This window comes from Marmota monax, unplaced genomic scaffold (assembly GCF_021218885.2).
Source record: "Marmota monax isolate L192 unplaced genomic scaffold, Marmota_monax_Labrador192_F-V1.1 WCK01_AAM20220418_F8-fsc00014, whole genome shotgun sequence".
In the NCBI taxonomy this organism is placed as follows: domain Eukaryota; kingdom Metazoa; phylum Chordata; class Mammalia; order Rodentia; family Sciuridae; genus Marmota; species Marmota monax.
The window spans coordinates 4,869,840-6,023,272 of record NW_026695222.1 but is presented as its reverse complement, the minus strand read 5'-3'; the positions used below and the strand labels follow the sequence as shown (position 1 = coordinate 6,023,272).

Here is a 1,153,433-nt window from a genome sequence, read left to right as displayed (position 1 = left end):
AGCCCCCATCTTGAAAATTATGGTGCCTGCCATTTTTTAAATATTCTTTTACCTATCTGTGGGCAGATCATTTTTAAAATACAACTACAATTCTAGACATTTGGGGATTTTATGTGGTTTTCTCACTAGCCACAAACCACATTTTTTTCAAAAATTCTTGAGACTTTTACTGTCACTGATTTGGCGAGACATTTAACAAATTGTTTCAGAACATTGACGTCAATAAAGTACGGTATGCTGGTGATGAGATATTTCTCTTGTGAGGAGCATCCCACGTATTGCTCACTCCACAGTCAGAATCGATCAACATTTTTTGCTGTTTTTTTAACAAAGGAAATGTGAACACAATTTTAAAAATCAGGATTTTCAATATAATTATGGGCTTTAACATTTCTCGTTCATTGAAGAATTTAAAAGGAGGATATAAAATATTGTGTCCTGAGTAGCTACAGAACACAGACCTGTCTAAATGATTTCAAATCATTAAAGTATCCCTTAGAAGACATTAAGTTTTTAGATTTAAACTATTTTTTGTTGAATCCATAGTTGTGTGATATTAAGAAATTTGTTTTCACTTTTCTTATTCCATCTGAAATTTCACCTTTTTGTAGGTGTGTTATTACATCCATGTAAATAAGAAAACAATGTTAGAGAAATACATACATAAGAACAGTGGTTTCCAAACTCACCGACTTATTGGAATTATTTGGAGTGCTTTAAAAATACTTATGCCTCAGTGCTAACCACATAAATAGTACTTTATTTGGTCTACAATATAATTTGGGCTTTGGAATTATTAAGCAATCTTTAAGTGATTTAAATGTGAACACAAATTTGAAGACCCCCTTGGTGACAAGCAAGAACTATGGATTCTTTTATATGGAAGATCTTAGAAATTGTTGGAATTCTGAATATCAATGTTGGGATATTAATCATAACATTATAAAAATTGAATACTATTCTCAATGCCATGCTTTCATAAGAAGGACATACATATTTTTTCTTCTGTTTGAGGGATCACCTTAATTCCTAAAAGTATTGCCATTACATATAATGAACACAGTGTCTAAATTCAATGAACACCTTCTTACCTCCTCTGTGGCAGGTTTGGCTTTACATATCTTTTTGCATGTAATAATTGTTATAAGCACAATTATAAATTTGACCAATGCCCAAAAGTCATGCTTGGATGGAAGAAAACATACTGCTTAAAAATTAACTAATGGTACTATCCAGTTTTATATTGATGAAAGCAGCCTAGTTCCTTCATTAGGACTGAGGAAAGGGAAAGAAATGAAGGTATTCTAAACTTCTCTAGTTTTTTCAGATACAGTAAATCAATTTTCTTTCATCAATAATGTTTATTGATTAATTTTCCCATTTAGAAAATAGTTGTTTGGCATCTTCACAGTGCAAAAATCTAGCTCAATGCTGGTACGGCAGAGTAAAAGGGCAGGACTAAGTCCTTACATCACTGTGTGGACAATCTCATTAGTAGCATAGATTTTAATATACATATTTTTATCAGTGCATTGTAGTTATGCATACTGGTTGGATTTGTTGTTACATATTTATACATACAAACAATATAACAGTTTAATTTGACCAATATTATTCCCCAGTATTTCCCATTTTCTTTCCCCAACCCCCCAGTCCCTTTACTCTACCGATCTTTCTTTGATTTTCATGAGATCCCCCCGGTGACAAACATACCATTTTTTCCCCTTTTATCTCTTTAGCTCCCACATAGTAGAGAAAGCACAAGACCCTTCATTTTCTGAGTATGTCTTATTTCACTTAACAAAATGTTCTCAAGTCCCATGCACTGTCTTGCAAATGACACAATTTTATTCTTCTTTATAGCTGAATAAAACTCCATTGTGGGTATATATCACAATTTCTTTATCCATTCATGCATTGATGGATAGCTAGGATTTTTTAAAATGTGGAAATAAAGGGAGTAAATCTAATACTCTCATGCTCAACATAGTGACATTATGATCAATAACAGACCACACATGTAAAGGTGGTCCCATAAGATCATAAAGAGGGCTAAAAAAGTCCTGTCCCTATAGCCATCATGCATCATAGCACATGTGTTACAAGTTTATGGTGATGATGATGTCAATACTGTACCCTATGCAATTATGAACAGTACATAATAGTTGATAATGATTATAAATGACTATGTTTCTGGTTTATATACTTACTGAGCTATGCTTCAACTTATTATTTTAGAGTATCTTCAACTTGTAAAATGGTCACTGTAAGTCACTGTCCTGCGTTTCTCTGGCAATAGTCTCTTGCATCTCACTTTTGCAACATCTCTGGATTGCGTCAGGAGGCCACCTCCAGGGATTGACCTAGATCATCTAGGTTTGTGCAAATACATCCTGTGATGTTCACACAATGACAAAATCATCTATTGTCATGTTTCTCAGAATATGACCCACCTAAAGTGACTCATGACTGCATACGTAAGTTAAAATTACCATAGAGAGAAAAAGGTTAAAATATTTAGGCTCTATTTAAAAAATAAGGCTGGTGCTATAGTAGAAATAAAGATAAAATATGAAACCACAAGGGACTAATGCATACAAAAATCATAGAAATAAAATTAATTAGTAACCTTGGTAAACTTTTATAGATTTAGCATTCATTTAAAGAAAGGAATATAGAGTGTTATATATATAACATATCTGTATATATATTTTATATATGTGTCTATATAATATATATACAGATGAAATGCAATGACACAAATTCAGAAAGACACATGGATAAACAAACTGTCAAGAAACTACAGACAAAAGGGAAGGCTGTGATTAGGAATATAAGCATAAGTAGAATTCTAGTTCAAATTATTAAAATTGGATAAAGAGAAACATTTTATATTGAAAAAGATATAATTCAAGTGAAGAAGTTAATAGACAAACTATTAAGCATTGTATAACATTCAAAACATGTTAAAACTAAAAGGTTATATGTTTAAGTAATACTAAAATTGCATTGAAATGAATACAATTAAGAGATTTGGCACAGTTGGTAGCTATAGAAGGCCAAAATTACACAGGAAAGTCATATAAATTGAGTACTTTAAAAAAATGAATTGATTATATGCTATATATGCACATACCATACACATGTTCATGGAACATATATAAACACCAATTCTACTCTAGTTAAAATCATTTATTGTTATAGTTGGAAATGCAGAACTTAAGCCACATGCTCTAATCATATTGAAATGAAACTAGAACATAATAACAAATAAATGACATTTAAAAAACTAGTTGTAATGTGAATAAAGTTTTTCTAAGTACTATCTGGAAAAATAAAAATCAGAGTCAAAACTTGAGAATATTTAGAAAATAGTGATCATGATAAAGGTATAATTCAAGTGAAGAAGGAAGAATATTATGAAGTACATCTAAAACAGTGTATGGAGAATGAACAATAGGTTACTGAATGATCAATGGGTTATAGAAGACATCAAGGAGGAAATTTAAAAATTCTTAGAAATAAATGAAAACACAGACACAACATATCGGAATCTATGGGACACACTGAAAGCAGTTCTAAGAGGAAAATTCATTGCTTTGGAGTTCCTTCCTTAAAAAAAGAAAAAACCAACAAATAAATGATCTCATACTTCATCTCAAAATCCTAGAAAAAGAAGAGCAAAACAACAGCAAAAGAAGTAGAAGGCAAGAAATAATTAAAATCAGAGCTGAAATTAATGAAATCGAAACAAAAGAAACAATTGAAAAAATTGACAAAACTAAAAGTTGGTTCTTTGAAAAAATAAATAAGATCGACAGACCCTTAGCCATGATAACGAAGAGAAGAAGAGAGAGAACTTAAATTACTAGCATATGGGATGCAAAAGGCAATATCACAACAGACACTTCAGAAATACAAAAGATAACCAGAAATTATTTTGAATCCTTATACTCCAATAAATTAGAAGATAGTGAAGGCATCGATAAATTTCTTAAATCATATGATCTGCCCAGATTGAGTCAGGAGGATATAGACAACCTAAACAGACCAATATCAATTGAGGAAATAGAAGAAACCATCAAAAGACTACCAACTAAGAAAAGCCCAGGACCGGATGGGTATACAGCAGAGTTTTACAAAAGCTTTAAAGAGGAACTAATACCAATACTTTTCAAGCTATTTCAGGAAATAGAAAAAGAGGGAGAACTTCCAAATTCATTCTACGAGGCCAACATCACCCTGATACCTAAACCAGACAAAGACACTTCAAAGAAAGAAAACTACAGACCAATATCTCTAATGAACCTAGATGCAAAAATCCTCAATAAAATTCTGGCGAATCGGATACAAAAACATATCAAAAAAATTGTGCACCATGATCAATAGGATTCATCCCTGGGATGCAAGGCTGGTTCAATATACGGAAATCAATAAATGTTATTCACCACATCAATAGACTTAAAAATAAGAACCATATGATCATCTCGATAGATGCGGAAAAAGCATTCGACAAAGTACAGCATCCCTTTATGTTCAAAACTCTAGAAAAACTAGGGATAACAGGAACATACCTCAATATTGTAAAAGCAATCTATGCTAAGCCTCAGGCTAGCATCATTCTGAATGGAGAAAAATTGAAGGCATTCCCTCTAAAATCTGGAACAAGACAGGGATGCCCTCTATCACCACTTCTGTTCAACATAGTTCTCAAAACACTGGCCAGAGCAATTAGACAGACGAAAGAAATTAAAGGCATAAAAATAGGAAAAGAAGAACTTAAATTATCACTATTTGCAGGTGACATGATTCTATACCTAGCAGACCCAAAATGGTCTACAAAGAAACTATTAGAGCTAATAAATGAATTCAGCAAAGTGGCAGGATATAAAATCAACACGCATAAATCAAAGGCATTCCTGTATATCAGCGACAAATCCTCTGAAATGGAAATGAGGACAAACACTCCATTCACAATATCCTCAAAAAAAAAAAAAGTACTTGGGAATCAACCTAACAAAAGAGGTGAAAGACTTATACAATGAAAACTACAGAACCCTAAAGAGAGAAATAGAAGAAGATCTTAGAAGATGGAAAAATATACCCTGTTCATGGATAGGCAGAACTAACATCATCAAAATGGCGATATTACCAAAAGTTCTCTATAGGTTTAATGCAATGCCAATCAAAATCCCAATGGCATTTCTTGTAGAAATAGAGAAAGCAATCATGAAATTCATATGGAAAAATAAAAGACCCAGAATAGCAAAAACAATGCTAAGCAGGAAGTGTGAATCAGGCGGTATATCGATACCACACTTCAAACTATACTACAGAGCAATAGTAACAAAAACAGCATGGTACTGGTACCAAAACAGGCGGGTGGACCAATGGTACAGAATAGAGGACACATAAACCAATCCACAAAACTACAACTATCTTATATTTGATAAAGGGGCTAAAAGCATGCAATGGAGGAAGGATAGCATCTTCAACAAATGGTGCTGGGAAAACTGGAAATCCATATGCAACAAAATGAAACTGAATCCCTTTCTCTCACCATGCACAAAAGTTAATTCAAAATGGATCAAGGAGCTTGATATCAAATCAGACACACCGTCTGATAGAAGAAAAAGTTGGCTACGATCTACATACAGTGGGGTCGGGCTCCAAATTCCTCACTAGGACACCCATAAGACAAAACTTAATAACTAGAATCAACAAATGGGACTTACTCAAACTAAAAAGTTTTTTCTCAGCAAAAGAAACAATAAGAGAGGTAAATAGGGAGCCTACACCCTGGGAACAAATCTTTACTCCTCACACTTCAGATAGAGCCCTAATATCCAGAGTATACAAAGAACTCAAAAAATTAGACAATAAGATAACAAGTAACCCAATCAACAAATGGGCCAAGGACCTGAACAGACACTTCTCAGAGGAGGACATACAATCAATCAATAAGTACATGAAAAAATGCTCACCATCTCTAGCAGTCAGAGAAATGCAAATCAAAACCACCCTAAGATACCATCTCACTCCAGTAAGATTGGCAGCCATTATGAAGTCAAACAATAACAAGTGCTGGCGAGGATGTGGGAAAAAGGGTACACTTGTACATTGCTGGTGGGACTGCAAATTGGTGCAGCCAATTTGGATAGCAGTATGGAGATTTCTTGGAAACCTGGGAATGGAACCACCATTTGACCCAGCTATTCCCCTTCTTGGTCTATTCCCTAAAGACCTAAAAAGAGCATGCTACAGGGACACTGCTACATCGATGTTCACAGCAGCACAATTCACAATAGCAAGACTGTGGAACCAACCTAGATGCCCTTCAATAGATGAATGGATAAAAAAAAATGTGGCATTTATACACAATGGAGTATTACTCTGCATTAAAAAATGACAAAATCATAGAATTTGCAGGGAAATGGATGGCATTAGAGCAGATTATGCTAAGTGAAGCTAGCCAATCCCTAAAAAACAAATGCCAAATGTCTTCTTTGATATAAGGAGAGTAACTAAGAACAGAGTAGGGACGAAGAGCATGAGAAGAAGATTAACATTAAACAGGGATGAGAGGTGGGAGGGAAAGGGAGAGAGAAGGGAAATTGCATGGAAATGGAAGGAGACCCTCAGGGTTATACAAAATTACATACAAGAGGAAGTGAGGGGAAAGGGAAAAATAATACAAGGGGGAGAAATGAATGACAGTAGAGGGGGTAGAGAGAGAAGAGGGGAGAAGAGGGGAGGGGAGGGGAGGGGGGATAGTAGAGGATAGGAAAGGCAGCAGAATACAACAGACACTAGTATTGCAACATGTAAATCAATGGATGTGTAACAGATGTGATTCTGCAATCTGTATACGGGGTAAAAATGGGAGTTCATAACCCACTTGAATCAAAGTGTGAAATATGATATATCAAGAACTATGTAATGTTTTGAACAACCAACAATAAAAAATTAAAAAAAAAATTAAATAAAACAGTGTAAATTTTCTAAATCTAAATTCAGTAGGAAATAATATTTTAATGATAGCTAGTATTAAAATAAGAAAGTATTTGAGAAACTAGAAAATGAAAATTTGATACCACAAAATGCAGTACTTATATAATCTTGAAAAAATAATAAACTACATAATATATAGTGATAAGTTACAATGTTTTAAAACCTAAGCCTTTATAGGTAATCAGTCAAAGAGGAAGCAGGCATTTCAACAGTGGCTTTCAAATACTAAAAACAAATAATGTGGTTCTTTTTCAGTTCAGTTGCAAGGAAATATTTTTATTTCTTTCCTTCAAATCTGTAGATTTATGACTTTTAAATCAAATTTCTCTTTCACTTTTTGCACTTAATTTGCAACTTACTTTAGTTTACTACCTATTATTCTTCAACTCACCATTTTATTTTGCACCATATTTAATGCTTAAACTAACCCTAAATGGAATCTGTGGTATGATAGTGCTGGGCAAGTAAGTATTAAACATACAGCTAACTGTGTGTTGGGGATCGGGAGGTGGAAGGCAGAGGGGGAGATGCTGACTTTTAGCATTTGCTACTTTCTATGATGTAAACAGACTCACCAAATCCAATTTTAGGCTACCACCTTGGGGCCACTGAATATAGAATTAATAAAAGATGCACACAATCAGCTCTTATTATATGATTCAAGCTGGCTCCAAGCACACCATTCCACCATTCTATGTGCTAGTAATGAAATATACAACTACCTCATTATGGATGAATGGTTGGATGAATAGATGGGTGGATGGATGGAACAAATAAATTGCTGCTTGGTAGGTATACCAAATTGATTATCTAGTATGATTTTTTGATTTTTAAAAATTCTTTAGCTTTATTTTAAAAAATAAGTAGGAAGAAACATGATGGTAGGGAAATATTCGTCTCTCAGTGTCATTTCTGAGAGATATAGTCTCTTGTTGAAAATCTCTAAAAATAACTAATGGGAACCAAAAATATTAGATCAAAGATAAACAGAATAAGAATTAGGTTAAGACTAGATATGAATTTGAAATATATTAGGAAGTTTTTCTTAACAGTACTCTTCAGTACTCTGCTTCTTGGTCAGAAGCTACAATTTACTATACTCTGATTTTATGAACAAAGTTTGTATGCTTGTGTGACCTTGTCCAAGGATCCAAGGATCCCATAAGAGAGGCATACCTTCATGTAGAATCATTTGGGTTCTTTAAATTGGTTACAGAAAGAATTGCAAGATGTGTCAGTAAGCAAAGGACAGGTAAAGAGTTGTTTAAGGATAACAAAGGGATTCACACTCACAGTGGGTGTTGGTGACCTTCACCTCTCAGAAAAGAGAAGAGGAGTAAAGGATTCAGGTATCTGATTATAGGTTATGACTTTCAGGGAAAAGGTGTGGAATCCTTATTAGGTGAACCATTGTTAGATCTTGCTGATTCATAAAATATTTATAAGAATATATGGTAAATAGATCATTATTTCATTATCATCTTATGCATGCTTACTTCCATTTAATCACGCCAAAGAAACTTGCTGCTAAATGAACATGTTGCTAATATATGGAATATCATCTTCATGTTCTGCAAAAGAGGAATGCAAAATTCATTTGATGGATAAATCTTCCATGTTTCCATGTATATTTAAATGAAAATTGATACTACCAGTGAAATAAAGTGACAGAATAAAAAACAAAAACAAGTAAAAACAAGAACAAAAATAAGTATCATGGGGAGTAACAAGACTTCAGAATGTTCCCAGTGGGAGGGCATTAAAAATTACTGAAAGAGCAATTCAATTATTTATACACATGGATAGATTATATAATCGCTCCATATTTATTTCATACAAATACATTAATATAGTAATGGTCTATATTAATAACATAATTAAGCATTAAAAATGATATTTACTTGATACAAAATACATAAAATGTATGTTTATGCTTATTACAGAGTGGGGGAATAAATGGCACATTGTAAATTATTGAATAAAAAATAGGAAGTGCTTAAATATTGGTGGAGGTCATGTCCTAGGTGCAATAGTTCATGAATAGTATATTAATCACATAAATAAATAAAATCCTGCAAGATGCAATTCACCATGCCATGGAGGGCTTTGCAAAGATTTTCAGAGAGATTCCCAGTTAATAGAATTTTAAGAAAGTCCAGGATGGGAGTGAAGCACATTCCTGGGTTAGGAAAAGGCCTATTCAATGGAACAAAATAGGAAGGAACAGGTGCACAGGAGCACCTGCCATAGACTGAGAGCTCAGTAAATGGTACTTTTGTGATGAGAACAGTTATTACTTTCCCTATCCAGAGTGCTCCCTTAAAGAGTACTTTCCTTAGTTCAGGACAGAGATAGTTATACTGAGATATTTTAATTTTCTGTAAATAAATGCTGGCAAATTATTTTTTTTCCTTCTCTACCCCAAGTACACCGCCCTCCACTCCACTATGGGAAAGCAAGTAAAAATAAAAATAAAAAAAGTAAAAATCCCTCATTAAGTATGCATTGATCCATATAGAAAAGAGGTAAAAGCTGTGATTTGCAGCATAATCTGTTGGTCAGGTGAGTCCTCAGGCAGAAGTTTGGATGTGTTCTGGCCCCTGTTTCTTCTTCCACTTGAATTTATAGCAGAATGGAACATAACTTTTCCCTGTTTCTTTCTCTCTTCTCCCTCCATTCCCTTTGCCACAAGTTCCTGCTCAGGCTCATAGAACTACTGCAGACAGCAGAGGAAAATACATTTTTAAGGGTAAGTGAAGGCACTTTGGAAATTTGACTCATATTTTGATGAACTTCCTTGAAGTTTATGCTTGAACCTCAGATTATGCATTCAGAACTTCTCAAGCAGGGGCTGGGGCTCAGCAGTGGTGCACTTGCCCGGCATGTGTGAGGGACTGGGTTCGATTTTCAGCAGCACATATAAATACATATATTAAAAAATAAAGGTCTATCAACAACTAAAAACAAATTTTTAAAAAACCCTTCTCAAGCAATTGAAGTAGGTGATGTTCTAAACACATAAGTACTTAGAAATGTCAGTTATCATTTTGAGACAGCATTCCCTTTATTTCAGGATTCAGTCTGGATTAGATTTGTTTTGCTATGAGATTGCATCTTGCCTGCCTATGACCTCCAGGCACCCTAAATACTGGCCCCAAATAAATCCAGACCCACAGCCCCAGGAAAAAAAAAATCAACATTTTCAGAGGGCACAACAAGATACATGTTTGCTTAGGACTTTTGCCTTCTTGATTAAATATTTTTTATTCCCTGTCTCCAAAATTGGAGAGCACAATTGAAATACTGCAAGACATAGTATTCCAAGCAGATCTGTGGAGTGGAAACTCAAGGACAGAAGATAATACTGCAGTTATTCCTAGATAACTTTCCAAGATACTCTTTGAGAACACAAACAATAGACCCAGTGTCCACAGAATTGATTTTATGAAACAAAAACAATTGTGTCACATTTCCTAAAAGTGATATTATCATCATTACTCCTCACAGATAATAATAGATGGGTGGACTACTTTAATGTATTTTTAATAAAAGGGTGGTCAGTCCTGGTTTAATGCGGGATGTATTGAATACCAGGCTGACTCACTCCTGTCCTTTGTTGTGCCACTCATGCCCATGCCTAACCCAAGAACACTGCCAGAGGAAGGGATACTGGTCACTCCCACTGTCCTGGAATTTCTCAAAGGGTTTTGTAGAGCTACACTTTTAAAAGCTGGATGGTTTTAGAAAGTGATCAACAAGCTGCTTTCTGAATGACAGCAGAATCTATCTTCTATTAAGCATGAAGTCAAAATAGAAGCCTTCATGGGATGTTAGTGAAACCTGGAAATTGAATCAAAGGCACCAAAATGTGGGATTATGTCACACAAAAGACTTTTTTATTAATCCTCCCAAAAAACTAATTGGATATGTGATTCTACTAAGTGATAGTGCTAATCATAGATTCACTCAAGGTCTAAACTCAGTTCAAGACAAGCTAAATTGCATTTTTGTTGTTGTTGTTGTTGTTTTTTGGTACCGGGGATTGAACTCAGGAGCACTCCACCACTGAGCCACATCCCCAGCTCTATTTTGTATTTTATTTAGTAACAGGGTCTCACCGAGTTGCTGACCAACTCACTTTTGGTGAGGCTAGCTTTGAATTCATGATCCTCCTGCCTCAGTCTCCAGAGCCACTAGGATTACAGGCATGTGCCACTGTACCTGGAAAAATTGCATTTTAAAACATTATTTATTGACTTACACTTTCTGATTTAATTCCTCAATTGTGTTTCCTTTGCAATGGTTAAAAAATAAGTTTGTTTTTTTTCTCCTGGAATACCAATAGAATCCCTTGAGAAATACTGTACTACTTGAAATGAATCAGGGTTAACTAAGAGCAGAAAGGTAGGGGCGTATACTCTAAGGAGTAGGCTGATAGTAGGGAGATGCCTCCTAGTCTTGTCCCAGAAAAAGCCATATATTCTGTTGATTTCTAGTTAGGACATGTTCCATTTGCCTCTACCTGAGTTGATTCAAAATCGAGCAGTCAGTTGGTGACTGAGATCTACTTTTACATCTGAATGACATATATTGCACTGACTATGCTTCTCATACTTGGGATTTAATACATAATTTTGAGTTCAACCCAATGATTATACAGCTTTGTTGCATTAGTGTTATTTATGACTTCAGAGTGTGTTAGAATCTTTCCACTACTAGATCACCATACAGCACAACAGTTCAGAAAACTGGAATCTAGCTGCCTGGGTTCAGATCACCTCCTGTGTAACTTTGAATACATTCCTTGACACCAGAAATTCTGTGTCTTTATCTATAAAACAAAAATCAATAAACATTGATTAAATATAGGCACTCTGATGCAAAAATGGCAAATTTTAATGCTACTCTTTCTTATTTATATTTTGTGGGGTCTAAGACAAATAATTTCTCTATACTTCAAGTTCCTCATTTATGAAATGGCAATGACAATAGTACCCTACCCAAACAGTTCTTTAGTAGACTGCAGTCTAAATTACATACTATGTCAAATTGCTTCTCCAAACTATCATAACACTTTCTACTAGCCCTAAGTATTATAGTTTTGTTTTTGAAAATCTGATAAGAAAACAATGAACTTAAAATATAAAACCCTAACTAGGCAAATTTCTTTTCACTTTAACTTCTATTCATATTCCTTGAAAATTTTTTTTATTGTTAGCTAACTTCTTTGTAATTTTTGAAAGCTTATGTATTACAAATAGTTGCTTTGTCTGATTCAGTCACTCATTCATTTGCTCATCCTACAGACATGTACTGGCGAACACCCGTAATCCCAGCATCTCTGGAGGCTGAGGCAGGAAGAGCACCAGTTTAAGGCCAGACTTATTAATTTAGCAAGAGAATCAGCAACTTAGTGAGATGCTATCTCAAAATTAAAAAAAATTTAAAAAAGAGCTGGGGATGTAGCTCAGTTGTAAAGCATCCCTGGGTTCAATCCCTAGTACCACCCAAACAAAACAATATCACAAGAACAACAACAAATCTGTAGCACATATTTACTGAAAACTTGAATCAATTTAAAAAAAAAGCACTAATCAATAAGTCCATATTCTGGAGAAAAATAAGACAAGCAAACATTTGGAGAGGAATTGTAGTTTTAACAAGGTTGGTCAGGTAGGCATCATTGAGAAATAACATTTGAGCAAAGATCTAAGGCAGTGAGGAGGCATTCAGATCACTGGGAAAAGAACACATGGAGCATAACAACTAACAAGTAGAAACAAGACAGATAAACCTCATATGCTCAGGAACTGCTAGTAGGCAAGAGATTCAAGTAATGAAAGATGGAGTCCAAGAAGAAATGATGCTCCTGTAGGATATTGTAAAACCTTTGACTTTGAGTAAAATGGGAAGCAATCAGAAAGTTTGCAGCAGATTTGCATGATCTGACTTTTATTTAACAGGACCACCCTGTCTGCTCTATGGAATGCAGACTATTAGGGTCAAAGACAAAAGCACTCAGGCCAAGTGAGAGTTTAATAATTCAGGTAAGAGTTTGCAATATCGACAGTGGTAGCAGTGAGAATATTTCAATGCAAGATATTACAGTAGAGTCATCAGAATTTACTGACAGATTGCATACAGAGTAGTATGAGAATGTACAAGAGGAATTGGGGATGACTCCACAGAGTTTGGCTTGATTATTTGAAAAGATGGGAGTTTACATTTACTTTTATGGTAAAGAAGATGAGAGGCATGGAGTTGAGAGAAAATATGAGGAGTTCAGTTTTGGACAAGATGTTTGAGATGTTTATTTAAGATGTCAATTTTTTTATTATGTATTTAAATAGAAATACTGTGTCAGAAATTAGGTATAAGAAACCAGATTTCAGTGCAGAGGTCCAGACTAGAAATGTACTTGTAGGAGTCAGTCAAATGAGGGTGCACTTAACTTTGGATGAGAATTCCAGGGGAGCAGGTGTTAGTAAAGATATTTTGAGGATGAAGCCCTGCACCAATTCAGTACTAAAAGTTCAAGGAAATAAGTAAACAACAAGCAGAGGCCATGGAGAAAGAGAGGCCAGTGAATTAGATGAACTTTCAGGAGAAAGCAGAGATGTGGGAGCCAAGTTAAGAAGTGATTCAAGAAAAGAATGTCTAGGCTGGTGTTAGGTCAAGTGAGCTGAGCTCTTAGTACCAATGGCTGAATTTTGTAAGATTAGATAGAAGTCACAGTGAATACAACAAGAGAATGTCAGCAGTGAAATCAAAGGCTTGATTAGAGAAAATTCAAGACAGAAGGAAGAAGAAACAATAGGTTAACAACCATTGCTAAAGATTTTGCTGTAATGAAGAGCAAGTGATGTTACACTAGCTTGAGGGTGTTTGGAATCCATAGGGGATTTTTTTTTTTAAATGAGAGAAATTAGAGCACATATGTATTTTAGAGGGAAAATTAATGATGTTGGATATAGAAGGAAAACTGGAATTCCTCTTTTAAAGGTTGAAAGAGAATACAATATACTAAAGGTTTGCTTTGGATGCACAGAAAGAAAATTATTAGAAATAGGAGAATAAAAAGGCACTGATGTTGATAGGTGGGTACTTATGAAAGTGGGAAATTCTGCAATTTCCCATGTAATCAGTTCTGTTCCTACAAGGAAATAGAAAGCAAAGATTGTCAGTTGAATGTGTATAGAGTCTGAAAATAAAAGAAAAATTGCAAGGAGAGAGCCAGGAGAGTGAGAGAGTAAATGAAAATGCAAAGTGACTGTTGAGTAAAATTAAGACCCATTTGAAGCCAGTGGCCATGAACATGAACAAAACCTATAGGTATAGGTTGAATATTTTCTTTTTCAGCATTCATGTGCATAGGCACACAGGTGTGTGATGTGGGAAAAGGTGGATTTAACACAAATTGGGGTTCTGAATAACAAAGAAAGAGGTCAAGGAAGTTAAAGGTGAATGACAACATGCAGTGGTTGACCATGGAATTTATCTGGCAAAGGAAGGAATTGAGATTTTTTTTAATGGCAATAATGATAAATTATAGTTCCTAGGAGTAGTCAAAGATGATTAGAGTTTGAGTATTTTGCAGACGTGGACTGAAAGAAAAAATGTAATGATTAGTGAGTCATGCATAAAAACAGGTCAGTAATGGTTAACATAAGATAAAAGGAAATAAAAGAAATACATTTTCCCTGATTTATTAATATATTTGTCAGCATTAAAATGGATAAGTGTTACTAAGTGATATCTCAGGTTCCAACAGCTTGTGTTTGGTCATCAAACACAAAGGAGTGGTGGCATGTAATGAGAAGAATAGAAATTGAGTGGAGAATAATTTTCTTTGTTGATTGAGTAATTAACCCTTTTAAAGACTTTACTGCATATATTTTGGCAGGTACAGAAATTTCTCATGTATCCCTGAATAACTTCTCACGTATCCCTGAATAACTTCTCACATCGCACAATTGTTACAATTGATTTAGCCACATTGGTACATTCAGTTCATTGACACATCTTTAACATGCAACCTCCATAATTTACCTTAGAATTTATTCTCAGCATTGTAGGTTCTGCAGGCTTGGTCAAATATATAACATGTATTCATCATTATGGTATCATAAAGAGTATTTCCACTGCTTTTAAAAAAAAAGATGCACTCTTTCTTTATCAATGCAGTTTTATCAGCCCTTCAATTCCATGGGTTAAGAATTCAGAGATCTTCAAATTCAAACAACTGATGATCAAATAATTCATCATTATGGTATCATAAAGAGTATTTCCACTGCTTTTAAAAAAAAGATGCACTCTTTCTTTATCAATGCAGTTTTATCAGCCCTTCAATTCCATGGGTTAAGAATTCAGAGATCTTCAAATTCAAACAACTGATGATCAAAATATTAGAGAAAAAAAGAGTAGAATAGAAAAAAGACAAATTACTCCTATCTTGAACAAGTATAGACATTTTCCTTGTCATTTTCTCTAAACAATACAGCACAACAACCTATTTCCATATATACTGTAATAGGTTCTATGAGTAATCTAGAAATAATTTAAATATACAAAGGGATATTCATAGGTTATATGCATATACTACATAATTTGTAAATAAGATACTTGAGAGAATATGGTATTTGCAGAATGGGAACAAGGAATTACCTGGGAATCAATCCCTCTTGATATCAAGGGATAACTGTATTCTCTCTTGAAAACTTGCCATTAGAGAATATGCACTGGAAAACACTATACTTGTTGAAACTTTCCCTGTCTGTATATCCACCCATTAACTGTGCTTTATCATCTACCTATACTTGGTTATTATTGTATTTTATTATGCTTCATTTTGATCTTATATAAAATTCTTATATATAGTTTAATGCATTAGTAGCATGCCTTCAGACATCCATATAGGCATTTTTGAAAGCTGGAAAGAAACATTTCTACAAGTTGACATTCTTAAACTTTTAAATGTGATGTCAAACCTGTCATTGGTATGAACTTCAAAACAGAGACATTCAAAAAAGACCAGTGTTAAGAATGAATCTTGGGGCTGGGGATTTGGCTCAAGCGGTATCCCATTCGCCTGGCATGCATGCGGCCCGGGTTCCATCCTCAGCACCACATACAAACAAAGATGTTGTGTCTGCCGAAAACTAAAAAAATAAATATTAAAAACTCTAACTCACACTCTCTCTCTCTCTCTCTCTCTCTCTCTCTCTCTCTCTCTCTCTCTCTCTAAAAAAAAAAAAAAAAGAATGAGTCTTGATTTGGTTGTTAAAAATTATACATAGTATTTCTTTGGTTTGAGTAACAGATTATCACGCCCATTCTTACTCTTTTATAGAAATATTAATCTCTTGACTTAGTTACTTCTTGAATAAATGTCTAAAAAATTTGAAGTGTATCCATTTCTTTTTACCTTTCTATGTGGTTGATGGAAAACAGTTTACATCTTTGTGCACATAATTCTTGGCTTTCTTTCCATTCTAATCAATGATCAATAAAATTTCTATTCTTTTTTATTTTATTTTTTTATTATTAGTTGTTCAAAACATTACAAAGCTCTTGACATATCATATTTCATACATTTGATTCAAGCGGATTATGAACTCCCATTTTTACCCTGTGTACAGATTGCAGAATCACATCGGTTACAAATCCACTTTTTAACACACTGCCATTCTAGTGTATGTAAAATTTCTATTCTTAAGATGAAATTAATCAATTATTCACACAGGTCATCTCAGAACTGATCTATTACATGTTTTCCAAAAGCAGAATGACAAAAAATGGGTCATAGTTAGTATTAGGAAATAAATATCATTTTTCACTGCCTAGAACCTGTGCCAGTCAACCCTCTGCATGGAGCAGCAACCCGAAAGACCAAGAATTGGCTTAGAGCCAGGGGTAGGAGGTGGCTCAGCAGTGGGTGATGGCTGCTATCCAACCACTTCAGCCAAGAAGCCCTGTGAAAGCTTAAGAGAGGATGATGAAGAAGAGGGAAATTGACAGAGGATGGGGCTTACTTGACTGCCACTATCCTGGTTTATCTATGACTGGTGAATGACACTTGTGGGTACTGGCATGATTATGTTCTAGAGGATGCCTTCATGATCCCATTACATGCAAATGCCTTGACCTCATTAAATGAACCTCTCCCTCCCTCCCCCCCCACACAAAATAATAATAATAATAATAATAATAATAATTATTATTATTATTATTATTAATTTGCTGGTCCCTTCTTTCTTGGAGATGGGATTCTTTTTGTTGTTGTTGTTGTTGGGGAAGCAAAATTCAATTTTTACTTTTTAATTGGTTATTTTTAGGTATACAATAACAATAGGATTCATTTTGACATAATTATAAAAGCATGGAATATAATTTGTTCTAATTCAGTCTCCAGTATGGGAACCCTTTCCTTCCCTTTCTCCCTCACCCTGTTTCCTTCTCTCTACTCTCCTGATCTTTCTGCTATTTACTTCTGTTTTGTTTTTTCAGTGTCATGTATATGTACACGATGGTGAAATTTACTGTAGTATATTCATATATGTACACAGTAAATTTGGGTCAGATTCAATCCACTATCTTTCCTATCTCATCCTTCTTGCTTTCCCTTCTTTCTTCCTTGGTCTACTACACTGATTTTACTTCTATTCTTTTTTATTTATCCCCTACTCCCTTATTTTGGATTAGCTTCCACATATCAGAAAACATTCAAACTTTGATCTTTTGGGACTAGCTTATGTCACTTAGCATGATAGTCTCCAGTTTCATTCATTTACAGCAAATGTCATGAAGTCATTATCTATGGATGAGTAAAACACACACACCATTTTCTTTATCTACTCATCTGTTGAAAGACATCTCAGTTGGCCCCATAGCATGGCTATAGTGAATTGTGCTGCTATAAACTTTGATGTGGCTGGATCTGTAGTATGCTGATTTTAAATCTTTTGAATATACATCAAGGAGTAGAATAGAGAGGTAATATTGCTTTTCCATTCCTAGATTTTTGAAGAATCTCCATACTGCTTTCCAGAGTGGTTGCACTAACTTGTAGTCCCACCAACTACATACAAATGTACCTTTTCCCCCACATCCTCGCCAACATTGTTTCTTGTATTCTTGGTAACTGCCATTTTGACTGGAGTGAAATGGAATCTTAGAAAAAATGGAGATTGAAATTATAGTAATTGCTAGAGATGATGAACATGTTTTCATATATTGCTGACCATCTGTATTTTTTCATTTGAGAAGTGTCTGTTCAGTTCTTTTGTCCACTTATTTATTGGGGTTTTTTGTTTGTTAAGTTTTTTATAATTATTTGTATATCCTGCTTATTAATGCCCTATCTGAGGAACAGGATTTTCTCCCACTTTATTGACTCTTCAATTCTTAATTATTTTCTTTGCTGTAAAGAAGATTTTTAATTTGATTCCACCCACCTATTAATTTTTATTTTATTTCTTGCACTTTAGGGGTCTTGTTGAAAGTCTTGTTCCTGAGCTGACATGTTGGAATGTTGGGCCTATATTTTCTTCTAGCAGTTGCAGGGCTTCTGGTCAAATTCCTAGATTTTTGATCCACTTTGACTTAACTTTTGTGCAGGGTAACAGATAGGGGTTAAATTTCATTCTATGACATATGTATTTCCAGTTTTCTCAGCACCATTTGTTAAAAAGGAGTTTTCCAATGTGTTTTTGGCACCTTTGTTTAGTATCAGGTAGCTGTATTTATGTGGGCATGTCTCTAATTATTTTATTCCTTTGGTCTTAGTGACTGTTTTGGGCCAATACCATGCTGTTTTTTCTGTAGTATAATTTGAGATCCTAGAGGTAAAATTCTTGATGATAACGTTTTCTTGTATTGATTGTTATTATCTAAAGCCATAAATGGAAGGATAATTTTTTTATATTATTTGATGTATTAAAATCAGTAGAAGAGAAATACAAAAGTGTGGGTCCATTGTCATCATCTAAAAAAAATATTTCAAAAGATTCTCTACAACAGTATTCTTTAATGTGTGTTTCAGATATATAACTGCCTGGGAGAGTTCTTGATTATTCTTACCCATCAGAGTTGACAGTGGGGGAGAGGTAGCACTGAGAGCTTTGGATTATTAGAAAAGATGAAGAATACTGGAACACATAAAATAAGTAAACAGGAAAATAAAATAGAACATTTGGAATCAAAATGTAGTACTGAAGATTTAAAGTAGAACAGTGTGACAAGGTGAGAGGGAAGAAAGGAAAGCATAAATAATCCATAAATTCACCTGAATCTTTTGAGGAAAAAAAATGAAGAATTTCCCAACTGGTAGCTATTACACAATCGAAAGCAGATCCAGTAAAATAATGGATTTCTTTCAAGCAATGTTGTTTTACAAAAGACAGAGAAGAATTGATGGTTTAACTCTAAAAATCTGTAACATCAAAATTATATTATTGCAATAAAGCTAAATAGACAAAAGAGATCTACTGTAGTCATACAAAATGTGGGGAAATTATCTATTGCTCATACAAAAACATTTCTAAATTTTACCTTAATGCCAAATAGAAAATTGACCTTTTTAATTATTTTTATTCACTGGTATCATTTTATGAAGATGGATAAGAAGTATTAGAGGGTTCCCAGAAGTCAAATTTCTTAACAACTAATATAACTTATATGTATTCCATTAGGCAGAAAATGTTAGTCTAAGGGAAACCAATGTTAGTCTAAAAGGGAAACCAATAGATTAAAGGAAAGGGTTCCAGAGAGAGGAAAAGGGTGAGGGCATGGGAAAATAGCAGTGAATACAATCTAACAAAGTATGCTATGTCCATGTAAAAATATACCAACATGGATCTCATCTCACATATAATAATAATTTACTAGTTACAATAATAATAACAACAACAACAATAATAAAAGAGATTAGCAGAATGGGCAATCAGGCTAGATGGAGCGAGGAGGGGCAGGAAAAGGAAGGGAAAGGGGAATGAGATTGATCAAATTATGTATGTGCATGTACAAATGTAGCATAATGGATAAAACAATTATGTACAATTATAATGCACCAATAAAACAAGAAAATGTCAGCCTACTGAAAAATAAATGAATTTATGTTGTCATTAATGTATGAAAAAAAGGGATGGACAATGATTAAGGCAATCAATGTGACTAGAATGTGAGGCTTCTCATTAATCATAGCCTAGCCAGATTTCGACATGAACAAATGCATCATCTTTAATTTCATAGTTACCTTCCAATCCAAACAGAGCAAAACACACCAGTAAGCCATTTAAAATAGTTGGATTAGGTCACTGCATTTTTTGGTCAAACCCTTTCCTTTGAAGACAATGGATTTCTTCATAGGAAACTCCTGTTGGCAGGCCTACTTTTGAATACTGCCCACTGGTTTTTGGATCTTCCCTAAAGGGAAAAATGCCCAACTACCCTAAAATAGTCCTTTCTTTTTGAGGTAGCATTATTAGAATATAAAATACAATATTTTCCACTGTTTCTGACCTTAGAGGGAAAGCCTTCAACATTTTGTTACAGCATGTTTGCTACTAGATTTTTAGAGATACACTTTATCAGATTAAAGGAATTCCTTTTTATTCCTAGTTGGCTAAGAATTTTATGTAAAATTTTGAACGTATTCACATGTTTAATCATCAAAGTCTCATATGGTTTTTCTTTTTTATTCTGTTAATGTGGTGAATTACATTGATTGATTTTTTTTATAAATCTTAAATCACTTGTGTATTATTGCAATTAACCCAATTTGGACATGATGTCTTTTCATTGCTATAAAACACTGAATGATCATTTTTAATATTTAATTTAGGATTTTTGAATCAGAGAGATTGGCCAGTGGTATCCTTATGTGCATTTTCCTTATCAACTCTTGGTAATGAGAGGATGCTGGCCTCAGGAAGAAAGCTGAGAAGTGAGACATGTTTTATATTCTCTGGAAGTTTATCTAAGGTTACTGTTATTTTTATCATTAACTATTAAGTAAAAACTCACTAATGAATTTCATTTCTTGAGAAAGCTTGGTAAATGATACACAGGATTCTATGATGTTTTTGTAATTTCCTGTATGTCTATAATAACTTAATATATTTTAAAAATTCACTAGGGAAAACATCTGTGTTTTGGAGTTGTCCCCTATCTCTCCAATGGTATTGAGTTGCATATTCAATTCCTTTATAGGTAGGGGAATTTTCAAATTTTCTATTCCTTCTGTATCAATTTTGCACAATTTTTTTCATTTTTACATACTTTTGCATAGTGTTGTCCATAATACCAATTTTCTCTTACCAATGTCTGCGAGACCCATGATAATGCTTCCATTCAACCCTGATGCTGTGGTGTTTGCTTTTGCACTGCCCTTTCTCTTTACTGGTCTTGCCATTTGGGCATCATTTTATTTGTCTTCACTGAAAATGACATTTTGCTTTACTGATACCTTACATTAAAATTTTATTCCATTGATTTTAGCTCAAGTATTCCTTTCATTGTTGTATTTTAATTATTTTTTTATATTGGTTTAATTGCTCTTTTTTCCTTATCATTAGATTCTGCTCAAGTGTTTCATCATATCTAACAAATAAATATAAATTTCTGTTATGTTTTAGCTGGATCTCACATGTTTGTGATGTTTTCAATATAATTCAGTTAAAAATATTTTCCAAATTTCATTGGAGTTATTTTTAACACCTGGGTTAGTTAAGGAATATTTTCTAATACTTGATTAGTTTTTGGTTAAATCATGCTGTGGTGAGAATATACTCTGTATGATTGCATTATTTGAAATGTTTTGAAACTTGTTTAATGATCAGTGTTTGACTTAATTGGTGAATTTTCAACATGAGTGAGAAACATGTCCATCTATCAATTGCTGATATAGTATTCTATATTGATTTAGTTGACACTAGGATTAATTAATTGTGTGGATGTATCCTTAATCAATTGTTTTCCTTTGTTACTCAGAGAGACAAGTGGTAAAATCTGCAACTATAGTTATGTATGTTTCTATGATTTCTACCAGTTCTATCCATTTTTGCATTAGATAGTTTGATACATGTTTAATTTAATTTTTCACTGCTGTGACCAAAATACCTGATATAAACAACTTAAAGGAAGAAAGATTTATTTTGGTTACAGTTTAAGAGCTTTTAATACATGGTCATTCCTTTGGGCTTGAGGTTGGGCAGAAAATAATGGCTGAAGTGTGTAATACAGATGAACTGCTCACTTCATGGCAACTGGGAAGCAAAAACAGAGAGAGGAAGGAACCAGGAACAAAATGTAGTACCCAAGGGAACACCCTCAAGGACCTACAACCTTCAACTGGTTCCCACAGTCTTCACCACCTCCCAATTGTCCATTCAGCTATCAAAGAATTAATCCATTGATGAGGTCAGAGAGCTCATGATCTAATCACTTCCCAATAATTCTAGCTCTGAATATGACTGCTCTCTAGAGATGGAGCCTTCAACACGTGACTTCTGGAGGATATTTCAAATGCAAACTACACCAATAATATGATACTTTGTAGTTACAAACTTTAAATTAGTATGTGGCTTATTACAGGTGACCTCACTAGTCACTATTAAATATCTCCCTTTATTTGTATTAAAGCTTGCCTTATCTAATCCTAGTATATCTATACTAACTATATTTTAATTAAATGTATGATATACATTTTTCCAGAGGTTTTCTTTTATCCTTTATGCATTTTTATATTTAATATTTGTCCTTTTCTAAGAGCCATATTTATATTTAAATGGGGGCATTTAGGATATTAACATTTATTGTAATATCTAATGTACTTTAAATTTGCATCTTACTATTTGTCATCAAAATGTGTCCCTTGTGTTACTTTTATTTTTTTCCAAGTTCCTTTATTTATCAATTTTTATGCTGATGATTTTTAAATATAAACACATAAAACAGCAAAATTAGAACTTACCAAAACTGACTCAAAAGTAAATCTAAATAGATCTATAACCATTAAAGTAAATGAAACGGTTGTTTAAAAGAAACCACAAAAATAAACACCTTTTCAGAGAGTTTACAACAAATTTTACCTACCTTGCCTTAAAAAACAAAAAATGAGAGACTCTATACCACGTTTTTATTATAACACTAATGTTCAAACCATAAAATAAATTATGAGGAAGGAAAAATACAGGTCAATTATTACTTATGAGTACAAATGCAAAATCATAATAAAATATTATCCAAAAAATTTGTCAAAATACACTCAACTATCATGTAAAAATATATAAAAATTGATCCAATTAATAAAAAAGGAAAAATGACACTAATTTGTTATTAAAATCCAAGAGATGATCATTAAATTACTTTTTAAATTAAATGAATTTTAATCTATTTTAGTACTTTGACATTAACTTTGAAAATATTGTTTACTCCATTCACAAAATAATTAATGATGAAAAATTGAAATATTCTCCATATATTCACATAATGCATATAATTATATCTAATACCCAGTTATATTCAGATGTTTATGTTACTACAACAAAATACCTTAAATTACATAATTTATAAAGAGCCAACATTTATGTCTCACACTTCTGGAGACTAGAAAGTAACAAGACCAAGCACCAGCAAGTTTAGTGTCTGGTGAGTCTCTAGTCCATGATGGTGCTTGAACATTGTGTCCTCACATATTGGGGTGAAGGGAAGAGCCTAACCCAGTCTTTTACAAGGCACTAATCTATCCATGAGGATGAGCCCACATGATTTCATCACTTCAATAATGCCCCCCCAATACCAATACAATGATATTAAGTTTTAATAGTCACTTTCCTTAACACGATAAACAATAAAACTGATCACAGGTAATATTAAAACATTAAAACCATTCCTCAGAAAATAAAAACAAGACAAAGATGCATGCTACCATCAATCCTACCATTGTTTGAAGACCTCAGGCAGTTCAGGAAGAAAAGAAAAAGAAATGGAAGGTAAGAGAGTTAGAACTGATAAAATAAAACTCATCAAGTATGGTCTATATGAAAATTCAGATAATTTATTATCAAACTATAACTAGTGAAAAAGATTGGCAGAAATCAATGCCTTACCAACATTTAGAAAATATAACTTAAAAACATATTATCCCAATACCAACAAAATGTAAAATGTGTATGAACCATTATAACAAATGTGTAAAAACCTGAAATATTTATAAAGTTCTATCAAACAACTTTTTTTAAGTGCTTTATGAACAGAAAAATACTGCAATTTCCTGGACTGAGAGACTTGACATCACAAATAAGGCAATTCCACTCAAAATTAATACAATTTATATTCAAATTCTAACTGAATTTTTGGTGGGTGGGATTTTTAGGTGGACCCTTGTACTCATATGGAAGAAAAAAGTCTAGCTATAGAAGGAAATTTTTTTAAAAAAAAATTGATTTACAAATACAGGAATGGTTGCAGATTAGCATGAGACAGCATTTCTCTTAGCTTAGCTACCAGGAACTCAAACAGTGGGAATACCATGTCTTCCCCAGGTTGAGAGTAAAACTCCTGAGCCTAGCTAAAACAGAGATAGTTCAATCAGATATTCAAAAGAAAGAAAAAAACAAAAACCTCTCCATGGTGTTTATCAATCATCCATGATCCAGGAGCCATTTGGGGACTGAGCTTGGCAGAGCCTAAGGAAACTGGACACTCATATCCATGAGTTTTCACCCAGGATTACACAGGTTAGAAAGGCTGGAAAGAGCTGGGCTCTCCCCAGCTCCATGAGCCCAGAGGCTTTGCGGGATCTGATGGGACTGGTGACAGTGGGTAGGATTCAGAAGGTTGGAAGAGCATGTGAGGGCATTTTTCTCTCAGCTTTCCCAGCCACCTTTCCAGCACCCACTGGTTTCCTGTCCTGGCACCAGCCTGGTCTCTGACCCTCTCCCCCTTAGTTTGGCATCTATCAGTTCTCAAGTCCCACTAGTTCCAGCATCAGTCTGACATTCAATGGGGTACTCTTACTTCCCAGTCTCCCAACACCTCCCTAGCCTTGTCCCTGCCCATTGCTCATAGCTTTGCAATCCAGCATGCACTACACAGTGCCCGGCCTTGATCCACTCAGCATGAGACAACAGGGTCCCCATTGTGTGGTGTTCTAAATCGCTCCACACTCCAAATAGCTGCTGGACCCACCAGTCAAGTGCACAGTTTTGTTGCTGACTGCAGGTCCAGGTGCCCACCTGCATGTTCTGGTGTCCAGCTTTGATTCTCCCTAGGCAGAACAGCTGGACCCCAGATGTAGCCAGGCCCCAACTGACACCACAAGCAGCTCAGCCACTGGACCTGCCCAATCCATTATGCAGGCTTGTGACCAACTAGCAGGTCCCAGCCCCCAGCCCTCAGTACCAGCTGGGAGAGAATTGCCTACCCACAAATTGGAAAGGGCAGAGGCTGGAGAGATTTGAGTTCGAAAACTGAATCAGAGACCAGAAATCGTGAGGTTCATAGGTGATATAGTGGACTAAGAACAGGCTCCTACACCACATGAGTGGAACCTAAAGATGATTCCTGGGGTTCAATTTTCCAACATAGACCAGAAATTCCTGGGCCTTGAAGGTATACTGACTTAAAATCTTCAGAACAATTGGCATTCATCAAAGGACTAGAACATGCCCAAGCCTACAACCCATCTCCAGGAATTCCACTTCCAGGATTAAGACTCTCACCCTAACAACCTCACTCACCCTGAGGGCAGAGCAAATATAAAACTCCAGACAATCCCACCTAATTGATGAGAAGGGAAACTAAGAAAGTTTTGAACTCCAACAGAAGAAAAATTTTTCACTTTTTCATCAAGAACTTACTTATTCTTTTTTTAACCTCAGATTTTTACCATTTTTAAAACCAACTATTTTTCATGCATCAGTTTATTGAGGACTCCGATATCCAAATAGTATATTTAGCCATGTTTTACATTCTTTTATTTATACCTTTTTCTTTCTATTTTTAATTTTTAAAATTTTATCGTAATATATACACATTATAATACATATAATATATATATATATATATATATATATATATATATATGAGCACTTATCTTGATTCTCTTTCTTTTCTCCTAATAACCAATCTTGATAATTCCCTCTTTCACTCTTTCTATAATTTTTTACTTCTATCTGCTCTCCTCCTCCTTCATAAACATTATATCCTACAACACTTCTGTTCTTTGTCTACCATCTAAAATTATAAACCCTTTTTCAAAATACTGTTTTTATTGTAGGCAATATCTGAACACATCATTTCTGTTTACTGAAACAAAACTGTAGAGGTCACAGTAGAGGCTGTTTGATTTAAGGCTATATATTTTTTTGCATTTGTTGCTATTATTATCTCTCTTCCCCTTAAAGGCAAAATACTGGAAACTTTCAAGGACACTATAAGTCTACAGGGTAGAAAATGTATTGCCTCAGATCCACCTGGTAGATACACAAACAGTATGAAAAAACAAGAGAACAAATCACTCCAAACAAACCAAGATGTGCCAATAATAAAATCCAATGTCAGAGAAGGCGTTCAGAATGTAGTTATGTAGTTAAACTGATCTGTGAGGTAAATGACAATGTATGGAGTAAAATCAGAGATAAAGTGATATTTTACCTCCTGAATTTTAATAAAGAAATAGAGGTTCTGAAAAGACATTAAGCAGTAATCTGGAAATGAAAGAATCAATATACCAAATTAAAAATTCAAAAGAAAGCATCACCAATGGACTAGACAACTTGGAAGACAGACCCTCAGGCAATGAGACAAAATATATAATCTGAAAATAAAGTTAAAAGAGATGTTAAGAAGGGCTGGGGATGTGGCTCAAGCAGTAGCGCGCTCGCCTGGCATGTGTGCGGCCCGGGTTCGATCCTCAGCACCACATACCAACAAAGATGTTGTGTCCGCCGAGAACTAAAAAATAAATATTAAAAAAAAATCTCTCTCTCTCTCTCTCTTTAAAAAAAAAGAGAGATGTTAAGAAACCATGAACAGAACTTCTAAGAAGTATGGAATAACATAAAAAGACCAAATTTAAGATTTATCTGGATAGATGAAGATGTGGAGATACAAACCAAAGGAATGCACAATCAATAACATCAGAAAATTTTCCAACAAAAAGAATGAAATGAAAAATAAAATACAAAAGGCTTACAGGAACCCAAATGTTCAAAACTATAAGACTCACATCAAGGTACATTATAATGAAAATGCCTGACATAAAGAATAAGGATAGAATTTTAAAGCCTCCAAGAGAAAAATATCAGATTATGTACAGGGGGAAACCTATTTAGATCTCAGCTGATTTTTCAACCCAGACCCTCAAACCTAGGAGGTGCTAGAATAATATATACCAAGCTCTGAAAGAAAATGAATGCCAAACACAAGTCCTATATCCAGTAAAATTAAGCTTCAGATTTGAAGATGAAATAAACATTCTATGACTATCAAAAGTTAAAAGAATTCACAAAAAGAAGGCCTGCACTACAGAACATTTTCTGCAAAATATTCCATGAAGATTAAATGAAAACCAAAGAGTGAAAACCAGCAAAGGGAGGAACTACACTGAAGGAATAGTCAATCAAAGGAGAAACTAAGTAAAATTAAAAACCAGAAATAAACCAAAACGACTGGGAATACTAATCACATCTCAATATAACCTTGAATGTTAATGGCCTAAACTCATCAATGAGAAGACATAGACTAGTAGATTAGATTTTTTTAAAAAAGGACCCAATAATATGCTGTCTCCAAGAGACTTACCTCATTGGCAAAGACATCCACAGACTGAAGGTGAAAGGATGGGAAAACACAAATCACTCACATGGATCACCTAAACAAGCAGGGTTTTCTATCCTCATATCTGATAAAGTGGACTTCAAGCCAAAGTTAATCAAAGAGGACAAAGAAGGACATTTCCTACTGCTTAAGGGAATTATTCATCAACAAGACATAACAATCGGAATTATTTATGCCCCCCAAAATGGAGCATCTATGTACATCAAACAAATCCTTCTCAATTTCAAGAATCAAATAGACCAAAACACAATAATAGTGGGTTACTAACACACCTCTCTCACTATTGGGTAGATTTTCAAAAAAAAAAAAAATTAAGCAGATATAGAAATTAAGAAGATATAGAATTAAATAATACAATCAATGATTTAGACCTATATAGAATATTTCATCTATCAACAAGCAAATACTCTTTCTTCTAAGCAGCACATGTATTCTTCTCTAAAATAGATCATATCTTATTCCACAAAACAACTCTTAGCAAATACAAAAAAAAAATAGATATAGTACCATGTATTCTATCAGATGATAATGAAATGCAATAAGAAATTTATAGACTAAGAAATAGAAGCTTCTCTATCATTTGGTGACTAAATAATACGCTGCTGAACAACAAATAGATAGCAGAAGAAATTGAGGATGAAATAAATAGAGATAAATGAAAATGGCTATAAATCACATCAAAATCTCTTGGACACTATGAGAGTAGGGCTAAGAGGAAACTTCACTACATTGATCTCACTCATTAAAAGAACAGAATGTCAATGAATAAATTACCTAACATTATATCTGAAAACCTTAGAAAAAGAAGAACAAATCAACACCAATAGCAGTAGAAGACATCATTAAAATCAGAGATGAATCAATAAAATTGAAACAAAAGAAACAATTGAAAAAATTGACAAAAGTTGTTTACTTGAAAAATATAAATAAAATTGATAAAACCTTAGCTACACTAATGAAGAGAAAGAGAAAATTCCAATTATTTAACTTCATGATATAAAAGGAAATATCATGACAGACACTACTGAAATACATAAGAGGATTAGAAAATATTTTGAAAATTTATATTCTAACAAAATAGAAAATTCTGAAGACATTGACAAATTTGTAGAGATACATGACTTACCCAAACTGAATCATGGAAGACATACATGATTTAAACAGATCAATTTCAAATAATGAAATAGAAGACGCCATCAAAAGCCTACCAATTAAGAAAAGCCCAGGACCAGATGGATTCTCAGCTGACCTTCAAATAAGAATTAACACCAATACTCTTCAAATTATTCCATGAAATAGAAAAGGAGGGGACCCTTCTAAACTCATTATATGCAGCTAGTATCACCCTGAAAACAAAACCAGACAAAGATACATCAATAAAAGAAAATACATCAATGAAAGAAATACAAGGATGGTTTACCATACAGAAATGTATAAACATAATTCATCACATCAATAAACTTAAAGACAAAAGTTATGTGATCATCTCAATATATACAGAAAAGGCACTTGACAAAATATAGCATCTTTTCATGCTCAATTTTTTTTTAGAACACTAGAAAAATTAGGGTTAGTAGAAACATACTTAAATACTATAAAAGATATTACTATTTAGATGTAAGGTTCCCCAAAAGCCCATGTGTGAGACATTGCAAGAAGGTTCAGAGAAGAAATGATTGGGTTTTGAGAGCCTTAACCCAATAAGTGATTCAACCCCCTGCTAGGGATTACCTGAGTGGTATCTAAAGGCTGTTAGGGTCTGGATGGAGGTGGTGGGTCACTGAGCCATGGCTTTGGGGTAGATATTTTATATCTTGGAGTCTCTCTCTGCTTACTGTTCATCATGAGAGCTGCTTCCCTCTGCCAAACTCTTCCACCATAATGTCCTGCCTCACCTTGAGCCTTGAGGAATGGATCCTACTGTCTATAGATTAAGACCTCGAAACCGAGAGCCCTAAATAAACTTTTCCTCCTCTACAATTCTGCTGGTTGGCTCACAACAGAGAAAAAGCCGAGTAAAATAGCTATATATGTAAACCCAAGGCCAAAATCATTCTAAATGGAGAAAAAAAATGAAAGAATTCCCTCTGAGAACTGGAAAAAGACAAGGATGTCCTCTTTCACAACTTTTATTCAACATTGTCCTTGAAACTCTAGCCAGAGCAATTAGAGAGGAGAAAGAAATTAAAAGGATATGGATAGAAAAAGAAGAACTCAAAATATCACTATTTAGAGATAACATGATTCTATATTTATAAGATCCAAAAATTTCACCAGAAAACTTATAGAACTAATAAATGAATTCAGCAAAGTAGCAGGATATAAAATTAACACCCATGAATCAACTGTGTTCCTATGCATCAGTGATGAACCAAGTGAAAGAGAAATTAGAAAAATTTCAAAATAGCCTCAAAAAAAAACAAAATATTTGGAAATCAATCTAACAAAAGAGCTGAAAGACCTCTACAATGACAATTACAGAACTCAAAGAAAGAAATTGAAGATGGCCTTAGAAGATGGAAAGATCTCCCAAGCTCTTGGATAGGTAGCATTAATGAACATTGTCAAAATTGCCATCCTACAAAAATCTTTATACAGATTTAATGAAATTCCTATTAAAATACCAATGGCATTCTTCATAGAGTTAGAAAAAGCAATCATGAATTTCACTGGGATAAATAAGAGACCCAGAATAGCCAAAGCAATTCTTAGCAAGAAAAGTGAAACAGGAAGCATCACAATACTACCAGACTTTAATTTATACTACAAAGCCATAGTAAAAAAAAAAAAAAAATCATGGTATTGGCACCAAAACAGATGTGTAGACCAATGGTACAGAATAGAGGACACAGAGGCAAACCTATATAAATACAGTTATCTCATACTAGACAAAGGTGTCCACAACATACATTGGAGAAAAGATAGTCTCTTCAACAAATGGTGTTGGAAAAATTGAAAATCCATATGTAGCAAAATGAATTTAAAGCCCTGTCTCTCACCCTACATGAAACCCAACTCAAAATGGATCAAAGACTTAAGCACCAGAACAGAGACCCTGCAGCTAACAGAAGAAAAAGCAGGCCCAAATCTTCACCATGTTGAGTTAACAAGATGCCTAAAGTACAAGAAGTAAAATCAAGAATCAATAAATGTAATGAAATCAAACTAAAATGCTTCTTCTCAGCAAAAGAAACAATAACATAAGGAGAGAGCCTACAGAATGGAAAAAAAATCTTTACCATATGCACCTCTGATAGAGCTTTCATATCCAGGATATATAAAGAAATCAAAAAACTTAACACCAAAAAAAAAAAAAAAAACCAAATTGCCCAATCAATAAATGGGCTAAGGAACTAATCAGACACTTCATAGAAGTAATACAATTTATGTACAAATATATGAAACACTGTCAACATCTCTAGCAATTAGAGAAATGCAAATCAAAACTACACTGAGATTCCATGTCAATCCAGTCAGAATGGCAATCATCAAGAATACAAGCAACAATAAGTGTTGGTGAGGATGTGGGAGGAAAGGTACACTCAGACATCGCTGGTGAGTACAAATTGGTGCAACCACTCTGGAAAGCAATATGGAGATTCCTCAGAATCTTGGAATGGAACAACTGTTTGACCATGTTATCATCCTCTCGGTTTATACTCAAAGGACTTAAATACTACAGGGATTAAATACTACATACTACAGGGATGCAGCCATATCAATGTTTATAGCAACTCAATTCACAATAGCTAAATGGAACCAACCAAGGTGCCCTTCAACAGATGAATGGATAAAGAAGTTGTGGTGTATATATATATACAATTAAATATTACTCAGCCTTAAAGAAGATGAAATTATGGCATTTGCCATAAATGAATGGTGCTGAAGAATAGCATGCCAAGCAAAATAAGCCAATCCCCAAGAACAAAAGGTTGAATGTTTTTTCTGATATGCAAATGCTAATTTACAATAATGGGTGGGGGTCAATGGAAGAATAGAGGTACTTTTGATGAGACAAAAGGGAGTGAAGGTAGGGGAGAGGTTATGGGGATGGGAAAGACAATGAAATGAATCAGACATTAATACCCTATGTGCATATATGATTATATGACTGGTGTAATTCTAAATCATGAACAACCAGAAGAATGAGAAATTGTACTCCATTTATGTGTATAATGTCAAAATATAAAGAATTCTACTTTCATTTATGACTAATTCAAGTAAAAAAATTGATCTGCCTCAAAAAAAAACTTAATTTTAGACATACTAAATTTCTGCAGTATCTTACACAATAGATGACAAGAATAATAATTTCTGAGGGGATGTTGATAGAATAAATACCAATATTTTCCTCTTTTGGAAACAATAAGGTTTTTCTCTATATATAATATATTCAGGATACCTCTTAACTTTTATTCTTTCTTCTATTAGTTGTAAGACAACATAAGTTTTGGAGCAAGATTTATACCTTTGTAGTCTTCAATCAACAAGACATCTCTTGGCAATTTAGTCATATTTTAATATCTCTAAAATCAATATTTTCTATTATAATTTGTAGGCTTTGTTTAATTCACAGCATTTTTCTTTCTTTCTGATACTCAAAATAATTGATCATCTTGAAAAGGATGACTCCTGAGATATAACAAAACATGGACATCAAAATGATGGGATATAGCCACGGAGACAAACTGACTAACAGACCATAGGAGAATCTTGAAGCAGACACTTTGGTAGCATGCTATTCAAGAAGAAGGTAAAATAGTAAGTGATATACAACTTATTAAATAAATCATGTACACACAATTGATCATACAGTTGGAGAAAAAGAAAATCACGTTTGTACCTCACAAACTAGTATCATACTTATAAAATAAAATTCAAAGCATTCTAAACAATACATATGAGGCTATGTATATACAATCTTAGAGAAAGGATTTATTAAACAAGACATATAAAACAAAAAAGAATTATTTCCAGTGCTAAGATAAACTTGATACCTTACAATTTAAAACTTTCATGTGATAAAAACACTAAAAATAGTCACACCAAAGATTCAGAAAAGTAATTACAATGCATATGACCAATGAGGTATTAAGTCCAAAATGCATATTCACATAGAATAAATGTTACTTAAATAAGAAAAAAATCAATATAGAATAATAAATAAAATATGTAGCCAAGTAATTAATATATGAGAAAGTAAATTACTAATGTACTAGATGAAAATATGTCATTTTTATCAAGATTATATAAAGCACAAAAATCTCATCTTCCTGATTATGAATATCATCTTCCCAGCCTAAATGCAAGTGTAATAACTATCAAGCAATATTTTAATGAAATTGAGACCACAATTCTGTATTTATTTAGGGATACAGGTAAATGAAAAGATAAACTTTTTAAGAAAAAAATGAAGAGAATTAATGGCGCTCAATCCATCACATGTTACAATATAAAATAAATCAATACCCCGTTAACTTATGAATAGACCTAAAAATAAGACACTGGTATTAAAAAAAACCCTATAAAATATTTTTCAAGATAATTGGGGAAATTGGTTAAATATTTGGATTTATCATAAGTTAAAACTTCACTGCACACTAAGAAAGAATATTCTGTTGTTCAGAGAAATTCACCAAAATCTGCAAATGGATAAAAAGAAGGTTTCACGTTCCTTATTTAATAATTCATCCAATGATTATTTCATTCTTTAGACCAGAGACAAGAAACATTTTCAATAGGTCAGATGGTACATATTTTAGGCCTTGAGGACCACATACTGCTGTAATGATGATTCAGCTTTTTGTAGCACAAAAGCAGCCACAGGCAACACATAAGCAAGTGGATACTGCTCTGCTTGCAAGAAACTTTGCTTACAAAAGACAAATAGTCAGTGGATTTTGGTCCACTGTAATTTAGCAACCTTCACTCTTCTCTAGAAAAATAAATGAACCTTATCTGATTATCTATTTGCACATGTTGTGGGCTCACCCTTAGTGAGTTTACCAGTTAATATAGTTAAGATACTGAATCTATAGAGTTGAAAATTATTTTTTTCATATAAAATAGGCAACCCCAAAGGTTATCATATTATTGAACAGTAGGTCTTTAATCTGTTGGGGCTTTAATTTACTAAGTAAAATGTTTTTCCTTATTCCCTTCCTGATGGATTATATACACTTAATCCTCAAAGGCTCTTTGAACCAGGTTTGCCATATTTCTAGGTGAGTGAATTATACAAGTGAACTATTTTTAATTCTATCTTATATTGAATATATAAGTATTCCACCTTTATATTATATACATGTATGCTAAAATATTCTATATTGATATGAGGACCATATTTTTATGTTTCTGAAAACTGAACATTGACAATTTGATTTGAGGCAGACACACCAACATTTATATTTAATACCAATGACAACCAGCAGGGAGCGAGACAGGCAAGTGTGACCTATGAGGCCCCACCCTTTATTTATCAGACAGGTCCACAAGTTTCCCATGATATTTCTGTGTCCTGATGTAGATTCCTAATGCCACCACCTAGAACTCCCTCTTCCAGTCACTGAACCACGGAACACCATCTTTATATTTGTAAAATAAGACAATTCACCAATATAAAGGCCTGAGGTCTTTACCAGTTCCGCTCTACTTCAGACTAGTTTTCTTCAACACAGATTTCCTTATGTTTCCCCTCTCTATCCCTAATCAGAAAGTGCTGTTTTCTATTACCAGGCAAATAAAATCCAACCCAAGAGCTCAACTCACATACCAACACTTCCATTCTGCTTCATTCGAGGTCTTTTCAAGTCCTCATTGGCTCTTTTTAGTTCCCCTGAAACACAATTTATTATAGTCTTCTTTTGAAGTACTGTTTGCATAGTTCCCAACCATGGTGAAGGTCTTCCCAGTCCCAACAAAAGAAATTTTTCCACCTTAGACACCTATCACCTCTCCCACTTTTCTCTTTCATATGAACATTCTCAACATGCTTAGGAATTAGTAGACAAGAATGTTTATGGTCTGTTTCATTCTACTATTTTTCTTATCCCCACATACCCTGACTTCCCCTCCTTTCACTTCCATCTACCTATAAGTGCATTCTACTGTCATGTATAACTAATTAAAACAAATTTAAAAAAAAAAAACAAGAATGTATATGGTGACATTCTGATGGTTTGTGGGTTTACCCCAGCATTACCATTTGTTACCACTGTGATCTTTGCCAACCAATCAAGTGACTCGATTTTAGTTCCCACAATACTTTTTAAAAGTTAAAAAGTTTATCTTTCCAAGCTATTTGAGTTATGAATTACTAAAATTGGATCATATAAAAAATGATTTCTGGGGACTGAGGTGTAGCTCAGTTGTAGAATGCTTGCCTAGCATTCACAAGACCCTGAGTTCAATTGTTTGATCCCAGCATTATTGAAAAAAATAAAAGTATCATTTCCATGAAATGATTACATCTTGTACATCTGATTCTGTCTTTTCGTTAGTTATTTAACAAGAGCACCCACAAGGATGATTTGGGTTGCTCTGCATCCTTCTTTTGGTAACAGTTTTATGGGAAATTATTTCCCCTCATGAGGTCCAGTCTTTGTGAGACTACAAATCAAAGTGTCTGACCTCCCTCGTCAAACTTATAGGCACTTTATTTAAGTTGGAAAAATTGAGCTTTCTGTCTTGGGACTTTGTACCTTGTAATGAAAAGTTTCAGAAAAAAATATTGAGCATGTTCATTCTAACATTGAAACCAACAAGAGTTGTATAGTTGCTCTCACTGAAATCCCAGAATTATTAGGTTTTGTCCTTTATGACTTTTCTTTTACTCAAAGTGTCATACTTTCCACATTTACTCTCAAATCTCTTCTAATAAATTTCCTTTCTGCCAGAGTTAGTAGAATTGAATTGTGTGCAACCAAAGAAGCCAAACACAGGATTATCAAATCTTTTAATCCCCAATAACCAAAACACAATCTCTAGTATTTAGCACCCTCAGTAAATTTTTGTTAAATTAAAATAAATTTTTAACCCTCATTGGCCTTGTATAGTTTACTTTCACTGTCTTAATTTCATTAGAAAGCAGAATGCTTTCAAATGTATTTGTTTCTACCCTAAATATTAGGGTAGAATATTACAAGTTATGCCCATCTTGTTCCAAAAAATAATTTAAAATTTCTTAAGGTTAACATAGAAAATTAAGGCAGTAGAAGAAAATGTAAAGAATCCCCTGCTATTTTCCCCAAAGTGAGCATTATAAAACACAGAGAAAAGTTCATCATTTTGACTATTATCCTGAGTAATTCATTTCAAATATTTCATCTCTGATATAGCATTTTCGGCCTAGCCTGTTGTTTGGATTCACCTGGGAAGATTCTTTTTATTTTAAGTACATGTGACTAGCTTTCACCAAAGACCAATTTGACCTTAAGTTCTTGGAATGGAACTTGGGATACAATAATTTTAAACGTTTCCAGCTGATTCTAATATGTAATAAGAATTGAGGGCTTAAGACCTATGGATCCCATAAATTATGGGAAATTCTTAAAATGGAATAGTGATCCTCAAATTATACTCGTCAAGCACAGAAATGATTGTCCAGATTTGAGGGGGAAAAATACAAGCATAAAGATTCAGTAAAATAAACTCTCTTGAAAAACACTAATACTCTACAATTATTTTCCCATCAAAATAAAATAGTTCCAAATACACAGTCTCTTCCAGGTAGCATATCTTTAAAACCAAAGTGAAATTTTAAAACCACTCCTTCAAATAGCATCTGTCCAGTCGGCAATTGGTGTGTTTTAGTTCATTTCCCGTTTCCATTTGGTGGAGTTCATGGGATATTTAGAGAATCAATGGGAAATTGGGAATTGGGTGCCAACTTAGGTATTTGATTTGGAAATAGAGTCTCTGAAAACCATCAATTCCAAATACAGGGCAAGCCATCTGTATTATGCCATCCCAGAAACTGGTAAGAAGAATACTCTATAAACATTTACAAATGCCAGATCCAGGTTGTCTGGGCTACAGGTGGAGGCTACACAATTGCCAGGAAAAGTAAGACACCTGCTGTGTCCTTGAATACCCTTTAATGGGTGGGAAAGGAAGACAACAGGGCCTGCTATAGTACAAATATGGGGAATTGATAGTGATTTAAAAATGTGATTACAGAGCAATATTGGGAGACCTTTCCTTAAATACATGCACAGTGGTCTCCAGTGGTAAAAATAATCAAGCCTGATAGCCCTAATTAGTTTTGGTTAAGTGGAAAGGAGTCTTGTAAAAGTCACACACCTGCCCTAACTAGCCATTAACACTTTACAAGTCACTACTTCATCAGATACAGAATAAGCTGCTCTTTCTGGTCTGTTCAGCATATGTCCATGCAAATCTATGGTCTCTGTGACATTGTGCTTGGTTAAGAGGAATCAATCTCAAACCTAAGTGTGAAAAAAAAAAAAAGGATCACTTTAAACTCTTATTAAAATCCTCTTGAAATAAAACAAAACTTTATTATAAAATCTTTGAGATACAAGTCTAAACATTCTAATTAACAAGAACCATAGAGGAATCAAGAATCTGATTTTTTGAAGTCCTTTTTTAACTGGTGCATTGTAATCGTACATAATAGTGGGATTTATTATGCCATATTCATACATGCATACACCATAATTTGATCAACCTCAGCACAGGCATTTTTTATACAAGTTGGTATAAAGACAATACACAGAGAAGCCAAAGAAAATTAATACAAGGATTCCATTGAAGTTATCATAATATAGAGGAGGCTGTATCTACAAAAGACCTGAGTAAAGGTGACCTTGGCAGGAGTTTCTGGCTGAAGTAAAGAAGCTACAAAGAACAGGAATGAGAGGTTGGACTTAAGAGCAAGATATTCTCTAAGTCTATTAATCAGGATTCTCTAGAGGAACAGAATCCACAGGAAGTATAATTATAAAAAGGGAGACTTATTAGGTTGGCTTACGTGACCAGAAGCTGGATAGTCCACAATAGCCGTCTACAGGCTGGAGAGCTGGAAGAACCAGTAGCTGTGCATTCCAAGAGACTGAAGCCCCAGAATAAGAAGGATCAACAGTGCTACCCTAGTCTGAGAATGAAGGCTTCTGGGGAATCACTGGTAGAGTCCGCTTTGGAAGAATGAAGAAGTGAAAGTTAATATCCTCAGACAATTCCAGCAGTAATCAAGATCCCCTTCAAAAAGAATTGAGCTTTCATCTACTGCAACTTCCTTGTTCTTTCAACTTTTTTTTCCATCCAAGCCATCATCTTATTGGATGGTGCTGCCCAAACTTAGGAAGCATCTTCATTTCAGTTGGCTATCCCACATGCCAATCATTCCCACATTGACACACCCATAAACCTTTCAATCCTCAGCACCTCTTAATCCAATCAAGATGACAATTCATAATGACCATTACAGTACATAGGATTGATCCAAAAGAAAGGGAAGAAAAGAAGTTGCTAAGAACAAACCTCCCAACTACAAAACATTGCCAAAGATCATTTTAAAGATAGTAACAGTTTGGGAAATAAAGGAAAATAAGAAAATTCCAGATCATTAAACTGTGATCAAGTGTAATTACCTCCCACATTGCTTCAGGTAATTTGGAATAATGACCTCCACTAGGAGTCAGCTGCAGCCCCTGTCCTTTATTTAGTAGGAGTATGGATTCTGGAGTAGCAGTCCTGAGCCTTAGGTACACCTGAGATCAACTGGGAACTTTGATAGATTCTGATGTCATGGCTCCAGGAAAAGAGTTTATAAAGCAATTGGTCTGGGACAGAGCCTAAGCCTTTATGTTCCTTCCATGTTCTTGCCATATTTAAGAACTAATGCTATTGAAAAGTGTTCTCAAACTTTGGGATGTTTCAGAATCATCTGGAGAATGCATGGGGAATACAGGCCCAAATAACTTGAAGTAGGGAAAGACATGGATGATTTTGTTTGCCAAGTCCTCCAGGTGGTTTTGACACCCAAATCTGAGAACCATTGATCTAGAGTGAGATTGCATGGATTGGAAATGGGTCTCCACACTCAGGACTTGAGCACTTTGGGCCAGTTGCTCATCTTACCTACACTTCACTTTCCACTTTTATAGAGCCAGGTTAGTAGGACATAGCTGATAAGGGATTGATGAGGATGGGCATATATATTCTTCTCTATTTTCAGCTAGCCTAGCAGAAAGCGGGCTCAGCAGCTCTCAGTTATCTCAGTGGACAATCAGACTGATCCCACCTCTGGCATCATCCTATCTACCCTTCACATGACCATTTCCCACAGCAGGGAGCTTTTAAGATTCATAATCTCCTAGATGTCCCTTGCATATTCTCCCCTAATCCCTATTTCCACCACAGTTATGTAGAATAGTTTCTTTTCACACTTTGGTGTGCCTAGACTTGATAAAACAGATTTGTGGGTCCTATCCCTAGAATTTCAGAGTCTGAAGGTGGCTCAAGAATTTGCATTTCTAACATGTTTTCAAGGGATACTGAGTTGACCTGAGATATATTTTGAGAACCATTGATATGGAAAAAAGGGGTTGTTTTTATATAGCTATTGGCCATGTGAAAGCTATGAGATAATGGGAGTCTGAGATCTGTGTACCCTAAAACTTCTCTGGGTTATTTGAGTATAAAGTGTCCCTCAATGATCTCTCTGTTTTATCTGTCCTGCAGATTGGTATGTACCTATGGCTATAATGGGGATTATATATACTATCAAATGTAAAAGTGTCTAGAAATGGAATTAACAAATAATTTGTCTTTTTTTTCCATGCTGATGGTCAAACCCAGGACCTCTCTCATGAAAGGCAAATGCTCTATCATTGATCTACATCTCCAGTCTTTTCTCTTGGGGTCCTCAATGGAAGCCAACATTAGTTTTCATTTGTCAAACCCATCTTGAGTACCTTCTCTGAGCCACACATTTGTCTACATGCTGAAATTACCATGATGAACTGACTGTCAACAAGTAAGAACGATATGACCACAAATAATTATAATGCTATAATAGACACAACATTATATACTGTCTCTAATACGGGCAGGCTCCCATTAAGTTAGTTATTATAAGAAAAGGGAAAAGACCATAATTGGTCTCTTTGCTACCACTCATTTCCATGAGGTGGGGAATAAAAACACATCCTTACACCCACCATATCCCTAACTTCCAAGTCCACTGCAAAGACATGTAGCACATGTATAATGTTAGTCTGTATTGAATTCATCAAAGATTAACATAGTGCAGGAAACAGCATTTGATAAATTTTAGATGTAGTTTTATCATTATTTTTCCTACAGACTGAATAGCCTTGATATTTTTAAATTTCTTACTGTTATCTGATGTTTACAAAGAGCCTTTCTTTAAAAAGCTGTCTTTTGGCACATGCCTATGATCCCAGGGAGTCAGTAGGCCGAGGCAGAAGGATTGTAAGTTCAAGGCCAGTCACAGCAACTTAGCAAGACCCTATCTCAAAATAAAATATAAAAAGGGCTAGAGGTGTGGCTCAGTGGTTAAATGACACTGAGTTCAATCCCCAGTACAAAAACAAAAGGAAAACTATAAAAACTCTCTTTTCTTCACGTATTACCTTCAGCTATTTCATCCCTGAGACATTTCAGATTTATTGGCTCCCTCATTTCATTAGAGGAACACAAGATGGAGAGACATTCAGGGGTTCATCTCAAAGCAGAAGATGAAAAGCAAAATTTCTGTCAGAGAGACCTAGGACTCCATGTTCTGCTGTGTTACAATTAGTAAAAGATGTGTACCACCTAGAGCCATGTACCTCCCCCTACATGAGCAATCTCAGAGCACCTAGAGGGACAAGAATCTGGGGCAAATAATGATAATAAACAAAACCAGAGAAAAGATGTTATTTTTCAGAAATGATGGCATCCTCTGAGAGACACATCTTTTACGCTTCATAGGATCATCAAAAACAAGCTATTTTTGTAATCTTTAAAATTTATTTTTCCTAGATATACCTGACAATAGATGGCATTTTGACATAATTACATTAGCTATAACTTGGATCCCATTCTTGTGGTTGTACATGATGTGGAATTTCACTGGTGGTGTATTCATATATGAATAAATGAAAGTTATGTCTGATTCATAACAAGTTATTTTAAATGAAGATATTTCCATCTATTTTCACACATAGGGTATAACTGCTTCTACTACTTGATCCCTGCTCCTTCCAAGATGTGTTTATCTTCACTCAGTAGCCTTCAAAATTGTTTACCAAATGGTCTAAGATGGATCACCCAGCTGCTGGTAAGAAGAAAGAAACAACCCTTTTCAGGGTCCATATTTTGCTGTGCTGATGATGTGAAGAAAGAATTGTATGTTACATACAATATTAGAACATTCTCATTTAAAATAAATTGTACCCTGACTCTTACAAAATGAATGTTAGTATATCTGAAGAAGATGTGCAGACAATTGGTTGGGTTTTCTCTCTGAGATACTTTGAATCAGCAGCTACCCTATATTTAGCAATATTATATTGCTAAATATAATATTCAATCCCAAGTAAAATAAAGCCTGAGTCAACTATCTTCCGGTTAGAACTTCAAGGAGAATTCAGATCTCTTCCTCAGAGCCCCATTTATCATAAAAACTGCTCCAAATTCAGCATTTCAGCTGTACAAACTAGAACATCTCCTTCCAAATTTGATTACTTCCAGGAAATCCTACAAATATTTACAATTTTAGACACTGATAAAAAAAATACATCTGACTTGATGTGAACCATGTCAATTTCTATGCCTTCACTGTGAGGGCTTATTTTAAAACCCTAAAGTCAGAATCATTGGAAAACTTGGACACAAAGTGGAATTAAAGCCCAATTCCTGGGTAAGTCCAGTTGAGATCTATATGAATTTAGTTGTAGTAAACTGAGATTATGTAAATTTTTTTCAGGCTCATTGTCATTTCATATTTGAATAACTGCTAATACATTGTAAAATTTCTGAATCTGTACACTAAATTTTCTATATAACTCAGGAATAAGGATGTACACCTCTGAAATATGGAACAATCACAGGCAGACAATATCTGCTTACATAAATAACCCCATCACCACCACTTTTATGATTGTAAATGTTTAAAACATTCATTGAATGCCTGTAAGAATATGTGGCCTGCAAAAAAGACTTTGCCCAGATAAATTACAGCTGAAAATTGATGATGACACCTGTCCTGTCACAGTAGATTCTCACCATTAACAAAATTCATTCCACACTCAGAAGACACAAGTCCTCAAGGTGTTTGCAAAGTGATCATTTTGATCCATATTCAAGTAGCTCCCTGAGAAACAAGACTGAGGCATCCTGCAAAGGGCAGGGTAATGGCATTCTTTTTCTCTTATCAGCCCATATCATTAAGCTAAGAATCAGCTTATGACCATTGGGCATGGAGAAGCTAAAAGTTAGGCATTGAGAGTCTTAGGGAACTGAATTGCAGTTATGACGCAGTTGCCAAACTGCTTTTCTTGCAAAATATTAGTAGAATTAATTGCTCCTGGCTTTCTATGGATGATAATGATGCCCCAAAATTATCTCAGCAGACATCTCTGAAAACACCTCATGTAAATTGTAAAACAGATTCTTCCATCATGTTTGTTCACGATCTTTTCTCTTCCCCATTATAACAAGAGATGTTGTCAGGGTAAGGATAAACAGGGCTTAGCAAATTTGTCTTAAATCAGTAGGTCTTAGATAGAAGTTTTTATCATATTGTGAACTCTCAGTGTTTTGTGACTTGAGTATCAATCCATGAACATAAAATGGGCCTTCCTCCACATCCCAAAGTATTCCTGCATGTTTTGGGAGTAGGTATGTTTCCTTTCTCATGATGCTCTGCAAATAAATAGTATCTATAAAGCAAGAGGGTTATGAGAAACAAAACTTTCTAAAGCAAAGGAAACACAAGTTGTTATGCCTGGAGTCTTGGATTAAATCAGGAATTTGAGGAAATAAGTTCTTCAGCATGGTTTCAGCTTGAAGAATGAGATGTGAAACTACAAACATTATTCCTTTGATTAGCCTACATCACAACCTTAAGAGTTAGTTTATGGTCACTCTCAGCCCTCAGCTAAGTAGTACCCCCTGCAAACTTCCCACACCTAGCAGGACCCAGAATTGATTCTCCATTCTAACTGATGCTCCTTATCAAGTCAAATGGCTCCTCACACATTTCATTGAACTGCTTCTATTTTCTTGACTGAAAGGTTTTCTACTGAGCTGGAATAAAAGAGCCACTTTTAATAATCAATGGTCTCTTGCTTTCCGGAGGGACTATGTTTTGGTACCTAGACTCAGATAAAGAAAGAAATGGTATCAAAGACCTATCTCAAAATGCAAAACTATGGTTTCCAGCTCTTATCCAGGGTCCAACTATTAGCAAACTTAGGATGCTCTTTCCTTTGATGCTGCTGAAAGAATGTCTCTTAACCTTGAACCCACATTTGAATCACTTTGGGAGATTTCAAAAATTCCCCAAATCCCTCTTCAGACCATTTCAACAGGAATCCTGGGGTGGAACTCAGCCTCTGTATTTGATGACTCCTTATTTTCTGACTCCTACTTGTGACTCCAATGCAGAGCCAGGATTGAAAAAAACACCTTAAACCAGTCATTCTCAAACATCAACGTGTCTCAGAATCACCTGCAGGACATGCTAAAATAGTTTGCTGAGGCCCTCCCACAGTGTTTCTGGTTCTGTAGATCTTGGGTCAAGCCCCAAATTTGACTTTCTAACAAGCTCTCAAGTGAAGCTGGAGCTGCCACTTGCAGTACAGAGACGACACTTCGAGAACAAATCTCTTACATAAATATGTGATCTGACATTTTAAGCAAAAGAAATAATAACATTATACATGTTTACATTTTAGAGAAATTGGTTTAATACAAGTATCCATTTTTAACAGCATTATATAATCTTTAATTTGACAAACTAATGGAAATACCAGTGACAGTGCCAAAGAGCACGTCTTAATGGTTTCACTGCCCTTTCAGTTATACAAGAAATCCAACTCATAAAATATAACTGAGATGTTTAAACAAACCACTTATGTGGTACTTAGGTAAAACCGTAACCCTTGTAAAGTGGCACAGATTAAAATCAATTTCATGAAGTCTCTGTTTCATTTCAGCAAGTTTGCTTGAAAATTTGAGCAGCTGCAGCATCAGAGAAACAGAATTGCATAATCACACCTTGATTAACTAGAAGGCAGCAATTCAAAATATTTAACTAGTTTTTTTTTCTTCCATCCCTAGGAAACAGCTTCCTTCCAAAGCTCTGAAAATCTCCATACCAGTTGGAGTACATCATATTCATATCCTTATGTGATGAACATAGGTCTTGGTATCACTTAATCAAATCTGTTTCTCCCTTTTTGGAGTTTTTATTTTTTCTAACTAGTTATGTATATATTAATGCCCTTAAAATAATTTTTTTCAAAGTTGTAAGAAGATAATCATATCAACTTTATGTGGAATAGAAAAAAACGAAATTTTATATTTTTATTACTGTATGCATGAAATGTAATTTTCTCCATTTCAGGCTCTACTGCCTCCTCTTTCTATCCTCTTTTCCTTCCATTTTCCTCCTTCCAGTCTACTGGACTTCCTTTTATTCATTTATTTTTAACTGGCACTTTATGAATATACATAAAACTGGAATTCGTGTTGGTATATTTATACATGCAAATGATGTAGTTTTGTCAAATTCATTCCACATTTCCCCCACTTTCTCTGTCCTCCTCAATCTCTCTCTTTCTTCTACTTCACTGTTCTCCCCTCTATCTTTATGATACATAACACCCCTTTTTTCCCTCTTACTTCGTTCTAGTTTATGCATATGAGAAAACATTCAACCTTGACTTTCTGAGTTTGACTTCTTTTACTTAACATGATGTTCTCCAGTTCCATCCATATTCCACAAATTGGCATAATTTCATTTTTATTAATGGCTGTGTAAAACTTCATTGTGTGTGTGTGTGTGTGTGTGTGTGTGTGTGGATTTTTCAAATCCATTCATCTATTGATGGGCACCTGGACTTGTTCCATAGTTTAGCTATTGTGAGTGCTGATATTAGTTCTTTCATTCATATATATATATATATATATATATATATATATATATATATATATTCCAAAGAGAGAGAGCTAGAGATAGGTCAGGTGGTGGTTCCATTCCTTGGTTTTTTGTTTGTTTGTTTGTTTTTGAAGAATCTCTATACTACTTTCCAGAGAAGTTGTACTAATTTCAGTCACACCAATAATGTATAAGTAAAACATTTTCCTACATTCTTGCCAATGGGTATTATCATTTGTGTTTTTGATAATTGACCTTTTGACTAGAGTGAGATGAAATCTCAATGTAGTTTTGATTTGTATTTCCACGATAGCTAGAGATTTTGAAAATTTTTTCAGATAATTGTTGGCCCTTTGTATTTATTGTTTTGAGAAACATCTGTTTAGATCTTTTAAACTTTCACTGATTAGTCTACTTGTTTGTTTTTGTTAAGTTTTTTGAGTTCTTTATGTATTCTATATATAAATCCTCTGTCAGAGAAATAGCTGGCAAAGATCTGCCCCTATTCTGTAGGCTCTCTCTTCACATTCTTAATAATTTCCTTTGCTGTGTAGAAGTTTTTTAATTTAATGGCATTCCAATTATTGATTCTTCATTTTATTTCTTGAGCTTTAAAAGTCTGGCTGAGGAAGAAAGTGCTTGCCCCAATATGATGGAGTGTTGACCCTATGTTTTATTCTGGCAGTTGTGAATATTTTGGTCTAATTTCTAGGTCTTTTATCCACTTTGATTTTACGTCCATGCAGAGTCAGAGAGAGGGATCTAGTTTCATTCTTCTATATGTGGATATCCAGTAGAAAACAATTTTTTCATCAATAGAATAATAAATAAGAGCATATATCATTATGCGGATATATATGTATGTGTGTGTGTGTATACACACACAAACACTTAAGCACCACACAGCAATACAATGTGCAACACACAAAATGCATGATGAAATACCAACTCAAAGAGAAAAGATTCCATTTTATGTGGTTCCTTTTATATGAAGCCTTAGAACAAGTACAACATAAACTTCAGAGGAGGGGTTGTCTTTGAGAGATATATTGACTGCAAGGGAAACACAGCAGGGTCATCTGTAGCGCTAGACAAGTCTACACCTCATTCTGAGTGGTAAAGTAGATTTCTGATTATATAAATACTAATAAAGCTTATGATTCGTACACTTTCTATGGTATAATCCAATCAATAATTTTACTCTCAAAATTTCATTACTATGATGAATTACTTTTTGCCCAATGTTACTCATATCCAAATTCAAACCTGCCTACACTCAAATTTAGTAAGTTTTAATCACAAGCCTAATACAGAAAATAGCCCAAAAGTTTTGCTAATAAAGTGCAATGGAAAAAAGTTTCATCTAGACTAGGAGAGTAAAGGGAGGGAAATAGAGAAAGGAAAAAGAGGAGGAAAAGTGGCAGTATTAAGGATTGAAATTGAGTGAATTACATTCTATACATATGTAATTATGTCAAAATGAACCCAGGTATTGTGTATAACTATAATTCACTAATAAATACTTCTACCATTTGTGTAAAAAATAAAATAAATTAAATTAAACAAAAAAAAAGACTTCCACCTAAAAGTATTTTTTCCTCTTCTTTTAAAGTCCCACTAAATTAAGAGTACAGTATAAAATGTTGCAAATTAAGAACAAAGAGAATGGGAAAGAACAGAAGCTTCACCTACAGACATAAGATTTCAACAAGTTTTGAAGGGCAGAATGCAGATGAAAGATGGTAACTAAGTTCACAGATGCATTAAAATACAACATAAAGTCACCATAAAAGAGGGAAAATGAGAGAGATCACTTTCCCAAGAGAGCTCTAGAAAGACATGATACACAGAGATAACCAATATGGAGGTTAAAGTGGACAGAATAGGCAAGATGTGAAGTTGAAAAATAGAAGGTGGTTATCAACAAAAGTCTGTATGCAGAATGATAGAGATCAAATCCCAGGTAAATCGTAAAATGTTTCCTTTCTGAAGAAATAGAGTGACTCTAGGAAATAATATTGTTTGTACACTAGCACATTATTCCTCAGGGTAAATGTTCTATTCAGTCTTTTCAGTTTTTTCATTATTTCTGTGAGACAGTACAATCACAGAGGTCCTCACTTCATTTCATTAACCTCTAAAATCTTATTTTCTTAAGATTCATGATGTTCATTTGCTAAGAGCCATAGCCAAGTAGTATGATGCATGGCATTTTTGGTTGAAAGGTGACGCCAGCAAGCCATTGAGATGATATGATTATGTTAAGATCTGCATTCATATGGATATTAGACCCCTGCTGCCCACCTAGGCCTGCTATGGGACTCCTGGAGAGTTCCCATTGGTTGGGAAAGTGCGGTAGGAGGGAATTCCGGAGGAGGGATTTCCTGTTGCGGGCCAGGAGAACGCCGCCAGGAGCGTATGGGGCATTGGTGGGGAGTTTCAAAATAAAGTTTGTTCCTATTTGAGTGGCTCGTGATTTTGTGCCCAGTCAGACTGCGGCATTCATTTTTGTGGGAAAATCCACCTGTCTAAAAGTCCCACCATAACATATAAAATTCCTGTTATGACCTAGTTATAGGAGTCCCCTCCAAAGCTCATGTGTGAGCCAATACAAGAATGTTCAGAGGTGAAATGATTATATTATGAGGATTGTAGCCTAAGCAGTGAATTAATCCACTGATATGAATTAACTGAGTGGTAACTGTGGGCAGGTAGGATGTGGCTGGAGGAAGTAGGTGACTGGAGATGTAGCTGTGGAGTTTATATTTTTTCCTTAGTGAGCAGACTCTCTCTATGCTTCCTGGCTGCCGTGTTCTGAGCTGCTTTCCTCTGCCACACCTTTCCACCATGATGTTCTGCCTCACCTTTGGCCCAGAGCTGTGGAGCTGGCCAACCATGAACTGAGCCCCTGAAACTGAGAACCAAAATAAACTTTCCTTAACTAAATAGTTCTTGTTGCATACTTTTTGGCCAGAGCAATTCAAAAGCTGAATAAAACCGTTTCCAATAAGTGTTAGTGCTTTGCTCTTAATATGATATAGAAAACCAAGGACCACCAGATATGGGGTAAGATGCTCCCAATTTATAGGAAGGAGAACCAAATGAATCGGGGGAGAAAACATTTTGAAAAGCTTAGACTTAGAAAGCATCAAACAAATTTTTATAAAAAAAAATTGAGTTACACCATAAAAATAATAAATGATTGTATTTATAAAACAAGAATATCATGTTTTATTAAAATACTCAAAAATAATAGTTTGCAATTAAATATAATTTTTAATTTTTAGATATTAAGAAATTTGAATGATGTTTCAGAAGATAATATTCAGAAACACCAAGAAAGTAGGGAATTATGAGACAAATAATGATATGTTTGGGAAATTAAATATAAGTGGACATTGCAGATAGAGAGAAAAGGGAAAAGACGTAAGAGGAAAGTATTTTTAAAAGCAAATGTGGGCAGGGGTTGTTGCTCAGTGGTAGAGGGCTTGCCTAGCATGTGTGAGGAAAGGGTTGGATTCTCAGCACCACATATTAATAAAAATAAAGTTTCTTGACAACTAAAACAATTTAAAAAAAAATCTTGAAATCATGGGGTTGTGGCAGACATCTGTGCTCCCAGTGATTTGAGAGGCTGAGACAGAAAGACCACAAATTCCAGGCCCAGCACAGCAATTTAGTAAGACCCTGTTTCAAAATAAAAAGGGCTGGGGGTGTAGCTAAGAGGTAAAGCACTCTGGGCTCAATCTCCAGTACCAAAACTAAAAAATTAAAGAAAATAAAATCATATGAGATATGTTACTAAAGTAACAGACATTTGTTTCTTACTTGAAAAATCCCAAGACGATAAAGAATAAAAATATAAAACAAAAGGACCACAACAATGCACAGTATCACAAAGTATAAGAACTCAGGATTAGATAGGTTTATGGAATGTTGGAGTGAGTGAGGTCGTCCCTGAATCTACTCCCTCATGAAAATACTGTAACGCAATTGAAAACAATCACTTCAGAACTCTTGACATAAAACAAAACCATGAAACACACCAAAATATTTGTTGGATGCAAATGAGTGAAACAGTAAGATAGGAGATTGTGTGACATTTGAGGCTGTTCCCACCATGCTCTCCTTCACAGCTCAGTGGCATAAAAATCCAGCAGCCTCACAATAGAGATGGCCAGCATCTACTGACCACCATTAAAGCCCCAACCTCAAAGCACAGTCAATATCCTGTCCAGATTAGTAGCTTTCTAGAAAATTTCCATTTCTAGAACTGAGTGACTTTTAATTTCTATTTATCTGACTCAGAGTTTAGCTCTGGGAAAGAATAGGAAAAAAAAAAAAAAAACCTATCCTTAGGGATTAGTGAAAACAATAGCAACCTGCTAGGAGTATTGCAGATGCCCAAGGCTGTGGTTTGAGTTAGGGGAAGCTAGATCCTGGACAAAAATTTAAAAGGAAGTCCTGGAGAACTATAGAACCAAAGGAAACTTTGAAAAGCTCCAACACATTGCTGGGGATCTAAAAGGGTTTTGCATGCGTGGTGTTGCCAATAGGAAAACCCTGGGAAAAATATAAAAGTTCAGTCTTCACCTCTGGCTGAACTTGAGACTTTCACAAGTAGGAAGTAGAACCTAAAGCAGTCTTATAAACTTCCTGAAACTTCAATATGGAATTTCACACATCAATCCCCTTAGCAAAGGATTAAGAAAAATAAAAGAGAGGTACTTAAGAAAATATTTTGACCAAACTTGGGGTTCTTACTAATTTACACAGAACAAATGATAATCCCAAGCTTAAGAAGTAAAAATTAAAACAAGACCCTTAAAACAGTAAAGCTAACGAAAGAGTCAATGTTCTTATACTGTAAATAATACATAATACATAGGACTAGTTCTCAAAACAGCAATAAGAAAATAGCAAAACAGAATAGCAATAATACCAATAAACCCAATGGCGGGGGGAGGGGGGTGGTTAAGGTGTATGATTCTATTTATACAAATATATCATTTAAAATGTTCACTTTTCAACACATAATGATGTATACAAAGAAATAGAAATAAATGTGAAATGCAAAGAAAAAATATATAAAGAATTGAAAGGAAATACAACAACAGTATCTTGTCAGAGAAAATTTAATGAGACCAAATAGAAATTCTGGAGTAATATATATATATATATATATATATATATATATATAGAGAGAGAGAGAGAGAGAGAGAGAGAGAGAGAGAGAGAGATACAGATATAGATATAAATATATATATATATATATATATATATATATGTATATATAAAACATATAAGTACACACACACACACACAACTCAACCATAAAGAAGAATAAAATTATGACATTTGCTGGTAAATGGATGGAATCATACTGAGTGAAATAAGTCAGACTGAGAAGTAAAAGGTCAAGTGTTTTCTCTTATATGCAGAAGCTTAGGAGAAATAGAAAATTTAAAAGCGGGAGAAATCTCATGAAAAAGAAGAACAGCGCAGTAGAGAAGGGGAATGAGTGGGAGGGAGGAGCAATGGGCGAAAGGAGGAACAACAGAATGAAATTAACTGAACAATATCATGTGCTTGTAAGAAAACATCACAATGAATTCCACTTTTATTCACAACTATAATGCACCAATTAAAAATAAGAAAAATAAATAATTAAAAAATAAAAAAGAAGAAATAATGGTAGGAAAGTTGCCAAATTTAATGAAAACATTAATCTCAATATCCAAGAAGCTCAATAAACTCCTAGACAAAAGGCAAAAACTAAGAGAAACAAAGCCATAAGAAAAATGTGACTTATCACATACAAAAAATACTCAATACAATTAACAATTAATTTAAACTGTGGAGAACAGAAACTCCTGAAATGACATCTTCCAAGTGCTAAAGAGAAAATATCAACAATAATTCTATACCCACCAAAACTCTCATTCAGCAATGAATGAAAATTTTGAATATTCCAAGATAAATTAAAGCTGAGTAAACTTGATAGAGATGCACCTTAAAATAAATACTACAAAGAGATCTTCAAATTGTAATAAATTATGGTATTATAGGCATGCATCGCTGTACCTGTCAAGAAAGATACCTTCTCTCGCCTATCCTAATGGTCATGGCTAACACCTCTATAAGAAAGAAACATATTAACAAGAGAAAAGCATAAAAGGTTTTCTTAATTAAAGTTTTACATGCTATGGGAGACTTCAAAAATGAAAACCCAAAGACCCAGGGGAAATGATCTATTTTCATCTTAGACTAGATAAATAGCGAAAAGTCATGCAGAAATGTGATTGGACAAAAGGTATGACTGCCAAAGAAGATCCAGCAAAGCATGTCTGTCTGTTTTTTTGTTTGTTTGTTTGTTTTCCTGGTGTAGTGTCATTTCCTTCTCAGTTTAGGGACGGGTCTGGTGTGAGATGGGCATCTTATGATCTAGTATTCTATTAGACAGGGTAAGTCAGTCACTTTACTTATGGCTACACAGATAGGCAGAGGAAGTTTAGAGTAATATTCTAATTACTGTGGCTTTGGAAGAGCAATTCTAGTTTCTATGGCTCACTTCGGGGAGAAAGAGGAGCAGGAGAAAGGATAGGAAATGTCAAAGAAAGGTTTGGCTTCTGCAATCCTTCCAATACCCTTCAGTTTAAGTACTTAGCATATCTAAGTGGCATACTTTGGAGGTATTATTTTCTAGACTTCATTGTTGATACCTGAAATCCACCTGAAGAAAGGAAGAACACCAGAGAAGTTAACTACATTAATATAGAAAATAATATATTTGTTTATAAATCTTTTCTTCCCTTATCTAACTTAAAAAAAACACATAAAGCAATAATATAAAATTGTGTTAATGAAATTATGGGAAAATGTGATTTATATGATAATAGCTCAATAGAGATCAGAAGGAATGTGACTGTATTAGAACAAAATTTTATATGATATTAAAATTGTTTGTATAAAGAACTAAATCATCTTAAAATGCTAATTTTAATCCCAGGAGCATCATTAAGGACATACAAATATTATTAATAAAATAGCAGTATAGGAATTAAACTGATATACTATAACACATATAGTCAACAAACAAAAAGATAATAATGTACCAATACAAAAAGTAAAAATATATAACACATAACAATAGCAAACTGCAAATGTAAATCCTATGTATCCATAATTACAGTCAAAGTAAATAGATTAAGTACTCCAATCAAAATGCAGAGATTAGGAGGAAAGTTTTTTTCTTACATTTATTTATCTATTTATTTTGATACTAGGGATTTAACCCACGAAAGCTTTTACAATTGACATACATCATCAGTCCTTTTATTTATTTTTTTTTGAGACAGAGTCTAAGTTGCTTTATTACTTGTTAAGATACTGAAGCTTAACTTAAATTTGTAATTCTACTGTCTCAACTTCCTGAGTTTCTGGGATTACAGGCATGCACCACTGTACCTGTCAAGAAAAGATTTTTTTCCATACATGATTAATATGTGCTAACTACATAATGTCTGTAAGTCCCACACATTAAATCACATGACATAAAGAAGTTGAAAGTATGAAAAATAGTATAACATGTAAGAGAGCCATGTGGCCTATTCTAATAATTGAAAATAAAAACAATAAAACTAAGGTTAATACTGTTATCAGGCACAAAGAAGGACATTTTATAATCATAAATCAGGCAAATATAACAATTTTAAACATATATAATCTTAATAACAGAGTCTCAAAAAACACAAAGTAAAAACTGACAAAACAGAAAAATCTGAGAAGTAAATAATTCAGCAATGATAATTTGAGACTTAAATGTCCCATTTTCAAATAGAAGAACTTGGCAAAAATTCAGAAAAGAAAATAGAATAATTGAACAACACTATAAGCCAAGACCTAACAGATATCCCTGGAATACACATGCTAGGAGTCCTGAACAACGTCATTAGAGAATTAATTACCCCTAGGCATGGCAGTGAAGAAGGTACTGATAGGGAATACAGTCAACAGTCCTTGAGTCATCCCAGCCATGCACCAGACATGAGAATAATTTTGCCCGTGGAGTATTGATTTTCAGTTGTCAAATCATCCCTAGATAATAGTATAAAAATAAGCCTCCCCTGCTAAATCCAGTCTGAATTTCCAACCAAGAAAATTATGAACATTATATAAGTACTTGTTCTAAGTCACAAAGTATTGGGGCAGCTTGTTTTATAGCACTAGTCCTCAGAACAATAATCCCCCAGCATGGACTCACAATGACAGAGCAGCCACTCTGTCATGCTTCTTAGAAGAAAGGATGTCTAACCCATAATTGCAAACCTTTTCCTCATCTATCCCTATCAAAGTTACAATTGAATTAAGCAATTAATTAAACTAGGATAATTGAATATTTAAGTTAAACAATATAAGAATGGCATAATTATCAAGAGCCATCCTTGGGATGTTTGGACTATATTGTGCATCACAGCCTAGAGAATAGGATAATCTGGTGTCTGGGAATTTCCAGGGGACCTTTCCTCTGTGTAAGACTGCCTAGAAACATTGTGAGCACTATTCAGCTCTGCCTGGTCCCACATAGCACCAGAGATGGGGTGATCTGCTACAACCCCACAGCCACACTGCCCCTCTGAGATGGGTGTGACATTCCAAGAGGCCAATCAACCTGATGACTGCAAGACATTATGAAGCAAGACTTCACCCCTGAAACCTTATCCCTGCCTTTTATGTACCCCCTTAAATAAACTACAGGAGCCATTTTCTAATTGTCCAGCTCCAGATCCTGTGTGGACTGGACCTAACAGGGGCTCCAACTTTTTGAAACTATCATTCCAACTTTTTCTTTTGTTCTCTACTAATTATTCTAGACTTTAATTTGTTAGGTGGCTAACACCCTCCTTGGCAAGATGAACCCCCTAAAAAGGCACTGGCTACCTCCCCATAAATAATTATCTATTTTTCAAAACTCTCCCATTTGACTTAACTTCTTTAGTACCCTTTCTCTTCATTAAAAAAAAAAATTTCCCATCACAGAAATTTCTCAATATACTACAAAAAAAGTGAATAAAAACATAAAAACAAAACTGGAGCTGGGATTGTGGCTCAATGGCAGAATGCTTGCCTTGCACATAGAAGGCATTAGGTTCAATCCTCTGTACCACATAAAAATAAATAAATAAAATAAAAGCATTATGTCCATCTGCAACCAAAAAATAAATATAAAAAATTAAAAATAAACAACTTATTAGTCACTACATGGGAACTTTCAAACTAATTTAAAAGTATGTAATTGTTTGGTTTCATGAAGAACTCCAGACTCGACCACATTACCAGACCTTAACCTATACCTCAGAGCCATAGTAACAAAATCATCATGGTATGGGCATCAAAACAGACATGTAGACCAATGACACAGAATGGAGGACACAAATGCAAACCTACATAAATACAGTTATCTCATATTAGACAAAGGTGCCAAAAACATTCACTGGAGAAAAGATAGCCTATTCAACAAATGATGCTTGGAAAATTGGAAATCCACATGTAACAAAATGAAATTAAACCACTATCTCTCAGCCTGCACAAAATTTGACTCAAAGTGGATCAAAGACTTATGCATCAGTACTGAGATCTTGTCTGATGAGGTCCTTGGCCCAAATCTTCACCATGTCAGCTTAGGAACTGACTTCCTCTACAAGACTCCTAAAGCACAAGAAGTAAAATTAAGAATCAATAAATGGGATGGAATCAAACAAAAATGCTTCTTTGCAGCAAAAGAAACAATCAATAACAAAGAGAGAGCCTACAGAATGGGAGAGAATCTTTATCACATGCCCCTCAGATAGAGCACTAATCTTCAGGATATATAAAGAACTCAAAAAACTTACCACCAAAAAACAAATAACCCAACTAAACAGACATTTCACAGAAGAAGAAATACGATTGATCAACAAATACATGAAAAGATATTCAACATCTCTAGAAATTAGAGAAATGCAAATTAAAACAGTACTCAGATTCCATGTCACTCCAGTCAAAATGCCAATCATCAAGAATACAAGCAACAATAACTGTTGGTGAAGATGTGGGGGAAAAGATACACTCATACATTGCTGGTGGGACTGCAAATTTGTACAACCACTATGGAAAGCACTATGGAGATTCCTACGAAAACTTGGAATGGAACCACCATTTGACCCAGTCATCCCACTGCTAGGTTTATACCAAAAGGACTTAAAATCAGCACACTACAATTATGTAGCCACATCAATGTTTATAGCAGCATAATTTATAAGAGCTAAGCTTTAGAACCAGCATAGGTACTCTTCAACAGATGAATGGATAAAGAAATTGTGGTATATACACACACTGGAATATCACTCAGCATTAAAAGAGAATAAAATTATGACATTTGCAGGTAAATGGATGGAGTTGAGAATATTATGCTAAGCAAAATAAGCCAATCCCAAAGAATCAAAGGCCAAATGTTTTCTCTGATATGCAAAAGATAATTCACAAAGGAGGAAGGGAAGAATAGAATATTTTGGACTAGATAGAGGGGAGTGAAAGAAGGGGAGGAGGTGTGGGGTAGGAATGATAATATAATAAATTGGACATTATTACCTTCTATATATATGTTTATATGATCAGTGTAACTCTACATCATATACAACCAGACGAATAAGAAGTTATACTCCATGTACGTATGATATATCAAAATGCATTCTATTGTCATATATAACTAATTAGAACAAATATATATACATATATATGTATGTATGTGTATATATATTTATATCTGTAAAAAAAGACCTTGAGACTCAACCTTATTGTGCCAAATGACAAGGTCTTATTCTTTGAAGCCAGACACAGAAAGAAATATATTACATGATCTAACTTGTATAACATATCTAAAAAAAAAAGACAAAAACATCAAATATATAGAGATATAAAGCAAAATAATGGTTCTCACGGGCAAGAAAGAAGGCAGAGGAAATGGGGAGATGTAGTAGGATACAAAGTATTTGATGTTGGGTGAACAAGTTTATAGATATATAATGTTCAAAATGAGGACTACTATGTTCAAAATGAGATAGTTCTACTGTACATAGAATTCATGCAAAAAAAGTATGTGTTAGCTGCTCTTGCCACAAAAATAAAGACAGAAAAACAATGAAAATGGGTAGCTATGAGATAATAGATATGTTAATTTGCTTGACCATCATGACTTTTTTACCATCTATCTGTATCCCAAGCATTATGTTGCATAACTTAAATATATATCATACTTTTTTAATTTTATTTTTTAAATACATGTCAGCAGAATGCCTCACAATTCTGATTACACATATAGAACAATTTCTCATACCTCTATTTGTTTATAAAGTATGTTCACATCAATTCATGTCTTCATACGTGTACTTTGGATAATGATGTCTATCACATTCGACCATCCTTGCTAATCCCCTGCCCCTTCCTTTTCCCTCCCACCCCTCTTTCCTATCTAGAATTCATCTAATTCTCCCATGCTCCCACTTCCTACCAACTATGAGTCAGCCTCCTTATATCAGAGAAAACATTCAGCATTTGTTTTTAGGGACTTGCTAACTTCACCTAGCATTATCTTCTCCAACGCCATCCATTTACCTGCAAATGCGATGATTTTATTCTCTTTTTTTGCTGAGTAAAATTCCATTGTGTATATGTGCCACATTTTTTTTATCCATTCATCCATTGAAGGGTATCTAGGTTGGCTCCACAGTTTAGCTATTGTGAATTGTGCTGCTATAAACATTGATGTGGCTGTGTCCCAGTAATATGCTGTTTTTAAGTCCTTTGGGTATAGTCTGAGGAGAGGGATAGTTGGGTAAAATGGTGGTTCCATTCCCAGATTTCCAAGGAATCTCCATATTGCTTTCCATATTGGCTGCATCAATTTTGCAGTCCCACCAGCAATGTATGAGTGTGCCTTTTTCCCCACACCCTCACCAACACTTATTCTTGTTTGTCTTCATAATTCTTTCCATTCTAACTAGAGTGAGAAGTTATCTTAGAGTAGTTTTGATTTGCATTTCTCTAATTGCTAGAGATGATGAGCATTTTTTCATATATTTGTTGATTGATTGAATATCCTCTTCTGAGAAGTGTCTGTTGAGGAACTTGGCCCATTTATTGATTGGGCTATTTGATTTTTTTGGTGTTTAGCTTTTTGAGTTCTTTATATACCCTGGAGATTAGTGCTCTATCTGATGTGTGGGATGTAAATATTTAATCCCAAGAGGTAGGCTCTCTATTTACCTCACAGACTGTTTCTTTTGCTGAGAAGAAAGTTTTTAGATTGAGTCTATCCCTTTTATTGATTCTTGGTTTTAATTCTTGCACTATAGAAGTCCTATTAAGGAAGTTGGGGCCTAATCCCACGTGATGGAGATTAGGGCCTACTTTTTCTTCTATTAGATGCAGAGACAAGAATCATATGATCATCTCAATTGATGCAGAAAAAGCATTTGACAAAATACAGCACCCCTTCATGTTCAAAACACTAGAAAAACTAGGGATAACAGGAACATATCTCAACATCGTAAAGGCTATCTACATTAAGCCTCAGGCCAACATCATTCTAAATGGAAAAAAATTGAAGGCATTTCCTCTAAAAACTGGAACAAGACAGGGATGCCCTCTTTTACCACTTCTATTTAATATAGTCCTTGAAACACTGGCCAGAGCAATTAAACAGACAAAATAAATTAAAGGGATACATATAGGAAAAGAAGAACTTAAATTAGCACTATTTGCTTACGATATGATTCTATGCCTAGAAGACCCAAAAAGCTCCACCAGAAAACTTCTAGAATAGTAAACAAATTCAGCAAAGTAGCAGGTTATAAAATCAACACCCATAAGTCAAAGGCATTTCTGTATATCAGTGACAAATCCTCTGAGTCGGAAATGAGGAAAACTACCCCATTTACAATAGCCTAAAAAAATAAAATAAAATACATGGGGCTCAACTAATGAAAGAGGTGAAAGATCTATACAATGAAAACTGCAGAATCCCAAAGAAAGAAATCAGCTGGGGTTGTGGTTCAGTGGTAGAGCGCTGGCCTAGCCCTGGGTTCAAAACTCAGCACCACATACAAATACATAAAATAAAGGTATTGTGTCCAACTGCAACTTAAAAATAAATATTTTTTTTAAAAAAAAAAGAAAGAAAGAAATCAAAGAAGACCTTAGAAGATGGAAAAAATCTACCTTGCTCTTGGAAAGGTAAAATTAATATTACCAAAATGACTAATACTTTCAAAAGCACTATACAGATTTAATGCAATTATGATCAAAATCCCAATGGAATTCCTCATAGAAATAGAAAAAGCAATCATGAAATTCATCTGGAAAAATAAGAGACCAGAATAGCTAAAGCGATCCTTAGCAGGAAGAGTGAAGCAGGTGACATCACTATACCAGACATTAAACTATACTACAGAGCAATAGTAACAAAACGGAATGATATTGGCACCAAAACAGACTGGTAGAGCAATGGTACAGAATAGAGGACACAGAGACTAACCCACAAAATTACAATTATCTTATATTAGACAAAGATGCCTTGTAGAAAAGATAGCCTCTTCAACAATGGTGCTGGGAAAACTGGAAGCCCATACACAAAAAAATGAAATTAAACCCCTATCTCTCACCATGCACAAAACTCATTTCTAAATGGATCAAGGACTTAGGAATACAACCAGAGACGCTGTGTCTAATATATCACAAAATTTGATATAAAATATCCTATTGGCTTTGTGTTTTTATTATAAACTACAAATATGTTCATGATACATAATTGACCTAATCATAGTAATCTGATGTTGAAAAATAGAAAAAAATGCATTGCTTTTCAAAGTTTCTTTTTTTATTTTGTTGTAGTCCCAAATCACAAGCCATTCTACAGAGATTATATTTCATAGGTTGGAGCTAAGAATGGGAAGTACTGTCTTATGTATTTTCAATATTTTACCCTTGTGTAAGTTATAATCCACTGTGATTCTCCAACTTATTTTTAATTGGGGGAAAGTGGCTGAGTTTCTAAAAATGTATAGAATGTGGTCTCTTATGCATCTTATCTGGGAAATGTTTGATGTACAATGATCTAACGAAACAAATTACTAAAATAAAATCTGAATCAGTAACTAGAAAAAAAGCAAAACAAAATATCACCATTATTTACTATTTAACTTCTGGGAGAAAAGCATTAATAGGTTAAAATAGTTCTTCATTATTGCTATGTAGTTTCTTGGTAACATTCACATTTTAAAATATTATCTCAAGTAATGCCATGTATTAGACCAGAGCTTTTGAAGGTTTGTGGAGGCAGTGGAGAGGAACTGATGGGGAATTTAAACACAAACCATCCAATTCAATTGGGAAAATGATGCTAATTATTACTCAGAGGCAAAGACAAATTCATGAGATTAACTTGGTAGGGGTTGAGATTTTCACATAGAAGTTATACAGCAGGAGATACATAAACTTCCTTTAAAATGTGATAAGGCTATCTCTTGTATTTGACTGCATTAATCCCAAATGCTTTTGAAAGCTTCTTGTGGACAGGGACTTCATTCTGTTCACCAAAGTGTTCCTAGTGCCTTTCATATTTGCTGACTTAGATGAATACATAAATAATTAATAGAAAGCAAAAAGTTTGAGTCAATATTATTTTGTAAAAATAAAAAGAGCAAACATCTGTGAATAATCACTTTTGATTATTGCTTAATGCTTTAAAGCATGCAGTGACAGATGCAATCCTTATGGGTTGAAGATTCAAGTTATAAGAAAAATAAATAAATGAAGAGATGAGCTAGTGGATATCCAAATATCCTTTAGGAATTCGAGACATTCATTCCTCTATTTGCTGGCAGTGATTCTAGAATATGATTTCTACCAGCAAACCTCCTTGGGGATTGCTTTTGCTAAAGAAAGGCCTGGTTCAAGATCCTACCCCCTTCCAAACCACCCTACAGCCAATGACTGATCTAAAGGAGATTATAAAGACCCTTCCCCTTCAGCCTCCTGGGCCAACTCTAAAGGGCCATCCTAGCCCCAATGTTTACTGCTTTATTGGAAGTGTATTCTCCCTCTACCATATCCCCAAGGGTTGGCCACTACCTCGCCAGGGAATTCTTGACTGCTCTGAGGAATGAGACTCTGAGGAAGAAATTAAAGTCTAGAAGAACAAAAGACAAGAGTCAGAAAGGATAGTTTTAAAGATGGAGCCCCTGATAGATCTCGTTGTCATAGGAGCAGGAGCTAGACAATCAGAAAACAGCTCCTGTGGTTTATTTAAGGGGGTACATCAAAGGCAGGGGTAAAGTTTCAAGACATCTTGTTTCTTGATGTCTTACAATCAGCAGATTGATTGGCATCTTGGCAGGTCACACCCATCTCAGAGGGGCTGTAGGCTACAGCAGGTCACCCCATCTCTGGTGCAGTGTGGGACCGTTGGAAGAGCTTGAATAGGGCTCTGTGTCTGAGCAGTCTTACACAGAGGAAATGTCCACTGGAAGTTCTCAGACACCAGATTTCCCTACTCATTAGGCTTCAGTGGGCAACAGTCCACACACAACTCATGGAGGGCTCTGAACAGTATCTGGTTCTTTTCCTCTCATTTCCAAATCTTCATCATGAGTGTTACGATTTAGATATGAGGTACCCCCCAATAAAGTTTATATGTTAACAAAGGAGGTGAAATTATTTTATCATGAGAAATTTAACCTAACCAGTGGATTATCCATTTGACATATTAATAATTAAATTGGATTAGTGGGTGGTAACTGTCCACAGGAGGGGTATGCTTGCAGGAGGTGGGTCACTGGAGGTGTGCCCTGTCTCCTTCTTCTTTCTGTCTCTCTGTTTCTTTGCTACCATGAGGTAAGAAGCTTTCCTCCACCATACCCTTCTGCCAAAATATTCTGCTTCACTTTGGGCCCAGAGTGATGGAGTCAGCCAATCATGGGCTGAACCTATAAAATCATGAGCCCCAAAATAAACTTTTCCTGCTCTAAATTATTCCTGTCAGGTCTTTGGGTCACAGTGATGAAAAGCTGACTAATATAATGAAAACATCCTTAAATAATGGGTGCTACATGCTAATCTGTATCTCAGAAAATTAGGAACCACGTCTCCTTATCTATTTCTTCCACTTTATCAAACTGCCTCATGCATGAGCCCACACAAGAAGTTACTTCTTCTTATCTTTTTTATTCCAGCAGAAAGAGTTGCCCTAGTTTTCTATAAGTGTTTGCTTCCTCGTCTTCCATTATTTTGTATGGCCTAATTGAATGAACATTTCTTTGCTTCTCTCAAGACTCAATAAAAATGTAACCTGTCCTCATAAAAATATTAAAGACTATCAATTTTCTATGTCTTTCTATTTTTATTATGTGTCTTTAGAGATTAGAGAGAGTCCGATCATGATTATCCATATGAACAAATCAGTTTCCAATTCCTCTGGCAGATTTCTAAGCAACCTTGCTTGAAAAACACCTGGTAAAACATGCTTTCATTCAACTTCAGACAATTCAAAAGCAGCTGAAAGTCACTTAAGTGGAAACCCAACCATGATGCTGCTTTTCAAATCAAAAGCAAGAACTCTGCTCCACAGGATATGGCAGAGTGCCAGGTGTTTAATATTTGAGGGACAAGCACAGTGTTCAGAGCTTCTTTACATAATTGACAAACCAAAGCCCAACACACCAAGGTTAGCAATTCACTTCTTTGGGGCCACAGAACTGGTATTGTGATATTCCTGCACTGCACATAAATCACTTTTGTAAAACAAGTACAGGTTGTTTTGAGTCCCTAAAAAAACTAGCAACAAGCCTCTGGGTAACTGAGCAATGTCAGAACAAGGTACAGCGAGGATTCAGGGTCACTTTGGAATCACCATCATTTTTCTTCTTTCTTGCTCCTGAAACTGCCAAATTGTTTTTGGCCCAAAAGCTATGCATTTAAATTCTATGCAGATGATAGCACAGATGTACGGTCACTCCACAGGTCTTTGATGGATTGGATTGGGACATCAAACATCAGCACATCTCCAGATGTCACAGAAAGCTTTGCAGAAGGTTTTCAGATTATGTTTTGCCAACCATTTGGGCTCGAAGACAGAAGATGTTATACAAGCTGATCAGCGTGATCACAAATCACTGGTGGTCAGAGTTTGATGTGCCTTATTCTTCCTTGTGTGTGTGGCAAAGGACACGTCATTGATCTGCTATCAGAGGAAGGAAAACATAGAAAACTAACTCGAAAGTATAGAACAGTCTATGTGAAATTTCTAAAGAGAAGACAATTATTACAAGTTGTTTTATACTTTTTTTCTTCTCTTGATGGGAGAAAATAAATCATAAATTGATATTTCTGAATGCCTATCATGTCAGTTCCTCTACAAATTTATATATTGGCATATATTTAACATAAAATTTATATCATTTATGTATATAATTAAATGTCTCATTTGACTCTCACAATCAATGCATGAAAAAAAAAGAGGAAAATGAAGTCCTTAGGATGTCAATAACTTGCCTAGGTTTACACAAAAACTAAAGTGAAATTATCGGCATTTAAAGAAAAGTTGTGATGACTTCCAAAGTATGATACTCTCACCCTTGCACCCCATGTTATATGGATTGTGATCCTAAGCATACAATTTTTTTTTTCTTTTTCCGGATTTTTTTTCTTTTAACTCATAAAACTTGTTGGCCGAGCTGTCTATTCATAAAACGACCCATGCTATGTTCAAGATTCTATTTGTCCAAAGCACAAGTGGGTTCTAACAAAATGAAAAAGACACTGATTCTGCTTTTGATTTATTGTTTAGTGTGGGTTATTGCAACCAATTACAAAAATATCCTACACAGTGAAAGTTCCATGTACTTGTTAATATTTCAGCCAGACATTAAAGGATTAGTGGGGATAGGCGAAAAGAGCACCCTAAGTGGAACAGTATGGACAATCATAGTGCATGTCTAGAAGTGCAAAAATAACTCAACATTGCCAGGAGACAGGCTGCATGGACAGAATTGTAAACAACCCCCCCCCCCAAAAAAAAAGACATTGTGATCATATCAAAGTCTTTCATAAACATAAACAGGAAGTCTAGAGAAGGAGAATCTTGAGATTTGCAGATTATCTCAGTTCTTCACCCCTTTCTCTATCCATGACCTTTGATTTGGAATTTGGCTAGGTCCTCTGCCTGGAAAGGGAGTGTGCCTTGTCCTGTTCTTTTATTTGAATTCAGCCAAACACTCCTACCCCTCTGTCTCCATAACCTACACAACCAGTAAGTACCCCATTCTTCATTACTAAAATTTTGTCATTTCAAGTAACTTATATAAATTTGAATAATATAATACATAACCTTTGAGTTTGGCTTCTGTGTTTTTCCACTCAGCTTAATTCTCTGGAGATTCATTTAGTTGCATATATCAATGTTTTGTACCTTTTTTTTTTTCTGAGTGCTATTCCGTGGTAAAGATGTACCACAGTTAACCATTCACACATCTGGGTTGTTTAAGGTTTGAGGTAATTATGGATAAAACTTCTCATCTGAATACAAGTTTCTGTGTAAATGTAAGTTTTTATTTCTTTGGGATTAAGGCCTAGGTGTGCAATTGTGAGGCCATATAGTAGCTACAAGTTTGATGCTTTAAGGAACTGCCAAACTGTTTCCCAGAGTGGCAGTACTATTTTGTATCCCTGCTAGCAGTGTGGAAGTGATCCAGGACTCTATATTATCCCTATTTTCAATTTTAGCCGATCTAATAGGTGTTTAATGAAATCTTATTGAGGCTTTAGTTTGCATTTCTCTGGTGCCTAATGATGGTAAACACCTTTTCCTGTGATTATTTGTCATCTGTTTATTTTCTTTGATGAAACATCATATGTTATATTTTGCCTATGATTTGGTTGGATTATAAATATATTTCTTTCTGGAGCGATTAAATGTGCAATATTTTTAATTTTACTGTGTTTTCAGAACTAATATACAAACATGTAATTGATTTTTGTTTTTCTTATATTCTGTTAAATTTCTGTACTTACTAACTCTAGAAATTTTTTGGAGATTTCTTGGGATTCTCCACAAAAGATAATTGAGCCATCTGCAAAAGAGAGCCCATTCCTTTCCAATCTGGATGTATTTTATTACCTCTTCTTGCTCTGTTCCACTGGGAAAAACTTCTATCACTATATTTAATTGGAATAGATAAAAGTGGAACACCTTACCTTGATCCTAATGTTATGTTAAAGAATTCAGTCTTTTTATCTTTAAGTATAATGTTACTGTAGGTTTTTCATAGACATTCTTTATAAAACTGAGAAATTTCCCATCTATTCTTATCTTTCTGAGAGGGTTCTTTTTTTAAATCATAAATGAGTAACTTAGTCTGTTAATACAGTGGATACATTGATTTCCAAATTTTGAAACAATTGTGCATCCCTGAAATAAATCCCATTTAGTCATGGAGTATGTATATATTTTCATTTGTTGCTGGATTCTGCTTGGTAATACTTTGTTAAGGACTTTTGCACCTATATGGATGATTACTACTGATTTACATTTTCTGATTTAAATATTTCCCAGTCTGTTTTTTTTTTAATTAGGATAAGATTAGTTTCATAAAGAGGACTATAAACTATTCTTACTCTTTTTATTTTCTTGAAAAATATTATGTAGAATTGATACTCATTTTGGTAAAATTCTCCATTGAAGATATCCACACCTGAAACTTTCTATTGGGGGAAGTTCAAATTATAAATGTAATTTCCTTAATAGTGATAGGGCTCTTTAAATTATGAGTTTTATAGTGGGAGATTTAGAGTAGTTTCTATATCTTGAGTAATAATTATCTAATTATCAAATATGTATGTGTACAGTTGTATTGGTCAGTGTTTTGTCATTGTGTCAAGAACAACTTAAAGGAAGAAGAGTTAATTTTGGCTTATGATTCCAGAAGTTCAATTCATGCTTTTGCAGACTCCATTGCTCTGGACCAAGGTGAGGCAGAACATCATGGTGGAAGGGCCTGGCCGAGGAAAGGGATCAATAAATGATTGTCAGGAAGCAGCAGAGAGCTTGAGTGCAAGGAGCCAGGGATAATATAATTCCCCAGGGCATGCCCCCAGTGTCCTAATTGTTCCAGACATGCCCTATCTGCCTATAGTTACCACCCAGAATCCATTTAAATTATTAAAACATCACATGCATTAATCTACTAATTAAGTACAACTCTCATTATATAATCATATGACCTCTGAACATTGCTTCCTGGTCTCACAGATAACATTTTGGGAAACACTTCATATTCAAACTATAACATTAGGCCCCTGGCCCCCAAAAGCTCATGCCCATCTCACAATGCAAAATGCATTTAGTCCATTTCCAAGAGTTCCCTAGTCTTAACAGTTCTAGTATCGCCCAAAAGTCCAAGTTCAAAATCTCTTCTGAGACTCAAGGGAAACTCATGGCTGTGAGCCATAAAGATTAAAAGCAAATGACCTATATCCAATATATAATGGCACAGAGTAAATATTTTCATTCCAAAAGGAAGAAATTGGGTCATAGAAGGAAGTCATAGGACCCAAACAAGACTGAAATCCAGCTGGGTAAATAAGTCCTATAGCTCCAGCACCTGGGGCACATGGCATTGTGATGTTCTCTCCAAAGGGCTTGTGTAGCTCTGCCCCTGGGACCTCGCTGATTGCAGCTCACATGGCCTCTCTCCCTTGGCTTGTTTCTGCTTGATCCCTGCGACTTTCCTCTGCAGATGTTCCACATTACTGGCAACTCTTAATTGCTTGGGTTTCTACTGCTGCTTCAGCTTCATTCTCACATCTTCACACATGGCCTTCTCAGTGAATGTCTAGAGGGATTCTGTCCCTACTACACTTTGCCTGGCCTTCCAGGCCTTTTTTTGACAGGTTGTTGGAAGCCTTCATGACCTCCTCACTGCAGCATCCAACATTCCTGTAGAGTCAGCACCTCATGAATGATACCAAATTCTGCCACCATCTTGAGCACTACCCAGCCCTCCCAGGACCGTGACTACAGTCGAATCTGAGTGCCACTGCCAATCCACAAAACTACAACTATCTTATATTTGATCAAGGGGCTAAAAGCATGCAATGGAGGAAGGATAGCATCTTCAACAAATGGTGCTGGGAAAACTGGAAATCCATATGCAACAAAATGAAGCTGAATCCCTTTCTCTCGCCATGCACAAAAGTTAACTCAAAATGGATCAAGGAGCTTGATATCAAATCAGAGACTCTGCGTCTGATAGAAGAAAAAGTTGGCTCCGATCTACATATTGTGGGGTCGGGCTCCAAATTCCTTAATAGGATGCCCATAGCCCAAGAGTTAATAACAAGAATAAGCAAATGGGTCTTACTTAAACTAAAAAGTTTTTTCTCAGCAAGAGAAACAATAAGAGAGGTAAATAGGGAGCCTACATCCTGGGAACAAATTTTTACCCCTCACACTTCAGATAGAGCCCTAATATCCAGAATATACAAGGAACTCAAAAAATTAAACAATAAGATAACAAATAACCCAATCAACAAATGGGCCAAGGACCTGAACAGACACTTCTCAGAGGAGGACATACAATTAATCAACAAGTACATGAAAAAATGCTCACCATCTCTAGAAGTCAGAGAAATGCAAATCAAAACCACCCTAAGATACCATCTCACTCCAATAAGATTGGCAGCCATTATGAAGTCAAACAACAATAAGTGCTGGAGAGGATGTGGGGAAAAGGGTACACTTGTACATTGCTGGTGGGACTGCAAATTGGTGCGGCCAATTTGGAAAGCAGTATGGAGATTCCTGGGAAAGCTGGGAATGGATCCACCATTTGACCCAGCTATGGCCCTTCTCGGACTATTCCCTGAGGACCTTAAAAGAGCGTACTATAGGGATACTGCTACATCAATGATCATAGCAGCACAATTCACAATAGCTAGACTGTGGAACCAACCTAGATGCCCTTCAATAGATGAATGGATAAAAAAAAATGTGGCATTTATACACAATGGAGTATTATGCAGCACTAAAAATGACAAAATCATGGAATTTGCAGGGAAATGGATGGCATTAGAGCAGACTATGCTAAGTGAAGCTATCCAATCCTTAAAAAACAAATGCCAAATGTCTTCCTTGATATAAGGAGAGCAACTAAGAACAGAGCAGGGAGGAAGAGCATGAGGAAAAGATTAACATTAAACAGAGACGAGTGGGGGGAGGGAAAGGGAGAGAAAAGGGAAATTGTATGGAAATGAAGGAGACCCTCAATGTTACACAAAATTACATATAAGAGGTTGTGAGGGGAAAGCGGGGGGAAACAAGGGAGAGAATTGAACAATAGCAGATGAGGTAGAGAAGGAAGATGGGAGGGGAGGGAGGGGGGATAGTAGGGGATAGGAAAGGTAGCAGAATACAACAGTCACTAATATGGCATTATGTAAAAATGTGAATGTGTAACCGATGTGATTCTGCAATTTGTATTTGGGGTAAAAATGGGAGTTCATAACCCACTTGAATCAAATGTATGAACGATGATATGGTTTGAGCTTTGTAATGTTTTGAACAACCAATAAAAAAAAAAGATTTCCTAACCTCCTTGTGTCAGATAGGTGCTCCAATAGTCTCATCTCAAAATAATTTTTACTTTTACACCCTTGGTCCTCTGATGGGTGAGGTCCTGCCTATTCCTGAGATGCCCATAAGCCATATTTCCAATTGTCCCTTTGTAATGTACTTAACATCCTTTTATTGGCTGTAATCTATTCAATAATTTCAACTTTCTTTGCTGCCATTTTATATATAGTCTTCTGGCCAAATTAAAAGCTTTAAAAATCTTCCACTCTGCTTTCTGTTCTTGATTATCATAGCAAATTTGGCTAAAAGCCACCAACAATATCCATGCTGCCATGTAAATGCCATGCACCTTGACATTTCCTCCCCCAGGTTAGTCTATCACCTCCACATTCAGCTTCACACAGTCTCATAACATGACCAGAATTTAGACAAGTGTGTTTCCACCATGTAATGCAAATATACTCTAGTCCGATTCCCAACAGAGTCCTCATTTCCACCTGAAATCTCATGAGCACAGTCTACTGTCTACATTTCTATCTGCAACCTTATCTTTGGGGCTCCCATAAGAATTAATTATTAAGCTGTGCTTACAGAATTCTAAGGCCACTCCAGCCTGCATCTCCAAACTTCAAACTCTTCTCACAAACCAGTTCCAAATGCTTCTTTTGAACCACATGATCCAGGTTAGTCACAGAAACAACTCCACTTCTCGGTACTAATTTCTGTGTTAGTCAGAATTTCATCACTGTGACCAAAAAAACCTGACAAGAACAACTTAGAGAAGGAAAAGTTTATTTTGACTCATGATTTCAGAGGTTCAGTCCATGGTTAGCAAACTCTGTTGCTTTGGGTCCAAGATGAGGAAGGTCATGGCAGAGGAAAGCAGCACATGACATGAGAGTCAGGAAACAACAGACAGCTTGAGTGCAAAGATCTAGGGAAATTATAAGTCCCTAAGGGTATACCCACAGTGATCACTTCCTTCAGCCATGCCCTTCCCCCTACAGTTACTGCTCATTAATCTATTTAAATCATTAATCCATCAAATGGATTAATTAATGAAATGGATTAATCTACGGATTGGGTTACAGTCTTCACAATCTAATCATTTCACCTCTGAGCATTCTTCATTGTCTTACACATGAACTTTGGGGGCCACCTCATATTCAAACCATAATAACATTTGTTCCCTAATTATGCCTTTGATTTCTTCAATGACTCCAATGATAACCCTTTCCTGGCCTATTATTGTAACTCATGACTAATTTCTCTTTTCTATTGCTGTGTTGTTAAACATGTGTCTATTTTATTATTCTTGTCAAAAACCATCTTGTCTTTTCTCAGTGTGTGCTTTTCCATTATTTATGGTTTATGATTCATTGATTTCCATTCTTAATTTCCTTTTGTCTCTTGTTTGGGGTTTTTTTTAGTTATTTTCAGAGGTTATTGAGATGGGAGCTTAGGTGACTGATTTGAAGATTTTACCCTTTTCTAAAGTATGCATTTAGTGCTATAAATTTCCTTCTCAAACTGCTTTAGCTATCACCCTCACATTTTGATAGGTCTACTTTACTTTTTATTACACTGAAATTTTTTTGTCCCTTGGAACTTCTTCTTTGACCTAGGTTATTTTGAAAGGCGTGCAAGTTTACTTTCAAGTAAAATTACTGTTATTGATCTATAACTTTATTCACTGTAATTGGTGACTACTCTATGATTTCAAATCTGTTCAGGTATGTTTTCTTTGTTTCTTTGTTGTTGTTGTTGTTGTTGTTGTTGTTGCTCCTAGATATAGTCTATCTGGGTTTATATCCTATGATCTCTTAAAAATAACATATATTTTGAATAAAATGTCCTATGAATGTCAATTACATACCACTTAGTGCTATTTAGTTCTTCTTTATCCTTTCTTAGTTCTCTGTAATTAGTTCTCTAAATTCTTTTTTTTAGATATTTATTTTTAGTTGTAGTTGGACACAATACCTTTATTTTATTTACTTTTATGTGGTGCTGAGGAGCAAACCCAGGGCCTAGTACGTGCTAGGCAAGTGCTCTAGCACTGAGCCACAACCCCAGCCCCGTAGTTCTCTGAATTCTGGAGGGGTAGATGTTGAAACCTTCTACTATAATTGTAGGTTTGATGATTTCTCCTTTTCATTCCTTTTCTTTTTTCTTTTTAACTTCACATATTTTGCAATTTTCTTGTTTAGTGTATGTATATTTAGAATTGCTATGCTATTTTGGTTCACTGACCTTTTATCATATTAGACGCTCCTTTCTGTCTCTATTACTATTTGCCCTAAGGTAGACTTAATCTGATATTGATACAGCTGTTCTTTCTTTCCTTTGGTAATAATGTTTGCATCATTTATCATTTTTGTTCTTTTACCTTCAGTCAGTCTATACAGTTTTATTGGATGTGAGTTTGATTTAGAGAGCATTTAGTTAGTCTTTCTTTTATCTAATGTGTCAGTCTTTGTCCTTTAATTTATATTTAAATATATTGCAGTTAAAGTAAGTATTGATATAATAGAGTTAAAGTTTGTCACTTTTTTTGTTTTGTTTATTTTCTCTTTTCCATTTTTCTGATTTATCCTATGAGTTGCTAGATCATTTACTAAAATTCTAACTTGATACATCTATTGTGCTTTTGAGTATATTTCTCTTTAGATATAGCCATTTTTGTGTCATATTCTATTGTCATTCTCATTTTGACAGTTTACATTAGCATAGACAACTTATCTTTCTTTACATCACTTATCCTTTCCCATTAATAGCATACTTGAAAATATATCCTATACATATATTCAGAACTGTATAAACGATGATGTAAGTGTTCAACTATAAGTCATAATTTAGAAAACCTCAGAGAAGAAGGAAAGCCTAGTATACTTGCTCATTGTTTTGCTCACAGTGTTCTTCCTTCACTCCTACAGCTGCAGGATTGCTTTCTTGACCATCTCCTATTTAAAGAAATACCTTCTTTTGAGATAGATCTTCCAGTGACAAATCTTAGTTTTTCTTCATCTGAAAATGTTTTGGATTTCAAACTCTGTGTACTTGCTGTTGAGATTTCTGCTGTCATCAAGATTCTTTTTCCCTTACCAGAAAAATTTTATCTCTGCTTGCTTTTAATTTGGGGGTTTCTGTTTTGTTTTGTTTTCCTTTCCTTCATTTTTAGTCTCCAGAAGTTTAATTAATCTACGTCTTAGCACAAATTTATTTATAATTATCTATTTGGAATGCATTACATTTCTTGAATCGATAGATCTTTCTCTTGCTCAGCTAGGAAGGGTTTCAGCCATAGTTTCCTCAAGTACTTTTTCACCACTACCCTCTCCCATTTCTCTTTTTGGGTATTGCATGACACAAATTTTAGATTTTGGCCATAACCCCATAGGTCTATGAGTTCTTTCCTTTTATTGCCCATGTTATTTTTTTCCCCTATTATTCAGATTGGGTGATGACTATTGTTCTTTCTTCCATTTTTCTGATTCTTTCATCCCTCCTTCATGCTATTGAACCAAGCATTGAGTTTTTGTTTGGACTATTGTGTTTTCCAGTTCTTACTTGCTCATTTGTTCTTCCTTATATTTCTTTGCTGAGACTTTTCATTTATTCTCTTCTCTTTTTTCCTTTTGTTTCAGTTGTGTTCATAATTGATTGCTTAACCACATTTGAGGTATGCTTTTAAATGTTTGATCATTAATCCTGATGTCTTGTCAACTCATTGTTGGTATCTCTAGATTTTCTTTTTTTGTTTCCCAGCCCCCCTGTGGTTTTGACATAACAAATTATTTCTTTTTTAACTGAAAATTGAAAATTACTATTTTAGGTGAAGCTTGATTTTTATTGAAACCTTCTGTTTTAATTGGCTTCCACTGACATTATTCCAACAGAGAAGGTACCACTTCTTGCCATTGGGTGAAAGGAGAAATACAAGTTTCCTAGTCAGTGTACATTGACAAATGAGGGATGAGGGATGTTCATTATTACTACTGATCAATGGACATCCTAGCCTCATTATTAGAGTTGGGAAGAAAGCATCAGTCTTTATCGTGATGCACAGGAGGAAAAAGCAAGGGAAAAAGACCTGAACCTGTATTCGGCCTCCACTGGTACCCTCACTAGTGGAGAGAGAAACAAGCGTCTTACTACTGCCAGACAAGGGTGGAAATTTAAGCTCTGCACATGGTCTCTATTTATATCCAAGGAGAAGGGAGGGTGCCTCATTATCAACTGCTGGTGATGGAAATCCCAGCTTCTCTCTCATCTTTCTCTACCATCACCCTGGTTAGGGAGCACCTTTTTCAACCTCATGAGGTTTGAATTTTAGGCAACCTAGGCAACCTTTGTTAGGTAGCCATGAGGAGAGCCACTTTATTTCTAGAGTCTTTGGCCCAAATAGAGTTGTAATTGCCTGAAATTTTCTGTCTGGATAGTTGAACTTCTGCCTGATCCTTTGAATATAGAGAAGGATTTTTCTGAGGGTTTCCTCTGTTGGTACTTGTTATAAATTGGGGTTGGCCAGGTTTTCAGCACTAAGTCTTAGAAATACGAGGAAAAAAAAATGAAACCCAAGGGACTCACCACCATGTCCTTCCTCAGATTCTGACATGCCAAACCACACTGCCTTCTCTCCATCTTTCAGAGTACTATTTTGTTTGTTTTGTGTATTATGTCCACAGTTGTTAGTTGTACTTAGCAAAAGAAATAGGGAATATTGATGCCTACTCCGTCTTCCTGAAAGCAACACAAAATAATGTTTTTTATAAAGCATTCCCCATCAAGTAGAAATTACATTAATAATTATGGAAACATTAAAATCTACCTACCCCCTGCCTAAAAGGACTGAGTATATTTCCTAATATATTTGGCCAAGGAAATAAGCCTTACGGAAGGTGCATTATACTATAATATGCAAACTTGATCATGTTCAAACAATCCAATCAGAATTGTTATGGTTAACTTGAAAAACAATGAAGCCTTTTTTTTATGTTCTGAGCATGGATCTTGAAATATCTATAGAAAAGGTAATTGAATATTATGGGTGATTAAAAAGACAATTAAACTCCCCTGAAAAATTGAAGATTTTTTTTCTTATTGTTTTTTTTGTTATCAAATGGCTCTTAAGGCAAAGTTGAAATATATTGCAGAGGAAAACTTTCCCCTTTAATTTACCCCCAGGTAGAATAGAATATCAAAAAGCAAATTTGTTGTTGTCACTGTGAAATAGATCTTAATTTTTTTCTAGAGGTATGGGAGCAGTCAAAAAGGAACTGAATGGATGCTTTTCAGTATTTCAAAACTTAACGAAATAATAGAATAAGTTATACAGTAAGAAAGCAATAGAGGCAGGAAACATCACGTATGTTGCTCCTGGGTTTCCAGGCAGTAAGATATTTTCTCACTTTTTTTTTTCATATCACTGACAGTCTGCAGATGCTTGACTTTGCATTTTTAACCCCATATTTGTTTCCAATGAGGCTTTTGCAGAGGCTCTTCATGTTTCTAAAGAGCCTCATTGCAAAGCATTCATGTGTTCCATCTGGTAGTAGACCTGACTTCTCTTAAGTTCCTTACACTTAATACAAAGCAAGAATACAATCTGTTTCTCAGATCTAACTCATTTGGTGAAGTTGTTCCCCCTGGAAATTTTTCAAAACATCTCTATAACATGCAAGACTATATCCTGAGGGGGGTATAGTCTTCTTGTATCTCCCTATCGCGATTTTCCCCCATCACAATTTTACAGTATCAGGATTTCAGTTGTTTTAAATTTTGCTTCTAAGTTATTCCTTATTAATTTATTTACATTTGTCCATAAGTCAGTCACTAAACTTCAATATTCAGTAGAATTTTTTAAAAATCACAAGAAAAAAAATGTTACATTAAAAAACACAAGAACAGAAGCCAAAAATAGATTCAATTCATAGGAAAAAGCACAAAACGTAATGTTTAGAGAACTCAGTTCTTCAAAACGCACAACTTCAACACATCATCTAGGTTTTCGCAGCCTCATTTCCTGAACAGCCTATCGTATGTGCTTACTTGGTAATCCACTCCAAGTGGTGATGTTTTGATAAAAATGAAGAATTTCATTTTAAAGCACAGTCCTTCAAACTATACTTTGTTATCTTTTTTTTTAAGCTGTGCAATCATTTACTATTCTTTTATTTGTTCTTCTTAGATATACATGACAGAGGAGTGTATTATAATCAAGTATAACTTATTCTAATTAGAATTCCATTCTTTTGCTTTTTTGTACCAGGGATTGAAATCAGGAGCACTTAACCAATGAGCCACATCCCCAGCTCCTTTTTGTGTTTTAATTAGAGTCATGGTCTCACTGAGTTTCTTAGAGCCTCCCAAGGTTGCTAAGTCTGGCTTTGATCTTAAGATCCTCCTGCCTCAGCCTCTCAAGCCTCTAGGATTAAAGGCAAGAGCCACCACACCCAGCAGGACTCCTTTCTTTCAGTTGTACATGATTTGGAGTTTCACTGGTGGTGTCTTCATATAAGAACATAGGAAAGTTATATCTGATTTTAATAAATAAAGTTTTATTGGAGTACTTTCATGTCAAGGCTACTGAAATTCTATGGCAGAATTACTTAGTAGTTGCTCTAGAGATCATGTATACCATAAAGATCAAAATACTGACAACATGCTCTTTCCAGAGAAAGTTTCTTGACATTTATCCTAAAAGATAACACATTGCTAGTAGATCAATGTTCCTGTTCATTCCCAAATTAAAAAGTGTTCAGGGACAGAATTATTCAGATACATATTTAAATATGGTATCACCTGTTTACTGATTGTGTTATGTGAATAACATAAATAATTAAACCTTAAAAATAATTAAACCTTTAACAATCTTCCATGAATATAGAGAAAATTATTTTACATGTGACACACTCAGAACAAAACCAGTAACCCAAATTATGCTAGCTTTCATTTCATACCCAAGGTAAGTTGTGTGTGATCTCAGACTTTCTCAGCAAAAGAAAATAACTTAGCATTTAGCATCATTATCAAAAGCAAAGATTTACTATGTGAAATAAATCCACATCAGCAAATAATATAATAATTTCTGCCACAGTATTCTGTAAAATCAATGCATTTGATATTTATAAAGCATGGGTATGCTAGGCACTATTTTCCATTTTGGAAATAAAGACTGTTCAAAATTTTACTCTCATTGGGCTTGGAGTCCCAGAACTGTAAGAGCTGCTCTTTATTCACAACCACCAAATGGTAAAAGAGTAAATTGGTTAAGAGAAATACATTCATTAGGTCAAAGACAGCTAAGAACTGAATGAGATCGAATAAACAAAATCATGGCATTTGATAAATGAAGTTACTAGTGACCTAGATAAGGATTGTTTCAGGGGAATAGGAAGAATAGAATGAGTAGGAAAGAAGAGATGACAGCTGCTATCAATGATTTTGAGAAATGTTTCTCAAAGAGGAAGAAGAGAAACAGTGTAGAATCAAGAATGAAATTTGTAAAGATAACTTCTAATATGAAAAGTATTTTATTAATTGCAAGTTATTTGCAAAAGTACAAATTTGTAGATACATATGCAAGGTTACTTTCATTTTTACTGGCAAATTAGCATTCCCTAAGTGTTGGTTTCCCTCTCTACTATGAAAATCAAAACTACAAATGTCCTATCAAATGAACAATGAATAAGTAAATTTTCCAAGTGAATTTTACTTTGTGAATAATCTGTCTGATTCTACCAACTTAATAAAAATAATTCTCACAGGGCTTTTAAAAATCAAAGTTTTAAAAGCCTAAAAAATCATTCAGTAAGTTTTACAGCTCAGCATGTAAGCATTTGAGAGTCATCATCCTAACTATCACTCCATCTTAATGACTATCTTCTTAGATTCATCAGAAAAGTGAGGTAAAAGACAAATAGTTGCCCCCAAAATTGAAGAGACAGACAAACACAGAAGACCATAAGTTACTAGGGAAGCAGCCCACAAGCAGAAATAATTTGCAGTAAAGAGTGAGAACCAGAATAGAGAACTTAAAATGTAATAGATGAATTTTTGTAGACTCAATGTGAACAATTCTGGGAGTAAAGAGCTCCATGGTGACCCAACATAGGGATTCCTCCCATATTTGTGAGTTTTTGCTCCAGGAACTTGACCACATTATCACAATGAACACTGGAGATATACCTTGTTGTGTTTTCAGAGAAGGGAAAGCAAAAGTAACCATTTTGAAATATTCCAGACCATCCTGATTTAATCAAGGCCAATCTTCAAGAGAAAATATTTTTACTAGATCCTAACTGATTAATGTGTATTTATTTATTTAGAGCTCACCAACCTGTAAAAGGGAAAGAGACAATTGTGGTCCCTGCTGCCTTTCACATGGGGAGAAGGAAAACCACAACTTCAGACCACTCTAGTCATCCTGTCTCCCTAAGATGTGGGACCAGAGAGAGCTAAGAAGCACTTAGAATAATTGATAGTCAAGAGACACAGTTTTACTAAAAGACTGAGATATAATCATAGAAATACAGATAACTGTAAGAAGAAGAGAACCATGCCTGTTTTGAGACCTCTCTGGGGAATATTTTACAAACTCATCATTCATTCTTGTGTCATTCCAAATCTACCACCATATTATTAAAACCCTGTTGGCCACAGTGGCTTCTACACAGTATCTCATGTCCAATAAGAATTACAAGGTACAATAAAGACAGGAGAAAACCCAGATTCAAGAAGCAGAGCAAGCATCAGAAACAGACTCAGATAAGGCAGGAATATTTGAATCAAACTGGGAAGGTTTGAAAGCACACAAACGAAGCTACAATTAGTATTCTAAGGACTCTAGTGGAGAAAGTAAACAGCATGCAAGAAGAGATGGGCCATATAAACACAGAAATGGACATTCTAAAAGTCAAAAAGAAATGGTAGATAACAAAAAATACTATAATAGTGTCCAGTCTAAAGCTGAAAATTAAAAGGAGAAAAAGTAAACAAACTAGGATATCCAAGAATAGTGGGTAACCACATAAGGTATAACATATGTATGATGGGAATATTAGAAGGAAAAGAGAAAGATGAAGGAACAGAAGACATTGTTGAAATAATAATGAGTGAGAATTTCTTCTATATTTAATTCAGGCACTGAACTACAAATACAAGATACTCAAAAAACATCAGTCAGGACAAATTTTAAAAACAAAAAAACTGTACATGGAGGAATAGTATATTCAAACTGTAGAAAATTAAAGATAAGAAAAAAGATCTTGAAAAAAAAGCTATAGAGGGAAAATTACTTACCTACAGAGGAGTAAGAATTACATCAGATATATCCTAAAAATCAATGCAAACAAAAAGAGAATGGAGAAAGCTCTTAAAGTGCTGAGAGAGAGGCAATGATCATAAACATAGAATTCTGTTGGAAATAATCCTTAAAACCAAAGGCAAAATAAAGAAATAGAGTCATTACAAAAGTTGAGGGGATTTCTTACCAATAAACTTGCTTTGCAAGAAATGAGTTATTTGGAGAAAAAGAATATGATTGAGGTTAGAAATTTATTTATTTATTTATTTATTTTTTATTGGTTGTTCAAAACATTACAAAGCTCTTGACATATCATATTTCATACATTTGATTCAAGTGGGTTTTGAACTCCCAATTTTACCCCAAATACAGATTGCAGAATCACATCGGTTACACATCCACATTTTTACATAATGCCCTATTAGTAACTGTTGTATTCTGCTACCTTTCCTATCCTCTACTATCTCCCCTCCCCTCCCCTCCCATCTTCTCTCTCTACCCCATCTACTGTAATTCATTTCTCTCCTTGTTTATTTTCCCATTCCCCTCACAACCTCTTATATGTAATTTTGTATAACAATGAGGATCTCCCTCCATTACCATGCAATTTCCCTTTTCTCTCCCTTTCCCCCCCACCTCATGTATCTGTTTAATGTTAATCTTTTCTTCCTGCTCTTCCTCCCTGCTTTGTTCTTAGTTGCTCTCATTATATCAAAGAAGACATTTGGTATTTGTTTTTTAGGGATTGGATAGCTTCACTAAGCATAATCTGCTCTAGTGCCATCCATTTCCCTGAAAATTCCATGATTTTGTCATTTTTTAGTGCTGTATAATACTCCATTGTGTATAAATGCCACATTATTTTTGTCCATTCATCTATTGAAGGGCATCTGGGTTGGTTCCACAGTCTAGTGATTGTGAATTGTGCTGCTATGAACATCGATGTAGCAGTATCCCTGTAGTACGCTCTTTTAAGGTCTTCAGGGAATAGTCCGAGAAGGGCAATAGCTGGGTCAAATGGTGGTTCCATTCCCAGCTTTCCGAGGAATCTCCATACTGCTTTCCAAATTGGCCGCACCAGTTTGCAGTCCCACCAGCAATGTACAAGAGTACCCTTTTCCCCACATCCTCTCCAGCACTTGTTGTTGTTTGACTTCATAATGGCTGCCAATCTTACTGGAGTGAGATGGTATCTTAGGGTGGTTTTGATTTGCATTTCTCTGACTGCTAGTGATGGTGAGCATTTTTTCATGTACTTGTTGATTGATTGTATGTCCTCCTCTGAGAAGTGTCTGTTCAGGTCTTTGGCCCATTTGTTGATTGGGTTATTTGTTTTCTTATTGTTTAATTTTTTGAGTTATTTGTATACTCTGGATATTAGGGCTCTATCTGAAGTGTGAGGAGTAAAAATTTGTTCCCATGATGTAGGCTCCCTATTTACCTCTCTTATTGTTTCTCTTGCTGAGAAAAAACTTTTCAGTTTAAGTAAGTCCCATTTGTTGATTCTTGTTATTAACTTTTGTGCTATGGGTGTCCTATTAAGGAATTTGGAGCCCGACCCCACCGTATGTAGATCGGAGCCAACTTTTTCTTCTATCAGACGTAGAGTCTCTGATTTGATATCTAGCTCCTTGATCCACTTTGAGTTAACTTTTGTGCATGGCAAGAGGAGGGGATTCAGTTTCATTTTGTTGCATATGGATTTCCAGTTTTCCCAACACCATTTGTTGAAGATGCTATCCTTCCTCCATTGCATGCTTTTAGCTCCTTTATCAAATATAAGATAGTTGTAGCTTTGCGGATTAGTCTCTGTGTCCTCTATTCTGTACCATTGGTCCACCCGCCTGTTTTGGTACCAGTACCATGCTGTTTTTGTTACTATTGCTCTGTAATATAGTTTTAAATCCAGTATCGCTATACCACCTGATTCACACTTCCTGCTTAGAATTGCTTTTGCTATTCTGGGTCTTTTATTTTTCCATATGAATTTCATGATTGCTTTATGTATTTCTACAAGAAATGCCATTGGGATTTTGATTGGCATTGCATTAAACCTATAGAGAACTTTTGGTAATATCGCCATTTTGATGATGTTAGTTCTGCCTATCCATGAACAGGGTATATTTTTCCATCTTCTAAGATCTTCTTCTACTTCTCTTTTTAGGGTTTTATAGTTTTCATTGTATAAATCCTTCACCTCTTTTGTTAGGTTGATTCCCAAGTATTTTATTTTTTTTGAGGATATTGTGAATGGAGTGTTTTTCCTCATTTCCGTTTCAGAAGTTTTGTCGCTGATATACAGAAATGCCTTTGATTTATGCATGTTGATTTTATATCCTGTCACTTTGCTGAATTCATTTATTAGTTCTAGTAGTTTTTTTGTAGACCCTTTTGGGTCTTCTAGGTATAGAATCATGTCACCTGCAAATAGTGATAATTTAAGTTCTTCCTTTCCTATTTTTATGCCTTTAATTTCTTTCGTCTGTCTAATTGCTCTGGCCAGTGTTTCGAGAACTATATTGAATAGAAGTGGTGATAGAGGGCATCCCTGTCTTGTTCCAGATTTTAGGGGGAATGCCTTCAATTTTTCTCCATTCAGAATGATGCTAGCCTGAGGCTTAGCATAGATAGCTTTTACTATGTCGAGGTAAGTTCCTGTTATTCCTAGTTTTTCTAATGTTTTGAACATAAAGGGATGCTGTACTTTGTCGAATGCTTTTTCTGCATCTATTGAGATGATCATATGGTTCTTATCTTTAAGTCTATTGATGTGGTGAATAACATTTATTGATTTCCGTATATTGAACCATCCTTGCATCCCAGGGATGAATCCTACTTGATCATGGTGCACAATTTTTTTGATGTGCCTTTGTATCCGATTCGCCAGAATTTTATTGAGGATTTTTGCATCTAGGTTCATCAGAGATATTGGTCTGTAGTTTTCTTTCTTTGAGGTGTCTTTGTCTGGTTTCGGAATCAGGTCATGTTGGCCTCATAGAATGAACTTGGCAGAGCTCCCTCTTTTTCTATTTCCTGAAATAGCTTGAAAAGTATTGGTATTAATTCTTCCTTAAAGGTTTTGTAAAACTCCACTGTATACCCATCCGGTCCTGGGCTTTTCTTGGTTGGAAGTCTTTTGATTGCTTCTTCTATTTCATCTATTAATATTGGTCTGTTTAAGTTGTGAGTATCCTCCTGACTCAGTCTGGGCAAATCATATGACTTAAGGAATTTATCGATGTCTTCACTATCTTCTATTTTATTGGAATATAGGTTTTCAAAATAATTTCTAATTGTCTTCTGTATTTCTGTAGCATCTGTTGTGATATTGCCTTTTTCATCCCGTATGTTAGTAATTTGAGTTCTCTCTCTTCTTCTCTTCATTAGCATGGCTAAGGGTCTGTCGATCTTATTTATTTTTTCAAAGAACCAACTTTTAGTTTTGTTAATTTTTTCAATAGTTTCTTTTGTTTCAATTTCGTTGATTTCCGCTCTGATTTTAATTATTTCTTGCCTTCTGCTACATTTGCTGTTGTTTTGCTCTTCCTTTTCTAGGGCTTTGAGATGAAGTGTGAGCTCATTTATTTGTTGGTTTTTCCTTTTTTTGAGGAATGACCTCCAGGTGATGAATTTCCCTCTTAAAACTGCTTTCATTGTGTCCCATAGATTCCAATATGTTGTGTCTATATTTTCATTTATCTCTAAGAATTTTTTGATTTCCTCCTTTATGTCTTCTGTAACCCATTGATCATTCAGTAACATATTGTTCATTTTCCATGTGATGTAGGATTTTTCCTTCCTTCTTTTATCATTTATTTCCAGTTTCATTCCATTATGATCAGATAAAATGCATGGGATTATCTCCACCCATGTATATTTACTGAGGGTTGCCCTATGGCATAATATATGGTCTATTTTTGAGAAGGATCCATGTGCTGCTGAGAAAAAAGTATATCCACTTGATGATGGTTGATATATTCTATATATGTCAGTTAAGTCTAGGTTGTTGATTGTGATATTGAGTTCTATAGTTTCTTTATTCAACTTTTGTTTGGAGGATCTGTCAAATGGTGAGAGAGGTGTGTTGAAGTCACCCATAATTATTGTGTTGTGGTCTATTTGATTCTTGAACTTGAGGAGAATTTGTTTTATGAACGTCACAGCACCATTATTTGGTGCATAAATATTGATAATTGTTATGTCTTGTTGGTGAATGGTTCCTTTTAACAGTATATAATGTCCTTCCTTATCCCTTTTGATTAACTTAGTCTTGAAGTCGATTTTATTCGATATGAGGATGGCCACCCCTGCTTGCTTATGAGGACCGTGTGCGTGGTATACTTTTTCCCAAACTTTCACCTTCAGCCTGTGTATTTCTTTTGCAATCAGATGTGTCTCCTGGAGGAAGCATATTGTTGGATTTGTTTTTTTAATCCATGTTACCAGCCTATGTCGCTTTATTGATCTACATAAAGAAAGAGAATCAAAGAAGGATAGTGCTAATGAAAAAAGAAAACCTTTTTCTCCTTCTTAATGAAACTAATTAATAATACTATTTTCAAAATAATAACAATAACAATGTATTTAATAATATATGCCCTGGTGTTTTTGTTGTTGTTGTTGTTGTTGTTGTTTTTGTGTGTGTGTGTGTGTGTGTGTGTGTGGAGGGAAATGAATGGCAGCAATTATACAAAGGACAAAGGAGAGGAATTGTGATTATTTTCTCACTATAAGGCACTTGTACTACCTGTGAGGTGGTGTAGTTGTTTTTGAAAGTGGATTTTGATTTGTTGTAAATGTATCTGACAAATAACAGGGTAACTACTTAACAAAGTAAAAATCAGCAGAAAATTTAATATTGCTGTTATACTAAGAAAGAAGAGAGGAAATAGAATAATATAAAATGTTCTATTAAAAATATAAAAAGCATAACAGGAGTGGAAACAAAAATTAGAACAAAAGCAATGAATAAAGAACAGACATTTTTATTCACCTCTATTCATAATCACTCTAAAAGTCAATGGTCCAAATACAACAATTAAATCAAAGTGATTAAAAGAGATTATAAAATAGGTTAAAAAACAAGGTTCACTTATGTAGTTTCTATGGAAAACCCACTTCAAATATAAAAATGCATAAAGATTAAAAGTAAACAAATGGAGAAAGTTACACCATACTAACTGTAATCAACAGAAATCCATAGTAGCTATATTACAGGCAAAGCCAACTTGCAAGAAATGTTATTAGGGATTGAGCAGGGAATTAAATAATAATGAAGGATAATTTCTCCAAAAGTACACAACAACCTTAAGGAACACATGCCTAACCAGGGAACATCAAAATACCTGATGTAAAAATTGGCAGAGATACAAAGAGAAATAATTCAATTCGCTATTATAGTTGGAGGCTTCCACTTCCTTCTTTCAGAAAAGAGATAACCAGCAGGCAGAAAATCAGTAAAGACATAGTTGAATTCAACAAAATGAACAATCAACTGAACATAATGAATCTGTAGACAGTTTCATCCAACAGGAGCAGAGTGCACATTCTTCTGAAGCTCAAGTGGAACATTTGTCAAGATAGAACACGTTCTGTACCATAAAACACTACCAAACTGAACAGAAAGGAAAATCACATAATATCTGCTCTCAGAATGCAATGAAATTAAGCTATAAATCATACAAGGAGGATACCTGGAAAAATCTCCCAAATACTTGGAAATTAAACAATACACACTTAAAGTACCCATGAGGTCAAAGAAAAAAATATCAAGAGAAATTTTTAAATATTTTGAACTAAATTAAAAAATAATACAATAGCAAAATTTATAAAATGGAGCTAAATCAATGCTTAATAGGAAATTTGTAACATAAAGTTAATGCATACATTAAAAAAGAAAGATCTGAAATCAATGATGCAAGCTTTTATTTTAGGAAACTGGAGGAGGGGAGTAAATTAATTCCAAGCTAAAAAAAAAAGTGAAGGAAAGAAAAAAATGAGCAGAATTCAATGAAATTGAAAACAGGAAATTGGTAGAGAAATTTTTTTAAAAATCTCATTCTTGGAAAAGATCAGTAAATTCAGGCAGCATCTAGCCAAGTTGCCTAAAATAAAAGAAACAAAACATCTTACTAACATCAGAAATAAAAGTGAGGACCTTGTAACAGACACCATGGCCATAAAAATGACAATAAAAGAATATTATAAACAATTCTATGACCATCATTTGGCTAATCTAGATGCAAGGGACCAATTTCTTAAAACACACAATCTGCCCAAATAGGCAGAAATAATTAAAATATTATATCTATATTTATTAAAGAAATTGAATCAATAATTAATAGCTTTCTTAAATAGAAAGTACCAACCCCAGATGGGTATACTGGTGAATTCTACCAAACATTTAAGGAAGAAACTAAACTACTTTTCTATATCTGTCCAGAAGTTAGAAGCAGAGGAAATACATTCTAAATCATTCTGTGAGGTTAGGTTTACTCTGGTACCAAAATCAGAAAAAAATACATTATAAGAAAAGAAAACTACAGAATAATATCTCTCATATAGATTTTAAAAATCCTTTAAAAAATATGTCAGAAGAAATCCAAAAATACATGAAAAGAATTACACATGACAACCAACTGTGATTTAATCCAGATATGTACAAGTATGGTATTCAAAAGTTAGTCAATGTAATCCATCACATCAACAGGCCAAAGAAAAAGTAATATGATTATATCAACAGATACAGAAAATCTTTGACAAAATCCAAGGTCCATTCATGGTAAAAGAAAAAAAAAAAAAAAAAAACTCCCGCAACTTGATAAATAACTCTATAAAAATCTTCAACTGACATTATTCTTAACAGTGACAAACTAGAAACTTTCCCACCAAAATATCTAAAGGCAAGGATGACCTCTCTTGCCTCTCCTTTTCAATGTAGAACTAAAAGTCCTACAGAAAACAATACGAAAAAAAAAATTAAAGGAGTATCGATTAGGAAGAAATAAAACATTTTGTTCACCTATGACATGATAAGTTATGTAGAAAAGCTGAAAGAATTAGCAAATGATTTCTGAAGTTAATAAGCAATTATAAGTAAAGTTTCAGGATGCAAGTTAATAGAAAATTATATAATTAATGACAAGATATAAATTATATTAACACATTAAAAATGAAATACTTCAGTATAAATCTCAATATATTTACAATGTCAGTGTGAGGAAAGCCACAAAATTGATGAAATAAGTTGAAGAAGGACTAAATAAATGGAGAAGTATTGCATGTTTTTGGATAGGAAAATGCAATATTATCCTGATATCATTTATTCCCATTCTAATGTACAGATTCACTTCAATCACAAAGTCTTAGCATGCTATTTTGTGGATACTGACAAACTGATTCTAAAGTTACGTATAGAGATGAAAGACACTGAGTAGCCAACATATATCAAAGGAGGAGAACAAACTGGAAGGTGGATTTTGAGACATACTCAAAGCTACAGTAATCAAAATAGCACTGTATTGGAAAAAAAGATAGATAAATAGATCAATGGAACAGAATAGAAAGCTCAGACATAGACTCTTGTGAACACTGTCAGCTGAATTTTTTTCCAAAGGAGCAAAGATGACAGAGTAGAGCAGGGACAACCTTTTCAACAAATGGTGCTGAAGTGACTGAATTGAACAAGCCAGAGGAGGAGGATGAAGAGGAGGGGAGGAGGACATAGATCTTCTACCCTTCACAAGAATTAACTCAAAATAGATCATTGACCTAAATGGGAAATCATAAATCTCCCAGATGATAACCTAGATGAAGTCAGGTAAGATAATGACTTCCTGGGAGGACACCAAAGGGACAATTCATGAAAGAAAAAATTGATAAGCTGGACTTCATTGAAACTGAAAACGTCTGCTCTACAAACTCACTGTCAAGAAAATGAGAACAAAAAAAACAGACTGGAGTAAAATATTTGCAAAAGGCATATCAGATATAGGACAGCTGTTTAACATAAGAAAGTCTTGAAACTCAGCAATTAGAAAACAGATTTGAAAATAGGTAAATGAACTGAACAGACATCTTAACCAAGAAAATGCACAAACAATAGCATATAAAAAGACATTCAATAACACATCATCAGGAAACTGTGAAACAATGTGTCAGTGGGCTACCACTGTACACCAGTAGAATGGCCAAGGTCCAAAATGCTGATAACACCGAATGCTGGTGAAGATGTGGAAAATAGGATTTCTTATTCACTTTGGGTAATGCAAAAATGGTATAAACACTTTAGGAGATAATTTGACAGTTTCTTACAAAACTCAATGAACTTTTGCCATACGATGCATCAATTTCACTCCTTAATATCTCCCAAATAAGTTAAAAACATGCTCTCACACAAAACTTTCACATGCATGTATATCAGTTTTTGACATAATTGCCAAAACTTGGAAGCAACCAAGATGCACTTTTGTAGATGGATGAATAAATTAACTGTGGTATATTCAGACATTGAAAGAGTATTCAGCCTTAAAAATAAACAAGCTATTAAACTGAAATGTAAATTGATAAGCGAAAGAAGCCAATCTGAAAGGCCACATGGTCTGTGGTTCCAATCATTTGACATTCTGGAATAGGCATGTTTATGGACAGTAAAATTAAGAGTAGTTGATTTGGGGAGAAGTGATTAGTTGGCAGAGCTTAGAGGAGTTTTAAGACAGTGAAATTATTCTGCAGGATACTGTAATATTGAACACAAACCACTATGCATTTGTCAATAGAATGTGAAACATCATGAGTGAAACCTAATGTAAATATAGACTTTGGGTGATAATAATGTGTCCACGTAGGTTCATGTTTATAACAAATGTACCACTCCAGAATGAGAGAGGCTTTGCCTATGTCAGGGCAACAAATGTGTAGAAACTCTTTGTACCATCTGCTCAATTTTGCTGTGAATCTAAAACTGCTCTGAAAAATAAAATGCATCTTTCAAAAAGACAAACCAAGATGACCTTCATTTTAAGAGAGAATTCAGCCCTTAGAAAACAAAGTGCCACTGGGTAAGACAAGTGTGGTTGGGAGGTCAGGTCTTTCGGGTTTTCTCTCAGATAGTCAGTCAATTCCCCTAGTTCTGCCATTTTTCCTTCATCCAAATTGAACTTGCTGGTGCTGGGTGCAAGAGGAATCTCACATTGACCGACTGTATGGCTGGATTATGACTTAAAGCCCAGGTTTCCATGAGTTATCATGGACAGGATTAGTCTGCAGAACTAAATGATTCAGTTCATCCTAAACCTCACATAAAACAGTCATTGCACCCACCTCTTCCTCCTCCCAAGTATTTTGCCCTAACTAACTGCTTCCTTTGTGAACCACAGTATCAGTTACTAAAATTTCTAAAGGCCTACTACTTATGTCCAACTTCTAAGACTAAGGCAGTACCAACTCACATTTGTGGAGCAATTCATATGGGCCACACATTGGACTAAGCAATTTACCTTAATATACAGTTTTCCATTATCATACAAATGGAACAGTATAAGGTTCATGTTAATGTTTCTACTTTACAGATAAGAAAACTGAAATTCAGTGCTTTATAATTTTGTCTGGATCACACTGCCTGATATTTACATTTCTTATTTCAAAACCCATTCTCCTACTATGATGCCATGAGAGGAACTCAGAAACACTTCTTTGTATTCCTGGCATGATCACACAGACTGAATCTCATGATGAGACAGCATACCTGAACTGGAGGCACTTTGCATGGTGACCACTCTGTGCTCTTCTGAGACATTAGAGTCATGGAAGACTAGGAAGAACTCGAAATAATCCCAGAAAAAACTGTCAGCACAGCAATATGCTAGTATAGGATCCTGAACTGGATCCTGGGCTAGAAAAATAACACCAGGGGCAATTGGCAAGAACTGAAGAGGTCTGTGGATTACATAACCTTGTGGAAATATTGATTTCCTAGATTTGGCTCATTATATTGTAACCCTATAACAGAATGTTCTTGTTTTAGGAAACACAGTGAAATGTTTAGAAGTGAGACAAAATCATGTCTACAACTTACAAACATTTCAGAAAATAAACATGTACATTAACTCTCACATGCACTACACATACACTCATGGTGGAGGAAGGGGGTCATGGTATCTATCTCCTTTGTCTTTAAAGAATCCTAAAATAGGAAGAGTAACACTTAGCCTTCAACTTACATGTTAAAAGTGAAAAATTAAAAAACAGAGTCAGAGAAGTCATCTTTAAAGATCCACTTTATTTACTGTTTATTCAGCACCTTCCAGTATCATATTAGAAGTCTAAAAGGATACAGAACCCTGAAATTCAAAACTTCTAGCCTTGATAAATATTTCTGTCTCTAGACATCTATATATCTATATTGTCTTAATCTTGATTGACTATGACTATGAAACACACAGGATGTGTCCAAGGCTATATGATGCTATAAAACTCGAGTAGGATTAACTACCTTATAGTAAAAGACCAAAATGATAAAATAACAAAGAATTCTAATATGGCCATTTTATTCATAAGTATATTATTTTTCAATGATTCTTAACATTTTACTAACTAAAGCTTACAGTGTTTTTTTGTCACTAGGCCAATTATTTAACTTATAGACACCATCTTCATTTTGAAGTCATGCTCATCTTTTGTGTTCATTGTCATATCCTCAATACCTAACTTAGAAGCCAGAATATAAAAACCTTGAGATAAATACATTGAGTATATATGTGAAGATTGGAACAAGGGACATCTCGTTAGGGCATCCAAACAGGCAAGAGGGTTAATGTTTCTGATCATAGAAAGTCAGTTTGCACTTATTACAGTCCAGAGCCAGTCAATTCTTATTTCCTTCCTCCTGAAGTCATCCTTGGGTAAATGATGTAGGAACAAAGCACTTCCCAACATGATTTCATAGGTCAAGTTTAATTAGGCAGAAATAGCACCTGCCCTCACCCCCCACACACACACACCCATACTTGCCTCCACAGCACTCTGGTAGCATTCAGTCTTTGTTTATTCTTTATGTGAGAATTGACTGCATTCCTTTTGACCTTGAATGAAAGACTACTATTTTAGTTGTAAAGCTTGCCTCAATTATCTTCTAGGATGGATCACAAAATAATTCTATGTTAAATATTTCTCATTTCTGAAATCTCTTTTCTGAACTAAGCAGGCATGGTTGAACTATGGTTTCATCAATCCGCAGTCATCTGGAGGCTGTAAGGATACAGAACCCTGAAATTCAAAACAGGCTGCACTGCCTGTGAAGTAACCCATGAAGAAATCAGTGCCGCAGGTTTATCTTTATGTAAGCAATATTTCCATCACCTGGCATTTCAGATTGTTAGTGTTATGTGATTCTGTTGGTGCTGGAAGGAGGTTTGGAAGCAACTGTGTAGATCCTGTTAGTCATGTGTTTCTATGGTTATTTATAAATATTATGACCAACCTTAGTCAATATACGATGATTATAAATTATTGTTTTTTTTAATTGCCAGGAGCTGTTTCCTTCCAGAGATCATTTAGAAGGACTTTGAAATTCAGTTGACTCTGATGAATGGGACTTACCAGACAGAAAATACTAATGGGGCCAAGATTTTGGCAATTAGGTTGAGATTCAGACACCAGTTTACTGTGAGAATTGAGAAAAGGATGAGTAATAACAAAAAAGCAGCCTTGTTTGACTATGCGTTAGAAGGAGTACTTATTTACAAGCATGGGAATAATAACTTTCAGGGGAAAATCACCTACACCTTGTGGGTCCAGGGAAATACTGCTGTAATATAATTCTGTTTCAGGGGGGTGGGGGCTGAAGCTACATGAGATAGAATTAGAAAGTTTCTTCTGTCCTTACAGACCACATCATTGATAAAGAGCACTCACAGCATAGGTTCAGAAATGGATTATCCCAGATAAAATTCAAACATCAGAGGCTGAGGCTGCAGCTCAGTGGTAAAGCACTTGCCTAGCACAGGTTAAGGTGCAAGGTTCAATCCTCAGCACCACGTAAAAACAAATGAACAAAATAAAAGTTGAATTCTTTTTAAAAAATGCAAACATCAAACGGGAAGGGAATTTAGCAATGAGTATTTAGAAACCCAGCTGATGCTTTGTGTAGAATCTACAAAATGAGGTTAAGATCATTCACCAGGCTCAAATTAAGACAAGACCTTCAGAAAACACATTGGAGCTTTACGGATGCTAACCAATTGGCTAAGTAGTCATGAACCACATTTTACATTTCAGTCAACAGTGGGATATATAGGACCATATATCACCTAAGGATCTCAAAGCCATCTTTGAGTACGCTATATGATGTTTGTTAACAACACATTTCTCAGTACACATTCCTGTATTTCAGTGACATGTGAATGTATTAGGAGTCAGGCTTGTTTGCATCATAAATATCCAGCAGAGAGAAATAGTCAATCAAAAATGAGCCACAGAGTAATTCTCATGTCTATTCTGCATTTATTTGTGAAAACTATCCCCCTTGTCATTAAATATGACAAGTGCAACCCCACTCATGTTAACCACTTTAATAAGCTCCTCTTGTAAATAGCCACAATGACTATGTAGAATTTTAATATTAAATTGTTGCTTTTACACATTAAAGTTTTGATGAATCCCCTTGTTATTTTTGAATATTTTATTTTTTCCCAGTAGGTGTGGTGGGATTTAAGAAAAGAAGGATAGCAGGCAATGAGTTGCTCAATGCTAGGTAAGAAAAAAACCCTAAGAATACAAGAAAGAAGTAAAATTTATTCCAATCTCCCCAACTTGGATTTGAAAGAGCTGGGATTTGAACCCAAGTATTTGACTTTTAAAACATATTTTTCTATTACACTATGGGTTAAAAGAAAAATTACTACTAGAGATACACAAATAAATACTATATTTAATTATATTTTTTAAATTTAAATTCTAAGTATTATCTTGTTCATTTTGTGCTGTTGTAACAGAATACCTGAGACTGGGTAACTAACAATGCACAGAAATTTATTGGCTCACAGTCCTAGAGGCTAGAAAGTCCAATCAATGCACCAGCAACTGGAGAAGACTTCATGCCATATGATCACATGGAGGATGTGAGAGTGTGAAAGAGAGAGAAAGCAGATCAACTCATCATTTTATAAAATCACTACTCCCACCCCTGAGGTCAACCTCTCATGGTCTATCCACCTCTTAAAGGCCCACATCTTATTGCTGTAATATCAGCAGGATTTGCCTGTCACAATTGATCTATAATCTATTTCAATCAGCAGATGCTATATGGTAGAGAACTGATAATAGCCTCTTTAAATGTTTTATTGTCAGCTAAACTCTCCAAAAATTTAGAGAACATATACAATTGAGAATGATTTTCAAAGTAGTCATTTCTGAATATATTCTCCTCCTGTCATGGTCAATAATATATTTATATGTCTTATATGTTGAGGCCCAAGCCCACACATATTTATTTGTGTCTTGAACAAAGACTTATCAAATAATTACCATAAGCCAGGTATTTGTAGAGAGACTGTATATCCCACAAAGAAGACAAAATTCTTGTCTTCTGACAGCTTATTCTCAAGTGAAGGAAACAGGCTCTTCATGATAAATTAATATATAATAACTGACACAGAGCTCAAGTAACACAGGGTATTATGATACAGAATGACAGTAAGGTCCAGTTTCCAGTAGGCAGATGATAGACAGGTCATACTGATGGAGTGAAACTTAATCAGTAGACTGATAGAAGAGAGTGGATCCATGGAAAAACATTCCAGGTAAAGAAAGAGTAGAGAAAGTCCTTGTGGCCAAGTGAGTATGTTTTGAGACTTACAAAGAAATTGGACATCCTAGGAATTAAAACAAAATGGTAGCTGGAGATGAGGAGGAGAATAAGTCAGAGTATGTAAGCATATGTGATCCATGGTAGAAGCATGGTTTGAAATCTATGTGCTAGTTAGCTTCCCATTACTATAACAAACACCTGAGATCATCAATTTATGAGGACAAAGGAGCATGGGGGGCTCACAGTTTTGAGCCATGTTCAATGGGCTGTCTCGTTTTTGAGACTGTAGGAGGCAGTGCATCATGAGAGTAATTTGGGAAAGCAAGCCCCTCACCCCATGTGACCAGGAAACATAAAAAGGAAGAAGAAAAGGTTCAGGTCATGATATCTCCTCTAAGGGCATTGACCTACCAATCAAAAGACCTCCCCCCTAGGTCCCACTTCCTAAAGGTTCTACCAGCTCCCAGTAGCACCATGCACTGGGGACAAGCCTTTACTACATGAGCCTTTGGAGAACATTTGTCCAAGCTATAACATTATAACAACAGTGAGTGTAAATGGAGAAGCAACATAAACTTCATTTGAATTTTTTAAAACTCCCTGTGGCAGCACTCTGGAAAAAAACAGTAGGAGCTATTGTAGGAAATGAAAGAAACAGTCTGGAGAGTATTCCAGAAGTCCAGGTAAACATGGTCATGATTTAGATAGAACAGGGGTTCTCAAAATAAAGAAAAAATAGATGGGCATGAGGTACATGTTGGAGAGAGAATTGACAGGATCTGCTGATGAATTGGATGTGGAATATGAGGGAAAAGAAGAAGTCAAGAATGACTCTCAGGCTTCTGGCTGTGGTAACTAGGTCGATGGTAGTGCCATTTGCAGAGATGGAAAAGGCGGAGGAGAGCCAGGCATAAAGGGGGAAACTAAGGGCTCTGTTTTGGCCATATTAAGCTTTAGCTGTCTCATAAGACATCCAAGTGGGGTGGCTAAATAAATAATTCAGTGTTTGCCTCTCAGATTTATAAGAAACATATGGTCTGAAGCTTCTAGATAGGATTAAATTCTGGGAGACAAGGTAGATATGTCTTTCTGAAGCCATCTCTGTGCATGGGGTTTTCCATTTGATTCTAAGACTTTGGATCATGGACACCTCAACTCTGGTTGTTCTCCACCCATTTACCTCCTGGTTTCCTCTCCGCTGCAGAGTGGTGTCTTGTGAAAATTTCCACTTGTCCTTTCAAGTTGACCAGGAAGTAATCATGCAGGCTCTTCTCATTTTAGGTGTTTTTAACTAGAGTGGAAAAACCCCATTGCAAACAATAATAAAAACCACTAAGTGTAGTTTTCAGTAAAAACTGAAAAGTTTTCCTCTTACTGTAAATGGAGCAACCCTTGAGACTCTTTGTTCCTGATCTGCCTCTTGATGGTTAAAGAGAAGCTTCTTATTTATTCTTCACCTCTAACTCTTATCCCTCTAGGTATTTTTAGACACGTTATATCATGGAATTCATATTGACTCAAAAATCCCCAAAACTACGATCTGGAAAATTTCTGAAATACTTGTCCAACCTACTCATGTTACATGTAATGGAACAAAAATAAAAAAAATAATCAACATTATTCTCTCCATCAGTTATCTTATTCTTTGTAATTATTGCATCTACATATGCTCAACTAAGGAAGTTTTGAAAATTGAAAAAGTATGAAGGAAACAAAAATTTCTTTAATACCATAAATCTTTGATAATCACAATATATATTTTGGTACATCTTACAGATTTTATTATATGTATATAATATGGAATATATGTGTGTGTATATAGATATTGTTTACCAATATTTATGTATGTGTATCTATATGTGTATATATGTATTATATACATGCATGCATATATGTACAGATATATGTTTTATATTATACATCCTCTTATTTCTCTCTCATATATATATATATATATATAGATAGATAGATAGATAGATAGATAAATACAAACATATTCTCTTTGTTATTGATTATTCTTTCTTGTTCCCTAGACTATGTGGATGTGGCTAACTTTCTTAAGTTTGTGAGTTCCTGGACAAGGAAAATGTGTGATTTAATTTTTTTCCCAAATAAACTTTAGAAAGAGCTCAAGGTGCCATGCCAGATGCCCTTCAGTGGGCCAACGTATCAATCCCTTGATCTAAGAGTTAATGACTCAAAGCTCCTTCTTCTGCTAAAGGTTAGAAGCCACACACACACACACACACACTAACACACAGACACACACACCCCACACACTCCCATGGACACCTACATAGGGTAGACAAGTCATTTGCCTCAAAGTGGAACCAACAGTGTGGCACAATTCATGATCGGGAGCTTCCCATAAGATCAGGCAGAAATTCATGTTGAACCAGATAACATATTTGCTTAGCTTCAGTAATTTCATGAAGGTCTTCTTTGAGATTTGGATTACAGAGATCTGCTGGATTTAAACCTAGCCCTACAGTTTTGATTCAGTGTAGTATTAGTATACTTAATATAAGTAATTTTATGTAATGCCAAACAGTAATCTTTTAGTACTTAGGATCAAACCCAGGGCCTCAGGCATGCTAGGCAAACACTATCCCACTGAGCTGCAATCCTGCAAGAAGTTGTATAGGAATAAAAATAATGGCATTGACTTGAGCTTGCACTACTTCAAATAATTGAAGTTTTAAATCCTTGAACATCATGAGTAATTTATGAAATGACAAATTGCAAAAACAAGTTAGTAATAAAAATTAAAGGAAAAAGACATGACAGGCAGAATCACTTCTATGTGGAAGGATAGAGAAAAATTACATGGGATATTAAGCATCTGACTTATGATTTAAATAATGATGTACATTCACTTGGTTATACAAGAAAATTCTCCAACACTCAATGATTTAAAACAATAATGACTCATTAATGTCCTCAAGTTGTTTGGAGACAGTTCTTGTGGTCTCTTACAGGCTCACTCATGCACCTGTTGTCACCTGCAGGCTCTACTGATCTAGGCTGGGTTCTCCCATGGAGAGCTGCAGGCTGAGCTAGGAAACCCTTGGATGAGACAGCTGGGATTCCTCCCACCAGGTATCGCAGTCTCCAGCTGGCTAACCGGGGCTTGTTCACACAGCAGCACAATTCTGAGGGAAATAGCAGAAGAGCCCAATACCTCTGAAACCCTGGGCTTGAAACTGCCACACTGTGGATTCTGCTCCATTCTATTGGAAAAAAAGGCAATAACAAGGCTGGAGGAATAGAGGATCGAATCCCATCTGTTGAACAGAAAAAATCTATAGTATAACATTTCAAATGATCTGAATATAGAGAAGAGTAAAAATTGCAACAATTTTTTATATTAACATTTTAAAATTTTTTTCTAATTTGTTATACATGACAGTAGAATGCATTTTGTTTCATTGTACACAAATAGAGCACAACTTTTCATTTCTCTGGTTGAACACCATGTAGAATCACATCATTTTTGCAATCATACATGTACCTAGGATAATGAAGTCCATCTCATTCTACCATCTTACTTACCCTCATGGCCCCTCCTCTCCCCCCACTTTGCCCAATCCAAAATTCATCCATTCTTCCCATTCTCCCTCCCCCCATTATGGATCAGCATCTACTTATCAGGGAGAACGTTCAGCATTTGGTGTTTTGGGATTGGCTTACTTCACTTAGCCCAATATTGCGTTCAAATGCCATAATTTTATTCTCTTTTAATGCTGAGTAATATTTCATTGTGTATGTATACCACAGTTTCTTTATCCATTCACCTACTGAAGGGCATCTAGGTTGGTTTCACAGTTTATGTACTGGGAATTAAGCTACTATAAACATTGATGTGGCTGTGTCATGGTATTCTGATAGACCAAGGCTTGGGATAGCTGTGTTGAATGGTGGTTTCATTCCAAGCTTTCTAAGCAATCTCCATACTGTTTTCCAGATTAGTTGCACCAATTTGCAGTGCCACCAGCTATGTATGAGTGTGCCTTTCCCCCCACATCCTCACCAATACTTATTGTTGTTTGTATTCTTGGTAATTGCCATTCTGACTGGAGTGAGATGAAATCTTAGAATAGTTTTGATTTGCATTTCTCTAATTGCTGGAGATGCGACATTTTTTTTTACAATGAATCTACCACAAACAGGAAAGATTTCAACAAGCAGAAAAAAAGAGAAGGCAATGCACTTATTTTATGGATTAAAAACACAGCTTTGTTAAGAAACACGGTATAAAGAGATGGACATCATTACCCTAGGTACATGTATGACTACACATATGGTGTGACACTACATAGTGTACAACCAGAGAAATGAAAAGTTGTGCTGTAATTTTGTACAAGGAATCAAAATGTATTCTGCTGTCATATATACCTAATTAGAATAAATAAATAAATATATTTTTAGAAACCCACAGCCTTTTGAATATTTAGGTATTGACAGTGGGAAAGTTACCTTATTTTCTATGTCTCCATGTTCTCATCATTAAAATGTAGGGAGAACAAGACCCACCTGCTAACATTGTTGAGAGATTTAAATTATGTGATTTATATAAGGCCCTTTGCAAAATGCACTTCACATTAGAATCTCCCAGTGGTGCCGACTCTGTTAGTTTTATAAATAAAGGCACAGAGAGGGTGTTTAAGGAGGTAAGGAGTGTTGTCTTTGACCACATTTGAAGGGTGCACACATCAGAGCCAACAGATTTTATCACTGTTAATATTTTGTGCTGGAACTAACAGTGGATCACCATAACGATTAGTGTTTGCATGACCAAAACACCTGAGTGACCACAAACTCAACTATGTTTATACTTCTGCATAGGGAAGGACAGGCGGTGTAGCACATGCCCTCCTGAGTGGCATGGGAAACCCTGCCTAGTTTTCATTCTCACTCTGAAGGCTTAAAAATAATAAAATAATTTGCTTTTCTCCTAACTGCCCTCTTTCTCCAAATAACCACACTTCTCTAAACTCTGACCTTTCTAAAGTTTGCATTTTAGAAATGCTAGGAGTTGTGCTAGAGGTCCGAGGGGGAGTTTATAGAGGTGAGAACATCAGCTTGTGCATAAAGACATCTAATTTCTCATGGGTATTTGGCCTCCAATTAAACTCCTTTTTAAATACTAAAGCTTTGTCTTACAAAACTGTAGTGATGTTCCAGATTTCTGATATATACATACACACACACATACATTCATGTATATATATCTTATATATACACACATATATACACATGAATATTTATATATGCACACATATATACACACATGTGTATATGTATATAATACACATATATACAATATATCTCTGAGATAGATTGATAATCTCAAGAACATGAAAGCATCTGAGACTATTTTGTAAACCAGAGGGGGAAAAAGTTAAAGGGGCTAAATGGCCATGATTATTTGATAATCAGTTTTTGCTCATCTTTACTGGAAGGTAACAGTGAAAGCAGGCTTAGCCTAAAACCTCAGAGAATAGACACAAGAAAGAATTCCTTAATGAGGGCAAGACTCTTGACACAAGAATGAATGATGAGTTTGTGAAATATTCCCCAGAGAGGTCTCAAAACAGGCATGGTTCTCTTCTTCTTTCAGCTGACCAGAGATGTGGCCCCACTCTGCAGTGGAAAGCCAGGATTCACTAGCTGATGCCCAGCTCCTCCAGAACTCTGACTCAGTAAAGCAGACAGCGGTCCATGGACACTGGAAAAACTCAGTAATGTTTCCTGAATCTGTACCTCCCAGAAACTGCATTTGGGGCCAAGATTGTGACAAGTGCCTAGCATTGTCCAGACTGGATACAAACCCATAGATGTTAATTTTTCCAATGCTCCATGTGAGCACTGGACATGCTCACAAATCATCTGTGGGAATTCTCAAAGTATGATGTATGGTGCACCCACACTCCTTGGAAACACTTTACTATACAAACACTAAGCTATGTAAAAACTTTGCAAGTGAGTCTTTAATTCCCTTCTTTTAATTGTATGAAGGAATACATATTCACATTCACAGTCTATATTCAGTATTGCAGTAGGACTTATTTTGACATCAAAATATCCTCACATCACATGAAGATAATTGATATTTCAGGATTCCTTCAATTCACCTACTGGCATTACTGCCATTAAGATGACACCTGATGATCAGGAACAGGAGCCGACATATCTAATCCCAGTAACCGGAGAGGCTGAGGCAGGAGGATCACAAGTTCAAGGTGAGCCTAGGGAACTTAGTGAGACCCTCTCATAAAGTAAAAAGGGCTGGGGTGTAACATGATGATAAAGCTACCCTGAGTTCAATCCCCAGTACTGCCAAAAAAAAAAAAAAAGGATCACACTTAATTCAGAAAAATAAAAATATTCACTGTTAATACAGTTGATATTTTCTTCATAATGGCATACTTGAATCATTTCATTACTTTTCTCTTTGTATGTTTTTATACTGAACAAAAATATGTAATTAACCTTGATATGTACTCATAAGCAGTATTTAGTAATAAATGTTATGCAAAAACCAAATGCACTAGAATTGAAATATTATAAGTAATAACATAAAAACTTGGTGGTATTTAAAAATTAATTAAAAAGTGAATTACTGCCCTAAGATCCACTTATTCAATAAAAATTTGGGACTTAAATGGCCATACACACAAGAGTGATAAAGTAGTTAAAATGCAAAGGTATGCTCAAATTACATTAATGGAAATAGTCTCTTCCACTCAATTCTAAACAAGTTATGTGCATATCATATTACCTAACTTGTTCTTCACATTCAACATTAAATTGTTCAGAATTATTTTACATAATCCTCCCTCTCCACTAAACTACAACTTCCATGAGAGTGGGTCTAACTTCAATTTTTTCAAAGTGTTATCCTGAGAAACACTAACACAGCACATTAGAATGACAGTAAATAATCAATAGAAAGGAAGCTCCTACAAATGCATTTATTAGAGATATGAATCTCAAAGGTAAAGCTTTTGTCACAATGATTTAAAGAACAGATGAGAGCCTGAGAGCCGGGTGTGGTGGCACATACCTATAATTCCAGTGGCTCTCTCTGGAGGCTGAGACAGAAGTATCAAAAGTTCAAAGCCAGCCTCAGCAGTTTGGTGAGGCTCTAAGCAACTCAGTGAGACCCTGTGAAAAGACAAAATAAGGCTGGGATGTGGCTCAGTGGTCGAGTGCCCCTGAGTTTAATCCCCACCACCACCACCCCTCAAAAAAAAAAAAAAAAAAAAGCAGATGAGGAGGGCCAGGAAACAAAATGATCAGGTGAAAACTTTAGGAGATAAGGTGAAAAGGGTCCTTGGAAGTCAATTATCATTATTTGAGGAAATGAGGAGAATGAAACTTAGAACTTATTAACTTGCCAATCTATTCAATTAGAAAGTGGTAGGGAATATACTAGGTCCTCAATAATTATTTGAAAATGAATAGGAATGATTACACATTCACAAATTACCCACTAATTTTTGGGCTTTTCTACTTACAACTATATTTTTCTTTCTCCTTCTCCTTCTCCTTCTCCTGTGTGTGTGTGGTGATGGGGACCAAACCCAGGGCCTTGTGATTGTGAGGCAAGCACTCTCCCAACTGAGCTATATCCCCAGACCTTTTCTTTTATTTTTCACAAAGTCACATTCAGTAAACTCAATATATCAGTCCAAGTTCTTCATTTATGAAACTCAAAAGTGATTCTATTTATTCTGTAATATCTCTTTAATTCTTTATTTCATTCATTCATAGTAAACACTTATTGACTATACCATATGTCATGTTATTTTTCTTCCCATCTTTTTAAAAAATTTTTATTATTCCCATATTTTAATTTGCATATTATAGGTGAACATAAGGGTGGGATTCATTTTTATATATTCACACAGGCACACAATATAATTATATAATATGACAGCTATCATTCCCCAACTTTATCTAGGCCTGCCCATCTTTCCAAAATAATTGTACAGTACGGTCTGTCCACTTGTGTGATATTTCAACTCTTGAGTTCTCTTTTACATTACAATTAGGAATGCTACTGATTGTAAGTTTTGGGGTTTGTTTTTTGTGTATTTGTTTTGTTTTGTTTTTGCAATTTCTAACAAAGCAATGTCCTAATAATCCAAGGGTTCTAATTCAATAGAAGATAATCTCAACATTTTCAAAAAAGGTTAAATATTATAATTATTATTCTAAATGATTGAAATTTTCTTTAACACTATCCAACTAATTATATTCAGGATCTTGTTCAAATGCAAATTCTTGGGGTGGACCCAAGATTTTTCAATTTTAATAAGCTTCCAGGTGATAATTTAGTAGCTCTTTGCTAAACCACATATCAAATAGCAAGATTCTAGATTATCACATAGGTTTAGGATCTTTTATGGATGGTCAGGAGACAGATAAGTGAATATGTATAGCCCCTATTATAGTAACACTAGGAGGTAAACAAGTAAGTTTCCTATAGCACACAGAAATATACATTTGCTTATAATAGAGATATGTATTGTTATCATTTTATTGTTATCACTTTATTATCAGGACAGACAACCTAGTCTGATACAGTTCATTCATTTATTCATTCATCTCGTACGCTTTCTCTAAGTGGCCATCATATGTGAGGAATTATATAGTCCCTTCCTTCAAGTTTTCTACAATGCAGTATGAGATATAAACCAATAAAATCTAGGGTACACTGTGGACTTTCCTCAGATGCTTCACCAGCAGCCCCAATTTAATAGTCCTGACCCAACCTGATTCTTATCCAGGAAGTATTTATTTCTTGCTTCATCTCCATGGAAAAGACTCATCCTGTGGCATTTTTTTTTTCTTTCTGAAGGGAAAAAGCAGGAGTGCAAAAACCTAGTTAGATATTCTGAATCCCACAGTACATTTCAAGTCTCTGTGCTGTCCTGTCTCCTAACAACCCAAAGGCCAGTGCAAATCATTCCACTTACCACCAAGCCAGAACATGATGAAACTAAGCCAAAGATGATAGGAAACTATCTCAGGTAGAGGATGGGGATGGCAGAATAAATATTTTCTAAAAAATAACTTACCTCACTCTGAGTATATTTTTAACTAATACCCCAAAACAATGGTTGGTTGAAGTCAAGAGATACTATATATATATATATATATATATATATATATATATATATATATATATACACATATATAATTATAATAAGAAGATCACACAAATTTTATTAATCATATAAACCTTTCTCAACATGATCAGCACCAAATTGGGATATTGAAATCTTCTAACTAAAATATTTGAAGACTGAAGCAGAATAATGTAATAATGTTAGCTCTTGGGAAATAAATTATTGTAAAGATGTAATATAACAGTGTCTTTATATAATTTATCTTTTAATGTAACATGAATGAAGAAATTATAGAAGTGTTCTTGGTTTGAAAATGGAATGCCAATCCAACTGTCCTTCTGTATACCTTTTAGAAATAAATACAACTTTTAGAAAAACAGACCACCTGATCTCTAATCCAAAATGGTAATATTCTAATCATCAGATCACAAAAGCAGTTTTATAATAAGCAACATAAATTTCAGAATCTGTTCTAATGAACATTTATTCTCTAATAAACCATGATATCCCATCGGTCAACAAATTATGTTCTCTCCTCTCATAGTTTTATAACCATATTTTTTAAATTTTATAATTCTTTAATTCACCTTTTATAAATAAAATGTCTGTAGCTTAAATGGTAGCCTATTATATATTGCATATGAGGATTACTAAAAATTTAAATTTTAAGTAATTTTATAAAATTTGATTAGTAGTACAAGTTACTACTTAAAAGAAATACATCATCAGTGCTGGAGATGTTGTTCAGTGGTAGAGTGCTAACCTAGCATGCTATGAGGCTCTCAGTTCAATCCCCAGCACTGAAAATTTTAAAATCGAGAGAGAGGGACAGGGAGATAGAGAAATACATAATAACCTAATATTGATGCCAATATTTCACAATGCTTTTTGAATATGTAAATGTGACTACACATTTATATGAAGATTATTTTTGCAATCTCAGGACTGCTATAACAGATTACCAAAATTTGGTGGGTTAAAGCAACAGAAACTTCTTCTCTCACAATTCTGGAAGCCAGAAGTCTAAAAGCAAGAAGTCAACAGGGTTAGCTCCTTCCAGAATTTCTAAGGTAGCATCCATTCCCAATTTCTGAGTTTCTGGTAGTCATAGCAATCTTTGATGTTCAATGCAGTCTGTCCTTTTGTCTTCATATAGCTTTCCTCTATGTCTCTTTGTGTATTCTCCTATTTTGTCTGATATCAGTCATGGGATATTTCTGAAAGTTTGGTACTCTATTAGGGTTTTCTAGAGAAACAGAATCAATAGAACCTATCAGTTCTCTCTCTCTCTCTCTCTCTCTCTCTCTCTCTCTCTCTCTCTCAATCTCTTGGAAATTTCTTTTAAGAAATTGGCTGACATGATTAAGATGTTGATAAGTCTGATGGTTGGTAAATCCATTAAGCAACTGGATCGGCTGGAAACTCAGGCAGAATTGCTACTTCAGGCTACAAATAACTTTCCTTCTTCCTGGGGAAACCTCCATCCTGGTCCTTAATGATCACTAATTAGAAGTGACATTGTCTGATACTAAGGAAGAAGAGAGGTTAGGCCTTGAGAAGAGTAGAGATGATTTTAAATGGTCATCATAAAAAGTAAGAGACCACGAGCTGACCATGAACTGGAACCTACTTTATGGAGGGTAATGTGCCACACACAAAGTCAGTGGATTGTCAGTCTTAATCACATCTACAAAATGCTTTTATAGCAACATCTATGCTAATGTTTAATCAAACAACTAATTAGTGTACCCTAGCCAAGTTAACCCATAAAATCAACTCTTGGAAACAGGAAAGGGAAAGAAAGTGATAGGGTTACAGCTAGAGGATAGTGGATTACTTAATTAATATTTAACACAGAAAATTTAAGCCTACTTAAGGACAATGGGGGAAAGCCACAATAAATATTCAAGGGAGAAAGGACTAAAAATTAAATGTTAGTGAGATGAAAGGAAGGGTTAGGATACAAAATACAGGTGGAAGTATGGGACTACTTGGAAGGTACACCATTTGATACTAAGGATGAGGGGAGCTTAGACACTGGAGAATAGTGGACATGTATTTAAATGATGATCATGAATTGTATAACTCTGAGCAGATTATAAACTGAAACAGAAACTATTGAGACTGGTGATCAGAAATGTAAAACTTAAGAGATGATATAGCTACAATGTTATCCTGATGTAAGTACAAAGAAGGTAAGGAAAAGGGCTTAACAAGAACTGAGATATTACCAGGTAAGTCAGAAGAACAAGTAGATTGGCTATATGCAAGAAAAAATTGTAATAATAAACATGAAAATATAAACTATAAATGGAAAGAGATAAAGAAAAAATGGTGGGATTATAAAAAAGAATAGATAGAAGTCTAGGAAGATAGAGAATAATGACAGTGAGTCATGTTTCAGGTTGAACAAAAAAAATCTGAAACTGGACAACATTATGCTTTACTGCATAACTGAGAGGAAAGGAAATCATAGTTGTTCTAGGTTTGGCAACATCCAAAGGGTGACTGCAGGGAGGGGCAGCTAAGGCAATTTGGAAGAAAAGATGTGGATGATGCTGAGGCATAAAATCAGAGCAGGAATTGTGATGAAGACGATATGTCAGGCCAGTTGCCAAGTTCTTTTGGAAGTAGCAAGATGGACACCACTACCAACTCCCAACTCTGAGATACACAGGGCCTGAGAAGAGACTTTCCTGGCATTGGAAGATTCCAGGAAAAGAGATGCTCCCTGAGGATTCTGGGTTACATCCAAGGCAAGTTTTTTTTTTTTTTTTTTTTTTTTTAAAGTGAAAGAAACTTCATGGAGATTGTCCTTCCCTAACAAAGTAATGTTCTTCTCATTGTTCCTAAGAGCCCGTCTTCCTGTTCATCTTTTTCCTATCTACCTTAGTCCTTAGTTACCTTCTCTCACTCAGTCATATATCCACCAATCACACATCAATCTTAATGCATGTATTTCATAATCGCTTTGCCCAATTTTATTTGACATCTTCCTACCATGACCCCATCTGAGGACATTGTCTTCTCTCTTGTCATATTTCCCACCAGCTATGGTATTATGTCTTCAACAAGTGATTTCACTAGAAATGATACTGCTGATTGGACTGCTTTCCACTGACCAATAAAAAAATAAAATAAGTCAAATAAATACTGAGTCCTAATAAAAAGCAAAAAGAAAGCCAGATTCCACTCTGACTTACACAGCTATTAGCATGACTCCCCAAAGGATCTATTTTAACCAAATACCAAAACCCTGACTTCTTTTGCACAGCTTGTAAGCAAATGTTAGCATGTGGACTAGATTTACATCTTACCCACAAAGAAAGAGAAAGGGCTGTGGGGCTGAGGAGAAGGCAACACAAAGGTTGATTTTGTTGCAGTGGAATCCCCACTGCCTGGTTAGAGATGAACTTGAGTGATGTGTTTCCCATGATAGTCTCCCAGCACTTCATCTTAGCCAAATATTAATGTGCTGAATTTATTACAGTTGAGTTCTGAAATTAAAAATGGCCATCTGTGGCACATATGTGTGGTACATGGAACAGTAATATATTGTGGACCAGCCCGACATGAAGCAAAGGATATTGTGATTGTGACAAGGCAGGTGAACTCAAGCATACACCAAGACAGTGAAATGAATCTGCTAAACACTGGTATTGGTCCTCTCCGCAGGTATCTGCTTTCTGACACAATATATAATATATATGAGAGACATTTATTAATAATCCCTCCAACATACCTCTATAACAGACGGTATAGTCAATCTGAAAATGCAGTTAACTGACATAGAGTAATGAATTGAACAAAACCAAATTTTGGAGGGAAAACATCACAAGTATCAGAGAAAAGAATAATATTTCCTTTTGTATGGAGAGCAAGACTGCAATGAGGTTCAATACTGCAAAGGTTGTTCCACTGGGACTGTTAGGTAGATGTCATCATCAAATTAGAAAGGTATGTGCATACACATTTTGTGATCATAAAAGAAAAAAAAACAGCTTTTTTCATTAAGAAATCAAATATACCTGAAATTAACATTCATTATCTATCCAAAGAGAACAGAATATATTTTATAAGGCTGAATATTATCTTTTGTGAATATTTCAGAAGGCCCCCTAATAGAAAGCCAGAATATAAATTGATGAGATATGGGAACCATGGAGCATGGATAAATGAGTTTTTTCACATTTTGAATTGTTTGAGTCCAGAATGTAGAAAACAAATAAGACCAGTTCTTGGAATGTCATGTCATAAATATCATATAGCACAAGATGGGGCCACTCTTTCCATTGCTTTGGTTTGTGCTTACATGACTGAGTTTAGTTAGTTTGGTTAAACCACACCTAAACAAGATGTTTGTATCAGGGTTCTAAGAAATTAGTGACTTAATTATTTTTCTCAACCATAAACCATGCAATGTCCAAATATTGTCCTGTTAGTCACATGGATCTTTTCAGGGATTTCTGAAGACATGATACAGAAGAAAAATTAGTAGAGTAGGAGTCAAAATGTTACCTTATTACTACATTAAATAACATTAATATTCTGAAGTTCAGTGATGTTGGCATTCTGAGAATGTTCTAGAGAGTATCAGAAAAAGACAGAAATCTAGAGAGAAAACACAATATCTATAGGGAAGGACAAACCTTCATTTACCCACTGTTTTAAATCACTCAGTACTTTTTGATTATAAGTAGTAGAAACACAATGCAAATTGAGCAAAGAATATGAATAAGCCACTAGAGATACAAATGTTAAATGAGACAATATAAATATTTTATCCTTTTAGAAGAAGTTAAAAGCAAAACAATGAGCAATGAGATATTTTTGTCTCTAAAATGTGTAAGCTATTGATAAAGAAGAATGGCCACTGTGTCATCACTGTGACCAAAACATCCAACAAGAGCAACTTAAAGGAGGAAAAGTTTATTTTGACTCATGGTTCAGAAGTTTAGTCCATGGTTGGTGGAATCCATTGCTTTTGGCCTGAATTGAGGCAGAATATCATGGCGGAAAAGAGTGGTGGAGGAAAGCTGCTCAGAGCAAAGTTTCTAGAAAACTGAGAAAAAGAGAGAGAGAGACAGAGAGAGAGAGACAGAGACAGACAGACAGACAGACCAGGGAGAACATGGAACCAGTGAGAAAATACAAACCCAAAGGCACACCCCAGTGGCATACTTCCTCCAGCCACAACCCAACTGCCTATAGTTACAAGCCAGATAGTCCATTCTACTTATTAATCCATTAAATGGCTTAATCCTCTGATTAATTACAGCAATTATAATTTGATTATTTATCTCTGGAAACTCCTAGAATAACAGGAACTTTTGGGTTCACCTCATATCCAAACCATAACAGCCACTTTGATGCAAAATGGTAACAGGCTTTTTCAGAGATCAGTGTGGCAAAAAAAATTAGAAAATATGCCTCAACATTTTTTCATTCACTAAACAATTTATTGAGTGCCTGTATGTATGCAGCACTTTACAGATGTCCCTCTCACAGTAGTTACGATCTATAAGATAAGATACAAGTATTTTTTACCTAGAAGACCAAAAAATAGGCAGACTAATAAACAATGTTGTTATAATTTTAGGTATGAGTTATCACCCCAGATCTCATGTGTGAGTCAATACATTAATTCTCAAAAGTGAAATGATTCAGTTATGAGAGTTATAACCTAATCAGTGGATTAATCCTCTGATATGGATTAACTGATTTATAACTATAGGAATATAGAGTGTGAATGGAGGAGGTAGGTCACTGGGTATGTGCCTTTGGGGTTTATATTTTGTCCCTGATGAATAGAAATCTCTCTGCTTCCTGATTGCCATGTCCTGAGCACTTTCTTCCTCCACACCCTTCCACCATAATGTTTTGCCTCATCTTGAGCCCAGAACAATGAAGTTGGCTATCTATGGACTGAGATCTCTGAAATAGTAAGCACCAAATAAATTTTTCTTCCTTTAAAATCGTTCTTGTCAGGTCTTTTGGTCACTGTGTCAAAAAAGCTGACTAAAACAAATGTAAAACTATAATTTTAGTAAGCACCAGGAGTTATTTATATAGAGTTGAAATGCCTGTAGGAGTAAGCTGAATTGTAACAAAATTTTGCCAAAACTTCTTAGGTTGCACTGAGCCCTAAGCAATTGAGTAAGTAAACATTTACAAGTGGGGGGGGGAAGCAAAAAAGACCAAGAAGTGTAATGATGTGTACAGATAACATAATGAAGAAAAGGAATGTAGAAAATAAAGGACAGTGCATCAGTCAGGACAGGCTATGCTATGCTACAGTAACAAGTAATTCTAATATCTCAAAGGTTTAAACCACTGAGTTATTGCTGCCTCACACTTCATAGCCACTTGAGTTGATTTTGCTCCAGATAGTTCTACTGCTATTCTTCTTACTCTGAAACACAGTTAGGTAAAGCAGTCAACTATCTGAAGGTTAACAATTATCATGGTTAGCAAAACAGGGTAAAAGGTCAAAACCAGTCACATGACCTCAAAAAGGAGGCCCAGGAACTATACTCCTACAAGGTGTCCCGATGGAAGAAAGCTGAAATAACAGATTGACTACTCAGCTGAGACATTGGGGGAATTATGAGCTATAGTAAAAACAATCCTATAGGCAATGGGAAATCCTGTAGTTACTTAAAGCTCAATGTATGACCTTGTTTACCAAAGAACTATCCATTAATTTTTTTAAATGGTAGAAAAAATCTAAGTATTTAATAATACATTCTAGCTTAAAATGTAGTCACTGAATATTTAAAATGAAATATCATATAAGTAATAGAAATAATATGCTTAGAAATTTGTAACATGAAAAATAGGTAGAAAAATACATATTAGATACAGTATAAAATGAGATCCATTTAACTTTTTAAAGTAGTATATATTTATTATACTTACATTAAAACTCTTAGAAATAGATACAGATATATTTTATCAGAATTTAATCCAGGACCATGTTTTTCTTCTTCTTTTTTTTTTAACTCTTACTCTTGTTGCTATGTTATTTATTGTGTGCTTTATTCATGTGTTTATTTTCTGGAAAAAAATAAGTACACCCTATCAGCAAAACATTTTTTAATTGACCAAGACTTTGCCACCACTTGAAAATTAACATTTTTCTTTATTTTTTCAAAATAAACATGACTACATTTTTTGCAATCTTCTGTAAAGTGCACAAAAGTTATTGACACACTGTTTTCATCTTTTAAAGTTACTTCTTGTCATGAGCAACCCCATGACTCAGATCTAAATCCATAACTTGCTTCCCTGAGGCAATGAAATGACAAGCTTTGGTCAAGACCAAAATGACCAAATATTTTTCAGGTGGAAATTCTATAGTCTAGTTAAGCACCCCAAACTTATGGAGCTAGAATGATCCATGAGACTCTGCTCTGCATCTTCTTTTGACATCCCCTTGGCTATGGTGGCAGAATGGTCATAACTAGTAGTAATAAGTCAAGAATCATGCAATGATGTATCATTGATGCTGTCCTAAGAGTATACTTTTGGCTGAAAAATAAGACGACCTTATTTTGCTTTCTTCCTTCATCACTGAACATTTGACAACAGAAAAGTCTCCGATTTAAAAAAAAAATGGCACAAAAACTCAAACCTTATTTCAGCTCTGCTTCAGCTTCCAACAAAATAAATAATCTGTTTGGACTTTGCAGACATTGGCCAAATGTTGGCCTAAACTCTGGACTAATACCTGGATGGATTGATACATCTGACACAATTGGGTTACTGCAAACTGGGCCTTATGTGAAAGGCCGGGAAAAGTTTAAAATCAGTCTGGGGTGGAGATCCTCCACAGGGAAGAACTTTGGTGAAGAAGTGGATTTGTACTTCTTGCAGGCATTGTTGTGTAGCATTTTGTGAGTGATTTTTTTTGATGTTGTTTAAAGAGGAGAAAAGAATGAGGAATGAGATATGAGTCTCATTACAAAATCAGAAAACCAGTATTTTGTTTATCCATGTTACCATTTATTGATAGTTTCCACTTTGTACTCTCATGACTCTTCACAGCCCTTGAGATACCAATGGGCAGTCTTGATTGAGCTATTATTTTATGGGAAATGATTTGTTCTGACTTTTGTTTTTTAATGTTGCTGCAGTCAGTGCTTCATGAAGGTCTCCTATTTTGGTTCAGTGAATAAAAGTAGAATCTGAAATGAAAGTGAGGTCAAAATATGAAAACTGTTTACTGAATAGGCAGCAGATTACATGTTTTTAATGAAATTTTCTTTGAAAGTTATGTCTGAGTTCCCTTTGGGAACAACAATCAGGAATTCTGCATAATATTCTGCAAATATCTTTTAAAACCACTAATAGATGAGAAAGAAGATAATGAATTTTTAGAATCAAATGGGGAAAATAAATACTGGAAAAGACAAGTTGTTAATTTCTATTATTCATAGGAAAGGAATAAAAGAAATGGGAAACATCAAGAAAAAATTCAGGTCTAATTCCATCAGAATTTGGTTCCTTAAGGATTGTTCAATGAAAACATACATGCTTTTCCCCAGGGAGGGAAAAAGCTATGAGAAGCAAAGCCCCACACTAAAATTTTGGAAGGATAATTTATGATAGGTGGATCTAAGCAATATGATGAGGGTGGGTAGACCTGTCAGCACCTTCTTGGAATGCAAAAACAAATCCAGGTTGGGTCAAGGGTCAGATACCATTAGAAAATAGGAAAAAATGCTAAAAACTAGTTATAGAAGCAGAAGTCATGCCCAGGGTCAGCTATCAGGAGGACCCAAAGGGCATGATAAATTCTAGTGGACTAATGAAAGCAATAGTTAGACCTAGATCAAGTCCTTTAGAAATTAAGAAAAAGATGAGTAACAAGAGCCAGCTCATATACTCTGTTTTAGTAGTTTCTAGAATAGAGATTCTTCTGAGGGTTAAGTCTCTGTCTAGATGAGCATAACTTCATATGCCTATAAGGCACAACACTCCAAGTTTAATCTGTTACCTAACACAGTAGGCAAATTTAATTTTCAGAAGATATTTCTATCCAACAAGACAAGTGTAGACATCCAAGACTGTCTACACCTGTCAACTGTATGCAAATCGAATCATGGCCTCTCTCCTGGCCTACACCAGATGAATTCTCCTGATTTGTCAAAATGCTTTAGAGTCTTATTTATGCATTTGTAGTCATAATTTTCATTAAGTTACTTGACAGAACTCAATTTTAATTGTGTATTTCTCACAATATCAAATATGTGTTTGTGTGTAAGTCAAACTAAAAATCCTTTTTGATAGTCTCAATAAATAATTTCAAGAAACTCCAGTTATAAATCTCAAATGTTTAAAATGCAGCAAATTCCTAGCCAATAAATTTCATAAAATCAGGGCTGGGGTCGTGGCTCAGCGGTAGAGCGCCTGCCTGACACGTGTGAGACCCTGGGTTCAATCCTCAGCACCACATAAAAATAAATAAACAAAATAAAGATATTGTGCCAATGTATAACTAAAAAAAATATTTAAAAAAATAAATAAATTTCATAAAATCAGAGACTTCAAGTTGGAAGTTACTTAAGAAGTCATCTGTGGTAGCTTTTATAAATGTCCAGAAATTTTGGACATTCCTTCCATCAAAATGGATACGCCTCCCCTAAGCATCTATATGGACACTGATTCACTTGGAAAAGCAATAATATAGAGGAAATGAGTAGCATGGGTTCTAAGGCTATACCATTAGGGTAACACAGCTTCTGCCAGGTGCACTGAGACATATGATTTTAAATCTCTGAGCTGCTATGCAAGAATCCCAGCTACTCTGAAGCAAACATGCTGTAAGGAATTTGAGGGCAAAGAAAGAGGCCACAGGTACACGCCCTAGTTGGCAACACTAACTGAGCTCTCAGCCAACTGCCAGAAAAACCTTTCAGTCAGGTAAGAGAGCCACCTTAGGCATCCAACCCAGTAAATTCTTCATGTGGGTCTAGCTCCATTAGGTATATTACTGCCATTTCTGGAGACACTTCAAATGAAAAAATAATCTGAGGTCCTGAGCCATAACAGCATGAGCAAAATAAAAATGTTTTAACCCTAGAAATTTCAGAGCAATTTTTTAATGTAGGATAGAAAAATGATAAGCTAATTGATCTGAATTTTCACTCTGGATGAATCTTTTGGACTAAAAGATTTTAGTACAAGGGATCCCCTCTCACATGTTAGCCATGTGTTGGCAAACACTACTTTTTTCTTCATGTTAGGGTAAGTATCTCATTCTAACTTCAAACTTATAGTCTAGATGAACCCTCTCTGATTTCTTAAACACCAACAAAGGCACCCTGAAAATATCTGTTTGATCTTTTCTCCTATAGGAAAATAATGTTTTGTATACAGATTTGCCTGAAAAGATAATTTTTTTTTCAGAATTCTGTGTGCCTTCCTCCAAACACATTTCAGTTAGAGAAGTCCTAAAATATAATGCAAGGAATTTGACACTTTATTCCATAAGTCAGCTTACTAGAATAGAATTTGGTGAAATGTTCTTTTCTACTGCTTCCATTGTGCTAGACACAATATTTCACTAATGCAACCTAAGATTGTGCTAGTCTATTTTCCTAACAGCCACATCATACTATTGGCTTATTTTATGGTTGTCATCAAATGGAAATCCCAGAACTTTGCCATCTGTACTATGGCCAAGCCAGCTCACTCTCATGTGGCTGACTTGCTGAACCTAAACAGAACTTGAAACTTGTTTCTGCTTAATCTCATTTCACTGGTTTTGGACCAGTGTGTCTCTGTTAGTTGACATCACCTTTTTGTTGTGTCAATCACTTATCGGTTTGGCTAGGCATCCCACCTAGACATTCTCCCTTTTAAAACTTTATCAAAATTATCAATAGGAATATTGAGCCCAAAGAACTAAAACTATACTCAAATTCCATTAGAAAACTACACAGCTTTTCACTAACACACAGCAAGCATATGTTCAAGTCACTAAAATCAACAGTTCTATCACTCAATTCACTACTTAACCATGAAATTCTCAACAAAGATATTTTCAGATGCATTGATGTAATTAAAATGTGTTTGATCCTTGGGATTTCCTGTTCTCTGGAGGTTATAATGAAATGGAAAATCATGTGAATTTGGCATCATTTGTTTTGAATGAATATATGGAAGCTCCTAGAGATTATCTATAGTATTTTTCAAAGTTGTATAAATTACAAGCATGATAATTCATTCTAGAAAATTGTATTAAACTGAAAAAAAGACAACGATCCTTTTGTTCAATTTTTATCACCATTTTTGAAAGCCAATATATAATATTCATCTTTTAAACTTCTATTAGAAATCATGTGGTTTGATGTTTCTTAGAAATTGGCGTTTAACTATCTTATACTGGTAGGTTATAAATATGCTCTAGAGGAATTAATAAATCAGTTAATAATTAATAAATTATGCAGTTATTCTGTTCTATTTTTCCATACAACAAACTGCTCTACGAGTTCATTGACTGTTCACTTTACTTGCAATTTTCTGTTGTCTCCTGTGTATGAGGCTAGACTTTGCCTACCTTGCTCAAGGTTGTATCTGCAATATCTAAATTCAAGCCAACTACATAGAAATATGTTGAACAAGGAATAAGATTTTTTATTTTACTTTAAAATTGACATATATTTGTACTTATTTATTGAGTTGTAATTTGATACATGTATACAATGTGTAAGGATCAAATTAGTTAATTAACATGTCCATCTCCTGGGATGGTATCATTCCCATGCATTGGGAATCTTCTATCTCTTCTTTTTTAGTATTCTTAAACATATAATTAACTGTCATAGACTATAGTTGCCTTATTTATTATGCCATATAACATTTAGAACTACTTCCCCCACAATGATGTTTTGGCACCCATTATCCACCCAATTACTATGTCCCTTCAAACTTCCCTCCCTGTCTTCTCGTGACCTCTATCTACTCTCTACTTCTATGTGATCAACACTTTTTAACTTCCAAAAATGAGGACGTGTAGCATTGGTATTTCTGTGACTGGTTTATTACATTTAACAAAATGTCCTCTAGTTTCATTCATTTTGCTACAAATGATGACCCCATCCTTTCTATCACTGAATAATATTCCATTATGTGTGTATATATCTCATTTTTACCCATTCCTACATTGATGGACATCTTGATTGATTCTGTATGTTGGTTTTTGGGAAGAGTCCACAATAAATATGAATGTACAGGTAGCTCTTGGACATAATGACTTCAATTCTTTTGAGTATTATATTAGTATTGAGATGAGCATTTTCCTCTTGTGGTTTTGGTTGGCATTTCTTTGACAACTAATGATGTTGGGCATTTTTTCAGATACTTTCTAGCCATTTGTATATCTTCTTTTGCAAAATACGTCCGTTCAGATCATTTGCTTATTTGTTAATTGCATTATTTGGTTAGTTGCTATTCAGTTGTCTGAGTGAGGAATGAGATTTAATTCAGGTAAACCTCAGATCTCAAACTCACTCAATTACTCAACACTTCCTACAGACTAAGTTTATTTGTCCCAGTTTAAAAACAAACAAACAAACAAACTTTTCCATAATAAAGGATACTGACACAATTCTTCAGTTTTCTCTTTGTAAATTGTTAATGTATTTCCAAGAAACACTTATGTTAAATGTCCTTTAAAACTTAAGATTTTAACTTAGATTCCCCCAGAAATAGCATTCAAACACAGTTCATATTGAAGGTGAATCCAGGTAGTAAACAGGGTAGGAGGAATCTGGGAAGTAAGACAAGGAAAAGGAATAAAAAAGAGTTCAGCTCTTCCTCTAGAATCTTTAAGAACACATCCTTCAATCTTCAGAATTAGAATGATCTTCAGACAGACCTCAAGAGGTCGGTGGAATAATGTCTGTTTTATTGACTTTGCATTTCAAACATTATCCTCACTTTTCTAGAGTTACATCTTCTCCTCCAGTGCTCTACAGGAAACTATCTTCTCAGCAGGTTAATGGAGATTTAAATGAAATATCAGTGTACATCTTACTCTTGCTTCAAAAAGAAAGAGATCCTCGTTGAAGTTTTTTTACATCTATCATTTCCCCATTTTTTCATTGTCTCATAATTCTTTGAGGTAAAAGACGTGCTTGTAAGAAGGAGCATATTAAAATTGGAATGTTAATACATTCACAAATATCTATTAAACACTCAAAAAAGCCCTGTTAATTATAAATACATATCCATTTCAAGATTTTATAAAATAACTATAGGATATTTAATCGCATGAAAATATGACTCCTGGTGCTTGGTTTTAAAATAATTGATGCTATAAATAGATGATATTTTTGGTACATAACGTGGAACTCTTGCTGAGATGATTTTGTAGTATGCGATCACGTGATAAGATTGAGCAAACAGAAAAGATGGCGGTTGGCTTGGCCAGATACATTCTGGAAAGCAGCTCATTGGGAACCATGGGGACCACTGGGCTTTCACAACATCTCAAAATCTTTCTCCAATCCTCATACAAGCTTCTTTGATGTTAGAGAATCTTAGTTCAAATACATCTTGGATTTCACACTCCTTTATGATCCATTGCCTTGTGGGCTGAGCATGGTAGCCAACCTCCAAGATGAGATGATTTAACAAAATGTCTAGTTTCATTCATTTTGCTACAAATGACCAGATTCCATCATTCCACTCAAAAGACACATATTTGGTGGTAATATAAGAATGATTTTAATTGACTACATCATAGATAAACTGTTCCCCTTATTTAATTTCTACCGTTTCTCAATTCAAAGCTTACAAAACAGGATATTTTTGTCCTCTCTCTATGCTTCCCAGAAATTGAATAGATCTATCAATATGGTAGACAAAATTTAAAGCTAAATAAAATTTAGAATTCAGTCCTTCAGGTATACTAGGTATAAGTCAAGGACCCAATAGCCAACTATGATTAGTGGCCACCATACTGGACAATGCACATACCGAACATTGTCAAATGCTGTCAAGTTACTTGTTAAGACATAATAAAAAACTAAAGTTTTAAAGACATTACAGTCTTGTCTTGACCTTTAATACTTAGCTTACATGGCAGCCAATGTAATTTAGGGTAGAAACAAATGCAGCTCTCTCACTGTGTTCTAGAATCATCTATAAATATGCCCCAAATTGATTGCTTTACCAAAAAAAAAAAAAAACAAAAAACAGGGTTTAAAAGAGCCCTGCTGTAATAATTGTTACTGTGAACCAAATCATTACAAAATTAAATGTCTTAAAATAAACAATAAGCATTAGTTATCACTTAGAGTTTCTATAGGCCAGGAATTCAAGAGCAACTAACTTGAGTAGTTCTGATTCACAATCTCTCATGAGGTTGTAGTCAGATGTTAGTAGGGGCTAGGGCCATTTGAAAACTCAATCTTATTGATTAATCCATTTTAAAGTTCATGCAAATGACTGGCAGATTGATCCCTCTCCTTGGGAGTGGTTGAGTTTTCCTACCATGAATGGCTGAACTCTGGCAGAATAAGAGATCCAAGATATTAAGGCGAAAGTTGTAATAACTTTATGACCTAGCCTTAAATGTCTCACACTGTCACTTCTACCATATTATATTGGACACCTGGGTGAGCCCTGAATGATTCAGCATGGAGAGAATTATACCAGATCATAAATATTAGAAGAAAGAGTCATTGGGGGCCATTGGAGGCTGGCTACCATATTCAGCCCACAGTGTTTCTTCTAGAGTACAGAGGTTAAGAGGAGTGGAGAACATTATAAACGACTTTAGTCACAGTATCTCAGGTGTCTGCCAAAAATTTGCTTAGTAATTCCTCAAAAAAATCCATGTCCCATCTACCTATTAAACTTAAAAGAATTCTAAAATTTCACTTTCATCACAAAACTCTTTTAACTACATAAAAGATACCAATCTTAAATGACTCAGCATCAAGTGCATTCTATCATTCTTGAAACCATGTTGTGTTAGTATTATTCCAAAATGTTTCCAAATAATATTTCTTTGGATGATTCATGTTTAAATGAGAAGAACAAAATTTACCCAAAAGTTGCCATAAAAGTAGTTTTGTACACTCTGTATCAAAGAAGAAAGAGGAGGAGAAAAGAATGAAAAAATAGGAAAAAATTTAAGACTGTTTCTTTTACCTCCATGGTATCAGCCAGTCTAATCATACAATATTTTCGTTTAGCCCAAAATAAATAAATGTATGAGATGACTTTGCAACTTTGATGCCCAAAGTTCACAAAAGCTTACTTCTTGAGAGGAGTCATCCTTACCGCAATCTTTACCTTGGAGTTACATCTGAAGTGGTTGGGTCAATCCCCTCCAAGAGCATATGTTGAAATTTTAGTCTAACTCCATGGTAACCATGGCACTGTTTATTCTTTACTTAATATTATAATGAACATAAAGAACTTTGAACATAAATATTTGGCCAAAAGAAAGAAATTGCCTAACTCTTGTGCTGATGTTCTATTGGCTCCTAGGAGACCAACATGAAACATAAAAATTAAGTAGCTGAGTTTTCAATTACACTCTAACTAGTTTACAATTACCATGGTTGAATAGGATGACTTTCCTCTGCCTTCGAGTTAAAGGAGGTAGATTACAGCCCTGTTTTATCTCTGATCAATTCTTTGATTTGAATGGGGCAAGTCAACCTTGATGAGCCTTAAATTAGTTATAAAATAAGAAAGGATTTGTTTAATAGATCTGAAGTTTCTTTGATTAACTCAAATATATTTTTAAGTGAATAAAAAAAAACCCTGTGTGTACCTTACCATTTACCTATAGCCCTCTCTCCAACAATTTTATTCTTGACCTGAAACATCGAAAAATTTTAGCCATCAACTCTAAACTCCTGACTACATATCCTGGACAAAGTAAAATACAACTGTCTACAAACATAGTAGACTAATTATTAACCAGCAAATATTTACTGAGAAGCTGCTAGAGACAAAATACTACATAAAATTGATAGGCATCAGAGTCTTGTAAAAAAAAAAAAAAAACCCCACTATGGGCTAGTGGATGGTTCTTCTTATAACTGGGCACCTCATTAAACAGTGAAATTCACCGATAATGAGTTACAGAAGACCTCCCCATATAGGCCTGGCTAGTTCCCAGAAGTTAGTGTGAGTGTCCTAGAGAAGAGAGAGCAGTGTGTCTGCCTTAGAACCTCACAGCTTTAACCTTGAGAACCTCTCTCTAGTACAATTTAGATCCATATGCACCCAATGATAAATGTGCTCAAAAAAGGCACACTCATTCTTTGCTGGTGGAACTGCAAATTGGTGCCACCAATCTAGAAAGCAGTAAGGAGATTCCTTGGAAAACTTGGAATGGAACCACCATTTGATCCAGCTATCCCACTCCTCTGTCTACACCCAAAGGACTTAAAAATAGCATACTACAGGGACACAGCCACATCAATGTTTATAGCAGCACAATTCAAAATAGCTAAGTTGTGGAACCAACACAGATGCCCTTCAGTAGATGAATGGATTGGGAAACTTTGGTATATATATATATATATATATATATATACAATAGAACTTTACTCAGCATTAAAAAAGAATAAAATCATGGCATTTTCAGGTAAATGGATAGAGTTGGAAAATATAATGCTAAGTGAAGTAAGCCTATCCCAAAAAAAACAAAGGCCAAATGTTTTCTTTGATATGAAGATGCTGACTCATAAGGGGGAGGGGGCATGGGAGGAATGAAGGAAATTAGAGATAGGGCAAATTGGAGGGAGGGGAAAGGAGGGAGCAATGGGGTAGGAATGATGGTGGAATGAGTTAGACATCATTACCCTAAGTACATGTATGAAGACATGAATGGTGTGAAATGCTTTGTGTACAATCAGTGACTTGAAAAATTGTGCCCTCTCTATATAATATGAAATGAATTGCATTCTGCCATCGTGTATAACAAATTAGAATAAATAAATAATTTAATAATAAAAAAAGTAAAGTGCCACCTTGCTTGGAGTGGGCAAGGCCAAACACAAATGTAGGATATAACTAGAGATACTTAGCAAATAATAGCAACAAAACACATTTATCCCAGAGCTAAACCATTTATAAACTTATGATATTCATTACATAACTCAGGGACAAGTTTTAGCTACTATAAATAACACTGATATATAACCTTAATATCATTGTACTTCTTTTTAAATAAACCTTAAAAATTTTTTTCTGAAATGGTAAACGGATAGTTAGAGAATATAATGCTAAGTGAAATAAAAATGGAATTCTTCTCTCAGGCAGTATGAAATTTCATAAGGATTTTAAATGTTATACTGTTAAATTTCTCTCCACTAAAGCATAATGTATCTCCTCAAAAACAATTCTGCCATCACTTTTACTGACTGCATAGTATTCTGTCAGCACAAGGTGGAGATATACTTGTGTCAAACTTAAGAAGAAGAAGAAGGAGGAGGAGGAGGAGGAGGAGAAGGAGGATGATAATAATAATAATAATAATAATAATAATAATAATAATAATAATAATGGAGATACAACTATCAGTCTCATCTGTAACCAGCATTTAGTTCTGCAAACTTACCTACATTGCCTTCTATCCATGCCCACTAAATCACCGTCTTATCTGAATTTCACTTCCCAAATAGACATCAGTATAAAAAATATAATCACATTCCAGAATGAAGGTAATATTATTTTTTGACAGCACTTGGTACACTCATAACTCATATTTTGAGCTTCTCAAAATGCAGAAGGGAGGAGGGTATTCATAAAGAACTCCTATGATAATGCTAGACTTTTGTAAGGAACATTAAATCACATTTGAGATTCCTGTCAAACGTCAACACACTTATTTTTCTGTCTTCTTATTCCATCTTAATCTTGTCTTCCTCCTTCTTCTTCTTTTTCCTCCAATAAAGATAATTTATTGACTTGGCCTTGGATTTCAAAAATTGTTGGGCTTTAACAGATGTTAGAAGAAGGATTTAAAATAGAACAGTGATCAGGTTGAATTGGGTGATAAAGTAGATCAGTCCATCCACTGGACAGAGGAGTGATACCAATGAGGTGAGACTAGAGACTTAAGCTGGACCCAGATCAGTAATATTTCCAAAGGGGGTTAAGGTCCTATGCAGTTGACTATGAGAGCCTGTAGGATTTCTTAACATTAGTGACATGGATAAAGTTTAAATTTTAGGAAGATCATGCATATTATATATTCTCATGCATGAAGGAGTTATACTAAATGCCATTTAACCACAATGCTTATAGTACTGTATCAGCCAGCTTCCCATTGCTATTTTAAAAATATGTGACATAAATTAACTTAAAATGAGGGGGGAAAAAAGTTTATTTTGGTTCATCATTTTGGTGGTTCCAGCCCATGATCTATTAATCCTATCATTTGGGGTCTGTGACAAGGCAGCACATCAAGGTAGCAGGATGTGGTGGAGTCAAACTGCTCATCTTATGATAAGGACACAAGAGAGAACAACTGGGGTCCCACAGTCCTCTAAAAGGACACACCTCCAATCCCACTAGGACCCACCTCTAAAATTTCTGTCTCCTCCGAATAGTGCCAAGCAGGACGCTCAAGCCTTTAACATATAGGTCCTTGGACGAAATTTAAGATCTAAACTATAATGAGTACTTTGAACTTCTATCCAAGACACCACACATTCCTTTTCAGTACATGGGGATAAGGCGCTTAGAGGGAAATGACTAATGTTTACTCACAGAAGATAACTGAAAAGAGATGAGGAGGGGTGGGCCTGTCCATGAGTAATGGAAGGAGGAAGGAAATGAAAGACTCGCGATCTCTCCACTCATCCAGGACCTTTCCTCAGGGGTAGAGTTTGGCTTTCAGATGACCAGCAAGTCAACATTGGCAGCGACTCAGCCACCAGAGCAATATCCAGGAAGCTACTGAAACCACAGAGGACTTTGAAACACATGCGTCTGGGTTTCGTGCTATTCCCAAGAAATGTCGGTAGTCTTCCCCGGTCACCTCCCTCTGTGAGAACTGGAAACAAGGCTGACAGGAGGCAAGGAGGGACAACTGGAGACATCAGCTGAATCGTAACATCTGGCGGGGACTTTTCTGCTATCACAGAATGGGAGAGAGGCTTAATAATAATCACACTAGCCTCTCAGAGAAGCTGTTCCTGCAGGAGGGTGAGACAGCCTAGAACTCCAGCTCAGGAAGAAATGTGTGAGTGTGAGCAAGAGGAAAAGGCAGTTTGTGTCTGTGCACAGGTGTGTGTTTTCAGAACAGAGAACAATTACGAAAATCAGAGATCCCTCTGGTGCCAAGGGTTCCCCCGAGTTGAATGTTTCAGTGATGCAGTTTGGCCCCGGAGCCTTCATCTGAGCTGAGGTTCCCTCCCTCTTCTTTTGCTTCAGTACAGTGTTTTGCTTGAATCTGAGTCATAAGCTCCTTAAGCTGGCAGGAAACGGATAGTCGGGCTGGCAGCTCCCTCTCCCTCAAGCAGAGGGAGTGTCTTGGCTGACACCTAAGCAACCTTTTCCATCCCCCGGACTCCTAACTGAACCAATGAACAAGAGCAGAATGGAGGCTGGGCTGCACTCTCAGAGCAGGCGAAAAGAAATGCATCCTGGAACAATTAATTAGCTGAACCCCTGGTTTTGAAAAGTGGTTTACAAAGTTACCCTCAGCCATTCACCAAGTCCTTCAAACATATTGTGTCTGTCACCCCAAACTGGCCTATGAACCCCAAACCTTCTCATCTAGGTCCCACCCCACACCTACAGGTTTTCTTTCTCTGCTTCCAATGGACTCTTCCCTCCAGCAGTCTTCTTCCTCCCCTCTATTTCTCCTAAACCACAGCTACTCTTAATAGCTAAGTTCACACATTCAAGATTGCTCGTTATTCATAAGCAAAGTCATAAACTGCAATTTGAAGGAATCCGGGAAAGAACTCTCTCCTACCCAATGCCACTAGAATCTGCATTTAACTGTGTTAGGAAGAGCACTGATGTGATCAGAGAGGGAGGAAAACCTTATCAGTCATTGATACCCCAGTTCCAATCAGTTGTCAAATTAACACCAGCAAGGATCAAGGGTACCAGCAAAGAGGGAACCAGATTTGGGAAAAGGAGAAAAAAATTGAGAGAGAAAAGTCTGGCCTGTGAAAATTGTGCCATGATCACTACAATGTGGGTGACCTTGCAATTCAGGGGATGGGAGGGTGGTTGTCTCAACACCTGGATGGAGAGAATCTGCCAAAAGAGCTAAGGGGTGTTGAAAAGTAATGGCAGAATGTTGGAAGCAATCCTTACCTTAAAAGTAGTTTTTTTCCTCTAACCAACCTGGTTACTTGAGTTTAAGACTGAGCCTTGGCAGGTTTTCTGCATGCCAGACCCCAAAGAAAAAGTCTGTCTCACTCAAAACAGTTCCAACATTCTTTGTGCCCTCTCCTGATTTCCTCTACCTCCTTCTCAACCTCCTGCCATCATTTGCCTTCCATGGCTCTCATCCATTCACTTCATCCCCAGCCTCCTCAAACTCCACTTCTGACATGCAACAAGACTCCCAAGTCCAGAGCCTCTGGCCTGTTTTCCCACCCAGCATTCCTCTGTCTCCTCCTGTCTGTACCATTGCCTGATACCTTCTGATTGCTCAGACCAGACCTCTGCTGTCAATCAAGTGCTTGACCTCCAGAAGGCAGTCTTCGGCCATTCAATTTCAGGAAAGTAAAAACAAAACAGAAATCTCTAATATATTTGAAACAAGCTCTGTTTGAATAGTTAAATCTGTTGAATGCCGAGTGTGTAAAATAACATCTTCCACTGTCCTAGAGAGAACTTTGCAAAGCAGCTATGTTTCGTATATTAGAAATATAGGCAGTTTTGTTATGAATTGAGCTCTTTCTTTTCACAGACACTAGCTCTTTGTTTATTTCAGATATGAACAGCTACACAGCTGCTCCCCAGCTTAATATTTGCAGCATATTAGTTATGAGAGATAACATTGAATTATTAATATAAATAGCGTGTTAATACTGCCCCACCTGTATGTGTAAGGGCCCTTGGAAAATAGTCTCTATACTTAGTATGAAATGACTTTAAAACCAAATTTCCATGGAGGAGAAGAAAGAACACTCATAACCATCAGGTTAAGCCCATTTCTCTCTTTCTAATGGGTTCAGATGGCCATGTGCCCTCCACTCTTGCTCCAAGTGTCCATTCTGAATGTTCATACAACAACCTTCCTGAAGACAGAATGATAGTAGAGTAGCTCATCCAATCTAAAGAACTTGTGACTTGATGTTCAAGTATTGCAGTTCTAATTTGATAGTTTGGACTTAGGAATATAAAGGGGTTGAAGCAGTCATCCAGCAAATATCTTCACAAATTCTGGTAGGGAAAGAGAGAACTGGAAGAAGAATTTATTAATTCAAAACATGAGGGAAAGTCCAACTTGATGAAATGTGACTTACAATAGAAAGATATAGAGAAAAATCCCCTGAACATCTATGTTTTCCTCATAAATCTCTCTCACCTGAAGCAGAATGAAATGTTTCGAAAGTCCCATCACATGATATACTATATTCCATGGAGGACATACTATCGTATGGACATTTCTGAGTTCATCCTTAGAGAAGTGTTGCAACCAAATGAATATCCTTCATGCAAAAATAAGTACCCATGAACAAATTCTTTATTTGCATTTTTTAACTCTTTGAAGAAGACAGAGAATCTCCAGTAATAGTTTAAAAATTCCTCTCCTGCTGTCATCCACTGACAAGCATGGAAGCCAATCCCCAGGCACTTTCTTGAGAATAACCAAAGAATATTTGCCTCTCGGACTTCTGCCTTTCAAATATTTTCTCCTCATTCTTACTCTTTATCACTTCCTTATGATAATTGATTGTCTTTTCTCTCTCACCTCAGAGGTCCTGTCCTTCTGAAGTCATATTCTAGTTCTTCGTTCAAATACCAGAAGAACTGGCCAAACCCTCCTCAAGTGGCAGAACTGAAGGTCTAGAGTCCTATGTATCCTAAGACATATGTAAGAGACTGGACACACATGTCGTCCCTCTTTTTGACCTAACAATCTGCATACTTTATTGAAGTCACATGAATGAGCCCCAGGATCTCATTTTTTTCTTATTTCTCACATATATTGCACATAGGCAATCTTTTGACACCTCTATTAATGTCCTTGGCATTAAGTGCCCTGTGAAAGGGAAGGTTTTTCTCCACTGAAAATCTCTTTTCAGCTTATCTCACTTCTCTGCATTTTTTATTGTTTCTGAGCTTTTAATGTATCAAAGACACTTATCTGTAGCTACTTTAATAATAGCATCATTGATCTACATTCTCTAACAAAGGAATGGTTCTTATATACTACAAAATGGCTTGAATGTACTCTTAAGTAAAAATGAAAGAAAAACACATAGTGTATTTCAAAGGCTTTCCCGGATAGAAAAGCTAAACTTTAATGAATTACTGTAAGATATGATATACTGCAAAGGAATTCAGTGAAAAATTAATGCACTAGTTCTGTATTCATCAATGTGAATAATCATAATAGTCATATTCTTCTCTTCCCCAGTATGCAACCCTTTTCACACCTGTCTCTTCTACTCAGCATGTCCCTTAAGCTCTGCCTGAGCTCTCCCTCCCTGAATTGCAGCTTGAACATTCTCCAAGGTACTAAGTAATGTGGGGCACCTATTGGGTTCTCCACACTTGTTTTCCATATCTTGGGTATCATTGCCCTGTGTAACCTGACAATTAATGTCTTTAAAAACCCTTTTGCCCATGTATTTTGTCTTATTATTTTTGTTGTCTCAGAGAAGCAGATAAATATAAATTGTCTTAACTCCATTCTTAGCCAGTAGTCCTGCCAGTAGAAGCAATTGAATACTCAATTGTTACTCAATCTGTATTTGGTGAATTCAATTGCTTAAAGTCCACAGCCTCTTGCCACAAAACACAGATGAAAAAAAAATCCAACATACCTCATTATGCTTTGTGGTTGATATCCCAAATTCATAAGGAATTAAAATGACCACACACTAAGGCCATATAATAAAACAAAAAGTTTAAAAATAGTCCTGAATAAATATTTCTCAAAAGATGACATACAAATGACCAATAGGCATATGAAAAATGCTCAGTATCACCAATAATCCAAGGGAACTGCAAATCAAAACCACAACAGGATGCCATCTCCCCCCAGATTTAATGGCTATTGCTTAAAAAATACAAGGAGAACAAATGTAGGCAGGGAGGTGGAACAAAGGGAACCTCTATCCACTGTTGGTGGGAACATAAAATAGTACAGCCAACATTGAGGAAACCAATGTGTAGGATCCTCAAAAATTTAAAAATCAAACCTCCATATAACTCATCAATGCCATGAGAGAGATAGAGACACATTGATCAAAGGATAGATAATTATAGGTAGGAAGAATAAATTTCTAGAGATCTATTATACAGCAAGGTAACTCTAGTTAATGACAATATACAGATGGCCCTCAGTTTTCAATGATTCACCTTGCAATTTCTCAACTTCATGATGGAGCACAAGTGATACAAATTCAGTAGAAACTGTACTTAGATGTATAGTATTCAATAACTTACATGAAATATCACAAAATATTCAACACTTTATTATAAAGCAGGCTTGTATTAGGAAATTTTGCCCAAATGTTGACTGATATAACTATTCTCAGCACATTTAAGGTTGGCTAGGCTAGCTATCATGTTCTATAAGTTAGTATTACCTCCATTTTATGTAAGATTTTATCAACTTACAATTCATTTACCTGGATACAACACTATCCTGTATCATGAAACCACTCTGTCATCTTCCTGAAAAAATTGGTATCTATGTGAGGTTATCATTTGTTAATTAGGTAACTTTAACCACTACATACTCATAATGTGTATGTATTTCAAAAAAATCATGCTGCACAGGGTCAAAACACCCAATTTATCTGTCAATTTAAAAATCCATTAATAAGTAATCTTTACAAACATAAAAATAAAATGGCAAGCAACCTCCCCAGCCTACATTAGTTACTAGGGAGTGCAAGAAAGTACCTCAAATATAGTGGTAAAATAGACCTGTTTCTCTCACAGTTCTGAAGACATGACATTAAAAATTGTGATGTTAATTTGTACTTATGATAGTTAGAATACCTTCCTTTTATTCTAACCATCAGCCCCTAGTATCGTGTATTGCTTTTAAAGTAAACACTGAGGTGTTTGTAGGGCATTTAATTTAATTACAATGGCTAAGATGCTTTTCTATAAAGGTAATTTCAGGCATCAGTTTTAGTTTAGAGATTCCTAAAAATGTTGCCAGGTTAAAAAAAAAGGAAGAAAGAAAAAACAAAAGTGATGCCAGGTATATAATTCTAATAGGCCCACAAGTGACATTTGACTGATGAACCAATACTGTTATTCCCACCTATGCAGAAGTCACTGGAGAGTTTCACTACTTATAAGCCAGAGAAAAAGAAAGAAGGTGCATGTCTGAATCTATAGATAATACTAAGATATCATCACTTATAAAGTGTGTCCTTGACTTAAGACATAATTAAAATGTGAAAGGTGTTTGACTCAAAATCATATAAATGTTGTGGTTTAGTTTGTTTTTGCTTTTGTTTGTTTTGTTGTTTTGTTTTGTTTTTGATATATGAATAAAAAGACATACTTGTGCACAATAAAAGAGATTGTTGTCCTAAAAGTAACCATTTATCTTGGCTAGAGAATTACCCCACCTTCTACCCTATGAAATTGGCCCATCTCTTTAGTCCTCCACCCCCCCCCCATCCAGCCAGACTACAGCCCACTGATCCACATTAGTTAGGGCGCTGATATCTGGAATTAACTCAGAAATATCTGAGGCTAGGAATCTTTGTAGCCAAGTCACATTAATGGCATCATCTGACACATGGCGCTGAGATGTCTCATAGCTTTCATTTAGCTTCCCCTTTCCAAAGACTATGGGGTTTAATCCTGCTTCAGTTCCGCAAAATGCCCCAACGTCTTTCCAGTAAGCTCTTTTTTGTGGCTTAAGTCAGCCGGAGTTTATTTTTGTGGCCTGAAACCAAGAGAACCTTAACTAGCACGATGTCCTAAGAACATTTTCTTTCAGAAAGATATACAAGAAATTAATCTTAATTACCTCCGAGGAGTAAAGGGCCCTATGGGTCCTGAAGCTACATAGGGAACTTTCTTTATTACCTTGTAATATTCTGTACCATTGAACGTTGTGTTGTTATGTTTGGTTTAATTTGGGATGTGCATTTTGGCACCATGAATATCTATCAATTGCATACTTTTCCAGCTAGGTTTAAAGTAGGTTTTTTTTTTCTCATGGCTCACCCTTATTCCTACACTAGTCTGGCCCCCTTATTTCAGGATCATGCAACTGAGTCTAGACCAGTTATGATATGGTCAACGATTTCATAGGTACCAAGAGTTCATTATCTTTGACTAGCTGAGAATTACTCTCATCATAAAGTGAATAATGATTTTATTATTTTGGTGTAGTAGATTGTAAGTGATCAAACATATTTCTGTTAAGTTGCCTATGCTATTGACAATAATACTTCTACTTTTTTTTTTCAATTTGGGAATCATTCTGGTTAACAATCTCCCATTATGAAAAGAACATCAAACTTAGATGACTTAGTTATTAATCATTTCATATATTAAGGCGAATTTTTCTAAATTGGATTATCCAGGAACTTAGGTTAAATAACCCTAACTGAATAAATTGGGTGTTTGAATGGAACTGTGAAAATTAAGACAAGTGGGAGTTACCTAAAAACAGTATCCCAGTTCTTTCTTCTACTTCTCCCCCACCTCTACTACCTAGAAAGAAAAAAACTGATACAGTCAAAAAAAAAAAAAAATCATCCCCTTGGAAAGAAATTAGCACAAAACAAGACAAATGGGCCAAATTAGCCATCTGTGGAATTATCCCATCCTGGGAGGTGATCTGTAAATGCCTTGTCAATGGAAGCAAAGGATTTCCAGTCCAGAGAAGGAGGAGGAAAACTAGACGGGTGTCTCATAATTATAAAGCCATAAACTGTGCAGTTGTATTTTACCTTGCTTCAGATGATGTCATGGTGCTTTAGTAACTGATTTTAAAATAAGAATCAGAGAATACGAATGCACCACTGTTTGTCCAGGACCGTCTGGAAAATCAGAACACCACCCAGGATCACTCTGATGCTACACAAGGGATCACAGTGTTTTACACATGCAACAGGTGTTTCCTGGACCAATGCACTTCATGGAAACGGGGTCATGAAGAGAGAAAGAAAGGAGGGAGGAGGAAAGAAAATAAAGGACAAATAAAGGAAAGAAGAGAAAAGGAAGAGAGTAGGGACAAAGAAAAGGGAAGCCAAGGAGGGAGAAGTGTTTACTTTGAATGTCATAATTTGGCCACTTAAAGTGTTAAAATATCATGGGGGCATGATCCTCTCCCACCCCCCACCCCCCGCCCTGGTCTGTTTTAATGGCATTTTAACTAATTTTCTCGTTAAAGAGTTTACATTGTTTCCTGGTGTGAAGTACGAAAGAAAGTTAAGTACGGAAGTTACTAGCTCATCCCTGCTTAAAATTCAGAATGTAGTCCTCTACCTCCTTTAGCATAATGTGGTTTATAGTTTAGGCTGCATTCCCTACTTCAGGGGCTTCACCTCCCAAATACAATTCTCCCCTGTGCCCTGGATTATGCTGATACTCCAAGTTCCCATAAAAACACCTTGCTTTTTCATATCCTAGAGTTTTTTCATACTCGACTTTATCTCAGCAGAATACAAGCCTGCCTGTCAACTCCCAATCATTGTTCCCTTTGTGTTGCTGGTGGGCTCAACCAGCAAGAAGGGTCCCAGCAAAATTTATTTTCTAGAATGACTCATGACCTTCCATAAGAGAATGATTTATGAAAATCCTATTGATATTTATCAAAAGAAATTTAGTCATCCAAGTACCTTCCTCTTCCCCATCTAAATACTTAGCTCCAAAGAATAGGCAACATCTAACATTCACCTGACTGTTACACTCTCTCATACATGTTCACGATAGACCCTCAAAGTCACTAGAATAAATGAATGAAGCAAGACAAACTACTGTCAGGAGAATTTACCCAAAACTTGAAAATAATACAAAATAGTTACTTTCTTCCCATTTTAGAATTCTGTAGGGATGGCTGTTAATTTACAAAGGATTAGCAGCACTGAGGATGATTCCTGTCCATAGTAACACAAATGAATTATATAAATTTCTATAGGTTGAATTCTCTTTTGAACCACTATTAACATCTTTTCACTTCTCTCTCTTGAATAAAATCATTTACATGTGCTCATTTTATATTTGCATGAGTCATGATTTTACTATTTTTGAAAATTATGCTTCAACACTAGAACATCTTATTGTGTCTGTGCATAAACTATCAAATAGCATAGGTTGAGTGAGTCCCAATAGAATACAGGAAGTATTTTCTGTTAAATAACCTAATGTGACCACTGTATGTTAATACAGAAGTCAAATTAATATAAATGTTAAAATCATAACATAAAACATAATAGAAAAATACAATAGAGTCTTCTGAAGTAGGTAGTTGCCAAGTTCAAATATGTGAAATATATATATATATATATATATATATATATATATATATATAATATAATATAATATAATATATAATATACATACACATATGTTTTAAAATGCAACCTGTACATTGTAGTCAATATATTTTCCTTATAAGTGATTTCAAGTTTATAGGTTTCCACATCACAAGTATGTATCACACTCTATTAAACATGTAGTCATAAAGGCACAATGTTAACTCTGTTACTTAACTCGTTTAATCACTGTTACTCACTCTTGCCTGTTATTTGCTTTTCTATCATTCTTCCTAGCTAAAGCCTATGTATCATCCCCTTGCCAGACTTGGTCCCACTCATTCAAGGGGAAATAAGAAACTTTCCCAATAAAAGCAGCTGAACAGACCACATGAAACAAAACAAAACTCCAAATTTAATGGTCCATTACTCATAGTGAGCTGATGATCCACGGAGATGACTGACCAGGTAACTGGGTTAACTAGCTGAAGGGAGAGGTTTGCTAAGTTGATGAAATATTCCATTGAACCCTTTCTTCCCCCCATACAGACTCAGGCCCAGCCAAGACCTTTGCATTTAGTAGGGCTGCTCATAGTGTTCTCAACAAATCTCACTTTCCCAAAGCCAGTAACCATGGATTCAGCATCTATTCACATGGTCCCTGGAGCCATGTGATTCATTACCTGTACAAGTGTGAGTTTCTCATGGAAACATGGAATTTCAGAGAACTGGGAGTACACACTCCCTAAGATTGAAGTTCAGATTCCCTTTAAGAGAAGGACATTGCAAGGTCACCCATTTGCACACAAGTTTTTTTTTTTTTTAAGCATATCACTTCTTAAAACACATATGTGATTAGAACTTTATCCTATTTTTCTCCCTTTCTTAACTGGCATTCCATATGAATGGGAAAAAAAAATCAAAGTCATTCTCTCACAAAAGTCCACATTGAAGTATATTTAAGTGTCAGATTAAAACTAACAAAAGACAGGAAGCTGGGAGTTAAGACCTTAACTCAGTCCTGAACTCACACTATTGTGCCTAGGTAAGAAGGGGTCAGGAAAGAACTCAGGGTCAGAATTCACTGCTTCTGTTTCCTTTCACTGCTGAGATGTTAAACTTCAAAAAAATATTAAATTGACAAGAAATCCCCAAGTGCCCATAACCCATACAGGGTGGTAATCTGTGCATATCTCTAGCTTTGAAGGGCATGTTTCAACCTTACACCTTCCCAAAATTAGAAAAACATCTGTTACTTTTGGTAAATTCCCTTTTCTATGTGTCTGTTTTCTGGCTGTACTGAGACCTTTCCCTTTCATGAAATTAAATAAATAAGAAACAGGAAACATCTCAGAAATAGAAAAAGCAGGGATTCCTTATCAGATAACAAACAGCAACTTATTTTGTTTTAGCATTCTCTTATAAGGAAACCATTATACACATATTTGAGCTTAATTTTCTAATCTAGCATGACCTCCAATATAAAGTATGATTCTGTTTCCTCTTGGTCATGTTCTAAACTCATCCTTCAGCAACAGTTGCAAATGTCTTTAGGGGATTTGCAGGTAGAGAGTGAACCTCCTCTGCAGAGACAGCCTGCCATTGGGATCCAATGCAAGTTTATCTAGGTTCTTTCACCCAAGTGAGGAGATAGACATTACTTAGGTATATATGTGAATCCTCTGTTTACAAAAAAGAATATATTTTATTTTTTGTACAATGGTAATTGATAGTTGGCTTCTGTGATCCATAATATTGCTAAGGAAATTGGCAACAGTTATTAAGATGCAAGTACCTGACCAGGATAGGGGAATAGCGAATAAAACTTGGTAGTGCAGGGGCTGTGTGGGGGTGGTGACATCTAAATAATATCTCAAGGGTATGGGGTTAATTTCTGAGGTGATGAGAATGTTGTAAATTTGACTCTGGTGATGGTTGCACCTATGTCTGAAATATATAATCAAAACCATTGAGCTGTAAGTTGTATGTTTAAATGAGTAAGTTGTATTATGTGTGAACTTATCTCAATAAAGCGGGTACTTAAAACTTGAGAGAGAGAGAGAGAGAGAGAGAGAGAGAGAGAGAGAGAAAGATTACAAGCACCACATACAAAAAGCAGTGTTATGGGAGAAACTCTCAGAGCTCTGACAACTGGTAGCCCCTAGGATACTCGTAATGTTCCAGACTTAAGCAGATTCCTATTTTCACATATGAGAATCTGTGGTTGACTAACTGTGCCTGCTAGTCCAAATCTTGTGAATTTCAGAGCAAGCCCGCAACCACCCTCAAAGGGGAACCGATCCTCCTTTCACATTGTTTTCTTATGAAATACTGACTTACTTCTTACTGAAACTTTCTGATTATCCTGATATTTGTCATTTTTATCCCACATTGTCACTCCTACTGCTACTATAAAGAAGGGCTTTGCATTACTAGAACCTATTTCAATAAGAAATAAGTTTTGTCTCCCTCAGTGAGATTTAAAAAAAAAAAGAAAAAGAAAAAGAAAACTAGCTCAGTAGATGAAGAGAAAGACAAAGACAAGAAGGAAAAAAGGTATAGAAAGTGATCATTTATCATCCAACTGGTTGAGTTTTAAGAGCAAAAAAAGGACAGGACAAATGAGAAACTGGACTGAGAACAAGGACAAGAAGTGCACACTGGGGCCATCACATGGATGTAGGAGTTTTCCCTTAAGGTAAAGTTATAAAATTTTTTGGCTTGACTTTTAGGCATCTGTATTTAAGGAAGCAGTGGGGATATAGATGGTTTTGAGCTGCATGGTGCCTGGATGCATTGTGCTTTAGAAAGAGCTGTGCAGAATTCAGATGCAGGATGGATTTGAGAAGCCCCAAGGAAACAGATATTTAGATTATTACACTAGATCTTTGAGAGGTGTTTGGGGCTTAGCCTGAAGATAGAACAGAAGGAATGTGAGGATTTATTGATGTACAATGAACAGACTTCTACAACTTAACAGATGTGGGAAACCTCATATTCATAGACAGGGTGAATCAGAGGTGTTTTTTTTTTTAATTTTTTTAGTAACTGATTGATGCTTTTAGAAGTATTTTTAGGGAAATGTGAAGTTAAAAGTTAATGTGTGCAAGTTCATTAACTAATCACAATATATTCTTCAGACCTTCCCTTTAAGAAACAGACAACTATATTTCAATGTAATAACTACCAAAAATGGGATGGGCAAGAAACTGAATCATAAGAATTTCCTCTGATCAGATCTGGATCTGTTTTTGAGTCTTGCTCACTCCATATGTGGCTCTGTTATTCATAGAAAATATCTGACCTTTTATGGGTTACATCATGGATTTTGAGTCTCTGAAATAGGTGTGTTCCTTCCTCACTATGCCCCTTAGTATTTGCAGCTCCCCTAGCATAATGCTCTTCCTGTCCAGTTTACATGAGCAGCTCTTTCTCATTGCCTCTGTAAAGCTCTCTCAGAGAAGAGGCATACCCTACCAATAAGCACTTGTCTGTTTATTCCTTGAAGCAGTAATAACCTTGTCTGTTTATTCCTTTATTCCTTGTCAGCCAAGGTGTAACCATGTATCCTGGTTCATCCAACAACACATAAGCAGAAATTCATTGAAATGGGAATTCAACAAAAGATTTTACATCTCTGGTGTTGTTAAAAAAAAAAACTGACACATTCTTTTTCTGCTTTCTTTTTCAACCCACCTTGAACACCATTATAGTTTTGAAAATGAACAATGAACAAGTCATTTTGCAGCCATGTAGTAACCAATGAGAGAAGGAAAGCCAGCACACTAAGCTGTGAAAGATGTGATAAGTGGGTCATTTTTAGCACTACCTCAGCCCTATAACTAATTTTATCCTTCCTAGCGTAAAAGATAAATAAATGCCTTCTTTCCAAGCCCCTATGACCAAGTTTTTGCAGTTATTGTTTTTGTGTTTTTTTAATGATAAAAGTCACATTGACACATTATCAGTTATCTATTGCTGACTAATAACAATCCTGCAAATCTACAGGTCACCTGGGCAGTTCTGCTACTCAGAGCTGGGCTTCTGCTGGGCTCTGCAGGCATTTTGGGGTCACTGGCAGGCAGATTTGTATCCATGTATTAAAGAATAGACTAGACACGGATACAGCAGAATTTTTTTTTTTAAAGTAGAGGGTATGAGTTTCCAACATCACTTCCACCATGTCTTATAATGCAAAACAAATGACTAGGCCAAATCCAGTATAGAATGGAGTAGAGAACTGGAGTCCTTATTGTGCAAAATCTATCACATAATCATAGAATATGAGAGATGCAAGACGGGGAATATGTGTTTACTTGTACCTCTTATATAGGAAGACTTCTCTAAACTTATTTTTACCTAAATGTTTTCTCTGTTTAATTCACAGGGCTGTTGGAAGAAACTTTTATTTCTAAGTCCACAGTAGATTAAATGGGAGGTCTTTAGAGGTGCAAGAAAACAGATGCTATATCACAAGCTGAATTGATTCTGGTATTACTATATCTTTGGATGCACACGTGTGGGAGCAAAGTTTACACCCATCTTCAGGGACTTTGGAAGAAGACAAGGAAGGAAACTGATTGTGGAAGAGCTTCAATTGCCAGCTGATGTTTGAAAGCTGAATTAACACAAGGTGATCCCTATTCTTGCCACCCAGTAATGGCTGTGTATTCTCAGTGGATAGTACACTGTATTTCAGTCATCTACTTGGGGTAATACTTGTCTTTTCTTGGAAGCAAAGCCTTTCTCCTGATCTGTATAGGATTTTCCAGGACCAATTTAGATAAACCACCTGCATTGTTACACAGAATAATAGTTACAGAAGCTTAGGAAACATGTGAGATGTGAGATGACATGTTACCTTCCCACCCCCCGAAAAAAAAAAAACATTGCTCACATTAAGCAAGTTGGAATTAGACAGCAGTATATCCACTGTCTCAGGAAGAAAAAAAAAAAAAAACAATGAACACTCTACTCCTGATCCATGATGTCAGGGACCTGATAGATGCTCACCAGTTGTTTTTGTTTTATTTTGTCTTGTTTTTTTCTTCTTGGATACACAGCCAAACTAAATCCCTGGGCCACCCGGCATCTAGGGAAAGACAAGTGATAGGGTTTTGCCATTGGAATGTGAATGGAAGACATCCCTTTGGATATTATGCAGAGTTCAGCAAAGCAGAGCCTATAGGTTAAATTTGGCCACAGTTGCCTGACTTTGTAAATACAGTTCTGCTGGACGACAGCCACCCAAATTAATTTATGTATTGTCTATGGCTCCCAGTGCAGTGTAGCAGCAGAACTGAGTAGTTTTAATAGAGCTAAAAATATTTACGATTTTTCCCATTAGAAGTGGTCCAAAAAGCTTAAAATATTTACTACTTGTCCCATTACAGAAAATATGTTGACCTTTGTTTAAGTCATATTAGAATTAGATGGTGCTTCACTTTTTCTTTTCCTTATCTGCCATCTGTCAGACCAATTTTGAAGCCTTGCAGAGGCCTATAATAAAAACACTTAGATTTCTGAAAAAATGTTTGACATAGAGGTCCCCATCCATATATAACAGGCCCGTTTCCAACTCCACATTGACCATGAGATTGGGGAAAAGAAAAAGCAAATAAATAAATAAACACTGTGTTATATTACAGTACTGAGATTTGGGGATTGTTTGTCCGAGTAGTTAACATCACTTACCCTGACAAATATAAATGGGTAAAACAGTATTTTATACAAATTCTAAATTTAAAAATTGAATAACTATAGCCCAGAAACATGACCATCCAAGCCTGGAAGAGACAAAAGTAGGTACCATTTCCTCTGATATTGAGATGAATTGGCAGAGAATTACCAGAGAGAAATTCCATCACCCACTTCAAGGTTCTGTTCATGTGACACGACTTAAGGACAATTAAAATTTTGAGTCCAAAAGGACATTCACTTGAAGACTTGTGACTAATGTCTGCCTGATTGTTTATAATATTAAAGTCTGCCTTTTGTTGATCAAGTGTGAGCATTCTGGATATTCATTAGTTACTCCTCATTAGGAAAGACTTTTTATACCCTTTTCAAAAGAAGACTAGATAAATAAGCCAGAGATGTATTGTTATTCTCTCAAGACAACTAGAATCCCAGGCACCTATAACAGAAGGCTATGAAAAATAAAATAAAGGTAGATAGTTTTTGGAAAAGTGCGCAACTACCTAAATTTGCCCCATCATTGAGTATTTGATATGAAATTGAGATATTCTAATGAAACATTAGGAACCTAGCAATTACCTTGAACACAGAGGGCAAGATATTCTTCCCATCTGTACTGTCCTTTCTCCTTCCTCTGTCTTCTCACTTCCTCTTCACCATGAGTCACTTCCCCTGAGAATCCTTCAGATCCATCCCAGGTCCATCCTTTTGTCTTATGTAACCCCTGTAAGTAATAAATGGCTCAGGAAATCTTTTACTATAGTGCATTGCAAGTATAATTTTACACATCTGTCTCTCTGACCAGGCTTCAGGCCACGGCCATTCCCTGGCACCATTTCTGGAATACAGAACATGCTCACTAAATATTTGTAGAATTAATGGGAAACCGCTCTCTAGGCCAGTGGGCTTCCAAATCTGGTTAAGACTTAAAATGACTTCAGGAACACGTAAAAATATGGATTCCCAGAACTCCTGAATCAGAGTCCCCAAGGGGTAGGACTATGAAACTACATTTTTAACAAACTGATTGTGGAACATTGAGTCCTATGCTCCAGTCATCCTAACCAGGAAATCTTCCCAATCCCGGGGATTTAGTCCAGTGTTGGTCCTTTCTTTTATGCTTCTGCCAGAGTCTCCTGGCTGCCATCAATGGAGCCGTCCTCCTCCCCCATCTCTTCCACCCTGCTCTTCTGCCTCATCTGGGGCCCAGAGCAATGAACTCAGCTGATTATGCATTAACCTCTAGAATCATGAACCAATATATACTATTCCTCCTGAAGTTGTTCTTGTCAGGTATTTTGGTTACAGCAAAACAAAACTGATTTGAACATTCTATGGGTTCTATGCTAAAATTAGATAGAAGTGAGGAAAAGGTTGAAGCAGGGTGCCATGGGAGTGAGGTGGAGAATATCGTTCTTTCGTTCATTTAGTAACAATGATTAAGCAGCTCCATGTATCAAGCATAGCTGTGGGCCTTGGGGGGACTAGGAAAGAATCCAAGGGAAGAGAATTCCTGCCCTCATGGAGTTTGTACTTCAGGAAGTTAAGGAAGATAAATAAGTACACATTATAATGTGTTTTAAATAAGTTCTCACAGGAAAAAAATTCAACCAGGAAAGAAGAGTTAGAAAGAGTTTAGAGAGGGTCCAATTTTGAGTACAGCAGCCAAAGAAGGACATGGTGAGATGACATGGTGGAAAGATCTGAAGGAAATGAACAAGAGAACCAAATCTGGGGAAAAGGCATTTAAGGAAAAGAGGAAGTGAATAGATCCTAAGTTAGGAATGTTCCTGGCAAGTTTGAGAAGCAGGCAATCGATCAGCATAGCTGAGGTGGAATGAGTGAGGACACGAGTGACATAAAAGAGAACCCCAACGGCTAGAGAGATCCCGTCACACAGGGCTTTGGAGGCTATCGTTAGGTCTTTACTCTTCCCTGTATGAGGAACGCCGCTGGAAGTTCCTAGGCAAAGCTTCTGACTCAACTTTTAACATCATCATTGTATGTCATGGTTTGGATATGAAGTGTCCCCCAAAAGTTTCCTGTGTTAATACAGTAATGTTCAGAGGTGAAGTGGGAGAATGAGAGCTATAACCTAAAATCAATCCATCCCAGTTTGGACTTATTCGGTGGTAACTGTAGGCAGGTGGGGACGTAGCTGGAAGAGGTAGGTCACTGGAGGCCCTTCCCTGTGGCCTCTCCCACTTCCCTCTCTCTGCTTCCTGGCTGCCACCAATGGAGCTGTCCTCCTCCCCCATCTCTTCCACCCTGCTCTTCTGCCTCATCTGGGGCCCAGAGCAATGAACTCAGCTGACTATGCATTAACCTCTAGAATCACGAACCAATATATACTATTCCTCCTGAAGTTGTTCTTGTCAGGTATTTTGGTTACAGCAAAGCAAAACTGATTTGAACATTCTATGGGTTCTATGCTAAAATTAGATAGAAGTGAGGAAAAGGTTGAAGCAGGGGAGACTGTTAAGAAACTGTTGTCCTAATTCCCACATGAGATGACAGTGGGTGAGACCAGGTGCTACAAGATCCTAGTTGAAAGGAAGAACCGACCGTTTATGCTTATCATTCAGATATACAGGAATAGAGAAAGGAAGAGAAGAATCAGAGACAACTCTAAAGTTTGCGGCTGAGCCACTAAAAGGATGGCATTGCCATTAATCCAGATATGGAAAATAGAAAATTGAGAAGATAGGGTTGACACACCCAAGGGAAGATCTCATCAATCCATGCATTTCTTCCTCTCTGATCTTCTCTGGTTTTGATCCACAGAGATCTAACTCAAACCTCAGTTTTCTAAGGAAAGGGATAATGGCACATGTTTGTAAAAATTACACACGAAACCATAAGACTATCAAGTGAACATTATCGTTAGGTAAACGTAAAAATCCAGGGATGATGCCCATTGACCCCAAGAAAGGCCTTTCATTAGACCTTGAAAAAGCAAGTGAAAGGAAACATGAGTCCACAGCACCCTTAGGGTTCTTGGACCACAGGAGAACAGGTTAGATATTTTGCAAGTAAATATAGTGCCCTTTCTGGAAAGCTTCTGTTTGCTAAACTTTCGAAAATGAAACATCAGTCATTAAATCATAACTTAAAGGAACATGAAGTAACAACTGACCATGCATACCTACCTATTCTTATCCAGGAAGTAAAAGCATTACGTGCAGCTAGAGAAACTATGGGTTTCAGAATATCTGAAACCAAATAGATTTCCTTTTTAAAGAAACCAGAATCCGTTCTCCCAACCCATCTCCCACTTCCATCCCATCTTGCAACCACCAGCTCTGCCCTCCTTCCCACCGGTCAAATCTTGGTAGAAACAGCTGTCACCACAAAAGTCATACTGGTAGGACAGCCAGCTGGCTCTGTGACTCACAAACAAACTAACCTTTGGACTTTATTTTGAGCAAAGGGGCTTCCTAGCCTGTGTTCTTTGAGGCCATCTATATTTTTGCTCTTGGGTAAATAAACACCAACTCAAATGTCATATTGAATCATATTGTGGGTGTTCAAGGTCATTACCTATCATTGCTTTTTAACATTTTTTCTTTCTTAATCAAAGTCTTTTATCTCTTGATAGCTTTGCTAATGAAGGTGCAGATCTTCATTAAGTTTAAGTAGCCAAACTCCTGTTTGAGATTTTGCTTCTCTTAGAGGAAGAGGTGTGAACACTGTTTTTTTTTTTTCATTAACAATTTAATGACCCTTTCTCAAAGGGTAGGCAGAAGTCACAGAATTAACAGATGACATAATACGGTATTTATAAATTTTAAGAAACCATCAAATATATGTGTTGCAGCATAGCACCATCTACTGACTAAATAGGGAAAGAATGTAAAGAGAGGGAGGGAGACAGGCTGTGAAGGCTATGGGGGAAGGAGACAGGGAAAGGAAAATAAAAAGGAAGAGAAGAAAATGACTTTGGATTTCTTCTAGTTCAATTCCTCATTCCAAAGATAAAGAAACTGATCTCAGAAAGTTTGTTTGAATTCATCAAGAGCACAACAATTCTCAAATCTTCAATTTATAAGAAAAAATCACTATCACATTTACAAAGCTTAAAAATTAAGTAGCCACTGTAATATTTGAGAATAGACATATAGATCAAGGGAACAGAACCAAGACTCCACATATACGTGGAACAGCATGCTAAGTCCATTATTTTTTTAGCAAGGCCCAAAGCCAATTCCATAGAGAAATGATAACTCTCAATAAGTTGTGTTGGGCCAATTATGCAAAACAAATGCAATCTCAATTCATACTTTACACCTTTTTGAAAACAAATATCATAAGCCCAAATAAAAAACATAACTACAAAGTTTCCAGAAGAATACATAGGAGAAATTCTTTGGGACTTGTATTAAAAAAAAAAAAATCGTACACTATTGCTTATAATGCAATATCACCACACTTAGTCCTTGAATAGGCAAATGATAAACTATGGCCTAAAGAATACCACTCAATAATGGACATAAAGAAACTACTGATTCAACTAATGACAAGGATGAATTGAACACAAATGTATCATGCTAAGTGAAAGAAGTCATTCTCAAAGGAGACCTACATTGTGCACTATTCTATTTAATGGCATGTTGGAAAAGTGAAAATCATATCCTAAAGACAGAAAAGATATCAGTGGTTGCTGGGACAGAGGAGATGCTCACAACCAAGGAACAAAGAAGAATGTAGCGGGGAAATAGGAAATGGTTCGGCATTGCGACTGAAATGGTGATTATAGGACTCTCTGCATTTATCTAAACTGTCAGAACTATACAATGGAAAGAGTGGATCTTACTGTACATGAGTATAACAATAAATACTATAAAGTATAATTACCCTGTCCAGAATATAACATACACACACACACACACACACACACATATTTTAAAGATGGGATTAAAAGTTTTCTACATTGGTGCACACCTGTAATTACAGCAGCTCAGGAGCCTGAGGTAGGAGGATCAAAAATAAGCCAGCTTCAGAAACTTAGAGAGGCCCTAAGCAACTTAGTGAGACCTTTTCCCTAAACAAAATATAAAAAGGGCTGGAATGTGCCTCAGTGGTTAATCACTCCTGGGTTCCATCCCTGGTACCAAGTTAAAAAAAAAAAAGCCTAATCTTATACATGATTTGTTTATACTAATCAATGTTCTTAAAAGGAAGTGCTTGCTAAATAAAATGGTCACTGACTTCTGCTTCAAGTATTCCCTATTCCAAAATATTAAACTCTTAACTGGCAAATTTTAGTGCAATAAGAATATTTTTGTTATTTGTGTTTGAATGACCAAAATAGATGGCAAAGAATATATTTAATGCATTTAAATTTATATAAAGTCAACTTTCAATGTGAATTTTCATCTTTATTAAATGTCTTTAGAAATTTTTCTGGTAGCTGATATAATAGAAATAAGTAAATACATATCTCTTTCTTTTGAAGCTACACATTACATTCTCATCTGCCTTTATGGATCCATACACTTGTACTTATACCTCAAGTGACATCTCTTCCCTAAAGAGAAGAAGTCTAATGTCACAACCTATAAGCAGAACATTTATTGTGTTGGGTTTATGATGACAGTGGTAAGGTCAACCTAAGCAAGAGGATGGTAAATATTGAAATATCATTTCTGTACTATCATTTGCCTCTGTCATGATTTGATCACTGCCTCTCCTTAGATCCCACCCAGATCCAGAGGGATATTGGGACATTAAAACTCATTTATCTTAAAAAATATTTCACATATATCTGTCATGTAAGGTATTGTGCTAAAAGAAAACTAAGGACATTGTGGAGAATAAGAAGATCAAGAACCTATCCTACATCAGCTATTTTAGCAGGACAGACTAGATGTATGAAGTTAGAAATGATGAGGAAATAGGATCAGAAATGGGGAGGGAAGCTTCAGGAACATAAGAGGAAAGCAAGGTCACAAAGCAGGTTGGAATGGTACATAAGGGAAACAATTATGAGCACATGAGCATTAAGTTGTTTGATGACTAACCTCTTCTAACCAGGTTGATTGGAGAATGTGAACAATAAAAGAAGATACTAAGACCAAAGCTGTCAAGACTTAGAAGTTTCCAGTTGTACCTGATCCTGTAATTCAAGCTTTACTACATTATAAAAATGACATTTATAGGGAAAAAAACCACCCTGTAAAACTTTTAAAAAATACAAATTTAATTGATTTGTTGATATCCAATGGAAGTAATCTGATTGATACTAAGTAGAGAAAGGAGACAAATCTTATTTAGAGAAAATTGTATCCCTAAATGGTCTAATTCATTTATCTTTATTTACATTATTAAAATGAATTATACTACCCAAATAAATTCTCCCAGAAGGTTGTCAGTTGGAATAAAAGCACAATGTGTTAGTCTCTATCATCTTTTCTGGTTCTGGAACCTGATATATTTGGAGGTGAAACCTGACAATACAGGTTTTTGGTAGAGGTCATTTTGGAAATAGTTACCTCTTACTTCTCATGAATTTTCTGCAATAGAAACACATCTCTTGACCACTGAGTCTTGCTGTTTCTTTCCACAGAACTTTGCCATTCATAGAAAAAGAACATTCATTATGACTCCAAATCCTCATTTGTATTATGCACTTGAGTAATTGCTCTCATCAGTCATATAAAAGTCTGAAGATGTACGTGAAATTACTTAACCAGTAGCTTAAATGGTTAGGTAAGCAATCCCTCAAACCTCAAAACCTACAATAAAACGAGGGCTAAAATGTCTCAAACCTAGCCATATTTTTGATCTGTGCCATTTTTTAAGGTAGAGTTTCAATAAATATTATTCCTTTAACATGCCATAAATTCACTTCTCTGTAGCTGCAATGGCTTAGTCACAGTTTTACAGTGCTCAGTTTTTGTGAATTTGTCTATCTTCAACCATCAGTCTTTGCCCTTCCACCATATTCATAATAAATAATTCAGAAATAGTGTCTCCATTTTTTCTTTGAAATTATTTTCATCATTGTTTTTATTTTTCTCCTCTTTTTTATTTCAGGTCTCCTTTAACCCTCATCATCTAAATATAATTTTGATATTTAACTGTGATACTGACTTAACTAATAAACTAAGAATTCTGGTTTTTTTTGAAGGAGCAGTCTAACAGTTTAAAGTCATGATCAAAAAAGCAACCTGGCTGACATAAAAGGGTTTAAGAATTTTTTTTAAAAAGCCATTATTTTGATTGTTTCCTCAATGAACTGAGAAATAATGGGGGGGGGGTGGAAATGTCTTCTTTGCATGTCCCTATAATATTCTTCCAAATCCTAAAAAGCTAGACACGTCGGGGCCTTATTTCTCCTATGCAGTAATGCACGGGTTGCTCTGAGATACTCTTTCTTGTGAACATTATGTTGCTTCAGGTTGTAGGAAGTACTCTTCTAAGTCCTTGGAGTGGGTCTCCTTCATTAGAGTCTTGAAAAACAGAGCACAACATCCAAAATACCCACAATGCAACATGAAGCAATTATCACTGCTGACATGCAAAGTGAAATACACTCACTCCATTTACCACATGTTCCTGCCCAAGCTAGAAATCAATCAGTATCTCTCTTCCTCTCTTTTATTTTTATAAGCCAACAGAGAAATGCAAGATAAAGTCTTGCCATCTATGTTTATTAGCCAAGTGGTGTGGGAAAAGACAAGAAAAGGGTGAATTTTTTCAGATTATTCAATGTTTGCTTTGGGTCCTTACCAATAGCTCTTGGAAATTAAATCAAAACCATAACAGGTTCTGCCATTCATGAATAGTGCCAGAGAAGGCTCAGCATCATCTTCATAATGGTTGCAATGCACCTTCTACATTAGATATCACAGAATCCTGGTTAGGTTGAAGGAAGCTCACTGATAAAGGGCAAATTCTTCTTACCCTTCCCATGTGGAAGCCATTGTTACTGTGTTCAAGACCACATCTTGTTAATTTTTTACTTTTGGTTTGGTAATCAAGTTCATTCAGGTGCTAATGTCCTCTTCACAAAACTGTTTTGAAGAATTGACTAGTCTTGAACCTGTATGTCACTATCCTTAAGTCCCACTACAACTAGGAACTTCCTGTGGAGGATGAAATGTTCACGTCCCTTGAGATTCCTGTCTTCGACTCCACATCTACAAGTCTCCACTTGCACTATAGTGCTTCTTAGAAAACTGGTCACAAGAAGTGCCTGTTAAAGGAACATGGCTGCATTCCATTCAGAGGCACTTGGATTCCTAGGCATGGCTACAGCCCATCCTCCCACTTTAGTGGGATTTTTATACCTGTGATTCCCTTTAGTAGGATGAACTGGAGTTATTAAAACTACTTTGCTGTCCAAAATGTCAGAAGTGTCCGGAGGTTTCTAGTCTTTAAGGGTGATCAGCTAGCATGGTTTGCTTGATATTGAAGGATTTTTCCAAGATAAAAGATTTTTAGTACTAAACACAGGACAGTCCCTGACAAACCAGGGTGGTTGGTCACCTAGTTTACCCCCAACATTCTTAATAAACAGCCATTAGCCAATAGTGGACTATGAAGCAACATCAAAGCCAGCTCCCTTAAGTTGGGACAAACTCTAAGAAGAAACTGTGCCTGGGGTTTCTTGAGGAATCCAGTTGAGGATGGGATTTCCCTTGCTTATTATTTCCCATTCTGTGTCAGGTTGGGACTCTCACTTCTGTTTCCTGAAAGGACTTCCTTCATAAATTACATGGACCCCCATTGTCATCTGCATAAAGATCTTTTGGGGATCTGCACTAAAGACATCTGCATCTCCATGAGTGTTAGAAAATAGTACTAAAATCTACAAGGCAGTCACATATTTTATTATCACTAAACTTTTAGTTCCTCTCCTGAATCCAAATTGATAATAGAAAAACTGTTGGGTAGAAAAGTTGCTCATCTTAGTGAGTTTCCCTTCCTTGTCTCCATAGCCTGGAGGTGATAAATATGATAGAGATGGAAGAAGACCATGAAGGTTTCACTTATGGGCAAGGAAACAGTAAAAGGAGGAGTATGGAATTTAAATAATAAACCCATGATCAAGACATGATTAGTTTTCAATAGTGTGGATCAAGGAATATTTTTCCTGAAATAAGAATAAATCTCCAGTACATTTTTAAGAAAATATTTTGTTTTGCTCTGATCATAGTAGATTTATATAATGTTTACATATACTTAAAAATATTTTTCTGAAACTGTAACTCAATAAAATATTAACCTGGACTGGAATCATCCCTTTAAAAAAAATATTTTAAAAGATCCTTCACTTACTTGCTCTTTCTTTGAACCACTAAATTACTATACAGTGAGGAGCAATTTGCAATAATTTACCAAAAAAAAAAAAAAAAGTAATAAGGTAGCTGTATACCCTGTGTGTTTGTTTTAAGGAAAAGGGTTTCCCTTTCAGGACCCCACGAATGTACAAGGTTCAAACAAAGTGCGGGGTGCTAATGAACAGACTGTTTTCCTGTGCAGGGCCCCAGCACAGAATGACTTCATTCAGGACTACTGCTCGCGCATGGAAAGTGTTGGTAAAAAATCCCACAGAGTTCAGACGACCTTTTCCTAACTTTCTTTTTTTTTCTTTTTTTTTTTTCCCCTTGTTTGTCTTTCGGGTCTAAGCCAGGGATAACATAAATATTCATCAGCTGATATTTGCAGTAGCTGTGAAGTTATGAATGAGGCCATGCGGCTTCTCTCCTATGCCTTCTACAGAGTGGCAGCCTCTCCACTCAACTTCCAGCCAAACGACACTTTCTGGAATCCCCAGAGTGTACCAGTAGGCTTTTCAAATTCAGTCCTTTTTTTTTTTATTCCCCCCTTTAATGCTCAAAGCAGTAATGCTGTCTGCTTAATGTTTACCCTGGGATTATAGAAGAAGAAAAAGAAAAACATTCTTTTGCCAAGCTTTAAACTTTCAAATGCCTTGACGTAACAGGCAAATGTGTTAGCAGCCGAAAATATTGGTGATATATATCAATGCATATGACTGTTGCAAGGTTACTTTTTTATATCAAACACTACACAGATAACTGGAGCGTGTATTGTGTGAAGAACAGAGAAAAATAACCATACCTTTGATCTTTTTCTTCTGCTTTGTTAATTATCTGGACAGGTGTTGGAGATGTTGCAAAACACTTTAAAACAGGTAACTTCAAACAAGTTCTCAGTGTTCAGACATGAAAGAAAGACAGATGGAAAGTGAGAGAAAAAAAACTTGGGCCAATCCCATAAGGATAGGAAGGAGTTGGTCTTTCTATAATCCAGATTTCCTACAAATCAGGGCTTTAGAATCTGGAAACTTTTTATTTCTCAGGGTCTCACTCAAATAAAACTTAGTAAAAGGTTAGATGTGAATGGAATCAGGGGACTGTGTGGCAATAAATAGCCCACACTAATTCATCCATCCAATCCCCAATGGCTCATAAATATAAATAAAATGTGTTTTCATAGAGGTAGAATAAATGTACACAATATTTTCCTTTTGATTCTGCTCATTAGTGTGTTTTATTCAAAACTTGATGTTTGGTCTTTCCTTGTCTATGCTGTAAGTAAACTGGGTAGATCAAGAACTTGAGGATCATTTATAAAATGTCTTACTACAAGTACCATACTTGGAAGACTTTTCTTGGAAGTGTTCTGTATTTATGAATTTTAAATCACAATTGCAAATCAAGATCTCTTATAATCACTTTTCTGTATTTTTACTGGGTTTAGCCATCTTTCCCATACCTGACAGTGGAAATAATTGTCTAAAACCACCAAACCATAGAGATGGAGAGAAGGTCTCAGGTGTTCAAATAAGGACCAGATCCAGGCCTGGCAAGAAACTGACTGGAACAGATACTCATGGCTGGATTCCTGTGTCTGTCTCCATCCTGGAGTTAAGCTTTGCCAGAGCCAGAATGAAAGCCAGAGGTAAGTGCTCAACTGTGTTCTTCCAGGCTTTACCAGAACGGGGCCTGTTGAAGAGCTAATTGGAGGGAATCAAAGGTAACAAACTTCTGTAAGAAAAAAACTCAAAAGTAGACAGGAATGATGGATTGTCACACATACCCAGAGATATTTGAGAGACCAGCTGAGTTAGTGTAGGCGAGAACACATTTCCTCTCTCCCTTTTCCTTGCCCAATAATGAGCATTCTGACATGGAAGTAGCAGAGAGCAGAATTACTTATTGACCTTCTCTTTGAAACTTGATTTTTTTTGTTTTGTTTTTTGTTTTTCTAAATCACATCAGATCTCAATGTCATAAAGTATTCCAGTTAGATACTTCTTACTCTTATTTTTTTTGTCAGGAAAAAAAAAGTAAGTTGATTCAATAGTGCCCTATACAATCTTGTATACAAATGATTCTATGTTTCAATCTTAGGCACAACCAGGCTGTTTTGTGTGTGTGTGTGTGTGTGTGTGTGTATTTGCTTATTTTTCTTTGTTTTTAAAGGATTACTTACATGTGAAAGACCACTTCCTATGTCCTAGCATTTCTTACATCTTTCTGGCTTCTCTATAAATACTGAATTTTCCTCACAAATACCTCATTTATTCAAGTATGAAGCTAGAATATTAAACAATTCAAGAAGACTGCAGATCTTTTGAGGCATATTTCAAGTAGACTCACACTATTCCATCAACGTGGCCCAAGTAATTTATAGTCTAAATCAGGAGATTTTGAGCATGAATGTGACGTTAATTATTATGGGAGAACAAGTATAAAGCTGGGACTCTTATGGACCAACTGGAGCATACTATCACTGGCAATATGTTGCTTTTCTCTAAGGCAATTTAATGCCATATTACTTGGAGGCTGACAACTGCTATACCCAATCTTCATTGATATGCCCAAATGGCAGTGCATTCTCCTAACGTTACCTAGGAAATATCAACTTCCTTCTCCTTGATAATTTTTTTAAAGCATATCACATAAACAACTTCATGCTCTCTCTTTAATGCAGGACCCATACTATGTCAAGAAAAGTAAAATAATGGGTGATTAGATCAGTTATTTCCATTGCTTCTGAGAAACTTCTCAGTGCATTCTGGGTATCCAAAGTTGGATCTCTATACTTAAGTATGCTCAGCTCCTGATACCAGAATCAAGATGATTGACAAGGTACAAAGGGGGCCTCAGAAAATTCCCCTTAGGCTGATGTTCATAAACATTATAAAAGAGCATCTAGTTAGAACAGCAATTCTCACACATTGGTTTGGGATCTCAGGGTGCCATGGTATCAGTTGATTTCCAACTCCTCTGTGGTGAATTCTTTTCACTGTTTGTTGATCTTCTCCTGCTTCATATCATTTCTTTAGCACTGTAAGAAAACAAAATTATACTATTTTATCAATAATTTTTTGGAGTACTAATTACTTCAAAGTAAAATTAGTACTAATTACTTGAAGCCTACTTGTGCTATTTAAACTGGTTAGGGAAATCATGTTAGGGCTTTGCATTAAAATTTTTTTATAATTTTTGCAACTAAATCTTGCTTTATATCTACTGAAATTTATCAATTATCTCTAACTCTACTATTATTAATTGATTGCTCTTAAGTCAATCATCTTTCTAGATTAGTTCTTTACTAACCTGTCCAATGAATGAAGGGACTGGATTTTTAACATTTCTCACACAACCTTCACTATATTTGGGGGAGGGCACATACACAAAGTATTCAGAATAAATACCTGTTTTAATAAATATTATTTGTTACATAATTATATTTGTAATTATATTTTTAATGTAAGACATAAGATAACTTAACAGCAGAGAGTCTTATAAAGCATAGTACAAGACTCAACTTTAAGTCTACATAATTAATGTAGGCACTTCAAGAATAAAGCAACCTACAAGTTAAATGTGTAAGACTGAACACATTAGCTTTGGAATAACATGTTAAATTTCCATCAAACATTCTGTGGTCTTAAACTGACACTATGGTTCTGGATCACTGATGGGGGTGTTGAAAAAACAAAGTAAAAATCTACTCACAGTGAGACTCCAGGCAATTTCCTGGCAACCATCTCATTTCCTAGTTGTCACATGATGCTGTACCCATAAGGTATTGTAAGATTAAGATCAAAGTACTAAAGCAGTTGTCCCTCAGTATCCACAGGGAGTTGATTCAAGGACCCCGCCCCCCATGCTTAAATCTCTCACACGAAGTGGCCTAGGCATATAACCTAGGCATATCTTCCAATATACTTTCAATTATCTATCCCTAGATTACTATAATACCTAATACAATGTAAATACTGTATAAACAGTTGTTGTACCATATTGTGTATGAAACAATGACCAAAAAAAATCTGTATATATTCAACGCAGATATAGGTTTTTTTCCAAGTATTATTTTGATCTATGGTTGGTTGAATCAACAGATGAAGAACTCACAGATACTGAGGCCTGACTATATGTTTTCTAACTTTCTTTTTATGGCAATATAACCAGAAAATATTAGTTCATTTGTAAGGTGGCTGCTATGGTTTCGATGTGAGGTGTTCCCTCAAAACTCCTGTGTTAATATTCAGAGTTAAAATGATTAGATTATAAGAGTTGGAACCTAATGGGTGGATTAAGACTTTGAAAGGACCACTCCACTGAGTGGTAACTATACCAAGGTTGAGTGTGGCTGGAAGATGTAGGTAACAGGGGATGTGCATTTGGGGTTTATATTTAGTCTCTGGGGACTCAATCTCTCTCTCTGCTTCCTGGCCACCATGAGCTGAGCAAATTTCTTCTGCCACACCCTTAATTCCAGAGTGCTCTGCCTCACCTTGAGCCTGTGCCTTAGAATCACCAAACCATGGACCTGGGGAACCATGAGCTCAAACTAAACTTTTCCTCCTCTAAGTTGTTATTGCCAGATATTGTGTGTCACTGTGACAAAAAGCTAACACAGTTTCACACAGATAGCAGGGTTTAGTACACACATACACATACACACACACACACACACACACACACACACACACATATATATATATATATATATATATATATACAAGGCACCACATTAAATTTGAATTTCAGATAAATAAGTAATTTTTTAGTATATTTCAAACTTACTAAGAAATACTTATATTAAAATTTTGTTGCTTATGCAAGGGACACCTATTGTTTTGTTCCCAGTTAAGCTTTCTTTCTTTTTTTTTTAAGTTATAATTGGACACAATACTTTCATTTTATTTGTTGTACGTGGTGCTGAGGATGGAACCCAGGGCCCTGCACAAGTTAGGCGAGCACTCTACCACTACCACTGAGCCACAACCCCAGCCCCCCAATTAAGCTTTCTTACACTGGGAACAGCAGTAACCTTTCTCTTCCCTCTTCTCTTAGGATAATTATACCTATATTCATTTACTACTCTTTCTTCTTGATCACAAAAGACTGGTCAAGGGACGGATATATGACCCAACTCTAGTTCTGTTCTCAGATCATCTTGAATAGGAGCTAAAACCACAAAGTGATTTTTTTTTCTTTTTTAGAACTTCTGAGAAAATTAATTTTTACTTAAGCATCATAAACAATGTCCAACTGAGATTTTGTAATTCATGATGCTCAGTTGGAAAGAACAAAACACAATTCGAACTATGTCAAGGAAAAGGAGGAGTTAGCATCATAATAAGTCACACAAGTATTGAACAACCAAGCTGTGAAAAGAGCGTGGAATGTGCGTGGTAACAGGACTAGAAGATATGAAGCTGGGGGCGGCAGGCAGCTGTGTTCCCTACATCCTCCCTAAAAGGAGGATGCCAGTTTGCAGTAAAAAATCAGAAGGCCAACATTTTGCAGGCACAAGAGTGGAAAACATCAGAAAAAGTCCTTGTTGCTTTCAAACCAAGCTCCTCAAGACTCCATCAGTCCCCTGCTCTTCCCATAGCTTGGTTATCAGTATTTCCTGTGATGAAGTAAGATGCTAACTTGTACTTTTCCTTGACTTAGTTCAAAGTGTTTTATTCTTTCCAACCCAGTATCATGAGTTACAAAATCTTACAAAATTGTTTCTGATGCTTAAGTAAAAACCAACTTTCTCAGAAGTTCCAAATCAATATTAATTACTCACCACTTTTTAGGAGCTAGCTGTTGCATGATTGAAATGCAGCAAACATCTTCACCCAACTTATTTGAAAAAAGAATTTTTTTTAAAGAGTGGATTATAGGACTGGTTCATAGAATGCATAAGAACAACATCTAACCACATGATCTTAATATTTCAAGCAATTTTTAATATTCTGACTTTTTGAAATTTGAATTGTTCATCAATCTCAATTTGATATTTGCTGAAAAATAGAATAAAAGGAAAATTTAAATAATCAAATCTACTTGCAGGAAGATTATGCTGTTTGATATTCTAATACTCCCTTTTTTATTTCTGTTTTGAATATTAAACAATTTCATAATAGCAATTTGTGGTCATATAATACTAATGCATAAAATCAATATTTTTATTCTCTATCAATATTAACATTTTAAATTTTCTCAGTTGCATAATTTTCAGTACTTGCTTTATTTGTTCCTAAGCACAAAATGTCAGAGTTGGTTCAAAAAAGTCTCTGCAATATCCCTGATAAATGTTGATTAATTTAACAAAGATTTATTGAAAAACTATAATTTTTCATGCAAGGTGTTGCATGAAAAATTATAAACAACAACAACAAAACAACAACAAAAAAAAAAAACAAGACAGAAAAATTGGTCATGCTTATGACATCCTGGTATAAGGCATTATTTCCCCATAATTTTTTTTCACATTATATGTTTTTGTTTTGCTCTTAGGACCACATTGAATAAATTTACCCATGCATCTACTTAACAGCAGATAAGAAAGTAAAGATTATCACATGTCAACCCAAAGACTGTGGCACGTTCTAGAAGCATGACTTGATTTCCGGGCATCTTTACCCTGTGATTTCTTGCCCCTGAATGCATTCAGTGTGAATAGGACTGAAGTCAGTGTCACATGAGTAAACAGCACAAAATTGGGGGGTATTCTTTCTATGGGCCTGGACACTATTTTCCTGTCAATGTGTGAAAGGATTAGTAAGTCAGTTAGTGACCATAGAGCCCACCCTCTCTAGGATAAATAGGCATCAAACAGCAGTGCAGAAAGCAGTGCTTCGTAACAGAAAACGTGATGGCAGCTCAAACTTCAGTATGCATCACCACGGCAGGTCCCTGATGCTCAGAGAGATACGAAATAGCATCTAGCCTGCCTGTAGACAACTAAAGATCATATCCAAAAAAATTAAAGATCATGTCCAAACAATTACATCTGCCTACCCTTCCTCTCACTCTTCACACATGAAACTATTCAAAACTGCTTTTAATTGTATCTTGCTTTAGTAACTGAGATGTCATCATGCGATGGCCAGTGATAGGCCTAGTGACTCCTTTTCCTGAACGGCTTCAATAATGCCAAAAGGGTCTGTGCATAAGTATTTTCAATAGGGTCTGATATTTCTCAGTTTGTTCCCAACTTTTAGACTGAGAGAAGCAAAACTATAAACGAATCATACTGACTCTTATATTGGGTAGGTGATTGAGAATGCCTGAGTTATGCTTTACTTCTGACTGAGCATCAAAAAGTGAACTGGGTCAGGAAAACATAAACCACAATAAAATGGACATGAAGCATTTGATTCCTTCACATTGTGAGCCCCTCTTTGTTGTGACTGTTGCTGCCAATGTTGTTTCTCTCATTTCCCATCCATCAGACAACACAAAAAGCACTGGAACACCATGTGACCTTCATGAGCAGGAAGGTGTGTTATTTATGAAAACTGATAGAGACTAATTAATTCCTTGTATAGCATTTTTTTAGTCAATGGGAAAATGGTATATTGTTACCTGTTACTTACCTGGAGCCTGCAAGAACCTTGGAAGTGGAAGTGTCCACAGACAGGCCATTTTGTTGAGGGGAAGAGATTCTCATTCTTGAGCTCCAGAGAGAGGGGCATTTCAAATCAGGAAGCAGTTTGGACATTAACCTCCCGTGCCCTTCTAACCACTCCCTTCCTGAGAAAGGCCTGACAACTCTGAGGAATGTCTGGCTTCCCAGAGACCTTTCTTTCTATGTTTATTTGCTTGCCTTTACATCATTTTCTCCAGCATTTGCTTGCCCAATAAAGGATGGACGACGAGAGATGGCAAAAGAGTTGAAAACCAATCAAATAATCCTGGTTAAATTGTTAGCAGACCTAGAATAAGATCAGCCAAGAACCATTTCTCTAAAATGAAGTTTTGGGGGGAAAATCTGTGGATTTCATTTAGATTGTGTTTACATGACAACAAAGCATCTGGTGTATTTAATGGAAAGTAGACAAATTGTTTATGCAGTTGTGTGGACAAAACCGCCAGCTGATCCAATGATTGCCTTTTCAAAGTTATGAATTCTGGCTTTAGTAGTTGCAGCTCTGGCCTAAACATGAATATTTAAGAGCTGCATAAATTAAGTTTTTTTTCTTTTTGTTTTGATAGATTGACTGTTTACTAATGCTTGAGTCTTCAAATATTATGTTGCTTTATTGACTGCTGTTTATTGTGTGTGTGTATGTGTGTCTACGTATGTGGGAATGTTGAAAATAGTGAATTTTAACTTTAGTTAATTAATTGAAGAGTTTCTATAAAAGGTTTCTTCCTAGTTTTTGAAGGCATTAAAATTACTTCTTAAAACAGGATCGTCCTAACCTTGACATATATTATATGAGATTACTATTATTCCAAAATTCTCAAAAAGATCTGCAATGCGATCACGTCACATTTAAACTAGATAATATATGTTATGTTTTGGATTTTTTTAAATGTTCCACAAAGACCCATATGCTAAAGGCAATGATCCCAGCCTGCAGCACTACTGAGAGGTGGTGAAGCCTTTAAGGCTTAATTGGAGGAAGTCAGGTCACTGAGGTTGTGACCTTGAAGGAGATATTTGGACCTTAGTCCTTTTCCCTCTTTGCTTCCCTGCCACTGTGAGGAGAACAACCTCCTCCAATGTACACCTCCACCATGATGTCTGCCTCATCAAGACCCAACACAATGGGCCCAATGTCCATGGACCAAAATAAATTTTTGTGATCCAAAATAAATTTTTCCTCCTTATAAGTTCATTATCTCAGGGTTTTTTTGTTTTGCAATGGAAAACTGACTAGGACTGTGTGATTACAATAAAACACAGAAATCTGAAACAAACCATAATGTTGACCAAGGGAAAGTTATTGTCAACTATTTAAAAAAAATTCAGAGAACAATCTGAAAGATTTGCTTACTAACATTAAAACTATATAACACAGTATTAACAAATAAAGAAATATCAGTGCCACTTATGTTCCTGCTATACAAATAACTTTATATGGCAATGAAACTTGCACTCTGAAGTCAAAGAGATGCCAAAATTCCTTAGAGAAAGAGTCTTTACTGGTGCCAGGTTGCTATTGTGGATATAGGGTTTTGTCCTCTCTATTGGTAGGATTTCACTTCATTACAACCTTTACTCATCCTTTTCAGTTTTCCAAAAGGTAAGCCATTACATGTGCCATTTATGCTTATTACTATTATTTTATAATGACTTACACATACATCCTTTCTCAAAGGTTTTGTCACAACTTATTATTACATGCAACTCTTTAGTGATTTTACTGCTCTACCTAAATGATGAAATCTAACATTCAAGATTATTTTTTCAAGATGGTATGTCCACTCAAGATCTCAGCTGGGTAGAGACTCAAAACATTAAATAAAATTCTTGTTTTATTCCTAATAAATCATATCTGAAAAGATGAAGAGGAAAAACACACAAATAAAAAACCTAAAGCTCTTTTAGATCCATAGAGCACTTTCCTTACAAATAGTTTAAAAATATTTTCACATTTATTATTGCAATGTATGTTCCTACTATACAAATAACTTACAAATGATATTATATTTATTATTGCAACATATATGCCTACCATACAGGAAAGAGCTACTATAACATTTTAAATCAGAAAGTTTAGACTGAAAACACTTTAAGTAATTTTCCCAGGGGAACCATGTAACAGAGTTGACCAATTTATATTAGTCTTGAGTCTGTTCAATTAAATTTTTTAGTGATTAAGGTTATTCTCAACATCTGGTTCTGTGCTATTCAAAACACACCCACAAGTTACATATGAGTACATAAATTTAAATCAATTAAAAATAATTAAATCAAGATTTCAATACTTGGCACATTTCAAGGCCCAGTGGCCATAGGTTACTATACAAAACAGCATAGATCTAAAACATTTCCATTATTACAGAACATTCATGGGACAGCACTGGTTTAGATAACTGAAATCTCTATATAGGTTTGTTGTCATGGAATAAATGTCCAACAATTTATAACAACCATTGTTATTAATGTTTCCATAACATTGATGATAAAAGTAATGTAGAAAAATAGAGGACTTCATCATGCCTGTAATTCCAGTGGCTCTGGGTGGTGAGAAAAGAAGATCTAGAGTTCAAGGCATGAGGTGCTAAGCAATTCAGTGTGACCTGTCTCTAAATAAAATACAAAATAGGGCTGGGCATGTGGCTCAGTGGTCCAGTGCCCCTGAATTTAATCCCTGGTACCCCCCCTCAAAAAAAAAAAAAAAAAAACAGAAAAAGAAAAATAGAAGACTTTGTAAAAATGTATGTCAATAAGTGATATGAGACATAAGCTTGTTGTTTTTGTACATTTTTAAATTAATACTTCATTTTTATCCAAACATATATTTTATTTTAATTTTGTATTTTGTATTTATTTATTTATACTGGGGACTGAAGCCAGGGATATTTTATCACTGAGCTACATCCCCAGCCCTTTTTTTTTTTTTTTTTTTTTTTTAACACAGGGCCTTGCTAAGTTGTTGAGGCTGGCCTCAAACTTACAATCCTCCTACCTCAGCTTTCCAAGTCACTTGGATTCCAGGTATGCACCACTGCCCCCACTGTCTTTGTATATTTAAATTTAAAGTAAAACAGAAGGTAGTAGCCATAGTTTTGTTTTAAAAATTGTGGATTGTATGACAGTCAGCCTCATCTTAGCTGAACTTATTGAAATTAAAAGATAAGGAAATACATTTTTAGAAATCAGATGGTGTTGGGGGAGGAGGAGATTGAGTCAACATCAAGGAGGAAATGGTTGGCCAATTTCAATGTCTCCAGATCAAATTTAATGCCAGAAGACAATCCAAAACTTGTGCCAAAGAAAGTGTGACCCCCAAATATATAATACTCATCCAAAGTGTCAATCAAGGATAAAAGCATCCAACAGATTTTACATATTCACAAACTCAGGGAATACAGCTGCTCTTTAAGTTACAGTTGGCCAGTAAAATCCAGGGAATGAAGACATGAATCAAGTTAAAAAGAACAAATAATAGAGAGGATCTTAAATGGATAGTAACTGCTGAACCCATTGAAATGAAAACTATTTGAAAACTATCAACACAGAAGAGGAACTTTGTACCATAACAATATAAAAACAATAACATATTAACAAATATGTTATATATATGGAGAGAGGAGGGGAAGAAAAAAGAAAGGATAATAGGTGTAAGAGACTACTGTCTTTATTTTCTTTACAAGTGAACTGATACTGTTCAAAATTGAAACGTGTATAAATCAAAAATGACTCCAACCACTTAACTTTCTATAAGTTTTAAAATACATTGAACAAGGTCTTTTAAATTACAATCTTTTCATAAAAGAAGCCCATTCCTTAATTTTAGGAAACTTTTCAATTTCACCTTCTATCCTACTAAATTCAATTAAAAATAAATTGAATGTTTTACTTAAATGTAACACTTTTTTAACAAAGTCATGTCTGCCCATCTAGTTGTTATTTACTAAACATACACAGCAATCTCCAAACTGACATAAGTGCTCTCTGTGTGATAAAATCTGAAGATTTTTATTTTCACTCTGATTAATTTCTTGAAATTTTTAACCCTTTTTACAAAACAGTTATTTTGTTCTTAATAAATACTATAAAATAAAATGCATATTGTAACTTATACTATCTCGTTGATAATAAACACCTATTTTTTCCTACTATTTTCATGTTGAACCAATGAAGTAAGTGGATACTACTGTCCTCATCTCAAGCTGAGATCTGAAGGCCCTACGGTGGCCCACAGGGCTAGTCTCTTGGGCCGTTGGGATGCTAATTCAGTGCTTTCAGGCATGTTAGCCTTAGACATTTGTTCAGTGAGGGTAATAAAGAAGTTTTAAACAAACTCAAGGGTTGACTATAATGGGGAACCAGATAACTTTTTTGATTTAGAATTTTTTTATTTGTTCTTTTTAGTTACACATGACAGTAGAATGCATTTTGACATATCATATATACAGGGTGTGTAACTTCTCATTATTGTATGTGATGTGGAGTTGCATAGGTTGTGTATTCATAAATACACATAGGAAAGTTATGTTTGATTCACTTCTACACGTTCCCATTCCCATCCCTCCTCCCTTTCCCTCATTACCCCTGTCCAATCCAGTATCCAATCCCCACCCCCGCAACCCTGCCTATTGTGAGTCAGCATCTGCATATCAAAGAAAACATTAAGACTTTGGTTCTTTGGGATTGGCTTATTTCACTTAGCATGATATTCTCCAGCTCCATCCATTTACCAGCAAATGCCATAATTTCAGTATTCTTTAAGGCTGAGTAATATTCCATTGTACATGTACCACATTTTCTTTAACCATTCATCTATTGAAGGGCACCTAGGTTGGTTCCATAGCTTAGCTATTGTGAATTGAGTTGCTGTGAACATCAATGTGTCTATTGTCACTATTGCATGCTGACTTTAAGACCTTTGGGTATATGCTGAGGATGGGGATAACTAGGTCAAATAGTAGTCATATTCCAAGGGAAAACCAGATAACTTTAAAGATAAATAATCCAGTGGGAGAAGATAGATAGCAAATTATGCCAGGCCTTTTTCCCACTGATGCTAAATCCACAAACAAAATCAGACATGATGCTTACTAAAATCCCAACTCTTGTTCTGACAGCATTCAGGGAGCCACAATTCTTGATTGTTAGAAGATCCTACAAAGTTTTCAGTTAAACCTATGTTCATTGTCTAAGTTTGGAAAAGTATCAGTGGAGAAACAACCAGACAACTGAAATTTTTTAAGTGTCTTTTTACTCCCCCACCTACCACCAACTATGAGCAATTACATTAGGGAAGAAGGGAGATCTTTATTGCTCAAGTTAGCTTTGGGTGAGGACAGGAAATTGCATCGTTTAAAATAGATAAGATTTCTCATCACATAAACATACAATAATGGCCTTCTGTCATTCAGGTTTACATTTATTTTGCTTAAAGTGAGCTCTTACCCTGATGTCCTCCTATAATTGACATATGACCGAGGGCACATTTAAGTAAATATAAGTGCAGAAAGCATCCTCTGTCTTTATAAGAAATCTTCAGACTTTCAAAACAGACAAACTTTACTTTGTTGCTAAGCAACTGTCATGCAACTCAGTCCATCAGACAGTAAATAAATTATGACTTTTACAATGAAGAGAAAACTCTTTTCTCCCTGTTGGTGAACAAGCCACAACTTCCTTTCATGCTATCCTAATCCACCACAGCCCTTTAAAGCTGTTTTACAAACACCAGTGTTTTGGCAAGATAAACAAGCAAATGAATAACACAGCAATGACCCAGATGCCGTTTGCAAACTGCACGCTAAGAAGCATCAGTTCCATTTTCTTCATTCCTACAGGCCTGAGAACCTAAGCCCCCAAGCCTGGTGGAGAGAAGGAAGTTTACTTCACACCCACATTCTTCCAAGTAGCAGAATATAAGCAAGCTTAAACAAAGAAGATTATGGAAGTTTCTGTCAGCAGGCTCACATCATGGCTACAGGGTCAGGCATGATTCTTTAGAAGGGAATAAGGGTGATTTCAGTCATGATAGAAACAGACATCTGAAGGGACAAGATGTTACAAGGGGGTGAGAACTTTGTGGCTCATGAACCAGATGTGGGCCACATCCACACTGAACGTGACCTGCTCAGTGTTTAAAATGTATTTGCTACCGTTTCGACTCTTTGCATGAAAATCTAAGTAGCTGACTTTCCTGGAAATATCATAAAATAACATTGTTGTTGTTGTTTTTGTTTTCAGAGTAATCAGTTAGAAGTTGCTTCCAGCAGGAAAACTGGAAATAATCCAAACATCTAACCATAGAAGAAGTAGATTAATTGTGGTCTAGTCCAGTAATGGATTACTACAGACCAGTAAACAGAGATAACTACTGATATACTCCATAATATGAATGGATTTCACATATGTCGAGCAAAAGAAACCAAATATCAAAGTACATGCTTCCTGGTTCCACATATGTGAAGTTCAAGGCCAGTCTAAACAAGTTGATGGCAATGGAAGTCAGCATAGTTCACTTCTTATGGAAGGGGTTTGGGATGATGAAAATGTTCTGTATCTTGATCTGGGATGGGTACTGTGAATGCATATATAAAACTTATCAACCTATACACTTTTTCTTGAGCACTTTACATAACTCACTATGCATTTTATACCCTAATAAGAAATAAAAATCAGCTAAAAGAATATAATGTCAAAGAGCAGCTGGTATTAGAAGTGGGGCATAGGACTTCCATCTAGCCCATACCCAACTACTGGCTCTTATATCTGGTTGAATCTGAATCTGATTCTGTGGGAGGTGGAGACCCAACAATCTGTTTTAACAGTTCTCTAGCTAGTCTGCTACACTCTGAAGTTTGAAGAAGGAAAAAAAAAAAAAACTGTCCTAGCTTACTATGTACACTAAATGACATGGTAGAAAAGTAGATGTCCTGATTAAACCATCCATGCCCTATTGCCATTCCCCGCAATGTAGTCCAAGAAACTCACCAAGGAGACAGTTAAATGTGTTTTAAACATTGTCTATTCATGTTTCAAAACATCACATGGTACTCTGCTAATATGTTAAATGTTTATGCTTAGATGTATACATTTTAAATTTTTAATTTAAATTAAAAGAAGAAAATAAAGAGTAGAAAAATCGCTTGGCTTGTGAAAAGAACTTCTGTCATGTTTAAGTAATGAAACCCCTGGAATGAAATGAGCAATAAGCACACCTTATTCCTGTTTCAATCACCAGACACCTTTGGTGTTAGTATTAGTACAACTAGATCCAAGTTCCTCTCTTAAAAAAAATGAAAAAACAACTATATCTTTCTGACTATGGGAAAATTACCAAGACATTAAGCATTCATATGCTGTGAAGATATAAATGGAAATCTATATTTGAGGAGGTAGCTTGGCTCTAGAACTCATAAAAATACACAAATTAAGACGAGTAAACCCCATTCCCACTGTAACTTACCTAAAACACCATTGATGGATCTTTGTTTTCTGGGAAGTTATCAACATTTCAAGAAGATATCCCCCAACCACCTACTACGATGTAGCCAAAATGAACACTCTGTGACAAAGGCATTTCTGAATCAGTTCAAAGAGTCAAGGAGGTGCTTACTATATACCTATTCACTGATTAATATCATCTTGAGAAGCAATTGTATAATATGCAAACAACATGGAACAATATTAGAAAATAACCAGTAATAGGACAATAGCATTCTCTTTACATTTAGAGAAAAGAATAAGGAGGAGTAACTATCCCCTTTTATCAGATTGATTATTTTTATCAAATTTAAATATGATTTCAAAGAGAATTTATGTTTGTGCTCATGTTGGCATTTCAGAATGCCCTCTCATTTAGAGAGAGTAGGTCAGGGAGGGAAGGAGATCTGAGAATAACAAAACATAATAATAGAGCAATATAGTGATTGTGTTTTTGGTAGTAAGTCTCTGAAAGGTTTTGCTCGATTTCTTATGGTAGATAATAAGAAATCAACTTCAAAATTACTTTTGACTACTAAACTTACCACACATTTGTCAAATGCTTGGTTTGAAAATAAATCTAAAAATTATATGACCAGGGTTTCACGGGCATGCCACCAGGCACTCACCAAAACACCACACTCACAAGGAGTCCACAAGCTTGGTTGGGGTTTGATATTCTGTGGTGTTTTAGAGTGAAGTTCCATGGGACAATGCACTACAGGCTTAGAGCTTACCATAACACATCATCTGTTCTTCTGCCACCCTACCACATCCCAGGAATAGGTTCTTGGTTCCTGGCTCAGCCATCCTGCTCAGTAATAGTTGTCCTGCACCTGTAGCCAGAACCTGGGCACAGGCAATAAAGGGTCAAAGCAAGGTGCAGGGGAGTACCTCAGATACCTGGGAGGGTCTACAGTTGCCCTGTTGGGCAGCCTCCAATTCTCCATGACCAACTGTCCAAGGACACTTGACATTAACTAGCAAATAAGACACTATGATCAACTAAGAGAAAACCATAGAGAAAATGAAACGTTTTATTTTATTTTTTCTTCTTTCTAAGCAAGGAATCCACATCTTTACTTGGAATCACCCTATAAATTATGTAGTGATTCCCAAATGTGACTATCAGTGAGCAAAAAAGCAAATGAGGAAAGCAACGGATATAGGAGAAATAGAAGAATTAATGGGTATGCATCAGAGGAACAGGGAGATAATTATGGGTCAGAGATTAACTGGTTGAATTCCATATTGTTAACATTGAACCAGATACATTATTTTCAGAATTATTTATTTCTGATTAAGAAAGCGACATACACCATAAAACATTCAGATCTACTCAGATAATAACAATGGGAATAGAAATCTACCTTTGAGGCAGCAGCATAGCTCAGGGTGTTGGAAAGTAACAGTATCTACAAAAATCACAAATTACCACCATCCATTCCAATTCCCAGTACTATTTAGTTTGCGTTGTGATTCCAAATCTCCTGTTTCTCCAAGCATCTCCAGTATGTCAAACCTGAGCACTCAATTTAAGAATTTCCAAACACAATGCAGGTTAATAAAGAGTGAGAACATTATCTTTTTACCTCTGAGTTAGCTACCTCCAGTTTTACCAAAGGATATCTTTTGTTTTCCAGCACTTTTACCTGCCAGAGGATGACGTTGTCTAAACACATTTTCAATGTTTTCTTTTTAACAGTTAATATATTTCCAGGATGCAAGTCCATTTCTTCTAAAAAGTTCCTATGACACCCATTGAAAAGTCAAAAGCAATGAACTAAAAGGGATTGCTATTTTGTTAGAGAAGAACGACACCCTTTGTATTGAAGTGGGGAATTACAGACTGTGGTCACCCTCTGCACAGTGTCTCTTTGTCAAGTAATACATGCTGAAAAAAATAATACAGATGGGAAAATATTGTGCACTGTCAGATCTTGGAAACAGCCAAAGGATTTTTCCTCACCAATGTCTTGTCAATGACTTTCACATTCTGGCACCCTGAAAAAAATAATGCATACATTTAATATGGAATGAATGCAATAATAATCAGGCAGGTAATCGTTTTCCCAAGGAATGTAAAACTTGACAAATGTAAGGTTTATGATTCAAGGTAGGCTTGCCAAATCTTATGTGGCATGAGACCATTTTTATTACCTAAACAGTCCTTAACACAAAATGACTGGCACATATTTTTATTAACACAAAGAGTGTATTCTTTCTGCCACATTTAATAGAGACCCAGTGGCTGAAAGCTCTCTTTTAGGATATATGTCTGTACCAAATTAAAATGCAAAGTGAGGATTCACGGGATGGCATTTTTCTTGGGGATGCTCTGTCTAACAGGCTCAAGAAAGTAGTGAGTAAACAGTTTAATTTCAGGAGTTCTCTCTTTTGAACAATCTGGATCCTTTGGGTCACACACAAAAAAAGAATCCCTCTTTAGCTTTGAAACTGGGGTAGTTGATGATTTATTCAAGGTCATTCTTTGCAGCTAGAGGTTCATTCTGTGCCAAATTCAAAACAGTCGCTAATAATAACATTTATCTATTCTTTCAACAAATATTTATTTGTTGTTATTTGAATGTCAAGTACTGCAGTAGGCATTGAAAAGCTACAGTGAAGACAGCGGACAAAGATCCCTGCTTAACATTTCTTATATCTGAGAGGACATGTAAATTAAAAAGTGAATCATACGAAATATTATATATAGAAGGTAATGGATGCTAAAGAAAAACAATGGCATAAGAACACTGGGAAAGAAAATTGGAAGACAAAGGGATGGGAAATGGATTGTTATTTTAAATAGAGCAGCCAAGGTGGGCCTTTGTGGAAAAAAAAAAAGTATAATTTCTATGTGAAAGCACTGAGAACCCAAGGACGTTCTTCATAGAGATATCTGTGAGGAATCATCCATTAGGAGGAAGCAGCCAATGCAAAATTCCTAGGCCAAGATGTGTCTGACAGAGATAAGGGACATCAAGGAGGCAAGTGTGGCCCAGGAGGAATAACCAAGGGTGACAGTGGAGGAAGCTGTGATCACAAAAGCAACAGAGGTCAAACTGCATATGGCCTTGTGAACCGTGGTAAGGACTTCAGTACTGGGCTCTGAGTAAACCAAGAGCTCTTGGACAGGTCTGATCAGAATATTAATGTGATCTGAATTAAATGATTTGAATTTAAACTGATCATTCAGCTAGGATGATCAATAGAGAACCTCAGAAGGGAGGTCAGATGGAGAGGCAGACCAGCAATACCCACAGGAAGAGAGATGATGATGGCCCTGGCAGTGGAGGTGATGAGTGAGGGCAGATCCTCACTATATTCTGAAGATAGAGCCCTTGTGGATGTGAGGGAATGAGGACAAAAAGAAGACCACTCAGGAATGACCCAATATTTTTGATGTGAGCCACTTAAACTATAGTGCTATCATCTGGATCATAAATGTCCTGGGGTATTCCGTCGGTATGTTACAGGCTTGGTCTCGAGCCTATGGTACTATTGAGGAGGTAGTGAAAGGGTTAGATCCTTGAGGGCATATCTTCAAAGGGTATATCAAGACCCCTGCTCCTTCCTTTCTCTCTTTCTCTTTCTCTGCTTCCCAGCCACCATGAGGAGAAAAGTTTTCCTTCCAAGGTGCTTCCACCATATTTTCTGCCTCATCCCAGACCCAAAGCTATAGGATCCAGCAACCATGGACTGACACTTCTCAAATCATGAGCTAACATGAATCTTTCCACCTTGCAAGTTGATTATCTCAGTTTTTTTTTGTCACAGCAACAGAAAGCTGACTAACACACGTCGTATAAGACTGAGACAAGAGAAACTACAGGTGGAACTGATCTAATGGAGAAAGTTAGCAACTTAGTTTTGAACAAGTGGAATTTGACATGCCACTTAGATAGCCAAGTGGAAGTGTTGACAGGTCAGTGAGATTTATATATTGATATGTTATGAGATGAGAAAAAGCATAATGTAGCATTCACCCTTAAGGTACTCATATCCACCAAAATATCCCTAATAAAACTATCAAGGATAGAATCTAACTGCTCACTATAGAATCCCTCAGTTCAGTGTGCTCTGAACCAAAACTGAAAATAGGAAGTCATCTTCAAATTTAATGTGCACCAAATGATTCCATTTTCTTCCTGCTCAAAACCACTTCTCTCCATCAAGGAGCCTGACTTAAAGTCCACAGAAGAAAAGAAAGTTATAGATGTGAATAAGAGCCTTACCACTCAGAGCCATGGCCAACCGAAATTCTTCCTTGAGTATCTCAAGGACATCTTGGACACCTTTCTCCCCCTAAAGAAGTAAAAGACACAGAACTATTGGGTAAATCAGTTGGACTGGTTTCAGTAACTGGGGGGAAAAAAAAAGCAAATTTGAAATTGAATAGCTTACTTTTCTTTAAAAGTCCAACTATGACACTATTGATTCATCTTGCTTTATATATTTATTTATTTGTCTAATTACCTGGAAGGCCAAGCCCCATATGATGGGTCTCCCCACAAACACAGCCTTGGCACCCAGGGCCAGAGCTTTCAGAACATCAGTGCCTTTCCTTACACCCCCATCCAGGAAGACTTCCACCTTTCCCTCCACGGCCTCCACAATTTCTGGCAGAACGTCAATCTGTGAAGAGATAAGGTCAATAGTTTCATACTATCAATGTTGAATTTTTATTCAATTCCACTTTCAAGGACCACTAGCCCACCCAACCAAGTCTTAAGAGAGAAAGAAGCGGAGTAGGCCTGGGTGAACAATAAAATTATTTCCCCTTGAAAAAAAGAAGTACAACTGTTAGTAACTGAAACAAAACAATGACCAAAAATAAAAAGCAAATTTGAAATTTAGTAGCTTATTCTTCTTTCAAAGTCAAATATTGGCTTGTTTTACTGATATTCAAATTCTAGGGCTATGATAAAAAAATTATAATTTTGAAGCAATTTGATCTTTTATAGCTTTTCTTTTTAAAAAATGTAAATTGATAGGTAGACTGGCATACTCCTGTAATCTAGCAATTTGGGAGATTGAGACAGGAAGGTTGAAAGTTCAAGGCCAGCCTCAGCAATTTAGCAAGGTCCTCAGCAACTTAGTGAGACTCTGTCTCAAATAAAAAATAAAATGGGCTGGAGATGTGGCTCAGGGGTAAACTTCTCCTGGGTTCATTCAATCCTCAATACCAAAAAAAAAAAAAAAAAAAAGGAAAAAGGAAAAAAGAGAAAGAAAACAAAAATTGTAAACAAAATAAACTATCTTGTTTACACATTATTACAAATCAGCTGAAATTCACACTCAGATGATACTGCAAGCTCTGGTGTATAAAAATGCAAATTGGCCAGAAATGAAAAATTTAGTCTTGATTCCCTTGTCTAACATGTTTTGCATACAGAAACATATATTAGAGAATTTTCTGAGAAAATGTTTTCCTTGTTTTTAAAGGGAAAAAATCACATGAGATTTGAAAATCCCCATCTTGATTGACAATAGATGACTGGCTCAGGTTAACACTAGAGAACACAAGATCCTCAGAGATCTGCTGGGTTGCACTATTCTTCCTTATGCTTCATACCTCTCAGAATTCACTTACTTTCCAAGGCAACTTCACTTTCTTTCACTAAAAGAAACAGAATGCACTTGCCCACTCCCTGACTTTGGCCTTGGCCATGCAACCTACTCTGGCCAAATATATGTAAGCAGAGATGGCAAAGGGCCATTTCTGGGCACAGGCTTAAGCAACTTCAGGCTTTTCTACTCACTCTTGTACCTTGGTTATTTGTCCTAAGAAGAACACACCCTCCCCCGCCCCTTTAATATTCCCCACTTAGCTTGGACCCCAGGATGTCTTATTCAGGAAGCAGAGCTATCCCAGCCAAGCCAAGCTGGACCTGAAACTTGGAGCACAGCCAGCTACCAGGCCTAGATCTAAGATCCCTGTTAACACAAAGCTTCAAGGGAATAAATGACTGTCCATGTAAATCACTGAGTTAGAGATCTTTTATTTTATAGCATTAAGTGGCAGTATCTAACTGATACAATTGGCTAATTTGATGAAGATCTTTGCATTTGAAAATTGAAATAGTTCCTGTAGATGAAAATCTGTAAAACTATCCACATCCATCCTCAAATGTTGACTTCTAAAATGAAGCCCAGACTCTACTTAAAATGCATGCTGTAGAAACTACCATACACTCAAGTGCATTTTTTTCCAGAAATAATTGTGCTGAAATCACTAAAAGGCTTTTCTCCTTCTCCTCTAAAATTTTGAGGCTAAACTCAAGTAGATTTTTATGTAAAAGGGTGAAATCCAAACATGGCTACAGAGTTAGAGGAAGCGGAGGCAACTCTTGGCATATGGCCCTTAAATATTTGGCAGGTAATGTGATTTTCCTCTTTTCCTTTGGTTTCTCTGCCTTGCCAAACATGCTTTGGATCCATTTACATATGTGCCCTTACCTATACATAGTCCTCCTTTTACATTCAAGCAAGTTACATCAACATATAAATGCTACAATTTCCAGGCCATGATGCAAGCCATAATTAAGCATATTTCCCCATTTGAAACCAGAACCAAAGAAAAATATTAGCTATCTTAGGTTCAATACACATTTTCAAAGTCACACAAATCAAGTCTGTTTAGGTTATTTCCAATGCCTAGCATGGCCTCAAAGTAAACTAATAAAGATACTTAAAATGTGAATCCTGTATAATGAGAGCAACTAAGAACAGAGCAGGGAGGAAGAGCAGGAAGAAAAGATTAACATTAAACAGATACATGAGGTGGGATGGAAAGGGAGAGAAAAGGGAAATTGCATGGTAATGGAGGGAGACCCTCATTGTTATACAAAATTACATATAAGAGGTGTGAGGGGAATGGGAAAATAAACAAGGAGAGATATGAATTACAGTGGATGGGGTAGAGAGAGAAGATGGGAGGGGAGGGAGGGGGGATGGTAGAGGATAGGAAAGGTAGCAGAATACAACAGTTACTAATAGGGCATTATGTAAAAATGTGGATGTGTAACCGATGTGATTCTGCAATCTGTATTTGGGGTAAAATTGGGAGTTCATAACCAACTTGAATCTAATGTATGAAATATGATATGTCAAGAGCTTTATAATGTTTTGAACAACCAATAAAAAAAAATTAAAAAAAATGTGAATCCTGGGTTATAAAACAGAGCCTATGTTTGAGTTCCTGTGTCTTTGGACAAGAATGTTCTGCCCATTGCTGAGCATCTCCATTCTCCCTTTTTCCTTTCAGTAGTTACAGTTTTATGAGATATAAATTATATAAAATAATTCCAATCATGACAGGTTGAATAAATAAATATAGTAGATAAACCCATTATTTTAAGACCCTGTTTAAATTTTCTTCTTTTCAGTTCACATCCCTATAGCCTCCATTGTTAGTCTTTTGACTTCTAACATTTTAGCAAAACAGCTGAGCATCAAATCAGATAAAACCAGATCTGCTTTAGTTAAAAGCAAAGAAGACCAAGTACAAGTCATTGCCCATAAATCTTCCCCTGATTCTGTACCTGACCCTAGCTATCACACTTTACTACAAATCTGAGGTTCCTACTAAGCACACTTAGGAAAAAAAAAAAAAAAAACTGGTCCATGAGGTTCAGCTTATTGTTTGCAAAATGCAAAAAAAAAAAAAAAAAAAATGGTAGCCATGATTTCCCTCCCTGTCTTCATTTCTTGAAGGATTATAAGGATTATGGTGCAAGGGAATAGGAGCAGGGAGATCAGATCTGGCTTGCTTTCACCAATAGAAGATGAGAAAAGTTGACATTCAGTTCTAAACCTAGATCTTAAAAGACCTAATTAGTTCTAAACCTAGGTCTTTAGGAAATCAGCCACCTCCTGAGAACAAGCCCACAAGAGTGTAGGAAGACATGAGGCAACCAGAGCCACCCATACTGAGCTCATCCTACACCAGCCTGCCCTAGTAGACTGGGCAGCTGACCACAGGCACAGATGAGTAAGCCCAGCCAGAAACACAACTCCACTCCCCAGAAGATCTCAGTCCAAATTGCCAACCCACAAAATTGTGTAATGAATAAATGGCTATTGTTTTTTAGCCAGTAAATTTCAGAATGGTTTGTTACACAGCAGAAGCCAACTGATGATGTCAAGTGTTACTCAAGGATGAAATTACATGGGCCTTTTTGTATTTTCCTTTTATTTATTTACTTTTTTGCTTCTAAACTAGACAAGTGCTGTACCACTGTGCTATAATCCCAGCCCCATAGACCCCATTTCAAAAGAAAAACATGAATCTCAAATCTCACAAAATATGCCCAATAACTCAATTTTAAATCACCAACTTAGCAACCTAAATACTTATTCTACGAAAATGTTTTGCAATTGAGAATTTTCAGTGGAAAAGAATGTCATGTTTGTAAGTTTGAGGTACTTTGGGTCCACTTAGCACCAAAACAAAATGCAGCCAGTATACAGTGGCACACACCTATAATCCCAACAGGTTGAGAGACTGAGGCAGGAGAATCTTGAGTTCAAAGCCAGCCTCAGCAAAAGCCGAGGTGCTAAGCAATTCAGAGAGACCCTGTCTTTAAATAAAATACAAAATAGGGCTGTGGATGTGGCTCAGTGGTTGAGTGCCCCTGAGTTCAATCCCTGGTACCTCCTCCCCCCGCCCCACAAACACACACACACACACACAAAAAACAATGCAAACTGAAAAAAAAAATACTCTTAAGATTCAAACATATGAGAGAATCTGTCTTTAGACCTACATTTGAGATTTTAGAAATCAATCAGATTCTATCATACTATGCTCAAATGGCTTCAAGGTCAACCTGGGCCACATTATTACTGTAATGATAAGGTCCTTGAAGTAAACTGGGTTTCTTGTGTGTGTATTTTTTAAGTTTTTACTATTTTTTATTGATTCTTTTTAGTTATGCATTACAGTAGTATACATTTTAACATAATTATTCAAGCATGGAATATATCTTATTCTAACTCAAACCCTAGTACACCTCCTTCCCCTCCTCTCTCCCCACCTGCTGCTTCCTTCTCTCTATTGATCTTTTTTGCCATTTACCCATAGTTATTTTTTAATTAATTTCTTGTGGATATAAACAACGATGAGATTTGCTATGATATATTCATATGTGTTCATAGGAAAGTTATGTCAGACTCATTCCACTCTCCCTCTCTCTCTCTTTTTTTTAATCCTTTTGGATATAGCAAAGACCTGGAAGCAGTTATCAGAAGCAACGTGTTAAGATGAACTGAAGTTAAATTTCTGGCCGAGGGCTCCTAGTGATAACTATTTCTCCATACTAAGGAACCCTGAGATTATTAGAAATGTAGACATCATATCCTCAGCCACGCAGTAAGAAGAGGCTTACACATAAAAGTATCCTGTTTCCCCATCTCTCATCCCAAAGGAGAGGCAAGACAAAGACTTAATTAACCCAAGACTCCCAGTTCAGTGTTCCTCCCATGACGTCACGTGACCTCTGTTGTTCTGACTTATGATGTAACCAATTCCTCTGGACAATGAGCCCTTCTGTTCATCTGTTGAAAAGTTCAACACCCCAGCCTCCTTCAAGGCTCTTTGCCACTCAACCTCAAAATCCACACACTGAGGGGAAAACCCCAATTTGCCATAAATGAAGTCTTCTCTCTCACATTTCTCTCATCATCACAGGCCTTAAATTTCTTCTAAATTAGGAGGCAAAAAAACTCAAGTATCTCCTGTCATACACACAGCATGCAAAGGGAGGGTTATTGTTTTTTTAAAAACAGTCTCAGAGACCACAACTCAAAAAGCCCTTTTAGATAAGTTTCCATATCCCCTCAGCCAGAGGGAAATAAACCACACCATTTAGATATTTTTCCCCTTAAGATCTAGTTAGATTTGATTTCAGTAGATTTATATTTTATTTTTAGAAAACAAACTTAATTTGGGCCGCACACTGAGTCTATGTCTTCATACACAAGTGAGGCATAAATCTGAGAAAAAGTCTTGAGCGCTGACCAACTTCCCCACCCTGCTCACAGGAAGGCTTCACTTTCCACCTCTATTTACTTACAGGCAATATTTAATATCACCTAAAAAGATGTGTCTCTAGGAGTAAAGCTAAGCTGGAAAAGGTGGAAAACTTACAGTCTTAGTATTCTAAATCTTGGTATAATCCTGCAGTGTATAGACTTGGTTGATTGAAATCAATAGTACTATAGAAAGAACAGTGCCACAAGCACACCCAATATTCCCCACCCAATTTACTCTGCCCTGTGTCACACTCCACTCATCTATCAATTGTAGCTAAATTGACCTGCCTGTTCAATGAAATGATAACCTATGACTACTTGGGTAAATTATTTCTTCTACTCTCTACTTCCAGTTGTTTAAATATAGTCCACTAGTCATCCCAATCACAGCCATCTATATCAGAACTATGATTAAATTGATCTCATAAAAGAGAGAACAATGTATATGCCAATTCAGTTTAGAAAAAATAATGTGGTCTAGAAAGACCATCTACATTATTTAATAAATATGTACATTTTTTAAATTTTTGTTATATGATGCTAGTTTCTTTTGCCTGTGATAAATCAAATTATAATGCATTACAGTTCAAAAGCAACAAAAGAATTACATCTGATGTCTAACTTCAAATGATAAGAAAACCAGGATTCAGAGTAGAAATCCCCTCAGCAGTTCAGGTTCTCCTTTTCTCTTTCCTTGGATGTGATAGTTATGAAGGTCACCTAATTGCTATTCATGCCAAAATCCAATTTGTAACACTCACTGCTGTTAAACCAAGTCTCTTCTGCTGTATATCCAATGACTTAGTATTTAAGAAACTCCTCCTTTGTCTATCCAGGCAGGTATATTTCTCAGGACTCCCTCATTTCCACCAGACACTGCAAACAGAATGAACTACCTCATATTCCCCAAGCATATTCCACTCTTTCTCATTCCACATGAAAGCTTGTAGTTCTAAAGATGGAGGTTCACTCGAGTCCAGGGCAGAGCTGAAAGATACTTGCAACATCATTACCTCATCTATAAAAATCTTAGCCAATTCCACAACTCCACACAACATCATAAGGAAATGACTTTTTAATACCTTATCCAGAGCTTCTGATCCCAATTCTGGATCATTGATCCATGAAATCTATCCAAAGCTATATATCTGTCTCATGGTTTAGATATGAAATGTCTCCTCAAAGCTTATGCATTAGACAATCCAAGAAAATTTGGAGGTGAAATGATTGGGTATTGAGTGCCTTAACCTAGATCAGGACATTAACTCAGTTGAGTGTATTTAACTGGGTGGTAACCTAGGTAGGTGAGGTGTGGCTGGAAGAGGTAAGTCATTGGGATGTGCCTTTGGGGTTTATATTTTGTCCCTGGTATGCAAGACATCTCTCTCTGCTTCCTGTTGTCATGTCCTGAACTGCTTTCCCCACCCACATTCTCCGGCCACAATGTTTTTGCCTTACCTTAGGCCCAGAGAAATGGAGTTGGCTGTCTGTGGACTGAGATCTCTGGAACCTTGAGCCCCAAAGTAAACTTTTCTTCTAATTGTTCTTTTTAGGTCTTTTGGTCACTCTGCTAAAAAAGCTGACTAAAACTGTCTCCACAATTTTTGATCCAGTTCTCATTCCCCAATCTTTGATCCCAAAATCTGCACTAAATAGATTGCTGGTATCCTTGGCTTTGGGTCTCCTTGAGGCTAACTCATTACCACAATTTGCAAGCCAGTTTAGTTTTTTGTTTTATTTTGTTTTGTTTTGGGGGGGCAGTACCAGGGATTGAATTCAGGGGCACTCTACCACTGAGCCACATCCCCAGCCCTATTTTGTATGTTTAATAGAGACAGAGTCTCACTGAGTTGTTCAGCACTTTGCTTTTGCTGGGGCTGGCTTTGAACCTGAGATCCTCCTGCCTCAGCTTCCCAACCTGCTGGGATTACAAGCATGTGCCACTGTGCCCAGCCAGTTTAGTTCATTTTTATATCTAGATTCTGAACTCTGATTTGTCTAGCATGGTATGTAAAGTATATAATAACCACAGATTCACATTGAAATCTCCTGGATAGCTTTAAAATGTATTGGTGTTTATGTGCCTCCAGATGATATGAGATTCTGATGAATGGATCTGCAGAGTAGCCTGGATATCATGATTCTCAAAGTTTTCCAGGTGATACAATATGCAACCAAGATAGTTCATAGCTCAACAGAGCAGCCTGTTTGCTGCTGAATTCTGCTCAACTGGGCCATAGGACTTCTATATTCTTTCCTCTTTACTTTCTTTGTGCAGCTTTTCAACTCCCACCCCTAGGGGGCTGCAGACATAGCTTGGTAATACAGTGCTTGCCTACCATACACCAGGCCCTGGGTTCAACCCCATCACCACAAAACTCATAAATAAACAAATATTTTAAATTCCATTCCCACCTCCTCAGGAAATTCCAATGTATCCCTCTTCCTGACTTCTTGTCATAATTGAGCCTATGATCTCTAACTCCACCAAAGCTTTTTATAATTTCCACAATTTTCTATTAGCTAATCTTTTTTGGATTCTCATTGCTTAATATTTCCTCCCCTTTATGATAACTGCTGAAGTACCTATGATCACAAGGACATCCCTGCTCACAAATGCCTGATTACTTAACAAAGGCTTACTTATGAATTTATGAATAAATGTACTAGATTGATTAAAAATACTCGTATTAGTTGATTTCAATTATTCTGTGCCACTGAAAATCTGTGATGTTGCATATCCACACATAGTTCACCTTGTGTGATGACAAAAATTTGCACATAGAATAAGCAGACACAGAGAGAGTCAAAATTGAGATGGAAGTGGGAGCCAAAGAGAAATCTCAGCACTTGAGGAAACTCACTGTGGCTGGCACTCCATCAAGTTGTCGAGCGCCATGATTGGACACTAAGATCCCATCCAGACCATGCTTAACTGCCTTCCTGGCATCATCGCCTGGGGGGAAAAAAAACAGCCTATGAAAACTAGGATTTAACAGGTTTGGGTTTAGAGGCTGCAACAATCCAATTTTTCTATCCATTTATACTGAGAATTTAGTATATCCTCAAGTTCTTCAAAATTTCCCATTATTCTGTCTAATCTATGTCATTCATCTTATTGTCCTTAGAGGCAACTAACTGCCTAGAGCCCTCTACCTTCTTACTCATTTCTGTATTTGTAATTTTGGGGCCCCATTACCTATCTTCATCCTCTATGACTGCTCCTATTCTATTGGGATTGAAAGTCTTATAGTTCAATACATAATTTTCCCTGTCTCCTCTGTGTTCCCAGAGAGCCCACCTTGAGTTATAATTTTCTATTTTTCTTCAATCAAAATTCTCCATTATTGTTGTTTTTTTTTCCATAAATTCCTGAAAGTTTTTGGCTATTTGTGCTCTTCATCTGTTTAGCCGTGCTGTCATTGATTTATATATGTCAGTAAGAATGAAGTCTTGTGTTTGATAAGAGGGTCCCTGTGTATTTAGTCCAATGCATATCAATTAAAGTGTATTTTCAAAATGGTTCTCTAACGTATGGTCTTAATGCACTGCTGTCCAATTGAATTCTGGGTGAAAATGAAAATATTCTTTATCTGTTCACTTCCATACAGTGACCACCTGCCACATGCAGTAATTGAAATGTGGCACTGTGACTAAGGAACTGGATTTTACATTTATTTTATTTTACTTAATTTAGGCAGTCACGTGTGACTGGTGATTATTATATTGGACAGATGATGTTTATATAAGTTTACCTATCCTAATAAAGATATACAGTAGGGTATTTTTTAAGTTTAGATATAGTCATAAATAACATTAACACGCAATGTAAAATTATGTTCTAAAATGATGTGGTTTGGTCTGGTTATGTACTTGTATGCATGATACCAAATAGAAAAGTCAAATATAAAAAAAAAAACATTGAAATATGTGAATTATGATATTATGTGAACCCCATAATTGAGCACGTATGTATTCCTCCTACTTGTATTTGATTTCTGCCACCATAGAATATTATTAATAAATAGATCCTATACAGAATGAAGAAGGGATTGACTTCTTAGGCTAAGTCATAGGACTATCTGAAATTTTTTATTGGCGTATATTAATTAAGTAGAATGCTGGGTTTCAATGTGACATATTTTCCCATATATAAAAACATAATTTGATTGATTTTACTCCCAGTACCTTTCCCACAATCCCATCCTCCCTCCCCAAGATCCCTTTCCTATACTCTAATGGTTGTTCTTCTACTTTCATTGAATCCCGTTTTTCCTCCTAGTTGTTTTTTTTCCCCCTCTTGCTTCCACGTAAGAAAAAACATACAATAATTTCCTAAGTCTGGCATATTTTGCTCAAAAATATGGTCTCTATTTTCCTGAAAATGCATAATTTCATTCTTGTTTATGGCTGAATAAAAGTCCATTTTGTTTGAATGCTATATTTTCGTTACCCATTCATCTCTTAACATACACCCAGGCTTATTCCATAACTTGGTTATTGTGCATTGTGCTGCAATAAACATGGATATGCCTGTATCTCTTGGATAAATATGAAGGAGTAGTATAGCTGGACCACACTGCAGTTCTGTCTTTAGCTTTTTAAGGAACTTCCATATTGATTTTCAGAGAGACTGCTCTGATTTACATTCATACCAAAAGAGTTCCTTTTTCCCCCACATCTTCATCAACATTTATTGCTATTTACATTCTTGATGTTTGTCATTCTAACTTGAGTGAGATATAATTTCAGTGCAGTTTTGATTTGCAGTTCCCTCACGGCTAAAGATATTGAGGTTTTTTTCATATAATTGTTGATCCTTCATATTTTTTAATGTCTGCTTGATTCAGTTGCCCATTTGTTCATTGGGTATTTGCTTTTTTCAATGTTGTATGTGGGGAGGGGTATTTGTTTGTTTTCATTTTTGTTTTTCACTTCTTCATGCATTCCAGACATTATTAGAAGAGTAACTGGTGAAGATTTCCTCCCATTATGGAGTCACTCACTGTTAATTCTTTCCTCTACTTTGCAGAGCTTCTTAATTTGATGCCATCCCTTTTATTGATTCTTTCTCTTATCTCCTAAGCTATAAGAGTCCTAGTCAGTGGTTTTTGCTGAAGTATATGTATATGTTGAAGTGTTTCCCCTATTTCTTCTTCTAACAGTTGCAAAATTTCTGGTCTTATACTTCTGTCTTTGATCCATTTTGAGGTATCTGTACAGGGTTAGATATAGAAATCTAGTTTCATGTTTTCTATATATGAATGTCCAATTTTCCCAGAACTGCTTGTAAAACGGGCTGTTTTGTCTCCAGTGTATGGTTTTGGTACCCTTTGTCAAAAATCAAATGACTGTTGTGTAGGTTATTCTCTCCTCAGACTGGTTTGCGGAATAAATAAATTGAGTGTTTGGAAAGTGTCTGACACATGTTGAGTACTCAGATGATTATGAAATATTACTAATACAGTCATCTGGTAGTGCAGGGAATATAAACTAAGAAGATGAGTTAGGTAGAGGAAGATTCATTTGCTGGATGCTTTGGGAAATTTATTTGTGTTCTGTTTATAGCAATAAAGTTTCATGCTAGTCTGGAGGATGATTATAAAGCACCCTGCATTTGGAGTAAGTGTTATTTAAGAAATAAATTGGTGTTTTCCATTATTTCAAATGGGTTTCCATGTTCTCCAGGCAGTGTAGGACTATAAGGCCAAACAACAACAGAAAGATTTTCTCAGGGGATAGAAGCAGGAGCTTATAGAGAAGCGAAGACAGTAAGAATAATTCGTGCATGGATATAAGCTCTTTTAATTAGCTGCTTATAAATCTGTCTTTTGCAATTAATTTTTTTTTATTTATAACCTGGACAGAAAAGCAATTTTGCCTTCATGAGAAGGTCAAAATATTCTGACTTAGCAAAATGTTCATGAATCTTTGATATTTTCATCAACCATAATAGTTTACTGGTTTGTCATTCCTTATGTGTTAATTTGCCATTAAATTACACTGATCATTTAAGAAGCGAAATAACTGATAAGTATTCATACTGTTTTCTATCTTATTAATATACTATTTTCATATTTAATCTAAAATATCAAAGTGAAATATAGGTCATCAAGATTTACACTAAAGTCTTCTGAACTCTAGATAACTGGGCAACAATTTTTAATACAATTGAGACAGCCTGAGTAAAATATTATTTAAAGTGTCTTAAATGAGCAAACCAACCATGAAAAGAATTAATTAAACAACACTTCCGTAGATGCAAAAATAAGCCACAGTGGAAGTGAGATAACCTCATTAAAAAAAAAAAACTAAAAAGGATTATGCCTTTGCTCATGAGTCATTTGTTTATTAGTGTGAATTCTGGCAAAGACCAAATCCTGTCTGAAGTACACGTTTGGAGCTTGTGTTGATGTTCTCCAAGGACCAAGTTTAACCACAGCAAGGGATTACATCTTGCATTCCAATGTGCATCCACTAAAATGCAATTCTTAAAATGGTGGTAAGGATGGGATGTTTCACCTAGATCTTTCCAAATGCTCTTGAGTTTATGTTCCAGTGAACATAATCTGCATACTTCTGGTAAAAGGAAAATGAAAGGAAACGGATGACTCTCAGTCAATCCATGTGATTCTGGAAGAAGACTTGTGATGTGAGTACTGGATTTCCCAGAACTCATCCATCTTCCCCTCCTCATCTCCAGATTGTGTATGAGCATTATTTGATGTAGTTGCTGTTATAGAGATGATTGTTGTTTGCTAAATAAATGAAACAAATAGTTACAGAAAAAACTGGACAAATATAAACTTACATTTATAAATAACTAACTTCTTTTCAAATGCCAAATGCTATATTTCTTTATCTTGCTTTTTGAGTTCTAATTATATAGGCTTAGAGTTTTTACCAAGTATTTTATCCAATAAACATTTGGGCTACCTGATATGTGCAAAATATTGTGAAAACATGTAAAAATGAGCCAGATAATCCATATACACAAGAAAAAAGAGAGATGATGATGATGGTGGTGGTGGTGGTAGTAGTCTTGGGCAAAATGATTACAGACTAAAATTCTAGATTCAAAAGTATTTTTCAATGTAACCCATGATAGTAAGTGTAATGTAATGGATTTGCATAATAACCTATTGGGCAAAAAGTAGAAAATGACATAAATTGGGAATCCAGAATTGAAAACTGGGTTCAATAAAATGACCTCATTTTTTATAATTATTTCTTATTTAACTGAGACCATTTGGAAACTAGACTAAAAGTTTGTTCTTCTTTAGTGATTTCAAGCCAGATCTCCCAGGCCATGTCTGAGATTAACCATATTAATCTTCTAATTCAATTTTATCTTCTCATTCCCTTCCCTGACAATCATTTCTTACCTGGACAATCACACTTCCTGAATGTTCTTCCTGGCCACCTCCATCCATTAGGTCAATTTTACAAAACATGATTTTTCTAAGGTGCTGATCTGATGAGGTGGCTTCCCTGATTCAGATGCTTCAGTGATTCTCAACCACCTTAAAGTCTACATTCCCTAAAATGCCTTACATTTTATATAAGTTGTTACCCATAAGTGCTTTATTTCACTACTATTTCAGTCTGTAATACAATCTGTTGACCCATTATCAGAGTGAAATTCAAGTATCTTCATTCTGAAATGAAACCTTTTCTAATCTGCTCTTCTAATGGTCCAACCATTTTAAAGCCACTGCCTTACACTGCCTAGTATATCTTTAGTGTTTTATACTTCAACATTTTAAACAAACCCAAATGCTTTTTTTTATGTTTGTCTCTATAACAACAGGCTCTTCTTTAGGCCAAGCATCTTAAATTATAATCATAAAAACTTTTAGCACAAAATAAGTACAATAAATGTGCATGGAATGAATGAATAAGAAGATGCAAGAATCAATGAATAAATGACACAGAATATCCCTGTGAATGTTCTTTAGAACCTAAGGTTGTGTGGCTACAGAAAGTAAGGAAGGGTTCAAGGTGGTTGCAAATATAAGAAGTGAAACTGTTGTTTAAAGGTATATGTAAATCATAATTTAATCACTATGGTATAAAACCCATAGAAATTTTGAATTCAGATAATGATCAATAGTAAATAGTGTGACAATACATTTTTCAAAAGCAAAGATTAAGCTAGACCCCTGTTTAAACATATCTCCAAAAGCTGCACTGAGCCCATTCTTTCATTTAAATTTTTCTTAGTGCATAGATGACACAAAGTAGGCAGCATGCTTAGAGCTTTATAATTAGAGACCACATGACACACATTCAAGTAAACTCCATGAACAAAGTTTGATTTGTTAGACTCTGAGATAAGTTAATACACTCTCTCATCCCAAAGCCACTTACTCAAACATTTCACTTTTTTTTTTCAAGTGTTTTTTTGTTTTTTTTGTTTTTGTTTTTGTTTTGTTTTAGCTATCTATATAACCATGCTGGGGGTGGAGGGACACAAAATGTTTTCAAAGAAAACATTTTTTTTTTGAGAGAACACTCCAAAACATTGGCACTCCAAAGTCATTATAGTGATTATAAATCCTTGTGGGACTTGTATACATGTGGATTCTGGAGTAAGAATCAACTTCCTTACTATCCATGGGTTGATAATTGAGAATTATCCACCATTCTTCACAGAGAGATAATGGGAATTTCTCCACAGTCAAATATTATCCCTGGCCATTGGTACTTGGAGGTAGCACAGGAAAAAGAGAAAAGACTCTTAAAACAACAGGTCTGGCTGTCCTATTTCCTTCATTTGGGGCGTCTTTGGTCTAAGAGCAACTATTGTATCTTTCAGGTAAAACCATGTACTCGTGATGTTCTACCAAGATTTTGCCAAGTTCCATGACTCAGTAATGGCTCCAGAACAAGTCAATGGCATCACAAACACTTTGAAAAAGGTAACTTCTTACTTATCATCTTTTTCTCTGAATATTACCTAAGAATGAGTAGATATTTACTCACTAACATCAGAAGAGAGAATTGAGAATTGGAATGTGTCTTTTGATTTCCATAATAAGTTCTTCCTGATTGTTTTCCCTTAGGGGGAAAAAAAAAAGGCACAGCCGTATCCACTAAAGTTAGTACAGATTCCAACTGAGAAATAAACAAACCTCTTAAGATGCCCTTTGCAACAATAGGCAGTGATGTCAGTCCCCTCAGCCACTCAATATCTTTCCAACTGATGGATGGGTCTATAGCTTTCGCCACGTATGCAGCAAGTCCACTGTCATCTCCAAAATTTTCCGTAGGAGAAAATGCTAAATCATTGGTTTCAAAATTCTTCAACCTGAAATAGTTACATAAATGTTAGAGTCTGTAAACAAGTCAAAATAACACCTGGCATTTTGCCAGGGGAATGTTAGAGTTCGTAAACAAGTCTGGATGGTGCCTGGCAAAATGCCAGAGGGAGTGGTTTGAGAAGTAACAAAAGCAAGCCATTAAGTGTGAAGATTCCTGATTGGTTGACTGCTGTATCTAGTTTATGTTAATTAGATAAGCTGTGTGGAATGTATAAATACTGCTCCTGTCCTACAATAAAGGGCTCCTACTCCTGCTGTATCAACCTACACAAGTTGTTCCTCACCCCGCCCCACCCCCCGTTATTTTGCTGCAGCCAGACTGCGGCACATAAAATTAAAAAAAATTCCCAAAGTCACAAATATATTTATGATGATTGAGTCAATGAAAAAAATAAAAGTGACTCTTTTCAAATCAATTAGCTATTCATTCCTCAATCACTCACTGAAGGTTACTTGCAGTTATATTTTCCATGTTTTGCTGTAGGACTCTAGGCTAAATGTGACAATTCAGTGGTCTTCATTGATTAACTAAAGAGTATGTGTGTGTGTGTGTGTGTATTGTTAAACATTTGTATATTTATAAGCAATTTCAAAGAAAAATATGTGGCCATGTTCAAACATTTCCTGTTTAGGCCAGTTTATGGATCTAAACAATAGACTTGATGTTATTTTCAGCCAGCAATGCAAATTAATCATAATGAAAAACATTTGCATGATGCTTTATAACTTACAAAGGGTTTTTATATATCTATATTTTCACATTTCTTTAAAAAACTTTTAGAAAGTAAAATTGACTCCTTGTCTCCCATTTTACACACACACACACACACACACACACAAATGAAAACAGAAATGTAGAATGAGTTGCCCCAAGAATAAAGATAGCTAATGACAGCATTTGGGCTCCAACCCAGGTCTCTCCACTGAACTCTTGATTAGGTTCTCTTTGCTTTTATAAGTTGCATCCTGGCTATTACAACTGGCCTCAGGCAACCTGACAATGCCCTAGGGTCCAGACTAAAGAAGGCTGGAACTGCAGTAACATGTGTTAATACTTCCTGTCTGTTCCCCTGTGGACAATTTTACCTGCCGTATTGTTAGGGTAGTAGTGGTGGTGGGTACTGGGTACAAGAGGTCTTTTCTGGTATATAAGTTGTCAGAACTGGCTTTCCATCAATCCTTCATTATTTGTTCCTTCTGAAGCTCTGTACCTGCTGATTCAAACTTCCCTGATCTTCCAGACAACTTGGACAAAATCATGAGCTGTCCAATTATCAACACCTTAACCTGTGGCTTTTTCTTGCTCTGAGGAGCTTAAGTTACTAGCCATACAGAAGACTAGAAGTGTAAATAACCCAGCTCCTACACCACTCCAGAGACTAACTCTGAGATGCAATCTACATACACTCCCAGAGTTTTCCAGCAAGATTAAGCCTCAGTTGCCCTCTGTAACTGCCTTGATAAAGAGTTCTCTGTATGCTGCCTACCCCTCCTTGCCCCACTTCCCTGGCTCTCTAACAATATTTCTTCATATTCCAAACGAACTACCTGCATTCAAACCACTGGCTCACAGTCTGCTGCTCAAGGAACCCAATCAGGTACACCACTGAGTTGCTAACTTCCCGTGTCTAATTGCGTTGACCTAGTGTAGTCCCCAGTTTCTAATTCACCTCTAAGCCTCTGCTGCTGGCTCATCCTAAACCTGAAGTCATTTCATTGGACCTAATATCCTCATATTCTAATTAGACTTTGACAGTTCCCCAAACTAAAGGAAAAGTCCTTTCTGCCTACGGGTCTGACCACTAGGTGAATACATGGTCACCTGGACACAATAGCACCATCCATGTGACTTATCTACCCACAGCCCCAAATCCAGTAGCAATCTTCAGTCCCTGAAAGGCTGCTTATAAATAATGACAATGACTGGGTTCACCTTGATCTTCTGCATATTGTAACTAACCCTGTTAGTCAGTCTCCTTTTCAGGTATAAGTAGAACTATATATTGACCTCTGGCTTAGTTCTAGCTCTCTGCTCCCCTCTGGCACTGAACATAGAAAAGACCTTGGAGCCATGGCTGTAAAAGCCTTTATATAAAACTAGAACTATCTGGGAACATTGTTTTTAAATTATTTTTTAAACAATCCTTTAATACAAAACTCTTTTGATACTTTTTACATTTCAGTATATTTCAGCTCAAATAACAGGTTGTGTAGCTCAAGTGGCATATATTATCATAAGGACATGAACATTCAATTCCATAATCCTTGATTCAAGCCATTAGAAACATTTTCTCAATAAGAATTGACTAGTGCTATAGTTTTATGGACTCAGGTGACCACTAAAAGTAATAGAAAATTCTAGCTCCTTGAGGGTCATAAGAACACTTATCTAGCTGTTGGGCTCTGATAGGGACTTTAACTGGGCTTCTTAAAAAATAAAACCACATAGGATTGTACATTTTATCACAGCCTTTGGTCTTCTGTGGTCACACTAACTTGAATTGAATTTACCTTTCTGGTCAATGACCATACACTTATGGTCAGACCTATTCCACTACTTATAAATTATATTAAAGTTCAAACTTTCAAGTAATGTTGTTAATAAGAAAAAGTGCAGTCTCTCTATCCCAGAGCAATAACAAGAGAAAAAAAATTGCTATGTGCATGGAGTCTAAATGGCACACCACCCCCATCCCAAACAAGCCACAGTGCTTCAGCAGGGGTGGGGTGAAAGGGTGAAATGGATAGGAAAAAACAGAAACATGGATAAAATTATATAAATAACTGTTGTTATTCTTGGATGGTGAATGCAGATCAACACTTGAATGAATGTTGCCTTACAGAAATCTCAGTGCACAATGAAGCCTTGTTGTTGCTCTCAAAATTGTTCAAAGCCAGAAGCCAAGAAAAAGTTTTCAGATATCTTGACAGAGACCCACGATGGAGTGTTTTACCAATGGCTCCAAGAGAAACCGCTATGAATGCTATTTTTATTCAGATTATGACATATATATATATATATATATACACACACACACACACACACACACACACACACCCCACACACATATCACACATATATATCACTTATGGCGCTTCTGATAACCAAAGTATTCCATTTCGTAAAAAAGGAAAAGAGAAATATTGAAATAATAACACAATTGCTTAGGGCTTAGTTTTTAAATACCAGTCTGTTTAATGGCACAAAGGCAAGTACCTTTTTTGTAAAATATTTGTTATGCCTAGAAGCTCTTAATATAATTTAACCTATTATAGAAATGGCTTTAGCTTTTAGTAAGTTAGTATCATGGTAATAGTGACAATTACTAAAGAAGGTTAAATATTATTAGATAACTACTAGCAATGCTATTATTATTGGATAATGTATAATATCTATTATATATATTGTTAATGTAACACTAAAGGTAAAGCCACATCTGTATATTGGAAAACCAAAAATTAAAATGAAATAAAGCTTGCAATATCAACACAGTAAAAATTAAAAGAGAGATTGAGGGAGACATTCAAAATCCACACAGGATTGGTTCACAGACCACCAGCCTTGAATTCTTTGATTACAAAAGTACTTATGTTCAGATGATAGCCCTGGTCATTTGTTTCTCAGTATGCCTGGTAGTTAAAAGACGGGCTAGAGCTATAAATTTCAAGTTCAAATCCATGAGCAACTTCTTCGTAGTAATGTTATATGGAGAAAATCTTATGTTCTACTACATTTTTATTTATTGACTCAACAATTATTATCGAGCAATTACTTATTTAATGTCACCAGTAAATAAGACAGTGCAAACTCCCTATCCATTGTAAAGACTATATGTAAATTATAGAGCATATTGGAACGTAAGTACTAGCAAATAAGAAAAGAAATAAAAATATAAATGGGACAGAATAAAGGGATACGAACCGGCAGAATTTCCCATTGAAGTTTTAGTAAATGGTGACCAGGGATGACCTTGATGAGAAGCTACTTTGAGAAGGAAATAGGTAGTGCTACATAATGTTTATTATAGCTGTAACAAACAACCACTTCTGTGGAAGCATAAGATGCCACACAGATTTATTATATTGAGGTTCTGAAGGTCAGAAATGCAAAATGGGTCTCACTGGATGGAACTCAAGGTGTCCTTTAGCATCATTCCTTCTGGAGCTAAGGAGAATCCATTCCCTTGCCTTTCTCAGCTGTAGGAACCTCCTGCTTCCCCTGCCTGCTGGCCACATCAATCCAGCCTTTGCTCCTGTTATCTCTCTCTCTGGCTCTGACACTCATGCCTCATGTTTCCTTAAACATTAAGTCTTTTAGGCTAAGATAGGATCACCTCCCTATCTCAAGGTCCTTAATCAGATCTGCATGTGAAGTAAGAGGTTCCAGCCATTAGGTATGGACAGCTTTGGCGTACCTCACCAATTAGCGAGGATGTTTTCCTCCATGATGTACCTCAGTCTTAATCAAGTGACCTCTCTTCTCTTGAAACTGCACTGAAAGAGCCAAATCCTAACCCAGTGTAAATTAACCATTCCCATGAGGGTTCAAAGAAATGAAAAGACAGACCATTGTCTCAAAGCCTCAAGAATTAGCATGATGAACCAGCTTCATTCCTTGCTTCATCCAGAGCAGAGGTGAATTTTCCTTACTCTTCTCAGTTTCAGGCACCTCCATGCCATTTATAATGTGCAGACTTACATATGTTTTGCATATAGACCAAGCAGAGATTTCCTACCCCCTGAACTCTGGCTGCTCCCAGATGCCAACAGTCAGGAGCCTCCCCCATCCAGGCAGAGGAAGTAGCAAGGGATGGAAGGAGCCACTGCTTTACAGACTCATTCTCCTCTGGATTTCCTGCCTCCTTCGCCTGCCAAACCTCACTTCTGAAAAGCCAGGCTTCACCTTCTGTTTGTCAGGTCAGTTGTGAAACCGATTTCATATCAAGCTATAACAGATGAGCTTTGGGGGTATAATAGGCTTAAAGCGGAAGCCAGGACCTCCCCTTAATATACTGTGACTTCAAAAGCTGAAATGAGAGCCACTGGGGAGCTGACCGGATGGCAAGAACCTGCCCTGAAGCCCATCCTGACAAGCAAAGTCAGTGTGCACTCTGGGGAAGGGGATACACTCAGCTGCAAGATGGTTCCCATGTTCCCCATAACCTGGATGTGTGGCTTATTATTTGCTCATCTTCAGACCAGTGATGTGACAAGCTGGGGATCCACAGCCACTCCTGTGCACACAGACAGCTGAAAAGAATCTTTGTTTCATGGTCCTTCACGTCATCTGGGCAGAAGCCCAGGAGCAATGGAAAAGGGAGAAAGTAAATCCCCCTCCCCGCTCCTCACTGAGTGGCCCCAGTGTGGAAGGAGTAAGAGGAACCAGCCAGAATTAGTAACCATGTCATCTCACCCACCTAATTAGATACCTCTGCAAAATGCACTTTGCTATGCAAAAAAAAAAGAAAGTATTTAAGTTGCAAAGAACAAACAGAACAATAAAAACAAACCCTGCTCTATTATTATTATTGTTAGCAGGAGTCCTATTGCAGGCAGGAAGAAAAGTAATACCAAATTCCTTTTCAAATGACCAAAGGGAAATAATGAGGAATGTTTCTCAAAAGAAGCCAAGATAGTGGGAAACTAATTATTTTAGAAAGTCTCAAAGAAATTAGGTAGTCAAAATAGAGAAATAATGTAATTACAGGTTGCATGTTAGGGAAGTTTGAGGTCATCTGCTTTCTGACGAGTTTGGCAAGGTGTAGGATTATGTCAGAGGTTTTGTTTTTGTTCTCTTTAAAGACAGGTTGTTTGGGTAATATGTGAAGCAGCTTTATTGGCAAGCCTAAAAAAGGATAGTGCATTCTCTCTCTCGATTGGTCCACTACAGGTACCATACACAGAAATAATATCTTAACCTGCCTGGAAGAATCTGAGCAATAACATCATACTGTTAATTTACACCTGGCTCAACCACAAGATTTTATGGACAATAGTTTATACTTGCATATGTACATACCAAACACAGGTAAATGACAATTATGTGTCACATGTACAAGACTACATAGAGTCTTACAACTTAAATGGTAGTAGAGATACATCCTAATCTGATTATATTATGTATCAAATTATTGGTTTCCAACAATCCTTTTGTCCTTACATAGAATTCTGATTTGATTTTTGAATCTGTTTAGTGTGGGACTCTTAGAAGGGTAGACAGAGTGTGCATGTCTGACTTCTTTTGTCTCCAGTCTTTTATCCTTTTTCAACCTCCCAAACCCAGTTGCTCTAAACACAGTGAAAATACACACAGGGAGGAATGGCTGCTATGGAATGAGGTTAAGTCTCCCAAATCCATCCCTCATCATCTCACACTCTGCTGGCTGCTGTGGAATTCCACCACCAAAAAGTCCTCCTGTAACACTAAGTTAGATCTCTGTTTGGATACTTACAGCCCTAATGATGATCACACATCAGTCACACATTGGTATTAAAAAAAAAATCCAAGGGATGATTTTGCTGGGAACTATAGGAAGGAAAAAGCAATAGGGAATAGAGGTCTAGACTTAGGATAAGTTGGACTCTCAATAAGTTCCACTGAGTTCCCAGCTCCAACTCACTTCTAACCCTAAAATACTGCAAGAAATGGGAAAATACTCAAAGTTAATATAAAGGCTGAATGAACTAATAAAAATCATCCCAGTTCAATTTAAATTATTGGATACATAGTTTTTGCTAAGATGACTGATTGAGTGAATGAATGAATCTTGATCCATGGATGAGCCACATGAAAGCAGAAGATTGCTGAAAGGGGTAGAAGATGAAGGATCAAAGATGTGGTTTCTTTCACTTCAATTCTTTTCAAGTTTTTTTTTTAGCCCTAGCTGCTCCTAATCCAATTAAAAATAATATCTAAAAATGGCTATTTGATTTCAACACACAAGGAATAGGGGACCAAGATCATGGTAACAAATTTTTGCCTATGTTAAATTCATTATCTTTCATCTGTATGGTATTTAGTACATATCAAAGCTCCAATGCGCTCTGGCACATAAACATATTTTAATTTTATAAGTATTTGGCAACTCATGGCCCCGTTATATAGCTCTAATATGTGACACCCACAAAGAAGATGTTATTTGCTAGAGAGTATGTGGACATTTAGCAATGACAGTTACTAGAACCCAGTGTCTATCATTCCTAGACAAGATAGATCCCTTTTTCCATGTGTTATTCTTTAAATATGAGGTGTAGTCCCAAACCTCCTGTTAATGTAGGAATATCCGAGGTGAAATGATTGTATTGTAAGCACTGTACCCTATAAGTCCATCCTAGTTTGAATGGGCTAATGGATGGTAACTGTAGGCAGGCCAGGTTTAGCTGGAGAAAATGTTCACTAATGGGGCCTCCCTACACCCCCACCCCCCCCACCCCCACTTCCTGGCCTTGAAGAGTTGAGCAGCTTTCCTCCCATGATGCACTGCCTCACCTTGGGGCCCAGAGCAATGGAGTCTGCCATCTATGGACTGAGACCTCTGAAACTGTGGGCCCCAAATAAACTTTCCCTTCGCTGAGTTGTTCTTGTCAGGTGTTTTGGTCACAGTGGTGAAAAACCGACTAACACACCACACTTCAAACTTTTTGGAGATCTAATTCCCCAGAGCATCTTCTGAAAACTGGGAAAAGCCTCTGTTGTCAGCTCATGGCAAGCAAAGAAGACTAGCAAATCAGCCCAGGGACCACACCATCATCCTTACCTGAGTTGAGGAGGCAGCTTGAACCTGTTCCGCACATCATCAAAGCGGTTTCCCAGGTAAGGGGTGTCCACGGTCACGAATATGGCCTTGTAGCCCATCTGCTCTGCTCGCTTCACCAGCTGCCTGGTGACCTCACGGTCCTTGTAGATGTACAGCTGCAGCCAACGAAGGGCCTCAGGACCAGCCTTGGCCACTTCTTCAATTGAGGAGGTAGCCCAGGAACTCAGCATCATGCCAGTTCCCAGGGTCTGACAGGCTGAGAAAGAAAGGAGACTATCAAAGCAGGTCAGCTATATCTCCCTCTCCCAAGCCTTTAAGTTGTAGATCAGTGGGCAAAGACCTCCGCAAGAGCAACTTGGCAATAGGAAGCCACATCTTTAAAATATTGGAAATGTATCCTTTTCACGTTGTGTATGTGGCTCCTATGTAACATCAAAGATGTGCCATATACATATGGGAATATTGAGAACAACCTGAATGTCTAGTCTTGGAGAATTGGTTTACCAGTAATTCCCACATAAAATTAAATATGCACCACAACCATTAAAGTAATGTTATTGTGCTGGTTAATTTTATGTATTAACTTGGATAGGCTGTGTTACCCAGATATTTGATCAAACACATCTGTGTATTGCTGTAAGGGTACTTAGATTTGCAGATTATCCACTGTAATGTGGATGGGCCTTGTCTAATCAGTTGAAAGTCTTAACAAAAGACTATTTCCTAATGAAAAAGGAAATCTGCCAGCAGATTTAGATTTTAACTTTAGACTTGAGCAGCAATCTTGACTTTTCCCTAGTTCTCCACTGTGCTGTCTAACCTGCAGGTATGAGATTTATCAGTCTCCATGATCATGTGAGCCAACTCCTTAAGGTAAATCTCTATTTCCTGTGAATAGATAAAGAAACATAGGTAGAGATAGATATTGATATAGATACATATTTATGTGTGTGTGTGTGTGTGTGTGTGTAGAGAGAAAGAGAGAGAGTCATTGGTTCTGTTTCTCTGGATAACCCTATTACAATTATTTTTATAAAATGTTCACAGTCAAAGTTGTTTGAGATATAGATATTTTAAGGAAAAAACATTCTACAAAACATGTATGATTCCATATTTGTTCAAATTATAATTATTGGTATAGGAAACTAAATAAATTTCATGTTAACCGTGGGAAAGATAATTGTCAGTGAGTTTAATTTTTCTACCTTTATTTTTCTTATTTTTTTCTTCCTTAGTTTTTAAAATTTCATTTTAACGATGTATTCTACCACTTATTTTGTTTTACAGTTTTAAAAAGGTGTATATGTTCGAAATCTCAAATAGACTCAACATTTCTTGAGCAAGATAGCAAGAAACAAGAAACAAAATGAAAAATTAGTAAACAAACATTTGTCTTAGAAGACTTTAACAAATATGGATCTTGGGTTTTCCTCCAAAAGTAGTAAAATTGGAGTCAACTTAGTGGAGGAAAAATTGATAGAATGTTTGAATACTATATAGAGAAGGACAGAAGATACATTATAAATATCTAAAACTGACTATATGACTCCAGGTGTTTGGCTGCTCTTAGTGCCTTGTCCTACCACTTGGGAGTAAATGTAGTTACAAAGTGACACTCATAAGATAATGATGATAAGTTAGTGAGATGGTACTTATAAAGTTGCACTTGCAGGTTAAAATGTTTCTGTACTATAGAGCATGGTGGTGCACACCTGTATGTAATCCCAGCTACTCAGAAGGGTAAAGCAGGAGGATTGCAAGTTTGAGGCCAACCTAGACAATTTAGGAAGACCCTATCTCAAAATAAAAAATCAAAAGTGCTGTGGATGCAGCTCAGTGGTAACGTGTTTTTCTATCATGACTAAGGCTCTGGGTTTGATCCCAACCACTGCCAAAATACCAAAAAAAAAAAAAAAAGAAAAAAGAAAAAAAACAATAAATAAATAAAGCTTCTGTTCTTCTCAAACTTTAGCTAACAGCAATAACCAAGTCCTTGGAAGGCTTATGAAAACAGGTTTCTTTGTCCCACCTTCAGTGTCTGACTACACAGGTCCAAGATGGGACCCCAAGTTTTCCTTTCTAACAAGGAAAACTTATTACAATACTGATGCTGCCAGTGCTGAATCATACTCTGACATTTAAGTAGTAGCATCACCACTTGATAGTAAAAGTCCAAGTTCAAACAGTAATAAAATGGATTTGGTTTTTGAAAAATGCTACTTTTCCCATGACTTTGAAGGTGATTTCATCCTTGTTCTCAGGTCATTTGGGCACATTCAGAAGATGTAAGCTGGAGATCATTATGTTTATGGGTCATTAATATGTTGCCCCAAGAGTTCCTCCGAGAATTTCTATCATAGGGTCTTATGACTTGCAAATTGTTGTCCAAGAAAAACCCCATATTTTTCTAAGCAATAACACATATGAACATCTGGACCATTGTCTGATTTTCATTAAGATTTGGAAATATGGAAATAATGCCAGGGGACATTGATTGCTTGGGTCAGAATCTTCTTAACCATCAACTTACCACAAAGAAAGGATGTCCTGGAGAAGATGTGACCTAACTAAGGTCACACAGTGTTTGTTGGACAGCAAAGTAGCATAAAAAACCGAGTACGTCTGATCATTCCTCCAGGGCAAGGATCTTTCTAGAACTCTCAGATGTCCAAAAGACTCTCTGGTACCAAGCATGGATAAATTTATTTCTTCTGTATTTCATAGTCATGATCTCCAAGAGAGTAGGTTTGCCATGTGCCTGAGAGATGCTAGCATACTCACATCTCTGAGGAGGCACAGAATCTTGGAAATCAATGAGAAAATCTGCCATATGTCAGAGGTGCAGTGAGGTGGCACAAAGGAGATCCAGCAAAGAGGACCACTCAGATAAAGGGCATCTTTTTGTAAATAACACTAAAGCATCATGTAGGCTTAGCAGTGGCTCTGCCAACAGTAACATCAAAGTCTGCAAAAATATTTGCTTGATTTCTAAGAAATAGCTGCAGACATTAAACCTTGATTGTCAAAATGCCATACACACAGACATGCGCACACACACACACACACACAAATGCACAGCTAATTCCTAAGGCATTCAAACCATCTAATTTGTGCAAGATGTCAGTCTTCACAAGCATGTTACCCAAGTGGCTTGAATGTGGATGTTCTGGAAAAAGAAGGACAGTCTCTCCATGCCATCTATTTCCAGAGCCTACCTGTTCTGATACAAGCGGCTTCTGGAGCTATTGCTGATCCTTATTTGTTGTTCATGATTCAAACTTAAGAGGCTGAAATTTGGAATCTGGATCCCTCAAATTCCAAGTTACTATTATTTCCAGTTTTAGGCACTCTATAAATATTGGTGATCTAATACATTTATTCAAAAAGAGTCTCCAGGATGCAGGGGGACTATCAGAGGCTGTGCTGACGCATTATCTGTTGAGGCTGTTATTACTCCCAGGAGAAAAAAGAAGGAAAAATTTTATAAGGTCCCATGCCTCTTACACCAAATACTGCCGATCATGGTGTTTCCCATTTACCTGTGATTATTTTCTTGATAAAGGTAAATTATTGATGAATTGCATCCATTGTATTTAACAAAATATAATATTAAAATGAGCTACAAGAGCCTGAGATTTTCCAAGAACCATTCAAAATAACAATTAAAAATTTGTTTATTCAAGCCAGTCCCAAAAAACCAAAGGCCAACTATTCTCTGTGATATGTGAACACTAATCCACATAAGAGGGTGGGAGGGGAAGAATAGAAGTCCATTGGATTAGACAAAGAGAAATGAAGGGAAGGGAGGAATGAGGCGAGTAGGAAGGACAGTAGAATCATTTGGATGTAACTTTCCTACTTTCGCATATGAGTATACCACCAGTGAAATTCCACATTATGTACAACCACAAGAATGGTACCCTAATTAGAATAATCATGCTCCATGTATGCATAATATGTCAAAAGAGACTCTATACTCCCATGCATATCTAAAAAGAGCAAATAAAAATGAATAAAATGTATGCTAAACTACAATACATAAAAATTTAGAGAAAAATTTTTTAAAAATTTGCTCTTTCAACTAAGGACAGATCTAAGATTAAGTTGATACATACCAGTATGGCAAAGAGCCTTGCTAAAATATCAAATTAATTCCATCCCAATTGGTAAGTAACCATGACTTTGAAGTGAATATCACCAATCTTGGTTTCCTTCAATGTGCTTCAACATGTCATCCATTCCTTCCCTCCCCAAGGAAACATCAGACCATTCTACCATCCAACAGCTTAAACATCAATGCCTGAAAGGCCTGGAACATACAAACCTACTGGAAGACTGGAGACCATCATCCAAACACCACTCCTAACTGGTCAGTTGCTAAACTTGTTGTTAAGGATTTCAAATATCAACTTACCTGAGAGATGAAGATTAAATCCTTCTAGCTCACACTTACTTGGGTGGATAAAAATTATAATCTTTCAAATTGTATGAATTGGTTTCATTTCTCATTAGAGATATCCTGGTCTAGGGTTTCAGAGGACTCCTGTGTTTGGTCCTTTTACTCTACCTGTGCATCTCTGAATTTCTCTCCTCCTGCTCTCAATGGTAAGAACAGTTAGATTTCATGCTCCAAAGACTGACTGGCATCAGTTTTTATTTCCATTCCAAACTTCTGGCTTTTTATCAAACGGTACTGAATATTTTCACAACACCTGACAAATGGAGCTTATGGACAAGGGGTTATTACTATAAAGGCAAGTCCTGGCTCATACTGATGATGAAGTTCTCTGTTAGGGTTTAGATATGAGGTATCCCCTAAAAGCTCATGGGTGAGACAAAGCAAGAATTTGTATGGGTGGAATGATTAGATTATGAGCCATATAATAATCAGGGAATTAATCCACTAATATTGATTAATTGAGTAGTAACTCTAGGCAGGTAGGGTGTGATCAGAGGAAGTAGGTCACTGGGGTTGTGCTTTGGGGGTTTATATTTTGTCCCTGGTAAACAGAACTCTCTCCACTTCCTGGTTGCCATATCCTGCGCTGTTTCCTCTGCCCTTTCGCCATGATATTCTGCCTCACCTTGGACCCAGCTAACTGTGGACTGAACCTCTGAAACCAGAAACCAAAATAAACATTTCTTCCTCTAAGCTGTTCTACCAGGCCTTTTTACAACAGTAAAAAGGCTGACTAAACAGTCCCTAATGTTATTCTAAGCCTAAAAATCTGGGCTTTTCTATTAGTACATCCTAGAGATAACATATCCAGGATCCTTCACCATGAACTAAACATCAATTTCATACGAAAACCCAGGATTATAATTCCTTATTTTTAATCCTCTCTTTTATCACCCTTAAGACATATCTTTGAGAATAAACAGCTACACTTTTGATGTTCTCTAAATTTATTCAGACTCTGGTTATATGTTGGCATTTCTTTCTCATCTATATTTAGTAGAAAAATGCATAGGAGTCACATACTATCACCAAAAGAGACATTGGTAAGGTTATCAGCACTCAGGCATCAAACATAAAGCTACATATATGAACTGGGAAATAATATTCATATCTCACAATGAGATATTTGGTTGATTGAAAGTCTAAAGGCCTTGGTTTCAGTGCCAACCTTGAATCCCTGAGGCACATTCCACCTGCAAAACATCTGTAAGCCTAGCTGCCCTGCCCAGTTTATAGCATTGCTGGTTAGTCCATTGACACAGATGTTGGAACATTTTCTGCATAAACTCTGCAACTGAGAGATAGCCTGTCTCAAAATATAAATTTTACAAAGGTCTGGGGATATAGCTCAATGGTAAAGTGCCCCTGGGCTCAATCCCCAGTACCAAAAAATAAAAATAAAAAATAAAAGGCAAATAATAATAAATGTTGTCTAGAATGGGAAAAAGGAACTCTGGTGTACACTTGGCAGGAATATACACTACTACATGCATTTTGGAAAATAGTATGGAAGTTTTCCTGCCATGTTTTTGATGTGCAGGAACACATTCTTCTCTTTCTTTCCTTCCCAAATAGTGTCAAATGCTCACTCCTTTTAAGGGAAAGTTCTTAAAAAGAGAAAAATCTTTTCCATGCCAAGGAATTCCCTATAGGGCCTTGTATAGGAAGCAATATCTAAAGAAATAATTTCTGAATTCTCAAGGCATATATTTCTGGACGGTCAGTGACAAGATAACAGCAAAAAATTCAGGAATTGCAGCAAATCTGGTCTCTCCCCACCTCCATCCACAACTGTTTATAGATTTCCATGAAGAGAACTGTAGAGTAAGTCTAAAGGAGGGTCAGTATTTACATTAACCAATAATACCTGGAAGAATGAAGAAATCCTTTGTATGTATTTTTTTTTCCTTTATTCCACTTGTGATTTAACTGCAAATATAAACTAATGTTTACAGTAGCCCAAATCACAATAGCCAATTTATGGATTAACAGATAAAGAAAATGCACATATTCACAATAGAGTTTCAGTCATAAAGAGGAATATATTTACGTCATTTTTTGGTAAATGGATGGAACTGAAAAACACCTAAGTGAAATTAGAATCAGAAAGTCAAGAGTCAAAAAAGTTTTCTCTCATATGTGGGACTTAGAAAGAAAAAATGGAATCAAGAAAGTTATCCAATGAAAATAGAAGAGAGAACTGGATTCAATAGCCCACACCTATATTCCCAGCTTCTCAGGAGACTGAGGCAGGATTGCAAATTCGAGATCAGCCTCAGCAACTTAGGGGGATCCTTTCTCAAAATAAATAAATAAATAAATAACTGGAGATGTGGTAGTGGTAGAGTGCTTCTGGGTTCAATGCCAAGTAAAATAAATGATAAATAAATAAATAAGCAATTGAGTGGAGAAATGGGATCAAGAGGGAGGAGCCATGGGGAAGTACTAGTGAATAAAATCTAAAATTTTGCTATGTCCATGCACAAAAAAAGAACCCTATTTTCTATATAATTATAAGGCACCAATTAAAATAATACTAATAATAGAAGGAAGACCATAGAGTAGAACAAGAGAATCAAGGGAGGGGAGGTGGGGAGGAAAACAGAAGGTACTGATAAATGAGATTGATCAAATTATATTGTGTGCATATACAAAGATGGCATAATGAATCTCCCTACCATGTTTAATTATAATTCACCAATAATCTTCTTCTATTTTAAAAATAGCACAGCTTACTATCACCCCTATCTGTGTCCCCTCCAAAAAAAAAAATGGACTCTGGACTGATGGAAAGCATTAATGCTTTCAGTTTTATAGAATGAATGATGTCCTCAGACCCAGAAACAATACACGCTCAGATTAATATCAAGTCCCAGCACTAGAAAGACAAAATGCTACAAGGACCTGCAATAGCCTGGTGTAGGGTGTAGTTCTTCCTCCCTAGACCGCCATTGTATAGAGGGCTAGCTGAATTCCATACACTATGGAACCCATATTCAACTAATGAGGTTGACATCGACTTGTACCAGATACGAATGCCATTACCTCTAGGGTTGACACAATCCTGAACACCAAGGGATAGTGATATCCTGGACTAGAACAGGTCAAAAGCTTTGCAAAGCAGCCTGCACTGGGAGCACCTTCCTTAAAGCTAAGGATCGAAGTTATGCTTCTAATGACTGTTAGTTCCCTTTAAATATCAAGCCTTAACAAAAACTTTCATTTCTGGGATCAAGGTAATCTGGATGTGAAGAAGTGAAAATGGGAAACATATTGTGTACTTCAACTTTGGGGACCTGGATACTAAGCCCGCCCATGCCAGGTCTTTAATTGAAAATTTACTGAGTGGCCCTCTTATTTATCTAGTCTGTATCTTACCTCCCACTCACTTCAGAGAGTCAAGACAGAACTTAGATGGTCTTCAGAAGGGAATGTATTTGTACTCCACCTAATATGCTTCATGTTTGAGAATTTCAACTATGCCTCTAACTGGGAACCACCAGGAACTTTCATACCAGGCTTCTCCGCTTCTTCTCCAGCTTTGATGTGCATGGTGATCACATGGGAATGTTGACAAAATTCAGATTCTGACCCATTTGTTCTGTAGTGGGACCTGAGATTGTGCATTTCCTAATAGCTCCCAATTGATGTTTATTCTATTGACTCATAGACCATAATTTGAAAACAATGAGATAGATATTCTCTTTCACGAGTACTCATCTAAGGATATGTGTGGTGGTCCTCCCGTCTTTGAAGAGCCACTCAAGATTTTCCTTATGGAAAACAGGAAAGAAAAACTAAACCATGGTGGTAAGGTGGGCAATAACACGCATGCCAGCATCCAGTCATGACCTGCTGATTACTCAGTCATTACCTGTTAGTAACCTTCCAAATAGAGACACAAATTCTCTTGCCATGGTTTCTCATGTATTCATCCCTTACTTATTTTAATGTCAAGGAATTAAACAGCATTAGAGTGACAACCCCTCAGCACACTTAACCATCATCACTTATATTTTATAAGCCTGCTTATATGTGCTTTGGCCTGCTTCCTAGATTTCAGATTAGAAGGGAAAATAAATAACCGAATAAAAATGAAATGGCAGAAGATGAGAAAGAAAAGAAAGAAGTTACTCAAAGCTAAGAAGACACAATTTACCAATTATAAAATAGCTTCCAAATGTTTAATATCAGGTCCAACAATCTTACCAACAGGGTGCTCAGTCATCAGTTAAAACTAAAGCACATCACAAAGGCTTGACATGGAAGGAAATTATAGTGCATCTGAGAAGGATGCCGATCCACAGCCACCATCACCCTCATGACACCAGAGAAAACATTATTTATCAAGGGGAGTAAAGGTCTATTATTTGGAACATTAATTCATGTGGAATAAATCATGTACCCAGACTGGAGCAGAACAATTAAATAATGTGTTACTTTGGGTACAAATGATTTCTTTGAAAAATACCTCCACTTAATGGGAAAAGGGAATTGATTTTCCCGAATTAAGTTTTTAAAGAAAAAGGAAAAAGTGGAGGGGGTGGAGAAGAGAAAGGGGTAATTTGTTCAAAGGGCCTCAGATTTTTTGAAGGTACATTTGATTAAAAGGCTTCTGCAAAACTTAGTCACCAAAACAGCTGCACTGAACATAATTTTGTTGAGAAAACGAATTTTGTCATCTGCACAGGAAGTCATTGTGTAATGGGGAAAATATGCAATGACAAAGTATCAAGCCGTTGTGTGGTTCTAAACTCAAGGTCTGACATATTGAAGTGTTTGCATAAGTGTGGGCCATAACGTCCACTGTGTGTGTCCGCCTTTCATCATAAGTGCACTTAGGTTACACAGGTTTGCTGAAGACACAATTAACATTGTTGCATAAATATCGCAAATTACAATTGATATTACCCAGAAAATAAAGTTCTGAAGCCTCTGCTCTACAGAAAGAATAAAACTTCCACTACAATTATGATCTAAATTCTTTGACGTGGTCAAACAAATCTTCTTCTACTATTTAGGGAATTGTACTCATTTAAACACTTTCAAGAAAGGCCAGGAAACTACACTTAATTGTTCTAATGCTTCCACGATGCTTCATTGTCTGAATCAGGAGCAGAATAATCCTGAGCGACCACACTGCCACTCTATCTCTAGATTTCTTTTTTACTCTGCAGAAATATTTGCAAGGAACAAATAGTCTCAGTAACATCTTAGATCTCCCTGCCTTGCCTTTGCTTTATATCTGGGACAGAACTCTACAATAGACTAAAACATTAGCTCTACTGCAATGACTTTCAGGTTATTATTCTGTCATCTGATCGAGCTGTCAGGTCCTGGCATAACTGGCAGATCACACAGAGACCACACCACAGTGAGATGCCTTTCTATGATGACTTTGAGCAGTATCAAGTTTGCACCTGACAATTTCAATCAACCTCTCACAGTTTAACAATCTCAGTGTTGGGATACACATGTGAGCCTCTGACTTCTCACTGTCTCATTTTAATGCACACAGGCATACTAATTCAGAGAAGAAACAATCCCATGCTCTCAAGAAAGATGCTCTAGAGGCTAAATTTTGGTAAAAAGTTCTTGATAGTATGGCATTTGATATTAGAATTTAATACTGGTAGGTTTTAATATGTTTTAAACATCGTTAAAAAATTTTATCTGATTGCAAAGTGAACTGAATGCACTTTTGTGAAAACAAAAATGTAATTTTTATGAAAATTTTTAGAAATGAATTACTCACTGTCTAGATACAGACCTTTCTCAACTTACAATAGTGCAATCCCTGGTTTTCAACTCTATGATAGTACAAAAGCAATATGTATGTATTCAGTGGAAACATTTTAAAGTTTGAATTTTGATCTTTTCTTAGACTAACCATATCTCATATTTCATATTTCTCTTGCAATACTGAGCTACAGCTCACTGTAATACTGGCATCATTCAGGCAAATGACGAATGCTCTGCAGTGTACTACGAAGCTAAGCCACAGTAATCATTAGATTATGTATATTAAATGCATTTTCAACTTAATGATATTTCCCATTTTCAAGGAATTTATCAAATTGTAACCCCACTTTTTAGTCAATATATATATATTGACTAAATATATATATATATATATATATAATATAGCATCTATATATAATATAGCATCATAGGCATGTACATATACAAAGGAGGCCAATAATCTTTTAATATATGTGTATATGTACACATGTGTGTTGTGTGTGTGAATGCACATGTACATATAATGCGTATCACATGCACTACTTTTCCGTTCTTAGAAAAGCAGTTCAAAACATGAAATTGAGCTAAAACTGATCGAAATAAGGGTGAACAGAGGCATCAACTAGGATTTTAATTTGTTTGTTTTTACTACAATGACACCAGGAAATATTTGCTTCCAAATGTTTAGTTAATATAGTTTGGGCAAAACTTTAGGGAATCTCTTCCCTTTTGTTCCTCCCTAGTTTTGTTTCTTCTTAATAAAAATGCACAAAATAAACCATGATGTCAGACTTTACAGAGTGAAACAGAACGGGTTCAAGTTCTCTCTCCGCCATTGAATGGTTCTAGTGCCTGCTCAAGGGTTTCCTTCCCTCTACTACTAAAAGCCACTGAAAAGGACCTTAAAGGTCTGTCCTGAAGAGAAATGATAGGAATGTAAAGTCTGAGCATTACACCAAGTGCCTAAAAGCCACTTTACTTCAGAAAGACTAAAAGTTTCCTTTAAAGCAAGTCCGGTGTTTTGCCTGGATTAAATAAAATTGAGAATCATGGGGACATTTCCCTAGTAGTTATGCTGAAATGTATATCTACTCGGTCACATAGTACAACACATAAACACATAAATCAATAAAACTTTCAAAAATAATTGGTCTGAGTTTGGAGCAAAGGAAATGACAATTTTTCCTGTAGATGTTCTTTCACTCAATGTTAAGTTTGATCACTTAATCTCGGAAAATCCAAAAATTCAACAGCTAAAGCTCTCACCTATGCCCTAACTCAGTTCTCTGGGGTCTGTATGGATCTTTGTATTACACTGCAATTTGTTCCACCTGCACCTTATAGGTGGTCAGTGCATAGCTGAGTCCTCAAACTTCACTTTGGAATTTTCTGGCTTTGGGGCTCAAAAAGAAAGTGTTTAGATTTAATGGTTTTATGGTCCATCAAATCCTGTGTAGTAGCCTCTAATTACATTCAGGGGCAGGAATTTCTTTTTAAACTTTTTTTTTTTTTGACAGCTTAATACGAATTTGCTAATATGCTGAGCATTCCTGGAACGCATTAGGTGGATTTTAATTTTCCTCTATATGAGGTCCCAGTGCTCCCTCATGTGGCATTTGTCTATATAACAAGTCAGAAGCCCAAGGATGAATTAATATTTAATCTTCTTAAAATTTCTTTTTCATTACCCATGTTTAAAAGCAGGGGGAAAGGAGGAGCTTATATAACCGTGGAAGGTGAAGTAAAATTTTATTTACAGCCATTGTTCGCAAACCCAGACGATTCCCTTATTTATGTTCATAAAGCATCAAGTGACAGAGAAAGCATTGTATTAATTGGTTCTCTGAGAAATCAGAGATGCTCTACTTATCTTGCAAGATTGAAATTTAGCCTAATGATACTATCTATTGTATATACTGCTGGCACTTACATTTAACATTGCTATTTTCTTAAATATGTTAAATACTTTTAGAATGGATTCTATGCCCTTCCCTAAAGAAAATAATGAACAAAACTTTATAATTAAAATTTTTTTAAATAATCTACCAGAGCCTCAAATGGATGTGCCATTATTGATAGCACCATTTATCAGATTCAAAAATGTTACAATAATTGACAATTATTAAAATGCTAATTAAATAATCTGTAGAAACATCTTTCATGCATAGCACAGCATGTGAGAAATTCCAGTCAATGTTTTGTAGTGATTTTCTTCCTTCAACAGAGATCCAGGAATTTTAATTTTAATTTTTTGATATTTTAAGACCTTTACATATGCTCCCAAATTTTATGGAAAGCTCATATTTTCTGTAATTTTCATTTTCTATGGCTTGCTCCATCTTCTCAAAGTCAAAAGGATAAAATTATAAAAACATAATGTTTTCAATTAATATTCCAAGATTACAGCATAGGGTTTGCCTTAGGCTACAGTTCATGACATCTGAAATATCAGTAACTGACCAGGATATTATAGACACAGCTCCTAAGAGAATGATATAACCTTGAGAAAAGTAATTAACCTCCCCAAGCCTCAGTTTCCATATCCACAGGGGTTGAAGAATAATCAAGGGAAGATTTTTCAGGAAGATAGAGAAAATGAGGAAAATACAGGGAAGAATCCCACAAATATAGATGGGCCATCAGTGGAGTCGAGGGAAGTAATAGAGGGGGAGAAATGGAAGAATAAAAAGGGAGGGACTGAGGATTGAATTGAACGAACTGTACTGTGTACATATGTAAATACACTGCAGTGAATTTTGCCTTTATTTAAAGTGCCAATTTTAAAAATTATAAATAGATATATAAAATAAATATAAAAAAATTATAAATAAACAATAAGAAGAGGATGGGAAACAGGGGGAAGGAGGAGGGGAGAGAAAAAGGAAGCACTAGGGACTAAAGTGGAACAACTTGTGCTCCATACTTGTATGATTATGTTAAAGTAGACCCCAATGTTATGTATAACTATGATGCACTAATAAAAATATTTTCTTAAAAAAATAATAATAATGAACTTTTATTGGGAAAAGGGGAGGGAGGAGTGGGGAAGGGGGCATGGGGCAGGAAAGGTGGTGGAATGAGATGGACATCATTAACCTAGGTACATGTATGACTGCACATATGATATGACGCTACATCATGTACAACCAGAGAAATAGAAAGTTGTTCTGCAATTGTGCACAATGAATCAAAATGCATTCTGCTGTCATATATACCTAATTAAAATAAGTTAATTAATAAATAATTAAAAATACAAAAAAAAATAATGCTCTTACACTTTGGACTCACATATTTTTAACGTGGTAATAAGAAACAAATGAGATTACAAACTCAAATTGCCAGGCACACATTAATTTCTCAACAAATGTTGACTTTGATCATTTTGCATAAGATTCTGAAGTATTACTTTCAGAATTTGCAACATTTATTAAATGTGTTTTTGTGTTTTCAGCAAGATCCAAAGATAAATATGTATCCACTTCCTCTGCTCTATCTCAGGTATATAGTATAAGAAAGAAATCAAGCACATACAAATACTCCCCATTTGAACTCTCCACATTTGGCATAAAATGTGGTAGAAGAGGTAGGATTTCAGGAAAATAAGGAAGGGCAGGTCTGTACTTTGTACAGAGTATTCAGTGAATGTTTAAGTGGGATAAAACCATTTATTTATTTACTAAAAAAATTTGTAAAAAAAAAATCCCCCATTTCTGTTAGGAATTTTCAGGTTTTATTTTTGTAGTTTTCTTATTGAAGAGTTTTTTGTTGCTGTTTGTTTGCTTTGTTTTCTTTTCATCTTAGCAGCAATTTAAAAAAAAATTTTTTTCTCCTAAGATCCAACATGAAACACAAGTACCTGTATGTTTGGTGATACAACTAAGGTCTCTAAGATCCTGGAAACCACCCTAGCACCACTTTCTTGGCTTAAGCCCCTCATTTTATCAGTGAAGAAACCTAATCCTACAGAGTGAAAATGACCTGCCACAAGAAGCAAAACCAGTTAGTGGCAGATTTTCACATAAATCAGATGTCCCAGCTGAGCAGCCCAGGAGACAGTTGTAGCCCACAGAAGTATTTGCTTTGGCCCACATATTGTTTCCTCAAATAGTGTTTTAGAGCATTTTGATTTATTTGCCAACATATAAAAACCAGGAGATTGTACATAAAATCAAGATTTCTGACTTCTCTTAAAATATTTGAAGATTTGGCAACCCCTCATCCTCACTCCTTGGGGGAAGAGTCAGTGAGCCCTAAGATGTGGCTGCCCTCTTTGGGATACAAATACAATCTCAGCAAGGATTGGATGGAACTTGTGATCTCAGGTTTACTACTTTCTCCACCACTTGTGCGGTTGTTTTCTTAATTCCTTCCCTCTTCAGACATTAACTTTACAAGCTTAACCCTTAAAGGCCGTTTTTGAGGCCCCCTTTATAAAGCTTAAGACAAAAATATATTTTAGCTGAGAAAAAGGAATTTTCATTCCCACCAACGTTAAAATGGAGAGGACTTTCTGAAAGTGGGTTTTTACATGTGAAAGAGAAATATTTGGAGGGCTTTGGATTTGGAAGAAGGACAAATAAAAAGTATGCCCCATTTCTGTAAGCACTTACTTCCAGAATCCTCACAAGAATCCCTGAAAGTTCTTATTTATATAGGTTTGCCACATTTAGTAAATATTAGGTTAAAAAAGTGACTTGTTCTTTATCTAAAATTCTCATGTAACTTGTCCCTGTATTTTGTCTGGCCACCTTATATTCATTGCCATTTTATATTTTTAAAAAAGTGTAGCTCTGCTGGTAATTCTGAAGCATAAAACAGCAATCATACTAGGGTTATAAGGTGAGAGGAAAGGCCAAAGTTTCCTTAAAGTTAGATTCTGCGAAAATGTCTGAAGAACCCATTGGGAATTGAAGACTACATTGCCATGGCAACATTCAGAACTTTCTGGAGGCACATACTAATTACTCAGGCCAGATCATTCCCTATAGATTCAAATGGCCTTCTCTCTCACTATGGTGATGGGGACACTTTCTCAAGAGACAGATTGCTAACTACCCTCTGTCCTCTCAACTTGGTACCTACTTCTCTTCCTTGCAAGGGGCTACATCCCTGAAATCTGGAAAATTTAGGGGCCAGATAACTAGGAGGGTGACAGAAAAAAATCTTTTCATAATAACATCCATAGATTTCACAATATTCCCAAGGATTGCGATTACTAGAAAAGATTTCCATTTTCTTTTGGGGGATGATGGAGTAAATCAAATTAGAAGCTTCATAATTGCATGATGATTTTCTGAGTTTCAGAAAAAAAAGTAATCTTTACCAAGTATGAATGTTCTTATACTCTTACTTAAAATTTTCCCATGGCTGCATATAGCCCTCAGTTAACTATCATCCTGGTATTTATTCCTCTGGAAGCCAACGATGACAGGATGATTGAGTGCAAGTTGTTCCAGGTAGGGATGATCACAAGGTGATCACTGGAGGATGGAGGGAGTGAGAGACAGATATAGGAAGGTAGCCAACCAGGAAGACAAGGCTAATGGGCAGGAAACTTTGGTGGACAACTAGGGATCAATTCCATTGGGTGACAGTATTAGTAAATGCTTCAGTTACTCTGAACAAAGAGAATTGAGCTATTTATCCACCAGTTACTATACACCACACATTCATTCATTTACTCCCAACTTAGCCATTCATGGGCTCCTGCTGCCAGAGAAAATGCCAGGCAAAAAGTTGCAGATTCAGAAAAAAAGGAAGAACAACGATGAAATATATCTGGGGCATCAACAGAATCTGCTCCAGGGACACATCCCTCCCTTCCAAATAACCCATCATTCTACAACCAAAACACTGTGACCAAGAATTCCACTTGACTACAAGCCAATAACCACTGGTTTGGGGGGTTAATCTGAATGTTAAACAGACCAAGAACCCATTGATGAAAGCCTTAAAAATTCTGAAGTTCTCCAGGGAGGTTTCTCTCACAAGTCTGGAATATAATCTTTCTGAAACTCAAGAAGTCTGGAATAAACCTCAAGGGAGGTTGATCTTATAAATCTGGTTACTCTTGAGAGCAGTGTAACCATTCATTGACATCACCAAATCCTCTATGACCTCAATGTCACTACATTCCCTTCATTCTGTCTTTTCCACTTTTTCCAAATGTCTATTATATATTTTGTTATCCTGGGAGAACTACTTTGCATGCATCTAAAGTTATAAGTTAATTACTTCCACAGGATTGTGATTGGCAAATAAATGGATTTCTTCTCTTGACACTTCAGAAGATTTTTCCAGACATTCAAGGCCAGGAGGAACTCCAATTCTGGAGACAGAATAGCTGGATCTGAATCTTACCTCTAACCCTCATTATCCATGTAATCCCGAGCAAGTTACTCATCTGGTGTGTAACTTGGTTTCTCATGCGTAAAATGGATTTAACAATATGGCTTGATTCTCCAGGCTGATTTGAAAATTCAATCCTTTAATAATTGTAGTGGCCTTCATAGTGATTTATAAGTGTCCGCTAAATAACTCTAAAGGGATTAGACTCTAATGAGCATTTAATATCCTCTCACAGTTTAGTGCTCAGGAAAATAATGTTAGATAAAATAGTCCTACCTAGGGGTTGTGGTTGTAGCTCTGTGGTAGAGCGCTTGCCTAGCATCTGTGAGTCAATGAGTCTGATACTCAGCAGCATAAATAAATAAATAAATAAATGTCCATCATATATATATATATATATATATATATATATATACACACACACACACACACACTTGTTTTATTGTATATATGTATATATTAGTTATATATGATATATTTAAATATATATAACTAATATATATATATATATATATATATATATTTTTTTTTTTTTTTAAATCCTGACTAGGCTCTGAAGTCATTCATAGTTTCTAAATAGCTTACTTTTCTTCTTTACTGACACCCTATATTCACCAAGAATAAGGAACACTAACCTTGGCACCATTAAAAGTGACCTTACTAACTAAGAAACCTGCTTTCTCTGTAATTATAGCCATTTGGCCAAAATGAGACACTGACACCTGTCAAACATCAAGTAAAGGTATAAAAAGGTATAAAAGCAACTTGTTAGCTCTGGGATGTCTTACCCACTGCTTGTTAATTTCTATACTTCATTCCCTTCATTTCCATTCTCTTTATCGTTTTCCTTTTTTCTCCCCTCTTTTAAATCTAACTTGTGTTGAATTCTTCTTAAGAAATCATCCAAAGAGCAGTTTATAACTACGGACCAAGAGTCAGAAGAACAAAAAGTCAGGAATAATCTCATCACTCACGCATAAACCTTTGTAAACTCTGATAGGCATCCTCATCTTTAAATATATACTTTTAAAAATATTAAATAATAGCGATTTTCTATGTCATTATACTCTATGATATCATTTTTTTTAAATTTCATTACATTTCAATGCATCCTAGTTTTTGCAACTTATGTCCAGTGATTGAGACATTTTTCCAACTTTTTGCTTATTAAATATATAATAGATGTGCTAGAGATTACACTCTTGCCAAGCGTGTATGAAGCCCTGAGTTAGAACCCCAGCACTGCAAAAAAATAAAAATTAAAAAAAATAAATTAAATTAAGAATAAGAAAAATAACAGATGGCAAGGTCCTTGCAGAAGTGTTTTTCCTCAAAGTACTACTTTCTTGGAATTCCTAGAAAATAATGTGTAGCATCACATGGAATTTACATTTTTAGTGCTTTTTACTATGCCAAAATACTTTTAATGCCTAAACATTTTTAGAAAGATTGTTCCACCATAAACTGTTCCTCATCAGCTTTTTAAAATGCACAGTTTACTCCTAACCTCAGCTTACTGTATGATCTGAAAATAACAATTTGATATTTAGAAAATGAGAAATATTGTTATGATTAACATTCCTTTGCCTATCAGTGAAATTAAATATTTTCCATCCATTTATTGGTGGTTTTAATGTTTCCATTTGTTAATTTCCTACTTATATATTTATTTCCACTTATATATATTTTTTGTACCTTTTGGGTGATATGTTATTTTCTTTTTCAAATATATGGGCTTTTTACAGAGAAGGGACATTAACCCATTGCTATCACATTTTATCACTTTTTTTCAGTTTGCCCTTTTCTTTAAATTTTTATAAAAATTTTAGAGCAACAATGTTTTAGTTCTGTATGTTTGTTTTCTTTTCTTTACTGGTTGATTCCTATGGCATCTTATCCCAACTTTAAATAGACATATACCCATTTAGTATTTAGTAACCAGTTTTTCCTTCTCCTTGCCTAATTTTCAGGATTCCCATAAATCAATGCCAGGAATCCCAAGGCCACTTACCTGCATGTGGTCTAGGATTAGAAAGAAAGAAGGAATGAAAGAAAGAAAGAGAGAGAGGGAGGGAGGGAGAGAGAGAGAGAGAGAGAGAGAGAGAGAGAGAGAAGAGAAAAGGAAAGAAAAGAAACGAAACAAACAAAAATAAGTGCCAGCCTCAGTTGCCTAAGTCTGCCCAAAACCCAGAAGAATTCATTCTGACATCCCTGGTAGAATTTTGTGGCAAACATTTCAAAGAGGAAAATGAATCCACAAGATCCTTAATTTTTAGAACTAAAATGCCTTAAAATAGTATTTGGTTCATGCTCATTTGGCCTTCATTTCCAGTTCTACTGAGCATCAAAAGATGTCAAGTAAAATTTATTACCAATTTTTATAGGAATTTTTAAAGCAGAAATTACAGTGATATATGCATAGCCTTTTAAATGCTAATCATTGCTAAGGAACTAGGAAGTTCAAAAATTAGGCACAATAGGAGATTTCTTTACATCATATTTGATTTTCTCTTTGCTGTCTCTTAAGGCAGTTGAAAATGCTCTATTGGGAAAATAACGCATCCATAAAAAAGAATCTTAATCCAAAATCACAGAAGAAAACACAAGCAATCTGATTGCTTCTGTTCTTTTCAGTGTGAAATCACTTTGGCTTGGAGAAAGTAGATCTTTGAAATAGGGTAGCTACCTAGTTGAATCCCACTTCTGCCCCTACATAGCTGTGGCCTTGGAAGAGCCATTTCTCAGACCTTCATTTTTTGAGATGTTGATATTAACACCCGTAACTAACATTTATTGAGCCACTAATCTATGCCAAGAACTTAATATGTGTGAACTTATATTCACAGTAATCCAATGAGGCAGGTATGAATTTTATCTTCATTTTATAGCTGAGGAACCCAAGGTGTAGAGCAGTATGTTGCCCAAAGAGATACAACTAGAAAATAGAAGAGCAGGATATATAGCATTTTGATGATAGAACCAACAAGCTTAATTTTTCTGAGTGCAGGGAAGTGTTTGCTTGATGCATCATAGAAGAGAATTGCTAATCATTTTTCTTCTTCTGTCCCTGTGCTAAGGACATACTTCCTACCTCTCACAGTTGCAAGTTCCCCATCCACATGAGCCATGCGCTGCATGGCAGTAGCCCCAGCACATATTGGCATGCTGACACGCTGTCCTAAAACAGAAGTTGACAAATCGATTTCAGCAACATTCTGGAGCATCCTTGGATATAGCTTCCATCTACAATTAAAAAAGATAAATAGCTTTAGAACTTGAAAATATAACCAATGATTTGACATGGCATTTTATTCAGAAAGAAAAAAAATATTAGATTTTTTTTTTTTTGCATCAAGCAGATGATATCACAAAGCTAAAAGACAAGAAGCAATTTTAATTGTTAGGGCAGAAAGTTAATAATAAGATGATAAGGAATATGATGCAATGTGTACATGTATTGAACAATACATGGCACCCCTCAGCATGTAAAACTTTAATTTTTATGTATGTATCAATCAAAATTCAAACATACAAAAAAGATGACAATGAATTTCCCAAGCTATTTATTTATTTATTTATTATTTCTTACTAGCAATTTTTAATTAAAGTATAAATAGCATACAGTAGAACTTACCAACACTTTTGTACATGTTTGTAGATTGTGAAAAACATATATAGTGGCATAACTGCTAAGAAAATGAAGAGCCTTAATAGCTCAGTTACTCCTAAATTTCCCCATGCCCGCCACCTTTCCTGAATATGCAAAGTGCATTTAATCCATCTTCAAGAGTTCCCAAAGTATTAACTGTTGCCCAAAAGTCCAAGTCCAGAGTCTCATGTTAGATTTAAGACAAATTCTTTACTGTTAGTGTGAGCCACTGTAAAAAGCAAAAGCAAGTTATATATATATATATATATATATATATATATATATATCCAATATATAGTGCCACGAGTAAACATTCTCATTACAAAAGGAAGGAATAGATGCATGTAATGAAGGAATGGGTCTAAAATCCAGCCAGGCAAACAAGTCCTGCATGTGTATAGACACTTGGTAGTGAAATGTGATAACCAAAAGACTTGTGTAATTCCATCCCTGTGGCCTTGTTGGTTACCATCCAATTGGCCTCTCTCTTAGGCAAGCTGTCTGCAGTCAGCAGCTTCCCTTGGCAGGTGTTCTGTTTAATTGGCATCTCTGAATCCCAGGGGTCTTTATTGCAGCTTTGACTTCATTCTGCTGATTTCATGCATTGTCTTCTCAAAGATGCCTGCAAGGATTCCAACCCTGCTACACTTTGCCTGGCCTCCCAGACCTTTTAAATCTAAGTAGAATCTTCCATGACCCCCTAACTCCAGCATCCTGCATTCCTGCAGAACCAGCACCAATGAGATATCAACATCTGCTGCCAGCTCCAACAGTACATGGGACTCCTTGGATCAGAGCCGCACCAGCTTCTGAAAGCCTGGGCAGCTGAGTGCAGTGAAATCAATCCTGGGCAAAGAGATTTCCAGATTCCCCCCATTGGCAGAGTTCCACCAAGGAGTCTTCTCAAAGGAGTTTTCATTTTTACACCCTTGAACCGGCCATGAGTGTGATCTTGCTGATTCCTCTCAAATCTCAAAGCATCTTTCCTATTCTTTCTGTGCAAAGTACTTAACTTCACTTTATTGGTGTAATCTCTTCAGCAACCACATCTTCTTTGGCCCCAGTTTTATTTGTGTTTTTCTGTCCAAACCACAAATTTTTAAAACTTATTTTCTTCTGCATTCTGCTTCTGATTCTCACAGTAAACCTGTGAAAATAATTTAGAGGAAGAAAGATTTATTTGGGGCTCATGGTTTCAGAAGTTCAGGCTATGGTCAACTGATCCCATTGCTTTGGACCTGAGGTGAGACAGAACATCATGGAGCATAACACAGAGAAGCTTCTCAGCTCATGGCAGCTGGGAGGCAAAGAGACAAAGCCCCACTTGCTTTTACAGTAAAACACTCCCCATCTCAATCCTCTGACAACCATAAATGTGTTTTTTGTTGTTGGGTTGCTTTTTTGTTTGTTTGTTTGTTTGGTTGGTTGGTTGGTTTTTGTTTTTTGTTTTCAAAGTTTTGCTTTGCAAGAATATCCTAGAGTCTTTAATAATATTCTTTTTCCTTTGAATATAATGCATTTGAAATCTGTCCATGTTGTTGCATTTTTCAATAGTTGGTGCCTTTTGATTAATGACTAACACTCCACCATACAGGGGTATCACAGTTTGTTTCTCCATTCCCAAACTAAGGGACATTTGAAATGTTTTCAGTTTGAAGTGATTATACATAAAGTCACTATAAACATTGACCTACAGGTTTTTGAGAAAACATAGTTTTTATTTCACTTCCCTCTGGTCATTTTGAAGATGGACAGAGGCTCAGAAGGTAGATTAGAGTTGAAGAAGATATATTACATCACTTTCTCTTCTTTTTTCTGTAATGCATAGTAGCTGCAATTGCTTTTTAAATTATAATTTGCTTTCTTCAGCATGGTTGAGCTGAATGCTGTACTCATTGATATGTGATAATGAGGAAGGATAACCCTTTTTAGATGAGTTGAACATTTTCCTTGAAAATGTTAGTTAACTGAAACCAGAATTTTGGGCTTAAACAGTTTTTGACTCCTGAAAATTATCTTACATGATTTTTTTTTCTGTGATTCTTCCATGTTGGAGTAAAAATTTCCAAAAACAAAACAAACAAAAATTCACTAGTAAAATTTACAGATGCAACAGTTCTCTTTCCTCCAAGCAAAATGTACATCTCTAACTCATTTGGGTTCATTATTTTCCTCATTAATGAACAACTAAAGCTGAAGAAAATTCAGTCTTATTACTAATGGGTATTGGTCTAATGAATTGCTTGCACAGACACACATCTATACCTAACCAACACTTAATTCACACTTCCTTTCCTAGAGAGATTGAAGTTTTTTTTTTTTTCAGTAAATATGGTGAAGTGTGATGTAGTAATGGAGTAATTGAGAAAAAAAGTTCTCATTTGAAGCCGACTTCAATTGAGAAATTCTGCCTTAATATTGCTTGTGAACTAGCTAAGGGTCTGTAATCTAACCCGTCCATTATAAAGTAAAACATCCAGTTCTTAAGAAGCACCATAAAGTAGTTTCACTGTGTGATTTCTATGCTATTCCTTTGAACATCATAATTGTCATTATTTATGTCACACCGCACGCTCTGCTGCTGGAAGTCTTTTCTTCTCCACTGACCTTCACAGCATGATTCTTTGATCTCCATGTTGAAGGGAGAGAGGCAAAAGCCTTGAAGGGAGCTTTTATTACCAACCATGTGTGTTCTTAGAATGAGAGAAAAAGATTTTAATGGCAGCCATTGGCATGCCAGCTAGGAAGGCACTAATATTGACTCAGGGCTGGGGAAACAATGAAAGCCTTTATGGAGAGGATACACAAAGCTGCAGGGTATGGGCGAAGGGTATGTGTGTGTGTGTGTGAAAGGGGAATTTTTCAATGTCTTATTCCTATTTGAAAAGCAAGGCTCTCTCCAGACAGCAGCTTTACACTTCTCCACCTGGTGGCGCAGTCACCTTAACAACTGTGCTGCTGTTGCTGCTTTCACCACAAATGCTATTTTCTGTGCTGAGGATGTTACAGTGAATCATCAGCCAATGAACGAAATCCAATTCTGGGCAAAATCAGATAAAGCCAATGGAGCGGGAAAATGTTCATCCTCTAAGAGTCATCCACGTTTGGACATTTTCCAAAGTTCAAGGACACTGAGTTTGCCAGATGGTTCCCATAGCTTTCCAAACCCTACCCAGCCCACCCCAAATGAAACTGACTGTCCCAGGAATCATGCAAAAATGATGCTCTCATGGGGCCTCAGCTTTGGAAAGTCTTCAAAGATGCATCAAATGGTTGAACCAACTGAAGAATAAGACTTTTTTCAAAAGATAGAAAATAAGATGCCATTAACAGGACTTTTAGCCCAACGAGGCCCTCAAATTTAACTTATCAAAAAATCAACACAGGCACACACTCTCCAAGAGGTGACTGCTCTTGGAAGACATCCAGCTTTAAAGCCTTGTGCTTATTGATCACACCTACCAAGCACAATGAATGACTGTTGCCTAAGTCCTTCAAACACTGTCACCTTGCATTCCAATTTCCTTACCTTAATATTTTACTTTGAGACAGAATGCAAAAAGTGCCTTAACCACCTCTGGTGGCTATTAGTTAATAAATATTGTGATGAACACTAAAATGCTACTGGTGAGTTTATATGGCTTCTGGAATATCAAAGTAAGAACATCATCACTTTTATTCTTCAGTGATTAACAGAAAAAAAGCACACAGTTGTCAGTGTCGTTAGGTGACGTAGTGTGAGAGGGAGGAGCTTCTATTTTTGAAACCAGAGGGCCTCTAAGTACCCAAATTATAGAATGATTTTCTATCAATAATTATTTCGGAAAAAGCCACAAAATATGTGCAGATCATGCTTTAGGAGACTGCTTTGAGAGCATGTAGATGAGAAAAAAAAATATACCGTTCCTTCTCAAATTAACCCTAATCAGATCAGGTCACACAAAATGCAGCAAGCTGACATTCACTCTGTTCTTATCATATTTATATTTGCAATAGGAAATTTCCTTCTTCTGAGTGGTTCCATTTATTCTTCATTATGTTTTTTTGTTGTTGACTGATTGTTTGTTTTTGTTGTTTGTTTTTGGTTACAGTAATACTAAAGCCCCGAGTCTTAATCATAAATGTCTCCAAGCGATAGCTGGGTCACATGAAAGGTTGCCCAGTCCCCAAAACTCCAAAATGTGGTTTTCAGATCTGAGTACAGAGAGATAAACACTGTTACTTTAAATGACTCTTTGTTGTCCTTGTGGTAGGAGGAGACCATTTCACAAATGTCTTTGAAATACCCTGACCTTAGGTTACAACGGGTTATCTGAGGTTTAGGTGTTGCACCCTTTATTTGAATCAGAGTCAAAAAAAAATTTCAGGGTGATTCCTTTCATGTTATCAACCCAAAGCCACCAAAACCCTGGCAGAAAATCTTTTAGTTCCATATGACAGCTAGATAATACAAGACAAAGAATCAAGGGTCACCCAGCAAGTCACACAGCAAAAGAGGAATTGAGATGTGAAATCGGTAACCACGAGTATGTGTTGCAATACAGTCTCAAGTGCTCAATAACAAAAGAGTATCAGCTGCCTTCCAAAGTTGATAATGTCTTTTTTTTTTCTTTAAGGATGAACAAAAATGAATTGTCAAGATTCATGGAAACGGTGGCATTGCAAACTCTTTCCCATTACCTGCCACCCTTCCCTAAATTTCTCAGGGCACACATAGGAAGGCAATAATCTCTGGAGTGCCACATGATTCAAAATAAGCCATAGGATGGTTTTCCAGTTCATAACTTGAAGTGCCTAAGTCTTCTGGTCTCACAAAGTTCTCGAATCTCGAGGGTTGCAGCACCCTTTGGCTCTTTTCTCTGAAGGCTTCTCTGAGCCAACTGTTTGGAGTCCATTTAATATTAATTCAATCCTCCAGAATTATGGGAACCCAAAGTCAATATGCATTCATGGGATTTAAGCTCCTGTGGATGGAATTTGCTCTGGCTCACTGCTCTGTCCTCAGCTGGTAGTACAGAACCTAGCCCCTAGAGACTGCTATAAGCAGAAGTTAACTCATTGGCAAGCATTGGTGGAGGGGCCAAGGAGTGTGGAAAGCTGTATAGAAATGGCCTGGGTGATCACCAGCACCAATGCTGAGACACCAGCTCCCTGCGTCTATCAAGGGCCTGAAATTCCCTTGGTAGTAATGGCCCATTTGGTTTAAGGTGTTGTTTTCAGACCACTCACAGAAGAACCATGTCACCTATTGAATAGAATTGACATGGGGGCAGTTGACGTGACAAGATGTCCAAGAAGGGACATCTTCCAGAAGCAGAAAATTTTGATGGGTCCAACATAGAAAGCAATGATTAGGAAAGATTAGATTATGCAGAAATGTAAGCCCCTCCACTCTTAGGCTATCATGAATTCTCCAGAATTTTCTAGTTCAAATGGGAGAAAACCTGAATCAAGGGTTGCAAGGACTGGGATGGGTCCCACCCTTTATTCCACGGCCAACCTGGGGCATCATGACCTGTGGGTCAATCAGCACTGCCTGCAGGAGATCAGCTGGGTTAGAATGATTTTATTTGTCCTAATTTACATATAGCAAAGTGATTTTGAGTGATTTCACTCTAGATTCAAGAATTCAAAAAGAAGCAGACTCTCCCTCCCTGGATATTTTCTGTCTCTTTTCCTTTAATTTATCACCATAATGAGCACTTACACTATTCATTGCCTTTAGTAAGGACTGTAATGGAAGATGGATGGAACTAACAGTGTATTGCAGCCTCCCCTCCCCTCCTCCAGAAAATAAACCATTTCTGTATCTGCTGAGAGAAAAACACTCCTTTAAAGATATCTTGTTTCTTGTTTTTATTACAAACAGAAAACATAAACCGTGACACTCACCATCTTGTATCTTGAAATATGAAAGTCAAGGGAAAACTAATTTGGGAAGAGAAATGAAGCTTTTTGCAGGAGAGATGAAACAGCGAAGTTGAAAGATGAATGTAACGTAGACAAATTGAAATCTAAAGTGGAAGTTAAAAACAACAGTAATCAAAATGAATGATAACACAGGAAGCCAGCAGGATGGGAATATCTGAGGCAGTAATCCTATCTGGTTCAACCAGATAAGACGGTTATCTTGCAGTTAGTGTTATTTCCTACCTCATGAACATGAGCACTCACTGTCACTCTCACAGAAAAATAAATAAATAAAATTTAAAAACACAAGGCATCAAAATTTATGACTAATGTTATGTGTGGTTAAATTAACTCCATCATACTTTCAAGTGTAGACAGAGGGTTAGCTTTTACAGTCAATTGTTCAAGATTCTCAGCCTTGGAATATTTTAAACAATCCAAGAACTCAAGATTCTTCACATCCCCCCAGAAAGTTCCCCTCTCTATTAAACGCATATCTAGACAAATAATTCCACACCACCAGCACAAACCTGCATCTCGTTTTGATGCTATATCTTAGTGTAATATTAAAGCACAATTTTACATTAAAAAATTTCTTACCTGGAGAATGCTGTAATATTATCAGCCAAGGTCTCCTGATCATTTGCCCCAGATCTATAATAGTCATATATAGACTTTTGAAGCACTGATTTAGCATGTTGTTCATAATCATCAATACAAACTAGCCGGGAGAACATTTTCCTAGCTTATTTCGACCTTGGTTGTTACTGGTTTTTGGTTGTTTATTTTTTGAGTATTGCCTTCTACACCCTGACAATTCCATTATTTGTCAATTATTAATAGACTTTTGTCAAAGTTCATATTTAGTTCTCTGTTGCTTACATCAAGTAAGCAAACATTATATGCTTAGACTTTGAAATTTAATTTGCAAGGTTATCCACCAAAGAACACCTAAGCCATAAGAAGTTGTGATTGAGGAGGCAGAAGGAGGCGATGAAGTGTCTATCACATTGAAAAAGCAGAGAAATGAATAAAAAAATAAGGACTTAGTATTTATGTGAAATCACTTTTGGTTTAGTTGTGCCTATGGCTGATTATTCTACGTTACCTGCCTTTGGTCTTTGCTTTGTTCCCAGAACAGGCCCACTCATTTTCCTTCCACATTTGGATCATGTACATATTATATGAAAATGAAATACACTTCTACCAAATATGAAATTTAGCTATAAACCTTTGGCTTTAACACGGAACATTATGGCCACATTCACAACTAATTCTTAAAAAAATATTTGGAGGGGATATAGGGAAGTGTCATCCCAAAGGACAATGTGATCTCAACCTAAAATTTCACCCAATCACAGAATATGTGATGAAGGTTTGGATCAGCAAGATGTGATTAAGAAAGCAATGCCTTTAACATCATGCCTGTGTTTCAATCTAGGAGCCTTTACTTTGAGTTGTTCCCATCTCTTCAACAGCTGAACTCCAACTGCTTACAACAGTATGAGAATTTTCTTCTAAATTTGGAGCCTGCTTTTCCATCCACATGACTGAAATGCTTAGTGTTATGAAATCAATATCTCATGGAACAGCCTTCAATCATGAACTTATGGGAGATGGTGCATAAATACCATCTCAAATACCTCACTCCTCTGGTGGGATCATTCCTCTGTTCTGATTCTATGACACAGGCTGCAGTTACCCACAGTGAGTTGCTTGAAAACCCAGCGGTAGTGAGTGCTTTCCTTCCAGTCTCACTGCCCTACCCCTTATCAATGCTCTGTCCACCTCCAAAACAAAACCCTTTTATTTGAATGCTTGTCTCACAGTCTTCTTTTGGTGAAACCCAAACTAAGACAAGGATAAATATTAACAACTATTTTGAGGGTTGACTGTCATGAGTGAAGGGCATATCATTATTGAAACACTTAGCATGTGTGAGATATGTAATAGATATTCCCTGCTCTTATTGTCTAGATAGAGTTTGTAAGTATTTTTTTAAAGAGTTTTGCTTAATACCAATTATGTTAAAACAAATCCTTAGCATGCAAGAGAATGAAAAAAGAGATTCTTGGGCTTTTATGACATCATTGCTGTTCTGCAAGTCCATTGGTTCCTGAGTATTTTCTTGTTACATTTGCAATTAGTTCAATTTATTTTCTATGCCCTCAAGAATAATGCCTTCCTGAAGTAATATGGATTTTTATATCTGGATCTTTTGAACAATTGTCTTAACTTGTACTTTATGAAATTCCATAGAGTAAATAGGATAGGACGTAGAATCATAGGGTCACACACTGGGTGAGGGTCTTCTAAGTATTTTGTAGTGCGAAAAGCATCCAAGGTGAAAAGAATTACTAGGATTTGGTATGTAATCTGTAATACAGTTTTGACCTACCTGTGGCCACAGAGCAGAAAGAGTCCAGTCAACTATCATGTAAAACTCCTGCTCTATGCATCACCAAACAGAGAAGAGGCAGGATGTGGACCAAATTCACTTGTACAACTAACAAAGCAACTAGAAACCAAAGATGCTGGTTCGATAGCAGTTCATTGGACAAAGTGGGACTGAAATAAGCACCAAAACTATAAGCATATCTAGGCCTTTCCCAGCTTTAAGGAAAAACATAATTTTTAAATTGATTTTTTTTAAATAAATGACAGTGGAATGCATTATCATTCTTATTACACATATACAGCACAATTTTTCATACCTCTGGTTGTGTATAAAGTATGTTGACACCAATTCATGTCTTCATTCATGTACTTTGGATAATGATATCTATCACATTCCACCATTCTTGCTAATCCCTTGCCTCCTCCCTTTCCCTCCCACCCCTCTGCCCTATCTAGAATTCATCTGTTCTTCCCATGCTCCCCCCCACCCCACTATGAGTCAGCCTCCTTGTATCAGAGAAAACATTCGGCATTTGTGAAAAACATAATTTTAAAAAGGAAATGAGTTTTGATTTAATCAAACACGTTTTGTTTGAATTATTTATTATTTAGTTAGGATTGACGTTAATTATACCTATGTTGATTCTAAAGTTTACAAATGCTTACTTAGTGATAAATAAAATGACATACAAAAATTGCTATTAAAGGGCTCAATTCCCAGCACAAAAAAAGGAAATAAAACATTTTTAATTTAAAATTGCTACTGGGGCCAGGCACCGTGGCACACACCTGTAATCCCACCAGTTCAGGAGGCTGAGACAGGAGAATTGCAAATTCAAGGCCAGCTTCGGAAACTTGGCAAGGCCTTAAGCAATTTAGTGAAACACTGCCTCAAAACTAAAAATTGGAAAAAAAGAGCTGGGGATGTAGCCCAGTGGTTAAGTGCCCCTAGGTTCAATTCCTGGTACCTAATAATAATATTAATAATATAAAACAAAAATAAGAATGTAAAAAACCTGTTGATAAGATAAACAAGTTCTAAATAATTTATTTTGACAATTAATAAAGCCATCATGAAAGCTGATTCAAGGAATCTCAATTGCTATTGAGTATAGATTCAAAATTTGCAAACTAACCATAATCTTTTATTTACATATTCCATCACTACCAATTATTAAAAGTTAATGTTAGCTGTTATTGAAAGTTGCATCTTGCAACTAATATCATTGGGATGAACAGGCAGTTTGGTGTTCTATGGTAAAACTTCAGCAGGCCATGTCCTGGTACTACTGAGGAAGAGAAATAAGGGCCAGCATTTCTCAAAATGATTGGCCTCCCAAGAAGACTGATAGGAACAGGCAGTCTCAGGCACTAGCCTGAAGGAGAAATTATGGCCATTGGTGTGGCAAGAATCATCAGATGATGCTGACATGTAATACTGTTTGAGAGCCAAAATTTGGGCAAAAATGGGGAACCGAGAAGTATATTGAAAGAGGCTTGAATTTAAAAAGAACGAACAAGCCCCCCACTCTTCTTCTATAGGAGGGCATCTCATCAGTTTATTTGGAATAACATCTTAGTAGATGGAAATGCAATCCTCACACTGCTTCACTCATCTCTCAGTGGAAGGACAAAATGAAGTAGTTGGTGTTTAAAACAGATCTTGTTAATTTGTGATGATTACGTTCCGGAAATATCACACATTCTTTTAGAGACAATGCAATCTTGTAAACCTCCTCTGGAGGCTCGGTGAAGTGAGATGCTTAAGCAGGACCCAGGGGACAGCAAGCTCATGTCTTGTTCAGGCTGCTAAGGGCTGCATGTGTCACAATTGTTCCCTCCTCCACTCCCTAATTTGAGAATCAGACAGTAAATTATGCAAATGACGTCTTCTTAGTTCAGGTTCACCCCCTTTCACAGTGGCCAAAAGACTAGGGTTTTTTTTTTTTGTTTGTTTGTTTGTTTTCCTGCACTGGACTGAGTAGAATCTCTACTTCCAACCTTCCTTAGCATCCTAATAAAATCTTAGGCAGAATAATATCCCAACATCTCCACAACTGTGGGATGGTTTCCAAGCCACAGGGCTCTCTTGCAGAACTCTCACCTGATGCTTAAACTCTTAAAGCAAAACTCTTAAAAGAAACACTGAAGCATGAGCTTCACCGAGGAATCACTGAGATCTCTCTATCTTTGTCAGGGCACTCATTGTCACTTAACAGGCAGTTTAGACTGTTGCTTGAAGATGTCTTGTTTCCAGCTTTTATCCTTTTGCAAAGCTTCTTGTCTTAAATGAGAGAGGTTTGGTGGAATCTTAGTCATTTCCACCATCCTACACACTGGAAAAGGCTAAGTTTTACAATTACCCAGCACCACTGACAGGCAGGCATGGGGTACCCTGGATGGCTGGAGAGAGTGCCTCTGACCCGTAGGTGGACCATTTTGTTGTGGTTTAACGTATATTTCCCTGTTGATTTACAATTTTGATCATCTTTTTACTGACCTTTTATTTTCATTGACCTTTTATTTTCCCACTTTAGTGAAATCTTTGGCCATTTTTTAAAATAGAATTCTGGTTGTTATTGATTAGTAGGTTTTCTTTATATATTTTGGCCATAGGTCCTTTGTGGTTATGCCCGGGTAAGTTACACTTTTACTAAGCTCTTGACTTGCCTTTACACACTAATAATGTTAGTGTCAGCCTCAAATCTGCATGATTGTGAGCTTGTGGTTAGAACTTCTGTTTTCTTTCTCTTTATTTTGGCCTCCCTTTTCCCCTTCCTCATTCCCTCCCTTCCTTTCTTCCTCTTTCCTTCATCATTTTTGGTGGTGTGGGGGATACTGGAGACTGAACTCAGGGGCACTCAATCACTGAGCCACATTCCCAGCCCTATTTTGCATTTTAGTTAGAGACAGGGTCTCCCTGAGTTGCTTAGCATCTCACTGTTTCTGAGGCTGGTTTTGAACTCGCGATCCTCCTGCCTCAGCCTCCAGAGCTGCTGGGATGACAGGTGAGCACCCAGCTTTGTCCTCATCTTTGACTTTTTTTTTCTTCTTTTACTTTTTCCCTTTCTTCTTCCTCCTCCTGATTCTCCTTTTATTAATTCTCTCTTTAACTTTCCTTTCTCTCCCTTTCTCCAATCAGAGCGCAGTCCTAGACAGGTAACTTACTTTCAGCTAGTTGAATTTTCTTTTTCTGGTTTATACTCTAAAAGCATTGCCCTTTGAGGTCCTGGCTCTGAGCTGGGATTAAAGGGTATGAGAGTACTTACAGACTTCTGGGAAAGGTTCCCTCTTTTATTCTCTGCAACAATATGACTTGGCAAGCAGTCACCTGAGGTGGATGAAGGCTGATAGGAGGGGTGCAGGGGGTTGACTTGTGTTTCCACTACTGTGAGTTAACAACCCTCTGAGTATTGGTTTATAAAGTGATAAATAGGATTTGCCTGCAGTTCCTCCAAGGTCCAAGAGGCCATTAAAAACAGAGCCCCAATACCATATTGGGTTCAGCACATGTTCCTGAGGTAAAGGTGGCTTCAAGATGCTATTTACTTCTGTGGGCTCTTGCTCTCACAGATTTTGATCTGTTTAGTCCTTATTACTTTAAAGGGATTGATGCCTTTAGAAATGTGTTTGTTATATTTAAAGTAACTTTCCATTATGTTCAGCAGAATGGTTGAATTGGAAGAGTTGAAATCCCTTTATTAGCATGAAAATAAGCAACCAATCATTTGACTACTAACTAGTGCTCACGAATTAGCAGGTTTTTTGTTTGTTTGTTTGTTTGTTTTTATTATCCCACATACAGTATTTCCCATGGACCATCCCTTAAAGCAAGATCTTCCAGAACTCTATTTCCTGGGGGTGCCCTTCAGCATCTCATCTTTGTACAGCATTCTCCATAGCATGCTACTTAAAAGAGGCTCAGCAGATGGGGAATTTTCTGCTTTTTGTCACTTACCAGCTTGTTATTGCTTTTATTATTTTTACTGATTTGTTGTATTTTTTGGCTCCTTGAGAATACCCCTTACTTTGTCATTCCAGTTACACCCTGTAAAGTATGCTTATAACATTTTATCTCACATCTGTAGTTTTGTGAAAGACGTTTTAGTTAAGTGAGTCCATGTATCTCTAATGATGACTCTTTAAATATAAGCCTTCTCTGATACAGAAATGTAAATGCTTTATATAGTCAAACATATCATAGCATTACTGATGAGCTTTTTAGTCTCATTTTTTAAATCTCCCAGAGGCCTTAAAGGCATTCTCCCATGTTTTCTTTCATCTGGAACTGATCTTTGTGCACTGGGGTAGTTGCCATTTTGCTTTGGTAAGTTAAGTGGACCAAATGTATGACTCAGGAAATGTATCAGCTCCTCCCTTTCAAGGCACGGTAGTGAGACCAAATATTCTGGTTCCCTTGTGGACAGGGCCAAGCTGGTTTGAGTTCTCGGCAATGATTTGTCAGTGTATGGGACTTTCAAATTGGGGTTGGAGCACAGGATCCTCAATGCAACGCCTTTCCTAGATGTGTTTTCCTTGGCAGAGTAGCCAACTCTATCCTAATGCTTGCCACAGTATCAGCCTGGGTAATGTCAACCCCAGGCATCACATTGTGTGATCTCAAGTTATATCATTGTCACTATAAGTAACATGACAATATGTACATATATATGCATATATATGTTGCTCTAAGTTACATAATATATGTCAATGTTTTATATATGTATATACATGCACACATATACACACATACATACTCACATACATACATATGGCCTAAGGTAGGAATTAATTTAGTTTTCAAAGCAAATAACCAGTGTCTCACCATCACTTGCTGGATAACCCATCCTTCCCCACTCATTTAATAATAATACTCATTAAAACACAATTGTTCACACTCTGACTATGACCAATAAAACCTAAACCTCTCCTTTTAGTTTACAAAAGACTAACATTATGAGGATATTTCTTGCATAGATATAAAGATATTTGCAAGGTGAATAATGAAAGCAGAAGGGTTATAGATGCTAGACATTATGGGGTTTGTAAGCAGTGAATGGGAAGGTAAATGAACAGTCTCCTAAGGAAGCTATTCTAAAAACACAAGTGTAGTTGGGACCAGTGAGCAAGAGGGGAAAGAGCAATAATGAAAGGTCACACTCTCTGATTTTGGAGATTAGGATTCAGAATCAAAATGACCTTCAATGGTACAATTTTATTTAAACTGTAGTCTTCTGCTTGGAGGAAAAGCCCTCCATATTTAAAAAAAGACAATTTCTTTAGGTTAATCACTTGATTCTAGGGAAGAATCCACAAGACAGGGAAGATAGCTCTGCTGAAAGGCCGTAGTAAAAGGGAATCACTGTGCTTGGATGCACATCTCAGAACAGATGTGCCTTTAGGGTCAGGCACGGTGTTCCATTAGGTTTTTTTTAACTAGTACCTGACCAGTTTTGGAGTGTAATGGATGCCTATTAATAGCATGTTTTTTTTTTGTTTTGTTTTGTTTTTTTTGTTTTGGTAAACTATTCCTGATCACCAAAGGCTAAATTTAAAAGGCTATTTCAAATGAAAATTTTCTTTTAGCATATTTGAAAACCAGAAAATTGTTAAGAATGACTCTTATGAAAGTTTTCAAAATAATATTTTTATGTCAAATGTGTTCAGGAACCAGGCTATTTTTTTCAAAGCAAATGGACTTGAGAAAAGGATCCTTCCCCTCTTCTTGTTGATAGACATAAAAATAATAAGAATATTAACTCAGTTTTTTAAAGATACGTAAAATGCTTTTTTTATATACTGATACTTCAACTCCATTGTTGAAATATCCATTATGGTAAGCAAAGGTAAGTGCCCAACCACAAAGGAGAGTGCATAAGAAGGAAAAAAAAGTTTATCTTCCAATTTATTATCACTGAGGGAATTGTTTACCGGAAATATTCTTTTTCTAATTTTTAACTGTTGATGGCTGTTATGGTTTAGATACAAGGTCCCCCAGAAGCTGATGTATAAGACAATGCAAAAGTTTTCAGGGGTGAAATCATTAGATTATGAAAGGTGTAACCAGATCAGTGGATTAATCCACAGATATAGATTAACTAGGAAGAAACTGTAGGCAGGTGGGGTGTGGCTGAAAGAATTAAGACACTGGAAATATGCCTTTAGAGTATATGTTTTGTCCCTAGTGAGCAGAGTTCTGCTTCTTTGTTGTTAGGTCCTGAGCTGCCACAGTTATACACATCTAACATTATGGTCTCCCTTACTTTTGGCCCAGAGCTATGGAGGAGTCAGCTAACCATGGAATGACACTCTGAAACCATGAGCTGAAATAAACTTTTACTCCTCTAAATTGTTGCTGTCAGGCATTTGGTCACAGTAACAAAAAGATGACTAAAACAGTGGTGAATTGTTCAGTGTGGGAGTTAAGATCAACATATATTAATTATGAGAAAATTGATTGTCCGTTTCTTAAAATCTTAATAGAATTCATGAATTTACACATTATAATTCATAGACTATAATAATATAGCCTCATTGCCTTGTCTTACAAAAAAATCCATTCAATATAATATCATATTGACATATGTGCATATTATGATATGCATATTGCATATCATATTGCATAATATAATGTCATTGTAATATATATAAGCTCACTAACAAAAGTTATATAGACCTTAAGCTAAGACAAAAAAACATGTGGGGTCCAAATGGCATGAAGGGGGATGAAAATAAGAAATAAATTTCTCTTTATTTAGTGGTGCTACATGGGAAATGCCATCTGATTTACATGAAATTGCAATTTAACTTATATATAAGATAAGCTAAAACCATGGCTAAAAGTTAAATGCATAAATATTATAGTATCTATAGAGATAGTAGAAATCATTGAAAGTCTGGGTTAATTCCCCAAAAACCTCCTAAATGGTGATTCGTGTTGTTTTGTTTTCTCTTCCATAAATTTATTGGGATGGCTGTATGGATACATGTTTTTGTATATTCTGTAATGTTGATATTCAAGATTAAAAGAAAATTTTCAATTTAAGGTTAAAATCTCATAAAGGTGGGCTTTTAGCAAATAGAAATTTTTAATATAAGCAAATATTATCTATGAGGACAGGGAGGAAACTAGGAGAATAATATTTACAATGATAAACCATAGTTTCTAATGTCCCAAATGTTGAATGATTCTTCTTGATTTCCCTTGTAAAATATACACAATGATACTCACAGACCTGGGGAAGTAGCTCATTTGTAGAGTATTTTCCTAGCATATGTATGGCCCCAGACTCAAGCCCCAGTACTACAGGGGAATAAAGAAGGAAGACCTCAGACCTTACAGTTTCTTAAGCTGGGAATAAATAAGGTGACTATCAACCTCTAAGCCAAGTAACTTGGCTTTTAGAAATTGCAGAAGTAGTTTTCTATTCTGTTCAAGTGGATGGATACAAGACATTTTCTGATGCTGAAGGCCTACTTCTCTGATGGGATATTAACCTTTGCCACCCTGCCAGGGCAATGCTAACATGATTTTGTCCTGAATAATGGATTTTTTTTTCCTTAAATAAACTCATTCAAAAGTTGTTAGTTTTTTAAAAAGACTCAATCAATTGAATGAGACCATCACTATTTTAGCAATCTCCTGATTATTAAAAACAAATCAAAATGTTCCCAAGTTCTATAGGTTAGTACAAATATACCTTATGCCAACAGCTTCATTATAATCAGGAAAAAAAGCTGCTTTTCAACTTCTATATAGCATTTATGTGAAGTCTATCACTCAGGACACTACAGAAATATAAAAGTAGTAATTTTCCAAGTGTATGATTCTTTATGTCTCCCTAGCCCCAGCAAAAAGGCAAATCACAGGTTTTGCATGGCTGTCTTCCTTTCCAGGTTGAAGTGAGACCATTTTATAATGAAACCTTATAGTTCTTTTCTTTGTTAAGCTCTCCTTTACCTATTGTAGAATAATTTCTGAAAATTAGATATACATGTGCTTAACTTTCCTATTGTACTCCTTGTTTCAGAGAAAGAAAAATCACACACAAAAAGGTAGGTTTTCTGAAAGGTTGAAAAGAATATGGTGAATTTGCAACAGAAAGAAAATTAGAAAAAATATCCACCTTGACATTCTTGGTATCAAATAGTTTTCAAATTATTATTTAAAGCAATGGTCCCCCTTCAACTTCTCATGTTCCTTTTGAAAATATAACTATACATTGTCTCTGGTTTTTTTTCTCCCAAGACCTTAGCCCACCAGCTTCTAACATTTTCTCCTCTCCTAGTCTCCACATTCATCTCCTCAGTGAGACCATAGTTAGACAACTTTAGGAATCAAGCCAACTCACAACTCTGCCCTTTTATCTTAATAGGATTTTCCAGAAATCATGTGGATAAAGATCATACCAATTATTCTGCTTTTTCAGCTCTCAGTAACAGGAAAGTGTCTGTTAATGAGATTTCGGTATTGATAGACATCAACATTTTCCAGAAAGAAAATGGCATCATTTCCAATGTGCAGGAAGCAATTTCTCAATGGATAGTCAGGTTCAAAAAGCACAGGAAATATAAAAATGAAAGACTTAAAAATTATGGTCATGCAGGCAGCTTGTTTATTTTAACCAATATATTTCTAAACAGAAATGAAATGTGTTTTTATGATTCTTGCAGTCTGGAGTCCATACCTACTGGGGCAGAAAATCAACATTTAATAATGTTAAATAATTTCTGCCCATAGAGGATATGTAAGTTCTCAAAATGTTTGGATACATATAAAATGAGCAGTACCTGGAATTCAAGTTCAACCAGTGAGACACATAATCTTTGTGTTGCCTTTTTCCATATCCCTTGATTGGCATGTGTAGGAAGGCAGCAACTCCTAAAGAAACTGGGTTTTGTGGGTCATTAATAAATGTTCTTTCAGAGAAACTAACTACATGTAGGAACAAAAAATAGCTTCAATGAAAAATTATGATTATTGAGACCACAGACTCCAAGCTTATTGGATTCTAGTCTCTCATTGTCTTTGAGCAATTTTACAACTCATAAATTAGAGAGAGATCTGATGGAAATGCAAACTAACGCAAACATTACATCCACAGGAGTAGTTTAACCCAAGAATTTCATCTTGCATGATCACTCACACAGATGCTCATAATGAAAACTAGAAAATATTACTAATTCTTCTCTTTACCTTTCACTGTCCACAACTTGTCCAGTAGCATTAAATTATATGCCAATTCCCCCATTAAATGATACATGTATTTAACCATCCTGGCCCAAGCCATCACCCTATCTCTCTTGAAGTGATAACCAGAGGATAAACTTCAGAACTTAAGTCAAATCATGTTTTGCCCTGCTTTCCACCCTCCAATGCCTTTTCATCACACTGAGAATAAAATCCACCTTTCCTGCAGGTGATTTTTACTTATTAAATAGTCTTTTCCTCTCTCTCTCTCTCTCTCTCACACACACACACACACACACACACACACACACACACGGCATTCATCTCCAACTGTTGTTCTTCTTGCTTATTTTTGCTTGAAGATATCAAACTTATTCTATCTTCAAAGACTTCATGATCACTCTCCCTTCTCCAAGTAACACTTTCTAGAACTTTCCATGGCTGACTCATTACTCAAAATCTATTGAGAGAAGCCATACTGGACCATCCTATTTAAAAGTGTATCTTCCTTCCAGAGCCCTGACCTTTTCCTTCTTTATTTTCTTAATTACACATACGAAAATCTGAAATTATATCACATATCCATGTGTCTATTATTATCATTGCCCCCATACTAAAACATCAACTCCTAGAAATCACAGACTCATCTTTCACAGTTGACTTGTCAATGTCCACAACTGGGTGTGGCTTAAAGGATGCCATTGTGGGCTGAATAAAATCCTCCTCTACCACCATTGGGTCACTTCTCATTCTAGAAACTGTGACTATGTTACCTTAAGTAGCAAAGGGACTTTCCAGATGGGATTAAATTAGTGATCTCAAAATAGGTATATTATCCTTGATTATCTGGAAGGGCCTTAAATGTAATCAAAGATTTTTTATGAGAGGTAACTATATCAATGATGATCTGGTGATGAAACTGAAAATGAGAAGGGAGGAGACAGAATTCTGGCAGCCTCTAGAAGCCGGAAGAGGCAAGGATGCACTCTGCCATCAAGCCTCCAGAAGACAATAACCTCCAGACACTGTGATGTTAGCACCTGTTATGGTTTAGGTGGGAGGTGTCCCCCAAAAAGCTCACAGATGAGACAATGAAAGAAGGTTCAGAGAAGAAATGGTTGGGTTGTAAGCATCTTAACCCAATCAGTGATTTAATCCCGATAGGGATTCACTGAGTGGTAACTGAAACGGTAGGATGTGGTTGGAGGAGGTGGTAATTCCAGTGTGTTTTTGGTGTGTATATTTGTATCTGGAGAGTGGAGTCTCTCTCTCTCTATGCTTCTTGATCACCATGATGTGAGATGTTTCCCTGTGCTATGATGTTCAGCCTCATCTTGAGCCATGAAAAATGGAGCCAGCTTTCTATGGACTAAGACCTCTGAAACCCTAAGCCCTCAAATAAACTTTTTCTGGTCAAATCCTTTAGTCACAGCAACAAAAAAAGCTAAGTTAAACTGCCCCATAAGACCCATCATTTCTGACCCACAATTTTTAGCTAATAAATGTTTGTGTTAAGCCACTAAGTTTGTGGTCAATTTGTTTTAGCAGCAATATCGAACAAATACAGATGCAGTCAATAGGAATTCACTTAATGAGTCCACTTAATAGAGGAATATAATACTTTGGAGGGAGGTTGTATATTAAGAACTTTTAGGTCTTGTCTGTTAGGCTCATGAGAGTGTATGTAGAAAGCACTTTATATAATCACTCAATACTTACCGAATGTTATTATTTTTATGTTTTATAGTTCAAGGGAAGTACAAGCCCTCTGTTCCTTATCTCTCGCTGTACATTAAAACCACTTGAAGAAGTATAAAATGCTCATGCTGTATCTCCTAACAGCAAGGACCAGCTACATAAGTTGCAGGACCTCATGTAAAAAGTATAGGGCTCCTTAAGCACAAATTATTATAAACTTCAAAATAATACCAACAGCCTAGCACTTAAATCAAGCTCTGAGTTCTTGTAGGGATGACTGCACACATCATGTCCCCCACAGAGTTCCCTTTATCCAAAGCATTCTGAAATAAGTTGTATGGGCTTGTTTTAAATGTCAAGTTATTCTAGTGTGAAACCACAGTTGAGTACAACTGATGTAGTTCAACAATAGTTTTCAGTAAGTTGAAAACACTGAGACCCTTTGGTGGTACACCAGAATATCTCTAAAACAAATTTTAATGAGACAAAATCAAGCTTTTTTGCTTACTATGGTATGGCAGAGTGCTACCTCAAAGAAGTCTTTATTGCACCTCAGATGAAGGATGGCAAAACTGAAATATTTATTAAAATTCCAAGTGACTGAAGCCTTGGTTAGTTAGGATTGGGTAAAGATCAGAATGCAATTGTACAAGATCACAAGATTCTTCTATTGAAGAATCTGGTGGGTCTTTTAGAAGGTCCCTGGATAGAACATACAGTTATTTGTCACTTTTATTTTCCTGGGCAAGTGTTTTCTGGAAAAATTATGATGACAAACACAGTATGGAATAATAAAGTCAAGTTAATTTAGACTTTAGGCAGTGTAGACATGCTGGATTTGCTCCAGGAAGGTGAAATGTCTTGTTCAGCATTACACAAGTAGTGAGTGAGTCAAGATGGACCCTGAAGGTTCTGACTCAAAAGTAATGTTCATACCACCTTCCAGGGTGCTTCTGCACTTAGACTTGTGTAGGAGAGAGCAATAAAACAAAAGAAATGTGTGGAGCTTTTAACATATGTTAATCTAGATAACAAAGTAGATTTTACTAAAATTCTTTCCAGAGATAAAAATAATTATTTGTGATTCTGAGTTTTGTTAGCTGGAATTACTGGACCATGTAGGGTCACTAAATTTAGACAGTTTATATTCTGGCAGTGAATCTATAGGTCTTCATATTTGTGATGTGACACTTATCACATCTTGGATTAAATTATTACCCAAATCAATAGTGCATATTTGGTATGAAAGCCAAATGCATGAACAATGGAATAAAGAAGTGGGAACTGAAGAATGGTTTTTTGAAATAACTCCAGAAAGAACAATGTGGTTGAGGCTTTGATAATATGAAAACTGATTTGGTGGTGGGTTGCGGGTAGGGAGATGCATGTTTCCAATTAGAAAATCAGACGGAAGGAGCAAATTTGATGTAGTAAACTTGAGATTCTCTTCAGAAGCAAATCTTCCCTGTGAAATTGCAAACTGTATATTATCTTTGAGACAGCTTCAATAGCCATCTGATTTTTTTAAGACATTATATTACACTCTTAACAAAGAAAAACAGCCTACGTCAATACCACTTGGAACCGTCAAAAGCTGTTGCCTTGCTCCATTGGTGGTGAATGGTTTCATTCCAGGGGGATCTGGCTGCTGCCATGGAAGTCAACTTCAAGCCAACTTTGTAGCAGTCAGAACAGGCTAACAGCTCCCAGAAACTTGAGAAATTTCTGGAAAAATATGCCAATGAAGGTCCAAATAAAAAAGTTTTGAGTTGTGATTAGAGCAGTCCACTAAAGTGATACAAAGGCACAGACACAAAATTAAAGAGGTGCAGCACCTACCATCCTACTCCAAGGATGACTTATGCAGGTAAAACTAAAGAGGCTGAAATTAATGTAATGTTTGGTGGAAAGGATGTGCTCATATATGGCTGGGAGAATTCCTGAGGTGGAATGACTGCAAGATGTGACTCATGAGCCCTGGCCACTCCCCTGGGTGAAGTTGATAGGTGAGTGAGCCACAATTTGCTACATTCTTAATCCAAGAGCAAGAATTTTTAGCATTAAAGTAGCTGACAAACCTGAGGAGGCAATAGAATGGATAGCAACAACCTCAAGAACCATCTCATGGGGCCCATACTACATTCCTTGAGCAGATTTAGGGAACTGGGAGTGATAGCAAGCATAATCCATCTTATTCAGATCTTCTTAGGTAAGCATAAACAAGGTCCAAATTCCTTCAGGATCCCCTACACACACACAATTCTTCTTGAAGAATTGGCACCAATTTGACTGCAGTACAATAGGTTTCCTATGGTGAGGAATCTAAAAGAATCCAACATGGGTGAGTCCATAGGAGGATCACCCCAACCTGCCCAGACAAATCTGGAGGGCTGAAAGTGTCCAACACTTGCTTCTGTTGTAGAGAAGGAACTTCCAGAGTAGTCTCCACCATGAGGGTACTTAAAAGCAATGTAAGCTTTCCTTACACAAGGAACAGGGACTGGAGGAAATTGAAGATTCTCTGAATGGGGAGAGGGTATGAGTGTGATTAAATCCTGAATCTGATAAGTAGGCCTTCAGGAAATTTTCCATTTTCTATCTACACTGTTTGTGGAGAGGACAAAGATGAATTTTGGCAGAGGGAACTAGTCTAAAAGTTCTATGACAAAAGCCTGGCAAGAATTCTGATCTGGCCAGCATAAACTAAATATGTCAGATAAGGGCTGACAGATGGAAAATGTAGTAGGTATACAGGGACAAGTCCTTTGGACACATGGATATGGAAGGCCTCCTACCCTTTTCCTCTCTCAATAAAGGAGAATTCTGGCCATCGTCTTTGATATTTAGTACTTTCCTGGAGATCCACGGTTTTGTTGTACAGCAAGATGAACCTTAGAAACAGAGACAGTATATTTATATCTATGTCAGAAAGGATCTGTGGAAAGAGGATCTTCCTTTAGAGAAAGTAAAGAAGAGAGTTAGTAGTAAAAGGAAAGTGGCTAGGGAGAAGAAAACAATTGGTGCTGATACTTTGGGGGAACACCACAAAGAATTTTTAGGGAGAGAATAAAAAATATAATGAGGCAATACACTAGTTTGGGGAATGAATAGCTTCAGGGAATAAAAAGAGAGAATTATAATAATATTTAGAAAATCATTTATAAATCGAAAGATTTCTGGATTATAGTCCTTTGAATGCAATAATCCACAGATAGGGCTATCTGAGCCTCAGAATTTAATTAGTATCTGGCATCCTACCTCATAGCAAAAAAAAAAAAAAAAAAAAAAAATCATCCAACCTAAGAACACAATCATCACCAATTAGCTTCCTCCCAGTATTTACACTTGCTTCCAAGATCATTTTATTCTGATTTCAGGAGTTGGATAGATAAAGGTTGAGTGTTGATCTCTGATGGATCTGTTTATTTTTGGTTCATCCTTATTCTTAACATTACTTGTTTCAGAGACCCAACCCAAATGAAAGGGTCTCATAAACCCTTCCACTCTTAACCAATCCCTGTCTCCTCAACCACGGGATACTCTCAAAAGCATCCCTAAGCTTATCAACACTCCCCTATTTCTCCTCTTAGAAAGAGCAAATGCCATCAGGAGAAAAATAGCCATGAATGTCAGGATAACCCCTTGCTCTTTGATATCTTGTAGACTCTAATGCCATATAATACAAAATATATACATGCATATTTATATTGCTTCTAAAGCAATTTTTCACGTTGTTCTCATTGAAAGAGCTAGTTAAAATCCTCTGCCTCCTGATTAATGATGTGGAAGTTTCCTATTAATATCATTGTAAATATGAGACACAGAAATTTTAGGTAACATGCTTAAATTCAGATCCATGACAAGCTGTGGACCTAGACTCAACCCCAGGAAGATCTGTTCCAGTGTCTATTCTCAATCATCAGCTACTTGCCTGCTAGGGAAATATATGTTGCTTTCTAGCGTTTCCAAAACAAATCATGGAAAGTCCTGAGGAATATATTTCTAACATTATGGTATTTCTCCCAAAGGTGATGATAATAATCATCATCATCATCATCATCATCATCCAGGGAATGTCTCAGTCAAAATGTTCAAAGGATCAGTTACATAGAAACATTGTATATACCTGACAATAATAGAACTTATGGGTAATATGTTCATATAATAATAAAATTAAAAAGTATTGAACCAATATATACAGAATGAATGAAACTCAAATACATTATTTTGAAAAAAAAAAAAAAGGTACCTTTTTATATTTCATACTCCTTTCAGGTTTCTAAAGTTTTTCCAAAAAAAAAAAAAAAAAAAACCTATGATGTTTCTATAATAATTTTGTCTCAAGAATTTAGACAAGTCTAATCGGCCCTCTGATGAATTGCTTCCTTGTGTGACTTGTAATTGTTATGGTTTGGATATGAAGTGTCCTCAAAGACTCATGTATTGAAGGCTTGGGTCCCCAATGCAGGTATGTTTAGAGGTAGGGCTTTTGAGAACTGATTGAAATGTGAGGGCTGACTTCATCAGTAGATTAATCCACTGATGATCTATGACCACTGGGTGGTGATAAAAACTGTAGGCAGTTGAAAGATATTGGTTCCTGGGGGTATTTCCTTAGGGGGACTGTACCTTGTCCTGGCCTTCTCTCTCTCTCTCTCTCCTTCCTCACCTCAGGTCTAAAATGTTGTAGGCAACCTACAATTGACCAAAACGTCAAAAAAAATTTTTAAATTCTTTCCTCTTCTAAGTTTCTCTTGTCAGCTATTTTGGTCACAGATAAGAAAAGCTAATACAGTAATTTTGGATTGTGAATTCATCTTAAATGGGGTTTTACTTGTGTGAATCTTTAAGCCAGGATGGGGATGTTTTAAAGAGTAGTTTTGTTGCTTTCACCTATATGACCTCACCTGCTGCTCCATTAGCCTTATAATTTCTGTTTTGAGACTATGGAACTATTCTCAAACTGCAAGTTTTATAAGGTCACACCCATGATTATAATTTCTTAGAGAGGCCTATTGTGTATCAACACATACACCAGGCTAAGAAAGGTTTTCTTGTGCTAGTGAACAGACTTGTTTTGCCAAGTATGTAAAATGGGATATTATTTAAATTCCAATATCCCATCTTGAGGCAGCCAACACCTTTTATCCTCTAACCACGTGGCCAATAAAACGTATATTCTGCTATTTCCTAGGGCAACAGCTTTCCACCACCACCATTACCATTATCACCAGCACTGGGAGAATCCTAGTACTAACAGTTTATTTGTTTCATGGTAAATTTTCAGCCTCATGTTCTTTTTGAGATCAACTTTGCCTTTAAAAAGATACCAGTTATAGTTTAGCCAAGATCTCTAGCTTTTGTAGTGAGCTTTCAAATGTTTTCTACCATATTTCTTGAAAAGTGTGTTTTGGAAATGCTAGAGATTAAACTCCTCCTTGAAGATTCACATTATTAGCTCCTTAGAGGACACCAATTTAAAAATTCCTTTGATCAAAAACTCTTTTTGACATACAATGCACAAAAATCTCTTCTTGGGTTGGGCCATAGATCACCACTTTATGCATTTTATAAATGAGACCATTCTGCTAGCCCAAGAAGAGCCATGAACTAGTTTCTTGAAGTCATTTACTTGGACCTACTAATAAGACCATGTTTGAATCACAAGACAAGGGCTTATCTTCCTCTTATAGTATAAGAGCAGAACTACAGTTTTAAAACATGTCAATATCTATGTTAAAAAAAATTACCTTCCTTTATGCCATTTAAAAAGATAATTGCCTCTGTTAGAAGGTAATTCCTACTTTTCCAGGGTCTACAAAACAAATGCTTTGAAAAGAGGGTCAAATGTCTTGATGCCAAAATTATAATCCAATGGCTTGGCCCATGGTGTTATATATGGACTGACCTAAATAAACAAGACATTTGGAAAACTCCATTCTATACCTGGCTCTCTCACCACTATTGCAGTAGTATGCTATTTTCCACCAGTGGAGAGAGCCTTCCCTCTATTGGCAGTCAAGGATATCAAAAGTATTAAAGAATGCATTGTACAATAATGTTAGTGGCCAAAGTAATTACGAGTGTGTGGTCAACTTATAAACTACTGGGTTTTAATGCTATTTATTAGACTAAGATTCATGCTTAGAACTTATACACAGAGAGCTTGTTTGAAGAGCAGTTCCATAGAATAACAGCCCAGTAATTAAGATTGTCCTAGAACACATATATTCTCTGGGTCTATCCTATGGTCTCTACCTAAGCAACAACAAAAAATAATTTTAGAAAAGGTCTCCATAAGTGACAGTAGTACACAATGAATTCTGATGGTGAAGACTTTCCAAAGGATAATATTTAAGTTAACATGATTAGTCAAATGTCTACTAAACAGAATATTTGAGAAATCTATAAATTTCTGATAAGAGTATCAGATATTTATTTTTTTTTTTTTTTTTTTTTTTTTTCTGTTTTAAATTTTTTATTGTTGGCTGTTCAAAACATTACATAGTTCTTGATATATCATATTTCACAATTTGATTCAAGTGGGTTATGAGCTCCCATTTTTACCCCATATACAGATTGCAGAATCACATCAGTTACACAACCATTGATTTACATATTGCCATACTAGTGTCTGTTGTATTCTGCTGCCTTTCCTATAGTATCAGATATTTAAATAGGAGGAAAAGCTCATGCAAAGATTAGAGAGAAAGTGAATTCATAACTTTCTCTTCAAAAAGAAAGTAAGGGCCAGAATTTATCTCGCTGGGTAGGCAAAGAATCTCTACCAAGAATAACCAAGTTTATATAGGCTGAGACAAAGCTAACATACATATTTCTCTGTAGGAGGAAATAAGATTCAGAGTTAGTTACTCTGAGGGAGGGATTTAGAGGCATACCAATTTAATAACTTTCTTACTACATATCCCACTATCATCTTCTAAGAGAAAAATCAAATCTCCCATCACATTAAGGCCTGAAAGTGTTTAAAGAATTGCCTCACCTCCTTTGTGCTATTTTACTGCAATAGTGGCAAGAGAGCCAGGTGTAGAATGGAGTTTTCCAAATGTCTTATTTAGGATACCAGGTCGGTCCACAGTGTCTTGGAGGAATCACAGCATCATTTGCCATAGGTTCCAGTCCTGCCACCCCCAGACCTCAGGACTGGGAGGTGAGTGGAATGATTTTGTAAAGGTAATACAATTGGCTATGTATGATGATGAGGAGCTCTTGAATCATAGAACTCGTCCTTGAGCAGCTAAATGGCACATAATTTGGTCTTTACAGAGTTGGGGTGGGAGAGGTGGGGAATGAACAGACAGATAAAGAGCAAACACAGAAGAAAAAAATTTTTTTAACAAAGTAATATTTTTAACTGCCTAGGCAAATGGTTTTGTGAAAATACTTATATGAAAAGCAATACACTATTTTGCATTTATGTAGTCATCACTATTGGGTTTTGACATAAATGAAAATTTACAATAAAGTGAAACCACACAGGATTAAGGATTATGTACAATTCTGTATCAGATGATCTATAATATAGGCAATGTACTGCTTGAAACAATATCTTGATTTCTCATTTCACTTGCTGAAGATGTACAAAGAATACATGGATAAACAGAACACTAAATGAAACGTCAAAATAATCAATACCATTACAGAAAATATACATAACAAATTTATAATGCATGACAATACAAATAAGCAGTGTCTTTAGTATAACAACTGCATTCCACAAAGAAAGTATCTACTAACAAATATGATCTAACTATACCGAAAACATATCACATATATAAAGCATCACAATCTACATAAATTTTACTGAGAATAAGCCATCTGAAGGCCATATCCTGGGCTGAAGTTTTCAAATAAACCTCCACTTTCAGAAAGCTGTTCACAACAGCCCCATCAGGTTTCATCAGACTTGATAACATTTGGCTTTTGCAAGATAAGCTATAATCTTCTCAAGGGAATCAAAATGTAAGACTGAGGTAAAGAGATACTACAAGAGGGAACTTTTTTGTTGGCACAGAAGATTTACATGAATAACCTCCAAAATGCTGATATATTTGACAGGATGGGTTCACAACACATGTATAATACTGACAGAAATAACACTACAACACTGAGATGAAGGACCTACTGACAAACACTAGCAAAAGCACCAATCCCTCTTCTTTCTCTCACTTCATGCTCAAGATTTTACACTGAAATTTACTCTTCTTTTCTACCTTTTTATTTTAATTTGGACCCTTTAATGTTTCCCATCCTGTAAGCAACAGAGCAGCTAAAGTCCCAAAAGCCTTGCTAACAAAGTTGGATGGCAAGTATTCCCTTAAATAGCATTTTTATCATCCAACCCAAAGGAGGTACAGGATGCAGATCTGCAAACTTACATACACTCAAATCATGAAGCAACCTCCAAACTATCAACAGAGTTTGGGATCATAAAAAATCAAAATACAGCTTTCATAGCTGCAAAAGCCAACCTATTCAAAGCCTGTTTACTTTTTATAGGTAGTTATTTTTAGCTTACAGGGATCATATTCACAAGATGATGTTGCAAGTACGTGCCAAACAGTGCAATGCCCTGTGAATTTAACAGGCACTATCCCTGACCTATTCAATTATACTTCAAAGGGAAAGAAAGTGGAATTGCTTGTGCATTGCTTCAGTGAGATCCCTAACCAAGCAGGCTTCTTTTAGCAGATCTAGCAGAAGATGAATAATAAAAGAAATCAACAATAGGGTAACTAGAAGTTTCACATTCCTTCTAGGAGATGAATAATAAAAGAAATCAACAATAGGGTAACCAGAAGTTTCACATTCCTTCTAATCAGTGACAAGGCACCCTGCTCCCAACTACCTGCACATAAAGTGCTATGTACCCACACTCCACAATCATTACTTTACTTCATTCACCTATTCTGAATTCGCATAAAACACAATTGTATGATTAAACAAACTGATACTGCAATAGAGGGAAGCATGACTTTTTAAAAAAATTTTAAAATCAAAATCACATTTTCCATGCATTTAACCACTGGATTAAATATATTACTATAGAAAAAAACCAATTGAAATGCTGATCTGACTTTAAGTTTAGGTTGATGTTTTTATTTAGTTTTATATTAAGTATTGAAAACAAACCTAGAGGTTCAAGTGGAAAGATAATAAATTAGATGTGTATGAATCATGCCACCTCCTAGAAAAGCTATCTTTTGTTAGGATGATAAAAAAAAAAAAGGAAAAATCAGGAAAAAATGGTTCTTATAGACAGATACTTAAACTTTTACTGGAGCCTCTTCCCAAGATGTTTTTCTTCCCACTCTATATTTTTAAAAAAGAAAATACATTTTTCTTATCATGTAGTTAGGTATTATTTGGGGTCCAACTGTAAATTGGGCTTACACTTAATAAAAAAAATAACAAAAACAACAACAACAAAAACAAAAAAACAAAGTAGAACGTGTTTTCTTTCTCATGCCTTTCCTCTAGTTGAAAACTTCACTTTAAAAAATTCTATTTGCAGGAGGGACGTTATATAGAAAAGCCAATCTATGAAACCTTTCTTATTTCATAACTCTAAACTTGAACTCACTATTCTTTGAAATCTTTGTTTACACAGTTGATTGTAAGAGAAAGAAATCCAGTGACAGGAGGACAGGCACAGCTTAGCTTGAGAGTATCCAGAAAAGCGTCCTGGTGTCAGGGAGTAGAACTGCCCCCATCAGAACCATGGCACTTTGGGTGAAGGTGTGTCAGAGGGGCAGGAACTGGAGGGAGGGGAAGAAACAGGCACAGGTCAGGTCAAAATTCTTCCTCCCAGTCCATCAATTCTGTGATGGTCTGAAGAGCACAATTACTAGCAACTTTAACAAACTTCAGCATATTAGGGAAGAGACTATTAGCTGAGTTGGAAAGATAAAAAATAACTATCTTTGAAAATCAATTCTCCTAGTAAAAATCTCCTTTGTGCAAAGTTGAAAGGAGCTTCAATCAACTACAGGAGGGCAGAGAGTTTCAGAGCCTCCCCTACCAGTGAGCCCCATTGTTAACAGTTAATACAAGGAAAGGGTTATATAAATAGTCAGATAGAAATAGACTGCATTTCCTTTTTAAAGATGACAGAAACTTTCTGAATTTCATAAACCTGTACTCATTATTCTGTCTGGACCCAAGGGGTATAAGCTTGACTTTAAGCATCTTTCATATGCTTGGAATCTAATTTTATGAATTTATTCTACGACATAAATCAGGTAAGAGAAAAGTATATGGATGGATTTTGAAAAGAAATTGGGTTCCCTGGGTACTTATAGTAGATTGAGGAGTGAGAGATTTACAAAGATACAATTCTCTAGAAGTTAAGGAAGATGGAAACAAAATCAAATATTTTACATCCTGATACTGACTTTCATTAATTTTTTCACCAAAAGCACATCAAGTGAAGGAAACTAGAAACAGTTTCCAGTTATTATTAAAGTGTTTCAAGAGCCAGGGAACCCCCTGAGATGGAAACAAAACAACACAGTATTCAAGTTTTCTTCACAAGGCTACCCTGTACTGGGCAAGACTTAGATCACTTCTGGCTTCAAAAAAATATAAAGCATTGCTAAAGAAACTTTCTGAAAAAAGAAAACTACTACAGGTTGGCCAAAAACTTGTTTTAAAATCTGTGCTGTAAAATCCCTACTTCCTTTGAAACTCCAAAGGTTACAACATTTCATTTGAGATAGTTGGCAGTCAGGGCTTCATCAGTTGTGTTACTGATTTTCTAAACCTTCAAATGAGAATAAACATGGTGGAAGCAGACCTGGCTGCTGCATCTCCTAAGTGAGAAACAACTGTGAAGAGTGTGGGTAGTCTACAGGCTCATAGTAGAAAAGTTGGAGAAATAAAAAATAGGAAATAAAACATAACAAAGGAGATTTAGAGCTGGCATATTTCCAAGCTCTTTTCTAAAACTGTATCCAGGGCCCTCTCGATTTCTATCTCTAAACAAATATTTGTGCACTGTGGTGCATGATGTTTCTTACAGTTTCACAAAATAAACAGTTAACACATGAAAAGGAAGCAAGACTTCTGCTATTCTTTGAGGATGCTCAGAAGTAAAGGCTGCTTTGCCTTCATTTTATGGATCTGTAGCTTTTTCTCCAGAGGGTGCTAATGACTGGGGGTTGCCTCCTCTGGTTAAGACTCTCAAGCCCCAATTAAATGAACTTGTTCCCATCCAGATCCCCCAAACAGATCATAACAGCATGTTGTTTTTATCTCTCGATTGTCATGACTGAAAGATTGTCCTTAGGGTACATGAGGCCTGTGCCTATGATACAATGCCACTAGAGATCATCTTTTAAGGGAGAAGCTTTCTCAGTCAGGAAAAATTAAGGATTTGGTTTAAATTGCAGACCAGAGGAAAGCTGACATATTCTTTTGGGCTGCACTGTTGGAAACTGCATCACCGAACCTATCTATGGTCCCTTACTGGCATTCTGACTCTTGCGCTGCCTCAATGCATCTTCTGCCACTTCTGTATCAGGTGAATGGGGCTGTTCTGTGACGTCTTCTTCAGCCTCATCAGGTTCAACTTCTTCCTGGGTCATACTGCCCTCTCTCAGGGGCCCTTGGTCACTGACTTCACTTTTCTCCTCATCCATACCACCTGGCAGATTGTCCTCTTCCTCTTCCTCCTCTGCTTCATCCTCATCACCAAGGTCTTCTTTCTCTTCTTCATCATCAACAAGGCTGTCCTTGTTTTCTTCTTCATTTGAATCATCTTTTTCCTCCTCTGCATCCTGCAACTGTTCAGCCCTGTGAGCTTCCTCAGACTTCTGATTCTGCTCTGTAGAGAGAAGACAGGAAAAACATCCTCCAAATAAATGATGGTAATTCAGTATTCAATTGAGTGTGTTTATCTATGAAATGAAAAAAACAGGTGAATTGACAGTTTTATCCACCTTGAAGCTCTTGGTATTATACAGAACAATTCCTTACTTAGCATCCTAGCCCCCACCTAGGCTTCTCCTTCCCTGAGGGCCTTCAGTTACTATGTTGACTTTGGCAGAACATGTGGGCAGAGAGCAAAGGTTCCTTCATGCTCTGTATTTTGTAGCTTTTAAAAGGGTCAGTGGCTGACTGGTCATAGCAATTGGTTCAGAAATGTGACTTGAGCTGAACCAATCAGAATACTCCCTAGGAGAGTCAGGAAGAAAGGCCATCCTGTTTCTTAGTAACTGGTTAAACTGGTAAGATGTGAGTTTGGACTGCTGACAGCCACTAAATGAGCACCATGGAAACAGAAATCCAACATCACTCAGGCTGGGAATGATGCCAGAACACCCTTGGACTTTTCAGACAAGTAAGCTAATAAATTTTCATGTTCCCCCCTGAAGATGCTTTATACTGGGTTTCTGTTACATTTAAGAATTCTAAGGATCACATATATTATTCAATTATCTATGGAAGTCTCAAAGCCCCCAAAATTTCAAGTATGAAAATTCAAATTTATCTAAACTTCAAATAAAATTCAACAATTACAAAGTCTTTATGCAAAGTCTCAAAAAATAGCCATGAAAAAGACATTCAAATCCAGGGCCACTTAATTCCAGAAGCAGTGTGAAACATTGCTAGGATTCAGGAATACTGCCTTAAAGGACAGTAACACACAGTAGAGACTCAATAAATGTGCACTTCTCTCCCTCCTATTGTTCAATTCAAATGAGGAAAAGCTGTCCACTGATTAATAAAGGGCATAAAACTAAAGAGCAATTACCAATATAAAATATACTCCAACTTAACAGAGGAGAAAAAGGATTTTTTATTTTCAAATATACTCAGAGAACATATTTTAAGAAAATTGTCAAGGTGATATTTTGTTCATTTAAAAAATCAGGGGAAACCCCCTATGTATAAGAAGCACAAAAAGAATTCCAAACCATAGAACACCATAAAATTCTAAACATACTCTCACATATGAGCTTTTCAGACTTACCAGAATGTTCAGATAAATTCCTTGGAAGTGGCACATAGAAACATTCTGATATTATCACCAAGATCTGGAGGAAGAAAAGTGATTTTATAGTAAGTTCACATAACAGTTATTACCAAAGGGTATCAAAATTAGGCCTTGCTTCTATATAAACACATTCTTAGACTAATAATTAATAGCTGATCAAAAGTCTTCAAAAAGATAAAGATATAATTAAGAATTTCCTCCTTTCAAATGTGACGTAACACAGGAAAATACCAATAATTTAGAACAAGGGCCACAAAGTCAAAAGCCTACAGAGAGTCTACTATAAATAGATGAGTGAAACAGGTATAAGAAAACAGGCTCTACAAGCCAAGTCTAAAATGGTCTCCTTAAAAACACTATTTTGAACAAAAAAAACTACTACGTATTTATTTGAGCTGCCCCACACTAATGGGTAACCCTCAATTGAGTGGAAGAACACTTCAGGGTCTGGAATTCTTAAGAATACCATTGAAATTTCTACAGACAAACTGTGAGAAAACTACTCAAAAATGTGAACTAAATCCTATTTGAGGCAGTGATGGATTAGTCTCATCTCTGACCTTGACTGAAGCATAAGTCATTTTCTATTGTAATAACCATGTCTTTTTCCTTGATGAACTCTAAGCTCCTTAAGGATAGGATCCATCTGCCATGGCCAGGGACCAGTAATGAGCCATACTGATGATACTAATGGCTACATCCAATAAGGCACCTGGTGCCAGAACAAAATTAGGATCCACTCTCTTTGTGTACAATTTTCCCTGCCCTTAAAGCACAACACAAACAGATCCAAGAATAAAGAAAGCTGCCCATTTAGAAGGCTATACATTTCTTCTTGTATTTAATGCTTAGATTACAACTTCTTTTTGAATAATTGTCCAGTCTTTAAAAACAGGAATAGTGCTACATATACTAGTGTTTTACATGTGCTCTAAAATTTTAAATAAGTCAATTCATAGTCCTTTTGATTCAATATTATAAGTATCAAATGAGTACTCTACTTTGTGTTCAGGATTACTACTAGGCATATATTCATTTATTACTGTACTTGATATTTGGTTCATTAGGTTCAAGGTACCATGCATGTTAATATCTGGGGCGTGTGTTGCAAAGAGAAAAAAACTAAGTTTATGGAAAATAAGTCTCATACAAAGCACTCTGATACTTAAGAGATAAAGAGCTTACATCCAGGTATGGAGTGGAGAAGGATCAAGGATGGAGAAAGCATTGAGCCAGAACATAGAGTGGACAGCATAGGCAACATTCACTGCGTGGCTGCTCTAAGCTGCAGCCAGTGAGATTCCTGAGGCTCCTGGATCTCGATAAAGTCACAAGTGCCAGGTTCAGGAGACCCATGAAGTAAGGCAGTGCATTTCAGGAAGGCTTTGTGGGTTGGGGAACAACAAGCTCCAAGCCATTAAATCACCCTTACCAGCAAAGAGGAAGCATTTCCATGTGTTAGGACTGAGGTTAAGGATCTTACATTTTTAATGTGATATTCATATGTTTACTAGCTATTTTCAGGACATAATATCTCTTGTGACTTTTTTTCTTTCTTAATTTCACCAGGAAGGACAAAGTCCTAATATATTGCAAGTGAAGAAGAAATATCTTTCAGTGACAATACAAGCATTTCCAACAATGCCCACAAGGGAGAAACTTGCATTTATGATACTAGAGGGCAGGCTGGTACTGGAGAAAAGACTCACAGGGGACCAATCCCACCTTTGTCTTTCTTGCATTAGCTGAATAACCTGAAGTTCCCTTAACTGCTTTCGCTTATGCTCAAAAGGACAGGTTTGAGCTAGCCTACCACCAAGGCCTGTTGTCTTCCTTCTCAGAAACTGGGAGGAAATCCTCTCATCTTTTCATTAGATTCTTTCACTTCAAGGTCTAATTCTGGTCTAGAAAACCTTTCAGAAACAGTCTATAGGAGAATGGTACCTTTCTCTTCATCTTCTACAATGACCATAATAGGTTTTGGCTTCTACCTAGATGCAGATAACCATGCTCCAAAATGAAGAGGTGCACTGAAAGATGGAGTTTTTTCACAGAGTTATGACATTCATGATTCTAACACTGGGGACCTTCCTCTGTGGAAGGCCCCAGGCTAGACATTGGTTATCAGCATCTAGAAAAATAATCTACTTAAGCACCAGAATTTGAATAGTGCCTATATATGGCAACAGAAATAGATATGGCAGAGGAGAAAGCAAGTCAGCCTCTTCTTTTTCCATGAATGAACTATCTGAACTGAAAAGCTTGTAGACCTAAGCTACTTGGATCATAGCCTGTGTTCTGCAGGGCTTTTCTGCTTCTCTAAAACTTTGCTGCCTTTCACCCTTCAGAGTCCAGTTACTGACAGCAGAATGTGATCCTGTCACAGTCATTTGATCTATAGACTATGAACTAAAGATCACTCCAATGTTAGTTAAAAATACAGAATATATACTTGATTCTAAAACTGAGCTCTTTATTTAATGTGAAAAATAACATTTTATAAAATACTTCTACCATTACCAGGCTCAATCAAGAAAACAAACAAAAGTCAAATCAGCAGACTTGTTTTCATTTCCCATATTTTAAAACTGGGGTTGGGGGGAATAGTAAATACAATAGTCAAGCTAAATGAAGAAATAATAGAACATTTCTTATGGAAAACATCTTGCCCTCCTAGCACTATGAAGACACACATAAAAGGAAGGAATGTCTCAAAAGTCATCAGAACCAAGTTCACATGTCTGCAAGCCTGGCCTTGACTTTTAGCCCCAGGTAATGGCAGAGGTGTCACAGAGTGCTGAAACTCACATCTGAAGCTCTGGCCTCTAATCCTGACTGTAAAAAGCAAGTGAGTCACAAAGCCTCTGCTGGCTGCAGCTTCTCTGGGAAGGGGGGTGGTGAAATAGAGTATTTTAAAGGCTGTTTCCTTTGAGTACTCAGGCAATTCCTACTCTTCTATTTTGAGAAACCCTATACTCAGCAGTTTTATCTCAGATTTATTCTATCTGAACTACTCATCTTTACATCCTGGCTTCACAACAGATGTGTCATTCCCCAGGGAATGTGGGCAAGATGTGGGGCAGCTGCTTCTCTGGGCCACTCAGAGCCAGTCTCAGTGATTCTGTTGAGCAGCAGCATCCTTTTCCCTAGTGTGCTACACTCACTCTGTGGCTAAGAGGTGAAAACAATTGAGAAATGCTTCTTCTATAATCCTAGAAGCTAGTGAAAAGGCCATTCTGGAATAGATGATTTCAAAAGAGATAAAAGAATTCAGCTCTTTCAAATTGTACAACTAATTCCTAAAGATAAGATTTAAAACTACAAAAAAATAAAGATTTCTGAAGGCAAAAATTCTACATACTTTACAATTTTACAAAAACGTGATCTTAAAGATGTATTTACTATTTCTGATTAACAGATTATTTTGCTAAATAACATTATCTTCCCATGTTTTTATAAAGGCACAATAGAGTGTTTTCTTTATCACTTGAATCTTCTTTCTTCAAGTCAAGCCTCCAATAACCTTCCTATAATGTTATTTCAATCTAAGTTTCAAAATGAACCTCATGCATAAGCAGGCCTGACTCAATTTCTTAGACTTAAAAGTAACCTCAAAGTCTAAAACTCTTTATGCTGAGAATTTTCACTGGTTTTCCAACAGGTTCATACTCAACCTACATTCCCTTTGTCTCCATCTCTGAATTACCCAGGACCTCATCCTGTTCCCCTACAAAAGCCTCACACTGCTAGAAAAATCTGACATTAAAAATACATGGGAGAAGCACAAACAGTTAATTCTACTTAAATCCAAAGTCAAATCCCTTTAAAACAGGGCAGCGGAGACATGTAAACTAGCAATACAATTAATATAACAGAATATAACACACCAGGGACCTAATTATTAATTTATTCAGGTTGCTAAATTTCATCCCTACCTCTAAAGTTAACACCAGTAGTAAATCTCAAAGATAAGCCATAATGTGAATACAGCATGCTCTTGGAAAAATAAGAACTAAGTGTCCTCCACTCCTTAGAGTTATTACTTTGTCAGACCAAGTTGTGACTTAGTATCAAGTCAATTGCTAAGCATTTAAGCTTATTAAAAAGAAATGTACACAAACTTACCTAAAAGTTTGTTCTTTAATATAAAACTTTTATAATCATTAATTATTCTCACCATGGAGTAGTTAACAGCTATGTCATTACCATACAGTAAAAAGGCTTTTCAGAACTTCTAAGAATTCAACAGGAAATCAAGTTGATCAAGGGCAGGTTAAGAGAAAGACAAAAATAATTTGTATCAAAGAGTAAAATATGCCAGGTGTGGTGGTAAACATTTGTAATCCCAGCAGCTCAGGAGGTTGAGGAGGAAGGGTTGGGAGTTCAAAGCAAGCCTCAGCAAAAGCGAGGCAGTAAACAATTCAGTGAGACCCTGACTCTAAATAAAGTACAAAACAGGGCTGGGGATGTGGCTCAGTGGTCGAGTACCCCTGAGTTCAATCCCCAGTCCCCCCTTCAAAAAAAAAGTAAAATATGCCACACATTTATAGTTGCCTATATAATTAAATAAATAAATTTATTATTTCAACTTTCACCTAAAACACCTAGGGAGAAAATACTGAGATACCTACTGGATACTAATTTTCATGTCCAAGGAGAACATGGTGATTTACGCTGAATCTTTTTTCCCCCCACATTAATGACAGTGTTCTTTCATCCACATTATTTTACAAAATTCACCTCAGGAAAACCAAATATGTATAAGCAACTGTATGTATAAGCAGCTGGTCAGGAGCAGAGGTTCAATTGGAGGATATGAACAGAAAAAAAAAAAAAAAAACTTTGATCTAAGTAAGAAACAAATTCACAACTTTGGCCTTATCACCACCATAGTCTAATCAAGTAGGCAATGTGTAAAAACCATAGTCAACTCAGTTGTCTTGGAAACTATCAAGTCTGGGTCTCTGTTTCTTCGTTCACCAGTGTTTATGTTCTGGGCAATACACATCTTCAGAATAGTTAAGGGATAGGACTAGGGAGCGATAATTTAATGAACTTTCCATTATATCTCATATTACCCTTAAAAGTAACATTAAATAATCAAATGCTATTTAATTACTTGATTATACACAAAAGAATGTTTTGTGTTTTTTTCTTTCTTAGTCCCCTTTAAGTTTTACAGGAAATCCACATTTCTTTAAAGAAGAAAAAAATTGGTTTTCTCTCTTACCAGACCCATAAGGAGGCCAAAAAGCAAAGTGGCAATGACAAAAAAGACATAAGAACACCAGGCAGGAATTCCAAGGGTCACTGTGAAATAGTTGTGAAGATGCTGCAAACAAAAGAAAAAAAAATTACTTGTAATGAGGACCAAAAATATTTTAATCATCTTCTCTAACACCAACCTGCAAATTGTCTATCCATACATTTTTCCACAAAATGACCCCAAATATGTACCCAAATGACTCTTAATGAGCAAGTCAAGTTTTTCAACATTGAAATACTCAGAGTAATTATAAAGGTTGTATCTAAAAAGAGTTATCTTTCCCTAGAGCTCTGGACCTGAACAGAACTCTAGTAAACTGTTTTGCTAGTCCTTTCTTCGATCATGATTTGTTTTGTTTTGGTCCCTCATATAAATAATTATATATATTCAGTATTTATTCATAACATGGCATCTTTTAAAAAAATGAAATTCTTGGTCCTTTAGAAATTTTTATGTAAAGCAAAATGACTACAGAACCAACTATTTAAAATTGTCTCCATATTTACTTTTTCAAATCAGACTTATTATTCTATCCCTTAACAACTTTATTAACTACTACAAGTAATAAAATGCAATACTGAACAGAAGAAATTTTTTGATTAATTTATTTTAAGCAAATGAGATTTTATTAGTCTTTCAGTAGAACATACATTATCTTATGCTTACTATTCTCTGGGACTCTAATGACAAATACTTGAAGAGACACAATCTTAGCTAGGAACTAGTTACCTGCTAACTCACACAGGGTTATAGACATGAACCTGCTCATTTAATGTCAAGGTCCACTTAGATGCGAAGTTGCAGAGCTAATGCTTCCCCATGGTAATTTAGTCATCTGTTTTGATCCTTACATTGCCATCAACTATAATCCAAGCAATTTCTAGACACGGGGTAAAATGGTTCCAAGTTATATAGATATAATCAACAAGCAGAGATAATGATTAAATGATCTGCCTAGAACTGATAAAATAGATGAAAATGAATTCAAGTTTCTGTTTAATTTCATATTTCTCAAAATTTAAATCATTCCCATTGGTTTCCTAGTTTTATTTTGGGCAATTTAATAATACATTTTACTCTGGCTTAATTCTGAATGAAAGACAAGCAAACAAAAAAGTTGGTTAAATGATCTCATATAATCTGATAGATCTAAATGAAGACTCAGCAAACATTTTAAGCACTAACACATGTAATCAAAGTATTCAATCAACACTTGTTGAATAAGGAAAAGATACCAAATGCTTGAACTATTCACATGAAATATAAACAAACAATTTGTAAAGCTGCTGTCTTTCTTCTGTTGATGGCACTTGTCATCAGTCTGTGCTTAGTCAGGACGATTGCTTATGAAGGGTAGTTTAAAACTCTTTCAATGTAAGTTCAAAAGGTATTATACATTTCCTACTTTAGAACATAATGTTTATTGAACAATTTATGCTTTTCTTGATGACTCAGTGCAATCAACACGATTAAGCTCTGAAATGTGCCAAAGAATTAAGATACTAATTAAGATACTAAAAGTCAATCTGCCTCCGTGCTGACTCAGGGATGCATTCTGGAACTTGTTTTGTGTCTTCTGATTTACCTCATTTATGTGATTGGAATAAAAAAACTGAAATTTTTAGATGATTGTGTCTTATGCCCTTTCTGCAAAATAAATGATTGCAACTTTCAAGAAAATATTCTAACTTTTAGATTTTAGTAAGTTATTTGCTTTTGAATCATTGCATTCTGAGTCCAACATTTTTTAGCATTCTCAAAACATTATCTTATTGTAATGAGCTTCACTTCAATTTTTATACCAACCCACTCTTGAAGCAATTTGAGCTTCTTAAAGAAACTCTGCCATCTTGTGGTTTTTTTCAGGTAATTATTACTAAAGACATTAATCAAGTTATGTTTTCACAATCTGTAGATATGAATCTTTATCTGTTTACTTTGAGTTCATAATGGCTTTAGGGACCCTCTGTGAATGTTATAAGTCACAATATTAAGTATCTGGAGTTTTGCTTCAAGATCTGGATAGAACTATGATAAAATTGTTTTGCTCATTTTTTCTTCCATCATCAAAGATTTTTTTGGTCCCCCTTGCCTATGTGTACATGTGTGCATGTGTGTATGTATGTGTGTCCAAAATAATAACTGACTAACACTTATTTGATTTAATTTTAGATTTTCATGTTTGTTTCTTTAGCCATGTTTCTTTAAATACCAGTTTTCACTTGTGTAAAATCCTGGTCCTTGTTCAATATTACATGTTCTCATTACAAGGAAGTACCTGGATATTTACTGAAAATGCACTCAAATGTCACCTGATGGGTATGATAACCTATACCATTATATATTATATTATCTGACTTAGGGCTAATTTCTGGCTAAATATATAACTGAGTTGAAAGACCAAATGAAAAACATCACTACAACAGAGTAAATGAGAACAGACCAATCAGTGGTCAGACTGGATTTAAGGAACCAGGCCAAGGTCCCCATGATCAGAGGCAGAACCTTCCTTCCCCATGAAGGCCAGGACTCCCTCCAGAAGTCTAAACCATTACAGGCTGAATAAAATGCCACCCAGAGCATCCACCCATCCAAACCAATGTTTCACAGTCTCACTCAAAACTGAATTGGCCCTGAAAAACAGAAAGTCTTTGGATTTAGAACTTGCCTGTATCACAGGATATATACTCTGAGGTCAAGGACAGGCTTGATCCCTCACACACACAGATCAGAATTGCCAAAATATTTTCCCTATGTGTGAGCAGGCAGGAAGGACTCCTCGGTGGTAGTGGAGTACTCAATCCTCCTCCATGTTCTACCCCCAATATTTGCAATGAGACACAGACTTGCAATCTCTTGTAGAGTCCATGAAAGGAACCTCGTGAATGGCACAGTCTCACTGTAACATTCTACAAAACATTCTAGACATTTTTATGAGAGAGGAAAAAACACAGTAAGACAAGAGACACTGCTATGTAAATCACAAGGGAATGTTTTCAAGTTCTTTTTAATTTTTTTAGATGTTGATGGACCTTTATTTTATTCATTTATTTATATGTGGTGCTAAGAATCAAAACCAGTGCCTCCCACATGCTAGTCAAGCAGCACTACCACTGAGCCACAACCCCAGCCCTCAAGTTTTAAAATAGTATTATTCTCCAATATAAACATGCAAGACCTTTAATTCTCATCCTTGGATATTTATGAAACACTAAATTTTCTGTTATGATAATCTAATCAAAAGAGAAGGTGATATTCATCAAACAGATTGTCCTCTCCAGGATGTAGCATGCCTTAGTTTAGCTAAAATTTGCCATGCCTATGCCCTTTCATAACAACAGTGACCTTTAGGAGATATAAGTTATATCCTATATTAGTTTTAGTAATTCACAAAATTTGATCAAACAATATTTTAAATACATTTAAACACTAAACCTAGTTATCAAAAGTATGTATGTTGTACAAGTGCCACAGAATTGTGTTTTAAGTTTATAATTAGTCTTGTTTAAAATAAACAAATAAAAACAACAACAAAAAAGTATTCTTGTTGTCTATCACCAGAAGGGGAAAATAAAATAATAAAGATGGCAATGATTAATGATTATAACTACAAAAAGTAGTTATCAAATATAACATAAGTGCCAGATTCTATGCTAAACATTCAAAGAGTTCTGGTAAGAACAGTCTATGTCAGAGAAAGCAAACAGCTTCAGAAACATGAACACAAGGAGGAAAAAGATGGCTTGTGTTTTGAAAGGGAGAAGGATAGTGCCTCTGAAGCATGGTAGCCAATCATAAAGAGAGATAAGAAAACAAAGACTAGAACATCTCTGTCCACACATGTGCCATCAGACAAAAAAATATCTCAGCCTGGAGAACCCTAGTCCTGACTATGAAACCAGAGCCAATGGCAGTGCTTCCTAAAATGCAGTCTTCTTCACATCACCTTCATGACATTCACCTCACCCTATACTGCTTTGAGAGTATTAACATTGCATTAAGTTGAATCATTTTAAGTTTTAATAAAAGTTTAAAAAGTTTTTTATATTGCTACTGCCTTAGAAAATCAGAGTCAATTCTGGACTTTGAAGATGTCTCCTCTCTGAGAAACTTTTCAAGTTGTTCACCTTCTAGACTTCATTGACTCCTTTTATGAGTGAAGCATATGGAATGTCAAGACAATCCATGAGGACAGGATTACTTCTATGAGTTTATACAAAGATATCTAGTATACAGGTGAATGCCCTCATGATTGGATTAGAAAAACAATTTGAATTTGGTGATGGAGAGAACACTGATGATCATTTACTCTTAGCCACATTGTGGTACAAATTACCAATCAAAAATTCCTAGGGTTCCACTGGCCATGGTGGAGTATGCCTATAGTCCTAGCAGCTCAGCAGGCTAAGGCAGGAAGATTGCAGGTTCAAAGCTAGCAACTTAATGAGCTATAAGCAAACTAGTGAATCCCTGTCTCAAAACAAAAAAAATGTAAAAAGTTGGGGATGTGACTCAGTGGTTAATTGCTCTGGGATTCAATCCTTGTTACAAAAAAAAAAAAAAAAAAAAAAAATCCTAGGGTTCAAGGTAACTGCAAAAAGGCTATTCAAGCGACTGCCCTACTTAAGGGTTCACTTCAAATAAGAACATAGGGGAGGCTGATGCAAAATGAAGAAGGACAAATGCAAACCAAATAAAATCTCTTGAGTTCATAGGAATTCAGCTAAGTGGGTATCACAATACCAGGCAACCCTAGAATCCTAAGGTCCAGTTTTTAACTCCAAAATGTCAGACAAGCAAGTTGACTTCACTCCTAAAACAGAAATTCAAGGACTTTAAGGAATCACTAGTTTAGTAGGATCTGATGTTCTAGATATTGACATTTTTTTCCTTTTTTTTTTTTTTTTTTTTCATTACAGAAAAATTAGAGAGTGCCGCAGTCTGGCTGGGCACAATTCAGGAGTCACTTGTTAAAAGAAACGAACTTTATTTTTAGAACCACACACCGCACCACACAGCTCCTCAGGAAAAACCCTCAGAGCCCAACTGCCATCACCGGCTTCTCACAAGCCTCTCAACCTCCCCCAGTCCTCCTGCTCTTGAGGCCCATGGGCAATTGGCTGGGTCGCGTGGGCGGAGCCAAAAAAAGTCCCCCAATGAGAAGCTCCATGGTCTGAAAGGGCGGGGAAACAGCCCAATGAGTATCACCGCAAAGGAGCCAATCAGCTAGAAGTTGCTGGGGCACTGTGAGCCAATCATCAGCTGGCAGCTGGAAGTTTGCTGGGGCCCCTTCAGCTGTGGCTCTCAACAAGAGAGTACAGAAAAAACAGGTCTTTAAAATCAGCCAGAATTCCAGTATTAGAGAATATCATTGTCAAGAATCTATTTGATCTGTCTAGGCATTTTTCTATATAAGTGATACATAATGTTTTGCTATCTTTCCCCCCAATTAATAAGTTGCATCTTTCTTTTCAGAAAAATTTACTTCTAATAGCTAGCCAAGCAGGAAAGTTGACTGCTAAGGAAAAATTGACTTCTATTTGTATACATATCCACAAAATCTCAGTAGGATAAAAGACTATAGACAGACATCACCAATTTTGCTTCTCTAGCTTTAGCTACATTACTTCTTTCTTGCTTACATGTTTTTATCTTCTTTCTCTGAGACTTTCCACACTTTATGTTTTAGCCTCATCCATGATCTCTCTGTCTCTCCCTCCCACACCACGTGCTGTGCTTCTTCTGTTCATTGTTAATACTACAGTTTTACTTCTGTTCACTGTTAATACTACAGTTTTATTTTATCTAGACATAAGTTAAAAACAGATGACATTCCAGACAATTATATATTTAACCCTGACAAGAGATTCCTGGGCAAAAGAAAAAGTCAGATAACTAAGCAGGCAGGACAGTCAGCTAAGACTGCTAAGTAAGGCCGACAAAGCCAGACTATGCCAAGATTTGGAAATGGGGACCAGAAAGACCTGATGGGACATCAAAGACTAGGCCCCATCAGGCCAAATATCATACATCTTGTAAATAAGAAGTCAAGAGCTAGTAGAATGTACTAACTATATATCTTCCCTAATATAGTCTTTGAAAGTAAAACTCTTCTCTAGCATCAATGAAAGTCATGATTTTTTCTCAACCTGGAGGATAAATTCACCTATTATTTTTTACATCATAGGTTCTGTGCTAAGATCTTGCTCTCAGTGCTGTCTGATAACCAACAAATCTACAAGGCTCAGATATCTATTAGACTATATGATAATCAACCTTTAATGTCAACATACTGCAAAAGGCAAAATCCCTTATTCTCAATTTTCGGATTGCAATTCACAGTTCTCAGCTCTTGACTAAACTTCGCACCAATGTTAATAAATCAACAGAAGGAAAACTTATGAAACTTAAAACTATTTAGAAAAAGGAAAAATACTAATTATTGTTGAATGTGATTTTAAAAATGTCCAAAAAAAAAGTTAAATTTAACCAAAAAGACTGAATCCAAGTCTCTGATTAGCTTCTTGTAAAAACACAAAACAAAACAAAAACCCCATGAAATAGATATCTGTCTAACAAGGCAGAATATATAACTAAGAAACTGGTATATGAAAGGTTGTTTTTAAATTTCCCTCACTATATATCAATGTGTATAAGAAACAGAGTCTTCTTGAGTTCTTTAAATGTTAGGTTTCAAATATGATACCATGACCTATGATCATTGTTTAGAAAAAAACATAAACAAGAATTCATGTCTGAAGAATTTTTTAAGTATTTTGAGCTATAATTAATTCCAGAGCACTCTCATTCAATCTTTGAATTTAGCCTCCTCTACAGAAAAGGGAAACAAAAGGTCATAGACATAGCCAAGGTTATATAATGGTTCAACATTTTAACCTGAACAACAGTACACTGAAATGACTAAGTGAAATTTTATAATTACATACAGCAAAGGTCCACAAACAATAAAAGGGTCAGATAAGACATATTTTAGGCTCATGAACTCCTTGTCAGTAACATCTACTCAACTATACCACTATCATATAAAAGCAGTCATAGATAATGAATACTGAATGAAAATGGCTGTGTTCAGATAATGTTTTATTTACAAAAATAGTGGCCTACCCATAGGCTATCGTTTGGTGACCTTTGAAATATACTAATACCTTCATACTTAGATAATCTGATCTGTAGGGAGATTTGTCAATGAGAAAATTAAAATACTATATATGAAATAAAATGATATAAGCCCTTTTGCCTTGATAAGAATTTTAATTTCCAATCAAAAAAAAAAAGATATGACTTAGACAACGTATCGACAAATCCCTGATCAAAATATGCCCTTGTAAACACAATTTGTATAACTTAAGGAGAAAAGCAGAATTTTCCTTTTGCCTAAAAGCTACACATTTATTCTTAAGAACCTCTCTGCAAATATAATTGTGATGGTTTTACTTAAGATTACTCACCCAAATCTTGCCAGAGATGCTAAAAAGACCAGCCATTCCAGACATCCTTAAAAAATAAAGAGAGAAGAGGACAACTGATCATGTATACTAAGAAGAAAAAGAAAAAAAAATGCTCATATCAGAGGGACTACCCTTCACTGATCTCACTACACATTGTTCTCTTTCTTGGATTGACTTCTGTTCTTACACAGTTTACCATCTGTGGTTGTCATTTGAATCTGCCTGAGGTAAATACATTCCAATTTCTTGGCTTTTTCTCCCTTCATTGTATATGTCTGGCAAAAATCCCAAACATAAACATCTGAATGTCTCTGGGGAAAGATTACATGTACAGATGAACCCCAGCCTAAGTGAATACTCAGTTCCACCTAGTCTTAGGGCATTTTTTAAAGACTCTGGGATAATAGCTCATTTCCTCTTCCCTCTCTTTAAACCTTACATGTATCCCCACTCCTAAAATACTCATTGCTAGCAAACACCTTGAAACCAGAAGCCATTATGTGATCTCTCTTATCTTTCTACCACCAAATCTAAGTCTGGTGTATACCTGCATCTACCTTCTCATTTCAACAAGAAATTCTATCTTCCCTACTACGGTCCAATTACTCTTGTGCCTTAGTTCTTTTCACTTTGTCCTATTAATGACTTGGTTCTTTCCGTAATCTCTTCTTCCTGTGTTACTCCATCTCTGCAGGACATCTCTCCTCAGCATGCATATATATTTCCTCCCATCTTTTAAAAAGAGCAACCCTGGACCTCAAGTGTTCCTTCAGTTTCACAGATGAATTTTTCCAAAGAATAGTGCTCACTATTTCTTCTGCATCATATCTTAACATTCAAACCTGCCTCTTACTTGTAAAGCTAATATTACATGATCTTACACTGCTTCATTCTATGCCCATGTCACCATTTGATCTTCCTTAATCTCTTGGTAACAGGGACACAAGTAACTACTCCTTCCTTCTTGAGTACCTGTTATCTGGAAAATGGTACACTCCATTTTTCTTCCTGCCTCTCTGTATTCATTTTCAGTTTTCTCTTGCTGACTTATTCTCTATGCAAATTCTTAATTTGGAAATAGTTCAGGGATCAATACTAAGCAATCCTATTTCTTTCTAGGTGTTTTTTTCCCTTCTGAGACTTTAAACACCATGTAGGCGTGTCCTAGATGGACACCTCTATTTGTGTTCCTGAAATCATGGAGACCCATTTCCATGTAACCAATTTAACAGCTCTACAAAGTCTACATCTCAAATTCAATAAGTCCAACACAGAGTCATTGATCTTCTCTTGCCTAAATAAGTAAGTAATACCAAGATTCATCTGCTATTCAAATGTGAAACCCAGTTTTCACTTGTGAATTCTCCCTCTTTTCACCTTGGCCAAGTCTACCTTCAAAACATACTTTAAATCCATTCATTTCTCCTTCTCCACCACTGTCACTCTCCTACAAGCTATCATCTCAAAGATGGACACTATGAAATACTTCTAACTAGACTCTGATCATTCATTCATTTCTCATTGCATGGACTGATAACTTCCAAGTTTGACTTTAGGGTCACAGGCTCTACAGGATCTAGCTTCAGCCTGCCTCTTACTTGTAAAGTTAATGTTACTCTTCTCCCTTGCACCATGATCCAATCTGGCCACCACTTTGCTCCACATGTACATCAAGGTGTTTCCCAAACTGGGGCTTATGTTCATGCCATACTTGTTGCTGGGAATAGTCTTCCCCTGCTCTTTACCTGGGCTAGTCCTTCTCCCTCAGATCTTACACTTCAAGTTCTTCCCTCCAAGCAATTCCTCCTAAACCCACCCTTCTAAATTAATAGGCCCAGAACCCCACAGTTTTTACCTATCTTAGTAAAGTACAGTTTTGTTTGTTTGGTAGGTTGGTTTTTGTTTTGCAGTGCTGGGGACTGAACCAACTATGCTATTTTTGTTTATCCAGATTATGACTCTTGATATCCCCCGTTTTTTCTAATCTTACTCACTTTGAGTTACCTAAAAATAATAGAGGGATCATGTCTGTCTCATTCACTGATAAATACCTAGCACCCTGAAAAAACATCTGGCATAAAATTAAGGCTTAATTATTTGTAGAAGAAAGGCTAGAGGTAAGCTGCTTTTAGGGTAAGTTATATGTTTCCTGAACATTAATATAGAAGCCACTAGATGATTTATTCCTGAAATATTAAACCATTTGTTCCTACATTAGTTAGGGAAATTATGCCTGCATGTTAAAATAAAATTAATTATAAATATGTCTATTCGAAATTAAAACCAACTATGGAAAAAATTACCATGATCTGGCCTTATCTTTCTTGCCAAGTATTATAAAGTTTATGATCATGGCCAAAAGTTTTTGCCACTAATATTCTGCCAGGCAGTTAAAAACCACATACGCTTTATTTTCACATAAGACACAACAAATAATTTATTCCTTTATAAATTATTTCCTGAATTACTAAATTCAGGAAAGAACTGCTCTCCATCTTACCAATAATATAAAAGAAAGAAAAACAACTGGCATTCAATATGATATTTTATAAAGAGAAAGTGGTCAACAGGCAAAAGCTGGAGGGGAGGCTTTCTGTAACCCACAGAAATCTGGCTACTCAGTTCCCAACAGAATAAAAACTACCTGAAATACAAGTGGATCAGAAAATCAGAAACCCTCCATGAGCCAATTATGGGCATATGTATGTGATATGAGTAACAGAAGTGAATATGAAGAAAAATGTAGGCTTTTAAGCAGGGTAACTTGATACCTAGTATTTTGTTTTTAATACTTTATCATTAAAAAATTTAAAAATTACGTTAGAGAAGCTGGAGATTTCCAGCCAGTCAGAGGTTCAACTGACTGCCATTTCTTCTCTAAGATGTAATTCTGTAGGTCTTCGAAGATTCCTGGACCACGGTAACGGCGGAATATTCCATCCTTTGCACTACAGATTATAAGAACAAGTAGAATAGAAATAAATCAAAATATAACTGGCTATAGATCATAAAAATCAAAATAAATATGGCTATACATGAGAAATTCTAAAACTGAAAGCATTTAACATTTTGCAACTTCAAGCAAAGTTCTCGACAGTGTTTAATTTGCCAAATTATTTTTCATTACTTTTTCTAGAATTATTTTAATTTTTCTGTCCTAAAAGCAAAATAGCCATTATTATCAGATTTAAAAAATTGTATCCACATTTCCAAACTTACGGCATTCAGTCCATCCCCTGGGAATCACAAGAACAAAAAAAAAAAAAAAAAAACTCACAATCGCCTTCAGTCTTCCCTCCCTCTTACCTTCTTACCATGGTCAAGTCTCACCAGGGCAAGTGTCTGCATTTACCATTTTCTTCTCTTCATTACTCATTCCCCACTCAGGGAGACTGTTGTGAGGGAGGGTCCTACTCCTACAACTCCATTGAACTTGACTGGGGTTCTCCAGTGACTCGTAAATGCCACAACAAATGGAGTACTTTTCTGACATTTTTCTTTCACATGATATTGGCACTGTTGACTACTGGACACTCCTTCCTTCTTCCTTTAGCTTGACATTTTTTTTTGAGGGGAGGGGAGTGCCGGGGATCCAACCTATGGCCTTGTGCATGCTAGGTAATTGCTCCATTAATGAGCCACACTCCCAGTTCATTTAGCCTGAATTCCTACTACTCTGACCATCCCTTCTCAGTTTCCTCAATCACTGTCTTCCTTGGCAGATGTCCTATTGGTCAACCCCAGGCTCTACCCTTCACCTGCTTCACATCTCATTATATATGCTCTCCCTACATATATTTCAATTGATATTACCCAAGCCCAAGGAATCCCCAACATGTATTTCCAGTCTAATCTTTCTTCATAGTTCTAGATCCTGACATCAAACTGCCACTGGAACTTCTCCATTTGTAATCAAAATAAGCACTTAACACTATATTCTCCATTCTGGTCTCTACTTTCCAAATCTCATTTTATTTTAAGGGCTTCTGATTTTGTAGGCCAGAAATAGCACATGATAGTTTTAAATGACCTGTTGGTAGTCATCACAGACTGTTCCTTCCTTGGATAATAAGTTACCAAACCCCAATAATCTCATCTATAAGAACCTCTGAAATCCATCCTTTCCTTTCTCTTTCCCCTGCTACTGAGTCTCTCTAGCCTCATCACCCAGCATGATCCAACTGTACCTGTGGGCCAGCCATACAGAAACAGTTAAAATTCTCAGAAGGTGTCTCATTTCTCTGAGCTTATTTATGCTATTTCCTTTATCTGGGAAGATTTTCTTCATCTTGTTGGTTTAATTCATATCTACGTACCCATTAAGAGTTATCACACCTTTATACCATCAGAAAATCTTCTCTGACCCCTACTTATACCTTTTCCCCATCTGATATTAGGTTCTCTTCTCCACAGCACTTCAGGCAACCTGATCTTTTGACATCTATCATTCAGAGCAATACAGGCTTTCCTCTCCTCAAACACTCTGCTAAACTAGTGGCAGTCATGAAAAACTCCTCAGAATATCTGGTATATACTGACTGATTTATAATCTTTGCAAGACCAGAAAAATTATTTCTACTTACTGAAAAAATGCAGGGAGAGTGGTGACAAAGAAACGGCCACTCAAACCTATAAGAAGCATAAACAGAAAGGGTTATAAGTCAAATTCAGAGTAAACTGAGCAACTTAAGTACTAAGAAAAAGTTTCCTCACACTTACCTTTATAATCAATTATTAAAATAATTAAAATTTTTGAATCACATTTATTATTTCTTTTTTTGACTTAAGGAAACATTATTTTTACATATTTTGATTACATAACACTTTATAGTCACTGACATACAATTTGCTTATCCTCCATGTGTACGTTGGAATTTCCTAGCTGTGTGCCATTTGGGAATATAGAGAGGTTGAAAAGATACCTATAAAGTCATACAATCTTAAATACTAACTTCCCTATTTATTAATTTTATGGCTTTAGATCAATTATTTCACTTTTCTCTTTTTTATTGGTTCTTTTTAGTTTTAAATGACAATAGAATATACTTTGTTCTAAGCATGAAATATAATTTGTTCTAATTCAGTCCCCTTCCCCTCCTTTCCTCCTACCCCCAATTCCATTCCCTATACTCAAGTGATCTTTCTGTTCTTTACTTATAGTTTGTTTTTTTTTTTTTTTATTAGTGTCTTGTGGATATACTTGATGGTGAGATTTACTGTGGTATATTCATATATGTACCTTTCTAAATCTCAGTCACTTGCTCCATAAAATGGGTATATTAAAACCTAATTGAGCCAGGCACAGTGGGATATACCTACAAACCCAGTGGTTCAGGAGGCTGAGGCAGGAGAATCGTAAGTTCAAAGCTAGCCTCAGCAACTTACCGAAGCTCTAAGCAACTTAGCAAAACTCTGTCTCAATATAAAAACTAAAAAGGGCTGGGGATGTGGCTCAGTGGTTAATCATCCCTAGGTTAATTTCCCAGTATCAAAAAAATGAAATGAAATAAAATAAACCTAACTGAATTATTCTGAAGTTAGATTACATCAAGGATGTTAAGAGCTTAGTCTGGTGCCTGATAAAAAGTGAGGAACTCAATAAATCACAGGTAATATTATTATCAGTTATCAATTTAAAAAGAAGAATAAAGAATATGAACTATTTAAGATCACATATAATCTTTGTACATTTATAAAATTCCCAAGTACTATAAAAGGAACGTGTGTGTGTGTGTGTGCGCGCACATATAGGGATATATACACACATATTACACATATATCTCATATAGATACATACACACATATATCATACACACATATACACATGTATGTATGTATATTTATGTTTGCATGTACATATATACATATGTATATATTTATGTATACATACATAGATATGTACAAAAGCATGGTTTATATAAACCATGCTTTTCCAATTTGTCTTAGCAAACATTACTGAACACTCAATACAAATCAAATGCTATACTACATATATATAAAGGCAAAGATTTTGAAACGCTTAGTAACTCCAACAAATATTCACTAGAACCTTATTTGTTCCAGAAACTATGATGATTGTTCAAGACAAACAGAGAACTTTGCTCTCATAGAGCTTACAATCTGGAGGCAAAGGCTTTAAAAGAATTTAAGCAAACAGTCAAAATCATGATTATAAACAGAGATAGATGATGTTGAGAAAAAGGGGCATAAAACAAAATATTAATGAGACTAGAAGTAGAGAACAGATCTCTGCCCTTCAAATGTTTATAAAAATGATATTTTATAAATAAATTGTATTAATGAGGGCATCAAAAATGAGTAAAGAGAAGGAATGCAAAAGAACCCAGCATATAAAATTAACAAGAGACATCATTCTAACATTTCTCATTACTTCTACCTCTCCCATTCAAGAATAATCCAAACAAAATGAAATAACTATTAAAAAACTTGCTCAAATTTTAGATCTTGAAAGTCACCTGAACTTTGAAATGCTGAAGTGTTCCTTTTAACAACATGAGAGATTTACTATTAACTCATTTTATAAATTAAATCTATATTCAACATAATACTTTATTGATTAACAATAAGTCTTCTTAAAGGAAGATTCTCTATTTCTTCTCATAACAGAACAAATGGACTCTAATAAAACTCTTTAAGAAAACAGCACTTGAGGGTGTAAAAAATCAATGTCACAAAAAGAAACATTTACTACAAAAATTTTTCACTCTACCCTTTTTTAAAAAGTTGTTTTGTCAGCTATAAATATGCAAGTGACCCAAGGAGAGGTCAAATGAGGATTTTATTTTGACAAGCACTTCTGAGGGCATTTTTACCTCTGACGTTACTTGGAATTCCACCAGAATGAAGAGCAAGGATACCTCTGCTGCACTAAACTTTCAACTCTAAATTGCCATGTGGAAATGTATTGGTATTTCTAAGTATTTAAAAATTATTACATGCTTTGATTTAAAATAATTACAAATAGTGTCATGTTTTACTTCTTTCCTAGCTATTAATTCTTATACCTATCCTGAAATTTTATCTGAGATTTATAGTGTTGGGGAAACACACTTTTCTTACATGGTTTTTTTAGTTGGAATAAAAAATAAACAGTATCTCTCATTTATTCTTAAAGTTTTTTATTTAGATTTTGTCAGAATAAATGGAATTTCTAATAAATGTTATATATCACTGCAATTTTCTTAACCTGCTTTTAAAGTCCTTTATATATGTTTAGTCATCATCAGCTATAGCAATAAATAAGTAAATGCATAAAAGTACAAAAATTTTCTTAAATATTTATTTACACAATACAGAAAATATTTCCAATTTCAGAAGCCAGCATACCTGCGATTTAATCTCACTTCTGCCTTTTTAATCTGGGGTAGATAATTTTAAATTCTTTTATATTTATTTTTTTGTTGTAGTTGAACACAATACCTTTTTATTTTATTCTTATGTGGTGCTGAGGATCGATTATTTTATGTGGTGCTCAGGGTCTCACACATGTGAGGTGAGCACTCTACCGCTGAGCCACCCCCAGCCAGATAATTTTAAATTCTCTGGGCTTCAGTTTTTCTTCTTATACACAGGCACCATATTTTCTATCAATTAGTATTTAGTATTAAATGATTTTATATTTATATTTTAAAAGCATGTAGAATTCAGTACCTGATATATGATAAATACTAATAATTGCTAGCTCTGATATTTTATATTTAAATCTCTGATTAAATAAGATGATGTGATAGGCACAAACTAATTTTGTCTGCAGTTCTTTGTAAACTGCACATTATTTTGGAAAATATAAATTATGTCCATGCAAATAAATGTATCCATGAAAATAAATGAGTACAAAGAAAATAAGAAAACGAAACAAGTAACAGATAGTCTCTAAAATTTTCCTGCATTTTTCTGGTTCAGGCTAGAGGGTTATACTAAAACACTTGTTGCCAAAATTGCTAGATTAAAATGTAGGAAAATTTTATGGCTCTTGATATGAACTGCTGATTTGTTTTCTGTAACCATTGTATCAATTTACAAGGCCATAAAATGATACATTTAAAATAAAGACTACTGCTAATAAATAGTACCATCTCAAGACTGCTTTCATTTATACTTCTTTGTCAATTTGACTTCAAATGACAATACATGTGTGGAATATTAAGAACAGGATTGCAGCATAATAGGACTGTAGATATGAGTTCAGTTTATTCTAGAATAATATATCATCAGTGAGGATGAATTCAGTAAAACCAACAACAAAATCTAGAAGAGCCAAAGTCATCTTTGAAGTATGACACACTACTAAAACCCTTGCAGATGTGACACCATAGGAAATCCATGCCAGTGTTTCAAACATGTTCTAACCTTTTATACTGATGCTATAAAGCAGCAAGAGACATCTTTTCATTATCTGCAAAATTAAAATATGAGCACTCTGTAACATATAGGAACTATCTGAGGTTGGGACTTCAGAATTTAAAACCAGTAAGCCAAGTGTGAATTTTGCAAAGAATTAGAACAGCATGGCAGCAGCCATTTCCAGGAGCACATGATAATTCACTGCAGCAAGCTGCAAAAAGCATGTGGATTCTGAAATTTAGAGTCTGACCAACACTCCCAAAATTTCTGTGTGACTTTTCTATTGTAAGGGTGGCTTCTACTTTAAAGTAAACACTATATATAGCACAATGTATAAAGGGTATAAATCCAGAATACACAAAGTTTTAAATTTCTTATCAGAAAACACATAAAGATTAAAAACTTAGAGGAAAAAAATTATACTGGTATTCAAAAACACAAAAGAAATTAAGGTCAGTATTGAGAAAACTAATAGCTTTTGTTCTACTTTTTATTAGCTGTGATACCTTGGTCATGTTACTAAACCTCCTGAGGCTCAGTTTTCTGAGTAAGATGGAGAATTATTATAAAGCTAAAATGCATATACCTAACACAATTACAAACAAAAGTAAAGGCTTATTAAATTCTAGTTATCACTTAAGAAAGTGAAGGAAAACAACTAAAAAAAAGTAGAACTAACCTAATCTTTGAGATTGAAATAATGTTGCCAATTATAGTAGAATACAAAGTTGTTATATTATAAAATTTAAAATATAACACTAACTGAAGTACAGCAAACTAAACTGACTTCTGCTGCATTAAATTGTGGTTTAAGAACAATGTTTATTCTTAGTTGAGGTAGGGTCTGGTTTCCTTCTAATCCAGTGACATAGCCATCACCCATGGGTGATGTATGAGCAGCTACTGTTTTGTACATACTCATTAAATTCAATTTCAAAAAGAGAACCCAACTGAAATATCACCCTATCTATGCAGTATTAAACAGCCAATGTAATGTAACTTAGAATCTAAAGCTTGTCCTTTCCTTTCTACATCTCAGCTATAAAAACACAATATGTTTATAATGTCTGTTTTCATAATTGTGAAATATCTTTTATTTAGAATACATAAAGGAGAAGAATCATGGGCATGACTAATGCGTTTTCTTATGTATGAACACTTAAAATACTGTTGCTTTCCTGATTATAAATTTTACTCTTAGAGAAAAAGGAAATTACTACTGACTAACACGCCTGTGGCAAGTCAGTCTTGATGAAAGAATATGCAAATGAAGCTCTATAACCAAATAGAAATTTGCATAGAAAAATATCCAGTAGAGAATAAAACAGACACTAGTATTGCTGTATGTATAAACGTGGCTGTATAACCAATGTGATCCTGCAATCTGTACATGTGGACAAATGAGAATTCAGACCCCATTTGAATCAAATGTATGATATGTCAAGATCATTGTATTGTCTTGAGCAACTAATAAAAAAAGAAAAAGAAAAAAGAAAAATATCCAGTAGAGTGCTCAACTTGGGGAAAAGTAATCAATAACATTTCAATGGTTTTCCATTACTCATTCAGGATAATAAATTTTATAAAAATAAATAGTAAAATTGTTTCTAGGCATAGGGACAAGCTGCCACATAGGTTTGCCTGAGAGTTGGTACCAGGTTAGATGCATGCTTACGCCCTCTCTCCCCTCACCCCTCTCCTCTACCTTACTGGCTTCTACTTCTCTGCTGAAAATTCTTATCCTCCAAATGTTGGAGTGCCCAAGTTCTCATTCTCTAGTACACGCCCCATAGGCAATCTCAATTCTTCCTTTCTCTAGCTTCAAACATCTGCACAGATGATCCTCAAATATCTCTCTCTAGCTTCTTTCTAAATGGATGTTTATTTAACACTCTGAACTTAACCCATCCCAAATCTGTTCCTCCTCAGACCTACCTCCTGTCTCCCTACTACATTCTACAAACAATCCATCAGGAAATCCTACTCTCAAATCCAACCACTTAACCATTACTGCTTCTAGGCTAAGCTACCGTCTTCTCAACTCTGAATTACTGCGCTAATTGTTCTCCCTACTTTCCATTTCTGGCTCCCTACAGTCAGCTTTTTCCACATAGCAGCCAAAGGGAATTCTTTTAAAACATAAAATCACATCACATCACTTCCCTACTCAAACCTTCCAGAATCTTTCTTCTTATCATCCTTCATATAAAATCTAAATTCCGTGCCATGGCCAAAAAGATACTACATAACCTGCTGCCTAGCTACCACTCCATTTCCATTCATTCAGAGTACTTTACTGGCCCTCTTATTGCTTTTGCAAATAAGCCAGGAATACTCCTACCTGCACATAGCGTTTGCTCTACCTGCAATGCTCCTGCCCCAAATCTTGTTGAAGTTCACTCTCTTATTATAACAAGATCTCTGGTTTAAAGACTTCTTCCCTGGCCATCCTATTAAAAAAAAAAAAAAAAAAAAAAAGTTTCTCCCATTGGTTTCTACAATTTTTACCTTATTATTTTCTTCTTATCGCCAAACACCATCTGACATTATTTTTTATTTGTATTTATTACTACTTATCTCCTTTACTAGAATGTAAGCTCAATGAAGAACCAGCCTTCTATATTCCTTGTTTACTTTTCAAGTCTGATGCATGGTAGGAATTCAAATATTTGTTGAATGAACATGCTATTTTTAAGTCCTATTAAAGGGTTAATGAAAACATGAGGTTTGAAATTTCAAGTAAAATTATAAACTTAAAACACTATAATCAGAAGCATATAGCCATGCATCATTTAAAGATCAGAACATGTTCTGCCAATGCATCATTATGTAATTTTTTTGTGTGAACATCATAGAATGCACTGACACAAACTACATTCTACACACAATCTACATCATTAGGCAATAAGAATTTATGGTACCAAAGTCATCTATGCAGTTTGTCCTTGTCCAAAACATGATTATGTAGCCCATGATTGTATTCTCTAGGACATTCAAACAGTCATGCATGTATAACTTTGTCTCCTAATTTGTGTTTATGAATTGCAGTCTTCAAGATTTTATCATTTAAAATAATTTTAGAATCTTTGCCTTAAAAAATTGTGCTAATACATAAAATACTTTCATTTCATTGAACTTTATTTTCTTAGTTATTCTTGTAAAATACCAGATGAAAGAGTCATTTTTTTTGTATTTCAAATATAATTAGTTTACATCTACAGAAAACTTTAAGTTAACAATAAATGTTTTAAAAATATTTCTTCAAAGCAATTTCTCTTACTGTATTCTTGATCCACAACAGCCAAAACCAAGAACTAATAATCATAATTGCCCATCCCCAAGTAGAGGATGGACAGAAGCAACTTTGTTCCAATGCTTAAAAGGTGGAAGCTTGAAGACTCATGGCTTACATGGCTTATAATAAAAAATATCTCTCCATGGGTTTGTCCTTATGTCCATATTAACATATATCATCCATTCTTTTTTCCAAGTAAATGGTACTTCATTACTTAGTATAGTTTTTTTTAATTCACAGTTATTATACAAAGGTAAACAGCTACCCTTTCATGCTTAACTTCTTTTTCACTTATAAAGTGATGTCATAGGTAAAAATTGAATTTCTATAAGAAAAGATGACTGATAAACTTTGAAAAATAGGCACATTCAGAGATTTAGATCATAAAAGCCCACAACTTCTCAACTTATATATAATACACAAAGTTATTTTTAAACTACAAATACAAATTTATTGTATATTAGCTTTCCAAAATATAAAGTATTCACTTTTACTCTTTGGTGAAGTGATTCTTTCTCTTAAAAAATTACAGCCCTCAGAGCTTATAAGAATAGATGGAATGACAAAATTAGATACTCACCATTTTGGAACCCACTGAGTCAGGTAAAATCATCATGAATCTTAAAAATCCCAAAGTATCATTTCACTGATTATTTGCTAATAAGCAGGTTGTTTCTAAAATATTTAGATAGATAGTGTTACCACCTTAACCAAATGCACACAATTAACTTCACTAATGGTGATAACATTTGGCTTTTGCTGAGATGCAACATAAAGTCAGAGTACCACCTATGAAGTACTATTGCCATAATGTCTAGCCAGAATTGAACTATACCTCTGGATCAAAATTCCACTTTATAGAAAATGAATAAAATACGAGAGTAAGTTAAATATCACCATAAGGAAACACGTAGGTAAATCCTGGCTTATCTTCATCAAGATATTAATGTCATGAAAGAAAAAAATGGGCTTATTCTAAATTGAGAGAGACTAAAAACACAGAACAAAACAAATGCAGCTTGAAAACCTTCATTCATTCCCCCTCACCCATGGGAAATAATCAGGAAGATTTTACATGATAAAGAAGTGAAGTGTGAAGTGTCATGATGCCTGCAACTTACTGCCAATGTCTCAGAAAATACAAATACATATGCACATACATAGACAGACCCAGATGTGCTAAAATGTAATCTGATGATTTAAAAGGTAGTCCTAGTCTCCCAACTTTTTGATAAACTTTAAAAAATTACAAAATAAAAAGTGATTTTTTTTTGCATATATGTTCAACATTTATAATACCTGGTTCTTGAATGACATCTACTTTCCCCACACTGATTTGAAGTGTTTCACCATTCTTTGCAAAAGTCTCCCATTCAGAATCAGTCTGCTGGCAGGATGGACACCATGGGGCATAACTAGAAGAGAAGAATAGTTAATTAGCACAAATATATGGAAAAAATTATAAGAAAAAATAGAGGAATAGAATATTTGAATGAAAAAATAAATTCTAAACTAAAGAGAAGTATAAAAATCAAGCTTTTCCAAAGTCCTTTAAAATAGAAAAAGAGAAGCATATTTTCCCTCTAGAATTTAATATATGAATATCAATTCTATTGGAAACAATTAGTCAAAGTTTGAGGAATTATTGCTATATATAAAATGTTTAATGCTATTCTTACACTTAAACTGAACTTTGTTACTTTCTAAATATATTTTGATCTCTGAGGATGAATGCACTTTGAGTGCCCCACTAAAGGAAAGTAATTTTCACAAGGTTACCCTTATGATAAACCAGTTTCAGATCCATCAAAGCTGTAGATCTACTAGATAGAGGCCAGAAGTTCTGTCATTAGTGGGTCCTCAAGCATGTTTCCAAACATCTGAGTATCTGTGTTCTGAATCATTCCAAGAAGAAAAGGAAAAGTTCTATACAACACTTTTTTAAATTGAAAAAGAGTTAAAAATACTTGGGCCTTCAAGCAGAAATCCCACTTTTTATATACATTTCTTATTCAATAAAAAATATTAATTTACATTTAATGTTTACATAAAAAAACATTAAGCACTCTACTAAAAGCTGAGGTCACAACAGTGAATGGGATAGATGTGGTGTCTCCTTTCCTTGTGGCTTGTATTATCCAGGGGTGAAGAGAAGATACAGACGGGTAAATACAATCGAAGTGACAAATGCTATGATTGAGAATGCTGAACAGATGCTATAGTGACACTGAGGAGCTTGGGTACCTCAGAAAGAGCCACTAAGAAAGATTTAAAACAGGAGTACCATCAGGGAGGGGTCAAAGAATGTTCAACCCTTAGCAGAGAAACACAAATATGTGTGAAGACTCAGAGCCCTGAGACAATACATTAGTGGCTTCACCTTGCCCTCCCATGTCTGGAAAACACCATAAAGATACACACTACAAAGCTCTAAATTTTTTTCAGGGTTTAATCTGCAATTGTTAAGATGAGAATCCAGAGAAGTTTACTGCTCAGAAAGTGTTGTTGGTTGAATAATATTCCCCCAAAAGATATGTCCAAGTGCTGGCCCTGGTATCCATGAATATGACCTTACTTTAAGTAGGAGTCTCTGTACGTATAATTAAAGATCCCAAGATGAGATCATTCTGACTTAAGATGGGCTCTAAATCCAATAACAGTTGTTTGAAGAGGAAGAAAAGGGAGCTTTGACAAAGATAAATAGGCAGAAGACCATGTGAAGATGGAGGCATAGAAATGAGTAATATAGCTACAAGCCAAGGAACACCCAGGGATGCCAGCAGCCACCTCATAGAGGCACCAAAGGGACACTCCTACAGAGCCTACAGGGGCCCCCAGCCCTGCTGCATTCTGGCCTTCGAAATTTGACCTTCAGAAAGGTGAGAAAATAAATTTGTGTTGTTTAAAATCACCCCGTCTGTAATTTGTGATAGCAGATCAAAGAAACTAATACAGAAAGGAAGACATCCTTTGAAATTAGAAGGAGTTAGATCAAACAAGCTGTATAGAGATTTAACAAAGCTTGCAGGATTATGCTTAATATAAAATATTGTGAACAAACAATACCACATGCTTGAAATACATTCAAAATACTATCATGACAAAATTAAAAGGAAAATTAACATTTTCAGAATAATGGCACAAAAATACATTGGAACAAATGGAGAAACATTTGGTTTTGCTGAATAATTCCCAGAACAATAGAAAATAAAATAATTAGTACTCACAAAATAGAACAGGATACTCCAGGCAAAAATAAATAAATCATTGGGCGCATTTTAAGTAACATTTCAGGATGCCACCAACTAGACATATTTTTTTAATCTACTTAAACTTTTGAAAAAATCTTTAATGTAAGTCAAAATATTGAGGAAATAAATAAAATAGACATAAGAAAAAATTGCTATCCCTAGATTGATCACATGTAATGAGTCTCACAGTATAAAAATTTTACCACCAAAGGATAATGGACAGAAAGTACAGATGAAACAAGACTGACAAGGTATTGATAACTGCTAAACCTGAATGATGGGTAAAATAAGGATTTACTACACACCTATTTTTGTGTAGAAAGATTTTTTAATAATATTTTTTAAAAGACTTGATTGAAGAGATACACCAAGTTTTTGGTAAACATTATAAAATGCTCAATTTATTTTTTATGTTTTCAATTCCTGAATTGTTTTTACAAAATCGTTTTCACAAAAAATATTTCTGCATTAAGAGAGGGAAGAGGCAGGGGAGAAAAAGAAGTAGGAAAAAAATGCCTGCCAAAAAAACAAACACATACACCAAGTCCTAGGAAAGGAAACAGAGTAAAGGGGAAAGGTAGTAAATTGATCCAATTTTTAAATAAGGTTTAGGGTTAAAGGGATGTCAGATCACCTGTGCAAGCAAGTCCTTTTAAAATCTTGAACTCTGCAAAGTTCTATTCAAACAAAGCAATTATACACATGCACTTTGCAGAACAACAACAAAGTAAAAAAAAAAAAAAAAAAAACTGCAATCAGGAAAGATTTTAATATTTCACATTATAAAAAGGTAGGGTGGGGATGTTAAAAAGACAAGACTAGGGGAAAGGATGAATTTATTTTAGGTAAAATACTGGAAATTAAGCAGAAATCAGAAGAAACAGGATGCCCAAACCTCTATCCAATCAGGCCCCAAAAGCAGCAAGACTAGCAAAACTCCCTAATGACATCTCTAGAAAAGACTATTCTAGCTAATCCAAAGATCGCTCTAAAAGACCATTAGTCTTCCCATTACAGAAGATCTAGAAGACATGGGCTAGAGAACATTCCTGTAACATTTTTTTAACATGGATTTTTTTTTTTAATTTTATCTCTATATTTCCAGGGCAAAGTATATTCCCGATACACAGTAAGTGGTCTAGAAATGTATGCTGAATAAGCAAATGTATAAACTTCAGTAAAAATTTCATTTTCATTCTTCATAGAAAAAAACAGTTATTTTCTATATAACTTCTAAATATCCAAAAGGCAGATGAGTCTTAGGCAGTTGGCAAACTTTAAAGAAAAAGGGACACTAAATCATTCAGAATATTTCAATAGGCATTTCAGGATTTTGAATAAGAGCTCTGCTACAGGAATCAGATCAACCATGAATTACCCATGTGATTTTGGGCAGGTTAATAATCTTTCCACGCTTAAGCTTCCTCAACTATAAAATGAGATAGTAACAGGAGCTACCTTACAAGGTTATTGGAAGGTTAAATGATACATACAAAGCAAGCACACAGTAAGAATGATCATTAACACAAACTACATTTGCAATACTCTGCTAGGTTTCCAAGACACGTTTATGATACCTCACCTCAGCTCATCTGAACGTCATATCCTTGCTGACAAAGAGAGAAAGCAGGTTTAGAGAGACTTGCTTAAGTCTTAAGACCACTTAAAGCAAGAACACAGATGGAGGTATCTGTGATTAAAAAAAAAAAAAAATCTTCAAGATACAACAACAACAAAAAGACAACATCACCACCAACATTCAGAGGGAAAGAGGTAGGAGGCATAAGAAAGAATGTACAAAAATAAGGAAAAACCCTTGAAGGACAATTTAATGGATTTTAGATATTCTCTGCTTAATTTCTCTAGGACTCTGTCTTTGCATACATGTGCTACATTACTAATTATTAAACCTTGCAAATTTCACAAATTTTAAAAAATCAAGCCCTTAGTCGCTAGACTGTTATGTAAATTAGATTTTTGGTGAAACTGGTATTCGGATATGCAATTATGATACACCATCAGATAAGCCATTGAAGTAATTTTAGTTATTCCATTTTCTATGTTGCTGCTACCACTGGGCTGTGGATTGTCAAAGCCATTATTTCTGATATTTAGTCAGAGCTGGTTGTGGTGGAATACACCAACATGTTCCTTCAATTGTGGAGATAAGCCAGTTCTGGATTAAGTAAGAGAACTGACCCATTGTTGCCACAGCTTTTTTATGTGTACTCCCGTATTCTTCTGTATATAAGGGATAATAATTTAAACAAGAATTTAAAACCTATTATAAATAAAATATTGCCAGGGGTAAAATGAATGCATAGATATGCCATGTGATCTTCGAGTTTCTCTCTCCCCCCCCACATATATGTATATATAATTTATTTATGTACATGTGCATGTAAGCATAAATAAAACTCGTTGGAAAGAACGAAACATGGTCTTTCTTTACATTGTTTAAAACAAGGAGACAGGCACAGTGGCAGATGTCTGTAATCAAAAGTTCAATCCATCCTGGGAAAACTTTTCTTAAAATTTAAAAAATTATTAAAAGGCTGGGGACACAGGTCAGTGTATAGAGGGCTTGCCTACCATTTTCTAGTCCCTGAGTTCCATTCCCAGTACTGAAAAGAAAAAAAAAAAAAAACCAATTACCTCATAGTAGCAGTCTTTTCTTAAGAACTATAAAAAAATCTTATCTGCCAGTAAGTGTGTCCTTTACACATAATGTAATCCTCTTTGATTTCAGAGTCTCTATGGGGAATTAGTATATCATTGTATTCCTGGAAACTAGGTCAACATATTTTCTATTAAAACATTTTGCAAGTCACAGTGATATGTAAAATTACAAAGCTTCATAAAGACATCTGAAATATATTTCAGATAACCAAAATGCTGCTAAATTACATAACTTGGATATAAGTTTAACGTTTTTAATCATTTCTGGGGAACCAAATTCAACAGCACACCATTGTTATCTATAGTAGTATTCATATACAAAGTACACTGAGGTTCTGCTAGATGCACGGTGATGATACATTTTTTGTATGAAGTCACCAAATTCAATTTCATTAGGTGTACTAAACATTTCAGAGGGAAGACTTAGTTAAATTTATTTTTTGGAATTTTTATTAAAAATAAGTTTTTATTCACCAATAATGGACAATTTTTCTTCTGTCTTCACTCCAATCTCACTAGTATTTCGTACTACATTCATAGAAGTGAGAAGGACAATGAGACATGCAAACATTTGCTAAATGAAATGAATGTAACTTATGCTATTTATTTCCTTCAGAGCATTATAAAATGCCAGTCCCTTAAAATCAAGGTTGTAGCTCATTCACCTCCACCTTCCCAAGTCTTCAACCCTGTAAAGAACCTACAACAAGAATTTAAGCAACTACCTCTTTAACAGTCAATCAATAAAATCAAGACAATCTATAAACTGCAGGAAATGACAACTACTTGACACAGATAAGTTAAGGAAATAATGTTCAATACACCCTCTAGGCATGAGAAGAATACTAGAAAGAAAATTCCAAAATCTAGAGGTCCTAAGCAAATAAATGAGGCTTTACTCCATCACCAGGTGTCTAATCTGTTTTGAAACATGAGCAGCCCAAGAACAAGGTCAGAAAAAGTATTTTATAAAAATCAACCTGATCTGATTTATAGAAGTAATGTGATTTAACTCAAATATTTTTATATTTTTTCATTGCATTTTGGTTTAACGATAAGCAGGTCAAAAATAAGCTACTTGGATATCTGCTTGTTTATCTGCTTTGTTTAGCTATCAAAACAGTATACAGAGTGTATCATATTGCATACTCTTGTGTTTCAAAAGAATAAAAGCGGTATTCTCAAGGACTGACATAATGGAAGCCAAGGAAGATCTTAAAAAAAAAAAAAAAAAAAGCACAGCAAGCCAGTTGTAGTGCCGTGGCAGAAATGGATGAGTGTTATAAAATGATTATATGAAAGCAAACAAAAAGAGAAAACAGAGAATACAGTAAGCCCTTAGCATTAAAGAAAATATAAGCAGTAATAAAATTCTTTTGCAGATTTGTAAAAAGGTTTCAGAATAGAAATGAATTACTGCAAATATATTCTTATCTGATAATTTCTCTTTAACACAGCACTGCTTTTCTAAAACTGGAAATTCAGCTACAAGGATCCCCAAACTTGTCTGTTTGAAAGACACAGAAAATATAACAAATTGAATTTTGTATTTGGATCTTTTCATGTCTCAGAGCCAGGCAAACACTGGTAGGTCCTTAAAACTAAATGAAATTAACAGCACAAATATAACCATAAATTGCATTACAGAGGCTTTATATGACATGAGATATAGAATAGCAGATTCCCAGAAGAAAAGTTCCTTATAAGCAAATGAATAAAGAAAGAACTGTCATTCAAAGTGATGTTAGATTCTCAAACTTTTTTCTTTTCTTAAATTTTTTTAGATGTTGATGAATCTTTATTTTATTCATTTATTTATATATGGTGCTGAGAATCCAACACAGTGCCTCACACATGCCAGGCAAGTGCTCTAACACTAAGCAACAGCCCTACCCCCCTTATCAAATATTTAATACCATGAGAAAGTTTCCCAACATTTCTTCTTTAGGTAGTTCAACACATCAGCAGCAGACTCTAGTTACCTCCAATTATAAAACCAGTTCACTTGAGCACAATGTTGATCTGGGAAGTAGCAAAAACACATTTTGTTTTTCTCTTATGAGAAGAAAAACCTGATAATGTTTGAATCCCTAGAATGTCATAGGCCTATAGTGGTATCAATAATATAATGAATCTTATATTTTTTAAACTGTTGGATTTTTTCAAAGGGAAGAGAAGGAGTATCATCTAATAATACAGAAAAATAAATCAAAAATAGACAAGAGCTATAGTATTTATTCAGAGGAAACATTTCTGAAGAGGTTCTGGTATGCAGAAATTGGAATGTAATTTGGGTGAATCCTTTCCTTTCCTGTCATTTCCTATCCACTAATTCTGCAGAATACTCCATGTAAAGAGAACTCCTACTAAAATGATCTCAATATGTACACAGCTTACTTCCAGGTTACAAGACTCTTTTTGCATCACAGTGCAAGCTTACACAAGACAACTGGACAAATGGCAAGCTTATCGCATATGATCTCTCCCATCTAGGCTTATACATTTATAAAAAGGTACAATGTGAACCATCAACATAACCAAACATAAGAGTTATTGGCTGTCACTCATTTTTAGAAACTTAATGGGGCTTCAACTCACCATTGATTTAGTGTTCTTAGTTCTCTGACTTACCAAAAAAAAGCAATTCCAAAAGAAACCATAAACATAAAGGAGCTGAGGAGTTGGCAACATTAAATATGAGTTTTCTTCTTTGACTGTTATCACCTACATACACAAACTGTTTTAATCAGAAAATTAACATCCAGGAAAAGAACGTGGTGTAAAAATCTACTAGAAAAAAAAAAAAAGACCTTTCCGTAGTATTAGCTGGCAAAATGCAGTTTCTCTAAAGTTCTTACAGTTATTCGAGGGAAACAGGCATTCCTAACATAAAGCTCCACTTAGTTTAAAAGTTTCTCTTAAATAGAATATGATTTCCTCACTTCCTTCCAAAGTAGTTGAGTGGTTTACTTTAATTGTTCGATCCTCTAGCTTTTTTCCAACAGTTTTACTGATTTATTATGATAACAAGGGCATTTGTTTTGAGTTCTAAATATTCCTTTTTTTGTAACCAAAAGCTAAATGCAAATTTGAAGAGATAGTATGCACTATGTTCTTTGAGCAATGTAATTTGTTAAGTGACAACTTCGTCCATCATTTCAACACTGTTTTTACTCTATTAGGCATCTGCTTGCAATCTAAATTGCAGTCTAAGGAATCAAAATTTGGTCTTGGATAAAGACAGATCCAATTTTGAGAGTCTTTTGTGCCGAATGAAAAATTAATTATCAAATATTAGGAAATATATATACACATATATGGCCTGAAACCACAGGCTACAGAGATGTGGTCTCAGCCATTATTTCTCCAGAACTTCATTTTCCCTAAAAGCCCATCATGATGGTCTCTCAAGTCTATTCAAACAACTGTCCTTGGTCAACTTCAAGTCTTCTTTCAAATGATTACTTCCTTACTATTCAGAGTTAATTGAAAGCTACAACCAACAAATCCCCTGCCTTCTCCTAACTAAAAAACAGTTGCCCACCCCTTTCAAGCAAAAGCACTGAAAACATTTTACCTTCTGTTGTTCAAAAGGAACAATTTGTTAATAACCTACTCTTTATAAAGTCAGCACAATTAAATTATTAAATCCACCTAAAAGATCGACCTCTAAAAATTATATAGTATCAGCATTTATTTGTAATCCTGTTTTAAAACTAAAATGCACGCTTGTTAATGTTTTATTCTCACAATGACATCTCAAGGTCTTCAAAAGAAAAACTAAGACATTAGTACAAAGTGGTTTCCCTTCTCTAATCTACTGTAACTTATTCAACACAAATGTTACCTATCCTTTCCTCCGTATTCATACTGTACATGATGTCACTGAATGACTGCCAATTATCCCATACACGTATACTCACTCCTGTGAGGGCACGGTTTTCATGCAGATTTCCTCCCCTCCACCCTCTTTCCCTTGGTAAGCTGCATTCTCTCTCCCTGAAACAACCTCCCCTAAAGCAAGTGAGAAAAATGTGGGGATGCACTTCACCCCTAGCCGTCAGCGCGGAGGGTCTTGCGCGCATGCGCAAAGGAGGTCGGCCCCCGCACCGCCGGTCGCTGGCAGGGTGGGTACCCGGCCCTAGGTCTAGCCAAGCCGGACCACTCTGCGAGCCGACCACGCGGGCTGCGGGAAGGTGGCGCCCGCGAGGATAATGTGGCGAGCGGGGCGGGAGGGCACACTCACAATTTCAGCATCCACTCGCCTTCCATCACCAGTGTCCAGTTGGAGGCGGTCATGGGCTGGACTCGGCTTTGCTCCGCCGGCAGCACAGCCTGGTCGGGGCCCTCGGTCGCCGCCAATGCCACAACCGAGGCGACCAGAAGCGTCGTCAGCAGTGGGCCGCAGCGCCCGCCCGCCATGTTGGGCGCGAAGTAACACTCCCCAGCAGGGAGTGTGGGCCAAGGAAACTACAGGGCCGAGGCCTGGTCGCCTGCCCGCCCGGCGGGGCCTTGCCAGGTAGTCCAGAGGAGATGCCCAGCCGCCCCGCCTCCGCCTGGCAGTGTGTACAGACCCCGCTCCCGACACCGGCGGGCGGCCGGCACCGCCTCTTATCGGCCTGCGTCCGCCGAGGCCACGCCCCCTCCCGCCTCGCCTTGCCGTTGCCCGGGGTGTCGGTTGCCATGGCAACAGCCGCCCTTTCTCCCTGACTGCCACACTGAAAATAAACAGATGACCCAACGTTGTTTAAGTTAGTGCCAGCACCGCTCAGGCCCCTGGAATAGCGGGTTGGAGCGCGTGCGTTTCTCTAAAGAGAAACGTGGCCGGTCATTTAAAATCCATGCTCTTTAAAATAGCAGCAGGGGGCTGTGGAGTAATCTTAAGGTCACTGAAAAATGGAGGGACATGTGGGCTGGCTTCTGGCTGAAAAATTTAAGTGCTTTCTGCATGTATACATTGAAGCATCACCGCGTAATTGGAGATGATGATGAAACTAGACGATTCGATTTTATATAATTTTTACTAAAATATTTTAATTTTATTAAAAATTAAAACATGAGCACTGACAGATGGATGCATCATTTAATAAGAATATGGCCATGGGCAACGCAATGAACTTCACCTTTCTCTCAGCTATAGTTTTGTTAGTGTTTTAAGATAAAAGTAGTCTTCAAGTTCAAAAGCCAACCTCAGAAACTTAGCAAGGCCCTAAGCAACTTAGGGAGACCCTGTATCAAAATAAACCAAATTAAAATAAAAAGGGCTAACGATGTGGCTCAGTGGTAAAGTGCCTCTGGATTCAAACCCCTGTGCTAAAAATAAACAAATAATTAATTAATTTAAAAAATAAAATAAGCTGTAGTCTTAAATGATTTCCAAATCTCTTTGCAGGTAATACATTAGATGAATCTGGGGGACCACCACACCCTGAGTAGGTAAGACTGGTTACAATTAAAGCGTGGGTGAGTGATTTCAAAGTTGCTTTATAAGCGTTTACTAGGTGTACAAAGCATGAAACTCAGTAGTGTAGTTACTAGATCTTGAAAAAGAGGTGGTTGCTTAGACACACTAAGAGTACTTCAAGCACCTGCAATCACTCTCCAATCAGTAATATAAGTAAGAAAGATGAGTTTTACTTGCAGAAAAGAGCTTGTCTGAATTAGGTGTTAATTAGTATTAGATAAAACCTATGTAGACACAGCTCTTATCATCAAAATATAACACTAAAGAGTTTACAAACTATTGTAAATTAGAAAAATGTCTTTGCAATGAATGTTACTAAGACTGTTATACATCAGTCCTGCAGTCAATAGAAAATAGTTTACTGCGTTAACAAGAGGGAGAAATCATCTCAGGCACAAAAGAAACTCACTGCTGGAGCACTTCCTATCTCAACTACAAATTGTGTGTTCAGGAATTGCATTTCTTGGCCTTCAGATGAAGGAGGACAGAGAAGACTGAAGGAAACAATATAGCAGGAATGTGTGGAAAGGACTTTGTCTTGAGGAAGCATAGAGCAGCCTAAAAGGAAGCAGCTGCTGTCAGACTGTGACAGCCTTTCAGTTCTGACACATCCTAGCCAAGTGATTGTGGCTTGTACCAAACTTACATGAAAAAATGATAGAACCTGCTTTAAAAGGTGGCTACGAAGATAATAAAAGTATAATGCCTATGACATGGTATAATCCAGAAGAGGTTATTATTATTTGGAGTCAATAATACCCTATAATACTTTTGAGGCCTTCTAATTTTCCCGAAGTAATGTCCTTCACATTCAGCTTCATTTCTACCGCTTACATTCTACCATTCTCCAATCTCCCTCAATCACGTGCAAGGATGGCCTCCCACAATCTCCCTTGCTCCAGTAACACAAAACTACCCTCCTTTCCCAAAGCACACTGGTACTTGGATGCCTCCTTGCATCTTTATTCTGCTTAAACACTCTTCTTCCCTAGTTGCCTAGTGAGGCATTATTTAACCTCTGTCATGTAGCTCACAGTGTTCCTCCAATAGACCATGCAAAATGTGCTGCTATCTCCTTTCAGATCCAATAACACTTATGTGTAACTCTACCATACTCCTTTTAGATTCAACACATTTACACTTAGTTATCACTCTCTCACCTCAGTTCTCCAATCCATACTAGGTACTCTTCAAAGTTAAGGGTCTTACCTTAGGCATCTTTGTGTCTCCAAAATAGCAGAATTCACTCCTCATAGCAGTACTTGGGGTAAACAATTTTTGACACAGGGCCAAAGATCTTCATCTCTTGGTGTTCAGGCCCTTGTGTAATTCTCTCTTCTTGAGTGTGTACTGGGCCCAGCAACTCATTTTGAATTAGCAAAATATGATGAAAGTGATAGCATTGCTCTTCTATTACAAGCTTACAAAATATCAGAACTTCCTTCTCGCTCAGATACCCCCCTTGCTTGCTCACTCCAAGACACTGTATAGAGAATTTCAAGTGACAAGAAACTTAGGGAGGCCTCTAGCCAATATCTCATGAGGAACTGAGGCCTCAGTCCAACAGTCAGCCAAAACCCAAAACTTGGGAATAATCATGTAAGTAACCCACAAGTGAATCTATCCCCAGTGCACTTGAGATACATGGACCTGAAGAGTGACCCAAAGCCAGAAGACAAGAGTTTAGCAGAGCACTGTACCCACAGAAACTGTGACATAATAAATATTGGTGTATTAATCCATAAAGATTTATGATAATTTGCAATGTACATGATTTTCATATGTGAAATATTTCTTTACATTTTAATGAAGAGTGGTATCTGGTACTAGGAGAAAGCGATTCGGTCCCCAGAATAAGTTTGTAATGGTCGTATTGTGGGGCACTTATGGTTACACAAAAATACATGATTCCTACAAAGAAAAGGAATCTCTTGGACTTTTCCTCCTCTAAGTTGATTTTATAGGGTATTTTGGTCACAGTGATGAGAAGGTAACACACTTCACAAAGGCAAGAAATATTCATTATGATAACCTATTCAACTTAGCTGTTACTACATAACCAACCAACCCAAAACTCATCGCTATGGTTCCAGGGATTGATGATGATGATGATGATGATAATGATGCGATGTGTGTGTGTTCATGTGGTGGCAGATGTTTGGAGCTAAGGCCAGAGTCAAAATCTTTTCATTCACAACTGACACTTGATACAGGATTTGTGGGACAGCAAGAGATGGATCAGACATCTCTCTTATCCTACATCCTCTCCCTGTGTGTATCTTGGACTTCCTTACAGCTTGGCACTTTGGGAGTGTCCTCCTTAAGATCTCTACAGCAAAAGCTCCCATATACAACTAGAAGTTGCACTGCTTCTTAACCTCAACTCAAAGATGTGAAAATGTCACCTGTACCATATTCCAGTGGTCAAACAAAGCACTAAAGGCCAGCCAGAGAAGAGGAATCGGATTTTACCACTTAACAAGAAGCAACAAAATAAATGTTGACCCCCTTTTTGGTATTTACTTATATATTTATTTGTACCAGGGATTGAACCCAGGAGCACTTAACCACTGAGTCATATGACAAGCCCTTTTTTATTTTGAAACAGGATCTCACTAATTTTCTTAGGGTTTCCCTAAGTTGCTGAGCCTGGCTTTGAACTTGTGATCTTCCTGCCTCAGCCTCCTGAGCCATTGGAATTATAGGCATACATCATCACACCCAGCAATTGTGATCATTTTTAATATACCAAAAAGTAAAAAAATTGGAATAGTTTATTATTGAAGCACAATTTATGCAATTCTGATCAACCCTCTGTCTTCCTTTCAATAGTAGGTTGGGTGTTTTGAGGGAAAAGACAGTGGTATTTCTACAAAACAGAATGGGAACTCCCTCTCCCCTTTTATCTTTTGTGGGTAGGTGCCTGTGAGATGCTGATTTGTGCAAAATTGTGAGAATGATTTTTAAGCCTGCTACAGCCAAATGGTTTGATTTAAGTACCCTTAGAAGGTCATAAAATTTTGGTTAAACACATTCCGAAAGATTTTTAAAATGAGAATATTTGTGTAAACAAACCTGTAAAAATCTGATAACTATCTGTATTCTGAAACTGTTTTTGCTTGAATAATGAGTGTAGAAAAACAATTTTTAAGAGAGATAAAATCTTATGTTCTAATGGTACCAAGTTTTAATACAGAGTTACCAATCAAAGACTTCAATAAATATGGCAACTTGGAACTTGATATTAGGCAGATAATCAATGAAAGGTAAGAAGATTGCATTCAGATCACAAAAATCTAAAATGATAAGTTATAGAAATAATGATATGCAATGATTTTCCTGTTGTGAATGGTGAAACTGGTATGGAAATATTAAATAAGCTAAGCAATGCTGTAAAATTAGTCTATAAAGTAATGAGAGTACAGGAATTTAATTACACAAACAGATTTGCTAAATGTCTTACAGGAACAAGAGGTGGATGGAGAATTTAAATAGGACACAGTAATATGTCCTAGAACAGATGGCAGAAGAAACCATGAAGGATGGAAATAAGCTGAAGTGTATGCAGACTAGTGACTAGAAACAAATCCAGAAGGAGACTCAATAAATCTCTAAGAAAGAAGCTTTGGGCCATGTCTTGATGAAAGAAAATCAACGAAGTTTCTACAGAACTAATAAATGAGCCCAGGAAAAGAGCAGCTGCATTTTAGAGAAAGGTAGGCAAATCAGTTCTCTTTCTATGTATCAGTAGGAATTTAATTAAAAATATAATATAGACAAAGATTTTATACAATAGCAACAAAAACTCCTTTTTTAAAAATTAAAAGAAACATATGAGATACAGGGAACATACTAGAGTACTTTTTTGACACAGAAGTAAATTTTCCCAAATTGATTTATAAATATAATGCAATGTGATTCAAAATCCAACCAAGGTCTTTTTTTTTAACAGAATTCTAAAAATCTGTCTTAATACTTATGACCAGTCAAAGGGATTTTGAAAAGAGCAATTATGTGGGTCTTGGTCCTCTTACGTGGTAAAACCTACTGTAAAGTTGCAATAAAATAGTGAAATGGAGAAACTGGCATAAGAAGCAGCAAGAGGATAAATAGTTCATAGTTAAGACCCAAGAAATAAACATACTGTGTGTGTGTGTGTATGTGTGTAATATATATGCAACATATATATTTACATATGCAACATATTAGTCAGGATAAGATAGACTTAAGCTACAATAACAAACACAGAGGCTTAACTCACAAATCTCCATTCTCTGTGATACAAATTCACAATGGACTCAAGAAACTCTCCAAAAAAGCTGTACACCAGCCAGGGTGTACACAATACACACTACACTGCTTCAATCTTATGACTCTGTTCTCTCAACATGAGATTTTCTCCAAGATCACTGCAGGGTGAAAGACATGTAAAAGACTACAAGGAGATTTTTGCTCTAGAAATTGTCCACATAATGAAAAAACAATATTGAAAAAGTAAAGCCAAACAGAGTGAAATGGTCTGAAATCTCCATAGCACACAATGGTTTAATAATTATAAAGTTGAAGTTCTACAAATAATTAAGAAAAGGGATAATAGCAAGATTATACATAACTGCAAGATTACACATATCCAGAGATGAAAAACTAACAAGATTATTACAAAAAGCTGCTCAAGCATACTGCTCATCAGAAAAGTACATTTTGTAATTACTGATAGTTTATTTGATACTTCTCTATGATACTCTATGATACTCCTTAGGGGTCAACCTATTAGGACTAGACATCCCAATACTATAAAATCCTCAGCGGTCTTCAGCCATAATTTTCCCTTTATAAGTACTGTTCACTTTATGATTATTCTCTCTGATTACATGACTTTTGGGAATCTGGCATGTGCATATCAACTTCAAAGTACAACTAAATGGAAACTGGAAAAGAAGGAGAATAAAAATTATTAAATAGCAATCATGTACCTTAAATAGGTCAAATCATATATGAAAGGAAATAAATGTATAATGTGTAAAATTACCTACAATGTTGAGTGTTCTCCAGTAATCACCAGGCCTTGCATATTGGAGCATATAACCTGGTGTCTTCATTTAAAATTTTTAAAAAATATTTATTTTTTAGTTGTAATTGGTTGGATATAATACCTTTATTTTATTTATTTTTATGTGGTGCTGACGATCAAACCCAGGGCCTCGCATGTACTAGACCAGCACTCTACCGCTGAGCCACAACCCCAACCCATGGTATCTTCATTTTATTGAACAAATTTCACAGAAAACAGATGGTACACAGACCTTGTGCTAGGTTTTGTGAGACAAGGAGGTGTGAATCTCTGTTCTAAATGAGACAGAACATTAATCAATAACATGTTAAATAATAATAGTTAAGCAGTGTTTGGAAATTAGTAACCCAAAAGATGCTGTATAAGATATTGAAAAAAAGGCTAATTGAATGGATTCATATTCTAAACTATTCAGTAATCTAGATCATTTCATAATGGAAAGGCTGAGAATATAGCATGCAAGATAGTGAACTTCAGAACTACTCTGACATGTAGGTAGGAAGAGGAAAGATGAAGAAGAGGGGCAAAGAGATTTTCAGACTGGGAAGATGCCATGAGATTAAGAAAGCCAGTTATGGTGGCACATGCCTGTAATCCTAGCGAGTCAGGATGCTGAGACAGGAGGATTGCAAGTTCAAAACAAGTCTCAGCAATTTAGCAAGAGGCCTTAAGCAATTTAGTGAGACACTGTCTCAAAATAAAACATAAAAAGAACTGGTGATGTGGATTAGTGGTTAAGTGCCCCTCGGTTCAATCCCTGGTATCTGAAAAATAAATAAATAAAAAGAATTTATATTGGGTTAAGGATGTAGCTTAATGGTACAGCACTTGTGTAGCATAGGTAAAGCCCTACATTCAATTTCCAGCCCTGCAAAATAAAGAAGAAAACATTTTGAGGTTTAAATTCAACATAAAAACAAATAAAATCTCAACCGCATTTATTATGAAGAAATATCTATTCTTGTGTTTTGGCATTTGAAGGTTGAGAAATCAGGATCTGTATTTCTGCACTTGACACATTTAATCAAGATTTATTTTTATTGAAGAGGAGAAACTGGAAAGGAACAGAGATGTCCGCTGAGTTTACTGCTGTGTTCCAAGGAAATAAAACATGCTAACTGAACCATCAGTTCTTGCATGTCTAGCAAGAATTGACTTTATTCTATAGATCTTATTTTAGGAAATATTTCTTTGTATTTGATCCAAATCTTTCTCAACATATTTAACTCATATTTTTAAATTATTTTTTGTGTTTATATTTCAATAAAGGTAGAAATCAAATATTCACTGGGTAATAAACTTAACTTTACATTTATAATCTATAATCTTTTTTTCTATATTTCAAGCTCTTCTCCAATTGTCTTCATATAAAATTTTTAAAGCCAAAGTTAGATACAGATAAGCATTAGCATATTAGATAATACCTTGCGTTTTACCTAATAAAATATTTTGGAATGGGCAGTGATTTCTATGTTAGTGATATAAGCAGGGAAAATGTTAGATTCTTTAAGTGAAAACCTAACTAAAAAGTCCATTTGTTCATGTGTTTATTTATTTATTTATGTATTTATTGGTATGAGGGATTGAACCCAAGGGCACTTAACCACTGAACCACATACTCAGCCATTTATCTATCTATCTATCTATCTATCTATTTATTTATTTATTTATTTATGAGTCAGGGTCTTGCTAAGTTGCTGAGACTAGCTTTGAACTCACAATCCTCCTACCTCAGCCTCCGGAGTTACTGGGGTTAAAGGTGTGTACCACTGTGCCCAGCAAAAGTTCATATTTTTCATGAATCACTTCTACAATTTACTGCTAAAGCATGTACATAATACTTAATAAATCTAATATAATAAGATAGAGTTCATGTTACAGCACTCAGCCTAAGCACATGTGGTGTGCTAGTATTTAAAAACCCACATTCCAGAGTCCAAGATAACCTCATCTGTTGAGTTTGCCAAATTCTATGACCTAAGAATCCCCCCATGTCTGATTTTAAACTGTCTACTCGATATTCACCAGCTAGCAAAATTTCTACATTTTATCAATTGGTTCTTACAGTTGGGTGCAAGTTTATTCCAGATCCACATCATAAACACTGATAATAGTATACTACGACTTATCAAAATCCTTACCTTCTATTTGTTCTGAGTGTGAATGGTATAAATTAAAATTTATGATTTTTACAGGTGTGTGCTGCATATTTATGAACTTAAAATATTGTAACCTGATTTAATCCTATGCTTTTTTAGCACTTATTATTAAATTACTTTCTTTTAAAGGAGTTTTTAAAACATAACTAAAGAACAAATATATTGTTAAGTGAATTTTTATGTAGGAATATAACTTGTGTTGAGTGACTGCTTGATTTGTGCATGCTCACACACACATGCATGTGCATGCACACATACACACCCACACACACCCACTGCACAAGCACACATTTGAGTATTTAAATGACTTGATTCAGTACAGGTGGTTGGGCTGTGGCAATGATCCTCTTTCTAATATAACTAAATGATGCTTTTCCTATGTTCCATGACAGATTTACAGCATTGCCTAAACCCTAATGAATCACAACATTATTTTTCTCAAATTATACTTATATACAAGACAGCACATACTTTAAAATATCTGTAATATAAAACATGCTCTGTGTTGTCAAGTTTTCACTTTTGCTCTTTTTTAACCATCAAAAATGAAAATAAGTCCAGCTAACTCTTAAAAATACTAGTCTTCCCATGCCAATGGAGCAGAAATAATAAGCTCATTTAAGACATTTATTTTGAACATATAAGCACATTCTCTACTGATCTTATTTTTGTGCCATGCAAATTAAAGTTTTTTCATGAAATCATTCAAGGTAATCAAATATTCTTCTATAAGATAGAGGCCTCTAAAGCTTTCACTGGATAAAGGAACAGAAGCAATCTCATACCCAGTATTATGAGAAACAGCAAAGAATTCCTGAAAGGAGATGTACAATGTCCACCATGTTTTATTTATGTTAAAAAAATGTAGGTTCAAGTTGAAAAGGTGTTGCATATCTTGCTGATGTGCAAGAGTAATAACTAGTCTTGTGTCAGAGATTTTCATTAGAAAACTACTGGACAGATGGTTCTCAACAGAGGGTGATAAATGACTTTGTCCTTCAGGGGACATTTGGCCATGTCTGGAGAACTTTGGGTTTTCAGAAAACGTTGGAAGGAAGGGATGTTAGTGATAGCTAGTGGACTAAGACAAGGGATGTTAGTAAATACCCTATAATGACAGAACAACCCCTCAAAAAAGTCAAATGTTAAAAGAAACCTTGCACAAATGTGAACATTTGCACACATGTAAATCAAACAGGCGAAGAAATGGGATATCTTCAGCACCGTTGAAGTCTCTCACTTGGTCCTCCCTAATCACAAAGCCCTCCATCCCTTTCAGAGGTGATCTCTGTCTCAACTTACGTGGCAATTGTTTGCTTGCCTACCTTCACAGTTGATGTCACAGCTCATGTCACTAAATATCAGAAAAGAATTCTACCTGTCCTGACTATTTTGTGAATAGAATTTTCAAGTGACTTTCATACTTTTAGATAATAGGCAATAGATACTTCTGTTACCCATTATTATGTCTTTAAGGCTTAGTCATTTCAGTGAATGTACCTATACTCTATTAAACTTCTGCACCTGATTGCTTGTATGAACAAAATATGATTTATCCACTTTAAGGTAGATTGATGTTTAAATTGCTTCTAGGTTCAGAGGACCACAGAAAATGCTGGTGGGACCATCTGTGTACACAAACACTAGCACGCTTGTCTACCAGTTGATGGACATCATAGGACTGAATACTGAATCCCAGGGTATGTGTACTTTCAACCTCACCAGATAGTACTAAATTCTTTCCCAAAATAGTTGTATCCATTTATATTTCTACTGGTAGTACACAAAAATCCCTCTTGAATGTTATCTTCTCCAGTATTTTCTTGTCCTTTATTTTGTTAGTACTAAGTATAATGTACTTATTATATATAAAAGAAGTATATTTTAAGAAAAAAAAAAAAAGAAAGGCTCTTCGCCACTGAGCTGCATCTCCAGTCCATTTCATTTTATATTTTGAGGCAGTGTCTTGCTAAGTCGCTGAGGTTTGCCTTATTCATTTCAGTGAATATAGCTATACTCCATTTAAACTACTGTACCTTTTTGCTTGTTTGGAAAAAAATATGATTTATCCACTTTAAGGTGTACATTTGTAAGTCACAAGCTAAGTATAAATATCTCAAAGTTATCACATTGAGCTATTTTGGTCCCTATATTAATACTATCCTGCTTTAATTAGTATATTTTATGACATATTTTGATATTTGGTAGAGAAAATTATCCCCCTTTTTCCATCTTTTTTTAAAAATAAATTTGGTATCCTCCTGCCTCAGTCTTCCAAATAGCTGGAATTACAGATGTGTACCACTACACCCAGCTTCCTCTGTTTTCTACTGTAAGAATCTTCTATATGGTGGATATTTAGTGATATCCTAGAGAGTCTTTACAAATGTTTATTTGCCAATTTCTCCTCTTTAATGAAGGACCAGTTCAGGTATTTTGCTCATTTGTTTCCTGCTGGGTTGTCTGAGACTTTCTTATATATTTGTAGTATTTCTTTTTGTGTTCTTGAAATTAATCTTTTGCCATGACACCTAGATAGTTTTTCACTAATTTCATGGTGAAATTAGTTTTGATGAATAAAGTTTGTAAAAGTTTTTAATACACTTACCTGTGTTTTCTATTTTATTGGTACTTTCACAGTCCTATTCAGGAATTTGTCTTCTAATGTAAGGTCACAAATCTATTTTTCCTATATTATCCTAAAAAAATGTATCCAATTATCCTTTTAATTATTAGGCTTTTACACTCCTTAATTTTTTAATATGATGTAAAGTAGGGATTTAATTCAATTCAATTCAGTTCAATTCAACTCAATTCAATTCAATATGGTTCCTCAGTGGTCCAAGAAATAATATACTACCTTAACTGATCTGATATACTAACCTGTTTGCCATAGAGTACATGAACATTTGTAAGTCATAAGCTAAGTATAAATAGCTCAAAATTATAACATTGAGCTATTTTAGTCCCTATATTAATGATATCCTGCTTTAATTAATATATTTTATGACACATTTTGATATTTGGTAGAGAAAATTATGCCCCTTTTTCTTTTTTTTGTGAGTTCCTTGACTATTCTTGTTTCACTATTTTTCCATATACATTTTAGAATATATTATATTCTGGCCAATCCTAAAACCAACCAAACCAACCAAAAACCAAAACCTGTTGGATTTTTAAAAAAGATTACCCTAGGTATATCAAGTTAGTTTTTCAATCTATCAATAATGTATATCATTACTTTAAAGATGTCCTTTTTAAGCATGGAGGGTGGCACACACCTGTAATCCCAGCCACTCAGGAGACTGAAGCAGGAGAATCACAAGTTCAAGACCAGCCTTGACAATTTAGCAAGACCTTATCTCAACAAATAAAAAGGGCTGGGAATGTAGGTCAGTAGTAAAATGAACCTGGGTTCAATATACAGTAACAAGATAGAAAAAGATAACTTATTTAATATCTTAATAAAGTTTTATATTTTTTCATAGAGATTGCATTTTTTTTTTTTACCCCAGCTGGAGGAGGAGCCCAGCCTCCCGCCTGCATGGTAGGCAGACCACACGGCCCAGAGAGGGGGCACAGCCGCCCGCCCATGCGGTCACCTGACGGAGCTCTGGGCAAACATAAGGTTTCCCCAACACCCCCACCTCATCAAACACCTTATGAGAAAAACTGATGGAACTCATCTTGGAAAATCCCACCAACCCTTAAAACCCACCAACAGGTGGGCGTGGCTACCAGCTCGGTTCTGCAGCAGATCAGGCACCTGGTTTACATCTCAGAGAATAAGAGTAGAGAGGCCACAGATGGAAGCTCATGTCCTCTCACACTGACTACCATCACCACCCTGAGCCCAGAGACTCAAGCTAGGAATAGACAACGCCACCAACTGGAAGAAAAGAAAACAGAGTTCTGAGAGACATTTTTTCTTTCTTTCTTTCTTTTCTCTCTCTCTTTTCATCTATTCATCCAGTCTCCTCTACCCTTCCCCCTCTGGTCCTCGCAACCTCAACATATGTGAAACCAAAAATTGTACATGAAAAAGTCTTTTAACAACTGAATCACCAGAATAATATAATATAGAGGAATTGCATATGCCCCACCTCCCTCCCCCCCTTTTTATTTCTTTTCTTTTTCTCTTATTTTCTTTTTCCCGCTCTCTTTTTTCTCTTTCTTTCCTTGTTATTTGTTTTTCTCCCTCTTACTCCCTCTATCCCACTTGCAACCCCCTAAATTTTACTATTTATAAGTAGAGTAATCTTATAAATATAGATAGGAATTTGAATCTATACATTCTTCCATAAATTACCCATCTATTGGTTAGAGCTTTCCAAAGTTACTAAGTTAGATTAACCCCATACCCTCACTCCTTTCCCCCTAAACATAACATCCTACACCTGAAATTCAGTTTTCTTCAAGCTACCAGAAATGGTATGCCTTTCATGAAACTGATGACTATATTTGTAAACAAAAATCAAAACCAACATTTGTAGACATAAAGTCTAGCTATAAATGTAGTAATAAGGAAAACGTGTGCTTAGATGATGTACTATTGATATTGAGAACTGTTAACATTGTCTTTCTCCACAAAAGGGAGAATTTGTAACTATACAAGAGCAATATAAATATATAGGAGGAAAATAAATAACACAACAGTTTCACAAAGCAGAAAGAAACGTGAGCAGTATGAAAAGACAAGGAAAGAAAGGACCACAAGCAATGCAGGTCAACTCAACTTTAGAAGAGGTAATATCTGCAGCAGATGGAATGTCAGATAAAGAATTCAGGATATACATACTTCAGATGATCTGGAGTCTCAAGGAAGACATTAGACAGCAAAATCAGACAATGAAAGATCACTTTGACAATGAATTACATAAACAAATCCAAGAAGCAAAAGATCAACTATACAGAGAGATAGAGGTTATAAAAAACAAACAAACAGATATCCTAGAAATGCAGGAAGCAATAAACCAAATTAAAAACTCAAATGAGAGTACTATCAGCAGAGTAGAACACTTAGAAGATAGAACATCAGACAATGAAGACAAAGTATTTCAACTTGAAAAGAACATAGACAGCTCAGCGAGACTGTTAAGAAACCATGAGCAGAACATCCAAGAAATATGGGATAACATAAAGAGACCAAATTTAAGAGTTATTGGGATACAGGAAGGTATAGAGGTCTAAACCAAAGGAATGAGCAATCTGTTCAATGAAATAATATGAGAAAACTTCCCAGACTTGAAGAATGAGACAGAATCCCAAATCCTAGAAGCCTACAGGACGCCGAATGTGCAAAATCATAAGAGATCCACACCTAGACACATTATAATGAAGATGCCCAACATACAGAATAAGGAGAGAATTTTAAAAGCTACAAGAGAAAGGAAGCAGATTACATTTAGGGGTAAACCAATCAGGATAACAACTGATCTTTCAACACAGACTCTGAAAGCTAGAAGATCCTGGAACAACATATTTAAAATGCTGAAAGAAAATGGGTTCCAATGAAGAATTGTGTAGCCAGCGAAATTAAGCTTCAGGATGGAAGATGAAACTAAAACCTTCCACGATAAACAAAAGTTAAAAGAATTTGCAGCTAGAAAACCAGCTCTTCAAAACATCCTCGGCAAAACATTACAGGAAGAGGAAATGGAAAATAACAATGAAAACCAACAGCGGGAGGTAGTATATTAAGGGGAAAAAAATAATCAAAGAGGAAAAACAAATCATGTTAAGTAACATAAATAAACAAATATGGCTGGGAGTACAAACCATATTCAATAGTAACCCTACATGTTAATGGCTTAAACTCACCAATCAACACACACAGGCTAGTAGAATGGATCAAAAAAAAAAAAAAAGATCCAACAATATGCTGCCTACAGGAGATGCATTTGATAGGAAAAGACATACATAGACTGAAGCTGAAAGTTTGGGAAAAATCATATCACTCATATGGACCTCGGAAACAAGCAGGAGTGTCCATACTCATATCAAATAAAATAGACTTCAAGCCAAAGTTAATCAAAAGGGATAAAGAAGGATACTACATACTGCTCAAGGGAACCATACAACAACAAGAGATAACAATCATAAATATATATGCCCCAAACAATGGTGCAGCTATGTTCATCAAACAAACTCTTCTCAAGTTCAAGAGTCAAATAGACCACCATACAATAATTATGGGAGAATTCAACACACCTCTCTCACCAGTGGACAGATCTTCCAAACAAAAGTTGAATAAAGAAACTATAGAACTCAATAATACAATTAATAACCTAGACTTAATTGACATATATAGAATATACCACCCAACATCAAGCAGTTACACTTTTTTCTCAGCAGTACATGGATCCTTCTCAAAAATAGATCATATATTATGTCACAGGGCAACTCTTAGACAATATAAAGGAGTAGAGATAATACCATGCATCTTAACTGATCATAATGGAATGAAACTAAAAATCAACGATAAAAGAAGGAAGGAAAAATCATGCATCACTTGGAGAATGAACAATAGGTTACTGAATGATCAATGGGTTATAGAAGATATCAAGGAGGAAATTAAAAAATTCTTAGAGATAAATGAAAACACAGACACAACATATCGGAATCTATGGGACACAATGAAAGCAGTTCTAAGAGGAAAATTCATTGCTTGGAGTTCATTCCTTAAAAAAAGAAAAAAACAACAAAAAATGATCTCACACTTCATCTCAAAACCCTAGAAAAAGAAGAGCAAAACAACAGCAAAAGTAGTAGAAGGCAAGAAATAATTAAAATCAGAGCTGAAATCAATGAAATCGAAACAAAAGAAACAATTGAAAAAATTGACAAAACTAAAAGTTGGTTCTTTGAAAAATAAGATCGACAGACCCTTAGCCATGCTAACGAAGAGAAGAATAGAGAGAACTCAAATTACTAGCATACGGGATGAAAAAGGCAATATCACAACAGACACTTCAGAAATACAGAAGATAATTAGAAATTATTTTGAATCCTTATACTCCAATAAAATAGAAGATAGTGAAGGCATCGATAAATTTCTTAAGTCATATGATCTGCCCAGATTGAGTCAGGAGGATATACACAACCTAAACATACCAATATCAATTGAGGAAATAGCAGAAGCCATCAAAAGACTACCAACTAAGAAAAGCCCAGGACTGGATGGGTATACAGCAGAGTTTTACAAAACCTTTAAAGAAGAACTAGTACCAATACTTTTCAAGCTATTTCAGGAAATAGAAAAAGAGGGAAAACTTCCAAATTCATTCTACAAGGCCAACATCACCCTGATTCCTAAACCAGGCAAAGACACTTCAAAGAAAGAAAACTACAGACCAATATCTCTAATGAACATAGATGCAAAAATCCTCAATAAAATTCTGGCAAATCGGATACAGAAACATATCAAAAAGATCGTGCATCATGATCAAGTAGGATTCATCCCTGGGATGCAAGGCTTGTTCAATATACGGAAATCAATAAATGTTATTCGCCACATCAATAGACTTAAAGATAAGAACCATATGATCATCTCGATAGATGCAGAAAAAGCATTCGACAAAGTACAGCATCACTTTATGTTCAAAACTCTAGAAAAACTAGGGATAACAGGAACATACCTCAATATTGTAAAAGCTATCTATACTAAGCCTCAGGCTAGCATCATTCTGAATGGAGAAAAATTTAAGGAATTCCCTCTAAAATCTGGAACAAGACAAGGATGCCCTCTCTCACCACTTCTGTTTAACATAGTTCTCAAAACACTGGCCAGAGCAATTAGACAGACGAAAGAAATTAAAGGCATAAAAATAGGAAAAGTAGAACTTAAATTATCACTATTTGCTGATGACATGATTCTACACCTAGAACACCCAAAAGGGTCTACAAAGAAACTACTAGAGCTAATAAATGAATTCAGCAAAGTGGCAGGATATAAAATCAACACGCATAAATCAAAGGCATTCCTATATATCAGCGACAAATCTTCTGAAATGGAAATGAGGACAACCACCCCATTCACAATATCCTCAAAAAAATAAAATAAAATACTTGGGAATCAACGTAACAAAAGAGGTGAAAGACTTATACAATGAAAACTACAGAACCCTAAAGAGAGAAATAGAAGAAGATTTTAGAAGATGGAAAAATATACCCTGTTCATGGATAGGCAGAACTAACGTCATCAAAATGGCGATATTACCCAAAGTTCTTTATAGGTTTAATGCAATGTCAATCAAAATCCAAACGGCATTTCTTGTAGAAATAGATAAAGCAATCATGAAATTCATATGGAAAAATAAAGGATCCAGAATAGCAAAAACAACTCTAAGCAGGAAGTGTGAATCAGGCGGTATAGCAATACCAGACTTCAAACTATACTACAGAGCAATAGTAACAAAAACAGCATGGTACTGGCACCAAAACAGGCGGGTAGACCAATGGTACAGAATAGAGGACATAGAAACCAATCCACAAAATTACAACTATCTTATATTTGATAAAGGTACTAAAAGAATGCAATGGAGGAAGGATAGCATCTTCAACAAATGGTGCTGGGAAAACTGGAAATCCATATGCAACACAATGAATCTGAATCCCTTTCTCTCGCCATGCACAAAAGTTAACTCAAAATGGATCAAAGAGCTTGATATTAAATCAGAGACTCTGCATCTGATAGATAGAAGAAAAACTTGGCTCCAATCTACATATTGTGGGGTCGGGCTCCAAATTCCTTAATAAGACACCCATAGCGCAAGAGTTAATAATAAGAATCAACAAATGGGACTTACTCAAACTAAAATGTTTTTTCTAAGCAAAAGAAACAATAAGAGAGGTAAATAGGGAGCCTACATCCTGGGAACAAATTTTTACTCCTCACACTTCAGATAGAGCCCTAATATCCAGAGTGTACAAAGAACTCAAAAAATTAAACAATAAGAAAACAAATAATCCAATCAACAAATGGGCCAAGGACCTGAACAGACACTTCTCAGAGGAGGACATACAATCAATCAACAAGTACATGAAAAAATGCTCACCATCTCTAGCAGTCAGAGAAATGCAAATCAAAACCACCCTAAGATACCATCTCATTCCAGTAAGATTGGCAGCCATTATGAAGTCAAACAACAACAAGTGCTGGCGAGGATGTGGGGAAAAGGGTACACTTGTACATTGCTGGTGGGACTGCAAATTGGTGCAGCCAATTTGGAAAGCACTATGGAGATTTCTTGGAAAGCTGGGAATGGAACCACCATTTGACCCAGCTATTTCCCTTCTCGGACTATTCCCTAAAGACCTTAAAAGAGCGTACTACATGGATACTGCTACAACAATATTCATAGCAGCACAATTCACAATAGCTAGACTGTGGAACCAACCTAGATGCCCTTCAATAGATGAATGGATAAAAAAATGTGGCATTTATACACAATGGATTATTACCCTGTTCTAAAAAATGACAAAATCATGGCATTTGCAGGGAAATGGATGGCATTAGAGCAGATTATGCTAAGTGAAGCTAGCCAATCCCTGAAAAACAAATGCCAAATGTCTTCTTTGATATAAGGAGAACAACTAAGAACAGAGCAGGGAGGAAGAGCATGAGAAGAAGATTAACATTAAACAGGGATGAGAGGTGGGAGGGAAAGGGAGAGAGAAGGGAAATTGCATGGAAATGGAAGGAGACCCCCATCGTTATACAAAATTACATATAAGAGGAAGTGAGGGAAAAGGGAAAGAAAACAAATGGGAGAAATGAATTACAGTAGATGGGGTAGAGAGAGAAGATGGGAGGGGAGGGGAGGGGAGGGGGATAGTAGAGGATAGGAAAGACAACAGAATACAACAGACACTAGTATGGCACTATGTAAAACAGTGGATGTGTAACCAATATGATTTTGCAATCTGTATATGGGGTAAAAATGGGAGTTCATAACCCACTTGAATCAAATGTATGAAATATGATATGTCAAGAACCATGTAATGTTTTGAACAACCAATAATAAAAATTAAAAAAAAGAAAAAAAAAGAGTTTGCATTTTTTGTTGTATCAGCTAATAATTACTTCATTTTAAATGGTATTTTAAATGCTGTCTTTTTAATTTTTTGTTTTTATTACTTAAAATCAAAAACGACTATCTATATAAATTTTGTATACATTTAACTGCCTAAACTCTTACTCATGTGAAAAAAATTGTCTCAACTTCTTCGGCAGGACAAGTTCTAAGATGGTACCTGGGCTTCCTGCCCTCTGGTATCAGGCTGCTAAGTGTGGGTGGGGCCTGTGTAGTGTTGTGGGATATAACCCATGATTAGGTAATGTTATAGGCAAAGGTAAAGGGATTTTGCAGATATCAATAAGGTCTCAAAATGTAGTTTTCTCCAGGTGAGCCCAGCCTGATCATTTAAAAACTAAGAGAGAGATGAGACTCTTCCTAAAGAGACATATGCTCTCCTGCTAACCTTTGGGAAGCAAGTAGGCATAGGTGAAGTGCTTCTGGATGGGGCTGGCCTCAACCTCAAGAAAGTGATTTCTGCCAACAACCTGAGTATGTTTGGAAAAAGTCCCTGAGCACCAGATGGGAACACCTGGGTCAACTGAGAACATGAGTCAAAAACCCTGCTAGGTCGTGATTTATAACCCACAGAATCTATGAATAACAAATATGTGTGTTTTAAACTACCAGATTTGTGCTAATTTGTTACACAATCTGATTTTCTATTTTTCTACATACACAAATTTGTTCTAAAGGAATCAGCATTTCATATCTTCCTTTCCTGTTTTTAAGTAATTTCTTATTCCACTCTCCCTTATTTAAGACCTTCATATAAAGTTGACTAGAAATAGTAGTATTGGCATAATTGTCTAGTTTTGTTATTAGTGGTTTTAGTAAAGGGAAAGTTTTCAATATTTCAGTATTAAGTATGGCATTTACTGCAGTTTTTTCAAAGACACTCTTTAACTGGATTAAGCAACTCTTTTCTATCCCTCATTTGCTAAAAATTTTTGCCAGGAATGAGTGTTGGCTTTTATTAAACACTTTCTGTATCTTTAGAAAATATCATGATTTTTTGCTTGAAATGTATTATGTATGAATTATATTAACTTACATTCTAATATTAAAGCAAGCTTTGATTCTGGGTGAGGACAAGTGGGAGAAGCAGTTTAGTAATAGTACTGGATCAGAATAATTTTTTTGATTCAGTTTGCCAATATTAGCTTAAGATTTTTGCATCACCCTTGTTAGTGACCTATAATGATTCATAATTATCTTTTATTTTTATTCTTAGTGTTTTCATTTCTAGGATATGCTAGTCCTATACAGTGAATTCTCTGAAAGCATTGTATAAGATTGAAATGTTTTTCTCCTCCATGTACTTTAGAAATTAGTGATAAAAATATCTAAGCCCCAAGGACTACTGAAGACGTGAATGTAGTGTCTGGAGGTTGTCAGGATAAATATGGTAACTATGCTAATGATCAAAAACACTCACAGTACAGCAAGCTAAACTTGTTTTCTCAGTTAATGGGCATTGTAAAAACATGTCTGTAGAGATCAAATAAGACTGTAAAACAGTGCTTCCTAAACTTATTTGACCACTGAATGCTTCTTCAATTTTAATTTGTGAAACAGTTATCTTTTGTTATCCCAAAACCTTTTCTTTTATTCGAAGATCCAAGGACAAGGATTCTTTTAGCATAGTGTTTCATAAACTCAAAACTCTGAATGATACGACAATTACATGCCAATTTTAAATATTGACTTGGCATACATCAGTGTGTTGATAAACACCCCTTAGAGATTAAATTTCAGATTTTTTTCATTCATAATGCGTAGAAAAGTATATACCACATGGTTCAGTTATGGAGCAAGAATATAATGCCACATTCAAAAGTAATGCCAAAAGAACCCTGCTTATATTTCTCAAGTCTTATGAAAGGGACATTTAAGCCACAGGGCTTCTTAAAAAAGGGGGAAAAAAAGACAATTAAAAGAAATATAACAATCGGGCTGGGGATGTGGCTCAAGCAGTAACACGCTTGCCTGACATGTGCGGGGCGCTGGGTTCGATCCTCAGCACCACATAAAAATAAAATAAAGATGTTGTATCCACCGAAAACTGAAAAATAATATTAAAAAATTCTCTCTCTCTCTCCTCTCTATCTAAAAAAAAAGAAAAGAAATATAACAATGAAATCTAATTCCTCCCATCCAATAACTAAGGCATCAAGTTCTTCTCAAAACATTCACACACACACACACACACTGAAACACACACATACCTGAGAAAATAATATTTTCCTTGACCTTGGCTTTATTTACCTCTGTTCTTTTAATTAAAACCCCATATGGTTAGCTGTTTAGGGTCACAACCAAGTCAAGATGGCGCCTGGCACTTTGCCAGGAGGAGTGGTTTGTGAGCTAATGCCCCCGAGCCATTAAGATGATGGAGATTCCTTATTGGCTGATTGCTGTATCTAGATGATGTTAATTGAAACAAGCTGTGTATAATCAGTATATATACCTCTGCTGTCCTGCAATAAAGAGGCTCCCACTGTTTCAATCTTCACAAGTTGCTTGTCACCCCCCGGTTATTTTGCCCAGCCAGACTGCGGCAGTTAACAAACTTGAGGACAGGAGAGGAACAGAAAATGGAAGAGACAATCCAGCTTCACTTTGGCAAAAACAACACAAAGTCTAGAAACGCATTGACAAATCATAAGCTTCATCTATTCTGATACACGTCAATAGAGTACACTATCCCTAACATCAAGTTAAGACTTGCTAACAAGAGCAGTTTGGGGTACACATTTGGTCATTTTTACTTATATTTGTAAAAACTTTCTAAGAAAAACTTTTCCTATGACTGTTTTTTTTTCCACTTGTATTCCTATCAGCTTTCTATGGAACACTAAGTTTCCAAGAAACACAAGTCTCAAAATTTGCCATATTTGAAAGCATCACTGTGTTTTTAGATGTCTTTCACAATCATTGCTTTCAGGTCACCATCTTTAAGGTGACATAGAGATGTCCTGTTGAAAGTGTACTAAATAATGCAATTTGCTGCCAGGGTCAATCCTATAAAAAGCTTCTCAGATATTGTGTCCTAAATTTGTTAAATATCATTATGACTTTGGACATGTGAAGTTATGTGGATAAACTTCAGCTTCATGTAGGTTACATCATAAACTCCTCCAAGGCTCAGATCTGTAAATGATCAACTGAGGTTTTAGTAAGAAGACCACGGAAAAGTAAGTTGTAGTTGATTTATTGTCAGGAATGAAAGTCATAATTCACCCTATATTGCTAATGGAAAATATTCTGAAATCTCTAAAATGCAAAATTTAGAATACAGAGAGAGCACTTTCAGTTGTTAAAATGTGATTCTATTACCAACAGAACTGATGAGGAACTCATTAACAAGTCAGAAGACGGTAGGTAGGGATTGCCATGGGTGTTTTGAAATGGGTTTGTTCCCCTTGTGATGACTTATGGTGTTTTACATTTGAGGTTTGCACACTTTTCCAGTGTATGTTACCTTAACCAAAGCATTTAAAATTTTCATCTTGTCAAGGTTTATTAACATGAGATAATGCTGACCATATTGGAATATGTAATTAATTATCTTATAAAATAGTATGTCTAGTATGACATCATCTTGGAAAATACACAACTATATTTGATCACAAGAAAAAAAATCACTTGAAGGATATATACCATCAACTTCCTAGTGGTTAATAAAAAGTATTATGGTGTCTAGCTGAAACTAATAAAAATGGGAGACAATACCATATCAGTACATAAACACAAGCTTTCTCATTTTTAACAGTTTCTGTGTATTTATACATAATACATTATGCATAATGTATTTATGGAGATTTTCACTGATGGAATTCAGTTTATCTCCAAACTTTTGCTCTTGTAAACAATGTTGCGATAAATAATCCTTTGCCTGGACTGTGTTGCATATGTGCAAGTATATCTGTAGAATTGTTTCCTAGAAGCAGAATTTCTGCCTTAAAGGAAATACACATTTGTAACTTTGACAGCCATAGTGCTCCATAGCACCCGTTCTCCATAGAGATTTTCTCAATTTATGTTCCCAGAAGCAATGTATCAAATTGCCAGATTCCACACTTCTGTTAGCATAGTTTGCATTTATTTTTTTCTCTGCAAAGTTTGTTCATTGAACAAATGTAAAAATCACAGATAAGTATTTTGGTGACATTATAAGTGACCCCCTTGCCTTTTTTCCTTTTCTCTTTGCTTGTTTTCTAGATTTTTAAATTAATTGGAAGAGAAATCAAGTTTCAAAACAATGTTTATAGTATATCACCACTGATATAAAAATAAATTAGAAAAGAGATGTATTTATGTATATACATAGAAGTCCTAAAAGCTGAGATAATGCTCATAATGCCAAGAATTAGGAACATATTTCCCCTTGTCAAGCTTTATTAAGAATGACAATCAAAATGCTCAGATGAAATGGAGAGATGTCTGTGAATTCTTGGTGGCTCTGTGGTCCCAACACCTGCAGATGCATTCTCAATGTAAATTTCAAAGGAGGGTGAAGAGGCTTCATGTTGTACTCAGGTGTAGCCTATTTGACAGTTGGTCAGTAAGGAGCCTCAACTTTCCAGGTTCTGATGACTGTGGGCTCTTTATACAGAGGCTGTCTTCCAAGGGCCCTTCAAAGATAATGCCTCTTCCTCTTAAAATCAATAAGTCTATTTACCTGGAGGTCCAAATGACTTGGAGCTTAGATCAGATCCTCTCTCTTTATCCGGAAGGCATGACCCTGATAAAGAAAGTGAATGGTGCCACAGTCTGGCTGGGCACACAATCACGAGCCACCAGCTTGTAGATTCAAACAGCAACTCTTTATTCCCGAACTCACACCAGCCGTCTACAAACACGTTCTGGGGAAATCCACGTTCTCTGCCCAAATCCACGTTCTCTGCCCAAATCCACCTCCACTGGGCTTCTGTCTCCCAAAATATACTGTCTGAATCCCGTGAGAACTCAAGGGGAACTCAGGCAGCAGGATACGCCCTATTCCCAGCAGGAATAATCTTAAACCTTAAACCTGGAACCTAAACCGGGAACGCCCTAATCCGCCTTGGTCCTTGAACAAGGTCACCTACATTCAATGTCACTGCAACATGGGGTACGCTGGCAAGGAAATTGTCATACCTACTTGGCTAATGGCTCCCAGCAGAATGGCTCTCAGAAATGACTTTAACTCCTTCCTTTCAGAAGGCTACTCAGCAGTGTATTAAGGAAGCTGGTATTTTGGAACAGGGTAAGATGGGAAATTCCAACTGAGTATCTTTGTAGTCCATGTGAATCTTTATCTATTATTAAATGATTAAATAAATGCAATTAGCAAAAGTGAAGTTGAAGCATGCAACTTATAATCAGAGAAATGATATTTTTGGATCACATTTGTCCATATTCATGGAAAATGCTTCTCTGCCATACTCGAACACTGCCAATTTAATTTTGATAATGGAGTGTTTGGCATAGGGAATATTGTGACCAAGTTAAAGAATGTGACAATATTAAAGTCACATTTGGCGAAAAACAGCAGAGATCCTTGGAACTCTGCCTAATAAAAGCTTTTTATCCCCTTCCCTAAATATATTTGTAGATTTGATGTACTTTCTGAATATATTAATAACATTGCCCTTTTTAGGTTTGACCATTGTTTTTTATTGTTCTTTCAGAAATGATGGCTGAGCTTCAGGACATTACTCTACTTGTCCCATCTTTGTCACTTCATTGCCTTTAGCAAGACATAACTTCTTGTGTGTGTGTGTGTGTGTGTGTGTGTGTGTGTTTAGTTCAGATGTGCAGATGTAGTATGAGTTAGGCTGGATTTGGCCTGACAGTTGCTATTTATGTGACATCAAAGTTACACAGTTTCCTTGAGTTTCACAAATAAATATCCTCATCTGTAAAAAAGGAATATCAATGCCCAGATTTGAGCCCAGATTCTTGAGAGAGCAAAGCCTGGAGCCAGGTTGAAAGCACCAATACTCATTTGGGGAATGAGAGTGGGAAGGTGAAAATCTGGAGCTGTAAGAGTAAGGAAGAGAGGTGACCTGAGGCTAATGGAGATTCAGAGCCATAGTATCCTGCAAATATGTCCACCTTGCACAAGGTTTCCTAGATTGCTAAAAAGAGAATCCAGCCAAGATCAGTGGTGCACACCTGTAATTCCAGTGTCTCAGAAGGCTGGGGCAGAAGGATCTCAAGTTCAAGGCCAAGCTCAGCAATTTAGCAAGACTCCATCTTAAAATAAAAAGGGTAGCTCAGTGGTAGACTGCCCCTGGATTCAATCCCCAGTACTGCAAGAGAGAGAGAACCCATGCATGAGATCAGTTCTTCTTAGGGAGAAAGAAGGAATATATTAGCTGAGATTTACTTATCATCTCCTCCTTCTCAGGGGGCAAAAGTTTTCTCCAAATTTAAGTTGAAGTGCACTTCCTCATGGGCATCCTTTGGCTCCTTCAGATATCTCTTGGATGGCCACAACCCAATTCTTGTGATACAACATTTTATTGAAGTCCTCAGGTGGCTGGAAGAGTCCAATTCCAGATGGGTGAGTCTTGGGTGCTTTACAGTGGCCTTTGAAGGAAGTTCCAGCATTCATGAGGCAAAGGGAACATGAATCAGAGCAGAGTAAGCATTCCATGAATATCATGAATGCCTAACACTGTCTGATACACAGTCTATTCAAGTTTTTCTAATTTCTTGAATATGTCTTCTAGCTGTTGATATGATCAGATTACATACAAGGTCAATGTATTGCAATTAATTAATGTGTTTTGAAGTTTCTTTTAATCACTAGTAATTCTCCTTCCCACACTTATTACAGATGGTCTTCATTTCCAGTAAGATTATGCCCATTTTAAAAAATATTGAAAGTCAAAAATGTTTTTAATACACCTAACCTTCTGAGCATCATAGCCTAGCAACACAGAGTACTGTACAGTAAGTGTTGTTCACCCTCGAGATCACTCAGCTAAGTGAGAGATAGATGCCCATCAGAGAGAGTAATTTACCACATACTACCAGCCTGGGAAAAGATCAAAATACAAAGTTCAAAGTACAGTTTCTATCAAATGTGTGATCACTTGCCCACATCATAAAGAGGAAAACTTACAAGTCTAACTATTATAAATTGGCAATCATCTAAATCTTACCATTTGTTTTTTGAAGAAACTTAGCCATAGAAGTCCCATAGAAGTCTGCCCTTCCCCTCCTTTTTTTTTTTTGTGTGTGTGTGTATGTGTGTGTGACTGAGGATTGACCCCCCAACCCCTTTTTTTTTTGAGACAGGGTCTCACTAAATTGCAGAGACTGGCCTTGAACTTGAGGTCCTCCTGCCTCAGTCTCCTGAGTTGCTGGGATTACAGGCAGGAGCCATAATGCCCAGCCAAAGTTTTCAATATTTAATTAATGTAGTCAAATTCATTACTATTCTTAATCTTGGAAACCACTGGTCTGCTCTTGGTCCAGTAGTTTATTTTCTAGAAAGTCACATAAATGGAATAATAGACAGCCTTTTAAGTCTGGCTTCTTTTACATAACAGTATTCTTGAAATTCATCCATGTTAATGGGTATGTTGGTAGTGTTTCTATTACTAATTATATTCTGTTGTTTTTATGTATATTTCCTATCTTAGGGATATTTGTGCTATTTCCAGTTTGGGCAATAACACTGAATAAAACTAATACAACTATTTGAGTATAGATTTTGGTAAGAATTTGGGGTTTTATTTGTTTTGAACGGGATTTCTGCATCAAACAGTAAGGGTATGTTCAACTTTACAGTCATCTGCTAAACTCTTTCCCCTAGGGATAGCACCAATTTGCATCCTGATAAGCAATGCACCATAATTAGTGTTGCTTTACATCCTGACCAGCACTTGGACTTATTTTAGTATTCCAATCATTTTAATGGGCACATAAATATATACAATGGAATGTTATTCAAGCACAAAAGGAATGAACTTAGGAGACATGGTATAATATGGATAAACCTTAAACACGGTGTGTATGCTAAGTGATAAACCAAACACAGAGGATAATTATCGTAGGGTTTCACTGTTATGAAATAACTCCTGTTTTTGTCAGCTTTTTCTTGTTGTTGTTGTGACCAAAACACCTGATATGAACAATTTTAGAGGACGAAAAGTTGATCTTGGGGCTCACAGTTTCAGAGGGCTCAGTCCACACATAGATGGCCGACTCCATTTCTCAGGGCCTGAGGTGAAGCAGAACATCATGACGGAAGAATGGGGTGGAAGAAAGTGGCTCAGGATATGGCCAGGAAGAAGAGAGAGAGAGCTCTGCTCAACAAGGACAAAATCTAAACTACAGAGTTTTGCCCCCAGTGACCCACCTCCTCCATCCACACCCTACCTGCCTACAGTTACCACTCAGTTAATCCTTATCAGGGGATTAATTCACTGATTGGTTAAGGCTCTGATAACCCAATAATTTCACCTCTAAACCTTTTTGCATTATCTCACACATGAGTTTTTTGGGGGATACCCCACATCTAAACCATAACACTATGGTAGGCAAATTTATAAAGACAGAAATATCAGGGGTTTCTACAGCTGAGAAAGAAAAAAATGGACTATTGTTTCATGGGTAAAAAGTTTCTACTTGGGATGTCGCAAATGTTTTGGAAATAAATAATAGCGGTATTTACACACCATTGTGGATATAATTAATGGCACTGAATTGTTTACTTAAAAATTTCAAATAGAAGAAAAGGCCCAGTGGCCCGCAGTGGGACAGAGCTTCCAATCACTCCTGCAAGGTAGGCGGGCCTGCAACCCACCGGCAGAAGAGGAGCAGCGGCCTGCTGAGAGGCTGAGCCGCCCCCTCCCCCTGCACCGGCAAGGTAGAGGGAACTGTGACCACGCACAGAGCAGGCCCAGCGGCCTGCTGAGGGGCAGAGCCGCCCCCCACCCCCCGCGCCTGCCAGGTGACCACGGACAGAAAAGGCCCAGTGGCCCGCGGTGGGACAGAGCTTCCAATCACTCCTTCAAGGTAGGCGGGCCTGCGACCCACCGGCAGAAGAGGAGCAGCGGCCTGCTGAGAGGCAGAGCCGCCCCCTCCCCCTGCACCAGCAAGGTAGAGGGAACTGTGACCACGCACAGAGCAGGCCCAGCGGCCTGCTGGGGGGCAGAGCCGCCCCCCACCCCCCGCGCCTGCCAGGTAGGTGGAACTGTGACCACCGACAGAAAAGGCCCAGAGGCCCGCGGCGGGACAGAGCTTCCAATCACTCCTGCAAGGTAGGCGGGCCTGCGACCCACCGGCAGAAGAGGAGCAGCGGCCTGCTGAGAGGCAGAGCCGCCCCCTCCCCCCCGCGCCTGCAAGGTAGACGGAACTGTGACCACCATCAGAACAGGCCAGACCTGCAACCGGGAGACAGAACAGGCCCAGTGGCCTGAGGAAGGGTAGAGCCGCCCCCCCCCGCGCCTGCAAGGTAGGCGGACCTGCGACCCACTGGCAGTACAGCCCCAGAGGCCTGCAGAGGGGCAGTGCCGCTGCCTGCGCCTGCAAAGTAGACAGAACTGTGACCACCGACAGAACAAGCCTAGCAGCCCGCAGAGGGACAGAGCCGCCGCCCGCGCCTGTGAGGGAGACTTTGCAACTATACAAGACCAATATAAATATATAGGGGGAAAATTCAATAGCACAACAGTTTCACCAAGTAGAAAGGAACGCGAACAGTATGAAGAGACAAGGAAAGAAAGGACCACAAGCATTGCAGGTCAACTCAACGTTAGAAGAGGTAATAGCTGCAGCAGATGGAATGTCAGATAAAGAATTCAGGATATACATGCTTCAGATGATCTGGAGTCTCAAGGAAGACATCAGACAGCAAAATCAGACAATGAAAGATCACTTCAACAATGAATTACATAAACAAATCCAAGAAGCAAAATATCAACTATACAGGGAAATAGAGGTTATAAAAAACAAACAAACAGAAATCCTAGAAATGCAGGAAGCAATAAGCCAACTTAAAAACTCAATTGAGAATACTACCAGCAGAGTAGAACACTTAGAAGACAGAACATCAGACAATGAAGATAAAGTATTTCAACTTAAAAAGAACATAGACAGCTCAGCAAGACTGTTAAGAAACCATGAGCAGAACATCCAAGAAATATGGGATAACATCAAGAGACCAAATTTAAGAGTCATTGGGATACAGGAAGGGACAGAGTTTCAAACCAAAGGAATGAGCAATCTATTCAATGAAATAATACGAGAAAACATCCCAGACTTGAAGAATGAGACAGAACCCCAAATCCTAGAAGCCTACAGGACGCCGAATGTGCAAAATCATAAGAGACCCACACCTAGACACATTATAATGAAGATGCCCAACATACAGAATAAGGAGAGAATTTTAAAAGCTACAAGAGAAAGGAAGCAGATCACATTTAGGAGTAAGCCAATCAGGATAACAGCTGATCTTTCAACACAGACTCTGAAAGCTAGAAGATCCTGGAATAACATATTTCAAACACTGAAAGAAAATGGGTTCCAACCAAGAATTGTGTTTCCAGCGAAATTAAGCTTCAGGATGGAAGATGAAATTAAAACCTTCCACGATAAACAAAAGTTAAAAGAATTTGCAGCTAGAAAACCATCTCTTCAAAACATCCTTGGCAAAACATTATAGGAAAAGGAAATGGAAAATAACAATGAAAATCAACAGTGGGAGGTAGGACACTAAAGGGGGGAAAATAATCAAAGAGGAAAACAAACCATGTTTAGTAACATAAATAAACAAATATGGCTGGAAGAACAACCCATATCTCAATAATAACCCTAAATGTTAATGGCTTAAACTCACCAATCAAGAGACACAGGCTAGTAGAATGGATCACAAAACAAGACCCAACAATATGCTGCCTACAGGAGACGCATTTGATAGGAAAAGACATACATAGGCTGAAGGTGAAAGGTTGGGAAAAATCATATCACTCATATGGACCTCGGAAACAAGCAGGAGTATCCATACTCATATCAAATAAAATAGATTTCAAGCCAAAGTTAATCAAAAGGGATAAAGAGGGACACTACATACTCCTCAAGGGAACCATACACCAACAAGACATAACAATCATAAATATATATGCCCCAAACAATGGTGCAGCTATGTTCATCAAACAAACTCTTCTCAAGTTCAAGAGTCTAATAGACCACCATACAATAATCATGGGAGACTTCAACACACCTCTATCACCACTGGACAGATCTTCCAAACAAAAGTTGAATAAGGAAACTATAGAACTCAATAACACAATTAATAACCTAGACTTAATTGACATATATAGAATATACCACCCAACATCAAGCAGTTACACTTTTTTCTCAGCAGCACATGGATCCTTTTCAAAAATAGATCATATATTATGTCACAGGGAAACTCTTAGACAATATAAAGGAGTAGAGATAATACCATGCATCCTATCTGATCATAATGGAATGGAACTGAAAATCAACGATAAAAGAAGGAAGGGAAAAGAATACATCACTTGGAGAATGAACAATAGGTTACTGAATGATCAATGGGTTATAGAAGACATCAAGGAAGAAATTAAAAAATTCTTAGAGATTAATGAAAACACAGACACAACATATCGGAATCTATGGGACACATTGAAAGCAGTTCTAAGAGGAAAATTCATTGCTTGGAGTTCATTCCTTAAAAAAAGAAAAAACCAACAAATAAATGATCTCATACTTCATCTCAAAATCCTAGAAAAAGAAGAGCAAAACAACAGCAAAAGAAGTAGAAGGCAAGAAATAATTAAAATCAGAGCTGAAATTAATGAAATCGAAACAAAAGAAACAATTGAAAAAATTGACAAAACTAAAAGTTGGTTCTTTGAAAAAATAAACAAAATCGACAGACCCTTAGCCATGCTAGCGAAGAGAAGAAGAGAGAGAACTCAAATTACTAACATACGGTTTGAAAGAGGCAATATCACAACAGACACTTCAGAAATACAGAAGATAATCAAAAATTATTTTGAATCCTTATACTCCAATAAATTAGAAGATAGTGAAGGCATCGATAAATTTCTTAAGTCATATGATCTGCCCAGATTGAGTCAGGAGGATATAGACAACCTAAACAGACCAATATCAATTGAGGAAATAGAAGAAACCATCAAAAGACTACCAACTAAGAAAAGCCCAGGACCGGATGGGTATACAGCAGAGTTTTACAAAACCTTTAAAGAGGAACTAATACCAATACTTTTCAAGCTACTTCGGGAAATAGAAAAAGAGGGAGAACTTCCAAATTCATTCTACGAGGCTAACATCACCCTGATACCTAAACCAGACAAAGACACTTCAAAGAAAGAAAACTACAGACCAATATCTCTAATGAACATAGATGCAAAAATCCTCAATAAAATTCTGGCCACTCGGATACAAAAACTTATCAAAAAAATTGTGCACCATGATCAAGTAGGATTCATCCCTGGGATGCAAGGCTGGTTCAATATACGGAAATCAATAAATGTTATTCACCACATCAATAGACTTAAAAATAAGAATCATATGATCATCTCGATAGATGCGGAAAAAGCATTTGACAAAGTACAGCATCCCTTTATTTTCAAAACTCTAGAAAAACTAGGGATAACAGGAACATACCTCAATATTGTAAAAGCAATCTATGCTAAGCCTCAGGCTGGCATCATTCTGAATGGAGAAAAATTGAAGGCATTCCCTCTAAAATCTGGAACAAGACAGGGATGCCCTCTCTCACCACTTCTGTTCAACATAGTTCTTGAAACACTGGCCAGAGCAATTAGACAGCCGAAAGAAATTAAAGGCATCAAAATAGGAAAAGAAGAACTTAAATTATCACTATTTGCAGATGACATGATTCTATACCTAGCAGACCCAAAAGGGTCTACAAAGAAACTATTAGAGCTAATAAATGAATTCAGCAAAGTGGCAGGATATAAAATCAACACGCATAAATCAAAGGCGTTCCTGTATATCAGCGACAAATCCTCTGAAATGGAAATGAGGACAACCACTCCATTCACAATATCTTCAAAAAAAATAAAATACTTGGGAATCAACCTAACAAAAGAGGTGAAAGACTTATACAATGAAAACTACAGAACCCTAAAGAGAGAAATAGAAGAAGATCTTAGAAGATGGAAAAATATACCCTGTTCATGGATAGGCAGAACTAACATCATCAAAATGGCGATATTACCAAAAGTTCTCTATAGGTTTAATGCAATGCCAATCAAAATCCCAACGGTATTTCTTGTAGAAATAGAGAAAGCAATCATGAAATTCATATGGAAAAATAAAAGACCCAGAATAGCAAAAACAATGCTAAGCAGGAAGTGTGAATCAGGCGGTATAGCGATACCAGACTTCAAACTATACTACAGAGCAATAGTAACAAAAACAGCATGGTACTGGTACCAAAACAGGCGGGTGGACCAATGGTACAGAATAGAGGACACAGAAACCAATCCACAAAACTACACCTACCTTATATTTGATAAAGGGGCTAAAAGCATGCAATGGAGGAAGGATAGCATCTTCAACAAATGGTGCTGGGAAAACTGGAAATCCATATGCAACAAAATGAAACTGAATCCCTTTCTCTCGCCATGCACAAAAGTTAATTCAAAATGGATCAAGGAGCTTGATATCAAATCAGAGACACGCCGTCTGATAGAAGAAAAAGTTGGCTTCGATCTACATACTGTGGGGTCGGGCTCCAAATTCCTCAATAGGACACCCATAGCACAAAAGTTAATAACTAGAATCAACAAATGGGACTTACTCAAACTAAAAAGTTTTTTCTCAGCAAAAGAAACAATAAGAGAGGTAAATAGAGAGCCTACATCCTGGGAACAAATCTTTACTCCTCACACTTCAGATAGAGCCCTAATATCCAGAGTATACAAAGAACTCAAAAAATTAGACAATAAGAGAACAAACAACCCAATCAACAAATGGGCCAAGGACCTGAACAGACACTTCTCAGAGGAGGACATACAATCAATCAACAAGTACATGAAAAAATGCTCACCATCTCTAGCAGTCAGAGAAATGCAAATCAAAACCACCCTAAGATACCATCTCACTCCAGTTAGATTGGCAGCCATTATGAAGTCAAACAACAACAAGTGCTGGCGAGGTTGTGGGGAAAAGGGTACACTTGTACATTGCTGGTGGGACTGCAAATTGGTGCAGCCAATTTGGAAAGCAGTATGGAGATTTCTTGGAAAGCTGGGAATGGAGCCACCATTTGACCCAGCTATTCCCCTTCTCGGTCTATTCCCTAAAGACCTAAAAAGAGCATGCTACAGGGACACTGCTACATCGATGTTCATAGCAGCACAATTCACAATAGCTAGACTGTGGAACCAACCTAGATGCCCTTCAATGGATGAATGGATAAAAAAAATGTGGCATTTATACACAATGGAGTATTACTCTGCATTAAAAAATGACAAAATCATAGAATTTACAGGGAAATGGATGGCATTAGAGCAGATTATGCTAAGTGAAGCTAGCCAATCCCTAAAAAACAAATGCCAAATGTCTTCTTTGATATAAGGAGAGTAACTAAGAACAGAGTAGGGACGAAGAGCAGGAGAAGAAGATTAACATTAAACAGGGATGAGAGGGGGGAGGGAAAGGGAGAGAGAAGGGAAAATGCATGGAAATGGAAGGAGACCCTCAGAGTTATACAAAAGTACATACAAGAGGAAGTGAGAGGAAGGGGAAAAATAATATAAGGGGGACAAACGAATGTCAGTAGAGGGAGCAGAGAGAGAAGAGGGGAGGGGAGGGGGGGGAGGGGAGGGGGGATAGTAGAGGATAGGAAAGGCAGCAGAATACAACAGACACTAGTATGGCAATATGTAAATCAATGGATGTGTAACTGATGTGATTCTGCAATCTGTATATGGGGTAAAAATGGGAGCTCATAACCCACTTGAATCAAATTGTGAAATATGATATATCAAGAACTATGTAATGTTTTGAACAGCCAACAATAAAAAATTAAAAAAAAAAATTTCAAATAGAGTCCAGCATGGTGGTACACACCTATAATCTCAGCAACTCCAAAGACAGGAGGATTGCCAAGTTCAAAGCAAGACTCAGCAATTTAGTGAGGCTGAAAGTGACTTAGCAAGACCTTGTCTCAAAATAAAAAATAAAAAGGAGCTGGGGAAGAGAATTAGTGTTTAAGTGCTCCTGGGTTCAATCCCTGGTATGAAAGAAAATCAAAATTCAAATAGAGAGGCCTGGGAGTATCTCAGTGGTAGAGTGCTTGTCCAAGCCTTGGGTTCATTGCCCAGTACAAAGAAAAAGAACAAAAAAACTAAAAACCTTACTAGTTGCCATAGTGCACACTTGTAATACCATGTAATCCCAACTACTATGGAGGCTAAGACACAGAGGATTGTAACTTCAAGATCAATCTGGGCAACATAGAGAGAACCTGTCTCAAAAAGACAAACAAACAACAACAACAAAAACTTACCAATTTTCAACCAACATTTTATGTCATCTATCTATCTCCACAATTAAAGTGATTATTAAAAAGTGATTACTGAGATATTATGATCAATTTCAGGAAGCAAAAGAGAAGATTGATGAGCAGTCCTCTCAGGTATCATACACCGTGAAACCATTTGTACTAAGAACACAGAGCACACACAGCGAGGACAGGGAGAGATTTGTTAGGTTTATAATGACATTGACTTTAAGATGGTTACATACTATTATATGTAATTGGTAATTTGATGCCAAACAGTGGAAATATAGATTTGTGGACCATTAGTATTTAGTGGTAGCTAAAAAAAAATGGTAGAATGATAACAAAAATTCACAATGATTTTAGGGAAATTCAATCTTCTCTTACAGTGTAATAAATTTGACTACATTATACTGAAAAAAAATCAGTCATAAAATAGCTTCTTTCTGACCAGTAGTCCTAATTCTTTTGACTGTTCCCAAAATGGAAAAATTAGAGTGAACATGTTGTGACACTGCATGGCAACAATCTAATTTAGTTTTCTTTTGTTTATTACCACAAATTTAATTAGATACATAATCCAGAGCCATTAATAGTTTGTCTGTTTACTTCAGGGTACAATGGACTTCTCAGAAGCCTGATTCTCAGAATCCATTTACTTGTGTGCCCTGATGCCCTGTGTGGGAGCAAGGATTGCCCTACGTCCCCTAGACACATGAACTTGGATATTCCCAGACAAGATTGACATCCTCTATCCTGGAATGACCTCACTGTGATACATCCTAAGCCAAAGCTCAAATGAGGTAAAATATAAGAAATATCTTGATACAGTTTAAAGCTCTATATAAATAGTACTTACTATTCTTAGTATTATTGTTTGGATACAATAAGCCTGAGAAACTGAATGTGTCACATCATTATCAGCATAAACATGGTGAAAAGGGAAGTTAGTAGTGTGAAAATATATATTGTGGGTAGGTATGTATATGATACTGGAGGTTTTCCCCAAGGACTACAGAACGCTGGTAAAGCTCCTTAACTAGTATCTAAAAAAACTGTTGTTGGAACATTCAGAGATTCTCAATCTCAGCAGAATCAATGTTTTAGACTGGATAATTCTGTTCATTGTAGGATGTTTACTAGTATGGCTGGCTTCTGACCACCAGGTATCATTTCCACCTCCCGAGTCCTGACAACCAAAAACATCTCCAAACTTTGTCAAATGTTCCCTGGGCAGGGGTGAGTTGAAATACCCCATGGTTATTTTACCTAAGTGGACTATGGTACTCAAGAAATGCTGAGGGGGAAATGCCTGCCTACTAGACAGGAGGGGTTTACTCCAAGTGCAGAAGTGGACACCAGAAGACCTATCAGCACAGGGCACAGCCAAATGGAGGTACCAAGTGGGTGGTCAGGTCAAGAGTCTCCCATCCATTGGATGCCTCTGTCTTCTCTGGGCCTAGTGTTTGACTTGCTTAACCCCAACACTTTCCCAGCATAGTAACTGACATAACACCACCACCACATAATAAGAAGTCAGTCACTAGGAAAGGGGTGGAGTTAAATGTTGATAGACATTTAAGGCTACCATAAAATGGAACTTGTTAGTTCTCTGGTATCCGCAAGAAACTGTGCTCCCACACATAGATGATATGAAAGGTAAATAGAAAGTCTCAGTTTTGGTTGTGGTTGCTGTTTCTGCTGTTGCTTTTGAAATACGAAGATGGAGCTCCATTTAAGGTGCAGAAAAAAAATGAGCATCCTGGTGCTGGAATTGTGGCTCAGCGATAGAGTGCTCCCCTAGCACTGGCAAAGCCCTGGGTTCGATCCCCAACACCACATAGAAATAAAGATATTGTGTCCAACTACAAATAAGAAATAAAAAAAAAATGAGCAACCTTTTCTTGGTTGTCAAGTAAAAATAATAAAAGTTAACACCACCATAGAATGTAATTCCAAACCCAAGAGAGAATCAATGTTTAATAAATATGTACATACATATCACACTTTTCTTTTTAAATAATTTTAGATTTACAGAGTTGTTTCAAAAGAAATACATATCCAGGTTTCACTGACTCTGACTTTTTACAATTATCATAACAAAGATATTAGTGTTGGTACAATACTATACGTTGAGCATCCCAAACTCAAAAATCCCTAACTCAAAAATGCTCCAAAATCCAAAACTCTTTGAATGACTATATGATAGATGCCATAAGTGCAAACTCCCACACCTGACTTCGTGTGACAAATGACAGTTAAACTGCAGGTGCACCAAACCGTATTGTATAAAATTACCTTCAGCCTATGTGTATAAGGTAGATAGATATAAAACATAAATTAATTTCACATTTAGATTTGGGTCATTATGTATATGCAAATATTCCAAAATCTGAAAATGTCTGAAAAACATTTCTGGGCCTAAGCATTTTGGATAAGGGATATTCAACTCATTTTAACAAAATCATCTTTGTCCAACTTATTTAGTTTATCCACTAGCATTTGTTTTTCTAGCATTTGCAAGATGGAATCCAAGAGCCTGTGTTGTTATGTCACTTAGTATTCTCCAATGTGCTATAGCTTTCAGTCTTTCTTTGTTTCTTTATGACCTTGGCAGGTAGATTATCCCCTAGTTTGGGCTGATGTGATATTTTCTCATGATTAAATTAAATTCTGTATTTTTGGCATGAACACCACAGACCTGATGCTGTATCCTTCTCAATGCACTCTATCAGGGCATTTGCAATGAAGCTGTGTCTTATGATCAGAGAATTTTACCCTTGCTCCCTTGGTGAAGGTGGTGTCTGCTAGATTTCAGCATTGTAAAATTGCTCTTTTTCCTTTGTGTTCAAGTCCTTTTGTTTGGAAGACATGATAAAACTACGTACATGCACTATTTCTCAAGGTTTTGCCTACTAAATGTAGCACTTATCAGCGGATCTTGTCTGCAACAGGATTTTCTTTGGTGCTTGCTTAATGGTGATTTTCTATTCTCCTTCCACATTTATTAATTAGAGTATTCTCTAGGTGGAGCTTTCCATTCTCCACCCATTTATTTATTTATTCAACTATTCATTCTCAGCATGAATTCAAGGATATTTCTTTTAATCTCTGGGTTATAATCCAAGGCTTATCATTATTTATTTAGTTGCTCAAAGTGTCTTGGCTTTGGCGGTAGGGAGCCTTTTCAAATTGGTGCCCCTGTGTTTTGACGAAACCCACATTCTTTTCCATTACTGTCTGGCACTCTGAGAGCTTTGAGGCTTACCTTGTATTTTTAAAAATGAAACCTCTTGTTAGTTAAAATGTAGAATAAAAAGGATTTTCATGCAGTTAATAAAAAAGGAGTAGGATTTACAAAAGGCAAGTGATTACTGTAAAAGAAAAGAGATTTATCTCTAAAGAAAAGAGAAATGGTAGATTGTGGGAGAAAAGCATGAAAGAACATACCAAAGAGAAAATCAACAGATGCACACAGAAAATGGGGTGAGTTTGAGAAGAGAAAAAATCAAGTGACAGCAGAATGCAATAGTTTTTTAAAAATGTAAATGACATTGAAGCATAACAAATATTTTAAAAAGTAACTGTAAAAGAGAAATGCATTATGATATAAAACAAGAATTTATACTGAGGTGCTTTATCATACTAAAATTGAATACTTTATTCTGCTAGCTGAAACTTTAAAAAAATTGTGAATTTATTAAAATTTTCACCTTTTAGTTCTCAGGGCCTTTTGGTTGTAGAATCATTTAAATTTGTAGATAGTTGGTATCTCTGAGATAGAACATACTACAATTGTTTTTGGCTTTGATTTTTTTTTTTTTTTTTTTTTTTTTAAAGAGAGAGGGAGAGAGAGAAAGAGAGAGAGAGAGAGAGAGAGAGAGAGAGAGAGAATTTTTTAATATTTATTTTTTCAGTTTTTGGCTGACACAACATCTTTGTTTGTATGTGGTGCTGAGGATCGAACCCAGGCCGCACGCATGCCAGGCGAGCGCGCTACCGCTTGAGCCACATCCCCAGCCCGGCTTTGATTTTTTTAAAAAAATGAGATAGTTACATGTTTTATATTCTATTAACATGATTTCCTACCATACCATTCTCTCAGCGACTAAATAAGAAAATATATATCTAGTATGTTAACTCCCTATCTATCACCTGCTCTACTGCATGCCGACCATGAATAATTAGAAACTCTAAAGTTCTGGTATTTGGTTCTTGAGAATAAAGTTACCTGCTCCCAGGCAGGAGGAACTGTTTCGGCTCATTGATTCTGATTTTAAGGTTTCTGCCACTAGATGGCGATGGTGTTCTTAACTGTACCGTGGAGTCTTGGAGGCTATGGAATCTTTGTAACTCTCCATTATTCTTTCATTCATTTGATTTATTTAAAATTATTCTTTATTAAATATAATTATTATATGAATCTGTAAGAGAAAAACTATACTTTTTAAAATGCCTAAGATCAGATGATGCTGAAATGGTTCATGTGATTGCTGAGAAGGCAGGAGCAACTTCTGAATCTGTTTGGCACTTGTGACTTCCCACGTAACTCGTAACTCAGGAAAGTCACTCAAAACCACTAAATTACCATATTATTTTTAAAAGTCTACTTAATTATGTTGGCTTTGTGTAGATTATGTTCAGTTAGCAGCAATATATTTCTCGTACTGTCTTCTCACCCCCAGGGAACAGTTCCTTTCTGACCCAGTCTTGAATTGCAAAATTCACTGTATTATTGCTGTTATAATTGTTAATGCATCTTTATTGCACAAATTAATAGGTTTCAATATGCCATTTCCATACATACATATATTGTGCTTTGAACATATACTTCCCCCTGCTTTCTTCCCCTCCCTTCCCTCCCTATTCCTCTCAGTTTATTCCTGTCCCCTTCCTTAATTCCTCTTCTTCCAGGACATTTTTGTTTTCCAGAGATGAGAAAAATACAAGATAATTTCCTGTTTGTGTTTGGCTTGTTTCTAGTTCTACCCATTTTTTTTCTCTGAATGACATGATTTTAGTTTATTTATTTTGTGGCAGAATAATAGTTTGCATTTATTTGTATATCATATTTTTATCCATTCATTTATTGGTAAGCACTTAATCTTGACTCCAGCATCTTGGCTATTGTGAACAGTGCTGTAATAAGCCTGAGGATATAGGTGTCTATTTTGCTTGCTGACTTCATTTACTTCAGGTGCAAACTCAGTAGTGATATAGCTGGAGCCTATGTTTGTCCTATTTTTAGTTTTTTGAAGAATCTCCATAGTGTTTGGAATTTGCTTTAATATGTACCTATGTTCTTCTCACTCTAGGAGGACTTTACTCTGAGCTCAGAAACACCAACATCAGTTGTTAATACCCCTTTTTCAGTCCCTTGGGGGCTCCTCCTTCAAGCCAATCCCTTTGTAGAGGTCCCTTCTCTATATTTCTCCTTTTAATTAACCCAGTGTCTTGCCTTTGTTACCCCAGCTCTCCAGGTGGTAGTTGTTTCCTTTGGTTCCTAATTCAAGAATACCTTTTTGTGCACTTTATCTTCTCTTGGTAGTTTAGTTCTTTCATATATTAAATTTCTACAAATGACATCAAAACTGGTATGGTTTCTATCTCCCTAGGAAACACTGACTAATAAACTCCTCTGTTTAGCCCCTCAAATCTTCTCTATGAAATCTTGGTATGGGCTGGGCATGGTGGCACATGCTGTGATCCCAGTGGCTCCAGAGGCTGAGACAAGAGGATCACAAGTTGAAAAACCAGCCTCCACAACTTAGTGAGCAACTTAGCAAGACCCTGTCTCAGGAAAAAAAAAAAAAAAAAAGAATAAAGGGCTGGGTGTGTTGCTCCCTGGGTTCAATCCCCACTACCAAAAAAAATTGATATGTTATCTAAGATAATAAGTAGTGAACTAATCCATAGTAAACATTTATCTTTGTTCTAAAAATAAAGCACCTCCTGATGACGAGATAGGAAAAACACAAAGGGAGATCTAACCAACATATCAACAATTTTTGCAAAGTATCTGCCTTGATTCTACAGCAAAAATTTACTTTTATAAATATTATTACTTAAACTTACCAGAAAAAAAAATACATTTCAAGGGCTTTAAAAAGGGAAGATGCTATAACCCTGAAATGGAAAGCATCAGTATCCTATATAATAGTAAAAGAAAATTGGATAATTTTTTAATGAGTCCTATTACATTGTCTATGAAATTAGCAGCAACACACTGTATTTTATATAACTTCTCACTTCTCAGAATTGAAGGAAACCATTTGGACATCACTTTTCATTCTACAGCACACCTTTTTCAAAGATAGCCACAGTTTAATTGGAAAGAAATTCTGTCAGAAAAAATTAAATTAGTTGGGATTAAGAGTAAAAAATTATGATTTATCTATTTTGGTGCCCTCTGTTTATCTGTAACATTTCTTAGACTACTTAACAGAGTTCACTAGACAGCTCAGTTTTAGTTTGTTTTGTTTTGTTTAATGAGATGTCCTATCTTGCTTTTCTTATTACACGGTGTAAGTTGCCATGGCTACCGTACTTTTGAAGATTCAAATGTTTTTTTTTATAATGAACCCACCTTTACTGAGCTTTTGTCCATAATATATAAACAATGCTTGTTTTTTATTTTTAAAAAAAGTAAGAGGTACATCAAATATACGGAAGAAAGTAAAAATTCCTTGAAATCTCACAACACTATATCATGCACACATATTCACTTACATGATTTTCTGTAAAATTTATAATAGAAACTTTTAAAATACACTTTGTAAAACTGCTTGGCATTATCTTGTAAAGATGACCATAAAAATATGTTACAGAGCTGAGGAATTTGGGGAAACTGAGGCAGTGTGAAAATACACCCTTCAAACCCCGATTCTTATAATCAAGTAAGAAAGATTTAAGACAGGTTGTTTAGAGCAACAAGCATGAGTTTTTTGAAGGGATAGAGAAAGGGAAAAGGGACATTCTCAAAGGAGATAGGTCTCTTCAGAGAAAGTGTGCTTCTCCTGCACTCCAGTTTTACTGGGGATCCCAGAGAAGTTTCCAGAGAGTCCCACCCAGGTCCACCTCTTGACTTTTGACTGACAACAGGATAACATAAACTTTCAAGTCCCCACTGCCATGACAATTCTAGGTCATCTTGGCTCATGCTGACCAGTTCTAATTAGATTCTTAATGATAAATTCTTACAGATTTTTTGGTTAGGAAAAATTACTCTTCTCTCCCCGAGTTTTGGAATGGAGTCTATGAAAAATATCACAAAAGTCTCCTCTTCGGGATAGCTTGTATTTCTCTTATCAACATTATTTCAGGCCTGCATCGCTCTTGCAGTTAACAGGTAATTTGCTGAGGAATGGAACATATTCTGTCTACTTAAGCCAGTCAGAGCTGCAGATATATTGCTTCTTGGAAAAGAAAGAATGTGGGGGTCTGCACAATGGGGCCATTTTATAAAATTATTTCTTACCCTCATGTTCCCACCACTTGCATCTGTTTGTCCCCTGTCAGGTATTCTTCAACCTAGCAATTCCACTTGTAGGTAGGAATACTATAGAAACCTTTGTTCACATGCCCCAAGAGAAGTGTACAGGGATATCCCTAAGAACTCTCATGAGAGAAGAACACACTTGTCCATTAACAGGAGTAAAGGGAAATAATCTATGGTATAGTCATAACAAGAAAATAACACAGCTGAGAAAAGGAATAAACTATCTATTGGTGTGGATAATCCTTAGAAACATTTTTGAAGGAAAAAAACAGTTGCATAAAAAATGTGAGTAAAACCACCTATGTTTTTATAAAAATGAGAAATATACTTCATTTTGTTTTGGGTTTTTTTTTTTGTTTGTTTTGTTTTTTGGTACTGGTAATTGAACCCTGGATGCTTAACCATTCAGCCAGATCCCCGGTTCCTTTTATTTATTTATTTTTGAGATACGGTCTCTCTAAATTTCAGAGATTCTTGTTAAATTGATGGAGCTGTCCTTGAACTGGAGATCCTCCTTCCTCACCCTCCTGAGTCTCTGGAATTAGAGGTATGAACCACTTCATCTGTAACACCCCAATTTTACAAGACAAACTGCATTTTAATCCATAAACTAGAGCAATAGAATGATAGAGCACCATTATTTTTCTTCCTTTATTTTGCTACCTGTACTCTACTCCTCTGTCTTAGCTCATATTTTCATTCCTTATAAAATTCTGACAATGCCCTTCCATACTGTGATAGCCATGAAGATGCACTGCTTAAATCTCCCATCAAGAAAGAAATAACCATTCTGCTTCCAGGAGTGCAGTTGGCTGACAGCCTCCAGTGACAAGGCCCTGTGGGTTCCATCTGCGCCTCTGAGCTGATGCTGCATTCTTCCTGGAGCCAAACACAGCTAATGACTGAGCAGAGTGAGGATAGTAAGTGGCCATTTGAGCCCCATATGAGTCTCTTCCAATGGGCAACATTTGCTCCAGTACTTCCCGTTAAGATGCCAAGACTGACAAAATCAGTTTTAATCTCAGGCTCTCTCTATTCTATTCCACTTCCTCCCCTTTCATGTTTATTGAGCACAATCCCTGAAAAAAAATCTTTTGCTCTCCAAAGCTCACTTGAACATCTGCTTTCTAAAGCAGCAGAATGACACACTCCAATTCAAATAATTATATACAAATGCACACATTAGAAAATTTAGCATAGTTTACAAAACTGTGATAATACGTACAATTCTATTCATTTTGGTTTTGACCACTTAACAAGATGGGGTGGAAATGCTTCCCCATTCACTATGGAGTTCTCATTATTTTAATAGCCATGGAACATTGTATGATATTAATATACCTCAATTTGTTAGTTTCCTTTCTGATGGGGATGTGTTTACTACAAGTGTGTTGTAGTAAACACATCTGTATCCACATTCTATGTATCAGTCTTTTTATTTTAGTGGTATAGATTTTCAGAAGTAGGGTTTCAGGCACTAAAATATATGTATTTTGCATTTTACTAAATTATAAATTTTCTTACTAAAATATAAAATATCAGGTGTATACACACTTGTAAATTTTTTTCCACTCGGAGAATGATAAAGGGATGCTACTGCTACCTACATTTCTATTCTCCGAAGACTGGAGAAATTGAGCCCTTTTCCATGTTTATTGTTCATTTTTATTTGATCATCCAAATATTCCTTTTCATATCAGCAATCTATTTTCCTATAAATTTTAACTAACTTACAATGACCCTTTGGATATTATGCAATATAACTACATACACTGCAAATTTTCATACAGTAAGATAAGTTTATCTCCTAGAAATTCTTGGCTTTCTCTCTTAGTTAAAAACTTTTTGCATAACAATCTTCCCCTTTTTTTATTTTCCAAATTATTTCCTAAACTGCTTTCTGTGATGCTTATTGTTTCTTTTTAAATTTCACCTTTGAATTCAACTGGAATTGATTTGGTTATGTGTGGAGATTGAGTTCATTCTGCAGTCTTTCAGATGTGTACATGTTGTGAGAATAAAAAAGTCTGGTGGTCCATTTTCAAAATATAGTATTCAGCCTTAATTGGATCCAATTGTACCCATTTTAGTTAGAGCCCTTCTCTTTGCTTGCCCTAATTTTAAACTTAAGCCAATCCCAAAGATTGTATCTCTGAGTCCTCCAATCAGGGCGAAGGGGTATTAGGTATATAAACCAGTGGACTGCAAGTCCAGGCGAACTTGGTAGCCAGGTTCAGGTTGCATCCCATAAGTAAAGGTTTGCCTTGCCTACCCACTTTTGGGCTCTTGTAGCACCTTGTTATTTCTAAGGATGCTAATGTCCCATGACCACTTTTTTAAAAATGCATGTTAGTGCACCACTGTTTTGCACCTTTGTCACATATCAACTTCTTATGTACATTTTGATATGTTTGGGAGATTAGTCTGTCATTCTATGTGTTCTTTTCATGATAGTGGCTTTAGAATAGGCTTTAGAATTTGAGAAGCTCTGGCTCATTATTCTTTGAAAAGAGTTATTTTCTTGCTTTATTGAATTCACTAGAATCACTGAAGTAATGGTGAACAAAAATGACAATAATGACTTCCCTGTCTTATTGTTTATTTTAATGGAGATGGATTTAGTGCTTCATTAATCCACTGTTGGTCATTAGTTTTTGAAGCTTGAGAATATTAAGTCATTTCTTTTTCTTCCTAATTGCTGAAGTTTCTCAAATTCCTTTTCAATATCTACATTTTGTGGGGGCTTTTTTTCTCTTTAAGTAGTTTGCTTAATGGATTGAAAGATTTTTCTGATCCTGTACCATGTGAGCATTTGTGAAGCCCATCCTCTTTTTTCAGTGTATTATTTTCTTCCTGCTCATATCCCAAAAAGAAGAAGAGTAGTTTTTAAGAATTTTCTCTGCTAGAGATAATGATAAAATTGTTTATTCTGAAAACACTGCAATCAATCATTTGGTTTAGTGCTAAGTTAATGCTTTTAAAAGAATATGTGCTCAATCATATTCTGGTCTCTCTTTTTTTTTTTTAAAAAAAAAACTAATTTGGAGGTAAGTTTTGCAATTTTTATTCTTCTAAGAAAGCATACATCTTTCTAGCTTTTCAAATTTTATGTCAGTTACATGTAATCACTTTCTTTTATTTGTTTAATCTCTTCTCCTATATAGCTTCTTTTAAAAATATTCCTACCACTGAATATTTTTCATTCACTCTTTTATCCATTTTACTATATCTTTGTTTTCTTTCAGTTTTTTTACTTAGTCATTCCTTTTTCCCCACTTTTATTTATATTTTAGAAGTTCTTCCAACTTCTTATAGTGAGTTTTATTGTCAAAGGACATAAACTTTCTGTTACCAAATAAACAAGTTCTAGGTATTTTATGTACAGATTGGTGATGGATGTATAAATTAATTTCCTTGCAGTCATCACTACGCAAAGTAAAAATATATTAAATCATTACACTGTATACCTTGAATGTATGGAATTTGGACAATGTTTTAAAATAAAAAATAATAATGATTAAAAAATTTCTAAAGGATAGTGGTTATAGATACGGAACTCGAATTCTCTGACTTTTAAGTGGCTAGCTGTGTTAACACACTGTTCCATCTCTGTGCCTCAATCTATCTAATAGGGATTAAAATATCTATATAATAGGGATTAAAAATAACAACTTTATACGGTTCTTGTGAGAACTAAATAATGCAATATATATTTATAAAGATGAGAAATATTATCTATCATGTAGCAAACACTGAAGTACTGAAATTTTTTGTAAGGTATTATTCCCTTTCTCTCTTTTTTTAATAATTTTTATTGTTGGTTGTTCAAAACATTACATAGTTCTTGATATATCATATTTCACATTTTGATTCAAGTGGGATATGAACTCCCATTTTTACCCCGTATACAGATTGCAGAATCACATCGGTTACACATCCACTGATTTATATATTGCCATACTAGTGTCTGTTGTATTCTGCTGCCTTTACTATCCTCTACTATCCCCCCTCCCCTCCCCTCCCCTCCCCTCTTCTCTCTCTACCCCATCTACTGTAATTCATTTCTCCCCCTTGTTTTTTTCCCCTTTCCCCTCACTTCCTCTTGTATGCAATTTTGTATAACCCTGAGGGTCTCCTTCCATTTCCATGCAATTTCCCTTCTCTCTCCCTTTCCCTCCCACCTCTCATCCCTGTTTAATGTTAATCTTCTTCTCATGCTCTTCCTCCCTACTCTGTTCTTAGTTACTCTCCTTATATCAAAGAAGACATTTGGCATTTGCTTTTTAGGGATTGGCTAGCTTAACTTAGCATAATCTGCTCTAATGCCATCCATTTCCCTGCAAATTCTATGATTTTGTCATTTTTTAATGCAGAGTAATATTCCATTGTGTATAAATGCCACATTTTTTTTTAATCCATTCGTCTATTGAGGGGCATCTAGGTTGGTTCCACAGTCTTGCTATTGTGAATTGTGCTGCTATGAACATCAATGTAGCAGTGTCCCTGTAGTATGCTCTTTTTAGGTCTTTAGGGAATAGACCGAGAAGGGGAATAGCTGGGTCAAATGGTGGTTCCATTCCCAGTTTTCCAAGGAATCTCCATACTGCTTTCCAAATTGGCCGCACCAATTTGCAGGCCCACCAGCAATGTACAAGTGTACCCTTTTCCCCACATCCTCGCCAGCACTTGTTGTTTGACTTCATAATGGCTGCCAATCTTACTGGAGTGAGATGGTATCTTAGGGTGGTTTTGATTTGCATTTCTCTGACTGCTAGAGATGGTGAGCATTTTTTCATGTACTTGTTGATTGATTGTATGTCGTCCTCTGAGAAGTGTCTGTTCAGGTCCTTGGCCCATTTGTTGATTGGGTTATTTGTTTTCTTATTGTTTAATTTTTTGAGTTCTTTGTGTACTCTGGATATTAGGGCTCTATCTGAAGTGTGAGGAGTAAAGATTTGTTCCCAGGATGTAGGCTCCCTATTTACCTCTCTTATTGTTTCTTTTGCTGAGAAAAAACATTTTAGTTTGAGTAAGTCCCATTTGTTGATTCTAGTTATTAACTCTTGTGCTATGGGTGTCCTATTGAGGAATTTGGAGCCCGACCCCACAGTATGTAGATCGTAGCCAACTTTTTCTTCTATCAGACGCCGTGTCTCTGATTTGATATCAAGCTCCTTGATCCATTTTGAGTTAACTTTTGTGCATGGCGAGAGAAAGGGATTCAGTTTCATTTTGTTGCATATGGATTTCAAGTTTTCCCAGCACCATTTGTTGACGATGCTATCCTTCCTCCATTGCACGCTTTTAGCCCCTTTATCAAATATAAGATAGTTGTAATATTGTGGATTGGTTTCTGTGTCCTCTATTCTGTACCATTGGTCCACCCGCCTGTTTTGGTACCAGTACCATGCTGGTTTTATTACTATTGCTCTGTAGTATAGTTTGAAGTCTGGTATCGCTATACCACCTGATTCACACTTCCTGCTTAGAGTTGTTTTTGCTATTCTGGGTCTTTTATTTTTCCATATGAATTTCATGATTGCTTTATCTATTTCTACAAGAAATGCCGTTGGGATTTTGATTGGCGTTGCATTAAACCTATAGAGAACTTTTGGTAATATCGCCATTTTGATGATGTTAGTTCTGCCTATCCATGAACAGGGTATATTTTTCCATCTTCTAAGGTCTTCTTCTATTTCTCTCTTTAGGGTTCTGTAGTTTTCATTGTATAAGTCTTTCACCTCTTTTGTTAGGTTGATTCCCAAGTATTTTATTTTATTTTATTTTTTTTTTGCAGATATTGTGAATGGAGTGGTTGTCCTCATTTCCATTTCAGAGGATTTGTCGCTGATATACAGGAATGCCTTTGATTTATGCGTGTTGATTTTATATCCTGCCACTTTGCTGAATTCATTTATTAGCTCTAATAGTTTCTTTGTAGACCCTTTTGGGTCTGCTAGATATAGAATCATGTTATCTGCAAATAGTGATAATTTAAGTTCTTCTTTTCCTATTTTTATGCCTTTAATTTCTTTTGTCTGTCTAATTGCTCTGGCCAGTGTTTCGAGAACTATGTTGAACAGAAGTGGTGAGAGAGGGCATCCCTGTCTTGTTCCAGATTTTAGAGGGAATGCCTTCAATTTTTCTCCATTCAGAATGATGCTAGCCTGAGGCTTAGCATAGATAGCTTTCACAATATTGAGGTATGTTCCTGTTATCCCTAGTTTTTCTAGAGTTTTGAACATAAAGGGATGCTGTACTTTGTCGAATGCTTTTTCTGCATCTATCGAGCTGATCATATGGTTGTTATCTTTAAGTCTGTTGATGTGGTGAATAACATTTATTGATTTCCGTATATTGAACCAGCCTTGCATCCCAGGGATGAATCCTACTTGATCATGGCGCACAATTTTTTTGATATGTTTTTGTATCCGATTCGCCAGAATTTTATTGAGGATTTTTGCATCTAGATTCATTAGAGATATTGGTCTGTAGTTTTCTTTCTTTGAAGTATCTTTGTCTGGTTTAGGAATCAGGGTGATGTTGGCCTCGTAGAATGAATTTGGAAGTTCTCCCTCTTTTTCTATTTCCTGGAATAGCTTGAAAAGTATTGGTATTAGTTCTTCTTTAAAGGTTTTGTAAAACTCTGCTGTATACCCATCCGGTCCTGGGCTTTTCATAGTTGGTAGTATTTGATGGCTTCTTCTATTTCCTCAATTGATATTGGTCTGTTTAGGTTGTCTATATCCTCCTGACTCAATCTGGGCAGATCATATGACTTAAGAAATTTATCGATGCCTTCACTATCTTCTATTTTATTGGAGTATAAGGATTCAAAATAATTTCTAATTATCTTCTGTATTTCTGAAGTGTCTGTTGTGATATTGCCTTTTTCATCCCTTATGCTAGTAATTTGAGTTCTCTCTCTTCTTCTCTTCGTTAGCATGGCTAAGGGTCTGTTGATTTTATTTATTTTTTCAAAGAACCAACTTTTAGTTTTGTCAATTTTTTCAATTGTTTCTTTTGTTTCAGTTTCATTAATTTCAGCTCTGATTTTAATTATTTCTTGTCTTCTACTTCTTTTGCTGTTATTTTGCTCTTCTTTTTCTAGGATTTTGAGATGAAGTGTGAGATCATTTATTTGTTGTTTTTTCCTTTTTTTAAGGAATGACCTCCAGGCAATGAATTTTCCTCTTAGAACTGCTTTCATTGTGTCCCATAGATTCCGATATGTTGTGTCTGTGTTTTCATTTATCTCTAAGAATTTTTTAATTTCCTCCTTGATGTCTTCTATAACCCATTGATCATTCAGTAACCTATTGTTCATTCTCCAAGTGATGCATGATTTTTCCTTCCTTCTTTTATTGTTGATTTCCAGTTTCATTCCATTATGACCCTTTCTCTTTTGAAAATGAAAAAATTTCAGCTTTTATGTTCTCACCTGACTACAGCTTTACCTATGTCACATTAGGTAAATTTTCATGTGAACTTTGCTTCTCTGAAAAACCCAAAGTTCATTTTTTTGTATTTCATAATTCTCAGTTTTTGCACATTGTTTATGTTGTTATGATCAAAGGAAATGGGTAATAAATTCTAGTCTTTCAGTTTGGGGGGAGCCAATTATATAATTAACATATTAGAGAACTTCATATTATTCTACACATATGAGAGTTTGCTATTTCATGAAATCAATTTTTGGTGAGTTACTCATTTCCTGTTCAAGCTCCTATTAATAATTAAATATGTGTATTATAATATTTCACTAGATCCTAATTTTTAATTAAATTCTCCCTGTGCTTCTGATCGTTTTTGTTTTGCATATTTAGCTGACATAGAGTCATTGGCTTGTAATCTATTTAAGTTATTCATTATCACACCTTTCATCTTACATAATATTCCTTTGTCCTGTGCTTTCAACATAAATTCTCTCTTGTCTACCACTGATGCTGTAAAACTTGTGTTCTTTTTGTTTCTGGTATCTTTAGACCTACAATGTCATTATGAATATTTCTCCTTTTCTTGAAAAAATATTTTCTTCCTTTCTTAAATCTTCCTCAAATTTATGCTTAAAGTTTAGGATTTCATTAGCTTTCAGGAGCTCATTGTGTCCTTCCACTATGAAGAATCTTTCTTTCTTCCACTTAGGGTAAATTTCTTCTGTTACATAAATATTGTCTTTCCTCCATCTGTTTCTTTTTGTCTCTTTGGAGTCCTTATTAATGGCACAATAGAGTTCCTGGAGTTGCTCTCCAAATTGCCTTTGGTTTACCTTGTGATTTCCAAAGCTCTGAAATTTGTTTTGTGTTTGGAGATACTTATTAGACAGGGTTTTTCTGCCTGATGTATCTAGTCTGCTCTCCCTTTCAATACATCTCTTGAATTATAAAATGTTTAGTTTGTTTCCATCTCCAAAATAACTTTGTGCCTTTTTATTGAATCCCCTTACATCTTTAATTAATTTATTTATCTACTCAGTAAGATAATTAGACAGTTTCCATGTGTTTCCCGGAGAAGTCATTTTTTTGCTAGGAGCCACCTGTGCATCTGTCACTCCCCCTCTGACTTCTGGTTCACCTCTCTTTTATTATTTTCCCACCTGCTTGCTGATGACTCACACTTAAATCATAGCCTTAAGAAGATATTTGGGATCCCTTCCTACCAGCAGACTATTGGGGGAGCCGAGATCCAGCCCAGACCTCCCACATCAGCCCTAGTGGGACCCTTGCTCACAGCAGGCCTGGTCCATCCCACCCCCTGCTGGACAGACATCCACCAGAGCCTAGCTTCTGGTGAAGGACTGCCCCTTCCAACCAGCAGACCACCGATGGAGGTCAAGCCCAGTGGCCCAGATCCACCCACACCAACTTGCACAGGACCTAAATCCAGGATAAAGTAGCATTTATTGAGGGACATCAGCAGGATCTGGAAGCCCAATATCAAGGGGAGGTACAGACAATCTGCATGGGTATTACAAAAATATAGGGAAGTAACTGTAATATCTCAGATCCACACTGAAAGAAAGGAAGACACATAGACAACATGAAAAAACAAGGGAGGAAAGTGTCCCCAAACAAACCAGGACACTATAATAACAGAACCCATGGACAGCGAAGTTGATGAAATGTCAGAGAAGGAGTTCAGAAGGCTCATAATTAAAATGATCTGTGAATTAAAGAAGGACCTAAATGAGCAAATACAGGCAAAAATTTATTACCCCAAAAATGAGATAAGAGAGCAAATACAGGTAGCAAAAGATTATTTCAAGAAAGAGATAGAGACTCTGAAAAAAAAACAGTGAGAAATCCTTGAAATGAAGGATATAAAAAATCAAACAAAAAACTTAATAGAAAGCATAACCAACAGGCTAGATCACTTGGAAAAAAGAACATCAGATAATGAAGACAAAGTATACAACCCTGAAAATAAAGTTGATCACACAGTGAAGATAGTTAGAAACCATGAACAGAACATCCAAGAATTATGGGACAGCATCAAAAGACCAAATCTAAGAGTCATTGGGATAGAGGAAGGTACAGAGTTTCAAACCAAAGGAATGCACAATCTCTTCAATAAGATAATATTAGAAAATTCCCAAGCATGAAGAACGAATTGGAAAACCAAATACAAGAGGCTTACAGGACACCAAATGTACAAAATTACAACAGATCTACACCAAGACACATTATAATGAAAATTCCTAGCATACAGAAGAAGGATAGAATCTTAAAAGCCACAAGAGAGAGGAATCAGATCACATATCAGGGTAGACCAATTTGTATCTCAGCAGATTTTTCAACCCAGACCCTCAAATCCAGGAGATCGTGGAACAACATATACCAAGCTCTGAAAGAAAATGGATGCCAACCAAGAATCTTATATCTAGCAAAATTAAGCTTTAGATTTTATGATGAATTAAAAACCTTCCATGATAAACGTTAAAAGAATTTACAACTAGAAAGTCTGCACTACAGAACATCCTGAGCAAAATATTCCAAGAGAGGAAACGAAAAAGAACAGGGGGAGGGATTACACTAACAGAAAAATCTAATCAGAGGAGAAACCAAGTCACATTAAATACCAAAAATAAACAAAAATGGCTGGGAATTCAAATCATGTCTCAATAATAACTCTGAATTTTTAATGACCTAAACTCACCAATCAAAAGAAAATAGACTAGCAGATTAGATCAGAAGAAAAAAAAGGCCCAACAATATTCTGCCTCCAAGAGACTCATCTCATAGAAAAAGACATCCACAGACTGAAGATGAAGGGTTGGGAAAAATCATACCACTCACATGGACTGCAGAAGCAAGCAGGGGTTTCCATCCTTATATCAAATAAAGTAGACTTCGAACTAAAGTCAATCAAAAAGGATAAAGAAGGATACATCATAATGCTCAAGGGAACCATACACCAATTAGAGTTAACAATTATAAATATATATGCCCCAAACAATGGAGTATCTATGTTCATCAAACTCTTCTCAAGTTCATGAGTCAAACAGACTACAACACAATAATTTTGGGTGACTTTAATACACCTCTTTCATCACTAGATAGATCTTCCAAACAAAAGCTGAACAAAGAAACTATAGAACTCAATTATATAATCAATAACTTAGGCTTAAATGACATATATAGAAATTTCATCCTGCAACAAGAGAATACACTTTCTTCTCAGCAGCACATAGATCCTTCTCTAAAATAGACCATATACTATGCCACAAAGAAACTCTTAGCAAACATAAAAAAGTAAGTATCTCTACATTCTATCAGATCACAATGGAATGACATTAGAAATCAATGATAAAATAAGAAATAAAAGCCACTCCAACACTTGGAGACTAAATAATATGCTACTGAATGAACAATGGGTTACAGAAGACATCAAGGAGGAGATTAAAAGTTTTTAGAGGTGAATGAGAACACAGATATACAACATATCAAAATCTGTGAGACACTATGAAAGTAGTTCTAGGAGGAAAGTTCATTGCATGGAGTTCATTCCTTAAAAGAAGAAAAATTCAATAAGTAAATGACTTAACACTACACCTCAAAGCCATGGGGGGAGGGAGAAGAAGAAGAACAAATCAACTCCCAAAACAGCAGAAAACAGGAAATAATTACAACCAGAGCTGAAATCTATGAAATTGAAACAAAAGAAAAAAATTGAAAAAATTAACAGAACAAAAAGTTGGTTCTTTGAAAAAATAAATAAAATTGACAGACCCTTATTCATGCTAATGAAGAGAAGAAGAGAGAAAACTCAAATCACTAACATACATAATGAAAAAGGAAATGTCACACAGACACTTTAAAGTACAGAAGATAATAAGAAATTATTTTGAAAACCTGTACTACAATAAAATAGAAAATATTGAAGGCACCAACAAATTTCTAGAGTCATATAATTTGACCAAATTGAATTAAGATGATATACAGAGATCAATTAAATCAATTTAAACAGATCAATTTCAAGTGATGGAACAGCAGACACCATCCAATGTCTACCAACCAAGAAAAGCCCAGGACTGGAGGGATAAACAGCTGAGTTCTACAAGACCTTTAAAGAAGAATGAATACCAATACTTTCCAATTTATTTCAGGAAATAGATAAAGAGGCAGTACTTCCAAACTCATTCTATGAGGCCAATATCACTCTGATTCCAAAACCAGGCAAAGACGCATCAAAGAAAGAAAACTTCAGACCACCATCTCTAATGAATATAGATGCAAAAATTCTCAATAAAATTATGGCAAATCAAATATGAAAATATATCAAAAAGATTGTGCCCCATGATCAAGTGGGATTCATCCCAGGGATAAAAGTTTGGTTCAACATACGTAAATCAATAAATGTAATTCATCACATCAATAGACTTAAGAATCATATGATCATCTCAATAGACACAGAAAAAACATTTGACAAAATACAGCACCCCTTTATGTTCAAAACACTAGAAAAACTTGGGATAACAGGAACATATCTCAACATCATAAAGGCTATCTATGCTAAGCCCCAGGCCAATGTCATTCTAAATGGAGAAAAGTTGAAGGCATTCCCTCTATAAACACTGGAACAAGACAGAGATGCCCTCTTTTACCACTTCTATTCAACATAGTTCTTGAAACATGGCCAGAGCAATTAGACAGATGAAAGAAATTAAAGGGATACACATAGGAAAAGAAGAACTAAAATTGGCACTATTTGCTGACAATATGATTGTATACCTAGAGGACCCTAAAAGTTCCACCAGAAAACTTCCAGAACTAGTAAATGAATTCAGGAAAGTAGCAGGATATAAAATCAACACCCATAAATCAAAAGCATTTCTGTTTATCAGTTACAAATCCTCAGAAATGGAAACAAAGAAAACTACATCATTTTCAATAGCCTAAAAAAAATACTTGGGAATCAACTTAAGGAAAGAGGTGGAAGATCTATATAATGAAAATTAAAGAACCCTAAAGAAAGAAACCAAAGAAGACCTTAGAAGATGGAAAGATCTACCTTGCCCTTGGATAGGCAGAATTAATATTATCAAAATGACCATACTTCCAAAAGCAGTATATAGATTTAATGCAATTCCAATCAAAATTCCAATGACATTCCTCATAAAAATAAAAAAAAGCAATCATGAAATTCATCTGGAAAAATAAGAGATCCAGAATAGCTAAAGCAATCCTTAGCAGGAAGAGTGAAGCAGATGGCATCACTATACCAGACCTTAAACTATACTACAGAGCAATAGTAACAAAATCAGCATGGTATTGGCACCAAAATAGACTGGTAGACTAATGGTACAGAATAGAGGACACAGAGACTAACCCACAAAACTACAATTATCTTATATTAGACAAAGGTGCCGAGAACATGCGTTGGAGAAAAGACAGTTTCTTCAACAAATGGTGCTGGAAAAACTGGAAATCCATATCAACAAAATGAAATTATACCCCTATCTCTCACCGTGCACAAAACTCAACTCAAAATGGATCAAGGGAGTAAGAATTAGACCAGAGACCCTGTGTCTAATAGAAGAAAAAGTACGCCCTTTTCTTCATCATGTCGGATTAGGCCTCAACTTCCTTAATAAGACTCCTGTGGCACAAGAATTAAAATCAAAAATCAATAAATGAAATGGACTCAAACTAAAAAGTTTCTTCTCAGCAAAAGAAACAATCTGTGAGGTGAATAGAGAGCCTACATCTTAGGCTCTCATCACACATCAGAGCACTAATCTCTAGGGTATATAAAAAACTCAAAAATCTAAGCACCAAAAAAAAAATAATCCAATCAACAAATGGGCCAAGGACCTGAAGAGACACTTCTCAGTATATTGATATACAATCAGTCAGCAAATATATGAAAAAAATATTCATCATCACTAGCAATTATAGAAATGCAAATCAAAACCACTCTAAGATTTCATCTCACTCCAGTCAGAATGGCAGCTATGAAGAACACAAACAACAATAAGTGTTGGCGAGGATGTGGAGAAAAAGGTACACTCATACACTGCTGTTGGGACTGCAAATTGGTGCAGCCAATATGGAAAGCAGTATGGAGATTTCTTGGAAAATTGGGAATGGAACCACCATTCGACCCATCTGTCCCTCTCCTCGGACTATACCCTAAAGACTTACAAACAGCATACCACAGGGACACAGCCACATCAATGTTTATAGCAGCACAGTTCACAATAGCTAAACTGTGGAACCAACCTAGATGCCCTTCAGTGGATGAATGGATAAAAAAAAATGTGGCATATATACAATGGAATATTACTCAGCAATAAAAGAGAATAAAATCATGGCATTTGCAGGTAAATGGATAAAGTTAGAGAAGATAATGCTAAGTGGAGTTAGCCAATCCCCCAGAAAACAAAAGCTGAATGTTTTCTTTTATATAAGGAGGCTGATTCATAGTGGGATAGGAAGAAGGAGCATGGGAGGAACAGGCCAACTCTAGATAGGGCAAAAGGGTTAGAGGGGAAGGGAGGGGTCATGGGTTAATTAATGATGGTGGAATGTGATGATCATTATTACCCAAAGTACAGGTATGAAGACACAAATTGGTGTGAATATACTTTGTATACAACCAGAGATATGAAAAATTGTGCTCTATATGTGTAATAAGAATTGTAATGCATTCTGCTGTCATACATAAATAAAAAAGGAAGATATTTGGTATCTACCATAAATATGTGGGAAAAGAGCATACTTATTATTGAACTATCTTAGGAATTCCTACAAAAGTCTTTAAAGAAGTTGAGGAAAGCTACCATCAGGGTCAATGTAATAAAACAAGAAAGAAATTAGGTACAGTGTTTAGAAAGGAATTAACCCAAACTGACATTGCTTGCAAATGATATCATCTGACCAGTGAAATCTAGGTGCATAAACCAACATATTGTTGGAACTAACAAGAGAATTTATCAAGATAGTCATATGTAAGATACATAAAATCTGACTATATTTTATAAAAATATAATAAAATATAAGCAGCAATAGATTCTAAAATATCTAGAAAAAAAAACCTACCATGGTACCTGTGGAAGGTATATAAGAAGAAAACTATGAACATTTGTAAATATAAGTAAAAGAAAATGAGCATAGAGAAACATACAAAAATCTTAAGTGAAGAAATTCAATATTGTAAATATTTCAGCTATCCAGAAATTATACTATAAATTTAATGCAATAACAAATAAAGTACACATTGGATTTTTTGAAATATGGACTTGAGAAACTATATTTAAATTTCTTCTGGAAGGGGAAATCCAAACCTAAGCTATACACTTATCACAGAAAACACGAATGATATAGAGTAACTTGTCCGGACTAATATCATCAGAACTTATTCTGTATCTACAGTCATTGAATCAGTGTAGCAAGAAGTTTAGAAAATATAAATAAAGAAATCAGCTATTCCAAATAGGCCAAGTACAGAGCTAGAAGTATAGTTCAGTGGTAGAGTGTTTGCTTAGCCAATGTGAGGCCCTGAGTTCAACCCCCAGTGCTGGAAAGAAAAAAGAAAGAAAGAAAAGAAAAGAAAGAAAGAAAGGAAGGAAGGAAGGAAGGAAGGAAGGAAGGAAGAAAGAAAGAAAGAAAGAAAGAAAGAAAGAAAGAAAGAAAAGACTAACTAGGCCAAACACAAACCTATGTCCAATGGGAAATTGAGTATATGCTATAGGTGGCTTTTTAAAGGGGAAGTAAAAGGGGGATTGTTCAGAAAAATGTACTCAAATTGTGAATTTAGCACTTGGAAGAAAAAAATTCACTTAACCACTGCAAATGTTTTGCAGATCAATATTCCAAAGAAGCAAAAATTAAAAGTAAAATAAATTTTTTTTTTTTTAATTCTCAAGAAGCAATTTTTGAGACAGATTTATTGGCAGGAAGCTTACTGGGGATCTGGTCTTGAGTTAATCTTATGAGGACGATGTGTAGGAAGCAGCACAGGCAGAGGGAGAAGTTGAGCTGTAATTGAGTCAATTGGTTGAAGATTCAGCCAAGCCCTAAGGTAGGTGTGAAGCTGGGGTGTTCCTTTAGCGCTGTCCATCTCTGGGATTAGGGACCATTCATAGGATCAATCATTGGATATTGGTTGCCTGTAGGAAAAGAGTGGGAACTTGGGCAAGGTCACTGTCTCCACCTAAAGGTTTGACACCACATTAATGACATGAATGCCAGATGTGTTCAAAAACAATAATAGGAAGATAAAATATGGGATGTAAATTTAAAAATACAGTGGAATATATTTATCATCTTAGAGTCAGAAGGTATTTTAATGATAGATGAATTTCATGACATAAAATATTGAGAATGTTCTTAAATGTATTATTACATAAAGCCAATGCAGAAAAAAAAATGTTTGCCATGTGTTTTAAACAATGCATGACACATAGAATGTAACAAAAAGTAACTTTACTTTTGGTTACCTAAATATTTACATCCTAAATATGATTGAAGCAGAAGCTTTAATAAGGCCTCATGACTCTTCGGTCCTTGTATTCATGTCAAGTCAGAAATGCATTCTCGTTTTAGCCCAAGAGATCAATCCACACTTCAAACTTCCTTCTAAGACAAAATTTCTCCTCCCCCAGCTCTGTGTTGCATTTGGGGGAAGGGGATGTGGTTGGCTTCCGTTTGTTCTTTTATCTCTTTTCACCTCATGCCTTTTTGGTAGCTGTGGTTTCAGACCCCGCCTCGCTGAAAAGGTTGTGGAGAAGATAGGAGAGGTAAAGGCTCAGAGCTGGAAAGTTTCAACTTAGCTGGGAATGAGTCCGTCACAGTTGACTTTGTATTCTGTGTGTCACTGATGTGTGAAGGCGACTCTCTTCTGAGAAATCTGATGAAGTCTTTGAACATCCTAGTAGTCCTTTCAACCCCAGCCAGAGCATTCATGACTCCCTGGATGATGCTTCCAGTTAGCCGATGGACCACTCCTCAGATTCTTGTGGTAGAGTCACCACCTCTTCCCTGATGGTTTTGGGAACAGTTAGGATTGATTCCCATGCTCCTAGATGGACCATGAATAGGAAATCAGCTATTTCCCAGATGTATCTCTTTTCACTCTTAACTATCCCTCTGTCACCATCTACACATCCTGAGCAGGAGGCAGAGAACAGTGTGCTCTGCTCCTGTTGCAACTCCTTGTAGAATGTACCTCTCTACATGTGAGGCGACAGAGAAGTCATAGATACATGGGGCAAGAGTTAGGAAGGGATGGAACTCACTGAGCAGAGTCATACCCTAAGAAATCCTGTATAAATTTCTGCCTGTCTTCTCAACCCCTTTTGGGGAAGGTTGTTTGCTTGCTTTAATTTCAAATGTGTTCTTTATGAAAACATTCCTTCACTCTGTGTAACAGAAAAGTAATTAATACCAGAGCATATAAAAAGCTGTGAATTAACAGTCAATTTACAGAAGACAAACAATTAAAGAGTGGGTGCTAAAAGTCATTGATGATCACCAGAATAGAACTTAATTGGCACTTGAATTGTCAAAATTAAAGAGATCTAAGGCAAAGAATTTGGGAAGTGAATGTTCTCATTCACTGTAGTGAGTGGAAACTGGCAATTTGACAAGGACTGCTAACATGTTGGGGGGAATGATTTAGCTATCTGATTAAAGATGTAAGTCTCCACATCCATCCTCTAGAAGTGATTATATTATGTTTTCCAATGATGAGTAAAATTGGATCACCTGAGATTAGGAAAGTTTGCACATTTATAAAATGAATTTATGTTCCTGATATCTGATTTGTGACTCTCAAAGTCATATTGAATTTTTGTAAGAATATATTCCTGTAACACTTGTGCACTTAAAATAATTTTAAAAGATCATTCCATTTTATTATAGCTTTGCAATGAATTGTTCCACAAATACAACAATTGTCTCACCAGGCCATTTCTTATATTCTTTTGAAATTACAAATTTTCACTATTAAAATTGTTTCCATGCCCCTGAAAAGAAAATAATTTTCTTTGCTCGGCCATTTCGCATTAGCATCTCCTTGTAATTAAGGAGGTGTCTTCACAGCCCACTCCACCTCTCTTAGGACTGCCTTTCTAAGACAGCTTGGGCCTTAGCAACCATGAGTGTATTATAGAACCTTGTATAAGCTGCTTCTAAAGCTGATTGGATTTGTGTATTCACATGAATCAAGTTCTATTAATCAGCATATCTCTTCTGGTGATTTGGAGTAAGATTGAGAGACTCTAAAGCATCTGAGCTGCTTTACATAGAGAACATGGAAAGAGCCTGGAGAGCCCCCTTGAGACCTGTGCGATCAGGAGATGGAACCATTCTGCACAGAGGGGGAAGGTTAAAGCAGACAAGATGAGAGACCAGGACCAGCTGCTTGGTTTCATGATACTTTTCATTGCTTTCCAAATAATCACAATTAACATAATAACATGTGTTGAATACCTACTATGTGAGGGAGCCATGCTAACCACTTTATATGCATATTCTATCTCTTTTAGTCTCCACGAGAGCCAGACCACTGAGGACTCTTAGCAATCCTGCCTAGGAAGGCATAGCTTAATTTCCTAATGTAATTTGAAGAGCACCAGTTTGCACCCAGGCTGAGTAAGTCTGAAGCCTAGATTTGTTCTTTCCTTTCTCTCTTTGTTAAGTTTTATTTAAATTTTGCTTTTGTGTCCACAAATCTTTATTTGAAAATTCCCTCCTCGATCCCTAGTATTTTCTTTAGAGTTTACCCCCAAATATGCGATCAAGATTAAGTATTGGTTTGTTGTTGTTGTTGTTATTGTTGTTGTCGAATTCCTTAAGCCTTCTTTAAAATAGTCCCTGAGGATTTTGGTTGTTGTTGTTTGTTTTGTTTTTTTAACTGCCTGGGCCTCATCTGTGCTTCATCCCAAATTAGCTTCTTTTTAAAATATTTTTATTAGTGCACTATAGTTAAACATAATAGTTGGGTTCATTTTGACACAATCACACATGATTGGAATTTAATTTCCTCCACTTCAGTCCCCAGTGCCTTCTCTTTCCCTGTCCTCCTTCTTCCCCTGTTCCACTTCCTCTACTCTACTGGTCTTCCTTCTATTTATTTACTTATTCTTAATTGCTGCTTTATACATATACATAAGAGTTGGATTCTCTGTAGTAAATTTATACCTAAATTTGTCTTGTATTGTTTTTGACTTTTTGTTCCATGCCTGTTCAGTTGCAACCTACTGTTGCATAAGTTATACCAAGACTTGGTGATTTAATGCCACTTAAACAACAACCATTTAATAATGGCTAAAATTACTGCAGGTCAGAAGAAGTAGACAGAGTACAGTGGAAGTGGCTTTGCTTTCACTCCATGGTGGCTGATGCCACAGACTTGAAAAGCAGGGGGTCAGAGTCATCTGGATGCTTCCTTATTCACATGCCTGATACCTGGGCTGGGGCAGCGGTAGGGCTGAGTTCAGTAGTGATTATCTGCCACAGAAGGCTGCTCTATGAGGCCTTGTCACACATGGCAGCTTCAGGGTAGTTAGACTTATTATATGTTGGCTTAGGGTTCCATGGCTGAGAATTCTAATACTACTTCATAGAAGCTGATAGGCCTTTAATAATCTAGTGTTGGAAGTCACATGATTCTCCTTTTGCTCTACTAAACTGAACAAAGTAGTCACAGAGGAGGGGACATAGAAGCTCTCCTTCCTTTAATGGGTATACTGTGAGAGAATTTACAACCATGTTTTAAAATCACTACAATATCCTTGATTTCTTTGAAGAATCCAGGCCAGTTAAATAGGTTTTTAACCTTCCTATCATGTTGTTGCCCTGTACAAATTATCCTATTAGCTTTCCAATTTTTCTTTTCTATTACTAGTTTGGAGTACTTTTCTGTTAATTAATATGAAAAAGACTCTAAAAAATAAGGGAGTATATTTCAAAAGTTCCTTTTTTACATTGAACTCTAAGTGTGCTGTGCTGGCAACAAGCAGTTAGATCTTGAACAAACCTACCCCATATTGCTTAAGAGGCTATGACCTTCAGTTCATCCTATTCACATCACCAAATCAAAGCCATACATAACACCTGTAACCCAGAAGGAGCATTGAACCACCGCACCTCACACCATGCATCACAAAATATTCCAAGAAGAAAAGCAAGAATTTTGGCTACTCTTTAAATAAAAATTATAGGGAAAGAGATTTAATCCAAGAACATTTTAAAAACAAGGCTTTTCAATGTATACTTTATACACAGTAAAACTCATCTTTTTGGCAGGCTACTCCATGAATTTAACAAAAAAACAGCATATAGTCATAGTTACATAACCACCATCACCACCACAATTAAGATAAAGAATAATTCCACACACTTCAAATGATTTTCTACTCTGCTTTTTAAAAAATTGTAGATGGACACAATATCTTTATTTTATTTATTTTTATGTGGTGCTGAGGATTGAGCCCAGTGTCTCACACATGTGAGATGAGTGCTCAATCACTGAGTCCCAGCCCCAGCCCTCTACTTTGCTTTTATAATTAGTTATTTTAATCCACCTCCAGCCACTGGCAACTAGAGATCTCATTTTTGCCACTGACAATCTATAATTTTCCAGTAGATCATATGTAAGATCATATATACAGAATCAAACCATATGCAGCTTTTTGCATTCAGAATTTTTCATATCAGAAGGCTCTGGGGACTTACTTATGTTGTTACATTTGTCAATAGCACAATATCTTTTGTTGCTGAGTAGGATTCTGTTTTTTTTTAGGTAACTTTTTGTCACTATTACCAAAAGACTTGACAAGAACAACTTAAGAGAAGAAAAGTTTTATTTTGGCTCAAAGTTTCAGAGGTTCAGTTTCATAGGTAGGCCAACTCCATAACTATGGGCCCAAAGTGAGGCAGAACATGATGGCAGAAGGGCATTGCACAGAAAAGTAGTTCAGGACATAACAGCCAAGAAGCAGAGGGAGCTCTGCTCACCAAGGACAAAATATACACCTCAAAGGCATGCCCCCGATGCCCACCTCTAGCCATACTCTACCTGACTACAGTGAGTACCGTGTTAATCCATATCAGTGGATTAAAACACTGATTGGTTAACACTTTTATTCTATTTGTTTGATCTTGCATTGTTGCGCACATGACTTTTGGGGGACACCTCATATGTAAACCATATTATGTTGTATGATTACACCACAATTTGGTTTGTCCATTTATCTGCCAAACAATATTTGGGTTGATGTCAACACAGAACATTTTTAAAAATAAGTAGAAAATGGTACCAATGAATTTAATCATATAGCCTTGAATTTCTAATCTCTTCATATTTCAAGTCATTCTGATCTTCTTATTAGCAAACTTTGTAAGTCACCAAGTTGACTGGAATTATGCAAGTTAGGGAGGAGCAATGGTTTCTTTCTAATCAACCATCTTCCCACTGAAATCCTTCTGGTTTGGTGCAATTTCTCTTGTTTCTTGATCAACATGTTTATGGAGAGTGTTGAAAGGGGATTATGTTGTAATGGGTGACAGCAGTCCACACAATATTTCGATGACCAAAGGATCATTCAAGTGCATAACTTTAAAAAGTGGAGTTAAGCTTTGGGTCAGAAGATGGAGCACTCTCTTTGGCTGATGTATAAGCCTCAGGTCCTCAAATGAGTGTTGTTTAGGCAGTCACGTGCCTTCTGCAGGATGGAATGTGAACAGGTAAGGATAATAGGAAGCACCCTGAGGGGGGAAAATGCATATTTCTGTTTTTCCCAGTATTCAGCTCCTTCACAATAACTCAAAGCAAGTTACTGCACATGCTGAGCAAGATTTCAGTAGGTTAAAACTAACTTTAATTCCATCAAAATCACCCAGTATCAGCATTGTCTCCATGACCCCTTGCTATAAAACAACTGAGAACAATGTAGCCTTGCTGATTTTCTCATTCTATTGTATCAGTTAGCAAAAAAACAGGTGTGCCACAGACGTTTCAAGTCTGTTGCAGCTCAACTTAATATGCCTGCACAATTCTCTAATTTCACTGTCAATGCAGCAATCTTTTCTCCTTTGTTAAAAGGTTCTCGAAATCCTGTAAGTAATGCCAATGCATACTGAATTTAAGTCAAATAATCCATTTGCCTTTCTCATTATCTTTAACTCTTTAAAAAGAAAGATCTGAAAAATGAGAGATGAGCCCTGGAATGAATCATTCAGTGCTAAATTTCTCTGGTTTTGCAACAGTCAATATTTATAAAAAGAAGAAAAATAATAGAAAAAGAAAATCTGAAGTTTTCTATCACATTTAAAGCCTCAAGGTATTTTTGTTGCTGTTGTTTATTTATTCATATCTTGTCCCTTTCATTTTGTAATAATCCTTTTCTTAATAAAATTGCTATTGAAAAATGAAATGTCATCTTTGATTCACATGTCAATCTCCTGCTTCCCCTTATCCTCTCCACCTTTGCTCCCCACTAATACTAACTTCTTAGTAATTTCCATTGTCAGGATCCTGGTTAACTAGACAAATCAGTATCTCCAGAGTTATTCACAGTTACTTTAATCAGTATCACAAAATGCATACTTATTCATCTACACTGATCATTTATGCACACAAGCTGGGAATGGAGAATGGAAAAAGAAAAAAAAAACATGCATTTTTTCCCTCCTACTATCTTTATCTGTTTGTAGTCACTCCTGCAAAAAGCCAGTGACTGCCTAAACAACAGCATCATTTGAGGACTTGAGGCTTGAAAGTCAGCCAGAGAAGGTGCTCTGTCTTCTGACCCAACCTGTAGGCCAAATTTCTTTATTATTTTCATTACCTATTAAAGTAGTGTGTGCAAATAAACACATACATAATACATATAAATAATAAAATGAATATGCATATAATTTATGAATTGTGTGTCCGATAAATACACATATATACATGTGTACATATATTACATATGTAACTTTAAAATGTGAATGGGCTCACAGAAACTCAAACCTCTGTGGCTTCCCACTCTCAACAGTACCTGCCCCAGATCCTTCACTGCTCTGACCACAACCCTTGCCTTCTTCTCTTGTTTTTTACACTCTGGTTTCATAGTCCTATTAGATTTTAAGGACACTGAACTAATTCCCATATCCACATCTTTGTCCTAGGTGTCCTTTCGACCAGAGGAAACCTCTGTCTCTGTCTGATGTGAGCAACACCAAGTCTCTCTTATCTTGCACATTTCAGCTTAATATTATAATAACTTTTGTCGGCCAATTATAACTTTTGTTGTTACCATAGCTATGCAATCATTCTCACTTTTCTTATGTTGTTCTTGTTTTTTACTTTGTTAATAACTGGCATCCTACATGCCTTCCTGCAGTAGATCTCTGGGTGCCTCTGTAAATACCTCTCGCTCCTCGCTGTTCCCTCTCAAGTTTGTGGCTCCCACTCTTTGCACCTATTATTTCCTGCCTAAGGGCTTTTTCTGGCCACAGGATCACCCTCAGCCTGTAGGAGTGTGCAGGCTAGAGTGCCAGTGAGTTCATGAGGAAGCGCCCTCAACCAATGATGTCCCAAAGTTAATGAACTGTTGCATGGGACCTTTCTGAGGTATCCTTTGTGAAATATCCCAATGATCCACAAATAGCACTAAGACCCAGTTGCCCACAGTAGTAACAATTCTCCAACACATTTTACTTTCTTTCCTTCCATATTTTCTCTTTCTCCTACCCTACCTGCATTATCTATCCCCCCGAAAAAAACACCCATCTGTGCCCTCATAATTATTTCATAGTTTGCTTCTAAAAAAAAAAAAAAATCAACCCAAGACACTCCCTTAAATAAAATGTTAGCTCCACTAAAAGCAGGAAATACCTGTCATACTTATCATTATTTACCCCTTCCCCTTCAGCACTGGGCACATGTTAAACACAGGACACATATGCCTTGAATAAGTAAGTGATAACAGGTGTGCATACATGTGTGGTAGGATATAATTGGGCTATTTTCAGAGATTCTTTCCCTGATATTGCAATTCCCCTATAGGCCTTCCTTCAGGTCTACTTGTCACGTTAGGAGAAGGATCTTCATTCTCTGAGGACTCAAGTATAAAACAGAAAACACAAAAGATACAGAGGTCTTGAAAAAGACAATATGGTAACTTGGAAATTATAAATCTATATTTAAAACTGTGTTTAAATGTTGAGGATTTGAATTCCAAGTGGAGGATTTTTTGAGAGACAAGAGGCTGTTTGAGCATCCATATAGCGAGAGAGGTGCTCAGTGAAACTGCAGAGAGTAAGGAAGGTGTCAGGGGATCCAGGAACTCCCCACATTGCATTTGTTCAGCAATATTTCTTCACTAACCAGAAAAACCAGGGACACACAGATTTCCTGGAGATTGCCAGTGACTATAATAACGTTATATGTTAATATTGTTCAATCAAAAATAGTTATTGGACAACTATCATACATTTCCTGGGACTATGTTAGTATGGAGGTTATTACCATGAATCAGATAGCAAAACTTCTTGTCCTTGTGGAGCTTCTGTTTGGGCCAACAGAGGTACTTTAATGAGCAAAATTTGAAAATGACTTAGGTATTAAAATAAGAAGTGAAAATCAAGGAAGGTAAGGGGAATGATGCTATTTTAATGCGGAGGTAAAGGTAGGTCTCTCTAATATGATGATAAATGAGCAGAAGCCTAAAGGAAATGAGGAAGCCAGCTCTGCAAAATATCTCTGGAGGATGAACAATGGAAGCAGCTAAAGTAGTTCAGGATAGAAATCCTTAAGCTGGAATATGTTCCTGTGTTTGAGCAGCTACAAGGAGACTCAGGCTCAACTTAATGAGGGAGAGAAAGAATGGTGGATGGGACCAGGGACCTTGTGATGCTTTAAGTATATAATTTCCAAATCATCTTTATTTGACTTCAAGTCAATTAATCTGACAATTGTGCATTAATTTAAGTGTCATTTTGTGATTCAATTGCTTCACATTCACAAGATAGCTGCCATGCTCCAGCCTTAGGTCACCATGTTAGGTAAAACAGCAAAGGTTTAATTTCACATATAAAATTTTAATTGAAGAACAACATGCATATTTAAAAGTGCAAAAATCATAAGTGTTCATCTTGATGAAATTTTACAAATGATCATATCCATATAGCCAACATCCAAATCAAGAAATAAAACTTTTTCTCTCTCTCTCCAAAGAAACCACTCTTCTGACTTCTAGTATCACGTGTTACATTTGCTTCTTTTTGAACTCTGTATAAATGAAATCAACATGTATTTTTTGCATCTGGAGTTTTTGCTCAACAATAGATTTAAAAGATCCATCTGTTTTATTGTATGTAGTTGTATTTTGCCAATTGTGTTTGCTAGGTGTGGATTACATTTTCAATATACAACAATGTATTATATCTGTTTTGATGTTGATGAGCATTAGTATTTTTCAGTATGGGCCAACACAAATAGCCTTGTTAAGAACATCATTGTCTTTATATTTTGGTGTGCATATTTAGGAGTCAAATTGCTGGGTTAAAGTACATTGATCTTTTTTAGCTTTACTAAATGCTGAATGGTTTTCTAAAATGATTTACCATTTTTTTCCTATCATTATAGGCCTGAGCCTAAGCAACTCCATTTTAAAAACTCCAATTTGAAACCTGCAGTCTTAGTAGGCACACCTAATGAAGTCCTTCAGTATGGCCTGGGACATAAACAAGTCACTTCACCCTGAGAAGGTGAAGCCTCTGGCAGGCTGTCCTCACCTGATAAGAGGGAAAGGTGAGAAGATCAGCCAGGAGACCACCAGACCAGATGTTTTTGACCCCAGGGTAAATGATATCATGGAGAAATCCGGTGGTAGCTGATAAGGATTGAAAGGGGGGCAGGGTCAAAAAGTCCAAAATGTTGTATAAATAATAGAACTAATGAACAGGAATTCAGCCATCGGAAACAAGGATGCACTCGAGCTGGAGAGCCTGATGAGCCTGATGAGGACCATTACTTGTCATCGTTTTCCTGATCCTCTGCGTGATCCTCACTGCCCTCAAACTCTACCGCCTGTCTAGACCCTGGTGAGAGCCTCAATATCTCCATAAGACCCTCTCCTCAACCAGCCATCCACTCCACACCAGGAAAATCCTGCCTTGGTTCTGGACCTGATCGCCGAGGTCTGAGTGAGTGTGCATCTGCTGGACATATAGCCTAAGGCTTAAGACTTTTGAGTTTAGCATGCAGAGGGAGTGTCTGTCATTAGCCTGTCATGATTAAGTGTGTTTGCAGTGCTTAGAATTAATCTAGAATTGTTTGCTGTGAATTAATTAATCTAGAATTGTTTGCTATGAATTGATTATGTCTACTGCAGTGCCTAGCATTAAGGATTGTCGTTTTCTTGATAAAGAACCTATAGAGTGAAATTGTATGGAGTGATTTGAGTGAATAAAGCATTGAAAAGGGGCAGAAGCTCATGGACATTCTTTATTTCTCCCCCTCGACTGCATACATCGCAACTTTGCCCCCTCGAGACACATGAGTAGAATGTGAGAATTACTACTGGTCCATCTCAGATAAATATTATTGATACCAGTGATGAGAATCAGGACTGAGTCCTGTTTCCAGGATGTGAAGATTGAACACCTGAGAAATGCCAAGGCAAGCTTAGAAAACAAGTTTTATTTCAAGGATAGAACAGAGATAGACCTCTCCCAAGAAAAGGGGCCCAGAGCTGGGTGTCCAAGGAAGTGGGGTGTCCTGCCCTTTTACACATTTTAGATTTCCTTTGTTCTCATGCTCTCTCCCCCATACATCCTATCTACAGACTAGTGACAAAAAGGTGGGCCACAAGGTGGATTGATCCAAGGGCAGGAATGAAGCAGGGGTATAGGCAGGAAAGAAGTCACCCAGGGTTATTCTTTGGCCACTAATTAACAACTCCTTGCAGGGAGCAATAATTCCATGGAGGCAGATAATCTTGTCAACAGGTGGAGGAGGGGAAGGAGCTCCGGAGGTATTAGCATTTTATTTCCTTTTGAATCAACCACCATCTTTCTGACCTAACCATTTGTCACCTACGCTGACTGTCCTTGCCCCTCACCCCCAGCTTCAGTATTTTCTGTCATTTTCATTTAAGCTATTCTGTGTGGAGGCATTAGATGGTAGTTTAAATTTATATTTCCTTGGAGTGAGTTTTGCACCATATTTTTTTCTGGAAATTAAATATTTATACTTGAAAAACAGCTTATAAGTCATTCCAAATTTATGGGAGTTATAAATGGGGATAATACCAGTACCCATATCATGGAATGGGAGATAATTGCATTAAAGCGTCCATGAAAAACACTCAATGTGATGTGCAGTGAAGAGTAAGAGCTCAATTAATATTAGATAGTATTATTTTATGGGTTGAACAAACAAACGCTTCAAAAATATGATAATCTTTGGTGCTAAGTGTCCATTTGAAGAGTGCCATAGTCTGGCTGGGCACAAATCACCGAGCCGCCACAAAGCACTTGTATGTTCAAACAGGAAACTTTATTGCCTGAACTCCAACAGCACTCCACGCACATTCCCCGGGAACTCTCCGGAACGCCACCCACGCAGCCCCTCTCTGGCACACCACACCAACTGGAACTCCCTCCACTGGAACTTCACCAACCAAGGCGAACTCCCCAGGAAATCCCGTAAGAACTCCAAAGTAGGGCGGACAGCAGGGGTCTATATACAATTGAATCAATCCAGCATCATCTTAATGGCTCGCCTCTCAACCATTACTTCTGGAAAAATGCCAGGGGCCATTCTGACTTGGCTGTGGCTCTCAACAGAAGAGGAAATCCAGAGGCACTTCTGAGTACAGACAAAGAAAAGATGAATCATTTTGATAGAACCAATAGAAAAAAAATGACACTGGAACCAGAAATAAAACATCCAAATAACTTCCAAGGCTACATTATTTTCATTTCAAATTAGTCTTAAACATCAAAGCGAAAGTCAAAATAATAACATTGAAAAATATTCATATTTCTCTTGTTCATATACACTTTTGGTAACTATTGACATATCTCATTGAGCAGAATATCTTCATCTTTTATCCATAAAATCATGTTCTTCAAAGATGGATAAAATGCATCTGGTTATAGTCAGTGTATTTTCACAATAATCACCATTACTATCAGTGGAGCCATTAAGTGGATTTTGAACTGAATTAGGCCAATCCCTCAGATAGAGGAAACAGAAATCAACATGGTAGAATGCTAGTACCTGAAATGCACATCCCATTTCAACCTTACAGGATTAGCAGGATTTTTTAGAATCTAAGGCAAGAAGGGCATATTAAGAACTTAAAACAACAACAAAATAACTGAAATTTTTTTTCATATGTTATGTGGAGGAAATGGTGATGTCTGTAAATACAGACAGGCAATAGGTAAGCAAACGCAACATAGGCAACAAAGATAAGAGGAATCTCGATCATGACCATTGTGCTAGACTTGGTTCAGTAGCCTTATGGGACCGTGAAATGATTCTGAATTGAGAAATGAGAAATGACATACCCACATTCTGGGAAGGTAGCTTTAGGAATCTTATCCATTATGGATGAAGTGGTTTTAGAGTCTGAGTGACAAATCCCTAAAGATTTTGCAAGAGTTGTTATGTATAATGAGACCATGAGTGTAGGTGATAGTACAGCAAGGGTAAAAGAGATGATTCATTTGAAATATGTTTTGAAACAGTTTTGACAAAACTTACTATACCTTGAAAAAACTTTTCAGATGAGGAAAATTAAAGCATGGTCAAAGATGGCATTGAGAAGATAATGAGTACTTTTTAATTCTAGAAAATATCATTAGGACTGGATTCAAACCAAATTTAGAAAGACGTCCATGAATTCAATTTGGGACTTTTTCATGTTGATAGTTGAATTTTTTTCACATTCGATAACATAATGCCGATAGTAATTAAAATTAATGGAAAGTCAAAGGTGGAAGCAATTTTGAATATGCCAGAAATTTTTATAGAGGAAAAGATAAATTAGAGGGGAGAATAGAGAGATAAACAGTTACAACTGTGGGGTAAATTTATGAGACAAAAAAAGATTGGCAAGTGAAACAATAAATTGATATTTTTATGGATGATACAATTATGATGAGATCAAAGCAATTTAGTACATAGATTTGATTAAGTATACATATTCTCCTCTAGCCATCTTCATTCCAATTCAACCCAAATGAGAAATCATCAGCACCATAATAAGAGAATAATTAAGAGAAATTATAATAATTAGCTTACATCCATATTTTTAATACTTTTATAATTAGAAAAGAGATCTTCCAAATGGATATTAAGTTACACTTTTGTCAACTCATTGTAGTACTCTAATTCACTCACTCAAAACATGTTTGTTTTTTAATTTCTAACTATTTTCAGGAACTATTCTAAGCCATGGCATTAGCAAAGCACACAACAGACCCCAAATTTCAATCCTTCTCAAAAACTTTTTGGTGGTTATGTAGGAAGTAATGCCCTGCCTTAAACTCATAGTAACTTCTCTGTTTACTCTGTTTTCCCTTCCCTGTCAAACGCAAGTGGAGCTAAACACCGATGAGATGATCATAACAAACAACCTAAATCAGGTTTGGTAATTGCGATCGGCCAAGAGACACCTGTCTAATAGAGATAAGTGGTTTTATGATTTCATTCCAACTCTGCTAACTGTAAAATGCCAAATAAACATTTAATATACCTCCTGTAATTCAGTAAGCCCATGTTTTGAGAAGAGAGATTAAACCACGTGCATAACTGTTCTAATTTTTCACATCCTGAGAGCATTTGCCATTGCAGTTCATTTTCCCAGAAAGGACAGTGAGTCCTTAAAATAATTATTTAGCTAACCTCTGAATGAACCAGCTCCACTGTCACTGTTAAAATTTGGATGTACTCATTGTATTAATAGGTTTTGGCTCATCTCTGCTTCTTATTTCCATTTTTTAAGAATAGATCTTGTTCTCAGTGGTCTACATTGTGCAAAGATAAAAGGCATATTTTAAATAAATCCTACTGTTGCTTTTAACTATTATTTCCCCTTAGAATTTAGATCTGGAATCTCACACAGTTAAATCATCGAATAGAAGACACTGAGGACATGCATCATTATGAAAAACTCCCTTACATAATGTTGGCTCACACTGTTAAAACTGGCTGATATTTTATATTAGTTCCAGAAATTTTCCTAGGATATAAAGTCAAAATGCTTTTCCTCAACTGGTCATTAAAACTGAAAATATTTACTACCAACATATGAGTAAATACTTATTATAAAAAATTATATTTGCACATGGTTTTGATCCTATTTGAAGTATGGCCCCATGTATGTATTATCAATCTTGCTTCGAAAATTCATTGTTATTGCTACGTATTTTTTGCTGCTTTAACTTCATTGAGATAAATTCTTGCTAGAACATCAAGACCCACAGATATATGTTTCCTGAAATTCTAAAATCTCACTAAAACCAAGAAAAACATTTCAAAATAGCCATCTGGAAGAAGTCTGGGATTTAGGAAGATATTCTCACCTCGAGTGGGCATCATTTCTATGCAATAAGGTTCTGTTCTATTGTATTTATAGATTTTACAGATGCTTGGAAATATGTTTTCCCTCTGAGAGAACATGAAGAAAACTAAATATCTACCAGAATTCCCAAGATGGTATGTTTTAAACAAAACCATGTCAAGACAATAAAAGAAAAAGGAACGAATAGATTTTGTTTTTTAATTTTTCTTAACAGTGACTAGTTTCTTTTGAAAACATTCCAGTAGGGGAGATCATAAAATAAGATTACAAATAAGGTAGCTTGCTTAAATTATTATGCATGAAAACTTCCTTTGGCCATGTGTTCCAGATGAAAGGAATTTATATCCATATTTCAATGTTAGTCATACATTCACTACATAATCTGTTCCATTTCATTACATGTCCAATAAATTTCATACTACCTTGCATCTTTTCATATACTACACTTTTTAAGATTTTATTTGTAGTGTTAGCTGAATTTTTCAAAACATAAAGAAGATGGTTTGTAGGCATTTTTCTGTTTCATATCATAAAACATGTATGGCTTATAGGAACACCATGTCTGTAGGTTATGGTTGTACGGCAAACATTCCACGGTCTTTTTTAAAGAAAGGAGTGTTTATTTCTCCCTCTATTGAAGGTCAAAGTTTATTTCTCACTCTACTGTAGTCAAAGTTTATTTCTCACTGTGCCAAAGTTCTAAATTTATTTCTCACTTTACCGAACGCTACAAGACATAAACAAACCTCTTTAAAAATAAACCACCAAGAGATGAACAAGGCTGGTAAGTCTTATAGTGAAACTCAGTCATATGTCTAGAGTTTCCACAGTCTTTTAAAACAAGTTGATTTCATGTGTTGTTTAAAATATCAGAAAAAAACAATGTTGAGGCATGTACCTTTTGCGAATGCCTTTGGATTTTAAGAGTGAACTAAAATGATCGTAGTTATATAAATAATTATGATGTTTGATGGAAGCTATTAGAAGGTTTTCAACACTGTATAACTCCTGTGAGGGTACAATTTTTTAGGGTGCAAGATGTAAGTCAGCAATCATCTGGTTGTTTGTTAAAGCACATATCTGGAGGAGGTCTAGGCTTTCCAGTGGGAGGTGGCTTGGGAAAGCTATATCACTGCCTCTGAGAGCTATAACATTGAATGTTCACCAATATTACGTTAAACAGAGACTTTCAGATTTACTATTTATTGATGTAGAAATCAAAACCATAAAATGATACTATAATTAAAAAATAAGATGTTGGAGGGAGGGAATGCTTTTCTTTCAATGGGATGTAAATCTAAATCTGTAAAGCAAATAGTAAGATTTAAGCATAAATACATTTTCCAATTTTAACAAGAAATAGACACAGGAAAATACAGTGAGTTAATTGCATATGTATTTATATTTAAGAATATAAATTTGTGATTCTTAGATGTTAAACTTTAGAAGCCAACCATTCTCTATTTACAATAAAATATTTTTTTATGGCCACTAATTCTGTTGTTTGATTGTCAAAGTCTATATAGACATTTCTTCACTATAGTGAGAAAATGGATGTAAAATATATGAGTAGTATTTTAAGATAGGCTATGGCTATTGCAATAGCTAGTACAGCAAATAATTACTACACAAAGTTAAAGGAGTAATCTCTTGAGGTCAGGCAGTCAGAAAGGGCTTATGGGAAGCCAGAACTGATATTCTAAAGTGGAAAACAGTCATTTATTCACTCAATAAACCTTTCCTAAGTACCTCAGATATGCTAGGAAATCCACAAAGCACTATGGGAACAATTATAAACAGGTATGGCCATGGCACAAAAATATGTAGAGATAGGTAGGTTCATCAGTTATCCATTGCTACAATAAGACGGCATAAAGCTAATCATGAAACCTCAGTGGTTTCCAACAGTAAACATTTGTTTAGTTCTTGGTTTTGTGATATGGGTTGGATTCGGTTTCTGTTCGTGCATCTGGGGTCAGCTACAGATATTTAAGTATGATCTTGGTGGGGCTCACGCCTGTGAATGGGGGATGGCTTTTGCCTGATGACATTAGCTCATGTTACAGGGGTATATTTCATTCTTTAGCATACCAGCTCAGGCATGTTTTCATACCTTCTCAAGGAACAAGTATGAGGACAAGCCAAAGTTTTTAATTATGTCACTCTAACTAATATCTCATTGATCAAAACAGTCACATGATCAAGCCAGACACACAATAGTAGGGTTCCACAAGATTTCAAGCCAAAGGGCATGGGCCATTGACATAGTCAACTTACCAAAGTGAATGAAATAGAAACTATAGCAACTCCTCTAACCATGGGATCCCCATCCATAAACTCAATCAACCATGAATGAAAACTATTTGCAAAATATATTGTGTCTGTATTGAACATGTATACACACTTTTTTGTGTTTTACTATTCCCTACACACTACAGTGTAACTGTTTACATAGCATTTACATGTATTAGCTAATATATGTAATCCACAGATAACTTAAAATATATAGAGGATGTGCATATATTTCTATGCAAATACTGTGCATTTATACAAATGACTGGAGCATCCATGGATTTTGGAATGGGGGAAGTGGTCCTGCAACCAATCCTCTATGGATATCAAGGGAGCATTATTCAAGATCTGAGTGCATAAGAAATGGGCACACATCTTTGGGAATTAAGAGCAAAAACAAGATAAATTCAAATTATAGTGGACTCAGGAAAATGATTTTGAAGTAAATAGTACTTTAATAGGATCTTGATGCAAAATTTAGATGTGATAGAATTTCAGTTGGAGATTTAGTGGAGCAGAAGCAGGTAGAAGAAAAAGTAGTAAGCAAATTAGAAGAAAAAATGGTCACCAATTTTATTCCAGCACTAGTTTGGGGTAGAGAAACAGTGAGAAAGAGAATTTCCATTATGGACTCATGTGAGGAGGGTGTCCACATTACTTGTAACACTTAGCTAAGGAGTATGAGTTTTATTTTGTAGGCTATAGGAGACTTAAAGTTTACAAGAAGCAGCATGACTTTTCTTATGGTAACTGATATCTGAAGTGGATCTTTGCTCCCCCATATAGATTTGCTATTACCTATGCCAAAATTATTTAATAGACTTAATCCAAGAACTGCCACTACATGAAATTCCTTTAATAAACATGTAAACTGAGGGAGAAAGTGCTAATGTATTTATGGAAAGTAGTATGTACAGTTCTGAAAATGACTTCCAAAGTGAGCTGTGGTTCATTCTTTTTTCAAACACTGGTTTTTGCAAAGCCTTAAACGTTCCTTTAAGGCAAATATGAAAAACAAAGACTACTCCAAATAAGTAGGAATCGTGATTACTAGGGATTTTAGAATAAAATATTCTGTCTTATGAAATAGATTTTATCTAATGGGAAGGAACTGAAGAGAAAACAAATAGTTAAAATGTGTTGTGATAACTTCATGATAGAAGTTATGCAAGAGTTTTGAGATCACTAATAGGAAAGGTCTTGTGGGATTAAAATTTTAATGAACCATTTGTACTTATCGGAGGACAGACACCAGAGGACTCTACTGGGTTATAGAGTCAATGCTACGAGCACTGTCTGTAGCCCTGACCTGATTACTTCCATGTCTGCTGGCCCACCTGTAGTCACCACTCTCTGTGTCAATTCACTGGAGAGCTTTCTCCAAAGATGCTCATGTTCTTTCTACTTAACTGCTCATATACATGGCGGGCCAAAATGAAGAGGAATCAGAAATAGCCCTCAACCGATGACAGAAGGAATTAGTATATAAATCCCCTGATCCTCAAGTAGGGTAATTCGGATGTCAACTCTACACGGTTCTCTAGAATTCCCCTGCAAGGTTAGGCTTCAGTGAACTCACAGTGGTGACCTTCCTCCATTGATACCTCCTGTACCACCTTCCAGATCACCTTCTTACACTCAGGGTCCACTAGTGTAGGGACCTAAACAAAAACAGAGGGGATACATGTAATTATTCTTCATTATCCCCAAATCATATTGGATTATCACTACAAATTATGCACATTTGTGCTTATAAGTTATAGAAATGACAAGAGAAGACCCTGTTGAAATGTGAATGATCACACTTCCATCAGTTTTCTCCTAAGAGGCTGGGGGCTCACTTTATTCTCACCAACAAATCAAGAATATTATATTCTACACTCAGTGATATTCCATTCTCGCACATCGTAATAAAATTGACATAATCTAAAAAGTGATTTTTTAAAAGGAGAAAAAAAATACAGATACAAAAATATCTGAAAAAATATAATTCGCTTGCATGGCTTTTGTTGTTGTTCATATTTTACTAAGCTTATGATGGTATATGATAACTAAAGGAGATATAAATCCTAATTGCTGATGAAAAAGAGCCACTAGTGTGAGTGAAAAACCATTGTCTATGCTTTGGACTCATTTTGTAGTTTTTCATTTTCAGCCACTGAATTTCCAAAATCACAAATTTTGATTTTATAAGAATGTTCACTATTAGTGATGGATACCTCCATGTGTAAAAATATAGTCATTCCTTTACCTCATGTTAAAATTAGGAGAAAGGAAACAAAAATAAAGGCAGAGCTATTATAGGGAAATATCTATGAGAAAAAAGTCTATTGTGCTGGTTGTAGTTAATTATATTCATTGATTTCAGATTACATAACTGGCAGAAAATAGCCTTTTAATCTAAGAATTATAACTTGGCTAATGGTTTTCTCAAAATGAATAACCTTATCTAGAAGAAATACAAGGAATTTAAAAAGTTTACTTGTTTTTCCTAATAAAACTACATTCCTGAGTTATGTTTATTAATGGAATAAACCTTCTACTCTTCTTAAGCCACTTTATTATACCACAAGTACACTCAAGAGTAACAAGTAATAGGCCTTCAAAGTGCTGAAAAAATGGACCACCCATTAAAGGACCAAGATAAATTTATATATATATATATATATATATGTGTGTGTGTGTGTGTGTGTGTGTGTGTGTGTGTGAGCTTGTTCTCAAAAGAGGTAGAGAGTTGACCTATGAAAAAACCACTAACTCCCTTCCTATATCCCGAACATCAAAAGCACTCCTCTCAGAAATTGGATTGGTACCCACCTTAGCTGTGAAATATAATGTCCACATTAAATCAAATTGTGAAGAAACATTTTTTAAATATCAGGAGTTCTTATGCAGCATAATTACATAGTTTCAGGAGTGAGCAGTGTCTCTCAGGGGTCCAATTCTAGTTCCATTTCACAGATAATAAAGTTGAGAAGTTAAAGTCTCCCAAATCTGTTAAGTCTGGATCTAGAAACTGCCTTTTCTCTTCATGCTGTAGCTCAGGAGGAACAGGACCTAGGAAGAATGGGACATCTGCTAATGTGAAAAGGAGATGTTGAGGTTAGGAACATGAGGTACTGCCTTTGTGAGCTGCGACAACTCTTTTGATCAGAGAAGAAACTAGTCTTAATTTCATTAGATTAGCTTCAATTATTCATCATTTATAGACCATTCACTAATTTATGAAAAGAATAAAAATTCGAAGAAAGCACACATTGCCTTTGAAAGTATGAACATATTTTTATGTTATTTGTTGTGTCTTTGTTCTGTGGCCAACTTTATATTTAGAAGGAAACAAAATAAGTGAGGAAAATCTAATTTCAGAAACCCTCTACTCAGTTGCTTTTCAACATTTTTATTACATAAAGTCAATCTTGAACCAAAACATCACTTGATCATATGCAAGTTTTCATGTTAATGAAATGACTGTGATAAAAATCTAATCATTGAAAGGGACAGTAACTCATCTTTTTATACAGTTTCACTATTATTTGGTTTCCATTGTTTATTTGGCAATATCTTTGAAGAATAAATAACTAAGAAAAAATCATTAGCCATAGGGCATTGTAAATCTTTCAATGATATCATTTACTTCCTATGAAGAACAATTTACTACAGTCATGTTGTTCCAAATCTACTGATTAAAACAGTATGAAAATTTTAATAAACTCTGGCAACTTTGTCTAACAGTAAATACATATTCATCAAGGAATAAAAAACACTAACTAAAGTCATTTAAGTTGGGAATTGTTTCATAAGACACTTCTCCAAGTAGCTTTTTAAAAAATGTTTCCTAGTGGTAGAAGACCAGTCACAAGGATAAGAAGCCCATCCAAGATTCAGGCATAGAATCAGCAAATGGCAGAGGGCCTATCAAACAGGCCCGGAGACTGGATCCTATTAGTATCATTTGACCCTATAACATGGGTCTTAGAGTTCTTCAGAAGCAAACCCTGAAACCAAGGAACACATGCAAATGATTTATTAAATGATTTCTCCCAGACAAAACCAGTAAGGATGAGGTAGAGACAATGGGAAAGGGAAGGAAGCGAAGTCAAGACTGAGTTCAAGTGAAGTTCCCTTGTCAGCCTGACTGTGAGGGGAACACTGGTGCACAAATCACACCTTAGGGTTGGTCCTACCTCAAGACAAAGGAAATGGGCTTTTACTCTTGTGACAGTTAATGGCCACAACTTAGCTCTAGAGTAGTAGTCTTTTGAAGAACATTACAGTGTTAAGAATGAAGCTCATAAAAGCAGAGGGATGGGGGCAAAGTACCAATAAAAGGTATTTGAAGCCGACATGGTGGCAAGCCTATAATCCCAGGCTGAAGCAGAAGGATCAAAAGTTCAAAGCCAGCTTCAGCAATGGCGAGGCGCTAAGCAACTCAGTGAGACCCTGTCTCTAAATAAAATACAAAAGAGGGCTGAGGATATGCCCCAGTGGTTAAATGCCCCTGGGTTCAATCTCTGGTACCAAAATAAATAAATAAACTAAATAGGTATTTGAATGCGTCTGGAGGTAGGGGTGGCTATAGTACCTACTATGGACATGTAAGGGGATATGATAGTATTTGTCCTTGTGACAGCTCACATCTGGAGTCAGTTGGACCCATTATCCAGTTGTTGGTTAAATAAGAGACAGAGTGTGGCTGTCTTCTGTCTTATTGCAGAAAGGCCTGAGTTTGGTCCATACTCTGAGTCTCCTGTAGTTTGATGATCGAGAATCAAGATTAAGGGTATAAAATATGCTTTCTACAGGATGGCACCACTGTTAACATTGAAATTCTGGATTTACTGCCTAAGCCCAAACAAGGTAAATCTATTTTACCTCACTGTGGAGTTGTTGCCTGAAGCACCAAAAACAGAAATGAAGTTCATAAAGATCAGAGTAATTTTTTTTTCTTTAAGTAGTTTTCTGTTTCCATTAACTAAGCATTTCTTAACACTTTGAACAGGACAATTTGCAGGAGAAAGACAAAATTTGGGAGTCACACGGAAAGGAAAGCAATAAGATGCACATGTTTCTCTTGTAGACTTTTTACTACTATTAATATATATTTTCTGTCACCAAGAAGGGTGACATGGCATATAAAATGATCATACTGAGATGACCATGTAACCTGTATAGTGTAAGGACATCTTGTAAAATTAATGTTTCATGAACTTACTTTGGCAAATTGTCCTGTGAATGATTAACACTGAAAAATTATGTACCCCCATTTGACTCTTAGTAGATGTAAATATCTTAAACAATATATATGCAAATCGAATCTGTATAAAAATGCTAACAGGTTATAATGAGTTTTAAATACTTATAATCATTTTAATAGTTGTAGGATGAACAAATGGTATTTGGTGGTATTGGGGATTGAACCCAGGGCCTTGTATATGCTAGACAAGCACTGTACCACTGAGCTATACCCCCAGACCAGGATAAAAGATAGCAAAGCCTATATCTATTTTACAAGAGAAATTATGAACTTAGGATGCAGGGTGATGGGAAATTACAGAGAAGGGAGGTAAGGATGGAAAGGGGAAGGGATTATATTTGATAGGTCCCTTCAATATTTTAGTTTCTGTGTTGTCTGGAGAGTAAGGTATTCCATGAAATAACAAACTAAATAACTAAATAAAACCACAAAAATAAGCTATAAATGAGAATATCACAAACCAAGGGTTGTGATATAGATATAAAGCTTATTAAATTAAGAGTAGATGGAAATTTTATGTCTGTCCAAAATTTTAAAAGCTGAAACAAACACCACTAAGAAAAACTTAAAATAACCTTAAAAAATTGATTATAAGGATCTCTACCATCATTACTTTCACTAATGTACTGAAAGTTTGGGTCAGTACAAAAGAAGAAAAAGAAAGGAGACACATAGGATTTGAAATAGGAATTAATATCTCTATTTCCATGGGAGTTTTGCTGACATGGAGAACAAATAATCAAAAAATTCTTAAATGTACTCAAATTTATTAAAGTTTATTAATTTATTAAAGTTATAAGACAAATAATCAAAAGTACTTAACATATTTATGCAATAGTGCAAACACCTATAAATATAATAAAAGAAAAATACTATATACAATATCAAATGCCTGAGGGGAGGGGAGAGGTGGGGAGGGGGGAGGGTGGATGATGGGAAAGGCAGCGGAGCACAACAGACACTAGTATGGCAATTTGTAAATCAATGGATGTGTAACTGATGTGAATCTGCAATCTGTGTATGGGGTGAAGGTGGGAGTTCATAACCCACTTGAATCAAAGTGTGGAATATGATATGTCAAGAAATTTGTAATGTTTTGAACAACCCACAATAAAAAATTAAAAAAAAAAATAAAAAATAAATAAAAAAAATATCAAATGCCTAAGAATAAATATTTTTTAAAAAGATATATCTGATCTCAATGGGGAAAATCATAAAATGGCATTAAGAGATATTAAAGAATATATAAATAAATAGGTTTTTATAATTAAGAAGAGCTAATATTATTACTGACCCTACTTTTCCCCAGTTGATCTGTTGATTCCATGAAACTTCAATCAAACCTCAATAGTTCCTCAGACACTGCTATGATACTACAATTTACATGAAAGTATAGTAAAAGAATAATCAAGACCCCTTTGAAGTCATAAGTAGGGAGGAACAACTTGCTCTACCAGGAATCCAGACAAGCTATAAAACTATGGAATTTAAGACAGGAAGATAATGACATAGCAGGAGAACTATTAAGCACAGAAATTCCACAGAATCACAGACAAGAACTCAGTAAGTAATAAACTTTGATCCATAACAAAAGAGAAATGGATGAGCTGTTCAATAAAGAACTAGGAAAGGTGGTTAGTCACTTGGAAAATAATGAAGTTGGATTTCATGTCCCACACTAAAAACAACTCTTATCAGATTAAAGTCTAAAAAGTTTTAAAAAATTTAAAAAGTTTTGAATACATAAATATCTTTTAGATATTCAATTACAAAAAGAAAACAAGGGAAATTATGAACATAAGGTACAGGATGATGGCTATCTACAGAGACAAGAGGTAAGGATGGAAGGAAAAGGAACCATATTTGATAGGTCTTTTCAACATTTCCTTTTTTGTGTTGGATAGTGAATATGTAAAATATTACAGGAAATAACAACCTAAATAACTAAATAGTACCACAAAGTAAGCTATAAGTCAGAGTATCCATCTATAAAAATAGTAACAATGCCCTTGCCTTGTGTTAGTTCAAGGTTTTAAAATAAGAATCATTGATAGTAATGATTCCCAAATATTTTGCAAAATATTTCAAAATGGAAGAGGGAATTAATAGATATCTTTGGGCTGGGGATGTGGCTCAAGCGGTAGCGCGATCGCCTGGCATGCGTGCGGCCTGGGTTTGATCCTCAGCACCACATACAAAGATGTTGTGTCCGCCGAAAACTAAATAAATATTAAAATTCTCTCTCTCTCTCTCTCTCTCTCTCTCTCTCTCTCTCTCTCTCAAAAAAAAAAAAAAAACTTAATAGATATCTTTGGGGCAAAGCAGATTCAACCTTCCATAAGAAGCTTTCTTTGAACTCTGGTTTCTTGTTTCTGACATTTCATACTATTTATTATTATTAACTCTTCTTTCTAAAATGTTTTAAATAATTTATCATCTGTAGAAACGGGGAACAGTAAAACTTTAACAGACAATGCAGTGACATCAGTTTGTGAACTGGAGTGTGCGCTATAGTAGGAAGATCTCAGTACACTTGACTGTAAGTGAGGAAATGCCAGTCATCAAGAATGGGTACACCATTTGGAAAGGTGAACATATCCTGAGTACATGTAAAGGCAGTCTTGTCCACTGGACCAACAAATCATGTTTTGATATTTGATGGGATTCTAAAGAATTCTTGTAGGACAACAACAACAAACTAAAACAGAAAAAAAGAGTAGTGATATTTTTCCATAATTCATGGAACAGATAGAGAAAGATGTTTAGAGATTTTTAAAAGGTAGACACCTGCAGAGACAGGAACTTAGGAAAGAAGGGCTGGCTACTCTGAATCTTCAGAGACCTAAACCAACTGATCCTATATCTAATCTGAGATCAGACAGAGTGTAGAGTATCAGAATCACAGTATGGATGAGCAAAATCAGGAAAAGAATGCAGACATCTCAAAAAAAATGGGCACATTTTGCATAAAAGAGAAACAACAGTAAAAGTCCAACTAGAGTTTAAGACCACCATTTCTGGGCTGGGGTTGTAGCTCAGTGGTTGAGTGCTTGACCTACGTGTGTGAGGCACTGGGTTCAATCCTCAACACCACATAAAAAATAAATAAATAAATAAACAAACAAAACAAAGTTTTTTTTTTGTTTGTTTTTTGTTTTTTTAAAAAAGACCACTTGATTGATTGCCAAAGTCCCCACAAGTCCCAAAATGCTCAAGGTGGGCAGTGACATGAACCTCAAGAACTTGATATTGGATCACCTTTGTAGAAGACCTAAAACAAATTTCAGTAGTACATTAAAGTGATACTCCTTGCACATACATTTTCATGGAACAATTCATGTCTGTTCCTGTCAAGTTAATATAGGTGAAATAATGTTGAATAAAGTTTTGCCATACCAGAAAATTAGGCAAAACTGAAGAGGGTTTACACACATGCAATGCCTCTTTTCCATTTTTGTAATCCATTAATGTAAAAACCCAGTCTTGCCATATGGAACAATGAAACCAATTATATAGGTAAATATATATGTGTGTATATATATATATATATATATATATATATATATATATGTGTGTATATATATATATATACACACATACACACACATGTGCATATATACATACATACATATGTATATATATGCATATACACACATAAATATATATATGGAAGCAAAAGATGTAATGTATAGCAGTAAATACATATAAATCTATAGGCAAGTACATGTATATGTATATATATATATATATATATATATATATATATATATACACACACACACACACACACACATATACATAAAGCAATATAATTTTTAGTAGTAACAAAAACTACTACCTAAGGATGAATCTGAAAAATAATTTATGTGAGACCTTTGTGGAGAAAAATTGTATGGAAAAGTGTATTAAATGATCAAAATAAAGGCCCAAATAAATAGTAAGATATACATATCCTAAAATAAAAGATGTCATTTTTCTCCATTCCATCCATAATAGGAAATATATTCTTTTTAATGTTTTTACTGGTATTATAATTGTACATAATATTGGGATTCCTTGTGACATATCTATACATACACAAAATATTATTTGATCAATTTTACTCCCCAGTACTTTTCCTTTCCCTCCCCTCTTCCCTCCTCTTTTTCCTGTTCTTCTATTCCACTTGCCTTACTTCTATTTGTTTTTAATTGGTGTATTATAATTATACATAAAATGGGATTTATTGTGATATATTTATATATGCATATATCATAATTTGTTCAATTTAATTAAATTCCAGTAGCCAACAACATTTATCAAAGAACTTGACAAACTCATTCTAAATCTTGTATACAGTACACCTTCTTTACAATCATTTTCCTCTCTATGTCTTGACTTATACATGGTTACCTGTGGTCCAAGAATATTAAAGGGAAGATTCCATAAATAAAAAATTTACAAATTTTGAATCACTTTATTATAGTATATTTACATAATTGTTCTATCATTATTAGTTATTTTTAAAACTTTACTGTGCCTAACACATTAATTGAACTTTGTCATAGGTATGTATGTATTGGAAAGCATAGTCTGTATACACATATATGTGTGTATGTGTATACACACATATACACATACACACACGTTTGGATACCAACTGGGATTCCACTGGGGGCTTTGGAACATATAAATATGGAAAACATATCAAAGAGGAAAAACTAAAATAATACCAAGACTATTTTGGAAAATTGAAAGAATTATTTTCCTACCAGTTATCAAGTTTCATGATAAAGCTATAATAACTAAAAGAATGTCTTGAAAGATAGGATCATAATAATATTGTCCAAATAAAGAAACAGACCAAAAGGGGAAAAGGGGATAAAATGATGCACTGGGCATTGTTATATTAACATAAAAGGATTTCAAATTTGTGGGGGCCAGGTGGTATTGAGAGGTTTGATTTTCCAGATTTAAAAATAAAATATGTAATTCACATTATAAAATGAAACACAACTAAATAAAGACTATATTCAGTTTTTAAAAAGTAAAGCTATGAGATATAAGTGTAGTCCGTTAGCCTTACTATCTCTGAATATAAAAAGATATTTGAACAAAGAAATAAAGGAAAGGGGCTGGGGATGTGGCTCAAGCGGTAGCATGCTCCCCTGGCATTCATGCGGCCCGGGTTCGACCCTCAGCACCACATACAAACAACGATGTTGTGTCCGCCGAAAACTAGAAAATAAATATTAAAAAAATTCTCTTTCTCTCTCTCTCTCTCTCACTCTCTCTTAAAAAAAAGAAATAAAGGAAAGTTTAAAACAATAAACAGAGGGTACTGTCACAAATGAAAAACAAATACATTGAATCACAGCATAATTAAATAAGACTGTACACTGTATTTTATTGTACAAATAAGACGCTGTGATAGGCAGGTTTTAAGATGGTCCACTTTTATTGGGTTCTCTTAAAGTTCATGACTTTGGTTACTCCCCTCCCATGAAGTAACTCATCTACAACCAACAGAATGCCTCAACCTTGACAGCATGTCATTTCCATAACTAGATTTCAAAGGTGCACACTTACCTGCACACTCTCTCTCCCTTGCTTGCTCCAATGAAGCAAGTTGCCAGGTTTTGCCTCTCTAACAGTCAGGAAGTAAAGCCCTTGATTCCTCTCAAAAGGATCTCAATGCTACCCAAACCACATAAATGAGCTCAGCAGCTATCATCTTCAGCTGATCCTTCTAATGAGCCTGTGTCCTGGGTGACATCCTGATTGCATCCTTATGAAAGACCCTGAAGCAGAGGACTCACCAAGCCATCTCCAGATTCTCAACTCACTGAAACTGTGAGATAATACATGTGTGTTGTTTTAGGCTGCTCTGTTTCTGGTAATTTGCTTCACAGCAGTAGATAAACTAATACAGACAATGAGTCAGAGAAAACAACTCATTACCACACATACTACAGTCAAAGGTTTAGCACCAAGATTACATAAGAAACTCCTGCACATGAAGATAAAATGCTATTCTAAAAACATAAGTGGACCAATGAAATGATCAGACAATTCCTAAAACAGAGAATTCCATTGATAATAAACACATGAGAAAGTGGCTAGCCTCACTAGTATTGAAGAAACAAACATTTAAAAAAATAAATATTTTACAACAATTATTTGATTGACAAAACCTTAAACAGTCTGACAAAATCAAATTCAGCCTGGGTGTGAGGGAATGAGAACTGATATCCACTGCTGGTAAAAGTATCAATGGTCACAACTGTTCTGAAAAGCATAGAAATTAAAAGATACATACATTTTCATTTCTAAGTATATGCTCAGGAAAATAGGAGCAGAGATATTTATTCTGGCATTTTTTGCTGTAGTGAAAAATAGGAAATGCCCCTAGTGTTTATCAATGTTGGAATAGTAGAGTCACGCTTTGCTGTTATAAGAAAATAAAATAAATAAGTTAGATCTATAATATTTAGATAGAAGGAACAAAGCCAGGTAAAGTTCATGATACATGGCATAATATTATGTATGAAATTTTAAAGAACCATTCAAAATAACACTGATTAAATAGTATAATATGTAACAATGTTTTAAAATAATACTTATGCAGATTAAATAATCTTTAAATTGTATGTTTAGTTTTAACCAACTTTATAAAAATATTATGAGAATAGCTGCATCCACAAATTTCAACAATATTACCTCTTTTCCCATGTATTTCTTTGTTCTCTTTCCCAAAATAACCTCTTTGAGATAACCATTTTAATTTTGATTGGTTTTATTATTGGTAAAGGGAAAAAAACTCATTGTGATCATCACCTTTGGAAAGGAATAGAATAATGGTCCTGGAGAGAAAATAGGTTTAATTATTTAATTTTTATAGCTGTTTTTATTTTATTCCTTCAAGTTCATGATAATTATCTATACAATATGTAAACATATTTAGATTTTGGATGGTAGTTGTTATCCAGGGCTTTTTTGTGAGGTATTATTTTTCATAATAAAAATAGTATTAGAGGTAAATTCCTTCTATGTAGCACTTATTTTCTTCATTGCAATGATTGATGCAAGCCACTGTGATATTTCCAGGAAAGTGCCTAAAATAATATGTGACAACATTTCTGAGGTCTGTGAGTAAAATCTAATCATATATCACATGTCAGGCTGGAAAGGTGGTACGTGAGTATTTGCTATTTTAACATTAAGTTGGTCATTTTCTTTACACAAACAGATTGAAAGACAAATAATCCTCACCATCAGTTCTCTTTTACTCGAATTCTCACATTGAACTACTATAACCTGATGAAATGCTGTCATCACTTCCAATCTTAGTGTTGTAAACAATAACTGCTTTTTATTTCTCATGGGTATAGGGCTCAGCTTAGTGATTTCTTAGTTCTTGGCCAGGCTTGTTCACCCATGTGACATCAGGTTTTGGGTTGTCTGGAGACTGCATGACCTAACCTGGCTTCAGTGAGACAGTTAGTACCCAGTCTGCATGTGTCTCATTCTCCACAGGTTAATCCAGACACTGTCCTGCAGTAGAGGCAGGGGTATAAGAAACACAATAGATATTCCCAATTGCTATTTCAAAGCTCACAAGAGTTAACTCACCTATTCAAGACCAGAATCAGTGCAGAAGCATACTACTGAAGTGTAGATACCAGGAGGTATGAAAAACTTGAGGCATTTATACAACCAATCTACCTTCGTACTTAAAATCAGTCATGGTTCCACTTGTGGCTCTTATAATGAGATTTCCCCAGGATGGCCAACTTTGTGACATTATTATTAAATTGGTAACTCTATATTATTCATGGTACAAATAACATTCTTCAGTCAGTCCCTAGATTTCTATATTTCATTTCTCATTTGTCAATAACAGAAGTACTTAGGATGAGTTTACTTCTTTCCACCCTTCTTTTCTGCTGCACTAGAGAGCAGGAATCCATAAGTGCTCAAAAATATGACAGCAGTCCAGTCCCATTTTTTATCTTATAGCCTTGGAGGGGAACAAACTGTGATAGAAGTCACCATCCAAAATGTTTTTCCAGGTGCTAGTAGTCCCCAGAATGATGAAGAGGTAGTTTGCTCTTTGGAAGAGATTCAGACTGCAATGTAACAGAGCTTCCAGGGGCTTCTAGACCTTCTGAAAGCTAACCTTCTGAACTATCCTCCAGGCAAGTGAGATGCTATCTATACCAGTAAGAGCATCCTTGCTGGTTGGGGAAAAGCCTGGTGAGGACACCTGCTACCATCAAAGTCATGGCTAAAAACATTCTTGACTTATTAAGATCAACTGAAAAATGACATAAACTCTGGTTATTAGAATTCTCAGTGTCCAGTCCTTCCAGTTCATATGTAGTGATTTCTCCTAGTTCTTCTTGAATAACTCTTATCTCAGAAAGCAAGAGTCCTCCACTGGTCCTCTGCTTTGCTCAAATACTGGAGATGACTTTTGAATCCATTTTTCTTCAGACTTGTAATTTGACTTCAGCTTAACTCATAGTCCTTCCCTGCTACTGGGTCTTAGGGGCTGTCAGAGTAATTCATCCCTATGAATCTAATTTTGAATCTCATTTATCAGAAATCAGTTATATTCCTTCTTCCCAGACAGTCCAGCTCTCCTTATACAAATTGATTTGCCTCCTGCAGGTGAGATTAGCTCTGACAGCAAAGCAATTCCCTTCTTCTTACAACTTCCTTTGAGCATTACAAATATGCCTAAAAGATGAGTATTTTAAACAAACATTTCTATCACTCCAGTCCTTGCATAAGTCAAGGAAATCAAGCAGCAGGCTATTGGAAGGTAAGGGCACAACCTTCAGAGAACTGAAAAGGCTTGATTCAGGATCCTACATTGGTCCCCTTGTAGATATGGCCCCACATTTACACTCATAAATCTCAGTACATACTCTATGCACTAAAAAGCACACATGGTAGACAATAATATGAACACCTGGAAACAATACACAAACACAATCCTTTCATGAACAACCATTTCATCAGTATTTCAGTCTTTAGCTTGTCCTAGACACAGGGTCAGGCACCAGAGGCATGTAAACAAGCATCACATGGTGCTATTCCTGAGCTCTGATAGATTTTTTAGATAGGAATAGCTGTAAAAAAAATTTTGCATTTGCCTTCAATATAACTTTTGTAATTTTGCACAAAATATAAACACTTTTTTTCATTTTCAGAGCTTAGAGTTAAGATGGATAATTTTTGTGGAACTCACAAGGTTAAAGCAGATTTTAGGCCTTCTTGACATTCTTTAAATAAAACTGCAGGACAGAATTTATCAGAAGCAGTCCTCATACATATTTGGAAGAGATAACCAAGGTTAGCTGGTTCCTGACTTTTTCTTTTGATATACCTCAGATGTCTGTGATTTTGCCAAAGTTATAAATGGCCAACAGACTCTTTGCTGAAACACATTTTCCTTATCATGAACTGTAAGTTTTATAACTTCAATGTTGGTAAATTTTATAAATGTCATCTAGACATAGCCATTTTAGAGAAAAAGCAGAACTCAAGTTTAGCAACGATATTTATTTATTTTTAAATCCTCATTTGTTGTGCCTTTTATAAGTTATATTTCTGGAAGTTCTCCAGGTAAATAATTATTAACTGATGGAATGTTCTTTCAAATGACGTCACAGAACTAAAAGTATTATTAAAACTGTCTTCCCCCTTTTTCTTCCTATTGATGACTTAACTTTGAGTGAGGTTTGAAACTATAGAGAAAATTAGGCATCCACATTTCAGTTTCAGTAATTTGAAACATAAAAATGTTACCAATTTCTGTGATTCATACTCAGACCTAAAGAAAGAAAGACAGAGAAATAGAAAGGAGAGAGAGAAAGAAAGAATTGCCTTAGGAGAGTTCATTTGTTCTTTGATGATATTAGAAAACAATAACTTTCCTTCCTACTCACTGGAGTGACTCTTGAAATATGTAAAGAATCCACTATCATTAATTTAAAGTCCTGAGGCACCATTGTCTATTTAAAAGCATATGCCTAACACTTAAAAAGTATGAGGCATTATAAAAGAATGCAAGTCCGAAAGCAGATCCACTTACCAACATTTAAGTAATTGATTTCACACTTACAGATTTGAGAACTAGTATAAATTAGTCACCAATAATTAATACACTTGGTACAATTGATAAAAATGCCTGAACACAGCCAACCATGAGCAACCTTATATGGTCAGTAAGAGCAGTACTATTTATAATGCCAAGCATTAAGTCTGGTCTACATTTTCAGAAAGGGCTTTGAATACATGGTTTAATATATTTCATGTAAAATTCTTTATAAATAAATAGGATTGTTTTCTAGGATGAAAATAAAGCTAATCATTGACTCAATAAACATCCATTTTATGTGGGTTTTTTTTCTAGCAAACAATAGTAATATTGGGAATTGAGTCATTACCAAGAATGAAATTTTTGTCATTGATTGAAGACATTTGTTTATTACACAAATTTTTAAAAAATAGATCTTCAGTTGAAAGGACAGCGTTCCCAGTCTATCTGAAAATGGACAATTTTCATTAATTACTGGACATGACAGATTCTGCTGGGGGCACGCTGGTCATGAATTCCCTTTGACTCTCAGAGAAGTCAAGTGGCTGCATTCCTTTGTCTGTTTCTCCCCATGAAATCACTGAGTGAAGTCAGAATGGTGAACAGACAGTTATCAAGAACCTTAAATGCTAGGAGTGAAAAAAAAACTGGTGTTGTGAGCATCCACATCTTTCCTGCTTTCTATAAATGCCTGACTGATTCCCATGTGCATACATGGAAGGAAAATAAGCAATAGGGATTTTCAAATATATTTGGTAGAAATAATGTTTCCGGTTAATTATTCATTTATATCCCCCCATGGCTTTTAAATTAATTTAATTTTATTTATTTTGTCACATGGATTTATACAGGGATTCTATTGCCACATTTTATTTTTAAAATAGCAAAATTAACTAAGGCCTCTAATACCAGCCCCTTCATACTGTATGTTTCTTTGAATCCTTTTGTGTATGGTAGGCATGCAAGGGTATGTGGTCTATGTGGATGTGTTCATGTACTTCTTAAAACAGAAGTCTAGAGTTTCCACATAGGTTGGCCATGTCCATTACCTCTTCCATGAATTCTCTATCTGGAATTCAAGTGAAGAACATTTGGACTTATAAATATATAGGTATTTTTTAAAATATGAATTGTTTCATATGGTTGTATCATTGTACCAGTCACTTAAAAAAGCTTTAGTGATCCTTTTTTTTGTTAGAACATATAAAGCCACTGATTTTTATTTAACTGCTGGATGGGTGTTCCATAGAGGAGATTTAACAGGTTTTATTTAACTGTTCCCTGTGGGTGCCTCTTTGCACATGAGATTTTTCTAGCATAATCAGAAGTAGAATTGTTCAGTCAAAGAGATACATATTTTAATTCTAATTTCAAAGAAATTCTGCCAAATTCTCCTTCAAAATGCTAAATTATTCCCACCAGCCATGCAGAAAAGTTAATGTATCTCCTGTGCTGGCCAACAATGGAGGTTAACAAGTTCTCAAATTTTTGCCAAACTGATGCAAATTGTTGCATCAAATTTGTTTGAAATTCAGGTCCCTGAGTAGCAAGTGCTATTATACATATGTTCCATACAGTTATTGTCCAGTTGCATTTTCTACCTTGAATTTTCTTTCTATGAAACTCAAATGAAAAAATACAGGGATTATGCTGATGTATATTATAGTATTATTTTTACTTGTCTTCTAGTTATATTTTGTAAAAATATTTTCTTTTTTAATTGAAGCAGTTATATATCTTGAATCTCTATTTAATTTGTGTTATAAGTGGTTCTCCCCATTTTGAAACTTTTAAAACTAATAAGGGCATATTTTATAATATAAAATTTCAAAACCATATGATTTAAATGTATCTGTTTTCATTACAGCACTGCCAGACTTTTTCAAAAGTTATAAACATACTCTTTCATTACTGTTAGGGTTCCTTTTATATATTTAGATGTTAAGTCATCTGGAATAAGTTTTGTGAATGGTAGAGGGGAGACGGGATTCCAACTTTTTTCTCCAGATGGAAAACCTGTTGTCCCCATGTCACTTGGTGAATACTTCATTTCTCCACTAATAGAATATGTCACCTAATAGATACACATGTCCTTAATTTGTCCCATCTAATCATTTAAAAAATGATGCATGCATAAATATCAGGAATTTACTACTGGCAACAATTATGATCTTCAGTCACTTAACAATGTGTCTGTTATGTGTCTATCACACAATTTTAAGACCTGGGAGAGAGCATCAACAAAACAAGCCAAATACCTGCATTTATGCTTTTGTGTTCAACAAAGTGGAGGGGAGAGAATACCACACAGCCAATGGGTATGAAACAACTTATCTGTAAGATGTCAAACTTAAATAGTTTGAACCCAGGGCCTTACAACTGCTAGGAAAGTGCTCTACCACTGGCCTATAATCCCAGCTCACTGGCCCATTTCTAAATATTCTATTAAAGACAATTAATATGCAAACATCTGAAACTACTGAGAAAGTGTTTGTCAAGCCCTTCTCTTACCTCCAAATTTAAAACATATCTGGGGAAAAGAGGCATAAACAATCAAAATGATATGATATAGCTAGACAAAAAGAATAAGAAAGGAAAGGCAAATTTTTTTCAAATAAATTGAATAAAACCATAAAAATCATGCCAACCCGAGGGACCAGGCCACTGGGATGTGGAAAGATTGTGCTGCTCTGACTGTAGTTATGGAAGTATAAATTAGGGGACACACAAATAAGCTTAGCATTTTTTAAATCATTTTTAATGACATTGTTCATTTCCTTATATTGATTTTACAGAAATGGAAAAAAAAAAGAAGACGTGTCATTGGAGGATTGGCTGGAAAAGTAATCTAGACTGAGTTTTAAGAACACTTTAAATGATTAAGAAGTTGATTACATTATATATATATATAAAGGGAAATTAGCAAAAAAATATGTAAGCATAAGGAGGACACGGTTTCAATGAATCAATGGTTTTGGAATCCTTGAGGACAGGACTGCCCGAGACAAAAAACCTGGCTTTAGCTTCAGAGTTTTCTTTTCCCCTGAGGTGCTCAGTGTCTTTGTGCACCCTTATAGTTGTGCTCTTTGATGTTCAGAACTCTCCAGAAATACTAAATACTCTTTTCTACTTCTCAACTTCCATGGACAAACTAAGTAGTTTCTACCATGTGTATTATGATTCTAAGGATAATTAATCAACATTGGATTATCACAGATGGTCTTGTATATATCTCTCCTGTAAAACACATGTGCATTTAACAAATTTGCTGAAGTTGCTTGGGAAATAGAAACCCTTCTTCTCAAAAGTACATGAAAATCTCAGTTACTAGGGTAGCCTGGGAGGAGAGATGCTTTTGTCTCAGGGAGAGCTCCAGTTTCTGTGGTAGCCTTTCAAATGTCTCTCAGCCATCCTACCATCCTACCACTGTTTATGTAATCTCCCTTTCTTAAGTGTGAGCTGGACTTAGTGAGTCATTCATGTCACACAAAGAGGATATGGCAAAGGTGGTGGGATGCCACTTTCAAGATTAAGTTGTGAAAATTGGCTCCCTTTCTTGCTCATCATTAATGTGAGCCAACTACCATGTTTTACTGCTCCATGTTTTACCGCATGAAAAGAACTTCAAGGAGGATCCCAATCAATGAGGGAATCAGTCCTGTGCAGTACCACATGAATGAATTCTCCTCCTGTGAAGCCATAAGCTCACTGCATGGTCACTTGATCACAAACTTGTGAGAAAACAGGAGATAGGTAGAAAACACAGCTAACACACCAGATTCCTGACACATAGACATTTGTGACATAAGAATTAATTTGTTGTTTTGTATCACTTAATTTTGGGTAGTCCTTTCTCCTTCACATACAGTTAATAAAAGCTACCTTGCAGCAAAACATTCTGTGGTTATCATAGGAATCATAGACTCTTGAGATAGAAAGAGACTTTAAAATCAACTAGATCCATAGAAAGAGACTTTAAAATCAACTAGATCCATGCCACATTGGATGCTTGAGACTCTTCTAATACCCTTCTAATGGTGGTCAAGCACACTTGAACACCTCCCATGATGTGAATAGTTTCACAGAATTAATCACAATTAATTTTCACTTGGGTTTGGAAATTTCTCCAGTAATAGTTACTTGATAACGATGAATTTTCATGTCACTCTGATCAACTCCCATTAATGTTTGCTTCTCAGTAAGGAGAATTATATCATTGGTTAAGACTGATGGGAAAGAGAAAGTAGGTTATGTCAGAAAGGGTCATCACGCCTAATCTAATGACTCTTTCCTTTGTCAAGTTTCCTGTATAAAACATGTCATCTCATAAAACTGAAATGGAAAATGTCAACATAATTGTGCTCTGAGGCCATGATAAAGAGTAAAAAATGGATTATCCCTGCAGTTGTAATAAATACCTACAAATAATTTTTTAATGCAAAACACATCTGATGAATTGCATAGACGTGTCAGTGACTTGACTTCTTAAGGAAGAAAAACTTCACAGTGATAATCCAGCTCATAAAATTACTTTATGAACTGCTCTTTGTTAATAGTAATCATGGGACATCTGCAGCACATCTTGAAATTCCACCACATTTCCCAACTACATTAGTAACAAATTGAAGTCATGCACTCAAATGGGATGAAGCAATCCATTCAATAGCAGCTGCAAGAGACTGGTCAGCTTTAACAGAGTCTAATGATAACTCCACTGGCAAGGACAACTGAAAAATGACTGCATTCCTGGATTACTTAAATGTAGCTGAAGCTATTGATATCTCATTCTTATTCCCTTGAGGCTCACCCCTACACTAGGAAGGCTGCTTATTGCAAACACCTGCTGTTCTCTCACTGTGAGATTTAATTCTGACCCACTCTTAGTAAAAATTGGAATTGCCAGAAGGAAGATAATATTCTGGATGGAAGCTTCAATCAATGTTGGAATCGAAATTGAATGAAAGAAAGTACCATCTTTCTTTGCAGCTCTATTGGCAAAACTCCAACCCATCCATGTTCTACACTCTCTCCCAGAAATCCCGCACCATTTTAAATATATATATATATATATGTATATATATATATATATACACACACACACACACACACACACATATGTGTGTGTGTGTGTGTGTATTTTTTAACTATAGATGGAAACAATACCTTTGTTTTATTTATTTATTTTTATGTGGGGTTAAGAATCAAATCCCATGCTTCATGTGTTCTAGGCAAGTGCTCCATCACTGAACCACAACCCCAGCCCTTCCCGCATCATTTTTAAATAGTTCCCCACAGTGGTAACTCCTAGATAGAATAGCATTATGGCCTGATTATCCTTTCTTATTTTCCTACTCCACTACTAGTGTTTCCTTATACTTATCACCAAAATAAAGTACATGGACTGAAGTCTATTTTGCAGGTTCAGTTGGCCCCAACTTACTAGAGTTGCACCTTTAATTTAAGTATAATTTTTTTCATCTATTCCATTAATTTTCAGTATGTATGTTTTTCACTTTTTGTAAAATTCCCTTTGATTTGCCAACTTTTGATTTAGTCGGTTCTTTATTTCCTTATTTTTTAAGGCGGGAACTAAGGTAATAGACTTGATACCTTTCTTGGTTTGTAAAATGGAATATAAATGCTAAAAAATTACCACTAACTACTACATTTGGGAATCTCAAAATTCTTGATTCTTTTTTTTAAATTTTCATTCAAATTAAACCACATTTTAATTTCTATTTTGATTTCTTCTTTAAATCATGGATTGCTGGACATATATTAATTACCAAACATTTGTGGATTTTTTCAGAAACCTTAATGAGTTTTGTTTTTTTCTCTAATTTTGACATAAAATATATTTTGAATGATATCAATCCATTTTAATTCACTGAGACTTGTTTTATGGTCAAGAATATTGTCTATCTGGATAAATGTTCTATATCTACTTGAGAAGAATGTGTATTCTGCTGTTTGTGAGAGGGTTCTATAAATGTCATTTAGGTCAACTCTTCTATATTCTTACTAACTTACTGTCTGCTTTGTTTTATTGTTTTCTGAAAGAAATATGTTGAACTCTCTAACTACAATTGTGAATGTTAAAATTTTTCTGCAATTCTGTCAGTTTTCATTTATGTAAGTTCAAATTCTGTTATTAGGATTGTCATGTTCTCTTGAGTAATGACTCTTTCAATTCCTTCCTCTGAAATACTAATATAGCCTCTTCTGTTTTCTTTTGATTAGGATGAGTATGGCATATTTTTCATACTTTTACTTTTAATTCACATTTTTCATATTAAATTTGTATTTTGTTTCTTTTATGCGGCATACAGTTAAGTCCTGATGAATTTTCAATATGGCACTATTTGCCTATTCTAACACTATTCAAGTATTAGACTCATGTGTGTCTATTGTGATTTCAGTTTTGTTTACATTAAGCCTATTTCCTGTTGAATCTTCTTCACTTTCACACCATCAAAAATTCAAAAAACAGTAAGTGGAATCATCTTCAGAACTGTCAGTATCTTCAAGATGTTACTCCATTGTCTTCCATTTTGCATGGATTCTAAAGAACATCACGTTTTCTTTACTTCTCTATGTGGAATGTCTCTCTTGCTAGTTTTAAGATATTTCTTTAATGATTTTGAGCAATTTGATTATGTGGTATTTAGGCATGTTTTCTTCATTTTCTATATTGGTACTCATTGAACTTCTTATATCTTTGGTTTTTAAATACACTTCTTTGGGGAAAAAATATGAGTTTTGTGTATTTTAAAAAAAAGCCTCCAATTTTGGGAACTCTACTTAAGTGTATGAGTATGTTCCCTGAAGTTTTTCCATAGTTCTTGGCATTTTATTTTGGAAAGTTTTATTGCCACCTTCTTATTTTCTAACAAATTTTCTGCAATGTTCAATCTTCCATTAATTGAACATAGTGTAGTTTTCATTTATAGATGTTTTAATTTTTTTATTTTTTATTTGTTCTTTATAGTTATATATGACAGTAGGGTATATTTTGACATATTATACACACATGGAATATAACTTATTCTAAAGAGGATAGCATTCTTTTGGTTGTACATAACGTGGAGTCACACTGGTCATGAATTAATATATAAACATAGGAAAGTTATATTGGATTCATTCTAGTGTCTTTCCCATTGCCATCCCCACTCCATTCCCTTCATTCCTATTGGGTCTTTAAAAAATGTTCCCTTACCTATTTATCTTTTTTAACGTATGGGAATTTATTAGATGTCTAAGTCAGCTAATCCAAATATCTTTGTTGTTCTAGATTATTTCCACATAATTGATTTTTCTTCTCATCATGAATCTTATTATCTTGTTTTCTTTTATGTCTCATAAAGTTGAGATAGATATCTGGAATTGGCTGGAAACTTCACCATTTTGACTGCTAAATGCTTTTATATTACTATAAATAGGTCTCACTTCTATTCTGGAAGAGAGTTAAACTACTTGGAAACATTTGGTTCTTTAGGGTCTATCATTTATAGTTAATTGGGTGGACGCATAATATATTTAGTTCAGGGGTAACAATTATCCATTCTTGAGCTCCACTACTGAGTACCTTTTGGGCACTATCTAGCTACTGAATTTGAGGTTTCCAGTATAGTTAGTTGATACAGCCATTATCCCTAGCCCTGCATGAGTTCCAGGCAATGTTCATTCTAATCCTTGCCGTGATTCTTTCCCTACACTTGGGTAATTTCCTTACCAGTATGTGCTGATTAGTGCTCTGCTAAATGCTGAAGGAAACCCCTCAGCATATCTCAGGAGTTCTATTTCTATTCAGCCCTCTCCTTTCTAAAGGTTTGTAGTAAGAACTGTAGCAAATTTGTTCTCTCTTCACAGCTCATAGAATCTGCTGGACCCTCCCTAGAAGTCCCTTCTCTGTGACAAGGAAATTCCTCCAGATCATAAGCCGAGGCCATTACAGGGCTTGTAGACTTAACTTTGTATATCTTGGATAATACAATTCATGGGCATTTGATGTAAAGCATCTTAACAACTATAGTTCATGTATTTTGTCCAATTGTTGTATAGTTTCAGATGGAAAGAAAAATCTGGTCCCTATTTCCATCATTGCTGGAATCAGAAGTGCCCTGTAACTCTTTATTAAAATTTAATAAATTGGTAAACCGAAACAGAGAAGTATCTTGCTTAAGGTTACACTATTAAGTGGTGAGATCAGAATTCAAACATAGATTTTCAGATTCCAGAGCACTCATTCTTGACCACTGCTCTCTACTGTTTATGTAAATCACATTCCAGTACTTACTTCCTCATTAGCACTCAATGAATACTATTTATTTGTGTTTTATTGATAATAAGAAAGTTATTTACATGAAGTAAAAATTTATGTAAAATTTTATATAAATAAAAAATATATAAAGAAAACCAAAAGTTTTCTTTTAAAGTCAAATTACACATGGGCAAGGGACTCTAGATCACATAAAATAATTACATTAAAGTCAAAAGTATTTTAGTATAGATATTAAGTAGATGTTTCAAATAGCTAAATTTGAGCAAGAAAATATGACTAGAAATCCACAGTTCATTCAGATTAGGCTTTAAGACATTCTATTCTGGAACAATTTATTTGGGATTTCCAATAATTGTGAATCAGATATGAATGCACACATTGGTAAGAATATTCTCCAATGAGAATTTTCCTAACAGCCATGATTTGGACTTTATCAAGCCTGCTTCGTAGGAAATATTATTAACTCAAGTTCTAAATATCGTGCAAAGGAATAGCCTAGATTATTATGTAAAAGTTGTATCAGCATTTAAGGAAGAAAATGAAGGTTGGTATTACCAATAATAGTCTATTGTCATATTTGTTTTCATTTTTAAAATGGGTATGTTTGGCATTTTTTTATGTTGGGTATTAAAAGTGTGTATGAGTCTTTATACAAACACACACACACTCACACACACACACACACACTCACACACACACACACACAGAGAAAGGCTGACAAACCCAGAAGTGACATCTTAAAATTCCTTCCAAACCTATGATTTTACTAATTAATTCTAACCATTTCTCATGGATTATAGTAGCTGCCTCTTTTGGCAGCTGATGAAGTGATATTTATTGCAAACCTTGAAGTGGGAAAAAATACTCAAATAATTTCTCTTTTTCTGCCCAATCTGCCTCCAAGCAACCCAGAGATTAGAATTAATTTGTGTAAAACACCTGACATTGCTCCTGGTATAGAATAGGCGCCTAATGAAAAGTTCCCTAATTTACTATGAATAGAAATTTGAGGTGGGGGGGTAAAAATAGTTCTGAGAAAAAGAGAAAATAAGTTAGCATGAGAGAAAGGAAAAAAGATGTGTGGTAAAGCACTCAGAATAATTTTGCATCCACTCAGAAATAGGAAATGGGTAGGGGGTATAAATAAAGACTGTAAGCAGCCAATTAATTTGGTCTAGACAAGGTCAAGCTAACAACTTATCCAAAGGCCCTATAAGTGAGGAGGCAAACTACCATCTCAATTCACAGGTAAGCTTAACCACCATCGCAATTGACTCTCATGACAGACTTCATTTTCAAGAGGATTTTGAGGTTACTAAAATCAAGAAGGAAAACACAAAACCAAAGGTTTCAACAGGGTGGGGGAAAAGAAGTTCAGGAGAATTATATTTTAAAGCTAAGTATTTCAGAATAAAAGATAAGCCAAGCTTGGAGGATAAACATCCCTACCATTATCATTTTTCCCCATCCTTGGTGGTTTCAGCTAATTCCAGCAATTTTATATTAATTTACATATTAATATTTTAAATTTTTAAAAAAGTTTGCAATTGAATATTATTGGTAAGAATTGAGTATGTAAAATAATACAACTATTTATTACAGAATAGTCACATTTATTATCAATTTTATACAGTAAACTTAAACTTACCATTGTTTTTTTCTTTTAAAATAATCTACTTCAAATATATCACCATCTCCCATGGGATTTTCCAACTGAGATTTTTTTTTCTATTGCAATTGTTTAGTAGTTTTATTTCAAGCCAAGTGCATTGGAGTGACTCACATCTCAGGTCCTCTTGCTTTTTCTTCACCCTTTCAGACAACAGAAATATGAAGTGATGTGTTTGTTATCTGCAGCTCCCAGGAGACTCAGGTTCTTACATACTCTAAGTATTTCATCCCAGGCCACAGCAATGTAAATTTTGGAAAGAATTGAGTATCCACTTATGCACGATATTTCTGTAGTTGCAAAAATTATTCTAGAGAAATTACATTTTTTCCCTCCTCCTTCTTATCATTTAATAGCATGCTTTGAAGTGTATCCACTTTCTGGGGAGATATGCTCTCTGTCCAATGGCGTTACTGCTAAGAGCTCCCACTGTTCCTTTTCATCAAACTCACATAGACCCTTTTTGTAGACCCATTTTTTTTTATCATGTATGTATTTATCTCTGAATTTAAAAATAAATGGTATACAGGGCTGAGTGATTTAGTGAATAAATGATGCGTGGAAATTGCATAGCCATGTACTCTCTTGAATTGTTTCACAAAATTGGTTTAATGAGATGGAGATGACAATTAACTTTTTCCAATTATCATTTCTCTAATTCAACATTCACTTGCTGAGTGTCAAAGTGAGCTCCACAAATCCTTCAGGGGTCAATAATTAAACAGCATGACCAGAGTTTTAATGATCTCACTTTCTCTTTTTAAAATGAATTTCAACATTTTTTTCTTCCCCTTTCAAAATAATAGGCCAGAGGGCACTGCCTCTTCTTTGCTCCAAAACTGCAAGGGAAACAATACATTTGAGAAATCTGGAGATTTCAAAGAACTTTATTTTAGCCACATGGGAAAGATCAAGACAGTCTAAGACCAGGGCTTTGAGGTCAGGAGAAGTGCAACTAAGTCTCCATTCTTCCCTTCAAACCTATGGGGTATTAGCCATAGCTTTGGCTCTGGTTCATTTTCTATAAAATGGGAGTAATATTAACTATTTTTTTACAGAGTTGTAATGACCAACAAATGGATTAACATGCAATGCCTGACAATAAACACCAATTCCTTCTTTTTTTTCTTTTTGATAAATGTCATTCTGTGAGTTTCATTCTTATTACCTGTAAAAGGTAGAGAAGTCAGAGTTGTATCAGTATTTATCAGGCAGGATGTATGGCTTGGGATGGTGTATGGACTATATCTACCATTATAAGGAGTCTTGTCCTCTCTGAGCAGATTTTTTCCAAGGGACTTTCATAGTTCAACTTATTTTTTCTCAATCCATTACAGTCCTCTGGACAACAAACTGTCCTGGGATATATAAATAAATTAGAGGAATATTTGATAGCGTATCTAAAGCTCAGCAGATTCTTCAACTCTGCTAGCCTACCCTCATACGTAGCAGGCTCTGATTCAACTCTACTTCTGTTTTCTACATGTCCTAAAATCACATCTTATTCCTCCTCTGTGATATCCAACATTTTAATCCACAAGTGATCATCACTAAAAAATAATTTGTGCATGCCATCATTAAGAAGTATGTATTTATAAATGATAGGTATGCACCTCTATACTAATACTGTCCTCATATTTTAAAATATGAATAAAAGTAAATGAAAATAGAAGTTGTAACATATTCTTGACATGTTACAATAGGTCACCTTGCACATTCCTTGGTGTGCATTCCATTTCAGACAGGAAGTTTTTCCTGTTGGAACTTGTGTGGTGGCGGGGAATGCATGAGACAGAGTAGGTGATGCTGCAGACTAGCACTGCTTTGTTAGAACTTTGTTGCAAGGGCTGTAAGTTGGCCATATTTACGGTGTGGCAGATTCTTCTACTCTCATTCTTGGAAGCAGCCAAATCAGGCTTTTTTTCTTTGCCAACAAGAACTGAAGGAAACTGGACTCTTGTCTGAATGCCAGTCTACCCTTTTGCTAGCTTTATGCTTTTGTAACCAAACATTACCCTGTGTCCTTTGAGAAGATAAAACTGGCTTGAATCCTCACATTGAGTTCTGAGCAAATTTTCATATCCTCTTTAAGATTTCTGTAATTTCCATGGAAGGTTTACATCCCCCATGGTTACCTCTTCCTCTGCTTTTTTACCCCTTTGAAATTCTCTATCTTGTTTACTTTGTGCTACTCTTCTGAAATTCTCTCAATCAAATTTTAAAAAGGGCTAGGAGGTAGCTCAGAAGTACAGAGCAGGAGGTCCTGGGTTCAATCACCAATACAAAAAAAAATTATCCTTTCAACATTCGTTCTCCATTCATAACTCAATGTCTTCAGCAAATTTTTCAAAAAGGTGAATTCCAGGATAAGAGATTAATACCAGAGATGTATAATAGTACTTCAATAACAGTTGCTTAACTTTGTGTCATGACACCATGGTATCATTATGAGTTGTGAAGTATGAGGTGAGTTCTTGATTCCCAACAGTATGCACAATATTGGTTGTGTGTTTATTACCATAAAATCATTTTTATTTTTTGAGTTGCAATATAAATTCTAGAATAGAAGAGAAAGTGGTATAATTACAACAAGTGTCTTGGGAATTGTGCATAATTTTTTGGTCCATCCCTGAGGGTGCATCTCATATGTGAACATCAGCTAACCGTAAAGCTTCTGCATGGATATTTTGAGTCTCATTTCTTTAGACCAGAGGATGTCCAGTGTGAGGCACATAATCAAGGAGCAAGCAAGATGATTCAATGAGGCAAAAGAAAGTATTACAATTTATATTTTATTATTATTAATTTATTTGCTGGAGATTGAATCTTAATTTATTATGCTGGAGATTGAATCTTGAGTTATTGAATTATATCCCCAGCCTTTTTTTTCCCTTTATTTTCTATTTTGAGACAGTGTCTTGCTAAGTTTCCCAGGCTAGGCTCAAACTTGTGACCCTCAAAAATATAAATAAATCTAAGTTGGAATTCTAGAAAGAAAAAATAAATCTACAAGAAGGCAGGAAAAAGAAAATGGAGAAACAAATGAACATATTGGGTGAGATTTTGTAGATGCCTAGAAGATTTTGTAGACGTCTTAGAAGAAAGGTATATATAAAATGTCCAAATCAGTAATTTAAGTTCCCACTACAAGACAGACAAAGAATAAAACAAACTATAAAGTGGAAAATAAAAGACCTACTGTATTAATAATCGTACTAACTGTTAATGGTTTAAGTATACCAATTAAAGACAGAAAAGACAGATCACACATTCTATTCATGCACCCATGGGACATACAGCAATATAGACCATACCTTGGGTCTTAACAAAAAGCTCAACAAACTTGAAAGAATGAAATTATGCACAATGTGTTCTCCAAACAAACTGGAATCAAACTAAATGTCATTAGCAGAAAGATAACAGGAAAATTTCTGAACATTTGGAGACTAAGCAGTACATTTTTCACATAGCCTATTGGTCAAAGAGAAAGATGAGATTTTTTTTTAAATACCCTAAGTAAAATGAAAAGGGAAATATAATATATCAAAAATTATGGACGACACCTAATACAGAGCTCAAAGAAAAATTTTAGTACTATATGCATGCCTTAGAAGAAAGGTATGCATAAAATGTCCAAATCAGTAATTTAAGTTCACACTACAAGAATGTAGGTGATGAAGAGTAAATCAAACCTAAATCAAGGAGAAGGAAGAAAATAATAAAGATAAGAAGAGAAATCAATAAAATAGAAAATAGAAAAAGAACAGGAGAACTCAAGGAAACAAAGGGCTAATTTTTTTAAAGGATCCAAAAAAAAAAATTGACAAACCCCTAACAACACTGATGAAGAAAGAAAAAACAAAAAGAAAGCAAACACAAAGGACCAATTTGAATAAACAGGTGATATCACTATAGACCCTGCAGGCATTAAAAGAATAATAAGGGAATTATGAACAATCCTAACACAAAAATGTGAAAACTTAGGTAAAATAAATCAATTCTCAATTCCTAAAAAAAGCTAAAAAATCTCACCCAATATGAAATGGATAATTCTCTACAGTTATAAAGAATATTGAATTCACAATTTTAAAATTCTTATAATAGAAATCTTTAGGCCCAGTAGGCCTTACTACAGAATGCTAGCAAAATTTAACGAATTTACACCAATCCTGTGCAGTCTCTTTCAGAAAATGGAAAGGAACTATTTCCAGTTCATTTATAAGGCTAATATTATCCTTATATCAAAATCAGGTGGAGAATTTTTTGAAAGAGAAAGTTATAGACAAATATCTCTCCTGAATATAGACATAAAACTCCTTAACAAAATATTCATCAATGGATTCAGCAATGTTAAACAAAATCATAAACATGGACAATGCTATTTATTCCAGGGTTGCAAGGGTAGTTCAATGTTTGGAAAAATTTACCTACTAAAGTCCTACAGATAACATTATACTTACTAATAAAAAGACTAAACTCGTCCTTCCAAGATCAGGAACAGGGTATGTGTGTCATCTGCTCTTTTCCTTCTTATTCAACATTGTGCTGGAAATTATAGCCAGTTCAACCCAGCAAGCAAAGTAAATTAAAGACATATAGATATGAAATAATGAGCAAAATTTTCCTTATTTGCAAATGACATAATGGTTCTGTAGAACATCACAAATAACCTATACAAAAGTAGGCTAAAGAAATCAGTAAGGTCATAGATATAAGATAAATACATAAAAATTCATTGTATTTATCTACCACCAAGAAACACATGGCACCAAAATTAAAAATATAATGGCACTTATAATTGCTCAAAAAATGAAATACATGAAAGTGAATAAAACATTCAGGACTCATAAGCTAAAACTTTATGATTATGGAACTTAAGGATCTAACTAAACATCTATATCATTTTCACAAATTGGCAGATTCAATTTAGTAAAGACATCTAAATGTAAATTCTCCTCAAGTTTATATACAAGTTTTGCGCAATTCTTATCAAAATTTTAGCACATTTTTGGAGATATAATCATGACTATTCTACAAAGTATATGGAAAGGCCAAGTAAATATGAGGAATTGGTACCCTTGATTTCAGGAATTTTCATATAATTATAATTGAATTGACCAAGGGATAGACACATAGATCAATGGCACAAAATAGAAAATCCAGAAATAAATCCACACAAATAAAACCAACTTATTTTTCAAAAAACTTGCAAATAATTCAGTGGAGGTAAAAATAGTTTTTTTGACAAATGGCAAAGTGGCATTGAAACAATTGGAGATCCATAAGGCCAAGAGGAAAAAAAGAAAGAAAAAACAAAATAACTCCAACCTAAACCTAACACTTTCCCCTAAAATTAACACGAAATTGATCACAGACTTAAGCATAACATGTAAATCTACAAAATTTTACAATCAAAGGAGAAAATCTTTGGAACCCAGAGCTAGGCAAGGTGTTCTCACAATTGGCATTAAAAAACATGATACAAAAAAGGAAAAATGCCTAAATTGGATTTCATCTAACTTAAAAACTTTTTCCTGTGAAAGATTTCCTTTGAAGAATAGAATAGAGAAAGAAGATTGAGGGAGGCAGATGGGGGATGGAGAGGGAAAGATAATAGGGTATGAAATTGACTAAATTATGTTATGTATATGTGTAAATATATCACAATGGATCCTGATTTTAAGTATCATTATAATGCACCAAGTTTTTTTAAAAAAAATAAATGGAAGGGAGATCAGAAGAACAGAGAAAAGGATTGAGAAAGGGAGGGACGGGGGAGTACTGTGGAATAAAATGCAGCAATTACATTATGTGCATGTATAAATGTCACAATTTACTAAGAATGTTATGATAAAGGCAGAAAAATATTTCTTTTAAAAGAATGAAAAGACAATTGATAGAACAAGATAAAATATTTACAAATCATATATCTGAAAAAGGACTAGTATCTAGAATGTATATCAAGAACAATCAAAACTCAGCAATAAAAGAGGAAGCAATGCAATTGGAACATGGTCAAATGACATGAAGCTCTTTCACCAAAGAGGATATGCAGATGAAACATAGGTTCAGAAGAAAAAAGATGTTCAACATTATAACCCCAATAAGATATCACTACATTTATATACCCTGGAGATTAATGCTATGTCTGAGGTGCACGTTGTAAAGATTTTCTCCCATTCTGTAGGCTCTCTCTTCATGTTGTTGATTGTTTCTTTTGCTGAGAAGAAGCTTGTAAGTTTGACTCCATCACATTTATTGATTCTTTATTTTACTTCTTGCACGATAAGAGTCTTATTAAGGAAATCAGTTTCTAAGCCAACAAGGTGAAGATTTGGGTCTACTTTTTTTTTTTTTTTTTTTTTTTGCTATTAAGGCACAAAATCTCTTTTCGAGTGCCTAAGTCTTAGATCCACTTTGGGTTGAGCTTTGTGCAGGGTAAGAGATATGGGTTTAATTTGTTAAAGAGTCTATCTTTTCTCCAGGGAATGATTTTGACACTTTTGTCTAGCATGAGATAACTACATTTATGTGGGTTTGCTTCTGTATCTTCTATTCTGTATCATTGGTCTACATTATCTGTTTGGTGCCAATACCATGTCATTTTTGTTACTATGGCTCTGTAGTATAGTTTAAGGTCTGGTATTATGATGCTTCACTTTTCTTTACCACATGTACCTCAGACAAAACATTAATCTCCAAGATTATTAAGAACTAAAAAACTCAACACCAAAATCAAATAATCCAATCAATAAATGAGCTAAGGAACCAAGCAGATACTTCACAAAAGACAAAATACAATCAATCAATAAATATATGAAAAAAAGTTCATCATCTCTAGCAATTTGAGAAATGCAAATCAAAACTACTCTAAGATTTCATCTCACTCCAGTCAGAATGGCAATTATCAAGAATACAAGCAACAATAAATGTTGGCAAGGATGTGGGGGGGGATAGTATATTCATACACTGCTGGTGGGACTGTAAATTGATGTAACCATTATGGAAAGCAGCATGAAGATTCTTCAGAAAACTTGGAAGGGAACCACCATCTGACCCACTTATCCCACTTCTTTGTTTATGACCAAAGGACTTAAAATCGACATACTATAGTAACACAGCCACATTAATGTTTATAGCAGCTCCACTCACAATAGCCAAAGTATGGAATCAAACTAGATGCCCCTCAACAGAGGAATGGATAAAGAAAATGTGGTATATATAAACAATGGAGCATGACTCAGTTTTAAAGAAGAATGAAATTATGGTATTTGCAGGTAAATGGATGGAGTTGGAGAATATCATGCTCAGTGAAAAAAGCCATTCCCAAAAAATCAAAGTCTGAGTGTTTTCTCTGATATGCAGATGCTAATTCATAATAAGGGAGGAACTAGGGAAGAATAGAGTTACTCTGGATTAGGTAGAGGGGAGTGAAAGGAGAGTAGGGGAATTGGGGTAGGAAGGATAGTAAAATGAATCAGACAATATTACCCAATGGACATACATGATTACATGACCCTTTTAGTTCTACAACATATACAACTAAAAGAAGAAGTTTTACTCCATTTATATATAATGTGTCAAAATGCATTCTACTGCCATGTATAATTAATTATAACAAACAAAAAATTTTTAAAAAAGATATCACTACATAATAGCTAAAATTTTAAGTGTTGTTAATACCAAATGTTGGCAATGCTATAGAGAAATGGGATCACTCAGATGTTGCTGAATGAAATAAAAATGATACAGCAATCTGGAAAAAAAGTTTGTCAGTTTCTTAAAAATGAAACATGCAACTACCATACAACCTTGCAGTTGTATTTCCAGCCATTTATCCTAGAGAAATGAAGATCTACACATAAGAAAAAAAAGTACATAGTTGTTTATAATATCATTCATAATGCAACAACACAAGAAACAAACTAGATGTTCTTCAATAGATGGAGAGTTAAACACTCTTTAATATGTGCACATCATGGAAGAGTAATAATTAAAAAAATGTGTCAATACATGTAACAACCTAGATGGAGTTCCACTGTGTTACGGTGAGTGAACAAAGCCGTTCCCAAAAGATGATAGTCTATATAATTCCATTTGCATAGTTCTCTTTAAAAAAATGCTGGGAATCAAACCTAGGGGCTTGCACATCCTGAGGCAAACATTCATTCTACTATTGAGCTATATCCCCAGTCCTTATTCCACATTTTTTTCTTGAAATGAAAAATATTATAGAAACAGAAAACACATCAGTGGTTGTCAGAGGTCAGGAGGGAGAGGTCACAAGAGGTAAGTGTTTGGGACTACAAAATGACACCAGGTAGGATTCTTGAGAGGATGAATCTTCTGTGTTTTCATTGTGTCAATGACAATATCCTGGGTGTGATAGCATGTTGTTTTTCTAGATGGTACCCTCGAGGTAAATTGAAAAGTAGATACACCAGCATCCCTCTACACTATTTTTGAAAATTGGATATGAATCTACAATTATCTCGAAAATTTAAAAAATATATAGGTGGGTGGGCTAGGGGTGTACTCAGTGGCAGATCACTTGCCTAACATTCACAAAGCCAAGGGTTTAATCCCTAGAAATTGAAATATACATATTTCATATATACATATACATTCCACATATATGTATATTCATACATGTATATATATACATTTTATATATTTCATATATACATACATACATGTATGTATATAAACATGTATGAGGGTATAACTGACATTTAACTGATATGCTTCAAATTTTGCTATTTTGCTATTTTTTAAAGTTATTTCTTTGGTTTTCTTTATACTTTAAATAATATACTCATTCCTTATTTTTAATATTTATTCTTTCCAGTGTTCTTAATATTCTTAAATTTCTTCTATATTCAGCTGAGTTATATTCTCAAGTAAAATTTTCAGAAAATCTAGTTGAATTTTTATGCATCAGAAAATGTAATCATTCAAACTCAGAAAGTCAAGGGTCATGTTGTTTTCTCATATGTAGAAGCTGGAGAAGAAAAAGGAAACAAAAGGTGGGGGACAATCTCATGAAAATTGAAAGTAGACTAATAAAGTAGAGGAAAGGAACAGTGGGGGAAGGAAAAATATTGAAGGATGATATTAGCCATATTATATTGTTATAGTGTGTGCATACACAAATATATAACAATGAACTACACCACTATGTAGAGTTATAATGCACCAACAAAATATATGAAAAACTATCCAAAAGGTCTGGGTATATAGCTCAGTGGTAGAATGTCCCTGGGTTCAATCCCTAGTACCCTGAAAGAATAAATGAATGAATGAATAAGTACCAATCACAGTGCTGGACACATGGTAGATGATTTTAAAAAAAGAAAATAATTACTTTTCCCTTACATTTATGAAACTGATAGCTAGACTGAATATAGAATTCTTAGTTCCAAACATTTTCTCTTCAAATTTATAAGACATTGCTATTTCATTATTTTTGGCTCTATTGTTACTGATGAGAAGTCTGATATCATTCTCATTCTAATTTCTTAGGAAATCACCATATTAGTGTGTGTTTTTTTCACTTTGAAAGTTTTTAGGCACTTATTTTTAAAAATTGATTTCAGATATGAATTGTTTTAACTTACCAAGATGTCTGTGAGACTTTGGGGCAACAGATTGTTTTAGTTTAGCAATAGATTGCTATGATTTCTATGGTTATTTAAACCAGTCCTAAATCCCCCTATTCCAATTTCTATTTTTTTTTCTGGAACTTCTCTGATGTGACTCTTATGCCTCCTCAAATGACCCTTGATGGTTTAAGCTAAGAAAGGACTTGTTAATTTTTCTTTGTTTCCCTCTTTCTCTGAATATTTGTGATTTAGCCTTGGCATTTCATAGTCTCTCCTCAGTTCAGTAGCCAGAGTGAGCAGGGTTTAACATGTCAGATTATGACATTATTCACTCAAACCCTGCATTACCTGGTTCACTTGAGTACAAAACCCTAAGTCCTAAGAATGGCAGATAAAACCTTGCATAAAACCCAAGAACCTCTTTGGCTTCATCTTCCAGGACACTTGGCCTTGCTCATTCAATTCATCTACAGATTCTCTTTGCTTTTTCTCCATCACACCAGACACACACCTGCCTTATAGATTTTTCAAAAACTATTCTGTACTCCTGGAAAACCCTTTCCCCTTGATACTCCTAACCACGGTCCTTCATGCCTCTCATGTCTTTGCTTGTATCCTTATTTTACAATGGTGCTGACCTGGACAGTCCCATTTAATTCCAAATCCTGCTCCTCTCTATTGTTCATAATGAGCCATATTCATTCCCCTGTGCTCTTATCTGTTGCCTAACATATTCTGATTATCTCTAGTTTAATATGTTTGGATTTATTACTGTCTTCTCCTTCTAAAAGGTCAGCCTTTGAAGGATGGAATTTTGTGGCTACTTTGTTCACTAGTATAGTTCAATCACCTAGTATATAGTACCAGGACCAGACACATAAAAGATATTAAATTAATATTAATGGACTGAATAAATGACTTCATGTCCTGGAAAATTAAATGATTTGTTTTTCTTGCAGCTCTTCAATTAAACATCATATTCTGTGCTTCTATCTAAAATTTACTTGAACTCTTTCTTTTTCTTGAATTGTTTCTTAATTGCTTCCAGTTTCTTACAGTTGCAAAATCATCTCCTATTACTCTTAAAATAATGATTAGATTGTTTCCAAGTTCTTTCTATTTCCTTGAATTTTTCTTAACACAAAAGGTGAATCCTAATTTCTAATTCATTTAATCACTTTCATTTTAAGTTTTATGGCATTGGGCCATAATCAAGACTTGTCAGTGCCAGGTACTTAAATCAAATTATCTTAAGCTAAGAATTTGTTCTCTTCTTGCTGATGTAATTGAAAAGTCCATGGCTACATCTCTCTTTATTTATGGTTGAATCATGGATCTCATTCTCCATCCTTTGGAAAGATACTCGCTTGTAGTTGGCAAAATGGCTATCAGAGTCCAAGATTTCTATTCTGTCAGTTTACCAACCCCATTGGAACATGGAGAGTTTTTCCAACAAAAATGCTGATTGGTCTGGCTTGTGTCACATGACTAATTAAAAAAAAACTTGTGGTCAGGTATTTGGGATTCTCTGTTTTTTTCAGATATGGGTCTCATGTTCCCAAGATGCAAAAAGATGAACAACCTCACCTAACCTACATGGTTTGTTTCCCAAAAGAAAAAGATATTTATTGCAATAAGAAAAAAAGAGGCAAAAATTTTGCCTCATACAATCTCTGTACCTTTAGAGGAAAACAAAAAGTTCTTATTTGTTTTGATCAGACATCTTTAGCTATGATGTTAGATAAAAGTACAAAATAATTTATCTTCAGAGATAGCCACCTGAATACAAATAATTCACTATTTATTAATCATTTTTTAAACTAGTAGAAGTCTCATTAGACTCTTATCTGGGCAGTTATTTATGGCTCCGTGGAGTCATCAGGATTCCATTAACTGTGTGACTCAATTTGCATAGTCTACCATAAATACCACTTGCTGAATGAGATTAAATACATATTATTAGATGTTCAAAACATCAATTCTCATTTCTTTCAACCCATGTGAAGCCAAATTTTTACTGAAAAATCAACAATGTCTACATTGCTAAAAATGCCAGGAAGGAAAAAACACTATAATTAATTCATTTTATAAAGGTGTAGGAGCAAAGCAAGAAACATATAATAATAACATGACAGTAATACTTATCCTAATAATAATTTTGTTGTTGAATATCCTTAAGTATTTCCAAATATTTTCACTTAACATCATAGAATCACTTGGTATTTGAGCTCATAAAATTAGCCAGATATATATGATTATGCCAATTTACAAAATGAGAAAAATGAAGTCATTGTAGGCAAATATGACATTTATATATACAACCACATAGCTTTTATCACATTATATTAAAAATCTCTATTTATGTTAGGATTGGGAATTACATGAGGTCAGATATCTTATATTATTTATTATTATTATTATTTTATTTCCAGGCCCCAGCTAGTGTTTGGACAAACAAACAAACAAAAATCCTCCCAAGTATAATGCAGTTGCCTATGGTCACAAAGCTAAGTCACATATGGTAAAAACCAAGTTCTTGTTCTTTTCAATTGAAATGCTTTTCAGCCATGGATCGAGCAGCAGAGGTTAAGTAGACAGAAGTGATCCCCCTATAGAGGCTATCAGTGACCTTTTTGAGATCCAGTAGGCAGGGAACCTGGAGAACTAATATTCTGACTTTATCCTTTGCTTTCCTCCCATCTCATCCTAATGTACCCTGTGGCTAACTAAGACCAAACAGAAAACTACTCCTATTGATGAATCCATTCTGATTTGTGTTCCAGAGACCAGGTCAGACAGCAGGGAAGAAAAGAATGGGATGGCTCTGGAGGGGTCAAATCCTACCTAGTCCAATCCTTAAGAGACAGTGAAAATCATCTTTCCTACTTAGCCTACACTTGACTGCTGACTGAGGAAGCTGATTTGCTCATAGGAATTGGTATGCTAACAGAACTGCTGCCATTCTTTGGAATAGGAGCTTGTTTTTGTCAAGAAGCATAAACAGATGGGATCCATGGTTTTACTCATCACTTATGCTGTGTGCAGCTGTTAATTATGGCTACTGTCCTGGGTTCCAGAGGGTTGCAGGCAAGAGTTTGTATCCAAGATCTTCCAGAAAACAACTGGCATACTCTTTATACAATCTATCCACACTGCAAGTATCAAAGCATGTTCTTCATTAATTGAATGTGACAGTGCATTTACCCCTTTTTGTGGGGAGAGAACAAAATACTGATTCAAAGATTGTTCTGACTCTGAACTCCAAACAGCGCATACAACAGAAGCCAGTAAATCAGTTGGGTCTATTTCTTTATGAATAGACTCCTCTGTGTGGTGTGTCACAGAAAGTCCTACTTGCAAAGTCTCCACGTTGCTCATACTGGCTAAGCCAGCACTAGTCTTCCCTTTTAACTTAGTTGGCATGGCTTATTCCTCTTGGGCCATAACAATCTCAGCTGAATCATGCAACTGTACACACAGGATATTAAGGAAATGACCTGAATAAGTATTTTGCAAGAAAAGGGCCAGACTCAGGCATCTGGTCTACAAACTGATGAACCACATCTGGTTTTCTATCATTGTCTGACTGTGGTGAGCTCAATAACCCTCTGTAATTTGGTATTTCCATCTAGGTAAGAGGACATTTGGGGCTTTGGGTATAGCTCATTGGTAGAAAATACAGGTAGCATGCATGAGACCCTTGATTTGATACCCAGCACCAAAAAAAAAAAAGAAAAAGAAAGAAAGAGAGAGACATTTAATTTCTCCTCTTCTTCAAAATCTTGAAATCCCTAAGGCACTCCCTAATTATAAAATACTATAATCATATAATATATAACAGTCAAACATATTAAATATCTAGAAAGATATATACTTGCCTTTATTTTCTGCAGAATAGGTCATGAGGTTTGAGAGGGAGCATGTCCTAACTAGAATAGAGAAAAGATGTTTTCATTTCAACCTATTATGAAAAGTAAAGTGAAAATTGAAAAGTCATACACTGAGTTTATGATTCAGATTTCTTGTGTGAGAAATGGGGATGGAGAGATATTTACCTCCAGAGTTTTTTCTGGAATAAAAGAAAAGAATAAGCAATCAAAAAATGTCAAATGTCATAAAAATGAAACTTGCTCCTAAGGTTAGTTTAGGTAGTGAGTCATTATGTTTGCTACATCAATTTATTTTCATATTACATAAATAGTGTTTTGTTAGTCTTGACTAAAGTTAGAGTCAGAATCCCAATCTGTGGAAATGGAATTTTTTAGGGCTTCTCAAGAGAACAAATGAAAGTCATAATTTGAATGACTTTGGTCAAATGGAAGCAAACCCTGGGCTGGAAAGGAAACATGAAAGAATTGATAACAAACAGTAATAAATCTGTTCAAAATATGGTTAGATTTGAGTTTAATAGTTTGGGATCTTTGTACTCATATCATTTATCTATTCCCACAACAATGCTGTGTTGGAAGCTACCCCCAAACTCTGGTTTAGAACATTGATGCTTGTGACTATATGGATCAACAGGAGAAGGCCTTTGGTACTAAATGAACACACCCAGATGTCTGCAATCAGTTGTGGATTGGAAAGCAGCTCTCTTGACCTTGTCTGGCTCTACGCTGGCCTAGGATGGGTTAAGATAGAATGACAGCTTTTTTTTTCATTGGTTTCTGCATCCCTCTATTAAGAATAGCCAGGGCTGATTTCTCATGGTGCCTAGGCATGGTTGATACTTAAGCTTAGAACTGGCACATTTCACTTTGGCACTATTCTGTTAGTCCCAAGACCAGGCCATATTTTTGAAGTAGGCAGAGAGATTCCACTGCTGGATGGGAGAAGCTGCAAAATCACATTGTCAAGGGTGTGAATACTTCTCCCAGAGAATTGCCCCCTGCCCCCATTTTTTTTGCATTCAGTCTAGCACAGAACTCTGTTTGAATTTCCACATGAGCAACTCTGGAAGGCTTATAAACATCTGGGAAGCTTCAGAAATTTGGACATTGCTACACCAGCATGCCACTACAACAGGCAAGCCAAATTTGTACTTAGAGGGCTCTATAAGACATGCCAACTATTTTTATGAATGTACAAGTTTGGCTGACATACATTTTCTAATATCTGAAACATCCCACTTGTGTTACTTGAGCAACCAAATCAAATGTAGTAACTAGTGGTGTGACACGCTCCTCACCCACTCTTTTAACAGCACAATAATAAAGTCGATATTTATCTTACCTATTGGATTTGATTTACAGAATAAACCTATGTCACTTCTTGAAAGCTTCCATCTCACTTGTATTTTTAGAAGGAAGAAATTCTTTACATAACCATATTTGGAAATATGTCTTCCAATTAAAAAAACAGTTAAATAGCACATATACTTGAAGTTCTCAATACAAAAAAGTGTCTGTAGGGGGTAGTTATTTACAATTATTTGCTCTTGAAGCTGTAGAATTTTTTTTTCTTCAAACATGGAGCTCCCAGGAGAAATTCATGTCAATGACAGTAACATCTATTTGTTTAGTCTTTATTAAGAACAAAGAGTTTTTTTTTTTTTTTTTTTTTTGGTTTTAGGATTTCTCAAAAGAAACAATGAAAGTCATAAATCGAATGACTTTAGTCAAATGGAAGGAAACACTGGATCATTTTTATTTGTTTGTCTGTTTGTTTATATAAATACCAAGTATGGAGAAAATAGAATTAAAGAATACTATTGGGAAATAACTAGAAAATATAAAATTATGTAATTAAGAAAACAGTGAATGTAACCCCATTGAAAAGAAAAGAAGAAGCAAAAAAAAGTGACATCATTTATTGTTTTAGATATTTCAGAATACAGCATAGGTAGATGCTTAGCTAATGCTTACTCCTTAGAGAAGGTTTGAATTGAGAAAATACAGCAGGAATGCATGCAGGAGTCCATAGATCTCTAACCAATCATGAAATGAGAAAATAATTCCAAATGTTATCCTGTAATCTGCAATGCTTTTATTAGATATAGTTGGGCTTTAAAACATCAGAGAATTTTACGTGTAGGAGTTACATGGGAAAACTGTGGTTACTTCAGAATTTCATTAAACAAGTTCAAGTTAGAATTTTTCTTCTCTCAAGTTTTCATCTCTTCAGCTTACTGATTTGCTTTGGAATCCAAAAGCCTGTGCCAATCTCCATGCTCAATGTGGACATTAAAATCTTGTGTAACATGAAGGGGGTGCTGTATTTTGTCAAATGCTTTCTCTGCATCTATTGAGATGATCATATGACTTTTATCTTTGAGTCTATTAATGTGATGAATTACATTTATTGATTTCTGTATGTTGAACCAACCTTACATATTTGGGATGAACCTTACTTGATCTTGGTGCACTATCTTTAGGGATATCAGGAACATATCTCAACATTGTAAAGCTATCTATGTTAAGCCCCAGGCTAACATCATTCTAAATGGAGAAAAATTCAAAGCATTCCCTCTAAAAACTGGAACAAGACAGGGATGCCCTCTTTCACCATTTCTATTTAACATAGTTCTTGAAACTCTAGCCAGAGCAATTAGATAGATTAAAGAAATTAAAGGGATACAGATAGGAAAAGAAGAACTCAAATTATCACTATTTGCCAATGATATGATTCTATACCTAGAAGACCCCAAAATTCCACCAGAAATCTTCTAGAACTAATAAATGAATTCAGCAAAGTGGCCATAAATCAAAGGCATTCCTGTACATCAGGGACAAATCCTCAGAAAGAGAAAGTAGGAAAACCACTCCATTTATAATAGCCTAAAAAAAACACCTTGGGAATCAACTTAGTGAAAGAACTCTACAATGAAAACTACAGAATGCTAAAGAAAGACATCAAAGAAGACCTTAGAAGATGAAAAGATCTACCTTGTTCTTGGATAGGCAGAATTAATATTGTCAAGATGACCATACTGCCAAAAGCACTATACATATTCAATGCAATCCCAATCAAAATCCCAATGTTATTCCTCATAGAAACAGAAAAAACAGTCATGAAATTCATCTGGAAAAATAAGAGACCCAGAATAGCCAAAGCAATCCTTAGCAAGAAGATTGATGCTGGGGCATCACTATTCAAGACCTTAAATTATACTACAGAGCAATAGTAACAAAACAGCATGCTATTGGCACCAAAATAGACCTGTAGACCAATGGTACAGAATAGAGGACACAGAGACAAACCTACATAATTACAGTTATGTCATATTAGACAAAGGCATGAAAAACATACATTGGAGAAAAGATAGCCTTTTCAACAAATGGTGTTGGGAAAACTGGAAATCCACATGCAAGAAAATGAAATTAAACCTCTATTTCTCACCATGCACAAAACTCAACCCGAAGTGGATCAAGGACCTAGGTATTAAACCAGAGACCTTGTGCCTAACTGAAGAAAAAGTAGGCCCAAATCTCCATCATGTCAGATTAGGCCCCAGCTTCCTTAGTGAGACTCCTATAGTGTAAGAATTAAAATTAAGAATCAATAAATGAGATGGATTCAAACTAAAAAGCTTCTTCTCAGCAAAAGAAACAATCAGTGAGGTGAATAGAGAGCCTACAGAATGGGAAAAAATCTTTAGCCCTCACACATCAGATAGAGCACTAATCTCTAGGATATATAAAGCATTCAAAAGCCTTAACACCAAAAAACAAATAACCCAATCAATAAATGGGACAAGGAACTGAAGAGACACTTCTCAGAAAAGGGTATACAATCAATCAACACTCATATATAAAAAATTTTCAACATCTCTAGCAATTAGAGAAATGTAAATCAAAACCACTCTAAGATTTCATCTCACTCCAGTCAGAATGGCAGCTATTAAGAATACAAACAATAAGTGTTGGCGAGGATATTGGGAAAAAGTCACACTCATACATTGCTGGTGGGACTGCAAGTTGGTACAGCCAATATGGAAAGCAGTATGGAGATTCCTCAGAAAACTTGGAATGGAACCACCATTTGACCCAGCTATCTCACTCCCTGGTCTATACCCAAAGGACTTAAAAACAGCATACTACAGGGTCACAGACACATCAATGTTTATAGCAGCACAATTCACAATAGCTAAATTTTGGAACCAAACTAGATGCCCTTCAATAGTTGAATGAATAAAGAAACCATGGAACATATACACAATGGAATATTATTCAGCAATAAAAGAGAATAAAATCAGGCCATTTGGAGGTAAATGGATGGAGTTGGAGAATATAATGCTAAGTGAAGTTAGCTAATCTCAAGAAACAAATGCCCAATGTTTTCTCTGATATAAGGAGGCTGATTCATAGTGAGGTTGGGAGGGGAAGCATGAGAGGATTAGATGAACTCTAGATATGGCAATGGGGTGGGAGGGGAAGGGAGGGGGATGGGGGTAGAAAAGATGGTGGAATGAGTTAGACATCATTACCCTAAGTACATGTATGAAGACATAAATGGTGTGAATATACTTTGTATACAACCAGAGATATGAAAAAATGTGCTCTATATATGTAATATGAATTGTAATGCATTCTACTGTCATATATTAACAAATTGGAATAAAACATATTAATTAATTAAAAAATAAAACTTACACTTTACTCTTAAAAAATCTTGTGCAAACTTAAATTTATGATTTCTGCATTGACTTTTATTTTTCTACCATTTCTGACTATCTATCTTAACAACTTGTTCACTAAAATATTCAGTGGAATATTTCTAACATTTAAAATAATAGTCATTTTAACAATCGATGTTAGAGAATGATGAGTTTGGGGTTCAAATTCTGGTTCCCACATTTCTAATTGCATGATATCAATAAGGTGAGGTTCACTCCCCTCAACTTCATTTTTTAAACTTTAAATTGGAGATAATAATGTTACTTGTCTCATAGGGTATTTGTAAATATACAATGAGGTAGTGTGTATAAAATAAACATGTAAAAAGCACTCTATAAATCATGATAGCCTGATGTCACAATTTAAAATGCACCAATATTCTAACTCAGGGGAGTTTTTGCTGAGGTATATGGCCAAGATAAAAGAAAAATCTAAAAGATATTAATACTGAAGTAACCCACTGAATAGCCCACTCTGATTACCATAAGGTATGAACCACAATTTGGAAGCCCTGCTCCTGCACCTATAGTTTTCAATCATTGTTTTCTTTCTTTCTTTTTTTTTCTCTCTCTCTCACTCCACAGGTTAAGATAAACTGGCAGCCAAAGATCATCAGATATTTATGGGAAGTGTCCAGTGTGAAAATGGAGACAAAGCAACCAGGAAATAGTAACCAGATGGAAAAACAGACCAGCTATTAGAAGACTTTAAAAATAAACAAAGTAGATTAACATTATGGAATTGCCAGTGAAACCAGGATGCTATGAAAATGACTGTTCAGCAAGTGAAAAAATGTCTTCAAAAGAAAAAAAAATGATGGGAGAGATGAAAACTGAAACAGAAGTGTTAAGTTAGAAAATTCCACAGAAATTAGAGCAAAAAGATAAAGACATGGAAGACAGTAAAGATAAGACAATTAGAGGACTAATCTACGAGGCTTGATAACCCAAATATGAAGTCTTCCAGAAGGAGAGCATATGAAGAAGTAATCAGAGAAATAATTCTAGAACATTGCCCAGAATTATGAGACATACTTTTCTAAATTAAAAGACCTCACTGAGTGTCCTACATAGTAATTGAATATAACACAAAGTCCAAAAGTCACATAAACTCAGAACACTGGAGGGCAAAGAGGAGGTTCCACAAATTTCCTGAAATAAAACAAAATGAAACGAATAGTTTTCATATGGAGGATCAAAAAAGACAATCAGATTTCTTAAGAGCAATATTGCTAAAAAATAATGAAAGAGAGTAAGCCCTCCAAGTTGCGAGAAAATTTAGTTTCTAAACTAGAAAATTTCAGTTTAGCCAACTTACTAATTAATCACGAAAGGTAGAATAAAGGCATTTTCACACGTGTCAGCTTTCAAACAACTTACTTTCCTGCTTACCTTCTCATGAAGCCACATAGAGATAAAATCCTTGAAAACAAGAGAGTTAAACAAAACAGTTAAGACAAGAATTAAGGGTTCCAACACAGCAACATGGAAAAGTCTGATGGAGTTCTGATGGTGAAGGCGAAACTCCTACAGGCCAGAGTGTGGAACCAGATTGGAGCAGGGCAGAAGTCTCCAAAAAAATACCCCTTGAAGAAGAAAAGGTTCAGAAAACACTCAACAAGTCTGCACACATCACAGGAATTTTCAACAACTGAGAATATTATCTGTCTTGAATTAGTGGTAAGTATAAAAACTAGCTGATGAAATGATAAAACAGGTACTCAGAACAACAACAACAACAAAAAAAAAACTTTGCAGAGAAGATTAAAACTAAATATAGCAGAGTTGCTTAGCTTGCACTCAACCACTAATATATATAGTAGCAATATAAACATGAACTATTGAGTTCACCAGAGTTAAGTTCATATTCCTGGTAGGATAGGTGGGCAAGGGGAAAAACTGGAGGGGACATTGATAAAAGTAATTTACTTATCTTTAGTGCTGAGATATCAACACAATGAATGGAGTGAATCACTAAGTAAAATATAAACACAGTATTTAATGACATGGGGGCTAAATGCTATAAGAATCAATGGAAATAGTTGAAAGTATTTATGAAGAAAATTGGATGAGCAAAGCTTTGTAGTTATTTGATCCTTTAAAACTAAGTGTTTTTATAATTTGATGACAGTAAAATCTAAATGTTAAAAACATTATTTCTATGAAATTACTTACTGGTTCAGTATTTAAAAAGTGAAGACAAATATTGCTGAAAATGAACAGTTTGATTGGAGCTTTTAACTATGAAGACACATATGGGAACAAACACACACAGAGACACACAAGCACATTTGCACACATATTGTCGTCATCACCATCACCAAGCAACTATTTTCTAGATGTGAAGTATATTCCCCCCCCCCCCAGTACTGTAGTTCTTTGTCTAACCTTTATCTACAGATTTTATCACACATTCTTGAGAACCCAAACCTGTTAAGCAACTTTACAGAAAAGGCCAGTCAACAAGAAAGCAGTCACCAAACCTCCTTCTGTCTCCTTCCCCTGAAATCAAGTACAAAATAGAATAAACTTTATTACCTAAAAACAGCACATTTCTAAATATGGAGCATTTTCATTGGTCTCATTAAAAATTTAATGAAAGTTTTGATTAAATTAGAAATCAGAAATTACATATATACAAAGGGTCAAATAATTTTATAAATTATTCATTGCAACAGTTTAAAGCTCAAATATCAAGTATTAGCAACTTATGATCATGCATGGCCCTTTTTCTGAGTAGCACCTGTCATTGTATGATGAGGATGAAAATCAATTTTCTCACTGTTTAGTGACAAAGAGGGAAGGCATTTCTGAGTGTAGCAGAGCTGGGGCCTTCTGAGAAACTGAGGCAGTGTGAAGACCCTCAAATCCCAATTCTTTCGATCAAGTCAGAAAGATTTCAGACATGTCTTTTCAGAATAACAGGAATGAGTTTATTGAAGGGATAGAAAAAGGGAAGGGAGACACTCTCAAGGGAGAGAGTGGGTCCATTCAAAGAGGAAAGAGACGGGGTAGGGGTTATCGCTCAGTGCTCGCCTAGCGCACATGAGGCACTGGGTTTGATCCTCCTGCACCATATAAAAATAAAATAGAGGTATTGTGTCTATCTACAAAATATAAATATAAATGTAAAATATATATATATATATATATATATATATATATATATATATATATATATTAATGTTTGTTTTATTGGGCATCGCAGAGAAGTTTCCAGAGAGTCCTGCCCAGATCCACCTTTTGACTTTTGACCGACAGTAAGATGACATCTGACTTTCATCCTCACTGTCATGACAATACTAGGTCACCTTGGCCCATGCTGACAGGTTCTAATGGAACTCTTAACCATAAGCTTTTACAGATTTTATAGTTAGGAAGAACTATCCTTATCTCCTAGAATTTCAGGATCTGATCACAAGAGTCTCCTGGATTCCTCCCATGAACATGAACTTGGTCCTGCTTTTCTTCTTCAGTTAACAGGTAATTTTGCTGAGGAATGTGACATATCTGTCATTTAGGCCAGTCAAGGCTGCAGGTAAATTGCTTCTTGGAAATTAAAGCATTGGGGTCAGCAGAGTGGGCTCATTTTATAGAATTATTCTGTGTTTCTACAATCCTCACCTGTCTGTTCCCTAACATGAGAATTAAAATTGAGCAATATATTAGCTTTCTGGGGCTGGGGATGTGGCTCAAGTGGCGCACGGCGCTCGCCTACCATGCGTGCGACCCGGGTTCAATCCTCAGCACCACATACAAACAAAGATGTTGTGTCCGCCGAAAACTAAAAAATAAATATTAAAATTCTCTCTCTCTCTCTCTCTCTCTCTCTCTCTCTCTCTTTCTCTCTCTCTCTCTTTAAAATAATATATTAGCTTTCTTATGTGGTTCATTTTTTTAACTATAACACATAAAACCATGTAAGTAACTAAGTGATGAATAAGTGACTCATGGAATATCATACCAACATGGATGGTATTTAACCAAACTTCAACAGTCTCTCAAAACTCAGCATATTTTTTCATGCACAGAAGTGACCTCAGTTATTCTGTAAAGAATAATCATCTTAAGGAGCAAGGCTTCTTTGCATACATGTCTACAAGGTTCTATGATTATATTATGTCAACAACCCATTTGTATTCTTCTCAATGTCAAGATCTTTGATAAGTAATTAGATCCCAAGGAAGTTGAAAGCAGGATTGCAGGACAATAGAGTCACATACCTGACTGCCTCAGTAATAGATTGCCCAGGTTCTACTTCACTCCAAGGTATGTACCAATGCCCTGGCTACTGGCTAAAATGTACTCTCTGTTACTGTAGGTTAGGTATGGAGCCCAGGATTCTCTTACCCAAATAGCTCATAAGCGATGCTGATGCTGGTCTGTGTATCACACATTGAGCAGCAAGGTGCTAAATGATATCAATAGCTTCCTATTTACTAGATTCCTAGGTCATGAAAGAGAGAAATTCAATTATAGACTCCAGTAGATTTCCTGTTACACAGTAGGAACTCAATATATTTAGGGTGACTTTGCTATCTTTGGAAAAGTATGGGGAAAAAGAAACCTCACAAAACAGGTTTTAGCCCTGTAGTCATATTTAATGAGAGCTAGGCAATTATCTATATATGTTTGGTAGTTTTTAAATTTCATTTATGTAAATAATGCTAATAAGAAGTGTTATTTTAATAACTGAGTTTCTCAAGTATTTCTGGAGAAGATTAATTTGCACAGTTACAAATTAGCTCATAGATTTTGGGGGGAATATGTATTTTGGAAGGAGTTTCCTTTAGATTTTTCTTTATGATGGATTTCCTGTTCTTAGGTTGTTTTTGTTGAAGCATCATTGTTATGGGTTTGGTTATGAAGTGTCCCCTAAAACTCCTATTAATGCAAAAATATTCACAGGTGAAATTATTTGATTATGAGAGCTGTGACCTGAGCAGTCCTTCCTAGTTTGAATAGACTGACTGGGTAGTAACTGTAGGCAGGTGGGCATGGCTAGATGAGGTGGGTCACTGGCCTTGGAAAGTTTATCTTCCTGCTGCCCCTTTTCTCTTCTCTCTGTTTCTGTGGCTGCCAAGAATGAAGCAGTACTCCTCCAACACACCCTACTGCCATGATGTTCTGCCTCACCTTGGGCCCAGAGCAATGGAATTTTGGCATTGGTGGACTGAGATCTCTGAAACCCTGAACCCCAAATGAAATTTTCTAAGTTGTTCTTATTGGTATTTTGGTCATAGTGATGCAAAAGCTGACAGGGTCCACATTATATTTACTTACCTTTACCTAGTCAAGTCAGATCTTTGTTTTCATGTATAAAATACATCCTGCTTCAAGTATGCTTTCTTGTTTATATAACAGTGGGATTAATTAAGGCCACCTATTTCATATCACAGAAAAATAAATGACACAATTATAAAGCAATAAATGCTTACTTATTTTAAGGGTGACAGCATAAATTTCAAGAAATTTAGAGGAGATTTCTTCCTATTAATCAGGGACTGGCAGATTACATGGATCAAATAAAGCCTGCCACTTTTTTTTTTGTAAATAAAGCTTTATTGAGATATAGATATACCCTGTCATTGATCTATAGGCTATGCCTGTTTCAGTCTACCATGGTGGAATTGAGCAGTTGTGATAGAAACCATATGATTTACAAAGCCCGAAATACTTACTGTCTGACTTTTGCCAAAAATGTTTACCTATCCTTGCTGTACAATTAGAGATTATGTTCTTCCTAACACATGAATTTTGAAAGTCATCAGGAGCTAGCATCATAAACTATACCTGGTAAATTTAGAATTACACTGTAGAATGTTGTGAATTTTACCTAGTTTCATTCTGGAAGATGCAGTGGCAACACAACTTAAAAATCAGTATAGTTTGTTAGAGAAGGAGGATTTTCTCTTCATTGTTTTTATTTACAATCTTATTTTTCTTTTGTTAATCATGACTACAAAAAAATGACTGCTTGTGTTTAAAGCAGTTTCTTTGTTCTTTCTATACAGGCAAGAAAATGGGGATATTTTGTGAATATTCATATTAATGATTTGAAAAATTTTACCACAATTTTAAGAAAACCATTTTCCAGGTTACTTTTTTTCTATTTGTAACATAATCACTGCCATCTGTTGCTCAGTTTAGTTGTTCTTTCTTGCTCTTTGTACATATTTGTACATGTCCATCTGATATTTACTATGCACTAATGGGGGTAATTTATAGTAGAGAAATGCTCATGTTGTTATAAAATATTTCTATTTACTTAATACAAATGTACAAATTGAATTAATTTCAGTAGATTCAGGAGTTTAGTGCCTTTAAGTGAGAGCTAGTACCTTTTGTTATGTCTGCAAAATCCCAGCTCAACATTATTTTTTTTATCTATAAGAATCAGTTTGGCAGGGGCTGTGTTGTGGGTCCCTGGTAGAATGCTTGCCTAACCTGTGTGAGGCATGAGGTTCAATCCTTAGCACCCCATAAAAAATAAACAAATTTTTTAAAAAAGTCAGTTTGGCATCACGAAACTGGTTCAACAGTGATGTAGGATTATTTGTTTTTTCAGTCTTTAAAATATGAGGGAAATTGGAATGCAGTGCTTTCTTTTGAGTCATGCTATTTAGTTAGATGAAGAATGAAATTATCCAAAGCATATTGTTTCATTAATTCTCTTGTTTACTGTAATATCAACATGAATGTAAAGGATGATATTCAAGTGAGAAAAAGCGAAACTTCGTAGTTAGTCTGTAAATCATCACAGATTGACATAGTGAGATCTGCTCTAATTATGTAGCTGCTACAGTAGCATGGGGACTTGTTTTCAATAAACTGCATCATCTCTGCAGTCTGCCTCTCTAGTTACCCTCACAAAGACTTTGAGTACAATTCCTCCTCAAGGAAGCCAGTGTTTCTTCCAGGGAGACCAGGACAAAGTTATTTACATTTTTGGTAAAATAACAGAGAACCAGTAATTTCTTCAAGAACAGAACCCTGGGAAATATGTGAAAAAAACCCAACCAACCAAAAGACTTTTTCTTAACCTGTTGGCACAGAGTATTCAGAGACAATTAGAGAATCTGTAGGGGTAACGAGCATGAGCAGTTACAAGTGTTTGGTATTTGCTGTTTGCATCTAAATCTGTTAGGATTGGTTGTGGTTGCTTCAGGTAAAAACTCCCAAATTTCAGGAATTCAAACAAGGGAGAAACTTGTTTCTTTCTCTTACAAGAAATGTATATGAGCCAGGTGGGGTGGCACACACCTGTAATCTCAGAAATTTGAGAGGATGAGGTCAGAGGATCTCAAGTTGAAGACCAGCCTGGTAATGAAACCCTGTTCCAAAAAAAAAAAAAAAGAATAAAAAAGGGATGTAACAGTGGTAGAATGCTACTGGGTTCATTCACAGCACTGACAAATAAATGAATAAATAAACTAGCAAAATCTATGTGATCTGGGGTGGTTTGTGGCTGGGACACCCAATAACTTTCATCTTTCTGCTCTTCTATTCTTTCTCGTTGTTTATGTTTTCAATGTCATCCTATGGTTGGCTGAAGCCAACAAGAAAGAGGAAATGTCTGTGGACAAAGAACATTACTACTCTAAATTAAGGTGGAGTCCTACTACTAATGACACTAGGAGACTGTAACCTGGATGGCAACTAGAAATCTCTTAACAGCCTCTTTGCTGTCCTTTGCAGAGGGGCTTTTCTCTACCTCTTCTGTATATTTTAAAGAATTAAATGAATCATTTTAGCTAATGATACAGAGAGTTGGCTCTTTTTCCCTAAAGTAGGATAACAGCAGTGAAATGAGAGAATGCTAATTGGAAGAGAAATTCTAAACTGAAACAAAGTCATGTCAATGTTTATTAACATCCTTGGAAAAATGTTAGTGGATATTTATCTTATTTTATAGGTGTTACCATAGTATTAATGGTGATTGAAATCTTTGCATCAGAAGGGAAGGTACAGAAATGTACAATTTAATTTCAAATTAACCTGGAAGAAGGCAAAAAGGTTTTTTTTTCTTCTTTTTAAATGTGAATCCATTCATAGTGTTCAAAAGCATGAAAATGAAACAAAGAATTCTTTAGATTCTGTTGCCTATAACTATAGATATGACTGGAGACCCAAAGTTTGGTGGTTTAATTTGAAGCAAGACACAGAGCTGTGCTGACATTTATTTTTGTAGAACAGAGAAGATACATATCTGTAAAATATACTGACTCATGAAGATTGTTTTGATACTTGTGTGTCTCCATCTCTATGTGTGAGGGTTCAGAGACAGCAAGGAGGGAAGTAGGATGAGGTAGACCTACCTGATCAACCCTGAAGCACTGTATCTGCAGTCCTCCCTTCCCAACACCAGTGTTTTCTGAAAATCCAGCTTCTGCAGTGAGTACCTCTCTTTAAACATTTTTGCATCTGAGCTTCCAAATTTTCTTTTCAAAATTGTGTTTAAGGCAATCATCCAGATTTCAATGAAAGCATTTGCTTTAAGTGAAGGATAAACTAGAACTCTAATGAATATAAGGTCATTTTTCTTATTCTTCAAGAAGAAAAAAACCCACCATTTTTGTAAGGAAACCAATTTGAGAGCTTTATTTCTTTTGTGTGACAGAATTTAGGGAAATACATTGTGCTGTTAAGAAAGGGTTCAAATAAGAAGGGTATGGCTGTCTTCCATGTGCCAGTGATAATTTTAAGTTGTCTTCTTTTGAGGCTCTGCCTGTCTCCATGTGTCACTGGATAACAAACTTCACTGAGTCAGAACTTGGCCACTTCACAGGATGCATTTTCTTGTTTATAATCTAAGAAGTGTAAACCTTATCTCTTTTATTAATGTGAAATGAAATGATAATCATGATGTTGATGACATTTAATTCTTGGCTCCAAGAGTCTACAAACATGTTTCTTGTTTACAGAATCATCCTGGGTAGGTGCAGAATCTCTGCCTTCTTCAACACGTGGCTCCCAAGGTCACTGTGAAGATCATCTCCATCCCTGCAAGCCAGGCAGCAAAAGAGTGGGCAGCTGCACACACAGAAGGTTTTATGTGCCAAAGACAATTTATTGTAACCCAGATGTATCTGGTTCTGGGTAGTTTTTCTTTATATATCTCCTTTATTTAAAAAAAATATAAAAGAACCTGGTGCTTAGATGCAATCAAACCTCATTTATTCATCATGGAGAAAAGCCTTTCAATTCTAGAAGGTTAGAGAAGAAAATGGATATGATTAAAGTTTACAGAATCAATGGAGGCAAAAAAGAAGTTGACTAAATCACAAATCACAGAAATAGGGTGCTATCTTTGAACACTGAAAGCTTTATTTTAGGGCACATATAGGCAATAGAGTATAATTTTAGAATAATTATAAGTGTTAATTACTATTGATTAACACTAACTACGTGACAGTGACTTACATACATGATTTTATTTGATCTTTATAATCACTCTTCAAGCTAACTTAGTATGGTGATTAAATTTGCAGACTAGAGGGTCGAACTGCCTGGCTTTCACTTCTGGTTCTTTCACTTACTAGCTTGAAAAATTTGGTGCAACCATTTAACACTTTTACTCAGTTTCAGGTATAAAATAAAGATCGATGACAGTAATCAAGTTCATAACATTATTGTGAGGACTAATGAAGTAAGAGTAAAAATTCTTAAAACAGTGCCAAGTACATAATAAGCTTTCTTCCTCATCATCATTATTTCCTCATTTACCTATATCAGCATACTGTATTCCAGAAGTGGTAAAAGACTTCCCCAAGGTCACATAGCTAGTTACAGATAGAACTAGCTATTGGAAAGTACATCAATTCAGATCAAATCACCTGTCCTTCCCAGGGTGGCAGATCTGGAGTAAGTTATGAACTGATAAGACAGTTGTGGGATATATACCACAATCTAAGTTCTAGGGGAATTAGAAATATTTATATTTTATTATAGTAAAATCAGGGAGAAATTATCCAGATCTTATAAGGGACAACCATGATGGTTTAGAGTGAAGGTCATAAATTCATACTTTCTAGGTTTCGATTTCAGTTCCACCTTGTATAACCTTGATATTAATTCACTTCTCCAAGGCTTTATAATCAGTAAAATAAGGAGTAATAATTTCATCCACCAGATCAGCTGAGAGTAACCCTGAGATATAACTGATAAAGATATCTATTATTTTACTTAACAGGAAGTCTAGAGATCCTTCAAAGAGTTAGGGATGTTAGGAAGGAAAAAGGCTATTTGCATTTTTCTACTCAACTGTGCTCTTCACATAAGGAGAGAGGAAGAAGGGGGTGGAGAGAAAAGGAGCAACAGAGAGACAGAGAGACACTCCCATACACATTGGTCAGATCTGGATCCCATATGTACCTTCTACACCAGTGAAAAGCAAAGGAGAATGGAATTACTTTAATTGGTTTAGACCAATCAAGTTCATTTCCTGGACAGAGGAAGGGACCACCTTCCTAAGCAATACTGACTAAACAAAATCAGGGCATGCTTCTAAGAAAAAGTGGGTGAAGAAGGCTGATGAATAGTAAGGGTTACACTGCTGAATGTCTGGGAAGTGCTTAACTTAGTGCACTGACCTCTGGTCAATAGAGGCTAACTTTGCCAACTCCCAGAGGCTGACATTCCCAAAGGCAATTCTGTGCTCTCACAAAACACAGACCTTCTTATTGTTTCAAAAAAGAAAAACAGAACAAAGCACTGAACTGGATGGATCATAAGCCCGATTCACACGATTTTGAATTGTCTTGCAGGTTCCTTTGCATGGCAAAAATCCCCACACTTAAAAAACAAAAGAAACAAGCAAATAAACAAACAAAATATTTCTACATAGTATCCTTTAAAAAAGGTGTACAAAACTAGGGAGTTGAATCAAGCTGCCTCAAGTGTCATCCCGATTTTGAAGGGATTTATTCTGTACTCTTCCTGTATCAAGCTGCATCATTTCCATTATTTTGCTGAAAAAAAAATACAGAAATGAAAACCCCAGAGGCCCACGTTTGTTTTGAAGCCAATCTCTATGCAGATATTACTGCTTTACCCTTCTTTTTACATTCACATTCCCAGCAACAGCTGGGAGGGATAAAGAATGCCTGATGAAATACTCAACCATCCATTCTCATGATAATGGTGCATAACAAATGACCCCCAATTCTGCTGTGTTCAAAGAACATTTATTGTCATGCTCAGGGGTCTGCAGGTTGGCTAGGTTCTGGCAGATCTGGGGTGAATTCTGCTGGGCTTGACTCCAAACTGCAAATTAGGTTTAGGTCTGCTGACACATGTGTCTCCTTGGATCAGAGGCTCCCTGAGACATGGTTGCTTATCTCCTGCCAGTGAACAGAAACCTAAGAGGGCAAACCCCACCTCAGAAGCATATTTCAAGCCTTTGCTCATATCACACCTTCAAACATCCCACTTGTCCAAGCAAGTCACATTGTCTAACAACAGTGGGGTAGATAGATACACTGCATGACTTAGTGAAATCTAAAAGTTCACAAGCGAAATGTAAACATATAGGGAGGGGCACAGAGCAAAGAACAGAGACGCAAGGAACCTATCTACCTTCTAATTTTGCTCAGAGCCCATTTATGACCTTCCAAATTCTTCCTTTAGTGGGCCCATCTTTGATCTGTCTTGACTTCCTAAGCCATTCTGATAGGTGAAAATATATTTCCCCAGTAAACTTTTCAGTGGATTACAAAGTAATTGAAGGGAAAAAAGGAAAGGAATGAAAAAGAAAGGATAGAAACAGAGCAAAACAATCTAGTAGAATCAGTTGTAAGGACAATGAGAAAGCACAGAGCCCTGGAAGCAGGGTTTTATCTCAGTCTTTTAATTGAAGGTAATCAACATAAGAACTTGACAGTGTCTTCTGAGAGGCAACTAGCAGGTCAGCGTCACTTTTTAGAAGGACTATGTATGACAGATTCAGGTTATAGTCTAGAGATGCATGATTAGAATGAAACAGGTTTTTAATGAAATTCTTGGTGGAAAGTGGCTTCCAAGGTCAAGAGAAGACCTCCCAAAGACATGGAATCATGGGTCTTTTTCACCAGGTTGCCCATGGTGATTGAAATAATGCCAAACATGTAGGGGCGATCATTATATTTTTTGAATACATTGCAAAATTATACAGCAAATTCCCCTATTGGATTGTTGATAATCTTTTGATTGAGTTTATAAACCTTGTCTTATAGAGACCCAGGAGGTAGAGAACAGTCTGTTTTCTCCCTTTATTTAAAATAAGATGTAATTTAACTATAAATTCAGTCATTTTATGAATTCAGTTTTATGAGCTTTGACAAATTTAAACACACATGATATAGAATATTTCTTTCACCCTCAAATGTTCCCTGGTCAATCTTTGAGAAAGCTCTCTCTCAGTATAGACTAGCTCTTCTATTCAAGAATGCCTATAAAGGGAATCATGTAGCATGTGGTCTACTGGGTCTGACTTCTTCTACTAAATTTAAAGTTTATAGGATTCACTCATGGCATTGAATGTTCATTCCTTTTTATTGTGGAATAGCGTTCCATTATTTGGACATACCAAATTTGTGTATCTATTCACTAGTTCATTGGCATTCTCAGATTCCAGTTGAGGGTATTATGAAAAACGTTATTAACTTACTGTACAAGTCTGTTTTCATTTCACTTGGACAAAAATCTAGGAGTAGAATTTTTTGATTGTATGATAAATAAACATTTAACTTCACAAGAAACTGTTCTCCAAAGTGTCTTTAAAATTTTATATTCCCTCCAGCAATGGATGAGAGTTCCAGTTGCTCCGCAGTCCTCTCCAACGCTTGGTATAATTAGGCTTTAAACTTTTATCCATGTTTTTCTCCTGTACCTTCCTCCAATGAGACATGTTTGAAAAAATGAGTAAACACAAACATTCCTGGATCTATGTTCCTAAATAAGCCAAGTATCTATTATAAAATCTCTCTCTCTCTCTCTCTCTCTCTCTCTCTCTCTCTCACACACACACACACACACACACACACACACTGACAGAAGAATATGAGGGGACCCCCCCCTGTCTCCCTTGGGAATAAAACCTTTGCTTTCCTAAAGATCGACTTTTAAATCTCAAAAGTACAACTTAACCGTTCGCTGGACTTCAAGACCGATGCTTGCCAATTTCCTTAAGAAGCAGCAAGGTTTCTTCAAAGAACTCTCACTTCAAACCTCTCAACTGCTCTCTTATGTTAATAAATAATAATTCCCTTTTTAAAAAAGCTGGAGAGCTCCTGCTGGAACTGCAAGCTATGGGTTGCCTCTATCTTCGCCCACAACACCTTCCCTTTCTCCCTGCGTTCCTGCCCAAGTTCCCCAGAAAACCCTAAGAATCGCAAATACTCCCGGACACCTCTTGTACCCCTGCTACTAGGGCACGGGGCATGCTCAGAGGGCATTGAGGGAGGCGCAGGCGTTGGCTGCAGTGGGCCTCTGCAGCCGGGAGGTGCCGCTGCGTCCCCGCTTCCAGGCGCCTGACCCAGCGCGCAAAGTTGGGCTGGGAGCGCGGGGCGGGGGGAGGAAAGACCGAGCGCGAGGGTGGCGGAGAAGGTGGGGAGAGGAGGCGAGGGAGGAGGGGAAGGAGAGGGGGGGGGGCGCCGAGCGTGTGTCACTCGCTCTCTCCCTCTGTGTATAGAGGATGTGCTGAATGGTGCGCTTTGAGGCGGCGGCGGAGGAGGAGCAGGATCCGGCGGTCGCTGGCAGCTTTGGCCGCCTGGCTCGGCTTCTCTTCATCTTCCGAGGCTCGGCATCCACCGCGGGCTTCCGACCCCGCGTCCCGCCCGGGGCATGGCCGGGCGCTGCGCCCCCGCGCGCCCCGCCTGCTAAGCGGCGCCTGAGGGAGGTGCGGAGGCCAGGAGGCCAGGGGAGGCCGGCGGGTGAGCAGAGTCGAGCGCCTCTGGAGCAGAGAAAGGAGCCCGCGCCTAGTCCCTGCCGTGCTCGCCCGGGCCACCCGGAGCCCCGATGAGCCCAGATGGCTGGGGCTCAACCCGGAGTGCACGCCTTGCAACTCAAGCCTGTGTGCGTGTCCGACAGCCTCAAGAAGGGCACCAAATTCGTCAAGTGGGATGATGTAAGTATTGGGGCGGCCCGGCTCGGGGCGCTGGCCCGGGCACCCGGCAGGGCGGGCTGCGTGGGGGTGGGGCGAGGGGCGCGTTATGCAATGGGCGCACTGGGAGCGGGCAGGGGCAGCCTCGGGGCGCACAGGTTGTCATCTGCCAAGGCGGACAGCAAAAGGCTGGAGGCTTACGCGCGCTCCTGTGTCCTCCAGGTTTAGAGTTGACATCCTTGTTGGATCTGGTAAACGCCTTCTGAGGGTCTTGTCTGTGGGTTCAGTGGAACAAGAGAAGGAAGCTTTGCCTGGTGACGGGTCCAGAGAGTTTAGAAAGTGGGGAATGTGAAGTTGGGACCAGATGGAACTCGCTGGGTATGGACAAGATGCGCCCCTCTCCTCACAGGCGCATCCCCATTACCTCTTTTGCCCCTTTTGAAGAAGGAATGACCCCCAAGTCCGAAACTGTTTAGTGATTTCTACCCTCTTAGCGCTTTTCTGAGAGACACGCGGCAGAGGACACATCGGTCCAGCCGACAGGTGGTCGTTGATGCCAAACTTTAGCGCCTGGCTCCGGAGTAAGGGCCCCTGCGAAGAGCGGAGGAGGACACACCTGGGAAGGGCTAATGAGCAGTAGGGTGCCTTTAAGGGTTGAAGAGGGCTTAGTGGGCCTGCAGGCGGGTAGGGAGGGCTAATTTTTGAGAAATGACCTGGCTGGAGTCTTCAGTTTGAAGCAGACACGTCAAGATGTTCCATAAGTATTACCTGTATCTTTTGCCAGGATGGGTACACCCTACCCCAGTCCCCGGGATCTCCTGGACTTCACATGTAGTCAGACCCCAGGACTTAAAATGACCTCTCTTCCTTCCACCACAGTGACTTTCAAAATATTTAAATGAACAAATCCAGCTGAAAACATGTGATTGAAGTTGCACATTATGGTATCAATTTTTGTCCTGGGTGTCATTCAAAGGGTTTGATAAGAACAACCGCTGAAGTAAACTCCAGCTGTCAGGATCTAAGGAAATTTAGGTCCAAATGACTAATACATCTCTTAATCAGAAAGAATTATAGGAGAATGAGGCATGGTTCTTGCTGAAAAGATTTTCCACCTAGTAAATTATAGCCTCTTATCCTCCAGGGTATTTTTCTTTAATCTTCTTAAGCCAATTTCCAGTGTCTGAAAACAATTTAAATATTCCAGGTAGCGAATCCAATTACTTAGCTGAGTGCGTCTGTGTCTATATTTTGTCCAGTTGGAAGCGCAAACGGAACTTGCAGTATGAGCCACAGCTTCCTTGAAAGCTTGTGCCAATTATTAAATGCTGTAGGCAAGGATGTAAACATGCATCTTTTACCATGGACGTTAGACTTTTCTCTTTTCTGTTCGAGTTTAATTGTACCAGATATTTTTGTAAAAGAATAGAATCTAAACAATAAATTCAGACACAGGTTAAATGCTTTGTGTCACGGGGAAATAAAAGAAAATGCAATTCTACAAATAAAATAGTCCTGCCCCTCTTGAGATCCTTACAAGGAGAGCTAATGTGATGATTTACTGAGAAGGAGAGAGACAGGCAGAGAAGAAGGGAGGAGTATTTTTCAAGAATAAAACTGGGAGTTTGGGCATAAGCTCTGGATTTCTTTACAGTTTTGACTTTAAGCTATATTTTAAGTAATTCTCCATAATTTCCAGTTTGGGAGAAAAATAACCAATGCTGCTTCAACGATGAAGTCTTTATGAAAATACATTTTGAAATATCCAGGTGGATGATTTGTAATATATGCATTTATGTAACAAATATTCATTGCCAGCCTTGGACTTCATTTCTGGGGTGGTGAAGAGATTAGACAAAATTCTGGCAATTAAGGCACCTTACATACTAGGTAGAAAAGACAAAAATGATTTAAAAAATTGAGAAAGAGAGTGATGCATTGAGACTGTCGGAGGAATCACTAGTGAAAACACCACTGGAAAAAGGGAAAGGTGAAAGAAAGCTCGCCAAGCCTTGCAGCAGTGTTTCTGGGGGAACTATAGGAAGGAGGTAGATACTAAGGAGAGAGCCAGTAGAATCCCAGGTCTTTTTAAAGAGGAAATCTAGAGTGCACCCAGGAGAAAAGTTCTATTTACTGTGATAAATTATTCTGTAGGTGCTTTGATTCCCTTAGTCTCCATGACCTGAGGACTAAGAGGGACCCAGACTTTCTTAAGATTGCCTTTATCCTTCTGTGGTATCTTCTGCTCAACTCTCTGCAGTTCATATTTGGTCTTTTAGAATCAAACCAGTTTAGTCTCTCTGGCTATTCTTATTGCATCTTCATGAGATTGTGCATTGAAGACAAAAGAGAACTAAATCTCGAGTCAAAGTCCTGGGTTTACCTCCTGGTTCTCTTGTCAGTCTGCTGTGTAACTTAAGGTAAATCGCTCATCCTCTCTGAACCCTTGTTGCTTCTTAAGCAAACCTGAGGTAATGGTGCTGTTCCTACCAGTTTCAGGTACTAGTTGGGAGAAACCAAATAGGAGAAAGCAACACTTCTCACACTGAGCATACATCTGAACCATCTGGGAGACTTGGTAATGCTCAGATTGCTGGGTCTCACCCTCTGTTTCTGATTCAGGTGTGGGCTGGGCTTAAAAATCTACCTTTCTCCAAGGGTCTTGGGTGATGCTAATGCTGCTGGTGTGGGAAACCACACTGTGAAAACCACTGGGATAAGGTTTGTGAATGAATTTGGAAAGTATGACAGACATAGCACAGTCTCCTTGGCCTGTGTCAGTTTTGGTTGGCTTGTGGATTTAATTTTATTTCTGTGTGTACTGAGAAATTCATTCAATAGTTAAACAACTTAATAATCTTTCATTTACTTGTTATCACTTAAAAAATGGAGAATCCTTCTTTCTTTTCTATAAAAGGAAGGGTTAGCTTACTCATAAAACAGATTATCGGTATACCGATACAAAGCATCACACATAAAAGGACATTTAAAAATGATGTGTTTGGAGTTATTTAGAATTGCTTAGAGATTACTTCTTATTCCTTAAGTGAAAGCATCATATCCGCTGGTTCTGACCACCATAAAGAGTGGGAGATGTCCCCCAGAGAGTGCCATGCCATACACAATGTTTTGGCTCCCTACCAAAATCCTGGTGAGGCTGTGGATGCTCTCAGGGTGTGAGTGAAAGCTTTCACACAGGCACTGACCAGTCACAACAGCAGGTGGCTAAGAGCAGGAGCCAGAGCCCTGTTGTACTAGGCAGGCATTGACCCTTTTACTGCCTAATCCTAGCAAGGTCTGGTCTTCCTAGGGTTTGGGGTAGGTGGGTGGGGAATTTGGAATGTTTCAGAATTTTAAAACTAGTAATGTAAATGGTGTCAACATTTGAACCTTTGATGCTTCTTAAGCAAACCAGTGTTAATGGTGCCTTTCCTACCAGTTTCATATAGAAGTTGGGAGAAACCAATAGGAGAAAGCAACACTTCTCACACTTGAAGATACATCTGAACCATCTGGAAGACTTGGGAACTAAGTCTGTCCTGAACTTGGCAAGCAGATAAAGAATCAACTTATCACAGCTACCTGTTTCACTAATGATATTAAAGGAAGAAACTTTATGTCCTTGCTTTAATTTTATGTTTTTATATTATTGGGCTTTGGTGGTTGGAAGTGGATATAAAGGACTGTGCACTTTATGGAAAAATGCTAATGAGATAGTGGAAGGAGAGTTACTTTTTCCAACTCGAGTAGAGACCTGGGAGGTAGTGAGACTGGCCCTTTTCTCTCCTGGACCTTGGCTTTACTCTGGATTATTGGACAGGATTTAGAAGAAAAGGGAAAGGACCCCTGCCAACCTTGATTTGTCCCTGTTTCCCATGGCCAGGACCCTGTCTCTTTGTCTCATACCCTGTAGAGAAAGGTTTTCATTTGTTTGTTCTTTCTCTTCTTCATTCTTACTTTCCAAATTTGACTCTCCTTATGGGCAGGTTGCTTCATACATCCCCACCTCAGTTTCCTCAACTGTAATGTGTAGATTGCAGTATTTCCCTCCTCCCCAAACAGTTGTTAAGGCTTCAGCAGTGAAAGCATGTATGTCACTTTGTGTATGGCCTGACACACAGGAAACCCTCAATAAAATGTTCTTTAAAAAAGTTATTGTCTCCTAATGGTAAGAGAATCATGAATTTTTGTCAAGTCAGTGTCAGGTGCTTTTAATATATTCATGGGAAGATCCAGACCTTTCTTTTATTCCCTTTAATTTGTATTTTGATTTGTATAGGTTATAATTTAGAGAAAACCAATCAGTTTTTTTAACCTCCTTTAGAAATTTCAGATGGGTCATGGAAAATGAATCTACATAATTCAAAGGAGGACCCACTCTTTTTTAAGCAAGTCGGTTTGCAAATTATTTAGAAGTTTTATTCCTACTTAAATTATGTATCTCTGTATCTCTCTCTCTTTATATATAAATGTACCCCCCACACATACTTAACCTATATATAACCTTACATCATATTTCCTGTTTCTCAAGGATAATCTAACACTCAAACATCATAATTGCTAGACTAAGTTGTTTGAGAAAAAGTTTGAAGAAGCTCAGAGGTTTGGATTTCCATTAATGCACTGCTTGTTTGAAACAAGAACTCCCTACCCCTAATTAAAACAGAAAAATTGACAAAGGCAGCATTCTACACAAAAGCTTAGTTAGAACTTTTACATTATATGGAATCTGCTGTTCTGGTTTCTAAAACGATTACAAGATAAGATGACAATGACTGAAGACTAAGGAGGGAGCAGAGGGGAAGGGTTCCTGAGGTTGGAATTCCGCAGCATTCCCTTTGGAAAGGTTATGGGAAATAGGGAACGGACAGCTGAGTTGGAAGTGGGTGGATGTAGATTGGGGTACCCACAGAGGAGGAGTTTGACTGGAAGTTAAGCAGGTGCCTTCTAGAGAGCCACATATGTCCATGTTCAAAGAGTTTTGGGAATTTCTCATTGACAGTAATTACTATGATCTAAATGTAAAAATATAACTTTCTCTGAGTCAATAAAGGTGTGTTAAGCCTTTTATCAGAGTGTAACATGTATACAGCCAAAGGCACCAGCTGTGTGTCCCGCTGGATTGGTTTTCACAAAGTGAGCATTCTGCTTCATCAACACAAGATCAAGAAACCAGAAGTCACCTAGGGCTCTTTTCTAGCCCCTGCCCCTCTCCCGGGGTCACCTTTATCCTGATTGCTAACACTAACATCTGTTTTGCCTATTTAGACCTGTTTTGCCTCTAATAGGCCTATTTTTATATTGAATGAAAGCTAAACCAAATCTCTTCATTTTTATTATTGCTGAATTAACCCTCTTGATCACTAACAACAGAAGTGACTTGTTTTTGATTTAGATGGCCCTTGATTAGGTCCTTCTTATCTGTGCTAAGGTGAAGTCTGAGAAGTGTAGCAGGTGCAGTCAATGCCCCAAAGGAGGAAATGGTTAAGCAAAGCTCTAGTGATTTAGCAAGGAATCGTTATGCCTGCAGGCCGTTATTGGCAGGGTACAACAGATTCGCAGATTTGTACAGTGCCACTGCCTGAGTATACTATTCTCCCATGGAGTTTTTTTCTTTCTCTTTTTGGGTGCTGGGGATTTAAGCCAGAGCCTTGTCCATGTTCAGCACATAAGCACATGTTCTACCCCGAGCTGTGTCTCTAGCCCTTTTTATAAAAAAGTCAGTTTAAATACTTTTATTTTTACATTTTAAAAACTGATGTGAAATTCTCCTAACACAAAATTAATCATTTTAATGTAAAACAAAATTCAATAATGGCATCCTGTGTACTTACAATGTTGTACTAACAACATCCCATCCAGCTCCCAAACACCTGATGTAGACGTTGCCAACCTGTGGTGCATTAAGGTAATTTGCTCTGGCTATTAGCATATCTTGAATGTGTCCCTTGAAATTTTAGCCTATCAATAAATAGCTTCAAATTATATTTACCTGCAGTGATATTTAAATGGAACAAGAACATTTTGCTTTTTTTGACAGTGAACTTGGTAACCTGTGGTTAAATGCTTCCTTATCAGAATTGTTTCCTGTTATCATGAGCAATAAGTACCAGCAGAAATGGAATGGGATTGATTGTGAATTGTTAACTAACGCTGTGGGTCTCCACTTAAATAACAAATCCTTGGTAACTGAAAACGTTAGTTTTCCTGTTACCTGACCTTCTGTTAGGTTCATGCAGCCTTTCAGATCCAATCATAAATTCCATATGCTCAGACAGAGCTCACAGTCTATTTCACCTAATCCTTGCTCAGTCTATTCCATGTCTGATCTCCTAATCAGACCCATGTGCCCCTGTCTCAGTAGGCAAGGAACTAGAGACGTATTTCTGGGTTATTTACGCACATGATCCTAAAGTAGCCATCAATTTTTGTAGAAATCTAACTCAAGTAGCATATAAAGGATGGTTAGGCTCTTTAAGACTCTGATTCCCCTCCGATCTCTTTTAAGGTTTAAAATTTGATTTTTTTTTGTTATGTGTTAATTTCAATTTTAGAAATTTTTAATTTCATTTGTACTCTGGAAAGAATGTTTAGGTATATATGTTAATTAATATTGACTAAATCTATGTAGGTATCAAGAAACTAAATTATTATATATTGGGAAGTAGACTACCATATAAAATGAGAAAAAAAAGAAAGGTATGTAGTACCAAAGCAGAATTAAAAACATCCTGCATCTGCTTTTCATTTTGAGGGCTTTTTTAGTTCAGTGTTTTGTTTCTTTTTATTGCACTGAAGTTTTATAAGAAGTTTGTGGAAAAAGGGATTAGTTAGCAAAGGAAGCATTTTTACCTGAACGAGTCATGTTCTCTGTCAATACACAGCACTGATACCTAGAAGATTAAGATATTATTATGCCATTAAAAATCAAATTTTCTTTGGAACTTGTCTATGAAATTAGGTATTAGAAATTTAGTTTTGATTCATTTCATAAAAGAGGTCATATGAACTGGGAGTGCTGGTACATGCCCGTAATTCTAACCACTTGGGAGGCTGAAGCCAGAGGATCACAGGTTTGAGGCCAGACTCAGAAACTTAGTGAGACCCTCAATGACTTGGCAATTCTTTTTCTCAAAGTAAACAATAAAAAGGACTTGGGGTGGGGCTGTAGCTGTAGCTAAGTGGCAGAGTGCTTAGCTAGCACATGTGAGGCACTGAGTTAGATCCTTAACACCACATAAAAGTAAACAAATAAAGGCATGCTGTCCATCTACAACTACAAAAAAAAAAAAATAGGAGATATTGTTCAGTGGTGAAGCTCCCTAGGTTCAATTCCCAATACTAAAAAAAAAAGAAAAAAAAAAAAAAGCCACATGAATTTAAAAGGGAGTTGGTTGGAAGCCCGTAGAATAAGTCCACAAGATTGAAAAAAAATTTAAGGAAGCTTGATCATGATCAATCAATCATGATCTTGGGTGTGCTGTGTTGAATGTGGTTGAATCTTTGCATGTATTCCTACATCTCAGGCCTATTTTTAAAAACAAAGCCTAGACATCTTAAGCTACATTTATCAGAATCCCTTGAGGCTAATATTCTACCTGCAAATTAAATTCTACCAAATGGATGCCTGGGCATAAAATTTGGAGGGCAGAGATGTGAAATAGGCCACTCTCCTCCATCTTTTGGGTTGTTTCTGCAGATATATGAGAGACTGAAGAAGTAGCATCTTCTGTAGTAAATCTCCATTGCTTCCAAGAGCCTCCTGTGACAGTGGCTACTCCCTATTTTCAGGTTACTCTTCCTGTGATTCTTTTGGACCCTCATAGTTCTTTCTTGATTTCTCACATTCCTGAATGTGGTGGAGGCAAGAGCTGTCCTCAAAGGTCAGAGCTGTACTGTTCTGAGGTCATTCATGGAGACCCAACTTGAAGCCCATTTCTAGAACCTTCCCATGATTTGATCAATTGCTTCATTGATTGTTTTAAGTTCCTTTATGTTCAAAATTCAAGAAAGTTTTCTGCTTCCTGCATCTACAGTGTGCTGGATATGGCCTTTTATGGCTCTAGGACTTCATGACTTTTAGTCTTCGCATGGTGGTAATCATCTAAACAACCTATATAATCTCTCCCACAGTACTACATTTGGAGTTTTGCTATAATGTTGGCTCTAGAATTCAGTATCCAGGATGAGTCTTTGTGGCAGGCACTTATCCTTGTAAAAAACTAATTTTTATTAACATTCACTCCATTTAGTCATGGAACCTACCTTGGGTGGTGGGAAAAAGCAATTGTTGCTACCATTTGACACAGTGAGCTATGACTTGCTTCAGGACACAAAATTATCAGAGTCAGAATCAAAATTTAAAAATAGATCTTAGAGTTAAATTCAAGACCCTTTACTATCTACCATGATGTCCCCAAACAGGATCCTTTTGGTAACAGAACATTTTTAAAAGAGTTCAAATGAATGCAAGTTGAAAGATTCATTGACTTTTCTAAAAAATCTCCCTGATTTTAAGATTTATACAAATGAAGCTTAATGGCTATGTACACACCTCTTTTGGCTAGTGCTTTCAAGTAGCTCTTTGCATGGCATATATACACAAAGTCAATTTTTGTGTACACTATGCAGGATTTAGGAATGTGGGAAAACTTCATTGCTGCTTTGAAATACAGAGACCAGTGCATAATCTAGAGTCTTTACAGGTGTTCTATATCCATCAGTCGGTGTGGAAACATTCCTATGGAATGTTGGAGAATGGTGTTAAAACAAAGTTCATTTTTGTTCATTGCTAAATAAGTGACATTTATTGCATATGCTGCAACACTTTATACACTTCCCAACATACGTGGAAATATTCTTTTTGTTGGGTTGTTATTAAGGTTGGTCCCATGGCTTCTTATGGAAATCGTGGATCATGGAAGATGGTAGACCAAAGGAAGTACAGAGGATCAGTCGCTTGCTCCCAGGCAAGGTGCAGAGTGACTTGGAACACAATGTAATGTTCATCTTGGAGAAGATAAAAGAGTTATCTGAGATAACTCAGAGACCAGATCTAGATTGCCAGTGCAGGGAGTGAGTATGCCTTGTCTGCATTACACCTATTCCAGGTCTCCAGGGAGGCTCTAGCGTTGTATTATTTATTGGCTTTCCCCAGGGGAACCACAGGTCTGGCACTTGGTGGGTGCTGGTATTCCCTCTTGTTAGTGGAATGAATGAAAAATGGTTTGGTGTGTCTGGCTCATAGTGGGTGCACATAGGGAGGCACGCAGCCTTGAGGGAGACCTGGAGGATGGGCATATTGACAGGAAACCTTCATGACCTTTGCTGTGTCATGTGATTTTGGTTGTAAAGCATACTTTCTATTCCAAATGAAATCTCCCAGAATCCTGAGGGACTTTATGGGCTTCTTAAATAGAGTTTCTCTGTGTGTCTTTGAGAAACAAAATGTTCATCGGCAACACAAAGTTAACTGTTGTCACAGTGCTGATTTCCTTTAAGGCCTAAATACAGCTTAAGGTTGAATGTGTACTCAATGATGATTCTATATTGATTGAAAATTATGGGGCTTTGTGTATTTACATTTCTTGTAACTCTTACCAGTGACTCCATTTTTCTTTAAAAAAAGATGTTCATACATACATTCGATGAAAATTGTCCTTCAAGAAATTCAGAATTGTTGAGAGCGACATCCAAAGGTTGACCAGAAGGAGAACATTCTATCACAATAATGATTCACAAAAAGAAAAAATGAATGGATCACTCTTATTGATAAAATGAGAAAATTAGCAAGGAAAGGCCTATAGTTTTACAACTTTACTTATAATAAATTTTCCACTGTGGTTTTCCCTCTGTACAGAAGCAATGGAAGCCAGTGGAACAACATTTAACTTCCTCCCATCCCCAGCCCTTGTTCATTGTACTTGGCCCACTCTATCCTTCCACCTGCCCTTTTCCTGAGAGAGCATTTTACCGTATTTATTTATGCTTGGAGCCCATCCTTTCTGGCATCTCTGAATCCTGGCTTTATTATTCTCCACCATTACCTCCCTCTCTTTTGACAGTACTTAAGTTTTCCCTCTGTTGGCACTCTGCAGAGAACATAGCAATATGCCTGCATTAGTCTACTTCCCTCTACTATGACAAACATCTGAGATAACCAATTTATAAAAAGATTTATCTAGACTCACAGTTTTGGAAGTTTCAATCCATCATTGATTGGCCCTATTGTGTAGGGTGAACACTACATCATGGCAGGAGCATGTGGCAGAGCTCCTGACCAGGAAAGGAAAGAAGAGAAGGGAATGGGGTCCCACAGTCCCCTTTGGGAGTATATCCCCAGTGACCAAATGACCTTCCAGTAAGCTTCACCTTCTGAAGGCTTCATCTCCCAACAGAGTCACTCTAGGGATCAAACCTTTAACACATGGGTCTTTGGGAAACTTTTAAGACCCAAATTATAGTGAGATCATTATTCAAAAAAGCCCCAACATAAATCTATCACAATGCTCCCCAGCCCTTCTTCCTCCTTTACTTACTGCCCTCTCTCTCTTCTCTTTCCCTCTACAAGGAAAGGGTAATTTCTATTCATTGTCTCACTTTCTTTGCTACCCACTTTTTACCCCTCCAAGCATTATTTTCCTCTCACCACTGCTTTCAAATTGCTCTTGCCATTTCTTACAATGCCTTCAAAATTTCTCTTGCCATTCCGTGAAATAACTTGCTAGGTGCCAATGGCGACTGATATTTTTCATAGTCCACCTAGCTTCTTTTTTGGCAGTACTCTTCCACTCATCCATTCACCCATTCAGTATTCATACCTTATAAATTTATTGATACCTCTTATGAGATATTATGGTAGTGTTATGGACTTATGATGATAAATGGTTTGGTTCTTGTGCTCATAGAGTTTTTCTTTCACCAAGGGAGATAGATGGTAGACCAATAGAGGTATAAATATTTTATTGTAATTGTGATAAGTGCTACAGAAAAAAATAAAATAAAAAAGAGTGCAAGTGATTATAAGAACCATGGAAAGTTTCCTAGGAGAAATTCTATTTATGAAAAGACCTGACTTGTAAGTAGGACTTGGGCCAATATAAGAGAAATGTGTCCCGCTGAGGGAACATTCCAAGCAGTCAAGGAGCAGAGGACTTTGAAGGCAAAAGCAGGATAAGCAAATGGGGCATGCAGCTCAAGTAATGCTATGTGGATAGCAAGAGAGTGCCTGTGTACTGCCTCAGTCCTAGCAGATTTTTGGACTTATCATAACATTAACAGGAGACCATTAAACTTGTGGTTTCTCAGTTTTGACACTACTGACATTTGGAGCCAGACAATTCTTTGTTGTGTTGTTCTAACTTGTGTATTATGGGATGTTTAGCGACATCCTTGGCTTCTACTCACAAGATGCCAGCAGTAAAACCCCCAGTTGTGACAATCAAAATTGCCTCTAAACATTGCCAAGTTCCCCAAGGTGCAAAATTGCTCCTAGTAATAAAATGATATGATATACTATCAACTGATTTTTAAATATCAGGCTACTTCTCATTCTCACTATCTTGTACTTACACAGAGACCCACAAACACACACACACATGCACACAGGGCCAGTAAGTACATGAAAAGATGTTTAACATCATTAGTCACCAGATGAATGCAAATTATGACCACAATGAGATGTCACTTTATATCCACCAAAGCTATATCTCACTGAAATGACCAGTTTTGTCATCCAGGAACTCATGAGGCAATGAGAAGCTTGACTGATGGGGGATCAGGAATTTCACTTTGTTCCCTGGTTTGGCATCTGGTAGATCTGGCCTGGCACTGGAAGAAGCATACTTCCAACTTTTCCCCATATTCTTTTAAAAGGATTTTTATCCTTTTCAGTAAAAGACAAGCAACTTTTTTGGTGGGGGATTTTATATATATATGATAGCAGAATGCATTACAATTCTTATTATACATATAAAGCACAATTTTTCATGCCTCTGGTTGTATACAAAGTATATTCACCCCAATTTGTGTCTTTGTACAGGTACTTTGGATAATAATGTCCATCACATTCCACAATCTTAATTATACTTCTTTACAATGTTTTACATCCTCTACTTTGGAATTTCTTGCCTCCTCTGCTTTATTTTAGGAAATTTCAGACTAGACACACCCCTAGAGGAAAATGCTCATCAATGTTTATGCATATGGAAATTTCACTTCGCTGATCCTAACTTAGCACTCTAGTTTCATATCTAAGACAGTCCTCATTGTGTTGTTATTTCATAGTCAGTGCCTTATGGCTTATGTTTGATGGACATCCACTTTGATATTCAGTTACCCTTAGACTTCTTCCTTAGATAGCATTTTCCTCTGGTGTATCTATTGCCATATTTTCCTTAATGCTTTCTAATATAAATTTTGGGCAATCCCAAGATTTTTATTTTCCTTGTTAAATCTGTAATATTGATTAGCTTAGAAACACATGTCTATTTATGTAAGTTCTCTTTTAATAGGATAAACATTGCTGGGAATTCAGAATTGTGGTTGACCTTGGTCAACAGACCTCTGACAGTGGTGCTAAGGAATGCACTGTGGGTCCAGGACTGATCCTTGACATTAGATTTGAGGTCTAGGGCTATATTTTGTATCAGTTTATTAGGACTGCCATAACGGACTGGGTGGCTCGCATGATAGGAATTTATTTTCCCATAGTTCTGGAGTCCAGAGTCCAAGATCAAGGTGTCAGCAGGGTTACTTTCTTCTGAGAGCCATGAAGGAAGCATCTGTTCCAGGGTTCTCTTCTTGCTTTGTAGATGGCTGACTTCTCCCTCTTCTTTATTTTAGTTTATTAGAGTTTCAGAGGTCTCAGGAGTACCCTTCTAAGATACATCCCAGTGACTCACCTCCTCCTGCTGAGCCCCACCTGCCTACAGTTACCACAGAGTCCGTCCATTCCAAGTAAGAGTGATCTGAGAATCAGTCCAAAACCCACAGTGCATTCCTTAGTGCCACTGTCAGAGGACTCTTGGCCATCCTTGACCACAGTTCTGACTTTACAGTGATTCTTGTGTCTTTATACGATTACAAGAGAACACAGAGACACATGTGCTTCTGAACTAATCAATGTATGGGTTTCACCAAGAAAATAAAAATAAAATCAAGGATTCCATAATTTAACCTTTGAATATCCCTGTGGAAACACAGGAGCTTTTGGGGATGCCTCATATCCAAACCATAACACCTTATCTTCAAATTAGTACAGTCACACTTTGAAGTTATAACATCTGGACATGTGATTTGGTGGGGGAGGAGGTGAACAATTCAATTCTTAGCATTCCTCTGCCTGGTAAAGTGTGTCTCAGATGGCAGTAACATGATAACTGTTATTAGATGTTTGAAGAATTGAAACTTAAAGTAACTAGATTTATTTTGTAATATTTAGATGTTAAAAATTAGATGATAGCTGTATACACGAGGAGGAAAAAAGCTATCTAGTTGGAATTGTCTGAGGAGAACTAAGTTTGTTTAGTGAGAAAGATTTCTATGTTAAGGAGAGTCCTCAGCAAGGAGGTGTACTGCCTTATAGAAAGATCATGCAAGCCACATAGGGCACTTTTAATGTTTCTAGGGGCTGAAGTTGTGGCTCAGTGGTAGAGTGCTTGTCAGGCATGTGTGGGGCACTGGCTTGATTTATATATAATATAAAAATATTTTCTAGTAGCCACTTAAATCAGTAAGAAAGAAACAGGTGGAATGAATTTTAATAATTTATTCTATTTAATAATGTGTATGTTTTAATGTGCAAAAAATATAAAAAATTATTAATGAGGTGTTTTAAATTCTTCCTTTCATTCTCATTCTTTGAACTCTTACAACACATCTTAGTTCCAGAAGCCACAAATCAAGTGCTCAGTTTCTCCAGGGTTGTCACATGGATTTTGCATTGGAGACTATATTCCCAGTGGGATAGGCAATGTTAGCTTTTTTACTGCTGTGACTAAAAGATCTGACTAGAATATTTTTAAAGGAGGAAAAGTTATTTGAGGGCTCATGGTTTTGAGGTCTTAGTCCATAGAAGGCTGGCTTCATTCCTCGGGGCACAGGGTAAAGCAGAACATCATAGTGGAAGTGAATGACAGGGAGAAGCAGCTCTCATGCTGATCAGAAAGTGTAGAGAGAGAGGGTCTCCAAACGCCAGATACAAATATACACCCCAAAGCCGAAACCCCAATTCCCTATCTACTCCAGCCACATCCCACCTGCCTCCAAATACCACTCAATTAATCCCATCAGGGATTAAGTCATTGATTAAGTTAAGGCTACAACCCAATCATTTCTCCTCTGAATTTTCTTGCATTGTCTCACACGTCAGCTTTTGGGGGACACCTCACATCCAAATCATAACAGGGGGCCAAGAAAATGGTTCTTGGGGGACAAAAAGTATCTTCTCACCTTTTTAAAATAAATCCCAGATATACATGCAACATATAAACAGATATTTAGGATATCTGTAATATTAAAACTTCATGAGGGAGGACCAGGAAAATAAATATATCTAAAAAGACTCCTTGGTGTGGCAATAATGACAATATGTTGAGATGAATTGGTGGAGTGCATGTATTTGTAGGTTTGCTTTCTATCGTAGCTTAGCTAGGTTTCCCTCAGCAAGTTATTTAGCCCAAACCTTGGCCTATTAATATGTAAAATGTGACTTATAAGAACTACCTCTTCAGTTATTATACGTACAGTCATGTATTTAATGGTGGGGATCCATTATTCTTGAGAAATATGTCCTTAGAAATTTTGTTGTTGTGAGAACAACACAGGGTGTATTACACAAACCCAGACAGTATAGCTTAGTACATAGCTAGGCCACATCATGCAGTGGTTTGTTCCTAGGCTACAAACCAGTGCAGCATGTTACTGTAATGAATAGTATAGACAGCTGTAACAAGGGCAAGTATTTTTGGGGTCTAGACACACCTAAACATAAGACAGGTACAGTAAAAATACTAAGGAATAAGACTTTTCCAGCGTCATTATAATCTTACAGGACCTACATATTATACAAGGTCCATTGCTGACCAGATTGTTATGTGACACATGACTAGACACACACAGAGGAGAAAATCCATGGGGTGGTAGAGAGGGAAAAGGAAAAGAAAATTGGGGGATCTCATAAATATTGGAAAATAGTAGAGTAGAGGAAAGGGACCAGGGGAGAGTAGAGGGAAGGGAAAGGGGAAATACTGGGGAATGATATCAGACAAGTTTATATATAAATAAATAAATAAATGGAGTTTATTGAAATTCATGGAGTTGCAGTAAATAGCAGTTGAGACAGTAAGACAGTCTTCTTTCTTCAATTGACTTCATGGAATTTATACTGTTTCGCACAGACAGAATCCAAAGTACTTTCAGAGTGTATTCTTTTTTAAAAATTTTGTTTTATCTGTTCTTTTTAGATATACATGACAGTAGACTGTCTTTTGACATATTACACATACATGGAGTGTAACTTCCCATTCTTGAGGTGGTACACAATATCAGCTAAATCACACTATTATATTGTGTACATGTGTGAATACATAAAAACAGATCCCAACATTATGTATAACTATAATGCTCCAATACAAAATATGGGAAAGAAAGAAAATCCATGGGAAGGTCATACCACAGTGACTAACCTAGAACAAATGTTAAGGATGGGTCCATTGTTATTCTATCAGGGATTTTTGTAAAAAACAAAAAAATATATGCTGGTATTAGGGGGAAGTTTGGGTCACTAATGCCTTTGGTAGTTTTTCTCAGTTTCTTTAGGATTTATCATTGATTTATATCAGCTAATGGATAAGAACATTTTTATTATAATAAAGAGCTACAGGCTTTGGTAATGTTAATGTGATCCTGATGAGTATTTTTCTTGCTGAAATGTTTGTCATTTTTTTGGATGTTAAGGTTTTGTGGAAATTCTTTATTTTCTCTCTCTCTCTCTCTCTCTCTCTCTCTCTCTCTCTCTCTCTCTCTCCCTCCCTCCCTCCCTCCCTCCCTCTCTTTGCTTATAAAAAGAAAAACCTCTATTAACTGGATAAAATGGGAAACTTGAGGGCTGGGGATGTGGCTCAAGCGGTAGCGCACTAGCCTGGCATGCGTGCGGCCCGGGTTGGGTCCTCAGCACCACATAGAAACAAAGATGTTGTGTCCACCGAAAACTGAAAAATAAATATTAAAAAAATGAGAAACTTGAATAGATTAGTAATAAAAAACAAAATTTAAACTTTTGATAAAGATTTTTTTCGACAAAATTCTAGGACAGCACTGTAGTCACCCTTACGTTTTCACATAGAGGTGATATCTTACAGAAATTACAATTTAAAATTAATAGTACTTTTGAAGAATAATTGTAATCATGTAGGAGTTATTACAGGAATATAAGAATACTATTTTAAAATATGTTAATAGATCAAATCAATAATCTAAAAAGTATGAAATTCAGAAATTCCTTTACTTTGTTTCTTGACTGTCCTTTATGGGCCTGAAGACTTTTTGAAGATTGTAAGTAGTAGCTTCTTATCATTATATGAGTCTTTGCTATTGATGATATAGGAATGGTAAATTAGTTCCTTTCAGACAAAAAATAGTAAGTGTAAAATTACTGTACATCATCCACTATTACTAACTTAAGACAGGTGTGTTTATTCCATTCTTTTTCTAAGGCAGACATTGATTGGGAAAATACCGTATAGCTTTAAATAGGCAAAAAGGAGTTCAATTCTGAGAGACAGTGTACTTAAAAGATACTCATTTACCTACATTTTAAGCTAATAGATCCTTGAATCTTAACATTTTTATACTTCAGACCCAAAGTTTCACCCACCGTAGGCCTACATCAACGGTTCTCAAAGTATGGTCCCTGGACCACTAGCATCAGCATCACTTTAGCTTATTAGAAGTGGAGACACTCAGATTCCATCCAAAATATAGTAAATGGAAAATGGGGAAAGGGCCCAGCAACCTGCTTTAATAACAGCTCAGGAAATCTGATTCATCTGAAGATTTTAAAATGGCCATCTTGTGGAATACAGCTCTCATTAATATTAATGGTGAGAAAAAATAAATAAAACATAGACCCTCTGAGGGTTGAGTTCATCCTTCTGTGCTAAGTTACTTCAAGAGTCATTCCCATCTGCAGTTTCCTTGGGAATGAAGGCTGAATTTGTATTTCAAAGGTTATACCTGGGCATAAGTTTTGACAATGTAAAGTATTTGAGATCTTGGTTGAGTGGCTGCTTTGGTATGGAGAAAATATAGATTATTGCAGCTATGTGGGAAGTAGGAAGAAAAGCAGGTGGAATTGAAAATGGAGATTTGTGTATTTCTGGGTCAAATCCTGCCTTGCATGGCAAGAATGCCAAGTTCCAGCTGATCTTGGAATGTTAGAGGTGATTATGGAGGAAGCAGGCAGGGTGCCCAGATAAATGATCATTTAACAGAGGAACTGTGGCCGGAAGAGTGGGGTCATGAAAATATTGAACAAAGGAGCTCTGATTTGGAAGGAGGAGAAGGAATAAGCTAGAAATAGCAGTATCTGAAACAAATGAGGCAGCCTCATACAGTGTTCCAAGATCTAAATTTGAGCAGTTTTGCTGTGCTTACTTAAATATTTGGTTGTCTGGGATCCTAGCAATGAATTGCCACCTAGTTTTGGTTAGAATCCTGTCAGAAGCTCTGATAAGAAAAAGAACTGACCTGAAAATGATAAGTTACACCTACGGGTTCATTCCAGTTGATCTAGAAGTAGATATGTGTGCAGCCTGCCAGAGCTCTTATTTTGCCCACCTGTAGAAGAGTAAGTGATGAAACAGGACCAAAAATATTGCTGCAGTTTATTGGAAATATTGCTGTGAACTGTTTTGCATGCAATCTCATGGAAGAAGCCTAAAATAATCTTTAAATTACCGTTTCATTAGAATATCAGATTTGTTTCCAAATGTCTTTTTTTCTTGACATTTAAAAGTGATCTTGAAAATTAAAAATCCTAGCATAATTGTACTGAATCCTAACAGAACAGTTCTCATAAAAGATATTTTTCAAACTGCATGTTAAGAATATCAGGATAAAACAGGATGGCAATTCCTCGAATTATTAAACATAAAACTGCCATAGGATCCAGCATTTCCACTTTTGGATAGATACTGAGAATAACTGAAAGAGATATTTGCACACCTATGTTCTTAGCAGCATTGTTCACAATTGCCAAAAGGTGGAAACAGTGCAAATGTGCATTGACAGAGAAAGGGATAAATAAAACATGGTGTACACATAAAATGGAATGTGCTTTCAATGTTCTTAATGCTATTGGACTGTGCGCTGAAGCTGATAAATTTTACATTAAAAATGTTTTACCATAAAAATATATCAAGAGATACTTTTATATTTTTAATGCATCTGTTTTTACATATAATCCAATATCATAATAATGAACACCTTTATATGGAAGGCAGTTGTCCAGGTGCTTTACCCCAAATAATCCTGTTTAAATTTCATGCTGTACTTTTTGGTAGGTAATTGTCTCTTATTTTTAGTTATGTAAATTGAGGTGCCAAGAAAGGACAGGCAAGAATCTGAACCCAAGCGGATAGGCTGCAAAGCTGAGTTCTTACAACAAAACTTAATAGACTGGGCATGGTGACTCACATCTGTACTCTCTGCTGCTTGGAAGGCTGAGACAGGATCATAAGTTCAAGGTGAACTGGGCAGGTCAGCAAGACCCTATCTCAAAATAAAAATTTTAAAAGCATTGGGAAGATGGCTCAGTGATAGAGTGTTTGTCTATCATGTGTAAAGCCTTTGATGCCCAGTATTGAGAGAAACTTCATTAAAAAAACTTAATAAGTAGATAAAAAACCATGAGTACTGCTTTACTAATCAGAAAAAAAAAAATCTCACATTCCAAAATTATCTCTCCAAGTCCCAATTTTCATTGCAAGTTCCTTTGAACATATAAAGGCTATGGCATACTATATAGTTATAATATTCATGAAAAATTGCAAAAACTGGCAATTTATATCTATTTAAAAAATACAATTCCTGCAAAGGCCTGAGTATTTCAGCAGAAAAGTCTGTATCTTGTGACACGCATTTTCTTGTGCAGATGGTATGTCTTTCTGAAAATTGCCAGAAGAAAAGAACACATATTTTAGAAATGTTTGATATTGTAATCACAATGCATGCAATTTTTGCTCTATAATATGCATGCATTAAATTCAGGAGACTATTTGTCTGTGATGTTTTAGCATGTGAAATTTACATTTGCAGCAATTTTGTGTGTATCTTTCCAAATATGTAGAAGATGGCCTTATTTACTGTTACCTTGGAAACAGCAATGCCCAACTGCTACGCTTATTCTCTTTAGTACAATTAAAAATCATTTTATGGAGCAAATGTAATTTAAAATATTATCCTCAAGCATAGATTTTAATTAACTTTATTCATATGAAATAGGTAATGATGGTTAGTGTTAAAATTATGTGGAAAACTAAATATAGCTTTTTAATAGAAAACATGTCAATGCCTTTAAAAACTTGTCTTAATCAATAAATGTATCACTGGACTTTTCCTTTACAAGTTATTTACAAATATTCTGATTATTGGTAAAGGATCTTGATTACATGGTTAATAATTCTATGAAATTATAAAAATGCCATGCCTCATTTTTTTTTTTCAAAATTTTGGTGAGCTTGAACTATAATTAGTCTTTCTTCAGTAACTCCTGAATGGGACTTTCCATAGTAATGTATGTTGACATACATGTTTTTTCTTATATTTTTAGGACTCCACTATTGTTACTCCAATTATTTTGAGGACTGACCCTCAGGGATTTTTCTTTTACTGGACAGATCAAAATAAGGTAAGAAATGTCTTTCATAATTTTTCCCATTATTACTGCTTTGCAAAATATCTATTTAATTGAATTATGTAAGTATATCCAGTTCACAGGTGCCTCTTAGGAATTTGTTTATAGATTCTGCTTCCAAGGAACAGCTGAGGTCAAATGTTTTAGGACTTTTCAAGAATACTGATTTGAATCATTAGATTTGTTAAAACCCCAAATAATTGGTAATTTTCAGTTTTGCTTATATTATTCGTTAGGACAAGAATATGCAAATTATGAACTGGATTTGGTGTAGAACATTATTAGGCAGTGTTGCTGGTTGAAGTCCTTGCCCATAAAGAATGAAGAGAAATGATGAGAAAATCACTTTTGACCCAATGACCATAGCCTTGACTTTTCCTTTTCCTTTCTTCTCCCCTGTGTTGTTCATTAAGAATTCTTCCAGCATCAACAGGAATTTGGCCTTGATAATTTACTCATGTTAGAAAATCAAGGATAAGAGTTCTCTAACTTTTTCCTTCAGGTTTCAGAAGTCTTCCCAAATTAGCTTTTTGCCCACAATACCAGGAATTTAATATCTCATTTGTTATGAAACCAATTGATGATCCATACTGAATTATTAAAAAGTAGAATGTCTGAAGATCATAAGATTTATTTGAGGCTTAACAGGCATTTAGATGAGAATATTCATAGAAAGTGGTTATTATTTTAAAAGTTATTGGTGTAATTCTACCCTTGAACCTAAGAGGCACCAAATACAGAATATTTTCGTCCTCTGAGTCCTGAGATTTGGAGAGATGGGTTAGAGTGCCTTTGAAGTGCTAAATACATTTTGAAACCAATAGAATAGGAATAGAATACCTTAGACTATCTGGGAGCTCTAGGATTACTGGAGAAGAGTGTCCAAAATGTTAACTCTTTCAAATCTCCTCATTAGATCTCTGGTATCCAAAGTTCCTGGAATTATCCCTCTCACCTTCCTCCTTTGGGGCAATGTCAGTTACATCTTTGAGCAGTGAGTTGGAATGGCCCTGTGCATTGGCAATTTTGCAGGGCAGTGTGGGCTTTGGGGAAAGGTTTTAGGGTACTGGAAAGTAATGTCTGGCCCCAGGGGCTAGTCCTGAGTGGGCCCATTTACATATTACCCCAAAGGCAGATTTCAGCCTTGTGGTCCTATAGTTATTTTCTAAATACTGTATTGCATCCTGCAACCATCTGTGGCCACAGATGTGGGATTGAACCATAGACTATGCTCATGTCAAAAATTATGTCTGAGTAGGATTTCATATTTAATGTTCACGTTTATTACTGGGTGTGTTAATCACTTTGGCTTAGACATTATGTTTGGTTTCCTGCTGTTATGTATAAAACAATGGCTTGAAAGAGTTTTTTTTTTTTCCTCTCCTCCAAACGCTATTTTTAGAGCTGTTGGAGCTATATTCCTGAAAGATATATTTATAATGCCTAGAGTTTTCTTAAGGTTGGGTATTTGTACAAGAGACCAAACTGTCAGTTTGATTTTTCAACTTGTAAATCAAGCTTCTATAAAAGCAAGAGAAGATATTTTGGGATTTTTAAATAATTCATGGAGACTCAGTTAAGCATCCCTTGAAGACCAATCATAAATATTTCTTTGCTGAAGAGAAAGGGCTTAGGACCAAAGGTTCTTTGATGCACTTCTATTGTTCCATGAACCTGATATTTTGACCCATGCTTATTTTCAAATATGGGAAATTTTCTTTTAGCTTTTTTACACCAGCCTTTTTCTCTTGGTCCTAGTTATGTATTTGACCAATTGAAACAAGTAATGTGGGTAGCAATTCCTTTTATCTCTTTTCATGAATATTAATCTTACAGTTCTAGATAGAGATGGTACATTTCCCTTTTCCTTTTTAGATACCTAATTCATTACTCAGTCATTTTTCAGTTCAGAGGTTTACTTTTTGGTCAATGATTATATATCTTAGAATCTAAAAAATGAGGAGATGTAAGAAAAACAAACTTAATATGCTTTCAAGTTTGTCATTTTCTTTCTAGCTTTATGCCTAGTCCCGGAACCAGGACAAGAGATGCATTCACTCTTAGGAGATGGACTGTTATAGGAATCTGTTCTAGCAAATGTAGATTAGAAGAAATGGTGCACACAACAAACTTTGATACATCAAGCTCATAGTCAGCATTTTTGCATAAGACTATCTAATGGTTCTTGGTGGAATTGTGCAATCATGATGTGACTTAGAGGAGTATTTTCATTATGATATATATATTTTTTCTGGCAAGTATTCTTAAGAATCTATTTCATGTTATTATAGTGATCCTATCTCAGAAAAAAAATATGATGCTTTTGTTTGGCCTTTGATGTTGCACACTCGTTTTCCATTGGTTGGGGACCTTTATTAGTATTTATTGTAATATGCCTCTTTTGACTTCTTCTTTTGACCTTTTTTTGTAACATATTCCCTCTGTGGTTCATGAAGCTTATACCAGAGCATTTTGATTAGCAATCACCTAAGCCTTGCGTGCTTACAAGTGATTTGAGTGGCTTTAAGAAGTTCTTGCTAAAGAGTGTTATTAAAGAGAGCTTTCTTTTTCTAGCTTTGGGAAAAAAAACAAAACAAAACAAACAAACAAACAAACAAAAACAACCTGCCATTTGTACTGTCTAACTCCTGTCCTTCTCTGCTTATGGGTACATTGTACCTCTTACCTGAGCTTCCCCCATTCTAAGCTTTTGGCTTTTCCTCCATAGACAGTGACATGTTGCCTTCCCCAGCCCTTCCTTTGATGCGTCATCATTGAAATGATAGGTGCCAAAGAAGACAGCACAGATGAAAAATTTCAGAATTAAAAACCAGAGCTGGCAAGTCATTTTTAGGTAACTGAAATGGGTTTCAGTGAAACAGTGACAGGATTTGGGGGGTTGGTGGAAACAGATAAATATGAAAATCATTTTTAGGAAGAAATGTTCATACTTTTTACCAGCTCTGGACTTATTTTGACAATTCTTCCCATTTATGGTTGGTTCTGTAAAATCTTATTGAATAAAATTAGCAAATGCAGCTTTCTGAATATAACTATTTTGAGCATGGTGGTTTTTCTAGTGTAAATGTAGATTTATGTGAAGAGGATAAGTTTATTTCTAAGTCATGGGTGAGAAGGGGCTCCTGTCTAGCTGGAGTAGTGAAGGGCTGAATTAGGATATGACTTTTTTTTTTGTTTTGGATCTATGCCATGTGGGTACCAGTACCATATCAGGAAGTGTCAGCCATGAGAAGTATGTGATCAACAAGATTCTGCAGCAGAGTTTTGAAGGAAAGACTGAAGCAGAAAAGAGGGTCAATGTGAAAGAGCTAACACCTTTCTGTAGTCCAAGGAAGGTACTTAACCTTCTCCTTGCAACTCGATGCCCTGCTTGTATGCCAAGGTTGGTGTGAAAATAAAACAAGTTGCTACTAGTTCAGATCAGAAGTTCACTGTAGTTTGGTAAATGCTTCCTTGTATCCATAAAACAGGAGCTCAGGGTAAGGGAGAAGAAATTCATAATAAATTTTAAAATGAAAAACACACATTTTCAATGAAGGATTCTTACTACTTTCTTTGTTATAGATTTTTAATTTTGCAGATAATATAAAGATATCTTTTTGTTCTTGTTGTTTGGAGAGAAAGTATAAAGCAGTGTAAATATTCTCAAGCCATACCATGGTGAACCCCAGTCCTAGTCCTTTATCTGAAGTCTACTGGTAATGGCTCCTTGGTTTCTTCCTGGGTTTCATTATTTAAATTTTTTTTTTTTTTTTTTAGTTTTATTTAGTCTTTTTTTTTTTTTTTTTTTTTGGAACTGGGTATTGAACCCAGAGTTCTCTGCCACTGAGCTACATCCCTAGCCCTTTTATTTTTTATTTTGAGACAAGTTTTTGCTAAGTTGCTGATGTTTGTGATCCTCCTACCTCAGCTTCCAGAATTGCTAGGATTATAGCCATGCACCACCATGCTTGTTTGGGTCTCCTTTTAATGAATCTGTGCAAGCATAAGTATGGAAATGTTTCATTCTGTTTTGTTTGTATTAACTTTTTTTAAATGATTTTTTTTTAGTTGTTGATGGACCTTTATTTTATTTGCTTACTTATATGTGGTGCTGGGAATCGAATGCAGTGCCTCTCACATACGAGGCAAGTGCTCTACCGCTGAGCTACAACTCCAGCCCCTGCATTCACTTTTTTTTTAAATATGTATTTTTTAGTTGTAACTGGACACAATACCTTTATTTTATTTACTCATTTTATGTGGTGCTGAAGATCGAACACAGGGCCTCACGCATGCTAAGCAAGTGCTCTACCGCTGAGCCGCAACCCCAGCCCCTGCATTCATTTTTAATCCAACTTTCATCCTGTTTTTTTTTTTTTTTTTTTTTTTTTTACTATTCCACAACTTGCTTTTTACTTCTCAGTATTTCTTATAGAAATTTTCATATGTGTATTTGACTTATTCTTTTACATTGCTCTATTGTATCCTAAAGAATAGATTGCTAACTTTTATTTGCTAATACAAATGGTGGACCTTTGATGTTTATTTCTAATATGGAGCCATAGCAAGCAATGCTATAATAGAGAGTGATAGCCTTGTCTACATCTTTCTGAGTATATGGTCCAGGGTATCCCTAAGGGATGTGCTTAGAAGTGCAATTGCTGATTGAAGTCTATACATATCCAAAATTCTAGCTATTGGCTGTGCTGTGCCTTGCATAACCCCCCTGTCTTAATATGAGAGAAACAGTGTTCTTAAATCTCACTAGTACTGCTAGGAAACATTCTGATTTTTGCCAATCTGATACAACAATTGTATCTCTTTGTTTTAATCTGCTACAGCCCGATTGGCTAGTCAACAATGTATATTTTCTTGCATGTTTTGGCTGGCCGTTTCTGTTCCTTCTTACATAGATTGCCTGCTTATACCTTCTGCCCTTGTGATGGTAGTTCTCTTTGCATTCTAAATGTTAATTTTGTAACTGTTGTAAATGTTGCAAACTTCTTCCTGTCTGTGGCTTGTTTTGAATTTCTTAACATCAGATTCATGCATGACAAAAGATGGCTCAGAGCCTTAAACCTAATGCAGTCATATTTTAGTGTTCCTTTCCTATTTTTCTACTCATCATATGTGTCACTGTCCTCATTATTAGTCTAGGTTTGTCTGGTTTCGTTTTCTGTGGTGCTAGGAATCCAACCACTGAGCTGCATTCTCAGCCCTTAATCTTGGTTTTTAATCTATGTGTAATATATTTTGGTGGGAGGTAGAGTTCTCTAATTTCTTCAGATTATTAGTCCTGTGGGTTGGTGCTTCCTATAGTTTTTAGTTGTGGCCAGCTGCGGTAGCAACCCATAGCACGCCCCACACATTCTTTTCTTTTTACTACTTGAGATTCAACCCCGGGGCTCTCTGCTGCAGAGTTCCTTTTCTTGTTTTATCTCAAGACAGGGTCTCACTAAGTGTCTAAGTCTGGTCTGTAATTTGCAATCCTACTGCCTCAGCCTTCTGAGTTGATGGGATTACAAGCATGACCACCTTGCCCAGCTAGCACCTCCTTTCTTGTGGCTTTCTTCCTGGCTTAGAGTGTGAAGCGTGGGGGAGGTGGGGTCTGTAGTGGCAAGATGCATCTGAGTCAGTGTTCCTATATGGTTCCTAGTGTGGGCACCTTCACCACTTGGTTTGATGGCCATAGAGTATTTCATGCATTTCAGTGCCTGCAGACTTCTGCATTGTCATTTCCTACTTCATTCCTATTTATCTCCTGCCTTTTATACTTTCTGGTTCAACGAGTGCAAACATTATTGTTTACCCATGATCCTAGATTAAAGACATAAATTTATACCTGTGTATTTAGTCATTTCTAGGGACACAGGACAGGAGGGATTGGCTCTACCATCTGCTCCATCTGCCTGTCCTGTTCTGCTTTATGATTTTGCCTGAGACACCATTTGGGATTATTATACAGAGCGATGATTAAGTTTCTATAAACGGCAACTATAGATCACTTTCTCTTAACCTTAAATTCCTATACAGAGTTCAAAAACAAAGTTTAAAAGTTAAATATTTACCTAAGCCACAGTGACATTTCTCAGCATGAGTCCAGAGTTCAAAAAATATTTTAAATGATGTGTCATGAACCTCTACAAGAAGAGCTAGTGATTTCCTATTTAAAAAAAAAAAAATACCCCATCAAGAACTACTGAGCACACATTTTATGAATGGTCATTTAGCAGAGGAGCTTCCTCTTTAGGACCCCCTTGTCTACTATATTCCAGAAACATCAGTTTTTGTCTTTCTTGTGTGAGACAAATGGAATAGGGGACTCTAGGGTTGACTGAGTGCTTGAAGGCATAATGAGGTAGTTAGAAATGAAGAAGATGAAGTTTATTTATTTTTATTTGTTAGCTATTCCCAAAGGCTGAAACAGTAACTGAAATTACCTTGGAAAGCAGCAAAATTCATGTGAAGGTTGCTTTGTGAGGGCTGCAATTGTTCTTTGGCCTGGAGCACCTGTCTTTGCTGACTACCCAGCAGCATCAATGGATGAAGTCCTTTCCTTCACCTTCCCTGCATTTCCTTTGCAGTATCAATAACTAGAAGAGGCACAGTATCATGTCTGTGCCCTTGACCTTACTGCTGCATAGGACACTAGCTGGACACCAGTGGCCAGCCAGCTCCTGCATTCTTTTGCTCTTTTGGCCACTAGAGCTCACTTTGCCTTCTATGTAGCTGCTCAGAACTTTCTGGCAATTAACACTCAAACAGACCAAGAGGTGGTGCAACTCAGAAGTGTGTGTTTTATGGCATTGCACAGAGCATGCCTGTGGAGTGAAGCCCGTTACCCCTAATGGTAACTGGCTTGATAAGTTACCCTGTATGTTATCCTTCCCTTCCTGTATCACTTCCTCACTACTAACATGTCTGAAAACCACCTCTAAAATAAACTTCTTTTACTAGAATCCTTGTGCAGGAACTTCTTAATGTGGATACATAATGCCTAACAACTTAATACCAATATTTCCTGATTAGGGATGTAAGGGAATTCCTTGGGTAAAAAGCACTGGAACATATTAGGTGAATACTTTGTCCAAAGCCAGGACTGGTTTTCCTAAAACAGTTTTAATTTGGGAAGCCTGAATCTGGTCACAAAAACAAGCTTTGAAGTTGTTGTAGCAGATGTGGGTTTGGGTTCTGGGTTTGCTGTCTACTTAATGAGTCATCTTCAGCAAATCTCCTGGACACTCTAAGCCTCAGTTTCTGCATCTGTAAGACAGGTATTGCTGTCTTAGAGTTGTTGTGAAGGCTGAATATAAAACATGAAGTGCCCAGCATCATGCACACTACCTTCTAAAATCTCCTTCCTCTCTGCTGGCTTTTATGTAACAAATAATTAGTCTCCAACTAAACAGTTGTCCATAATTAATTCTTAGGGACCACAAATGTACTGTTTTGAAAACCAACTGATTGTTTATTTATGTATACATTTCTATTGCTTTTTTTTTCTTCTTCTTCAAGGCAACACTGACCTGTTTTCTGTTTAGACTCTTGTGGTCTTTTGATCCAGAGCACTGAAGCTTAGATCTGTTTGGGCAAACAAGATGTTTATTTATGTATTTCATAATGTTTTGGGAACAGAGCCAGGGAAGGCAAAAGAAGGGTTTTATTGCTTAAAAGACTTTTCCTCTGAGAATAATTTGCTAATAAATTCTCCATCATAGGTGAAAGTTTCTTAGACCACAGGGAACTTGAAACATCTTAAGGAACAAGCTTTAAGATGATTTAAAGAATTTTGATAGGAGAAAATGGTAGTATTCACAAGAATTAAATGCCACCATGGTTGTCTGTGCCTTCTTTTCCTAAGATAACTGTTTCAGTATTATTACAGTTATTATTATAACAGTATTATTACATTGGCATCAGGTAGCTCTTTCTCATTCACACTGATTAGATCCTTAAAAATTAAACGTTTAGTGATTTTTGAGCATAGTTTAAACAGATGTGGGTCAAATTGCTAGGAGCGAGTCTCTATTCCTCAGTTAGTACTTTTTGATACAAAAAATGGTATGAAACATTGAATTGGAAGAATAGGGAATTCATCTATGCATTGTTTATAAGTTTTGTTTCTTGCCACAGGGAAAATCCATTGTCCTTTATAGTGAACAGAATTACCAGATACGTGGGAGTGACATGAAGTTTTTCTCTTTTGTTGGAATTACAGATGTTGTAGATAGAGTATACTAATTTAGTTGCTCTTGGGTTTATTTTCTTGCCAATTTAAGATTATTTGATCCTCCTGATGGGGTCATATGGAGCTCTTTCTATGTTTAATCAGAAGATAAACTTCTTTTTGCCTTTTGGTAAAACAAAGTTTAGATCAATAGTTGAGTTATGTAAACATTTACCCCCCCCCACACACACACACAAAGATTCAAATAATATACTTCATTATTTCATTCTATTTTTTGTATTTTATCATTGCTAATTTTATTTAAATGATTTAAAAAGGCAAAAAGGCAAACCCTGATTAAAGTAAATTATTGGGAAGTCAGTTCTTACACATAAGTAAATTTCTCAAATCTAGGAAGGATTTGACATTTGCTAGTTCAGTTTGCACATACTTTTTCACTATTATTATTGTCATTGTCATTATCATTAGTATCAATAATAGCAAACACAGATATTGTTTTCTGCATGCCAAGCATCATTAATACATATGTGTGCAGTGTATATACATTTTTGGGGGTATATATATCTATATAGTATAGAAATTTGGTATGTAGAGTATATATTTATAGTGTATATGCAATATATATATGCTATATGTATACTTTTATAGTGTACATCTATTCATAAACATAGTATGTATAATAATATACATAAATATTATTATTTATGAACAGAATATACTATAATATACATAACTATCCTGTAATGCATACATACTATTAAATCATTTTCAAAAGCCTCTGAAGGACAACACTATAATTATAAAGTGAATAAGTTGAACTGCACACAGAGGTCATGTTCTGACCCTAAGTCCTATTGTTGGTTAGTGGCAGAGTCAGGAGCAGAATCAACGCAGGTAGCCTGACTGTGTAGACTGGCTCTTACTTAAAAATCTGATTATTGTGTAATTTTGTTTACCTGTAGGATTTTTTCCCCTTAAATTTGTTAAAAAAAAAGCAAGAAACCTCAGTAGGTATAATACATTTGCCTGGATGAGGCAAACTGTATGCAGAAGGGGTTCTCATTAATTCAATAAACTTCCTGAGCGGATGTGCACACTCTGCCTTTCCTGTCCAGGGCATAGCCTATTTTCCTGCTGAAGTAATCCTCCATATGAGTACTCACAGGCTCCGCTAGATTCTGAATTATTTGACAATGATTGCATAATATTCCCTATACTGTATGTAATAAGTCAGGAAATTACTAGAATTTTTTTAGAATGTTTCTCAATATCCAAGAGTGAATCAAAATAGATTTTTCGGTTATATTCAGTTCATTAAAATTCATTTGCTTTCCCATTCCCCGAATGCTCCAGGTATTAGCCATTTGTTCTGTCTTTACTAAACACGTCCTTGGCATTAATGTCCTGTTTGTGAACCTTTATGTTTTATTTTTCTAGATTCTATTAGATCAAGGCACTGTTTAAATTCCATAATTAATTAATTGAATTAGCTACATTTTTGAATAAGGGAATATGGAATTAAGAATAACCTTAAAGGTCTAAGGGTGTAGTTCAATGGTAGAGCACATACTTTTGGTATGCATGAGGTCCTTAGTTCAGTCCCTAGCACATGTGTGAGCATGTGCTTGTGCACACAAACACACATACACACATACACTACTTACAAAATTATTTCATTTTATATCTTAACTTTTATTTATGAATACAAAGCCAGATGTTATCTTAAATCGCCACATCTTGTCATTTCTTATCAGTTTGTAGAAACCCTTCCCTTATTGACACAGGTACCCAATGAGGGAGAATAATAATTTGCAGGTGTGATCGGAAGCTTGCCCTTTAGTAACCTCTACATCATGCATTTGATAAAAGTGAAAGCACATTTCTTTCATTACAGTGTTTGGTTTTCACTCTGTCTTTTGTAGGGAGTGTGGATTGTGATGAGAATGATTTCACATGAGATTTCTCCCTGCTTTTCTGCCCAAACTCCCTCCTTTCTTAGGGACTGTGTCTGTAAACCTTGTTACATCATGACAATCCATGCACCTGTGTGAATGAATGCTTCACTGAAAAGTTTTATGGGGCAGAACTAGTTGCTATACTGAGAAGCTAATGACTGTGCTGCTATACATAATGGATTCTATTTTTAGATGAACATTTGTTCCTTTTACATGGCTTAATTATGCAAGAGGACTGCAGTTCCAGGGCTATATTATGAATATTGAGATATTAGAATCCAGAGTAGATGTGACCTTAGATATGTTGTGACTTTTGCATCAATTTGAGTCATGACGTAGTTTATAACTAAACAGAAAAAAAATTAAAACAAAGCACCAAAACAATTTTTGGTGTTTGTAGGTCGAATTCTTCCAGCAGCTGACGCCCCAAGCTCAAGTGACTTATTCAGGAGATGACCTCAGGAAACATGGAAAGGACAGTGGGGAAGTGAGAGAGTCAAGGGAAGGCAGCCAGTGCAGGATGAGTGACAAAGGTGAGTAGACAAAGGAAGCTTCATCCTGCTGAGAATCTTGGTAGACACTGCAGGGAGTTCCATCAGTTCTCTTTAGTCAGTGACTGAAGGCAGCTCTCTCAGGAGTATTGCTTCAGCTCTTCTGCCAGCTTCTCTTGGTGGCTCAGAGGGTTCCAGGCAAGTGAGGCCCAGGTTCTGAGAAAACCCTCAGACATAGTTACAGTTGGAAGCTGTCAGTTGGCATGTGTGAGAACACATGGGCACCACCAGTGCTGACTACTCTGGGGGCTTTAATTTTCAATGAACCAGATTTCATACATCTATACCTAGGGTGCAAACTAGAGGCTGGACCTGTTCATAAACAGATCTTGCTTAGTTTGCATAATACCTTAAACACATAAACATGAGTTCTCAGCATTTAAAAACCTGGTGATTTAATTTGTAAATCTAGATTTCAAAAACAAAACAAAACAAACAAACAAAAAAACCCAAACAAACAAACAGAAAAAACAGAAGGCATGCCAACCTACAACATCATACCCGCCATGGCCACATTTAATTGGAGTAGAGCAGCAGCTGCCTGCTTTAGACAGAGTTTGGTACCAAATCTACCACATTCCTCACCAAGCTACCCTACCTAATTTATATGACCAACTTAGATGCTTGGGGGTAAGTTTAAGGCTTTTGTGATAATATTCTGTACTGGAAGCGTCAGTAAACTAATGATTACAAAGCTTCATGTGAAATGTAGTTAATTCTGTCACAGCGTGCCTATTGGAGTACTATGGCAGAAAGAACTGAATTTTTTGTAGTGGAAAAACATGGTTGAAGGTTTGAGTATCCAGGTCCTGTTCTTAAGTTCCATAAGCAATTGATGCCCTAAGCCCTCTTCTTCTCTGTGAAATATGGATCTGAAGTATAGGAGCCCTGAGGTCCCTCTCCACTGTAAAAGACTATTATTCCAAAGTGACTTTCACGTGCAATTGTACTAGGTAAGATTTATAAATATAACTCCTTTCAAAAGAATTCAAGTTGAATTGGGCCATTAATCTAAGGGAAATAAGAATAGTGGGCTCTGGGATACCAAGCAGAGTGACTTCATTTAGTGGAACAAAGGGGATTAATTTCAACCCTAGCCCAAGGCAGTGAGTATTGTCTGGTATAGCCAACCAAAGTGGCTACTCCTTTCCTCAGCATAGAGCTGTGCTGTCTGTACCATATCATGAAGACTTGTGGCTTTTTATATGTTCACTTTGATTAAGATAAAATACAATTAAAAACTCAGTTTCTTACTCTTACTAGTCATATTCTCAGTGCTTTAAAGCCATCTGTGGACAGTTACAGTTATACACTTCCATCATGGTGGAAAATTCTTTTGGACATTGCTGCATAGTTTGGATTGGGAATGACTCTTCAGAGCCAGTGCAGTTTCCTTGCAATAAAAAGTTTTCTTGAACTGATGGAGAAAGAACCATTCTGTCTTTTGTGGGATTCTGGTCTACAAGTATGTGATATCTGGACCTGCTTTTGTTATTTTGTTTTTGTGGAAGAATATGGTGGTGTAGGTAGCTGAGACACTACTTTGGGAGCAGAAGAGGGAAGCTTATCCTGCAGAAGACAGGGTAAGCTTAGTCTGTTTTGTGTTTCTGTGGCAAGATACCTGAGGCTGGGTACTATGTAAATTAAAGGGATTTATTTGGCCTTCAACAATTCTGGTGGCTGGTGGATCCAAGAATTGTGGCACCAGTGTCCTGGTGGGGGACACACCTGGCTGCATTACAACATGGTTAAGAAATGAAACTGACAGCATGAAGAAGGGGCCAAGTGCATGGGATGTCCTTGTATTATAACAGTTTTCATGAAAACTCACTCCCTCCTGCTAGAATTATACCAATCCCTTCTGAGGTTGATACCATTAGTGTCCTAATTAATTTGCCTCAGGCCCCTCCTCTTAAAGGTCTAATTACTTCCACATTGTAACACTAGGGACCCAGCTTCTAGCATATGAAATTTTGGGGGACACATAACAACCATATTTAAATCAGAGCACTAGTGACGAACCCAGTAGTTGGTTACATCATGTGAGATGCCAGATTTTCCATTTTAATTCCATAAGCTAATCAATCCCTTCATTTTCTAAGCCAGTTTAAGATGAGCTGTTTGTCACTTTCAAGATTGCAAACTGATATGCTGGACATTTATTTATTTGAAGGAAGACAGGGACTCATATATGAAGGATTCAGCTACATCTGTCCCATGAACATGAAAGACAAATAAAAGAGGGGATAATATTTATGAACAATTTATGTACTCAGTGACTACAATTTCTTGCCTAAGACATTGCTGTCTTATATATTTTTCTAATTTGAGCTTCAGCTATCCATGATAACTTTATCAACTTCTAATTACCACAAGGGAAGGCTATTTCTTGAAAATCATGGAGAAAATTGCACAAATAATATAAGGTTTTGGCAATTTTGTGTATGAACCTAATATTCTGTCTAGATTATACCAGGAAGATTTGTAGGGAAGGAAAGTAGAACTTATTGGTAAACTGTTGTGTTGCAGACCTTGTGCTAGTGTGCTCAATGTGAAATGTTTTATTGGTGCATCATTTGGTTTTTTTTTTTTTTTCCATTTTGCATCAAGGAAAATGAGGCTATGGGTAGGTAGGGTAATTCTTTCCCTGGAAGGCTCTTTTGAACCCTGACAGTTTAGAATGAAGTGCTGTTGTCTGTGTTCAGGAATATCTCTGGCTTTCTTTTACTAAGGTAGAAATTAACACATTGTGTTTATGTTGTCTAACTGCTTTTACTTGCGCAGTAGAGGATGGAGTCCTTAAATACAGGGACATTACCCAATTCATTTGACATTTCTGGTATGCTGCTAGTATACAGTAGTTGCTCAATCAATGTTTGTCAAATGAATTTGAAAGGCTGTGCAGCTTATCTAAAGCTAGGGTTCACTAAGTGGTAGAAAGCTGGATCTGTCCAAAGCCAGTGCTCTCTCTTACCATTGCTCATTTGTTAAAACCTCCCTGATAAATCTCCACTGCCCCACTCTTGGCAATTTGTGTGAACTTCTACTTCCTGTAGAAGAGGGACAGCACTGTAGGGCATCCCCACCTACTTCCTGCTATGTGTCTTGGAGGCACAGCAGCTGCTCAGTCCCTTGTTTGCAACTGTATTTTTTTTCCCCAGCCCATTTCTACCTCTTTGGTCCTGGACCCTAGTTTCTCTGTTATTTTACACTAACATTTATTTCTTTTCCTGTTATTTGTGTTAACAGTATTTGCCCTATAGCCAGATGTGTACCATCAATATTTAACATGACGTGCCACTTGTATATTAAATAGAAACCCTACACCCTCTCTGGACCTTCATGCTTGCTTTCCCTTTTATCATCTTCATCTCAGCAAATTTCTGGAAAGACTTGCTTATGTTCTTCTTTTCACCTGCTCCTCAATTCATATCAACCTGGATTCTGTTCCTGTCCCTTCTCCAAACTCCTTTTCCTAAACCCACCAGTGACTTTCACATTTTGAAACATATTGACTCTTTTTAGCTCTCTTGGTGCTTGACCTTGCATCAGGATTTTATATTATTGACCACCCCATTTCCCTTGAAACATTCTCATTTCTTGACTTATAATCCAGTTTCACATTATCATCCAGTACCCTGTCCCTGACATAACTGAAACCAAGTATTTCCATGATTGGTACCCTGCCTTTCCTACCTTCATGCCTGACCTGGTCCTGCTGCCATACTAGGTACTGCCTTCCTCTGAGTTGTCCAATTCTGGACTCTGGGAGTCTTCCTTAACATCTTCTCTACCCTCCATCAATCTCTTGGGCCCTTCCTTTTGTGCTGTGATCACACAAACTACATTAGTCCTCTTCTGTTTCCCCAGTTGTGGTACATTCTTTTCTGCTTGAAGTCTTCACAGTAATTTCCCTCTGCTTGGAAATATACCATCTTTCCTGCTAAATTACCCCCTCTATTGCTTAGCTATCATTTTTGCAGTTGTAATCAATTATTTTTACATAGTTTTATAACATCTAGCTCCCCTGTTAAGACTGTTAACTCAATGAGATTGGAGTCCAGTATTGTTCTGGTCAGTGTTTAAGAAGTGGTTTTCCTATGAGGGCAAATGATTTGTGGCATTAGCTGATTTCCATGGTGTAAATACCCCTGCTGTGTCTGATTTCATGATACCTGTGCTTTGTGACTGAGCATGGACTTGGGTAAAGAAGGCACAGTTGGCTCTCAAGAGCTTGTACACGCACTCCAGTGCATCAAGGGGACAGATGCACATTTCCTCTTCACTACTGTACTCTCACAATTTGCTTGGCATATTGCAGCTTCTCTGTCACCATTCATTAGAGGGATAAATGTATTTTTTTTTCTGCTTAGCAATGTGGCCAAAAATTGGTAATGTTTCAGATAAAAAATGACATAAAATCTGTCAGCTGAGAATTGGACTAGGCTTTAGAATTTAGTACATCCAATCCCTTCATTTTCTCTGTTAGCATTGAGGGTCAAGAAGTGGAGTCTGCCACAATCAACCAGCTAACTCATAAGAGTTCAAATTAAAATGTACATCCCTTAAGTTCCAACCAAGACTCCACTGTGGCACATTGTCATTAAAAAAACAAAAACAAAAACCTCCAAAAAATAATTTCTCTTAAACTAATGATTTAGTTCAGGAGCTATTATTAGTGATGTAGTTGGTTATTTCTTATCTGTTAAGACAGATTTTGTTTTTTATCTTTTCCCTCTTAATTTCCCAATTCAGTTATTTAAAGAATGAAGATAATCCATCAACTTTTGGTATGTAGTCCTAAAACGACAGCTATGTATTCAGATCACTTTTTTTTTTTGATACTGGGGATTGAACTCAGCGGCACTGGACTACTGAACCATATCCCCAGCCCCATTTTGTATTTTTATCTAGAGACAGGGTCCCACTGAGTTGCTTAGAGCCTCACTAAGTTGCTGAGGCTGGCTTTGAATTGGAGATCCTCCTGTCTCAGCCTCCCCAGCTGCTGGGATTACAGGTGTGTACCACCACACCTGGCTCAGATCACTTTTCCATGGTTTGATGATCTGGCATAGGCTCCGGTGGATCATTTTCTGCTCTCAGCTCCCCTGGCTTCGGCAATTCTGTGTGGCATAGACATGTGGTTCTGCTGATCACACTGGGGTCTCAAGTCTGAGGCTTCAGTTAGCAGGGTTGGCTGGTTGGCTTGTACCTGGTCCATGTGGTCTCTTCTGCTCCAAAAGGCTAGGCCAGCTTGTTCTTGTGGGATACTGGCAGAGTTCCAAGGGAGTAGAAGCAGAAAGGCCCAAGAAACAGAATTGCCATACTGATGTCTCTGCCATATATTATATGCCAAATGAAATCATACATCAAGTGAGGACATAGACCTCTCCTATAAATGAGAAGCCCTGCAGAGTTACATCACACATAGCCTGGATCTTCAAAGGGGAATCATTTATAGCTTGTTTTACAATCAAATACACAAAACAATTTTTTTTCTCTAAAATTAATAGAAGATTCTCTCTCTGCTAGTGGAGTGTTTCCTGGAGCAGAACTGATTAATGGCTTCCTCATCTTTCAGAAATATTGAGGCAATGTGACACCCCATCCGGGAAATTGTGTTAATTTAACATTAGAGTGCTTGAACTTCTCTAAGGTAGGGGGTTTCTCTATACCTTGGATTTAGTTGTTCTCAATTGATGTTCTGAAAGGAAAAAGTACCTTTGAGGTCATGGGGAGGTAAATTTACCTCCTGACCCAGTGTTCAGATGGGATCTTCCAAGGAACAGCTGTTAAAACCAGTTTGTTTGTTTGTTTGTTTGTTTTTTCAAAGTCACTGAGGAATGAGGTGACTTGGGGACCATTGTGACAAGAGAGGGACATCTCTTTGTGGTTTCCTGTTTATTGGTTTGGCCAGCTTTCTGTCACTATAACAAACACTGGAGACAATCAACTTAGAGAAAAAAGTTATTTTGGTTCAGAGTTTGAGAGGTTCCAGTCCATGACCAGGTGGACCCATTGTTTTTAGGTCTCTGGTGGAGGAGCCAGATGGCAATGATTGGAGCATTTGACAGAGAAAAACCCATCACTGCATGACTGGGAAACAACCGAGAAAGAAGAAGGGCCTGGGGTTTATCCCATTGATGACACCCATAATGACCTGAAGAACCCCCACTAGGGACCGCCAAGCCAGGGACCAAGCCTTTAATACGTGGGCCTTTGGGGGCATTAAAGAGCCAAACTGTAGTAGTTGTCAGTAATCTCTTGCTTTGTTGTACTTTTATTCTTCTCTCCTTTAGTGATTTTTCAGTGACTGGAAGTCTTTTTAACTTTTTATATATATATATATATATATATATATATTTTTTTTTTTTTTTTTTTTTGGATCCTGTGCTGGGAACATGGAAATAACTCTAAATCTGCAAGAACACAGGGCAAGTAGATAGTAAACCTCAGAATTCTCCACTGTTGAAAAATGATCACGGGGAAAATTCCATAGCAGAGAGATGGAAATCATTGCAGACCTCTTCTTCTATCCTGGGTCTTCAACATGCATTTTTCTGGGATGGGAAACATATGCGTTTGACTGAGGGCGAATTCAGTAGGTTTTGTCAATGAGGCATGGGAAGGGATCAGTCCTTACTCTGAGCTCATCTTTTTTTAAGCTGAGTGTGCTCTGGGAAGATGCAGGTGTCAGCGTATTTATATCTAATGGAGCCAACAGGGCATGCCGTGACGGGAAGGAAGGCTGTTATCTGGTGGGTGTACATTGGGCTGGGGAGCCACTGAGGTTGAAAAGTTCAGTTTACTGCCATCTCTTCACTTTGTGCTGCGTCGAGTTAGTTCACGACCTCCCTTAATTGTTCTTTTGTAAGGTACCCCATGTAAGATCAGAGACTCTGAAATCCACCTCCCTGGGTTTAAAACCTGGATCAAGCACTGTGTGTCTCTGGGGACAAAATTTAACCAGCCTGTACTCCAGGTTTCTCTTCTGCACAGTGGAAATAACAAATATACTTCATAGAATTCTTGTGAGGATTAAATGAGATAACACATTCCAAACACTCAACAGAGCACACAGTGTAAATGTTCCATGGGTGCTGGCTGATTTTAGTAAAAAGTCTTAATCAATTTGAATACATATTGTGTGAACTTGAACTATGACAGGGGAGGTGGATTTCAGAGTCTCTGATCTTACATGGGGTACCTTACAAAAGAACAATTATGGAGATGGTGAACTAACTCAACACAGCACAAAGTGAAGAGGTGGCAATAAACTGAACTTTTCAACCTCAGTGGCTCCCCAGCCCAATGTACACCCACCAGATAACAGCCTTCCTTCCTGTCGCCGCATGCCCTGTTGAACTATGACAGTTATTCAGATATTTCTAATTCATGTTCTCACCTAGTTGCTTAGGGCCTCACTAGGTTGCTGAAGCTGACCTCAAACTTGCAATCCTCCTGCCTCAGCCTCCTGACCCTCTGGGATTACAGGCATGAGCACCTGGCTCTGTATCTTTTTATACTCAATTTAATTGAAAAATCAGGATCTCAAAGAAATGCCAGTATCTATAGTCGCAGAAATACTCACAAGTTACAGATATGTTCTGTGATTGGAGGACAACCTACGAGTGAGTGTGTCCACCCAGATTCCCAGGACCTCTGGTCATAGATCATAGAGCCTGAACTAAGGCCACACGTGGTTCATGTGACCTGTGTCTAAAGTTGCCTCTGACCAATGAACCTTAAGAATGGAAGGCTGAGTGGAAGGACATAGTTTGTACTCAAACTAACCCTTTGGACAGGGTGGTCCAGATGGTTCTGGAGTATGAGATTGAATATTGATTTACCTTTGTGAAAACAAGTCCCATGTCTGATTTCTTTTGTGCTTCTGGCTGCTTTCAGCAAGACATCTTATATTAAGAGAATGGCATTAGGATCTCAATACAGATGGCCTGAGTCAATCAGGTAGAGGACACAGACTCGGTTTCTCCACTGGTCAATGTCAGTATTCTACCCAGGTTCCTGGGATTATGCACCAACCATTTCACATAGTTTTGAGTGCCAGTATTATGCTCTGACACTGTTGTATTAACTCCATCTAGACATGCCTATTTAAATTAATAAGTTATTTTATTTGTTGTAAGGACAAATAGAAAATCTTATTGACTCTGGGAAAGAATGGCAAATATTTATTGCAGTGTCGAAAGGAGCTACACATGGATGTTTACAAAATACATAATAAAATCTATTTAAAAAATGGAAGTAAAACGAGGGAAGCACTTAGAAGTATATCTTTGAAATGAATCAACTTCATTCAAAATGTAAGTGGAAACATTGGGGTAGGAAAAAAATGTCATTTGCGGAATTATTTTAAATGATATCTAAATTTTAGATTTAAAGTTCCGGATGGGAAAAAAGACAATCATTGCTTTGAACTTCTTAGGAGAAGAAAATTTAAAAATTGGGGAAATAGGCTGAGAAATGGGCATTATTCCTTTTTTGTTTTTTTTGACCTGTTATATTAAACAGCTACATTTGGTGATCCTTAGTCTGTGACTTTATACAAAAAACGAAAAATGGTGGTGATGGTGGTGGGGGCTTGAGCCATATGAAATTGCCGTAATTATAGATAAAAAGTGGTCAAACATGGGCAGTTTCATGTAATCCAGCAAGGCAGTCATTCTGAAAGAGCAACAGTGTTACTTTTGCTAAATTGTCCATCTAATGATAACAGTTTAGAATCTGACATTGAAGTGTGAACATAAATTAGCTTCTCGATTGTTAACAGCTATGATTTTACTCTAAAATAGCAGTATTTGCTGCAACATTTTATGATTAACATTAGAGACACTGTTACTTTCAATCATCTGTATAGTTTCCTCATGTTTAGTTATACACATTTAAGTGAGTACAAATATGACTTTTGCTTAAAGGTCAGCTTCAAATTAGAGGTTGGGGTAATAAGCTTGAAATTAATTTTTCATTGTTTCTCATTTTATTTGTGAGTTATGCTCTATTGTTTTGTTGTTATGAAGGAAAGAAAGTGATTTATTTTGTTTCTTTTGCAGTATAGGATGGTAGTTATAAGTACAGACTTTGTTATTATTTGTTTGAGTTTGGATCTCAGCTCTATTGCTCCTCCAGCTGTGACTTGAGATGGGGAGTTAACCTCTCTGTACCTTGGTTTTCACATGTATAAAAATGGATATGATAGTACTTCATTGAAAGGTTTTGGTAGGGATTACCCGAATGAGTGTAATGTGTTTGGATCTGTACTTATCATGTTGGATGCAAAGAGTATTTATTATCTTTCATTATACTCTCCATTATGAAGCATGTATATGAGCCATCTGGAGAATGACTCCTTGTCTTTGAAAGTGAGAAATTGTACCACTTCTCTTGTAGTACCAGAAGTTCACCTGTGGGAGTGTCCCTTTGTCAACATAAAGTCCACTCCAGCCAGGTGACCCTTCAAGGTGAGGCCTGCTTAATCAGTTCATGCTTTGTGAGGATTGGTTGTTGGAAGTAAACTACCCCTGAGTGTTTATGTGGCTGGGAACCAGCCCATCTGCTGCTACCTTTTATGTGTCTTAGTTCCATTTCTTTTCAGGTGTGTTCTTTCCCAAGAAGCAGTTTGGCATAGCTATTCTAAGCCCCCATAAGTGCTGGATGCATCGGTGGATAGAAATGTACATTCTGTAATCCATTCGTTTTTTTTTTTTTTCAGCATGATTCTTTGAGCACCTACTAAGTGTCAGGCACTCTTCTGAGTCATATATATCACAGATAATATATAACCACATGGCAAGTCAGGTGGGCTGCTGTAGAGAGTGAGAAGAGGATGGGAAGGGCTGGGAGAGTGAGTCAGAGTGGCTATTTTATGTAGGTGTTCAAGGAAGGCCTTTCTGATAAGCTGATCTTTGAGCAGAGATATAAAGGTGCTGGGGAATCGGACATTGTGGCTCTCTGGAGGAAGAATATTCTAGGAAAAAGAATTAGTAAGCGTGAATCCATGAGTCTTCTGGAATGTTTTGATGCACAGCCCAGAGGCCAGGTGGCTGGAGCTGAGTCAAAGGGGGCGGGGAGACATAACATTCAATGACGTCAGAGCCCTGTGGAAGGCAGGGCAAATCATGTAAGAGTTTTTTTCAACCAGTGTAAGGACTGTGGTTTTTCTCTGAATGAAATTTGAAGCCATTATAAGATTTTGAACAAATTTGTGGTGTGCATGGACTCGTATCAAAAAGAAAATAAGAAGGATCACTCAGAGTTCCAATGTGGACAAGATAGCATAGATTTTTTTTTCTCTCTGTTCTTCTTTGCTGGGTACAATGAAAAGTCTTGAAAGTAATGTAAGAGGCACCCGTGTGGAACTCTGAAAGGTGCCAAGAGGAAGGCCAAATGGATTGTGATCTCAGGACTCAAGGAGCAACGTGGTGGCATTGTATGTGTCCCCAGCAAACAGAAGAGGAGCCCTACACCCATCATTTTACAACCCTGACCCCACAAAAGAAAGTGGTCCAGAGGCGCTCCCTCCTTCCGATGTCTCCATGGGAGCCCAGCAACACTGGCGATGTGGTCATTGAGGAGCTTAGCTGGCAGTAAGTGGCCAGGGTCAGTGTTCCATCAGAGGCACACACCATGGGTGGGCAGAAGGGAGCTCATCACAATAAACAGCCCAGCCTGAGAAGCCTCTTGTCCCCATAGGCCTGAGGCTCCTATCTGCTGCCCAGAGACACTGGGACTGGGACACCAGTAAAGAGGATTCAACTGCAACCAGCACTTGACCTAGGAAACCTGTTTGTTCCCATGTGGAGGCCCCAGATTCCCCTCCATCACCAGAGACACAGGAGGGTCAGACTGAAGACACCCCTCTGCCTCTCAGGCTCAGGGACCTGTGGGCATCCCAGAAGCATCATCTAAACTAAAGAGACCAAAATGACATAGCAAAGGCTCTAGAAAATAAACTATCATTGGGATGACGGCCCATAAAAGTAGAACAACTCACATCACCAACTTAGACCAGGGTTGTGGTCTGCTAAAATAAACAATTGAAATAAGATTTGGAGTCTTCTAACATAATAGATGCAAGGTCTAGTATACCAGTGACTGTGGCCCATCAGACCAAGCACCAGGAAAAGCACAGCTGGAGTGAAAAGAGGCAGCTGGAGCCAACTCCAAGACAAATCAGATGTTAGAACTTTTTGAGAAGGGTTTTAAAGCAGCCACCATAAAAACACTTTATTAATTATAACATATTTGAAACAAATGCAATAGTCAAAAACCTTAGCAAATAAATAGAAGTCCTAAGAAAGAACTAAATAGGGTAAAACTGATTTTTTTTTTCCCTGCTGAAAGTCTTAATGGTCAAAATAAAAGAGCTCCACTGGATGGGCTCAATAATAGAGCAAAGTCAACAGAAGATACTGTTAGTGATTTGATCACAGACTGACAGAATGTATTCCATCTGAATGGTAGAAATGAAATCCATTAAAAAATGAACGGATAGCTGGGCACTGTGGTGTACATATGTAATCCCAGTGGCTCATGAGGCTGAGGTCAGAGGATCTCAAGTTCAAAGCCAGCCTCAGCAAAAGTGAGGCTCTAAGCAACTCAGTGAGACCCTGTCTCTAAATAAAATACAAAATAGGGCTGGGGATGTGGCTCAGTGGTTGAGTGCCTCAGAGTTAAATCCCCAGTGCCTCCACCCTCCCCCCCCACCAAAAAAAAAAAAAAAACAGATGCCAAGGATCTATGAAACAATAACAAATTATCTAAAATTCGTGTCATTAGCATTTTAAAAGAGCCCCAAGAATACTGGGCTGAAGCGTACTCAAACCTCGTGTAAGACACAAACCTATAGATTTAAGAATCTGAGCAAACCTCAAACAGGATTTAATCTAAGAAAATCTCAGTCAAGATGTACCAGGTTTAAACTCTGAAGACCTAACACAAAGACAAAAAATAATCTTGAAAGCACAAAAGTGTTGTATTAATTATAAGGAAACACTGATTCAGATAATAGAGGCTTCTCATGGGAAAACACGGAGGCTGTAAGCTAATGGGGAATTTTTCATTGCTGAAAGAAAAGAACTGGAAGAAAGGAAAATAATGGAAGGAGAATAAATGCAAGTGGGCAATCCTTTGCCTTGTCCGTTTTTGCGAATCATATTTGACAGTTGAAACTAAATGATATCAGAGTCTGATATTCAATTCTATTTAATATGGTGGGGGTAGTAAAGGGATCCAAATATAAGTAAAATTATTTCCACACTTTTGTGAATTAATAAAATTTTGATACCTATAGACTGTGGTAATCACATACGTATTATAAGAGCCAGAGAAGCTGCTAGAAAAATTATATAAATACTCATACTTAAAAAAAAAAGAAATCAAGGCAGAATCCTAAAAAAACTTTTCAAATAACCCTCAAAGAATTAAGAAAACTAACAAAAGGTATAAGCAGAAAATCCAGCAAAGATGATACACAGATGGCAAATAAGCCAATGTCATTAGGCATTAGGGAAATGCAAACTGAAACCCCAGTGAGGTACCACTCACATCTATCAAATGGCTACAATTAATCAGTGACATTATTAATTACTGCAAGGATGGGAAGAAACTAGAACCCTGGTACCTTGTTTGTGGGAATGTGAAGTGGAATTGAACTTTGGAGAAAAGTTTGGCAGTTTCTTGGAGTTACTTTATGACACAATAATTCTGTTCTTTTTTTTTTTTTTTTAAAGTACTGAGGATTGAACTCAGGGGCATTGAGCCACATCCCCAGCCCTATTTTGTATTTTATTTAGAGACAGGGTCTCACTGAGTTGCTTAGTTCCCAGCTGAATTCCTGAGGCTGGCTTTGAACTTGTGATCCTCCAGTCTCTGTCTCCTGGGCCACTGGAATTACAGGCATGGGCCACTGCACCTGGCCTATTCTTAAACATATATTCCAGAAAAAAAAATTGAAAAGGATGTTCATACAAAAAAATATCTGTACACAGATGGTCATTGCAGCTTTATATACAACAGCCTCAACCTGAGAACAGCTCACATGTCCTTCACAGATTGTAGGTTAAATAAAGGTGGTGTGTCCATACTATACAATACTAGCCAGCAATTAAAAGGTTAATATCCACAACCTAGATGACTCTCTACAATGTTGAGCTGAAAAAGCCATTCCCAAAAGGTTGAAGTTTGTACAATTCCATGAACATATGAGTTTTGAAATGACAGAACTTTAGAAATGGGAAGATATTTGCAGTTGCTAGCCATTAGGCACAGGTACAGGCAAGGTGGGAGAGTGATGTGGTTTTAAAGGATGATGTGAAGTATCATTGTGGTGGTGATTCTCTTCCATGGCTAGACTGTACAGGGAACACAATAGACCTCCAGTGAGAAATAAATTGGTGTGTGATACACTGTTTGAAATTTGGTGTACATCTCATTAAAAATGTAATTGTTCATTTTCTTATTAATTTACAATGTAGCTCTGAGTTTCCCAGGAGTACATGCAAAGATTTCTCAGTGGTGATTAGAGCAACTAGAATAGCTTTTGCAGAGTAATGGCCACTATAGCTGCTTGTTATGGTTTGGCTGTGAGGTGTACCCCAAAAATCTCACGTGTGAGACAATGCAAGAGGGCTCAGAGGGTAAATGATTGGGTTGTGAGAGTCTTAGTTAGGGAATTAATCCTGTGATAGGGATTAACCGAGTGGTAACTGAAATGGTAGGGTGTGGCTGGAGGAGGTGGGAATTGGGGTATGGCTTTGGGATATATCTTTCTATCTGGCAAGTGAAAATCTCTCTCTGCGTCTTGATCACCATGATGTGAGCTGCTTCCCTCTGCCACACACTTCACTATGATGTTCAGCTTCATCTTGAGTCCTGAGAAATGGAGCCAGCCTTCTATGGACTAACACCTCTTAACCTGGGAGCCCTCAAATAAACTTTCCTTCTCTACAGTTGTTCTGGTCAGATCCTTTAGGCACAGCAGTGAAAAAACTGAATAAAACACTGCTAATATTTACCACCCATGCTGAGACCTAGTAACTTTTTCCATTGTGTCACCATAAAGAAGACAATGCCATGTCTTCCTTGGGTGACCTCTCTATGAGACACAGAAGCAATAGCATTCACAGCGTGTAGCCTCAAATAATTCTGAAACTTAGATAAAAAGCTCTTTTATCACTAGCAAATAAAACCACGTGAGCCAAGTATGCAATGGTGCTCTGGTGTCTGGTATGGAAGGTTGGTGACCTCAGTATTTCCCTTTCCTGTCGCACAACTGTTTGGTTTTGTATATCCTCCCATCAAGAGGTGGAGACTGATTCCTCAACTTTTGAGTCTGGGTAGGTTGTGACTGTCTGTCCAGGAGAAGGTGGTAGAAGTAATGATGAGTCATATTTGAGCCTAGACTTGAAGCAGCCTCATGTGCTTCAGTTTCATCCTGGGAATCCCATCAGTGTCCAGGGAACAGCTCAGGCTTGCTGGAGAGAAGAACCTGTGGAGCAGCCGGAGTCATCCCGCTCCATCCAGCTCCCAGCTCCCACTCGACAGGCAAGCTGATTACAGTATATGAGAGTGCCAAGCTGAGTTCATCTCAATCTAGCCCAGATCAGCAGAGGCATTCATCTGGTCCATATGCTCATGAGCAATGATAAACCTTTATTACATACCACTGAGGTTTTCTGTTATTTGTTACACAGCATTATTATTGTCATAAATAACTGTTATATCTCACTTCATCTACTAGAGAAAAATTGATTGGCTATGTAGCCTGGGTTCCAGTCTTTGTTTTCATTCAACTTGTTTGCATGACTTTCATTTACCTCTCAGCAAGGCATGTGTAAAATGACAAAAACAATTACTTTTTTGTCTAACTCACAAAATTGTTACAGTGAAATGAAATATTTATAAATGTATTTGTTACCCATGAAGCACAATGCAAATTTAGGTTAATGTAAACTGTCCACTTTACAAGAATATATCACATTTCAGTTTTCTCCAATGCACTTGATCTGTCAGCAACTAAATAAAGCAAAGAAAAAAACAAACATAAATATTATTTCAGTGCCAAACTAGTGCCACTAATCCAGGCATGGTTTGATATTCTCTGATATGTTTACAGTGAATTTGAAATTAGCTGAAGAATAACACTTGTTTAGTTCTGGTAAAAATGGGTAAAAGCATGGGTCTTAAAGTAGAACAAATCTTGATTTATTTGGACACACTTTTTAGTTCAAGAATGTGGAGTATAAATACCAGTCTTTAGGTACATCAGGGTGTGAACCACATAATAATCAAAAATTTGAATTTTTATTCTTATATTTTCAAAAGTAAAACGTAAAGGGAAAGTGGTTCTCTTGGCTTGGGTATAAATTGCATTCTTTTCTTTAAAAAATTATGAATATTCCTAGTTTTCAAATAATGGCTCTTTTTAAAAATAATAATATGTAATTGTTATAAAATTTGAAACAGTTAATGGTAGGTAAATAAAATAAAATTTACTACAGAAATTTTTACCTAGAAATATGAACTTAACTTTAAGTAATGTATTTCAGATATCAATCTATGCACAGATGAGCAACTAAGAACAGAGCAGGGAGGAAGAGCAGGAGGAAAAGAATAACATTAAACAGAGACATGAGGTGGGAGGGAAAGAGAGAGAAAAGGGAAATTGCATGGAAATGGAAGGAGACCCTCATTGTTATACAAAATTACATATAAGAGGTTGTGAAGGGAATGGGGAAAAAAACAAGGAGAGAAATGAATTACAGTAGATGGGGTAGAGAGAGAAGATGGGAGGGGAGGGGAGTGGGGATAGTAGAGGATAGGAAAGGTAGCAGAATACAACAGTCACTAATATGGCATTATGTAAAAATGTGGATGTGTAACCGATGTGATTCTGCAATCTGTATTTGGGGTAAAAATGGGAGTTTATAACCCACTTGAATCTAATGTTTGAAATATGATATGTCAAGAGCTTTGTAATGTTTTGAACAACCAATAAAAAAAAAAAGAAAAAAAGTCAGCCTCAGGAACTTAGTGAGGCCCTAAGCAACTTAGCAAGACCCTGTCTCTAGATAATGTATTAAAATGGGCTGGCGATGTGGCTGAGTTATTAAGCACCCATGGGTTCAATCACTAGTTCCAAATAAAAAATTAAAAAGAAAAAAAAAGATACACATACAAAGATAATGTAGAAACAACAATATGCTTATAACAACTGGAACCTATGATATGAAGTTATTTAATTAACATTTTTAGATTTTTTTAAATTTAATTTTTTTAATGTCACTTGAATTAAGCATAAAAATGAAGCTTAATTCAATCTAAATGGTAAGACTCCAGATAACAGTTTCACCATAGGATGTTCTTTTTTAAGGATCCCTCTAAAATTTAATATTAAATGGTCATGGATAATTTGAAGTTTAAATCATTGTTTATGTACCTAAAACTTTATCCATATTCATATCTAATTCTTGCTGTAAAAGATGACGAAAGCAGATTATGTAGGCTTCGTTTTTGACTTTACCATCTCATCTCCTGAATTACTCATTATAATACATTATATGGTTTTAAGCTTTCTACTATCCTATGATGTTCTGTGATGATACTTCTTGAAATGGTTTATAACTATTTTTTCTCAAAAATCAATTAAAACACAAACTGCTGAAACTCCTTAGTTATAGAAAGGCAAAACCAAACGCATTCATAATAGTAGAAATACAAATTATAACCATACTGAGTTTCCACTTCTCTGTCACATTGTCAGTTACCTAAATTTTTTAAAGTATTTTTTTAGTTGTTGATGGACCTTTATTTTATTTATTTATATGTGGTGCTGAGAATCAAACCCAATGCCTCACATATGCTAGACAAGCACTGTGCCCCCAAGCAATAATCCCATCCCCAGTGATCTGAAATTTGACCACACCTTTTAATGGTAAGGCTGGAGAAGCCGGCCTTATCATGCATTGCTGGGAAGAGTGCAATTAGTTCCCTATTATTGAGGGTAATTTAGTAATAACTACCAGGACTATAAACATATGTATCTTTCAACCCAGCAATTTCTCTTCTAGGTGTTTATCCTTTTCATGTATATCTGCACATGTACAAAATGACATAGGTACAAAGTGAATCATCTCACTGTTGCTTATAAAAGCCTAACTTGGAAGCAATGTTCATCACCAGGGAACAGGTTGAAGAAATATGGAATATTCATGCAATTAAATATTTTGCACCTAAGGAAGAACAGGGGGCAAAGAAGGGAAAGGAGAAAGGAGAGCTCTGTGTTGATGTAGAAAGATCTCTAAGACATAATGATCAATAAAATGTTCATGACCAGAAGCGAGTGGTACAGGGAATTAATAAGGATATATTTGTATTTGCATAAAGAAGGACATATATTAAAATAACAGGTGCCTGGGATGGGAGAGGACAGGACAGAAAGGGTACTGGAGATTGTTCACTCCATCTCTTTAAATGGTTTTAATTCGTTAATCATTGGCTGTTACTTATCGCAAAAATAAAGTTAAAACATTAAGGGGATTCAATTCTCAACAGCACCCCTTTTCTCAGACTCCCCATTCATGACTTTAATTTGATTCGCTTTTGGCTAACTGGATTTTGTCATGTAGTTAATGTTAAAGAATTCATGAAAATTCTATTTACCAAATTTCTGCATGAATGAGAATATGTATCACAATTTTGTGTGGGAATCACTTGAAAACCTCTGGATTTTTTTGCTCGCATTTGATCACACCTCAAATTTTTATTAGCATCATTCTCATATCTTCTAGAATGGGATTGTAGCATTTTTACCAAAGTGGAGTTTTTTGTATCTACTTTGGTTTTTTGTTGTTGTTGTTGCTGTTTGTTGATTATTGTTTAAGACGGAAGAGTTCATGACAAATGGTTTGTATTCTCTAATCCTACACTGCAGGTTGGATTTCTTTTTAGTTTATATTTTAACATTGTATTATTTTAGAATTGTTCACTTTATCTCTTACTTTTCTCTGTAGAATATATCCAGAGCAATATTTTAATTCTTGAGAGGTTTAAATGAAACTTTTCTCTATGAAATTATTCATGTCCATATATGAATTATATGTGAGGCCATATATAATCCTCTTTTATATGAATTACATATAAGAATAATCTGAAGTTCTGTGCTTGTTTTAATTGTGTGAACTATGAAATTGGTGTTAGTTTCCTGAGCTCTCTATCATACTGTCTATCTTTTGAAATGTCTGTGTGATCTTTAATAGGGAAGTAGGTGATTTTTAAAATCTGTATTGACTATGATATAAGCCTTGTAGATAAGATGTTCTGTGTGTAGAATGTTCAGAACCTTTTGCCAAACTTCTGTGAGTTTGCCTCAATGATGCTAAAACAATCAAATTGAAACAAAAAAGGGAGGGATATTGTGCAGATGGCCCCGTTTCTCTATATTTCTGATTATCTAAATGTTCTGAGAAGCAGAAACCAAGATGGGATTAAAGATGAAAAGATTTTATTAGGGGAAATACCCATATGAGTTAAGAAACGGGGAGACCTGAGGATATAGCTCCTTGATATTGGTCATTTAGCAAGTATGAAGCCATGAGTTCCATCCCAGCACTGAATAAAAAACAAACAAACAAGGAAATAAGATTCTGGGAGAAGCAGAAGAGCTTCCAGGTAATATAAATTTGACCTCAGTGAAGGAGAGAAGGGGGGAAGACTGGTTGGAAGTGTCCTGGCAGATGACTTAAGCAAATTGAAGGAGTGTCCTTGAGCCAAAGTCAGCTGTCAGAGGAGTCCTGGCTCTCCCCAGAATGGACCAGCCTGACTCTGTCTGGTGGAATTAGTCATTGGCTGGACATTGATAGTGGTCATGGCCTTGGCATAAATATGGTGATGGCTTTTGGACTCAGCAGGATGAACCTCTTTGATCAACTAAGATCTCTTCAGGAACCCTTGACAGTTGGACTTCCAAAGGCTTACACTGAGCCTCTTATTTTATATTTGCTGTTGAATGATCTTATCCACTCCTATGACATGGCCTCTATCTCTTCTCAGTCTATAGTCCTGATTGTTATCTTATCTTCCATGCCAAACCTAGGTTCCCATTGCCTTCTCCTATCCACTCTCAATCCTGCAGATTCTCCCAACTTGACACCTCACCACGAGCTCCTCCCTCACTCTTTACCGTGTCTTCATCGTCTTCCAGTAGTAATAGTCTTGAAGTCATCTGTGCCCCTTCCACCCCTCACCTCAGGTACCCAGCCAATTGGCCTGTCCTTTGGGTATATCTAGAATTTTGGGATCTGGCTCCTTCTCCCATTTCTATTGTGAGAATTCTAATTTGGTTCACAGGTTCTTTTTATAATTACATATTTTTAGATGGAGACTGTGGCTCTGCTGGGGTTTCGTTGATGTAGGCTTCTTCTGCTTCAGGCTCTGGGTGTGAACCAGACTTCTGGTCTTCTCAGCATGTGCTTATTGTGTGACCCAGGCTTATGAGCCACCAGCTGCTTAGAGAAGGCTCCTCTCATGGATGGCTGAAATTCAAGAAAGCAAGACCACCTGCGCAAACACATTTGATGTGTCTGCTTATGTTGTGTTCACTAATGTTCCTTTGGATGAAACAAGTGACACGGTTGAGGCCAATATCAAAGGGTCTACTGAGAAGAATCCCAAAAGAAGTGGATACAGGGAGGGGTGACATATTGGGAACAAAAGTGCAATTGATGATTGCTTTCTATAAAAAGAAAATAATCATAAAAAAATCTTGAGACTCCATTGTATGTGTATATGTGCCTTTCATGCTGTATGTTTCCTTGTAATTGGGGGAGGAGATGGATTTTACTATTGAAATCAAAAGGGAAACTGTAAGAAGGGTAATTTGAATTTATAGAGGAAAGGAGAGTTATGGAGTTGTATGCTGATATGCTGAGTGGTTCCAACTTGTAAACAACTTTCGCAAGTTTTCAGAAACTTACGGGAAATTGTCATTTTCATTCACATTTTTAATCCCTGACCTGTTTAAAGGGTAAAGTGTGTTACATATGATGGTCCATATGTATAATCCCAGGTACTCAAGAGGTTGATGCAGGAGAATGGCAAGTTCAAGGCCACCCTTGGCAACTTAATAAGAACCTGTCTGAAAATAATAAAAAAATGACAGGGGATGTAGCTCAGTAATAGAGCTCTTGCCCAGCTCAGTAATAGTGCAAGAGACCCTGGGCTTAATCCCCAGTACCAGTGACAGGGCAGGGGAGTGAAAAAAGAGCAAAGTCTTGTAATATTTTTTTCATTTTCAAAATTAGTTTTTACTAGCTTTATATGGGCAATATAAAATGTGCAATTTCGCCAAAAATTAACACATAAGCATTGAGTATATTAAGAAATGTAATCCCAGAATATAAATTTATAATTTTAAAGTGTTATATAGTTGACCAGTACTTAGTATATGATTGGTGGTATAGTGATTTGATTGGTAATTCACATTTTATTTTATATCTTACAACATAAGAGAAGAATTTTATGAAGCCAATTGTTGAGAAATCAAATGAGAAGTGAAGTGAATAGCTGTAATTTCAAACAATTGCTGCCTACCTTTCCCTATCCTTACTGTCTTGTTCTCTCTCTTTGTGTATTTTTTTAAATTCCATATATAAATGAGATTGTGCAATAGTTTTATTTCTTTTTCTGCCTTATTTCACTTAACATGATGTCTTCCAGATATAGTACTTAGGATTTTTGCTAAATGAGTAGATTATAGTTCCTCTTTCGAGGAGGAAAAGAGAAATGAATAACTGTGAAACTATTTGTTTCACTGTAATAGCCATCTTACCCTGTATGTATCACATAGCATCATGTTGTGGGCCCTGAATTATACAGTGAAATTTATTTAAAAATAGCATTACCTAAACAAGCATCATGCATGTTTACTAATATTAGGAAGGATTTTACTTGAACACCTAAACATAACACATTTGCATCTAGATTTTATATAGAAGCAAAGATATTACCTAAGGAAAATGGGTCTGTCTCCCTTTCGCATCAAAGATGTTGGGAGACACAGATAATCCAGCCACAAGAAACTCAGTGAACATGTGGTCAAACGTACTGGCATTTTCTATTAAATTGTAAGATTTCTCAAAACTTTAACATATTTATCATCCATATATCAAGATACATGGAAATGACAATGTCTTTAATTTTCAGTCACCCAAATTTTGTACAACTGTTTTATTCACTGTAAAATTCATCACAGAAATTTATCTGGTTCAATTTGTGAGAATCTAAGAACTGTCAACTTCCACCTCTTTGCTCTTTGTCATCTGCAGAATCCCTTTGAAACTTCAACACTTAGGAAATATTTTGCTAGGGAGAACTGCACAGTGTGGAAGAGAAGAAGAAAGAAGAACTATAGTTGAAACAGAATATTCAGGATTCTCAAGGTTGTGATGTTGAGACTAGGCAGCAACTTTTTAGCATGACTTGAATTGATAATGTACATGTGGCTTCACTGGGTTTCTTTTTTTTTCATAGACTAATATATTAAAAAAGTCTGAGAAATAGGGCCAGGGATGTAGTTCATTGGTGAAGTGTTTGCTTATCATGAACGAGGACCTGGATTCAAACCCCAGCACTGCAAAATTAAAATAAATAAATAAATAATGAAAAATTAAAATAAAGAAAATAATAAAGCGAGAAAGATATATAGATTCCTTAGCAACTGCTAAAGTAAAAATTCTGATTTAAATTTCAGTCTCTGAAAACCTAGATTCAAACGGCAGGTGACACCTGTTACTGAAGTATGTTCTTCCTCCATTTCTTTCATTGTATACAGTCCTAATGCTCTTTTGGTGAAACCTGGTTAATCATTAAGAAGGTCGGAGTGTATAAACTACCTGAAATTCTCAGATAAGTAGTTTCTTGATATCTTTTTTTTTTTTTTTTTTTGCTATTTGAAGTACTTAGGTTAGTGTTATTTTTGCTTAACAATGTGAAACTGTTCGATTTTACACTTTAAAAAAACCCTAATTATTCCTATAGACCACAAATGTGATTTGGAAGTTTGAAATGCCTTCACCTTCTCCATTAGAGATAAATTATGTTTTGGAGTTAGGGAGCTTGACACCTGCATATGACATTTGTGTTTATGAGGGCAGAGCAAAGTGAAGATTTCAGACAATTAACTTGGCAGTCGGGTCTCTGGGTGGGCTGGCTGCTGTGTTTACAGGCAAAGCAAGCCGGATGTTGAGATGTCAGCAGACAACCTGATAAGTACATAATGGTCCAGATTGCCTTCTATCCTCAGCACCCAAGTCACTTGCTGGTGTAAGTTGGATATTTAAGGGCGAATATTAACTCTGGTGGGTCACTGGGAACCATTTAATAAGTAACTAGAGGCCTGGAGACGATCACCTCTTCCTCTAATGCCCTGATTTTGTTACTGGTGCGGTTCACTGAAGGTCACTCTATGATTTCAAATATTTAATGTCCTTTCCTGAGTGAGTGAGCCGGGTCCAGTGGGGAAGCAGGCTGACTTCTTATTTGTGATCAGCTAGTATCTAGTAAGCTGATGAAGTCCATGATAATTATAATGTGGCAAGAAAATGCTGATCCACAGATATTCTAGAAGCTCAGAGAAGCCAGAATAAATCCAAGTTATGATAAAACAACTTCATTAGGTATGAGCATATTTATATGCACAAGAGTTTTGAGGGGATCACCTTTTGTGAATTTTATGATAACTTTTAATTTTATATAATGTCATATTTAATGGAAAATAGGTAAGATAAAAATTCAGGAACAACTCTGTATTCTTCACAGAGATTCACTGATTGTTTTTAACTTTCCCAGTCTTTTCTATCAATCTATCTACCAAGAATTTAACTTCTATAACAATTTTTTTCCTTCATCTCTGGATAATTCTGTATTCTAAGATCACAAACTTTTTTTTTAACATTGCTATGGTGAATAATTGTAAAAGTCAGGAAATTTTAAAATGATCCATACTGTTATCTGATTGTTGGTATGCTTTTAATAAATTATATTGTATATAGTGAGACAGAAAAAGGAAAGTAAGTGAATGCAATTCCAAAATAGATTAGTTGCCTCAATATTTGGCCTCTTAGTGTTTTGGATTTCATAATTTGCATACGCAATTCAGTATAAATATAATTAGATAGGATAAAGGCTGACATAATACATCTAAAATAAGGAGAACCATTATCAGACTTTGCATGAATACGTGTAATAATAGAAAATAAAAATAAGGCATACTATTCCGATTTTAGATTCTTTAAAATGTCATCAATTTACTGAGATTTTCTAATGGTACAATGTTGTAGCAAAAACTAAAAAGCTTAAATTTTTCTTCCGGAATACTTTAAAGGGATGCTAGCCCATTAGGGTCATCTGTGGTCATCAATTTCATGATCATTTTTTATAGTTGATGCTTCAAACGGTGGTATGAGGTCAATTGAATTCTGGTGTCCAAGAAGCCAATTAAAAAAAAAAATTCTCAGGGTGGACTGCAGACTGTTGAATGGGGGTTAAGATGAACACTAAAAAGCAACATAAAGGTCAGGGAAGCCAGTAGCATGGCTCTCCTGTGAGGGAGGGTCCCAGCTGTGACAGCAGAGCCCTCCTTCAGCAATACTTCCTGAGAATTTTGGCCTCAAAGCCCCAGTGATAGCTTGGGAAATTTACGAAAGAGAATGTAATGTCACCTTCACCCTCTGGCCAGTTTTGAAAGCAGGTTGCACCTCATTTCTAATCCTTGCAGAGTTCCTTACAAATTTTCTATTACACTCAAAACTATGTCAAAATTAAAATTTACAAAATTCACGAAAGCTATTTGGCTTATTTACAAATGCCAGCTAACTGGCACCAGTGTAACCACCCAAGGATTCAGGAAATGGAAGTCATATTTTTGGAGACAGAACTCAGGAGAAATTGGGAATATAGCCAAGAGTAGGAGAACATTCCAAGAATTGTGTAAATAAAAGTATATAGCTACAATGAAGCAACTAGCTGCAGAATGGTGGCCAGATACAAGCGGGGGGGTGGTGGCGGGGTGGTGGTGGCTATTGTATTTCAGGAATATCCAGTTGGTTGCTAGTTCTCACAAAAATAGGATGCATGCTGTATAAATGGCCTCTACCGTCCATGTGGTAGAACAGGCTGCCCCAATGGGTAGAGGACTTTTAAACCTCCAACTTGCTAAGACATGTTCACATACATCTTATAATAATGAAGTCAAGCTCAGGGATTTCTGCCTTTATATATAGAATTTATGACATGTGTTATAGGATATAATTAGAAGCTGACAAAGAACATCCAATATACAGACGACTGTTAACCTGTCACATATTTTGTAGGAGAGACTGTGGGAAAACAGGCATGTTCATGTATTGCTGATGGGAATATAAATCATTACAACATTCACAGAGGGCAGCCTGATGATATCTATTAAAATTCCAAATTACCCTTTTCCCTGAAAGTGCAGCTTGTATAATCTATCCTATAGATACACTTATGCACAGTGCAATAAAAACAGAAGATTAAAACTCAAACCAAATATTTGAAAATGGAAACGGATCAAATAACTGTAGTAGATCCAGCCATGGAATACTATACAGCTGTAAAAGAGAAAGTTCAAAGAAGAAGAAGAGGAGGAGGAAGAATGTGCTGTATGTGATGATTTGGAAATGTCTTCTAGGGGAAGGCAAGAATAGTCTCTTTTGCATACATTTGCATTAAAGAAACTAGAAAGAGATATAAAAAATGAATAAAAGTGTTTTGTGGTGGGTGGAAACTGGCAGATGGAGACTGGGGTGGGTGTGAACATCTTCACTGGGTAAGTCTTCTGATAGTTTTTTTTTTTTTTCCAGCTGTGTTCATGTACTAGTTAATTAAAAATCTGGAGAAAAGGACTCGTTGTGTTCTTGTAGGAATTGCAAGGAAGGCTGATTTTTCACCCGAACATCTATTCTCCCAGTGGTTTTGATGTTAAACTGGAGTATCTTTCTCTAGACTAAAGTCATATTCCGGCAGCTTCCCTTGCAGCCAAATGTAGCTCTGAGACCAGTGACACAGAATGTGAAGTGTTTTGTGGTACACCATGATATTTTTTAATATATCCAGCCAACCACAAAGGCCTTTCTGCCTTGCTTTCATCTTCCTGAATATGGATTTGATGTCCAGAGCCTCAGCAGATATCTTGGCAAGGAGGGGAACTTGATATTGTAAGACATGGGCTTAAGAGGACAGAGCAGAAAGAGCCATGAGTTCTGAGGCCACTGTGGAGCAAACATAGCGACTCCTCCTTGGTTTCTCTTAGATGAAAGAAAAACAACTTCTCTCCTGTGAATGCCACTCTTTTTTTTTATTGGTTGTTAAAAACATTATAAAGCTCATGACATATCATCTTTCATATATTTGATTCAAGTGGGTTATGAACTCCCATTTTTGCCCCAAATACAAGTTGCAGAATCACTTCGGTTACACATCCACATTTTTACATAATACCATATTAATGACTGTTGTATTCTGCTACCTTTCCTATCCCCTACTATCCCCCCTCCCCTTCCCTCTCATCTTCCCTCTCTACCCCATCTGCTGTTGTTTAATTCTCTCCCTTTTTTTCCCCTTTCCCCTCACAAACTCTTATATGTAATTTTGTGTAACAATGAGTATCTCCTTCCATTTCCATACAGTTTCCCTTCTCTCTCCCTTTCTCTCCCCCCACTCATCTCTGTTTAATGTTAATCTTTTCCTCATGCTCTTCTTCCCTGTTCTATTCTTAGTTGCTCTCTTTATATCAGAGAAGACATTTGGCATTTGTTTTTTAAGGATTGGCTAGCTTCACTTAGCATAATCTGCTCTAATGCCATCCATTTCCCTGCAAAATCCATGATTTTGTCGTTTTTTTAGTGCTGCGTAATACTCCATTGTGTATAAATGCCACATTTTTTTTTTATCCATTCATCTATTGAAGGGCATCTAGGTTGATTCCAGAGTCTAGCTATTGTGAATTGTGCTGCTATGATCATTGATGTGGCAGTATCCCTATAGTATGCTCTTTTAAGGTCATCAGGGAATAGACCGTGAAGGGCGATAGCTGGGTCAAATGGTGGTTCCATTCCCAGCTTTCCCAGGAATCTCCATACTGCTTTCCAAATTGGCCGCACCAATTTGCAGTCCCACCAGCAATGTACAAGTGTACCCTTTTCCCCACATCCTCGCCAGCACTTGTTGTTTGACTTTATAATGGCTGCCAATCTTACTGGAGTGAGATGGTATCTTAGGGTGGTTTTGATTTTGATCTTAGTGGTATTGATTTGATGTGGGAATCCAATCTAGTATTTGCCCCCAATTTGTATCCTGTTTTTCTTTAAGATCTCTCGCTCTTTTTTTTTTTTTTTGTGAACTTTGCTGGACACTGTAGCACTTTTCTAACTTGTTCAAATCTTTGAGTTCTTACGATACCGCTGGTTACCAGTCCTGCTTCCCCACATGTTGAAGTATAACATTAGAGAAGCACACTGAGGCAAGCATATAAAGCAGAGTTTATTTACAAAGGGGTAACACAGACTCCTCCTGGGAGGGAGAAGGGGAGTCATAGCTGCTATCCTGGTATCCCAAGGTGTGAGAGCCTTCTGCCTTTTTTGTATGTCCTAGGCTTCCTTTGATCTCCTGTTCTCTTTCTCTTATCTCTTTCCTTCCTGCCTATATGACTAGGCCCAGGAGATGCTCAGGTGGGATGGCCAAAAGGTGAGGGGACGGGCTAGAGGGGCCAAGGTGGAGTGATCCAGGCAGAAGGGAAGTCCAGGGTGCATTAACAACTTTTATAACTCCCCTTAGGGAGGGACAGTCCCTGTGACAGATTACCTAAGCAACAAATTGGAGCAGGGGCAGGTTATCTTGATAAGGGTGGAGGAAGGGCTCTGAAGGAATTAACACTTGGATCTGTCTGTTCTCTGGATTCAACCCTTGTCTATCTGCCTGTTCAATTCTGGCTTCACTTGTAATCATGATTCACAATAAGTATTCCTAGATTACTTATTAGTAATTATTAGAATTAGTTCTCAAGATTTTTAATCATGAGACATGGCTACTATTAGTTGTTGTGTTTTGCAATTCAAAGTACCACTGTTGGGAAAATTTCCCATGAGTGTCTCCTGTCATTTTTCTTTTTAAGGTAGTTGTACAGCTTAATGTCTAATATTTCATAACCAGTTAAAATAACCATGCTTCTTGTGTCAAAATAAATGTTCAGATTCTCAATCATGGATTTAAAGATGTGTGGAATTAGATTGATTTTAGGAAAGGTGCATGCCACTTTTATTACTACACTTAAAATTCAGTCCAAAAATAAAGGATGATGAGTAATAGGGAAAACAAGATGGAAACATGAATGAAATTTATTTTTTAGATGCATGGGAGGTGGTAGTGGGAGGGCTGATATGCTGATGTATTTCTAGCAAGGATGTCTATTAATGTGGCTAAAATAAACTAGATTTACTAAGAAAACATTAACCTTTATCTCAAAAAGATTTGTTAGTAAAAAGATACGTCATGGTCTCATTGTTGAAAGACTCATACTTCTTCATATTGGAAGGGAAAAGCAATTTCCATCCATGGTTGCACAGTGTATATATCTTTACTTAAATGGGTAAGCCAACTTTGTTCACTGAAAAGCAGTGGAATAACATTAATAAAGCATAATCTTAATAGACTGCAGAAGCGAACGAACTTGTCTGGTGTTGCATAACATGTTTTTGACCTAGGATGACTTCTTTGAGGCCCCTCATACGGATTCTAATTTGGATACCCAATTTAGCAGCCTTTTTCTCTGCCTTAAGTGGAAACAATATTCCAAAGGAAGTTTTTACATAATTATTCTACATTATGGAGATGGACTTTCCCACGCATTATTACTAGGAAATCTTTCAGGAAAGCAAAGAATAAACCACTCCAAAGGAAATAAAAGTTTTTGAGAGCAGCTTAAAAGACAGAACAGGAATTTTTCTTGATATTATTCGAGATAAAATTCTGCTATAGGCTGAATGGTTCTATGTCCCCAAGATTCATTTATTGAAACTACTCTCCAATGCAAAGGGGTTTGCAGTTGGGCCTTCGGGATGCCATTAGGGAGGTGACTGGGAGGATTACACCCTAGTGAATGGAATGAGTGTCTTTAGAAAAGAGGCCTCAATGAGCTCCCTTGGCCATTCTGCCATGGGAACAAAAGATGGCTTTGTGTGAATCAGACAGTGGTTCTCACCAGATACCAAATCTGCCAGGGTGCCTGGATTTTGTACTGCCCAGCCTCCAGAGCTGTGAGAAATAAATTTATGTTCTTAATAAGCCATGCAATCTATTCTGTTTTTGTTTTAGCAACCCAAATGGACTAAGATAAACTTTTCTCTTCCCCATAGATTGAACTAGAAAACATCAATAATTGCAGTGCAGTAATTGACACAGAGAACTTTACACTAAATATATTTTTTAATCCATACATTTTTTGTATTCATTAGTCATTTGTGTTGTGCTAAGGCCACAGAACTGGAGACAGTAGTTGGTCCCTGATGTCAGAGAGCTTTGTAGAAGAGTCTCACGATGAATGATTTCCACAATAGACACTACTGATTAAGAACCAGGATAGGTGTTGTGGAGGGTGACTAGGCCATTTTGGGAGAGTGCAGTTCAAAGGAACCAGATCCAAGCTGTAGGCTCAGAGTCCTGAGCAAGTGGTAACTGAGTTCTAGCAAGGTGTGGGTGCAGGATGCTGCACCTTATTTTTTTGAGTCCTAAAGAGCTTTGCAATGTGAGTCAACTTTAGCTCTCTCACTTTTTAGAACTTTCCCAGCAGGGGGCAGCTTAGAGAGCAAGAGGAAGGGACTGGTGAGATAAAAGGGAGAAGTAGGTTGGGCATGACCATGTCAGGCCTTAAGGATTTCCTTTTTTACCCTCCAGTTGGTGGGAAGCCCTAGAAAGTCTTTGGAGAGAGAGCCTGGAATGGGAGAGACCAGCATCACAGCAGTCAAGCAGAGTAGATGCCAGAAACTGGTAGGGAGCAAAAACAATGAGAGTTGAACTGCTGGGGTTGTGGGGAGTGGCCATAATGGCAAAAATCCCAAAGTATCTGAGAAAAATTTAGGAAGATAAAATGGATAGGAAAGGATGGTGGATTGGATTAAAAAGGTATTTATGACTTAATCTTATGTAGCAATTGAATGAAAAGCTATGATTCCAAGCCAGACAATTGGCTTTGGAATGTATGCTCTTTTGGCTTTATCTTATTACTGATTACCCATCTCTTTATTCTGATTATTAAATCCTTATCCAATAATTTGCATTTCAAGTGTTCCTTCCTCTTGAAAGTCTTTTAGTTTTGTCTATGCTATCTTTTGTTCTACAGAAGTATGCAGTGACCATAAGAATGCAATCAAGTTGCTCAGTTTTTTCCTTCTTCATCATTATTATTTTATTTTTAGTTTGCTTAGGAAATCTATTCTTATTTAGATAGGTGCCAATATTTTCTTTAAAAACCTCAAATTAAAGGGCTGGTGTTGTAGCTCAGAGGTGGAGTGCTTACCTCACACATATGAGGCACTGGATTCCATTCTCAGCAACACATTAAAAAAAAAAAAATCCCAACATCACTGTATGTTGGAATTGGTGTCTATCTTTAGTAAGAGGTAGGAACTTTGTTATACCTATTTTGTTACAAAAATCACAGCCTCAGCAGCATTTATTAATATATCTTTCTTTAGTAAGGCCTTGAACTTCATATTTTTTTTATTTCTAGGTGCTTTTCAAACTTTATTACTACAGAGAATGAAATCATTTTGTTTATTACCTTTTCAGATTGGTATTAAGTTGGTTATTTTCCTGTGTAGGAATGCCTCTGGATCTTAGAATATTGATCTTGTAACCAGTCACCTTGCTTAACTCTTTTTTGTATTTTAACAGTTTTTCTGAGGATTCTCTTAGATTTTCTGCGTGGAAAAGTGTTCTATACATAATCTATAAACAGCCAGATATTCAAAGGTTTTAACCATTTAAATTTTTTTCTTGTGTTTTTAATCATCCAGGGCTTCTGGAAAAAGACTGATTAAAAGCTCAGCGTAGGATCTGTGCATCTCTCTGATTACAGAGAAAATGGTTCTCAAGTTTTGCCATTAAGCATGATATCTGCTTTAGATCTTTAAAAGGTATTCCTGAACAGGTTAAGGAAGCTCTCTTTTATACCTGATTTGCTAGGGGCTTTTGAAAACTCATACATAGGTGTTAAATATTGGCAAATGACTCCTCTGCATGTACTGAAACACACTTTCCTTCTCTCATATGTTAAGATAAATCCTATTTGCTATTGTTAACATCTGCTTGCTAATATTTTATTTCACTTCTATATTTACAAGTGAGGCAGGCCTAGGATTATTCTTTCTTATGCTTTCCTTGTTCAATATCAAAATATATGGCTTCATAAAAGAGTTGGAAAAATATTATTATTTGTTTGTTTCTTTATTGGGTGTTTAATGTTCTATTATGTTCCCAGTTCTTCTCAATTATTTACTTTTAGTCCCTGTCTTGTTTTTTGAAGTTATCAGAAAAAAATGCCACATTCTCAGTATCATAAAAGTAATTATCTCTTTTTTCTAATATTTTAGATATTGTATTTTTTAACCTTTAAATCTTAAATAAATAACTTAGAGTCAGTTCTTCTATATACGTGATTAAGATAGGGTTATGAGATTTTTATTTTAAAACTAGAGAAAAAAAAATCCAAGCTGTTTTTAGCAGAAGTCTCAAATATATCATTCCTGGTACCCGCTGGGATGCCCAGGAGAATTGCTATAGGTTTCAGGCTTAAAATAAACCCAAGTCTCTACCTGATTCAACAATATGATGCCATCCTTAATGCAGAAATAAGCCTTTATCTCCAAATATAATGAGAGAAGGAAATTTAATTTGAGAATCCTTCCAACTCATATATGCTATCATGCAGCCAGAGCTAAGGATTTACTTTAGCAAGCAGGTGGAATTCCCAAGCATACTGAAGCCAGGTACAGAGATCCAACTCCCTGTTCCTCCCAAAAATCAATGTTTTAAAGCAGAATTTGAAGCAAAATTTCTTCTCAGCCTTCCAATCAACAATGCTATTGATGACATGGCTTTTAAAATTAGTACTGAATAAACTTAAAGAGAAAATGTTCAGTTTTTACATGTGCAGAGACATGAAGAGTGCAGTATAGCATGAAGGAAAGAGCACATAGCTTTGCCTGTACTGTGTTTCATAGTTCCTTCTGGATTCCTACTTATATTTGAAACACATGTTAGAATGAAAGTTTCTAAAACAGTTTATCTTACTAGTAATCTTATTCCTCAGTCAATATACTCAGGAACACTGTACTTTTTAGATGGTTGTTCTGTTCTTGGAATTTAATTACTTATCTTTTTATTTTTTATGTCAATATTATGTTGCTTGAACTTCATCCATTGTTTGAATTGTGTGTGTGTGTGTGTGTATGTGTGTGTGTGTGGTTGTGCTTGCATGGGTTACAGAGTCTGTTTAGATAGTATCTGACTGTGGATACCTGTCTGTGAAAACCCATTCAAATGCAGAAGACATTCAGGTAATTATGGACTGGATAATTCTAATGTCACACATCAGAGGTTGCTTATTTTTTTTAATTTAATTCAATAACGTATATTGAGTGTATAGTGAGTGTGAGACCATGCATTATGTTCTGTGGTCTCACACAGGGATAAAGACCTACTAAAAGGAAGAAGATGATGATTTTTCTGTAACAATCACATCAGACAATATAACCATTGATATTCAAGTATCATAAATAACATGGAGAGGGAACATAGAGAAGGAAGAAGTTTGTTTTGCAAGGGATTGGTGGTGAATGTAGGAGGAGAGTTAAGGAAGAGCATATGGAGAATTTAGAATTTGGGCTTACCTTTGGAAGGAAGTATCTTTTAGGGACCAAAGAACTGAACCATAAGGGACCTTTGTTCTTTCAGGAAAGTGCAAATAACATAGCATATGTGGTGAGCAATGGTGATTAAAGAGCAGGATAGGTTGGGATAGAAGTGCTCATCCATTCTCCTTTTAATATAAATTAATCTGGAAGTTGTATGGAGGATCATTCAGAACCTAGGGAAAGTAAAGGTTACATAGTTGAGAATGTAGTTCAGGATCTAAGCAACAGTGGTAGGAATAGAAACATGGGATACAAGGGACAAAAATTGATGACAAATATAATAGAGGCATAAGGAAGAAGAATAAGCAAAGATGACTTGCAATGGTCTGGTTTGCGTAGCTAGATGGAAGTTAACTTGTTAATGGAATGGAGAATTAGGACAGATTTTTTTTTCATTAATTTTAAAATGACTTAGAGTGTGGTGGTTAAGAGAAAATGGTGGTGAATTTGGTTTTGAACACACTGAGTTTGAGGAACCTGCAGAAATATTTAAGTGGAAATGTGAGTCTACATAGGGAAAATGAATTTGTTGCTCTGAAAAGGGTGATAAACAGATGTCATCACAACATGGGTGATAGGTATAGACAAGGGAGAGGATGAGTTTGTCCAGAGAGAGATGCACAGTCTGAAAAGTAGACACTTATAAGAGGTAAGATTGGAAGATCCAGCTTCTCCATCAATGAGATGCAGGAAGAAAACTGGGACACTATTTCCTTGAAAATTGTGGGACACGTGTTCCTAGAAGGAATAGCCAACGAGTATAGTTAGGAATTGTTTAATCAGGGTCCTCACTTCCTTGACCTTCAGTTGTTACAACTCTGAAGTAAACACCACACCTTCATCTAGAGTTCCCTAGCAGGAGTCAGCCACAGATGCCCACAGTGAGTAATTTGTTCATTCTGAAAGCCTGCATTGCCTCCCTTCCCATCTGTCTTACTTCTCAACTCCCTACCCAGTGCTCCCTGAGGTCACCCGAGGAATCCAATCCTTGCATGACAGTCTATTTCTGGGGAGAAACAACCCTAAGACAAAATAAAAGTTTGGTTTTTCCTTCTTAAGAATGTGGGATTGGAGTGAATTAGGAGGAGGATGGAGAGACAAGCCTGAAAGTGGTAGGGTAGAGAAGTAATTGAATAAGAAATAAATACTCAGAAGAACTAAAGAAGATGGAGTTGGAGGATTAGGGGTTATTCACTGCCTGAACCAGAAAGAAGTGAAGACAGTGGAATAAATGTATATAGTATTTGTGATGGAGTGTGGTAATTCTTGATCATTTCTCAAGGAAAGAGAGAGTTGCTGATCCAGAATACACCTCTTAATAAGCACCTTGGGACAGTTCATTCATTCCAACTATGTTGTCATTGTTCATTCAACAAATATTTATAAAGCACATACCATGTGTCACCACTTGTGATTTTCTGTCTTAAATGTTAGGATCCTCTTTTATCATTTTTTCCTTTGTCACTTGATTGTCAGCACTGGTGGCTTCTGATTTTCTGACATTGAACTCAGTTAATTTGACTCTGCCTTTGACATCCCTGATAATAAATTATTATCCTAGAAATGTGTTTTGAATTTAAATTCAATTTCCATCTTGAAATTTCCTTTAATTTTTTTTTGTGGTTAAATCCATTGAGTGTAATAATCAGAAAAGACAAAGGAAAAATATTAAGATAGACTATTTAATAATGTTGCCGGGAAATGTAGCAGACTCTTGAGGAGGTAAATAATGTTCTAAAACTCAAAAACTCGCTGAAAATGGAGCAACATGAATTTTTTTCCTCTCTGATTTTATCTGTTTTTTCTCTTGCTTCTAACTTTATTAGCATGCATATATTAATATAATTTTTCTTCTTGATAGACAGCATATAAAAGAGTCTTGCCCCCACAAAAAAATCAAACCATGAAATTTATCACACCTGTAAATCTAACTATTGACTTATTGAAAAAGTCAATAGAGAAACATGTTACTAAATGATAGAGAATGCCATCATTCTATCTATACTATAGGAAATACGAAAATCTTGAAGATTTTAACTTGTTTTATTTATTGAAAAAATGTAAGAAAAATAAGTGGGAACTATAGTTTAGCATATGTACAGGTCATTTGAATGTACAGCTTTTATTTAGATTGGGATTTAAAAATAATATGACAGAACAATTTTGAATATTTGGTGATATTTAAAAATTATTGTTAATTTTTAAAATTATTTTGGTTATGTTAAATAAAAGGAAACCACACCTTTAGAGATACTTTCTAAATAGCCTATGGATACAATGAAATGATTTTTTTGGGCTTGATTATAATAAAATAGGGGAGCATAAGAAGGAGTGAGGGTGTAAAGGAGGCGAATATTTTTGAGGCTGGATTATGGCTTTGGGTTCTTGTTTTGCTGTTTGGTTTACTCCTAAGCATGTTGAAAATCATCCATGACAAAAACAGGAAAGTTAGCCAGGCACAGTGGTGAACACTTCAAATCCCAGTTACTCAGAAGGCTCTCAATTTGAGGCCAACCTGGGTATCTTAGTGAGACTTTATATCAAAGTAAAAAATAAAAAAGGCCTAAAGATGTAGCTCAATGATAGGGCTCTTGCATAACTTGTGTAAGGCCCTGGGCTCTATGCTCAGTAACACACACACACACACACACACACACACACACTCACACACACATATACACACACACAAAACCCAAAAACAATAACAATTAAAAAAACCCAGAAATGTTAAATTAATAGTATATGGCTAGACTAGATTGCCTTTATTGTTTGGACAGAATATGGTTTATTTTTATGTTAAAAAACCTTTCTTGTGAAATGGTGTGGTTTCTTAAAATTCATCTATTTCATAGAAGGTTAAGCAAGTTTAAGAATCAATTAAAATCTTCTTAGGATAACCTTTATTGCAAATCCACTTTTGACCTTTGCTCAGAGAAGAGAATGTGAAAAGAACACATCTGTGTATATTCTTTTCCTCATCTGTGATTTGTATAGGTGTTTGTTCAGTATTTTTAACTCTTTTGGTTAGGTAAATATTTTTCTATCCTTCTTCCATCTTCCAATTATCCTTCTTGAAATTTTAATCATTAATGAATATTGTGAATATTTTTAGTAAGATGTCTAAGCCTTAGATAGTGACCATTGATTACATTTTCTTATTTCCAGAACTACAGGATTCAAAAGAATGAGGAAGAGAAAAATTAATAAATGGGTATGAATGTATTTTCATCACTGTGACATTTTTAAAGAAAACCTCTTCAATATGACTTGGGAATTATTACATTTTCATATAATACTTTGGAAGAATTAATAAAGTTTATTTTTTGGAGTTGCATCTAGATTTGCTTCTGCCAAAACTACTATGGAGTGTAAAATACTGACTATATTTTAGTTAACATACTGATTTTTTAAATTATTTTTATTCCTAAAATGTTAAGCAGGAAGAGAGAACAGAATTACTATGCTGAATCATATAAACATATCCCAAGAAAATATTTGAAAAGAAGAAAAGTAAATGGGTACAAAGATAGTCACTGTCATATTTCCAGGACTAAAGCACTGAATGATAAAAAATTACAAAAAGTAAATAAGTAAATCATAATATTTTAATAACATGAATTATTGAATTATCATGGGAAATAAAATTTAAGACATGAAGGGATATGGAAATATATAGAAAATTAGGGAAAGTACAAGCAAAATAAAACATTGTGCTTTCACTCTAATAACAACTATGAAAAGCATGTTGGTTTATAGATAAATACTGGAGGAGAATATTTAAAAACGAAGCCAGCTGTTGCACTGTAGTGTTAGTATTAAGAGTGATTTATTTTTTTCTTTAAAATTGCCTTCTGTTGTTATCATTGCTATTTATAAAACTTTTAAAAAGACGCAGAGAACAAAAAAATTAATTCTGTCTTGAAAAACTCTAATTATATTGAAAATGCAGTTCTAAAGGGAAGAAAATGGAAGATTAATTTTGTTAGCCCTAATGAATACAATGAATAAATTGCTATGAACTGCCACCTATTTTAAAGTCTTCTTTGTTTTAGTGGCATCAAGGGCAACTCATGGCTTTGCCCTCCTTCAACAGAAAAGGCGAATGCTGCTATAAATCCTATACTCTTAAAAAATCATTGCTTTCCTATGAAGGTGAGCTTTATTCAGTGTCCATTACAGTGCTGGCCCCAGGTGAGCACTTCCTACAAACTTACAGGAAGTCTGAAGGGAAGCCATTGAATCTCTTTATAGAATATTGGTGATTCTCCAAGGTGATATTTTCTTTTACGGTGTGACATTTTATTTCTGTATCATATTGCATTCTCTTTTCAATACCTGTCTCCTTTCCCCAGCTGTACTGCAACTTTAAATTGCAGATAAATATTTTCAAGTGCTAACAGTGAGTCTTAACTCTCCCTAGGTTCTTTCAGGATGTTTGCATGGGCACGAGGTTGGCTTTTTCTTGGTGGCTATTGCAATGGGATGCATTTTCAGTACATCTCGAGATGTGCTTCCTATTGTCAAAATCACAAAATGTGGATAGGTATTTGGACTAAACCATCAATAACTGTTTTCTGTTTTTTTATCAGAGATACTGTAGAATCCTATTCTAGGATTCTGATGATTTGGTCCATAAACAGACTTTCTTGAATCTGGAGTCAGAAGAAAAAAATCATGTGACTGGATAGAGTGTTTCTTTAGCTTATTATTTTTACTATTTACTATACAATTGAGTTAAAATTAGACAGCATGTAAAGCTGGCTGCTTTTGAAACAGAGAAAATGGACATGACCTTTGATCAGGGCTAGTAGTGGAAGGGAAAAGGAGGAGGTTGTCATTTTTCTATGAGACAATAAACCATAGACCTATTTGGTTCTTTCCACTGCTAGGAAATTGCTCCTGGGGAGTAAACATCACCCTTTCTCCTGTTTATGTGATACATTTTTTCAAGTCAATTAAAGTGCTTAGCAGGCATTGTTTTATTAAACATATAGAAGTCTAATAAAACATAGAGATATATTTAGTATCATTACATCTTTTTCATGGATGTCATGTGGTATGTTATTGGAATATAATAATATAGTTTTTGCCCCAAGGAGTTCATGTGTACTTTTTCAACATTTTTAAAATTGGTGCATTATAGTTGTGCATTATGGTAGGATTTGTTTTTATATATTCATATTCATACATGCACACACACAATATAACAACACATTTTGACTAATATCACTCCCTGGCACTTTCCCTGTCCCTCTGAACCTCCTACCCCATGGTCCCTTTCCTCTATTCTACTATACTACTATTCTACTATTCTGATTTCCATAGTTGTTGTTTATATACACTTTCTGATGCATGTGCATCAGGAAGTTTGTAAATCAAATAATCACATGAAGACTAAAGCAGTGTTTTTCATTTATTTATTGAGATTATTGGAACTACTAAAAACAAACTATTCTTTAAGATAAGATAGTGTGCAGAATAAAGATTTTACTGATGGATTTAAATTATTCTAGTCAAAACTACAGAGTGATTAGTTAAATAAAATAGAGAATGAAGAAATTTTTTTGTCTTGAGCTGTATTAAAATTTTGCTCAGTGTTTCTCTTGGTTCTTTTAGTGAAGAGTCTGATCAGATAATCAAGATGGTATTAATGCGTTTGTTTTGAAAAATGCTTTGCTGGAAGTTCTGTCTGCAGAGAATGATTAATAGGGGTAGAGACAGCATTACAGAATAACTGTAGTCTTCCAGGGACAGCCACACTGACCATTGGAATTCTGGCTGCTCTTTTAATTAAACTTGAGGACAGGAGTAAAGAACTGCTTTTTTTTTCTTTCTAAAATAAGTATTGAGGTTACACAATGTGTTTAACCTTGGGATTTGTCAACATTTGTGGAACAAACCCGTATGCAGTTTTTCAGTTCAGTAACCAAATGACTTTTCCATTGTAAGTGAAAGTAGGAAACTACTTTTCTTAGCAAATGTAGAATTTGTTCTCAGAGGAGCTAGTTATTGTCTTCAAACAATGGGTACACGGAAAATGTAATTTAGGAAAAGAAAGGAGTGTGTAATCTTATGATAATTTTACTGTGGTATATTATGCTGTTTTAAAAGGTTATTTTATTCCCTTAAACTTAAAAGCTTTTTTCTTTTTTTTAATGTTACAAAGTAGTACTTATTATTAAAAGTATTTGATGATTTTTAAAATTCCAGTGTCATAATTTCTGTTGGGAAAGAAGGACCAAAGAATACAAAAATATTTGTAATAAAAATTGTGTTTCTCTCCATTCCTTAACCCATCTGGAGGTCAACCTTGTTATCAGATATGATTTTATCATAAATTGATGCCCGTCCAAACCTTGGATCTGTTGTCTTAACTCATTTAATTTATGGAACATGTTCTTGACATAATCTAATTGGAAAACCCAACCCTCATTGTTAGAAAAAGTCTGATTTCATTCTTCAATTCAGATAAGCATGTTAAATGCACACTGCCATGATCCATATTTTATTTCTGAATTGTGCATATGAGATAGAAGAGGAATAAAGGTCTTCCAGGTGTTGTGCTATGTCAAGATATCGTCCCACTCACTTCCATTTGTCTTCATTGTGCTCTCCCTTGAGATGGATGCCTTCATTTTCAACGGTGAAGAATATAAGAAGCCACTTTGTTAAATAAAAAATTTTAGCTCTTCTGCAGTATAGCTGCACTTGAAACATATATGTTTCAGGGAAGACCCAAAACACCACTATCAGCTGAAAGTGCCTTGAATGAAAAGAGACTCAGTTATACCTCGCCTCTGAGAGAATTCTACTTCCTGAGACAACAACTCTTTGCAAGATTCTGGTTGGATGAGTGTCAGATCTTTCCTTTGTAAAGGTGAGATGGGCAGCAGAGAAAGGAGAAGGAGCAGGTAGCAGCATTGCAGAAGTCTTCCTGTGTTGATCAGATTTGGGAACATTGAAAATCTGCTATAGTTTTATTTCCTTAAAGCTCTCAATATCAGTGTTTCTTTTTTTTTTTTTTTGTAAATAATAAAATAATGAATTTTTATTAATTACATAATCATTTTTCAACTGAAGCTTCACCAATTATTTACTCTACAAAATTGACTCCAGCTCCTTTCAGTGCAGAGAAATAAACAAATTCAGTTGCCAAGTTCTCACCATTTTATCTTTCTTTTTCTTTTTTTTTTTTATTGTTGGTTGTTCAAAGGGAAATTTTGGTGTGTACTTCCATTACCATTTGAATAACACCATTCTAGTTTATTTCAGTGAAACAGTAAATTGGCCACTCTGAGTGAAAATACCAGTGATAGACATTTACAAATGCTACTGAATTTTAACTTTTAGGTTCTTTATATATAATCATGCAATTCTTCCATGAATTAGGATTGCAACAGATTGCAAAATCTCTAGGTATATCATTTGTCCTAAAATAAATCTTTAAAAGCAGTTAATTATCTATCATTCTACCCTGGGTTAAAATAAAAATACACTTTCTAGGTCAATCTTCATTAAGCTATTAATATCTTTTTCATTTATAAGACTTTCAATTTCCTTTATTAGCAACTGCAGGTGGCTTAAACATGATTGTCATTGTTTTGAATATTAACTGACATTTGAATTTTTGGGTGATTTTGCACTGCCTACATCCTGACAAACACAGGCACATGAAATTTCCCAACATATCTGTATCTACTGAACTGTATTTATTTTTTACTTTTCTTCTGGTCATGGATATGTCTGTTTTTTATGATTTCTAGCACAATTCAAGAATTGTCATAGGGACACTCAGTAGTATATTTAGAAAAACCTGAATTTTTTCCTGCTTTATTTTCATGAAAATAAAAATCTTTTCAGTGTAAATAAATGAGAATTCAATTTACTGAGTTCAGAGGGAGCATCTGAATTTTGAGTTCATCAATTATATATAGTTCCTTAAAAACGATATTTACAACATGTATACTCAGAAAAATGAGAAATTATATCCCATCTATGTGTGATATATCAAAGTGCATAAATTATACCCCATCTATGTGTGATATATCAAAGTGCATTATTCTACTGCCATGTATAACTAATTAAAACAAATTAAAAATTAATTTAAAAACCCGATATCTACAGATTTTATATGCATTTATTATAAATAAAGTTTATATCTACAATTTGGCCAAAAGCACTATTTGCTGTTTGCTAATGGTTAAAAGACATACCCTTGCATGAGTATACCTTTGTTTATTTGCTTATTAAAGATATTTGGAGCCCTTGGAAGTTTCAGCTGCAGTCCACATCCAGAGACTCCCAAAGAACATTCATGTACATATTTTAGAATGTATATATGAAAATGTTGCATCAAAGTATGTGAAATTCTACATTTTCATCTTTGCTACCATAAAAATTATATGAAAAATGGATACTGCAGATTTGAAAAAAAAATTCTTTGTTAAGTTTGAATGTTGAAAAACATTTTTTCCTTCTTGGGTCCCTTCTTCCTTTTTTCCCTTCTTGGGCCCTTCCATCTTTGTGAATTTCCACTTAATTAAACCCTCTCCAGGTACCTTTTAGATTGCACTCATGTTTCCTGCTGGGACTCCACAACTTTATTGCCTCCAAACTAGATTGTAATAAAAAGTGTATTTAGTAATTCATCCAAGAATTGTTTTGGCCTGGTATTGCACTGGAGCCTGAGGCTACAGTGGTAAACAAAAGCAATATTTATGGAGCTCGGGATTTAGTCGGTCAGGGCCAAGTTCTTCATTAGACAATGGCAGGGATGCTTGTGCATTGCTGAACCCAAGAGAGCCCTGTGAATACAGAAGAACCTGACAGGGACTGAGGGCGATGGGACAGGGCCTCTAGGAAAGAGCTCGCAGGGAAGTAACATTTACTTCTTAAGATGAGTAAGAATTGCCCAAAGTAATGTGGTAATAATTGTACTGGGGAGAAGAGATTGGACATGCCAAGGTCCTGCAGCAGGAAGTAGCAAAGCAAGTTTGAATTGTTGAAATCAGGCCATGAGGTTGAGCCCAGATCACAAGGAGAAGTTTAATCAAAAGTAAAGCTGGCAGAGGGGCTAAAATAAAGCCTCTCCTATTGGTCTGATTAAATTGCATCTGAAATGCAATAGGAATAATTTAAGGAAAAGTGAAAATAGGGATGCTGATGCTGTGTGTGTGTGTGTGTGTGTGTGTGTGTGTGGTGTGTCTGAGGGAACTATCATGATTGGATGTTTATTAACAAAACTTAAATTAATTAGGAAGAGAATGCTTAAATTTAAAAAATTACAATCTTGTTTATCTTGTACCAGTTACTCATGGAAGAAGGTAACTCATAATTCTTTTGGAGGTGATTCTCTTCAATAATGAAGTTATTTTCTCATATTCAGCAAGGAAATACTAATAAAGTCATTTTCCTACGGGGCAGAGAGTCCCAGTTCAATTTAGCATCTGCGGCTAACAGTTTCTGAATAATTTAATCCTTAACTATTCAACCAAAGCAGGGACAATAGGAAGTGTGTTTTTAAAATCCTCATGAACGTGCCTGTGTCATTCAGCTTTTTGTTGTTGTGACCAAAATACCTGACAAGAACAGCTTAAAGGAGGAAAAGCTTATTTGGGGCTTACAGTTTCCATGGTTGGCCAATTGCCTTGCTTTGGGCCTAAGTAAAGCAGAAGGGTGTAGCAGCATGTATCATGCTCAGCTCATGACAGCCAGAAAGCAGAGTGAAGGAAACCAGGGACAAAATTTAGTCCCTAAAAGCATGCTCCCAGTGACTTATTTCCTTCAACCATGCCCCACTAGCCTGCCATTACCCCCAAGCCAATTAAAACTATTAGCCCATTAAAATTATTAATCCATCAAATGGGGTAATCCATTTGATAAGGTTACCGCTGTCAAATCTAATGATTTCACCTGTGAACACTCCTGGATTGCCTAACGTATGAGATTTTCAGCAGACATTAGAGATGTAAACCACAAAGGTACCTAAATGAGCAAAAGCTAAACAAAGGAGGTTGTAGCACAGAGCAATCTTGGATGTAAGATTTCAACTTTGGGAATGATTTTCAAATAATAGCTTCGTAGAAATGGTCCAGTATATGCTCATGAAAGTAGTTATGTCTTCACACATTAAAAGGCTACTAAAATGTGCCCACTACTGGCACTTGGCATCCTTGCTTTCCTCCCATTTAGGACTGCCATTTTATATATCAAAGACTCACATTGCCTTTTTCCTTCTTTACGTAATAATATGCTCCGATGTGGCCTTTGAATTGCCCATTAAGCAATTACAGGGTTCTGGGGTTCAGGATGGTGTTTGGGGGATTTATGTGCTATTTAACTTTCATTTTTCACTCTCAAATAGGAAAAAAAGATCCAAGCACTCCTTTAGAGTTGTCTGGGGGATTGCTTGTGTTTTCCTGCTTGAGGAGATGTGTCTGTGGGGCAGCCATAATTATAGAAAGGCCAAGCTAACTGGAAAATGGTGTACTTGTTCCTGAAATTGTCTTTTACTGTCTCTTCCTTTTGTATGTTACTGGATTGAAAAAAACAAAATCTTTTTTCCTCCCAGCTCCACATCAGCTTTTTATGGTCCTATTTATGTAGCTGGGCAATGCAGAAGCTCTGTGTTTACCATGTAAGCTGGAAGTCACTTAGAAGATTATTTTGTTTGTCTCACCTTTTGACCTCCTGAAAGCTCCCATCAGCCCTTTCTCCTCCCACCTTCCACACTATAAATAAAAGCCAACCCATGGCACCCACTTGAATATATCACTTCTTAAACTTCTGAATCAACTTGTGAATCTTGAAAGGCCATAAAACCTGAAAACTTAAGTAGCTAACAGGGGGAAAAGAAAGTTTGAGATAAATTCTTGGATGACTTGGAAGAGAAGAGGTTTGGAGAACAATCGTTCTTGTTGAGGGATTAGAGAAAGCAACTGTCATGGTGCCCAGCAAGACCCAGGATAGCTTTGGAAGATAGCCAATTGGGAGCTATGGTGTGTTTTTTAAGGTGATGCAAGTCAAGTTTTTTCCCCCCTTCAAATAGCTTAGAGTTCATACCCTGCCCCCATAGGAATATTACAAGCAGAAATTATGCAATTCTCCCACAAGAATTCTAGTTTGAGGCCAAGACTGGATTGTGAACATTGAGAGTTTGGGGTCTGTCTTGACAAACTTGAAATGGATGGATGCTCTGAGACCATCAACATTATTTTGGTTGTATAGACAAAGTATTTCTGGGCTTGAATGAAATCCTGCACAAGTAGATCAGCCTCAGAAGACAGCCAGAATAACTTCAAAAAGTACTCAAATAGGGTAAAGTATTAGACAATTCACCATATTTTAATTTTTATTTCTTTGTATATATATTTATATAGTATATATACTTATATATATATGTGTGTATATATATATGTGTGTGTATATATATATATATATATATATATATATATATATATATAGTTATATTTAATCCACAGAATGGTACAGTACACACACTATGAATAAGAGAGAAATCTAATTTTATGCAGAGTTAATTTGATAATACTCTACTTTTTATTTTATCTTTCAGGGCTATTTATATGATTTTGAGAAGTTTGTTAAAATTGGATGATATTTTAAGACCCTTTTGACATTTTATGTGATGATAGGACATGGGTACATAAGTTCAAAAAAACTGGACAGCTCTCACAGTTGAAGAGCTGCCATATTTGGGAGTCCTTGGCAAACTTCAATGTAAACTGTATGTTGTTTACTTAGGGAGTCTTTATAACAGAATTACAAGCACCCATTATACTTGGTTCATGGGCTTAAAAATCACAGAATGAATTTTGCAAAACTATTGAGTGATATGGAATTTTAGGTTAGAGAAAAAAATGGAGAGTACAAATACAGACCAAAGGTCACTATCTCTGAATACCAAGCTGGAGGATTTACTCCTGAGGCTGGGCAGAAACTCAAATTTGAAATGGTGCTGGGACTCTGACATTCTCTTTCAAGGAGCTGAGGCACAGTTTGTTGTGTTCTGTTTTGGTGTCCAGTGAGAGGGACTTCTGAAACAGAGGTCAGAGGTGAATTTGACTTTAAAAATACAATTCTAAGTAGAGATTGAAAGTGGGTATTTTTAAGTAGAAATAGAAGTTTGATCATGATTCATAGCATCCACTCAGCTAAAAGGTCATTTCCTGCGAAGTAGAAGATCCTTGTCCTCCAAGAGGTCAGAGAAAGTCCCCACAAATTCTCATATTTAAAGATAAATGACAGAACCTCACACACACAAAAAAGATGTAGCATAAAAGAGAGAAATTCAGATTAGGAATGCAAAAAATATTTGTCATCTACTAATGCTGTGCAGAAACCTATGTACTTAGAGTTGTAAGTCTACTACTTATGAGCATTCAGAACACAGAACAAGCCAAAAAGACCATGTAAGCCAATTTCCCTGGCAGGTTGCAACTAGTAGCAGAGTCCCCTTTTCTCCTGCATGACTAGACATTATCCCAAATGTGTCCTGTGTAGCTTTCACTTACCCAGCCTTCTCTATATGATTTCAGTCTCCCTGCGGGTGAGTAGCTAGCCTTTATTTGCCTCTCCTAACCCTTGTTTTAAATCTACTTTACTGATGGTGACTTGTTTATCAGTGATTCCCAGAACACATCCCATGCACCCATCCCTGTCCAAGAAGTTGGCACCTTGATGCAGACGCAACAGTGCATTGCAGTTCTGAACAAAGAATTCTTTGGATGCGAAGGATCTTGAATTAGGGCTAGGATAGAGTCTCCCTAGAAAGTGTGCAGTTGCTGGGTCAGAATCTGAGGGGATGGTAGAGTTGAAGGAGAGATGGGCAGATGGATTCACTGACAGGGAAGAAAGCTCAAGAAGAAAGAAAGGGATTGACAGAAGAAGGAGAAGGAGAAATGAGAGGTAGATCTATCTCTCCCCAAGAATGGAAGGAGAGAACAGGACAAAGAGTCTTCATGGTAGAGAAAAGGGTAGAGTTATACAGTATGGCAGAAGCTATAGGAAGGAATTTGTGGGAATTTGATATCAATGACCTTGAACTTCTGACTAAAGTAAGAAATGAAGAGATCTGCTCATAGAATGATACAGAGTGGGGGATCATGAGGAGAATTGGAAATGGATTGGCTAACTTTTGAAATGGGTTTTCAATGCACATTCATTCATCTATCTACCTAACAATATTTGTCTTGTGCGAGGGACACATGCAGGCAAATGCAGTCCCTGTTTTCATCAATGAGGAACACAGCAAGGGACCTTGCTGTTCTGAGTCTGGTGCATGAATGAGTAGCATCTAGATTCCCTGGGAGAGTGTTGGAGATAGACATCTTTGTGTGCATAAGAAGTGAGGAGCTTTAGTCCACCTTAGAGGTTAATTCTGGGGCCAGAAAACCTGAGTTCAAATTCCAGCTTCTGCCACTTGCTAGCTTTGTGACTTTGGGAAAATTCTTTAATCTCTCAGATTCCTGTCATGTAAACTGGGAATAAAAATAATAACACCTACTTCACAGAGTTATTTTGAAGATAAAATATTTATAAAATACCTTGGAACATAGTAAATATTCTCTAAGTATTGATAAATAAAAATAAGCAGTTAGAGAGGCCAAATCTAGAATCTGCTAGGGAACAGAGTATGAACTAGTGGGTCTCTGGGTGGGAGTGTGGTGCCACTCCTAGAATATGTTTTAGAATTTCATGGGAAGTTGGTTATTCCACTTTGGGGGGATCATAATCCTGTAGAGGCTTAAAATTCCCTGGCAGACATTCATGTGGGTGACAGAAGAACTTAAAATATCTGAAGCTATATATCACTCCATCTTACATGTAATACGGTGTTTCAGATTTTTATTGGGTTCAGTTAGGTGTTTCTGAGTTCTATTGTACCCTGGATTTCCAGGACTGCAGTAGCCTTGTAAACTTAGGGATGATTACACTTTGTTTTATTGAGAATGTTACCAGGAACTAGTCACCATTTCCGAATGTCACCAGTTCTAGCATTTGAGTCCTGAAGTAATGCAAATGTGCCAGTGTGCAGCACTCACTGTGATCTTTCTTGTTTGTATAAGCCTCTGAAGACTTCGCCTTTCTTCTAGTGCAACTGTACCCAAACGTAATATATTGAGATTCATATGCATTTGGAATAATTTTGCTTTATTTCTTTATATTAACAATGAGAGCTTTATGTTAGTTTTTTAAATTATATAAGTGGTTGTGTAGGTTACTGAATCAGTGAATTTTATCACATAACTTAGTTGCAGAGTGGGACTGAAATGGGCAGGAATAGTGGGTACAAGCAAGGGTCCTGGGGCAGGTGTCAGTCAGAGGTAAGGTGGCTGAGGTTGGGCCATTGACTGATCTTTACAAGGGAGGCAATCATTAGATGGGATCAACCTGTCACCTGAGGGATTTGGTGTAGTCTTAGGTTGCCAAGCTGAGGTTTATTGAGGTATGATATTGACATTTTCCTTTATACCTTTATAAACAAGGTAGAAGTTAATGATGAACATTTGCTATACCTAAACCAGCCACTTGAATTATGTCCAAATCCATTCACATTCTTACAGACTTTTGGAGTGAAGCTCAGTTGCTAATGTGAGTGTTCATTGCATGACACTTTTCCCCGTTTATGACAGTGACATTATTGGGAGGACAGATAAGAGTTTGAAATTTAATTCAATAGTTACAAATTACTTTTTAACTTACAAGTTTTATATGTGTGTGGGGGGGTGGGAATGTTCAAAAGTTACTTCACAGATTTGATACATGTTATTCATATTTAGTATGTGTATAAATCTGTGCACACACACACACACGCACGCGTATATATAGTCCACTTAAGCAATGTGAGAGTTTCATAAATGATTTTTTTTCTAGGTTTCAGACTATTTGCATACAGGTAGTCAGTTTTGAATATCTTTTTAACTGAAAGAGTGCCTGGCAGAATAAAAGCATAACACAGCTTTAATGGATGAAGAAACTCTTATGAGAGAGTGGTGCATCTGGGAAGTAACCTGAGTTGAAATCATACGTCCTTAGGATTCCACTTCTCAATCTGTCATTGACTGAATTTTGACCTTGGGTAAATTATTCAAAGTGTTGGTTTAATCACTCAAAACTCAGATTACTAACACATGCCTAGATTACATATAACATCAATCAAAAGAGAGACAACAGATCAAACCATTTTAAATGTACAAAATGCTAAAGAAATGCAAGATTTAACAGTTTCTACAAAAAATGTAAAATGACATTTTGGCTTATTTAGGAAGAATGGTGCATTCGTTAGGGGTATTGTGGGGAAAATGGTGTGTTGCCAAGTTCACATCCACCTGGAACCTCAGAATGCAACCTTATAGGATATATTGGATGTATCATGATGGATTAGGTTGGGCCCTACATCCTGTGACTGACTGGTATCCTCATCAGAACAGAAGACATGCAAGGAGACATAGAAATGAAGGCTGTGTGCAGATGGAGCCAGGCACTGGTGTTATATAGCTGCAAGCCAAGGGATGCCCAGGATGGCCAGGAACCACTGGAAACTAAGAGGAGGCAAGGAAGGATTCTTCTCTAGAGCCTAGAGAAGCAAAGAGCCTCTGCTGACACCTTCAGACATTGCTTCCAGAATAGTGAGAGAATAAATTTCTGTTGTTTCAGGTCTCCTGGTTTGTTAGGCAGCCCAAGGGAATTCATAAAGGGGTAATAATTTTTACCTCCTGTGAAGAAAGGGTCAGGCTCAGAGGTGAAATATTGCTTTGGAAAATGTGCTTGGTGTCCTGGCATCGTTGGTCAGCACATGACTTGCAGGCACTGGCTTCTGAGGCAGGCATAGATGGGCTTTTTGTTCCACCATTGTCCACACCCTGGGAGGCTGGCCATACCCCAGTTCCTGCCTGCCTACTCCAAGTGATAATAGCTGTATCTAGCCCATTCATTGCTTTGAAGAGTAAATGAGATAATATATGTAGCTTAAGTGTATGTGCACATCTAGCTCAGATTAATGCCTTCTAAAGTTCACTGATTATTACTATAAACTTGGTAATTTGAGGCAACCGTTCTCCAATTCCATTTTATTCTGCCTTACAAGACTATGAGCCAAGAACTTTTAAAACCAAAATGATATTTTCCACCTTGATTCAGGATTCTTAACCACTTCTTCTTATCAGAGTCTGAATTTGCCTTTCTCACAGTGAACCTCACTTGGCTGATTTGGATTCTCAGGGCTAGGTGGCTTTTTATTTATTTCTTTTAACTAACTGCAACGTTTTGCATGTTCTTAGTAAAAACACAGAAGTAGAAAATTATGAAAAAGTCCTTGAGCCCTGAAATTGCTTTACAGACTCTGTATATATTTCAAGATAAACACAAGGTTTTAAATATCAGTTACCCTGGGAAGGTTCCTGACTGGCTCTTTGCCAGCATGAAAGATGAACATGCCGGACTCATACACCATCACTACCCTTTATGAGCTCAGCCTGGGCTGTCCTGTAACTGATCAATAAATGGTTCTTCATAGGTTTAAAATCTCAAATTGTCATCTAAATGCATTAACGAGAAAGGTATTATAAGAAATATTCGGAGAAGGGAAGTTCAAGGTCAAAGGTAAAATCCACAAATAGTATCAATAAATAGATCTAAGGTTTTCATGTTCCATAGACTTCTCTATTTAACTGTACTTCTCAAAAGTCTCCTGGCATAGCTTTTAGAGTTAATTGACACAAAAAGATCAAAATTTCTGGAAACTTAAGTTTAATTGTTCATTTATTTTCTTTTCCAACAATTTATTATGAAATTCTCAAAACAGCATTAATACTGTGTCTCAAGTAAAAATCATTTGCCTGGTCCTTGTTTCCAGAGTAGAGACTGGTTAAATACATCTATGTACATTTGAACCCCCACAAGGCAGTGTTATAATCTTGCTTTAAACAGTAATTATGTATTTTAAAGAAATTAAGAGGAAAATCATCTCTTTATAAAAATGTCCCTATATATTTACCACTTAAAGTGTTTGTTGTCCTGAAAATTTACATTTCATTTTTCTGCAGCCTTAATAACTTCCTTTAGCTTTTGCTACTGTACCAAAGAATGATTTTCCTCATTTTCCTGTTTAAAACATCTCTATCTTACCTTCATTTCTGATGGATACTTTTTTCTGGATGTTGAATTCTGGGTGACGTATCTGTTTTCTTTCAGAACTTTAAAGGTATTTTTCTATTTCTTGTCTTCATTGTTAGTGATCATTCAAATTCTTTGCTCACCTGGAGGTAATACCTTGTTTTGTTCTAATGACTTTTAAGATTTTCATCTTTATCTTTGGTTTTCAGCATTTAGACTATGATGAATCTAGATGCTGCTTTTTTTTTTTTCCTAGGGATTGACCAGGGGCCCTTTACCACTGAGCTACTTCTCTAGTCCCCCACCCCTTCCTTTTCTTTTCTCCCATTTCGAGACAGAGTCTCACTAAATTTCCTGGGCTGGCCTTGAACTTGTGATCCTCTTGCTTTAGCTGAGATAACAAGTTGTTTCAGTCAGCTTTTTCATCTCACTGACCAAAAGATCTGAGCAATACAACTTAGAAGAGGAAAAGTTTATTTGGTGGTAAAGGTTTCAGATCTGCAATCCATAGATGCTCAACTCCATGGCCCTGGGCCAAAGGTGCCATAGAACATCATGGCAGAAGGGCATGATAGAGAAAAGCAGCTCAGTACATAGCAAGAAGGAAGCAGAGAAAGAGTGAGCTCTGTTTACCAGGGACAAAAAATAAACCCTGAAGATATGCCCCCAGTGACCCACCTCCTCCAGCCACACCCCACCTGCCTACAATTACCACCCAGTTGGTCCATCAGTGGACTAATTGACTGATTAGGTTAAGGCTCTTATAACCCAATCATTTCACTTCTGAACTTTCAAGCATTGTCTCATATATGAGCTTTTGGGTAACATCTCATATCTAAATCCTAAAACAGGTATATGTCATTGCACCTGGTATTAGACATAATTTTTAAAAAATTCTGTACTTGGGTTTTGCTGAGTTTTCTCAATACATAAATCTGTGCCTTTAATCAAACTTGGAAAAATTTTGGCCATTTCTTCAAATATCTTTTGTCCACGTCTTTTGGAATTCTAATTGTGTTATACTTATGTTTTGACCAACTTTGAATTATTTTTAATAATTGTATTCAACACACATCTTTGATGATGCAATTAGATATGAATAAATTGACTTTCTCAACCCCTAGCAGACTCTGTGAAACAAATCCAGGTCTTCAGTATATCCATTTCATATGGGTCTTTTTTTTTAAATGAATACTCTTCAACTCTCCAACAAATATATGACTGGCCTTTATATTCGGGTGGAAGTATTAGCATGACTCCTGAAGTTCTTGCTCAAAGGAGAGACAATTATGATCTAGAATATACAAGAGGGATAGAATCACTAGATGAATCATAGCAAGATTTGGCACATGCGAGGTTAATGGAATTTTTCAAAGTAAATCATTGCTTACAGTTTCAAATTGTTTTCATTTTGAGTTATTTTGGTTAAAAACAGAAACCTTCCATAGGTATAGTATTTGGTTAACTATCTTACCATTTTGCTCACGAGTGATAGATATGTCTCCATAAGTCTATTAGCTATCCTAAATCAAACAGTTTTGTCCAGTTATGACAAACAAACTTCCATTGATAGATAAATGTTCTAATCTTTCTGTAACTTTTTGGCAGTGACTCTCTTATGTGGAATTCTATTTCTGCCCCAGTGTCTTTCAGCTGTCCTATCTGTGTCCCATTTAAGGACTTGGTTGCATTTCTATTGTAGAAACCTTAGTGTGGTGCTAAGGAATCTCATCCTTTTAGGGAATTTGTGTTTCAAATCAATTGCTAAAACCCTGGCCTTCTTTGAACATTTACATGGTCTCACAGCTCTGTTTAGAATAGGCTGTAAGGCTTCTCTGTCTCGAGTGAGACTTAAAGACTCATTCTTACCAGCACATTGGCAAATACCCTGGAAGCCAGCCATTTGGAGGAACCAGATTGAACAGCCAAGCCTGAAGGCTCGGGAGAGTCCCAGCCTTGACCTCCCCACTTCCTTTTCTCCTTCTCCTTCTCCCTCTCCCCTTCTCCACTCTCATTTCTCCTCTCCTCCTCTCCCCTCCCTTTTTTCTCTTTTTCTATAGAAGAATTACTGCTTGCTATTGATTGTCATGTCTATCAATGTCTGAAATTCAGCATTTGAACATGAAATTTGTTTTACTGTGCACATTTGCTTTTGTTGAATTAAGTCCAGGTCTCTTCATTTCCCAGGGCATAAAATCTTGGTTAAATTCCATGGGAAAAGATTGTGTTCTGGATATATAAACATCCAGCCAAATACTTGTAGAATTCAGAAAGAGCATATATTCTTAGCAGTGACTGAATTCAGACAGTTGCATGTAGATTAAATGTTTTCTTCAAGGAGGCATCTTACATTATAGCTTTGAAAATGTTGGACTCCCCCCCCCCAATTTGCTGTAAAAACCTCTCATTCATCTGAAGTAGAATATGCTTTATGTTTGGGTGGAAGTATTAGCATGACTCCTGAAGTTCTTGCTCAAAGGAGAGGCAATTATGATCTAGAATATACAAGAGGGATAGAATCACTAAATGAATTATAGCAAGATTTGGCACATGCAAGGTTAATGGAATTTTTCAAAGTAAATCATTGCTTACAGTTTCAAATTGTTTTCATTTTGAGTTATTTTGGTTAAAAACAGAAACCAAAATTTAAACAAAACAATCTGCTTAATGTAAAATAAACATGTAACTTAATTTGCACATTTGTTGGATGCTTGTTTTGGAAATCATTGTGGTAAAATGGAAATAGTCACATAGGCTTCTGAGCCAGGTAAATGTGGATATGAGTCCTGGCTGAATAGCTTTGTGGCTTTCGGTGAGTCGCTAAACTCCCCTGAGCCACATTTTTTTTTTTTTGTCCAAAAAGTAGAAGTGGTAATACCTATCTGCAAGACTGGGTTAGGATTTAACAATTCAGCCAGCACCCAGAGGGTCCTTAATAACTGCTTTGAGAATGGAAGGCCAAAAAAATGGAAGCATTTTGTTTATGACTAATAACTCCTAGGTGATGTTGCTTTCACTCATATGTCGAGATAATTGAGTTTCTACTTTGAAATCTTTGTACTGTGAAAAGTGTACGAGGCATAAACCATAAATGCATAAGTTAATGAACTGAATATTAATAAATATTTATGTAGCCATCAATTAGTTTGTCAGCTTAAAAAAAACTTTTTATGATGCTATAACAGACACAAAGAAAAGTACAAGAAGAATCACAAGTGTGATTCCACAGTAAAGAGGTTTTGAAAAGCGAATGTTACAAATATGGCACAGATCTTCTTTAGAAGCTTCTTCAGATCTGTGCCATATTTGTAACATTCGCTTTTCAAAAACCTCTTTACTGTGGAAATACCTATTGCCCACCAAGGACGTAAAAGTATAGTGAACCTTAATATTTCCATCACCCTTTATTTTTTTTTAACTTTTTTGACATTTTTATTTGTTATGTTTAGATATACATGAAAGTAGAATGTATTTTGACATATCATACATACACGGAGTATAACTTCCTATTTTTGTGGTTGTACATCATAGAAAAGTAATGTTTAATTCATTCTACTATCTTTCCTATACCCTCCTCTTCCCCTTCCATTTCCTTCATTCCTCTTTTCTAATTCAATGAACTTCCATCCCCACTAACCTTATAGAGTGTTAGCATTCACATATTAGAGAAAACATTTGGCCTTTGATTTTTTGGGATTTTTTTTTTTTGATTTTTTGGGATAGCATGATAGTCTTGATTGCATCCATTTACCAGCAAATGCCATAATTTTATTCTTTATTATGGCAGAGTAATATTCCATTGTGTATATATACTACATTTTCTTTATCCATTTCTCTGTTGAAGGACACCTAGGCTAGTTTCATAGTTTAGCTGTTGTGAAATGAGGTACTATAAACATTGATATAGCTACATCTCTATAATATGCTGATTTTGAGTCCTTTGGGTACATATTGAGGAGTGGAATAATGGGGTCAAATGATGTTTCCATTTCAAGTTTTCTGAGGATTCTCTGATTTCCAGAGGGGTTGCACCAACTTGTAGTCCAATCAGCAATGTATGAGTGTACCATTTTCCCCACATCCTTGGCAACCCGTATTGTTGCTTGTATTCTTGATAATTGCCATTCTAACTGGAGTGGTATGAAATCTCAGTGTAGTTTTAATTTGCATTTTTTCTAATTGCTGGAGATGTTGCCATTTTTTCCATATATTTGTTGACTGATTGCATTTCTTATTCTGTTAAGTGTCTGTTCAGTTCCTTTGCCCATTTATTGATTGCATTATTTGTTTTTTTGCTGTTAAGTTTTTTGAGTTCTTAATATAAATATTGGAGATGAATACTCTATCTGAGGTACAGGTGGCAAAGATTTTCTCCCATTCTGTAAGCTCTTTTCTCAGGTTCTTGATTTTTTTTTTTTTTTTTTTTTTTGCTGTGAAGAAGCTTTTTAGTTTGATGCCATCCCATTAATTGATTCTTAATGCTACACTACTTCTTGCGCTTTAGGAATCTTGTTGAAGAACTTGGTTCTTAAGCCAACATGAGAGATTAGCCCTACATTTTCTTCTAGTAGGGTCTCTTTTCTAATGCCTAGGTCCTGATCCACTTTGAGTTGAGTTTTGTGCAGGGTGAGAAATAGGGGTTTAATTTCATTTTGCTACATATGGACTTCCAGTTTTCCCAGCACCATTTGTTGAAGAGACTATCTTTTCTTCAATGTATGTTTCTGGAGCCTTTGTCTAATATGTGATAACTGTATTTATGTTAGTTTGTCTCTGTGTCATTGGTTTATGTAAACCAATGATGCTTTGTTTTGGTGCCAATATCATGCCATTTTTTGTTACTATAGCTCTGTATAATTTAAGGTTTGGTATTGTGATGCCTCCTGTTTTACTTTTCTCCCTGAGGATCCATCACCCTTTTAAACCTTCCTTATTCATAAGTACTTTGTTTCATCTGCACATCTAATTCTCAGCAGTCCCAAGAGCACTGGATGATTTTCCCAAAGCACCTTATCATTTCATCCATTCGTATTTCAGTATTCATCTTAATAAGAAAACGATCCTTTTATCACACTATTTCATGAAAATAGTATCCTGCCAGGGATCCACGTTTCCCCTTTGTCTCTTTAGGGGTTTATTTATTTATTTGCAGTGGGTTGTTCGCTACAGGGTCTGATTAAAGTTTGTAGATAGCTTACTTTTAAATGTTTATTTATGAAGTCCAGGCCTCTGTTGAATTTATGCTGAATATTTAAGTGGGATGGCAATTTATGTGGCTCATTTGAGGAGAGAAAAATGTTGCATATTTTCAAATTAAATCTGCTCTTGGAATTTATAACATTTTGGAATGCTAAAATGAGAGATAATCTTTTTTTTTTAAAGGGAGAGAGAAAGAGAGAATTTTTAAATATTTATTTTTTCAGTTTTTGGTGGAAACAACATCTTTTATTTGTATGTGGTGCTGAGGTTCAAACCCAGCACCCAGCGCATGCCAGGCGAGTGTGTTAGCTATGGCTCTCAGCAGTTACCGCTTGAGCCACATCCCTAGCCCAAGAGAGATAATCTTTTAATTTACTGATACCTTGTGCCTTGGCATACTTCAAATCCCTTTTTGCACTTAATATTTTAGCCTGATTTTTTTCCCTTTGGTGCCATTTGGTATTATAGAGTCTACTGATTCCTACTTGGCTCCTTTGATTTACCTACAAAGTGATGAGCACAATGGGTGTCTTGGTTTAGCTTTTCTGAAGAAATTCATCCCTGACACCTGAGACAGTTTCTAATTCCTTCCTTCAGCCATCAATGGGAAGTGGTCAGGACTTTCATTATTCAATCACTTCCCAAAAGCCCTACCTCTGAACATGTAAGACTCTGGGGGGGCATTCTAGATCCAGACTATAAGGGACAGCAAGGTTAAGGATGTAACAGTAAAGCTGACCACAATCAGATGTTCGTTCAAATGATTTTTCTCTTCTATTTTATTTGATCTTATTTTCAAACAGTTCTTACTCCTGACTACAAAGAGGACTTGATGTTTCCAGTTAAATATTTTTCAAGTCTTTTCTGGTTTAAAACTTCTCTAGTCTTAGATTTCATCTTACTTACCTGTGACCTGGTTAAGAGTTTTCTCCTGTCTCTTCCTTCACAAGCTGGTACCTGGTACATGGGGAGGGAGGACAATTTTTGCCTTTGCAATGGAACTGGTTGATTGAGAGCTCCCATATTACATATATATATATATATATATTTATATTTTTTTTTTTTTTTTTTTTTTTTTTTTTTGATAACAAGCAGAGTCTTCTGTGGTCCTTAAGAATTCTGCTTTGGGGAGGTCAATCCCGAACCCTTGTTGATGAGATTTGCAATGCTCAAGTTCACTTCTGTGTTCTACTCTAAACCCTCCTCCGTCTACCAGTCCTGCAGCTTCCATCAGCATTTATGGCCTTGTGGATGCTTTCTTCTCATTGTAGCGTGCTGCACTCTGACCTTTGCCTGGTCACTTACCCAGCTCTGTTATTCTACTGGGTCTGGACATACTGTGCACACTGTCACAGGAAGGGCTGGGCTGAGCCATACTCACAAGGAGAAGCTGAGGCCAGCCAATCTGAGCCATGGTGCTTTGCCCATCTCTTCTGTGTTTTCCCTGAAGGGGTTACCAGGACCCTTGTCCTGTCTCCTCAATATCATAAACTTCCTTTCTTCTCTGCAATTTGTTTCAATCAGCAGGACTGATTCAGGAATTTCCTTTTCATTGCATAGGAAATGTGAAATATTCTAATTGCCAAAATAAGGAAAAATAAAAGGAAGCCAGTGAAACACATCCAAAATATTACCATTTCAATATGTCATCAACATAAAATTTATTGAGATATTTTACATTCTGTTTCTTTTCTTGTGGGTGGTTATGGGTGGTTACAGAGTCTTTGAATTCCAGTGTTTGTGTTTTATATTTACAGCACTACTCAATTTGGGCCAGCTGCACTGGAGGCTGTGGCTGCTATAGATAGTGTAGGACTAGGTAATCCAAGGTCAGAAATGAAGAAGCCTAAAGATAATTTTAAAGGAAAGCAAAAACATTAAATAAACTGAACTCTTAAGACCTGTGTAGTCTCTAGGTAATTTCAGAGTAAAAGCAATAATAATAAATAAACTGGACTCTTAGACTGGTGCAGCTTTAACTGCCCGTCTTAGCATTTCATTAATTCCAAGATGCCTGATGGCCACCATCGCTTGATGTATGTAGAGTCTGGCGTTCACTGCAATAGCTTTCTGATCATAGGCATCAAGTCTCTGGTTTCTCCTCAGTCTTCCCAAATACCTAGCACAGTGCTGAGCTCACAGTAGATACTCTGCCAATTAATCCTTTGATATAAGAAATGATCACAGACCACTGCTTTGATGTCTTTGATGTCCCAGTAAGAAAAGTTTAGTTGTCTGACAGCCCTGATACTGTCCTTCCTCCTCCCCCACCCACACATTTTCTCACTGCCTTTTGGTTTAAGGTCATTAAAGCCACATTTTAAGAGCAAAAATATAGGGAACTGTGTATTAAAAGTGCAAACTATAGGACCCCAATGAAGCATGTGCCAAAATTTTATTGTATTGATGAGATGACTTAGCAATACAAGGATGGGACTGGAGTGGCTCCCAAATCTTATCTAGAAATGTACCTCATGATATGTAATAATGTATGAAAATGATACTTCTAATTAAGTGCATTCTAATGAGTTGAACAAATTTAGGTAAATCAGCTAGATTCCTTATGAGTCCTCAAAATAAATAAATAATGAATAATGATTGGCACACATTCCTGCACCAGCAAGGGGATGTTGGGTTCAATGACCAGCAGAGACACTGATACAAGCATCCACCCTCCCTACCTACACACAGGCACGTACTCAGTCACCCAACATTATTTAATGGTACTCCTTTAATTCTTCCCAAAGCTGCACTTCCCTTTATGTCCCTACTGTCCCCTGTTGTGTTCCCAGCCCCACAGTCATCCTTTAGTCAGCACTTCCAACTCTCAGTGGAAAATACCAGTTTTTCCCCCTTGAATTCACCAGAGCTCAATATTATTATAAAACATACCACAAATTAGAAAAATTAGAAAAATTAAATGGGGAAAAACCCAGGCACACAAAATAGAAGTCCATTAAAAAAATATTCTTAGATGTGGTCCTGTAGTCCCAGCTACTTGATGCTATGCCAGGAAAATCACATGAGCCTTGGAGTTCAAGGCCAGCCTAAGCAATATAGTGAAACTCTATCTTAGTGAAAGAAAAAAAATATTATTATGTTAGGTAGACCCAAAATTGCTCTCTCAAAATGCTATAAGTTTCCAAATATTTACTCTCAGTTTCTGTACATAGGTTCTCATGAGTTGATAAAAGAGCTTGGTTTATGCACTATAAATTGAGTATTCATGTTATAGATATGTGTACAGTCCACTGTGATGGCCAGTAGCCACTTATAGTTTTTTTTTAAACTTAAAATTTCAATTACTTTAAAGTAAGTCAATAAAAATTCAAATACTCAGTGCTTAGTATTTCAGGTGTTTCCTAGCCTCACGTGGCTAGTGGTTATTATAGTGGACATTTGAGGTATAGAATATTCCAGTCATCACAAAATGTTCTATTGGATAGTGCTTTTGCAGTCCCTTGATACTCAAAGTGTGGTCCGTTGGTCCGTGCAGTTGTTGAACATGGCAGCTTGTTAGACATGTGCAATCTTGGACCTACACCTACTGAAACAGAAACTGACTTTTTAATGGCTTTTCCAGTTGATCCCTATCTACTGAAACTTAGAAGCCCTACTCTAGCATGTTTCCAGGACAAGCTAAAATCCAATTCTGATGAGGCGGATCCACTAATTATTCTATAGCTGTCTAGACAAGCTCTATCCAGAATGATAAGCACCAGCCAGCCACATGTGGCTATTTAAGTTAATGAAAATAAAATAGAATTATCAATTGTTTCCTCTGTCACCTCTGGCACATTTCAAGTACTCTATTGTCATATTTAGCTAATGGCTATCATATTAGACAATGTGGATGTATTTTATCCACTAATAATGTTTGGTTGGACAGTACTGATCTAGACTCTAGTTTACATCAAGAATTCTACATCACTCAGCCCCTAGCTGCCTCTCAACTTGAACTCCCTTGGTGCTCTTTGTTGATCCTTGTCTCTGTCATGAGTGAGTGAAGTAATTTAGTTTCTGTGCACTTACATATCCATTGTTCCTTTGCCTTGAACACTATTTTTCTCTTCCTGATTGAAGAACATCTCCCCATGTTCTTCAATCAGCCTCTCTGTCAAATGACCTCATGAGTTAACTACTACAAGAAGCATTTGTAGAATCATTTCACACATATCACACATGTACACACACACACACACACAAACACACCCCATTTATACAGTCCTTTTTGGTTTCTTGGGTTGAAGCTTGTGTGTGTACATATCACACTTTTTGGTACTGATTTATTCTCTCTCCTAAGGTCAGCATTTCTCAGCCTCAGCCCTGTAACATTTGGCACTAGATAATTCTTCATTGCAAAAGTAGAGTGCTATCCTGTGTGTTACAGGATGTTTAGAGGCTTCTCTGGTCTCTGCCCACTGGATATTGGTAATCCCACAGTTGTGATTACCCCTATTACGTTGTCCAGTGTGCCCCAAGGGACAAATTCACCAGTGGTTGAAAACCACTCCTTTACATCTCATGAGGAGAGTATCCTAAGAATTATGAGACACTTTGAATCCATAGCACTTTGCAAGTTTCTGCATATAGTTGGCACTATTTTGATACAAATGGTGATTGGAAAATTGATAGGAAAATCTGCCATGAGCAGGTGTTTCTTTCATTCATGATTCCTTCCTTCTTTCCTTTTCTTCCTCCCTCTCCTCTTCTCTCTTCTCATTCCTTCCTTCCTTTGTCCCTCCCTACGTACCTTCCTCCCTCCCTCCCTTTCTTTCTTCTTTTCTTCTCTTCTCCTCTCCACTTTCTTCCTTCCTTCCCTTGCAGAGTAAGTAACACATTCTCACATCTAATTTGATTTGTTCAGTGAGTATTCTAACCAGGAAAGAAGACCTACAAGAAGGACAGTTCCTGGTCAGATGTGTCTCCCAGGGTAGTTTGGATGAGCCACAGTAGATAGATGTGTTGTGCTCAGTTTTATCATTTTTACTGTGAGTCAGAATTGCCAAGCCTGTCAACTTCTCAAACAGTTATCATCACGGGATTTCAGAATTTAGAGGAAAACCAAAAGATGGTGTGTTCCAGATTCCTCCTTTTTATCTACACATGGACACTTTTATTAACTTCTACTCCAGCCATCATTAGCATCCGGATGGACATAGATTTTTTGAGGTCCCATAACTTACTACCCATCAGATGCAGAGTTATAGGGTAATGGAACTTGATCGGGAAGTCCCAAACTTTGCAGTATGCCACTCTTTTACCCCAGGCAGTCCCCTGGTACTCGTGTGGTAATGGTATGGTACCCAGCTTAGCTCTGCCATGTTTCTCCAGGTAAGTATAAAGGACTCAGAAATTATCCATCATCCAAGTCCTCAACAGCTTTGGAGTCTACTTTTCTTTCTTTTTTTAAACTGATATTATTTTTTTAAAATACATGACAATGGAATGCATTACAATTCTTATTATACATATAGAACACAGTTTTTCATATCTTTGTATATAGTATGTTCACTCAATTCTTGCCTTTATACATGTACTTTTTTTGCATTACAATTCTTTTTATTTTATTTTATTTTTTAGCTGTAGTCGGGCACAATACCTTGATTTTATATACTTTATTTTTATGTGGTGCTAAGGATCGAACCCAGGGCTTTGCATGTCCTAGGCGAACTCTCTACCACTAAGCCACAACCCTAGCCCTGCATTACAATTCTTATTACACATATATACCACGATTTTTCATATCTCTGTTTATATATAAAGTATGTTGACACCCAGTTCCTGTCTTCATACATGTACTTTGGATAATGATGTCCATCACATTCCACCATCCTTGCTAATCCCCTGCCCCTTCCCTTTCCCTCCCACCCCTCTTCCCCATCTAGAGTTCATCTAATCCTCTCATGCTCCCCCTCCCTACCCCACTATGAGTCAGCCTCCTTATATCAGAGAAAACATTCGACATTTGCTGTTTTGAGATTGGCTAACTTCACTTAGCATTATCTTCTCCAATGCCATCCATTTACCTGCAAATGCCATGATTTTATTCTCTTTTATTGCTGAGTAAAATCCCATTGTGTATATAAGCCATATTTTTTTTTATCCATTCATCCACTGAAGGGCATCTAGGTTGGCTCCACATTTTAGCTATTGTGAATTGTGCTGCTATAAACATGGATGTGGCTGTGTCTTTGTAGTATGCTGTTTTTAAGTCCTTTGGGTATAGACCCAGGAGAGGGATAGCAGGGTCAAATGGTGGTTCCATTTTCAGATTTTCAAGGAATTTCCATTCTGCTTTCCATATTGGCTGCACCAATTTGTAGTCCCACCAGCATTTTCTGAGTGTACCTTTTCCCCCTGTTTCTTCCTAGAATGCTCTCGGAAAACTAATCGCCCACATTTACCCGGAAAACCTGGACCTTATCATATTTATCCTTGCTGTTCTTCATTTCTGCACAGAGGTTCCTCAAGTGTCTTTCTAGACCTGATTTTGCCCATCTCTTGGATTGGACTGGAGGTGGATGATTGTGTCCTCTCTGTTGTTTTGGTCTGGCCTTTTTTTCCAAGGTCTTGCTAGAATTTGATCCACCCTTGATCCCACAGCAGCCACAGCCACACCCTTCCAGCATCTGGTGCTGGCATCTCCCTGTGATGCTGACACTGACACCCCCTGATGTACTGCCTCTGCGTGGAAATGTGCTTGCAGTCATCCGCCATTATCCTTTGGAGATACGTTCCAAGATCCCCCAGTGGATACCAGAAAATTCAGAGAGTCCTGAATCCTTATTTCATTCTTACTGTAGGTGTTAGCAACCTCAGGAAACAATTTACTTTTCACTTTAATGGTCACAGTTTAGGTCTTTTCTTGGATGTATCGAAATTGCCAGCATCCCTTTTCTTATACTTTGGAGCCAATATTGAGTAAAATAAGAGATTCTTGTGCATAAGCAGTGTGGTACCACAACAGTTGATCTGAAAAGTGTCAGGGCTGCTTTGTAATGATCAGGTACTATATGCAGGGGAAAAAAAAGATGATTTATATCCCAGCAGGACACTGTAAGTTTTCATCACACTATTGAGAAACAATTTAAAACTTATTGCTTGTTTACTTCTGGAATTTTCCATTTAATATTCTTGGGTGGCAGATGATTATGGGTACCTGACATCATGGAAGGGGAAGCCACTCCTAAGGGGGACTTCCGGAGGTTTCTTCACTGCACAAGGTCAGCAACTCTCCCCGTCCAAGATGTGCCTGTCTTGATTCTGTTATACTCACAGGCCCGAGAAGCTGCATTCAGCTTCCTTTACAGCTTAAGCACATGGCCAGTTAGATGGACTGGGAGGATGACCAGCCAGGAACCTACTCCTTGTAAAGTCACAAAGCTTTGGGTAAAATCCTTTGCTCCATCTTCTCAAATATTTATCAAATACCCACTCAGGACTCATCCCTGTGGATACGAATAAGATACCATGTCCTTTAGCTGTTGGTCATCCAGGGGGAACAGAAATGAAGCAAAAACATGATTTTGGTGCAGTGAAGAATGAATATTCAAAAGGATACAGTGACACAGATAATGGGGAGTCAGAGAATAATGATAAGAATAACTTTTTGTGGTGACATTTCTGTGTTTTTATGCTAGGCACAAAAATACTGGTCATTTTTTCATATAGCTTTCATATCTGCTAAAGTGTCGTGTCGTGGGTACTTGGTGAGGTACACAGGTGTCTGAGATGGGGGAAACCCCCTTCAGAAGTTGATGCTTGAATCTAATTATTTTTTCTTTGTATTTCTTTCTTTCTTTTCTTTTTTTTAACTTTTTATTGAAGTATAAATTAGAAAATTAGAATAGCACAGTTAGAAATCACTCAGCTCATTGAATTTTCATCACCTGAGCACACCCATGTAACCAGCCTTCTGACATCAGATTAAGAAGCAGGTCATGCCCAACATCCCAGAGTTCTCACAGCACAACCCTTCAATTGCACATTCCACTTTTCTTCTGGATATTGCTTCCCCTCCACCCAGGGGTAATCTTCTGACTTTAACAGCATAGATGAACTGCTAGTTTTGTACTTCGGATCAATGGAAGCATGCGACATGTGCTCTTTTTTGTGTGTGTCTGGGTTTTTACACTCAGCATAGTGTTTATGACATTCATCTGCATTGTCACATACAACAGCAGTTCTCATTGCTGTATAATATTCCCCTAAATGCTTTTCTAACATTTATCTTCCTGTTATAGGCACTTGGTTAGTTTTCAGTTTAGAGTCCTTATTAGTAGCATTGTTACCGATATTACAGATATTATTCTAATGCACATCTTTTCTCGTGCCTTCGTAAGCATGTGTTGAGGAGTAGACAGGAGTTACCCAGAGGGTTAATAATAATAAAAAGAAGCAGCAGGGAAAAATGTTCCAGAACTATGCAGTATCTGATTGACAGCATGGGTGGTTACTCATTTCTCTGTGTGTGTGAATTTGAAATCTTGCCATGAGTTCATTTTGCTTACTCTTTCCTGAACTTTCCAGCCACTAATGGAATGTAACACTTTCCCCTTTTTGAACTTCTTCCTTCTTAACGCAGTACCACATTAAAGGTCAACTGTAAAATTTTCACACCCTATTACATGCATTCCTAAAGCTGGATATAATGCTTCAAAATGCTACTCCTGTTCAAAGACATACGCATAATCATTGTCACGGAAGAATGTAGTGAACATGAAATTCTTTGTTTGAATTTCCAAATTTTTCCCCCTTCTTTGTCTTTGTTTTGACTCTGTGGATCTGGCAACAGTTGATAAATTGTTTTGGAGTAGAGGATTACTAGATTAAAAACAGCATTTGACTAAAAATAGGCCTCTGGTTTTATTATCAGTGTCCCAAGAGACAATGTGAGTGTCTGTTTCTTTTTCTTTCATTTTTTTTTTTATCATGATGTTAAGTATCACCAGAACTTAACACTCACTGGCTGAAGCCATTGTTTTATTTTTTATTTTTTTGGCGACTGGGGATTGAATTCAGGGGCACTCAGCCACTGAACCACATCTCCAGCCCTATTTTGTATTTTATTTAGAGACAGGGTCTCAGTTACTCAGTGCCTCACTTTTGCTGTGGCTGGCTTTAAACTTTGGTCCTCCTGCCTGAGCCTCCTGAGCTGCTGGGATTACGGGCGTGCACCACCATGCCAGGCTGAACCCATTTTTGTTTATAATTGAAATTCATTTTTCCCGTTTTAAGAATCCAGGTTGGTGGGTTCAGAATTGCATAGTGAGTGTACCTGAGCAGTTGTGATGTTGAGGCAAGTATTTTTTTAAAAGTCATTTTAAAGTTAGCAAAGGTGTATCATTTTGCCCAGCTAAATTCATGCAGCTTCATTTTGGGATTAATGTGCTGTTTATTGGGACACTTCTGAATATATGCCTCTGAGATTTGCTCTGTGAGGGGAGGGGCTACTGGGATTGAGATTGAACTCAGAGGTGTTTTATCACTGAGCCACATCTGTAGCCCTTTTTTGAAATTGTTCCTATTAGTTATACATGACAGTAGAATGTATTTTAACACATTTTACATATACGGAGTATAACTTCTCATTATTCTGGTTGAACATGACATGGAATTATACTGGTCGGGTATTCATATATGCATATTGGAAAGTTATGTCCAATTCATTCTACTATGTTTTCTATTATTATTCCTCCTCCACTCCCTTCATTCCCCTTTGTCTAATCCAAAGTATTTCTATCCTTCCCTATTCCTACCCTCTTATTGTGAGTTAGCATGTGCATAACAGATATAACATTTGGCCTCTGGATTTTTGGGATCAGCTTATTCCATTTAACATGATAGTTTCCAGTTTCATTCATTTTCCAGCGAATGCCACAATTTCTTTCTTATTTATGGTTGAGTAATATTCCATTGTGTATAAGTATCACATTTTCTTTATCCATTCTTCTGTTGAAGGGCATTTAGGCCAGTTACATAGTTTAGCTGTTGTGAATTGAGGTGCTATAAACATTGATGTGGCTGCATCTTGTAGTATGCTGATTTTGAGTCCTTTGGGTATATGCTGAGGAGTGGGATGATTGCCTCAGTGATGATTTGATTCTATTCAAAGTTTTCTGAGGATTCTCCATACTTCTTTCCAAAGTGGTTGCACCAATTTGCAGTCCCACCAGCAATATATGAGTGTATTTTTCCCCACATCCTCGTCAACATTTATTGTTGCTTGTATTCTTGATAATTGCCATTCTGACAGGAGTGAGATGAAATCTTACTTTTGATTTGCATTTCTCTAATTGCTAGAGATGTTGAACATTTTTCATTTATTTGGTGACAGATCATCTTACTTATTCTGTGAAGTGTCTTTTCAGTTCCTTTTCCTGTTTATTAATTAGGTTATTTTATCTTTGGGTGTTAAGTGTTTTTGAGTTCTTTGTATGTCCCGGAGATTAATGATCTACCTGAGGTGCAGTTGGCAAAGATTTTCTCCTATTCTGTAGGCTCTCTCTTCACATTCTTGATTCTTTCCTTTTTTTGTGAAGAAGCTTTGATTCCATCCCATTTGTTGATTCTTGATTTTACTTTTTGCCATTTAGGATTCTTATTAAAGAAGTCGATTCCCAAGTAGACATGATGGAGATGGCGATTTGGGCCTATTACTCCTTCTCTTAGACACAGGGGTTCATAAATGAATTCAGCAAAGTAGCAAGATATAAAATTATCACCCATAAATCAATTGGATTTTTTTATACATCAGTGATAAAGCAACTGAGAGATTAGGAAAACTCCCTCATTCACAATAGCCTCAAAAAAATGGGGAATCAATCTGACAAAACAGGTAAAAGACCTCTACAATAAAAACTACAGAACCCTAAAGAAAGAAATTGAAGAAGACCTTAGAGGTTGGAAAGACTCCCCATGTGCCAGGCAGAATTAACATGACCAAAATGGCCATACTACCAAAAGTGCTATACAAATTTAGTACTATTTCTATTAAAATCCCAGTTACTTACTTCACAGAAATAGAAAATGCAGCCATGAAATTAATTTGGAAAAAGGAAACCCCAAATTGCCAAAGCAATCATCAGCATGAAAAGTGAACAAGGAGGCATCACAATACCAGACCTTATACTACAGAACAATACTAACAAAAATGGCATGATATTGGCACCAAAACAGACATGTAGACCAATGGTACAAATGAGAAGACACAAAGACAAACCCACATAAATACAGTTATCTCATATTAGACAAAAGCACCAAAAATATACTTTGGAGAGAAGATAGCCTCTTCAATAAATGGTGCTGGGAAAACTAGAAATCCATATGCAGCAAAACAAAATTAAACTCCTACCTCTCACCCTGCCCAAAACTCAACTCGAAATGGATCAAGGACTTAGGCATTTGACTATAGCCCTTTTTATTTTTTATTTTGAGGCCAGGTCTCACTAAATTGCTTAGGGCCTCACTAAATTGCTGAGGCTGGCCTGGAACTTGTTATCCTCCTGCCTCAGCCTCCTGAATCAGAGTTGCTGGGATTACAGGCATGAGCCACCATGACTGGCTTTGTGATCTTGAAAAAGCATGAATCTGCAATGATTTTCAGAGACTTTGTTCCAGAAATGAAGAAATATAGGTGATGCTTGCAGAGAATGAAATTAGGTGTTACTTATGAGTAACTTATATAACAGTTTCTTCCTGAAACGTGTTTCAGAATTATTCTCTGGGTGGTCAAGGTTGAAGGTGTATATCGATAAAATATAGCACCATAATAAAAATACAACATAATAGAGATTGACCCTGAAATGTAAAGGTATTTTACTTTTAGACAACATACCAATGTGGTTATGTTAATGTCAGCAGATACAAGGAGGGAGAGTGCTTGATCATACTGATAAAATGACAAAAAGATATATGATTCTGTTCTACTCCTAATAATTTTTAAAAGATCTTACAAATGGGAATATTAGAATGCTATTGCAAACAAATGTCCACATCCTACACAATACTAATGTTCTGTGGCTTTCCTGCTAAATGGAGAAGAAATCAAGGTTATTCATTGTCAGTCCTATTATTGAACACTGTTCAGTAAAATGAAGCAAGGAAATATTAGAAAAGAGAAGCTGTTTTATAATTTACATATGCCCTGGTTGTTTACCCTGAAGACACAGATCAACTAAAAATTAATCCTAATGATGAATTCAATAAGGAGTTTCTTTTCAAAGTAAATTTATGAAATGATTTTTCTGATTTGATCATTGAATATTGCCTACGTGTATTGAATTATCATGGTGTACCCCATAAATATGTACAACAAATCATAATAAAAAAGAAGAGAATTCTTTTTTATGTTCAGTAATCAAAAGTTAGGAAAGCTGACACTCAAAACTTCAACCCAAAATATAACATAATAAAATTTTAAAAATCTTAATTAATTTTATAGGATACATTTATTTCAAACTATTTATTTTAAATAGAGACAATATATTTCTGTATTCTTCAAGTCATGTTTCTTTTAAGAATAAAACAATACATATTTTGCCAAAGTTAGAAAGTTATTTTTCAAATTTATAAAATGACTCAAGTGAATCTTAAATTATTTTGAGAAGCTACTGGAGAAATATTGAGTGAACTCTGTCCACCAAAATTTCAGATGTAGTATAAAAAACACTATAACATTTCATTGTTATGGAAATAAACATCAGTAAATTAGAGCACGAAGTTAATAAATTCATCAAGTACTATAAAAATTAACACATGAGAAGAGTACTAAATCACTTGCTTCAGATTATTCAGTATGAGTTCGAATTTGCAAAGGGAAATATAAATTTGACAACATTATTTTAATATACTTCTACATAAAACAATGCAAAAGTTAAAACAAAATGCAAAGGAAAAGATGAACAGACTAGGATTTTTTTTTCCAAAATAGATGACATACAGTATTTAAATCCTTATTCTATAAACTAATCTTTATAATGTACAAGAAAAATGAAAAAAAGTGTAAATAGCAATTAAAGAAGAATGAAATATAAGCATAAATAAGTATACAAAAATCATTACTTTCACTACTAACTAAAGAAATATAAAGGCAATAATTATTTTAACCTTGAAGTTTTCCTCTTTTTCTGAAAACTCAATAACCCTGTGGTTGGCCATGTTGAGGTTAAATATCATTCTATGGTATGTTGACAATATTTTAAATTGGTTCAGTTTTCTGGTAGCCTTTAGCATATTTATCAAAAACATAAAAGTCCTCAGGCCATTCAATTCAACAATTTTAGTTTTAATGCCTTCTTCTAAAGAAATTACTATGAAAGTTGAGAGACATTACAAAGAAATTCCTTGCAGCACTGATCGATATTATGATAAATCAAAAACTAAACTGTAGGTATGCAACAATAGGAAATCACTTAAATAATTATGATAGATGTCTATAGTGAAAAATAATGCTGGCATTAAAATCACTTTATGTGATGTTTGCTTAATTAAACATCACATAATGTCTGCTTGCTCTATTGTCAAGGGAAATATGCAGATTACAAAGTAAAATGAACAATAAGATCTTATTCTTTTTAAATAGAGTAAATGCCTAGAAGCTATATGTATAAGCATCAAAAGAACAGTGGTTTTCTCTGGCTGGTGCATTATGAATGATTTTAATTTACTCATTTGTAATTGCCTCACATTTGCAATTTTTTCTAAAATGAACATACATTACTTTCATCATTTATCATGATAAAGTCATATTTTATAAGCAACGTGTTTTGTGTTCTAAAAACAGAAAACAGAAATGGAATGATTAGTATTACTTATTAATTCAAAGTTTGAAGGAGGGATTCATTGGTTTCTTCATTATGAGTAAATTGAGTAATCTAGTTTTTCATTTACTCTGATGTAGACACAAATAGAATTCACAATATAATCAGGCACTAAACATGGGGTTAATTAACCAAGTAATTACATAAATCAGATTGCAGTTTCACAAACTATACTACTACAGGAATGTCCTTTTCTTAAAATACCAGCTTCAAAAAATTAATTCTGACAATTTGTAAAAAGATTGTATAACATCCTGAGAAAAGATTTAGAATATATAAGTTGAAGAGAAACTCTGAAAGACAGACATATTTGAATCCAATAATGCTTCTATAAGAATTTAAACTTATGCTGGGAAAAGAGAATGAAGGTTTAAAAGTTCCACAAAATCTTTTCCATGACTCCCCAAGAGTTAAACCCGTAAATCATGTAATATTTTTTATTCTCAATAAACTTACTGGAAGGAGAGGTGGTTTGTTGGGGATTGGTGGGTATGGGTTATGTAAGACTGAGATTTTAGGTAAGAGGATTGGAGCAACTGGCAAGGTACCCAGGGATGAAATACCCAGCAGACATTTAGGGGCAAAGAATTGACTCTTGAATCAGATTTTAGAGTAGAAATATGCTGATGTAGCAGTCAGTTATTTCAACTTGACACTGTGGAGGCCTGAATTCCAGGTGAGTTCACAACCCCCTGGTTGCAAGACTACATCCCCAGGGAACACTCTTCTTAGTTCCTTCTCTGGAGTTATACCTAAGGGCAGATCACTCACATTAACTACATTATGAACAACTTCCCCTTCCATTCCTCCATTGTGCAAGGTGGCACCTAGAGATGAAGTCTCTCAGGAGAGTTAAATAGAAAAAAATAAGTACAATAGTTTACACTACTATAGGCATGATGAAATGAAGGTGGGGAGTCAGCAAGTGGTAAAAGCAAGGTGGATGAAGTAAGGTAAACTTGCCAGGTGTGGTGGTGCACGCCTGTAATCCCAGTGACTCTGGAGGCTGAAGCAGTAGTATCGCAAGTTCGAGGCTAGCCTCAGCAACTTAGCAAGGAGTGAAGCAACTTAGGGAAACCCTGTCTCAAAATAAGTAAATAGATAAAGGAAAATAAAGGACTGGAGATGTATCCCAGTGGTGGAGAACCCTTAGGTTCAATTCCCAGTATGGCGGTGTGGGGGAAAAGAAAGGAAGCAAACTCAAGGAAAAATGATACAGGGCGAAATTTCAGGATACATTTGACCTAGACATAAAGTGATATAGACACAACTAAAGCCGTGAGAACTGAGACAGACCAGCAAGCCTAAAAATAGATAGAAATGGATAATCTTGGAGATGGTGCAGTCCCCTGGGTAAATGGGGATGAGGGCTTCAAGGCATCTGGAGTCAGAAGCTGGTACCTGGGGAGGAATGGAGGACGGTGGCTCAGTGTGTGTTATCATTGATAAAAGGACTTTTATTTCTGTTTAGGGAAGCTTGATTATATTTTTGTGTAGAACAAAAGCAATCAGGAGAGAGGGAAATATTTAAAGTACCAGAACAAGATGGGATGGTTGATTAAACAGAAGGGTTTGAGAAAAAGCTGAGTAGGATTGGATCAATATACCAGGGCCAGGATCAACCCTGGAAAAGATGAGGAACACCCACTTCTCAGACCTACCATGAGACTCAAGTGTGGACAAGGAACTAACTCCTTCCAAAGAAGAGATGGATTGTCTGAAAAGTCATGGAATGGAATACTGTCTCCATGATAGATTTCTATTTACACCATTTTCCCAAATTTATAAAGTAAGAAATGAATATATATTAAACTAGATACCATGAACGTTTGCTTTATATTTTTCCCTATTCTTTATCAGCTTTGAAGTCCAGTTCTGCTTGGTCGTTTAAATCAAGGAGTTGGAGAATAACAAACATCTAGTAATTAAATTAGGGGTTATGGGAAACTTTTGAACACAAGATTCTTTACTTGTCTGTTTTAAGTTATTTTTTTCTCAGTTTTGTGATTCTGTGATCTCACATCTGCTAAAATTTTCATGGTTGGGGTATTTCCTAATATAATTGAAATTCTCCTGGTTTAGAAATTTCATTGTCATAAACGTATCGGCAGAATCATCTTTTTGTCTTCACTTGATGTTTTCCCAAATGTAAGAAAATATGCCTAGTGACTTGATTAAAAAATACAAGTTATCTCCTTGAAATAAAGCCTGTACTTTTTAGGAAAAATAATCTTAATGAATTTTGGGTTTTCTTTCATGAGTCCTACCATGTTGTAGGGTCAGGTTGGGTCACATGCTGATGATTTGGACTAACCTCATTTGCTAGTTCGGTGTAGGGAAAGTGGGAAGTTCTTGAGTGGAAGAGCACAATACTCTTGTTTGAAAGCAACAGGGCCCATATCATTTTTAAATAATGTATCTTTGTTGCCATTTAATGTCAGCATGATTTTCAAACAAACTTTCATAGGAATCAAAAAAAAAAAAATAGAAGAAACACAAAGCAATATTCATTGAGCACAGAGCTGGGTGAAGCACTTTTATGTGTTACCTAGTACATGCTCAGAAGAAATCGTGCCGCATGTTTTATTTGACTTGATTTCTGTATCAGGAAATAGGCTGAGAGAGGGAAGAAGAACACAAGTCATCAATGCAGAGTTTCCCTAGCTTCATGTACATCTTCCCACCATCCTTCCACCCACCTTGGCAGAAAGTGAAAGCTGGAGCAAAGAGAGCCTCTTGGAAGAAGTGGAGTTTGAGTCAAGGCCAAAATGGTGGCCAAGATTTAGATGAAGAGGAAGGAGGAGCCAGAGTTTAAGGAGGCTTAGAGTCTATGCAAAGACACTCAGATGAAGAGTGCATGGTGTTCAAATGCTCTTTACCCAGCTTTACCTAAGAGGAAGAAAACTCTATTGAACTCACTTTGGGCTATATCATTTTGGAGAATAAAGGGTTTTGGCAGGAAATCCAGTGGGGCCTCATAAAGAACAGCAGCCAGGAATTAGGATTCAGGAGGTAAGATGACTTCTTGTGTCTGTCTAGAGAACTCCATGTCTCTTCTCTCCTGTTGAACTTACTGTTACATGGCTTTTTTTTTTTCTTTTCTGCAGAATAATATGTTTGCTGTGCTTAGTTTGCCCTGCTATAGAAGAGATGTACTAGAGATATACTAACCTTAGTGAACGTTAATGTCAGGTTCCACTGGCTAGATATCCATCTCCAGCCCAATCACCTGTGATAAGGAGAATGTCTTTGGAGGTCTCACTTACCTTGGTGTGGGAGCAGGCTTTTTGATAGCATGGTACAGAGAGTGTCTCTAAGAAGGAACTGATTGGCACTTGAACCACAAAGAACAAGGGAAGTGAGAGGGCAATGTGGTCGACTTTATGGAATCCCTTGAAGACCAGTGGAACCACTTGCACTTGAGCCTCTAATTGAGAGGTGAAAGCTTGCAAGGGGAAGATATTTGGTAGACTGCAAGTTGAAAGGATGGAGAGATGGAGGGGCAGAGATCAGCTAAGAGATAATGGCAATAACATAGGACCAGGGCATAATGGCTAGACTTAGGGACATGGGAAAGGAATGGCAATTGGTGAGAGGACAAGGAGGTACTTTAAAAGGATAAGCAGAATTTATTGAGTGGTTATAAGGAAAAGACACCTTTCAGCTCCAGGCATAGGGACAGTGTAGTGTGCCTTTGGGAGATAAAGAAAGGAAAATGAGGAGGAACATAATTGTGAGGGGAGAGAGACTATGCCTCGTTTGGGGAATGTTCTCTCAGGCATAATTGCATCAGGAAAATATTAGCCATAAGATTACGAGGGGAATGGTTGAGTGTACAAAGTGAATTGAGTAAAATGGAAGCCCTACTAATTGCAAGTTTGTGAAATAGGGGGTTGGGGGTGCTTTGGAGTAAAACAGGAATTCAATGGCCAATAGCCTTACATCTTAATTTGCATCATTGTGGGACATACCATTTTGGGGTTTGTGACAAAATTTCAATGAGCTATTAGATGATTAGGTCAGGTTATCAGATTTGTGAGACACATGAAAAATATGACCTAGGGTAAAATTTGGGGGCCTGCTGAGGCATAGTGATAATAGATGAGCCCTTCTCCAGGTGGGAAAACTCTGGAAGCAAATCCAACATTCACTGTGAGTTAAGAACAATGCTGGAGGGCTGGGGTTGTGGTTCAGTTTTACAGCTTTTGCCTGGCACAGGTGAGGCCCTGGGTTTGATCCTCAGCACCACATAAAAAATAAATAAATAATAAAATAAAGGTTAAATTCTTTTAGGAAAAAAAATAATAATGTTGGAACTTTTGGATGGCCATTTATTCCTAAGCATGTGTTAAGATGCAGACGCAAATAGGAAAAGGTTAAATTTCCAAACACAAGACAAAATATTTCTTCCTCTTGCACTAACAGGACCTAGCCATTCCCTAATGCAGACAACATTAGTCTGAAAGAATGGTTGTGTTTTGGCCAAACCACGAACTCCTTCTTGAGATCCTGCCAGTTCCTGGTGGAAGCCAGGAAGTATATTTTTAGTCCTCTATAACTCTGGCTAAGGCAACTATGTACCTCCTAATGGTTGTCATCCCATGGATATAAATAGAAGCTTTAAAGAAACAAGCCATATGTTTTGCAATGGTTATTTTATTTAACTCCAGATCTGATTTACAAGCACTTAAATTCCTAAAAACTACTCTATTTTATTCTTTAAGGATATGCAATGCCCACAGGAATGCTTTGTAATTTGGCTGTGGAATCAGAAACCAAAGATACTTTCCTCTCCAAAACTTGTGATAAGGTCAAATGCTAGAGGCCTATAGTAATTGTTTTTGGCTGTTCTCTTAGAATTGAAAACAAATGCTATCTAATACCCCCAAAGTAGTGTGCTGTTGGTAATGTATTTATATAGCTAATGTATATAATTTCAGTTTTTCATCACTTTTATGCATTACCTCAAACTTAAATGTGGTTTTCAAATTTGAAGAATTGGAAGTAGTGATTTAGCCAGTTAAAGTCAGATTGGTATTTTTTTGCATCAGGGAATTGTTGTAGTAAAAATTAATTTAAAAATGCATAATGATGTATAATTTAGACCAGTATAAAGATACACTGCTTGCCTATCAAAATAAAGATAATTGAAAATACTGACTATATCCACATTTGGAAATAATACAGATCGAGATAGCAGTACTCCTGTGCATTGCTGCTGATGGGAGTACAAAGTGGTTAAATTTGAAAACTGTTTACTAAAAGCTATACATGTGTCTCCTGTATGAGGCATAAGAGAGGTGGTAGTATATGTCTTTCCAAAGATGGCTAAATGTATGACCATGCTGCTTTATAGAACCCAAACACAAACAATCCAGTCATCTATCAACAAGAGAGTGGATAAACAAATTTTAATATACTGATAATGTAGAATAACATTCACAATATGTTAAATGAAAGAAATTGGACACAAAGATAAATATGACTCCTATTACATGAAGTTCAAGAAAAGCAAACCAAATCCATGGTGATACACATCAGAATAGTATCCCACTCCTCTGGGGAGTTCAGTGCCTGAAAAGGGGCACTTGTCAATTCAAAGTGACAAGGAAATGTCATAGACCTTGGTCTGGGTGGCATTTTCAGGGTGTATGCATATGTTAAACATTCATCCAATTGTGAACGGGAGGCATGAGTAGTTTACTTTGTGTAAGATATAAGTCAGTAATTGTATTAAATATGTCATATGCCTCAAAATGATTCACAACAAATTTTCTTCTTCTTTCCAATTCCACAGAGAAGGGAGAGGCTAAGTGTAGCACAAAACATTGATTCTGGGCCAAACTGAGGAGGAGATGATGCGATTTAAGTATCTAAGCAAATACAAAGGGACTTTAACTTCCCAGTGTTTATTGCAAGGAAATAAATGTGCTCTACTTGTGAAGATAGTAAAATAGTGTGGCCCATGAAGAGATCTTATTCGAAGTGGCCCTGTATAGATGCTTTTTATGTTTTATGCTATACTACATCAACATTAAAAAATAAAAATAATTTCAACTTTAAGCAGATTTTGTTCTTTAAAATATTTTATATCTATGTTGCCGTATAATTGCCCATGGAAATAAGATCATGTGTATGCTTGTGGGTTGTTTGTTTGTTTGTTTGTTTATCCTGTTTCTTCTTCCCATTACCTATTGTATAACTTACATAATTTTGTTTATGTTCAGATAACAGGGCCAGGTTAGACATTTTGTTGTTGTTGTGACAAATGCCCGAGGAAAACAACTTTTAAAGGAAAAAATATTTATTTTGGCTTACAGTATTGAGGTTGTAGTCCATGGTCAGCTGGCTCCATTGCTAAGGGCCTGTTGGAGGCAGAGCATCATGGCAGATGAAACTGCTTGGCTCATGGCTACCAAAAAGTGGAGGGAAGGGAGAGAAAGACAAGAGTAAGGAGCCGTGGATGGCATGACAAGATATACCCTTTTAGGGAAGGATCCCAGTGACCTACTTCCTCCAATTAGGCCCTCTTGCCTACTATTTTCAAAACTTCCAATAATGCCATCAAATATGAATCTCTCAATGTATTAATCCACAATGAGGGTAGAGCCCTCATGATCCAGTCTTCCCAAAGGTCCCACCTCTTAGACTAGAGACTTTGGGATATGTTTCAGATCCAAACCATAACAAAGGCATGAGCTTATATATGTAAATGTGCACATTTATATATCTCCAACCACTCACATCCATATATGTTTCTTTGTGCTAAAAATATAGTATTTTATTATACACTTTCCTACATCTTGCTTTTTTCCCCCCTAATAAAATTTCGTGGAAATCTCTGAAAGTTAATTAGTGTTATGGTTTAGATGTGAGGTGTCCCCCAAAAGCTCATGTGTGGGACAATGCAAGAAGGTTCAGAGGAGAAATGATTGAGTTGTAAGGATCTTAACCCAATGAGTGAATTAATCCCTGATGGGATTAACTGAGTGGTAACTGGAGGCAGGTGGAGTGTGGCTGGAGGAAGTGGTTAATTGGGGGGTGTGGCTTTGGTGTATATATTTGTATCCAGAAAGTGTAGTCTCTCTGCTTCCTGATCACCATGATGTGAGCTGCTTCCCTCTGCCACCCTCTCCCCCTATTACCTCGAGCCCATAGGAATGGAGCCAGCATTCTATGGACTAAGACCTCTGAAACTGTGAGCCCTCGAATAAATTTTTCCTCTTCCATAATTGTGCTGGTGTGGTTCTTTAGTCACAGCAGCAAAAAAGCTGACTAAAACAATCAGTATGTCATGGTGGCCTCCAGCTCCATATTGGGATATACAACTCCATATTGGTATATACAACTCAACCAATTATTTTTCTCGTGGGTTTTGATTAGGCAAGCTCTTTAGAGTACTGCAGTGAGAGTGTTTTGGACTTAGAATAGCAGTCAAGGTTCTACATGGAATGCCTCAAGGCATCTATCTTTCCTCCATCAAAAGGTGATAAATTTATACTTGTGCACTCAGGAAATGAGGAAATGGTGTTTAAAAGTCTGTGTTTTGGGTGTGATAAGAAGAACTCTGCCATGGCTGACAGTCGTTTGCTTGTGTTATGCTTGCTGTGTTTGAGGCATGATTGTAAGAACTTGTAATGTGTTCGTTTAATCTTTAAAATAAAGCAAAATTAATGCACTATATCTTATTTTTTTCCTATTTGCCCATGAAAGAATGAAGAAAAATTGAGGTAACTTGGCCAGGGTTGGAAGAACATCTCAGGTTCAGTTCCTGGATTTCCAACTGGAGATCCTGTTGTTTTATCACCACACAATGTTACGTCTCAAGTATGATGTTTACTATACCTTTTATCTTATCCATGAGTACTCATTGATAATGTGAAATGACTGGTTCTCAGGAAATTGATGTCATTACCTTGTCAATCATAAACAACACTAAAATTTAAAGATAGAAGGCTACATATGTGTCAGATACGTTTGTTTGTTTGTATTACCAGGAAGTTGATCATTCACACATGTTAGGTAAGTGCTTTACTGTTCAAATAACTAATTTTTTTTTTTTTGCTTCAGAAATTGTCCTAAGCCAAGGAAGGAGTGGTGCACACCTGTAATGCTAGCTACTTGGGAGGTTGAAGTAAATGTATCACAAGTTCGAGACCAGCCTGGGCAACTTAGTGAGACCCAATCTCAAAAGAAAAAATAAATTAAAATTAATTTAAGGAAAAGGATGCAGCTCAGTGGTAGAACACTCGTGGATTTCACCCCCAATACGGGGGCGGGGGAAGAGAAAAGAAAAGAAAAAAGAAATTGTCCTTAAAAGGTAGTGGCTTAAAAAGCAACCATGATTTAGGCTGTGATTCTGTGGATAGGTAGTGGGATCTGGGCTCAGCTGGTGGTTCATCTGTTTGGTCTGGGATCACTCAAGCATCTGTGGTTAGCTACTCAAGTCAGCATGGCAGCTCCGCTCTGGAGATTGACTGTTAGTTGGAATAATAGGGACGATCAAGCTGTGAGGCTTTTATCCTGCAGTAGGTTTCTCCAGGATTGTAAGATAGTGGTGGTATGGTTTCTAGAGGAAGGATGGAAACATACAGAAGTTCTTGAGGCCTACCATCAGAACTGGTATAGCCTGGTTTCCACCATATTCTCTAAGTCCAAATGATCCACAAATCTGGCCTGGACTCAACCACCATTGGACTTAGTGCCCAGTCACATGTCAGAAGGCAAAGACAGAGGATGATGAGTAGTTGTTGCTATTTTATTCAGGATGGAAATCAAACAAAAATAAGTTATTTAATTCATGTGATAGGGTCCTCACCCTTGTATCTTATTGTGTGTGTATGTGTGGGCTTACATGTGTACTTTTTCCTGAGAATGTCTCCTATATTTTTATCCTTCAGTTTGCAAAATAAAACTAATTTTCTTTTTCTTGGGGTATTTCTTTCTAAGATAGTGATATACTTGCTCCAAATGTCTAAGCTGAATTGAATCTCTCCACAATCCGTAGGTGCACTTGTTCTCTTGAAGTCCCTCTGTCTACATCGATTACAATCTCTATTTCTCAGGTAGCCAAAGGGCATGACATGATATTGTGGCTTTTCAAATCAGCAGGACTTTTCATTTTATATAAGGCGGGCATCCAAAACATCCATAACTCAGGTGGCTTAAATGCCTGTAAGTTGGAAATTTTACAGGGAACACTATCATACTTCCCTTCTACACCTTGAGCATTGTCTCTCTGTTCCCAGAATCCCTGTCCCATTGTACTAAAGAAGGGTGCACATTTATCAAATTTGTAAACTGAGGCATAGGAAAATATCAGTTTGATACAGGGTTAATTGAGATGCAAAGGTTTCTCATTTTTTGGTCCACAAATGTATAATTATCTATAATGTTCAGGTTGTTTCATCTTTCTTTCTCTTCTGAAGGCTTAAAATGATATATTGTTTAACTCATCCATTCAATGTGGCATTTCTTCTAGGATGCCTACTGTTGTAGAAATGATGATATCCTTGTATAAGAGAATTTTAGAGAACTGTGTTAAATTAGGAGTGTAGTGACCATTACTTTTTTCATTTTTATTCTCATGGCACAGTAGATGAAAAGCATGGATCCAGGAATTAGCCAGGCTGGGTGGGATTAAAATGTCAATTCTACCATTTTTAACATGTATAATCTTAGTTTAATCAATTTAATACTACACACTCGAATATGTTCACCAGCCTAATACCTAGAACAAAGTTGTAAATGGTCAGTAAATATTTATTATTATTATTGAAAACAAAGGGCAGTGTAGGAATGGCCATCTTCATTCAGATCAGGAATGACTGGTGGATGACAGAGGGTCTCTTGTGCAGATGTCCTTGTGTTTCTCCTCTTTAGTTGAGGCTTTTCTCTCAAGTGTCCAGATGGTGCATGAATTACCCTTGGGTAAGAGCCAATGAGATAATGCATGCACAGTGCCTAGCGCAGGGTCTGGAAAGAGTAAGTGCTCTGCAAATATCAGCTTACTTCCTCTTCCATTGACTCTCCTTGTGGGGAATGGACAGCTTGTGAACTAGCCTTCTGTCTTATGCTGGGTTCCCTAGAACCAGCCCCTGGGAGGAGGAGGATGTGAAGGTGATTTATGAGGGATGAATCCCAGGAGACTCTGGCAGGAGTGGTGGAAGCAGGCCAAGGAAGAGGAAGAAGCCAAATACGGGTTCCATTTTCAGAGATGTTCCAGCCTTCGTATGACCCCATGGGGTGATATGAAACACAGATGGACCTCAGAATATGTCTGCCTGGAGGCAAGGCAGCTTGTATTTCAGACTCCTGTACCGCTGTGGGTGGAATAAGAACTTCTACTGCCAGCTCTTCAAAACATTAGCACACTTGCTACAGCTCCCAGGTGCAAGGGGTTGGAAACAAAACCTGTAGAAGCTGGGGATAGACACACAGAACCAACAAAAGGGATGGACATGGCAGATCTGTTGGCAATAGTAGTGACCACTGAACACTGTTATGGTTCATGAAGTTCAGGTAAACAAATCTCTTATTAAAATGGTGGCCTTCTGGTAGGAAGAAGAAGCCTACTAATTTGGTCAGAGTTATCCATTGTGTTGTGAGCAGCTACTAAAACAATATCAATCAACAGAAATAAGGTCTGTCTTTGAAGAAAATCTGTCTCAAGTTTCAGCCTCCCCAGTTAAACTTCTGCCAGGCCCCATCTGAATGAGTTTTTGGTCAGAGCATCCCTGGGTAAAGTAAGATGGTATGTAGGAATCAGCTTTAACATAATCCCTTGCAGAAGGAAACAACTGATGATTAATAGCTATGCAGGGCTTTTCCTCCAAAAGGGATGATTAAACTGCAGGTTTACTTCGGAAGAAATACTGTCTTTGCATGTTAACTATAGTATTTAACAAAGAGCAAAAAAAGAAAGTAAGCAAAATTTTAGGAAAATTTCAGGATTCAGAAGGAAAGAAATAGAGTTATTAAATAATAAATAGAAAATATTTTAAAAAGCTGTTAATGGTCTTTGACATATTTTTAAAAGTTTGTGAAAGGGGATCTATTTCAAGGTGTCATTATTTGTATTGTGCCTCATTTTGGGGGTATCTTGAGAAATTAAAAATTGCTGATAAGCAAATTTGAATGCTTTGGAGATAAGTGAAAACATTCTATCTGTGATTCATGGCTTGTTATTATTCTTACATTCTTCTTCCCTGGGTTAAGGACCTGTCCATCATTGGAAGTAATTGAAAAGACAACTTTGCCTGAAGCTACTTGAGACTAGAACCAAAATCTTAAATGTTGAGGCAAGATTCCAAAATTAATTATGAAGGCTCTTGTAAAGATGTAGCATATTTTAACCTATTTTGATGGACAGAACGTATCACAAATGGAGAGCTCACTTTCCCTTTGCTCTGTGCTTCCCTGTGATTTTAGGTCATGACCAGTCTGAAATCTGAGCCTCCATCAAAGCCATGTCTTCATATATGTCAGCCAAAAAGAGCAAGACAAGACAAGACAGCCTGTCTCTGTGTCTGGGTGTGTGTGTGACTCCAATGGGTCCCATAAGCAGAAGGCCCTGAGCCACAGTTTGTTTCTTTTGATTATTGGCAGATCACTGTCTGTGCTGTTCTCTGATGTGACTGAACATATTAGCTATGCTCTCCCCTAATGATCCATGCTTCTAGTGTTACCCATTCAGAATTTATGACCATTAAGGACAGTGGATTAGAAGCCTGAAGAACTGAGGCTTAAGTCTGCTGTCAGAGATTTACTGTCATTGTTTTAGGTGCAAAATATTAGCAGGCAGGCCAAGTCTCTTCAATTCCTGGCATAGTACATTTAGTGGGGGAATTATCTGAGAATGAATAGATTTTCTCCAGCACAGCTAAGAAATCAAACACACAGGGAGTTGTTGAAAATTGGAATGTAAGTTTAAGCTTATCATTCCCTATCTGATCGGCATCATCCTGTATTTGAGAGAAATCTGACCTGGAAGATGCGAATGTAGGCTCTTGAACAATGTTTCAAGGAGAGTAGCAAAAGGAGACTTACTCCTTTCTTCTTTCCCTCTTACTAGTTTCAAGTTTAATTAGTTGATTAAAAAGAAAAAAAATAACTTAATAATCATGTAGCATAAATTGCTACTGGAAATACCTATATTTTCTATGTTACAATAGTTTATTTTATTTCATTTTTTGTGATTTGTTGGGTTTTGTGACCTCGTGCTTTAAATCATTTTTCATTTGTAAGATGGTTGATGGTTATTCTTCATCATATAGTTTGCTATCTTTGAGTTGCTTTTTTAAACTACTTGTTTTTATATTGCTTAACCTACAGTTAAGGTGGAAATGACTACCAATAAAGTATACTTACTGAAGTGCCTTTTCAAACTTTTCGTGAACCGATGCATTTAATCTTCCTTTCTGTCTGTCAGCAAATATTTATTGAGCTTCACCAATATATCAGGGACATTGCTGGCTGATGGGTCAGGGAACAAGAGCCATGGTGCATTTCATCTCACTTTGAAGCTGTCAGTCCATAAATATTTATTGAGCCCAAGACTATGCCAGCTTCTTTGCTGGCAGCTGGGGATTCAGATATGGAAACACGTATTTCCTTTTATTCCCAGAATTAATTGAATCTACAAACAACAATGATGTAGTAGACACAGGATGTGTACTCTGTCTTAGTCTATTCAGGATACTGTAACAAAAATACCTTAAACTTGATAATTTTTGAAACTGAATTTATTACTTATAGTTCTGGAGGTTGGAAAGTCCAAGATCAGTGTCTGATGAGGGCCCATTGTTTATAGATGGTACCTTCAAACTGCATCCTCTCACTGGCAGAAGGACAATAAGTCTCTCTCTAACCTGCTTCATAAGATCACGAATCCCATTCATGACACTGGAGCCTTCATGACTCACTTCCGGAAGACCTCTTCTCTTAATAATATCACATTGGGGATTAAGTTTCAACATATGAATGGGGGCTGCCAATATTCAGACCCCACTCTGATGGAGGGCCAGGCCAACTATAGTGGATTTTTAATGAAAATGTCTACTAGCAAGAGTAGGGAGGGTAGCTTGGAGCTGAGCTTTGGTGCACAGAGACACATTTGCTAGACGGAACAAGATCAGGGAACATGGTGCTTTTGAAATAGGGAGAAAACATGAGTACAAGCACAAAGGCCTGCCAGAGATTCGAGAATCTATCAGGGACTCTGAGTTATTGGAAAATGAAGTATAAGGCAAAGCGGTTGCAGCCAAGAGGCATCATATTATAAAGAAACTAGATGTGCTGCTTAAAGTGGTTCCTCTATTTTCTGCCAATCGCTTATTAGAAAGGAATGTGCTCTTCTAGGTGACATCTGTTATGGTTAAGGGAAAAGGAGAGGGAAGTTTCCAACAACGTGGATTACACAGCTGTAAGTGGGATACACATCACTGATGTGCTTGCCCTCAAAGCCTTCAGAGTTGGAGCAGATTACATGATGATAAAAGTTTGTGGTGAAATCATTTGTTTGCTACTATAAAGACCATTGAATGAGAATGCCCATGTAGAAAGTGTATTTATTGCTGTGGACATAGGAACCTGGGTGTTAGTATGTTTTCCCTGGTACTGACAACTTCCCTTGGCAAGCTCTTTGAAAAGGACCCAGTGATGTTACAATTTGGGGACTCAAACCCTTCTCCAGATGGTCAAGACATAAAGATGATTATTAAGAAAATATGGGTCATAAAAGAGTGAGATTGGAGTGGTTTATCCATCACAGACTGGATAAGAAAAAGAAGAAACTCAGGGGAGGAGCTTGGAGACTCTAGATCCAGTTGCCCTACCCTCATGAAGGTCCTTGGCCAAACTTGACTCCTAATGGGCTTTGATAAATGTCAGGCAGCTTCTGGACTCAGATTCTATGAGAGGATAACTCAGTGCTGTCTTCAGTGCACAACTGCTCAGGTCTCTCAGGTGGTCTGAAACTGCTGACTTGGAAAATGCCTACCTATTGGTAAATCCTGTGTTGGAGATGGGGCAGTGTTGCTCTCTCCCTGTGCACCATTACCCATGCAGAGTATCAAGGTGGAGGACATGATGATGATGAAAAGCAGGTTCTAGAAATTGGCAATGGCTCATTCTGTCCCGTGATCTTACGTAACGTTCAAATAAATGTGAGCTTGGTGTGGATGAAAATGTCAATTTTATTCAATAGTGTTCTTCACATCAGCAATACAGCTGGGCCACACTGTTCCTAAGATTGCTTTTAATCTTACCTCAATAGCACACCAAGGCAAATTGAATTCCCACTGATTAGCCCTCCCATGGTCTCTCATTCTTCTGGCCCTCTAGAGCACTGAGTGTAGAATCTCACTGGCCAGTTCACTTAGGATTGAACAGAGGTGTTTGTAAAGGGAGCAGTCTTTATCTACGCCATGTCTTGCTCTCATGGATATGGTTTATTAGTGTCAGTTCATTAGGTTTGAGATAAAATAGTTTCTTCAGTGACATAGCTTTGTTTTGCATTGTTTACATTTAGATGACCACACACAGGTTTATCTGGGACAGTCCAGTTTTATGCCTGTGTTCTCTAGGTTATTCTTATTTATTTATTTATTTATTTTAGTTGTAGGTGAACACAATACCTTTATTTTATTTATTTGTTTTTATGTGGTGCTGAGGATAGAACCCAGCACCTCACACATGCTAGGTGAGTACTCTACCACTGAGCCACAACCCCAGCCCTCTATGTAATTCTTAGTAGTGTCCCTTTTCATTCTCTAAAGTATTCCATCCTGAACAAAAGTTTATGTGGTTTCCTGTAGTAGATGCAGCGAATTCTTTTTTCATATCCATCAGTTCTAACCTGATTGGTATCCTGTTGAAGCTGTTAACGTGTTATGGAATGTTCTCCTGACACTGCAGGAACTCTTGACCCACTCACTTGGTAGACTGAAATTTTGGGGTGTTAACTCCCAACCCAGTCAAAATCATTCCTGATCCTATTACTTATTGATCTTAATTGGTGGTCAGTGTCATTTGCTTGTTCTTATGGATGTCCAGATGCTCCAGCTCTGTCATTTAGAAAATTTACTTTTCCTATTACATTTCATTGGCACCTTTATCAAGAGGTAAGTGGCTTTATATGTGTGAGTCCAGTTTTAGAGCCTCCTGTGATCCATTGGTTTACCCTTATACCAATACCAGACTGCCATAATTACCCCCAGGTGACTGGAGTTTGCCTTCACAATTGAAAATCTTCAGTTTGATGCACTGTTCTTCAAACCATGGCCAAATGCATTGCTAGTTTAAATGGATTTGGGGTTTTATTCATAAGAAGAGATTATATGGAGTTGACAGCCAACAGTGTCTTCCAGACATATATTAAATCATATATGAAGCTATGTTTTTTTATGAATAGTACTTTAACCCTATTCATTTCATAGAGGCATTTTTCTCATCCACAATCTTCATCTAACTCATGGACACATCATCATCATTGGAGCATCTTTTGAAGTCATCTAACCAAGTTTTCCAAAATAAATATTTCAGAACTTATATTTATATTGTTTGACATACTGCATTTTTGAGAATCCCTATGTGATGTGGAAACTGGAAATTTTATCCCAAGCTATAGTACCATTGGAATAAATTAGGATAGTTTGGCTTTTTTTTTTGCCATCAATCCTGCATATTATAGTGTGTCTGAAACTACTTACTGTATTGATTTTTAAAATGATCTTTAAAAAATCTCTTTATATATGTAACATTTGCAATTGTGTGATTACTTGGAATAATTGCTAAATAAGTAGCTGTTTTAAATTTTCTGATACACTAGTTTTATTTAAGTAAACCTCTAAAAGTTTCCAAACTAAGATTAATAGAGGTAATTTGGGGCCAGTGTATCTCATGCAAATATTATTTCATTGCACAAAATAAAATCATTAAGAAAACATTGATAACATGAGTGACTTTTTGAAGTCTTGACTACAAATCTGGCCCATCTTTTCCGATGAATGCTTATGGAGGAAAAATTCTGTACTTCAATACAAACTTATGTAATTGTTCCCTGACTACCAGTCTAGGGATTTGTAATTCCTTTTGACCATGTTTCAAAGTGGTAAATTATAAACAACTTGAAAACTGCAATTTAATATGGTTGAGTTGTTTTATACATCTCTGAGAAGGTTTTTGGCTCAAGTAACATCTACCTTTTCCAGAAGATCCCTGTGTATCATGAATTCTAAACTAACAAAGTTACCAGGGTACAGGAAAATGATGTGATGTGTCTTAGTTGCTGAAGGTTCACTTTATCTTGAATAATAAAATTACTGATCTACCTAGAATTAAGCTTAATTGCACAGTATTGTATTTCCTTTGCCAATTAACCCAGTGCAGGTCCAAAGTAATATATATGAAAAATGCTTTGTAATCTAAAAAACACTAGGCAGCTGTTAATCGTTGTCATTACTATATTGGAAAAACTACCTGTGGACACTCAAAATGGAGAAAAAAGTCTTAACAGTGAGCAAAGAACAGCTCAACCCTTAGGCAAGTACTTTATCATCAAAACATTTCCTAATGACTGTGATTCATAGCAGATGAAAACTAACTCCAGTGTTTTTCAAACTAGAGGTCTTGACCCATGAGTAAGTTGTGAAATCAGTTTATTAGTTGGAAAGAAAGAAAAGAAATGAACAGAATAGGAATATGTGTATAGTGGAAAGTATCAGAGCTAGTAAGGATAAATATTGTTTGGGGAAGATTTCTGGTTGTACTTGTATATACAAATACATATATACTTAAAAGTGTTCTGATTGTGACGCATTATTCAAAAATAAACCAGATTCAATAATGTGTCATTTCCCTGGTCTTTTGTTTAAAAAATGTTTGCGATCATGATAGTCATCCTTATACTTAGCTATTATTATCTAATTTTTCATGTAACACAGAATGTTAAGGCTCAAATGTTGGTCATTCTTGAATCGAAATAGAGCCTAAAGGAATTAAAATTCTTCTTTTAAAGCATTGTCATTAAAGATAACCAGATAGTTTGATTCAACACATTTATTTAGAATTAAGAATATATATAAAACACAGAACAAGAAAAATATATAAATATTATATAATTCTGCTTTATGCTAAATGGCAATTTAGTTTCTTCTATGGGACATAAATATTCTATAAATTATTTTTAAAGGCTGATACAGATTTAGAAATATTATCTGACTTAATTTTACATGTTTTCTGTAACAGAAACAGTTAACTATTGCTGTGTAACTAATCATTAGTCTAAGCTGGGCTTTACTTAGGGACTTTGGTCCCTGTTGACCTCCTTATGGGTCTGGTCAGCTGTGGATTCGCAGAGCCACTCTGGTTGTGAGAGTTGGCAGGCTGTTGGCTGGCTTACTTCAGCTCTCCCCTACCCTGGTCATTTCTCATCCTCAACAGAGTACCTAGGACCAGTTCAGGAGACAGAGCCTGGTCTCTGAGAGAGAGCAGATGTGTGGAAGTCACCTTGAGTCCTAAATTCAGACTGGTATAGTACCACTTTGGATGCATCCTGCTGGCTGTATCAAGTCACATCCATGCCCAGATTTAAGTTCTGGGTGAAGTAGACTCTTCTCTTGATGGAAGAAGTGGCAAAACCACAAGGAAAATGGCAGAGATACAAGGAGACCATTAATTGGGGCCATCAATGCAACCAATCTACCCGCTGCTCTTTTCCTCCCTATAATTTTCACTGGAGCAATATAAAGGAATCTGTTAGACAAATGCACATAAGGACCTTCTTTCCTGCCTCTGGTTTAGCTCATAGTAAAGAGAAGATTAATGTGGAAATTAATCTAATCCATGCATTAATAAGTAGAACAATTACTTAAACTGGGCAATTTTTCTCTCAATTTGATTTTAATAAATATCATGCTTTTAAGAGTCTAATATTGCTAACAGAATGATTGTGTTTGCTCTGAGAACATTCTGAAGCTTGCCTTACTGAACAAATACTTTCCTAAAAGGGTGTGGGAAAATAGAATTATAAATCAAACCAAATTTTGTATATTGAGCCTCCTCATTTTAAAATGATTCCTTTACATGTGTTTTCCTTCCATAGATGTCTCTAAAAGTCCTAGTTTTGAGACAGGCTGTTCACCAAAGCAATCTTTACCTGTAGAACATAATTGCTATATTTAGCTCAAAACTTGGGACAGAAAGGCTAATAACATGTCATTTAAAGCTTGAAGATAAAAATGAATATAATCTGTTGAGAATAGTTTCATCAACTAAGTTTAGAAATAATCAGGTATAAGGGTGATTTTTACATAATCATTCGTCTCTTGTTGAACAAATTAGGATGAAAATTAGAGGAAATTAGAAGGGAAATTAGAAAGGATAGTACGACATCCTACTCATATAGTGATGATTTTATAAGTGAAAGTGAGCTAAAACTGGCATTTGTGTATTCCTACCTGCCTGTGAATTTTATAATCTAAAATAATTATTGAGGTAATATAAAGTAATTAAGGGGGCTGACTCCCAAGACAGACTGCTTGAGTTTGAGTTAATTCTCCATCCTGCATTATCTCTGTATCCCATATGAATGCTTTGTGCACCGTTTATGCAGCATAATACTGGCTCCTACTTTATCAGGTTGTTTGAGGATTGCATGAGTAAGTATGTATGACGTGCACAGGACAGTGACCAGAGCATGGGGGTACAGTAACTCCATTGTCAATGCCACAGTTCGTTTTTATTCCAGCCTTCGTGCATTCTCAATGACTCATTACACACTTGTTTGAATTCATATGCTGTATTCCTGCTCTGGGGTCTGGAAGACAAAGATAAAAGACCAATGCAATAACCCCAACTGACTCCAAGTGTTGGGTGATTACCTTTATCACACCCTTGGCTGCATAGCTGGTGATGTCACCCATAAATGGGATATCAAACCTGAAGATCATTCAGAATGCCTGCAAGAATGGCTTGTTTCTTAGAAAATGCTTGAACATATACATGTTTTTAAAGCTGTTAACTAAAAGTTGTTGAGTTATCTGGATTTACTTAAGTTCACACCCTGTCTTTATGTTTCTCTGAATATAGAAATTTCCCAACATTATATGTGCTTTTAAAAAGGAACTTGTTATGTATAGAGTGCATTAAGTTTAAGGAAAGTAATACATTTTTCACTCTTGTACTATCCAGGCATTTAAATTTTTTTATGTGATGAATTGTTTCATTTTTGTCTTTTTTCCCATATTTTTGTTGATGTGTTATAATTGTATATAATGGTAGAATTCATTATTACATATTCATACATGCACACATTATAATCATATAATTTGGCCAATATCGTTTCCCAAACATTTTGATTTTCATTTGACAGTTTCTAATTGTCCCCTGAAATTGTGCCAACCTTAATACTGACTGAATTCTGCCACAAAGAAAAGGAAGTGATTAGGATTTTTTTTTTCATAGATCGTTGGACCACATGAAAAATATTGGTTGGTTATGGAGCTTACTTGGAGAACAGGGTGTGTCAATACCACACAATTTTTGCTTCTGCCTATTCTTTTTTGTGTGTGTGGTGCTGGGGATTGAACCCAGGGCCTTGTGTATACAAGGCAAGCACTCTACCAACTGAGCTATATCCCTAGCCCCTAATTGTCTACTCTTAATTTGGTCCCATCCCTTGTCCTCTATGGATTTACACTAGCTTAGAAGTAGTGAGTTATATGGTAGGAAAATTTTTGGTATATGAATTTCATTCACTCATTGAAGAAATGGATCTTGAATTCAGCCCTTCCCTTTCAAGTGCAAGATGGATAATCTAATTTTCATAAATTACAATTAACTGATTATAAAGACAAGTGTACCTTAGTTTTAAATTAATAATTTCTGAAGAGAAAATACTTTAAGTATAGAATACTGATTCTGTCAAATGCAAAATGGGCAGGAATTCCAGTTATCAGTAAATATGTGGATTATGTTTCTAAATTTTAATTAAGATAATTTTTGGATTATATTGTAATATGTATATTACTAAGCCAGACATTACTTTTTTCTACCTTTAAAATTTATGTCTGCTTTGCACAGAGTAAAATTTACCTGCATGAGACTGTGGTTGTGCAAGTTTCAACAATTATATGCCTTTGTGTAGAAATTAGAATTGCCTTCATTCATTGGAACACCCACAGTATGAATGGCCATTTTAATTACTTAAGTGCTTGATTTCATTTTTGAATTTTTTTCCTCCCTCACATTTGTGTTTTGTCTTACTTGGCTTCTACAACAAAAGAGCATAGACTATGTGGCTTAAATAATAACACTTTCTACAATCCTGGAGGATGAGAAGTTCAAGATCAAGATGGTGGCAGATTTGATTCCCAGCTAAGGGGTTCTTGACTTGTGTACACAGCCCCTCTTGCTGTGAAAAACAGGCCCACATGACCTTCCCTTAGTATGTGTTTGAGAAGAGAAGAAGTGGTGGCAGGCAGGGGCAATGGAGAGAAAGAGAGAGAGAGAGAGACAGAAAGGGAGGGGAGATTTTCCTCTTCTCAGAAGGGCTCCAATGCCATCTTGATTATCCCAAACTCATGACCTCATCTAAACTTAATTACCACCCAGTGGCCCCACCCCCAAATATCATCACATTGAGGACTAAGGTGTCAACATGAATACTGGATGACACAAACATTCACTCCGTGAGATCTTCTAGTAGGAAATGCTTGGGGATGCATTAGGAGGTTAGGGCAATGATTAACAATGAAGGCTTGAGGCTTGGACCCGGCTTCTCTATCTCTTATCTCAGGAAATTACTCATAAATCCAGGACCTGGCAATGTTGAGAATAACTTGCCATTTGTCTCGCATTGTACATATGCCAGTGTTTGAAATCACAGGCTTTGTTGGCAGGCATGCATGGGTTCAGTCCTAGATTCACCAGTGATACCTGTCATTAGATGTGTGATTTTGGACATTCTCAAGGTTTTTTTTTTTTTTTTTTCATCAATTGAATGGAAATGGCAGTATCTATCCCATAAGGCAATTGTGAAGATTAAATGAGTGAATGTTACGTAAAAACTTTTGGTGCTGCCCTGGCTCATGGTAGCACTGGACTAGTTATTATTGTTGGATTTATCTAATTCAAAGCATTTTCATTCCACAAGGGAATGACAGAGTACCATTTAAGACTTGCCAAAGGGCGGGGAAGCTATTAAATATCTAAATAATGATATCACTGATCATTTCTAAGTGAGTTGAGGTTTTTAGCTAGAAGGAAACTTTGATAGAATTTGGAAACAGCATTTGCATGAATTTTTATTCTGTCATTTAGCTTTGGAAAAAAAAAAGTTTTTGCATCACCTGCTATTATGGTTATATCCCAAGTTTATGTGTCTTTAATGTTGTCTTGTTCTTATTTTTTATTCTGCACCACGTGAAATTCAGTCATTTCTAAAATAGAAAAGTGTGGAGCATAAATGCATGTGTCTAAGTCATAATAATATTATCAACAAATTCATAGTGTTTTTACTGGCAATAGTTACTTAATAAAAAACATGTGTCAGGAGAGCCAAAATAGTATTTAGTGATTTGTGAAACCATTGTTTTATTATTTTTATTTTTTCTGTCATAACCATTAGGCATCACACAATGTCATTATAGAAATAAATCATCAGAGTTTGGTGAATAATTAATATTTTGAGTTAAGAATAACCTTATTGATCTGAAGATGTATTTTAAGATCACCTGTCTTTTTGAGCCCCTTACTTTATTTGGTTAAATTTTGCTGTGTGAATGTACTGCTGAGCCTCTGGATTCTGCTTGGTCAGTCAAAGCCAATATTGAGGCTTTGCTGGTGACAACTTCCAATTGTATATCAGTTAATATTGCCAAAGTAATGCTGTATAAGAAGCTACCTCAAACTTGAGGCTTAAAAGCACTATTTTTTTTTTCTAGCAGTATGATTACATTTCTCCTTCTCTAAGCCTGCCTTAGCAGGGCTTCTTCACATGTCTGTCATTGCTGCAAGTTAGCAAGGTAGTATCATTGAACTTGTACAGGCCCTCCCATAGATGGGGTCTCAGCTTAGGTGACTGAACTCTGTCCCACGTGGTAGCTCATCCTCTAGAAGGCTAACTTAGTCATATTTGCATTGCAATCACAAATCAGCAAAAACAGAAAGCAAAAATGCTCAGCCATATACCTGTATTTTTTGTATCAAGTCAACTAACACACTTTTGCCCAAGGCAAGTCCATGGTGAAACTAAGAGCAGAATAGGAGGGAGCTACAAAGTTACAGGTAAAAGATGTGGCTGTGTAGATGCTGCTAAATGGATTGTTAATAAAATCAGTCTCCCACAGATGGGATGGATCCACTCCACATGGAAACCACCAATTTTCTGAAGGATTTCCCCAATTGGACTGCTTTAATAGCCTCTCTCTCCAGATGACCTGTTTATCATCTAAGTGCCTGGAATGTGTTGTGAGAAATGGTTGTACCTGAGATGATCAGATAACAATGCTGCTACAGCTACCTTAAAGAAAGGGCATGGCCTGTTAGCACTGCAAAGAGCAATCCATGATACTAAAGTATAAGTCACCTGCCTTTATGGAGAAATGCCTCACAATACCTTCTAATGGCTGAGAAGAGGCGACTTATCAATATATAGCAAATGGAAATCATACCTTATGGGATGATGTTGGTGCAGTGCTCAGATGCTCTTGGGCTGATGATTCTTCAGCTGCTTCTAGTACTGGCTGCTGGCTCCCCTCATCTTATCCCCTCTCTCCCACCTTCCCCTTTCCTTAATTATTCTTAGTCCAAGGGTCTGAGGTAACCTCATCCCAATTACTTTGCCTCAAGATGGGACCACCCCTGTGGTACTGTTAATCTCCCAACTTCTTTGGAATTAGACTTGGGGTAAACCACAGCCTTGCTCAGCTCTGTTCCCTTCCCCATCTGTTTCCCTCCCTCCCTTATGCTGACAATCACCATGAATAAATCACATGCCTCCAAATTCCCGTCTCAGTCTCTGGTTTTGGTGAACCCAACCTAAGACATATGTTATGATGTTATATTCTTTATATACTCTTTTTTTGTACCAGGGCTTGAACCCAGGGGTACTTAACTACTGAAACACATACCAGCCCCCCATTTTTTTCTTTTATTTTCTATTTTGAGACAAGGTCTCACTAAGTTACTTAGGGCTCCAGTAGGTTGCTGAGACTGGCTTTGAACTTGTGATCCTCCTCCCTTAACCTCCTGAGCTTTGGGATTACAGGCTTGCAACACCATGCCCTGCCTTTATGTATTTTTTTTTAACTTCACATTGATTTGAAAAGATAGAGTAGACCTCATAGATACAAAATGAGATGGTCTTCATAATATATGTATCCTATCTTTTACCTTGAGTATAAATATCCTCATGTGAAAAAGTGGGAATAATTACTATATCTGAAGGGATAATGTTGAGAATAAGGTTAAATGAGGTAATGTATGTGAAAGGACTTTGTTAGGGGCCTGGACTATAGGTTGTTTTTATTTGTAGATTGTACCTTTCTTTTGTAATTCAGAGACCTTAAAAATATAAAAAAAGTTATTACTGGATGCCAATAAAATAGAGTGAAGCAATAACACTGATGGCATACTCCTTTATTAAAAAATGGTTTTCTTGATTACTGTTTTTTTTTTTCATTTTGTCAAAATTGAAACATAAGTTTTGTATCTCTATCCAGGGGACATGAAGACAGATTTTTGGCTTCCATCACATCACCACAGGAAGATAAAGAATGTTCACTTCATTTTAATATTATATTTTGACTTCCTTTGCAGAATGCTGCTTCAGGCATATGGCAAAATAAACTTTCAAAATTAGTAAGCTTTGAGGAATAAATAATGATTTAAACATTCTTTATTTGTGAAATGGAGATGATTATCTTCTAAAAACCCAGCTAATTTTATTTATTCTGTTGTGTCTTAGCAATTTTGGTATACTATAATTGGCAGATTGTAGATTCAAGCTGGAAATGATACTACTTCTTAGTACCATATCAATCATAAAATTCACCTATATTTTGGGTCAGTCCAGGGTTAAGCAGAAAAGAGTGTTCTTAGCATGGCTGTCAGAATGATTGTCAAACATTTTCGACCAGAACAAGCATTTCTGTTAAATGAAAATCAAACACTTGGGATTTGACCCTCTGTACTGGGATCTAGACTCACACATATGCTTAGGGTACCAATGTATGCAAAAACCCTTCTTGGAATTATTTGTCTAATTACACTGCATTGGCTTGCTTCCTTTCTTTCTCCTCCTGCCCTTCAGCTTGCCAAAACACACTCTGCATTTCCTTCCTTAAAGACTTCTTCTTTGTTTGTTTGTTTTGTTTCTCAAAGATATTTTCTTGAGGAATTTAAAAAATCCAAGGGAAGGGAAAAGAGCAGACTTAAATTCCAGTGAAAGTTGACACTGATTATGATGTAATGTAGGTGTTTAATAAAGGGGAATGAGAAATTAGATTGTTGATGCTGGGTGAGATTTGGAGAATTTTCAGCTTATGTTACAGTATCTTTGTTAATGAGGAAAAAGAAGATGTATTTAGAAAGGTAAGCTGATTGTCGGTCGATATGGAGAAAAATAAGAGGGTGGAATTCTGCAAAGAAAACCCAATTGTGGGAATTCTTAAGGTTCTTCAGTTTCTGGACATTGAATCTTTTGTGTGTGTTGATCCTGATGTTTGTGATTAAAATCCAACTTTTTCTTTTCAGCTTTTTAAAGTGAAAATCAGTGAAGATTCTTGTAGATCTCTGTCAATAGGATGTGCAGTAATCTCACTTTTGATTTAATGCCTCAGGCATATAGCAGCATTTAAAAATTATAGAGTTGCTGTTATATAATTGGCTTCAATCCCATCTTGTACCCTTTTGCTGATATAGCAAAACAAACCTACGCAAATATGGAAGAAATTAGCCACAGCAGTTACCAACCCCCATGCCACTCAGAAGAAAGTATTGTTGTACATAAACTAAAGCTGAAAATACTGAACATTCTTTAGCCAGAGCTGTGTGTTAATTGCCTGTGCTGCTGTGTTTTATTTTTTACTTTAATTTTTTTTTTTTACTATAAGTTTCATTGAAAGTGATAGACATCATCCACTTAGATGTTTCTGGTTTGTCTAGAATAAATATGGGAATAAAATATATAGGGAAAATGACACTCTGATTTCCTTAAATTTTTCATCGTGGGAGTTCATCTCATCTCATTGTGCCTTGTTGATTTTATAATATTGCTATTTAAGGCATTGGTTATATGATGGAAACTATTGGTCCTTTGATTAGGATTGAAATGATTGACTATCTCTGATTTGATGAAGTTTTGTCTATTCTCCTCCCTAGTATAATCACAAAATCCCCTTGTTTCATTAATTAAAGGCCCATGCTTTAAGATGAATGGAAACTTTAAAACCAGATTAAATTAATTTTAGGGAAAACAATTTACATTATATTAAATTCATGATTATTCTTTATTCCTTATGGTATTTTAAGACTGTCTCTTGATCTTAAGTAGCAGAATATCTGCCTTAGTTCATCTAAGAAGTATATCGTATATAATAGCTGGAACATAAGAAGGTGACTTATAAAATGTTTGATGAAGAGAGACAAGAGGCAACCACAGATTCTTGTCAAAGTCAAAGTTTCCCTTAAAAAAACATGTAAAATTAGAGCCTGAAGTTCTGGGAATGAAACAAGCCAGAAATAAAATTAATATTTATGTAGGTATATGGGCTTCAGCATTCTACAACCCAGTTATATAACAGAGACAAAATAAGGTAACTCTGGTTATAACATCTTGTAAAAGAAGAAGCAAGGTTATATAATTAGACTGCATTTATCAAGTAGCACATTCCACCTACACAGGCTCTGAAGAAAGACGGAAGAAGTGGGGAGGGAAGGATTTCTAAGGAATAATGAGTAAGAACAGTTTGATATGTTGTACATTTGTGTCATCCTTTCAAACTTTGTTTTTTTTCTTAGTATCCTGCATAACAACACTTAGGTGCCTAATGACCTGTACAATTCGATCCTTCAAAGACCTTGGTCAAGCCAGTCTTGGAGGCAAAAATGAGATCTCAGTGACTTCGGAAGTAGGGGATGCTTGTGCTTTAAGAACTTGAGTCTCGGGCTGGGGATGTGGCTCAAGCGGTAGCGTGTTCGCCTCGCATGCGTGTGGCCCAGGTTCGATCCTCAGCACCACATACAAACAGAGATGTTGTGTCCGCCGAAAACTAAAAAATAAATATTTTAAAAAAAATTCCTTAAAAAAAAAAAAAAAGAACTTGAGTCTCAGGAAGTCAGCAACAGTTACTTAAGAATATGTTTATTTGGAAAGATCATTTTCAATATTGGTAAGCAAAGTGATCAGGTCTATAGATAGCACATCTTTTGTGCCTTTCAATGTATGAGTCAGAAGATTTGGTCTAATACTGTGTTATCACTGTTAGAGATAATGCAGTATGTTCTGCTAGTCAAACCATGTCATAGGGAGGTACAAAGGAGAGGATGCAGAAGCAAGACAGTAACAAAGATACTCATTATGTTGATCCATGCTTATAGGAGGAACAGTAAATAGATCAGAAATCATTCCTACCACCATGGGTACACTTGTTTCCATTTCACCTGTTCAACAACAGTTTTGACCAGATGCTTGTCACCCTATGCTATTAAATAGCAATTTTTGCTGAAGAAGCATATTTTGCTGAGTACACACAAATTGGAAAATTCAACCCCAAACAAAATTTCTAGAGTGTTTTCTCCAGGGTTAGAGTTTTTTGAGAGAGCCAGGGAAATGTCCCTTTACCAATTTATTAGACCCCAGAAGTTTAGTGCCATTGATTTATCTAAAATTTGGGAGACAACTCATGGATAAAGAAATAAAAGAAATTAAAGTTCCTGCTAAATTAAATGTAGTTTTTGAAACTGCCAGCATTGCATTCAGTGTTGGGTCACTCTGCCACCACTTGCATTTGTGCTTCCGTTGAGTGCCTAACATCTGGTGATGGACCTGCCTTATAGGTCTGTCTTCTCTGTTTTCAGTGGAAATATGCAGTCATGCTAGAATCTTCTAGTGAAGTAGTGACAATAAACACTTAACAACCATTCCCAAGACACTGGCTGCTCCTAGTTAAAGGTGCATAATAAACAGATAACAAAGATTGTCAAAGAGATGAGAAAAATTGCCTCCACTTCCACCCTTTGGAAGCAACCTTCCTGGATATTGGATGAACTAAATTTTAACAGAGGAATCTGGCAGATAACTGAGTCTGTATTTAAGATATTTGGTGGGTAATTTATTCATTTCATAGTATTTCTGATTTGATGACTTGGATTTTCATTTCTAATGAAACTAACAAAGACATACCATTTGGCTCTGGATGGGTTTAAATCTAAATGTATCACAATTGAAATTGGTAAAATGAACTGCTTTTAAAACTCATTTCTGGCTGTTAATTTTACTTGTCTTTAGACAGAGGCTAAGTGTTACCTATACCTCATTTGGCAACCATAATTCACTTGTAAACTTTTATGGTGAAACAATTGCCATTTTGGTGAAATCTAGGCAGGAAACTCATCAGTGACATGATGCTGCCTTGCTGCTTCAAAGCTTTAAGCCTGCGGACTTTTTAAAGCAGGAAACCTAACCTCACTGGCTGAGCTGGTATAAAAAAGTGGTAGCTCATGTACTCCCTTTGATTTGAATTTCAAAACTCAAAAGTATTGGATTTTAGTTGCAGTAACAATTTGCATTTATTTTTAGAAGTTGATTCCCAGTGGACTTCAAAGATCTTACTCTTCTGTATGGATTAGTTTTAAAAAAAAAAAACAGAGGAAAAAAATAAACCTTTCCTAAAATGTTAATAGTGTAAATAATATGGGCTCTGGCTTGAGGTGGATATGCGTTCTGGACTCACCTCTTCCTACTGGGACCAAGCTGTCTACTGCTCCGTAACATTCAGATGATAATAGTTCATGAAGGTAACATCATGGAAGATGCAAATGTTTCCATCTCTGAACACTGTTGAAAATAGTAGAAAGGGAGATAAGGGAGAAATATCATGGTATTGATAAAAATAATTGTAGTGAATGGGGATAAGAGAAACTGGTCAAGTACTTTCAATGTAAGAAATTATTTTAAAGTTGAGTAGCCAGTGCTAGTATCTTTCCATATTTGCTCTCATTCTTTTATTTTACAAGCATGACATTATTTTTGTGGCATGCATATTTATGTATGTAAGTATTTGTGCATGCCATCTACATAAGGAAGAAAGCACAAAAATCAGAGTTTAAAAAAATCACCTTGAACTTTACCACCCAGAAGTATTTATCAATAATATCAGTTTAACATCATTCTAAATACATTTCTAAGTGTTTATACAGGTATTCATATGGATGAAAGAATATAAATGGTGTTATATAATTGAGTTAATTCTGTAGATACTATTTTAACAGGAAGGCTTCACATTCCATTCTTAGTATCGATTGCTTCTTTGTGATCCATGATAACATTCACCACCTACAGAGTTCCCTTCACCCAACTTCAAATCTTGATTTTTCTTATGTGTATCATGCTGTGAATGCTCAGAACATTCATGTTGTTCTAGAACCCTGGTTTCCATATTTGATCACTACCAGTGCCATATTTAATTGTAAGCAGTGTGCTCCATCTACCATTTGCCATGGGTTTTGTTGTTAAATCATTTATCTTGCTTCTTCTCTAAATTGTCCATTTCATTGGCATTGGCTATTTAAAAGAATATGTCTGGGCTCATAGGTGCCCATGAGGTCTCTATGTTTGCCAGTACAACTATGCTTAGGTCACTTGATAGCCTTTGCTCCATGACCTTCTACCACTAAAGAACACTGTGTAGAAATTTCAGAAGACTGTTCTTTCCTTGTGATGAGTTATTTGCTTTTTATGTTGAGATGCTAAATAAATTATTTTCCTCTGAACTAGAATATTTTGCATAGTTGCTTTGCCCTTTTTTCATCTTGCTTGGATGACCTTTTTTAAACATTCTGTATTTTCTAATAAAATATTGGTGACTTCTTGACTTTCTTCCTTTATGAGACCAGAGTGCTCTCTATGCACCGGCTGTAGTGTGAAGAGCTGGTTGTTTCAAGTTCTTTGTTTCCCTTGAGAAGGGAGGTTGAAGCATGTACCAATGCCATATACATTCTTAGATCAGGCTTATTTTTTTTTTCTTCTGACATTTTGTAAAATGTCATGTTCCAGGTTTACATCAGAAAGTAAGAGAGAGGGAGAGAGGAAGAGAATGAATGTGTGTGTAAGAAATGGGTACTTTCCATTCCTACAGAGAACATACTTGGACTTCTACTGTTTTTCTCAATTCATCCTGAAGCTCCAGATGGTTTCATCCTTTTCTTCAAAGAGAATCAGTCTTCTCCATTTCTGATATTTCCTTGACAAGGAAAACTATAATACCTGTTCAACTCTTTTGTCTCCCAATTTGTGAACAGAAAGTTTGGACTTACCCACTGACTTGGAGGAGGCTCCATGGTTAGAGTCAGGGACTCAGCTCTGTTCTGTCTTGGTGGCTTCTGTTATTTTCTTAGCTGTCAGAGTTATTGCATCATGTCAAGTTTTGTTTCTTGTTTTTTTTTTTTTTTTTTTTGTGGTTGTTGTTGTTCTGTCTTCTTTATGATGATTTTGCTCATTTTTAAGTGTAAATGTATTCAGTGAGGCAGTTTTCAACCTCCTTTAGTTTTGAACCTGAAAATCCATACCAGATTTTGACCTAAGCACAGAGAGCTTCTCCTCTTGCCTGTGAAGGTGGTTTGTGGTCCCTGTAGGGAAGTTGTCTAGAAGCATTAAACCCCCTGTGCGAGCTAAGCTTATCAAAAGGGTATTTAACTGAACACCTGCTGGCATATATTTTTTTATTTTTAAAATTTTTTTACTCTTAGCGCTTGTCAGTATCGAGTACCATATTTATCCTTTCTTTTTTGTTACCACTTACAAGCTGAATAAGAAAGAACATTCACACCTCACTGACTTTCTTTTTATTGGGACGTTCTTATTTTTCCTCTTGATTTATTTTCCCTTGCTCTGAGGATGTTTATAAAACTAAAGAGAGAGAGGGAGATAGAGAGAGGAACATTTAGATCAGATATACTAGCTAGATTGTTCCAAAACCCCAACATCTTTTTTAAGTTTTGAAAGCAAAACTTAACAAAAATTAGTTCTTACTATATGAAGGTGTTTTCTATCCAAAATATGTTTCTGTATAAATTCTTAGCAGTTTGAAAAAAGCATTACATCAGTCCACATCATCAGATAAAGAGCTAGCTTTCTGATTTATTTCCAAATGCTTTTGATTGAATAAAATTGAATTTCTTTTTGTGCACACACAGTGCTCACATGTGAGAATAACAAATATGATATTAGACTCTCTCCTGCTGGATCCTTTACTATATAGAGTGCTGCTTGAGAAATCTGCTTCATAATGTGGTAGTGCGCGTTAAATGAGCAAATATAATAAAAGCACTTAGTAACCCTGTAATGAATCTTATCTGTGGCTGCTGCTGGTGGTATTGTTATACCATTCAATGGGCATTTTCTTAGGTGGGTTTCTTAATCATTAAACATTCCCTTTGAAGTCATTAATGCCTTAGATGAAATTTTTACATAATGCATAAATGGCAAACTGTATTGATTTTACATTGAGCTTTGTCCAGGCATGTTGTTGTATTGGTTAATATGTGATATAAGTGAAGCTACTAGTCTCTGATGGAGACAGGCCTCAAGTGCATCCTGCATACGTCTCCACCAATGGTCTCCTCAGCTTGTTTCAGCAGGCCCTGGGCAGGAAGGAAGCCACAAATATAAGAGCAGATCCCTCACCTTCCCATGACAAATATTGGAATCAAGGATTTGGATTGTCATAGCCTTGATCTGCTCCTTGACCCCATCTCTGTGTACCATATCATTTCTTATATTGCACTTCTCCAAGTGTTTGATTTCCTTTGCACAAAGGAAAATCTGTGTGGAGTCATTTTTATAAGAAGATACTATGATACCAAATTACTCATAGTTATTTTACTTGATGATTTGGTTTCAATTTCTTAAGTTGCTGTGAATGTTATCATACCATCCATGCTACTCAAATAAATTCCTTAGACCATCTGCTTTGGCACTGAGAGTTTGTTAGAAGTGGGGATTATCAGACTCCAACCTAGACCCAATGTTAAAATTTGCATTTTACAAATTCTTTGAAGTCATTAATGCCTTACAAGATCCTACAGAAATTCACATACACATTAATGTTTAATGTTACAGTGCTGATGTGGCTGAGATTTGATTGAAATTGAAAGTCATGGCACTCAAGAGAAACATGGATTTAAAAGGCTTTTAAACATGTGAAACAGGTACTCGAAACTCATAATGAAAAAGACAGTCTAAATCCAATAGCTAAATATCAATTTTCTCCTAATAGATTGGTAAAAATTTATAGATACTAATATACTTGTACATTGTCAATAAACAGATAATAGCATTGGTAGAATTTGGAGGAACAATGGATATAATCCCTATGAATTTTTGACCCATCTATCAAAAGTCTACCCTTTAGCTCAGCAAACCTACTTCTGACAAATTATCTTGTAAATATGCATGCAAATTGATAAATGTGTAAAGATATTTATCATTTAAGATATTTATTATTTAAGGTTTATTTGAGGGACTGTCACGATCAACAATGTTATAATCATGCAATGGAATATTATATAGCTGTTCAAAAGAATGTGAGATTTCTTTTTGTGCTAATTAGAAATACTCTTCAAAGAACATTGGTAAGCGAAAAGATCAAGGTGCTGAAAATGTCTATATTTTTGTGTGAACACAGAAACAATATCTATATCTATACATATATACACGTATACATACACACAAATATATATATTTAAATTAGCCTGTCATATATTTAAATTAGCCTGTAGATGCATCTAGGAAAAAACAGCTCTACAATCCACATAAGAGAAACAAAGTAGGTATTTACAATACATGTAATTGAAGAAGAGTTTTTCAAGACATATATTGAGCTAATAAAATTCTGTACAAAAAGGACAGTTTATGCACTGGAATAAAAAAGTAAAGATTATTGAGGAGGCTATTCATTTTTGGACACACTGTTCTTTAAAGAGGATCTTAAACAGCCAATAAATGTATGAAAAGTGTTTAGTGTCATCAATAATGATGCAAATTCATACCAAAAATGTCTATCATTCTACATCTACCAGAAGTAAAAATCTTTAGAATAACAAATGCACCAGAAACTTGGATATGTGCTGATGGGGTGAAAATTAGTCTAAACACTTTGAAAAATTCTTCAACATTTCCCACTAAAATTGAACTTGCACATTTCTTATGACTGAGCAATTTCAATCCCAGGTATGCACCCTCTGGAAATATATTTCCCTATGCACTAGGGAACCAACTCAAGAATGCTCTTGTTGGCATTATTTGCAATAGCCATAGACTGGAAATAACCCAATATCCAGTAACAGTAAAATAAACATGTTTATGTTTTATAAAACAGAAAATCATAAGCATCGGCAAGTATTGGAGGAATTAAAATATTTATACATCGATGGTGAGAATATAAAGTGGTGTAGCTGTTGTGGAAAACAGTTTTGCCATTCATCAAAAAGTTAAAGGTAGAATTATAATATGATTTGACAATTCTATTCACAGATATACTTGCAAAATAATTGAAAGTAGGTTTTGTAGCAGTGTGCCAGTGTGCCTGGATGGATTATGCACTATCGACAAAAGGTGAAAACAGCCAAGTGTCCATTCACAGAGGAAAGTATAATCAAAATGTGTTTTATACATATATAGTGCAGTATTATTCAGCTTTCTAAAAATGAAGTTCTGATATTGTCCAGAACATAGAAGAACATTGAAAACATTATACTAAGTGAAAGAAGCTCGTCACAGACTACCAATATTGTGTGATTCCACTTACATGAGGTACATAGAATGGGAAAATTCACAGAAACAGACAATAGAATAGTGGCTATGAGGAGCTGGGAAGGGAGGTTGTAAGAGGAAGGGAGAATGGAGAATTGTTACTTAATGGGAACAGAGTTTCAGTTTGAGATGATGAAAATGTTCTGAAAATGGATGGTAGTGATGGTTATATAACATTGAAAATGAACTTAATGCCACCAAATTATACATTTAAAATGGTCAAAATGATTAATTTTTAGTTATATATATTGTCATAATAATAAGCAAATTATAGCATGTTCATGCAAAAGAATATTATACAGACACAAAAATAAATACACCAGAAGTACACTCAACATGATGAGTCTCTCAAATGTTAAATGGAGGAAGCTGAATATAAAATAACGCACACCATTAAATGACGGTGAGCTCATCTGTATAAGAGACAAATAGATAAATCTGAACTAGAGTATACAGGGATGAAACTAAAGTACATTAAATTTAAAAAAAAAAAGCAAAGAAAGAATTGCTATAGGTATGTGTCTTTGTCCGTTTTCTCTTGCTGTAACAAAATAGTGGAGGCTCTGTAGATTTTAAAGAAAATAAATATATTTGGCTCACACTTTTAGTGGCTAGAAGGTCTGAACAGCATCACACTGGTTATATGGTGAGGATGTGGTGGGTTTGATCTCAATATCATGCCATTTTAAATTTTCTTTAATTGGAAGTTTTGTTACATTTCATTTTTTGATTCACATTGCTATGCCAGGAAACTATCAAAACGATTCAGATCAGATAACTTCAAGAAGTTTTGATTTTACATGCTCAATCTATATGGATTCCAGGACATCTGAAGGCTTGTGTTATATAAATAGGAAAATGATTATGTTGTAAATGTTAAAATTATATTTGATTTTTCTTCAGAATCCAATATTTTGTATTCTTTTGTGCTTTGAAACCCTGCTTTTTGACTTAGGTCATTAAATCTTAAAGACTTACTTATTACAAGAAAATGGATTTGTTTCTTCCCTTTTGAAATTGAAAAGTAGCCAAGGCCTGAATCAGGGTAGGTGTTCTCCCCACAGGGGCAAAACGAAAGCCTTGCAACAAGCCAATTTAACATCCTAGTTTGGGTCATACATTAAATTTCTGAAAAATACCATTTTCTCAAAAAGGATCAAGAAGCATTAGTGCACGAGAAGATTAGGGTTCCACGTTGAGAACAGCGATTGTCACCCAGGCCATTGGGCGGCTGGCGCTTTTCTGGAACGTGGGTCTTCTTCAAATGGCCTTCTCTGTGGCTCCACAAGGAATTAATAATCTTTCTCAAAGTAAAAGTCTCTTTGGGGTAAAATGGCATTGAGAATTGAATAAGAATGGGAGTAAATGATGTCAGCATGTTTCTTTCAAAGCTGTGCATTTAGAACTCAAAGCAATGCCAATTTGGAGATCTATAAAACAGCTTATCAGACATATTCATGCTGGGAAAGGTAGGATTTGAGAGTTCCTGGTTTTTATATGCACAGCCCTTCTTCAGTTTAAAATCACTGGAGGTTTTTATTTGTGTCAAAAAAGTCATGTAAGTAAACCTAGAATTATTTTAAAGCATTTTTGCCTGTTTTGTCTCTTCTGCTATTGTTTGATTAAATTATTTTTAAAAATCTTTTAAAGGTAGATACCAAGAGTAACCTTTGATAAATAATTCTACAGCAAACATTAGAGGGTGTTTTTTTAATGCAGAGAACACAAAGCTGTTTGTTCAGGTGGTTTCTTTAAACTTTCAAACTCATTTTATTTATACACCCTTATATACAAGCAAACAAAGATCCACTGCACAAACTGTTCAGTTAGGTGGCTTCTTCACTTTTTTCCAGTGAGACTTTATGAGTTTGATCTAAAAAAATGTTCTCAAAAGTATAGATAGCAGGGCTGGGGATATAGCTCAGTTTGGTAGAGTGCTTGCCTTGCATGTGCAAGGCCCTGGGTACAATCCCCAGCACCAAAAAAAACCAAAAAAAAAAAAAAAAAACGAAAGAAAAGAAAAGTATAGATAGCCTTTATAGGAAGATGGGAAGATGTTTCCTAGTGTGTGATTTTCTGTGATCTTCTTGCAATTGTGGTATTTTAATTATCATCTTTTACACTTTCCTGTTAACAGTAAGTGATATGCTTATCATTCAAAAACATGTACTCCCATGTAGAAGTCTTCTTTCTTTATATCCTTTACAGTTCTACAGCAGGAAAATTATAGCACATTTACTATACTAACAGGCATTATTTTCTATGCTGCCTACCTAGTAACTCAGAAATTGAGGGATGTTTGATTTTTCATTTTATTTTTGCAGTATAGTTTTGTATAGTCTAGTATGTTTTTCAGCTTCTTATTCTTTTCATTGAAAGGAAAACTTTGGATAAACTATCATAAAAACTCCTATATGTATTCAGATATGTGTGTGTGTGTATACACACACTATATATATATATATATATACACACACACACACACACATACATATACACATATATAAAACACCTATATATGCATACATATGCATATATATATGCATACATGTATATGTGTGTATATATACATGCATACATATACATGTGCGTGTTTATGTATTCACACACACATACACATACACATATACATCATGTTAGAATGCACAGATTATCCATTTTATATGCCATGCCATATTTGTGATTATTATATATTGCTTTGTGTCTATTTGGGTCACCGCAACCCTGTATTAGAATGTACTCTGTATTTGTATGTGCTGCATTTTCTCCAATGGAATGAGTAATACCTACTGCGGGGATCAGTGATATGTCAAGCATTGGTGTTCTTCTGCCTGTTGATTTTTAGTTCTTAATACAAAGGAGAAGAGCACAGAGATGAATCATGCTTCCTCCCCTTGTGATCTTAATTTTGACTTTTATTGCCTCATTGGGCAACAAGGTTATATAGCCTCACTAATAAACCTGGGCTAGGTCAGATGGCCACGTTCAGTAAAAGGTGGCTCTTTGGCCCTCAGATTTTAAGCCATCTGACATTTTAAATTTGCATTAGGAGGCAAGGAGAGGAAATAACCAATATTCTGTGCTTCTTTAGCTCTTGAGAAGGAAGCTTTTTCAAGTCAAGTCTTTGTTCAGATTTTTTGGTCAGTAATGAAGTAATCTTCATTTTTGTGTTATATCAGCAAAGAAAATGACAGCTGAAATCTGAAGGCAGGATACAAACAGATATTAATGCCTCAAGTCAATTTGTTTAAAAAATAACACATATAAGAAGGGGAAAATAATCAATCAAAAGAGTTATAGAGCTTTTTTTTTTTAATATACCAAGTGCCTCCAAGTTGGGCCTTTTTCCAACAGTTGTCAGTTAAATCCCTATTTCTCCTCAGTTGAATGTTATTTTATTCCATGGAATTAACAAGAGATCATGACTGAACTTTCCTAAAGTGGATGTATTAGTTAGGATATGAGTCTAGCTACAGTAGCAAGAGTCCGAGTATACTGTGATTAGAAATTGTTTCTGGCCTACATTAATTAGATAACAGTCAATGTTAGATTAAGTGCTCCTTGGTACCAAGGGTCTGGACTCTTTCTATGTCAGTGTGCTTCTGTCCTCAAACTTGCTTCCACCTTATGATCTAAGATAACTGCTTCAACTCCAGTCTTCACAGCTACCTTCCACCAAGAAGGAGAAAAGAGAAAATGTATTCTGGATATCCCTACATATTGCCTTCACTTAAATTCCATTAAACTATGTGCAGTTAAACAAAGAGAGACTGGGAAAATGTAATCTTAATGCTAGATAGTTATGTGCTCAACTAAAATTGGTGGTGCTATTACTACAGAAAGAAAGGCAGTCTGGATATTGGAAGATAATTGTCTTGCCATCATATATAAAAAAATGTAAAGAAGAAAATGAGAATTGTCTGTAAACTCACCATCTAAAGATAGTCACTTTTAAGTTTGTCATGTTGACTTTCATTACTTTAATGTAATAAATATTTTTAAAAGAACTATACTATACAATATAATATGCTATATTTTGTTTAATGTAGTAAGACAATTGAAACATTTCTTCCAATGCTTTTTACAATGCTTTACTAACAACCTTTGAAATACTGTTGCAATGATGATAGTTACATACTATCTGTGAAACCTAATATAGTTATCTGAATTTATACTTTTGAGCATTTATATTTTTGTCCAGTTATATTCTAAAGATATCACTGGTTATAAATATTTTAGTATCTATCAGAGATGCCTAATTTAGAGGTAAAATGAATATCTTTAAAGTTTTTAATGTATTTTTTAAAATTGCCCCTTAGAAAATTAGTGCAAAGTTATACTCCCACAGTTGCTTCTAAGAGTACTCATCACATCAAATCTCCTCCATTACAAAGTAATATATAAGATTTAAGATAATTACAAATTTGATAGTTTACAAATAGTCCTTTTGGGTTGGGAGGTACCAGGGATTGAACTCGGAAGCACTCTACCACTGAGCCACATCCCCAGCCCTATTTCGGATTTTTTATTTAGAGACAGGGTCTCACTGTGTTGCTTAGCGCCTCACCATTGTTGAGGCTTTGAACTCGCAAACCTCCTGCCTCAGCCTCCTGAGCCACTGGGATAACAGGTGAGCCACTGTGCCTGGCTACAATTAATCTTTTAAAATTTTATTATTTTAATTTATATTTTTTGTGAACAGCATCAAATATTTTCAAACATTTTTGGTCATCTATGATCTGATTTAAATTTCACCTATATTATCTGTGACTAAATGTCAGAAAAAAAAATAACTTCAAAGGAGAAAAGGTTTATTCTGACCTATGGTTCCAGAAGTTTTAGTCCCTGCTCAGCCCAGTTACTTCAGTCCATCAATCACCCTCCCAAAGACCCCACATCTGAACACTGCTGCAGTGAGGACACATGAGTTTTGGGGGAACACTTCAAACTTTAAACATGACCTTTATATTTTTTCTACTTATGATTTCCAAAGGCTCTAGGATGAGGATAGAATTTATTTTAAAATATGTTCTACTATATTTCTAGCTTGGAATTAGCCTTCTGCTTCAATAAGTATTTACATTCTTGGAGATTTCTTCTGTTAATGTAATTAGAACAAATATTTGTCAATATCTAGTGGGCAATCAATAAATGTTTGTTTAATATGTGATTGGAAAAGTGAATTTTTAGGTTGATCACCACATTTCCCTGTTCTTAATGCTCCCTGGTTTACTTTGCTTCTTTTCTCAGGTCTTTCCCATTCTGAAGCTTTGGGTTTTGATTTGTATCTTGGCTGACTAGAGCATATATTTTCAAAAGAATTTTGAGTGTTCATGCATATTATGCTTGATGTGATCATGCATATGAAAATATTCTGATGACTTTGCCCACTGAATTACTACACAGATTGTATAGCAGTCTTTATTACAGTTATTTCCCTTTAAAACTCTTCCCTTATCTTCTGATTCAAAGTATAAGAATCGTCTAATTCTTATTTTTTTCTGAGATGTTGCTGCTGTTTTACTTTCTGGAATCTCCAAGAACTTTTTTTCTCTCTTTTTTGAAATCTGAAAAAGAAAATATCAACTCAATGTAATATGAATAGACACTGATAACATTTCATAACTTTCCCTTGGAATCTGGGGAAGTACTTTAAATAGATTTGGAAGTGTTTCCTTCACTCTGCCCTTAATTCTCATTTCTCTTGGGTCCGTCTGGTCTCTTCCTCTGGAGCATTAGTTCATACTCTGTGGGTTTGCTTTTCATTTCAATGTTCTTCTTTCCTGTTATTTTTATCCATGTTTTCCTTCATTCTGGTAAAAATGTGGGTTCTTGCAACCAGTGGTTTGATTGTCCTGCTGTAACAAGTTTCTGCCTGCTCTCTAATCAAAATACTGTCTTCTTAGCCTACCCAGCTCGTCTTGTTTCTCAGTGTATCACACCTCCTGTTGCATTTCATTCTCTGGCTTTAGCTCCTCACTATTTCCGGAGTTCTTATTTCAAGGAATTTATCAATTCTATAAAGCAGATGCTCAACTTGTGTCCTTGGTGTTTTGCTCTGATATTTTCCCAATTATGCTCTTGTGTGTGTGCTCGTTCTCTCTCTCTCTTCCTCTCTTCAGCTTTTGAAACCTTTTATTCCCTATACTATTTATTCATCCTAGAACAATGAGGTGTCCATGAAGTATGACTGATATTTTGATCATAAACTTGAAATGTTAGTGGTTGGATTCTTGGATCTTTTTATATACAAGTATTTTCTTTAAGAATCTCCTCCTGCTGGGTGATGTGATGCATGCCTATAATTCTAGCAACTCAGGAAGCTGAGACAGGAGGGTGGCAGGTTGAAGTTCCATCCAGGCAATTTAGAGAGACACTCTCTCAAAAAAAAAATTATAAAGGGCTAGGGATGCTCACTGGTATAGCTCAGTGATAGAGAAACAGTGAGTACAATCTCCAATACTACTACTACTATTAGTACTACACACACACACACACACACACACACACATGCAATCCCCTTTTATTTCATTTTTTAACCAGGAAGAGTGGATATCATATGTCTATCAATAAGCTGGTGAAGACTTATCTCCTCCTTTATTCTATTCACAAATTTTATATTACTAAATATCCCTAATACCTAAAACATAGTGCTAAATAGCCTTATGAATGTATAAATTCACACTTATATTCTATATATCATGCGTAATATGAAACATGTAGCACATTATATTATATAATTATACATAAATGCAAATATATATTAAGCACATACATTTAACATTGAGGTATAATCCTTTGCAATATAAAGTAAACCCTAGAAATATATTTATATTGCTGGCTCAATGACCCAGGTGCTCAAAGGACATGAGCAGTTCTTTGTATTTGACTCTTGGACTGGCCTGAACTTTGGTGTGGCATGGTGTGGCCATGCCTGACCACACGCCTTGAAATGAAACTTCAAGTGAGGAAGATCATCAGAAGTTTTCCTGGGCAGCTACTTCATTGGACTGACTTCTCCATAGGGGCAGGCAAATCCTGTGGCCTTCTCATCTGCATCCACCAACTGGGAGGATTTCCAAAGTCCCTACAATAATTTGTTTTGTTTTATTTTTAATTTGTTGTTTGCAGTACCGAGGTTGAACCTGGGGACTCAAGTATGCTGGGCAAGCACTTTACCACTGAGCTACACCCCAGACCCTTTTAATTTTCACTAAGTTGCCCGAGCTGGCCTCGAACATGTGATTTTGCTACCTCAGTCTCCCAAGTAGCTGGGATTACAGGTTTGCACCACCCCACCCAGATTGCAAGTACTGTTTATATCTATATAATATCTATATTTATTTCTCTATTTCTCAAGGTGGGTACTGGCAAAATCTTGGTGTTTTCCTTCAAATTGTTTCTCTTCTCCAGAATATCTAGCCAAAGTTTTATGTTTCTAAAATGATGTTAGTATTGTTTATAGGCTGATATGTTATTACCTACATGGGGTAGTCCATGGGTCATTTTGGAATGGACCCAAGAGATGTAGCACAAGAGAGTAAGGATTGCTTTCCTAGGCTACTGTCTTCGGTGATGGTGACAGGTTTATATTAGTGCCATTAAATAGATGATATATACTGTTCTGCCTTCTGAATGCTCAGAATAGATAATTGATATTCTGGCAAAAAATAGTTTTAATGATTTCCTACTATTTCACTGTGGAACTATCATATATATATATATGCACATATTTCCATAGCTGCTCATGAGAGTTAGTGATTTGCTGAGTTTGGCCCTGGGCAGGAAAGGTGTGTAGGTTCCTCGGTAGGTTCCTAGGAGTCAGTAGCAGCCAACACTCCCAGGAATGGGAGGATGCTGCATTGGCAGCTGGTAAAGGAGACCTTGGCAGGGTACCAAGAGCATCCAATGTAATAATTCTCTACAGTTCCTGCCATGTGAACTATATGTGTGAGCACTTTTCCATTGCTTTTTCATTAATTTCATTGCTCATTAATTCAACAACTAGGTATTGTCTGTTACATGTTAGAGATCTTAAATCTTTCTAAAAAATATTGGTCAATGAAACTCTGGGATTCATTTGCCAGGTCTTTATTTTAAAGAGAAGATACCATAAAGTAAATATCATTTTGTCTATTTTATTTAATTAAACTCAATACAATACCTTTCTGGTTTCAGCTTCTCCTTATAAGTATATACGAAGGTTTTGGCTTAGAGAAGTTAGAAAGTTTTACTCTTGAAATTACTAGAAGGCTTCCCCCCCCATATTTCCTTTACTTATTGGTATATTAAAAGACTATTCAAGTCATCATAAAGCCTGATACTCAGTTCTATATTTTCATCTCTTATTTTAATATTTTATTTTTAATCCAGTAAGAATTTTTATGATAAGTGAGATTTGAATGAATGTGTTTTCCTTGGAAAACAAGCCAATTTTATGGTGCTGTTAATTAAATAGTTCTTTCCAGTTGATGAGTGGTTTTCTTTATCCTATACCTCAAAGGATTGTACCTCAATGATAAATATATATATGCTTAATAAATATTTTTAATTATGTGTAATTATATAATACTGCATTATAAGTCACATATTATAATATAATATAGCATAACATGTAAATGTAAATGGATACATTTATAAAGATATTGAGCCCAGTATTTCAAGTTTCAGGGATATTTAGTAGTATAAAATGTATGATTAGAATGAAGAACAAGATAAGATGTCACCGGCTTATGGATGATAACTGTCACCCCAAATACCTCATCTTGTCCCCAGGAGACCTGCTGAGGCATGTGGGGGAGGGATGGAGAGCCAGATGGTGCTTGTGGCTGGAAGTCAATGACTCCGGGAGGGATGGAAAGCAATTACTCGGTACCAGTCCCCTGGGAGGCTGCCGACAAGGCAGGCATGTTCTCTGCATTCATCTCTACAAGGTGTGATAATTAAGCCAACAGAATCGTAGCATGTGTCTGATGGGTGTACAAAGACTCAGCATGGACCCTCTTGGCTTGTTCATCACCTCCACATCACCTACATAGACTCGTAATTATTAGGAATTTAGGGCATCTACCTGTGACAAATGTCTGCCTCATTAACACCTCAGATACTTAAGGTACCATGGATAGCCAAAACCTGCTTATCACCAGGGCAGCTGGAGCATTGAGGACTGAGGTAACTGTTGTATCAACCTTAAGAAGAATTTGCTATATGCCAGAGAGAAGAGGACGGAGGTATGCTGGAGTTAGCCATCTTGATGCATATAGTTGGTATCAGCTTATTAAAAGCCTTATGAACTAGAGGTCTTCTCTATTTGACATGTAATTGTCTAATATATCTCCCAGTGACTCAGGGCTAGTTGCCAGAGACTGAGCAGCAAAAGACCCTCCCAGCCTGTATATTGGGAATTCTTGGCAGGTCTTGAAATCTGTTTTAGGGCTGACTCTACTTTTGCTTCCCATTCAAAGGCCAAGGCAAACTTAAGTGGGGTCTTTTGTTATCCAGCTTCTTTTTCTTTAAAAACAAAATTATTTATTTTGCTTTTTGTGATGCTAGGGATCAAACCCAGGGCCTTGTGCATGCTAGATAAGCGCTGTACCACTGAGCTACACACCCTAAACCAGTTTCTTCTTCTTGAGGGACCAAAGGAGGCTACAAAGAAATGAGAAATGCCTATTCATTTTGAGATCTGCAACCCTTGCCCTGGAATGCTGACAGAGAAATTCTCAAGAGAAAAAGAAAAGGGACTATCTTATGTTGGGTTCTCTAGGAGCAGAGCTTGACATGAGAATTCTCATCCAAGTGACTTATTGAGGGCCTGCCGCATGCTTCACACCAGACACCATTAGCTTCCTTGTTCACAGCTGGGGGATCAAGAGTTTTGGGTGTTTCTTCATAGCCAGTTCTTTAGGCATTGATGGATGTAGACATGACTGGGAAGTCCATCTTCTTCTCCTCATGACTGGAAACAGACATCATGTCCATGCCAGAGTTTGCTACAAGATCAGGCTTAGTCTAAGGCCACATCTGAGATCCTGACTTCTTGGCTTCTTTCTCTTCTCTGTCCTTTTCTCCTGCCCCTCTCTCTGTTGTCTTTGTGTTCTTGTATCAATACATCATGTATTTATGTACCTGCATCTCAGGGTCTGCTTCTGGGAAATTGGGTCTGTGACACCATCTAATGCGAAGGATGTGGATCAAGAAACTACAAAATCAAATATGCAAGTATGACTGAGGCTTGTGTGCCAAGAGTTTATCATGAAGTTTATCATGAAGGCAGTATATCATGAAGGCGCTTAGCTGATTCTTGGAGACCACATTCTGGGGGAACCATCCTCTTCAGTGAGAAAGGAATAGTAAAAATTGATGAGGCACTCTCAGCCTTTCCAACTCTGCTTTAAGCAGTCGGCACATACTATGTCTGTGCCTCTCAGGCTTTAATGTGCACCCACACACATTTTGTTAAAAATACACATTCTGTTTCAGTGGGTATGATGAGGGGTATTCTACCCAGGAACCCCTGGGAAAGCTCATAATTCTGGTCTCCACACCAACACTATGAGTAGCAAGGGATTTACTCACCCATCCTCATAATAGTTCTGTGAAGCAGATTGTAGAATTATTTACATTTTTTTTTAGAAGAGAGTGAGGCACAGAGAGACTAAACAGTTTGCTCTAAATTGCATAGCTGGCAAAAAGTAAAACCATAACTTGAACCCAGGTTGCCTGGTTCCTGAAAGTATCATCTGAAATGCTCTGAAGTTAGGTCTCCATTGAAAGTGAAGTTCTAAGAAAGGTTGGCCAGGCCAAAAACTGAAACACAGTGTATCCCTGTTATGGATTGCAAGGAAAATCCAGATGGGACACTGCCCCAGGACACTGAGTGTCAAATAAAGAGAAGCTGTTCCACTGTCAGGTTCTTTTTGAGCCACCCATGCCTCTGGAACATTTGGTGGCAGTTTGACAGTATTGCCCAGTGGCTTGAAAGTAAATGACCAAGTGCCAGAGACTCACAGAGGTGAATGACAGCCGTTTTAATTTCTCCAAGATCACTCGATTTGTCTTTTGTGATATTTCAACATGTTCAGTAAAATAGCAAGCAACTAGAGATCTATAACCTGATTCACTCTAATTGATTTCTTGGCTTCCTTGGGTCTAATTAATTTTAAATATGTGTCCTAAAATGGTGCAGTAGGCTTCCTAAAAGTTGTTAGAAGGCAGCTGTATCACCAGTTGATGAAAAATTGAGAGTCGGTAGGTAAATAGGAATTGATTTTTCTGTTGAGGTCCAGACAGAAAGAAGGAAAATTGACCCCAGAACTCAACAGATGACCCTGGATTACTCTTGTCTTGATTTGAGTTTCCCCAGGATGAGACTGTGAGACAGATTGCCGCACAAATGGTTTTCCTGAAGTCTGGAGAGGAGGACACTTTGGAGAATTGGGAGGGGGAGAGGAAAAGACCACTAGGGGGTGCATCATCGAGGAAGACACTTCTGTGGGTATCTGGGGTTCAGTCTCTGGAGTTCTCTGAGAGACGGTGTAGGTCTTGTATTTCGGAATTATTCCAACCTAGGAGCAAGGTGTCTGGGTCATTTATTCACTTGTACCCATCATTCCTGGGTTACTGGCTGGCCCTGTAAGGCTGTCTCCTTAAAACCCAGAATTTCTGGGCATAGGCCTGGCAGGTGGAGGCAGCAAGAGAGAAGAGCCAGAGTGTGTGCCCTTGGAGCTGTAGAGCTGGGTCCACAGCGGGACAGTAAATGCCACTGAGACGTGGACAGGGCACCTATAGCATCTCTCACCATGGCCAATGTCCACATATAAATCATGTTCCTTTGTCCTCCTTTTGGGCTCCTGTGACTCCTCACCATACCCCAGTTTCCAACCTCTTGCTCCCCACTTGTGTGGAGCCTATAACCTAGATTACCTTCGCCACTGGCTTGGCAACGTTGAACTCAAGCAATCATTCATCCTACATTTTATAATACAATCCTCTACCCCTATTTAGAAGGTTACACACTTGAATTGTAACTCTCAATTATATATTATGACTATAAGTTATAACTATGGATGAGATTACTTAGACTCTGAAGTACTTAGCTTCATAGAGGACCTGCAGAAACCATTTTTTTCTTTTTCTTTCTTTTTCTTTTTTCTTTTTTTTGTGGAGGAAATAAAAAAAAAGCAATGCCCAGCAAAACTGAAAATTGAATAGAAGCTTATGTATGGCAGTAATTTCTAATGGGATTAAAATTTAATCTTAAAAGTGTGACATTTGTGTTTTACATTGTCAGAGGTGAAGGAGGAAAAAAAGTATATTCTAGGCCAATGAGATATAAAATGGGCTCCTCTCCAGGCTCTGTTGCCTGCGGGGTGTCATTACCTAGGTTTCCCGTCTGACACCATGTAGGCCGTCTGGTCACCTTGCAGTCCCAGCTGCTGTTTGATCACCTGTGTGCCTTATTCCTGTCAGAGGGAAGGAAAACAAAACAAAAACAGTGTAGTCATCCAGACTCGCCTTAAGTTCAAAAACAGGCTTTCCCTTTGGGGACTGTTATCCCCATCATGAAGCTTCTCATATTGGTATGGGATAGACCACTCAGTCACCTCTTTCCTTTACCCATTTTTTTTAGAAATCACCTGAATATGGAGATGCTGCAGATCAGGAAGATGATTTCAGTACCTATCCTTGGTTTTCTTTAATATTGGGAAGTATATGAAAGAGTTTGATTTCTGTTACTGTAACAGATGCCTGAGGTAAACTGACTTATAAGATGGAAAGGTTAATTTTGGCTCATAATTTTAGAGGTTTCAATTTATGGTTGTTTGGCTTCATTGCCTGGTAGTGAGGCAGTGCTTCAAGATAGGAGCATGTGGCAGAGAAGGCTGCTTAACTCATGGTAGCCCGGAGGCAAAGAGGTAGAAGGGAGGGGACCTAGGGTCCTAATGTCCCCTTAAAGAACATACTTCCAATGACCTAACTTTCTCCTAATTAGTAAAGTTTCTATCACTTCCCAGTAGATCTACAAGATAGGGACTAAGTCTTCAACATATGGGCCTTTGGAGTGTATTCAAAGTCCAAACCATAACAGTGTTATTGAGTGCCTTGCTATGTCACTCAATGACATTTCCATTTTTTTGTTTTATTTTTTATTAACAAAGCATAGTTCTAATGCACAAGAAAATGTCTAAAGTACTTGGTCAATTAATCTCATTCTTGTCTTCATAAATTTGCATGAATAATAATAATATTTTCACCCTCATTTTACACATGTGAAAACTGAAACACCAAAAAAGTTGTCATGTTGGCATTATCCTGAGGGTGACATGGAGATTGATGGAAATATGTTTAACTAATTTTGACTCTTTGATTAATTCTTGGGCCCCTCTGTCCTATTCCTAAGAGGCTTCTATTTCACTTGACTTTAGGGATGTTTTTCAATATGCATTAAAAGCTTGATCTACATTCTCCCTGGGTTAAGTCAGCACAGCATGGAGAAAATGCCACTGAGCCAAAAATACCATTGAGATTGCTTTCAGGCACTTCCAGAGTCCTGCCTTGTGGGCTTACGTATATAAGCTTCTCTGGTGATTATAAGGATGTTGAAGTTGTAGAGCAACCCAGATTAACAGAAGAAAGGAACTTTCAAATCAGTCAACTCCCCAGGACTGAGGGAGGATTGGGTGAAGGAATCATGCAGTTTGTACTTGCCTGAAAAGTTGATCCTTTCCTATTTTCACATCAATCTTCTTGAATCATAATGCCTTGTAGTAGATTTCTTTATTATCTTGAAAATATTTGCTCACGCACAGTTGTGGGTTTCAAGGAAGTATAGCCTAGTGGTTAAAAAAAAAGAAGCAAGAGGTCTGAGTTGGACTCTGAGCCTCTGCTTGGGTATTCACTGCGGACACATTACATAATACATTGGAACCTCAGTGTTTTATCTATAAAATGGACACATAATCTGTAACAGTTTATATAGAGTCAGTGTAAAGATTGGTTCCTGTGAAGACAACTATAATGTGCTTGTCACTCAGCAAGCATGCTCTGAATGTCAAATACCCTTATTATTCTATAGTCTAATGTGTTCTGGGGTTTTGTATAGCATAGTGCTCCCACCATGAATGGACATGATGAGAGCCTGGTTTTAGTACTTGGAAGCTTGTGACCCTGATCAAGTTATTCAACAACACTGAGGTTCCATTTCCCAACTGCAAAACAAGGTGAATATTACTTTCTTCATAACATTATTATAAGCATTAAGCTAATTAACTTATCCAGAAGTCTTAGGTCTGTGTCTGGGATTTTTGTCTGTTCTTGTCTTTGAACCTAGCACATTATAGATATTCAACAAATATTTTTTTCAAATTGGTGAATAAACTCACAATAGCTACAGTAAGGAAGGACTTTTCACATTAAAATATTGTCTTTTGTTTGATTCTCTTTTTCCATGGACATTTTATTTGGCCACCGTATGAGTGGATGTACAGTGTAGTCGCATTCGTTAATGTCACCACTGATTTCTTCAGAAAGGCCTGCAAGTATTGAGGAGACATCAGTCTCATGGTGGTGGACACACATTTTCCTAAATTCTGACTTAGGCCCAGAAGCTTGAATTTTATCATTGGTGACACGTACTGGCAGTTATTTATCTTGAAGTGGCCCGTTCACTTCATTCATTTTCAATAAAATGTCTGCCATACACCCAAGTCTGAATAAACCCTTTGCCTGTCAGTCATTCTTTTAAGTAAAAATGGGAAGAGTGACTAGATGAGTTCTTAACTCATCCCATAAGTGGGTGAGTAGACTGCAGGAGTATTTTGTGAATACTTCCCATCTTGCACATAGGATATTTTAAAAGCATTCTCTTAGGAGTCAAGATTTAATAAAGTTGATCACTTTTCCTACTTCATTTTATCTATCTATTATTATGTGGTGCTGAGGATCAAACCCAGTGCCTAACATGTGCTAGGCAAGCGCTCTACCACTGAGCTACAACTGCAGCCCAAGAAGGACATTCTTAAGTGTACTTTATCATATTTAGTGTGTGACAATGAATAATTTGATGGCTTCTGGCTGGAAGCCTGGCACCATTTCCTTGATTTGTGTGAGAACACCAACAGTTGTATCCATCATTGCTTTTGTACCGAGTATAAATGTCATCATAGTGTAAAAGGCAATCACCTCAGAGTGTTAATATGAAATAATTTTGACCTTGGGTACACTCTGAAAGGGACTTGGGGAAACCCAGAGATGTGTGGACCATGCTTTTGGAATTGCAGAGTTATGGAAACACACAGAAGGTTCAAGTGGCTGGCTTCTGCCATTTATGAATGAAAGGGAAGGAGAGTAAATGAAGACTTTGTTTCCCATCCAAGAAAATAGGTGGACACAGACTCTATTGAAGAGAAGGAGAAGAATAGGAGAAGAGTAGATTTCTGATAGACAAGAGAGGTTCCATTGTGGAGCATGAGGCGTCTGTCTATACGTTATCCTATTTGAGTTCCTTATTTTAGGACATCTTTACAATTGTTTATTCAAGATTTATCCATCATGTTCTGGGGACAACAGAAATGTATTTGATTCCAGTTTTTTTTTTTTCATGCAATAGTTTTTTCTTAGTGGAGTTATAAGTTCTTTGGAGGATACCCTAAATAATACATTTAGGAAAAAAAAAAGAAAGAACCCAATACAACACAAGACATTATCAAAGCAACCTGGTTTTGAAATATGACATTCTCCTTCCTGCCTCCCCACAATGACATAGTTTTTATTCCATCCTTCAGCTCCGGTAAGACTAAAAAACACAGTCATTCTAACCTTCATCATAAATTAGGGAAATGCAAATATACTACCATAGTGAGATCTTGTACATTCAATAGACTAAATTAGAGAGACTGACAGTTTCAAGGATTGAGGGTGATGTGATTTCTCAACTGTGCTTGACTCTCTTAGGTGGCAAATTAAATGAATTCAACCATTTGGAAAACAATTTCACACTATCCTGTGAGGTTGAACATTATATTCCCTATAATTCAGAAATTTCAATTTTGGGGATATACTCCACTAAAAATCTACTTATGCCAAGAGATAGGTGCAAGAAATACATTGAAAATGGCAGTAATGGAAGGAGAGAGCAACCCAAATAACCACTGGTAGAATGGTGACCTAGTCCCATGCTGGAATACCATGCTTCAGTGAAAAGGAATGGAATTCCACTGCAAGAATTCACATTTTGAAATCATAGAGATACAAGCTTAAGGGAAAACAGAACTCTGGATGAGTATAGAGAGTGCATGACACATTATTTATAAAGTTCAAAGCCAACATGATTTTAAAAAATAGACTTTAATGGGTATATACCTATTTGATAAAATTCTACACAAAAGAAAAACAAAACAAAACAAAAACAAGAATACAATATTAGCCCAGAATTTTAAGAAAGTGTTTTCCCCTGGTGGGTGTGTAGACAAAAGATGTGATACAGGAAGACTATATAAGAGAACATGATGATATGGATGAACTTCTAAGTTTTAAATGAAGAGATCAATAAATTTTTATTATAAAAACTTAGGGTATATACAGGTAGGATACACATATTTTTCTATGCATTATTTTATGATAAAGTTAGAACTATAATGAAAGAAAAAGTTTCCTTGTTAAGTTTTGATCTCAAGATTTAGTAACTTTTGTATCTTTTGTCTGCATTGTAAATGTGTCTCCTGATGAAGAAGACAGCTTTCCTCGCAGACACCTTATTTTAGTCATGTTTATATCTTGTCTTTAAAAATATTCTAGAATATATTCTGTACTAAATCTATGTCTGCTAATTAAAAAAAAACAATCAAAATAAATAAATAAATAGAATCTACTTTCTGGATTGATCTATAACCAATACAATTTACTAAGTTTTCACTTAACATTTTTGACCTGAAGACATTAGATAAAAGTAATTAAGTCAAGATAATTTATTTATAAATTATTTGATTTTTTTATATTTTGGCATTTAGATAAATATTGTGATGATTATCTTTTATACATATGCATACAAAATAAAGAGGAATGTTCTTTTGTATATGGTGTAATATGTTCCTCACTCTAATACAATGAATAAGCTTCTTTTTTTAAATAGGAAAGAGATTACTCAACTAATTTTGACGAAGTTTATTGAGTGAGTTTGCCTCAAAACTCACTTCCATTTTTATGCCTCCCTGTATCTTCACATAATAAACTTACAAGTGTGTTTCATGCAATGCTTTGTCTCAAAGTGTGTGTGTGTGTGTGTGTGTGTGTGTGTGTGTCCGTCTGTCTATCCTCTGAAATTATGTGGCTTCATTTCCCAGAGCCCATCAGTGGTTTTACAGAACTTACACAGATTATCAGAGCTTTCCCTTCCAGATTGTACCCTGCACCATGTAAACCTTTATACAGCAATGACAGTGGGGAAGAGGGACAGGTGTGTTCTCGCCAACACCTGGGAGCTGTCTCTGTTTCTTCCAGCTGAGATTTTAACAAAAATCTGTTGGCCTGGGAAATGTCTTCTATGTTGCTTTCCCCCTTAACTGGGCAGTCCTAACAATTCTCCTGTGGCCCTGGGGAAAGGTGATCCCAGGGAAAGGATGGAGCAAGGCAGGGAGGGTGTGGATGGGCATTTCCTTCCAAGTCAGACCCCTTGCCCTGCTCCCCTCCTCTGGTGTTTTGTTAAGCTGGCCATGAGGGCATCTAGCCTATTTTGGTCCCACTCTCCCACCAGCTCACTGTGGTGCAAATCCAGATCTCTGGAGGAATTGGAAATACTTTAAAAAGGGTGAAGCAGCTCTAGAGAAAGACTCTCAAAACACAGAAGACTTTTCACATGCTGTAGCTTCATTCAGACATCATTTATATGTGGGGAGGTGACCTTTCATCTAGTTGAGCAAACTCTTCCTTGGAAGATGAGTGTTCAAAAAATCATCTCTTATACAAAATAATTTCAACTCAGTATAACCTGTGCTATTTTTAGTATTTATATTTTTTCTCTTCCTTGGAAAAAAAAAACTGGGATAATAGTGAGTATATACATCTTTGTGTCTACAGACATATAGACATACACTATATAAATCTAAATCCAAATATATATATGTATACACATACACACCATATGTGTGCATGTATACATCCACACACATATCTACATGTACACAATACATGCAGATAAGTGTTTCTATATGTGTACACTTATATGTATAAAATTGAGGGAAAAAAAGGCCATGTTATGCAAATATACGACTTGAGTTTCTTCCCTGTAATAAAATCAATTAACCATTCTCCTTTCTGCAGGAAAGATGAATTTGCTCCCTGAAAGAGTGATCAGCCATATTAGTTGTAATAATATTCAATATTCAGAGATTAGCTGTACACTGATGTCCAAAAGGGTCAATCCAAAAACAGAATGGGAAAAGCCTCTAAATCACATGGCCTCTTTAACTGTTTATTGATAAAGTTCTTGAAAGGGAACTGGAGAAACTGGGGAAAGACAATTGAATGTCAAGTAATCATAATTATATCCACTGAGGGATGACTGAGAGTGGACCATATTGATTGTCCAAAGAAAGCTTTCTTGGGACTCTGAGGACGTTGTTCTCATTAATGCACAGCCACCTGGGAAGGGTTTTCAAAGGTGAGGAAGGGACCCCACCATTAGAAATAAAAGTGAGACATTTTTCAGAAGGTTCCTGCTCATTGTGTCAGCCAAAAATGATTAGCTCCAGTGAATCCTGCCTGGGTGATGGACAGCCCCTTTGATGTTAAACCTTAACATTCATTCCTGGTTTTATTAGCTTTGTAGCTCGCTCTTGGATTCTGTTGCCAGTGGCCTCACTGCCTGATTTTGCAGGCTCACGTGCTTCTGGCTTTCCAACACAGTCCCACCAAGTCCAGTTCTGTCTAATAAGATGAAGCAAGAACTTTAATTCAGTTCCTAAATCTCAAACCCCACCAGAGGCATTGAGAGAGTTTACCGTATCCTTTTAAGACTCCTTGTGACTGCAGGTGCTAAGGGAAAAACCAATGCATTGTGCATTCTTATTCCTCAAGCTACCTTTGATTTTAGTGAACATCCTCTGGGTCATATTTCTATTATTTATTTTTAAAGTTTAAAGGGATATCCTTTAAACTCAGTGTACTGAAAAAGTTTTATTCACTGACTTTTGAACAAAGTGTCCCATTTAGAAGTATGCAATCTGACTTTTTTTTCCCCCTTGATAGGGAATCAACCACTGTGGAATACTGATTCTTTAAAAAATATTTAAATCTTGTTGTGTTTTTGGTATAGGTTAATTTCAGAAGTACTTATTCAGAACTTCTTGTATTCAGAGCTCTGATGGTATGTTGCACAACTCCCAGAAATTTAAATGCAGTGGAGCATCCAAAATACAACCAAACAGATGTGTGGGCATGTGTTATGCCAATGGGAAATGCTACCCAGGGCACAACTTTGGCATGTATTGATATATTATAAAGGAACATGATGAATTTATGGGTAGATAGGTAGACTCTAAATAGATAGGTAGGTAAGTAGAATAGATTCAGTCATTTATTCATGGATGTATCTATTACCGAAAACATAGCAAAAGGAAGACTGCAGAACTTTCTAAAAGCCTCTGCAGGCCAAATCCCCTTCATTGTAGCAGCTAATCTTTACTTGCTACATCCCACAGTTAGTGGGATGCTTTCTCCATCTGTTTTCTTTCAGGAAAGTCTCCAGGACTTTTCTAATAGAAATCAAATTAGATTCTTGGACTCTTCTTTCTACCTCATTGCCCTGACTGACCAATAAAGGATTAACAACTACGCAACCCCATAAGCATGCCTTAATACTGTGTCTTTCAATGTCTTGGTTTTGTTTTTGATGAAGTCAGAATAAACCTACATTTTATCATGTGCCTCTATGTGTAAGCTACTTTTAGGCCCCAGCATCTTGCCATTCTTGGTCAGCATTCTTGCTGAAGGGCATATCATTCAGTGTCTTGAATGGAAATATACCTGCCTTCTGAACTCCCAAATCCACATTACCATTCCTTCTGTATGCCCTGTCTGTCCAAGGTGTCTGTCTGACATCTCCACTTACATGTCTCTCCCACTTCCTTGTCCTCATCTACAGTAAATTCTCAGCTTCCTTAGCCTCCTCAAACTGACCCTTTTCCATCCTTCCTTTTAAGAAAATTCCATACCTTTCCACTTATTTGCTCAAACTGGATGCCAAAGTGGCATCTCTGGGTGCCTTATATGACCCATAACTTACCTAGTATCACCATGTTCCATTGTGAAACCATCCACTGTTTTCAATTTCTTACCTTCTCTCAAGGCTCAAGGACTTGACTTTCTTACCTGGCTGACTCTTCCTCAGTGTTGTTCATGTTGCCTTAGGTATCAGTTGTCTCTTGCTACGATAATGCTACATTAACAGCCACAGACACTTCTCTGGTGTACAGCACAACTGCAGGTATTTGTTGTGCACACATTTGGGGGTGAGCTTCCCCTGGTCTTGGCTGAGCTTACTCACACTTCTAGGGAGCAGCAGGCTGTGAGCTGAATTGGGATGGCTTCAGCTTGGAAAACTAGGGTGACTCAGCTGTGTTCCATGTGTCTCATGCTTGGACAGACTAGTTAGAAGTTGTCCTCACAGGTAAGGCATAGAGCACAGATAAGGGAACTAAGTGTTTTCTTTAATATGCTGGTGACTCCCATTCCTTAGCTAGGGACCAAGGGGCAGGGGATTATACTTGGGCTCTGGAGTGGACATCTGATAAATCCATGGATAGGGACATGGAAGATGATGAACTGGGACCACTGAAGCCATCAGTGTACCACCAGTTCAGAAGGGTCCTTCCCCACACATGAGAGTCTCACTTTCATTCACACTCTATCACAGCACCCTCTTTTATTAGTTCGTAGATATTTGTGGGGAGGTGGCTAATTTAATGACTGTGTACTTTACAAAGCTCTAAACCCCCTGAGATCATAGGGAAAGGAGCTCTATTTTGTTTATTCATTTGCAAAGCCTAATACAGTGCCTGCTTCATTGTAAGTGCTCACTAAATGCAGAATACATTACAGGGAGAAGCTGGTAGTGGAGCTTTCAAGGTGCAAGCAATTTGTCTTCACCATACCCCAGGATAAGGTGCTGCTTACAACTTAGACATAAGTACTCTGGTCAATAAATTGGCCCATCCAAAACAAGACCTCTTATATCCCTGAGCCAATCATCATTATTATTATTTATTTTAATTATCATCATTTATTGTATTGTTGGTGATTAAACTCAGGGGTCTCTACATGAGTTACATCCCCATTCCTTTTTATTTTGAGACAGAGTCTCACAAAGTCACTGAGGCTATTCTTAAAATTACAATCCTCCTGCCTCAGCCTCCGGAATTTTGGGGTTGCAGGTGTGCACCAGCATGTATGGCTTCAATGAGCCTTTCAAGAAATGCTGAGTTCCCCTGGCTTTGGCTATGAGGGACCTCTTTCCCTGGACCAGAATTGGGGACAGAAGGCAATACTTCAACATCGGTGTTGAGAGGAGCCTTCCATGTCTATTTTTGATTGTTAGACTCTTGCCTAGAATTATGGGACCCAGTCAAAAAAGCTGGAGGAAACCTACCCTCTCTCTGGAAATTCAACTCTCGTTCAATAAATGAACCTAAAGGGACGTATACCCCGCTTATGGAATTTTCTGCAGTAAAGGGGGCAGCACTATTGTTTGCAAAACTTTCTTGTAGTGCAAAGAAAACAGGCCCTTTTTAAAGAGCTGAGTTTGGCACCTCACAATTCAATAGTCCAATTATCTACTGTCTATTGTAAAAGACATTCAGTATAATTCATTAAAAACTAGGAAGCGCTAAAAAATCCATAATACTTTATTTTTCTACCAAATAACAAATGCAAGCACCATTTAGTGCGATTTAATGCGTTTGCATGGATTCAAGGGGACTATAAATCCTTCGAGATAAAAAGCATCCAGAACATTGATAAGAGAGCCCCACCCACTGCTCCACCAAGACCCACCACTACACAGCCATCCTATTTTCCACATACTAGACAAATGAAGCACCCGCTGCTGCTGGATCACCATTCCCCATTGCCCTTCTGTTCATGCTGCTTGTGCCATCTGGAATCCTCTCCCCTACCTTTCCTGACAGACCAGGTTCTACTCAACATTAGGCACTGGATATAAATTTAAACTGTGCACCTGTTTTGACCCAGTAATTTTGCTTTGAAGAATTTATCCTAAATAAATAATTGGACTTGTGCCTTGAGATTGCACAGCAATACACCAGAATGTTAACAGTATTTATGTCACCTCCAGGAGTTAGAATTTGGGGGTCAGCAGTGGGGCTTTGGTGTCAAACTGCCTGGATTCAAATCATGACTCCATTATGTTCTAGGTGTTTTGATCTGGGACAGATCATTTCATCTTTTTGTTCAATTGCTTCATACCTAAAACTAAACAGTGAATATTATCACTTTCTAGAGTTATTGGGATGATTTAAAAAAATCCTGGTAAATGCAATATACTTAGAAGAGTGCAGTATACACACAAGAATTCAGTGCAGTATATACACAAGAATTCAATAAGAATTCAGTATACACACAAGCACTTGCTTTGCTTTCAGATGTGATTACATTATTTATGTTTTTTTTTCTTTTTCTTGCTGCCATTGCTATTAGTGAAGAAGTTAGACTCTTCTTTTTTCTTTCTTTAAAACCTTGAACCCTAGTGATTTAGCTAGACTCAATGTAAAATGAACAATTGGTGACTTGTCAAGAAAAATGATGAAAATTCCTAAGCTAAATTAGTTTCTTTCATAGAGGAATACATGCCAATTTCTAATTTGGGAAGCTACTCCATTTTCATGATATCATCCCAGATGTCATGATAGCTATTCAAGACCATGGCACTTGATGATATGGCACAAATATATGGTCAACTTAAGTCAGCTACAAGTCCAATTTAAATAGGCTTCACTGGGTCAAAATTAGCCCTTTAATTATACTTTATCTAATGTCAGGAGTCAGTGTTGTGCTTTAGCTATTTAAATCTTTGGCTTTCAATTAGAAATTTAATAGCAAGCCATCAGTGTTCTTCTCATTGCGTGTTTAGAACATGAATATCTAGCTCCCCACCCTTTGATTAAAGATCGTTCCAATCACTGCTGATTGTAGACATTATAAGTTGTGTGCTCTAATTCCCATTTCAGTTTTTAATTTTTTAAAAAATTTTATCTTTTGACTTGCCATTTTATTTAACCACATCAAAGTAGGTCAGGAGATGGGTTGTTTTTCTCTGAATAAAAACTCTTATTTTCCAAGGAATTTTTTTTCACTTATCAAACATTATATCATTAATACAGAATCTGGGCTTTAGGAAGGATCTTTGAAGATGGGGAAGGTAATAGTTTTGATATGATAAGATCAAAAATGAAATGGACAGAATCCTGACAGATTACCTTGGATGCACCTGCTGCTATGCTGTGAGGTAAGGATCAAATTCAAAGCTTGGTTTATTTGCAGTGAGTGGTGATCTCTACCAAAAGGACAGAGAGATGTGAAGAGTTGCCCTTCCTAACAAAGGCAGAATTGATTCCATCTTGGATGTCCTATGTGTGTCCCTGAGATAGATGTTTTGCTGTCTTAAGCAGCTCTTGAAAACATGAGAAGATTCTCTCGGATGAAAGACGACTTCTTGCTTCCTTTTTGTTACTTTACTCTTTGTGGAGATCTGATGTTTCAAAGGTCATGGTACCATCTCCTCAGCTGTTTTGTTTCTGGGCCCCCTTTGCCTTTATGGCAAGAGTTGCTGCTAGTTCTTAACAAGAATACCCAAAGAGCTATACTTATCCTTCCGATCAGATAGAAGCAAGAATGCTGTAGAGACAATATAGATTCCCCCCGCCTCCCCCAAGGGATTTGAGTGAGAAAAGAAATTCAAGGGTGGTAAATAATGACCCAGTGTATAACAGAAAATTCGAGAACTGGATAGTGCATTCTTTTTTTTTTTAATTTTTTTTTAAATTTTTTATTGTTGGTTGTTCAAAACATTACAAATTTCTTGATATATCATATTTCACACTTTGATTCAAGTGGGTTATGAACTCCCATTTTTACCCCATATACAGATTGCAGAATCACATCAGTTACACATCCATTGATTTACATATTGCCATACTAGTGTCTGTTGTGTTCTGCTGCCTTTCCTATCCTCTACTATCCCCCCTCCCCTCCCCTCCCCTCCCCTCTTCTCTCTCTACCCCCTCTACTGTCATTCATAGTTCAGTGACTTGTTGCAAAGTAATTGTGCATTACTTCTTTAATAAAATAACCAGAGAATCACAAAAAAAGGACAATGCTAAAATCTCCAAACAGTGAAAATATTAGTTTTTTTTTCTCCTTTACATTGGCCTTTTATGTCCAGTCCTAGGAATATTTTACAGTTTTTTCCCCCCTTGGTAAAATCAGCAGGAGCTTCCAGGTGGCTGAAATCCACTCTGTGCATTGTTGCCGAGAACATTTATAGCACATTGTTCAGAACAGAATAGACGAGAACAACAGGGGGCTCTTCAAATGTGCCTCATCTAGCCCCAAACTGGAGATGTTTTTTTTCTTGTCATTTCAGAGTTTCAGCAGTAGGGTCTGGGATTCAAAGCAAATACCAGCTCCTACAGAACACAAGCCTTAATTAATTTCCAGCAGGAGATGAGCGATTGCCAATAAGCCATGAATTAAAATGGAACAGTGCACCAAAGGCCAGGTTCTCATCTCAAAATGAATAGCATTTCTTGCTGTTTTCTTGAAAGATCACCTAGGACTGAGAGGTGAGCAAGCTCTCGTGGCAGCTCTCTTGTCTGTAAGGGGGTGAATGGTTTGGGCCAATGCACAGCAGGAAGTGGCCCCGGAGAACACAGGGACCAAATCTGATGAACTCAAAGACATTTTGTCAGTGTGCCCGACACATCGTCTGCAATATTTATGGAGCATCTACTTGTTTAACTGGCTTTATTAATTTCTCCTATAGTCATCAAACCTCAGTCTTGGAAGGACCCTCAGTCAGTGTTTCTTGTGCCTAGGGGCCACTTTGCCAAAGGGATTAGGTGTTATTCAAACTCCTCTTGTACCCACAAACTCCATCTTACAAGATGTAGCCTATTTTATCTCTGAGCAGCTCAACTGATTCCCATTTCTTCTTAAAATTGAGCAAAATTGAATCCCCTGCTGCATTGGTCCTTTGGGGCTGGCTTATCCCTGGGACCAAACACAATGAATCAAAAATGATCTTGTGCTTGATAGCTCCTTAATAAAGAGGGAAGGCAGGTCTCATACACTCTCTGAGGGGCCACTTCTATGGGAAAAAAAAATATCTTTCAACATTCTTCACTGGGCGCTGTGTGTGTATGTGTGTGTGTGTGTGTGTACACACTGGCTCAGTGTAACAATAGTTGTTTTCCTAACAATAAATAGCTAATATGTATCCATTGCTCACAGTGGGGCAGGCAATAATAATAACTGTATCAACTAATTACTAGGATTATCAGGTTTTACAGATGAGGAAAAATGAGGAGGTAGAAGCTTACCCACAGGATCTGAATCTAGAATCCATACTCTTAACCCCAGCTCTCTAATGCATCTCATGCTCTTGCTGAAGATGTTAACCACTTTCCATTTCTTTTGGGAAGCTGCCATTTCTGTCATCTGTTTCACACTGGATATACACTAGGGACATCAGATATGTTGTCCTGACCGATCCAAAATTCAGCAAACTTTGACCCTGTTTTCCTGGTGAGAAATGATAAGCAGCTGAATCGTGATTTGCACCTGAGTAGTTCTGGGTCAAAACCATAGAGTTTCCATTCTACCAGCTCACCTTGAGGGTTGTAACCAGGTGAGTCTCTGTAGGCACCAGCAACTCATGAATGGGAGGCCAATTTCTGTAAAGCATTCCTGCTATCTATAACTAGTGCCCTCTAGTGGTTTGAGAGAAAGGATGAGGTGAGCTCTGGTTTATGGTTTGACTTCCAGCATTCAGAGGCCAAATAGTCAGAAAACCTTGCTATTTGTATCTCTTCCTCAAGTCTGGGACCCTCAACCCACATCTGCTGCAATGTAGATTCAGCCTTAAGGGACCATGAGAATTATGTACCCAGCTGCTCATTTCTGTGCCAATGCAAGGATTAGTTTTGACTTTTATAGATGCATACAAAGGAGGCAGAGTCAAGAGACGAGCTTGACTTGTGGCCTACTAAAGTAAATTGAGTCCATGCATGTGGCACCCCAGGGCAGCCATAGAGGGTGGGCTGGGATGCTACTTGTAATTAGCTCCAGGAGCATAAATGAGGGCCTATTCTTTTACATCTCTTTCCCATGAGGTTGCTAAGGATTTGTTGGGATTAATGCATTCCTCGTTCAGTTTTTAAACACTCAGGATGTTAAGCTGGCAGACTATTCTCATTATAGTAGGAATTGTTTCACTGGGTTGCACTTTACAGAGATTGGCTGCAGGGAATAAATGATTTGTTGGAAAACTAGGAGCAGAAAAGGTTGGAAAGATCAAAGTTTCAATGTTCAGACAAGTCTTCTCTCCACTCTTTTCATTCAATTTGAAATGAATTCATTATGACCGGCAGATCCCAGGGGACTCCAGAGACATTTGAGAGAAGTGCCTCAGAAATGCCCCCTACTTCTTACTGGTGATGTCAAAACATGGAATGTCTACACAAGTCAAATATAAGAAAAGAACTTGTTACTTTGGGCTAAATTTACTCAAGTTTTAGACTAACTCCTAGCTCTGTTTCTAACTTTGACAAACCCCTTGATGTCTGTGATCCTTAAATCTTTTCATCTGTAAGGCAGGGCTAAAAATAGTTTTTAAGACTATTTTAGGAATTGACATCATGTCCTAACAGGGCCAGCCTAGTGCTAACATAGTAGATGCTCATTAAAATGGGATTACATTAAAATTAACTATTATTTTGGTTAGTTGATGAATTTATTGAAAAATGAATGAAGAGCTATCCTCTCATATAATTTCCTTTTCTATTTTTTAGGTTAATAGTTTAAGGAGCCTTAACAGGAATTTTTTTTTTTTTTAATACTTGATTTGGAAGCAGTAAATCTTTAAAAGCTGAACCATGAAATGTTACCATCAGGGAAGAGCTGCTGCTGCAATTTACAAGCATTAACCAAATCCCCAAGAATTAAACTAGAACTGAGTACATTCTTAACGAGGCAGCTTGGAGTTTTCAGACACGTCTTTATTTCTTCAGCTCATTTGCAAATACTTATCTCTGAGTTAAATCATTCAAATGACTTCAGAAACACAATGGAAGCAGAGCAGAACTAAGTGTATCCAACTGTCAGGTCTGGTGAGGGATGATATAAAATGGGACATTTAGCTGGCATCCTACATGGTCTCTAAATAGAGCTAACAAAAGCTTCCAGGTTTCAGTGGCTAAAAATAGTGGTTATTGTGGAGGAAACATGCTTTGGACGTGAGATCAGTGTCGGGGGAGAGTAAGAGAAATGGGTACATGTGGGTGCGGCAGGAACATTTGGAGGGTCAACTAAAAGGCTCTTAGTCTTTGGATTCAGCTTTAATTGGTTCCATAAAAATGAAGCAGAAATGACCTTCCTTCTCTTTGTGGTGTCAGCTTCAAATGACTTATGGACACTGACTCTGCAGAGATAAAACCAGTTGATGAAGTAAGCAATCCATTGATTTAAAACAAATTGCCAATTGGAATAATCTGTCAAAGACCTGCTTGTTCTTCGTTAGCGTTTATGTGGTGTTTCAGTGTTAATGAGGTTTTGGTTTTTCTGTTTTGTTTTGTGTTTGGGGTTTAGAAGTTCTCTCATCCCACTCCCGTGAATCATTAATTTTGTTGTTGAGTTAAGAGCACACGTATTTGACTCATGGTAGTGTATTTCTTCTGTAGATTGTCTATATTATCAGAGACTTTCACTATCAAAGTAGTTAAGCCAGAAACTTTTCACTTGGGTTGAACAGCAAAAACTATTACCATTTTTTTTTTTTTTTACAGCAGAACTTCTCTCAGTAAGGGAAGTTTTTTCATAGCCTGAAACTAAAACTCCATGAGATAGGGAGAACTCACTCAAATTCTTTCTGAGCCAAACACTTGCTATTAATTTATTTTTATTAAATGTGCATATAGCATTTACCATCTACCAGATAATTTATATTCCTTGCCAATATTAACAAATTTAATCCTCATAATGATTTTATGAATAAAATACTACAAATGTTTCCAAATTACAGAGGAAGAATAACTGAAATACAGAGGAGTTATGTAACTTGCCCAAGATCACAGGATTAATAAGTAAATGAGGCAGAATTTGAAACCCAGGTAGTGTACATGAACTTAATCAACATTCTGTCAGTATTTTTTGGTCATATCTCTTAAATGTAATTATAAATAATAATGATAATAAAAGTCTGCCAACATTTGCTTTGTACTTCTTTTGCCTAAAATGTCCAGATATGAACCCATAGATTATTTCTTTTTAATATTACAGTTAGTCTCAAATTTGGTGATTTAAAATGAAAGTCCAGATGGAATATATATGTATGTGTATATAAGAGGCATACATATATAATATACATATATGTTTAATGCACATATATGTGTGTGTGTGTGTGTGTGTATATATATATATATATATATATATCTGGAATTGGGTGTTATTGGGAAAAAAACATTGCAAGTTGTCTCCATGGTCTCATCAATTGTTCATGCTTGGAGGAATGGCATTTTCTTACCCCTTAAGTTTTGGAGGTGAAGAGTCTGAGATGGCAGAGGTTACACCAATGTCACAGGTCCCACTAGTAATGGTGCTCCTGAGTTCCTGGCTCCCAGCTTCTAGGCATCCCTCTCTGCTGGGCCATTTTCCTGAAATAGCTTCAGAAGTTGCAGCCTAGAAGAGGGGCCAAGGACATGCTGGAAGTCTGAAGCCAGCTGCTGTCCTTGGTCTTTTCTGTATTCCCCAGGCAGCTTAAGAGTTTTTTTTCCATAGAACGTGTACACAAGGTGAATTCAGGGTCTATTGGCTTCTTCGACCAGAAGGAGCCATCTGTCTTTTTGATGGATGGTTGATAGGGATTTCCCAGGTTTGTCTCATGCAACTGATGATTGGTTGTTTAGGTGGACCAAGCTCAGAATCCTCATGTATAAAAGATGGTGTTAGATTGAATTCTAGGATGAGCCTAACATAGGCTTACCTTAGAAAAGCAGAGTATAGGACATCCTCAAATGGAACATGATTGACAAATGCACAGATTAGCAGAGAGGTGGGAAAAGCCATTGGAAGCTCTACTGCTATCCTGGTTTAAAATGGATGTCACCTTGCCTTGGCTCATGGGAGGTTTTTACCTCTATCGTGACCTTGCAAAGTATCCAAACATTCCTAAAATCTGTCATGCAGGGTAGTTGGTGGCACAGTGCCTCTTAAGTCTATCTTGGGCTCTGGTTTGAGATTGTCCACATAGTGTATGTTAACTGTATGAGAAGCATGGAGAGATTCTCAGGGTACAAAGAATCCACGAGACTGGGCAATATATGAACATTGGCCTCGACTATGGGTGATGGGTGGCAAATCAAGAGTCCATTTGGTGCTGGGTTGATCTGCCTGCAGTTCTTAGCTACTATTAGTTGATCAGGGATTCATAGCCTCTTTTGAGCTATTATCCTCACTGTCAGGTGAAGCCCATGGAGCCCTTATAATAATAATAATAACTTTTTAGTACTTTAACTTGGTAAATTTACATATAGAAAAATGAAGCAAAACCTTTTGTGTAGCTCAATTAATTGTGACAGATGTATACATCAATGTCACCATTGTTCCAACCAAAAGAACATTTCTGTCACTCCAGAAAGTTTCTTTGTGCTTTTCTCAGTATATCCTCTCTACCCTAGAGCAAATCACAATGATTTCTATTACCATACCTAGCTTTGAACCTCATATATGCATTAGGAGGAAAATTCTCTCTGCCCCCAGAAGAATTTTCAAGACCTAGCTAGCCCACAATGGTCACTCAAATAGAATCAAGACCAAGACATTGCCTAGGATCACATAATGACTGATATAGATAAGCATGTATTTCATTGTTTGAGTGAAAAAGCATACATTTTGAAGTTTTTTAGGAATATATTTCTTATAGCTAGAAATAGTAACTAAAACATTGTCACACGTGGAAGTCTGTATTGTAAATAGCTAAGGGTTTGGTTAGTTTGGGCTATAAATGAGAAATAGAAGCCCCATGGTGATCTAAGCCATTGAAGTGTCAAGTTGAAGTCTCCTAGTTAAGAATTAAAGGAAGCCACAGGGTGAGGAGCACTGTGTCCATAATCCTGTTGACAGTGGTTTTCTTCAGGCTTTGATTCATGGCTCATCTGCTCCCTGCCTATGGCCTGAATTCAGCAAGGCCATGCCGGTTTCCATGGTGCTGGTTTGCATACCAAACCAGGACTTGTATTTTTGTGTTTGCCTCACACATTTCCAGTGCTAAGTGTTCTTCTAAGAAAGGGATTAGCATGCAAGCCAATTAAGGGAGTTTGCCAGAAATAAAGCACCAAGGGAATTCATCTTCAGGTTATATTGCTGCTGCTTTGCCTAAGAACTGACAGCATGGTTGATTGGTTTCCTTAGGCCAGCATGACTCTTAGGATAAAATATCTATGGTGAAATCTGTAGCATATGTTTTTGTGTTCCCCCCCCCCCCGCCGCCCTTTTTTTCTTAATACCTTCTAAGTAGTTCCCAAAAATTGAAATAGAGATTTTTTTTTAATTTTTTATTTTTTTATTTGATAGTTTTTGTTGTGGAGCAAGAATGGGTTTCTGGAACTTTACCTTTGGAGGTTTTGCTTGTTTTTGTTATTGTGGGTCTCTTCAGTGGAAAAAAAATTGCCCCATTCATTTAGGAATATTTTCCTTAAAAATCATGCTTTTGAAAAAGATATTATCTAAAAAACAGGCCTTTTAATCAGCTTTAGCCATCAGAACTAAAGCTTAAAAATGTTTGGTTTCAAATCTCTCCAAGGAGTATGATTTGCAACACACAAGTACAAAGTATTGATAGTCACAACTTCATGGATCAATCTCAAAAACAGATGCTGAGTGAAAGAAGTCTTTTACATCTTCCATTTAGATGAAATTCTAGAAAGGGAAAATTAATATATGGTGTGGAAAAGAACAGTGTTTGCCCCTGGGTGGTGGAGCAGGAATTGATTAGTAAGCGCCTGGGTTGTCTGGGGTGACTTCAAAGGCTTCCTATTTTGAAGGGGATTTGGGTTATGCGAGTGTATTTATCCTAATTTATGAGTGTATGCTTAAGATGTATACATTTTGTTACATATAAATTTTACCGCAAAAGAAAAAAAAAGACTTGTAAAAATGAAGTTCCCTTGCAAAATCTAGGGTGATCCTATGAGATATTTAGACACACAGAAAACTAATGAAAATTGATGATTCATGACAAATCAGTCAGTGGTATTTGGAAATCATGTGTGGCTATATCCATTCTGTGATTTCAGATATTTATCTGAATCTCTAGATTCCTATGGAAGATGTCTGCTTGCAGAAAGCACTATCTTCATCGATAGTTTTAAGTGGTCAGCAAGGGTTTGACTGAGTTGGAAAGCAGATCATTTGTGTCACAGGGCAAAGGCTTCCTGTGGAGCTGAGACCACCTTGGCAATTCTTTCTCACAGATTCTTGGTGATCACACCAGAAAGATCTCAGACATGTCATACAGAGTAGCAGGCATGAGTTTACTAAAAGAGACCAGGAAAAGGAAAAGGGGACACTCTCAAGGGACAGAGTGGGTCTTCTCAATGACAAGAAGGACAGCAGACTCCTCTTACTCTCCAGTTTTACTGGGGTCCCAAGGAAGTGTCCCAGAAAGCCCTGCACAGGTCCACTTTTTGGCTTTTGATGGACATCAGGATCACCTTAGACTTCCAAGTCCCTACTGCACATGAAAACTTCAGTCACTTTGGCCCATGCTGACCATTTCTAATTGGAACCTGTTCTTACAGATTCTAGTTAGGGGAGATTATCCTTGTCTCTCTGAGTTCTAGAACTTGGTCTTAAAAGGTAACCAAAATCCCCCCTTCAGGGTAACTTGTGTTCTTCTGACCAGTATTTTGAGTCTGCATTTCTTCTGCAGATAACAGATTGTTTGCTGAACAATGTAACATATCATATTGACTTAAGCCCTAAAGGGTTGCAGGTAAATTGCTTTTCAAATGAAAGCCTGTGGGCCAAGTTTAAAGGATCATTCCCTTAAATTCACCACCATCTCTGTTTCCTATTCATTTGGACTTCACTTTGATCCCTTTTCCTTTTTGGAGTATTGAGAGAAAAAACATGCATGATCATGTCTTTGATTGGGTAGCATTGGATGATCCTGCTTCTTGAGGCAAGCTTAGGTTTTATCTCTATCAAATGTCTTCATCTTTTGAAAGTTTTCCTTTCAGGATCTGGAAAGCCCTTGGGGTAGCACAGAAATTCTCCTATAATTCTGGAGTGATCTTTGGCCCTTACCAATGCTTTGGTTTTACTCAGTTCCCACTTGAACTTGTTTAGGAAGTGAAAGAGGTGATGCTTGGACAGTCAAATCATGTGGAATGTGGCTGCCAATTCCTTCCCTGATGTTATGGTTGGTTCATATCACACATTTGATAGAAATACACAAATGTGCAGATGTGGAATTCAATTTTGTGCAGTGAAGAAGATCCTAAATATCTTCCTAGGAGGGTAATGAGTTGTTGATCCCTACCTGCTTTGTGAGCTTTCCTCTCCATTGATGTCCCCCTGTCTGCTCACCACTTAGCCTCCAAATCCATATCACTTGCGCTTAAGGATACAGTGCGTTATAGAAGACATTGTCGGTGGTCCATCCAGATTCCTTTAACCTGACCTATAGCATCTGGAGTCCAGCTGCTTTGAGGATTGGTTTTGAAAGTGTACAGCTGCCTCACTAGTCAGAGAAACACCTTAGCTAGTTTAGAAGCTATCCATCCAGGGAGGTTACAGATCTGGCCCCCTGCCCTACACATCCAGCCAACAAGCCTGGAGATGAAAGATGACTCTGTGGTGTGTTGTATGCTCCAGAACTTTCTGTGGGGTCAGCACAAAGACTGCACTCAGATATGTGTCTTCCTGTTTTTCTTCTTTATAAAGATGGTGAACTTCAAAGAGACCAAGGTTGCTCATCTTCAGACAGGATCAATGATTGCCTATGAGAAGAATTTACATATGGGTATCTGAGTACCTGCAATTAAGTAGTGCTATTTCAATGTATGCTCACTCTGAAACCAGGTACATGTTGTGCGTGGAGAATGCAACTCTTCCAATATGCAAGACAACCAAAAGTCATTGCCCTCTAACATATTAATATGGGAGAGGGAATGATGGGGAAAAGCGCATGTGTGTGTGTGTGTGTGTGTGTGTGTGTGTAAGAATCCTCTTTTTTCCTTGTCCTACTTGAAAGGTCATGATTTATACTCATTCTACCTGTAGAACTTTTAACAGAAGGGACACACGGTTGGTTCATATCACACATTTGATAGACATACACAAATGTACAGATGTGGAATTTGATTTTGTGCAGTGAAGAAGATCCTAAATAATATCTTTCATGTAGAATATGCTAGAGATTTTGTACTTCCTGGAAGCCAAGAGCCTCCATGTTTTCTCTCTGAGAGAAAATATAATGGCTTCAACCATAGGTTGGCCATCCTGTGTTTGAATGTGTTACAACTTGAAGAGTGGCTGTTCTCTTCAAAATAGCTGGGATTATAGAGTCACAAAACAGTATAACTCTTTGGGTGCTTACTTATGTTGACAATAATGTTTATGTACATTGATATTTAATGAAATTTGAAGTGAAGGAAAAATTATTTCTTTCTCTGTATGGAAAAATTTTGTTACCCTCAGGGGCATCTCAACCTGCCTACAGCATTATTTTACATAAAACAGAAAGTACCAGCATTTTTTTTTTTAAAAAAAATAAGGGAATAGAAAGAAAAGAACTGTATCAATTATCCATTTGCAAAATAGTGCTCTGTAACAAACCCCCTCAAATTTAATTAACTAACCAAGCAATCTGTGATCCATCAATATAGAGTGGGCTCAACTGGTAGTTCTTCCGCTCCCAACTGAGCGTAGTTAGTCCTATGCCTGGCAGCTAACTGTTGTTCTGGAAAATAGGGTCAGCTGAGCCATATGCCTCCCATTCTCCAACAGGCTATTCTGAGCATGGTCTCAGAGAGGTGACCAACAGTAAAGATTAGAGCAAGCAAGATGAGGTCACTAAACCCTTTCCACGTCCTCACTTGTGTCACATTTGCTAAGATCTCATTGATTGAAGGGTGCCATAGGTAGTCAAGCATCTGGTCATGATAGGACACCACAAAATTAATGTTCACAAGTGTGAATACTGGTGACAACAAAGAATTAAAAACATTGAAACATGTCACCTAGTGCATGTACACACACACACACACACACACAGAGAGAGAGAGAGAGAGAGAGAGAGAGAGAGAGAGAGAGAGAGAATATAGTCATCTGTCAGCATTGGTGAGAGATTAATTCCAGGAAACTTGTGGATAGCAAAACTGAGTATGACGAAGTACCTTATATACAATGGTGTGGTATTTGCTTATAACCTATATAAATCTTCTTATATACATTGAATCATCTCTAAATTTCTCATAATACCTAATACTATTTAAATAGTTGTTAGACTATATTTTTTAGGGAATGGTGACAAAAATTGACTGTATATGTTTGGAACAGACAAAATTCTCTTTCCAGATATTGATATGTGGTTGCTTGTTTGCATGGATGTGGAACCCACTGATATGGAGGGTAAACTGTGTATGAAATGTTATCAAGTAAAACGTGGAACTCAAGAGCTGGAAGCCTAAACCTCCAATTGTAACATCATATTTTCTGTCTTCTCTTTTTAGACTCCTGGCCCTACTCATTGACCTTGACCTGTCTTATTTTGTCATCAGAAATCTTACAAATTATCATTTCTCTTTCTTGGAATATGTTTTTTTTTTCTTTTCTACTCAATTCTAAGAATTTCTTGTAAACCTTTGTCATTTTTCAACACGTCTATGCTACCTTATATTAATGTTTATATGTATGATAGTACCCTGTAACTTTAATCAAATAGGGGCTCTTTCTAATCAGAATCACTTATTTTATTTCCCTATGTTGGCTTATTATATAATAAGAGTTTAATAATATATTGATTAGTGGTTCTGTTCTCCACATTCTGTGCTACTCTTCTCTTTCTTGTCTCTACCTATGTTCTCTTCCTTTTAAATCTGATAAAGTGTCTTGATCTTGAGTGTCATCTTCAGTCCATTAGTAACAGATGCCTGGGAAGATTGTGTTGAGAATAGCTCTGAACTCAGTATCAAAAAGAATTGGCATGGGTGCCATCTTGGATTAGTAATGCCTGCCATGGATGCAGGAGAGGATAGACCATTCATATTTGGCACTAAATAAGTTGTTAATTTTTAAAGAGGCATTCCATCTTCTAAGCTCTGTGGGGAGAGGAGTAGTAGTGATATTCATTGAAGGAAAATGATGGTGATGGCCAATATTATAAGATACGTAAGCAATCAGACATTCAAACAAAATCTCTCAATAAGAGGCAGGAGGACAAAGAATAGGGCTTCTGGGTCAACCCACCTAACTTCAAAATCTGATTCTGCTCATTACTAAACTTGGTGACTTTGGATAAACTAGATAACATTTATTTTCCTTAGCTTCCCCATGTACCAGAAATGGTACCATGGCAGGGTCATTTTTAAGTGTTCAATGAATTAACTTATACAAAATGCACAGCATTATTTTTGACTCATAGTTTGCAGTGAATGAATGCTAGCTACCATTTTATTATAAAGCAGTGGTAAAAATTACAAATAAGTAAAATATATCTTTAAAATAAAATAACAGTGTTTCCATTTGGAAATCTTTGATAAAGTCTGTGGATGACAATAATGGGAGGTTAATGAGCCTGACTGTAACCTGGGATTAGTCTATTCTCAAAATAAGCAGGAACAGTTCTGAGCAATCATTTCACCAACTACTGGCACCTCATTTCATTCAGGATCAATTACAGATGTAGAACCATGAATAAAAATTCATTACAGGGATTTGACCTTTTGCAGTAGTGGGAGCTGTTAAACCATCTTCTGTTAACCAAATCTGTTGTCTTCACCTTTGAGACTGGAGCTTATTGTCTTCAAAGAAGCCAAGATGGACATAAGGTGGGCAGCAAGGACAAGCTAGAACTAGCAGCATGGGCAAGACCCCATAATATCAGTCTGAAACTAGTCAGTTCACTTATATACAACTTGGGCTAAGCAGGTTATCATGCAAGAGAAGTTGGCACCCTTCATCCTGGAGGAGAACAGGTGTCTGACCAGGGAGATGGAAACTCTAAGAAGGTAGTAAATTTTGAACAATTGAATGCCAGGTAAGTGATTCATCAAATAAATGACAGTGGACATCTGCCCAACCTTCAGAGTGTGGAGATCAATGTGACGGCTATTGGCTGTTTCACTTCCTTCTTCCAACTCCTCTGCCAACTGCCTGTTGCCTCCCCCACTCCCACCCCTTGCCTCCCCACCAATCAGACATTCTGGGAAATCTTCTTCAGCCTAGTTAAGCTGACATGTTAAAGGGTCACCACACACTCCTACTGACCATGTGTTGCAACAGGAAAAGAAACCTTCAAATCAAGAGCTTTGGGCTATTTAACCTTAAGCAAAACCAATTAACCTTTCTGGGTTTCAGATTTTAATTTTCCCATGAATGAAATAGGAAAGAAGGATAGTCTTTCTCATCCTTTAGGATCACTTTCAGTTCTTAATCTTTAATTCTGTCCTCTTAACTTCCTATATCCATTCAATTTCTTGTGTCTCCCTTTCTTGCTTACCTATTCCCTGTGCTTCTGTCCCAAGGCAGTCAGCTAAGCCAGAATGAGCACTAGGCAGATGAAAGGAGCCCTGGGTGTTTGCCTAAGCTCTCAGAGCTGCCAAAGGCAAATGCTGGGGCAAAGGGCAACTGTAAGTGATGGAATTAAATATTTACCATGTTAACCATGACCACTCATGGATTTCAGAGAAAGCCGACCATATTGACTGGAATTTTTCCTCCTGTGTTTCTAATGATATGCAATCTTGACTAGATTTGCCAGCTCTCAGAGGGTTGCACACTATTCAGCAACATTAATTTCTTTGCCTACTTCCTGTTACAAGCAATTATAATCTTGGCAGTTTTACTCTCCTTGAATAAGCACTTGTACACTTTATTGATATCTGGCAGAGAGGACTCTCTCCATGTTAAGCCTTACTTAGAGTTTTGACACTGCTAATTCTACAAAGTACTTGAGCTGCAGATCAACATTTGCTGGGCATTCTGTGGGGAGGTTTTATTACTGAATCCTGTGAAATGGAAGATTCCAAGAAAATTTAAGATAATTGATTTTTTTTTTTTTTTGCCCTCACATCTTCTTGTCCACTCTACTCCCCAAATGGTGATTTAACCCGTCCTATAAGGCAGTAGGCACAGGTTCACAACCACTTATTGATAATTCCCTCTCTAGTAGGACTTGACCTTGCCTAAAGAGAGCCATCCTGCCCCCAGTCATGCTCTTCCCTAAAGCATGCATTCAGTGGGTCCTGATTCCAGTATATAAGACCCAGTTCACTCTTTCTAATTCAAGACATCTCTGTAGAACTGGCTCAACTCGGGGCTCCCAGGAGGTTGCCTGAGACCTCTTCAGGAACATTATCACAGCCTGACTTCTTCTCCTGTCCCTACTTTCTTCTTTACTTTCCTCCTTTCTTCTCTAGGTGTTGATCCCACAATGTAAATGCATGTATACAATTTTTTTTTTTTTAATCTCAGAGTCTATTTTTCCAAGGAATCAAAGCTGTAACTGCAGTGACATGGAGTGAGATCAAAGTTTAGGAAGCAGAAAGACCTGTGGTGGAATCTACCTACTAACTCTTTAGATCTTGGACACTTGAGTTTCTTTCTCTCTTCATTTTTTTTTCATTTATAAAATGGTCTTTTTGGGAGGATTAAAGCAGCTCAGTTAGTATAAATCCCCAGGCCCTGTGGGGGATATTCACACTGTTTATGTCCTCCCACTGCTTCTGTCGCCTTCTATCCCATATGATTTGCTCAGCTATTATGTTTTCATGTTTTTTGCTTACTTTTTGTCTGCATCCACCCCACTGCCCACACACCCACAAACAGGAACACAAGCCCTGCAAAGAAAAATATCCTTGTTGTTTTTGTTATGCATTTCAAACACATAGTGAGCATTGATAAGTACTAAACGAACGAACGCATGAAGGAAAGGGAAAATAGAGGCTGGGAGACCAGTTGGGGCAGGGGCTGGGACCCCAGTGTTAACGGGGGCAGTAATAAAGGCTGAGTGACATGGAAGCATGGGAGTGAGAAGCTGATAGATTTTAACAGTTTGGGGAAATTAAATGCATGGAGTATCTTAAAAACACATAAAGTTTTCAAACTTGAAGTTGCATCAGATTCCCTTTGAGGGCTTGTTTAAACACAGATTCCAGGGCCCCATTGTGAGAGTGTCTGATTCTGAAGGTTCATGACCAAAGCCTCATTTGGATAATTATTTCTTTAAGCAATTTTCACCTATTTATCCTTCTCCTTTCAGTTTAATAAGGTTTTTAGTAATTTTGGTCATTGTGGAAGTAAAGAAAAATGTGTTAGTATTCCCCTTGTGACAGTAAAACTTCACAGTTATAAAGACAATGATTAAATAACCCATTCCTCTGTCCTCTTTCAGTTTGTTTAAAACTCTCCTTGTTGTTTCTAATTATTTTCTCTCGGGCACTATTATCATTGTTTGTTTGTTTTTCCATTGAGAGTCTGTTAAGAACTGTTTCTTTACCCCTTGTTTTGAAATTTATCAAGCATCTCCATGTCCATATAAGAATACAAAATATTGAACATCAAATTCTTAAGTAAAATAGCAGTTATCACCAGATTTTAATTTCTCTGAAGCCTTATCTCCATGATACATCCTAGTATCCATGCCAGATCTTTCTTCAAAAGCAGTTCTGTAAATTTTTATACAGCTTATGGTCTCTTATGTCCTGTAGGATTTTTTAAAAGTCCTTTAGAAACATCAGAGATACATATTTTTCTTTCTGATCTTACAGCATTTCAAATTCATTAACTCCTAGTTTGATTTCCTGGGGGGTGGAGATATAAAAGTAGCAACTAATATGATATAGTTAAGTTATGAGCATTTTGACTTGTCAAATATGCAGATTTTTATCTTCTGAAACTTTCATTTCTGAACATTCTTAATATATTAAGCTAAACATTATTTTATAGAAATTGCCCACTCATTTAAAAAAAAAAACATTATCCATGTTATTTCTCAGTTGTACAGATCACCCAGACACCAGCAAAGGGCTGAGACTGATTCATTCATTCCTGGATCATTAGAAGGTAGCAAAATTCTTCCACATAATACTTGCACAATAAGTGTGTGTTCAAGATTGCCATCAACAGAGTTGACTATTATTTTTATTCAAGAAAACTCTTTTTTCTTGTGTTTGTTTTGTGGGTTTGCATGACAATATTATGTTTCTTCAAAACCAGGTGCCTTAGCCAGTTTTGTTTTGTTGTTATAAGAGAATAGTGGGAACGGGGTAATTTATAAAGAAAAGATATTTACTTAACTCATAGTTCTGGAGGCTGGAAAGTCCAGGATCATGAGGCCATGTCTGACAAAAGTCTACTTGTTGGATCATCCCATGGCTATAGGTGGAAGAGCAACAGTGTACTCACAAGAAGGAAGGAGACTGAACTCATATTTTTATAAGGAACCCTCTTCTGTGATAACTAACCTGATTCCTTGACAATCAGCATTAATGCATTCATTCAAACTTTAACACCAGTTAAGAAAACGAACTGGGATGAAAACATTTTCAGTGGATTAAAAAATGCTTACCTTGTGTTTATTTTTATGGTCTGATTTTCACATAGTATGATAATCAGAGTAACTTTCTTTAAAATAATGACTTATAACTCATTATGTGTTAAAAGTAAAAGTAGCACTCCCTTAGTTTTATAAAATCATCACTCTTTGCTGTTTAATAAAGAGATGTATTTTTACCACTTCTTACCACACTTAATTCCCCCAACTTAAAATAGCCTGTTTAGCTGTATTATATCAACACCCACTCCACATACATTTTTATAAAGTGAATATTATATAGGCACACACACATACATCTTCATTTTACAGTGACTTTTTTTACAGCTTCAAAAACGTGAGTCTTGAAGTCACCTAATCACTGTCCAAACCTAGTTTTTAAGTCTTACCTCTATTATTGTATTAATTATCTGTTGCCAAATAATGTTGCATAAAAAAATTTCCCCCAAACTCAGTAGCTTAAGACAATGCATATTTGTTTAGTTTATGTATCTGCAGGTTGGAAATTTAGACTGGTCTCTACTGGGCCATTCATCTGATGTGATTCACCCACATGTTGAGCAGTGGGCTGATTTTAATGACATAGTGATTGGATTGTGTGTTTCTCCTCATCCAATAGGCTATCCCTGGCTAGTTCTCATGATGGCTGGGCAGGGCAAAGAGAGGAGGAGGGAAGAGAGAGAGCGAGAGGGAGGGAGGGAGGGAGGGAGAGAGAGAGAGAGAAGAATAGAGAGAGGGAGAGAGGAAGAACATAAAGTTCTTTGAATCCTAGGCTCAACACAAAACACAACACCAACAATTCTGATGTATTTTCTGGGCCAAAGAAAATTGCAAAGCTAGCCACAATCAAGAAGTGAAGGACTAGATTCCACTTCCTGAAAGCAAAGTATTTTGGTACAGAGAGGGAAGTGAACTGGGGTCATTTATTCAATCTACTACAGCTATTCCTAAGCTGATTTTGAGCAGTTCCCTTCATTTCCCCCTCATCGACCCCAAATAAAGAAACTTTTTCACATTTTCCTTTTCTTACGGTGATTCTAGGGATGGTGTATTACTCTGGTGAAATAAAGATCCTCCTCACTTATAACCAAGACATGGGAGTGAACCAGCATAAATAGTGTCACTGTGCTAACCTATGGTGATACTAGAAGCCACATTGCAGTGTTAGCACCAGATTTGTGGTGAAGAAGGTGACATAGTTGAAGTCTGCAGAGTGGCATGATGGCTTCCTCTGTATCCCAGATATGCCTCAACATGTGAGATTTATTCAATAAGTATATGATGAATGAAGAAATGTGCTTCTCTATGTGTTTTTATTGTGTTGTTATTTATAATTAAGTGTGTCTTTCACAATTAGGACCTGAAAGGTCATATAACATAGACATACATACACCACACATGTTGGTATGCACCCCAAAACATCTCTGAGTTCACATAATAGCAGTCAACATGTACTACTTGTTACACAGCAGATCCTGTCCCAGTAGCTCCTTTCTGTTAGCCATTTAGGCTTTTGAAAACAGGCAGTAAGCCTTATGAACATCTGCATTTTGCAGGTGAGGTAATTCAGGTTCACAGAATTCTTTCTGTTCATTTGCCAAATGTTCTAAATGTCCTGCTCAAAGTCACACAGCTAATACAGAACAATGTCAAGATTTGCCCTCGGGCAAGACATTTTCAGGCTCTGACACCTAAATCACTGCTATACCACCGTGGCTTTAGTTAGAGCTTCCATCTGTGGTCTCCCTTGTAATGTTGGCTTCCATCCTTTAAACTAACTCTCAGGAAAACCAAACCATGACTTGCATATCACCCTGTGAACGTTTTTCATCTAACCCTGACTTGTCCTGACACCCACCTAGTAGACTTCTAATAAGACTTCCCTTTGCTGATAATTTCCACATTGTCAAGGGATGCAAAATAGTTTCAATAAAAAGTTTTAATATTAGCCAATAAGAAAGTATAAAAGAAATAGGAAAAAAGCATAAAAGGAAGGAAGGAGAACAAAAGAAGAGAGAGAAAACTTTTTTAAAAAAGGGAGGATAATGGGGGACTGAGTTTGTAATTCAGTGGTAAAGTGCTTGCCTAGGATATACAAGGTCCTGGGTTCTATCAACAGTACTGCAAGAAGAGGAAGACGGAGAAGGAGCAAGAGAAGGAGAGGAGCAAGAGAAAGAAAAGGAGCAAGAGAAGGAGCAGGAGCAAGAGAAGGAGAAGGAGCAAGAGAAGGAGAAGAAAATGGATTGCAGTATTTTCTGTCAGTCCCAATGTTTGGTTCATCTATCCATCATCCTCTCTGTTAGCAAGTGAAATTGAAATGAGTGGTTTAGGTAATGAACCTAAACTACTGTAGTATTCATTACTAACCACTCTCAAAACTATTCTGCTTGGTGGTTTTTATTTGGATGGATATATACAAGTTTCCTTTTCATAGCTAGATATAAACATATGTGAGAAAAATTCTGACTCAGAACAGATTTTAAACCAGGAGGCCCTTTTGCTTGCTCTGAATTGTTATTCATCACATCCCTTATTGTCATGTTCTAGTCCCTTCAAAACTTTGTTTTTTAGTGCTATGTTTCCTCATAAACTTCCGTGTTCCACTGCCTATGTGTGAATAAAAAGTAACATTTTAAATAAGCATCTTTGCTGCCCTAGAGGTCAGGAGAGACTTTGAAGACACTGGAGGGTTGATCCATGTCCTGAGAGGGCAAGAGTTGTCTTTTGATAGCAAGCCAAAGAGGGCTAAATTTCCTTTAAATAGTTTATCAGTACTCTGTAGTTCTCAGGATCACTTATAAAAATGGAATTGGTATAAAAATCCTCAACAAAGGTAGACTGGCTTAGATAGTAATACATGGTCTCAAACTGTGTTGCAAGGTCACCAAAATGCTTCCAAATAAGAAAACATCCAAACTAAAGGCCACTACTGCATATCTGCTCCATCCTGAGTATGGTGTACAGAAGAGCTTCAGTCTCTGCCACACATATACAATTTCCCTTTGATAGGCCTTCAGTGTCCAATCTGTGGTAAGATTCCTGTTAGAAGTACTGTGGCCTGCTGCCCAAGAGAGATTTCTCTGGCTTCTGAATGTTCTCAGTCATGTGCTTAGTGGACTGAAAGAGAGAGAATCAATGCCCATGGAAGCAGCCCTCCACCCATTACTGAAGGGATTGGGTAGATTTTATTTGGGCTGGATATAAGGCATTTTCTTCCCAGTTTTCTAAGAATTCCCCAACAGGATCAAGCTCCAAGACCAAGAACAATAATCCAATTATTAACCTACCCTATCTTGGCTTCCTACTTTTCACTGCCTTTCATCCCCTGTTACATTTGGATGTGAGGTGTCCCACAAAAACTCACATGTTGAGACAATGTGAGAGGGTTCAGAGGGGAAATGATTGAGTTGTGACAGCCTTAACCCAATCAGTGACTTATCCCTTGATGGGATTAATTGAGTGATAACTGGGGGGCAGGTGAGGTGTGGTTGGAAGAGATGGCATTTGGGGGGCTTGGCTTTGGAGTATATATTTGTATCTGCTAAGTGGAGCTCTCTCTCTCTCTCTCTCTCTCTCTCTCTCTCTCTCTCTCCTTTCTGATTATCATGTGAACTGGTTCCCTTCTGCCACACTTTTCTGCCATGATGTCCTGCCTCACTTTGAGCCCTGAGTAACGGGGCTGTCTATGAACCAAACCTCGGAAACCATAAGCCCCTATGTAAACTTTTCCTCCTCTACAGTTGTTCTGATTGGGTCTTTTAGTCACAGCAGAGAAAAAGCTGACTGAAACACCCTCACTCAACTATTCTGGTTTCCTGGAGTTACTTTTCCTGGACGAATTAGTCATCTACCCCTTACCTCAGGGTGCTTCTGCCAGGACCCTACATTACTAAAGGTGTTCTTATTATTTTATCATATTTTCTTCCTGTACTTTTCCCCCCCTCTGCCTTTCTCCATTTCTCTTTCCCCTGAATTCCAAGGTTATAATGCCCCATCCTACAAGGTCAAGTTCTCAGCACACCAACTAAGGAATAATTTCATAACATTAAAAAATCGATAAGTAGAATTCAACACTAGAATCATAAGGGAAAAAAATCTTATTAAACCCCAAGATAGAAAATGGCTATAAAAATAGAATAAAAAGATAGGAGATACTCTATGGAATTTTTGAAATTAGTATTTTAAGAGCTTTAAATCATCAGGCAGAAAGTAGAAAAGTACTTTATCCAGATCAACAGAGGTATTTCTCAGAGACTAGAAGAATCTCACAATTTACATAATAAGTTTTGAATCGAAAATGACAGAAGAAGTATAAATTTGGAAAACTTTGTCGGAACTCTCCTTCACTTGGGATAGTGGGCAGCTGCCTTGGCCTGTCAGAAAAATAAGTAGCCGTCACTGACTGGACATGTGTTGCCTTGCGTGAGACTGTGCAGCACGTAAAGGTTTGACAGAACTGACATAAAAAATATACCTCAGGTTTTGTTAGCACTGAGAAGGACAGCTCCCGTTCATTAGAAAGAAGGTCTTCACAGAAATGGCCACTGGGGCAGATCTCCCTCTCTCAGGGAAAAAGATTTTCAGTAAAGTCCAGTTAACACATTGTTTCAGAAATACAACCCAACACAGGATGCCAACGTAAACTTTGTTGCCCACACATTTGCAAATTTGGCCACTGTTTTTCTGACATGTTTTATGTATGTCCTTTCTAAAATATAGTCACAGATTCTTTAAGCGATGCATAAGGTTTTCATTTATGAAGTACATAATGCTCTAGTTATCCATTGCTGTGTAATATACCAGCCTCACACTTAGTGGTTTGAAAATAAAAAAAAACAAAACAGTAATAGATATTGTTTGTTATTGTCTATTATGGTTCTCGGGGTCAACTTCGCCTAGTACAGCAGTAATCTCTTGAGGTCCCTCAGGAATCTGCGTGGGGAGTGTGCCTGAGGATAGAATTATCCCTTGTCCTCTCACATATCTATTGTCTTGACTGTAAAGACTCAAACATCTGGGGTCTGGGAGAGCTGGGACTCCTGAGGATCTACCTCCAGAGGTATCTACTCTCCTGTGTGATCTCTCCAGCAGGATGGATTTGGGACAGCTGGATTTCTCATTGGTGGTTCTAGGCTCCAAAGATTCAAGTCCAAAGAGGGAGAATTGGGCAATGACTGCCTTGCCCATTATGGTCTAGGCAAATCACTGAGGCAGCCCCTATTCAAGGAAAAGACATATGACTCCATGTCTTGATGGAAGGATTTTCAAGGACTTTTCACTTCTTTTCTGAAACTGTTACATTTAATAGTGATTCTCTTTCATCATTATGGGGTTTTAAATGTGTTTATAATCCCACTGCACTTACCCTAATACCATGCTCAGTCATTGCAGAAAAGCAAAATTCGGCTAACTTAATGCATCAAACTACAGTACAACAACACTTTTGCTAATTTTTATGTTCTAGCCAACTATTCTTTAAAATGTATTTATCTAGAGAAACAGTTAAGTGAGAGAACTGGAGATTGAGAGGTAAGAGGTTGACTTCTAAATAAGGAAAAACTATGCACTATTTTTTTTTAATTCAACTGGTATCTACAAAATGATAGCTATATGTCTAATATTGTGCTAAGCTACTGTGACAAAGGCAGCTAAGAACAGGAAGTTTTAAAATTAGGGGCACAACTCATCCCATTTCAGGCTGTATAAAGGTATGTATGTGGTTGCACGTGTGTGTGTGAAATTTACTTACAAATATTACCTGCACACCATTATAGAAGTCACACTAATGAAATATAACAAAAATTCATGTCTTGAGTTTTGATATTCTGCAGAAGGGTCAGGCAACAGTACTCAACATTCTGCCAAATCCATAATCAATCCAAATCAATTTTTCAGCAACAGCTTTGTATATAGATAGTTCAAAAGGGGTTGATAGTGTTAGGCAATAATCACATGGGACAGTGTTTTACCATAAATTATGAGTTATGTATCATAAATATTGTGTGAATGTTTGTTGAGTGAATGAGATATTATGAAGCATCACTGGGAAAAATGTACAACCGTGAGGACTTCTCTCATATGGAGACTCCATGTGCAGGAATCTGGAGACTTCTGAACTATTTAAAGTAGAAGCATTAGAGTTGTAAAATGGGAACAAAAACATTAATTTTCCCTCAAATTATTTTATAAATGTGTAAGCTATGAAAAGAGGCATTTTCTCATTGGTCTTTTGTGTTATTTTGGTCTCATGAGTCTGTCTATAAACATCAACATCCCAACCTAATTAAAAAAAAATTACTTGAGCTGAAATCCTTACCACAGTTGCTGCTTCTGGGAAAACTTAAGCCAAGATACCATGACTGGGGTGCTGAACATTTGAAAGAATCATATCGAATAGCCACATGGAAAGAATCTCTAAATAATTTTCAAAGGAAGAAAAGATTTAGTTAAAGGTTTTGATAGTATGGAGGTACCTCTGGGGGACTGGTTCCAGGAACCGTTCAAATAATAAAATCCATGAATGCTCAAATAGAATTGTAGTATTCACATAAACCTATGCACATCATCCTGTATATTTTAAATGCTCTCTAGATCATGTATACTACTTAATACAATGCAAATGCTGTGTAAATAGTCGCTATAATGTTATTTTAAGGGAATAATAACATGAAAATATTCTGTTCAGTGTCAGTACAGATATAGTTATTGTAGGCTTAATTACATTTTCCATCTGTTGCTGGTTGAACCATAATAAGTATTGACATAATAAGGGTACAAATAGAATGTTGGGTACTTTTCTTGTGAAACTTTGCATTTAAATTGACGTTTTCTTCTTGCAATAATCATGGTATCCATTGTTAGAAATCACCCACTATTGATGATATTTGGAATAATGGAAGTTACGGGGTAACTCTGAAAAGAAGCTACATTTTGGAGATTCTTTGTAGCTAAGATAAAGAACATTCAAAAACCAGCATTTCAGATTTCAGGTTCCATATCTTCAAAGAGGAGACTACCTCTCAGAACTAAGATAGATGCATTTTAGACCCAAATATTTCAGAATCTTCCCTGGTGAGATCTAGAGAGAATTTTGTTGATTTGTGATCTCCTTAGTGTTTCATATTTTTATTGGAAATCAAAAACAAATTAAAGCAATACTTATTTGTGAAATTCATGTCATCTGTAAACTTGATCTATTATGTGTTCAGCCAACATTTTGTTAAAAAATGTCATCAGACAGCTATGGAGTCAGAGACTTGGCATTCATGTAGTGCTTACTGTTCTAGGTAGTGGACTGAGAAATTTATCATGTGTTAACTCATGCAATCCTCATAGAGATACGGTTCAGGAAGATAAAGTAACATGCCTAAGGCCACATATGTATGCTTTGGTGGACCCTGGACTTCAACCTTGTCTGTTTTTAGAGTCTACACTCTTGATCATATAAGTGAAGCTCCATCTTCACCTACTCTCATAGAGTTCTTAGAAAGGAGAGGTAGGAAAACTAATGATGACAGGATTAAATGTTTGGTAGAATGTTCAGGAAGTGCCAAAAAGCACAGAGATAAAAGGGCTTCACTTTACCTGGGGAATTTGAAAGCTCTGTAGAAGATACCCTTGACCTCAATTAGGGCATTGCGCTGTGGAAAAGTTGTTATTTCCAGGAAACAAAATATTTTAGAATATTTTGAAACTCTCTAAGAAACTAAAAATACTTCTACCCACTTTTCTCATCTAGGTGAAAGTAATTAGAAGTTTATTCTTTTTTAAAAGAGAATTGCCCTTTAGGATTGTCTAAGTAAATATTTTGCTCTCTGTTAAGTGTTCCTACTTGGAAGTGTAAATATCTGCTAGTGTGTTCACATGGGTCTCGATGACTACAGAAAGATTCCTATTCCTATTTTCTTCCAACTCTTTTTGCAAATATTAATTCTCTGAGAAATTATGTAGTGATATATTGACTTCCAAAAATTATGCTTTTAATGTAAAGTTATCCAAGTGGTTTTAATTTTGTGTTGCTGCTAATTTTTTCTGACTTATCCGTGTTCACCCATGTCCTGAGCCTAAGATTCTGAAGTGGGAAGGCTCATGTTTCAGCCCAGCATTCATAGCGCAGCAGAATAACCCTTCAAGCCAAAGAGTCGGCAAGGTCCAATTGTGTTTGAACTTGTTAGGAATGATAGTTTGACTTTCCTTGCCTATGATTTACCCAGTCTGACAAAAATACATTTTTTTCCTCCTGTCTTGCAAACTTGTTTTTGAGGTAAGAGATCTGCATCTTCCAAAAATTTTCCTGGTGACCTATGAAATCTTTGAAGAAACAGAATGTGTTTCTCAAATTTTATGATCTGTCCAGGTAACCCTTAATATTATCTCCTTTCACTTTTTAAAAGAAAAAAAAACATAAGAAGAAAGTCCTCTCTTTTTAGTCAGAGCCAAATTGCATCTTCATTTTAATTTTATTTCCATGACCTTCTAGAAATTACTCCAAAGTACACTTGCTTATTAAGACTGAAACACAGCTCTGAAAAGCTGATATTCACCATAATATGGGTCTGGCTGCTTTTATAGGATAAAAATGAAAGTGATTTAATCAATATGGAAGGCTTATTGCTTTTTCATGTTCAGGTCTAAACCAGTAGTCAGTTTAAGGTGACCCTTATCCATGTGATTGTCCGGTTATCCAGGTTTGATAGAGTATTCACAAGGCTGAACAGCAACATGTCATCATTCTACATGAGGAAAGGGAGGAGAAAGTGGAGGGAAACAGATTCCTTTTCAGGACAAGATTCAGAACTTTCATAAATCACTGAAGTTCATATACTATTGGCCAGGACCATGCTTAGCTCTGAGGGAGGGTGGGAAATGTCCACTGAGTTCAGTAGACATGAATTCAACCAATATTCAAGAGAAGAAAGAAAATGTGGATAACTGGAGAAGAATGAGCAGTGCCTGGCTAGAAGGCCTAGTCATCCTAATTCAGTTCAGTAGATATTAAGGTCTTTCTAATTTTAGTTTACACCAAGTTTATATTCCAGTGTTTTAATTAACTTGTGGTTCACCGAAACCCCCCAGGGAATTTTCTGATGCTTTTCCGGTTGGTGATTTACTTCATATATTGAAAAATTATTTTATTTTCTGGTTGCCACCATATACAATTAACTATATTTTGGTATGTTTCCCTAATTGTAAATATGCATATGTGTAGGTTATATGTAATACACACATAAATATAGTGTTATATATTCATATGTTGTGAGATACACACACACACATCCCTGTACAGTACAACACATTCATACATGCATGCATGCACATACACATGCCTGAAAATATGACTGGTGTAATTTTTCTTACATTCTTCATTGGATCATTTTTTCTCTCCCTTTTCTTGCTGAACTCTTTTTACCCTAGCTTAAATTTGAATTCTGCTGCTTCTGCAGAGTGCTTAAAATGGGAAGAGGAGGCAGATGCAGGAATTGCTAGTGTCTGCAGCCAGCTTTTCTCATGACTAGTTTGGCTGTTCTTATCTTAATTTTTAAGCACATGACAGGTTTTAATTGTTTTTTTTTTTTTTTTTCTGGTGGATTGTGTGATGGAAGCCCTAACCATTGCATTTTAATTTTAGTAACCCTGCATCATTTCCACTGGGGTGTTTCATTGGTGATTTCTTTATACATGGATGACTAGGACTAGCATATATTTTATGCACTATCTTACATAAGTCACATGAATTTTATAATTTAAATAATCATATGTGCATACAAGACAATAGCTTACTGCTACTCTGATATGCTACTTGGGGCATATCAAAGTTGATGCTGTTTTGAGTTTGCACATGCTCTGATACAGATGACCCAGAACAAGATATCTGAATTCTTTCTGATCTGAGGTTCCTAGAAGACTCTCGGGGATGAGATATAGTTCAGAAAGGAGACATGCACCCTAAGAATAATATTGTGTTATGTCCAACTAATCGAAGACATAGTTAATTGAGGAACTAGGTGTGTGTAAGATACTGTACAGGGTACAGGATCAAGACAAGCTATTAATCTTGAACAGCCCAAATATCTTCAATTATCAATACCTGACACTGACAATATCGTCCAGCATCCAATGGAAATGCAAGGTTCAAATGACTATCCTAACCCACTACTGTTTCTCAACACATTCATTTTGAATCCTGTAACTCTAATTCTGTATTCCTGTATTTATATCCAGTATTCTATAAAGGTAGAAGTTTGGTGAAATGGTTTTACACACATTCCTATGAATTAAAACAAATTTCAGCCTGTTTTAGAAAAGACTTCTGGCCGGGACATGGTGGTACACACTTGTAATTGCTAAGGCAGAAGGATTGCCAAGTTCAAAACCAGTCTCCACAACTTAGTGAGACTGTAAGCAACAGAGAGGCCTGTTTCAGAAAAAGGGACTGGGGATGTGGTTAAGCATCCCTGGTTAAATTTCCAGTACTGGGGACTGGGAGTGCACTTCTAAACCCTTACTTGCTTTTCCACCAGATGTACTGGGAAATGATTAAAAATCTCTCAACTACATTCCTTAGGTCTTTGAGTTTGGGCAATAATTTGACCCTTTGGCCTGAAAGAAAGACTTTTTTTATCCACCACCTTTTCACCCCTGCATGCAGAACACTTAAACATTCCCTTCTTTTACCTGTCAGTAACTTTCACCAATCCCGGTTCATCTCTGAGGCTTCCATAGTTTTATCCCATGTACAATGATAATGCTATGGATGGCATGGTGCCTTCCTCTGGTAGTGGGACCCAAAGCCATGTTTTTGGTAAGGTTTTGCAGCATTGCTCTCACCAATTTTATGATTTGGACTGTGGTTTATTTTTAGAGTTTGCCTTAGAGTCTACCTAGGCAATATTCAAAGATATGGCCCAATAGGTTCTGAAATCAGAGTTGGGCCTCTTTCACTACAGCCTAGCAATTTCAAAAGGACCTTTGATTATGAAATTTATGAAATCTCCTAGAGAAAATGTATGTAAATTAAAATACGCATGTCTTAAATATTTGTAGTGGAGCTACGTTTTTGATTTCCCTCTTTCATTCAATGCTGACATGTTTTACAATTGAAAATTTAAAAATGGGTAAGTAGCAAATAAGTCTTAAGAAATAATTTCTTCCTGGGATAAATATCACTAAGGTAAAGATTCTTTCCCACTTATTCTCAGGAAGAAAAGTAGCATAAAACTATGGGGTCTTAAAATACATGGAGTGCCTTATGTAGTGTGGCTCATGCCTGTAATCCCAGCAATTCGGGATCTCAAGTTTGAGGCTAGCCTTGGCAAATTAGTGAGACCCTGTCTAAATTTAAAAAAACAAGAGGAAAAAATGAATGGAAGCTGTGACATTGGATCACTCATAATATCTACCACTTATTAATTGTTTACCACATGTTGGTCCTTGTTCTTGTTACTTTATAGTATATTAATTTAATCATTATAGAAAATATAGGCATCAGATACTATTTCATTTTCCTTTTTAGAGGGAATGCTGAAGCACAGAGAGGTTACGTAACATCTTCTAAGTCTCACAGCTGTAACTGGTAAAGCTGAGATTTGAACCCAGTTGGTCTGTTTCTAGAATCTGTATGCTTAACTATCACAACAAGGGCATGATTTTGTCAAGTGTTACAAGTCAATGCTCAAGAAACTGCATTTTATAGCCACAGAAGAGCAATGCCACATTTACACCTTTCCTTGGAAGGCTTTCAAATGTCACACTAGCTCACTACATTGACTTACACACACTCCAGTCTGGCAGCACCAGCAATCACGTTCATACCCAGCCACCACTCTCAATTCTGGAAATCTGATGAACGTGTATCACGCTATGGAATGTCTGTGTTTCTGTAAAAGACAATAAAGATTCTGGTTTTCATCTCCTCTCCTTACCTTCCTTCTCATACTTTCTTCTTACACTTCTTCTCTTGTCCTTCCCTCTTCCCTCCTCTCTCTCTCTCTCTCTCTCTCTCTCTCTCTCTCTCTCTCTCTCTCTCTCTCTCTCTCTCTTTCTTTCTTGTGGTTCTGGTGATCAAATCCAGGGCCTTGTGCATTCTAGGCAAGCACCTTACAACAGGGTTGCTCTAGGATTCCTATATTCTTGATTGAATTCAAAGGGTACTGCAAAGTCAGCAGAATGTACTGCCCAACTACTTTAGGACATTGACATATAACAGATTCTGAAAGACTGTGTCTGGACATCTTGATGACATTCCTCACTGGTTAATTTGGAAGTATGTCACTGGCACCCATGACAAGACCATCTGGTTCCTCTGCTGTTATAAAGGATGGATATAAAATAAAATGAACTGTGAAGTAGAGGGGTAGGAAGTATGATGTCATATTTTTTCAGAGCATAAAGTAGGTTTTCAGCGATGACTAGATATTTAATGTGCATTAGGCCCTTCTGGTATATATAAGATTGAACATGAACTACCACTTTTCTAGATAAAAAACTGGGGGAAAATAGAAATGTCATCCACACACACATGCACATGTAAAGATATTCATGCTATCATTGATAAATGGTTAAACAAATAGATGTTAAAACAATAGATGAAGCTCAAAGTTATCCAGTGGAATTTTGCTTGACATTCAGAGGATATTAAAATCTTACATACCTGAAATTAGGAGGTGGCTCTGAGAACCCATTCTCAGGATTCTCTTAGGAAAAGATGTTTTCCAGGCAGAGACTTGCTTTAGAAATATTATACCTGTCACCATATTCTCAAGACAAAAATTACACCTTGAAAGAATGAGACTCAACATGTGGGAATGTTTTTTATATTAAAATTGGAAGAATATTATCTAAGGCTGACATCTTGAGATATGTTTGGCTTTTTTTCTGTTTTGTTATGTTTTGTTTTCGTATTACCCTGCTGAAGGTGAAGGCTGAAGCCTTTGGCAAGGTTTTGTGGCTTGGGGCATGGTTTTGCTGCAGTGATGTGAGTAGTTTTTCAAACGTCATTTTTTTTGACAGAAGTTACCGAAGCGTGGTGTCTGAGTTCACCAAACCATTACATCTTTAGTTATTAGGCACCTGACAGAAATAGGGGCTTTGAGGTCTTTTGATCCTAAGTCGAAGTCTTTTTTGGAGTTAAGAGTTGTTGTTTTGTTGCATTAAAGAGATGAAAGTAAAGTGCTCAGAGAAAGTAGAAACTCACTTTACATTTTGGAGAACTATTTCTTAAAGAGGTTTTTGTGGCCTGGAAAACTGGGCACCTTACAGAAAAGACATTATGTGGTCTTTCTATGTTTGCCTCTTATGGCTGATTATCACTTTACTGTGCAGAATTTAAACATATAAAGCAACACATGTGAAAACAGTGCAGGTAAGATGCTTGGCCCAAGAATTAGTAAATGTGAGTTTTGGACTAATGTCTTTCATTTAGCCAAGGCCTTTCTGGATCTTTGTCTCATCATCTGTAAAACAAGGTTACTCAAGACCATGAACCGGAAGGTTCTGGGTTTCTGTTCTTGGCCCCAGCATTTATGGCCTCTAAACTGGCAGGAGAACACAAGGTATTTGACCTTGCTTCCATCTTTCATACTGTGCCCTGCTGCCCTTGGTATTTAAATGAACATGACTCTCCTGACTTTCTGTCAGTGGGGTTACACTCTGGGCTTCTTTCCAGCTGAGGGAAGGATTTATGCTGATTCATCCACACTTATTTTCCCAGATGTCACCTCTCCCAATTTCTACCATATAATGGAGCAAATTTGCCAAAGTCAATGACAGAGTTTATTTTTTCTTTGTAATCTGGCTTAAGTGCAAAAACCTAAATGGACTTCAAAATAGATAGAACTTAAGTGTGATGTTTATTAGCCAGAAAATTCTGTAAATGAATAGATTATGTGTTAGTTATTTCTTATCCCACAAAATCAATAACCAAAGTGTATTATTAGTCACCGTTCAGTGCTCTACACATATATCACTTAAACTTCATGACAACTCTGATGAAGTGTATGTGATTGTCTCCAAGTGAGAAAATGGTAGCAAATGAGAGACTGAATTACTTGAGTAAGTCACATTCAACCACTCAGTGGCAAAGCCAATGTTTGATCCCAGTCAGACTCGAGCAACAGTGGTTATAACTGCCATGCTGTCTCTCTTCCTGCCTAATGGTACTTGCTGTCTCTTCTGAATATGCCCTGTCCACCTTCTGAGGTAGGAACGCTTAATTGGATAGAGTTCTGGATCCAGGAGGTCAACCCCAAGCCAGAGGAACTCTTCATATCCAAACTTTGTCAGGTATAAAATGGGAAAATAACCCAAGGATGATTGGTATTATATTTGCCTAACTTACGTGGTTTTTATTAGGCTGAAATATTTATGTAGCTGCTTTGAAAGTTGTAGAACTATGGCACAGATGGCTAGAAGATCAATAAAATACACTCTTCCATTGGATTATTACTGGTAAAAATCTTCTCAGTGAAGGTCTATCTAACCAGCTCTCTCCAGCAAAATGTGAGAAGTGATGTGTTACTTCTAAGTTGATGTGGTTACAGAGAGATCCACATTTTTTTACTCTTTTTATACTGCTATAACAGAGTACTTGAAACTGGGTAATTTATAAATAATTTATTTATAATATATAAATGTATTTCTTATACTTCTGAAGGCTGGGAAGTTCAAGATCAAGGGGCTGTCATCTGGTGAGGGCCTTCTGGCTGCATCATATCATGCTAAAAGGTGGAAAGCATCATATGGAAGAAAGAAGAGGAGAGGGAACTGAACTCGCTTTTATAACAAGCACACTCTTGAGATAACAAAAGTACTCCCATGATAACGACATTGATCTGTTCATGAGGGTATAGATCTCTTATGACCTAATCACCTCTTAAAGATCTGACCTCAACACTGTTGCACTGGGGATTAAATTTCTAACATTTGAACTTTGGGAAACATATTCAAACTGTAGCATTGTCGTTTCCTCACCCCTGCCTGAATGGAGGGAATTCCATTCAAGTGTTGAAGATGGTAGAGCCAAAAGCACAGGAGTCTGAGTTCCTAAATGATCAACTTTGACAAAGTCATCTGACCAGGAATACCCACATTGTATTATAACATGAGTAAGGAATGTGCAATGAATTAAGATACAGAGTGAGAGGTTTCTCTGTTGTTAACAGCTAGTGTGACTTAACCTAACTATGACCTAACGCACAATCCAAAGATGTTGTTGCTTTAATCTTGATCTAGAGTAAAGGAACTGAGGATTCTATTATTACCCATCTATTAAATTGCTGAGCAAATCAGTGAACTTAGCAATGCAAAATGCTGCTGTTCAATAAGGAAAAAAAATGATTTTATGGCCTCAGAGCAATGTTTCTCAAGTGGGGGCAATTTTGCCTCCCATCCATAGGAAGTGTTTGGCAATATCTGGAGACATTTGGTCACATCTGGGTTAAAGTGTTACTGGCATTTAGGGGGTAGAGAGCAGGTGTACTACTCAACATCCTACAATGCCTATGACTTCCTGTTACAGTTTGACCCAAAACATTGATAGTGTTGAGGTCTTGAAACCCTGCCCTAGAAACATGTTTAGAGCCACAGATGTGAACACCATTATAGTGTGCTTGTGCCATGTAGCTCTCTTCAAATGGTAGGAGCCTTCTGGCCCTTTCTCTGTATTGGGTACTATATTATTCAGGAGACATGCTCTTGACAGAAAAACTCTTGGTTCTTGGGTATCATATAGTCATGAGATGACCATTGAGTGGAGTAGAAAACATTGGCTTTAAAGTTAGGTCTTTCTGTTAATAGCTGTATGAATTAGTCAAGTTCATAAAGCTTTACTTCCTTCATTTCTAAAGAGAAACAAGGCTGCAACCTCATAGGTTTATAAGTGTTAAATAGAATTATTGATATACATAAAATGTTTAATATAATCTGTTGTATATAGCAGGTACCCAGGCAAATATTCTTTTCCTTCCCAGGAGAACAAAAATATGACAAGGTAACAAGATCTGAATCTGTACAGTACAATAAGTAAGAAAAAAATGTATGGAGTGGTATAATGTATAGTGGTATAATGGCCCATACATTTATATATTTTTGGTTTACTGGTTGAAGAAATAACTGGCTTCCACAAAAGCACAAACAACAATTAAGGTTAAGATTCAGTTCAAAAATCATACATTCCCAGTTTTAATTCCAGTTCTTTCTTGACAATGACTTGGTGAGCCCTCTTCCAGCAGCAACTCAGAAAAATATTATTCTGATTCAGGTCCAAGTTCTTCATTCTGTGGTCCCTCCAGTTCTGTGTGTTCTTTTGTTTCTCACATCTTTGACTAGGTTTGTCCAACACCTACTTTCACTCCATGCTCTTCCATGAATGGCTGCTTATGTCCTTGTGTCAAGGTTGATATGCCATGGAGGAACATTCTCAGATGCTCTTTGCAATAGTTCAAAGTCCAGAAACTGAATGTCATGACCTTCATCCACTTTACCATAGCTATTTTCATACATATGGTTGCTGTATCTATTACTGCAATGCAAAGACTTAATGAATGGTGATTTACCCATCAGTGCCTGTCCTATAAGTGTCTTTTTCTATTGCCCAGGTGTTCTTTTTGCTCCAGGGCTCTGATATGTACAGGTACTTGATGTTGATAGAAGATGTAGATTTTTATGAGTTTTTATAAATTTTTGGGGGTGGCACATCACATATAGGAAAAATATATTGTGTATGCAGATCTCGGCCTGCTGGAGGTGACCAGCTAGGATCCTATACTGCTCAGGCCTCATGTCAAAGGGTAAGTGTCTAGGTAGAGTTTCCTTAACGATACATGATATGCTGACTTGTTGGGCAAATCTGTTCTAGACTGCCTTGGCACTGAATCATAAAAAAATGCAAATTGAATAAAAAGTTGTACCCTCTCTTTCTTACCCTTGACTTCCTAGAAAGTCCCCACTCAAGTCTTACCCTTTATTTTTATTTTAATGATTGTTACATCAATTGTCACCTTACCTTTAAGAGAATGTTTCGTGCTGTGTAATTGTCTCTCTTGGCTACGCTTGATATCTCTGCCTGTGCACGAGTACATCTTTTCTCCCTACATGCTTGTTCTCCTTCTACCTTGGGCACTGTCCAATGTCCCTTCATTGTTTTCAACCAAGCACACACGTTCTCTTCAACTTCAGGAATGAAGATTGAGTTTTGGGAAATTAATGCCATTACAGGGCAGAGACAGGGCTCTTCCTGGCATCTCCAGTACATTTGGACCATTACAGAATAAACAAGTATCATAGTAATTTATGTGATTCAGGAACTAATTTCTTCTATTCTTCTATGATTTTTTTTTCTGATAGTGGGGATTGAACCCAGAGGCTCTTTCTCACTGAATCATATCCTCAGCCCTTTGTATTTTTATTCTGGGACAGTATCATGCTAAGTTGCTAAAAATCTCATTAAGTTAACAAGGCTATCTTTGAACTTGCTATCATCCCGTCTTAGCCTCCGGAGTTGCTGGGATTATAAGCATCTGTCATGGGACTTGGCTCTTCTGTGACTTTAAAAATGACATTTTAAAATGAATATGTTATTGGTCAAGAAGAAATCACTCCTGGAGAACAATTGATTGCTATATAATGCTGGTCAGGAAGAACTGGATTCTGGTGCTGCTTCTTGGAGCTGTTGATAGCATGGAGGGATTCAAAGGGTCAGGGGAGGGTGGCGAGGTGCAGGGACCAGTAGAAACAGCTGGAGCCTGGGACTGGAGAAAAGAAGTTCAAGGGGAGGTAGGAAGCTACTTTCAGCTTTCTAAGAAGGAATTAGTAAAACTGATGCTGAATTCTCCAGTCAACAAGAACTAAGTCTAAAGGGTAAAAATGGTAGCCACAGAAAGAAAGGCAAACAATACCTGTGAAAATTGGTTACTAGTGTAAACAGTCAAAGGTTATTCTTGCAGAAGTTTTTCTATGTAAATCTAAATCTATATATGCTCATATAAACATAAATATTTTATATCATGAATATATGTTTGTTTATAGTTTACATAAGGGGGATAATGGCTTACATGGTTAGTTTGGATTCCATGTATTAAAGACTCTCAAAGAACCAGGGATATTTAGAAGTGGAACAGACTACCTCAGTATTAGTGAACTTGCTATGAGTTCAAGTAATTAGATTACAACAGGCCAGCAAGTCTTCAGATTTAATATTCATGCCTGTCTCCTGGAGATCTTGTTAAAATGCAGGTTCTGAATCAGAAGATCTTGGTGGGGTGTGGGATTCTGTATTTCTAACAAGATACCAGCTGTTGATAGTTCTAGGCCCATTCTGAGGAGCAAGGTTCTGATTGAACTTCACTAGAATCTGTGGGGATGCTTAGGATGAATGCCTTCCTGGGATCAGGGTGAAATACCTCTAAGTTTTCTTATAACATGAAGGTTTTCATTTGTCTGGAATAAATACACACACACATACATATATATGTATACAAATGTATATGTGTATATATGTGCCTTATAATATTATATATAATTATATGTAATATATAATGTTGGATATATATAATGTTGATTCTATATGGCTACCTTCATATGTTGTCTTGTTTGTATTCATCAGTTTTCTTGTTCTGTTTTTTTTTAGTACAGCTTACAGCAATATGATAACTTTTACTATCAACATTTTATATTTTAACACTTAAAACTAATATTCTAATCCTTAACTTCCATTGGTTCCATATATCTTTATTTAGAGAAATATGTATGCATATATTTTAGGATATTTTCTATGTGTCTAAGTTAGTTTCCATGGTAACATAAGGATTACATAGAAGCGTTGTCCCTGATGATTCTAATAGAGGGAACAAGAACAAAAATAATAGTCAGTAATAATGCTTAACAGCAATTAAGCACAGCTTACATGCTGGGCAATACTTTAGGTGCTTTATAGGCATGAAGGTATTTAATCTAATATACAAACCAAGGAAATAGGCACTATTAATATCTCACTTTATAGATAATGGAAGTGTGGCCCTTGTGATTCAGAAAGTATCAAGGGAAGGATTTCATCCATAAGAGGTGTGCTAATTTTTCATGGAGTTTGGACCTTTGTGAGGAGAGTGCAGATATTGTCCTATTCCTCTATAGGAATATATTCTGCATGTGGTGCCCTAATACTTCTTCATTAGTGGCACATGTGTGTTTTTGTTAATGCTTTCTCTCAGGAAACAAGCATTAAAGGGGTCTGGTACCTGTGTGATTGTTGAGTAGCAAGTGCAGCTGGAATGTGAATTCACCTTCATTGCATCTTTGTGTGTCTCGTGATGCCTAGTGATGGATGGGACAGAGTCTAACTAGCAAAACTGAGACAAGGGTGATAAAAGTCATCAGTGAAGAGGTTTTCTTTACCCAGATACCAGAGCAAGGGCAGTTACATAAAATTATTATTTTGTATTCTAATGGTTCTTCTATGCAATATAACTTGTATACACTATATGCATAAATCTCAAGTATATCACATCTTGAATTTAGACACATGTGTATGCCTGTGTCACCATAGTGTACATTAACATAGACAACATTTTTATGCTCCAGAAAGCTTTTATCTTCCCTCTGTCAGTTCCTCTCCCTACTACCCCTGCACACACACAAAGTACCCAGGTACAGCTATTGCTCTGTCACCAAGCTGAATTTTATGTACTTTTGCCCTTCAGCTAAGTGGAATCAGCTGATATATTTTTGTGTGTCGGACACCTGGCTCTGCATAATTATCTGCAACTCAACACAGCAATCCAGAGATTTGTCCAGGCTGCTACACGTGGCATTTATTGTCATGTAGTATTTCCTTTAATGACTTTTCCATGACTTTTATGAGTTTATTCCTTCTGCAGTGGATGATGGTTTGGGTTGTGTCCAGTTTTGAGCTGTTATGGATAAAGCTTGTTCAGGTCTTTTTTTTTTTGTGGGTGTGTGTTTTCATTTCTCTTGGGGGAATTAAGTACCTAGAAGAAGACTTGTTGAGCTATAGGGAGGTGTGTCTGTTTAACTGTATTAGAACCTTGTAGTTTTTTGAAGTGTTGTTTTACTTTATACTCCCACCAGGTGTTTGTGAGACACAGATGATTGTGATCACAGTGCTGGAATGTCACCTACCCTTCGAGTAGACAATTTCTGTGGTATTCCTCTCTCCCACAGGAAAGAGTGGGAGAGAGTAACAGGCTGGGGTTGATGGTGATGGAGTTACAGAGTCAGTGCACTGGAGAGGTAATGGGTCCCTCTCCAGCCAGTGGCACAAGTTCATTTACTCCCTGAACTGCTCCTCAGCTGGCAATGCCTGCCAACCTTCCATTAAGCGTTACACCATGGCCACTGGCTGCGTTACAGAATTAATTCCGGGACTGGCTTTCAGCCCACCTGCACCTTGACCTCATCTCTGCTTGTTCTCTTTGCACACCCACACGGTATTCATCCAGCTTCACAAAAACTCCCTTCTTCTGTTTTTGGTAATTTGCTTGGTTGCGCCTCTTTTCACTGAAGCTTTGTGGTCATGAGTTCTCTCCCTAAATAGGTGCATAACTTTGGGCTAGTTACAGATCTCCAAGCTTCTGTTGCCTTGCCTGTAAAATGAGGAACAGAATGCTGTAAGTATTACAAAGTTAATGCAACCATAATACCTACAAAGACCTTGGCATAGGATCTGGCACATAGCGTGTGCTCAATAAAAGCTAACAGCTGTACTTTTTATAAATGGTTCAATCTCTACCCCACCCTGGTTCCTTTCACAGCTAATTCTATGTAAAAGCCCCTTCTGCGGATTAGTGACTTATAAAAGGACTGGATTTAAGTAGCTTGACCTTGTTTGCCTTTTGCCATGTGCTGAATATAGTATCCATCCCTTCTGGATGACATCATTTAAGGCCTTGTTTTGGAAGTGGAGACCAGGCCCTCACCAGGTACCAAATCTGTTGGCGCCTTACACTTGAACTTCCTAGCCTTCAAGATTGTGAGCAATAGATTTATGCTATTTATAAATTAAAAAAAAGACCCTCCTGGGAATTGTGCTCACATTTTTTTTTTTTTGCCCAGATTCCTCCCTTTCTAAGGCTCAGTTGCTAACTGCTTCATCTTGACTATGTCTTAGCAACAATCACCATTTCTAGTGCAGACTTTAAGTTCCTGCTACTTTGATCTGGGACTCTTTGGATTTCCTTTTCCATACTTCCCAGGATTAATTAAGGATTATATGCTAAAAATAGATCATTATGCATTTTCAAGAGCTTTACTTTATTGTTAGATTTTTACTTTTAACACATGAAGGATATCTCCCCTTTCAAAACAAATTATTACTACATGCTGAGTGCCAGACAATATTATTCTACATTTCTGATATTCCGGTGGCCTCAGGAATTCCCAGGGGTGCCTTTCCTGTTCATCACAGAAAGGACTTTGTATACACTGGTGTTTTAGTCAGCTTTTTGGTCACTGTGACCAAAAGACCTGAAGGTAACCATCAGAGGAGGAAAAGTTTAATTGGCCCATGGTTTCAGAGGTCTCAGTCCATGATTGGCTGACTCCATAGACCTGGATCCAGGGTGAGGCAAAACATCATGGGCTAAGAGCATGGGGGAGGAAAGCAGCTTAGGACGGGGCCACCAGGAAGCAGAAAGAGCACTGCTCACTGGAGACAAAGTGTAAACCCCAAAGGCACAATCTCAATGACTTACCTCCTCAACCACATTCTACCTACCTACAGTTATCACCCTGTTAATCCACATCAGTGGATTAATACAGTGATTAGGTTAAGGCTCTCATAACCCAATCATTTCACCTCTGAACTTTCTTGCATTGTCTCACACGTGAGGTTTTTTTTTTTTTTGGGGGGGGCACCTCATATTCAAACCATAACATCTGGGTAGTGAAAATTCATGGTTTTTGTCTTAAATTGTCTCATCTAAAAGTTGCTCCTTTTCTTCCAAGATCCTCATCTTGCAGTTTTCAGCATGGTGCCCTTGCACTTGGCTGGCTCTTTATGCTCATTCCGGCTGCCTGTTGCTCTCTCATCAGGTTTAGACATTCTCAACCTGCATACGGACCTCCCTTCTTTTCCCTGCCTTCTCCCACATCAATATGACCATCCAAGAGCTTCTTGTGTGTATGCCTTTACTCACTTTACCCCTTTCCCTGGTTAGTAATTCAGTTTTAGCAACTTCAAGTCACTCTGTAGTACTCATTCCCTGACTTTGCTCATTCTTGTCCCCACAAAACTCTTTAAAAATGGTCTTCACTGAGATTCTCAACTTCCTTGTCCTCCACTCACCCTCAACACTCACCCACTCACTCACTCACTCACCCTCCACAGTCTCTATCAGGGCTGCCGCCCCCACCTTCAGCTGAAAGTGGGGCCAGTCAATGTCTAATACCTGGTCATCTGTGTTCATCTCAGGTGAACCCTTTGCATCCCTGACAAACCTACCTCTTTCTTAGTACTTTTCTCCTAGGTTTTAAGGCATTGTACTTGCTGGGTGGGTTTTTATTTTTCTGTTTGAACTTTCTTCTCCTAGGTCTTCATAATGCTGCCCCTCCCTATGAATTTATCTTCCACGCAGAGGTCTTCCAGGTCCTGCACCATTCTGCCCAAAACGGCTCTCTTTAGCACTTGGCCTCAATTTCTAAATACTTTTAATTATTAATATCACTATCCATGTCCAAGATTCTTATATACGTACATATATGTGTATGTGTATATATGTATATATAAAAACATTTCATGGAGTAGTTTGTAACAAATTTCACATTTGATAATAATGAAAACTGGCATTTATTAAAGACCTACTATGTGCTAATTATTGCCATAAACTATTTTTATGCATTAACTCATTTTCATATTTATTGTAACACAATCAGTAGGAACTATTATCTCCTTTTCACATATGTGGAAACTGAGATACAGAGTGGTTAAATAACTTGTCCTTGGTTTCAAGACCAAGCAGAGTCAGGATACTGAACTGCCCATTCTGATGCAGAGATTTGTGGTAGAAATCACCAAGGTAAAAACCACCAAATTAATATGCTTCCCTATGCATTACCAGAGCACAAAGAAAGATGTGGTGAGACAGAGCATCCTCAATGACACCAGCTGGAATGGAGTAACATTTTTGCTTCCTATGAAGCATTGAGAATGTGAAGGTATGGCTTTGTGATGGCTGAAGGAGTCTTACACCATACACTCATATCATTTTGCATTGAGTGTGGCAAGCAGAGCTTCAAATGATACAGAAATGCATTGTGAGCCTTGTCTAAATCTTAGAGTAAGAATGTAAATGTCTGAAAGTTGTAACTTACAGATAACAAGATATGTTAATTTACTCTTTAAACAATCAGTGATCTGGATGAACTAGAATTAGTTCCTAATTAAAAGAAGGAAGATGAGCTGGCCCCTGTTTCCTTCCCTTGGACTCTCCATTGTTGATGCCTCTATCTTTGCAAACTCCTGGCAGGAGAAAGCAGGTTTAAGTGCATTTTTGCAGCTGGAGACAGCAGGTGTTTCCCACCTGTGTGGTTCTGTCTTCTGGGCTGAACTTTGCCTTCCTTCCAGAGTCCCCAGCACACTCTCCCAGCTCATTAGCACTCTTGTCAACTGTTGGTCTGTTGCTGGCAAGCCTGAGTCAACCTGAGTGAAAGCCAGCTGCATAGAACCCTTGAAATTGCATCTAACCTGTTCTTAACACATCCTATATTTGCCTGTCTTAAGATATCCTCATCTCTTGTGTGACTTTGCCAAAAGGGAGACCAAAAACTCAGTGGATGTCATATGTAAATGATTTCATTTGTAGCGCACACACAGAAATGTTTATAATATTTTTTTGGAAGGAGACAGTTAAGAAAGGCAGACATTTAATGCCAAAGGATGAAAAGTCTTTACTGTTCAACAAGAATAGACCCTGGGGACCCTCAAGTTCCAACAGAGCAGTAAATTCAGTCCATGTGGCTATGCAAAGGGTAATTTTATATCACTAGATTATAAATCAAATGTTGGAGGGAGGAGCTGTTCATTAATTGCCTAAAATGCCCCTTTAGTCTGTACTTTCTTCCCATTCCTACAGTTACTCCCTTTTTATGGGCCTTATAATCCATCCTTGAGTCATCTTTTTCAATCTCAATGTTCCTACCAAGCACCTGGAGCTCTGGAAAACCTAGATTCTAACTTGGTGAGTGGGGAATGGGGCCTGAGATTGCACATCTCTGACCAACTCCCAGGGGATGCCCAAGCTGCTGCCATCAGATCACACATTGCATCGCAGAACTCTAGGACAGCCCTTCTCAAACCACAGCTTGTACCCCAATTCCCTGGGGATTAGTTAAAGTACAGATTTCTAGACTGGTTGTGTACCACAGTGGTAAAGTACATGCTTCACATACCCAAGGCCCTGCATTCAATTCTCAGAATCCAAAACAAATCAAAAAACAACAAACGAACAAACAAAAGTCCTCACATATTTCTAGGTCTGATGACAAGAGATTCATATTCAGTAGATGTTAGAAGAGGCTCATTTGTCACAGGTTCCCAGGTGATGCTGCTGCTGCTGGTCTGGGATCCATTCTTTGAGATCCATCATGCTAGACATTTGTAGTAGCTTCCGACTTATTTCTGCCACCTCTACTTGTTTATGTTATTTATTTATATCACTGTCACCAGAATTATTCCTTGAAATTGTAAAAGTGATGATTTTCACAGGCTTTCTTGTTTATGAAACGGGTAATGTTTCTTGGTGCAGCATTGAATACATTTCTAGGCTCTTTGGCAGCTGTGTTAGTCAGCTTTTCGTCATGGTGACCAAAATACCTGACAAGAACAACTTAGAGGAGGAAAAGTTTATTTTGGCTCATGGTCCATGGTCAGCTGCGTCCACTGCTCTGGGCCCAGGGTGAGGCAGAACATGGTGTAAGGGAGGAATCTTGTTCTGTTCATGGCAGCCAGGAAGCAGAGAGGAGAAGGGGGAGGGGCAAAAGGGAAGAGGAAGCCCTCCAGTGACCTACCTCCTCTAGCCATGCCCCACCTGCCTACAGTTACTATCCAATTAGTTCATTCAAACCAGGATGGACTAATTGAGTTACAGCTCTCATAAACCAACCATTTCTCCTCTGAACGTTTCTGAACTATCAAATGCGATTAATGGGAGACACCTTATATACAAATCATAGCAGTGACCTGCCTCTATATCTACCTTAATGATAATTATGAGATATACTTCACATATCTGATTTATCAGTCCTTAAATGATTCCTTATTTCTTGGACTTATTCAGATTATAGGAGCATTTTTTTGAGAATGTGGAAACATAACCATACAATGATATTCACAAAAGTTTTAGAAATCTGTAACTAATATTTAATACCAATTATAAAGTTGTCATGCTGTATATGAGGATCCTGCTATCAAGTCCCAAGTCCAGTGTCTTGAGAGCTTTCCAGTGTCACCCAGGAGAAGCTGCTCCATGATGCTGTGACCTAAGCTGCACTTTGCTCTGCCCTAGTTTTGTTGAGTCTCTTCTATGAGACTCCATGCTATTTTCTTGCAGGCTGCTAGATACAAGAGTTATTTGTTGTTGCCAAAGTTTGTTTTGTTGTGGGGCTCTTGATCCTAATTCTTTTTCATTGAATCTGTAAATACTCCGAGTGCAGTCCATAAAGAGCCTTGACTTCTCTCCAGAATGCACTGCCAGATGCTTGCTTCCAGCTTTACTAACCAACCTGAGAGAGGGATTTTGTGGGTTTGTTTGGTCTTGCAGTTTGTGCCAACTGAGCACCATGTCCCTAGTCCACCTTCTTTATTGCTTGCAAGTATAAAAAGGGAACATTTTATTCCACTCCCTTGGGTGGGAACAATCACTCTATTTATGGGGTCTTAGCTAAAATTAGATTTCTCTACTGCATGATTCTCTGGCTTTATCTATATACAACCATGTCTTTTATTATATTGCTATTTCATGTTTAGGTTCTTCTAGTCTTCTGGTGGTGTTTGAGCCTTTGTAGCCTCAGTCTGCCTTTCCAGGTTCACCTTCTAGCACTGTGGCACATGTACTCCAGCCATCCTCAGAGAAGTCAGAAACCCTTACATCTTGCCTCCTGCCTTCTTTCCTTTCTTCCTTCCTTCCCTCTTGCATTAGTCAGGGGGTTCCAGAGAAACAAAAATATACCCCACCACATACACATGTATTACAAGAGGGGATTTATTAGGTTGGCTTACATGATTAGACGCTGAATAGCTCCATAATGGCCACCTGCAGGCTGGAGGGAGACTGGGGAAACCAATAGCTGCTCAATATCAGAAGCTAGAAGTCTCACAATAAGAGGAACCAAGAATTGAACTTGGAACTGTAGTCCAAGTTCAATGCAGAAGACCTGGAAGCCCCTGGAGAGTCACTGGTGCAAGTTTATTTGCAAAAGCTTAGGAATCTGGAGTCAGATGTCCACTGGCAATGTCAGCACCAAAACCTGCACTTGCTCGAGAAGAATGGATTGTGCATGTGTGTGCTTGCCTCCCACTTGCACTGTTCCAGCTGGGCCCCGGCCTATTGGATGGTGCCACCCCGTTCATAGCAGGTCATCATTTAGTTTTCTGACCTTATACGAATCATTTCTGGGAACACCTTCCCAAAACATCCAGAGGCATATTTTATCAACTTTCTATATGTCTCTCAGTAACATTGAAAACCAAAATTAAGCATCACATCTCTTCTGCACTGTATCCTCTCCTGGTATGTGATCCTAACTAAGTTAAGCCCACACATGCAGGACTCTTCAGATCTTAAACTAAATCTTGTTAAGCCCAATGAAAATCAGGTGCTTTGTCCTCAAATACAGTTGACCTAACTCATTTCAGTTTTTCTTTGGTCTGGTTTCATAGGAATGTTGTGAGGGAGAGGGGAGGTATTTGCTGCAGGCAAATGTTGGAACATTTAGGACAGTTAAGGGAAGAAGGGACCTAAAGCCTGGTAAAAGTTGCACTTGGCATATTGAAAGGAATTTTTGCTCCTTTAATGATCTTTGTTTTCTTTTTGTAAGTTGATCTAAAGCAATTAAAAACAGAAAACTGTTCTACCCAAACTGACCATTATTTTTTACATACTTGGTACATTGTATACTCACCATATTTTGAGAGATTTTGAAAAGTGAAGAAACCTCAAAACTGCCAAAATCTGCTCTTCTTTCACTCATCAGAGTGCCTTAGTAGGACAAATGAAATAACTTGTCTTTGTTGTTCTGGGTCTTCTTCTGTATTGACATCCATGCATTTAAAGGATTTGATATAGGTTGCAGTTGGAAACTTGGGTTTCTCTTATTATTTATTTCCCTTTGTGTTTTCACCCATCTATACCATTGACTGATACTATATATTGCCCAGGCACTGGGGTGTAGGTTAACATGGCTTTAGTATGTACAAGGCCCTATGTTCAATCCCTAGCACCAAATAAATAAAAAAATGGATATTATGGTCTTTATGTTTTAGAACTTTGATATTTTTAGAGAATTCTACTTAAATGACACCCAGACTAAACGAGAGCCAAAAATCCATCAGCATGATATTTAAAAAGAGTTGATGGTTGGGCTGGGGATATAGTTGGTAGAGTGCTTCTTGCATGTACAAGGCCCTAGCACCACATTAAAAAAAAAAAAATCTTCCCCTGGGGTGGACTCAGCAACACATTGAAGGCAATAAATGAAGAAAAAAAAATTAAAAAACAAAAAGAATACATAAGAACTAAAAAAAAAAAAGAGTTGATGGCTGATGAAACAACATATTGGAAGTCACAGTCCCCTTCTTCGGAGCTATGAAATTGAAAGCCTGCAGTCGAGATGATGAGTTGCCTAACCAGACCCCTTTCTGGGTCAGTATAGTGTCTTCTCCATATTACAGGTGCTGTCCTCTAACTACTAGGTGTCAGTAGCATGCACCAGGGTAACAACCAAAATGTGCCAGACTTTGCCAAATGTCTAGGGCTGTGGAAGGAGAAAGGGAGGAAGGGAGAAATGGGTAGCAAGATCCACCACCTCTTCAGATCCACTGGTCTGTAGGGAACCTGTGAAAATCTTAAATCCCTAAGACTTACTCAAAAAGAGAGTATAAATACTCTGCAAATTGAACATGACTTTCTTTTCCTATCACCAGTTTCCCTTTTCCCTATTTTTAGTCCCAAATTTTCATCCATGTATTCTGCAAGCATCTAAGATGGCAGAAGAGTGAAGGGAGTCATGGTTTGTACTTTGAAGAGTCCAATAAGGCTGGAAATGGTCCTGGCATAAATTAGGGAAGTCAAAGATATCCCTTGTTTATGTTAGATCCTGGCAAGATACAAAATGTTAATGCATGCTAGGCAGGTGCTATACTACTGAGACACAAAATTTAAAAAAAATTAAATAAAACTTATTGAATATAACATCATGACTTTATAATGATAGTAAGAGTAAGGATGTTTGAAATATGACCCCCAGACCACAAGCCCAACTAAACTAATTTTATCCTTTTCCTCTGAACATACTGCTCCCTTCCATATTCTTCCCCTCAGTGGCATGGGGTGCCTGCCCTTGCCACTCCATCCTTCATAGCTACACCTGATGGAAAGCCCACCCAGGATCAATATAATTAAGCAAAGCTGATTTCAAAGGCTTGAATCATTAATTGCTGTGATTCTGACATTTAAGAATGTTATGTTGACCTTGGTCTAGTTCAGTCACAAGAAGTCAATGAAGGAGAAGTGCACCACAGCAAGGCCCTTAACTTAATAAAGATTTAATTTATAGTGTTTCCTAACAGTCTCTTCTTTTGAGGTAGCATAGCCCCTTAGGTACCTTTTTTATTATCTGAACTATTAAATACACATCTTCTTTGTTTTGTATTTTGTTGTTTTTGTTCATCAAGGCAGTGACAAGCAAAATTCTGTCCACAGAACATTTTATGTACTTTAAAACAAATATTCACGTTTCAATGAGCCTTTAAATACACCCACTGACATTGAAGGTGAAAAATCTTATATTGTCTCAGAAGATCAAACAGCATTCAGCAGTGGGCCATGAAATCCCAAAGGCCACAGTTCTGTCCCTGGAAGACTGTCTCCATCCAAAAGACAGTTTCCTTTCTTTCCAGAAAAGAACCAAAGAGACAGGAATCACCTGACAGTGAACACAGAAAGTAAACACACAGCTCCGTGACATGGAGGACATGGAACCCCATGGAAAGCTGGCTGGCTCAAGAGACAGAAGGATGTAGAATTCTGAGAGAAATGGGTATTGTTAAGCATTTGTGGGGTGGAAGAGAGACACCATAAACAAAGCCAAGTGCTAAATATAGCAACTATGGAAATAAGTAGCCCAGGCTCCCAGGATAGTCCCTATCTTTGATGCTAAGCAGCTAAGCAGCCCCAAACAGGTTCCTGTGTAAAGCTATAAACAGGAAAGGATTAAGAATATGCTGATTGAAAGAAACAAATGTGTTTTACCTCTGGATTTTGCTATTTATATAATAAAACACAAGAATGTCAGAGCAAGTATTTCGTATAATTAAAGTTCTCCAGTTTAGGGGCTGGGGAGTAGCTCAATGGCAGAGCTCTTGCCTAGCACCTGTGAAGCCCTGGGTTTGATCTGTAGCATCACATAACAAATAAAATAAAGGCACGCTGTCCATCTACAACTACAGGAAAAAAAAAGATTTTTAAAAGAATTTTTCTCCAGTTTATGGTGGGGGAAAAATGACATATGGATCATTGACTTGAAATGTCGATTTCACAATCTTTTGAGAAGGGATTTTTAAAAACAGTAGATGTTTTGTTGTAAAAATGCTAGTTCACTAGGACCAAAAATTGAATACTTAGGATCTGTATGTGTGATACTACAAAAAAACTAAAAACAGAAGTCAAAAAAGATTGAAAGAAATTGGGAGATACCTCACATTTATGGGTAGGAAAGTTTAATATAAAGATGTCAGTTCTTCCCAATTAAACTGTAGATTCAACAGAATCCCAACCAAATCCCAGCAAAATTTGTTTTCAGTGTTCACATACTTGCTTTAAAATTTATGATAATCGATGATGCCAAAAAACGGAGAAGAGCCAACATAATGCCATAATGAAAGAACAAGTTGGAGGAACCACATTATCTGATTTTAAAACGTGGTATACAATTGAAGTAATTCAGAAAGTTTCATGGTATTAGGAAAGGAACATACATGTAGATCAGAAGAGCAAAATAGAAAGCTCCAAACCAGACATCTGTAGGTACAGTTAACAGATTTGTTTCTACAAAGATTTAACAAAAATTCAATGCAGAAGGTGCAGTCTTTTCACACATAGTTCGGAGCAAATTGGTATCTATATGAGACATAGAGCTCATACCTTACACAAAATATTAACTCAAGTCATGATTAAAATGAGTCTTAGACATACATGTAAAATGCAAACCACTAAAACTTCTAATAAAAAAGATTTTTTTTGTGTGTGATCTTGGATTTATAGATGAGTTTCTAAATACAACAACAAAAGTATGATCCATGAAAGAAAAAATTGATAAATTTGACTTCACTGAAATTAAAAGCTTGTGTTATACAAAATACATCATTAAAGGAATCATGGAAAAGACACAAACCAGGAGAAAGATATTAAAAAATCATTTTTCTCATAAATAATTGCATCCAGAATATACAAAGAACACTCAAAATCCAACAATAATAAAACAGCCAATTAATTAAAAACTTGGCAAAATGTCTGAGCAGATATCTCAAAAAGAAAATAAGCAGTTGGACCCTGCTACTATCAGAGCAAACACCAAGCACTAAGAAGCCGAATTCCGGCTCCCAGAACTGAGCCCGCGGGGACTGCTTCTTGGAGCTTACACTTATAGGAGCTTACACCGAGCACGGAGCGGCCGAGTTCCGGCTCCCGGAACCGTCCCGGAACCGCCCTGGCTCAGGGCTGCGGAGTCTGCAGAGGCTGCTTCTTGGACCCTGCTACTATCAGAGCAAACACCAAGCACTAAGAAGCCGAATTCCGGCTCCCGGAACTGAGCCCGCGGGGACTGCTTCTTGGAGCTTACACTTATAGGAGCTTACACCGAGCACAGAGCGGCCGAGTTCCGGCTCCCGGAACTTCCCTGGACCGGGGCTAGGAGCCCGCGGAAACTGCGTCTCGGTCCGGGTCCTGCTGAGGGCCGGTCAGGACTCACCCGTTGCTTGGGTTGCCCGGCAAGGGGAACGAAATGCTGCCATTCGCATAGGATACCAACATGGCAGAGATCTGATGTCAGCAGAAAGCGGTGGAGGAGAGATCTTCATCAATACCAGCGGTGACATAAGCAGTTGGTCTCCTGGTAAGGGGGGTGAGGCTCAGTCACCCGAGTCTCCTCAATTTGTCCTCGAGCCAGAGGGAAGGAGCCGGGCCGCCGCCAGCCCCCGGAGCAGGCCCAGCGGCTCGCCAGCGTGGTGACCGCGTGACCCCAATTGGAGAGGGGGCGGAGCGGAGCCGCCACCCACACCCGCCAGGTGGGCAGACCCACGACCCAGTAGTACATGGGCGTGGTAGGAGGGGCAGGGCAGAGCCGCCCTTCGCGCTTGCAAGGTAAACAGACCTGTGACAGCCTGGCGGGTCAGGCCCAGTGGCCTGCCAGTGTGGTACACACGTCACCCCAACTCGAGTAGGGGCAGAGCAGATCCTTCTCCCACGCCCGGATCAGGCCCTGCCGGTGTGGTGGTCACGTGACCCCAATTGGAGTGGGGGCGGAGCGGAACCGCCACCCGTGCCCGCAGGGTGAGCAGACCAGTGATCAACCTGCAGATCAGGCCCAGGGGTCCGCAGGCGTGGTAGGAGGGGCAGGGCAGATCCGCCGCCCGCGCCTTCAAGGTAGGCAGACCTACAACAGACCGGCGGATCAGGCCCAGGAGCCTGCCGGCGTGGTACAAACACCACCCTAATTGGAGTAGTGACAGAGCAGAGTCGCCTCCCTTGCCAGGAACAGGCCCAGCGTCCTGCAGGCAGGGTAGTCACGACACCCCAATTGGAGTAGAGGCAGAGCAGAGCCTCCACCCGTGACCGAAAGGTGGGCAGATCTGCGACCGACCAGCGGGACAGGCCCAGTGGCCTGCTGGTACGACAGACACGTCACCCCATTTGGAGTAGGGGCAGAGTAGAGCTGCCGCCCGCGCCTGCAGGGTAGGCAAACCTGCAACCGACCGGCGGATCAGGCCCGGTGGCCTGCCGGCGTGGTACACTCGTCACCCCAATTGGAGTAGGGGCAGAACAGAGCCGCCACCAGCTCCCAGAACAGGCCCAGTGACCTGCTGGCGTGGTAGCCACGACACCCCAATTGGAATAAGGAGAGAGCAGAGCCGCCGCCTGCACCTGCAGGAAAGATACGCAAGCAGTATGAAAAGACAAGGAAAGAAAGGACCACAAGCAATGCAGGTCAACGCAACTTTAGAAGAGGTAACAGCTGCAGCAGATGGAATGTCAGATAAAGAATTCAGGATATACATGCTTCAGATGATCTGGAGTATCAAGGAAGACATTAAACAGCAAAATCAGACAATGAAAGATCACTTCGACAACGAATTACGCAAACAAATCCAGGAAGCAAAGGATCAACTATACAGGGAGATAGAGGTTATAAAAAATAAGCAATCAGAAATCCTAGAAATGCAGGAAGCAATAAACCAACTTAAAAACTCAATGGAGAATACTACCAGCAGAGTAGAACACTTAGAAGATAGAACATCAGACAATGAAGACAAAGTATTTCAACTGGAAAAGAACATAGACAGCTCAGCAAGACTGTTAAGAAACCATGAGCAGAACATCCAAGAAATATGGGATAACATTAAGAGACCAAACTTAAGAGTCATTGGGATACAGGAAGGTACAGAGCTCCAAACCAAAGGAATGAGCAGTCTATTCAATGAAATGATACAAGAAAACTTCCCAGACTTGAAGAATGAGACAGAATCCCAAATCCTAGAAGCCTACAGGACGCCGAATGTGCAAAATCATAAGAGATCCACACCTAGACACATTATAATGAAGATGCCCAACATACAGAATAAGGAGAGAATTTTAAAAGCTACAAGAGAAAGGAAGCAGATTACATTTAGGGGTAAGCCAATCAGGATAACAGCTGATCTTTCAACACAGACTCTGAAAGCTAGAAGATCCTGGAATAACATATTTCAAACACTGAAAGAAAATGGGTTCCAACCAAGAATTGTGTATCCAGTGAAATTAAGCTTCAGGATGGAGAATGAAATTAAAACCTTCCACGATAAACAAAAGTTTAAAGAATTCGCAGCTAGAAAACCATCTCTTCAAAACATCCTCGCCAAAGCATTACAGGAAGAAGAAATGGAAAATAACAATGAAAACCAACAGTGGGAGGTAGGACAGTAAAGGGGGGGGGAAATAATCAAAGAGGAAAACAAACAATGTTTAGTAACAGAAATAAACAAATATGGCTGGAAGAACAACCCATATCTCAATAATAACCCTAAATGTTAATGGCTTAAACTCACCAATTAAGAGACACAGGCTAGTAGAATGGATCACAAAACAAGACCCAACAATATGCTGCCTACAGGAGACGCATTTGATAGGAAAAGACATACATAGGCTGAAGGTGAAAGGTTGGGAAAAATCATATCACTCATATGGACTTCGGAAACAAGCAGGCGTGTCCATACTCATATCAAATAAAATAGATTTCAAGCCAAAGTTAATCAAAAGAGATAAAGAGGGACACTACATACTGCTTAAGGGAACCATACACCAACAAGACATAACAATCATAAATATTTATGCCCCAAACAATGGTGCAGCTATGTTTGTCAAACAAACTCTTCTCAAGTTCAAGAGTCTAATAGACCACCACACCATAATCATGGGAGACTTCAACACACCTCTCTCGCCACTGGACAGATCTTCCAAACAAAAGTTGAATAAGGAAACTATAGAACTCAATAACACTATTAATAACCTAGACCTAATTGACATATATAGAGTATACCACCCAACATCAAGCAGTTACACTTTTTTCTCAGCAGCACATGGATCCTTCTCAAAAATAGATCATATATTATGTCACAGGGCAACTCTTAGACAATATAAAGGAGTAGAGATAATACCATGCATCTTATCTGATCATAATGGAATGAAACTGAAAATCAACGATAAAAGAAGGAAGGAAAAAGCATACATCAATTGGAGAATGAACAATAGGTTACTGAATGATCAATGGGTTATAGAAGACATCAAGGAGGAAATTAAAAAATTCTTAGAGATAAATGAAAACACAGACACAACATATCGGAATCTATGGGACACATTGAAAGCAGTTCTAAGAGGAAAATTCATTGCTTGGAGTTCATTCCTTAAAAAAAGAAAAAACCAACAAATAAATGATCTCATACTTCATCTCAAAATCCTTGAAAAAGAAGAGCAAAACAACAGCAAAAGAAGTAGAAGGCAAGAAATAATTAAAATCAGAGCTGAAATTAATGAAATCGAAACAAAAGAAACAATTGAAAAAATTGACAAAACTAAAAGTTGGTTCTTTGAAAAAATAAACAAAATCGACAGACCCTTAGCGATGCTAGTGAAGAGAAGAAGAGAGAGAACTCAAATTACTAGCATACGGGATGAAAAAGGCAATATCACAACAGACACTTCAGAAATACAGAAGATAATCAAAAACTATTTTGAATCCTTATACTCCAATAAATTAGAAGATAGTGAAGGCATAGATAAATTTCTTAAGTCATATGATCTGCCCAGATTGAGTCAGGAGGATATAGAAAACCTAAACAGACCAATATCAATTGAGGAAATAGAAGAAACCATCAAAAGACTACCAACTAAGAAAAGCCCAGGTCCGGATGGGTATACAGCAGAATTTTACAAATCCTTTAAAGAAGAACTAATACCAATACTTTTCAAGCTACTTCAGGAAATAGAAAAGGAGGGAGAACTTCCAAATTCATTCTATGAGGCCAACATCACCCTGATACCTAAACCAGACAAAGACACTTCAAAGAAAGAAAACTACAGACCAATATCTCTAATGAACCTAGATGCAAAAATCCTCAATAAAATTCTGGCGAATCGGATACAAAAACATATCAAAAAAATTGTACACCATGATCAAGTAGGATTCATCCCTGGGATGCAAGGCTGGTTCAATATACGGAAATCAATAAATGTTATTCACCACATCAATAGACTTAAAAATAAGAACCATATGATCATCTCGATAGATGCGGAAAAAGCATTCGACAAAGTACAGCATCCCTTTATGTTCAAAACTCTAGAAAAACTAGGGATAACAGGAACATACCTCAATATTGTAAAAGCAATCTATGCTAAGCCTCAGGCTAGCATCATTCTGAATGGAGAAAAACTGAAGGCATTCCCTCTAAAATCTGGAACAAGACAGGGATGCCCTCTCTCTCCACTTCTCTTCAACATAGTTCTCGAAACACTGGCCAGAGCAATTAGACAGACGAAAGAAATTAAAGGCATAAAAATAGGAAAAGAAGCAATTAAATTATCACTATTTGCAGATGATATGATTCTATATCTAGCAGACCCAAAAGGCTCTACAAAGAAACTATTGGAGCTAATAAATGAATTCAGCAAAGTGGCAGGATTTAAAATCAACACGCATAAATCAAAGGCATTCCTGTATATCAGCGACAAATCCTCTGAAATGGAAATGAGGACAACCACTCCATTCAAAATATCTTCAAAAAAAATAAAATACTTGGGAATCAACCTAACAAAAGAGGTGAAAGACTTATACAATGAAAACTACAGAACCCTAAAGAGAGAAATAGAAGAAGATCTTAGAAGATGGAAAAATATACCCTGTTCATGGATAGGCAGAACTAACATCATCAAAATGGCAATATTACCAAAAGTTCTCTATAGGTTTAATGCAATGCCAATCAAAATCCCAACGGCATTTCTTGTAGAAATAGAGAAAGCAATCATGAAATTCATATGGAAAAATAAAAGACCCAGAATAGCAAAAACAATGCTAAGCAAGAAGTGTGAATCAGGCGGTATAGCGATACCAGACTTCAAACTATACTACAGAGCAATAGTAACAAAAACAGCATGGTACTGGTACCAAAACAGGCGGGTGGACCAATGGTACAGAATAGAGGACACAGAAACCAATCCACAAAACTACAACTATCTTATATTTGATAAAGGGGCTAAAAGCATGCAATGGAGGAAGGACAGCATCTTCAACAAATGGTGCTGGGAAAACTGGAAATCCATATGCAACAAAATGAAACTGAATCCCTTTCTCTCGCCATGCACAAAAGTGAATTCAAAATGGATCAAGGAGCTTGATATCAAATCAGAGACGCGCCGTCTGATAGAAGAAAAAGTTGGCTACGATCTACATACTGTGGGGTCGGGCTCCAAATTCCTCAATAGGACACCCATAGCACAAAAGTTAATAACTAGAATCAACAAATGGGACTTACTCAAACTAAAAAGTTTTTTCTCAGCAAAAGAAACAATAAGAGAGGTAAATAGGGAGCCTACATCCTGGGAACAAATCTTTACTCCTCACACTTCAGATAGAGCCCTAATATCCAGAGTATACAAAGAACTCAAAAAATTAGACAATAAGAGAACAAACAACCCAATCAACAAATGGGCCAAGGACCTGAACAGACACTTCTCAGAGGAGGACATACAGTCAATCAACAAGTACATGAAAAAATGCTCACCATCTCTAGCAGTCAGAGAAATGCAAATCAAAACCACCCTAAGATACCATCTCACTCCAGTAAGATTGGCAGCCATTAGGAAGTCAAACAACAACAAGTGCTGGCGAGGATGTGGGGAAAAGGGTACACTTGTACATTGCTGGTGGGACTGCAGATTGGTGCAGCCAATTTGGAAAGCAGTATGGAGATTTCTTGGAAAGCTGGGAATGGAGCCACCATTTGACCCAGCTATTCCCCTTCTTGGTCTATTCCCTAAAGACCTAAAAAGAGCATGCTACAGGGACACTGCTACATCGATGTTCATAGCAGCACAGTTCACAATAGCAAGACTGTGGAACCAACCTAGATGCCCTTCAATAGACGAATGGATAAAAAAAATGTGGCATTTATACACAATGGAGTATTACTCTGCATTAAAAAATGACAAAATCATAGAATTTACAGGGAAATGGATGGCATTAGAGCAGATTATGCTAAGTGAAGCTAGCCAATCCCTAAAAAACAAATGCCAAATGTCTTCTTTGATATAAGGAAAGTAACTAAGAACAGAGTAGGGACGAAGAACAGGAGAAGAAGATTAACATTTAACAGGGATGAGAGGTGGGAGGGAAATGGAGAGAGAAGGTAAATTGCACGGTAATGGAAGGAGACCCTCAGGGTTATACAGTGGAGGGGGTAGAGAGAGAGGAGGGGAGGGGAGGGGAGAGGTGGGGAGGGGGGAGGGTGGATGATGGGAAAGGCAGCGGAGCACAACAGACACTAGTATGGCAATTTGTAAATCAATGGATGTGTAACTGATGTGAATCTGCAATCTGTGTATGGGGTGAAGGTGGGAGTTCATAACCCACTTGAATCAAAGTGTGGAATATGATATGTCAAGAAATTTGTAATGTTTTGAACAACCCACAATAAAAAATTAAAAAAAAAAAGAAAATAAGCAGAATGAAAATACACATATGAAAAAAGTGTTCAATATCATTTGTCATCGGGAAATGCGAATTAACACCCCAGTGAAATATCACTACACCATCCAAATGAGAAAAAAAGGACAATACCAATGTCTGGCAAGAATACACAGCAATAGTATCTCATTTTCACTAGGGGAAATGCAAAATGGTATAATCATTTTCAAAGAGAGTTTGACCATTTCTTATAAAACTAAACATAATCTTGCCATGTGATCTCACAATTGTGTTCCTGGGTATTTATCCAATTATTTGAAAATTTATGTCCACATAAAATCTTGCAATTCAAGTATTTGCTTTAACCTTGCTTTAAAATTTATGATAATTGATGATGCAAAAAAACGGAGAAGAGCCAACATAATACCATAATGGAAGAACAAAGGAGGAGGAACCATATCATCTGATTTTAAAACTTGCTATACAATTGAATTAATTCAGAAAATTTGGGGGATATTATTATTCATAATATCCCAAAACTATAAACAACCATAGTGTGTTTCAATAGGTGAATGGATAAACAGATTATGGCTTATATAGTGGAATGCTGCTGAGCGATAAAAAAGAATTAGCTCTCAAACCATGCAGATCCATGAATGAACCTCAAATGCATATTTCTAAGTGAAATAAGTCAGTCTGGAAAGGCTATATCTTATATGATTCCATTTGTATTACATTCTGAAAGAAGCAAAGCCACAGAAATGGTAGAGATCAGTTGTTACTAGGTAATAGGGATATGGGGGGAAATTGAAAAGGTGAAGCACAAGAGATACTTTCAAGATGCTGAACTATGCTGCATGACATTGAAATTGTAGACAACAAATACTCTACATTTATAAAAATCCATAGAACTTTGAAGCACCAAGAATGAACCTTAGTGTATTCAGTTAAAGAAAATCTTTTAGGATGTCAAAGAAATTCCAAGATGAAATGCAGATTGTGTTCAAAGAATGAACTTTATCACAAATGTATGAAACAATTTTGCTGAAGGGAGTTGGGGAGAAAGTTACTGACTTAGGTAAATTGGAAATCTGTGGAATCTATGAAACTAAAGCAAACAGAACTGGCTCTAGTGAATAAAGTTGTTTCCCATGGAGGCATGGGTTAACAATCTAATACCCCTGTACTTACATACTGGAATTGAATAATTAGGCAGTTGGTAGAAGTGCGATTTCTCCTTGCTGAAGTCGGGGGTGTTTTGAGCAAGGGAAGGAGGCTAAAATGATTCATGTGGTCATGGACTACAGTTGTAGACATCACTGTGAACTCATTTGTTTTAATACAGATGCAGATGGATAAATATAAAAATAGCTATAGGGGTATGTGAGTATAGGTTCAAATATAAAACAATTTCCACTGAGAGAACCTAGCAGCAATAACACATCAATGTCTATGAGCACACTTCCCTTGAACTAGGTTTCTAATACTACTCTTTAAGGAAAAAATGGCTGATTCTTAATTGAGGAAGGAATCTGTAGCATCTAACTGTGTCCGGAAATAAGTACTCAAAGAACACAACAATGAAGGCATGTCAAAGGGACAGGAAGCCAACTCCAAGAGCTCTCAATGGTGAAAACTGAAACAACTTAAGCAACAAATTGAATAATATAATATTGGATTATAGCCCTAGGTAAAAAATAAGTATCCATAAGACCATAATATTGTTAATCAATGAACGAATAAACAAATAATTTGAAGGAATAATAATTCCTTCATACAGAAGAGTTCAAAATAACTGATGTACCTAGTGCCTTTCAGCGTGGTGAAGTGTAACTGCCATCTGCTCAGGAGAGCTTTGCAAAGGACGACCTTTCAGAAAACAGACCCTGGAAAGTGGAGATATAAAGAGCAGCTCTACTGAGCAGAAGCTGGACAGTCACTACCTGAGCCAGGGGGTCAAGGGAGAATATCATCAGTATTAAGTCAGGCTGATAGTATGTGCCTTTGATAGGATGGGAATGGGATGCAAGTAGCACTTTGGGAGCTGGGGGTGTAGCTCAGGAGTAGAGTGCTTGCCTAGCAGGTGTAAGGCTGTGTTTTCATCCCTAGTGTCCAAAAAAAGTGGTGGCGGGGGGATAACAGTTTATATCTAGTTTCTCTTCCCAAACCCATAACCTCAGTCTAATCATGATAAAAACACCATCTCTCCAAAATACCTGACCAAGCCCTCGTCAAAGTTGTCAAGGCTATCAAAATCAGAGAAAAACCAAGCAATACTCACAATACAGAAAACCTAGCAAGATCTGAGAGCTAAATGTAATATGGCACCCTGGATGGGATCGTGGCCCAAAATAAAGGACAATAGGTCAATTTAAAGATATATGAATAAAGGATACACCTTAGTTAATATAAAGTATCAATGCTGGTTTATGAATTGTATCAAATATACCAATGTATGATGTTAACTTTGAGGTCAAGTGTGGGTGTGTAACATAAATTCTCTGTACAACTTCTGTGTAAATCTAAAATCATTCCAAATTGAAGCATTCTACCTATTTTTGAAAGGACCAAGGTTGAAAGTTAGATGGTGGTTGTCAAGGGCTAGGAGTAGAGAGCGGTTAATGGAAAGTTATTGTTTAATGCATGTAGAATTTTGGTTTGATAGGAAGGAAAAAAGTTCCTGAGATGGATGTAACGATGGGCACACAGTGGAGGGAATGTATTGAATGCCACTGATTTGTGTATTTGCAACTGATTAAAATGGCAAATTGTATGCTACATATATTTTATCACAATAAAAATACTCCAACCCCTCCTAAGACATAGAAAATTAGAGAAGAGAAACATCAGAAGGACTGGAAACAACATTTAAAAATAGAAAACAGAGAAAGCAGTAGGTCGGAAGGCAAGATGGATAAAATCCACAGGGGAAAATACTCCCATCACTAGATCATCAGTGGAAAAAAAAACACCTGCTATGGACCAACAAAATAGTGCCCAGGGAATATACTCCATATTCTTCACTTTTAGATTTTATACCACCCTTTCCCCCAAATCCAATGCAGAAGGCAAGGAAAACAAATTTAGTTAGTAAACTAAATTTGGTATCGAACAGAGAGACAGAACAAAAAGTGGAGTCCCTGATGTACTTTGGCCTCAGATATTGGCCCTCTGGGAAGGGGATGGAGAGAGTAACCAGATGTTGTATTTATGAACTGTCACTCAGGATCCAGGCATTGCACTATCTCTATTTTATACATTGCTGTAATCCTTACAGCAGTGTTAGATACCAGGACCATTATTTCTCACTTTAGAGGTGGCATTTGAGATCATCCTTTCCAATCACTGACTAGCATTAATTAGTGACACTGAAAATTCCCATCTACATTAGGAGTAGAGCTGAATTTTTCAGGGAGACCGTAACATAAGTGAACTTAGCTGATCCTATTTATGTTAGAGGATGCTTGCTATAAATCAAATGGTTTTCTGTCTACCAAGTCAGGAAAATGAGTTAGCAAGGCGTGTGGTCTCTGTCCTACAATGGAACTCTCATTGTTCAGCTCACTAGCTGTGGGATCTTGAGTTATTTTACATTGAGGGGACTTATTTTCACCCTCTAAACAATGGGGATAAAATTTATTCTTTGCTTATAACATCCCTCCCCCCCCCTGCATCCTTCCTTCCTTTCTTCTTCCTCTTTTTCTTTGTCATTCAGGATTAAACCCAGAGGTGCTTTACCACTGAGATACATCCCCACTCAACCCCTCACTTTTTTTTTGTGAGATAGGGTTGAGCAAAGTTGCTGAGTGTTGAGTGTCTCACTAAGTTGCTAAGGCTGGTCTCAAACTTGTGATCACTCGCCTCCACCTCCCTTGTTTCTGAAATTACAGGCATGCAACAGCATCCCCAGCTGTTATTTTTCATGTTATTATGCCTATTATATTTTTAATAACCTGAAATAATAGTATTCGTTCCTTCAAAAAAAGGGTCATAAATTGGGTAGGGGTGTGCCTCAGTGGTACATTGCATATCTATGATGGATACATAAAGCCCTGGTTTTGATCCCAAGCACCAAAAAAGGGGGTGGGGGGACGAGTATCATATAAGCTCTGTATTAATTGAAGTATCCTAGGTTCTATAAAAAAAGATAAACGCCAGGATTTCAGTGGCTTAACACAATCAAAAGTATTTCTCATTAACTCAGGAGTCCAGTGTGGATGATTTTTATATAAAGTTGGCTTTCTTCTACTGATGATTCAGGTAGGTTCTGTTTAAACTAGTAGCTCCAATAACCCTCAGGATCTCTTTGTCCTCTATATACAGGAGGAAGAGGAAAGAAGGCTAGAAAGGACTCTCTCTCTCTCTTTCATTCATGTTCCATTTGTGAGAACCATTCACATACCGTCCATAAATGCCAGGGCTGTCATGAAATATGGATCATGATAGGGAAATTATTTCCCTATAGTTCTCTATAGTATATACAGCAAAGTGCACGTTTGGGCAGAGAGTGGGTCACTTCCACTAAGCTCTGCACAGGCTTGCCAGTTGTGAACCATGAAAACCCACTCACCTGTTTGAGGACATCATAATAAGGCCTAATTCAATGGTTACCAAGTGTAATAATGACAGTTAATCCCTCAATTTTCTCTGACCTTTAAATGGTTTAATAATAATTCTATTGAAAAGTTATTTGAAATGACTTGGAAATGCTTAATATATGATTGAGATAACATTAAAAAAAATCGCTGGAGTTCCAGCATTAAGTGACCTTTAATGTAACAATGAGGCTCTTCACATTATATTTTTTCTTAACTTTCTTTCTTTATTTATTGGTATTAAAGATTGAATCCAGTGATGCTTTATGATTGACCTACATACCCAGTTCCCCAGTTCTATTTATTTATTTATGTTTAGAGATAGGATCTCACTAAGTCACTGGAGGCTGGCCTCAAACTTGCAATACTCCTATTTCAGCCCCACAAGTCTCTGATATCACAGGTGTACCCTACCATGACTGGTGTTTCTTCTTAAATTTAAAGTGAGATTTGCATGCCAGGTGTGGTGGTATATGTCTATAACCCCCAGCTACTCAGGCAGCTGACTCAGATTCCAGGACAGGTTGAGCAACTTAGATCCTTTCTCAAAATTAAAAAAAAAAAAAAGAAAGAAAAGAAAAAGAAAAAAAGAAAGAAAAGATAAAAAGGACTGGGAATGTAGCTCAGCGATAGATCTCTTGCTGAGTATGCCTAAGACCATGGGGTTGACAACCAGGACCACAAAAAATAAAAATGAAAAAGACTTGCAGAAGGGATATGATATACCATGAGACTCTCTTATATATGCAGTTTATTCTTTGTATTTACACTTATCTTTATCTTTCTCTTTCTCTCATTCTCTCTTGCTCTTCCTTAGGTTTATCAATTTTTAGTTACATATTTTGTTTAAAAATAACATCTGATCATTGTATTCATCAAGTATTTTACTTAAATAGGATGACATGCTTTTGTCCAAGTGTTTTCAAGAAAATATGAGTGTTTAAATGTAAGGGAATTACTAAGAACAAGAAACCTTGGTATAGCCACATGATATTTGTTACTAGTGTTCAAGAGTTGCTTCCAGAGGTTCTCAAACTTCAGAGTATAAAGACTTACTTGTAGGTTTGTTAGAACATAGATCATTGGGTTCCACGCACTGTTGTTTTGGATTCAGGAAGTCTCAGATGGGGGCCAGCAATTTGTGTTTCCCATTTGCAGATGATGCCAATACTGCTGCTGTAGGGACTCTATTTTGAGAACCACCTATTTGTCCATCAATTCACACCACAAAACGATAAGAAGAATGTTATCAAATCTATGCAGTTTCTTTGAGGTTGAACTATTTGATGTGCCCCAGGTTTTTAATAAAGAAAAAAAAAAGCCAAAAGACATACAGTGCTTAAGACTCAGGTTAATTTAATTCCATAATCATAAGGCAGAAGAGTACCAATTTTGGTACATGGAGACTTCTGTACTTAATTTTGACTGACCCACATAAAGCAAATGTGATTCATGTGACTTGTGATTGAAAACCCAAATTACCCAGGTTGTGAAATACAAAAGGTTTTTTTTTTTTTGTTTTTTGATGAGGCCTAAACAGAGACAAAAGTGCTAGGAGTGACTGGGTCAAAGGTGCACAGGGGAATAATTTCCCCAAATATTCAGGAAAAGAACAAGAAAATCACAGCAACTTTAAAGAAAAACAAGTAGAATATTTCCACTGAATAAGAGTCCAAAGTCTGAGCTAAATGGCTTTAAAGTTTTTCCCCTAGGCATTTACTTTTTTTTTTTTTTAAGTACAGGGGAAGTAATTCTGAGTAAGATTTATTTTTCAGATTTACTTTCATCTGAGTAAGAAGAAATATATTGTGCAGAAATGAAAAAGTGGTTTGTCCTCTTAGGTATTCAAAGCTTATGTTAAGGATTCATGAGTTATTTATTTAGAAAAATTACACCCAGGGACAATGAAGCTGGTTAATACATAGGGTGCATAAGATATTATGAAATTCAGTTTTTCAAAACCCTAGAGATAAATAATCTATTCATAACATTGTAAATTGTGAAATTAACAAATAAATGTCAAAGTGGGGTCCTGTTTAGAAAGTCTTAGGTGGCCTGGAATGAACATACGGGTCTTACTTCAAAAGGTGAACAAGGATATTAATCAGTAGTGGATTCTTTGAGGAGATGATCTGACCTGAAAAGACATCTCACACAGCAGGAAGGTAATATTTCAGCAGCTGAAGAAGCCAGTGACAAATTCTTACCACTGTCTTGCCCTCGGTGAAAAATTCTAATACAGTTAATATTTTTTTTTCTCAACTATATTTACACAGAAGTGTTATTATAAAAATGATCATGTTTTGATTTAAAGGAAGGAGAGGGTGCGAAGAAATTCTTCCCTGCACCCTGCCATTGGCAATTTTAAGAGAATGATTGTACTGTCAATTGCTTCTTTCTTCACCGCCCAATTTAATATTTCAGAAAAGTCATTCAAGGGCTGTCTTTTTTTTTCCCCCATAGTTGTCTTGTTGGCACCCTTTTATGGTGTCACTGTGCTCAGAGTGCTCATCTGCTTTGACAAGGTGAAGGTCATGCCTAAGCAGAGGCAGAGACCCAAGGTCAAGTGCACCTCCGAGCACCCTTAGAGTGAGTTTTCAGGGGTCCACCTTGCTGCCGAGGCCACCATCATCAGTCAACCCTTCTGTGAGATGTGGCAGTGGGTGTGGGGGGCAGCCCTGTAGACCCTCTCTGTTCCTTTCCCTGGCTTATGCTATGTTTTCCATTGTACCCCGACTCTATCTACCCATGCGTCCTGGTGGGCGCCAATAACATAAGCCAACCATGCCCCAGAGTTCCTCCTCCCTCCTTTCATTCCTTCTTTCCTAAATTTCTTTCCAAAAGTGTTTTTGGTATGTGTAACAGGAAAATATAAAACATAATAGAAGAAAATGCCAACTTCAGCATTTTTCTTTAATATTTTTGCATCGCTCCAAGAACTCATTTCACGCCTGCACCTTTTTCTTCAGGGTGAAAGTGCATTCAGTGTCTTTCATCTCTGTCACTTGTAGGTACATTCCCTTTCTTTAAGTCTGTCTCTCCCTTTTTTTCTCTTTTCCAAGTTTCCATGCTGTCACTTTTGAAAGGTCCCATGCTCCCCAATTTGTTGAAATACATGGCACTGTGTTGCCACTTCCCAAACTTTTTAGTGAAGGAAGCCAATGTAAGAATTGCTCAGAGAATTTCTCCTAAAGGTCAAGTAAAGGATGTGTTGAGAAAAGACAGATGTCTTGTATTAGTTGTTCTTGTTTGTTGTGTTTGGTCTCACTGTTCTGAAGCAGTGAACGCAGAAACACTAGGCCTTATAAAAGATGTTTTACACAATATCATTTCCTTTCTCATTGTTATGGAGGGCAAATGGGAAGCGTTTAGGCAATGGCTCTGCAGTTCCCTATTCATAAATTGAAGAATTTCAACAAAATTATTAACTTCCTCCTCATAAGGACAAATTCACTGTCCGCTTCCCAAATCTATTCCTGCCTGACTCTGATAAACCTAAATTTCTACACATTTTCTTTAAACACTTCTGTTTTTAATTAACTTAAAGAAAGGTCATAAAAATACCCGCCTTTTCACATTAGCTACTAGAGTATTCCTATAAAATTTTAAGCCTCAATTTCATCTCTGTCTTTTAAATCTATGTCATCTGAGTAATTCCGAGATTCCTGGTGGGCAACTTTTCTGTAACAATTTTTCCATTCTTGAATTTTATCCTCAGCAAATATTTAGCTTGATTTCTTAAGGATTATTAGGTCTTTTCTTTTTTACTCTTTTTAGAATGTTTCCCTCTCAAAAACAGTAATTCTTTTTTTTTTGTATTTTTAAGTACAAATAATACTTGTATATATTTATAGGATGCAATGTAAAATTATATGGGTGTGTGTATTGCATTGGCTATGAAATATTTATCCTTATATTGCATATTAATCATCTCTGTGGTCCGAACATTTAAAATCTATTTTTAAACATTTTTTAAATACACAGTGACTTTAATTTCACAGTCTTCCCTGTGTTGGCTTTCAAATCTTCCCTCGTCCCACTATGAATCTCTGAAGTGTTTGTGAAAATGCCTAGAAAAAAAATGTTATTTATATAAAGATTTTTAAAAATCATCTTCATTCATTTTAAGTAATGTTTTGATAAAATGATGGAATGAATAATTTTTATTCCTCTTTGGAATATAATTAGATATGTTCCCTTTTGGACAGATTTCTTTTTCTTTTTCTCTTTATTTCTTTTCTTTTCTTTTTTTAAGGAAGGGAAGCCAGAATAGGTGGTGTAAAATGAATTGTATCTTTACCAAGAAGAAAGTAAAACACAGTATGAAAATATTTATTTTAGCTTTGAATATGACCAAAAATTAAGTCTGAATTGGAAATTATGAAAACTGATTCTTTTTATAGCTTTTAATTCTTTTTAGTAAGAAATATTCCTCCTTTAAAATCAGACATTTTTAGATTGTGATGTGACAACACTTTTGAGAAAACTGTTTGCACATTCGATTAGCTGGTATGTATCTACATATCTATTTCACAGGAAATGGTAAAAATATTTTAAAATCTGGGTAAAGATAATACAAGGTAAAACAGAGTACAGTGACTAAGAATTCACAGCCCTAAAGAATGCTTGTTTAATGGGTATAGTACTAAAAATCCTGAAACACACAGAAATACATGCAAAGCCAAAGAAAATCATCAATAGAACAATGGAGTTGATTTTTAAAAATAGTATGTGTGTGATTCAAAACAGTTTTAACATATTTTCTATGTTGATTGTTTACACAATAATAGATCATGTTTTTGGAACAGAACCAAGGCAAACTTTTATATGCAAGGGATTTAAGCAAGGACCCCCAGGAGAGAAGAGTGAGCCTGCAGGAAGCAGAAGAGCAGAGGGAAGATCCAGACAAGGGGAGACCTTCAGGTGAAGTTCCAGCCTCAGCCTCACCAGCTAAGAGCTCCACAACATAAGTTACACCTGGGAGTTTGTTCTGCCCCAAAGCAGGTTGCTGGGCTTCCCTGCTTTTGAACCTGTCAGTCAACAGCTATGAGCATTCTCAGGGAAGATAGCCTTCCAAGTACATGGTGTCTGCACAGCTGGGTGAAGTGGCTACAGGATGCCAAAGGGAGTCAAGTTGTTAGGAGTAAAGCAAACAGGCTCTGAGAAACAATACCTAACCAATAAAGAGCCAAATAGTGATCCAGTGAGCATCAACTGAGCTTTCTATAGGCACTTCAAGCAAATTTCCTGGATAATTAAAAAATGACCCTAGATTTAATCTACCTTATATAAATCATTTATAGTTCACGGTATGAATAGCTGGCCTCATTTCTTGTACTTGAATTAGCGTTGAGGTTAATGAACGTTGAGTCAAAAAGAGAGTTTTCTTCTGGTAAACTTACAGAAGCTCACGAGGACCTTGGGGTTGATTTATTGATCAACTCAGTGAATGTTCTGGTCAGGAAGATTCATTAAACATCTTACTCCCTATTAGACTCCCAGATCCATAATGCACAAATTAGCATTGGAAAAATCTCAACCGGATTCTCATCTTGTCAGAAAGGCAAAAGTGATCTTAAGAAGCAAGTCTTTGGAAAGAAAAGAAAAATTGCACATATTATCCACTTAAAATATCTTATTTTGGAAACTAGATTAACTCCCTGCACATTCAGAATGTCATATAAGATGAAAAGTTGATCTGAAGCTTGTGGTTGCTGGAACACAGAGAAAGCCTTAGGAACAGGAAAATTAGTTGTATATTTTGGAATAAATAACTTAAGAAGAAAAATGAGGCTATCTATACAAAGTGGCTACTAAGGTAAGGCGAGGATAAATGCCAATTATGTATGCTTTCAAAATTCAGAAATCACCCCATACCATGATTTAGTGAGTAAAGGAAAAAGAGATTACATTGGTTGCCAGCAAAGGGTTGATTTGGAACATCTGGAAATGGGCCAGGTTTGCTTAGAACTTCTCCTTGATTTTGCTTGGCCTCCAAGGGCCCAATTTGGAAATTGCTGCTTTAATTAGTATTGGTGCTTCAGATAAACATACTGGTCTAAAGAAGACCTTTCTTGAACGAATTGATTAGTAGTTCTCTCGTTGTTCATAGAACTCTGATGTAGTTATTTTGTAAATGGATCTAGGTGGCCTGTACAACTATCCCCATATCTTATAACTCCTACTCCTGGTTAATGAATCTTCTTTGTAGGCAGCTTCATCTTTATTTACGATCTAGGGCAGAGGTTCTCAAAGTTCAGATTCCATCTGAATCACACTGAAGCTTATTAAAAAAAAAAAAAAAAGCAGATGTGTGAGCCCTACCCCAAATGTTCTGAATCAATGGATCTAGGGTAGCAACAGAGGATTTGCGTTTTTCTCATGTTTCAAGTGATGTTGATGTCATTGGCAAGGGGCCGCACTTTGAGAACCACTGGAGAAATAAGGGAATTCAAGTCCTCAAAGCAGTAAAGTAGTATATCCAAATATTATATTAAGGTAGGACTGCGGGAATAGGAGGAGCTTGCTCTGCCAGATGAAAACACTTGACTGCCTGTTCAGCCATAGTGAAATAGGTATAGACCAGAGATAGTATCTTAGATGACTCAAAGGGACAATCTGGCTACAATTAAATCATCTGGACTTTTCAAGTGGAAACAGCTTTGTTTTCCTGATGAATCTATATCATTTCCATATTTCTTTTCAAAAGACCTTTTATGGAAATTAGATTCTTTGCTCACCCAAAATATTCATGAAGATGGTTTTCAGCACTTATGAAACTATTTGCAAAATGATGGATGCTATTTCTAGTTAATCTGATTAGTCTAAAATAAGGACTTTTGCTTAGCACAGACAGTAATAGAAAATTGTGAGAATGGATCTTATCATAGTTGAGATCATTTCAATGAAAACTCTAGTCCTTAAAAAACATGGTGTCATCTGTCCTCCAAAGTGTTAATCCCTCCATGACATGGTAGGTAATAAATTAGAATTAGTAAAATAAAATATACTGTTCACAAAGATCTAATATATTCCTGATTTTATCCAACTTTAGAATACATGTAGATATACCACAGCGATTATGGAGGTTTTTTTTTCTCAGTTTTTTTATAATGTCAACCAAAAAAGGTAAAAGTGACATAATTACTATCATGTTAAATGTCACCTGGCTTACATTCATCATTTTGAAAAATTGCCAAAATATATTTTTTATTTTATTTTTCTAGTTTTTTCATGTATTCTAATTTGTTATATGTGAGAGTAGAATGCGTTTCCATTCATAGTACACATATAGAGCACAATGTTTCTTGTCTCTGATTGTACACAAAGTAGAGTCACACCATTCGTGTCTTCATTACTGTACTTAAGGTTATGATATCCATCTCATTCCACCATCTTTCCTACCCCCATGTCTTCTCCTTTCCCTTCCCTCCCCTTTCCCTATCTAAAGTTCCTCCATTCCTCCAATGCTCCCCCACCCCCATTGTGGATCAGCATTCATTTACTGAAAATGCCATGATTTTATTCTTTTTTAATGCTGAATAATATTCCATTGTGTATATACGCCACATTTCTTTATCCATTCATCTACTGAAGGGCATCTAGGTTGGTTCTACAATTTAGCTATTATGAATCATGCTGCTATAAACATTGATGTGGCTGTGTCACTGTATTATTTTTTTTTAACTCTTTGGGTATAAACCTAGGAATGGGATAGCTGAGTCAAATGGTGGTTCCATTTCAAGTTTTCCAAGGAATCTCTATACTGATTTTCCAACTTTCTTAATAAAACTCCCATAGCTCAGGAAATAAAATCAAGAATCCATAAATAAATGGATTCAAACTAAAATGCTGCTTCTTAGCAAAAGAAATAAATAGAGAGCCTACAGAATGGGAGCAAATTTTTACTACATGCACATCAGATACAGCACAAATCTCCAGGATATATAAAGAGAACTCTAAAATCTTAACCCCCAAAATAAACAAATAACTCAATCAATAAATGGGCCAATGAGCCAAAATATATTTTTTAATATAATGTGTTCCAGGATCTACGAAGCATGTATGGCAGTATTCCCTCTCAGAGTCATAGATACATCCCTTTAGCCTATAAATGGTCAGGTTTTATTAATTTTATGTCTTAATAAAGTTTTGGTAGTGAGGATATAGTTTATGTTTTGCTGCATTTAACATATATGAGTATATAAAAATTCCTCAGGTTTCTAAAAAAAGAAATAAGGAGAAAATTTGGCCATTGAACAATGCGGGTCTAAATTATCCCACCTGCTAATTTACAAAGAACACACTTCGTAAATAAGTGCTGTTATATTTCACATTGCTTGTGCCGACATAGCCTCTGAAAAGTAGTGTTTCATTCTTCTTATTTATTATTTTATTTTTTGTCCATGAACAAAGACTGAAGTGGGTTTTCTTTTCCTTTTAATTGCTCAATACTCCTGGTGCATTATCAGTATTGAAAAATAATTTGAGAAAAAAATTAATTTGCAGATATATGGATTCTTTTTTTGACCTGTACCCCATCTCAGTGATCTTGGGCAATTGAAATATTTGCTCTGGGACTTGGCTTCTTCATTTGTGATCTGTTTCAGCTTTATAAGGCTTGGATTCTGTTATTGTAATTGTTTCTAGATGGTTGTATTCAATAATGGTGATGGCATTGCAATCAGTTGTGTGCTTGGTAGGTCCTCAAGATATGTAAATTCATCCACATTCCTTTTTTTAATTAAATGCATTAGAACTTAAAATAATGGAAGTAGTGTATTAGTCAACTATTGCTTAAATACAAATTACTACAAACTTGGTAGCTTAAAACAGCAAACATTTATTATGTTACAGAGGGTCATAGTCTCATCTTCTTAGGGTTTCTTAAATTTGCAATGAAATTGTCTTTGGGATTGTGTGCTTACCTGGTGTTTTAGTTTATGAGAGATTTCAGATCCTTGCTGGAATTCACTTCCATGAATTCTAGGGCTGAGACTCTTATCACATACAGACCTTCTTTTTGTTGTTGTTGTTGTTGTTTTGCTTTGTTTTTGTTTTTGGTAGTGGGTAGTGACCCCAAGGGTGCTTTACTACTGAAAGACATCCCCAGTTTTTGTTTTGTTTTGTTTTTTAAATCTTGAGACAGGGTTGTCTATGGCCTCACTGGGTTGCTGAGATTTTTTTTATTATTATTGGTCGTTCAAAACATTACACAGCTCTTGACATATCATATTTCATACATTTGATTCAAGTGGGTTATGAACTCCCATTTTTACTCCGTATACAGATTGCAGAATCACTGTGAACTTGTGATCCTTCTGCCTCAGCCTCAAAAGTTACTGAGATGATAGACATATACCACAGAAGACTCAGGCCTTCCTTTTCTTATATAGTATACTATAAATCTATCAGATTAGCGTCTTTGCTGCTTCTAGGTCCTTTTCACAAAGACTTACTCAGGATGTGTCTCTCTTGGTTACCTGAAAAATCATTTCCCATTTGCCATATTACCTAACATAATCATAGTACCCATAGCCCATCACCTCTGCCATATGATGTTAGTTGGAAACAAGTTGCAGATCCTGTTTATGTTCAAAGGGAGAGGATTACACAGAGGTACAGATACATTAGGGCAGGAAGAATCTTGGCCATGTTACAATTCTGCCCAGTACAGGTGTGTTTGTAGGTTTTCATCACTGTGACTAAAATACCTGACAATTTTTGAAGCTGGAAAAAGTTTATTTTGGGATCATGGTTTCAGAGGTTCAGTCCATGATTAGCCAACTGCATTGATCTGGGCCTGAGGTGAGACAGAACATCATGATGGGAAGGCATGGCAGAGAAATAGTAGCCAGGAAGCTGAGAGAAGGAGGATGTACTTCCTCCAGCCACACCCCACCTGCCTACAGATACCACCCAATACAATAGTCCTTTCAAGTTATTAACCCATCAAATTGGTTAATCCACTGAAGAGGTTACATTTCTCATCATCTAATCATTTCATTTCTAAAAATTATTACAGGAGCTTTTGGAGGATACCTTACATCTAAAATGTACCATCTTGCCCCTGAGCCCCAAAAGATCATATCCACCTCACAATGAAAGATGCATTTAGTTTATTTTTAAGATTTCCCATAGAATTAACAGTTCCAGCAATTCCCAAAAGTCCAAATTCAGTTTCTTCTGTGACTTAAGGCAAATTCTTTGTTGTGAACCCTTGTGAGACCAAAAGAAGGTTAAATCTACCCAATATACAATGATACAGAGTAAACTTTTCTATTCCAATGGGGAGAAACAGGCATAGAAAGAAGGAATAGGACCAAATTAAGACCAAAGCCCAGTTAGCTAAATATTAAGTTCTTTAGCTCCTGGCATCCTGTGCACATAGTGGCAAGAGTTGATCTTCAAAAGTCTTGTGAAGCCCCACCTCTTGCTGGTTGCAACCCACATGGTCACTCTCTTAGACTAGCTCTTTTCATAGCCAGTAGCTTTCCTTAGCAGAAATTCCACCTCACTGGCATCTTTAAATCGCAGAGCTCTCCTCTCCTTCTCAAGCCTTTATGTATTTCCTTCTCAGAGGCTTCCTGAAGGGATTCTGACCCTGGTACATTTTGCATGACCTCCCAAGACTTCCTTTGAAATCTTGTAGGGAGGTCTCCATAACCTCTTAACTCCAGCATCCTACTTTCCTGCAGAACCAGAACCACATGGATGATGCCAAAGTCTGCCACCAGCTTGAACAGGAGTTGGATCCCTTTGGAGCAGAGTTTCAGTGACCTCTGTACCTGGGGAGCTGAACATGATGAAACAAATCCTGGGGAACCAACTTTCTAGGCTCCCCTGAGTGAGCAGGGTATCCCCAAGTTCTCTTAAAATAATTTTTACTTGTACATTTCTAAGACTGCAAAGGGTATGCTCTTGCAAATTCCTGAGATGGCCTCAAGACACCTTTCCTATTTTCTTTATGCATAGTACTCAACAAATTCTCCTCCTCCTCCTCCTCCTCTTCCTTCTCAGGATTAAACCCAGGCAGCTTAACCACTGAGTCAAATCTTGAGATCTTTTTTTCCTTTTAATGTTTTTTTGAAAGACAGGATCTTGATGTGTTTCTTGGTACCTTGCTATGTTGAAGAGGCTGTCTTTGAACTTGTGATCCTCCTGCTAAACTTCTCTTTAATGGCAATAATATCTACAACTTCCTTGGTCTTCACTTTTCTTGCCAAACTGCAAAATTTTCAAATCTATTCTCTCCACCTTTTCTACTGATTATCACAGTAAAATTGGCTAAAAGTTGTCAGTAATATCCATGCCACTGCCTGAATGATGTGTTGCCTTGAAATTCCCTTCACCAGATTAATAAATTCAACCTCACACAATGTCTCAGGACATGGGGAAAATGCAGACTACTTCTTTGCCAGAATGTAACATGAATGTCAATAGTCAAATTTCTGATAGAGTCCTCATTCCTTTCTGAAACCTCATGAGCACAGTCTTTACTGTCCATATTCCTGTCAGCATTATGGTCTGAGCTACCACTGGAATCATCCATTACACTCTGTTCAAAACACTCTAAGGCATTTTAGCATGTATCTCTAAACATTTCCAAACTCTTCTCACAAAGATTTCTAAACCACATGGTCTGGTTAATCACAGCACCAACATCACTTCTTTGTACCAGTTTCTGTGACAGTCATGTTTTTGTCACTTGACCAAAACACCTGACAAGAACAATTTAAAGGAGGGATGGAAGCATGGCATAAGAATCTTCTGGTTTACCTTCTACCTCCTGGACTGCTTCCTTTCTGAATCCTTACAGTTCATCCTTTTTCACTCCAGATATCTAAAAGGCCACTAAGTATTTATTAGCCATTTAACTTCGTAACTACATCACATCTTCTTACCCCTGAGTTCTGTATTCTCAGATTCAGAAAACTGCAGATCAAAAATATTAGTAAGGAAAGGGACTGTTTCCATACTGAACAGGTACATTACTTTTTTCTTGCCATTATTCCATAGACAATACAATATAGCACCTGTTTACATAACATTTACATTATATTAAGTGTTTTAATGAAACTAGAGATGACTTGCAGTATGTGGAAGGTTGCATGCAAATACTGGGCCATTTACATAAGGGACTTGAGCATCCATAGGCTTTGTAATCCACAGGGTTCCTGGAACCAAACTCACAAGGATACTGAGGGAAACCTGTATATATTCTGATATCAAAGTTTGATTGAAGATCTGGTCATGCCAACCTCCTGCTCAAAATACTACAACAACTTTGATTGCTTGTTGAATACATGCAAAAATCCTTAAATTGGCCATAATGCCCTATATGTCTAGATATCAGTGAGACTGTCTACTCTAGTATGCTGTTCTTTGTTATAGTATCCTGTTTCTTTTTTTCCCAGGGCCCTCACAGAAGACTCTTTTCTCTTCCTGAGTACTTCTGCCCCTTTTACTGCTTCTTTGATGAATCAACTCTGTCATGACTTTCTCAGAGAGATCTCTTTGCCTAGGGCTACTGCTGCAGAACCTGGTACCCAACTCTAAGTACTCGCCCTTTTATAAATTGACACTTGCTGAAGCCATCTCCAAATTGCAATTTTTCTATTCTGTGAGTCCCCTTATTGGGTTTCTTTTTACTCATCATTATATCCCCATTTCTTAACTTAGTGTCTGCTACATTATAGGTGCTCAGTAAAAATTCATTAAAAAAATAGAATAGTGAGGTTTTTCAAGTCCTTAAGTTTTCCACAAACCACATCTGGCCTTTAGATGTTATCTGAATCGTCAGTATAGTTGCCTTCTATTTCTCTAAGCCTCACTGTCTTTTCTGATCTCTGTTTTTTACCCAGTTGACTCATAAAATTTGTACCTGGCTGAGATACCTCTGTGAATTAAAAAATGCATTCAGAAATACTGCCTGGTTTTCTAATCCAGTTTCATCTTGGATATTGATCTTGACACTTGAAGAATGCACAAACTCTGGACCTTGGTGAATTTCTTATATTTGTAGGAAGCATGATGGCAAAATGAAGGAAGAAAGCAAAGAAAAATGACAAATACCCTCCACATTTTCTGCCACACTTGTCATGTACTTACCAATGCCATCAGGATAATGAATTTTGAAATAGGTCCAGAGATACATTTCAGACACAAGTAAAAAGGAAGATAATATACAAAAGCATTGGAAACCCCCACACCCTCTATATTCATTTTTTTCTATTAAATTTAAGAGAATATGAGAATCTGATAAGTACAAGATGTGTTGGCCAACTTTATATGTCCTAGGTTGCTTGTAACAGTAGATATCTAGTTGATTTTCTGAGTAAAGGTGGAATTGACTGATGTTTTTTACATTATGTTCTTCCTAGAGCCAAAGGCAGCAAATACTGTCCTCAGTAGGGTGTCATTCTTTCTGTAAACCAGGACAGAATACACCCTCTGTGCTGGACTTCTTGTTAAGCATTATACCAATGGAGATGAAAAAGCAAGTTCATTTTGTCAAGAGAGTCACAAACAAGTCCAAAGACCCTATGTCAAGATACCGTACAGTACAACCCATAACACATGACCTATCTTGTGCTTTCTTTCCATGCCAAATGTTAGTCTAATTTTGTATTTAATTGAAAACATAAAAGTGAAATCAGTTTTCACTGGAAGGTGCTTCTCTTATTTAGGTTTCAAGTTTTTAAGAAATATCTTTCCAGTACTAGGTTTTCAAACACTTTTTATTTTGTTCATTTGTATTCGACATTTTTCTTCTAGATGCTTTATCTGCCAGCTTTTGCCATTTCCAGTAGGATCTTTTACTTTCACTTGGGATGGGAAATATTGCAAGCATAAGGATTCATGTGAATGCATTGTTCCCTGCGTGCTGAATGGAGATCTTAGTTTAATATCTCAGTTGATTAAGCAGCAGCTCAATAAGGAAGATGTTGCTGGCATCTGCATCTGTGTTTGACAGATAAGGATACCAGGCGAACACAAACATCTGCAGTAATTTGCTTAATATTGCATTGATGACAAGTGATAATGCCAAGCAAGAACTTAGATTTTTCTGCCTCCTAGCTTTAAGAAATTTGCATTATATTAACTTAAGCGTGTTTAAATAAAAGAGATCCAGATGTGTCACCTTTTTTTTGTTCTCTGCTCTGTTGTATTGATGACTGGTGCATCTCATTTCCATTGGTGTTACTTATGCTAAGACTTCATCATAGGTTGTGGATAAAAGACAAAAAAAAAAAAAACATGCATAGGGAACAAAGGAAACAGGAGACCAGGTAGAAGACAAGGCAGAGATTTTTTTTTTTTTTTAAGAGCTATACTGCTTAGATTTTGTACCTCCTCAAAAACAGAATAAAGGAACAAAGCATTTAGTTTAAGTCCATCTGCTTCTTTTAAAATTAAAACCCCTTCATTAAAGGGCTCTAAAATAGGGTTTTTAACTTGTGCTTTGTACGGATATTTGGCAGTCAAAAATATATCAATGTATTCCACTTGTGGTAAATCGAGGTTGAACAACTTAATGAATACACCACATGTAGAGGTATACATAATCACACACACCACACCACACACACCCAACCATTAATATCTTCTGTGTGAAAAGCTCATGACTGTAATTGCTGCTGTGATTATATATTATGTGAACTTGAAGCACGTTATTATATTGGGTGACTAATGGAATTTGGTAACAATGCACAGAAATTTGTATTCTGGAAAGAGTTGAGTTTTAAATTGTATTATTTCCTGATTTTGCAGTGGATTTCATGGCTCATCTACCTCACAGTAAGTTTGAGGCTGATGGATTGAAATTTTTCTGCTGAATGGTAAACATCAGAGACCATTCAGTTTTCCCTTAGCTTGCAAGAATCAGTTTTCTCATCATTCATTCAAAATTTAAAAATAACACACAATCCTCAAAAACCTTTGATCACTGTTAATTTACTTTTATCCATTCTTACAAAGGGAGAAAGCACAATAGTCCAGTACATGCATTAGGGATCCTGGAAGTATGATTCCCAATTTTCGCAGGTGTCATTGTGAGCCTGAAATAAAGGGGTCTGTTACTGCATTTTTCCTTTACTCCTCCAAGCAAGTCACATGACTGTGTACTCAGATCCCTTTTTGGCTGTTGGATGGGCTTAGAGGTTAAAGAAAACCAATTTTCTCCTTCAACTTTTTAAAGACATTTTTAATGTTATGAATAATAGTACAAACGATAAGTAGTAGTTCCTGCCAACATAAAACAATTTCAATGATTGCTTGAATTTCTTAACACTTAAAGACTTGTAGAGAATAAAATTTAATACAAAGAAAAATTTTTAAATAGAAGTTGATGGCATTTTTCTTCAGTTAAATCCAGGCCTAGATTGTTCAAGATCAGGCACACTTTTACATGCAATAGATGTAATATTTTTGACAGTTCCATGTAGAAAGAAATGACAGTTACAGATTCTTCACGTAATGTATAAATACTGTATAGTGTTATCAATCATGTTAACCTAAAAGCCTTATAGCAACAGCCTATGTGTGTGTATCTATCAGTACTTCTCAAAGTGTGGTCCTTGGACAAACAGCATCAGCATTACTGGAAGTTTATTAGAGACAGAGATTCTCAAGTCTGCTGCACACTTACTGAACCAAAACTCTGATGAGAGGTATCCAGCTAATCTATGTTATAGCAACCTTCCAGAAGACTAAGTTTTAAGAGCCACTACTTTGGAAGGTGTTATCATCCTCATTTAGTTGATTATACAATTGATGCTCGGCATGAGAAAATGGTTGGCTGAAGACATGACAATTAATTTCAGGGCCCTTACTTATGCTTATGTTTCCTGTTTGTGTATCAGGTGATCCCCCGCTCTTAAGAAAGGAGCAAAATAGGGTTGGGAGGGGAAGGGAGGGGGCAGGGGGTTAACAAGGATGGTGGAATGTGATGGACATCGTTATCCAAAGTACATGTTCAAAGACACGAATTGGTGTGAACATACTTTATATACAATCAGAGATATGAAAAATTGTGCTCTATATGTGTAACAAGAATTGTAATGCATTCTGCTGTCATTTATTTTTAAAAAATCAATTAAAAAAGAAAGGAGCAAAGTAGTAGTGAATTTTGCAAAGCTAGAAAACAGTAACTCTTAAATGAACTAAGAAAGGGACCATTTCACCATTTTATAATAATGAAAGTGGGTAGTTAAAACTATTAAGGAAAGAAAATTAACCTAGAAAAAGTTTCAGTGACACAAATAACATTGTTGTGGTCCTGTGCATTGAGTTCTTCATTTTCCTCTTAGGGGAGGAGAGAAAAAGATGTAGTTAAGCCTCAGAGGGGTGGCTGTTGCATGTTAATAGAAGGAAGAGATACTATTTTAATGATCACTTTCTCACCGAATGAGTCCATGAAGAGTTTTTCCACCTGGGTCTTTCCCATGCCACATTACCCACATCGATGATGCCCTGCAGTGGTTTTCCAGTACATGCAATTTTACACACACGGGTGAGAGAAATTTCTTAGTCCTCTGGTGTCAGAATGAATCCCTAGGGTAGATGGCATTAACTACCCTTGGTGGCTTGGGAATGGAATGCTTCCTTGGAGCTGAAAGTAGAAAACAGTGTTCATTATCGGTAATATAAAAGTCTATCTAATGCTGCTTGCTACGATGTAGGTTCTTTGTGAACTCAATTTGGGCTTTGTGTATATTATCAAACAAGTAACACTTCAGTCTGTAGTCTGTTCAGCTGGGAGGAACTTCCTTGAATAGAACCAAACATAAATACCATTGCTTTATGATAAGCAGGACAGTCACATTAGGTCCACTAAATCTGAAGGTGATCCCTAGTGTACATCCCAAGTGGGCCGGGGTTTTCTGTACATAGCTCCTTGCTCTGTGCATTTGCACCTACCTTTTATTCTTTCTGAAAACACCTGTCACCCTCTCCCCCATGCAAATTTATAAGACTGACAAACTCCTGAAGGATCTTATCCTGTGGATTGGCTGAAAGGATGCCATAGCTTTCTATAGCCTATTTCTATGCATTTTCAAAGATTTTATCTTTGCATTTTGTCACTTAATCCTTAGTACTGTAGCCTGACACATTGTTGACACGTAATTCATAATGCTTGAGTGACTTAAAGACTGCCATTTGCACTTAGATAAACATCTTAGACCAACGTTTCCAAAATGCACTATCATTTTGTCCAAAATTGCAAGTCCCAGTGAGGAAGATAGAAATCCCATCACTGTTTTTCATTCCTCTCTGGACTTCTGTTCCATTCTACACCATATTGCCTTTCTCATCTCTCTTCATATTATGTATCTTCATCTTGTCTCCTAGATTTCCACTCAGTTCCACCTTTTAGATTAAACTGAATCAGGTCGGTTCCTTTTCTGTTTCCCCTCTTCCAGCATATGGATTGGTTGTCGTTGCTGTGGAGATGAAGAAACTTGAGCCAGATGCTCAACTTCCTCAAGGCTGATTTTCCCATCCTGTCTCCATAAAGAGCTTTATAATGCATTTGCCTAGGGGAAGCATGGAATTCCAGGTTGATACTGTTGTTATCTAACACTGATCAGGTCCCTTCAATATAGTGGATGAAATGGCCTTGGAGAAAACAGTAGCACTTTAGATCTATCCTGCAAGATTCTTACCTGGTTTCCACCTATCATACCACAGGGCTTGGAAGGGCTTCCACAGGGCCATACACAGTGTGAAATGGGCTATGGAATCCTCTAAAATGGGGAAAAGAAGCCTTTCAAAATCGGGGTGAGCACGAGAAGAGACCCAATGTTTTACAGCTTCCTTTATTCCTCAGAAATGTTCTGTTAGACTTGCTGTGTGGGTTGGCATTTCAGGGTAGGGACTCTACCTGTGATTTGACCCCGATTTCATTGCAGCCTTAGGAAAATTATCAGACCATTTTCACCAGACTTGTTTTGGAATTGGTGGTAGCTATTTGAAAAAGCTGCCTGGGAACACAGTGGGCAGGCACTTGGGGATCTTCTTGCAGTCTAGGAGAAGTCAGACATTCCTGTCCTGAGGGACCGTCAGTTAGCCACTGAAATATGACATAGGTTGGACATCTGGAATCTCTTTAAGACAAGTCTATTCATGGCACCCCGGTCCTGTCTGGTGAGTGGCAGAGTCCATTGTATAACTTTATGACATGTGTGTCACAAACCTCATGGATCAGTGTCCTTAGCTGAACTTTCAGGGTTTCCCACCCCCTGACATCATCTGCATGACTTCTCTTCGCATGTTCAACACTCCACCCAAATGGAATACTGAATGACCCCCATGTGAATCCCCTCCCACACCGCCACTGTGTCTGGGGTGTTGTTCTTCTTTACTCCTGTGTGCCTCTTGATCTTCTTCTCTCTACTCCCTTTCCCTTCAATGTTCTACAAGTGTCTGAAGACCATGAGCATCTCAAGATTCAGCCCAAGCCTCTAGTCCATTCTTGTTTGGGTTATTGTGAACCCTGCACCTGGGATGAGCTCTCTGCCTCCCCACTTCTCTTCTCCAAGCTTAATGACCCCTCCATGGAGTTTTCTTCCAGCCTCTAGGGGGCAGACTCTTTTTTCTCTGTTGACCTCCCACAGCAGTTAACGGAATTTGACTTTAAAGCACCCTCTCTTGTCTTACTCATCTACATTTATTTACCTCCCTACTTGATGGTGATCCAGGGAAGCAATCACATCTTATGTATCTTATGCTGAGAGTAACTTCCATATTGGAGATGTTTAATAATGGAAAATGCACAAAAGAAAAATATAGGGTCATGAGGTTTATGTACAAAATGCTGGGGTTGCAGGAGGCAGATCCATATCTTTACCTTGGCTGGATGAGCTAGTAGTAATACCTGTGAGCTTCCATCCTCCTCCCTAATCCTCCATCCCTGCTGACATTTCCTTGTGTCTTTGCCTGTATTCTGTGACTCCCAGGATTGTTTTCAACAGTGGAACAAAAAGGACTGACTCCTCATGATTTAGGAATGGCTTGGAGGATAAATTGGGGACTCAAACCATGCACTTTATGCTTTCCAGATGTGTTACAATATATGTTAAACTGAACAGTTAGCAGTTAGCCATCTTTTTGTTTCCATCCTATTTCAGCTGAGAAGTGATAAAAGAGGGGAAAATAGCCTAACTGCAGAGAAATGTTCAGGCAAGTCTCAAGACAATATTATTTTTTTAAAGGGATGTCAGTGACATAAAACAAAGAAAAAATATCTGTGTGGTTGCTTAACAATTTCACATTTTTGCCTTCCAGGAGACGGAGCTGTTAGATCTCAGCCTTGTCAAGGATGCCAGGTGTGGGAAGCATGCCAAAGCTCCCAAGGTAGGAAGTGGAGCATTGTTCATGTACCAGCTGCGGCCTTATTTATCTGTGTCATGATATCAATTAATTTACCCAATTAAAAGTTTCTTTGTTGTAGCTATTGCAAGACACAACAGCCAGTGTGCCCTAAACACTTCCACTTTCATTAAAATATGAATGAACATATGGGCAGTGCAACCTTGGGGCTTGCTTCAAGCCCTGGACTTTATTTTTGTTTGAGGAAAAAATATAACAATGCCAAAGTTACAGGTTAAGCATTCGTAATCAGAAAATCTGAAATTGGAATAATAAATCTAAATATGAAAATCTGCAATCTCTGGAGCACCAATGCAGTCCATGCCATAAGTAGAAAATTCCACACCTGACCTCATGTGATAACGGATCACAGTCAAAATTTGGGTGCACTAAAAATATTGTATAAAATTACTTTCAGGTTGTGTGTAAGCTGTATTTGAAACATAGATGAATTTTGTGTTTAAATTTGGGTCTCATCCTCAAGGGTCCTTATTATGTATATGCAAATATTCAAAAATCTGAAAAAAAAATCTGAAACCCTGTGTTTCCCAATCATTTCAGACAATGGATACTTAACCTGTACTGGTTAATTCTAAGTGGTTAATGTGTGCCTGAAATAATTTTTAAAAATATCCTTGAAACTTATAACATTTAGATGTGATGAATGGAAATTCTACATAACTAGAACATTCTACAATTAAAATAATTCCACCCATGAGACCCAAAAGATGTAAATTCTTAATTCTGAAAATGTTACTGGAGAAGACCAGCATACTTTGGGATCAGTTGTGTGGGATGACATTTGTTTTGGCATGAAAAACTTGCTGAGAAATAATCAAGGAAGTGTTTTCAGTTCATTTATATTTGGAAGATTATTTTAAACTGTTGGATGAAGAAAATATGTTTTTTTTTTTAAACTTAGATTATTTGGTAAGGAATAGTAGCAGGATGTGTTGACTCACCATCAAAGTCAAAAACTATTCTTTATCATATTTAAAACAGTGCTTTTGAATACTTCATTTTTAGCAGAAAGAGTATTAGCAAAAATAGAAGTACAGTTTCCATTTAGGAGCCCAGAGCTTCTCTGTCTATTTGATATAAAGCTAGAGATTTCCATATGGTTGTGGCGGTGCAGACCTTTAATTCCAGCTATTGGAGGATTGCAAGTTCAAGGTCAGCATGGGCAACTTAAACACTTTCTGATCCTGTCACTAAGTGAAATAAGCAAGCCTCAGAAAATCAAGCGTCGAATGTTTTCTGTCATATGTGGAAGCTAGAGTGAAATAAGGGGAAAAAATGTGGAGAGAATCACATGAAAATATTAGGGAGATCAGTGAAGCCGAGGACAGAGATTTAGAGGGAGAGAAGAATGACCTGAAAAGGGAGGGATTGTGGAATGAAATTGACCAAATTATGCCGTGTGTGTGTGTGTGTGTGTGTGTATAGATCATAGCAAATTCTTTTTTATATGTGTGTATATATGTATATATGTGTGTATATGTGTATATATGTGTGTGTATACATATAAATATATGAATATATATATATTCATATATTTATGAATATATATATATATATATATATATATATATATACACATCTGTGTGTGTGTGTGTATACACACAGATAGATATATATGGAAGACCATAAAGTAGATGAAGGAGAACATGGAGAAGGAAGGAGAGGAAAGAGGAAGGGACTGAAATAGAGCAAATTATATTCCATGCATATGAATATGTCAAAATGAAACCCACTATTATGTATAACTATAATGCACTTACAAAAAATGTTTTTTAAGGACTGGAATGTAGCTCTGTGGCAGAATGCTTGCCTAGCCTAACATGTTCAAGGTCCTGGATTCAATCCCCAGCCCTGAAAAAAAAAAATGATGACTTTCTTTTTGAGAATTTTCCTACAACTTTTGTCTTATCTCTTAAAAGTCAAAATTAGTTTCTTTAACATCCAGGATGACTGATTGCTTCAGATTTGCAGGGGGAAATAAAAAATTACTCCTGTGATGTCTCTCTTTAGAGATATAAAAATGCCTTAGAGCAAATGCAGAGATGAAAGTTTGGAGCTGAAATGGTTAAAGTGGCTCAGTTTAAAATGTGAAAAATGAAAGTTGTAGAAAGAAAAATCAAAACTGTTTTCCTTCAGAAGGCTTCTAAAAGTATTTAGTGTGAAACTAGCTCATTATGTGCATCCATCTCCTAGTAATAGGGAATTTCAATACCTTTGATCTTTCAATTCTATCGAGTTTGTCATAATTAATACTTTGTTGATGATTGAAAATTGTTCACAGTTTTTAGCATAGAAAGAATCTATACTTTTCCTCTTCTCCCAACAACATGTCAGCCAACTTTTATATAAGCCTGTTAGTTCCAACAACTACAGTGTATCAATAACAAAGCTCTGAAGTTGGTCTTCTAATGCAAGCTTATTAGCCTAACTTGAGATTTCAGTATCAACATTGGCTAAAGACAGTTGTCTGAAGAACATCAGAGCCTTCTTTGTCTCAGGCATCAGGAGTCAAAGTCAATTGTATTGGCACATGAAGAGTTCCATGCTGGAATCTGTCTCTCTTATTGCAGTTCACAGCTAGCTTATTAGTTAAGTGTTTCATTTATGGATGCAGTTTGATAAATGTCTATTGAATGTTGATAAATGAACAGAAGTAGCATCTGTGCTCTGATAATCTGATAAACCATTATTAGATCCTAAAATATTTCTCTCCATGATAGACTTTTAACACCCAGAATACCCTGGCTTTGGTGTTTCAGTTAATGCTTTCTTTGAGGGGGGAGGGGGGAGGGGGAAGTGCTTCCTCTGTGCATTATACCTGCCTATGGCTTTCTTACTTTCCTCCTCCTTTCTGGTGTTTAAGAGCCTCACTCTAACATTTTCAGAGCCTGGTTCTGTTGAATATTACCCTTGTGGCTTTGCTGAGCATCAGACTTCTTCCTCATAGGACCAATGATGATGATAATAATAAGTTCTTTATATGATTGCTGTAAGGAACAAAAAATAATTCATTAACAAATCTCTCGCACAGGAGTTCTCAAATTTAATTGCTCATGGAATCACCTGAGAAACTTTAAAAGCTTCTGTTGCCTGTTTCCCACTTCCAAAGTACCACATTAATCTAACTGATACAGATGGGGCATGGATATCAGGGTTTTAGAAAACAAATTTGCAGCAAAATTTGAGCATCCCTACTTAAATTATGGTAGTATTTAATAACCACTCACTAAAAACTCAGTACTAGCAACTATTGTTGATATGGTCATTGTTTTATTTGTTTCTTTTTCTGTGTTGGGGATGGAGCGCAGGGCCTCATACTTTCTAAGCAAGTGCTCTGCCACTGAACTATCCCCTCTCAGCCCCACATCATTATTTTGTTATTATCATTAAAATTTTCAGGTTTGATTTGCAGTAAGTGGATTTTTGTTTCATTCACCCAAGTTAGAAAAGTTTATATTATGGGGCTGAAAGGGGCTATGTCCATTAATAGACAAGACAAAGGCGATTATAAGAATATTAGTTTAAAACTCTTTAACTTGACAGCCAGACGGTGGTGCATAACCTCTGATCCCTCAACTCCTGGAGGCTGAGGTAGAAGAATCACAGATTCAAGATCCACCTGGGAACTTAGACCCTAAATAGAATAAAATATAAAATAAAAGGGCTGGGGCTATAACTTAGAGGGAGAATGCTCTTTGGTTTGATCCCCAGTACTGCAGAATAAATGAATAGAAATCTTTAAGTTGACAATTTGAATTCAAACTGGATAAATAACAACATAATTTATTTAAAATATTTGAAAAGTGTTGCAAATTTCAATGCAAGTGGTGGGTTCCAGGAAAGTCTCATTCAGCTCTTCAATTCATGTCACTAGGGACTAGGCACCTTTTTTTTTTCTCGAAAGTCTGGCTTCCAGTGTTCTGGAAGAGGCCCCTTTTTCATTCTCTGGTACCCCTTGGTGATTGCCCCCTGCAAATCGCCCTTGGTAGCTCCTGACTTGACAGCAGTTCCATGGAGTGTGGGCTAGAAGAGAGACTAGCTGTCCAAGAGCCTTCCAGAATGATTACAGTAGAACACCTTGTCAGAGAAGACATGGTGGAGGAGGACGGCTAAATAAGATACCATTAAGATAGTTGGAACAAAAGCAGCAGAACAGTGAAAAATTAAAAGTGTAAAGATATCAATATAGAGTGAGCAAATCTTGGAAACTTAGGACAAACAGGCAGTGTAACAGGAAGACAGATTGAGTGCAAGACTTTCTCCAGAAGCTTCCAAACCACAAAGGAAGGAAAAAAACATTTGTGGAACATGTATCAAAATACCCAGGCACCCTGCAAATATTTATCTATGTATTCATATTATTTTGTTTTTCACAGCATCTCATTACATAAAAATCCAACATCTCTTTGAAAATGAACTGTTTTCTATGCCTGCTGTGATTTGAAATAGCATTTATAGGAAATGGAAAAGGCTTCCACACGCTGCCTTGTTAATAAATTTAAATGTTGACTCTCGATACAATGCATAGCATTCCAAATCTGCTTTTCTATATGTAGCCTTCGTTCAAGTTGCTAGCTTTTAAATTTCTCACGGGAGAGACATTGGGAGATTAAAAAAAAATTCAAATGTAAAAACCAGAGGAAAACAAATTTGAATCCTTTGAAATCTAAAATGTATTTATATTTTCATTCTTGGTGTCTTCTTCCAACTCTCCATGGTTTATGTAGTACATGTAAGGACAACGTGCTGAGGTTGATACATCTTGTCTGTGCTATACACTTGTGCTCCCTAGATTGTCATTTCAAAGGGATCTTCCTTTTTTAAAAGAGTGTTTATCACTGTGCCTTCTCATCTATTAGTAGTTCTTGACCCAACAGATCAATTTAGTAGCACATGTGTAGCATTCATAAAATGAAGCAGACCTGACTAGAATTAAAAAACAAAAAAAACAAAAAAACAGAATCTTGTGCAAGAGTAACTGGGTTTCTGAAATTTTGCTCATGGTCATGAATCCATATTCTGGATTACAATACAAAGCATATATATTTGTTTTACTGTGTGCCAAATGAGAAAGACTTCAAAGATGCAAATGAAAAGAGATGATTTCTTCATCTTCTGCATTCTTAGGATGTACTTTTCTGTAGGTGTACTGAAAAGTGGATGAACTAGGAAAATGGAGATGTAGGTGCAGATACCACCTCTGCCATTAATGAGCTCAAAGAAGTTGTATTTTCTGCCTGGTCCTTTATTTTGTCCTCTGTGAAATGGGAGTACAGGCTGCATGCCTGGTTTTCGGTGTATAATTCCTGTTAGCCTTTTGATTCCAAATTTTAAATCAGAAAGTGAATCAAGCCAAAACTCTTCCTCTTCTAAAAGTGATGTGGAACAAGTTGAAATGACCTAAAACTTCTTATCTTGGTCATGGCAAACCAGATGAACTAAAAAACAAAAACAAAGCAAATAAAATCAGGTCACAATCGAACCAAAGTAAGATGCTATGCACACAAAAAGGAAGAAAAACATGTCATACTTTGCACATAGCTTTTTGAATGCAATTCTAAGTGCTTTCAGACTCCATAGGGAACAAGCTCACCGTTATGGATGATCCCCCAACTTTAGTGCATGAAAATCGTATGCGGCTGACATGTGCATACAGCAATAACCTTGAGAAATATTTCTACCATTTTACTTTATTTTCAAACTGTTTTTTGTTTGGGTTTTTTTTTTTTTTTTGTATTCTGAGGACACAGATTCACATACTTATTTGATGACCTTTTCATTCTGTGGGTGAAGGGCAGTTTATTTCAGATATGTAATATTAATTTCATTATGACTCCTTGTAAGTATCTAGGTCCCAATTAAATTCTAGATGGTATATAGTATCATCAGAATCCCCAAAGGCAGATTAGAGTAAATTAAATTTTAAAAATTGATTCAGCTTTGCTTTCCTAATCCCTATATAAAAAGAGATTAGTTCATTTTTTTACTGGTTTGACCAAATTGTCATTGAGAGACAATTTGTGACAGGCGCTGTTCTAGGCACAGGGAAAGCAGCTCTTTGTGTGACTTTCTATTTAGGAATGATGGTACTGGTATATTGGTCCTTACAAATAAAAAGCAAAAATGAAAAGAAAACCCTCATTTGTTTGCCAATTTTCCTAGGTAACTGTTTTTCACCTTGGTAGATTTCAAGTCACCAACCTGACATCACTGAATGGAGAGGTGAAAAGCAATGTACATCGAAGCCTAAAGCCCTATATGAATAGGTCCAAGGGTGGGGAAAACAGGTAACAGATGAGACCTACTGAGAAAAGTAGGGCAGGATAGGAGACCATAGACCCGAAATGATGGCGAAGCTAGTTTTCTTCTTCTCTCTCTCTCTCTCTCTCTCTCTCTCTCTCTCTCTCTCTCTCTCTCTCTTAATGAGTCCCACAGGAATAAGTTATCTTGATACAATGCAGTCATGTGAGTAGGGACATGAATTTAGCAAGGGAGAGAACTAGGTTAATGACCACAGGAGGAGCACTCCAGGCAGGGAGCACAGCAAGAGCAGAGGCCCTGAGGTGGGAGCATGCAGAGCTTGTTTGAGGAATAAATAGCAAGGAGGTCAGTGCTATCAGGGGCGTCAGGGCTCATGCACTATGCTGATGACTGGGGTTTTCCTCTGATAGATTTGAGGGGCGTCTGAAAGCTCTGAGGAGGGGGTAACAAGGTTTGAGCTTCTGAAAAGCATTGCTGGTGGCTGTGTTCAATGCATACTATAGAGGACACAGGAAGAAGCGAGGGAAACCAACTAGCTGGCTATTGCAAACATCCTGGGTAGTGGGGATGGTGACTTGTAACCAACATGGTATCTACAGAGCTGGTGAAAAAAAAAAAAAAGACCGAATCTGAATGTGTGCTGAAGATGGAGACGCAGGTCAGTGTGTTGGATGGGAAGTAAAAGAAAAAGAAAGGATTGAAGAATAACTGTTTGTGTTTTGACTTGGGAAATTAGGAGAATTGCGTTGCCATGTCCTAACACAGAAGAAGAACTGAACACACTTGAATTGAAAAAAAACGCAGGTTTTGGATAGGTAAGGTTTGAGATGCCTGTTATACTTCTAATTGATAATGTCAGTAAGAAATGAGATCTGAAATACAGGGTAGTTGTTGGCCCTGTAGGTATAACTTTGAGTATTTTAAATTTGATATTTGGGTGAAATCTCCTAAGGAATGTGGGTTTAGAAGAATGCAGTCTGAAGTCTGAACCATGAAGCCTTCAAGAAATTTAGGCAGAACTAACAAGAGACTGAGAATGGTACATACCCTAAAGAACTGAAAGTAGAAACTCGGTTACTTTTATACTGATGTCAATCAATGGATGAATGGATATGCAATAGGTAGTATATGCTTCAAATGGGATATGATTCAGCCTTAAAAAGGAATAAGATGTTAACACATGTTGCAACATGAATAAACCTTGACAATATTACACTAAGTAAAATAATCCAGACCCATAAATTTATTTGCATGAGGTTTCTAGAGTAGTCAAATGCACAGAGAAAGTAAAATTATAGTTGTCAGGCCCATGGAAGGGGAGGATGGGGGATTATGGTTTAATGGGTACAGAGTTTCTGTTTGAGAAGATGAAAAAATTCTAGATGTGGATGGTGACAGTGGTCATTATTTACTTAATGCTACTGACCTTTACACTTAAAATTATAAATCTTTTGCTGTGTATAAAAAAGGAACAGCCAGTGAGGAGGGAAAAGATAGAACAGATCATATCCTTCATATCTAGAAATGTGTTTTGAGAAAACGGGAGTCCTGGGATGAATTTGGGTCAAATGATTAATTTCATTCTATCCTTTTTCTTTTTTAACTTAACACGTTTTCACACTTTTATTTTATTGAACACACCCCTGTATGTACATATATTTACAGATATGAATATAAACTATATATACACACATGCTTTAATTTTTTTTTCCTATATCAGGAACATTCCTTGCTAATATTCAGAGTAGTTCATTTATTTAAGGGTTGTCGAAACTCAAACAGCTCATCATAGAATCTGGATGCCAGCATATAAATCTCATAATGAGCTGTTATTTGGATGTTATACAACAGCGGTTTCAATGAATCATCTATGAGGACTGGAGTTGAAATGAGTACTTTATTTATTGTCCCCTTTTGTTGATTATAATCTATTTCCCTCACTTTGAACCGTTTACCATTGTATGAAACCGCAAACATAAAATTTGAGTTAGCTATTTTGAGGATTAGAAAAGAAAAAGAAAACTCTTTATACAACAAAATAAAACTTTCTTCCTTTTTCACTTAATCGCTGATGAGATCAACCTTTGGTCCTTATTCTTGACTCCAAATATTTCTTAATTTGCCTAACATGTTGCAATAGGTTTTTTTTTTTTTCCTCCACCTTTGGTTGGTTTGTTTTTTGTCATTCTGACAAAATGTGTTTATTTACGTCTTTACCAAATGGAGAAAAATTGGTCAAAAAATTTACAGAACTCTGTGCCCCTGTGTGTGTTGGTGATTTTGATAGCTATTCAAATTTATCTTCAGATGTAAATTATATGGCATAGTTCCTTTTTTTATGTTCATTAAATTCCATAGATGTCAGTGGTTTCCTTGGAAACTAAAACCTTTATATAACTAGTCAGAGATTTGGTAGCAGAAATATCGGGATGCTGGGGCGTGGTGGTTAGGGAATGGTTCCCTTGGTTAGATATTTGCATTTAAAACTCTTCTGGATTTTTTCCTTTCCCCTTACCCTCATGGCAGTTCAATAGTGAACAGGAAAAGAATTGCAAAGCTACTGTTAAGGTATAGAATATCATTTGTAATAACTAAAAGCTTTTTACTTTTACAAAACAATCTCAGGTAGGCATAGTTTTTCTGGGATGTTGGTGTTATTTTTTATGTTTGAGAAGTGATTGGTATGTCTTTTATCAGCAGTTAAATGAAAGCGTTTGGTCAATGCATACATCACTCAGTATAATAACACATATCCACCAGTAAAATACAATAAACTGAAAATGTGTGTGGTTGAGTCAGGATTCTGTGTTTTTTTTAATAATTGCAAGTAGCATTCTTGGTACCCTGCCCCTAAGAGGTCAAAAAGTTCTTGATGGTGGTATAGAGAGATAAAGGAAGACCTCAGTTCTACTAAGAACATTTTCATTGTGGCCAAACTGGACCCCTTGTTCAAAAGGAGATTAGTAACATTCGTTCACTAAACCCACATCTCTTCAGAATGCTGTAATTCATTTTATGATTGCATGTACCTCATGTAATTTTCCTCTAAATCTGATTGGTTTTACAAGCAATGGTGCAGAGTTACATTTTGGAAACATCTCTCAATTTCAATTTTTTTCAAGTGCAGAAATACGCCATCTTGTGGATATATCTGTTAGCAATTTTAAAATTCTATATAGTGACCCTCTCTCTAAGCCACAGCTTTCAATCTTAGGTTCTAATATAGAGATAAGCAAAACATTGGGGGAGCTGTTAAAATCATGATATTCAGTCCACACCCAGATCAATTAAATTAAAATGTGTGGTGTGGGGCTTAGGCACCATGTTTTCTTTTTTTTTTTTTTTTTTTTTTTTTTTTTTTTTTTAATTTTTTATTGTGGGTTGTTCAAAACATTACAAATTTCTTGACATATCATATTCCACACTTTGATTCTAGTGGGTTATGAACTCCCACCTTCACCCCATACACAGATTGCAGATTCACATCAGTTACACATCCATTGATTTACAAATTGCCATACTAGTGTCTGTTGTGCTCCGCAGGCACCATGTTTTCTTTGTTAGTTCCTTTGAGTTTCTGGTGTTCAATGAGACCAATAACTCTAAGTAAAAAGAATATCAGCTAAAATAAAGGTTGCTCTTTTTTAAAATAGGAATTTTTATTTTTCAGAATGACACTGAGAATTTTTCTACAACATATGCTACTCGAAAGGACTACTAATCAGTCTAGTCTTTTTAAAACCTGGCCACTATACTTAATACAAAGAAGTGTGCATAATACTTACCTTAGTCTCTTCTGCCTGACATAAAAACAAGTGCCACAGACTGGGTGGTGTAAATAAGACAGTTATTTTGTCACAATTTTGAAAGCAAGAAGAGATCAAGGTGTCACCAGGGCTGTTTTCATTGGAGACCCTTCTTTCCCTGTATCTTCACATGGTCTTTCCTCTGGATCTAACTATGTCCTAATTTCCTATGCTGATAAAGAACAAATCATTTTGTATTAGGACCCACTCTAATTACCTCCCTTTACCTTAATTACTTCATTAAAGCCCTCAACACCATTACATTTTAAGTTCCTATGGTTACAACTTCAACCTATGAATTTTGAGGGGATTATAATTCAGTCCACAAAATTATTTCCTCATGATATTACAAAACCAAGTTTATGATTTACTTCTTTCTAAGGAGTATACTATAAGATTATTTCACTCTTGATCTAATAAAGATAAGTGGATTTTTTTTCTTGATAGTCAATGATTGTCAAAATGGATAGAATTTTGTAGTCAGAATAATTTCAGAAATAGACATGGTTGCTTTTTTTGAATTGGTTTTATTGCAGAATATGTTGTTTTCGTCTCTTTATCTCTCATATTTGTATATCCTGGAATGACCAATGTGTGTCTTTGTACATTGTAAGTGCCTAATGGAGAATAGTCATTACAGATGCAAACTCTTGTGTCAGACAATCAAGCCTCAAGGCCAGTCATAAACTGTATAACTCAGTGATTTATTCCATATCTCTGAGACTTAGTTTCCATATCTGAAATATAGGAATAATCTCCATGTCTATCTCATGTTGTTGCTGAAATGACTCAATGATAAAGCGTATGAAAAGGACTAAACACAACTTTCACTACATTTTATGTGCTAAATATATTTTAGCTGTCATTATTAATAGATTTTACTAAACAGATAAAATGGGTAATTGATACTTATTGGATATTTCATAGTGGGCAAAAGGAAATTAAAGTTGCATAATTCACCTGCTTAATAGAATTTTTTGTTCTGCTATAGATTGATTCACAGTGTTAAATATATATTTTTGTAGCTTTAATGTTTAAGCCTACCTATGAGAATATTTTTTATATTAACTATAGAGAAATGAACTTGGAGCATATTTATCTTTTCAGCTGAACACCTACCTCCAGAGAACCATTATAGCAATCCTATTTTATTAAGACTTACAGTTCTTATTTAGAAAACTGCCTAGATTTGCCAACACTTAAGTGGATTTTCCCAACAATCAAAATAATTTTAGAGCAATTCACTTTCAGTTAAGAACATGTTGGTATCTTTTTCTGCACTATGAAGCCATTGATACAAAATCCAAAGCACTGTTTTGAAATAGAATAACAAGGCTTGAGGTCAGAGAGACCCAGATTCAAACCCAAGTGCACATATGACCTGAGAGATCCCAGAAAGTCTTTTTTAGTTCCTCTGTGGATGCTAATACCTGTCTGGATAGCATGGTCTGACAAGTTGTATTTTGACTGGTAACAAGACACAGATCATTTTTTTTTTTTACCATAGGATTTCACAGTTTGCTACTTCTCTTTCAACCTGTTTTAAGCTTATCTTTTGGTTTACCTAGCACCTTGTGATACTGATACATAATTATGCATATGCATTATTTGAACTGCCTCCATTAGGAAGATCAGGTTCTAAGGCATTTTGGTAAGTAATTTGGCACATGATCTAACAGGGGGAAAGTACAGGGATGTAATCTGACACGTAATTTAACAGAGGAATGGGAGTAGGCCTTAGAAATACGAGACATTACATTTCCTTTTCAGCATCAGGACAGAGCAGAATGAATGCCATGTTAGTTTTTGTGGGCTGTGAGTGCTATAGTTTGAATATCTGTGCTTCCTCCAAGATTCATGTGCAAATTTATCCTTGAATGTAATAATATTAAGAGGTGGGTTCTTCAGCTGGTGATTATATCACAAGTGTTCCTCAGGTATGGGATTAAGACCCTCATAAAAGAAGTTTCACAAAGGGACCTCCTTCCCCGCCACCTTTGCTCATCCACCTTCCACTATGGGACATAGCATTCGAGGCACTTTAAGAGACACTGAAACTGGTGCCTTGTTCTTGAATTTCCTGTCCTCTAAAACTGTAAGAAATGAAATTGTAATGGCTTGCGAATTCCTCAGGTATTTTGTTACAGTGGCACAAATGGACAAAGACACTGGGTTTTAGCTTGAGATCTTCCGTTGGTGGAATGATCTTGGAGGAATCTTCTCATCCCTTTTCTGATAATAATGAACAAGATGATCTCTAGACACTGAAGATGATATTTACAGACACATTGATTTATTATGAGGCTTAAATGATGTATATGCCTCAAATAGCTTTGCCAGGAGTATTATGTGGTGGAGTAATATTCACCAGGAAACTTGGTAGCTTGGAAGAAACTTAAGGGTATGTACTAGTTTATTCTGAAAATTGTAAACTTTCTTACATTTACCATAAAAATATGAAATCCTACATCATAGCCTTTGCATGTGATAACTGGCACATAATACGTATTTTCATGGATGAAAGAATTCTTTCTATGTAGTTTTCCTTTCCTGAATGTGAACACAGTTAACAATCTTAGGTTTCTAAACTGAAATTTCAAGTATTCAAAAAAATAGCATTGATATTACCTAAAATGTATCAATTAAGAGTCAAAAGAAAGTAGTGTGATAATTGCTCTTTGAAAAATATCTGGGGCTGGGAGTATAGCTCAATTGGTAGAGTGCTTGCCTTGCATGCATGAAGCCCTGGGTTCAATCCCCAGCACCAAAAACAAAACAAAACAAAACAAAACAAAACAAAAAAAACACTCCTGAAAGATATCTTTAAATGGCACAAATATACTTATCCAAAACTGGTGAAACTACTGTCCACTGAGATTTTGGCAAGACAGTATAGACTAACTAGTTAAGCAACAGTTAGTTCAACAGTGTTTAAACCGTGACATGAAATCATTAGGACGAATAGGTCAGAAAATTCTATTCCCCATACACCTACCCATTTTCTTGGTGTCTTTTAATATTTCCACACCCATATGCTGCTTTATATGTAAATCTGTGCCTGAGCATTTACCTATTTCAGATATGCCCCTGGGGAGTTGGAAGAAGAATTTGCTTGTCACCATCTCCAGGAATAAGCCTGACTCTATGAACAGTCACTCCATTTTTCTCAGGGTCAGAGAATACTTTTTAAAGACCATAACTCAGAAGTTCTCCAGGCAAATTCCTTAGAATACTAATAGGTTTTACAAAAGTGTTTGGGGCTGGAACTGTAAGTTAGTGGTAGAGCACGTGCTTAGCATTTGAGAGACACTGAGTTCAAGCCTCCGGCACCCAAAATAAACAAATAAATAAAAAGTGTTTTCTGGTTGATAAGTGTGGGAAGTGTTGGATTTCTCTATTACAGGATTTCTCACTGCCTTTGATTCGTTAGATGTGGATTTTATGACCTTTTTGTCACAAGTATATCACAGGATTAATATTCTCCTGAATTTGAATTCACATTAGTAAATTGGTTATTGACAGTTATTGTGAAAGTAAGCATTTTGGAACACCAGGTTTTAGGAGGAACGTCTGTTCTCACAGTAGGGCAGACACCCAATGAAAGATGTTTAATGATCAAATTCTTAGGTGACCTAAACTAGAAAGTGTTTCTTGAATCTTCTGATAATACATTGTTGAATTTTTGTCTTGCATTATATCATGGACTGTTTTTAATATTGAACTTTAACAATTACCATTAGTACCATTTATCATTTTTCAAATTGAGATTTTGGTGCATGACAGAAAACCATCAAAATTATTCACAGATTACCACAACACAAAAGTCTTCTTCATTTCCAAGGTACCTAGAATCTAGTTTGGAACTTTAGTGAGCCTACTGCCTGCTCTAACACTAAATGTGAGATTTCATGCCTGCTGACAATTTTTTCTGGAGATCTGTTTTCTGTGGATTTGCATATCATCACTTATATAAAAATGATGTCACTTGGCCTTCCCAGAATGATCTTAAGTCAACATAAAACTTGATTTGAGGTTACATTAAAAGGGAATAGAAATTATTGGGGTAAGAATAGTTTTTAAAATACATAGCTTCTACCTGTTTCTATGTGTATGCGTATGTATGTGTTTGTCTGTCTGAGAAGTAGAGATTTTTGACTCTGTGATTTCATGTGAATTGATTTCAATGCTCTGAAAGTGAAGCTTTGATTCTATAACCTCATGTTGGTGGCATGGGACAGCCTTGCTTAAAGATGCTCCACCAGAATTACCCATGTAACCATGTCAAGTCATAGAATTTCTTCATGTCTTGATTTCCTCATTCATAAAATAAAGCAAATGGAGCTATTTCTAGGGTCATTATGAAGATTATAGGACATAATATATTTCATAGGTAGTAGCTTTGGTTGTGCTTAAAATCAGAGGTCATAGTATATATGTTCAACAGACTTGAAGTCCATTTCATTTTTTAACAATTTAGACTTTTCTATATGGTTATACTGTCTAAGTGTTTTCTTTATATATTTGCATTTTCCATCAGCATTATGGAGGATTCTCACTTATTATCATTTTTTTCCTTTTAATCATTCATTTAACTACCTTTTATTTATTTATTGCCTTGGTATTAGGGATTGAACCTAGTACCACTGAGCTTCATCCTCAGCCCTTTTTATTTTTTATTTTGAAACAGGGTCTTGCCAAGTTGCTCAGGTTATCTTCAACCTTGCCATACTCCTACCTCAGACTTAGAGTCACTGGGGTTATAGGTGCACATCACTATACCTGGCATTAATAACATTGTTTTAAAAAGTTTTGTTCATTACTCATGTTTCAAAAATACTAAGATAATTTTTAAATTTTTTTTTAATTTTTTATTGTTGGTTGTTCAAAACATTACATAGTTCTTGATATATCATATATCACACTTTGATTCAAGTGGGTTATGAACTCCCATTTTTACCCCATATACAGATTGCAGAATCACATCAGTTACACATCCATTGATTTACATATTGCCATACTAAATTTTTACATTAAACATTTCCTTACTAAATTATTTCGGGGTTTGTAATACCTTAGTTAAAAATTGTTGTGAAACACATGTTTTTATAAATGTTATTAAAAGTTACATTTCACTATTTTAGTTGAAATTTTAAAGCAGCTCATTTTGCATCTGATAGGAATTACATTGGCTTAATTCTTATAGAGTACCTTAGTATGCATTTAATAAGAGTTTTTAAAGTTTCATGAGTTGAAACACACACAAATATTCTGGGCAGTTAAACAACTATTGCCCTGATAATTTTTGCCATATCTTTACTTTGTGAAATGAGCCAATGAGAGAGAGTAATTTTGTGGGGCTCTGAAACATGCTTCTCAATTAATCATGCCTTTGCAATATTATCTGAATTCCTTAGAAGGCATTGTTTACACATTTTTCTTATACAAATATGAATACCAGATGGAAATCTAAATAAAATTAATTTAAGAAATATGTTATTATTTCTGTCCCTCACAGATATCAAATGATGTAGCATGGCTGAATAAAGAAAACTAAATTTTATGTTTATATAATTGTAAAAGTCAATAAATTTTTCAAATAAGTTCTCCATACATACTATGAAAAAGAATTGCTCTTAGAATATCAAAATAAAAATAGGTGATTGAGTGGGATAGTTTGCCGCAGTCTGGCTGGGCACAAATGCCGCAGTCTGGCTGGGCACACAATCACGAGCCACCACACAGCTTGTAGATTCAAACAGCAACTCTTTATTCCCGAACTCACACCAGCCGTCTACAAACACGTTCTGGGGAAATCCACGTTCTCTGCCCAAATCCACCTCCACTGGGCTTCTATCTCCAAAATATACTGTCTAAATCCCATGAGAACTCAAGGGGAACTCAGGCAGCAGGATACGCCCTATTCCCAGCAGGAATAATCTTAAACCTTAAACCTGGAACCTAAACCAGGAACGCCCTAAACAGGATTATCTTAAAACCGGGAACACCCTAATCTGCCTTGGTCCTTGAGCAAGGTCACTTACATTCAATGTCACTGCAACATGTCAGCAACATGGGGTACGCTGGCAAGAAAATTGTCATACCTACTTGGCTAATGGCTCCCAGCAATAGTTCATAGAGTTAGTGGTTTATAGAACTTTCAAAAGAATGTGAAAGAGTAAATTGTGCAAGTACTGACAAACTAGACTTGATATTTAATTTTATGGTTAACTGCTCAAAATTTCATAGTTTGAGTAGATAGTTCTTAAGTCAAATAAGGATATTGTAGAGCATTTGAAACACTGGAAGTGTGACGAGAGCCCTATTTTTCCATGTTTAAAAGAAAAAAAAAAGTAAATTGTTAATCTCGTATGCACAATATGGAAAGTCATAGTAGATCGAATCTCTGCTCCGTAAATATTTTTCCCCTGATACTTAACTGTGCCACAATTAGGCCTAAATTCTTTCAAGTAAATTCTTAGAAATGTTCTAAGTATTTAGAAACTCATTAAGCGCTTTTAATCATATCCTTTAAACATTCTGCTTTTAATTTGCCAATATTCACGCTCAGTTCAAGATTTTAAATTGAGAAACTATGAAGTCGGAACAGAAAAACAATATATGGAGCTGAACCTCGTCTTGCTTTTTCTAAACTGAGCTTGTTTCTCTGACAAGATATTAGACAGTAAGTCATGTATCTAGGACCATATAGCTGCAGAGGAAGTAGGGGTGCAGAAAGTTCAGGAGTATTCTCTGACTCTTGTCTGTGACATTCTTGCCCCAGTTAATAAGGTGTGGTACTGCAGACTGAAGGGCAGAAATTCAAGGCTGGGGTGAATCTAAGCCAGTTAAAAATATTTTTTTAGTCCTAACAAAACATGTTTCTTTAGTAGCATTAGGTGGTATTAGTTGCATGCACAATTTTCACACATTATTAATCCTACCACTACATTGGAACTCTACAATTCTGCATCCTTGGCACTAAATAAATTCTTCTGGCTGTATGACTTAGAAGAGAAAAGCTAATTATTTTCATGGCCAGTTCTGAATTTTGCCTTGGTGAAGATTCAGTCTATAAAAATGAGAACTTGTCCAAAGGATAGTTTAAAAACAGGAGGAAAGAATGACAGAACAGGATTCTGTCTTTAATTTCATCAACTTCTGAAGCTACTACAGAAAAATTCTTTTCAGAAAAAAAGTGTAGACTAAATAAATTGCCTAAGAGGTTGAATAATTCCAGATACAACAAGTTATGTGTTTATTTCCCAAAAGATCCAACTGTGTTCAACTGCGTATTTATAAATATGACATATTAAAGTTCTTTTATCTGACCTGACATAGGAAATTTGGCCATAGTTCTAACTATTATTCATATTTATCAGTTTTGTGGCTAAATAAAAATATGTTGATTCAAATTTGTATTTACTTTTCAGTATCCACTTATTATGGAGTGGTTTAAAAATCTCTGCTTTATTTTTGCTACTATTAGTAACTCTAATAGTAATCTATCTTCATTCAGCATTCTTTGATGTGTTTTCTCTAAAACGTAATCCTAGCAATGGGATTATAGACCTAAATAGATCAAATTAAATTCATTGTCTTGAGACTCTAACTTATGACTTCTTTTTCCATGTGGGTAAATATATTATTACATTAATATATTTGCTTGTTTGTTATACTTTGTACAGAATAATTCTAGATAAAAATACAGGTGCTACTTGTAACAAATCAAGTAGAGAAAATTTGTTTCCTTGCAGTTCTCTTTATCTCTTAGCATGTTTCTCACTAAAAATATATGTTCCAAGGATATTAAAATTAATCAGCTATTCAGTTTGATTAAATCATTTAAAATTATATTCAGCTTTGGGGATTGCAATTATTTATTCTTTTTTTAAAAATTTGACATTCTGAAAATATAAAGTATTCCCATAGTTCAAGATTCAAAATTATATACATGAGAATACACAAGAATGCTCATTCCCATCCATGTCCTTTCCATTCGATTTCTACCTTCCTTCTGATGTTTCCCCATCATGTTTTTCTTTGCAAACCTAAGGAAGCGCAGATACACAAATGCATACCAGCTATCTAGGCCATTCATCTCTGATAAAAATAAATCTTCTTTATTCTTTTGTAAACTGCATAGTATTCCATGGCATGTTTATACCCTTGGTCTTGCAATCACTCTCCTGTGGATGAGCATGTTAGGTGCTTCTAATGCCTTATTATGTGATGCATAAGGCTGTAAGTGAAAAAAAAATTATGCCTCCCTTTACAAAGGCAGAGGTCCAGTTTCAGGATAAATTCCTAGGATTGTTGAATTTGTTAATATTTCAGCTTCATGGAATTTTATTGGTGTCTTTTTCTTTTCTTTTTTATTTGTTTGTTTTTACTGTTTTCTACTTCTCCCTGCAACATAGAAGAGGATCTTTATTCCCTCAACCCCAACTTCACCACAAAGTGTATTGTCAAGGTTTTTATGTCTGCAGATTTTGTGAGAAATGTTATGAGTATAGTTTTAACTTGCATTTCTTCTAATATACATGAAAGCAAACATTCCTTCTATTTGAGAGAGAGAGAGAGAGAATATGTGTCATCTGTCTTATTATGCCTGGCACCTGAAACAAAAGCATTTATTGCTCTCAGTTCTGGTTGCCAGGAAGGCCAAGATGAAGGTACTAGAAGATCTGGTGTCTAGCAAAGGCCTGCTTCCTGGTTTGCCAATAGTGACCTTCTCTTTATATCTTCACATGGTAGAGAACAGGGACAGGGAGAGGGGCTCTCAGGTTTCCTGTTCTAAGGACATTAATCCCATTTGTGGATGATCTCATTCCCTCCCAATAGCCCCATCTCCAAATACCATCACATCCGAGATTAGAGGACAGCATATGAATTCTAGAATTTGGCCCATAGCTGAATATTTGTTCATGTATTTTGCATATTTTTCACTTGGGAGTTTTTTACCTTCCCATGATTATTTTAGAAATCTCTGTATATATTTGGAGAATCAACTCTCTCATAGATGTACAAAAGTGTTCTCTTGCTTTGTTTTTGCCTTTTGATTTTGCTTAGGGCATTTTTTGCCATGTAATATTTTGCTTTCATTTTTATGCGATCAATTTTTCAATATCTTCTTTTATTACTTTTGGATTTTTGAAGAGCAGTAAGTTTTTTCCATAGTTAATTTATAAAAAAAAAAATGTACTCAGATTTTTTCTAGCATAGTTTCATCTTTTTACATTTATATCCTAGATCACCTTGATTTTTTCCTGTTGTTTGCTATGAGGTATGCATACAATTTTAGTTTTCTAGTTTATTCCAATGCTATTTTTACATTCATTATTTAATATTGTTGAATTGCATACATGTACAAATATGTAACAAGAAATCTCACCATATATACAATTATAATACATCATAAAAAACAACATGTAAAAAAATCTTGAAAAGAAAAATCCAATTGTATCTTTTAAAATTTCCTTTTTTGTGTGTCCCAATATCATTTATTTAGAATTCTGTGTTTTGCATTCTTTTTGAAGGAGTTGAACTTATGTCCTGTGAATTGAAATACTACCTTTCTCATGTACAATGTTTCCATATGGACCTGGACCTATTTCTTGTTTATTTATGTGTTCTCACAGTTCAATCCATCTATGAACATTTACTATGTTAAATCAAGTGGATTTTTTTTCAGGAGGGACCCAAGAAATCAAATGTCACCATATTTTTTTAATCAATTATATTGACTAATACTGTTCCCTGGTTTGCAGCCTCCATAGAAAAATTGTTTTTCCCATGGCAATTGTTATATGAGATTTTAAAATTGTATATATAAGTTTAAATATTTATGGTTTGGATTATATAAATATTTATGGTTTGGATGTGAGGTTTCCCCTAAAAGCTCATGTGTGAGGTAATGTAAGAAGACATAGAGGAGAAATGATTGGGTTATGAGGTAACCACAAACCTACAATATGTCATTTCTAGTTTGGAAATTTTAATTTTTTTAATTTCATTTTTTCAAATTTCTAGCAAATGAAAAACAAAATACTAATAAATACTAATTAAGGAAATGACATTATCTTATTCATTTAACTGCGAAGTCAAGGAAATCAAAATAAGTCAAGAAAACTTGAGGTTAGTCTGTTTTATAAATTAGACTTTCAGAAATCTATGTTACCATCAAGTTGTTCATTCTATAATTTCTGAGTGCATTTTATGTAAAAATAACTCCTGTGCATTATTCATGTTGACAGACCCTTTAAATAGCCATAAAGCATGTGGGAGCAGAGTAATGCTGCATCTGCCCTGTGCTTTTTAAGTCTATCAATTTTATGAGATGGAAATCCTGCATAATTTCAGAACTTTTCTAATGTTCCCAACTGTGGTGGCATAGGGAAGTACCTTAGCCTCATTATGTGGGTGAAAATGTCATATGTCTTGATAGGGTTTTTATCCAAGGAAGGTGAGAACTGTCAGTTTCACTTCCTAACTGATAAAAATGAAATGTTACAAGTTGAATAAGTTTTACTTTAAATGAAAGTCAGGAGTAGCTACTGTGACTTGCCTGTTTGTGCCAGGGTTCTTCCTGACAGTGGTCACCAGGCACACGGCTACTGTGACATGTAGGACTTTGGGGGTCTGAAAATTAAAACTGATACCCTGAGTTTCCTTAGGGTATCAGTCTGGTTTTATGAATTTAAATAATTGTTTTAAAAAAAGAAACAATCCATCCATCTACTAAAGACTAAATTCTAGGTACTAAAAGTCATTAAAAAGTGTTTGCTTCCGCTGCAGCAACAATTCATTGCAGTTTCCTGTTTTCATTTCCCAGAAAGTCTGTAAATGATATACCACCAAATGCTATTTTAACTTAGTAATATGTCTCAGAAATTATGTCTTATCAATTCACTTCTATCTACTTCATTCCTTTTTTCTGAAATGGTAAGGTACTCTTATTTTATAGTGGTGCCATAATTTACATATTGAGTCACTTCTTAAACATTTTGTGGTTTCCAGGTTTTTTGGTGCTCCTAACAGTGCGTTAATGCACATTCATTAAATATATCTATTATTTTTCTTTTTGGTATTGGAGATTGGACCCATGGATACTTTACCACCAAAGTACATCCTCATCCCTTTGTATTTGTTTATGTATTTTTTAAATTTTGAGACAAGATCTCACTAAGTTGCTTAGCACCTTGCTAAGTTTCTGACACTAGCCTCAAACTTATGATCCTCCTGTCTCAGCTTTCTGAGTTGCTGGGATTAGAGGTGTACCCTACCTTGCCACGCCCAATAAATATATTTTTGACCAAAAATATGAATTTCCTATAAGTGAAATTGCTGGGTCAAATTGCACATTTTAAATTATGAAATATGTTGCCAATTGCTCAACAAAGAGGTTGTGTCAATTATATTTTCATCCACTGAGTTCACGATCACCAGTTTTTTTCACACTTGCACCAATAACATGTTTTTGATTTTTGCAAATGTGATAGATGAAATATTGGTAGTTCTTTGTTATTTAAATTTGCATTTCTTCTATTATAATCTAGAAAGGAATCTTTCATCATGTGTTATCTGTATTTCTAACCATGTTCTTTACCCATTTTCCAATGGGTGGGTTGTTTGCTTACTATTTTTTAGACATTTTGATGCATTAAGAACTGTCATGTGTTACAAGCATAATGTTAAGCTTCTAATTTCAATTTTAATTTATTTAGTTTCTGCTTCCCAGAAATTGTATTTTTTAGTCAAATGTATTAATCCTATTCTTTTATGTTTTTAACTTGGAGTGCTGCATAGTAGATCTGCCTGTTTTAATATCATGAAGACCATTTAAAAAAAATTTTCTTCCAGGGGCCGGGGTTGTGGCTCAGTGGTAGAGTGCTTGCCTAGCATGTCTGAGGCACTGGGTTCGATCCTCAGCACCACATAAAAATAACTAAACAAAATAAAGGTCTATCAACAATTTAAAAAATTTTTTTCTTCTAGAGTTTTCACGTTTCCAGTGTTTATGGCTATATCTTTGAGCCTCTTTGATCTTATTTTATGATAGTCGTAGAGAAGGAATCTTTATTAGAATAGGCTAAGGTAGTTCATCATAACAAACAGCCCTCAGATGTCAAACATCAAAATTGTATCACTTGCTCAGTCTACTGAAGTTCTGAAAATGTTCCAAGATGGCACCCTCAGCAATCTTCATTGTTTTCTATCTTGAGCTCTACCATCTTAACATTGGTAATTGTATTTACTGTAGCAAGAGAAGTAACGGTAAAACCAAGAGGGGCTTGTCAATGCTTCGACCAGCGAGTGGTGCATATTTTTTATTAAGTGAAAAATGTGACATTGATTTTGTTATAAGAATAAAGTGAGTTTTTCTTTCTAAACAATTTTTTTTACTTAAGGAATAATGACAGCCAACTTTCATTAAGAGCAAAGGGTTTTATTATTTCATGGAATAAATACTTTGTGCTGAATTAATTGAGCTAAGTTTTCATTCACAGTTTTGGCCAAATATCTGCATATCTATAGTCAAAAAAAATCAGTTTTCCTCAGTTTCCTTCTAGGTAGAAATCAGTATGTGAGATCACAAAATTCCCAGGTTCCCTTCAATATGAAACTTTTTAAACCAATTCCAATTTTGCCTTGCATGTCAAAAGGGTAGCATTTCTCTGTATTAAACACATCTCCTCTCCTTATACTAAGCCAGAAAATACAAGATTAAAAAGCATCTAGCAAGACAATAAAAGGGACAATTCTGAAGTTTAATATGCTTCTCTTCCTTCCTTTTCCTCTTACTCACCTGAAAAACAGGAAATCATGCTTTTGGGGAAACTAATATTTGTGGTAAATATCAGTTTACTATTGAAGTGCTTCATTTTCTCAAAGTGACATGGGCTAGGAAAGCACTCTGGCACTCTTGGATGCTGAATTTTAAAATATAAAGATCCTTTTAATAATCCTTTGGCAGAAATATTGGGTAGTACTTTTAAGAGATCAAATTTCAATTCTTTATAAGATATATTAGTATTGAATCCACAAAAATGTGGTAAGAATATTTTGGAAACATAACCTTAACTTTTAAAAATGGCAGAATTATTTCTGATAAGGAATTTTGGGGGTCCAAATAATATTTCTAACTATAATTCTTAAAGTTGTATGTGACCAGATTAGAAAAAATAAAAGCAGTATGCATGTCTCATTCCCTATTTCCTACCTGTCCCCTCACTTTATTCTGACATTTGAAGTTTTACTTACTTTTCTGCTTTTCTTCAAATGCTTCACACACCATTCCTTCAAAATTCATCCACCCTGGTCATATTTTCATGATGAAATCAAAAGAATCAGAGAAAGTGTGTAATGGCACAAGGCCTTTAGTGGTCTAGTCTCCAAATAGGACCCCATCAGTTAAACCATTCTTTAGGTCAAAGCAAGTGTCAAGATGAGCCTACATATAAGGGTAGGGAAAGAAACTCTTCCTTAATAGAAAGAAATGCAATGTCACATTTAAAAATGATTGGATACAGGGAAAGTGGAAAATTAGGGTCATTTTTTATAATCAGCCTACCTTACTTTCTTTATAATGGCTGGTGGCTTCACCAAAATTAAAACCATCCGAAACCTGGATAATCTGGTAGCCATAAAGTTTCCCTATATACATCATTGCAGTTGATTTGTACCAGATCATGGAGCCAGTCTTACAAAATAGCTATTAAATTATAAAAACTAAAAACAAAATGCACTATATTTAAATAATATTAAGCCCATCATTTCTAGATAATTTTTTATCTCTGTTCTTAAGGTTGTTTATAACTGTCTTATCTGAGTAGCTGGCAGTGCTGTATAATGATGTGCTGCTATATATCTCTGCCCCAATATGTGCTCAGTGATATTGGGGCTCTGAAAACAAATCTCAAAGTGTGGCATATTGTCATGCTAAGTATTTTCAAATGAAGGACATTGGAAGTCCTCAGAAAGCAAATTCTCTTTTTGGCTTTTCCTTGCTCTCTTTTCTCTATCTCTCCAGCTCTCACTAGGAAGACCACAGAAACTAAGAATTCATTTTTCACATGGTGGACTGTAGAAACTAGAACCCCTTCTTCCAAAGCCAGCCATAAAACCTAAAAAATCACTCTATTTTCCAGAGTAAAAGCTGGTCACAAAGAAATTATCAATCTACCTTATTTGATAGTAGATCATAAAACCATCATTCCAGATGAGGCCCTATCCTGCACCCAGGAGGAAAGAATGCCACACAGAAAGCCAAAAAGAATCTGAACAGGTGGACCTTTCTGATTTCCCCTTCAATCTGTTATCATTAGATCAAATCCTTTTGCCCCATGACTTTTCAGAACACTATCCATTCTAAGCATAAAAATAGACATTTCTCCCTGGGCTTGGGGGTCTTCAATTTGAAGGCTCCCATGTCGTGTAAAACTTGATAAAATACATTTGTTATGCTTTATTCTTGTTAATCTGTCTTTCATTATAGAGATGACAGCCGTGACCCTTATGATGGGGAAAAAAAGCATCACCCATTTCCACCTTCATGATGACATCATGCTAATAGCTTGCCATTAGCTGTAAAAATATTTATACCACTAAAATTAGCAAATGCTAATTGGGGTTCTTTTTGATAGCTACCTATAACTTTCACCCATATGTCACTGACTGTGTGTATCATGCAAGATTTAATGGCTTAAGCCAAGCAATTCCTGTACTTTCAATCCTGACTTCCAGATTTACCTTATTTACTTGTATATAATCTACTGCTTTGATTTAAGGGGGAAAAAAAAAAAAGCATGAATGGAGTAAAGAAACTAAATTGCCTAAACATACATTTTAAAAGCAGTAAGAACTATGATAGCAAAAGCTGTTTTCCTCTTTGTTTAGTAAATACCCTGCTTGGAATGAAACATAAATTTATACTGCCTTGTAGTGTCAATGCACAAATCTAACCTTAAGGGAAAACCGAGGGACAAGGAAGATCAATAGAAGCCACAGTCATTAAAATGTGGTTCATGCATTCAGAAGAAAATTGCCTTACACTAAATGTTTTCAGCACCATAACTTCAGGGTGAGTTTTGTCTTAGGAAGCAACAAAATTCAAGTGATGCACGCTGTTTTATTTCCTTGCTGGTGGAGACCATGACTTATTTATTTTTTCTGAGTCAGATAGGTTGACAATTGCCTTCCAGTATTCCAGTGCTACAAAAGGTCATTCTGGCTACCCAAGAGCTTGTCAAGGAGACAGCCCTTTCAGAAAGAAACCTCACTGTAGAACCAGTAGGAAATGGAGAAAATGCAAAAAGTTACAAAAAAGAAAGGCTACTCAAGTTTTGTTATTCAGTTTTACCATCTTCACAATGGATTCCCAGGAAAAGCAAGAATTGTCACAGTTCTGTGTGGCAGGTCAACTTGTCTGGGCTGTTACTTGTTTCTAAAATTCATTTATTAGTGGTGCTTTGATGAATAGATGAAATGTGGTTTTGCCAAATGAGAATTTAGGATGAATATTTAGGATATGATATTTCTAAGTGAGAAAAAATTAGACTGTTAACTAATTAAAGAATCAGCATTCTACTTCCCAAACTCTGACAGCTCTAAGCAAATTATTTTCTTAACTTACAGTGTAACTTCTGAAGCTTTGGAGTCCATAACCTCTGCATATTTTAATTGTTACATGTAACTTTGAGAGGGGTTTAGGGTGACTCATGTAATATTATAATGAGATATTAGGAAGACTCATGTTTAGATAAAGATGAATAAACATAAAAAAATATAGACATATGTGTATCTTCAGGTTAATGTACATATGTGTATATTCCTAAGCTCTGTTCACTAATGGGACCTAGAAGCATCAACACCCAAGAAGCAAGAATCACACCCTGTGTGTAGAACTTGGTTTCTAAGACCAAGTTCTTGAAATTCAAAACTTCTGGGAGAAATAACTGATTTAAGAACTGTGGCACGGAATATATAAGGTGTGCCTAGACTGGGTTGTAGTTCTAGAAAATAAGCAAGTATTCAGAAGGCACAATTATGGATATATGTTGAAGGGGCACAGGAGTTCCCATAGTGACTACCTTTCCAAGAATACAGAAAAGGGGGAAAGAGCAACTTCACAGTGAAGAAACCTGAAATACACACTACCTCAGCCATGCAATCAATGTTAAAGTCATCAGTGATAAATCTGATTAAAGATAGGGCTTAATAGTATGTACACCTGACATGATGCTATGAGATGGCTGTTTACACTGTGGTTACCTACTGCCAAGCTGACAACTCAAGTCTAACCATGTAACAGACACCAGACAAGCCCAAACATAGGGATATTTTACAGAATACCTGAATAGAGCAGTTCTCCTCAAAACTGTCAGGCTTCAAAAACAAGAAAGATCTAAAAAACACATTGGAGAGGAGCCTTCGGAAATGTGAATGCTTAATATAATCTGGCATCCTGGGTAGAATCCTGAAACAGAAAGAGGACATTGGTCAATGCTAAGGAAATACTAGTAAAGCATGGGATGTTTTTAAAGGAATAATATAAAGATTTTGGTTCATTGGTTGTGAAAAGTGTATCATACCAATTTAAGTGCATCACTAAATAAGAGAATGAGTCTTTATTAAGAAAGGGAAACCAGATGTGGAATAGAGGAGAATATTCTCCTGCAAGTTCCAACTGCAAGTTTTTGTACAGAGAGAAATCAATTTACAAACATCTAAAATAATTGTTGTAATGCTATTCTCGATTTTAAGTTTATTTTTTTAAATATTGAAATGACAAACTATCCTTAGTGAATTCTCTTATATCAGATCTTAATATCTCTTATATCAGATAGTGGGTTATATTATGGTGTTTCATTTTACAATAAATGTTCGTGTAAATATGTCTTTTATAGTGTACAGTTGTAGGCAGTTGAAGGAAGCCCATGCTTAATACAGTGATTTTTAACTTTAGATAGCTTTACACCTTTAAGCACATTAGCATTTTTTGTCTAAGTAGCTAAAATCACACTGTTAAAGAGTCAACAATGCTAGAGTCTATTTCTATCTGTGCCACTACACATATGTGACATCTGAAACAAATTACTTTATCTCACTTTTATCAACCTTTCTGCCCATCCTTGAACATGTTACTGCCAATTCAGGACACTGGAGATATATATATATATATATATATATATATATATATATATATATATATATATATATATATTCAAATTATTGTACATATTTGTAAATATGTACAATATAGCTGTACAAATTCTTCTTCTTCTATTGCTAATAGTTTTGTCATTTCATTACTAATATTCATCTTTCCTGTTTTATTTTAATAAGGGCTCTGAAATACAATGTATAATTTACATAAAAATTGAATTTTTACAATTTTTATGTTGTTGAGCTTGGAAATTTTAATTTTTTTAGAAGACAATAGCATGTTGGTCAGCTTTTCACTTGTGTGTCCAAAATACTTGACAAGAATAATTTGAAGAAAGAAAGGTTTATGTTGGTTCATGGTTTCGGAGATTCAATTCATGATGGACCATCTCCATTGCTCTAGGCCTGAGGTGAGGCAGGACATCATGGCATAAGGGTACATAAGAGGAAAGCTGCTCAGCTCATGGCAGCCAGGAAGCAGAGAGAGAGAAAGGAAGGAAAAAAAAAAAGAGAAGATAAGCCTTTCCAGGACATGCCTCCTCTGACTGACTTTCTCCAATGAGGTTCTACCATTTTGCCATCTGAGAAGGGCAGGGCCCTAATGATCCGAGTTAGTTGGGACCACATGGCAAATGGTTGTGGGTGTATTCTCTCTGCACATTTTAATGAAATTCCACTTGTTATGGTTTGGATCTGGAATGTTCCCCATGTGTTCAGAGGTATGACCTGTGGGAAGTGATTAAATCATTAAATCCCAATATATTTGAAGTCTGAGCTCAGAGAGAGTCAATGCATATTGTGGGGCTTTATCTTGGTAGGGAAAGAACTTTTCTATGGTGGCATGTATGTGTCTGCCGTGACACTCCACAAGTATGGTCCTGACAGAATAAAAGAGCCTAAATGAAACTTGCTATGCTAAAAGAAGGGCTTATATCCCAGGACAAATGAAATTATATTAGCAATCAGAGAGGTCTTCAAACACACTGTTGAACCAAACTTGACTTCTGTGAGGACAGACACGGACATTGTTCATATGAATCTTTTTTATGTTTTTATTGCAGTATTATACAAAATAGCAGAGTTCATTTTGACATATTCCTAAATGCATATAATATAAATTGTTCCATTTCAATTCCTGTGACTTCCCCTCCCCTGCCCCGTGATTCCCTTCCTTTACTCTACTGGTCTTACTTCTATTTATTTTATTGTTGTATTATAGTTATCTATAAAAGTAGATTTCATTATGATACATTCACACATTCACGTAGTATAATTTGGTTGATTTCATTCCACAGCTCTTCCCATTTTCAACCTTTCCTCCTTCCCCCTTAACCCCCTTCTTCTTTGCTCTTTTCCCTTCTATTTTCATAATTTCCCCCTTTTCCATTCTTTTTTTTCCCCCTCTAGCTTCAGCATATGAGAGAAAACATTCAACCCTTGACTTTCTGAGTCTGGCTTGTTTCATTTGGCATTATGTTCTCCAGTTCCATCCATTTACCAGCAAATGCCATAATTTCATTTTTCCTTTTTGACTGAGTAGAACTCTATTGTGTATATTTGCCACATTTTCTTTATCAATTCATCTGTTAATGGACATGTAGGCTGGTTCCATAACTCAGCTATAGTGAATTATACTGAGATAAATATTGGATTGATGATATGAATATAGAATGCTGATTTTAGCTCTTTTGAATAAGTATTAAGGAGTAGAATATCTGTGTCATGGTTGTTCCATCCCTAATCTTTTGAGGAATCTCCGTACTACTTTCATATAGATCTCATATATTATTGTGACTGGGGTGGACAGTAAACAAGTGAACAAATGAATACAATCACTAAGAGAATAGTATGAACTGTGAAGAAGAATTAAACTGTATTAGGAAAGAAGATGATGGGAGATGAAGCCCACTCCTTGAAGCAGATTTAATGCATGTGCCTTGGGGTGGTATTGATAATGAATTGTCAATAAGAAAAATGACCATGAATCCATTCCTCTGAGGCCTAAAAATATTAGAACTAATACAAATTGTAATTTTATGTAAAATCATAGTGTTCATTTTGGGTCTGGCTCTGTTCATTCAGCATTGTATTCTGAGATTCAATCATATTGTCATGCATTATTATAGATTATAGAATAATTACTCATTCTCTTTGCTGTGTGGAATATTCCTTTGTATGAATATACAACAACTTATTTATCTGCTATTTATGTATCCAATAGACAGCTGACAGTCACTTGCATAGTTTCCAGTTGGGGCTCTGTCAAGCAGTTTTGCTCTCACAACATCTTAACAGATGCCTCCTGGTGAACACAGACACATAGGGGTGGAGTTACTGAGATGTGGGGAATGATTATTTGAATTAGGGACAAACATTTTGACAAAGTGTTTGCCCTAATTTTCACTTTCACTAGGTATTTAAGAAAGATCTTGTTTCCTACATCCTGGTCAAAATTTTGTTATGTTCCTTGTTTAAAAAAAAAAATTATGTTTTTCAAGTATATGTGCTGTCGTAACACAAACTGTTTATGCTTTTATTGTTCTTTATTTAATTAAATATAAAAATGTTTAATTATTGTTGAATTTGATGTGTGTCTTATGTATGTCTTATAAATCTTATTTTATGAAACACATGCCCCATTGGTCCATGTAGTTTGCTTTTAATTTATTAGTTTGTTACTTTTAATTGTAGCGGATTTAATGATAATTTCTAGAAAGGTATGTCTATGTCCTAATTTCCAGAATCCTTGAATATTGTATTATTTAGAAAAAAGTTATTTGTGGTATAATTATTTTGATTGTAAAGTTCATCCTTGGATGATCCTGGCTGGACTTAAGTTCAATAACAAGAGTTTTTGGTGAGACAGACACAAGGGGAATTGGCGCAGAAAAGGAAGAGGTGACATGAAGATGGCTGTGCAGGTCAGAATGATGTAGCCAAAAGACAATCAAAGCTAGGAAGCACCAGAACCTGAGGTGATAAGTAACGGAACCCCTCTAGAACCTTCAGAGAAAGCACAACCCAACAGACACCTTAAATATGGCCTTCTGACCTCCAGAACTACAAAACTAAATTTCTGTTGTTTGAAGCCACTGATTGGGTGGCCATTTGTTATAGTACTCCCAGGAAACAAAGATTTTGAAATACACAATTTATCACATTATCCCAAACTACACCATCCAATAGCCGAATTTGAAATTGACTAGTCTGAATTAGATGTGAGTGTAAAATATACTTTGAATTTTGAAATCTTAGCATGAAAAAAAATGCCAAATTTATCATTAGTAGCTTTGTATATTCATATTTTGGAAATATTGGGTTAAATAATCTGTAGTATTAGAGTTAATCTTACCTATGTCTTTTTTACCATTTTGAAAAATGTGGCTCCTAGACAGCCTACAACTGTACATATGGCTCACATTATAATTCTATTAGGTCATGCTGCTCTACAAACAACCCTAAAAACATTTAGAGTGAAAACAGTAATTGTTGTCAGCTCATCATAAATTTATCCTGTTAATCTTTATTCACCCAATAAAGAATAAAGACATTTATTGGGTTGCTGTTTTCAAATCCTATTATGCAGATTGTTTCGGGTACAAATTTGGAGGTCCTGTTTTCCACTTCTATATTTAAAATACCTGAACTTATACTGAAAAACCTTTTGACAAAAGAATACAAGGATTTGTTACCTGACAAACCAGAGGTTTTTGTTTTTGTTTTTGTTTTTCTTTCTGACCTGGTCAAACAGACAATTTCCTCATTAATGAAACTGACATATTCAAATAAGAAAACTAAGAATCAATTTACCCAAGCAGTGCATGCTAATAAATACATTGTAAGATGTATTAGTTACTACTCCAATAAAGCTTAATAAAAAATCCCTCAAATTTAATAATTTATAATAAAATGCATTTACTTTCCTGTTCAGACATTACGCTGTGCTATGTCACCTATGTTAGGGGAATTATGCTGTATGCTGGGTGACTTGGGCTCCAAATTTCAAATTAGATTCAAACTTTCAACTCTGGTCTCCATAATATCCTTGAACTAGCACCTACCTGCAGCTGTTCTTCCCATAATAATGCCAAGAAACCAAAAAGATGTGTAAAACTCTCTCTGCCTGTTAAGGCCCTGGGTTAGATCTGGCATACTCCTACTTAAGCCACTTTTTTTTTTTTTTTTTTTGTACCAAGGATTGATTTCCAGGGGCACTTACCAGTGAACCACAACCCCAGTCCCAAACTCTTTGAAATATATACCTTATTTTGAGACAAGGTCTTATTAAGTTGCTGGGGCTGACTTGAACTTGTGATCTTCTTGCCCCCACCTTCCAAGCTTCTGGGTTCACAGGTATGCACCCACCCTGGCTCTCCTTCAGCCATATTCTATTGTACAAAATCAGTCACCTGGTCAAAGCTGGCGTCAGTGGGATGGTAAAGTACACACCACATACTTATCCCACAGGGGTGTTCCAGAGTAAGGGAGTATAGGATTGAGGCTTAATTCCATTTACTACACAAGAAAACACTATTTTTTTTCTCTTCTAATTGACATAGAAGGTCTACATTCATTAACTGTCTAATATGTCAACAAATTCTGCAGTAGAAGAAGTGGGAGGTCAGAGATGAGTAAATAGCAAGGCTTTGACTTATAAAGGTTATGATAGTCGAATAGAGAACACAGTCCTGTCATTTAACCTTCTTGTGCTTCCTCAATTGTTTGCAGAGATAATATTATTATGTGTTTTCTGTAGTTATCATGAAGATTCATGAGGTAACACATGTGAAGGGTGATGCATAAATATTATGGGGTTACAAAGATTATAACCATTGTATGTATCCAGATGTTCACCCAGCTGTATAGTTGGATTTCAATTTTTAAAAAATCAAAATGCAAATTTATACTTTAACCCAAACTGAAAACAATCTGTGTAATAAGATTTGGTCATATGCATATATATTTATATGTACTTTGCAAAAACAAACTAACATGAAAGAAATACCATATCAGTATTTCCTGTATATGATTTTTTTTGTTGGTATTGAGCTTTGGCAGTATTTTTATATTATTCAATTTTATGTTTTCTCAAATTTCTGCAGTGATCATCTCCTGAGACAAAAATCAATCATAATATATTTTAGAATGTAATTTACCCAGTGAATTAGATTAAATTGAGGAATTTCAGCTCTGATATATATATTTTTTCATTTGTTAGAGACTTTGACCAGATTCTGTAGATAATTACATGGACATTAAAGTTTATTTTGTCTTAAAGCTACTGCCGTAGAATATTCTAGAAAAGGTTGATTTTTAATATATATATGTGTGAATTTGTCTTCTAATAATTGATTTAATTATTATTTTATTTTAATTTTACTTATGTTTAAATTCTGTAAATAGTAAAGTCATCCATTTTCTCCTTTTCTTCCCTTGCCTTGCCCTATTGTTGTTCAAATTTATCTATGATTACTTCATTTCCTCTCATTGAAAAAAGAGGGTGTGCTGCCATAACAAACCCTCATTACATGGAGGGTCTTCCAGGTTTATTTTAATTGTTAAAACTTGTAGTTAACAGCATGAACACCCAAAAGGGAACAGTCTGGATTTTTCTTTTTCAAATTATCAATGACAGTAAGTAAAAACATTTTACAAAACTGTAACATGCTCTGTCTCCAGAAGCAGTTTTGGTAACTAATGTGCACAAGGTTTATCAAACATTCAAAATTGGCCAAGGGTTTACTTGGTTACTTTCTTGAAGTTTACTTAATCACCATTGCTACTTTTCAGAGACCCTTTCAAATACTCTAGCTAAACACAAAAGGACTAACATCAGAAGACTTCCATTACTTGTATTTAACAAGAATAAAGAATACCCAATAAGACTGCTCAATTCTAGATCCTTCTCTATTTGCAGTATCAGAAGGAATCTACTATATTTTAAACCTTCCATTTTTGAAACTATCCCTGACTGCAATTAGATTGAAAAACTCAAGCGCTGATACAGTTTCTGGTGTCTTCTTGTGGTTTGAGTCTGGAATGTCCCTCAATGTCTCATTTGTAGTAGGCCTTGTTCCCAGTGCAGTACCATTCAGAGATGGGGCTTTGGGGAAGTGATTGGATCATGAGGGCTCTCACCTGAATAGTGGATCAATCCATTGATAGCTGAATGGACTCCTGGAAGGTGGGAGGAATGGTAGGTGGTGGGGTGTGGTTGGAATACTGGGGGATTCTTTGGAAGTTTATTTCTTTTCCCTGGCTCTTCCCCTGTGAGCTCCTACTCATTCTGCTCTGCGCCACCATAAGGTGAGTAGCATTTTTCTACCATGCCCTTCTATAAATTTCTGCCTCGGGTCAGGACCAAGCAATGGACCCAGCCAACCATGGACTAAAACCTCTGAAACTATGAGCCAAAATTTAAAAAAAAAAAAATCTTCCTTTAATTTGTATTTCTCAGCTACTTCTCACAGTGACACAAAGCTAACCAACAAGAAACCAATGCCAGGAAACCAAGGGTTTCCTATTCTGTTTTCAGCCACCAATTGTAGTTTTCTAAATCGAATTATATTTAATTATAAGAGATATATTGCATTTGAACTTTGGGTGTATCTTTATTTTCAAGAGGATGGGTATCCTATTACTAGTTCAGATTTCCTGAGAGTCTAACAGATAAATAATCGAGATGGAAATAAGTATTATATTCCCAAGGTATTTTAAACTATTAGAAAGACAGATGACTATATGTGTTAATAAAAAATATCATTTTCATGGAAAGGTGGTTTGAAAGAGTACTATCAGGACTAAAAATATGTTTTTCATTAGAAGAGCCCTGATTTCTCAATCTTGATATTAAGTGGAATTTATATTTTTTAATTCAGTCAAAAAATCAAGAATGATTATTACTACAGCTAGTATACTAGGAAATAGTATTTAACCTGTATCAAATTTAGTGTAATTACCCTAAACCATCTATGCATGAATATTCATAATTTACCAAATTTACTAAAAAAAAAATCCTAGAAACAAGAATCGATGTGAAAGGCACATTGTTTTGATAACCCATAGTGCTTCAGCCAGCTGTATTAGAAGAAATGTATCCCAAGATGCCTTATAGCCCTTCTCCTTTCCCATTTCAGAATCCTATATGAAAGTATAATAAAAGAAGAAGAAAAATCTTCAATAAACATAGTGTGGATTGTTGGAAAAGTGTGAACAATGGGTAAAGCAGGATGGAAAAAAAAGTTTTTTAAATCAGAAATCAAAGAGAAGCAAATATTTGTCTGAGAACATTTCTATAATATTTAAAAACAATTCTATCGGACGAAAATTTCTACTTGCTATAGATGCTTAATCTGTGTTGTCCAGTATGGTAGCCACTAACCACATGTGGCTCTTGAGCACTGGAAATGTGACTAGTGTGACAGAGGACCTGAATTTCTGATTTTACATGAGGCTAGTTGCTGCCTTAGGGTCAGCATATGTTCACAGCTTTACCTCCTGAAGTGTGGTCTTACACCAGCAGCAACCTCGTCATCTGGGAGTTTATTAGTAATGTAGAATCTTGGCTCACACCCAGACCTGCTGCTGCAGAATATGCATTTTAACAAGATCTTTGGGCAAGTGGCATGCTCCTGGAAGTTGGGGAGGCATTTACCCTGTGGCAATTTTCACTTGCTAATTAATCACCCATTCAGAAACACTGATAATTCTCTATTTTTATCATAGGATAGTGAACATTAGCAGTATACTAATTTTATCCACAGAAGAGTATTTGCTGCAACTGGAGTAAGTTGTAATAGTACTTGAACTGCTGACTTTAACTCTTTTCAAATGTGAAAAGAAAAACAAAAAACAAAACCCATTGGTTGATCTGCTGATTCCTTCCTTCATGAAACACATATGTCCTTACATGGTAGGTGTGCTTGATTTGTGAAGCATCTCCTGTTGAATTCAAGGAAGTGCTTTAATTCCCTATGGCAAAGGGAAAGGGAAGGAAGTGAACAGATTTCTGGGTTCACCCTTGAGGCCAGTAGTTAAAAAATCATCATTACAAATTTTGAAAGCAAGGAAATGTCATAAAAGTTAGAACTGTGAAATTATGTTGCTAGAGTATTTTATTACCTTTGGTTATTGTCCTTTATCATGTGTCTTAATTTGGAGTCCTCTGAAAGTCAACTCAGAGATAAGGACTTGTGTACAAGTAATATATTAAAGTCATCCCTGGAACCATGATGAGTTGTGGGAATGAAGGAGAGAAATTAGGAAGATCAATAAAGAGCACTTTGATGGATGAACCAATTATATGGGCTACTGGGTCTTAACTCCTTTAAGGGCCATATAACGGGCTAAAGTGGAAGACACTAGCATGTAAGGAAACTGTCTACTTAAGGTCAGGGTCAAGTGTCTTCCTGGATGATCAATATGGTAGGGGGGCAACTGCAGAATCTCCTCTACTGCAGTAGAAGGTGCTTTTGTAATGAGATACACCCTCTATGTAGGTTAGAAAGCTATCAAGTGCTTTTTGGAAGAGAAAAGAGAGAACCAGGACATCAAGAATTTGGTTGAGTTTTCCTATTGGTTTATTATTGGTGTTAAGTAAATTCCTCAGGGTAACAGGAGCACAATGGAGATATTGCACATTATAATCACAGAAGCTATTCCCTGCTCTAATGCCAGCTTTGTACCCCTCCTCACTAATATCTATATCTTCACTTCATTTTTTTTTCTGAAATTTGTTCTTACTTTCTTAGTTTCTTCCCTGTAGAGTCCACTAAGAATAATAACCTATAAGCTTAGAGTCTCCAAAATGCACAAGTGTGATATGTTTCTGATTCCATTTGTCTTATGTGTGTTTAGCCACATCTAATTGGAAGGTATAGTGAGTACTTGGGTGGCATTTTTAGAGTCACAGTCATGAGAACATACAGTCTAACAAGGGAGATTTTCTCTATTTTGTGTGTATTTTAGTTAGTTTTTTGTTCTTGTGACCAAAAGACCTGAAAGGAACATTTTTAGAGGAGGACAAGTATATTTGGGTGTTCACTGTTTCAGTGGTCTCAGTCCATAGACAAGCTGGCTTTATACCTCTGGGTGAGGCAGAACCTCATGGCAGAAGAGTGGGTAGAAGAAGGCAGCTGAGAACATGGCACCAGGAAGAAGAGAGTGAGAGAGCAGGAGAGAGAGAGAGAGAGAGAGAGAGAGAGAGAGAGAGAGAGAGAGAGAGAGAGAGAGCTCTCCTCACAGAAAAAATGCAGACTCCAAAGGTACAACATTGACCCATCTTTTCCAGCCACACCCTATCTGCCTGCAGTTACCCTTTAATCTCTATCAAGGGATTAGCACACTGATTAGGTCAAGGCCCTCATAACTAAATTATTTCATCTCTAACCCTTGCTTTGTCTCACACACGAAGTTACCATAATAGTATGCATTTATTTATATTTTCTCAGACACAATTTTAAAACAACTTACATATATGCTTAATTCAGAGTCCTCTGGGTAGAGCAAAAATAAGAATAAGAATTTATTCATAGAAAGTCATTTAGATGCAAAAATGTGTTCAATTAGATTTAGTTATAGATGATAAAGTTGTCTTTCCTAGATAAAAAAAAAAATCCTGAAGTCTCTGCTAGAAAATCTATGAGACTTGACCACACAAGCTAGGGAGAGTGTAAAGGTATGTTCACTAACCTTAAGCAACCTAGTGTCCCTTACAATGGCAAGTTATATTCCTCAAAAACAGGTCAAATGAGTTTACAAGGGAGCACAGTCTGTAGAGGGCTTAGGACAGGTCCTGTGGATATTCTGTAGGATGTGTGAGACAGAGCACAAGATTTAACATGGTTAGTAGTGAATTGCTCAGAGAGGGAAGCATTCAAGCCAAGTTTTGAAGCCTGAGGGCTAAGTATACAGACTCTGTCAGGGGCATTTTGTAAACAAAGCTGAACATGAGCATGTTGGGTTTAGGAAACTAGTTGGAGATAGCCTAATTAAAGATTATTTAGACAATAAGAGAGGATATGGTTGCAAATGCCAAGGAAGAACCTGAATGACACTAAACGTAGGACTCAAAAGAAATGTTCCTTGATGGTGTCTCTTACAGTGGAACAGATTGGAATATGTAGATAGAGAAATATGGATATACATATAGACACTGCTTAATGATGGGGGTATAGTCTGAGAAATGCATCATTAGGAAATTTCATCATAGAGTGTGAGCATCATAGAGTGCATTATATACACCAAGATGGTACAAGTCAATCACTCTATGTGGCCTCTTGATATGATCAAGAGACATGGAAACAACACCTGTATGAGGTTGCTGCCAGTGGAACACAGGGTACTGTATATATTACAGTAAACTTTTTTGGGGAAATAATGATGAAGATTATACCAGAAACCAGAACCAGAACCCAGAAACAGTTGTGTAATATCATTGTTAAGTATTATGTGCTGGATAGTTGTATGTGCTATACTTTTACATGACTGGAAGTGGAGTAGATTTTACACCAGCATCACCACAAACATGTAGGAAATGTGTTATGATATGATGTTGTAACAGCAAGTGTGTTACTGGGTGACAGGCATTTTTCTGCCCTGTTATAACAGGCATATATAAGAACTCCACCACTGAATGACTCTTCATTACACACCACACAACCATATGATTTTAGCCTTAGGACTCCATCATCCCCTGTGGTTCATTTACATTGTAGTTATGTTTAAAAATGGTGTCATTGATTTATTATTAATGAATTCTTGCATTTTTACTAAAAGTACATGTTTTCTATTTTAGAGGATCCTACCCTAGAGGTAAACAAATGGATACAATTCAAAACAAGAAGTCTTAATAAAAAAATCCCATGAAATTATATACAGGCTAATTCTAATTAGATTTTCTAATTGACTTGCTATTTACTTCCCAATCTCTATTCTCCATGGAGTCCCATATACTTTGTAAGGAGACAGAATGTCTGAGCAGAAAATCTTAGGGGAGAAATATCCACTCTGTCAAATTCTAGAAGCCCATCTTCTATTTGTGAATAGTAATGCAGTCTAGTAGGATGTCCTTATGCAGACTGAGTGGGCCCATAGACCTGTCTCTAAGATAACCAGACCACTGTCAAGCACTAGGTACAGGGTGGTGCTGATCTGGGTTCACCTGGAGGCTCAGGGTAGCTTCTGCAGTCTTCTAGTTCTGGCTAGAATTCTTAAGCTGGTTGACATTCAAGAACTAGCTTGTGGGAAGTTCCCTGGAGAAGAATATCAGTATCCTCTGCAGGCCAACTGAATTGGTAAGGTTGAAGATAGTGACAGTCAGACTTAGGATCCAGCTTGTCCTTCTCTTCTCTTGCTTGGTGTCCAGTGTTCATTCTCATCTCATGGCCCTAACCTGTAGTCAGTTGAATCCCACCAGTAGATGCTAGAACAACAGTCCTCCATAGACTTCTTAGCTGGTTAAGCTCTCATAGTTTTGTAAGATGTAATGAACTCAGATTTCATGTCTCTGTGATTCCATGTTCCTCTGAGTGTGTCTGCTTTCCTGACCATGTGCCAGCTGCAGTAGAGCCTAATGCCTGGCCCAACCTTCAGGCTACCTCCAAACTAAATCACTAGATGTTGTGTATCCATACTTGAATATCTTTAGAATGTGCAAAAAAAAATTCTGTATAGGCCTCAGAAGTGAATATATAATTGTCTCAGTCCATTTTGTGTTGCTGTAACAAAATTCCTGAAGGCAGGTGATTTATAAAGAACACAAATTTTTTGGCTCATAGTTCCAGAGGCTGGGCAGCATGAAGCCAGCATCTACTCAGCATTGGGTCAGAGTCTTCTTTCTGCATCCTAACCTGGTGGAGGGTATCACATGGTGAGACAGGGCAAACCTGTCCCAGCTTGGGTTTCCTTTTCTCTTCTTATAAAAGCACTAATGCCTTCATGAGGCTAATTCTGATTAGGTCCCAAAAGTCCTACCTTCAAATACCATTAACATCTGTATTGAGGTAATAAGTTTACATTACATAAAGTCTTAGGGAACACAGTCACACCAAAGCAACAATTGCATATGAATTCTTATTTTATTGAAATTTGCTGTGAATAATGGTATTTCTTCATCTAGATACTAATGGAGTTCTTTTCAAATAATTTATTTAGTATGAATTTCTTCTATCTTGCTCTTTATTTTCAAAGGTGATCACTTGGGATTTAAAAATTCATGTTAAAATGAATAAAAATCAAGATATTTGCTTTTTTATAAGAGGACAACCACTGCGTTTAGCCTGTGAATTTCTTATCTAATTATACTCTAACTTTCATTCAATTACTGAGTACCCTAGAGGCCTGAATTGGCTCAGACACATTGATGACTTTGTTTACTGTCACCCAACCATCCTAGAGAGAGACTGGACCTTCTAGATGAAATGGTACCCTTCTCCAATCCCTCTGGAGTCCCATATCATTATCTGTCTACACAGAGAAAGGCAACCACTGAGATTTCTTAGAGTCCCAAGGAATCATTTTTTAAGCTCACTCTATATAAAATACTGTTTGTATGCTTCACCAAAGCTCATTAATGTAATTTTCACATCATTATTGCATCTAATGATTATGTAAGCATCCCTGATCGTGTGGAAAAATTAAAGATGTTAAATTATAATATCACTTGATCTTTTAAAAATCAAAGTTAGTCTGTCTTTGGTGTATAAGATGGAACTCTTTGAACTTCACACAGTGCTTAACAACTGTAATAATATTTTTATGTGACATACATACTTAGAAATGATCTTTTTATTGAGTCTGCTTATGTTTTCAGGCATTTGTTTTTAGTCACAGGCCTACGACTTTGCTTGACTAATGAAAGATTTCCAAAAATGTTAGCCATACTTATGATTTTACATGGAGGCAACAGTAGGAAATGTATAGTTGACTTATAACTTAAATGTTTTTGTATTCAATCTACGTAAAAAGGTATCTATCTTAGTTGTTTTCAGGTTGTGATAGGGTTTCTGTTGTCCTTGAGTTGTAGGCCCCCCATAGGTATAGGAGAAACAGTTTGTATTTGAAATTATTATAAAGGATTCACATGTTATAAATGTGCCTGTCAAAGTTCCATTATTAAGTAAGATCATAGTAGCAATTGTGATTAATAGAGCTGGTTTGGACAGTTCTAAGCATGCATCCAACAGAGAGTTGTTGTACACTTTTGTAAGAGAAAGTCTCATATTCCCTTACCTCTAAAATATGGTTCTTAATTCCTTCTGTAAAGATTGTAATGAAGCTGAAAGAAGCCACGTAGAGAAGGGAGATTCTGGGAGATCTGCAAGCTCTTTTCACTCTTCTAAACAACCCACCAAAGTTTGCAGAGGACAGGGCTCAAATACACTAGGAACCACTGGGCTTATTCGGGATTATTTGAAATCATAAATATTAAATCTAAAAGTAACAAGAATCCACTGAATAGCTATAGAGGCATTTTATTAATATTTTATTTTTCAATAAATACAATTTTGAAATCTTTTGGTGTGTTCAGCAGATGAGTCTATCTAAATAGCTCAGCCAGAATGCCATAACATGAAGAAAGGCCTCACTTGAAAAATTCTGAGTGTGTCTGTGAGAGTAACAGAAAGATACAAATCAGAATGAGAAAATTTGCCATTGCTGCTCAGAATGTCTTATGCTTCCTGGAAATACCTAGTTTTAAAGTCTGTTTTTGTTTTCAATACCCTGGTGGAATAGACCAGTTTGACAGTCTGGAAAGAACTTTAAAAACATAGCTGTCAGACAAATATCATGTCACTAGCAAGAGACATAAAGAGGGAAATATGAAACTCGGAGAAATAAGACACTGGCATCAGCTTTTCTAGTTAGACTAGTGAGAAGAATAAACAGCCTTGTTATTATATAGAGAAAATAAATCAGAACCTTGTAATTATTTCCAAGGTTCATTGATGTAATGAATCGGCTTACATGGTTTACATGTTACAAGGTTTTCTGCCCGCCCATGTCTACCTTTCTTAGGCAATACATTGCCAAAGTAGTGTACAAACTCTGCCTTCTCACTCTGAAATTTTGTGGAACTTGCCATTTTAGAAAGGCACAAACAAAAATAAGGAGTACACAGCCTAAGTTTTCAGTGATTGTTGTTGTAGTTGTGTGTGGGTGTGTGTTGCCAGGGTTCCAAACAGGGTTTTGTGCATGTTAAGAAAGTGCTACTGCTGAGACATACCCCAACCCCTATTTCCTTTTGCTTTAAAGATAATCAAACCATTTAGAGAGCTCCCTTGGGAATAACATTACTTCATTCTGGGAAAATACCTCCATGTTCCCTTTATTCTATTGGAGGAGCACCAGATCTGTCAAGTGCTCTGCAAAGAAGGGTTCCACCATCTAATAAATATGCAAAACCTCATCTACTATAAATGCTCTTGAAGAGCTACTGATGAGGCTAGATCCCTCATAGTCCAATCACTTCCTTAAAGCCTCATCTATGAACATTGTTGCTTTGGGGTTCAAGCCATCATCACATGAGCCTTTGGGGACATTCCAGATCCAAACCATAACAATCCTGCATTAAAGAAATCATTTTAAGTTTAGCCAAGTGACTCCCCCAGTTTTTCACTTTAAATTCTATTTGTGCTCCCAAATCTTTCTTTACTTGTACCAGAATTCATCCTTAGTAACTCCTCACTTGAAATTTGGTCCTTAGTTGAGCAAAATCAGCTTCTTCTGTGGCTTCTTAGAAATAATGGAGTATTGGGCCCAACCCCAAACCTATCAAATCAGAATCTGCATCTTAATAAGATACTCAGGTGATTCATATGCATTTCAAAGTTTGAGAATCATAGGTCTAATAATCATTCTGATTTACCACCTTCACTTCCATGAAGCTAAGAACCTGCTGAGGAAAAATCTCATGCAGAGCATTTAAACAATGTGGGAACAGCAGGCAAGTTGCACCTGCAAAGAGTGTCTGCATGCTCTGCCTCTCTAATTTCTGTGAAGCTGGAGATGTCTTTTGGAGGTTGGAATGAGTTTTTACAACCTGTTCCATTAGTCTAGTGCATTGTGAGTAATGATACTCTATGTTACAAATAGCAGACACACACGCAAATGAGCCTGTGTCTTTTCTCAAATGCAGTGTCAGCTGGCAGAGTTTATAAAGCCAGGTATTTAGCAGAAATCAGAGCATGACTGCCACTTCAAGAAGCTTTGCTTATACACAAAAAGGGCAGGTAAGTCCAGAATGGAAGGCTGCTGTGGAAAAATATGATTGGTGATATTTTCAAACATGATTATTGGTTTGCTCTGGCAGGTGAAATGTTTATGAGGAATCAAAATACTACTCATCATTCAAAAATGCCTGTAGAAATATCTCTATTGGGAGCAACTAAATCAGGTACAATTGACCTAGAAGTACTACATAGAGCCCTCTCCCCTTGGTATTAGATATGGTCTATGTCTTGATAGAAGTTACATAAACATTGCATTCACCAAACCCAATAAATGAACCACTTATGATCTGTATATCTCACTGTATATAAATTATACCTCATTATAAAAGGAAAGTATTTGTCTTGTGAAATTGGAGTACAGCTGATATTAGATGCAGCCATTTGGGCTACCAAGAAGACTTTAATGGAAACATGCATTTGTAAATGCCCTTCACTTAATATATGGACAGGTTTTGATTGGAGGATAGCCATTGCTTTATATGACCTCATAGGCATCCCGGTCAGCAGTGCCAGCGCTCTGGAGAAGCCACATAGCATGGCATAGGGTATTGTAGCATGGGCTGCAGATAAACACTGTCTAGGTTCAAATCTGGCCATAGTTCTTGGGGATACAGAGCATGTGATTTGACCTTTATGCGGCATAGTTTTCTTATCTTTCAAATGTCAGTGATAAAAAATACGTCCTTCACAGGATATTTTGAAGACTAAATTATCTAAAATGTGTAAAGACCTTCGAATAGTCCTGGCATATAAGAAAACACTCTATAAATGTTTATGAAGCAAATATAATTGCTTCAATAAACTAGCTACAACCACCACAATCATATTAGCCGTTTATTTCTTTAACAGTACTTATTACTATTTAAATGGTCCTGTTTTAATTTTTTTCTTTTCATGTGGTATTGTTAGTTTACTATCCATCTAATTCATGAGACCCAAAACATAAAGACTGATCTATCTTGTGCATCATTGCACTCCTGAGGTACTAGAAAAGTGCCTGATACACAATAGATGGATAATAACACATTGAACAGATGAATAAATGAATGGTATTTAAATAAAATCTCTTAAGAAAGCAGGTGTCATGATGTAATGTCACTTTATAAAATACTGATTAAATACTATCAGGTGCACTTAGCAATAGGTAAACATCTTTTGGAGCTAAAGTATCTGCTTTGATAGTATCACAGAAGTCTTTTGAATAATTGGAAGGAGCCAATAAATGGACAATCCAAGTTATGAGTATTACAAGAAGAGGAAACTGCCATTGCAAAGCCCAGAGACTCAGATGATTGGACTGTGTCCCAGGATCTGAAGGTTTCCTATGTCAATATTTATATCATAAACTTTAGACTTTTCAGAGTACTTAAAAGCCCAGCTAAACATCCTTTATACCATCTAAGTATGCTATATTTTCCTTTTAGGATGGTAAATCAAGTAAGATTAAGTGTTTTATATTATGTTTGGGATGTAAGCCAAATTAACAACAGACAAAATTTGATCTTCAAATTTGGCAAATACTGTATTTCCATTAACCCCTGCACCTGGCTTCATACTTCATGAGGTTAAGACCTAATCATGCTCATTTATGCATCTCTCAGAGCTTCCCAGACTACCTTGTATGGAAGATGCACAATAAATATAAAATCCAGCTAAATGGATTTAATTGGAGTGCACACAACTGATGCTCAGAGGATTTAAAGTAAGACTCTGACTCCTACAAGGACAGAGGGGTCATCCACTCAGTTTGGGATCAATCCTTGTATCTTGCAATTCCTTATTAACCTTGCTATACCTGCAAATTATACTTTATCTTCACAAGACACTACACTACACTACACACACACACACACACACACACACACACACCACAGTAATGTAACAAAGGATTTGCTTCAGGTACCATGAGTTATTATAAGATAAATTGCTTGGGGCAAGAGCTTACAACACTGCAAAATATGCTGTGGTGAAGATTCATATTTGATTCATAGGACAGGAATTCAAATGTTTATTTCGAAGGGGCTCAGATACCACAGATTTATATCTGAAAGCCAACACGGTATTTGTGTAACTACACACTGTTATTTTGTTGAGACTAACCGACTTTCTTTCATTTTCATTGCACAGCACTGTTTTTGTATGGAGGGACTTATTTCAGCATTTGGTCAGCTTTTTAATGGAAAAAAAAAATCCTAGATACAAGTCCAAATGAGTGTTTTTATCTATTAGATAACTCCTATGACCTAAGTTCTGAAACTTTTCTAATTTAAAATACATTAAACCTCTTGGCTTCCTTCTACATTTTCTAAGATCATTTTTAAGGAATCAGATGAGCAAGACTGTTCTGCATTACTGTTTAGCTAACTAGTGAACAGATTTTTCACCTTAATTCAATGGTCCTCCCTTATGCTCAGAAGATCATTTCCACTGCCTTCACCTATGGATGTTACTGAACTCTCTGTATTTGTATTGAGATCTTTCACCTTTTCATTCAAAGGTACCCCCTTAAACTTTATAAGGCATATAGCTTATAGCTTATAAGGCTGGCATATCTGAATTGCCAATATCACTACTTGGGTGTTTTGGAGTCATTATTAAGAAAAATAAGGTTAATTAAGCACAAGCATTGCAATACTAGGTTACTCTGATAGCCCAGAAGGCTACCAGTGACTAACAAGAGGGTAACATATAGTAGTGTGTATAGTATGGATATATCGGACTGAAAGATGATTCATTTTCTGGATGGGATGCATTGGGTCAATGTGAGATTTCATCATACAACTCAGTATGGCTTGCAATTTAAAAGGTAGGAATTAATTGTTTATAGAATTTCCATTCAATATTTTTGGGCAGAGCTTAACTAAGAGTACCTGAAACTATAGAAAGTGAACCCTGGGGGTATGGGGGGATTATTGTACTTAACTGTGCTCAGAGATCCCTAATCAGGTCATCTATGACTGGACTTCTCACACTATACTTGCATCCAAATCTCCTGGAAAGCATTTTAAAAAGTCAATTGGATTCTGAAAGTCTATGTGAATCCTAAGATTCTGTGTCTCTAACAAGCCCCCAGGTGATGCCATAGACCATTTCGGCCAATTAATTAAAATAAATTCCATATTTTTTACCTCTAAAGTGGGTGATTATAAATCCCGTAGGCAATGAGGAGATTCTCAGCTATGATGTTCTAAGTGCAGAATATATTATCATTACATACTGTCAGCAGACTACATGATCACTGACCACAAGCAAGGGCTTTGATTTTTTTTTTTTTTTTTGGTTTCTTTTGCAATGGACTGCAATGTTATGTCCACACTGCGTGAAGTTTTATAGAGCGGGAAAAAAAAAAAAGCAGCTTTGAGAAAATTTCTCCAAGAAAGCACTTCTGTGCTGTTTCTAAACTTCTTTCTCATTTTTCTGGTATCTTGCAGCAGGCAGTGGAGAAACCTGCTTAAGCTCACCCTTCCTTCACTTTGAGCTTTATGGTGACACTTTTCTGGCACCCATGTCAGCAGATTCTGCTTTTATGCCGAGTTGAAAGAAACATCGGAAGCACTGCTTCATTTCTGTCTGGAAGAGCCAGGGACATGATGAAATGTGATTTCTTTCCCTGAAATGTGGAAGGATGATTGGCAAGAAATGAAGCAGCTCAGTGATTGTTCTTCACTGAGGGCCAACTCCATGAGCAATGTGATACTTTAGCTCCCAGTAGTTTCTGGACAAGACCTAAAATAAATCACAATTCTAAAGGAAGAAATGTTCTATTTCTTTCCAGTGGTATGTAAGAAAATCTGTTACAATTTGGTTTTTATTCTTGGAAAACCAAATGAGCGAACTAGTTTTGTTTCCACATATATGTGCACGCACATGCACATGCGTAGACAATGGATTTGAATCTACGAGCAAAAGGGAATTTAAAATTATTTTTTTTTGCAGTCTGAGCAAAAAAAAAAAAAAAGAGTTAGATCCAAGGATACAAAGTAGCAAATATGTAGGATGTTCAATTCTAGGGACTCACTGTATAACAGAACTACAATTAATAAAATCATTTTATTTGGGATTTTTGTTAAATTAGTCTTGTCACACACACATACACAAAATTAACTGTGTTAGATGATAGACATGCTACTTTAAGATAATAACCATTTTTCTGTTTATCTGTCTCCCTCTCTCTATATATATGTATATATGCATGTATATGCACATATATATATATATAATACATAGCTATGTACACATATGTTTGTGTGTATATGTATGTATATATATATATATATATATATATATATATATATATCCCCAATAACATCTTGTCATGAACCCCAACTATACACAAAATTTATTTTAAAAATGTCATAGACTGAGATCTTCAGAACACAGGAAAAAAAAATGAATTGGGCGAGGGTAGGAAGGGCCAAAAAGTGAAAGAAGACTATTTATAAAAAAAAAAAAAAAAGACTTTATGACAATGAAGATAACATACCAGATTTATAGCTTCAACTCATGAAAGATGTAGGTCCATTTTGCTCTCTCAGTCAGGATGTCTACAAAGAAACCTGGCTTCTGAGGATTTGAAGATTCAGATGTGATTCTCTAATCTTAAGTGGCCTTCCATCCAATTAAAGTAAAGGCTTCAGGACTGGGGAGGTAGCTTGGTGGTAGAACATTCACCTAGGGTTCCCCAGGACTAGATTCATCTTCTACACCATTAAAAAAAAAACAGACAAATTTAATTAAAAAAAAAAAGAAAATCATCAGATAAGCTTAACTGGGAGGCTGGGACTGCACAGGGAGGTGACTGGTAAGGGAGAGATTTTAAAAGATTGCATTTGAGTAAAACTATGAAAGGAGGATTGAACCAGGATGAGTGGAAACAATCTAGGACATCCTCAGCAAAAATCCCCTATAACTTGAGTTTCAAAGACTAAAAAACTTTTGAGGACCAATGTAGGGGTTTTGAAGCTATGTTTAAATAAAAGAAAATTGCACAGGACAAAAATGTGCTGTATCAATAAATGGGCAGAATTTTTCACCCTTTCCTTGTACTCTCCATCCCCAGAGAAACACCATTGAACTGCAAGGACATATCAAATATCACAAAAAAAAAAAGGAATTGTGACAGATAGAATGGAAAGCCTTGGTCATTTTCTGGTATTGAGGATGAAACCCTGGATCACTCTACCACTGAGCTATATTCCCAGGCCTTTTCATTTTTTTTTTTTTCTTTTGGAACATTGTCTCTCTCTAAATTGCCCAGGCTGGTCTTGTACTAATGATTCTCCTTCCCCAGCCTCCTGAGTCACTGGGATTAGAGGTGTGTGTTATTGTACCCAGCAGCCCTAGTCATTTAAAAGGGACTCCAATAGCCCCAGGAAGGAGGTAGCTGTGGACCCAACTAGTCCAGTTTATCTCTGAGAAATGATGGAAAACAAAAGTGTGGTGAGAAATTTGGATCTTCTGTGGATTCCATCTAGAATTTTGCTTGGCAGCTGTCACAAGTGCTTCTCAGATACGTGAGAATCCAGAGTGTAAAGAGTTTGATTTCTGGTCCTTGGCACTTAATATGGAACTTCTGGTGGATTAGTTAGGAGACTCAGGTTACATTCCTGAAAGAGAAAACCAAAATTACTCCCTGAACGTGTAAAGGAGATTTCCAGTATCTACTTTGTGGATCCCTTTACTAGCTTTTCTCTTATCCTCTTATGCCCCCAAGAACATGCTTCAGGTAGACACAACCTGGTCTCACCTTTCTGCCAGTCTTGGCAGTTAGGTATGTCACTGGGCCAATAAAGTGGCTGCCAGAAGTACAGTATTCTCCCCTTATCTGTGGTTTAGGTTAACTGATTAGTTGTGGTCCTAAACTATTAAATGGAAAATTCCAGAAATAAACAATTTGTAAGTGTTCAATTGAATGTCTTTCTGAAGAGTGTGATGAAATCTCACACTATCCTGCTTTGCCAGCCTGGGACATGAATTCCTCTTAACCTAGTGTGTCCCCAACACATACACTACCTGCCCATTAGTCACTTAGTACCCATCTAGGTTATCAGCTCTGCTATTGTGGTATCATTGTACTTTGTTCAATAATTATCCTTATTTTATGTAATAGTGGCCCCAATGCACAGGAGTGGTGATGTTTTTAATTCGAATACTCAAAGAGAAGCCCTGAGTTGCTTCCTGTAAGAGAAAAGTGAAAGTTCTCATTTTAAGGAAAGAAAAAATTATATATATGCTAAGGTTGCTAAGATCTAAAATAGGAATCAATCTATTCTTGAAATTGTGAAGAAGTAAAAAGAAATTCTTGGTAGTTTTGCTGTTGCACCTTGGACTGCAAAACTTCCAGCCATGGTGTGTGATTATATGTCATTTTATACACACACACACACACACACACACATATGTATATATATACACATATATTTCATATATATAGTATGTATTTCAGAATCATACATATATTAATATATATAATTCTGAAATAATTATATACATAACAAACATATATATATAATTATATATTTCAGAATTATCTAAGGTTTCTGGTGTTCACTGAGGGTCTTGAAATATTCCTCATAGATGAGGAGGGACTATTGCACCAACTCATTTGATTTGGGTTTGTATAGTAAAAACCACTGAGTTGATTTCCTTTTCAAATCTCTACCTATTTAAAAACTGAATGAAACAACTCATGGTAGAAAGACAGGAGAATTTCCCGATAGCCCCTTTGAGCAGGAACTCTTTTCGTTGCCATGGATGGCTAAGGGAATATAACAAGGTTGTTTTGGGTTAGGCTTCTCAGCGACCTATTTGTGGGTTAGGAATTCAATTTTGTGAATTGGGACCTCCAATTTGAGGGGAAAAAATAAAGAAATAGAATATAATAGAATCAAATACAGCACATAAAAATGTCAGGGTTTATTAAATGTAATAAGGTTAAATGCTGTTTGTGAATTAATCTTTGTTGCAGTTACATATATAAAGGTATGTTTGAATGTATTGAATGACACATAAAATACATTTCTTTCTGAGTGACATGATCAGAAAAAATGTAAAACTAGAGATTAACATCAATATATTTCCTTTAGGAATATTTTCTTTTTGGAGGGGGTATCAGGAGTTCAACTCAGGTGTGCTTAACCAGTTAAGTTCAGTCACATCCCTACCCCACCTCCTTTTTTATTATTTTTCTTTAAATTTTGAGACAGGGTCTAACTAACTTGCTTAGAGCCTTGCTACATTGCTGAGGCTGATCTCAAACTTGAAATCCTCCTGCCTCAGCCTCCCAAGTTGCTGAAATTACAGGCAAGTGTCACCATGCTTGGAAAGAATATTTTCAAATACTTTTTTTTTAGTAAAAGGAAGGAAGAACACCGAATTGTTTGAAGATCAACACTGTATAGGCATTTTAATCCTTGTAGCCTCCCACTGAGGCAGACTTTATGTTTTATTATGTTTTTGGATGAACCTTCAGTGGTTTTAAAAGGTGATTTGACTCTCAGGAGTTTTAAGAGATAAACTAACTGGAGGCTTCCTGTTGTTTGTAGGTGTCAGAGCACCAGGATTTGTTTGCCATGGATCTGCCATAGTCATAGTGAGGGAGTATGTTGGTCAAGGTTCCACGGGAAGGTCAGTTTGGGAAAGCAGGAAACATCTATCATACTGTGTGATGAAGGCTGAGGGTCTGGACACTGAAGAGAACCAGGAGTTATTTTGGTTCTGGTGGATTGTGAGTCATAAGACAGACATTAAACTAGACAATAAGTCCACAGGAGAAATGGGAAAATGTGCCATGAATTTGAGTTATGTTTGTGAAACATTAGAGTTGAATCCAAGTTGCAAGAATGTCCACACAATTACAGAGGCTAGAGGTGATCAGCAAAACCCTAGAGGACAGGGAAGAGGCTGCAGGTGATGAAAAACAAGGATATGTTTAGAGTACAGGAGAACAGAAAAGAGGTTCTTCCCAGGCCAGTTTTAAGGTTGAGATATTTCAGGAAAACTGGGTACAAGGCACAGTTGGAGAGACCAGGCTGAGCTGGCATTATTATTTGGATCTGGAAAGTCTCCCAAGGGCTCATGTATGGAAGGCTTGGTTCCCAATGCAGACATGTTCAAAGGTGGGACTTTTGGAAAGTAATTGGAGCATGAGAGCTCTGTTCTTATCAATGGATTAAACCACTGCTGGTTTCATAAGTGAATGGTCTATTTGGAGGTTATGGGAAAAATAGGAAGTGGGGGCTTGTTTTAGGAAGCAGGTCATTGAGAGTGTGCAGTAGAGGGGTGTATCTTGTTCCCATCCTCATCCTCTTTCCCTCTCTCTCTGCTTTCTGGCCTTCATGAGGTGAACAGCCTCTTCCACCATACACTGTCAGCCATGATGTTCTGCCAGACTTCTGGCCCAAAGCAATGGAGCCAGCTGGTCATGGACTGAAACCTCTGAAACTGGGAGCCAAAACAAGTCTTTCAGCCTTTAAGTTGTTTTTCTCAGGTATTGTGTCACAGGAACAAAAAGCAACTAACACAGCTGGTGAATCAGTCCACTACTAGTCTCAGCTTTGCCCTGCTTTGGAACAGGGTGGACACAACTCCTAGCTGAAAATGCAAATCTCAGTGGTGCATGTTTAATGAGTCTAGCTGGGAGGATGTGAGGACTCAGACTGGTTTTCATGCAAGAGCTTCCTTTCAAAAAATAAGGCAACAGAACTACAACAGTACTGATTACGAAGGAAATTTCTTACTGTGTATTTTTTTTGCCTTTTCTCAAAAGAGAAGAACGAATAGAAATTAGAGAGAAAAACTATTTCCTTTTTATTGATTTGTTAGATAAAAAGAATTTTATGATTATTACATGTTATGCATTAATATATCATTATATTAATTATGTACAAGTATATATTAACAACATATTGCCATCTTCTTCAATTAATTCTAAGCTCCAAAGGAAAATAGAACATTTGAAAAATTAGCTTTGGGTACTGTCCACAATGTTGAAGTTCTCTTAGTAAATTAACCAAACCTTTAAAATTAATACAAAGAGACTGTTTTCACTGTTGCCTGCTGGACACAAGCCTTAATTATGGTAGTAATCTGAACAGCCAAGTTATTCTGAATTCCGAGCAGGGGATGATGTATATGATATTGGGTACCTGAATATTATACCTGATAATTCACCTGTGGGTTTCTGTATATGTAACTGTAAAATTCTCCAGATAATTTGGTATGTCAATACATTTTCTTTGAAGTCTGTGTTTTAACATGAAGGTCTTTGAACAAACTGTTAGCTGAAATTGAATTTAAAAATTTGAGTCATAAAGTTTTGATGCTGTATTGGGGTGCGTGTGGTGCTGTAACAAAATATCTTAGACTGAAATAAACACAGAAATTTATTTCTTATGGTTCTGGAAGCTGTGAAGATCAGGGTGCTGGCAAGGTAGGTCTCATTCTTCTCTTGGTTCCTAGGTGACTTTTCTCATTAAGATACTAATCCTATCCTATCCTAGTTCTATCCTATGTGGACTCTGCCCTTATGACCTCATTTAATCTAAATTACCTCTTAATGAGGCTGTCTCCAAATATGGTCACACTGTGGGTTAGGGCTTCAACATATGATTTTTCTTTTTCTTTTCTTTTCTTTTTTTTTTTCAGACAGTGCTATATTCTGTCCCTAGCAGATTTTAAAATTTAGAACTGACTTCCGTTATTTTACTAAATAATTATATAGTGTGGTTCGTTGCAGGGTTTCTTTTCTTTCTTAAGCCACCTTCTTTCAATTCCATGTTTGTTTCTTTTCTGAGAAATTATTCCTTCATGATCAAAGTGACAGAACCTTCGAAGTGGCATTTGAAGTTGCCAGTATCAGACCCTTTGATACATCCAGCCTATTTGCCAGCCCAACAAGGAGGAGCTATATCACTCATCCATCTAACTTCACAACTCTGAGTGCAGAAACCCAGGTGGCATGGAAAACATTTCCTGTCCTGAGTTAAATTTAACACCAAACACACCACGCCTGGATGATTCTCCTGGTGGTGCTCACTGGGGGCAAGAAAACATGAACCCCACTGGCTTTGCTATTTGTAGGTTTCCTATCACACGTGGTAGTCATTCATCAGTCCTGGCTGGAACTGGTTTTCAATAGCAAACAAACTCGGCATCATGGGCACAATCAGCTGAGGTTAACCAAAGTTCTAATTAGACACAGAAAGGTTTGTTACACTAAGCTTTAGGGAGACAGTTGCAACCAGAAACAAATTCCTTGCAGCATCCGGTCCTTTCCTAGCTCCATGTTATGATCAAGAGGAAAACCTCCAACCCCAGAATCAGGGACATAATTGTCAACATCTGGGAATTTAACAATCCAATAATTGTAAAATAAAATTTGACTTTCTAATAACTCTAGGGAAAGAAAGGATTCTAGAAAAAAAAATCTGAGAAATTGTTTTTAGAGTGACGAAGATTTTAAATTTGGATACAAAATGGTTATTTTGATTTGTTATGTTAAAGCTGCTTTTTCTTTCTGAAGATCTTCTGTGAAGAGGTGAACTATGAATGGCAGGGTGCAGGTCAGGCAGTGAAACTGTTGATGTCCTGTTCTGTGTGTGACTTTGGCAAGATTCTGTGCCTTAGTTTCTTCATCTACAAGTGGATGTGCAAAAAGCAGCTGCCTCGCAAAGAAGATGCAAGGACTGAATGAGAAAATGTCAAAAGAACATGAAAGGGGAGCTGGCACAGAGTAAATCATGGGAATGCCATCATCATCACCACCGTCATATGATTGTGATCAATTGGCTTTATCCATCTGATAATGGGAGGAGCCATCTAACATTACACCACTGTGAATTGCCTACAAGAGTGGTGTAAATGAAGTCTGTTTATAAAGAGATGCTGGAAAATGTCTAATTTTATCAGTATGGCATCAAGAACAGTCATGGGTATCACCAGGGGATAAGATCTTTATTTGGAAGAACGCCACACTTCTTTCTATTAAAAAACATGAATTAGTCAGCTTGTCATATTTTTGTTTTTTCCTTTATTATCAGAAGATTACAAGATGATTTTCAGTCACAATGACTATTAGTTTCTGTGACTAACTGCTTATTTCTTTTCCATTCTTACGATTTGATTTTCTACTCTTGAGCTAAATAAAAGCATAATAGGTATGATTGAGGGCACCAGGTTTTCAAATGAGACAGGAAGTTTGCTGACAATTGTTTAAGATGCATATTCATTCTAGTTGTGTCTGCACTTCCTCCTGGATTTTAAATATTTTTGGAGACATTATCTCTGTTGTGTTATTTTTCATTTTTTTATTCATACAAAATTTACTGAGTGCCTCACACTAGACAGTAGGTTATCACAGTAAGTAAAACCTAGTCTCAGTGTCTAGAGGTGTAGCATATAGCAGAAGATACAATTTAAAAATTACAATAATAATATCTGCTATGTATGTAAGCACATAAGATCAGGAGCATGGAAATTTCTTTCTGCTGTGTTCCCTGCTCTATCCCTTCTTATCTAGCACCTGAAACAGATTAGTTGCTCAATTAATATCTATTCAATGAATTATTGCATCAGGCATTTCACATATACTAAAAATCTTAAATCTGTCAAGCATAGTGGTGCATGCCTATAATCCCAGCAACTCAGGAACCAGAGGCAGGACAATTGCAACTTCCAGGCCATCTCAGTGACTTAGTGAGGCCCTAAAAAGGGATGGGGATGTGGCTCAGTGGTAAAGTGGCCCTGGGTTCAATCCCCAATGCCTATATATATAATTTTAAATTTGGACACAATATGGCCATGTATATATGAAATCTTTATTGAGCAACTCCTATCTGTGTTCCAAACACTGTAGACCATTTCAACACCATCAACCAGAAAGAACTGCTAATGTTATGAAATATGTGAACATTGAGATCTAGTTGGTTATGTAATTTGCTTGTGGTTTCACAGTTAGGACGAGCCAAACAGAGGGCTGCCTAGCTCCAGAGCCATGCCCTATAACCAGTCCCTCCATCTATAACACTGTCTTGCCCTAATACTGGTGGGTGATGGAATAGTTTCCCTACTTCATGGATAATGAAAGTGAGATTTTCGAAGACAGGACCAGGTTAGTAAACGCCATGTTCAAACCAATACTCTCAGGACTCCGAACTGTGAACACTTTCAACTAAACCACACTGTCCCTTGTGCATGCACTTGTGGACAATTATCCCATACACATATAAATACATGCTCTAACAGGAGCTTGTATGAATTGCGCAAATGTCATGTATGTTCCTGTGTCCATGGCATAAAATACACCTGCAATGGAATATCTATTGAAATAAATTGAGCTTAATGGTGACCTTCCTACCGAGGATGGGATTGGGCATGACACAAAACACCCAGGGACTTGAGTTTGTCACTCTTCACTACACTATTTATTTCTTACTTAAATACATTGTAAGCATCAAGACAGTTTTTAGCCTTAATGTACAAAACCGTAGATGGGATTCTTAGGTGGCTCCCATGATCTCCACCCACTGGTGTTTGATCCTACCATAATCCCTACTGTTTGGGTCTGGACAAAATCTAGGACTTGCTCTTCACCAATAGAAAGTGACAAAGGTGAAGGAATTGTGTAGATGGATTCAAGTCTTAAGTCAGTTGATTTTGAATAAATCAAAATGGAGACTATTTTATCCTGGGTGGTTCTGACTCAGTGAGGTGAAAGCCTTTAAAAGGGGGACTGAGCCCATCTGAAGGTGACTGTTTTTGCAGAGATGATGAAGCTCCTGGCCCTGTTAGAGAAGTCACATGGCAAGGAAACATGGAATCTCTGGGAACTCAGGAAGCCAGCAAAAAACCAAGGCTCCAGTCAGAGTTTAAGAAATTGAATTCTGCCAACAACCTGAATGAGCTTGCTTGAAAGCAGATAATTCCTCCATCATGCCAGCAGATGTTAACACAACCTAGCTGACACCTTAATTACAGTCCTCTGAGACCCTGACAGATGTCTCAGCAAGGCTGTGCCCAGGCATTTGACCCATGAGAAGAGTGAGGTAATGTGTTGTTGTTGTAAGCCCTTAAAAAGCCCTCGAATTTGTGGCAATTTGTTGCATAGGCATTGAAATTGAATATGTGTACAGTTTAAAGCCTCCCTTGTTAGCCAAACTGGTTAGTTGCCATTCTGGTCCCTAGGGCTCCATTGATGACATTTAAACATTTATTTATTTTTTTCTCAAGCTAATATTCTATTTCTTATACTCAGATACATTGAAAAGTAATTTGTGACTAGTTGAAGCACCATTTGGAATATTATTATTGGGGTTGACTGAGTCCAGATGGGAAGATGAACTATAATGAGATTTCAAACCTCTCTAAGGAGAGATTGGAATGATATTCAGGTGATCCCTTGAAGAGACACACTAACATTCCTCTCTCCACACAGGGCATTTAATCATGTGTGCTACTTCTTTTGGAAATTCCATCATTAAGAATATTGACTATGGTACGGATGTACATTTGTTAATTCTTTTGAGCAATGACTATTTTTTGGGCTTCACTAAATGTAGAATTCTCACTTTGTGTTCAGAAAAACAAACAAGCAGATAAAGACTTCCCATCAATCATTTTACATTTTGATTACACAGTAAGAAATCTGTAATTTAAAAAATCTGTTGTCACATAAGAGCTCCCTTTTCTTGTTCTTCCTCCCTCTCTCGTTTCCCACTACTCTTTCATCATTTCTCGGGTTTGGGTATCTTTTATTTCCTCTCCATGTGCTGCCCCTCTCTGCTTTAGAGTTCTACCTTCTTGCTTCAAATTCAAGGAAGATACCTGTTTTCACATGTTCCAAAGAAGACAATAGTGGGCCTGTCTTGAACCAGCTCAGGGGCCAAGAGCAAAGTCCACATCTCAGAACTGTGTGCAGAGGAGTTGGTTTCAAACAGGGAGACATGGATGAAATTTATCCAATACTGAGAAACTTTCCTAAAAAGGAGTTTTACTGGGGGTTGAAGTCAGGAAACAAAACAGAATCATCCCTAAGTTAGACATACTTTGGCTAGAAGAGAGAACATTTTAAGCTATTATTTAAAATACCATCTTTTAGTACAGGAACAGATAACTGTATCGATGTTAGAGAAGAGATTAGAACATGTTCAGATAGGTATAACTCATTCTGAATGGTGGTATGAAATGCTATCTCATTATAGTGCTATTGTTTTAGAAATGTTTTTTATTATATGACAAAAATATATGAAGATAAATCTATTACTATACTAAGCAGTGCAGTTATTAAGTATTTCTCAAATAACCAGTCATCCAGGAGGGTACAGTGACATTGTATTTATTATTTTTACCATCTATATTTTCCCTTTACTGCAGGGTCTGCTTCTACCTGTATTTTATATTTTCAGGAACATTTTTAGTCCAAGACGGCTATCAAAAATGTGCATGTGTTAGTGTTCTCAAGAGTTGCAAAGAAAAATATCCAATTCTGTGTTAAAATTCCACTTTTACTGGTGTTCTAGGATAAAATAGACATTATTATTGCTGTATATATATACGTGACTGCATGACCAATATGATTCTGCAACCTGTACACTCAGAAAAATGAGAAATTATACCCCATCTGATTCAAATGTATGATATGTCAAGATCATTGTACTGTCATGTGTATCTAATTAAAACAAATTTTTAAAAATCCACTTTTACTGGGATTCTAGGAACTTTCAAGATATGATCAAAGAAATATTAGGTAACATTAACAATTATATAGCTTGTCAGGTACTAGGGGAAATTTTTGTAAACTTAGTGGGCCACATACACATCACTACAGCCTAAGAAGATTTAACAAATAAAGAAAAAAGAAATTTCCAATAAATAGCACTGAGACTTCATTGCCATAAGGATTATACCATTATGAGGCATCCATTCCCTTAATTATTATAAAAATCACTACAATTTATATATTATATACTTTTATATAATTATTAATTTATATTTTATATAAAATTTTATTTTTATTTTGCAGGGTTTTTTCTTGTATTTATACATAATTTCATAAAGATGTGTTTCTTTGGGGTTGTTAAACATGTAATGTATATATGACATTTCCAAGTGATAGGCACATGGTATTTTCTGGAAAGATATTGAGACAATGGATATCCATTTGGACTTAAGTAACATTGGCACCCTACCTCACACCACATAAGCAAATAAGTTTGACATGGAATAAGTATATTAACATTGAGGTACATAAAAATTACTAAAATATACAAAAATACTTTTTTATAACTGTAGAATATAGGAGAAGTCTTTTCTAGAAATGATATAAAACCCTGAAACCATAAAGGAAAATATTGGGAGATGGTCCACTGAGCCCTATTAAATTTCTGGTTTGCAAAAGACACAAGAGACAAAGGGAAAAATAAGTTGCAGGATGGAAGAGAACATTCAAAAGATATGTCAGAAAGCAGGTAAATATATATGATCCCTAATGTAAAAAGTGGCTGACCTAAATCACTAAACAGCAACAATGTTCTCATGCATCTCTGAATGCCAGTCAGAGTTGTCTCCCAGCCAGGTGTCTAGGGTGCTTCAAAAATCAAATGACTTCAGTCCTTGGCCAGTTGCTCCTGGCTCTGTTGGACGAGGGACCTCCCTATGGCTTCTGGACAGCAATAATCTTGTCCAGCTCATTCTCTTCCTTCCTGACCCCAGTATGCTCTAATCATTAGTCCTCATTCTGGGCTTTAAGAAGAATATCTCCTTGGAAACTGGCAACAGGCTGTCTCACCTGGCCCCAAGATGAAGGAATCCATCCACTCAGCTTTTCCATGGTGATCTGGAGCACACCTGACCTAGCACGTGCCCTGCTGGCACTGCCTGTTTGTTCTATGGTTATTGACTTTACTGCAGAAAGGAAATTTGGAGGATAGAGTCAGGGCCATGCTCTCAAAAGGCTAGCCATTTATAATACCCCACACTCCACTTATAATACCCCACTCGACTGTAAGTATCTCATTAGAGCCTTCTACCTTGAAGTTTCCCTCAATCCACCTTTGTACACCCAGCACTTTACAGAGAGTGCACACTCAGTAAAAATTTGTCAAGAGTGTGTGAATGATTGAACACTAGATGGAACACAGATTGCTCAATCCCTGCATCTTTTCCTTCCAAAGAGTTCAGGGTCAGTGGCTAAACCAGTTGTAGTAAAGATGCCAAGGTTTGAGGCATCTAGGGGGCATTAGCACACTGAAATATTTGTTAAGACTGAGAAGCAGGCTCTTTTTTCGGCTGTTTCAAACAGTACCTAAAAAAGCAACTCGTCTTTTTAGATGCTGTAAAGGATGACAGGGTGCATTTTTTCCTAAGACCAATAAAATAAGTAGCATAAACTGTTACTGCTTCTTAAGAAAAACGGAGGTAGAGAAATACTCAGACCCTTAACCAAGGAAGTTGGAATTTACCCGAAATATTTTTGAAGGGCTGTACAGCTCATAATATTCACACCACATCCTAAACAGGCATTTATCACCCTTTAAAGTTGTGTGATATTTAGATATTTAGATTTATGATATTTGGACAGATGATATTTGAATATGTGGATAGCAGATCTATAAATAAAACTTGGATCATTTCTAATATTATTCTTCTACTATATTTTCAAGGCTACCTTATATTTAATGTAATATTTTTTCCTTTTTGACTAGTTCAATTCTTTTTCTTTTTTTACCCCAGGTGATTGGCCTATCCCTTGCCCTTTTAGGAAATTGTTATGACCTCTACTCTCTATTTTATTTTAACTAACAATATCTTAGAATTTGCAGGTTTGTTTCTAGAAACGTGTTTGATCTTGTTAAGTATATTAAAGTAAGTCATATGAAAGATTACACTGCTTTAAAAGAATGCTAAAGGAATAATGAAATATCTAAACAGAATTTTACATAACTACTTTTATAAGAGCATTAAAATATAAACTGATCACATCAACATCAGGGTCATCATCATCAGTTGATCTCATCATGTCACCATGAAATGGGATGGTTTAAATTAGTTTTTTTGGGCAGAAATACCTGGTAGCTTGAAAGCCAGCAATTAATCAATAGTTTGAAAATATATCTCTAAGTCTAAAAACAAAATCATTTTAATGGTAGCCAGAATCTCTCTCTCTCTCTCTCTCTCTCTCTCTCTCTCTCTCTCTCTCTCTCTCTCTCACACACACACACACACACACACACACACACACACACACAGGTAAATTCAAACATGTGCTAATCCTGTATCTAATATAGAAGGTATGAGTAATGTGAAATAACAATATATTCTTTTCATTGTTATGGTTTTATTCTTTAAAAACATTTGGACTTTATTTTTATTGTCTAAGAAAACTGTTTAACCATTATAGATGGATCATTGATGGTAGAAAGATCTATAAATAAAACTTGGATCATTTCTAATATTATTCTTATATTATTATTATAAGGCAACTCAGATCAAATAGATTCCCAGTGATTCAATATGGTGCCTGGATTTTCTACAGAAACAGATTGTTGAGTATTATTTCATCACATATTTTTAATACCTTTAAAAATACTGTCTATATGTCCAATAATTCCACCTCTTTAGATCACCTATAAAGAACAAATTCAAGAGACTTTAATGATGTCATTCAGTGCAGTGAAATTTTACAAAAGATATCATCACAAGAAATCCCTTATATAATTGCAAGCAAGTGGCCATATTTCTTGACAATTTGCCCATTATTTTTATCATATACAATTGAAGTTAAACTATTGTTTCGAACTGGTAACATTCCAGTTAAAGTAAATACCATCATTTACTCATTGGTATCAAGCATCTATGGTCAGTACTACAGAATTTGAGAATTTTACCTATAGCTCAAATTCAATGGTAAAGCACTCACCCAGCATGTGTGTGGCCCTGTTCAATCCACAGCACTGAAAAGAGAGGGGGCGGGGAGGGAGAGAGAGGGAGAATTCGAGAGAACTATATGGTTGAAATATTTTTAAAAGTGACAGTTTACAAACATTACAGATCACAATAGGATACTTAACAAAGATGCTCATAATAAAGACCATACTTCCTGTATATGATATGAATTTCTGAAAGGTAGAGTGGTTTGCTACAGGAAAGAATTGCTTTGGAATATATCTTCCAGTCAAGATGTTTCATGACTATTAACTGGTTGCAAACTAATCTGATCACAAAATAAGTAATTTGATCAATGTAATTCCAATTCATGTCAATAAGAAATAATAAATACTCATTGTTTTGCAGGTTTGCAAGTGACTTAATATTTATCAAGGTAGAGATGGTTTTGTATGGACACCAGGACTGAATGAAATTACTGTTTGATTATGAATGAACTAAGTAGATATGAGTCATGAGCAGTCACTGACCACAACAGAAATTATCTCTGATATTATTTACTCTTCCAACACAAAAATTCTTATGGGAAGACATGGTGAGAAGGCAGTCAGGATTGTCTCATGAATGTCTTTAGAGAGATGATATGTTAGTCAGCTTTCCATTGCTATGACAAAACACCTGAGAAAATTAACTTAACAAGAGGAAATATTTATTTTGACTCCAGGTTTCAGAGGTTTTACTTCATGGAAAGTTCGCCTGTTGCTTTCTGGCCTGTGGCAAGGCAGAATATCATGGTAGGGAGCACATGATGGAGCAAAGCTGCTTGTGTTATGGCCGCTGGGAAGCAAAAAGAGAGAGGAAGGGGATGGTCTCCAATATCCCCTTTATGGGCATACTCCAGTGACCTATCAATATTCCACTAGTCCCACCTCCTAAGGGTTCCACCACCTCCTTGAAGTACTACAGGCTATCAACCAAGCCTTTAAAATATGGATCTTTGGGGAATAGTTAAGATCTGAATCATAATAGAGGATCATCAAGCATGTTTCCTCCAACTATGAACATATTTACTCTGAAAATTTCCTTTTTAATTAAAAATTTCCTTTTAAATATCAATAAAGGAATATTACTAAGCAACAACAAAGAGGCATTTTACCTTAAAATTGTTATATACTTAATATAAGAAAGGATTCTGTTAAGATAAATGAGTACAGAAAACAGGGAATAGGTTTTCAAGGAATATGTTTTATCCTAGTTGTGATTTCAGATAAACAAGAGAAGGCACACTGAATATAGTTTGATCTAGAGTACTTGTAGAAATAAAGTAATTTACTATATTCGGTTTATATTGAGGGCAAATAAGTACAAATATGGTTTAGAATTCTGTAATATTTTTCTTATTTTTGTTTAGAGAATTCTCTAGAAAAATCTATATAGGTTTTAAGTACCTGATTTTCCCATCCTTGTTATCTTTTTTTCCAGAAATTCCTTACTATTAAAAAAAATTAAAGCCCAGTTCAATGAATATCTACACTAAAAATTTAGTGAAGCCCTCATATCCAATTTATTGTCTTTTGAAATTAATTCATGGAGACATTTCTTGACATAGATTATCACATTTTATAATACTGTCTATTTAAATCATTTTTTTTAGTTTAATGATAAAACCCAGGAGGTTAAATTACCTTGGTATTCCACAGAAACTAGTAAAACAGTCAAACATGAAAAACTGCCATGCTGGGAAAACACTAGTTATTTATAAAAGAGTTAAATGATAATAAATACTATTTATTCATTAAAAGTTCATCTTTATTCTCTTGGATACTACTACAACACAAAAAGACAATAACGCTGAGTTTTCTAGAGAGTAGGAAAAAAACCTGCATTTTAATGATAAAAGTATCTTATGAGATCCACTGTAAATGACACCTGAGAGCATGTCTTGACCTTAGGCTTGATTTATTTTTGGTGTGTCGTGGGGGTATTACCAGGGATTGAGCTCTGGGGCACCTGATCACTGAGCCACATCCCCAACCCTATTTGTATTTTATTTAGAGACAGGATCTCACTGAGTTGCTTAGCGCCTCGCTAAATTTCTGAGGTTGGCTTTGAACTCGTGATCCTCCTGTCTCAGCCTCCAGAGCTTCTGGGATTACTGGCATGCGCCATCCCGCCTGGCTATTTTTATCAAATATAACAATGAAAGAGGCCACTTCCTCCATCTTGACAGGATGAGGCCCCTGTTTTGTATAAGGTAAAGAAGAGAATGCTGTTCAAAATCCGTTTAAGAACAACTTAACCCATGTGGAAAGAAATTGGCAGGGAGACCTATTGACCAGTAGCCAATCTCAAGAAGAACTCTAGGCTTTTTATTTTTTCTATTTGTTGCCCCACAGCTCCTTCACTCCCACCCATTCCAGTCTTCACCATTTTCTTACCTGTTTCTTACCCTGGGAAAATGTCTCAGATGATCTGCATTTTTCAAGCTCCATGATCAGCTGACCTCAGTTTAGATTTAGCCAACAAAAGTAGCATCAGGTTACTGGAAGGCAAGCGGAGAGAGCTTATCCCCTGTTCCCCTGCTTCTGCCTCACATATCTGGCAGTAGCTATCTCTCCAGGTACAGCTCCCAACAGGTAATCCGTCTGTGGTCCCAGCTTTCGCCAGTTACAGTAACTATTTCTTGTAACAGGTCCTCCTTCCAACCACTGCCCTACCCTTTTGGGTCCATGGGTCCTAACAGATCCCAGCAGTGGCTCATTCCTGGTCATATGATTTTCTTTTTGGTTCTTGTACAGACTGCCTACACTTCAGAGCTCTCCCTTTGTTAAAGTCTCTTCCCCCTAATTTACATGGTTCAAACCTGTTTGTCTTTGTTCAGTTTTATTTTGTTGTTGAGATCTTAACTGATACAGAATTTTTAAATCCCTGGTTTGGAAGCATTTAGGAAAAAAACATTGTGAGCTTTAGGAGTCAACTGGCGTCAAATGTATTGTCCAGCAAATCCACAGCTCTTTGTCCGGGCATCCCTAATGACAATGTTTATGATGGTTATGTCTCAAGGTTATATACTCCCTCTCCTTCTGACCCTTTATTTTTGTTATGAAATTCTAGGAAGCTATCAGGGAAGATTGTTTTGTAATTTTTTCTGATGCACAATTTGGAGACATAATTAATTCATTGAATAAGATCATCCAGGTTCAAAAAGGTCTCAGTGACTTGAAATTCTTAATGTACACAGTTTGAGTTTCTGAAGCTGAGCACAAATCCTAAGTTTGCAGGCATGTGATTTGCTTTAGTCATAAATCCAGTATAAGGCAATGTGGCAATTTGCCTTTTGGAAATATTAATAGCAATTTTGGCATAGTTAGAGAAAGTCAAAAGCCAACAACACCCTGCACCAGTCAGTCCATATCTGGAGATAATGTGTTCATTTGGAGCATGACCTTGAACAGGTAAATCATCAGGATTGCTGTGTGGCAAATGATTTCATGCTCAGGGTTTTAAGTGCTGGATTTTAATGGCCTGGGTTTGACCCTCATCTCTCTCCCTTACAAGCTCTGAAATGTTGGCAAGCAGAGTATGTTTTGCTCATCGACTCTGAATTGGGGATCCTGAGACTTGGGGATTACGCATTCAGAGAATATACATAAAGTGATGTCTGGCGCATTCCACATCTTCTACAACAATAGCTAGAATTATAGTTATTAGTATTAGGGTGTGATTAGTCCAGAAACCACAGTACCTGAGTAACAACAGTTCAGGGACCTGGGGACAATTTATCTTGTGGGAAAGAAGGTACAGTGAGGGTGGAGAGGCTTCTTTAGAACGTGAAAGATTGTATAATCCAAGGTGGAATTGCCCTAGGAAGTCAGAATGAAATGCTCGATGGAAGTTACAGGGAGATATAATTTGGCATGGTATCAGAAATAACTTTGCAATTTCCAGCACCGTCCAACAAGGAAGGAGGCTGATGAACAATGTCTTTTTTATCCATTCGTCAACAAAGGCTAGGTAGTCACTATGTGGAAGATGATTTTAGCAGGAAATCTTTGAATAAAGGCTGAAGAGGGGAGGGTAAGGATAGGGAGAAAGGTGACAATAAGACCTTTGATTTCCCCTCAGGCTGTGCGATTTGGGACTCTTGTGTGTGTGTTGGACAGAATATCAGGAAAGTGGTTACAACCTTTGTTTATATTCATGTTGCCCTCTTTTGAATCAGCCCTTGGCAATAGTCCTGAGGCATGATGTCCCAACTGGGTACTGATGATCCCATGTATATTTTACTGTTGAGATGGCTTTGCCTGCCAGAGACTGAGTGGTACACAATGGCTTCTGTATTGCCAACCTTGAAGACTTTAATATGCTGTGTTCTGGAATAAATCCCTTTGCAAATGTGTCTTTTCTTGACCAGAATGAAGCATGGATCGTTGGGAGGAAGGAACCTCACAGTTTTTGTGTTTTTCTCTTCACCCAACCAGGTATTTTTACCCTGATCAAGCAGGCTTTGGAAACCTTAAATGCACACCAGTGTTGTGCCTCTGGCAGTTTCTATCACTAGTGGTTGATAATTACAGCTTTTCAAAGATACATAGCATATGCCACGTTTTTAGTGGGAGCAGAGCCTTTGTGTGGCAAAGTGGCTGATACACTTCTAACTAAATCTGTAGATGTGTTATGTTTAGAAGGCAGCGGAAGAAGCCTGAGCTGGCAGAATAATTGCTGTGTTAGGGCGCCACCAAAGACAAATTGTGCACCCAAGATTGTGAAAACCCTGTCTTATAAAAACTTGTTTCAAAATCAGGGCTCCTACTGGGACAGAAATAACAATGCCTACCATTTTGGAGCACATTTGGAGAAAATGTCAATGTAGTATCTCAGGGAAAATTCATTTTTGAAAAATGAGAGTTCTTTCTATTGAATATGACTTTTTGAAGGGATATTTTTAGTTTTTGAAACTGTGTTTTCCTCCTCCATCTGAGCTGTTTGTATGAGCAGCGATAACAAAAGAAATGAATACCAAACGAATCAGCTTCAATTGTTTAAGTCAACACAGATAGTTTCTAGGTTAAGAAAAGAAATTCCATCTGCTGAAAGGCATGGCACTGTCTATTGAATAGATGAACTTGGAGGTCGTTTCCAAGCTCGAGGTTCTATGGTTCTATAATCACAGAAACTATGAGGGAATGTGACAGTTCATAACTCATCCACTGGCTATGTCACATGCCAGCTGAACCAAGAAAGGAAAGAGAACATTATTCAAAGCAAATTCAGACTCACAGAAATTTTATATATATAATATATATATGCATATTATATATATTTATATAGATAGATATAGATGGGCATTGCTTATTTATCAATAAGAAAATGAAAACAATTTATGCTTACTGAATGCTTTTATTAGCCAGGTATTATATCGAGCATTGTGTATGTAATATGCATTTAACTGTTTCATGCATGAGGAAACTGAGCACTGTAGATATGTTCAGGAGTACCATGAAGCTGACACTAAGCAGATACCCTCTCAACTCCATTATGTCTTGCTTCTTTACAGCAAACATAAGCAATTCATCACACCACATCTTTCCAGACCCCAGACTCCAGCACAACTAGCATTGACATTTTATTACATATTTTCAGGGCTTCACTTTCTTCAATTCTATGTGTGAAGAGAAACTGGAAGTCCATTTGGTAAGTAGGTGCCACTTAGAATGAAGAGGTTAACACAATCCAGAAACTAAGGAATGATAGGGGTGGTGTATGGAAAACTCCCAGGCTGACTGTCCGCCAGAAAAGTTTCAAGGCTTATACTGTGTAGTTTCTCAAAGTGTCTCCAGCATGGGGGGAAGGAGACCTCCCACTCAAGAGTAATGATAAGGAGCTCATTCCTGCATGCTTTTTTTGTATATTGCTTCCATCTCTATCTCTTCCCTGATCCTCATTTTTGCTCCTTAGGGTAACCTCCCACAGACATTTCTTGCATACAAGTCCTTGTCTAAGGTGGTGGTTTGGTGAGGGAAGTCAAATTGAGACAGTCCCTAAGAATATGTGACTGCTATCTTTTTTTACTGGCATAATCCCCCTAACTGATTACAATGTCTATCATACTAGGGGACTGACTATTAAAAAACTCAAGTTAATTTGTAAATATCTCTGTGGCATCAAATCTCTAACCACATGATGGAAGTTAATGGTAATATATTGAAATTTGCTTTTTTTAGAATTGAGTTACTCAATAAAATAAAAAAGAAATCATCACTACACAGTGACATGACCCTTTTGAAGTCATCAAAAAGCATAAGGTATTTAGAGAACATTTTCCTAGTCTTCCAGTCTACTCCTGGAAATGATCTGTTGTTAATTTGCCTTGTGGTCTTAGATGAGTCAGAGATTGAGATGTAATGATTGTGTTCACATTCCTTTTGAAAAAAATCTCCCGTCACATCTCTTTCCATCTACTCCAAGACCTTGTATTTAACTTGAATAGGATTAAAATAACTATTTCAATTTAGACAAGGGTTTCACTGAATGCAGGGAACAAAATCATGATATATATTTTTAAATTCTTCTTAATTTCCTAAATGAATAGAAAGATAAAGATATCCACCAGTTGGGACATTGTTAGGTGGTATTTTTCCTGCAAGAACAGTACAGTTCTGGAGTTACTGACAATTTCAAAAAGAATTCTGTTGGTGCACATTTTTTTGTCTTTTTTGTCTTGTTTGTCTCTGATTTCTTCAGTCTCTGTTCTTCAAACAACTGGGTGGCTTTTCCTAGTGCCTTGAACAGAATACTAGAGTTTATATGCCTTTTTTCTGTAGCCATGCAATGAAAGCACAATCCCTTTTTAAGAACTCTGTGTTTAATGCAGCATCCACTACAAATTCCATGCTTTGTAGATTTTTATTTGCAGGACCCTACCATCCCTCATTCATAACATATGATCAACTCAATAATAAAAATAATAAAAATTGGTTCTACAAGCTCATGCTATCCTGGAAAATCATCCAAAATTTTGTGAAAGTGTTATGGAGTTAGAATAGATATCAGCTAAACCTCATTTAGTTGCTAAGTTGTAGAGTGAGCTTGTACTCAAATGAAGACATTTGGTAAATTTGTATGCAGTCCCAAGGGGAGATATGTACCAAGTGGCAAAATAAGACAAGATTCTGCCATGTTCAAAACTCTAAAAGCAGTGGGACAAATGCTCAGTCTTTGCAGTAATATAGAAACTGTGCACTCACTTGTCATTAGTTAGAACATATTTTTCATTTTTGAACCACATAGTGTTCATTCGTTGATGTCCTATCCAGCTATGCCATATATGACTTTGTCAAAAAGTGATTTGCCTATTAAAATTTCATTACTGTTGTGATTTAAAAAAAATAATAATTTGTTCAGAGGGAAAAAATTGACAATTTGCATCTGTATAGAAATTGTAAATGGACTTATTGAATTTCAACTCCTCCTAAGAACTCGTTTCAGATTTCCTTCTCTAAATAGGCATTTTAAATTACCTCTTTTAAGGAATTTCTTCCATCTTTCTCTCCCTCTCTCCCTCTCTCCCTCTTTTCCTCCCTTCCTTTCTTCCTATCTCCTTTCCTCTCTTCCTTTCTTCCCTTTTCTTCTCTTCTTTCCTTCATTTATCTAAAAATTCTTTAATGTAGGTGTTTGAGTGAATTATTCCAGTTATTCACTAAAAAGGTCCCTGGAACCCAGCATGAGAATCATGTCTTATTTTTAAAATTGAAACCAAATATCATAAGAGGTATACTAAGAAAATTTGAAACAACTTTAATTATATTCTCTTAAATAGGTACTCTCCATGAAACAACCAGATTTCAGAGGATTCTCAATTTGTGAAGCATCATTCTGTGCTCCTTTAGAGCTCTCTGTCTAATGTCTCTGATAGGAAATAAGCAATTTTATTCTGGTAAGAAGAAATTACTTTTCCTCCTTTCTTTTCTCTCTTAATTTTTAATCCAACTTTTAGTACTTTTACTAAAACCAATGTTTAAAAGAAAAGTGTTCATAGTACCCCTGGGAATTTTTTAGTCACATGTAAACATATGGGAAAATGAGTTAAAAAGATGCAACATGGTCTACTGGAAGAACACTGAGACTTTTGGGATAAGATTGAGATTAATTTCTCAGCTCTACACTTATTTAGTGGCAGAAGAGGTCAAGGTCCTCCTTTGAAAAGTGAAGTTATGTTTCCAAATGATTGTTGTGCTTCTCCAAAGTGTTGCTGTGCTGGGATGTAAAATGAAGAACATATTGATTGGTGGTGACTTTGGAGAACATCCTAGAAGAGAGGGTAAGGTAAAGCAAGTGATGATTTGTGTGCATGAATCAGGCCAGATTTTACAGGGGGTTGGCTCTGTTAATAAAGCTCAGTGAACCCTGAAAGAGAAACATTTGTTTCTGTCCAGATAGACCATACAGAAAGAACCAAAGAGAAGAAATGATATTTGATTTGGGTTTTGTAAGATGAATAGGATTTTACCAGTGAATACATGAGAAGAAACACATCCTGGTAGGAGAAGCATTAGTCAAACCATTGTAAGACATAGGGAGGACACACACACACACACACACACACATACAAATATATATGTATGTGTATGTGTGTGTGTATATATATATATATATATAATCAAAAATGGAAAATATGTGGGCCTAATTGTGATCTATAATCAACATTTCCTTGTTTGCTTACTTATTTAATTATTTGAGCATACCAGCTGTCACGGAGACCAGGATTCCAACTATGAGAATTCCTTCTCTAGTGACTTCACATCGACATGCAAATCAGCTCTCCTTGGACCATGCTAGACTGGCATCATTTTGAGTTCCACTCCTAACTGGGACGGAGTTATTCCATTTGTGTGTGGGATAGCAGCGTGTTGGGGCACAACACCCTTCCTAAGGTGTTCCTCTCCAGAGCCTTCCTTCAGCTCTAGTTCTTGGGCAGAAAACCCCTGGCCCTCAGATCCAATATGGCCCTCATTGAATCAGCACACTGTGCTGAGGCTTTCAATCAGACCTGAGAGCAACAACAGTAGCATTAGCTTTTATAGCCACTTCCCAGGACTGTTGAAAAGAATAGAGACGATACTAGATGGAACATGTGTTCATTTGGATCTAAACTCAGGTTCAGACTGAGAGAACCAAGTCAATTTATTGAGCTTTTCTGAGGCTCAATTTCCTCATCTGTATTATAGAGCTAATAAGACCTATTTGATAGAATTCCTGGAAATTTTATTACACAAATGTGGATTGTACATTTGCTCCATGCAGGTTACTATTCTAGAGCTTGGAACATTACAGTGTTGTCCCTGTATCCTGAGATTCAGAGAAGAGCAGGTAGGGATTGGGGGCTGGAAGAATAATAAAAGGGACAGGGAAATAATGTTATACTATGACAAAGGACAGCCAACAGGGGCATCGTACCTGCATGAAATGAAGGAGTAAACAATGTATCTGGAAGAAGAGTATTTCAGGCAGAGGAAACAGCACATGGAAGCTCTGCTGTGGACTGAATTGCCCCCCCCACACACACACACACACAAACTTTCATGTATAAACCCTAATGCCAATGTGACTATGTTTGGAAATAAGGCTTTTAAGGGAGTTAATTAAGTTTAAATAAGGTCATAAGTGTCCATTGTACTAGTGTCATAAAACAAAACAAAAGAAAACAAAACAGGAAGAGACCCCAGAGCTCACTTGATCTCTGCATGCACACAGGAAAGCATGTGAGGACACATGGAGGAGGTGGCTATCTACAAGCCAGAAAGAGAGATCTCACCAGAAATCATCCCTGGAGGCACCTTTTAGCCACCAGAACTGTTTGAGAAAATAAATTCTTGCTGTGGAGTCATGCAAACTATGGCATTTTGTTAAAGGAAGCCCAAACCAACCAATTACAAGCTCTGGGGATAAAATGACCTTGACACGTGGCTGCAGAAGAGTTAGTGGTAGGAGAGAGTGCTGGGAAATTATGTGGAGAAGTAGCTAGTAAGGATCCAGAACACCTTAGCCTTGAGGAGGAGTGGAGATTTTATGCCAAAGGGGATGGGTGTTTTAGAGGATTCGCTTCAAGAAGTTTAACATATGGTGTATGGTTTCAAAAGATCAGAGAGACTGACAGGCAGAAAAATTGACTATGGAGCAGAAAACATGGCCTTGAAAGCAGTCAGGTAGATGAGGGCATGAGCCCTATTGAAATGGGGACAAGGGATGGAGAGAGATCTGGGAGATGGAGCTGACAGAATTTGGTGATGGATTGGCTATGAAGTGGGGAGAAACAAGTCAGGATGACTCACAGGTTATTGGACTGAGCCTCCAAGTGAATGATGCCAGTCCATGCTTGCGTCTGGAACAACGCTGCTCTGCAGACACCAGTGTGGCTCATTGTCTCCCCTCCTGCATGTCTTTACTCAAATGTCACCTTTGCATTCAAGCCTTCCCTGACCTGCCTACTTAAATTATGCTTTTGCTCCATTTTCCTTTCCTCTCTAGCATTTTTCCCCACGCAAAATATTCTATATTTTACTACCTATTTATTGGCTTCTAGAGTGTACACCTCATGAAATCATGTGGTTTTGTCTGTGTTGTTCTCTGCTCTTTGGCTCATCATGTCTAGAACACTGTCTAGCACATAAAAGATGATTAATAAATGTTTGATGAATACATAAATAAATGAATGGATGGTTGAAACAGGGACTAGGGCCTCAAGAAGTCTGTCAGGATGCCTACTGAACAGTCAAATGGAAATGGCTAGTAGATCATAGGGTGTATTTTTTTTTTTTTTAAAAAAACTAAGGCATATACTATGCATAACATCTTGCCTTCATTAAGTAGCAGTCATTATTACTGCTACTATATTATTATTCTAAGCCTGCTGTGTCTGCCTTTTACTATATTTTAGGCTAAATCATCTGATACCTGAGATTCCAGTTCTATGTCTGTGCAGGTATGAGATTGGAGAGAAGTGGAAAGAGACTAAAGCCCAACTGTGTCCTTTCATAGCCATTTAGTCACCACTGTCACACAAAAGGTCCTTTATTCAGATTCCCTAGATGCTTCATGGGCTTCTATCTCTGAGCAGAATGTTAATTCCTATCTGAACTCAAAGACCGCAATCAAGCAAGGGCAATAATCAAAATGATGTATATAGCAAAATCAAAGATTTTTTATATCATGATCAAAACCATGTGGTTAATTATAGGAATATATGTTAAGGTTTATTGAATTACTTTGGTCTTTCTAGGATACATGATGTACAGAAAAGCAAAGATTGTTTTAAAAGTGGCCAAAAGGAAGCTTTTTTAAAATAAATATGTTTTTATATAACTTTGCATACTAATGCTTATGTTTTATATAGCAACATTTTGCTGAATGTCTCACTATGCCTGTCTTTCAGCAGATTAAGATTTTAAAAAATCTCTCAGTACTTGTTTTTATGTGGTATCTCAAGGAATGATCTGCCTTCCAAAATTTCTTTACAAGGGAGATGATGTTCACATGAGCAAAATAAGGTAATGCAATTTTGCTCCATAGTGTTAAATAGATTCCTGTCTTTGCTGCTATGAATTGTGAGCTAACAGTTTGGGATGTTTATTTTGTTTCTCATTGAAAAGTAAAATAATTGTCAGTTTATTTTGTGGAGCTGGTTTTGTTTTGTTTTTGTTTGGGACAATATTTTTTTGTTGTTCTTCTTCTTAAATTATAGAGTACTAGTAAGAGAGTTGTTGGTCTTTTTATGAATATTTTCTGCTTTTCATAAACACAAAAGTTTCATAAGGAAAAGTACATAAATTTTAATGTAAAATAAAATAATTTGAATGTCAACAAATATAGACAAGGAAAAAGAATTATTTTACCTTTACTTAGTCTGTTCAGACTGTTATAACAAGATAACATAAACTGGGTAGTTTATAAACACAGAGATTTATTTCTCGTGGATTTGGAGCCTCAAAAGTCCAAGATCAAAGTGCTGGACTATTTGGTGTCTGGAGAGAGCCAATTTCTTCATGCATAGCTGTTTTCTCACTATAACCTCACATGAAGGAAAGAACAAGGGATCTTTCTGAGGACTTTTTTATTTTTTAACATCAGGTCTTCTTGTGTTGTCCAGGTTGATCTTGAACTCCTCAGCTCAAGTGATCCTTCTCCCTAAGCCTCCTTAGTAACTGGGACTATAGACTCACACCAGCATGTCAGGCTTAGTGTCCTCTTTTATAATGTCACTGATGCCATTTATGAGGGCTCTTACCCTCTCAGAGCCTAATCTTCTCCAAAGTCTCACCTCCTAATAAAATTGCCTTGGGTTTTAGGATTTGAGCATAGGGATTTCAGGGGTGGGAACAAATATTCAATCCATGGCAACTGTCTTCACCTAAGCCACATTTTATCCAAAATCATCTTCCTTAAACTTCTACAGAAGTTGTTAGATTTTTTTTACCTACCACTCTTTTATGCAATAACATGGGTTTCCTTGTGCACATAATCTCTGTTATCTAGCCTTCTCATGAAGTTGCTTTCCTTCAGCATCGTCAGAGGCCCCACAGAGAGAGAGTTCAAGAAGGGAACTCTCTATTATTGTGCGGTGTCACTGTCTACCTGAAGTGTGGCATGTGTAGTGGGAATAACATAAGCTTTGCACTTGTCATCCAGGCCTCCTGTTCCACCTGCACCACTTACCCACAGCTGTTATTGTGGTTAATGACTTCCTTACCTATTCTTGGTGAGCAATGCCACCTAGAAACCACCAGTAATTCCCAGCTTTTCTGCTGTCTTCCTCCCATATCACATCAGCCATGTGTCCTTAGCATCTTTCTCATCTCACTCATGTTATTTTTTTTTTGTCCACTACCATCTTTCATCTGGCCCATAGCTATGGTGTCCTCAGAAGACTCACCTCCATCCGTGTTCCACTGGGTGCCAGTGTGAAATTCCAAAATTCCAAGTTTGATCCTCTCAGTCCCCATTCATTTTCCCACTATTGCGTATGACCACTAGAGAACTAACTTGTATGCTCTCAGGTCTGTTGATGAATGATCTTCCTGTCTTCCTTCTTCAGAGTCATCTCATCTTTATACTCCTAATACATGCCCACGTGTGTGCTTACACACACACACACACACACACACTGCCTTCCAGCACACTCAACCTCCTTCATGCACTGCTCCTGACATACTATCTGATACTTGACCTTCAGTGCTTCTGCTTCTTGTGGAATCTTTTCCAGCCTCTTACTGGATCATTTTGTAAAGTTGTTTCTAATCTGTGTTTATGGAAATGTATGGCGATGACTCAAATAAGAACAAATAAAGCAAATAGAGAGGTTCAAACCTTTAGAGTGAAAAGGGATTGGCTTGAAGTGCACTCTGATAGGAGATTGTTGGTCTGAGGAAGCCTGACTGGAGCTGGCTAGAGGTGGGCTTCTGATGAGGTGGGTTTGGGAGGCAGATTTGGCCTTCTCTAGTTGGTCCGTAATTGGAAGGAGGAGGGAAAACAGGGAGGCTAGAAATCAGTGACTAAGCCATGACTGTCTGGGCTGATTGCAGAGATTGCGGTGGGAACTCAGTTGTCATACATTGTCTGGCCATTGTCCATGTGCGTATTCAATCTCTCATGTCCAATCGATATTTGTTGAGTGAGTAAGTGAATATTTCATCTTAGTAATTGTTTATTCTATCCTCTTCCATCTTAATAACAAAATTGCTAATGCCCCAGCCTCTCCATCTCTCAACAAATTATGTTTCCCTTTCTTAATATACGAAAAAAGGTCTTCCACATAGGTCTAGATGTGATATCAAGAGAAAGATTTTTCTGCCCCAAGAAATTTCTTGAGCCTTTCCCCTTAATCACCCGCCTACGTCACTGTTTTCAGAAGAAACAGGTTGGGGGTGTGCGTTCTTTTATTTACCCAGTCCATTTCTATTGCATATCTAATTGGGTCTTCCTACCTTGTTTATAATGCCTTCCTAGGATAAAAGGTCTTTGGGGTTGTCATTCCATACATTTATGTAAGTTCTTCTTTTACAGGTAAAGAAGCTGACCTTCAAACTTTTCCCTTTTAACAGCAATAATAACACACCACCCAGTACAGAAAAGAAATCATTCCAATGAATGAAATAGTGTTTGTACAGGGTTTGACACTCCACAAAATATTCTAATAACATGGTGCCTACTCTTTGAAATGTTCAGATCCTATTTCAATAGAATTAAAAGTCAATGTAAAATAAAATGTGAATTGCTTGTCACACTTGTACATGGAGGCACAGGGCTATATTGATGTCTTTAGACAACTTAAAAGCTAGATTCTGGCAAAGTTTCTGATGAGTAGGATTGGATTGGAAAGAGGAGGTGATGGTGGTATTTTTGCATATCCATCTTTGTAGAAAAACAGTGGGTTGCAACATGAAACCACAAAAACACTAATGTAGCTAAATTCACAGAAATCTTTCTCCTCATCTCTGAGGGAAAGTTTTGGCTAAGCAAGTTAATTTTGTCTTTCTGCATTTGCATAGTAATTGTATTGAATCTGAATATGCATTTGCGTGAAAATCATTCTTTTTCTTTCAGCCCTATTCTTTGTAAAGGGATTAATATGGCTCATGACAAGTCATTAAATAATAAACTATTGATGTTGAATGCTTAATTATTATCTTATGTTTGGGTCTTTTATAACTTGATGCTTGAGTTGTTAGTCTGAAGTTTGTTGCTGCTGTCTTTATTGTTGTTCCCAGATAATAATCACTTGAATTTTATATGTGGACTTGGTTTAGGGCACTACAAATGCTTTCCTATAGTGAAGTACTTCAAATATTATTAAAGAATTATAATTAAATATACTTTATTGAAGAGAGATATAATGTCTAAACTAACAGTTTTGCTGTGTCTATTGTGATGCTCACAAAAATATGTGATCATATAGATTATTTAATGGGATTATTCCAGGTAACTTCAAATGACCTCAGGTCACTGACATCATTGTATGCAGTAATCAGCCATAGAGGTCAGGATATTCTTCACTTGCCAAATGTATCCAGGGTCATTTCACAAATCATTGCTTTGAATGCCACAACAGCAGGGCTTCTAGAAATTAATTGCCTGGGGACGATGAAGTATCTTCACCTGTAGGATTTCCCAGAATTAGTGGAAGAGACGTAATCAAGTTACTGTGTAATATCTTCCACCAAAATGATGAATATCCACATAAGAACACTGAATATGTGCTTCTGTAATGCCAATTTAAGTGGTGATTTGTGGCTCAGAAATCGAAAGCTAATGTTTTATTTTCCTGAAACAGAAATATAGATGGAAGAAACTTATTCATGCAGATTTTAGAACATATTCCTCTTTGTTAATTGAAAACTGATAGAAATAATTCTACAAACTCTATACTGGAATGAGATGCTGATAGAAATATTAGCAAGATGAGATCTGTTTTCTTCAAATCTTTTTAAAAATATTTCCTAGTAATTTATTGTATTTTTCTGTATACATTGACATCTTCTACTCTCTCTCTAACAGGACTACAGGACTACTTTCCCAGCATTTACCTAAAGAGCTGGGAAGCCACCCTTTTACACAGGGCTTAGAATATTCCTTGTAGAATCATGACCATAGGCCTGCTGAGACTCAAGCATGTTGCCTTAAGGCATACTATTTCATGAACTCTTCTTGTAGACTGTGCTGCCTACTTAACCTTTGCTGAAAAACCTATCCTCTTCCATTTATCAAAACATAAGATCAATGCATTATTCACCTAAATTACTCTTCAAATGTCTCTGTCCCAAAGAAGTTTTATTTTAATATCTACAATCTCTATGCATTGCCTGGAATATGGCCATCCATATATGATCTTCATTATTTTTATTACTGACTTCTTAGTATTTATTTTGAATGTAAAGTTCTCTCTATTCTTCTACTCATACCTTTAGATATGAGCTGTCCCCAAAAGTTCATGTATGAGACAATGCAAGAATTTTCAGACTCAGAGCTGGAATGACTAGATTATGAGTGGTACACCCTAATTAACTAGACAGTAATGATAGGCAAGTAGGGTGTTAAGGGAGGGGGTGGGTGGTGGGGGATGCCTTTGGGGTATTGTGCCTCAGGTGAGCAGAGCACTAGCATCTATCTATACCTTCCTGCCTGGTATGTTCTGAACTGCTTTCCTCTGCCATTCCTTCCTGCCATGATGTTCTGCCTCATCTTCGGTTCAAAGCAATGGAGTCTATGGACTGAGACCTCTGAAACTGTGAGCCCCCCCAAAACTTTTTCTCCTCTACAGTTGTTCTTGTCAGATCTTTTGGTCACAGCAAAACTGACTAAAACATCTGTCTAGCAGCCCACACATTTTACTTGGTTGTCAAAGATTTAGGAAAGTTCTAGAAGCTTTTCTCTTATCGCCCCATTTAAGATTTTAAGTAACATGAATCAGTGGAAACTCTTATTTTGAATAACTCCTGGATGAAAAGTGTGATGGTGAGCCTGCACTTTAAGTAGCAAGACTCAAGAGCAGGGATTTCTAATCATAGGTCTGTGGTGCTTGCTGGGCATGTTCCATATTTACACCATCTAAACCAGTGACCCCTTGCTAGGTGTGCCAACTGAATACTTGAAATGTGACCATTGCACCTGAGGAACTGAAATTTAGCTTTTCTTAGTTCAATTATTTTGTAATTAAATGGCTACCTGGCATATGATCTTCATTATTTTTAAAGACTTTGTTACAGTCTTTGTGGCTTGTTGGTTGTTCCCAGTTTTGAGAAGGGGAATCTCCAGATTAAAGGATTATTCTTGCTTATTCTGAATTTCCAGAATCTTTCTTTTTTAATTGACCCAGAAAAAAATTTATACATTGTTTGGAGTAACGTGTGATTTTGTATGCATGTAGACATTGTCTAGGAATGATTGTAACTATCTACAAACATTTTAAATTTCTTTCTACTAAAAACATTCAAGTTTCTTTATCATAGCTAGTTTCAAGCATAATGTACTAACATTATCTCTAGCTATCCAGTTGTGCAATAGAACACCAGAGTTTATTCCCCCTATCTAACTGTAATTTGGTACCCACTGATAAACTGTTTCCCAGACCTCTCTCCCCTCTGCTCTCCAAGTCTCTGGCAACCACTATTCTACTTTCAACTTCTGTAAGATCAAATTTTAGGGGGTGTATTTCTAGCATATTGCATAAGCTCGAACATGATATTTGTGCATTGTAAATGCCTTTCCTATTGAGAGATTAAGTGTACAGTTAAGTGGGCAGATTCATAGAATTGTCTTATAATAAAAAGATTTGACTTTGAAGATACAAAACATGGTGGGTAAGTAATTCTTTCTTTACCAATTATAGGATTATTTCTAACAAGTCACTTAATCCCTTTAAGCATCAATTTTCTCATTTCAAAATAGCAATCATTACTGTGGTAATGTAATACTCACCTCAGATTTGGTATTTTTTTTCCACATGAAACATTTGGCACATGTTTTTTTCAGGTAGAATTTGCTCTATAAATGTAATTTTTGTGATTGCATCAGCATATAATCTCTCCCTCTTCTAAATAGTTACAGTTTTTGTGGAACAATATATAGAAAAATGCTCTACATGGGCACAACTGAAATAAAATTGCATGGTTAAATATCACCCATTACTGTGTGCAGTTATGATGGTCCAGAAGAAGGACTTTAGAAAATTTATTTGATTTCACTACATTTTACTTTATTTTAATTTACATGGAAATAAACATAATATTTTTGGTCTGGGAGTTTAAATTGTTTGATTTAATTTTCTCATAAAAACTTGTCACAGATGAATCTGATTGAAATATTTTAAATTCAGCTCTTCTTGAAAGTTCCTCATTCCAGCCTTTCAGGTACATAATTTCTTCCTTTTATAATGCTAAAACAAAAATATTTTCTTGAGAAGATTTTTGTCTTTCATAGCCTTAAATATATATGCACACACACACACACACAGGCATATACACTCACATACTCACACACACACACACACACATTTTTTTTTAAATATAAATCATTGGCTTACTCATGCAAATAAGAAAAAAAATCACAACAGCTAACATTAGGAATTGTAAAAGCACAATTCTAAACACTTTAAATATATAAATTCATAGAGTTGTCATTGAGGCTGAATAAACCATAAGCTCTTTTGCTCTCTGCTATTACAGTGAGTTCTGAAAATATTGACAGTCCTCTAATTACTAGTAATGGCATGAAGCTGCCATCCAATGACCTTTACACAATCATGATTTATGTATGGGTTGAACTGGGAGCTTCACCATTTAAGAATGATTGATTAAGACAAATCTAGGCATTTTGAAAGAGAATAGATTGATTTTGTATTCCTTAAAGTGTCTACAGTTTATAATGGAGCAGCTATTTTTTTTTATATTCTTAAACAAGCTCCATAGGCCTTACAATATTTTAAATGCTCTGTTTAACAATTGGTGTTCCAGCCAACCCAACTTTCTGTTTGCATTCATTGGTATTTTCTTCACAGAATTTTACCTTTCCTCAGGGTTACTTTTTAAGTCAATCATCCGATCTGGATAGACAGAAGAACCAAAAGGATAGGTTAACAATAACTCATAATTGAATTAGTTTTGTCTTAGTCTTGAGTCTCTATGGCCCAACTGTGGTTCAGGTTGAGACATACACCCTCCTGACCTGAGCTCCTTGCCTCTCTCTTGCCTCCTTCTACAGTAAGACCTGGATGCAAAACACTTGAGTTTTCCTGATCACCTTGCAGGCATAAGAGACAAGGTAACCCAATAGGCAGAAAACAACCAAGGAGAATCTCCTCACATGAATAAAAAGGCTAAGAATTGTGAAAAGAACACCTTTCCACGCTACCTCAACTTTGAGTAAATGAAGAATATTAAAATTTTACTTTGGTTTGTTCATTTATGTCTCATGCACTCTGATTTCTAGGCACCTAATTGTGTTGATCTTTTTCCCCAGATTATGCTTATTTTCTCCGTAAAGTGGGATTTCTACCAATGAATGCATATCCAGGACAATCTGACTTGGCTCAGAACAGCATATTAACACATTTTTAATTGTGTATTGAAGTTAGGCTAAAATATCATGCACGTAAAGATACAAACAATAACAATAAAATAAGAAGGTATGTAACTACCACCAGCTTCTCGGACCTTAGAAACCCAATGTACACCTCTGTCATCCTTTCATTTCCTTCCCTGCCAAAATAATCATTGTTAGAATTCTGTTTACTTACCTATCCTTCTTTAATAGTTGGCCCACATACCAAATAGTTTAAAACATATATATTTAATTGTGCATATTTTAGACATCTTAGCAATCATGTTGAATATAAACATAGAAAATATATGAACGTTATATGTTCCTATAAAACTTGTTTTTTTCTTTCAATGTACTTTTTATTTTTAATTTTTTATTTGTTTTAATTAGTTATACATGACAGTAGAATGCATTTATGCACTTTGATATATCATACATATAATTTCTCATTTTTCTGAGTGTACATGTTGCAGAATCATATTGGTCATGTAGTGACATACATACATACAGTAATAATGTCTGTTTCAGTCTACTATCTTTCCTATCCCCACATCCCCTCTTCCCCCCTCCCGTCACTTCCCTCTACCTAATCTAAGGTAACACTATTCTTCCTTAGTGCCCCCCACACCTTATTGTGAATTAGCATCCACATATTGAAAAAACATTCAGCCTTTGGTTTTGTGGGATTGGCTTATTTCACTTAGCATGATGCTCTCTGACTCTAACCATTTACTGTCAAAGGCCATAATTTTACTCTTCTTTAAAGCAGAGTAATATTCCATCGAGTATATATACCACATTTTCTTTATCCATTCATCTATTAAGGGACACCTAGGTTGGTTCCATAGTCTAGCTATTGTGAATTGAGCTGTTATAAACATTGGTGTAGCTGTGTCACTATAGTATGCTGATTTTAAGTCCTTTGGGTATAAAGCAAGGAGCAAGATAGCTGGGTCAAATGGTGGTTCCATTCCCAGTTTTCTGAGGAATCTCCATACTGCTTTCCATGGCTATTGCTCCAATTTGCAGTCCTGCCAGCAATGTATGAGTGTACCTTTTTCACTACATCCTTGCCAACATGTATTGTTGCTTGTATTCTGACAGAAGTGAGATGAAATCGTACTATTTTGATTTGCATTTCTCTAATTGCTAAAGATGTTGAACATTTTTCATGTATTTGTTGAGCAATCATATTTCTCTTCTGTGAAGTGTCTATTCAGTTCCTTGGCCCATTTATTTGTTTTTTTGGTGTTAAGTTTTTTGAGGTTTTTTTTTTTTTTTTATCATGTAGTAATGCTTCCTGAAATTTACTTATATTTATGTTGTTGGTTATAGTCATTCATTTTTCACTGCTATATATTAATTGCTTGATTACCATAGAAATTCTGACAAGAATATTAACTTTAATCAGAATCATTATGTTTCTTTTGAATGATAACATACGTTTAGCATTTTAGCTTCAGCAGTTGTCATCTATTTTAATTTTATCCTAAACTATATAAATCAGACATTTTTAATACTCTCATTGATTATTTAAATGCACTTGCATATTTACTAGTTTTTGTTTGTTTGTTTGTTTACCTCTTCCTTTTACATGTCAGACTTGATATTTGGGATTTTCCCTTCTATCTGGAATACATTTATAAGCATTCTTCAAATGAGGGTGTATTGTCAAACATTTTCTTATTTTGCTTGAATGAAAATGACCTTCTTTTATTTTTATTTTTTATTATTTTTTAATTAGTTGCTCATGACAATACAATGATCTTGACATATCATTCATTTGACTCAAATAGGGTATAATTTCTCATTTTTCCAAGTGTACAGGTTGCAGAATCACATTGGTTATACAGCCACGTATATACATACAGCAATACTAGTGTCTATTTTATTCTGCTGCCCTTCCTATCCCCCCTTCCTTTTATTTATTTATTTTTTATAAGAAGTGAGATTCATCAAGTTCTTGTTTCAGGTTGACACTTCTTCTCTCCTGGCACATTGGCAAGTGTTCCACAAACTGGTGTCCACTGGTACAGCTGACATGTCAATCCGATTTGTAGTTTCGTGAAGTTACCTTTTCCTCCAGTTGCTTTTAGTATTTTCATGTTGTCTTTGGGGTTTTGTAATTTTGCTGTACAGGATGTCTTTAGTATGACTTTCATTTTAAGTACCCTCCTGTTTCGGACAGCATTTTCACCACTATAGTTTTAGAAGAGGAAATGTTTATTTGGGGCTCATGGTTTCAGAGGGCTCAGTCTGTAGATGGACAACTCTATTGCTCTGTGTCCGAGATAAGGCAGAACATCATGGCTGAAGAGGAAAGCAGTTCAGGACATGAAATCAGGAAGCAGAGAGAGCACTCTGCTCAACAAGGACAACATATATACCCCAAAGACACATCTTCAGGGACTCACCTCATCCAGTAACATCCTACCTGCCTGTAGTTACCACCCAGTTAATTCCTAGCAGGGATTAATGCACTGCTTAGGTCAAGACAGTCATAACCCAATCATTTCACCTCTAAGTTTTCTCTCATTGTCTCACATCTGAGCTTTTTGTGGGCACTTCATATCTAAACCATAACACTTCCTCAAGATTAGTTGGGCATCTTACATCTGAGGGTGGAGAGAATTAGTTCTCAAGCATTTTTTGCCTTATTTCTTCATTGCTTCTCTCCTAGTCATTATTTTCCTCATTCTCAGTTGACCCATTTTTAGTTGAATTTTGTATTCTTTTCTAAATTTGAGTTGTAAAATTTGCATTGATTTTTGTTGTAGCTTTGTTTGTTTGGGTCTTCTTTTGTTTTATCAGCTTGTTGATTAATAGTGGGTAGATCTCTGCTGGTTAAAAATGAGTCATTCCTGAAATAATAATAAAAAAGGGAGGGCTGGGTTAGAGGGAGGGAGAGAGAAAGGGACAGAGAATCAAGTGGTGTGGAATACTTGCAAACATGATAACTAAATGTCACCAGCTATGAGTAAGTTAATATTTGGTTTGCTAGTTCCAAAGTTATGTACAACCCACATATTGGTTCCAATATAATATTTAATTCATAAATTCTATGTAGTATTTTTAATTGCTTTTTCTTCTTCATCTGACTTTCAAATTCCATAGAAAGCTCTGACAGAAGGGCAGGTATGAAAGTCAGATGATGATGGAGCACTTGATAAGTGGCCTGTTACAAGGTCAGAATTAATAAGAGAGGGACCTGAAATTTTACTGAAAGAAAACTTAATATTAATTAAGCAGAAAGAGGAGGGGAAAACTAGGACAATTTGTGGTTCCTCTCAGCTAGCTGGCATGTTTAATTTTTATTAGTGTACATAATTGACCCGCTGCTAGATGAATTGGATTTTGCAGGATTGATTTGTTATGTATTTTGAAAATCTTTAAATTGAACAAATGGGACTCCTTAAGGTGCAGGCTTTGGCCAGCCATCCTTTCAAGGGTGCATTTTAGCTGGATAGGTTTCCCAATCTCCATCAAAGTTCAGGAACATCATTGGCATAGCTGATTTAATTCTAGAGGTCTTCTCATTTATGGAACATATTGAGGAAGCTGCTATCTTCTCACAAATTGTGGAAGAATGGCATTGTTTCTGGAAATAGGAATTTAGAGTTTAATTGTTACTGATTCCTTTCTGCCCTCTTCAGAACCACAAAAATATAGCTTGTGTCAGTTACCATTGCTTTGAAGATACAAAAGATTTTTAAACTATTCCATGTTCAAGGTAATTTTAATCTCCTCCCCAGGGGTAATAATAATGTATCCATTAGGAAATTTAGATCTTAGTTTTTATTTTTAGAGAAGTGGCAGAACTTTCATTTCAATGAAATTAGGCATAGATAACTTGATTATACAGGCATTATGTTTGCAAACCTTTGCAAATCTATTCTGGGTTAAATTAAACCATTGACTCAAAATAATGGTCCTTTTCTTTCATTGTTATTTTATTTCATTTTACTTATCTTCTTTTATTGACTTTATTATTTATTTTAATTTTTGCTCATAATGTTAGCAATAGGATTCTGGTGGTCACATAGTTTATTGTCAGGTAGCCAAGTAGAAGTCATATGATACACAAACCAAGCTTCAATATAATAGTTAAGCCATCTCAATCAGTCAAAGCTGTGTGATAACACTTAGTCTGACCCAAGATATACCATCACTTTATAGAATGACTCTCTCTGGAATAAAAAAGATTCTCTTCATCATTGAGATCCCGTATGGATCACTCAAGTATTTTGGAGAATTGAAGGATCACAGATAAAAGTGCTAGATATAAATATATGATATAAGAGAGGGTCCAGGATAGGGATCATAGTCCTCTCTGCTAGTATATGTTGTAAAAAAAAATCCTCAAATATTAGTAATTTACACTGTAGAACTATGTTTTCTGTTTTACCTAATGTTCTTTCTGGTAGACTTTTCTCTTTTAAGCCATGCTTCACAGATCCAGGATTCTTCCCTTTAATGGGTTAGTTTTCTATAAATAGGGATTTCTAATTTCCTTGCAAAGCTGCATCAAGTTAGAAAGAGAAAGGACATGTATAATCACCAATATGAACACACACTTTACCTCTTTCCCAATGGCTAGATGTCAGTCGCATGTGGTTAGGTGTCACAAGGCACACTCAGACAAGTAGTACAATGTGTGCTTAAGGAAAACTATATGGGGTTTTGTGATCCTGTGTATCTCTGACCTATATAGTTGCATATTTGCTTTTTCATATTTATCATGTTGATATCAATGTGAATAATGTAATGGAGTTAATCGCCTCTAAAGGAAAAAAATACACATGCACATATTGCATATTAATTTTACATTTAAATCTCAGTCTGATAATTAATATATCAACATGTTAGGTAATTTCCTTAATAAGATCTTTTCAAATTAGTTCAAAGATGTTTGGGGCATTACTGAAAGGCAAATTTTATTGAGCGAAGAATATCTTCTCAATTTACAAAACAAATAACCAGCTCATATGTGTATCTCTCAAATCTCCTTTGCACATCAAATTGAGTAGCTTAGCATCATGTATAGCGAAAAAATGGATATTGACAGCCCAGCCTTGTTAGTTTTCATTTCAACAGGTCCTATTAGCATGAAGATCCAGCTGCCTGCTTCAGCTCTAGGACACTAATGGGAAGTAAACATCCATCCAAGTGCCTGGCCACTTTTCTAAAATAGAAAATGACATCATGTAATTGGTTTTGTCTGAAATGCTCAGTGGGCAAAAATGTGATTCAGATGAGTTAAGGCATGATGTCATTTTTCTCGAAGCGTATTCCGGGATTCTCGCAAAGTCTGGGAGATCAGCAGCCTCATTCTTGGAGGCAGTCTGAGTGCACCAACGTAGGGATGAACATAGCTCTCATTTGTATGAGGTGGCTACTCTCTTTTCAAATGGAAACATATTGGGCTATTTTTAAAATCAAGAAATGATCAGAACAAACTCCAGATCATCACTGATGGCTCAAAGAAAACTTCAGATAATTAATGCCTGCTATGGTTTTGCCTTGTCGTCAGTCTGTCACCTGGAATGTGTTGTAAATTAGGCAAGAACATCATCCAACTTTCAGCTCCTTCCAAAGTTCCAGTGGCAAAAAGAGGGGTTGGAACTCTGAGACAGTCTTTTTAAATTTATTGTAAATAATCAGCAAATAGGAATATCATCTAATGCCAGATGGAGCTGAGTACCAGAAAGAAAGATACACAGGGGTAAAGAGCTAGAAAAGGATGAAGAAATGGAATGCCATGGAAAAAGGGGTGTGAGAATCAGACAGTTGAGCAAAAGCATGAATAGATTAAGACAGAAAATCCTGTGGATATTTGGCAGGAAAGTAATACAGGTACAGGGAACAGCAGAGACAAAGACCCTGGATCAGGCCAGGTGCTCACCTGTAATCCCAGTGGTTAGGGAGGCAAGAAGATCACCAGTTCTAAGCCAGCCTCAGCAATTTAGAGAGGCCCTGTGTAACTTAGTGAGACCTTGTCTCAAAATTAACAATCAAATCAGCTGAGGATGTGACTTAGTGGTTAAGCAACCTGGGGTTCTACCCCTGATCCCTGCCCCTTATCACCAAAGACAGACCCTGGATTAGGAGTGTACTGGTCAAATTTGAAGATCAACATTTGCACACTTGGTGGGAATATTAATTAGTACTGCCTTTGTAGGAACACTATGGGGGTTCCTAAAAAGAGTTAAAAGTAGAACTAGTATATGATCCTGCAACCGAACTACTAGTTATTTATCCAAAGGAAATGAAATTAGTATATTGAAAAGACATGTGCATTCCCATGTTTATTGCAGCAGTATTCACAATAGCCAAAAAAAATGGAAACAACCTGTGTTCATCAACTGATGAATGGAAAAAGGAAAAGTGGTACATAAACATAATGGAATGCTATTCAGCCATAAAAAGATGGAATCCTGCCATTTCTAGCAACATGGAAAGAACTGAGATCATTATGTCAGGTGAAATAAGGCAAGCACAGAAAGGCAAATATTTCACAACATAAGTGGAATCTAAAAAAGTTATTCTTATAGAAGTTAAGAGTGCAGTGGTGGTTGCCAGAGGCTAGGAAGGGTATGTAGGGGAGAAAGAGGAAAGTTTGATTAATGGGTACTAAGTTATAGTTAGGTAAAAAAAGTTCTTCAGTGGCTGTATGAAAAAATAGCTCATTAATATCACTATTAATAAAAAATAAAAATCAGCAAACTTGAGTAAGAGGGAGAGTGGTAGAGAATATGATGAAGGTGGCAGGGCTGAGAACAAATTGTACAGGATACTACTATTGACCAGTATATTGTTCTGTCCATGCATCTGTAAAGCCGCCCTTCTTGGGGCTTTCCACCCATGCTTCAGCACCATGAAGGATGAGGCTTTGTAGGTTGTGGGTTCTGCATTGGTGCTGGGAACTCAGGTTTGCCATTTCTGGGCCTTGAACAATTGGCACCAGTTGAGAATGAAGAGGTCCATTGTCTGTAAAGAATTTTAATTTATAAGGGTAACCTTATAATAATCTCAGTTCTATCCAATTATAAGAATAACCAAGATGGACCTATTTTTTTTTATTATGACCAGGCTAAAATTCCAAACAATTTCAGTGATCAGTATTGTTCCCCAAAGGGCCAAACTACCTTCATATATACCCCACCATCATCATCCCTGCATGTCCTCTTGTTTTTGCCTGAAGTTCACCAGGCATAATTAAATATTATCTAATTCAAGCCACATCTTCTATACAGTTGCCAAAAACAATATCACATGCATACATAACTACACACATGCATATAGATATTTTTATACATTTAGCAAGGAATGATAAGTATATGAATTTTAAAATGGGATATTGCCTATTTGCAACCCAAGGTCTTACAGAGAACATATTAAATTATTAAGATAAAACGTGGCACAATTAATATTACTGAATACCCATGTTGAGCCTGGAAGATTTTTTTTCATGCAATCATTTTGTTGTTCAAAAACTATTTTGTGGGGTTTTCTCAGTGCTATGAAAGATATAATCAAAATCTAGAGATATTCTTACAAGAAACCACAATTTGACAAACTAAGAAAACCGAGGCAAGGAGAGGGTTAGCCTTTGCTCAAAGTCATGAAGCTAGCAACACACAGCTAGTCTCAAATGTGATTATTTCCCTTACACCTTGTCTTCTTTAAAAAGAAAATGTTTTTCAGATAATTGGAACATATAAAATAATCCAATCCACATGGCCTATTTAAATGGCTGTATTTCATCCAGGATATAATTAATATCTTGTGCAGAGCAAAAATTGTATGGAATACATAAAAACAGTTAATCAGATAATCTAATTTAAGGTAGAATGTGATAACAGGAGTAATTAATACAGAATGACTGGTAAACACCCTATGCATAATCTTTTCTCTAGAAATAAGTCTTCCTCCCACACTTGGCCATCATATTAATAATTCTGTGACTTTTAATTATGCACATGGCTGCTCCTCCACACCTCCACGAGGACATTATCTAACACTGCATCATATACCACTACTTTTCATCTTACCAAAATGCAGATTCTGATTGATTCATGGTTCTAGGATGAGACCTGAGATTCTACAGATGCTGCAGGTCTGTGAGACAAACTTTGAGTTTAAGGCTATTACAGTCAATTCTGACACCAACCTAGGAGCTGTCATTTGGGCTCCATTCCTACTGTTTGTTACTTTTGCAAGAGTGTTTCCTGAGCCAAGGTCTTAGTCAGCTTTTGTGTCACTGTGACCAATATGCCTGATAAGTACAACTTAGAGGAGGAAAAACTTATTTCTGCTCACAGTTTCAGAGGTTCATTCCATGTTTGTCTGATTCCATATCTCTGGGCTCCAGATGAATATCATGGCCAAAGGGCATGGTGGAGAAAAGCTGCTCAGGGAATAGCAACCAGGAAGCAGAGAGAGACCTGCTCACCAGGGACTAAATATAAACCTCAAAGGCAAGCCCCCAGTCACCTACTTCCTCCAGCCACACACTCCCTGCACACAGTTTCCACCTAGTTAATTCATACTAGGGATGAACCCACCAATTAGGTTATGGCTTTCATAATCCAATCATTTTACCTCTGGTCATTCTTGCCTTATCTCACACATGAATATTGGGAGACACTTCATATCTAAACCATAACCACTGACTTTCTAGTACAGCAGTTGACAGGATTTCAAGAAGATATGGAGTGACTATAGAAGAGATAAAGTATGCACAATAAAAGTTTTAGAGAGTAGATTCTACAGCTCACTCTTCTAGAATCCACAGACCAATCATTCAGTCCTTGTTCAAGTGTATCAGCCTGAATCAGTACAGTTGATCTGATGAAGCATCACGTCATGGGGCAAAGCTGTTGTTCACCTTGAAGAATGGGTATGTTGTTCCTTGGGGGTAACCTCAGTTTCGCCTTGCTTAAAAAAAAAAAAAGAAAGAAAAAAATCAAAAAAGGATCCAATATTCTTCTCCTTATATTATTCATTCTGGCTGGCTGCTAACATTAATTTTCTTGAGTGCTTTGGACAGAATATTGACACTTTCCCTTTTATCAAATGCTTCTGTGTGAAACTTTTGAAAACATGCAAGATAATTCCTTCATTAAAGCATGGATTCTCAAATTTTAGTGAAACCACCAATCACCTTAGAACATTATTAAAAACATAAATTTTGGCTCAATGAGTCTGGGAGTGGGAAATGAAAATCTGCATTTCTTAAAATATACTAGATGAGGTGGATGCAAAGAATTCCTGGAACAAACTTCATAGAGAAGACTTAAAATGTTTGCTCTTGTCTTGAACTACGATGGCTTTTTTTTTTCTTTTTTGTATGTATGAGATGTCCAAAGTATAAAGTATTATATTTACATACCACACAAAGCCCAAAATGATGGAAAGAAAGAACCCACCCCGTAATATAGGCCAGTTATTAAAAAAAAAATCTGCAATCGCATTATTTTCTTTCTGTGAAGGACTATTCAAATGCCAGCTGTGGGAAAGGATTCTTGTCAGAAAGTTGACTGGCCATTACAACTTTTCTGAAATTAAGATCTACTTTAGATTACACAGAAGGTTCTAAAGAGAGCAGATGTTCAAGATCTACCCCAGACCAACTAAATCAGCATCTTTGGCCTAAGTCTAATGAGTAGATTAGACCAGATGTACCAGCAGCACCTGCAGTCTTTAGAGATACATAGAATCTCAGGCCATTCAATCTACTGAATCTGAATCTCCAGTTGATAAAGATCCCCAAGCAGTGTCAGCACATATTCGGTTTTGAGAGACCCTGTTAAGTGGGAGGCAAGTCTTGAAAACCAACAGAGCAACTTAATTATAAGATTTTATCTCCTTTCCTGTCTACTAGTTTGGGGCTCTGCCTCATATTAGGATATTAAGATGAAGAGAAAGGTTAAGGGTATAGCCTAGTGATAAAGCCACTAACTACAATGGATAAGGCACAGGGTTTGAGCCCCACCATTGGAGGCAAACAGGGAGAGACAGACAGACAGACAGAAATATAATGGGTCCACCCCAAACCTGTTATTTTGATTAAACCTGCGTCTTCCAGGATGGTATAAAATAATTGGGAGAAAACATAGGAAATTTATTCAGTTCCATGTAAGTACTGCTTTCTTCCATCTGTCTTTAGCTCCTCTTCATCATGAATTCTTCTCAACTTCTTCCCCGCAAATTCTTATTAGTTGCTTTCTGCTTTAAATCTGTTGAGTAAAAAGTTTGCCTAAAGGAAATTGAATCAATAATTCAACAGAGGAAAGATCACATGATAAGCAAGGGCGTTCCTATTGTTCCTTTGCAGTGATAGCAATTCATACCACTGGGCTAGAACTCCAGTGAAGGAAACAGAAACAAGGGTTAAGTGTTTAGTGAAGAACTACTTAATGCTCGACATCATGCTAAGGAATACGATAATGAATGTAAAGGGTTAGTTGCTGGGCATTTGTTGGAGATGCATGTATTAAATTTACAAACAATATAAACAACTAAGGTGTTACATTCTGAAATACAGAAAACAGAAAATAAGGGCTTAAATATGGAACAGGGTCTGAACAGTAATAAAGTAGTGAAGAGAGGGGTCGGTTTCAGTTGAAGCTTCACAATGAAACTTGAGTAGATTTAGGATGTTGGACATTCTATTTGGAGGCAATGGTTTGAAAATGAAAGAAAGAGAAGCCACAGAGATGACAGGAACAAATAAATGAACTCTTATTCTTCAGTCATAGTGCCAGTTTTCAGTTTGCATTCTTGAATGAACACAGAATTTTTACATATGTTTGGGAAACTGTAGAAAGGAAAACAGTTTTAAAAATAAGCATATTTAAAAAAAAACTTTTTTTAGTTGGAGTTGGACACAATAGCTTTATTTTATTTATTTATTTTTATGTGGTGCTGAGGATCGAACCCAGTGCCTCAAACATGCTAGGCAAGCACTCTACCTCTGAGCCACAATCCCAGGCCCATAAAAATAAGCATTTTTAAAGTGTTATAATTTTCATATTTTTTTCTGGAAGATATGAAGTATAGGAAATGTTTCCTTGGAATTTTGCTAATTTCAAAATGTAAAGCATAACCTTTTATGAAATATTAATTAATGAAACAATATTCCCAGTTATTAATGACCTAAAACCTTGCGAATTTTAGCAGTGTTTTTTCCAGAAATTAAAAATAGTCAAAATTTCATGGATGTTATATATTGGTGTTCCATAAATTTCATTGTATTATACTTGTTAAAAAAAAAAAGAAAGGGAAAATAAAACTTTACTATATGGTTTGCAGAGCCAATTTTATACTGTGGCATTTGTGCATGATTCTTTAGCTAATTACTACTTGGAATTTCTGTTCCTATTAATTTTTCAATGTGGAAAGCTGAATTTACAACCCTAATCAAAATAAGCCTTTTCTATTTTTGAGTATTAATACTCCAAATAATATTCCAAAATAGACATGTATTTTATTTTGAAATAGTTTTTTTCTAAGAATATCTGCATAACATAAGAAGTTCATGCATTCAAAATATGATAGAATGACATGCCTGATAAATTTACATGTTTAATACCCTTAATTTTTATTATCAATCATACTTGTAGATTTAACCTTATCTGTTTTAGAATGCTAATTGATAACAAATTACACCATTGAATTTTAAATTTTATGTGAACATTTATAGATTTATTGTAGAAGGTGTAACCTAAAGATAAATGTAGGACATTGTCAGCAATAAAAGATAAGGCTGAAATATATTTCAGAAGATGCAGTGATTCCAAAACTTATAAGACCTTGTAAAACATTAGCTAACATGAAGTAATCCCCATGTTATGTAAGTTTGAATATTCCATATTCTGGAATCTACCACTATTAATGGACACTAGTAAGTTGTATGGGGAAAATAGTTGTATTCAATATCTCACAATTTTGTTGCTCTCCATCTTTGCCTTGGCAGAGTGTGGGTGAATGTAATAGACTTCTCCATGGATTTAGTGCTATGATATGCTTCAGACAGTCCAAAATGCTAGTGGATGCAGTATTATAGAAATGTCAATGTGCATGTGTCGCATGACTTGTTGTCTGATACTTCTCTGATCCACCCATGTGAAAAACATGCCCAGGTAATCCCTGATCCGAAATGAGAGACACACAGAAAAGTCTGGAACCCAATCTGTAGCTTGACATACATCAATGCAAGAAAGTGCCTGACATGTTTCTTTTCAAATCTTACTTCCGGTGTTTCTTAGTATAGGTATCCCCTGAGCTGAGCTTTAATGTGATGGTTTGCTAAAGGTTTTCTACATGGATGAATGAAGGTGGATAAATCAAGGAGGAATTGGCTAGACCTAAAGCCTTTTTCATCTCCGGAGTCTCCAGGTAGTGGTTCAGATATTCAAAAATGTAGCACTAAGAAATGGATTTATAGCCCGGCAGTGTCAAACGCTTACCAAATGATTCCACAAGTATGACTTGGTGACAAGCCAGGCACCCAAACTGGGCAGAGGTTGAAATCATGGTATAATTAAGCTCATATCTACCACTATAAAATGAACAGGAAATCAAGTTTGGTTAACAACCAGAAGGCCAAGAAATAAAAACATTTTCATTTCACAAAAATGGAATGAAATGGAATGAAAGGGGAGGAAACAAACTTGAAGTGTTAGAAAAAAATATGTCATCAGGACCTGCATGGAGGTGGGAGGAGTAGGAAGGAGGTGTTCCAAAAGGCATCACTGAGAAAGGCATATTTATCTTTGAAGAGGCGTTCTCCAACATGCCTGTAATTTTTAGGTTGTTTTCTTAGTATAGACAGATTATAGTCTTTGGGTGTGGACTGGGTCACAAACTGGGAGGGTCCTGTAGTTGTTGATAGCTTCCACAGAAGTCTGTTTTTCCTATCAAGACCTCTAGATTTTAACTAGGTAATTCCCGGGAATCTGACAGTGGCTTGTTGAAGGATCCTTCTGAAGAATCAAGTTGTATAGTTTGAGAACCACCATAAAGACTGGTTTAAAGATGACTTTAACAAAAATAGGAGGCATAAAACTACTTCTCAACTTAAGGAACTGAAACTGAAAATTTACTATTACATACAAAAATTAATATACTTTTAATTAACAAAATTATGGTTTATCTACCTTTAGTAATAAGTTTTCATAATATGTTATTACCAGACAGAAAACAAAACCATCAGATATTTGTTTTCAAAGTGCCTTAAAATATCTATATTCTGATGTAATTATTAATAGGCAAGACCAATGTTAAATAGTAAGAATTTGATAATTCCAACCATTCTGATTTTTTAAATGAATGACTTTTGATACATATATTTTACTTTAAAATACTTTTTCAGGAATATTAATATTCAATATCCATATATTATTTATTGAAGGTCATTAAGTGTGTTCTTTGTCCTGTAGTTATAAGGTAGAGCCCTAGAAATTCCTGTTGCTACTAGTTTGTGGTTGATTTGATTTTACCAAATTGAATGCTTAATAAACATTTCATGTCCGCTCTTCCTTGCTTATACATTTAATTTGGTTCATTTTAATTAATTTTCTCAAAACTAATTATAGGCTACCTTATATATAATAATTCTTCATTATAATTTTAAGGGGATTTTTTTCATATACTAGTTGTTTTTCTCCCACTAGATTGCATATGCCTTTTTAATTTTTCTCTATCTCCCATCTAAATAACAACACTGAACATCATGAAATAGGCACTGAACTAAGAAATTATTTGAATGATCTGAACTTTCAGGTAAAGAAAGGAACTGAAAGTCAATGCTTTCTGTGACTATGGATTAATTTTTTGTTTTGTTTTTTACTAGGTTGGAGTTAGAACCTACCTAAATATTCTGCTATGAAAAAAATTTAATATCAGGATAACTTTCAGGCTTATAATAAAAAACATTTAATAGTGATTTGATGCAAATTTTCATGAACAGCCACAGCTTAAAGAATTATTTTAACTGTCATTTATTTATAGTTTAATAAAATCTGTGTTCCTCTATAGTTCAATTTGTTTGTGCTTGAAGAAATCATATTAAACTGTTGCTATAACCCCAGGATAAAATTTGTGTACTTTGTCCAGCTTCACAAATTGGCATATCCATTAACTGACATCAATGAACAAAAAGGACATTTTTCAAAAATGTATTTGTAGAACATTCCATAATCTCCCCCTTATGGAATGTAATAATAGCAATATTTTCAAAATTACTTAACTGTCCAGCCAACATTGGATAGTCCCAATTATAGAGAGAAGTGTCCCACTATTTTTGAAAATGCCTCTCATAGTTCTCATTTTCATACAGAAAAATAAAAGGCAATTGAATTACAAAGGACACAATTTTTTATATTGCAAAAATGTCTGTGGGTGTGTGTGTATGTGCATGTAAAATGTAGGCTACTTGGCAGGTGAGATTATGTATAATAGAGTTGTTTTTGCAAACTTATGTACAAAGCATAATCAGAAAGTTGGAGTATGAGTTTCAGTTAAAACAGTGCTGATCAATAGTAATCTAATGCTAACCACATAATTCTACCTGATAATACCATATTATTAAAACTTATTACTAAATGTGCTACAATTTACTTTTAATCAAAAACCATTTAAATTCTTCAGTATACAGTTTTAGTCTCCAGTCCCTCAAGTTTTAAGGTAGTTTTATAAATCTCCTGTTTTACTTTTTTTGAGGCCAACTTCAAAAGCTAAATTTTTATAATTTAAAATTTTTCTAACACTTTTTTTTTCTGTGCTGGAGGCTGAACCCAGGGCCCCAAACATGCTAGGTACATGTTCTGAGATGCACCCCCAGCTAATTAAATTTTCTAAAATATATTGCAAAATGTGGTAGCCCTGAAAGCAAGTAATAGTTTCCTGTTAAAATCATGCAATTCTTCTGCCTATCTTGCTTCATTCTATAAGAGATCAAAGACAGCAGAGACAAAGCTTATTGTACATAGTAAAACAATGGTAGCATAAGAGCAGGAACCCCAAAATAGAAATGAATTAGGAAATCAAGATCAAAGAAAACAAGACACAAATGCACAGAACTAACATCTACACTGCTTCACACATTAGGGCCTTTACACATACCCTTCTCTATGCTTGGGCCACTTTCCCAGGTCTTTGGATAGCTCCCTCTTTGTTGTTGCATGTGTCACTTTTGAGATGTCATTTTTTCAAAGATGCTTTCATTGACCACCTTGTCTAAACTGGCTTTTAATTATCTTCAGTCACCTTAATCTGGTTTGTTTTCTTCAGAGCATTTGTCAAAAAGAGTTTCTCAATCACTCCATGTGTTGAAGCATTGCTATTTCTCTTCCCTGATTCAAACACCAGCTCCAGGAGAGCTTGTTCATGGTAGCATCCTCCAGGTTTGAATATAAGTTCCAGAGAACTCTCGTTAGTTTTAAGTGAATAGGTATTCTGATGAAGTCATTATGTGGCCCTAAGTTTTTTGGAAGTCAAAATGAGGAGAGAGGAATTACAAGGGAAAATGCTTTTACCAGTGTTTGCAGGAAAAACAACAACAACATCAATTGAAAACCTGAACAGAATTAGAATAGAGTTTTATCACAAGGAACTGCATTCAGCAGGTACAGAATGAAAGTAAATCTCATAGGGAAAATGTTGAAAGTATAGTACTTAGACCACTCTACCCCAGATTCACAGATTTGAGGTCTACAGAGATGTTACTAGAATCTTCCCTAGATCTTGAAGGAATGCACCGAGATGCACAAGGTACATAAGTATTTGGGAGAAGCATCCAGTTATCTACTGAACATAAATAAACTATCTCAAGACTTAAAACAGCCGTTTTATTATTGTTATTGCCATGGTCATGGACAGAGCCCTGTGGCAAAACTAATCTCAGATTCATAATAGCTATTTCACACTGATTTGGGGACTTGGAAAGTTGGGGGTAGTCAAGCATTCTCTTGCAGTCTCTGACCTGTCTGAAGGTTGCCCCAATGACCTTTCCAACATGGTGACTTCCATTAAGTTATCTTCCAGAAGTTCAAGGTGTTCAGGGATCCTGAAAGCAAAAGCTGTCAATCACCTAAGGCCTGGGTCCTGGGGCTAGATCAGCATCTTTTCACCTATATTATTGCATTGGTGAAGCACTCCAGAATTGAGGGAGACAGAAACCCTCTTCTCCATGGGAAATGAGTTAAGGAATCTGTGACCATTTTCAGCCTATCATAGTTGTAAAAAAAAAAACAAAAAAAAAACAGAGAAGCCTTAGGAAAAGTTTGCATTAGCAACACTTTTTTTTCTAGCTCACAACATCAAAAGCAAGTTTTGAAAAGTTTTCTAATACAAAAGATTGACTCTATGCTATTAAAGCTGTGTAGGATGATTTGGAAGTACTTCTAAAATTATCCTTCTTCCAAGAGTTTGTTTCCAAGATTTTTTTTGGTAGATGTATATAAAATATGATTGGCAAGATAACCAGTCCTATGTTCATTGACTACTGATTTATTTTTATTTGAATTTGTAATAGAGAAAGTAAAATTTAAATGACAGTGTTTCAGTGTTAGAAAATAGAAATGTTGTTCAAGTAGATCTGTGAAGAGGTTTATATGGTTGTTAAAGTAAAAAGAAATATAGTGTTAGGAAGAAAAATATAAAAATTAAATTTTACTGAATGGAATGCAAATGTCAACATGCCTAATATTTATAAGTGTCAAGCGAAAAGGTAAACTGGGAGGAGTGAGAAAAATTAATTTCATTGTAGACACAAAAATCTCTGGAGCATTTTCTATGGAAAATAAAACTCCTGAAGCATTTCCAGGCCAAGGGTAATGCTATTGTTGCTAGCATTTGGTTTCTGTTCTACTTAGTTCTATAACTACACCTGAAACCTACATTCTCAAGGTTTTTATAGGTTTGAATAATTATCTGTTGTAAATTTTCAAGATACTTTTAATGTAGCAAAACATTGTATTGGGGGTGTTTTCCCCTATGTCAGTACATTTTAGCTAATTGAAAACTAATCCACTTTCCTCACATATCTTATCAGATTGGTCATTAACAATGGATGATTTTGTTCTGAATTTTGTTTTTGATATTTTACTTCTTTCATTAAGAACATAATTTAGAGCATTCTTAAATTCCCAATTAACCGTCTGACTCATCATCTTTATACCTCTCCAGTCTTAAACTTTAGGTGACTTGGGTGGTGTATTATTTTGTTTTATGTTGAATAATAATAGTTTTGTAATTGGCAGCAGCTCACTGCTGGTTTTGAGATTGAAAGCCAGATAGGAAATATTGGAGTGGGTAAGACCAAAACAGTCATTGTTTCCACTGAAAATACAATTAGTTGTAAACTTTATAAGAAATTTCCATTTATATTCTGTTACTTATTTCTTAAAAGTGGCAGTTATAAGTGTTCTTTCCAATATCCACCAGTTAAGTTAAAATGACACTGTATTAGTTGGTAGTGGATATGGATAAGAGGACTTGTCTTGATTTAAGAAAAATGACAATTTCGCATTTGCAGTAAATGGATGGAACCAGAGACGATCATGCTAAGTGAAATAATCCAGTCCCAAAAAGTCAAAGATTGCATGTTTTCTTCAATATGCAAAATCCAAAAAAAGAGGGAGAAGGGGATAAAAAATAGAAGAAAGATCAGTGGAGTATGAGGGAATGAAGGAAATGGGGGTGGAAGGGATAGGGAAAGACCAGGGAATGGATCTGAACTAATTTTCCTATGTAAATATATGAGTTTATCACAGTGCGTCTCACCATCATGTATATCTACAAGACACTAATTCAAGACAAAAACTATAAGTAAATAGCGAAAGAATTCATATAATAGAAGAAAGGAGACGGGGGAGGGAGGTGGGGAGGGAAAGCAGAAGCACTTGAGAGTGAATAAAACAAATTATATCCTATGCTTATATAATTATGTAAAACTGAATTATAATGTTATGTATAACTAAAAACAACCAATACAAAAAAAGCACCCTTGCACACAGTAAGATGATCATAGTTGATATAATGTAATTGAATATTTTTAAAAAGCTAATAGAGAAGATTTTTAATATTTCCAACAGAAAAAAATGATATATATCTGAGCTGATAGATTAATCTGATTAATTAATCAATTAATTAATTAACCTGATCTCATCATTATACATTGTATACATGTATTGAAATCCCACACTATACCCTATAAATGCATACTTTTACATGTAACAGTTATGGATGGATGGATGGATAGATAGATAGATAGATAGATAGATAGAAATTTAACAAAAGAAAAGAGAGGCTGAAAATGTAGCTCAGCCTGCACCTGAAACATACATTCTCAAGGTTTTCATAGGTTTGAATAATCATCTATTGTAAATTTTCAAGATACTTTTAATGCAGCAAAACATTCTATTGGTTTCCCCTATGTCAGTGCATTTTAGCTAATTGAAAACTAATCCATTTTCCTCACATTTTTTATCAGATTGGTCATTAACAATAGGTGATTTTGTTCTGAATTTTGTAAAGTGTATGTTTAGTATGCACAAGGTTTTGTTTGATCCTCAGAACCATATTTAAAAAAGAAAAGAAACATCAGTGTGGACTGACACCTTGGAATAGATGCCAAATACAGTAATATCTTGATTATTCAAATGTAAGTTATTTCTGTTATCTGTAACAAATCCAGCTTTTCTAATGTGTTTCCCTATATTACTCAAACCTTTTATAGCTCCCGTTTACCTATCAATTACTGTATAATAAGCAAATAAGCTTATTTATCATTCACTTTAACAAAATAAACTTTAAAATGTTCTGATGGATGTACCTTTCTCTCCCAAGCCAATGGTAACTAACTGGGAGTACACTTAATTGACTGATCATCAAATCCAGAGCCATGAGTACTTGAAAGACAACTAGACTGTGTTTATTGTTGTCCTACCAAACACATTCTACCTGAAATATTAAAGGAAATCAAGACTTTAAGTCTTAATCTTTGTCAATACTAGCATATCTAGAATGATCTTTCTTTTTTATTTTTTAATTAATTAATTAATTTTAATTAGGTGTATATGACGCAGAATGCATTTTCATTACCCTAGGTACATGTACACATATGGTGCAACGCTACAACCAGAGAAATGAAGAGTTGTGCTGCAATTGTGTACAATAATCTTTCTTTTGATGAATAAAGGAAGTGAAGCCAGGCATGGTGGCACATGCCTGCAATCCCAGCAACTCAGGAGGCTGAGGCAGGAGGATCACAAGTTCAAAGCCAGACTCAGCAAAAGTGAGGCACTAAGCAACTCAGTGAGACCCTGTCTCTAAAACTACAAAATAGGACTGGGTATGTTGCTCAGTGGTTAAATGCCTCTGAGTTCAATCCCCGGTACCATAAATAAATAAATAAATAAATAAATAAATAAATAAATAAAGTGAGACTTCTCCATAGAGATAAAGGTAGGTAGCCTGATGGTGTATATGTATGCTTTGTTTTTAGGTTCTGAATAGTTTTCTAGGAACATGGAAAATGTATTATGGAATTGAATAATATATCTCAATCTTCTTTGAACAAACCACTCTAATATACAAACACTCCATATAAGCCCAGTCTTTTTTGTTCATTATGGTATCCCCATAACCTAAACCAAGGCTACCCAGCACCAGTGGCAAAATCTGAGAATGAATATTCTAACTGATAATTTATCTACCACATGATAAAGTGTGATAAGCTGATCATTCTGTCTCAGTTCACTAAGAAAAATGAATTTTATGCAAAACAGATAACGCAGATTAAAATGCAAACTCTACCAATTGAGTTCCTCATATATCTTTGATTTTAACTCATTCAGATGTAAAAAATTGTCAAATGCCAGTTACTTTCCCCATCTTAAACTTCCAAGTTGGAAAACTTTTCAAAATTCAGAAATGACAAATTATCAGGCATGTATTAAACATGTTTTTCATTTTTTTCCTTTCAATTGCTTTTATCTCCAAAATATTCTTTTAAGAGTTCTGACATTTTGGCAGTAATGCAAGAGTTAGACTATATTTGTTTATTGACATTTTCCATCAGAGTGCCTTCTTCTCTAAGAAGTTTTGTATTTCTGCTGTGAATATATAAATATATCATTGAATCCTAATCAAGTCTTAATGCAGGTGACAAAAGTTGGTATTTCATGCAGACTGAGCCCTTAAATCTCCATCATGGAAAAGAATGTTATTAGATATGGAACAGTCTATACTTTGATAAAAAGATGAATGTTTCAACTGCTTTATGTGAAAAAAATTACTTCTACTATTTGGTGGATTACTCATATTATTGAATATTAGCCATATGTATTTGTATCAAAGTGTGTGTGCTTGTCTCTGTGTGTGAACTAAAAAGCTTATCCAGTTACAAAACAGAATCAGAAGATGAAATGCTTTTCTTGAGTTATTTTTTCTTTGTTCTTATTTTTTTTTACACTTTCTTAAAATATCTCCATAAGACTTCTTGGAAGAGTTTCATAAACAAATTCTAGAATTTGCAAAATAGATGGTGAGTAGTATTTTTTTTCCATGAAGTACTGGTTTGGCCATACCTGATTGGCTTCCTAGAAGAATGGAGTGGATGTTCCCTAATAACACCTGTATCGCCACTTCTGAGGTATATAGAAATAACTCCAAATTTTCCTAAGTGGGGCTTCCTCCAGGAATTTGCTTTCCAAGTATCATCTGTGGTGATTCCCCAGGTTTAGAAGGTACTTTAGATAGACTTTGTAATGCAGGATTAGCTATCCTCTACTTTCCCTGGAATGGTTGCAATTCTTCAACACCAGGATAGACATTAAGTCTTTCTTAATTGGCTTGGGTCGGACAGGGAGGGGATATGTGAAACTTCTAGATCTGATCTGTTCTGGTGCTCCTGAGATCTTCCGTAGTTACCTCAGGTCTGTTTAGAGGAAAGAGTTGCTTCATGAAAAGATCCCTGACAGTCCACTTCTGAAGACTCTGCCTGAGGAAAGCTGAAGAGTTTTGCTCCGCTCACATCCCTGTTTCTAGACTGGGGCAACAGCCCTCTGTGGCTGCTAATGATTCACCTTTGAGATGTCAGAGAATATGTAACATTTCTCCTAATTTAGGAATATGCACACACACAGCTCTCTTGTCTCAAAATGGGATTTTTTGCTCCAGAGCTCTGCAGTGAGCAGCTTCATGTACATTTCAGATATTTGCCTGACTTTTTACCCTGTCCTGTCCTGCCTTCCTCCTGTCACAGGCATATCGTGAGATTCTGCCCTCAATAAATCACAGCCCTGCAAATTTCCATCTCCATGTCTGATTCTAAGAAACTTAAATATTATAAAACAAAATATGTGGAGATATCAGATCTCCGAATACAATGAAGACAACCTTTTAACTCAAAGGTTCATACTTAAAATGACCTGAAATGCTTAGGATAGTCTGTTTTATTACTAATAGAATTTCCTGGAGGGAAACTTTAATGAGCCTAAGCAATGGTTACCATTTGCATTCCTAGACCCACTTACATCATTCTAAATTTATTTATGGGCTAAGGGTGTAGCTCAGCAATAGAGTGCTTACTAGTATGCCCAAGGCCCTGGATTCATACCTAGCAGTTGGTGGGAGGGGACTTAATGCTCTATAAGCAACAAGTAGGCATTTTGAAAATGTTTTTGTTGTCTTATCATAACATAGTATCAAGATTTACTCTAGATTATTTAATATAGTTTATTAAACTGCATTTTGTAGCTGTGTTTTTGCTAATAAACATAGTAAAACTGCAATTAGAGGCGTTTGTTGAATCTGTGTCAATTTGCCAGACTTAAATGACTTTGTCCTAACAGTACTGGCATGGAGATCAACATTTAATTGACAGGTTATATTGTGAAAAATGTAGCACGGCAAAGGTTCATAGACCTGTTTAATCTCAGCAGTGGCATTTTAAAAGACAAATGGAGATTAGGAAACATTTTCCTAAATAAAATACCTTATTTTATGTGGTACTGATAAGCAGAGTTTACAACATTAAGTAATTTATTCCTTCTACATTTATTGACTACCTTAAAAGTATGTGCAACTTTGCTAGGAATTTTCTGGGCACCCAAAATGGTAAAATAAAGGTCCTGCTCCCAAGAGGATACCACAGTTTATTGTGAGAGGATGAATGAGGGATTGTGTTTGAGCCTAGACCAGTAAATGACCCCATGAATAAGCTTCTGTACATCAGTCTCATCTATAGCATGGCAGAATATAGATATATCTTTTGCAGTGAAATGAGCAACATGCTGAGGTTCCAGAGGAAAGTTCCCTGGAAGCTAAATATTATTTTTCTCATCAAAGGTGAGTATTACATAGCTAAAATATTTCAGCTGAATGACCTGGAGAAATAAACAATCTTATGAAATGAAATGCCTTCATATCTTTATATAACTGTTCATTTTGGAGAAAACATAACTTGGCTACACATCTTTTCTCCACTCCCATTCTCACTTCCTCCACTGAATTCTTGGAGTCTGAAAGATATCTTTAATTTAATAGATTTTTCAAAATGCTTACATTGTAGCAAGTTCTGGTTTGGGTTAAGTGGGAGATAAATCATAACTACCTCCAAAACTGAGTTAGGCCCAATCCCTGGAGGTAGCACAGGACTTGGCAGGGTACTCTGGCCAAGCTTTGCCGCTCTACAAGGTTGGCCAGAGTACAGATGCCATGCTGCTGAACCATAGTAGATGATTTTGTAAAGTTCTTACATTTTGAAGGTATTGGTTTGAAAAAGAGCTTTAAAACTTGACCATGTTCACCCTGGAAGCGTGTATATCTTAGTCTAATGGGGAGCTGTAGCCTTCATAAAATTTAAGATTCTCTAGGAAGTTCTGGGCCCCAATGGTTCTATTGGATTAGGTCTCTAGCTCATTTAATTTAAGAACTTTTCCTCTGTGCTGGTATCCGAGGGAATCCTCGTTGTAATCCAATTATTTCTTGGTGCAAGACAGAAAAGAAATGCAGGTAGAATACAACATAAATATATCCTTAGCCAGAGAAGACTCTAGTACTGTGGGAAGTTTTATTATTGTCAAAACATTTGCTGCAGCTCCCACCAATCCTTCCATACAAAAACCCTCCCCTCAAAAAGATAGTTTTCCATACCCCATTGCTGTGTGTCTTGCTTTGAACAATGAATTATAAAGGTAACAATGTAATCTATTTCTAAGAAAACCAGTTAAGAGTCAGTAAAGGGTTCTGCCATGTAATCTCCTAGGTCTTTCAGTCAGTCCAGAGTGAAGATCCAAAACTACCCAATGGATATTGTGTAATCAATAAATAAAGGTTTGTTGTTCATAAACGACAGGAATTTTGTGGTGTTGGTTACAGTGGCATTTGCCTGTTGATGGGAAAAATTTAATTCCAGTTTATGGATTATCATTTAACAACCTGCTATGAACTCTTGTGTAAATACTCATGGGTAGACGTTATGTTTTCATTTTTTTAAATAATTTTTTAGCTGTTGATGGACCTTTTATTTATTCATTTACATGAAGTGCTGAGAATCAAACCCAGTGCCTCACACATACTAGGCAAGCTCTCTACCACTGAGCCACAACCCCAGCCCCATGTTTCATTTCTTATAGATCAGTATCAAGCAGTTGTTCAGCTGGATTATATGGTCGATATATGTTTAGCTTTTTAAGAAACTGCCAAAATGTTTTACAAAGTGGTTATATGATTTTGCATTCAAACCAGTAGTATATGAAATTTTCGGTGACTCTGATTCCTTGCCAAAATTTGTTATGCTTGGAATTTTTTAATTTTAGCCATTCTATTACGTGGGTACTAGAACATCAGTGTGGCTTTTATTTGCATTTCTCTAATGACTAATGATGGAAAGCATTTTTTCTCGTGCTTATTTGCCATCCAGATTCCTTCTGCAGCCAAGTGACTGTCCAAATTAGCCAACTTGGGGAGGAAAATTGGTTTCCTATTTTGAAATTCTGAAAGTTTTTTACTTGTATATATAGTCTGAATACAAATTATCTTTCAGATATATAATTTGCAAGTATTTTCTCTAAGTCTTATCTTTTCATTATTATCACAATGTTTTTCAAAGAACACAAATGTTTAATCTTATGAAGAATAGTTATCAATTTGTTCTTTTATGGGTTATAATTTTAGTGTTGTATATTTGTCTAACTCAAATATTTTATCATCTTTTTTAATAATTTATTTTTTAGTTTATATAGTACACTTAAGATTATGATTAATGAGTTAGTGTTGGTATATGGTGTAAGGTATGGATTGGATTGGATTCTTTTTATTGTATTTTTTAATGGATATCCAATTGTTCCTATATCATTTGCCAAAAGGACTGATTTTTCTTTGAACTGTCTCTTGCCCCATATTGAAAACCATTTGCCTATATAGGTGTGTCTCTTTTTGGACTTTTTCTTTTCTTTTCCATTGATAAATTTTGTCTTTTTTTAATGCCAATCCTGAACTGTCTTGATTACTATAACTTTATGGATATTTTTAAAATCAGGTTGTCTTGGTCTTGCACATTTATTTTCCTGTTTGAAGTTGTGTTGAATCTAGATTCTTTGCATGTCCACATGATTTTTAGAATTAATATAACAGTTTTTATGAAGAATTAGAGATTTTGCTTAATATTGCATTTAATGTTTAAGATTATCTTGGAGAATAATTAATTCTTTTAAAAAAGGATTCATCCTACTCCTGAAAATGGTATATCCCTCTGTTTAAAATTTTTTAATTTTTTTAGCTTTCTTTTTGGTTTTTAAAGTAAAAATTGTTTATATCTTTTCTCAAACTCATCCCTAAATATTTCATATTTCATGCAATTGTTTCTTTTATTTCAATTCCTATGTGTTGTTTTTGTATATAGAAATGGAATTGAGTTTTGTGCATTGATTTTTAAATCCTACAATTTTGCTTCCTTGTATATTAGTTATAAGTTAAATCTTATAGATTTCATTGAACTGTCCACTAAATGATCATATTGTTCTTCCCTTCTAATCTAGCTGGCCAGAACTGCCAGGGCAACTTTGAATAATGGTGACATGATCAGACTCATCTGTCTTGTTTATGATCCAGAGGAAAGCATCCAGCTTTCATCATTTAGTATGATATAGCTGTAGGCTTTCTGCAGATGTCTTTTAACAGGCAGAGAAACTTTTACTTTTCATTTAGTTATTTTTAGGAAGGTATGTTAGATTTCCTAAAATGTTTTTTTTTTCCTGTATCTACTAAGATGCTCATATGATTTTCCTCCTTTGCTTTGCTTTTATGGTAAATTATGTCAATTAACTTTTCAGTGGTAAATTTTTTACCTTCCTGGAGTCAAGCCCTACCTTGACTATGCTGTTTTACTCTTTGTGATATTATTAGATTCTTTTCAGTAAAATTATTTCCAATTCAACACATATGTTAGAAGATATTTAGCTGTAGTTTTCCTTTTCTCTTGATTTTCTGTGGTTTTGGTCAAGGGTTTCATAAAATGAAATGGGTATATTCCCACTTTTTCAATTTTCCAGGACAATTTGTGTAGACTTGCTACTATTTATTCCTTGAATGTTTGGTAGAATTCATCAGTGAAGCAATCTGAGCTTGAAGTTTCTTTGTGAGAAGACTCTTAGCTACTAGTTTGAATTCTTCAATACATATAGTGTTGTCTGGGTTATCTACTCCCTCTTAGGTGATATTTTGGAGTTTATGTCTTTAAAAAAATGTGTCCATTTTTTAATGCCTCCTTTTGTATGGTTGTTCCCATTCATAATATTTCTTTTTCTATTTATTCTTCTAAGATTTTCTCTTTATCACAAATTTGAGCAATTTAATTATCATGTCCCTTACTATAATTTTCTTAGTATTTCTTGTACTTGGGACTAATTGAGCCCCTTATCTCCCCATAAAGAAGTCTCTGGAGAGGCAGAAGATTCTTTTCTGGGACCTTTTAGGCCTTTTATTCATTTGTAGTACTCGAGATTCAACCCCAGGGGAGTTGCTCTACCTGAACTAGACCCCCAGTCTCCTTTACTTTTTGTTTTGCGACAGGATCTTGGTACATTGCTGAGGCTGCTTCCAGGGTCCTGGAGAACACTCCATGGGACCTTGTACAGATATTGAGAATTCTTTCTCTCCAAAGCTGTCCCTTTTCCAGTACTTTCTGTACCTTATGCCTGAGTCTTTCCAGATTCAATACAGGGAATCCCTGGGTTCTTCCTGAGTTCTTCCTGCACTATGCAGTCTCTCAAGATAATAAATCGGGGTGTGCATAAGATTCACCTCAGTTGTTTAGGTTTTGCCCAAGGATCACAATTCTTTGTTACCTGACATTCTGTATCATTAAAAAAATTTTTTTTAATGTATTTTGGCTGTTTTGTTTTTGTTATTTCAGGTGACAGGGTAATTCTGTCCTCTTTCATGCAATGCTGACTGGAAGTGGGAATGACTAAGCTGATATAAAAAATCAATACATATTCTTTGTTCAAGGTGTTTGGGAATAAAGAAGTTGTCCTCAGATCAGGGTATTTGTATTGACTTCATCATTTACTAGCAAACCTGCTCATTTTTAATAAACGGTTACTTTGCCAATCATTTTTTCCCCAACTTGCTCCTCTAAAAAATAAAATCCAATTACCTACTTCCTGTTGACTTACCCAGAGTTCTACTATTAAGCTTTTGCATACAGCTCATCTAGATTGTAGAGAACTTATCTGGCTATATGTGTGAGTCATTCACTTTTATGTAATTTGCATTGCTAACTACATCTTCCAAATGGAATTCTGGTGACAAACTGTTCAAATAGGTCTTTTGTAAGTTTGCATCAAAGAAAGTTTTATGGAAGTATCTGGCATAATTAAATGTCTTTTCACGTGCATGTGTTTTTAAAATAACATGGTAGGAATGCTGAACAGTTTAAACAGGAAATATTTGTTGAGTCAGATTTCCTTCTTCAACTATAGTGCTGAGTAATTTACTAAGTTATAGCTTCAGTGTGATAAAGTGGGGGACAATGACTGTGCTCAAATATAATATAAACATAAGTAAGAAATGAAGAATATCTGTCTTAGAATATATAACATGATTAAACCCAAGCACAAAAATTCCCAGAGGTATATTTTTCTTATTGACTTAGTTTTGAACTTACAAAGTACATGTCTTTATTTCTATACTGCAAAAGTTATTATATATGTATATCAATATAATGACATTATATTTTTAAATGTTTATTTTAATATAATTAATTATATTTATTATTTATAATAATGTTTTAATTAATGATACATTTATCAACATAGTATACATGCTCATTTTAGTATATGCTAATTTTTTCTGTTTCTTAAATTAATTTTAATTCCATACATGCATCAGAAATACATTCTCAATATAAAGAGTCCAAACAATTCAGATAAAATAAAATTTCCTTGCTGTCACTTTCCTGTCTCCAATCTTTATCTCTTTCTGGAGGTAATCACTGAAATGCCTTCAGCATCAATATCCCTCACCTTTTGCACCTCATACCATCCAACTTCAGGGTATGAATGTTAATCTCCAGCTCTCTCCTTTTGCAAAAATCTGTCCCTACAGTATGATTTTCCATTTCAATCAATCCTACATGTCACTCATCTTTCCCTGACTTCTAAATTTCTGATCACCAAGGACACCCCATTTTGGTTTATCATTTGGAAAAGTGGCCAAAATGAACAAACTTATTTTTTTTAATTATTTCCATTAGTTTTCATTTAGAAAAAAGCAAATTTATCATTGGTTAAATCTCTTGTCTGGGTTATACAATTGATTTTATCAAATTCCAAGATGGTGATTATATATTGTTGGGTTTTAGGTAATGGTTTGATTTTATGACAGGTTCCAAAGGATAGATGAAAGACTCTGCTTTGTCTTATGTCTCTGGCAAATTTGTTGAATTTCCAGTTTTCAGAATCTGGCAAACATAAAGATGGTGATACTTTGAGTCTCATGAAGTTTTCAGTGTGTTATGTGCTTTAGCATGATTGACAGCTCTGTCTCAGGTAGCAGTCCTTCCTATGGCTTGTCAAAGTCTGTGTTTCTAAATTAGAAGATTCTGAAAAGGAATCAAAACGTCAAATTTTGAATATCTGAAAAAATGAAAAATTATGAGAAAGCATTCTGGAACATTCTTTTCGTTCTGACTTTTGAAAGTTTTCCATTTTGTTCTTTAGATTTTTCTATAGAAGATCACATTTATTTTAGATTCAATTATTATGTTTTTAAGGAATACTAAGACAACAATTATCAGGAAATTAACCCAAAATGTCATAAGAATGTACTGTAGACAAGATAGGTCTGGTATTGTTGTTGTGGGGAAATGCAATGATCCATCACAATATTTTAAAGGCAGTGATAGATTTAAGTACTTGAGGATTGCAGAAACTAGCTTCCTCTTAAGTCAGAACATAAAAAGCTAGCTACCAAAGTGAATTAAATTCCTTAGCAACTAAAACAAGAGAGAAAACAGTCTTTTCTTGGTCTGTAATTCTGGGTATTCTTTGTAAATATATTAAAATTATCCCTCTGACAGATTTTGGTGTAAGTTTCTACTTTATTCCTCATTTGCTCAGAATGTTCTCTTCCCTTCAAAATAATTAAGTCACTTATTCCTCCATCGTATTGTCCCCATCACCCAACTAGACGCATTTTGCCTACTGTGTGGTATCCCAATAACTGGATATAAGGAGTTAATACTAAAAAAGAGGATTTGTTCACCAGGTATTGATCATGAAGAGGTGGAAGTCCCAAATCTCAAATCCACTTCCTGGAGCCTCAAACTAAGGGTGTTTATGGGATAAAGAAACAGATGGTGGGAGGCCTGGGGAAAAGTGATCAGAGGCAGGGGGAAGTGCTGTAATCAGAGTTTTCACTCATAATTTGACTTCATGGCACTTTCTAAAGTCCATAAAATGGCACATCAGAGTGCCCTGAGGGTGGAGTTTTCCAGCCCTCTGATACCTGTGAAGGCTGAGGAAGGGGTCCTTGGTTTCACTTGGTTGGAGATAGTAAAAAAGTGAACCTCCAAGTTCCTGAAAAACGACTTAGGCAACAGTTACCATGGTGACCTGTACTTCAGAGGTGTTAGGAAGAGCAAAGCTAACAGCAGTACATGGCTCAGCTTGTGACCTCTAAATAGAGATAAAAGCAAGTTACTAAAAGCAAGTAAAGACAGAGAGTTATTCACGCTTTCCCCTGGTTTCTTTTACCTGCCTGTCTCCCTTCTTTTTGTTTTCTCTTCCTTTCTCCAGCACCTCTGGTTTATACTCTAGCTCTACCACTGGATTGATTCTTTTGGAACTTGGTTGTGAACTTAATCTTTGACCTTCAGTTTCATGTTCTGCAAAATGCAGATGCAGGAGATACCCATTTCACAGGGTTCTTGGAGGATAACTGAGCCTCGTGTGTAAGAAGTCCAAATTTCAGGTCTTTAGTGCTCACTACACATTTTATCCCCTTTCCTTCTACCTTTCTCTTCTCTGAGATTTCTTTCCTTCTCCTTTGAGATTTAGTTAAAAGTATCTTTTTTTAAAATTGTAATCATATGGAAATGAGGAAAAGAGGTAAATTATTAGCCGGAAAATAACAACAATGAATTTATAACATCAATATTCATTTAGTGCTAAATATGGCTAGTCATGTTTTAAGATCATCACTTGCATAACTTCATTTAATCTCATCACAATTCCATGAAATATGTCCATTTTCACTTAGAGAAGCAAAGTCTTAGATTAAGGCAAGATCACAGGCACAGTCTGTATGTAACAAAGTCATAATGCAGACCTCAAAATGTTGCCTTCAGTCCCTCAACTGACTCTAAGCTCCAATGCTTGGAACAAGACAAATAGCCAGTCAAGGTGGATTCTGCTCCCCTTGATTCCATTTTACCCAACTTTTTTACTTAATCATGTCACTTACCTGCATTGGCCTCAGTACTCAAACTCCTCCTGCCTCAAGTCATTTTGTATTGGCTATTCCATGTCTCTGCAATTTTTTAATACTTTCCAATCTCAATAAAATGGTCACTTCCTCATAGTGTTTTCTGGGATCATCCTATTCAAAGTAACAGAGTTCTTTCCCCAAAGCCTCTGTAGTATTACCAGAGTTTGTTTTATTCATAATTCTTACAATAATATAATGTTATCTTGTATACTTATTAGGTTTTCTTCCTTTTTTTTCTTATTTACCTTGAAGGATACATACTATAATTAAGTGTGGACATTGCCTTTTAATTTTCAGTATTATCCTCTGTGCTTACTACTGTTCTCCCACATAAGAAATGTTCACTGTGACCTGAATGAGGTGAATGAGTAGTTTAAATTTTACACTCTGGTGAAGCTGTGTCCCAGACTATAACATTTAAAGAATACTTACTCTCTAAAACTGAGGGGTAACTCATTTGTATCTTCACCCTGAAATAATTAATAGTTAGAGATTTTCTCAGGTTTTTTTTTCTCTTTCTTATAGTTCTCTTAAAGGCTTGCTATTGAATGAGATCAACGGATCACTTTTTAAAACCATTTATGGAGGTAGATTTTCTCCCCAGGATCTTTTATCTTTTGTGTGCATGCCCATGCAGGCACACACATTGGGGATTGAAACCAGGGCCTCGTACATGCTATTGTACTCCAGCCCTCTAATGCTATCTTCCACTGGTACAGAAATCACATCAGGGAAAGACTAGTATAAAGACCATAAGTCGTTATATGAATCAAGTTGACCTGTGTTCTGCACAAAATTCAGTCTTCTCACTAATGGTATCATGTAATGTCAAACCTTCATATTCCTAATGATACTTTAAAAATCAGCCTTCCTATTCTTTTTTTTTGGGGGGGGAGGTGGTGAGATGGCTACTGGGGAATGAATTCAAGGGCACTCAAGCACTGAGCCACATCCCCAGCCCTATTTTGTATTTTATTTAGAGACAGGGTGTCACTGAGTTCAGTGCCTCACCCTTGTTGAGGTTGGCTTTGAACTTGTGATCCTCCTGTCTCAGCCTCCCTAGCTGCTGAGATTACAGGTGTAGCCCAGAACACTTGGCTCCTGTTCATTTTTATAATGAAATTTAGGCATCAGATAATATCATTCATGGGTGGAAAAACTGAGTCAAAGAAGTATAGGACATACATGAAGACAAGTCAATATATATGGGGTCTCTGTAGGCTGACTCTTAACTATTTTGATGATAATAGAAGCTTATTTGACAAAATTTTAAAGGAGTATTAGGATTACAGTGAATATCATATGTAATATATGTGTAGTTAAGTAATCTGGTAAATAATCATGTATTACATCTATAATAAGCATAATTGATTTGAAATGAAGAGAAAAATATTACTAATTTTTTGTTTAGTCTCATATATTCTATGTAGGAAAAAACATTCAACTTTGGAAATAAAAAGCAAGTCTGCATCTTTATTTTGGGTATAACTGATGCCTATATATATCCATAGCACAATGTTTAAATTTTTAAAATTTATTAAATGCATTGTGGAACATTTAAAATACCCATCTGATATTTGTTATTGAACTTCAAAATGATATATGAGGATTTAGGTAAATACAGTCTGCCTAATATTAATTTTGGAAAGTAACTCAGAAGACAATATTTTGAAGACAATTCTGCCAACAATTATTAAATATGTTTTGAGAAGAAAATTGCTATCCAAATTACCCATCTCATCCTTGGCATTTTCTGAGAAACAAGACAAATATTTTTTAGTTTGTAAAGGCAGCTCACAACAGTTGCAAGTCAATTAATTATAAAAGATTTAACCATGCATTTGACCATAAAATGAATTGGTTGTGGTTGCTAGATTATAGTTTTAGATGATTTTATGTAGATCAAAGCATGTTTGACATACTGATGATTACAATGATTATCTGTGTGAATGACAAAAAAAATAGTAAGATTAAGAAAATATTTTTCTTGGAAAAGGTACAGAGTATGTTTTGAATAAACAAACAAAGCATGGAAAAATATTTGAATTCCTCATCCATTTTTAAGACCAGTTAATAAATTGAAGACATGCAAGTAGCTCATTATAGAAATCAAGCCTTATTTATTAAGAAGTGTTTATTTTTAATCACTGCATTCATTTGCTGGTCTAATGCATATTTTTCACAAGTACTTAAAATCCTCATCTCTTTTTGTAGATGATAATTACTTTCCAAATACCTTTTTGTTACTTGGTCATTGTTTATCTTTTAGAAAGATAATGATGCCAACAACAAAAATCTGTTCCTAGAGTCTATTAAATAGTCTATGAAATTTGTGTATATGTCATTTTATTTAACCTTCAGAATAATTCTATAAAATAAATTCATTTGTTTAATTCACAGATATTTATTTGGCACCTAATAGCTATGAAATTCTGTAGGAGTTTGAAACACAGTGACAAAATAAAGCTGTCAAAAGTCCTTGTCTTCATAGAGATTACATTCTCAAGGAGAGGATGGTGCAATTAAGAAGTGCATCAGGGACAGGTGATGCTACAGGAGTAGTGACCTAGTTTCTGCTGCATGGAGAACTAGCCCAAACTCATGTTTCAGACAGTTGCCATTTGGGTTCAGGTCAGTGGGGCTGCTGTGCTGATGTAGGTCAGCATAAACTGATCTCTGTTGGAGCAACACTGGGTGTACTGTCAACTTCCAGATCAGTTGGAGGCTGACTGAAGGTGTTCCCAACCAACAAAATTTCCTTCTGCTTCACCTGCAATTGAGCCCAGACTTTTTCACATGGCAGTTGTGGCAGAAGAAATGTTGGGAAGGCAGTCTTGTTGGCCTTTATTTCATTCTTTTGAGTGTATGCTGTATAAGTATTGAACAGATGATCCACTCATACCACTTGTCATGGTTGAAAAACAGAACTCATTCTGCTGCTGCAGTAATATTACAGAGGTGTCTGGAATCTACCCTCATGCCAGATGTATGTTTGTTGAATTTTGAACAGCTGTGTGGTTTCCATTCAAAAAATAACATTTTACAATAACCTCCCTATGAGTAACAACTAGTGTAGCCTATATACTTATGGGATATTTCAAACAAGAGTAAAAACAATATTCTGAGAAAAAAATACAAGTATTGCTTTTCCCATACGATTTTTCTTTGTTTTGTACCTTTTATGGAGGGATGTTTTCTCACATATTCACCTGGACTGTTGAATATCAAAGCAATATTAAATAGAGCACACCATTATGCAGTAGTTACTTTGAGGCAAATCACATAACTATAATTATTTTGTCAATAGGAAGGCTGAAACATACAAAGAATCAGTGCCAAATACTCTTGTATCAGATGTTCAGTGAAAAGCCAACAGATAGAAAATATATAAAAAATGATATTTGTTTTGTGTACTGTGGTCCATAACATTTAGGGAATTTTGGTTACAGAGTGTTCTCCTGAAAGAAGCAATGGCACAGAGTGCCTTCTGCATTGGAAGCAAAGGCCCAGGGCAGCAGGCAGCATGCAGCCCACCTTCATTGCACCTTTCCAGGAGGACTTTCTGAACCTGTTTCACCACGTGAGGACACCTCCCTAGAGGAGCCTTCTGTTGTCCTACAATAAACGGCTCCCACTCCTGCTGTATCAATGTACACAAGTTGCTCGTCGCCCCCTGGTTACTTTGCTGCAGCCGGACTGCGGCAATAATAGTTGTATAAAACCCCAATTCCATATAAATTCTTTTTGCTATTCTACTGATAATCCCTAGAGTGGGATAAATTTGCAAAAATTGTTTAATATTATTTTATTTCTGTCTCAAGCTTTCTCCTTTTGTTTTTTCAAGTTATAAGAAACCTGTAAGCCTGGAACAGAGTTAATCCCCTTTTCTCCTCTATTCTGGCTTATCATCTCGTCATCAATCCTGGGCATGACTAAAGAGAAATACATCATATGTGATCCTTCTACTGACCAGCTATATGTCCTGTAACATTTGAGTACCCAAGTTGACAATCAATGTGGAAGGTCAAATTAGTTATTATAGAAAATGACTGGAAAGTGAACCTCAGAAGCAGCAGAATATTAGGAAATGACTTTTGAAAACACTAATATAATCAAGTGCTTCCTCCAACACCTACAAAATACCTTATCTCATTAGACTGAGATTTAGATCTCTCACCATGTCCTAAAGCTTTATAGACCTGTCATTTCTTGTATTCTTTAGGGACACTGCATATGATTTTTCCTTTCTCTGAAATTGCTGGCAGTATGCTTCTGTTCTGCTACAAGCAATTCAACATCATCTCCTCCTTGACGCTGTCTCTTTCTTCCAATTCTTTCTACTTTTATCTGAAGGGCCAGAAGACACCTTTTCTCTCTGCTAAGTGAGTGTAGGTGACCATGCTCCACAGAATCATACTAAAAAATATCAGCTTTTGTAATTTTTTTTGTACTGAACCCTATGTGGTCACATGTATAATTTTTGAATGAGTTTGGTGAGAACAGAGTGTTATTATATTTCATATTTCACAGATTTTCAATCAAGTTATATTGATTTATTTTCCCCTTTTCTTGGAAAATTCCAGTGATTTAGATTATTATCAAATACTTACAAATAACATTCTTTTAAAAAAGATATTTAAAATATGACAATATAGATAGTATGTTATCATGAAATAAAAGATGTACATTTGTATTTCTTGCATATGCATTTAAAAAAACTCAGGAAACATACATGACTATGCTAAATAAATAATACATAGGAATTGAGGGTTAGGACCTGGGCTGATAGCATCAGGGTTAGGAGGGACACTTTTTATTGTAAAAGATTTTTACTTTTTGAATTTTAAATCATAGGAGTATATTTCTCATCTGTATGTTAAATATTTAAAATTATTTAAATAATAGTAAACTTTTAATATACAATCCTGAGAGTCTAGGAAAGTTGAATATAAAAGTTTCATTCACTCAACTGATATCTAAATTACCTGACTCATGAGCTTGAGGTAGAGAAAAAAATGTGGCTGGTGTGGTCACGGTTTTTACTCTTTGTCCCTTAGTTCCTCTTCTGTTACTCAGCATGACACTTTTGATGTCTCTAAGGTTGAAGCAGAGACAGAGAGAAGAGTCCAGGGGCATAGAGATTTTACTTGAAAGGCATCCCTTTCATTCATTTTTGGCAGATGAGCTTGACAGTAGGAAATGGATTTTACAGTCCAGCTACAGTTGCATTGCGGATTGTGCCCTATATCACCTCCATCCTAAGACTCAGCAATGGAGCAATCCCATTGCCAAATTGCCATTTGCAGTAACAGAAGGAAAAAACAAGTGACAAATCCTACACTGATTCTTCAAATGTCTGCCCAGAAGTGACACAGGCCCCATTAGGTGACATATCCTTGGCCAAAACAAACCTCAAGGCTCCATGTGATTTCAGAGTGAGCAGAGAATTGCAATGGCCCCAACTAGCCAAAAGTACCAAAAATAATGATAGGGACTGGAGTGTAGCTCAGTAGTGATAACCTAACATATATGAGACAGTGGGTTTAATCCCCATCAGCACTGAAATAAGTTAAAAAAAAAAAAAGAGAGAGAGAGAGAGAGAAAAAAAAAGTAGCATTGATTCCTACCCCATCCCCCAAGAAATCTAAGGGTGGAATTTTTTTAATTTTTCAGTTAATTATAATTTGAGCCACAAGATATTTTGGTTGGTTACATGTGATATTCACTTATTAGAAAACAACAGATGAGGAGGATACCTCAACCCTCTGCTTCTTCTTTCTCCTTTCTTTTGTTTTGTTTCTTCTTTTTTTCTGTCTTTCATGTTTTCCTCTGACCTTACCCTAAAAGCATTTTAATCTACAAATTACCAGAAAACCAAATCAAGCCAAAACAATGCACAAAAATACCTGCCTGCTTCTGAAATATTTGGTTGTTAAAAATTACTGAAATATAGGGGACCATGGATTTGTCTAGAATTACCAATCTAGTATGATAAATGGACATTGAGCTCTTTTGTCACTTTCCTCTCAAGAAGGAAGGGGTTGTATAGTTATTATGGTGATAATAACATGCCTTTTCCCAAGAAAGATTACACAATGAAGTGCCCTATACTCCCAACAGTGGTTCCACATGATGGTGTCTTTTCTTTCTTCCTCTCTATTTGAGCAGGAAGCCCCCTTGAGACTCATCGGTTGGCCCAACCCCCCTGTGACTATCAGGGAAACAGACCGGGATGTAGGGAATGCATAATGGATATTGGTTTTCATTACCCTGACATCTTGAATTAATCCCATTGGTGAATAAAGCAACAGTCAAGGTTTATGTCCTCTCATCAGGGGAAGAAATGAGTAGAAAGAATAGCAATGTACAACCTACTAGTCAGTTTGGTGTTTGTTTGAACTCAATAGCAACAACAACAAAAGCTTCGCGGTGACAAATTTCCCCTTACCATGCTATCAAGTGAAATGGTCCATAAACTATATCCTGTTTTGTTAGGTATACTGTAGACAATTTTCTTAAATTGTTAAGTTGCTCAGTGATATTAATTCTTCTTCAAGAGAACGTTGGAAATTTTAGCATTTAGAAGAGAGATGAGGGAGAATAAAGTTGGCTCAGTGGAGGAGCAATCTCTTAGAGCAAGTAATTATGTCCCATCTGTTTGGAGAAATAAGTTGGCCTTTAAGAGAGTGAATGGAGTAACAATTTAATTAAAGGCAGGTTAGATTACATGCAAATTACTTGCTATTATTATTGGAGGGATCTGTCAAAATGGACAACTGGGAAAGCTCTGTTTTCCATGTTTCTTGAGGGAATAGGTCTTGGCATAGCTGGAGAATTTAACTTGATTTTTTGGACTTAAGTTTTAGTGCTGGTGTGTGGAATGAGATCATTACAGAGATCATTACATGTACTTCTGTTCTCTTTTCCTGTTCCTTTCTTACTCAGCTACTATTCATTCATAACTTGGTTTAATATAATACTTGAAACAACATAGTATTATCTGTTTTGAGGTTTCTTTCTTTGCTTTGCAAGAATCTTAGAAACAATCATTTGCTTAAAACAACAGACTTGATGAAAAAAATATTTATTAGCACTTAGTCAGCAATTCTGTGTTGCTTTAGCTCAGTGTACTTGAACTCAACCCACCTGAACATCCTTGTCTGTGAATAGCCCCCAACCAATTTTGTCTATGTCATTGTAGATTTTTTTAAACTTTTTAATTTGCTTTAATTAGTCATACATGACAGTAGAATGCACATTGTAGGTTTTATAAGCAATTCAGTCATTCTCAATACAACTCATTCTTTCTTAATGTGGGTTTATCTGTATCAATCTGATCTTAGTCTAGATTAATATGGAAATTCTACATTTTAAGATGCCAAACCATTCACAAGGAATTATTCTATAAATATTGAACTTGAAAATTACATATTTTATTAAGTCAATTCACATCTCAAGAAAAATCAGAGCTTTAATGAAGCCACAATTGTTGATGTGTTTAAATGGACACCAGGTCCATTACAAATGAGTTTTCATGTGTTGCCTAGTTATTTATAGGGTGGATTTCCACAAAGGATAGACTTGAAGTAATGAATCCATCTAAATCACCACAACTGATCTAAAAATACTTTTGGTAAGCTCAGGTTGCTTATGAAAACAGTGACTTTTTTTTGGTACCAGGGATGGAACCCAGAAGTACTCTACCACTGAGCTACATCCACAGCTCTCTTTATTTTGAAATACAGTTTCTCTAAGTTGTTGAGGCTAGCCTTGAACTTGTGATCCTCCTTCCTCAGCCTCTGAAGTCGCTGGGATTATAGGTGTTTTCCATCATACCTGTCAAGAGTGACTTTAATCCTCAATTTATCTGGTATAATCTCAGGTGACTGTTTTTCAGTTTATCCCTTGTCCCAGTTTTTTTTTTTTTAATAGGCTATGGAATTTTTATTTTTAAAGGTTAACCAGCTAATAATTTTTAAATATAATATGAATGTGTATATATATTTGCATACATACATTAACATGGCATGGGTTATATGCATATAACAATAACACAAAAGAGTATTTTCTCTATGATGCTTGGTTGTGGATATCTGTGGATAATGTAGGGTTTTTTATTTTAATATATTTGCTTTTTCTTCTGGATATGTGAATTTTGATTACATGAATAAAAAACTCATTTTCCATTAGATGAACAGGAAAATATCTTCTGAATGACTTCCATTAGATTAAGTTGAAGCTCACAGTTCTGGAGATGGGAAGTCTAAGATTGAGGTTCTGGCCAATTCATTTTTTAAAATGAGGCCTCTTTGGTTTTTCTTTCCATCCTCATATGGTAGAGACAGTGGAATTTTTATTTTTAAAAATAGTTTCAATAGTACCATTGTGTAGGTCTATTAATTTAATAATAGTAATTTTTAAGTCAAAAATCTTTTAATCTCACAAGTATCATAATTAGGACATAAATTACAGAGTCACATAGGACATGCTCAGTATAAATTTGATTTTAATAAATTGTGGTTGCTATATGGCTGTCAGAATCTGAGAGAGTAACAGAGAAGTAACAATTGGCAAAGATCAAAGTGAACAAAAAGTTATAAATCTTTTTGGATAGTGAAGGTTTTAAGGAGCATGTTTTCCCATGTGCCACACAGGAATGTGAGCAAAGATCAAACTCAGGATGGAGGAGGACTAACAAAGATCAGTATACTTTAACAGGACCAGATCTCACCAACTTAAAATGCAAGCCAAAGAGAGGGCTTCATGGACATTAGGTAGCAAATCTGGAATGCAAGGAACTGAAAACTTGCAACAGGGAGGTTGTATGCCAGAGCTACTTTGTGGGGACAGACATGTGAGCATTTATGTATTTCTTATAAAGGAGGGAATGGAGAGACCAGTGACAGAAAGTTGAATAGAGAGGTTAATAGAGAAATTATACTATTTGAAAATGTGTGTTTTAATTAGATGCATTCATAAATATAATATAAAAGGCATGGAGTAAGAAAAATATAGTATTATGAAATATCAAGTATCAGATTTTTATGTCTCTATTTATAATGTCATGATTCTGCAGTTGATTTTTATCTGGGATTTTTGAGATCTGCCTATTCAAAGTAAACTTGGCAGTTTCTAACATCCTCCCCACTAGCTGCTACTCTGGTTTCTATAATTTTAACAACAATTAATTTCAGAAAGAATAGGATTATAATTATGCTGGATATCTATTCAAAGCTATAGTCTGTGCTATACAAGTCAATTTTAAAGCTTTTGAATCAATTTAGAATAAAAGTATCCCATCGAAAAGAAGTAATTTAGTAAAATATACGATTAACAAATAAAAATCTCTTACATAATTTAGAGGTAGCAAATGATTGGATATTTGCACTCTAGCCCAGGTTGGAAATATCTTCATCTATCAGTGGGTTTACAATAGATTTATGGAAACTACTTTTATATATAAGCTAATTTTTAGAATATTACAAGTGAAATAATATTTGCATTTCAGTTCAAATAACAACCTGATTTGCAACATATACAGTCATATATGAAATAAAAGTTTGTTTTCCCAATACCTTGAAGTTCATACTACTTCATTATTTGAAAATTTAAATACAGACAAAACATCAAATGGTCACATCAAGTGTCAGACTTAAAGCGACTCAAGATTTGGTCCTCCTCTTTATCATCACTATAGTATCTTTGCTTATTTCTAATCTGCTCTTTGAACTCTGGTGTATGTAATATCCCAGAGTCAGAAAATAGGATCTTTGACTAAAGGAAGAAAATTGATATCAAACCTCTTACTTTTTCTAAAAGCAAATATGTGGTATTAAATCTGTATATGTCATCTATATATCAGAAATAAACATTAAGTATGAGTTCTGCAAAAGACTGTGCTTTGGGTTAATTTAAAATAATTAACAAAAGAACTAGGGAAGTAGTTAAGTGGTAGAGCATTTGACTTGCATGCGTGGGGTCCCAGGTTCAATACTCAGCACTATCCCCCCACCAAAAACAATAACAAAATATGCTAATTTGAAGCACATACATGCTTTAATTCACATATATATATTTCCTTATGAATAATGAAAACACAACAATAACACCAGCAATTTTTAAAAAGTGAAACCAACAGAAGATTTTTGGAAGCATTTTATAACTGATATTAAAAGAATTTTCAGAGAAAGGCGATACTTTAAAAAACATATTTCATACATAATTTTTTAAAAAAGCTTTCAGATTATGTATTCCCTTATGAACTGCTCTCAAAGCTTACCAGTCTCCTATCTACCCCTAGTACACATCATTGCCTAAATCATCTTTTAAAATCATATTTTCTTTCTTTTATTATCAATATAAAACTATAATATATTGATCTTTAAAACATAACCTTTCTGAAATACTAGAATTCAACATTTACCCTTGACTGGTATACAATAAGACTTTGGGTCTTGGTGCTATATTATGCAGAGAGATCACCCAGGTCCCTTGCCTATGTCTGGCTGGACCGCAGAAACAGTACCTTGCTTCATGATGCTTTAAGACATTCCACATGAGAGAGCAACAGAAAAATCCTCTTAAGGCAACTGGGAAATGAAGTCATGATTTTCATCAGAATCAGGGAAGGTTATTGAACATAATATCCACATGCTTTGAAAACATGCAAATTCACATGAAAAATCATTCAATGAGATGCCATCAACCTGGGGTAAAAAGTGAAAGCAACCATGATTGCCATTTTGTTTGTATGATAAAAGTAAGCTAGTTATGGTTATTCATCAAAATATATTCTTCCTGATACTTATAAGTTACATTGAAGAGAAAGTAAGATGAGAATATCAGTGGATGAATCCAAAGCTGTTTTAGAATTTAGACTATGACATCCTCTAATAAAGATGCTGGCATAATAAAAAATGAGAGTTGGTTAAAAAAAATAGTTAACACTGTTGACATGACAATAAATTAAGCTTCTTTCTGAAAACTTGGTAATAAAAACTTGGGAATAATTATCTATTTGGCCATTTATAGAAGACCATTATTATCAGCTTTTTTTTTTTAGACTTTGCTTCCATTTTTTATTTCTCTCCAGAGCTACATTATGGAATGCTAGTTTACCACCAGTTCTGGCAATGATTGTATTTTATGACTCAACAGTGGAGGACTGGATAATGTCTTGATTGATTGACTGATTAATGCAGATTTTGTAGAAAACAGGGGATAAAGAGTCTGAAAAGATTTTCTGGAAATGGAAAGGAGTCATATTACTTATTGTGTGTAAGATTTAAAGGTTTTTATATTGATTGTTTTAGAGTGAATCAAGTGCTAAATATAATGAGAAGCTTGTTTATTCCATCAACCAAATGGTTTCCGAACTGGTGATAGGATACCTCTATCATAAAAATTCTTCACTTGCCAAATCCTTTCTCTATGTGCATAACAAAACTAACAGCCCAAGTGTTTTGAGGGGAGGATAATACTGATCTCCTTCAAAAAGCAACTGCAAATTTCCTGTCCTTACAGAAGTGAATTGACTTTTAATTAGTATTCAAAAGAAGTAATTAATCTTCAATGGGCTATTTCTAAAGGAGAAGTTTTTTAACCATATTTCTCATAAATTTTTTCAGATAAGACCATCATTATTTTTAAGTTAAATTTTAACTTTAATTGATAAATAATAACTATATATTTTTATGTGTTGATGTGTGTATATATGTGGAATGATTACATATAGCTGGTTAATATGGCTATCATTTCGCATATCAACCACATTTTTTTTTGCATTGAAAACAGTTTAAATCTGTGCTTTTAGCAATTTTGAAATATAGGACACATTATTATTAACTATGGTCACTATGCTGTATAATAGATCTGAAAAACATTTCTTTCTTCTAACTGAAACTTGATACTCATGTCTGTGTTGGCCTCTGGTAGTCATCATTCTATTCTTCACTTCGGAAGTTTTATTGGTTTTAGTTTCCACATATGAATGAAAGCACATGGTATTTGTCTGTCTGTATGTAGCTTATTTCACTTATCATGATGCATCCACATTGTCAAAAATGGCCAAAATTCCTTCCTTCTTTATTTAAGCAGAATAATATTGCATTGAGTGTGTGTACATATCTCACATTTATATCCATTCATCCATGGATGGACAGACTTTAGGTTGATTCCATATCTTTGCTGTTGTGAATAATGCTACAAGAACAGGAAGTTCACACATCTCCTCAACATACTGAATTAAATTCCTTTTGGTTTTATTCTCAGTAGTGGGATTGCTTTGCCATGTGGTAATTCTACTTTTAATTTTCAAGACACTTCCATACTGGTTTAATAGGCTATACTAATTTACATTTCTACCAACAGCATACAAGAGTTTGCTTTTCTCCAGAACTTGTTCTGTTTTGTCATTTTGGTAATAGCCATTCTAACAGATGTGAAGTAATATCTTACTATGGTTTTAACTTGCATTTCCCAGATGATTAGTGATATTGAGCATTTCTCATAAACCCACTTGTCATTTGTATGTCTTCTTTTCAGAAATGTCTGTGTATAGAGATGTAGATGTGAAAAATTATTAAGCAATATAGTCACTTTTAAAGCCCCCAACTATTCATGTGTTATACAGAAAGGAACAATATATGTGCACTCATTCATTCACACACAGGAAAAGTAATCTGTGGGTTGGGGAGTAGTTCAGTGATATAGTGTGTGTTTAGCCTGTGCAAGGCCCTGGGTTCAATATCAGTTTCTTTGCCCATTTTCAAAACTGGCTATTTTCTTAGTATTAAGTTTTTTGAGATGTGTGGTATGGGTTGGGGGTATGGTTTGCAGATATTTTCTACCACTCTGTGGACTATCTTTAAAGCATAGAGATGCACAGTTTTCAGATTGACTCTTGGACAGCCTTTTTCTTTTGGCATTGCTGCAGATTGAACCCTGGGCCTCATGCATAATAGGCAAGAACCCTACCAGCTATATCTTAAAGAGAAGCAGGAAAAAGTTTTATATTCCCAAAACCCATATGATTGAAAAACTGCCAAACTGAAAATGAAACATGCATTGAACTTGGGACTAAATGATCTGTTCTTTGGGCATTGAAGCAATGATATTGTTTTAACTCAGAGACCTATAAATTTAGGTACACAATCATCACTTCTAGCATATTTTTGAATCCTTGAAGTAGTATGAGAATTCATGGGAAAACCTCAATCTACATAAATGTGCTTCAAATAATACAAAAATCAAATATCAAATATCAGATAGGATTGAAGCACAGGTGCTATATGTAAAATTCTTGGATCATTTAATACATTTTATGTATTTTTTAAATTAGCATTAAAAATTGTTTAGTTTCTTTTCTCTCTTTAAGGGAGGAATACACCTCCCCAAGAGTTCTCTAAAATATTTTTATTTTATTGAAATATAACACATACACATAGTTACAGAGTATATTGTGATGCTTCTACACAGGTGGACAGTGTGGAATGAGCAAATTAGGCTAATTAACATGGCCTTTCCTTCATGTCCTTATCCAATATTTTGTGGTGAGAATATTTCAAATCCACTCTGTAGCAATTTTGAAGTATTCCACATATTACTATTAACTGTAGTTACTTTGCTGTGTGATAGTTCACCAGAACATTCCTGCTCCATAACTGAAACTCTACCCATTGGCCAACATTATCCCTTGCCCCTGTCACCCCATCTGCTAGCTCTGGTAATGAATATTCTTCTACGAATTTGAGTTTTTAGATTCCACATATAAGTGAGATCATACAATATTTGATAATATTCCTAACTTATTTTACTTGGAATAATTGCTTCATTTGCTAAATATTAAAATCAAAGTGTTCATCTATAAATCTTGACACTGGAGTACACCCTGTGTGAATCCATTTATATGAAGTTCAAGAGCAAGCAAAGCTAATCAAAGAAATCTTCAGTGATATTGGGCATATTCTTTTATATGGCTAAAGGTGATATAGAGATGTAAATGTGAAAACAATCATTAAGCAATATAGTCACTTTTAAAGCCCCCAACTATTCCTGTGTTATACAGAAAGGAACAATATATGTACTCTCATTCATTCACACACAGGAAAAGTAATCTGTGGGTTGGGGAGTAGTTCAGTGATATATAGTGTATGTTTAGCCTGTGCAAGGTCCTGGGTTCAATCTCCAGCAACAACAACAAGTAGTCTATCAAGTAACAATAGCACAGTAAACAGACACTATTTTCACCATCAGTTGCAATAAGGCAGATTACATTTTCTTACAATGTAAATTGTTGTGTTCATTTCAGCATCCACGTGTATTGGAAGAGCTTCGACAATTCAAAATGAAGACATATGCTATAAGAAAACAGAGTTACATCCCCACTAAACTATTATAAGAATTCAGTTCCCCTTTTGCCTAGTGGTTATCATGAAATATTTCCTGATATAAGATAGTTATCTCTAAAATTTAGCAACCAAAATATTTACAAAGGAAATGATAAAGGGCTGCCAGAACCCAAGAATAAAAGCATTTTAACCTTATCATTAAGAAGAAAAAAGGTTATCATAAATAAGAGTCCTCATCCCTAAACAACATTGTGTTCCATAGTCTAATGTTCATTCTGTGATCTTATTGTGTCATTCTTACCCTAACAAAGAAAATCATGACTAAAAGGTAAAACAATAGTTTCCCCCCTCCCAGGGTGGGGGTGGTGGTAACCGGGTATCAAACTCAGGGGCACTCAACCATTGAGCCACATCCCCAGCCCTATTTTTTGTATTTTATTTTAGAGACAGGGTCTTACTGAGTTCCTATCACCTAACTATTGTTGAGGCTGGCTTTGGACATGCAATCCTCCTGCCTCAGCCTCCCAAGCTGATAGGATTACAGGCATATGCCACCACTCCTGGCAATAATAGGTTTTTGTTTGCTTGTTAACTTGTTTTTTATTTTTTATTTTTTCAGTCATTGATGGACCTTTATTTTATTTATTTATATGTGATTCTGAGAATCAAACCCAGTGCCTCACATATGCTAGGCAAGGGCTTTGACACTGAGCAACAACCCCAGCCCAGGTTTTTGATAGTATGTTCACATACTATGTATGAGAAAATATTATTATATTATTATTTTTGCTTCATATGTTAAGTAGTTCTCCCAAATGGATATATAAGATCAATGCTTCTCAAACTTTAATATTCTTACAAGTTACTTGAAATCTTAAGATTAATCTTCTACAATCGATCAGGAGACTGAGATTCTGTTTTTTTGTTTTTTTTTTAACAAGCCCAGGTCATGTTGATGCTTTTGGCCTTCGGACTACAATTTGAGCAACAAGCTCCTAGATTAAAAAGTATCTGTACTATGCATTGATTAGCATTTAAGTCAGAAAAAAAAGTCAGTGTTAAAAGTCAAGGCTCAAATATTATTCCATGGAAAGCAGTAGAATTTTCTATATATTTAATCCCAGATGAACAGCTGCATACTTTTAATAGCACTACCACTTATTTACTGTTTCTATTCTAAAGTGACTATAATAATAGCCCTTCAATTAGAGAGCTTTTTCAGTAATAGAATCAGCTTTTCTTATAGTGGTAGTTTTATTAAACTAATAACTGTTAGCATGAAGACACCATTACTGTAAATTATATTTATAATTATGGCACTAAATATACTCAGGCTGCATGCAATTATTAGAAATTTCTAACATAATCATTTACTTCTCCTGTAGCCCTCTTCCTATCACATAGACTCTGTGAACTTGTGTTAGTAGTGTATGCAAGCCTTTATAGGTAGCTATTTTCCTGTATCCCATACAATTATTCAAAATGATGCATGGTCTGTCCAAAAACCAGTGTCACTAGCTGCAAGAATTGTTAATTAGAATTTCCTCCCCATTGTATACTTCCCACAATCTGGGTTGGTTCATTGTGTAATTTACTGTCTAGGTATACATTGGTTTTAAGGGAGGCAGAGAATAAAGAAAAGTTCATATAAGAAATATACACATTAAATATTGATGCATAACTAACACCCTAAATTGCAGTGGCTTCAATGGTAAGCCATCAATTATCACTTCTGTTGGGTCATCAGGGGTGATTAGTTAAGATTTGACAGCTTGGCTGAGGTGGCTTTGCTCCACATGTATATCATGCAACTCCTCTAAGCCCATGCTCTCCCTTGGCAATGGCCTCTTTGAAGCCTCCACTGATCACTTCTGCAGCATTACATTGGCCAAAAAGGAATCATACATACAATCTCTACTCACCCTACTTATGGTAAAACCAAAGCAAGTCACATGGCCAATCTCAACATAAATGCAGCAGAGCAGTTTCACCTCCCATGCAAGTGAAAGGCAATCAGTGATCATTTCAGAATGACAATTGATTTTGCCAAAGACAGATCCTCTTTATGCATATAAATTCAAGTAATATCTAAAATCTGTGTTAGCTATTTTCACAACAAACTAAAATAGCCTCAGCTTTATTTAGCTAAATTAGAAGCATTGAATTGCTTGGTTTCTTTTAGAATCCTAGGGTTTTATAGAAAATGAGAAATTTTGATTCTAATAGTCACCCTAAAGTATTTTTTTCATTTTGATGCTGAATACTACTAGTCACACATAAGGGTTTAAGTTCCAAATTCTTGGTAACTAAAACCTTAGACAAGATGTTTATAGAGGAGTCATGATCACGTTGGGAAGGGCATCCACTCAACCACAAAAACATTCATCAAAGTTTTCCTCATAACTTTTGTTGTGGCTGTGCAGAAAAACATAACATCCTTCCAGCTTTGTAGTTCTTAAAATATTAGCAGAAAAATGAATAATCTCTTCATTACAGGATAGTAGGTCCTATATATCAGTTGTGCCTGTTCTAACAGGGAATGAGTTCAACCATCTGACAGAAGAGGGCATGCTAATCTTGAAGGATGAGGGGTCAAAAAATTAAAAAAAAAACAACACTGGAATAGAAGGATTAGGCATTCTGAGTAGAGATGACACCATGCTGCATCCAGAGAGCCATAAGCAATGGCACAGAAATGTTGCTTATGTCTGGTACCTTCTGTCCAATATCCCATGACCAAAGATACTAGAGGTAAGCCTATAGCCTCATTGAGATGCAAGAAGAAGACAGAATTTACTGAAACTATGAAACTAAGTCAGTATCTTTGAGGGGTGTGCTTTATAGTTGTAATTGGAATCAATGTTGGGTTGAGAATAAAATAGTCATCAGTCAGAGCCACTCAAGCCTGACAACCACCTATGAGCAATGTTAGTCTGATTCACGATGGAAGAAAATGGAGCTACAGAGTCCAAGAATCCCAGTGTAATAGAAACAGTTCCATCAGCTCCATTAATAGACATGTTCTCTCCTCTCCTACCTGGGCACCAAATAGGCTGCATTTCCCAATATCCCTTGTAGTCAGAAGGTCATGTCCTGGTCAAGGGACGATGAACAGAAATGGTATAACCTATCTGTAGTCCCAGTCCAACCACTGATGGAATGAGGAAGATTCCAAAGCCAGGAGGAGAGCAGAAAGGAAAAATAGAAGGAGTTGAGGTCCCTGAATAACTTTGAGAAGAAGAAAACTGTTGGAAATGAGCTTTAATTGTGACAATTTGATCTGGGAGTTGTTTCTTAACATTATATTAATCTACACTGATCCATAAAAGCAGAAATTCTAAGTTCAATTGTCATTCTCTTTCTCCAACTTCAGAAATATTGCAGGGCTATGCATATGGGAATTTCTTATGCTTCTGAGCCTTTCAGAGATGTGGGATATAGAATAGGATTTCAGAGAGAAAACCCAAGTGGAGAGAAAATGGCAGGTGGAGACTGGGGGTCATAAGGTGGCATTTTCACTCTGCAAAGGAAACATTTAATGTACTCATGTGGTTCATATTCATAACCTTGCAGTTTCATCATTCATTGGCTTATTCACATATTTGTTCATTCAGTACTTATTGGATGTTTACTGCAACATGCCGGCAATAGACCTGCTGAGGTTGCAAAGTGAGCAGAAGCAGACACACAAGGTCTTGCCTTCTGATCAGCTCAGAGTTTGGAGAGTGAGATATTATAACTATGGTGAATACTGCAAAGGTGGAATAGAGAATGTGTTAGTGAAATTAGTATAGAGGGAGGAAAATACAGAGGAAGCTCTTCTGAGGAAGAGACTTGGAGCTCCGATCTGATAGAAGAGTAAAAGTAAACTAGATGATTTCTCCATTCTCTATAATTGCCTAGTGATTTATTTTCTAGGGTAGATATACTAGGAGCTAAATACAGAACTCTACAACTCCACCCCAGAAACAAATCAATCACCAAAATGACATGCCAATATTTGTCTTGCTTTCCCCCACCCAAATCCTCATATGAACATTAATTTTATATGCCTATACACTCACATAGCTGAATACCAAGATAATATTAGGACATAATTTAATAAATTCTGAAGAAAACTTAACTTTTACATTTCTGTCTTTTAAATTTTTAATTAATCTTTGATCTGATACATTGTTGGAGATGCCTGAACCATAATGGGTAAAAATATGTGCTATTAGGTCGGAACCATTATTTGATGCATCTTCATTCTGATTTAGTCTATTTAACATAATCTCCTTTTTAAAGCATTAATGCTTCAGGGTCCATGTTTTAGTCAAGAAAGAATTGCATTTTCTCAAACCTGGCACTCACAGAAAAAAGCTACTTAGAAATCACACTTAAGTGTTAGTGATAAGAAAATTCCCTTTAGGGGCCATTAGCACTTTACCCGTGGAAAAACTGTTGGTAGTTCTCAACTTTTTAACTCTACAGAGGCAAAAACTGTTGAAAAGTCCTTGGTGAGACTAAGATTTGGTGAAGCAGAAGCAGTTTATTTTGAAATCCTATTTTAGGAATTTCAGAATATCTTATTGGTTAATTAAAGGTTAGCATTCTTATTACTGCCTTATGATTTATCAACAATTGGATAAATCATATAATTAACTTCTATCTGACTATTTTTCTCCCAGTTACCTAGATCTGACTATTTTTGGTTTTTTCTTTTCTTTCTTTTTTGGAAGTTTACGTAATTTTATTTAAACATACACACACAAAATAAATGCACGCATGACCTGTCTATTCATTTTTTTCACTGCATAGCTGGGCATCAAGATTGATGACTCTGATGGCCAGCGGGCTGCTCTTTCCACAATGGCTTTGCGGTTCTTGGAGGAAACATTGTGAGCAATCTCAACACAGTAAGATTTGTTCCAGCTTCTTGACATTGTGGACCAGGAAGTTCTGGAAGCCACTGGGCAGCATATGCTTTGTTTTCTTATTGCTCCCATAACCAGTGTTGGGCATCAAGATCTGGGCCTTGAATCTTCTCTGCACCCTGTTGTCAATACCTCTGGTTTTATGCCAGTTGTGCTTAATTTTGACATATCGGTCTTACTGGTGCTGGATAAACTTCTTGGTCCTCTTTTTGTTGATTTTGGGCTTCATGGGAGGTCTGAGGGCAGCCGTGATGCCAAATACAGATGATGGCCACTTCCATAGGCAGTGCCAAAGAAGAAGAGCTGTTTTTGGTTTTGTTTTTTCTGTATTAACCTTTTTTGTAAGATTGGATCCATGATCCAAGCAAGAACCTACATATCTCTTCCTAATAATACTTTATTAAGTAACAATCTATCTTCAGTAAAACGCATAAATGTTAAGTGTGAAGACCTCTGACAAATATGTAAATTCATTCAACAACCATCCAGATGAAGGTATGAAATATTATTGTCCCAAGATGTTCAGTCCAGCCCTATTACAGCTAAAGGCAATTACTATCTAATTTCTATGACTATACATAACTTCTTTCTCAAACTTGCTATCACTAGAATCATACAGTAGATAGTCTTTGATGTCTAGTTTCGTTTCATTTAAAATCCATGCATTTTAAATCATTTCTGGAGTACTAAAGATGTCCTAGGACTTCTGTAACTATTGCATGAATGTACAACTTCATCCATCTAAACAGGGGCAGGATTAAGGAATACTTGTTACCCTGAAAGTTTCTAGTTACAACAAAGTATTGCTCTATACAGGTACTATGTAAAGTTAGCTACGGAATTCCTATGAAAACCAGCCTTAGGCAAATTAAAAATAGAAATAAAATTGCAGGCATGAAAGATATGTCTAACCTTATAAACAAGCTCATCATCTTAGCTACTTTTCAATTGTAAAAGGAAAAACCTAATTATAAATGATTCTCATCCATTTATTTAGGCTGCTCCCTGAAGGGCCAATTCTAGGTGATTCTTCATTAACCATGTATCAGTTATTTGTCCTTGAATTTCAAAAATTCTTTTTTTCCATAATTTTTGTTAATCCAATAGGCCCTTCTCATTTGTACAAAATAGTAAGGTGTCAATTAATTTGTGGAATTTTGGATATTCATCTTAAGGCTTATGCAAAGGAAGAAAGAAAAGGTAAAAGCACTGAGGGTTCACTATGGCTTGATGGTCCAAGATACTTTATTTTACATTAATAAATTATATCCTTTCAATGAATAGTGGTCCATAGAATCAAGTACATCCAGAGGAATACTATGCCAGTTCAAATGCATTGGTACTTAAGCATGAACCACAGTGAAAGTTTACTTCTATTATTTTACTACTAAAAGAGATCCATAAAGAGTGTGTGCTTTTACAGAACAGTCCATGTGAGTTTGTTGTATTTCTAATATGCCTTGTTCTGTTAACTTTAAAATTCATTGATTCTAAGTGGCCTCTCTGTTTATGTAGCAAATAATAATGGAGAAAGGCTCACAAATACTAGGGCATGCAGCATTCTAATTTCTGGGATGTTAAAATATGAAAGAATGTGTCTTAGAATGAAGGAAATTTGTTGCTTGTATGATACTGGGAATCCTAGAAATCAGGAATATATCTGAGAATCAATCATTTGAAAGAAGAGAAGCAGCCAGGGCTCAGAATACTTAATATATTCAATCAAAGTCTTTTGCAACAAATTTAGGAAAATAAGATGCTCAAAGACTCAGCTGATCTGGACCAACACTGACAATCAAAAAGAAAGGGAAACCCATAAAATCCTCAAGGAAAGGTTGGCATTGTGTTTTCAGCCACACAGAAACCAGAGTCCAGGAGGCAAAATATGTTCTCTTTTTTCCCTAACACAGATATTCTTAATTGTAGCAGATGTGATTGGTGTCCTGCCTAGATCGCCAACTGCCATAGGTACTGGTATTAAGGTTCCAACCTGAAAATATCTCTAGGAGATTGTCCTTGAGAGATAGGAGTCACCTGTTCCCATATGGTAAGGAGAAACTTATATAAGCAGAGAATCTGATCTGGTGATATAGAACTCAAGCCCCCCACCCCCCACCCCACCACCCCTCCTCAATGCTAGACATTGTGAGATGCAAATTAGATTCCAGAATTCCTCTTGCAATCAAGTGGAGACTGCTGGTCAAGTGAGCCTACATCTTGATTTTCCTTCCTTCCTTACAGATTTCTCCTAAAAACCCTAACTCAATAAATCTATCTGTAAGAATCCCCATCTCCAGCTTTTCTAGGGAGCCAAACATGAGACACCCATTCTATCAATGCTGCCATGCTCACCTTGCTGGCCTGCTGGTCTTCTCCCAGACTCCATCAGGTGGACAAAAACCCTTGCGTATGCACCACCAAAGTCCAAAGCCTGTTCTTATTACAGTGCTTTGTGTTCCATACTTTTTCCACTGGACACATGTGGACAAAGCAGAATGCAAGTCCTTTTCCTTGTAACCTAGAAGAGTCAAATTAAAGAAATTGCTTTTAAAATAATGAAACAATCTCCTGTATATGGAAAGCAGACACTGCCAAATTTTCAGTAGAAGTCTTTGAAAACAGTGACATTAAAATTCTTAACCACATTGAGTAAAATAAAAATAGATTTTAAAAAAATGTTATTTAAACCACAAAAAAGGTAAAAAAAAAAGTCCACCTCTGTACAATATTCTAAACACAAGAATATAATTAAGATTGGAATATGAAATGAAGACTCATGTTTATTTGAGATTGATTGATTGATTGATTGACTTATGTTGATACAGGGAATTGAACCCAGGAGTGCTTTACACACTAAGATATAGCCCTAGTCTATTTTATTTTATTTTGAGACTGAGTCTCACTAAGTTTCTTGGACCTTTGCTCAGTTACTGAGGCTGGTCACTAACTTGTAATCCTCGTGCCTCCGCCTCCTGAGTTGCTGGGATTACAGGCGTACACCATCATGCCTGGTTTATACTCATTTATTGAGGCAAGAAAGTTAGGGGCTTCTGCTTATGTAATGAAGATTGCTCAAATCAAAGCCAATCATGCTGGCATTTTTAAACTGACTGAAATGCATAAGCCAAGCTATCACATGGAATGTTGGCTATAGAGCATGGTTTGTGGTCCTCAAAGGAATAAGCAGTTGAGGATGAAATCACCAAAGAAGCCCTAACAGTTCAGAACTTTAAAAGAGCCATATCCTTGGACATAATGGGGAGGTCTGATTATCTCACTATTGCTCATTCATATCTAATCTGTCTTCCATTCAGTGTTTATACAGAGTGCCTACTCTGTCCCAGGTACTAACAGAGGCACCAGGGATGGTGTGTGGAAGAGGAGAGAGAAGCCTCAAGAAGCTTGGGTTTCAGTGAGAATTCAAAAGAAAGATGAGCAAACCCATGGAACAAAAATTAGATTGAAGAGGAATTTTTGAAAATGATCCCAATCATAGGAAATGTGTATATGCACATTTGCAGGTGGGCATACACACACAGAAAGAAAGAAAAAGAGGGGCCACCCTAAAAGGGGATAGGGGGAGGAAAAGCACACAATCATGAACAAAGAGCATAGAATAATATGAAGGTTTGATTGAAAGTCTCAGGAAAATGTGAGTTGTAGCAAGTGGTGGGCCACAGAGATGATATCAATGGAATATCATTTGGGTGTTAAGCTTACAGTTTTAAATTCACTGAAAGAGGACAAATGGAATTTACTGGGAGTCTAGCACGTCAACACCTTTTTATATTTAGATCAATATACAGTGGCTGGAAGGAGATGCTTGTACCTGAGTGTTTATAGTGCCACCTGGAGCCTCAATGCTAGAGAGGTGCCCCTTGAGACAGAGGAAGCAACTAAGAACCACACCCCCAGTGGCCCACATGTGGAGCACACTTTAGATGGAATCAACAGGGCAGTGTTGGTACTCAGGATTTCCTGATTATTAACTCAATAATAATTTAATTTCCGAATTAATTTTAAAACGTCCAAAATCTTCCAACATGTTTTTCAATGTTTAGTGTCAAAGTTGAAAAATAAAAGTGACAGCAATAAAACAAAATTATAAGGGAAAAAAACCTCTATTCCTTTCAATGCCTTTCATATCCAAAAAAGCAAAACAGTATTGTATTCATATATATCAATCACAACTATAATATTCTATGACCTAATATTAGAGAGTACACTTAATGAAAGATATTTAGATATTTATATGGCTTCCAGCAATTCAGAAAATTCAGTAACTCCATTCTGTTCAGCAGTTATGACTCTTGTTTCCCCTCCTTAAATACAAATCAAGATTAGACTAACACTTCAATGTGGTTTTGTCTTCTCAAGGTCATGTTTGGCCAAGAGTATCTGTCAGGGTTTCTCCCCCTACCCTCCTTTTCAAAGCAGGTACCTGTGATCTGATTAAATATTTATAAGTGTGGGTAAGTAGTTAAACAGAGCAGAAGTAGACCCTTAGCGACAAACTCCAGGGGTCCACTAGATGATACAGGATGTTGGAATCTGAAAACTTTTCTTTGACTGGATTTAAAAGCCAGAGTTGGTTTGTTTGGTCTAAGTCAGTGTTGCTTTCTAAGATTTATTCATTGAGGTTCAGAAGTCATCTAAAAATACTCTGAGTAATTCATGGGTTCTCCCTTTTCTCTAGAGAGAGCTTCACTGTTTGTCCCCTGGGTTTGGAATACAGAAGAGGGAGACACTGACTGGGATGTTTTACTGCTGGGGTTAGGGACATCACAGCAGCTGCTTATTTATTTATTTATATGTATTCATTATAATGTATTTTATTTATTTATTATATGTATTCATTATAATGTATTTTATTTATTTATTTATTATATGTATTCATTAACATTTAGTATTTATAAGCATTGTCTAGGTTGGCCTTTATTGGGGGTTGAAATGTCATAAATATTTGTCTTTATGGTAATATTCAAGTTAATGTGATTTTGGTGTCAAGAAGGCCAAGTTCAGTTAGTAAGTCTCAATTGGGCTGCTTAGTTTCCCAGGCACCTTTGGGGACTTGTTAGGAACATGTAGAGAGGTATGAGCACAGGTTAAATGTCCAACCACTTGCTTTCAGAAGAAAAAAAGTTAAAATATTAAAAGCAATCATGATTGGCAGCCTATATCCCTTCAGTTGCTTTTCCAAAGCCTTCCAATATTCCAAATGAAGCAGTTGACAATGACATTTATGTAAAGGGAGAAAAAAAAGTCATTTTTCAATCTCAGATTGAACGGAGGTGGATGGAGAGGAAAAGATGAATTCATTATAAAATACTATATACACACACAACTATATGAATATATATGTAAATGATAAAAGAAGTTAATTCCTGACCAATTATAGAAGAAGCTTAACCTTGGCAGAAATGCATTCTATTTAATTATAATTAGTACTAAGCATTTGTAAACATTTTCTAGGTTTGCCTTTATTGGAGATTGACGTCATAAATATTTGTCTTCATGGTAATATTCTAGTTAATTTGATTTTGGTGTTGATAAGGCTAAGTTCAGGTAATCGGTCTCAATTAGACAGCTTAGTTTCACACTAAAAAATTATAATGAAGGGACACAATTTACTCCAACTGTAATTGATTGACTCATGCCTTTGGGCACAGAGAGATCTTCAAAAACAGACCTCAGGGAGACCATGCCACATAGACACTAGGAAAATTGATTCCATTTTCACATGTCCCTCCCCAACAATCAGGGGCATTGCTGTCAAATGGACAGTAGAACTTTAAAGGCAAACCACCTCTGTACTATCCATAAATAATTTCTAAATTAAAAGAGTTAAATTCAGAAAATTACATAAAAAATGAGCAAAAATGAACTTGTCATTTTGCATGGGGGCTAGAGAAGAATGCAGAGTTTTCAGTGGATTACTGCCCCCTTTAAGCTGTTAGGATACTTTTCTGCTTCTCATAGGTTGACTATTTCCACTAACTTTTTTTCTGAAGTATCAGTATGTTTACTTGAAGCCTTGTGTTACTATTAATGGTCACCCTGAAAGAAAGCCAACATAGTAGTTACTTTGGAATGAGATAATAACCAGCATAAGGTATCTGAATGCTTCAGAGATACTGTAAATATTTTGTATTGAGATCTGGGTGGAGGTACCCTACTGTGTTACATTTGTAACCCTTTATTGACTTATGATTTATATACATACATTTCTACTTTTGTGGGGATTGTACTCAGGGTCACTCAACCACTGAGCCACATCCCCAGCCCTGTTTTGTATATTATTTAGAGAAAGGGTTTCACAGAGTTGCTTAGCACCTTGCCATTGCTGAGACTGACTTTGAACTTAAAATCCTCCAGTCTCAGGTTCCGGAGCTGCTGGGATTACAGGTGTGCACCACATTGTGGGCCAGTTCTACTTCTTTTATACTTCTTTTTTTTTTAAGTTTAGGAAAGAGGTTTATTAAAAACATTGGATTCCTATACTTATTCCCATAGACCTGAAATTTTATATGAGCACTGACTACCTATAGTATTCCTTTTCCTGATGATGTTTCTTTGATGCATGTTTTTATCAAATGTATCTAATTTGATGTTTCTTTGAAACAGTGTTACCATTTTCCTAGACCTTGTTTCTGCAGTATAAAATCTAGTGTCAACTTCCTATGTCTGAGATGACTTAATGTCTTCCTTCCATTTGGGATTTAAAAAAGAATTTAGATTAAACGGTTTCTATGCTTCTTCCAGCTGTGTTTGACAGTAAGTCCTGGCTTTTACATACCTTTCCATCATCCTTTGCTGGGCAGCAGACATCCCAGTTGCCTTCCAGTAGAATAAAATGTCCAATGTAAGCACTGTCTTTACTCACAAGATACTTTTTGAATCCATGTGGTGTTTCCAGAATTGCCTGCTCCATTTATTACATTCTATACAACTTTGTATTTTAATGTCTTGGGGTATTGATTGCATTTTAATGAAAAAATGGCCCAGATTAGCAGTAATACAGCCAGCTGTGGGCTGCGATGTTAATATACACCTACTGTTTCAATTTGCTGGAAAAGCTGATAATGATGGAAGAGCACCGTTGATTCCGAAAACCATGCCTGGCAATTACATCTGTCATCAAGTCGGCTCTTGACCCTTCAGCTCTAGCAGCTTGCCTTCAGCGTTTATGAAAAAGAGAGAAAGGCAGGGCCAGTACAAGCATCTCCTGCTGCTTATATAGATTTTATCTGGTGATTGAACATTTGAAATCTGAAAGCACTAATATACAGGAGTAGTTAAAGCCTGGGCCATGGTGTCAAACCCAACAAGATGATGTTACCCATAGCAAGAGGATATGAGACAGGGCTGGATGATGTCAGATACACCAGCAAAGAGCATGATGTCAGACATATCTGGATACACATTCTGGTTCATCCATGCCAGTCTTGTGAGATTTGGCAAGGTAAATACATAACTCTCAGTCTGAGATTTCTTATACCAGAAAAGGTATAATTATATCTGTCTTATTGCATTATTAAAGATAATAAATGAGACAATGTATGTAGACACACCTTAAGTCACACCTGGTGTGCTTCCTTGATGGTCATTGTTTCTTATATATCTGCTTCAGTTTATTTTCTTTCCGATCAAACATTAAGATTGGCCAGGCACAGTGGCATACTTCTGTAATCCTAGCGGCTCAGGAGGCTAAGGCAGGAGGATTAGAAATTCAAAGCCAGCCTCAACAAAAAGCAAGGTGCTTATTAACTCAGTGAGACCCTGTCTCTAAATAAAACACAAAATGGGGCTGGGGATGTGGCTCAGTGGCCAAGTGCCCCTGAGTTCAACCCCCAGTACCTCCCCCCCCAAAAAAAAAAGAAAAATTAAGATTGGACATGGAATAAAAGTTTTATTTTGTCTTTTAAAACTTACTCAAGAAAATATGTACGTATATACTATATGATTGTGCTTACATGAAACTTAAATACAAGTATAATCCTTGTACTGGTTCTCTTTGTGAGGCATGATAAAATATGAAATAGACTTGGTGTTTCTACATTTTGAAATTGTTCTTTTTTTGATCTGGGCCATAACTGTTGGATTTGGAATGAGTAAAACTTTATTGAACTGTATATCTAAGATCTATGCACGTTATTGTAACTGTGTTATAACTCAACAAAAAAGACCTTAAAAATAGTAATATTTCTCAAATTTCATAAGGAGATATAAACTAGTACAGGCTTCTATGAAATTGAAAGTCATGATAATATTCAGTAATCCAACCCTTAGTTTCTCAATGAAATAGTCCAACAGCAGAAATATTCCAGTATCAGATAAAAATATTTGCATGAGAGTGCTCATTGCAGCATTTCATATAAAAAGCAACATTGAAAACAATATAAATTGAATGTTGAATAATTACATAGTTGATAATGCATCAATTCCAGAATTATAATGCCACTAAAAATAACTATGCAGAATGGTTTGGCCATTTTAGAAGACTCCTTGGGGATGTTTTATAAAGCCAAATATATATTGGTCCTATGACCCAGCAATTCTGGCTTGGGATTTCTATCTCTATATATGAATTCCCACAAAGATTTGTACATCAGTGCTCACAGCAGCCTTATTCATAACAGCTAAAAACTGGAAGCAATTCAAATGTCTATCAGTAGGAGAGTGGATAAATAAACAGTGGCATATTCATATAATGTGATACTACTGAGCAATTACCACAACATGAATAACTCTCAAGACAACAAATGCAATGAAAGAAGCCAGACACAAAAGCTTATGCATATTGTAAATGATCACATGAACCATGCAGCTCCATTCATGTGAAATTCCAGAAGAGGCAAAATTAGTCTATGGTGATAAATACTAGAGGAGTAATTACCTTTGGTAGGAAAGGAAGAAATTGGTGATGGCAGTTGTCTTCACGTGGTTTGGCAGGATGTACAGCAACCATCTTGTGACATTGAGGATCTGCCCAATTAAACTAAAAATGTCAGTCTTAAAATTGTTGAATCGGTGAACCAATCCCTAGACCCACTACTTCTTTTCTTCTTATGTAAAAGAAGGTAAAGCAGTAAAGAAGGTATGTTCAACTTAACTATAGCTGATAACAGCATTTAAGAGATGATTCAGAGAAAGGCTATTTAGGAGTTACTAAGAAGAGCTGCAGGAATTCCAGAAGCCTCCTTTCCCTTCCACTTGCATTGTCAAAGTGATGGACCTGGAAGGGAGGCTAGCATTCATAGAAAATCACATTAAGCCCAAAGAGGTTATATGTCTAAATCAAGGATATGTGTGATCAAAATTAGATAATATACATTCAATTCCCCGTCTCATTTTATGAGAAATAAAAAAGGATAAAATACTTGTGATGATTCCCAGACAAATAGAAAAAGTTGTCTCTTTTTTAATGCTCAAAGGGCATAAAGTATAGAATGAAAAGATTTGAGGAGAAGCTACTAAGAATAAGATGTTTGGACAGTGACAAGAGAGTGGTACATACCAGTGTCCTAATGATCTCACTGTGGGCAGGGAGGTGGTTTGCTCTGCCAGGCCCTTCAGTATCAGGTGTCAGTCATCTCTCAAAATCACATGCTTGATATTGTTACATTTTATTGAATTTTTAAATTTATTTACACTTGTGCTATATCAATAAGTGTCTATGATACATTTTGGATCAGGTTGTAATAGCTGGGTATCGTGACACATTCCTGTTGTCCCAGTTACTCATAAGGTAGAAGTGGGAGGATCTCTTTTAAACCCCTGACCAGCCTTGACAAAAAAAATGAACCATGTTTAGAGAGAGAGAGAGAGAGAGAGAAATTTATATAAATCTGTATTAATTTCATGGTTGCATATAATTATGCCCATGTATTATTTTCCAAAAGAGTAAATCATGTACAAAATATTTTAATGAAATTATTAATACTTGCATGGATCTACGTGAGGTAGACAATTTTAATTTTCTCCCAAGCTATTTCAGATGTGTTTTACTTCTCCCCCTCAAAGAAGGTATGAACAGCAACACTTCCCCCACAACCAACATATGCCCAAGGAACACTTGTAGGAAATTTAAATAGCTTTGTCACCTCTTGGGATATGTTTTTTTCAAATAAGGAAAAGTTTCATCTTTTAAGGAAATGCCAACCCTATGACATCCAACTAGTTATTGACAGAATTTGTGGTCACTTTCTTACTAGTATCTGAATGAATGAGAACTGGATGGCTATCTTGTTGGTTGTTAATGCTATTTTATTTATTTTATCAATGGTTAACATATGCATTTTATTGCAATCATAGAATTCAAGAGGAACAAATATACCAGTCTACCTCACACACTTCCTGTCCAATTGTCCTGTTCCCTTCCTTGGAAATAACAATTTTATGTGGTTCAACATGAAAATGTTATGAAATGCTAGATAGTGAGAAGCCGCTTCTTATCCATACCTTTCATCCAACCTGTTACTTCCCCTCAAACAATGCTCTTAATTTTGCATTCACTTTAAAATATATTATTTTGAACATATCCACATACTTAATTTAATATTCATTTTTTAAATTTTTTAGATGTCAATGAACCTTTATTTGTATTTATTTATATGCAGTGCTAAGAATCAAACCCAGTGCCTCACACATGCTAGGCAAGTGCTCTACCACTGAGCCACTTCCCAGCCCTAATTTCATATTCTTTATCATGTTTTCATACCAGTGTTACCATGCTGTACATTTATTTTCACAAACAATGTTTTCAAGGCCTTTGCATATCCCTTCATAAAGAACTTCAGGAATCTTTTGTTTGTATAGTTCCATTGAATTCCCACTGCATGGAAGAATCACATAGTGATAGTCCCTTAATGATAAGATTTAAAATGTTTCCACTATTTAACTATGATAAATAGTGCTGCAGTGACTGACCTTCTGTGTATATTATTATGCTTGTGTGGAGCTGTTTTTGCAGTATTCATAGGAAAGATGCTTGGGGAATTGTAGCAGATATTGTCAACTTACTCTCTGTAGAGCAAATCTATGGTAACAAAAGATGTTATCAGAATTCTCAATACTCCCTTTACACCCTTCCCAAAACTCATTTCACCACTGTTCCCCATCCCCAAAAGAAGTAAGCACAATGCTGAAACCTCACTTATGATCTTTTTTCCTTATGATTCCCCTGAATATATATATATCTATATCTATACCTCCAAACTGTGTGTATGTGTGTGTGTGTATATATATATATATATATATATATATATATATATATCATAATATAGATAGAATATATATATATATACATATATAACTGAATATATATACATATATAACTGAATATATATACCTATACCACACACACACACATATCTCCCTAAATAGCATATTATTTTTGAACACTTGGAAGTGGAAACATACTGTATAGATTCTTCTATAATTTACTTCTTCATCAGAGCATCATGTTTTGAGATCATCCATGCTGATGCCTAGAATGGTAGTGTTTTCATTTTCACATGCATGGTGTATTATTGTGAGAAGGCACTGTAATTCCTGGATCCATTCTAGTGATAGGCATTCTTGTGCTAATTATTTTTTTATATTTTCAATAATCTTGTTATGAACATTCTTGTCAATGTCCCCCCAATGCACCTTATTTCAAGAGTTCTGTAACTCCTGGAGTATAACTAAGAATAAAATTTTAGAGTTTTGTGCTATGGGTATTTTCAACCTAGTAATGTAATTATTAAGTGTTTTCTTAAGAAGTAGTACTACTTTATCTCCCCAGGAAAACAGATGATTGTTGTCAGTCCACATCCTTGCTAAGAAATAGAGGTGTCAAGTTTTCAATCAAGTGAATACAAATCATGTATGACTGATTTTTTTTACTTATAATCTGGTTAAAATGTGCACTTGAGTGAGTCTAACAAAGTTGAGCATCTTTGCAGATGTTCATTCAGATCTTTACTTCTTTGCATCATCAATTCAAATGTCTATCCTTTATTTGATTTTACTATTTATCTTTTTATTCTTTCTTATTAACTCAAACAGTGTTCCTTATACTACATTCTGGAACAAGGTGATTCCCAGTTGTATTTATATACCCTGAAATTAGATGCAACCTTCCCAATTTCAAGCCTATTTTACTTCCTAATATAAAGATTCAAGGCCATTTCTTTTTAAGTCTCATTTTAACTTTGTCTTACAAATGTTGGCACTTAGAATGTCTACTATAATTGATACTTAAATATATCCTGATTTCCATAATTTTCTATTTTTTGACCCATGAATCACTTAATAATGTGTGATTTTGTATTTGTAAAATAATGGGGAATGTCTTGTCACTTTTTAATTATTAATTTAAATTCAACTGCAGTGTCATCAGAGACTATTCAGCATAATACCAGTACAGTTAATTTTAAATTCTGATTAGTTTTATTGCTAATATGGGGTCAGATTTTACAAATGTTCACATGTTCAAATATAATATATATTCTCCACTAAATTAGAATAATAAATGGTATTTTTGATTCTTCTAAGCTTCACCATTGAACCCATCAATTAAAAAGAGTATGATTTGTCTATTACTAACATAATTACACCCAGTTTTTATATTCAGAAATGGGAGTATGAAGTTTTATCCAACTGCTTTTCTAGATACCAAGTTCTAGCAATAGCTTTTTCTTTGTTATGGCCATTTTACAACATACCCAATTATTATCTTGTTGTTTACTAGTATCTTTCTATCATATTCCATTGATCTGTCTTTTTATGCAACAACAGAAGTTTTGATTGGGTTATAACCAGTAATGAAAATGAAAACTGAATCCTGATATAACAATATACTGATAGACCCTAGTCAGAAAATTGAAGGAGATCCACAGAGAGAGAATTTAGAAAAATGAATAGGGTTGTGGTCTTTTTGCGTAAAGGAGACATTGCATATAAGAAATGCAAATGTAAATCTCAACAGAGGGAAGTACACATTGTTAGCTATTATTTAAACCCATGTAAGCAAAGACTGTAATGCTTTGCTTTGTAAAAGACATCATATTAAGGAGATAAATGTCATATTAAATTATACTTGCAATGCTTACCCATGTCTCCAGAGAAAAGGGTGAATATAGTTAATTCACATGTTACACTGTTGTTACCATAGCCTAAACCAACTAGATTAAATAGATTTATTTTTTGACTAAAAGTAACAAGACTTAATGATTGCAATTGGAGTGTGCATGTGTGTGTGTGTGTGTGTGTGTGTGTACATGTGCTTAACACACTATCTGCTAATAAATTAAACCAACCTCCTATGTTAGTACACACAAGCTCTTCTCCATGATGTGTGGAGCTCCTATAAATTAAAGCTAATTTATAAAATTTCAGCAGTGCTTCCTCCACCCCTATACTTCCCATCCTATGCATTACAAAAATTAATTCTGGCCACTCCAGATGTAGCAAGGGGAGAGGTATAATACAAGTAATTTACTGAAATTTTATATTTTCCAATATACATATATGAAAAAATATATACATATACTTAAAATATTGTGATGATGTTGTATCAGAAACATATGTTTATATATAGTGAAGTACATTTATGTACTGATGATGTTCTGTATATAACTAAATATGTAAATATATATAATTGAAGATATGTTATATGAGAAGCAAAATCATGCCCACTCATCCAAGATTTTAGGAACTATTAATTATTTAAAACATAAATAATTTTGCTTTACATCTTTTGTTTTTATTTCTCTTGATAATATAAAAACTAGAAGAAGAAAATGGCATAATCAGCAATGTCAAAATAGTAGCAAGTTTAATACTGAAATCTGATCTCCTGAGCTCTGTTTAAGTTAATACCCAAAGCCCAAGTAATAGGTAAGTTAGGTATGAAAAGGGCTATTACCTTTTCTAGGACATTAATATTCTGTTTCCTATCTTGGTCTAAAATTAGAGTCTTATTTGCCAATGCAATATGTTTTATGAGCCAGTTCTATGTTGCCTGCATTTTGAGAGTATTTCTATTTAAATGAAACAAAATGAACATTTAAATGGGAAGCCCATTGAATTCTTCTGAGCTGTTGGAAATATCAAATGCTTCAGCAAGAAAGCAGTTTTATCAGTTACTAAGTGCATAGGCACTGCATAATCTTGCCCATTAAAAGCCAGGTCAGGTACATGTTTGGTTGCTAGGCAGCTGCTGGGGAAGCAGTTCCTTCCAGACCTATGACTTATGTCACCTGCATTTCATGCCAACCTCTCCACACTTCCCAGGTTGTTACTGGAGAGGTTCTCATGTTCTTCTCTTTGTTTTTTTTTTTTATTTCTCAGTCGTAAGCACTGCATTTGTTTGTCAGCTTTTATCAGGGACATTTCTGGAAGCTAAAAAATGATAGACTTATATTAACTGGTTCTGAAGATTCACATTAAACAGACAGAGCAAAGACATAAAGCCATCTGTGGAATTTAAGACATAAAGCCCTTTGTGGAATTTAAGAGTGTGGATGAGAATATATTAGGATTACAGGGCAAGCCCTATTGTACCTCCATTTTCACAGAATTGGTTTAAAACACTTTCAAAGAGAATAAATGGGACAGCTGAGAGGGAGGGAAGAAAAGGAGGAAAATAGGGACCTGGGAAGGAAAAAAAAAAGAAAGCTGGCAGGCAAGAATAAAGAAAGAAAGAGAGGGAGGGATGATGGAATATGGAAAGAGGGAGAAAGAGGTGGATGGAAGGAGGGAATTCACTTTTTGTCATCTTTAAAAAACATTATAGATGGATGTGAACTCTTACTGGATATTCCTTATGTGATAGACATTTTATGAAATGTTTATTTACCTCTTCGGCTACCTGAACTATTTCCCCAGCACGTATAAATCTTACCTGTCTGATGGTTTTTAACTTCAGCCCCTGACCCTGGAGTAGGCTTGGAGTGAGGGGGAAGTCTGTAGGCGGGGCTTGCGGGGCTCTGAAGGGCAAAGCCTGCTGGATTCCCCCTCCCTGACCTTGGACATTATGGAACTGATATAAAACACCAGCAGGTAATGTTTTCACCCATCTGGGAAAGAGGGTCCATAGCTCTCTTTCCAAGAGAGGGCATGTTGACAACAGGCATCAGACAACAAAAAGAAAAAAAGAAAGAAAAAAAAAACATCTTACTTTTATTCTACTGCAAACAAAAAAATTCCTGAGATCTTTGATTCTTTTTGGAAGGTAGAAAGGGGATGAATGAGGCTTTCAAGGAGATGACAAAAGGAACAGAGGACTCCAATTAATTGTCCATCCTGACAGGTTTAGATACAGGCTGGGAAGCCTGGTGTGTCTTCTTCCATATTCATGAACCACAAAAAAGCACAGGAAGCCTGCAGCTTTCTCACACTAGCAAGTGAAGTATGTCGAAACAGTTTTACTTCTAGCTTTCTTAATTCAAATTTAGACCTGCCCTGTGAAGGGCTGAACCATGCAGAAAAACAACAATCTAGAATGATATCTTTAAGTCTCTTCACCTGATCCGTTGAAATAGAGCAATTCTATTCTGAAATTAAATTTTTTAAATAATTTTTAAATTAAACAAAGAAGATAGAATGAATTAGAACTTTATTTCAGACTATTTTATATCAGGGTAGATTCTTAGAAAATAAAGTTCATTACCAAAATAGATTGTTTTAATTATAAGATTCTAAGTATATTATATAACTGAAATATACTCTATTGTTATAATTAAGTCTATTATTTTAATATAGTGAATATATCTGAGCCTACAGTTCATATGTGTTGCCCTACATTTCAGATGACTGCGGGCCTCTTGGGGAAGAAATTTAAGCAGAATATGTCAAAAGCCATGTCAATGCTATTCCCTTTAACATAATAATTCCATTTCTAAAGGAAAAAAATTGAATAAGACCCTAGGCATACAAAATGTGTTTCAATCATAATGATAAAAAGGAAATAATTTGGCAACCAGGAAAGGGGACTGACTAGGCAGTTGCTCTCAGTGTGGGGAGCAATTTTGCACCACCCGCCCCACAATCAGGAGACAAATGGCAAAGTATCTTACAACAAAGAATTATCCAGCCCAAAATGTCAAGAATTCCAAGCTTCAAAAACTTCATTGGAGTTGTTAGCATATACTGATTCAACAAAAAAATGTGCAGTCTTTTTGTTTGTTTGGTTTTGGTGGTGGGATTAAACCTAGGGGTGCTTAGCCACTGAGCAACATTCCGAGTCCTTTTTATTTTTTGTTTTAAGAAAGGATCTCTCAAAGTTGCTTAGGGCCTCTCTAGGTTGCTGAGGCTGGTTTTGAACTTGCAATCCTCCTGTCTCCGCTTCTCAAGCCTCTGGTATTAAAGACATGTGTCATGACACCCAGCTAAAATGTGTAGTCTTTAAAGCTCAATTTATAAAGGCTAGGTTTCAACATGGAAAATTATTTGATACACTTAAAAGAAAATAGCAGGATACAAAATTATATATAGATTTTATATATATATAATTAGATTAGATTGACCCTGAATTTAGTGAAAGTTAATTTGCAGTATCTCTCATTTACACAAGCCCCTTCCAAAGACTCTTCAGGTGTAGCCATTGTTCCTTATCTTTATAGATTTTGTATTTCATATGGGTTTGCTGGGCTCTGCTGGATGGTTCTCATTTGGGACCTTTCACATGGCTGCAGTAAGATAAAGGTTGGAACTGAAGTCATCTAAGACTCACTGGGCCAGACATTATGAATGATCATCACTCACAAGTCTGGTGTCTCAGTGCTCCTGATAGGCCCCGCTGGATAGCAGCATAGCCTGAACACAACAGCTCAGCACTCCAGGAGGCAAGAAACAGAAAGTGCCAGTACACTTAGCAGCTAGATCCCAAACAGGAAGAACATCCCTTTTGCTGTAGGCAATGATTTAATACAGTCCCAAGCCAGCCAAAATGAACCCCCTGGAGGAACAGAACCCTTCTCTACATGGGAGTGCTATGCATTTAGAGCAAAGGAAGGGCTTGTTGGTGGCTGTCTTTAAACATGGACTATGAAAGCAAGAGACATTTGAATTCCAGGACTACTATAAGATAGGTAAGGTCAGAGTTATAAAGCAGGAACCTTTCCTAGAAATTCAGATGTATTGAATCTGCCTCCTTCCAGAAGGACATGGTCATGTTACTGAAAGTCATAGGCCCATGGACAGCAAGTGTGTGGAATTCAAAAGGCCTCTTCCGTAAGTCCAAGTTTCTTCAGGAAAGCACTCAGGATTGGGGATTAACCTCAACCAATACCAAACTTCCATTCCTATTTCTCACTAAGTGTAGATGGTCCATATTCTGAACCATCTTTGTCTTTAGCAATCCTAACCACACACATTTCTCTTTTCTCAAAGTAAGGTCCTTACCACTAGTAAATGACTTCCACAGCCCTTCACCATTTACCCCTCTACTAATCCATTCTGCACTTAAGGCTGGGTTATACTTTCATAGGAGAAAAACTTTGAAAGTTTTTGGGTCTTCAAAAAGGAAGATGGGAGAGCCTTACATAGGAATTCTTTCCTCTAAGTGTTTAGTGGTACAACAGGAGAAGGAATTTTGACTGGTGAATATCATAGATTATGTATGCAGAGTGATATTCTATGTGGGATTGAATGACATGCTTAAACTAATGATGTCAAGACATAGTCATGCCTATGGCATGCAGAACTTCTGGATAAAAAAAAAATGAATATTTCTGACAAGCAGCAGTAGGATATTAAAGGTCATGAGTAGCACTTTGCCAATTAGAATGCTCTAAAAATGGACTACCCTAAAATTCTCTAGTATAATTTTCTATTATGAAAATCAAGAAGATCAGTGACACTTACCTTAAATTTCAAATATTTACTATTGAAAGTATTTTGTGCATTTTTAAAATAGGTAATTACTAGTATCTAGATTGCAATTTTAAAAATTACAAACTACATTATATTGAAAAATGTGCCCCAAGATATTTACCCTTTCAGGATTGTGGAGTGCTTCATAGAGCAAATAAAAAAGCAAATGAAGCAGAACTCCCTAGAGGCCACTGAAATCAGCATTGAATTAATCCGGGTTGTTGACTAGTGTCCTCCTTGGCCAAATATCTAAATTCTTATTCTATTTCTAAATACAAGAGTGAATGACCAAGACTGTTATTTGCATTAGGGGATTAATAATCTGTGGATTTAGTTAATCTTACTTCTGATTGATTAGCAAATAGTCAAGATAATTAATAAGATATGCACATGTGTTATAAAATAGATATTTGCAAATATCAGTTCAGAAGGACATTCTCAAAAAAAATCTACTCCATATGATGCCATTCCACTTATTGATTCTTGGTTTTATTTCTTGAGCTTTAGGAGTCTTATTGAGATAGTTGGTACCAGTTGTTAATATATTGGAGTCTTGATCTTATGTTTTATTTAGCAGTTACAGTGGTTTTGGTCTAATTCCTACATCTTTGATCCACTTTGAGTGGAGTATTATTGTGTGTGTGTGTGTGTGTGTGTGTGTGTGTGTAAAATGGGCAATAGAGATCTAGTCTCATTCTTCTATATTTGAATATCCAGTTCTCCCAGCCTTTGTTTAAAAGGCAATATTTTCTCCAACATATCTTTAAGGTACCTTTGAACAGGATCAGATGACTATGTCTGTGTGGATTGTTCTTCGTGTCTTACTCTATTCTACGTGTCTTCATGTCTGTTTTGATGCCAACACCATGCTATTTTTGTAACTATATCTCAGTACAATTTTGAGATCTGATATTGTGATACCTCCAGCATCACTCTTATTGTTCAGTTTTGCTTTGGCTACTCTGGATCTTTTATTCTTCCATATGAATTTTAGGACCATTTTTTCTAGTTGCGTGAAGAATGTCTTTGATATTTTAATAGGTATTGCATTGAATTTGTAGCTCACTTTTGGTGATGTGGTCATTTTGACAATAATAATTCTGTCTATCTAAGGATAAGTGGGGTGGCTTCAAATTAAAAGGCTGCTATGCAAAAAAAAGGAAACAAGAGCTTGAAGAGAGATTCTACAGAATGGGAGGAAAAATCTTTACCAGCTACTCTTCTGATAGGTGATTAATATCCAGAATATATAAAGAACTAAAAAATATTAACACCAAATAAAACAAATAACCCAATCAATACATGGACAAATTATCTAAACAAGTATTTCTCAACAGAATAAACACAAATGGCCAGTAAATACATGAAAAAATGTTCAACATCCGTAGCAATTGGGGAAATACAAATCAAAACCACACCGAGATTGCATTGCACTCTAGAATGGAAATCCTCAAGAATGCAAATAACAATAAATTCTGGTGAAGATGTGGGAGAAAGGTAACTCATATGTTGTCAGTTTGACTGCAAAGTGGTATGACTACTTCAGAAAGTAGTATGCATATTCTTCAAGATTAAGAATGAAACTACCATATGACCCAGGTATCCCACTCCTTGGTATTTATCCAAGAGATCTAAAAGCAGCATACTCTAGTAATACATGCATACCAACATTTATAACAGCACAATTTACAATAGTCAAGCTATGTGACTAGCCTCAATGCCTGTCAATAATTAAATAGGTAAGAAAAATATGATATATATAATAGAATTTTATTCATTCATAAAGAAGAATGAAATTATTTCATCTGGGGGTACATTTGAGAAACCAGACTTAGAAAGTCAAAAGTGGAATGTTTTCTCATAGGTGGAAGCTAGAGAGAAATAAGGAATTTTTTGAAAGGGGGCTGTCTATGAAAATAGGAGGGAGAACAATGGAGTAGAGAAAGGAGATAGAGAAGGGAGGAGGGATGGGAAAGGTGAGCAACTGTGTAATGAAACTGCCCAAATTATTCTATGTGCATGTGTGAATGGATCACAATGAATTCTACCTTTATGTATCATTATAATGCACCAATTAAAAACCAATAAAAGAAAGAATATCAATAGAGCAGAAGAAGGGAATCAGGGAAAAGAAGGAGGAGAGGGAAAGGAGAAGTACTAGAAGTTGAAGTGGAGCAAATTGTTATATGAATTTATGAATATGTCAAAGTGTGCCCCACTATTATGTATAACTATGATGCAACAATAGAAACGTTTAAAAATACACTCATTGGAAGCATGCCAGGATTCCGTGAGACTTAGCCAGTATTTGTTTAGCATTATTTTATTTTCTTTATGCTAACTTTCTCTGACACATTACCCTTTATGTCAAAGATACCAATCTACCCTATTTCTTGATTATCAAGGTATTATGTTCCAATATCTGTGAATTGAGAATAAGATAATAAATTTCTTCACCATATTTTCTCTAAAATAAGTTATCAAATTCTTTGACCATACCCTTAATTCTCATTTTTAGTTCATTATAGCTAGAGAAGAAGTGGAATTTAGGATTAATATGAACTATTTCTCCATAGCAAATGGGGCCATTTGTAAGAGTGCTAGGACCTGATGTTGTGAAGATTCTAAAGTAAAGAAATGCTCTGGGGAAAATAAAATCATGGCGTTTGCAGGTAAATGGATGGCACTGGAGAAGATAATGCTAACTGAAGTTAGCCAATCCCCCCCAAAACACAAATGCCAAATGTTTTCTCTGATATAAGGAGGCTGACTCATAGTAGGGTAGAGACGGGGAGTATGGGAGGAATAGATGAATTCTAGATAGGGCAGAGGTATGGGGGGAAAGGGAGGGGGCAGGGATTAGCAAGGATGGTGGAATCTGATAGACATCATTATCCAAAGTACATGTATGAAGACACGAATTGGTGTCAACATGCTTTATATACAACCAAAGATAGTGAAACAGGTGGTATCACTATACCAGATCTTAAACTAATACTACAGAGCAATAGTAACAAAAACAGCATTGTACTGGCACCAAAACAAGCTGGTGGACCAATGGTTCAGGATAGAGGACACAGAGACTAACCCGCAAAAATACAACTACCTTATATGAGACAAAGGTGCTAAAAGCATGCACTGGCGAAAGGGTAGCATCTTCAACAAATAGTGTTGGGGAAACTGGAAATCCATATGCAACAAAATGAAATTGAATCCCTATCTCTCACCATGCACAAAAGTTAACTCAAAATGGATCAAGGATCTAGGAATTAAACCAGAGACTCTGCATCTAATAGAAGAAAAAGTAGGCCCTCATCTCCATCACGTGGGGCTAGGCCCCAATTTCCTTAATAAGACACCTATAGCACAAGAATTAAAACCAAGAATCAACAAATGGGATGAATTCAAACTAAAAAGTTTTTTCTCAGCAAGAGAAATAATATGTGAGGTGAATAGGGAGCCTACATCCTGGGAACAAATTTTTACCCCTCACACATCAGATAGATAGCTTTAATCTCTAGGGTATATAAAGAACTCAAAAAGCTAAACACTAAAAAAACAAATAACCCAATCAACAAATGGGCCAAGGACCTGAACAGACACTTCTCAGAAGAGGATATACAATCAATTAACAAATATACAAAAAAATGCTCATCATCCCTAGCTATTAGAGAAATGCAAATTAAAACTACTCTAAGATACCATCTCACTCCAATAAGAATGGCAGCCATGATGAAGACAAACAACAATAAGTGCTGGTGAGGATGTGGGGAAAAAGGCTCACTCATACACTGCTGGTGGGACTGCAAATTGGTGCAGCCAATTTGGAAAGCAGTATGGACATTCCTTGGAAAGCTGGGAATGGAACCACCATTTGACCCAGCTATTCCTCTTCTCAGACTATACTCCAAAAGACCTAAAAACAGCATAGTACAGGGACAGCCACATCAATGTTTATAACAGCACAATTCACAATAGCTAGACTGTGGAGCCAACCTAGATGCTCTTCAATGGATGAGTGAATAAAAACAAAATGTGGCATATATACACAATGGAATATTACTCAGCACTAAAAAATAATAAGATCAAGGCATTTGCAGGGAAATGGATGGCATTAGAGCAGATTATGCTAAGTGAAGTTAGCCAATCCCCAAAAAACAAATGCCGAATGTCTTCTCTGATATAAGGAGGGGACTCAAAATGGGGAAGAGAGGAAGAGCATGGGAAGAAGATTACCTCTACATAGGGAAGAGGGGTGGGAGGGAAAGGGAGGGAGAAAGGGAATTGTATGGATGGTGGAAGGAGACCCTCATTGTTATATAAAATACACGTATGAAGATCTGAGAAAAAAAAAAGAATAGCGCTACCTTAGATTAGGTAGAGAGAAGTGATGGGAGGGGAGGGGAGGATTTGGGGAGATAGGAAGGATAGTAGAATGAAACAGACATTATTATTACTGTGTGTATATATGTGAATGCATGACCAATGTGGTTCTGCAACCTGTATACTCAGAAAAATGAGATATTGTATTCCATGGGATTCAAATGTATGTCAAGGTCTTGTACTGTCACGTGTAACTAATTAAAACAAATTAAAAAAAGAAATATTGTGCAATATATGTGTAATAAGAATTGTAATGCATACCACTGTCATTTATTTTTTAAAAAAATCAATAAAAAAAAGAAATGCTCTGGGGAAAAGAATTTTGTTAAACTAATTGTCTCTGGTTCTGGACACAGTTCGAACAAGCTTATGTAATACATTTTGCCAGTCTGCACATATTTATTCACACTCATTCACTCAAGGACTAGATCAGTCACCCAGTAGATACGTATTTAGGGACTGTTGTATTCATAATGTACAGAATTCAAAAGAATTTGTAAATTAAACTCCTTACCTTAGAGGACAGGGAATCACCCACTTGACATATTTGATGTTAGACTGCTGCATCCCACAGGACCTAAGATTATGTTTGGCACAAATGAGATAAAAGTCCCTACCCTCCCTTCCCTTCCCTTCTGCATCCCTTACTCTCTCCCCTTCTTTCTTTCTCTCCCCACTTTCTTCTTCTTTCCTTCTGTCTCTCCATCTATCTTCCATCCATCTGTTCAGTTTTTGTTTAAATGAGTGGCATTAATAAAGCCTAAAGGCAGTTGAAAGTAAATAGAAGTTAGAAAGTAAAAAGCGTAGCTTACTGAGGTTTAAGCAAATGGCTTTCCACACCATAACAACCCACATGGGTTGGAAGTTCTATTTGTCAGTCTTGTTTCCCACTAAACCTCCAGCATTAGCTCGGTGGTTTGACAAAAGAAATTATCAAGTAATACGAATGCCATAATAAATGCTTCAGTTTACCATAAGAAAGGTGAATGTTTGAAGAGATAGATATGCTTCACCCTAATTTAAATATTACACAACATATAGGTATATCCAAACATCACATGGTGCTAAGCATCCTGGACGTGCATGTAATCCCAGTGACTTGGGAGTCTAAGGGAGGAGGATTTCAAGTTCAAAGCCAACCACAGATATTTAATGAGACCCTGTCTCAAAATAAAAAGGGGACTAGAGATGTAGTGCAATAGTTGAGCACCTCTGAGTTTATGCCCTGGTACCAAAAAAGAAAAGAAAAGAAAAAGAAACAGCACATGGACCCCATAAGTATATATGATTTTTCTGCCTTTTCGTAGCAGTTTCAAAAGTAAATTTAATGCTAGACCCAGTGGCACATATCTGTAATCTCAGTGGCTCAGGAAGCTGAGGCAAGAGGAACAAAAGTTCAAAGCCAGCCTCAGGCAATTCAGCAAAGCCCTGGGTAACTTAGCAAGAGACTGTCTCAAAATAAAAAATAAAAATACCTCGGGATGTGGCTCAGTGGTTAAGCACCACTGGGTTCAATCCCTAGTACCAAAAATATATATAAATAAATAAAAATAAGTAAATAAATGATTTAGTAGATTTTCTACACAATCATTGATGCTTTTAAGAATGTTATCAATTTTGCAAGCAAATGTTAATTAGGCACATTATAGTCTACTAGATGATGGGAAAGGCAGCGGAGCAAAACAGACACTAGTATGGCAATTTGTAAATCAATGGATGTGTAACTGATGTGAATCTGCAATCTGTGTATGGGGTGAAGGTGGGAGTTCATAACCCACTTGAATCAAAGTGTGGAATATGATATGTCAAGAAATTTGTAATGTTTTGAACAACCCACAATAAAAAATTTAAAAAAAAAAAAAAGAAACCAAGAAGGTTTGTAGCTCTTTATTTTTTATTTATTAGGAAAAATTATTTTATGTGAGTCCTCATTTAGCCTTGATGGCTGATGAATAAGCTGTTACTTGATATTCTCTTGCTTTCCCAGTAACCACCTCATCCAGAAACCAGAAAGGGACTTCTCATTTTTCTAGCTTTATTGATGTGGTGAAGCTTCTAGCAAAACATCTTACCTCCCGTTGGTAACTCACTTGAAGTTCGCAGAGCCTCACAGGTGGATGAAACCTAACCCAGTTGTAAATCACAACATGGAACACTTCCTGCATATTTTAGAAGACAGAAAAGAAAATACCCTGTCAGCCAGCAATCAGAGGCACATTATATCTCAGAAGGTCTGCCCCTTAAACCTGTCACCCTGAATGAGCCCTTTCACACAAACCTTCCTACCAATTTATTTGGAACAGCCAGACAACTCCTCCCTCCCATCTTTTACCCCATGTCTTATATTTCCTTTAAAATGTTTCCAAACCACTGGAGCACACCTTTGCATGATTCCCACTGACGAAATGCAGGATTGAGGTTGTGTCAGATATAACTAATGATTAGAATTATTCCCACCTTCGCCTTGTTGACAGACAGCAAATAAAGGCAATGTTGTTATACCTACAATTGATCTATTGAAGTTAGGACTTGGTTTTGACTCATGAAAATATAACCTTTTTCCAGGGCTCTCTGAAGCCAATGATTTAGTGCCCCAATGTCCTATATTTGTTCAGTTTTTTTCCCCCTAAATCTCCCACTGCACACCAATGAGGCGTATTATTATTATTGCAACATGTGGCTATGCCCAGGGTGTGTGTGTGGCATACACACAAAGGCACAGAAAAAAAGGCATACAGAATCCTCCATGAAAGCTGAGAAGGGTAAGACACCATAACTGTTTTTCAACTATCCTTCCTATTTTAAGTAGTGAAACTCTCACCCTGGTTAAGTGTCACTGGATTAAGCATAGATTATATAAGCAGCTGTATGAGTAGAAATGAAAAATTTAGGCTTCAGAGCCAAATCCAACTGGCTTGGTATTTGGGCTTGACCACATAGCAGCTGTATGACTGCTGGTAAGATGTTAGTTAACCTTTCCAAACATTGAGGAAGGCTTTGAATGGCATCTCAGCATATTTTGGCTTTCTTGGGCAGATAGAAGAGATCCTTTGAAGGTCTTGAGACAGAGGGGTAATATGGTGGAAGAAATGCTTCAAGATTCCATGCAAGGGGGACATGTCAATGGAATGGAATCTCTGAGCTGCCTTCTTCTCCTGGGCATGTACAAGAGCTGCATGTGGAGTCTCATAACCAGCCCTGTAAACCAGTCCTGAAGAATTGACTGAAAACCCAGTACACAAAGAAAGATGATGACTGATAGATGAGACAGGTTGACTGATGGATGAGAGTTCACTGGGGTGTATAATTTAATTTTCTTTTGAATAATTTATATTCCTTTTTGAGTGTGACCTGTACAAAATAACTTCCAACATGGGGTTGGAAGTTCTGTAATTTTTATAATACATAACTTGCTTTGTATTTCAGTGAATGGTTTAACAATCAAGGAGTAATGAATCAATACTGACCTTGAAGCAATGTCTGGAATCTAGAAGCCACCAAATGTTCTGAGCTCTAACTTTCCATTCAAACTTCCCTCCCTTTTGCATTTGCATAAGATTTTGAAATAGCAGAACAATTTGAGGAGATAAAGAGGAATGAGGTGGCTTTGGCTAGTTTGCAGAACACAGATGTGACTTCAATACCCAGCTGTGAGTAATTTTCCTCCCAATCGAGGAAGAATTTTAATAGACTGAAACCAGGTCCTATGTGGATGCCCAGATACTTTATCAATTTAGGTGCTCATTTATTTAACTCATATAATGGCCTCAGATGGATGTGCTTCCTCCTCTCCTGCCCCATGCTATGCTGTCTGAATAGCCAGATAAAGGGCCAAGATGTAAACAGTCTTTGGGCTCCCATGTTTCCAAGACCGGTTCTTCCATGGACATGAGTTGATCATGCAGCAATCTACTGGTGCCCTAGCTTCCCCTGTAGCCTTTGTCAAAACAGAAATGACAGAACTTCTTGAACCTCAGCAACTGAAATCCAAAAACAAAGGTCAGTGGCAAGATTGGAGTGGGCTGGTGAAACTGGCAAGTACTTTGGATCGTTTTAAGTAACTGTGCTGCCCCCATGTTCTTCACATTAACTGTCCCTTCTTGTCGAAAGTCTCATTGGATAGTCAACTCATTTAAGATCCTTTGTGGCTGGGAATATGGTCTGGGAGTTTACTTTCCTTTTTATAATTCCCAGCACACAACTGTTCTGAAATCCCATGTTAGGAGCTCTTATCAAGAAATTGTTGAGAGCAGGGTTAAAAACAGAGTGCACTTAAGAAAAAATAGAAAGAGCTTCAGTGACATTTGCACAATTGTTTGTCATTCTCATTTGGTTGGGAAAAAAAATTGTTTTTCAGATTCTAGGGAGTTACTGTTTCTCATCCTCTTCATAGAATATTATGTTTTCAACCACAAAGGACCATAGCAGTGGTATTCAAGGTCCTTTGTGTAGATCAGGAAACTGATACCCAGAGAAGTTAACTGATTTACCCAGGTGGTGTCTTCAAAGTCAACTAGTTGGGAAAACAATTCTCTAGCAAGCCATGCTTGTGTGGCCTTCTATATAAAATCCATTCATAATATGTTCATTTTATAATCAAGTATTTACTGAGCCACTACTATGTGGGAGACACTGTGAATACAGTGGTAAATAGCCCAGATCAAGTCTCTGCCCTTAGTTCCTGGTAAGTACTCTAGTTGCTTATTAGTTAAAATAGACAGTATTATCTACCAATTGAGTAGAAATGCAGAATCTCAGGCCCCACCCCAAACCTATTGAATTAGAATAGCCTATTAATATCTCCTATGATATTGTAGGTATATTGGAGTAGAGAAGACATAGAGAAAATGAAGTTTAAGGGAGAAATAGGAAGGGTTAAAAGTAATGACTTAAGAAAGATACATGGAGACAGGGTACCCAGGCTCCATGGGCCATTTGAAGGACATGAGCTTTTTCTCTGAGTGGGAAGAGAAGTCCTGGAATGGTTTTATCTGACTTACATACAATATATATATATGGCACAGTTTTAAATGCTAGGTAGACATAGAACAGATGGTGGCCTGCAAATATGCAGAGGCTACAAAGAGCACAAGGAACATTGGGAAGTGATAGAAATATTCTGTTTCTTGACTCGGGTGGGATTATACAATGTGTACAGTTGTGTAGAACTCATCTAATGTTGTACTTAGAATGAGTTCATCCTAGTATATGCAAATTACCTAAGAAGTTAAAGAAAAAAGTCAAGCACATTGTAATCTGCATATCACTTCAATTACATAAATGGAAATAAAGCAAGCTCTCGGCAAGGTGGCACACAACCAGAGTCACATCTAGTCAGGTGGCTGGAGACAGAGGGTTGCTTGAGCCCAGGAGTTTGAGACAAGCCTGGGTGACATAATGAGACCGCATCTTAAAAAAAAAGAAAAGAAAAGATGAGAGAATAGGAGTTGCAGAGTGTAATTCTTCCAAACTTCTGACCAGACTAGGGCAGAAGTGTGAATGTGGGCATGTGCACGCTGCAATAAGATCATTCCAAGACCCACAAAGCTTCAGAATTTGTAGAATAAGAGTGGAGAAGTAGAAGTTATACTGAAATGAAAAACATACTGGATCAGTAGTAGCTAGGAGACAGATATGGTTCTCTCTCCATTTCTACTGTTACCTAGCTCTGTGACGTTAGACGAGTCACCTGTCCTTATTGGGATGGCAATGTTCTTTTTCAAGTGGCAATTAGAGCCCGTATGTCCACATTCTTATGTAAGGGTCAAGTGATTTTTGAAAGCTGAGAAAATGTTTTGAAAATTAGAAGGTACTGTTATACCTATAAAGACTGCTAAAACTCCCTTCTCTAAGTTGCATTCCTACCAGTCAGGCCAAGAAGTTGGAGAGGGCTCTAATTACTGGATATTTCTAACACTGTCATAACACACACACACACACACACACACACACAAACAAAGAATGTATCTCAGAGGTAAAGTGCCCCTGGGTTGAATCTCTCAACCCAGGGGCACTTTACCTCTGAGATACATCCCCAGCCCCCCTTTTTTTTCCTTTTTATTTAGAAACAGTGTCTCACTAAGTTGCCCAGGGTCCTACTGAGTAACTGAGGCTGGCCTCCAACTTGCAATCCTTCTACCTCAGCCCCGCAAGCTGCTGGGATTAAAGGCATGCACCACCATGCCCAGCTTGAAACTGTTTTGTAAAGGGAGAGTATCTGTGATAAAATTGAAAGAAACAAATATATATTTGATATATACTTTTGTATTCATTTGTTCAATAACATTGTCTTGAGCATCTGGAACTGATCAAGACATGGAAGGATATGCAAATATGAATAAAACCCAGTTTTCATGTCAATGAGGTGACAATCAAGAAGAAAGGCCATGTCAAAAATAATTTGAATGCAAATCCATATGTGGACAATATTTTTTCAGAAAAATTTTAGGGCAATGGAATGGGAAGAAAGAGTTGAAAAATATTTGTGTCTTGGAAATTGTGAGGAAAGTAGTGTTGGAGGTGACTGTTAAGGAAAGTGTAGGAATCTGCTGAGAACAAGAAGGGCATCCCAGGTTGAAAAAGAGATTGAGCATATTGTGGTATAAAGAAAACACAAGACATTTCTTGAATGGTGTGCTGGCCAGTTTGGCTGGGGTAGAGCTTGTGTTTGAGCAGCAGTGTGAGGTGGGACATCAGACCGACAAAGTTGACTTGAGGACAACTCCGTGGAAGTCTTTTCATGCCAGCCTGTCTTGGCCGAAAATGGAAAACCACTGGAGGTTTCTGAGCAGGAGCATGGTCTGACTCAGAAATTCTATCAATGAAAGATGACTTTGGCAGCTCTGTGGGGTATGTAGTCATATTGGGAGAGTCAATATTGCATCAAAAAAAAAAAAATTGGCTGTGCCAGGCACAGTGGTGCATGCCTGTAATTTCAGCAGTTTGGGAGGCTGAGTCAGGAGGATCGTCACAAGTTGAAGACCAGCCTCAGCAATTTAGTGAGACACTAAGCAACTTGTTAAGACTCTGTCTCAAAAGAAAATAAATAAATAAATAAATAAATAAATAGGGTTGGGGATGTGGTTTAGTGGTAAAGTGATGGACATAAAACTCAGTTGGGTGTTGAAACAGAGAAAGTATCAACAATAACTCCCAGATTTCCAACCAAACTGAAAATTAATGGGTGAAAAATACTATATTTTCTTTTAAGAGACACTGAGTTAGTGAGGCTAGTAGGGTAACTAATATTTTTTGTGTACATCCTCTGTACTATACAAGGTTACCTATATTATCCTATTTAATCTTCAAAACAGTGCTGTGAGGAGAGTAAGGCCATATTGATCTTAGCAAGGCTGAGGCTCAAGAGGTAAAGTAGCTTGTGTAAGGTAGCAGAGTCACTATTCAAAAAGAAATTGAAATACTGTATTCTTTGTATATTACCTTTGCAAAAAATCTACAACTGGAAGGGAGAAACTGAAATGGGAGAGTCAGGAAAAATCCACATAGTGGATTTTTAATATCTAACTGATATTATCAAGAAAATAAATTTGTTTCTTTCTGTGACATATTATGGTACACAATAAAATCTGCACAATATAATATAATAGTCTTGGAAACTCTAAAACATTGGGACAATTTCCTTTCCAGTGATCATTTCTGATGGACACAATGAATCCTTTCAATTAATGTTTCAGTAGAATTGTGCTGATATATGGTACATTCACAAATTAGATCCTAAGCTGTATTTTAGAAGTACAACTTGATTCATAATTTTCTTATATTTCTTACAATGCCACTCTGAGTCTGCATGGAAATGTAAACTATACCTTAACATCTGGGAGAGTAGTAATGTACCACAACCAGTGTTTCAAACATAATCACTCCCCTAAACAGACCTTTCTGCAAAAATAAGTTTATTCAGCACACAACTGATAGACCACAGATCTGCAGCTGAAATTATCAGTTGATGATATCATAATAAACACCATTACCATTGTTGTGTTCTGGCTGTTTCTCATTCAAGTTGTGTGTTTGAAATGGCTAGTAGTATTATCAGCTGTCCTAACCCAGAAAAAAAAATCACACTTCTATTTTCTGAATAACTTTCTTATGCCATAATAAATGAATTCTTTTGAATTCATCTGTGATCTTCTGAATACTATCTCCTAGCTGTGGCTTGGCTTTATCTCTACTCTGCTGTTTCCAGATAGCATTTTTTTTTGCTCTATGTTTCTAAACAGTTATAATTGCCCCCACCTATTCAGAAATCAAGGTTTTGCATTAATTAACGGTAACCTGTGAAATAACCCACTGATAAAACAAATGCATATGCATACATTTTCAGAAAAATAGTTTGAATTCTTTTCTGGAGAATCCAGAGTGGCAGACTGTCACTTCACAGACCTTTCTGATTTCCCCAAAATTGTAATAAAACCAGTTGATTGTTTCTCCAGGCTACTGAGCATCAAGCAATTTGTTTTCTGTGCCCATTCTGTCTGTTCCTGGCTTGCTCTCGTGTTTGTTGAAATCCTACAGCAGATTCCAGGATCTTTTATTTTTTTAAATAAACAATTACTACACCTTCCAATGTGGATATAATCAAAGGAGTGACCTAATTGTCCATCACAGATTTGGAACAGGCAGTTATTCTTTATAATGCCTCTAATTGAGGCTCAGGAAATCCATCTCACATGGGGACCCTTACCAAATGCATTATAAAAGAATTGTCTCCTTGGTCTAAATGGTGTCACCTCCAATGATTGAGTTTACAAGCTGGGAACATGGGAGTCACCCTTTATACCTTCTTCTTCCTTATGCCCATGTCCAACCAAGTCTATGTTCTGAGCCATTTACTTCTGTATGAATTCTGTCCTTTTATTTTCTTGAATTCATCAATTCTTCTCTTTTTCAACTGCCCCCACTTCCTCTGCTATGACATTTCACAGTAGCCTCCTCACTGGTCTCACCCATACTCCCCTTCTTTTTTCTTTTCTTTACCTTACAATGAGTAGTATTTCCCAATTCACCAGTACATCAAGTGCACCCCAGGTTTAGCACCCTTTCATAGTTTCATTGTTTTAAGTGTAACACCCAAGTGACCTCCAAAGCTCTGCATGTTATACATGCCCCATATACTTCTCCAGATCATTTACTGATGTTCTCCTCTTATTTGGGAGGAAGAGGTACCCTCCGTCTAAACTTCTTCTCTTATGTCTTTTCTCTTGGTTATTTTCTTCTGCCTTCAGGTCTCAACTCAAGTGCTGATGCAGCATAGCCTTCCTGACCACCATACGCCCCTGCACCTGGGGTTTTCCTGGGTCTCTCCCTCCCTCCCTTTCTTCCTTCATTCCTTCCTTCCTTCTTCCTTCTTTACCTTTCACTTTCTTTCTCCCTTTCTCTTTCTCCCCTCCCCTCCCCTCCCCTCCTCTTCTCTTCTCTTCTCTTCTCTTCTCTCTCTCTCTCTCTCTCTCTCTCTCTCTCTCTCTCTCTCTCACACACACACACACACACACATTAAAAGATATGCCCATCACCTTGTCAATTTGGGTGGTTTATCTGAAATTGACAAGTATAGTAGATAAAGAACAGACATGATGAAGTTGTATCTACTAAGATCTGAAGCTCATTTTACTTTTTGGCCACAGTATTTTCCACTGATTAGCAGGAATAATTGAGTGTAAATTTTTTAAAATATCAGTGACTATGTTTCACTACAAATCACTCATTAATTCCTGTTTGCTAAATTGTGGGGTTTTAATTTCGTATAACTGAGCATAGAAATTTCACCTTCATCTGGCTGTAACCAAAAGTATAACAAAGAAGAACATTCTACTAGGCATTGCAGGAAGAGATCTTCTCTAAGATTCCTTCCTACAGAACGATTAGAGAAATACAGACTGGTTTGGAGTAAATATTCTCAAGCTTGTATTCTGGTTTATGAGAAATTGTTTCTGCATCATTTCAGTTCATCAATACTTCTACCCCTTGACTTTGGCTAAAATATATACTAAGTTTTCCTTTGTCACAGCCATCTTTTCTTCTAAGTGCATGGAAGAGGAATATTATTTACAGAGTGGCCTTTACCATCCTGTGCACATCTGCTGTCTTTAGCCCCTGTGTCCTTTGCCTAAGTAGTAAACTCTCGTAGATTGTCCTTTGGAATGCTGGGAAGTGAGCAGTCCCATAGAAGTCCTCAAACAATGATCAGTGGGAGTTGATGCACACATGTCCACCTCCATCATGCCAAACTGACAAGCTACCCTGTCTCCAGAGTGCCTGGAAGGCTGAAACCTCAGTTGCCCACAGAGCTAGGTGCTTGACAATTTGCTTCCTCCCATCTCTTCCTTTCCCCTCCTCTACTTTTCCACTCTTCTATTTCCTGTGATCACCTACCATATAAATTGCTTCCTGTGAAATGCATTCCCTAACTCAGTCTCTGGGATCTTTTGCACAGATGTCCTTCTGATACATGGGAGAGTTTTAGGTAGGTGGATGGGTAGAAGAGACAAGAAAAGGAAGAGTAGAGAGAAGCATTTTGGGCTTCAGATTTCTCTGTAAAAGGGAATGACTTTGGGGAAAAGAGTCTGCTTCTGGGAGGAAACCCTGCCCAAGAGAGAAGGCTTTAGTGTTTGTGAAAGGGTGTCCTGGAAGTGATATTTGAGGCTTAAAGTCAGGTGTTTTAGACTGTAATATCTTACCAGTTATAAAATATTGAGTGATTTTATGCTGATTGGTGCAGAGCTTCTCCCCCAAAGCCCCAGAAGGCATGGCCAATTCGCTGGTCACCATTTTTTTCTTCCCATGATTCAGCAACCAAGGGTTAATACTTGCCAACAACAGGGGGCTTTGAAGACACTCCTACAGTGTCTGTGGGCACCCTCTGACTTGAATAATCAGAGTGCCTGCTAGGAAAGTTGTTAAATACTTTTAATATTATTTATGGCTAATTTAGTAACCACTTGACCCAGATTTAAAATAGTGCTCTTCCTTTGATTATTATGCAAAGAAGACCTTTAATTTGCATTTTCTATCTCAGTCTCTGTGATCTTTTGCAAAGATGTCCTTCTGCTACCTGGGAGGTTTATAGGTAAGTGGGTGGGTAGTGGAGACAGGAGAATGAAGAATAGAGAGAACCTCCTCTCCTTGATGATGAACTTCTGGGCATTTCAATTTGAGCTGGCCCCATAGTTGAGCTTGTCCTGTATTGTAGCACCACTGTGTTCTTAACCAAAAGAATGCCTGCAAGGGCACCCTGCATTGGGCTTCCCTGATTGGTGCTTTTTGTTTTTTCTTGATTCAAAATGTTCTAGAGGAAAGAAATATAGAACCAAGAGTTACACACAGACACATTCCTTAATGGGTGTTTGAAGTTTGGGCCAGGGGTGTGTGGAAGCTTAGGTTCCGGGGCCGGTGCCAGCTACCAGGACCCACTACTTCACATTGCAACCTCTTGATATCAGACATTTCACATCCCATGCTCCCAACTTCCCATTCAAGTTTTGTAGCTGGAGAAGCTTTTTCATGCTGATTTCATGGTGATTCTGTGTTAATCACCTCAGGGAGTTATCAAGAATTCAGTAAAAGCTTGGATAACTGAACAAAGAACAGGTGTCCAAATAACAGCAATTCCTGGGCTGTACCCTTGATAGATTTGATGATGCCTAAAAACAGTCCGGTTAACATCCATAACTTCGTGACGAGTTATAACCTGGGTGTTGTTGCAAATGCCAATGTGTAGGCCACAGGTAAATCAGTTGTGAGAATCAGGGTGATTTTATGACCTGTATGTGTTTTATGGTTTTACGTGACACAGTAATCACAAAGTTCAAGAGGCACACTCTTACAAGTGTGAAACAGTCGATTTCAAGGTTACTTTTAGTTTCTGCTGTTGCAAGGCAGGATGAAGATACAGTTTCTCACTGTTCAGATTTGCTATTGAAGTTTTAGTGGAGTGTCAAACTATTTGAGTTAGCAAGGGTCAGTAAATGATGTCATGGGTCTGAGGTACAAGGTGGAATCGTTTCTTAAAATACAGCAAGCATTTGGTGCCCAGAACTTTTAAGATCCACCAATTTCTCAGCTCTTGAAGTCTCTTTATCTTTAAAAAAACAATATTCTTACTTCCTGTTTCTGACATTTGTACACACGTAGAGAAAAAGTTATCTTTAAAAACATAATGTTCCTCTGGGTGACTTCTGATAGCATTTGGAGTTGGACCTTTTACAGGATCAAAAATCAAGTTTAAAAACTCAAGTAAGTGAATCCTAAAAATATATATTTATATGTTATTGGAAGCTTTCAAAAAACTACTTTTTAACTACCAAAAGTTATGGAACCCTGTAATACTAAAATGGCTAAAACTTAAACACACACACACACACACACACACACACAGAAGACCAAGTGTTGGCAAGATTGTAGAATAGCTGAAACTCATACAGGGGTGATATAAAATGGCATACATACTTTAGAAAGTTCTTTGGGAGTGTCTAAAACATTAAAATGTGTACATACCTATTGTATGGCCCAGTGATTCCATTCCTGTGTACTTATTCAAAAGTGATAAGATGTATATCCTTATAATGACTTATAAAAGAATATCCATAGTCACTTCATACATAGTAACCTCAAAGTGAAAGCAACCCAAATATCTACCAACTTGTAAACAAATAACAAATTATGACATATTCATATAATACACCAAACTATCTACTTAGCTATAGACAGGAATGAATTGTTGATACATCCAACCTAATGGATGAGTCTCACAATCAGAATGTTTCTGAAGAAAACTGAAGAGACACAAATGAGAACATTCTCTACAATTCTACTCATTAATGTCAAGGACAGGCAAACACTCTTTAATGACAGAAGCCAGAACAGTAGTTGACTGTAGAGTGCAAGGGAACTGATTGGAAAACAGCACAAGGAGGGCTTTCTTGGCAGATGAAGTGTTTTGTATCTTGGCCTGGGTGCTGTTTACATGGTCATATACAATTACCAAATTGCACTCATGGGTATGCTTAAGATTTGCATTGTCTGTATAAAAGTCATACCTCAATCAAGTGCTGTTAACATAAACAAAAGCTCTTTCCCAGCTTCTGAATTCCTGCTTGACAATATTAATATAATCAGTTGTTTTACTCCATTAGCTCAGAAGCTAAATTCAAATTTATTGTATGACAGGATCTTGTTCATGTGAAATCACTGGGGTATGTACACTTGTACTGAAGGAAATGTTCCAGACACTTGACACTTCCACCTTCAAGTGCCAAACCTTAATAAAAAAGAAAAAAAATTATCAAGGTTTGTGTGAAAAACAACACAAAAACAAAATTAAAAAATCCTTTATTTAGTAGAGTATCATAGTGGTGGTCTCTTCATATAAAATTGACCAAAAAAAATTTTCACATATATTTAGTATTCTTTCAGGGTGGCTAGATAAATATTTTCTAAACTATGAGGTGTGTCATTCTTTAGAAAGATCTTCATCATGTGGAATATCCGACAATTCTCTTCACTTATGTCTTTCTCTAACTCTCTTGCTTAATAGTAACTTGGTGGTGGGAGGGGGTGGGTTGAGAAAATTGAAACACACAGCAGGAAGAACACATGGGTGTGATGGGAAGGTCAGATTGAAGAAAACTGAGGGGCATTCATAATAAGACCCATTAACTGAAGGAATTTGCAAATCCTGGGATTAACCTAGATGCTTTGCTTATTACTGGATAGATCTTTGACCATGTAGATACAAGGTGCCCAGGACATGGACAGACATTCATGCATGATTAAACTTCTCTTCATTTAAAAATCATTGCTGTGACCCAATATTTCTTTCATGCAATTTCTGAGGTCTAAAATGATTTTCAAAATTTCTTTCTGAAAATAATGTGCTTACTTTTATGGAATAGAGAAAATTGGCTCCATCTTTACCGATAAGAATTTTCTAGGTTGTCAGTGACTGAGTGGTTGGGGCAGACATGTAAATTATAGTCTGTTCTCCTCCAACTCAAACAATTTTCAGATGCTTTTGATGCAGCCCTGACAACCAAATAGCTCTTGTACCATTTATGATAAGAGCACACAACAGCATTCTACCCTGACATACACATTGGTCTCTACCTTATCATTAAAACTAATGTATCCACTGGCATTTTATTTGTCCTGTTTAAATGCCACATTTGATAAGAGTTAGAGCCAGAGATTTATAGAAAATAGATGGTGGTGCCTGACCCTTTCTGAAGGACATTTAAGACGAACCAAAAAGTACAAAGTGGGTTTAATCATTAAAACTTGAGCCCACCCCATGTTGACAGGTCTTACTCTGTGAGGTGATGTTTTCCTCAGGCTTCCAGGTTGTATGAGGTGAGCTGAGTGGACCGGGGAAGGAGAGAGAGTATGTGCCTAGGTCATTTCAACTCTTTCACTACAAGGCTCAGATCATAGGTTTAGCATAATGGCCTTCTTTGCCATTTGAAATTGATTCAGTCCCATTAGGGATATAGGGTTTGGGGCCTGGGAGTGTACCTTAGTGTAGAGCACTTGCCTCCCATGGACAAAGCCCTAAGTTTGATCCCCAGCACCTCAGGAAACATTGAAGAAAAGGATATAGGGTTGTATGTCCTAGTAGGATGAGGGTTGGTTGCCAAGTCAGCCAAAATGGCAGAGGTGAAACCTCCAAGGGCACATTCCTCTGCCACAACACTGATAAAACAAGCAAAAACTGGTAAAACCAACCTATGTCAAAAGTCTGGAAAATAGTTAAAGATTTAAGATATCTAAGCAAATACTGAACTTCCCCCATTCCCCCAAAAAGTGATTTTAAAGTGGTAGGAGAGTTCTGTGATCTTTTAACCTACCATTGCCATACCCCGCTCCTCAGCATGGCATCAGACTTTAAGATGACAGCCTATATTCCTACCATGGATACCTGGTTCTAGAAGGAGCAGACTAGACCTTATTACCAAGGAATTCTGATGGCTTGTTTTGACTTGTCTGGGAGTTCCCTAAAGGAATGACAAAAGTTACTTGCCTTTGTTATTCCTAACACAAATCTTTCAGGGAAGAAAGTAGCCATATAGAATACATTCCTAAAAAACACTGAGAGGCAAATGAATAAGATGCTGCCACCAACAGCAAAAGATGACAATTGGTATAAACATTAGACATGCCTAAATCCTGAAAGAAAAGTCTGGGGAGAGAATTTCTTTGGAGGATAGGGCTTTGAAAAATAACTTTTATAATTGGGAATCTAAAAAGTTATACATAATCCCAGGATAGGGCTCATGGTCTGAAAAGATTTTTGGAAGACTAAGTTTTACTTCCAGTTTAAGAATGTAGGCCTCCATGTTAGCAGGAAGTGAAGGCTAAGGCAGAATAGTAAATAACCAAGTTAAGCATTGAAAAAATACCCAGCACACATCCAGGCTACAAAGACCAGATGAGGGGTGTGTGTGTGTGTGTGTGTGTGTGTGTGTGGCTGTGTGTGTTTGCGCGTGTGCGCGCACGGACTCATGTGTTAGCTCCAAGTATTTAAAGAAATCTCTGTCAAACCACTAACTAAAACAGAGTTACCCCACACAGACCACAAAAACATACCATAAAAAATACAACCTTATAAAAATTGTCTAGAAAAAATAAATGAAGGACTGAACAGACATTTCCTCAAAGAAGATATACACGTAGACAAAAAAACACATGAAACAATTCATATTACTAATTGTTAGGGAAGGGAAAATTAAAACCACTAAGACACTTCATACCCATTAAAATGGCTATTACTAAAACATATATATATATATATATATATATATATATATATATACACACACACACACACACACACATATACTAGGCTAGGTGTGGTGGTGCACATCTATAATCCTAGCTACTGAGGAGACTAAAGCAGGAGGATTACAAATTCAAGGACAGAATAGTCAACTTAGGGAGATCCTGTCTCAAAATAAAATTTATTAAAAGACTGGGAAACATCTTAGTAGTAGAGAGCTTGCCTAGTATTTATAAGGCCCTAGGATCAATACCCAGTACACAAATAATAGTAATAATTAATAACAACAAAAACAATAATAATCACCATGAAAATAACACAGAACAATGTTGGTGAGGATGGGAAGTAAGTTGGAAACCTTTGCCTTTCTGGTGGGTAGGTGAAATGTTGCATCTGCCATGTAAAATAATATTGGGTTTTTTCAAATGTTTAAACAAAAATTATTTAGTAACACAGTAAGTCTACTCCTGAGTATATGATTAAAGTAAAAGACTCATATATTTTTACACCCATGTACATAGCAGCGTTTTTCACAATAATCATCAAAAAGCAGAAGTAACCCAAATGTCTATCAAAGGATGAATAGAAAAATTAAATGTGGTATACACATACAATGGACTATTATTCAGCCTTAAAAAGGCAAGAAATTCTTACTTATGTTGCAACATAGATGAACTTTTAAAATATACTGAGTTAAGTGAGCCAGAAACAAAAAGACAGATATTTTTGTGATTCCATTTATTGGAATTCATAGAGAGAAAGAAAATGGCAGTTTCCAGTTAGAGAGAATAGGGTTTAATGAGTACAGAGTTTCAGTTTTTAAGATGAAAATATTACATGTGGGGATGGTGGTAATTATTGTACAACACATCATAGAGACAATTAAAATGGTCAAAATAGTAATATTTCTGTTATTTATCTTTGACCACAATAAAAAATAAAGTTTAAAAAAATGAGTAAACAACTTTAATTTCACAGCAGATAGAAAAAACAAACCCTGAGAGTGGGAAGAATCTGATTTCTATAGTTACCACATGATAAACTGCAAAATGTCTAGTTTTTACCAAAAAATAAAAAATTAAGAGGTGTGAAAATAAACCAGAAAATCTGACCCATTTGCAAGAAAGAAGAGAAAATAACAGAAACTCTCCTTGAGGAAGCACAGACATTGAAGGTAACAGCTGAAACTGTAAATCAACTCCTAAATATGCTGAAAGAGATAAAGGAAACCATAGACAAAAATGGAAGGGCACCAGAAAAATGATGTCCTTCTGGTAGATAGAGTTAAACTATGCCAGGGGAGAATGGGTGATTTAGCAGAGTATGGAAGAAATTATCAGGGTCCCACCTAGAGGACAGAGGATGGAAAAACGATCATAGGTAGATGACCTGAGAGTTGGCAAGGACTGATTCAGATACAGTACTGAATAACATGAGTAGAGAAGATTACTATAGTAGTACATGCTTGTAATCCCAGCTACTTGGGAGGCTGAGACAGGAGGTTGGCGGGTTCAGGGCCAGCTTGAGCAATTTAGAGAGATCCTGTCTCAAAATAAAATAAAAGTCTTCTGGATGTAGCACGGTGGTGGTAAAGTGCCTGTCTAGCATGTATAAGGACCTGAGTTTAAACCTCAGAACTTCAGGCACAAGTGTGCGCGCGCACACACACACACACACACACACAGAAAAAGGTAGGAAGGTACTACTACTCATTTATCTTTGACTTGGAGTTTATGTGCCTGCTTCACAATTTTGTTATGGTTAGTGAATATATCTTCAAGCTTAATGGAATGGAACTAGATAACTATTTTCTATCCTAAAATTTGTGATACTGAATTTAGAATATACCATAATTATGGTTTGTGTAAATAACATTTGTAACTGGAGCATGGGGTGTCATAAAAATCAGGACTTCTCTCCTGGTGCTAGGTTCTAAGGCAACTGGGAAGTGAGCAACCAGTTAAATCAGATGGATGCCATGTCCTAAGCATTGGAGGTTTGAAATTCATTTTGTGGAACATTTCAAACAGAATTCCAAGAATCCATTTCTAGTCTGTCTTGATATATCACAATGAAAGACTTGCTATGGATTAATTCTAAATAAAAGGTTTGGGTTTTTTTTTTTTTTTTGTAATTAGCCCCCTCCTTGTTACCTTTCCTCATTTGTGTTGAACACATTTGTTTAGTTGCCTCAATTTGCAGAAGGATTAAATTTCATTAACAGATGTAATTAGAAAATGCAGTTTATAGACTAGAACTGCTTTATACCCTAACCTAATCAACATGCAGATGATCAATGTAATTGATTTTAAAGAAAGTTAAGCCGACATTAATAGTGCTTTTTTTTTCCCATAAAATTAACAACATTCACTGCAGTCAACAGGTATAGACATAGGTCTAGTTCCCTCCTTCCCCTCACCTAGAGGAAAACTAGGTCCATAATTCTCCCTGGAATAAGTGGGAATGAAGACCAGCCACATGTGCTTGCCTTTTTCCTTTTAGTAAGTCTTTCCTTGGATGAATAAAGATAGTAGGGAGGGAGAGATTTTGGTCAAGTTCCCTAATCTGCTTAGGCACACTCTAGAACTAAATATAGAAGGGCTGCCTGGGTGAGAAGCCGAAATTAAGACTCACTCCTGAACATATCTTACTCACATTTTGAACACTTTACAGCAGTAGTTCTCAGCCTGGGCCACACATTGGAATCACTTGGAGTGTCATAAAAATTCTAATGGCCATGCCCCACTCTAGGATTCTGATACAAGTGGGCTGGGATGCAAACTGGCCCCTAAGAGTGTGCAAAGCTGCTCAGTGATCCTACTGTATGGCCATGACTGAAAGCTGTACAGTGAGTTAGAAGTATCTTACTTTGGGCCAGGTAATGCAAGGATGTACTTGGGGACTTAAGGAAAGAGGAGGACAGCTGTTCTTCCCCAACGCAAGTTGTCTATTCCAGTAGTAACTGTGCAAAGCAATCATATTTGCTCTGGCAACATGCTAAAAATCAATGTTTGTATGAAACTAGGCTTCCTAACAGAATGGCTTGCAGTCTTTCAGCCAACCAATGCACTGACTCTCATATGGACTTAATGGACTTTTGTTCAATGAATGATATTTTTAATAAGCACAATTCCAATTTAAATGTAGCCAACTGAAATCTTAAATAGTGCAACACTGTGACTTCACATGGGGACAATCTTAACATGACTAATACCTGAAATGAAGTAATTGCTAAAATATTTCTAATCTCAAACTACTACCTTTGGATAAACCTTTGGTAACACTTTAAGGGATGTACTATTTTTAGTAACTAGAGCAAATTCTAAAACAGTAAAAGCACATAATGGATGTCTGGCTTTTTGAAGTAAGCAGCCTCCCATGTGTTATGAAGTACATGTGGCTGATCAATCTGTAGATCCTTAATATTATTTCTTCTGTCATTTGCATGAAATTGCACCTTCTTGGTGGTTTATTCAGTGTAACCTTGGAAACTTATAATGTGTAGACCTATAAGATGATACTGAGAGCCAAATAGAAAAAGTATACTTATTATGCTAAATCAAAGATTAGGCAGGTATCCAATTTGTAAATCCAAGGACAAGAAGTCCTTGTTTGAAATTATCAAATAAGGCTTGCATTCATACAACAAACTAAAAAAGTTCACTTAAGAATTGGAAGCAAAAGATTGATTTTTTTTAAAAAAAAATGATGTGGGGGGTTGTGTAGCTTTACCAATTGGGGAAAAAATAACAACAACAGAAAAATTAACCAACTGAGTGAAAAGTTCTCATTTGAAAAAGGTTAGTTCCCTGGATGATTGTCTCCCTACTCCCACCTCACAATTTCCTGTTGTAGCGTTTCATTTCATTGTCTAAGCTTAAGGGGAAGTGAGAGGGTGAAGGCCAGCTGATGCAGTCCATAGAGCCTTCTCTCCTGAGCACCAAACAAGGTGGAGAAGGCTGGAAAATAAACAGAAAAAAATAATGGTATTTTAGCTCAACCAATAGCATGTTTTGTTGTTGTTGTTTTATTTAATTAGAGCTTTATAGTTATACATAGTAATTGGGTTCATCTGTACAAACTCATCCATGCCTGGAATTCCATTTCAGTCATGATCATCCCCTACTTTTCCCTCCTCTTTCCCCTCTCTTCCACCTTCCACTCTCCCATTCTCCTTCCTCTACTGTACTAGACTGCCTTTTGTTGGACTACTTATTTGTATTTCATTATCAACCAATAAATAGCTTTTATTTCCTTTTCCCAGCCATATAACCAGCCAGAAGACTGAGTTTGGCTAATTTCTGTTCAGTAAGATATTAGCAAAAGTGGTAAGGTAGATTTTTTTCCAAGAAGCTATAGACATCTGGGACCTGTGCTTTCTCTTCCCTCCCTTACCCTTCTTGATATCTGTAATGCAGCAACGGAGATTGGAGCTCCAGCTGCCCTTTTGGACCATGAAGCAACCTTGCAGTTGGAAGTATTTGCTAAGAATGTGGGAGTAGAAATTTACAGGAAGCTTGAGACTCGAGTGATGGAAGCCACCACACCAGCCCTGGATTCCTGCTCTGGACTTGTTTCCTATATTAGTCAGATTTTTTTTGTCACAGTGACCAAAATAACTGACAAGAACAACTTAGAGAAGAAAAAGTTCCATAGTTTCAGAGATTTAGTCCATGGTAAGCTGACTCCACTACTCTGGCCAAGATGAGGAAGAACATCATGGTTAATGGGCATGGTCGAGAGAAGCTGCTCCACTCAAGGTGACCAAAAAGCAGAGAGGGCAAGGAGAAGGGGTCTCAGGGAAGATGAACCCTTCCAGAGTATACCCTCAGTAGCCTACCTCTTTCCAGTCATGCCCCACCAGTCTACAGTTGCGACTCAGTTAATCTTTTCAAATTATTATCCATCAAATGGATTAATCCACCTATTAGGCTACATCTCGGGTAATCTAATCATTTCACCAGCATTCCTGCATTGATACAAGAGCCTTGTGGAGGCACTTCATATCCAAACCATAACATTTTCTTGTGAAAGAAAATTAATCTTTATGTATTAAAAAGTCAGTAGTTAAAAAGTTTCATCTGATTATGTATTTGCAATCAATTATATAAAGTATGATCTATGTATTTTTAAATTATTACTTTTAACTTTTTTAATTTAGCCCTAAGCAGCCAACTATTTGGTAAGTTCACAGAATGTATCTAACTACTTACATTGGGCTACAATCTGCTTATGAGCTGTACCCAGTTGAGTTATAACTGTGCCATGTCAAGAAGGAATGCTGCCTAGTGTATCAAGTGAATGGATGGGTGAAACATCCTAAATTATGTTGGTTTTTAGCATGTGAACCAAGTGCACACCTTATCAAAAGGTTGATGATTTCTTCTAAACATGACAACCGATATTCTAACACCTTCAAAGTCAAAGAGAGCTGGGAAATAATGTGTGACTTATCCTCGGGAATGTGAAAGACAACATTTCTTAAAAAATGCATGAGTATGAATGAGATGATGATCATTATTTGCATATGGCCAAATAAACATAACATTTGTGTTGGGCACCTTTTAAGCAGTTAGATTTTCCATGGAATCTATTTCAGCTTTGTTTTGCTTGCTTGGTAATCAGAGGACTGAATTTAATAAATAGACATTATTGAATTTCCCTGGAATGTTCCTAGTGATATAACATAAATTTAGTGCACAATTGGTTATGATACATGGCCATTCATCTATAGGACCTATTGGTGAGGAAGGCAGTTTTAAATTTCTGGACCTCAACTACATAGCTGTAGCTATCTTGTGAATATGTCACTTAAAAAAAAAAACTAACTATATATTTATAAAATGCAATTCTTTCTGCTTATACTATCACATTGCTAGTGTCATTTTAAAATGGGGGGTTCCTCCCATCAGTGTGTAATTGACAACTTAGAACTGTAGGGTGGGAGAAGAAAAATAACAGAACCTGTAATTCTGGCTCCGGGTCAGTTAGCTGGACATCTTGATCAGATTACATCTAGTTTTTTTCTCCACTTGGGCCCTATTGACATTTTGAACCATTGTGTGATGTTGATGTGGGCACTGGTTCCAAAAATATTGGAAAGGAGAAGTACTTTCAAGCAGCTGAAAAGCTATCTCCAGGGTAGCATCTTGATTTCTATGTTCCTGATTGTGAGCTCCAGGGCAGATGGGCCAACTTTGGGAGCAATGCAAAGTTTGGGAAAGATGTTGAAGTGAAAAGGGGAAGGATGTTAAAATGACATAGGTCATTCCAATATACATTTGTGGTGATTTCTTATCATTTCTTTTTATGTCGTGAACACTTTTTACTCAAATTACATTCACAGTTTGTAGCCTAAATTTTCCAGACATCTAAGTTTCCACTTCATTTTTCCCTTGTAGACAGACTGACACATGAGGACACAATGTTCAGAAATTTAGTGTTCTACAGTAACTTGAAGATCTTGGTATAAAATCTCTCTAAATTGTGATGGGAAGTCTTCCTTCCAAATTGCAAACATTTTGATTGACCATCATGATGCCCATAAAACTAACTTTACTGGCATACATCAGAAACTACTATGTGGTACTTTAAAGTGGGCTGGTAATAACCACTATTAGAAGGTGGTATGTTCCTAATCTGCTTAAAAGCAAGCAATGTCAAAATGTCTATTTGAAGTTGTTAAAATTTTTAAAGCCATTATTTAGAAGTTGTGACTTAGCAACCAAAGCTGTGGCTTTGAAGTAAATTTATACTTTAAAGGGAATTTATAATCAGTTGAGTTTTTGAGTCTCCTACCCTAGTGAAAAATCTGAAGTCAGAAGTCCTAAAATGCAATATTTTGAAAGGGCATGTTTGTGCACCTATGATATTGTTTTAGCAACAAACATTCTTTTAAAATAAGAAATTCTTGTTTTGTTATTAATTTTTAAAACTAGAGATTGGGTTGCTATAGTTTGGATCTGAAATATCCTCCAAGGGTCCATATGTTAAAAGTTCTCGTCATGACCCTGCCGCATTAGTGGGAGATGGTGGAACTTGCAAAGGTGGGGCCTAATGGAAAGAAGTTGGGTCACTGGAGATATGCCCTTGAAGAGGTATGACTCTTTTGCTTCCCAGATGCCATAATTTGAGCAGCCTCCTCTGTCCAATGCTCCTCACCATGATACACTGTGCTTCCACAGGCCAAAGGCAATATGGCCAAGCAACCATGAGCTAAAACCTCTGACCTAATATGCCAAAATGACCCTTTCCTCCTTATAAGATGATTTATCTCAAGTATTTATTATAGCAACTGAAAGCTGACTAACATCAGGTATGCTTGGAAAACAACATATTCATGCCATTTATGAAACACCATTTGAACTCCAAGTGAACTTCAAACACCTCAAGCCACATGTGTGCTGACTAGAGGATACCATGGTTTAGTTTGTGGAAATTTTTAAAATATGAGAAATTCCCATTACTCTTCACATTTTACCTCTGAGGATTTTCTAGCCAAGGTTCTATTTGAACCGAGGTCAAAAATCAGTTACTGTGTGGGCTTTTCTGAAGGGATGAATTTAATGAAAAGGCCTAGTTATTGTAGCATATGCTGATTTCCTTTCAAAAGATCTCCTTAAAGCATGATGATTAAAGCCTAAGGAGAAACAAATTTGTACTTTTTAAAGGTTTTAAGAAGTACCCTGTGGCAGGAGTGAGAAACCAAAAAAAAAAAAAAAAAAAAACTAAGTTCTGAAGCCCCGTAATGAATAAATACTCTTTTTTAGCCTAAAAGTCACAAAACATCAGTTATTTTTTCTTCTTTCTTGTTTAAAGACCAGTGGGCATTATATAAAATATTCTTGTTTATTCCCAGAGAAAAGTAAACTGCTTTATTTTGAAAAAAGTTTTTTTTTAGTGTACAGTAGAGAAGATTTCAAATGTTCAGTATGTATTTTTAAAAGTCTAAGATCCCAACTTATAGTAACTCTCAGTGGATGAGTGTCTTCATTTGAATTCCCCAGAGGTAGTGTCTGAGAGGAGTTTGGAGTATGAAGAGTTTATTTGGGTGATGATTTCAATAGCACAAATTTGGGGTAAGGAAAACAGAGAGACAGGAAGGTAGCTGAGTTATGAGTTAATAAGCAAGTTACACTATGGACAACTGGAACCTAATTCCATTGAAGTATTTTGAATACAGTATGGAGTGCATACCTTATTAGTGCTCCATATGAGTGGCAAGGGAGTTGAAATATTTATCCACCAACTCCTATTAGTCTTTAATACATGTATCCATCTGGTTTGTAAAGAAGAGCATTTCATTCAACCACGTTCTGTTTATTCCTTACTTGGCTGTACTGGATACCACCAAAAATATAGAGAGTTTCAATTCTTTGCATTGAAGTCATTGGTCTGAGTCTATGGGAACAATGAAACCCTGGGAAAATATTACCAAGATGCTGACTATGTCTTCTACAGTGAAAAACTGACTATAAAATCCAACTATATGGCCAACCAATAATTCCCCTAAATAGCAATAGTAAAATACATATGAGATTATCTAAACCCATAGCAGTCAGAGAAATGCAAATTAAAGCATAGCAAATTTATTATCAAGTTTTCATAAAAAATAAATTGCTATCAAATTTTTTATAAAATTGCAGTAAAGCATAACATGGGCAGGGTATTGATGGAATTAAATTAGAATCATTTTTAAAAGCAATTTGGCATTGTATTTCAATAACTCACACAATTTACACTCACTTTGACCTGATGATTAGATTTCTATGAAATAAGCATATAATAAATGAAAGAAAACATGAGGAAAATGATAATCCTGGATAGCCAGAAAACAGGGGAATTGTTAAGTAAATTATGCTATATCAGCACTGTTTGTTTATGTAAGCAACAAGATTGTGGTTGTGAAAAACATATTAGCATGAAAATAAATGTTCATACTGTAACAATAAGTAGATAAAATGATGCACATGAATTCTAGTTACAACTATCTCATTTTTTAACAATATTAAAAACTACTAAAAGAAAACACACCCCCAGCACAGTGACTGAAATTTACTGATAGTGTCAATTACAATGTTTTACTTGCAAGTAGCAGAAAATCCAGCTCCTATTGGTTTAAACAATGAAACTCATTTCCTGTGTAACAGGAAAGACCAGCAGTAGTTTCCAGTTTGATCCATCCAGCAATTCAATGAGGTCTTAAGGGTCTTGTGTTTTCTTTCTCTACTCTTTCTTTGAAAGTCTGTTTCACTCTAAAGCAGGCTGTCCTATTCCTTGTCATTTTGATGCTAACAGAACTAGAAAACCAGTTGCTGCCTCGATCACACTAAGGGTCAACAATGAGTGCTTCTGTCCCTCATCAGTGAACAAAATCCCAAAGTTAATTTTTATGAACTGGGCTCCATGTCCATTATTAAACCAAGAAATATTGTGTGGGGATAAAATTGGCTATAAACTGATGAAGACACCATTAGAGTCAATTCCATACTAAATCTGCTACACAGAAAGAGAGACACAGAACAGGTACCAAGGAAGCGATGCCAGTATCTACTATAATACATGAATATATGTATATATGTGTTTTTGCATGTGTTTATATGTACAGATACATACATACACATACCTCATGAGAGGAAATGTACCCAAACTTACAAAGCTGATTTATTTTGTCATTTAAATTCTTCAGGCAGCAGAATACAACAGACACTAGTATGGCAGTATGTATAAACGTGGATGTATAACCAATGTGATCCTGCAATCTGTACATGTAGAAAAATGAGAATTCATACCCACCTCGAATCAAATGTATGAAATATGATATGTCAAGATCATTGTAATGTTTTGAGCAACCAATAAAAAAAATTCTTCAGTCACACAAACTTATAAAGTACCTATTATAGACACTATTCTAGGCAATTCAGACACAATATTAAATGAGACAGATCCCTTATCTGATGGAGCTGACATCCAGTGGAAAAAGGAAAACAATAAACACCCAAATGAATAAACACACACACACACACACACACACCAAAAAAAAAAAAAAAACCTGATATGAAGGAACTAAAATCCAGACGCCAGTTAGAGGAATGGGATGTGTCTTGGCTTGGGGGAGTTTTTAGAGAGGTAATCTTTGAGGAAGAAACATTTCAGCTGGGAGCCTATGAAAAGAAGAGCCGCTCAGGCAAAAAAAAAAAAAGATTAGGGTACAGAGCACAAGAAAATAAAACCCATTAGGATGAAAGGGATAAAGGTACAGCAATGCTGAGATTTGGGAGAAATCACCAGAAATCCTGTAGGGCAGAGATATGGTGTATGAAAAAGAGAGTGGAATGAGAGGAGTTTGGAGTTATATGTAGATGCCAGATCCTGTAGAACTCTGGAAACTATGCTAAGAAACTGGGTTTTATACAAAGAGCAAAGGGTTTCATTGGAGGATAGTTTGTAGAGAAGGGAAGACGCCTGTTTATGTCTCTAAAATATTTCTTTAAATTCTGTTCATGAAATGCACTGTGGATGGACAACGGGGAATCCCGTCAAGAGGAGTAACAGATGGTGGCGAGTTAAAATAAGGAGTAATAGCTGCAGAGGAGGGGACAGATTGGGAATGGACTTTGTGGTGGTAATGTCTTATGTGGTATGGATGGAGAAAATACAGGAAGCTGTCAAAAAAAAAAAAAAGTAAAGACTAACTCTCACATTTTTTACTTGAGCAACTGCTAGAGTCACAGGCTGTGACTAAGATGAGAAAGACCAGGGAAGAAGATTTGGAAAAAAAAAAAAAAAACAATACACAGACAAAGGAGAATTAAGAAATTGAAATTTGAGATGTTTGTTCATCATTTATGCAGGCCCAGTTTCTTATTTTGTGTCCCAGTACGAAAATGAAAATGAGGGGTCCCTTTTCCAAGGGCAGAGAGGAAAAGTGACATAAAAGTTACTAAACTCTAAAGTTTGTTTCTTTGCTCTATGGTCTCTCTCTTCACTTGTCAAGGAGTTTTTAAAATTTACTATTTTGCGTCACTCTAAGTAAAAAAAAAATGAAATTTTATATCATCAGCCTGTTCTTTTTTTACCGTTTATTCTTATAAATTGCAATTTTAAAGCAAATAGAAAAGCATTTAAGTTGTATACTAAATCACCAAAGTACGCAATTCCTATTTTATAGATTGTGCCTGCCTGTGTATTTTCTGCTTACCAAGATAGAAGAAATGCTGAAAAAAACTAACTGTATTTGTTTCCATTTTGCTTCTTGAGACATGCACATTTTATCAATACTTGCTACCTTCTGCTTCTTCTTAAGGCAGAACTGAAAAAAAAAAAGAAATCACTCATTGCCCCATCATTTCCATTTTTCCATGTCATCATTTTAGTGTTATGGTTGACTAGTATAGGAACATGACACACATAAGATTGGGCTTACTGACTGCTATAACCTTCTTTCTGCTTTTGAGGCAAGTTCTGAGTCTAATGGAAAATGTGGCTTTCAGAACTGCACGGTGTGGCCTTGAACTCTCAAGCCTTATGGATCCATGGAAATCTGTGCCCCTGAGCATTGCGAATGCTGTATGTCACGAGCAGCCAGAAAAAGTGGGTGTGCATTTTGCACATACCTCCTCTGCTCCAGTGCTTTCTCCATTGACCCATCAGACGTCAGTGACAAAAACAGGTGTTCAAAGACAAATTGAGAATTTTAGAACAGTGACTCCAGAACATTAAACCAAACGTGAGTATGGGCCTCAGTGTGGCTGAACAAGTTTCACAGTTGTGAAGCTGACTCTGTATTCATGTGAAAATGTGTAGTAAATAGATATTGGAGTCTGGATTTCTAAGGAAAGTTCTCGCCCTAACCTGGAGATATAGACTTAGGAAATATTTGTACTTATGTATAAAATATTTTAGGCCACAGACAGGATGAGAGCACTTGACAGTTAGGAGATGGAGGAAGTGACTCCAAAAAAAGAGCCCTGAGCACTTGAGCAAAAATAACATGAGATGGACCAGCAAAGGTGTATCCAGAAGAAAAGGCCAGTTTCATAGAAGGAAAACTGGAATTCAAAATCCTAAAAACTATATGAAGACAATATTTAAAATAGAGGAGCTACAAGGCACCAGGTTCAATCCACATCACAGGCAGGACTGAAAAAAATTTCAAAAAATTTTAAAAATAATTAAATGTAATAGAGGGGCAAGGTCACTTTCATTGAAAGTTTCTGAGCAGTCAAGCAAGATAAGAACAGAATGTCCTCTTTCAATGCTGACAATGGAGATATGAAGGTCATTAGTGACTTGATGTTAACAGTCTCTCTAGAGAAGTAGGAACGGCATTTGCATGAATGTTCAGAAGTGAAAAAACCAGAAAGCACTATTGACAGCTTTTTCTAGAACTTTTGGTAGGAAAAACAGCAGAGAAATAGGGGCTGTCTTTGCAGAAGACTATGATATCCAAGAAGTGATATTGACAGCTATGCAGTAATTCACTTTAGCGCTCTGTAGAATGCTATTCTCTGAACCTATCATAAGCTTTATTTGTCTTTTCTAAATTTTTGGACACTAGGACTGTACCTAAAGAATTTTTTACATTTTTACGCCATACTTTTATGACTGTGCCTATATATGTTTATCTCTATTCTCCAAACTTGTTTGTCCATTGACCCTCCGAGCTGCAGGGACAAGACTGTTCACTTGTTCACTTGTTCTCATTCTAATTCATGTAGCCAAATGACCTTTCCAACCCCTCTGCAAAAATCTCAAGTTCTAAATGGCCTCACTTTGGGTTTCACTTTGATGTCTGCACATCAAGATTTACTTACTCTAAGCTCTCCAAGGCATAAGAGCTTTATTTTTTTTCTTCTTCTTTTTGTTTGTTGTTTTTCTCTGAACAGGACTCTGGAGTATCAATGGGTGATTATAGTGATAGTTTCCTTCATGGATTTCAGTCCAAGATCAAATGAAAACAAAACAAAGCTCCAAGAATTCCATGCCTCTTTAAGCTGGTTATTTCAGAGTAAATTGAACATTTACATTTTTGCAGTTGGTGGCTAATGGACATCATTCCATGGGCAAAAGAGGAATAAGATAAATGTAGATCTCTTTAGAATTTCCTTTAAGACTTTATTTTTAAAAGTCTGATTCATGTTTGAAGTATATAATTAGATCTCAGAGGTCTCAGAAATCAGTTTATACAACAAAAGAATCAGAACCAGAGAACAATCTTTTTTAAAATGCTTAGGTTAAGAATATGGTTTATTAGGATCATATAAAATTTTAGAATTTCTTAAGAAAGAAAAACAAAACTAACAAGTTATTATCATTCCTATTCATAATCATTTTTTTTCTACCAAAAAGCAGTTAATAGTGGAAGATAAACTTAGTTTGGGTTGTCCAGATGTTGGTTCCAAGTTAAGGCTTTAAATGAAAATAATTTATTTTGGGGAGTTCCCAGGAAATGGTGTCCAAGGTATGCAGAAGTGGGATAGGGAAGAGCTGTAGCCAGTGAAGAGTATGTTACAAATCAGTCACTATTGTGGGCAGCCAGAGTCAATCACACCAGAAACTGGGAGGCAGGATCAATATAAGCCTTAGAGTTTCCCTGCCTGAGGCTCAAGGGAGATTGGGTTTTTATCCAGCAGCTGTTTTAGTCATTGGTTGAGGTCTATTTCTGAGAGGCATCAAATGTGTGATGCTTCCAGTCTGCTAGGCACTGAGCAGGCTCTGCCAGCAGAAAAATCACCCCTGCCAAAAATATACAGAGGCTGTGGTTAGAAATCAAGTCCAAATGCAATAAAATAAAAGAATGACATGACCATAGAACCCAGAGAAGCTTGGGAGTGAGGGAAGAGAAGTCACCATAATAATTAAAACAAAGCTCCTCCAGGAATTTTATCTGATACTATTGCAAATGAGGACCACCCACAGCTCTTTCAGAAAATGTCATGAAGTGCAACCCATTGATTAGCTTATAAGGATGTGGAGGCACAGTGACATTTAGTGACTTGCTCAAGGACACACAAATGTAGTAGAGGAATTAAGCATCCTGACATATTAATATGTGAGTTTCATGAATATCAATAAAATGCATCTTTAAATATTTAGATGGAGAGGAATAAAATAGACATCTCAGACATTCAAGCAAATCATTTCAAAATTTTCCACAACCAGTCTCAGAAACAGACAAGGACATGAGGCTAAAGAGCATTAGATTCAAATGGTTTTCCCTTTGCTATGAAAGTTTACAGTTCCCATAAAATGTCTGGATAAACAGGGTCCATGTGACTCTCAAATTTTCTTCTTTGACTCCCACATAAATTTAGCAAAGGAGAGTCACAGAAAGTGGATAGAGCCTTCCTTTTGTTCTTCACATTAAGCCAGAATCAAGCAGTGACCCTTTCGGTAAATAAGTTTGATTCACGTAAGTAGGAAACCTATTGGCTGTTTCTCAGCTCATCCAAGAGTTCTAACCAAGGGTTTCTGATACATCAGACTTGTTTGCATGGCAAGGTCGGATCAGAAATCAGTGTGGAATTCTAACCTGAAACAACCTGATTTGATTTCCCTTTGGCCCAACACCCTACAAGAGTCCATATCCACCTTATATCCAGGATTGTAACTATGATTCTTGTTTTCAGTATTGAGCATTAAAGTATATATTAGTCATAATTTGATCAATCAAATAAAGTAAGTATATAAAGTTCCTTTGTCAAGAAATCCAGCCTTCCAATATTTGTATATTATTAAAGTCATAAATACTAATGACTAAAGGATAACATACAGTAAAAAGTGATTATTGAGTTGTGTTTTAATTATTATAGTGACCCACTTCCCCCACTCTCAAGCTTCTCTTCATTCTATAGTCTTGTCATCCTTTTATTTTTATTGCATTTGGACTTGACTTCAGTAAAAAATGATGGCACTTTATGATCTTCACACATATTCACATATATTCAAATAAAGTGCTTTAAGCACTTTTTAAAATTGCTTAGAAAATACAATTTCTAAAAACCAAAAAGAAAACATGATCTTTAATTTTGTAAATTACTTCCCAGGTGACCAAATTAATAATTGAAGATGATCTTCTGATAATTGGTGAGCATTTCTGCCTAATTTTCAATAGAAGTAGTAGTTTAGCCTCTCCTCCTAAAGCACTTAACCTGATTTCTTATCTTAATAAAGAAAAGCTACTGAGGAGTTCAGAGACTGCTGTGCCATTAGAGGTATTCCTAAGAGCTCATCTTTGTTACTGATGAAATTTCTACAATCTGGAATGAACAAACTGTAAAACAATAAATAAGAGACGATGAAGAAGGAAGGAATGCTCTGTGACCAGATATTCCTAACTCTAAATACAGTTAAAGAATCCCTCTTCGATGATGTGTTTTAGCAAGAAGTTTAGAGATAACACTTCACACTGACTTACTTCTAGATGATACTTCCAGATAATAGTTTAAATTTATTACCTTCAGTTTTTAATATAAATATACATATATGTGTGTATGTACTTCTATTAAAAAGTACATATACACATGTGTATACACATATATGCACATATATATACATTGACACAATTGCTAAAAATGCAAGCTCGTATTAAATATATTTGTCAAATAGATATCTTATAAAGAAGCAGAATACAATTCTTCATTCATTTCTTCTTTCAAAAACAGGTTAACTTTCTTGCATCTTCTATTAGTGTTTTTTAAGCCTTCATTGTCTTTTGTAAAACTTTTTTCTAGCTGAAGTGAAGTTAATTGTGGGGTTGTTTTTCATGCTTTTTTCTTTTTGTTTTAATATTTTAAAGTGGTAGCTGTCAATTTAATGATGAACTACTCATAGTCCCTACCTCGCCTAAATTCCTATAATCTTTCCAGGCCATGTGTGACGGTGAGTGAGATCTATACTTGATATAGGAACAGACTGCATGCATTGCAGGAATTACAGAAGTAATTGAAGAATTGACCTTAATTCTATAGTGACAGATTGGGCAAAGGAGGTAGGGAACCCCAACAGAGGAGCTGGAAGTTGGGAGAAAATGAGAGATTCATGATAAATAATATTAATAAAATGCCGGCAATATAATCACGTATTTTTGAATGAAAGAGGTAAATGTGTTTCAGAATCTTGAAAATAACTTGTTAAGTCAAAAGACCACTTTAACATTTTTGATGACTTTTAACTTAAGCAATCTTAACTGGCAAAGAAAAAATAATACAAACTTTAAATAATCCCCCATGACGTGTGTCCTAGTTTAGTTTATAAGTACCTAAGGGGTCTTATGAGAACTGACATTTAAAAAATTTTGTTAATAAAGTTAAAATGCTAAAGGTAAACGCATGGGCAGTAAACCATGTGATTTCTCTTCTCTTAGCTAATTATCAATTACTTTTAGTTTTCTTCCCGCTGTTTTTCTTGTTTGATTTTGTTTTCAATGTTAAAATGCCAAGGAGCTCATTACTGTTTCCTGTGCTTGGTTGTGTTGTAAAACCCATGTGTGCTTTTATATATACCAGATTCTCATTATAACTGGATCTGTGCATGTGGGCTGTGGAGCCTTTGCCTTTGTGAACATATCTTTTAAAATTGCCTCAGTAACTAATAAATCTGACCCCTTCAGCCCAGAGGGATCTCTTCCATCTCTGTTCTAATAAAACTTACTAACAATTAACTCATAATCCTAACCTTTGTTAACCTCTGTAATTTATTTTTGGTGTACTCATTTCTTTGTCCTCACTCATTAATAGATTCGTAAGGGCAAGGACTGTGCAAACTTCTTGTGTGTATTTTATAGACACTAACCTAGCATTTGGCACATCTTATACCTGCTGTTAATAGTTTGTTGATAGGACAACTTCTTTTGGATGGCAATGAGATAGCCATTTATGCCCCATTCTTGTCTGTAGAGGAATTAAAGCAATATTTCAGTCTGAGAAGGTTGTAAATAATCAGATATGAATAGCCCTTAATCTGTTGTAGAACAGTGAATGAAGGAAAATGACTGTTGACCCATAAAAATGACTTAACAAAAGATAACCTTTCTTAAATAAGAAGTGGAATACGAAGGATAAGTGTTGATTGGTTGAAAGAACCATGATGACAAGTTTTAATGGAGAACACATGTAAGTTATTTGTAAGAGGAGTAATCATATTAAAGATAGGATGTTCTATGCAAATAGTTCCAACCAATGCTATTTAAAGGACTATCCAGAGTAAATGAGATTAAATTCTTCAGAGACAAAAGATTTTTCTCCCAGTTATTTCTCTGGACTTTTTAAACACTATACATTTCCTCTTTGTCCATTGCCACCAGGGTCATTAAAAAATAAATCAACCATGATCTGGATTCCTGTGAAATCTTACTGCTTTATAGCACCTTCCATTATCACTTGAAGCAATGATACAAGCTCTTCTTTAAGCCTATCACAAAAAATCACAAGTGAGTAGATCAATAACAAGAGGAATATTCATATATAGACATGAAGACATTTGTTAGAATAGTCATATCTCTCTAGGAACCAGAAATACTGGTTTAATAACAATTATTTAATCAATGTGAGTCTAGATTCCAAAGCATTATGACAGAAGATAGAATATTAAATAGTGTTAATTAACATAAGTATTGGATAATATTAATCATATTTTATATTAATATTTAAAATTAAGTAATATTAATTAATATTAATATCTTGATTGTTTTCAAAGTACCTCTTTTCCTTTACATGGAGTATTTACTTTTTTGGAAGATGCATCATATTATAGGCCCCAGTTCTTCATCACCACCATCTCCTTGTATCTATGCCCTTAGACATGGAACTTTATACTGCCTTCCTCACTAGCTCAGCAATGTGACTGACATTGCAAGTGAGATGTTGGCAAATGGGACATTCAGAAAGAAGAAAAAGTTCTGATGCATTGGACTTGCTCTTAGGACTGTCCTTGGATACTTTCATAAAAAGGATATGTCTGGGCTAGACATATCCTTTCCATGGAAGAAACACATGGAGCAAAGCTGAGTGACCACAGTTGTCTCAGCTAAGTCCACCCTTTGACCGCCAAAACCAAGTCCACTTCACACATAAATGCTGTCTCAGTCAAGATCAGCAGAACCATGGAGGCAGCTTCGCAAGTGTAAACTAAACAACTCCTTATTATTTTAAGCCACTTTGTGTTAGAACAGTTTGTTGTATACATTAATGTAGCTATATCTGACTGATACACCTTGAGTTCTCAATGTTCAAATTTAATTGCTTCTCAATCCCAAATACAGAAGCATATGGACAATAAATAGCAAGTTCTTAAATATATCCATGATCCCATTCTTAGGATTTCATATTTAATTTAATGTAATTTAAAATACAATGGATTTTTTTCTACAGAATGCTAAGAATGTTTTGGCCATTTTTTTTTTTTTTGGTTTTTTTCATATTTGTTCCCACAATTATCTGGTAATCTGTAGTCTGTGATTGATTGGCTCATGCAGTGGTATCAAAAGTCAGCCCCTTACCTCTAAGTTCCATTCGCACCGTGGTACTACTCATACTCCAGAACTCTTCTTGCAATCAGGCCAAGATTGATTTCCAGCTGAAAACTACATCCTTGCTTAGCTTCTTCCCCTTGGCTATCTGTCTTCCCTTTTCCCCTTATATTTTCTGCTGAGAGCTTCTCTCAGTAAGTCACTGTATTAGGACCCTCATTGTAGGCTCTGCTTCTGTGCAACCTAATCTAACATAACAAGCCCAGAAAAATTTTTATAAAATGCACATATATTTCACTTTCTAAGTAAGTTGATGGCACTTTATGATCTTCATGCTTACATGGAGCAAAAACTATCCCTTTGATTCTTGTGCTTACTAGTATACCACTTTGAAATTTCCCCCATTTCCTTCTGCATACCTAGTAGAAACCTTGGAAAATGCTTTCAAGAGGAGTTTTCAATTTTGCATTTTGAACTTTGGATCTGCCTTTATCTAAGTAAGTGAGAGAAGAAGAAACTAAATTCCAGTGTATTAGCATGGCATTTAAGGTGGAGAAATTGAGCAGCGGTAGGCAATCATGTGGAGCAGCCATTTATGACTGAATTATACCATTGTAGCTACTTAACATGCTGAACCATTCCTCTCTGTCTGGAAAAATCATAAAAAGGGACCCGTCAGCACTCTGAGTCACTACTAAGAAGCTTATGCATCCTCACACCTGCATTTAAATGAGTGTTTCCGGGGCAAAAATAAGGACCTTAGAGAAATGAAATGAAGTACTCTAGCAGAGAAAAACAATATTGGCTTCTGTGAGCATTTGTACATTAACTGCAGGAAGAACATATCTAGAATTAGTTTCATTATTAACAGCAATAGTTTTTTTTTTAACAACTTTTTACTTCTTATGTTCTTTTTTAAATGAGGAAAGATCACATAAGAAGGATTATAGTCAAGTAGCAAATTTTGATAATGCCCAAAATGTAAAGGAGCAGCAACTGATAATAGGTCATAGTGCTTTGCACCAAGTAGGAATTCTACAAATATGTCATGAATACAAATATCATGTCAGACATAGGATTTGGAACCAGAACTTGAAATATCTCACCTTTTGTTTCTTAAGTTTTATTTTTAATGAGGCATAACCTCCTTATGTACATCTTAGGTATATATCTTGATGAATTTACACAGACACACAGAAAGAGAGAATCACTAGCCATATTGAACTAGAGAATTTCTGGTATCTCAACAAGCCTCCTCAATGACTTCCCTACTACAGGGAACTACTACTCTACCTTTCTACCATAGATCTTTCTGAATTTATATAACTCTGTAAAAGAATGATTTCCCTGAATAGCAGTAGGAATCACTAACTACAGATTCCTTTGCCTCCTATTTCTAGCTTCTGGTCACCATGGCACCCTCTAAATCATTAGTCTTTTGTACTTATAATCTAAAGTACTCACCCCAACATTGTCCCTATTGAGTACTCTTGGGTTCTTTATGTGATCCTTGGAGATTCTGTTCACTTTCTGGGAGCAAAATGTTTCCAAGTCTTTCAGTACTGCCCTTCTAGGTATATATCCATGTCCATATGTATATTCTAGGATGTAGAGTATGTCTTTTCAGATATCTCTTACCTGCCAGAGAAAAGACTTTCTCTGTACATGTCCTGGAGCAAGTATCCCTGCTCTGCTGTCTATGAACTAGGGCCTTGTGGCTAGTACACACTTTATTGCCATGGCCAGTTTATTGACCCTTAACTGCACAGTTCAGTTTGATCCATTCTTCTAAAACAGCTTCTTGCAAATTTGTTCAAGATGAGATAGGGTTAGGAGAACTACAACCTCTTCTCCTTCTGTGATGCTCTATGCATGTTGTATTCCAATAATATTAAATGGTCTCTATTTCCTGGTATACCCCATTTATTGATTCATGTCTCTCTGCATTTAATTACATGATTACCTTTTTCTTAGAAATTTCAAATTTTTAACCTTTCTTAACCAGGATGCTTTCCTTTTTATTCTCAGCTGGTTTCATTTTGCAGAATCCCAAGTTCAACCAAATCCTTTTTTTTTTTCTTTGTTTTTCTTTATTTTTGATACTGAGGATTGAATCCACTTCCTTGTTCATCCTAACATGTGCTATATGAACCATTGACCTATACCCCCAATTATAATGTGTTTCTTTAGTATTACTTCCATTATTTCATAAATTTGAGGTGATCCTTCACATGCCCAAATACTATTTATTTCTTAAATTCATATATAGACAAAATCTCCATGAAATCTTTTCACCTTCTCTCTAAGGAGCTTATTGCTTCCTCTCTGCCAAATTTGATGATTTGATAAAATCTCTTGATAGTTTTCAGATTTTAATTTTAGTCTGTTAGACTAAAAACCCCTGGAGAAAGAGAACTTTATTTTATCCAAAACTAGATTCTAGTCCACTTCAGGCCCCTTTTCTTACTCCATATTCAATAAATGCTTGCTGAAGGACTCTGTGCTGATTTCAGTGGATTAGTGAGCCTCTTTGATTAATCACATCCATTAAAATGCATCAAAGACCTTTTGTTGTATTAGTTACATGATCTGACTTTTGGAAAGGAAATGCAACCTATAGAATTGACATGCCCTTGATATCACAAAGGAAGTATCTCATTCTAAAATATCCTATTAGCATTTCATTTTCTTTGCTTAAAGTGTATGGCTGGCTTATTCCTGTCATGGACCTAAGTAACTGACAACTTGGAGATTTCTGCATCTAATTCTTCTGGAACTTCTTTTTTTCTGCCTAAGCAGCCTCATTTTCTGGATCACTTTGCCTACTTTAGACTTTGACTTTCTTTCCAGGGACATTTTTCACAAAGAAAAACATGTTTCCTAGTAAAGTTATCAGCACAATAAATAGGGAAAAACAAACTTGCATTTAAAAGTAGATACTGGGCCAGTGGTAGGTTCAGGCTTGCAAATTACCTTAATCTCTTACATTGATAGAGCCTTAACAGGCTGAATACACACAGTAAAAATCACAACCTGCCATGAACTTTAGTGGTAACACACAAATAGGAAAAGCACTTAGAATATTAAGTTTACAAATTTGAAGGGTCTTCTTTTTCACATTTTGTGCAAAATTTATTTTTATGTTAATTGGATTAAAAAGAATTTAAGATTCTCACCAATGTGCACCATACTCTGCAAATGCCCCCTCTGCTCCTTTGTCTTTGGGCTCATAACTTTCAATTCCATCACCCAGAGCTATTATGTTAGCTCAAAAGTCTGAGCTACAGAAATGGGGACCACATTTAAATACATTATGGAATCTTTGAGTTATAGGTTCCTAGATTTAGATAATATGTTTTAGTTTTACAGTATAGAGGATAAGCCTTGAGGATAAGTTATATAACAATGATATTTTTATTGAATTTACAGGCCTAGAAATATCTTTTAGAAGATGAAAGTATTTTTACTTATCAGAAGTGTTATTAAGTTTGTAAAATTGTGCCAAAATTTTAACATCAAAAATGATCTGCTTTCTTTGCTATTATATAAGACTAATGCCAGAGCTCTCAAATATAAAAGCCATATAAGAACTCAAAAAGAGACATGAAAGCTAAAGCTAAGTAGGATCTACTTAGCTTTGAGCAGTACCAACAGAGAATTCTCCTGAGGACTTACACTAAATGAGTTGGGTTATTATTAATTAGTAGGAATTAAAACAATTATCAGATTATATACAGCACCATTTATAATGTTGCCTGCCTAGAAAACCTCTTAGGAGAAGGCCTAGCAGTTTGATTCTTTGCTTTCTTATATAATAATAGCATACTGGCCCAAGTGAGGGGTATTCCTCAAGAATATAAACTAAACCATCCAAAAAAGGTCTTCATGGCATTCCAAAGTTAAAGGAAAACAGCCAAGAGAGCCTTTTGTTCTCAGTGAAGACCTTATGGCTTTTTGTCTTTCTTTTCCTATTTACTTTCTCTTTTTTTGGTACTAGGGATGATTGAACTCAAGGGCACTTGACCACATCCCCAGCTCATTTTGTATTTTACTTAGAGACAAGTTACTTGTGGCCTCACGGGGTTGCTAAGACTGGTTTTGAACTTGCAGTCCACCTCCCCCCGCCACACACACACACTGCTTCAGCCTCCCCAACTGCTGGGATTTACAGGTGTGCACCACCATGCCCTGCTTTTTTCCTACTTACTTTCTTCCTTTTATTTTTTCTTTCTTCTTCTTCTTCTTTGTTTTTTGTTTGTTTGTTTGTTTTGGAAAGCACCTGTACTCATTCCTTTAAAATTGTTTTGGAAAGACATATCACTGCTATATTCACCTAGCAGTTGTGTTCTTAAAACTCTCTTGCTTGAGATTATAAAATTCTCAAAGTACAGGTCAAGTATCCCTCACTCAAAATGCCTGGGCATAGAAGTGTTCTGTATTTCAGAGTTTAGGGATTTTGAAATATTTGAATATATTTTACCAGTTGACCATCCCTAATCCAAAAATTCAAAATCTAAAATGCTCCAAAATCTGAAACATGTTTGAGTATTGGTGCTCTCTCAAAAAGTTCTGCCAGACGTGGTGGCAAAGGCCTATAATCCTAGCAGCTCCAGAGGCTTGGACATGAGGATTTTGAGTTCAAAGCCAACCTAAGTAATGGTGAAGTGTTAAGCAACTCAAAGAGACCCTATCTCTAAAATAGGGCTGGGGACGTGGCTCAGTGGTTGAGTACCCCTGAGTTCAATCCCTGGCACTCAAAAAAAAATCCATATTTTGGGACATTTTGGATTTTATGTTTTCAGATTAGGGATGCTGACCTATAGTGGGTATTAATGCAGAAATTCTCATGCTGGGATTTGCAAATGTAGCATAATAGATAAGTCCCAAGAGACAAGTAGCATGGACAGTCCAGGGTACTAGTTCCAGTGTTTCCTAGCTGAATGTCCATAGTTATTAAACATTTCTGGATGTTTTCAGTTCACCATAAAATAGAATGATACATGAGGTGACTTCTTGGGCCACTTCCAATCTGAAAATGGAAGATTTCACAACCATCACCAAAATAAAAAATTTATGAAACCAAATGTGTACCAGATTATACCAGAGTATCATCTGTTGGAAATGTCTCCCTTCTGTGGTTAGGGTGCATAGCCATGACTCTCAGTTACTATAAAACATTGTTGACGGTTGTGTAAAATATTATTTAATACAGGTCTATTGAGTTAACTTCATGCAAGAACCCAACCGGAAATTCAAGTGTATTCAAAACATGGCTTCTGGCATCATACATGACCTGAAGGACTTCAGAGAAGGGAGGAGATGAAATAAATTATTTTGGGGAATAGTGGAAGAGTTAACAGTAGCAATGGTCTGTGTCTACACCAGATGATGGTTATAAATTGTCTTGATTTTGCAATATTCAAGTGAGATTACTATATGGCAACTACTTAATTTTTTTTTACTCAGTAACAATATAGTTGTTATTGTTACCATAATATTTGAAATGACCATAGAATGGCATACAATGAATTGTTTCTCAGTCACCCCTCTAATGTATATGATGTACTATACATAATACCTGTACCTGAAGGATGTATCATCTGGGGCAAAAATAGGTAAAAAAAAAAAATTTGCTGAAAAACAAATGCTTATCAGGTGGGCCTTCTCATGTGACCTTTATGGTGCAGATATGTTTGCAAGTTCTCAAAAGATAATGTCTTATCAGGTGCCTCTGGGGGTGATCACAGTCAGCAACAGTTGGACACTCTGCATGGGAGAGCACTGAATTTGAATTGTGCCATTAAAGTCTGTATTCTTTCAGCTTACCTTCTCAACTGGGATCAAACCTAAATGATTAAGATGAAAATTGAAGGTCTTAGATATTCTATGTTCTCTAGTATTGCAGCACAGACAAAACTATTTTGTTCTTGTTGATTTATGTTTGTTATTTACTTTTTTCCCCTCTTTGTTTGACTATATTAAATAAACCAATGGGTGTAGGTAGACTGTTCCCCAATGGTTTCTGTGTTTTAATTGTTTAAACTTCTGGATGTGTTGGGCAAAGGGGTATGAAGGTTGCAGATAGCATTAAGGATGCTAGTTACCTGTTTTAAAATAGGTTTGTTATTCTGCATGGATAGTTTAGATTTGGAATATCCCTCAATGGCCCATGTATTAAAGGCTTGTTTCCAAGGTTGATGCTACTGAGAGGTGTTAGAAAAGTTAAAAGGTGGGGTCTAGTGGAAGGTTTTAAGGCCATTGAAAATAATACCCAACATCGAAATTGTGAGGCCTAGGTCTTTTCTGTTTTTCACATCCTAGCCATGAAGTCAAGTTTGTGAAGCTATGCACTCCCCAGCATAATGTGCTGCCTTGCCACAGGCCCAAAAGCAATGGGATCAATTGACCATGGAATCAAACCTCTAAAACTGTGAACCAAACTGAACTTTGTCTCTTTCAAATTGATTGTCTCTGGTATTTTGTTACAGTAATGAAAAGTAATACACTGGATTACCCAGGTGGGTCCAGTGTAATCCCAAGGGCCTTTAAAAGTGGAAGAGGGATTGAGAAGAAAGACCAGAGAGATGTCAGGATGAGAAGGACTTAGCTCAATATCACAGGCTGTGAAGATGGAGGGACCCAAGGAATGCAGACAATCCCTAGATGCTGGAAAAAGCAAAGGAATGGATTTTCCACCAGGGCCTCCAAGAAGGAATGTACCCTGCTGGCACCCTAATCAGCACAGTAGCAGATGTCAGATGTTCTATCAGTCAGACTTAATAATAATAAAATAATGAATTTGTATTGTTTTAGGACATTAGGTTTGAGGTAATTTGTGACAGCAGCAATAGAAATAGTAACAAAAAATTACAAAAGAACAAATAAGGGACTGGGGATATAGCTCAGTTGGTGGAATGCTTGCCTTGCATGCACAAGGCCCTGGGTTCAATCCCCAGCAACATACACACACACACACACACACAAAAAAAAAAAAAAAAAGCAAAGCAAAGGCTTATATCAATTAATTTGATTTTCTACTGTGCTAAATTTAATTGTTGAATAAATAATTAAATACCCACAAAAGGAGCTGAAAATAACCCAAATGATATTGCTTATATATTTTACATTGACATAATGAGTTGAAAATAAAACAGGAGTAATTCAGAAGATACTATTGCAGAATTTGTAGTAGGTGAGTTTTCCTGATTACTCTCTAGAAAGAAAAAGAAGGGAATTCTTCAAAGATTCCTCAGCTCAGACATCTCCAAGTCCTACCAGGCCCTTCTAGTATTCCTTGTTCAGGCTTTCCTTTCTCTACCTATTCTTTTTAATAATCATTTTAATTTGTGCCACAACGGGCTGAATTTTATTTCTTCTTCCCTGCCTAGATTCATATGTTGAAATCTTAACCCCCAAGGTGATGGCAATAAGAGGTAAAGCTTTGGGGAGGCAGTTGATGGAAGAGTACTCCTGAATGGGGTTAACACTCTCACAAAAAACAGCTGATCTCTAATTTGAAATTCTGAAGATAACCAGTTAAACATTATAGGTGAATCTGGGAGCTTAAGGTATACTCACTAAGAGGTGTTCGGCAGATTTAAAACAGAAATGGAGGCACCAGTATCAGTTAAGACCCAGTATCTATGTGGTCCAATTTGAACTGATGTTCCTCCAAGGAATATCACAGAGATCCCTTGCCCTTTCCACCATGGAAGGATGCTACAAGAAGACAACTATTCATCTATGGACAGAAAGTTAGACCTCATCAGACACTGAGTTTGCCTAAATTTTGAACTTCCCAGCCTCCAGAACTTGGAGAAATTAATTTGCTGCCTATAAGTGAACAGTGTAGGATATTTTGTTATAGGATCATAAATAGACTAAGACAGGAACCATCTCCTCCGTAAGATACTGAACTCCTCTGTCCTTAAGTCACACCAAGTATGAGAACAGTTTATTCGGGCCAAAATGAGGATGACCATCTGGAGAGAAAACACAAGTTATATTGCCCAGAATAAGTCTTCTTGAAACACTATTGAACAGGTCTGGGTTTTTATAGATTAAACTAAATGAGCAAGAAGGAGGTTATAGCAAATCATTTATCACAATTGCATTTGACAAGAATAGCACAATATGCTTATTGGTTGTTGATCACTTACATTATACATTCCATGTAAGAGCTGTCATAAAGAGAAACAGGCTTTTACTTCATAGCATCAGAGAGTCTGCAGAAATCTGATGTGCTGGGTCAGAATGACCCAGGTGACTAGTCTCATGTTTCCTCCAGGGCTAAAGACTTCTATGAAGTCATTCTTGTGGCCTAGTAAATCCATTCTTATTTCCCCTTTTTGGTCCAAATCTTTCTCTGGGAAGCCTTGATGATTGACAGGTGGTTCTCAAAGCTTAAGAGCAGTAGGTCCCATGTGGTTAGGAAAGCTCATTTTTAAGTAGTCATGTCTCACACAGGAGTGAAAGAGAAGGCTGCATTCAGGAGGATAGGGCTCAATCTTTGTTAGCAACACAGGGTCTCTTGATTGCCTGTGACCTCTGTCCTGCAAGTGTGGTAAATTCTTAAATCATGTCCAATCATTGGGCCACCATAATTATAGTTCTTCCTACAGTTCTGAACACTTAGATACAGAAAAGACAGTCAATTTATAAAAGACAAAAACTGAACAGGGAGTGATAATCAGCAAAAGAAAAACTTGAAATTCTGAAGATAACCAGTTAAATATTATAGGTGAATATGGAAGCTTAAAGTACAATCACTAAGAGGTGTTTGGCAGAGGTTTAAAACAGAGATGGAGTCACCAGTATCAACTAAGACCTGATATCAATTTGGTCCAATTTGAATTGATGTCCCTCCAAGGAATATAAAGGAGAGAAAAAGTAGCTTCCTTGTTTCCTCATGGTTGAAAGTTCCATCTGATTGTATCTGAAGGAATTTGAGACAATGGGTTTAAGTTGGAAACCCATAACTTTTCTCTCTCTCTCCCCTTAAACACTTCATGTGAATTTATTCTCGTTCTACCTGATGTTGGTGAGCAGTTTCACAAATAAATCAGTTTCTTCCTTAGAGTTCTGGAAATCCTTAGACCAATGGAATGATCTTGAGGTTATCAGAAATCTGTTTTGTCAGTTATTTCTATCCTTCTGATGAAACTACTTGAAGACACACTTTGTAGGATTATAATTGCTTGCATAAAAGCTTCCGAAGAGGAATTAGAATAAGCCTTTTTAACTGTGAGAAATACTTAAAATAGCCATGGGATTGATGACAGTTCAACAAAGACAATGATTATTTCTGTAGAATAAAATAATTTATTATCACATTTATGACTGACTAATAGTATATACTGGGACATATTAGATATCTAGAAATCTCATACAATTTTGGAACACATAATAAAACCACATTTATATTTATATAAATATAGATCTAATATATGTTTTGGGACCTAAAGTTAGTTTTAGATCAAAAAGACTTAATTTTGGAATTTGATTTGTGGAAGTTTTTTAACTTTCCACACTTTTTAAAAAACTTTTTTAAAAGACTAGATCTGGGATAATCTTAGTTATCTATTTAATTGAAGTGAAAATAAAAGAATATAAAGGCAAATAAAGAAAATTACAGAGTTTTTGTTTGTTGGGTATTGGGGATTGAACTCAGAGGCATTCAAGGACTATGCCACATCCCCAGCCCTATTTTGTATTTTATTTACAGACAGGGTTTCAGTGAGTTGCTTAGCATCTCACCATTGCTGAGACTGGCTTTGGGCTCACAATCCTCCCGCCTCAGCCTCCCAAGCCACTGGGATTACAGGTGTACGCCACCATACCCAGCAAAAGTTACAGAGTTTTAACAAAATTTTCACCCTCTCATGATTGAGAAGACTCAATTGTTTTAAGGAATCAGGGCCTAATAAGACACAACCACAAGAATTTTGTTAGAACACAGTATCTTAATCTCCTAGGCCAGTTACCTAAGAAGTGGGGGCGGGAGGGGCACATTATTTCTTATTAAGAGCCCATCAATATTCTAAGAAAACCTCATTTTAACACTAGTTATTTTTGTACTGGTGTACTTTTAATATAAAATCTTAAACTATAAATCATCTTCTTTTAATTTTGGACAATTTGAATACACATAAAATTCCTTTCATAGGATTCATATTTTATAAACCTTCTATAACCTGCTTAGACATTTTAGAGCATGCTTAGATCTTTAGTTTTGCCTAATAGTGTTTTTTCTTCTCATTTTGCCCACATAAAATTCTTTCTCAAATAAAAAGTACTCTTTTTCTTTTAACTTGCTTTACCAAAAATACATCCTCATAACTGACTTTATAAAACACATCTTCTTTCCTGACATCTAGTGTTGTCAACATAAATTAACAATTCTGCTTTAAAGTAAAAAAGGAAATATTTTATTCTAAGCCAAATATAAGAGGTCATGTCCTGGGAATGTGAATTCAAGTTACGTTGAATGGTGTGTTCCAACACAGAAGAAGTTATGTGAACTTACATGGTCACAGAACAAAAGAAAGTCATAAATCAATACATTCACCAGTATATTGGTGAAGGCATCAGGTAGATGGGTTATAGCAAGGCAGGGAAATCTCTACGTTTCAAATATGGTCTTATAGCACTCAACTTTAAGGTTGGTGAAGCGTGAGAAGCCTAGAGAATATTTCTATTTATCCCAAGAACATTAGGTCAGATGCAAAAGATGTTAGGTTAGTCTGGCACAGGCTGCCTATAATCCCAGTGGCTCAGGAGACTGAGGCCAGAGGATTGGGAGTTCCAAGCCAGCCTCAGGTAAGGGAGGTTCTAAGCAATTCATTGAGACCCTGTCTCTAAAGAAAATACAAAATAGGGCTGATGATGTGGCTCAGTGGTCAAGTACCCTGAGTTCAATCCCTGGTACTGCCCCCCGCAAAAATGTTAGGCTATTAAAGAGCCTAAGAGAATCCAATGTAATATCACCTCTTAACCTGCAACATTCCTTCACAGTGTTTTATTCAAGATCACATAGCAGGATTTTTAATATAGATGCTGTTTCTTCAGAGAACTTCCATTTATGGTGTTGTATCCCTTCTTATTTTTCCATTGAGTTACCATATATTAATCAGCAGTGATTGTGAACTGGCTCCCAGGAGATCGACATCAATTTATAATTTCTAGACATCATGTTTGTTTGTAACCCAAACCTAGAATATATTGTAAAAATATACTTGTTTTTTTAAATCGTATAAAACAAAAATGTTAAAGTATTTAAGCTTTAAACGTGTACTTGATAATTGATGTTTTACTATTTTAACTTATTTACAAGTGACCTAGGCATCTAATGAAAATTACTTTAGTGTAATATGACCTTAAGATTTTCTCAAGTTACCTAACCTTTGAAAGGCATTTGAGTCTATTTTATTTAATTTATGAATGCTCATTTCTTTCTTTCTTTCTTTTTATATTTTGTTTTATTTATGGTTAGACACAATACCTTTATTTTATTTTTATACGGTGCTGAGAATCGAACCCAGTGCCCTGCACCTGCTAGGCAAGCGCTCTACTGCTGAGTCACAACCCCAGCCCGTCATTTATTTCTAAATATATTTGATACCACATGAACAATATAAACACATGTACAAAAATATACATATAGGCATAACATAAATTCCTGTACACAAACATACATAAAAATAAAGACAGAAACAAAAATCTTAGAGCTTTTAGATTCTTCACTTGCTAGCTCTTAAGTCAGTTTTCTATTTTCCTTTTCCTTTAGATTATCAATCTTTTGATTACTTATTTTATGACCCCAAAATGTCACAGTAGCTAGGCAACCTTACATTTGAATTTTTAAGGGTAAGATTCTTTGGTGAAACCAAGAGGGAAATTTACATTTTTAAGAAACAGAACTTAGATCTACAGACCACTATTTTCTGAGACAAAAAAAAGGGCAAAAGTAAAGGCCCAACTAAAATAAAATGGCCCAGGGTGAGGTTTGTTATACAGATTTAAGTCTTTCTCTTAAAGGAGTTAGTGTGCAGAGAGAGAGCCAAACTTAGAAATGGAAATTTCCTTTGTAAATGTGAATTTCTTTTATAAAGTTTTTTAAATTACAAATTAAAATGTCAGAAAATTGTACTTTGGAGATCTATGTGGTTAATAGACTTAAATTCCTCTAAATATGTATATAAAATTACTGACTTTAGTCCTTTTAATGAATTGGGTAAAGAGAATTTTTTATGCCTCTAGGCCAGAGGGAATATTTAGGAAAGCTTCTTTAGAGTTTTCTAAAGCTTTACTTGTTTTAATTTAGTAGAAGTTTCAGTGGTTTTAGAAACAGAATCTTGTAGGAAAGAGACTTTAGAGTCTGTGCATCATCATAGAAGTCTAAACCTGTCTGTTCTGATAGCTTTTGTTGTGGCAATTATTCTACATTTAAAAGCATTTCATCTTTTATCTGTTTGTTTGTTGGTACCAAGGATTGAACTCCGGGGTGCTCAACCACTGAATTGCATTTCCAACCCATTTTTAATTTTTAATTAATTAATTAATTAATTTGTTTGTTTGTTTGTTTGTTTTTGAAACATGGTCTCCCTATGTTGCTTAGGGCCTTGCTAAGTTGCTGAGGTTGACCTGGAAATTGTGATCCTCCTGTCTCAGCCTCCTGAGTTGCTGGGATTATAGGCATATACTACCACATTCAGCTGCATTTCATTTTTTGAAAGAAGGAAATGTGTTGTAAGTTATTAAGAAATTCCTAACAAGAAGTTATATTTGTGAAAATGGGACAAGCAGAAAGAAGTGAGAGCCTAGAAGACACACTTGGAACATTATGTCCTAGGACTGTAAGCAGTCATATGGTGATTAGAAATCCTCACAATTAGAATATTTTCCAAGGAAAGAGATAATTTAAAGTGGCTCCATTCAGTTTCTATCAGAGCTATGATTTGTTATCCATTAACAGACATTTAAATTTCTTCTAAGGTGTTAGTAAGGGAAAAGAGGAATCTCTGCAAATTCTCAGGGAAACCCTATCCGAGTTAGATGGATTGTCTTGATGAGGTTTAAAAAGAAGGAAGGGTATGAGTGTTACCAGAATCCTATATCAAAAGTCCAACACTGGTGAAACCAACAAATCAGGTCTGGTCACCCAACCCAAAATCCAAATGGAAAAATAATGGTGAAAAGCAGGAAAGGGACTTTAATCAGTATAGTTATGGTGGGAAGACAAGGAGACCAATATTTCCAGCCCTGTACTGAGATGAGCTGCCAGATAATGTAGAAGAACGTGACCACAAGTGTGCATGTTGGTGGAGCAACACTGGTCAAACTGTGGTCTGGTGGATCATCAGCTCAGAATTGGTTAGGCCAGGCCTGTCAGCAATAAGAAAGTTATGGTTGCATGGGGGACACTCTCACCTCATCACAAGATGTTTAGTGGTCAGACCTGTTGTTCCTGGAATCCAAGTTTTATGACTCAGAACAATGCAGACTTGAAAAATGGAGGCAGAGAAACCTAATATTTTACATGTATTGTCCCATGTGAATAATTGGTTTTTAGCAAAAGCATCTCTAAGTCCTTGTTACATAAGGAAGAAGCTTTGACATCTGTTCTAAGTCCCCAGAAGTGTCATAGTTCTCTGACGATGGATTGAACCCAGGCCTTGGAGGGAGAGGGCTGAATCCTGGTCACGCACTGTATCAGCAGCATTGGTGAGAGAAGGCGTAGAAGAAAAGGAAGCTTTAAAAGAGTTTTAGTTCAGAAACAGTCTTTTAATTTTTTATTTAATGTTTGAGAGGAAGGCAAAATTTTTTTTTCTGAGATATATTTAGAAGCTTTTAAGTATCATTGAAAATGAGCCTCCCACTCTTTTCTTGGGTTTTAAAACTGCATTTTTCCAATTGAGCATGCAAATGTACCAATTTTAGAAATTCAAAAGATCCCTATTTTAGCCATTGGAGTTTAAGATTACCCTTAGATTAGACTATTTTCCTAGGTACCAGCCAGATGAGGCTGCCTGTGAGATATATAAAACCAGGTGGAGTTTCATTGAAGGAAGGGCTCAAGCTTTGATGAGCAATTTTCAATAACTTAGAGTCCTTTGAGATGTGACCAAGCTGGGGCTATGTGTTAGATCTAATGTGCTGCTCGTGAACTTTATTCATCCAAGTATCTTACTTGAGTCAATTTTGTTCATTTACCCGTCTCAGAAATTCAGTCGCCTTATAGTAGGTAGGGTACTTAAGGTGCTCAGTGACCATCTGTGGTTACATGGATCCCATCAGAACTGAATGTTCCTAAAATACTTTTTCTGGTGGAAGTCCCTCTGAGACGGCGACATGTCACATGTCATGGACTAAGATTTCCATTAAGGTTTTGGTTGTCTAAAGCACCTTTTGAGCTGAAAGAGTGTTTCTCCATCTCTCAATTTTTTTTTGCTTTGTTTTATTTTTCCTTCAGAGACAGTTTTATTCTCAAGTGTTTTCATTGAGGTTAGACGAAAGAAGATGAGTCACAATGGTAAATAGGAATCATGAAGTATTAGTAACTACCATTTACAGAGGGCTTTTAATAAATCAGCTGAAGAAAAATCCTTAGGACACTTAGCAGAAAGCAACCCTTCATCCTGCACTTACCTTCTGTAAGGAGGATTTAAAGCAATACTTGTTATGGACCAAAACAACCTGCCTTCATCCCAAACCTGAACCTTCTGCAAATGAAGGTGAAAGGCAGTACTCATTTTATAGAAACAGAACCCTACTTGCTTTAAAGAAATAGAACTCTATTCCTAATTTTCCTGATAAGGGTTAGAAGACAGCTCAAATAAAACCCAGACTCAACCAAAGATCTGGGAGACGTGGGATCCCAAGAGGACTCACACCTGATGTCTGGCTGAGCCCTGGAATCAGAGAACACACTAGATTCAGTTGCTGGTACTATGGGCTGAGTCTTGATAGACACGGAGGAAGCAAGGGAGGCACTTGAGGGTCCCGCTAGAATCTCCAGAAATGTCAACCTAAAAGAGACATTGAGGCATGCTGAGCATAAGAACAAAACTCCATTCAAACCAAAATGAGGATTGTCACCCAGGGGAAAAAAAAAAACAACGCAAAGTACAATTGCCCAGAATCAGCGCTCCCCAAATGGTAAAGGGACTGGGTTTTTATAGATTTTAAAAATAATAAGGAAGTTAGCGTAATCCACTTGTTACAGTTGCATTGGTCAACAAGAGTAGCTCAGCACCCTGACTGGTCATTGGTCTTATACATTCTAGAGGAAAACTGCATTAAACAAAAAAACACCTTTATGGTTAGTTTGTTAGTTTGTTTGTTTGTTGCAGGGGTGGGTGAGTACTGTGTACTAAGCCCAGGTCCATGTGCATGCTAAGCAAGTGTTCTTTTGTTGACTCACATCCCCATCCCCGAGGAAAAGGCTTCTGCTATGTTATTTTTTTTTTATCTTCAAATCATCAGAAACCTGCCATACAAGGTCAGAATGACAGGTGACAGCTCTCTCCTGCTTCAAGTTTTTTTTTTTTCCCCTAGGCAATAGAATTTTGTGACTCCATTATTGTGACATTTTAAATCCTTCCTCATCTGAAAGTCAGGGGCTGTCTTGTTTTCCTCATCCTACTTGAACATAAAATTCCAGAAAGGAGAGATTTGTGTTGACTCCCAATGCGACTCAAGCACCTAGGATTGTGCCCAGGGTTCCGTTGTTTGTTGAGCAAATGAAGAAATGGTTTTCAAAGCATGTTCCTGTTTAGACCTTTCTCTCTATCCTAATGGGATAAGAGAAAGCTAAGTCTAAATGCAAAGCCATGGATGGAAATTCCAAGGACCCCACTCAGATGCCTCCTTGGAGCGATTCCTCAGCACCCTACAAATACAGTGGTCTCTCCTTTGTCCACCTATCATGAATTCTGACATCACTCCCGAGAAACTTATCTAATATGGGTTCTTTAGGCAGATATTTGTAGAAGGGTTTCTGTGCTAGAGGAAGAAATGTCTTTATCTAGATCATATTCCACTTTGCTGATTGGAGAGGAGATAGGCAGGATTATAATATCAGGAAAACATGAGAGTTCATGAAACCAGCTGTATTCATTGGCTCAGGCTTTCATAACAAAATGCAAAGCTCAGTGCCTTGAACAAAAGAAATTAAGTTTCTCTTGGCTCTGGAGGCTAGAAGTCCAAAATCAAGATGCCAACAGTGTGGTGTCTTCTGAGTCCTCTCCTCGGGGTTTGTACCTGGCCACCTTCTTGCTATGACCTCAAGTAGCCTCCTTCTGCTACACACCCCTCCCTGGTATTTCTTCCTCTTCCTATGAGAATGTCAGTCCTATCGGATTATGGCCCTGCTCTTATGACCTCATTTAATCTTAATTACCTCTTGAAAGGCCTTATCTTTAAATACAGTCACATTAGGGATTAGAGCTTCAACACATGAATTTGGAAGGAGAAACAATTCAGTTTGCAACACCAGCCCTATATACATAATAAAACACAAGTCCAGGTTCTATATACACATTTATTATTATTATTATTATTATTATTATTATTATTATTATTATTTTTAATGCTACAGAGTAGGCACTACAGCCACTGTCCTCAACCTTGGCTGTGCATTGGAGCCACATGGGCCACTTGTAAAAATCCCCAAGCAGAGACTGCACCCAGGCCAATCAATCAGAATCTCTGGGGATGGGGGTAGGGGAGGGGGTGGGGGATTGGGGGGTTGTCCAGGCAGGTAAATTTTCAAAGCTTCCTGAAGATTCCAGCATGCATGCTAAGGTGGAGCCTAGCTCTCAATGATCCCAGGACCTGTTATTTCTGTCTGCCAAGTAAGAAGTATTGCTCAGTCCCATCTGGACCTTCTGTCCCTCCTTCCTTGCTCCACCCAGTCTTTCCCATGTATTCTCTCCATCCCAGTTCAATTTTAGCCCACTAAACGAAAACTGAAAATTTTTGGAGCCTTTCGTGTGACTCCAATAATAATAATGTGGCATTATTTCTACTTAAAACAAACTTTACTATTATTGGCGGGGCTTGCCCCCCCCCCCCACTGCCAGAGGAGTTGCATTTTTCTGAGGGACACTAATATTTTTACTAATATTGCAAAATTATTAAGGCATCTAAGAATGTATTAACTTATTTTATATAGGAGGGATTATGATGAGTTTTCCATGACTTCATTATGATCTTTTGGAAAGGTTCCATTACTATGAGGAAACCAAGGTTTTCTACCTTAAGGGGCACCCCAGATATTCAAGCCCAGTCCCAGGTTATCTCAGAAAATCAGTTTGTATCCTCTATTTGGTGTTTTCACAACTTGGCTGAAAATAAAACTCTATCGAACAATTTGTTGACCTGCTGGAAAATTCTGAAATTGACCCTGAAATTAAATCCGGAATGGATTTGAGAATCTGTATTTTTAACCTTGGTATCTGGTGTTCCTGGGCATTTCTACCACATGACGATATGTTGCCTTAGTTGGGGGATCCTCAGACGTTCATGTGTGTAAAAGGGGATTTGTTAGATACAGAGTGGGTCCAGCATTGGCTTGAGATGCTGTGTGTCCTTACCTAGCTTATGGTGATTTGACATTGCTGGTCCACAGACTGCATTTTGAGAAGAAACTTGCTAAGTTTTCCAAGAACAAAGTTCAGAGAACACAGTTGATTCTCCATCCACTGTAGTGGACATTGATTTGTAGGAACCTCTTCATATGTCTTTGAGGAAACAAAAATATAGCACTTTCTAGACAGCAATATCAATATGAGCTCAGGGCTCTAAATGCATTTTATAAATAGCACCACAGATAAATTACCTCTTTAGAAAAACAGCACATCTTGTCTCCATCAGACATTAAGCACATATCTGATTTATTCTTAGATTAGAGAGTTCTTCTCCCAAATTAGGTGCTTAAAAAGGCATTGGATTCAGGAATAAATTAGTATATTAACCTTTAAGTTGCTTTAAAGGAAGGTCTTACATTTTATGCCTATTCTATCACTGAGATGGCTGTGAATTTTCATATGAGTAATTTATATAACATATACATCTCAGATAATGCCATTGATGGATTGATGGATTTGTAATTTGATGGCATTCTCTGGAGGTGGTGGCAACTCTAGGAGGTGGGGCCTGGTTGAAGGAAATAGGTCACTAGGACATACCCTGGAAGAGGACATCTTGTTCCTGACCCCTTTCTTTCTCTCTCTACTTACTGGTTTTCATGAACTAAGCAGCTTTACTCTGCCACATCGTTTGCCCATGATGTTCTGCCTCACCTCAGACCCCAAACAATGAAACTGGAAAACTATGAATTAAAACCTCTGAGACTGTGAGCCAAAATAAATTTTTTCCTTGTCTACATTGTTTTTCTCAGGTATGTTGTCATAGTGTCAAAGAGCTGATTAACATACCCAGTGACTGTGTATTCTTGCATGGCTGGTGGATAGTCAGGCCAGGGACTCACACAGGTGGTTCATTCCTCAACTAGAATGCCTTCAAGCAAGCTTTTTATGTGACTGAGTAAACTAAAGGGATGAATATTTGTGGGAAACCTTTTCAACATTGATGAAAAGCCAAATTTGAAAAATGTAAAATTCAGGTGGACCTGCTAGTATTAAACAGGTGTGGTCTCTTCTTCCTTTGAGACAAGGCTTATTCAGGAAGGCTAGTAGCTGTTTTCTTTCATAGTTCTACCTATGAAACCCATTTTACTTGCTTCTACCTGCACCACCACCTCTACCACCATCAGAATTTCATCTCCTAGCTCTATATGACTTCCAGTTTTTAGGATACCCAGTGTTTACTTCATGTCACTTCACACATTTTACATGGGGCACCACCTTTTCTAGCCTCAGGTATGAATTCAAGTTCTATGATGAGGCTTGTTTGAAAAGCTCTTCATATGAGACAAAGCCTAATTTCCAATACCCATAAGGTTGTGGTAAAGAGAATATTTGATACAAAGTTCTTTTTTTTTTTTTTTTAATCAAACAAAGGCAGGGTTGACTCTTGATATTCCCGGAATAGAACCTCTTATGACAGACCTTAAACGGCCTTAATTTAAAGCAGGTGTATAAAATACAAAATGGTATTTAAAGAGGTGTAGAGATATTAATTAATATAGGCCTACTGAAATGCCAGGGATATCATCACTTCTGAAAATTGAATTAAGCCCTGAATGTCAATGCTAAATTAACATGAATAGACTTATCTATCCCTGTCCAAAAATATTTCATCCACAAACTGTGTAATACATGATGATTAACCAGAGGTTACAGATTCTAGCTGAAGCCCAATCAAATTCTTCAACATTCTAATAGAGGAGTATATTCAGGTCAAAGAATATTAACAGAAAAATTTCCATCACTTAAAGGGCAAGCAGAGCAAGTGTTTAACGAAGTGTTGAAAGTTTGCTTAATTGTTCTCTTCTTGATCTATTGTTCTTGATGAATTAGAAAACCTGTATGCTGCAAGTTATACTATAATTATTTCAAATATGCAGGCCCTTCTTTTAAAAAAGAGTTTAATTGCTGTGACTTATGAAAGTTAGAGAAACTGGAAGCATAATTAAAAGCTGATAACTTAGTTGAAAGAATGTTCATGTTCTTCTCTAGAAATAGAAATTTGCTAAATGCATGCTTGGAAGAGAGCTGGGGTTCCAAGGCAGGGTGCAATGAGAGGTCCTCTGTAAGGGACCTAGGATTTGGGGTTATTTGGGGATTTTTCCTGAGCACAACTTGCCTTTGATATGTAAGACTCGATAATCATGAATTGCATTGTTCCTATGTCAGTACTATTTGCATTATATTAAGGGTCTCTGAAACTACAGAAAATTATAGATTTGTTGTCTATGAACAACAAGACATATTCTCCAGTTGTTTTTCTTCTCAAAAGCTTGTCTCCTAAGTGTACTCAGTATTTAAATGAATGTTCCATGATTTCTTCTTCCTCCTCTTCCTCTTCCTACTCCTCATCCTCCTTTCTCGCCTCACTCTGAATGGAATATGTCACTACAAAGACATTTCAGGAATCAAGTGCCTCTCTTTTGCATAAATCCCTCTAAATCTATGGTTAAGTCCAAAGCATAAGATTATCAAAGTAGTTCCCATCCGAATTTAGGTTATCATTTATACTTTCCCTGAAGTGAGATTCTGAGAAAAAAATTCAAACAAATTTTGGGGTGATCTCACCTAGATTTTATTTAGCTTTACCAACTGACTCTGAATGGGCCACTGATCTTTTCACAAAGAGGCGGGGTCCTTAAACACAGAGGCAGTGCTTGTCAATTCAGCTGTGTTTGAATTTGTAGACGAGTGGTTCTCAGCCTGTGATCCCTGGAAGCAGCAGCTTCCTTGAAATGCAATGGGAATATAACTCTCAGGCCTTACCTGTATTACTTAGCTTTCCAAGGATCTTAAAAAATACCTTAGGTAGATGGTGGAATGTGATAGACATCATTATCCAAAGTACATGTATGAAGACACGAATTGAGTGTCAACATACTTTATATACAGAGATATGAACAATTGTGGTATATAGGTATAATAAGAATTGCAATACATTCCGCTGTCATTTTTTTAAAAATCAATTTAAAAAAATACCTTAGATAAGCAACTTGAAAAAGAAAACGTTTATTTTGTCAGATGGTTTCAGAGGTTTCAGTCCGTGGTCACTTGGTCCCATTACTTGGGACTAAGGGTGAAGCAGAACATCATGGTGGTAAGAGTGAGAGGTAGAGCAAATCTACTAACCTCATGACATCTGGGAAGGAGAGAAAGAAAGGTCCAGGGTCCCAATACCCCCCGTCCAGGGCATGCTCCCACTGACCTAACTTCCTTTCACTAGGCCCCACCTCCTAAAAATTTCATTGTCTCCCACTAATGCCATAGGCTGGGAGTCAAGCTTTTTTTTTTTTTCACTATTCTAAATTTATTTATTTATTTTATTGGTTGTTCAAAACATTACAAAGCTCTTGACATATCATATTTCATACATTAGAATCAAGTTGGTTATGAACTCCCAATTTTACCCCAAATACAGATTGCAGAATCACATCGGTTACACATCCACATTTTTACATAATGCCCTATTAGTAACTGTTGTATTCTGCTTTTAACCCACAGGCCTTTGGGGGACATTCAGTGTCCCAATGGGGGGAAGTTCAATGTCCCAGCATAACCTACTGAATCAGTGCCTCTGGAAATGGGCCCAGCAATGGGTTTTAAGAAGCCCTACAAGTGATTCTGACACACATTTCAATCTGAGAACCAATTTTGTCTGTTCTTGTTTCAACCTGATACTAACCCAAAATTCCACTATTTGGAAATGGGTAGCATTCATTTTTATGACCATTTGTGTTAGACATATAAATTTGAATAATTTCAATGACTGGATGGGTATGGGGTTTTACTTTGAGGTGTAAAAATATTTTGGAAATAGATGGACACTTGGTTGCACAATATTGCGAGTTTAATAAATACACTGGATTCTTCACTTTAAAATATTTAGTTTAATGTATACATGAATTTCACCTCAAGTTCTAAAAAAATACAAGAGACATGAGATCACTTTAATACTCAAGTGATTTAGTTATACCTGTCTAAACAATAAACATCAAGATTAAAAATTTTTCCAGTTCTTAATCATTCTTTTTTGGGGGTGGGTGTGGTATTGGGGGAACTCAGGGGAACTCGACCATAGAGCCACATTCCCAGGTCCTATTTTATATTATTTTTTAATTTTGATAGGGTCTCACTGAGTTGCTTAATACTTCTCTTTTGCTGAATCTGGCTTTGAACTTGCGATCCTCCTGCCTCAGCCTCCCAAGCCACTGGGATTAAAGGCATGAGCCACTGTGCCCAGCAAGTTCTTAATCATTCTTATTTTAAATGTGTTTTTACTTTTTTGGCACATATGATGATATGCTATATTTTAATTATACAACTACCAAAAGTTTCCAAGTTTACATACAAAATAGAATACCTGTAACACTGTGACTTTAGTGCTAGTAATGTGACATTTTTCATTAGAATTTCTTGATGGGTCAAGAAATAGTTTTGTTTTTGTGTTTGTTTTTAATTTTTTAAAAATATTTTTTTAGTTGTAGATGGACACAAGATCTTTATTTATTTTTATGTGGTGCTGAGGATTGAACCCACTCCCTCACATGTGCGAGGCAGGTGCTCTACCACTGAGCTACAGCCCCAAACCAACATAGTTTTTGACTGCAAACAAAACAGGACAAATTATTATTTATTTGTCTATCATTGCCAGGGTGATGATTAATATAGAAAGAGTAAAAATTGAGCTTTTAAAATGAACTCTGAGAAGCTGGGGGTGTAGAGCACTTGCCCAGCATGGGCCACAGGCCCTGGGTTCAGTCCCCTGAACCACAAAAGACAAACATCAATAACAAAAGCATAGTTAAGTCTGAAAAAAAAATGCCTTCTACCATGCCTTCCCTCATGCTGCCCAATTCAGAAGTCCATTTATATAAAATTCTATGAATAAAATTTTATTCCTTATGAAACTGATATAGAATACTATATTTTATAACATGATCTGAGGATGCCCACTGGAGTTGTGTGGCAGAAGGCCCTTGAGTATTGACCTGTCCAAATAGAGGATTTGTTAGTTTCTGAGGATATTTGTTGTCCATATCATTGGGAGACTTGAAAGTTAATTTACCAGGGGAAAGAAAAAGATTCTATGAAGTTTCCACTAAATGTGGAAAACATAAATCAATTAAAGCTTAAAAATAACCTTTTATTTTATTACATAACCTGGTAAGATACAGGATGAATTACAATGTAGAATATTGGAAAATGTTTTAAAATATGCAAAACAAAATAATTCCCCTACCCACTTAGAACTGAGAAATAAAACGTGTTATATATTGTGTTTGTATACATGCATGAACACAGAGCACACACGCAAGATAACACTCAACAACATAAGAGCACATTCCATTCTGAAACCTGTGTTCCTCTAACTGCATTTTGATATTTCCCCTTGATGAAATGGACAGGAGAGGAGGTGTCCAGATGTAACATGGATATGGATGCAACAAGCTTGCTAGAGAATGGTACACGGGGACAGTGGTTGTTGGTGCTGAGGGCCAGCTGGGGAGTTAATGAGGTAGATTATTGGTATCTACCCGAAGGCATGTTATCCCCCCACAATTTTTTTAGAAAAAAATACATTTATGAAAATTGATCCAAAATAAAGATTATTTTTAAAAATCAAAAATCAAAAATCAAAAAAACCTTAAAATGGTTTTCAACATCTTATTTTAAAGAAAAAGCTCAGAGCTCAGAAGGGTTTAGAAGAAATTGGTTAAGGATTGTTTTAAGGATTTCCCAGTATTCCAACTATTGGACTTGGTTCACTTAATCAATTGATTAATCCCCCACAATTGAATACACTGATTGCTTCCAATTTTTCATTAGGGCATGTGACACCATAACTCACTTCCTTGCACCCATATTCTGTGCTTCTGCCAATGATGTTTTCCAACACAGTAATTTGTCTTCTCTCTATGTACACTAAAATCATCAACCTCTCTCTTTCTCTGTCATATGTTTCAGTGTATTGTATTCTTTTTAATTTTAGTATTAGTATCTATTTTATGTTGAATGTTTTCTCTCATAATATCATCATCCTGATCTAATGGTATATAAAAAAATCTTCCTACAATTTAATTATCATGCTTTTCTAATTTTTTCAGATTTTTATTTAATCATAATTATGATCTTACTGAGATAGTAAAATATCTGAATTAATTTTTTCAAAATAGTTCAAAAATTATCTTATCATCATTTATTGAATAATGTATCTATCGCTTTCTCTACAGATTTGAAAAACAAATTTCTTATATCAGGTGTATAACTAGAGCAAATTTCTGAATATCTCTGTGACTTAGTTTCTTCCTCTGAAGTAAAATAATAAGCACCTATCCCAAAATGCTAATAGATGTAAAGTGTTTTAAAAGTGCCTGGTGCAGAATAAAAACTCAATTGATATGACATTATTACAAGCAGTATGATTGCTTCCATTTATAAATTTTTGCCCTACCCAGTCGTGGTGGTGCACACCTGTAATTCTAGCTACTGGGGAGGCTGAGGCAGGAAGATTGCAAGGCCAGACTCAGCAACTTAGCAAGGCCCTGTGACTCACAGCAAGACTGTCTCAAAATAAAAAATAAAATGGGCTGGAGATGTGGATCAGTGGTAAATACACCCCTAGGTTCAATCCTTATGTGTGTGTGTGTGTGTGTGTGTGTATGTTTAACATTGAAATAGCCTCTCAATTGGCTTCCCTTTATCCCGTTTTACATATGACAAAGTGATCTTCCAAAAAGTATAAATCAAATTATTGATTTATATTTATATTTGTTCACTTGATCAATTGATTAATTCCCCATAATTGAATACACTGATTGCTTCCAATTTTTCATTAGGGCATATGACACCATGACTCATTTCCTTACTCCTCTATTTTGTGCCTCTGCTGATGATGTTTTCCAACACAGGAATTTGTCTTCTCTCTATGTACACTAATCTGCATTAAACCTAACAGCTTTCCACTATGTTTCAAATTCTGTTCTACAATAACCCATGAGATTTGGTCCAGAAATTTTCCCCCAGCCCCACCACCTCATCACAAATCAGTGACCCTATCTCCTGATTAGTTCCAGCCTCTCAGGACCTTATATTCCTGGACCAAGTCAATGCATTCCAACCTCATTGGCATAACGTGGAACATTCTTCCCCAAACTCTTGTGTGGCTTCTTCTTCTCTCATCTCTGCTTCGTCATTTGGGTCTCTCTCTAATGACCATCTAAAGCCACTCCTACCCCCATTCCTCCTGTTGTTTAATTTTGTCTCATTTTATTTTCTTCTACAAGAAACATTATATGCCCTACAAACATATGCTTGGCATGTGTCTTGCCTTTATTAAATATGTGTTGAATTCATGAATGGGTAAATGAATGGATAAAAACAGGATGAAGAAAAATGGCTGAGTCTAATAGATTTAAAAATGAGAACTTTTAAAAATTAGATGTAGAATTGATCAGTGGTCCAGAGGAAGGGGATAGAGGGGAAGAGAGGAGGGAAGGGAAAGAAACAGCACTAGAAGCTGAAATGGAGCAAATTATATTCTATGCATATATGATTATGTAAAGTAAACTCCAATATTATGTATAACTATAATGCACTAAGACATTTTTAAATGACTAAAAAAAAGTATATGAGGCAATGCATATGATAAATGGCTTGATTTATCCATTCCACGTGTGTGTGTATGAGTGTGTGTGTGTGTAGAGAGAGAGAGAGAGAAAGAGAGAGAGAGAGAGAGATAAAGTTGTACAGCATACATATATACAATTTTTTCATGTCATGTAGATAAAGAAATTATTTTTAAACGACTATAATATATGGGGCACTGGGAATGTGCTGTATCATAACCTGTGTGTGACTACAGGATGTGTATAAATATAAAAATCCTCAAGCTATACATTTAAACTAAGGCACTCTGTGCTCTTTAATGTATATATGTTATACCTTAAAGCTAAATCTGTAAACATATGTTTAAAATGCTATAGATGAGACAAAGTTGAAATCTTATGCCCAACTTAAAAGTTTCTGTTTTCACATAGTCTAGGATCCAATAGCACATGTAAATTTAAAATTTATTTTAGAATGAGCTTGGGGGTTACAAAGATTTTGCACTCTGTCATGTGTTTGGAAAACAAAATCATTCTCTTTATTCAAGGTAGTAAATGTACTTTAAAATGAGCTAGTAATCAAGTCTGGCTTAAAGGAAAAGGGTTGGCCCACAGAGCAAACTGTTTCAGCTCAAAAACACTTTGTCATGTGATCTTCCATTATAACCACATGACATTTGTTAAATATCGGAATAAAAAACATTTCCTGACGTTTAGATAATGATACTTAGATTTATAGGGTGGTTTCTTGTCTAAGACACTAATGCCTTTCATAAAAATGTTTCACAAATGTATTTTATAAAAATACAAATAAGATTCAGTTGGCATAGCGACATGCACCATGTAGCAACTCAAATATTTTCTGAATAAATAACTGAATATGTGAGGGTAAAAAGTAAAAATAGTAGAAGTAATTATTTGAGGATCAAACAAAGCTTTATTTTAGTTACAGTTTCTGACATTTGTATGGATTCAATATTTATTTTAATATAATCAGAAGACTGCAATAATTATCAGTTGTTCAACAGTGATGACCTGTGTAGTTCAGTATCATTAGTTCTGAAAATGTTTTGATATGCATAATATGTAGACACCTTAGTCTTTTAAATGCTCCCCTAAAAATCTGGCCCATGCATACCTGGGACTTTTTTTAAGCCAAGAAGTTAAATGCTCTGCTCTTATTCCCTGCTAAAATAAGAAAAAACTTTATTGATTTGACGGTGTTATTTTTGTCCAACTTTTTTCTCTATTCAATTTCATTCATTTACACAGAAGGCAAAGAACAAAACAAAGTGTTGGCTACTGGGGCTTAGGCTACTGATTTTAGATAGAATTATGTGGTAACTATACATGTCCCAAAGATGCTAGACCTGATTCAAACCTTTTTTTAAAATTTTTACACATCAGAATGAGGTTAAAATTTGGAAACACCCCAGCGTTTGGATGAGATGGGAGCACTAAGGTAGGGCTAAAGAGAGTGGAGCATTGAACGTCGTTATACCTACCTAAATGTCTTTCTAAGTTGTGTATGTTCAAAGTGGTGACTATGACACATCTGTGGAGTCAGAATCTTCCCTTTTAATCATCCTCTTTTGCTTAAACTCATAACCATCATCAAGCCTGGAAAACTTGAAAACCAATTTGAGGTTTCCTTCAAACACACTGAATTCTATGGTTCACACATAAATTCAGGAACAAATTTTTTCCAAGCATTTGTGCATATGAGGGAGGTACACAAGTACCTTAGTGTGAATATCTGCTTTTGCACACCAGTTAATTAATTTTTTGAAAATATACAGTTCAGTTGTTTTTATTATATACAATCATTTAGTGTAGTACTTATTCTCCCATTGCAATCATTAATCTTTCTGTCCTTTCTGTCTTAATAGATCTGACTATTCTAGAAAGTTCATTTAAATGCAATCATTTAATACAGGATCTTTAGTGATTGGCTTCTTTCACCACCCAAATGTTTTCAAGATTCATACACTTTATAACATCCATGGGTACTTGGTAGTTTTTTATTGGTAAATAATCCATTACATAGATATGTTTATGTTTTGCTTATCTATTTAGTAGTTAATGGATATATAGATTGTTTCAGCTTTGGGGCTGTTGTGGAAAATATTGCTATAAACTTTCACGTTCAAGCTTTTTAATGAGAATGCATTTATTTCTCTTGGTATATATCCAGGAGAGGAAGTGCAGGGCCAGAAGGTAGCTATGCCTACCACCTTAAGGAACTGCAAACTGTTCTCCACACTGCATATCATCAATAGCAGTGCATTTGATAAGTCTCTTATTAAGTAGAACATACAAATATTTTCTTCCATTCTGTTGGTTGTCATTTTTCCTGTCCTTTTCAATGCAATATTTTTTTTGTTTTGAGGGGGGGCCTTTTGTTTTTAGTTTTTGTATTGTGGATGAACCCAGGGACTCACATATGGTAGCAGATTCTCTACTATGGAGTCAGCCCTCCACCCCACTTTTTTCTTATTTCTGATAAAATCAAACTTAGCTTTTTTTGTTTGTTTTGTTGCTTGTACTCTTTATATGTAATAAACCATTACGTAACTCAAGGTCTCAAAGATGTATATCTATATTTTCTACTAAGATCTTTACAGTTTTAGCTCTTACATTTAGGTCTATGATACATTTTGAGTTTTTTGTATATTAGTGTGAATTAGTTCAACTACATTATAAAAATGATGAGAAGTTTTATTTTAAGTGTTTTAATGTTTTTTAAAAATTACCAATTTTAAGACTGAAATCAAATGTAAATTATAAGCATATTAGAAATGTGCTCTATATTTTTTCACATTTTCTAGAAAAATCAACCTACAACCTACATTCCATGTTACTGAGAAAATGTGTTCTTAAATTTATTATTTTATTTTTATTTTTATAGAAGGTAAGGATGAAAAGGGGCAGTGAGATTGAGATTTCTCCCGCATACATGTATGTACCAACTTAGTGCAAATGTTAAATTTTATTTTTAAGCAAAAAGCTTTGTGATTGGAAGGTTTAACAAAACACATGTTCAGAAAACTAAAATAATGCCACTGGGCCCCATCTTCTTGAGTTCTTAGTTAGCAAATATAGGGAAATATTTTGGCTTTGATAAGATTAATCAGAAGCATTAAAAATTCTTATAGAAGGTTAAAATTAAGTATATGTCAGTATCTTTAACAAAGGAATCACCAAGAAAAGTTTCCACTATTGATAGTCAGCTTTTTCTCACTATAAAAAATACCTGAGATAAATAATTTAAAAGAAGAGAAGATGGGTATTGGCTAACAGTTTCAAAGGTTCCAGCCTGCAATCAGTTGGCTCTGCTGTTTTTGGGCCTGTGGTGAGACAGAATATCATGGAGGCCTAAGAGTGTGGCAGAGGAGGCTGCCTGCCTCCGGGTATCCAGAAACCACAGAGAAAGCAGAAAGGGGCACTGTTCCCAAAAAGTCCCCTCAGGAGCACCCCCACCAGTGACCTAACTTCCTTCCACTAGGACTCACTCCTAAGGGTTCTGCCAGGTCCCAATCATACCAAGGATTTGTGACCAAGCCTTCAACAAATTATGAGCCTCTGAGGGACAGTCCAGATCCAAACTATGAGAACTACAGTCAGCTCAAACCTAGTCAGCTTGGTAGGTTATCATAAAATGTTAAACGCTTCTATTATGCCTTTAATAATTAAAAAATAAATAAAATAAAAACTATGAGTTCCTTAATATCTAAAAGCATGACTTCACGTGATTTTAACTTCTTGAACCTCTAAAAAGACAAATACGTTAAGAGGTCTAGAATTACTAGGAGAGCTAGTAACATTGACTAGAAAAGACCTTATCGGTTAAATACAGTTCATGGAGTTTTATTGCCTGAATGTGCAGGAAATATTTAGTGACTCTTTGATCCACTCTCCTAGTGTTTCCAATGGTATTTTAAGAACATCATCTTAACACTATTCATGTACCCACAAACTTTTAAAAGATGTATTCACCTTAAGCTTTCTCCGCTGGAAAACCAGTCAGCTTTATGTCTTACTCTTTATAACTTCCTCACATACAGTCAGGTGGCCACCTTCTGTGTTTCAGAAGCTCTTACTCCATTAGGCTCACAGGCTTCACATATTTTGATCATCTGAATCTTCAGGGCAAAGGTGGTGCCATGTTCACAAACGTATCTCTACTACAAAGAATGACAGTAAAGATATAAAATTTGTCAAATGAATTTTAAAAAGGGACAAGACAAAGAATAGATGAAGGAAGTATGTTTATATACTGTAGAGTTCTTGGAATACGTATGTGTATAGGTGAATCAATTCCTGTAGTAAAAGTCACGTGAATATTCAGGGTTTACCTAAAAGTCAGTGACATAAAATTTCTGGAGGCCATTTTGAAGAAGAAAGCCCTCATCTTTGCCATTCATTGGATGGCAAGGTCGAGGGAAATGTGGAATATCAAGGACAGCTGTCTCCTGCCTCAACTCTCTCCTCTGTAAGCATTTCATGTCTCATTTTCTCATGTTCCTATTTTCCTATTATCCTAAAATTCTCTTCTCATGACCCTAGTAGAAACCCATGAGTTCCACTCCCCCCACAAAAGCCCAGTTTTGCTCTGGAGCACACATCCCCGAAGTACCACATGGCTTGGGATATGTAGGTGCATTGGGATATCATGGATCCACCAAAACCCACAGATCAGTGGTTCACTCCAGACCCTTCTGCCCATTGACTGGCTCAGCCTCATTTACCAGATTCATTAGATTCCCATCACCTCTTTAACCGTAGCAGCTTAAAGCCCCTTCCCCAGTAGAGCTTTCATTATTTAGAAAAAAAATGAAACTACTGACCTAACAAATGATACAGACATACTTCGTTATATGTGAAGGACATTTTCTAAGATGAATTGAAGAAAGACACCATCTATTAGTGATTTTCAGGAAGAATTTTGGGCTGTAACTGGAAAGCCACATTTAACCATTCCCCCAGACATGGCTCAGCTTCATCACAGGTAAAGCAGAGGAAGATCAGATGTGAGGTATGAAATGTGTGAGTTCAAGGACATTCTGCTTGCTTTTCTTTTAACCATAAAGAATTAGAGTTTGGATATTGTGGATATTAGCTTTTATGCATATAATGACAGTATTTCTCTAAAAGACAAAAGAATACACTGAAAGTTTCTTTAAGAAGTATTCAGTATTCTTTAATACTGTTGAATTTCTAATTTTCTCTATGTATTAAGGACCCTGTGCACAATGCAATTAGCCAAAACGGCAGTTTTACACCAGTGAGCATAGATTAAGAGCTCACTTAAGTGACCTTTACTACAAAACTAATTCACTTATACACAATATCACATTGGTGATTTCTATTCAAGTGCTCAGACATTAGAGAACAGCAATTGCAGAGTCATTTCAAGATCTTCTGGGAGTGAGGAATTCAACAATGGACAACATCTAGGGACTTAAATTCAAGGACATTATATGCACCAATTCAAAATACCTGAGAGTGATGTATAACCTCACCAGGAAAATCCAGAACATGTGCTAGTAGCTGTCTCCTTTCTGGGCTGGCATATAATTTTCAGACAATATCCTAAAGTTCTTTTTTTAAAATCTAAAAAGAATAAATAAGTAAAGTTTGGCATTTGTAAATCCTTATCTGTACACTGCAAAGAAATTATTAGTGCAAAGGAACAATTGATTCTTTGTTTTGAAAATCATTATTTCCTTTTTATATTTTTCTTATATTACAGAACAGTAATGTACTAAAAGTGCATGGTCTGTGTAAATATTTGCAAAATACATAAAAGTATTGAAAAAACAAATTCTTTAAATAGAATGTTTTTGTAATGTCAAGATAAGGAACTCGTGAGAATAAATCAAAAATTATAATAAAATCAATAGAAGTGAATATCAAAAAAAATCAAATGTAAAAGGGAAAACACATGATGTAAAGACATATTTTCATATATAGTATCATTTGGATAAAAACATTTAAGTGTATGCCAGGCCATAAATCAATAAAAGCTGCTTAAATCATTAGGAATAGAGGAATAACCTACTAGAACAGTTCTGACTGCAAAAGCCATGAGAATGGCTGAGAAATAAACAAAAGTGTTTACTATCACTAGAAAATCTTAAAACACAAAGAAAAACTATAACAAGAATCAGATGCAGTGGCACACACCTGTAATCCCAGTATGTCAGGAGGCCAAGGCTGGAGGATCACAAGTTTGAAGCTAGCCTGGATAACTTAGTGAGACCTTGGCTTAGAATAAAAAATAAAATGTACTGGGGATATAGCTCAATGGTGAAGCCCTGCTGGGTTCAATCCCAGTACTGGAAAAAAAAAGATAAGAAAACAATAACAGGATACAGTTTTTCTTTCAATGGACTGCTAAGGGTGAAAAATTTGGAAATAAACCATGGTAGTGACCTCATATGCTATTTATGGGGACATAAACTAGTTAACACTCTTCAGAGGACATCAGGCCATCTGTATCATAAGTGGCAATATCAATACCTTTCTTTTGACTTTTCAGTTTTTATTCTGTGGATTTATTCAAAGTAGATTATCCATCAAAAATATTACTATGCGCACAAGGATGTTCAATGAAAATTGCTTGTGATAGTAAAATCTATACAATGATGAGCTATGTAAGGAAATACTACAGAGTGAGTGTTTTGGCCAGATTGTATTGTTATATTGTGTGCATGTATGAATATATAACAACAAATCCCATCAATATGTACAACTATAATTCATCAATAAGAAATGAGGAAAGTAAAATTATTTGCACACTTGTGTGGCTGTGTAAAGAAATGGCTGGAACCTCACTGTTCTTCAACAAAGTAGTCTTAATCTAATTCAAACACATTTAAATTTAATTTAATCAAATTTAAAAATTAGTTGCCTAGTTTTATTAGCAGTGTTTCAAGCATTCAATAGTCACATGTGGCTAGTGGCTATAATATTGAGGAAAGAGATATATAACATTTTCCTCATCATCATAAGTTCCATTAGACAGCACTGTTCTGGAAAAATGTTCTTCATCATGTTCTCCATGGTTGCTTATGGCTGGCAGGATTCAAACTTCCGTTCATTCCATTACACTTTTCTAAATTGCTTGAACTTTTATAAAAGTATGCAATTGATTTGCAATCAGAAGCTTCTTTCATCTGATACAAAGTCACCCATGATCTCAAGATGTAAGAAATCGCACTACTAATATTGTGTAGCATTTCCTTGTTCTCTATCTTCACAGGATCAATATCTTGGGTACCAGTTCTTAATGTTTTTACTATGACAGGTAATAGTTGAATGTTCTTACCATCCATGTTGTAATTTATCCTTTAAAATGCTTCATAAACGTCACTTTTACAAGCCATATGCAGTTCCCTCCTATGTAATTAAATGATTTCTGTGACATGCTGCCTTGAATATTCTACTAGACTATTTAAGAATTTTGCTAACCACTTGGACTTGAGAAAATCAAATTTATAAGAAGACAATGATTTATATTTCTTTTGTTATATGTAGAGGAACATCTAATACGTCACACTTTGAAGATGCATTGTTAGTTATAAATCACTATTCAAAACTGCCTACATAAAACACAATGGCCTTAGAAATCAATGATTTGATAAAGTGCCTTTATTATTAAAGTGTCCCTTTACACTCTTGAATGCAACAATGCATAGAAATCTTCAACATCTATTTTCTATGGAGACTTATCCAAAATGTGTCACTTCTCTGAGACTCTTTAGAAGCTATTTTTTCAGTAAAGGAAATCTATACTCCATTCACTTTTCCTGGGGTATATTTTGATAAACAAAAAATTACTTAAAAGTGAGAATAAAAAAATAATAATTGTGGGGTGAAAATACAATGACCTGAAATTGATGGAAGAGGAAAATGTGTAACAAATATATTTGTCATGTTGCTCTACAGGTTGCTTTTGCATTGAGAATTCTATCCAGAATAAAACTGAAATCAGGGGCTTTGTTTTCTATAGCCACTTTCTGGTAGATACAACCTTTCCAGTGGGATTTATTTTCTGCAATAGGAATAGCCTTGCAAACCCAGCAGACTTAGCATATCAAAAAGAAATCTCATGACCATATCTAATCTCTCTTCAAGTATTTTTGTCTCTATTGACTATAGCTTCATTTTCTCAATGGTGCAGTTCAGAAATTGGGATATTGCTGACATATCCATCTCTTCAACCCCAATACCCAGTCACATCAAATCCAACTTATATTGCCTCTTACTTATCTCACCAGTTTGTCCAATTATACCACTATACCCCAGGCCCACGCTACAAATCTCTCCCACCTGAAATGCTGCAGGTGCTTCCCCTCCAAACAGTCCCATATTTGAGCCAATAGCATCCTGACTTTCCCTAATGGCATCATAACTTTTCCTGGCTTGAACCATTCAATGGCTTATCTTGCTTAAGGGTTTAGAAAATGTCTTAATGAGAACAGCTGATACCTCCTTGAGTAGTATGGCCCTCTGTCTGTCTCTTGCTTTTCCCCACCTTGACCTCTTTTAGTAGTTTAGACTTTTTCACACTTGCTACTCTTCCTTCCTACCTCAGGACATTCACATATGCTTTTCCCCTGCCGGAAATGCTTCTAACTACCCTCCCTCATCTTATTAAGACTCTTTCAGATTTTCCAAATTTCAGTTCATCAAGTAGTTCTTTAGGGAAGCTCTCCCTGACATCATTAATTATATATATTAGAGGTCCCTACCATACTCTCTTGCTCTTTTTAATGAGACTCTGTGATTCTTTCGATGCCTATTTTCTTACCAGATTGTAAGCACCACCAAGGTGTATAGAATCCATTTTTGTTCACCAGTGCAACTCCATCAACTTCACAATGACAGGTAAACAGTAGAGGCTTAAACACTTATTCAGTATATGATTAAAGACTAGGAGTCAGATGCCTACAAAAACAAGAAAAGTGATGAATCTTCTGTAAAGGGGCCTTTGGGCACTGGTGCACAGGAGACTGTTCCCAGAGAAACGGATTCTTTCATCAGAAGAAAGTACAGTTATACTTTGGGAGTGCCCTAATTGTATTTCCCTTTAAGTTGGTCTCTATTGTATTTTAACATCATAGTCCAAGACCCACCCCTACTGAAAGAGAGCCCATGCAGTCCTGGGCTTTTCTTGGTTGGTAGACTTTTGATGGCATCTGCTATTTCCTCACTTGAAATTGATCTGTTTAAATTGTGTATATCATCCTGATTCAATTTGGGCAAATTATATGACTGTAGAAATTTGCTGATGCCTTTGATATTTTCAACTTTATTGCAGTACAGGTTTTCAAAATAATTTCGAATTATTGTCTGTATTTCTGCAGTGTCTGTTGAATTATTTCCTTTTTCATCACATATGTTAGTGATTTGAGTTTTCTGTTCGTTAGCATTGCTAAGGGTCTGTCAATTTTGTTTATTTTTTCAAAGAAACAACTTTTTGTTTTGTCAATTTTTTTTCAATTGTAAGAAACAATTGAAAAGCACCAATTGAAACAAAAGAATTGTTTCAATTTCATTGATTTCAGCTCTGGTTTTAATTATTTCCCGTCTTCTGCTGCTTTTGGTGTTGATTTGTTCTTCTTTTTCTAGGGCTTTGAGATGTAGTATTAAGTCATTTATTTGTTGACTCTTTCTTCTTTTAAGGAATGAACTCCATGCAATGAACTTTCGGAGCATGGGAGGAATAGATGAACTCTAGATAGGGCAGAGAGGGGTTGGAGGGGAAGGGAGGAGGCATGGGGTAATTAATGACTGTGGAATGTGATGATCATTACTATCCAAAGTACATGTATAAAGACATGAACTGGTGTGAATATTGTATATATACAACCAGAGATATGAAAAATTGTTCTCTATATAGGTAATAAGAATTGCAATGCATTCTGCTGTCATATATAATTTTTAAAAAAAATTAGAAAGAGAGAGAGAGAGAGAGAGAAAGAGAGATAGACAGAGAGAGAGAATGCCCAGGAAGCTGGACTCTGCCCAGAAGGACCATACTTGGGGAGTACTCAGAGTAGGATTCTCTTACATATCTCAGAGAATGCCTGAGAAAGAGAGATTTGTGACAGTCAGGCAATCCAATCATGAAGTAATCTTACCAGAAGAAAAAAGCCAGAGGAGGGCTAAAACGGGAAAATTGATGCCTATGGAGATTTGAGGTAATTCTGTTTAAATTGAGGTTGCTCCCTGCTTCCTAGTAGCACAGATTCTCTCTTTAGGTCAAGCATAGATTCTCTCTTTAGGTCAAGTTTTAACTTACAGATGCAACCAGTGATGTGCTCAAGCCAGCCTGTTCATGATAGGTAATTAGTTGAATGTTTGCTAAATTCGTGAGTGAAGGTTGAACACAGACATTGTAAACTAAATAACAGACACATTCAACCAAGTAAATGATATTAAATACCCCTTAAAAATATTTAAACTCATCACTTCCTAATTATGTTATTAAATGTTATTATTATATATGATCTTGAGACTCACTGTATCTTTTATAGCTGTACAGTTAAATGTTATATGATAGTGTGCTACTAATCTCTTTTCAACTCCAAATTCAGTGCTGTCATGTGGATGACTTGAAATTGCTAATGGTGAGAATATTCACCCCATAGACATCAGTAAATGCTAGAATTTAAGCTATAACGGCTTTTATATTGTTTGTTTACTTGACTTTGGGGTTTCAGTGTTTGGTTGGTTTTTTGCTCCTTGTTTGTTCGTTTCTTTGAAAGCCTGTTGTTAAACATTTACCAGTATACCACAGGAGGCAACCTACTCATGGCCCAATGCAATCCGTCATTTTGTGAACTTCACTGTTGAACTTACCTGGCAATACTATGAAATCGCTAGATTGAACCAATCTTCCAATCTTTTAACCTGTATTTAACAAAAAGGTGTTTAGTTGAAATCATTAAAAAGGTGGTGGTGAGAGAGTATGTGTTTTCTCCTGTTCCTACAACATACACTGCTATTTCTCGAGTAAAAAACAATGTTTTTTGTTTTAGTCAGCTTTTTCGCTGCAGTGACTAAAGGATCTGAACATAGAGGAGGAAGAGTTTATTTGAGGGCTCATGGTTTCAGAGGTCTTAGTCTATAGAAGGCCAGTTCCACTCCTTGGGGCTCAAGGTGAGGCTGAACATCTTAGCAGGGGAGGGTGGCAGAAAGAAGAGCTCACATCATGGTCACCAGGAGGCAGGGAGAAAGACTCCACTCACCAGATACAAATATATACCCAAAGACACACTCCAATTCCCTTCTCTTCTAGCCACACCCAACCATTCAGTTAATTTTTTCAGAATTAACTAATTGGGTTGAGACTCTTACAATCCAATCATTTCTACTCTGAATCTTTTTGCATTGTCTCACATTCGAGCTTTTGGGGGACACCACATCTAAACTGTAAGTTTGCCATAAATGAATCATATAGCAAATTTGTGAGTAAATCAATTAGAGTCAAGAATTAGAATCATTTAATTCAATCTCTGACATTGGGATTGCTTGAATTCTCTTAATATGAAGCTGGGTAACATTACATTTCACCTAAATATATTTTATGTATTAAATGTCATCTTTTAATACATGCTGGACCCAGTGGCTCACACCTGTAATTCTAGCAACTTGGGAGGCTGAGGCAGAAAGATTGTAAGATTGTGTCCGGCCTCCACAAAATAGAAAAATAAAAAGGTCTAGGGGATGTAATTGAGTGATGAGTGCCCCTGGCTTCAATCCTCAATACCAAAATAAGAAAACAAAAAAGCGTATTTTTAGGAAGATGTAACAATACTTGACTTCTCAATTTCCAATGGATTTACAAAATCCCCTGGGAAAAATTTTGCTAGCAAAGAGAAAAGATGGCTGAAAAGAGGTGAATCCAGTTGGGGCTGTGGCTCAGAGGTAGAGGGTTGCCTACCGTGCATGAGGCACTGGGTTCGATCCCCAGCACCATATACAAATAAAATAAAGATATTGAGTCCACCTATAACTAAAAAATAAATATTTTTTAAAAAGAGGTGAATGGAGGAAAAAAATCTTTAAAAAGAACACATGAAATTTGAGAACAAAGGAAAAAACAATTGCCTAAAAATTTATCATACAGGTCAAAAATTAAAATGCAAAGAAGTTACTAATAATATCCTAGCTATACTTAATACTTTGGGCAAAAATTTTGTAAAATTAAGAGAATTTTACACTTCTTAAATTCCCTTTTTTAAATTCCCTGTTTAGAATTGTGAAAGTAATTCTGGTGATTCTTTTATAGCACAGGCATCATTAACCTGCCTAATCTTACTGAATAGTCACAATCATATAACTCTCAAGATGCTCTTTTCTCATTGAAAGTTGAGGTCTTAAGGATGACCGCTTTGGTCTTTATGCATAAATGTTTTGATGGATTAATAGTAAGGAATTTTAGAAGACGGTTGCTTATTTCCGAAGAGAGTGCACACACAAAAGATATTTAAGACAGGACTTATTTAGATACTACTAGTTGTTCCTTATGAAAGTAGAAATCAAACCTCCTCTTTGAATTGTAAAGACCTTTATATCCCTGACATTCTGATGGCATGATACATTATTGATCTTTATATCTTATGGAATGTAGTTAACTCATATATATCTAGAGTTAGAAAACAGATGTAAATAAAAGAAACAAATATGAAAATCAAATATTTAATCAGAAAACAGATATAAATTGAAAATCAAATAATAGTTAATCTTAAATATTGTAGAACCTTCAGCAAACACATGCATCTCTATTTAGACATTTATAGATAAATTATCCATCACTTCAAACCCTTTCATTATTTGTATTGAATTGATGAGAAAATTTCCCTCCTTTTAACTTGCAAAAGCATTTATAATTTTGAAAGTAGCAGCTAACATTTATCTCAATGCAATATTTCATGCATCTTTAAAATAAGAAATCATGTCAGTCTCCACAAAAATATATTAATGTTTCATGTGCATGAGGTACATTACAGTTTGCAGGTTTAATTTTGATCACCACACTAATGCTTTAAGGCACGCTGGCATTGCTATTATCATCTACCCTGTGCAGAAAGTCAAAGCTCTGGGGCTGGGGATGTGGCTCAAGCGGTAGCGAGCTCACCTGGCATGTGCGGGGAGCTGGGTTCGATCCTCAGCACCACATAAAAATAAAATAAAGATGTTGTGTCCACTGAAAAATAAATATTAAAAATTCTCTCTCTCTCTCTCTTAAAAAAAAAAGTCAAAAGCTCAGATAGACTATGTTGCCTAAGTTTTAAAGCCAGTTATATGGAGGAACCAAAAACTGAAAATTTCTGGAAATGACTTCTCATTTATCTTTCCTTAAGCTCCCTTTCCCATGGTAGAGTGAATTAAAGGAAATATATAATGCAAATGCATATGTTTAAAATACATGTGTTAATTGACAAATGTCAAAGTCATAAATACATATATGTGTATACATACATTTATATGTGTGTATATATATATAAAAAAATCTTCCAGTTCTTGTAAGAGATTAAATTATCCAATATATGTCCCTATGTTGTCTTTAATTTTCCAACTGTTGGTTTAGTTTTTGACTATTCAGTGTGTTAGGGGCTGCTGTCAGCACTTAATGTATAATGATTCATTTATTTCCCATAAAGCTCTTATTAAGGAGGAACTAGGATTGTCCTTGTTTCACAGATGAGAAAACTGAGTCACAGAATTGTTAATGAAACTTTTCAAGGTCACATTGCTTTAAATGACAGAACCAAAACTCAAAGCCAGAAAAGCAGAATGCACTTCCCTCGACAAGCCTATAGATAGGCTTGTCATAGACACACACACAAACACACACACACACACACAGATTTCCCAACAAAGGGAATATTGTTTGTGTTGGTCATTATTAGGATCAGGCCTGCATTTTTGACGTTTGATTTTAAATTATGCTCTGAGTTTCTAGAAGGTCCCTTGGCAACATCTAATTGTAGTAAAGTACCATGGTAGGAAGCAGATGTTTTTACAAAATGGGGAGAAAAAAATCTCACGAGTCAGGAAGATGAAGCAAAATCATGAAAAGTATGTGTATATTCTTTTAACAAACACATATCATTATTCTTCTTCTAAAGCTTGGGCAGGTAGATATTTAAAATTACCTAGAAGTACTGGCCTCAGCTGAAAGCTGAAGCAGGCTCTAGTGTTTTGCCATCTATTGGTAATTTAAATGTGAAGGAACATATGACCCCTAATTTTGTTCTTTGCACATGCTATTCCCCCCAGGGCATGTGGGTTTTATGCATTCACTGCAGAGGTGCCTAGGAATTTTCCTGGCAGTCAGGTGGTTACATATGTAAAGACTGCAGAAGAGGGTGGAGAGAGTTTAAAACATGCGTGACAAGCTATCAATACTTTAGAATTTTAAAGTTTGACAAACACTGACAACATAATGAGGGGAAAGCTAACCACTTTCTCCATTTACTTTTTTTAAAAAAAACTGCTATATACTTCATGCACTTTTACTTGCAGTAAGGATGATTGTACAAACGGTAATTAAACTTGACCATTTAGCTTCCATTCTTTCCTAGGAAAGCAACTAGTGTCATCAGACCTTATTTCTTTCCTCTTTTAATTTAGCATATGGATTATTTTATGTTTTTAATGAACTGCCTAAAATACTACTTCAGGAGATGACTCAGATGGATGCTGATTTATTTTTTATTCTGCCAATTGAAACACTTGCCTATTTTTATATGGATCTCATTTAAGTATAGTTAAAAATCCATCTTTTTTATCTCTGATTGTCTTACAGAGAGTTAATGAAAAGACTTTCATATAAATTGTGGATTAAAGTTGCATCCACAAAATGGTAATACAGATAGAGAATATTGTATTATAAGATAAGAAAAAAATAATCTGCTGGGCCCAGGGGCACATGCCTATAATCCCAGCTGCTGGGGAGGCTGAGGTAGGAAGATCACAACTATGAAGCCAGTCTTGGTAACTCAGCAAGATCCTGTATCAAAATTCAAATTTTTAAAAAGGGCTAAGGATGTAGTTCAGTTGTAGGACACCCCTATGTTCAATCCCCAGTAATGTACACATACACACACACACACACATACGCATACACACACAGATTTATCCTAACAAATTTTTAATATGCCTAATGTCCAAAAAAGGTACATTTCATGATATTTTATACAAATAAAATAGCTTTTTTTAAAGTCAAATTAAGGAGGGTGGATTCAAACTGGCATTTAACACTTATTGAACAATCATTCCTTAGCTAGTGTTTATTCTTTCCATCAATCTCTGATGTGTTAAGTTGTATATTATAATTACAGAAACGTGCAGCAATTGAGTCCTCCATTCTTAAGTGGAGAACCATCTATACTTTCTTTAGTTACATAGGAATGGCAAACACTAGTGAGTAAACTCAACTCTCTTTGCAAAGGGCATGAAGTAATTCAATCATGAATCCTGATTATTGAGAGAAAATGAATTTACTTAGTCTCTATTTTGTAACTCTTACGGGAATAGAGATTATCTAGGATTTAACTTTAAAAGTGGAGTTAAATTAGAACTGCCAGAATTCCTAGTTGGTCTGATTAATTTTAACTGTGGAGATACATGTAGTTTATTCTCTGCCAAAAGCAACCCTTGAATGACAGATAGGGAAAAAGTAGAAAATTCCAAGTTGGCTTCTCCTCTTACTTATTTCTGAGTTATATGCTTTGGTGTTCTTCAACTTGAAATGCATGTTTTTGCAGAGTTGTGGAGATAGCTCATTTACTTTTCTATTTTTATTTATTTGTTTTTAATGTCCACAGCATTTATATCAATTGTAGGGACAGAGAGATGCATTTTTAATATCCACAGCATTTATGTCAGTTGTAGGGACAGAGAGATGCATTTACTCCTGCTAGTAACCTAGATAGGTAACTCCTTCTCTGGGAGTTTATTGGCAGGTTCAATCATCAAAATTCATGCAGACATAAAAGCGCTTGATAGAATAGATTTTAGGACATAGTAGTTCACAGGAAAACTGTCTATAGGCCTTTGTTATTGTTGCTATTCTGATTTTGTTTGTGTTTGGAAGACGGCCACTTGTTTTTTTAGATCTGAGACTGCTCCAGAAATGATGAATTTTTAGACATCTGTATCCATTAAATTCTTTCCATCTGTAAGGTCCTCCAAATGTGCTTTTGCAGTTCATCATTCCAGATAATTCCCTTTGTGTATTCTCTGATGATCTGAAAATGGCTAAGAACAACTTTTGGCACTGGAAGAAATGAACATCATTTTCATTATACCCTTCACATGTCAATGATGCTCGAATAGGAACTGTGTTTGAAATCTGAAAAAGTATTAGTACAGGTAAAAAGAAAAATTAAATTGTTACTTAAAGAAGAATTCTGACCTAACCAAGTTTGTTCTTTATATAAATGAAATAGATGAAAAAAAGATATAATGTTAAACAATCAATGGTGGGAAAAATAGTTAAATATAGTTTTGAATCAGTGTACTCCATGAGGAAACACAGACTTGATGTTATATATTCTAAATCATTTACCTTGAATTATTTCATTGTATCCAGCGCTACATGATTTAAAAATATCTTTTCTCTTGAGAAGATTTTTCTCAAATCTCACTGTTCTTCTGACTCATGCTCAGTAATCCTTTTTAAATCTTTATGGTATACCTGAGCACAGTGGAGCAAGCCTATATATTCTAGCAACTCAGGAGACTGGGGCAGGAGGATCACAAGTTCGAGGTCAGCCTTAGCAATTTAGAGTGACCCTGTCTCAAAATACAAAATTAAAAGGCTGAGGATGTGGAATGTGGCTTAGTGGTGGAATGCCCCTGGGTTCAATCCCTGGTACTAAAACCAAAACAAAACAAAGATATGTGATATAATCATCCTAGAAGTACAGACTTATATACAATTGAATCCCCAACTTCCTACACCTCCGATTCAGTCATCAGCTTCATTTTACCAGCCTGCTTCATTACTTCTCAGTATTTTACTATAAACTTCTAATTTCATAAATACTGAGAGTGTTTTTAAATATACCTGTACAACCATTAGTGGGAAAACTGTACAAAGTTGCCACAAAGAGTTGATCATCTTTCTTATTAATTCTTGTTGTCTGTATCTAATATTGTTAGGGGCAGTGTGGATTTCAGCTCTTTTCCAGAATTCTTTTCTATTAAGGGCACTTCCTCCAGGTGATTTCTACTGGTTTTTAGTTCCTATATGATAATTCAAGTGAACCTGTAACCCTCACAATTTTTCCCCACAATGCTGAAAACTAGAACTCTTTAGGTAGTCAACTATTTGAGAACAAGTGTTTTTTTGTTAATGTTTTGATTTTTTTTTCTTTTGGTGTGTTTGATGCTAGGAATTGAACCCAGGGCAGTGCACTTGCGAGGCAAAGCACTCTACCACTCAGCCCTCAGCCCTTTCTTGTTTTGAGACAGATCTCATTATGTTGATCAGGCTGGCCTTGAATTCACAAACATCCTGCCTCAGTCTCCCAAATAGCTGGATTACCAGCATGTATCACCAGGCCATGCTAGCAAAAGTGTTTTGAATGGACATGAGAATTACCAAAGTAATAGTGACTTAATAGAAAATGCTTAGGACAAGAAAAGACAGAGGGTAATTCTCATGGCCCTCACTGAAAGGAAAAGGAGTTCAAAGTACAGAGCCTATTTATACCCAAATATTTCCCCATTAAATGTTACAGAAGTAGAGATATTGATGGACTCTGTAATCACCGACTTAAAACTTGTGATTTATAATTACAAGTTTCGATGGTTCCAGATAATTATTTTTCTCTTCCAAGTATACAAAAAGGAAAAAAGAAAGAAAAATTCTAAGTGTCGATCAAGCATGTTTTCGCTCTAACCTTGCCTCAATGGTGTTCAAAAATTGCAGTGCAATTAATCATTTCACAAAACAGCTGGTATACTTGTTTAATTAGCCTTTGCAAAATGATTATTCTTCCCGAACATTCTCCTTTAATCTTTCATTAATGCTAGGGTGTTAAAAAAAATTCCCTTCTTTGCTTTTACTGTTTATTCCATAAAACTTTTACTAAACACCTCTTCTTTTCTGGGTCATGAAAATTGATGCTTTTGGGTAGCTTTTGATCTTTCTAGGAGGCCTAATTTACTTGATAAGCTCTCAACCTGTTAGTCCAGTTGAGATTTCAGTTACATTGGGCAAAGCTTTGAAATGGGGTTTTCTCACTTCATAACTTACCTGAAAATGTTCCTCTTTGTGCAGCCAAACAGAGGAAAAAAGTTTTATTAACTAAAGAGAGAATTAATGGCACCAAATAAAGTAACTCAGCTGGAAAGACTTTGTTTACTTTCTTGGTTTTTCAATTCCGCTATTTCTTTGTAAGGACGGTATATATAAAAAAAACCTCAAAAGGGAGGTCAGAATAACCAGTCTCAGTAATCAGGCCCTGTTGGCCCGGCATTTAGCTAAATAAATAAGAATTCAAGTTTATTCCTTGTTCAGAAGCTGGCAGCAAATTTGCTAAGTGATTGATTTGATGCTAATTTTCTGCATGGACTGAGAAGTCCTTTAGGGCCCGTCCTGCGGGAGGAAAATAAATCCAGCCAAGTTGACTAAGCCCTATTTTAGGTTTTATTTTGAGTTCTGAAAGTTTGGAAACTTCCCTTTCCCAGAAAGGCTGTATCACCAAGGGATTCTCACTTATGATGTTCCAAAGAATGCAACTTGCTCTGAAAAGATGGCAGAAGTTCCCTGCATTCCAAATCCCAGAACATTCTGAGGATAGCATTTCAATTAACCTATTCATGGCAGGTGCTGTCATTTTCTACACTGTCATAGCCTATCTCTTGACATCTGTACTCAGTGTCGGATTCTAAGAGCCTTGGCTAACTTTCTGCCCCAGCCCTAGATGGCATTATGTTACGATCCTAAATACCTGAGATAAACAAATTATAAAAGAGAAAAGGCTTATTTGGGGTTACAGTTTGAGAAATTTCAGTCCATGATCAGGGAGACTTACTATTTTCAGTCCTCTGGCAAGAGGTTGGCAGCACATCGGGGTAGGAGCATGTAGCATAGCAAACTGTTCACCTCATGACCAGGAAGTGAAAAAAAAGATAGGAAGATGAGGAGCCAAGACCCCAATATCTCCTTCAAGGCAGGCCTCCAATGACCTAAGATCACCAAGTTCCACCTCTTAAAGTTCCTGCCATCTCCTAATAGTGCCAAGCTAGTAAATAAGTCTTTTAACACGTGAGCTTCTGGGGGACATTTAAGATCCAAACTATAGCAGGCATAATGATGACTTTTGATACCACAAGAACTACCTTCTTTGTCTCAATATGTCCATGAATCAAGGAATGAGGTAGACTTTTCTCATTTCAAAATTCAATTCATGGGATGATTGGAGGGAATAAAGGGATAATTATGACACATAAATATTTTGCTGAATGGCAGTATGACAGAAGGGACACTTTAGTGAAGGACCATAGGTCTTGAGCCAGAAATTCTCTTTCCACAAACAGTTGGGGCAAGTTGCTTCTAGGCCACTGGAGGTGGAGGCCTTCACTTCCAACCATTTTCAATTAAGAATAAAAGGCAACTTTGTTTTGAAGTCTTTCTGGCTTTAATTGTTTGAGGTTATGCTGTCATTTTGGAATCTCTAGTTATAAACTAATTTTTTTTCAACATTTATTACCAGGATCCAAAATTACGTGAACTTCTGGATGTGGGGAACATTGGGCGCTTGGAGCATCGGATGATAACAGTGGTGTACGGGCCAGACCTAGTTAATATCTCCCATTTGAATCTCGTGGCTTTCCAAGAAGAAGTAGCCAAGGTACAGTAGCTGGAAATCTCTGAAGTTCTCTTCTCAATGTTAATTCTTATGATATTGTACTAATACCTATGAAAGACTTTGAATGTTTGTCGTACTTAACTTGTGCTGAAATTCCAAGTAAATATAAATCAGTCATCAAGTATAAGTATAATTAAACACTTTCCAATAATTATATGTATTTTGAATTATGGGCTTTTTTTTCCACAAGGAGAAAAACACCTGATATAATTCCTTTGCAAAATAAAATAGTAGATAAAACCACATTCCATTTCACCTATCCCAAGTTATTATCGTAGATTCCTTCTTGTTTTATCTAACTCTACTTCCATTTCAACTCTCTCCTTGAGGGCAGGCAATTTTAATACCTTCTTAAATTCTTTGTCCCTGGACAACACATAGCCTACCACCATTTATATAGTATTAATTTAATTAAAATGTGAGAGAAGAAAAAAACACAAAATTTTAAATAACTGTACTTATTAGACTCTGGACTAGGAAGGTGAATTAGATACACCCTGTCCATTAAGAAATTGCTATTCTACTAAGATAAAGGGTCTTTCAGATAATATAGAAATAACTGGAATATAAGTACAATACAGCAAACAAGAAGCTGGACCCAGGAGTGATACTTTCTCTAGAAATGCCCAAAGGCCTTTAAAATATATATGTGTACATATACATATACATACATATATATGCATACAAGTACATGTATACATACACACACATACATACAGTAATGAATGTATTTAAAGAGCTTTCTTTTTCCATATTCATATTTTATGGAACGCTAGTTATGATCTTTGTCCTTCCTACAAATTCCTTCAAGGGTTAAGAAGATGAGTAGGAATACTTTGAAGTATGCATATCTTATACGTGCCCTTATAGGGTATCTCAGGTCACAGATCACAGTAGCAGGGTCACTCCAGGTCAGTGTGTATTGTTTGGGCATTATGATCTATAATTTCCTAATTCTCAGTGTTCTGACAATTTTATGAGCTACACTGGATATACTAGCTTGACCTTTAATTCGTTAATTATTATTGGCAGGGGTTTGTTTCCAATATTTACATTGACTTTAATTTTTACAGCAGAATGAATAAAATGCCATCCAGTTTTAATTCTCTAAGGTATTTAGAAACTCTCTCCAAGTGTGTTCAAACCTAATCTGTTTTCTCTGACAAATGACCAAGTTACCCATTTACTTCTATTGCATAATTTACACTTGGAGACATTTCCGTACAATAGAACTTTATGTGTGTGTCAGCATTGTGCTTGTCTTGCACTAGTTATTCTAGTGACCCACTGTTACCTTTTTGAGTTTATATACTTCATTTCTCAGTGTATGGATGGGTCCTTAGACAAATGGATGAATATAAGCAAATGCTAAAAATTTGAAAAATATTTTTTAAATTGCTTTTTCCAAACACAATCATATTCCCATTCAAAAAAAATCACCAATTTATGAGATTCACTAAATCTCAAGTTAAAACATTCATTAAATGATAGTGACTTTCAGGGAGGTTTTTAATAACAACGAATATAGGTTTTTATATTGTATCTCAATCTGTATATCTTAAATTGCATTAAACCTTTCTACAGTTATATTTAAAATATATCTAATTTTCTCCTCTCTGGAGTTCCCGCCCACTAATTTTCTGTAAGGGGTTTTGATTTCTGAGACCTGTAATATTCCCCATCAGTACTGTTTCTATAAAGATTTTTCCAGCAGCTAGTTGAAGTTCTTGGTATAATTAATGAAGCCACAGAGCATGTTTTGCCTTCCCTGGATGTAATATTTTTAGGGTATTTTTCTCCCACTGAAATTGCTAGGCCAGAAAGTTAAAATTTGTAAGCACCATGTTATTCTTGAAATTTATTTTTCATATTTCTAATTGTTAGTATGATCTCAGAAGATCATATCTTCTTTTTAATTTCTGGGGACAGTGTATATTGTGCCTAGTGCAGGGCCAGTATTCAAGTCTTGTTTTATTGTATGGAAAGGCCAACAGAAGCCCCCTGTAACAGCTTAGATCTGGAATGTCCCTCATAGGCTTATGTGTTGAAGGCTTGGTCCCTAATGCATTAATGCTCACAAATGGGGGCTTTGGGGAAGTGAATGCACCATGATTCATAGCTGAGTGTTCTACTGGGAGATGGTGGAAATTGTAGGGAGTAGAATCTAGTTAAAGGGATTGGATTCTTGGGGACATGCCCTTGCAGACTATATCTTGTCTCTAGCCCTTCCTCCTACCCCCTCTTTTTCTCTCTCTCTTTCCCTCTCCCTCTCCCTCTTTTTCCTTTCTAGCCACCATGAGGTGAGCTGCTTTGCCTAGACACAGCTTTTCACCATGATATTCTGCCTCATTTCAGCCTATAGCAATAGAGCCAGCTGATCATGGACCTCTGAAGCCATGAGCCAAAATAAATCTTTCCTCCCTTAAGTTATTGTTTTAATCAGCTTCCTCATTGCTGTGACTGGAAGAACTGACAAAAACATGAACAGTTTTAAGGAGGAAAAGATTATTTGGGGGCTCAGGATTTAGACATCTCATTTCATAGACACCAGCTTCATTACTTGGGGCTGATGGTAAAGTAGCACACCATGGTGGAAGAGGGTGGTGGAGGGAAGGGCTCAAGACATCACAGGAAGGAGAGAGAAAGAAGGGGGTGGGGAGAGACTTCACTCACCAGATAAAAAATATAAACCCCAAAAGCACATCACCAGAGACCCCCATCCTCCAATCACACCTTACCTGCCTTCTGTTCCCTCTCAGTTCATTCCTATCAGGGGATTAATTCACTGATTAGGTTAAGGCTCTCATAACTCAATCATTTCACCTCTAATCCTTCTTGCATTGTCTCACACATGAGCTTTTGGGGACACTAATATCTAAACCAAAACAGTTATTTTCTCAGGTATTTTGTCACAGTAATGGAAAGCTAAAAAACCTAAACTCCTGTAAAAGTTGAACATCAGCAGAAGAGATTGTACACAGATTTGTCTCATTTTTCATTCAGTCAACACACATTTGTTGGGTGGGTGCCTTGTCTGTTTCAGCCACAATTCCAGGGTTAGGGACACATCAGTGAAGAAAACTAATCCCTTTAGGGGCCTATATTCTCGAAGAAAAAAAAACAGATAATTCATAATGAAGTTTTGAACATAGCATATCTCAGATGGAGGACTGTGTGGAAGAATAGAGGAGAACAAGGAGTGTGTATATAGAAGAAAAGAATTACTTCTTTATGAAAATCTGAGGAAAGTTGCTCAGTTGCCACAATATCATAGGTTTCTGAGAATTCTCCTGCATTAATGAGAAATTTTTTAAGAGAGAGAGAGAGAAGAGAGAGAGAATTTTTTAATATTTATTTTTTAGTTTTCGGTGGATACAACATCTTTATTTTATGTGGTGCTGAGGATCGAACCCAGTGCCCCTTGCAAGCCAGGCGAGCACATTACCGCTTGAGCCACATCCCCAGCCCATCAATGAGAAATTTAAACTAGAACTGAGACTTAAATTTTCCTAAAGATGTGATTCTAGATTCACATGCCATTTTGTTCTTTCCTGAACCACTTGAAATTGAATTTCTAATTTATACCTTAAGACAAGTGAATCCTTTAAGAGACAGATATGAAGGGGAAACGGTCTTTCATCGTCTTCTTCTGTAATTGAACTCTGAATGTAGTGTCCCTGGCAATTACACTTTTGTTACACAGCATGATTTGCCAGCCCTTCTGTACCCTGACAATCAGGCTCATCTGCTTCCTCGGTGGAGGGTGGGGTGTCTCCCTTGAATGTAAGTGGTTTGTTTTCCATTCTCCCTGCCACCTTGGTAACCCTGAGAACCGGTGGGTATGCTGTGCTTGTGACCACGTGCAACTCCCAGACACCTCCCTTGGGTGCTCTCCAGAACTGCAGGGGAGGTGGTGAATGCCCCCTAGAGTCCTTTCCTCTCCTGTCCTTGGTTGCCAACGGTCTCCACTTACCACTCTATGATTTATGGTAGGATTGGAGGAGGCAGCAGCAGAAGAAGGGAAAACAGGAGAAGAGGGGGTAAAATAAGCTCCATGATAACATGCTGCCTCATGTTCTCAGGGAAGAGAACAGAGGTGAAGCCTAGGCAAGGTGTTCTTGAGGGGACACAACATAGTTGCTAGACTACTTCGCTGTTGTCTCCATGACTGAGTTTTCCTTGAAAACCCCACAATTCTAGTCACTAGCTAGCCTCTTTCAGGGGGTGTCTCTGCTCACTATAGTTTACTTTCCTCGTGGTTCCTGTTCATCCTATTCCAGTGCAGACCCTGGACCTACAACTCCTACACCTTCAATTGGGCTATCTTAAGCATCAATTTATCATCGATTCTTGTCCTCTAATTTTTTCCAGTGGCTTAGACGAACATTTAGTCCTCCAAATTTTGGCCCAGTCTCCACTGAGATTCCTCGCCAACAAGGGGTGCTGATGTACTTCATCCCCATGCCACCACCCCCTATGTATCTGTCAGTTAACACCTAGGACAGAATAAGGCACAGGGATAGTCAGTAATTCTCAGAGGCTGTATGGGCTATCTTCAGGGTTGTTGGCATACATTCTTACAGGACCTCACGTGTTGGTAATAACTGCATTGCACAGAGGTAAGGCAGAAGGGATTTGGAGGAACTGTAGCAACCTCATTCTGCTCCTACCAACTGTTGTCTCAGAGCAATATGTAGGAAACATAAGCATGGATAAGAATAGCCTGAGTGGCTTATTAAAAACTCTGTGTTAGGCTCAAGCTCCAGCAGGTCTGGGATGAAGCCTGAGCAATTGCATCTCTAACAAACAAGTTCCAAGATGGTGCCAATACTGAAGGTATTATATGACACTGTACCCTGAGGATCTCTTCCGTAGAGAAGTGTGGGCTCAGTGTTGTCAGGTCTTTGGGTTTTCCTCTAAAAGGAGATGAAGAATCCACATGAAATATTAAATATTAGCAAAAATTGTCTTTAGCACGTGAGCCAAGCAAAAAACAACTATGGACTGAATATGACATATGGGCTTCCATTTGGCAGCTTTTTGGTCTAGATACTTATTCAGAATGGAAAACATTGTCTTAAATGAAGTCTCAAAACCACGGAGCACAATGGAGAAAGCATGGAATGCTGTTTTGCAGAGTAGAATCAGCATCCCCAGCACATTCCTGCATGCTCTCACTTCCAAACCCCTCCTGGAGTCCTCTGGGTGCCTAAGATGCATGACCTCTCTGCATGACATTTTTTTCATTTTTGAAGAAACAGTGGTCACTGTGGGAATTTTTCAAAAGTTTAATCACGGTCATTTATCTGTGTCTCTGACTGGCTCATATGTATAACCATATCATCTCCATGCCCTAGAGAGGGAAAGGAGACAGGATGCTCTAAAAGAAAACCTCTTAGATCCTCTAGTCTCCATTTTTATATTTGCAACTTAAAAATTAAAGAATAGAGAAGACAAATTGTGACTTAAGCAGGCCAAACAAAAAAAAGTCAAGAAGAACACAAACTAACACAGTGTCCTACAAGCTCATCTTTCAGCCCCTTCATTAAACAAATGCAAACCAAGTCTTTGAGAGATTTGATGCTGGGGGAGACCAACATTGGCTCTGCCCTCACTGCAGATCATAATTGCTGCAAATGAAATATCTCCTCCTGTAAGACCTCAGTTTTTGCTTTTAATATGAATCCTGAGGGGGACTCTAGGAAGGAACACAGTAAAGCGAAGAGAAAGAGTCTGTAAATCATAAATCTGAGCTGCACTCTTCTGACTAATGTATGTGAGCCTTCAAGCCCCTGGATAGTGTGGGCACATTATTCATCCATGAAACAGGGAGCTTGGATTTGTTTACTCGTGTGTTTATTTAACAAAACATTATCAAGCTCTCTACAAAGTGCCAAGTTCTGTTCTAAATGCTGGGGTTAAAGCAGTGAATAAAACAGACAAGGCCCTTTCCCTTGTGGTGCATACGTTCTAGTGAGGGAGAGACAATAAATAAAACAAATAAGTGAGTCATGTGAAGTATCAGGAGGAAATCAGTGATGTCAACAAAAAATGAAGTGGTGGTGGGGATTTCTGGGGAAGGGACACTGAATAGGAAGGTCAATTCAGTTATCTCTGAAAAGGTGACACTTAGGCAAAGGCCTGAAGTGGGTAAGAGAGCAAGCCATGAGGATATATGGAGAGAGAATATTCCACATAGAGCGAACAGCAAGTGCAAAGGTCCTGAGGCAAGAATTGTCTGGTGTGTTTAGGAACCGCAAAGGAAAAGTGTGGCAGGAGCAGAGTGAGCAAGATTGAGAGAAAATAGTAGCAGTGGGGATTGAACAGGCAAGGGAAACTGATTTCTATAGAGCAGTGTAGGCTTTGGAAGGACTTTGTTTTTTATTATGAGTGAGTCAGAAGCCACTAGAGGGTTTTGAACTGAGAACAGAGATGATCTGACTTAACATTTAATCAATAATGGAGTGCAAAGGGAGGAACAATAGTGAAAACAAGCAGATAATTTAGGAAATTATATATTTTAAGTGAGTGGCTACTGACTTCAACCAAGGTGGAACTGTGGAGATGAAAAGGAATTCAAATATATGTCTCTGCTGCTCTTTATATCAAAATAAAATATATAGACATGTATAGATATATACATGCATATATATGTGTGTGTGTGTGTGTGTGTGTGTGTGTGTGTGTATTTAAAGATAAAACTGACACCATCTTCTTATGTTCTACATGGTGCGTGGGAGAGAAAATTAAATCAAAGATATCATCAGAATTTTGGCCCAGACATCAGGAAAGATAGAAATATTACTTACTGACATGGAGAAATTTTAATCTACAATATCTAGTAAATTTTTACTTGGAGGTATGTAGCCCTTTTGGTCATGTTCAAACTCGGTTCAAACTCAGTTCAGTTCACTTTTGGCTATTATTGTATATTCAAGTGGAGACATTGAGTAGGCAGTTGATTATATGGGCCTGGAGTGGAGCACCAGATATAATATATAAGTCTGGGAATCATTGGTTATTTCATAGTATTAACAAGTCACAAATAAGTATCTGTTATGAAATAGTATTAATAAAATGGAGGAGATCAACGAGGAAGTGACCCTAGATGGAGAACATGTCCCAGGTTTGAGTCTTGAACACCCCGTCATGGAGGGATAAGCAAGAATCAGAAAAAGACAAGGTCGAGAGGAAGCAACCCAGCAAACCTTTGTCAGTTGAAGTCAGGTGAAGACAGTATTTCAAGGAGAAGAGAGTGATCCTGCTGCTCCTAGTTGAGCTAAAATGAAGGCCCAAGGTTGGCAATTGGCTCTAATGATGCAAAGGCCTCTGCTAATCCTTCCTTATTAGAGCAACTTCAGAGGAGTGGTAGGGTCCAAGCCCTGAGTGGAATGGGTGCTGGCAACACTGCGGGAAATAAGAGATCAAAAGGCATTGCTGTTTTGAGAAGTTTTGATATAAAGAGCATCAGAGATGTGGGAAAGCGGCTGGAAGGGGAAGTGAGTCAAGAGGTGGTTTTTAAGGCGTGAGTGACAATAGCATGTTTATAGACTGGTGGGAAGGATCCCAGAGACGGAAACCAAATGCTGATCCAGAGAATTAGAAGCATTGGAGCCTGAGTAGGCAAGAGCAGTAGAATTTAGTACAGAGCTTAGTAAATTACAACCCAGGGGCCATTTTTAGTTTGCTACCTATTTTTTGTTTGTTTTTGGTATCAGAGATTGAATCCAGGGACACTTAACCACTGAGTCATACCCCCAGCCCTTTTTATATTTTATTTTGAGATCCTGCCTTGCTAAGTTGCTTAGGGCTTGCTGAATTGCTGAGGCTGGCTTTGTACTCACGATCCTCCTGTCTCAGCCTCCCAAGATGCTGAGATTACAGGTGTGCCCGACCACACCAAACCTACTACCTGTTTTTATAAATAAAGTTTTATTGGAACACAACAGTGTGTTCCAATAATGTCTGATCTTTATACGAAAAACAGTATTTCAATTCTATCCTGCATAGAGGGGCTGGGCTAGGCCATGAGAGGTGGGACTCTCATCTAGAAGAGGGTGAGTGAAGTACATTGATCAAAATGTTGACGAGTGGTGCATGTAGTGGAAAGAATTGTAGTTCTTTTCTGATTGCCTCGCTTTTCCAGGTGACAGAGGAGACTCTGGTTATTCAGAGAGTAAAGACTGTTTTATTTCTTAAGCCCTTTTCAGCACTAGTTAGAGCATTGCTTTAAAGATCTGACTGGCAAGGTGAACATGAAATATAAAACACAGATCATATACATCTAGTCACAAAAAAAATGACAAAATGACGTTATTTTGAGCCAGCTGATTCATCAGGTAAAATGCTCAATTGGCAAGTGCATCTGAAGATAAAATAGTTTTCTTCTACCTGTTCCATTCCAGTCTTTCTCCCATAATTCTGTTTATTCTCTGGAGGTGCTGCATAGAAACAGGTATCTAGGCGTGAGTCCTACCCCCCTGATGGCATGCAGTGTGAGCAGTATTGTGTAGGTTGCTGTGAGCCAGAAGCAGTAGTTCCAGGGATTGCCATATGCTGGCTCCTACCTCCAGGTCTCAGCAACCTGAATTGCAGGTGTTAGGAGATCATTCATTACCTAGAGAATCTCTGCAAGTCAAGAAATCTGTCCCATAATTTAGTACAGAAGAATACCAGTCTACAAAGTAAGGAAAGGTGATGTCTTCCCTGTTTTGCATTTAGAAAACCAAAATGGTTTTCAATATGTTTTTAATTTGGGTTCTGGTTCCTTTTCTGATCATCCATGATAAAAAAAAAATGAGTAGAAGTCTTTTTAGGAAGGCTGAAGCTGGTGTTCTAGGCAAGACTATGTGTTGTATGTGATGAGGCAGGAAACAGATGCCCCTGTGGCTGCTTCCCTCATACTCCAAAGCTCATCTCCTGATTCCACCTTTGCTCGCTGCCCAATGCTCTGTATCCATGAGGTGGCCTGTCACCCTGAGAGACAGGATTTGAGATCCAGGCTCTGCTATTAATTCCTAAATATTTTGAAACTCTGATAGGCCACCTGGGCATGCACATTGTTCAACCACCTTTCATTCTGTCAAATTTCAGTCCAAATGTTGCTTCAGTCTAATGAGAAGCAGTGGATTGGACCAGTAAGGAGCCAATGGATTGAGATCAAGATGTCTAAAAACAGACATGCAGGGGGAATTTTGTGTTTACTTATCTACACACAGATCTGCAGACTCTATTGTTTTCAATCCTTGCTTCTTTAATCACAAACTCTTTTACACATTTATAAATAGGAAAAAACAAATTCCTTTTTCTTGTGTAGCTATGCTAATGGGAAAAGAATCAGGTTTTTTTAATGAATCCTTGAAATACAACAAACAAAAAGGAGTGCACCGATCCAAACTGTATGTCCTGAAGGCTTTTTAAAAAAGAAACACACCCACATACCCAGCACCCAGATTGAAAAACTGCATCACCAGGACCCCAAAACATCTACCATATTAACCAAACCCTTCTTTTGAGTTTTAACATTATAGAATTGTTTTACCTGTTTAAAAAATATCCATAAATGGATCATACAACATAGTTTTTTGGTCTGATTTCTATTATTCAGTATTATATTTATGAGCTTAATGATATTATTCTCTATTTGTTGTGGTTTTGATGTTTTTCTTCCCTTTGCTAAACAGTATTCTGTAATGATTTATCTATCTATCTATTCTATAGTTGATGGACACTCAGGCAGTTTCCAGTTCAGAGCTATTACAAATAATGTAGTTACAAACATCTGCCTCTCTGCAGAGTATATACGGGGGAGAGTAATTGCTGGTCATAGATCTTCGTATGTTCTGCTTTGATAGAAACAGTGAATTTCCCAAGCTGGTTGAGCCAGTTGGGTTTTTAAATGTCATTTCATGCATGCAAAAAAGTCTTTAGCAGGGGATTTCTGTGTGTTACGTTATTATATTTTGAAGTAGCTGTCACAGAGTAAATGAGCTCTCCAAAAATAGTTTCTATACACTGAACATCAATCTTGACTGTCTGCAATTCTAGATTTTAGAGGGGACCTCTGTAACTCTGAGTATGTTAGAGAATCTAATTCAGTTCTTTGAGAGGTGTGGTGTGAGGTGTTCTGGATGTTTTCCTTAACTTCATCCACACCAGTTGCTTGCCTACCATCCAGATAACGTGCAAGCTCTATGAGCTGCCTGACCAGATCTCACATCTCTTTTCTTATCCCTCTTTTTGCTGTCTTGTTCAGGCCCTGAACAGGCCTCACCTGTTTTCAGCCCCTCCCTGCTTTCCTAGAACCTTCTCTTTGCTTTCCAGCCCTGCCTGCCCATCTGTGTAAGAATATCAGTAGAATCTGCTCATGATTCACATTCTTTTCATTCTCTATTACCCACAGAATGAAGTGTGTACTTCATTCCTTCCTTTATTTGCGTAGTGAGCAAATATTTTTTGAAGGCCTACCAGGGGCCAAATACCTCACTGGGCACTCGGGATTCATTAGTGACCAACGCAAACATAGCACCCACCCTCTGGTTCTGTGCACTCACCTCCTACCTTTCTGCTCCAGCAGTCCTTAACTTCCTGTGATTGTCTGCTTTTATAATTAGATTTTCAATGTTTTGATAATCATTGTGTGTTTTATTCTAGAGCACCTTTCTCCAGTATGTACCCCAGGGAAATTTCTAGACCTCCTTGGGGACTTAGCCATATAGTTTACCATCTCCTCTTCTATCCCTGAATTCCAGGAATGGTACATTGTTCTCTTCTCTGTTCTTTCATGAACCCCAAGCATATTTTATTTATTTGGGTGCCAGGGATTGAACCCAAGGGTGCTTAAACACTGAGCAACATCTCAGGATATCCAGTCCTTTTATTTTTCATTTTGAGAGAGGGTCTTGCTAAGTTGATTAGAGCCTTGCTTATTTGCTGAGGCTGGGTTTGAACTTGCCATCTCCTGCCTCAGCCTCCTGAGCCACTGGGATTATAGGTGTGTGCCACCACAGCCAGCCCCAAGTATATTTTCTATTGTATTTATCACTCTATAATTACCTGTCAGTGTACCTCATAACCTATACTGAATTTGTGAACTGCTGAAAGTGAAAAATAATTGCTCAGTCATTTTTGTGACCCCAGTATCTAACTTAGTGTTGGCATGTAGTAGGTGTTCAATAAATTTCAATAAATTTCTTATGGAGAGGGGGAAGAAAGCGAAGGAGGAAGAGAAAGAGGGAGAAAGGAGTACAAGAAAAGAACAATGAGGGGCTTTTAACCTCTTGAAAAAAACTGATAAAGCACTTAAAATTTTAGAGCTATAGATACTTTGAACATCATGTACTCTAATCTCAATTTTTATAGAGTTGAATAAATTAAGGCCCCTTAGCTGATTGGCTGTTTCAGTCTTCTAAAGCATAATTGTCTCTCCATAACTTGCCAAGGTCCACGTAGAAGGATGCGGGTAGTACTCATTACAATGACTTTCATTCTCCCCATCATTCCCAAACTCAGCTTTGCTCCCACTTGGGGAGTGACTATAACTGCCGCCCTCCCGACGCATGAGCTAACTAACACATGCTTTCTTGAGAAAATTAAAAATAGCTCCTCTTTACCAAGTATGTTGACATGGGTCAGGCCAACAAAAGGAGAGACGTTGTCCCATGGAGGAATTTTGTTTTTAAGAAAAGTGCCTTGTTAATAATTTTCCTAATGATTATATAACAATATCCATTCATTCAAGAAATATTTAATAGCCTATTGTGTGCCGTGCACTGTGGGTGCTGGAGGTACAGAAATAACCAAAAACATTGAATGGGGGTAGACTGACAATAAAACAAACAAGGTAGTGTTCGTGGCAGGGAGAAATAAAGGACAGAAGGTGACAGGAGATGCTGGAGAAGGGAAGTGTGTTTCAAGTTTGAATGCCCTGGTCACACAGGACTACACTGAGAGGATGCCTTTTGGGGAAAACCCTGAGGAGGAGGATGGAGTGAGTTCAGAAGGTATCTGGGGAGAGAACAGACCCTGAGGCACAAGAATCCAGCATGGTGGTGGGACTTCAAGGAAGCCAGTTTGGCTGAAAGGGAGCAAAGGGTAGGAGCAAGAGCAGTGAGAGAGAAGTTGGCAAGGGGTAATGGCTGGCCACACAGTCATACCTGGCCATTGTAAGAATTTGGCTTTCCTCTGAGTGACACGGGAAGCAAACTGTGTTGAGCAAGGGATTGCTCTGGTGTGCCTTATTTTAATAGGAAAGCCTTAGTGCAGAAGGAGAAAGAAACTAGGGGAGACTAGAGCAATTGGGGTAGGCGTGATAACAAGTGGTTGGCCACTGGGCCTGTTCTGAACCTAAACCAAAACATTTGCTGATGGATAGAATGCACGGCACGAGAGACAGAGGGTCTGGGGATGCTGGCAGTTCATGTTGGAATTGCATTTATTGAGCTGGAGAGCCAGTGAAGGAGGGAAAGCCAGAAATTGGGTTTGGAACAGGAACCAAAAATAGGGTTAGCACCAATCAGCAGAATGAGCACAAGTGTGACCTCTTATCTCTCTCAAAATTCTATGAAAATGATGGGAAAAGAATACAAATGCCTAGTGACAAATATCCAGTGAGATGAGTCAATAAAAGATGACATATTTCAATAAGTTTGCAGAAGAAAATGGGGAAAGTGTCTGATGAAACAGAGAAAACCACAGTCTAAGATACTTAGAAAGCTGCAGCCAAGGAAGTCACAGACCTGCTCAGAAACTACTCAGGGAGCCCCAGACTGGAGCACTGCCAGCCTAGCGGGACACTGTGCAAGAACATGGGTGGGGAATGAAAAGTAGAGCCTTGGGGGCTGGGGTGGAGCAGAATAGTAAAGTACGCGTCTACCGTGAGCATGTCCTTGGTTCAATCCCTCATGCGTAAAAACGTGCACACCCACACACACACATACATACACAAAAACCAAAAGCAAGGGTAAATAACTAAAGGAATACAGACAGAATAACCTGAAGGAATGCAGACAAAACAGTCAGCTCGCTCCTTCTTCTCCTTTTGCAGAGTAATTTAAAACCATTTATGTCCTGGAACCAAAATCTGAGGATTTATCTTTTAGGAAATTGAACAAACCATTTGAAAAGAATTATGGGGGCTGACATAGGAGTTACAGATCCAAAGTAAAGCCCCTCTAGTTCTAAGCACTGGATGCCACCTATGTACTCACCTAAAGGTCAAGACTACAAGCAGATTAATCCCACTCATATACTCAAAGCTCCCAGGCAGCCTTTTTTTTTTTTTTTTTTGGTGCTGGGGATAGATCGCAGGGCCTTGTGCATGCAAGGCAAGCACCCTGTCAAATGAACTATATCCCCAGCCCCTCTCAGTCAGCCCTTCTATTGCCCTCATTAAAATGTGAACCAATAAAAAAATCTACAAGCTTTATTTAAGGAAGGCTACACTATTGGATGAAAAGAGAAGCCAGATGAACCACAAAATAAGACACCAGGAAATTCCAGTACCAAGTGATTTCCCCCTGCCTGCAGTGGAAAGCATCTTCAGAAGTAATTGGCAATAAAAATTAGAGCGAGATGTTATTAAAAAAGTAAAAAGGTTAAAAAGAGCAAAAATGTTTTATGAGAAATCAAAAATAAGGTAATAGATTAAAAGTTTAAATTCTACAGAACTTGTTTTTTTTAAAGGAGATGAGGGAAGTCTCCCAGAATGTGGAACCAAATAACAACAAACACAACAAACAAACCAAAAGTAAGAGAAAATATGATAACAGTGAGAGAGAAAAAATATGAGATAAAGACATAGTCAATCTAGAGAGTACAATAGAAAACAGAGAAGGTAATAAAGTAATAAAGACATAATACAAGGGACTGGGGATGTGGCTGAAGCAGTAACGTGCTTGCCTGGCGTGCGCGGGGTGCTGGGTTCGATCCTCAGCACCACATAAAAATAAAATAAAGATGTTGTGTCCACCGAAAACTGAAAAATAAATATTAAAAAGTTCTCTCTCTATTCTCTCTCTCTTAAAAAAAAGACATAATACAAGAAAATACCTGCGAATTAAAGAAAGGCATGTATCTTGAAATTAAATAACAAGTGTAAGAATCAAATAGGTTCAGGCAATGTGAGTGGGATACTGGAAGATGATGGATAAATGAAAAAAGGCTGAAGTTTCTACTCCCCCAGAGAAGGTAAAGTGAGGAATAAATGTACATTAAATGTATTATTCAAATGCAAACCTTGCTAACTCATGCAGGATTTTCAGCAATTGGAGAAGCAGCCAGAAACATCCATATTCACCTATTATCAATGATTCCTTTTAAAAATTATATGGTTCCTGGAACTGGAACTGTAGCAAATAAGATGATCTTAATATAGTAGATGTCCCCATATAAAATTACAATTGCATTTAGATTTTATTGTTTTGCTTTTAAACTTTCAAAATCAATTTTTATGCAAACAGTTAAGTCAATTTTGGATAGTGTTCAAGATTAAAAAAAAAAACTTGATAGTTTAAAAATATATTTGTGCTACCAAGAATTAGAGATCAGGATTCCCAGGAAAATGTCCTCCTCTCACAAACAGAAGAGCCAAGTGAACTGTCTGTAATTGGTGGAGCAAGAAATGATTTAAGTATGTTCCTTGTGTTTGCAGAGGTGACCAGTGGGGAGAGAGCACTGGCAATCATGGAGTTGCTAGTGATGGCAGGAGAAGGAGAAAAGGGACATGGTGTGAGAGATTGAAACCCTCATCAATCAGAGCAGAATGTCAATAGTGAAACTCAAAAATCAGTCAATCAAGAAAAAGAATGGCATGTGTATTTAGAAATATGGAAATAACTGCAGAAACTTAAGAATAGAAATGCTAAAATTTAATATCAAGAAACAGAACTAGGGTACAGAAGCAATCGTGGCTTTTCATTATAACTCCATCAAATGTCTTTCTTTGATTAAATAAAATTTTTTGGATTACTACCACTTAGTAAACATTCATTTCACCTGCCATGGGTCTACATGCGTTATCTCAATTCTTATGACAAATCTGTGAAGTAAGTCCTATTATTACCAATGTTAAAGATAAGTGAATATCAGACAGGTTAAAAAGAAACCTGTTTGAGATATTCTGCCAGTCAAGTAACATTTGGCCTTGAGTAACAAAAAACCAAATCCAAGAGTAGCTTAGAAAATTAAGAATCATTCATTTGTATGTTGTTTGATTTGGGGGGGTTTGGTCAGTTGCTATTGTTTTCCTCATGTCGCAGGAAGTCTGAGGGTAAGTAGTTTCTGGTGCTGATTCAATGGCTCAAGGATTATAAAACTGAGGACTCTGTGATTCTCAGGGACTCTTCCTCATGGGCTAAGATGGCCCTGCAGCCCCAGCCATCCTATATGTTTTCCCCAAAGTAAAGAGAGAGAAGCACCTATATCAAAAAGCCACATTTTCCCAGACCCCACCACCAACTTCTGCTTATGTGTGATAGGCCTTCTGGCACATGGCCACCTAAAGCTGAGGAAGTTGGAAAAGGCACTTTTCAGTTGAACATATTGGGGATCTACCTGGATACAGTTGTGTTTCTGTTTTAGAAGGAGAAAGTGGTGATTAGACAGTGCTTAGTAGTGGTTCCCATCTAGAAAGTGGTCGAGTGCTGTTGTGAGAGTCAGTAAAGCATATTTTTAAATAATCTAGAAGAAAAACCAACAATATGAGTCAGGAAGGACCATTAAATAATCTGATCTGCGTGTTTTAATTATAAATTAAAAGACAAGAAAGAAATTGTGTTTAAGATCCACTGTTCCATGACCTCAACTGGCAGTGAGCAGTGGCCCAAAGTGAAGCAATCAAGATCACCAAGAATAGTGCTCAAGGTAGAGAAGGGCCTAACATGATCAAGTTTCCTAAGCAGAGTCAAATGCCTGTTCACTTGAAAGAGAAGAATCTAGCTTTGGCAAAAAGGTTTAAAATAAAGTTGGGATGTACAATTAAGGTAATTTAGAACAAATTGATTTCCAAATGAGAAAATTATATTTTAGCAGAATTCCGTCATTATAGGTTAATGAAGAGCTACCTGTGCGTAGTTCACTAATCAATTTTCTAGGAATGCGGTTTTAATTTCCTAGACCAGATTTCATTTAGCAAATAAGCAGCACAACTTAACTCCCAAGAAACGGTGATTGCTTTCTCTCTCTTTTTTTTTCTGCCTGAAACATATCTTACTAAAGAAGTTGCTTGTTTTTTTCCTTTAATTTTTTTTTCTTTTTTAAATTTGATCTCCTCAAAATTACTTTTTTAAATTTGATCTCCTCAAAATTACTTTTCAAAAAAATAAGCAGTCATATCAATTATAATTACAGTGCTTACATGCATTTATTGTGTGTAGTACGCAACACTGAGGCAGATACAAAGTAATAATTAACATTGAGACTTCTAAGACTAGAAGGCATTATAGTAAGTATTTTTATGAAAGTGACATGAGGCTGTTGGAGGCTGCCATTCCAAGAATATAACAGATTGACATGAAAGCCATAATAATGAAGCTGTGGGGTTTCAACATGTGAACGATAATTAACATTTTCCTAGTTGCACAAATGAGCAATGACTCAGGGAACTAACTGGAGGAAGAGGAGTAGGGCTCCCCAGCTGAGGCTACAAATATACTTGAAGACCACAATAAAAAAAAAAAAAACTACAAACCTCTCATTGTGAAAACTTCAATCAAAACAAACATCTTTTCCTTTTACGTGGCTGAAAATATTGTTCTTCTGAAGGGTGCCTTAGTCCATTTTCTGTTGCCATAACAAAATAGCTGAGACTGGGTAATTTATAGAGGAAAGAAGTTTATGTAGCTTAAGATTTTCCAGAGACTGGAAGTCCAAGATTAGGCATTCACATCTGGCAAGGACCTTGTGCTGTAACATAAAATTGCAGAAATTTCAGGGCAAAAGCAGGGACATGCAGAAAAGACAAAACATGAAGGTGTCTTCTCTTTGTAACAACTCCCTCTCATAGTTTACTAATTCAGTCCCAGGAGAACAAAAACTGCCTGGATACCACAAGAATTAACCCAGTGTCCCAAGAGCAGCATGAATCCTTCCTAATGACCCTATCACCCCATTGGGGCTCCCTCTCCCAACATGATCAGAATAGCAATTAAATCTCAGTGAGTTTCAGAGGAATCAAGCCATATCCAAGCCATAGCAAGGGGCTTTAATTTTTAGTTCTCAAAGTTAATTTTAATTTGATTTCACTGCATTATACTTTTTCCAATTTGGCTGAGAAATAAACTTTAAGAGGACTAGAGACGTATTAAACCTGGCACCTCTCAAAAGCAGCCCAAAATGTAGATCCTTATACACATATGTCCCCCATACTGCACTTTCAGATAGGTGAATGTTTCCTTAGAATATCAGGTCCCATTTAGCACAGTACTGCTTCACTTCTCTGGGGAAAGACTTTGACGACAATTCTTCAGATCCTAGCTCAAAACATGAAATAAAGCGCAATGCATGGCCTTGTAGCCAACATGGATGTCCTAAGCCATCACACTAAAGCTTCCATGCTGTATTCATTGGAAGACCCTTAGTCTCTTGTTCCAACCAGCACTGCTAGTTCTTATAACCTGCTCCAGCATCGTGCACATTACAATAGAAAACATGCAAAGCCAGCACCACCAACCCTGTAGCCAAGCACAGTGAATATGACTTACTTTTAAGACAGACACCTTGATTAATTTCAAAAGACAAAAATTATAAAACATGCAGTCAACTCAGAGTATGATTTATTGCCTATTTCATAAAAAGAATAAGACAGCGCGAAGAGGTCCCACACACGTTATGGGACGACAGTCCTTTCCTTTGCCCTTTCTCACAGAACTCGATTATAAAGGGCATATGTGGTGCTTTCTGCACCCTTCCATCCTTCTGCTCACTGCTTTCCCCCCAGTTCCAATGATTTGTTTCTCATAGACACTGACGGGTGCTAGCCTGAAGGGATTCCTAGAAGTAGATTCATCAGATCACTCCCAGGACTTTTTAGACCAGAAGGGAAGAAATTAACCAGTCTCTGGTGGCAGGAGACACTATTTGTGAAAACTCGCTGCACAGCTGGTGGCCATGGAGAAGACCTCAGCAGTAGGGAAAAGAATCATGTCCACTTGGAAGAGAGCCTCCGGATTCCTGTTCATCTTTATTATTAATACATTGTTCTGTTGCAATTTCTCCAATATCTCCTTCAACTACATTAAGTAGCCCACTCCCCTTGATAAAATCTCCTATTTCCCATATTTTTTGAGTTGTTCTTTTGTCAACTGTAGCCTAAAGGTTTTGAATCAATGATCTGAAAACGACTACTCACTTTCCCTTGATATTTCATCATTTGAATAATGTGACATGCTAGTGTCCCCGTAGTGATGGTAGTGATGGTATTGAGTCCTCATGTGCTACTTGCTTGAGGTTTTTATTGATTTTGTTTGTTTGTAGTTATGTATAGTTTACAACCATTTTTCTTTGAGTAGGAGACGAGAATGAGAACAATTTGACGATAGAATCTTAAGATTTTCACTGCTACCTAATACATAGAAACCGTGCCAGAAATTTTACCAAAATGTCAAGTGTTGTATATAGTATCATAGATGCAGTAACTTCTCAGATGGTCTCTCTGATTTTAACAAAAGATTTTGCAACTTGTATACCATATTTCACCATGAAAAGATTCTTCAGTGTGTCATTAAGACAAATGCTCAGCAGGATGAATTCTGATGTGTGCCTGTAAGTGAGAGGAATGAGCTCAGCCAGGCAGGGCAATTCTGAATGACCCACACAACAGTCCAACTTTCTCAAATCCCAGACTACTTCCCAGCCCACTTGTAAGCAGAGGTGATTGCAGCAGTAGGATTTTTCCAATAAATAGAATATAAATACAAAACATTAAAAATAGGTAAAATCTTTGTATGTATCACAAATATGAATACCTTATTTTAAGGTGATGATACAGCTCAGTGTCAGCAGGCTTGCCTATCATATATGAGGTTGTGGGTTTGATTCCCACTACCACAGAAAGTACATAAGTAAAAATAATTGTTTAAAAAAACCCTTTTTATTTTAAATTTTACATATTCCATAAAGCTTTTATAAATCAAATGGATGGAACACAGAGGATTCTTAAGACAATGAAACTATACTGTATGATATAGTAATTGTCAATATGTATCATTATATATTTGTCTGAACTCAGAATATATATATAAAATGAACTCAACGTAAATTGTGGATTCTCAGTAATAAAGAGGTATCAATGTAGGATCATTAAATTAAATGTACCACTCTGATGGGGGATATTGATCATGGGGGAGGCTATACTTGTGTAGGGACAGGGAATATATGGGAAATCTTTACCTTTCACTTAACTTCACTGTGAACCTAAAACTTCTTTTCAAAATAAATAAATAAACTCTTTTTAAAAATATAAGTACAGTAAATAGAGGCTTCCAAATCAGGCTTTTTGGAAATGCCTGCTTTTAGTTCATTACCATCTGTCATTCCTTTATGACAGTGACCACTGATGCCCAATTATATCTATCTATATACAGACATAGACATAGAAAATGCAGATTCCCTTTAGAATCGTTTCATTTCCACAGAGATCTCTTTGAATGAATATATGTTTTTGAAAGTAGAGAATACATGCTGCTCATTTTTGTGACTCCAGCTGGTTAGGGTCAGGTCACAGCTATGGCCTGAGTACTTTGTGAACTGTGATGCCTCAGGACCATTGACAACATGCAGCCACTGTAATGGTAATTAGCTTCCACCAACAGAACTGGTACTGAAACTGGCCTGTGTCTGAGCTCAAACCTCAACCAAACAAAAGCCCTACCCACTTTTAAAGACAATGAAAGGAAAAATGGGTTAAGACTATAAACAGGAAATTCATAGAAAAGAAAAAAAGTAGAACAACCCTCAAATTACAAAAGCATGCTCAGGTGTGTTTGTAAATTGAAATGTCAATTAAGATAATGCAGGATCCCACGGTGCACCCATTAGATTTTCAAGGATTTTTCTGAATGTCAGATATAGGAAATGTGTTCGAAAAGGCAGGAAATAAAGCTAGCCTACACTGGCAAGACAGATGCAGAGTGTCCTCCTTACCACTTTGGTGAGCAAGTGAGGGCACCCAGGACTGATGAAAATATAGGTATTTTAAGAATTCTTCATGGTTACTTCTGATATTTCTTCAGTGTCTTCTGATATTTCTTCCAGAAGACACTGTCCTTGTCTGTAGACTTCTATCAGTCATAAGTTGAATTATCAAAGGGAGAAACTTCTATTCTTAGAACTGGAGAGGATATTGAACTGACATGACTGGTATTTGGATCAAGGGCAAATATTATGAATGGTTGTTACTCTTTCAATTGGCTAAAGCAACTTTGAGTGGAATTGGTGGCCTACTCTACCAGAACTCCAGGACTAGACCTGTATTTTCAACCTGAGCTCACACCTCTTTATTTTAGCATACTTCATTTCTGCTCTACTTTGTTTACTTACTTATTATAAAGGAGTTGTAAAGTGTTCCAACTCAAGAAGAAAACCCAAGTTCAAATCTCAGTTACACCTAAAACTTGCTGTGTGACTTTATAACATTTATTGAATGTCTCTGTGCTTCAACTTTCTCAACTGTAAAATGGGATGGAAATAATACAGTCTATCTCATAGGGCAGTTTGTGAGGAATAAATAAGTTAATTATTTGCAAAATAGACCTGACCCATAGGAAATGCTAAATTGGTGTTGGAAATAGAACATAGTTAAGTAGATTTACTTATCTGATCCATCTTATTTAATTGTATATATCAGTTATACTCACATTTTCTAGACCAAGGTGATGACAAGCAAGGTATTTAGGACTTCAGGTTTGGCAGCTCAAGAAAGCAGTCATCTAATCCCAAACTGTGACTTTTATTAGTTATGAGAACATCAGTAAGCTTTAAGTGTTTTGAAATTTGAAGCCTCCTCTATAAAATAAGTAGGTTAACTATCTCCAACAAAAATATGTGAGAGTCAGTGAAGTTATTGAATGCAAAGAACCTCTCTCAGAATATAGTAAACATTCAAACAATAGCTATAAGAATAATTTAAAAAAAAAGAATAATTGATAATCATGAAACATTTGCTAGTAGCATTAAGCAAACACATGTTCCACAAATGCCAGAGCTTAAGTAGCTTTAGAAATTTAAAAGTATGTTGCTTTGTGACATGTTAGGGAAACTCAGTATCTCTGACGGTGTCAAGACTGGAAGTAATAACAAGAGCACCTTGTGGGGAGAAAAAGTTGCAGAAATAAGCCAGGTGCAGTGGCACATACCTGTAATCTCAGTGACTCAGAAGGCTGAGGCAGGAAGATCACAAGTTCAAAGCTAGCCTCGGCAACTTAGCCAGGCCTAAGCAACTTAGCCAGACCCTGTCTCAAAATAAAAAAATAAAAATGCCTTGGAATGTGACCCAGTGGTTAAGCACCACTGGGTTCAATCCCTGGTATGAAATAAGGAAGGGAGGGAGGGAGGAAGAGAGGAGGGAATCTTGAAGACGTAATAACAAACATGAACATTTAAGTCCCAGCTAAGTCCATGAAAGTTGATGTCTAGAGCCATGTCCTCTAGTTAGGGTCTCTGTTGATCAAAGAACAGAAAATGTCTCTTAAGAAGCTTCAGGGTTTAAACAGCAGGAGCTATAACAAGGTAAGTGACAGTCAGGACTTGGTTTCTGAAAGTGGACAAGCAAAAATCAAATCCTCTCAATTAAATAAAAAGCTACCATTCCAGTGCCATACTAAGGCTCAGCACTGGGTTTATGAAAAAAACTGCCTCTGTAGGCTCTGTCTTTCCTGCAACAAAGCATATTTCATAATCTTATGAAAAGCCAAGATTGCTTTAAGCTGCTCTGGCCATATCTCTTTAGCCATGTAGTTCTTAATACAGCTGAAAGATCTATTTGCTTATGCAAAAACTAATAGTCAAAATAATTTCTTTATTTGCTGGAGAAGGGATTAAACAAAGACTAGAATAATGCTTCCTAAATCAGAACCTGGAATACCTTGCTGCTTAAAGTGCTGTCTGTGGCCCAGCACAATACTCAAACTTTATTTAGTATGCATAAAAAACATGAAGATTTACTGAAGAAAGTGCAAATTTTGAGTCAGCAGATGTGGTGTGGAGCTTCAAATCCTACATTTCTAACACGTTTTTAGTCAACGCTGCCAGTGCACCCTAAAATATTGCTACTCGTGTCATGGTCCAGCATAGATCTCACCTGGGACCTTCTAAGAAATGCAGAATCTGTGTCCCCTCTGTGGACCCACTAAATCAGCATCTGCATTTCAACAAGACTAGTGATGCATGTGCACTTGAAAAGTTGAGAAAAGCTTCTCTAGAATGTATGTGAACCAATTTTCCCAGGCTTGGATGCATTTCCCCTATTGCACAAGGTGGCTACTTTGAGTACTCAAGAATCCCAAAACACAAATTAGTATGCTTCAATACACTCTAGAAGTGCTCTGCCAACATTCCCTCCAATTCCTTTGTCATTTTCACACACACACAACACCTCAGTGGGTTTTCATTCCCAGGAGCTCATACCTGTGTCTATTGGCTCCTCCCTTTGGATGCTAGAATTCACTTTGTTTGATTGGGAGGAGAAGAGAAAGAAAGTACCTAGAAATATATCATCACCTTCAAGCACTTTCTAACTAAAATGAACAGGCACAGGAATTTCTAATCTTCAGCTTCCTTCTCCCTGATGAGAAAACTTAACTTTGAGGTGTGGTCTACATGTGGAGAAATTAAGCCAAGATTTCCCTCCATGAGACTGCACGATGTTTTACCCTCTGCCTCCTGCACCCACTGTCCTGCTCACTTCTCTGTGAATGCTGGCAGAAAACACTGCAATAAACCCAGTCTGCATAAATCCTTATCTCAGGTTCTGTTTCTAGGGAACTCAAACTAAGACACATGCTATTTTAGCTAAGTGCCATTTAGCCTAAGATCAGCATCCAGCCAAGAGTTTGGGTTGTTTCTAAAGTTTTTTTTTGGCCGCTGTGATAATCTCTGATTCTATGATTCAACCTGGGTCTTGTGTAACACTTACAGGAAGCCATTGGACTCTAGGATTTTCACATGTGGGAGGTCACAATCGGAGAATGTTATGAAAATAAATTATGCTTTACTCTGAATGAGCTAACTGTGGTGGTGCAGCGAAGACAATGAGATGCTCTTCTTAGCTGGCTTTATTAAGGACCCACAGAAAGTTCTAAGGACCTAGAAGACCCAGCTCTTGTGATTAGTGTGGCATCCACAGCCACTGTGGAATTTTGAGTGTTGGAAATGGTGCCAGTACAAATAGAAATGGCATAGTTTAAAGCACAAAATCATTACAAAGGCTTTACATATGAAAAGAATGTATTTTGTTAAGAAGTTTTGTATTGATTACATGGTTAATACAGGTTAAGAATCCTTTGTCCAAAATTTGTGGGACCAGAAGTGCTCCTCATTTATGATTTCTACCAATTTTGGGATAGTTTCATATAGACAATGAGAAATCTTGGGGATGGGATCCATGTCTAAACACAAATTTTATTTGTTTCTTATGCATTTCGTAGTCTGAGGGTCATTTTATTCAATATTTTTAGTGCATCTGCATCTTGACTGCAACCTGGAACATGAGGTCAGGTGATCTTTTCCAATTGTGGTGTCATGGAGTTGTTTAGAAGTTTGGATTTTAGATTTTCACATCAGAGATGTACAACTTGTCTATCAGGGATTGAACCCAAGGATGCTTAACCACTGAGCCACATCCCCAGCTCTTTTTTTTTTCTTTTTTTTTTTTTTTTTTTTTTGCACTATGGTAAATATCTTAGTTAAATTATCTTTTTTCACAAGTTTATTTTTATTTTTAAAATACAGCTGCTAGAAATTCTCAATTACTTATGTTGCTTGTATTGTGTTTCTATTGGACTGGAAAGCTTTAAGCTTTTAACCGAAAAGCTCAGACTAAGTGAAATATTCCTGGCTTTTTAAAATTCTTTCACTGTACCAATTTCTGGTGTGGAAGTATATCTCAGTAGACATACAAAACTGTACGTTGTCTTCAATTATAAATACTTTTATCAGTACATAATGTCACCATGAGCTGGAAATATATGAAGTTTGAGTCTTAGCCCAAAAAAATTTTACGACGGGAACATATTTTTAAAACTATATCAATAGTTATTACTCATGTTTAAAATTATCTAATTTGAAGGAAATTAATTTTCAAGCTGTTAAAAGATTATCCTGGTTATTTTCTGTGTGTACATCAGGTTTTATGTTGATAATTTTATTTTTCCTCTCATAGCTATCTTGCATTGCCTTTTCTAAATCCTCTGGCAAAAATCTATTGAGTTCAAGGCCTCAACATTTCTTACCTTCACTACTGCAGCTTCTGGAGTTGTTCCTCTTTATTTCTTAGCCTTGAATTCATCTCAACATGGCTGTCAGATAATCTGTCTAAAGCACAGCCTAGTCCTGGCTCTCCTTACCTCCCATCCTGAAGAAAAAAGGAAAGAAAGAAAGAAAAAAAAAAAAACCCAGACCATTGGTGGTATCACATTTTTTTGCTCAATTATCTCTAAGCATCTGAACAGAGACATTAAATGTGCTTCATAATCTGCACCTAACTCTACTTGTTGCAAATCCTTCTCTCTTTTCTTCTGTATTAAACTGCTTCCTTTCCAACTCTGCTCAATGCTGGTTCTTTTCCCAGACAGTCTTCTCTGCTAAGAACTCTCTCTTCTCTTTCCCATCACTCTAGGTTTCTGTTCTTACAGTTCCATCAACAACAATAGCATATTACATGAAAATATATTCCCAGTGCTTTAAGTCAAAAAGTCAAAAAACAAATGTCTATTTTAAAAAAAGACACTACACAAAAGACCAGCAAATCAGTAGTAGGAATAACACAGCTTGGTGACAAAGCTATTGAACTGAAAAACATTATTTCACAACGAACACAAAGAAGGACTGCAAGATTGGAAAAGAGGAGCAAAAGAATTATAAAACAAAATGTTTGGCAAAATGCCAGAGCATATCCTCACTTACCAATAATCAAATGTAAGAGGATTGTCTTCTATAATCAAAAGCTAAATATATTTATGAAACCAAGATCCAACAATATGCTGCCTCCAAGAAACACATTTGAGTTTTAAGGACACACGTAAACTAGGAATGAAGGTATTTCAAGCAAATACCGACCAAAACAGAGCAAGAGTGTCCATATATATAATTTTAAAAGAGACAAAGCATATCAATATTATATTATGATAAAGGGATCAGTTCAACAAGAAAATATAACAATTTTAATTTGATATAGTTGCACCCCAAATTGGAGTACCTAAATATATAAAGCAAATATTAATAGATCTGAAAAGTGAGATATATTGCAATGTACTAATCCTATGGAACATCAGTATATTATTTCATTGAGGAGAGACTTAAATCCACTATCATAATAGGAGGTGATCAGTTATCTCTCATGTCCTTTTCAGTTAGAGAAAAAAATAATTGGCCCAGGATATGTATTATATATTCTAAACTATCACAAAGAATGGAGATTCAGCATTGTTTTAGTAAATTTACTCTTTTCCATTTTCTTGGAAGACAAGTGAGATCACTAGTGAGTGGTGTGAGGTAGGGATTAAGATTAAAAGAGCAGAGAGCTTCCAATCACTCCTGCAAAGTAGGCGGGCCTGCGACCCACGGGCAGAAGAGGAGCAGCGGCCTGCTGAGAGGCAGAACCGCCCCCTCCCCCTGCGCCGGCAAGGTAGAGGGAACTGTGACCACCCACAGAGCAGGCCCAGCGGCCTGCTGAGGGGCAGAGCCGCCCCCCACCCCCCGCGCCTGCCAGGTAGGCGGAACTGTGATCACTGACAGAAAAGGCCCAGTGGCCCACGGAGGGGCAGAGCTTCCAATCACTCCTGCAAGGTAGGCGGGCCTGCGACCCACCAGCAGAAGAGGAGCAGCGGCCTGCTGAGAGGCAGAGCCGCCCCCTCCCCCCCGCGCCTGCAAGGTAGACGGAACTGTGACCACCATCAGAACAGGCCAGACCTGCAACCGAGAGACAGAACAGGCCCAGTGGCCTGAGGAAGGGTAGAGCCGCGCCCCCCCCCGCGCCTGCAAGGTAGGCAGACCTGCGACCCACTGGCAGTACAGCCCCAGAGGCCTGCAGAGGGGCAATGCCGCTGCCTGCGCCTGCAAAGTAGACAGAACTGCGACCACCGACAGAACAAGCCTAGCGGCCCGCAGAGGGACAGAGCCGCCGCCCGCGCCTGCAAGGTCGGCGGACCTGCTACCAACCGGCAGAGCAGGCCCAGCGGCTTGCCGGCGTGGTAGGCACATTGCCCCAATTGGAGGAGGGGCAGAGCCGCCGCCCGCGCCTGCGAGGGAGACTTTGCAACTATACAAGACCAATATAAATATATAGGGGGAAAATTCAATAGCACAACAGTTTCACCAAGTAGAAAGGAACGCGAACAGTATGAAGAGACAAGGAAAGAAAGGACCACAAGCATTGCAGGTCAACTCAACATTAGAAGAGGTAATAGCTGCAGCAGATGGAATGTCAGATAAAGAATTCAGGATATACATGCTTCAGATGATCTGGAGTCTCAAGGAAGACATCAGACAGCAAAATCAGACAATGAAAGATCACTTCAACAATGAATTACATAAACAAATCCAAGAAGCAAAAGATCAACTATACAGGGAGATAGAGGTTATAAAAAACAAACAGAAATCCTAAAAATGCAGGAAGCAATAAACCAACTTAAAAACTCAATTGAGAATACTACCAGCAGAGTAGAACACTTAGAAGATAGAACATCAGACAATGAAGATAAAGTATTTCAACTTGAAAAGAACATAGACAGCTCAGCAAGACTGTTAAGAAACCATGAGCAGAACATCCAAGAAATATGGGATAACATCAAGAGACCAAATTTAAGAGTCATTGGGATACAGGAAGGGACAGAGTTTCAAACCAAAGGAATGAGCAATCTATTCAATGAAATAATACGAGAAAACTTCCCAGACTTGAAGAATGAGACAGAATCCCAAATCCTAGAAGCCTACAGGACGCCGAATGTGCAAAATCATAAGAGACCCACACCTAGACACATTATAATGAAGATGCCCAACATACAGAATAAGGAGAGAATTTTAAAAGCTACAAGAGAAAGGAAGCAGATCACATTTAGGGGTAAGCCAATCAGGATAACAGCTGATCTTTCAACACAGACTCTGAAAGCTAGAAGATCCTGGAATAACATATTTCAAAAACTGAAAGAAAATGGGTTCCAACCAAGAATTGTGTTTCCAGCGAAATTAAGCTTCAGGATGGAAGATGAAATTAAAACCTTCCACGATAAACAAAAGTTAAAAGAATTTGCAGCTAGAAAACCATCTCTTCTAAACATCCTTGGCAAAACATTACAGGAAGAGGAAATGGAAAATAACAATGAAAACCAACAATGGGAGGTAGGACAGTAAAGGGGGGGGGAAATAATCAAAGAGGAAAACAAACCATGTTTAGTAACAGAAATAAACAAATATGGCTGGAAGAACAACCCATATCTCAATCATAACCCTAAATGTTAATGGCTTAAACTCACCAATTAAGAGTCACAGGCTAGTAGAATGGATCACAAAACAAGACCCAACAATATGCTGCCTACAGGAGACGCATTTGATAGGAAAAGACATACATAGGCTGAAGGTGAAAGGTTGGGAAAAATCATATCACTCATATGGACTTCGGAAACAAGCAGGAGTGTCCATACTCATATCAAATAAAATAGATTTCAAGCCAAAGTTAATCAAAAGGGATAAAGAGGGACACTACATACTGCTTAAGGGAACCATACACCAACAAGACATAACAATCATAAATATATATGCCCCAAACAATGGTGCAGCTATGTTCATCAAACAAACTCTTCTCAAGTTCAAGAGTCTAATAGACCACCATACAATAATCATGGGAGACTTCAACACACCTCTCTCACCACTGGACAGATCTTCCAAACAAAAGTTGAATAAGGAAACTATAGAACTCAATAACACAATTAATAACCTAGACTTAATTGACATATATAGAATATACCACCCAACATCAAGCAGTTACACTTTTTTCTCAGCAGCACATGGATCCTTCTCAAAAATAGATCATATATTATGTCACAGGGAAACTCTTAGACAATACAAAGGAGTAGAGATAATACCATGCATCCTATCTGATCATAATGGAATGGAACTCAAAATCAACGATAAAAGAAGGAAGGAAAAAGAATACATCACTTGGAGAATGAACAATAGGTTACTGAATGATCAATGGGTTATAGAAGACATCAAGGAAGAAATTAAAAAATTCTTAGAGATTAATGAAAACACAGACACAACATATCGGAATCTATGGGACACATTGAAAGCAGTTCTAAGAGGAAAATTCATTGCTTGGAGTTCATTCCTTAAAAAAAGAAAAAACCAACAAATAAATGATCTCATACTTCATCTCAAAATCCTAGAAAAAGAAGAGCAAAATAACAGCAAAAGAAGTAGAAGGCAAGAAATAATTAAAATCAGAGCTGAAATTAATGAAATCGAAACAAAAGAAACAATTGAAAGAATTGACAAAACTAAAAGTTGGTTCTTTGAAAAAATAAACAAAATCGACAGACCCTTAGCCATGCTAGCGAAGAGAAGAAGAGAGAGAACTCAAATTACTAGCATAAGGGATGAAAAAGGCAATATCACAAGAGACACTTCAGATATACAGAAGATAATCAAAAATTATTTTGAATCCTTATACTCCAATAAATTAGAAGATAGTGAAGGCATAGATAAATTTCTTAAGTCATATGATCTGCCCAGATTGAGTCAGGAGGATATAGACAACCTAAACAGACCAATATCAATTGAGGAAATAGAAGAAACCATCAAAAGACTACCAACTAAGAAAAGCCCAGGACCGGATGGGTATACAGCAGAGTTTTACAAAACCTTTAAAGAGGAACTAATACCAATACTTTTCAAGCTACTTCAGGAAATAGAAAAAGAGGGAGAACTTCCAAATTCATTCTACGAGGCCAACATCACCCTGATACCTAAACCAGACAAAGACACTTCAAAGAAAGAAAACTACAGACCAATATCTCTAATGAACCTAGATGCAAAAATCCTCAATAAAATTCTGGCGAATCGGATACAAAAACATATCAAAAAAATTGTGCACCATGATCAAGTAGGATTCATCCCTGGGATGCAAGGCTGGTTCAATATACGGAAATCAATAAATGTTATTCACCACATCAATAGACTTAAAAATAAGAACCATATGATCATCTCGATAGATGCGAAAAAAGCATTCGACAAAGTACAGCATCCCTTTATGTTCAAAACTCTAGAAAAACTAGGGATAACAGGAACATACCTCAATATTGTAAAAGCAATCTATGCTAAGCCTCAGGCTAGCATCATTCTGAATGGAGAAAAACTGAAGGCATTCCCTCTAAAATCTGGAACAAGACAGGGATGCCCTCTCTCACCACTTCTGTTCAACATAGTTCTCGAAACACTGGCCAGAGCAATTAGACAGATGAAAGAAATTAAAGGCATCAAAATAGGAAAAGAAGAACTTAAATTATCACTATTTGCAGATGACATGATTCTATACCTAGCAGACCCAAAAGGGTCTACAAAGAAACTATTAGAGCTAATAAATGAATTCAGCAAAGTGGCAGGATATAAAATCAACACGCATAAATCAAAGGCATTCCTGTATATCAGTGACAAATCCTCTGAAATGGAAATGAGGACAACCACTCCATTCACAATATCTTCAAAAAAAATAAAATACTTGGGAATCAACCTAACAAAAGAGGTGAAAGACTTATACAATGAAAACTACAGAACCCTAAAGAGAGAAATAGAAGAAGATCTTAGAAGATGGAAAAATATACCCTGTTCATGGATAGGCAGAACTAACATCATCAAAATGGCGATATTACCAAAAGTTCTCTATAGGTTTAATGCAATGCCAATCAAAATCCCAACGGCATTTCTTGTAGAAATAGAGAAAGCAATCATGAAATTCATATGGAAAAATAAAAGACCCAGAATAGCAAAAACAACTCTAAGCAGGAAGTGTGAATCAGGCGGTATAGCGATACCAGACTTCAAACTATACTACAGAGCAATAGTAACAAAAACAGCATGGTACTGGTACCAAAACAGGCGGGTGGACCAATGGTGCAGAATAGAGGACACAGAAACCAATCCACAAAACTACAACTACCTTATATTTGATAAAGGGGCTAAAAGCATGCAATGGAGGAAGGATAGCATCTTCAACAAATGGTGCTGGGAAAACTGGAAATCCATATGCAACAAAATGAAACTGAATCCCTTTCTCTCGCCATGCACAAAAGTTAATTCAAAATGGATCAAGGAGCTTGATATCAAATTAGAGACACGCCGTCTGACAGAAGAAAAAGTTGGCTACTATCTACATACTGTGGGGTCGGGCGCCAAATTCCTCAATAGGACACCCATAGCACAAAAGTTAATAACTAGAATCAACAAATGGGACTTACTCAAACTAAAAAGTTTTTTCTCAGCAAAAGAAACAATAAGAGAGGTAAATAGTGAGCCTACATCCTGGGAACAAATCTTTACTCCTCACACTTCAGATAGAGCCCTAATATCCAGAGTATACAAAGAACTCAAAAAATCAGACAATAAGAGAACAAACAACCCAATCAACAAATGGGCCAAGGACCTGAACAGACACTTCTCAGAGGAGGACATACAATCAATCAACAAGTACATGAAAAAATGCTCACCATCTCTAGCAGTCAGAGAAATGCAAATCAAAACCACCCTAAGATACCATCTCACTCCAGTTAGATTGGCAGCCATTATGAAGTCAAACAACAACAAGTGCTGGCGAGGATGTGGGGAAAAGGGTACACTTGTACATTGCTGGTGGGAATGCAAATTGGTGCAGCCAATTTGGAAAGCAGTATGGAGATTTCTTGGAAAGCTGGGAATGGAGCCACCATTTGACCCAGCTATTCCCCTTCTCGGTCTATTCCCTAAAGACCTAAAAAGAGCATGCTACAGGGACACTGCTACATCGATGTTCATAGCAGCACAATTCACAATAGCAAGACTGTGGAACCAACCTAGATGCCCTTCAATAGATGAATGGATAAAAAAAATGTGGCATTTATACACAATGGAGTATTACTCTGCATTAAAAAATGACAAAATCATAGAATTTACAGGGAAATGGATGGCATTAGAGCAGATTATGCTAAGTGAAGCTAGCCAATCCCTAAAAAACAAATGCCGAATATCTTCTTTGATATAAGGAGAGTAACTAAGAACAGAGTAGGGAGGAAGAGCATGAGAAGAAGATTAACATTAAACAGGGATGAGAGGTGGGAGGGAAAGGGAGAGAGAAGGGAAATTGCATGGAAATGGAAGGAGACCCTCAGAGTTATACAAAAGTACATATAAGAGGAAGTGAGGGGAAAGGGAAAAATAATACAAGAGGGACAAATAAATGTCAGTAGAGGGGGCAGAGTGAGAAGAGGGGAGGGGAGGGGAGGGGAGGGGGGATAGTAGAGGATAGGAAAGGTAGCAGAATACAACAGTTACTAATATGGCATTATGTAAAAATGTGGATGTATAACTGATGTAATTCTGCAATCTGTATTTGGGGTAAAAATGGGAGTTCATAACCCACTTGAATCTAATGTATGAAATATGATATGTCAAGAGCTTTGTAATGTTTTGAACAACCAATAAAAAAAGAGCAGTGAGAGATTAATATTTGGTACTATAACTAATTTAGAGAACTATAGTCAAAATTTAAATATCCCTGGCATAGCTAATTAAGCACAGGTAGCCAAGTAGGAATATTATATTTGAAGTTTTGTTGAAAATCTACTTACCATATTTTAAACTTTTCTATCACTCTTTATTTATAATTCAGGGAAAATAGTAAAAAGCATTCAGTTATTGAAGGCAACACAGCAATTTTCTATCAATGGACATTTTAAGAAGCAGGGAAAAAAATCTTTGTTTATGTGTAAAGAACATTTCCTTAGGATAGTCACTCAGTGATTTGAATTTAATTACTTTTTTTTTTTTACCAGAAGCAGAAAAGGTCAGGGGCGGGGGCATCCTTGGGCATACAAATTGAATTAATGTATCTTCCTGGAAGCTGAGCTAAAGTCATGTCTTATAACTGTGCAGTATTTAAGCTAATGCAAGTGTGATTTACATTTTTCAGGAATGGACAAATGAGGTTTTCAGTCTGGCAACAAACCTGTTGGCCCAAAACATGTCCAGGGACGCATTTCTGGAAAAAGCGTAAGTCACTCTAATTTTATTGCTAAGGGTGTTGCTTCTTCTGAGTCAGTTTCCTTTCTCCTTTGTGAGTCTTTTGTTTATGCTGCACTGGCTTCTCACATTGATAAACAAAAATTTCCCTTTGGGATTTGTTAGAGAACTGATACCTCCACTGTTCAGAATTGGAAGACTTCCAAGAAAGATCACTCTTTCCTCCGAGTTGCACATCCACGTTACGCCTGGGCTGAGCTTGCCTGAATGTCAATGCCTTTGACACACAATAAGGAGATACTTCCAAATCCTGGCAGCTGTGCTCAGAACTAGAAGTTATTAATTTCAGAGAGCCTCTGCTCTGCATCTGCCTGTGACCTCTATTATTAATCCAAGGAAGAGAATGAACAGCATATGTTCCTAGTTTCTCTAGAGCCATAGTCCTCTGATGGCTGCTACAGTAATCATCATGCCTACTTAAATCAATAAATCGATGGCCCTTGTAGACAATCACAATAATTATTAGTGAGGAAAAGAAAAGATGTAGAGGAAAGGATAGAAGGAAACAAGAGAAGGAGAGAAAAATGAAGCAGATTAGTACATCAGTCTGGAATTGCAACAGCTTTTCTTAAAAAAAAAAAAAAAAAAAATTGTCTGACCAAGGAAAGTAATGACACATGCCAGATGGGCAGTGAAGGATTCCTGGTTGTGTTCCTTTGTGGCCATTCAGGAGGTTGGGAAACCTCTAAATGCAAACCACAAACAGAACCCTTAAGAGATGGTCCTGGGTTTTACTGAATAGCTTTGTCTCTTCTCTCTTGTTATGCAAGACATACCCACTATTTCAGGCCTCCTATTCCAGCCACATTTCCGTTTTGCTCTTCTGAGGATTCCTTTTACTTTTAGTCAGCACCCCACAGGTCTTGTATAGTGGTTTTCCATGGGATCATCTCCCCTCCTGAATTTGTTCCCGTAAACATCCTTTTTACATGGCTCCACCTCCTCCCTTCCTTTCTGCCCCTTTCTTTTGCTCCGGTCTTTGTCCCATCTTTTCATCCAACAAACATTGTAGAACATCTATTCTTCCAGAAGTGTTAGTAGAAGTGTTAGTATGAATTAAATATGAATTAAGATGCTCTACTTGAAAAAGCATTTTTTAGCTGTTATCTGTTACAAATATCTTTTCTACTTAAGTGTTTCCTTATGTAGCTGCTTTGAACATTCTAGAATATGTCTCTTAGTGAGCATATTAACATTTCTGTGGCATATATACCTAGTGTAGGTGAGTACAGTTTTCTAAAGTAGCATTTCCCTTTTACATGTCCATAGCAATGGTCGAGAGTTCTGTTGCTCTCTCTCTACCTATGTGTCCCTAGCAGTTGAAGAGATAAACACAGTCATTATATTCATATAGTGGGATTCAGTACAAAAATGAGAATGAATAATCTACAACTATAAGCAAAAGTTGGTTGGATCTCAAAAATACAACACTGAGTGAAAGAAGCCAGACACAAAAAAATACGATTCCATTTTTGTAAGGTACAAAACAGGCAGCAATGATCTATGTTGTTTAACAGCAGGATCACAATTCATTTTTGAATAGTTCCTTTTGGAAGGAGGTGTGAAAGGGGCTTTTAGGACCCACTAAAGTAACAGTATTCTACTTCTCAATCTGGATGTTAATTTGGAGACTTAAGCATTTTGTGAATTTCAACAAACTGCACATTGGCACAGGTTCTTTTCTTTGGGTTTTATCCTTCAATAATATTTTCATTTAAAAAATTGAAAACTTATTTTTCTGCTTTGTCAACAGCTATACTAAACTCAAGCTACAAGTCACTCCAGAAGGGCGCATTCCTCTTAAAAAGTAAGTCTCCTGAGTGTTTCCCATTGTTCGTTTTCTTTTTCTCAAAAATTTGAATCTGTGCCATGGCTCTGCTTTGTTTCTTCATCAGCCTAAGTGGGAGCTTGGCAGTGCATGATAACTCTGTCCTCTTGCGTGTGTGCCTCATATCAGAGCAGCTGATTTCTCCATAGCATTTCCCTGGGGTACACTTTTCCTCTGGCGTCCCTTTTTAAAAACACCGAAGTGGGATGGGGAGGGAGTGAGAAGGAAGGGGACCTCATTGCTAAACCCAAAGAAACATCTGATACTCAGATCTGTTCTGGGAGTACAAATTGGGTGACCTCGGTACCTCTCTCTGCCAAGGTGGCTCTACCTTAAAGCAGGACTTGCAAACTCAGGAGATGGGCAAGGAACTTAAATAACAAAGCAGGGCAAGAAGAAGTAGAAAACTATCTGCAAATCAGTCTAGGGTACTGAGAATTTACCTGTGTCATGTACCTTATGGGATGGGTAACCTCCAGGAAGAGGATTTTTTAATGTTTCAATAGAACCCATAATCCAAATTATTATAGTAAATTGTTCAGCACTTACTTTCTGGTTTTTTAAAAATGAAATTAGTGACCTAAGAAAGTACATCTTTAGATCATATTAGTCAAAAGTCTTTCACTTGACTTATAAGCTATCAGTGAGATTCTGTTCATGAAAAATTTTGAAAAAAAAAAAAGTCTTAATAAAACAACATACACACCCACTTGAATCAAAGTGTGGAATATGATATGTCAAGAAATTTGTAATGTTTTGAACAAACCACAATAAAAAAATTAAAAAAAAAATAAAAAAAAAATAAAGCCAGTACTTTCTATTTAAAAAAAAAAAAAAAAAAAAACATACACACTTAGGGCCATGGGTAGCAACGAGGTGACAAGTTTGCTAAGTTTATTTTAATATTTAATATAAGATGCTATTTGATGCACTAGTTTTTTAATTGGATCATCAGTATTATCTCAGAACATTGACACTGTGTTAGACACTATGATTTTTTAAAAGCACACACAAAGATCTTTCTGAACACAGATGCAGATGTATGGAAGACTAGCTATCCTTTCATTCATTAAAGGTGAATAATGAATAGGTTTGATACAATGGGATATATTGAGTGGGCACCATCTGTAGGTCTGTGATCCCAGGGACTTTTAAACATCTCTCATTCATATGTTTTCACTCCACAGCATATATCGCTTGTTTTCAGCAGATCGGAAACGAGTTGAAACTGCATTAGAGGCTTGTAGTCTTCCATCTTCAAGGGTGAGTGTGTTGCCTCATGGTGATAGCACAGAAAAATAGTTCTTAATGATTTATACTCAATACACATTGTCCCAACACTACCTGGACATATTTTTATAAAGTCTAAAACCCATAACTTATTTATATTTGCAGTGTATGAGACCACTATTGTATTCTTCATTCCCATAACCCCAATATTTCAATCTAGAATGACTCCTGTGGGGCTGGGGACATAGTTCAGTGGTGGAGTGCTTGTCCTGGGGTCCTGGGTTAAATTTCCAGTGGTGAATAATGAGGAAGAAGAGGTGGGGAGGAGAAGGAAGAAAGAAAAATGAAAACCTTAGACAGATACTTGCATTTTGTAGATAAAAAAATCATTAATGTATTCTGGGTGTAGTGGCACATTCCTATTTGTCCCAGTGACTAGAAAGGCAGAGGCTAGAGGAATACAAGTTCAAGGCCATCCTGGACAATTTAGCAAGACTTTTTCCCAAAATAAAAATATAAAATAAAAAAGGGCTGGAGATACAGCTTGGTGGTAGAGTGTTGCTGGGTTTAATCCTCAATACCACACACAGATACATATTTGTGTGTGTCTGTCTGTGTTTGTGTATGTGTAGTAATCTAATCATGTAATAATACAGAAAATAAATAAATAACAAAAAGAAAGGGTCAGCATTGTCAAGAAGACAATTTATAATGTCTAGCTTTAAAAAAAAAAAAACCTATCTTTAAAATAAACCATTCCTTAATGTCTCTTGAGCTAGTAGCTAATGATAATGTGAGGTATTATGTTTAGGAATACATTTGAAATACTAATTTCACCTTATCCTTCTTAAATTCTTCATTTTAAGATTTATAAGTTGGAGATACATTTAGCATGGTAGTACATGTTTATGAATAAATGTATGTACTCTGCAAGGCTGTGTTCAAAACGTTTTTACCGAGAGTGACACAGATCAAAAGTTTGCAGATAACTCACTTTGCTCTTGGTTGGTAAAGAAGGTGAGAGGACAAAGGATGTAACTTGCTTTTATTAAATGCCTGATACGTACATACCACTCTGTATACATTAACCACCTAGAATAATGTCATATGCTTTCATTTTAATTAATTTCTACATAAGTGAATCTCAAATAAGTTGTTAGCATTGTTTCTAGGTGAACAGTCTATTGCAAAACTCTTTCTCATGTTATATTCAGTGCTTTCCCTTCTATTCTAAATTATTTTTATCCTAGTATCTAAGCAACAAAAAGCACTTATTTAAGGACAACACTGACTTTATAGAAACTCCGAGCCTCTTGAAACACTAGCAAGCACTGAATGAAATCTTAAAGCCACTCTTAAACTTATGATTAAATTATGAAAAAGCATTATTGAGTTCTTTTTATTAAATTAATTGGCCGACTTTTGTTGTGAATATTTTTTCAAAGTGAAGTTTATTAACAACTTTGGTAGGTTACAGGAAACACTGTCCACCACCACTTCTCCTCTACAGGTAGAAAAGGCTAACATTGCTGCCTGAACAGGGCAGAGTTGTACAAAGGCTCCACAAAACATAGTTACTTTTGCTTTGATAAGCAAAGTAGAGTATTGAGTTTGCTTACCATTGCTCTTCTGATAGATGCTTTAGCGTAGGAAAGATATAGCAATGAAACTCCTCTCATTGACCCAACAAATATTTCTAGAGACTTTACTGTGTATCCACAGGTACTGAGAATGTGGTAGTGAGCAGAAATGAAGTTTAAGGTTTCAAGGACTATAAAATCATCTGGGGAACTAGTTAAGGAATACATCAACAGGGGCTGGGGATATGGCTCAGTTGGTAGAGTGCTTGCCTCACATGCACAAGGCCCTGGGTTCGAACCAGCACTAGGAAAAATAAATAAATTGAGAGAAGTGTTATGAAAGAAAGAAAGGAAGGAAGAGAAAGAAAGAAGTGGTGCTATGGAGAATAAGGGAAGCTCACTTTAGAAAAAGAAAGCAGTGTGTGCTGAGGCTGGGAAGAAATTTCTGGATTTGAGAAACAGAAAAGACCACTTGTTCAGAAAAAAAAAGAGAGAGAGAGAGATAAAGTATGAAAGATGGTTTTATAAAGACATGCAAAGAATGGTTAGCCTATCCCTTCTGGTTTTACCTTTCCTGGATAATGCCTTGTGAAATACAAGGATCAAAAATTTTAACTTGGTATTATACATCTGGCTAAGGGAAAGAAGGAATAGAAAAGCTGAATAGAAAAATCAAACCCATCAATCAATTCTCAGTAAATTTCAATTTTCTAAACAATTGGATTCTGACATTTCAGTCAATAAACATAAATTGAGTCTTTGCAATCCACTCTGTCTATTATAGGTTCAAACTTTCCGACCAATATCAACCAGAGATATTTGAGGAGGTAAATGAGATTCAAATAGCAGGAATTACATTTAAATTGGAAAAAAAATTATCTTTAGCAAATTAAATGTAATGCCAATTCTCTGAAAACAAACTGAAGTTATTTGAAAAATATAATCAACCTCCATAGTAGTTTTGAAAGATTATTTTTCATAGTTAAGTATAATTTACTTGGAGAACTTGTAGAATCAGAATGCCTTTTAAAAAATCTAAACCGAAGATGGTTTCAAAGCCAGGAAATTAATGTTTCTGTGAACTGCCTATTGCACATCAAAGCTATATTTTTAAATCATTGCAGTAATTTCATATCTACGTGACTTTTATGTGGGAAAAATCCACTAATTAGCAAAAAGGTTCTGGATACATTAACAAGGGATATTTTAAACATTGCACACTATAAAAGGATTATATAAAAGGGTTAGCTAGTTTGGCATAAATGGGAAACAATTTCATAGCCAGACATCATTCAAACTAGATTTAATTGTGTTCTGTAAATAGACACATTACCCAGAAACACAGTGGATATCCTGTCGAGATTTTTTAAACATTATCTTTGTACACATTGTTAGGGATAATTAATGCACTTGAACTTGTATCCTGGCTGACATGATCCATTGGAATAACACATTCCTTTAGTGGGTAGTCCTTTGGAGATTATAGTTGTTAGCCTCACGTCACCCTAATTGTTAAAAAGTAGTACTGTGCCGAAAAAGAGAGACAAAGCAATAGCTGCCCTTCTATTAATAATCTAAACTTATTTTCCAGTGAGACCTCTGAAAACCTTCCCATTTTCAGAAAATGACCATTCTACCCGCAAGCTGAGAACTGAAAATAATTTATTTGTACCAAATTCCCTTGGTTTTAGGCTTATTAACTTGAAAAGAGCTCAGTGACATTTGGAATTGTATTGTAGTCTTGCCATAACATGGGCCTATGGGGGTGCATTTTAATGAAGAACATAATGAAAAAGCCTGTGTATTTATTTTAAGTTGCAAAGTTTGCTGGGTATAGTGGTGCATGCCTGTAATCCCAGCAACTCAGGAGTCTGGGGTAGAATAATAAGTTCAAGGCCAGTCTGGGCAACTTAGTGAGACCCAATCTCAAAATAAAATTTTAAAAGGGGTTGGGGATATAGCTCATTGGTAGAACATCCCTAGGTTCAATTCCCAATCCTGGGGGTGGAAAAAAAAAGTTTATTGTAGTTGATGGACACACAAATATATTACAAAGGGAAATTCCTTGGGATTTCAAGACTATGATATGTTTTACTGAGTAATACTGTAAATAAGGCTTATAAAATAATTTCTCTGTATAACTGTAGTTCATTGCGTTTCTTCCTAAATCAGAAACTTAATTACTTTTGAATTGTGATACTGAAAATCACTGATATCAAAATTTCATTTTAAAATCACATTACGTACTCAGTACATAATAAATTAAGAGTAATTTATTTGTAATTATTCTATGGACTCTGGCTAATTCAACTTTTTGATTTATAGTTTTAAAACAAAAATATTGAAAATATGTAGAATTTGTAATTTACTGGGAAGGAATCCACAGGACCATCAAGAAAATAATCTACATGTGGACACTATTTATTTGATTCTGCTTCAATAAATTAATACTTTTTAATCATCAAGTTGAGCAAAAGAAAAGTGAGATAAAGAAAATCAGCTACATTGAGAATTTTATCTTTTTTCATGTGATAAAATTCAACAGTGAAAATAATATTACATTTACTCATATTATCTCATTAATTTGTCCATTTAATAGAAAATCCTACTTCTCAGCTGGTAAATAAACAATGGTTAGATTTTAGGAAAGTATATTGTTCTATGAAATTTTGTGTCTGGACTCTTACGAAAATGATTTTCATTAAATCTGATGCTCAACAAGAAGTACCATACGCAAGCTCTCACTGCCAAAACTCACCATTCTCATAAATTATGTCCATTTATTCAGTAGGTGTTTAATGTGTACCTACTATGTGTTGCACACCAGAATTAGAGCAACTGACAGACATCACACAGGTCCTAACTTGTGCGCTTCAGCAGGTTAGCAGGGAAGAGAGAATGATATAGCCCAGAGCACTAAGTGTTGAAAAATAAGAGAAGCAAGTTATAATGGGAAAAGAAAAACCAGACAAAGTCAGTCAAGGGGGAGACAAGGCCTTCTAGAGAAAGAGCCTTCCAACTGAGCCTTCCAACTAAGCCAAGAAGGAAGAAAAAAAATAGTAAGAAGAATACAATTATTGATATTCTTAGATAAAATGAATTTATATCTGTGCTGGATGAGTTTACACAGAGGTAGAGTGGACTCTATTTAGAAGGGAACATGCAGAAATGCACTTGGGGTTTATAAAATGCAATCAAGTTAGATGCCCTTGAGTTGGATGGCAGCACCATTGGGTGTTTTTTGTTTTTGTTTATTCAATTTATTTTAGATCTTTCTTTTCCCATTGTCTAACAACCCAAGAGTAGGGTAGACATGTCCAGACCATTTCTGTATATAGATATATGTGTGTCTAAATCAGAGAGGGTGGCATCCTCTAGTCAATGGGATTTTTTTTTTTTTTTTTTTTTTTTTTTTTAGTAAATCAGACGAAATTTTGGGAACCTGCTTCCAGGTTGTCCTTGTTCCATTTTATGAATGGCAAAATACCAATCAAGCAATCCATGAGAATTTATTTCCCGTTGTTCTAGGACTTGTGTTCATGATTTCAAAGTTTGTGTACAAGTAGCCTAAGTCTGCTGGTATAAAGCATCTGTCTATGCTTTATCCCTCTATGTGAAATGATTGATGTGTTGCTTGGTTTTCTCAAAATTCTATTTTGCAACATAAATGCATTTTCCTCTATAAATGGAAAAAAATATGGGGCTACTGTTCATTCCATAAATATGGGGCTACTCTTATACCCAGTGGTAAGCTAAGTTTTCTTACATTAGCAAGCGGTGTACAATTTCAGACCATAATTCAGACAGGATTTAAAAAAAAATTTCTTTTAAAGTAAATTTCAAAACATGAACATGATTAAGAGGAAGGGTGTTTTCTTTGGTTTAAGAGCCTGAAAATAAAAATAATCATATAAACATATACCTGAAATAGGGAAACTGCATGAAAAATGTCCTTCCTGTTAACAAAGACTTGAATACATGCTTCCGGTTTCCATGGCAGCCCAAATAAACAGAAAACAGAAGCCACAGAGGTAGCCTTTTATATCAGTGACTGGCTTCCAGGACAATAAGACAGGAGCAATCAGTGAAAAATAATGGCTGGTGCTGCCCTACTTAGGAAAACCATTTTACAACTTATCACATTATTTAAACCAGAGGGAACGTTGTTATAAAAAAAAAAAAGACACACAAATTTATGTTTTCATTTGACAATGTCTTTATCTAGTAGTAACATCACCTTGAAAAAATATTCATTCAAAAACCTGATAAACATCATAACAGTGTGCATATACTTCATGCTGCTGTTCTGCACATTTAAAAAATGATTAACATGGTAAAATTTGTTATGTATATTTTAACAAAATTTAAAGAAACATATTCAAACCAAAAGAAAGAGGAGGAGGGAAAGGAGGAAAAGGGGGGAAGGGGAAGAAAAAAAAGAAGAGGAAGGAGAAAAGGAAGAGTAAGAGGAAAGAGAAAAGGAAGACGAAGGAGATGAAGAAGAAAACTAAAAAAAAAAAAAAAAAGTGCTGCTAAACAGAATCTGTCCTTCCTATGTCTAACTTATCTTAGTAAATGTACTTAGGGAATTGTCTCAACATTTCTTTAGCAGAAGAAAAATCTTAAACTCTAAAAAAAAAAAAAAACAGAAAATTAGGATTTTGACACCCCAAATCAGAGTCCAAGTGAGCTCTACATTTGGCCTCCTGGATGTGCTCTGGATATTTATTTACCAGACCTCCTAGAAGAAAGGAAAAGAGAAGGAAGGAGACAGGGAGACAGGAAAGGAGGGAGGAAGAGAAGGAGGGGAGAGACAGAAAGAAGAAACAGGAGAGAGGACCATATGCTGACTCTGTCGTTCTATTTCTCAGAATGATTCCATACCTCAAGAGGACTTCACTCCAGATGTGTACAGAGTTTTCCTGAATAATCTTTGCCCTCGACCTGAAATTGATAACATCTTTTCAGAATTGTAAGAGGACATATTTTAATGTGCATTTTCTTCCAGCTTGCATTGATACTCAGGCTGTCTAGATGGGATTTTGAGTAGCACTAGAAGGAAGTGGAAGAGAATCTTACACCATGTCTATGCTCCTGAGTGATCTGTTGGTCCTGAGGTGGAGCCACTGCTTTTAATGAGTGATTTATGATTTATGATTCCTGTTAGTTTAGCATCTCATGTGGTTCTGTGGGGTTTAAAGATAGAACAGGGAAGTATCTTGGCTAAGTTGGAGATAGACTCCTGTACCAGAAAGATCTGTGACTGAGAACCACTTATTTGATCTGAACCATATCAGTGAAAGAAGAAGTTTGAATTACCAAGAACCCTCCCAGCTGGAATATTATTTGCTTTTATGTTACAGATTACAAATATATGCCTATATTTTTTAAAGAAACTGAAAAAAAATTCAAGAAAAAAAAAATGCATAAACCAAAATGTCAAGGCATATGTGGGAAATTTGCAGTTTACCCTTCTTGACACACTAAAATCTACATAATGACAAAAAAAAATCAATCCAAAATTGGTGAAAAAAGTAAGGAGAAAGATAGGCAAACAGTTCTGCTGAAAATAACATTGCATGTTGGATGTCTCTGTGATATTTATTGCCATTAAATGTTTATTGAATGTCAACAGCCCTGAACTTGTCATTGGGTTCTTGATTAAATTGTAATGGGCAATTCAAATCACATTATTTAGAAAAGTTATAGACACTTATGAAACCTTAACTTAATGAAATGAAAAACATACCCAAGTAGGTTGTTTATTTTTTAAAGTAACGAATGAGGTACAAATATAACTTTAAATGATTAAATGGGATTTGAGAGTTTGATGACTAAATCATAGTGTTAGTGTCATAAATTTAAAAATCCATACTTCTGTTTAATTTAAAGTGCCTTTGTACACAAACTATGCAGAGTTTTCCTAATGTGGATTTTTTTAGGGATTTGATAATTTTCAGGTATATTAGGATTTAGTGGTGTTGATTATAAAAGACAATTTATAGCTCATAGGGATACAGAAATTATGGTGGAGTCACAGTATGTTTTTTGGGTCAAGCTAAGAATTTATATAGCTTTTCAAGTATGGAATGGTTTTGCTTCTCTGTAGATAAATTCATAGATAAGAGTTAATGGGGAAAATATTAAAACTGTTGGTTTTAATTGTTTTTAGTGGTGCCAAAAGCAAACCATACCTTACTGTTGATCAGATGATGGATTTTATCAACCTGAAGCAGCGAGATCCCCGGCTAAATGAAATACTTTACCCACCTCTGAAACAAGAACAAGTGCAAGTACTGATTGAGAAGTATGAGCCCAATAACAGCCTTGCCAAGAAAGGTCAGTACACTTTGTTCCACACCACAGGGAAGCTCTTATTCCCCATTGTGAATGGGTGGCACTCTGGTAGTTAGGGACATCAAAGACTTCAGAGACTGTTTAGGTCAATTGCCCTATTTGTAAACCTCCTTGTCTTTCTGTCTGAAATCACTGGTTGTTTAAGCCAAAGTAGATTTTTATTTTTTAACTTTGGTGTGTGATTTATTTTAGGTTTATGTATGCATGTAATATATATTTTTATAATGTCTCATTATTTGTTTTGCTTCAGATTTATCCAGTGAGTGAGTGCATTTTTCTCATATAGGAAATTCACTAACTTAAAGTTGCCCTTTCTGTTCTCTTTCTAGTAAGTTCTGTGAAGTAGCCTAAATCTCCAAAACCAAAAAGAATATTCAGTCTACTAAACTCTTTTATTGCAATTTATATGATCTGACAAATTTTTCCACCCACTTTGGAAAATATTCTGAAATCTGATCTTTTATATTTAAAAAATTAGTGTTAGTAGAAAAACTAATCATTAGTCCAAAAAATTGATATAAAATAGGCAGCTCTAAGTTGCATAGAATTCAATTAGAAATTTACATTTTTAATTCAGGAGAAGTCAGTTGCCAAAATATGCAAAATATGATCACAAAAAATTAATTGCTGGAAGTTTTGAATTATATGTGGAACATTTTCCCCAAACAAGATCTTTGGTTGTTTCTCCACCATGAAGATTAAATCTCATCTGCCTTGAAGTTGCTTCACTTAGAAAATCAATACGTTATAACATGTTATTGCAAATTGCCTATTCCATAAGCAGGGACAGCAAAGTTCCAGTTATTGAAAAGGAATAAATTACATGCTAATATGTGGGCAATTTATAAAATAACAAAAATAGCTCTACCAAGCTTAAAAGTCACAAATAAGAATGGTAGTCATAAAAAGAGATTAAAAAGTTTTTTGGCTCATTGTACTTATTCTGCAATTGGTCCTCTGAATATAAAATACATGTATTTAGTATAAAATAAAATATTCTCTCTGCATGTTGTTAAAAGGGAATTTCTAGATAACATTTTTTTTTCATTTTTGTTTGTGTTCTTGGTTGAATGCTTTGCTCTATTGTCTTCGTTTCTATCATGGCCATGGAGGTGAGGTCAGTCAAAGGAAGCAACTGACCCAACAGTATGCCTTGGCAGGGCCAGGCCCGCCCCTCCACACCTGCCTCTTTCCCTAGTACCACTTCTATTTCTCCTCCTCATTACACAGGGAGCAACTTGCTGGATAAGCTTTTGCCTGCATAGCTTGGCATTGTCCTTATGATGTCTGAGCTTCTCCAAAAATGACCAACACGATGTTATAACAAATCCAGTATGACTTGGGAAAACAGAAAGTGTTTTTTAAATCAATGAGGCCTCCTAAGCATCAACTGTACCATTTTGCCTCTTTTCACACCACACTGCTGATGGTCCATGCCCCAGCTGCTATGTGACACATCCATATGTCATTTTCTGATAACTTAGATGAACTAGAAGGTACAAAGGGAAAATCTGTGACTGGTTATTGTAGGACTCCATGATCCTAGAAGAATCAATGTTGACTCTAATGGAAATTAAGACTGTTTCCCAGCATTTGTATGATTATTTAGTGCCTTTTTATAAGTGCATGAGGTATGGATTTCACGATCAGAACAGGTGCATAAAATTCAGGTATATTTTTAAAACAAATATATTTCTCTTCCTATGACTTAATATGACACTGATATGAATGCCGTGTAACACCTTTAATCACAATATAGAGAAGCAACAAAGAACTGTGGTGCCCCTCACAGTTTCAAAGTTGAGATCCACTGGTCTCCTGGTCTTGGTATTTAATTTCTCTGTGTCTTAATTACTTCATCTTCAGAACTGAAAGGATAAGAGTTCTCCATTGGCTTGTGATTTTGCATTAAAAAATGTCTGCATGGTATTTAGAAAGAAGAGTGTGTGGCCCACATGTGGGATGTATAAGTGTTAACTCTTTCCTTGAGGTGTTGAGATGTAGTGTATTGGTTTATATTCCTCAGGTATTTTCACCTATTATTTTTTAAAGAGAACACAAGATGTCTGAGCCTTTCATTTCCCCACCACCTAGAAGATCAACCTGCTCATGATGCATTACTTAATGTAGACTTGTAGGTGTGATCTAGAAATTGACATATAAAGTATTTGTGCCCCAGTTTATGACTTGAGATTATCCCCTGGAGGTCCCTAAACAGAGGAATTTTCTTTGTGCCATCTCCACTGAAAGTCTTGTCTAGCACATGGGAAGGACAGGGACTCTGGAGTTCATCCCTGGGATTTGGTTAGAGTGCCAACCACCCCAGAGACCTACAGAGACAATTCAGCAGCTCTGTCTGGCTGGATCTGTCATCCTTTCCCCTCCACAGTCCATGTGAAAGAAATCCATCTCTCCAGGTATCAACTAGTCAATTTACAAAAAACCTTAGTAAGGTTGCTTCTGCTCTAAGACGTGTAATTGTGATAACTGCCTTATTTAAGGATAAAGTGAGAAGATGTATGCTGATGTTTAGTTCAGCAATCAATAATCATTCCTTAGGTGGTATAAATTATGATTATCATCATTGAACGCAGGGCACATTAGTACAGGAGGAAGCACACAATCTGTGGTGTTCTGGTCCTGAAACTCAAAACTTACAAGCAAAACTCTATTCATTCATCATTCATAAATTTGGCATTCAGGAAATCATTAGTGACAGGTAAGAGGCAATGGACTGAGAGAGAGGCAAAGAGAAAGCTGGTGCTTTAGGTTTGCACTCTTTTAAAAACAATAAGATATGAATGTAAATAACTGTAACCTTTCAAGTTCTAATGTGCACATGAATCACCTGCAACCTTGTTAAAATGCCGATTCAGGATTCTGTGTTTCTAACAAGTTATTAGGTGATGCTGAGGCTGCAGGGCTAGAGATCACTTTGTGACATGGCTATGAGAGGAAGTGAAGCAAAAGGGAGGGTAGAGCAACATCTTCCTGGAGGGGATGGTCATGGAAGAGACAACATTCAGGCTGGACTCATTTCAACAGGCTTGAACTAGAAATTCCCTAGGAATAGAGGATATAGCATTCTATCATTCACTCAACAAACATTTCTTGAACACTTATATATTAAGCACCAACAAAATTTGAAACAGAAGCTTCAAGGTTTACAAGCTGTCTGAAGAGATCTGAGGACAGGCAACTCTATATTAACACTGAGCCAAGGGAGTTGTTATTTCTAAGTTTCCCATTAGCAACCTAGAAAAAAAAATTATTTTCAATCCCAGTATTTCTTTCTTAACCCAAAACCTTAAGTAACAAAATTATGTTGAACTTGAGCTATTTCATACCACGTGATTTTATTTGCCACTTTGGCTGTTTTTATATGAACAAAGAAGACTACAGAAGATTGTTTCATTGTGTTAACTATTATTTCATAGTCAAAAGATAACAATTTTTAAATTTATTTAGGGAATTAGGAAATCACTGGATTAGATTGCAATTCTTGAATAAGTAGAGTTTGAAGTATGAAGATGAAAATCAATTTTTGATTTGGTTTTTCCACTTATAACATTTGATGTTTGACCCTAAGATCTTTTCAGAACCTCCTTTATATGTTTCCTTTATAAGTAGGCTTCAACAAAGTACAACTTAATAAACTTTTGTTTGACTTTAGTGAGTGGTATGGATCTTCAAGGAAATAGCTTTCATTTATTTTGAGACTTTAGAAAGCACATTAACAGGGGCTGGGTTGTGGCTCAGCGGTAGAGCACTCGCCTTGCACATGTGAGGCGCTGGGTTCAATCCTCAGCACCACATAAAAATAAATAAATAAAATAAAGGTATTGTGTCCAGCTACAACTAAAAACAGTTTTAAATAAAAAGCACATTAACATTTTGCACAGAGGCAAACCAAGTCTTTGAAGTCAGGTGACTTATATAAGATCTGATACCAACATGTTCTTCAAGAAACCAAGTTTTAAATTTTCAGTTAAGTGCTGAATACCTTTTGATCAATAAACATATAAGGGAATAAGCAGAGAAATTTAATATTTTATTATAATGTTTTTCTTCTGCCTTAATTTTGACTAGTTCCTCAAATGTGCCCAAACATTAAATCAGTGGTGATCTTAGTGCTTATCCACAAACTTAGTCTTATTTTTCTGAGAAAGACACTCCATGCTGACTGTCTGTTAGAAAATGAGAGGCATAAAACACATACATAAAATATGTAGTATAACATAAATAGATGTATGAATACCCACATGCATATATATATATACTCTGATATCAAGAAATATATTTTAAAGCAGGTTTTAAATACACAAAGTTGATATATGTTAGTGTTTAATTTTAATATTCATTTTCTATCATTTTCAAATGAGAGCCTAAAATTTTAAAAAGTTTAATTTGACCTACAGCCTAAATGTCAGAGTTGACTACAGGCTAACAGACCAAATGTGCAGCACACCAAAGTGTGAATTGAAAATCCATAAGAGACGATGGGCCTGCTCTAGTTAGCATGTTGGCCATGTTTCTATGCTAGAATTTCTGTTTTGGGAGATGTGTACATTGATTGTAAATAATCCAACTGCTTCTTGTGCATTCTGAGCCAAATAGTCACATATTTGGTTTGCACAAAGAAAGAGTTTGAATCTTGTCTCAGAAGACACTGTTCTCAAGAGTGTCTGTTTTATTGCTTTATTTTTACAACATAAAATCACACAATGAGAAATGCTGGGCCCCCCAAGTTAGCAAATGTTTCTTCCCTGCCAAATCGTTTTTAGTGTTGACCTGAATCTGCTTGACGCAGAAACACATAACAATCTCTGCTTATCCAAACCAAAAGGTCATGAATTCCATTGTGTGAAGACTAATATTTCCTGAGCACAGTAAATTTCTTTAATCACTTAAATTCTTCAGAAAAATGAGAGTGAATAAAATTAGCATGAAAAATAAAATAGTCAAATTGATGATATTTTGGTAACAATACAAACTTCAAGATTCAACTGATGTATCCATAAATGAAAACTAAGTTTTGCTTAAACCAATCACCTAACCAAAAGAAAACCATAGGATTTTTTCATGCTTTTATTCTTCTTTGGAGAACAGGTATGCATTAGTATTTATTAAATAATTGAATTAATATAGCAGATTATAATGCTAGCAGAGGATTCAGTTCCATGTCTCTTCCCCTTTTTATCATCCATTATTCCTCTTAAATTTTTATCAGAACTGTCTAAAAGAGTCCTCACTTTATTTCAATTAAATCATAAAATGCAGCTATATAATCCCCTTTAGTATTTATCAGAATTCACCAAGTTAATAGTTTGATAACTGAAATGAACTCAAATTCATAATGTTAAAGCAATTTGGTTTTAAGCAAAGCACACATAGGTCACATATAGCAAATGTTTTTCCTTTTGATAGACCTAAGCTAATAATGAAAGTATCAGAAGAAATAACTATCCTGTTTCAATAGAGTTTTATTTAAAATATGGATAGAGTTGAACTATATTATAGCATTATCATCAACACTAAGAAGTTGAGAGAGAGAGAAAAAGAGTTCTGGACTTGGAAAGCTTATAATAGTGTTAGGCAGGACTCCTTCATTTGAAAAAAAAAAAATGATTCTTAACTCAACCTGAAGCACAGAAAAGGAATTTACTGGCAGATCTAAGCAAAAAGTCAAGGTGTTGGCGGGGCAAGTGGCACACACTTGTAATCCCAGGGCTCAGGAGGCAGAGTCAGGAGAATCACAATTTCAAAGCCAGCCTCAGCAAAAGCAAGGTACGAAGCAACTCAGCAAGACCCCGTCTCTAAATAAAATACAAAATAGGGCTGGGGATGTGGCTCAGTGGTTGAGTGCCCCTGAGTTCAATCCCTGGTACTCCCCTCCCCCAAAAAACAACAACAAAAAAGTCAAGGTGTTAAAAACTTGTAGACTGAAAACAGTGGAAGAAAAACAATTACCCAAAATTCAAATGGGATATGGAAGAATGATCACAGGGCAGATAAAAACAGTAGATTCCACTAAAACTGAATCAGAAATCAAGACCTAATCATGAGTCTTTACATTACCTTAGGCTGCCATTGTTTTTTTTAGGGGGTCAGCCCCACCCATAGTTTTCTCATCTTTGGAATAATTGATTCCCTTCAAAGACTGCTGGACAAATTAAGCAAGATGTTTGTAGAAAGAAGACCTCCCACTAAACATAGATAGTTGACCTAAAAGATAAAAAGTGATCACTGGTATTTATTCACACCCAATTATTTTGAACATTTATGGGTCTGGAAATAAAATGTGGGGCTTTGGACAAAGGCATTCCCAAATCTGGCTGTCTCCCCCATCTTACCAGGCTTATTTAACTTAGCTCACCATTATGAATAAGTTAGGATTATTTAATGATTGAAACCTGAAAAAAAAATGCCATGTCATATTTGTCAAAATGTTCCTTTCTGACTTTGGTGCTCTTTTCTATATTTTTATTAAGATAGAATTATAGTTATGGATGTAAGGATTTACACTTAACTCTTACTTTCTTATCACTTAACTTTCCAAGTAGACTTTTTTTAAAATCATATTTTCCCAGTACCATATCTCCATCAGGTCTTGCTTAGTAAAGAAATGCATTATACTTGAAAGTTAGCAATAAGTAGAAGTCAAAAAGCATAAATTGAAGAGGATTATTATAACAATCTCTATTGTGCATCCTTGAGGGATCAAACATGAAAGAATTAAACAAAAAGTTTGCCACAGTGGCATGTTTAAGCCATTAAACCTCAGGCACGTGACTTTCCTTGCTTGAGCCAAAGGTTCTTCATCTATAAAATGGAGTGACACTAGCATTACAGAAGTTTTTCTACATCTCTGGGAGCTCAGCATTTCAACCCAGACACCAGCATCCTCCCCACTCTCCAGTCTTCTCCCAGCCTAACCATAGCCATCATGCAATTCCCTGGAACTTCATGGCCCCAAGAGTAGTCATAAAATAAATGCCTCATCTTCCTTACCCCTCATGTGACAGTTGTGATGCACATCATCTACTTTCTCGCAGAATCCCCCAGTGGTACTGAGCTTTATTTATCCATCCGCTGTATGCTGCTCAATGACCTTCCATTTATTAGTTGCCCTTCCTTCTCCTCTCACGTCTCTTCTCCTCTACTGTTGACTCTCATATTCAACTTTTGGAAGACCCCCAACTTGGACAAACAATGTTCTTAACAGAGTTGAAAGCAAAATATAAGTAACGGAAGAGTTAGTGAGTTGCAAGAGAAAAAAATGGAAAAGAACTGTGCCCACAACTCATCAACTCCTTCTTTCCATATTATCAGATAATGATTTTAGTAGTTACCATTCATGAAGCCATGGTCATTGGCTTCACATCATGAGAGTTCATATTTACAAGGGACTTAGCCATTTGGCCCAAATTTTCAGATCATAGAAAAGGAGCTAAGGAAGTGATAAAGTGGTGACCCTGACTCATATTTTCTTTGTTCCATGGCAGCTACTAGATTCCCTCAGGGGAGCCTCCATCAGGTGTTGCTTAGTAAAGAAATGCATTGTACTTGAAAGTTAGCAATTAGCACCAATAGCAGTGGTTCTCAAACTTATCTTTGATGTAGCATCCTTTTATTAGTGTCCATTTCTTCTGATAACATCTTTCAAGAAAGGCCAATACATGGGGGAAACCTTTAAAAGCACTTTGACATGAGTCAAGAAGAGTCTGGAATACCACTGGTGATGACAGCCCCACCTGCCCTCCACCCCACCCATTGTCTGCAGTCACTTTGCCAAAACCCCAGGAGCTGCAGGATGCTCAGTTTAAAAACCACTCATCTGGAAGAAGTATTGATTGGTTTAAAGATCTGCCTCAAATTCAAGTAGGCATCCATTTAAATATGTTTATATAGATTACCTGCATAGCAAGAGAGGAAATGAAAGAACTAAAACCAATGAACAAAGTTAACTCAAATGAGATAGATTTTTTTCCCAAAAGACAAAGACAGATGAAAACTATATGACATATTTAATTCTTTTCATGCCTTAATTGACTACACTGAGGACATTGCCGAAAGCCACCAGTATTTTATTGATAGGGATTCCATTTAAATTCCATCTATTGACTTTCTAGCCTCTGTGGAAGGTCACAGAAGAATGGCATTGTTGTCAGTGAGCAAAATTTAAGCTCCTTTTAGCTTTCTGTTTCTTATGTTCTGTGAAGTATTCAAGATTGTCTACCAATGAAAAAACTAAAAATAAAACAACTCTTTTATCAAGGTAGCCACTATGGGTCCATTATTCATTGGTTGACTTGCAACTTCCTTTCTGGTATTCCTTTAATGCATTTCCTTTTCTCCCAGGAGGCAAGGGCTGGGCCCCAGGAATGCCAAAGGCCTGGCCCAGGAATCTGTGTTTTCTTCCTTTGGCTTTTTTTTTTTTTTTTTTGGTGACCTCAACGTCTGCTCAGCAGCTCAGTTTAGCCAGAAAGTCACAGCCATGTCTAGTCACAGCTGAAATTCCTTTGTGCAGAGAATAACCAGACAGGAAAAATATAAATAGTAAAAGTCAAAGTCAAATGCCAATCCTGAGAAGTAGGGAAGTGTGTGTGGTGGTCTGAGCCACTCCACGGTCTGCCACACTTCGTTAATGCCTCTCACTGTGTCAGATGAGACCCCCAGATACCTTGCCATTTCTTGTGTGAGCAACTGGGACAAAACAGAGAATGGCTATTTTTCCGCCTCAATGTAACCTCTCAGCATAACGTCCCATTGACAAGTATGGACTGTTCAATTATTTCTCTTCTCAGCTGGAGTCAGGTAGAACTCTGGCTCACTCCAAAGGAACAGTTTGTAAGTTGCCTTGTGCTGGGGGAAAGGTCACCAAGCTACAGGCACTTGACTCCCAACACTGCCATGCTCAGAGTCTTGTTTTGTTAAATAATCAATTTATAGGAAATAAATAAGGAAATGTGTTGAATGCAGAGAGAAACAAACCATGACCACAAGGAAACCAGATCAAATGAGGTGTGGACCATCAACTCTAACACTTAACTGAAAAGCTGGAAAATATGCCCCTGCAGGGAACACCTCCAGGAAGCTTAGAGTGACCAATGATTTCATTAGTACATTATGGAGATCCCAGGAGCTCTGTCTCAACTCTGAATCATTGCATTCTCTAGGACTCTGATCATAAGAGCAAAGTTAACTCTAGGCTAGGAATAGCATTATGAAGAACTTTCATTGAGGATGACAAACAAAATCAATCTTGTTACCTAAGACTCTACCTGACACATAGAAAATGAGCCAAAAATGCTTCTTGGTAATGTTGCTATATGACTTTGTTGGCATTCCCCCAGGAACTGACTCGGAGAGAATTCAAGAGCAATGAGTTTATTTGAGAGAAGATGCCAGGAAACACTAGTAGGGAGTAGGAACAAGAATGCAGACAGTCAATAAAGGTTGACTTATCAACCCAATTATCATCATGACTAAGCAGAGCTTAGTCCTGGGGTAATCACTATGTTTGTATGAAGAACACCCATCACTATGTTTGAGTATGCTCTTAAGAAGTGTTTATTCTCAGGCACTTCCAGTCTATTGGACACAAAGTTGGCCATTAGGCAAATAGATGCAAATGGGAGTCCAGCCAACCAGATCTCTTAGTGCACCAAGAAGGTCTGCTATAATTTCATTACCAGCAAAATGATGCTTACTATGGTCACATATAAAAAGGATTTGTCCATCCAGCTCTGAACTTTACCAAGAATCCCCAGCATGTCAAAGGAGAGATGCCCCCAAAGTACCTGAAACTCATAGTCATGGTTTGGATTTCAAGTGTCCCTCAAAGATTCATATACTGAAGCTTGGTTGCCAGCTTATAATGCTGTTGAGAGGTAGTTGCACATATAGGAGTGGAAGGAAGTTGGGTTACTCAGCGCCTGCCTTTGAAGGGGATATTAAGGACACTGGCCCTTCTCCTTTCTCTTTGCTTCCCAGTCACCATGAAGTAAATGAACCTCCTCCATCTTACACTCCCCACCATGATATACTGTGCCACCACAGGCCCAAAGGCCACAGGGCCAAGCAGCTATGGACTGAACCCTCTGAAAAAAGCCATGAATCAAAATAAAACCTTTCCTCCTTAACTTGATTTTCCTCAAGTATTTGTCCTTAAATTGATTTCCTCAAGTCAAAGTCGCAGAGAGTTGACTAACATACTTATCATATTCTTTTCTTTACTCTAACACATACTTGATTTGATTGCTTGGACATTTCAATCTAGCAAACATGTATTTCCCACCTAACTTAAGAACTACTAGAGGGGATGGGATTGTGCCTCAGTGGTAGAGCACTTGCGTAGCATAGGTGAGGCACTGGGTTCGATCCTCTGCACCACATAATAAATAAATAAATTTTTTAAAAAAGAACTACTAGAAAGCTCACCAACATCAAAATAAAGTCAAGGAACATGTATTCCAAGAAGAGATGACATTACAAATAATTATAATTCAGGACATAATATAAATAGAATAATTATAATTTAAGATACATATATTCATTTGTTCTTATAGCAAATATTTACAGGGCGTTCTTTATGTGCTAGGGAGGTTTAGAGAGAAAGATAAGTTTAATTTTTCATTGAGGTTCTAGCAATTTTCAAGAAATTCTTCAATTTCTTAACCTGCTAGTGATCCCATATAAACCTCACAACAAATCTTCAAGTCCAGATTATTATCCACATTTTATGACAAAAAAAAGTGATTCGATGGGCAGTCAAAAAATTTGACTGGCAGGAGCATATGCTTATTGGTGAGGGAATTAGTGAGAGGAAGTCTGGAAGGGTATCTGCATGTGACCTAAATGCAGCCTTGATGCTACTGTTGGATAATTCATTCATGTAATTTACTTAATATGCATTTTTTGAGCCTTGCTGCCTGTGCCAGCCCTTGAGCCAGGATGGTAAGGTGCCATTCTTAGCCTCACATGCTCTTAATATATTAGAACCTCCTGTCTCCTCAGAACGTGAGGAAAGATGTGCCGAAAGCTTCTGAAGAGCAAAGCAGTATTGCATGCTGTGCTTCAGGAATGCCACAGAGCAGAGGCCCAAAGGAAATATGGATTAGAGTCAGGTGGCATTTGAGACACCAAGAGATATCATGTTCTAAGAAGTTCATCAGAAAGCATGAATGAGCATATATTGTTGGCCTGCCTGTGTACTAAACACGGGGAGAGATGTAAACAAAGTGAAGGCCATGGCTCTTGCCCTTAGAAAGTCATTGTCCAGTTGGGCTAAGGAACATGACATTGTGGTTGAGGATTTAAAACATTTTTGTCTACTTTGCACTATGGTCAAGAACCATTATGGAAGATCTGCTTTTGTAAAGCAATGTCACAGGAAGCTAAGAAAATACAATGGAACTTTTTTCTAGCCTCTGAGAACCTCTAACTCTAAAGATAAATAGTACTTACACAGTTCTAGGCTCCAAATATGTTCTAAAGCTATGTTCACGAAAGAAGGATACTACTCTGAATCCTGTCTTTGTCCTTCATTAGCAACTTAAAAGGACTGTTGAAGCTTCTTTGGGTCAAATTTTGCTTCTATATCATGTTAAATAGCAAAATTTTGCAGCAGCGATAGCAAAGTTCATGTCCAAAAAACAGTAATTGAAAGAGAACATTTAATAGATTATTTCTGAAAGCGGGCAAATAGATTTTGGTGAGCCATGCTATATGAATGCCATCTGCACTTTGTTTCTGTGAACTGAGCTAGAAGAATTCACAAGGGTCATAGCACCAGGGATAGATGTAAGCCAAAAAGTGACTTCTCGATGCTGAACTTAGAAGTGATTTAAGGAGGTGCTAAGCCATTGGACCGGTAGTGTTCCAGTGTGCACTGGTGTCATTACACGAAGGGTGAAGATTGAAAGATGATGAATGGATTCTCAACCACCTAATCCTACTGACATCCAGACATATGGGTGCCAGAACCTGCCTAATTGGCATTTGGCTCAATACAATGAGGCTGGTGCCCATGCTAGCTGGCAGACACACTGTCCAGTTTGCCCATCTCTACTGTGTGATGATTCTATGTGTATTTATGGGCCATCTGTCTTCCAAGGCAGAATTTCTCTGTGCTGCAAAGTTTTGGAGATGTTATTTGCATTGTTTAGTTGTTTTTATTTTTTCAAGCTAACCTGATTTTTTTTTTTTTGCAAAAGTCACAAAATAATGTCACCTCTTCAGCTCAGCATTTCTCTTATTCTTATGTTGGCATAACAAGATTTTTTTTTATTGTATTTTGTTTTTCTTCCTAAATGTTAAACTCAGGGGTTAGAAAAGAAAAATGCTAGAGGATGCCTTTAAATGACATGCAAAGATTAGAATGTAAATCAAGTCTGGAAAAGAATTTTGGACCTTGATAGACAAATTCAATTCAAAGAGCTAATCCTCACGGCTCTGCCAGATGGGTCATTTGTCTGCCTGTGCTCAGCTTCTTTTAACAGAAAGATTAAAGTAACACGTTTTAGAGAGATAAGCAAATCATGGGAGAAAGTCTTCCTTGGTCACATCCAGGGCTATTTTTAGGACTGATGCAGGGTGACCAGATTGAAGCCACTGCCAGCCAGGCAAAACACTCCCTCTTCCATCGCCCATGTTCCTTATCCAGGACAGTGCGGGGAGTTATGTGGATAAACATCATCAGTCACACCCACTGCCATCTGTCTTTTCATTGCTTCAGCGTGTGTTCCTGTTTAGCTTTCATACTAGTTGTCACCTAGACAAGGCGCTTACCTCTCTGAGCCTCCATTTACTCAAATGAAAATGGGAAGTAAAAAGTCCCTCTCTCATAGGATTTCTGTGCCTTGCACAAGGTCAGTGCTTAGTAATGTAGTCTTATTATTATTGTAGTTGTTGTTATTGTTTTTTCACCTTCTATTACTAGACGAGTTGTGGTTTCTTTTTCATCACTGCAGCATAGTAAAGGCCTAGAACACAAAAAGTTGACTCCACATCCTGCCCTCCTGAGGGATATGTGACTGAGCAAGCTACATCGTTCAGATATCTATAAAATAGGCACAAAAATGGTAACCACTAATAGAGTTACGATGAAGACAAAATGAGTTAATTTTGTGTGCAGTTTAGTAGCAAATAAAGTCCTTTTTGACCGTATACTGGAAATAGATCAAATGGATGCAACCTTTCAGAAGATGGCTCTCTTTTTCTTTCTTTCCAATCCTGTTTGCGCTTACACAATGTATGTATTTCCTTTCAAGTCCAAATGCATTATAAAAAAGAGAAGCGTCCTGTGTATAAATGTGGCCAACCATGTTCTCTTTCCTTGAAACTCCACAGGACTTTTTCCGTGACACTTCACTGCCACTTCTTCACATCTGCTCTTGGGACTGTCTCAGGAGCAGCTCCGTGTCTGTGGTTCATGCTATGTTAAAATGCATACAGAGTGGGAAAAAGCCTGACTGGGGAACTTTCCAGGCACTTTAGTATTGTGCCCTGGATTCTGCCATGGCTTATGCACTTTCTCTTTTTCCTGGGTCATGGAGTATAATAAAAAGGTGGTTCAGGAGTTTCAGTATAAATGAGGGACATCCACTTGTGTTACCTGGCCTATTGAAAATCATATTCATAAGCTTCTCATACTTTTTAATCTATGGACTTAAGAGGAAATTCTCCCAAAGTGAGAAAAGGAGGTTCAGAGAAATGTGAATTGATGGAGCAATAGTTTGCCGTGCGCCATATAACGAAGTACAGTCGACTCTTTTATCATTTAAGGAATGATCCGCCATACTCTGAGTTATCCTACTCCCCTTCTTCTGGCCTGTTTTGATGACTGTGGACTTTTTCTGGGACTTCTCCTAGACTTGAGGACAAGAAAGCTTTGATATTAGACGACTTTCAGGTCCAAGAAGAAATTGTACCCTTATTTCTCTCCTCTCTCCTCCCTCCACCATCCCTCCCTTTCCTGGGACGAAAGATAGAATGCTTTGATGTGGACTGTTCTAGAGAAAAGTTAAAAGGGACTTTGGAAAGATGAAGGGGAAAATATCTCATCTGTTAAACACTCCTACCTATGACAGGATTAAACACACAGTTTATTTCAGTGCCTTAGAATTTAGTTTTCTAGACATTTCCTCACTTTTTTTTTTTTTAGATCTAATTGTATAACATCTCCAGCAGTGTTTTGCACTCCAATGGCAACATTACATGAGAGACTTTTAAAATAAAATTACAAATCAGGACACAGATTTCTGCTGATTGAGTGAACTCATGAGGGGTTCATCCCATGTCCCCCCTGAGGGAAGTTGGACAAGGCATCAGCACTCGAATCATCAAAGGCCAGCTTGATTCAGTTGTCACCCCTTTAGAAACTCAAGTGTTGACAGCTCTTTCACACACTACCATGCCTGCTCCACACAAAGCATCCTTGTGAGGTTGGCAAGAGACACCAAGGAGTGTGAGTAACTTCTCACCTGATGAATACCTGTGAATTCAAGCTGCCTATGTAACTCTGATTCCATTCCACCTGGGAGAAACAGCAAGAAAAACCTGACTGCCAGATTATCCATACAGTGCCATCCATGGTGAGATATTAGTCACTGCATGCTTTTCATTAGAAAGATACAGGTACAAGAAAGCCAGGGAACCCCACCATAAGTTCCTAGCCAGGCAAAGCCAACCTTTGGTTTCTCCCATGTAATTGAATTTTGCCTAAAAATGCTAGGAGCAATGACAACACTTTGAAATTTGGCTTCATAAATTTTATCAACAAAAACAGTTGCAATATGGAATAGTAGAAAGATCATGGAACTTCCGGATAAATATGGTGGACTGAACATATATATTCATTCAATTAGACTCTCTTAAATCCATATTAATACTGAATTATAAGAAAGATTTTTTAAGTGTAATCTAGCAAGAGTGTGGGATAAGGTAAAAGACAATTATGATTTTTGTAGCTGTCTGTATGTTTATAGCTATAACAGATTTGAAGAATTGATCATACTTTAACTATATGACAAATGGAGAACCAATCCAAGTTACTCATAAAAATCTTAAGGTTTCAGGATTGATAATCCAGGTCCCTCTAGAAGTGGGATTAAAGAGAAGGACTAAAATAAGGGGAATGACAGCTATTTAAGAAATAGCTCCCTGAGAGATATAAATTATTTACTCTTTGGAGATAGGATAAAAGAAGAAATGAGGATGATCAAGGCCTAGAAGAAGGTAGGGTTCCCATTTTGAAAGTAAGGCCATCATAGCAATCTACATGTGGAGACTTCCAATCTCTTCCCTCATATAAATCTGGGATCCAGATTTATACTCTCCGGGTAAAAAAAAAATGAGAACTTCTCTAAGGACTCTGATTGAGCCAAGAAGAAAGACCTAATGTTATGAACATTAGAGATTACTCCAAGAGACAAAGGCAGATCCCTTGACAGTGGTGTCTTATCAACTCTTATGCTTTTGAAGCCACCAAATGCACTCACAAGTCCAATCAGTTTTTTATCCTGTCACTTTTAAATATAAACAGATAATCAATAGTAACTAGGCATATGAGGAAAATTTATTTTTTAGAAATAGAAATAAATAAAAAAGTATTTAGAACATAGGGAAAATGTAGTGATAATTCTTTAAATATATAAATATCATTAATATCCTTAAGAAAATAACCAAATATGTTGCATCTGTGAAACAAAGAAGTGTCAGACCATAAACTGACTCATAGACATTAAAAATAGGGAAGCAGAAACAAAATACTGACAGAACAGAAAATATTTTTTTTTAAATCCCAGAGAATAGAGCAAACAAATGAAAAAAAAGAGAAAATGAATAAAAATTTAAAACTGGGCCAAATAATGTTCCAGAAAGAGAGAATACAGGAAATTAGTATATAAATAATTTATGTAAAATTTCCAAACAGAAGGTGAGTAGGTTTCAGACTAAAGTTTTTCAAAGGTGCCTAGCACAGGGGATATAGACAAAACTATAACAAAATATATCAATGTGAAATTCATGAAATTGAGGCCAAGTTGCTGAAAATTTCCAGAGGTACTTATACAAAATAGAAGAAAGACCACATAACTATTTTTCAGATGATCAATCAGAAAAGGCTTCAGACTTCTTAACATTACAAGGATACTGGATACTGGAAAATAATGGACCAAATTTCTGAAAGAAAAAACTTTTCAATCTAGAATATTATAGCCAACTAAACTAACAACTAAGGGTTCAAGTGTAATGCAGCCATTTTTAGACATGCATTGTTTGAAAATTTTAACCCTCATGAACCTTTACTCAAGAAACAACTGACAAATGTACTCCAACTAAAATAAAATGGCAAACTATGAAAGAGGGAGACATGGTATGTGAAAAATAAAAGAGATTTAACAGAGAATATAATAAAGAAAATGGAAATTGATCAGTTTACAATGGAGCAAGTTAGAAAGCTCCAAGAAACACTTTTAGAAGAGACAGTAAATAAAAGAAGAGTTGTGTTTGAGTATATTCCAAAGAGGTCTAGATAACTGGAAGAAGTTTGGAGGTAGACTAGATATACATGCAAATAATTTTTGCAAATGACAAACAAGACACTTATTAACTTCAGGAAAAATTAAAAATTGTGCATGAAAAGAAAAATAATTGTTGGGTATTCTACAGCTCACCTCTAACAGATTTCATAGTCATGACAATATAAGCATATTTACATACTTACCTAACTATAACATAACTGTCTCAAAAGGATGTGAAGAATATATATTTGTGTGTTGTAAAAGTGGAGGTAAAGAAAGATCAATGCCCTCATCTTCTGTGGTGGAAAGTCAGAAACTAGTAATATCAGCATATTATTTTGAGATATAGAAGTAAAAAACAAAAACATTAGCTGACACTTTTTTATTACACACTGACTACTCCTTATCCTTTTTTTCCCCTTCAATTCATCAGATAAGAGGGATCAAGGCCCAAGAATAAGAGAGAACTAATCCAAAAAGCTCTTCTATACCATTCATTTGTTTTATTCTCTAGAGCTCTCTTTTCTGAAAACAAATTTTCCTCATTCTTAATCGTCCCTAAAAACCCATGGGATAGCTCCTGGTTTAGAGAAAGCATTGGATTAGCCCATATCTCAGTAAATATTCAAGGACCCTTGTGTGCACTTGTAAGCATGAACTACATGCAGCCAACTGTCCCTGGACACAGTGCAGTGTAGTTAAAACATGATTTAAGTTCTCATAATGTCACAATATAATTTTGAGTTTGTGTCTTCCTGAATACTTTTAGGAGGGCATCAGCCAAGTCTCAACCATGATATGTTTCAAGGAAAGGAGAAAACCAGAAGGAGGGAGGATACCATAGATGGCCATGATAGCTTTGCAGAACTGCATAATATTTGAGAGTTTCTTAGCAGCAAAGGTCCTGCTGAAGAATGAGGAGACATAAGACTGCCAGGAACCATCATTTGGTCATACCACTTTCTCTGTATTTCTTTAAAGACAGTTTCTTCCCATATGAGTCAGATCTGTTTCCCTTTCGCAACACCAGTTTCCTTCTTCATTGAACACTGGGACTTCTTTTGAACAGCTTCATAGACCAGTATTTTGTTCCATTCCTTGAGGGATATATGTTTTTCATGCTTTGGCTTTAAGTGGTTCAGATAATATGTATGCTTATAAAGACATTTAGGTGACATTATATGAATGACATGTCCAGTTGAAAGCATACCGATCTTTAATAAGAACATATGAAAAGGGGTTTATTTTTAGCCACTGTCAGCTGACCTTACCCTCCTGAACTTCACTTTTCTTCTTCTTGATTTTCTTCCAGGAAATTGTAGCATTGCTTTTCACTGTGGTTTAATGTTACATAATCTCATTCTAATATGTGACATTTCATTTTGTTTTAATTCAACAAGTAATCATCCATAACATATTGGCCTGCTTGAATTCATAGAATTTTAGAGCTAGAGGACTATAGTCCATATAGTTTATTCATCTCTTAGTTAGGGAATTTCTTCCCGACCAGTTTTAGCTGGCAGGAGTAGAAGCTGAATTTCTTGTGCTGTTACTAATTTGTTTTCCTATCTCAGTTCTCAAGGTTTTTCATTCTTCTGAGCTCCTTAGTGGACAATAAGAAAATTGTAAGCAATTTTGCACATATAGTTCAAGATTAAAAAAAAAAAAAAGATTGTTTCATTTAAGTCAATGGCAACAGCAATCTTCTAGCTGTAGGTTATACAGAATGCAGGGAAGTCCTCTGAGTCTGCTCTCTGTCCCCAAGCCTTTACTAATCAGAACTATATTTCAGACAGCCTTATTATGCCAAAACATCTGAGTTTTTTCAATTGAGCTCCTAAATCCTTAGCCAACACCTCCAGATTACACACTGACTGCTCTTTATTCTTACTTTTACATTGGCTTTTCTTTATTTTGACTTACCTCTGCCTAGTCATTTCATGCACCAAAAATCTTGAGCATTTGTTCCTTTGTCAACAAGGCAAAGCTTTGGGGTTGAAAATTGGATGCCTGGTTACTGCCTACAATTGGCAGTCATATTGTATCTGAACTGCCCTCCAAACTCATTCATTGTTTTGATCCCAAATTAGATACTCCTTTCACTGGGCATTTTTAAATTATTTAATGTAATTATAAATAATCTTCAAGAACACTGACCCATCTAATTCTTGCTTTTTACTGATTCTAATCAATGTTAAACATAATGTTTAACATAAACATAAAACATAATATTTAGAATAAACATAATGAGCTATATATAGCTTAGTAGTATGTAGAAGGTCCTGAGTTTTATTCCTAGCAGAAAAAAAGGAAAGTTTATACATATTCATATATGTAATTAAAAATATATTTCTGTATATAGTTTATAATATTGAATAATAAATACATATATATGATTTCTAATAGTTTCCTTTGAAATGGCTTTATCATCTTTTTGGTTTACTCACAAATTAATTAATAAACTTTGATGCTTTCTTTGTCCTGTGTTAAATCATACTTTGACCTAGACAATACTATCTTCATTTAAGGATGACATTTGTAGCTTGTACCCACTCACTTTGTTTTCTGTCTTGCACTATGACATTGTTCACAAGCACAGTCCAGAATCTTTTGTCTATATAACCACCCAGAAGTCACTAACAAGAATTGATACTGGCATTAAAATTCCAGTGTCATCTCTGCTCTGTTGGCATATAGTTTGTCTTACTTACTTTTAAAAGTTGCTGACCAGATTAAAAGATATTTAATTCCTGCAAAATAAAAGTTACAAACTGACACTCTTCGAGTCAAATCCAGCACCATGAAGATGGTCAGTTAGGTCACACTAACTTCTGCTGACATAGTTGGTGTGACTTTAGAAGGAAAGCACACTTGCCAGGGTTCCACTAAATTGGCAGCATAATTCCATATTCCCAGTATGCACATTCATCCTGCAGGCACATTACTTTTCTTTTCTATTCCTTGAAGACACTTGCATTTACTGCCTATCCTCTAAGGAAGAGCTGTACTTAGAGATTGAGTTATACGAAATTGCCATTTGCATAGGTTAGCAATATCCAATACTAGCACTTTCATATGATCTGACCATATTAGAAGATAAAATCAAAGAAAATTATGCAGACCTTGGTGATCTTTCCATTTCAAAACAATTTATTTTCTATTTTAAATCACTACAATCATGCAAAAGAAGTGATTTAATCCTGTGTGTAAAGCATCATGGTAGACACCAAGGAATGACAAAGATATAAATGCACATATGCCTTTGAGGGTGCCCACTATTGGTTTTCATTGGGTGACTGGTCTTGTTTTCTATTAGATTATGAGCTCTTTGAAGGCAGGGACTGAGTTTTATGTGCTCTGGTTTTTTTGTTTGTTTGTTTGTTTGTTGTTGTTGTTGTTGTTGTTTGTATTTAGCACCTGGCAGGTGTTAATAACTCTTTGTTAAGTGAATAGAAGGTAAGGAGAGAGAAAAGAAGAAAGAGGGAAGGAGAGAGGAATGAAGCCTTTAGATTGAGATGTACCAGACAAGCTGGACTTATCACAAAGAAAAGGAAGACAATGAAGAAATTACAGAGTTTTTAATAAAATTTTACCTTAATAAGTTTTATACTTCAAACCATTGATTGAAATAGCTTTGGCTCTAGGTTGACTTTGGTTTGTTTCCCAAAACCAAAATCAGTCCAAATAGATTTCTGCATTTCACCATAAATGCACGATAAACAGAAGTCATAAACAACAGTAATCAGGTGTCCTTTTTAATGGCAGCACGATCAGGGTGATAGATTTGTTAAGTGATGGTTATTTGGAATTATAAACTATGCCATCTATTAAAAATTGGTTACATGCAAATGAACCATTTCTAAAGCATTTTTCCTCTTATCAATATTGAAATTATCAAATTTTACATTTGAGTTCATTTCTAAGCAGTCCATGGTGCAAATAATTTTTCCTACTTAAAGTTTATTTAGAAAGGCATTTCTTTCATTAAGTAGCAACTTGCATCAAAAGAGCCAATACCTAAATTTCTTTCTTCTCTTTTTACTGATGTTTGAGTGATATTAAAGGTGATGTAACTCTAACATTTCCAGAATATGGAAAAGCCATCAGTCACCTTGAGAAATTTATTAGACATGAATAAAATTTTACTATACCAATAAATTTGCCATATGGTAAATTGCATTAGCCCTGCCATTTATAGATAGCACACTCCTTGATGTGTAATTGATAAAAGATTCAACTTTCAGAAATTTAACAGAAAGAATTTTTTTATCTGTATTAAAAGCCTTAAAACATGCTTAATCACTGAATAAGCAATTCCATTTTCAGGAATTCATCCTACAGAAATAAAATTAGGTTTAAAATTTAACTATCATTGGTGAGGATGTGGGGAAAAAGGCACACTCATACATTGCTGGTGGGACTGCAAATTGGTGCAGCCAATGTGAAAAGCAATATGGAGATTCCTTGGAAATCTGGGAATGGAACAACCATTTGACCCAGCTATCCCTGTCCTCAGTCTATACTCAAAGGACTTAAAAATAGCATACTACAGGGATACAGTCACATGGATGTTAATAGCAGCACAATTCACAATATTTAAACTGTGGAGCCAACCTAGATGTCCTTCAGTGGATGAATGGATTAAAAAATGTGGCATATATACACAATGGAATTTTACTCAGGATTAAAAAAGAACAATACCATGACATTTTCAGGTAAATGGATGGCATTGGAGAAGACAATGCTAAATGAAGTCAGCCAATCCCAAAAAAACAAATACCGAATGTTTTCTCTGATATAAGGAGGCTGACTCATAGTGGGGTAGGGAGGGAGAGCATGGGATGAAGAGATGAATTCTAGATAGGGAAGACTGGTAGGAAGGAAAGGGAGGGGGCAGAGGATTAGCCAGGATGGTGGAATGTGATGGACATCATTATACAAAGCACATGTATGAAGACTTGAATAGGGTATCAACATACTTTAAATACAAACAGAAATGCAAAACTTGTGGTATATATGTGGATTAAGAATTGTAATGCAAAAAAAAAAATAGCATTACCTTAGATTAGGTAGAGAGAAGTGAAAGGAGGGGAAGGTAGGGGATGTGGGGATAAGAAAGATAGTAGAATGAAACAGACATTATTACTGTATGTATGTATGTGACTGTATGACCAATGTGATTCTACAATATGTATACTCAGAAAAATGAGAAATTATATTCTATCTATGTATGATACATCAAAGTATATAAGTTCATTCTACTGTCATGTAAAACTAATGAAGACAAATTTTAAAAAAAGATTTAACTATCAAAGAATTTAATGCAATATCATTTATACTAGTGAAAAAATTATAAACAACTATAATGATCAATGATAATAGACTATTGTTTAGTCTTCTCATAATTTTATATTTTATAAATATATACATTTATAAATAATTATATATAAATATTTATTTGTATTCATATATAATATACATATTTTTATGTTTTATACTTTATAAAATATAATTGTATATTGTACATTTTAGATATTTTATCTGTATGGAATTTATTTTCACAAGAAAATATTCTTTATGGGTCACTTAAGAAAATAAGGGTGCTTAATTATATATGTACATAAATGTATAAAGTATCTATTATATATTAATATTATACAATAATGCATAAGTGTATACTAATATATTAACATCATATAATATATAATCATAGTTATATACAGATATTATATAATAATATAATAGCATATAATACTACATGCTATATATAACATATGCAATATTATATACTATATAGCATATATTATAAATTATGTCAAAATATAATATATAATAAAGTCATTATATATCATATACTAATTATATATGTTATAGATGTGTGTAAATTGGGCATACTAGCATACACCTATAATCCCATAGATCAGGAAGGCAGAGGCAGGAGGATTACAAGTTGGAGGCCAGCTTAATAATTAAGTAAGGGCTAAGAATGTAACTCAGTGGTAGAGAACCCCTGGGATTCCCTACAAACACTGACAAATTATATGAGTGTAAATATGACTTCATCTTCATAGAAGAATTATATGCACACTTTTTTTAGAGGGGGATCATACTCGCCAAGGTTTTTACTTCTCTGAAGAAGGAGTTAGAGATGTTCAAAAAGTTTTAAGTTTCCTCTCTGCTTATTGCATTGTCTAGTTTTTCTTCAATGAGCTTTTAAATTAACACAAAACTTTTTCCAACAATTAAAAAAGAAATGCTACTGTCCAGTGGTTAGTGCTCATATCATTACTACCTATAAATACACCAGTGTTCTGAGGCTTTGACTACTAAAGTTGAAAAACAAACTGTGGTGATACATCTAAATAGTTAAAGTGGGTCTCTGTATCTATAAAAATCTCCATGATACTTGAAATTTTTCATGATAGAATTATAAATTTTTAACAGAGGAAAGCATTTTCCAGAGTATGCATTTCAACTCTCATGTTATACACATGAAGTAATCAATATTTATAAAAATTAAGTGGCATGCTCCGGAACTTATGACTAATTTTTAGTAGGGTTAATATTAGAATCTGGTTTCTATGCAATTTTTTTTACTTAGTAAATTAATTGTCCACTTCATATGAAAAATAATCTCATTTTATTTGACTAAAAATGAAAATAGAAAGATGTGGATAGCAAAAAAAAAAAAAAAAATCTCCATGAGAAAGAACTGACTCAGGTGTTTCACAACATCACATTGCACACCTTAACTATGTACAATTTTTTATCTGTCAGTTACATCTCAGTAAAAGCATTTTAAAAGCTGAAATAAAAGCATTACCTCAATATTTAGGAATAGTCACCTCCAAAAAGTTACAATGAAAGAAAAATATCTAAATCTGAGTTAAAGTATAAGTCATTATTTTCTCCATTTGAAGTAAAATTATTCAAAATATAAAATGTAAAGGCCTCCCCTTTTATGAGAGTTTGATTTTTTATTCTGAGGAAAAACTTAATTTGTGGTCATTTTTATTTTCTATTTCAGAGAAAAAGATTATCTGAAAACACTTTAACTTCATTTTAAATAATAAAATCCCTTGTGCATAGCTCTTTTTATAAAAGTAATGAATTCAAAATACAGAATTTTGAAAAATCACCAAAAATGCTATCACTCAGAGACAAGCCCTAATAACATTTTGGTGTCTTATTCATTAAGGTAATGCCTATTCTTATATGAAACTGTGGCTGCTGCCTTCTACCCTGGATGCCTCCAGAATTTTCTGGGGTGGTGAGTAATGAGAATAACATGATACCAGAAACCCTTGAAAACAATGCATTCACATCTCCTTCCATCTCCTTTCCTCCAGGACAGATATCAGTGGATGGATTTATGCGCTATCTGAGTGGAGAAGAAAATGGAGTCGTTTCACCTGAGAAACTGGATTTGAATGAAGACATGTCTCAGCCCCTGTCTCACTATTTCATTAATTCCTCGCACAACACCTACCTCACAGGTATGAATTGGCCATTTTTTGACTGTTACTATGGGCAGTCTCACCAAATTTCAGTAATCTCGAGTTTCTTTTGTTTCAAAGTATAGCAGAATTTTCTTCTGCTTCCTCAGAAATACCTCTGGGAACTCTGGGGTTCCACTACCAAAGTCTCCACCCTTAATAAGCAGCCATATCCCTGTTTGTGAAGCAATATCACCATTTCTCCAGGCCTAAGTTTTGAAGTCTTTTAAATGTACCCATACCTTTTAACTTCAGACCAATGGAATTTTGTATAATGGAATCAAATCTTATGTTCAAAGCCACTTACAATCCCACCTACCTCTGTGGGCTGTGTTCATCTACAGAAGAGTTCCATGACTCTTAATAACTTCTATTGAAGGCAAATTGATTTTGTTCAAGGTGAAACAGGGTGTTAAACAAAAACAAATTGATCTGTGAATAATAATTTATTCCTTATAGTAAAAATTATAATAAAGCAGGAAAAAACAATTACATGTTTCCTTTATTGATCATAAATTGAATTCTATCATGGTTTTGGGAAATCATTAACCCATTCAATCCCAAACTTTTAATTCTGTGAATATTTAAATAAAATCAACACAGGTACATTAAAATAGGTTGGAAATCATGATACAGAACTTACATACAGGGGCTGGGGATGTGGCTCAAGTGGTAGTGCGCTCGCCTGGCATGCGTGCGGCCTGGGTTCGATCCTCAGCACCACATACAAACAAAGATGTTGTGTCCACCGAAAAAAACCCTAAAAAATAAATACTAAAAAAAAAAGAACTTACATACATATAACTATGCTAATATTAGTTAATATTATTATAGTTATTATATTACAACATAATTATATTCCCTTATTATGTATTATATCATTATATTATATACTACGTTAAAATTTTTATAGCTATTCCACACCTGGGACAATGGTAAAAAATGGATTAAATAGAAAAATACTAAAATATATTTTACATACTTATATACACATAATTTAAACAAACATACACATATATGTTGTCTTATCATAGTTTAGAATTAACAATTTAATATAGATTTTAATTAGCTAAGAATAATCAAAATGCATTTCTTCTAAAATACTTTCTGTATATCAGATCTCTAGTGGCAATCCTTAAAAAAGTCTTTCTAGAAAACCTGAAGCTGGGAGAAAAATAAAAACACCTTTCTAAAACCACATCACATTCTTGCTTCAAACCATCCTCACATATATAAGATAGCCAGATCTAACACAACAGAACTGAAGTCTGGGTCTCATTTGCTATTTGTGTTTTGTAAATGCTCTCCTTGCCATGGGGGTGCTTTTGATGTGTTCTTGGCTCATTGTCCAGGGGTGTATGGTTTGTACTGCAGGGTAGACCACCAGTGAAAATGCCTATAAAGACAAGAGAGACCCAGGCACTGAATAGCCGTAAGGGTATCCATGAAAATTCCACAGGGTTTAGCAATCTGACAACTGAACAGTTCTTTTTAAAAAAATTCTTTAAAAGATTTATTCCTTCTGCCTTCAAATGCACACTTTGTTGGTATCAAATCTAGCATTGGCCCAATATCCCATAATGGGTGAAAAAGAACTTAGAAATTATTCTTAGAGAGCAATGTTGCCTCTCCACAGCCAGAATGGGCTATCTCAGAGTGATTGCCCATAATTTGAGACCATCTAGTAAGAATCATATGGTCTGAGTTCTGTAGACATTTGAACTAAACTAGACATTTGAACTGCAACGTACATGTTTTTCATGAGAACTGAAAGGCTTTCAGACTACTTACACCCAATTTTGTTTCAACTGACATTCTCTAGAAAAGCTCTGCCACAAAACTAAATTCATGTTTGGCTCCTCCTAAACTCTATTCTGGTTACTTATTGCTGTATAACAAATCACTCCAAAGGGTGTCCAAAGTTTAGTATCATAAAACAAGCAATATTTTACTTTGATCCATATTCTGTGAATCAGGAATTCAGATAGTGAATAGAATACAGGAGACTGTATGTCTCTGATCCATTGTGTCCTAGTTTTTACCTCAGAAGTGACTGGGAGAAGAAGGGGTGACTCAATTAAAGAGCCTGCTGCTGGAATCATCTGGAGTCTTCTCCATCATATCTGGCCCCACAGCTAGAATGACCCAACAACTAGGCTCAGTTAGGACTAGAAACCCAATTTCCTACAAGAGGCCTCACCATGTAGCTTGGGCTTCTTTAGAGCATGGCAACCCAAGGGTAGGTAGGCTTCTTACATGGATGGCAACTCAGAGATGCAAGAACAAGTATCTCAGGTAACAAGGAAGCTTAACTGCCTTTGCACTTAACTCCTGAAGCACTATAATGTCACTCCTTTCTGTATTTGTCTAGAGTCACAATCCCACTTAGATTCAAAGGGTACATAAACCACAGCTCTCAATGGGAAAGTGACAAAGAATTTTCAGTGCTGCTTAAAACTACAACAGGTTCCATAATTTCAGGAGAGTAATGTCCACTTAAACACCCTTTGGATTCAGTTCTTTAGGCCTGCTACAAAAACTGCGGCTCCGTTCACATCCAAGCTCATAAGCCTTTATGAGGGATTTTATTTTTCCTTCTTAAGGGTTCTTAATCTTATTTGGTGCCACTGACCTATTTGGCAGCCTATTGAAGCTTATAGACACTTCTCAGAATGTTAAAAACATAAAATAAAGTACCTGGGATTAAAGAGTAAATAAGTTTCACTAAAATATTTTTAACAAATATTAAAAAACAATTTTGTGATAAAATAATATGTATCTTTTTAATTAACTATTTTAAATGAATATAAGCAATATTTTGTCATAACTTGCCGCAATTGGATACCATAGGAAAATATCTGTGATTTATTCTGGTAAAACAGTCACATATCCTGCTAAAACTACTGTGACTTGTCACCTACATTCATAATTGAAGAGAATTTAAAATTTGTGGAGATGTTATAATTAAAAATGTAACCTTTTTTCTTTCTCATCCAAGTTCATGGAGGTCTGTGAAATGTCAAGTTAAGAAGCTTTATCTTTGACTTGAGAGAATCCAAAGTATGATTTTAAAAACTTCAGCATATAATAAAATCTTGCATTTATCATATACTTACTTCAAGACTCAAAAAACACTTAAATATTTATCCAGCTGAACTTTGGATATGAGATTTTGTTTGCCCAAAACTCACAATGCTGAGTAATTTTATAAAAGTCCTTTTAAGCCCAAAATGCCTGGGAATTGATGCCATGCAACTAAATTGATATATTTATATTCATTACTTTCTGTATCATATAATAGATGAGTCAGGAATATCAAAACAATTGAACAACAATACTGATTGGATATATATTCCATTGTTTTCAACTGCTTTTGGAATATATTAAACTATCCTCTTGAACATCATTATGGATTTAGGGTTTTCAGATTTTGTTTATGTGCATTCCATCACAGCCACTATTCTTTGAAGCTCAAATTATCTCAGCTTTGGACACTGGGAACCCTTTTTTGCCTCTCAGTATGACCCATGGGTCTTTGAAAATTCTCTTGCTTCCTGGCCCATAAATGTTTTCAGAGTCACCTTCCTCCTGTCTGCTCCAGACATGGAATCATGTTTCTCCAGTGTATTCTGGATCCTTGTGGGGGAGAGCAAAAATAGTATAAGTGACAGCACTTTTGACCCTGCACTATGAAAGATTATTTCCAGATTATTTCTGTGAACAATCCAAGGAATTTGGGTTGTTGTTATTTTGTTTTTGCTTTTTAGGGCATGGTTCAGAAAAATATTTTCACTTCTATCTTCCAACTTCAATTCTTGCATTTTCTTTTGCAATCTTGATACCTAACAAATTATACAGTTACTCATTTGCTTTATTGATGATATAATAATAGTTCTAAGAAAATTATTCATTATTAATACAAACAATAAATTATGGAATATAATTCAAATTTCCCATTTAGTTTTTATTTTCAAACTGCATTTCACCAAGCATTTTCAAATTAATTTTATAACAGTCACTAATATGCCCCATTTTTGTGTGACTTCAGAACCACAGAAGTGATGGAGAATTTAACTTCATTGTATTGGGTTATTTTAAATCTGAGGGTATTAGAATATTATGGATGACAATGTTCAGAAGATAGAGTTTTCCACTATTAGGAAAATGAAGGATTCAGGTTAGGTTTTAAAGAAAGAACTCAAGTAGTTGTTTCCAAATTTCTGTATCTGATTCATTCATTCTGTATATGATTGCTGATGAATTCTCCATCTAATTATTTAATTTCTAGAAGTATTAAAATGTACATATTTTCAAATATTCAATTTGTAAAACTATGTGAGCTCACTTAAATTCAATACTGATTTTAAATGATCTTGTTGTAGTTGCTTATCTTTCTCCCTTTTCTGAACTATGTATTATTATACCAAGGTTTTCATTAGATAGATTTGCATAGAATGAAATAAATTCTCACAATATTACCTTGTTTCAGTAGAAGCCAGGCTTTTGTTTTTCTGTGGGGGAATTAGAGAGAATTTCATATAAATAGAAAAAATCCATTAAAAATGTTAATATGGGCTTTTCAATATAGAAAGCAGTATGGAGATTCCTTGGAAAACTGGGAATGGAACCACCTTTTCACCCAGCTATTCCACTCCTCCATCTATACCCAAAGGACTTAAAAACAGCATACTACAAGGACACAGTCACATCAATGTTTATAGCAGCACAATTCACAATAGCTAAACTGTGGAACTAGCCTAGATGCCCTTCAGTATATGAATGGATTAAAAAAATGTGATATATATACACAATGGAATATTACTCAGCAATAAAAGAGAATAAAATCATGGAATTTGCAGGTAAATGGATTGAGTTGGAGAATATAATGCTAAGTGAAGTTAGCCAATCCCAAAAAACAAATGCCAAATATTTTCTCTGATATAAGGAGGCTGATTCATAATAGGGTTGGGAGGAGGAGCATGGGAGGATTAGACAAACTCCAGATAGGGCAAAGAGGTGGGAGGGGAAGGGAGAGGGCATGAAGGTAGAAAAGACTGTGGAATGAGATGGACATCATTACCCTAAGTACATGAATGCAGACAAGAACGGTGTGAATGTACTTTGTATACAACCAGGGATATGAAAAATTGGCTCTATCTGTGTAATACGAATTGTAACATGTTCTGCTGTCATATAAAACAAATTAGAATAAAAAAAATTTTTTAAATGTTAATACAGACTCTTAAGGTTCTGCCTGAAGTCCTCTTTTGACTTATGGACCAAAATTTGCTTTTACTTCATAGAATCATTGTTTTAATTACAGATAAAACTAATATAGAACTTTGTTTCTCAGAGGCTTTTGGATAAATTTGGACATCTCTGCTATAAAAATTAAAAAACTCTCCAGACCCAACTAATAATGCTAAAAGTTATAACCAATAGAATCCCAATAGAATTTAGTTGAGTTTTAAAATCATTATCAAGGAAATCAGTACAATTTTATACTTCATGGACATTTCTAAAACAAGTGAAAACTCTATCTATAGAAATCTATTTCACATAAGAGGCTCTCCCTAGAAAAAAAAAAGGAAAGGTTTCCTATTCAAATAAGTTATGAAATGCCAAGTGCAAACACAAGTTAATACCTACTGTAGTGTGGATTAAATATAGGAAAAAAGACAGAGATTGACAGTGACTAAGGGGATCACGCACCCTGCATATCCCCTGTCACCACTCTATTTAGTTTATTGGAGCACTTTAAGAACTACAATTTCTGAGAAATTTCACCCTAAATCTAAATGAGGAACATTTCAATATGCTTGCTGTTTTCTTTTGAGTCTTCAAAGGGACTGTAAAAATTAAATGTACAGTATGAAAAACCAATCCATTTAGCAATGCATATTATTATGGCTATTTTTCTGCTCATTATTGCCCCTTGTTGAATATCAAGATGCCCAGAAGGAAAAATAAATCAGATCAATGAGAGAAATATGTCCACAGAAGGAGTTGGGTTTTAATTGCAATGGTCATTTTCAAGAGTTTTAGATGGTCTTGGCAGTATACCCAGAAATGATTATGTTTTAAATGATGATTTTTCCTTGAGGAATCTACATTGATGAATCCAGAAAAAAAGAATCCTCCCAGGACAGAACAATATGTAATCATTTCAACCCACACCTGAGCATCATTTCATACACCAAACTTTTCATGCTCCAAACTCTTTAGGAGATAATGGCTCCATATAAAGGCAAGACAAAGTGGTATAACCTCTGGGTAAATTAGCCTCCTTACTGAGCTTACAGAAAAAAAAAATTGATTTGAAGCTTTAGTTATCCTCAATAGTCTGATGAATTAAATTATCTGACTAAATGTCAAATAATTATGCAACTTCGCTCCCCAGTTATATGTTCTTGGTTGCAGAAAATATCTAACAATGATTCAGTCCTAGTTGTACCCTTGTCAAACACTCACTAGCTACCCATACTTGGAATGTCACTCATTCTCTTCCTACATATTTCTCCTTCATTATCCTTAGCATATATAACCTTTTATCATTTATTTTGTATTTAAGTATACAGAGACCTAAGAAAATTAGGTGGTAGAATGGAAAGAAAATGAACTTAGGAAATAAACAGGCTGAGTTTAAACTTATCTTTAATTATGTACTTACCTCCTTGAGCCTTGGTTTCCATATTTATAAAATGAAGATAAATTAGAACAGCCAGGATCCTTGTGGCTGAAAGTAATAAGATATTATCACATAATGACTTAAAGATTAAGGAATTTATTACCTCACCCATAAGACTTCCAGAGGAGGAGTGGTTGATGGTTGGTTAAATCAAGAATTCATTGACGTCATTGAACACCAAGGTGCTTTCTTCTTTGTCCTCTTTTGGTTTCAAGATGACTGTATACCCTAAGTGTCACTTTCCTACGAACAAAGATCCACATGTGGCATAAGGAAAGTCCCAATCTTGTGTCCCTAAGATTAAGAAAAGTGTCCCTGGAGGTTCTTAAACACCTCTCCTGCACCCCCACCTAGTATTCTTTCCTTGATGCCCTATTATATATTCTCCAGAATTATACCACAGAGCAAAAACCGCTTTAGTCACTACCATGAGCCATGGAAGTTCTATAACCGCCTCAGAAGATTCTTGATTTACTCCATGAATGGGAGAGATAAATTTAGGATTTATCAGATTCTAAATAGGATAATCTATTAGTAAAAAAGGAAAAAGAAATAAGAGAAAGAAAGGATGACCAGAAGTGTACAATCAGGATGAGAGTTTGAACTGCTAAATAAAAACCTGCTGTTTTATTTTTACTTGCCTCCCTTCCTAGATGCTGAGGTAAGGACGATGTCTCATGTCATTTTTATTTTTTCATGTCATTTTTATATCCCAGAAACCTGTATTTTGCCTCCCACAGAAAATGTGTTTGGGGATATATATATTTGTATGGGGACCATCCTGTGATCAGTAAGATATATGCTTAACGTTGTTTTCCCAAGAGTGGGAATGGATTTAGACCCTTCCCCACTTTCTCAACTAAGGCATCACCTAACAGTTGGATCTATGTTCAAGAAATTTTCACGTGTTCTCTGGGGCAGATACTATGGAACAGAGAGTCTAGATCAAAATGATGCCTTTAGGATTGGTCAAGAGAAACAACACACTCTCATATTTTGAACTGCTTCCATAGGTGTAGCTGTGAGATTATATAATTGTCACAGAATGGAAAGCAAGGAGAAATAGTCCCCATCTCCCATTATTGAAGGAGACAATGTATATTGAAAAAGGCCACTGAGTGAACAAATATGTCACATTCTCAACTTTCTTACCCTGGAGGTTGAAAAGAAGACAGCAACTGTTGATAAACATGAATGTAGGCAATTATTCATTAGCCTTTGCAAGATAAGAAATTTCTCAGAAGGCTTTGTTAATACAGAAATTGTTATTTCCAATTTCCTGGTCTTTTCTCTCACTGGATGCCTCTGGTAATCTGAGACAAAGCTCTAGTGAATGTAACCAGCTACCAAAAATGAGTGCAGTCAAGTGAGAAGTCACAGAGCTGTGACTGGAGGCAGTAATAGGAATTAATCTGAGATGGAGCTTCAGCTCCAAGTTCAATCATGGATTTGGAATGTATTCCAGAGGGTGTTCACAGCCAGGCAGAGATGATGTCAAATGCAAGTTTCAGAAATACCAAGGATTGAATGACTCATGACACATCACAGTCCCAACCTCTTGGCAATCCCTGGCCCCAGAAGATACATTTATTGAATCGAGTCAAATGGAAATATAGTCAGTGGGTTGGGATGTAATAAAGAGAAACTAAGAATTTTAGGAAAGAAAAATAAAGCCAATTTTGAGTCTTTAGGCAGAAAAGAAATAATGGAGAAGATTGTTAGCACTTATATAAAAAAAATCTCCTTAATGAAGTTAAACATACAGGGAACTTTGTCTACATTTCAAGGAATAGGAAGATTCTGGGTAAATATGGGTCTTCCTAAAATAGGCTTTCTTTTGTAGACTTCCATTCCTAATAAAAATTATTAATTTTAAGAATGATCAAAAGGATTACCTAACTAACTGAATTAATTTTGGGCCAGTGAAGAGAACATAAGGACTAAAAAACCCACTAATCAAGATCAATCGTAGAGAATTGCTTGGCAATGTATGTTCAAAGTCCTTAAGAGGCAGAAAAATATTGAAAGAGTAATTCAATTTCTGAAAATTTTGCCTACAAAGAAGCAATGATCAAATATGCACACAAACAGAAATTTAAGAGTAGTTTTTTAAAAAAAGAATGGTCAACAAGTTTATCTTTGAGGGATTCTGTTAGTTTTAGATGTTGGACAACACACACACACATACACACACGCACACACACATGTACTAGGTTTTTTAGATGTTTTTTGCATCTCACAAACCCAACCCCACACTTTACCATGCCTTTCAAAATATTGACTGTTCGGCCATCAAAGTGTATATCAAATTTCTTCTGATTATTGTTTAAATGACAAAACCAAAAAAGAAAGAAATTTGCAAGCAAACCCAAATAATTGTTTCCAGAAACTCTTGGCAGAACATTCTAGTATTGTTTAGGTCTTTATCTACTTTGATATACCATTTACTGTAATTTAGCTTCCAAATCCATGACAACTTCCCTACCATTCAATGAAGGCTAAATAAAATAGACTCAGAAACTGCACAATGTGTAGCAGTATTGGATTACAAGGTTAGTAATAACCTTTTTCTGGACAGCATACATTCAAAAAACATCTGCTCTATTTTTTAATACCAGTGCAGTTTTTTGCAGGCACAAACATTTTTAAAGCGTTAACTTGGTAATTATTTAACTTCTTCACTTTCTTTTGTTAGGACAGCCCTCCCTGAAGTTTAGAAATAACATAATCTTTTCCCTTTTGGTTCCACTGTTCCCTTGCCCCTTGATGCAGAAAATACATCTGTACATTTTTGCAATGACAATAAACTTCAAGACAATTGTAAATAGCAAATAGATTATCTAGCATTGGGGAACTTTCTAGGTTGTTTTGTCAGCATTTCTGTTTTGCAAATACACTGTGCATTTAAAATGCCCTAATTGTTTTTTCTTAGAAGTGATTCTGAAACCTACTTAATCAGTCTTCAGCTCATTTACCAGGGCTCTATAGAACTCAAGAATGTCATCCTTTTGTTATGCTGATAGTTGAGTGTTGAGACATGCATATAAAACCAAAATTAACCAGTAGACTTAATCTTATTTTCTTTCTCTTATGAGTCTCCACAGAGCCAATATTGTCCATTTCAAAGTCATTTTGACAGTTTTTATCAACATGTCATGAGTCAACTGGCTAATAAAAAAAAAAGATATGAAGGAATCTTATAGAGTATGAATTTAAAAAAAAAAAAAAAAAACTTTAATAGGGAAAACCAAAGACTTCAATTTGTTTGGTAATGTGTTGCCTCAAAAGTTATTTATTATTAATCTTTTAAAAACAATTTATAGTGGCATTAAGAAAACTGTTCATTTCTTTTTTAAAAATTTGATTTATTTATTCTAATTATGTATATATGACAGCAGAATGCATTTTGATTCATTGTACAAAATTGCAGCACAACTTTTCATTTCCCTGGTTGTATCCCATATAGCGGCGCACCATATGTGCAATTATACAGGTATCTAGGGTAATGATGTCCATCTCATTCCCCATCTTTCCTGCCCCCATGCCCCCTCCTGTCCCTTCCCCTCCCCTTTGCCCAATCACAGTTCTTCCATTTTTCCCATGCCCCACCCCAATTATGGATTAGCATCCACTTATCAGAGAGAACATTCCATCTTTGGAAGAAACCTTTGATTTCTTTTTGTTGTTTGTTTTTTGTTTTTTTGCGCTTGCTTTTTCCTTTAATATCAACAGACTTGGGTAAGTTTTACAAATCAGGGTAAATTTTCAATCATTTAGGAGGTTTAAGACTGTATCATAGTTTTGTTAATGAAATTTTCAGGTTAAATAAAATTTAACATGAAAATCATTTTTCCCCTTGTTAAAATGTTTTTTTTTTTTAATTTTTATTGTTGGTTGTTCAAAACATTACATAGTTCTTGACATATCATATTTCACACTTTGATTCAAGTGGGTTATGAACTCCCATTTTTACCCTGTATACAGATTGCAGAATCACATCGGTTACACATCCACTGTTTTACATACTGCCATACTAGTGTCTGTTGTATTCTGCTGCCTTTCCTATCCTCTACTATCCCCCCTCCCCTCCCCTCCCCTCCCATCTTCTCTCTCTACCCCATCTACTGTAATTTATTTCTCCCCCTTGTTTTTTTTCCCTTTCCCCTCACTTCCTCTTGTATGTAATTTTGTATAACCATGAGGAAGAGCATGAGAAGAAGATTAACATTAAACAGGGACGAGAGGTGGGAGGGAAAGGGAGAGAGAAGGGATATTGCATGGAAACCTTTGATTTCTTAAGTGAAAAAGAAGTAGTTTGTTTTTCTGCCCTCTGTATTCCAGCCCATAGACCTCAGGTGCCTTGATTGTTACAATTCTCATAACTTCACATGGGTATTTCAGTTGTGTTCACAGAACCTCTTAACTCTGATGAAATTTAGCTATTTTTCCTTTTGTTCCTTTGTGCTATTGTTGTCATATCTACAAAATCCCTGCTGCATCCAATTCTGTGGATTCACCTCCACCTAGGAGTTTTATGGTTTTTAACTCTCACATTTTTGGAATTTGATCCATTTGATTTGTTGTTTATAGTTTGAAATAGAGATCCAGCTTCATTCTTTACATATGGCTGTCCAGTTATCCTGCCCAGGCCAATCATTGAAAAGACTATTCTTTTCTGCTTTCAGTTGTCTATCAATTCTTTTGAAAGCCAGGTGACCATATAATGGAGGTTTGTTTAGGACTCCCAATTTTTTTTTTTTTTTTGATACCGGGGAACTCGACCACTGAGCCACATCCTCATCCCTATTTTGTATTTTATTTAGAGACAGGGTCTCACTGAGTTGCATAGGACCTTGCTGTTGCTGAGGCTGGCTTTGAACTCAAGATCTCCTGCCTCAGCCTCCCAAGGCACTGAGATTTCAGGCCTGCACCATTGCACTCTGCAGGACTCTCAATTCTATTCCATTATATCTATACTTATGACAGGACAGTTGCTTTCTACAGGTTTGTAGTCAATTTTTAAGTTGAGAAGTATGATTCTAACTTTGTTAAAAATTTTCAAAATTATTTGATTAACATGAAGTTTTGAATCAGCTTGTCAACTTCTGAAAAAAAAAAAGATAAAAAGCAGAGTAGGAGACTAGGGATATAGCTCACTGGTAGCATGTGGATAGCCCTGGGTTCAATCCCTGACATGCACGAAAAGAAGAAAAAAGAAAATGCAGGTGGGATTTTGATAAGAAGTGAGTCTATAGATCAACTAAGGGAGCAGTGTCTTCTGTTCCATGAACAGAATTCTGCATCTTTTTATTTTCCAGCTTTAGAAACTTGGGCAATTGAACTACTTTGTGCTGTTTTATATTTTAAGTAAAATAATGAAGATTTATTTAAAGATTAAATATTTGGTACATTTAAGGTCCAAAGACCTGTTATTGACACATGATAAGCTCCTAAGAAGCATGTGTCCTTGTTATGATGCCCTCCTATCTGTACTCTCTCTATTCTCTCTTCACCCAACCCAGTGCTAGAGATCCTTGATTTGATTGTACTCAGCTCCCTGGTATGTTAAGGCAGAAGAGAGGCTGAGAACAACTGTTCCAGATTTTCTTTTTCTGTGTGATAGTGGGACTGAACTCAGGGCCTTGCACATGCACACATTAGGAAAGTGCTCTACCTCTAAACCACATCCCCACCCCCTTTTAATTTTTTTTCCCCCTTGAACAGTCTTGCTGAGTTGTCCAGATTGGCCTCGAACTTGTGATCCTCCTGCCACAACCTCCTGAGTTGCTAGGATGACAAGCATCTGCCACTCGCGCCCAGCTGCTACAGCTCCTAAACACTTTGTTTTCCAACTGTTAAGAGAGGCTTTCTAGGAAGCTACGACTCACTATCTTGCTTGATTCATGAGATTTGGGGGTTTGTTTTGTTGGTGTGTTACAGCTGGCCAGCTGGCTGGAAACTCCTCTGTGGAGATGTATCGCCAAGTGCTTCTGTCTGGTTGTCGCTGTGTGGAGCTGGACTGCTGGAAGGGAAGGACTGCAGAAGAAGAACCCGTCATCACCCACGGATTCACCATGACAACGGAAATATCCTTCAAGGTAGAGTGGATGTGTGCTGTTAACAAAGAGAGCTGGGGAGACCTGACTCCTTTTGGAGAAAACTTCCTAAGGTAGAAAGTCCCAGTAATCACAATAACGTCCATAGGCTATTAGTCATCTTTATAATATCACAGATTAAAATTAAGCAGTTTACACATGGTTAGTTGGCATCAGGTGAATGGATGCATGCTAGTCAAACTCTTAAAGAAACTTTTTTTTTTTTTTTTGGTTTTGGGGATTGAAACCAGAGATCTACCACTGAGCTATATCACCAGCCATTTTGTTTTATTTTGTTTTTGAGACAAGGTCCCACTAAATTGCTGAAGGCCTCAGTAGGTTACCAAGGCTGGCCTGGGGATTATGATCTTCCTGTTTTAGCCTACCAGTTCTGGGATTATACGTATATGCCACCACGCCTGGTTCTGGTGAGAGTTTTATAATGAAAAAAAAAAATCTTTTTTTATGGCCATATTTGGCATTAGTATTTCTTTATTACATTTTATTTTATTTATTTATTGGCACTGGGGATTGAACCCAGGGGCACTCATCATTGAGCCACATTCCCAGAACATTTTTCTTTTCTTTCTCTCCTTCTTCCTTTCTTTCTTTCTTTTCTTTTCTTTCTTTTTTTTTTTTTTTTTTTTGAGACAGGGTCTGGCTAAATTGCTTAGGGCCTTGCTAAATTGCTGAGGCTGGCTTTGAACTTGTGATCCTCCTGCCTGAGCCTCCTGAGTTGCTGGGATTACAGGTGTGAGCCACTGTGCCCAGCTGGAGTTATATTTACTATTATGAAACATGTATAGCAAAGTATACATACAACTTATTTCTACAGTTTAATTAATGAATATAAAGTGTATAAACATGTAACTGCCATCTAATTCAGGTGTGTTATCATACTCCTGTAATCCCCGGGACTCAGGATGCTGAAGCAGAAGGATGGCAGCTTTAAGACCAGCCTGGGAAACTTAAGACCTGTTTCAAAAAATAAATAAAAGCAGCTAGGGAGTCTGAGACAGGAGGATTCGGAGTTCAAAGCCAGCTTTAGCTACGGAAAGGTGCTAAGCTAAGCAACTCAGTGAGGCCCTGTCTCTAAAAAAAAATACAAAATAGGGCTGGGAATGTGGCTCAGTGGTTGAGTGTCCCTGATTTCTATCCCTGGTACCATAAATAAATAAATAAATGCACTAGAGATGTAGCTCTGTGGTAGAGTACCCATGGGTTTAATCCTCATAATGGAAAAAATTAAAAAAAAAAAGAAACAACCCCATGTACCTATTCTCATCGGCGTGGTCTCCCTACCCTCAGAAGTGACCACCCTCTTGAACAGTGCAATGATCACTATTTTGTGCATTTTAGAGCTAAGTAAGTTTAGGTGCTGCCCTAAACATTGTAGCTCCCACAGTTGTTTAGCATGGTGTGTAAAATTAATTAATACAGTAGATGCATTATTTTGTGCCTGCTTTTTAAAAACTCATTGTTTAGAAGATTCATCAATATTATTGCATATATTTCTAGCTTGTTTGCTTTATTTATCAAGACACTATCAATTACTACTATTTAATTAAACAGTGATACAGATTGAGTATCTTCTATCCATATGCTTGGGGAAAGAACTGTTTCAGATTTTTTGGAGTTTTTTGAGCTTAAGAATATTTCCATAGACTTTGCCAGTTAAGCAAACATAACCTGACAACCTGAAATACAAAATGTCCCACAAATTTTGTGAACATTATGTTGGATTTCAAAAAGGTTTAAATCTTGGAGCACTTGGGTTTCAGATTTTTGGATTAGAGATGTTCAACCTGTATGAAAGTCCGTCCTATAGCAGAGCTTTTGATATGTTGCTGTCTACCCATCAGGCCTCCAGGAACACGCCTCTAGTCAAAGCTGGGTTTATTTGCTCATGAAGGAGTAGAACACATATCATGGAGAACAGTAATGACTTAGTAAATGTTTGTTACAGAAAATTTACAAGACTTAGTTTTACATTACAACAACAAGTGCTGGCGAGGATGTGGGGAAAAGGGTACACTTGTACATTGCTGGTGGGACTGCAAATTGGTGCAGCCAATTTGGAAAGCAGTATGGAGATTTCTTGGAAAGCTGGGAATGGAGCCACCATTTGACCCAGCTATTCCCCTTCTTGGTCTATTCCCTAAAGACCTAAAAAGAGCATGCTACAGGGACACTGCTACATCGATGTTCATAGCAGCTCAATTCACAATAGCAAGACTTTGGAACCAACCCAGATGCCCTTCAATAGACGAATGGATTAAAAAAATGTGGCATTTATACACAATGGAGTATTACTCTGCATTAAAAAATGACAAAATCATAGAATTTGCAGGGAAATGGATGGCACTAGAGCAGATTATGCTAAGTGAAGCTAGCCAATCCCTAAAAAGCAAATGCCAAATGTCTCCTTTGATATAAGGAGAGTAACTAAGAACAGAGTAGGGACGAAGAGCATGAGAAGAAGATTAACATTAAACAGAGATGAGAGGTGGGAGGGAAAGGGAGAGAAAAGGGAAATTGCATGGAAATGGAAGGAGACCCTCAGGGTTATACAAAAGAACATACAAGAGGAAATGAGGGGAAAGGGAAAAATAATACAAGGGGGAGAAATGAAGGTCAATAGAGGGGGTAGAGAGAGAAGAGGGGTGGGGAGGGGAGGGGAGGGGGGATAGTAGAGGATAGGAAAGGTAGCAGAACATGACAGTCACAAGTATGGCACTATGTAAATCAATGGATGTGTAATTGATGTGATTCTGCAATCTGTATATGGGCTAAAAATGGGAGTTCATAACCCACTTGAAGCAAAGTGTGAAAGATGATATATCAAGAACTATGTAATGTTTTGAACAACCAACAATAAAAAAAAAAGAGAAAAAAAAATAAAATAAAATAAATGATTTAGAAGAGGTTTCAAGTGCTGCTATGGATTGGATGCTGTTAGAAAGCCGAAATAAACCTATAATAGGGTCTTTTTTTTTTTTATTGAACCCAGAGCTTCTTGCATATTAGGCAAAGACTCTTCCACCGAGCTACCTTATCAGTCCTTCGTATTTTATTTTAATGCAGGATCTCATTTAGTTGCCCAGATTGCCCTCCAGTTTGTGATCCTTCTGCCTCAGCCTACTTAGTAACTGGAAATACAGGCATATGTCACCAACCTCCACTAAGATTGGAATCTTAAGAAATCCTCCCTGGGGTAAGGGTGAAAGCTGTTAATGTTAGGAAGCTTTGGGCATTCTTATTAAACAGGAATGGGGTGTGTTTAGGCTTCTTGCTCTTTCCACCTTTGACTCCAACTACATTCACATGTGTTATCATTTTTTGACCCAAATTGGATTCTTTTTCTCTCTTGGAATCATGGAAACACTAAAGGAGACTGAGCATCCAGTGAGCAGGGCAGGAAGGTTCATTCCTGGCCAAAGAATAAGAGAAGCCAGGAGACAGGCTCACAGATCAGCTTTTCAACTTGTGGAGAGTGGAAAATCATGGATATAGGATAAAAGAAAAGAGAGGCTAATAAAGAGGAAGAATATTCATGTCTTTTCTGTGAATGGGTGGTAATTCAGGTGCCACCTCTTTTGTTCTTTTTACAGTTATTTCCAGTGTGATCATGGCAGTTGTCAGCTGTCCTGGCACTGGGGTGGAGGGGGGGTGCATTTCATGTACAGATTGGATAATACTGCGGTTAGAGGTCATTTGGAGGTCCCTCAGGCAGGCAGGCAACCTAGATCCAGCTGGTTTAGGCTAGCTCTCCTGGAGAGGAGCTTCCAGCTTCTGTATACAGAGATAAAATTAGGGTAGGGCAGAAGCTCATCTAGGTGGTATAGGCAGCACACTGGATAACACTGTGGACACCTAATCCCAGCTATCCAAGTTATATCCACATCTTCAAAGACCTATCCCCAGAAGATTGACCATTTGGGTAGGTAAATCTGGGCTCCTAGGAACCTAAGGAGGTAGCTAGAAGGTAGATGTTCAGTCTTCAGGGAACATGTTTTTCTAGATGACTAAGTTTTCTCACTTTGGAAGGAAATTAGAAGATAAGGGCTAGAAGAAAGTTCTAGGTCCTAGGCCATTACCTGCCCGTGCCTGGATTGTAGGACAAAATTGATATGGATCACCAACTCTTGCCCTAAGCAACCAGGGGAACAGAGCCCAAGTATGTGGGTAGCTAAAGTGGGGGTAGAGGGAAGTCCATTGCAAATGACTTCCATTGCAAAGTGAGAAAACTAAAGAGTCCAGAAAATTTGTGAATTAGGTGATAGCATCACTGAAATTGGTGACAAAACTTTGGATGAGGAAGATCATCAACTACTTGGTTAGCCTTTACTAAATGAAGTTGTCTCAGGAAAATGGGGGTTTATATTTATTTATTTAGAAAGAAGCTTGAGGAGTTGTTTCAGAATTATTGGGAAAAATAATCCCAAACCCATTTTTTAGCCCTGGGGTACTTGGGATGTGAGAAAATAATTTATCATCTAAGAGAACAGAAATAGAGAAGCCCAATGTTCAGGGGACAGCTTTGCTTCAGTTTTGACAAATGCATTTTTCTGATCAAAGGTACTTTATTCAGTACAAAAAAAAAAAATGTGTTCAGAAATAATATCATTAGCACCTTAAAATATTTTGCTATCTGTGTCTAGGAAATTTGACTTCTTCTGCTTTGTTAAACATAGCCTGTAATACAGTGATTAGAGAAAATAGAGGCACCTTGCATTAATTTTATGACAAAGTTTCACAATGGGATTGACCTTAATTCTGATCAAAATCTTTAAAAGTTGTACCTGCTCCTGAAATCGACTACTCTGTAAATCTTCAGATTTTCTTAAATGGAAAAATCAATGGGTTTCTATTTTATTCCCATAGTCCTCCCCGCCACTCCAGACTCTGCCACTGTCCTTTGCCATTTATCTAAGATACCAGCCTAACTTGATTGGACTTCTTAAGAAAAAGTGGGGGCAGATGATGCTGGAGTAGAGCCAGTACCGTTTGGGAGTCTCTGTCAATGGATGGAAATGGTTCTAAAAAGGAAGAAGCTCAATCTGATGGGGCTGAGGTATGTGTGGCCCAGCACATGGACCACTGCTAGGAAGACCAGCCCACCTGCCCTCAGTCTACCCCTGAGTCCTCGTGATGAGCTTTTATATTTTCTTGAAAATCAAAAGAATTTAGTTGGACATGGTGGCACACTCCTGTAATCCCAGCCACTCGGAAGGCTGAGGCAAGAATCACAATTTTAAGGCCAGTCTCAGTAACCTAGTAAAGCCTTAATCAACTTAGACCCTATCTCAAAACAAAAAATAAAAAGGGCTGGGGATATGGCTCAGTGGTAGAGTGCGATGGGTTCTAGCCTCAGTACAAAAAAAAAAAAAAGAAGTCGTCGTCTTCCAATTTCTTTGGGTTCCTTGAGTGAGAATAAACCCCAAGCACATTCTAAGGCATATTTATTTTATGTGGAGCATCTGCTTCCCGGCCTTTTCCATTAAGTTTGCTTGGAGTGACTGTTCTCAAGCACTTGACCAAACAAGTGGTTCTTCAGTCACACCTATAATCCCTAGTCGTGGACTCCCTGAATAGCCTTTCCTGGTGTCTGGAAGTCCTACTTCTCAACCATGTCTACACACTTGCAGACAAGTGTAGAGGCTTCAGGACTAAATCCAGTCCAGATCCTGCTTCCTCTGTCTGCTGGCTGGAATTATGGATGGAGAGGTGACCAGAGAAGAGCCAGATCATCTCTCCAGTGGTTAGTTTGTCCAGCCAACCCTCCTGCTCATGTGCACTGGCAGGATAGTTAGTCCTGGCTGAGACGTGGGTGGGTGGTAGTGGGTGGGAATGGATGAGGGGAGTAAAATTGGCAGCCCATGTTCTGGATTAATATACAGCAAGGCATCTCTGCATCAGGACCAAGGGTAAGACAAGTGAAACACCAGTGAGGCAAACTTTAAGGAGACTCCTAACTCTCAGGTCCTGTTGGTGCAGAACAGTTATCTGGAGTGAGTACTAAATTAAATTTGGTACTTGTCACCTGGAGTGAGGGTCTCTTTAAATTTGGTACTTGAATAACTTCCTCTCCTTTCCTCACCCTCTTCCCAGTTCTGCTGTGCATGATTATCAGCATGCAATCCACTTTTCCAGAACCAAGTATATATAGTGGCTTGTAAGAAAGTATCAGAAGAGAAACAAGGAATAGTGTCCTACATAATCCATCTCCTACCCCCAAATTACCATAATTCTTACTACTTCCCCCCTCACTCACACAGCTCCAAGTGCCAGGCAGATCCTACCTCAAGCCTTTGCATGGGCTATTCCTGCTGCCTTGAATGCTATTCCCTGAAGTACCCTCATGGCTCCCCCCTTACCTCCTTGAACCTATATCAAATGCCACCTTCTCCTTGTGGCTAAGTATAACTCTATGTAATATTCCTATTAGCCATCATTCCCAAGCCCACCTTGATAAAATTTTTTTCAACCTTAGCTTTCCATTTTTTCCACATAACACTCATCATCTTCTAACAACCTGCTTCTTTTAATTATTATATTCCTTGTTTGTTGCATCTCTTTCTACTAACATGGTGGGAGCACCACAAAGACAGGGGTCTTTGTTTCATGTCTTTATCTGTCCGAAGCACTTTGAACAGACCCTGGCATATAATCAGTGCTCAACAAATGTTCTGGATGAATTTTTCTATCCGAAAGCCAGTAGACAGAGTGTAGCAATGCTTTCACTTTTACTCTTTTTACCTCTGTGCATCACCTACATGAATTTCATCTTTCTCCATTTTTGCATGTGAAATTTTATGTACAACGTATTGGTAGGTAGTAAAAAGACTCTCCCAACTTTTGCTACCTGGGCTTTCCCTTACACTTGGGCCTGACCTTCACAGCCATCAAACCATATTCTATTCTATAGATACAGTGCGTATTGCAGCTGCAAAGTTCATCATTTTTATGCCATACAGCTTATCTCCTTTCAGTGTATATGATGCAGAACATTCCAGTGCAGTGTGTCTGCCTACTGGCATTTGATGCCTATTTATTGTATGAGCCCAAATAAAAGGTTATGTTCAGTGAAAGGGGACGTGCTGTAATTCAGTCTCTTTGTGGAGGCCTTTTTATTCTGCAGTTTGGTTTATTTGTTACTTATCCCATATATCTGCCCCTTTGTCTCTATGCCTCATTGTCTTCTGATGGCCCTGATGTAGTAATTCACCCTTTGGTCTCATTCTTTCTGTTCCTACTCAATCTCCTTCCTCCATACACTGCACACCCCCTCCCTGCCCACTCCATCCCAGGCTGGTCCTTTTTCTTTCCTCAGGCAGCTCCCTTTTGAGCAGTAATTGTACAGAATGGAAAAACGGGTAATATGAAACAAATGCATGATAAACATGGATCAAATATGGGTAAATTGTTAAATCGAGCATTTCTGAAAATAAGGCTTCATTCCCTGAGAGAAATAATAATAATTTAGGATACAGTTTCATGGCTCCAGAAATGCACACATAAAATGGATATCCAAATACACCCTGCTGTTGTCTGTCAAGGATAAAGGCAATTTTCCCCACTGGAGGTTAGTAATGGAACCATATGGTTAATAGATTATTGAATCCAGTGTTAGAAGTATCTGAAAACTGGTTTTGTCTTGATAAGGAGCAATTGAGTAGGAAGGAACTTTGACATCCAATATCCTCTAATTATAGCATGTATGAAAGAAACTTAAAAACTACAACTAGTCAGGTGTGGTATCGCATCCCTATAATCCCCAGTTTGGGAGGCAGGAGGATCACAAATGCAAAGCCAGCCTCAGTAACTTAGCGAGGCCCTAAGCAACTTAGCCAGACCCTGTCTCAAAATAAAATATAAAAAAGGGCTGGGGATATCGCTCAGTGGTTAAGTGTCCCTGGGTTCAGTCCTTGTCCAAAAAAAAAACAGAACTAGTTTTCTCATCCTGAATGATCATGTGCACCATGCACATTTCAAAGGATAACAGAACAAAAGTTCTCTGATAGAAACTTCTAGAGTTTTCAGTTGATTCCTACTAAAATTATTAGATAAAATTCAATAAATAGTTCCCCTCACCCATGGTTTAAAGGTTTGCAAGATCTTCTAGACTGGCAAGGTTATGACAGAGATGAGGAGCGACAGTTTGGAGAGAGGAGGAGAGTGGAAAGAGAGAAAGGCAAATATAGACGTCAAGGATGCTGCTCAGGAGCTGACTGATAGGGTTCCAGTACCAGCTTCTTCATTTACTGGCTATAAGGGCCTTGAAACCTTCCTCTTAAAAGGAACACTTCCACACTACTGGTGGGATTTTAAATTATGGAAATCAATAGGGAGGTTCCTCAAAAGACTAGGCATGGAACCACCATATGGCCCAGCTGTACCACTCCTCAGTATTTACCCTAGAATTAAATACATTTATAAGACAGTGATACATGCATACACCTATGTTTAAAGCAGCACAATTCACAATAGCCAAACTATGGAACCAGCCTAGGTGTTCATAAACAGATTAACTGATAAAGAAAATGGGGTATATATTCACAATAGAGTTTTATGCAGCCATAAGAAAAATTAAATTATGTGCTTTGCGGGAAAAGAGATAGAACTTGAGACCATTCTGTTAAGCAAAATAAGCCAAATTCAGAAGATTGAGGGTCATATGTTTTCTCTCATATGTGAAAACTAGAGAGGAAAAAGGAAAGAAAAGTTGTGGGGGGATCTCATGAAAATTGAAAGGACATTCATAGAATAGAAAAAAGGAACTCTGGGAGGGAGGAGAGAAGGGAAAGGGAAAATACTGGGAAAGGATATTGGCCAAATATCAAGTGCATGTACAAATATGTAACAACAAAGCTCACTATTACATACAACTATAATATACCTGAGGGGGGGGGGCGGATTTCCTCTTAGCAATCCAAACTTCCTTCCTTATCAGCAAAATGGAGATGATAATCAACATACCTTCTAGGGTCATTGTACATAAACATTCAACAACCCTTCTTCATGCACAGACATGGCATGGCATACCATAAATACCCTACAAATGTGAGCTACTGACATTATGATTGAAATGCAAAAAGTCAAACTTCAGCTTTTTTTCTATAAGTACAGTAGACCTGGTACTATATAGACCAGAATTTCCTATCAAGGCAGAGTGAGGGTGGGAGTTAAGTCCTGTGTCAGGCTGTCATGATGAAGGCTGTGGGTGTCCCCCATGCTCAAACCAGGGCATCCGCTTCAACTTGAGGAAGATGCCATAAGCTCACACTCTATAGTAAATTAAACACAACCCAGGCTTTGGTTAGGAACCCAGTGGGAGCTGATCAAGGTGAGCCTGAAAACATTCCTGGGGTTTAATCTTACATTCTCTTCTCTGTGACCTTGGGCAAGTCAATTTATATTTCTGAACCTCAAATTTGTAAGCTGTACAATGGAAGGTAATGTTTTCCTTATGAAATGTTAGCAGCATGGAATAAAATACCTCTCTGGGACAAAGCAAATGCTCATCCAATGACAGGTTTTGTTTTTACTAGAAAGTGAACAAGAGGGAAGGATTAGGATACCTAGGGAGGAGACATTAGCAAGGCGAATTAACATTAGTTGATGTGATAATATTTACTAAACATGGCTAGCTCCTTCACCCTCTCTTGAGGCATCTTCACAACAGATCTGTGGAAAGACGTTTATCACTCTCCCTTTACAGATCATCAAGTCAACGCACAGAGGCATAAACTGGTTTTTCCCAAGGTCACACAGCTAGTAAGTCTAAGAGGTAGCAGTTTGTTTGAATCCACAAATCAATGAAATAAATAAATTTAAATCTTTAAAGTGTTGCTTTCTTTTTATAGTGCACTTATTTTGATGGACTCAACTATCATAAAAGTTAAATTGATTATGTATGAAAGGCGATCTGTGAATTCACTTCTAAGAAACAGTGAGAGTGACTCTTCTTGCTCCATGCAGGCAAATCCTTCTTAAAGGATATATGCAAATGAAGTACAGAATTAGAAAGCCTTATTTATACTCCAGAGCAAGGGAAGTAGCTTAATGGCATAGCTATAAAGAAAGCTATGTGTTCCATAGGGAAGGTAGAGAAGACAGTGGAAAAAATTTAAATGTGAAGAAAGTGAGTCAAAATTCTTACTTGAAATTCTGTAAAGACTAAGTGCTACTAAAAAACAATGCATGAGAGTGTGAAACTCCAATAGTATCAACAGTGATATAATTAAACAATAAATGAGATTGCACTTCAATGCTAGTTAAATAAGAAAAACATTTTGAAAATATAATGCCCCAAACTGGTGAATATGCATTTGCAATCTGGTCCTTCTTACATTTCCCTGGGCAATCTAAAATGAAAAGTCATCTGGAGATACATGGGAGACTCTAGAAATATCCACATTCTTTATTTCAGTAATTCTTCATATAACCCATTCCTAGAAAATCATGCAAAATAGGAAGGAAAAATGAAGATGTTCTTTGAAGGATTCTTTGAATGACCACTCTTAAAACATACTCAGCCCACAGCTGAGGAATAGTTAAATTAACTAGGATACTTCTATTTGCTTAGAATTTTATATAAGTTTATGACAAATATATTTTTAAAAAAATATACATGGAAGAATGAAGTACTGATACCTGGTACAACACAAATGAATTTTGTCAGCCTGCTAAGGGAAAGACAGCAGATGAAAAAAAGCCAGATACTGCATGATTCCATTTATATGAAATATTTGGAATAGGCACATCCTTGGACACAGGAGTAAATTAGTGATTGCCTAGGACTAGGTGGGTGAGATGGGGCTGGGGAAGAAAAGTGACTGCTGGTGGGTACACAGCTCCTTTGGGGGGATGATAAAAGTTTCCTAAGGAAGATCAGGATGATGCTAGCACAACTCCAGGAATATACCAAAAACAATTTAACAGACCACTCTGAATGCTGAATTGAATCTCAGTTAAGTCTTAACAATGTTTTTTTTTTTTTAATGTAAATTATGTACTGTAAAAGTAAGTTGCACAAATACATGCAAAGCAGACTAGAAGTCAACATAACCAAATGCTAACAGTAGTTCAGTTGAGAAAGTGAACTTGTGAGTGAAAATTAGCCTTCTATTATCATTGAAAACTTTTTTCAGTGATTAGATTTCTTTCACTATGAAAAGTGTTAGATATACTTAATAAATAGAAAAATCATTCCCCTTTACAACTATGTCTTTCCTCCATCAAATCCAGTCTCCTTTTTTTTTTCTCCACCTTGAACAATCAAGAGTTAAATATGTTACAGGCTGGCTGACCTCACAGCCCCTTCTTGCCATTTGGTACAATTCTGTAAATGGAAAAGACAACCATATGGACTGAGTATTGCTCAGTGCCTGCCTAGCATGTGTGAGGTCCTGGATACCATCCCCAGCACTGGAAAACAAACAAAATAACAACAAGCAATAAATAAATAAATAAATATCTACCATATTAATGGGTTTAACCCCAAAGGGGAAAAAAATCTACACTTTAACATTTCTGGCATATTGAATATACATCTGTTCTCATTTTTAGGAAGTGATAGAAGCAATCGCAGAGTGTGCATTTAAGACCTCACCTTTTCCAATTCTTCTATCATTTGAGAACCACGTGGATTCGTAAGTATTCAGAACTTTCAGTGAGGAGTCTTTTCCCCAAGTCTTTATTTAACAATCTGATAATTGTTCATCAGATTTAAGATTGTTTGACATTATTTCTGGGCATGTTATTTCAGCATCTGTAGTCTCAGCAGCCTGGGAGGCTAAGGCAGGAGGATCACAAGTTCAAAGTCAGCCTTAGCAACTTATCAAGGCCCTAAGCAACTTAGCAAGACCCTGTCTCAAATAAAAAATAAAAAGGGCTGGGGATGTGGCAATGTGTCCAAGTGGTTAAGCACTGTTGGATTTAATCCCTGTTCCCACCCACAAAAAAAAAAAAAAAGATTGTTTGACATTAATGGTGTTCAATCATTTTATCATACTATATAATAAGTGGCATGTTTTCATTCATGTATGATAAAACTTATTCATTTAAATCTCATCAGCATTAAAACTTCATTGGACTTACGCCATAATATGATTTTTAATTAAGGACTTCTGTTTAAAAAAAAATAGAACATTTTCTTATTCAATACATATCTTCTTTATAGATTTGGAATGCAATGGGCCACTTTTAGAACCCTCCTTCATCAGCACCTTCTGTTGCATGCAGATTCATAGGCAGTTTTGCCACCTTAAAATGACCAGTTATCTACCTGCAGCTGGTGGAAGGAAAACTGCAAATTCTATTCTGCCACTTTGTAGTTATACAGAGCTCAGCCTGGCAAATGCTCCATCCTTCTTCTTCCTGTTGATTTTCCCATTTGTTAGTATTTGTAAACATTTTCCTACTTCAAAATAATCTGCACTTATTACTGAGCTACTCAAAGTAAAGGTCATTTTTACCTGACTATTTCCTTCCCTCCTTCCCTCTCTTCCTTCTTACCTTCCTTCCTTCTTCCTCCTTCCCTCCCTCCCCTCTTTCTTTCTTTCTTTCTTTCTTTCTTTCTTTCTTTCTTTCTGCTGGGAATTCCACTCAGGGTTTCATGAATGCTAGGCAAGTGTTCTGCTACTGGGATATACACCTAGTTTTTTTCTTAATTTTAGTTTGAGATGGACTCTTGCTAAGTTGCCCAGGCTAGCCTTGAACGTGACAATCTTCCTTCCTCAGCCTCCTGAGTAGGTGGGTTTATGTGGGTTTTTAAGTGTACACCACCACATCTGGCCTATTTTATATTCATTTATCACAAAGTATTAGAGTAAGAGATATTTATATGTAAGATGTGCATATTAATTTATCATACAGTTATTCACTTTAAATGGCCTTACAAGAAAACACTGTTCTCTGGGATTGGGGTTTTAGCTCAGTGGAAGAGAATTTGCCTAGCATGCACAAGGCCTTGGGATTCATCCCCAGCACCAAAAAAATAAATAAATAAAAAGAGGTTATTTTCTATCTTGAAATTTTGGAACTTAAATTACCATGCATAGAACCAATTCAATGTCTGAAGAACACACAGTGGAGCCACTATTGCTCAAAAGACCATTTGTGAAGCCCTCCTGTTCGTCTCAAGGACTCATGCCAGATTTCTCAATCCAAAGCCAACAGGATCTATCTAATTGTGCTCACTGATTCTTTTTCTCCTTCTTTCAATCAAGAGTCTTTCCCAGGTCACTGATTTTCTTTGTCCATCTTATTTGCAACATGGGCTTGTGTTTGCTAATTCTGCAACAATTCACTGAACCTTAAAGAAGCAATTTGGTCATCATCAGATTTCTAAATAATTAAATGTGAACATTCATTAACATATACATATAGAGAAGCCTTATTCTGACATAACCAATCTTATAAGGGTCTGTTCTTCTATTGCCCTCAGTAAATCCACGTTACATCCATTGGTCCTTAATTCTGCTTCATTATCAGACATTGTCCAATGAATGCTGTAATCATTTGGCACATAGTTCTTCTAATACTCCTGAGGGTCAGTTGAAGAAAATGGAATTTATTCTGTCCCATTGCTGTTTCTCAGGGGCACCTCTTTGGTGGCTGCATCTAATAGCTGCTTGGTGGTGACAGCTCTGACTTGCCTGTGACTTTGCTGGAGCTCTTCCTTGTCTCTGCCCATCCATTTGCTTTTTGGTTCCCACAACACTTTGCCACTTTTCTTTCAGGCACAGTAGTCACCAGACTGGTTGATGTGTGGAGATTGTGTGCACGTGCTTTGTTTTGTCTACTTTTGAGAAAAAGCATTCAGTGTGCTTATTTTCTTAAATATTTCTATTTAAACTAGACAAAATGAAAGTCTATGGTTCTATTCTGGATTATCATACCTGCTACACTGCACTCTCCCTTAATTAGCCAAAGAAGTACCAGCAACTACCATGACCATAAATATAACAACAGGTAGCATTTATTGAATGGGTATTTTGTGCCCAGGAACCTTGCAATTATTTTATGTGCCTGAGCTCATGCAACCCTCAACATGAACCCAGGTGCTCTTCACAGTAAATATGATGATTATTGTTAGTATATGGATGAAGAAACTAAATCCCAAAGCTGTCCAAGATTATGCAGCTAAAATATGACAGAGGTGGAATTCAAATTCAGTTGGCCTGGGCTAGAGAACTACAGCATTTCCTGCACCTGCACAGAAGCATCATGAGCTTCCAAAACATGGAATTAAAACAACCAGAGCATCTGCAAGACAACTGTCTATAAATGTTCATGCTTTTGTGGCTTATGAACTCCAACCACAGAATTTTTTTTTTCTTTTTAGCACTGGGTATTAAACCCAGAGGTGCTTTACTAGTGAACTCCAGCCCCAGCCTGCTTTTTTAATTTTTTTGGTTTGAGACAGGTTCTCACTAAGTTGCGTAGGGCCTTGCTAAGTTCCGGAGGCTGGCCTTGAACTTGGGATTCTCCTGCCTCAGCACCCTCCCTCACGTTGCTGGGATTCTAACTGTGCATCACCATGTCTGGGCCACAGGGTGTGTTGTTTGTGTGTTTGTTTGTTTGTTTGTTGTTGTTGTTGTTGTTGTTGTTGTTGTTTTGCAATCTTATGCACTAATCATACAGAGATCCAAAACTGGGCGTGGAAACTCCCTACCTTGTGAACAAAAGCAAAGTCTGTGGCTGCATAATACTGTCCTTTCTGGGCAAATAAGTTTAGCTATTAAAAGTGTCATTAATAATTCAAATGTGACAAAAGAAAACAGGAAGACAGCCTTCCCAGGGTGCCAAGAGTGCTTCCCAAGCCATTAGAAAATCTAATGGCAATGAAATACAGAGAGACTGACTCCCATTGTGGGAAGATGTTTGCTACACATTTCCTCTGTCCTTCAGCTTCACATGAAAATCCTTTAGCCATAAATCTTTCCTGGGAGGGGTATCACATGGCCCAAGAAGGCTGATGGACATCCCCTCCCTGGGTAGAGCCCTATCCTTGACTTGTGGGTCAACTCACTTGGTTCTGGACCTGTGGCAGGTCTCATTCCTTAAGTCCCAGCACTTTTTCCTTCTCACTAAGCCTAAATGTTACCTCAGAATCCTTCTCCACCCAGTGACCCAGGAGCACACCCTCAAAACATTTGAAACCTATTTGCCATTTCTGGTGAACCATTTTATCCTCTGGTGCCAGATTCGGAGATCCTGTTCCTGCTGATTTGGCCCACAGCCCAAAACAAACTCGTACTAGGGGGAAAATGGAACAAATCCACAGCATTTTATGGTTTCTCTCTAAGTATTTGAAATCCCGTATCCATAGACAACAAAAGAGACTCTGCCACTAACTGCTGTCCACTTAGTCACCTGCTACCTCAGGCTTCCATAGAGAACTTTCTCAAATGCAGGTTCCTAAAGGGCTCTCCCACTCCCAAATTAGAATTTGTAGAGAAGACTTGAAAAATCTTTACAAAAAAGTAAACAACAATAACAACAAAAAGCCCTAGTTGACCCTGATGGCCCACTTCATTTGTGAACTAGCACTTTTACAAAATGAATCCTGTATTGAATTCAAATGAAGCAATCTCTAGCCCTGGTTCAGCTACAGACAACTATGAGATTTTGGACAAGGTTCTTTATTTCCATGGACTACAGATTCCTTATCTATAGAGAAGGAGGTCAGTGTAGTTCAGTTTGGGGGATTTAACCCCATGAGTTGGTATGCATTCTTATCAGAAACTGACTCTTTTGCCAGACTTAAAATTATCTATCTATCTCTCTATGTTCACAGTGCTGGGGATTGAACTCAGGGACTCTAACACGGAGCTATATCCCAGTGCTTTTGAGACAGAGTCTCACTAAATTGCCTGCAGTGGCCTCAAACTTGTAATCTTCTTATATCAACCTCCTGAGTAGCTGGGATCATAGGTGTGCACCACTGCACCTGACTGGGTATTTTAATATCTTTAGAAATATCTGTTTCAACCTGAAGCTCAAAATGTATTTATGAATTGTTCTCTCTCACTTTATTTCTACAGTAGCTGATATTGATGCTCTAAAATTTTCAGGATTTTTTTTTCTAATTGCAATTTTAATGCCTTTTATTTCTGCAGTGCCTCCTGTAATTAAAGTAGGTTTATTTTCCTCTCATTTTTTGTATTCGGTTTTCCCTGTACTCTGAGTCAGGTGAGCATGTGTGTTTATTGAGAATATGAATAGCCTGATTACTAAGTAGCACAATTCATTTTTTTTTCTTGGACAACTACATTTCACTTTCTCCATCTTAGACACAGATCCTTATTTTTCAAAGTATCTGCATCCAAGGGGAACTTCTTAGAAATGCAGCAATTCTGGCCCCATCCTGGGTTCTATTTCAGAATTTTACTTCAACTGGACCCCAAGTGATTTGGACAAAGTGCTAGAGGGAGGATCTAAATGTTGTATGTCCATAACCACCTGCATCAGAATTACCTGCAGGCTTGCTTCAAAGGCAGATTCCAGGACTTCACTGCCAACTCCATGAATCAGTGAACTGGGACTTGGCTCCATCACCTGCAGTGTTAATGACTCAGGTGTTTCTTTAGTTGAATAAGAATCATGGCTTCAGCACCATCCTTCTTGGAGACTACCTAACAGAGCACACCTGTTTAGGGACACCTGAATCACCTCCCTGAAATCCCTCTACTGGTAAGAATATGGTTTCCCAGAAATCCCCAAAGCAGGAGGATATCAGGGTAAAACTCTTCCTTTTTGTTCCTGGTCACTAATCAAAGAGAACTAACTCCCACAATCTACCACTTAAGAAGAAATGTCACCTACTGCAGCACCTGGTGACTAATATTAATCTATCAGATTAATTTAAAGTTTGAACATGCATCAGAAGCATGAAGAGGACTTGTGAAAATGTGGAATCTTGACTTTTGACTCTGTATCTGCATTTTTAACAAGTGATGTTGATGCTGCTGTCCATGGACCACACTTGGTGTAGTAAAAGATCTATGATGTATAATAGGATCATTCTTTGACAGTTTCCTTAAGTGCAACCTGGTTGTTTGGACCCAGCACAGATGGACTTATTCTCAGCTGCAGCAGGGAGCTGGCTGACTTGGCGAAGGCCCTGTGTGAGTTATCACCGGGGCAAAGAACATCCACCTGGGCCTACCCTTTCGAGATCAGCCGCTACTGCACCTGCTCCCAACGGTCTCATCGACACAGTTTCTAAGAAGTTGTCCTTAAACCACCACCTCCAGAGCTTTTCAGGGTCACTTCTCTGATCAGCAGTGATTTCTTTCTGGCACTACTGAGAACTAGTGCCGTCTACTCTGAGGACTGCGTCAGCCATACAGTAAAATCTCATAGAGACCAACAGAAGTCTGATGAGGAGTAAGAAGGCCTTTGTACATTTTCTGAATCTCTCCTCTGCTTCCCCCTGCAGTTTCAAGAAAGCAGTAACTTGGGAAGTTCATATTTAAACCCCAGATAACTCACCTGATCCCTAAAACACATGCTTTGTTTTTTAAAAAAGAAAAAGAAAAAAAAAAACGGATATAATGAGAGCTTTCTCCTGTGGATTATTGCAATATTATTTCACTCCCCTCAGTGCTCCTTCCCAGAGGCGACAGTCCATGATCCAAGCTTCACATTCAGGAAACAGGGAATGAAAATGAGAGTCACATTCTGTAATTCATCTGAACTGTGGGAGAGCTGGCTTTTCATTACTGATGCTTAGTCTCAGTACGATCCCTGTTCTTCTACAATGTATTTATCATTGCAGTGTGTAGCTATAACTATGGGAAATCAAGTTCTATGGCTTAGCTCAAAATCAGAGTCCATAAAACCCACCAGAATCGGATACCTTATAACGATATTTAACATTCCACAGAATGAAAAAACAAATTTTTTTTTATTGCATTCAAAAAGGTCAAGGAAAGCAGGAGCTCCGAAGGCGTAGGGCTGTTCCCTGCTGTCAATGTGTTTACTACGAGGGCTGGAGGCACAGTGTGTCTAGTCTAGCTGGCAGACACTGCCTTCCAGAAGTGGGATCATCTTACATGTGCCCTGCTCTTGCAGCATTTCAAAGGCATTTGCATCCATTACTCCATTTCATCTTCTCAGCATCCTTTGTCCCTTTCCAAGAGCAGTGGTGATCCTCCTCGTTTTATAGATCCAAAGCGGTTCAGGAGCCTGGAGCTCCAAGAAGCCACAGCTGCTCCAGCCTTTTCCCATCAGATCCCATTTGCAGGCAGCACTCTCAGGCTTACCCTCCCTTGCTTCCCTCTTATGCACATCAGAGATGCAGAGAAGGCACCTGTCCCCAAGATGCCTGCTGCTTTTCTCTTTCCTCTAGGACCCCCCTCCACATGTCTCCTGTCTGCTGCTTTCTCTGATAAATTTGAGATTCACTTTCCTTCGATGCCTCTCTGTGCCCCTCCCTCTCTTCCTCAGTTTTCTTTCCTCCCCTGCCTCCTCATAAACACTCCTTTGAAACTCTCTGTAGGTCTGATCAATTTCACCCAGGAATTCACATGGAGCTGTGGAAAAGTTCACTCTCCAAGTGCCTTGAATTAACATAGAACTGGGGAATGAAATAAGAGGGATGATGGAGTCTCTAACTCTGGAACCTTTAAGGCTCTTGTGACAGGCAGATGACCTGCTGTCAGCCCTGTCCCTGTCTATGCAGGTCAGCCTTTAAAATAGGCTCACCCAGCCCATACCTTTACTGTCCATGGGGTGTGCATGTAGTATTTAAATTCACCTAAGGAAGGATGGGGATTTAAAATGATAAAACTTGATCCTGAACGGTGGGCTCAGGGAATTGCCACTTTTTTTGTGATTACTAACACAAAGTCGCCCTGTTCAGGCTCCTGTAAGAAGCTTCCCTGCTTGCTTTTTTTCTTTCTTGTTCTCCCTTAGCCCAAAGCAGCAAGCCAAGATGGCGGAGTACTGCCGACTAATCTTTGGTGATGCCCTTCTCATGGAGCCACTGGAAAAATACCCAGTAAGCAGGTTTGGTGTTTGCCCTTGAAGATAGGCATGCATTCTACCATGGGGGTTGGAGGGAGACTTCCTTCCTTTCCATATTGATAATGAACTCTCTAACCAGGAGGATGCTGGCGATGGGCCCAGGGAAGGTGGAAATGGGTCTGTCTCCTCCTCTTCCCACAGTGCTTTCCTTCCCTCACTGCCTGATGTGCCTCAATTAGGAGGGCAGAACCCCCAGCACTTACAATCGGCCCACAGCGAAAGGCCAAGAGGACAGGACTCTGCTTACCTCCCAGGGAGGCTTCTCACACCCCTTTGAGATAGCAAAATGGGACATTGGAAGTGGCAGGATGACCTGTCTCATAGCTGCTGCCCACTCCTTCCATGTACCTTTGAGGCAGAACTCAGGTCTGCTGTTGCTGTGGTCCTATTCCTGTTTGGAGAAAGAAAGCAGCAGAAATAGCCTAAAGTAGCCTCTTCCCTTTTGGATCCTTGAACCCAGTCCCCAAATATCCTTAAGTGAGTTCATCTCAGTCCCCAGACTCATTCTAAACAAAGAATAGAGGACTAGCTTAGAGGAGTTCAATAGACTTTCTAAAAATAACCCATCCTGTGGCTTGCACACGTGCTCTCTGATATAATATCTAATAAACCTCTCATGGGAAATTGATTTTCCCATTAGATGTGCAAACTTGAAATTGTAGAATAAGATTTGCAAGGATGATAGCTAGAATCTCATGGCTGGAAGGAAATCTGAAACCACATAGTCAGCCTCCACTGATGCTGAGAAGATGTGTGGCTACCCTAGCTATTTCCAGGAGGCGAATTTGGCTGTTTAAAGCTGCATCTGAAAAATTGATTGCACAGTCTCGCTTGGAAGCTCTTGTCTGACTTTACCAAGTCTTCCTGCTAGAGGCATGGCTTCCCTTTGAAAATTCAGAACAGTGCCTTCTTATCTGTCCTAAATCAAGATGGTTGGATTCATTTACTTCACCAGAAAACTCATGCAAGTTCAGGTTTAAGACTTAAATCTACCAATACATGGCTGAGATCTTATTTATGTATATTTTGTTGTGTGAAAAAGAAGAGTACAGCAATTTAAATATATCTTTAATGTAAAAAAAAAAAAAAAGAGCTATGAACCAGCGCCCTACAGGACACACAATACAGTTTAATGAGTCACATCCAAGGTAGTAAAGAATAATCTAAATGCTCTGGGTATCTAGAACTGTGCTGGAATTTTGGAGAGGATATCTGAAAGAGAGGGGCAGTATTTTTAAAGATTTTGCTTTTCCTTTGTTAGCTGGAATCCGGAGTTCCTCTTCCCAGCCCTATGGATTTAATGTATAAAATCTTGGTGAAAAACAAGAAGAAGTCACACAAGTCATCAGAAGGAAGTGGCAAGAAGAAGCTCTCTGAACAAGTGTCCAACACATACAGTGATTCCTCTAGCGTGTTCGAGCCCTCATCTCCCGGAGCAGGTGAGTGGTCGTGGGCTCCTATGGTGTATGGTTTGAGAATTGCCACTCTGAAATTCATTTACAGGGAAGTTCAGCATTGCTCTGGGCACAGTATTAAACTGCACTGGTTTTCTGTTGTCTTTAGAAACTCGATGATTTAAATGCACACAAATATTTTATCCTTCTGCTCTCCATATTCAAAAGGCTTGCAAGGATCTCATGGGCTTAAATCAAGGTGTCCACAGGGCTGTGCTCCTCTCTGGAAGTTCTAGGGATGTCAGGAGCAGTCTCTACAGACTCAGTCTGAAGCATAGTTAGATTCAGCCAAATCTATTTTATTGATGCTCATCACACTTCAGACACATATCCTAATTCTAAGTCCTAAATGAGTCTACACCTAAGGGTTCCAGATGCTCACCTGTAATGTGTCTTAAGTTCAGAACTCTATCCAGGCTGGAGGAGTCTGGCTCAGGGGGGAGAACAGTGACAGAGGTCTCAGTCTGTCTATCTGAGTCCTGTTAGTCTTGCCATGCCCTCGAAGACTGGGCCTTTAAATCCTAGTTCAGTTGTGCTTGAAGCTGAAAACTGGATGAGCTCTGGGGTCTACGCCCGGGTTTAGACTCTTACGTCACTATCTTAAGTCTATCTAAGTTCTGCAGTTTATGTAAGTTTTGCAGTTTACATTACATCATGGACATGATGCTTACAGTCTTTATCTAACTAATTAATATACTCCACAGTCAATAATCCTATAACATTTTCTGGTACTCGTTATCAAAGGAAGAATTTGTTTCTCTGCTTTTCCACCTCCTAGTGGCCTCCCACATTTACTGACTCAAAGCCCCCTCCCCTAGCCTCAAAGAGAGCAATGTTCCATCTCCTCTGTAGTCACCGGTCCCTACGGCCACTGCTGGGAAGTGTCCTCTGCTTTTAAAGAGTCATGTCAATATGTCAGATCCACCCAGAAAATCCCAGGATAATCCCCCCATCCTTTCATTTAACTCATCTGCAAAGTCCCCTTTTTTTCTGCCAAGTTAGTGTATTAGCAGGATAAGGCATTCTTTGGGAGGACATTATTCCAGCTTCCACATTAGCCAGGTCATCTTTGTTGTGACCACATGATAAGCTTCTTAAGGGACACATTAACACAGGACTGTAGATGAGATACTGAGCAAAGACTATTCTCAATGATGAGCCACTGAAGCCTCCTGATGTCTCAATCTTCCATGTCTTACAGAGGCTTTCTGAAAATGTGAAATGGCAAAATTGCTTACATTACCTATCAAAGCTACTAGCCATGCCTATTATCATTCCTTTTCCTTTTAAATTTAGGTTGAAATGAATTTTTTTTTTTTTTGTCGTCGATGAGGAAAGAATTGGAAGTGGTTGCTTGTTTCTTTGGGATGATTTGTCATTTAGTCTACTTTATTTTCCAAGTTCAATCAGTCTCAATCATCCTACAGTGCATTATAAAGACCTTCCAGGTTGGAGGGTGATGAATAGAGAAAACTTGAAACTTGCTTTAGAAAGTTCTTTAGCTAAATGAGAAGAAGATTAACATTAAACAGAGATGAGAGGTGGGAGGGAATGGAAGAGAAAAGGGAAATTGCATGGAAATGGAAGGAGACCCTCAGGGTTATACAAAGGAACATACAAGAGGAAATGAGGGGAAAGGGAAAAATAATACAAGGGGGAGAAATGAAGGACAGTAGAGAGGGTAGAGAGAGAAGAGGGGAGGGGAGGGGAGGGGAGGGGGGATAGTAGAGGATAGGAAAGGTAGCAGAACACAACAGACACTAGTATGGCAATATGTAAATCAATGGATGTGTATTTGATGTGATTCTGCAATCTGTATATGGGCTAAAAATGGGAGTTCATAACCCACTTGAAGCAAAGTGTGAAATATGATATATCAAGAACTATGTAATGTTTTGAACAACCAACAATAAAAAAAAAAATAAATAAATTGATCAAAAACTTAAAAAAAAAAAAGAAAGTTCTTTAGCTAAAAGTTTAACATGCTGAGTGAGGCTCAGCAGTAGAGTCCTTGCTCAGCGTGTACAGAAGATCCTGGGCTCCGACCCCAGAATGGCCCTACCCCCTTAAAAAATAAAAAAGAAAGAAAGAAAGAAAGAAAAGTTTAACATTGGTACCATTACACTGAAAAATTATTTATTATATCTACAAAAGATGAACATACACATTACCACTTACCCCAGGCTCCAAGATTTCTAGATAAACACCTGACAGAAATGCATATTTATGTTTACCAAGAGGCATGTGCTAGAATTAGTTAACAGTAGCATGATAAAAAAAATAGCAAAACACTGGAAACCAACCAAATGCCCATCAACAAATTAATAAATCATACTGTATCCACACAAAAGAATTGTATGCAGCCATGAGAATGATCTATGGCTATATATAAAATATGATGTTATAAACATATGTTGAGCAAAAAAAGTCAAATACAAGATCATATTCACTATAGGATTCCATCTATGCAAAGGACAAACACAGGCAAAACTAATCTGGGCTGTTAGAAGCTAGGGTAATGGTAACCCTTGGAAAAAAAGTTGCTGGAAGTGAGCCCAGGCAGCCTCTAGAGGCTGGGTGGTATTTTCTTGGTCTGGATGCTGGTTACTCAGACATCTTTATTTGGTGAAAATTCATTGCACTGCACACATACAGTATGGGCACTTTTCTATGTTCCTATCACACATTAATTAAGAGATTAGAAAACAATGTGAACATTAAAATATCAACTCCAGAGCAATCAAGGAGAAAAAAAAGGTTGGTCAAGACTCTGACTTATCTTTTCTCATATTTTCCTGTCTTAATTGCCAATGCCTTGTATTGTTTAGATGAATATCCTTATCAGCCGACATGATATAATTCTTTGAAAGGGTTTTTGTTTTGGAGCTCTTGCATGTGTGTTTCAAACATTATTGCACAATTCTGATTTGTTTTACAAAAATAACCTTTATTCTCAATAAAAATGTTCTTTTTGAAGTTTTGAAATGATTGTCTTTAGAGGCTGCCTATTTCCTAAAATACCTTTGTCCCTTGAATGCTAGCAAGCAGGCTGTGTCTTCCTCTGCATGTGGGTGCTTAGTTTTTTGTTTTTGTTTTTTAAACCATCTGCATTTCCTACTACCAGTTCTCTCTCCTCCTCTTATTAACTAGATGCATTACACAAGTAACGATTTTTACAGGCCGTGAACATTATTGCTTAATACAGAGTAAGAGCAGCAATCTGTTAGTAATTCGGTAGATTTCCTAAGCTAGTCCCTGGTCTGTTGTGCAATCATTATTTATTTCAATGGAAATTTTTGGACATGTTAATAGGTAGGTAGGCCCCTGCATAAAAGACTACTGCTAATTTGCCATTTGGTTTGTAGATGTTCAGAGTATTGGGAACTCAAGTTACTTGAAAAACATGAAATAGATCTTATTTCAAGACTAATTTACTTATCACAGACTGTGTTAGCCAGAGCACTTTTAGGAGTCTGCCCTCTGCCAGGAAACTTGTCTTAGAGAACGAAGATCAATATAGTTTAATAAGATTCCTCTGAGGCCTCTCCAAAGACTTATCAGGGAACCCCATAAATATGTACAATTGCTATGTATCAGTTTAAAAGATAAATACAAGTAAATAAGTTTTAAAAACTTAACTTGTGAAGGAAAAACCAAGTCCTTTCTCTTATAGAAGAGAGAAACAAATTATTTCCCACAGAAACAAAAGAATGACCTGATTGGGTACTTGCAGTGACTGGTGTATTATTGTGTCCCATGAAACATTTTGTGAAAGATTCTGCCAAACATCTTTTCAGTTTGCTTGATTAAAAGAATCCCCTCTCTAATTAAAAAAAAAAAAAAGTAGTAATAAGAACAAGTTGGGGGCCAAACTTGAATATAAAAAAACATTTAAATGGTAATCTCCTAAAAGAACATGTTTCTAATATAAAAGGATACATTTTCTTTGCAAAGTGTAATCGATTCACCTTATTAACACAATATTGGCGTCATAAAGTGGTTTTATAAGGCTTTAAGAAATAAGCCATAAATAACCCTTGTTGGTACCAGAAGTCTTTCCCTTTTACAGATATTTAATGAATACTTTCCTCACTGCTGTCTTCAGTAATTGATTGAAATTCCTCAACTAAGGGAAAAATTTATGAGCTTTTTGGAGGTCACTGCTGTGGGCATTGTGGCATTTACATAGATTGAGTAGGGCCCATAACTTTCAAAAGGCTGGAGTAGGAAAGGTTCTTGGCAATGCAGGTTGCCCCATTATTGAGCTCATACTGCCATCTACTGACATAATTTTGCCATTGCAGTCTGTGAGCTCTAAAAGAAGTAGTTGAATGGATTTAGAACTATACCTTCTTGACTTTTAACTTAGAAATATTTTTACACAAATGATATTACTGAGCATGACTGAATCCAGTAGATATAGAATAATGTCATGTTTCAAACAAGTATGCATATTTTACCTTGAAAAAGACTTTTAAATCTTCAGGGGGGGAAATACACTGACATGACCTTTTATATTAGCTAAATATGACATTGAATTAGGTCTGGATTTGACTTTCAATCAGAATGATTTTGTAGTGTTCACCAATTTTATCCTGCCCTTTGAAACAGAACGTCACCATTTTCTAAGATATATGCGTTTTTTCTATGAAAATACAGCTATTAGAGAAGCTTTGCAGACAAATTCTAGAGTGTGGTGGGTACTTTTTGGTTTTCATGTGTGCTACCGTCACCCCACAGTTCCTGCCCTGGTTCATAAATCCTTCTTTGCCATCTGTGAGGTCCCCTGCATCCTTGGAGAAGGTTGACACAAGGTCACTAAACCATGTACTGGTCAAACCTTCCATCAAAGGCTTAGAAAAGGAGAGACAAATAAAAAGGGGATAATTTATCTATATTAGGGTCATAGAGTCTAACATCCCTGAGAGAGAATGTATACCCCAAAATAGGAAACATGTGTTTAAGAAGGAAAACTGTATATGATGCCATATTTAAAAAAAAAAAAAAAACAGAAAAAATGTTGAGATTCAATTTTTATAGAGCTTGGAAATTTAAAGGGTATTTTATTCCCAAATAAAATTTAGAGAAAAAAATCTATATTCAAAATGTCCGGATAATTCTCTGTAACTAATAAAATTTAAATTCCTAAAATAATAATGATTAACAACAACAACAATAACAACAACAAAAATAAAAAGAAACCAAGAAGCCAATTTCCAAGGAAGCCCTCTAATCAATTTTTGTTAGTACATTTGTTGACAAGTGCTTTGAACTTGCGAATGTTGACGTCACGATCTGTTATTAAAATTTGACAGGGGAAGCTGAGACCGAAAGTGATGATGATGACGATGATGATGACTGTAAAAAATCTTCAATGGATGAGGTGGGTAAAGACTGGGTTCTCCAGAGTAGGGACGAAGACCATGAGAAGAAGATTAACATTAAACAGGGATGAGAGGTGGGAGGGAAAGGGAGAGAGAAGGGAAATTGCATGGAAATGGAAGGAGACCCTCAGGGTTATACAAAATTACATACAAGAGGAAGTGAGGGGAAAGGGAAAAAAATACAAGGGGGAGAAATGAATGACAGTAGAGGTGGTAGAGAGAGAAGAGGGGAGGGGAGGGGAGGGGAGGGGGGATAGTAGAGGATAGGAAAGGCAGCAGAATACAACAGACACTAGTATGGCAATATGTAAATCAATGGATGTGTAACTGATGTGATTCTGCAATCTGTATACGGGGTAAAAATGGGAGTTCATAACCCACTTGAATCAAAGTGTGAATGTGATATATCAAGAACTGTGTAATGTTTTGAACAACCAACAATAAAAATTAAAAAAAATTAAAAAAAAAAAAAAAAAAAGACTGGGTTCTCCCGCTTGGCAGGCCAGGTGTAGGCTCCTGGATATATTTCATAGTCACCTTCTGCCATCTAGTGGCAGAAAGAATAAATGCATGACATCCAACAGCCGGCTTAAATTTTTGAGGTTACTAAATGTGTTGTCAAACTGTTCCAAGTCCAGAGAAGTTATGGGGCTTGGAGGAATATTCAGAAATGTAGCATTAATTTCATTGTGGTGATTTTGGAACCACTAGAGATATCTGTTGATATAAGCTTAAACATCCCAAGTAACATCATCAGCTCAGAAATATTAATTACATTGATCCTAGAGGCAATTCAGAGACAGATCAATTAGAATGTTAGAATTTTGTTATGACAGAAGCTTTGGGGAAAAGGTCTGCAGTGAATCTTCCTTAAGATGTGTTAGAGGGCCTCTGTCTTAGTAGTTGCATCTTTAGAGTTTATTTAAAAATAAATAACAAGTAATTGTTCTTACTTGGTGTTCTTTCTCTTATAATAATTTCCATTAATAAAATCTAATATTTTTTTTGAGACAGATCTCACTATGTTGCCCAAGCTGTTCCCAAACTTGTGGGCTCTAATGTTCATCCCATGCATCACCACCCCCACCCCCAGCTTAGTCTAAATATCTGCTTTGTTATGTTACCCAACAAAATTTCAACTTAATTTTTGAGAGGAAGTGTTACAATGCCCGGTAAAATATATCTGCCTGAAAATAATTTAAATTGTGTATTTATCTTTTTCAGTACTTCTGAATCATTTAAAAACTGTGCATTTGCAAATTAATATTGCCCAATGAACATTTAACCTAAATGTTTCAACTGACCTTTTCAAAAGAAGCCTTGTCTCTCTACATTTTAACTTCTAGAAATAGGAGAAAATATTAGATCAGTTTATAGAGGCCTGTCTTGTGCTAATATTCCAATACTGATTTTCTTCTTTATTAAAATCTATATCAAAGAATGGACAATAGCCAATAATAGCTAAAGTAACATGATATTTTACTGTGTGCCAAGCTCTGTTCTGAGCTCGTTAACATAAATTAACTTGTTAATAATTACAAAAATCCTATGTACAATAGGGACTGGTTTTATCCTATTTTACAAATAAGTAAACTGAGGTACAGAGCAGTTGAGTAACTTGTCCAAGATGGAATAGCTTCATACTAGTGTTCTTGGGATTTAAAATCAACCATCTGGTCTTAGATCCTAAGCTATTAATTCTACACCATGCTATATTCCTTATCTATTAGGCACTTGGGGAACTAAGAAGGAGGGAGTCAGAAAGATTAATGAAGGAAAGCAGAAGCTGTTGGCCCACCCCGACTCACTTCCACAAGACAGTATTTTTCATATTATTATTAACAATTTTAGTTAATCTGGGAGTCACTTACATAACACTTTTCTTACTGTACAGTGAGTTCTTGATTTACTCACCTTAGATACCATCTTCTATCAAAGGTGTCCTTGCTTTTCAAACTTTAATGTGCATTCACATCACCTTGTTTACCTGCACACACTCTGATTCCCAAGACCCTCAGAGGAGGCTGAGATCCCACATCCCTCTGGGGAGATGCTGTTGCCCAGACCACAAGCCATCCAGCACAACAGGGCCTCCCCTCCCTCAGGCTGAGCATCCCTCCCTCATCTGAAAATCCAAAACCTGAAATGCTCCAAAAATCCAAAACTCTTTGAATGCAGGCATGATTCCACATGTATGAATGCAAAGGTGGAAGCTTCCACCCCACGAGACTTTATTTCACATGGAAAATTATTTATAATATTGAACAGGACTAAAGATGTAGCTGAGTGATGGGGGCATGCAAGAGGCCCTGGGTTTGATCCCAGCACTAAAAAAAAAAAAAAAGAAAAGAAAAAAAAATTAGCTTTAGGGTATGTGTATCCAGTGCATGTGAAACATAAATGAATTCCACGTTTAGAAATGGGTCGCCTCCCCAAGATCTCTTATTAAATATATGCAGTATAGCAAAATCCCCCCAAATCCAAAACGCGTCTGGACCCAGGCATATTGGATCAGGACTGCTCATTCTCCCTTGCCTTTTCTTTCTTCTATAATGAGTTTTGACTGGCAAGAATTATTTTCGAAAGAGGAGGGATGACTTAATGCTGGTTTGAGTCACCTGACCATTTTCCTGAGAAAATAACCCTTGATTATATAATGCCGACTCTGGAATTGTTGCTTATTTCTCATTCCTGCTTTTTCTTCCAGGGGACTGCTGGGAGTGAAGCCATGGCCACGGAGGAGATGTCTAACCTGGTGAACTATATCCAGCCAGTCAAGTTTGAGTCATTTGAAATTTCAAAAAGTAAGTTTTCCCTGGATTATAATCCTTCCTGTAGCATAAAATGAATATATTTTAAACACGAGGTCACTAGATCAACAATGATGCCTTAACAGAGATCATCTGGGCTGGTGAAGATGTGACTATAAGCATGAATTGAGTATCTTTCTACCTTTCCATATACCGAAAACTGTGTGTGTGTTCATGCACGTGTGATATATATAATATATATATATATATATATATATATATATATATATATATATAGTGTTAGGGTTGGAACCTAGGGACCCAGACATGCTAGGTAAGCACTCTATCACTGAGCTACAGCTAGAGCCCTGTGCATTTATATATATATATTTAAAAAAACTATTATGATACAGTATTCTATAATGTTCCCCTGAATATTTAACAGGGTTACAGTCCATACTTGGTTCTCCAAAAGCTGCTAGTTCAACAGGCAGCTTAATTGAGAGTTTTACCTTTGATTTTGGTTTGCAACAACACAGTGGGATCCATCCATTGTATAGGAGACGGTTTTGAATAAACTAGCTACCCACTCCCCAGGAGGGAAGTAGGAAGGACTTGAACAACTCTGGTAACTCAAAATAGAACCCATTCACTCAGATTCCCTCTGTCCAGCACAGTCTATATATTTAAAAGAATATAGAACTAACTTCACATCACTTTGTGTTTTCTCTTCTTCCAACTACACATCTGTAGTGAATGCAAAGAAAAAAAGTCATCTTTTTTTTTCTAACTAGATAGAAAGCCCTTTTATGAAAATGCTCCTCGTATTTGCATAAAGACTCCATAAATTTCAGAGAACTCTTGGGCCTTGCTAGCTGCTTATATGGAACTGAAATTTTGCTTGAACACTGTAGCCCCTTAGAAAGGGCCGCTGTATAGATGTGTCAAAATCCAAGAGTCTTTTAACAAATTTATATTTGTATAATTTTTGCCCTGAGAGTCTTACTGCCATCTGGTGTCTAGAGATCTACACCAAAGATTTTTGACTTTAATACAGTCTATACAGAGACATTATAACATTTTCTGATGCCATATAATTACTGATATTTTTTACAAGTTGTTAAATTTGAAGCATCCTAGCTATATTTATATGACTGCAACTTTCATTGGCTGCAAAATGAATTTTCCTAATTCATTAGTTAGGACCTTCTAATAAGGAGCTAGTATGACATGGAGCAGATGCATTGAATTCTTCAGAACCAGCTAATGACAGCATCAGATGAACAAGACTCGTGCTTTTCTCCTTGTGTTTCATATCACTTCGTCACCTTGAAAGAAAAAGAATGGCAAACATAATTTACAAAGTACTGGTCATGTTAACTTGATTTTATTTAATAGCCATCCTTCAGATAATTAGCCTTATGGAACTAGATTTTATGATGGACCAAAATAAGAGAAGCCAAGGTTTTCCTATGGATAAATTGGAAAAGTCAGGGAGATGGATAAGGAAGGAGACTGAATGTGACTTTGGAAGAAGAAAGAGGTTTTATTTTAAGAAGGGGTGTCAGAGAGGGAAAAGTCATCAAAAGTCACTCAGCTTTAAAAGCTTCGAGCCATATCACCACTCTTGTCTGAGTCCCATATATAACCGTTGATTTGAGTTGGGTAGACAGTGGAGAAATTGACTCTCAAGTCTTTCTGAACTGAGATAACTTAGTTTTATTCCTCTCCATCAAACTGGAGCCTTGAATTTCACCTTGAACCTGTTTTCATAACTCTCTCGTGTTCAAGGATATTGAGATCTTCAGCACATTCACCTCTCTGGTCTTTGTTACCTAATCTGACAATAAGGCCAAAAGACTAGAAAATCTCCAAGGATCTTTCTGCTTTGAAATACCATAATTCTGATGTCACATTAGTAGTTCCAAGGTCAAGAGCAGGTGATATTGTGGGTCAGAATGAGACAGTCAGTGCTAACAGGAACCTTTCGATGGTATATTTTGGTATATTTTGTCATCGTCAACAATGGCCCCAAGGAGCCAGTCTGAATGAATTTAGAGCAAACGGTCAGGGTAACTGCTCTTTTGACCAAACACTTTTCATTGCCACCCTATACTCATCTAAAACTCATTCATGCCCTTAAATTGTACAACCATAATTGTATACCTCACCTAGTTCATAAAGAGAAAAGAGGACTGGCAAGACTCAACTTTTATTACTGGCAAATAGTTCACTGAAAAACATTGAATATGAAAGTTAGGTTGAGAATTCATGGCCTTCCACGTCACTGAACATTTACCTACCTCTTTAAGGATATTGTAATTTATAACATTGAATTTTATTTCTAACCTCCTTTTTTGTTGTTGAACTCAGAAAGAAACAAGAGTTTTGAAATGTCTTCCTTTGTGGAAACCAAAGGACTCGAACAACTTACGAAGTCTCCGGTGGAATTTGTGGAGTATCCTTGATTTGACGAATGTCTGCGGAATTAACACCACTCTGAGGTCATACGCTGTTTGTTTCTTTGCTCAAAGATGCATAAAATGGCTTATTTCATAACTTGGGAGTGAAATGGTCTCAGGGCTCATATACAATGCTGAGCAGGGTACCCTGGAAGATGTAGCAGAGAACTGGCTTTGGAGAAAGAGAAGCCCAGTTTACAAGGTTGCCACACAAGGTTGTGTGGCAATTTGGTGAATCCTGCTTTTCTTCATCTCTAGACAGAAATAATCTTCTAGCTTTATGAGTTGCTATTTGGATTAGCCTTTTCTAAAATGTTTATTTTAAGACAGAATCTTGCTAAGTGTCCAAGGCTGGCCTTGAACTTGTGATGCCTTCCTAGTTGCTGGGATTGAAGGCATGCTCCACTGCACCCAGCATCATACAATTTTTATCATTATCCATGAACCAAAATAAAAACTGGATTTTTAATCATTTTTGCATAAAGTCAATGCTAACTATCTCCAAGAACTCAATTTCATGAAGCAATTCCTAGAATAAAAGTTACCTTTATAACTCATCAAAGAGGAGGGGAAAGAAATGTAGACTCCACAAGTAAGGTCACACTATAAAAATCACTACCATTAGTATTCACTATTGACTTTGAAATAGATCTTTCGTTATAGGTTTTATCCCATTTTATTCTCACAAACATCCTGTGATGTAGGAATTTTAAGTCTGCTTTAGAGATGAGGAAACTACAACACTGAAAAGTGAAATAGCTTTCCCACCCAAGATCACAGTGCTAGCAGGTCCCTAAATTAAGATTCCAGCCCATTTTGCCTGGCTCACAACTTTAGCTAACCTCCACCCCACTGGGTCATTGGAACTAGTCAGTTGTGTTTTCAAGATAGTGCATTGTTTAACAACTACACAGTTCTCAGCACGGAAACTGAACCACAATATTAAGCAAGGTCAGAAACCTCTGTGCTATATTTACCTCATTATCAATCATAAAGAGGACCTCACTCTTGGCAAACAGCATTCCCAGGGAAGGTTAAGAAAAGGAGCAGAGAGCATTTCAAAAATAGCTGTGCAGTTCGTATTATCTGCTTCTGCCAAACACAATACCATCTTCTCACATGACTTAACACAACACAGCTTCCTGCCACGTCCTTAATCATTAAGATTGTCCTTAACAACTTCCACGAAATCACATTGACTTTGGCTCAGACATTTTTGCCACCTCATTGGTTTTCACCCACCAGGCTCTGTAAAGGTGATGATGAGTTTGTAAAAGCACACTTGTTCTGTTCATTGAGAAAGCTTTCTGCACGGTTTACCCACTAACCCAGTGTGATCATCAGTGTTCATTTCATTTCCCCAATAGAGAAAGGCACATATTAGCCTCACAGTTCATACCATGGACTCATTGTGTTTTGTTGTTGTTCTTGTTGTTTTGTTTTTTTATTATTTTTAAAAAATATCTTTAGTATTTATTTATTTATTTTTATGTGATGCTGATGATCGAACGCAGTGCCTCACCCCTGTGAGGCAAGGGCTCTAACCACTGAGCTACAACCCCAGCCCAACTCATTGTTTTCATTACTGTATTCACTACTTAACATGATGGTCCAGATATAACAAAATGCAGCTGAGCAGAATATATCCAAAAGGAACACGTGTGGACTCATCCAACTACATGCCCCAGCTCTTCTGGAATGCAGGCTGTCAGATGGTGGCCCTTAACTTCCAGACCGTGGGTAAGTAGCACAGCTCATTCTCATCCAAATGTTCTGTTTCAAAGTCACATTTCAAATATCCAAGAATACAAATATTAATAAAAGCTGGCAAGGATATGGAGAAAAGGAACACTCCTACACTGATGGTGGGATTGTAAATTAGTAAAATCAGTATGGAGTTTCCTCCAAAATCTAGGAAGGAAACCATCATGTGACCCAGCTATACCACTCCTTGGCATTTATCCAAAAGAACTAAAGACAGCACACCATAGGGATACATGCATATCCATGTGTATAGCTGCACAATTCACAATAGCCAAACTATGGAACCAGCCTATGTGTCCATTACCAGGATAAAGAAAATGTGATACACATACACCATGGAGGGTTACTCAGCCATAAAGAAGAATGAAATTATGACTTTTGCAGGAAAATGAATGGAACCAGAGAACATCTTATTGAATGAAATAAGCTAGACTCAGAAAGTCAAAGGTCATATGTTTTCTCTCATGTGGAAACTAGAGAGGAAACAGGAAAAAAAGAAAATATCTCATGAAAATACACGGAGACTTGTAGAGTAGAGGAAGATCAGGGGGAAGTACTAGAGCAGGAACTTGAACACATTATGTCATGCAGATGTATGAATGTATCAAAATAAATCCTACTATTATCTATAATTATAGTCCTTCAATAAAAATATCTAAAAAAAAAAGAATTACCCCACTGAATTGGAATTAAGCAATCAACGTGACCTTTTTTTTTTAAATTTGAATCCATTTTTTCACTTTATAGCTTTTCTATTAACAAATTTGTCTGCCTTCCCAGATGCAATAATTCATTTTTTATTATGTTAAAGGTCATGGCTTACTACCTGGAAGTGACAATTTGTCATTGCTATTAATTTTTATTTCTTCTCTTGGTATTGCCAGTGGAATTACTTTTCTAAATGAATTTGGTTTAATTGAATCATGTTTCCCTCTGACCATTGAAAAGATTTCTATTAAAATCTAAATTTATAAATTCATCTGAAGAAAACTGATATTTTTAATTTTATGCTTTCCTCTCACAAAAAGAATGCTTCACTCTTCATTTTTAAAAATCTTATATTAACACCCTCAGTAAAATTGCTAGCCCTCATTAGAGGTCTAGTTACTTTAGATGAAATCTTTCTCCTTTTTTTAAAATTGCATTTTAACATATTATTCCTAGTTATTGATATTTGTATACTTATTTTATATATATTTTGTAAGTGATCATTTTCCTAAGCTTTTAAAATAGCCTATTTTGGGCAATAAATTTGTCTTCTCAGACGCACAAACACAGCAATTTAATCACATCTAATTTCCTCTACTCCTTATTGCTTTAGGCTGATCATTCTAGATAATATTAAATGATAACATTGGGAGTGGGCATCTTCTTCATCCTGATACTTGGAGGACTTTTAATGTAGTTATGCTATCGAATATGATATGGGTTATGATTTTGTGACAGTCTTTAAAATCCTAAAGAAGTATACACGTGTCCTAATTGACCAACAGTAGTTTAGGAATTTATGTTAAATGCTAATGTATTTCTCTTGGCCAACAATTGATATGATCATATATTCATTAATATAAGCAATTCTCTTAATAGGTCTCCCAACATGTAATTATTCTTTTGTTCCTAAGATAAACTCTAATTGCTTCTTGTATTTTATTTATTAGACCATATGACTGGCCAATGTAATTCCTTAGACTTTTGGAGTTAAATTTTTTTTTCAAATATGATAGGCCTATTATTTCTCTCTCTCCCTCAGTACTTTGTCTGATTTTTGTATCATAATTATAAAAGTTTAATAAAATGAGAGATAAATTTTCACTTATTTTCCCTGCTTTAATAATGATTTGTTACACAGAGCTTTGAAATAATTCCATCATGCCCTCATTATTGTCCACATCAGTAGAAATGAATCATGACTCAGATAATACCAACCAGTGACAGCTTCCCAGATTCCTTATGACTTTATTATTTTATGATATTTGTAGAACTAGAGGGTCTTATGCATGTTAGGCAAGTGCTCTACCACTGAGCTACAGTTCTGGCCTTCCAACTTTTTTGTTTTTGTTTTTTTCACCAGCAACTGCAGTAAGTGTGAATGTTTATTTGATGGTACTGATTGAATCTTAGGAAAACTTTGATCAGTGACCTTTATCTACTGGAAAAGAGTCGATGTATAATCAGATGTTGGTTATAAGTTAATTATAGAAATGAAAACTTTAAAAAGGAAATTTTTCCTATAAATTAAAAAACAAAGCATTATAACATCCCCTGTCAGTGAAGATATATATATATATATATATACATATATATATATATATATATATATATATATATATATAATTCCAGCATCAAAAATTGGTCTTAGGGGAGTATAAATTAGTCTAAGCTCTCAGAAGGGCATTTTAGCAAAATTATCAGAAAAACTTTTCCAATGTGCACATCTTTTGTCCAGAAATTCTACTCCTAGGAAAATCATAAGTATTCAAAGATTTTACCACAGTGATGTTCATCAAAATATTATATGTAATGGTGAAAATTAGAAGAAATATAAACGTGCCCAAAATATCTACTCTAAGGAATTTATATAGCTATCACAATTAAAGGTACACTCATACATTGCTGGTGGGGCTGCAAATTGGTGCAGCCAATTTGGAGGGCAGTATAGAGATTCCTTGGAAAGCTGGGAATGGAACCACCATTTGACCCAGCTATTCTCCTTCTTGGACTATACCCAAAAGACCTAAAAAGAGCATACTACAGGGACACAGCTACATCAATGTTCATAGCAGCACAATTCACAATAGCTAGACTGTGGAACCAACCTAGATGCCCTTCAACCGATGAATGGATAAAAAAAAAAATGTGGCATTTATACACAATGGAATATTATTAGTCAGCACTAAAAAATAACAAAATCATGGCATTTGCAGGGAACTGGATGGCATTAGAGCAGATTATGCTAAATTAGCCAATCCCTAAAAAACAAATGCTGAATGTCTTCTCTGATATAAGGGAGGTGACTCAAAACAAGAGTAGGGAGGAAGAGCATGAGAAGAAGATTACCACTAAACAGGGAAGAGAGGTGGGAGGGAATGGGAGGGAGAAGGGGAATTGCATGGAAGATGAAAGGAGACCCTCACCATTATACAAAATACATATATGTTGGTGTAAGGGGGAAGGAAAAAAAGAGAGAGAGAAATGTGTCACAGTAGATTGGGTAGAGAGAGGTGATGGAGGGGAGGGGAAGGGGGGATAGGGAGGGCAGCAGAATACAACAGACACTAGTATGGCTGTATGTATAAACGTGGCTGTAAAACCAATGTGATCCTGCAATCTGTACATGTGGAAAAATGAGAATTCATACCCCATTTGAATCAAATGTATGATATGTCAAGATCATTGTGTTGTCTCAAGCAACTAATAAAAAATAAAAATTAAAACAATTAAAGCAGAGAAATATTAAATGGAATTGACATGTTGTAATAAAAATACATTTAAAGTGGAAAAAAAAGATTATAAACCAATCTGTTGATAGTATTTTCTCTGGGTCTGGAGATTACAGCTGGATTTTTTTCCATACATTGTTATCCTCATTTTCACAATGAATAACTATTTCTTTGGTTAAAGAGAACAGTTACCAAAGTGTGCTATAATAAATCTTAGTTCCCTGTCTTACTTTCTCATTGCAAACATAAATACTTTCACAGTGAGTTTTGTATTTTTGATTATTTAGACCTGGCAATGCAAATCAACATGGGCATGTATGAATACAATGGGAAGAGTGGCTACAGGTTGAAGCCAGAGTTTATGAGGAGGCCAGACAAGCATTTTGATCCGTTTACGGAAGGCATCGTTGATGGGATAGTGGCCAACACTTTATCTGTAAAGGTATGGACACCCTTGTCCCTAACAAAGGTCTTAAATATTATCTATTTTGCATAAAGAAGTTGTTTAGTCATTAAATATGTAATATCTAGTAAATGCTCTACTTCCTTTCTATAGGTTTTTCCTTTTAAGTATCAAATTTTCATGAGAAATTTTCACAGGACACATGAATCTTATTAGGGTCCAATCAAATGAACTAGTGAGACCCACCATGGCCAATGCTCTTTTGATGTAAATATCCCATGAAATTTACATGAAAATTAGTGACCCAGATGGAAGAGTTCAGGTGTTTCCCTGCCCCCACTAGTTCTTACTAGTTCCTGAGCAAAATTAAAGGGGAAAAAATCCACTAAGTTATTAAATATTGAACACAAGCTTTCAGGTTAGCATGGGTTTTTAATTTCTACCATATCATTCAGGTCTTTTAAAATTCACACTAATAATCTTAAAGGGTTGCTTTATTTTATATATATATATATATATATATATATATATATATATATATACATACATATATACATATATGTGTGTGTATGTGTGTGTATATATATATATATATATATATATATGATCCAAAAAATAATTCCAAAAGCACTTTCTTCAGTTTTTGAAATAAATGTTACAGAAGATATTTTTGAGCTGTCAGAAAATGTTTTTAATACTATGAAAGAGGAGTTTATTTTTATAAAGAAGTTTTTACATGAATTCCGTAAGTCGTTCATTATTAGACAAAAGCTAGAATTTTGTTTGCTCTTTTAAAGTATCATTTATTTTATGTTTTACTAAATAACTCTGGAACTAGGAGACTCTCGTTGCACAAAATGCAATTTTCAGATTGGACTTGAACCAAGGCATTTGAAGACTATGTAAAAAGAGACCTTATCACATTACACTAATTTCTATCTAACCTAAGCAACCGATCCCCCTTTTCCTCCAAAACTTCTTTCATTTTATATCAAAGATTTAAAATAAAATTTTAGTGAAATATTTTGTCTTTTGAAGTTATTACAAACCCTCTTAAGCCAAGAGTGAAGTTGGCACAACTTGAGCTTCATGATTATATTTATTTTAGGAAATTGTTTTCAGCAGAGGATGTCAAATTCCCACCCCGTGTGATTAAGATAAACTCAGAAGCCTCTCATGCTCATAAAATGCTATTTTTAGAATCCTTGTCAATGCTTGTTATAACTGAGTCAAACTAATGTTTTTGCCTGGTTTATAGAATCATCCTGTTTCATGTTTTCTTGCTTCTTTATTTTGCTTTGAGAATCCTACTGCGACAGAACAAGCAATTATAAAATAATGACACAGAGGCAGGAAAGTGAGTGTTAAAGAAGTAGTGGAGGCCCAGGCATTTGTAACCTACTGCTCCCGTCTCCAGAGGAGATATTGCTCTGGGACAGACCACAATGCAGTGGAGTCCTTCCTATCTTGAACAGTACAGCTCGACCTGCATGCAGCTCGTTTCTGTCCCTCATACCTTTGTTTTGATCTTCAAGGTTCCAGAATGGATTTATAAACCCACCTATTTTGCTGACACGAACACTGTGTTTTAATGCCATTAATTTACTTTAGGCGTCTGCTTTGGTCAAACTGCATAAGCATCCAAACTCCTTGGTGCATCTGAATTCCCAGTGGAACTCACATCACTTGGAAGTTTCAAACTCAAAAAAGCCTGCTGAGTAGTTCTCATGTGGAACCTCAGGTTGAACAGAGAGATTATCTCTAGCAGATCCTGTGCACTTGAGCCAGAGAGAACATTCAGGGAGAATGGATGGTCCCAGAACAAGTTCAGAGAGCCTTCTGAATGACTTTCTCTCTCACTTGTTCAGAATCTCTGACCTCATCAGCACGTTGCCAACTTTGACTTTATGCAGCCTCTGATGACTATTCCCATTCCACCATTGTGTCTGACCTCTGACTCAGCCCTACTCTTGGAAATTCTGACCCCTTTCAAGGACTGAGCTCAGAAAGCTCTTGACCGGCAGGCAACTGTGTTCTAAACACAATCCAAATGTATCAGCTTTGCTCCATTATCTCTTGCCTCCTGCTGCTGTTCCTTTTTCTGGTATAGAGCAGACACATCTTCTTTGTCTCCATTAACCTTAATGATAGATCCCTCAGATTTGGACAACTCGGTTAGAAAAAGGGGCAGACTTGGGAGACATTTTATGAATATGTAACCTTAAAATCTCCTTTAACCCCACAATGTTGGTTAGTTCTTTAGTTAAGCAAAGAATGCCCACAATTGTGCAGATGGCTAACTGGGTGAGGTCAGAGGTAATGATCAACTGCTCTTGATGGTTTATGGTAGATATTGCTTATTTATTCCTTCTACACTATTCTGTCTTAGGTTGACTCCTAAGCTTTTCCACAGTCATTATTCCTCCACCAGCTTCTTAAGAGAAATTCATATTGCTAATCTTGTTTCTGTTTCATTCTGCTTATAATTTAACATTCAGCAGCAGCATTTGTATCCCCTTTAAAATGCATCTTGTATCTTTGCTACTCATTTTTCAAGATGTATTTTTTGTTGTTTGTTGTCTAGATTATTTCAGGTCAGTTTCTTTCTGATAAGAAAGTTGGGACTTATGTTGAAGTGGATATGTTTGGTTTGCCTGTGGACACCAGGAGGAAGGCATTCAAGACCAAGACTTCCCAAGGGAATGCTGTAAATCCTGTCTGGGAAGAAGAGCCAATTGTGTTCAAAAAGGTGGGTCTCAGTGGTACACTCTGTAATCCCAGTGACTCAGGAGGCTGAAATGGGAGGATTGATAGTTGGAGGTCAATCTCTGCAATTTAGGGAGACACTGTCTCAAATTAAAAAGGGAAAAGGGCTGGGGATGTAGTAAAAGCACCCCTGGGTTTAATCCCCAGTACCAAAAAGTGAGGCGGGGGAGAGAGTCCTTGTATTCTTGACACAATACTGTGTTTTTGTTTTAAATTTTTTTTTTTAGTTGTAGTTGGACACATACCTTTATTTTATTTACTTATGTTTATGTGGTGCTGAGGGTCGAACCCAGTGACTCACATGTGCCAGGTGAGCACTGTACCACTGAGCCACAACTCCAGCCCACAACATTGTGTTTTTGATGTGTTTCTACTGAGGGAAAAAAATAATAATAAAAATAAACAATCACTTCTGGTTAATTTGACAATTCAGAAGTTTACAAAGCAATTGGATTTTGAAAACAGGAAACTAAATACAAAATATCAAGACCATTAGCTGTATTCAAACAGAGAACTTTTCTCATTTCTCACATTAAAAATGTTCATGTGCAAAGAAAACAGCCTGGTTTGTACATATCCCTCGCTGGAAGGGAGGTGACAAAACACGAATGGAGCCCAACTATTGTTAACTCATGTCCTTTCCTTCTGAAAATTTAACTTCTGGGACAAGAGTTTAACTTTTTATCTAAATGAGCTAAGTACAAACTTCAACTTGGCTTTGGAAAACCAGGACCTACTTCTTTCTTGGAATTTCAACCAGTTCTTGTCACCCAGTGTGCTTTTTTATTTTTTATTTTTTTTATTTATTTATTTTTATCCTCTCAGGTGGTTCTTCCTTCTCTGGCCTGTTTGAGGATAGCAGTTTATGAAGAAGGAGGGAAATTTATTGGCCACCGGATCTTGCCAGTACAAGCCATTCGGCCAGGTATGGATAATGCGGTGAGAAGTTCCTTACCAACTATAAAATAAAATCACCAATTTAAGCAACTATCTGGGGCTTTGTAATTTTGCTATATAAAAGGTCTATATGATCTTTTACTTAAATCTGGTAGTTTCTTGTCTTTGTGATCCAACTGTAATGTGTTCTTGTTACAATAATTATGTGTAATAAAATATCTGAAGCTTATATGAAAGTATTTATGTTCCTGGCTCATGAGTCTGAAGGTTAGCAGTTTATATTTGTCTGTTTTATCACTACTATAATGAAAATACCTGAGGTAAACTGCTTTATAAAGAAAAGGGTTTGTTTAGCTCACAAAACTAGGCATCCCATCATCCTATCAACGTTGCCTCTGGTGAGGACCTAATTTAATTCTGGGTGGCATCATAGAAGACATGTGCATTTGGGAGTGAGAGATCACCTTGCCAAATAGGAACCCAGAGAGCTGAGTAGAGCCAGACTTGCTCTTTTTATAAAAACCCTCTCTCAAGAACTAATTCAGGGTCCTAGAGAACTATCTTAATCTCTCCTTAGGCCACAACCCCAGTGATCCTTCCACTTATCTCCACCTCTTGTAGTTCCCACCACCTCTCACATCATCACACTGGAGACTAAGCTCCACAGATGAACTCAAGGAGAAAAATCACATCCAAACCATTGCACAAGGTTTAGCTGATCCAGCCTGGCCTCAGCAACATAGCTGTGCTTCAAGCCATTAATTGGGTTCTGGTGTGTTCCAAGTGTGCTCATTCTGGGGTGCAGGCTGAAGGGACAATGGCAACCAGAGTATGGACTTCTCTTGGAAGATCACCAGAATGCAAAAGGACAAGTCTCACTCCACATATGCATTTTGTACCTCTGCTTGGGCCACAGTGCTAACATCCCATTGACCACTGCATACCCTATACTGTACCCCAATCAAGAAATCAAGTATAATTCTACTATAAGGAACAAATTTGGACCAATAGTTCAAACTGTGGCATGTATTTTTAAATTCTCTCTTTTGGGGGAGAATATGGTTAGAAAGGGAAAAAAATAGAATCAACAATGTTTTTCTATCTGATGAAGTAAATAAGACCTCATCACTCGAAGTTATATGAGAAAGAAGTGACCCATTTGTCATCCAAAGTCACCTAAAATAAACCCTTCCGTCACACAGATGTTCATAGCTGTAGCTAACATTGTGAAGACGATATGTGATACCCAGTGTTGTTGTCACCCTCCAGGCTATCACTACATCTGTCTGAGGAATGAAAGGAACCAGCCCCTAATGCTGCCAGCTGTCTTTGTCTACATAGAAGTGAAAGACTATGTGCCAGACACATATGCAGGTAAGCAACCTGACTCAAGGGCATGTCTCCATCTGGGGTCATTCATGTTTTTGTGGCTTAGTGGAAGAAGCACTGGACCAAACCAAGGCAGAAGATTGTGACCTCCGAATCCCTTCTGTTTTTGTTTGTATGTTTAGAGGTATGTTGCTCAGACTTTGTGATTACATTTTAATGCAGTTTATTTCCATTTAAATCTCAATGCCTCCGTTTGGAACGTGTTTACTCACTGGTAGTCTTATATTCATGGGCTCAGAAATTCTTGACTCATGCTACCCGGGGCGGGGGCTACAGTTCTTTATCTAGGTCTGTGCAATGAATTTGGCTTCAGCTAGTTTTAGAACCCTGATCCTGGTGGGCACAGAGTTGACACCTATAATCCCACTGACTTGGGGGGATAAGGCAAGAGGATCATGAGTTCGAGGCCAGCCTCAGCAACTTAGTGATGCCCTAAGCAACTTAACGAGACCCTGCCTCAAAATATTTTTTAAAAGGGTTTGGGGTGTAGTTCAGTGGTAAAGTGTTCCTAGGTTCAATCCCCATACCAAGAGGAAAAGAAAAGAATCCTGATCTTTTTCATGTATAGAGTCCTTAATATAGAGGATTAACTTGTGACAATGTCAAACAAAAATCACAAATTTAAATGCTTATAGTACCAAATATTCCATGAGGGAAAAAGACACTGGGAAATGGTGGAGACTATGGCAAACTTGGAACATAGCCCTCATCCAGAGATGGTCATAATAACTCCCTCCACCTAACTACTGTCATGCAAATAAGACCCATATTGCCAAATATTTGGATTGTTCCAAGAGTGTGGAAAGTGGGCTCTTTCTATGAAATGTTTCTGTTTATGAGATACAATTTGGGCCAAATAAGACAAATGTTAGGAACACAATGGGACAGATGGATGTTTTAAAAAGAAACTAGAGAATGTGAAATTTTGTGGCATCCTGAGTTTGAACCTGTCCAATGCGGCTTTCAGAGCTGAACGCCTTTGAATTCTGTCTTCTTAAGGTTTCAGCAAAGTCCTGACTCTTGGCTGTTTCCAAAATGTTGCATTAATGGGTACAAAGGTATATAGGTGGATGGAAGAGTGAAAGATGGATGCTAAATGGGCAGATGGATGAGTGGGTAGTTGGATGATGAGTGAATACATGGACAAAGTGTTGGATGGATGGGTGGTTAGATGGATGATAGGTAATCAATACCTCCAGAACCTTCCATCTAAAACATTTCTTCCCTGTTTAGATGTGATCGAAGCTTTGTCAAACCCAATCCGATATGTGAATCTGATGGAGCAGAGAGCTAAGCAACTGGCTGCTTTGACACTGGAGGATGAAGAGGAAGTAAAGAAAGAGGTGAGAGGGTGTTGTAATCTTACTCAGGGTGTGAAGCATGATTTCCACACCAACTTTCTGACTTTACCTAAGTGATCTTATTCCAGGGAAATAAAAATGGCATATTGGAACACAGTTTCATGAATTTCTGCATCATGTCACAAAACATCCAGATGATAACTCAGCTTTTCATATTTCATCTTTTGTGGACACCACTAGCATCTTATCTTGTGATCATGTTAAACAGTACACATCTTGCTGTTTCAGGTGTTTCTGGATGAGTTCATACCAATTAAAGGTGATTAAGGCACAGGAAAGTGAAGATAATCAAGTCATTTGTATTTTCCTTTGTTTTAAATATAAAATGCAGGATGTTCAAACGGCTTTTGTGATTTTGTACAATACACAAAGTATTGAATACAATGCCTGGAGTGTGGTTATGGACCCTAAAATGATTACTAACTATTATTATTACATGTAGAGAGTTATGGGTTCCTGAAATAATTTATATAGTATTCTAAATTGGATGTCACATGTAAAGAATAATCTTTTGTTTTGGTATGGAACCGGGGAACTCACACATTCTAGGTAAGTAAGAGCTCTACTACTGACCTAAATCCAGGGCCCTCTTTTATTTTGAGGCACTGTCACACTGAGTTGCCCAGGCTGGCCTCAAATTGTCGTTCCTCCTGCCTCAGCTTCCCAAGTACCTGGGATTATGGGAGTAAGCCACCACATCCAACCTAAAGAATAATTACTAAAGGGTGAAGACATATTACAAATAAAGTCTAAAAAATATAGGGCTTAAATAAGAGTGACAATTCTTTTGATTTTCAAAAAAGTGAAATATAATCTAATGATTATTGGGGATGACATCAGTATTTAGAAAAATGATAGAAATTAGCTCTTCATATTTCCCTTGAATTTTCAGAGGAAATTTTCAAGAAAAAATAAAAAATGGACAGATAATAATGTAAGGAAAAAACTTTGGAAATTGCTTGGATAACTTGTTTGCCTATTAACAAATCCTACCAACAAATTAGAGTTGGTAATGTTTATTAGATAACCTTTTACTTATTCTGAAAATAACTCAGGATTATGTAAAATTTCCAAAATAAAAACAAGACTCAAACATTCAGAGAGAGGAACTGTGAATATGGGTTGTAGACATAGGTCATCTTTTTATGTTCAATTTTACTTTTTTAAAAAATGGGATAATATTGATAATAAGTTCATATAATTTAGACTGTGTGTGTATGTGTGTGTGTGTGTGTGTGTGTGTGTGTGTGTGTTACAAGGGATTGAACCCAGGAGTATTCAACCACTGAGCCACATTCCCCATCCTTAGCCCTTTCAATTTTTTATTTTGAGATGGGATCTTACTAAATTGCCCAGACTGACCTCAAATTTGCAATCCTCCTGCCTCAGCCTCCTAAATTCTGGGATTACAGGCCTGTGCAACTGCATTTGGCATTAAATTTTCTTCTACAAAATGACTTTTAGTGGCTCAGTCTTTTGTCACATCATAATTTATTTATCTAATCCCCAATTTTGGATATTTGAAATGTTTCACTGTTTTAAACAGATTTTCAAGGAACATATTAATACATTTTGAACCTGTGATTATTTCCTTTTACTTTCTATAGAGTTTTAGAAATTTTTGATCTTGGGCATTGAGCTTATTAAACATGAGAGAAAATAAGATGAACTAAAAGGAAAGCAATTTAACCTAAAGGTAAAATGTTCCAGGTTCTTACCTCATATGTTTTGGTGCTAGAGATCATGGAATACTGGGCCTTGAACATGCTAACTGTGTGCACTACCACTAAGTTATACCCTCAGCTCCAGGTTCTTCTTTATACTATGGGCATTATACTGCATAAGACCAACAGATACATCATCCTGTATGATCAAATTTAAAATTAGACTGGAAAATTTTATGAAGAATTTGCAGTATGCAGGAATAGGCTTATTTTATACCAACAGAAAAGTTTACCTAATAGTAGACAGGAATATGCAGGCTTCATAAGTTAATTTGCCCCTAATAACTGTGCTTAGTTTTTTCAGAGAGAAAAATGAAACAATAAAAAGTACTTAGTCCCCCCTGCTTGGATTTAATGAGAGATTAGTTCAAGCAATTGCTGCTTGTATGGGGATTACTGAAGGAGGTTAATTTACTTGTTTGAAAGGGGATTCTGTTGGAGACCTATAAGGATCTCCTCTCCAAGCTGCTCCACTTATTGGTATAGGCTGCCATAGGGCTTGACTACAAACAGCTCTCAGCTGCCAAAATCTGAGGGCTGGCCTGGGCTGACAGGTACCACCTTACCTGACATACCTAGCAGGTTCTTCCTTGGAGGGGGAGCACCCAGGCCCAAGGACTGGCCGACCTTGTGACTAACAGCTCAGGCCCCTTGCTTCCAGTGGCCAACTTCTGTGTTGCAGTCCATGTTCCACTGCTCCCAGGGAGATCTGCTGAGCTTGGCCTTGGAGGCCACATTTCAGCTGATCTTCTTCCCCTGTCTGCCCCGCCTGCCTCACTTCCCTATGGTTTTCCTCCTGAGAGCATTCTCTCAATAAATCATGTACTCAGGGATCCCTATGTCCAAAGTCTACATCCAGGGAATCCAACTGAGCTAAGCAGCCTGCTGTTTTATAATTAAATACATGAATGAATGCTTTTTTTCTGAATTATTTTGCTTCAAAACTAGAATTTAAAGATTGGGCAATTGTTATGTCTTTGATTCTGATATTTCTTCTGAGATAATAGTACTTTTTTCTTTCCCATGGCTTTTTAAAAAGATTACATAAGACAAGTCTACGAATGCATTTCTTGCTTTGCTCCTATGGTTACAAATATGAGATTAAATCTGCTCCCTGTAAATCCCCAGAAACCTCAAAACTCTTTCTCTTTTTTCCTCCTTTACTTAATAGAATAAAAGACAATTGATTTAATTAAATACATTTGAAGTGAAGATTGTTTGCATAGGACTGGGGCTGGGGCTTGGTGGTCGATTGCTTGTCTCACATGTGTGGGGCACTGGGCTCGATCCTCAGCATCACATAAAAATAAATAAATAAAGATATTGTGTCCATAAATAAAATATCTTTTTAAAAAAAAATAAATTAAGCTTTTTTAAAAAAAACACTTTTTGCATAGATACAAATAAATAATTAATAATATTCTTCTCTAATTAGAACAGGGATCTCTTTAATCAACTGGATGTTTATTTTATCTTCTAAAGAAATAGAAGTTTAAGCCAGGCACGGTGGCACACATCTGTAATCCCAGTGGCTTGGGAGGCTGAAGCGGGAGGATCTCGAGTTCAAAGCCAGCCTCAGCAACTTGACAATGCCCTAAGCCACATAGCAAGAGCCTGTCTCTAAATAAAATATAAAAAGGGCTGGGAATGTTGCTCAATGGTTAAGCACCTCCTGGGTTCAATCTCCCCAATACCCAAAAATAAATTTAAAAAGTGAGAGAGAGACAAATACAAGTTTGAAAGAAAGCATTCTCAAGTAAAATTATTTATATTTTCACTATCTAGAAGCAATATTTCTTATATTATCAACTACTACCTATATGTCAACTATTGTCTCCAAGGAGTTATTAATCATTTTAAAAGAATATTTGCAGACACCTGTACATTTCTGCTGCTATAATACAGCAATTAAGTTGGAAGTCATATATTAAAACATTTTGCTGATGGTTTTCTCAGACAGATCACTTATCTAATGATTGGGAAAAAATGTCACCCTTAGGGGAAAGCAATCCAGGGCCTTTGAGATTGCAGAGCTCTTCTCTCACATTGATGTCCTTTGAAATATATATTTTTTTTCAGGAAACAACACTTATCAAAAAGCTATTTAAGAAGAACAGAACACTTAACAGACATAAAATTACTATGTTTTTATAAACATAGTAAACAAGATAAAAGAAGTAGAGTTTTAGGTCAATATTGTTTTTGTATCTCCTTTATATAAAGTGACCAGAAGGGAGTTTTATAAAAGTATACAATCGGTTAAACTTAAAGAATATCCAGACTGTTTCAGTTTTACAAATAATTTTAGAGGTGTTCAATTGCATAGACTCCATATTGATATCATAGAGAATATTTGAATTGTTTTTTCCTAGAAATGTCTGAACCCAAACTGGCCTCACATTTGAAACTCAAAGTAAATAAATAAAAAACATTTGCCTTCACCCTGTAATACTGGGGGGGGGGGAGTCATTTCATGCTTTTGAACACCAGTGTAGCATCTTGTGCAATAATGTAAGTTTGCTTGAACGAGGCCACTGAAAATAAGTAAGGTTGTTTCCACTTGAGTAGATTTCAGTGCATTGCAAAATATTGGCAGACTTTAATAGTCTAATCAGTTATCTTCATAGAGTAATTTTCAAATAAATAGGTAGGAAAGTTCAGTTATTTTCCCAGTGTTCAAACAATAGGCATTTACTTATTATTATGTGGAAAGACACTGATCACATATCATATATACCTTAATGTTCAGTTACATAATATTTAGATTATATATAAAATCTGAATAATGGTTAGAAATCAAAGAATGATAGAGATTTAAGTTGCTGGATTTATTTGATCTTAAAATGATTTTTCAAGTAAATCATAATTCAAGGTGGAGGATTAATAAATTTGTACAATAAGAACTTCATTTGAATCCTAACAAAGTCTTTATACCATTTATAAGTTATTCCTTTAAATTAAAATTTATGTAAAAATTTTTATAAACATAGTAAACAAGATAAAAGTCCCTCAGTTACCTGCAGATACTATTATTTTTGGCATATGCCCTTTAGAATGTTTTCTATTCACATATTTTTACAAACCTTTGATACTCAAATACTTTAATATAATCGCAGAAATGCCTAATGAAATATCAGTGACATTTTTAATTTTATGTCTTTTGTTTTGAGAGAGGTATAATCATGTTACCCAGGATGACATCCTGGGTCTTGTGATCCTCCTGCCTCTATCTCCCAAGTAGCTGGGATTACAGACATGTACCCACCTCACCCAGCTTATTTTTTTAAATATATACATAAAGAGGAAAAGTAAACATTCAGTATATGGATTAGAAATTATTATATAACAACATTAATGTCAAAATGCAATATTTGAACATGAGTTGTAGCAAGTCAGATAAGTGAAGAAAAAATAAATATAAAAAGCATTCACTGAACCAGGCGCAGTGGCACACACCTGTAATCCCAGTGACTTTAGAGACTGAGGCAGGAATATTGCAAGTTCGAGGCCAGCCTCAGCAACTTAGTGAGGTCCTAAGCAACTTAGTGAGAACTGTCACAAAATAAAAAGTAACAAAGGACTGGAAATGTGGCTCACTGGTAAAATGCCTCTGGGTTCGATTCCTACTACAAAAAAAAACATTTATAAAGCATTCTCTGAGTGCTTACCAAACACACTGACACATTAATGTATTAACTCAGTTGACTTATAAATATCTGTATGTCCTAATTACTACTCTTTTCATTTACCAGATGAGGAAACTTAGCAGCACTGAGACATTAAATTCCCTACCTAGTGCCACACAATTATTAAGGGAAAGGACTGAGATTGAAAACCAGGCAGTCTGACAGCACACTTATGTAACAAAAATCTATACCACATCCCATCACCTTACCTCCATAACAGAGTCGTAACTTTCTGGTAGCCTTTAGCAAGGACTGATTCTTCAGTACCAAGTTACACCAAGAGTTCATTTCCTCCGTGGAGAAATTGTGATCCACCACAGAGTACCTGCTCCAAGCCTCACTTGGCCATAAATTCTTATGTTCACAAGAGTTCCCTACATTATATGTGTGTGTGCATCATGCACATTCAGGTGTGTGCTCTTTGCATAATGTTGACGTTGAGAAGGGAAAATTATTTGGTAACTCTAAAATTTATTTTATTCTAAGAGATCTATTTTTGGTATTGTCAGTTTCTTGTGTTTCTATGAGTGAACTGAAATGTATCTAAATTTATCTAGAACCGTTTGCAGACATTTCTTAATTCATTATCTGGCACCAAGGGATTTGGTTATTTGAACAATGATAAGAATTTCACCAGTTCACAGGGCTTGACCGAATAAAGTCATGGGTATCTCTTAATTTCTCCAAGACAGATGCTTGACACTTTGTCCATAGTTTAAGAACTTGGCACTAAATTCAAGGATGAGGTTTACTGCTCATACTGGATTCTCTTTAAAATGAACCTCTGTCTTCTCCAATCTTCCTCATATAATGAGTTTGCAAAATATCAACAGTAATTTATAAAAGTCCTTGAACTTCAAGTCAAACAATAAAGTAAGAAGAGAAAGTTTACTTTTTTTAGGAAATGTCCTTTAAAAAATGACACACTCCCTTCATTTATATACTATACAACTTTGGCATTGACAAAGCACTTATATTGGATGTCCTCGATAAAAATGGGCTTTACCTAGAACAAACATAGTAATCCCCATTTTAGAAGTGTCAATGACTTATCATAATGGTTAGAGTGCTGGCCTAGTATCATTGGCTTATAAATTGAACAACTAGGGTCTTTTTACATAAGATATAAAGATAATACCATACATTCACTTGAAATGAGTCAATGATTGATTAAATTCAACTGCTTTAAAAAATCTCCTTCAAAATAATTTTTAATTTTTTTATTTATATGACAGCAGAATGCATTACAATTCTTATTACATATATAGAGCACAAGTTTTCATATCTCTGGTTGTATACAAAGCATATTCACACCAATTTGTGTCTTCATACATGTACTTTGGATAATAATGTCCATCACATTCCACCATCATTTCTAACCCCATGCCCCCTCCCTTCCCCTCCCACCCCTCTGCCCTACCTAGAGTTCGTCTATTCCTCCCATGCTCCCCCTCCCTACCCCACTATGAATCAGCCTCCTTAAATCAGAGAAAACATTCGGCATCTGGTTTTTTTGGGATTAACTAACTTCACTTAGCATTATCTTCTCTAACTCCATCCATTTACCTGCAAATACCATGATTTTATTCTCTTTTATTGCTGAGTAATATTCCATTGTGTATATATGCTACATTTTTTTTAATCCATTCATCTATTGAAGGGCATCTAGGTTGGCTCCACAGTTTAGCTATTGTGAATTGTGCTGCTATAAGCATTGATGTGGCAGTGTCCTCCTTCATAATAATTTTTAAAAATTACAACAGGTTATTGAAAGATTTATCTTTCCAGGGATGAATCCAGAAACTTGAAAATTGTAATCCATGCTATACCAAATAGCATAGGATTATAAAGTCATGACTCTCAATAAATGATAAAGGTTTACACTCTGCTCCAGAGCAGAACTTCTCAGTTTTACTGTGCATACAGTTCACCTGGCCATCCTGTTACAGCAGATTCATAATCAATAGATCTGTCAGGGGTCACAAAAGTCTGCATTTCTAATCAGCTTTCAGATGATACTTATGCGGCTGGTTCATGGATCATATTTTGAGTAGCAAGACTCTCAAACTTGGGCATGTATCAGAATCACCTGGATGGCTTCTTAAAACAGAGATTAATAGGTCCCATACCAGAGTTTCCGATTCAATAGTTCTGGAGTGGATACGAGAATCTACATTTCCAACAATTTGCAGTGTTGTGGTGCTGGCCCAGGCACCACACACTGAGAATCACTGCTATGGTGGCCCGCTCCTGTCTCTTGCCAGTGCGCAACTCTCCCCGGATGTAACCCATGAATTCCATCCACTCTAAAGTGTCAAGTTAGTCACAGGAACCTTGGAAGAACTCCTGGAGAAACCCTCTTCCCTGATAATATTTTAGAAGTTGTTATGTGAGTGATTGACCATAGTCTTTGCAAAATTTATTAATTTTCAAGGTCCATTTCCACGTGTATTTAAAAAATTGTGACTAAAGGTATAATTTTTCACTCTATTCCCAAGTAGACCTTGTCAGATTGTAATGTGCACACAGATCCCCTGGAGAATTTTGTCACAGCATTGATTCAGGTTCCATGGATGAATGTCGAAGTTAGTTGGTCTACTTTCTCTTTAGAGAGAAAGATTTCTTTTAGAAGAGGAATCCATGATTTCTTTATAAGCTGAAAAGAATTTATTTCTTCTGATTCCACTGGAACTCGATCAACATTCACAAAAACTTTTCAGTTCACCCCCTGAGTCTATGGGTCCTGCCTCCATGGAGTCAATCAACTGCTGATTAAAAATATTTTAAAAGTTGCACTGTAAAGAACATGTATAGATTTTTTAGTTGTTATTCCCTAAATAATGCAGTAAAACAGCTATTTACATAGTATCTGCATTATATTAGGTCTTATGAGTAATCTAGAGATGATTCAATGTGTTACAGTGCAACTTTTATTGATACATTCCCCTTACCACATATAAATCCCTCTATCCATTTATCAGTTCATCTTACTTTTAATGCCTTTCAAAGTAGGTGGCAAACCATCATATACCTCACTCCTAAACATTGGAGAACACATATACCAGGACAATTTTTTTAAAAAAAGAATAAGCCTGTATTTCTTTGAAATGTAAGATGGATACATTATCTAAATTTATTCAGATAATAAAAATTTAAGGCACAAATTGTACATGTTTGGGAAAGATCTTTCTTGAGGGAAATTTTGAATCTAACAAAATCACAGCCACTGTATACATCTGTACTGATTAGGTTCTGCATCATGAAATATGAGTCTCATCCAAAATATTCTTAAAGAAAACTGATGATCTTTTCTCTTACCATCTGGTGACCAGATTAAGATACCATCATCTTAACTAGTTACATGAAAGGGGCTATACCTTTCAGATGACTCAGGCAAAGCCAGCGTCCTCAAATACCTCAAATTGCTGAGTCACACATCTGGTATTTGGAAGACACTTTACTTAACATGCTAACTACTCTATTAAATTCTCCAAATGCTCAATCTTGTCAGCTTGATCATCAGATCCAAATGGTCAGTACCCAGGATGACAGTCTTTATAAATCAGCATTAAAAACCTTAAAAAAAAATGGCCTTTTCAGTTATCATTTTACTAGTTCACATATATTTTCAAGACACTTTTTTTCATTTTCAAACCAAGAATCTTTTTATAAAAATTTTTAATTTTAAAAAGCCAATTTTGCCTTGGTTTAAAGAAAAACATTGCAATAATTTTTCAATAATTTCATTTGGCCACTAGAGGGCAGGGGTTCCCTTCTGCTTTGGTTCACTTTGTGCTTTTTTCCCCACTAGCTAAAATGCAAGATTTAGTTAGGGAAACTGATATCCCATCTTCTGAACTTTATTTCCTGGTAATTTGTTTCTTTGGATCCTAAGAGTCTTTCAAATATTAATAAAACACATTTCTGGTTCTTTTGTTATCATAATTTCCACTACTATATGAAAGTATTTTGTGCTTATTTTATTTAAACTCACAAAAGTGAATATTTAGGAAAGCCTGGGAAATAAAGTCACAAGTGTTGATTTCTTCTGATTCTTTGAGTGGGACAAGGAATTTGACATTTACATCTCTGCTCACATACCCATATGTTGAGAATTATTTTACATTTCAATCATATCAAAAAGTTAAATTATAGTAATTATATTACTATAGGTGCTTTTTCATTTTGCAGATCTTACATTTAATCATTTTATTGACTTTAACTTTTTACATAAGAATGCCTTTTTAGTGCAACAAAGCAATCTTTTTGAGAATTATGTTCATGTTTATATGAAAATGAGTTAACATTTTACTAATTCACATATATTTTCAATTACATTATTCCTGTGGTTCCTTATGTTGCTATTCTCATAGAATATAGAGTGAAGTACTAGTTTAAAGATTTAGGATTTAGATGACAGCACACATTCAAATACCAGTTCTCCTGACCTCTGGCAAATTACATAACTTTTAATTGTTTAGTAAAGACTTTTAATAATATCTCCAACTTCTTTACTTTATAATGGTGCTGAGACTGGGGCCCACCAACTGCCTGAGATAGGGCCAGTGCCCATAATAGTATCTAGCACAAGGTGATCTACCTCTGCTTTTATTACCAACTGCCATTAGGTAAATGTAATCAATTAAAATTTAAATACACAGCCCTTAGCAAAAAGCTTCAAATATTAGTCTGATATTTGCTATCATAGGTTTTCACTCAATAACATATAAAACTTGTCTCCAGAAAAACCATAAGAAGCCCTTTATAAGGTTCCAACTACACAAGGACCGACCCCCAAAAAAAAAAAAAATTCCTTAGCCCAGCATTTAATATCCATGCTCCTTACCTGCCTTCTTCCCTCCACCTTTGTGGCCAGGGGACTTTGGGAACTATGGTGAACTGCAGAAGGTTGCTTCCTGGCCCACTGCGTTTCCCGAGCACCCCTGTCCCTTTAGGATAGCTAAGGACACACTGCTTGCCCTGACAGTCTCAGGATTCTAGGCAAATCCTGCCTAGAATCTTAACAGTGGGTATAGTTTGGCAGCTTCAGGACCTAATGTGGTCTGAAGATGTGCTTTCTCTGGCCTTTCGGTGATTGGAAATAGTGAGAGTTCATATACAAATCTAGTTTTCCAGTTTTTTGTTTTCTTTCTAAACCTGGGTAGCAATAGGCTGAATCTGAGTTAACAACTGCCACATTTGTAGGAGATCTCTTTGCAGCTTTGGGTGGTGCTGCATTAAATCTAGTCCACTTTGCTTATCAACTGCCTATTCAAAATATGTTGTGAATAGTGCCCCTGGGTCTGTGTGGTGCAGCCTATGCTGTCTGCAGACATTATCAGGTGTGACTCTCAACTAAGCATTTCTTCAGATGTAGGGGCCACCTTCCTTCTTTGCTGGCAGAGTAACTAGTATTGTGAACATGGGCCCCACCTTCATGGGGTCCGGGGGCTAGGAAGCTTTGGCCCTACTGTATTCAAGCCAAGAGACAAAGGCTAGCCATTAACTTTGCTAACAACCCAGTAGTCAGTCTGATGCTCCCTTGGCTTCATCTGTGCAGCATAAATGCATTTCTTTTATGAATTTTGTGGTCAACCATCTATTCTTTTTCAGACTTCTCCAGGGCCATCCATAAACCCAGGCAGGTCAAGAACCTAAATGAGAAAGGAGGGAATAAATCCCATAAGGCAGAGAAACTTTTCAGTTCTAGCCCAGTGTGGGTGTAGAGGTCCAGTGTTGCCAAATATGATTGTTTAAGAGAAACAAGAAATCCATTTTCTAAAATTAAAACCTGCGCTGAAAAGTTTGGTAACATTGGATGAGCCAATAAAAACACAGTCCACATCCTGCATTTGGACCAGGAGCCACATGTTCACAATGTCTGCTGACCAAAGAATACACAGTCCTTCCATTCGGCATATGATTCTAGGAGAATTTTCCTGATGAGTGTTAACTAAATAAAGTGATCATGCTGAAAGTTACCAATAGAAGCAGCCATTTTCAAAGGACAGAGCTCTCTACACAGGCTACCTACGTTACTTGTTTAGGCTCCAGGCTTCCTTCTAAATGTCCCTCCACAAGTACCAAGGCTCCCCTCTTCTACCTCAGTGCCACCAGCCCGAACACCCATGGTTTGTAGGCAGCGATTATTTGTTGACTTAAAGTAAGTTTTGCCATTATGGAAAGCTGTCTGGCACTCATGTTTTAAAGATGCTTTGGGGGATGGATTAAAAAAAAACACTTGCAACAGTCAGCATCACTATTTTCATCTTTATCTTACCTTTGATGAAAGTGTTTCCATATGACAGTCTGTTATCTGTAATGACATACCAAAATGTCACAATGTTGGGCTTCCAATGCCTTCTGGAAAAATATATTTCCTAACATGTTTTGTAAATGGAGTACAAAGTAGAACATCAGAATAACCTCATTGTCGGTAAAACCTGCCACAAACTCAGAAGGATAGTCTAATGAAGAGCCACAGTGTTCACAGTATTGACAAGCATCACTTAATAGTGCGTAATGAGGAAGGCAATTATTTTATCAGAATTAGCATTTATTCAGCAATCATTTATTAAGTGGTTATGGTGTATAGCTGTTGGAGTGAGTGGAATGGAGATTTCATAAGCATTCATGCATTTATTAGTATCCATGGATGGTGTTGCATAAACATAAATGTTTTATTTACTGAGCACACACATATTTGCTCTGTACCAGGAAACATTCTAAAGACTTCATAAATATTAACCTATTTGCTCCCCTAAACAGCCTTGCATGATCAATTATATTATGATCCCCAATATTTGTATATCCTTTATCTATAGAAACAGAGACACTGAGAATAAGTGACTCGCCCAGTATCATTTAATTCACTTCATCACTTAATCACCACTAGGAAGTGGCAGAGCCAGAATTCCAAGCCAGGCAGGTCTAGCTCCAAAATCTGTGCTCTTTTTATTTACCACATCAATTAGTTATTTACATAAAACAAAACAATCCCCGAATTGAGTGGCTTACTTTATGAACTACTTACTACTCTTCTTGAGCAGTTTGTTCAGAGGGGCACCTCTGCTGATCTGGACTAGTCTCAGCATATCTTACAGATTCTCTGATGTGAATTTCCGATGAATGAACTGTGGACAGCTGAGACTGGCTAGTCTAAGACATTTCAGCCAGAAGGGCTGAGATGCCCTACACAGCATCTCTCATCTCCATTGCTCTAGTGGAGAGGGTCTGAGAAAGAGCAGAGGAAATCACATGTGTCTTTATGATCCTCTGCTTGTGTGGAGTTTGCTACTACTCTCTTGTGTGTTTTTGCTTTGTGATACTGGAGTTTGAACCTGGGGTGCTTTCCCACTGAGACCCATCCCTCGGGGTCTTGCTAAGTTGCTGAGGTTAGCCTTGAGCTACTGTCATGATTGATGAAAACAAACCACAGGGTCAGTTCTAGAGACAATGAGGAAGGACACTATGAAAGGGTCTGAATAACTGAGCCTTTAATTCCGTCAACCTGCCACGAATATGACTCCACACTATTCTACATTTGTCTTTCTTCCCAGTTAAAAATTAGATATTTTAGACTCCAAATGAGTTGTTGAGAACACTGTAACACCACGCCTTGTTGGTTTAGGAAGGTAATACAAGTATAATAGGAACAGTAGAAAATGAAAGGCTCTTTATGATTTTAGGCTGATCCTGGGGAAACACCAACAGAGACTCCAAGTGAAACCAGGACGACTCCCTCAGAAAATGGGGTGAATCACACTACATCCCTGGCACCCAAACCACCTTCCCAGGCTCTGCACAGCCAACCTGCTCCAGGTAAGCGATGTGAAAGCAGAGCTGCACCAGGTAATAAAGAGTGAAAAGCTTATGGTGCCACTGAAGGGGGCAGCGTGGTTCGGGTGGCTGTGTGATTTCAAGTGCAAAAAGCAGCACAGACCTGCGTGAAGAGTGGATGGGTGAATGCATGCATGCCAAGAGGACTCAAGGGCTCATGGGTTCCGCTGGCCACTTGAAACTCCCCCAGGTTTCCTGTGTCTTTATTAGTGGTGGCAATGTGATCCGTCTGCTGGCAGGGTTTGTGAAGAGTTCTTCAAGCAACTTATAAGCAACTCTGCTTTAGAAACGCGTTCTCAGTCGTACTTTATTAAGTCTCTGCCAAGATCTCCTTTCCCTTACTCCAGCTTGCTTTTCAGTGCCCTTGAGTGTCTACCATGTACTGTGCACCCTGCTTAGTAGGGTGCATTATATTATCTCACCCTCACACCAAGCCCCTATGAAGAGATTCTATTATTGTCTCCATTTTGCCGATGAATAAACTGCAATTTTTAGGTGATACAGTATCTCCTTAACCTGTGGAAACCTATGGCAAGACAGACACAGTTCCTAATAGTTTTTGTGGATACTCCAACCAAAGCTACGCTCAAGTCACCTTTCTCAGAAAAATCCTTTGATTTCTCTGCAGCTCACTTGACCTTTAATCTTACACGGGTTTATGTAATCATCTCTCATTGTTATGTATGTCCTATTTCTGGTAATAGAAGGTGAGCTTCCTAGGATAAGCTTCATTTGGGTCCTTGCTTTGTATGTCACAGTGATGAAGGCTAGTGTGTGCCAGTATTTGACTTGTTAAACTTGATATTTTAAAATAATTTGATGAACAGAAAATGCTTTTTAATTGGCATAGAATACATGGCAGAAATTCTCCCTTTTCCCGAAAGTCACCATGTGGCAAAATCATGGTGCAACGTTCAAAAAACTGGGACATTAACACTGACACAATACTCTGAGATGAACTGTGGACCTCGTTTGAACTTTGGCTGCTTTCCACTAATGTCCTTTAGCTATCCCAGATTCTAACTCGGGATCCCACATTGTACTTATAAGTCTTCTTAGTCTCCTTTAATCTATGGCAAACCCTAGTGTTTCCTGGTTTTAATAGCCTTGATCATTTTGAAGAATTCTAATATTATTTTGTAAAATTCCCCCCATTTGAGTTGCCTAGATATATTCTCCTGAATAGACTGAGTCCTGAACTTTTAGGCAAGACCACCACAGAAGTTATGCTGTGTCCTTCTCTGTTCAGCATATCAGGGGTGTGATGTTAATATGTCCCATCTGCCACAATGTGGGAGCACTTGGTTCAGTTATTTTCTCCATGGAAAGTTAAGATTTCTGCTCTTTGATAGCCAAGGGAAGATTCTTTGAGACTATGCAAATATCCTGTTCATCCTTAAATTTTGGCAGCTGATCCATAAATGGATCTAGCCTGCAAGTGCTCAGCTTTCGATTTTTAAAAGCCCACTTGTCATTCCTTATTTGCCCAAAAGGTGGCATTAGCACTCCCTAAATGGAATTTGTTGTTTTGATCCAGGTGGAGGGTTCTTTTCTCTCCCTATATGTGAATGAAGCAGCTATATAATTTCACATATAATTAGGTTTGTCTCAAAATTACAAAACAAAGACTTTTTGGAGTAATCTTGTTATAAATAATTTTCTACCACCATTTTTCATTCTTAGAAACTTAGAATCAAGGACTCAAAAACTTAGAATCAAGGACCAAACTTTTTGAAGGTTATTTACTTTGCCTTTGTATTGCAGGTTCTGTCAAGGCTCCTGCCAAAACAGAAGATCTTATTCAGAGCGTCCTAACAGGTAAATACCACCCTTCCCCCACCCCAAGCTCCATGGAATTTTGTAGGTGAATATTAGACACTGTAAGTATTTAGAGAATCAATTTACATTTTTCTCTGAAAAATGAGATCACTAATATTTCTTCTTTTAAAAAGATCTAATATTTCTTCTTTTAAAAAAAATATAGGCCACATTACATGATGTAATCAGAGAGAAATAACCATAGTTAGTAAATAGGACCTTACTGGCATAAAAGTAATATATATTTTTTACAAGATAGCTATTTCAGAATCAAAGAATAGATTCCTACTGGGTGTGGCCCTGGGAACAGTAATGCATTTCTTCCTAAAATGCTGAAAATTAACTGTATTTTAGAGATGCAGAATGTCACCCATTTGTGACCATAAAATGCATGGTGTTTAAGAACCGTGATACAGCTTAAAATTATTTTAAATTTGGTTAGTTTTACCTAAACTAGTGGTCCTAGAATCAATATAAGCTTTCTTCAATACAATTTTCAATAAGTTGTAGAGTCCTAAAAATATTTAAAATATTTGATCCAATACACAACAGAAATGTACAAGCACGTTCACCCAAAAGAGCACCTGGGTTAGAGCCAAATGTCTACAACCAGAAGGATGTAAGATCCATGAATAAGTTGTAACATATTGACAATATAGAATAGGATACAGTCATGAGAAAGTCACACACACTGATGTGGATAACACTCCTAAGTGTAATGCAGAAAACAAAAGATTGGCAAAATCCATTCATGCCATTAGAAACCCAGAATTGGGTTATACCTGGTAAGGGCAGGAACCACAAAGAAGGTGTCTGGAGTGCTGGCGATGTTCTGATTTTTCACGTTGGTGATGGTATTTGAAGCATGTTAACTTTATGAAAATACACAAGGCTGTGTATTTAGGATTGATGTACTTTTCTGTAAGCATTCATATTTCACAAAAATACACAAAATATGCATGGAAAAATTACTTGAGGAGTACATTAGAAGCAAACAAAATATCTTAAAAGTCTTAGTTCCATAGAAAACAGTATCACATTGATGCTTAAAATAAGTATCCAGTGTTTTTCAAGAATACATTAATGTGCTGGGCCAGGTGGAGCACACCTGTAATCCCAGTGGCACGGGAGGCTAAGGCAGGAGGAGAGGAAATTCAATGCCAGCCTCAGCAACTTTGTGAGGCCATAAGCAACTTAGCAAGACCCTATTTCAAAATAAAAATTAAAAGGCTGGGGATGTGACTCAGTGGTTAAGCACCTCTGGATTCAAATTCCAGTTCCCCCAAAAATAAAAATACATAAATGCATAGACAAAATACAATGGTCTGTGGCAATGTATTAGCCTTATTATGTCTTGGTGACTCATTCAGAAGGAATGTTTGTGTCTATATAAATGGACATTACCTTTATACTTTAGAATGTGTCATAGGAATAGACTTCTATCTACATACTTTGAAAATATATTTTTTATTTGTTTTTATTTTTTTTATTTTAGAGATCAAACCCAGAAATAGGCCATATCTCCAGCCCATTTTTCAATTTTTTTTTTTTTTTTTTTGTATTTTGAGGCAGGGTCTTTCTAAGTTGCTTAGCACCTCACTATAAGTTCTAAGTCTGGCTTTGAACTCATGATCCTCCTGCCTCAGCCTTCCAAGTACTGGGATACAGGTACTCACCACTGTACCCAACTATAATACAGAATTTTATGTGAAAATTTTATCAAAAGTTGGAGCTCCTTTTTTAAACCATTCATAGCTGATATACTGCGAATTATTTTTAAGGAAATGGGGTTGAATCTATTTCCCAAAATGCAGCAATTCCTTGGGATTATAAATTCTTAATGTGATATCTTACCATGATGAGTCAGTTTGGACCTGAAGGAAACCATTAAATAAATGTACCTGGTTTTCTCCATGGCTTCTATCTCAAAAAAAAATTTTTTTTAATAAAAAATGTTAAGAGAATAGACACATTTAAGGGAAGGAAGTGTATTTCAACTACTTAAAGATTTGAGCATTTAGGAACATAAATTATTGTTCTGATTTTAGTGTTTATCCACTCGGCATATCATTTTATATTCAGGTCTGTTGTTATTCATGGCATATATTATTTCTGAATCTCTTGACATTTCTAAATATTTATGGTAACATTTTTTTTTGTTCCCCAAAGCAAAAAGTTCAGATCAAAGGATGGAAATATGTAAACTTTGACTTAATCTAGGTCCAAGTCAATGATAATTCACTGAAGCTAAGACTCCATCAATTGAAAGACACCCATTGCTCATATATTGCTAAGAAAGAAGAATCCTGCAAAATTTTGGCAGCCCATTGACCATAAGTAGTATTTTTATTTCAGAAATGTGAACATATTTTTAAAATGCAGATTCTAGAATCTATGAAATATGTCAGCGAAACACAGATTGTTTTAAGGTCAGGCTCTTTCCTAATAAATGTTTCCTCAACATTGAATATGATGCTATATAGGCTGGCACTAATCCTTGGGATGCCTGCCTGCAAACTAAATTAAAGGGTGCTCCCTTGAGACATCTTACTGCTGGATACTGTTGAGATACCTGTACAGATGTATGGTGTCTTTACTGTGAGTGGTCCCCCATAGAGATGGCACTAGGGAATCTGCATAATTATTTACTGAGCCTCTATGGACACAATGTCAAAAACTGTTAAACACTTTCTGTGAATTCTTTCATTTCATTATAAAGTAGTACAAGTGTTTTAAATCCTTGAAGTGGCTGCCTTGGGTGTCCTGCCCAGATTTCCCACACATCTGGTATACCAGGTCCCAGCTGTGGGAGGGGTTGGCTGCAAACAGCTGCTAGCCTTCCCTGTCTTTGCCAAATTGCCCTCAGCCCAAAGGAAGACCCTGGTCCAGAAGATTATGCCTCTGCCCACTGACTATACAAAGATGTGAGAAACTGACCCTCTTGCTTAAGAGCAGACTGAGCCTGGGGGACAATTCACCCTCCTGAGCTTCCCTGGGATCAGGCAGAAGCTCAATAGCAGCTGAGACACATCCTTGTTCAGCTGCTGCCCCTGCCCTATGTGCCTGCTTCATCTCCCTCCCCTGCCTTTAGTTAGTCACATGAACCTGAATATTCCCTTGTGGGCTCAGCCTCTAAGGAATCCCAACTTAAAATAAAATAAAATACAAGTGAAGAGAAGTTGGTAACCCAGCCATGAATTAGCAGGAGATAGAGACAGACTAAAACCTGGATCCATTTGGCATCTGACTTTACTCTTAAGCTTCAGTTGGCCAAGATCAGACAGCTGTCGCTCACAGAGCAGGTTGCTGCTCCTCTGTACCGTCAGTCCTTCCTGTCTCTTAGCTCTTATGCTCCTTGGTTGCAGAAGTGGAAGCACAGACGATTGAAGAGCTAAAGCAACAGAAATCATTCGTGAAACTTCAAAAGAAGCACTACAAAGAAATGAAAGACCTGGTGAAGAGACACCACAAGAAAACTACTGACCTGATCAAAGAACACACTACAAAATATAATGAGATTCAGAATGACTACTTGAGAAGGAGGGCAGCTCTGGAGAAGTCAGCCAAAAAGGACAGCAAGAAAAAGTGAGTTAAACGAGTATCTGTTTTACCACATGAAGAGTCAATTCCATGGCTTGCTGATGTTGTGTTTTTAATGCCATATTGTGTATTTATCCCACCACCAAAAAAGAAAAGCCACCAAGCACTTTCCATTCTCTATAACTCTTTTTTTTTTTTTTTTGAGGGGGGACCAAGAATTGCCAGGGGCACTTAACCACTGAGCCATATCCCTGGCCCTTTTCATGTTTTTTACTTAGAGACAGAGTCTCACTAAGTTGCTTAGAGCCTTGCTAAATTGCTGAGGCTGGCTTTGAACACGTGATCTTCCTGCCTCAGCCTCCCAATCCGCAAACAGCTCCATTCTGTATGGTTTTTGAGTCACTTTTGCTTGTGGAAAGAACTTACTGATTTTTTTCTTTTATCATTCTCCCCCTCCAACACCCCCTTCACCTCCAAGAGATGGGGCCTAGCTCTGTTGCTCAAGCTGTTTCTCAACTCCTGGACTCAATTGATCTTCCTGTCCCAGCCTCCCAAGCAGCTGGGACTATAGGTGCACAGTAGCAGGCTCAGCTGTGACTTTCTTTATTTAGCTGAATTCTTAGAATTGACATCAAGTTTTCCTTTAGTTCTTTCTGCTCATGGACCTAATCCCAGTTGACTGACTGCCTATATTACAGCTGCCAATCTGGCAGGTATAAAAAAAAAAAAATGGCCTTCTGTCCCTAGAACCTATTTGAAGAGGCAGCTTGTCTTAGAGAAAACAGAAGCCTCAATTCTTGCAGCCCTATCTCGCATAATGCCCTGCATTATGTTTGGGACCGGGGTCCCCACAGCCTCATGTACCCAGAGCTTGATGGGAGAAGCATTTCCTCACACAGGCATTCAGCTAATATTTATTTAATGCATATTATATCCTGGGGACTCAGTAATGAATATAACCTGCACAATTTTCACCCTCAAGTAGCTAATGAGGTAATATGGGAAATATAAGCAATTAACAACGAATACCCCAAATAATTTCAGACTGTGATGAATACTATCAAGAAAAGGATAATGTGATAGAGATTAGCTTGGGATAGGAGAGCTCTTCTGACATGTCAATCTGTAAAGAGGTGATACGTAAAGAATAAATCATAGCCAACTATGTAAGGGATGAGGGAGAATTATTCCATGCTGAGGGAACAGACAATGCAAAGGCCCTTTGACAGGGGAAAAAATGGATTTGTTCCAAGAACTCTAAATTTGGCAAAGTAGGTGAGACAGAGTAAAAAATGGGTAGAGTGAAACAAGATGAGGTCTGGGAAATTGGAGAGAGAATCATACCACTGGGTTTCTCAGAGTTTGTAGGAATAATCCAGAATTTATGTAAGTGCAATACAAATCCACTGGAAAAAAAAATAAGTGGAATTGTTGTGTCTAACTAATATTCTCAAAAAATGATTCCAGCTGATGAATGAAAGAGAGATCCTTAGCTGGGCTTCTCAGATAGATACAGTCACCAGGGATCTTCTTAGTCACAGGCTCTGATTTAGCAGGTCCAAGGTGGGTGATGCTGTTGCTGCTGGTCGATGGATAGAATTCAAAGTGAGGACTGGGTGTGGGAGCCAGGTGACCAGTGGGGAAACATTTTCATGAATCCAGCCAAGTGATGTCATATAATGGTTTGGTTTAGGATGATGTGGTAGACATGGAGAGAATAGATGGATAGCTGACTTTAAGAGGAGCCTAGGATATGGGGTCGGAAACTTGGAGGAAACCAATCCATGTGGAGAAGAAAACTCATGTGGTCACTCCAGGCTAAATCTATTCACGGACTTTTATCTAGACCAGACCGATATATTCATATGAGGTACATGAGAATCGCTCAGAGAGCTTGCTCAAAGACAGGCTTCTGAGCCTCAACACAGCGTGCTGTCACATGGGCCTTGGGTGGAGTCTGAGCTTATGAATTTTCTAACAAGCTGCCAGGGTTTGTCAATGCGACTGGTCCAGACACTTGCCATTGATGGCCCTGGTCTAGCATCCTTCAAAGTCATTTAAAAAATAGAAGGGTGGCCTAAAGGGCTCGTTGGGTCCAGTCTCTATCTACCTTCCCATCCTTAATCCCCAGTGCCCCATACAAAACCCTGTAGCTCCTACTTAGATCCCACCATGATAAAAGAGGGAATTAGGATTCTCCTGCATAATGGACTTTCTAAAATTGCAAATCTCTGCCATGAAGGCTGCAAGCCCTACCTCTAAACTCCAACCAAGGTATGTGCCAGCTGTCAGAATCCCAATTTTTGGATTATTGATTTCCATATGAATTTCAAAATATCATTTGCTCTTAGAATTCCACTTTGGGTTGGTATCATAGCTTACCCCAGACTTGGTGGACACTAGTATGACTGACCACACAGAGATTTCTCTTTTTACCTTTGGTAAGGGGCTGCTTCCAGTCCTAGACAAGCCCCTCTACTACGTGTCAAGGAAGATCCAGGCGTGTAGACTCTATTGGGTTCCTACAACTGCCATGCGCCACTAACTCTGTTGGGTTCCTACGACTGCCATGCACCACTACCTTAAAATAAATATATTGCTTCATAGTTCTGGAGCCTAGAAATCCAAAATCAAGGTACCAGCAGGTACCTTTTCTGAAAGGCCTAGGGGAGGAGCTTTCCTTAACTCTTCTAGCTTTTGGTGGTTGTGAGAAATACCTGACATACCTTGGCTTATAGATTCTCTTTGCACAGGCGTGACTTAGGATAAGGTAATAATTTCCTTATTACCTTAATTTCCAAATAAGGTAATAAACTGAGCTTCTGGGAAGGACATGAAGTTAGAGGGGACACCATTCCACCTAGAACAAGTCCGGAGCATTTATACGCACTGTCCCATGTATTTCCCACAGCAGCACCATGAAGTAGATACAGCCATCACCAACCCTGGACGAGCAAGGACCTGAAGTTCAGTAAAATGGTGCCCCCACCAGTAGCACATGCAACACACAAGGCTGCAGTCAGAGTGCAGCCATAGCATGGTACCCACCCCCACCTTGCCAAGAGCCCACCTGTGTCTATGAAATAGTAGATCTGGAACCTGCATCTCTGCAGGCATGTGACTGCTTCCTGGAAGTGTTTCTAGAGTCCTACAAAGGACTTGGAATCTTTATAACTGCCTTTCCTTCAGTGTCTTACATCATGAATGGATACATGAAATAAAAATACCCAAATAAACAAATTTATTTATCAACTATCCTGTAAGGTCCAAAGTTATTCTTCTAAGTTTAGATTCCTGGAATGTCTTTGAACATCCTATGCAGGCTTGTAGTATGAATTTATTGACAATGAATAATATTTTGCAAAGTGTAGCTCTCTAATCAATAAGGTTCATTTTTACATACAAATATTCAAAATTTAATAATTAGGGAAATGGAAATAAAAAATGCATTACCTTAAATTTTATTTTTGTCCTTTTGGGACACAAATAATCTTTATCTTTCTGAGCGTTTATTGAACTAAATATCAAAAATATTTATAACACTAACAGAATATTGTGAAAGGCATTGTACTAAAATCTTTGTAAACATTCACTCACACCATTTTAAAAGTAAAATGTTATTTGTGATATTAAAATATATAGTTTAGGAGATTTATCATTTCCAAAGGCAAACATATCTTTTCAATTTCAATATATATTTGGTATTTTAATGAATTATACATCACAGAGGTGAAAAAATCTTTTAAATTATTTAAAATTTTCTCTCCACTTCATTCTCTGTAATTACAGTGTACAAATTACTGTAATCAGATACCCTGAATTTCCATATATTGGCTAATGAATGAACACAATATGGTCAAAGATAATCCACTGATCTGCACAGCCCTAGGAAATCATATGTGGAGTTAACTGTGCAGTTATTCAAAGCTTTCTGGGAAACATCGTCATTGACTTTCTCATTAAAGAGTCTCTCAGGGGCTTGACTTATAATAATCTCCCCTGAGAAATAAAGCTTTGTTCTTTAACTGAAAATGTGATAAATCAACCTGCAACTGCATGAGCATGTGAGCCAGGAATAAGGCAGGCAGCATTCCATCCTTCCTTTCCACCCTTGTTGAATCATCTTATTTTGATGCCAGGCCGGTGATAGAGGTAAGATGCATGTTTTAGATCCATATTGTGACATATGACGTAATGGGTGCCTCACTTGAAAGCACAAAGTGCAATACTTGAGATTTAAAAAGTAACAAAATCATCTTTCTTTAGAGCTGGAACAGTCTTAGAAGCCATCTAGGTGAAATTTATCACTTCTTCAAGGAGGAAGTTAAATGCTAAAGACATTAACATTTACCTGCAATTACAAAGCTGGTATAGGCAAAGTGTGGCCTAAGACATCTCCAAAATTTCTCCTTCAGTGATATGTGCATATATGTTTGCTTATTCATTTATTTACTTATAAGTCACATTTTGTAAGCTTCCAATAGAGTATCAAAATAGCATCATAGGTGACATGTATGTAAAAATCCTACAAAAATAAAAAAAAACAGTACACACTCCCATACACACATGAACAAACTGAACTTTCATCCTATTACCTAGATCTTTGCTGCTGTCCACATGTTGACTATTGAACTCTTGAAAATGGCTCACCTGGGCAAGGGGCACAGCTCAGTGGTAGAGCAGGTAGAGCTTATGCAAGGCCCTGGGTTCCATCCCCAGCAACAACAATTAAAATGTGGCTTGTCAATATTGAGATATTATGTAATAGAAAAATTCACACCACATTTCTAAGGGTATAATATCAAATAGATCCTTTAATTGTATGTTGAGTTTATAATATTTTAGATGTATTAGATTAAATAAAATATACTATATTTTATACTGTTTATTTATTTGTTAATTTGCTTACTCGTTGATTTATTTTGGTGGTGCTAGGGCCTGAACCCAGGGCTTTGTGAATGCTAGATCAATGCTCTACCACTGAGCTACAGCACAACCCCTCACTTATTATTACTTTTTAAGGAGGTTACTAAAAGTTTTAAATTACATGGAAAAATATCATGTGTAGCTCACATTGTGTTTCCACTGGACAGTACAACCCATTTAATGTAATTTCTGTCCTTGAACACTGAATTAACCTCTTAGTCTCTGAGAAAAGGAAATAAGGATCAGATAGTTCTCCTCATCTGATTAAGGGAAACTTACTTATTCTTTCAAGAGAGACAAATGTTTCCCAGGACTAAATTACCATAGAATCTATTTCATGCATCTTATATAAGCAGCATTTGGGAATAATGCCTTCAACCCTGTTTTTACAGAAGATGCGGAAACATTGTTCACCTAGATGTGTTTATATACTATTCCTTCAAAAAACAACAACAACAAAAAAATCATCAAGTACATACTATTTAAAGATACATTAGAAGAAACAAAGCCACCAAGGTCTTGGTTATGTCTCTCTGCCATCTCCCTTATTTCGTGATAAAATCCTGAAAATACCTTGGAATAACAAATCGGCATCATGTCCATTAGATTATTTTCTTACTCAAATTATCCATTGTCTCAATTGAGCTTTCCGTATAATGTGCAGAACAGTTCACTCAAAGATAATCTTTTTTCAGACATGGCGTGCGATGATACTGTGCTCTTGTGAAAGGCACAGGTGTTGTCTGTCTGTGTCTCCCAGGGATGCTTGTCCACAGGCAGGTATACTGCAGCACCCCTATGCTGTGTCCTTGGGCAAACTGTCTCACTGAGATCCCGGGTCCTCACATAATTCTGGAGAGGATCATGCCTAAATAGCAAGCTGTTGTGAGTGCTCCTGGCACATGTTGAGTAGTCAGTAAATGAGAGTTGCCTCTGCTGTGGTTCTTGCAGCTGATTGAAGAAACACTTTTACGTTCTGGCTATACTGACTTCCAACTACACAAGATGATAAATGTAACTTATGCTTATGCCAAAATGGCAGCCATCTCAGAAAATTCAATGCAAGTATCCATGAGTTTGGGAGAGTGGTGGTACTCATTTAGCATTGTACATAAAAAAAGAAAATTTGGGGAGAGTTCTGCATCTTTTATTTGACTAAATAAGATCTTATCACCAGCTTCCTGTGGGGCCAATGATGCTAAGCTAATTTAAAGAAAAAATAATGGAATTAGTAACAGCTGATTCTAAGAAACATTCTCTTCCTAATTCTATCTGATTGCTAGCAAAGAAGATGGAGGCAAAGTCCAATGTGATGAATGTCATGGGTGGTTTGGTCTGCTTTCTGAGGGCTGCTCCATATAAACAAAAACAGCAAATCTCCTCTGTTTCTTGTTCCCAATACTCTGTCTCCCTTTCTATTGTTTTCTACAAGTGATAATACAAAGTACAAAATTATACGAAATCATGACATGAGTTAGGGAGAATTGTTTTAACCTATTTGCACATGAGTCCTAACCTTATAAAGATCTGTTTAACTCTTTAAGAACAGTGCAGAGAAAGTCCTCCTGCACAGAATAAGCACTCAGTATGAAGTGCTTATTCTATGAATATGATATATATATCACTACATGCATCTCCTTTCCTTTGTAACTGAAGCACTTTGAGGAAAGTACCATTTGGGTAGTGATGTTGCTGCTGGTGATGAGAATCAATCAGTGCCAAGTTCAGTTTCCCTAGAATGTTGAAGATAGAACTCCTGAGAAATGCCAAGGCAAGCCTAGAAAGCAAGTTTTATTTAAAAGATAGAACAGAGGTAGACTTCTCTGCAGAGAAGGGGCCTCAGAGCTGGGTGTTGAGGAAGTGGCGGTGTCCTGCCTCTTTTATACATGTTAGAATTCCTTTGTTCTCTTGGCCTCTCCTACCCAGCCTGACTATGTGACTGGTAGCCAAAAGGTGGGCCAAAGATGGGAGAGAAGCCTTCCAGAGGTACCTCTCTGTATCTGCCCAAAAGGTCAGGAAAGGAACTACCCAGGAGGTACTTCATTATACTCCTATAACTCCTTAGAGGGAACAACAATTCCTTGGAGACAGGTATCCTTGGCAACTGGTGGAGGAGAAGGGGGAAGGCTTTATAGATATTAGCATTTCATTTCCTCCTGAATTAGCCCCCATCTTTCTGACACAATCATTTATTACCTACACTGACTGTCATGTGCCCTGACCTCACTGATATCAATTAAGTTGATTCAGCCCCCAAAGAACCATATTTTATAATGTGCCCTTGCTATTAAGAATCTTTAAGAAACAGAACTCAGAAGTTTTCTGGGAAGGTTATCTGCACAGGATGTCTGTACCTGTTCTCTATTTTCAATCCATAACACTCCATATGCAAAATATGGCACATCTTCAACCTTCCCCAAGAGAATTCACTCAACATAGTAAAAAGTTTTTAGAGAGAAAATGGAGCTGGGATGACATTGTACATGCCACATTAAAATCAAGTAAGTAAATAAGAGGAAGGTCTCAAAAACCTTTACTAGACAGTGTTTTTCCCAAACAGGATTATCATTCTCACCACCCCTACAGTTAGGACTCTCAGCTTCCTGGCTTGGTTAGGACTCTTAGCTTCCTGGCTTCCTGAGCTTCCTTTTCTTTTTGGCCCCTGCCTCTTCCTGGAGCAACACAAATTTCATTTGTTTCTGTAATTTAAGATCTTCTGTTGCCAAACTTGTCTTTGAGGTCTCATCCTCTAGAACAAGTGGCTTATCAAAAAATTATTTCCAATATTATTGAATTCAACATTGGGCTTATCAAAATATTCATTTCCAAACACGATGGCTTCTCTAGGAGGAACTCTTGCAGACAGCCTTCCCTGTGCTTTATTACCACCTGTATGCTTTGTGAGCCAAGCTTTGTGTCTTTGCAGATCAGAGCCCAGCAGCCCTGACCATGGCTCATCGACAATTGAGCAAGATCTTGCTGCCCTGGATGCCGAAATGACCCAGAAGTTAATAGACCTGAAGGACAAACAACAGCAGCAGCTGCTTAATCTTCGGCAAGAACAATATTATAGTGAAAAATACCAGAAGCGAGAACATATTAAACTGGTAAGCCCAAGAAACATGATTTATGTTTGGGTGACTGAAATCTCTTTCCTATAGAAAATGTTTTATGCTCTGGCGTAATTCAAAGGGCACAAGGGCAGGTGCGAATGGTACCATCTTGGGAGACCATGGAGGCCACCAGTTGTCTATCATGCTAATATTTTCTACACTCCATGATTCTACCATCTTCACTAAGCTCTTCTCTATTCCCTCAATGTGGCTATGCTTTATTGTTTTTATTGACCCTAACTCATTTGGGGGATATGGGTTTTGGGGGTATCTTTGGAAATTGCACAGGAAAGTAAATAAATTCTTAGCCTTACTTAACAAAATTAAGAACATGCTGCAAGTAAATCTAACATTTTCTGTATCACTGAGCTTCTCAAGAAATGAAAAAAAAAATGCACAGCTCACTGTCCTACATTTTAAAGAGTCAACATCTGAAGGACCAAGGACTGATAGGAAATGTCATCTTTCCAATTTCTGGGACTCCCTATGGAGACAAACACCATCCCCTCCGTTAAAGATCAGTTTCACTTCCCACCACCATCACCATTTTTTTTTTTTCATGGATTGTGACATTTTCTCCCTTGTTGAGGTCTTGACACACAGTAGGGACATAATTAATATTTAAAACCAGCTATATTAAATAAATTCAGCAATAAAGTAGTCTTGAAAACAAAGTGGATTCTCTTGCGGAAGTGCTAAGAGCCATAGCCCAGTAGGAATGATGCATGGCATTTTTGGTTGATGCCAGCAAGCCATTGAGATGATAATGATTATGTTAAGATGTGCATTCAATTGGAGATTAGACCCCTGCTGTCCGCCTTGGCTTGCTCCTTTGGAGCTCTCTCGGGACTCCCGGAGAGTTCCCATTGGTTGGGGAAGTTCAGTAGGAGGGAATTCCGGAGGACGGATTTCCTATTGGTGTAGTGTGTCCCGGGAGAAGGCCTTGTGCATGGCATTCGCGGGAGTTTTGAAAATAAAGTCTGTTCCTGCTTGAGTGGCTCGTGATTTTGTGCCCAGCCAGACTGCGGCAGGGAAGGTTGAAGATGTGCCATATTTTGCATATGGAGTGTTATGGATTGAAAATAGAGAGCAGGTACAGACATCCTGCGCAGATAACCTTCCCAGAAAGGGAAGTAGCCTCAAAAACAAATCAAATGAGTAATCTTAATAAAAATTAAAGCAGTGAATCCAGAGGAAATGTGTTGTAAGAGGTATTTCTATGATCTGTCAATTTCTTGCTGAGGGTCTGCACATATAGAATTCTGAGGCTGTTTCTGCTTATATGGTTGGAAATCTGCAGATGGTTTAGCCATTACTGTGTGAAAGGGGATCACTGTGAGTACTTACACCTCCATGATAATATGCAAAGGATTCATATGAATGGGTTATCAAAAGCCAGACTCCACTTGACCAGTTATTCTCAACATAAGTGTAAGTCAAGATAACCTGGAAAATTTGTTAATAGATACATTGTTAAGCCCTATCCAAATTTTAATTCAACAGGAGTCTTGTAGAGGTAGTGTTGATTATACTTCTGTTCCTAGGAACATGCTTTGAGAACCACTTCCTGGTACCCTAAAGGAGTATCAGAGCTTTGTTTTTAACAATCTTCACATAATTTTGATGGCTCACCTTGTTTTGAACTTCCAAAATAAGATGGAAGCAGTGAAAGAACAGTCTGGCTGAGCTTGGTTTGGGTGTGAGGAGGGGATTGCCTTGACAGACCTGAGAAAGGCAATACCAGTTTTAATGGGAGATAATGGCTTTGAGACCCAGCCATGATCATGGCCATGTGACTTTCTTCACTGAGTGACCCAGGCCTACTACTCTAGAATATAATGATTATAAGAATAAAAGTAGCAACTGTGCATTGGACCCTCACCATGGGGCCATAAACCAAGTCATTTATGGAAACTTAATTCTCATACCACTGGCCTTTGTTACTATTTTCAGCCCATTTTGTGTTTTTTTTTTTAAAAAAAATAGAGAAAATAGAAACATTTTTTTACTTTTCCAGGGTTCCACAACTAGAAACTGGTATTTGGGGGATTTGATTTTTGGTCTTCTGATGCTGGAGCCCCTACTTTAGGACCATTATGTAGGTGCCTCTTATAATTCACTTTCCATGCCAAAGTCCCTAAACAAGAACAAAAACAAATAAGTGGGCAAAAATATGCCGTATACTAGGTAGAAATAAGGGCTTAAAAGAAAAAAAAAACTATCATAAATAGAGAAGTTGGAGCGGAGACTGGGGCAGGATGAAGAGTGGGTTTACATTTTTAAAGGAAATAAATAGGTGGGGAAGGACTTGCTGAGAAAGCAGCATGTGAGTCAGGAGGCAAAGGAATGACCCCTACAACACATGGAGGAAGATTTTTCTAGGCAGAAGATATGACACACATAGACTCTGGGATAAGAGTGGGCCAGATAGAGCAGGGTAGCTCTGTCTGAGAAAGATTATAAGGTGTCAAGTTAGAGTGATAGAACTTTTGGGGTGGGAGACACATCTTCTTGGTCTTTAGGCTTTTCTAAGGCCACTGTGTTTCACTTGGAGTGAGGTGGGAACTGTTGAAAGTTTTGAACAGTGGACTGACATGATCTAAAGTCACAGTGACCACTCTGGGTCTGTTTTGTCCTGGACATGGTGAGAACTGGTCCTCCAGGCAGGGGCAGTTCAAGCCAACCGTGGACCAAGAGGTTGAGAAGTGGCATTCACCAGCAGATGACTCAAGTTCACCAATAGAATGAATGTTACTTAGAAGTCTACAAAACCCAGCCACAATCACCTGGAGTTTCCCCAGGGACCCAACCCTTGAGCAAGACTCCATTTTCCAAGAAAAGAAACATGGCAATTTTTTTTTTCACAAAAAAAAGACTGTGGCAGAGTAAGAGAATATCCTAATATTCATAGGAGATTTCCAAAATAAGAATACTGAATATAGATTAAAAACAGAAGTCTAGATTTCCCAAGAAGGCCTATTGGGAGGAGTGAACGTGAGCTGCAGAAATGGGATGCAGAAATCACAGAAAAGAACTGAAAAATCCAACACTCTAGGAGCAATATCTAGATAAAAAGCAGCATATGTAATTCCAGTAATAAGGGTGTGAAAATCAACTCAGTAGGTTTTCTCCTGAAGGAGCAGGTTGGTTTAAAGGTCCAGACAAACTTATAAATGGGAAAACCTCACCCAAGAAGCAGAGGAGGTGGTATACATTTTAAAATTTTATCTGTTCATCTATTGAAGGGCATGTAGGTTGGCTCCACAGTTTAGCTATTGTGAACTGTGCTGCTATAAACATTGATGTGGCTGTGACCCTGTAGTATGCTGTTTTTTTTTTTTAAGAGAGAGATAGAGAGAGAGAGAGATTGAGAGAATTTTTTTAATATTTATTTTTAGTTTTTGGTGGACACAACATCTTTATTTTATTTTTAGGTGGTGCTGGGGATCAAACCCAGTGCCCCGCGCATGCCAGGCGAGAGCGCTACTGCTTGAGTCACATCCCCAGCCCCTAGTATGCTGTTTTTAAGTCCTTTGGGTATAGACTGAGGACAGGGATAACTGGGTCAAATGGTGCTTCTATTCCCAATTTTCCAAGAAATCTCCATACTGCTTTCCATATTGGCTGCACCAATTTGCAGTCACACCAGCAGTGTATGAGTGTAACTTTTCCCCCACATCCTTGCCAACACTTATTGTTGTTTTTATTCATAATAGCTGCCATTCTAACTGGAGTGAGGTGAAATCTTAGAATAGTTTTGATTTGCATTTTAGAATTCAGAAAAAAAAATAAGTACATTTCTATGTCAGCCTGGCCCTTTTGGAAAAATGTAAGCAATGTATTCAAAATGCTCATTTCTTCTACACTATGATTGTGGATTTGGGCTTCAGTGAATTCCCAATGCCTTTTGAACAAACAAGTACAGACCTTTATTAAGAAGTCAATGGCTGGAACACTTTGGATTTAGAACAACACAATGTTATTTCATGGCCACTTGGGGGCATCCACAGTTTATTCTACATGCCTTTAGCTGCTATATGTATACCAGATCTACCTATCAGCTTCACTTGTAATAACTAGAAATTATTCTGCCAGGGAATCTTTTTAACTGAAAGGTACCCAGAAGTTTCAGTTCTCTTTGGTGGTGGTTTTGAGTGATGAGCAGGTTTCTCAGGCTAAATCAGACCAATGGAAATGTAATTAAAAAGTGAGTAGGCCCCAGGTAAAAAGGAATATTTGAGTGATGAGAAAAATTAAGCAAGAGATATTTCATCTCCCAGAATTTCTTTGAGGATTAAATACTAATGTGCTTTGGCTAAGGATTATACATTTCAATGCTGGTACCCACAGATCAAGAATCAATAGAAAAGCCATAGAATTAATAAATTACTTCACAGATGTTTACTGAACACTTCATATTTGTACAACACTCTGATAGATAGAAATAAAAATCAATTAAATGTAAGACGTGATTGCTGCACACATTCAGGGAGTATGTGTAACTAATAGTTCTAATAAATGAAAGCAAACATGTAGCAATAATTTTCCTAACTTTATAAACTGACAAACTCTATAAATTTACTAACTATGAATCAACATAATATCCTAGCATTATAAATTAATAAACCCTTCCTTCCTTTCTTTTTCTTTTCTTTCTTTCTTCTATTCCCCTCTCTCCCTCAGCACCCCTCTCTCTTTCTCTGTGCTGGGGATCATGCCTAAGGCCTTATGCATGCTAGACAATCACTGTACCACTGAGCTATACCACCACACCAGCTCCTCCATGTATTCTAATCCATTCTAATCCATCCATTTCTCCCTTACTTCCCCTTGACCTTGGTACCTCATAGTCTTGTTACAGATCCTCTTGGCTGTCACACCAACAATCATTCCAAAACCCCAAACCAACATTAGTACCCACTAACCTGAGTTCCCCATTTCCCTGCCAATCCCAGTAGACTGAATACTATGTTTCAGACTGAAATCTCTGGGAAAATACTTATGGGCTATAAATTAAATGGCAACATCAAAATGTGATAGCAATGAGTAGGGCTCTAGAATCAAATGTCCTCATTTTAGGACACTGTTCCCTTAAATGTTCTCATCTGCCCAGTGGAGAATGGAATAATTCTCACCTCTTTCAACTGTAAAGAAGAGAAATAACAAGCACAGAAAACATTGCTTTTCATGAACCCTTGCTATTTTGGTGCAATACATGAATTGGCTAATAAATTTATACATCACATATAAATGTGTATTATAGCTATTGACATCCTGCTGCAGCTTGAGGGAACTCATCATCTTCCTTTGATGATTCGTATCAGCTCCACATGTTGTTCCAGCTGTCTGGAAAATGCTCTTGCATTTCCTTCCTTTTGAGGTCACCCAGCTGAAGTATATATGCCAGGGGCAATTGCAATGCAGACGTAATCTCTATTGATAATGTAGTGTTATCTGTCTTCCTCTGATATTCTGGCTTTAACCTAGGGTAATTTTTCTTGAGAGATTAATGGTTATGCTTTCCTAAACAAAAAAAAAAAATGACAAATGAGTAAAAGATTTTAGTAGTGAAATAAGGAAAAAGCAATTGTTAAATGTGTTATTTGTGAATTTTCTGATCATTATCCTAATGGTGTTGGTGTTTCTCTCTCTCTCTCTCTCTCTCTCTCTCTACACACACACACACACACACACACACACACAATCCAAATCTATATACTGTCTACAGTCTGCTCCTTTTGCTTAAGCATTATGTCATGGGCAGTTTTTTTCTGTCATGCTTTTTAATGTTGCTCAATGACTTTGTATTATTTCATTGTATGATTGTAGTTTAATTTATTTATTCAATTCCCTACCGATGTAATTTTGAGCTGTGTTTATTCTCTTTTATTATTGATGTTATTACACTAATGTTATAGAGAACATTATTCTAGAATTTCTGGAAAATTGCTCTCCAAAAAAGTTTTGTCAATGTACACTATCACAATGTCTGATATCTATATCTTTCTAGAGTTTTATCTTTAAAAACAAATTACTCCAGACAAAATGGCTGAAAATTGTATTTACCTTAAATTATATTGCTTTACTTATGAGGAAGGATGAGCATATTTCCATATGTGCACTGGCTTTTTGCATTTCTTTTTTCTACAAATGACCTGTTCACAAGCATTCCCTGTTTTACTAGTATGCCCATCTTTAACAGTTAGATTTTTGCATAGTGAGTACCCTAAAACTTATTGGATTAAAACAACCATTTATTTAGCTCATGATTCTGTGTGTCAGCAATTTGGGTTTGACACAACTGGATGGTTCATGCTGTCTTGGTTGGGCTTATGCCTGTTTCTTACATTCAGCTGCCAGTCACAGCAAGCCCTACTCCTGGGGTTTGGCTAATTATCAGCTGTGTCAGTGCAGGTGATTGATCCACTGTCTCTCACCATCCAACAGGCTTGCTGCCTGGGCTTGTTCAAACAGAAGTTGGAAAGGATTCCAATTGAGAGCAAGTGGAAGTGTGCAAGGTCTTGTACAGATCTTATCACTTGTTTCTCATTCTGTTGACAGAAGCAAGTCATAAAACTTGCCTGGAGTTAGGGGCCAAGGAAATGTGCCCTATCTCTTGTAGAGAGCAGCTGTAAGTCACAATGTAAAGAATGCAGATACAGGGAGTAGTATAGAACTGGAACTATTTTGGCGGGGAAAAAATCTGTGTACAGCCCCTTATAGTTTGAATATCAGATTCAATAAAAATCATCCAAGGAAATTTAACAAAATAGAATATAATCATCTTTCTTCATGATAGTATAATTTGCAAAGGATTTTGTGTGAGGACAAATAATTTTTATTTTCACCTACATAACTTTAACTATATTATTTCACCATTTTGAGTGTCTATATCACTATTTCTAAAATTTAAAAAAATTGGACAAGAATGCTTATAAAGTCTTTCTCCAATTGTAATGCAAGTTTCCCTTAAATTATAGAATATAGAGATGATCTAACTTGGATATATTAAAATAATAATTAGGGATTTTAGATTGAAACAATAGATTTTTCAACTTTGGTTTTTCTTTATTTTTGTGCACAATATATATTATCTTAATGTATTTTTTTATGATGTTAATTGTTGACTAGAGAAGATTAAGGGGGAAAGGCAATAAATAGAACCAAATCCAAAAGCAAAGCAAAGAACGACTGATTTGTGTCAACTTAAAAGAAACTTCAGGAACCAAAGAGATTCTGCTGTAAAGGAAAATTCCAAAATAAAATCCACAAGCCTGATTATTTATTTTGTGCCCTCTGGAATTATAGGAATCATTGCATTACATCTGGCAAGTGAGGGATGTTGAAATGACATATTTTGCATTAAGAAAAAAGATGATTGACACAGTATTTATCTTCATGGGCAGCTCTTCTGGACCTACTCTTCAAATAGACTGTTGAGAGCCCATGTTTTTTGTCCCAGTTTAGTTAAAAAAAACAAACCAAGTCTTGTCTCCTCTAGTTAGATCCCCTTTTACAATTATTTGAAAGTATCCATTTGAACATTATTGCTACCTTCCTCCATCTAAGTGTTAAGTAATACTTGCTTAATTTATTCTAAATTAAGTGGCCTTAACCTCTTTTAGAATTATGAAGCCTTTTGCTAAAGTTTTAGTGGTTTGTCTGGCATCTTTTCTCCTCAGTTTTAATCAGATATGATCTCGTTTAATTAGTTCAGATGCAAACATTTTCTCATTTTTTTCTATTTTAATCAAATAATTGCATCATTTATGAATTCTGAGCTTTTCTTTTTTATTTTTTTTAAACTCAGGATCACTCAACCACTGAGCCACATCCCCAGCCTTATTTCCCTATTTTGCATTTTATTTAGAGACAGGGTCTCACTGGGTTGCTTAGCACCTCACCACTGCTGAGGCTGGCTTTGTACTCAGGATCCTCTTGTCTCAGCCTCCTGAGCTGCTAGGATTACAGAAGTGTGCCACCACACCTGGCCTGCACCTGGTTTTCAATAACTTTTGTAAACACCCTCATTAACATTTATAGTTACAAAGGGGATAATTCTGTGGTCTATTCTAAGTTCTTATTTAAAGTTAAATTTAAAACAAAATTTAATGAGATTTAGTCTCATAATGCTGCCCAGATTGATCTGGAACTCCTGGGCTCAAGTGATCCTGTTGGCTCAGGCTCCCATATAGCTGGAACTGTAAGAACACTCCACCTTGCCTGACTTGTATATGAGCCATTTTAAATGAAACTTTTTGTAGCATAAAAATAATATTTCATGAACATTTCACGGCCATAAATGCCTGGTTTTTAGTATTTTTTATAATATTTTAAGCCATAATTGAATTCTAAAATCATACTTATGTTCATTGTTTTATAACTTAACAAAGGAACTCTTAGAGATGATTTTGTCCTGATATTTTACTGAATAGGAAACAAGAATGAGAACATTGAGATGGTATAACCCAAGCAAAAACCTATGCTGATAAAACAATACATCTAAACTCTAGCTCCCTTTATCCAACTTCTTGATTTTTTTAAAACAAGTTTTAAAATATTTTGAGTCAAAGGAAAGATTTTTTCATTGACCCATTTACATTTCCCAGAGAGCTAAAGAACTGGCATTTATATTGACATAATTTAAAAGTGAAAAAGAATTTAAAATGTTATGAGTTCGTTGGATAAACTTATTTAACATTGAGTAGGAGTCTCAGTGAAATTTTCATTTTTGTTTCCCTACCCACTAGGATCATTTAAGCATTTAGATTCATGGCTAAAGGTGTAGCTCAGTGGTAGAGTGCTGCTTAGCTTGTAATGGTCCTGGGTTTGATTCCCCAGCACTCAGCAGGTTCGGGGGTGGGGCACTTAGGTTCAAATAAGAAACCACATAAATCCTTTTTTTTTTGCTTACTTCACTTAGCATTATATTCTCTAACTCCATTCATTTACCTGAAAATGCCATGATTTTATTCTCTTTTAATGCTGAGTGATGTTCCATTGTATATATATACCATATTTTCTTTATCCACTCATCTACTGAAAGGCATCTGGGTTGGTTCCACAATTTAGCTATTGTGCATTGTGCTGCTATAAACATTGATATGACTGTGTCCCTGTAGTTTGTGTTTTTAAGTCCTTTGGGTATAAGCCAAGGAGCAGGATAGCTGGGTCAAATGGTGGAGAAACCACGTAAATTCTATTCAGCTAAGGAAAATAAAAAATGATAATTGGTAAGTATGAAAGAGTATCTCAGAGAATGATTAAGATGGTTGCCCTTTTTGACCAAGATATTCTCTTGAAAAAAAGGGAGAATGGAGGAAACCATCTCCAGTGGGACATGGCCCTATGTCTGCTGATGGATCTCCATTATTCTGGCACATCATAGGTGCTCAGTAGATATGTATTGCATAAATGAATGAGTGTTTATCAATTTGAATAGCCAGAACACACACCCCAGAATAAGCATCCACCTCATTTATAAATCACCAGTAATGTGTTTGGTTTTTATATCATGACTTAGTTCAGCTGCATGGCAACTTAATTTTTTATAGAAAAACAATTTATAGTGAAAACTCAGGAGTGGCAGCTCCGACCAGCATCAAAGAAGAGACATTCTTCGGATATTCATGGATGGGGAAGGAAGATGTATTGTGCCCAAAATGTGACTCTTCTCTACTTGGCCTCTGCCCATTTTCCAAAATTATCCTTCTCAGAAGAGACTCCAAATACTCCAACTTCTGTCCACACATTTTTTTTTAATTCCTTTTGATTTAGCATCAGGGAATTATTCTCTTCCATGGAAACCATTTTCTCACCCTCAAATGACTAAACCAAGTGAAATTTAGCATGGAGTTGATAACAAGCATAAAATTTGATTCCCCAAGGCTTTTCTTTCGACTCCTTAAAAGATTTGGGACATTTATCTAGGAGAGTTGTCATGAGTAGTAAACAAATAAGCAAAGTAATTGAGATGTATCTGTTTCTTTGGAGCAGCAAAACAAAAATTATACCAAAAGTTAAAACTAAATGTTGTTTACAGAATTTCAGTTTACCATGTACCCTCTTGGTTTATTTCCTAGAATTCTAAAATTAATCTTTGCTTCTTTTCTATCTATAATGACAGTTTAGTTTCAATGAGGTTTGTGGCTAATAAATTATTGAGTAGTTTTTTTTTTTTTTTTTGAACAGGCATTTCTTTTAAAAGTATGTCTACTAATAAATACATCAAAAGTCAGTGTGCTCTGCCCTTATGTTAGTTAAAAAGCCCTTCAATTGCTGTGTGAAAATCACTCTTCTGGGTTCTATTTTCATACGTTATGCAATATAAACTTTGGATTAAAACCCAGATATTCTTCATCTTATTTGATGATAAGTACAGAAATTTTTAATTTGTAAGAAGAGATTGACTATCCAAACCAAGGAAAGGGAAGGGATAGTGTGCCATTCTATAGAACTTTCTATAGCTCCTAAGCATTCTCTCCGCCCCCAACTTTTGCTTTTCTCTGCATAATATTTTTAGTTTTTTCCAAACCAGCAGATGAGCTTTCCCTTTATCAGCAGACATGGGCACCAAACTGTTTTCTTCCTTTCTCCATTGATATGTAGGAAAGATCTTGGGCCATATGATTGGCCAAGCTTGCAGCCTTTGAGAAATTACCCAAGGTTTATTATTGCCTCCCCTGGACCCATAACCTTGGCCAAGAGATGGGAGTTAAAAGACATAGCAGCTTTCATGGGCATCATGCCAGACAGTCAGAAAGCAGAGGAAGTTCTTCCCAGAGAAGTAGTATTGGGTAGAGAAAACCACAAGTGAGTCCAGAAACCTCTCTTTATAGGGTAGGAAAGAGATCAGTTATTGATGTACAAATATATTCTCATTGCCAGTTTAATATGAGTTTAACAACAATGGCATACTCTTAACAATGTCATAGTATTAATCATTCTGTCTCCTGGAACTTAAGGAGCCACAGTTTAAATGAAAATAGGAAATGCCGCTTGGCAGAATTACAACAAAAGCAATGATCTTTTACAAAAATAGCCGGGAAAGGCAGAGTGTCACAGGGAAGGGTCTGTAGAGAGGAAGAGTAGGAGAGACCCAGAAGTGCACACTAGACAGACTTTTGCATATTTGTCATATGAGCAGAGGTGTTGTCCTTTAAAAACATATTCTTTGAGATTCTAGGGAAACCCCATTTTCATTAGTCACAGGCAAAAGTCATATTTTTAAAAATACATCTAGCCAGGCGCAGTGGTGCGCACTTGTAATACCAGTGGCTCAGGAGGCTGAGGCAGGAGGATCCAGAGTTCAAAGCCAGCCTCAGCAAGAGGGAAGTGCTAAGCAACTCAGTGAGACCCTGTCTCTAAATATAAAGTCCAAAATAGGGCTGGGGATTGGGCTCAGTGGTTGAATCCCTCTGAGTTCAATCCCCGGTATCCTCCCCACCAAAAAAAAAAAAAAAATACATCTAGATATTACATGAAGGCATTTGTTTCTCTGTGAACAAAACCTAGCTTGTAATACTTTTTAAGGAGTTATACCTCAGTGATAGAGTGAGTACTTGCCTAACATGTGTGCGGCACTTGGTTTGATTCTCAGCACCACATATAAATAAAATAAAATAAAGGTCCATTGACAACTAAAAAAAAAAAGTTTCCAATAAGATAGTCCATTGTGGGTGTGTAAAGTTCCCTAGCTAACTCTGAGGTTGGAGTCAGTGTAGCTTCAAAACTGAAGAGATTTTGTTCATAATTATTTCCTGAACCATTATTATTTGTAAGCGCCTATTTTGTGTAGAGCCTGAGAGTCAGAATAAAGAAAGAAAGAAAGAAAGAAAGAAAGAAAGAAAGAAAGAAAGAAAGAAAGAAAGGGATATCACAAGAGTGACATCCTCTTATAGAACAATAATGAAGTTTTTATTACAAAAGATAAGTGTCTGCAATTGATACTTATAGAAAAGCCAATTGAAAGAAAAAAGGGGAAGAATCCCCAAGGGTAGGTTCAGAAAGGAAAGGACATGGAAGAAGGAGACCTGGGCTGGTGTCCACTCCCCAGTCAGAAGCAATGATAGCAGCACAGCTCAAGACAACTTTTTCTCATCAAGAGAATGATCTATATCTGAGCTGTGTCATATTCACAAGGGAGTATCATTGAGGGGAAGGGGAAGGGAACATGAGATAAAGTATGAACATAGGTGTGTGTCTGGATAGTTCTGTGAACAAAATATAATCTACTTTATTGGATATGATGAATGCTAGTGTGGGAAAGGAAATTCAGAACTGGAGCGTGTCATATTTGAAGACAAAGAGCCAGTTATGTCTTTGGGACATCTAAAAAGAAGACTATCTGGGATGAAGAAGAGCTGAGGAGGGACTAAAGGAAGGAAGGAAATCCTTGGCGTGTCCAGAAGGGAGTTAATAATGATCAGAACCAGAGTTCTGTTGCCACACAGCCATGAGATACAGGTGACAGGAGAAATGAGCAAATCTCTATTACCCATTCTGTGTGAAAGGCCCAAAGAGGGAGGTCAAAGGCAATGTACACTTTTGAGCTGAACAATGATACTGTTAAAAATGAAAGAATATACTGTTTTGTCTTGTGTGAGACAAATTGTGAACTTGTATGTACAAATATTGAGGTAGGGATGGTGGGGAGGTATCATCAGGTAGAACTGGTCAACAGGCAGTTGGAGATCTTGAACTGAATTGAAGAGAGTTGAAAGGGGAGTAGTTGTGAGCTTGAGAATAAAGGAGTTTCTTGTGTGTGGTTGGCCACTAACATCATGACATTGAAGTCATGATTCCCAAACTTGGTACCAAGGCACTCTCAGGCACCACACTGAACTCACTGGGGCATATGGGATTTTTTTTTTTTTTTTGGTACTAGGGATTGAACTTGGGAGGTGGGGGGGGGGGGCCTAGACCACTGAACCACATCCCAAGCTCTACTTTTTATTGTTAAAGACAAGGTCTTGCTGAGTTGCTTAGCATCTCACTTTTGACTCATCATCCTCCTGCCTCAGTCTCCCAAGCTGCTGGGATTACGGGTCTGCCGCCACCAAGCCTGGCAGTTGTGGGATATTTTTTTAGGTACGAGGTGTTGTTGGTGTTGTTGTTTGTTTTTGTTTTGGGGGGGTTTGTTTTTGATTTTTTCGTTTTTGGCTGGGAGAATGCTGGGGATTGAACTCAGGGCTTCATGCATGCTAGGCAAACATACTGCTGAACTAAAGCCCCAATACGTTTTTGAAGGAAACTAAACAACAGATGTTGAACTCTATAAAAACTACTACTACTACTATGTTGCTCAGATCTAAGTATTTAATAAATGAAATTGGGTTTTTTTGATTCATTTTTGCCCAAGTGTGCCATGGAGAAATTATTGAGTTCCTAAGGGCTCTGTGAATCTGGAAAATTTAGGAACCTCTGGAGTAATAAAACTTAAGTCCTGACAACTGGCCAATAAGTTTAATAACAAAACAGTTTTTGAGATCTTAAAGCAAAATGAGGTGAATAGCAATGTTCGGAGCTGAATTGAGATAGTGAGGGAGCATATACAGTCATAGAAATGGAAAAAACAGGTCAAGGACAAAACAAGTAAGTCCACATGGTGGCACAGACCTGTGATCCCATCTACTTGGAACACTAAAGCAGGAGGATGGCAAGTTCCAGGATAGCCTGGGCCACTTAGCAAGATCCTGTCTCAAAGTAAAAAAGTAAAAAGGACTGGGATGTAGCCCAATGGCAGAGTGCCTCTGGGTTCAGTCCCCAGTAACCCCTAACAGTTACATTAAAATATATATTATATATAATATATGCTATAGAGATATAGATATGAAAATACATAATAGTGTGTGTGTGTGTGATGTGTTCCATGTCTTGGAGGACAGAATGGTAGGAACATGTTTTTATGCAGAGGGAGTTTATCCAGTGCAGACAAGAATTTTGGAATTTTGAGAGGGGAAAATTCAATGGCTGATGTGTCCTGTCACACATGAGAGAAGACAGCACAGAAAGTAAAGCTTGATCTTGGAAGGAAGAGTGAGGAAACCAAGTTAAGGACTCATGATGTGGTCATTGGGAATTGTATTTGTGTTTTTCCTTAAAGCTTTCACAACCACCCTATGAGAGAAGGATCATCCCTTTCTAGAGATGAGGAAGTTGAGTTCGGGGCAATGAGGTGCTGGCGATTGTGTGGGAGCTGACACCAAATCAAATAAAAGTCAAATTGGGTGGACAAGAAAGGTGTGAGAGCTCAAGTCTGGTATTTTGGTTGACTGGTTGTCAGTACTAAGAATGAGGGCAGTAGGTAGGAGGAAAACAGTAAATGTAAGCAGATGCTGGCATAAACAAGAAAACATTCTGGAGTCGGATACAATAATGGAGATGAAAACATGGAAAGAGAAGTGTGATTATCACAGAATTCAAATGAATCGCCAGAGATTTAACAGTGGCCTGTGTGATAAGGGAGAGACAGTCAGTCCACTGAGATGCCCCAGAAGTCTGGCAAAGCATCCACCTCACCTGGGAAGATCTCAAGAATGCCGATTCTAAGGCACAACCCTGGAATCTACACTTTCAGAAAGGTTCCAAGCAATTCTGATGTTGTATCCAAGGTGGGGTAGTTATGAATAACCTCTTGAAAATCAAGTCTGTAATATTTCATGATTGCTATGACAGTCACAATCAAGCAATGTCTTTCGAATGATCAAATATGCTTTCTGGTGGCCCAAGCCCCAGTAATATTTGTTTAGATTTAAGCCACTTAACAGACGAATGAATCGAATTTTCATTTACTTATTTAATTAATTGATTATTATTTATTTGTTTTTGCAGTGCTGAGGATCAAACTCAGAGCTTCACACGTGCTCAGCAGATGCTCTAGCTGTATGCTCTGCCCCTAGCCCCTTATGTTTGTTTTAAAGGAATGTGGGTACTATATTGTAATTCTTAACAGAATTTCTTCCTTGACTTCTTTGATTCTCTTTGACAAAGACTTTCGAAAACAATTTTAAATACCATAATGAAAAGACACTATAGAGTAGTGGTGAAGGCCAGGAGCCATGGAGCCTGTTTGGATTTGTACCCAGCTCTGACACTTACCAGCTATGTGGCTCTGAGCCCAGGACTTGACCTTCTGTGTCAGTGTGTTCAATTCTCAAGTGAAGACATAGCACCAACTCATAGGGCAACTCTCAGATTAAATAAGTATATGCATGTAAAACTCTCCAAATTGTGCCTAACATATGTAGCACATATAAATTATCAGTGAAAATTTGCTGGATGAGGATTACAGTCAACTCTGTATCTTTGGGTTCCACATCTGCAGGTTCAAAAATATTTGAAAAGAACTCTTGTTTCTGCATTAAATGTATGCAAACATTTTTTAACATTATTCCCTAAAATATATTATAACTATTTATATATTTATAAGTAAATATATATGTTTATATATAAATAGAAAACAGAGCTCAGGAGGAACCTGGTCTTTGTCCATTTACATTGTGTTAGGTATTATAAGTGATGTAGAGATAATTAAAAATACAGGAGGATATGTGTAGGTTATATACCAATGCTACACCATTTAAAATAAAGGACTCCATGGAATTTGGTATCTTAAAGTGGTCCTGGGGTCAACCCTCCACTGCATATTACTATGTCACTATTATAATTACCACTTATATAAGACTAATCAAAAGGAGAATCTTCTCTTTGGGGAACAGCAACAGGGCCTTTCAAAGGAAACCCACACTCTCTTTTTGGTGCTTCAGTGAGAAGCCTTGAGTCCAGTGGCCATAGTCACTTGAGCAATCGCAAAAGCTTCCATAATGCAACAAAGAAAGAGAAGACATTAGTGTGCAAAATTATCTTCATGTAATTGATAAGCACTTACTAGGCATCTAGTTTTCCAGAATTATATAAAGTGCCAAGGACATGAAGAACAAATAATTGTGCCCTTGACTCTTGGTTTGATATGCAAATGGAAACAAAATAACTAAATAATTAACATTCATGCTGATGCAAAATTTAATGGAAGGACAGAAGAGAATTTCTGATGCTCCATTGTAACAGCTGCAAAGACACAAACATCAGCTTATAAGATGGATAACTCATGTCATCCTTGAACCAATTCAACAATGAATGAAAGCTGGAAACCAAGAATTATAATTGACTATTGATTATAACTTATATTTGCATCATGCTCATTTCTAAGTGTGATAGTATCTCCAAAAAATAAAGGCAGTGATAATCTCATTTAAAATCAAGAATGTAGATTCAGAAAATATGGACCCTATTCCCAAATCCCAGCTTCAGTAAGTCATAAGGTAGAGATAGGACCTAGTTCTACATGGTGAGCTCCACATTGTTTTCCCTGAGTCAAGCTGCTGTAACTTGCACAACAATCTAATGAATTCAGTTTAATTAAAAAAAAATTTCACATTAAAGTCCATATGCCCAAATAATATGACAGTTTTAACTTCTGTCCTCTTTTAAAATGTTAGATATCTGGCAAATTTAACCATTATTAAGTATTCATCACAGATTTTCTGACCACAGATGCTATTATTTGGGGTGGAAAGTGTAGGGGAAGGAAGCTCTATTTATGATCATGTAAAACAACAAACTGGTATTTTCTTTCCCCAGCTCATTCAAAAGTTGACAGATGTTGCTGAAGAGTGTCAGAACAACCAATTAAAGAAGCTCAAAGAAATCTGTGAGAAGTAAGCCTTCATTCCCATGGCATGCTTATATACATTTATTAAACACAAGTTACCGTTTGATTTGCCAAATCCCACCTCACCTTGTACTTCTATTTTGATTTCAGAGAGAAGAAAGAATTAAAGAAAAAAATGGATAAAAAGAGGCAGGAGAAGATAACAGAAGCTAAATCCAAAGACAAAAGCCAGATGGAAGAGTAAGTTTAAAAGATCCACTTTCCCCTACAGTGGTCCACTTGACCTTTTGAATATAGCTCTGAGGCTTATTTTTAAAAGGAACCTGTTTTCCTTTTCTTTTTCTCTCTCCCACTCCCTTACCTGGGGACGGGGAACAAGATTCCCTTTAGTTATCTGTACTCCACAGATAGGAGATGTCTGTCACAGGATCTAGGAAGTGCATATGTCCCAAGTTAACAAGTAAATCCTAACACACCATCAGGAGTCCTGGTACCCTCTACCAGAGCACACCTGGCAAGTAGCCTTTGAAAAACTCCTTTAAAAGCCCTCTGATTGTCATGTTATGCTCGAATTCGGGACCCCCAAAAGACCACCAGAGACCCAAGATCGATGTAAGCAGCAAAGAGGTGTTTATTGTGAGCTAGCTCGGTCCTCCGAGTGCACACACAGCAACTGGTGACACTGAGAGGCCCGAGCCTAGGGTTTGCAGCAGTTTTATACAGTCTTTGGAGAAGGCAGGGACTTCACATACATCATAGCATCTCTTAGCAAATCATCACACACTGCGGGAAAATCATAAAACAACTCTAAAACATGATTAGCACATTCACTGGCGGAAACAAGTTGGGTAGGGGTGATTGGTCAGTACAAAAGGGGTATTCATTTGAACTGATTGGTTTAAGCCAAGAGGGGTGTACGTGCTGAACTACATGGTTTCCCAACATGTTATCAACCACCATAAACTACTGGGAGGGTCATCTGGCATCCCAGGTATTTCCCTGTCTCATGCTGATTGGTGGCTGCTAGGGGGTTGCTATGGATCCCCACCCAGCCTGACTGAGTCAGGGACACCTGGCACAGCAGATCTCTCCTGTTATTTGTAGATAAACAACTTTGCAGGGTGGGAATGTGCCTAGGAGTGCTCTGTGGGTTTTTCCAAGAACAAAGGTGATATCCCGTCCTTGGACAGGCTTTGCTCTGAGGTAGAGGCTGGTTTTTCAGGCAGAATCACAGCCCCAGGGACCAGAGTCCTCTGTGTTTCTCCTTTGCTAGCAAAGCAATAAAACAACTTTTTCCTTTTTCTCAAAACCGTGTCCTCCTTATTAAATTGGTATTAGTTGGCATTGGGAACAAGGGCCGAGCTTTCAGTTATACTTGTACCTGGGAGTTATTTTGTTTTTCATCAGAGTAACAGATTCTTAACCAGGCAAGACCCTTCTGTGAAATTTCTCCTCAAATCAACCTTTCAAATGATCCCCTTTGTAAGGGATTTTGTTATGCTCGAATTCGGGACCCCCAAAAGACCACCAGAGACCAAGATCAATGTAAGCAACAAAGAGGTGTTTATTGGGAGCTAGCTCAGTCCTCTGCACACACACAGCAACTGATGACGCTGAGAGCCCCGAGCCTAGGGTTTGCAGCAGTTTTATACAGTCTTTGGAGAAGGCAGGGACTTCACATACATCATAGCATCTCTTAGCAAATCATCACACACTGCGGGAAAATCATAAAACAACTCTAAAACATGATTAGCACATTCACTGGCGGGAACAAGTTGGGTAGGGGTGATTGGTCAGTATAAGAGGGAGATTCGTTTGAACTCATTGGTTTAAGCCATGAGGGATGTACGAGCTGAACTACATGGTTTCCCAGTATGTTATCAACCACCATAAACTGTTGGGAGGATCATCTGGCATCCCAGGTATTTTCCAGGTCTCATGCTGATTGGTGGCTGCTAGGGGGTTGCTATGGGTCCCCACCTAGCCTGACTGAGTCAGGGACACCTGGCCCAGATCTCTCCTGTTATTTGTAGATAAACAACTCAGCAGGGTGGGTATGTGCCTAGGAGTGCTGTGTGGGTCTTTCCAAGGACCAGGGTCACGCCCGCTTCCTTGGACAGGCTTTGCTTTGAGGTTGAGGCTGGTTTTTCAATTTAACAGTGAATTATATCAAACAAAGGGTAGTTCAATAAAATATTGAGGCACACCCAAAGCCTTATAGATAGAAAGTAAAGAGCTTCAGGAAATGACCAAATGCCCACTGTCCAAATTGTCAGGCAACCTTCATTCAGAGCACTTCATGAAAACAGAGCTCATGCCTTAGGAGGAACCTAGCCTTCGTCCAGCGGCTGACAAATTATACCTTCCTCACAGTAGCAATAAGAATGTTAAAAGTTCATAAACTTTCATCTAAAAGTCTGAGGTTCCAGATGAGTTGGTGTAATGGTCTATGCATCATTTGCCTCAGGGAGAAGACAGAGATGATCCGGTCCTACATCCAGGAGGTGGTGCAGTATATCAAAAGGGTATGTGGGTCATTACTCTCTATCCTTTGCAAACTGCATGTGAACATTTTTGTGAGCTCATTGAGAAGTTCTGGAAGTAAAAACCATGCCTTGTTGCATCTGTTTATCACCAGCACCCAGCAGAGCTAATTCAGGGAGCAGGCATTCCATAATCAATGTTTTTGCAAGTTTATTTCAAACCACTCTATGTATAAAAGAACTAATCTGAAAATTGGCAAGAATCATTTGCAAAGACAGGAGCCTAGATATGAAATATCCTTGGAAATTGGGGGGGGGGGGCACAAAGGGCTTTTATAAGGAGAGAAAGACTTGATAGTGAATCAATGGGTGGGAAAGCTACTTCTAAGTGGGATATAAGTCATCTGGGACTTGTGTCTCCTTTTTTTTTTTTTTTTTCCCTCTTTCCTCTCACAATGGAGCTTGGCCTCCTGGGGCTAGTTCCTATGTTCCCTTTAAAGGAGCATATTGCTTTTCTGCAAGCTAAACCTCCCAGCAAGTTATGGGCTTTGTGTTGTTGATGCCCAGAACTAAAGATTAGGGAAGGGGATTATACATTCTGTTATCTGAAGGTCACCAGATGTTTTGGGTTCTGTAAATCTAGATTATTCCGCAGTTAATATCTTCACCACTTAGCTGGGATTTTCTTTAGAATTTAGAATACAGGGCAAAAGGGAGGGCATGTAACTTTGTGGAGGTAAAAAGGAAGGGGCAGCTAAAGAAACTCGGGTACCCCCTCTGTTTATTTTCTTTGTTACTAGGGAATGAATCCAGTGCTCCTCTACCACTGAGCCACATCCCCGGTCCCTCTTATTTTTTTTTTGTTTTGAGACAGTGTCTCCCTAAATTGCCCAGGCTGGCCGTGAATTTGTAATTCTACTGCCTCAACATCCCAAGGAGCTGGGATTACCTGTGCACCAAGGCACTTGCCTAGGAGTCGCTGCTTTTACACAGGGGCAGTTCTTATTTTTAATTTTCAATTTTATGAATGAAAATGTTCAAACATTTTACAGAAATCTAAGTCTATTGTCCATCATCCCATCCCACCCTTTCCTTTGCCCCCCTTCAAAACTTGTCTGGTCTTCTGTAAATGAAAGGGCTATTCTTGACCAGAGAACCACATGACTAAATATGTGCCATAGATTTGAAAGCTTTCATTTTTTTTTCTAAAAAATATATATATACATATATACAAAGTCAAAAGCATTTTTTTTTCTGAAAATGATCCCCCCTCTCTCTTTTTTTTTCTGGGTAATTTATTATAGTTAGAAGAGGCACAAGGTAAACGACAAGAAAAACTCTTGGAGAAACACAAGGAAATCCGCCAGCAGATACTGGACGAGAAGCCCAAGGTAAATAGAACTGAATAATAATTCACAATGATTTCATTTAATTTCCATTCCATAAGAATAAAGCCTTCCTGATTCAGGTAAGTATCTAACACCATTGCAGATCAGGTCTTACATGTGAAACTTTCATCTTTCTCCAAGACAGTAAGAATCTTTTCAAGGATATTCTGAAAGCATTTATCACCAACTGGTGAGCTTCTAAAAACCGCAAGTAAAGGGAACCACATCTGGGTATTTGGTTTCATGGTCTGAGATGTGGCTGCAGTACAGGAATTTTTAAAGTGCCTCTACCCAAGCTAGTTATGCATTTGAAGACTAACCAAGCCTCCTTCTCATTCTGCTCCAAGCATCTTGGGTAATGTTGCAATGTCAGATTCTGTCCAGCAGAGGATGCCCTGCACCCAGATCACTCCGGCTTTTACCCAATAAAACAGTCTCATAAACCAGAAAAAAACAAATCTTTTGTTTCCCCTACAGTAGCTGTTCATTGGGACTTCACTTTAAACTCATAGTATGACTGGGAGGAATATAGCTCAGTGGCAGAGTGAGTGCTTAGTGTGTGCAAGGCCATAGGCTTGATAAGCACCAGTAAAACAAAACAATTATATTATGCTCATTGCTTGTTAAAATGAATCACCTCATGAATATTCAATTGAACTGAATATCCATAAATCAAATACTTTCAGGTGAGCCAACAGCATCTGTTTTAGAATATTCCATCTATCTTGATTTGGTACCAAATAAATTTTTTGTGTATTAAAACAAGGACACTCTTCAGTTTAAAATGCAGAAAATAGTTAAAAATACTGCCATTCTACACAAGTGCTTTTTGAGCAAAGCTCAAGTGTTAGTTTTATACAGTTGTATATTTCATTCCCCAATTTACTTCAGAGGGATTTCTCATGGCTAATTCTAAATACATTGTCATATTTATTTATGCTATTCAATTTTCATTACTTAATATTTTTGGTTCTTAAAGTTTTTAGAAATACAGATCTTCAAGCAAAATTCATGATTATTTAGATAAGTTGTTAATTCTTATGTTTCTCAAATTCGTATTTAATTTAGATATTCTTAGCCACCTTCTCAAACTGCTTGTCCATAAGTCAAATGGCATATATTTTTATCATAGTTTTATAAATTGCAATATAGTCATCTCCCCTCACCTGAGTTTCACTATTATTAATTTTAGATGCCAACAGTCAACAGTAATCTAAAAAATATTGCATGGGATATTCCAGAAATAAATAATTCATAAGTCTTAAATTACATGCCTTTCTGAGTGATGAAATCTGTCATCTGTCCCCCTTCAGCTGCCCCAAAAGAGAATCATCCCTTGCTCCAGTGTAGCCACATATGTATATGGTCTGACCATCAGTCCCTTAGCAGCCTCTCTTATTATGAGATTGACTGCCAAGGTAGCACAGGGTTTGTATGACCCATTTTTTAAAAGTTAATAATAGCCCCAAAGCTCAAGAGTAGTACTCCAAAGAGGCACCAGGGCATAAAACATGTAGGCAGCAAGTAACTCATATTTTGTGGTAATGCTCAGTTCATCTAGGAAAAACCTTACTATATACAGGATTTGATACTATCTGTTGATTCAGGTACCTACTAATGGTCTTGGATCACATTCCATGGATAAAAAGAACTACATTCAGGATTCCTCATTTTTACATGCTCAAATATTTTTAATAGAAGACCAGGTTTGACTAAAATTTAAGAAATACTTTAATAATCAGTCCCTAATGGATATATTCAGATACATACATTTTCAATCCATGCTGTCTGATTTTAAATGTGTCATTACTTCACTGATGTAGTATATTTGCATATAGTGGATATCTTACAAGTCAGTTTTTGTATTTTTAGAAAATCCTTCTTGGGAAATATCATTTTCACATAGTTTTATTTTGCTTTAGGGTATGTGTGTGTGTGCGTTCACATGTGTGCATGTGTTCCCATGCACATGGGCATGCCTGTGTGTATTTTGGTTCAACGATGTCAAATGTTTTACTTATAGATAAAATGCAATATAAACCTGTTAAAATTGCATAATACACTATAAATAACTTGTACAAAGATTTTCCTGTGACTGATCTAGGTCACCATGATTAAAACCAACAAGAGATGTCAAAGCACCTTTTAACCTTTTCCCTGCATATAAACAACCACTGTAGGAACTAACAACTTGGACCAGCTTATCAAAGTGTAATCAGTTGCACTTCTATAGAAGACCCAATTTAAACTGATTTAAACAGAAATAAACCTTGTAAGTCACATTACTGGAAGTTTAGAGGTGTCATAGTGCTGGGAATGGTTAATCTAGGGGCTCAACAACCTCATCAAGAAGCTAGGTATTATCAGTTACCATTGTTATATCTTTCCATCCTCAAACTATAAGGCATAGTCACGAAATGCCTGCCAAAGCCTATGTATTATAACCTTACATAAAAACATTTCAAGGCAGAACAGGGAATGTCTTCCTTTTGTAACCCTTTTTTAGGATGGAGGGAAACCTTCCAAAATTCCCCCAGTAGGTTTATCTTATTGGCTCTTAAAGTACCATGTTCGCATTCTTAAACTAATAGTAGGTAAGAGAGTGTAATTTTCGTGGTTGTCTTAGAGTGATTACAAAGGTGGGGGGAGGATCCAGCTTCTCCTCAACTCCAGGGTCACTAGATACCTGGACAAAATTGATGTTTTATCATTAGAGAGTAAATAGCATTTTAGTAGGTAATTAGCAGTGTGTGGGACAACCATATTTATAGCAGTTTTTAATTTCTTCTTTCTTGGCCCTGTAGAAATAGATCTGAAATGGTAATTAGTAGTTCTAAAGTCTTCACTTTTTTACTGCACATAGGTGCAATGATGAATTCCCCTTTGCTTTGCATCCATGAAGTTGCTCGATGACCATCTTATTGTAAATGGATTTTATGTTTTCCCTTGAAAATTATTGATTCCATGCAGACCAAAGTATTTATTGAAGGGTACTCTTTGGGCCTTACAACATATTTTGAGCTGGGTGTGGTGGCACACACCTATAATTCCAGTGACTCGGGAGGCCGAGGCAAGAGGTTTGCAAGTTTAAAGCCAGCCTCAGCAATTTAGCGAGGCCCTAAGCAACTCAGTAAGGCCCTGTCTCAAAATAAATACAAAATGGTGGGGAGAAAGGAGAGGTTTGGGATGTGGCTCAGTGGTTAAGTGCCCCTGGGTTCATTCCCTGGTACCAAGAAAAAAAAAAAAAAACTGCTTTGAAACCACGACCTGAATACTAAAATTAGAAATATTCTGGAACATAGCATGTGAAGGAAAATTCCAATAGCAATAACAAGGAGAAGTGTGTTAGTTCTCCATCACTATGACAAAAATATGTGAGATAATCCACTTAAAAAGAAGAGAGGTTTATTTTGGCTCACAGTTTCAGAGCTTACAGTCTGAACAGTCTTTTGCTTGGCCCTGTTGCTCTGGGTCTGTGGCAGCACAGTACCTCATGGAAGGAGTACGAGAGAGAGGAAGGCTGTTCATATAGTTCCCAGAAAGCAAAGAGAGAGGGGCAGGGTTTGGGGGATGCCTCCAGTGACCTAACTTCCTCCCAGTAAGCCCCACCTCTTAAAAGTTCCATCTCCTCTCCATAGTGCTTTATGCTGGGGCTCCACATCTTTAACACATGGGTCTTTGGGAAACAGATCAGATCCAAACTATAGTGAGGAGCAATACTAAGCAGTGGAGCAAAACAATTAGATCAAGCAGGGAACATCTGCAGAAAGACTAAAGCACAGGACAGCAAATGAAGGCTGATGAGTAGTCAAGTCAGCCAAGAGAACAGTCACCAATGCTCCTGTAAATGTAGGGCATGGACTAGAAGGAGAAGGGAATTGGCTTTGAAGTCATCCCTCTTCACATGCAGGATCAGAATGGCCATTGAAGCTTAACGTAGAAATGAGGGAAATCGACATGGGTGGAACAAAATAAAAAGAAGAACAGCTCAAGAAACTGAAATCCATCCATCGTACCTATAAAACAGCTTCACTGAGGCAGTTGCTCTCAGAAAGATGAGAAGCCAAGGGATTTTGTAACATCTAGAAACGTACAAACAATTCCACTGCTGAGTTTTGGGTGAAGAATTTAAGCAGACATAATAGCAGGTGTTGTCAAAGACAACTGCAACCTTCTGATGAAGGGGAAGGCATGCAAACTGCCATAAGTTAATAAGGACAATGAGTTCCTCCTCAAGTGCTTTACAGATGGGATAACATTTTCTAACTAGAAACTGACCATGGCTGATCATGGGCTACAGCAGAAATAAATACTATATGACATCATGTTTCTTTCATGGTAACACTGGATATAATAATCCATGTTCTCTTCGTCCCCTTAAGTAATGCTATCATGTGCTTGATGTTCCCAGTCCTGTCCATAAGAGGAAGGAGGCTCTTTCTACCTTATTTTGTTCTGATGATGGGACTATTTTGAGCTATTTTGAACACTAGTCATATAAGCATAATTTTCTAAGCTGCTGGTAAATAACTCATTTTAATAGTAACAAACAAATATAAAAATTATTTTAACAAAAGAATTTCGAAAAGCCAGTGGTTGAAAGTCAAAAGAGTCCGTTATTGGCAAGAAATTGTTCCTCTAGCTAGATTTATAGCAAGTTACCTATGAAGATTAATTGAAAGTATAACTCAACAATAAGTCCAATGACCTAGAAAGACCAAGTGGAGTTCTCATCATTTTTACCATTCTGCAACAGAACATTCCCAGGAGAACGTGCCTCATCAAAACCAGGCTTAAAATCCATTTCATTTACTCCCTGAGCTGGGCCAGCTTTTTAGTCCTGCTCACCTGTATTTGTTAGAGAATCAAGTAGAGAGATCCAATGTGAATGCTTATTTCAGGTTGTCCCACTTCATGACATGTGCAAAGCCCTTTTTACATATAAAGTCTCATTTAAAAAGAGATTTAATAAGTCCCTCCTTTTGCATGAAATTTTTGAGGGCATTACAGAAAATGGAGGTCAGTGGTCCTTACAGATAATTTATACAACTGGTAAATGTTTGACACAGGATCAAGTTATATACTGCTATAGGTAAGTCCCACTGAAATTTATTAAGTTATAAACAATAGTGGGTGTTCTTAAAAGGGAATAATCAGCTGTTTTTCAGTAGAATTCTAAATTCTGGAGAAATGTTCAGCTGCATGTCTATAAGCAGTGAGAAATTTGATTCAGTCCCTAAGTGTATGAGTTCCTAGTTTGAATTAAGGGGTATCTTTTATGAAACTCATAACTGCAGAATTCTTAAGGTGGATAACAAAAAAAAAAAAAAAACACAGGCCAGTCTTCCACCTTAGTGACATAATTGGTCTCCTTGGGATTTCCATATCTGGGTTTGCCAAAGTGAATAGCAGAGGATTTAGGTGTCCAAAACTTGTTAGAAGCAACTCAAGGACCCTATTGCTAATGCACAGAAACCATGCCTCTTGTGTTCCTGTGCAGCTCTGAATTGATCCATTATACAAAAGACCTTCTGTTTTTTTCCTTGCACACTTCAGAGAGATTTATTTTAACATGTTGAAACATCATTCATCAGGAATTGCCTTGAATTGGCTGTGAATATTCTAATGTATATTGATCACTTTATATCTACTGACTCTCATTACAAGAAGAAGCATCTTTTGAGGTGACTTTTTAATGAACTGTCTCCCTAACCTCATAGAACAGTCGATAAATGTGTAATTTACTTTTTCTCTGACACTTAACTTGTCTTTCATGTTTCTTAGGACGACGCAGATTTTCTGTTTTAATTTAGCTCATCATTGAGAGAGGATTCCATGAAGCTTCAGGGCATTTTAATTTATTCACAAAGAACATTTCATCATGTAGCTACTGGTTCTTCTTCTTCTTCTTTATTCCATCAGGGAAATATACACCAATTTTTCTCATTTCCCCTCTGACATCTTTGCAACAGGGCAAGTGACTCATCTTTACGTGAAGTTAAGTCTAGTCAGACCTACTGCTGGCCTCTGAGACAGAGTCCTAAATGTGGCCGATATTACCCCCAAGTGACTGGGGATGGGACCGTTAACTTAGGGATTTAATGTCAAGCCATTTTTCTTAAATGATTCAGTTGTGCCTTCTCTAATCTTTCGCTAGCTTGTGAGGGAAAATGTGAATTCTCTGGGCCACTATCTATCTCTGTTCTACACAAGATTTTTTTTTCTACTTTATCAATGAGGACTTGCCTTTTTAGAAAAAAAAAAAAAATATATATATATATATATATATTCATTATTTTCTTGAGTATGAAACTCAGACATATTTACTTTTATTCTGGTAATTACCAAGCTATTGAGACAGTTTTGACTCCATTTGTCCACTCTCAACTTATTTTTGAAATTTATTTTAATTCTATAGACGTTTAAACTCGTAAGATATGATTATTCTATTTTAGACATTAGTGTTCATTTAGATTTGCCTATGTGTTCATAACTTTCTTTGCTATACATTTTTCCTATGTCTCAGATTATTTGGGAACACTGACTCGTATTTTCTCTAGAAGTTCCTTTTATGTGATCCACAGTAAGAAACTCATTGGGGTTTTTATTTTTGGTTTTTGCATTTTTCCCCCCAAGAATGTCCTTATTTTTTTTTTTTAATGTGGATGAGAATACCCATTTCTTTTTATTCTGGGATGATACAGTCACTGATTATAGAATTTAATGTTGGCAATTATTTTTCTTATAGTTTGAAGGTAAAACTTTACTGTCCTCTAACTTCCACTAATTTTTAGTTAACTATTCGTTTAGTTATTTTGATGATAATTTTTATTTTTCCCCCTTTGGCTGCATTTAGGAATCTATCTATCTATCTATGAAACATATGTTTATATTTTATACATATATATTTTTATAGCATACCTGAATATGTGTTTCAGGTGGCTAGATGGATAACATCAGTTTTATAAAAACTCTGAGCTAACATGTCAATAAATAATGGCTTATGTCCAATTTTTCCCCTTCTCTGTTAGGGTTCTATGTGCATGCACATATATTTTTGCATATAAGATAAAATGGACCACCTTACTTTACTTTCTCTCTTAACCCTTCAGTATTTTCCATCTTTTTATCTCTTTGTGCTGCCCTGTGGATAAATTTTTTCTGACCCTTTTTCTGATGCACCTATTCTTTGCTTAAATTGCTGTTTTATTGACCCTCTGAGTTTTTAACTTTAGGTTTTGCATTTTATATTATTTCTAGAAGTTCTATTGGTCTATTTTCAAATCTACAAATCTGTATGTCATACTTGTTGCAGGGAAGATTCCCTGTGAGATCTCTCATTCCTGGTTTTGCTTAGGGTCCTTGTCCATCAAGAAAGATGAATTCAAAGTTTCCAGCTTTAGCAAAAACTTGTCAGGTCAAAATAGATTCCTTGCTTATTATAGGTCAGGGTTCACTGCTCCTTTCAGTTTGGTCCCAATCATTCTTTCAGTTTTTGTGGTTCTTAGGGTATTTCAAGGAGATAGTTTTACTATCAAATTGAGTTTTTTAAATTGCTTTCAGGGAAGGATGGTCCAAATACAACCTAATCGAATATTATAAGAAATAAGAAGCCCCCCCACCCCCACCCCATGATGTTTCTAAATGTTTTAAGTTAGTTAACATCTGTATTACTTGGGATTCAACTATGGAATCATAATGAACAGGATACACTGTGTGTGCTACAGGGAGTTGTTGATTGCCTCATTCAACCCAGGGGACTGGCTTTATGCAGTCTTAATGATGTCTTTCCCTCTAATGCCGGACTCTGGTAGACAGGCAGTTTGAAAGCGAAGTTTAACAAGTAGTCTTGGTGACTTGGGTAATCTGCAGGAGCTGAAGCTCTGTCACAGATTTGAACACACACACACACACACACACACACACTGACACACACACACACACACACCCCACACACACATTTGGCCCAGGAGTCAGAACAACTAAAGACCCAAGGGGAAGGGGAACTGACTGAAGGCCCAGCTGCTGCTTCTCAACCACCAGACAAATCAACAGAGCAGCAATATAGTGCCTGTGTGCTGTAAAAAGGCTGCTGCCTCTCTCAACAAGTCCTCCAAATCTCCATGAAACCCTTTGGAACTCAAAAGAAATGGAATTCTAGGAAATATATTTCAACTGAGCCACATTGGCACATTACAAAACTATTACCTTGTTATGTAAAAATTAGAAATTTTCTTATTTAAAAAATACATTGACTTTCTCTTGAAAAATTAGACTACATGATTATAATAGAAAGAAGTAAACAAATTTCTAGAGCTGCAAAGAAAAACTCCCCCTTAGCCTGTATGGTACTCCCTTGTCTGCTTCCTGGATTTCTGTTGCCTGTTGGCCCCTAGAAGGCAACAGATTTGGAGATTAAGACAAAATTGCAGCCGGACATGGTGGCGCATGCTTGTAATCCCAGTGGCTCAGGAGGCTGAGACAAGAGGATCGTGAGTTCAAAGCCAGACTCAGTAAAGGTGAGACCCTAAGCAACTCAGTGAGACCCTGTCTCTAAATAAAATACAAACAGAGCTGGGGATGTGGCTCAGTGGTTGAGTGGCCCAGTACCTAAAAAAAAAAACAACATTGCAACTTAGAGTTACATGAATGCCATTGATTCCTCATCCCTTTCTTTACCCCATCAGCCTTTTTTCCACCTCCTTCCCTGAGGATGAGACAGTGTGGGAGCATGGCAATAGATTGTATTGCATGGAAGGCAGAGGAACATGCCTCACCTGCACAAATTGAGGATTATGTGTTGGTGGGGTTCAGAGTTTCCCCAGCAAACACTGAATTTAACATCAGGGATAGGATGAGATCAGCCTCAAATATTATTTGGCTTTCATCTTCCCACATGCCATACATGAAAGAAGTCTACACAACCACTGACTGATGGAAAACTTTGGGTTCTATTTCTACTTCTGCCTTCCCGTCAACATGCATGATGTATATGAACTTTCCTACTACTTGATTTTTTTAAATTTTGAATATATCCCTAGTGTTTTTTTTCTTTTATTGAAAATAGTCAAATGCACACACTTCAAACACTTTATAAAGCAAAAATTACAAAACTTTAATTGATGTCTGGAAACGATTACCTGATTTTACTATGGCCTTCAACATTTTAAGGGAAAGAATAGTCAAACTCCATCTAAGAGAAATATTTATCAGCAGAAAATCTGAAAGGAAAATATATTAGGTGCTTTGAAATATTTGATGAGGCAGAGTATAGAGGTCAAAGAACAGACTGTCATAAAAGGTCCAATGTGGGGCTCTTGGACTGAGAAAACATTGAAGGAAGCTTTGGTTCAAAATAGGAAAGCAGTTGCTAAGAGCTGTGCTCTTTTGCAGGTATTAAGCCTCAAGCCAAAATAGTCTAACCAACTGCTTAGAGTTCTGTTTGTACATTTTAAACAAAAAACAACTGACACAAGTGTTCTCCGTTATTGTGATCATTAATTGAATCTTTGAATTTGACAAGAATTTGTAGCTGAAACCAAGCCTCAAAAATGGGTTTTGCCCTAGGTAAACTTGCTTGTTTACGGGGAAATTTGTACTAAGTTACATCCCCAGTCCTGCTTCCTTTTTCTTTGCACCTTGTATATTACCCCTACCTCTCTAAAACAATGAAAAGTAACTCTTAGTTTGCACTGATATAATTCTCAAATTTGTTATTGGGTCTTTGTTTTAAGTGGAACCAGGAGAACTGTAAGACTCGAAAATTATTGTAAAGCAGTTAAAACATCTATATAATTCTTGAGGTACCAACCATTGTGCAACCACCTTGGCTAATGGCCACCATCAATTCTCAGTGGATTTCAAAATGGTCTACTAACAGGTCTTCCTGCTGCCCTTTGTATCCAGTCACAATCCATTCCCAGCATAACAGCCATAATAATTCTTGGAATCAGGTCACTCTTCTGTTCAAGATCCTACATGGCTTTTATGTCCCCAGAATAAAGACTGAAAGATACAATGTGATCCAACTCCCCTTTGCTGCAGTCCATTTTTCTGTCTTCATTGATCTGTTCTTTGTTGAGGTCATATTGGGATTCTTGCTCAGCCCCAATGAGCCAGCCCAATCCCATCTTGGGCTGTTGTATGGACTGTTTCCTCATCTTCCAAGTCTCTACTTGGGCAGCTCTCCCCTGTCTTGCAAGTCTTTCTCAAATCTGTCTTCTCAAAGAGACTTTCCACCATCACTCTGTATAATTGGGCAACCTTTCTGTGCCACTCTCCTATCGTGGTCTTTCTGTTCTTCTCTACTTTCTGTTTTTCATAGCACGTATCACCTTCTCCCATTAGATTATACACTTCTTCCTTAATGTCATTCAATGTCAGTCATGCCCCATAAGAGTATAAGCTCCACAAGGGGAGGGACTTTGTCTGATTTCTTCACTGATGCTTCCTGATGCCCGTGAGATCCAGACACCCCAAAATAATACTTGACAGATAGTTGATATTCAATGGAAATTTTTATTTTTGAAAATGTAAAAAGATTCATAAATTTTGCATGTCAATTCTTTCTCAGGGACCCTGCTCAGATCCCTCATTCTAATTTTAGTTTATGTGCTTTTGAAGGGAGGACCAATAAATATTCTTTGAATTTATGTAGAAAGTTAATAAGATAAACTTTACATTACAAAAGTAGAGCTCTTAAGGCTATGTTCACTGGACTTCATTGTTCCACTGAACCAAAGCCTTCAATAATTCTGCCTCATCTTTTCTTTGGTTTCTTGATGGCAGTGGGATTTTGTGGAGAATTTTTTTAAAGTGGTAGTTGTGATCATATTTGGTATCTAATCCCTGGAAAGGATGGGGAAGAACCAAGGAGAACTTCTGGTACCATGCCACACTGGAGGTGTTGGGAGAGATAATGGAGTTGTTAGGCATTACATCTTTAGCCCACAAGGCACACCAGGAGACCTCCCAGATAAATAATTTAAAACACCAGGTGACTTAGAAAGCAATTTCATTGCCAAAAAAAAATGACAGCCTCCCTTTTTTTCCACACAGGGGGAAGGTTCCTCCTCATTCTTGTCGGAAACTTGCCATGAGGATCCCTCTGTTTCCCCCAAGTTTACTTCCCCCAACCCTCCAGCTCTCAAGTGGTGACCACCGTCCTTCCTTCCAGCCAGGTAGGACTGGATGGGAGGGCTCGCTTTTGAGAGAACGTGGTGTGTGGCCATCTGGTTTCCAAACAGCATGTACTTGCTCCTTACTCTTCATCCGCCCTTCTCTATGTCCCCATGTTTTTCTTGCTCCAGTGTATGGCCACACCCATGATGGTTTCTGGTCCTTTCTTGCCTTCCTCTGGTATTTATTTCTTCATCATTGTGGTCTCTCTTCCTTATAGACCTTCCATTCTTCCATATTATCTTTGTGCTCTTTCCTCTTTTGATTTCTCAATTTGCAAAACTGGATTTCTTTTTAATCTTCATCTTTCTTGCACTCAGAATATTCTTCCTACTTTTGAAACCTTTTTTTCTTCCATTCCTGTTTCTCACTGCTCTGTTTCCCCAAAGTCCTATTATCTTAAATCTCAGATCAAATTAATTCTCAGGGAGTCTTTTCAAGACACTCCACTCGTCTCACCACACCACTCATTTTGAAAGTCTAACAAAATTTGTAATTTGCTTTATTCCCACGTGGTGTTAAGGGGGCAGCTCCTGATTTTCTGATCCTGAAGAAACAAGAGGTCTTTGAAATTGCTCACCAATGTGGATGTTTGGGCCAGGAGCTATTGATTGGAGAAAATTGCAAGCTCAAAAGTTAGAAAGGGACTTTAACTTGCCAGTGAGGTGCATCGTAATATCTATTCTTTTCCTTTCACTAATAAGGAAACTGGTCTACATCATTTCAAAGGGCATGTATTTCAGGGAGAAAAGAAGTACCCTTGTGATTACAAATAAAGCAAACATCTATAGCACAGTAGGTTATGTTTGACAATATTTGATCGTATGTTGCAAAATAGCTAGTAGAAAGGATTGGACTATTCTCAACATGAAGAAGCCACACATGTTTAAGATAATGGATATGCCAGTTACTCTGATCAGATCTTAACAATATCTTATACCTTTATTGAAATATTACGCCATCTCTTATAAATATGTACAATTATCATGTGTTTGTGAACAGTTGAAACATTTTAAAAAATTTAAATAGCGAGTTTCTATTCTTGTATATAATGAAATAGAGTTCTATAGCAAGGCTTGGAGCATTTTCATCTTCAAGCATTTATTAATCTGTGAAGTAACACAGTTTAGAAACTGTAATATCAAAGAATTAAGGAAAACAACTTTTTTACTGAGAAAGGGATATACATTCCTTCACTTCGTCTACATCAAGGTTTGAAACTCAGTGTGTTGGAAGGGTGTGCGAGTTATTTGGGCATCTTGTTTAATTGCAGACGTCTTGGTTGGGGCCTGATGGTTTGCCTTTCTAACTAACTCCCAGGATATACTACATTTCCACAGACCACATTCTGACTGGTAGGATTCTAGTACATTTTCTTTCCTGGCTTTTGCTAGCTTTAAACTGTCTTTGTGCTATTTATTTTCTTTGAAAAACATTTTTAACCTAATCACAAACTGGCCCTTTGATGTCTTTTTATTTTCTCCTGACTGTAACATAACAGAGAGGGAGAGAGAATGCCCCCTGAGAGCAAAGGCCCAGCCTGACCATGAATTCAGGCCATGTCCTCTTAACAGTGGCAATTTTGTTCATATGTGACCTTGTGATAAAGCTCACTTTGGAAGGTGGCACAGACAAGGGCCATGCAATATTGATTTCCAGTTTCTATGGGAGCCTCCAGGGAGAGAGACCTTGAAAATGCTTTTGCATTTGCATGTAGAGGATACCCTTCAAATCGTCAATGGTGAGCATCATTGGATCTTTGTTTTGGGGTTTCAAACCACAAGTAGAATATTGGATTTTCTCAGGGGATGCAAATGACAACGGACCTAAAAACATATGACTTGGGTTTTGCTTTTCAAAACAAATACATAGAGACATCAATGTTATATTTTTGTCCTTCTGCTCCCTCAGGCTTGTGATAGCCTAATCACAGCTTGTATTCCCTTCAGAATGTACACTGAGCTTCCTTTTATCAAAAATATTTATTTTTAAAAAGATACAAATATTCCCAGAATATCTGTACTTTCATAAATTTTTAATCACATTGTTAGTTTTAGTCCCTTTAGTTTCCCACATATAAAATGTGGCATAAAAATAAATCGGTTTCACACTTTCTGTTAAAAAAAAATAGATCTCATTGCTAAGAGAGAATAGAAACCTAATTATGCTATTTTATATTTGTAAAAAGAACAAAATGTTCTTTTATAGCAGCATATGAAATATAGATTTTCTACTAAGTTTAATGTTTCTGCAAACATTTTCTTTCTTGCTTACTTTTTCATTTGACATTTCCATTTATACACTAGCTGAAAAACACAGTCAATGAATTAAAAGTCCATAAAGTTATTACACATTCGCTTAAATAAACATATTTTTTCCCATGATAGAAGATTGAGCCTGAGAATACATTTCTAAAATTGTGAGTGAAACTCTTCATTGATAAAATCATACTCCTTCTTATCACCCTGGAGATTACTAGGTGAAAATGAACAGGTGAATCACACTTTTAATCCTGGTACCTTCTATTTTGAATAGCTACAAATCATTGCAGAGTGAGATTTAAAACAAACAAAAAATAATGTTTGCTCACTTTCTGTACATATGAACCTTTAGATAAAGAAAAGTAGAGTGATCAATTTCTAAAAATAGCAATGACATATCATTGGAAAATTATAAACATATGCCAAGAATATCTTAAGTGCTTCTTTGTTCTAGATTATACCTATTTCAATAGCACAAAAGAATGGAAAACACAGTTCCTAAATGTTTTAAATTAATAAAATTCAGTTTAAGGTCATAGAAGGACATGAAACATTCTTTCTGATGAAAACAAGCAAAAATGAGCATTATCAGGAACCTTCAAAGCACATTACATGTATTATCTTCTTAGTCTCACTGTTATATATTTGACTATATGAACTTTACTAAGGTCTCCTGAGAAGTACCAAACCTTGCACACACCACAGGTATTGTGCCTTTAGGTTGTTTTTTTTTTGTTTTTGTTTTTTTGTAAGCATCTGAAGGCATGGTTTTATGATCTCCATATCAGCATGTTTGACAGCACTTTCTTATTTTGATGCAGACAGGCAAGCAATATATTGTGTGTCATCTGTGCCTCAGTATACCCATCTATAAAACAGAGATACGACCAGTCTCTTTGTTAAAGGAAGAAGGTCTTTTAGTGACTAGAAGGACAGATACCATCCATATATACCAAATCAGCCTCCACAAGATTATGACCAAATCCTGCCAGGGATTTAACCCCCAAGCCAGTCACAATATCAGGAGACCTTAAACATCACAGGCAACATATTTAAGTTGATGAGAAATCCCCTGTTTTTAACAAATGTCTTTGAGAACAGCTCCCAGTGATAGGTTAACAAACAGATGTGAACATGAGATTAAAGGAATAATTCTAAAATCTGGGCTCAGGGTCTTGGGGTCATGCCCTCATGCTTTCTTTTTAAAAGCAATTTACCTACAGCTCTGCCAGGTTTAGGTAAAGAGGATATGTTGCATTCCACAGCAACCCACCTGTTATCTGCTGGAGAAATGCAGGCCCAAAATGCTTATAAGAAGAACATAAATTACCCTGAAGGGGGGACTTTTGTGGTTCTTACATAGGCCAGATCCCAGAAGTCAGGGAGGTAAGGATAATCCTCCACCAGCCATGAAATCTATAAGAACAGGTTCCAATTAGAACTGGTCACCATGGACCAAAATGACCTAGAGTTATCGTGTGCAGTGGGGACTTGTAAGTCTGATGTCATCCTGCAGTCCGTCAAAATCAATAGCTGGTCCTGGGAAGGACTCTCTGGATACTTTCCTCAACTCCTGATAAAACTGGAGGGCAGAAGGGTGCACCATCCTTCTAGTCTCTCAGAGGAACCACTCTCTTCCCTTCCTTGAGCGTGTCCCCTCTTCTGTTTTCCTATCCATTCTCATAAACTCATGCCGGCTACTTTGAGTGACATTTCTGAAATCTTTCGGTCGTGATCACAAGAATTGGTGAGAAACGGTTGCTGTGATTGCTTCAGCTCCTCAGCAGGCTCTTGCCCTATCACACAGAGACTAAATTTTACCAAACAGACTTGTGAAAGCAGGACTCACTTTTGGGACATCCACCATTGACTGCTGTATCAGTGGGAGGGAGGGAGGCAACTTTTGCTGTGCCCATCACATCCAGGGGGAGGCAATGCCAAGCAGAGGGGTTGGGGGGGCACTCCATGACCTACACAGGTAGGTCAAGAGATTTTGATTCAACCTTTCTTGCACAGGGCTATTGAAGACTCACAGCTTGTTCTCAAAAGCAGCAAGAATGAAGAAGTGCACACTCACCCCTACCTACTCCCAAATTCAGCTTTTCTTTCTCCATCTTTTCTTTTTGTTCTCATGTGCCATTTATCTTATGGCTGTAGGTACTGAGTTCAAAACAGAGACTGACTGATTTTGCTTCCCTTGAGAACTTCTTGCTTTCCTCCTCCACCCTACCCTCCTAGTGAAATCATCTCTTCCCCCAGTCCCAGATCAACATCCTTGTTAATGAAGCCTCCTTCTGAATTGAACAAGAAAGGGGTTAGGGGACACGTGGCCCTTAAGGAGAGGCCTAATTTTATTTGTTCAGCCATTGTCTTTCATTTGGATTTCATTTATTCATTCAAGGCCTATTGACTAGACCCTCGTGTTTACCCCTGAGGATACAAGGACAGCTAAAGACACATCTTGAAAGAGAAATATCTCCTTGTCTTTCCATGTAAGTCTCAGTCACAGAGCACCAAGGGGCTTCTCCAGAGCATATGACAAATGACCTTGTTCTTTTTTTTTTTTTTTTGTCTGGAGTTAGAGTAAAGGGAACTGCTTGGGGCTAAATTTTGAAAGATTTAAGCATGAAATAAGGAAGGTTTTCTGAGCCTGTAAGAATATTTACATATTTCAATACATCCCTGGGGTGGTGGTTGGTTTTTTGTTTTTTTTTTTTCCCCCTTTGAAGATCCTTAAACATGGAGACAAAGAGCCTGTCTACCAGCAGAAGGTTGTTTACAGGTGACCTTTTTAGGATCCCCTTTGAGTCTGTGAAGGATATGATTCATTAAAAGTCAGAAGTTTGACACTAAAATAATAGATAAGAGATCCAGAGAATTCAGGATGTGGGAAGACTCATTAAATAGATTTGCATAAATATCATGCTGAAAGATTTAAGGAGTCCATAGTTTAACTTATAGAACAAAGGAGCAGAGATGGCCTAGAAAAAAAATTGAAATCAATATTGTGCTTCTGAATTAACAGCTATAGATTGTTGTATTAACACCTGAGAGATGAATTCTATAGTTATATCTTAATATGTAAGTTGGTGTTCTCATTCTGGGGAAAATGACCATTGCTCATTTTAAGAGTTCTACTTGTGTGTACTTATTTCTGTGGCCTCTGGGAACTATGCACGTTTTAAGTAGCTACCATTGGTTGGATAGTGTTCATGGGTTTTTCTTTATTAATTCAAACAATAGTTATCAAATGCCTACTACAAAGAAGCATTAAACTAGGTGCTGAGAAAATAAAAAGATGCACCCTGACTCACTTCAAAGGGTCTATTATTTAATACTGTACAGAGTGGTAGAAAGAAATGGTCTGCAGTGTTGTACAATTTTCACATCCAATGTTCAATATGCAGTAGCCAACTAGCCATAAGTGTTTTTAAATTTTTATTTTATTTATTTATTTTTTTCTTTTTATGGAACTGGGTATTGAACCCGGGACACTCTCCTGCTGAGCTACATCCATAGCCCTTTTTATTTTAATACAGGGTCTCTCTAGGTTTCCCAGGCTGGCATTGAACTTGTTATTCTTATGCCTCATCCTCCAGAGTTGCCTGGATTACAGGCCAGTGACACCCTGCCAGCCATAGGTTACTACCTGCCTGAAATGTGGTCAATGCAACCAAGGAACTGAGTTTTTAATTTAATTCTTGTTTAAATTTAAATGTGAAACAGCCACAGTCTTATGCTTCACCTTAACATCTAATGTGTAAACTACCATTTTGCCAAGGATTTGCAGTGGGATAGACACTATGATCATCATTATAATAGAGCTATTTACAGGGGAGAAAGGACGGATGCACACTTAGGAAAACCGAAGAGGGCTTCACAGAGGTGGCAGCTTTTGAGCTGAGACCCACAGCCCTGAGTCAAAGTTCATCAGGCAGAGGAGTAGACAGAAAGGCATACCTCATGACATCATGAGAAAGTCCAAGATGCCAGTGTCAGGTGCATTGTTGTGGAACTTCATGTAATCTCATTGTTGCATGTTGTATGAATTGGCCCAGGCTTTCATAACAACATATCCCAGACTGAGTGGCTTCAACAGAAATTGATGTTCTGCCGGTTCTAGAGCCTAAAGGTCCAAAATCATGACTCCTGCAAGGCTGGGTTTCTAATGAGGCTTCTCTTCTAGGCCTGCAGATGGAAACTTAGCTGTGTCCTCAACTGACCTCTCTCCTGTATACCATAAGAGAAAGAGAAGGAAAACCCTAATGTCTCTCTGTCTTCATCTCCAAATATAGTCACATGGGGGTCAGGTTGTCAACATGAATTCAAGGGGACCAGTTTAACTCACAACACACATCATTCAATAAACAAATATCTTTCATCTAGGTTGATTTCCTTAGAAAAGGAAATATATGCCTCATACCCAGCTCATACAAATTAAATAGAAAACTATGATCTATTTGTCATCATGTCATGATTTTGATGGCTGCTTTTGATTTACATATTAATTAACAACATAGAGTTCTAGAATATTAACAAGTATTTTTAAAACCCTACCTAAACCAATATATCCACCTCACAAATCTCAAATGTCCTTAATTATGATCTAAGCAAATATTCATTTTCTTTTATTCTTGGAAGACAAACCAGTGATGAGCCAGGGCGTCCTGTCTTAGCTCACAAGAGTCCACTTTTAAATTTTTCTGGATTTCATGAGCCAGTTGTTAAACATAGCCATTATTAAAAATCTGAATTAATATACAAGTAAACAAATTAAATTAAAAGCAAAGGTAACGAATACTCAAAAGTCATTATGTACAATTTCATAGCTTCTATTATCGTCTGTGCTTTTGAGGTACCTTATATCTCTGCTACCTGCATGATGACTCTGTCTGAGCACCTTTCCCCAACTCCTGGCTCAAAGCCATCGCTTTGTAGTTAGATGTTAGCTATGGTGCAAGTATTTATACTGTGAAAAAAAGCAAACTCTACAAATGGGGCTTCCCACCCCCCCTCCCTTTCCTAAGAAAACCATGTGTTAAACATTTGCCTGCACACTCCTGGCACAAAAGTTCCTGTTTTCTGGCAAGGTTTTTCTCAGAACTTAGAGAATTCCTGTTGAGACTTGCTATTGTTGAAAACATTGTTTTCCATGGTCTTAAGTCTGTTTTCTGTAGTTGATAACACATTGCCACACACTGGGTAAGTTATAAAGAGAAGAGGTTTATTTTGTCTCATAGATCTGGTCCAGGTTGAGACATCCAACAGTGGCCTGCCTTCCTTTCTATCTTCCTTCCTTCCTCTCTATCTCTATCTCTGTCTCTTTATTTCATGCATGCTGGGGATTAACCCAGCTCCTCACACACTAAGCAAGTATTGAGCTACATCCCTGGACCTTTTAAACTTTTTTTTAAATATTTGAGACAGCTTCTCCCTAAGTTGCTCAAGTTGGCCTCAGCCTCCCAAGTAGCTGGAATTATAAGCTGCCCCCATGCCTGGCTAGAAAACCCATTCTCAAGAAAACTTATCCCACTAATCCATTGATTCCATAAATGGACTAATCCTTTCATGAGGTATGTCCTTAATCAGTTCCTAAACATTCCACCATGCCCAACTTCATAATATCTCATAATAGAGATTAAATGAGTTTCTGAGGGGACAAACCAGAGCACTATCGTGTAAAAACCAAACAAAACTTTCTGCTGAAATAGATGACCTTTTAAAGACTTTTTACTGTTTCTTACACCAGAGAGAGGTATAAAGTGGTACTGTCTGGATGGCCTATGAACTCTCAGGACCCATTATAAAATATTTTTGGAAACACAAAAAAGTCCCCTAAAACACAAACCTCATAGCATGAACAACATTTTTCGGACCCACTGAGCAATGTCATCCACCTGAAAATTGCCTCAACTTAACAGAGTAGCCCTCCCACTGTTAGTACTGGCTCACTGCTGAGGCGAAGGTAACACTTGGACCTTTCCTCCCTCTGAAGGTTTTTAGTAGCAACAAGTACAATAGAATATATTCTGGGATAAACAGTAGTTTTTAGATTAAATTTCATTTTTGTAGGAACCTTTTTTTTCCAGTATTTCCCTTTTATACTATCTCCAAACAAGAAGTTGCTCAGGCTTTAAAACTGAAATGCCATTTGGCAGAATTTATAGGCAGACTTTTCCTAAAACTATAATTAACTCACACTTGTAGGCTGTAATATTTGAAGCTGAGGAAGTTTCAGCAACTTGTCCGGAGGCATATGGAATTATGATTGACAGCACTCGATTTCCTGCCTTGGTCCTTCTCTTCAAGTGTATGCCATTGTACATGTGTTTTTTGATTAAGGACCTATTCGTTTATGATTTATTTTATCATCATAACATTTTATGAGGCTGTTAAGAGGATAATTATAAAAGAAAGAATTCAAGCAGAAAAGGTTAAGTAATTTAAAGTTTCCACCCTTTCTCCAAGTATAAGTTCTGTGCACAAAACATTGAGAAAATTGGATCTATATGGAATTTAAGCATAAGAATGGATAAAATCCTTGTCACATGTAGAGAAAAGGGAAGGAATCTCAGGACATAGTTCTAGATAACTCTCAACTGCCAAAGATCCAGGAAAGGCGAAAGGGGCAACATGACAAGTAAAGGGGAAAGGTGACAGAATATCAGGGGAGCCCAGAGGAAAAACAATGCAAAAAAAAAAAAAAAAAAGAGAAACATCCATAGTGTCTAAAGCTACTGTGTTAGGTAGTTTTCTGTGACTATAACAAAATACCTGAGACTGATCTATTAATAAGGGATTGAGGTTTATTTAATTCACAGGTCAGAAGGCTGGGAAGTCCAAGAATGTGGTGCCAGCATCTGCTCTGCTCCTAGTGAAGGCCTTCTTGCTACAGCATAACATGGCAAGACAGAGCCAGCTTCCCTGACAGAGCTTACTTTTATAAAGCCATTTGTGTGACAATCCATTAATCCATTAGTCTAATAATGGACCCATCCATTCAAGAAGACAGAGCTCTAATGACCCAGTCACTGCTCATATGTTCCCCTCTCCACACTGTGCATTGAGGAACAGACTTCCAACACATGAAATATGGGGGCACATTCAAACTACAACAGTCACTGGGTGGTACAAAGAGGTGTTCTTTGGCATTAGTGAAGATGACATCACTAGTGGCCTTGGTATTAATGAGGGGTCAGTGGACAGGTGGGGGTGGGAACCAGGTAAGGGTAGAATAAATAGGAGGCAGAGAAAGGGAGGTGGCTTATCCAACACACCCTATAAGTTTAGACTTGAAGGGAAGCAGAGTTCTACAAGAGTGATGGAAAAAATATAGAAAATTAAAGGGAAATGTAGTGGAGAAGAGACTAATGAGCATTTCTAATTTATAATTCAGTCTAGTTTATTATGTGGCACTAGATAATATGATTACCAAGAAAGAAAGAAGAGGGGTAATGATAGTGAACCCACCCTTGGGTAGGTTGGTAGGGATGCTTTTCCTTCTGACAAATTACTATTTAATAAAAGAACAAAAATCCGGATGAGTGTGAGGCATAAATTATCAAGAACAATAAGGATAAAGGTTCCTGTTGACACTATTTGAATGTTAGCTTGTTTGCTTTTGCTATTTAGTACATTAATGATAATCTACTCAGCATTACACGCCTTACATCATGATTATCACAAATGATATCAAAGGCCACAGGTTGCTACATGAAGAGTCTACAGACCTAACGACTGCTGCACTTGCCTTTCGGTAATTAGAATTCACTCTGCCTCGTGCAGCAGGGAAATTATTTTGCACATAATAAGCTCCTATATTTTTCTTTACACCTTAAGCAGTAGGATTTTTATTCCCAAGGATGAGTCACAGCTCTAGGAAAGGATGGGAATCCCTAAGGGAGAAGATCCTCATTTACAGAATAGAAATCTGGAAAATCAGATTGCAGGCAAGAGAGGAGGGGATTTCTCCAAATTCCTGTAGCTTCTCTTAACACAGAAGTCAGGCCTGACCAGATGGAGTTGTACTATAAACCCAAAGGTGATAGAACTCAGGCTCAATCTTAGAGAAAGAGGAAAGCTACCCCCTTCTGACCATGGGATTGTTGGAAGAAAGGGAGAGAACAGAACAGGAGGTGAGATTTTGTATGTAGTTATCTGACTTCTACTCTCTAGACTAAAATCTGGGAAAGAATGAACAGGGCTCACAACTCCCCACATCCTGTGTGTCTTGGGAGGGCAGGAAAGTCCCTGTGAGCACCAGGGATAGGAAAGGATGAGCTGAGGGGCAGGTGGGAGTCTAGGAAGACCAGCAGGCACCCTGTTGAGAGCCACAGCTGAAGGGGCCCCAGCAAACTTCCAGCTGCCAGCAAACTTCCAGCTGCCGGCTGATGATTGGCTCACAGCAGCCCCAGCAACATCTAGCTGATTGGCTCCTCTGCGGTGATGCTCATTGGGCTGTTTCCCTGCCCTTTCAGACCACGGAGCTGCTCATTGGGGGACTTTTTTGGCTCCGCCCATGTGACCCAGCCAATCGGCCTCAAGAGCAGGAGGATTGTGGGAGGTGGAGAGAAGCTTGTGTGGGAGAGAGAGGCTTGTGGAAAGCCGGTGGTGGCAGTTGAGGCTCTGAGGGTTTTTCCTGAGAGGCTGTTTTGTTTGGCATGTGTGGTTCTAAAAATAAAGTTAGTTTCTTTTGACAAGTGGCTCCTGATTGTGCCCAGCCAGACCGCGGCATTTGGTGGCCCGTACGGGGAACGAACCCGCGACCTTGGCGTTATCAGCACCAACGATTCGCTTGCTCATAAGCCAGGAGTTTTAGTAATGGCATTGCTTGTTCTGTATTCCCAAAAACTCTGGTAGCTGTTTGAATAAGCCTATCTACAAATTCAGCATAAGGTTCATTAGCTCCTTGTATTACCTTAGATAATTGACCTTGTAAACCTCCATGTCCTTGTAAAGTCTTCCATGCCTTAATTGCATCTACAGCAATTTGTGCATATACACCAGGATCATATGCAATTTGTTGCTGCTGATCCTCATAAGGTCCCTTTCCTAACAACATATCTAGATTTCTCTGAGGATAACCAGCTGCTGCATTTCGCCTAGCCGTCTCCTTGCAAAATTCCTCATTGGCAACCTTCCATAACAGGTATTGTCCTCCATTTAGCACAGCTTTACACATATTAGCCCAATCTGCTGGCGTCATGTTCAAGTTGTTAATGGATTCGACCATGCTTACAGTGAAGGGTGCTTGAGGACCATAGGTTGTTACAGCCTCTTTTAGCTGCTTCACTGTTTTGAAATTTAAAACTTGGTAAAATCGCTGCCCTCCTGCCTCAAATACAGGGCATGTTAATATTTGAGATCTTGTCTCAGGATCCCAACTATCAACTGCGGGGGTTGGGGACCTCCCAGCACATGGAGGTGGCCTTGTTAGTTGGACACTTACATCCTCTGGTGATAGAAAGGTGTTAGTAGCAGTCTCCTGTAGAGGTGGTGCTGTTGGTTGGACACTTACACCCTCTGGTGATAGAAAGGTGTTAGTAGCAGTCTCCTGTTGTAACTTTCCCCCTGATGGCTTTTTCTGTTTTACACTTTCTTTCTCTGTCTGACTAGCTTGAGAGGCCTTCTCTTTTACTTGAATCTTTTCCTCTGTCTGACTAACTTGAGAGACCTTCTCTTTTACTTGAATCATTATGTCTTCTCCTTCCTCTACCATTGTCTGAACTGAAGGCTTTGGACTAAGCAAACAAGATACGAACGTCCACAATGGCAATGTGCCAACTGGCAGAGTCCCTGGGCTTTTCTTTTCTATTCTTTTTAAATCTTCACCATGATGGTTCCATTGTGATATATTTAACCAGGCACCCTTTAGTGATGACTGGAGTCAGCTGGCCCTGACCATGGATTCAAGTAGTGAGTGACCTCTACCAGTCTCTGCCTGAGCCTCTGTCACCCTAAAATAATCACCAGTCATTTGTCCATGGAGAATTCCAGATCAGCCACTTCACAGCAGAGACCTGTGAGGATAGAGAGGGAAGCTGTGTCCATCCAGTCCTGCTGTCCCTCCTATTTGAAGACATGCTGAGTTCCATAATGGGTTTAAGTTCCATGTTGAGAAGCCATGGGAAGGAAGGACCACTATGACTGCACTTAACCCAGAGAGATTGATTTGTGCAAGAAACTTTAAAAGCAATATTGCGGGGAGTGGAATTTTGAAGCAACTAAAATTGTCTATTTCCTTGAATAGTCCGAAAGGCTAGGGCTGCTTCCCTTCCTGTCATTCTAAGTGTGGCTCCCACGCCTTCAGGGATGGGTAGCTGGGAAAGCATTTCCGCTGTGACTTCAATTACAGCCATTTCCCGGGGCAGGCAGTGCAGAGGCTGTGGTAGGCAGTGCCAGCTACTCAGAGTCAATTGAAAGGGAATTGGTTGCCTGGGAGTTTTCTAACCTGATTTCAGGTTTCCTGGACACTGTGTCCTCTCACGACCCAACACCTGCTGTGACAGATAGATGTTTGTAATGAGGTGAATAACAAGCAGCATCATGAACTTCAGGTCCCACGGGAACAAAAAGGCACAATGGCTCAGGTGAAGCCAGCCTTGTTCTTATAATTTTCTCTACCAAATTTGCATTCTCACATACAGCTTTGACCATATTTTTAGACAAAGGCTTTAAATGTATACTTTTTAGAAGAAACATTTGCTGTTTCATTGTTGAAAGGCTTGATCCTGCTGACAGACTGTCACAAACCTGGTTTTATCTTGCAGTGCTGGGGATCCACCCAGGGCATCCTGCATGCTAGTCAACAGGTCTTCTACTGAGTCACACCCCAGCCTAGATTTTTTTCTTTTTTCTTTTTTTGCTTTTTAATGACTGTTTGATGCCAAAAATCTCAGAATATCCTAATATTATCAATTCTAAAGGAGAATATTGCACCTTATACACACACACACACACACACACACACACACACATTTATATTAATAAAGGAGGCAGAGGAAATGTTAAACAGTGATAGATGTGTTAAAATTAATAAATAAAATATTCATACTAGACAAATTAAACTGGCTCTTAGCTACTTTTTCTGGTAATATTTCATTAGATTTCATACCCAGAGGTATTAATAGGCAAACACATGCCTTTTCAAAGGTCCAGTGTCAGCAAACTTTCTGTGGTTTGTACATTTTTTGTTTGCCTTGATCTGACTGCTAGAACTGTGGCTGAGCTGGAAGTTGTAGACATGTTTTTCTCTTTTTCTTTAAACTTTGTGCTGAAATATATTGTTGGATGTATCAGTCAGAACTTGATCATTTACATTTGTATAGTTCCTCAATAGATTTAAGTCTTCCTGGCAAAAGTGAAATATGACAAAAGCTATTAGGTGAGATTTTGCAAAAGCCCAAGATGAAGAATAGAATGTATGGTGTCTGTCAACTGCATCACACTTTAGTCCTTGATCAGAATTATGATGTTTTTAGAACATTTTCTATCGATTAAAGCTGATGGAGCTGGAAAACCTAGAGACTGCCATTCTAAGAACTATTTCCACATCTAGATTCCCAACCTTAGTATTATAGTACTCACTCAGTCATAAAAATAATACAATAGAAAATAAGTCTTCTCCTCTTACTTACAATTAGAGGGCAGTTGATTTAAAAGTGTTCATTCATCCATACCAAAACCTGTGGATGCTCAAGTCCCTTATATAAATTGCCATAGAGTTGTCATAGAACCTATTCTGCATATTCTAAATCATTTCCAAACTGATTATAGTGGCACATACCTGTAATCCCAGCTACTTGGGAGGATAGCTACTTCATGGCCTGCCTGCACAATTTAGCAAAATCTTGTCTCAAAATAAATTTTAAAAATTAAAAAGAAAAGGTTTAGGGAGGGCTGGGGTTGTAGCTCAGTGGTAAAGCGCTTGCCTCAATTCTCAGCACCACATATAAATAAATGCATAAAATAAGGTCTACCAACAATTAAACAAATAAAAATAAAATAAAAGGCCTAGGGATGTGGTTCAGTGGTGAAGTGCTCGCCTAGTTTGTGCAAGATTCTAGGTTTAATCCCTGTACCACAAAAATTAACTAATTAATCATCTCTAGATTAATTATAATTCCTAATGCAATGTAAATTTGATGTAAATATTAGTTATACTGTATTGTTTAGGGATGAGTGGCAAGGAAAAATCTGCACATGTTTGGTATAGATGCAGTTTTTCCCCCAAATATGTTCTATGCACAATTGATTGAATCCATAGATATGGAAGGTGTGTGTGTGTGTGTGTGTGTGTGTGTAAACATTTAAGAGGCAGGTTTCCACATTGCTTTCATAAAAATCTCTAGAGAAATCTGTGTTGTTACTTGGAAGCTTTTGTAATAAAAGTCTATTATAAAATACAGGGTTGGGAGGATGGGTACTACTGAATATCCGTGCTGTCTTTGAATTGTGTATACCACATGCATTACCTAGCTCTGCAGTTTGTTAACCCAGGATTATGAAACCAACAAGGAGATTGCCAAATGAGCACATCCCACTGGGTCTTTTCTGCACAGCTCTCTCCACACTAGCTCTCCAGGTATAATGCCCACTATTTAAAACTCAGTCACTTTGATTTCAAAGCACGAGCTTCCTTTCCCTACTGTGCAGGTGTCTGGATAATTTCTGCTCTATTACTTTATTTTTTCCAGTTTTCTTTCCTCTGTGTTCCTTCCTTTATTCATCTTTCAGCTGCTATGAATTTATACACCATTAAAAAGGGTGAGGGAAGCATATGAATTGAAAAACTGATTGTGCAACCCTGAGGGCTTTGTTCTGATTACCTTCACTGTCCAGGAGTGGCATTTTCCCAGATTTATCTTGCCTTCCTTAATAGAGGATTTTTCCACTGGACCTCTGGTAACATCTGGTGTCCAGACTACAGTGCCATGCTCCACTATTTTCATTATTCACACAGAAATGTGTTGATGGGTCATGGGCAAGCTAAATGTAAAATCATTTCAAGGTGGGATAAAAGAGCTATTGCTAACACTGGCAAACCGGATAGTTTTTTTTTTTTTTTAAGAAAATTACATAGACAAAAGAACTGCAAAGAGTTTGACATAAATTAGGCTGACAACTTCATTTAGCAGATGTGAAAAGAGGCTGAGAGAAATCCACTTACCAATGATGGTAGGATCAGACCCGAGTCCAGTATCCAAGCTGCCTTGCTTGGGCCTCTTAACCTCAGTTCCAGGCACATTCTTCATCCAACCATGTTCCATGTTCTTGGATCCAGAAATATTTGACTATTCAACAAGCATCACTTCTTTGTTAGGTACAGTGGTGCATACCTGTAATCCCAGTAACTCAGGAGGCTGGGATTTCAAGTTCAAAGCTAGCATCAGGAATTTAGCAAAGCCCTAGGCAACTTAGTGAGATCTTGTCTCAAAGTAAAAAATTGAGAAAAGGACTGGAGATGTAAATCAGTGTTAAAACACCTCTGGCTTCAGTACCCTCACCTCCCCGCTAAAAGGTATCTGCTTCTCATTAAACAATTGTAAGCTGTCATAATAATCCAGGTAGGTACTAGATATAATTTAATTTTGAAAGTCGATACTTTTCCCCTATAATAGCAGTAATATCTATGTATTATCTACATCTATGCTTTTTAAAAAATTATGTGTATTATAAAATGACAGAAACTGTAAAATGTAGAACACGTATTTATATAACCTAAGTATAGATATTCTTAAGAAGTTTTGTGTATTTCTCTGAAAGAGATTTAAAGAAGTGATATTTAATGATCCTCATAAAATTATAGTGAATAAAAATAAAAGTTAAAGAATTCCAAAGAGCAAACAACATATATGGGAGATTAATAAATAATTAGATGATAGAAAGCAAATGATTTGGTTGTATACATACTTTGCATACAACCAGAGATATGAAAAATTTGTGCTCTGTATGTGTAATATGAATTGTAATGCATTCCACTGTCATATATAAATAAAAAAATTAAAAAAATTAAAAAAAAGAAAGCAAATGAATGGGAGGTAACTGATTTTTTAGGGAAAAGAATAAAAAGAGTACATCTGAGTACCATGATTATAGGACTCCTAAATGAGAATGGAGCCTGGATGAGAAAACTGAAGCAAGAAAATTATCAATCAAAAAGGATAAGAAATGTTTCACAACTGCGGGACATTAATTATCAGACTCAAGATCCAAGCAGAGTGCTTAGCAACCAGAAAGAAAAGACTCACAGGAGAGTACCAAACAGGAATTTTTGGAATCTCAAAAACAAAGAAAAAATTTTAAACATTATCAGGAAGAAAACTATAAGTCACAAATTGAGAGCAAGAATGAAATCATCCATTTTCTCTGCAGAAAATCTGGAATTGTGAAAAGTGAAGCAATGCCTTCAGAATTCTAACATGACTTAACGGAAAATTCTATAGATAATTAAGCCAAAGTGTAAGACAAAAATACGTTCAGATATGTAAAATACCAGCCCACCTATATATTTTTCTAAGATTCGAAACAAACTCTATGTTTCTCCATACGTGCATCTATACAAATATGAATATGAATAAATTAAGAAGTTCTGGACATTTACTTCCATCCCTCTACCAAGATTAACCTGGGTGACAAGGCTGGAGTTAAGGAGGTAACTAAAGGGTGTTTTACAGCTATCTGCCTAATGGTTCTGTGTGTTTCAAAATAATGAATTTATGTCTTATCTGAGTGATCAGAAATAATTTTAATGTAGGGATTTATTACTGGTGAAAGTTATTGTTAAATGAGATCGTTTTAAATTCTAAAGTTTTACCATTCATCTGGATCCACTTCTTTCAAGTACCCTCTTTCTATTTCAAGCCTAGAAAAGAAAAGAAAAACCTCCAGTTCAGGCTAAAAGGGCCCATTATGGTTCCTTGATACCATCACATTTCTGCTAATGAGCATTTCAAACTTGATTGGTTTTTAGTGGCATTACAGTGATTCTGAAGCAATCCTGAAGTCACCTGCTTCTCTCCACCATGTAAAATCCCACATCTGTTGCTGATATGATTTATGATATGAAAACTTCAGGAGAGCAAAATTGAAGAGACATTAGTTTTCAATAAAACTCTAGATGCCTCTGAAAAATATGTTATGAGGCATGAAAGGGTGGGGGAGAAGTGCAGAAAGGACAGGATCCAACTGGAGCAAGCACTCAGGGAGGTGGGCAGAGCAGGAGAGCTCTTCACCTACCCTGCTGACATTGAGCTCCTTGTTTTGTTGTTATTTTTCTTTTCATGGTGGGTGGGCAATGGAAGAAAGGAAAGGAAGTCAGCATGATGAGTCTAATAAAAGATGTATTACCTAAAAGCCAGGGCCCCCAGGGGCCACAGAGACTCAAAGTATGCATGAGTAAAAAATAAATTATAATCTTATTATTATAGGAAAGAAAGTTGTTGGATCAGAACTTAGTATAGAATAGAGGAAGAAAATTTTAAAAAGTCTTCTTTGAAGGGCCAGTCCTCATGGGAGAATAAAACCTGAATCCACACCTAATAGATACAAGATCTAGCATAAATCTGTCTCAACCTGGAAATCCTCTGGATTCCTGGCATAATTAACTGATTTCCTTATAAAGGAACCAATCTTAAAACCCTGCTTTAAACTATTACTGCACTTAAATTTCAAAAAAAAATTTCAGTTCACCAAAGCAATTACAATACATGCAAAGAAAGGCAGCAGAATGAGCTCTACAAAATTGAGATTTTGAAACCATGAGAAACAGTGAAGCAAGTACATTCATTGATATTATGAGGGCTGGGGTTGTGGCTCAGTGGTAGAGCATTTGTCTAACATGTGTGAGGAACTTGGTTTGATTCTTAGACCACATAAAAATAAATATATAAAATAAAGTTATTGTGTTCATCTATAACTAATTAAAAAAAGATTGACAATCTGAGTAAAGAACAAACTGACTAAAAAAGGGAAGAATCATTTTGGAAAACAAAAATTGATTTTCTGTAAGTATAAGATATTTAAAATGTGATAGTAACAACAACAGAGTGACAGTAAATTTTAAGAGAGCTGTATCATTCTACAGAATATTACTGTGTAAAAAAGATGGGAAAAATGGTGGAGAGAATAGGGACATGAAAGATAGATGGACTGTAGGTGAGAGAGAATAAGAATAAAATTTTGAGGAGCGAAGTACTGGAAATTGAACCCAAGGGCACTTAACCACTGAGCCGCATCCCGAACCCTTTTCATTGTTTTATTTTGAGGTCAGGGTTTCGCTAAGTTGCTGAGGCTGGCTTTGAACTCACAATCATCCTGCCTAAGCCTCCCAAGCTGCTGGATATAGGCATGTGCCCCCCAACGAACTAGAACAGAAGAATTTTTGAAGAGGTTATTATGTTTGAGAATTAATGAAAGAGGCCAATTCATAGATTTGAAGAATCCCTAGCAAGATACATTTTAAAGAATTCCATATTCAGATAGATCATATTGAAATTTCAAAAACCAAAATGTCATTTGAGAATGAAAGTTTTAAGGATGTTTTATATTTTAAATAAAATAGAAATAAGGTATAACATAATACCTTATCATTCAAAAGGAGATCATTAGTATTAAAGTATAAATATAAAAGTGCAGAGATATGGATTAACCCTAGAATATGAAAAATACTAAAATGTCTAATGCCACTAAAAGAATAAAAGAGTATGTAACAGCTGGTCACGTGGCACACGCCTGTTATCCCTTTTTTGGCTCAAGAGGCTGAGGCAGGAGGGTCATGAGTTCAAAGCCAACTTCAGCAAAAAGCGAGGTGCTAAGCAACTCAATGAGACCCTGTCTCTAAATAAAATACATAACAGGTCTGGGGATGTGGTTCAGTGGTTCAATTCCTGGTATCTACCCCCCCAAAAGAGTATGTAACTATACAAATTGCCAAGGGAAATATGAGATTAAAAAATAATACAAAATAAAGAAAAAGGGGGAAATAAGCATAAGAAGAAAAATAAAACAGAAAGCATAAAATGAGATGGTAAAAATGAATCCATTAGTATTAGTAAGTGCAACATATGCAAAAATGTTCCATTTGCAAATATAAAAGATTGTCAGTTTATACTTTTTTGAATTTACCAATTAGCAGCTTTAAAAGGAAAGGTTTGGAGTCGAAAGGTTTAGAAAGTTGTACATAAAAAGGAAAACTATATCAGGCAAATAACCAACCAAAAGAAGCCTGCTTTAGCTCTGCTTATATCAAACAAGATGGATTTTAAGGCAAAATTAAAGAAGGCTGCTAACATAATAAAATATTCAGTTCTCTAAGGGGATATAACAACTTTAATCTTACAGTAATGTACTCATGGCATACAAAGCAAAAATATTAACAATACTGGTTCTGCCTCTATAAAGAAAAAAATATTCAACATATTTCTTTCAGTGATTGATGTATAAAGCAGACCAGAAAACAATATCATATAGAAGATTTGAATGGGAGAAAACATAGAAATTTTACTATTGTCTGTATGTATGAATCTCAAAAAAAACAAGAGCAAATTCAAGGAATCCCTCAAAATTAAGACATTTCCTTTACACAAAGATATCTACTATTATCCTTCCCTATTCAATGCATTATAAAAGAAAGAAAAATCTTAAATTTATAAGATGCAGCCAGCTGATTCCAAAATGTATATGAAGAAGCTAGGGCCCAATAATTACTGAGACAGTCCTGAAAGATTATAAATTCTGATAGATTGTAAAGATTTATACACATCAAAAATCAATATGAACATATAATACTAAAGATATTGGTGACATATTGGCAAATTGAATTTTGCCACAAATAAATGGTTCATAAACAAATGCACACAGTTGTGAAAAGTTGATTTTGGACAGTTGACACTGCATGTCAGCAGAGAAGTGGCTTTTTCAATAAATGGTGCCAAGAACAGAATTATCAATATGAAAAAAAAAATTGAAGTGGATCCCTACCTCATACAATATGTGAAATTTCACACTGAGGTGGTTTCAAAACTTAAATGTGAAATATAAAACTGTAAATATTTAGATGATAATGTAGAATAGTTTTTTTGTGCATTGGGGAAAGGGAAAAAATTCTTCACCAATACAAAAAAGAACAAAATTTAACAGATTGATAATTCAATCTAAATTAAAGTTAAGATGTTCTCTTCATCAAAAGATGTTTTGAAGGGAGCTGGGGTTGTGGCTCAGTGGCAGAGCACTTGCCTCGCACATGTAAGGCTCTGGATTCAATCCTAAGCACCACATAAAAATAAATAAATATAATAAAGATACTGTATCGATGTATAACTAAAAATATTTTTAAAAAATACTTTGAAGGAAGCAAAAAGACAAATAATTGCTACACATCAACCCTACCCCAAATTGGTATCATATTGTGTTATGTCATGTAACATGATAATAATATATTCATACTAGTATTAGTACCTATAAAATTTCTATAAATTTAGAAGAGAGCCAGACACAGTGGAGCATTCCTATAATCCCAGCAACTCAGGAGGCTGAGGCAGGAGGATCACAAGTTCAAAGCCAGCTCAGCAATTTAACAAGACCCTAAGCAACTTAGCAAGACCCTGTCTCAAAAAAAAAAAAAAAAAAGAAAGAAAAGGGATAGGGATGTGACTCAATGGAAAGCATCCCTGAGTTCAAACCCCAGTAAACACTCCTCCCTCCCCCCAGTAAAATAAGAAAAAGGAAAAGATAGTAAAACTAAGTAGCAACTCATAGACACATCTAACGTGGAGAAGCACAAAGTCAATAACATAAATGGATCCAGGCTCATTAGTAATCAAAGAAGTGAAAATTTAAACTACAGTGTTTAAGTTGTTTGCACCTTCAGACTATAAAGTCTAATGATATCAAGGAATCTGCAAGGAATGGTGCGGCTGGGTCAATTGTAAACTGCTGATGGGGGAGTAACTCGTACAAACACTCTAGAAAAACAACTTGAGATTAGCTAGTGAAGTTGAAGAGCTGTTGCCAGAAATTCATTACCAAAGTAGAAACTTCCTATAAAAAAAAAGTTTTTTTATATATATGCATCAGGACAGTTGTACAACAGTGCTCGTAGCAACACTCTTTTAACTAGAAAGACATTGAAAATAACCCATATATACTTCAAAAATAGAGTGAAGCAATGTGAACATATGCCTACAGAAGTACATTACACAGCAACTAAATAAGTATGACTTATAGCTAAACATGGCAGCTTGGATATGTTTCAAAAACATATTTAGTCAAAAAAAAGAAAGAAAGAAACAAGTGGCAAGAAAATACATACAATATGAATTCAATTCTGTTAGCTTAAATATATGCAAAAAGCATCAATATATTGTTTAGGAATACAAGCATAGTAAAACTAACATTTTAAAATTTGGGAATGATAAACCAAAAAATTTAAGACTGCTTTTACCTATGAAGAGTCAGAGGAGGAGACAGAATTTTTTAAACTGGTTGGTGGGTATCTATTGCTTCTGTTTTGTTTTCTTTTTTGATTGATGCATTGTAATTATACATAATAGCAGGATTAATTGTGCTGTATTTGTATATGCACATAGCATAATTTGATTAGTCTCATTCTTCAGTAATTCCCCTTTCCTACCCTTCTTCCCTTTGCTCTACTGATCTCAAATCTATTATTATTATTATTATTATTATTATTATTATTATTATTATTATTATTATTATTTTCAATCAGTGCATCTTAATTATTTATAAAAGCAGGATTCATTGTGGTATATTCATATATGGACATGGAATAACTTGGTAGATTTCATTCCCCAGTACTTCCTCAGACACTCCTCTTCTCCCTCCCTCTCAATCCACTTCTTCTGCTCTCTTGTTTCAGGATTCTTATACATAATGAATATTTTACTTTCTTTTTATCTACTCAATATTTTTAGAGGAAAAAGAAAGTAGCCATGATGTATTGTGCATTGTAAATATGATTTATACAGGTAGAATATTTTCATATGTTAGCGTCTTAAGCATTTTTTTTTGTGTGTGTGTTAAAATGATTTGCTCTAATTACTTATGGAAAGTACAAAAGAAAATCATTCACATTAAGCGATTACTTTGCTTAAACCCTCTGCGGGCTTCTCAGAGGTGTAGAGCAAATATCTACCTTCTCAGCAGGTATCTGCATGGCGGGGCCCTGCGCCCCTCTCTTACCACAGTCATGGGTTCCTTGTCTGACCTCCACAGAGGTCACATCTCTCTGTTCTTGCACCAAGCACCTAATCTATAGTAGATATACTCAATTAATTTTATGGGATCTTAATATAGTTTGCCTAAATATTTGGCCTATAATAGAAAGGTAGCAAAATGTCAGTAATATTTTGTTCCTTGGGTACCCAAATGTGCACTCCTGCTTCTCAGAGGCTTTGGCAGCACCTCACTGGATTGGCAGATACCCACCACATACCTTGCCCTCCAGCCTTGAGGAATGGGCTTACCATCTTTACCTCCTGGTTCGCTGGAACTGTGCATCCAGCAGTCAGACTGTCCATGCCATGTAATAACCAACAAACAAAATTGCATTAAAAAAAAAAAGACAACTCAGAAGCCCGATACTTTCATTTAATACTAAACCACAGATTGTTAGGCCTGTAAGTAGGTCACACATTGTGTTGAGTGATCCAGCTCCGGCCTTTGCCATCTGGCTACATGAATCAGTGTCAGATAGATAAAAATAAATCTCTAGGAAGGAGGCCTTGGGGAAAAGTGTTGATAGACCAAGCACAGACCCTAAGACAGTACCTGCTCCCAGAATAACATCTTCAAAGTCAATTCAAAGACATTACAGCACAGGTTTAAATGCTGGTTCTATCGTTTCTCTGTTATTTCCACTGGAGACTAGAATCTGAATAGCCCCTGGCTTTGCTGGTAATTTGAATTTTATTGCCTGCCCAGAAATCCTGGGTGAGGAAAAGTGGGTGATGGAAACTATAAGTAGCCTTGAGAGAAAAACCACAACAGGACAATGCAAAGAAAATCCAGCTGGCTACTGGTTTGTCATATTGCCACCGGGATTTGTTTTCAACCTGGATTTCAAAAATTTAGTGAAACAATAAGGATTGGGTTTCATAATTATAATTATAAATACTATTTATTTCAATGATAACTTTGTTCTTGAGTTGAAGGAACACAGATAACAATAATTGCTTGCAGAGCAGAAAGATTTTAAAAATCCATAAAGAACAAACAGATAATATGAGATAAAGGGGAAATAAAAATGAGAGTAGGCAAGTATCTTGGAGGCAGTTATCTTGGCGTGCACCACTCATAACACACACCCCACAACACCCTGTATGTTAGTTGGTCATAGAAGAGAAACATCCTTGGAGGAGCTTGCGCTTGCAAGTCAAGTTGGCATTGTGCCCCTTCTCATCCCAGATGCCACCATATCGTCATTCACACTATCTGCAGATCCTTGTGGCACTCATTTATCCATTCACACTTTCCTTGAATATATTAATGTGCCAGAGACCATGCCAGGTTTGGAGAAGCCATGGTTTACAAAAGTAGACACGGTTCCTGTTCTAGCAGAGCTGACAGAGAAGTGAGAAAAGTAGGCAGTAAACAAATGATCACATCAAGGAATGTGTAGCTACAACCTCAGACAAAGTCCTCTGAGGGAAAGAGACAGAGTGCCAGGAAGAACTCATTCCAGAAACACAGCCGGTCTGAGTTGGTTGGGTACAGGGGACTGGAGATGAGGCAGGACAGGGGATGTTCGAGGTGAGAGCTGAAGGCTGAATACGGATGAACGAGGTGAATGATGTAGGATCTGGTGGGGTGAGTGAGAGTGAGCAAATTGAGGGAAATTCTTCCAGATACAAAAAATAGTTACCTGTGGGGCTGGGGTTGTGGCTCAGTGGTAGAGTGGTCGCCTAGCATGCTTGAGGCACCACATAAAAATAAAGATATTGTGTCCACCTAAAACTGAAAAACAAATATTAAAAAAAAAAGAAAGAAAGAATATGGTACCTGTGATGATTTGTGTTTGGAGTATCCAGGATATGTTAAAGCCTATAGTAAATACAACATAGAGAGAAAGGGAAAAAGTATAAAATGGGGCTGGAAAGATAGACAGAAATGAAGCCCATACAGCCATGGATGTTGCACTAACAATTTGGGGTTTTACTGTGACAAGAGCCTGGATGGAGGTAATGGTGTGATCACATTTAGGTTTTGAAGATTCCTACTGATTGATGTGGAATCAAATTCCTGGTAGAACAGGCAAAAATTAGTTAAAGCTATTAAATTCATGTGGGCAATAGTCATTAGCAGTATGACATGGCTTGTGACAATGGAGGTGGAAAGAGAAGAATCATGTGAGGCAGGAGCTGGAGTTGGGTTGGCTGTAAGGTATAAAGAAAGGAAGGAATCAAGGAGTTACCTGGATGTATGGTTTGTACAACTTAGTGGGTATTGACTCCCATCACTGAGCTACAGAACTGCAGAAGACGGTCAAGCTAGGAATGGTGGGAGGAAGTCATGAGAGGGATGGTTGGACATAGTGTGACTGAGTTTTCTTCGAGGCATCTAAGATTTTAAAAAGTCACAAAACCAGGTATTTGGCAAAGGACTGTAGTCGCAGCTACTTGAGAGTCTGAGACAAGAGAATTGTTTGAATTCAGGAGTTTGAGGCCAGCCTAGGCAACAGAGAATCCATTTAAAAAAAAAAAAGTCACATAGGTGGTATGATATACCAGTTTGAAGTTGAGAGAAATCTTTGCCGGAAATAAAAGATTGTCAATCATTCATAAAATGAAAGGACATTATAAAGGGATGGATGTGAATGAAGTTTTCAAGGAAGAGAATATAGTAAGAGAAAGAAAGCCTCAGGTGGAGTTTTGATGGGCTTTCACGAAGCAGCTTGGCTTGAGTCATTTTGAACAGAGCACTAAGATCATAAGGGCAAGTCTTTATGTTTCTCACCATTAACTTGAACTTTTTCCTCATTGTTTTGTTTTGTTTTGTTTTACCCCAGACAAACTGTCACACATCTCTCATTCTATAATTTCCTCAGTTAACCTTCAGTTGTCCCTGCCAGGAAAGACAGAAATTTCACTCTGAAAGGGTTTAATCAAGATGAAAAATATAATTGGGTCAGTTTTTAATGAGTAAGACTTTATAGATATGCCAAATATACTTGTTCCAAAATTATTTAAATGTTAGTGACTTCATGTTTTTGTGTTTTACTGGTCAGCTTCTTCAGCCTTTACCTGTGAGCTCAGTTTGAGGTGCTTTGCATAGATGCACTGAGATTTGATTTGAGATGACCTGGGGTTGTAAACTGTCATTTAGTTGGAAATGATCACTTTGCATATTTCAGAAAGTGACGTCTCCTGGGTCACTTTTGCATGCTCATTACTGCAAACTGTCTAAGGAGATACAGATATTTATTTTATAATTAAAAATTGAGGAGAGCTGTAGAAAAGCTAACATTATACAACAGTTTTCATATTGCAATGTTAACGTTTTTATAGATGTTGAATAGGATTAAAATAATTTGTATTAACTGACAGGTATGTCTCCACTCCCCCGATTATTTGTTCATTGAACTTGATAGTGATGGAGTGCAAAGAGCTGCATTGTGTTTGTGATTATGTGTAGTTGTGTGTGCAGGTGTGGATAATATGGATATTTGCATGCTTGCATGCCTTTCTGTGTTGGCAATATAATACTTAATACAAGGACATTGACTATGGTATCTCAAGAGGGAGCACCAACTGTATAATTTGATCTGCAAAGGGAAAAAAATATTTTTTGTTCTTGTTAATGTAAGCACAATTTAAGAATGCTCTTACTATTATTATTTAATGTGAAAGATTTTGGAGCTGTACTGTCCAGTGAGGTTATCACTAGCCATGCATGACTATTCACCTTTAAGTTAGCTAAATTTAAATCTACTAAAGTTCAGTTTCTCAGTCCCACTAGCCACATCTCATGTGATCAATTGTCCAATGTAGCTAGTGACTGTGGTATTGGACCATACCAGTGGACAAGTTTTCTGCGATTACAGAAAGTTCTATTGAATAGTGCTTAACTAAAACAGAGATAAATCCAGGTTGCTGCTTGTTTTTGAACAGCCTGTGAGCTGGTATTAATATTTTAAAATGATTGATAAAAAAAATCAAAAGAAGGGGTGGGGTCATAGCCCAGTGGTAGAGCACTCGCTTAGCACATGCAAGGTGCTAGGTTCAATCCTCAGGACCACATATAAATAAAATAAAGGCATTGTGTCCATCTACAACTAAAAATGTTTTTTAAAAATCAAAAGAAGATAAATATTTCAGAGCACATGGAATCCTTGAAATCAATTAAATATCATTTAAAATTTGGAATCCAAATTTTAGTTTCTTTTAATGAAGTTTTACTAAACATAGGCCATTGCTTTATGTATTGTCTATGTTTTCATGATACAACAGCCAAACTGAATAGTTGTGACAGAAGTATAGTCTGTCTGGTCAAAAATATTTACTCTCTGGCTTATTACAGAAAAGATTGCCAACCCTTGAGGTAAAGGAAGAAAAGTAGCAGTGTCACCAGTCATGTTAGTAGAGCATATGCTGCATAGTTTTGGAAAATGAAATCAATAAGGCAAATGCAAAGTGTATCCAGAGCTCTCAGCCTGATTTGATTGATATAGGACACCCTGCATTTCAGGATTTGGTGGTAGACCAGGATGAAGTCCCTGGAAACACTGGTGGTATCCTTTACCATGTATCCAAAGGGCCTCACTGAAACCTTGGCTTTCTCGATGTCCTTTTGTAATTCTTTTGAGATACTCTCAAAAGCTCACTTCTCTTTATAATCCACGATCTTCCCCATTGTCAAAAGACAAATTAAGTTCTCTCAAGGTTTGACTATATGAAACAAGAAAATTCACTTACCCTCTTGACAGCCATGCCAATTATCTTTTTAACCTTCTCTTAGGCAAATGGCTGAGACAATGAAAAATTATTTTTCAATGGGACTTGAGCCAATCCAGCATCAGTCTGCTCTCATTACTACCATCTCTTCCCATCTCTTGAGAATGACCCCAGTAATAACATGTCATCTCTTATTGGGTCAGGCTTAACTACATGCAAGAGCTTCATTCATTAAGTCATATTTTCCTATCAGAAATACCACAAAACTATTGATGATTTCTGCAGGGCTAGGAATAATGCCATGACAGAGCACCCTAGTGAGACTAGTGAACCCGCTTAATAATATTTATGGATAAGGTTGTTCAGGGAGTGGAGGGGGAACAATCATTCCCCCTACTTATTCTTCCCTGATGTATTTATAAGTAGGTATTTTGGAAAAGTCAAAATGCCTATCTTTTTTTTTTTCTATATTGCTTCCCACTTTATCAATACCTGGGGAATTCCTAGATCCAGTTGAGTTTGAGTTTAAGAAAGTGAATCATTCTTCACTTGCAGATCTCCCTTCTTGGCCCTCATGAATCCTAGTTAATGACACAAATGCAGAAGTATTTGTTTTAGTGCGTGCAATTTCCTTTGAAATGCTTACGAAAATTAAATGAGACAGACATATGCTATGCTAAAGCATGCATATTAGCATTAATGGTAGAATCTATCTGGTGAGTATACTGGTGTCTTCTGTAAAATTCTTTCCAATATTATATATTTGTTTGAAGATTTTTATAAGAAAATGTTGGAGGAAAAAAAATTCTCCAGAGTTTTTGTACAGACCTCTTAATTGTTCATCAGTAGCCTTAAGCATAACTGACTTCAAAGGAGTAAATCATCAGGAAAAATGTTTGGCTCAAGCGATTGCTGTCCAATCCCTTGAGCGTGGCTCTAAGTTCAGGAACAAATGCAAATCCCCACTCAGTTGTGGGTGCCCACTGACTTCACCCTGTCTCTTCCACCCCATGAGCACTCAAAGGTAATTCATATTAGCACCGAAGTGCAACACAAAGAACAAGAGCACTTAGACATTCAGTCTTTAAAACAATTTTGAGCCTGATGCTTACACACCTACTTTAGTTTGTGCTGTTTTTCTGTACATTCTTGGCTAAACATGTTTTCAGGAGTGTTCTGTAGGTTGCTTTGAGGACTTCTGGCTGGCTCAGTACAGAATGCTCTGCTGATGCACTCTTGGAAGGAATCCATGGACTGATACTTCTGCTGCCAAAGGGAGTCAAAAGTCAGCCATGTTGACATTTAGATTTCTTAGTGACATGTGTCTGCTTATTCAATTCAATTTAATACAAAAAGAAATAGGGAGGGTAGAGCAAACTCTCTGGCAATGTACAGACCATTCAATTTAAAAGAAATAAGAACAGGTTCTCATTAAACATTGCTTGTGTTTAATTCACGGCACTTAAAAATGCATGATGGAAGGAATTTTGAATTTTTCTTGAGAGTCCTAAAGCACACAATGATAGCTTTGAATATGCTATTTTTTTTCTCTCCACAAGGAGTATTCAGTACGAATTACATGGTTCTGTCAGAACATTTCATGAAGTTAACCTGTCTTTGATAATTGCATTAACATTTATACGTATATTATACATATATTGTACATATGCAACATGTACAATATGTGAGATATATATATATATATATATGATTTTGTGTCTCTTTTTAAAATGCTTATCCTAACAGTTACCTTTATTTATAACTCCTTGGCCAAAAAATAGCCCACTAACAATAAAACAAAGTCTTAGCATCACTGTGCGCATCCTCCAAATTAGGCTAAACTTTGTGGATGTTTTTTCAATTTAAAGTCCCAAAAGAACCTACTGAATGAGTCTTCATGTATTAGTCATAATAAAACTTATCCAAAGATTGGCATCAGTGTCTTAGTTTGTCTTCTGTTGTAATATGCCTCTCTTCCTGAAAGCTAAGCCCCAACATAAAAGTTTAATTGGTCATTTATTTTTTGATAATTAAATTTTTAAAATAAATTTCATCATTAATTTTTTTTCTCAGTTAAATCTAATTTTCAGGGAGTTTTAAAAGACAGTTATCAGGCTATTGAAATCACCCCATGGGTGTCACTTGACATTGGTTTATAACCTTTTAATAGATATTTTATTGATCTAACAATGGTCAGGACTGAGACTTGTGTGGTTCTACTTCTGACAGTCAAAAAGAAACTATTGCTGACTGTAATAACATTTAGAGGTCTTAAAATTTCAGTAGAACAGTAGTTTATACTTACTCAGTGAAATAGAGAGTTATATAGGATATTTAAATAAATTGTGGAACATTTGATCCCTGAAAATTACCCACTATAATCCTTGAAATCAATTAAATATCATTTAAAAGTTTCAGGCCTCCTGAATGTCAGAGGGAAGTGAAAATACAGTCATGGCTGTAGAGATTAGCACCAGGGAAAACTGACAGAAATTCTGAACTTGCATCTCTTGTTATGTCCTTGTGCTGCATCGTTGCTTGAAAGGTGATCTTGATGGGCTCTGATGTTTTAAAAACATGAGTGCAAAGTGCAACACAGTTTCTTTCCATGGATTAGAGCACATGAGGACTCTTGAGCAGATTATAAGAATCCCTATCATAAGACTGAGAGAAACAAGAGGAAAGAATTTGAATCAAAAGCCTGACCTGCAGATGACTCCCTTGTCTAAAGTAAATGTTAAATCTTGCTTTCAGCACATGGCTTCCTAAGAAAAGTTCTTTACTATAATAAGTAATTGCACAAAACTTTACCAGATGGATGAATCTGAGTCCTTAGGGAACCCTAAGGAGATTTAGTTATCTTGAGGACAAAGGCCTATAGTCCTTCAAAGCACCCCATGTAGGCAGTCAGAAAATGCTGTCAAGGATTGTCACTGGGGTGCCATAACAAACCCTAGTATTTATCTTTCTATAATGGGTTGGGTAAAGATCCCACAAGAGATGTCTCCAAATCCTAATTTCTGGAGCCTGTGAGTATTGTTTTATATGGAACAAGAGTCTTCAAAGATGTGACAAAGGTAAGAATCTTGCAATGAAGAGATCATTGCAAATTATCCAGTTGGCCCTTAAATCTATTGGCATGTGTCCGTAGAAGAGGAGGGCAGTTAGAGATTGGACACAGACACAAGAAGAGGAGATAGTCACCACAGGGGCAGAGGTTAGAGTGGTACAGGGCCTAGTTAAGAATGGTGGCAGCTACTAAAAGCTGGTAGAAGAAATTAACTGAATTCTCCTGAGGTAACATGGATCTCATGACACTTTAGTTTCTGACTTCCTGACTCCAGAATTATGAAAGAATAAATTTCTTTTATTTTAGACCATCCAAGTTTTAGTAAGTTTTTATAGAAACTACAAGAAACTAATACTCTATTGATTCTATTCTTTCCTGTTATGGTTTGGATATATAGTGTCCCCCAAAGACTCATGTGTACAAGAATTTGTCCCTCAAGCATCAATGTTCAAAAGTAGGGATTTGGGGAATTGATCAAATCATGAGGGCTCTTACCTCATCAATGGATTAATCCATCCAGGGATTCATAGCTGGGGCATTAGCAAGAGGGGGTAGAAACTATAGGAGGTAGAACATTTGTTGGAGGGAGTGGGACTATATCTTGTTCTTGACACCTTCCCCTCACTCTCTCATTGCTTTCTGATCATCATGAAATACACAGCTCTGATCCACCATACCCTCTTCACCATGATGCTCTGCCTCACCATAGGCACATAGCAAAGGAACTAGACATCCATGGACTGAAAAATCTGAAACTTTGAGCCAAAATAAATCTTTTCTTCTTTAGGCTGTTTTTCTCTGGTATTTTGTCACAGTGATGAAAAGCTGACAAACATCTTTCCATATATTGGAATTCTCTAATATCTGCATTTCCTAGTGAGATATCTGAAAGTTATTTTCCCCTTACATGTTCTTTCATATTCTTCTGGGATATTCTCTATGGCAGTTAATCCAGACCATGACAACTACATTTCCTGTGGGTTATAGGCGTGATATCTGCAAAGCTCAGAATAAACATCTGATCCAGAGCAACTATTGAGCTAGTAAGGGCTTTCTTCTCAAGTTCATTCATTCAACAAATATATTGAACATCAAGTGCAAGCCCCTAGAACCTCCTGTATCTAGGAGAATAATAAACTAAAAGTAATAGTACATTCTTGCTAGATGGCAAAGTTAATGTCACCATCAAGAACATGAATGATGAAGAGGCATTCAGCACCTTTCAGCTTGCCTATCTGGCCTATGCAAAAAACAGATAGACTTGGAGAGTAACAGTAGATTATTTAAATTTAACCAGAGAGTGATTACAATTGCAGCTGTTGTACTAGACATGGTTTTATTATTTTAGCAAATTAACACATACCCTGGTTCCCACAGCTAATGATCTGGCAAATGACTTTTTCTGCATTCATAAAGCCTAGCAGAAGAAATGTTCTTTCATCTGGCAAGATCAACAAGACACCTGCATTGTCTTTCCTCAGTAATATATTAACTTTCCAGTCCTATGTCAAATTCAGTTCACAGGGACCTATATCCCATTTTCTTAGTACAAAATGTCACTCCCGTCCATTATAGCAGTGATATTGTGTTAATTGAACCTAGTGATAGGTGGCAACTATCCTAGACTTATTGGTAAGATTTGAATATCAGAGGGGAGGAAATAAATCTGACAAAAGTTCTGGGGGCTTCTATCTCACTATAATCTCTAGACTCTGGTAGTGTGGAAAATATTGGGAAATTTTTTTCAAGATAAAAATATGTTATTGCATCTGGCCCCTTCTACAATAAAAAATGGAGAGATACAATGTATAGTGGCCCTTTTTGGATCTTGGAAACAACACATTCTTCATTTGGATGTGTGACTGTAGCCCATTTACTGTGACCCAAAAAATTGCTGATTTTGAGCAGGTCCCAGAAGGAGAGAAACAGGTCCAGGCTGCTCTGCCAATTGGGTCATGTGATCAACAGATCTAGTGGTGTCTAGGTTTAATATTATGTGTCATGTTCCCTTAAGTCTAGAAAATAGATATTTCTACCACCATCACACATACACACATCCTGAAAATGAAGAAGCATCTCAATGCAATTCAACAACTGTTCACACAACACACAGGTAAAACTAGGAATCAAACATACTTAGACAAATTTTAAAGCTTACCTTCTTTTAATTTTCCTCTTAGATATATAAGTTTTTTTGGACTTCTAAAGAAAAACTACTTGAATTCTAGACTCAAAATATTCATGGCCAATTTATGTATTATTGGTTTTTTGTTTGTTTTTTAATGTGTTTTCCTCATAGAACTTCTGGGAATTCTTCTCTAGTAATTACTATACTGCCAAATGATTTCATGCATTTCAGGGCCCCTAAGTACTTCACAGATTAAATGGAAGCAACATTAAGGAGTCTCCTTTTAGACAAGTCCAATCTTCAGGCACAACCCTGTGCTCATTCACCCAGTCCTAACACAAAAAGCTGAAAGGTCACAGGTGCTACTTTCAGTTGCATAGGAATCATTCTCAGATGATAGAACCAAATGAAATGAAGAAAGGAGATAGGGGTGAGGTCCTATGACCTTGACCACAGATACACACTCAAAGGTAGGAACTGTGGCTCTGAGGATTCTCCACTGGCCAAAGATGTTCTTGAGTTGGGTGGACAAAGATGAGTTAGATCTTGCCAGAGGCCTGGGAAAGGCAGAAAGTCCACAGGAGGATTGGCTTGAATAAACCAAGAATAAAGCATGGCCACTTTTAAAGTTCCAAGCTCTAGTAATTCCACAAAAACAATAGCTAGTTAGTATGTGCATTTCTTTTGGGAAACAGTAACATCACAAATCCTATAAGAATCAATTCAATCCAGAACCCTCCATCAATTTCATTTTCATTTTTAATGTGGTAGACTCCTTCAGATTGACTTTCATCAAGAATAATGTAACCTGAGCCACCTTCGTGTAGTAAGCGACTGTCCTCTCATTCTCAATCTGAAATCTGCTTGTATTTTATATGCAGTCATAGCATCCCACAATTATAAGTTTAAAAATTAATAAAACAGGGGCTGGGGCTGTAGTTCAGTGGTAGAGCACTTACCTTGCATGTGTAAGGCACTGGGATCAATCCTCAGCACTGCATAAAAATAAATAAAGATATTGTGTCCATCTACAACTAAAAAAATATTTTAAAAAGATTAATAAAATACATCTTGATAGCATTTGCTATGATTGCAAATTGTAAACAGAAGTAGTCTGGTGTTATCTCATGAGGCAGTTTTTTAAAAATGTGTAGTTAATGATTATTAAGTCATATTATGGAGCCATTTGAAAAATAATATACATTGTCACTGTTACCTTTATTACCTTTAGCCACGACTACATTTAAAGAATGGAGCACTTTGTCATGACAGTTATAAATACAAAATAATACCAAATGCTGAATGTTTTCTCTGATATAAGGAGGCTGATTCATAGTGGGGTTGGGAGGGAGAACATAGGAGAATTAGACGGAACTCTAGATAGGGCAATGAGGTGGGAGGGAGGGGGCATGGGGGTAAAAAGGATGGTGGAATGAGATGGACATCATTACCCTAAGTACATGTATGAAGACACAAATGGCATGAGTCTACTTTGTGTACAATTAGAGATATAAAAAATTGTGCTCTATATGTGTAATATGAATTGTAATGCAATCTGCTGTCATATAACAAATTAGAATAATTTTTTAAAATAATAAATACAAAATATTTTTCTCTCTGTGGGACTCACATGGATAATTTATCTGTCTTTTTCCTTCTAAAACAGAGCTTTATTAAAAGGAAATTAGGACAATCATAGTAATAAAAATTAACAGTTTTCTTAATTCTGTGTTCAGTTGAATTCCAAATTTTCTCTGCCTCCCTACCTTTAATTTTCAGCAAGACAGAGCTTTTTGCTGACAAAGGACTCTAGCAAGCCTGCTGGTTAAGTATGTGCATGCAACTGTTTCCAGGTAATGAGTAAATGTAAATAAACATTGACATGTTCAACTTCTATCATGGTTAGTATGACATTCCTTGCAATTTTGAAAGCATCTTGGCTTATTTGGCCACTGTTGCAAACTGTAATAAAATTAATATAAAAGGAAAAAATTATGACATTGGTGTAAAATAGAAGGATATTTGACCACTGCAATTGCCATGCTGTACAATATTTGGGAAGCTTCTGGGGTAAGGGGCTTCAGGTGAAGCTCAGAAGTAGACCCTGTGCTTAACCTGTGCAAAGTCCTAGGTTCCATCTCCAGCACACACAAAAAATTTAAACACTAAAATATTAAAGCCTAGGGAGAGAGGTCATGGCCAGTTTATTTAAGCACAGGGACAAGCAAATAACCAGTAAGAATGCAGACATAGTGCATGATATTATTTTTAATATTTGATCAATTTGGTGGGTTTTGTCAACTTTATATCAAATAGTTATTAATTTCTTGTTAATGACTTTGTTTTGAGTATAGTCTTCTGACACTCAGAAATGTGTGGTTTTTAAAAAATATTTTTAGTTGTAGATGGACACAATGCCTTTATTTAATTTATTTATATTTAAGTGGTGCTGTGGATTGAATCCAGTGCCTTCTGCATGGTAGGCAAGTGCTCTACCACTGAGCCACAACCCCAGCCCATAAAAGTGGTTTTTGAACCATGTAAAATACTTCATGCAATGCAAAATCTTCTACTGAAATGTTTTATGTCATTGCATTTTGAAGTACAAGATTATGAGCTCCAGTTCATAACAGGTTTTTATTCATGGAATTGACAGTGAAATTATTTGAGAGTAACACAAGGCAAAATATGAGAGGGAGTATGTATTGTGAATATTATTTCTTACATATTAAGTTTTAAAAACTTCATGAAACATGCAAAAGTCTACTGAGATGAAGCTATGAATTTTTGAACTTGGATAATGAGCATATTTCACCTATATGTGTTTTTACCAATTTGTGAATAAATCATGACCTTCTAGTATCATCTAGACAGAAGTTTTGAGCATTTTCTCCACTACGAATATACAAAGCATCTGTAAGGCCGTATTCAAAGATAGGATCTCCTGGCTTTAGAAAATTTCATTTTCTGAAAATGAAATGTCTGCCTTGGCAACACATTGGCCATTTCTTTCCTGCTAGAACAAAATTAAATATTAAGCCAGTGGTTTTGGGCAATGCTGTCCAAACTTTTCAATTTCATGCCCCTAAAAATTGAATGCTTATCCTCCTGTCCGAAGTTTATTTATTAATACTTTTTAGATATTATTACACCAACATGTATATTAATCACAAATGAATTATAATACATTAAAACATTTTTAATTATAATTAAGTATAATTTTAAAATGATATAGATGCACATAATGTTTGGTTTTATTTGCTAATAACATAAAAAAACTCTGTGCTCAAAGTGAGAACACATGTGTATGAATAGACTTCATAATTCTTAAAAGTGCATTTTTTTTTTGCTGTGGTTACTGTATCATTACACCCCTTTTATTTAACTTATTCCACCAATTGCGAAGATTTGACTTCATGATTAATATTTTTAAGTGCCATGGCTTTGAACTTTCATTAACATCATATACAGTCAAATCAAGGGTCACTATTAGCTATAGAGGAAATAAATCTATATTTCAAATATTCTTAATCAAAGTTTTAATTAATTTTTAAAACTGATTTTCCTGTGATGTCTGTTTTTATCTGAGAATGTAGGCAAGGTGGAAATGTCGACTACCATTTTCCCTTAGTTTGCCACTTGCATTACTGCTAATATGGTCCATCTCCATTTCCTTGCAGTGAGGATTTGTTTGCTTAAAATAGATAAGATATCCTATAAATCCACCTAAACTAGGCACAGTTAAACTGAATAGTTGCAGCAAAATGAAAGTCATTGTATAAACAGCAGTACCACGGCGTACCCCTTCAGAGATGGGGGACCTATGTCTTTGCTCAGAAGGCCTTTTGCACCATATGGTACTTGTTACCATCAGACAAACTAAGATGGCACCAGAGTGAAAATTTGAAGTAGGTATTAGTGAAGCTTCTTATGAGTAGAAGTTCCAGTATTCTCTTCCCATGTGCCACTGAACCACCTCTCTAGCTATGCTTTGAGCCTACATATACCAATTTGGAGACCCCAAGTTTAAGGCACTGAATTACTTCTTCTCAAGAAAACAGAGCATGGGTGACCAGAAAGTTCTATATTTTGAAGGCAGTAAAGGTTTGGCAAAACCTCCATATTATAAGCATTGTCTCAATGAATTTTCTTTACATTGATTGAAGGCATAATTATTGAGTACAACCATATTTGTTGTTGTTATGTTTCCCTACTAAATTGAGCCTTTCCTTTTTATTTATTTATTTATCTATTTTTTATTAATATTTATTTATATTTATTTATTTATTAATATTTATTTATTTGTCTTTTTTTTTTTGGCTTCACTGGGGATTGAACCCAGGGACTCATGTATGCAAAGCAATCCCTTTATGAGATATAATTCCTTTATCTTCTTGACCTAAAGTAATTCTAATACAGTAATCACTATTCATGCAAGCTTGTTTAAATTTAAATTAATTAAAGGTAGATTTTAAAACTCAGGCCCTCCTTTCTATTACACATATTACAGGAGGTCCCTAGCCATATGTGGCTACCCCTTGGGATAGCACAGAGAACATTTTATTCATCACAGCAAGTTCTACTAGACAGCACTGCCTTAAGACAATTTACTCCATCAGATAGTAAGATGACTACACTAGATATTTCTTAGCTAATGATTGCATGAAGAATTAAACAAATCTACAATCATGGATAGAGACTTTTATATACCCCTATTAGTTACTAACAGAGGCAGTAAGAGGTATAAATAAATAAATAAATAAGAAAAGAAACAAAGAAGGAAATAAAATCAATAAGAACACAGAAAATTTGAATAACACAATTAGCCAACATGACTCACACATTTAATACACCACATTCAACAACTATACAACACATATTCTAGTACACATCAAAAATGTATCAACATAGACTAGGTGTTAAGACTTAAAACAAGTCTGAAAACCTTAAATTATGGAAATCACATCAGCATGTTCTAAAATCTCCAAATATTTGGAAGATAAAAGACAGACTTCTAAATAAACCTTGTGTCAAAAAAGAAATGAAGATTGAAGCGAAACTGTAGTTTGAACTGGGCAACAATGAAAACATAACATACCAAAATATTAATTGATGCTTTTACAGTGTTTGTAGAAAAGTGCATATCTCTAAATGCATATATTTTTAAAAAGGAAAGGATAAAAGCCCATGGTCTAAGCTTGCATCTCAAGAAGCCAGAAAGAAAACCACAGATTAAACCCAGAAAAACAGACAAAGGAAAATACTGAAAATGAAAGAAATCAGCAAAATGGGGAAAAAAAGACAATCTACAATGCTAAAAGTTTGATTTATGCATTTTAAAAGATGATTAAAATTGATCACCCCATTCCCCACAAGACTGATTTCTCTGTAATGAACTTCATTGTCCACAGGAAAGAAGTTTACGGCCATGTTTAGTGATGCACACCTTTAATCCCAGATACTTGGGAGGCTGGGGTAGGAGTTCAAGGCCAGCTTCAGCAGTTTAGTGAGACCCTGTCTCCAAATAAAAGTTAAAAAATGGGTAGAGTGGTATAGCGAGAGAGTGCTTGTCCAGCAAACTTGAAGCCCTGGGTTCCATCCCCAGTACCACCCAACACACATTTGAAAGAAGTTTACTTTGAAACTCTAATTTGCTAAACTTCTGTCCAAGCCAATTCTCTTTGTATGATACCAGAATTTTTAAAGTCTATTTTTCATCAGCTTAATTGAATTACAATGATAAGAGGATAATTAGGTGACAGAAGTGTTAAGGGAAGGAAGAATATTGAAGGAAAGGAAAGTTGTGAACATGTGGATCTCAGGGGATGTGACATTTAAAATTAGTCTGAGGTCCTCAATGGATAGTGTGTGAAGGAAAAAACATTATAATCGTAATTTTTTAAAAATGAAAAACCTTCCCTTTTATTTGCCTTTCAGAAAAGTAGGAAGATGTGACCATGAGGTCATTTTCGCATAATGGGAACTAATCAGTAGCTACAGTTATGTGCCAAGTCTCCTTAGGGGGAAGCAGGTACTATGTGATTCCATCATCAAGGAACTGAGCAAAACTGGTATCACACAAAGGAATCACTCCTATAATTTAGATTTTATTAGCTCTAGACTGATAAAACCTCCTACTCAGTGATTCTTAAACTTCAGTGTGCAAGCAGATCATCTGGGAGTCATGTCAAAATGCACCAGGTCTGGGTGGGCTTTATATCAATTCCACTGCTCTACTTTGACTTTATCACGAGCTCTCTGGAGATGCTGCTGCTGGTCTATGGACCTCACTTTGAATAGAAGGATTCTAACTCAAGGGCTCAAACTAACAGGCCAAACACCAAGTCCTATCAGCAACTGTTTCACCGGGTTTGTATCCTGTTGATAAGAGTGTGGAATTAGTTACTAACATTTACAAGGTGTGAAACTTGACATAAGAATCTGAAACTTCTCCTGAAAACTGGGATGATCTCGCCAGACATACATAGCATGTCTGATCCATACATGGAGCAGTGGGTGGCAACAGAGTAGAAGCTGTCAGCATTAGAAAGTCCATGATTTATCCTCTGGCCTAAGCCCCATCTCCATTCCACAGTCACCTCCATTCCATCATCACTTGCTGATGATCCCTTTTACTTGACTTCTTCATCTCCTTCCACCAAGGCTGTCAACCTTAGCCAAATACCAGAACTGAAGAGCTTTGAGAAATATGCATGCCTAGATCCCACCTCAAAGATTCTGATGTACTCAGTTTAGGGAAAAGCCTAAAGTTCTCCGGGTGGATTTTTACATATCATGAAGGTGGAAGACTTCTGCTCCAATCAATTGGGTGACCATTCTTGCAAGATTCCCAGCCTCCATCCCCAGAGATTCTGACTCAGAAGATCAGGGATTTCTGATAGAGTAATCCTCCTGCTCCATGGCTGGTTTAGAGGTGGGGCTTTAGTAATGATCAGAGCATGAGGGGTCTCACCACTTGTAATTATGGCTAATTGACTACAGATAATTTTTTTTTTTTTTGCTATAAATTGAGGGTTCTCTCACTGCCTCCTCAGATCTGATAGTTTGCTAGAATGGCTCACAGAAGTCAGAAGGCAATTTACCAGTTTATTGTGAAGGCTACAAATGATCAACCAAATGAAGAGGTACCTAAGGTGTCTGTTTGGTGCTGCTATAACAAAATACCTGAGACTGGTTAATTTATAAAGAATATAAATTTAGGGGCTAGACTTGTAGCTGAGTGGTAGAGCACTTACCTAGCATGTCTGAGGCACTGGGTTCAATTCTCAGCACAGCATATAAATATATAAAATAAAGGTCCATCAACAACTAAAATAATAATAAAAAAAATAGAAATTTATTTTCTCACAGTTCTGGTGGCCAGGAAGCCCCAAATGAATGCACTGGCAAATCTGGTTGTCCGGTGAGGGATACATCTCCCAGAGGGGAGGAGAGCTGTGTCTTCACATGGTGGAAGGCAGAGGGCATAAGAGTGAAATCTGCATGCATCAACTTTTCTAGGAGTTTTAATCTCATTCATGAAGGAGGAACTCCCATGGGCTAATCACTTCTTGAATACCCTACCTTTTAATGCTATCCCAATGGTCCCATTTTTGAACTGCCATTGGAATTCTGCAGGAGACACAATGAAATCATAGCCTAGGGCAAATTCAGGAGGAGTCCCAGATGCAGAAACTTCCGTCCTTGGTGAATCAGGGTGTACCTCCTTCTGGACACATGGATACACCAACCTGGAAGCTCTCCAAACTTCACTATTTAAGGGTTTTTATAATTCATTCTTTAGTCCTTCCACCAGGTCAGTGGATAGAGCCAAAAGTTTCAGCCCTACTTCCTTCTCTTTCTGGTGAGCAGCCCCATCCTGAGTATATCAAGGGGCCCTACCATGATCACCATATTATCACAAATTCAGATGTGATTGAAAGAGACTCATTATGAATAACAAATGGCATTCCTATCACTATGGAAATTCTAAGGGTTTTAGAAGCACCATGCCAGAAACTCAGGACAAAAAAAAAAAATGATGTATTTCTTATTATAACACACCTGGGTATACCAGCATAAAAGAGGCCATATCTCCAAATAAGCAGGAGTGATAGTCTTGTGGTCTAGACTACTCGCCCGATGTGGAGGGTGGTGAACGAAGGAGGGTCAGAGGGAGCCATGAGAGCCCAAGGAATGGACCCTTCTTGTCCATCCTCTTGGAGGTGTGTCATGGGTCCTGAGAGTCTCATTTAACCACTGCCTTCCAGTATTTCTGATACAGACCATCCAAAGGATACACTTGGAAAGACATACTCTGCAAGAAAATCAGAGCAGAGAACAGCCTTCCCCCCCTCTTTTCTCTCTTCTGCCTAACAATTCTCAGTACTTGTCAGAACCTGGCAGCAAACATGGAATGATAAACCAGGAATCTGTCTTGCTTTCCCAGATGGATCATGTTTTAGGGGCATGGAAGCCAAACACTTAAGTCTGCAAATGGTTTATCCCGGGAGAGAATGGCTGCAGGCACTGAGAAAATGGGAGAGGGATTTAGGCTGGCCGTACTCTCTGCTTCTTGGAGGGTCTTTCTATTAGAATGCCATTGTCATCTTAGAAATATAGAAAGAAGTCAAACACTCAAGTAGACATTGCCTGTAACTGGGTGTTGCACCCCAAAGTATCAGGATTTTTACAATAATGAGAGATTACATTGATTCTTACTTCCTGCCCTAGTACTGAGCTATCTCCTCTCATCTCCCACAGTTTCTTTAAGGCCAACTTTTCCATCCTCATTTTATGTGAGCAAACTGAGATACAGAGTCTGGTCACTGACCCATGCTCATGCAGCTATTCACTGCCAGAATTAAGACAGGAACAGGCGGCCTGGCCCTAAAACTCATATTCTCTAAACCACTACCTTTGACCGCTTCTTTAAAGCATAAATGTAAGTGTGCCATAGATTTTAGTTTAGACCTGAATGATTCCTAGCAGCTATTTTCCTTGACAAAAGGAAATGACACTGTGAATATTAATGTTTGTCATGGCCAGAGCAGACCCCATTTAGCTTCAGGGCAAACCAAGATGCTAAAAAATACCTGTAGGTATATTTTCTACTTATGCTTACAGAGCCAGGAAATGTGTGTTCAGATCCAGAATACATTTATATACATACCCATAGCTCATGAATTACGGATGTACAGAAACTCGATTCCGCTTCTTTGGTCAGTAAAAGATAAAAGACTAAACTTCCCAGGGAAGCTGATTGGTGATTCTCATCTTCAACATCTGAAGAGAGAGAAATACAAATACCCTGCTGCTATGGTTTAAATGTTTGTGTTCCTTCAAAATTCGTGAGATACTATTAAGAGGTGAGATGATTAAGGCTTGAGGGAGGCTGTTTGTTCCTCTATGCCCTTCCACCATGGTGGACCTAGAAAGATGGCGCCATCTTGGATGCAGAGAGACAGCCACAACCAGACACTGAATCTGCTGGCATCTTCATCTTGGATTTCCCAGCCTCCAGAACTGTGTAGAATAAATATCTATTATTTTTGAACTGTCCACTCTAAGGTTATAGCAGTAGGAACAGACTAAGACATCAGACTATTCCAGGAACCTATTCAAAAAAAAAAAAAAGTTCTTAAGCCAGGGGTTAAATTGCAAATTGGTCACCTGGCTGAGATAACCAGCAAAGACAATTGGACTTACACATTGTTATAGTGTTTTTTCTTATTGCTTATTTATTTAGTTGAGAACTGACTGCCAACTTTAAAAATCAGATTTATTGTTGAAATTTGTTTCCTTGATTTTTTGTTCCCAAAGGCTATAAGATGGGGCCATACTAAGTCCATATGCCAGTGGACTTGCAGCAATTAACTGAACCTGAGGAATGAGTCTCCCCTTTAGATAGGCTTCTGTGCTACATTTAGCCACAGTCACCATTACTCATGGTTGCCTTATAGCCACATACCACCATTGGCAACTCTGTTTTTTACCTGTTGTTTACCTGACATTTACCTCTGTTCCTTCTATGTACATGTGCATTTAATAACTGCTCACCTCCTATTTTTCAACATCCTTTGTAATTTATGATATGTGTATTTGCTTATAAACCTTGCTTCAACCAGCCACACTATCCTAGGAGATAGTCATTACTATAGGATCTGTAGTAGGCTGCAAAATAAGACTGAGTGGCCACCTAACCTTCACTCTCTAAGTCTTTATTCTAAATGGCAATGGGTTGTTTTTTATATGCAAACTCCAACATATTGCCTGCATCCAAAGTGCCTGAGACTTTGCATAGATAAGGATTCCAAAGCTACCTAGGCTCACTGGAATGACTGGTTGGTGATTTCACTGGAAATACTGCCATGATTGATTGATGCTATCTGCCATCTGCCATAGTCACCAAAATTTCTGCTGTCCATCAGAAATCATCAGTCCTGAGCGGCCATCTTCATTTTCTTTGTTTTCTATTTTGTGCTTCCTCTCTACCTCCTAATTATTCTGTCATTTCAGCCACATTTGGGGTTATAAAGTGTCATTTCTAAAGTGTAGCTACTGACATTAGTGAGTACTTTCTTGTTAGTTCTCCCAAAATAGAGGTCAATCATTCTTTGAACTCCTATTGATGGCCTTGAGAAACTGCCCCATTATAAAGTATTCCTCTTGATCAACAATAAAGCAATCCTCTAGGACAGAGCCAAGGAAACTCAATTCTTTGTAACCCAGTGTGAATCTAACATTGGCCTTGAGGCTCTCCCCTGGAAGTATGAACAGGTACTTGGCCTTTGTTTATTTACCTTATTACTGTTATTCTGGACAGACATCAGGACTCTGTCCCAAGAAGTGGTGTAGATATTTTTATATGCCAAACTCCAACTGGCCATATCTTATTGTTCTCAGGATGGACAAGTGGTCCTGGGAGACTCATGCTGCTTATCACCTCCTTTATCCAAAGAAGCCACATCAACAGAGGGTCAGTAACACAGAGCAAGCAGTGCATGTGTGTACACTTTTTCTGGGATTGATTGACTTAAGAGTAAGAATGGTCACCTTTCCATCCTAAGATTGGAAAGTGCTAGAGGTCACAACAAATCTCCATATATATTGTTTTATCTCTGATTTTCTCTTCTTTCTGTAATATTTATTGTTTTCTTACAATATTCACCATCTATTTTTTTCTCCCCAATGCTACATATTATAGACAATGGGAACACAGTACAATAGAATAATCATATCCAACCAACCCTTGGATAACCTAGGTGTCATGGAAGTGAGCTCTGATTTTATCACTAACCCTGTATGGTGGCCAGAAATTATACTGTGTCATTCTACAGTGGGACAGTCCACATGGCCAATGGGAAGATGAAGGGAAAGTGAGCATCACCCAGCTGATGAGTAGAAATACCCACAATGACAACTTTCACTAAGATGACAGGAAATCACATAGGCACATTAATGTTTCTGAAAGTGGCTTATCCAGAAAAACAAACAAACAAGCATTTATCCAGGCAAATAAACCCAGTAGTCTACTCATGAGAATTAGTTATACATAAAATAGATTATTTTCTGTTTTCAGGCAATAGCCTGGGGGAAAAATAAATGCCCAAGTCATGATTGCACAGTGTGAAATTTTTTTTTACAAAATTTATGAAATTACCGCTTATATCAAGATACAGAAATTATCAGCGCCCTCAGAACCTTCTCTCTTGTTCCGTTCTAATCAGTACTACCTCCATCTTGAAGTATTCTGACTTCAGTCAACAGGGTGATTCATTTTTCTGGCTTGGAAACTTATATTAATGGAGTTGTACAATCTGTAGCCTTTTGCATCTGGTTTCATTTCCTGTCAAATATAGTTATATTTGGGGTTTTTCAATGCTGGAGAGTATTTGAATCTATCACAGTGTATTTATCTATTCTACTATTGATGGACAGCTAGGTTATTTCCAGAGTTTGACTGTTATCATAAGCAGAGCTGATAGGAACACTCATACTAGGGAGGAAAATGCAGGAGCTAAGGGTAGCTGCTTCTAAATTGGAACTTCAATGCAAGCAAGGAAAAGAAAACATTTCCCCAAAAAAGATCCTCCTACTTCTGTGTGAATCTGCTAAATGATGACACCCTAGAATGGGATGCTTTCTGCCCCTTCAACAGTCTCCCAGGCTGAGACATTTTACATGACTGTGTGGGCAACTGGGCATAGCGTGATCCTAAGAGGAAAATGCTTCTCCCAACCTCTAAACACAGTGTCAAGAGCTTGACACATTTCTATTATGTCAACTCATTATTTCACCACTAGAGGGCAAGAGCGACTCCACAATGCTTAGCTCTGTCAGATCTGTGGTCAATATGATTAATCATGGTGAGGGAGAAACAAGAAGCTGGGGGTGGGGAGGAGGGGAAGGAAGAGCATACAGAGCAAAACCAACACCCATAAACTTTAACTTTTCTGGGTAAGGAGGGTGTGAAGATGTCTCGCACTTTCTGACACTCTTTCCATCTTTCCTTTCTCTTTGCGGTTTTATTAAAATTGATTTCACAGTCCTCACTACCACTGAGCAGGGTTGGGACTAGGTCAAACAGAGCCATCTCACAGGCCATTTTTTCCAGCACAGCATAAAGAAGCTTGCAAATCCCCAAAGCCCCAGGGGCTCTGAGCAAGCAACATGGAGTTCCGCGACTTCTTGCTAACAAGTAATATTTCTTCCGATAAAATCATGGTGTTTACTGAAATCAAGGCACCAATGCCAGCTGTGACACCTCTTCTCTCTCTCCCCTTCTCCCTCTGGACAGCCCCTCCCTCTTCCCACAAACTTAACCAGGATCACAGAGCGGAGATGTGTTGTTTTTTTTGCAGGGGGAGGAGGAGAAGGAAATTAATTATGAAGCTGAGTTGCCTTTAAACTATTTATAATAAATTTCTACTAGAGAAGGACAATTGGCTGACAATCTTCTTCTTCTGCCTCGGTATGACCAAATACAGTAAGAATTCAAAATGAAAACTGAAAAGCCAGGAAGAAGAACCTACAGCGGGAGCAGTGTGTTTTCCCATCTCATGCTGGAGAATGACAAACTTGGGAAGGAGCCTCCTGAGTATTTCCTGTCCTCGTTATCTCCTTTTGCTTCTCTTAAGGGCTAAGAAGCCTTCACTGTTAGCCAAGACTCCTTCGTGCTTCAGCTTAATTTTCCTTGCGTAATTTTAAATACAGATCGTGTCTACAGTGCAGCAATTAATGGATAGCCTAAAGACTTATTATTTCAAACTAATTGATATGTAGGAAAAGTTTAAATAACATAACAGGGAATAGGGGAAATTTTAAATGATGTGTGCACAGTGAATTTAGAATTTCTCTCTGTTGTGGAAGGTAGCAAAAACATCTGATTAATAAGGGGATGTGACTGAAATCTAAAATTCGTCGGTGAATCTTTTCCCTTTTGACACTCATGAGCATATGGTTGCAAGGAAGATGCAGAGGATTCAGAAATGGGGCCAAAGAAAGAGGGATCAGGTTCTCCACCACCCACAGCCAGACAGTTTCGGGGGTGTCTCATCAGAGAAATGAGGGCCCTTGCAAGTATATTTTGAGCTGTGCTCTTAGGTAAGAAATAAGAAATAGGAAAATTATGCCAGTATTTCCACAGTAACTCTTCAGCCAAATCCTCTTCTTGATGTCAGCTTGAGAGGGAAGTCTACAAAGGCCAAGTCTACCCAACTACAACACAACCTTTTCCAAATCCTGAGCACTTCCCAGCCCAGGAGTCCCTCTGAGTCCTAGGAAATATGCTTCAATTCATCACATGACTGAAAATTCAATTTCCCCAATCCCCATTCTAGCACATTCAATAGAAAAAGTTGTGAAAGCTTACCTGAAGAGAGCATGTTCTTACAGTGGAAGAAAAGGCTATTTTAAGAAACAACTTATGATATTAAACTCTGATAATAGAATTTTAAACTTTAGAACACAGCAGTTTTGTAAGGAAACAATTTACCCAAAGAATAAACCATAGGGGAAAAATTACCTTTAAAACATATTTTTTTCATACATGATTCATGTCAAAAGAATTTCTGAATGACTTCTAGCCAAGTCACTTAAACTTCTTTGTCTTTATTATTTTCATATATGAAATCTGCCTCATGGACTGGTTATTTTTCAGAATCTTTCAATTCTAATTTCCTGTTTTCTTGGATAGTCATACATGTGTTTTAAAACGTGGAAAAATAAGACTCATTAACTGGAAACACATTTGTCTCTTAGTCAGTACAAGACCATGTTTGTGTTTACCCATGAACTAATTGTACAATGCAAAATCGAGAATAATGGTTTACCTCTCTATGCTGCTCTCTACTCACCTTCTCCAAACTAATCATGAATATGAATCTTGTATGTGTAATTCTTATACTTTTTTGTTTACAAGATATAGATATGCATGTACATCATATACATGTGTATTGTTGTTATAACTTTTTGTTTTAGCTGTTTTTCACTGAACAAATGACATCAAATGAAGTTAAAAGTATCATACTTAAGTGTGATAATGCATGTAAAATTATCATACTGAAGTATCATACTATAATTATAATTTTCATGAACCTACATTTTCATTTAAAAGTGTACTGCTAAACTCGACCAAAATGTACACATACATTCACTAAAGACACATACTAGAATGTTCACAGCTGTACTGTTTATAATAAATAGCTCCAAATTGAACCTAACCCCATATCCATCAATTGTTATAAGAATAAACAAATAAACTGTAACCCATCCACACAACTAAATCCTGTATATCAATGAGAGTGAAAAAAAATCCGCATCACTCAGCAAAATGAGTGATTTTCACAAATGAAATACTAAGAGAAAGGATCCAGACACAAAAAGTATACAAAATTATTATTCTATTCATATGAAGTAGGTGGCTATGTTGTGTGGAGGATGGGTGCCTAGTGATTAAAACTTATGTCTTGGCTATGGTGTTGATCAACTTTCTGTTATTGTAACAAATACCTGAGGTAATCAAGTTAATGCTTGCTCTGGGCCATACTTTTGGGAGTTTAAGCCCATGACCTATTGACCTTATGGCTTTGGGCCCTTGTTGGCCCAGTACCTCATGGCAGAAACTTATGTATTCTAGAGTCCTAATTACATTCTCTTTCTTTATTTGGGTGCTGGCAAAATGGATGCATTTACTTTGTAGAAAAAAAAATTATAAATCCATAAATTTATTGTGTCAGCTATTGTGGTATAACAAATACCACCTCAAAACTCAGTGGCTTACAACAAGAAGTATTCATTATTATTTACAGGTTGGTAATGTGGTAAGTTTATATTAGTAGTTTGAAGAAGGTCAATTCACGTTATCCTTTGTCCCGTCAATGGGCATTTTAGTGTGATTTCCACTTTATTGCTGTTATGAAGAGATAGGCTATGAACATTCCCACATGTATCCTAGTATCTATACTCTGTGTGAGATTTCTTGATTTTTATACTGAAGTGCAGAATTGCTGTGCCATGAGGAATTTGAAGGTTCCATTTTGCAAGATGATGCTCAATTTTCTTTTAAATTAACTGTTGCACTTGACACTTCCTTCAACTGTGTGTGGGAGACTCTCCTGATCTAGACCTTGCCTACATAACAGTTGATACTGAAGTCAGATTTTCTACTGGTTCCCACTAAGAAGGGTATAAAATGGCATCTTATTGTGGTCTTGATTTGACTTTTCCTATCAATGAAGACAATGATCATGTCTTCTTTTCTGTGTATTGTCATTATGTTTTGGGCCACATATGTTTTTTCTTAAGTAAAATGCTTGTTTGTATCTTTACTAATTTTTTTTTTAATTGGGTGGTCTTGTCTTCTTGCTTCTTAGCAATTCTTTATATATCTCTATACTATTCCTCTCTCAAATGTGTTTGTGGTGAACATCTTTGTTCAGTTTAAAACTTGCTTCTCACTCTATTGAAGATATTTTTTGAATAACAGATTTCTTAATTTTAACTATTTAACTTATGTTTAAACTTTCATTGTTAGCTTTATTCGAAGCTTGTTTAAGCAATCCTTAATGATCTCATCATCTGAAATATATTTATATCACTTTCTAAATGATGTAAATATATCTCAATTTTTTAATGTAACTAGAGATTATCTTATGCAGAATATATGGTGGGGAACTGATTTCATATAAAATCACAAGTTAATCTTCTTTTTAAGCATTATCTATTAAATAATTTGTGTTTTTCACACTGAGCTTCCATGTCACCATGGTCACAGATCAAAGTTCCACCAATGCATGGGCCAGTTTCTAGGCTTGTTGTTCTAATCCATTGGTTAATTTGTCTGTCTTTGTACCCATACCAATCTCTTGAATATTATAACTCTATAATGCAACTGTATGTGGCAAATTGTCATGTCTTGGCTATGGTGTTGATCAGCTTTCTGTTATTGTAACAAATGCCTGAGGTAATCAAGTTAATGCTTGCTCTGGGCCATACTTTTGGGAGTTTAAGCCCATGACCTATTGACCTATGGCTTTGGGCCCTTGCTAGTGTACATCATGGCAGGAATGCCTAGCAGAGCATTAATCTAGCATTAATCTCATGGCAGCTATGTAAGAAAGAAGAGAAAAAGGAAAGGGCAGGGTCCAATTATGATGTCAGACTTTCAAGGGTATTTGCTTAATGACCTAAGACCTCCCACTACACTGCACCTTTTAAACTTTCCAACATCTTCCCAATATTACCAAACTGGGAACCAAGACTTTAACACATGAGCCTTTGGGAGATGCTCAAGGTCCAAACCGTCACATCCAAGAGGCTCTTTATTCTTCCATAAAAATTTTTAATTTTTTTTTATTTCCAGATAAGAAGAGTTTTAAGGTCTAAATACCAGGCTTGCCTTAAATTCCTTTTTAAATAACCTTAAGCTATCACTTTCATTCTTTTCCATTTTGACCTGTATTTTGAACCCTTTTGTAAACTCAGCTTCCCCATCCCTGTAATTTCATTTCTGAAACACACACACACACAGAGAGAGAGAGAGAGAGAGAGAGAGAGAGAGAGAGAGAGACGATACAAGCAGTTATGCTGGTACTATTCCTGTGTTCATTATAAAATATCTAGGTATGGACCTGTCCTCCATTTTGTCTAGGCATCATGGATTCAGGGAATCTAATCATTCTGACAAGCCACAAGAATAATTCCAAAGAACATTTATTTGGGGCACTAGGTTCTGATGTTGTGTAATGTTTAAATTAGAGTGAAGGACAGGGATGGGATGGTCTAAGCTAGAATAATGTAAGAGTCATTCCAATGTATAGGTATAAGTTTGTGGAAGTCCAGGTGAGATCCCCTGGGGAGGATCTTTTCCAAGACTTAAAGTGTCTTCAGTTTGGTGTCCAGAGATCCCATGATTCATCATGACAAATTCCATTTGATGTGCTCAGAGGGCTGTTGCTTGGACCTTCATAGAATTTCCTTTCACAGTTTAGAGTCCTAAAGTGGGACCAGGGGTGAGAATATTTCAACAATGTAAACAGCTCATATATCTTCCTTGCTAATTTGCTTACAGTTGACCAGATCAGTTGAACGAACTCCAGTGAGCGAGACTGGTAGTGTAAGTGGAACCTAGTAGCTCCTCTTTGTCCTGCTGATGTGCTTCATGTTTGCATGCATAAGGTAATGTCTGAGATCATCAGCTGAGCAGGACAACAAGTTAAATTAATTCCACCTCAGAAATCCTGATGATGATAAGCTGGTTGTGGTGGTGTACACCTGTCACCTCAGAGATTCGGGAGACTGAGGCAGGAAGATCACAAGTTTGAGACCAACCTTTAGCAACCTATTGAGACCTTGTCTCAAAATAAAAATTGAAAAGGGCGGGGGATATAACTCAGTGGTGTAGTATCCCTGGGTTCAATCCCTAGTACTAAACAACAAAAATAAAAAGAACTCCTCATAATGCTACTTGTTTTCTGTTCCCTATTCCTTAAAGTTTCTGCTTTGGAAGTAGGGACTGATTCCTAGTGGATTCATTCTCTTGTAAGACCAGCACTTAGGAACAGTGAGCTGGTTCTTGACTAGATCACTAGCTTTAATTTATCTCCATGAAGTATCAAGTCCAGAACATTCTTATAAATAACATTTGCTGGCCAATAGAAAATAGTTGAAAATAGTACAGCCTAAGGTTTTTCAGTTTAAGTCTTCCTATTCAAATTAAGAAAATTCATAACAATTATCTTTCAACTCATGCATCCAAAATTTACATAGGGATCTTGTTAAAATGCAAGTTCTATTCAGCATTGCTGGGTAGGGCTGAGGTGCTAATGCTGGCCCCAGGACCACATGGGGAATAGGAAGGCTTTACAAAGCTCTCCTCTGGTGCACAGCTGAATTAAAAGATGCCCTCCTTCTAAACATAGCATTCTGGCTCTCTTTCAAAATGTCTTGATTTTTTTATTTTATCTCAGTGTCTCAGTGTTTTGTTTTGTTTTTTAATTTAGAAAAGCTTGTTTGTTGTTGTTTATATCTCTTAGCCAATTTAAAAATCTCTTTGTAATGCTGGGTGGTTGTTAAGGTATTTCTTGTTGAAGTTTTTTTCCCAATGTAAACTCTAGGTTAGAGCTTATTAGAAGTATCTAATTACCTTCAAAGGTGACGGGTAATTGAACTGAATAAGCACAACTAGAATGTGGTGGGTCCCGAAAAATACAGTGGGAACGGAGGGGTAGGGGGGATAGGAAGGGCAGCAGAATAGAATAGACATTATGATTGCTGTATGTATATAGGTGACTCTATGACCAGTGTGATTCTGCAATCTGTACAATCAGAAAAATGAGAAATTATACCCCAATGATTCAAATGTATGAATTGCCAAGATCATTGTAATGTCATGTGTAGCTAATAAAAAAATTAAAATATATATATATATATATATATATATAAATGCAAAAAAAATCATTGTCTCACTCTCCCCACCATGAAATTATATCGATTTGTTTTCAATCTTCTTTTACTATGTAGGTAAACTTCCACTAACTTTCCATTCTAGTGAGTCACTGAAGGAATACAAATAGTTTGGGCTTCTTGCTAAAGCCTGCTAAGAGAGAAGATTATTATACATAATTGGAAACTGTGAAGCCAGAAGAACTGAGTCTGTGTCCTGACTTCATCATTTACCAGCTGTGTTGCTTAAACCATAAGATGCTAATAGTATTTACTGGCAGAGAATAATGTGAGAATTCAAACAAGTAATCCAGGCAGATAATCTATGCCAATCGTTAACTTAGTGCCCAGCATATTGTAAATGCTCAATAAATATTCATAGTAGTAGTGGTGGTCATTTGATAACTATTACATGATACCTCCTAAAGGCCTACTGGAAGAGAATGTTTGTTCTTGAAACACTGATAAATAGTTCCTTTTCAAGTGTTATAACAGTAGGCTTTCACTTTGTGGATAAAATAAGAGGAAAGTCTCACCAGTGATTTATAGTTCCAGGAATTATAATTTTTACTGTGTTCATCACTGATTTGACATTTTATTTTGTATTGATGAGCTCATTTTTTCATTTTATTTTGGCTCAGCAATTAATATTTTAAGTGTCTAATCTTTAAGCAACAGTAGTTTTATATTATTTAGGATTCCCTCCACCAAATACCACTGAGCCATTCATTTACATTAGTAGGTATTCAATAAATATTCATTAATCATTTCAATGATTAATTGAAATAATCTGTGCAACACCACAGGGACTCAACTGGTTGAATCAGGAGAGGGATCTTGAGGCCTAGTCATCTTTGAGAAATTAGTCTATTATCAGTGAATTTGTTTCTGGAATATGATGTCCCTGATGTCTGAAGAGGAGTCACATGAAAAAATTGATATACTGATGGAACAATCATTCATGACTTAATTCACACAAATGTCATTCCAGTCCATTTTTTAACTTTCAATTCATTGTTTTGACCCTAAGACAGACACAAGTTTCTCATAAAAATTGGTATCATTGTTATGTCCATGTTTGATAATACAGATAAGTATTGCAATTTTATTTTGTTGCATGTTTTCCAAAGAACTTTGCTATGGTTTGCTAAATGCATGTTTTAAGGATGTAAAAGAATAAGATGAATAGAAATTTATGGGCTACTAACAGAGAGTGAAAACCAAATCAACATTTCTCCTTCTGATTATATTTTAATTCAAAAGGCTATATTTTAAATCAAGTTATAAAGCTTGATTAGTGGCATTTTTACTTAAAAAATGTTGATTTTATTTGAACTGATTGACATTTTGGTTGGCATTAGGAAATACAAACACATTCGTGTAAAGCAAACAAGTTTAACTTACATCTGCACTGTGGACATATGATCAAGAAACAGGAAATACTGGTAATGAAACCTACACTTACAATGTTTGTTTGGGACAGAAATAAAGGCTTGATTCATCAATTGGTAAAGTGGGTCATTGTCTTTGAGACAAAAGTGTGGTTAAAAGGCAGGGTAAAAAGGAAAAATGCCAATGAATTTTTGATTTGTTGGAAAAATATTAAAAATACACATTACGACAACTGGACATATTAAATGTTTAGTTTAATGCTAAAAACTTTTCCTTTAGCTGGTCACACTGTGCACACCTTTAGTCCCAGCAACTCAGGAAGTTGAGACAGGAGGATTACAAGTTCCAGGCCAGCCACAATAACTTAGCAGGATCCTGTCTCAAAACTAAAAAAATTTAAATGGCTGCATATGTAGTTTAGTGGTAAAATGCTCCTAGATTCGATTTCCAGTAACACACACACACACACACACACACACACACACCCCAGAGGGGGAAAAAGGAAGAAAAAAGAAAACCTTTTCCATTAAAATACATTGTATCTCTAGTATAATTACTTGAATATTATTTTAGTGTAAAACTATTTTCTTAAAGATACTCTTATATACCTGCTATTGAATACAGTGTAATAACATATTTCTTCATGTAGAACACATTGGTTTTCTTTTGCTGAGATAAAGTACTTTTGAATATACTCACATGTCATGCATGATTTATTTATTTAAATGCTCAGCATAATTTTTCTTGACAGGCTTTTCTTACACTTGAAATGTTATGTAACAAAAACACCAGGACCAACTGGCATTGTAGTTTATTGGGCTATTCCACATATTGCTAGATGAAGAGGAAAATGGGTGAGCATTATCACTATGCTGGGCATATTTCAGCCGCAGTCTGTCTTTTCTCCTATATGTCAATTTCTCTTCCCACAAAAAAAGAAAGTTCACAGCAGCTTAGACTTTAGTTGCGCTATATGTGATCACTGAGGTTAAGGTCTGTGTGTACAGTACAGGCCAAAATACCCAAATTCAAATTTACTTGGATTGCTGCTTGAATTTAATCTCTTCAAGCCCAGTTAGATCTGTGTAAATTCAGAAACTCTTTTTTTTCAAACTAAATATAATCACTGAACAATTTATGAAAAGTTCTCCTTTCAAGTAGTTCATAAGTAAGTCAAAGGATACCAAGATACATCAGGGACCAGGGCACATGGATCCAAAATTGATAGGAAAATCCTGCAATTTCCCCCCAAGAGGTGCCAGTCAATAAATGCAAACTAAATTCTTAATGTCTTTATTTGGGTTTCCCCAGCAACAGACCCTGAGATAAGGATTGGAGTACACGTAGTGTTTCTGAGCAGAGATCCCATAAAACCAGTAGGGAAATAGAGAGGTACAAGAAAGGGAGGGCGAACAAAGGAAGGGGTGGTTCTTACTGAGCAAATTATAGCTGTGGGTGACTGGTGATCAGTCCCCTCGGAGACTGTGTAGAATATGCACCGTAGAAAATTCCTCACAAAGGGCAAGGTGGTCCTGAGATACACACACACACACACACACACACACACACCAACTGCTGGGTGGCACCTTTAGCCAGTTATATGATCCACTGAAGAAAGCAGACAGTTTGGAATTGTGACAATCTGTGTTACAGCGGTTAGGCCAAAGGGTCATAAGTTGAGTGTTGAGACTCAAAGCTATAGTGAGCTTCAGAATTGAGTGAGAAAACCCCCCAAATTCTGTTACCAACTCAATCATTTAAATTTCAGGAGCAGTAAAGCCAATATCTTGTATCTCATAACAACCAAGTATGTTTGGGTAGAGGAAATAATTTCCAAATTCAGCACTGCTCTCTTTTTTTGGCAAAACTTAATCATTAAATATGTGAATGATTCTCAATTCATGTAAATGACAATCACCTGTAAGTCTTTGTCAAGGTCTAAATCAGTGGCTCTCCAACTTTGGGATGATCCAAATTAACTAGAGAGTTTTTAAATCAACAAATCAGGTTATTTACAGTTGAAGTTCAATCTATAAAGGAAAGACTGAACATATTTCTATGCAACAAATATGACTAACATAGACTAGGGGGTCAGGGATGCTTCTATGAAAAGGTGATGTTTGAGATGAAGGAAAGGAAGGAATTAAATAGATGTAGAGAAAGGTTTTAAATTCCTTCCCCGTTTGAAGCTCAGTGTGTGGCACAGAAGAGGTGCTCAATAAATACTTGCTGAGTGAATCAGGAAAGGTGGGGAAAATACCTAAGAAAAACTCATTGTAGACCTTGTCTTAGAGGATGACTAACTGAGCTATGCATAAAGTGTGAATTTAAAGCCTCAGTTTCCAGAATGTGCCAGAGGGTATGATGATCAGTCTTTGTCCAAATCAATAAGGACAATTGCTGTGGGCAGGTGTACAAGTATCAGTATCTCAGGAAGCTGAGCAAAAGATTGTTTTTTACTTCAAATCAAACACAAAGGAGAAAATTAATGGAAAGCTAAGTGTAAAAGCTGATTAATACAAATTATAAATCTTATGATATGAACTTCAGAGAATACTAAAGCTAAAGTTTTCCATTTGTCACTCAAATAACTGGGTCCCAACCCTGAGAGATTCTGGTTTAGTAAGTTTAGGGTGGTTCTGGGAAATTGCATTTTTACTAAGAAGACAGGTGACACTGAAGTTCTTTTTCTGGGAACCTCACTCTGTAAAACATCACACACTGGGTTTGCCCTGCCCTGATGATTTCTATGTTTTTCCATTACTGTATTACCAAAAGAAATAATAGTTACCGTCTTTGAGTAAATAAACTGCCAAGGCCTTAAAAATCAAATATTAAGACATATATTTTCAATTTACTACTGACTGACAGAGTTTAGCAAAGGCACCTTTTCCACCTCTGAAGAAGCCAGATGACTCCATGCTAGAATCTTCTCTCCACAGTTAAAAAGTCTATCATTTTTATAATTAACATGTTAATAGATGGTGATTCACAGTAAGGACTCATACATTAGAATTAGCTTGGTAAAATTTGTGAGTGATATTTTATTAGCACTATGGAAAGTTATGCATATAATGACTTTAAATTATTGGTAGGTCACTAATTGCTGCTGGAACATGGAATATTTTCCACTTTTTAGGGAACTTTATTCTACTAGGCATACGATTAGACAAAATATACAGTGTATTAAAAAAAATTCTTGCTATTTCTCCCATAGCCATTTTAGAATGTAATTGAATATGCTACATAAAGGAGGAAGCCATATGGTAGGTGTTTGATGAAGTTAAGTGTCTGTCGTCTGGGCAGATGTGCTGAAGGTCTGCCATTTATTGATGTCCAGCACTTTGGGTCCTGTGATGCCAAGGAGGGGAGATGGCACCCTCTTTTGTTCTACTTGTACATTGTACATAAATTTATCGTGGTACTTATCTCAGCATATCCCATTACTGTTTTACTGCTTACTTTCTTCCACCAGTCTGGGCACTCTTTAAAACCGGGAATGCGTCTCACTCATCTCTCTGTACCTACCATGTGTTACAATGCCAGATGCATGGGAGCGTGGCTAGCAAACTCTGGATGAATGAATGAATAAAACAATGAATGTGTCAGGGGGTAAAAGCAAAGAAAAAGTGAGTAAATATAAGTAGAGAATGAATTATGAATCAGTGGTACCTGTCATCCTGTTTAATAGTCCAAGAATTAGGGTATATTCTATGATTGGAGGTTAGGATGGCTTTCCAAGTGACACAGTCAACCAAGAACCTGACAGCTTTGGTAGAATCTAGTAGATTTTCATATCACGGTAAGAAAAGATGAAGCTTTCCTTAAACCATTTATTCCGGCATTAATATGGATGCGTATGATTCATCAGAAAGACCTTTAATCCCTTAAGTTTTTGAAGCTGCCCCAGGATTATACATGCCAGGATATAGTTGTCTGATAAGAAGGTAGAAGCAAGAAGTAATATTTAGTTTACTAGCTCTGCCTTGTCAACCAGGCAGAAGAAAAAGAAATGTTTTAAAACTGATTTGCAGTAGTACTGAATTGAAGCCACCCATTTTTATTCTTACAAAAGGAATTTCATATAGTCATACAATATAGGGCTATATATTTTTTAATCCATGATGGAAGAAAAAGGATTTTTAGTTCATTTCTATAATTTCCTTGTAGAAGAACTAAGAGAGATTTGATAAAGTAATAATGCCCCTGAGTTTCATAACACTTGCTCTTTCTTTCTTATAGCCAAAAAGTAGCTGTAAGTACTCAAGATTTATAGTTAGGATTATTCTCTAATTCTACTTTATGTTTAGAATACCAAAAAGCTTCCAGCAATTTTAAGAGGCCATCATGATGGTGTAAAAATTGGTTAATAATCATGAATCAGAGAAACACTCAGTATCTAGATGAGACTCATCATTTCCCTAACCACAAAATAAATCATCCAACATGAATTATATATGTGAGACTGCATTAGTTAGCATACCAATAATTTCTATGACAAATAGCACATCACAATGTTAGTGGCTTCATATAGGAAATTTTTTCCTCTCATATAACAACCCAACATGGATGTTCCTGGTTGGTCGATAGCTTATTTCCACATGATGATTCAGAGAAACCAGTTTTCTTTCATAATGTGGCACTATCATTCCCGAAGGCCTTGCTGGAAAAGGGATTGAGACAGTAGAGAGTCTCCCCTGTGCTTTTAAAGCACCCTGTCCTAATATTTCATTGGCATGAACCTATCAGCCACCACTGGATATAAACATAGTGAATAGGGCTTGTAAACATTGTCCCTGACTAGGAAGCAGCCAGCCGGGTAAAGCAGAATGGTGGAATGGTGACTGTTCATTTTGAAGATAATTAGCTATTTTTTGTAATGTAGAACAAGATAATGAAATTTGAATCTGCTAAATGTAGAATTACCCTAAATTTATGCCCTTCTTCATGTAAGACCCGAAAGGAAAAGTCAGCAACATAACCTATTTATAATCCATATAACCTCTGTAGACCTCTTGAAGAAATGGATCCATCAACAGAAGTATCTGAGTAGAAAACTTAGAAAAGACTATCTCTGACAAAACACCTTGCAATTTGGTTTTTTGGATTTCCTATTCCAAACCTGGTGAGTTTAGCATAATTACATCAATATTCTTATCTGATAAATGAGGAATTGGGAAAAGGGGGAGATGTCTCAAATTCTTCAGCCATATGCTGTTTTTTTCTAGAATAGGATCAAAGGCTTATCCAGGGACAAGGAAAAGTATATTGCCTCTTCTCAGAGACAGTTACCTTGACAAAGGCTAGGGACATCACAACAAGTGGTTTTGTCTCCACTGATAGCAAAAAAAAAGAAGAAGAAGGAGAAGGAGAAGGAGAAGGAGAAGGAGAAGGAGAAGGAGAAGGAGGAAGGAGAAGGAGAAGGAGAAAGAGAAAGAGAAGGAGAAGAAGAAGGAGGAGGAGGAGGAGGAGGAGAAGGAGGAGGAGAAGAAGAAGAAGGAGAAGAAGAAGAAGGAGAAGAAGAAGAAGAAGGAGTCCTGTCCCTGCATGGAGAGGCCTCAGAAGACTTGGACTTCAAGTCCAAAGAAAAGTGCATGAATATATTATTCAGATACTGCATAAGTTGCACATTGACCTTCATAATGTTGTATAATTTTTTAATTTAGATGCCAACACTGACAAATCAGAAGATTTAACACAAAATCCATATTTTTACTTCTTTTGAAAAAATCAGATGTGACCCTTGGGCTTACAATGCTATGTGACAGTAATGTAGTTGGCAAGATTGGGTGGCTGCTATTTGTAACCAAGTCACATTTTCTGCCTTTACAACAGTTCCCACTCAGCCCCTGTCACTCATATATCTTCCTACCTGGCTCTGTTTCAGTTTGCTGAGAAATCTCATCAGTTTTCAACTTCATCTTGAGTGGAAAATTCAGGCCCTCTGACAATCAGGCTTCTCAAAACACCTATGAGACCAGGAAACAAATGTCTAATTTCCCTTCAGAGCGAGTTGTAAATATCCAACTTAAAACCACAGTAATTTAAGCAGGAGCCATAAACATATGTTTAGAAGGAGTGGTTACATAATTAGGACATACTCCCTAAGCATCAAAATCAATTATCCTGATAAAACCCTAGGACAGCTTACCACTCTTGAAATATACATTTATAAAAGGATAAAGAAAAACCAAAACTAAGTTTAGGTGATCAGGAGAAGGGTGTTCTCCAGGGACTGAGCGGAGTTCATTCTAGGACATTTGACAAAGCCAAGTCTCTTGTTTTTTTTTTGTTTGTTTGTTTTGTTTTTAATGCAATGCACAGGCTTTGAGTCAAGAGAGTGGTTGTAACTAGGGCTCAAATTGGTAGGTCTTAAAAGGAATTAACATCCAATTTGTGCACAAAAGAGGAGAATCTGATCTACACTGAGACCCACACGAGGGCAGGACCTCCATGTGCAAAAGCCTTTGAGACCCATGGAGGCTCTTTCACTGGGACTCCAACTTCTCTGAGTTGGTTGCATGCACCATCTGTGCTATTGACATTTGCATCTACTGTGACTCAGTATAAGAATTTATAATGCAAGTTCAATGCTTCCCTGTTGGTAGCATCCCACTTGATTGAAAAGAAATACATCCTGCATCTAAAAATAATTAGCCTTTGGACTGTCTTTTATTTCAATTGACTTGAGGCTTCTTATTGATTGTTTTAGGATGTATGTGGTTACAAGAATGGGATTCATCTGGTGCTGTCTTAGTTTCTCTCTAGTGGGCATAAATCATCCTTTGCTGTCATGCCCTGTCTCCTAATAGTTTGGGTGATTAAGAATCCACAAACAAGTGACTTGCAGACTCAAGAGAACCTTTTCTTTATATGTTTAAATTTCTGAATATGAATGCTTTAAATAAGAAATATCCTGCTACTTCTCTTTGGCCTTAATAAATCTGATTCACAGATTTATATTGTTTCTTGAGCTCCGTAGAAACTTGGGTTCAGAGATTTTGAAGTTAGTGTACATGTATTAAGTTGGCTAGTATATGGAGAGTCCTAAGGATAGTACCTGTCTGTAATTATTACTGTCTTTATATTAACACCTTTATTTCTATAGTTCTATATTTTCAGATTTACTAGTAATGTGGACTAGATTGGTTACAGACTAAGAGATTTTTCTCTTTTAAAATGTGATTTTCCCTATTCTGGTTTTCCTTTCGTTTGTCCTTTCTTATACTATTTGACTCTTGACAGAAATAGTCTAATTAAATTAGACTACAGTTAATGGCAAACAGAAAACCAGCCAGCTGACCAAATAAACATGCCCTGAACTGAAGAATTACATAGGGGAAGTGGAAAGCCAGTATCTTCCCAGCAAGAAAAATACAAATAGAAAATCCCAGTGAAGGTTTAGAAATAGACTAGGCTAATTGCAACTGATTGAGAGTATTTTTTTTTTCACAAAATCATACTTTACTATTAAGAGGACAGCATATCAATGAGACCTGGTGCCACAGGATCTCTCTTCAACTTCACTTTTCAATAAGAGATACTTCCCTTAGCGGGGCATGATGCCATATGCCTGTCATCCCAGCAACTGGGGAGGCTGAGGCAGGAGAATCACAAGTTTGAGGCCAGCCTCAGCAACTTAGTGAGGGCCTAAGCAACTTAGTAAAAACCCTGTATCAAAATAAAAAAAATAAGAAGAGGACTGAGGATGTAGTTCAGTATCCTTGAATTTGAGCTCCAGTACCAAAAGAAATAAAAGAAAAAGAAAAAAAAACACTTTCTAAATATTTTATGAAAGCAACTTTGAAGTCATAGATATGCAAGGAAAATAGGTTTGAATTATTTGTTATTCTTCCATTAACACACATAATATCAAGTTACTGAGATCTTCATGATTCTTATTTTTACATAGTAAGGAGTCAGCGTGGAGTGGTAGAGATAAAATCCTGGATTAGGAGGCAAGAGTTTGGGTTCAGATCTTGATTCTCCTTAAAACACTTGAGTGGTAGTCTTTCATTACCTCATTTCACAAATGATGGGATTTGTTGAACAATTTGTTGGCTGTTTACTCATTCGAGATTATAAAATAAATCTCTTAATCCTTGGACCAGAGCACAGGTCTTCAAATACTTAAGCAAGCTTTTTGCACTGTAAGTGCAGTAGTAACTTTCTGTTTGACAAAGTATCTCCTAACCACTACCTGGATTATTAATGATTTTAAAGAAATCAAAATTCTTCTTCTAAGTTACAATCATTTTTTTATTCCCAGCTATCATAGACCCCAGTTGAGTTTTCCCACTGATACCACCTAAATCAAAATAGAAAGCTCCAAGATCTCTATAAAGGGAAAGTACTCTGGCACTGACACAAAAAATATCAAGGACTAGAACGACACAGTAGCTGAGATGAAGTATCTTGCTGAGTAGCATAATTATTGCCTTAAATTGTGGTTTAATTTGCTTTTAGATGCTGAATGGCTAGAGTATGTATACAAAGCAACAAAGGTCTTGCTCCTAGAACATGATCAACAATAAATTCTATATCCAGGCTATAGAACTTAATGCACACTTTTAACAGATATAATGGGAGTCATGGGGACATACTATAATAGTGCTGCACAAAAGACACAAAACTTCCCTGGCATGCAAGTTTGTGTGTATGTGGGGATTAGCTGCTCTTAACTGAGTGCCGCTGGGCTTAGCTGGGCTTGTTTAAGTATCCATGATTGTCTATAGGTCACATAGGTGCCTCTGTGAATCTTATCTATGCTTTCCTACATCTCTGGGCATTAGCTAGATCTAAATCATCTAGGATGATTTTTGGCTATATGGCTGAGATGATTGGGGTGATTCCACTTGGTTCCATGTGGTTCATCTTCTATCACACTATTCCCAGTATATTTCCATGACCTGCAGAGGAAATAGAGTGAAAGTGAAATGGGGGCTTTTATAAGTCTCTGTTTGAGTCTTCTCTGTTAACATTCCTTTGGCCACAGTCAAGTCACATGACTATTTCGTATTCAAAGGATAGAGAAACAGACTCTGCATCTTAGGAAAAGGAACTCAAAAATCATAAGCAAAGGCTGTGGATCTAGGGAAAAGTGAAATATTTGAGTCATTTAATCTAGTTCATCTACAAAGAAGAGAATTGACTAGATTCTAGTGTTGCTATGAGTGAGCCATATCCTTAGAAAACCACTAACTACTCTGGACCACAGCTTCATACTAAGTCAAAGGAAAGGGTTTGACTATATAATTGCAAAAAAGCCCTTTCTAGGACTTCAAAGTCCTAGAAGATTTGACTATATAATTGCTAACATTCCTTTCCAAGGTTTCTGCAGCAATTTCTAGATACATGTGAGATAATTACAAAAGAAATTTTGAAATATATGTAGAGATTCAGAAGTATAAAGTATGGGTTGTTAGGAAATTTTAACAATTCAAGAGGGATATATTAGGGAAGAGACAGAAAGGAAGAAATAGTGACGGAGCTAGGTGAAAAGTCACAGAAATTTGTGTTCTCTGTGATTTTACAAGCAAGTTTCCTCTATGACAGTTTCATGAGAGAATAGGATGTACTGAGGAATTTACACTTTATAGCTATGTCAGAATGCATTTGGCTTTTGACTTAAAATTTAAAATGCAAATGCATGTTAGCAGCTGCACTTGGTAAATCATACGATCTCTAGCTTCTGTCTTTCCTCTTTTATTAATTCAGTGTTTGGATCTATTTAACATTTTGTCTACCTTGTTCTGGGCTCCCCCATCTTTCCTTTCCTGCACACTTTGAAACCCTCATGATGCCCTTTACCCAGCAGCCTCCAATAATCACTCTGAACCCCAATCTGAATATTGCAAACTCCAGAGATCTAGAGTGATGACATCTACAGAAAAGAATCTTTGAATACACCATTCATATCCTGAAATATCGGTGAAGAAGGAAAAGGAAGTACAAAAGGAGAAAACTGCTGGAAGATCTTGGTCTGGAGCGGCAGTATCAAAGTATGGTCCTGAGACCAGTGACCTCTGTGTCTCCTGGGAGCTTGTTAGAAATGCAGAGTTTTATGCCTCATCTCAGATTTGTTGAATCAGAATCTGCATTTTGACAAAATCTCTGGGTGCTTTGGATGTACAATAACTTTTGAGAAAAGCTCATTGAAAGCTTGCCCATCCTGTCATTTGTAACAAACAGCCATCCTTTACAGAAGTCTTCTCAACCACAAGGTATGGGTTCTCCACTGTAATCTATGGCTAATAGCAGATGAAAGAAACATAGTAGTGATTTGATTTTTATATATTAGCACAGAGTCAAAAATTGAGTTCCACATTCTCAAGTCACTTTTACATACTTAAATTATACACCTTTAGATGCACCAAGGAAAAGGGGAATTATAGCTAGAGTAGTGTCTCCTCAGTGAATGTCTTTGGTTATATGTCCCATATAAAAGGGGAAAGGTTGAGAGGTTCTGCCTCTGGAAAAGATAATATCAAGTATACAGGCAGATTGAACAAGGCCCAACTTTTTAAATCCAGTCTCCTCCATAAAGTATTTCCCATATCAATCTAAGGTTATAATCTAGGCTTCATTTTCAGTGTCTGTAGCTTATGTTGTTCTGTAACATCCATTAAGCCCAGTATCTTATTTTCTCCAAATACATTTCTTGTCCCTATAGGACCAAATACAGGCCTTACACCAATGAATAAAATATTATTTATTGGTAAATGCATCAATATCAACAACAATCCAGAACATAGTCCAAAATGAGAGATCTAACAAGTACCATCATTGTATGGCATTGACCAAATAATGACTCAAATGATGTAAGTAGAGAGGACAAGGACCACTTAGTAGACAGGGTTTCAGATGTGTTAGGATGTAATTCATTTTTCCCTCTTTTTTTTTTAGCAGTATGATTACACAGTATTGATTTATAAGCAATCATAATATGTAGAAAATTATGCATGATCTCATTTAAACCTTTTAACAATGGCCTGGGGAAATTTGGCATATTAATTCCCCTTTTATATGAGAAAATTGGAATTCTAAGAGATTAAATAAACTGCTTAAGGTTGTACTTCATAAAATGAAAACATTCTATGCCAAAGCGAAGAAAGAGTCTTATCTATCCCACAATGAATGATCCACTTTGTGTATATCTATGACAACAGGTTAATTTGTGGTTACTTTCTTAACCCTTTGCAATGGACCCTATTGTTAGTTGGTATTTGTTCACAAGGTGAAACTTAATTTTCATATCATTTTCAAGCAAATATAGTTATTTGGGAAAATCTTCCAAGAGTATAAGCGTGCACCACACTTCGACACCTGCAAAAAAGTAACTGTAATTCATAGTCACTGTGACTTGATTGTATGATTCCACATTGGCATGAACCATCCAAGTTATTTCTTTTAGGTGTGGAGTACTTCCAACTTTGACCTAGAAATACACTGATCACCTCTTTACTCCCTTTCTTTACATTTCAGTTGCCAATAGCAACTTGGAAGTACAAGGCTGAACAAAAGCTGCCTTTTACATGAGTAGTTTGTAATTTTGAACTTGAGTCATGGTCAGTGGTAATTATTTATTTATAAGGGTTATACCTGCCTCGGGTCATAAGGGAATCCAAACTGTTTGAATATGCCGTGCCTCTGCTGAGAATCTATGAATTTTGTCAATTTTTGAACAGTTTTTGCTTTAACTTACTGGCATTTTGTGCTCAATTCACAGAGCTAATGTACCTTGTAAACTGGACTCTCTCTGGTGTTGCTTTGGGCTTCTTATTCCCTTGGCAGATTGTTTTTCCTTTTCATTCTTTTTTTTTTTAACTTCACTTTTTTTTTAATTTATTTTTTTTATTGGTTGTTCAAAACATTATAAAGCTATTGACATATCATATTTCATACATTAGATTCAAGTTGGTTATGAACTCCCAATTTTACCCCAAATACAGACTGCAGAATCACATCGGTTACACATCCACATTTTTACATAATTCACTTTTTTTTAATTGGAGCATTATAGTTGTACATATTGATGTGATTTGTTGTTACATATTCACACATGCACACAATATAACAATATAATTTGGCCAATATCACTCCCTAGCCCTTTGCCCCTCCCTCCCTGCCTCCCCTGGCAAACATTTTTATCCAAAGGGCTCCAAGAATTATTAGCTTTCTTGCCCTATCCCCATGTTTATAGAAAGAGTTTTCCTAACTCCTATTTCAAGGATGAAGACACACAGATTTATGAAGGAACTTCAATTTTGGTGCTATGACACCCAACCTTTGAGGCCTTCTCTTCCATACCCTTAGAACATTAAATCTCTAGCCCTGCAAGATGGAGAATCTGTTCTGCAACCTCAGGAGCCCCATAGCTTTAAGTTCCTTTGTTATTTTCATGATTTAGTAATTTCCTTTTCTTATATTCAAACTCAGCTATAAATTTAAATAACTGTGTTCTATTTTATTCAGATTTCCCTGCAATGGGAATAGAAAATCAGCCATATTGACCCAAAGTCCCATCTCAATGTATTCTAAGGAAGCTTGGAGGAAAACAAATAAGCAAGAACTGGATTGGTTAGGATTTATAATACAATCCAATTTTCCCAAATGGCACACAATCCTCGGTAACTTGACTGACCTCTCTCTGTACTTTTCATACGACCCTGTTATTTCTATTCTTGGATAAGGTAAAAATTTATGAGATTATTCTAAAAATAAGAAGAGGGCTTACAAGGTTGCTCAGGCTAATTTTGAAACCACGCAATCTATGGATATATTTGGTAAATGTTTTTCCCATTGTTTTAAATATACTCTCATCATCTCACTGATGACATTGAAGTTAAAATACTATTTTGCTGACAATAATTCTTCACAAAATTGTCCTGGATACGGTGTCCCACATTAAGAATTCTGCATTTTTTTGTGTGTGTCTTAAAAAATATATTAGATTTTTGTTTCATTTTAGAATGCTACTTTATGCTAAAAATAAAAGACACATTACCATAAAAATAAGAAGTAGAAAAAATAAAAATATACATAATCCCCACAGAATTTATATTGTACTGTTTCCTTTCAAAGTAGTTCTAAATTCTTAAAAAGTATTCTCACAACTATAATCACAGTATACATCCAACTGCGGGCATCCTTTTTACATTAATCATGATGTTATGATAATTACATTACATACTATATTATAATTATTTCTCCCTGTTTTCAAAGCCATTTATTAGACTACATTTATTTGGTTAAATCATTTTATAAAACTGGAAACCTTATTTGTTTTACAGATATGCTTCTGCTTATTTTTTGGTTTTGATGTTTTCCATTATCTTTATCAATAAATTTCAAAATAGTTTGAGCAAGATTATTAAAGTAATGTATTATCATGTCTATCTTCCAAAGGCCAGGAGATAGTGTTTGCAAGGGTTAAAATACTGTGAGGAATTGAACTTTAAATACATACAGCAGATGCTCCCAGAGAGGAAGAAAAAAGATGAAATAATCTAAAATGTCTAGTGAGAAAACAGAAACAAATGACCCCATATGTATATCAAAGATCAACATAATCATACAAAAATATAATTGTTATTTCAAGTGAATTTTGGCAAAATAATATTGTACATACTTGGTAGGATATGTTCTGGAAATAAAATGAACTTGAAAAACACCTTAAGCTTCACATGGTTCTTTTATTGATGGGTCCCTGTGTTGAAACTATTTCTGTATATGTTAACTTAAGCATATGAGTAAACATGCTAATGCTGTTAGGGAGCAAAATTTTCAATGAAAGTAAAAGATATACAAGTACAAAAGCAAGAGAGTTAAGAAAAAATATAATATTACATTTAAGTTTGAAATACTAGTATGTAATGAGAACTTTTCAAAGCATATTTCCTAACAGTCTACTGAGATGCGCTGGGAGCAATGATCACTGTTAGGATCCAGGGCTTGGTTTATTAATGACTTCTTCATAAGGAACCAAGCTCCATGGAAAAGCAGATGATTTCAGGACTGGAGCAAAGGAAATATAGGAGTGTCTAGGATATTGTATTGTATCAAACAAGCAAGGAAACCCACTAGGGGCTTTCAAAAGGACCTGGGAGCTACCTGAATGGGCTCCCATTGATCCAACTCAAGACAATTTGAACATCCAAAAGAATCTTGGCTGCTACTGATTTAAAACCAAGGAATAAATAAAAAAAAAAATTGTCTCTCATTATTTTCAAGAAAGAGAAGGAAAAGAACACTCATTTGTCATTTTTTGAAATGATTATTTTCTTAACTCCTTCCTTAGAAAAATGTGTAATTACAGGAAAGGAAGTAAAATTTACCCAATCTTTTAAGAGAGAATTTAATTTCATCTGCATAAATGAAGGAAAGCTCTTCTTTGCAGAAGAATGCCAGTTATATATGAAATAATTAGAAAATTAACATTTATGCCCAGTGAGATAGCCAAGAATCCTCAGTTCCATTTTAGGGTATGAAGGAAATTTTACATGGATCCAGAGTTTGACCCCATAGAATAACTGCCAATTGTAAAGGCAAAACCATGTCTCAATCAAAATCAAAATATTGTATTTATCACTTTATCTAAATGATCAGACAGCATCTCTGAAACTCTACACCCACCAACACTTTGTAATATGAGATGTAAAATAATGTCTATTGAATATTCTTGCCAGAACAAATGTTTAACCTCCATCTAATCAAGCTTATAGCTTTAACTTCTAATTTACAGGAAATAAAAGTTTCAAGGAGCAACAGCACAAACAAATAATCAGAAAAATTCAGAATAAGGGTGCTATATTATAAGAAAATTGACAAACCTTTTACTAAAATCCAAGTCATAAGAAACCTAAAGCAGTAAGTATTTCATGGGTTCACATGGGAAAAATTAGACTGACATAATAACTAAATGTAATACACTAATTTTGGGTTTTGATCTAAAAAGATGAGCTGGAAGAGATTTGGAAGGGATAATTTGGAAGGGAAATTTTGAACAAGAGTGAGTCTTAGATAATATTAAGTAACTATTATGAATTCTCTTTAAGTGATATGATTTTTCATGTCATAAAATATCTTTATTTTAACATGTGTGCTACAGTATTTGTGGGTGAAATGTCATGAGGTCTAAAACATTTCAAAAGATGTAACAAAAAATATAGTGATAGATAGTAAGTGAAAATTATTTTCAAGTGTTGTTTTGGGTTTTTTTATTGTTATGTTTGATTTTGTTTTGTTTTTCCTAGAGAAATTCTGAATTAAGTATCCTAGTACCTCCAACCTTATGTCTTGGTACCTTTATTTTCCATAAACTAGATTCCCAAAAGTGAAGTTTCTAGATCAAAAGCTATGTATATTTTTCTTCATATAAATAATATGAGATTATTGTTCAATGTTTGCAAATATCTTTGGAGAGTCTGGGGTTGTCACTCAGTGGAGATGCACTTACTTGCTTGGTATGATCAAGGCCTGGGTTTGATCCTAAGTACTGCACAATAAATAAATAAATAAATGCCGAGAAAACATCTTTGGGTTCAAAGTGTAATTTCAGTTGATAATCAACAATAAATACATGAGTTGATTTTACATGAAGATTTGAATTTCTGACTTGTAAAACAAGACTCTGACAAGTATCAGCTAGAACTGGGTATTTTGATACCTGTGTCAGATAGGGTGTGTCTTCTCTAGGACCCCTGACTCTACCACTCCTTCTCTGTTATGCCTTCTGTTTCTCTCACTTTCACGACTTTCCTGATCCTAGCAAACACAAATTGCAACACTTGGGCTGGAAAAGCTCTAGACTATTGATAGATAGGGCTTTTTTAGAATGCAGACAGATATTGCTCTGCATAATTTTCATATTTTCTCAAAATGAACAATTATTTCATTTACAAGAAGCAAAAAAAAAATCAAGACTTCTAACTTAGCATCCAATAGTAAATACAGTTTTGAAATTAACTTAATAACTGAATGTCTTTTTAAAAAGAGTGTTTCACAATTCACAATAGCTAGACTGTGGAACCAACCTAGATGCCCTTCAATGGATGAATGGATAAAAAAAATGTGGCATTTATACACAATGGAGTATTACTCTGCATTAAAAAATGACAAAATCATAGAATTTACAGGGAAATGGATGGCATTAGAGCAGATTATGCTAAGTGAAGCTAGCCAATCCCTAAAAAACAAATGCCAAATGTCTTCTTTGATATAAGGAGAGTAACTAAGAACAGAGTAGGGTCGAAGAGCATGAGAAGAAGATTAACATTAAACAGGGATGAGAGGTGGGAGGGAAAGGGAGAGAGAAGGGAAAATGCATGGAAATGGAAGGAGACCCTCAGAGTTATACAAAAGTACATACAAGAGGAAGTGAGGGGAAGGGGAAAAATAATATAAGGGGGACAAACGAATGTCAGTAGAGGGAGCAGAGAGAGAAGAGGGGAGGGGAGGGGAGGGGAGGGGGGATAGTAGAGGATAGGAAAGGCAGCAGAATACAACAGACACTAGTATGGCAATATGTAAATCAATGGATGTGTAACTGATGTGATTCTGCAATCTGTATATGGGGTAAAAATGGGAGCTCATAACCCACTTGAATCAAATTGTGAAATATGATATATCAAGAACTATGTAATGTTTTGAACAGCCAACAATAAAAAATAAAAAAAAGAGTGTTTCAAATAAACTATGAAGCAGTGACCTAGTTTAGAATACAATGAAATCTATTACTGCCTCATGATAAAAGGAAAAGTCTGATAAAGTTATAATTTAGCCACAATTGAGTCAATGATTTAAATTGTTAAAGATCATTATTATAATTAAATTACCAAAATTAAGTCTTTAGTAGAATTTAATTACTAAAAATATTTAAAAGTGATAATTTGGTATTTTTTCCCATGTTTTAGTGTTCTTTTTTTAATGTTTTAAAAAGAAACAGCACTTATCAAGCACCATGGGGTCATGTTCACCAACGACCGTTAACCTAGAAAAATTGCCTGCTCTGTCAAATAAATATGTCAATGTTTAAAAGTTCCCTGGTCCAAACTCAATGGAAATAGTTATCTACTGTGTTCTGAAAACAGAGTCCTTTACAGTTCTCCATTTCCCTGCCTGCCTTGGAAATGAAACTAATTGCATGTAAGGCTGAACTGAAATTGAAGCAAATTGATAAGACTGGAATGGTAGTAAATGGAAGCTGTCAAACCAGACTGAGACCTCACTCATGCTAAAGAGGGAGACATTGTCAAAGTCCCCCTTCCTTCCAAATTGTTGGGACAGGGGAGAGAACTGGTAATTATGTTCTTGTCTTTGAGCCTCCAGTGATTTGCTTGCAGGACACAGAGGGTGGGACTGTGTTCATGGTGCTTTTGTTGCATCAGAGCTGTGGGCATCCTAGTGCATCCTTGGGCCATAGATTAGCACAATACAATATATTCATAAATACTCTGCATTTTATATTTGAAGAGAATAATTTGCTTTCAACACTCAGGCTAAGACATTCTTATCAGACACTTTTTTTAAAATAATATTTAGTTGTAGATGGACACAATACCTTTATTTTATTTATTTATTTATTTATATGTGGTGCTGAGGATCAAACCCAGGGCCTCACACGGTTTGAGGCAAGGCAAGCGCTCTACCACTGAGCCACAACCCTTAACAGTCATTGGAGAACATGACCCCATGGTGCTTGATAAGTGCTGTTTCTTTTTAAAACATTAAAGAAAGAACACTAAAACATGGGGAAAAAAATACCAAAGTATCACTTTTAAATATTTTTAGTCATTAAATTCTAAAAAGACTTAATTTTGATAATTTAATTATAATAATAATCTTTAACAATTTAAATAATTGACTCAATTGTGAATAAATTATAACTTTATCAGACTTTCAATGTGGTGAAAAAAATAATTTGAACATGATCCAGTGTCTAGAGCTGCCACATGGCAATCAAGTGCCCCTTAGTTTTAAGCAATGAGAGTGTAGAGATGTGGCAAGCCAGCCATGGGCTGTGTGTGTTTGAACTATGAGCACTGAGCGCAAAGGGTGCACTGAACGGGTGTTAACCCTCTGTTTGGTCAGCAACATAAGCGTCTTTTCCCTCACTCTGCCTATGATCCCCACACAGCACATGAGATGGGCATGGCCTTCCTAAATGTCAGTCAACCTGCCGACAACAAGACACACGGGGTTAGACTCAGCCCTCTAAAACCAGACCCCTTGCCTCATTTGAATGGCTTCTCCCCAATAAAAGGGTTCAGCACATGCTCCTTGCACTCTTTCTTGCCTTCCTTGCCCTCCTTGTGGGATCAGTGGCTGAGGAGCGGTCACTGAACCCAAAGGAAAGGTACTTTCTGTGTCTGTGTCTTTATTTAGTTTCCAAATTCACTTGGAGTGACCCTGATCGGTTTAGTTGTGTGATGCGACAATCCAGTATCTATTATTTGCGATTCTTGGGGCCTGTTGTCTTTCAGAATTCAGAGATTTTCTGATTTTTAGAGAGATAACATGATGCTTGTACCACGAGCACCAAGCTCCAGAGAAGCCTCCAAACTAATTAATTTGTTTGCAATTAAGTGCATCAATATCATCAAGGTGGCTCATGCCTATAATCCCAGCAATTTGGGAGGCCAAGGCAGGAAGATTGCAAGTTTAAGGCCAGCTTCAGCAACTTATGGAGACCCTGTCCCAAAATGAAAATGACCAGGGATGTAGCTCAGGGGTAAATCAACCTAGGTTAAAGTCCTCATAACAGAAAGAAGGGAGGGAAGAATGAAGGGGACAGATGGATGAGCATGAATAGTACATGAAGGAAAATAAATAATGCCAATGATTTTGCCACAAATTTATCAGAAATGACTGGATTTCAGAAATTTGAGCATTTTAGAATTACAGAGATTATTTAATAGACTAAAAATCAGACTTAGCAAAATTTCTCTGGAATAGAAGAAGCAAGAGTGAAAGGAGTTGAATTAGAGGATATTGTTCAGCAACTGACACTGTCCAAAGGGAAGTCCAGACCTAGAGGGGCAGATGTCCTGAAGACTGGCTTCACTCTGGACATTCCAGAGGTCAGGGCAAGTCCCAGAGACTAAACTGAAAGCTGGCAGTGGAAGATATACAGCCAGGATCAAGACAAAAAGTATAATTGGGGTCCTCAAGTAGAACTCAGACAGGGAGATAATCAGAGTAGCCTAAATAGATCACCTGCATCAGCCATCACCCAGAGCTGCCAAGAAATATATGGCCTCAGGCTCCACCCAATGCCTCCTGAATCAGAATCAAGGCCAAGATCCCACAGGTACACCTTTAAGGTGCACTCAGATCATGTTGCAGGGAGATCATGTTGCATGTTGTTGTTGAGAGGCATGGAGAGAAATTACTTAAAGATACTAAGGACATCTCTTAAGAAAAGTTGCCTCAAGACTAATGAGAGGGGAGAAAAACCATGTGGTTTCACATGTTCTGAGATTAAGCTCCCTGCATATCATTCAGCCCACAGAGCAAATTGTGTTTCAAATTTGGGGTTTTCATTTGGGTTCAGACAGCAGAACTTCCCAGTAGCCATCCTTGCCCCACTTCTCCTCAGGAGTACCAGCTTTACAACTATTTTACGAGGAGGACTGGCATGCAAATCTGTGTGTGCCGAAAGATTTCCCTGACATTCAAAAGTCTGAGAATTCTCCAGGGCATAAAATGAATAAGTTCAAAAGCAAAAACTAAAATGAGAAGGGAATCACAATAATAAATGGAAAAAATATCCAAATAAAAGTAAATGTTGGTTACAGGAGTGGGTTCACTTTGTAAAATGCATCGTTTCTTTTCCTTTCATTTTTTTATTTGTGTGTGTGTGTGTGTGTGTGTGTGTGTGAGAGAGAGAGAGAGAGAGAGAGAGAGAGAGAGAGAGAAAGAGAGATATGCTGGGGAATCAAACCCAGGTTTCCATGCATGCTAAGCTACAGATCCTCAGACTTTTCCTTTTAAAAGAACCCATGGGGCAAGTGACAGAGTGTATGCTTAGCCTGTGTGAAGCCCTAGGTTTAATCTCTAGCACTCAAAAAGTAAATGAATAAAACAAAACAAAACAAAAGCATCTAGCAATGCCTTCTCAGCCTCTGGCTGAAGCAGCAGCCTATGAAAGCCCCTCTGTCACTCTGTCTACCCCAGTTGCTTCTGAGCTCCCCAGCTCAATTCATGGTTGACTTTGATTGTCTCAGCTATCAATGGCTTTCAACCTCTAAGTGTAATAACTTTAGATCATTGTTTATGACTTCTATAAAGTTTTTTCAAACATGCATATGTGTGTGTTTATAGATGTACTTATTTATCCTAGTCCAAATTTTTTAGCCCCATCAAACTTGACTTTCAGCTACAGACAAATGGTATGTCCAGATAAACTCTGTTTTTAATCATCTCTATAAGTGACCAGTGAATGACATTTTAAATTAATTTATTCTTCTCCCTATCCTTCATATATCTCTTTCAAAGAGTTTCTACGTGGGTGGGCATAGAAATCTAAATGATCTTAAATCGTTCTCCTCTCTTGATGTCTCCTAGCTACAGATGGAGTTGGAGCAAGAATACCAAGACAAGTTCAAAAGATTGCCCCTGGAGATTTTGGAATTTGTGCAGGAAGCCATGAAAGGGAAGATCAGTGAAGACAGCAATCACAGTTCTGCCCCTCCCTCCTTGGCCTCTGACCCTGGAAAAGTGAACCACAAGCCTCCCTCCAGTGAGGAGGTGGAAGGAGAGAACCCAGGAAAAGAGTTTGATACTCCTCTGTGATTGCTCCTGCTAGGCCACTCAAGCTCCATTGAACTCTCTCTTCTAAAGATCACTGCCCAGGACCATCTTCCTGAGAAGCATCCCTTAGCCTAAATTCAACACCAAATGGAGAGTTCCAGAAGGATCCATACAGAGGTTTCATGGCCAGGCTCCAGGTGTCATGCAGAAAATACTGCAGTGAAGAATGCATGTATGTGGGATTTTGTTTTCTTTCTAATAGTAAATTCAAAGCAGGCAACTCCCAGGCTCTATGGAACATTAAATGACAGAAAGTATCTTCTTTGAAGAAACTTCGAGCTCCTGTTTTTATTTGAAACTCCAGTGTAAAGTATTTCAAAGTAATAGAAATAGATTGAGAAATGCATAGCACTATTTAACACTATTGATCATCTGACTTTGAGCATTTTTTTTCCTAGCTGCCCCTCAACTCAATGTCTTCAAGTTCATATGCATTTAAATGGTTTCATCCTTTGCTTTGCAAGCACGGGTGGCTTGCAGTTTGCTAATTTATTTATCGTAAAGGCATCAGTATCTGTTGCTGACATGGCTTTATTAGATACCATAGTGATTCAAATAAGCTGGTTTTCTTTTTTGCAAAACAAAATCACTTGATTGTATCCTTACCCAGTGAAGCCATCCCAAGACTTAGCAATATGGATTGTACATTTGGCTGCATGAGCAAGTTGGCTGAACATTTTCAGGCAGTGTGTTATCTGAATTGACTATTTGCACTCGAAGTCTGGATATTCATTGGCTGTTGGCCTGAAATGAATGATCAAATAGCTACAACAGGTCTATTCTGTTAAACAAAGAGTTGAGCTGATATGTGTTAAGCAGAAATTCAACTAGAATAAACAGGTTCCAGTGGTTATTTTGCTGTCTGATATTTTTTATGGTTCATTTATTTTTAATAGAGAGAGGAAGATTAACTATTTATCAAAAGAATACACAGACCCATGTATAATTATATATATATATATATATATATATATGTGTATATATATATATATATATATATATATATATATTCCATGTTTTTGTGTATGCACTCAGCCACACATGTATGTGTTGAGTATAGATGTGTCTTTATTAATTGGCAATAACCCAAATCTCTTCCACAAGACTTAAAACCAATTTCAGGGATAAATGGTTAGAGAAGAAAAGGGTCAAACATTTAGATTGCATGGATATTAAATTATATGGGCATGCTAAGAAACAATTGATGGAGTTGTTGGTGTAAGTTGAGGAAGATTTAGAACTTAAGAATTTGGTAAATATTTTGCAGGATCAAAAATTGAATTTAAGTATCAGATTTTCAGCTTATTTTAATGGTCAGAATATACAAAAGTGTATTGGACACTTATTTGGAAATTTATTTGTATCTTCCATAATGTTTAATTGATTTCAATCTTATTCTAACATAAAAACTTTTCATTATGTATTTAGTATGTACATTTAATTCACTTAACTGTGTCTTTTAAGTTCCTATTTTAAGTGGCATTAGAGAAACAAATTATATCATGGTAAAACTGATCAAAGCCATTATTGAAAGAAAGAGTAATTATATTTCAAAATATAATTTAGAGAGTGATACAAAGAAATTGCAGATAAAGCCCAGAAGCAAAACATTCACAGCTTTCTTTATTTTAAAATAAACCTCTCTGGTTGTGGCTTAGAAAAACATTTTACAATGCAAAAACCAGTTGTGTCCTGAAAGTTGTGTTTCAAAATTTTAATATTTTTGTGGAAATTATTTTATTTAACTTTAAGCAATAACTAGGGATCATAATTAAGTTTTAATCAAAATGAAGGCTTACTTCAGATGTGAGGAAAGACCGTTTGATTAAGAAAACACATCTAGTGAGACACGAGGGGGAACATCACATCCCCTTTGGAGACGATTGTATTTTGATCTGAAGGATTTAGAGTGTTAATTAGATACTTAATAAAACTTAACTTTCACTGAAAGAAAAATCTTTCGTAAATCATTCTACCTTTGCACTTTGAAAGGAAGGCATAAAGAGGCAAGGATGGTCAAAATTGAATGCTGCTTTTTTATAAATAAAATTATAGACTGTCTAAAATTGCAGAAGAATGAACCGATAATAGCTTTCATAACCAAACACAATGGTAATCATTGCAGGATACTGTGTCACATTTTAGTCCAGAGATAGGCTAAGGTTGAATAACCTTGACTTACACAAAACTGTTTTGGTAGCTGGATTTCATTATCTTAGTGATTCTAGTCATTTTACAATACGTTTATATTTGGCCATTAACTGTAATCACATTTTTATACCTGTACAATGACACTTTTTGCAGTTGTGGGTAGTGTGTAACACTGTGTGTCTTGCATCATTGAAACTACTACAGTGATATTATCATTTAATAATATTAATATTACTTGAAAATAGACAAAAAAAGATAAAGAAAAGGGTCTATATGATGTGCAGTTTTTGTGCCTCTATGTATTTGCCTTGTTCTTTGTTGAATGTGTGAAACTCTGTACTGTGGTTTTTCCTATAATAGAAAGTAGAGTCGTGTATTAAATTAGATTATGTCCCTGACACCTTTACACTACTGAGAATGGTGTGGTTTTGGCCGTGTAAACCAATTTTCAAAGTTCTAATGACATGCCATGTGTTTTGGTTTTTAACATTTCAACATTTCAATACCACCATACATTGAATCGATGCTCCTCTAATAGATAAGCAATCATTAAATAATTCTCAAAGAAAGGGCCACTGCTTGCATTCCTTTGAATTTAATGTCGCGCTTGTGCATTGTATTAATATTGTTCGTGACAGATTGGACTTTGTGACTTTTGCCTTTTAAGAAGAAAAAAAAAGAGATAGGACAAAGTATTTGAAGCTCTTAAAATGTACATATTTTGGTTCTTCTATCTTCAATTATTTAAAATGCATAATTCACATTTTTGTAATAATTCTATGCAATTTTGTGGCATGATGTTTCTTCCACTTGTAATTTTATGTGCTTTCATCACAAATCCAAAGGAAACAATAAAAATTTCTTAACACAACCCAGCTGTTATTTCTTGGGGTCAGAGCCAGCCTTCTTTACACAGGGAGAATAGTGGGAGCAGACATCTTGCATCTTTAGGGCTATAATGCCCACCCTGATGGAACACAGAAGGGCCTGTACAGGCAATCAGGATCCTGCAGTGCATATGCCAGGGGCATAGCTGTCACTAGTGCTATCCACCGTGCTCCACCCAGGAATGGTATTGCCCTGGCCACCATTTTCATGATGGAGATCCTCCCCTCCTTCCTTCTTATCTTTCTCTCTCCCTTTCTCCCTAAGGAAGGCAAAACAAAGTTTGATATTTTTTTTTGACAAATAGTGGCAAGTAAAAAACTGTCAGAGAGCACTTGATGTAAGTTTTCTTATGAAACAGTCTGCAACTTTGATAGGAAAAGAAATGCACATGTGAGTTCAAGGTCAAGGTCCCAGAGGCTTCCCCAAATGCAGTGTGTCTGTTATGTATTGCTGTAATACAAATGACTCCAAAATGCATGGCTCCAAACAATAAGAATGATCTTTTATAACTCTTGATTTACTGGAGTGAGGAATTCAGACAGAGCAGAACAGGGATAGCCAGTACAGAATAGCTTAGATTCTGCTCCACAGAATATAAGACCTTAGACCTAAGAATCTTAGACCCTCAGCTGGAAGATTAGAAGGCTTGGGGTTAGAATCCACTCACACAACTGGTGGCTGATGGTGCTTCCCCTAGAGACTAGCTGGGGCTCTTGGCCGGACCACTTATATGTGCCCTCTCTGCGTGACCTGGGATTTCATAATATGGTAGCTCGGTTTGAAGGGTGAGCCTTCTGAGACCTCCAGAAAGGAATTCTCAGCATTTTTATAACCAAGCCTTCAAGTTTCATGCATCATGAATGCCAGACTTTCTTCATTGAGTTGACACTGCCCCTTCTCAGATTCAAGGTGAGGGAACAAACACAGACCTCATGACACCTCAGGCTAGTGTTGGTCACTAAAGAGAAGCCAGACAGCTGGAACAAATATGAAGTCATGGCCAACTCTGGCAAATACAATGTATGTACCACATGCAATAGTTGCCAAACTGAATTTGTGTCCCCCTTAAATGTGCTCTACTTCCTTTTTTTCTACATCAGTAGGAACCATTTTAATCCAGTTTATCCCTCACCTCTTTCCAATAGACCATCAGGTCAAATCAATTCTGACCGTGTGATAACCCTCAGATTCACTGGTTTTCTATCCCCTGTCCTAGTATTTCAGTCAGGCTACCATCCCCTCCCACCTTCCAACATTATCCTAAGAATTTGTAAACCATGTAAACCTCTGCCCATACAACAGCTAGACTGGTAACACAAAAGCAAAATTTAATGGTATTAAAAGTCATCTGTCCTAAGGATAAAGTTCAACCCTTAAATAAATGTTTGAGATCATACAGCAGTTGGTTCCTACATAGCTGTCTAGCTTGATGTCTTAGCATGCCTCATACATCACACCACAGCCTTAGAGACCACCTCACCCATCACACACAAAGTTTCTCTTGGTTCCCTCTTATCCCTGGCTGACTCCTATTATTCTTTCCATTTATGGTGTAAATGTCACTTCTTCTGGGAAGCCTCCTTTGCCCCTTCTTTGAAGCCCCTTCTCTGAGCTCCCATTGCCTTCTCTATCAGTTATCTATAGCTGCATCTATAGCTGCATCACGAACATCAAGAAACTGTAATGTTAAAAAAAAAAAAAAAAAAAAAAAAACACCTCATGCTATTTAAGGTGGATCTGTGAGGGCAGGTGGCTCTGCTGACCTGAGCTGGTTTTGGCTGACCACTGCTGGCCTTGTCTATGTATCTGTTGTAATCTGGAAGTTGACAGGTCCTGGCTGGAGTCTTTCACATGTTCAAGGGTCTTTACTGGAACAACTGGCCTTCCATGGCTCTGCTTCATGTGATTTTGGATCTTCAGAGACAAGATCCAGAGAACACACAAACACGGTCAAGTCTTCAGAATCACACACCATTACTTCCACCACATTTTTCGTGAAAGTAAGCCAACAGGAAATCCCAGATAAAGAACGAAAGGAGACAACAATGTTATGGGAGGAAAATGTGGAGAGTAGTTACTCATGGTGGTCATTAGGCCACCAATTCACCAAATACCCTGAACTTTCTTCTACACAGAGTATTTGCCAACTCCAATATAATGTCCTCTTAAATACATCCTCCACTTTGATGTTAGATGTCATGTCTCATTCACAGCTGAATCCCCACACTCACTATAATGTAATCACTTGATGAATATTACAATTTTTTTAAGAGAGACAGAGAGAGAGAGAGAGAGAGAGAGAGAGAGAGAGAGAGAGAATTTTAATATTTATTTTTTAGTTTTCGGCGGACACAACATCTTTGTTTGTATGTGGTGCTGAGGATCGAACCCAGGCCGCACGCATGCCAGGCGAGCGCGCTACCGCTTGAGCCACATCCCCAGCCCGAATACTACAATTTTTATTAATAAGTTCATTTACCCATCTAGCTATTAGTGTTTAAGAAAGAGAAAATGAACATTTGGTAAGTAAATAATATATGTCATCAGCTCAAAGTTGCAGTATTATTTAGGCACTCCCTATGTCAGCAGGACGAGTGCGGCCAACCACACAGAATCCACACTTGGTCATCGACCAAGTATGGCACTGACACCAAAATACAAAACAGCTGTGACTGATGACAGGAAGTCAATCACAAAATTGTAGGTTGTGAGACACTGGTGGAGAAAGCAAAGTACACCTTAGATCCCAGAGGGGCCAACCAGCCTCTTTGTCCCACAAGAGAAAACTCAGGAGACATTGTTGTCCCTGCCATTCATGTACTATCATTTCTTTGAGCACTCTGGATATTTATTCTTCTACTAAAACCTTTCCTGAACTATAATTCACATAACATGAAATTCCTTTTGGTGGTATTTAGTGAAGTCACAGAGTTTCTCACCAATGGTCACTCTGTAATTTCAGAACATTTTTGGAACCCCAAAGGAAAACCCCATAACCCATGAGTAGTCACTTCCTATTGCCTTGCCTCTTACATCTCCTCTCTCCCCATCCCTTATAAACCATTAATCTGATTTCTGTCTTTGTGGATTTGTCTATTCTGGATATTTCCTACAATTAGATTTTTATTAGAAGTGGCCATTTGTTTCTGGCTTCTTTCACTTAGGATAAGGTTATCAAGGTTCCTTCACGTCATAGCATGTATCAGTACTTGAATCTTTTTAACACTTGAATAATATTTTTACATGGGATTTTTATTCATTCACACTTGATGGGCATTTGGGTTGCTCCCACCTTTTGAATAGGGCCGCTGTAAATGTTTGTATACAAGTCTTTGGGTGGAAATATGTTTTTAGTTCTGTTGCATGTATACCTAGAAGTAGAATTGCTGGGTTATATGGGAACATCTATATTTACTTATTTGAGGAATTACAAATTGGTCTTCCACAGTAGTGTGCCACTTTAAATTCACATCAATATATGAAGCTTCCAATTTCTCCCTATCCTTGCTCATGCTTTTTGCTTTTGTCTTTTTTGATTATTGATAGCCTAGTGGATGTGAAGTTGTATCTCAATTTGATTTTGATTTGCGCTTTCCTAATAGCATTGTATATCTTGATCATATGTCTACCTTCTTGGAGAAATATCTGTTTGTGTCATTTATCCATTTTTAGTTGAATAGAAGTTTATTTTGAAATCTGGTTCCCCTTTCTTGATTTATGGCCTTGGTCTCATAAATGAGCCTAAAGAAGGCTCTCTCCATTATCATTCTTCCTTGGGCTACTGAATAACTGTTCATTTTTCAGGAACTGATTTCGTTTATTTTCTATGTGAATCCAGGAAGTCATTTGTCTACTCATTTTACTAAATTTTGAATGTTTTATTTTCCCAGATTTTGCACTTTCTCCAAAAAACTGGGTGTAAAATGACTGATAAATGTGGGTTGAATTCACTGGGATCCTGTGAGGCTCTAGTGGATAGAAATTTATTGTGCACAAGTGAAAATTTTAATGTTGCAATGAAAATATTGGCCACTTGACCTTTAACAAGCAAACTTCATAACATGTTTTCCAACTTATGCTGTCAAGAAATTCAGCATATCAATAAGAAATGTACCAATAACAAAGAAAAAGGTTCTTGCTAATTAAACTATGATTCCTTGTCAAACATAAAGTCACACTCATCCTAATTTCAGAAAGGTTAAAATCAAAAGTGTATCTTTGAATCAATGAAAGAACATAACTTATTTTTTTTATTATTTTCAAGAGCACCCTGGTTTATAAGAACCTAAGGTTGTACAGTCATTTATTTAACCAATAAAAAGCCCTATTTCCAGGCAGCTTTGTATTCAAAGTAACAATAGCCCAAAAGAAGAAAAATAGCTCAAGAGATACATATGTACTGAAAGCTCTATAAAAGGGACAGATAAGATTTGTTTCATCACAAAATCTCTTAAAACTGCTTTTCCATTTCTTTCTCTCTCCAGATGTGATTGTCACAGATAAAAGATTTTCTGCCAAAATCTCCCTTGAACTCCTCATCTTCATCTTTGATTTATTCTATTTTCTTCAACTGTTTTCAACTTTTGAAGCACTGTTTTACCCTCTTCTGCATGAGCATTCTTTTTGAGGGAGGGTACCAGAAATTGAACCCAGGGACATTTAACCACTTTTTAATTTTTTTATCTTGAGACAGGGTCTCACTAAGTTGCTTAGGGCCTTGATAACTTGCTAAGGCTGGCTTTGAACTTGCATCCTCCTGCCTCAGCCTCCTAAACAGCTGTGATTACTGATGTGCACCACCACACCAGCTCAAACTTCTGTTTCTTAGAAAATAAAATAAATCCGGTTGCTTAAAGAGATTCCACAAGGCACCCTTGAAAAGACTTGTGGGACTGCTTTAGTCAGCTTTTTCACTGCTGTGACTAAAGGACCTGATCAACACAACTGTAAAGGAGGAAGAGCTTATTTCAGGGCTCGTGGTGTCAGAAGTCTCAATCCATAGACAGCAGACTCCATTTCTCAGGGCTCCAGTTGAGACAGGAACAGCATGGCAGAAGAGTGTGGCAGGGGGAGGCGGCTTAAGTGGTGATCAGGAAGCAGAGAGTCTCCTCACCAAATACAAATATATATCCAAAGCCACACCCCAATTCCCACCTTCTCCAGCCACACCCTACCACTTCAGTTACCACTCAGTTAATTCCTATCAGGGGATTAAATCACTGATTGGGTTAAGACTTGTACAATCCAATCACTTCTCCTCTGAACCTTCTTACACTGTCTCACATGTAAGCTTTTTTGGGGACACCTCATGTCCATACCATAACAGGAATATTCTTCACAATTAACCCACCAAGATGAAAAGAAACTGTCACATTTATCCATCAATACACATTGCCCATTGGTTGAGAGTCTCCTCTGGGGCACTAGCTCCCTAGAACTTTTCATCTCTTCCATCCCTAGAACTTTTCATCTCTTCTATCAGATGACCAAATTCCCGTGGCCAGAGAGCACCTTCAGGTGGAGAAGCAAAGGACTTTGTATTTGTGGATACAAAATTTCTCAGGTGACTTCTAGAGCAGGCTGAGGGCTCCATGCTAATACCCAACACATAAAGAGAAACCGCAATCCAGGTAAATGGATTCTTTAAAACTACCTGTGAAGAGGGGATGATAAATCTTTCAAATCTCCAGCTACCCTTTGCCCAATTATGAGACTTAAAAGTGAATAGAATTGCAGTTTGATCCATTCTTAAGGGGATGGACCCAGGCAAGATGACTGTGACAGCCCTACAATTGGGCATGGGAACATTTGGCCATGGAATTCTGGACTGCCATGCCAGTCTAAAAAGGTATGTGAACTAATAGATTGGTGTGTGCCCCAGATCTGGCAGATGCTTTTCTGTGAAGGTGGCATGGTCAGAAAAAGCTAGAGTAAGACCCTCATAGCATGGTATCCAAGGCAAGCACTCCATTAGTCCAGATTCTGAGCAGTACTCCTAACACAAGAAACTGATAATTTTTAAAATATCAGATAAAGGAGTATTCTCCCTCTCACAAATATTTTCTTCATTCTATCTTCCATTTATTCAAAAAGTTATACCTTTCTGTGTTCCATGTCTCAGGGAATTGGAGCCTCAAGGTAGAGTTCTAGAAGGCTGTAAAACTTCTCCTAGGCTCTGTCATTCAAAAGCCTGTACACTCAAGAGAACAGAAAGCATTCTGGTTATGGGCAAAATGTGAGAAATCAGGAGACAAAGAAGTCTCTTCCTGATCCAAGTGAAATAAAAGATGTAAGGGATGTATTAAGAGTATAAGTATTAAAATTTCCCAAGAGAAGAGTTTTGCGTCTTTGTGCTAAGTATCAAGCAAATAGCAAGACCCTTCAGGCAACCTGAACAAATGGCACTGAGCCTCAAGAATTCCGATATCCTATTATGGCATGGAAACAGCAATAGCCTAGACCTCCAAAGGATGAAGTAGCTGAAGCAGAGAGAGCTGTTGGATATAAATGGATAAGAGGACAGTAACAAGCCAGGACACTGGATGTCTTTGTGAAGTCCTGCATAGAAAGATGACATTAAGAACAAAGGAACCTCTCTCTGTCACATATGGGAACTATGTAAGCCTCCTGAAACTGAGGTGCAACTGAAGAACTTAACTGATATGGGTTTTTGCTTAGTTTTGTTGTTGTTGTTGTTTCTTTGTTTTCAGTAGATAGGTGTTTAAAAAGTGAATTGCTTTATGTAAAAATAATGGACATCTTACCCCAAACATTTGAATTCATGAAGATGATTGTGCATACCTGAAAGGTCCAAATATATACAAAATGTCTTTTATGACCTGAGGACTACATACTTCTATGATATGTGAGGTAGAAAGTTGTTCCACTTATTAATCATATTGGGAAAAAGCTCTCTAAGAAATTTCCATGTTGTCCACTGATCCCCTCTCACTGCATGAAACACTAGTGATAATGTGTCACTTAATCCAAAATTTGCCCTTCTCTCTTCTGAGACAAGGAAATACCTGAATTTTCACTTGAATACACATGATGCCCATTCTATTCCAATAGCTCATGTTAGTTGATGGATTATTCTATCTTATCATGTGCTTGTACTCTAATTCTGGAAAAATAAGACCATGGTCCACATTGTTTATTTTATTATGATCTGTCTAAATCCTGCACAATCCTAGAGAATAACAATTAACCACATGTTAAATTAGCTATTTCAACTGTCCGTGCCCTTCCAACATCTTCTTTGCTCTTCCCAAATTCCTTCCTGTCCCATTCAACACATTGACCTTATAATGGACTCTAAGGAAACTATCATTTTTGGCTAACTTCCTAGGTCACAATTCCTCTGACTTATTTTCCATACATGGATTCTATTTTCAGCTGCATATAATCTGCTGTCAAATCAGTCTATGGAATTGTTTGTTTATTTCTTATTCTGGCCACTGCATTTTTAAATTTGTATTTCTCTTCTTTTTTCTTGTTTTATGCCTATTGATTTCACAGGTTGGTTTTTGCCAGTTTTTGGTCATATGGTTTTATTTTTATGTGTGCCTTTTTTTTTTACTGTATAATACTTATTTTCCTTAAATAATTATTTGTGAGTTTCTCTGAGATCTAGGACAGAAGTGCTTTCTAACAGAATTAACTGGCATTTGTTTCTACATGATACCTAAAGGAGTGTCCAACCCAAGTCCCTTTTTAAAAAAAAATAATAATAATTTTTAGTTGTAAACACCTTTATTTATTTATTTATTTTTACCTGGTGCTGAGGGTTGAACCCAGGGCCTTGTACATGCTAGGCCAGTGCTCTACGGCTGAGCCACAACTCCAGCCCCCAACCCAAGTCCTTTTAATGTTTGTTTTTGTTTTATTTTGTTTTTCTAATGTGTTTGAACCATTAAAGTATGTGATGGACCATTTTAAGGATGAAAAACTTTTGTGAGACCAGTTTGTAGATATGATCTTTTTGTGAAAATTTCTACTCACCAGATGAGAATCAAGGCAACTTTCTTTGAAGAATCTATAATAAAGATAGTGTTTTGATTACTCATTGGTTTTCCTTATTTTGAACCCTTTCAGGCACCAGCTTAATAAGGGAAGGCCTCTTGTTACACTGATTTAAATGGACTCAGACTTTTCTTGTCTCAGAGTGCTGGGGTCAGAACCCTGGGCCTTTTATATGCTAAGCAACATACACACACACACATACATACATACATATACATATATATATATATATATATATATATTTTTTTTTTTTTTTTTTTTTTGAGACAGTGTCACACTAAGTTGCTGATCAAACTCATAATATTCCTGCTTCAGCCTCTCAAACTAGCTGGCATTATAAATATGTGCCACCAGGTTAAACTTTCATTTTTACCTGTCTTATGAAACCATCAATATTGAAATCCAAATTTGACCTGATAGATAAATAATCTCAGAATGAATTGCCATTAGTACTCTGCTTACCACCCTTCCAGCTTTCCATTAGATTTTGGCCTGGTAATTACTTGCTATCTTGTTGTCTCTTCATTTTTTTTTTTTTAAGAAACGTTTTTGTTTTCTATTTTATCTAGCATTTTATCTCTCAGAAGAGTTGCTCGGTTTCTATTTTGAAATTTTAACTATTTACCTAAAGAACACCTTTTATGCCACCCAGATGTGATCCTAAAACTAGATAACATGAAAATTTTACTGTCAATCTCCTGGGGAAAGTAGCCGATCAATATCTAAGCATGAAGTGGTTCATGTATTGTTTGGGAATATTCTGTAGCCTCATTCACATCTCAGCCTAAATACCAATTAGACAGGAAAATATCACAAAAAGATGTCCAAAACATCATTTATAAAGACCTTCAAGTTGTCAAATATATATATATGATATCCTTGGAAGTTAAATTTAGCACTTAGAGCTCCAATTTCTCTCTGAAATATGTAAAAACTCATCTAGCCTGACAGTTCCCTGTTGGCTGTACCTCTGAGAAGTCAATTATTCTCACCAAAGCCAATTTTAATTTGTGCACCCTACATTGCTCCTGGATTTCTATGTGATTTTTAAATAGAAGGTATAATATCAAATTTAAGGACTAACTTATGGTTTTCTGGACAGCGAGACAAAAACCTGACCCTGAATCACCAAATTATCTTAGGAAACACATGTATGGATTACAAGATATTTTTGACTAGAAAATAAGCACAAGATCAAGTATTATCCATTATTTTATCTCCAGGGCTTAGAGTAGCACTGGGACAGGCACACTGTATGACAATCAAGAAAGGTTGAATAAATTAATTAACCTGTGGTAGATTGATTGCAAAAAATGGCACTAATTCTTCACAGCCTCCCTGTGTTTTTATACTTTGACTTGATAGATCCTGCCACCAAGAAATGCTGATTCTACCCTTGAATTTGGGTTGGCCTTCAGATGGATTCTGGCTCATAGAATGAGAGTACTCCATTATTCCAGTCCCCAGATTACTCCTCTCTCTTTTGGAACCTTATAATCAACGTGAGGACAGTCCTTTGCTGGGGGTGAGAAACCTTATGAAGGAGAATTGACCTCATTTTCCTAGCTGATGCACCAGATATGTAATGGAACACAACCAAGAATACCTAAGGCATTTGGAAAACCAGCAGCTCACCATGGATACATAAGTAAGCCTAGCTTAAGTAGCCGGCCAAACAATAGAACTACTCAATACAGAAATGTAAGAGTACAAATAAATGTTTTATTCTCTCGAGCCGGTAAGTTTTGGGATCACTTGTTATATGGCAGTAACTGATTGGTGGAAAAATTTCGTTACAATTCTTCCTGAGGGATTTTTAGAGAAAAAGACTCCCTGTTGGAAATCAGAAGTCCTCAATTTTAGTTTATTCTCTCTCCTGAGCTTGCTTATCTTGTATAAAATACTTCATTGTGCTTTAAAAGATCTGAGGTTCCTTTAAGTTCTAATATAATATATAGAATCTCTCCAAATGCTTTATTTTACCATCCCTCCTAATAAATAGAGACAAAAAGCTGTCTGTTTGATTATTTATTTATTCATTTATTTATTTATTTATTGGAAGGTTGAGCATTTCCTGATTTTCCAAGAAATCTGTTTGTACATCAAGTATTGGAAATTCTAGAAAGTTGAACTGATGTGTTCTTACTCTTAAGCCATCACTAAAATATGATTTTAGAATCAATCCTTATTGAGAGTTTGTGTGATTTTTGTTTTCTTTTGTTTTGCCACTTTATTCTAAGAGTAGAATTCAAACAAACAAAATGTATTAAAATAAACTTCCTTTTTAATCAAGGATTCCTGGGTACTCTACTCCATCAACATCCAAAAGAGGAACACAAAACAGAGATTTAATAATGCAATCAAAGTACCACTTTTAAAAAGTACCACTTCAATATTCATCGGGTTTTTTGCCAGTTGGTTCTATTATTGGAGTAGAGATCACTATACCTCAGTAGTTCTCAATTCTGCAAAGTATAATGGATTCACATATTTGAAGGTATTTAACACACATTTGGGGTTTATATGGGGAATTCCATGTGATAGTGATGATTGTTTTGAGAGTGGGGGACAGTGATTTTTAATATATCGGATTTGAGACCTCTTTGAGGATGTGATGAAAACTAGGAACACGTGATTTAGAAAATCACACATCCATACACATTCACATAGTGAGTTTTTTTTTTTTTTTCATACCTTTGCCTTGTCAACAACTTGCAAACACTGTTCATATTACTGGGGATTTTTCTACCTTGTTAATCTGTGCATCCACAGACACTAAAAATTCTTTTTTTTTTTAAAGAGAGAGAGACAGAATTTTTTTTTTAATTTTTTTTTTTTTTTTAGTTTTCGGCAGACACAACATCTTTGTTTGTATGTGGTGCTAAGGATCGAACCCAGGCCGCACGCACGCCAGGCGAGCACGCTACTGCTTGAGCCAATTCCCCAGCCCCAGACACTAAAAATTCACTTTCCATAGTTTCAACTCAGGCACAAACACATGGCTTAGGATTAAACCATTTAAGTGCGTATGTGTGAGACATCGACTTGGAAGAAAGTGACATTCAGAGGCGGGCACTGTCCAGATCCACTCTGACTAGATGGAGGTAGATACAGTGAGATTTCAGAGATGGCTGAGGGCAGAGGTTCTGGTACATTGTGCTTCTCAGCAGCTGGGTGAGGTGCCATGTCTGGTCAGGAGCATCAGGGTCTTCTCTGAACAGTATGCAGTATAATTTTGGAGTTGCTTCTAATTGTGTAGCTCCCAAGCCTGAGTCTCAGAGTGCTTTAGAGATACTGTGAGTTACCCAGTGTCCTTCAATTACTGTTTAAGCTCTGTAACAAAGAACTCTTGACAGATACCTAAAAAATAGACTTTTCATATTATTCCAAGATTTCATGAGAATTTCTATAGACCATACATGACTTATTTCTCTTAGAATACACAGGTACTATCACATTATAGATGGAGAGGTAAAATGTAATAAAAAATGGAGTCACTTAGAGCCTCTTGGGACTGAAGAATTAATGCTAAGCTGGGTATGCAGTCTTGGCTTGGCAGCTAACTACTTTGTCTGAATAGGATTGTCACCTATTAAATAGGTGTCATTTCCAAGTGTAAATCAAACAAGACAGCAGACAACAGCCTCTGCCTTATATCCTGGGACACCCCAAGCCATGTAAAAGAAGTCCCTCTTCCCAGAGATCACATGTTGTGAGCAAGCCTAGATCACATGAAGGAGCCACGTGAAATGCTCCAGTTCAGCCACACCGAAAACCTATATCAAGTGCCAGACACTGCCCAGGATAAGAGGTATCAACTAGGATTGTCCTGGGCCAAAATAATGCATGCTCATCCTTTTCAGTATCCACTCTAAGCTAAGCACTTGGGCTCCTTTTTACTTTTGTGGGTTTCCTTCAAATGAGTTGTGAGTCATTGAGCTAGTAAATGTTATGAACCTCATTGCTCCAAGGATAAGGCAAGTAATCATGAGACAACTGAATATGTGTAAAAGAATGTGGCAGGGACAGTAGCAAATGGAAAAGCACATACTCAGTCCAGAGGGAACCAATACTTAGCTCCCATATTTATGATCAGAGATAAATACAGGCTTAGCATTTCCTGATAGTTTTTTTTTTCAAAATAAGTTAAAAATATGAAAATTTCAAGTTCCATTCAAAACTTTTAAGACTGTTTTATAAAAGTAGTCTCTTTGGATGAGAGAATTTCAATTAGCTCTCAGGCCCAAATCAATTAATGCAAATAACTTGCATTATGAAAATGCCTTCCTTGTGTACCTGCTAATCCTGGCTCTCTGATAGACTCACTTTGGGTTAAGCTGTCATATTCTTTATAGGGAATCCCAATGTATTACCAGACACTCTGCTCTTGCATCAGAATTTCAGATTGAAGTTAATTAAAGGTCTCTTTCTATAATTTGTCTGAAAGAGTTTAAAATTATCATGTTTATTTACATAGATATCCACTAGGTGTGGAAAAAAGAAAAACATACAAATCATTAACTCCAGGTATTAGTCACTTGCTGTTGTAATAATGCTATGTAACAAACATCCAAGTAACATAACAATAAGCATTAGTAATGTCACAATCACAGGTCTGGAAGTTGACAAATCTAGGCTGGGCTCAGCTAAATGGCTCTCCTTTAGGCTGTGGGGTAGCTAAATGAGGAATTGAATTCAATTCTTCTCCCCTTGTATTTTTACTGAAACTTGGGGAGAAGAAGTTGCATCTACCCAACAGCAGTTCCTTGTAGGGCACATCTCAAGAGTGTAAGGAGCAAGCCTAACTTCCCAGAGTTCAATTAAGGCTTCTGCTCACCTTATATCTGCTAACAGTTCATTGGCTAAAGCAAGTCTCATGGCCAAACCCAAACTCAAAAAGACCAGGAAGTCAATTCCACCCATGATGTTAAGGAGAACAAATTGAATATTTATTGAAATTAATCCCAACTCTCATACCCAGCTGTCTTTTTTTTTTTAAGCTGTGTTTTTTTCTAAATAATCCCCTACACAAACTCTCTCCCAGGCCTCACTGACTCCCTGTGGAGCTGCCGGGTTCTGGGACCTTACCACAAGTGGATTTTGGCCTGCTGTGAAGGAGACACGTGGTGAGTGGCAGCAGATGCTGAAGACTTGGAACTCTCAGGACAAGTGCTCTAAATTAGGAACAAAGCATTCCATGGGCTACGTCAAAACTTTAAAAATAAGCATTTGCTCCATACACAGCTAATGACCTTGCTGAAGACATTCAAAATGCCTCATTTAAGATGTTTAAGTAATTACTCAGGAGCAGTGACCATGAGGTTTTTCCATCCCATCTGTGCCCTGCCTCTGAGGCCTCTCTTTCCCCTGGTTGTCTTGGGTCCCTGTTCCCATGCAAAGGGCTCTGCATGGAACACAATCCTTGGGCCAGTTCTGCAGTTGTGACAAGTGCAGTTGTACTTCCCAGACACATGAACAGATGGCAACTTAATGTAAAAAGTCTGTAAGTAAATGGTGCCTTTGAGTGACTTCTTTGCTTTATTTTCTCTGCTCTTTTAATGATTTCTAAGGAGAGAGAAAACAACCATTGTCACAGTGAGTATTTCTTTAAGGTTGAGTCAAAGCACAAAAGAGAACAAAGGACATCCTCTTGTGCCTTCCTACCACAAACTCTTATAAATTGTCCTTTTTTGAAAGAATCATGTGTCAAGGTAATCCTGTTGCCATTTCAAGCTTAAGTGGGGACAAACTCCACATATTACCTAATATTTTCTAGTAGATCCAAGAAAAACCTCTATGGAAAATGTGGAAAATAAAATATCAGTCAGAACTGGACTGACAGATCGGAATGGACCCAAAGATTCTTTGATTCTTTATTAACTGTGTAATTCACACATAATTGAACTGGGTAATGTCCATTCTTGGTACCTGGCCATATTCCAAAAAAATACAAGTCTCTCATCAAACAGAAAAACAAAAATAAATTAATTGAAATCTTCCAGGAAGACTCAAAGAAATGTCAAAAATAGGGACACTCATTTATTTGTTTGTTTTGTATAATGTGACAGACCTCTCATCCCTAACTTCTCAAAGTTCTCTAGACCATGGAAGCTGTTAACAAAATTGATTCCTTCCAATGTTTTTTTTTTTTTCAATTGGTTTCTCCAAATTTATTTTTAAATGGGACATAAACAGATAAACAGGTTGTACCCTGGAAGGTACAGGATCAGTGACTGTTACACATCAGCAGAATGTGTGCCCTGGGTAAACTTGCTTCGGTTTTCACATATCAGAAGGGCATTGGCTTGTACATCAGGAGTAGAGTCACCCTGGCCAGGAATTGTATCCAAAGCTATGCTCAGTGGTTCAAAAACAGAACTGAGGCTAAAGACTTTAGTTCAAATCTCAGTCCCATGACTAGTTAGCTGTTTGAACTTGGACAAGTTACTTTGTTTTTATGAACCTATTTCCTATGATACAAGGATAAAATTCACTACTTCAAAGTGTTATTGCACAGAGTAAATGATGTAATGGAAAATATGGACACAAGTGGCGTACTCCATGAGTTTATTCCAATTCTGAAAAACAGTCAGGGTTGGAAAGGGCTTTGGTTACCTAGATAGGTGATTTTTTTTCAAATTAATTTTCTCATTTATATCCTATCCCTTAAAAATATATTAAGGCTTCCTGACTGTTGTGGACTAAATGTGTATCCCTGCTCCCAAATTCATAAGTGGATACTTTACTCCCCAGTGTGATGGTATTTGGAAGAAAGGCCTTACGGGGAGGTACATAGTCATGAGAGTATTGCCCTCATGATCAGACGAGGGCCCTTGCAAGAGGAGACACCAGAGAGATCATCACTCAGCCTTGCAAGAATACAAGAAGGTGGTCGTCTTTAAATCAGGAAGAGGGTCCTCACCAGAAACCAAGTCTGCTCTCATCTAGATCTTGGACTTCCAGCCTGCAGAGCTGTGAGAAATAAATGCTTGTTGTTTAACCCATCAGCCTATGGCGTGTGTGTGTGTGTGTGTGTGTGTGTGTATTTTTTAATCACAGCCTGAACGATTAAGATACAGTGACCTCATGCAGAGAGACTCAGCTGTGTCTTTGGGAAATGGTTATAATTTCTGCAGACAAGACACTGAGCATTGTAGATGTCCTTTCCATGTCTGGCAAGGCCAATTATCTTAAAAGATGACATAATATGAATTGGACTGCCCTGGATCACCTGCTTCCAGGAAAAAGGGCAAATCCCCAGGAACCAGGTACCTGCTCTTGGGGACACATCTTTCACCCCGACTCCCATTCATAGATTTACCATGTTGGTAGGTTTTATAAACTTAATTGAGCCTACTTTCACTGACTATCTAAACAGTTTCTGAAATGTCTGGTCCCCTAAGAGAATTTGCCAAGCTATCTAGAGCTCAAATTAGACCATCACTTATTGAACTTGGTGTCAGATCTAAAACATCTTCAGGACTGCTGCATTGGGCTTGCATGGTCTGTGGCACCCATCGGGGGAGCAGTGGAGGGTGAAATTAAGACCCGAGTCATGACACCAGACTACAGCTCCACAGAAGAGATGTCTTCTTTATAACTCAACTGCTGGAGGAAATATTTTGTTGGACTGTATTGTGTAATTTTAAAACTGTATTGTGCAATTTTAAAAAGATGCCAGCAGCTTTTATGGGGAGTTTGATAAATCTTCCAGTTATTGATCTGAGAAAATTGGAGAGCTTTGAAAATTGATAACTATTAGAACTTTTTAGAACAAGATCTATACTTGGTTGACTTTAAGGCTTTTCATAGACACTATTGCCTACCCAGGAGAAAAAAAATTAGTTATTGTTCACAATGCCAATTTACACATAGAGAAAAGAACCTCTGAAAAAGAGAAATATGTGCTATTTTAAAACAATAAAGTTCATTTTTACAGGAAATTCAATCTGGCAGGTTGTCAATATTTTTTTTTGTTTTATTCACTGAAAGTTATTAAAGAGTTCTGATTTCTTCTCACTATTAGACTTTCCCCTTTATTAAGACAGCAGCCATAATGTATTGAAGTCATATGGTCACCAGGGCAGGAACTGTTTCTCATTTTGGATTTGCATTATTGACCATTTGTAATGTGTTTGTAAACTGAAATGTCTTCTCATGCCTAATAATAAATAAAGTCTCTTCTCTTAATTTGAAAAGGGAATTCAGTGAAGCTATCTGTTATCAAACTTGCCATGTTGCTTAGAAACATACTATAGTGATATATGCATACCCATGTTTATAGCAGCACAATTCATAATAGCCAAATTATGGACTCAGCCTAGATGCCCATCAGTGGATGAATGGATAAATAAAATGTGGTGTATATACACAATAGAATTTTACTCAGCTGTAAAGAAGAATGGAATTATGTCATTTTCAGGAAAATGGATGGAACTTGATAGCATTATTATTATTATTATTATTTTTCGGAAGTACTGGGGATTGAACTCAAGGGCACTCGACCACTGAGCCACATCCTTAGCCCTATTTTGTAGTTTATTAGAGACAGGGTTCTCATTGAGTTGTGTGTACTGCTTTGCCCGGCTGATAGCATTATGGTAAGTGATAAAAGAAAACTCAGAAGGTTAAGAATTATATTGTATCCTCTCATATGTGAAAGTTAGAGAGGAAAAGGAAAAGAAGAGTAGGGGGATCTCATGAAAATTGAAGCAGATCAGTAGAATAGAGGAAAGCAGAGGGAGAAAAAAAAGGAAAATACTTGGGAATTATATTGGTCAAATGGTACTGTTATGTGCATTTACAATCCTGCCAATTGTATAATTTTAGTGTACCAATAAAAATACAGAAAAAATAAATTACTCAGAAAAAGAAACATATTTTTGTTTCTTGTGTTAGATTCTGAATCCCCATACACTATGCCAGTGTAAGGACATTATCTTATTTCTTTTCCAATACCTCGTGATACAATAGGCGTTCAATGAATACTGTTAATTTAATGAATGAGTCAACAAAAGTTGAGTCCCTACTTCTAGTGCCTTTATTTTCAAACTGCAATGTGAAAGTTATTCTTCATTAGTGTAACAGGAAAGTTTTCTCAAATTTGGATTCTTATATAATATAATAAGGTACAGTATATTTAATAAACTATATAATACATATATATGCCACAATACAGGGTTATTATGTTATTATATAATAATAAGAAAGAACACATTCTTGCTAGATAAAAATGTATGTATATTTTGTATGTATTTTACTCTCTGTATATTATGTATTTAATCACAAATTTACACATGCAAAAAGACATTCTGATGCTTTACCAGAATCCATAATAAATAAATATCCTTGTTTAGCCACTGTTAGGAAGGAAACAAAATTTGTCACCACTTCTTATTGATGAATCAGAAGTTTCCAAGTATCATTTCTCTTATTCAGATAAATGTAACCTGGTAAATACACACTTTCTGATGCAATAGAGACATTTTTCTAGACCATTTCTTCTCCAAGTATGTTCCATGAACATCACCTTGGGGCTTATTAGAAAGTGTAGAATGTTGTACCTACCCCAGACCTACCAAATCAGAATCTGCTTTGTAACAAGATTCTGGATTATAAAACAGGTTAAACCAAGTTCACAGGCCTCAGGGATGAACTGCTGAACTATACCTGAAGAGGTAACCAATGCCTATGCAAGGAAGTCCACACCAGCCCTTCTAAGCCCTTTCTCCTTGGATTCATAATAGGTGGGAGGTCAGCTATTCCTAACCCACACCATACTCTCAGAACTGTTGACTGGGGCAAAGTAAGTACTTTGAATAGAATGAATTAAAAAAAAATTGACCTTCATGAATTTGTGCAACTATTACATCCTCACCTTTGTTTTGCACGCCTTGTTAGCCTGGGTTCTCCTTCCTAGAATGAAGAAACTATTTAGTTTACACTCAACCTTGCACAGGGTACTATGCACATGTAGATTTTAGTGTTTTCTAGAGATGATGAAGATAATGCTAATGACTGTGATGGTAATGATATGCTGAGAGCACTTCAAATGCCTCTGCCTAATCATTCTCACTAATCTGCTCAGAATTCTAAGTAACCAGTGATTTTCTAAGCAGGATCTACGGAGCCCTAGATCTTAGGAACAACGCAGAGGCAGGACCCAGGCTCTGAGTGGCATGGCAGACAGAAAGGAAATGAGGTTATGATCCAGAAGACAGGCGACATAAACCTGAGCTTGTTTTGATCTGCTTCCATGGAAGACTAAACAAACATTACTTTCTAACATTAAATTTCTTTGAACATAAGAGTCTCCTATTTAAAGACGCTAGATTGCTAATGTAGTCCTACAATTAGAGACACGGAATACTTAGTATTAAGATATTGGGGAAAGGAAACATTTAAGAGAATGATAAGCTTTTGGCTTGAAGCATATTTTGAAGTCCATAGAGGAATACAGAATCTGGATATTTCAGATTCAGGCCTTGTTTTAACAATACCATAAGATGTTATCATGACAGAAATATCAATACTGGTAATATTTAAAAATTAAAGGCCTGAATTCTTTGAAAGAACCAGGAACACACAATCAAATATATCATAAGAGAGTATCTTTGTATAAATATATTCTAGGCAGGGTGATTTAAAAAATAAATCCTTGGAATGTGCTTCAGTCAGTTTCATCTGGAAGATAGGGATGTGTCAGATGCTCCCTAATAACCTGGTCCATTACGGCAATTTTACAATTCTGAGTTACATTTTTATTTCTGAGGTAGAAAGTCGTTTTGTTTCAGAATTACAAAGCTGACAAGTTAAATTGCATTAAAAACAAATCTAAATTTCCAATGTTCCCATTGTTCATTCTTTTTGCCCTTACTTATGATCTTGTCAATCCTTAGAAACAAACTGAAATAAAAAGAAACAGGAATTAGATTCACTTTTGAAGTATTCCTAAGAGACTGTGTGTGGCAGATTATATTTTTCAAAGATGGTCAGCAAATTTCTTTCTGTATGCTCTTCTTCTCCATCTTCTTTGCATTACGAGGGCCTGGTGCATGCCATATGAGCACTGTATCACTGAACTACTTTTCCAGACCTATTTTTAAAAATTTTATTTTGAGATGGGGTCCCACTATATTGCTCAGGCTGGCCTTGGACTCAAGATCTTCCTGTCTCAGCCGCCAGATTAGCTGAGATTTTTCAAGACCAAGACAGAAAGAACAGCATTCATTTCTGTCCTGTTTTCTGGGGACATTTGTTCTTGGAACCTGGCTGCCATGGTATGAGAAAGTCCACACTATACAATGTTACAGCTGACAACAAACCCATGTGAGCTCCTGAACAGCAGCCAGCATCTACCATCATATACATGCCTGCAGAAGACTTCTCTCCAGTTCAGCCATAGCCTCACTGCAAACTATACAGGAGGAAAAATATCATTTCTTTCTAAGCATTATAGGTTCATTGACTGAGTCACTGTAATGAAAGACAGACTGAACAGAGAAAATGACATAAAATCATTTACTGTAAGATTTACATGATACTGAAGTCTTTATTAGGAAAAAAACAGAGGAAGTAGATAAACTTGAGTGCATTTATAATAGGTTTGGTGAAGAATGCAAAGTCCTGGTGAAATATGATAGACTAGAAAGAAGAGTCTGAGCTAAGGATAATAAACTGGGGCAAATTTCACAGGACTTATTTGTTCAGATTTATCTTTGTATCCCCTCTCTTGGAGATAAGATGTTCCTTTCCTCCAGGTCATAAGATCCTAGGAGAGGTACAATGAGACCTCATGAGATTCCGTTCACAGAAGAAAGATGGAGGAAGTTCAGAGTTGCATGCCTGCATGTAGTTTCTCAAATTTTTTCAGAATTAAAAATATTCCATATGAAAAGTCACCACATTTTGAGGTAGCAGATTCTGACCTCCCTTAAATCCTTTGAAATCTTTCCATCCTGAGCCCAATTGACCCTCAGAACCATGAAACATAATAAGAAAATGCTTATGGTGATTTTAAGTCACTAATTTTGTGGTGATTTATTATACAGGCAACAGATAAAATATTCAGCATCCTGTGATAATAAGGCAGAATACCTGTGATCCTGAGAGGTCAACTAAATGTTCTGCCCTGAACAATTAATTCTTCATTAGAAGTGGATGTTATTAATTTTAGGCCATTAGAGTAATAGCCTTCAGTTCCTAAGAGGGCTATTGGACTTAGTTGGTAAACTACACACATTATTTGACCCTCAAAACTAGCTCCTTTTTTTCCCCAATTTTTCTATTGCTATTAGTAACTCCAATTTTCCAGTCACATTGGGTTCATCTCTGACTAATTTCTCCAATTTATCATATCTTACCATTTAATTTCAAGGTATTCAGATACTCTATATTTGCAATATCTTTTGAATTACCATAATGTTTCTCCAATTTTCAGCTTCTTAGCCTCCTTTCTGCACATCCCTACTCCAATACTCTACTAAAAACAAAAATAAAAACAAACAAAAAAATAGCCTTCTCAAAAATTACATTTTCATGTCATTCTATTGCATCAAAATCTTCCCCAAAATATTCCCATCACTTAAACTAGAGTGGCAACTAATGCTAATAGGAGCTAATCAGTTTGTTTCAATGAGTGAGTTAGGTCAGGTATAAGACAATAGGGAGTAGTGGACATTGTGAAAAATTAGATTATGAGATTCTCATTCAAGACAAGTAGATCCACCCAGGTCACAATTGTTGTTGTACAAAAATGTGGGCCTAGAACTTCTAAACCATATGATTTTTTTTTTTCAAAGGAAGATTTTGTTCTCCATCTCTATGGAAATTACTGGTTTTCAATGTTGGCCTCTGAGTCAGATTATTTTTGCTGTGTAATAAACTATTTCAAAACTAAGTAGCTTAAAGCAACAATCCTTTGCTTTGTTGATGATTCTGCAGATCAACAATTCGGGCTGAATAGTTTTTCAGATCTTAGCTCACTGTTAGATCTGTGGTCTTCCATGAAGTTGGACTCAGATGAGGGGCAGATGCTCTAGGAGTTGGCTTTGATGGCTCATTTTCGCTCCACATTTCTCTCACTCCACAGCAGGTCAGCCTGGATTTTTCAAGTAGTGGAGGTGGGGTTCCAAAAGGACACGGAGGCTGAGTGCAGTGGCACATGCCTATAATCCCAGCGACTACAAAGTTAAGGCAGAATGATCACAAGTTTGAGGCCAGCCTGGGCAATTTAGCTAAGCCCTGTCTCAAAAATAAATTTTAAAAAGGGATATGGATGTAGCTCAGTGATAGAATGTCCCTGGGTTCAACCCCCAGTACAGCAAAACAAATAACATGGAGAAATGCTAGACCTTTTGAAGCCTAAGCTTGAAACTGGCACACCATTATTTCCTTTGCATTGGATTGTGCAAAATAAATCACAGGGTAGCTCTGATTGAAGGAGTGTGGAAACTGACAACATCTATTGATGGGAGAAAGTAAAAAATTACATTGTGGAAAGAATGCATATAGTAAGGAAAATGGATTAGGAGCATTATGCCACAATGACTTTTTTTTTAATTTAAAAATGTTTGTGGTAAAAAATGCTTTGGGTCAAAATTATATATCTCCATTTGACACTTGTACTTTCCTCTTCTGCTCACTCAAAGAGCTTTACTTTCTTAGTATTCCTCCCCTCTCCTTTTGTTATTTATTAATCCATCAGCTCCATGCACAATTCCATGCAGATCTTGCATTTGTCTGGCTCATTTCCATATCTGAACATGATCATGGGTGATTTTGATCACCCATCAGGAATGGCTTTTGTTACCTCTTCTGAACTTCATGTTCTCCTTTTCTCAAAAGTATCCTTAAATTTCTACAGTTCCATGAAGTACTTTTAAGCAAATATACTTTTAAGCAAACCATACTTAACTTTGCAATGCTCATTACATTAGCATTTCTTTTTTACACTTTACACTTTGATTGACACTATTTCATACAGTTCTCTAACGTTTTCATTTGTGAATGCTTTCCGTTTTCACCAAAATTTAAGTTTCTGGGGGTAAAGAAACACTATGCAATTTTCTTGTATAGTATTCACAAGTCAGGTTGTGAATTGTCAGTTAACTATTGTTACATAACAAACAATCCCACAACAATGACTTAACAATAAACATATATTTAGCTCACAGTTCTGTGGGCTGGCAATTTAGGCTAGACTTAGCTGGATGATTCTTTTGTCTTGGCTAGGCTCCCTTACAGGAGTTGGCTTATTGGTCTTACTAAACTCTTTCATAGGACTTTAGCTGGGATGAGGGAAAAGACTTTTCTACCCTCTCTCTATATGATGTTTCCTTCGTCAGTGAGCTTGCCTGGGCTTTCTCACATTGCAACTGGGAAGAGTGGCGGAAGAAGGGGTGAAAGCTCACAAGGTTTCTGAGTCCAGGTTCAGAACTGGCACACTGCTACTTCTTTGAATTCTGTTGATTAAAGAAAATCATAAGCCACCCAAATTTAAGGAGTAAGGATACAGACACTATCTTAAGAGTAGGAGCTATAATGTCACGTTGCAAAGGGGCTTGGATATAGACAGGAGAATAGTTGCAGGCTTTTTTTTTTTTTTTTTTTTTTTTTTTTACAAATAATCTACCAAACAACACTGACCTGGCTCCTAAGAATTCTTCAAGGAACCTCATATGTTTATCTTTCTCCTTTCAAGGAATTGCTTCTTCCTTAATTTAAGCTATTGCATTAGTATAGGATTTGTATCTTCTTCAAAATAATGGGGTACAGATTGGGCTCCTGTTCTAAATGCATCAATGCCAGTAATTTATCTACCATTTTTCTTCCTAATTCCTCCAACAATAACCTCAAAGTCTGATTCACAGATGGGTACACAACACAAGCTATTCTAATAAGAATATTCTGTAGGGTGCTCATCATTTGAACTGATCATAAAGTGCTACTTCCTTCCTTCTTCATTCTTAGATTAAGAGCCCAGCTCTGCCATAGCCCATGGGCTCAGTCATGTGAAGAAGTCTACCTAGAGTAGGAAACAATTAAGCTAAAATTCAGAGGAAAGAGATAAAAGACAGAGGAATCCAGACTGTGTTCAGGTTCCTGCTTTGGCTTCCTTCCTACCCCTTAGTTTATACCTTAGTTGTAAATCTCTCTGTTTTGCCTTATGCCAGTTCCAATTGACGTTCTATTGTTTGTAAGTAAGGGTTCCAACAAATACATTAAGAATATCCTTTAGAATTCAGCACAGTGCTAGATCTGCAATGGGTTATTTAATAAATGCATTGTTAAATTCAAATAAAAAATACCATAATGCAATACTAGATAGCCCCCCCCCCAAAAAAAGACTAAATTTTAAAAAGACAAATAATACCAAAGATGTAGGGCAACTGGGACTCTCTTGCCATGCTAGTGATGATAAAAAATAACAAAATCATTTCAGAAACTTTTTCGCAGTATCTAGTAAAGCTGAATATGCATGAATGCCCTAAGATCCAGCAATTTCAACTTTAGGCATATACACATTAGAAATAGAAATATATGTTCAATAAAAAACATATATAAGGAAAGTATTTGAAGCAGCTCCACTATAGACACTACCTATTTTTTATCAACAAGATAGATAAATTATAGTATACTCATGTGATGAAATATTACACAGTTGTCCCTCTGTATCTACAGGTTCAACCTCCATGAACTGAAAAATTTTGAAAAAAAGAAATTGCACTTCTGCTGATTATATACAGACTTTTTCTTGCCATTTTCCCCTAAACAATAAAGGATAACAACTATTTACACAGCATTTGCATTGTACTTGTTATTGTAAGCAACCTGGGAATGATTTAAACTATATGGGAGAACATGTGTATGCTGATGCAAATAGTAACCTGTTTGTATAAAGGCTCTGAGCATGGATGGATTTTGTATCATCAGGAAGTCCTGGAACAAATCTCCCATGGGATACAAAGGACAACTGTACAGCATCCAGAATGAAGACACTAAAGTTGATATAACAAAAACAGATAAATCTCACAAACATAATGTTGACCAAAAGAAGTCAAATACAAAGGAGGACCTACTGTATGATTTTATTTGCAAAGGAAAAGGAGGGGTGAAACTAATTTTCACTGCTAGAAGTCAGGGTAGCCATTATCTTTTGTTGGGGAGTTGTTATTAAAAGGTACACTAGTGCAGAGGCAGGGGTCATCTGCACTGGCCTCAAGGTCAAGTGAGCTTGTGATTTGTGCAGCTTTACTAATGTAGGCTTAATACTACTAAGACAGTTATTTAAAGAAATTGAGGCAGAAATGGTCTTGTGGTTTTTTGGACACCTGCATGCTGGCCAGGTGTGTCCTCTCTGCAGTGCTGTGCCTGATCCATCCTTTCTGGGTGGAGAAGGGGAGAGGAGGTGACAACTGTAAGAAGCACAGTTATCCCCATAAAGGAGCAAAGCCATCAAGAGAAAACACTTCTGTGACAAGGGGAAAACATATTCCCCGACTTTCTCCATCTGTCACACCATATGGAGTAGCATTTATCAACACCCAATTTGCTGTATGCAGTTAAGGACATTTCTTTCATGTAGGAGAATAACGTGTCCTAATTAGATCTTAAGATTAAAGTTTTTTTGCATCTTTCTGCTCTGTGAGTCAAGACATTATCATCTCACGCAGCCTTAACAGAACAGAAATGAATCTAAACTTATTAAAAAAAAAAACCACCAGGATTTCTACACACAAAATCTTAAATTCCAACAATCCCATCAAAGTCCACCATCTTCTACTTTGATTTTTATCTTCCAATGTTTGTTCATTTCTAGTTCATTTATTTCTTGATTCCACAGGACATTCTGCTTTGTATAAGCACCCATTAAGTGAGGTTATTCCCCTAAACCATCCACAGGGATCTATCAATTCCAATTAGTCCAATCATTAACTTTTATTTCTCTGCTCATTTGATCTTCAATCACTTTTTCCCAGAAAAAGAAAAAAAAAAAACCAAAAACCCTCACCCCTACCATTCCAACTGTTTTAATCTTGGTAGTTAGTTTATGGAGAGCTCATGGTTAAAAGAAAAATTAGATATTTTATTAATATAAATTGATGCTATCCAATCAATGCCATGAGTTCTTCCTGGGCTAGAAAATCTCTTTCAAGTCCATAGTCAGTCTCCCTCCAATTCCCTCAAGAGCAATTCCAAATTTCTACCTAGTTTCTCATTTCAGCAACCTCCTAGCATTTCCTGCTTTCATAAGAAAATTCATCTGGTGAGATCTCCCATGCTTCATGGATATGCAACCTGTCTAATCATACAAGACCCCACACTTGTCCCAACTTGATTTAATGCTCCTCCACTGTCACTCCCTTAAAATTCGGAAAAATTGTGACCAACAGGGCCCTGCAAATCACATAGCTGGGGCTGCCTCTTGCCAGTGAAAAAATACGACTCATACTCTTCTTGCCTTCCTGCCCCAAGACTGAGGTCTTTCCTAACCACAGTGAATTCTTTTTTCCTAGTTTTAAAACTACAGAATAGTCTGTACTTTCCATACTACAAGATTTACTAATTTAAAATGTACACTCCAGTATTTTTTAATATAGTATATTCACAAAATATACTATATCCATCATCACTCCTGATAGTCTTTTCTCTCTCTCCTTTTGTTCCTAGAGAAGCATCTTAGCTCTCTCCACTATCTCATCTCCCATTTACTTTCCAACCTTCTCCAGATTGATTTCTGCTTCCATCAGGCCAAAGAAAATGCTCCTGCTAATTGATGGGAGAATCTTTTGTTACCTAACTGAGGAGGTCTTCTGGCTTTGCCTTTCTTCAAAACTCTCTACTTAGTTATTGTTTATTCTCACTGGGTCCTTTGTCCAACTGAACGATCACATATACATTAAAGATTCCAAGTCTGTTTCTAGACCTGCCTTGTTTCCTGGGTTTCAGACCCATATGCAAATGCCTATTGAATATCTCTCTACCAGGATATCCACAGCTCCTAAACCCTCTTAAACATGTATATAATTAAACCTACATTTATTTTCAGGATCTATTTAAGTGAATAAGATCTTTATCTTCTAAACTATTTGACATAGAAACTGGGACTTACCAGAAGTTTCAAAATGTCTTCTTACCCATACACAAGTAAATCCATTTTCCTTTCTCCATCAACATATCCCAATAATCATTATGTTTCCACTCTTTCCTTTCCTACCCCACATCACTATTGATAAAGATCTCTGTCCTACCTTACTCCAATCAATCCATCCAACAGTGCTTGCAGAATGAGCTTGCTGAAGCTAATGTCTTAGCTCATGTGCTAAACTCAGCTTTGAGGATAAAGCTCAAGGTACCTCTGGGACTTTTATCTTCCACTGTTCTAATCAGAACATGCCATGTAGTTTCACAGATCCATCTTTAAATGTGTATTTTTTTTTCTACCAGAATTACTTGCATTCATCAAATTCATCTCTCAAAATCAATGATGTTCTGTATCTCTGCAGAATATTTTCCCAAGAGATTATTCTTCCAAAAAGCCTTCCTTGATGATTTGATGCAATTTAGATTCTCCTTTGTACACTCAACATGCACATCTCTCCAATTACATGCTGAGCAACAATTATTAATTTATTGCCTTTATTACCTACTTGAGTGTAAGTTCTTGGTCAATCGTGGTATTATAGAGCAAGGGCCAACCTCAGAGATGATGCAGCTTCTGTGACACTCAGTTACCAGTTTTCATGATCATGCTAGAAATATTTCAGACAAGTCACTCAGAGTATCAGGTATGAGTTTATCAGAAAGGACAGGAAAAGGATAAAGGGGATACTCTCAAGGGAGAGAAATGTTCCTCTCAGTGAGTAGAAGAATGTCTTGCTCCTTCTGCCTTCTAGAGTTATTGGAGGTCACAGGGAAGTGTCCAGAGAATTCTGCCCAGGATTTCACAACTTGACTTTTGACTGACAGTAAGATCAAATCAGACTTCCAAGTCCTGCAAATGGTAAAGATCCACGGCAACTCTGGGTCACCATGGCCTGTTCTGTCTCGTTCTAATTCTAACATTTTGCTGATTTCTGGAAGCTGGTCTGTGTAAAGGCCACAAAAGCTCTTCCTCTCCAGACATACAACTTTCAGGGTAACTTGCATTCTTCTTACCAAAGAGAAGAGCTCACATTTTTCCTGAAGATAATGGGTTGTCTGCTGATGGATATGGCATTTCCTATTGACTTAATCAAGGCAGGGCTGCAGGTAAATTGCTTTTTAAAAGAGAGCATGTGGGGGTCAATAGGGTAGGCCCAGTTTATTGAATTACCCCCTTAAACTTACGTTCCTATTGTTCACATCTGTCTGTTGTCTATCAATACCATTTTGCCTTCGTTATTAGTGCCTAGTAATGTGAATAGTTGGTGCTTAGTTGATTTTCAGTAAGTGAAATAATAAATCACTTTTAGAATTCCATTCTATGGTTCTTATTTTAGTTGATTCTTAAACATCTTATATGAGAAGCAGCAATATATATTCCATGGATTGGAGACCATATAGAAAAAGAATAGAATCCTATAAACTTAACTGGTTTGTGATCCTTGACCCCTTGAAGAATCTGATTAAATCTAAAAATCTATTTCTAAAGAAGTGCCTATGCAAATTCAGGAGATTAGGTACAATTTGGGCAAGTTCCTAAAATTTATTCATAGGCTTTGCTTAAGATACTAAACCTGGATTCTGCTTTCTCCTGTGCAGTTCTGAGCAGACACAACTCCCCAGAGGAAACTCCTTCTTACTACTGGAATTGAAATAAACAGACTAGCTGGAGGGCATGAGGACTTATTAAATGTATTAACATATCAAAAAGAAGGATGTGCAAAGAGGAAGGAAGTAGTTTAGTCCAGGGGAGACACACACAAAAATAACTTTTTAAGGATATAACTTAGCACTTCTCACCTTACAGCACCAGATCACAATAGTAGTGGACACTGGGATTGTAGTCCACAGGATGAATATCCCATCATCAGGACAGGAACTTCCCCTGTGGGAGACAGAGGCATCAGCCTCTTCCAGACTTGAACCA

At 36.5% G+C, this 1,153,433-nt stretch overlaps 3 protein-coding genes, 1 long non-coding RNA gene and 1 pseudogene across 6 annotated transcripts; 1 reads left to right on the top strand and 4 right to left on the bottom strand.

The window, feature by feature from the left end:
* Positions 1-87,078: 87,078 nt before the first annotated feature.
* LOC131423782 (uncharacterized) lies at positions 87,079-99,895 on the bottom strand. The gene is made up of 3 exons (XR_009225834.1): positions 99,541-99,895; positions 97,827-97,927; positions 87,079-94,044 (listed from the first exon to the last, which is right to left on the bottom strand). It is a non-coding gene; the product is annotated as an uncharacterized LOC131423782 (long non-coding RNA).
* A 58,998-nt stretch (positions 99,896-158,893) lies between these two features.
* Positions 158,894-211,639, bottom strand: Hao1 (hydroxyacid oxidase 1). Its single transcript, XM_046433274.2, has 8 exons — positions 211,446-211,639; positions 204,378-204,529; positions 184,738-184,993; positions 176,792-176,967; positions 170,522-170,613; positions 162,099-162,257; positions 161,858-161,927; positions 158,894-159,623 (listed from the first exon to the last, which is right to left on the bottom strand). The coding sequence occupies exons 1-8, from the start codon at positions 211,580-211,582 to the stop codon at positions 159,553-159,555; spliced, it is 1,113 nt and encodes a 370-aa protein (XP_046289230.1). The 5' UTR covers positions 211,583-211,639; the 3' UTR covers positions 158,894-159,552.
* Positions 211,640-231,466: 19,827 nt separating this feature from the next.
* On the bottom strand, positions 231,467-272,096 carry Tmx4 (thioredoxin related transmembrane protein 4). Its single transcript, XM_046433577.2, has 8 exons — positions 271,719-272,096; positions 262,842-262,957; positions 254,467-254,512; positions 252,703-252,831; positions 249,884-249,929; positions 242,379-242,480; positions 237,125-237,188; positions 231,467-235,975 (listed from the first exon to the last, which is right to left on the bottom strand). The coding sequence occupies exons 1-8, from the start codon at positions 271,892-271,894 to the stop codon at positions 235,605-235,607; spliced, it is 1,050 nt and encodes a 349-aa protein (XP_046289533.1). The 5' UTR covers positions 271,895-272,096; the 3' UTR covers positions 231,467-235,604.
* Positions 272,097-402,953: 130,857 nt separating this feature from the next.
* Plcb1 (phospholipase C beta 1) lies at positions 402,954-1,125,323 on the top strand. 3 transcript variants are annotated; one of them, XM_046433108.2, is made up of 33 exons: positions 402,954-403,200; positions 423,008-423,085; positions 636,582-636,650; positions 866,878-867,015; positions 899,402-899,481; positions 901,265-901,318; positions 902,527-902,602; positions 909,021-909,121; positions 910,322-910,488; positions 934,382-934,528; positions 947,157-947,314; positions 958,883-958,965; positions 966,239-966,323; positions 967,611-967,788; positions 973,119-973,186; positions 975,895-975,991; positions 978,311-978,395; positions 980,015-980,139; positions 983,891-984,045; positions 986,591-986,755; positions 987,598-987,697; positions 988,939-989,043; positions 990,292-990,401; positions 1,003,518-1,003,650; positions 1,005,433-1,005,486; positions 1,008,852-1,009,071; positions 1,016,879-1,017,059; positions 1,033,707-1,033,783; positions 1,033,888-1,033,977; positions 1,036,205-1,036,262; positions 1,037,525-1,037,611; positions 1,048,667-1,048,788; positions 1,122,056-1,122,192. In XM_046433108.2, exons 1-32 carry the CDS (start codon positions 403,102-403,104, stop codon positions 1,048,763-1,048,765), a joined length of 3,522 nt encoding a protein of 1,173 aa, XP_046289064.1. In that variant the 5' UTR covers positions 402,954-403,101; the 3' UTR covers positions 1,048,766-1,048,788; positions 1,122,056-1,122,192. The 3 variants fall into 3 exon arrangements, with proteins under 3 accessions (XP_046289064.1, XP_046289063.1, XP_058431362.1); XM_046433107.2 differs by lacking the exon at positions 1,048,667-1,048,788 and having other exon boundaries at positions 1,122,056-1,125,323; XM_058575379.1 differs by lacking the exons at positions 636,582-636,650; positions 1,048,667-1,048,788 and having other exon boundaries at positions 1,122,056-1,125,323.
* Positions 765,240-767,670, bottom strand: LOC124085683 (large ribosomal subunit protein eL32-like; annotated as a pseudogene).
* Positions 1,125,324-1,153,433: the final 28,110 nt, after the last annotated feature.

Bases quoted from the DNA above. Each gene is read 5' to 3' on its own strand.
- Hao1 (XM_046433274.2), bottom strand. From the start codon at position 211,582: ATGTTCTCCCGGCTAGTTTGTATTGATGATTATGAACAACATGCTAAA. The intron at 204,530-211,445 runs GTAAGAAATTTT...TTTTAATTGTAG, and splicing joins AATATTACAGCATTCTCCAG to ATGGAAGCTATATCCAAGGA. The intron at 159,624-161,857 runs GTAAGGCTCTTA...TATTTTTTTCAG, and splicing joins GTTGGCCATGGCTCTGAGTG to GGTGCCAGAATGTGAAAGTC.
- Tmx4 (XM_046433577.2), bottom strand. From the start codon at position 271,894: ATGGCGGGCGGGCGCTGCGGCCCACTGCTGACGACGCTTCTGGTCGCC. The intron at 254,513-262,841 runs GTATTATAAATG...TGCTTCTTATAG, and splicing joins AGATGTCATTCAAGAACCAG to GTTTGAGTGGCCGTTTCTTT. The intron at 235,976-237,124 runs GTAAGTCTGAAA...TTCTCTCTACAG, and splicing joins GAATTTATCTGAACATTCTG to AGCAGAATCAGAAGTCTGAG.
- Plcb1 (XM_046433107.2), top strand. From the start codon at position 403,102: ATGGCTGGGGCTCAACCCGGAGTGCACGCCTTGCAACTCAAGCCTGTG. The intron at 899,482-901,264 runs GTAAGTCACTCT...CTTTGTCAACAG, and splicing joins GACGCATTTCTGGAAAAAGC to CTATACTAAACTCAAGCTAC. The intron at 986,756-987,597 runs GTGGGTCTCAGT...TTATCCTCTCAG, and splicing joins AGCCAATTGTGTTCAAAAAG to GTGGTTCTTCCTTCTCTGGC.